Source organism: Hippopotamus amphibius, chromosome 11 (genome assembly GCF_030028045.1).
Source record: "Hippopotamus amphibius kiboko isolate mHipAmp2 chromosome 11, mHipAmp2.hap2, whole genome shotgun sequence".
Taxonomy (NCBI): Eukaryota; Metazoa; Chordata; class Mammalia; order Artiodactyla; family Hippopotamidae; genus Hippopotamus; species Hippopotamus amphibius.
The window spans coordinates 45,771,212-46,831,208 of record NC_080196.1 but is presented as its reverse complement, the minus strand read 5'-3'; the positions used below and the strand labels follow the sequence as shown (position 1 = coordinate 46,831,208).

At 40.5% G+C, this 1,059,997-nt stretch overlaps 6 protein-coding genes and 2 non-coding genes across 30 annotated transcripts; 3 read left to right on the top strand and 5 right to left on the bottom strand.

The window, feature by feature from the left end:
- The first annotated feature begins 95,440 nt into the window (after positions 1-95,440).
- RAB23 (RAB23, member RAS oncogene family) lies at positions 95,441-120,487 on the top strand. 4 transcript variants are annotated; one of them, XM_057699316.1, is made up of 7 exons: positions 95,441-95,685; positions 102,917-103,142; positions 105,089-105,174; positions 112,481-112,637; positions 114,036-114,118; positions 114,955-115,047; positions 117,007-120,487. In XM_057699316.1, exons 2-7 carry the CDS (start codon positions 102,988-102,990, stop codon positions 117,144-117,146), a joined length of 714 nt encoding a protein of 237 aa, XP_057555299.1. In that variant the 5' UTR covers positions 95,441-95,685; positions 102,917-102,987; the 3' UTR covers positions 117,147-120,487. The 4 variants fall into 4 exon arrangements, 3 of the variants coding, with proteins under 3 accessions (XP_057555299.1, XP_057555300.1, XP_057555298.1); XM_057699317.1 differs by lacking the exon at positions 95,441-95,685 and adding an exon at positions 100,975-101,794; XR_009048031.1 differs by lacking the exon at positions 95,441-95,685 and having other exon boundaries at positions 102,077-103,142; positions 117,007-117,207; positions 119,911-120,487.
- A 121-nt stretch (positions 120,488-120,608) lies between these two features.
- Positions 120,609-132,320, bottom strand: BAG2 (BAG cochaperone 2). Its single transcript, XM_057699319.1, has 3 exons — positions 132,041-132,320; positions 123,712-123,821; positions 120,609-122,061 (listed from the first exon to the last, which is right to left on the bottom strand). The coding sequence occupies exons 1-3, from the start codon at positions 132,151-132,153 to the stop codon at positions 121,649-121,651; spliced, it is 636 nt and encodes a 211-aa protein (XP_057555302.1). The 5' UTR covers positions 132,154-132,320; the 3' UTR covers positions 120,609-121,648.
- A 3,233-nt stretch (positions 132,321-135,553) lies between these two features.
- Positions 135,554-218,443, bottom strand: ZNF451 (zinc finger protein 451). Of its 3 annotated transcripts, XM_057699490.1 has the most exons (15): positions 218,234-218,443; positions 217,779-217,862; positions 211,253-211,333; positions 191,273-191,398; positions 186,486-186,597; positions 181,979-182,129; positions 180,683-180,809; positions 173,910-174,063; positions 173,271-173,418; positions 169,360-170,966; positions 167,292-167,435; positions 163,377-163,507; positions 162,086-162,272; positions 147,512-147,580; positions 135,554-137,633 (listed from the first exon to the last, which is right to left on the bottom strand). In XM_057699490.1, the coding sequence occupies exons 1-15, from the start codon at positions 218,252-218,254 to the stop codon at positions 137,587-137,589; spliced, it is 3,189 nt and encodes a 1,062-aa protein (XP_057555473.1). In that variant the 5' UTR covers positions 218,255-218,443; the 3' UTR covers positions 135,554-137,586. The 3 variants fall into 3 exon arrangements, with proteins under 3 accessions (XP_057555473.1, XP_057555474.1, XP_057555475.1); XM_057699491.1 differs by lacking the exon at positions 217,779-217,862; XM_057699492.1 differs by lacking the exons at positions 135,554-137,633; positions 147,512-147,580; positions 162,086-162,272; ... (7 more) ...; positions 186,486-186,597; positions 191,273-191,398 and adding an exon at positions 208,106-209,807.
- Positions 218,444-237,068: 18,625 nt separating this feature from the next.
- KIAA1586 (KIAA1586 ortholog) lies at positions 237,069-256,986 on the bottom strand. 5 transcript variants are annotated; one of them, XR_009048141.1, is made up of 8 exons: positions 256,875-256,954; positions 256,288-256,371; positions 252,131-252,211; positions 250,527-250,809; positions 247,541-247,679; positions 241,277-242,722; positions 237,852-238,130; positions 237,069-237,384 (listed from the first exon to the last, which is right to left on the bottom strand). XR_009048141.1 is itself a non-coding variant. In XM_057700379.1 (5 exons), exons 1-5 carry the CDS (start codon positions 256,893-256,895, stop codon positions 247,675-247,677), a joined length of 474 nt encoding a protein of 157 aa, XP_057556362.1. In that variant the 5' UTR covers positions 256,896-256,954; the 3' UTR covers positions 246,312-247,674. The 5 variants fall into 5 exon arrangements, 2 of the variants coding, with proteins under 2 accessions (XP_057556362.1, XP_057556360.1); XR_009048142.1 differs by lacking the exons at positions 237,852-238,130; positions 241,277-242,722 and having other exon boundaries at positions 237,081-237,384; XR_009048140.1 differs by lacking the exons at positions 237,069-237,384; positions 237,852-238,130 and having other exon boundaries at positions 240,574-245,598; positions 256,875-256,953.
- On the top strand, positions 240,574-240,646 carry TRNAR-UCU (transfer RNA arginine (anticodon UCU)). Its single transcript has one exon. It is a non-coding gene; the product is annotated as a tRNA-Arg (tRNA).
- Positions 256,987-264,470: 7,484 nt separating the features above from the next.
- On the bottom strand, positions 264,471-312,120 carry BEND6 (BEN domain containing 6). Of its 3 annotated transcripts, none has more exons than XM_057699626.1 (7): positions 311,776-312,120; positions 294,595-294,740; positions 289,012-289,189; positions 275,953-276,173; positions 274,214-274,406; positions 272,969-273,105; positions 264,471-265,228 (listed from the first exon to the last, which is right to left on the bottom strand). In XM_057699626.1, exons 2-6 carry the CDS (start codon positions 294,712-294,714, stop codon positions 272,978-272,980), a joined length of 840 nt encoding a protein of 279 aa, XP_057555609.1. In that variant the 5' UTR covers positions 294,715-294,740; positions 311,776-312,120; the 3' UTR covers positions 264,471-265,228; positions 272,969-272,977. The 3 variants fall into 3 exon arrangements, with proteins under 3 accessions (XP_057555609.1, XP_057555610.1, XP_057555611.1); XM_057699627.1 differs by lacking the exon at positions 311,776-312,120 and adding an exon at positions 307,870-307,971 and having other exon boundaries at positions 294,595-294,810; XM_057699628.1 differs by lacking the exons at positions 264,471-265,228; positions 272,969-273,105; positions 275,953-276,173 and having other exon boundaries at positions 274,319-274,406.
- LOC130832158 (small nucleolar RNA SNORA18) lies at positions 308,498-308,628 on the bottom strand. Its single transcript, XR_009048237.1, has one exon. It is a non-coding gene; the product is annotated as a small nucleolar RNA SNORA18 (small nucleolar RNA).
- Positions 312,121-312,613: 493 nt separating the features above from the next.
- On the top strand, positions 312,614-783,418 carry DST (dystonin). Of its 12 annotated transcripts, none has more exons than XM_057698598.1 (103): positions 312,614-312,811; positions 313,386-313,420; positions 361,234-361,434; positions 409,538-409,745; positions 514,594-514,655; positions 548,237-548,326; positions 550,563-550,640; positions 552,318-552,410; positions 575,875-576,041; positions 598,867-598,979; positions 599,075-599,181; positions 602,231-602,350; positions 605,072-605,167; positions 605,650-605,777; positions 608,820-608,913; positions 609,202-609,356; positions 610,397-610,859; positions 610,941-611,069; positions 611,223-611,300; positions 611,380-611,541; positions 611,631-611,735; positions 613,989-614,084; positions 614,907-615,032; positions 615,651-615,803; positions 615,992-616,146; positions 616,353-616,479; positions 616,949-617,132; positions 618,065-618,222; positions 619,122-619,300; positions 620,205-620,343; positions 621,165-621,358; positions 623,068-623,230; positions 624,070-624,153; positions 624,889-624,996; positions 625,514-625,612; positions 635,589-635,717; positions 637,928-638,016; positions 638,965-639,088; positions 640,178-645,661; positions 645,789-645,938; positions 646,034-646,249; positions 646,436-646,585; positions 647,397-647,630; positions 648,846-648,998; positions 650,975-651,208; positions 651,884-652,150; positions 655,193-655,741; positions 657,803-657,979; positions 662,479-662,602; positions 669,915-670,123; positions 671,337-671,654; positions 672,584-672,750; positions 674,370-674,526; positions 675,473-675,599; positions 677,668-677,730; positions 678,331-678,572; positions 679,452-679,581; positions 682,232-682,431; positions 683,857-684,352; positions 686,155-687,626; positions 702,924-703,085; positions 704,582-704,752; positions 707,487-707,653; positions 710,238-710,397; positions 710,597-710,923; positions 711,653-711,737; positions 712,914-713,155; positions 714,080-714,286; positions 725,596-725,715; positions 725,885-725,992; positions 727,663-727,881; positions 731,314-731,517; positions 732,799-733,030; positions 733,867-734,093; positions 735,497-735,619; positions 735,742-735,843; positions 737,893-737,994; positions 740,168-740,341; positions 740,659-740,814; positions 744,639-744,836; positions 745,184-745,312; positions 748,122-748,292; positions 749,101-749,256; positions 749,458-749,664; positions 752,713-752,832; positions 755,531-755,700; positions 756,984-757,143; positions 759,452-759,646; positions 760,153-760,281; positions 764,356-764,499; positions 765,178-765,366; positions 766,811-766,937; positions 768,580-768,743; positions 769,631-769,793; positions 771,948-772,102; positions 772,273-772,347; positions 773,230-773,247; positions 775,976-776,093; positions 777,043-777,114; positions 778,040-778,239; positions 778,666-778,776; positions 782,088-782,211; positions 783,009-783,418. In XM_057698598.1, exons 1-103 carry the CDS (start codon positions 312,631-312,633, stop codon positions 783,293-783,295), a joined length of 23,361 nt encoding a protein of 7,786 aa, XP_057554581.1. In that variant the 5' UTR covers positions 312,614-312,630; the 3' UTR covers positions 783,296-783,418. The 12 variants fall into 12 exon arrangements, with proteins under 12 accessions (XP_057554581.1, XP_057554582.1, XP_057554580.1 ...); XM_057698599.1 differs by having other exon boundaries at positions 638,965-639,100; positions 647,397-647,576; XM_057698597.1 differs by having other exon boundaries at positions 638,965-639,100.
- Positions 783,419-1,059,997: the final 276,579 nt, after the last annotated feature.

The window sequence follows — 1,059,997 nt, the reverse complement described above, 5'->3', positions numbered from 1 at the left end:
TACCCAGAGGGGCGCGGCGGCGCGCAGGTGCAGGGCGCTGGGGAGAAGGTGACCTAGGGCTGCGAACCCTTAGCCACACCAGCTCCCGACTGTGGACCGCAGGGTTTTCAGAGCTGGGAATAAACTTCGCTCGTGGCCTCCAGGAGGCGTGCCTCGCCTACAAAAGGGGCCGCGGGAGGCTCTAGTAAAGATGGGAGGTGAAGAGCGCTTTGAAATGCTTAAGGTTTTAGAGATGCAAACTGCACTGAAATAATGGCAAGCTGAAGAGCAATTACCCAGCACGGACCAAACTGTGGCTGGCACTGACCTTGTACCCGGACGTGTGCTAAGTGACTTACACATCAGTTCATTTTATTCCCATAACTATTTAAGGTAGGTTCTATTATTAACCCTCTTTACAGGTAAGGAAACCGTAGAACAGAGATGTTAAGTGACTTCAATGATTGCATAATAAATGGCAGAACCAGGTTCAAAGTCTGGGAGACACGGCAAGCATCACAGCGCTAACCACCACACTGTACCGATTCCATTAATGTATCAGCGCCTCCCCTTAATTCCTTCCTTGACGTGAAACTAACATCACCTGGTCTGAAAAAGACACCTGGAACATAACTGCCTGAAAAAAACCTGGAGCACAGACCATAAGAACATTTATGTGAATGTTTATCTGATCTCTGGATAGGGAAGGAATTTAAATATAACAACTCAAAGAAAAATATCTAAAGATTTGACTATGAAAAGATTAAATCGTGCATCTGAAAAAAATTTTTTGCAGTCATCAAAATGGGGGAAAAGTCCACTATAAAAGTAATACCAAAAAGGATAATACCATCAAGATTTATTTTGTAAATTATGTAATTGGGGAAAAAAAATCCTAAGACACAAATGGAAAAAGAATAGCAATAGATAACTCATAGACAACTGATAAAGTGTGAAAAAAAATATTTATCATTGGCAGCAAAGAAAATTTCCCCTACAAAATTGGCAAAGATTTTATAATGTAAATAATCAGTGTTGGGCAAAGCACAATAGGATGGGCTCACTTAGGAACTGACTGCAGTGCTGCAATCGTGGAGCGCACTGCAGTTACATGTAGTATGAGCCCTGAAAGAATTTATTGAGTTTGACCAAATTATTTCACTTATACGAATCTGTCCAGAAATAGGCACAAAAAGTTGTGTCCAGGGAACATCATTGCACCATCAGAAGAGTGAAAACCCAGGAAAAAATTAGTGATGGTGTGTTCATATCATGAGACATTACACAGGCTTTCAAAATATATATGTTTTTGAAGACTGTTGACCTGGGAAAATGTTCAGGATGCTAGGAAATTAACAGCAGAAAACTACATACGCCCTATGATCCCAATTTTATAAGAACATAGCATTACAATTTTCTGTAGTGCTTCTGACTACTACGAATAGGCTGCCCTCTGCAATTCCTATCCTCATCTTACAATCCAGGCATGTGTAATCCGTTGCAATCAGAATTTTGAGTGCAAGACCATCTGTCTGTGCTGTTTTTGTTTTTATTTCACTTCTCTTAGCTTTGTCTTCATCATGGCCTTAAACTGGCCCTCTTTTAACTTAAATGTCAATGCCCCTTTTTCTACGATACCCGATATTAAATACTTCTTTGGACAATTTAAAAAATGAGTCTATTGCAAACAGAAAAATGCTTACCTTAGTGGAAACTAAGACAGTGGCAATGGAACATTTGTTGGTATTTTTGAAGTTCTATTTTAATTTTATATAAAGTTCTATATTAATTTTAATTCAAGAAACATTTGAAAGTTTTCCACAGCATGGCCCCAAGATTCGATGACTTTCTTGCCTGTGGCTTCCCCCAGCTTATGAGCTGAACTACCAACTCTTCCCCAAAGAAGGCCTTGCACTGCCTACCCGTGTCTCTTTGTGGTGATCTCCCCAACCCTCCCTCCTGTTGGAATCCTGTCTGTCCTTCAGCACTTCGATTGTCAAATGCTACCTTCCTCCATCCTACTGAGCCTTTGCTTATGCTGCAAGATTTAAACCCCTAGTACTTCCGTGTTGTATAATTCCTTCTCTAGGTCTGTCCCTCTACTACAGGAGGTCTTCATCTTTGGGGAACAGGAGCTGCTGGATGATTTGAGGAATGCACTCCTCAGAAAAATGCACCTACACACCAACTTTGTTCACTCTTTCGAAAGGTTTGTGAACACGTGTGTGGCTGGCTGTGTAGCACTACAGATTTTCAGCTCTTTTTGAACAGGTCCCTTTTTTTTGTCTTTGTGATCCCTAACATGCCTACCAGAGTACCTTCCAAATTAAAAGATGAGGTAATTAATGGCATTTTATGACCGTTTCAGAGAGAACTGGAAAAACACGCTCACGTTTCACATTACCAACGGCTTACTAAACGTGTCATGTAAGAGCTGGCTTTTCATCATATTAAAGACCTACTTTAAGCTTCAGAGTACAAAATAGCCTGTGTCTGTGCCAACTATTTTAGCATCTTTATTGTTTTTCCATGCCACAGTTTGGGTCACTACCTCACCGTGGACAGTGTTTTTGGCAATTGAAATATGAATCTACGTATCAGATACATTTCAATTAGCTGTACTTGGTAAATCACTGTGAGCTCGTCCCATGTTTATTTCACCAACAAAATGGTTTCACCCAATGCTCAGCTCTGGCAACCGTGGTACATATAAATTACAGACCCCCACCTCACAATCAGGGAGAGGAAAACATACATAAACATACAACTTTTACTTCCCCTAGACCATAACCACCTTAAACACAGGGACCACTGTGTCATTCATTTTATAACCCTGGTGTCTGACACTCCGTGGGCCCCCAACAATATTTATTATCCTGAGCTGATGTAGAAATGAGGGATGTATGAAAAAAGTGATGAGTTCAGCTGGATATTCAACAGATGGTTTGAATCAAGTGGGATTCCAACCTATAAAACTTCAAGTCCTCATCTGAAAATGTTGTACACATTCCTTCCAGAATGACTTGGCTCCCCAGTCTAGCCTGCAATAAAGCACAGAGTACCTTCTCTGACAGAATTTCCATGAATCATCACTGCTTAATTCAGTGCCTGCCCTAGGCATTACCCAGCTGCCAACAGGCTGTCCCACAGAGCTTTCCCCCTTATGACTACAACTCCAGGAGTTCTGTCCTGTCGCGTGTCACATTTACAGCTGAGATTTTAGATGCCATGCTTGGTAAATCAAAGCAAATGTTCATTCTTTCCCTATGCAGGGTATGTCACCCTAAAAATCGAAGGCCTGGTGAGTTTCTTTACCCAGTGAGGACGCTATAAACTCTGGGTCCTTTCAGCTCCACTTGCCATGGAAAGCAGAGGAACAGCAGGACAGCTGACCCATAAAAGCTAATGCAGGCTTAGCCAGACACAGGGTGTGAGGTTGGGGTCTATAATTTATATGCATCTTGGTTGCCAGGACTAAGCATTGTGTCAATCCAACCCTTTCAATTCTAATCCCACCCTTTTCACTTCACTTGCCCAGCTCTTGGAAGAAACCTAAAACCTTGTTCTTTCTCTCTTTGTTTCAGATTGCTTTTATTAGTCTAGCATCAAGAAGCAAGAGAACTAGAGAAAAAGCGTATCTTAAAAGAAAGTACAGAGAGGGAGGGTTACCCTTCCATATATCAACATTGCATGATTTATTTCAGAAATACTAACAGAGCAGCTGCTCAGTGCCAGGCAATGTTTTCTCTGCTGGGGATACAAGAGTGATGAGACAGTCAAAATCCCTGCCCTCATAAACCTTATGTTCTAGTGGGAAAGAGAGACAATAAACAAGAGAATTGTACACAATACTATGTTAAATAAGAACTTCTGAGCTGGAAAATAAAGCAGAGGAAGAGTATTTTAAGTTTTTGGAGGAGGCAATGAAATTTTAGAAAGGGTAGCCAGGAAATGCTAGCTAAGAATGTAACCAGGAAGGACAGACCAGAGGAAAATTAGGGATTTAGTCATGTGTATCTTCAGCAGAATAGCATTTCAGGCAGACAGAAGGCTTGTCATAACTCCATAGTATTTAAGACAATGTGATATTGGTATAGGGATAAACAAATCAACCACTGGATCAGAACAGAGAACCCAGAAATGGACCCACACCTATGAAGAAACCTGGCATCTGACAGGTCCAGTGTACAAATCAATGGAGAAAAGATGGACAGTTCTAAATGGTGCTGGAATAATTGGCTATGGGGAGAAATTATACTTCCTACCTCCCCCTGTACACAAAAATCATTTCCAGAAGATTTAATGACAACTCTGAATGGCAAAACTAAGAACTTAGAACAAGTATATAGATGGTCTTGATGTAGCAAAGAATTTTTTTTTCTTTGGCCGAGAAGCCCAGCTTTCGGGATCTTAGTCCCCCGACCAAGGATTGAACCCTGCCCCTCGGCAGTGAAAGCACTGAATCCTAACGACCAGATGGCCAGGGAATTGCCAGTAAAGAATTTCTTGAACAAGTCATTAAGAAAAAGCACAAGCAGTTAGGGAGATGGATGGTGGTGATGGCTGCACAACAATGTGAAGATGCTTAATGCCACTGAATTGTACACTTTAAAATGGTAAATTTTGTGTTATGTATATTTTAACATAATTTCTTTTTAAAAAGCACAAGCACAAAAGAAAGATTGATAATATTAACTACACTAAAATTAAGAACTTAACTTTAAAAATACATAAACATACATTTTTTAAAGCATCTGCAAGTTGGGAAAAGAAAGTTGTAAGAAATGATTAACATAGAGTTAGTATCCAAATATAACCGATAAGAGAAAGGTAAAAACACAGTAGAAAAGAGGTAAGAAAAAAAAACCTAAACAGATGTTTCACAACAGAGGAAACATAAATGATCAATAAAAGTAAGAAAATATATTCAATCACATTAGTAACTGGGGAAATGCAAAGTAAAACCACAAATGAGATAAATATTGTACACCCACCAGATGAACAAAAGTTAAGTCTGAAAATACTGTGTTAACGAGGAACTCATATATTGCCAGTAGAAATGTTAATTGATGAAACTACTTTGAAAACAATTTGACATCATCTGGCAGATTTGATCCTTTTTCCCAGTATTATAATTCTGTAAGTATATTCTCTGGGGAGATTTTTGTACGTAAACATCAAAAAGCATTGACAAGAATGTTCATGGCAACATCAAGATGGTAGGACTTTGCAGGTGGCTCAGCGCTTAAGAATCCCTGTCAATGCAGGGGAAGCAGGTTTGATCCCTGGTCTGGGAAGATTCCACGTGCCACGGAGCAACTAAGCCCGTGTGCCACAACTACTGAAGCCTGCACACCCAGAGCCCCTGCTTCGCAACAAGAGAAACCACTGCACTGAGAAGCCCATGCACCACAACGAAGCCCATGCAACTAGAAAATGCCCGAGTGCAGCAATGAAGATCCAACGCGCCCAAAAATAAAAATAAATTTATTTTTAAAAAAATCAAGATCATAAAACACTGGAAAGTACCCATCATCAGAAAAATGGCAAATACATTGTTGTCAATTTACACAGTGGAATATAAAAAACAACAGCACAACTGAATGAACTATGATTAAATCAACACGGATGAATCTCAAAAAGATAATGTTAACTGAAAAAGGATGCCACAGGAGAATCCACACGTGCTGGTATCTTCCATGCCACCCCTCACCCTCTCTGCTCCTGGCTCCTGTGAATTGTCGTCCTGTGCCTTCTGCTTCCAGACCTTCTAGAGGCAATTAAGAGCCCCAACAGGATGTGGGAAGGAGAGAAGAAAGTGAGACAACATGTCTGTTCCCCTAGCTGCCTCCCCAAAAGGCTGCCTGTGTCCCTCTGCCTGTCACTGAGCCCCTCAAGGTGACCGCCTCAAAAGGACTCCCTTCCTCCACCTTTCAGCTCTCCGCCTTGTAACACGCTGACTTCTGTGAAGCCCTACCTGATTGCACTATCAACCCTCATGTTTTCCTACCTCCACACCTTCACAAATAGTCTCTGCGAAAAACTGTCTTTGAGTCAGCCTGTTTTGAATGTGCCATCTGTCTCTTCTTGGACCCTGAAGGACAAAAATCAGCATTCATATGAAAGCTTAAAAAAAGTGAAATAATTTTTGGTTCAGGGATCCATACTGCAGGTGCAAATTGTCAAAAACTAGCAGGAGAGAAATTGACACCAGATTGAAGATAGTGGTTGACTCTGGGGGGAGGGAGAGGATGCACCGTTGGGGGCACGTGGGGCTTCGAGGGTTCTGGTATGGTTCTGGGGCTTATGTTCAATAGCGGGCACAGAAACATTCCTTTTAATATTCTTCTTCAAGCAGTACGTACATGTAGAGTGGGCATCTAAAAAGGAAAAGGGACAGCCCAAGAAACAGGAGAGCACAGTCATCCTCCTCTTGGGATCCCGTTGGGAGACAGTTTTGACTCCTATTTCCTGCTCCCTCCACCCCACACCTCATCCCCACTTCCTATCCCTCCAAAACCCATAAGCTCTCTCCCTTCTCTCCTATTAGACCCAAGACAGGGCTGACATGGCAGGAGGGACTGAGGTTTCAGAGCAGGGACCACTGAAGGCTTGGTGTGGGGGTTTCCTGCAGACAACCATTCACACCTGAGGTCCCCTGTCTTCTGTTCAGGGACCTGACACCAGGTGCTCACCCTGGCAACACAGGTCCTCCTCCTGCCTTCCCGTCTCCCTGTCTCTGAACCACTCAGGTGCCCACATCCAGAGTCCTTTTCACTGAGAGTCAGTCACCAGCCTTGCCTAAATTCTCACCCCCGCTTGCCAGTGTAATTCACCCCTTTCTGTAATGACCTGAGAGGGGGATCGCCTGAACCTCCCCCCAAGCAGCTCATCCTGCTGGGAGCTTTGCAGCACCTGGACACATCTGCAGGGACAGGGGAGGTAGATTACTAGGCTGACCCACTCGCTTGGGATAGCATCATGTAGACCAGAGCACAGAATCCTGAATCTGGGCCCAGGATGGAAGGATGAGACATGGGATGGAAACTATGTGAGGTCTAAGCCAACACCTCTGCTTCAAGTTTATCTGTGTCGTAATTGGGGGTGGGGGTGGGGGGTGGGGAGGGACATGGGGGTGAAATGAACATACAGTGAACATAGTATCCAGTAAAGCTCTTCACTCCTGGTGCTATTTATACAACCAGGGGACTGAGAAAGAGCACAGGAAAAGATCTGACCTCAGTGCAGCCACATGGAAGTATTTTCAATACTGATGTTTATGAGCTCCACTTACCACTTATGGATAATTACTTATGGACCATAACTTTATGCATTTGATTACTCTGTGTCAGATTAATTTTGGGCAGAATTTATTTTATCACAGTACTAATTATTCACGCCAGCTCAGAGCATCCAAAGATTATCAGAAATACCTATTTTAGGTCAGCACACACCCCAGTTTGGAGCCTAACAATTTAGTATTATTTTTCTTCCCCTATTTAAATTGAAGCTTATTATAATCACTATGCTAGACCCGTCTACTTAGAATCATCTTTTGGTATTAAAAGGAATGTAGTTGGTACCCCCCAAAAAATAATAAATAAATAAATAAATAAAATAAAATAAAATAAAAAAGGAATGTAGTTGAAGGAAGGGAGGATAAGAAAAGAATCTAAATAATCAAGGAACTCATCTCCAACACAATTTTGTCTTATGCTCTATAATTAATGTCATTTTCAAGGTACCGTCCATGCAAACTGCTAAATGTGAACTTCTAAAGTGAATTAGTTATTTTACATGAATTCAACCAGATCTTGGCAATGTCCATTGTTCTCTGGGCCCAAACTCCTCTGAATATGTGAATTTTTAATATGAGACTGATGATTAGACCATGAGCTCCTCAAGGCCAAGCCAACCAGCTCCCGGCACACAGCAGAGATTCCAGAGTGTCTGCTGAACTGAATTGAACTCTTCTGTATTTATTCCTGATTCCGGATGGGCTCTCATATGTTTTATGATGTAATCCTTCATAGGAGATGTGTTTTCACGCTGGACTTTGGCTTTTCCATTGAAATTCCTGATCAAAATATTTTCTCTCCGTTGGCTGGTTTCTGGAAACTGAAGTAGGTGTAAATATGATCCTGCTGTGATGCCAAGATTTAATTCCAACTTGACAGGCGGACGGATAATCACATCCAAAAGTAGCATCCTTGGCTAGAAAATGATTTTAACATTTCAGAAAATGGAAATGTAAAAATAAAAATAAATCTGCCTTTACTCTGACTAATCGACACTTTGGAAGAACTGCTCAGGGTTATCCTCCGTGTGGACAGGAAAGGAGCCTGCGATCACCTCGTCTGCATTTTCCTCTCTTTGAACAAGAAAACGGAATCTGCCAGCCAAGGGCCTGTGGGGTAAAAACTTCATCCACCTACAGGGAACATGGTTTTTTCTTATGAGGTTAATATTTCAGGGTCGGTGTCCCAGAAGCAGTGTGGTGTGTACTTGGGACCCAGAATGGGCTTCTCACCTATTGCTCTCTTTCTAGCCTCTCTACCCCAGGAAGTGCCAGACAACCAGCCCCAAATCAAAGGCCCCAGCCTCTTCCCCAGGGACTCCCTACCACCTTCTCCTCACCCGACCCCCACACATGCTCAGGCCACACAGGGGACGCTCAGAACCAAGGTCAGTGTTTCCCAGAGTACATTATGAAGGAATTAGGTTATTTTGCCCTTTTTCCAGGGGAATGATAGGAGCAGCTGTATTCCTGGAAACTCAGTTTAACAACCTTCACCATGGGTGTGGGAAAACATTCAGAAGTCTTTCTGAAACCTTGAAAATGTTACAATAAATATGGCTAAAAGTGATTAAAGTATGTGGGCCGAGCAACTGGATGCAGGATGTCCTGCTTGAGCAGCGGAGGAACTGAGGGTGCTGGGCATGGAGGCCATGGGGGGCATAGGCTACCATGGAAACAATATTGACCCTCTCTGGGGGCGCAGCCCCTTCCTCACTTGCACACCTCATTTCACCCTGTTTGACCCTGGAGGATGGCTGGTTAGCCAGAGACGGGTAAGAGTCCTCAGGGGAGGAACAACCTAAGACAGGCACAGTCGCAGAGGGGCCAACAGGGGTGGGGCACAGACCCTTACTCCTTCTGAGAGAGGTCTCCTGCCCCCATGGCTGCGTTGCTTCCCACACCCAGCTCAGATGGGGGCCCAGGAGGCAAACAGAGACCTGGCTAATAGCAGCTGCCCTCCTTCTGCTGTTCTTGCAAAAGACTACCGCCCCCAATCATATGAGGCCTTTGTTTGGTTATTTCAAAGTAAAACCTTGACTGTGGGACGAAACTGGGAGTGTGAGAACCTTATGCTATCTTGCTTCTGGAATGCCGAGAGCTCAATAAAAACAACGTGGGATGAAGCAGCGGGGTTTTGATTCTAGAGGTCTTGAGTCCCCCAGCCCCATCTTTCTCTTAAATCTGTGTCTGTGTTTCTTTAAGCTTGCATCATCAGTCACTCACCTCGAGTTGCCGAGCTGGTCTTGGCAAGTGGCGCCCAACGTGGGGCTCGAGGGGCTTGAGTGACGAAGGTTCACGAAAAGTGAAATTAATAAAAATAAAGAATTGGGAAGTGCCGTGAAGCCCCAAGAGGAGAGTAAGAGGCCTCTGAAAAACCCTGCCGGTAAGTAAATCTCTCAGGTATTTTGTTTTCGGGGTAAAATATGGAAAATAAGGAAAGTTCAGATCAATATCGACCATGTATATGCCTGTTACTGCAGCTCCTAAGGGCAGGTGGAGCAAAAATAAGTGCAGGTAGATTATTAGAACTTCTGCAAATAATTGAGAAACGTACGTGGTTTCCTTCTTCAGGAACACTGGATTTACGTACTTGGGTTAAGGTTGGGAGCGAACTTAAAAAACTGCGTTCTGAAGGGACTCCCATACCTGCTTCCATTTGGTCAACATGGTCTCTAATTAAATCAGTACTGGAGCCTCTACAAACTCCCAAAGGCTCAGATGATAGCCTTGATGGAGAAGCCGGTCCATCAGAGGACCGACAGGCATATGCGGGGTGCCGGAGGGAACTGGAAAACAAAAGGGAATGCAAACGACTGAGGAATCAAGACCCTCGGTTCCCTCACTTGTGGAGGAGGGCAAACTTCCTATACGGCCCCCTCCTCCACCCTCTTTAACACCCCCTGGGGGAGCTCATGCCTTTCCTGTGTCCAAAGGACACTCCGTTTTATCACCCTTACAGAAGGGCATTTTGCAGGCTAGGCAAGAGGGAGATCTGGAAGCTATGCAAATGGCATTTCCAGTAACTATTCGTGAAAGGGTGGCACCTGGAGTGGATCCTGATAATCCCAATGGAATTTGTGAGGCAGTACATGAGCCGATACCTTTCAAATTATTGAAAGAATTAAAGCAAGCAGTACAAAATTATGGAGTAAATTCCCCATTCACCATAGGTATCATACAGGGAGTAGCCGAAGGCTCTCATTTGATTCCAGCTGATTGGGCAACGCTGGCTCGTGCAGTGTTAGCCCCAGGAGAATTTTTACAATTCAAAACCTGGTGGTGTGATCATGCTGAAACTATGGCAAACCAGAACCAAGCAAGGCAGATTCCTATCTTCTTGGATCAATTGATAGGTAGTGGGAATTGGGGCAGAGTTCAAGATCAGATTCTGATGGACGATCAGGCCATAGAACAGGTGAGACGTTGTTGCCTAAGAGCCTGAGAGAAAATAGAAGCTAAAGGGCAAGCTCCTGTCTCTTTTCAAAAGATCATGCAGGGGGCGAGAGAGCCCTATACTGAATTTATTGCCAGATTACAGGAGGCTATCAAGCGGCAGATCACTAATGCTGAGGCTGCTGATACTATTTTGCAATTAATGGCTTTTGAAAATGCAAATACAGATTGTAAGAAGGCCATTGGACCTATGAAAGGAAAGGGAACATTAAATGATTATATTAGAGTGTGTCAGGGAGTGGGAACTGAGAGCTTTAAAGCAACAATGGTGGCACAAGCTATGGCTGGACCGAAAATAAGTAACAAATTTCCAGGGAAATGCTTAACTGCGGTAAACAAGGACATACAAAGAAACCGTAGAAAGGGAGCAGATAGAAGGGCTGTTAATTTTCAAGATAATGTAACTAAAGGACAAAAACAGCCTGGACTTTGTCCAAGATGTGGAAAAGGATTTCACTGGTCAAGCCAGTGTAAATCTAACTTCCATAAGGATGGAACCCCCTTGTCGGGAAACTATCAACGGGGCTCGCTCCTAGCCCCACAACAAAAGGGAGCCTATCAAATCCAGAAACAGGCAGAAGTGGCCCAATACTCCACAGTGCCACGGAATTATCACCAGCCACAGCAGGCAGCGGAGCCTTAGACCTTCCTTGTGCAGAATCTATTATTTTACTGCCTGGAGAAATTCCAGCATTGGTCAGAACAGGAATTACTGGACCTTTGCCAAAAGAAACCATTTGCCTAATATTAGGAAGGTCTGGTTTAATATCGAAAGGAATTAGAATTCATACTGGAGTGATTGATAATGATTATACTGGAGAAATTAAAGTGATGATATCAACTTTGGTTCCATGGAAAGCCCATGCAGGTGATAGAATAGCACAGCTGCTTATTCTGCCATGTTATAAGACCGGCAATAGTACAAAAATAAGGGGAATGAAAGGCTTTGGAAGCACAGGAGAGGCCGGAGTTTTCCTCTCTGAAAAAATTTTAGAAACACGCCTGACGTGCTCAGTAACTCTAAATGGATAAGCTTTTAGAGGATTAATAGATACAGGTGCTGATGCTTCAGTTATAAGCAGTAATCATTGGCCTTCTCTCTGGCCTACTTGTCCTGCAGACATTACAGTAGTAGGTTTAGGTGGAGCTCATGGCTTGCAGCAAAGTGCTAAAAATATTGCCTTGTTTTGGCCCAGATGGGCAGCCAGCCCATTTACAACCCTATATAGCAGATCTTCCAATTAATTTATGGGGAAGGGATTTATTGCAACAATGGAAGGCTGAAATCCACATTCCAACGTTAGATACTTATAGCATGCAAAGTCAAGAAATGCTAGTAAATCAAGGATATCAGCCAAGGTTAGGTCTTGGTAAATATCATCAAGGGAAACTATTTCCCATTCCAGCTGAAGGTAATGTAAATAGAGAAGGTCTTGGATATCAGTCTTTTCACTAGTGGCCACTGTTCGTAAAAGCTTACTGCTTCCCCCAGCACCAATCCCATTGACCTGGAAAACTGATACACCTGTATGGGTTGAGCAGTGGCCTTTAACCATAGAAAAGTTAGAAGCTCTAACAGAATTAGTGACTGAACAGTTAGAAAAGGGACATATTGAAGAATCTTTTAGCCCATGGAACTCTCCAGTATTTCCAATAAAGAAAAAAACTGGTAAATGGCGTTTATTAACAGATCTCAGGGCAGTCAATGCAGTTATACAACCAATGGGGGCCTTACAACCAGGCCTCCCATCACCTAATATGATCCCCACTAATTGGCCTTTAATAGCTATTGATCTGAAAGACTGCTTTTTCACCATTCCATTACATCCCAATGATAAAGAAAAATTTGCTTTTTCTGTGCCTACATTAAATAATAAAGAACCTAGAAAAAGGTTTCAATGGAAGGTGTTACCTCAAGGCATGTTGAATAGCCCTACCATTTGTCAGAATTTTGTGGCTAAAGCCCTTGAACCAGTACGACTAGAATTTCCTAGTTATCTTATTCATTACATGGGTGATATCTTATGTGCTGCTCCTAATCAAGATTTACTTACTTCTGCATACACTAACATGCAGCTTTGCCTTGATAAAGCAGGACTTAAAATAGCTCCAGAAAAAGTACAGATGCATAGCCCATATTACTATTTGGGCACAATAGTTGATAGAACGACTATTAGACCACAAAAGGTAGAACTGAGGACAGATCAAATCCAAACTCTTAATGATTTACAAAAACTCCTAGGAGATATTAATTGGCTTCGCCCATGCATAGGGATCCCCACCTATGCATTGTCTAACCTATTTGCATTGTTGAAAGGGGATTCAAAATTAAATAGTCCAAGAACTTTGTCAGCTGCTTTAAAGGAACTAAAACTTGTAGAAAATAAAATTCGTTCTTCTCAATTACAGAGAGTAACTGTTAATCAGCCCATTGTAATTAATTATATTACTTTCTCCTCATTCACCTACAGGGATATTAATGCAAAATGAAGGAATTGTGGAATGGTTGTTTTTAGCAAATACTATGGTAAAATCCTTGTCACCTTATTTAGAATTATTAACTCAGTTGGTTCTGAAGGGAAGAACTCGAAGTAAGCATTTAATTGGAACTGACCCTTCACATATAATTATTAATTTAACTACTAAAGAAATTCAGGCTTGTTTCCAAAATTGTGTAAGTTGGCAAATTGCCTTTGCTGATTATATTGGGAAAATTGATAATCACTATCTGAAAAATCCCATTTTGCAGTTTCTTAAAAGAACTCAGTGGATTCTACCTCGAATAACAAAATCTGATCCTATACCAGATGCTCCTATAATTTTTACTGATGGCTCTAGTAAGGGCCGAATGGGATATACGGGATTTAAAAAACAACGAATCCCTGTCCCTCACTTTTCAGCTCAGCAAGCAGAATTATATGCAGTTATCTGTGCTTTGCAAAACATATCTCAGGCCATTAATATTTTATCTGATTCTGCCTATGTGGTTCAAGCCACTAACATGATAGAAACTGTTACTATCAAGCAGTCTATTCCACAGCCTCTTTATGATCTTTTTCTATTACTTCAACGAGTTGTTCATTCTAGAAATGCTCCTTTTTATATTACCCATATTCGGGCCCATACTACTTTGCCTGGGCCTCTGGCAACAGGTAACAGAGCTACTGATAGACTTGTTGCACCTGTATTGGATGAAGCTAAACATTTCCACCAATTAACTCATGTAAATGCTAAAGGCTTAAAAATGAAGTTTGATATTACCTGGAATCAAGCCAAAGATATACATGTCCATCATGCCAAATTATTAATAATCCTCAGCAATCTGAACCTGGTGTAAACCCACGGGGCTTGCACCCTAATTCTTCATGGCAAATGGATGTTACTCACATCTCATCCTTTGGTAAGCTCTCCTATGTGCATGTAACCATTGATACATTTTCTCAAATTATATGGGCTACTGCCCAGTCTGGTGAAACTGCAAAGCATGTGCAAAAGCATTTATATGCATGCTTGGCAATCATGGGGTTGCCACAAGCCATTAAAACAGATAATGGCCCTGCTTATATTAGTAAAGCATTTCAACAATTTCTTGCTATGTGGTCCATATCACATTCTACAGGACTTCCTTACAACCCCCAGGGACAAGCAATACTTGAAAGAGCAAACCAACTACTTAAAAACATGCTCCAAAAACAAAGAGGGGGAATCACCCAAGGGCAACAAACAACTTTAAATAAAGCCTTATTCACTATTAATTTTTTGAATGTGTCTGCAACGGCTACAGATACAGCAGCTGAGAGGCATTTTCGAGCCTCGTCTGGGAATGTGACTCATCTTGATGCACAGCCGCTGATATGGTGGCAGGACCCATGGACTAATATCTGGTCATCAGGAAGGTTAATCACATGGGGAAGAGGGTTTGCTTGTGTGTCACCAGGACCAGGCCTGGAACCTGTGTGGATTCCATCTCGGAGAGTCAAGCCATATCATGAGCGCCCCAAAGAGACGCCGGTTTGAATGGGACGTGGAACCTCCGGTGATAAACTTTGAAGGTTTGACTTTAAAGACAACTAAAATCCCAGGCCCTTTGCCACAAACACGGATGATGTTTGCTCTGATTACTATCGCAGTGAGTATGCCCCTTGTCACAGCAAACGAGAAAGATTATACCTACTGGGCTTATGTGCTGAATCCCCCATTATGAAGACCTGTTATCAAGAAACTAAGCTTACTAATTATGCCATCCCTGATAGACCTTTGTGTGAAATAAAACGGATATGGGCTGACAGACAAGATCGGATTCTTTGGGATGTTTGCCGTGGGACGGAGGGTGTGATACTACTTAATGGTTCCTATGGAATAATATGGGACCGGTCCCCTAAGGGGTATGCAGTCTCTAATTGTTCAAACCAAAACTCCTCCTGCAATCCCTGTAAAAGGTTGCGATGGCATATATCTAAACATAATTATACCAACATTGCCACTCACTCCCCCTATCCCATCTTATGGCTTAGGACCGGATAGGTACCTCCTTGGCCGCAATTAGAGAATGGCAGAGCTCAAACAGAAATATGGAAACTTCCCTTAAGTTTAAAAACATTACAAATCTGGGATGGCCATAATGCCAGTGACACATCTACTGGGATATAAAGCAGATAACTTCACACTGGACATACAACAAATACAAGCTAAAATAACTGGCATGCAATATGCATCTTTGCAATCTCTACACCAAACTGCTACTTTGCAAAGTATAGCCGATGGATTAAAAGCGTTGTATCCATTGGACTGGATAAAAAGCATGAGTAGCAGTCTCCTAGACATTTTGATATTCTTTTGTTGCTTTTAATTATCTTATGTTTAGTTCTCAGATGCGCAAGAAAAACGCTCCAAGGATTGATGAAAAAAGAAGTAGCTCCACGGCTTATCTTCTCTTATAAAAACAAAAAGGAGGAAATGTGGGAAAACATTCAGAAGTCTTTCTGAAACCTTGAAAATGTTACAATAAATATGGCTAAAAGTAATTAAAGTATGTGGGCGGAGCAACTGGATGCAGGATGTCCTGCTTGAGCAGCAGAGGAACTGAGGGTGCTGGGCGTGGAGGCCATGGGGGCATAGGCTACCGTGGAAACAATATTGACCCTCTCTGGGGGCACAGCCCCTTCCTCACTTGCACACCTCATATCACCCTGTTTGGCCCCAGAGGGTGGCTGGTTAGTCAGGGACGGGTAAGATTCCTCAGGGGAGGAACAACCTAAGACAGGCACAGTCGCAGAGGGGCCAACGGGGTGGGGCACAGACCCTTACTCCTTCTGAGAGAGGTCTCCTGCCCCCATGGCTGCGTTGCTTCCCACACCCAGCTCAGATGGGGGCCCAGGAGGCAAACAGAGACCTGGCTAATAGCAGCTGCCCTCCTTCTGCTGTTCTTGCAAAAGACTACCGCCCCCAATCATATGAGGCCTTTGTTTGGTTATTTCAAAGTAAAACCTTGACTGTGGGACGAAACTGGGAGTGTGAGAACCTTATGCTATCTTGCTTCTGGAATGCCGAGAGCTCAATAAAAACAACGTGGGATGAAGCAGCGGGGTTTTGATCCTAGAGGTCTTGAGTCCCCCAGCCCCATCTTTCTCTTAAATCTGTGTCTGTGTTTCTTTAAGCTTGCGGCACCGGTCACTCACCTCGAGTCGCCGAGCTGGTCTTGGCACTTGGGAATTTTCTGTCTGCTATATAGAGTTAATCCAATCTTTTTATGTTACTTTAACTCCAGACTTTTCCAATATATTTGTTTCCTAATAATCATGGTATAGGCATTTGTGGAGCACATCATCATTTTCAGAGCAATTTCATTTACATGATCTAACCCAGGGTTTCTCAAACCAATTGAATTTCTGGGGTCCTTTCATTCAAACAATTTCTATTTTTTCTTTCCATTTTTTCCTTCCATTTTCCTATAATGAGCTTTAAAGGATCTTTTTTTAAAGCATATCCTGCATCATCTGGAAGCCTATGTTGTTTCCAAATGTGCCCTCAGTCCAGCCATTGCATGTGACACCAATCCCACTGGTGTCATGTAATCATCTGAAATGACACGGTTTGGCTTGCCATGTACAGTCAGCCTTCCATATCCATGGTTCTGCATCCTTAGATTCAACCAACTGAGGATGGAAAATATTTGGGGGAAAAAATTTCCAGAAAGCTCCAAAATACAAAACTTGAATTTGTCACATGCTGGCAATTATTTACATAGAATTTACATTGTATTAGGTATTATAAGTAATATAGAGATGATTCAAAGTATATGGGAGGATGTGCACAGGCTATATGCAAATATCACACCATTTTACACAAGGAACTTGAGCATGCTGGGACTTTGGTATCCACTGGGGATCCTGGAACCAGCTCTCCACAGATACGATGACCGTATTGGTAAAGCGTGTCCAGCTGCTCTTGGATTATTAGCAGGTTCTAAGGTCAAAATGCCAGTCATCACCCTACATCATCATTGTTCTTAATTTGGATTTTTTTCAACAGTTGTACAGAAAAACTAGCTTCTGTCTTGCAGTCATAATTTGCAATTACAAGACATTCTCATGAAAAAAACCTCTAGTTTCTTAAGATATTCAATAAGTCGAGGTTTAGTTTGATACTGTGAAAACAAACCAGTGTAGAAGAGCCAAGTACTACTGAAAGCATAATAGAGGTGAACTTAAACATGAAGAAAGGGAGATTTCACACTGGAATAGAGGGCTTCATGGTGAGACACTTGGGTTTTCACAGGGTTTATAACTCAAAAGACACTTAGTGAATCCAAAGAACTCACCCTGCCTCTCCAGCCAGTGTTCCACGAGTATTGCAAGTAGAAGTATTGCTCTGATTTGGCCTTTGTATGGATCAACTTGAAGTATATACATGCAGCATGTAGAACAGTCAATCTACAGTGACATAGCAAATTTATGCTTTCCAAAGGGGAAAGTGGGGAGGGATAAATTAGGAGTTTGGGATTAACACAGTTATAAAATAGATAACCAACTAGGACCTACCGTATAGCACAGGGAACTCTACTTAATATTTTGTAATAACCTATAAGGGAAAAGAATCTGAAAATATATATATACACATATATGTGTAACTGAATCACTTTGCTGTACACCTGAAACTAACACAACATTGTAAATCAACTATACTTCAATAAAAAGAAACAAAAAGAAAAAAGAAAAAAATCTACAATGAAGGATGATCAGTTGGTGGTACTTCTCAATTTTTCTCTCCTGCATTTTACAGTGAACAATTAACTTGATTGGTCTTCAAATCAATTATAGTGACTAAAAACAAATTCATTAAAAAAAATAAATAAATAACCAACTATGGTAATGACAGTGATTCAGATGATGATCCACTGTGCTCAAAAAAAAAAAAAATCAAGTAAAAAAGTGACTAAATCTTTCTATCATTAACCTCAACACATGCCCTTTAATTTTAGCAAAACATCATCTTGCAAATTAAGTTAATATTGCTCATTGGGAGTAGCACAGACATATATATACTACCAACTGTAAAATAGATAGTCAGTGGGAAGTTGTTGTATAACAAAGGGAGTCCAACTCGAGGATGGAAGATGCCTTAGAGGACTGGGGCGGGGAGGGTGGGGGGGACTCGTGGCGGGGGGAGTCAAGGAAGGGAGGGAATACGGGGATATGTGTATAAAAACAGATGATTGAACTTGGTGTACCCCCCCAAAAAAAAAAAAATATTGCTCATTGGAATTCTACCAGCTTTACAATTCTGTTTGTGTTTAACATGTAAACGTATTTAGATTTTTCAGGGTTATCTTAGCTATACACATACAAAAACTATCATAACAAGAACAATGACATCAGAATGGTATACATCAACTCTGGGTTTCCTCGAAAATTTTCTTCCACTTAAGGGCTTCTTTACATTACTCAAGTGTGAGAAATCTAGTCTAATCATAAATTAGATGAACAGTAGACCTTTAGATTTATGCTACTCAGGATAACTGTTTTCCACAGTGATTTAAAACAGTTTCAACAAATTTTGAAATGTAAAATTGATTTAAATTTAAATTTTTTTTTAAATTTTAAAAGTCAGTTATTACTTTCTGCTCCAGAAATTATGTTATTTGAATTAGGGATAATGGACTTTTATGACTGAGTTACTTCCAGAATGTATTGGCTTAGGGATAGAAGTGCTAGGCCTTAGGAGTATTTATTTTGTGGGAGATAAACAACTTTGTTTAAAAACACTCTTCCAAATGGCTCAAGGTTGTTTAGAACATCCATTAACCCTAGTGGACTTACAAAATATTAAGGAATAAAATTGCATTTTAGTGTTCTGTCTTTTAGAGATAAAGATTATACCTTCATTGCTAAGACATTTTATATATATATTTTTTAATAGTTGTGGCTCACAGGCTTAGTTGCTCCGTGGCATGTGGGATTCTCCTAGAGCAGGGATTGAACCCATGTCCCCTGTATTGACAGGCAGACTCCCAAGCACTGCACCACCTAGGAAGTCCAACATTTTGTATCTTTATATCTTAGCCATATATGGATAACCAAGCAACAATTTTCATATCTCTTATGGACACATAATTTTTAGCCTACTACTTAAAATTCAACAGCTACCTTGAAATCAATGAAATTCTGGGAAAACATTGAAAAACCAAAAATGTTTGCTAATGATTCAAGGATGTACTTAAATGGAATCCTTAAAAATTCAAGAGTTAAATAACTTCAAATGAAAATATATATATATACATATATTCTACTTTTATATATATAAAAACATAATCTGCTAAAAAAACTGAACTAAATACTAACTAAATTATTTAACAGATATTTGTATTTAAAGGGTTTTTTTCCTAAAAAAAAAAATTTTATATTGTCATCATAAAAGGCCCAGGTGAGGCAATGTGTCATATTTGGTGTCTCAAATTTGGAAGTGAAATCAGTTGTTCAAATTTGGAAGCCAGACTCTTGTGATCCCCTAAGGGTAGAGGTTGAAGGTTCTATCTTAGTGCTAGAAGGTTCTATCCCAGCCAGTATCTGGGATTGTCTTCTGAAGTGTCTGTCTTGAGTGGTTGCCACGGAGAAGGCAAAGGAAAATAGAACCAGAATTGCATCAGGATGCAGTCTTAACTCAGCCTTGACTTCAACACTCGTGTAACTAATAATCCACAAGAGTCTTTTTAGATAAACACCTCCCTGATAGCGCCCACCTGCAGGAAATCAGACTCTGGATGGCAGGCTTTCTCTACTTCATTCTTGATACTGATCTTTTCAAATTATCAGGTATGATGCTTCCAGGGCTGTTTTTCCCATTCCAGAGGAGGATTTGAGCTCTGAACCAACATGAGTTTCAGCACCGGCAGCAGTCTTTAAAAGGAGAGGGTAATGAAACCCAGAAGAAAAGGGATCTTACCCAGACCAGGTACCAAGACAATGGCTATCTTGTGCTTGGGGTAGACAGACATCACTTCTGTCTCTTGCAGCAAAGACCTTTACACACAAAACAAACAAACAAAAAATCACCTAAATCATCACATGTTTGAAACCAGCTACCTATTTCTCCAATATCAGCTACTCTCACCAACATTAATAGTAGGATAGCAAAGTTAACGGGCAGCACTCCCTATCCCCTTTGGATAAGAAGGAAATCCCTTTAATTAAGGCACTTTAATATAGCTAAGTACCTTGTACGAGTTGAGGCGGAGAGTGGCCGTTAAAAGTCCCTGCATCTGCTGCTGCCTCTCCTGAGGTGATGTTGGAAGATGTCCAACTTCACATCTCAGCATGAAGGTGAGGACTACTGTTTCTAAAGGTAGGACCAGAACTGTGCTAGGAGGGAAAATAGTAAGACAAGTTTAAACCAAGATTTATCCAGAAAAACTAAATTCTGTTTGAGAAATGTGCTCACTTATTGTCAACTCATCAAAAAACCAACAGCCTCCTTACTCTTACTAGAAAGAAGGTTGAACTCAAACAAGTAGATACACATTACCCCACACACAAGGGACTGGAGCCGATCTACTGCCCAGTCCCCAAACCCAGCACACAGGGATACTCAGGCACAGAGAACTGTCAGGATGAGAACCCAGGCCTTCTGATTGCAATCCCAGTGCAAGAAATTGTGTGAAGGCAGAGCTGGCAGTGCCTAGTGGCAGATGGGATGAGGGAGAACAGGACAGGGAGACAGAGTCCAGATGATTCAGATTTGTTTGTTTGGTGGTGTTTTTCACTATTGCTTGGCTTTATGATAAAATGCACTTTCTGAACATCATTTTCACATTTTCTGTATGTTATCTTTAACTTCCATAGCAATGTATGAGTTTGGGCTTGACAGTCATCTTACACAAATGAAAATAACTTAATAAAATGACAGTTTTTACTGTTTAAAAGAAGAAAATGCTTCTCATGATTTGGAGGGAGAGGAGAATAAAGAGAAACCTACTGCTGTGCAGAAAGGCCCAGTTTTGTTGCTGTTAAAACTCTGCTCCCTAGTGTGACACTTCACCCCCTCGTGCCTGGTCCAGCCCTGCTTCCAGGGCCACCTCCTGCAGGCGCCCGGCATTCCGCTCCACACTTCCACTCAGCTCTTTGGTCTTGTCATTCTGTCATCACTGAGTGCCAGTCCGCAGACTGATATATATTTTAACTGATATTTACATTTTAAACTTTTCACTTTGAAATAATTCAGGGTTATTAAAAAGGACAAAACAGCACCAAACATTAGCTGACCCCAAAAATGTTGTCCCATTGCTGTCTGCCTTTCCCATTCAGGATCCCACATTCCATTCAGTGGTCCTGCTTCCTCAGTCTCCTTTACATGGGACACTTCCTGAGCCATTCTTTGTCCTCCATGTCCTTGGTACTTCTGAAGAGGACTAGGCAGTGATTCTGTTCCTCGCCCGTGTTTCCTCATGATTGAATTCAAGTTGTACACATTGGGCAGGATTATGTCCTTCCACAAAAGATGTTATGCCCACTCCTCTATTCTTTCCATCCAAATTTAGAGGTTACTTAATCTGGCTGTTGGAGAGAATGGTTTTGTTCCTAGGTATGTCGAGGAATCAAGTAATAGGTGGGAGATTTGCAGGAAGGTGATTCAGTTTTCAAATGAGGAGTCAAAGTGCCTGTAGACCTGTTCATGCGAGGATGAGCACCAGGATTTTGGCAAATAAGAGCTGCCAACCAAATGTAAAGCCAAGGGAGAAACAGTCCTTCTGTTAGTGTCTGGAAATTTTGTATTTTCTTTTATCCCCTCCATGCACTTTCTTTTTATTTCCCTAAAATTAGTCAGTTCATTAAAAACAAAGCTAAAGGGCTTCCCTGGTGGTGAAGTGGTTAAGAATCCTCCTGCCAGTGCAGGGGACACGGGTTCGATCCCTGTTCCAGGAAGATCCCACATGCCTCCGAGCAACTAAGCACGTGCACTGCAACTACTGAGCCTGCGTGCCTACAGCCTGTGCTCCACAAGAGAAGCCACTGCAACAAGAAGCCCGCGCACCACAACAAAGAGTAGCCCCCACTCACCACAACTAGAGAAAGCCCACATGCAGCAATAAAGACCCAATGCAGCCAAAAATTTAAAAAAATAAATTTATTTAAATAAAAACCTAAAGGTTGTAATTCTAACCACAATATGCCATCAATCAAATATACAACTGGCCTTTTCTCATGCCAATTATTTCCTTTGGCACAAGAGAGATTTAGGGCTCACACTACGAAGTTGAATAAAGGTGACAAGAGTGGGCATCCTTGTCTTGTTTTTGATCTTAGATGAAGTGCTTTCAGCTTTTCACCACTGAGTGTAATACTGGCTGTGGGTTTGTCATATATGGCCTTTATTATGTTGAGGTATGTTCCCTCTATACCCTCTTTTTTGAGAGTTTTTATCATGAGTGGATGTTGAATTTTGTAAAAAGCTTTTATTGAATCAATGAGATGATCATATGATTTTTATTATTCAATGTGGTGTATCATGTTGACCAAATTGCACATGTTGAACCATCCTTGCATCCCAAGACTAAATCTCATTTGATCATGGTGTATGATCCTTTTAATGTATTGTTGAATTCATTTGTTAATGTTTTGTTGAGGATTTTTGCATCTATGTTCATCAGTGATATTGGCCTATAATTTTCTTTTTCTGTGGTATCTTCATCCAGTTGGGTTCAGGGTAACATCCTCCTAGAATGAGTTTGAAAGCATTCCCTCCTCTTCACTTTTTGGAATAGTCTGAGAAGTATATGTGTTAACTCTTCAAATGTTTCTAGAATTCGCTCATGAAGCCATCTAGTCCTGGACTCTTGTTTGCTGGGGATTTTTTGATTACTGATTCAATTTCATTACTGTAATCAGCCTGTCATATTTTCTATTTCTTCCTGATTCAGTCTTAGGAGATGGTACTCTTCTAGGAATTTATCCATTTCTTCTAGGTTGTCCATTTTATTGGCATATTATTGTTTGTAGTAGTCTCCTATGATCCTTTGTGTTTCTATGGTGTCAGTTGTATCTTCTCTCTCATTTCTGATTTTATTGGGGCCCTCTTTCTTTTTTTCTTGTTAAGTCTGGTTGTAGGTTCTTCAATTTTGTTTATCTTTTCAAAGAACCAGTTCATAGTTCATTGATCTATTCTGCTATTTTTTGTCTCTATTTTATTTATTTCTACTCTGATCTTTATTATTTCTTTCCTTCTACTAGCCTTGGGTTTTGTTTGTTCTTTTTCTAGTTCCTTAAGCTGTAAAGGTATTTTTAATTTTAAAATTTTCTTATTTCCAGAAGTAGACTTGTATCACTATAAACTTTGCTCTTAGAACTGCTTTTGCTGTGTGCCATAATTTTTGGATTGTTGTTTCCATTTTCATTTTCATTTATTTTTTGATTTCCACTTAGAATTTTTCAGTGACCCATTGGTTGTTTAGTAGCATGTTTTTGCCAAATTGTCTTCTTGAAGTTGTACTATTTTAAATTACTAATTTGTTATATTTATAGAATATTTAATATTTCTAATTTACTTGTACCTCAATCTTTATTTTGTGTTGTTTATGGTTAAAATTGGCTTACATGTGGAAAAGTGAGATTGGTTGGGTGAGAGGTAATGTAGGGGAGACTTGTTTTTTGACTCTATGTTTTGACAATCATTTTAACTAATAACAAAAATGTATACATGTATTACTTGGTTAATTAAAAACGAACAAAAACTATTAAAATCAGAATATATACATCTCTAACTTTTAACAACACACATTTTAGTAGTTTGATTAATAGCTTTTGAGCTGTACAGACTCCAAGTGTAACTGCCAAGAGTTAACTCAAAGACAAAACTTAGCAATATCGCAGTGAAGTGCAGCTAGTTTATTTTATCTGACATTCAAACATTTGAGGAAAATCCATTTACCCACAGGATTTATAATGTCTGTTAGCTGAAATTTTCTCCCAAGTAGAACTTTTAATTTTGGCTTCAATCTTCAGGCTTTTCTCCTTTTCGGAAGTTTGCCCTGTGCCCCTCTTATCTTTGTGAAATAAACTACCACAATTCTGTCTTAATAGAATCATTCATGGAGAGGGTGACCATATAATTTATTGCCCAAATAAGCACACTTTTGAGAGCAGGGGGAGGGGGTTGGCTGTAATCATCATTCTGGGGAAACAAGAACCTTCTCATGCAAAGTAGATTGAATAGTCACCCTACTTATAAGGCTTTTCAACTTTTGTGATTTTAGGAGTTACTTTTTAAATTTTTTTCAATGTGTATTAAGAAACAACTAGATGCTTGAAAAAGCAGAACCAGTGGCAATAAAAGGCAATACGGGAAATTTCAAGAAGGCCAACTACAACAAATAACACCAAATATTGCTTTTCTTAGTGTCTTACAAATCTTTAATATATTTAAACTATTTTTCTTCATAATGCTCAAGTGAAATTAAATATTATTATCTTTGCTTTAGAGTTGAGATTGAAAATAAAAGTTATAGGATTCTCCCAAAGACTGAAAGCTAATAAAAGACTTAGGCTGAACCAAAACCTCTAACATGACCCTACGTACATTGTTAGCGTCCATCTCCTGTATATGTGATAGACTCTAAGGAGAAGCACGTCATCAGTTACAGGGGGTATTCAACATTAATTTAGTATTTTAAACTATAGCTGGTGTAGAAAAAGAGCAGGAAGACAGATTAGGATGCTGAGACTAGGGATGTTAACGACATACACCAAAGTCAGAAGTAGAGGTCAGATGAAAGGTGAGCAAGAAGGCGTGGACTTACAAATCCAGAGCCACAGATGACCAGGCCCTGGAGGAGAGAAGAAAGGGCATCCCCAGCAGAGGCAACGACGTGGGCAAAGATGTGGTCTGATGTTGATCATTCAGTGTGAGCTGCACCCAGAGTACATTTGGGTACATATCATAAAAGATAAATCAGAGACCAAGATCTGTGTATGAAGAGAGATGTATAAAGGCTATTAAGTAAGGGTCGACACTGAGCTGGGCTAGAACAACAGCAATGCCAGTGAAGGGGTGAAAGAATGAACATCACACAGTTTGTGATGATCAAACGAGCTGCGAGCTGGAAAAGAGACCTCAAATACACATGCCTGAGAGAAGGTTGGCAGGTGGCAGAAATATGGAGGGTCCCCGGGAAAGCCAGTTCAGAGTTCAGGTGAAGGAAGTGTACTCATTTGCTTGGGTTACCGTACCGTAGACTGAGTGGCTTAAATAAGAAAGGTATTCCCTCACAGGTCTGCAGACAAGAAGTCCAAAATCAAGGTATCGCCTGCATTGGTTTTTCCGAGGCCTCTCTCCTTGGTTTGTAGATAGCTGTCTTCCCTCTGTGCTTGTCTGTGTTCTAATCTCCTCTTCTTACAGGGACACTCAGTCATAGTAGATTAGGGCCCACCCAGGTGACCTCAGTTTACCTCATTCACCTCTTCAAGGACCCCCATCTCCAATATAGTCACATTCTAAGGTACTAGGGGTTAGGACTTCAACATTTGAACTGGGGGGGGGGGAGGGGGGGCGGGGGAACACACAATTCAACCCATCACAGGAAGAGACTGAAAGAAGAGATTATTCCAATATTAGTCTTTTATAATTTGCAATTAAATTAGATTATTAAAGTAGAACCAGTTGGGAAGCAGTTGGAGATCCCAGAATTTATGTACTAAAATGTACATACCGAAATGTATTTGTTGAAGCTGTGAGACTCCATCACTTCCCCAAAGAAAAGGTACAGAGATTATACATTTAAATGAAAAAAATTTTTATTTAGCATGTAATAGCAAGGTACTGTTCTGAACACTGTGCTATATGTAAAAATGAAGAAGATAAGAAATACACACACACACACATACACACACGTGCATGGCATAACATGAAAATGGTCCTAAAAGAGAACAAATAAGTGCTAAGAGTGTTTTTAAAAGGAAGAGCTCACACTGGATGGTGAAAGGTACAGAGTCCAGGACTGGGGCTTGGGGATGGTTTATTTCCATCATGAATGATGACTTTTTGCTGGCACTTGATGTTTTCCTTGGATGATCTGTGAGGATGGAGTGATTTACCCCAGGACTTTAGAACAGATCATAAATCATTTCATGTTGGCCTTGAGCAATGCCGGTAAATGCTGGATCAGACTTGGCATCCAAGCTGGTCAAGATCACCCAGAAACTCTGTTTTATTACTTTTCCATAATAAAATATCAAGAGGAGCATGAGCAGATCTCTTATCAATATCTTAGCGAGTGAGGATTCATCTGGAAGTCGTACTGGCAGCTGCTCCTGCCAGGCCAAACTGAGGGTCCTGGAGTGTCATCTGCTCAGCAGCACCTCCCCGCCCAGCACTGCTTCTCCCCAGAATCCCCTCTTCCAGCCAATGCCCAGTGACTCCAGCAGAGCCCTGTTCAGATGCATCTGTGCTTCAGGCCGGGAGTGTCCGTTGACTCACAGGACTATGGGTCAGTGTTCCGGGTTAGTTATCACTTTAGAAATCTCAGGGGAAATATAACAGAGGTAAGTATATTTTGACAGAGATGAGAGTTAGAAAGTAAAAAGCTCACATTAGGGATAGCTGGTGAAGGACATACAGGAATTCTTGCGTGGCCTTTGGAATGCTTCTGTAAACCTAAAATAATTTAATATTTTATTTATTTATTTATTTATTTATTTATTTATTTATTTATTTAGGCTACACCCCACAGCTTGAGGGATGTCATTTCCCCCACCAGGGATTGGTCCCAGGCCCTCAGCAGTGAGATCACAGAGTCTTAACCACTGGACCACCAGGAAATTTCCATTTCACATTTTAAATTTTATTAATAAAAAGAACAGAAGGTAAGAAAATGTCCAAGAATTAGTATTAATGAAAAAAGAAAAATATAGTTTTATATATAAAATTATCACAAACATGTAAAAACTTCTATACCAAATATACCAAAATAGTGGCAATAGTTATCTCCATGTGGTGGGATTAGAGTTGGCTTTACCTTTTCTCCTGACACCTTTCTAACCTCCACGTTTTCTCCAATGAGAATTTTTTTTTTAATTAATTAATTTATTTATTTATTTTATTGGCTGTGTTGGGTCTTTTTTGCTGTGCACGGGCTTTCTTTTTAGTTGCAGTGAGTGGGGGCCACTCTTCGCTGTGGTGCACGGGCCCCTCATTGCCGTGGCCTCTCCCATTGCAGAGCGCAGGCTCCAGGTGCATGGGCCTCAGTAGCTGCAGCACACGGGCTCAATAGTTGTGACTCACGGGCTCCAAAGCTCAGGCTCAATAGTTGTGGGGCACAGGCCCAGCTGCTCTGAGGCATGTTGGATCCTCCTGGAGCAGGGATCGAACCCGTGTCCCCTGCATTGGCAGGCGGATTCTCAAGCACTGTACCACCTAGGAAGCCTGAGAATTTTTAAATTTTGTAAGAGAAAATACAAAGACTAAATAAATAAGCCCCTTTTGAAAGCTCGTCACCTCACTCAGGGTCCCTTCGTCTCTGTGGAATACAGAGGAGGCCGTCAGATTTCTCAGCACAGCAGAGATGGTACCAGGGCTCCACCTCCCTCTTCAGCCTCCTCCTCTTCCTCTTCCCTCTGGTTGCTCATAGGCCCCAGTCTCCCTTGTGTATATAGAGTGTCCACAAGATGGAAAGCCCTTTCCCCATACCTCCCCCTGGTCAAAGATGCCTCCCTTAGGATTCCGCTCAGAACTTCCCTGAACACACTCAACCCAAGCTTCACATGAAATGTCCCACTTGCCTGTGAGCTCCCTGAGGGCAAGACTCTGTGTTGCGATCTAGTCATATAGTTCTCCAAAAAGGGGATGACTGCATCTTGCCTGGGGTAGATAAGTCCAACAGTCATGAATTCCTGGAAATTCTCCCAAGGGTACCACAGTTACTCATCCACAAAATGTTTCTGTGTTCAAAGTGCTGAGAGAAACTGCTCCAATAGTTCTCTAAGCTATTTCCCTGCAGCTTAAAAGCAAACTATCCCATCTGGGAATTGCAAAGGAGTGAAGCAGAGATTAACTTTTCCTCCCAGACCTACAAAATGCAGTTTCCAGAAGTTTAAAGAGAGAGAGAGAGAGAATGAAACCAATAAAGGAAGCAGTAAGATTTTCCAGCTCTAATGGGTGGTTTCCCCCATACAAAAACCTTTATGAACTCAGTGCTTCTTAAGACGGGACGTGGAAACAAAATTTTTAAACCATTTTGAAAACGAAATGTCTAGGACTGTGGCTTTGATGAGTTGAGCTTAGGTTTTTGCAGACCACAACTCACCCCTTTGGGCAGCAGAACAAACACTATAGGAGGTCACAACCTATTGTCTCTAATGTGTGCTTTGGGCCCTGCCTCTGGGGCCTATTATGGGGCCCTGAACATACCTGGCAAGTAGTAAGCACACAAAATCATCACTGAATACCTACACAGAGGGTTTTTTCTTATTGACTTCATGTATCGATACAATTGTCACTCAGGGAGGGAAAAATACCCTACAGAGCTCCAGAGCAGTGTTGATGGAAAGAGTCTCCTTGTCGTATCATGGTTCATGACAAGGTCTCTTTTCCTTCCCCAGCTGCTGATACCCTTCCCCACCTCCTTCATGGATCCTTTCCTCATCCACAGCTCCTAAGAAAACAAGAGCAAAGACACACAATGTCCATATTTTATATTATATTGTTTTTCTCAGAATGTCACAGATATTTATGTGATTTTGTTAATGAGAAATTTCAGGACATAGCTCTTTTCAAAACAAAGTTACAAGCTAGAATATAAAGAATTTATTTTATAAAATATCTTTCAATACAATAGCTTGCATTCAAAATAATAAAAATGTATTGAAAAACTGTCATTGTTTGAGATGCCACATAAGAACTACTAGAGCTCATCAATGAATTCAGTAAAGTTGCAGGATATAAAATTAATATACAGATATCTGTTGCAATTTGATGCACTAACAATGAACTGTCAGAAAGATAAATCAAGGAAACAATCCCATTTACAATTCCATCCATAAGAATAAAATACCTGGGAATAAATCTAATTAAGGAGGTAGAAGGCCTGTACTCAGAAAACTATAAGGCACTGATAAAAGACATTGAAAATGACATAAACAAATGGAAAGATATACCATGCTCATGGATTGGGAGAATTAATATAGTTAAAATGACCATACAAGCCAAGGCAATCTATAGATTCAATGCAATCCCTATCAAAATACCAAGGGCATTTTTCACAGAATTAGAACAAATAATTCTAAAATTTGTATGGAAACATAGAAGAACCCAAATAGCCAAAACAATCTTAAGATAGAAGAACAAAACTGGAGGTATCATTCTCCCTGATTTCCAGCTTTACTACAAATCAAAACAGTATGGTACTTGCACAAAAACAGACACATAGATCAGTAGAACAGAACAGAGAGCCCAGAAATGAACCCACACTTACATGGTCAATTAATCTAAAATAAAGGAGGCAAGAATATTACAATGGGTGGAAGACAGCCTCTTCAATAAGTGGTGTTGGGAAAACTAGACAGCTACATGCAAAAGAATCAAATTGCACTACTTTCTCACACCATGTACCAAAAAACCCAAAAATAAACAAATGGGAAACATTTGCAAAACAAAAGCATTTTTTCATTTGTTTATTTTTGCTGTTGTGTAACAGGAACTAACATAGTGTAATAAGTCAATTATACTTCAAAAACAAACAAATAAATACACTCAAAGACGTCAGGTTTGTAGTTATCAGAGGTGGTGGGTGGGAGGGGGGGAACTGGATGAAGGCAGTCAAAAGGTACAAACATCCAGTTATAAGATAGAGAAATACTAGGGATGTAATGTACAACATGATAAATATAATTAACACTGCTGTATGTTTTGTTTTGTTTTGTTTGTTTAGTTTAGTTTAGTTTTGTTTTGTTTTTGCCTGTGTTGGGTTTTCGTTGCTGTGCACGGGCTTTCTCTAGTTGTGGCGAGGGGGGCTACTCTTCATTTTGGTTCATGGACTTCTCAGTGCAATGGCTTCTCTTGCTGCTCTAGGCACACGGGCTTCAGTAGTTTTGGCTCACAATACCACTGTATGTTATACATGAAAGTTGTCAAGAGAGTAAATCCTGAGTTCTCATTATAAGGAAAAAATATTTTTTTTCTATTTCTTTAATATTATATCTATAGAAGATGGTGGATGTTCACTAAACCTACTGTAATCATTTCATGATGTAATGTAGTCAAATCATTATGTTGTATACCTTAAACTGATACAGTCCTGTATGTCAGTTATATCTCAATAAAAGTGGAAGAGAGAGAGAGAAAGAGAAATATCTTGAGACAATGCAGTGAAGTTCTGGCATTAGGAGGGCAGACATGAGGGTAAGGGGACAGGTTTTGGGTAACAGACTCTCCCAGTGCCTTGGTACATACAGCTAACCTTACCTATATGTTCCACAGGCAGAATCTTTAATCCACGCTAATGAACTGACTCAATTCCCATCATGATTCTGCAAGATCATCAACTCTATTTTGAAGCAGACGCTGACTCCCAACACCCACCCCCCCACCTTTGAGTTCCTGGGTATCTCATGCATTACTCCAGCACCCTGAACATCAATGTGTAAGTGCACACCTGGCTCTCCCCAGTGGACCGTGAGCTCCTTGAAGGCAAGGACTCATCCCATCTCCCCAGCACCCAGCAATGTTTCCCTTCTCTGAAGTGTTCAGTACATATTTGTAGAATGAATAAATCTCCCTCCTTTCCTGGGTGCCTAGCTGGTAAGTTCACAACAGGTTGGACGCAGAACAAATTCATCTGCAACACATCTCAGCCCCGTCAGGGTACATTCTTGGCTGTTTTGTCCACTGCTGTGTCCTGAAATAGGGCAGACCACATACAGATAATACATGTTCAATGAGTTAATCTGCTCCATTTGAAAGAGTGCCTTCTTACCCTTTCTATTTCATCTAGCAGTCACACACTCTGACTGTAGACTCATCCTCTCAGTGGTCCCTCTTTCTGTGCTGGGAGTCTCTGTGATGGTGACTTCTTGCTTAAACCATAAACTTCCTGGAACTCAGTGGCCTGTTGTTCCTATTGCTGGTCCTTCCGAGTTGGTCTTCTTTCTCTTCCTTCCCTCTCCTCTTCTCCCCTCTAAATGTCCTTCTCATCGTCCCTCATCCTCCTCTCCTCTTTCTTCTTCTCCCCGTTCTCCTTTTAATTATTTGAGACATGCAAAAAAGCATAAATTATATCTTAATTATCATGTATCCACCCACCACTGAGCTCACAAATCAAGGTTTACAGTTATAATTAAAGCCCCTGTATGTATCTCCTCCAAATGCTTTTCCCATCCTAAAAGTAGTTGCTATCCTTTATTTTTTGCTACATATATATGTATCTGTGTATAGTATTATTTCACAGTCATTAACTTATTATATAAATAATACTTGCTCATTTTCATGGGAAACATGGTGGTCTAGTTCCTTCTTTGTCACTGGTATAGTATAACGTTCCTTTGTACAAACATAACACAGCTGACCAATTCACTAATTGATGTGTGGATGGCTTTCAATTTTGCTATCAGGAACGCCATTGCCATGAACATTTTTGTTATCCTTAGATGGGAGCAAAGAGGGGTTCCAGTTGGCCCCTGGGGAGAAAATCCAGTTGGCTTTTTCATGAGGACTCAGAAAGAGCCAGCACCCTCCAGCCACCTCAGATCCAGGAACTAGGTGACTCAGAGGGAGCTGTGCTGGGGTGGCAGTGACAGCAAGAAGGAATGTATTCAAGTTGCCATGTTTCCAACCATCTGTACAAAACTTTGACTTTGTCATGGCACCAAGGGGCCCTGCTATGAGATGCTTCTCTAGCAGCCGGGCAGTTCAAGTGTAGGAACAGAGAAAACAAATATTTGGATTGATCCAGGACTAGGTTTTGGAGGGAAAAAAATTATTTTACGATTGTGCTTCAAGTCGTTTGAAGCCATTCAGTAGTAGTATAACAGAGAAGAACAGACCTGACTCCACATTGGGTCTATTCCTTTTCCTCTAACCCTTGTGCTCTGTTGCCTGTGCTTAGTCATGCTGACTCTTCATATTTTGTAAAAGAATGTTGCCCATAGCCTGAAATATACAGGATACCCTATTCTTTTTTTTATGAGTAAATGTATTTTTATTCAAAATTTTATGCAAACACATTTTTTCATTTTACATACACGTAACTCTAACACAGGTCCACAGCATTGCTACTCAATGAGTGGTCCACAGCATCAACGACCTTGTTAGAAACAGAGTCTCTGACTCCACGAGGACATGCTAAATCAGAAACAGGATAGCCTATTCTTAAGGCTCTGACCTTTAAAGGTCTAATACTTTTCATTCATACAGAGATAAAAAGTTGCAGAACAGAGAATAGCATTTGTCTTGTTGGAGGTTTATAGGAACATCTTGACCAGACCAACATGGATAGCTGCAGGAACAAGGAATTATCACATAGCGTCTGGGGTCTGGCCAGCACCATGAAGTTTGCAACAACCAGACACACTTTGTCCCCTTTTCGTATAAAAGAAGCCTGAATTCTAACTCAGGTAAGATGCTTCTTTGGGGCACTAGTCCACCATCTTGGTCTGCAGGCTGTCCAAATAAAGTCACTATTCCTTGCCCCAACACCTAATCTCTCAATTTATTGGCTTGTCAAGCAGCAAGCAGTATGAACTTGGACTTGGTAAGAGTGACACAGTCTACTTTTAACTCTAGGCTTGTCTTCTTAGTTCTACAGTTGGAATTTCATTTTGCTTGCCTTTTTCTTTTTTTCCTCCAAATCATTGCATTTGACAGAATTACTGATCCATGACTTATCCACTTTGGAGATGACACTGAAAGACTATGTATAAACATGAGAAAACAACTCTTAACAGTATTGGTTGCCAAAAGACATACTAACGTAAGTTAAAATTTTCATAAATTCCTCAGAACTTGGTGTATTAGAATTCTTCTTAAAGCTCAATAGAAAAAAATATTGAATGAAATCCACTTTCCTACCAACAATGTTAACCTTGAATCTGAGGTAGCATTTTTTTCACCTTTTGTGCATAGACATTGTAATGTCGCATGATATTTTAAAAGCCTTGATAGTCCTCTCAATATATGAAATCTTCACATGAGCTCAAAAGAAGACGTCCTGCCTTTGGTTCTAACATGTAACATCCTTAGACCCCGCTAGATGGCATAGAATTCTCTGCAGTAATTGGAGCACCACCCAGCGGGCATGGAGGGAAACAGTCATAAAGTAGTTTCTTTGGACCAAGGAGGAAGATCGCCCCCTCCCAACCTCTGAAGACAGAGTGACAGCTTACTTGATTCACAGAAGTTTCCACCCACCCTAACACTTTAATAACCTTCAATGGACTCTTCTAAACCCACCTCACTTAAACTGCAAAGCCAGAAACAAGAGCCGTCATTCTTTTCAAGCCCAAACAACTCTGAGTACACAAACAGGATGGTGTTTCTGCCCCCACACACCCAACTACAGCTCATCTGTCTTTCTTCACATGAGGCTCATTTTGTGTGTCTCTCACACCTTTCCTGAATCACAGTTCAATGTAATCTGTCCTTCTGCATTTTCTGTCTGGACTTCTGTTGTGTTTCCATTTCTAGCCTTTATTCATTTACAACCGTTTCTTGCTTGATTATTTGTAATCACCTCTGGTTCCCTAAACTGATTCAAACAGCATATTTCAGTCTAATTAAAAAGAGATGCTAATAATGAATGCCATAAACAATTAAAACGTGTCATTAGTATCAAACCAAAGATAATTAAAAAACACTTAATATCTACTAAAATAAATAAGAACTTAAATTCTTAACTTAAATAAATAATTCTTTAATTAAAGGCAGGAGTATTGAGGGCTTAACATATGACAAATATTTCACCAATTTATGGGACCGTTAATGGCAGAAAGCTTGGAAGTCCTCTGGTTCTGTACCACGGTATGGGAACCCCTCCTAATTTTCAGGTAGTCAACCAGTCTCTGCCGGAACACTTCCTGGGAGAGAGAATGAGCTTAATCTGAAATGAAGAAAAGGGAATGGGCTCCAACACAAACTCAGGTCCTAATCTGTACACTTGCTGTTACTAGCTTTGTGACCTTGGGTAAACAACAAAACCTCTGAAACGTCCTTTTTCTCATCTATAATATAGTTTGATTGGGGGTTGAGGGAAAAATAAAGACCCCAATTGCCACGATTGTTATAGAATCAAATGAGCTAACGCACTGCCCTTCACAAGCAATCTGTTTCACTTTGAGATGGCTCTGATAGGAACTTGGATTTTCCTCACTGTGTTTTCTACCTGCTGACACTGTTTTTACCCTAATTCCTCTTTTCCAGACAGTTTTCCAAGTAGATAAAGACCTTAAGCCTCCATCTTCTGACCTCACACCTTCTGATCCCTCAGTTAACTCAGATTTTCCCCTCTCCTGTTGAGGACACTACATCTCTCTCTGCCATTCTTTATAGCAACGTTTCCCAAACTTCTCCATATGGTACCACTCATGGGAAGGGAAGAGATTTGCAAAGTGCTGGGCTAGATGGATGAAACTGCTTAAAGCCCACAGGTTCATGTATTGCACTCTCTCAGAGGGACCCCAGTGGGGTTGGACCCACCTGCCCACTGCAGTGACTGGTCACCAAGGTGCACTTGGTGGCATTCCTCTCCTGCTAGTCTCACTTCCCACTCCCTGATCATGTTAGCTGTGATCACCTCCCAAATAAGCTATTTGCACCCAAATTCTTATCTTATTCTAGTAAATAATAAATACCAAAAAAACTAGTAAAATGGTAATAAAAATAATATCCAAGCAAAGTAAACCTTTGTGCATTAAGCTCTTCTCCAAAGCATGTATCAACCACTAAGGTAAACAGTGTCTTGATTAATTAATGAAGGTAATTGCTTAAATTCTACACTTTACTTTGCATGTGGAGGTACTATATTCATTTTAAGAGCATTTCCTGACTTATATTGCGACATTATCTTTGATAGCTAAACAACAAGGCTGCAAAAGATTTAATGACTTCCGAGGTCCCGTCTTTAACACTTAAGGTACAAATAGTTAAGATTTATTGAGCATTTACTATATGCCAGGCCCTGTGTTAAGTGCTTTGCATCATCCCACTAACTACTGCAATAACCTCATATTATTTTAGAGGTGTTATTATACCCATTTCAAAGTTTTGAACTGGCAAATGGAGAGAAGCTTTGGCAGGATAAACTATTTTTACCCTAAAAAATATTGTTCTAATAAAGGCTACATACACACCTGAAGTGAAGAGGGGGCAGGTAACCTGATCATTCAACAGCGACAAATTATCCCTTTCCTTGGCAACCTAAGAAAAACATTTTGGGGGTGAGTTATCCACATGGTTGAATCAAATCTTCACTAAATATTGTATATTTAGCTAACTTTGGACTTCATCTTAAACAAATGGTTTCATTGCAATCAGTCCCATAGGCAACTGTGTCTGCAAAAACTGTCAGGTATTTTTAGAGCTGACAGTATTGGAATTTTAATGAGTTGTTTATTCTTGTCTTTGCAAGACTTCTGGGTTTGTTTTCTACATACAGAGATGAAATTTGCACCAAAATCCTAAATATAGAGAAAAAGTCCTGAGCATATGGCCAAGTTTTCATATCAAGATGCTTAAACACTTGGCTGTCCACATGAAACTGCTGTTGTCTCCCATGAAGTCTTGGCTCCTTGGTTTATTTACATTGACTCACATTACAGCTACTTGATATTTAAAGTAAAATGGAAAATTTGCTGCATTCTACTCAAAACCATGCAAATTGCAGATTTTCCTTTCACGTCTGGGTGTCTCACTTGTTCAAGCTTCTTAGAATAGTAGTCCCAAGCCTGGAAATTACTTGGGTTTCTGGCTGTTCTTTTTTTTTTTTTTTTTCATTTTCTTATAATTTAAAAATTAAATTACCTGACTTCATTCTACTTTTGTAAAATTGGGCAAAAAGCCTGTTGCCTGTTAACGATGAGTTGATCGTATTCTGACAGTACTTTAAAAAGAGTTGGATGACACACTGACAGCAGAAAGTCAATTGGAAAAAAAAAAAGTGTACTCATATTTAGAAAATGAGTCAGTGCCTAGGAATCAACTGCATTCAACACACAAGATTTGCTCCCAAGGAGCAAAATGAAAAAGCAACAAGAGAAACTGTATAGTAAATATATCTAGAGTTGTCAGGCAGGAAATTCTTTATAAAGAATTCTGTCAAATTATAATGACATCAATTTCTGGAGCATCTCTACACTAAATTAATAAATTTTTAAAAACTAAAATGTATCACTAAATGCATTCAGAACTTTTCCCTAGAATTGTCAAGTCTGCAGGCCTAAATATGTTCTCGTAAGTAGCTGAGTGTCTATCCTAAAACAAAGTACATGAAAAAAAAGTACCTTTTTAGAGGAGCAAAATTATAATGACACATGCCAACATGCCAGACAAGTAACAGATGCATCACAGAGACTGTACATTAAACAAACAACTTGAAAAAAGATATCCAAAATATCACTTCTCCTCCTTTTCCACCTAATAATTACAGTCACATTATCCTTTCCCTCCCCAAAATAAAAAATGCGGAAAGAATCGATAAGGTTAACACACAAAATGACCTTGAAATGCTGCAAAATGCCATTTGCCCAGATGGTTTAGGAGAGAGGCCAACTCAGGTCTTCACAGGGGATTAAGTCACTTCCCATGGTCACCAAGGTAAAAGGCAGAGCCAAGACTGTTGAGATTCTACTTGCTATGACTCAACAATGACATTTGTGAGCACTTAGAGCACTGTATAGCTTACACATTGCTTTCACAGACATTAATCATGTGACCCTTATAACAATCCTATCAAGTAGGTGGGACATGTATCACTATTACTGTTCCCATTTTACAGAAGAGACCAGAGTCCAAGTCTCCAGATAGATCAGTTTTCTCTCCTCAAACCATTCCTCAAGCTCAACTCAAACTGTATGTCCCTAAAACACTTCAAGTGCTTTCATAAGCTTAGACTGCCCCTCACCACATCAGAGGGACTGCATCTGTTTACCACTTTATTCAATATCAAGAACATGAGGCTTATTCTGCCATTACATTCTGTGAAATAATGGGTTGATTATTCAAGAAGATGATGAGAATTCCAGCACCAATGAAGGAGAAAAAAATCAGTGTGATAAGTCAGGGGACCAAAATAAACACGCATCACTTCCCTGATGACAACCAGTTACTAGGCCAGAAAACTAGCAAATGAAGCCCTGGCTTGGGCGTCGTCAGGAAACCAAACAAAAGAGGCGTTAGGCACCACCCCACCCAGCACTGCAGGAAACACCAAAATACTTCCATAGCAACTGTAACTAAGGACATCATAAGGACATCGAAAATGTAAAAGAAGAAAAAAAGAGTCATAAACCGGGACAAACAAGATTGTTTCCTGGTAGCGTGAAGCCCCCTATTCACTCCCAGAAAACAGAAATATTTAACCACCTGAGGCAGGTGGTTAAATATTTCATCTGGCCAAAGCCATCCTCCTGATCTATATTCTTTTTTTGTTTGTTTTTCTTTTTTTTTTTTTTGGCTGCACCATGTGCCCTGTGTGATCTTGGTTCCCTGACCAGGGATTGAACCTGGGCCACAGCAGTGAAAGTGCCAAATCCTAACCACTAGGTGACTAGGGAACTCCCTGATCTATGTTCTTTTTTTTTTTTTTAAGAACTTTTATTGAGATACAGTTAACATACAGTAAACTGCACATATTTAGAGTGTACAATTTGGTATCCCAATCTCCCAATTCACTCCCCCCCAACCCTCCCCACTTTCCCCACTTGGTGTCCATGTGTTTGTTCTCTACATCTGTGTCTCTACTTCTGCCTTGCAAACTGGTTAATCTGTACCATTTTTCTATAGTCCACATATATGTGTTAATATACAATATTTGTTTTTCTCTTTCTGACTCACTTCACTCTGTATGACAGTCTCTAGGTCCATCCATGTCTCTACAAATGTCCCAGTTTCATTGCTTTTTACAACTGAGTAATATTCCATTGTATGTATGTACCACATCTTCTTTATCCATTCATCTGTTGATGGACATTTAGGTTGCTTCCATGTCCTCGCTATTGTAAATAGTGCTGCAATGAACATTGGAGTGCATGTGTCTTTTGGAATTATGGTGTTCTCTGGGTACATGCCCAGCAGTGGGATTGTTGGGTGATATGGTAGTTCTATTTTTAGTTTTGCAAGGAACCTCCATACTGTTCTCCACAGTGGCTGTATCCATTTACATTCCCACCAGCAGTGCAAGAGCGTTCTCTTTTCTCCACACCCTCTCCAGCATTTACTGTTTGTCAATTTTCTGATGATGTGCTTTCTAACTGGTGTGAGGTGATACCTCATTGTAGTTTTGATTTGCATTTCTCTAATAATTAGTGATGTTGAGCAGCTTTTCATGTGCCTCTTGGCCATCCATATGTCTTCTTTGGAGAAATGCCTATTTAGGTCTTCTGCCCATTTTTTGATTGGGCTGTTTGTTTTTTTGATATTGAGCTGGATGAACTGTTTATATATTTTGGAGATTAATCCTTTGTCTGTTGATTCATTTGCAAATATTTTCTCCCATTCTGAGGGCTGTCTTTTCATCTTGCTTCTAGTTTCCTTTGCTGTGCAGAAGCTTTGAAGTTTCATTAGGTCCCACTTATTTATTTTTGTTTTTATTTCCATTACTCTAGGGGGTGGATCAAAAAAGATCTTGCTGTGATTTACGTCGAAGAGTGTTCTTCCTATGTTTTCCTCTAGGAGTTTTATAGTGTCTGGCCTCACATTTAGGTCTTTAACCCATTTTGAGTTTATTTTTGTGTATGGTGTTAAAGGGTGTTCTAATTTTATTCTTTTACATATAGCTGACCAATTTCCCCAACACCACTTATTGAAGAGGCTGCCTTTTCTCCATTGTATATCCTTGCCTCCTTTGTCATAGATTAGTTGACCATAGTTTATCTCTGGGCTTTCTATCCTGTGCCATTGATCTATATTTCTGTTTTTGTGCCAGTACTATACTGTCGTGATCACTGTAGCCTTATAGTATAGCCTGAAGTCAGGAAGCCTGATTCCCCCAACTCCGTCTTTGCTTCTCAAGATTGCTTTGGCTCTATGTTCTTTTAAGAAAAGAAATTAACCAAAGAGTTGAAAAAACAAGGAACTCAGAGATACATGTCCCAATCATGTGGTAGCATGCTCTAATCTGATGGATTGGTCATGAGTCAGGAGAGCAGCCCAGTCAATTATTAACTATCAGACCCATTATGGCCAGGTGGGTATTGTCAGGGACACAGAAGTGAATCAGAAATAGATTCTGTCTTTGGAACGTTCAGTGTTATAAGGAGAAATAAAAGATAAATACTATAAAATAAGCTAGAATGTGATAGATGTCAAAAGAGAAATAAGATTATTGCTATTAGATTTTAGATGATTGAAGGGTCTTACTGGCTGAATTGTGTCCCCCCCCCCCCCAAATATGTTAAAATCCTAACCCCTAGTACCTCAGAATGTGACCTTACTTACAAATAGGGTCTTTGCAAATACAAAGAAGTTAAAACAAGGTCATCAGTGTGGCCCTAATCTGCTATGACTGGCATCCTTATGGGAAGGATAACGCCCTGGGAGACGGAGACACAGGGAGAGGATGGCCGTGAGGCAGCAGAGGCAGAGGCCGGAGGGAGGTGGCTACAAGCCAAGGAGCACCGAGGGTTGCAGAGAAGCAGCAGAAGCCACGCGGAGGCAAGGATGCCTCTGCCCCAGAGCAGACAGGGAGACGACACATTGATTTCAGGCTTCCAGATTCCAGAACTGTGAGAATCAATTTCTGGGTTTTTTTAAGCCCCTCGGTTACTGGTACTTTGTAACTGCAGCCCTAGGAAACTAATACAAGAGGGAGAAAACAATTCCTACTAAACAGATTCTTGTAAGAAGTATATCTAAATTGAGCCTTGAAGAACTTGTAGCATCTGGATGGTAGCAAATGAGATTTCCTATTTATAGGACCATAGCATCTACCATTTCTTGAGGACCCACCATGTGCTGAGTATTGTACCAGGCATCACTCGTGTGTAACTGGCGTGGACTCTGGCTGGCACGTGGAGGGCAGGTAGACCTCACCTCCCTAACTGACCCTCCCACTCCACCCCACGATGCAACCATCAGAGCTTCGGTTTGGTAAACGGAGAGGAAGGAGTGGTTGGGCTGGGGGAGGGCTGTGGAGGGAAGGGGGCGGAAATAGACCAGACGGCAAAGAATCTCTTCCCATCCTGGCCCTGGCCATCATCCCCCTATAGAAGATGGGGTGGAAGCAAGTTCCAGAACCTCTGTGAGCTGTTTTGTTTTGATGTGACACCAGATGAGGAGCCAGTCAGAGACTCGGGAGGCTCTGCATTTGGGGCTGAGATGGCTTCGAGCCCGGGAAGCCACTGTCCCCTCCTCCCACGGCACCGGGCCACGAGGAAGCATCCAAGGACCAGGCTCACTGGGAGCAGCAGGAGTCAGCACCCTTCATGTGGGCTGTGTTCTCACAATGACAGTGACCCGGGAGACACGCCAGCTTTGGCAAAGCCGCAGCCAGGGGCCTTGCGAGCAGATGGTGGATGTGTGGGAGCCGGGACAGGAAGACAGAGCAGGACAGAGGCCCATGGCAACTGAAAAGAGGCAGGTTGGCAAGGGAGCGTCTTTGGGAACTTCTGGAACTAGCTGGAAATACTTTGAAGGGAGCCTGCAGCCAAGTCTGATGGGGATCCTCGCCATGGAAATGAGAATATGGAAAGAATGGGAGATCTTGTTTGATGATAGCAGGCTTACGAGGCCTGGAATACCCTGGTTAGGACAGATTTCCCCACTTAATTCAACCGAAACCCTTTATTATCCCCACTTTACAGGTTGGAAAACTGAGGCTCAGGAGGTTAAATAAACTTCTGCCCTGTTACCCAGTCACTAAGTGACTGAATCAGAAATAAAACCACGTCTGTCTGCCTCTAAGCTCTGTGTTCTTTCTGCTATTCCACAGTTGCTGATCTAGGTAGGGGGAACGCACAACACTTGCAAGGAGTTTGGCAAAGCCTGCAGTAGGTCAGGACACCAGCCAGGGTCCTGGCAAGAAACAGAATGCAACCCAAGTTGTTCGAATGAAGAGACGAACAAAGATACTACTGACACAGCTGCAGGCAAGATGAAGAGAATCAACGGGAAATAGTCAGTCAGCCAGAGGCCTGCAGTAGACAGAAGCCATTAGCGCCCCTGGAGCCATGGAGGAGAGGCCACCAACCGCAACCCTAATCCTGGAGGGACATGGCCCCTCTAGGGATGCCGCAGGGAGAGTGGGGAAGGATAATCTGATCTCTCCTCTCACTCCCCATCTGCCCCGGCCACCTCCCAGCTGTGCCGGCTGGAAACCCGCTGTCGGGGAGCTTGGTAGAGGCGGGCGGTGGCGGGGTAGAGGGGGGCGGTGGCGGCTCACAGGCACCGAGCAGAAGGAAGATATTTCCATGGAGAGAAGGGACGTTGAGGCCACGTGCTGGGCTGGGCTGTTCCTTGCCCTACTCTGCCTTGTCCTATGTCACGGATCACTGCCCCCAGCCTCCTTCGCCCTCTGTTTTCTGCATCAGTTTAGCTGCAGGGAGGCCCTGATGGAGACTCTGGGGCAGGAGAGGAGAAGTCAGGGCATTTTCCCCTCTCTTGGTGCCTCGGGTGGCGTCTGCAGCAGCAGCTGTCTCTCACGTGGACCCAGCTCTTGCTGTAAGACCTGCTGTGGTTCTAGCTTCTTTTTGGCCACCCCAAGTCCTTTTGTCCTTTAAGCTCTAGGCAGTGGCAGCAGCACTTTGCTCTGAATGACTTCAAGGATGCCTCTGTCCCACTTCAGGCCTCTCTGCTCTGCCATCTCCTGTGTAATGAATCCTTTATACTAAATTCTCTGTTTAAAATATCAAGAATATTTGCTGGACCCTGACTGATGTAGGAAACTCACATCAGAAACTTCAATCTTTCCAGAAAAGTGGGAGGAAAATGAATGTAAGCACGACTCGCGTGTCATGACAGCACTGAGTAAATCCTCTCCCTGGAGCCTCCACGTCCCCGAGCACCAGGATTCTCATCTGCTTTCCAGCCCAGCTCGCTCTTCTCATCCCAGGGGTCGCAAACAGCTGTGTAAGAACTACCCTATCAGAATTCTTGGTTTTCTTGCTGACTTGTCTTCCTGCTGCAGCTGTCTTAATACCATCCCTGAATAGAGCAAATTATCTACTTTCTCTGTTCCTGCTTGTTTAGCAGAGAAATACTAGTTGGCCAAAAATCTCTTCCCCTGCTCTGTTCACTACATCCACAGCCCCCATTTTCAACAACCCTGCACCCATATCTTTCCCCAGAGTCCCTTGAATCCACTAAGGTTCCTATCAGTTGATGCAAAGGAAATCTGCTAAGATCAAAGCCCCCAAATTTATGACAACATGCTATAATTTCACACATGGAATTACAAAACCTGGAATGGATTTCTAAAAATGAAATAAATGCTGATCTAGAAAACCTGACATAGAAAAATCGATAAGCTATTAAAGTGATAATCCTCAAAGCAGCTCAGTGCATTTTTCACTTTGGGATACCAAACACCCATCACCCACTTGGAATGTAATTCCATTTACAAAGTTTCCATTTGCCCACAACTCTTCAGGACCACAAGCCTTTGCAGACTGAGTTCCAGCTCCAATCAAGGGTCAAGACGTATATTAGGACATTTCTGACAGAGGTTCAGTGTTTCTCTAACACATACTTTTTGTTCTAAGCTGGAATGCAGTTTCGTTGCTGAATGCTGAGGTGTGATTTGCAGGAAACAACTTTCTTGGTGTGATTTTTTCCTACTGCTCCATCCATGCCCTCTGCCACTGTCTCTGGAATTCCTCCCATGCCAAAGGCTAGATGTGCATGTGGTCATTATTGAGGAGTGCTCTTAGGAACAGCACTTTTACAGAGTGAGGAAGCAGGATTGGGCAGAGGGAAAAATGGAGCTAACTTAGATGCAACTGAGGCTTTGGCCAATCCCATGGGAAGCTCTGGAGTCCAGGTGGCCCTTCAAAGATGTTCTGAATTGAGGCAAGGGGTCAGGTCTTCGTCTTCTCACATCTGGCCCGTCAGTGAGCGTGGGCTGCCGTGAGGGGCACCCTTGGGCAAGGCTGTGTGCTTCAGCCTAGGGCCGTGCCTGGTAGGCCATGGGGATGGGGGACCAGGGGCGAGGATGGAAGTAAGAGGGTGGGAGTCAGGGTGGGGCTGTCCGGGACCCTCATCAGCAAGCACTATTCCCAGCTGCCAAGGGAATCAGCGCCTTGGTGCTGACCAGGGGTCAGGAGGGGCAGCACAGTACCCACGCCACCCCAGAGAGGCAGAGGATGTGTCTTCGCTTCCTGACATCGGGTTCTGCCTGGTGACTTGCCTTGCCCAGTGGAATGAGACAGAAGTGAGTGTGCAGTTCCAAGAGTAGGCCTTAAAAGACCTCTCATATTTCCAGTCTCCTTCTGATACACATCCAGGCCAACCTGCTGGACGCAGGCAGAAGGTGAGAGGCACTAAGGGCACAGCTACCAGACCAGACCAGCCACCCGGTCAAGCCCAGCATAGACCCGCCAACCCCCAGGACTGGCCCATAGTCACCAGAGAAATGTCTGCTTTACGATGTGGTTTCATATGCGTTGATAGCAAGTCCCTAGGACGGGCTCTGGCTCAGCAGATCTGGCCCAGCATCCAGTACTTGCGACAGGTAAATCTATGCGTCAGTGTGCCCAGGTTCAACATGATTCCCGGGTGTGTCTGGGAGGGTGTTTCCAGGTGAGATTTGCATTGGAATCAGTAGGCTAACTCGTTCGCCTCAGTGTGAGTCGACAGCATCTACTTTCGAGGCCCTTGAATAGAACAGGAGGCAGAGGGAGGAGGAATTCGTTTTCTCCCCCTGCCTCGCTGCTTGAGCTGGGACACATCAGCTTATCTCCTCCTGCCCTTGGACTGGGATTTACACCATCAGCTCCCCTGGCTCGCAGGCCTTTGGACTTGGACAGAATCACACCGCTGGCTTTCCTGGGCTCCAGCGTGCAGACAAGAAGATACCACCTTCTTAGGGGACGTCTCAGCCTCCACAATTCCTCATGATAAATCTCCACAGGGCAACTCAGAAGCACTTGATCACTATGAGTTCTGGTCCACATGCACGTGCTTTTATTTCTAGGTGCACAAATCATGTCCCTGGAAGAGACCGTGGGTGACGGGCGGGCAGCAGAGGATGGGCTGGTTCGCCCTGCCCTCCAGCCCCCGAGGCTGCCCCTATCCTGCCCTCAGCCCTCCGCGTGTGTAGGTTCTGGCCGTGGAGGAGGAGCTGGAGTTGGGTGCAGCAGAGCCAATGGTAAACGGCTTTGTCTGCCTGTGGGTTCCTGGACCCTGGAGCCACAGACAACATCAGATGCAAGAGGCAAGAAAATAGAGGGGCAGGTGCCTCTGGTCCTATGCTGGTCTTCCCTGTAGCTTCCAGGCTCTGGGGCTTTCTTCACTTCGCATCACGTCCTGTTCTGAGGCATCAAGAATGGCCCGTGGGGCCCTCCCTGTGCAGCCACTTCAAACGCTGCTGTAACCAGAGAGATTTTGCTCCCTGAAATTCTACTGCCAGGTTTTGGCAGCGTGTTTTGCTTTTTTTTTTTTTCTCTTCCTTTTAAAGCTGACAAGGAGAAACAAAGTGCAGAAATAACGTTGACCAAATAAAGAGACACTATGCTTTTTTTTCAAAACCTCTTTTGCGTCAGAAAATCCATTCCCAAATGAGCCATGACCAGATGAGACTATACACACCGCAAGTCTTACCAGAGAACGTTCGAACTGCAGACTGCACATTTCATGAGCAGGGTATCCAAAGGGAGTTGAGACTTTGAAATTGTTCACATGTGTAGCTCTGACATCTTCACTGTGGCACACTATCCCTAATTATTAGGTTATTTCACTTTAAACATGAGAGAAACTGAGAGCCATCCCCCTTCAACTCCCAAATTCCTAAAACAGCTACTGGTTGTTTTTAATCATGCTGCAAAAAAAAGAGAGAGAGAGAGAGAGAGAGAAAAGAAAACAGTGCATTCCTGAAACATTACAAAAGACCAAGCAAGGGCAGCACCCTGAAGAGAATCCTGGGGAAGGGCATCTGAGACGTTTTTTCCAACACCTTAGCAAAAGAGGAGAAGAGAACAGCCCCTGGGACATGTAGAGTATAAATAAAAATGAAAATTCCTCACATCAGTGAGAGCTCACGACGTGCCAGCCACTCTCCTCAGCTCTAACCTGTGCTTGTCCTTTATTCTCATGATAACCCTATGAGGCAGGTGACATTATTACTCCCATTTTATGGATGAGAAGATCGAGAAACTGAGACACAAGGAGGTTAAGCAAGTTCCCAAGGCCCATAGCTAGAACAGGGTGGAGCTGGGATTCAAAGTCTTGTTCCAAAGCCTGTGGTTCAACCACGAGTTGCCGTGAGCGATCTGTCACCGGCTTAAAAGCACACGTGGAGGATAGAGGACGAGATGCAGAGTAGAAGGACTAGAGCTCGCCTCCTCTCATGAGCACACCCAAAGCACAACCAATGGCTGAACAACCACCAGTAAAGAGGACTGGCACCTACCTTAAAAGGTATTCTACACCCAAAGAAACCACAACGAGACAGTAGGAGGGTGCACTTACAGCATAATTGAAAGTGCATATGGACATTTCATTCTAGTCCATGATATTTACACATTTGCTTTAAGCTAAAAATACTTCTTTCAAAGATTTTTAATCTGTATTTTCCAGTGTCCTACTTGCCTTCTAAGTAAAACATGCTCCAAGAAGATACACCAAGCATTTGAGGTGGTGTCCTCAGTTTGAGAAGCACTGGCCCAGGGTAGCTAATTTGCCCCCCCAAAATAAAAATATGTTTATTGTATCAGTCATAATTAATGTGTCCAATTACCCAAATACATAAGAAAGATTAGTCTCTTGCCCAAAGTCAAAGTAAGTAATTTTAAAGGGTTGTGGGTAAAATGGAATTGAACAAAAGAGATTAACAGCAATTCAGCAGGAGAAAAGAGGCTAACACGTGAGTTAGATGAGGCTCACCGTAGCTAAACTCAAAATAAACATAAGACTTGACATAAGGCAGAGCATCTTACGAGCGGGATATTTTTAGTTTGGACTGAGATATAAGGACATGTGGGAGGTGGGGAGAAAGAGCGTGTGTGTGCGTGTGTGTGTGTGTGTCTGTGTGTGCGTGTGTAAGAGGGAGAGGGAAAATTTGGAGAAGGAGCACAAAGTCTGCTTCTGTTATCAAAGACATTGCAATTTAATGGGGGAAAAAGTACAAGATTTAGAGCAAACTCAACCATGAATGAGAACATTGTATGTAATACTTAATATGAGTGCAACTTATCAAATCTAAAACATCATCAATTACAAGATTCATTCAAATTTCAAAGATTAAAAAAGTTTTTTAAAATTTCATCTTGGAACTGATGAAATACAATCATATACTGAATCCCATTTGTAAAATGAAGATAATATATAACACAGCCTTGCAGAGTGATGGTGGAGGATAAAGGGGGTAACATATGCCTAACACATAGTAGGTCCTCAGGAAACATAAGAAGTATTATTATATCTACCCCTTCCACCAAAAGCAAGTTAATTTCCTTCTTCTTCAAAATAATTATTTTAATTTTTACTACAAAAGCTTAAGTTGCAAAAGGGAGCATTCACCTTGTCGCAATTGAAAACAATATGCTGATGGATAAAGCAAGACAGTGTTTATCTTCTCCCCAGATTTTTCAATGCTTATAAAACAAATATATGTGTGTGAGTAGCTACACACACACAAAGAATGATAAATCGCTTTTTAAAATTTATTCATTTGAGCACCCTGTGGACATTTCACACTGCACTGCATAACAGATAAAGAATCATATTAGAGGAGACACAATCCATTAATTCTCTTTTTAAAAGTATTAGGTACTATTGGTGAAATGAATATAAGTTACACCATTTTTATACTTAAAGCGTTTTAGAGACTAATAGTGCAGTTTGTGTCTTGAAGCTTTTTCTGATCATCCTAATTAGATATAGTCTTGCCCATCTTTACAAGTTTGTGGATTTCTGTATTTTTTTAATTTACTTATTTTATTTTATTTTTATTTCTTTATGGCTGCATTGCATCTTCATTGCTGCACACAGGCTTTCTCTAGTTTCAGCGAGCAGGGGCTACTTTTCATTGCTGTGCAGGGACTTCTTTGTACGATGGGTTCTCTTGTTGCGCAGCACAGGCTCTAGGCACTCGGGCTTCAGGAGCTGTGGCATGCAGCCTCAGTAGTTGTGGCTCTCGGGCTCTAGAGCGCAGGCTCAGTAGTTGTGGCACATGGACTTAGTTGCTCTGCGGTATGTGGGATCTTCTTGGCCCAGGGATTGAACTCGTGTCCCCTGCATTGACAGGCAGATTCTTAACCACTGTGCCACCAGGGAAGGCCCAGATTTCTGTATCATGCTTATCATTTTTATGGGACACTACATACTGTGGTTATTTATGTTTATACCTTATCACCTCTCCCAACACATTGGAAAAATAGACATGACAGGCTGTGGCCATGACCCAGCACTGGTCACTGGACAGAGCCATGGAAAGATAAGATTGCAAATAAGGGAAGAGTAATTCTAACGAAGAGCCATGGGTTCCAGATCATATAGAGAAGGACTAGAAGCCAAGGCATTGAAAGATGAATTAAATAAAGGGAGTGAGGTGATCAAGCTTTCCTTGTGCTCAAGAGTAGGTGCAGCTGCAGAGAGAGGTGAGAATTGGAAGGAATGGGGTTGAAAATTACAGACAAGAAAAGGGACATTTATATTGTCACCTGGGAGAGAAGTTCAGAGTGAGGATAATGTTCCTTTATGACTCTCCAAGTGGGTAATGGAAATGAAATTCAAGAGTTAAGGTGAAAGTCTATTGATCTGAGGCCGTAAATACATTTCAAAAGCTAGGATGCAAGGTCCATGGATGTCGAAACAGCCAGGACAAATTCAGGAGTTAACGTAGCAGGGACAACAGTGAGCTTGATTCCATTCGATCTTCTGAGAGCATGTGCATGGGTGACTGGGAAGGTCGTGGACTACAGCCACAGGTTGGAATGCATGGCATAGCTCAGGGTAGCAACGGAAGAGGAGCATTTTCACCAGGGTAAAAGCGTGATGGTTTCTTGCAGTGGTTCTCAAGCATGGTTCTAGAACTGCAGTATCTGCATCACCTAGAAACTTGTTAAAACCGCACATTCTAGGCTCCACTCCAGGCTGACGGAATCAGAAACTGAGGGCAGGGCTCAGAACTTGGTGTTTGGACAAGCCTCGGGATGATGCTGAGGTTTACCAAAGTGTGACGGCCGTTTGTCTTGAAGTGGCTGCGGGACGACTGAAGGACGAGTCAGCACCACCCACCGGCCATCGCAGCCACCTCTCAAGTCACCTGTGAAGTTTAGATTCTGATGAAAGCCAAGAACTGGAGGAGGAAGAAAGTCTGGGGGGAGAGAAGAGATGGTTACAGTGGAACAAGTGTTCCAGAGACAGCCTGAATGTGGACCCTCCTTCTTCCTATCCTCAGCCTGCGTGAGCTCAGCCATCCACAATGGAAACTAGGGACAAGCTGGATGAAAACTATAGTGTCAATGCTTTATAGTGACCGTAGTTATACTACTAATAACTGTATATAGTTAGTAACTATTAACCCTGGTGCAATCACAAAACTAGCAGGAGGACAGGCTCCTGGTCCCCCAGTGCTGATGGGTGGGGCATTGGTTTGTCAGATGGAACAGATACAGACACACGGACTAATGATTTTTCAGCTTAGCCTCAGTCTGGTAGCCTGCGGTACCTAAGAAGCACTCAAGGTCATAGTGTGATTTATATGCCAAGGCTTGTACTCACGGCCTCCTCCTTTGCTGTGATACAAACCGCTCCTGAACCACCACCAGGATCATTCCCCAAAAGGAACTAAATACACCTTGGATTGCTTCGGCCCTTATTACACAGGTTCCTTCACTGCTGTTTATGTCATTTGCATGTTGTTTTCTTAGGCAATTGAGGAGGGGTCCTAAAACCCAGACCATGGAGTGCACCTGCAGAGTTCATTATACTTGGACCCTCCCTGCCTCCTGGTGCACTGCAGCTTTGCTCTTGGCTCTCTGCACTTCTGAGTCCCAGGAGTGTAAACACTGGGGAACCTCAGCCTCTTTATCTTGTCTGAAACGTCCCATGTCTCCCTGAATTTGCTGATCTATTTCAAAAACTATTAACCAAACACATTTCTTTCCTTCAGCAAAACAGATCTCCTTTCTAATCAATACAACCCCCAGTGGACAAGGCAGGAAGGCAGGATGAGGCATCCACAGTGAGGAGTGTGGGGTCGGAGAGAGTACAGAGCCGCAGCGGGAATGCGCTTAAGGCGAAAGCTTGGAAACTTAGACTCTGGTTCCAGAGTGAGATAAGCCCCTTGTTAGCTGTGTAATTCTGGAAATAATGATAGTGTTAAAGGTTAGGCAATAATACATATAAAAGTGCAGAATTCCCAGTAGATGGGGAACCTCAGTAAATGGTAACTTGAGTTTGCATTTCTTCTGAATAAATGAAAACATCCTGCAGGCCAATTAAGAGACAATGCACAATACAGAATCAAGTGATAACTGAGTATTTACTATTTTCTATAAACATAAAAATATTCCTGAGGAGGGAGATGCTATTGTCTTTGAATAAGATTCAGAAAGAAATATAGTCAGCACTATGTTGTGATGAATCCAAGGGGAGAACAAAACATGTCTTCATCCTCAGTGGGGAAGACATGGAAATTTTTTAAATTTAACTTTTTTAGAGGAGTTTTGGGTTTACAACAAAATTGAGAGGTATAGAAATTTCCCTTATACTCTCTGCCCCCACACATGCATAGCCTCCCCCATTTTCAACAAAACTCACCAGAAGGATACGTTTTTTTACCAAGAATGAACCTACATTGATACATCATAATTACCCAAAGTTCACAGCTTATGGTTAACTCTTGGTGTTATACATTCTACAAATTTGGACAAAAGTATAATGGCATTTATGCATCATTAAAATATCATACAGAGTATTTTCATTGTTCTAAAAACTCTCTATTACTCTCCCCACTTCCACCTGGCAACCACTGATCTTTTTATCATCTTCATAGTTTTACCTTTTCCAGAATTCCTTGTAGTTGGAATCATACAACATACTATATTTTCTAATTGGCTTCTTTCACTTAGTAATGTGCATTTAGGGTTCCTCCATGTTTTTTCATGGCTTGATAGCTCATTTCTCTTTAGTGCCAAATAATACTTCCCCTGTTTGGATGTATCACAGTTCATCCATTCACCTACTGAAGGATGTCTGGGTTTCTTCCAAGTTTGCCAATTATGGATAAAGTTTCTATAAACAACTATGCTCAGGTTTTTGTGTGGACATAAATTTTCAATTCCTTTGGGTAAATATCAAGGGTAAATACCAAGCAATTGCTGGATCATATGGTAAGAGTAAGTTTAGTTTTGTAAGAAACTGCCAAATTGTCTTCCAAAGTGGCTGGACCAATTTGCATTCCCATCACCAATATATGAGCATTCTTAATGCTTTGCATCCTCACCAGCATTTGGTGTTGTCGTGTTCCCCATTTTGGCCCTTCTAATATGTGTGTAGTGGTATCTCGCTGTTTTAATTTGCATTTCAGTGATGACATACGATGTGGGGCTTTTCATATGCTTATTTGCCATCTGTATATCTTCTTTGGTGAGGTATCTGTTAAGGTCACTCACCTATTTTTTTTTTTTTTTTTTTTTTACTCATCTATATTTTAATTGGGTGGTTTGTTTTCTTATTGTTGAGTTTGAGTCCTTTTATATTTTGGATAAAAATTGCTTATCAGATGTGCCTTTTGCAAATATTTTCTCCCAGTCTGTGGCTTACATTCTAACTGTCTTGACATTCTCTTTCACAGAGCAGGCATTTTTTATTTTAATGAAGTCCAATTTCTCAATTTTTTCTTTCATGGATTGTGCCTTTCTTTGAATTTGATTGTTTTGCATTTTACATTTATTTCTATGATCCATTTTGAGCTAATTTTTGTGAAGTTTGTAAGGCAAGATATGGAATTTTAAAAGCTAAAGATTAATGCTAAGCAACTGTACAAGCAAGGTTAAGCATTGCTTGGATTGAGCCACGTAGGAATTGAGAACCGTGGAATAATTAGTAAGGAAAGGAGTTAATTAAGGACCTCTTCTTAGAGGAGGTGAAGTTTGAAGGAAATTCTTAAGTGGAATTTTGGAAAGGATGCTGATGAGCTGGTGTAAATGACCTAGACTGCGCAGGCTTTAGAAACCAGACAATGTTTCCTCTCATAAGAAAAGAATGAAGCTGGTGGGAAAGCAGAGGACTAGATGATTTTCTTCAACTATATGAAGATCTATTACATGAAGTAAAAGTGGCTGCCCGAGGAATGCCTAGTTTGATGGTATCTGCCCAGCTCCTTCCCCCTTCTGTGTAAATAGTCCCAATCCATGAAATGACCACTACACCCATGTTTAAAGGACTTGACCACCCCCTCCACAGCCTCAGTTGATTGGACCAAAGAAAGCCTCTAATCCAAGCAAGGCATTCTGACTGTCTCTTTTGGAAATTTGCGATTGATCCAGCAGAGGAGTTGAAAACCTAGGGGTGACTGACCCACTAAGAGGAAATGACCTGAGCCACCAAATGACTGCCTGGAGCAGAGCAGCCCCTGCTAACCTGCATTGGACATGACCCAGCAGAAAGTAACCTGTATTGTCTTAGGCCACCAAGACTTGGGGGCTGTTATTAGCAGTGGTTCCTTTATCTTGAATAATACTGTAAGTTAGGCTATCTCACCATTCCTTGGAACGCTTGGACTTGTTAATGAAAGTAAGATTTTTTAAAAATCTAATCTATAGCTGACCTGAAAGATGAATCAAAGGGAAAGAGAAATTGGAGGCAGAGAGATCAGTTACAAACCCAATACAGAAATTTAGAATCCACACAATAGGGTCTGAATTTGGGAATAAGGAAGAAAATAAGATGTGGTTGAGAAAAAAATAGAATAGAATAAAATAAAATAAAAAATATGCTTAAAAAAAAGGTTGTGGCTGAGAGGAAGATTACAAGAGATAAATCAAAATAACTAATCATATTAATCATGCCTGTTTATAGCCTGTATTTCTGATGCCTTAGTATCTAGGGTCATTGTGACCCTGGGGAGACTGGCCCTCCCAGTGCTAACCACTCCCTAGAGATGGTGAAGGCTGGCCTGTCAGCACACCTTTCCTGTGCAAACCAAGTCACCTAGACCCCACACTCTAACTACCCACTTCCATCCACCTAATCACCCAAGGGCCAGGTACAGACAACTAGAGATGACCCTGACACCCCAGAGCCCACTGCAACCACCCGAATGAGCTAGCCCTAAGCCTGCTCCCTCTGCTTCACTCCTTCCTCCCCTTAAGCCACAACAAAGGCTCCTGCCCAGCCCTTCCCTCACTCCTGCTGCCTCCAACCACCCTGGTGCTTCCCCAGGAGGCCCTGCGTGGCCTCCTTTGCCCCTCCTCTTGTAACTGAGAATAACAACCTATCTTCAATAGCAGTGGTGTCCCAAGCTGTTGGCCTCATCATGCCTAAATAATAATAAAATTTACATCCCCAAATACTAATTGGGTATGGTGGGTGAGAAAGAAAGTAAAGCACTACCTGATTTTGTAGCCCTCTCCACCTGCCTACTGTCCTTAGTGGTTTTTCAGCATCTTGATTACACTGAGCTGTTTCCTGCCTCAGCTCTTCCTTGTTGGAATTTTCTCTTCTTTTCTTTTTCTTTTCTTTTCTTTTCTTTTCTTTTCTTTTCTTTTCTTTTCTGGGAGGAACACTGCATTAGGTCTTTGTTGTTGCTCACAGGCTTCTTTCTCTAGTTGCTGTGAGTGGGGGGCTACTCTGCATTGTGGTGCAGTGGCTTCTCTTGAGGAACACAGGCTCTAGGCACACAGGCTTCCATAGTTGCAGCACCCAGGCTCAGTAGTTGTGACGCACCAACTTAGTTGCTCTGCGGCATGTGGGATCTTCCTGGCCCAGGGATCAAAGCCATGTCCCTGCATTGGCAGGCAGATTCTTAACCACTGTGCCACCAGGGAAGTTCCAGAATTTTCTTTTATTTAATTTTTATTTTATATTGGAGCATAGTTGATTGACAATGTTATGTTAGTTTCAGGTGTACAGCAAAGTGATTCAGTTATACATGTATCTATTCTTTTTCAAACTCTTTTCCCATATAGGATATTACAGAATATCAAGCAGAGTTCCCTGTGCTATACAGTAGGTCCTTGTTGATTATCTGCTTGGAATTTTCTTCTCCTCTCTCTTCATGTGTCTAACTCTCTCCTGGCTGTCCTCAGGTCTCTGTTCAAATGTCACTTTCATGTGAGGCTTTCCTTGACTCCTCAGTCCTCTTTATCATCTTTCATAGTTCCCTGAACGTTTTCTTTCACAGTATTTACCACAAATCGCTATTTGATTTGTGATTACAAATATCTGTAGGTGTTTATGTACAGTCAGTCTGTCCTCCTGGTGGTCAGTGTCATGAAGACAGAGGCCATGTCTCTTTCATTTCACTCCTGTATACCCAACGCCCAACATCATACCTGATGCTAGTAAACACCCAATAAATATTTGCTGAGTGAATGAACAGATTCCCAGATTTCTAATCTGAAACACTAGAGAAGTGATACATACCGTCTGAGTCAGCATTCACATATTGAAGAAATAGCAATATTTATAGAATCAAATAATTAAAGACTTAGGGAATAGGGAATAAAAATGAGTGAGTCTAGAAGGGTCAACGGTCTGGCACAGTGTCCAGTACACCAGAGTGGTCAGTCAGCAAATATCAGTCCCTTCCTTCATCTCTCAGGGCTCGTGCCCCAAACCACCAGATGAACCGCCTGCCTCAGTGGGACTTGCACTGGAACAAGAAAGATGGGTTTTTGGATACTGGTTTTCCTGAATCCAGGAAGGCCGAAAACTATTCCAGGTGAATGTAGTACCTTTAGGAGCTTCAGGCCCATAACAGAACAACCCTCCACTTTGGCCATGACCAAGACTCCATTTAAACCCTTCCCAGGTCCAGGCTCTCAAGGTCAATGTGCCAGCTCGTGTGTCTGCACAACCTTTTGGCCCCGAGGCTTCGGCCAGCACTTTAACCTGGGTATCCCTTATCTCTCATTAGAGAATCTATGTCCCATCTAAGGAAGGCTTTCCTCACTCTGACCAGGCAGACTGATGCTAGTGTTACTCCCAATATCCAATTAGAAAAAGACTTCTTTCTTCCACAGCTGGCGTATTTTTCATAATAGAGAAAAATTGCTCAGCAAATTTATGGCGAAAATACGCTCCTTGCAGAAGCAAAGGAGGGGAAAAAAAAGCTAGTTTAGATTTTCATAGAATATTTCTCTCCTTATGAAATATTCACTAAAACAGGCATGTCACATCCAAGAAGCAAATGTTTTTGGAGGGCAATTTTTTAAAATTTGTGGCATCATAGTCTAGCCTTTCAGATTCACATGTTTCATAATTGTCCTCTGACCATTGTTCAAAGGCATCTGGGTCTATTTCCCCAGTGTATTAAGGCAGCTTCAAAAAGTGAGGGAGGGGAGGGGCAGCCATCAGTTCCACAGAAATAACATGCTGAGAAAATGGACACAATGCCAGCCAATGAATATTGGTGTTTTGAGGTAACAACTTAAGGATATTAAAGAGTGCCTCCCACCATAAGGCACCTGTTGAAATATGGTATTCCCTCTCAAATGGCTGTTAAATGAAAGTTAAAGGGTTACAAGACTGAACCTAATATTGCTAGCTAAGGACAATTAGGTAAGTGAATAGATGTGATTTATCTCTCTCCATGGATAGCAACATGAATTTGAAAATCACTTTATAACCCAAAGCGCTTGGCTCAAGTTTAAACTGCTCCCACCATCTGTTCCTAGTGTTAATTTGCCAAGCGCCTGGGTGCTGTGCTTTCCTGACCAGCTCTGCAGTCACTTCAAAGCCATGTGCAGATACTGGTTATGCCCTGTGACGTGCATGGCACAGGATTTGGATATGTCACTTGGTGTGATCTGTATAATCCAAGATTTTACGTACATTCCTTAATTCCCCACTTGGTCTCATTCTAAGCACTGGCACATGTAATAGATCCAATTCTCATTTGGTTAAATTCAAAATTCCCAAGCACAGACTGAATGACATGCTATGTTGACTAGTGTTATTGCACCCAGTGTCTTGCTTTTTCCTTAATCTCACTATTCTCTAAGGATTTGAGAAATAATTTCATGCTCACTCACTAGCTAGGGCTACAAATACATCCAGAGTGAGAGTTTATTTTTTAAAAGCTCAAATAGTGGCTTCCCCTGCTAGGGGAAATCCTTTGAGTCATACAGAAATTAGTCGCCAGAGGTTCCTAGGCCATGTCAACAGAAAACCCCAGGATTCTTCAAATCACTACTTGAAAATTTTAGGATCCCAAACTATATGTATGTTTTAATTGAAGTATCGTTGATTTACTATGTTATGTTAACTTCTGCTGTACAGCAAAATGATTCAGTTATACATTTATAGACATTCTTTCTCATATTCTTTTCCATTATGGTTTATCGCAGGATTCTGAATATAGTTCCCTGTGCTATACAGTAGGACCTTGTTGTTTATCTGTTCTATATATAATAACATCTGCTAACCCCAATCTCCCACTCCATCCCTCCCCCTTGGCAACCACAAGTCTGTTCCCTATGTCTGTGAGTCTGTTTTCTGTCTGGTAGATAAGTTCATTTGTGTCATATTTTAGATTCCATATCTAAACTACATTTTAAGACATAAATTTGATAGCCTGGTGAAACACTTTCTCACACAGACCACGTAGAGAGCATTTCTGTTTCATCTGCAGCAGCTACAAATGTGAATTTATGCTATTTCAGCAGTTTTTCCTATTTCTCATTGGTTTCCTTGACATTTATCTGGTACTCAAAATATACCAGAAGTAATTTTGCCTTGAATAAGCCTCAATTATAACTTTGTCATTTATTTCAAAACACTTTTTATCTTCCTTCAAAGCTTACTCATTGATGGGTAATTATTAAATACTTTTCAAATTCCTAACACTATATGTGGTATGAAACAGAGCTTTGAAATATTACAAGTCATGAAACTCATTACAATGTATTGAGGCCAGAGAAGTGATGAATAACCTTCCACCCTCAATCAGTGTCACCCCTGGACGTGATGGCAATGAAGGAGGCTGGCCTGAAAGGCTAAGGCTACTTTTCTAGCAAAGTGGGAGAGACAGTGGATCCTCAGCTCTAGGCTATCAAGAAATCGTGTCCAGAGATGTCAGCTAGACAGGAAAGAGCACATGAAGACGATAAGGGCAGAAGCAGAAGCTAGCAGGTGAGGGAATCTGCAGGAATGATACAGTAGAATGTGTCTGCCTAGTGTCCCTGAGCAGGACCCTGTGGGGCCTTCCCAGAACAAACTCCCCCTTGCCACCATGTCCTCCACCTGCCTCTTGTTGGCAGAAAAATGTTAGCCTCCTAGCCCTTCCCTGAATTCCAAAGAGTAAATTTAATCAGAGAAGTGAGAAAATGCAGAAAGAAAGGAAAACAAACAAGACAAAATAATAATAGCTGAGCCATTAAACAAAGCCAAGGACCTTTTGTACCTCTTCAAGGGCTATAGAGAATATTCGGAGGCATGCCCTTTCAGCTGTTTTGCAGATACTAAAACCCTCACCAGGTGGGAGAAATTAACTGCATGCTGCCCACAGCACATAGATCCCAGACCAGCTGGAACCAGAAGGTTGATGATGCTGACTCCTGATTACCTCACCACCAACTAATCAGAAGAATGTCCTAGAGCTGATCACAGCCCCCACAACCCCCCTCCTCATCCCATCTTTTAAAACCTTTCCCCGAAAGCCTTCGGGGAGTTTAGATGTTTGAGCACTAGCTGCCTGGACTCCTTGTTCGGCACCTGCAATAAACACTGCACTTTCCTTCACCACAACCTGGCGTCAGTGGATTGGCTTTACTGTGTGTGAGCAAGCAGACCTGAGTTTGCTTCGGTGATGCTAGCACTCCTTGCAGTGGTGAGCAGCCCCTCCCTGCTCCAGTCTGGTGGGTGGGCAGGGCCTGCCTCTCCCCCTCTCCACTTCCCATCCTCCTGGGCACAGGCTTCATTGATGGAACAGGCTAAGTGAGCACCACTGCATTAGTGTTCATGGCATTCCTGGTTTCTGGATTGGTATAACACTGCCCTGCCTTCAGCTCTTGCTCCTGCCCTTTTGCCAAAACAATATCACATAGGTGGGCAGAGACTGGAGAGGACAAGTTGTTGGTGGCAGTTCGGTCAGAAGAGGAATGAGCGGTTGCTTTATCTTCATGGGTGAAGCATCTCCAGCTGTATTTCATGAACATCCTAGGCCACTCAGGCACAAACGAAGGTAGAATGACATTATCTCTACTTTCACAGCCACTTTCTATCGGCCTCTGGGAGAAAGAAAACCATATGATTTCCTACTGTTTGTCACTTGAAGAGGGAAGAAGTTATACAGGAATAAAAAGGATTGGTGCCTGTGAAATACAGACCAAGAAAGCTTGGGTTGAAATACATTTCTAGGCCCAAGACAGCACTGCTTCTGCTGAAGGCCAAGTCAGCATATCGAAACTTCAGTAAATTTCCTGCATCCCTGCAAATGTACCTCGTGCCCAGAAACACAGTGCATCTGGTCAGCTAATCCCCAAAGACAAAGCCAACCTGGGCCTTCCCACCCCAGACAAGGGTGATTGTGTAACCCCAGACAACCCGATGTTTTCTAGTCATCTCTTCCTTGTTCTCTATTCTTTATCCTGTAAAAGCTTCCAGCCTTCACCCCCACCCACCCATTCTGCAGTTCGTTGAATGGAGACTGTCCTCTTCATGAAGTATTAAAGTTTGTATCACCTAAGTGGTCTGCTTTGATCATTTTTTAACACGTGTCATACCTGTTCGCACATAAATGGCCTATCGAACAAACAACACAGATTTCTGCAACACAATTTAACATTTAAATAAATTATTGGAAAAAAATCTTAGAATAAAAGAAAAGGAGAAAAATTAAAATTTATGAGAAATTTTAAAATTTTAGAGTTCAGTTATATAATATAAGGATAAATAGATATAGATGTAAGTGAGCAACCACTAACGTAATATGACTCTTGACACAAAACCAGATTTGCATGTTTTCTGTGACTACCTTGATACTCTAATCACCTAGTCTTTCTTAATAATTTGAAAACCGTAATTATGGATTAAAAATTCAGTTCTGTGTTCCATCGCATTCTGTAAAACAGGAATATTCATGTCCTGTTTATCATCAAGCACTGCAGGTGCCCCCTCTTCCCCCCACTCCCAGCCCCACCCCCTCCGCACACCTTCAGGGACTCAGGAGTTGAACTTTATGTTCTCACTTAGTAATTGTTTGATCCCTCGGAGCTCTGAGATTCCAGCAGTTGTGCTAAACAAGGAACCTAGACCAGCCAGTCTCTCAGAGATAGAGAAGGAGAATCTAGGTAAAAACCTGTAAAACGGAAACCAGGGAGAGTGGGACTGAGGGTGGAAATGGAGCTTTATTGCGGTTTCTTGAGATTACTTTGCTAATTGGTCACCAGGCCCCAGGCAAAGTCAGCGCCTGAGTTTACAGGCACACTTCCAGAGAGGACAGATAGAATAATCTATAGAGCATAACAGGAGGTCAGCACGCTGAGCTTCATGGCTGTGGGACTAGGGCTATGCTCTCAGAAGGACTTACACTGTCTTGAAATATTAATAATTTTATCTTTGAACTCGAGGTGTGAGGGCACAGAAGCCAAGCCAGCTGACACCTGATGACCTGGTGTGTGCCTGCGTGCCTTGAAGCAGGCAGTTCAGGGTGCGTGGGGTCCCACGGTGATTGGAGATTGGCCTGGCAAAGGCAGGAACAAGAGCCCCATGAGGCCTGGGGACAGTGCTTGCGGGGGGGCTCTCTGCCAGTCCATCCCCAGAGTGGGTCCCTGGAGCATCTGAACAAAAATATCAACTCTCCAAGACAGGAAATGCCAGAGCTTAGGCAGCAAACTTTAGTAAACTTTGTCTAGGTAAACTTTTATTTTGTAACACATTACAAAATAAAAGAAATTATTACACAATAAAAATATAGACATGGACAATGCATTAAGCATTTTTAAGAGTTATTTCAATTCTTCAAGGAGTTTAGAATCTTTGGTTTTGAAAACTGCTGCAGGCTTACAAATACATATTAAGTGCAAAGATTGTTGAATTCAGTGACAAAGAATGCTATTTTCATATGAAGCTTTGGGTTAATGAATTATTAAGAAGGAAGATAATTTTAAAATTAGTTTTTCCTTGTAATTGAAGATACAAAAATACAGTGCATAAATGGGTCTACTGAATTATATGCAAGTCATGAAGCCACTTTCAGGTTCTTATAAGACCTCCACAAGTTAAAGGAAATGTCAGAAGAAACATTTTAAAAAGCCACTATATGAAATATTATGTAGCCATAAAAAAGAATGAAATAATGCCATTTGTAGCAACATGGACTTAGAGATTATCATACTAAGTGAAGTAAGTCAGAAAAAGAAACACAGATACCATATGATATCACTTATATGTGGAATCTAAAATATGACACGAATGAACTTATCTACAAAACAGAAATAGACTCACAGACATAGAGAACAGACTGGTGGTTGCCAAGGGGGAGGGGTGTGGGGAAGGGAAGGATTGGGAGTTTGGGGTTAGTAAATGCAAACTATTATATATAGAATGAATAAACAACAGGTCCTACTGTATAGCACAGGGAACCGTATTCAATATACTGTGATAAACCATAATAGAAGAGAATGTGAAAAAGAATATATATATGTATAACTGAATCACTTTGCTGTACAGCAGAAACTAACACATTTTAAATCAATTATACTTCAATTAAAAAAATTTTTTTAAATGCCATTGTATAAATTCTCATTGAAAATTAAATTCCCACTCAGGCTTACACAAATGTATTTGTATGAAGAATTAAATCTTTCTAGAAAAATTGTTCTATGAGAAGCATGAGATCTACATGTCTTAAAATTTATATTTCAAAATAATGCACCAGAAATGTATCTCAACATTGTCACAGCTTATAAAATACTCTTAAGAGCTTCAGTAACAGTTGCATCAGCAGGTCTCAAAATTTTTAATTATAAAAAAATCATGGGACTTCCCTGGTGGCACAGTTGTGAAAAATCCACCTGCCAATGCAGGGGACACATGTTCGATCCCTGGTCCAGGAAGATCCCACATGCCTCGGAACAACAAAGCCTGTGCGCCGCAGCTACTGAGCCCATTAGCCTAGAGTTTACACTCCTCAACAAGAGAAGCCACTGCAATGAGAAGCCCGCACACCACAAAAAAGAGTAGCCCCCGCTCACCACAACTAGATGAAGCCCTCGCATAGCAACGAAGACCCAACTCAGCCAAAAGATAAATAAATAAGTACAATTACGCTTTAAAAAATTTAAAATAAATAAAATTTTAAAAATTAAAAAATCATGTGTGATTTTGCATTTGCCAAGTGTGACTGATATTACTTTCAGTTACATCACTTGAAAATGAAGTTGCTAAAAGTGTAAATTTTGATGACCTAATAAATTAATTTGCATAAATCCAAGCCAAAAGTCTTATGATCATTCAAGATATTATATTATCATGTTATCATTTATTGTATTAAAAAATTATGACATCAAAAACATTATTTTCCAGTTTGTAAGGTATGTTGTCACTCAGGTATCACTATTTCCCTACTCATCTTTAGTAATAAAAGCGTTTTTAAAGGAAAAAGCATTATATTTTAGTTCCTTTAGTGTCAATTTTCCCCTGCTTTTTGAACAAGGGGCTCCACAGTCTTATTTTGCACTGGGCCCTGCTGATTATGTAGCCAGCCTGGAAATCCATTCTGAAGAAATGGATGTCTAAAGATTTGATTTTCTACATCGTCCCAGAACTATGGGAGTACTTTTTTATTCGTTTGAAAAGAGGTGGAACAGCAATGCTTTCACAGCGTCTGTAAAGTTACATCATAAAGTAACTAAACACCCACTCTGCTTATTCCTGATTTGTTCCTGGTGACCTTTTTCACATGTGTGGCTAAAAAGAGAACACAAATTAATATTCAAACTATGGAAGAATAATTCATCAAGACAGTTCTGCTTCGGTTTTAGCAGCTATTGTCACATTAATTAATTCAACAAAATATTTACTCAATGTTACCATGTCAGAGGTGTGTAGAATGTAAAGTAAGTTTAAAAACACTTAAAAGGATATAGAGGTCAGGCTTTAGGATGTGGCTTGAGGTGGATATGAGGACCCACAGGAGCTTCCGCTTAAGCTTTCCTCACTCTCAGGTACCAGGAAGAAGCCCAGCTGATAGGATGCCCTGAGGGACAATTATTCAGTGTCAATTCTTTCCTTGCTACTACAGAGTTGAAGCTAATTATCTACTATACATCCTTTCTTACGTGGAATCCTAGAAATCTCAGTGCTTAACTTAAAGCTCCTTCACAGTAACCATATTAGTTTCTTACATTTAGTGCTCTTTTTGTGTTTTCAGTATTTCCATTTTCATTTTCATGATATTAATCTGCATGTGACGTGAAACTTTGATGTATGTAGAGGAACTAACTTCTTCCTCATCTCCTGATCACAGTGACGGGACAAGGGGAGCCAAACTAGGTCCATCAAACGCTCTCTACTATGAATATGAGTCTTGAGAGATCTTTAAGACAAAATCAGAACCTAGGAAAAGGTATTAATCCATGCGGTTGTTCACGAAAACGAAGGAGATGCCATGTTAAACAAGGATCGATTTTCTTTGCGAGGAATCTTTTTTTTTTTTTTTTGTCACGAAAAGCTAGCAATAAGACACAATAATCTACGATATTATCTGTCTTTCCCTTTAGGGAAGATCGTTGTGATGTCTCATCCTCGGATGGGTGGCTATAACCTGGTCAGATTTGGCAGTCTCAACAATGAACTGCGAGTAATATCCTGAAAATATTCAATAACAGAATCAATAACTTGTTAACAGTAGACAACCAGCCCCCAAATTCTGTTATTACAGCCAAAACAATGTGGGAGTCTCAGGGGAGGTCTCTTTCAGAAACCGGAGCACACTTCCACTTGGAAAAGGACAGTTTATTGCTTGTGGCTTACATTTTCTTCCTAAAATCAAAAGGAGATTCACAGCACTAAGAGATACTGTATTTACCCAAATGAAACACAAAAGAGGATCAATTTCCTGAAAAATTCCTTGCATTGACTGTGTCTTTTTATTTTCTGTATTTTAATGCTTTGAATTCTGGGGCCATGCCGACACCGGAGGGGCTGCCCCCCAGGGCGGGCCTGTTCCTAGAGATGGTAATCAACTTGCCGCTCCACACTCAGGGCCACCGTCCACCTGCCCCAATCACCCCAGAGCCAGCTACCCCTGGTCTCCCCCCATGTGGCCCCTGTGGTGGGGTGTGCCCCTTCCTCTCGGGATCTGCGAGTTTAACAAACTTTCTCTTCGCTGGCAGTCACCTCCTGATCTAGTGGCCTTGCCATACCTGAGTAATAATAAACCTATATTTTAAAACATTCCTGGAAATGTCCACTGTGATTTTTCTTTACCTAATAAGACATTAGAGTTGAAAGATGCAATGTAAACAATCTCATTCATCCCGTTCATTATACTCTGAGGTAAATGAGGCCACTGATAAGCTTAATGACATGCTCCTGGGTGGCGCTGGCAGACCTCATGGTCTCAGAACTGAGATCACGTTCTCAGTCATGGCCTGGACTCCTCCTGAATCCACACGGGGCCCAGGACCTCTGACCAGGGCTCCCAAACATGAAGGCCGCCAGCGTCTGTGGCCCCAGGCAAGCGGCAGCTGCCTCCTACCTCTCGGGAGGCTCTCCCAGATCAGCAGGTGGGTCTGATGCAGGCTCCTTTCAGACTACTGCTCCTGCCCCTGTTCCTGGAGCGTGTGAGATTCTGCATGCACAGCCCTCTGGCTCTCCGTTGTGCATGCCCCACTGACCTTCAAAGTCAGACGTTCTCTGGGATGGTCTTCCCAGTGCCGGACCCCAGGCTGCGGAACTCTGTGTGGAGCTGGGACCCCTCACTCCTGGAGGAGAACCTCTGCAACTGTGGTTATCCCGGGGGCGTGGGTCTTAACTATACTGTGTTTCTGTCTTTCCTACCCATCTTATCCTGTTCCTTCTTTATGTCTTTAGTTATAGATCTTTTCTGCTAGTCTTCAGGTCTTTCTCATCAATAGTTGCTATTCTTTTTTTTGTAAATAGTTGTGATTTGGGTGTGCCCATGAGAGGTGGTGAGCTCAAGGTCTTCCTGCTCTGATGTCTTGGCTGCTCTCTTGATATGTATAATTTTGTAAGTATTAACCAACACCAAGACTTTGAGAAACCCTCCCGATCAGCTAAATGTTTACCCAGTTAGAGGCATCTTGTTAGTGACAAGAAAACTAAAAATACAGATTTTGATGGTTTATTAATTACATTAATTATTAATTATTAATATTAATTTGGTGAGTTATTTCTATCTTCACTTATTCTCTTCTTATTATAATTGTGTCCTCCCCACCTTAGACAAATATATCAGTGGTTGTTGTGTATAAAATAAAACAAGACAAAAATCTTCATTATCTTTTCTTACTAAACAAGAAAAAAAAATCCATTTAAATAGTGTCATGTTTCCTTAGACTCCTGCCATGCTGTTCAAAGATCATCCCTCAATACCACCCTCCTGGCTAGAAAAGCACACTCTTAATTGAATGTTTTGTGTCATTGGCGAGTAGAATTGGACTTTGTCTTGCAAGATAAAGGGGAAAATGTTGCACAAAGCAGCATCATTCCCCAGGTTACTGAAAACTGCTCCAATTGATCGGAATGTTTCCCAGACACCCTGCAGATGTTGGCCGTGTGGGCTGTCCGCGTCTGCAGGAGTAGAGACAAGGCAGGACACTAAGGCACTAGCTTCTGCTGCTCGCTGAGCGGCTCTGTTCTTCCCAAACCCTCGTCTAGAGAGTAACCCGGGGGTCAGTTCTCTTTTCACCAACGTTTGATAGTCGATCATTTCCTCCTCACGAAACCTTCTGAAGTGGCTTCCAGGGCTCTTGAGATGTGAGTCCAGGATGGTAGGCTCCTTTGCAGGTTCTTTCTCTCGTCCCCAAGAACTGAACCCCATTCTCCACCGTATTCTCTATCCAGACATGCTCCTTAGGTCATCTTGCCCCATCCCATGACTTTTTCTTTTTTTTTTTTTTTAAGATTGCCTTGGCTTTTTTTTTTTTTCAAGAACTTTTACTCAGATACAGTTAACAGACAATAAACTGCATATATTTAGAGTGTACAATTTGGTATTTTTTCTCTTATTAGTAATGTATATATGGCAACCCCAATCTCCCAATTCATTCCCCGCCAACCCTCCCCACTTTCCCCACTTGGTGTCCATATGTTTGTTCTCTGCATCTGTGTCTCTATTTCTGCCTTGCAAACTGGTTGATTTGTACCCGTCCCATGACTTGCAATAGCATCTGCACTATGATGACTCTCATATTTCTCACCCCCATCTCTTCCATGAACTCCATACACAACTGCCTATTCAATAACTCCACTTGAATTTCCAATACACATTTCAAGCCCAACACGTGCACCGTACATATTCTGCCGGTTCTCCTTCTGCGGGTTGGGAGTCCCCATCTCTTACAGGGGAGAGCCACCCCCACTATAGAAGCTAAAAGTGCTGGGTTCCACTTTCCCAGCCTCTCTGGCTGCTGGAACACAAGCACGTGAGCTAGGCTCTGCAAATCAGATCTACTTCCCCCAGACTGAATCTGCAGCTACCAACATCTAGAGGCAGTGTCTACATGGGGTCCATTCCAGTGACAGATGTGGCGACAGCAGTGGCCACAGCTGGTCAAGACTCTAACATGAGCAACGGCAGCACTGCTGAAGCTGCGTCCAGTTCTGGGTCCTGATAAGATCAGCAGTGGAAGTTGCAATGTTTGCCCAAAAGGGAGAGTATATTTTCATGATGCCCATTTCTTAGCATGATTTAGGGTTTCTTTTCTGGCTTTGTAGACTCCAAACCTGCCTTCCACAACCTCTCAGAGATTCTAAGAACTACTTAAGGTTTGCTTAATGAATTATTTTTCTTTTTTTTAATTAATTAATTAATTTATTTATTTATTGGCTGCATTGGGTCTTCGTTGCTGCTCGTGGGCTTTCTCTAGTTGTGGCGAGCGAGGGCTACTCTTCATTGTGGTGCACGGGCTCCTCATTGCAGTGGCTTCTCTTCTCTTGTTGTGGAGCACGGGCTCTAGGCACATGGGCTTCAGTAGCTGTGGCACACGGGCTCAATCGTTGTGGCTCACGGGCTCTAGAGCGCAGGCTTCATAGTTGTGACACACAGGCTTAGTTGCTCTGCGGCACGTGGGATCTTCCTGGAGCAGGGATCGAACTCATGTCCCCTGCATTGGCAGGTGGATTCTTAACCTCTGCACCACCTAGGAAGTCCCTGAATTATCTTTCTTCGATCTTAAAGTATCTGTTGCTTGCAGCTAAGAATGCTGACTTGTAAAATATCTAAATTCAAGGCAATTTATCCTCAAGTTAAAAACCTCTTTTCCACTAATATTGCTAAGAAATTTAAAACAGTTGCAAGAAACAAGTCCAGTGATCAGTTGTAAAGTAATGCAGCAGGCACTTCATGCTGGTTATCATACTAACCCTAAAATATAAGGAAATTCAGGCTCCGGTTATACATTAGTGTGATTCTGATAAACTTAAAACAATTCATTGCAAGTTTCTATTACAAAAAAAAACTCCTTTGTTATACTGAAATTATGATATGATTTAATAACCTTTTATTTACCAGCATTTATTCATGAGTACTACTACAGCCAAGAGCAAGGCACACCTGTCCAGCTGCTGCACCTGAATGGGTGAGGATGGAATTGTGGTTGGTCACTGTGGTGACTTCAGTTTGCCTTCCAGTAAATTCCTCAACAGAGACGCGAAGGAGTAGGTCTCAGGCAGGGTGTATTTGCAGGAAGCTTATTCCACAATTGCTTTTCTGTTTGCACAAGCTGACTTCTCAGGATTTACAAGATCTGAACTGAATATGATATTGGGAGCCTGGATTTTTACTAACTTGTTTCTCAAACTAGCACTGACTCATTGTGTCCTCAGTGTGAATTCTTAGTAGGGCTCCAGAAGACCTCTGGCTACAGGATTCCCAGAAGATGTGTGAGGTGTGAGGTCTGGATCTGGTTTATCATCCCTGCCCGCACACCTGCACCCCTCTCCTGAAATTAACTGGCTGCTACAGCCCCTTTACCAACCAGCTGGCCTCTGGTGGTGGGGTGGGGATGGGGCAGGAGGCAGGGTACCAGCTAGGCGGCTCCAGCCCAGCCCCCTTCGGCACTTTGACTTCACCTGCTATAAACCCACGAATCCTTACAACACCAGATGATAGGCGCGCAGGCTCATCTCTGCCCTTCCCTCTCTCTTCCCGCAAACACACCCCTACTTCCCGTTGCTCATTCAGCTGGCACAGAGCACATCAACAGTCCCCCACCCCCCGTTCCTTGCAGGCACCCTCGATCTTTCTGAACCATTTTGTTAGCACTCCCACTGCCTAGTTTGGGAGGGAGGGTGAGCAGCATCTCCCCTGTCCCGGAAGGGGTGCCCTCCCACCGTGAACCTCCCTCTCAACAGAGTGCCACCCCGACCCCATGGGCCCTCTCCCTCCTCCGCAGCCTACGGCTCAGATGGGCTGGAGGGAAATGGAGTCATGTTGTCTTTGAGCCAGTGCCTAGTAAGTCCTGGGGGTGCATATATCACAATCCAGTTGTGGAAGCTCTCTTCAGGGTGTGGGGTCCTTGGCAATGGTCCTGGAGCAACTTTCTCAGTCCTATTCATCAACCCCTATGCAATTCTTCCACCGAAGTGCATCAGCCACAAGTTGACCCCACTATGCTCGGGGGCAAACATGCTTCTTGGCAACAAAATCCAAAGTCATCATGGAAGAATTTTAGTGGTAGAATCTGTTTGTTTGTTTGTTTGTTCCCATGACAGTGACTTCTGTTGGGGTGAAGTGACTTTTCCAATTAGAATGTATTCTTATCAATTCATTCAGTAACCATTTGTGGAAAATCTACCATGAGCCAGGCACATTGACAAATACTGGGTTACAATTCTGAGCCAAAAAAAAGATGAGGTGCTTCTCTTTAGGGAATTTATAGTCTAGTGGGTGAGAATAATGAAATAAAAGAATCACATAAATATGTGTAACATTCAACCTCAATAAACACTTGGAAGAAAAGAATATAACTGGGAGGATTGGGGAGTCTGGGAAAGCTTTCTTAGGCAATCGAGGTATCTGTGTTTCCACATTATATTAGCTAGATTCACATGATATAGAAAGAAAGAGATTGTAAGGTTAAAAACTGAGTCAAGGCCTCATTCTGCCATCACCATTTGTATTTTTCACTATCTGCATTTTAAGAGGCTGTGTAATATTGACATTTGGAAAGTGCGAAAATGTGAAATGATGGATTGTAGATTGCAGATGAGAGTGGGCTGACATTAGGAACCTTCTAAGACTCTTTCATGTATATTTTATAGGTGCATGGCCTTGATAAGTGGTATTGATAGTTGATACCAAATTGGGGTACAAGTAATACCATATTGTTTGAGGATGTCTATGAAATTGCCCAAAGCCATTTAAAACAGAATTTCTAGAAAGTTTCTCTTTTCCGTAAGAATTCATTCCTAAAACATAAAATTCTAACTATGATTACTTCATATACAAATCCAGGTCAGATCACATCACCACTTAATTATAATGTAAGGAGCCTGGACTTTTCAGTGTTCTAAACAAAGTCTGGGTAGCAACTTGGCTTGGCTGAAATAAAAAAAAAACCCAGGCACATGATATGTTACTAATCTTCCTCTGAGAGTTAAGAAAATACACACCCTAAGATGTCATACAGTAAGAACTTTAAAATTTTTTATACCATATTAGGAAAAAAGCTTATGCTATGATTAACTGGCATGTTTTTCCTTTTGATTTGGTAACCATCATATTCATTTGGGAAAACAGGAAAAAATTTAAGTCAGTTGTAAGTTATTTGATTCCCATTTTGTATCTACAGAACTATAATTTTTCAGTATTAAATTATTGCTTCTAAAAATAACCTAATTTATATTACGATATTCTCTCAAGGAATATTTGTTGGTAGATCAAAAAATCAAAACATCTCATTTTCTTTTTAAAGTTTTGTATTTGTTAACACAATTATATTTTATTGGCAGGAAATTACTAATGCTTTAATAGAAGCTTTTAACATACTTTGATATGAGGAAAGTTTGTAGGTACTTTGATTTAGAGCTATAGAAGAAAGAAATCTTTATTTACTGATCTTGTATTATGTGCAAGGCAGATAATGTGTTCTAGATATTAATGTATATGATCTCATTTAATTAGCATGATTATTGTATCAAACCAAATGAAGAAACAGCTTATTGTTAATACTATGATTAATAATGATAGCCTTTATCTGTTGCTTGCCAATTCACAAAGAAATTTTAATGTAATTTTACCTTTATGAGTTTACCTAGTCATAGTTTTAAAGATTAAACAGTTTTAAAAAGCTTACTGTGAAAAATAGTACAGCAAAAGCTTCATGTGCTTCCTTCCCAATTTTTCTTCCCAAAGGACTAATTTTCAATCCTTTTCTCTGTTTCTTTTAGTATTTATAGCTATATTTCTATACTTGGTCACTTTTTAAAACATTTTTCAGTTTTACATATCTATCAACTTCCTCTTGTGGAAGGTGAGAACATGGTTCTCTTACACATTTACTGCCCCCTACACCTACACATATTCATTTATATCTCTTCCTTCCTCATAATATAATGTGTTATTGTCTCATGTTTGATTAGATCAGTAGTCAGTATTTACATTGCTATGACCACGAAATGTTCATTGCTGAGCCATGTAGTATGATTGCATGTCCTTTCTTGTACAACTTTTTGTTTTTCTGGTATTTGTTTCATCATTTGCTTAGTTTTCTATGTATCTAATATTAATTTACCCTGAACTCTATTCTAGAAATATGTCTTCCCTCCACATGCATTACAAACACGTTTTGGACTTCATCAGTTTTATTTCCTAGGAGTCAGCCCTTCTTGCTTCTCCCCCTTCTACCAGTTAGGCTGCTCTCTCTGCCCCATGGCTGCTGGCTGGTCTCTCCCTACCTCTCACCTGTGCTGGATCCCCATTTCCTGGATCCTGCATGTTCCCCTTTCTTTGCTTACTCTTTCCTTTTAATAGCATATCTTCTCCATTAGTTTCCTGAGCAAATGTGTATGGAAGATAATTTTTTGAGAACTTGTATGTCTAAAAATGTTTTGATTTAAAAATAAGTGGGACCTAATCAAACTTGCAAGCTTTTGTGGAGCAAAGGAAACCATAAACAAAACAAAAAGATAACCTACGGACTGAGAGAAGATATTTGCAAATGATGCTACTGACAAGAGCTTAATTTCCAAAATATACACAGCTCATACAACTCAATAATAAAAAACAAACAACCCAATAGAAAAATGGGAAGAAGACCTAAATAGACATTTCTCCAAAAAAGACATACAGATGGCCAACAAACACATGAAAAGATGCTCAACATCACTAATCATTAGAGAAATGCAAGTCAAAGCCACAATGAGGTATCACTTCACACTGGCCAGCATGGCCATCATCAAAAAATCTGGAAACAATAAATGCTGGAGAGAGTGCAGAGAAAAGGGAATCCTCCTGCGCTGTTGGTGGGAATGTAAGTTGGTACAGCCACTATGGAAAACAGTTTGGAGGTTCCTTAAAAAACTAAAAATAGAACTACCATACAATCCAGCAATCCCACTACTGGGCATATACCCTGAGAAAAACCATAATCCAAAAAGAAACATGTACCGTAATGTTCATTGCAGCACTATTTACAACAACCAGGACATGGAAGCAACCTAAATGCCCATCAACAGATGAGTGGATAAAGAAGATGTGGCACATATACACAATGGAATAGTACTTAGCCATAAAAAGGAATGAAATGGAGCTATATGTAATGAGGTGGATAGACCTAGAGTCTGTCATACAGAGTGAAGTAAGCCAGAAAGAGAAAAACAAATACCATATGCTAACGCATATATATGGAATCTTAAAAAAATGGTACTGATGACCCCAGTGGCAGGGTAAGAATAAAGATGCAGATGTAGAGAACAGACTTCAGGACACAGCGGGGGATGAGGGGGAGTGAAGGGGAAGCTGGGACATAGTGATAGAGTAGCACTGACATATATACACTACTAAATGTAAACTAGATAGCTAGCAGGAAGCTGCTGCATAACACAGGGAGATCAACTCAATGATGGGTGATGACTTAGAGGGCTGGGATAGGGAAGGTGGGATGGAGTCATGGGAGGGAGGGGATATATGTATAAATACAGCTGATTCACTTTGCTGTACAGCAAAAACTGGCACAAGAGGGTAAAGCAATTATATTCCAATAAAGAGCTTAAAAAATGGGATCTAATCAAACTAACAAGCTTTTGTGGAGCAAAGGAAACCATAAACAAAACAAAAAGATAACTTACGGATTGAGAGAAAATATTTGCAAGTGATGCTACCGACAAGAGCTTAATTTCCAAAATATACACAGCTCATACAACTCAATAATAAAAAAACAACCCAATAGAAAAATGGGAAGAAGACCTAAATAGACATTTCTCCAAAGAAGACATACAGATGGCCAGTAAGCACAAGAGAAGATGCTCAACATCACTAATTATTAGAGAAATGCAAATCAAAACTACAATAAGGTACTACCTCACACTGGTCAGAATGGTCATCATTAAAAAGTCTACAAATAACAAGTGCTGGAGAGGGTGTGGAGAAAAGGGAATCCTCCTACATTGTTGGTGGGAATGTAAATTGGTGCAGCCACTATGGAAATCAGTATGGAGGATCATCAAAAAACCTAAAAATAGAGTTGCCCTATCAATTCAAAAAGATACATGCACCCCTATGTTCACAGCAGCACTACTTACAATTGCCAAGACATGGAAACCAGGTAAATGTCCATCAATAGATGAATGGATAAAGAAGATGTGGTACATATATACAATAGAATATTACTTAGTCATAAAGAAGAATGAAATAATGCCATTTGCAGCAACATGGATGGACCTAGAGATGACCTTACTAAGTGAAGTAAGTTAGAAAGAGAAAGACAAATACCATATGATATCACTTACGTGTGGAATCTAAAATATGACACAGATGAACTTATGTACAAAACAGACTCATAGGCATAGAGAACAGACTTGTGGTTGCCAAGGGGGAGAGGGGGTAGGGGAGGGATGGATTTGGAGTTTGGGATTAGCAGATGCAAATGATTATATATAGGATGGATAAACAAGGTCCTACTGTATAGCACACAAAACTATATTCAACATCCTGTGATAAACCATAATCAAAAAGAATATTAAAAAAGAATGTATATATATATATTTGTATAACTGAATCACTTTGCTGTACAGCAGAAATTAACACAACATTGTAAATCAACTATTTTTCAATAAAATACATATTTCAGAATAAATAAATAAAAATGTTTTGGTTTTACCTTCATGTTTATTAGATGGTTCGGCTTGGTGAAAAATCCTGGGTCAGGAATCATTTATCTTCAGAAGTTTAAAGATCCTTCTTCATTGTTGTCTGGTTCCCTGTGTTTCTGCTGAGAAGCCTGAGGCCATTCTCATCCCTGATCCTTTGTAAGTGATGGTTTTTCTTTCTGAAAGCCTTTAAGGTCTCTTCATCCCAAATGTTCTGAAATCTCATGATGATGGGCTTTTCTTATCAGTTGTGCTGGGAACATGGCATAACTGATGAGAAATCTGTAATGTCAGGTCTTTCCATTATGGAAACTTTTCTTGGGTTATTCCTTTGATAATTTCTTCACCTCTAGTGTCTTTCTCCAGTCTTTCTGGAACTCTTGTTTTACGGATGTTGGATTGAACCTAAATTGATCCTCTAATTTCCTTATCTGTTCTCTCCCATTTTATATCTCTTTCCATTTTTATTCTACTTTCTGGGAGGTTTCCTCAACTTTATCTTTCAATCTTTTTATTGGGATTTTTATTTTCCATTATCATATTTTAAGTTTCCAAAATTCTGTTTTGTTCTCATAATTTTCCTTTTCTCACTCATCTAGTCTTATTTCATGGATGTATTATTTTGTCCTTATATCTCTGTAGATTTTAATGAGTTGGGTTTTTTTAGCTTTTCCTCTCTCAGTTTCTATTTTCTCTAAATTCTAGCTTAAACTTAGATTCTGTCTCTGTCTTTGATGTTGGAGACTTGACTCAAATGTTTGGAATCCTTTGTGTATTCACGCCATCTAACAGTGAAGCAGTCAAGCCCAAATTGAAGCTCTGCCTGCATGGGCAGGACTTGTCAAGGGGTGGGCTTCACTATAGAGTTATCCAGCTGAGAGGACTTGGGAGAGACCCCCAATTATTAGTATATTTAGGACTTTCTTTTGGGCTTCTTAGAGTTCTAGAGAAAATGCATCCAGTGTTCTACTTGGGGGCTCTAATCCTGTTTGCTACTAATCTTGGAGCTTGAGTGGGTCTAGGATTTCTCTCTTCAATACTTAGACTTGCACTTGCTAATCTTGTTTTTGGTATGGTATCCTCACTTCTGGTGCTCACTTTGGTTCCCTTTTGTTCAGAAAGTAAACAAAGCTCCTGATGTCATGCGGGTGGGGCAGTTGACCAGCCATACATGGTGGCAGGCAAGGGGGTGGAGGGACAGCAAAGGAGAACTGGAGTATCTAACTGCTTCTCATACAAACAAAAAATCCTCCTGTTTTTTACTATTATTCATATATGGTGAGGCCAATAGATCAGGAGGCAACTGCCATAGCAAAGACAGTTTGTTACTCACAGTTCCTGAGAGGAGGAACAGGCCACACCCCACAGAGCCTCACAGGGAAGCACCAGGTTGGTCAGAAGGCAGAGGGAGTGATGGGGAAATGTGGGCAGAGCCTTTATTGTGGTTTTTATAGGAGGAATGGGAGAGGCAGGGTGAGCAGGCTAAGGACTGGGTAGTTTGAGTAATTTCATCAGGCTTTGCAGCATAGAGGCTGTCCCTAGTTGCTTGGTACCTGGCCCTGGGATAACAGAAGAGGTGGGGGTGGTGTGGGCTCTGGATTGGTTGGTTTGCACATGAAAGGCCCACCAAAAGGGGGTCTTTATTATCCCGAGGAATTGGCTGGTTCTGGGAGGTGCAGCCTCCCCATGATCAGTAAGGCCCCAGATGTCAAAACATCAGAATAAAAAGGTATCCTTGGGGCTTCCCTAGTGGCACAGTGGTTGGGAATCCACCTGCCAATGCAGGGGACATGGGTTCAATCCTTGGGCAGGGAAGATCCCACATGCCACGGAGCAACTAAGCCTGGGCACCGCAACTACTGAGCCTGTGCTCTAGAGCCCGCAAGCTACAACTACTGAGCCCATGTGCCACAACTACTGAAGCCCGCATGCCTAGAGCCTGTGCTCTGCAGCAAAAGAAGCCACCGCAACGAGAAGCCCATGCAACACAATGAAGAGTAGCACCCCCGCTCACCGCACCTAGAGAAAGCCTGCATGCAGCAACAAAGACCCAACGCAGCCAATAAACAAATAAATATATTCTTTAAAAAAGTATGCTTAATATACTTGGTACTGCCAATTCCTGAGCCTTTGAGAGGGAGGTCTGTGTGCAAGATGGCTCACTTCTAGGCCTCCTCCACTTCCTGTTCGTGGTTCTGCTTTCATGGATATAATCTGATTATGACATGTGAGGGCTAATCATCCATCCATCTACTCTCCAGCTTTTGAAATCCTTTGTTGTTGTCTTCTCCCTGATCTGTTTGAATATGAGATATTTATGCCTTTTTAAAAATGCTTTATGGTCATTTGAGTGGGGTTTGGAGAGGTAGCAAAGGTAAGTGCTTATGTTCAATCCACCACCTTTAACTGGTAGTCAAATACTACCTCTCATACAAATGGTTTTTCTTCTTACTTTGAAGGAATGGGAATATTTAACCACCCTGCTCTACCCCATCCACTCCTGCCCCAAACAGGATACACAGAGGGCCATATAACTTATCTTAAAATATTTGAAGGACTCCTGTATAGAAGAAAGAGTGAGCTTACCCTGAGCCCCTCCAGAGCATATTTAGGAATAATGAGTAAAAATTTTCAAGAGAGATTTCCCATATAAATAAAAGAAAAAATATAATGGTCTAAAAATTTAATCTGCTATCTCATGAAATAAAGAGCTTTCCATCATGAAACTCATGGAAATGGAGTAGACAGAAATGTCTGAGCCTAAAGATTCCTGATCCCCTAGGTCTTCCTGTTACTTCTCTTTTGGAGCACTTACAGTTACTGCATGTCTGTCTTCTCCTTAGTCTATGAGGTCCTTATGGGCAAGAACTGTCTTTATTAATCACCACTTTACCAGTTAGATTTATCATGGTGCCTGAGACATACATAAGAAGTAGTATGATATAAAATGTAATCATGGCACTAGAAAGGAATTCTAGAAGAAATAGAACTGAGTGAAGATACCTAATTCAGCGTGGGATGATAAGGGAGGACTTCCTGAGGGTGGTGGCATTTAAATGAATTCTTAAAGAACATTAAAGAGTTAGTAAGGCAAGGAAGAAGGGGAAGAGAATTCTAGGAGAGCAAACAGCATGATCAAAGTTGCAGAGGCTTTAGATAACATGACGCGTTCTGAAAACTTATTCAAAATAGCAGGATAACAGGGAAGACATTGAGGGATATGGAGAGAGAGGAGGCTACAGCGCAAGACCAGGGCAAAGTCATACGAAGGTTTTGACAATAATGGCAGTGAAGAGTTGCTCAAGGCTCTGAAACAGTAAGTCTTACAATTCAGTTTGGAAAGGTCATCCTGGAAGCAATGTGTAGGAAGGATGAGAGGTGGAGGCTAGAGGCACAGGACCAGTTGGGAATGTGGAAACTAGAACAAAACACTAGAATGTGAGCAATTCAGCCAAGTTCTTTGCCACTTGATAACAAGAATAGGCCTTCCTCCAGTTTCCAAGAAATATCCTTATTTCTGTCTGAGATCTTCCCATAATGGCCTTCACTGTCATATTTCCACCAACATTCTCAAGTAACCTCTAAGAAGATTGCAGCTTTCTCAACAGCCCTCTGACTTTCTTTCTGAGCTCTCCCAGAATCACCCTTCACCATCTGTTCATGCCAATGTATACTTTTCTCATCAGGCACCTCAAAACTCTTCAGCCTCTACCTATCACCCAGTTCCAAAGCCACTTCCACATGTTTAGGTGTTTGTTACAGCAGCACCCCATTTCCCAGTACCAATTTTCTGTCATAGTCTGTTCAGGCTGCTATAACAAAACACCATAGAATGGATGGCTTATAAACCACAGAAATTTATTTCCCACAGCTCTGGAGGCTGGAAGTCCAAGATCAAGGCACTGGAATATTTGGTGTCTGGTGAAGCCCCCTTCCTGGTTCATCAGAAGTCATCTTCTCACAGTCCTCACATGGCAGAAAGGGCAAGAGAGCTCTCTGGGGGTCTTGTCTATAATGGTACCAATCTCATTAATGAGGGTCCTGCTCTCATGGCCCAGTCACCCACCAAAGGCCCCACCTCCTAATGCTATCACATTGGAGGTTAGGATTTCAACAGATGAATTTGGGGATGAGTGAGGGGACACAAACTTTCAGTTTATAGCACCTGGCATCTATAATTGTTCAAAGATAGAACCCACCACCCCTCTTGCCATGCTGTTTTCAGTTGGCAATGATTCTTCATTACAAACCTACAGACTCCTTTGGTGTTATTGCCCTGACTTCACTTACCATTAGCTGACACTACTTATGCCTTCAGCTCCCAGTACAACATGACCTGGTTCAGGAGGACAGACAGTTTAGCTTCCTTCCGTGTGAACCAATGGCACCAATTCAGCTTGTGTGTCAATAGACAGACTCTACATATTACTTTGTCACAGTTTAAAATTGGATACTTTTAAACATCTGGACAAATAAGATATAGTTTTGATCCAAGAAAATATTTTCCTCCAAGGTTTTAAGCATGACTGATTAAAAAGAATGTTACCATTTACAGTGTTTGGTATATGGAAGGCACTCAATAACTATATGATAAATGAATAGACTCTTCAGTTCAAGAAATCAAAATCTCAGATACAGGAGAGCACATAGGTGGGCTCTGGGGAGCTCTGAATGCTAGGCTGCGATATTTGGATGTTAAAGAGAGCCTTTAAGATTTATTTGTAATCAGATATCTGCTTTAAGAAAAATAATTCTGAAACTTCCCATTTCAGAGCAGTGATTTTCACCCTTTCAAATGCCATTGAAATGACCAGCGTAACATAAAAATAGAAACAATTCTCTTTCAGGGATGGAAAAAGAGAGGTATAGGACAGAGCAAGTTCTAAAAGACAAAGTGCAAACAGGACCAGATTTGGGGGTGGGGGTGGGGGAGGGGCGGGATTGAGCAGTCTGTAATTTAATAAATGGAAAAGAAGAAACCTGCTTGGGAAATGAGTAAATGGTGTCCATTACTGAACCCAAATCCCCATGCGATGAGTGGAAGCAGCAGAGCTCAGGGCTGGAAGAGGAGGCCCACCAGGAGAACAGTGCTCCTCACGCCTGCCCTAGTGAAGTGAGCGGGAAGGGCATTGATGCTGTGGACTCCGCAAGGGGCACTGGCGCCTGTTGCCAGGGTGGGTGCGGGAAGGTGGGGTGGGGCCAGTGCCAAGGAACAAGACTTGAGAAGCAACCAATCAGCACATCAGTGAGTTTCTCTGACACAGCTTTCTCAATACCTCTAACAGGTTATTTATACTCGAAATCTTGCCAAATCACCACAGAAAATACAAAATTTTATGCCTTCTTTTTGGGGGACCAAAAGATTTGCCCAAGGACTCAGATAATCTACAACACCATCTCAAATCCCAATACTAGATCAATATAGATACTCTTTGTTTGGGTGAAGAAACAGAGAAGTTAACAAATTTCAAAAAGTTTACTGACAAACACACACACGTACAAAGACTTGAACATATGAAGTGTTGCTGTGATAGGAATATGAATAGGAAGACCTAGTATGACAAAGATGACAGTTTGCCCCAAATTCATCTTTAGTGTTTGCTTATACAATCCCAATTAAAAACTGAAAGGGACTTATGGAGCATTTCACCAGAATTTCCGAGGAATTCATTCCTCAGGAAAGGAATTACAAGCAAGCGCTATACATCTTCCTTTGATCTGATTCCACATATACCGAGAGAAATTCCTCAACATTTGTGGCATGTAGATGGTATTTTTCTTCATATTCCAGTACTAATGCAAGTTGGTTTAATTGTCAATTGCTATGTAACACACAACCCCCAAATTTGGTAACTTAAAACAATAATCATTTACTTGCCTGTGATTTTGCAATCTGGGCCAGCTCCATGAGCAGCCCCTCTCTATTCCACATGGCACTGGCGAGGCTGGCGGGACTGAGGCTGGTGGTTCATTTCTAAGGTGGCTCCAGGCTGTCACATGGGAGCTCAGCAGGGCCTACGGAAGCCTTGATTCTTGGCCACGTGGCCTTCCCACTTGACTGCTGACGTTTCTCACAGCATGGCTACTGGGTTTCAGAGAAAAGAAGCAGAGGCTCACTATTGCCTGGGCTCAGAGATCCCAGAAAGTTGCTTCTCTGCATTCACCTGACAAAGCATCTCCAGGCCCAGGTCAAACTCAAGAGGAGGAAACATAAGATCTCCTGCCTGATGGAAAGACCTGCATACATGGTCAGGGATGGCCAGAATCACTTGACGGCCATCTTCAGGGAGTATTTACTACTCAGGTTGCTCCTCAATTTTATATTTCATTGGCCATTTTGGTCAGTTTCCATAAAAGATATCCAAATGTCAGCACTTAAGCCATCTCCCTTCTTAGAAGTAGTCTCAAAGAATTATTAATGAAATTATAACTCATATTAACTAAAGTGGTGTCTCCCAGAAAAGAGGCACAACATTGCTTTTCTAATTTTTTATTGAGGTATAACTTACATTCAATGCAATAAACAGCCTTAAGTGTATAATTCGGTGAGTTTTGGTGCATACACTTAGCTGTGTAACACATACTTGTATCAAGGTGTAGAATATGTGCCTCACCTTAGAACATTCCCTTGTGCCTTTTCTTTGTCAAATGTTCCCAGAGGAAACCAATGTTTTGATTTTTTTCATCTTAGATTAGATTTGCCTACTCTCAGAACTTCATATAAATGAAATTATAAACAACTACTCTTGGGCTTCCGAGGTAGCGCAGTGGTTGAGAATCCTCCTGCCAATGCAGGGGACATGGGTTCAAGCCCTGCACCAGGAAGATCCCACATGCCATGGAGCAATTAAGCCCGTGCACCACAACTATTGAGTCTGCGCTTTAGAGCCTGTGAGCCACAACTATTGAGCCCATGTGCTGCAACTACTGAAGCCCACGCGCCTAGAGCCCGTGCTGCGCAACAAGAGAAGCCACGGCAATGAGGAACCCACGCACCGCAACGAAGAGTAGCCCCCACTCACCGCAACTAGGAAGAAAGCCCATGCACAGCAAAAAAAGACCCAACACAGCCAATAAAATAATAAATTAATTAATTAATTAAAAAAAAAAAACTACTCTTGTGTGCTAGACTTCTTTTGTTCAGCATAAAGTTTTTGAGATTCATTCATGTTGTTTTTTATATTAATAATTTGTCCCTTTAATTATGAGTAATATTTCATTTTATGAATATACTATAGTTTAATAACTATTCATCTATTAGTGGATATTTGGATTTTTTTCCAGCTTTGGATTAGTACAAATAAAGCTTCTTTGAACATTCTTGTACAACTCACACACATAAGATTTTATTTCTCTTAGGTTAGGGTTAGGAGTTCACCTGGAAGTGAATTGCTGAGTCATAGAGAGGACATCTCTTTAACTGTACAAGAAATTGTCAAACACTTTTCCAAAGTGGTTGAACTAGGTTTCCAGTTGCTCAGCATCTATGCAAATATTTGGTGTTGTCAGTCACTAACTGTAGCCATTCTAGACGTGTGATGGTATCTCATTGTTTTGTTAATTTGCATTTCCCTGATGACTAATGATGTTTAGCACATTTTCATGCACTTATTGTCCATTCATATACCTTTCCTTGTGAAGTGTCTGTAAAAGTATTTTGCCCATTTCTACTGTGTTGTTTGCCTTTCTATAAACAAGTTTTACATGTTTTTAAAACAAGTTCTTTTTCTGATATGTCCTTCATCAGATGTAATTATTACAAAACATCTGTGACTTGTCTATTCATTTTCTTAACCATGTCTTTTGATGAGTAGAAGTTTTAAATTTTTACTATGTCCAACTTAGTAATTTCTTTACAGTCAGTTCTTTCTGGGTTCTAAGAAATATTTGCTTACCCTAAGGTCATGAAGATATTCTCCTTTGTTTTCTCCTACAAGCCTTAGAGTTTTAGCTTTACACTTGAGTTAATAATCCATCACAGATGACTTTTTAGGTACAGTGTGAGGTAAGGCCTGAAATTCTTTTTTTAAATATAGATGTCCAGTTATTCCATCATCATTTTCTCTTTCTCCAGTGAATTGTTTTGGAGTTTTTGTTAAAAATAAATTGACCATATTAGTGTGGGTCTATTTTTGAATTCTATTCTGTTTCAATGGTCTGTGTATCTTGTTCATTGTACTTTTATTGAAAGTCTTAAAATCAGAGAGTCTCAGTTCTTAAACTTGGTGTTTCTTCAAAATTGTTTTGGCTATCTTAGTTTCTTTGCATAACTTTTAGATCAGCTTGAAATTTTCAGCCCAAAAGTCTGCCGGATTTTGCTTGGAATGGCATTGAATCTATAGACCAATTGGAGAGAACTGACAACAAAATAATATTGAGTTCCAATCATGTATATAATATATCTCTCCAGTTATTTAAGGCTTCTTTAGTTTATCTCAGCAATAAGTATGACATATTTTAATTTAAAATGTTTGTTTATAATCTGCTCTAATTACTGTAATTTGTAATCTGTGTAAAAGCTGTAATAGAAAACTTCAACATAGTATAACATATTTTTGCCCACAATCTAATAGAGGAGCAGAGTAGCCTCATTACTGTTTTAGAAGTAGAAAAATTTGAATAAAATATTTGACTAGAAGAGATGAAATATACACACATTTAATAATAACACAAAGATAGAATTTGATAAGAGTTATAAAAGAGTTACACACAGCACAATAAAAAAGCCGAGCAGGCTTTCCTAGGTGGCGCAGTGGTTAAGAATCTGCTTGCCAATGCAGGGAACACAGGTTCGATCCCTGCTCCAGGAAGATCCCACATGCTGTGGAGCAACTAAGCCCGTGTGCCACAACTACTGAGCCCGTGTGCTGCAACTACTGAAGCCCACCCACCTAGAGCCCATGCTCCGCAACAAGAGAAGCCACGGCAATGAGGAGCCTGCGCACCACAACAAAGAGTAGCCCCCTCTCGCCGCAACTAGAGAAAGCCCATGTGCAGCAATGAAGACCCAACACAGTCAATAAATAAATAAATACATTAAAAAAAAAAAAAAAAGCCGAGCAGAAAGCAAATTCCGGCTTTGATTTCTCTTAATCAATTAAAAATAATAAAAACATAAAGTGATACTGTCACTTAAATATATGAAAAATTGAATTCTAAAAGACCTAAGAAATTGAGAAAATTAAAAAAAGCTTTTTATGACAACTTCTACATTCAAGTTGGCATTCAGCATGGAGAGCAATCTATTTTTTTAATTTAATGTTTTCATTTATAGAGACTGCTCATCTTACTTCATTAGATAATTTCAGCATTTAATAATCAACATAACCAAGCTAAGTCCTTCAAATTTGATCTTTTACTTTAATTAGAAGTAGCTGGTCAGTAAGTAGACATTTCTTCAAAGAAGACATAGAGAGGCCAACAGGCACATGAAAAGATGCTCATCATCACTAATTATTAGAGATATGAAAATCAAAACTATGATGCGGTACCACCTCACACCAGTCAGAATGGCCATCACTAAAAAGCCTACAAATAACAAATGTTGGAGAGGGTGTGGAGAAAAAGCAACCCTCTGTTGGTGGGAATGTAAATTGGTGCGCCCATTATGGAAAACAGTATGGAGGTTTCTCAAAAAACTAAAAATAGAGTTGCCATATGATCCAGCAATCCTACTCCTGGCCATATACCCAGACAAAACTATAATTCAAAAAGATATATGGGGGCTTCCCTGGTGGCGCAGTGGTTAAGAATCTTCCTGCCAATTCAGGGGACACAGTTTCGAGCCCTAGACCGGGCAGATCCCACATGCCGCGGAGCAACTAAGCTCATGCACCACAACTACTGAGCCTTCGCTCTAGAGCCCACAAGCCACAACTACTGAGCCCATGAGCTGCAACTACTGAAGCCTGCATGCTTAGAGCCCATGCTCCACAACAAGAGAAGCCACCACAATGGGAAGCCTGTGCACCACAATGAAGAGTAACCCCCTCTTGCCACAACTAGAGAAAGCCCATGCACAGCAACAAAGACCAACGCAGCCAAAAGTAAATAAATAAATAATAATATAAATCTTAAAGAAAAATGATATATGGACCTCTATGTTCATAGCAGCACTACTTACAATAGCCTAGACATAGAAACAGCCTAAATGTCCACCAACAGAGGAATGGATAAAGATGTGGTATATATACACAATGGAATATTACTTAGCCATAAAAAAATGAAATAATGCCATTTACAGCAACATGGATGGACCTAGAGATTATCATGCTAAGCAAAGTAAGTCAGAAAGAGAAATACAAATACCATACGATACTATCTATATATGGAATCTAAAATATGACACAAATGAATTTATCTATGGAATAAAAACAGATTCACAGACATAGAGAACAGACTTGTGGTTGCCAAGGAGTTGGGGGGGAGGAGGTGAGGGAGGGAAGGATTGGGAGTTTGGGATTAGCAGAAGCAAGCTATTATATACAGGATGGATAAATATCAAGGTCCTACTATATAGCACAGAGAACTATATTCAATATCCTGTGCTAAACCATAATGGAAATGAATATGAAAAAGAATACATATGTCACTTTGCTGTACAGAACAAATTAACACAATGTTGTAAATCAACTATATTTCAATAGATTTTTTTTAAAAAGTAGCTGGTCAGAATTCCTTTTATATAAGCCTTTTATAATGTACTTGCAAGTGGGTTTTTCCTACTAAGTACATAATCCCAATTTAAAAGTTTTTCTTCATATTTTTAAATTTCTTAATTTTTTTAAATTAACCACAAAACAAGAATACACTAAAGGGACTTCTCTGGTGGCACAGTGGTTAAGAATCCACCTGCCACAAAAACAGAAATATAGATCAATGGTGCAGGATAGAAAGCCCAGGGATAAACCCACACACATATGGTCACCTAATTTATGACAAAGGAGGCAAGAACATACAATGGAGAAAAGGCAGCCTCTTCAATAAGTGGTGCTGGGAAAATTTGACAACTACATGTAAAAGAATGAAATCAGAACACTCCCTAACACCATACACAGAAATAAACTCAAAATGGATTAAAGACCTAAATGTAAGACTGGACACTATAAAACTCTTAGAGGAAAACATAGGCAGAACACTCTATGACATAAACCACAGCAAGATCCTTTTTGACCCACCTCCCAGAATAATGGAAATAAAAACAAAAATAAACAAATGGGACCTAATGAAACTTAAAAGTTATTGCACAGCAAAGGAAACCATAAACAAGACAAAAAGACAACACTCAGAATGGGAGAAAATATTTGTAAATGAAGCAACTGACAAAGGATTAATCTCCAAAATACACAAGCAGCTCAAGCAGCTCAATATCAAAAAACAAACAACCCAGTCCAAAAATGGGCGGAAGACCTAAATAAATATTTCTCCAAGGAAGACATACAGATGGCCAACAAACACATGAAAAGATGCTCAACATCACTAATCATTAGAGAACTGCAAATCAAAACCACAATAAGGTATTACCTCACACCAGTCAGAATGGCCATCATCAAAAAATCTAGAAACAATAAATGCTGGAGAGGGTGTGGAGAAAAGGGAACCCTCCTACACTGTTGGTGGAAATGTAAATTGATACAGCCACTATGGAAAACAGTATGGAGGTTCCTTAAAAAACTACAAATAGAACTACCATATGACCCAGCAATCCCATTACTGGGCATATACCCAGAGAACACCATAATTCAAAAAGATACATGTACCACAATGTTCATTGCAGCATTATTTACAATAGCTAGGACATGGAAGCAACCTAAATGTCCATCAACAGCCGAATGGATAAAGAAGATGTGGCACGTATATACAATGGAATATTACTCAGACATAAAAAGGAATGAAACTGAGCTATTTGTAGGGAGGTAGATGGACCTAGAGTCTGTCATACAGAGTGAAATAAATCAGAAAGAGAAAAACAAATACCATATGTTAATGCATATATATGGAATCTAGAAAAATGGTATTGATGAACCTAGGGGAAGGGCAGAAATAGAGATGCAGATGTAGAGAATGGACTTGAGGACACCGTTGGGGGGGGGAGCTGGGACGTAGTGAGAGAGTAGCATTGACATATACCAAATCGTATAGCATTGACACTACCAAATGTAAAATAGATAGCTAGTGGGAAGCTACTACAGAGCACAGGGAGATCAGCTTGATGTTTTGGGGTGGGATAGGGAGGTTGGGAGGGAGGCTCAAGAGGGAGAGGATATGGGGATATATGTATACATTTAGCTAATCCCCTTTGCTGTACAGCAGAAACTAACACAATACTGTAAAGCAATTATACTCCAATAAAGATTAAAAAAAAAAAGAATCCTCCTGCCACAACTACTGAAGCCTGAGTGCCCTACAGCCTGTGCTCTGCAACAAGAGAAGCCACTGCAACGAGAAGCCCACGCACCGCAACAAAGACCCAATGCAGCCAAAAAATAAATTAATTAAATAAAATAAAAAAGAATACACTAGGGACTTCCTAGGGGGCGCAGTGGTTGAGAATCCGCCTGCCAGTGCAGGGGACATGGGTTCGAGCCCTGCTCTGGGAAGATTCCACATGCCGCGGAGCAACTAAGCCCATGCGCCACAACTATTAAAAAAAAAAAAAAAAAGAATACACTAAAAACATGATTGACCAGTCTATTAGGATACTTCCCTTCTAATAATTTCAGATGAGTTATTAGACTTTTGATTGAAAACAATAAATAACTATTCTTTATTATCTTAATTTCCTTTTCAAAGCAAATGCATCAAATCAGTAGGAAATTAATAATAATATTATATTAGAGCATTTCTATGCTGAAAATGTTCATGGCAGTAGTAATTCCTCCATGAAATATAACTGCATATATAAAAGAGATCAAATCCACTTATAATGTGTAATGGAAGATTGTAACATGTAACGGAAGATAGCAGATATTCTTATGTCTAGGCTATATGAACATATTAGTTCTAAAATGGGATAGAAAATGGCTTTGCTGGACTTCCCTGGTGGTGCAGTGATTAAGAATCTGCCTGCCAATGCAGGGGACACAGGTCTGATCCCTGGTCTGGGAAGATCCCACATGCCATGGAGCAACTAAGCCTATGTACTACTGAGTCTGCACTCTAGAGCCCGATAGCCACAGCTACTGAAACCTGCGTGCCTAGAGCCTGTGCTCCGTAACAAGAGAAGCCACTGCCATGAGAAGCACATGCACCGCAACAAAGAGTAGCCCCCACTTGCCACAACTAGAGAAAACCCACATGCAGCAACAGACCCAATACAGCCAATAAATTAATTAATTAATTAACTTCAAAAAAAAAGAAAATGGCTTTGCTACTACTAAGTGACTTTGACAAATTTACCTCTAATCTTCATTTTCCTCCTCTATTAAGAAAAAAGGTAGGGAATAATAACACTTACCTTTGTAGAGTCATTGTAAAGATTAAATTATTGTTTCCAAGATACTTGGTGTAGTTACTACCAAGGTACATGGTATAGTTACTACCATACTGTAAGTGTTAAATTAATGGCAACTGATTTTATTCTTACAGCAGCAATAATAATAATAGAAACAGTCATTGTCCTAGGAAACTCTTCATTTCCTATTGTTGCTGTAACAATTACCGCAAACAGTGTTTTAAAACAATACAAATTTATTATCTTACCATTTCAGAAGTCAGAAGTCCAAAATTAGTCTCACTGGGCTAAAATGATTTCAGCAGGGTTGGTTCTTTCCAGAGGTCTATACAAGAACGAAATTATAACTTTATATTCTTTTTACCCTTTTACAAATCTTCAACATGTATCATCATTGCCTATGAGTCCAGATACATTACAGAGATCCTAGACAAGCCTGGCCTAATCAATCATTCATCTGTGTTTGAACAAAGTTTAGGTTAAGCTTCAAATTGAGGAGACTTATTTACCATTACATGGATGTGTACAGCATTTGGTAGAAAATCATATATATGTGTATATACCAGAAGAATATATAAGACATTGTTAACGTGTCACCCCTGGGAGTGGGACAGCAATCAGGTATGGAGAGAACAGACATTTACTGTTTGTTTAGGTGCATGTACTTTTACAATTATAAAAACTAGTTTAATTTTTAATATACTATATAGTCTACATAAAACCACCAAATTAAATGTATTTGGCAACAATGTTTCATGTGTCTTTATACCCCTCGTAATACTTTACACATTATGGCATACATAATATTGAATGAATAAATAAATATATCATTCTTACTCTCAGAAATGAGAAAAAAAGGAACATAAAAGGCATGAAATAAGCCATCCCAGAAAATTTCCCTGAGACAAAACTGCAGTAGGACTAGAATATATCTGAAATTCCTGTCAAAGATATTAATTCAAAACATCCTGGACTTCCCAACCTCCAGAACTATGGGAAATAAATTCCTGCTGTTTAAGCTATCCAGTCTACAGTAGTTTGTTATGGTAGGCTGAGCTCACTAAGACACATACAAAAGAAGTGAAAAAATTTTTAAGTCCTTCAAAGGGGGTTAAATTGGACCATCCCAGAGGTCAATGGAATAGAAGATCATGTGGCTGGACCAAGCTGACTCCATTTTGTCAGCTCCATCTTAGGCCCGAAGTCCTACCCCCTCCCCTTTCTGTGTGACTGAGCTACTCACAAGGGATGCACCCAAGCCAGGTAAGTTCCCTATCAACATTTACCCTTGCCTCCATCTGATATGAAAACTCGAAGAGTGCCTTTTGCTGATGCAGATGGATAATGTTGGGTCATGAGACCCCCGGGGGAGGAGAAAACCCCGCCTGGTTCCCATAGGTACGGATGCACTTCTCCCTAGTAGTTAGATTCTATTTTTAGCTTTGGCCCCTTTAAATCCTCCATAACCCCTTTCAGTGATGTGCAGTGCAGCTGCGAATGCCTCTAGATGATTGTCTACCCAATCCTGCCTGCATGTAAGTTACCCACAATAAACCTCATAATTGCACTTTGTGGAGTTGCCTGTTTTCTGGTGTCAAAGTTCCTTCTCAGTTCAGAGAATATCTGAATATCAATATCTCTGCCTCCCAACAACGATTCTTCTCAAAGAGAAGTCTGATGGCCTTTCTGTGCAAGCTTCACTGAGTATCCATGACACTAAATAACAATAGCATATCCTAGACATTAAGAACCCCCCCAAAAAAAGTACCTACATATTTTACAATATCCCTCCCATTCTCACCAAGAGCTGGGTTGTTAGAGTTGAAAAGATTGAATTAGCTTCCTAGAAATTGATGGAAGTTGAGGTAAAAGACACTTTTGACCAAACCTGTCGTAAAGAATGTGGATTTATTTGAATAGACTGAATGAACTTAGGCAATGCACATCTCAGTGATGATTACAACTGAGGTCTTCCCCCAAGTTTTGCAAACTGTGAAAGCTTCTGACAACTCTTGTGGAACTGTGAAAAGGGGAAGGGAACTCCTAAGTTAAAGACTTATATTGGTATTCTTACAGTCTGAGCTAGTGAGGGTTCAGTTCAGAATTAATTTGATTTGGAAAACAGAGCAATACTTCCTGTTCCTGTAACAAAGCTGACTGAGCTGATCTCAGCCCTCCCACTGGATATACATAGACTTGACAAGCTTAGATAAATAGACACAGTTGGATAAACTACACACACAGACACACAGACACACAGACACACACACACAGAAGAATACATAGCCTAACTCAAGAGAAAGAAAGGGAACCCCTAAGGGCCTTGGCAGTCCAGGACAGTGCCATACCTGAGGCTCAAAACCGAGGTTTTAACATCCCCAAGGGACTGAAGATATGTCCTGGTTTTGATGAAAGACAGAGTTGGAAATGAGACACTGACATAAAGACAAGACACTAGAAGGGCCACCACGTGTGAAAAGGGAGCTAGAAAAATTCTGTCAAGTGGAACAGAGAAGCAGCAAGGAAGCTTGCCATCCTCTAGGGTTCTGAATGGGCAAAACGTCTCTGGGAAGAATCAAACCCCAAAACTATACCATGGGTGGGTATGTTTCTGAATTTATATCATGGGTGGGTATGTTTCTGAATTTATACTAGCCATGTAATGTGAGAATTACAGCTGTGAATTTAACATAAATGCTGGTCCCAGAACCATGAATTTTCTGAAGCTCTGGCTTTGGAAAAAGCAAACATCAAAAGCAGATATCAAACCACTGTGTAGGGGCTGAGCGCAAGTCCCATAGAAAACACAGCTCCAGTGAGGTTGAGTTCACATTCCTAAATTGCAAACCACACAAAGACATATGATAGGGAGAGTCATCAAAGTCAACAAAGAAAGAGAATTAGAAATAATGGATCAATCTGAAAGGGACTAAAATAATTATGTTCAAAATAATTACAGCAATCCAAGAGAGATTTAAAAGCATAATGAATAAAATAATTTGACTACAGGAAAAAAAATAGAGATTTTAACAAAGCAGTGGACATCTAGAGATTTAAAAAAAAAGTCACCATAATTACAAACTCAATGAACACGTTTAAACTGTAGAACAAAAATAGTTGGAGAGAAGATTAGTAAACTGCAAGATCAGTCATCACACATAACGAAGCCAAAAGACAAATGATATGAAAAATATAAGAGAGGGTCAGCTTCACCTAATAGGAGTTCCAGGTGAAGAGAACAGAATGGGTTAGAGGCAATATTTGAAGAGAAAATGGCTGAGAATTTCCTAGAATTGAAGAAAGACATGATTGCAGTAGCTCCTCAGATATTGTGGGTAAGATAAAAACAACTCATACTCAGATACTACAGAACAGTAAAAATGAAGAAAATCTCTTAAACACAACTAGAGGGGAAAAAAAGAATATCACTGGCAATGCCATTGGCATTTCTGGAGATGTGTCCATTCAGGGATATTTCTGCACATTCCACTGCCATGGTGGCTTTCAAATATGAGTACTACTATCTGGGACCCTCCCACACCAGACAAAGTATCAGCGTAACACTGTCATGTGTATTGCATCTTAGAATCAATTCTCTGTTCATTCCTAAACACCTGCCTTCACCCACCCACTCCATTTCTTTGTCTCTCTGGTTGATAGCAACTCAATTTTTAAAATAGCTTCAGTCATGAAACCCCAATCTCTGATTAATATGGAACATTTCTCCACCATTGCATGTGACTTAATAATTGTAAATCCAGGGAATGGACAACTGGATGAGTTTGAATTCATAGCGGGCCATCAAGACAAATGGATTCTTGTACTTAATCTACCTCCATCACCTTCATTTACTTATTTGCATCTAAAAATAGGGTTAATTGTGTATTCCCCTACTTATTTTGTGAGAGCATTGAGAAGAACTTAAATGAAGGAGTGTATGACAAAATGCTGATTATGAATAAGCTCTTCAATATGCATTAACTGCCAGATTAAAGTGATGCCTAAACAAATGTTCCAATAGACATACGTGGAAGACCATCACACAGATGCACACACGTACAATCAGGGAAAATCTCAAAAATCAGAGTTGTCCAAACAAGCCAGCCATTTCAGAGAGGAGATCTCTCAGTACATCAAGACCATTTCAACCAAAAAAAAATGTATATATGAGAAAGACTTGGACAGAGAAGGAAAATAAAGATTTTTATGTCCTAACAATTTCTTTATTGATAAGACCCTAAATCCAGAAGTCTATAGACGGTATAGACTAGCTCATATGAAACAAGAACAATCTGTGAAAAACCAAAAAGGAATCTAGAATGAACTGACTATTCCCTGACTCACACTGGTTTGGGGTTGTAACTAGTGTCTGTAGTGCCTACTCTCAGCAAGGTGGTGTGATATTGCGACTTATAATAGGAAAAAAATGTTTGGTCTTTGTCCCCATTAGCTCCTGGAATAGAGCTCCTGAAACCCTTGGAGTTTCCTATGCAATGAGAGCCTTAAAGATGCTTTTTGTTACGTCCATGAGGTGACTTTTAGAAAATCCGTCACTTAAGGATGGGGACTGGTTGCCAGGGAAACCAACCCAGTGGTTAGAGGGTTGGAACTTTCAGTTCCACCCCCTGACCCCCCAGTAGGGGAGAGGGGCTGAAGATTGAGTTCAGTCATCAATGGCCAATGATTTAGTCAATTATGCCTATGTAATGCAGCCTCCATAAAATCCAGAAGGACCAGCCTGGAGAGCTTCTGGTTGGTGAACGCGTGGAGGTGCTAGGAGAGCGGTGGGCCCAGAGAGGGCGTGAAAGCTCCACACCCTTTACCCATAGCTTAACCTATGGATTCCTTCTATCTGGCTGTTCTGAGTTATATTCTTTTATAATAAACCAGTATCTGGTAAATAAAATGTTTCTCTGAGTTCTGTGAGCTGCTTTAGCAAATTAATTGCCCCCAAGGAGAAGGTGACAGGAACCTCCCATCTACAGCCAGTTGGTTAGAAGCATAGGTGATAACCTGGCCTTGTGGATGGCCTCTGAAGTGGGGGGGGGGCGGGAGGCGGAGGGCAGTCCTCTGGGACTGCACCCCTAACCTGCAGAATCTGATGCCACCTCCAAGTAGATAGTGTCAGAATTGAATTGAATTGAATTGAATTGTAGGATGACCCAGCTGGTGTCTGAGAATTGCTTAGTGTTATGGGGAAAAAACACAGAATTTTAGGGGCTCATTCAAAAAACCCATGAGTCACTATTTACATTCCCTCTGTTCCTGCTCCATAGCCAAGTCCAAGAGATTCTACCTCCAAAGTTAAAAACAAATAGATTCACTTTTCTGTATCACCCCTGTTACCAATTCAATGAAGCCTCCATCAACTCTCCCCAGGACCAGCCTTCCACTGGTCCATTTTTCTCTACTCTATCCTTTCTTTAGCAGCCAAAGCATCTTCCAAGAGGCTCTCCTTATCCTCACAGTAAAAATCCTTCAAAGGCTTCCCAATATACTTGAGATACAATCCAAATTGGGTATGTGACCCCCCCATGTCTGCATGATCTGGCCCCTGTCTCCCTCATGTCTTCATTTTACACCACTTTGCACCTCACTCCTGCACGCTGGCTCCCTTTCAATTCCTCAAACTCACCAAGTTATTTTCTGCCTCAGGCCATCGTGCTTGGTGATCCCTCTTCTTAAAATCTTTTTCTGCCTATATGTTACCAAGTTGACTCATTTATCCTTCAGATAACAGATTAAATGCCACTTTGCCAGAAAGGCCTCTCTGGCTCCAATTTAAATTTTTATATATACTTCCATTACATTGGTTATTTTCATTCATATAATTACGAGTATATATACATGTTGGTCTCCCTTACCAGACTATAAGCTCCAAGAGGGTACAAATCTTGTCCCTTTTGTCCATCACTGAATACCCAATGCCCGGCACAGAACTTGGCACAATAAATTTTTTTTGAATGAATGACCCTGTAAGGTAGATATTTCATATTATAGGTGAGGATACTAAGATCCAGAGTGAAACAACTTTCAAGACCTGGAACAGCACTCTGATGTCTGACTAGAAAGTATTAACAGTTTACATTTTCCAGCATCGTATATTTGATTTTGTAGACTATTAGATTATCCCTGTTTAGACCAATATTGTGGTTTCTACTAGGCTTCTCATGAGGCCCATAAAAGCATTCACACGTGTTTGCACACTTGTGGTCTAAGTGGTAAAATTGTCAAGGATTTCTTCCTAAAGAATATGTTCCAATGTTTCTTTAATGTTTTTCATTTCACTCATCCACAATTTGTGATCCCTGAAAAGTATTTAACTCATTAGAGTCAGACACAGTGAAACAACTAGCAAAGGACAATGGATATTTTCTGCTGGGTCTGGGAAGGAACTAGATTCCAACAATCATTCAATGACTTAAAAATACAACTTTTCAGAATGTTTTCCCTAAAATAATTCTGTGCCCCTCATTTTTAGTCAGAGTAGGTAAAATTTCCTTCAGAGCCCTTCAGATGAATGCTACTGCCATTTTTGCTAGAGCACAACTGCAGGATTTGAAAGGCCAGTTTTTTACATAGGCTTTCATTATCTCACTGACAGGAACACAAAAATCTCTGCTCTTTCCTTGGGTACAGCCTTGAGTCAAATTAAAGGTGGACTTAATTGCACTGAAAGTGTCCAACAATCCCATGGAAGTGAAAAGTGGGGTGGGGAGGAGGTGAAAAAGAATGATTTGGGGAGGATCCCCTTCAAGAAGTTTTTCTCAGTAGAAGTTTCTCTCAAATTTGAATCCTCAGATATGTTCTCTGAGACCCACTAGGATTTTTTCTTTTCCCCTTTAATAAAAATTGTGATAAAATATACTTAACATAAAATTTACCATTTTGGTCATTTTTAAGTGTACAGTTCAGGGGCATTAAGTACATTCACACTGTGGCACAACCACCATCATTATCCATCCCCAGAACTTTTTTCATCTTGCAAAACTGAAACTGTACTCATTGAACACTAACTCTCCATTCTCACCTCCCCTCTGCCTCTGGCAACCACCATTCTACTTTGTGTCTCTATCAATTTGACTACTTTAGGTACCTTATACAAGTGGAATCATACATTATTTGTCCTATTATGACTCAACATAATGTCTTCAAGGTTCATCTGTGGTGCAGCATATGTAAGAACTTCCTTCCTTTTTAAGACTGAATAATAGTCCATTGTATGTCTATACCACATTTTGTTCATCAACTCATCTATAGGTGGACACTTGGGTCACTCCTACTTTTTGGCTATTGTGAATAATGTAGCTATGGACACGGTTGTGCAAATATCTGTTTGAGTCCTTGGTTTCAATTCTTTTTTTTTTTAATAAATTTATTTATTTATTTATTGGCTGTGTTGGGTCTTTGTTATTGCACATGGGCTCTCTCTAGCTGCTGCGAGCGGGGGGTACTTTTCATTGTGGTGCACGGGCTCTTCATTGTAGTGGCTTCTCTTGTTGTGGAGCACAGGCTCTAGGCACATGGGCTTCAATAGTTGTGGCACATGGGCTCAATAATTGTGGCTCACGGGCTCTAGAGCACAGGCTCAATAGTTGTGGCACACAGGCTTAGTTGCTCCACGGCATGTGGAATCTTCCCAGAGCAGGACTCAAACCCATATCCCCTGCATTGGCAGGCAGATTCTTCACCACTGCACCACCTAGGAAGTCCTCAATTCCTTTGACTACATACCTAGAGGCAGAATTTCTTGATCATATGGTAAATTCTATTTTTAACTTTTTTACAAACTGCCATACTGTTTTCCATAGTGGTTGCCCCATTTTACTTTCCTACCATCAAGCATTGTATAAGGGTTATAATTTTTTCAACATCCTTGCCAACACTTGTTATTTTCTGGTTTTTGTTTGTTTTATAACAGCCATCCTAATGGGTGTGAAGTGGTACCTCACTGTAGTTTTGATTTGCATTTCCCTAATGATTAGTGATATTGAGCCACTTTTCATGTAATTATTAGCCATTTGTGTACCTTCTTTAGAGAAATATCTATTCAAGTCATTTGTCCATTTCTTAATCGGGGTTTTTTTTTTTTTTTCTTTTCTTTTAAAGGGGGCCATTACATTACTCAAGTTTAAAGGACAATACTAACAAGACTTCCCTGGTGGTGCAGTGGTTAAGAATACATCTGCCAATGTAGGGGACACGGGTTCGATCCCTGCTCCAGGAAAACTGAGCCTGAGTTCTGCAGCCTGTGAGCCATAACTACAGAAGCCCACATGCCTAGAGCCCGTGCTCCACAACAAGAGAAGCCACTGCAGTGAGAAGCCTGTGCACCACAACGAAGGGTAGCCCCACTCTTGGAAGACCCAATGCAGCCAATTGAAAAAAAAAGAGAGAGAATACTAACCAAATCCTAGAGATGAGGTGGCTATCTGACACTAAATTTCTAGCAAATAATAACTTTGTTTACATTTACAAGACTATATCCAAATTATAGGTAAAACAATTTCTAAATTTTTAAATTTAATTAATTTAAAAAATACTTCATGTGAAGCATAATTCACATACACAGAAGTGTCCATAAAGGTGCAGTTTGGTGGATTGTCAACGAATGGGACACACGTGTAACTTAGCACCAAGATCAACAGAGTCCACTGGAACTGCGCCTTCCCTCCACTATCCCCTCCACAAAAGCAACCATTACCCTAACGTTTACCAGGTCATTTCTCCTGGTTTTTTGCTTTACAAGAACAGACGTACTCATATGTCCTTTCGTGTCTGACATTTTATGCTCAACTTTATGTTTCTGCAGTTTGTCCATGTTGTCGCCTGTAGTTGCAGGTCACTCTTCTCATTGCTGTGTAGTATTCCATGATATGAACGCTGTGAAGATATTTATTCTATCATTGATGGTCTTTGGGGTTATTTCCATTTGGGATTAGCAAAACAAATGCATCTGTGAACCTTCTGATAACTGTCTGTTGGTACCCCGGAGGAACACACTTCTTTCGGCTGTGCACAAAGACGTGGAACTACTAGGTCATAAGGCACGCTTCTTTAGTAGCGCGCCAAATTGTTTTTTAAAGTTATTCTAGTTTACATTCCAGCAGCAGGACTGAAGAATTCAGCTACTCCACATCCTCATCAACACTTGGTATTTTCCTTTTCTTTCCCCCCATTCTAGTCTACAATATTAAAATAACTGAAGCAAAGTTTAGGTTGCTTTGGGGGCGAACGTTTGGTGCACCGAATTATTAACCATCGCAGACTTGCCCTCGGTCGAGCCACAGAGTGCGGGCCGACTGCGTTTTCGACTTTGCTCCACAGGTTGGCTCACTTCGCTACTTTGATGTTCTCCGGCCAAGAGAGTAAGGTATGTGTCCAGCGTGGGCACGTCCCGTGAGGACTCTGAAGTCTGACCACGGTGTATGGGGAGCGTGTGCGGCCCCTCCCCGGCGGCGTTCCCGCCCGCTGCCTCCCGCCGCCACGCCGGCCCCAGGCGCCCCACCGGGAACGCGGCGCCCCTCAGCCGCGGCGAGCACCGAGGCGGGGCGGCGGGAGGCGGCGGGAGGCGGCGGGAGGCGGCGGGAGGCGGCGGGAGGCGGCGGGAGGCGGCGGGAGGCGGCGGGAGGCGGCGGGAGGCGGCGGGAGGCGGCGGGAGGCGGCGGGAGGCGGCGGGGCGGCACCGGCGGCACGCGCGTGCGCACTGCAAGCCCGGCGCATGCTCCGAGCGCGGCGCACCAGCGGCTGAGGAGAGGCGAGACTCCCGCGTCCGACCCTCTCCGGCGGGGCCACCCCGAGCCGCTCGTTTGGAGCCCTGTTGCCAATATAAAGTTCCTGAAAAAAAATCAGTCATTCTGAAAAGAGCCAAAGAGCGCGCGAGCCGGCGGGAGGCCCCGCCGTGGGGCTGGCGCGCCAGGAGGCGGCGGCGGCGGCAGCGGTCGCGCCGCGGAGCCCTCGCGCCGGGCGGCGGGCGGCGCGCGGCGCGGGGACGGTGAGTAGCGGCTCGCGCCCGGGGCGGCGGGCCGCACTCATCGCCCTCGCTCGGGGCTCGCTGCGGAGGACCCGCCCGTCGCTGCGCCCACCTGGGGCCGGGCCGGGGCTCGGCGGCGTCCTCCAGGCCGGGCGCCCATCCCCGGCCCGGCCGCCGCGCTCCCGCCTCGAGCGCGGGGCCCGGGTCCCAGCGGCGGCGTTGGGCGCAGCCTCGCCTCCCCGCGCCCCCGTCTCCCTGGGGTGGGCCCCGGGGTGGCCCTGGGGCGGGAAGGTGCAGCGGGGTGGTCGGGACGGGGCGTTCGGTGCGGGTTGGGGCTGGCGGGCTGAGGGCCCGGGCCCCACCCTGGCTTCCAGACCTCGTCCGGGCGGCGGGCCCCCTCCCTGCCCGGGGCGTTGCTCGGGTTCGGCTGGAATGTGAATGAGCCCGACTGCGCGGTCTCCTTGACCCTGGCTGCCGCAGAGTCCCTTCTCTTGGGGACCCCAGAAACGGGACCCTGAGGGTGTGACGGTGATAACTTCACTGTCACGGTCTAGGCAAGTGGCAGTACAATCGGGAAAGGGCTGTTGCTTCTCTAGGTTTTATGCAACTCCCGACATCTTCTAGGGAACTTCATTCAACCTGAGTAGTTTTTCAGTGTTCTTATGTGATGGAAAAAACCACCCTTTTGATCAGTGAGTTCACTCATCCTTTCCTTTCCTAATGTATTGGACGGCTCTTGGTTGGCAAAATCTCTAAACTTGGGAAAAGAACACATGTAAAGTGTTACTGTCAAACTTCTAAAGTCTTCTACTCAGAATTATGCTTGTTTTCTAAGAACCTAATTGTCTTGGTATAGTTCTTTAGGTTTGTAGAGTAGTGGCTGATACAAGGGTCAGGCTGCCTGTGTTAAAATCTGATTCCACGTACTTTACATTTTATTATCTTAAAAATTATCATGTGGTAAAATTGACTTTGACTTTGTTGGGGGCGGTGCAGTTCTGTGAATTTTGGATTCATGTAACCATCATAACAGAATATAGAACAGTTCTATCACCTCCAAAACACTCATGCTATCCTTTTATATCCTCCCCATTACCCCAATCCCTGGCAATTACTGATCTTTTCCAGAATTGCATATAAATGGAATCATGCAACATGTAACCTTCTTTCATTCAGCATAATGCCTTTGAGATTCCTTCAAGTTCTTGAATGCATCAGCAATTTATTCTTTTTTATTGCTGAGTAGTATTCTGTTAGATGGATGTGCACCCACTAAAGGATACTGGATTGTTTCCAGGTTTTGGTGATTATGACTACAGCTACCATAAACATTCCTATACAGGTTTTTGTGTGAACATAAGTTTTTATTTCTCTAGGGTACTGCTAAGATTGGGATTGCATGATTATATAAAGTATGTTTAACTTTGTAAGAAACTGTCACACTGATTTCCAGAGTGCCTCTATCATTTTGCATTCTCATCAGCAACATGTGAGAGTTCCAGTTGCTCCACATCCTCTGTAGCACTTTGTATTGTAGGATTTTTTTTTTTTGATTTAGCCATTCTAATAGGCATGTAGTGGTATCTTGTGTTCTTAATGTGTCTTTAACTAGTGGCTAAAGATGTTGAATATCTTTTCATGTGCTTACTTGGCATATATAATCTTGGGTGAGTATCTGGCCAAGACTTTTGCCTATTTTTAAATTTCGGTAGTTTCTTTTTCTTTTTTTTTTTTCTTTCTTGGCAGCATTGGGTCTTCTTTACTGTGCTCGGGCTTTCTCTAGTTGCAGCAAGTAGGGGCTACTCTTTGCTGTGGCTTGCAGACTTCTCATTGCGGTGGCTTCTCTTTTTACAGAGCACAATGTGTAGGCACGCAGGCTTCGGTAGTTTTAGCATGCGGGCTCAATAGTTGTAGCACGTGGGCTCTAGGGCTTGTGGGCTTCAGTGGTTGTGGCAGGCAGGCTCAAGAGCGCAGGCTCAGTGGTTGTGGTGCACGGGCTTAGCTGCTTCACAGCATGTGGAATCTTCCCAGAACAGGGGTCAAACCCGTGTCCCCTGAATTGGCAGCCAGATTCTTAACCACTGGGCTTACCAGGGAAGTCCAAATTCAGTAGATTCTTATGTTGGGTTTCAAGGGTTCTTTATATGTTCTGGATACAAGTTGTTAGATATGTTTTGCAAATGTTTCTTGCAGTCTATAGCTTGTCTTTTCATTGCTTTAACAGTGTCTTTCACAGAGCTAATGTTTTTAATTTTGATGAAATCTAATGTATCCATATTTCTTTTTGGTAACATGTCTAAGAACTTTGCCCAATCCCAGGTCAAGAATATTTTCACCTTCTAGATATTATAGTTTTACATTTAGATCTATAATCTATTTTAAATTATTTGTATAAGATGTGAGACTTGGGGGAAGGTTTACTTTTTTGCCTATGAATATCCAGTTGTTCCATCACCATGTGTTGAAAAGACTGTCTTTTCTCCATTTATTAGTTTTGCACCTTTGTCAAAAATCAGTTGGCCGTATTTGTGTGGGTCTATTTTGGGGACCTCTGTTGTGTTCCATTGATTTCCTTATCTTTGCCAGTATCAGACTTTCTTGATTAATGTAGCTTTATAGTGCCTTAAAATTGGGTAGCATGATTTTCTCCAGCTTTATTCTTTTTCAGAATTGTTTTAGCTATGCTAGTTCATTTGCCTTTCTGTATAAAGTTTAGAATCAGCTTGTCTCTAACTACAAAATATCCCGCTGGTACTTTGGAATTTTATTAAACCGTAGATCAATTTGGGGAGAATTGCTATTTTTAGTTTGTTGCATCTTTCAATCTATGAACATGATATATCTCTCCATTTATTTAAGTCTTTGTTTCATTAATGTTTTTCAGTTCTTAGTATACAGATCCTGTACATGTTTTGTTAGATTTATACCAAAGTATTCATTTTTGGAGGAAACTATTGTAAATATCATTTAAAATTTTTTTGGCTTCATGTTGTTAGGATGTTAGAAGCACAGTTGAGTGTTGTGTGTTGCTCTTGTATCCTGTGTCCTTGCTAAATTCACTTATTAGTTCCATGATTATTTGTTTGATTCCTTGGAGTTTTCTACATAGACAATCATGTCATCTGTGAATAGAGGCAGTTTTTTCCCTAATCTGTAAGCGTTTTATGTATTTTTGTTAGGCCTAATGATAAACAGGAGTGGTGAGAGTAGATATCTTTACCTTGTCCTCAGTCTAAGGGGGAATGCAATCTTTCTTTCAGAAAAGTATGATGTTAGCTATAGCTTTTTTTGGTTTGTTTGTTTTGGATTTTTTAATAGATGCCCTTTAACAGGTTGAAGAAGTCCTCTTCTGTTTCTAGTTTGCTGAGGATTTTTCTTACAAATGGCTGTTGAATTTCATTGAATATTCCCTCTGCATCAATGGTGATGTGGTTTTTCTTTACTCCGTTAATATGGTGGATTACATTGATTGATTTTTGAGTATTGAACCAGCCTTGCATTCCCAAATAAAGCCCATTTGGTCCTGGTTATTTTATATATATATTGCTGGATGTGATTTACTAATGTTTTGTTGAGGATTTTTGCATTTATGTTCATGAGGGGATATTTGTCTTGTTTTCTTTTTTGTATTGTCTTTGTGTGGTGCTGGTATCAAGATAATGCTGGCTTTATAAAATAAGTTAGGGAGTGTTTCCTCCTCTTCTGTGTTCTGGGGGAGATTGTGTATCATTCTTGAAAAGTTTGGTACAATTCTCCAGTGAAATCACCTGAACCTGGAGATTTCCTTTTGCATTTTTAAAATTACAAATTCAGTTTTCCTGATGGTTATGTCAGTTTCATTGATTTCTGCTCTGTTATTTCCATCCTTTTTCTTGCTTTGGTTTTATTTTGCATTTCTTTTTCTAGTTTTTTGAGGTGGGGGCTTAGATTATTGATTTCAGACTTTTCTTCTTTTCTAAGGTAAGCATTTAGTGCTGTAAATTTTCCCTCTCAGCAGTACATTAGCTGTGTCCCAGAAATTTTGACATATTTTCATTTTAATTTTATTCAGTTATTGTTAAAATTTCTCTTGAGCTTCTTCTTTGGCCCATGGGTTGTTGAGAAATCTGTTTGTTTGTTTGTTTGTTTGTTGGCTGCACTGGGTCTTCATTGCTGCTCATGGGCTTTCTCTAGTTGCGGCGACTGCGGGCTACTCTTTATTGTGGTGCTCAGACTCCTTATTGTGGTGGCTTCACTTGCAGAGCACAGGCGCTAGGCGCATGGGCTTCAGTAGTTGCAGCACATGGGCTCAGTAGTTGTGGTGTAAGGGCTCTAAAGCACAGACTCAATAGTTGTGGTGCACGGGCTTAGTTGCTCCGTGGTGTGTGGGATCTTCTTGGAGATCAAACCCTTGTCCCCTGCATTGGCAGGCGGATTCTTATCCCCTGCGCCACCTAGGAAGTCCCAGCTGCATGGGTAATTTATCACAATCTATTGGTGTCAACATTTTACCCATTCAAGTGAAGTATAGAAACCTTCCTTCCCTTTCCATCCTTTTGTTCTTTTCTATGTTTTTTGTTTTTTGTTTTTGTTTTTTTTAATTTGGCTGTGCCGGGTCTTAGTTGCGGCACACAAGATCTAGTTCCCTGACCAAGGATTGAACCCAGGCCCCCTGCATCGGGAACATGAAGTCCTAACCACTGAACCACCAGGAAAGTTCTCTTTTCCATGTATAATGACTTGTCTTAAATGTTTTCTCTACATACATTGAAAACCACATCAAACAGTATTATAATTTTTCTTTCAACTGTCTAATGTAACGTAGAACATTTAAGAGAAGTCTGCTGTATTTACCCATATATTTGCTTCTGTCATCTCCTTTCTTTTGTTCTGATATTTTAAGTTGTTTTGTTGTTGTTTTAATCATTTAATTATGTCTGAAGTGGAGGCCTACAACCTGTACTTTAACAGGTAAGTGCTCCGAGATGCTTCTTACAATCGTGCAAGTTTGCTAAGCATTAGGGACAATTACTGAGACTCCATTAGAGGCAAAAAAGGAATGTTCTTCACATTTCAGATGTGTTTTGTGTAGTGGTTGTATAATGGATTTTTGGTTAAGGTAGCCAGAATATAATAGCTAAGTAGGCAGGAATTTAACTAGTAATTTTTAAGAATATAAAGAAATGGGCTTTTTGTTCTTTTCAGTCTAAAATGCAAACAGTACACATTCTATTACTTTCATTATATGAGTAACTATAACTAATCTGAAACTAATGAAGAAAATGTGCGGTATAAAGATTATGTGTAGAGGATTCATTGTAATCTAAATACTGAAGCACTGTAACTAAGAGCCCAATGCTATATCACGTGGTTGCATAGTATTGGGTTGGCCAAAAGGTTCATTCAGTTTTTTCCGAAAGATGGCTCTAGCAGCACTTAGTTTTCTTTAACTTCATTTGAAACAGTTTTGTTAGATTATATGTGACAGTTGTCATATCAGTGTGCATTAAAAAAAGACATCAAAATTGATGAATTTTTGTGTAGCCATTTTAATATTGAAGATAGAAGAAAAAAGCAACATTTTTGGCATACTATGCTTTATTATTTCAAGAAAGGTAAAAATGCAACTGAAACACAAAAACAGATTTGTACAGCGTGTGGAGAAGGTGCTGTGACTGATCGAACATGTCAGAAGTGGTTTGCGAAGTTTCGTGCTAGAGATTTCTCACTGGATGCTGATCCATGGTCAGGTAGACCGGTTGAAGTTGATAGTGATCAGATAGAGACATTAATTGAGAACAGTTAATGTTATATACCATGCAGGAGATAGCCGACATACTCAAAATATCCAAACCAAGCACTGAAAATCATTTGTACCAGTTTGGTTATGTGAATTGCTTTGATGTTTGAGTTCCACATAAGTTAAGCGAAAAAAACCTTCTTGACCATAATTTCTCTACTTAAACGTAAGGAAAACATTCCATTTTTAAAACAAATTGTGATGGGCGATGAAAAGTAGATACCGTACAATAATGTGGAATGGAAGAGATTGTGGGGCAAGTGAAATGAACCAGCACTAACCACACCAAGGTCTGTCTTCATTCAAAGAAGATGATGTGTATACAGTGGGATTGGAAGAGAATCCTCTATGGTGAGCTCCTTCCAGAAAACCAAACAATTAATTCCAACGAGTACTGCTCTCAATTAGACCAAGTGAAAGCAGCACTCGACGAAAAGCGTCCAGAATTAGTCAAGAGAAAACACATAGTCTTCCATCAGGATAACCTAATACCACATGTTTCTTTGATGACCAGGCAAAAACTGTTACGGCTTGGCTGGGAAGTTCAGATTCATCCATCGTATTCACTAGACATTGCACCTTAGGATTTCCTTTTTTTTTTGGTCTTTACAAAATTCTCTTAATGGAAAAAATTTCCATTCCCTGGAAGACTGTAAAGGGTACCTGGAACAGTTCTTTGCTCAAAAAGATAAAAAGTTTTGGGAAGTTGGAGTTATGAAGTTGCCTGAAAAATGGCAGAAGGCAGTGGAACAAAAGGGTGAATACGTTCAACAAAGTTCTTGGTGAAAATGAAAAATGTGTCTTATTTTTACTTAAAAACCAAAGGCAGTTTTTGGCCCACCCGATATACAAATCCTTTCTTTAGGGTGCTGTTCTAGGGACATTAGTTACTCTCTGTGCGGATGAAAAGCAGTTTCCTTAGGTTTTGTATTTGTTGCCCATTTGGTGGTAACTATCTATGGAGGACTTATCAAGTATGATTTATCAAGTATGAAAATTAACTATGATTCAGTATATGAAACTACCTTTTTTTTTTTTCATGCTTAACTTTCACTGTGCTTTCTGTGTATCATTGATCAACAATCCTGTGAGGTAAACATCCTCAGGAAACTGAAGCTTCAAGAAGTTAAGCAGTAACTTCACTGAGAGCACAGAACCAGTGAACAGCAACTTTAAATCAGGCCTCAACTCTTAACACCTATAGTCTAGTCTCTACGAAAGGCAGAAGTATGTAACCTAGGCATTTATTGATACCCAGAAGTCATACATTGTGCTGTCGATAAGGATTCAAAAGAGAATGGTGTTATTGTCTCTCTTTTCAAAGAATTTACATTATCTCAACAGGGTGGGGAGAGGGTCTTCATCAGGGAAACAAATTCTTGCAATTCAATATGATTATTTCTTGATAAAACAATTACAGCTTATTTTGTTTTATATAATTTTTATGTCTTGAAAAAATAATTTCATTTTCAGCCACAGATTTGGGAGAGAAGATCTGATCACCTGGAATTAAAGTTGGCACAGAAACCTTTTCAACTCCAAAAATGTTGGAGGAAGATATGGAAGTGGCCATTAAGATGGTGGTTGTAGGGAATGGCGCAGTTGGAAAATCAAGTATGATTCAGCGGTATTGCAAAGGCATTTTTACAAAAGACTACAAGAAAACCATCGGAGTTGATTTTTTGGAGCGACAAATCCAGTATGTACTTCGCCATTTTTTTCCTCTCGGTTTTGATTTGTGAGCTCTAAGAGTTTCCGTAGAATAATAGTAACTGATTACAGTACAGTCTGAGGCTAGGTGTCTAATGCAGCAGGTTTTCAGTTACTCACTCCTTTCTTCCCCCTCCCCCATCTCTTCCCTTCCTCTCTTATTTTTTTTTTCTTTTTTTCCTACTCTTTTCCTATCTTATATCTGTTTTATATTTATTGTTGGCACCTTGGGCATTTCTTAAACACAAACTGATGCTTGATTCTACTGAGATTTTTTTAAATTATCTATTTTATTACTATTTTGGGGGGGTATGTAGGGTCTTTGTTACTGTGCACAGGCTTTCTCTAGTTGTGGCAGGCGGGGGCTACTCTTTGTTGCAGTGCATGGGCTTCTCAGTGTGGTGGCTTCTCTTGTGGCAGAGCATGGGCTCTAGTTGCACAGGTTTCAGTAGTTGTGGCATGTGGACTCAGTAGTTGTGGCCCGTGGCTCAGTAATTGTGGCTCACAGGCTCAGTAGTTGTGGTACATAGGCTTTGTGGTTCTGCGGCATGTGGGATCTTCCCAGACCAGGGCTCAAAGCCATGTGCCCTGCATTGGCAGGCAGATTCTTAACCACTGTGCCACCAGGGAAGTTCCCCTATTTAAAGTATGCAGTTACTTCTCGTTATTTGTGGATTTCATATTTGCAGAGTCACTACTTGCAAAAATTCATTCGTAACCCCAGACTCAGTACTCCCAGTGCTTTGGTGGTCATTCATGGACATGGCACAGAGCAGCAAAAAATTTGAGTCACTTAAACACACGTCTGGCTGAGGTTGAACAAGGTGATCTTCTGCCTTTCTGTTTCATCTCTCATATGGTACATGAGTGGCCTTTTCATGTTCTGTTTTTGTGCCACATTTCTGTGCTTTTTGTTGGTGGTTTCGCTGTTTAAAATGGCCCCAAGCCTAGAGTTGAATTGCCGTCTAGTGAGCTGTGATGTGCCTTATGGAGAAAACACATGTATTAGATAAGCTTCATTCAGGCACCATTTATAGTACTGTTGGCCATGAGTTCACTGTTAATGAATCAACAATGTATATTAAATAGGGTGTCTTTAAAAGAGAGCAATGCAAAAAACAAGGTTATATATTGATCAGGTGATGAAATTGTAACCAGGGCTCACAGGCACCTCACCTGGTATCTTCCCTCAGAGGAGTGGTTCAGGATTTGCTCATTCAGTGTTGGCAGTGACTATAGAACAGAACTGCTGCCTGTGAATGACAACAGGTATGACAGAACAGAGTAAATTTTTGAGTTAAAGCGCAACCAAGCAGTAAGCTGCTTCTTTCCTCTCCCCATTAGAATGGGGTAGCAGGAGGAGGGCAAGCACTGCCCTAAGGGAACCCTTTCCTAGGACAGCAGACCCTGAGTGTCCAGCATCCCATGGACACCAACACCCACGGATGCTCAGTGCCTTGTATAACATGGTGTAGTATTTGCGTTTAACCTATGTGCGTGCTCCCATAGACTTTCAGTCACCTCCAGATTACTTATAATATCTAATACAGTGTAAATGCTGTGTAAATGGTTACTGAGCACACAGCAAACTCACGTTTTGCTTTTTGGAACTTTCTAGAGTTTTTTTTCCAGATATTTTCTACCTGCGGTTGGTTGAATCTGCAGGTGCGGACACCTTGGGTGCTTGTCTTAGAGCCACACTATCTGTGTTTGTTGTCAAAGGGAAAAACATGACAGGTAAATCCAAATCATGTAAAATTACAGCTTCAGGGGAGTGTCTTTCACCCTTTACTCCTGCTGTTGGTAATGGTATCAGCATTTAAAAGCACTCAGACTTTTTCAGAGTGAAACCAACAATGTAGTTATTAATACCTCTAGATTTGAAAAATAAAGACATTTCCTTTGCACATGAAATAAATTCATCTCTTGTTTCAGAGTTAAGGATGAAGACGTCAGGCTCATGTTATGGGATACGGCAGGTCAAGAGGAGTTTGATGCAATAACGAAGGCCTACTACAGAGGTAAGTCGCGGGTGCCTTTAGTTTGTTTTGACATGTTCTTTTAGCTGAATGTAGAACCTTGCTTTTCTTGTTTCCCAGAGAAAGATTTCTCTTTAAGAATATTTAAATTAATTCCAAAGTATTTTTTACAACCCCAGGCTATTATTCTTCTAAAGATCTTATTAGGTGGTAAATAATATTTTGTACTATAGATCGTTTGTCTCTGCCTTAGAATTACATGACTCATATAGGCATTCCCAGACTAATAAGTCAGAAATTGTGAAATGTCTTCTCTGACTCCAGCGAAATGACTGTATAGTCAGAGTGGAAACTAACATAAGAAAAAGTTAAGCCCTGGCAAACAAGATGGCATTTTGTTATGACATTAACGTGTATGGGTAAAACCTTTTCTGGGGGAGTTCAGGGAAGTATGAGATACATGTGAAAGGGAAGAGCTACAAGGATAAGCTCGAAGGGTAACCTGTGAGGGAAATTCCTCTTTTTACCTACCTACCTTTTTGCTCTAAATTCTTAGCATAAAATATATGTTCTTTTTGTGAGGAAGAAAATAGGTTGGGTTATTTTTTTCAAGCTTTTGACAATGTGATGTGGCAGTATTACTTTTTAACTAGTATGGTTATTTTTTGAGAAAGTGTGTGATCTACAATTATCTCAAAATAAAGTTTAACTGAAAAAAACATAAAACTGGTCACCTGTTAAAAATGATTTGATTTGTATATGAATAGAAAGGAGAAAATATTGGAAGTAGATCATTTGGGTCCTTAATTTAAAGAAAAAGACCAATTAGCTAAACATATTTTAATTTCCACTGTAGTTGAGATATTAATGCTTTCTCCAATTTTTGCCATAAGACTGTATTCAACATTATTATCTTTTAATTTTTTTAACTTGGCTTATCCAGTTTGTTGCACACTTCATGTTTAACTTGTTAGATGTCCACGAATCATACCGTTTCTCTTTCATATGTTTACGAAAACCATTCTTTGCCAGAAACTAAAAAGAGAGCCCGTAATTATTAGTATTTACATCTTAATTTACTGTGGGTGATGTTCAGATTTCTTTTCACTTTCATTTGGACTAAAATGCTTTACGCAGCATTGATTTCCTTGTATTTAACATTTTAACGTAAAGCAATCTTACCTGTATAAATAGATCTGTTAAAAATTTTTCTTAAAATGTAACTTTTTTTAGCCAACTATGTTAAAATGGCAAAGGGGGTAGATACTGAGACAGGTCTTAAGCTTCAGCTTCTCCCCTCACATCCCTATTTGAATTAAGGAACAAGCAGTGGCAGTGTTACGTGAATTTGAGAAATGGCATATTAGACATTCTTTTATGCTTTTTTTTTTTTTTTTTTTGAGGTTCCATCAGCATGCTTTTGGTTACTGACAGCAGAAAAGCGATTTCAAACCAATTTATTTAGTGTCTGTTGACTTGTTAGTGGGAGTAGCTTTCAGTCACGGTTTGTTGGGACTGTAACCTTACTGATTCTTCTAGCTGGCTGCCCCTCTCCTCTTAAATCCTTCTCACGCAGATTTTCCTCTTGGCTGCAGGGTTTCTACCATCAGCAGTGCTTTTTGGTCATATCTTTGGGGACCCAGGGTTACTTTCTACAGCAATGGATCAAAAGTCCTAGCTTTTATCTGATTAGACTACCTTTGACAAGCTTACAGTGAGTAGTCAGAGGAAGGTGATTGCCCTAATCGGCTTGGCGTGGCTCCGGGCTCCCTCCAGGCAGAGGGAGGTTTAGCTGCCTAAACCATAGGCTGCTGTACGGAGCGGGAGAGGTGTTCTCAGGGACAGGCACTGGTTGGCGCCTAGGCATCAGGTAATATCTGCTGCTAGTGTACATTCAGATGATGATGTAATTAAATAAAAAATAGAAAAGGTAAGGTGGGCAGAATGAGTTAAGATAGAGATTTAGTGATAGAAACACTATGCCTTATAAAATTATGACATACTGATTTATGTCCTAACAGTGTGTTACTCAAGATGCATAAAAATTATATTTAAAAAAGAAAAAATTTATTATAATTCATTTAAGAGACCTATTATAGCAAGACCATTGCTCCAAGGCATCATTATGTTCTTAGAATGCTGGCTTAATTATACAGTGAGACATGTGGAAACATGACCTCCTTGTCAATAGGTTACAGCAGAGCACAGATCATATCATATTAGGAAGCCTTTCTGATCCCAGATGACTCCTCTTAAACCCTTAGAAAGTCCACCCTCCGCAATAGAAACCATACTTATACAGAAAGTTACATGCAACATAGATTTTTATTACAGTTTTTTACTGTGACTTGGTTCTCAAAAAAAATGCTTCTGACTAAATATACGTAAATGAGGTTATAGACTTAAGACCTATTATGTGAGATTATGCACATAAGTAGAAGGAAACTCTTATTTTCTTAAGAAAGAATTTTCTTTCACAAATATAAATGAATATAAATTGTTGAAAATGAAATAGCTCTGGACAAGGAGCTAGTTATAAGTTATAATTATAAATGCAAGAATTAAGGAACAACAGGATTAGACTATGCAAGTCTTTGGTTTGTTTTGAAATTATGTGAGCATGGAATCTGTGACAGATTGGTTCATTGAATAATTTGTGTGCTTTAGATTGTATAGAATGTCAAAAAGAAAAAGGGACAGCATTTTAAATCCTGAGTAGTATCTGTAATAGTATATTTAAAGCCTTGTGATTCTGACTGGTTTTTCTTTGCCGTTGTTCGCTAGAGCAGTGTTTCTTAAACTTGCTGTGCACAGGAATCCCCTGGGGAGCTCATTAACATGCAAACCGAATTCCTTAGATCTGTGGGTGGCTCTGAGAGTCTGCATTTCTACAACCTCCCAGGTGACACTGATGCTACAGCCTCCAGCCATACGCGGGACCAGCCTACAGACCATCTTGTAGGGTCTGTCAGTGATTTGAAAACAGAATCACTCTCTGCACATTATGTGTCTTGGAGAGTATTTTCTGAATTGCATTAAAATATAGTGACTTTTTGGAATGATCATTAATGAGGAATAAGTACTTGCTATTGGTGATCTTTGTCTTTGTAAAATATATGGATAGAAAACACTAGCTGCCTTTAAATATCAACAACAGAGAAATTAAAACACTACCTTTCCCAAAGATGACTGGTACTAACACAGAGCTGGAGGTCCAAGGAAGAAAAAGAAAGGAGAGTGGTGTAGGGTCATTTTTATATTAAGAATAGTTATAATCAGTATGCTGAACATGCACAGCTCATGAAGTTACCAAAATGCAGGTTCTGTGTGTGGGTCTCACGATCCTTTGTGGTTTATTAGGTGGTAGGAGGAGGGGAAGGCCTTTCTTTAACAATACCCTCAGCTCATGTCTCTTCTGGTCACTCTTAAGTAATTTTTCTTAACTGCCTCAGTGATTTCTAGTCGTAAACATAATCTCAGTTTGGTAGTTAGAATAGCCGGTCCTGGGATATTAATCAAAACTCCAAATGTAGTTTAGGTTAAATCGCGTACCCTCTGGGGCCAGGCCTTGTGGTCTGGACGGGGAATGCTGGTGGCTCCCACCCCCACCCCCCCTTCCCAAGTGGGCCAGGCCCCGAGGCAGCGGGACGTGGGGGACCAGAGCACTGAGAGGGCCAGTGTCTGGTGCTGGGGCCCTCTGCATGGCAGACGGTGGGAGGTGACTCTTTCGCTAGGAGATCGTCCTGGGTTCCTCCACGCTTCCCAGTCTTGGGGGTATCTCTTCTGGGCAAGTGTATACTTGATTCTGTCAGTTGCCTTGCCTGTCTGTGGGAGTGCGCACTCCACTTCCATCTTCCTTGAGTGCTCAGCTCCCGGCACCTACTAAGTGGCCCTGTGGAACGTGGTTTACAGTGACCCCGTGCTGGCTCATGTCCTGGACGAGACTCACCTCTGCCCATTTGAGATCCTTGTGCACTCGTCTTGCCATCAGTGGAAGTAGAGTTGTGTCCCAGATGCAGCTCTTCTTTTTGTCTATGGGTCCTACCTTTTCATGCTCACTCCCAGCACTGCATCTTTCTTGGCTTGGATGGAGGGAGGCAGGGCGAGTCCAGAGTGTCCCCCAGGTACTGGGAACACACATCAAGCTCCTAAGTGGCCTTGCTGAGTCCATTCCTTCTGCCTTGAGATGCAGGAGGTGATGACGGTGCTCTGTCCGGTCCCACCCCCACCACCTTGGGATAGGCAGTACTTTCTGTAAAGAAATCCTTCACAAATTTCCTGCCTTTCCCATTCTTCTCAGTTCTCAAAAAAATCCTTGAAGAGCTTGAGGGAGTTCCAGACTTGTGTAATAGATTTATAGCCATTTTCTTTGTAAATTATGCAAATAATGATCTTTTCACACGCAGTTTGGAATCTGGTATTTGTCATCTGTTTTATTGGTACCTCAGTCAAAATTTTGTAAAAAGAGTCTGTATTTTTGTTTTTTTGTTTTTTTAGTGTCTATTAGAAAGGGCTTTTTTTTGTTTTTTTTGTTTGACTTTTTAGGGTTTTCCTGAACTTAAATATCCATAATGCATCACAATTTTATCTGTACGGATGGATAATAATATTCAGTTAGCGGGAGTTAAGACAAGTAGTTTTCCGACATTTGTCAGAAGTATCATAACTGCGGAAGTAATCCAGGTTGTCTTTTTTGCTTCTTGTTTTCCGTTTTGGCAGTATATTTAGGTTAAATAAGATGAGGTGGTTGCAGTATCTAGTCTGAAGGCTTGGTATAAGGTGAGCCTCCCTGCTTCAGGAAAAATGTACCATTTTTTCTGGAGATTGTAATTATTCTTGCTCTGACTTATTTCTGTCATTTTAGTTCAGGTTTTGTATTTTCTGTGGGGTTGTTTGGTATTTTCTCCTTTAAATTGGATAAATCTACTTTTCTGCTGTGGTTTGATAGTCATGCATTCTTTTTATTCTTAGGGTGATTGCCTTTAAGACTCTGTTTTGGTTTACACCAGACCCCCTCCCCCGAACACACTCAGGGTGGGCGTGGGATGTAGAAGTGAGAGGCCAGGGAAAGAAGGGGAGAACCACACATAAGGTGCAGGAATGAGTCAGTACTGCCGTGGGCGGCCAGGGGTCCATCCCAGTGAGGACCCGCAGAGATACCCCTCGGGGTGACCCCACCCCGGGGAAGCTGAGGCTTTTATCCACCCCACCCCCCCACACCCCTCCCCAGGCATCCAGTCCCCTTAGGGGATGTGCTAAACCAGGGGTCCTTCTGAAGCCCCAGGCAGAAGAGCAGAGTGCCCCCTGCAGCCCATGCTGGAGGATGGGGGTAGGGCCCCCCAGGGCACCTGCTGGGACACCGTGCTCACCTCCCTTGTGGCTTAACTGAATCCAGGTCCTCTTCTCCTCCTCAGAGGGGCTGCAGCCCGTTCCACTGAATGTGGTCTCTCTCCACCCTATCCCCCACTAAATAATTTTGGGTTTTATGGACAGGCTTTTTTTCATTTATCCTTTGGTACTTGATTTTTTAAACAAAATTGTATTTTTCTTAGTTCATCATTCTTATTGCCCAGATCTCTGGCACCATCTGCTTAGTTTTTTGTTGTTGTTTGTTAGTTGGTTGGCTTTTGTTGTTTGTTTTTTTACACATACTTCCTCTCTAAGTGTTTTTTGTTTTTGTTTTTTTGTGTCTGAGACCTTGTATACTTGGAAATACCCTATTGGACCCTCAAATTTAAATGACACTTGACTGGATATAAAATTCTAGGTTTAAAGCTAACAGTTTTATAACAAAGAACAGTTTCTTAAAGTATGATTAATGTTTTATTTGTAGTTTAAGTAAATATTAGAATTGAAGTAAATATAACTTAATTGTCCAATATGCTAGTGTGATCTCTTCAGTTTTCTTTCTCCTTCAATTCTGAGAAAGTCTCAGGGTGTGTCTGTCAGTCGGCCTGTCCCCCACCACTGAGTCTTGCATAATTAATTTATTCTTTGGTCCAAAGCCTCTGTTCTAGAGGAGGGAAGCCTTTGCTTTTACAGTCATAGTGAACTGCTGGTGTTTTTCCTTCATTAATTGTTCTTTGGCTTTCTACCATATTCCCTCAGGTGATAAACAAACCTTTTTTGGCCTCAGAGTGTCTTAGGTAGCCCAGGTACCTGTGTCTTGAGTCTTAGTAGGAAACTCTTACACCTGAGGGATCTGGAAGGAAGGAGTAGCAGTGACGAATCCTCTTGACTCCAGGATGATTTTCTCTTCTTACCCGCTTTTGTCACCATGCTGCCTGATTCAGCAGCTAATCATTTGTAAAAATCCTCTTCCACAAGGTTGCTGCTTATTTTTAAAATTAGATATTATCAACCTAACATGATAGCTGATAGTTAAAATGTTGTCAGTGAGTATGGTATGGGAATTATTCAGTTAAACAGGATAAAAAAACTAAACTTTTTTTTTCTATTATATATAAATATTTTACTCTTGGCACTGGTTCCTAAATTATGTTCTTTAGCGTTGATGATATTCTGCTACTGAAATAAAATAAGGACTTCCTAGGTGGCGCAGTGGTTAAGAATCCATCTGCCAATGCAGGGGACACAGGTTGGATCCCTGCCCCAGGATGATACCACATGCCTCCAAGCAACTAAGCCCATGCATCACAACTATGGAGCCTGCGCTCTAGAGCCTATGAGCCACAGCTGTTGAGTCCATGTGCCTCAGCTACTGAAGCCCTTGCACCTAGAGCCTGTGCTGCACAGCAAGAGAAGCAACCACAATGAGGAGCCCACACACTACAATGAAGAGTAGTGCTCTTCCGCTCACCGCAGCTAGAGAAGGCCCGAGTGCAGCAACAAAGACCCAACACAGCCAATAAATAAATAAATAAATTTATTAAAAAAATAATACAGATTTTTTTTAAAAAGTAGAGTGAGAAAATTATGATTTTTTTCTCATAGATTTTTCTTAAATCTGTGCCGAAAGAAATTAAGAAACAAATGACAGATATTAACAGGAGGAACTCGGCAACTCTATCATTCATGCCTAGTTTGCTATTCTCTCTGGCTCTTCTAGTGCTATTAAATATATCCATATTTTGTGGTGTTCCACAGGAATGTGTATAATTTTGAGGGTACTTTGACACTTGCACAAATTTGAGAACCACTGTTCTTGGTAAAAATTGGTTCTTTGAATTAGAAATTAGAGTTTATATGTTAAAAAATAAGCAGTGCTACAAAGATGAGTTCAGCATTTATTTATATAAAAATGCTTTTGAATACGTAAAAATTTCCCTCACCCTGCATAGAATTATTTCATTCATGTAAATAACATTTTTATTTTGTGAACTTACAGGAGCCCAGGCCTGTGTGCTTGTATTTTCCACCACAGACAGGGAATCTTTTGAAGCGATTTCCAGTTGGAGAGAGAAGGTGGTGGCTGAAGTTGGAGATGTACCAACTGTGCTTGTCCAGAACAAGATCGATCTTCTGGACGACTCCTGTATAAAGAAGTAAGGTGGCTACAGATGATGGGTGCTGGGCAAGTCTGTGAAGCTAAAACCTATTTTAGTTTTTGCATAGACTTAACAAAACTTAGGAAAGTTTTTAAAAACAATGCCTTATATTTTAAAATTTCTGTGAGCTATTGTGTGATTGGTTCGGGTTTAAAAAAATTTAAAAAAAAGTTCACACTGAATCAGAAGTAAAGAAAAATAAAGGAATACATTGTGAAGGCCCTTCTAGAATTCCAGGTCTTTGCAGCTCAAATCCAGCTCTTTGTGTGAAGTCAGATCAAGACAGAGTAAGAATGTTAAGAAAAACATCCCTAGATGTTTTAACATCTGGCATAAGCGTGTTGATGAGTTTAAGTAGGTAAGCAGTGCAGATTCATGTTGTCTTGTGTACTCAGAACCATATGCTCACATCTGTGAACAGAGTTTGGCATCCAGATAATGTCTTTTTAAGTATTTGTTTATTGCATTATTAACGTTTTGCTGGCTTTGAAAATACTTGCTTGGTTTTCACCTTATTTTTTTATATGTTCTTGTATTAGTTGTCTGGTGCTGTATAACAAATTAGTAGGGGCTTAAAACAACAAGCACTCATTATTTCACAGGTTTTGTGGGTCAGGAATTTGGGAGTGGCTTAGCTGGGTGGCTTGCTTCTGGATTTTTCATGAGGTTTCTGTCAAGATGTTGCTGGGGCCTGTAGTCTCAGGAAGGCTTTCTATGGGGCTGGGGAGTCTGCTTCCGGGATGCTACCCTCGCTTGGCCGAGGGCAGGAGGCCTCTCCCTCAGGCTGCAAGTGTCCTCAGGGCATGGCTGCTGCTTCCCCAGGCATAGGATCCCAGGGGGACAAGGCGGAAACCACAGTGCCTCTTATGACGGAGTCTCAAAGTCACACACCATCACTTACATATGTTATTGATGACCCAGACCAACTTGATTATGGTGTGTGTGTGTAGGGGTGCGTGCGGTGGAATCATTGGGAACCATTTTAGAGAATCAGGAATCATAATGAAACTAAAATTAGGAGTCCACTCTTGTAGACACATCAATATGTTGACTTTGGCTTTGTTAGCAAAGTAGTTTTGTAGCCAGTAAGAGTAAAATAGGTACTGCAGTGTAAGACTTTCAGAGTGTAATTAAAGTGTTTTTAAAAACACAAGAGAGGAAAATTAAAGTATTATATAAAGAAAAGTGATATTTCTCCATTTTAAGGCTAGAGTCCGTGACTTTATAGAAAAGTGTCTTTTACAGTTACAGTGAGATGGCTGGTGTTTATCCCCCAAGAGCAGTGACAACTGTTCTAGAAGGGCTGACCCCTGCCCTCAGACTGTATGCAGCAAATGTCATAAAACAAGCTCTCAGAAAGTACCTTTACATGCATTTTTTTTAATTTATGTGTAGTGAGGAAGCTGAGGCACTGGCAAAAAAGTTGAAGCTGAGATTCTACAGAACGTCAGTGAAAGAGGATCTGAACGTGAGTGAAGGTAAAGTGCCTTCTTGACAGTTAACAGCGGGAAGTTTGTTTATTCTTCTTATGCCTTTGTTGTTTAGAAATCATATTTGTAATGAGAATAGAATTTTCTCTGTGTCATGAATCATCAAGTAAAGGTTACAGGCTTGATGCTGCTCTGACTTTGAGTCCTTCATTATTTACTAATGTCTTTGAATAGTTGTTACTCTACAGCAAAAACTCCGGTGGGCTTTTGTTTTGTTTTTTATCTTTAAAAATACAACTGCCTGTGCGTGTGTGTGTGCATGTGTGTGTGTGTTTCAAGCACACCTTCTACACCTGCTGCGTTGTCCTAGAACCCCACAGCAGTGGACACCTCGCTTGGTAGTTACAGTGACCTTAACTTGTTTAATAGTATTTCCTAGTTTAAGAAAGTAAGATTAGAAAAAGATGATGGTTATTTTTTTCATTCTGGAACTGCTACTTATTAGATTGCAGCTCGACTGTTATTTCAGTGTCCTCTGAGTAGTACTTTTCAGCTAAAGAAAGAGGCATCTTTTTAAGACTGAATCAGTTTAGTGTTGCTGAATATTAATCACTATTCAGGTACGTAAACTGAAGAGCCGATGACTACAAATTATTTCTTTAATAAAATGCTACTGTATATTTATTAGTATTACCACTGTAATTAGGTATTACTCAGATAATTTTTAGAAGTTGAATTTTTTTCAACTAGATTGTACATTTCTAATTCTAATTTTAAATTTGTTTTGTAAGTATAAATATTATAGTAAGTGATGTGAAATAACAAGTTTTATGTGCATAAATTATACTGACCTGGCAAGGTTTTTGGCTTTGTTTTCATTCCAGTTTTTAAATATTTGGCTGAAAAATATCTTCAAAAGCTTAAACAACAAATAGCTGAGGATCCGGAGTCAATGCATTCAAGTAGTAACAAAATTGGTAAGTACTCAGGAAGTTTTAGCCCCAAGTTTACGTGGTAAATTTATTTTCCATTCATTAAAAAAGTGAGAGATGAGTGATTGTTAAACTTAGGAGTATCAGGTCTCTTATTAAAAGGCATATTGAGTTAAAAGATTTTTTAACTGATGACTTTTCTAAAGGTCTGTCCTTTTTCAACAGTTTCTCTGACTTGACACTTGCACTGTCTCCACACCTTTTCCTTTTCCTGCCACCTTGCTGAGCCCCATTCTGACCTTTAATGTGAGTTGCCAGCAGTTTAGCATTCCCCAGAGAACTGCAAGTGCCTGTCCGCGCCTCACTTTGGGCTGTGGCTTCTGGGAGGACAGGTGCCAGTCCTGCCTGCACCCCACCCCTCACTACACACACACACACACACACACACACACACACACACACACACACACACACACACACACACACACACACACACACACACACACACACACACACACACACACACACACACACAGCAGTTTCCTGACTGTGTTAACTTTTCTTGCTTTGCCCTTTATATTGCATATGTCCCTACTGTCAGACACCTCATGTGCTCTGAGAAACAACAAGGCAGTTGTGATAAGCTGCTGTCTGATCTGGTCTCCTGGGCCCACCCTGTCTCCTTCCAGTCTGCTGATTCAAGCCGTTTGATAGATTCTGGTTGTGGAACACATTCAATGCAGGCTCTCTTCATTCCAGCATTTAAGACAGTTTGGTCCATCCTTCCTCTGCGGCCTCATGGCCCACTTGTATGACGTACCCTGTCTACGGTTCCACTGCAGGGCCTGCTGTTTCTTGGGCCTGCCCAGGGCTGTCTTACTTCTTCCCTTTGCTCATTTTGGCTCTTCTATCAAGAATGGCCTCCCCTTCCCATCTTCTGTCGAGAATTGTACGTCCCTCGAGGTCTATGGAGAAAGCTCTTGGCTATCTATCTGCCTGTCATGGCCTTCGCTTTTCTTAAATGAACAGAGACCTGAGTGCAGGGCATTGCCAGGGGTCCAGTCCCTCCATGTAGTTTGTCCTTTCTTATAAATTAGACATGGTTGACCCTTCCTTTGAACCATCAGTGGGATCTTGTGTCTCTTTTATGACACCTAACATAGAGTGTCCTATAGCATCACTGCCTGTTTGTACTGCCTCACCTCACTTAATCAGATTGTAAGCTTCTCAGGGGCAGGAATCAGTCTTAGTCATCTTTGTATCGCTCATAGTGTCTCTGGCCCAGAGTCTTGTGTATCATGGATGATAAATAGCTCATAAATTAGAGATTAAATTTTAGGACCAGCATAGTTCAAAATGAAAACTAGAACAGTTGAAAGTTTTTCTGTTAGTTCATCCCTTTTGTCTGCTCATCACTTTGAGTATCTGCAGACCAAATTTTGCCGTGTTGTTTTAGCCTGGATAGGAACACCTGACATCACTACTGGCTCTTACATATGTTTATTAACAGGACATATCACAAATGCTATTGTTAACTACAAGGCAGGTACTGTTGAGAAAGTTCTGTGATGTAACATTAGTAAGTGAAATTATTAAAATTATCATATTTACAGGTTCTAGATTTCAAAAATAGATTGTTAGTGAAAAGAGTGTGTAGAGAACGTCCCCTTTGGGCAGCAGAGGGAGGAAAGAAGACCATACGTGCACTTCGGCCTACACGTGCATACAGTATCACTGCAGGGGTGCGTGGGAACTCTATAAACATGAGTGCCTTAGGGGAGGGGTTGGGGTGGGTGAGAGACTTCACTGTGACCCTTTTGGTTCCCTTTGAACTTTGAACTCTGTATATTTGCTATTAAAAATAAATGAAATGAAAACAAAAGCTTAAAATTGTAAATTCTTGCAAACGTTGCTGATTTACTAAGAAGCTGGGTGCACAGTCTGCAGTAGGGGACCCTGAGGTGCATCAGTGTTAACCTCTGTGTTTTTCCTCAATTTATCCAGGTGTCTTTAGCACGTCTGCTGGGAGTCACTTGGGTCAGAATTCAAGTACCCTTAATGGTGGAGATGTCATCAACCTCAGGCCCAACAGACAGAGGACCAAGAAAAACCGAAATCCTTTTAGCAGCTGTAGCATACCCTAAAACGCTTCAGCAAGGAAGAAATGGAATTATATTGTGCAGTAAGATACATCCAGCTGTCACGGTATGTTACACGATTTTTTCGCAGACTGCACCTAATGGCTCTCCGAAAGTTGACAGACTTAAACGTTGTTCTGCAGTGCTTTTCAGAATGGAGCAAGATCTCTGGTGGAAAAATTATTGCCCTGTGGACTCATTTTAATTTTTTTTACATTAGACGAAGCTTCTCCCGTTTTTGAAGGAATGCTATAAGAAATATCAAAAACAGGTTTTGCTGAATTTGAAATGCTGGAAAATGTAAATGAAATGCCTAAATATATTGGTACAGATTTTAATATTATGGGTCAAGGAAAGATAGCAAGCGTTCTTTCTCTGAAATTGGTCATCTAGCTTTTCTGGGAAGTAGTAGTGAATGTGAATACTTACAAGAATAGTATTGAAAGGTGAAGCCTGATCTTGCCAGAATGCATTAGTGTGTACTCTGGCAGTGTTACTTGTGCAATATCTGTAGAAGTGGAACATGGAGTTATGTGCTCCCACAGATCCCTGGTTCTAGAGTAAGCAGGTGTGTGCAGTGTTTAAGGAAACATAGAATCTAACTCATTCATTCATGAAACCATTTACACATTTATGTGTATGTTCTAACTTTTTATTTTCAAATGAGAAATTCTAGACAGATATTTTGCAAAATGAGCTCCGATTTAAAAAGTGCTTTGTGCCAAAAATACCATACCTAATTTTCAGTGCTTTATCAGAATTTATATTGTTGATAATCTCTTTTAAAAGCAGTTTTCCTCTCTGACAGGGCAGATGAAAGCGGAGTGTCTTTTAAGTGCTAGAGCCCCTCCCAGGTGGCGCTGGTTGCAGAATCTTTTTGTGTCCCTGCATACGTGTGGCAGGCTTGAGCTGGCAGCCACAGGACCCCTGCCCTGTGCAGCATGGCCGCCTCGTACGCAGCACCTTTTGCTGTTGACAATGTAATTCTGAACTAGGATTATGCTAAAATTTTTTTAAATACACAAGAGGCGATCTTTTGTCTTTAAACCGCAGCACAGATTTTATAACGCCCTGCAACTCTAAAGCATCTTTTTGTTTACATTTTTTGTATGATATTTTGAGATTATCATTTAAAAATTTCTATAACCTTCAGTTTGTATAGCACTTTCTCAAGAGCTCTGTCAGCACCAAATACAAAATAATTTCTTGTAATAAGAGATTTTAATGTGTAATCATGGGGCAGAGCATACATTTTGTGACTTGGGGCAGCAGCTCTCCAACTCAGTTAATTGCATGAACTCTGGTAACTGATTATCATTCATCAATGACTTGTTTTTAACCCCTTGCAATATACTGGTTTTTATAGGATTTAAAAATCTGTAAAAATAACTTTTCTTGGAAAATGTGTCACAAAGTCATTTTTCATTATTTGTACTAAATGCATAATTTTTATATATTCCTTTTGTATGTTTTCTCTCTGTTTTTAAGTCTTCCATCTGTGTCACTCTCATCCCCGTCCAGGTTAATATTGAGAACATGATAGACTTTTCTAGGGCATGTCTTTAAGTGGTCAGGAGTGAAGGTTTGCCTTTCATAATACTGAAATAATCTGGCATTATCTATTTCAAAGTAATATAAAATGTTTATTTTTATGTCACCAGTTGTCACCACTCCCATTGCTGGCAGTGGGATAGGTACTGGGGAAAAACTCTGTCCCTAACAATGGGTACCCGCTAGTGATTCGTGTTCCCTTTTCTACTCGCTGGAAATACAGTCCCTTTAATTTTTGCACAAAATATATTTTGCAGCAAATAGTCTTTAGTAGCAGAAAAATCACATTATATAAAATATTGTAGTTCTCTTTCACATTAATTAAGTGTATGTGGGTAAAAGTTTTTTTCTGTATAAAAAAGTCTGATGATGGTTGCAGTTCCCTTGATACTTGTAATCTAATTTTATGTACTTAGTTTTGTCCTTTTTTTTAAACAAGAACTGAAGAGAGATCTTTGTTACACATTTGAATTTTTAATTTGCAATTCTGTATTTTACCTAACTGTAATTAGTCATTTTAAATAATTAAGCAGGCCTGAAAATCTGCCACAAGTGGTATGTTAAATACTTTCTCAGTTCTAAAAACATTCAAAATTGACCTTAAGTTCTTTCACCCTGAGGCCTTGAATTCTTTTAAATACCTTAACTACTAATTTCTAATGAACCATGGATGCTGAAGAAATACTGAGACCCCAGGACGTTGTGCATTTGCGCAGTAATGTGCTTTTCTCTGTCGTGGCTCATTTTGGCTGTGGCGTGGCTGCCATGTCTGAGTCCTCAAGATTCCTTTTCCTCTTTCAGTCTGCCTGTCAAATTAACACCCTACAGCATAGGCCACATAAGGCGATGCAGTGAAATAAAACCAGGCTAAATGGTTTCCTTCTTATCTGCCCAAAGCTGACAGCACTCATGTACGTCTTCAAAATAAAGTAAAACTAACACTCCCAGAAGAGCCCCTCCGCTTGCTCTCCGGGTGCCTCAGATGCTGGCAGCACAGTGCTTGGGAAGCATTCACTGATGATCTCTTCTGTGCCACAGGGCTCCAGGGCTGGGGTCTCCTCTGGAGATCCTGGGATGGGGAAGTGGCCTCAGGACCTGACATCCCAACTTAAAGGGAACTACTTTACTGTCAAATATTGTTACTTTTTTGTCTCCTTTTTAAAACCTTTGAAATAGTTACTAGCAACTTGCTGAAGTGCTCCCGTTACTCTATCACTAGGGTAGCTGTTTCTCTGAAAACAAAATGAACTGAGAGGTGAAAATCTGTCCCACACTGCAGTCATCTAATGAACAGAGAGAGTCTGGGGTGACGTGGCGTGAATGGGAAGGGGATTTCCAGATGCTGACAGTCTTTGGGAACTTGAGAAAAGCCTGGTTGTCTGCTGAATTTTCAAAACGCTGATAAAGAAAAAGATGGCGCAAAAAGAAAATCTTCCATCTCACAGTGAACCTGATGATAACACATTCGTCTGACAAATCCAGAGGCTTTTGCCAGAGTTATCAGTGAGAATTAATGTTTCCCGTGAAAGAAGAGATTTAAATAAGGTGGACTTGGGCTGGCATCAAAACTATCATGAATGTCCTCAGACTGTAACTGCTTTTTATGAGGAGACATGTAAATATATAAAACCAGTCTGCAGCTTGACTGTTTTTTTTTTCCCGTGTGAAAGAATATCTCTCTTTTATTGAAAACTGATGTACTCATTTTGAAGTAGTATTTGGGGAAGTTGAAGCTTTTGTGTATCAATAGCACTAATTATTTTGAACAAATAAAAGTGTTCTATAGTTGCTCCATTTACCGCAGAGAAAAGAATAATCAATACACTGGTCAACCTTGTTGGTGAAAAAATGCAGTCTGAATTACGGTATTTCATATCTAATATTAGAAAAAAATGCTCAGTGCTGAAAAGCTTTCAGTGAAACAGCTGCTTTTTAATTACTGAAGACAGTATAAATTGATATAACTCATACAAAAAAACTTTGGAAACATATCAGGCCGTGAAAATGTATATACCCTTTGACCCAGTAAAACCCATTGCTGGGAATTTATACAAAGAAATCAAAATCAAAAGAAAGCAGGAAAAAGCCCTATGTATACAACTATGTTGCAGTAATAAGCAGCAAACTGGAAGTAACCTAAGTGTCCAGTAAGGGGAATGGGCAAGTAAAGTGTACAACTACACGGAATAGAGGTTTTTAAGTTGAGAATTAAAAGCAGACTTTAAAACAGCATTTAATTTTTCTTTTTAAAGGCAAGTTACAACATTGTATTTCTGTAATGATTAAAGAAATGATGCATTTGGAAAAAGATGAAGTGGATATATCGTTCAGAATGGTAAAATTAGAGGCGAAGTCTCCCACATTTTATGTCATATTCTCACGTATTGTCAAGAAATACATTCATATTATGAGATGCATAAATCTTTAAGTTTAAAATAATCTGATATAGATGTCTAAAAAATCTGCTGAATGAAATAGAAGACTTGGGGAAGGTTCCCTTCCATACTTCCAAGTTCACTGCTTGGCTCACAGCAGGTGCGTGGTCAAGTGTGTGGCTGCTCTAGGTACAGGATGTGTGGTCAACCAAACACCCTACGTGCCCGTGTGTCTTTGCAGACAAAGCCCAGAGAGAACTGTGATGCTCTTGCCCCTAGCTGAGCACTCATTTCCTCCACATACTAAGTGTTCATCCACAGAATAGTAAAATATAGATATATATATGAGGTGCTAGATCCTAGTACAAGACAAAAATTCAATCTAAAAACTTCCAGAAAGGTAATCAAAATATTTCTAGTTTCGTTGTTCACAAAACTAACAACACTGAGATATTTTCCTCATTGGAAACAACTATCAGTATCAAATGAGTTGTTATGTCTAACAAACAGAACTAGTTATCACTTAAGATAGTACTTTAGCACTTTCACATGATTATTTTTAAGGGCTCTTAGGTTTGAACACTAGTTGAATCTGCTTTCAGCGTTCTGTTGCAGTGTTTTAGAAGCAGCCCCTTTAGAATGCTCCAGCAGCTTGATGGCCTTGTCAGAGTTTTCAATGTTCCTTAGCAGGGTCTCTAGCCTTCTCTTAATTTTCTTCTGATCCTCGAGAGCACAGCCAATCACGATGGACTGGAACTTCTGATCCACCGGCCCTGCAGGCACCTCAGAGGAACAAGCGCTATACAGTGACATCAGGTGACTCTTGGCGTTTCCCAGATCGTCCAGAAACTTGCCGACCACCTCGTCAATGATCCTGGTGGCGTGCTTGAGGGACTCCTGCTGCTGGGGGTTCCTAATTGTTTCTACTGATACTTCCACGGTCAGGGTTCGTCCCATCAGACGGTTTGCAGTCAGATTTAATTCTTCTCTTTCTCCTAATCATGAAAAGTTTGAAATATCAATCAGTATGACATACACACATCTATGTCAAGAACACCAAGGCATTTGTGTGTGGCTAAATCTATCCTGTGAGCAGCTACAAGTTTTTTCAAGGTAGAAGTTAAAACTACAGCAATAAGATTAATTTATGAAGAGAATCAGATTGGACGCCAGATGACTTTGTGCGGTTGTCGTGTCTGCAGAAGCGTGGGCAGGTGTGCGTAACTGGGGCTTTGTGCTGTTAGAGCAGGAGGTGGGATGCCCTGGATCTGCATGAGGATGTGCGCTAGAGGAGGAAAACAGTTTTCCTTCTACCTTTCTGAGCTTCTGGCTGAGACCCCCTTGTAATAAGACAGATTAAAAAGAAAAAAATCAGAAGTTTATTGACATGTATACCTCATGTATACATGGGAGAACCCCAGGGAAACTGAGTAACTCCTCAAGATGGCCCAGGCCTCCACCCAAAATACAGTTCTATCCTCAGCTAGAGATGGTGGGAGGAAGGGAGGCAGGTTCTGGAGGTTCCCAGAAAAAAGCACAATAAAGGTAAGGTTCTTATGTAGATTCAGGAGGTGCCAGTCTCCACTAGGGAGAGTTTCCTGTAATTTAGTCATCCTCCTCTCCCTGGTACAGAGAGGGAGACACCTTTACAAATGGGAATTTCCTCTACAAAATGTAAATTTCCCTTACAAAACGTGACTGCTCTGTTTTCAGAGCTTTTCCTGTGTTTGCAGTTTGTCAGGCCAGAGGCGTATTTTGAGGCTTCACGTTCTGCGCGTGTATCAGAACACGATGCCCGATTCTGGCTGAGGAAACAGAGCCGTGATGCTGGAGGGAAAGCTGGCCTCGAGATGAGGCACTGAATTCATCCCCTGCAGACTAATTCAGGCCAGTGGTCTGAGTCCTGGTCAGCATAAAAAGGGGGACTGGGTCATCGTTTCACCATTTATGTGGAAATCAGCAAACTGTCCTTGCTCTATAACCTCCTTCCCAACTCCCTGCTTTATGGCCAGGACGATGAGGAGACAGGCGAGACCTCGACCCTGCTGAGGATGTGACAGTTTGGGCCTGGGCCTGGATGCTCACTTAGCGGCACCAGCTGCCTGGCCCGCAGGCCAGTCCTCCTGCGGCCCCAGGGGAGTCTGGTTGGGAGGGGCACCTCCCACTGGTGCAGAGCGTCACAGGCCGGAGGTTCCGTGTTGATAACCCACACACAGAATGGGTATCAAAATACACCTCTCTGGCATGAGAAACTGCAAACACAGGAAAAGCTCTGAAAACAGAGCCGTCATGTTTTGTAAGGGAAATTTACATTTACATTTTGTAGAGGAAATCCCCATTTGTAAGGGTGTCTCCCTCTATGTACCAGGAAGAGAAGGATGACTAAATTACAGGAAACTCTCCCCAGTGGAGACTGGCACCTCCTGAATCTACATAAGAACCTTAACCTTTGTCTCTTGTGCTTTTTCTGGGAACCTCCTATGGAAAGGGCTTTAGTGGGTCCATAATCTTGTCTCCTCCGCCCTTCCCCTCTTCACGTGACACCTTGGTGGGTCTGCTCCTGTCTTCTCTGTTGCTGGCCTGTCCCCGCTGGGCTGGAGGAGGGCTCTGCGTCCCGCCCGCCCCGCCCGGATGTGGGGGCTCACCGTCGCTGATCTGCCGCATGTCCTGGCTGTTCTGGATGCTGTGGATCATCTCCAGGAGCACCTCCTTCTCCTGCTCCACAGCCGTGGCCGCTTCCCGCAGAGCTTCCACCCTGTGGAGCGCGGGCACAGGAACGTTAGCGCACGGAAGCTGCGTCTTCCTCGTCTCTCCACTGCTCAGTCTGGCTCAAGTGTAAAGGTGATCAGGAACACTTTCCAAAAAGTCTATTCCTTTTTATTCTTTATTCTGTAATTTTTTTTCTTTTTAATCCACTTGCTGGGGCTTCCCTGGTGGCACAGTGGTTAAGAATCCGCCTGCCAACGCAGGGTACACGGGTTCAAGCCCTGGTCCGGGAAGATCCCACATGCTGCGGAGCAACTAAGCTCATGCGCCACAACTACTGAGCCTGTGCTCTAGAGCCCACAACAACAGAAGCCACCGCAATGAAAAGCCCGCGCACCGCAACAAAGAGTAGCGCCCACTCGCCACTAGACAAACCCCTCGCACAGCAATGAAGACCCAACACAGCCAAAAATTAAAAAATAACTAAAAAATAAATCTTAAAAAAAAAAAAAATCCACTTGCCTTGTGGCTCCCAGTTTCCTCCCCGCTCACAGAGCAATCAATTCTATTTAGTGTTTATCTGTGTTTGTTTTTACAAGAAATCTGTACTCGGGTACTTGTCTATTTTCAATTTATTTATATCTCACTGTTTTTTTCTTCACTCACCAGCATACTTTATTAAGAACCACCAGGTTCCCAAGTCCCCCACCTGATCTGACCTCCCTGGCCCAGTGGAGCCACATGCCCTGTCCCCCAGCTTCCCCTCACCACCCGTCCACAGTACCTGTCCCCTAATGGCCCTGATAAGAGGCTCCATCCCACGGCGAAACTGCGGAGACCCAGGGTGTGTGGACCCTCAATCTGACTCCACCTGGATTCTCCAGAACAGCTGGACCAGGAGTCCCTGTGTCCCCACAGCCCTACCAACACTCAACATCTCCCAACTTTCTGACCATCTGTTGCCAGACTAACAAGTGATGTGTCAGTACTTAACCTGCATTTCTTTCATTGCTAATAATTTTGAACATTTCTTTGTATCCTTGTGAGCTTGTTCACAACCTTTGTCTATTTTGTTTTTTTCTTTTTTAAACTGGGGTTACTGTCCTCTTGGTGATTTGGTGAGAGACGCTGCAACCATCCCAATCTACCCTGTATTATCTGTGTCTGGGATGCCCTTCACTGAACAGAGCCTTATTTTGAAGTGATCAGATCCATCTTTTCTTGCCCTGCACTATGGCTCATGCCATGAAGTTTTGTTTCGGGGTCCTCTCATTCCTAGGTCAGGACATACTTTCCTACATCTCCTTCTATTAACTTGATTGTTTCACTTTTTCTCATACTTATGTCTTAATCCATCTAGAATCCACCTCTGTATGTGGTTAGGTAAGAATTTTGTTTTCTTTTTCAAATAGTGAGCCATTTTCCCCAACATTATTCACCCCAAACCCATCTTTCCCTTAATGATTTGTTGACTGTCTGCCTCTGAAATCTTTATTCCATCCAGTTGTATTCTGACTATTCTTACACCAACACTATTTTCTTAAAAATAGCACCAGCTTTGTGATATGCCTTAGTGTTTGGTTGACCAGTCCTCTAATCTTTAAAGATAACATAGCTATTTAGACTCTTATTCTTCCATATACTCTAGAGTAAGTTTACTGGGTTTCTCAAAAAACGAGTAAATCTGACATCTTTAGAACATTGTCAGTCCATCAAAGGGCCTGATGTGTCTCCTTTATCCAGACCCTCCTGTACATTCTTTATTAGAGTTTTGAAGTATTCTTATGTTAGTCTTACAGACTCTGTTAAAAAAGTGTTTTGATATTTTGGATATTGTTGCTATTGTGAATAATGTATTCACATACACACTACATTGTATAGAAATGCTGTTTTTGTAGGTTCGTGTTGTACATGGTTCTTCTAGATTGATGATCATGTCATCTGCAAAAAAAGAGAATTCTCATCTCTTCCTTTTCAATCCAATTAACTCCTATTTCTTTCTTTACAGCACTGACTAAAGTCCTCCTATACAATATTAAACAACGGCCCTGAGAGAGGGCATCTTTGTCTTCTCTCGAATTTAAAGGGAACATCTCTGTAGGCTTTTGGTATAAAGCCTGATAACCCCACAACTATGCACACATACATTTACTACACAGACACACAGACACAACCAGTGACTAAAGAACGAGGCTGTGAAATCATGAGAGCGAAAGAAAACATCCTGTGTGTTTAAACTGCTGTTTCCAGAGCACTTCCTTGTTTTTTATTACACCGCAACTAAATAAGTTGCCAACTTTTGCACAATAGTGACAGACCTATCTCCAGTACTCAGATGGTCTTAGAAACACAGATCACAGAAGATCTAATCCCTTCTGCTGCCTTCCTGGGCACGGCCGTATCCTAGCACGTGTTTCTGCCATATAAGGAGGCCCCTCCCCACCCCAACCACAGACGCCTTTTCCCTACAGGCACCCACCTGTTATCCCCCAAAATAGCACCAACAGACTGTAAAGTCACAGGGTCTGGATTCTCAAGATACTAAATATATGTTGGACTCTGTGTGTGTAAGAGCCAGTAGAAGCAAAGAGCTCGTAAGAATCTTATGTGACAAATTTGGCCGGAAAACACAATCAAAACCAATATTCTATAAAATAGTAACCACACAGCATCAGGCTGCCTTCCAGCCCCATTCGTTATGTGCTTACACATTTCATACAAGCAGACTCTCAGGGCCTGGGACACATGAAAGGGGTCAGGCTGGCACTAACGTGAAATATTTGTGCAAAAACAAAAACATGAGTCTAGTATTTAAATGGCACAGAATGAGTCATTTGTGTGAAATCAAATCATCAAATGAGATGATGGTGAAAGAAGAGATTAATTTTCCAGCACTCCTGAGTTTGTATTCAAATATAAGATGATACAGAATTGATACTCTAAGAAGAAAGCTCCATTTATGATAGTAAGTTATAACAGTAAGTTCGTGGAGTTGTTAAGAAAATGGTTTGAAAGGAAACACTCTAGAAAAAATATAATAAATCTCTTATATAAAGAAGATGATTTGTCATTCATTGAATGAGACCAAATATAGAGGAAATTAGATGGAACTTTTTTCCCCCCGCAAGGCTAGAAATTGCCAGGGCATTTTCCCTGTGAAAAACAGATTTCATCTTTTATAGAACTTCTTATATATGATTTTATGTAAACCTTTTTCATTTCATAGCAAAGGTAAAATTTCATTCTTCAGGACATAAAGATTCCCAGGGGTTTTTTGGCATCATGGCCCTTTCATCTTCTGTCCCCCGCTTTCTGAACATTCTTTATCCCTGGTGCATATCTGCTGGGTGATCCTTTCTCAAAACCCGATCCTTTCTCAAAACCCTATCCTTTCTCAAAACCCTGTCCTTTTGGCAGGAACCGTTTCCTTAGCAACCTCCTCCTTCCTCTCCCTTGAGGTTTTCAATACTACATCTGTCTAGTGTATGGACTACATCACATGCTTAGTTTTTTCTTTTAAAAAGCTGAACCTACATCTCTGCTTACTTTGAGTCATCTTTGTACTATTTATCAGCTATTGGTCTCCTTAAACTCAATTCATATACACATCTTTTTGTCTACATCCTTTGCATTAGTTCTAGAAAACTGTTAGCCACTTCCCACCTGCCCTTCTACGATTTCTCCTGGAACTCTGCTCAGAGGCACGTTGAATCATCTCACTGTCCTTCACATTCTTAACACATCACTTGACAACAGTCCTTGGCGTAGGGGGGCGGCTCTGTGTTTACCAGCAGATCCTGCAAAAGCTATGTGTCCAAATTGGGAAAGAACTCACCCTTGTGGCAAGGCTGGCCCAGGCTGTGCTCCTGGAGAACTCCCTGCATGAAATCACAACTAAGCTTTTACTGAGAAACTGTGCTCAGAATGTTCCCATGAGGACAAACGCGGAGTGCATGCGTCCTCGGCTGGTCCCCTGTGCCCAGAGGTGTCTGCAGCCTGGGGACCACGGGACGAGGCGCTGGGCGGCGGTCTCCCAGGCCGGCCACTCTGGCAGGTGCTCCGTGCCTCAGTCCTGCCGCTCAAGCCAGTGCCGCCGCTGCTGACTAGCTGCGTGACCTCGAGCAGTCACTCACAGTCTCCCTGCCTCAATTTCCTCATTTCCTCATTTATGAAATGGGGATCATGAGATGGTGGGTGTGACTGAATTAAGTGAAGCGGGCAGAGTTTAACACAGTGACTGACAGCATCGACGAAAAACATCATGAGTTAACAGAGATGCAGAACCTGTGGATATGGAGGGGCCGCCTCCTACACCATTTTCTAGAAAAGGTTTGAGCATCCGTGGCTTCTGGTACCCGATCCCCACCGACACTGAGGGATCACTGCGTGCAGCCCGTGCCCAGAACTGGTGCCTCGAACACTAGCTTCCTGGTCGTTATTACACGAACAGGAAATGTAAAATGTCATAATACATTATGAACTCAGGCTTGTAAAAAACAGGAATTTGTGCTTTCATCAAAAGGAGGAGAAATGGCAAATAGACTTATTTCAAAGAAATAATTTCTACGACAGGTTCTTAAAATCATAGGCCTATCTCTTATTCAACATTCTTGTATCAAAAGAATACTACAGTGATAACATATTGTAGGCAAGGTTAAGATTTTGAAGGGCTCCCTAATCATCACCAAAATAATAAATTACATTCACTACTGAGTCACTTTGGTGGAAAAGTGGGACTAGGCGTTAGTATCAGGAGCTACTCATGAGCAGGATGTCCTCTGGCTGGCCACTCAGTCCCTCTGGACCAGCTTCCCTCACTTCTAAAGGAGATAACATCATCCCAAACAAAGAAAAGCACTTAAAACCATTAAGGGAGAAACATGCTTTTCCTGACCGGCAGTAACCTGCCTCAGGGGGTTTTGGAAGGTTCGCATGACAATGTCTACCGAGAAGTGATCTTTTAAATTACAGGCTCTTATAAGATATTAACTATGGTGCTGTCTTGTCTTGTGGCTCCTGGGACGCTGGCGCAGCAAAACTGTCAGCTAAATGACCACATCCACCCTTGCCCCATCCTTCATTCCCTGGCTGCCACAGAAGCCACGGCGACTGGCTGATGACAGGGGAGGGAGCCACAACAGGACCAGTTTGGGGACATTTGTGAACAGCTAGTCTCCCAGTCCCGTCATCCCCCTCAGCTCTTCTCCACACCCTACATCCCAAGCATCTTCACCACCATCCAGAACCTTCAGGGGCCACTCAACACCATGTACAGAATGGGTGTTCAATAATCCCTGATCTAAACACCGATCTAAGTGGAATTTTCACCTCTTTCAGTAAAATCATATACTACTCCTATGTTTTGAAATATGACATACTTAACTCTAAGAAAATGCAGGCATGAAGTATTAAGCTCTACAGCCAGTCTTCCTGGGTTCCAGCTGTGTGACCTTGGACGGGTCATTTAACTTCTCAAGCCTCAATCTCCCACTTGGAGGACAGAGGTGACAGTAATTTTCACAAAGGCACGGGGCCTGCAAAGTCAGCGCTCATTAACTAAATAACTGTTAGTGGGTATCATTTATGAATTACGATCACTGCTAAAATAGTAACAACCATAAGCAAAGTGTTCAGAGCCACTGACGAATGGAAAAACCAGACACCATCTGAATTGGTCATGAAAACCGGGAGAGAAAGCATCACCTTTTTAGGAGGAAGCAAAAAAGGAGGTGAGCCGGCATCAAAAAAGAAAGACTAGTATCATGCTAACATATTAGAAACAAATCGAGTTTCTTTAATGATTTGTCGGATGCTGCCAAACACCTGAAAGTACTTTAAACAACACGGGTACCAGCTCACGTGGCAGGTCATAAAGCATCGAGCATAATTCTATTTTCAGTTTCACATGGAAAAAGTTCTGCCACAACTGACAAAACTGGTACAGTGGGGGGACAGTAAATGCAGGCTGCCAGGTACAGCCTGTAATTTGCACCCTACCTACTACCCTGCTTTATTAGCCATCCTTAATATGAAATTAAACTATTAGATAAGATGACACATGAATGTCACGTTTTCTTTTTAAACTTGAACTTCCAGGCATAATTTATCAATAGTTTCTGACAACGCAGTGCTCTCTCCCACGACACATGTGCTTTCATAAACTTCTCTATTTTTACTTACTTTCCCAAACACTTCCTAAGTTTTCAGTCGGCATCGCTTTTTTTAAAAGAAAAAAAGCTCACAAAAGTCTAAAATTACTAGAAAAGGCTCTAAAATGAACAATTAGACACATACTAATCTTTCTTAGCTCAATGGTTAATTCAGCAAGTTATTATTTAATCACTTGTACATGGTAATCAGAATTCACTTTACATTAATGAAGCATTAGAACTTATAATCAAAACCAGAGGCTTCCTTTTAAAGATGAGTGCTTGACTGCTTCTGTACCTACCCTATATGAGGCATCAATTCAAGTTTGAGGACAATGACTCAGCTTGAAGAAAGCAGGGGCAGCATCCCGCTCATTCCTTTAAGAAAACGCTCTTCCTTCCTAACTAGGGGAGAAAGACCTCTGTAGATGGTTGAGAACATGCCCTCAAAGTTCTAAAGACCAGGGGAGACGCTGAGGCATTTGTTATGCTGCTACATAGAAAGAAATAACAATCTTCCCAGGGACACTCAGGAGCTCTCGTTTTGCTCTGTCTGGTCCAGCTTGTTCCATCTGCCTCATTCTGGGCAGGACCCCTGTTTACTCTCCATGAAATCATGGTGGTGGAGAACCTCTCATTTTCTGAGAAGACATCGTTTCTTCCCATAATAATAATACATATATAATTTAAAAATGACAATTTAAACATAAATATTAATAAATGCTAATAAATGCTTCATTTGGTTATTAATGTACTTTATTGGCAAGCAGACCCCTCGTCTTGTTTTGGTGTATTAATTCAGGGAGATAAAGACACACATGCAGCTTTTTTTTTTTTTTTTGCAGCTCCTCTTAAAATTTTTGTCTGACATATTCCTTTGCTCACCCAGAACCTGGTGAAAACTATGCGAGAAATTGTGTGGTTTCAGGGAGTTATGGGCGCCTCAATAAGATTTTCCTGTAACTACACCTGCATACAATTTACACAGTAACTTTAGTGACATAAATGGTTATAGAAAGTACATACAAGTTTTCATTCACTGTTAAAGGAAAAAGTATTTCCCAAACGTCTTTGAAATTATTTAGGAATTCCATACAAGCCAGCCACTAAGGAGTGTCCCTGGCGCCCGGTTCTACAGGAATTGACAGCACAGCCTGGAAAGAATTCAGAAGAGCAGGAATGAGGCACTCAGAGCTCTGGGAAAACTGGCAGAACAGGCCCTCAGAGAGATTTTCAGGAAAATCTTAGGAACCCAGATGCCTGCATCATCCCAAAGAAAAGCACTAAAACCATTAAGGGAGATACATGCTTCTGACCGGCAGTAACCTTCGACCCAAACGCCCAGGTGAGTGCGCGGCCCCTTCGCCAAAGTCACATCCCGGGGACCTCAGCCCCGGGACACAGCCCCCCGCCCCCCCGCCCCCCCGCCCAGTACCTCCCCAACAGAACTCAGACTCTCACCTTGGCGCCTATTTATCGCAATGGACACACTGATTACTTACTAATACCGGAATCAGTTAAGAAGGGAAAACTGTGACCCGCGTTGTCGGGCCAGTGACCAGCACTTGGAAGGTGTGAGCGGCGTCCTGGAGAAGGACCCCCCACCTCCCCCGCCCCAGCTGAACGCAGCAGGGGGGAGGGGGACACCTATCCTGCTCCTCTCCGGTCCTGGGATCAGATGGATTTTTATATTTTGCAAAGAAATCGATCATTCACAACGGGGACCACTAAACTGCCGCCCGTCCTAAAAATACACGACGGGAAAACAATGGGCCAGAAACACCTGGCCCCCCGCACGGAAGGTTCCAGAAGCTTCGCGGACCTGCAGTGTCACAGCCCTCATGCCGAGTAACGTCCCCGTAACTTTCCCTTCTCGATTCTCACGCTCCGGGCGCCCGGGTGCGGAGCCGGGAAGGCGCGGAGCCGCCGCTCCCGAACCCTGCCGCTCCAGCCAGCGGACCCGCAGAGCCGGCGCCGCCCTCCGCGGCCCCGGCGGCTCCGCTCCCGCGCCCCGCTCCCCACACGCTGCGTCCCCGCGCGCCCCCCGCCCGCGCGCGCCCCGCTCTCCGCCCCCGGCCGCCGCGCGCCCCCCGCAGGCTCCGCAGTGCCGCCCGCGCACCTGAGCTCCAGCTGGTCCAGGCTCTCCAGCAGGCGGCTGGAGCGGTCAGCCATGGACGAGGAGCGGCAGAAGCGGCCCTCGTTGGCCTTGGCGCTGATCCTCGCCTGAGCCATCTGCGTCCGGCGGGCGGCCCGAGGTCACCGCCGTCACCGCGCGCCACCCGCCTCCTCTGACGCACCGCCCACGAACTGGGGAACCGGGACCTGGGCGCGGCCGCACGACGGCTCGCCGGCCGCAGCTAGGACGCCGGCAGGCGGCTTCGGGGGTGGCCCGGCAGGGAGGCCTCGCGTGGCGCCGGGCCCCGCCCCCGAGGCGGAGCCTGCGGCCCCGGCCCCGCCCCTCCTCGCCCCGAGGCGGAGCCTGCGGCCCCGGCCCCACCCGCCCTACAGGGGCTCGGAGGGGAGCGGGGCTTGGGCCGCGCTGCGGCGGGCGGCGGCAGCGAAAAGGCCTCTCATGCAGCCGCGGCTTCCGGGCACTTTTCCAAGATGAGAGCAGGAAGCCTGGACGCTGCAACTGAAGCTGATAGAGTCGAAAACAAAAAGCTGCCCCTCTCTGTCCAGCTGGATGTAGGCAGTAAGGTGAACCTTTTTTTTTTTTTTTTTTTTTTTTTTTAACACCCGCTCTCATGAAGGCATTTGTAATGACTTTTTCTGTTAAAAAGGTATTGATGGGGACTTACCTGGTGATCCAGTGGGTAAGACTCCAGTTCCCAATGCCCGGGGCCTGGGATGACCCCTGTTCCAGGGACTAGATCCCCTGCGCTGCGACTAAGAGCCGCATGAGGAAGATCTCCTTGCCACAACTAAGACCTGGCACAGCCAAAATAAAATAAAATAAATAAAATAAATAACAAAAAGAAGATGATTAAGAAGGGAATTTTGGTAAAGCACCCACTTATTTTTTTAAGTTATTGGTTGGAATTTGAGTGAAATCATTATTTGAGGCCGTTTCACACCCCATTTATTTAAATCTCCTGTTATGAAAAGACGCAGTATACCACTAGGTTAGACACTGTAAAGGTGGAATGGGGCCAGGAGTACGTATCTACTTAAATATTTGAGCTTTGCCCACATCTCATTATAGCTCTCTAACCTGTATTACAAGGATGGGAATATACAGGGCGCCTGAAATGGAGATAATAACAGTTTAAAGTTGGATCACAACCTTTAATCTGAGACCAAAGCCACTGAATTACTTGAACAGAGATGAGGTCCTTAAGGCTGGATCCCAACTCCTCTGAACTCTGAATACTAAACTACTGCTGTAAGGGACTATCTGACCTCATTAAACGTTTTGTCCTAGCATGAGACAAGCCTGGAATCTTTAGACATTTTGTGAATGGTCTGAAAGTCTATCAGATAGGTTTAGAATCGTGCTGGACTCTCTCTCTCACACCCTAGACCCAGTGGGCTCCACCTTCAGAGAACACCCAGTCCTGCTCTCACTTGCCTGTCCCCACTCCCCGACTCGGTCTCGGCCAGCATCAATTCTCTCCTGCAATACTCTCCCACCCTGTCTTCCTGCTTCTGCTCTCACCGCTCATGTCTGCGCTCAACAGCAGCTAGGATGCTTCTTCTAAATAAGGCCTATCACAGCAGTAAGCTGTGGTTTTGGACGCTAGCAGCAGTTAAGCGGCAGCTTGCTGCGAGCCATGGCTGGAGGTAAGATCTTAGCTCCCAGACCTGGAGTCCTAACGGCCAGACCACAGAGGCCAGCAGCTAGGGCCTAAACCCCCAGTTCTTGCCTGCTTTGTCAGGAAAGAATTCAGGCAAGAAGGCAGAACGTAAAGAGGAAAGTAAAAACTTTATTGGAAAAGCAGACTACACAGGGAAAGACGCACAGGTGAATTCAGAGTCACGCCTTTGGGAAGTTTAAATCCTTCATAAGGGGGCAGTTTTCCAGGTCTTCTTCTTCCTTCTGGCCAACCATCTTGTTTTGTCCCCCTGCCTCATTTGTCTCAGGACCCTCCTAGGTGCGCACGCACCTCTCAGCCAAGTTGGATCTCCAAGCAAAGTAGTCTGGGGAAGCAAGACTCATCATGGCCTGGTGTTGTCTCCTGCTTTTGACCCCCAAGGAGCCTTTCTGCGTATGTGCAGTGTCTCCCTTGCCTCAGGGATGGGCAATATATGACCTCTTGATCTTTACTCAAACAGGGTTTAGCCCCTCTCTGTCCCTGCCACGACTATTTCTTAAAGTGTCCACAGGAGACAAAGCCCGGCTACTTACCCTGTTTCTGTTGTTATTTCCATCTCAGAGGGCAAACAGGAGGCTATTATAAATACCTAACCTGGAGCCCACCTATCTCCTGTTTCAGGAAATGCAAAGAGGAGGCTACTTGTAAGTGCCAGGCCCGAAGCCCATCTTTTTCTCACCCCAAGACATGTAAATAGGAGGCCAGTTGTAAATGCCAAGCCTGGAGCCCACCTATCTCCTGCCGCAACACCACTTCTCAGAAACCTCCAGCGGCTCTCATTTGTGAAATGCGTAAAAGCCAAGGTCTTCGGAAGCGACCTCAAAGCACTCCATCTCCTATCGCTCTGAACTCGTCCTGCTTGCTCACCTGGACTAGCCTTCTTGCTTTTCCACAGATGTATCAAGCTCACTTCCAGACCTTTCACCTCCACTTACAGCTCCTCCCCATACACATTTGCATGGCTCACTCCCTCACCTTCGGGTCTTTGCTCAAGTTCACCGGAAGGACCCTGACCTCCCTATTACAAATAGCAAGCACCCGCCCCCCACCCCCACACTATCTCCCCTTCCCTTCCCCATCTTGTCACCTCTCCCCCAGCTGTGCTCCACAGAGGAGTGTGGGTCTCGTTTTGCTCACTCGTGTATCTCAAGTGCTTAGAATGGTTGCCGACACATGGTAAGTACTCAAGAAATACGTTGTGAGTGAATGAATGAATGGTTTCAAAGAAATTTAGAAGAAAACAATGATGGGAAAAAAAAGCTCTTTAAGTTGAGGCCCAGGGCTTCCCTGGTGTCGCAGTGGTTAAGAATCCACCTGCCAATGCAGGGACACGATTCGATCCCTGCTCTGGGAAGATCCCACATGCCACAGAGCAACTAAGCCCCGTGCGCCACAACTACTGAGCCTGCGCTCTAGAGCCCGCGAGGCACAACTATTGAGCCCGCGTGCCACAATTACTGAAGCCTGCATGCCTAAAGCCCGTGCTCCGCCACAAGAGAAGCCACAGCAATGAGAAGCCTGCGCACCACAAAGAAGAGTAGCCCCCGCTCTCTGCAACTAGACAAAGCCTGCATGCGGCAGTGAAGACCCAACACAGCCAATAAATAAATAAATAAATTTATAAAAAAAAAATTGACGCCCAGCCAACTGAGTCTCCTAGATGCACTAGCCCAAGAGTGTCTAGAATAGTCCCTGTACCTTGTTCTTGGGAAAGGCCAGAGTGGAGGGCCAGGTTGTCAGGGGGACAAGGAGTAGGAAAAAAGGCTGGGCTGGTAGGATACCAAGCATCCAAAAAAATTAAATTTAAAAAAGGCTTCTTAACCAAGGAATTTTTATTTATGACAATCAGTGATACCGCCAACCAGATGCTATCAGTACATTATCCACATATCCTTTTTAAAATAAACATTATGTTATCCATCATTGCTTCAACAAAAGTTGTTATTCAGATATAAAAATAAGGAATCACAATAAAAACTTTTTAAAAGAAAAAATAACATCACAATAAAATGAAAAACGAATAAAAACAAACAGGTAAGCATCACTGTCAATGTTAGAAACATTTATTCTTGATAATACTCCCCATAACCTTCTGTAACATCTAGACTACCTCTCCTCCTTGTGTCTAAATTAAGTTTAAATTATGAAGTAATTTAAAAATGATTTTTAATTGCTTAAGAAGTAGAAATAGAATCAGTGACAATTATTAAAACATTAAACAACCCGGTTACCTTATTTTAAGGATCATCCTTTTCCTGTCACATGAAAAGCCTCAGTTTCTCTTGACCATACATAATACACAAGCGTCCTGAGAGAACACTGGCTGCATCCACCTGGGTGTGGCACCTCTCTCACATCTGCTGGACCACTCTTCTTTAGGCAACACCCTTCCAGCTCCTCACTACTGAGCAAGCTCCTGAAGATGTCTTTAACGTCTGGCTCCATGACTATCTCCCAAAGCCTTAACTACTCTAACAAAGAAATTGAAAGTACAAATGTGGTCACTTTGGAAAAATGACTAGTACATTATTCTCAAGCTATTATGTGTACTTAAAAAAAAATGCAAGCAGGTAGGACAGAACTGACAGCTTAAGAAATAAAAACACAAATTGGCTTCCAATGTGGATCGAAAAGACTATTAAAAAAGCAAAACAAAACCCAGTAATACTACTTCACACTAAACTATCTAGTTGCAGAGAAAGACCAAAGTTCTAGCCTTTTTTTTTTTTTTTGTCTTAAAGAAAAATGTATATTTACAGAAAATTTTAAGTTTGGTAAGTAATTACCACTCAAAATTTTTAGGGATGACATTTCTGGTCAAATAACATGAAGCATATACACAAAAACTGTATGATAAGCCCCTTCTTAGTCTCCTAATTAGGTAACAGTTTTTATTATTCACAATGAGGCCTCAACATTTAAAAATTAAATAATACCAACTGTAGGAAATTGACATTTTAATGAATAACTAAAATGAAGGTACTTGCATATGAAATAAAAATTTTAAAGGGTTAAGGAAGATTACTCCTGAGTAGACTTTCAACATTATTTTCTGAAGAATACTATGTTTACACAAATATACATATATAAAAGGACTAATATTATTAAAAATATGCCTAATTCTATGCAAATATTTTTTACATAATTCCCTTTAAACAGTACATAATACAAGTGACATAAAAGTCTTAGCAGAGAAAAGGAATGGGAAAAGTTTCTTTTTACTACGTGCAGAGAAATTTTTTTTATTCCAGCAATATGCAGCTCTAACTAAAGCAGGAATATACATCTGAGTGAAACCCACAAAGAACACTGCTGTTTTTCATCTCTTTCAATGATCAGTTTCCTTTACTCTTCCGTAACCATAAGCAAAGATCTTAAAAGAGTTACATGCTAGTGCCGCAGGAGAAGCAGGACTGACAGCTTCACTCATATTCACCTTCACTCCTAAAGAAATAAACTAGGACCATCTGTCCAGCACAAACAAAATTAAAGAACCAATTCTATCTGGGAAACATATAAACAATGGTCAAGGGCTTTTTTTTTTCTTTCTTTTTTTTTTAATGCTTGTAACCTAAATATACAAATTCAGAGTTTACTGGAAAACATGATACCTGTATTAGAATACACAATTTGTATTTGCATCAACATGTATTGTATTCCTCTATACATTTCTGCAAAATAGCACAAAAATACAAAGCAAATATCAGATTTTGAACATATGAAAGCAAAAATAAGCGTGTTTTCAAATACATTTGTACTAGTAGATTTCTGGTCTCCTTTAGAAAACAAACTCAAGAATTCATTATCCTGAGTCTCTTCAAGGCCACTTGATGTTTTGTGGTAATATCTTTAATTACATTTCCTCAAGACTTCTTCTAATTGCTTCTTCTAATTCCACATCTGCATTAAAAAATAAAGAACTTTAATATTTAGGGCAGAAAACTAATAAAGATGTGCTTTAGGTAAATCTCATCAACTACATCTGTATTTTCAGGAAGGAAAGGAAATACAAATTGGAGAAACAGGATAACTTGGCAGTTTCTTCATCATAAAATATGACTATTTGGAAATATGAGAATCTGGATATAATCCCAAACTGAATTATAACATATCTGAGCTTAATTATGCTAAGAAACTTGTAATTTCCATTTAGGGACATAGAAAGTCAATAAACTTCTAGAATCACTAACAGGTAATCACCAGACTCAACATGGAAAAAGAGTAAGTATTTCCAAAAAAATTTGTGGTAATGCACATAAGACTCAAGCAGAAATAGAAAAGGCAAAATCATGAAGTGGCAAAATCTCAAAGGCTATTAAAATTTTCAGTTTAAGCTTTCTAGTATCTAAGGCAAAGAGTCAAACTCATGGTTATATAAATGTCCTCTGAGAAGCATTTATTAAATACACATATGTACTCACTGAACAAATATTTACTGAATGCCCACTGTATACCAGGCACAGAATACAACAGTGAACAAGACAGACATTCCTGGGTTCATTGGTCTTTTTCTCCATTTCCTGAGAATGATGCTGAAGTCCAAGAGGATGGAACTAGGTGTCAGTTTCTTGGCCTTCACTAGTTTCTCACACCAGATTTATCTCATCCCACCCAGTCCATGGTCTCCCAGAGCCTTCTTGGTTCACAGGCACCAATAATTCCTCTAATATGTAGCCGCATCTTCCCCTGATCTAGGGCACTAGTGTAGTTGGCAATTTAAAACACTGCAAGCTACTCTACACTGTGTTAACAAAGCTAGATTCTAGCTCAGTGAGTAGCCATAAATGAATTCAGAGGGATGAAGAAATGCACACACAGAAAAGCCAACATGCTCTTAGCAAAGAAGAAAAAGGTGACAAGATTTCTTTTTATGAAAACTTATTACAAAGTTACAGTAATTAAGAGTGTGGTACTAGTGCAAGAACAGATGAACAGACCAAAAGAACAGCACAGACAGCTCAAAATCATACTCCTGCATATGTGGAAACTTGACTGATGACAAAGGTGGTGAAAGACGGTATTTTTAACAAATGGTCAATCAGTAGGCCATATGGAAAAAAATTTTTAATTTATCCCTACCTTATGGAATATACAAAAATACATTTCAGATTTACTGTACATTTACCATATAATTGAGAGAGGCAAAACAAACAAAGCTTCTAGAAGATAATACACGGGAATATCTTCATGACCTTAGTGTAGGCAAAGATTTATTCAACAGGATTCAAAAAAATGTTATGAAAAAGAATGGTACTTTGGAATGTATTAAGATTACTTTTATCCATCAAAAGCACCATTAAGTGAGTAAAAAGACAAGACATAGAGTGAGAGAAAATATTTGCAATACATGGATCTTGCTTATACCCAGAAAGAACTGAAAGATTGTCAACCCAGAAAAATGAATAAAAATATCATCCAAAAGAAAACTGTCAAGATATCTGGAAAGGCACTGGCAAAAGATGTCAAAATGGTCAATAAACATTACTCGTCAGAAAAATGTAAATTCAAACCACAAAGAAATGTCCATCACTAGCTAAAATTAAAAAGATCAATAATTCAATGATTAGTGAAGATGTATCAACAGATTATTAATGGGAACCCACATTCACTACTGGGATGGAAGAAACTGGAACAACCACTTTGGAAAAAAGCTTGGCATAACTTACTAAAGCTGAATGTCAGCAAGTCCCCAATTCAGTATGTATTCCCAGAAGTATGGGAATTACTTCTAACAGTGAACCAAATGTCTGTAAGTAAGATATGAGTTGTGATATATGTGTAAAATTATTATACAGGTATTGGAAATGAACAAACCAAAGCTACATGCTAACAATCAGATGAATCTGTAAAACAATGCTGACTGAAGGCATCAGACCCAAAAGAATATAGACCACGCCTGTGCTGTCTGATATGACAGACACTGACTATATGTGGCTATTTGTAATTTAATTAATTAAAATTAAATGAGGGGGATGCTTCTAGCGTACTGGTTGTTATGGGTTGAACTGTGCTCCCCCCCAAAAGGTATGTCCTTACCCTGGTACCTACGAATGTGACCTAACTTGGAAATAGCGTCTTTGTGGGTGTAAACAAGTTAAGATGAGGTTGCTAGGGTGAGCCCTAATTCAATATGACTGGTGTCCTTATTGGAAGAAAATGCCATGTGAAGACAGACACACAGGTAGAGATGGCCCATGATGATGGAGGCAGAGATTAGAGGGATGCATCTAGAAACCAAGAAACGCCTACAATCACCAGTGACAACCAGAAGCTGGGTGCAGGACCATGGCCCTACCAACAGCTTGACCTTAAGATGTCTAAACTCCAGAACTGTGAGGCAATTTCTGTTGTTTTAAGCCACCTAATTTGTAGTACTTAGTTGAGCAACCCTAGGAAATCAACACACTGGCAATATTCTACATTTTTTAACCGAAGAATGGTCACCTGCTTTGTGAGATGTTTTGTACAATTTTTGTGTGCATTACATACATATATATACACACACATAGAGAACCAAAATTCTGGAGAATACTAGCATGTAAGTCAGGGGAAATGATCAGAGTTGCAGTGTTCTAGAGTCCTTTTATTGTCGCATAGAGGCAGACAACATATACATATACTTTAGTCTTTATGTTACATATAAAAAATGTGGTAAAATGCCACAGTAACCACAAAAAGAATAGAAACAAATATTTGGTTGTAAATCAAAAAGTAAGACTGAACTTTATGGTGTCTATAAGAGATGTAGTTTTAAAATAAAGACACAAATAGATTGAAACTAAAAGGATGGAAAAACATATACTATGTAAACATTAAGCGTAAGGAAGCTTGAGTAGCTATGTTAACATGAGACAAAAAAGATTTCATGATAAAAGGTATTAACAGAGATAAACATTAGTTCATAATATCATAAGCAGATCAGTTCATTAGGAAGACATCAGATGTGTATATGCAACTAAAAACAGAACTCCAAAATACAAAAATATAAAATGGCAGAACTAAGAGAAAAAATAAATCTATAATCATTGATGAAGAAGTTCACTGCTCCTACTGTAGTAATTGATAGATCAACTAGATAAAAAAATCAGTAAGGATAAAGAAGAGCTGATAATACCAACCACCTTGACCTAATGGACACGTATAAAGTGCTGTACTCAATATACACAGAAAATACATTCTTTTCAAGTACGTATGGAATGTTCATCACAACAGCCCACGTGTTGGGCCATTAGTCTCAATAAATTTTGAAAGATTTACATTTTACAGAGTATATTCTCTACCACAACAAAATTAAATTAGGAGTGAATAATAATACATTCAAATATTTGGAAATTAAACTATATATTTCTAAAGAGCCAATACATCAAAGGAGAAAATATACGGAAAATTAGAAAATATTTCAAACTGATAGCAAAAATACAATATGAAAATCTGTGGAACACAGCAAAAAGTAGAGAGATGACAAACTACAGTCTGTGGGCCAAATACAGTCCACCAGCAATTTTTGTAAATAAAGTTTTACTGGACACATCCACACTCATTTGTTTATGGCTGCTTTCATGCTATGATAGAGGAGTTGAGTAATTGTAACAGAGACCATAGGACACACAAAGCCTAAAATATTTACTACCTGGTATTTTTCAGAAAAAGCTTGCTCACCTTGGCTTAGAGGGAAATAAACACCTTTAAATGTTTACATTAAAACAGAAGAAAAAATTTAGGTCAACAATCTGTCACATTAAGAAGCTATAAAAGATGAGAAAATTAGACCCAAAGTAGAAGAAAGGAAACAATAAAGAGAAGAAATCAATTAAATGGATAGCAGACCAAAAAGAAAGAAATTATCCACTAAAAAAAGTTCATTCCTTGAAAAGACCAAATAAACTAATAAACTTCTAGTTAGTGATCAAGAAAGAAAACAAAAATTACCAGTATCAGGAAAAAATGAGAAAATATCACCAGAGATCCTACAGAAATAAAAAAACATATGTAATAAAGGAATATTATTATGAAAAACTTTACACTGGTACATTTGCCAATCTAGGTAAAACGGACAAATTTCTTGAAAAACACCATTCTCCAAAACTGACACAAAATGAAATAAAATCTAAATACCTATGTATAGTAAAGAAAATAAATTTATTATTAAAAGACTCCCCAGAAAGAAAACTCCAGGTCCAGACAGTTTTACTAGTGAATTCTCTGAAGTATTTAAAGAAGAAATAAAATTGGTCTTAGAGTGAATATACAACAAAATGACAGAGTAGGCAGCCCCAGACACCCGTCCTTCCACAGAAACACTGAAACATAAGCAGAAACTGTCAGAAACAACTTTGTCAAAAGCCTGGAAAATACTCAAAGGTTCACAGTAACAAAGCAAAAATTGAATCAAGAAAAAGACAACATAAAAACAGTAGGAAAGGACTCCCTAGGTGGCGCAGTGGTAAAGAATCTGCCTGCTAATGCAGGGGACACAGGTTCGAGCCCTGCCCTGGGAAGATTCCACAAGCCACGGAGCAACTAAGCCTGAGCACCACAACTATTGAGCCTGTGCTCTAGAGCCCGTGAGCCACAACTATTGAGCCCACGTGCCGCAACTATTGAAGCCCATGCGCCTAGAGCCCGTGCTCCAAAAAACAAGAGAAGCCACTACAATGAGGAGCCTGCTCACCACAACGAAGAGTAGCCCCCACTTGCAGCAACTAGAGAAAGCCCGTGTGCAGCAACGAAGACCCAATGCAGCCCATAAATAAATAAAATAAATAAATGAATTTAAAAAAAAAAAAAAAAAACAGTAGGAAAGCCTCATGGTATTTTCACTTGCCCTTTCCTCACCACCTCCCTGTGCCTCCGCAGCAGTCTTGAAGATGGCAGCCCATACTCCTAGCGTGAGACCCTGGTCCCAAGAGCAGAGCAGAACTCACAAATCACTGTGTTTGTTCTAATCTGTCTGGGGGCTATCTGAAGGACTGAAACAAGGCAATCACCTCTATTCTACCAAGCTCAGAACCCACTCAGGGCAGAAAAGCAGCCTGCATTGCTCAGAAACATTGTAAGGCAAACAAAAAGCCCACAGCCTGGGGTAAAAGATTATGGTTGAGACATACAACAGGACACCTAATATCTGGGAGGAAAACCCATGAAGAGAAGTTCCTTGGGAAATTACGGCATTCAAAAGCACCTATGTGCACTGGGGAATTTAGAAACCAGGCACATACCCAGGCAGGATGCATGCTCAGAAAGTACCTGAGAAGACACCAAGGCCTCACCACTGGCTGATCTGCAGGCTCACTGTAAGCCTAGCTAAATGTTGAAGGGCCTCAGCACAGAGCCAATCTGCAAAGCCTGGGTGAGGTTGTGTTGTGCTGTGTTGTGTTGTGTTGTGTTTTTTAGCTCCTGGTATTCAAGGAAATCTCTGTTAAAACACTAGTTGAACACAAGCTAAAGGAACAGAGACTTCAATGACCAGATGTGACAAGGAATACAGTTATGCCAAAAACAGTTTGGAAAAGTAACTAAACAAATGGACAGCTGCAGCGCGACAGTCACAAACAGCAAACTTTGGGAGATAGAATCTGATTTCCAGAGGTACTATGTTATAATATTGCACACCCAATTTTCAACAACAGTAAAAACACAAATAATACAAAGAAACAGGAAAGTATGGCCTGTTCAAAGTGAAAAGAAATTTGAGTTAAATTGTCCCTGAGGACACCTAGACATGGAATTTACTAAACAAAGACTTTAAACCAACTGTCTTACGTATGTTCTAGGAGCTAGAGTAACCCATGGACAAGGAAGTAAAGGAATCCAGGAAAACAATGTATGAACAAAATGAGAATATCATAAAGAAATTGAAATTATGAAAGGCCACCAAATAGAAATTCTGGAGCTGAAAATTACAATTAAAATGAAAAATTCATTACACGAGTTTAACAAAATTAGGCAGACAGAAAAAAGAATCAGCAAATTTTAAATGTCCCAATTTTGATGAAAGACATAAATCTACACATCCAAGAAGGCCAACAAACTCCAAACAGGAGAAACTCAAAGGGATCCACACTGAGACACATTATAGCCAAACTGTCAAAAGCCAAAATCAATAGAAGCAGCAAGAGAGAAGCAACTCCTCACATGTAAGATTTTTAATAACACTAATAGCTTATTTCTCATCAAAAATCATGGTGACCAGAGAAAAGTGAGATTTTAAAGTGCCAAAAGGAAAAAACCAAAAAACAAAAAATCTGTCAAACAAGAATTCTATATCTAGAAAGAATGGAGAAGTCAAGACATTCCCACATAAACAAAAGCTAAAGGATTTTGTTACCAGCAGATCCGCCCTACAAGAAATGCTAAGGGAATCTTTCAGGTTGAAATGAAAAGACATTAGACAGTGACTCAAAGCTATATGAAGAAATAAACAACATTTATGGCAAACATGTCCTTGTTTTTCTTTTATATGGCTAAGTCTATGTTTCTCTTATTCTCTTATCTCTCTGCCTTAATTTCATTCTCTTTGAAAGAGAGGTAATATGACAAAATAAGAAAGAACACAGTAATAGGAGTCAGAAGATCTATATTGAACCATGCTCCTATCATTTTCAAGGCTGTGAATCTGAAGGCAAAGTACTTAATTTTTGGAAGACTAAGTTTTTATGTAAAGTAAGGAGAATATTCTGACTCTCATAAATTGTTAAGATTAAGAGCAGTTTTGAAAGTATTAGATTTTTCATAAACATTAACTGAAGTAAAAACTGAACACACCAAGTCTCTTATCCTTTCTTTGTTCTTTAAACTGGTCACAGTATAGCTTTATTATTTATGTTATGTTATAATATTAATTACATTGATGACTGCTATTAATTGAAGGAACTCTAAGGCAAATTGCTGACATTTATGGAAAGATGGTTTTGCATTGGCAACCACCCACATGATGTCTTCTCTCTCTTCCAGGGATTTGAGTCAGAATGCCTCTGTTCAGTGTGTATACTTTCAGAGCGCACCTTAGGTGCAGGTAACGGTGAATAATGGTAATGATGAAAATCTTGGGGAGTTCCTCCTCAGTGGTCAGGCCTCTGAACTTTCACTGCCGAAGGCACAGGCTCGATCCCTGGTCAGGGAACTAAGATCCTGCAAGCCGTGCTATGCAGCCAAAAATTAATCAATTAACAGCAGCAGCAAGCAATACATACCCTGCTTACCATGTGCCAGGCTACTCTAGTGAGACAGGTATGCTAGATTTTAAAGTTGAGGAAACTGACACACAGTGAAGTTAAGGGACTTGCACAACATTATATAACTTGTAAACAGCAGAGCTGAGATTAAATAGGATCTTTATGTCTGGCTTGGGTAATTAGAATCTGATACTGGTCTATAGAGAACAACAAAGAATGAGACAGAAGACAGAAGATAAATCATGGTGGGGGAAGAAGAGGTGACAAGAGAAACTGCCTTTCCCCAAGGCAAAAAGTCACAAGCAAATTGATCCTGCTTTTTGCTGCCAATATGTCAGGCTTTTAAAGTGTTATGTTGGGAAGGGAAGGGATGAGAAGAGATTTGAGAAGTTATTTATATCTTTTTGAGTTTTGCTATCAGGTCTAGACTAGAAAATCACTTCGCTTCCATGGTGCAGGGTCAACAAAATCATCAAATATTCTCCCAGCCAAATGGCCTCTTGTCTTAATTTCCTTTACCCAGTTATAGGGAGATGGGTCCTGGTAGCTCTAACATGTTATAAGTTTATTCATTCAACAATCATTTAGTGCTAAACATGTGCCAGGTGTTGTTGAAATAAAGATAAATAAAACATGATCCTACTCCCTGAGGAGCTCACAGTTTGGTGGGGATGAGAGATGCAAACAAACAAACAAAAAAATGTTTAAATTGGAGGGAGTCTAGAGGTGGTAGTAGTTAGCTCCCTCTAAAAATGGAAGATCCAAGCAACACTGATCAAACAAAATTGTCTACAAGGTGGTAATTCTATATGGTTCAACCTAAGAGATGATATCTGAATTAGTTCTTATTTGGGGTGGGGAGGGGGGAGGTATTAGAGGCAACTACAGAGGAGGCCACACTCCCTATCTTACAGGTAGAACACTACATGCTTCTCAAACTCATTTTACATAAAGGAAACGAAAGAAAACACACATGTAACACCACTTTGATTCTTCTTGAAATTAGAGCATTATATCCCTGCTTCATAGGACAACTGGTTAAAAGTTTGAAGTATCTTTTAACTTGAATTCATTAATGGTAATCCTTTTTCAAACTAAGACATGATAAAGATGTAAAAATTCTCAAACTCTCCCAACCATGAAATGTATTACATAAATAACAAAATGCTAGAAATTCTGGTACGTATTCAGGCACACACATCTCAGATTTCCTGGGTTGGCCAGGAGCCCATAGAACTGTGGAGGTTTCCCAAGTGTAGTTATTTAAAAGTTATAATTTTGGTTGGCATTCCATGGGATTAGTCATGGGTAGTAAATGAAGGTTGCAAAGTCTGAACTACTTAGATGCCCAATGGTGTTTATCTTTTCATGGCCTTGATAAACAACTTAGCTGGCAGTTATTGTTTAAAACTCAAGGATGTTCTTTCATCTGTTTAACTCATCATTATGTGACTTTTAAGCACTGAGCCAGACCTTGTTGGGAAAACAAGTTGGTCAGAAAACTTGCTTCCAATTAGGCTGTAGATTTACTGCCAATTTTGTTTAACCAGTGAATTTTGACTATAAGAGAGAAAGATTAGAGTCTTGAACTTCACTGAGTGGATGAATCAGTCCCACTGCCACACGCAGACTCCCAAGCCCGGACAGCACGAAGCTCTAGCGTGCTCCTAGTGAAACTAACTGCATTCTAGGAGAGTACAAGCAGACGTGCGGAAACAAACCAGTTGGGCATTCTGTGTGTGCTTGTTTTGCCGTGTTCCCCTCCCTAATTACACATTTCCACTCTCAAATCTCCACCAACAAATACCACACTGGAACATATATTAAGACTCCTACGGTTGTCCTTGAATGTCAAAGATGCCAACGTAAGAGTTTCAACTTCTTCAGTGAAGCTCCAAATATTTTCCAGAATCTGTTGTTTCATCCCCCCCCAAGGTTATTAAAAAGCACAGTCTGTTATGCAAAAACCACAGTAAAAACTGGACTTATGTCACAACCAAATAGTGGTAAAGCCAATAAATGATTTGATGTGAAGTAATATAAATAGTTCTCTTTAACCTATGGAAGGCAATAGCTTTTCCTTTAAGAGAAGGGAAACATAATTTATAGAAAAGGCGATTAACATTCAGATGTAAGTGCTCGCTTTCATAGTTCCACTGCATAATTTTAATATTCTTAATACTACTTCAACTAAATAAAAACTTAGAAACCAACATCTTCTCCTAGCTCTGGGACAGCAACCATTTTCTGCAATGGGTCAGAAAATAATTATTTTAGGCTTGATTGCGGGATGGGGGAGGATCTATACTGTTTGTGTCACAACTACTCGCTCTTGCGGCATGAAAGCAACATCACAGACAATACTCACACAACAGAGTGTGGCTGAGCGCCAATAAAACCTTATTTACAAAACCAGGTGGTGGACTGGCTGGTTCCCGTTCTAGCCCCTAAATCATCTTACATGAGGAAACGCAAACTTTAAATCCTTTAAATGAGACAACAATTTTTTTTTTAACTCAGTGGTAGGAGGGAGTAGGAGAGATGAAGTGAGAGAGGGAGAAATTAAAAAAACATATAGATACAGTCAAGTAGAAATTAGGTTACCTTCTGAGGATCTTAATTGTTCTCCCATCGAAGTACTTTTTATACTCAGGTTATCATCACTGTCACATTCTGTAAGGAAGAATTAATAAATGCAAATGTACTTCTGAAAAAGTTACTGTGTCATAATTTATGTATTCTAAAACAATATGACTTTCAATGACTTCTCCTATACCCAAGCTTACTAATTACAATCCATTAGTATTATACAACTTTCCCTAGAGGTTTGTGGGTTTTTTTTTTTAAATGCTTACCAAATAATATTACTGAAATCAAGAAAAAAATAAAAATGAATGAAAACAGGCAATTCAATTTTAGCTCTATATTCAAAAGATTATTTGAAAAAGTTTTTTAGCATGTTGAGGAAATATAAAATTCTAATATTTTTTAAAAACTGTAAATTTTAAAAAGCTAGTATGTTTATTTGGATCTAGCAAATAAACTCCAAAGTTTCATTTGCATGAAATCATCTTTAAAAGATTTCTAATGGTGACAGATAAAATTCCCCTGTATTTTGAAAATCATATGCATTCACCTTTATAGAGGTCACATTCATTTAAAATATGAACATGGTACCATTAGCGATCCAGTATTTGCCTTTTCACCTTAACTACATTTAAATCAATTTCTATCAGAGTGACAGAATCAGGGTTTAAATAACTGAATACAAATCACATGGACAGAGGAGGAATCAAGATGGCAGAGTAGGAGGACGTGCGCTCACTCCCTCTTGCAAGAGCACTGGAATTACAACTAACTGCTGAACAATCATTGACAGAAAGACACTGGAACTCACCAAAAAAAAAACACCCCACATCCACAGACAAAGGAGAAGCCACAGTGGGACAGTAGGAGGGGCGCAATCACGTTAAAATCAAATCCCATAAATGCTGGGTGGGTGACTCACAAGCTGGAGAACAGTTATACTGCAGAAGTCCTGAGGGTTCTGAACCCAACCTCAGGCTTACTAACCTGGGGGTCCAGCAACAGGAGGAGGAATTCCCAGAGAATCAGACTTTGAAAGCCAGCGGGATTTGACTGCAGGACCTCCACAGGACTGGGGGAAACGGAGACTCCACTCTTGGAGGGCACACAAAAAAGTGTGCTCAGCAGGACCCAGGGGGTAGGAGCAGTGACCCCATAGGAGACTGAACCAGACCTACCTGCTGGTGTTGGAGGGTTGCCTGCAGAGGTGGGGGGCAGCTGTGGCTCACCGAGGAGACAGGGGCACTAGCAGCAGGGGTTTTGAGAAGTGCTCACTGGCATGAGCCCTCCCAGAGTCCAACATTAGCCCCACCAAAGAGCCTGTAAGCTCCAGTGCTGGGTTGCCTCAGGCCAAACGACCACCAGGGTGGGAACACAGCCCCACCCATTGGCAGACAAGCAGATTAAAGTGTCACTGAGCTCCACCCACCAAATCAGATTAAAGTTTTACTGAGCTCCGCCCACCCAGCCCAACCCACCATCAGTCCCTCCCATCAGGAAGCACCCACCAGCCTCCTACACAGTTTCCTCCACAAGAGGGCAGACAGCAGAATCAAGCAGTATCAGCACTATTTCATCTTGTGGAACTGAAAATCACAGCCACAGAAAGACAGAGAAAATGAAAAGGCAAAATACTTTGTACCAGATGAAGGAACAAGATAAAATACCAGAAAAACAACTAAATGAAAAGGAGATAGGCACTCTTCCAGAAAAAGAATTCAGAATAACGATGGTGAAGATGATCCAGGACTTTGAAAAAAGACTGGATGCAAAGATCAAAATGTTGCAAGAAAAGTTTACCAAAGACCTAGAAGAATTAAAGAACAAACAAACACAGATATGCAACACAATAACTGAAATGAAAAATACACTAGAAGGAACCAATAGCAGATTAACTGAGGCAGAAGGACGAATAAGTGACCCAGAAGACAGAATGGTGATAATCACTGATGTGGAAAAGAATAAAGAATGAAAAGAACTGAAGACAGCCTAAGAGACCTCTGGGACAACGTTAAACGTACCAACATTCGCATTACAGGGGTCCCAGAAGGAGAAGAGAGAGAGAAAGGACCCGAGAAAATAGTGGAAGAGATTATAGTTGAAAACTTCCCTAACATGGGAAAGGAAATAGCTACCCAAGTCCAGGAAGCGCAGAGAGTCCTAGGCAGGATAAATCTAAGGAGAAACACGCCAACACATACAGTAGTCAAACTGACAAAAATTAAAGACAGAGAAATATTATTAAAAGCAACAAGGGAAAAACGACAAATAACATACAAGGGAACTCCCATCAGGTTAACAGCTAATTTCTCAGCAGAAACTCTGCAAGCCAGAAGGGAGTGGCATGATATATTTAAAGTGACAAAAGGGAAGAACCTACAACCAAGAATACTCTACCCAGCAAGGATCTCATTCAGATTCAAGGGAGAAATCAAAAGCTTTACAGACAAGCAACAGCTAGGAGAATTCAGCACCACCAAACCAGCCCTACAACAAATGCTAAAGGAACTTCTCTAAGCAGGAAACATAAGAGAAGAAAAGGACCTACAGAAACAAAAACAAAACAATTAAGAAAATGGTAATAGGAACATACATATCGATAATCACCTTTAATGTAAATGGACTAAATGCACCAACCAAAAGACACAGACTGGATGAATGGATACAAAAACAAGACCCATATATACGCTGTCTACAAGAGACCCACGTCAGACCTAGGGACACATACAAACTGAAAGTGAGGGGATGGAAAAAGATATTCCATGCAAATGGAAATCAAAAGAAAGCTGGAGTAGCGATACTCATATCAGATAAAATAGACTTTAAAATAAAAAATATTACAAGAGACAAGAAAGGACACTACATAAAGATCAAGGGAATCCAAGAAGAAGAGATAACAATTATAAATATATATGCACCCAATATAGGAGCACCTCCATACATAAGGCAAATGCTAACAACTATGAAAGAGGAAATCGACAGTAACCCAATCATAGTGGGGGACTTTAACACCCCACTTACACCAATGGACAGATTATCCACACAGAAAATTAATTAGGAAACACAAGCTTTAAAGGACACAATAAATCAGCTTGATTTAATAGATATCTATAGGACATTCCATCCAAAAACAGCAGATTACACATTCTTCTCAAGTGCACATAGAACATTCTCCAGGATAGATCACATCTTGGGTCATAAATTAAGCCTTGGTAAATTCAAGAAAATTAAAATCATATCAAGCATCTTTTCTGACTACAACACTATGAGATTAGAAATCAATTACAGGAAAACAACTGTAAAAAACACAAACACATGGAGGCTAAACAATACGCTACTAAATAACCAACAGATCCCTGAAGAAATCAAAGAGGAAATCAAAAAATACCTAGAGACAAATGACAATGAAAACACAATGATCCAAAACCTATGGGATGCAGCAAAGGCAGTTCTAAGAGGGAAGTTTATAGCGATACAATCCTACCTCAAGAAACAAGAAAAATCCCAAATAAACAATCTCACCTTACACCTAAAGAAACTAGAGAAAGAAGAGCAAACAAAACCCAAAGTTAGTAGACAGTTAGAAATCATAAAGATCAGAGCAGAAATAAATGAAATAGAAACAAAGAAAACAATAGCAAAAATCAATCAAACTAAAAGCTGGTTCTTTGAGAAGATAAATAAAATTGATAAACCTCTAGCAAGACTCATCAAGAAAAAGAGGGAGAGGACTCAAATCAAGAAAATTAGAAACAAAATAGGAGAAGTTACAACAGACACTGCAGAAATAAAAAGCATCATAAGAGATTACTACAAGCAACTATGTGCCAATAAAATGGACAACCTGGATGAAATGGACAGATTCTTAGAAAGGGATAACCTTCCAAGACTGAATCAGGAAGACATAGAAAATATGAACAGACCAATCACAAGTAATGAAATTGAAACTGTGATTAAAAATCTTCCAACAAACAAAAGTCCAGGACCACATGGATTCACAGGTGAATTTTATCAAACATTTAGAGAAGAGCTAACATCCATCCTTCTCAAACTCTTCCAAAAAACTGCAGAGGAAGGAACACTCCCAAACTCATTCTATGAAGCCACCATCACCCTGATATCAAAAACAGACAAAGATACTACAAAAAAAGAAAACTACACACCAATATCACGGATGAATTTAGATGCAAAAATCCTCAACAAAATACTAGCAAACAGAATCCAACAACACATTAAAAGGATCATACACGGGGCTTCCTAGGTGGCGCAGTGGTTAAGAATCCGCCTGCCAATGCAGAGAACATGGGTTCAATCCCTGCTCTAGGAAGATCCCACATGCCATGGAGCAACTAAGCCCGTGTGCCAAAAAAAAAGGATCATACACCATGATCAAGTGGGGTTTATCCCTGGAATGCAAGGATTCTTCAATATATGCAAATCAATCAATGTGATACACCATATTAACAAAGTGAAGGATAAAAACTACATGGTCATCTCAATAGATGCTGAAAAAGCTTTTGACAAAATTTAACACCTATTTATGATAGAAACTCTCCAGAAGGTGGGCACAGAGGGAACCTACCTCAATATAATAAAGGCCATATATGACAAACCCACAGCAAATATCATTCTCAGTGGTGAAAAACTGCAAACATTCCCTCTAAGATCAGGAACAAGACAAGGATGTCCACTCTCACCACTACTATTCAACATAGTTTTGGAAGTCCTTGCCACAGCAATCAGAGAAGAAAAAGAAATCAAAGGAATCCAAATTGGAAAAGAAGAAGTAAAACTGTCACTGTTCACAGATGACATGATACTATACTCAGAAAATCCTAAAGATGCCACCAGAAAACTACTTCAGCTAATCAATGAATTTGGTAAACATGCAGGATACAAAATTAACACACAGAAATCTCTTGCAGTTCTATACACTAACAATGAAAGATCAGAAAGAGAAATTAAGGAAACAATCCCATTCACCACTGCAACAAAAAGAATAAAATACCTAGGAATAAACCTAACCAAGGAGGTAAAAGACCTGTACTCAGAAAACTATAAGACACTCATGAAAGAAATCAAAGACGACACAAACAGATGGAGGGACATACCATGTTCTTGGAATGGAAGAATCAACATTGTGAAAATGACTATATCACCGAAAGCAATTTACAGATTCAATGCAATCCCGATCAAATTACCAATGGCATTTTTCACAGAACTAGAACAAGATATTTTGCAATTTGTATGGAAACGCAAAAGACCCCGAATAGCCAAAGCAATCTTGAGAAGAAAAGATGGAGTTGGTGGAATCAGGCTTCCTGACTTCAGGCTATACTACAAGGGTACAGTGATCAAGACAGTATGGTACTGGCACAAAAACAGAAATTTAGATCAATGGAACAGGATAGAAAGCCCAGACTATGGTCAACTAATCTATGACAAAGGAGGCAAGGATATACAATAGAGAAAAAGCAGCCTCCTCAATAAATGGTGCTGGGAAAACTGGACAGCTACATGTAAAAGAATGAGATTAGAACACTCTTTAACACCATACACAAAAATAAACTCAAAATGGATTAAAGACTTAAATGTAAGGCCAGACACTATAAAACTCCTGGAGGAAAACACAGGAAGAACACTCTTCGACATAAATCACAGCAAGATCTTTTTTGATCCACCCCCTAGAGTAATGGAAATAAAAACAAAAATAAAGAAGTGGGACCTAATGAAACTTCAAAGCTTCTGCACAGCAAAGGAAACTAGAAGCAAGATGAAAAGACAACCCTCAGAATGGGAGAAAGTATTTGCAAACGAATCAACAGACAAAGGATTAATCTCCAAAATATATAAACATTTATCCAGCTCAATATCAAAAAAACAAACAGCCCAATCAAAAAATGGGCAGAAGACCTAAATAGGCATTTCTCCAAAGAAGATATATGGATGGCCAAGAGGCACATGAAAAGCTGCTCAACATCACTAATTATTAGAGAAATGTAAATCAAAACTACAATGAGGTATCACCTCACACTGGTTAGAATGGGCATCATCATAAAATCCACAAACAGTGAATGCTGGAGAGGGTGTGGAGAAAAGGGAATGCTCTTACACTGCTGGTGGGAATGTAAAGTGATACAGCCACTATGGAGAACAGTATGGAGGTTTCTTGCAAAACTAACAATAGAACTACCATACAATCCAGCAATCCCACTACTGGGCATATAGCCAGAGAAAACCGTAATTCAAAAAGCACTCCAATGTTCATTGCAGCACTATTTACAATAGCCAGGACATGGAAGCAACCTAAATGTCCATCAACAGATGAATGGATAAAGAAGATGTGGTACATATATACAATGGAATATTACTCAGCTGTAAAAAGCAATGAAACTGGGACATTTGTAGAGACATGGATGGACCTAGAGACTGTCATACAGAGTGAAATGAGTCAGAAAGAGAAAAACAAATATCGTATACTAACACATATGTGTGGACTATAGAAAACTGGTACAAATCAACTGGTCTGCAAGGCAGAAATAGAGACACAGATGTAGAGAACAAACATATGGACACCAAGTGGGGAAAGCAGGGAGGGTTGGGAGGGAATGAACTGGGAGATTGGGATACCAAATTGCACACTCTAAATATATGCAGTTTATTGTAAAAAATTAAAAATTTAAAAAAAAAAGAATTAGATAAAGAAAGAAAAGAAATTAATTAATTAGCTAGCTAGAGGATATCTCCTTGGAAAGTACAGTTCTCATAGATTAATCAACTGGCATTCTGCTTTATATATCAGCTTTAGGAGTTTGGTCATTGTAATTCTACCTCCTGAGAACTTAATCTATCTAACCTGAGTGTGCTAATCAATAAAAAATTTGAGCCTGCGCAAAAAAAAAAAACAAAAAAAAAACCAAAAAAAAACAAATCACATGGACATATTTGTTTCTGTGAAAATACGTAAAAACTTAAAATACATGTTTAAAAGTTTCTCAATTTATCATTGTTTATAAATAAAAACTATATTTCTCTTACATTCCTTTGCTGCAAAAATTTATTACAAGTCACCTTTTGCTATTCCAGCAAAAAAACTATTGCTTTTTCTACAATGTTATATACACCTAGTACTTCAAATGTTTCAAGCTGTGTTTTAGTGAAATAAAACATTACATTTACAATTTGAAGAACAAAAAATAGTCTTAAAACATTAGGAACAAAGAGAAAATACACAAGGTTTCTGTTATTACAATTCAAAGCCAAGGCCAGTCAAAAGCAGCATGTTGTAACTGGCCTGAAGAATTCATCATGGCAACCAAGGCCTCAGGCAAAACGGCAGGTTTGAATCAAAAGGATTAGCTTGACACTAGGTTGTATACTTTTAAAGGTTTCCTTTGCCTCAATGAGCCCCATTTGTAGAACAGAGAAAATCATAAATATTTTTTCCTACATTCAGTTCCTTGCACAGAATTAATTGTATCATATAGATTTTTAGGATGGTGCCCAAAGCAACAACCTATATAGTCTCATCAATAGGCTGAGCAAACGGGCAGACAGGTGCTTAGAATTAGGTTCAACAACTATTTCATGTAGTGCCTACTTTCATAGCATGGGTGAACTTGTATGTTCAGTTTTTAAGATGGCTTTAAAAACCTGTGTAATTGGTACCAATCATACTTAATGCTTCCATCCCATTCTTCCAAAATGAAGACACAAACTGAACAGATAAAACAAAGTCCCAGGGCCATAAACCAGATAGCCCAAAGACAGTGTTCAGATTCAACAAAAATCATCTTGAAGCACAGTAAAGTCTGTTTTCAATTTAAATTCACTAATTCATAACAACTTATGCTCAAGTTCATCCTTGTATTACCTAAGAAAAAATATTCTAGGAAAGTTCAAACTTTACATAAAACTGAAAGGAAGATGTTTAATCACTGAAGACCTATAAACAAATGAATACACAAAAATATGTTTTTAAAAAGAAAATCTTACATAAAGCAAATCAATGTTCTTGAACTAACCTACAAGACATAGTCAAGTTCTACCACATAAACAGATCTTTAAGAGCACAGAGAATTTTTTTTTTAATATAAGCAATGGCAGTGACTAATGAAATAGTGGAAAATGGCAACTCAGAAATTCAGTCATCAAGAATGTGGTTGAAGTGGGTACAATAATCCAACACTCTGGGAAGTAAAACCAAACAAATAAACAAAACCTTAAAATGTATGGTCAAGATAGTAAAAATGGGATTTTCTGGTGGTCCTGTGGTTAAGAATCCACCTTCCAATGCAGGGGACACGGGTTCAATCCCTAGTCTGGGAACTAAGATCCCATATGCCCCAGGGCAACTAAGCCCACGCGCCACAGTGAGGAGCCCTCGAACCGCAACTATTGAGGCTACAAGCTCTAGAGCCTGCAGGCCACAACTAGAGAGAAGCCCACGTGCCACAACAAAAAGATCCCGTGTGCCACAACTAAGAATAAATGAATAAATAAATAAGCCAAATGAATGAATAAATAAATATTTTTTTAAAAAGATAGTAAAAACAAGTAGCATAGTTATTTTATCTTGCAAAGAGCATTCTACAAGCCAGAAGCAATGTTACACGGGGTAAATAAAAATGGTGCTGGGGTGCTCCCTTTAACTTAGCCTGCCCTCACACACTCAGACTACATTTCTACAGTCTGAAAAAAAGGAAAACGGGGCTTCTTGGTTTACTTACAAGACAAAAGATCCTAGAGAACTTACAATGATTAAGTTGGCCATGTTTGACACACAATCAGCTTACTTTCTTAAGTACCAGAACCCACAGTCAAATCCTTTTATCTTCTACAAAAAAAAAAAAAAATCTTCCTAAATGTTATTTTTTTTAAGCCCTCATACTTGGTATCTGCACACACTCTGCAATGTCGTTAGAGTGCAACAGGGCATTTCCCATCTTCATTCCTCAAGGAAATGGTTAAGAGCCAACAATGCACAACGGATTTTCTACATCATAAAATCGGGGCTTTTTATCAGTGAAAGCCTCAGCCCTCGCACGCAGGTGATGGCTGTGTGGCCCCAGGTAGCTTTTTAACCTTCCTGGGCCTCTGCTCCCTCATCTATTAAAGGAGATGATCTAACATATCCTACCTCATAGTCTTGCAAAGAGGATTAAACAACACACGGAAGAAGTTCTTTGAACACGTTTAAACATCTTCAAAACTACAAATACAAAAAGCAGCTAGCATGGTGGCTGACACACAGTAGGTCCTCAATAAAGTTCCTTTTCGTCTTTAAAACAACACTGAAGTAACAAGTGATAGCTACATCTTTGAAACAAGAGGCTTGAGTTAGAATGAACACATATTTGTGAATAAAATGTGAAAGATTTAAAAGAAGTAAAAGTCTACCTGGCTCCTCTGACTAGGAAGGATCATTAGAAAGGATCCGTGTATCTTGGCAAATTTTTAAAAAGTGAAAATGAATACAATATAAAATAGATGAAGGATAATGGGGCCAAAGGTGTCAATTCAGGACAGATTAATATTTCTACACATCTCTACAGGGATTAAACATATATCACAGCTGTAATCAAAACACTGGTGCTGGAACCCTGATGCACAGAAGCAAGGGCAAAAACCACGACACACTCAAATCTCAAACTTGGCCTAAAGGATCACCTTGCTACAGAGGGTAACTGATGAACCCCAACCAAGTCAGAGATCTAAACAAGTACTGGCAGTAACACCACTTACCTGTCCTCCCCCTACCAGGCAAAGATATAAGACCTTATGACCAAATGACTGACATTCACACATGCAGCCAGCAACTTCCAAACACCTCTATTTCTACTGAGGTAAGCAACTCCTGAAAAAACTTTCAATTAAGTGAAAAACTGGCAAAAAAAAAAAAAAAGTATAAGATACCACATGATCATTGATTCTCACACTATTCAACACTCTTCCTGTTTACATAGGAGAAATAAAACCACTTTATGTTCCTAAAAATGAAAAATTTCTGAAAAGTAGAAAGAAAGAAAGAGAGAGAAAGAGAGAGAGAAAGAAAGAAAGAAAGAAAGAAAGAAAGAAAGAAAGAAAGAAAGAAAGAAAGAAAGAAAGAAAGAAGAGAAAGAAAGAAAAAGCAAGAAAGAAAGAAAGGGAGAAAGAAAGAAGAGGTTCAAACTTCTATCATTTGTCTATGCTTTGGCAGAGATTTTAAAAACCTGAAAAATCATCACGCTGTTTATAAAATAATGATAAATATGAGAGAACTTCTCACTATGTTACCTGTAAGAGAGTTTGTGAGGTGGCTGGTTGGTAACTAGGAGCCTTGAAATGACAGATCCTCGAAGCTGTACGTGATGTTGTATGTACAGTAAGTCCCCTACATATGAACGAGTTTTGTTCCGAGAGTGCATTCATAAGTCCAACTTGTTCGTAAGTCCAACAAAGTTAGCCTAGGTACCCAACAAACACAATCGGCTACATAGTCCTGTACTGCAATAGGTTTATAATACTTTTCACACAAATAATGCATTAAAAAAGCCACAAAAAATAAAGAAAACATTTTTAATCTTACAATACAGTACCTTGAAAAGTACAGTAGCACTGGCTACATCACCGCTGCTTTTATGCTTGCTTCCGGACATCCTGGGCTTGAAATAAAGATACTGTATTCCTGCACTCTATACAGTACTGTACACAAAATCACATCCACTTGTAGAGGATGCACATATGTGACAACGTACACCAGACATGTGAACTAACTTACACGATTGGACGTGCCATGCAAACGCACGTTTGCATCTTTGCAAGTTTGCAACTTGAAGGTTCGTGTGTAGGGGACTTACTGTACATGTCCATTTTGGGGAAAGAAGTATAGAAAGCTTTTGTCAGATTCCCAAAAAGGTCCACCGACTCCTACCCCCAAAAATAACTGGTTGTCAAATCTGATGATAGGACACTAGGTTAAGTTAGATGAAAGGAGTTACCCTGGCATTCTCGTGGTAACCAGAACTACCCTACAAGCCAAACAAGAATTACAGTGTTTGTGGACACTGAGAGATGTTTCTCAGTCCCAATACACATGAAATATCATTTCTTAACAAAAACTCTTACTCTACTATTCACAAAGCCATTTATTAGGAAAGGTGAAGGAACAAAGCTACCCAAGAAAGTCACTGTCCTTTGATCTTCTTATTATAAAGTTTCTTAGCAGGCAATTTGAGGCCCTTCTGTCTTCCATGAAGAAAAAAAATTTGTCTTAAACTGAATCTGAACATACGATTCAGCATAACACTTTTCTAAATTTTAGAGTTATAAAAGCATCTTTAAATCCAGACCTAAATAAAATATGTGACTTAAAGACTACACTTCTTTGGCCACTTAATTTTAATTAGCTTTATTACTTTTAAAATGCAGTGGCTAGAGCACATGAAAAGATGCTCAACATCACTAACCATTAGGGAAACAGAAAGCAAAACCAAAATGAGATACCACTTCACACCCATTAGGATGGCTACTATCAAAAATAAACAAAAATAAGAAAATAACAATTGTTGGCAAGGATGTAGAGAAACTGGAACCCTTATGCACTATTGGTGGGAATGTAAAATGGTACAGTCCACGTGGAAAACCAGTACGGAGGTTTCTCAAAAAATTAGAAATTAGACCATTACCATACGATCCAGAAATTCCACTTCTGGGTATATATTCATAAGAACTGAAAGGAGGGTCTCTAACAGATGTCTGCACCTCCATGTCCACAGCAGCATGATTCACAATAGCTAAAGCATGGACGCAACCCAAATGTCCATCAACAGATAAATGGATAAGCAAAAGGGGGTAAATATATACAATGGAATATTATTCGGCCTTAAAAAGGAAGGACATTTTGATAATATAGGCTACAACATGGGTGAAACCTGAGGACAATTTTGCTCAGTGAATAAGCCAGTCACAAAAATACAAAGGCTGGGACTTCCCTGGTGGCGCAGTAGTTAAGAATCCGCCTGCCAATGCAGAGGACACGGGTTCGAGCCCTGGTCCAGGAAGATCCCACATACCTCGGAGCAACTAAGCCCGTACGCCACAACTACTGAGCTCGCACTCTAGAGCCCATGACCCACAACTATTGAGCCTGCATGCCACAACTACTGAAGCCCACGTGCCTAGAGCCTATGCTCTGCAACAAGAGAAGCCACCGCAATGAGAAGTACATGCACTGCAATGAAGAGTAGCCCCTGCTCAATGCAACTAAAGAAAGCCCGCACGCAGCAATGAAGACCCAACCCAGCCAATAAATAAATAAATAAATAAAAATACAAAGGCTGCATGATTTCATTGACACAACATACAGAGTAGTCAAATTCAGAGATAGGAAATAGCATGGTGGCTGCCAGGGGATGGGGGAAGGGGACTGGGGAATTGTTTAATGGAGTTTCAGTTTTGCAAGATGAAAAGAGTTCTGGGGATGGACGGTGGTGATGGCTGCACAACAATGTAAGTGTAGTTAATACCGCTCAACTGGAGACTTCAGAATGGTTAATAGGGTAAATCTTATGTATATTTTACCACAATAAAAAAAATTGGAAAGAAAAACTAAAAAAAATATATATAGTGGTTAGGAATCATATTTCCTTTTTACAGTAGTAATAATTAACAGTAGCTATTTATTGAGTACCTATGCGCTTTCCTATGCTATGCTAGACACTATACATATCACTAATTCTTACAACCTTATAGATATGAAAAGTGAGACTCAGAAAAAGGTAACTTGCCTGAAATCGCATAGCCCGGAAGCAGCAACGTTAGCAATCGAACCAAAGACCATGACCTTCTTATGCACTACATGGTCTCTACATTGCACAAAAAAGTACACATGTGCCCCAAAAGAGCAGTAAATTCAAATGAGCACTGGTTACAAACAAATGATTAAAAAATAATACCTAGAGAATTTTATATACTGACATAGAAAGAGGTCTGTGACACTGATGAGTGAAAACAGAAATTAAAGTATACATCAAAAATCAAACAAAAAAAAAAACCTAGAGCGTAAGAGACATTCAGAAAAGAACATCAGAATATAACAATAACCTATACCTTCTTACCTCCAGCCCTAATATACCCATGCAGGCCTACTCATCTGCAGCTCTCATTCCAAATAAAGTTGAAAGAAAGGCAAATCCATCACAGGTCTCATGTTCTAAATTACAAAAGAAATGCTTCCCAGAGCAGCAGCATAGGAGGAAGAAAAGGGGGTTGGCCTAGGTGGCAGAGGCAAAAATTTAAATATTTTACAAGATGTTAAATAGATGTTGTCAAGGATTGGGGAAAGGGTGGTAAAAGAATGGAAGAAAAAGAGGTTAAAAAAAAGCCACAGACACACAGGAAACTCTATTCAATACTCTGTAATGACCTATATGGGAACAGAATTTTAAAAAAGTGGATATATGTATATGTGTAACTGACTCACTTTGCTGTACAGCAGAAACGAATACAAAAGTGTAAATCAACTCTACTCTAATTAAAAAAGATTAAAATTTTTTCAAAACGCCACAAACAGAAAAAGCAAGGGAATGAAAACAGAAACTACCGAATAGGAAGATAAAATTCAGTACTAAAGCATGACATAAATATGCAAAACAGAGTTGATTTTCCTTTAAAGAGCACAATTGTGCCAGTGGCTTAATGGTTCCTAGCTTTGCAGAAGTGAACTGATCCACCACAATGAGTGATCAGAGCAAAGTTCTTCAGAATAGATCTTTAATCAGCATGTGGCTCTACATATGTTGAAAGAAGAAAATAGCTAGGAGGAGAGCACACCTGGAAAATTTAAAGGCATATAATAAAAATTCCAAAAAGTAGTCAGTTTTTCATTGAAGTCATTCATCAGTACCCTCACACCCTACTCATGGCTGCAAATTATTAGGATATTTAAAATTATTCTTTTATTCTCTCCTACCCACATTTATTTCAGAAATTAAAAACAAAAAACAAAAAAACAACCCAACCATCTAGATCCCTAGAATTACATCCTTTCTTAAATACTGGTTAGTGAAATTGGACATCAGTGTGCCCTTTCATTGAACAATCTCAGAAAAGCAGAGAGGAGTGTAGGACAGGGAGTGCCTAGCTCTTCAAGGCAATAGAGATCTTTCAGGGCTTCATTCTGTCACTTAAATTTTTTTTTTTTTTTGGGGGGGGGTTGTGTGTGTTGCCATATTATCATTTATTGCTTTCTGGTTTCTCCTAAAAGCACTTTGCTTTCGGAAAAACTGAAGATAAATTTAGAATTTTAGAAAGGAAATGAAGATCTAGTTTCTGGGCTTTGCAAATCTGTATCAGCATATTTCAAGCCATATGGTTTAAATATAAGAATATAAATTAGATCCATTAGATTAAAAAGGGGCTCCAAAAAATTATGAATTCCTTCTCCTTCTAATACACTCAAAATGAAGCTAAGAAAAAAACACAATAGAATCATGAGCGTGTGGCAGTTAGTGAGCAGGCAGCAGGGCACTAGTGGACAGCAGTTTATTGGTTTCTCTTAGCAGTGACGTCTCCTCCTCTTGGGTGGTTTGCACTGTGGCTGCAGCTGCGTACCTTTGGTGGTATCAGATATGCTATTTAACAAGGCACACATCATATCTCCCTCTAAGTGGTGAGGGTTGAGTATATGTGCTGGCCTCTGAGTCTTCTTAAATTGATTCTCTAGCTCCAGAAAACCTTGATCTCCTGAGAGGATGGTGAAAGGAATCTGTTTGGGAAGCTGTTCATCCAGACGGCCAGCCTAAGTTGGAACAAATGGCACATGTTGATAAAAATCAGCATTTGAGCTTCCAATCAAGTTATACCTATTTCAGAACGAACACATACCAAGAAATGTGTATTTAGCTTGTTCCCTCGCTCCCACCAAAGAATGATATAAAGGTCTCATTCATAAATGAAATATACCATATTTAATCAAATATAAACTGCTGTCAGTTATAAGATAAGCTCTTTTATATGCCACTAAGAAAGGAAGAAAAAAAAAGCCAAAAAGAGTAAAATAAGAAGCCCCCACATAAAGGTGGAACAGGGCTACCCACTCAACCTGAGGGTAAATAAAAAGTGAATCTGCCATAGGAAAAAGGTAAGCAAAGTGATTTGCACGACTCAATCTTAACACTGGCTGGATGGAAAAAGAAATTATCTTGTGGTTTAAAACAGCGGTCCCCAATCTTTTTGGCACCAGGCACCAGTTTTGTGGAAGACAATTTTTCCACAGATGGGGGGGGGGGGGGAATGGTTCAGACGGAAATGGGAGCGCTGGGGAGCGATGGGGAGATGGGGAGTGGCAGATGAAGCTTTGCTCGCTAGCCTGCCTGCCACTCACCTCCTGCTGGTGGGGACCCCTAGTTTAAAACATAAGCAGCAGTCAACAATTTTGCAGAGTAAATTCATGTTAACAGTGTGACACAGAAACCCTTAAGCAGAGAATTTAATTTAAACTGGGTCTCAGGTGGGTTGTTTCTCCAGGTGATTGGCAGAGACAAATGCAAATGCAAATTCCATCTGGGCCAACGATGACTATTACGGTGCCTCCCCACTTCAGAGATGTTAAAACGTGAAGGTGCCTCATGTGTCAAGGAGTGTCATCTCCTGATAATTTACTCTAGCAATAGCTGAGGGTCTACTATGAGTGGTTGAGAGTCTGCTAGAACTGGGGATGAAGCAGTAAACACATGCTATGGGTTCCTGCCCTCAATAGTCATAAGTAGAACATGATGCAAAAGGTTTTATACAAAAAACACAGTGCTGAAAAGGGATCTACAGTGTCATTATGACTCAAGAGGGATAAAAATCCAAATGGGTCCTAGATTCACATTCAATTTTGAATAAAACAATGACTCACATGCATACATATGGCAAAATCAGCAGCATCTTTTCTTTTACTACAGCGAGGATGAAGGAAGAAGCATCCAATCCTGTTCAGGTAATTATAGATCTTACAGTTGACGGGAGGCTTCCAGTTGGTGTTTCCTCCTGTTATGTTCAGAAAAGGCATAAATGATGAGTCAAACAAGCGAAAAAGAACAGCATACTAGATACAACTGAAAACTCTATAAGGAAAAACAAATACTAGAAAAAAAATGTTTCTAGGGGAAAAGCACCAGATTAGAAGGCAGAAGAAGCCAGTGCAAGTATCACCAGCTTGTTGCTTAAATCTCAGGAAAGTAAATCTGCCTACTAATCTGAAAACTCAGAGGGATGTTAAGCAGAATCAAAAGTAATGTGCGTGAAAATTCTTTGACTCATGCTGTTCTATATGAATGTACGCATCAGTGGTTTTTTACAAATATGCCACGGCTGCTCAGTAAATAAAAATGACGGGCAATGAGGAAAGCTGGACTTACTAAGAGGTTGTGCTGGCTACCTCATCCAGGTCAGCCTGTTTCTACCTTAAATCCTAATCCTCTTCTTTATATGCTGCTTCCTATCAAACATGGCAGGCATGCCTTGTTTCATTGCTTCATTGTGCTTTGCAGATACTGTGTTTTCTACTAACTGAAGGTTTGTGGCAAATTTGCATTGAGCAAGGTTACTGACATCATTTTCCAACAGCATTTGTTACCTTTATGTCACATTTTAGTAATATTCACAATATTTAAAATTTTTCCATGATTACTGCATTAGCTGTGGTGCTCTTTGATGTTACTACTGTAACTATTTGGGGGCACCATCAACTATGCCCATGCAAGATGGCAAACTTAACTGACAAATGTTGCGGTGTGCTGACTGCTCCAACAACTGGCCCATCCCCCCTCTCTCTCCCTTCCCTTCTGGCCTCCCTTTTCCCTGAGAACACAATATTGAAATTAGGCAATTAATAACCCTACAATGGCCTCTACATGTGCAAGTGAAAGGAAGAATCTCATGTTTCTCACTTTCAATCAAAAGCTAGCAATGAGTAAGCTTAGTGAGGAAGGCATGTCAAAGACCGAGCCAGACTGAGAGCGAGGCCTCTCGCACCCAACAATTAGCCATGCTATGAATGGAAAGGAAAATTTCTTGAAGGAAATGAAGTGCTACTGCAGTGAACACATGAATGATAAGAAAGTGAAACAACATTATTGCTGATATGGAGAAGGTCTGAGTCTCTGGATAGAAAATCAAATGACCACAACATTCCCTTAAGCCAAAGCCCAATCCAGAGCCAGGCCCTAACTGCCTTCAACTCTATGAAGACTGAGAGAGGTACGGAAGCTGCAGAAGAAAAGTCTGAAGTGAGCAGACCTTGGTTCATGAGGTTTAAGGAAAGCAGCTGTCTCCATAACATAAAAGTGTAAGGTGAAGCAGCGAGTGCTGATGTAGAAGCTGCAGCAAGCTCTCCAGAAGATAATTCCTAAGATAATTCATAAAGGTGGCTGCAGACCTGAACAACAGATTTTCAGTGCAGACAAAACAGCCTTCTATCGGAAGAAGATGCCATCTAGCACTTTCATAGCTGGAGAGGAGAAGTCAATGACTGCCTTCAATGCTGACTTTCTTGTTAGGGGCTAATGCAGCTGGTGACTTTAACTTGAAGCCGATGCTCATTTACCATTCTGAAAACCCTAGGGCCCTTCTGAATTAAGCTAAATCGACCCTGCTTATGCTCTATAAATGGAACAACAAAGCCTAGATGACAGCACACCTGTTTATAACATGGTTTCCTGAATATTTTGAGCCCACTTTTGAGACCTACTGTTCAGAATAAAAGAATCTTTAAATTATGACTGCTCATTGACAATGCACCTGGTCACCCAAGAGCTCTAAGGCAGATGTACAATGAGATTCATGTTGTTTGCATGTCTCCTAATGCAATATTCATTCTGTAGCACGGATCAAGAAGCAATTTTGACTTTCAAGTCTTATTTAAGAAATAAATTTCATAAGGTTACAGCTGCCATACATAGTGATCCCTCTGATGGATCTGGATAAAGTAAGTTGAAAACCTGGAAAGGATTCACCATTCTAGATGCCATGAAGGACATGTGTGATTGGGAAGATGGGAAGAGGTCAAAGTATCAACATCAACAGGAGTCTGGAAGAAGTTGATTCCAACCCTTATGGATGACTCTGGGGGTTCAAGAATTCAGTAGACAAAGGAATTGCAGATGTGCTAGAAACAGCAAGAGAACTAAAATTAGAAGTGGAGCCTGAAGATGTGACTGAACTGCTGTCATCTCAGGATAAAGCTTTACTGTATGAGGAGTCGCTTCCTATGGATGAGCAAAAGAAAGTGATTTCCGGAGCAATCTATTCCTGGTGAATGTGCTGTGAAGACTGTTGAAATGACAACAAAGGATTTAGAATATTAGATAAACTTAACTGATAAAGCAGCAGCAGGGTTTAAGAAGAGTGACTCCAATTTTGAAAGAAGTGCCACTTAAAATGCTATCATACGGCACTGCATGCAACAGACAAATTGTTTATGAAAGCAAATTGTTCATGAAAGGAAGAGTCGATGCTGCAAACTTCATTACCATCTTATTTTAAGAAACTGCTGCTGCCACCCCAGCCTCCAGCTACCACCAGTCTCATCAGTCAGCAGCCATCAGCATGGAGGCCAGATCTTCCTCAGCAGAAAGATTAGGACTCACTGAAGGCTCAGGTGATGGTTAGCATTTTTTAGCAATAGGTATGTTTTATTTATTTTTATTTAAATACACAAATATTTATGTATTTATTTATCTTTGGCTGCACTGGATCTTTGTTGCTGCGCTCGGGCTTTCTCTAGTTGAGGCGAGCAGGGGCTACTCTTCTCACTGCATTGGCTTCTCATTGTGGTGGCTTCTCTTGTTGCAGAGCACGGGCTCTAGGTGCATGGGCTTCAGTAGCTGTGGCACACAAGCTTAGTTGCTCCGAGGCACGTGGGAGCTTCTTGGACCAGAGATCAAACCCATGTCCCCTGCACTGGCAGGCAGATTCTTAACCACTGCGTCACCAGGGAAGTCCCATAAGGTATATTTTAATTAAGACTTTTTTTAGACATAATGTTGTTGCTCACTTAATAGACTATGGGGTAGTGTAAACATAACTTTTATATGCACTGGGAAACCAAAAAATTCATGTGACTTGCAGTGGTCTGGAACTGAATCCAAAGTATCTTCTAGGTATGCCTGTACATCAGAGGTTCATTATACTAAACCTCAGTTAATCAAAGAGGAGTCTCTCTCCCAGGTTTGGTCAATGGTTTGTAAAGAGATTTAGTCTACAGCCATACCACCCTGAAGGCACCCGATCTCATCTGATCTTGGAAGCTAAGCAGGGTTGGGCCTGGTTAGTACTTGGAAGGGAAATTTATAAGAAGATGAACATTTATGAACAGTAAGGATGGACTGAAGAGGCACTTATGTTGAAAACACACTACTCCTGTAGCCATGAGGCCCAAGTTCAAAAGCTAACTCTACTATTATTTTTGTACTTTGTAAAAAATAAAATTCTCAGCCTACTTCCTTATATTTTAAAGGGAGAAAACTATCATAATCAGTAAGCATGCATTAATATCAAGTACAGTACCTGGCACATTGTAGGTACTGAATAAAGGCTCTTTCAATCTGTATTTAAAGATCCACAAACTATGGGTCACCAAACAGCGCTAATATTTACCGCAGAGAAATGTAAAGAGAAAAATATTCTAGCAGAGTAATGCAAAGTGACAAAATTCCAATTATGTTCCTATCTTCTATTCAGGAAGGTTCAAGAGGAGTCCTTTTAAAGCAAATCGTATTCTAAGCGGGGGAAAAAGGAAGGTCGTCTCAAATGTTTTCCTTGTTAACTATACCTTGAAAGCCCCAAATAAATGTTCCTTGGTTAAGATTCCCTGGTAGGTGACCAAAAAAGTTGGACCAGTTATCGAAGTCTACAAAGACTATGTGAGTCATGGTTCGCAGGTAATCCAAGTCTGGAAGCTCAACAACTTCTTCATCTGAGAAGAGAGAAACATTGAACATGAATTTGATAAGAATTAACTAAAAACTTCTTAATTTGTCAACTTAATATTAATTTTGAATGTTATTTACTTCTATCTAAATCATGTCGTGAAATCCAAACCTGTACATGACACAATATATTTATATCAGGTAAGAAATATTTTGAATATTTCAGAAATGATTATCCTTTCCACAAATACGTATCATAGATCCTGGCTTTCTTTAAAAGTCATTTATAAAAAGAATTTTTTTAAAAATTGGTGTACTGGAAGATACCGAAGACCAAGTTTTTAAGGCCAAATAATTAATAACTTGCACCATCCATCAAAAACTTTCAAGTTTACTTGCTAAGAACTTCCTCACCACCAGGAGTTTGTTCTTCTCTTAATGTAGCCTGATTCATCGGCAGCCCTCTGGCTCTGTGTTCACACACCTGAGAGCAGACACGAGACAGCCCTTAAGCTGCTCCTGTGACTCGTGCAGAACAGGGCCTGGCGGTGCTGGAACTCCTCCCACCAAGGACACTCTTCCTCAGTTCCCTCAGGGCCTCTCACCTCCCACCATCTCCAACTCTTGTTCTCCCTCCTCTTCCTCTCTTTCATACCTCTCCATCTTGACAGGGCCTACAGTTTCAAGTGTTAGCAATGCAAATCTTAAATGTTTACACTATTTTTAAAACGGATAGCTTCTACTCCACCTAACAGAGATTCCCTCAGAAAGAGACTGCCATCTTCCCATTTCCAAACCACCCATCTTCTTATCTCTCCTTAAAATACTGAGTAATTAAAGATTTAGACACTTGACTGTGACCTCCTATCAAACACAGACCAACACAAATTCCCCAAAAGCAATCACAAGAGCAAAAGGAAAACAACAGAACATAAAACAGTGTGACCACAGTTTCACTGTCTGAAGTTGAGTTGAATGGGTCTGTAGTACATCATTTAATCATTTCTCACATAAAACATGCTGTGATTAAAGGTGATGCTGAGATCTACAAGTATTACAGAGCAAACCTATAAAAACTGAGTGGTTCATAAAAATATTTTATTAGCCAAAATTTTCACCTATCCTCATTTTTTCCACTCGACACTGTATAACTTACGAAGAGCTAATCTTTATTTAAAAGAATATGTACTTAAAATTATACTCTAAAGAAAACAATTATACTTCTAAACAAAATAAAAGCATTGCACTCTTCTAGACTTTCTTAATCTTATCACAGAAGAGGGAAAGTCTAGAGTGAGCACAGACGAGGGGATCCATACTTCTGTCTTCTGCCTGGCTTCCGGCCACCACTTAACAACCGGACTTCTAATTGCTATTTTAACTCTAAGTAAAAGCTTTGCTTCCAAAATGCGGTAACAAAAATATACAAATTCTCAAGTGACCTTTAAGACTTCTCATACTTATAGAATAAGGCCAAAACAGAAACAAAGAGAATTCACCTGATTTCTCTTTTTATTGAACTTAAATCTAAATGACAGTAATGTGCAGTATAACTTTGAAATCTGACTTTCAGAAAGATCATGTTTCCCTCATCTTTCAAAATTCCCATGTCTTTTGGAAAAGAAAATGTTAGCTAAAACAGGGGTCCCCCCAACCCAAAGTATGGAAAAGCTGTCTTCCATGAAATTGGTCCCTGGTGCCAAAAAGGTTGGGAACCGCTGATCTAAAGTACCTATCATTTAGAGTAACACACTCTTTGTGCCCTTAGGTTGTGAGAGCGGCTGCATGAAGCAGCGGGAATGCAGATCCCTGGAAAGCACAGACTGCGGTAACTAACTAGCTAACGTATCAGCCCATCACATCTCGGCTTCAACACTGACGCTCCTAGGAGCAAAGACGATGGCTACCCATGCGCGTGTTTCTACATGGACACGTGAAATGTGCATGGACGGCGGAGCTGGAGAGCCGTACCTGCGCTCTGACAGCTTGGGTCAGTCTCGGCTCCTCTCTCCGGGTCTGATGTTTGTGGGCAGCTTGCTGCCTGTCTCAGCTTTCTCTCTGCACGGGAGGAACTGGCAGCAAACGTGTAAGGGCTCGTCTGCTCAGCCCCGAAGTGGGCCACGCTGGGCTCCCGCAGGAAGCAGTGTTTCCTATGGAAGTGCTGCTGCGCGCTGTCGGGGTCCTGGAAGGCTTTGGTGCAGGTGCCGCACTTGATGAGAAACGGCGGCGCGGCCTCTGCGCCCTCCTGCTCCGCGTGCGCCTGGCGCACGTGCGCCCGCATGTCGCCCGCAGCCTGTGTGGTGGCCGAGCACGCGCCGCAGCGGAACCACAGGCGGCCCTGGCCCAGCAGGGTCTGCAGACAGCGACCGTGGTCCTCCTTTCTGTTGACTTTGCAGAGGTAGCTCTCCCGGCAGCCGCACGTCAGCAGCTTACCGGTCTCTATTACTGGAAAATCGCTCTCAGTTTTAATGGAAGGTTCCGGTTTTTCCGACACAAATACATAGTCTGTGCTGTGGTGCTCCTCATAGTGACTCAAAAACGCTTCTTCCACATTAAAGATCAGATCGCAAAGCCCACAGAAATACTTCATCTTTATCTCATTGTCATGCTGGTCTTGGCAATGTCGGTACAGTGTTTCCATTTTGTGAAAAGTCTTTTTGCAATGGGCACAGCTATACCTATGAAACTGGTGACTTGCTAAAGACAAGCAGTGTTGTTTTACACATTCTTGGGAGTCAAACATATCTTCACAAATTCGGCATTGCCATTTACCCCTTGGAGGGCTGTGTGCTGGGGAGGGATCCAGAACAGTAACAGCTGAAGAAGGGTTATCAGCAGACGGCTCACTCACCGAGGTTGTGGAGGATGATGGCAAAGGGTCACCTTCCACCTCATCCGTCTCATAAAAATACCTGTGTCCACTGTGAAACTCAGTCACATGGGCCATAATAGCCTCTTTCCTCGCCAACTCCTTTTTGCATGTCCGACACCAGAAAAGAAAGTTATTTAAGTGTGCCCCTCCGTGAATGCGGCTCATATGTAAACGGATGACTCCTGAATCTTCACACACCTTCCCACAGACCACACACTTATAACACATCGTGTTTGCTGAGAAAACGTGCTTTTCCACTGCATCTTCACTTGAGAAGCGTTGCTGGCATTCACAAAACCAGGTTTTAACAAGTGACTTTTCCTTCTGAACACAAACCGTACCCCCATGGCTTTTATCACCTAAGTTCATCTTCTTTTTTGGAACAGTGCTACAATCTTGTGAGCTAGATTCTCGAACAGACATATTTCTTTTAAGTGATGAAAATTTTGATTGATCTTGCAAAAGGTGCAAGTCAGAAGGAGGTGTGTTCCCTTCACTGCTGTGGCAATAAAGTAAGACTGATTCTTCCATTGACTTAATGACTCGGATTTTGTGTCCTGAATTCTGCTTGTGATTCCAGGTACTGGTTTCATCCACAAAGACATGGTTGCAACGTGGACAATAACCTCTTCGTAGGAATTTCTCTGCCACCTGAGCAATGCTCTTCTCAGCTAGAGCTACAGGACCAGCGTTTCGACAACGAACTCTAAATTGGACAAAAAAATAAACTCATAAGTATTTTCTAAATATAGTATCTCTGCTTTTCATTTTAGGAATTATAAAGTAAGCAACATATATATAAGCATTAAAAATTGATTTTCAATAAAGATGCAGATGATATAATATTCTATCTACCTGAACATTACCTCCATTTTATCTGTTTCTAATCCGTATACCAAAGGATAAAAATAGAATCAAAAAATTTTTTAAAAATTCAGACAAATTTTAGAAAAGTAAAAACAACAGCAAATGCACTGACAGGAATGTTATGAGACAAGCAAGTAATTAACCTCTCTACAGTAATTAAACAGCACAGAGGAGCACTACCGTGAGACTCCCAACAACCTGGTACCTATTCTTTAAGAACAGACTGATTTTATGTCAGGAATATGCCATGCCCATGGTTGCTTTTATACTGAAGAAAGTGTCCAACATCATTGTTCATCAGGGAAATCCAGATTAAAACCACAATGAGACTCTCAAAAGAACAACTGAAATGAAACAGACTGGCAATGGCAAACCTTGGCAAGGATGCAGAGGAACTGGAACTCTCACACCTGGCTGACAGGAACATGCACCAGTGCAAACACTTTGAGAAAATGTCTAGCAGTGTCTTTTAAAATTAAATATATACCTACTCTTTGATCCCTCAATTCCACTCCTAGACATTCATCCAAGAGAAATGAAAACATATGTCTACTAAAAGACTTGTATAAAAAGTACAAAGCACCTTTATCCACAATAGCTAAAAACTGTCCATCAACATAAGAATGAATAAACAAACTGTGCTATGTTCATACAATAGAATACTACTCACAAATAAAAAGTAATAATGTACTAAACAATGTGGATAAATCTTACGATATTATGACAAACACAAGAGTGCATACTATATTTGATTCCATTTACATAAAGTTCTAGAGGAGATAAAATCAACGTAAGGTGCAAAAAATGTCAGAATAGACTGCCTGGGCGGTGAGAAGGTGGGAAGTGACCAGGAAGGGAACAATGGAACTTTCCATGGAGAGGAAACATAGTACAATAAAAGTGTGGGTTAACAGATATATCCAGTAGTCAAAATCATAAAGGTGAAGATTTGTATACTTCAATAAATTGAAATTATATCCCAGAAACAAAGAACTGTAAAAAATAATTAAGGGTGGTAAGGAGCATACAGATGTATAAATAAAACAAGAATGGCAACGCTGATTATTTAATTAAAGCTGGATGATGGGTACATGGAGGTTCATTATACTATTCTGTTGACTTTCACACAGTTGAAACTTTTCATAAAAAAAAAATTAATAAAAATAAAAGGCAGAACCAGGATTTGGACTCATGAAATATAAGTCAGAACCAGGACTGTGAACATCAATAATTAATACTGAGTATATACAGAGTAATTATATTCTACTGCCTTGAAGGTTTGTGAAAACAATTGTTCTATTTAAACAAATGTATCACTTAGATACAAACTTTTAACACATTTTAAAGAAAGAACAGGGGGGAAAAAAGACCTAAGAGACACAGCATCTAAATGCGAAGTACAGACTTTGAATTATGATTCCAACAAACCAATTGTAAAAAATGTCATGAAGTAATCAGGTGAAATTTGATGACTGATTAGGTGTTTGATGATAGTAAAACTAGTTTTTTAAAGTATGATAAAGGTATTAGTTATTTCTCTTTAAAAAAAAAAGAGTGCTTATCATTCACAGATATGTATTGAAGTATTTACAGATAAAATTACCAGATTTGCTTCAAAATAAGAATCTGCAGGGGTGAGAGTATAAATGAAACACAACTGTCATGTGTTGATAACTACTGAAGCCTGGTGAAAGGTACATAGGAGTTCATTATACCACTCTCCTTACTTTTGTATAGTGCTTGATAACTTCCATTGTAAAAACAAAAAAAACCATACTTGATTATTTGATAAATTTGGCCTTTCACTGACACGTAATTTTTCACTTGTTTGTGATACTTTCCATGCTGGCTGACTCAAAGCCAAGGTTCTATCTTAACCCTCTCCTCCCCCAGGCACAACCCTCACCAGCACATGCAGAACTTAAAACTGTTGGCTTGTTTTATGTTCACAGCAACACCAATATATCCACTTTTCTTACACCTCTCACTCCTCTCATTATGCTAACTTTGGGTAATGTCCAGGCAAATATACGGTTTCATTTTAGAAGGAGAGAAACATGGAAAAGAAAAGTATTTGTTGAGTCCCCTGGTGAGGAGCTTATTGGGCGGGACTCTTACAGTCCAAGACTAGCCCCATACAAACCTGAAATGGGCAGTGAGCTCCATGTGGGAACGCAGTGTCTGGTGGCAGGCCACACATTTAACTTGAAATGGAACATCTTTGCACAGAGAGATCAAAAGTTTCTTTGCAAAAGACGGAAATGATATTGGCTGTGCCATTCCCTTGTGATCTGAAAGACAAAATGAACTATAACTTGCAAAGATTTGAGTATAGGTACCCCACCGTCCTCCCCTTTGCCTTTCTCAACATCGGGTGTAGTAAGTAAAAGAAGATAGTTATTTATGTGATAAAAATCTAAGAGAAGTCGTTTTCTAGACTCAATTAAGTGCAATGGATGCTGAACTTGTGCTCAAATTAAGATTTGAGTCTTAAATGCAGAGAAACACCCAACTTTCCAATGGATATACCAAAACATTATCCTGCATAAATGTTTTCTTCCCAAGTTTCTCTTCATTCCTCAAAGTAAACCTTACTCTTAGGTACAGAAAAATATTAAGAATCTTTTTTGAAAAATAAAAAATGAGATAAAAATCTTTCACTTTCATAGTTCTCAAAATTAACGTGAAGATAAGTTACCTCAAGAATTATCTGAGAAGTATGGTAAATCAGCAAAGGTTAAAGTAGTTTAATAATTTTCAGCAGAAGAGAGTATTAACATACCACCCAGTTTAAAACTCTGATGGAAATGATTCTTCCCAGACATATGCTTCAAACACTCATCCTTGCTGCTAAAAAGAAGGAAGCAATTTGGACACGCAAAACACTGAATAATCTGAGGAAGAAGGTTGTTTTTATGTCCATCATCTGCAGCTTCCTAAAATATAAGGCAAAGCTGTATTATAGACAACTAAAATCAATATTCAGTTTCTTAAATCAACTTTCAAAATGTCCTATTTATTATTTATTTGGAATATTTTGTATCAGTTTTTAACAAGAAAACTTTTCTTCCCTGAGTGTGAAAACTGGAATTTTTGTCATAAATGAGGTCCCATATATGAAATTTTTAATTTTTCCTTAAAAACAAATTATTACCATCTTTCTGTGACAATAAACATACAAGTACATTTGCTTTCTATACATTCTTCTTTTTACATATACATCCATATGCAATATTATATAAATGCATAAATGTTTTCACATCACATATACTTTTTCTCATGTTTTGCTTTGTTCATTCTACTCTGCAATATAACCTATGTTTACAAATATGTACTCTTCCATACATTTCTCCATGCTTATCACTTATAAAAATATACAAAAATAAATATACAAGGGGAATTGCCATTGTTTTAACAAATACTATCATCTTACAGGTTCTTCTGCCTCTTAGTTTTCTTATTCCACAATAACTAATGAAAATCCCTAAAAATAAACTCGTGTTGCTCGAATTTATTCCTCTTAATGGTTATAAACTACTCCATGGTGTGGACCTACTGAGATTTAGTCAACTATTCATTTCCAGGTGTTTTTTGTTTGTTTGGTTGGTTGGTTTTGCCACTATAAACAATGGTTTTGTAAATATTGTTAACTATATATCCTCATTAAATAGTGCTTTTCTCTCATTATCAGGATTGGCCCTATTGGGTTAAAAGGTTTATTATTTGACTATTAAAAGATATTGCATGATTGCTTCTCAAAAAGGCTCTACCAATTCCAATACCCTAGCACTAAATGAACCTGGCACAATAGCTATTACAGATCTTATTTTCACGTTTGCAGTCTTACAGATGTGTGTTATGTTAGTTTACTTTTCCCGTCTACTAGTGAGTGTGAGCATTTATTCATACAATTCCATTTCAGCCTCATGTTTCAATTGTTTTTGTCCCCCCCGCCCCGTCAACTTGTATCCATCCTTTGTTATCAAAACTAACTCTGTCTCATCCTCCATTTTTCAAATATTTTTCATCAAACATCTACCTATTAATTTTGCGTATGGTCACCTTAAAATTTTGATAGTCAAACAGGTATGTCTTTTCTAGAGTCCAGGTTTCCAAACTTGGTTAAAAGCCTCCTCTATCTGAAAATTGGAAATATTTTTAAGTGTATATTTATATGTGCATGTATATGTATGTGTGCTTGTGTATAAATATAATTTAACCTCTTGTTAATGGTCTTTAGAGTAATAGCCTTAAAAGCTGTATTGTGTCTTCTTAAATTTACCATCATTAACATTAGGGATATTAAAATAGTTTGTGTAGTTGCTTATGAAATGCAACAGGAGGAGTGGCAGGAAATTTACATTTATATTGAACACATATCAAGCACCACATTATGGTTCAAATGTGCTTTTCCACTTAATCCTTTCAACAACCCCATGAAATACTTTTTTCATTATTTACAAATGAGAAAACTGAAGTTTACATAAGTCAACAAAATTACCACTCCCCTCCAAGTTGTACCCTCAAAAGAGAAAAAGCTACCATTCACACCCAGCTTTATAATTTTGGTGGTAAACCCTGTGCTCTTTCCACTGCTCCTCACCCTATTTTATTTTGGTGAGAGCCATGCAGAAGATAACACCCTGTACAACATTCTGCATTCCAATTAGAAGGTCCCAAATAAGAGCACTAAAAGCATTTACTAACAACCAGTTTATACAAATGACCCCTACCTGAAGAATTCTAAGAAAGTAAGCTTTAGTTCAATCGTGAGTTATAAGTGGATTCAAAATAAGCTTGTTTAAATTGTTTGTTCAATAGAATGAACACTGTGATTCTACATAAAATTTTATTGGAATAGACCTATTGCAAAAGTATAGCATATCTGCAACTACCTTCTACAAACTGGGGGAAGGAATGGGAAGTTAAAGTACTCAATTCCTTTTTACCATTATATTTCTACTTACATTAAATCAAAACACATCAAACAAATGTGTATATATAAAAAAAGTAGGACCACAATAAGATACCACTTCACAGATACCCACTAAGATGGCTATTTTAAAAGATAGATAATAAGTGCTGGAAACTATGTGAAGAAGCTGGAACGTTGCGGGTGGGAAAGTAAACTGGTACACTGTGCTGGAAAACAATTTGGCAGTTCTTCAAAACCTTAAATATAATAACCACATGGCCCAACAATTAACTCATTAGAGAAGTGAAAACATGGCCACAACAAAGACGTGTACCTTTGTTTATAACAGCATTATTCACAACAACCAAAAAGCGAAAACCACCCAAGTGTCCACAACTTAACTGATAAACAAATAGCAGCATATGTCCAGACAGAGGCATATGACTTGGCAATAAAAACGATGATGTACTGACATATGCTACAACATGGATAAGCCTAGAAAACACTATGGTAAGTGAAAGAATCTTGTCATGGAGGGCCACATACTGTAGGATTCCGTTTAATGAAATGTCTGGAAAAGGCAAACCCCCAGAGACAGAAAGTAGTGTTGTACTGGTTGCCTCAGGCTGTGGAGGGTGGGCTGAGAAGGGGGAAGAGTCACCTTTGATGACAGAACGGCCCTAGGAACAGAATGAGAGAGTCATAATGCCCACTGACCCACAAGTGACGCTGTGGCACCCTGAGGCTTACAATACAGCCTCCACCATCCCCACCAGCACCAAAAGGGAAAAAAGCAGGAAGCTACCCAGTGACAGACCCGCTGGACAGCTTTTTTTTTCCTGCCATCCTGCGCAGCATGCAGGTTCTTAGTTCCTCAACCAGGGATCAAACCTGTGCCTCCTTCCGAGGAAGTGTGGAGTCTTCACCACTGGACTGCCAGGGAAGTCCCTGGATAGCCTGAATGTCAAAAAACACTAGACACTTGCTACTCAGAGTATGACCCAAAGCCCAGCAGCACTGCCATCACCTAGAAGCTTGTTAGAAATCTTGAATCTAAGACCCCACATCAGATCTACTGAGTCAGAAGCTGCATTTTAACAAGATTCCCAAGTGATTTGTATGCACTTTAAAGTTTGAGAGGCACAAGTCTAGACAGAAGAGACTGGAGATAAAAAGAAAAGGAAAGGGTAGCAAGGCAAACAATGCAAATTGTGGATAGTTTCACACTTTCACTGGAGAACATCATCTTTATGAAACAGAATTCACAGGTATACAATCTTCTAGCGACCTCTTCTGGTTCATTTAAGATACGTAATAACAACCAGTGTACCAGTTCCTTCTGAATCCTTGTGACAGACACTCCAAAGAATAAGAAATAAACAGCTTTTACTAAAATCTATAAGTCAGGCCCTAAGTACTTTATATCATATTATGTTTTCTCTCAACAATCTTGTACGTGAGTATAACAATTCCACTTTAGAGATGAAGAACTAAGCTCACAGATGTGCTATAACTTGGTGAGAACACACAGCTAATAAAAGTGACAGTGGAATCCAGGTATGTGTGACACCAAAGCCTCTGCTCAGTTTTACCATATTGCTTCCCAGAAAGCAATATCATAAATTTACTTCCCGGAGACACAGCAAAAAGGAGGACAAAACAGCACAGAATGAGTGATTCCCAGGAAAAAAGGAAACACATTAATGAAATTTGGGAAAACACAAATGAGAGCATTAATTTTAAGGTTAAAATATTTACTCAGATTTACTGAAGAAAAAAGAAAAATATGCTTACAGCGTGGAATAGAAAAACATGCCCTGAAAGAACTCTAGTTCTGAAAACGGTAGAATACTAATGACCCGCTGAAAACACTAAAAAACTATGGAATGTAGTTGTACCCTTTTCCCTTCTCTCCCCAGACCTGTGTCAGGGCACTAGACAGCCCTATCATTTCTTTCTTCAATGTGTCTTTTGAGTCCACTTTAAGGTCTTTATTCTAAATGTGATTACCTAAGTAAACCCTTTTCTCAACTCAAAGCTAAATTTCTGCCAAAGTCACCTAAATTGGTCTCCTTGTCCACATCTTTGACTCCACCCTGAACAATGGTGCCACTGTAATACCACTGAATCTCTTCGGTGTCCCTAAAAAAGGAGAAGGAATTTGGTTCTAGAATTTAAAGTCCCCCTAGCTCTGAAGATATAAGCATCATTTTCATCATGTCACATCCTGTGATAGTGCCAGTATCTTGCCAATACCAAGTTTAAATTTTGTGCCTTTAGAGTCAAGTTACTACTTGTGTTGGGAGTCCCCAGGACAATCCCCAGGCTTGGTGGCTGGTTGGGACTCACAGTTGTACTCATGGCTATGATTTATTACAGCAAAAGAACACAAAGGGGAAAAAGCACACTGGGCAAAGTCCAGAGGAAACCCGGTATGAGATTCCAAGGGCCCTTTCCCAGCGGAGACACACAGAACATACTTAACAATGAGTTGGGACAATGCACGTAAACAACACCTTAGAGACTCAGTGCCCAGGGGGCCAGGTCACACTTTCCTAGCACAGACCAAAATTCCAGACCTCCACACGGAAAGCAGGTGCTCAACATAAACCCCACTGTATGCACCAACAGTTCAGGCACAAAAAGCCGCTCATAAGAGATTCACAGGGACCTGCCAAATCCAAGTTCCCAGACAGCAGCCCAGTGTCAACCTTGCAAGCAAGTCTGTCCAAGGAAAGACGTCTCAGGCCTGCTATGTTACCTGTACTCTGCATACTAACTATTCCCATATTTGCTATTCTCTGTAGGTTCTTGTTCAAACCTTCCTGGGATGACAGCACTTGTCCTTTCCATCTACTCAAATCCAAGCCTGGAGGACCACTTCTCCTCTGCAGTGCTCTGTCACCTTGTCCCGCTACTCCTCTCCCCTTCTTCTGAACTCCTATTTCACCTGATGATGTACCATTACAGCTTATTCATTCTAGAGCACATGGATTCCTCTCATACTACGGTGACTCATCAGGGCTGAACAAGACACAGGCTCCCCAAAACTAATGACTGAGTATATAACAAACTTGGCGTCAAGAGGTGTGTCCATCCTGGGAACACTCTCCAGCACCAGAACAGGGGTAAGTCAACCTCAGAATTCAACCAGAGACACCTGAGAGCACCAAGTCTTCATTTTCTTTGTGAACCTATACAAAATCCAAGTTATTACCCACATGACTTTTCAAGTATAGGTCTAGAGATAGCCAAATTCTGAAAACATCGTTTAAAGAAAAACCCGCTACTCTCTGGACAGCAGCATTTTACTATTTCAAAACCTAATATTTACTCAGCAAATACATAGGATCTTCTCATAGGTTTTTAGGTACAAGGATATTTAATGTGTTATTGTTCTTAATAATAGAAAAATGTAAACAATTAATACATCTAATAGGAAATTAAATTAACTATAACATAGTCATACAGAATACCATTCATTGACTTTAAATGTACATACTGACTCAACAAACATTTAAACATTTATGTTTACAACACACTGCTTTTCTTAATTATGAAACAAATTTAGATACTTTATCCTATGTAAAAATATTTATATATGGAGAAAAGCAGAAATATACACATAAAAATGTTAATTCTTATCTCTATAAGTGAGATTAAGAGCGATTTCTTAAGAGAAAGAAAAATACCATATGGTGTCACTTATATATGGAATCTAACATACTACACAAATGAACCTATCTACAGAACAGAAAGAGAATCACAAACATAGAAAGCAGACTTGTGGTTGCCAAGGGGGAGGGGAGATGGAGGAGGGAAGGTCTGGGAGTTTGGGGTTAGCGCAGGCAAACTATCATACACAGGGTGGATAAACAACAAGGTCCTATTGCATAGCACAGGGAACTCTATTCAATATCCTGGGATAAACCATAATGGAAAAGAATATGAAAATAAATGTTCATATAACTAAATCACTGTGCTGTACAGCAGAAATCAACACATTGTAAACCAACTATACGTCAATAAATTGCTTGTTTAGTATTTTAAAATTTTTCCACAATGAGCATATTGCACAGTTAACATTTTGTAATGTTAATCTGTGAGACATCTAATATCAAGTGTGGTAAATACTTGTTACAGAGTTCTTTATTACACTGAATTTGCTAATATCATGAATCAATCTCTTGTCCCTTGAGATTTAACACTTAATGCGAGTCACATAACACAGCCTTTTAAATAACAGATCTATTTCTTAATACCAGCATTAACAAACAAATCATCATTAACTGCATGGCTCCAACAATTCAACCAGTAGTGAACGGCAGTGCACCTGAGAATAATGTTCTGGCTATCATGTGACTAACTCACAGAACATCTTGAACAAAGTAAGTTAATTTCACAGAGCAACTCAATAAAAATGATAACCTTTAAGCCTCCTGGCTTTCAGCTACCAGGGTTACGTGTCCACAATAATTTAATGTTCCAAGTCATTTTACTCTCCATAGAGAGTCACAATTTTGAACCTTACGTGCATCACTGTTGACTGCAAGCCTAAGAGCAGCAAGAAAACACCTATATTCCATTCCACAGTTTTCTAGGAAAAAAACACCCACTCTCAGCTTGGGACATGCTCTTACCTTAGCAGAAAGGTGATCCCTGTACTGCTGCTGAGTAACAAACTCTTTACAACACACTACACACGCAAAGGAGCTGACGGAAGGTCCGTGAAGTGTAATTGTTGGATCACATGGAGAGTGATCAAACCTACTTGGCAAAAGAGAGGTAACATGAGAAAATCTGACATTCTAGGGGCAGAACTATGTTGCTTCATTTGTTAAGCTAGACACACACACACACACACACATATTCAGGACTTTACACTTTGTCTACTTAAATATTAAATAACATTCTTTATATTCAAGAAATATCAGTGGCTCCCATATGCCATGCAATCTCTTCAAACAGTGACCAACAGCTTAAGATTTCATAAAAGTACTCAAGATCCAAAAACATGGATTTAAGCATGTCTTGCCAAACTAGTAAACTTCCAGTATGAAAACTGTACAGCCATCATCTGTTCCCTCTCGCCTTATACCATAAAACTCACAAATAATTGTAAATGAACCATTGGAATAATAATTTCATGTCAAGATTTCTGGTACACACCTATTTCCTAAAAATGGCTTTTAAGATTACTTTTAATGTCATTTTAACCATTTAACAAATTTGTGTCATTTTAAACTGTCTCAAAGACTTTTAAAAAGTACTTAAAATACAGTTATCTGTAGAATGCTGAAGCCCCTCCAGAAGGCTCTACTAGTTAGGTAAGGTGTAAGTAGGACGAGACATCTGGAGAAGAGAAGGCTTAGAGCCCCCAGCTCTCAATTCTCATCTTTTAACTGTGAAAAAGGGAGATGGTGAAGATAATACTTAACGCCTTTAATATTGCCTTCCCTTGATATTTACTTTCTCAAAGCTCTACTATTCAAAAATTCAGTAAATTAATAAGATGGATTTCATAAATAGAACATTTATTGTTAACTTTAGTACATTTGGTTTGCCTTTAGCATTTATTTTGTAATGCCATATTAGCTTTCTATAGGCTAGCCCAAATATCTGTAAGTGCTTTTTGTCTCTTGAAATTTGCTAAATGCTGGATTTGCTAACAGACTGGATTTCTCGAAAACTGATCCAAATGCACATCAGTGCAAAAAGTCTGGTCAGAATTTTATGAGACATATTAGGACTGAATATCACTAAAATAACCTGATTTCAAGCCTTTGAGGAAGCCTAAGAAATGTAAATTGGAAAAAAATTATATCATAATAGCACAGAACAATGAGTTTGGAATATAAAGCTATAACCACAACGGCAGAAGTGCATCATGCTTTCACTTCACCTTCAGCATCCACTATTCTGAATATCACACTTACCTTTTCAAATGTCCTAAGAGAAGGTGCCCATTATCGAACTGCTTGTTACAATGCATTATGGGACATGAAATTGGTTTCCCAGACACTCGTATTTGGCCTCCTCTTCGGAATGAACTTTTTCTTCCAGAATTAATCGTGCCTGTTTTGAGTCCTGCATCATTGGAATATAAATTCTTAAGTTTCTATTTCAGATACTTGTCCTTTGGACTGGTAATCAAAATTATGAAAAAACAATGAAAAACGTGCAGCATCAACGGAGTGATCCTACTTGTAATTAAGTGTTTACAAACTTTCTTATAAAAGATATAACAACCAAAAAGTAAATAGCTATTTGGGACAAGGAAAGCTGTTAACATCTCCAAGTTACACTATCTTGAGGAAAAAAACTATTCCCTGAAGTTCAATAGCCAAGAAATGTCAAAGATGAAATATATTTGAAAACCAGTTGCTCTACAGAACCCCTATACCTGCCTCCCTTCTTTTCGTTTACATAAGTTGGCAAACATTTTTTCTTCCAATTCTCACTTTCTCTTTTAACTATCTTAAACACATTATAAGGTTTAGTTATATTATAGAGGACCTGGGTTCTAAGAATATATGTCAAACAATGTAACCGGGAGGGTGGGAAGGAGTGGAAAGGACAGACAGACAAGCAGAATGCTTTAATTATTCCCTATATCCTGGTCCATTCTTCATCCCTTTTCTTTCTTTATGATCTTGGTCTTACAGTCACACGCTTTCTAGACTTAGCCAAATTGTCTTCCTAGGCAAACTCCCAATACATGTTACACAATGAAAAATTTAGAGTTATGCTGTATAAACAAAGAATTGTAAAAACTGCCAGGAGGACTCTGATATATACTGTAGATAGTCTGATTTATTATCTTTTATTATTATTTCTTGTAAACTGTTTCACTCAAATACCATGAATATTTCATACAACAAAAAACTGTGTATTTATCTTTATGGCAGTTTCTACAAAGCCCCTAAGCATTTAACTAGAATAAACGTTATTCCTTTAACATCATCTATGTAAGATCCCCAAATGGTTATATGTTGAAGGTTTCCATGCTCTTCTGCTGTTTTGGGGGGAAATGCCTCTATTAAACACTGCCAAAATGCTTATAAATGTGTTCTACCAGCAAACAATGACTAACGTAGCATTAATCACATTAAAAGAAGCATTAACAATACATCTTTTTATCTTTAATTTTTTTAATGCAGTCATAATTATAATAATTTTTATTTACTGTCCATCCACATTCCAGGTGTTGCCTATTTAGCCAAACAGAGGTTCTCGATAAAAATAAAAGTGCAGAAAACAATCAACTGAAAGAAAATAAGCTTTATCCATGGAAAGGCAAAATACAGAGAGATTTAAACAGCTCTTATCCTTAAATAGTATAGAGTATTTTTTGTTTTTTTTTTAAGCTCTTTATTGGAATATAATTGCTTTACACTCTTGTACCAGCTTATGAGGTACACCAAAGTCAATCAGCTTTATTTATACACATATCCCCATATACCCTCCCTCCCACGACTCCCCCCCACCCTCCCCTTCCCAGCCCTCTAAGGCATCACCCATCGAGTTGATCTCCCTTTGTTATATAGCAACTTCCCACTGGCTATCTATTTTACAGTTGGTTAGAGTATTGTTTTTAAATTACTAAGTATTCAAATGTGTGGAAACTGGCCTAACTATAAAATTCTATAAAAAATAAAAGATGGATTTCCAGTTGAGTAATTATAAATACAGTACTTAAACTACTTCCAATCAAAGAACTGAATTATAATTGTTGGATACTTTGGAATAGATTGAACAAGTCCCTCAATGCTACTGAGAAACAGACTCTCACTTTTTATGACTGATGAGAACAATGCCATCTCTGTTTTCCCCAGCTCTCCTCTCCGCAAAGATTTCAGCACTCTCTGAAGCCCATGTGTGCAACGGCACCGCACCAAATATAGCTCAATGCTAAAGCAGCTGTGCTAGCAAGAGACCCCAGACTTCAGTGTTACAGAGTGGGAGGGATCAAGCAAAAAGACTAAAACAATCACATAAAGAGAGCATTAATTAAAGATCTTAACTCAAGGCACAAGCTTATCTGCCTCCAATGAACCAGGTGTGACCTGAAGTGATATATCGATACAATACCGTATCTTGCTAAGAATCTTAAAGACACAGCTAAGTGACTCATCTGTTCCCACCTGGCCCACTCAGAGAAATATATTAACAGATGCTCACAAATTCAATTCACCATGAGTTAAAATATTCTGACAATCACGGAGGCCAGAGATTAGGCCTAAAGAGACATATTACTGGCCCAACAATCATTCTAGACACGTTAGAGTCATAGGAGATGAATGGTTTTTTCACAAGAGATCTTGTAAGATTAAGCCTTGTAGTTCTAGCCCATTTTCCTATCAAAATCACATACGAATCTCCTCAAATCTACAGTTCCCCTAGAATTGTCTCTAGAGGTAAGGCCCAGACATGTATTTAAGACTCCCAGGTGATTCTGATGCAGCTAAGGACCATAATTTCTAAGTATTTTTTCTAAAATAGGTCTGGAATGCCAAACAATTCTTTTGTTTAGTTGAATGACAGTCATATTTGGAACCCAAGTTCTAGGCTTCTTTTCTGTATTCATATGCAAATACTTACAGCCCACTCTGTATAATATTCACCCAACACTTATTGGACATCTCTATGCTGAGCCTTCTTTTTAGGCACTGACAATAAAAAGGATTAATAAGCCTTAGACTCTGTCTGCATGGAGCATATGTATCTAGTAAAAGACACAGACATGTAAATATATCAATGCAACATACCCGGGTAAAAACCCATATGAGAGTACTTCCATTTTGTTTTGTAACATTTTTTTTATAATATGCAAAAAACCACAAAAATGAATTGGACAGAAGTATACTAAAATGTTAATAGGCTGTTTTTATTTTTTAACGAAAACTATAAGATCTCTGTTTTTCTGTCTGTATGTTTAATGTATGTTTATGTATATACATTAAAGATATGCTATTTTTCTACCTCCACGAAAAAAAAAAATGTTAATAGACTGTGACTGTGGAAGGTAACATTTTGGGCAATATTTTTCCTACGCTTCATATTTTTCTCCACTTTTCAAATTTTCTAAAATGACCAAGTATTACTTTTGTAGTTATCTCCCCATTTTTCAAAAGCATCCATGTTATAGGCACAATCATAACAGCTTCCATTTTAGAAGAAAACCTGGGTAGCAGTCAGCATGGGACATGAGGAAAGCATTGTCACCTATGCCTGATGTTCTTTCCTAGTCAGGTGAAAGCCAGGGGGCTTGAGGAGAGATGATAATTTAAGATGTTCTGACTTCAGCAATGCTTATGATTCTCTCCTTGTTTTGTACTCAGTGCGTTAAGAAAAGAGCATCTGGAGTCACAATTTTCATTAGAGTAAAAACCCATATGAGAGAAATGAATAAAGCACTAAGGGATCAAAGACAGCTGAGCAACCAAACTTAAGCAGACTAAATAAACCTAGCAACCTGTAGTACTGAATGTTATATGTGGGGCTAACCCCACAGACAAGTAAGAAAAAAAGAGGAAAAGGTATTTAAAAAGGTGGATGGGGCAAGGTGGGAGTTTGCCAGGCACAAGCACATTGGGAGATAAGAACAAAATACAGTTTCAGGGAGTGGTCAAGTGTCAAAATATCTACAAATTATTGGAATTATTTTAAAAGTGGCAATTTGATTCTATTCAAAGAAAAGCCCACTGAAAACTATAGAACAAGATATCTAGGTTCAAAGTTAAGCACTGCATACACAGATATTTCTAAGACTTTTTGCAATTAAACTTTCTGCTGGATTAAATCCACAGCTAAGGTTTCTGAGGATACCCCAAGCCTTTAAGGGCTCAGTGGGTCTTCTACAAGACAGGCTAGAAAAGTTGCCATGATGGGACTGTCCTACTGGCTCTTAAAAATTCTATCAAATTATCTGGTGGGAGGAAAATGCTCCACAGTGACTCTTCCAGGACTCTGAGGCCTCCAAAGAGTTAGTAATGAAGAAGCTGCCCAATTTAGACAAGCCTCCCACATGGCCACTTCCTTAACAAAATAACTACATAGGCTGCACTGACAAATGCATAAGTAAATGCTAATCCTTTCCAACTCAGCTTAAATTCCATTTCCATAGAGAAGCCTGACCTCAAATAACCTGTTACACAGGTTTATTTACCTGTTTATTAACCTCCCATAGAGGGTAATAACTAGGAGACATACGAATGAATAAATGAGCAATATCTGATCAGTTCAAGGATTACTTACACTCAAAATACACTTTTGCCAAAGTAGGAAGACAATTGGCAAAGCAGGCCTCCTGCTGTTAAGTATCACTGAACTAAATTTCAATACTTTATATACTTATTAGCAACTGAATAAAACAGACACAACGCTTTAAGGCTTTAGGGAAGCTTGGTAACCTTATGTTCCACTCTGATCTCTAAAGAATACCTGGCATTTTTAACCACTGGTCCACACACAGTCTCGCTGCTTCTGTATCAGAATGTCCTCGAATAAATTCCAATTCTTGTAACCCATGAGCATGCTGAAAATCAATTTTTTCCTAAAGATATTAAGAAAAAAAATCAATTAACCAAGGTTACTAATCTGGTTTCCTTAAGAAAATGATTTTGTCACAACAGTGATCAAAAAATACTGATTACCCTTTATCCCTGTAACTGCTCACCTAGAACTATATTTTAAAGAGATAAGTCAAACCTAACATTCATGCTCTTAAGATTTTGATCCCAATGTCATCTACATTTGCACAAAGTTTGCAACAAGTTAATCTCCAACAATAGGGTACTGTTTAAGTAAATTATGGCGTGTACATTTCATGAAAGTTATTAGAAACACTAACCAAACTTTCTCATTAAAGTAGGAATATATTTTTGATATCAAGTGGGTCACCAAGTAGTAACAAACAAAGCCAAATATAAACAAAGATTACGTCAAGCTATATGTAACTCTATATCCAGAGAGGGAAAAAAGGCAGAAAATAAATATGATAAATGTCAGTGACTATCTCTGGAATGGCAATATGAATGATTATTTTTGTCTTTAAACTTTTATACATTTTTTCAAATTTTCCATATATAGTCTGAAGTATACAGACACCTATTAAATATCTGTTCAATGAATAGCATAAGAGCAGACACTCATTAGTACTTGATATGTTCCAGTATAAATCACCTATTGCATCTAGATCAAAGGTTGGCAAACTTCTTCCATAAAGGGCCACAGGGTAAATATTTTAGGCTTTGCAGCCCATAGTCTCTTTTGCAACTATTCAACTCTGCTGCTGCAGCAAGAAAGCAGCCATAGATAATATGTAAACAAACAGGTATGGCTATGTTCCAATAAAGCTTTATTTACAAAAACAGGCAGTGGGCCAGTGCCAACCACTAAACTACTCGTAGATGCTTTAGATCAGGGGTCCCAAACCCCCAAGTTGCAGACCAGTACCAGTCCGTGGCCTGTTAGGAACTGGGCTGCACAGCAGGAGGTGAGCGGTGGGCAGGTGAGCGAAGCTTCATCTGCGACTTCCCATCGCTCGCATTACACTACCATCCCCATCCGCCCCCCATCCCGTCTGTGTAAAAATTGTCTCCACAAAACCAGTCCCTGGTGCCAAAAAGGTTGGGGACTAGACTGCTACAGTCTCTAAATCTTTCTAGTTATGTTATTGATAAATCTATTTGCATACTCTAATCATGCTGTATCTCACAAGTAACACTTATTAACCACCTAGCATGTGCCAGGCACTATTCAAAAGCATCTTAGATCTAATTCTCACAAAAACTCTATGAGATAGGTACTATTATTGTTCCCATTTTATGATGGGAAAACTGAGGCACCGGAAGGTCAAATTGCACAAGGATAAACAATAACAGGATTTAAACTCTCATTCTCCAATCTGATTCTAGAATCCATGCACTTAACCAGTACAGTAAGTCCCCTATATGCGAACCTTCAAGTTGCAAGCTTTCAAAGATGCGAACGTGCATTCACATGTCCAATTACATAAGTTAGTTCACGTCTGGTGTACACTGTCACATGTGTGCATCCTCTACAAGTAGTTGTGCTATTGTGTACTTTACTTTGCAGTACTGTATAGAGTACAGGAGTACAGTATCTTTATTTCAAGCCCAGGATCTCCACTAGTCAGAAATTCTTGCCTGTTCACTGGATGCCAGCCCCTGTATGCCAGCTGCTGTACTGTATTACCACACTTTTCAAGCTGTACTGTAAGATTAAAATTTTTTTTATTTTTTGTGTTTGTTTTTTATGTATTATTTATGTGAAAAGTATTATAACAGTACTATATAGCCAATTATGTTAGCTGGGAACCGAGGCTAACTTTGTTGGACTTACAAACTGGACTTATATGAACACGCTCTCGGAACAGAACTCGTTCATATGTAGGGGACTTACTGTACACTGTGCTGTGTCTCAAAAAGGTTGTTATATCCTTAAAAAGAAATCACAAAGCCACAAACGCTGGATTTGCAAGAAATAGACTAGAATATTGAATGACCTAGTTAGCAATATAAATAGATCTTCTACCAGCAAGGGTAAGTAGGGGGACAGGGGGGTCAAGATTTTAATCTGAAAAAAATCTTCTGTACAACTTTGTTCTAAGTATGGCCATAGAATACCAATTCTCCAAAGATGTTAAAAATTCTCTGTAATCAAATTAAGTAAGCACAGAACCACTGGTTTCAATAAAGAGTTCAAAAGGTGCCTTCAGTGCAGGACTTCCAAAACCTTAAGTGCTCATGCACGTGTGATTTTCCATACAGTGAACAGACAGTATCCCAACTTGATAAGTCACCAAATTACTCTTTTTTTTTCTTTTCTCAAAGTGTATCCTATAGCAGTGGTCCCCAACCTTTTTGGCACCAGGGACTGGTTTTGTGGAAGACAATTTTTCCACAGACAGGGAGGGGGCGGGGGGAGGAATGGTTCAGGCGGTAAGATGAGCGATGCAGAGCTGCAGATGATGCTTCAGTCGCTTGCCGCTGCTCACCTCCTGCTGTGCGTCCTGGCTCCTAACAGGCCGTAGACTGGTACCAACCCATGGCCCAGGGTTTGGGGACCCCTGTCCCACAGGATCAGGGTTCTTAATAATATGCTGTGGGAAACAAAATTTGTTTATCCAAAGAAAGTAATATAGCAAAACTCTGGTAGACTATAAAGACATTTTCTTATGTACAAAATTAAACCATCTATCAGAGTTCCTTACAAAAATCTTAAAAATCAAACGAAAAAAAAACCCTTCAATTAAATAAATATAATTGAGGTTAAATATTACTGCATGCCGGCCAATAGCCTACTCATTTTAAACTACTGCCAATAATTAAAAATAAGCAGGTTTTTTTTTTTTTTAAAGAAAGTTCTCTGGCATTTCTCACAATACATTTGAACTCTGCGGCCATACATAGTTAATGCCCAAAAAACATTTGCTGGCTGAAATCAGCCCCCAATTAGCCACCCTTTTCCTGTCACCCAGCTATTTCCACACACATTAGGGGTACATCCCTTCATGAAAGGCATCTTAACTCCTGGAGTATTAACAAGCAAAGATGGTAACTGGTCAACTAGTCAAGCACAACACATTATCTCTAAGTGACTTATCCAGTGAAGATTTTAACAAATTTTCTTTAAAACCTTTCCATCACAAAAGATGGACAATCCACTTTACAGTCAGACGCCAACAATTCACAAAGGCCTAGAAGAGCAGGAAGACATTTTCTACTGTATTTTTAGTCACAGTTAATACTTACTAAAATTCTTCAAGAATTAGTTTTATTTTAATTTCATTATCTTCCTTTCTGGGTAGTTTGTTTTGTTTTTGTTTTCTGTCATCTGGTTTTAAAAAACAAGTTATATATAAGGAGAACCAAATAAGAAAAAAAAAAAATCATGAATGGACAGCACGCAATGAGCTAAAGTATCTGTATGAGTCAGTTTCTCTCTTAGAAAAAAATGAAATCTAGATAACTTTATTCTTTACAATTGGATAAACAAAAATTTCAAAGTTTCAAAATATTTTCTCCAACGCTAAGGTAAAGTCTTTAATACAATGAATGAACATTTACACCAGTAAAACTGAAACTACCCTTGAGAAAAATTCTAGTTTTCATAGTGACTGTAAGATTCTGAAGTTATCACAGAAGCTTTATTACCTATGTGGTGTTAACATGATCTGGGAAAAGAAGTGAGCATTATTGAGGAAATGGGCAGAAAAGGAGGACAGCTTGCAAACCACTCCTCTCTCAAAGAGACTTTCCCCATGACCCATAAACAACACACATAAAACAGTCTGGGGAAAGAATCTTCCTTAAAATTGAATAGTGTCGCTGCTAGAAAAGTAATAATTCTTTTTTGAAAAAAATATCACTAATGTATTAAGTATTTTAAACATACAGTTAGAATACTATACGCTAACTTAATTGGTATTACATTATAAAGTTCCCAAACAAAGCGACTTCTAAATTTAAAGAAGACTGATTAGGAGATACTAAAACAGAGGCAACAGAAATATATAAATTTCTTTATAATAACCAATGGAACACGGAATCAAAAACAACATGGTAAAATTATGCCATGATTTCTATTTCCATTTTTAAACTCCCGGTAGGAAGCCATTTTTACCCAACTTGCCAACATTCTACTCCTAATAGACATTTGGCAATACTAGGGTAGTTATTTAAGGTTGATTTCATTTGGTGCCTTCTAAAGGCACCAAAGTCAAGGTTTTAAAAGGTTTATATCATGCAAGCATCTAAATTAGGCTTCATTTTCCACAAAGCAGCTCTTCTACCACTCTAATGCAATAACCTGAAGGGAGAGGCTGAAGTGGAAGTGGTCTGGCTCTTCTTAGTAGAAAATAACCTTTCAACAGCTTATATCTACAGAAGCCCTGATAAACTGTGATGAAGTAACTAGAAACCCTTAACTGCTCACCAGCTTAAGGAACCCCATGATTTTTAATTTCCAAAAATACAGTCCACTCAATTCTATTTTTTCTTCTGTTTGTGCACATATGTGATCAGAATCCAACAAATGAAAACATGTAAAAAGCCACCATGAATTACTACCAAATCATTGAGTTATGTAGGCTTCATGCTACACTTGGATCCAATTATACATTTTTTGATTATACAAGTGTCTCTTTAACTTTCTTATAAACAATTCTATAATCTGGTAAAACATCAATTAAAACAGCCACATACCCTGAATGCTCTATTCTTCTCTTCTTTCTGCTGTTTCTCCACTTCAACATGGCGGGCTAGACGAGCCAGAGTCAAGGCGACTTTATCCTTCTGATGGTCAATATGGTCTTTACGCTTAACATTATCCTATAATTGAAAAAACAAGTTTAATTCCTTTTAGCTAACAAAATTAGCATTGGGATAACATATATCCATTTACCAAAGAGTTATTGTACTAAAGAACCATTTACCTTTTTTTAAATTTAATTTTTATTTTATATTGGGATATACTTGATTTACAATGTTGTGTTAGTTTCAGCTGTACAACAAAGTGGTTAATTTATATTGACCCATACATCCATTCTTTTTCAGATTATTTTCCCATATAGGTTATTACATAATATTGGGTATGGTTCCCAGTGCTATACAGTAGGTCCTTGTTGCTTAAGGAACTATTCACTTTTATCATCATCAAATTTCTAAGAACCGACACTTTAAAAATATTTTTATTTTATTTTATTTTTTGCTGTGTCGGGTCTTTGTTGCGGCATGCAGGATATTCCTTGCAGCATGTGGGATCTTTCATTGCGGCGAGTGCACTCAGTAGTTGCGGTGCGAGGGCTTCTCTCTAGTTGTGGCACGTAGGCTCAAGCACGTAGGCTCTCTAGCTGTGGCTTGAGTGCTCAGTAGTTGCAGTGCATGAGCTTAGTTGCCCCACACCATGTGGGATCTTAGTTTCCCGACCAGGAATCAATTCCACATCCTCTGCATTAGAAGGAGGATTTCCTGGACCACCAGGGAAGTCCCTGCTTTATATTTTTAAGTTGTAGTATTTCATAGGACAGCCAGTCACCCACGAGTATCTTTGGTTTTCAAAAAGCTACATAACCTATTAATTATCCTTATTTACCTTATAATCATCTGGATATTGAAAAGTCTGGCACTGCTTTGCTCTGAGCCTGTAAGGTAATGCCAAGCCATTAGTCTACCTCCCAAAAGGTCTAATAGCACCAATGTCCTTGGTTCTGGCTTTTTGGCAATTCCTAGACAGTATTTACGTAAGAAAAATTATTGATAAAAAAGCATAGATCTAACTTCTGTTTTCTGACCCAATATGTAAGGAAGGAGCTTAGAAGTCGCCACTCCATCCTAACAAGTAAAAAGCTAGAACAAACTGTAAAGTCAACAACCTCTCTTAGATCCACCAGAGAAGTAAAATCACCGTGAAAGTAACTGATTGATGTAACAATAGGAGAGACAGAGGGGTAGATACAGAGAATCACAACTGAGTGGAGCAGAAACCCATGACTGGAAACCTCGGGACCAGTGCTGGGGAGGAAAACCTGAACTGTAACTGACCAAGTTACAGTTGGTCAGTTTGGACAAATTTTAACAAGACTTAAACTCCAGGAGGACCCAGTGAAGAGGGGGGACCTTACTCTTTTGTGAGTTTACCTCCAGAAGCTCTACCAGGTTCTCACAGTGACTAGAGAAAAATCCCACTGTGTTTCCAGCAGTGGGGAGAAGAAAAGCAAGCATTCTGAAATACGTCAGAGCATTCTGTCCTTAACGATGCCTGCCCTCAAGAGAAACTAGAGCCTTGCCAACCTGGGAGATGGGAAATAGGTTATTTCAGGCTGCTGCAGCCACCCTCCAGGAGAGGCGAAGGCCTGAGAAACACCAACGGGTTCCCAGTCCTGGGGCACGGGCTCTCTGACGCTGAGGCCCGTCACACCCAGCACCACCACTCCCCCAGCCTCACCACTCATCACTAAAGGCCTGTTTACCGCGGTTCCCTTGACCCAGGACAGTACGGCCACCTTTCAATGAGAAAGTTACCATACCAAAGGGCAAAAAACAACAGTTTGAAGAGTCTGAGCAAGCAAAGAATGGCGGACCTGGCAAGGATATTGGAATTACCAGATCAAGAATTTAAAACCACCATGATTACTATGCTCTGATGAAAAAAGGAGACAACATGCAAGACAGATGTGTAATGTACGAGAGATGGAAATCCTAAGAGAGAACCAGAAAGGAATCACAAATCAAAAATACCACAACAGACAGGAACAGTGCCTTTGATGGCTCCCAGCAGACTGCACACCACAAAGGAAAGAATCTCCGTGCCTGAGAACATGTCAACAGAAACTTCCAAAACTGGACCCAAAGAGAAAAAAGACTGAAAACAAAAACGAACGAGAATATCCAAGAACTGTTACAAAAGATGCTGCATATGCATAATGAGAATACCAGGGGAAGAAAGAGAGAAAGGAACAGAGGAAATGTTTAAGACAATAACGACCGATAATTCCCCCAAATTAATGTCAGACACCAAACCACAAATCAAGGAAGAAATAAAACCCTCTTTCTTTGCAGGTGACACGCTCTTCCTAAGAAAAAAGACATGCAGATAAACCAAACAGTAGTTAGGGGTGACATAACCTGTGTAATGAGATATTTGTAACAACTTTATTCATAAACTTGGAAGCAATCAAGCAGCTTTAGTAGGTAACTTGATAAACTGTATACATCCAGATGATGGAATACTATTCAGTGCTAAAAAGAAATGAGCTACCAAGCCATGAAAAGACATGGAGGAATACCTAAATACATAGTACTGAATGAAAGTAGCCAATCTGAAAAGGCTACATACTGTATGGTTCCAACTATATGGCATCCTGGAAAAGGCAAAACTATGGTGACAGTGAAAAAAGATCAGTGGCTGCCAGGGGTGAGGAGAGAGGGAAGGATGAATTGGGAGGCACAGAGGAAATCTAATCTATCGGAGGATTTTTAGGGTAGGAAATCTATTCTATATGACACTGTAAAGGTAGATACCTTATTACATTTATCCAAACCCACAGAATGCACAACACCAAGAGTGAAGCCTAATGTAAACTATGGACTCTGGGTGATAATGTATCAACACAGGCTCACAGATTACTCCAAATGTACCCCTACGCTGTGGGAAACTGATAATGGGGGAAGCTATACTGAGGGGTAGCAAGGTATATGGGAAATCTCGTCCTCTTTTTTTTTTTTTGCTGTGAACCTAAAACTTTTCTAAAACATAAACTCTATTAAAACTATTTTTCTAGGGACTTCCCTGGTCGTCCAGTGGGTAAGACTCTGCACTCCCAACACAGGTGGCCTGGGTTCAATCTCTGGTTGGGGAACTAGATCCTGCATGTACTGCAACTAAAGTCTGCATGCCACAACTAAGACCCGGTGCAGCCTGCATAAATAAACAAACAAATAAATTAAAAATTTTAATGTTTTTCTACCAGAAAGATTGGGTAGAATCTACTAACTAAAATATCCCTTTTTAGGCAAATCAATCATATATGCACAACCCAAATTTTATCTAAATTGGGACAGAGTTACATCAACCACCAAACAGCAGATGTGATTTTCCAAGTACACGGAAGTTCCACTGAAGTGAGCGTATATAACAAGGCCGAGGTGGTATTTTTAGTACAAGGCTACAGCGTTGCAGTAAAGAATGTTCACGGGATCACTATATGTGGCAGTAGTCCCAAACTAACATTCTGACCCCTTGGCCAGCCTATACCACTGCACCAGATAGTAGGTGGCATCTTACCGACTACAAAATGTCCTTTCACAAGTCATAGGACAATGCCGCTTATTAAAAATGAGTTATAAAAAGTTATTTATCTGAGCTCTGATCCTTTAGAAGAGACAAGTTTTATCTCTGTGTCTTAAAAGCAAGTTAAATTTACTCTTTGGGAAGATAAAAAATTAATCTCCTTAAAATGTAGGTACCACCTTGAGAAGGAAATGTAGAGTAGATTCTAAAAGAAGTTTTAATTTAAGGAAGTTAACAATGTTTAAGCATGGACCTAGAGTGTGTTTGTTTTCCTGACAGAGATAACATTTTTTAAAGTTTTAAATGCTACCAAAAGTCATGCTTGGTAGGCCCAGTAAACCAAGGTCACGTTAAGAGTTGAGACAGACAAGGCGCAAACTAGGATTTACCTACACAATATGTTGTTGTGTCACAACAGTGGGAATATTCTGGAGACAGGAAGAAAGCCATGTTTTGGATTAAAGTAATAAATCCTAATCCAGGAAGAATTACCTTGAAATGATGGTTCCACTATCATTTTACTTTTTCCTAAACCATGACAAAATAACCATTCTGAATTACTTCCCAAGTTATACTCATTTAGGAAGGCTTTACATAATATTCATTCTTCTTAAAGTTTACCTTAAAGCACAAGTAACGATCCCCTGATTTACAACATAAATTATAAACTCTGGATGCAAAGCTAAATGAAAACTAATGTCAGAAATACAGTAATTACATATCCAAAAGGAAAATATTTTAGTAACCTACTAGTCACAAAATATAAGTATGTTCCTAAAACTTTACTCCCTTCAAGCTATACACATATGCAAGGAAGATAATTTACCCTTTAATCAACATTTAAACTTTTGTTTGGATCTTATCAACTTCATTCTAAAATTAATCTCTAGCCCAAGAACTTTACCTTTTAAAGGTCAAGTAAGTATAACTTGTTGGTATTAAGTTGTTAAAATTATTTTTCTTATATTTAGCTATCAGTGGCCTGCTGTTTTATTTAACTATATGGTTATGTCAATAACAGGATGACATGTTATTTCCAATTAACTCTGATCTGTTTATTAACTTTCATAACTTCGAAGGGCTCAAAAGACCTAACAGCCCTGATGCTGAAAACAAAAGGCATTTAGAATTATGTTTGGTCTCCTTCTCCTTCCCCTCCAGGGGTGTGGGGGGGTAGTAGTAGTTTCCAGGAAAAAAAAAAAAGAACTCCGGCTACCTATATTGAAAGCAGAAAAGCGATGTGGGAGACAATCTGTTGGGAGTAGATGAAAAGAAATGGTAGCTAGAGAAAGGAAGAACTTCAACTTTGAAACTGCAGCCATTTAAAAATGACAAAATGGAAGTACTTTACGCTCTCTTAAAGGGGAAAGAAATTAACCACGTGCAGCAGGGTGAATAGGGTGCTATTCATTTGATATTTTTCCATCACAAACTAGGGTTTGGGGATCAAGGTTGCTGGCTAAAGCCAGGCATGAGTAATACGTTATCTATGAACATTCACTCTCTCCAGAAAGCCAAGTCCCTGGGATTTCCACTGTTAGTGATCCAAAATGAGGGCTGGCCCCAGACCTCACTGAATTACATTCTTCTGTGGTTCTGGGAGAACATATTGGCATTGGAAAAAGAGGTATCATTCATATTAAAATGCATAAAATGGCACAGTGGTTAAGAATCCGCCTGCCAACGCAGGGGAAACGGGTCCGATCGCTGGTCCAGGAAGATCCCACATGCCACAGAGCAACTAAGCCTGTGTGCCACAACTACTGAGTCTGTGTGCTGCAACTACTGAAGCCCACGTACCTAGAGCCCGTGCTCTGCAACAAGAGAAGCCACTGCAATGAGAATCCTGCACACCACAAAGAAGAGTAGCCCCTGCTGACTGCAACTAGAGAAAGCCCAGGTACAGCAACAAAGACCCAACACAGCCACACACACGCACACACACACGCACAAAACGTGTGTTTGGGATTTCACCCATTAGGTCACAGAAGGCCTTATTTTGCACCGAAGTTTAGTGGGTAATTCAAAGAATCAGTATGTTCAGAAATAAATTTTAACTGATCAGAACGCAGTGGGGAAAAACTTACTTCAGGCCAGCTTGTTACTGACCCCAACTGCAGAACCAAAGCTATAGTACTGTCAGAACAGGGGCTAAGATGAAAAGGGCCAATACAGCCTTCGGTTTGGGAATTCCCACCATCCCATTAGTGCCACAATGCTGAACTGTAATTTAATGTGAAATCACAAAATTCCAGGACTCTTCTTAGGCTCGATTTGTCAATCTCCCCCAAAGCCTAGAGTCTAAAGAAGCATTTAGGCCCTCAGAGTTTCTCTAAGAAAGGCCAGGCTTTCAGATATGTGTAACTTCTCAAACTAGAAATGGAACTGGCTCTCAATGGTAAGGATAATGGGCTTTCAGTTTCATTTAGAATGTTAGCAGCTACAGATCTTCAGTCATCCTTCTTTAAGTACTTGCTGTGATTACCCTGGATTAACTTCTAAATCAAATACTACTAACAAGTAATATTAAAGAGTCCACAATGATAGCAAATGACCAGCAAGAAAGTGTATCCTCTTGGTTATTTGCAGGGAGAAGCACAGGAAAGTCAAGTCCTAAGAAATATACTGGGGAGGGCAGAGTCTCTATTTTACATATATATACACATTACACACACATATATATGTTTGTTTTGTTTTTGGCCATGCCACATAGCACGTGGGATCTTAGCTCCCTGACCAGGGATCAAACCCAGGCCCCCTGCAGTGGTAGCATGGAGTCTTAACCACTGGACCAGCAGTAAATTCCCTATTTGTCAATATTTTAGATCACTTCTCAGAGTTAGTTTTTCTCCCATACCCACTCCCTCCCACTGGGGAAGTTATGTGGGGTCCTAACAGAATTAAGGAGAAAGCTGTAAAGCCAGAAAAGGTTAAAAAGCAGATTCTAGTTCAGTCCCTATGAAATTTTTTTTTAACTAAAATGACAGTTTTAATAAATGGGAACCAGAGGTATGATTCCAATGACATGGTCCAACATACAAAATCCATGGGTGATCAGGAGTTGGAAGGTTACAAAATGAGGGTCACATTGGGTACAGGAAGGAAAGCTGTTCCAGAACCTCAGAAGCCAGGTTAATATGGCCTCTCCCTGCAACCCTACGCTCACCCCTGGACACTATGAAATTCTTACAAAGCAAGTTTGGGTTGTGTCCTAGAAATGGCAGCAGATTAAGGATACTGGTTAAATCTCAGTGCACATATCCATGAAAGCTAAGCATATACAGGAGAAAGTAAGCAAGAATCCTTCTGCTCCAGAGGACAGTTTCTTTTAATGGAGCTTGGTAGTTACAGCAAAAATTCCAAGTCTAGAAGTATATAACTTGGGCAGGCAAGGAAGAGGGCTTTCTTATGATATTTAATCTGTAATAGCGGCATTCCATGGGTCTCCATGATTGGGGAGGGGGCAGGGGAGGAAGGAAAGCCTGATACAGGATTCCCTTATTTGGTCAAGTAAGGGCATTTTAAAAAAGGAACTAATATCAATGGTCAGCATTGTGTCTTTTCATTTCATAAGAATGAAGACAGAAACTCAAGCTAATACTTCAAATTTTCCCTCAGTAGTCTCATTGAGTAAATCTAACTTTGTGAGAAACTAGTCACACTCCTGATTTTTCTCTTTTTGCTGCAAATGAATAACCACTTCAAAGCTGAAATCAGTTCAAATGAACTTGAGACCAGTTCTGACCATGAACTCACAAACTTGCTCGTAAAAGATCATCAGGAATAACATCCAATGAGAATTCCACTATTTAGGCAAAACTTTTACCAAAGCAATTAATACTTTATATACTAATCAAGTTTAATGAGCTACAAAGATTTCCTAGAAACTATTAAAATTTCTAACATTGCTATTAATCTGTGACCTGCTATGTGAACCATAAAATAAATGCAATTAAAAATCTTTAAATAGGCAAATTAATGACATGGCACAAATTTCCACTTGTCAATGAAACTATAATGTCTATAGTTCAGACTTTTTTTTCTCTATCACTTGTATTTGTTTTTAAGTGAAAATGATCTCATTTTTTGTAAAAACACTTAGAAGAAACCAAATCTAGAAGGCTATAAATCAAAACTGTTAACAGTAGTTATTTCTGTCTAGAGGAGTGTTTTTCCTTTTTTAATCTCTATTTTCTAATATTACTATACCAGAATACAAAATAACATTGTTAATGAAATTTTAATTACTAATGAACAAGACTGTGTAAAGACTAAATGTCTGGAGGTTCTCAATCTTTTGTTTGCAAATGTAATGGATTCGCTTTAAATTACTGCTTTTTTGCCTTTTAGAAATATAAGTAAATTGTATTTAACTTTTTTCCTCCAGGTTTCTTTCTGTATCTAGAAGTGCAATGACTGGATTACATTACTGCCCAAGCATAACAGAAACAGACATTAATCAAGAATTAGGGCAAGCCATTTTCAGTTCATAGGCTGAAAAGAGAACAGAATTCCTGAAACAACTGCTTTACTTCGTAGAAACTCCAATTTCAAAGCCTGCTTCTCATTGCCTATCCCTTCAGAGTTTGAGTCCGTAGTCTGGTCTTACAAGGTTTACACTCCCAGAATAAGTTCTTGTTTACCAGAATGCCCCTGTACCCAATTTATAACTGAAACCACACCCCAAATAACATTTTGAAATGCAACAATTTTTCTCAAGGATTTTATATTCAAATACAGACAGAGCAGAAGAGAGAAACACAGCAAAGCAGTACAATATTTATTTACCATCTCCAGCAGCAAAGCTTTAAAACCAGGAAACAACCCTTTTGTACAAAGCAATCTCCTTCCCACCCCCAAACTGGTTACTGTTTACAAATACAGAGTACATGGAACATACACCTTATATGAACAAATTTTAAAACATACATATAGATATACCCCATTCTGTAAAGTACTACTCAGTGAAAAAGGCTAGTACCACCAAACCTGTTCAATAAGATTCTTCCTACCTTGTCTTTTGAGTTAATTACCAATACTTATATTTGTAAAACTCCCCTCCTAGGGAGAATGAGTTTGATTCTCCTTTGATATAGGACCCACCCCCCAAACCCTCCAAAAAACAACCTTGGAACTTAGAAGAATTTTTTAGTATCTCCTACTATGGAGCTGTGACCAAACAAAAGGGAGTTACAATGTCTCAACCCTGAGTGCCACTGCTCTACCTCTGGCACAGTTAGAAAAAGGAAGAATTGTGGAGAGAGAAGAGAAAAGGTGAAAGTGGCAACCACAGCAAGGAAAGAAACTCAAAGGAGAAAAAAAACAAAAAGGAACCTGACAAAATGTGCTATAGGTGCTGCTGGAGATGCCACTGGCACAAGGTTCACAGGCCCTGCTTCAACACAACTTCTCCAACGTCTAATGAAGCAACATTTTAAAGAAATACCTTTATTTTCCCCAAGTCCATGCTCAAACTATCTGTAAGCCACTGCACAGGGAAACAAGCCACACTGGGCTACAGTGAAGACACATGGCCCACAGGTGGTCCTGCAGTGTGCACCTGCCCACCAGGATGGGATGCCCCTCCCTCTTCCGGAGCAGCACCCTGTTCATCACCAAAGCTGCTCTCCCTCAGGGCCCCAGTCTGTGGTCCCCAGACTGCTGGAGCCGCCCCCGGGGCTAGAGGTACACTGATGGAGAGCCTTCCTTTGGCTCAGTCCAAGGAAGAAAAGGAATTGCCTAAATGTCCACAGTGACTACTTTTACCATCTCACAAGTAATGGCCTACACATCTTAGTATGCTTTGAATAGGCAGCAACCAATACATTCTCATGGGTAATTTATCCTTTCTTCAATGTGATCTCCTCCAGCTGTGCCCATAAAGGCTGTTCCTTACAATTCTGAAACAAGAGACACGATGTTCCCCACACCTGTGCGCACATTGATGCCTTCACCTGAATGCCTGGTCCCTGTTTCTCCACTAGCCTAACCAACTCTTCTCTAATCACATTCCAAACCACAGCTCAAGCATCTGGTAAGAAAAGCTTCCTTGACCCCTCTAGATGGCCCTCTCTTTTGTTCCAACTTCATCACAGACATTCCTCTAAACAGGACAATTACACTCTTGTTGGTCTTTCTCTTAAGAGACTATACTATCTCTTATTAACTCCCAGTATCCACAGACCTTCCTCAGGGCCTGCCTGCACACAGCAGGTATGCAAGAGGGTTCACAAATAAAAATACTTTCCATCAGAGACACAAAATGACAAAATACCATCCATTAAAAATTGTATACACATAACTACACATTCTAGCTCTTCATTCTACATTCTTTTTAATTTTTTTCTTATTGTTTATTATGAGCATTTCTTAGCTTGCTCTTAAGAGACTATTTTACTTTAAATACATCTTTCAATAACTTAATCCACTGTTGGGCTTGTATTATATGTAGCTTAATGGTTCAGCCTTAAAAAAAACTGTAAACAAGGTTGTGATGACATGAAATGAACTATTACATACCATTAAATACATCTTAAAGTGTATCTGAATTCATATCCAATACCATCCCACAGTTATGAGAAATCTACATATGTGGGTAGAAAGAGCATAACCACTAAAGGAAGGAAATCTGTATCAGGCATTGAAGTTTTCAGAGTACTTCCAGGCATTATTACCTCATTTGAGAGTAGGAAAACTGAGTCTCAGAGAATAAGTGACTTGCTAATACTCAGATCAAGGCCTCTGGAATTCAGATACCATGTGCTTAGCATTTCACCTTCCTTTCATTGAGCCAATATCTTCAAGACATCAGTTAAAAAAAAATTTTTAAGTGTATATCTGAAACAAAATGTGTATAGCAAAAAAGGTACAACAAAGAAAAAGACAAGATCAAGAACCATGACTGAAATAATCAGTGCTGAAAATGAATGGGATAAAAAGAAGGAATCCATGAAACAGAAGCCAACGACGACACATCCAGAATCATCTCAGTCCAGCAATTAAGAATGTGAGAATGCAGGTCAGGGTTTCTGATTTGACAAGTGAACTAACCCAGAATTAGTTAATAAAGACATCAAGTAATAGGGATGAGAGTACAGCCATAAACACAAAATCCAGGGAAGAAGGGTAGTTATTTGACAAATTAGCTTCTCAGAGAGGTTAAGATTTGAGTGGGACCTTGAAAAACAAATGAAGGCCACTGAGTGCAATGCTGAATTGAGACGTGGAGGAACAGAGTGGATATTCAAAGCTCGGTTCCACCACTTGAGATTGTTTAATATAAGTTTCATTTCTTCATCTGCAAAATAAGGGTGCATTTCTGCCTCGAGTCTCTTGCAACCAGCACAAAGCCTGGTACATACAAGCTCTATCAATGGAGGTTCTCTCCTCTACTCCTTCCCAGGGAAGAGGATGACAATCAACCCCAACACTATCGAGGAGCTTCCAACATCTGTCAAAATATATTTTTGTCAAAAGTAAAAGAAAACAGGAGCTGTTATAAGCCATTAGACAAAGACCAACATGCATTCAACTCTGTGCTAAGAATCTAAATGAGACTAATTACAAATTCACTATATTCTACCTAAGGCAGAAAGCAGTGAGCTGCACACCTAAAAGCAGACAGCTTAATGTAATTAAATGTTTTTTTTTAATGGAAGTGAAAATTTAAAACTGTGTTCAGTGACTTGGAAAATGTCTTTTCCCCCCATCACCCACATCAACTGTTGCCTCACTAAATAAAAGCAGTATAGATTAAGGGACCACAAACATAATTATTTTAGCACATGACTACACTGTAAGTCAAGGCAGTGTGAAACACAGTCATCACAGATAAAAGCGGGAGTTAACAAGAGGTCTAACTGTAGCCCTTAAAACTGAATGCTGTGATAGAGCCACCTATATGGGTAATGAAGGAAAAGAGAAAGCACAGGATAGCTCATGGGAAAAAAACAGTGTACGAAAGTTGGTCTTACAAAGGGACTACTAACAGAACCCACAAGATAACACTTGAAGCATTCATTTAAGGTCAAAGAATTTTTTTTAGTATTACCATATATAAAAGATTTACTTTCACATCTACCAAGGAATATACTACTCAGGAATATCAGAAAACTGAATACAACTTGCGAGATCTCCAAAGTCCTAAAAGAAACTACAGACAACCTGAGAACTCTTGTTGAATTGACAAGGCATCAGAAAATCCAACAGACCATCTGAAATAGACAGTTACCTCGACAAAACCAGTAAAGCCTTTACGACCTAGAGAAAACTGATTAACGTTAAGATACAGTGTATGTCAGAGCTTTACTATAAATTCAAGGTGATGAACTTAAAATTTTTATAAGAGAAAAAAGGCAATTGACCACAAACTACATGTAACAATACATTTGTGTAAAGACTATACAGAAATGAGAAAATAACACTACCAGTAAACAAGAAGGCATTAAAAACTGATGAAAGTTCAACAGCCAAAGAGAAGTGTGAGATTGGACCGGCTTTTTTTAAAAAAGGATATTTTTAAGAGAGAACTAGAAGATCTCTTACAATAATGCTGAAGGCATTGTATTTAAACATAAAAAGCAACATCAAAATCCTGACTAGTACAGATTGGTAGAATAAAAAATATAACCTACATCAAAGAGATTAAGGAAGATCACACATCCTTTTAGAAAGAGGTGCTACATAAAGGGGAAAGAAAGGTCAACACAAAGAATGAAATAACTGAGATGCTAACATCAAAAGGACATGGTTGGTCTGTGATCACTTCCAGATATATCCCACCAGAAGCAAACATAATTTCCAGTAATAAGATATCTCAATGGTACCAAACACTACTATAAAAAAGGTTTTCATTTCTATAAAGTCAAGCAGATGAAAAGACAAAGTAGTACAAAGATATCCCACTAATCAATACAAGAAAAAAAGATTTAACAAAACAATATTCTCATCATTCATCCAGGAAGAAAAATCCCATAACGTATTTTAATGGCTTTCAAAACTTGTTATATCTGGAAAAATAACTAAAAGATCTGCATTCAATATAGTGATCCCCATCAGCTTACTGACGACTTACACGTGTATTAAATGAAAAATGAAGACCTGACTGCTGTAAACACTAATGAAAAACTATACAGAATGGGTTCAGCCAACTGAATGACAGGCAGGAGATGCATACAGATCTGACAGTCAATTACTGGACTAGCCACTAACACTGAGGAAGAATGGTAAATTTCAAAAGACAAGTGCAAGTCTGGGCAAAACATGCCTCACATTTAAAAAAAAAAAAAAGCTTGCAGTTATTGAAGTCTTTAAACTATTTCTGCAAAGATCTAATCCATAATTTCTAAGCTTTACCAGAATCCCAGTCAATTAAGTATGTCCTCAAGAATAATGAATGTGTCATTTCAGTCTGTGCATCTATGTCATTTAATAACTCTGCTATATCCAAGTTTGTAGCTAGAAGGGATTCTGGACTGTGTCGATTCCAACCTCCTTGTTTACAGTGCCTGAGAGGTTATCCTGGTTGGAGCAGGCCCTTAAGGACATTATCAATCAGGTCACTCAGATATCATCCAGTAAATTATTAGTATAATAGTAATGTAATATACTAAATTGTACCCAAGTTGCCCGAGTTTATGCTCCCCTCAAAATGTCATTTTGAGGGCTAGGTACATAAATGGAATTATACTGATAAAGAAGCTGCCACACAGTAAATAATAATAATATTTAAATGCAATTACACTGACAAGCTGTCACACAGTCTTAAAAAAAAAAGATAAAGTGTCAACAAATGTACTGCATTTTCCTAATGTCCTTGTTTCTTATTACCAAGTAGACACACCCACTTATCAAAGTTAAGTTGGGTTACCATGGCTAAGAACAAGGTTAGACATGAGACAAATAATTCAATCAGAAACCTAGAACCTAGAGATGGAAAACAAAGCTGCCTCAATGCCCAGAAAACTGAGCCAATCACTAACTAAAATAACTACTTGAAGTTATTTAAATAAAGGGGAAAGGACACACTCTACAACCTTCTGAAATGGATCAAAGGTGCTGTAATGAAAACCAAGGAACATTCAGAAGGAGAGTACATTTAGATAGTGCAATCGTACAGAGGACAAATAAACTACAAGATAAAAAAAATCACTGTACAGAATTCACATAAATATCACAACATATGCAAAACATTAAAATGTTTAGTTTTAAACAATAGTGTGAAATTTAAAAAGGCACTTCATATTAACGAACGGAAACAGCATTTCTGTGTACACACAGTAACCATGAGAAAGCATACCATTTCCACATACATTTTATGTCTAGTCAAACAAACAATAACATTTTAAAGAAAAAGGATCATTAGACGCATCGCTTTCGAGAACACCTAATCACTCAACTTGCGATGACTGTAAGGCCTCCTAGAAAACCTAGCGGTGTTCAAACATCAGAGGCTGGCCTGATGGAGAATCTTGTCAAAGGCTCTGCACATGGCAGACATGATGTGAAAACTTGTTATCTGACTAATTACGAGCTCCACACACTACTCTGGTTGTCTACTGGGGCTGCTTCCTGAGACCAAGTCCCTTTTTTAGTTTTATAACACCATCATCACTCAGGTATGCCAGAGAAAGACTTTAATTTAAAAAAAACGGTTAAGGATATTGTTTCTTCTGCAGTCAAACGCCCAACCTACAGCTAAACCTGCTCCTACTCTACTGCATCCTGCCCCATCCCCACACAACTGCCAAACCCCTTCAGAAGCTAGCCACCTGACCACCAATTCCAAGATTTCTCAATACCTTTTTATTTTTAGGAAAGATCTCTGGAGATGCTTGGGCATATCAATCAGAGTGGCAAAGGAATGCTACTTATCTTGTTGCTACAGAGCAACATAATGCAAAAAGAGGACAAGAGTAATGCTGCTCTATGAGCAGTAAGGAAAGGAGGAGGTATACAGCGTGAGTACAGTTAACATGGCTCCACTACACACTCAAAAATGGTTACCGTGGCAAATTTTACGTTATGTCTTTTTTTAAGCACAATTAAAAATAAAAAAGTTAAAAAGGAAGAGCAGGTTAGGTGGAAATGCCAGAGCAGTTTCAAAGAATCTCATCTTCAAGCATCATTAATTTTGGTTTGAATTTTGGAAAATAAGAGTATCTCAAAAATCATCAAGTTCGTGACCCAGTATCTAATTCAGGGAAGGGACAGGGAGAAATGGAAAAGTGGGAGCGGTGTGAAGTAGCCTCGGCTAACTGGGAACACTTATGTGCAGCCACACAGAAAAGCGTCAAGGTCTCTCTCTCCAGCAAGTTCCCCATGGCTAGTTCTTGCACAGAAGAAACTACAGTGCCACAGCAAGGGCACATGAGACTGATGAACTAGTGGAGTACACATCGTGAGCTATAAAAACCTTCGTATGATGTTTTAGGCCCTTGTTTCTTTTCAGATAGTTATTGGTGCTCTTCTAGGGTTCAATTTGAGATAGTTTTTAGAGCACTGGCATGGACCGAAACCAGCAGAAGTAAAACTCTGTGAAAAGTATAGAAAAATTAAAGGTAAATATTAACTCTAGATATGACTTGACCAAATTTGCCAAGAGGAGACTCTATCAAGACTGCAGCTTAAGCTTAATCTACAAATAGGACAAACAGAATCAACTACGTGACAAAATAATTTCCTCCAAGTAGGGATATTTGCATCTTCAACCTCTACAGCACAAACAGGGAGAGGAAACAAAAAGCGTGCTGAGTATGGTTATGATGAGGAAGGGTAATGGGCTTCCAATAAACTATTAAGAAGTTGGGCGCCAGGGAAAGTATCAGTCATCACTATGCAGGAACCATGGCAAGAAACAGAAAACACATAAACCCGAAAACAGTGTCATAGTCCACTAACAGTAGACCCAAAGTACAACAGTCAAGCAGATGAAAAAGAAAAAAATAATGCAGATGTCTGACAAACCAAGAAATTACAAAATTATGAGTCTGTTGATAAAATTTTTTTCTATTTGGCCAAGCAAATAATACTAGATGATGTATTCAGACCCCTCCAATTTGGCATTTTCTCCAACACTGAAGTCATGCTGTGAAGACAAGGGTCTAAGGGCTGGGACACTGCACAGCCACTGCCTCAAGATAAAGATACTGCAGGACATGTAACTGAGGTATCTGCTGCCAATTCCAGTTTGATGGAGAAATTATAATGAGAACTGCGAAGAAAAAGATAAGTCATCTCTCACGGTAAGAGTCTGACTAGATTAAGGAAACAATACACCAAGGACATGTCACTGAAGTCTTGAGAAATTGTTAATGGAAATCCAGAAAGAGAAGTGTGTGAGATGTTCTCTCTACTACATCCACAGTTAACGCTCTGAATCTGAAGGATTTCTCAGAAAAATCCAGTCTGACTGCATCCCTCTTTATTACAATCAGAGGACCAGATTGTCAGACATTTTGGAATTCCTGCTCTTTCAAGAGTTCAGATTTACATGCCTGGATGATGTAACATCCTTGATTTCCAGGGCACTAATGTGCATTATCTTTTTTGTATTTAGAGTACCATGAATTATCAAGCTCAAAAAGTTTAGAAGGCAGTCAAGATCATCTTGGTGAAAGGCCCAGATTATCCTGTGAGAATACCACGAGCGGGTCGCACAGCTTGTTGATATATTAGAGTCTGACAGACTTAGGAGTGACAACTGCAGAGAATTCTCTCTGTGTAGCTTTGGATGGTGACGACAGTTACTGTGAAAGTTTCTAGAGAGATGTCACAGGTGGGAAAGTCTTCTTCCAGCTGGCATCCACAGTAGACCTGGGACATCTAGCCACCCCACTGGAAACGAACTAGATTTGGCAAATTGTGATCTGAATTCCAGTTCTTGACATACAGCTTCAAGGCTGATTCTGAAGTCTCACAGAGCTTGAGAGTAGTATGGACACTTGATGAATTGATCACCCTGACATAGAGATTGTAACAGATTTGTCGTTTTGTGAGGATCTGACAGACGGAAGCCTAAAAAAGGAAGCACTGATGACCTAAAAATGAAGGCTCTGCCTCTGGTATTAGAGATCTAGTAGTAGGTTATCTCCTGCTAGTCCTCAATTTACCAGTGAGATTTTTCCTGAGGGGGAAGAAATCTTTATATTTTTCCTTAACCACAAGAGGATTCAGATTCCTGAGTACCCTCCTCTAGGCATATTTTTGACTAGAAATAACAGGTAAACCTTCGTCCAACCCTACTGAAAGTCTACTGCTCACCTGGCCAAGAAAGCCTGAGTCTCTTTATTATTTTTTTCATTCCCAAAGTCTAGAATTCAAATGTCAGTTGTGATCATTCCAGATATGCGTTCAGTTTATGAGGTGCCCTCCTACCCGTATATCCAGTGTGGGTGGGAGGAGCAAGCAGTACAGTTAGCATCTTGGACAGCTGCGCTGCTTAAGGGGAACAGGTTACTAATTCTTGTACCCATGGTGTTCTGGAGATTCTCCCTTTTTCCTGTATCTATAGGGGTGGTTTCGGGGTTTGTACCAATCCCCTCTGGAGTATCCTCTACTGTGATAATGTGCTTTCTGGTCATGACTATAGAAGCATCGATGTTGGTTATAGTATTTGTTGTGGTCTCTACAGTCATTCTCTTTTACACTGTTTTCTTCTGCAACTACAGCATTCACATCTTGTCCAAAGAGAGAAGTGCCGTCAAAGGGCAAGTGTGAGATCTTCTCCTGGGTTTTCTTAGTGAGAGATGTGAGTCGAAGCCAAGCCTGCCTTCTGTAGTCTATTGCCATTGCCATAACTCTGACCACAGAGTCCATTATGTCCCTAGTAGTACAAAGCTGCCAAAGGCCTGCATCCATACCATCAGATATTATACATCTTGCTTTTCCACGATCAAACTCTGGGTCATGAACCAGATCCTCCATGTCTTCCCAGAGTTTACGCTGATACTGAGTCATATAGGCCATGTAGCTAGCAGCTCGGGCTGCAATGGAAGCAGCGTGGTAGAATCTACAGCCCATGACCTCCATCTCTTTCGAGGTAGAATCCAGAGGTGATGTCGTACTTCCCCTCTTGCTGTGCTCTAACGCTTCTACGATGGGGCCCCCAGCCGGGGGATTTGGTTGGAAAGGAGAGGTATCCTTGGCCACAGGGTATACCCTGTGGCCCATGAAGGAGGAAGGATGGCAATCAGCAGGGTCTTTAAAAACCTCACTGGTGGCGATTCTCAGAAGAGGATGCAGTGGAGGGACCAAACGTTTCTTGGAGGTCACGCAATCAGGTTTCCCTTCACACGGTTCTGCTTCGGACTGTAACGTGACTCTCTTGATAACACCTCTTTGTTCCATCCTCTTCAAAAGCCCTGTGAAACTAGACTGACTAGGGTCAGCTGGCTGCCCTTTGTCATCGGCTGAGGGGGATTTGCAGTCAGCTTCTTCTTCAACTGTGGATAAATGTTCTTCCTTGGAGGCAGAAATGTCCCAAGGAACCGAGGCGTTCTCACTTGGCCTAGAATGATGAAATCGAAAACAGCTCCTGGACTGCAGATCACGTATCACTCGGGACATCTCAGCCACCTGTGTCTGGAGATAGAGGATGGCATCCTGTCCATGCTGTGAAGCAGAAGACTCTACAGGTAAATCCTCCTTGACCTCTGAAGAGGCCAAAGATTCTTGGGGGACCAGAAGTGGAGATGAAGGCAAAATGTGGTAATTTTGTGATGGCTTAAGTGTCTCTGTCTCAGAGATCTTAATATCTGAATTACTCTGATCATTTTTCTGATTCTCCAATGGGTTCTCAACAGAAGAAGGTTTAGAGACTATCCTTTGCGGACTGCTGGTACAACTCCCAGAGGAGGAGCTGTTGTCTCCACTGGGAAGAGGAACACTGCAGCTAGAGCACATTTCTGGGCGATGACTCTCAGAGGATGGCACCTTAGACTCAGGCATTCTCTGGGTTATCCACATGAACAAGAAAACCAAGGAAGAAAAAAAATATGCTTTTAATATGTTAACTTTCAAGTGCAGAGATGCATGTCCAGTAAGTAGAACTCAATTTTTTAATTATTATAATTAACAATGAATGATACAATCCACTTCAGGTCAGCAAGGGGATCACAGAAGTCAAATCCACAAGTTTCACTACCCCAAGGCCCTATACCAACTACTGGCATTAACCTGGCACTGTGTCTATGAAAAAGAGTAAAAACAAGCCCAGTTCAAGGGGTGCCATCCTAGCCTGCTGCTTGTTCCCATGCTAGAATAAGAGGAAACAATGAGACTATGGGTGAAAACAATTAAAAAAGATATCCCACTCAACATATGTAAGGCAACAAGCATAAGTTAATAATGGCAAAGAGAACTTGGAAAAAGTTCCACTAAGAAGAAAAAACATTTCTAAAAGTCCTGCATTACAGAGTCACTTTTAAGTCTCTTTAAAAATTCTCTCTCATTCACTATCCATGCACGACAATATTTTCCAGTTGCACAGTTCTACTCTATAGTTTGTAGTTTTCAAGCTTTGTTACCTCATTTCATCCTTACAACAACCCTGTGAGCTAGGCATTAATCTTAAAAAACTAAGGTTAAAAGGCTACTTATCCAAATTCGCAGAATTAATAAGGAGTAAAGCTGAGACTAAAACCTAGATATTTTGATAGCAAGTCCAAGTCCCAATCCCTTATATCATAGAGCACGTAGCTTTCTGGCCACCTTGAACACACAGCCAGTTTCCTAATCCATCAAGAAAACAGCCCATTAACAGAAATTTGGGCTAAGACAAATGAAAGACAAGATTGCTACAAAGGACTCAGCTACTTTGGTTCTCAGAATAAGGGAAGCATTAGTTTAAGGGTCAAATCCACAACCAATAAATCACACGTCAGAGGGAAAACCCCAAATACAAGGGCAGAGAGGAGGTTAAAAGGATGACACCCGAATAACCCATAACCCTTCCCCATACTCCATTTCTAAAGGATCTTAGCATATCCCTTCTTCCAAGACACAACAAGTTTTCTGTGACCACATGGTTCTGGAAGAAAAAGATCCAGTTCTACAGGGCACCTGAGGAGAGACAGGAAAGGAGAAGGGAGCCAAAAAGCTTGCAGTTTTATTCCATTTCCCTTTTATCAGATACGACCTCTTAAGGCTTAGAACTTTCCTGTGTCACATAATCCTTTCATGTCCTCGCTGAAAGTAAAGGAGCAAAGCTGGAAGCAGGAGATGTTCCCAGCAGAGGACTTCCTGGACTACCTCTCAGGGCCATTCTAACAGAAACGGGCCATTCTCCAAAGCACAATAGCGCCTAAACACAGCCATCATGATTTGATGACTCTCTGTAGAGAATGCCTCTTAAATGCCAGAAGTGAAGAAACGCAAGTCAAATGTCATACGCTTACCTCTCTCTGCGAGGTGCTAGGCTCTTCGTCATCACTGCTGACCAGGTCAATGTATTCCAGCACAGGTCTTAACGGTCCTTCCTAGGAAAGAATGAACAAATTAACCTGTCATGGAGAGTTATTCAAACTAAACTGGCATTTAAAACAATCCTTTTTGTTGATGTTGGGATTGACTGGCAAGAACTCTTCTGAAGAGGAAGCCTTATGGGTGGTAGAAAATAATCAGAACAAATGCAAGTACTCAGACTAAGTATCTGACTAAGAAATGATGACAAACCTAAAAGAGCCTAAGCCCGGGTAGGGTATTAGGACTGTGTTGATTTCTTGGGGAGAGGATTATTAACACAGGAATAGTGCTACAAGGACACTGATACTATAAGGCAATGCTTTTCAAATGGGATGGGTATCTTTGACTAGGAGCTCAGCTGTATCTTCGATTCCTACAGAGTCACACATCAAACCTGGGTTCTCCATCTTTTCTTTCCACCCATACTGACTCCACTGTAGACCATGCCTTGAATGCTAAGCTTAAAAGCCTATATTTTATTCTATAGGCAAAAGGGAGTCAATAAATACTAAGATGGGAATAGTATCATGAGCGCTTATCTTAAGAAGGTTAATCACATAGAGAAGTATGGAGAGCAGGGAAAGCAGGATAATTAATCAGTCCATGCACATAATAATGCAAAACTAAAATAGTGGTGATGCTAAAAATAACAGCAACGTCATGGTACATATAGAAAAGAATACACAGGTAAGATGAAAACAAAAAGCAAAAAATGACTGACTATAAAAAACAAAACCCCAACAATAGCAAGGAGTCAAAGAGGTCCCTAAGGTTTCAAGCCTGGGAGACTAAAAGACAGTCATAAATCTGGAATACAAAGACAGAAAGCTGGCATTCTTTTGACCATAGCGGGATGATGTACGAGGGCTACCCAGAGGCGCCTGGCAGACAGCTGGAAGTGCAAGCCAGTAATCTGGGTATAGGAACGTTAACTGGAAAGGGACACAGGAAAGCTGCTCCCCTACAAGACTATTAACTCTAGAACTATACTGAAACTATGAAATTACCAAGGAAGAAAGCAAAGAGGAGAAAGAAGGGATTCAAGGAGGCTCTTGAGGAAATGATGGAATTTTAGGATTTAGGAAGAAGAGCTAAGTAGGTAATCAGAGATCTGAGAAGAATCAGGAATGCATAAATTCAAAGAATCGAAAGACAGAGAAAACCTCGATGCTAACATGGCCAAAAACACTGAGCACCACAAAAAAAAAGCCACTGAATTTAGCCAAAAGGAGATTTTAAAATGTCTTTGAAAGAGCAATTCTCAAGAAAGTAGTAGTTAGGCTCTAAAAAATTAAGCAGAAAATAAGTCAATAAAGGCCAAGAGTAAAGATTATTCTTCAAAAAATTCTACCATGTTGAGAACAAGAGAAAGGAACAAAGGGGGAGAATATGGCTGAGGGAAAGATTTTTCAGGATGGGGAAAGACGGCTGTTGGGAAGCCAAAATATGTTCAGCAGAAAAATTAAGAGAAAAAGATCCCAGGTCAAGAGACAGAAGCTAAGATCTAGTTAAAGATCCTCTTCATGAGACAAGGCATTCAGTCTCAAAGAAAATGTGCTTCTCCCCTAGGATGCAACTTCTCTCCAAGCAGGAAACTGCTTTCCCTGCAGGTGGTGATTTAGCCACTAAGATAAGACCAGAGAGCAAAACTTCTGGACAGGGATCATGTAATAAAGTAATAAGCATTTCTCCCTGAGCTGTAAAAATGGACATTTAAAAAAAAGGATAAGAGGTACAGATATTCTCCAACGTGTGGTCAACAGAGATGAATCACCTACTTTAAGACTCAAACCTACCACATGTAATAAGATTGTCAAAATCATACATTCAATCTAAGAAGGTAGTAGAGGAGATAAAAATATAATAGCTTACTCTCTTCAAGAAATGTACATTAGGAACTTTTATTACACGCCCAATGAAGCAGCACACCAAGAAAGTCCCCAAGTTACCAGAAACACACAGAGGCTGGGACAGAGTTTCCATGAAGGGCTGGCAGGTAGAGAAAAAGGGAGATGAAAGGATAACAGGGCACAAAGCACAAAGTAGAATGGGCAGGAAAATGGTCACAAACAGGATGAAAAAGTAGCTGCAGAAAAAGGAGAAAGGGCAGGAATAAGAATAGATCAGAGAAGAGTAGCAGAAATGTCCTGCTGGGGTCCACCACTACACTGACATGCAGCCACTTCTGAACTACTGAACAATGACAACTTATGATTCACACTAATTAAGAGATCAGAATAAAAAGAATCAGGATGGGAAACCTATACATGAGAAAAAGCAGGGGTCATTTGGAGTATTCATTGACTCAACAAATATTATGGAATTACAAGTGACAGAATGGTAGGAGAATAGCATGTGTTTGAGACCCAAAAAGGCAAAGAGGCTGAGTATAAAAACAAAAGAATATAAATATCCCAAAAGAAAAGATTACTTATAAACAAACGCTCTACATTTTAGCTAATTTTCACAGTGGATATGGACAAACTTGACCATAATGAACCTAAGGAATCAAAACCCTCCAGTCTCCACTGATTTCACTCTAGTGAGGAACATGCATCCCTGAGCTCTGTACAGGCAATGGTGCTGAACTTTTCATGTGTTATCTCATTCAGTCCCCACATTACTTCACCACTGCGCCATTTAACAAAGGGGGAAACTAAATGGGGCCCACCTGGTTCTCTAATCACATAATTCTAAGGCAGTTCAATATACACACTATGTTTAAATTAATGCTTATTTCCTAAGTTTTGGAGACAAGATAGTTTCTCTTCCTTCCATATGAGGAAAAAGACTACCTGCTATTGTCCCCAACTCTGAATAACTCATAACACTGGCCCAAAAATAAGTTATTAATTCTCCCTGAACAGTAATAATACAAGTATCAAGAAAAGGTAATTTCTTATTATGTTTATAATGGCTGCTTACATCTTTAAAAAGTATAAATGCATGTGGTCCTCCAATTACAAGCTATTTTATTTAAACTTGCTCTACCCATCAACTAGTGAACCATCATTCTCATCCTCTCTGTACAAGTAACAAAATCAAAGGATTCTACTCCAAGGCCACACAATTTAGGGGCAGAAGCACAGGCAGAAGCAACAGTTTAGAAACACAGTTTAATTAACATTCTAAGTTTAAAAAAATACTTTAAATGAAATAAAAAGCTTTCATTCTTGTTACTAGAAAGCTGATTCTCATACAAAGTCAAAACACCAATTACCCACTAATTGGAAAGCGAAGTCAATACACTAAAATACAGTCTACAGAAAAGGTAGTTTACCCCAGTCTAAAACAAAGAACATGGATTTGAGCACTGATACAAAAATCTAACCTAAAACCCTAAATAATTCATGTTTTTTCTTCCCACATAGAGAAGTTAGGGACATAGTTTACTTCTGCAGTCCTGCCCGATTCAAATATTTCAGATGATTTCCAAATGCCTGCTTTAAGTTCAAATTTAGTCCACAATTCAAAATCTATACTATCAGGCCCATACTTCCCTCTCCCACTTAAAAAAAAACTTGCCCTCCAGAACTAAGCATAATCCTCTCTGCCCTCCCATTTTGATGACTTTCCTTATTTCTTCTCAAAATACTCTTTCAAACACATACAAACACTAAATGCTACCTATGCAAAAGTAATAAACTGAAAATCATGTCTTTTTTTTTATATAGCACCATGTACTTTTTTTATAAAAGAACTTCCTACTTTCCATTAGATTTATAAAGTCCTCATTCCTATCTCATCGCTCACATTGAAATACTGACACTTATGGGTAGGATGTATTTCCAACTAATCTCTGTAGCTCTAGGGTACTTAATTCAGGACTTTACATATTTTGAGCTCCAACATTATTTTTATTTATTGAGCTAATACAACCCCAGACCAGGCAAACGACACCCTCATTTTTTGTCCATGACCCCCTGAAGTAATTTATGAAAATATAACTTGATTTCCTTCACTATTTCCACATGTTCATTGATTTCACATTATACCAATCATCTTGGCTGAAGCCTAAATCTCATGCGCTGTTATCAAGATTATGACAGGCTGTCTCAGCAGTTTTTATATCATTATATCTAGAGTAGCACTATGACAGATCATGTCATTAGCCCTGAGTTAAAACAGTTTTCTAAGAGTAAATTAACTAACATATCTGCAGTTTCAAAGAATGCAGAGAATAAAGATGGTGGATGCATAAGGGATCATATTACTAAATTAAACAGAAAATTAGAGCAAAAGACCTAAATGAAAAGTTTGTATGATAACATTGTCTCTTGAGTTAAGCGCTGTTTACACAGGTGTACTGGCTCTGCAAAACTCAGGGGGTACACTTATGAACTGTGCAATTCTCTGTATGTGTATTTCAATAAAACTGAAAGGAAAGGGCTCATTTTTGTACCCCCATATCTACAGCCTTCCTTTCCTTCAGCATGCTTTGTTTCAAACTCTGTATTTTCCAAACCACACCAAAACTACTGTGCCACCAAACTACTGTGTGGATTAAAGATGGGAAAGTTAGAAGAAGAACGAACTAAGAAATCGAAACCAGAGTAAATCAAGAAGCAACATCACAATGTTCTTTTTGTATCTGAAGAAATCTTAAGCACAAAACTTTATTATCTTTATTGAACAAGTATTACCTGGAGGAGTCAAGTATAAGATTGGGTTAGAGAGAGAAGCAGATGATTCTGTCTCTATTGTATTTTAAAATAGAATTAAGGTATCATTAACTGTCACTGAAATGTTATCACCAAAAAGGCAGAAGGAATGTTTTTAATAGATTTCTTCTAGTACTGTAATTGCATTTAATACATATAACTTACTTCTCCATTTGGAACTATCAAACCTTTGAACTTATATTCAGAAACAGAGATAAATATAAGATGCATCAAGATGGACACAAATACACTGTATATTTTTTATTCTGGATAGAAATAACAGATTTTCCACATTTAAAATACTATTTAAATTAAAAAAATATTTTTAAACTTCAGTCTAATATAAGTTTATATTAAATACTGAGAAGCTACACTACAATTCTTCATTCCACAGAGTACTATATATATATTTTTTTAATCTTATTTTTGTAGATTCCATCTGTGATTCTCAAAGTAAGCCTCACAGTTCATAAGGAAGTGTGTCCCTCTTACTTTAATTTCCACAAGATACCAAGGTAAATACTCTCCATTCACAAATATACCCATATTCAGGGAGAACCTGAAACATCTGTCCTGAAGAGCCAAACATACTTCAGTTCACAGTAAACGAAGGGGCAGGAAAAAATTTCTTCCACCACCACCCTCAAAACCTCAAAAGTTTAAAATGAAAAGGACAGAGCAGAGCACCATATGCATGGACAACGGCAAAAAAAGCCAAGAAATGGTCTTGTGAAAGACACCTAAATTAACCCACTGAAACACAACAATGGATCACCACAATGGCCTAATGTTGGGGTACATAGAGGACACTGTTTAATAACCAGTTTTTCAAAACTGTCCAATAAGCAACAAACACAAATACACAACAGACAAGGAATAAAAGAAAGATTACACACCTGTAATAGCAAACCTCAACTACCTATGATACTCAAAAAGAGTACTTCACAGTAGAAATAGCCTCTAGCTAACTAAGATACTAAGATACTACTTTCAGCAGAGCCTTTGTAAAACTTTAACAGTTCGGGGTGGAAATTATCCCAAAACATGTCATAGCACCCCTTTCCGTTTTTGCAACCAATGTTTTACAAAATGTGTTCAGAGCTTCATACACCCCTGCATTCGCACCTACATGAAGATTTCCGGGCCCCACCTCCAAGTTCTGATTCCACACGTCGGAGGGGAGTCCACGAACCCACACACTTGCACTCACTAATGCTTCAAACTACTCTCCGAAGGGAAGAAACACACAAAGACACACGATGCTCCTGGTGATGTCGGCCCTTCACTGTGAACCTCACCTGCTGCACTGTGCTGTAACAGGATGACCTCAGAGCTTAGTGAAGTCTTCAAGCCACCTGCCTTCACCTTACCGAGACACACAGCCTCAGATGTTGAGTTCCTGCAGCTTTCTGGTTTTCTGCCTCCTTCCTCACCACGAGCCGCCCCTTCTCCCGAACCTGTGGGCCATCTTTTACAAGTTACTCTTGGCTCCTTTCCAAACAGTCTTAGGAGACACCAGAACCCTGCCTACGTTAACGGTTCTAAGTGCAGGGGGAGAGGCGTGATGCAGGCTACAACACGCACCGCAGGCCACAGGCTTTGTGATGGCTACTGGGGCTGCGCAGACACCTCCCTGGGCAAATTCCCTACCCCTATGCCCTGCTCCACCATGTCCAGTCCCTATCAGGCATTCACACACGTTTGCTGGACGATGAACGACCAGCCGAGGGGTAATCCCATCAAGGCGGGTCACGCACAGTCTCTGCCTCCGAAAAACCCCAATCCCGTTGCTACTTACACTAACAAACTGAATGTCATCTTCAGTTTCCTCCGGTGTTGACGCGGACGCCTCAGGCCCAGCTGGAGGGACACATTCTATTATCTATAAAAACAAGCCCAACCACGGTTATCTACACAGCCACGCACTCGTAGAAGGAGACTGTGCCAAGAGAAAGGAAGAAGGAAAGCTCTCGAGGAGACCTAGCGGAGCCCCAGCCCCCGCGAGCCCTGCAGAGAACAGAGCTCGCCTCCGTGGACGCCAGGGGCTCCTCCGCATCCCGAGGAGCAGTCGGCCTCGGAACCCACGCCGCGCCCGCGCCCAACAGCGGTCCCCGAGCCGGGCCGGGCGGCCATTGTTGCTGCAGGCCCCCAGCCCCCAGACTCCAGGCCCCCAGCCCCCAGCCCCGGCCCAGCACCCTCCGGGCCCCGCACCCTCGGGGCCCCGCACCACACCGTGCCCAGCTCGCTGCTCACCTCCGACCCTGGGTCTCCCATCTCCCCAAAGGCCCGCCTGCCGGCACCCGCGCTGCCGCCGCCACCGCCTCCGCCTGCCCGCCAGCCCGCTCGTCCGGCCAGCCGCGCGCCGCCGTGACCCGCCCCCGCGCGCGCGCCGAGGCGCCGACGCCGCTGAGCCGCCGACGCCGCGGGCGGGAAGGACTGCAAACCGCTTCCCCGGGAAGACCGGCCCGCTAGGCCCGCGATGCCCTGCCTCCCTCGTGCAGTCCCGGGCTCCCTCCTCCGCCGCTCGGGCCGCCGGGAACTGTAGTTCGGCCTCCCTCCCCTGCCGCGAGGACCACTGGGAACTGCAGTTCCGACCGCACCGAGGTCACCCCAAGAGTCCGTGGAAAAGAGCGGAAAAGGCCCCCAAGGCGTGGCGCCTGCGCCCCTCGAGGCTGACGTCACAGCCGCTCGCCAGGCAGTGGGCGGCCTGGGTCCAGTTTTACAGTGAAGGGCGGGGATGAGGATGGGGAGGAGGGCGTAGGGGGATGGGCTTCGTGTGGTTGTGGAAGTGAAGCTCACAGATTTGTCTTAGCCCAAAAGGAGGGTGATGGAGACTAATTTATCGGTTCTACTTTTTCCCCCAAAGGGTCGAAAATGTGGATGTTTAGCTGAATTCTAAGATCAGGGCAGAAATCTGAGGCGGCCTTAAGCACTGCTCGTATTCTCCAACCTCAGTCTCCACTCAGACTGAGGCCCTAAGCTGCGTTCTCCGGGATGACCTGAAGAAAGCTGGCAAGGCCTGAGCGTCCTGGGCCCAGTAGGACAAGGAGTCGAGGCCCAGCAAACTGTATTACTGGGCCCTAGACCATGATGTTACAACGTACTTTTTAAAGTACGTTAGTAAAATAGAATAGCTGACTGTTTATCAGTGTTCACACTCAAAAAGACTGTAAAATAGTTCACTCATGTTCAAGTATGTGATCTCATTTTTTTCACTTACTGCCTTACCAAAAAGCCGCCATTTTTTTTTTACACACCAACAATTGTCAATAAAGGTTTCGAAGACAATTTAAGTCGGAAAATTCTTTTAAATCTTAGATGCCCTTTTTCCCTGTCTGCATCCATGCCCAACGTCTGATTACCTATACTATATTCCTGCTTAATATTCAATACTTCCTGCATATCCACCAGGGCTTTGTGACTTCCGTTGCTTTTCTACTCCTAAATTTGAGCATTGTAGAGGCAAATTGAGAGTGAGAGACCTGCCTGCTGTGTTCCTCAAAAGCTGTATGTAAAGTAAATATTTCGAAAACTTTTAAATGTCTAGGCAAAACTTGCATTAGGATTCTCCTAGTGTGCTGGTGAGAGTTCAGTGCAACGTTTGCTGGTAGGAGTTAATGGGTAAAACCTGGAAAACGAGAGCCCAAATATGCTCGTAATTCTTCAGTCCTTGTCGTTGCAAGGGTTTATCCTGAGGACATCATTTAATCTGTCGGAAAATCTTTATGCAAAATGTTATCACAGATTTGTTTGTAATAGCAGAAATTGGAAAACATCTAAATGTCTAATGATTGGGAACGGAATGGTTAAACTTTGGCATATGCTCTATCAACATAAGACTATAGAGTGTTTGTGCCTCCATTGAAGTGTTTAGCTAAAATTTCTCAAAGTTGGACTTACCTGTTGGTCCAGTGGGTAGGACTCCCAGCTCCCAATGCATGAGGCCTGGGTTCTATCCCTGGTTGGGGAACTAGATCTTGCATGTTATAGCTAAAAAAATATCCCACTTGCTGCAACTAAGAGTCTCCATGCTGCAACTAAGAAGACTACATGCCGCAACTAAAGATCCCATGTGCCACAATGAAGACCCAGCGCAGCCAAGATAGATAGATAGGTAGATAGATAGATACTGGTGTTAAGACTGAACCCTTATCATGATTCTCTGAGGAAGGTATAAAAAAGTTTCTAAAAGCATATTTTTTAAAAATGCAAGGTATATATAATATGATCAGAACCACATCAAACCATGAAGCAAACCATGCCTGAAATAGGAAACCTATTTAAGTACTAATAGTAATTTTCTCTGGGGAGCTGGACTATGTGCTATAAGAACCTTTTGAAACCCATTATGCCTGTAGTTCCCATAAGACCAGGTTTATTTAGCTTGGTGTAGCAAAGGAGAACAAACTATATGCAAAGCTTGGGAGTACCTTAATCTTAGGAAATTAAGAAGAGATTGTGTTGGGTGATTTTTAAGGCCAGTCTGTGTGGTAGGGAACTAGTTAGAATTAGAAAAAGCAGAGTTATTTGCTGATTGGTTCAGGGTTCAAAATGCAGACTTTTAACCATGGGAAAATGCTTTTTATGTTTCACTGTGGACCCATTATTTTGCTTTATGAGTTAAGATCTTGAAGGGAACCCACCATAAGTTTTGATAACCCCTCAAATTCAGTTCTCTTAGACTTTGTTGGCTGCAGCATTATAATAGATTTCCAAATCTACATCAATGACATGTTGATATTCTTCCTTCAACTCATTGTAACAAATAAGTACAGGCTTCAACTTTAGTTTTGTTTTCATCAGTTTTCTACTGATTTTCTAGCTGGTTTTGTTGACTGATTATTTATAGAACCATCTGTTTGACCACCAGCTACATCTAGGATTTAGGATTCCAGGGCCTGGTTCTTGACTAAAGGAATGACACCAAGAGGCAAATTAAATGCAGCAATAAGTCTCAAACTCTCTTTAAAAATCACTGTCCAGGGAATTCCCTGGCAGTCTGGTGGTTAGGACTCTGTGGTTCCGATGCCAGGCCTGGGGGCTCAATCCCTGGTTGGGGAACTAAGATCCAACAAGCCGCCCGGCCAAATCAAAGAATCATTGTCCAATATTCATAAATCTCAAAAAAGAGGAAGTATGGCTACCATGAGCCTGTCATTTATTTAAGGAACATTCAACTTGGGGGAAAGAGTTAATGTATACACAGCACCAAATATGATGCTTTAGAAAAAAACAAATACTTCCAATGCATTTCTGTTATTAAAAACCATATTTGGTTTTGATTAAATGCTCTGATTTTAAGACCTGGCAACTGGAGTGGTCTCTTTAATAAGTTCTGATAAAGTAAGAAATAGATTTCTAGGCATTTATTCCAGGGAAGAAAAATGGCTCCTAAGATACTTTGGAATCAGTTGTCGTAGTCATTTCCTGGGGGTTATGAGAGCAGAGCAAAGAGCAGTTAGTTCTGAAAGGGTACAAAAGACTATCCACTAGGTCTGTAGTGCAAATTCTTTGTTCCTCTGAGGTCGGGAATTCTGTACAAGTGTTGCACACAAGGAAAAGAAGCACAGGAAAAAAGGGGGTGGCTCATTTCTATGGTTGGGTCATATGTACAAGCCACTTTTCTCATCAGAGGAAGCTGTGATAATTACTTCTTTTGAATAAGGAATTCTCCCTTTAGGCAATAATGTATTTGCCCTTGTGAGTAAACTGGGGACAGTAGTTTGGGGTAATATTACTGCATATTGTGAGTAGTATTTGCAAAACTTCCCACCCTCTTTCTAGAAATATTTGGAGGATCGTCTTTCACTGTATTTGCTTCATAGTAACACTGTTCCTGCATATAAGGTCACCGAACAAAACTTCTGATGGTTCAACTTGTAGTGGGTCACAAGGGTTTTTGAAAACACCATGGACAACCAAAATATTAGAACTGGTTTGTATCTGTTAAAGGAATTGGTCTGCAGCACAGTTTAATTGTAGGTATATTTGTGACAATCTTGCTGGCTGGTATTAAGTATTAAGTATTAAGATCTCATAAGTATTAAGATCTATTTAACCTCGTTTATGATAATCTACATGTTACAATAGTTGTTAAAATCTATTTACCAGAGAGTGACTATAGGGGAATGTAAGGCAAGTATAACTAATATTGTTTCTTCCTGCAAGCTGAAGAAGGGTGAAAAATCCTAAGCACAAGCAAGATTTGTCTCTATGATTTCACACTTACAGAAAAATTGCAAGAATAATATCTGTTTTATCATATTCTGTTATCTCTATACACGTAGAGATATACACATCTCCTTTCTTTGAATCATTGGCGAGTAGGTTGCATAAATCGTGCCTCCTTATCCCTTAATAGTTCAGTGTGTATTTCCTAAGCATCAGCATTTTCTTTGACGTGTACTTGTTTTACTCTGCTTGGGCTGCTTTACTACTTTAGCATAGAGTGGGTGGCTTAAACAACAATTTATTTCTCACAGAAGTCCAAGATCAAGGTGTCAGCAGTCAGTTCTTGGTTAGGGCCCTCTTCCTGGTTTGCAGACAGTCTTTTTTTACCTTCACAGGGTGGAAAGCAGAGAGAGAAACAAGCTCTCTTGTGTCTTTCTTATAAGGACACTAATCCCATCATGAGGGCTCCACCCTCATGACCTCAGTACCTGCCCCAAACTCCGCCTCCAAAACCATCCTAATGGGGAAAAAAAATTTTTTTTTAACCATTCACTTTTTTTTTCTTTAAGAACTTTTATTGAGATACAGTTGACATACAATAAACTGCATATATTTAAAGCATATAATTTGATATTTTTTTCCTCACTAGTAATGTAGGTATGTCAATCCCAATCTCCCAATTTATCCCACCCCAACCCCGCCCCACCCCAGCCCTCCCTACTTGGTGTCCATATGTTTGTTCTCTACATCCGTGTCTGTATTTCTGCTTTACAGACTCATTGATTTGTACCATTTTTCTATATTCCACATATATGTGTTGATATACAATATTTGTTTTTCTCTTTCTGACTCAATTCACTCTGTATGACAGTCTCTAGGTCCATCCATGACTCTACAAATGTCCCAATTTCGTTCCTTTTTATAGCTGAGAAGTATTCCATTGTATATACGTACCACATCTTCTTTATCCATTCATAATGGGGAAGAATTTTGAAGGGACACAAACATGTGGGCCATGACAGCATTATTATCAAAATTTGGAAATTTAACATTGATGTGATTCTTTTTTTTTTCTAATCTGCAGTCCTTTATCCCATTTATCAATTGTCCACTCCAGGATCACATAATGCATTGAGTTGTTAGGTGTCTTTATTCTTCTTTACTTTGGAGCAGTTTTTCAATGTTTGTCTTTCATGATATTGATGTTTTTGAATTCTCAAAGCCAATTATTTTATACCATGTTCCTCAATTTTGGTTTGTCAGATGTTTCCTTATGATTTGATTCATGTTATACATTACGAGACAAAATATTCCAAGGGATGTTGAAGTGTTTTAGATGATCACATCCAGAGGCCTATGATGGCTATTTGACCCTCATTGAGGATATTAATTTTAATCACCTGGTCAAGGTATCATCCCATATCACCAATATGTAATTTTCCCCATTATAACTAATAGGCAACCTGACAGGATATACTTGTAGACCATTCAAACACTATGCCTCATGAAATGTATTGCCTATATACAGAATATTCTGATGATTTTTGCCTTTCCCAAGCTTTACTGTGATGGCTACAAAATGATAATATTCCAACTCTACTGTTCTCTCAACTTGTTTCTTTTCTTTTTTTTTATTAAGAAAAAGATTTTTATTTTTTTTAATTTTTATTGGAATATAGTTGATTTGCAGTGTTGTGTTCATGCTGTACAGCTAAGTGAACTAGTTATACACATACATATATCCACTCTTCTTTAGATTCTTTTCTCACGTAGGTCATTAGAGAGTGCTGAGAAGAGTTCCCTGTGCTATACAGTAGGTTCTTATTATCTATTTTATACATAGGAGTGTGTATATTTTTATCCCGAACTCCTAATTTATCCCCCACCCCTTTCCTCCCGGTAACCATTAGTTTGTTTTCTACATCTGTGACTCTATTTCCGTTTTGTAAATAAGTTCATTTGTACCACTTTTTTAGATTCCACATATAAATGATATCATATGATATTTGTCCTTATCTTTTTTTAATTTTTTTAATCTTTATTGGAGTAAAATTGCTTTACAGTATTGTGTCAGTTTCTGCTATACTACAGAGTGAAAGAGCCACATGTATACATATATCTTCATATCCCCTCCCTCTTGAGCCTCCCTCCCAACCTCCCTATCCCACCCCTTTAAGTCTTCACAAAGCATCAAGCTGGTCTCCCTGTGCTCTGCAGTAGCTTCCCACTAGCCACCTATTTTACATTTGGTAGTGTGTATGTCGATGTTACTCTCTCACTACGTCCCAGCTTCCCCTCCCCCCGGTGTCCTCAAGTCTGTTCTCTATGTGTGCATCTCTATTCCTACCGTGCCACTGGGTTCATCAGTACCATTTTTCTAGATTCTGTAAATATGTGTTAGCATATGGTATTTATTTTTCTCTTTCTGGCTTATTTCACTCTGTATGACAGACTCTAGGTCCATCCACCTCACTATGAATAGGTCAATTTCATCCCCTTTTATTGTCCTTCTCTTTTTGACTTCTGTCTTTCCCTTACTTCACTTAGTATGATAATCTCTAGGTCCATCCATGCTGCTGCAAATGGCATAATTTCATTCTTTTTTATGGAATATCACACAGTTAAAAAAAGAACACAATAATTCCATCTTTCAACTTTTTTCAATTGGCATTTTTCTGTAAGAAAGAGTCTTGCCTTCTCTTTTAAAAAATTTTTTTAATGTATGAACTCTTTTTTTTAACCTTTCATTGCATGAATTTTTGACGTTTGTACAGAGTGCAGAAACAATCACATCAAGAGCCTTTCTTGACTGTTACCTAGTAATCGCTATGGATATTAGGGGTTCAAAATATCAGAGATCATTGATTCACAACTTCCTGTGAATCTGCTTTTTCTACCATGTGACCTATAACACTTGTTTTAGATGTAGCTTGGCCATGCTATATATTTATGTTCTGATTGGTATTTTTTTCTTTTGAGACAACTTTACATTCGCATGTAATTGTAAGAAGTAATACAGCATACTTGTGACGTGACAGTATATGGAGCTATGCTGATGTGGACAAATAATGCCACCTGCCATTCCAGTAAACAACACATATTGCTGGATTCAAGCCCTCCACCACTGTAGTGCATCCTGAGGGGGATTCAGGGTGTGAAAAAAAAGGCTACTGGCCCTAGATAGTCAAGATGTATATCAAAGGAATAATTTCAATGAGTCAAGATTTTTGCATCTTCCCATACATAAAAAAGCACTAATGTCATTAACTTGAGATGTCTTTTTGTGTGTGTGATTAGCAGTTATCTTTTTTTTTTTTAATTTACTTTTGGCCGCATTGAGTTTTCGTTGCTCTGCGTGGGCTTTCTCTAGTTGCAGCAAGCGGGAGCTACTCTTCCTTGCAGAGCATGGGCTTCTCAGTGCAGTGGCTTCTCTTGTTGCACAGCACAGGCTCTAGGCAAGCAGGCTTCCATAGTTGCAGCGCACAGGCTCAGTAGTTGTGGCATGCAGGCTCTAGAGTGCAGGATCAGTAGTTGGGGCGCACATGCTTGGTTACTCTGCAGCATGTAGGATCTTCCTGGCCCAGGGATGGAACCTGTGTCCCCTGCATTGGCAGGTAAATTCTTAACCACTGCACCACCAGGGAAGTCCTAGCAATTATCTTTTGATGCTTGACTACATTTTTTTTTTCCAGCAAAAACTCCTACATATCCTGGCTCCCCTCTTGCCCCTATAAAACAGTTCCTCAGAGCTATCTGAGCAGCTGTTTCCCCAGGCTATAGTCCTTAGTAAGGTTCCCAAATAAAACATAACTCAAAACTTTTAGGTTGTGTGTTTAGTGTTTTTTCTCGGGCAGTAGTTTTGGCGACGAATGAAGAGACCCAGAGCAGACTTCTCTGTTTTGACTAAACTCTATGAGGATCCAGAGCCTTGGTACCAGCAGAGGCGTCTTGTGTCCATCCACCTCATCTCAGAGTCCAGACAAATTTGAATGAGTCTGTCCTGAGTCTCTGACCTCCCATTATTGACTGATGATCCTAAGTTTTGTTTGGTGGTGTTAAACTCCTCACTGGAGGAGTAAGTTTCCTTGAACTTAGGTTCAAGAAGTGGTACCTGGGTTATCCTCAACTGAAAGACACTGGGAAGATTTTATTACATGCGTATAGAATTTATACTTAAAAGTACTTGCTTAATTGAAAATTAAATGAAATCTTGCCCTAATAATGGCCAAATCGGGGTTTTTTGACATTCCAAAATTATTTTTTTATGTGTGTATGTGCACCACTAGAAAAAACCTGCTTGATAAAACATCTCTTCAGAATTCTGACCTTAAAGGAACAAAAGCCCTTCTAGAGCTTGAATTTCTGTGTCTTCGAGGTGTAAATGTTCTACCTGATCTTCTTAGGATTTTTTTCTGTGTTTTGAGAGCTTGGTCTCTGCCATCTGGAAGGTACACATATGGTGTACATTTGGCAGCCAGTCAAATAGACTGGGATTCTGAGCAGTTTTTCTGTCTGGCTGTGCCAACTCTCAGGGGCCTCTGTCATCTTAACCTTTGTTGCATCTGCTTGTACAATTAAGGCCTTTACTTTCTTAGACTATTTTGGGGAGTAAACATTCTAGATCTTGTGAAGGCTACATCCTTTGCACTCTCTTGTGGGGATGCTGTCTTATTGGTTTGAGTCACTATTAAAATTCTACTCATCAGTCGCCCTCCAAAATGAATGTCATCCCTTGGTGAAAGTATAACCCATACACCAGAAACAAAACAAAACAAAACAAGTCAACAGAAACTGCCTGTGAGAACAGATTTGTAAGAAAGACTCCAAATCAGCCCTTATACACACAATCACAGAACTACAGGAAACATGATTAAGAAGTAAATAAAGGTAGGATGAAAATGTTACATCAAATAGAAAACATCAATAAAAGATAAAAATTATACAAAAAGAGGGAACTTGTAAAGTACAACAAATGACAGTTTTAAAAGCTCACTACATAAATTGGACTGCACCAAAATTAAACACTTTTGTGCTTCAAAGGACACCATCAAGAAAGCGACAAGACAATCCAAGAAATGGGAGAAAATATTTGCAAATCATATAGATGATAAGAGACTTGTATCCAGAATGTAAAGCTGTACAAAGATATATAAAGATGTACAGTGACCAGTAAGCACATGAAAATATGCTCGACATCATTAGTCATTAGGTAAGTGCAAATCAAAACCAGAATTAGATACTACTTCACACCCATAGGATAACTAAGATAAAAGTCAGATAACAAGAGTTGACAAGGATGTGGAGAAACAGTGAACCTCATGGTACTACTAGGGGAATGTAAAATTTTATAGCCACTTTGGAAAGTAGTGTAGCAACTCCTCAAATGATTAAACTGAAGAGTTAACATATGACCCAGCAATTCCCCTCCTAGATATATACCCAGGAGAACAGAAAACAAATGTTCATATAAAAATGTTTCCAAAAATGTTTATAGCAGCATTATGTATAATAACCAATAGGTGAAAGCAACCTGAACGTTCATCATTTGATGGATAAAACGTAGTATATACACATGCAATGGAATATTATCCACCCACAAAAAGAAGGAAGTGCTGATACATACTACAAGACGGATGAACCTTCAAAATATTATGGTCAGTGAAACAAGGCAGTCGCAAAATATCACCTCACTGCACATTCCAGCCCAAGATGCACACCTGCTGGTGTGCGAGGAAGCTGAGGGCTGACACTTGGGCTTCAGCGGACAGACCCAGGGAGAGGACTCAGTTTGGCTGTTCAGAGACAACCCAAAGGGCCTAGAGTGTGGTCTGGGCTGCAACTGGGGGTGTGTGCGGGACAGAGCCTGAGTCCACCATAGAAACCCTATTGTTAACACATGTGAAGGGAGGGGAAGGCCCCACCATAGCAGCATGCTCACAGGGGAATGCAGGCAATCGGCTCAGATTTCAGCCCTGTCTCCACATGTGGGCAAACTTCCAGGGCTTGCACATTCCCAGAGCTTGGAGGGGTGGAGCTTGGGAAGAGAAGGGAACAATCCCAAAGTCATCCTATGAAGCCACCATCACTTTGGTACCCAAACCACACAAAGACACTACCAAAAACTAAAATTACAGGCCAATATCTTTGATGAATTTAGGTAGGAAAATCCTCAAAAAATATTAGCAAACTGAATCCAACAGCACATAAAAAGAATCATACACCATGAACAGGTTGGATTAATTCCAGAGTCACAAAGATCATTCAACATTATGCATATCAATCAATGTGATACAAGACACCAACAACAAAAAAAGACAAAAATCACATGATCATCTCAATAGATGCAGAAAGAGTATTTGATAAAATTCAATTTCTTTTTTTTTTAAATAATTTATTTATTTTATTGGCTGTGTTGGGTCTTTTTTGCGGTGCACAGGCTTTATTTTTTTAGTTGCGGTGAGTGGGGGCTACTCTTCATTGTGGTGTGCAGGCTGCTCATTGCCGTGGCTTCTCTTGTTGCAGAGCATGGGCTCTAGGCATGTGGGCTTCAGTAGTTGCAGCACATGGGCTCAACAGTTGCAGCTTACAGGCTCTAAAGCACAGGCTCAATAGTTGTGGTGCACGGGCTTAGCTGCTCCTTGGCATGTGGGATCTTCCTGAAGCAGGGATCGAACCCATGTCCCCTGCATTGGCAGGTGGATTCTCAACCACTGCACCACCTAGGAAGCCCCCAAATTCAACTTCTATTCATGATAAAAACTCTCACCAAAGTGGCTATAGAGGGAACATATTTAACATAATAAAAGCTATTTATGACAAATCAACAGCCAACATAATACTCAACAGCAAAAAGCTGAAAATCTTTCCGCTAATATCTGGAACAAGACAAGGATGCCCACTTTCACCACTTTTATTCAACATAGCATTGGAAGTTGTAGCTACAGCAATCAGCCAAGAAAAAGCAATAAAAGGTAACCAAGATGGAAGGAAAGAGGTAAAACTGTCAAAATATGCAGATGACATGATACTCTCTATAAAAAACTCTGAAGACTCCACACAAAACCTTTTAGAACTGATAAAAGATTTCAGCAAGGTAGCAGGATATAAGATTAACATACAAAAAGCTGTTGCATTTCTTTACACTAACAATGAAACATCAGAAAGTTAAAAAAATCCTTTTAAAAATCACATCAAAAAGAAATAAAATACCTAGGAATAAAACTGATCAAAGAGGTGAAAGACAGATGCTGAGAACGATTAAACACTGATAAAGGAAACTGAAGATGATTAAAAGAAATGGAAAAATAACCATGAGCTTGGACTGGAAGAATTAACATTGTTAAAACAGCTATACTACCTAAAGCAATCCACAGATTTAATGCAATCCCCATCAAATTACCAAGACATTTTTCACAGAACTAGCAGAAGTAATCTGAAAATTGATATGGAACCACAAAAGACCCAGAATTGCCAAAGCAATCCTGAGGGAAAAGAACAAAGCTGGAGGCATAACCTTCTAGAATTTAGACAATAATACAAAGCTATAGCAATCAAGACAGCATGGTACCAGCACAAAAACAGACATATGGATCAATGGAACAGAACAGAGAGCCCAGAAATAAACCCACACACCTATGGTCAATTAATCTTAGATAAAGGAGGCACGAATATACAGTGGAGAAGGAGGAACACTCCCAAACTCATTCTATGAGGCCACCATCAACCTGATACCAAAATCAGGCAAAGATGTCACAAAAAAAGAAAATTACAGGCCAATATCACTGATGAATACGGATGCAAAAATCCTCAACAAAATACTAGCTAACAGAATCCAACAGCACATTAAAAAGATCATACACCATGATCAAATGGGGTTTATCCCTGGAATGCAAGGATTCTTCAATATATGCAAGTCAATCAATTTGATACATCATATCAACAAATTGAAGGATAAAAACCATATGATCATCTCAATAGACGCAGAAAAAGCTTTTGACAAAATTCACCATCCATTTATGATAAAAAAAACTCTCCAGAAAATGGGCATAGAAGGAAATTACCTCAACAAAATAAAAGCCATGTATGAGAAACCAAAAGCCAACATCGTTCTAAATGGTGAAAAACTGAAAGCATTCCCTTTAAGAACAGGAACAAGACAAGGGTGTCCACTCTCACCATTATTATTCAACATAGTTTTGGAAGTTCTAGCCACAGCAATCAGAGAAGAAAAAGAAATAAAAGGCATCCAAATTGGAAAAGAAGAAGTAAAACTGTCACTCTTTGCAGATGACATGATATTATACATAGAAAACCCTAAAGATTCTACCAGAAAACTGCTAGCACTAATCGATGAATTTAGTAAAGTAGCAGGATACAAAATTAATGCACAGAAATCTCTTGCATTCCTATACACTAACAACAAAAAAGCAGAAAGAGAAGTTAAGGAAACTCTCCCATTTACCATTACAACAAAAAGAATAAAATACCTAGGAATAAACCTGCTTAAGGAGGCAAAAGACCTGTATGCAGAAAACCATAAGACGCTCATGAAAGAAATCAAAGACGATACAAACAGATGGAGGGACATACCATGTTCTTGGATCGGAAGAATTAACATTCTGAAAATGACTGTACTACCCAAAGCAATTTACAGATTCAATGCATTCCCTATCAAATTACCAATGGCATTTTTCACAGAACTAGAGCAAGAAATCTTATGATTTGTATGGAAACGCAAAAGACCCCGAACAGCCAAAGCAATCTTGAGAAGCAAAGACAGAGTTGGTGGAATTAGCCTTCCTGACTTCAAACTATACTACAAGGCCACAGTGATCAAGACAGTACGGTACTGGCACAAAAATAGAAAGGAAGATCAATGGAACAGAATAGAGAACTCAGAGGTAAACCCAAGCACATAAGGGCACCTTATCTTTGGCAAAGGAGGCAAGAATATACAGTGGAAAAAAAGACAGCCTCTTCAATAAGTGGTGCTGGGAAAACTGGACAGCAACACGTAAAAGAATGAAATTAGAACACTTCCTAACACCATACACAAAAATAAACTCCAAATGGATTAAAGACCTAAATGGAAGGCCAGACACTATAAAACTCCTAGAGGAAAACATCGGCAGAACACTCTATGACATCCATCAAAGCAAGAACCTTTTGGACCTATCTCCTAGAATCATGGGAATAAAATCAAGAATAAATAAATGGGACCTAATGAAACTTAAAAGCTTTTGCACAGCGAAAGAAACCATAAACAAGACTAGAAGGCAACCCTCAGAATGGGAGAAAATACTTGCCAATGAAGCAACGGACAAAGGATTAATCTCCAAAATATACAAGCAGCTCATGCAGCCTAATACCAAAAAGCAAATAACCCAATCCACAAATGGGCGGAAGACCTAAATAGACATTTCTCCAAAGAAGACATACAGATGGCCAACAAACACATGAAAAGATGCTCAACATCACTAATCATTAGAGAAATGCAAGTCAAAGCCACAATGAGTTATCACCGCACACCGGTCAGAATGGCCATCATCAAAAAATCTAGAAACAATAAATGTTGGAGAGGGTGTGGAAAAAAGGGAACTCTCCTGCACTGTTGGTGGGAATGTAAGTTGGTACAGCTACTATGGAAAACAGTTTGCAGGTTCCTTAAAAAACTAAAAATAGAACTACCATATGATCCAGTAATCCTACTACTGGGCATATACCCAGAGAAAACCATAATCCAAAAAGAAACATGTACCATAATGTTCATTACAGCACTATTTACAACAACCAGGACATGGAAGCAACCTAAATCCCCATCAACAGATGAATGGATAAAGAAGATGTGGCACATATATACAATGGAATATTACTCAGCCATAAAAAGGAATGAAACTGAAGTATATGTAATGAGGTGGATAGACCTAGAGTCTGTCACACAGAGTGAAGTAAGCCAAAGAGAGAAAAACAAATACTGTATGCTAACTCATATATAAGGAATCTAAAAAAAAAAAAAATGGTACTGATGGACCCAGTGACAGGGCAAGAATAAGGATGCAGATGCAGAGAATGGACAGGAGGATATGGGATTGGGGGCGGCGGGTAGCAAAGGGGAAGCTGGGACGAAGTGAGAGAGTAGCATAGATGTATATACACTACCAACTGTAAAATAGATAGCTAGTGGGAAGTTGCTGTATAACAAAGGGAGATCAACTCGATGATGGGTGATGCCTTAGAGGGCCAGGACAGGGAGGGTGGGAGGAAGTCACGGGAGGGAGGGGATATGGAGATATATGTGTAAATACAGCTGATTCACTTTGGTGTACCTCAAAAGCTGGTGCAAAAGTGTAAAGTAATTATATTCCAATACAGAGCTAAAAAAAAAAAAAAAGAATATGCAATGGAGAAAAGACAATCTCTTCAGCGATCGGTGTTGAGGAAAGCTGAACAGCTGCATGTAAATCAATTAAGTTAGAACACTCCTTCACACCATACACAAAACTAAGCTCAAAATAGTTTACAGACCTGGGACTTCCCTGGTGGTCCAGTGGCTAAGACTCCATGCTCCCAAGGCAAGGGGCCTGGGTTCAATCCCTGCTCAGGGAACTGATCCCACATGCCACAACTAAGAGTTCTCATGCCGCAACTAAAGATCCCGCATACCACAACAAAGATCCCGCACCCGACAACAAAATCCTGTGTAACGCAACTAAGACCTGATGCAGCCAAATAAGTAAATGAATAAATAAATAAATATTTTCAAAAAATAGTTTGAAGACTTAAATATAAGATGTGATACCATAAGACTCCTAGATGAGAATGTAGACAAAACACTGTCTGATATAAATTGTAGCAATGTTTTCTTAGGTCAATCTTCCAAGGCAAAAGAAATAAAAGCAAAAATATACAAATGGCACCTAATCAAACTTGTAAGCTTTTGCATAGCAAAGGAAACCATAAGCAAAATGAAAAGACAACCTACGGACTGGGAGAAAATATTCACAAACGATGCAACAGACAAGGGCTTAATTCCCAAAATACACCAATAACTCATACAACTCAATATCAAAAAACCAAACAACCCAATCAAAAACTGAGAAGACCTAAATAGACATATCTCCAAAGAAGACATACAGGTGGCAAACAGGCACGTGAAAAGAAGCTCAACATCACTAATTGTTACAGAAATGCAAATCAAAACTATAATGAGATACCATCTCACACCAGTCAGAATGGCCATCATCAAAAAGTCTACAAATAATAAATGCATAAATGCTGAAGACTTCAAAAAAAATTGAAAGAAAAAAAAAAGAACTCCAATAAATGCTGGAGAGGGTGTGGAAAAAAGGGAACTCTCCTACTTTTTTGGTGGGAATATAAATTGGTGCAGCCATTATGGAAAACAGCAAGGAAGTTCCTTAAAAAACTAGAGTCACCATATGAATCAGCATCCTACTCCTGGGCATATATCCAAAGAAAATTCTAATTTGAAAAGATACAAGCACCCCTAAGTTCATTGCAGCACTACTCACGACAGCCAAGACATGGAAGCAACCTAAACGTCCATCAACAGAGAAATGGCTAAAGAAGATGTACATATATACAATGGAACATTGCTGAGTCATAAAAAAGAATGAGATAATGCCATCTGCAGAAACATGATGGACCTAGAGATTATCATACTAAGTGAAGTAAGTCAGAGAAAAAAAAAATATCATATGATATCACTCATTTGTGGAATTAAAAAAAAAGATACAAATGAACTTATTTACAAATAGAAACAGACTCACAGACATAGAAAACAAACTTAGGTTGCCAAAGGGGAAGGGGGGGCAGGGATAAATTGGGAGTTTGTCATTAACAGATACATACTGCTATATATAAAATAAACAACAAGGTCCAAATGTATAGCACAGGGAGCTATATTCAATATCTTGTAATAACCTATAATGGGAAAAAACTAAGACATCTGAATCACTTTGCTGTACACCTGAAAATAATATGACATTATAAATCAAGTATATTTCAATAAAACAAAGTAACAAAAAATGTTTAGAGCAGCAATACACAAAATACAAAATTATAAAAGCACAGGAGTTAAGTTTGTGTGTAGCACCTATATGAAAAAAATTGCAAGTATTTACTGAAGAAAAGAAAAGCTATAATTTAAGCTGACCTTGTTCCTGAATTGGAAGAATCAGTTTTGTAGAGATATAACTTCTTTCCCAATTTGAACACTGCTTAACTCTAATTCCAATCAAAACTTCAAGGGTATTTAAGGGAAAAAAGGGATTGGGCAAGGCCAATCAAAATGATCATAAAACTCATCTGGATTAAAAAATTTATGAAAACAGTCAAAATATTCTCAGAAAACAAAGAATTTTGAGTTATTAACTATCAGGTGTTATAATCTATAGTAATTAAGGCATTAAAGTGGCAGAATTAAAGTATGGATTTATTTCATTTCTCTCCCAATTTTCTTTTCAAAATGAACATAAAAAAATGAATAAATCCACAAGACAGCAACAGAGGAGATTATTTCTGTCATCATCGTCTAAGGAATTAATCTGGGATTTCAAGAGGTCATATGACATGTGTAACTATCATTTATAGAATGATTACTCCATGCCAGGTGCTGTGTTATGCATCTTACACACATAACTTCATTTGATCCACACAACCTTACGGTGTCATATCTGCGTCAGCCACTTGAAAAAACTCTGAGAAGTTATATAGAGTGGTAACTGATTTCACAGGGTAGAGGAAGCAAGCCAGTTTGCCCCAGAAAACCAAGGAGGGGCTGAGAATTGACACCTGGTATAATGGATGATGGTTCCATATAACAAAGCCAGGTTGAAAGACTGCATACAGGAGTCATAAGTCCCTCCTCCTGCCTACCTCCACATCTCCACATCGCCACATCTCCACATCTCTACTCACAAGACATTCTCTGCGTTAAGTTAAAAGGAGACATCCAGGGCCCAGGACACCAGTGGGCATGAGTGAGGGCTGAAAAGAGAATTCACTAAAAGTCTGTTTTGGGAACACTGTCACTTTCAGCCCCTTTTTGCTGTCCTTGTGTGCACAGTATTACCAGCTGGAAGAACCACAGGCTCTTCTGGAGAGCAATGCAGCACCAACCAAAGGACTCAGTCTCAGACTGGTGTGTAGGATAATCCCCCAAATAGATGGCTTTCTACCAAGTGACTCAAGAGTGAGGTTTCCCAGAGCATTTAAATATGAAAGAACATCCAAGGATCAAATAGAAAGGCCCTGGAGATGAAAAGGAAATCTAAGATAACAAGAAAAAGGGATCTTGGGTGAAACAGATACTGCCCAGAAAATAGTATTAATTTTTTTTCTAGAGGGATAAAGGGCATCCAGAAATAAACATAGTATTTTAATGAGAAAGAAATAATAAGAGAACAAGAAACAGGTCTTGGAAATTAGAATTTTGACAGTTGAAATTAAAAATTCAATAGATGGCTGGAAGTTATATAGGCAAGGAAAAGTCTCAGAAACAGAAAAAAGGAAAGAAGCTTGGGAGACTCACAAAAAATTGCAGAGAAAAGATATAAGACAAAGAGATTCAGTCCATGGTAACTGGTTTTCCAGCATAACTGGGATTTCAGAAGGAGATAAAATGGAGGGTGGGAGAACATTATGACTTGTATGAAAAGTAATAAAAAAAATTTTCCCAGAATTGAGGGATGCAAGTATCCAGATTCAAAGGGTACATCATATACCCAGTACAATAAATTTAAAAAGATAAACCACAGGCACATTTTCTTCTAATTCTAGTACATCAGAGACAAGGAAGATTATAAGAGCCTCAAGGAGTACGAGGAGATAGGTTTTGAGTAAAAGGAGAATCAGAGTTGCACTGGGCATCCAAATAGCAACAGTAGATGTAACTCTGGTATAAACACTGTAAACTTGCTACCTTTCTCCTCCTCCTCTGAGAAAGCAAACAAAACAACAGGGAAAAATTACAACTAACCAAATAAAGACTTTTTTTTTAATGTTCTACTTTCACAGCAAATAGGTGACAGAAAAAATCTGCAAAACTCTAAAGAAATGCAAAGGGAATGTCAAGGGGCCTCACACGTGGCAGATCTGAGAAAGTACCAGCCAAGTATAATTCCTGAAAGGCAGAAACTCCTCCAGAAATGCAAAATCTAGACCCTGTAAATCTAACAACTGAGGGGAGAGGTGAGCTGAGCTTTAGCAGAAGTCAGATGCAGAGAGAAAAGCCACAGAGTATCTGGAGGGCTCCCAGCAGCAGATCTCAGAAAGGTCCAGCAAAAACATACCCCTGAGGTGCAGTGCTCATCTGCAAGAGCAAGGGGCTCTGTCCTCTGTCTGCTGTGCTGGGGATGCAGGGCCAGTGATGCTACACAGGAGGACTCTTCCTCAGAAGAGCCACAGCAGCTACTCAGTGGTCTCTGTGCAGCAAACAGAGGGCCCCTCCCACCATCCACGAACCCAGCTGCAAACAGCTGGGCCAGGAAAAACAAAGTCATTAAGAAACAAGTGTTCATGAAAGGCTACGGCACAGCATCAGTAAGTGATTTTATAAGAAAGAATGTGGGAAAAATTGCAAAATGACAAATGCGTGAAAGACATTCACAGAAAAACATTGTCATAGAACGGATGAAAACACTGAGCACATATTCCAGCACAAGGTACAACCCTCTGTGAGACTGTCCTCTCCATGGAGGACACAGATCACAGGGCAGGAACTCAGATGTTAATAAATTTTTCTTTGGCACTTTTATTGCACTAATTGTAGACTTAGAAAGTCTTTTTCCTTTAGAGAACATAAAAGCATTCACCACTGTTTTTCTGTTATGGCTTCACTTTTAGCTTTTTACTCCATCTTTAATTTTTTTCTGGAATTTGGTTTGAGGCAGGAATATGCTTAAATTTTTTCAATATACCTATTTTATTTGGGGATGGGGAAAGTGCATATTTCCAAGAAACCATACAGCATGCTCATGGAGCTGCTAGAAATTCTCTGGTTTGATGCTTCTCTGGTACTGAGGGTGAAATCTACATGCAGCTTCTTCACAAGCTTATGTTCCATCAGGACAGCCCAGCAATGTCACAGGTGTCTCTCAGCCTGTCACTGCACCTGTCCCAGTGCTCACTGCCAGGGAGGCTGCAGAATCTCCAGCAAGATCCAACGTTAGACTTACAACTGAAGGTGCTTTTGTTTCAGGTACCTCTAACACCTATAAAAAGCAAATTTTTAAAAATAGGGCAAAAAAAAAGAAAATTAAAAATTAAAAAACAAATAAAAAACCAAAAAACGGGGGAAAAATAGGGCAAATTTATGGCAGTTTTATAATACTTTTAATAGTTACATGTTATTTTTATATATACCACTTTTTTTGCTCAAAAATACAAGTTAATAACCATTATTCATAATTGGGAACTGAATTCAGAGGAAAATAAAATATTTTAGATATTTTGTGTGTGCGTGTGTGTGTTTGCACCTGAAATTTGTCTGGCATAAAATTCTGGGTTCAACTGTTAATTTTTCTTAGAGTTTTGAATATAGTACTCCAGCATCTTCTCACACCCAGTGTTGCTGTTGAAATGACAGAACGTATCTAATTCTCTCTCTTTTTTTTAAGGTAATCAATATCACTACCTTATCTTTTCTTTTTTTAAAAAATAAATTTATTTATTTATTTACTTATTGGCTCTGTTGGGTCTTCATTGCTGCACATGGGCTTTCTCTAGTTGCAGCTAGCAGGGGCTACTCTTCATTGTGGTGTGCAGGCTCCTCAATGCCGTGGCTTCTCTTGTTGTGGAGCATGGGCTCTAGGTGCATGGGCTTCAGTAGTTGCAGCATATGGGCTCAATAGCTGTGGCTCACAGGCTTAGTTGCTCTGCGGTACGTGGGATCTTCCTGGAGCAGGGATCGAACCCGTGTGCCCTGCATTAGCAGGCAGATTCTTAACCACTGCACCACCTAGGAAGCCAGATTTTAGATATATTTTTATCTCAAGTGACTTAAAAATATTTTATTACAGAAGTTTTAAAACACAAAGTAAAATGAACTCCCAGTACACCCATACATAACCATCATTTAAAAAAATTATCAACAATCTTGTCATTCTTCAAGTCACATTTACTGATTGCTTGTTAAGTTTCTGGAAAACTTCCAAGCCTCCCTTACCTCATTTAACACTAGCAGTCCCAGCGAACTAGGTTGTGGAAAGATTAGTGTGAAGCTAGTAGTTTACTTACATTGGATGCCTTCCAAAAAGGGGGACCTAGAAATATCTTCACATGGTTATGTTTTTGTAAAATTTGCAAAAAGAACACATCTCAGCCATAATCCGTTAAGAGCACTGTCTCTTTCCACTTCAACTGCTCCTCCTTTGTGCCGTCTCCTCCTGCTCCTCCACAAAGTGGCAGTGAGCATTTCTAAGATTTTATTAAGGGTTCACTGGGATATATTTTTGTGCTTTGCAATATCTTCCATGTATAATTAATTACATTATTGTTGGCCATCTCAGTTTGGGATGTCTTCTAGAAATATTCTGAATGCAGTCAATCTAAAGAATATTTAAGAGCACTCACTCCATAGAAAATTTAAAATGCACTGAAGTCTTATAGCTCAGATTTCAAAGAAACTCAGAAGTTTCCTCTAATTTGACAACAATAAAAAAAAATTGCATTGTTACTAACAAATGCCTGAGAATTTGAAAGAAACCTCTGTAAACTGTCAAAAATAAAAAAGCAAATTTCCATCCACTATGTTAAAAAATACTCAAAATGAGCTTCCTATTACTCCTATTATTATATAAAAGTATATTACAAAGTTGTCTAATGAAAAGACAACATGTATGCTTTCCTGGGTCTAAATATTTCAAATTGTATCTAACACTGTATGCATAGTTTTATGGGGTTTTTTTTTCCTTTTTTTTTTTAGAACTTTTATTGAGGTACAGTTAACATAGAATAAACTGCATATATTTAGAGTGTACTATTTGGTATCCCTGTCTCCCAATTCATCCCCCCACCAACCCTCCCCGCTTTCCCCACTTGGTGTCCATATGTTTGTTCTCTACATCTGTGTCTATTTCTGCCTTGCAAACCAGTTGATTTGTATCATTTTTCTATATTCCACATATATGTGTTAATAAACATTTGTTTTTGTCTTTCTGACTCACTTCACTCTGTATGACAGTCTCTAGGTCCATTCATGTCTCTACAAACGTCCCAGTTTCATTGCTTTTTACAGCTGAGTAATATTCCATTGTATATACGTACCACATCTTTTTAATCCATTTATCTGTTGATGGACATCTAGGTTGCTTCCATGTCCTGGCTATTGTAAATAGTGCTGCAATGAACATTGGAGTGCATGTGCCTTTTGGAATTACAGTGTTCTTTGGGTATATGCCCAGCAGTGGGATTGCTGGGTCATGGTAGTTCTATTTTTAGTTTTGCAAGGAACCTCCATACTGTTCTCCATAGTGGCTGTATCAATTTACATTCTATGGGTTTTTTCTTAAATGGAGCTTGCCAAATTCAATAAGCAATAAGCCCCACAAAACCTGGAACCACCTATGAGGTTATTATACTACCCTCGTTGAACGATCAGTTCTTCATGTGACCATGAAGTACCACAGCACTTTTGTGCACGTGGATGTTTGGTGGTTTCAGCACCACTTGTTGAAAAGACTACCCTTTCTCCATTGAATTGCTTTTGCTCCTGTCAAAAATCAGTTGACATGGGCTTCCTAGGTGGCGCAGTGGTTAAGAATCCGCCTGCCAATGCAGGGGACACAGGTTTGATCCCTGCTCCAGGAAGATCCCACATGCCACGGAGCAACTAAGCCCGTGTGCCCAAAAAAAAAAAAAAAAAAAAAAAAATCAGTTGACAGTGTCTGTGGGTCCATTTCTGGGCCCTGTGTTCTGTTCCATTATCTATTTGTCCACTCTCCCATCAATACCAAAGCTGTCACTTTGTGGTGAGTCATGAAGCTGGGTAGTCACTCCTCCAACTTTGTTCTTTTTCTTCAATACAGTGTTGGCTATTCTGGGTCTTTGCTTTGCCATATAAACTTTAGAATCAGTTTGTTGATATCCACAAAGTAACCTGATGGAATTCTTATCAGGATTACACTGAAATTACAAATCAAATTGGAAGAACTAATATCTTAATAATACGGGAGTCTTGCTATCCATGAACCCAGAATACCTCTTTATTTACTTAGTTATTCCTGGATTTCTTTCTTCAGAATCTTAGTTTTCCACGTATAGACCTTACACATATTAGATTTATGCCTAAATACTTCTTATAGACAACATATAGTTGGATTTTACTTTTTTAAAGGTACTCGACAATCTCTTTTAATTAGTATATTTTGAACATTCACATTTAAAGTGACTATTGGGGGAATTCCCTGGTGGTCCAGTGGTTAGGACTCTGCACTTCTACTGCAGGGGGCCCAGGTTCAATCCCTGGTTGGGGAACTAGGATCCCACAAGCCATGCGGTACAGCTAAAAAATAAAAATCAAAAAATGAGGTGACTTTTGGTATAGATGGATTAACATATACTACATTTGTAACTTTTCTATGTGTTACCTTGTTCTTTTCTCCTCTTTTTTTTAATTTATTTTTTGGCTGCATTGGGTCTTCATCGCTACACGCATGCTTTCTTTAGTTGTGGTGAGCTGGGTTACTCTTTGTTGCAGTGCGAGGGCTTCTCAGTGCAGTGGCTTCTTTTGTTGAGGAGCACCAGCTTTAGGCTCAGTAGTTGTGGCACTCGGGCTTAGTTGCTCCGAGGCATGTGGGATCTTCTGGGACCAGGGATTGAACCCATGTCCCCTGCATTGGCAGGCAGATTCTTAACCACTGCGCCACCAGGGAAGCCCCTTTCTTTTTTTTTAATTTTTGCTTTTTTTTCCCCACTCTTTTCCTGCCTTCTCCGATTTTAATTGAGCATTTTACATGATCCTATTTTATCTTCTTACTGTATCAATTATACTTTTTAAAAATTTCAGTGGTTTCTCTAGTGTTTGCAACATATATTTACAACAAAGCTAAGTTCAATTTCAAATAACACAATACTGCTTCACGCTTACCCTGATTTTATACTTACTATATTTTCTTCCTTTCTGATGTTCCAAGATTCCTCCTTTAATGGTTTCTTTACAGAACTTCCTTTAAACATTCATTTCAGCTTTGGTCTGTTGATGACAAATTTCCTTAGTTTTCTTTCATCTGAGAATGTTTTGATTTCCCCTTCATTTTTGAAGGATATTTTCACCAGATATTCTATGTTGACAGTTCTGTATTTGAAAAATGACACAATGCTGCGTCATCCAAATTATTTTTCTCTATACATAAGGTGCCTTTAGTCCTCAATGCTGTCAAGATTTTTGTCTTTAGTTTTCCAGAGTTTGACTCTGATATATGTTGGTGTGAATTTCTTTGGATTTATCCTGTTTAAATTCACTCAGCCTCTTGAATTGAGAGTTGTCTTTGCTCAGAGGGGGCCATTTTCAGATAATTTATCTTCAAATACTTTTTCCAGCCCTGCCCTCCTCCTTTCCTTCTGGTTCTCTGATGACCTGAATATTAGATTCTTTGTTATAGTCCCACAGGTCCCTGTGGTTGGATTCTTTTCTTTCCCAGTCTATTTCCTCTCTGTTGTTCAGACTGTGCAATCTGTATTGTTTTACATTCAAGTTCACTGATTCCTTCCTCTGTCCCATCCATTCTTGAGTCAATTCATTGAGTTTTTTGTTATTGTATTTTTCATTACTAAAATTTCTATTTGGTTCTTCTTTATGTCTTCTATTTCTTTGTTGAGACTTCCTAGTTTTTGTATGGAGACATTCTACATTTTCATTTGTTTCAAAAACATGTTCTTAATTACTTATTGAAGCATTTAATGACAACTGCTTTAAAATCTGTGTCAGATAATTCTAGCATCTATGGCAAGTCAGTGTTGGTATCTATTGTCTTTTTTCAATAAAAAGTTCCTGGTTCTAGGAATGACATGACTTTTTATTGAAACAGATATAGACATATTGGTTATTATATTATGAGACTCTAGAGCTTAAACCTACTGCTTCAGTTGGTTTCTGCAGACACTATTTTAGGAGCAAAAAGGGGATGTTGTATGTTGCCTGGTTACTCCCAGGTGGTAAGGAAGTCCAGACTCCCTAGTTAGTTTCTATCAACATCTGAAGTTGGGAGAAAGGGTTCCTTAACGTGGAGCAAAAGTAAAAGTCATGATTCTCCATTAGGCCTCCTGTGACATCAACCTAGTGGGGCAGGATTCAGGTCAGCAGTACTTCATTATAAGCTGGCAAAGATGGCAGTTCAGGCTCCCCACTTAGCCTTTGGTGGTCTGGATGAAGCTACAGTGTTCTCTGTGGTGTTTGGCGGAAGCAGAGAGGTTATTGTGTATAATAACATTTCTTCTGTCTTGCTAGCCTGCCCTTCCCTGACCCTGTGAATAGAGAGGGAAGGCTTTTGCAGGGTTTTTCTGTCTGCATCCATTGGCATTTTCGGGTTGCTACCTTCTTTACCTCCAAGCCTGGGGATATATGAGGCAAACAGAAAAGTCAAGGAACTCACCATTCTATCATTCTGTGAGTTCTATCGTCTATAGCTGGTCTGCCTTCTCTCCATCTTTCAGTCTTCCTATGTTTACAGATAATGTTCAAGCAGGAGGAATCCCAAAGTACATTTCCCCATCCAATTACTCTCAACTTCTGATTTTTATATCTATCTCCTCTAGACAGACATTACTGGGTCTTGCTATTTATTCATTTTGGTAATCTCTACCTTATTAATTGGTGTTAATGTAGACCATTATTATTTAATGTAATTACTGTTATGGCTATTTTTAAACCTATAATTATAATAGTTTTGTTTGTATTCACTGTTTTTCTTCCTCTGTACCTTTTCCTACCTTTAAAAAATATTTAAACATTTTTAAAACTTCCATTTTATTTACATTTTTTAGTTATACAACCTTTTCTTTCTATGTAGTTAATATTTTACCACTTCATGTAATGCATAGAAATTTTTCAACCATATACTTCACTATACCAACCCCCCACTATTTTATGCTCTAGTTGTCATGTGTCTAGTACAAATGACAAAATAATGCTACAACTTTTGCTTTCTTTTAAAGAAACTAACAAGAAAAAAAAGGTCTTTTGTATTTGCCTATTTAACCATTTTTCATGCTTTTTGGTCAAATCTGCACCACTTCTCAAAACTTGAAGATTACCAAAGTGCACTATTTTCCCCTAATGTGGATGAATATAAATTACATATTAAGACTGTTCCTCACCTTCCTCATTAATTCATGACAAGTAAAGAAATATCACTTGGTACCAATGTGCTTGTAAATTAAAACACAAATTTAAGCAATGAAAGCAGGTAGCAGTACTGATTATAATAATGTAAGTTGGTTACGTTTTTGTTTTCCACATTATCAATTGCAATTATAAAAAAAACACTAAATACAAAAATCTTGTTCAAAATTTTCTGTCCAAACCATGAACATCTCTACAATATTAAACAAACGGAAAATATTTCCAACTCATTTTTTTAAAATATATGTATTTATTTATTTAGGCTGTGTTGGGTCTCCGTTGCTGCGCACGGGCTTTCTCTACTTGCAGCAAGCGGGGGCTACGCTTTGTTGTGGCATGCAGGCTCCTCATTGCCATGGCTCCTCTTGTTGTGGAGCACAGGCTCTAAGGTGCGCGGGCTTTAGCAGCTGTGGCACATGGGCTCAATAGTTGTGGTGCACGGGCTTAGTTGCTCCGCAGCATGTGGGATCTTCCTGGAGTAGGGATTGAACCGTGTCTCCTGAATTGGCAGGCAGATTCTTAACCACTGCGCCACCTAGAAAGTCCCCCAACTCACTTTTAAGAGTACGTTATGGGATGTCCCTGGTGGTGCAGTGGCTAAGACTCTGCGGTCCCAATGCAGGGGACCTGGGTTTGATCCCTGGTCAGAGAACTAGATCCCACATGCATGCCACAACTAAGGAGCCTGCCTGCTGCTGCTGCCTGCAAACTAAGACCCGGCGCAACCAAATAAATAAAGTAAAATAAATATTAAAAAAAGTAACGTATCTTTAATAACAAAAAGAGTACCTCAATTTCTCTTCAAAGTAAACATGAAAGGTTAATTAAAGCGTAACTATATACCTGAAATTTAAAACTGAAGAGTATCTTATTTCCCTTAGAAGGTCACTGGGAAATAGTACTATTTGGAGATGTAAACAATTCATAAAAATGAATGGACATGGGGACTTCCCTGGTGGCCCACCTAAGAATTTGCATGCCACAACTGAGGAGCTCACAAGCTGTAACTAAGGAGCCTGCCAGCTGCAACTAAGCAGTCCACCTGCCGCAACTAAGACCCGGTGCAACCAAATAAATAAACAATGAACTGACATGTAGGAAATATCCCATACTAAGCAAGCATTAACTGAGCTTCTACTGTGTGCTAGACATTGTTAATAATCATGGTTATAGACTCTTTTCAAGAAAGTCACTAGCTAGTAGGGGAGAAAGACAAAAAATTGAGCTCTTATTATAAGGGAACCAGAAAGGTTGAACTTTATTCTCTTGAAGAAAGTGGGGAACTAACGAAGGATTTTGAGTAGGGGAGAAAAAAGGTTAACCTCATAGCTAGACTGGCTAAGCTACCATCCATTCCCCTTCCCCCTTGCCTACCTTTATTACAGAAGCTAGGAAAGGTAAAAGTTCACATTCCAAGCCTCTACTGCAATGAGGGATGGTTATGTTGACACAGTTCTGGCCAGTGAAATGCAAATCTACTTGAAAAGGCTTCTGGTAAAGCTTTTGATTTTCTGATATCCAGAGCTTGTTCTACCCCTTGCCTTCTTGCCCTAAATCCAGCATGTGTAAAACTGTGCCAGCTATCCTGTAACCCTAAGGGAAAGGCCAAAAGCATCCCAGATAACGCAGCAATGACACCATTGAGCTACTCAAGCAAAGCCTGCAGCCATCTCCAGATTTCTTGTTATTCAAAATGATAAGCTCATTCAAGTGATTTAAGTTGGGTTTTCTGTATCTGAGTCTGAATTTCTTCTTGACCAGTACAAGTTTTAAGAATACATGTGTATTTCAGAATGGCCATTCCTGAGTTATTGTGGAGGATGGATTAGAAAAGGGCAAGAATGAAGGTAGGGAGGCTTGTTAGCAAGTTATTATTGTACTCTAAGCAAGAGAAACAAAGGCAGTGATGATAGCAAGGAAAATATAGATTCAGAGATATTTAAAAGGTGGGAGAGAAAAGGCAAGAAGAAAAAAGATTTGAAATATCTTCTTTCGAGTTTGAAAAACAAGGTGGATAATGGTGCCATTCTCCAAAACAGATATGGTGAGACGTAAGTTCAGCTTTGGACTTATTCAGCTTGGATACCTGTGGGACAACATATGAAAATAATAAGGCAGTTGATTATGGATCTTAAAGTCAAGAGTAAGGTCTGGATTAGGGAAACCCAGATTTGAGAGTAACCGTCATATAGAGTACTGTCCGATAGAACTATAATGTAAGCCCCATATGTAATTCTAAAATTAAAATAAATAGATGGATTTAACTTTAATATTTTATTTAACTCAATCTATCCAAAATATTATTTCAACATGTTATCAATATAAAGTTATTAATGGGGATGATTTACATGCTAAGTCTTTAAAATCTTATGTGTATTTTATACCTAAAGCTCATCTCAATTCATCTGAATATCTTTCATCAGAAATACTTGATTTGCATATAAATTTCATAAAATTTACAGTTGAAAAAATAGACTCACATACCCATATCGTTCTAAACACACTTACGTCTGCCAATAACTGAAAGAAAATTTTTCCTTTACTTTTTAAATCCACAATGAAAAAACCCTGTTCATCTTTTTTAAAAGAACTGATTTGCCTTCAGAGCAAAAGCACAACAGTTTGAAAACTACATTTGTCCCAGTTAAGTAAATTCAATAAATCTTGTGTCAGCTCCATATTGTTAACATTGCTTTCAGAGTTACTGTATAAATTGAAACGCAACTCTAAATTTATCAATAAATATTTTTTCAAATTTTTCTTGTAGTTTTTGTAGTAAATTTACATAACTGTCAAAAAGTTAAAATCTTATGCACACCAATTCATACTACAAAAATGTGTAAAGTTATCTGATTTTTATTTTTAAAAGTTTTAATTTCAAAATAAATTCTAGTACTTGTCTAGGTAGCACAAGAAGGCTTTTTCCCTTACTTGGAGCTTCAAATTTAGATCATTCATATGCCATGTGAATTTCAATGGACAGAAAACAAACCACCATTTTCTCTTTGATTATTAATTAAACATTTGGCTAGCATTTCTGTTGTTGCAAGAAAATTCGGAAGTGGTGTTAACAGTACATTAAGTTTTGCAGAACTCTTCCATAATCCAATCAACTGGCAGAGTACACAAGATCACTAACTGTCCAGCAATCCTGTAAGCTGATGTTGATTCATAGCACCTAACACCTAACAACTGTACCCATGACACTGTCATATAGAGACCACTGGAAAACTGAGTACAAGTACTTTCAAACTGTATCACATAGTGGAACAAAGAAAGAAGGGAAACACCAGGCTCATTTAAAAATTCCAATGAAATCTGACTTTTGACCTAACCTCGCTGGAACACTATTTATTGTGACAAAAAGTAATTTTTTCTCATCTAGGTGAAAGTCTTGATAATTTAGAGATTAAAACACAGCTATACAAGTTTGATTTCTCAGGCCACGAACTGAAATTATTTCTTCATAAATTTTTAAGTCCTATGAGACAAAATGAACACTAAGCATTACCTGGACAGTACATCTTCTACTACGTAACTCATCGAAGGCTAAGGAAGAGTGCTTGTAATTTTTCAGATTTTGAATCAATTAATCTTTAATATTGTTAGGAATTCCTGTATTCTACAAGCAATATTTGGTGACAACTAAAGACTTTGTACTATTTTTATGACATTTTTAGGCTTTAACTCATAAATTTCTAACAATTTCTTTAACTGAACTAATTAATTTTACTATCTATCCATCTAAAACTAGTTCTTTCTCATGCAAGAATCCAAGCTGTTTTATATCTGGCCAAACTTAAGCTCAATCCTTTTTAAAACTGTCTAAAAAAATTTTGTTGGTACATTTCATTGTGATTTCAGGCGACTGAATTTCAATACTTTTTTGACCTTTGAAAGGCAACTTCATTAACTCATTCAATATACATTTGCTGGAACTGTCTCAATATTGTCCACTTTACTGCCTTATTCTTTGTTAAATCATAGCATGTTTTTCTCTGCCACAACAAACTGCAATCGTCACTTACTGTGAAATCTGCAACACACCTTCTTCCAGTCTTTTTGTTTACTATCCCAGTTGTAGGACTAGCTTCTGCAGTTCTATATGATTCTTTTTCAGTATGCTTTCATTTTAAATTTTAAAATTCGTTCATGTTCATGTTTAAGCTAAAAAATAATTAAAACAAGTATTTCGATTTAATTACCAATTACGATTTACAGAAGCAATCACTGTAATTCCTGTTGCCAGTGTAAAATACTCAGATAAACACACTACGTTACATTGATTCATAGGAAAAAATAATTTACACTGAATCCATCTATCGACACTAACTCAATCAGTGATATTTATATGTAATACCAGACATGGCACACGGAGTCTGACAGGCACATTCCAACAATCACACCTTAAGCAAGATAACAAAGTTAAATGTATTTTTAAAAAAACAAGTTGAGTTCAACAAAAATACTTCACACTGCTTTAGTTTTTATGTTTAATTAAAATTGATTAAACACAAAATTTACTTTCTTAGTCCTACTGAACTCATTTCGAATGCTTAATAGCCTCATGTTGCTAGTGGTTACCATATTAGACAGCACAGATGTGGAAATGAGAAAGACAAAAGCCACAAGGCTTGCAGTTTTTATTCCATTTCTCTTTTATTTGTTGTAACTTCCAGGGATTAGAAGTTATCTGGGTTATATTACTCTTTTGTATCCTTACTAAAAGTAAAACAAAGCAAAATGAAATCGTTGTATGCTCTGTATAGGATTCCCTGAAATATGTATTTGGCCCACTCTAGCAGACATGGGCCAACCTCTAAAGACCCACTGCTCCTAAAATCAATCAACTTTATCTTTTTTGGAGAATGCCTTTTAAACAGCAACGTGTTGATAAAAGTTTAACTGGCTTTCAAAATAAAAATTTATGTATATAAAAGATGTGTAGCATACAATTTACAAATGATAAAATCATACACCACACCCTTTTCCCTTAGGCCACACTGCGCGCGCTTACAGGATCTTAGTTCCCTGACCAAGGATGGAACCCAGGCCACAGGCAGAGAAAGTGCTGAGTCCTAACCACTGGACCACCAGGGAATTCCCACACAATACTCTTTTATTGTAAGTTCCATATAGCCAACTGATTCTCATATGCTTTTGTTGACCTTTGCCGAACTCTTGTATCTGTAGCTAACCTGTGGTTGCAATTTGACCAGGATTTTACAAAGGGAGTTGCATCCCAATCAGCTAACTCTTTTCCCAACAAATTTATTGTCATTAAATCTGATATATGATCTATTGTTAAACTATTTCTCACCCTTGTACAAATTATGTTCATTAAATTGAAACCTCTTTCAGCTTCAGCACTATTGATAGCAATGGTGCTAACTATCTTTTTAGCTTTTTGTATGGTTGCAGGAATTGAAACTTTGTTTGACTTCATATTATTACTCACAAATTCCCGAAAATCATTCAAATCAATTTCAAATTTTAAAATTTCACACAAATGAAGTAATTTTTTTTCACCAGTTATCCATGGTGACGTTATTTCTTCATAAGGCCATGTAGAAGGTTCTAGCAAATCAAAATAATTAAAAACACTTTCATCATGGTTTCTGTCAGATAAAAGACGTAAGTTCATGTGTTGAATTATATTTTCTAGTAACATGTTCCTAGGAAGGGCATTAAATTTATTATTTTTATTAAATGGAATATCTTTAAACTTATCTGACTTAATCAAACCTTCAATTTGAGATTCATGCTTTCCAGTACCAATTTTTAAATTTTCCAAGGCTTTTATGGTACGTTTGATAAATTTTTGTGCTTTCTGAATGTTAGTTGAGCTTGACTGTAACGCAGATGAAAGTAGTGAAAATTCTTCAAGAATGTCAATCATCAAAGCAAGGTCTTGCAAGAAATTAATGTTAGCTAATCTCTTTGCCAAACCAGAATGAGAATGAGAAAAATGCATGTATAATACAGGATATGCATACCATACAGCAGTAGCAGCTTGTAAACTACATGCTGCCCATCTTGGTCCCATTACCCGCCCAATTTTAACAATTTCAATTTCAAGATCTTTAGCTACATTTTCTAATAGCCTGTTTTGATTTTTATTAGATTGATGATAATTGGAATAAATTTTATTGAGAAATACTTTAAAATGATTCACTTGTTTTATTTCAGATATTGAATCATCAAGTGACAAGTGCAATCGATGGTTTAAACAGTTCCAAATAATGATTTCAGGAAAATTTTCTAACAACTTTGTAGCTACTCCAGACTTTCTTCCCAGCATTGTATTAGCACCATCAGAACAAAATGCAATTAAATTTGCTTTCAAATATTCATTAGTGAAGCCACAGTCATTCAAAGTACTCAATAACGTATTGAAAATACACTCTGCTGTGGTTGACACCAGTTCTTTTAAAGCAACAAATAACATAACTGGTGCAGAAGCTGACTGAACTGTGCACTGGAGATAAATCACAAGGGTCCTGTTCTTAGAAACTGTGGATGCCTCATCAATTATAATACAGATTTTGGCATTTTCTTCTATAATGTTCTTAAATATCATCACCTTCATTTCTTTTGCAATATGCTCTGCTATTCTTGTTGCACTGTATCGTGTATTTAAACAACTGACCTCTCCATTTTTCTCTTGTAATTCTATTGCACCCTCAATATCAGATAAAGGTCTATTATGTTTTACTAAACTATAAACAGTATTGAAAACTTTTACAGCAGCATCAATATTTTTATTACTTTGTTTATGCACTAAATTAGAAACTGAGTCATTAATTGATTCCTTTAACAAATCCTGTATTTTACCATGGGCTTTAGAAACATCATGTTCCCTAATTTTTTTTCGCAGAGATGCTTGTCTAGTAGTTTTATTACTGCCATTAGGGGTTACTAAATATGCAATCCACTCCTTGGACACATGGACATGCTTTTCTGCTTTCGATCCCAAATGCCGAACTGCTGAGCAATCCTTACATCCTAATTTACCTTCTTTGATTTCAAGCCATTTGTACTGTTCTGTAAACATAAATGCTTGTTTTTCATTCCAACAATCTGGAAGCACAAGATTATCCATTTCTTCCTTTGATAAACATGATGGTTTTTCTTCAATGACAGGTTGTTTGACGTATCTGAAATTTGATTCCTTAGACTTAGACAATCCACAATGGTTTTTGTTCCTATTGTTATTTTCTGTGTCTGTTTTCACCTTCTTTGCATTTAAAAAATGCACAAAATCACCCTGTCGTTTTGGCATTTTAGGGAACAAAATCTGAAAAATAATTTTACATATGTAAGTAAAATTCATGGTAACACTTTTAGTGTAAATGTAAAAAGTTCTATTAACTTCTTTACATAATTTTGGAAATAAATTTTAAACTAGAATCTTACCTTAATTTTCAGTTTACACCTATTACTTCAATACGACTTGCTATTTCTTGAAAAATGCACCATTATTTTTTAAAATTCTATAGCCAATAATAATGTCACAAAATCTGACTGAATTTTTGATTATCACCCAATTCAACAAAGAAGTTGCTCATATGATTTACAAGCAAGTATAGTTCTAGTGTGAAGAGTGGTTGATATTTTCATGTACATTAAGAAGAAAGTAAAAAAACTGTGTATCAGAACTCCACTCATACTTCAATGACAACATCAACATCTTTGTTGAATCAATTAAGAGTTTTCAAATATTGCAAGATTTCCTCAATTTTTTGTACAGCACAGTGTCTAGTGATTTGAGACACATCACATTTTTAGGCTTAATCCGCATTAACATTTCATTCATCACTTTCTTCAGTTTAGAGAATCAACAAATAATAAATCAAGCCCTGCTTTGTACAATAGTTTGCCAATTACCTCGCTGTAAACACTTCCATCTTCCTTCAGGGGCACACTGTCATTACTGTATTTCTACCACACAGTACAACAAATGTAAATAACCTCAAGTGTATAATTACTAGGAGTTTTGAGCATCTCTTACATTAAAAGTAATAATAATTTAATTTTAAATTTTTACATACTTGAATTTTTTAATTGAAGTTTAGTTGATTTACAATGTTGTGTTAGTTTCTGGCATACAGCAAAGTGATTCAGTCATATATATTCTTTCTCATATTCTTTTCCATTATAGGTTATCACAAAATACAGTAGGACCTTGTTGTTTATCTACTTTACATATAGTAGTTTCTATTTGCAAATTCCAAACTCCTAATTCATCCCTCCCCCTATCTATTCCCTTTGGTAACCATAAATTTGTTTTCTATGTCTGTGAGTCTATTTCTGTTTTGTAAATAAGTTCATTTGTATCATATTTTAGAAACCACAAGTAAGTGACATCATATGGTGTTTGTCTTTCTCTTTCTGACTTACTTCATTCAGTATGATAATCTCTAGGTCTATCCATATTGCTGCAAAAGGCATTATTTCATTCTTTTTTATGGCTGAGCTATTCTTGAATTTTTAATAATGGCTATGTTTAACAATCAGTTCAAATTTAACAATCAATTCTTGCAAGCCAGTTCAAGCCACCTCCAGTACATACTGCACTTAATGACAGAAATGAAAAAACACAAATATAATATACTTACATCACTATGATAGGTGCTAGGCTCTTTATCATCACCACAGACCAAATCAATGTATTCAAGAACAGGTCTTGATGGTCCCTCCTAAAAAGGAAGTCAGCAAATTTACAAGTCATGAACAATCACTGAAACCAAATGTGTCTTTACAATCATTATGGTTTTTTTGGTTGGAATTAGCAAGAATTCCTATGAAGAGGAGGCCCTACAGGTGGCACAAAAAAAAACCATCAGAAACAGAAGCAGCAGAGGTAAAGATTCAGAGGAGACCAATATACAATGATGACAAAGCCCCAAAAGAGCCTAAATCTACATAGAGGAAAAAAGGCACGTACTCCTTTCGAAATGGTCCAGGGATAATGTTAAAAAGACACAGATATCATGGTATGGTATTTTTTAACTGGGATGGTTATCAATAATCTTTTAGATATATAAGCTCAAAAGCATGGAGTTCCTTGATAGCTCTGCTTCATCCTCCATGTCCTTATGCGATCAGATATCAAATCTCCTCAATCCTTTCTTTACACACATACTACCTTCAACAAAGACCAGGCTTTAAATACCCCAGTTGAAAACCTAGATTAGATTTTATTCTACACGCAAAGGAATCAACTAGTAGTGCTGAGACAGGGAACCACAGCAGCACTGTGTTTCAAGATTAGGAGAGGGGACTTCTCTGGTGGTCCAGTGGCTAAGACTTCATGCTCCCAACGCAGGCGGCCCAGGTTCGATCCCTGGTCAAGGAACTAGATCCCACATGCCACAACTAAGAGTTTGCATGCTGTAACTAAGAGTTCACACGTGGCAACTAAAAAAAGATCCCGCAGGCCACAACGAAGTTCCTACATGCCACACAAGGACCTGGTGCAGCCAAATAAATATTTAAAAAATAAAATAATAAACCTGAACTGCCAATTATTAAAAAAAAAATTAGGAGAGTATGAAGTTTGGGATGATTAGTTAACAAGGAAACCAACCCAGACAAATAGTAATTGAATACTGAAGTAGAGTGAGGGCAAGGAGAACAGTGAGCAAGCGCCTTCTGTATGTACACTGCACTTCCACAAAATTTATACCAAAGATAAGGGCTCTTTCTGTATTCCCCAGTTTTCATCATCCCTTTTTTCAGCATATTGTGTTTAGTTTGAGGCTCGTGTACATGGCAGCGTACAAAGAAGATGCTGTGCCAGAATGCAGACTCAAGGCTGGAAGAGAAGCTTTATACAAAAAAACTAAGACATGCAAACCAGAATGCACCAAGTAGTAACACACTTCTTTTTTTTTTTTTTTTTTTTTTGGGGGGGGTACACCAGGTTCAATCATCTGTTTTTATACACATATCCCTGTATTCCTTCCCTCCCTTGACTCCCCCACCCTCCCTGCCCCAGTCCTCTAAGGCATCTTCCATCCTCGAGTTGGACTCCCTTTGTTATACAACAACTTCCCACTGACTATTTTACAGTTGGTAGTATATATATATGTCTGTGCTACTCTCTCGCTTCGTCTCAGTTTCCCCTTCACCCCCCGCCCCTTCCCATACCTCGAGTTCTCCAGTCCATTCTCTGTATCTGCATCCTTATTCTTGTCACTGAGTTCATCAGTACCATTTTTAGATTCTGTATATGTGAGTTAGCATACAATATTTGTCCTTCTCTTTCTGACTTACTTCACTATGTATGACAGATTGTAGTTCTATCCACCTCATTACATATAGCTCCATCTCATCCCTTTTTATAGCTGAGTAATATTCCATTGTATATATATGCCACAGCTTCTGTATCCATTCATTTGTTGATGGGCATTTAGGTTGTTTCCATGTCCTGGCTATTGTAAATAGTGCTGCAATAAACATTATGGTACAAGTTTCTTTTGGGATTATGGTTTTCTTTGGGTATATGCCCAGGAGTGGGATTACTGGATCATATGGTAGTTCTATTTGTAGTTTTTTAAAGAACCTCCAAATTGTTTTCCATAGTGGCTGTACCAACTTACAGTCCCACCAACAGTGCAAGAGAGTTCCCTTTTCTCCACACCCTCTCCAACATTTGTGGTTTCCAGACTTTGTGATGATGGCCATTCTGATTGGGTAACACACTTCTTGATAAAAGACATAAAAAGAACACAATTTTTTTTTTTTGTATCTGGGAACCCTGAGGCAGAGAATTGTACCCAGCAGCATTTCATCTTCTCTGGATGGTACTATAAAAAACATAGTAATAAACATATCCTGATGGAACCCAGCACAGGATGGGGTGAGAGGAAAGTAAATTCTTATCTGAATGTAGTTTACAGCAGAATTAAATGATCATTTTTATGTGTCACCATTTAAATACAACAGGAATATTTTTACTAGATTCTTCTCATACTGCAATTCCACTTGGAGCATATAATTCATTTCTTATGGAGCTGTCAAATCTTCAATCCTCTATTTGTACACAAGGCTATTTCTATTGGTAAGAGGTTCTATCAAGCTGGATGTACACTACCCTGGATGCAAAGATACAAAAAAATTCTCTATATTTAAAATAAAATTTAAATTAAGATTTCTAAACCTCAGCTGAACACAAGCTGATATGTTAACTCAATTAGAATTTACAATATAATTATTCATTTAACCCTCAGAGTATGACACAAAACTATACCTACTTATTTTTCCAACCTTAATTTTGTAGAATCCTACTGTGTTTCTCATAGTAAGGCACACAAGTCTTAAACACTTCTGTCACGCCTAGCTAGAGCTGCACAAAACACCACAAAGTTCATTAAACACGTCTGTCACGCCTAGCTAGAGCTGCACAAAACACCATAAAGTTCATAGTGTCCTATTCATTGTCTGTATACCACGGTCAGGAAGAACCTAAATTATTTTTTCTAATGACCCCTGCAATCCTCTTTCCAAATGTTTTCCAGCACAAAAACAGACATCATGGCTCTTTAATATCCACAGCTACATCACTCACTCCTCACCACATGCGGAGGTAAAGTCAGCATATAATCCTTCTTGGTATCCCCAAATTTATAAAATTTCCAAGTGTCAAGAGAAGAGTACCATATGCACTATTAATGAGGAAGAATGTCAAGGAAATGATATTGTAAAGAATTTCTATATAACCCTACTAGAACAAGAAAAACAACGTTACCACAATCTTTACAGAGGGAATTTTGTTTGATTTAAAAACAAGTCATTTACATGGTTGCCCTAAACCTACAGCAACTAAGAAACACACAAATACTAAACGGGCAACACTTTAAAGAAAAATTAAACACCTTTAATAGCAAACCTCAACTATGATACTCAAAAAGTAGTTCACAGTAGAAATAGCCTCTAGCTAACTAAGATACTAAGATACTACTTTCAGCAGAGCCTTTGTAAAACTTTAACAGTTCGGGGTGGAAATTATCCCAAAACATGTCATAGCACCCCTTTCCGTTTTTGCAACCAATGTTTTACAAAATGTGTTCAGAGCTTCATACACCCCTGCATTCGCACCTACATGAAGATTTCCGGGCCCCACCTCCAAGTTCTGATTCCACACGTCGGAGGGGAGTCCACGAACCCACACACTTGCACTCACTAATGCTTCAAACTACTCTCCGAAGGGAAGAAACACACAAAGACACACGATGCTCCTGGTGATGTCGGCCCTTCACTGTGAACCTCACCTGCTGCACTGTGCTGTAACAGGATGACCTCAGAGCTTAGTGAAGTCTTCAAGCCACCTGCCTTCACCTTACCGAGACACACAGCCTCAGATGTTGAGTTCCTGCAGCTTTCTGGTTTTCTGCCTCCTTCCTCACCACGAGCCGCCCCTTCTCCCGAACCTGTGGGCCATCTTTTACAAGTTACTCTTGGCTCCTTTCCAAACAGTCTTAGGAGACACCAGAACCCTGCCTACGTTAACGGTTCTAAGTGCAGGGGGAGAGGCGTGATGCAGGCTACAACACGCACCGCAGGCCACAGGCTTTGTGATGGCTACTGGGGCTGCGCAGACACCTCCCTGGGCAAATTCCCTACCCCTATGCCCTGCTCCACCATGTCCAGTCCCTATCAGGCATTCACACACGTTTGCTGGACGATGAACGACCAGCCGAGGGGTAATCCCATCAAGGCGGGTCACGCACAGTCTCTGCCTCCGAAAAACCCCAATCCCGTTGCTACTTACACTAACAAACTGAATGTCATCTTCAGTTTCCTCCGGTGTTGACGCGGACGCCTCAGGCCCAGCTGGAGGGACACATTCTATTATCTATAAAAACAAGCCCAACCACGGTTATCTACACAGCCACGCACTCGTAGAAGGAGACTGTGCCAAGAGAAAGGAAGAAGGAAAGCTCTCGAGGAGACCTAGCGGAGCCCCAGCCCCCGCGAGCCCTGCAGAGAACAGAGCTCGCCTCCGTGGACGCCAGGGGCTCCTCCGCATCCCGAGGAGCAGTCGGCCTCGGAACCCACGCCGCGCCCGCGCCCAACAGCGGTCCCCGAGCCGGGCCGGGCGGCCATTGTTGCTGCAGGCCCCCAGCCCCCAGACTCCAGGCCCCCAGCCCCTCAGGCCCCTCACGCTCCTAGCCCCCTAGGCCTCCTAGTACCCAGACACCAGGCCTCCTAGGCCCCCAGACCTCCTAGGCCCCCCAGACCTCCAGTACCCCTAGGCCCCAGACCCCCCAGTTCCCCAGGCCCCCAGGCCCCAAGCCCCAGGTCCAGTCCAGCACCCCCCGGACCCCTGCACAAGGCCGGGTCCAGGCCGCTACTCACCTCCGACCCTGGGTCTCCCATCTCCCAGCCGCCGCCGGCGGAAAAGGTTGCAAACCGCTTCCCGTAGCTGCCCCCTTGGCCCGCGGCGCCCGGCCTCCCTCACAGATAATCGGACTCCCTCCCCCGCCGTGGGGGCCGCTGGGAACTGTAGTTCGACCTCCCTCTCCCTCCGCGAGGGCCGCTGGGAAAGGTAGTTCCGGTCGCGCCGAGACCGCCCGGCGAGCTGAGGGGCTCGGGAGGAGTGAGCTCCTTGAGCAGCTTCTGCTACCCAAGTGGAATCTTAGGTGACCTCTTTTCTGTTTTAGACCAAAATTGTAGTCTAGATAATAGATCAATGGTGTTAAAATGGTTTCTAGTGAAATAGTGGCTAACCGTCTTCTTTACAATATTTACACAGAAACGATTGTGAATAGATAAGATGTGTGAAAACAGGTATTAACTGAGAAGACGCAAAGCTTTTCCTCTTTTGCCGTCAGCCTAAGATCACCTGTAGACTGACGAACCTGTGTTCCCACGGAATCACCTTTATGATTCCGACCCGGGCCTGCAGTGAGCGAGGAGGTGCGTGGGAGGAACCATGGGGCATCTCAGGAGACGAAGGAATGGAGTTATCATGAGATTTTTAAGGAAGGGTGGGGGCAGCTGAAATGTAAGTGAACTAATGTTCTGATAGGGTTAAAGGCAATTTTAGGGCCGTGTGTAAAGAGTTCAGCATTAGGTCTGGACTGCAAAGGTCTTGGGAACTGCAGGTTAAGATAGAAGCTAAATGATGTGCCCAGAAACCCCTGCGCCAGGTGTGAGATATGAAGCTTGTTCTCTATGTCAGAGACCCCAGCCAAGAGCATTTCATTCTTAACAATATATTTTCAAAGAACAAAGTGTCTCATACTCTGATTTTAGAGAACAAAGTTTCTCATTGAGCAAGTAAGAGAACAGTAGTTATCAAAGTCACTTTGTACCATATTTCTTTGGGAGAAACCTTGTCCCTTGTTAATGTTTCAGCTGACTTTATGTATGCGTGTTATTTTAGCGCAGCAGACATTTAATATCTCCTAGGAGGCCTGTTTTTGTGGGTCCGAATGAGAACATGATGTTATGTTTATAGGAGGTATTGGATACAAACTTATATTTTTTGCATTTTCACAAAGCGCACTAAAACTACAGGTGCATTTGTTCCAACTAAATTTAGGGCTTATAAAGTTGAGAACAGGAGGGACCTACTATTGTAACAGAAAAGAGCCAAATCTGACTACATGTTGGATCTGTTTCTTTCACTTTAACTTTTGCTTCCCAATGTTTTTGTTCACTAAAAGGATACTGTCTATACATAATGTCCTGCCTGGGGGATCCCTGCCCCTCTGCCTGAATGTTAAACCAGAGTGCCTTTGTTCAGGGAAATATCTGGACCCTGTCCATCTGTGGATAGCTGCAAGAAAGAAGAAATTAACACATTCCCTCCCTGAGGCTGGCCATTCCAGGGAATATTTGCAAAACTTAGGATCCTTTTACTTTACTTCCTCATTTCCTCCCTGTCTCTGTGCTATAAAAGAAACTGGCATCCAAACACCGGTAAGATGGTTCTTTTGAGACACTAGCCTGTCATCTTCTCTGTCTGCCAGCGTTCCGAATAAAGTCATATTCCTTGCCTCAACACCTTGTCTCTGATTTATCGGCCTGTCGTGCGGCGAGCAGAGCGAGCTTGGACTAGGTAACACCATGATGATCTCCCCAAAAGCCACAGGTAAATTAACCAGTTCTAAATCCCTTAAATGGCTAGGAGAGATTTGCATTAAAAAAGATTTTCCTAATGTGCTGGTGAGAGTTCAGGACAAATGTACTGTGATAGATTGCTAGTGGGAGTTGTTCAGTTAAGCTCTTGGAAAACAGCAGCAAGCATGTGCCTAGAGCCCAAATGTGCTCATGCACTTCACTTTGGAAATTGTTGAGGGGATGGTCTTTTCCATTTAAGATATTCTAATAGATGTGTAGTGATATTGTATTGTAGTGATCTTAATTTGCATTAACAGAATGACTAATAATATTGAGCATCTTTTTAAGTGTTCCTTTGCCATCAGTATATTTTCATTGGTAGTGTCTGCTAAGACCGTCTGTCCATTATTTAAATGTTTTATTTATTTTCTTATCTAATTTTGAGAATTATTTGTTCTGGGTGCAAGTCCTTAACAGATATGTGATTTGCAAATATTTTCTCCCAGTCTGTGGCTTTTCTTTCCATTTTCTTTCTTTTTAAAAAAAAAATCTTTATTTATTTATTTATTTATTTATTTTGGCTGCCCTGGATCTTCATTGCAGCATGTGGGCTCAGTTGTGGCATGCATGCGGGATCTAGTTCCCTGACCAGGGATCGAACCACCCCCCACCCCCCTCATTGGAAGTGTGGGTTCTTACCCACTGGACCACCAGGGAAGTCTCTTCTTTCCATTTTCTTAAAATTGTCTTTCAAAGAGAAGTTCTTACATTTGATGAAGTCTAATTTATCCTTTTTTTTTTTTTTTTTGGTGGTGTAGCTAAGAAATCTTTGCCTAAGCAAGGTTACAAATATTCTCCTTTGTTTTCTTCTGGAAATTTTAGAATTAGGTTTTAATTTTAGGTCTGTGATGCATTTAGAATTCATTTTTGTATATGGTGTGAGGTATGCATATGGATATACCACTGTTCCAGGACCAGTTGTTGAAAAGAACAGTTTTCATTTGAATGGCCTTTGCACCTTTGTCAAATACCAGTTGTCCATGTGCATGTGGGTCTATTTATGAAATTTCAGTTATATTCTGTTGATAAATTTATCTATCTCGACACCAGTACCACACCATCTTGATTACTGTAGTTTTGCAACGTCTTGAAAGCAAATAGTGTTAGTTTTTCAGCTTTATCTTCTTTTTCTAATTGTTGTAGGTGTTTAACTTATCCCAGAAACATTTTGTAGTTTTCACTGTCAGATGTTTCGCATATCTTGTCAGGTTAATTGCTAAATATTTCATATTTTTTGATGCTATTGTAATTGGTATGATTTTTCAAATTTCAATTTCTGATTGTTCATTGTTATTATAGAAGTAAAACTGATTTTTCCCTAGCTTTATTGAGATATAACTAATAAATAAAAATTGTGTACATTTAGGTGTGCAACATGGTGTTTTGATATTATTATACATTGTGAAAAGATTACCACAATCAGACTAATTAAGATATCCATCACCTCACGTAATTATCATTGTGTGTATGTGGTGAGAACACTTAAGATCTACTCTCTTAGCAAATTGCAAGTGTATAATACATTATTATTAACTATAGTCACCATGCTATCTGTAGCTTAAATCTCCAGAACTTATTCATCTTATAACTGGAAGTTTGTACCCTTGGGCCAACATCCCCTCATTTCCCCCACCCACACAGCCCATAGTAACCACCTTTCTGCTCTCTATTTCAATGAATTCTTCTTTTTTAGATTCCACATATGAGAGCATGCAGTATTTATCCTTCTGTGTTTGGATTTTTTCACTTAGCGTGATGTCCTCCAGGTTCATCCACATTGCTGCAAAAGGCAGAATTTCCTTCTTTTCTAAGGCAGAATAGTGTTCCACTGTGTACATGTACCATATTGTCTTTATCCAGTCATCTGTCAACAGACACTTAGGTTGTTTCCATGTCTTGGTTATAGTAATAATGATGCAGTGAACACTGGAGTGCATATATCTCTTTGAGACACAGATTTTATTTCCTTTACATATATACCCAGCAGATATATGCTAGATCATATGGTAGTTCTACTTTTAATTTTTTGAGGAAACTTCATACTGTTTTCCACTGCGACTGTACCAGTTTACATTCCCACCAACAGTGCAAGAGTTCCCTTTTCTCCGCATACTTGCCATCACTTATTATCTCATCTTTTTAATTTTTTTAATTTTTAATTTTTTAATAAACAATTTTATTTATTTTTGGCTGCATTGGGTCTTTGTTGCTGTGAGTGAGCTTTCTCTAGTTGCAGCGAGTGGGGGCTGCTCTTCTTTGCAGTGTGTGGGCTTCTCATTGCAGTGACTTATTTGTTGCAGAGCACAGGCTCTAGGTGTGTGGGCTTCAGTAGTTGTGGCTCATGGGCTCTAGAGTACAGGCTCAGTAGTTGTGGTGCATGGGCTTAGTTGCTCCACAGCATGTGGGATCTTCCTGGCCCAGGGATTGAACACATGTCCCCTGCATTGGGAGGTGGATTCTTAACCACTGCACCACCAGGGAAGTCCCTCTTGTCTTTTTTATAATAGCCATCTTAACAGGGGTGAGGTGATATCTCATTGTGGATTTGCTTTGTATTTCCCCGATGATTAAATGATGTTAAGCACCTTTTCATATAACTGTTGGCCATTTGTATGTCTTCTTTGGAAAAATATCTATTCAGGTCCTTTGCTCATTTTTAAATTATTTTTTTGTTGTTGTTGAGTTGTACAATTTCCTTATATATTTAGATATTAATCTCTCTTTAAAGAGATTTGGCTTTTGGTTTGCAAATATTTTCTTCCATTTTGTAGGTTGCCTTTTCACTTTGTTGATAATTTCCTTTGCTATGGCAGAAACTTTTTAGTTTGATGCAGTCCACTTCTTTATTTTTGCTTTTGTTGTCTGTGCTTTTAGTGTCATATCCAAAAAAATTATTGCCAAGACCAATGTCAATGAGCTTTTCTCCTACATTTTCTATTAGTTTTGCTGTTTCAGGATTTACATTTAAGTCTTTAATTTAGTTTGAATTAACTTTCATGTATGGAGTAAGGTAAGTGTCCAATTTTATTTTTTTGCATGTGAATATCCAGTTTTCCCAACAGCATATATTAAAGAGACTATTCTTTCCCCATTGTGTGTTCTTGGTGCCCATGTCAAAGATTAGTTGTCCATATATTGGTGGTTTTATTTCTAGGCTTTCTATAGTGTTCTGTTGGTCTGTGTGTCTGTTTTTGTTTGTTTGTTTGTTTTGGTTTTGGTTTTCCTCAGATCTTTATTGGAGTATAATTGTTTTGCAATGTTGTGCAGTTTATGCTGTACAACAAAGTGAATTGGCTGTATTTACACATATATCCCCATATCCCCTCCCTCTGGAGCCTCCCTCCCCTCCTCCTTATCCCACCCCTCTAGGTCATCACCAAGCATCAAGTTGATCTCCCTGTGTTATGCAGCTGCTTCCCACTAGCTATCTATTTTACATTTGGTAGTGTATATATATCTATGCTACCCTCTCACTTCTTCCCAGCTTCCTCTTTCCCCCTCCTTGTCCTCAAGACCATTCTCCACATCTGCATCTTAATTCTTGTTATGTGTTTTTATGCCAGTACTATACTGTTTTGATTACTATAGCTTTGTAATATAACTTTAAATCAGAAATTGTGATGTCTTGAGCTTTTGTTCTTCTTTCTAAGGATTTCTTTAGCTATTCAGAGGCTTTTGTGGTTCCATAAGATTTTAGGATTGTTTGTTCTATTTTATGAAAATGCCATTGGGACTATGATAGAGATTACAATTGAATCTGTAGATCATTTAAGGTAGTATAGACATTTTAACAATATTCTTACAGTCTATGAACAGACCAGTGGAGGTGTCCCATTTGTGGGGTCTACATGTGAGGTGTCCCAAGGAGCTGGTGGGCAGGCCTCCTGATGGAATCTGTCAGTCAGTAGGATCTTCAGCCCTTTGTTGAGTCTGATCCCTGGTTGCTCTAATTCCCATCTCTCTTCCCTGCACCCAGCCTCTCCCCCATTCAGCCATGCCGAATACCTCAGTATTCTGGGTGGGCAAGAAAGAAGTGGGCCTCTTAGACAGCACTCAGCATGGCTTGGGTAGGGGCAGCTCATTCACTACCTCTAACTTACCCCCATGGGAGAAATCATGGGCCAAGGGGGTTTCTCTTGGCACTAAGCTGTGCACCTTGGGGGAGTGGTGATGTGGGTAAAGTGAAACTGTTCTTACCATCTTCAATCTATCTATTCCTAGATTTTTTGTTCAGTGGTGTGCTGGAACTTCTTTGCTAGACCCCTAGGCTTTTACAAAGATACTGTCATCCATGGATGAAGATGATGGAAGAAAACTCCTATTCTGCCAGCTTGCTGACCTGACAGCTGAAATACAATTGATTTATATAAATTGATCTTGTGTCTTGCAACTTTGCTGAACTCATTTTTTAGTTTAGTTTTTTTTTTTTTTTGTACTTTTTAAACTTTTTAGTTCTAATACCTTTTTGGAGATTCTATTAGGTCATCTGCATAGATAAACCTGTTGTCTGTGAATAAAGACAGTTTTTCTACTTTCTTTCCAATCTGAATGCCTTTTATTTCTTTCCTTGGCTTCTTGCACTAGTTGGAAACGCCAAAATAATCTTGACTCTATGTGGTGAGAATGAACATTCCTGACTTGTATCTGACTTTAGAGGGAAAGCATTCAGTCTTCCGTCATGAAGTATAATGTTAGCTGTAGATTTTAACTGCTTTGTTAATTTTCAGATTTGGAACTTCCTGGGACACGTTGACTTTTTGACCCTATATTTGACTATGACAGGGGAATAGGAGTACTGGTATTTGTTATTGACCGCCAGGACGATTAGCCCTGGCCAGGCTCCACCTCACAGTGACCAGAGCCCACCAGAATGAACATGGACATACACTTCCAGTGGATGGTCTATCAGGTGACCACAAAATTGAAACCCAGAGAGCAAACAATGTTGCAAATACTGAATTAGAAAAAAATTCACCCTGGCTGTTATTTGACAAGCATATATTATCATTCAATATATGAAGCTTTTTAGCTTTTTTTTTTAATCTTTTTAAAAACTCTACAAATAAATGCTGGAGAGGGTGTGGAGAAAAGGGAACCCTCCTACACCGTTGGTGGGAATGTAAATTAGTGCAGTCACTGTGGAGAACTGTATGGAGGTTCCTCAAAAAACTAAAAATACAGTTGCTATAGGATCCAGCAATTCCACTCCTAGGCATATGTCCAGACAAAACTCTAATTTGAAAAGATACAGGCACCCCTATATCATGTAAAGAAGCCATCAGCCTAGAAAATGATTTTCTCCTTGGATTTTATACATTAATAAGAGACAAGCAAAGGCTTTTTATGTTTTCAATGGGATTTATTTATATTTAAGTAAAAGTAGCAAATGTTAACATAAGTTATTTCCTTAAGAATATTTATTTTGTACAACCACACTGTAATCAAGCAACATTTATGGAATGTTCCTGGGTCCACAATACTGGACTTTGTATCATATGCATCCTCCTCTCCAAGTTTGAACATGGCCTTGTGCGCTGAAGAAGCATGGCTTGACATTGCACAGTTCTCACATGTGACATCCTGATATCAAATGAGAAAGAATGTTTTATCTTTCATTCATTTACAAAATAGTATTTGTGTATGATTACTAAACCCATATGATTTTGTTTTCAATTATTTTCTCTTCCGATACTATGAAAACAAATCAGTTAAAAGTAAGCAATGTAGCAGTATAACCAACAAAAAATAGGATTTTATCTTATATATGATGTTTTAGATGATATTGATGTTTTATATTACAAATGTGTATTTAATACACTTTGGGCAATAAAAAGTTAGAAGCATGTAAACAAACATAAAAAAAGATTTTTAAAAAGTCAATGCATTGTTTTAACAATCACAAAAACTTGGGTTTATTTCTTTTTCAGGAGCACAGTGGAATAGTTTCATATTAAAATAAAAAGGTCTGGCTGTTCTCATTTTTTCAGATTCCTATTTTATACAATTTTATGTAACAGAATAATCCTGTAATCTTATTGCTAAAACACCATTACTTCATTAGATATTATCAGATTTTAGGCTGATTTTGCTGCTCTCATGTTTGTGAACACTGATTATTTCACTGTTTACTTTTCCAAACATGTGCTTATACTAAAGACCAAAAAGCTAAAATGGAGAGTCACTGGTAGTACTAAATGTACAGGGGTTGATTAGGACAGTGACGAATCTTAGGATTTAAAGTTTTTGTTGCTACAATAAGAGCTCTGATTATCCTGTTAGGTTAGCTGTACGGGGAAGCACTTTGGGGCAGGAAAGTTCATATTTCCAAGAAACTATATGGCATGCTCATGGGGCTGCTAGAAATTCTCTGGTTTGATGCATCTCTGGTACTGAGGGTGAAATCTACATGCAGCTTCTTCACAAGCTTGTGCTCCATCAGGACAGCCCAGCAATGTCACAGGTGTCTCTCAGCCTGTCACTGCACCTGTCCCAGTGCTCACTGCCAGGGAGGCTGCAGAGTCTCCAGCAAGATCCAACATTAGACTTACAACTGAAGGTGCTGTTGTTTCAGGTACCTATAACACCTATAAAAAGTAAGTTAAAAAAAACACAGCAAATTTATGTTAGAGTTCTTATAGTATTTTAACAGTTTTTAGCTTATAATAATGTTTATAATAACAGTATGAGTTATTTATCTTTGTGTCAACTACAAATTTTTGCCTAAAAATGCAAATTGTTAATAAGAACAATCACTGTTGAGGTGACTTAGGAATTATTTTATGATCTATTCAGGGGAATTCCAGCATAGATAACAACTAAAATATTTAATGTATATTTTTATTACACAAGACTTTTTAAAAACTCAAACAGGGCTTCCCTGGTGGCACAGTGGTTAAGAATCTGCCTGCCAATGCAGGAGACACGGGTTCGAGCCCTGGTCTGGGAAGACCCCACATGCCGCGGAGCTACTAAGCCCATGCGCCACAACTACTGAGCCTGCACTCTAGAGCCTGCGAGCCACGGCTGATGAGCCCATGCACTACAACTACTGAAGCCTGTGCACCACAACTACTGAGCCTGCACTCTAGAGCCCACGAGCCACAGCTGATGAGCCCATGCACTACAACTACTGAAGCCTGCGTGCCTAGAGCCCGTGCTCCACAACAAGGGAAGCCACCGCAATGAGAAGCCCGCGCACTGCAATGAAAAGTAGCCCCCGCTCTCTGCAACTAGAGAAAGACTGTGTGCAGCAACAAAGACCCAACACAGCCAATAAATAAATAAAAATTAATTAATTAATTAAAAAAAAACCCTCAAACATGCAAAGGAAAATTAATGATCCCCACATACCCATCTTAAAAAAGTATCAATGGTTCTGTTTGTCACTCTTTGGTTATACTTATTGATTGCTAAGTATCAGGAAATTTCCCAAATCTGCCTTACCTCTTTCATATATGTATCTTCTTTATCCATTCATCTATCAATGGACACTTAGGTTGCTTCCATATATTAGCTATTGTGAATAATGCCACAGTTAACATAAGGGGTGCATGTATCCTTTCAAATTAGTGATTTTGTTTTCTTTGGAAAAATATCTAAAAGTTGAATTGCTGAATTGTATGGTAGTTATATTTTTTAATTATTTGAGGACCCTCCATACTGTTCTGCATAGTGGTTTGCACCAATTTACATTCCTATTGACAGTGTACAAGGGTTCCCTTTTCTCCACAATTTGTTATTTGTTGTCTTTTTGATAATAGCTATTCTGGCAAGTGTGAGGGGATCTCTCATTGTGGGTCTGATTTGCATTTCCCTGGTGATTGTGATGTTGAGCATCTTTCCTTGTGCCTGTTGGCCATCTGTGTGTCTTCTTTGGAAATATGTGTATTCAGGTTCTTTACCCATTTTATAATTGGGTATTTGGGGGATTTTTTTGCTGTTTGTATGAGTGTCTGTATATTTTGGATATTAATGCCTTACTGAGTATATTATTTGCAAATATCTTCTTCCATTCAGTAGGCTGCCTTTTCTTTTTGTTGATAGTTTCCTTCATTATTCTTTTTTCTTTTTCTGTTCTTTTCTTTGCTCTTCTTTTGGTCTCTTCCCTTGTGATTTGCTGACTATCTTTAGAGTTACATTTGGATTCCTTTCTCTTTTTTTGTGTGTATCTATTGTAGATTTTTGCTTTTATTTACCATGAGGTTTATATATGGCAACCTATATATACATGTGATTATTTTAAGTTGATAGTGTTGTAAATTCAAACACATTCTAACGACCCTGAATTTTTACTTCCTCCCTAGCATGTCTCATGTTTTTTTTTTTTTTTTTTTGATTCTTATTTTTTTTAATATAATTTATCTTGCTGAGACAGCAAGTCAAGTTTATAAAGAAGATGCATTTAGGAATAATCCTAAAAGATAAAGCAGGTTTACAACCCTGCACCGCGCAGAAACCCTATTTAGAGGCTTTTTTTTTTTTAATACACATTTGTATCTTGACCTTTTCACTTGTTTTTTTCCGATATTTCATTGTGTCATGTTTTTTGACGTCACCTTTACATCTTTTTGTTTTGTGTACCCGTTAACTACTTATTGCAGATATAGATGATTTTGTCTTTTAACTTTCCTACTAGCTTTATAAGTGGTGGATATACTACCTTTACTGTATGTTTGCCCTTACCAAGGAGATTTTTTCCTTTTGTAATTTTATATTTCTAGTTGTGGTCTTTCTTTTCCACTTAGAGAAGTCCCTTTAACATTTCTTGTAAATGTGCAGTTTAGTGGCACTAAACCCTTTGATTTAATTAACTAATTTATTGGCTGAGTTGGGTCTTCGTTGCTGCACACAGGCTTTCTCTAGTTGCAGCGAGTGGGGTACGTGGGCTTCTCGTTGTGGTGGCTTCTCTTGTTGCGGAGCATGGGCTCTAGGCACACAAGCTTCAGTCGTTGTGGCGCACAGGCTCAGCAGCTGTGGCTTGAGGTCTCTAGAGCACAGGCTCAGTAATTGTGGCGCATGGATTTAGTTGCTCCTCAGCATGTGGGATCTTCCCAGACCAGTGATCGAACCCGTGTCCCCTGCATTGGCAGGCAGATTTTTAACTACTGCGTCAGCAGGGAAGCCTGGCACTAAACTCTTTTAGACTTTGCTGGTCTGGGAAACTCTTTATCTCTTCTTCAAATTTCAATGAGAGGGACTTCCTTGGTAGCACAGTGGATAAGACTCCGTGCTCCCAATGCAGGGGGCCCAGGTTCGATCCCTGGTCAGGGAACTAGATCCCACATGCATGCCACAACTATGGGTTCATATGCCACAACTAAGGAGCCAGCAAGCCCCAACTAAGGAGCCTACCTGCTGCAACTAAGACCTGGTACAACCAAATAAATAAATAAATATTTAAAAAGAAATCTCAATGAGAGCTTTGCTGGGTGGAGTATTCTTGATTTAGGTTTCTCTTTTCATCACTTTGACTATATCATGCCATTCCCTTCTGGCCTGCAAAGTTTCTGCTGAAAAGTTGCTGACAGTGTTATGGAAGTTCCCTTGTATACAACTAGTTGCTTTTCCCTAGCTGCTTTTAAGATTCTCTCCTTATCTTTAATTTTTGTCATTTCAATTATAACGTGTCCTGGTGTGAACCTGTTTGAGGTCATCTTGTTTGGGACTCTCTATGCTATCTGGACATGGAAGTCTGTTTCCTTTCCTAGGTTAGGGAAGTTTTCAGTTATTATCACTTCAGAAAACTTCTCTCCCCCTTTCTCTCTCTCTTATCCTTCTAGGACCCCAACAGTGTGAACGTTAGTCTATTAAATGTTGTCTCCGAAGTCTTTTACACTGTCTTCATTTTTTTAATTCTTTTTTTTTCTCTTGGGTGTTTCCACCCCTCTGCCTTCCAGTTTACTGATCTGTTCCCTATATCATCTAATCTACTGTTGATTCCTTCTAGTGTATTTTTCATGTAAGTTATTTTATCTTCAGCTCTGTTTGGTTCTTCTTTATATTGTCCAAGTCTTCTTTAAACTTCTCACTGTGTTCATTCATTCTTCTCCCAAGTTTGTTGAGCATCTTTATGATGATTACCTTGAACTCTTTATCGGGTAGATTACTCATCTGCACTTCACTTAGTTCTTCTGTTGGGGTTTTATCTTGTTCCTTCCTTTGCCACCTCATTTTGCCTAATTCTCTTTGTTATTCATATGTATTAGGTAGGATGGTGACATTTCCAGATCTTGGAGAAGTGGCCCTTGTAGGAGTGATCCTATGGGGCCTGGCAGTGCGCTCCCCTCTGGCCACCAGAAGTGTATGCTATAGGGATGCCCCCATGTGGGCTGAGTGGGCCCTTCTGTTGTGGTGGGGTTGACAGCTATGGGTTCCAGGACACAGGACCGGCCTCTGTCTAGTTGTCCAGTTGGCTGCCAGGCTCTATCTCCTGCAGAAGCTGCCACCTGCTGATGGGTGGGGCCACATCCTGGCACAGCTGGCTACACGGCCTGGGGAGTCCTGGGGCTGGCGCTGGCCCAGTGGTGGGTGAGGCAGTGTGCTGGCATTGCCGGCTGCAGGCCCAGGGTGTCCCAGGGAAGCTGGCTGCAGGGCCCAGTGGGTCCTGGGGCGGTGCCAGCCCACTGGTGTGCGGTGCTAGGACCTGGCATGCTGGCTGTGGAGCCTGGGGCTCCCAGTGCTGGTTGTGGCCTGCTAATGGGTGGGGTCAGGTCCCTGTTCAGCCTGAGGAGGTCCCAGGACTGGGAGTGACCAGCAGGTGGGCAGGAAGGCCCCAGCGCTAGAGGAGAACTCCAGAATAGTGCTTCCCAGCACCAGTGTCCTCGTGGTAGAATGAGCTCCCAAAAGTGGCTGCTGCCAGTGTCTATGTCTCCAGGGGAGTCCCGGTTGCCTCCTGCCTCTCCAGGAGGCTGTCCAAGGTCAGCAAGTGAGTCTGACCCAGGCTTCTTTCAGATTGTTGTCTCTGAGCTGGGACTTGGAACGTCTGAGATTCTCTATGCACCCTTTAAGAGCGGAAACTCTATTTCCTCCAGCCCTCTGGCTCTCCCGAATGCAAGCCCTGCTTTCAAAGCCAGATATTCTTCCTGGTGCAGGACCCTAGGGCTGGGAAGCTTGAAATAGGTCTTGGACCCCTTGCCCCTTGGGGAGAAGTTCTGCAATTGTGATTATCCTCCTCTTTGTGGGTCACCTACTCAGGGATTTGGGTCTTGATGGTACCGCAACTCCACCACTCCTACGCTTCTTGTTCTGGTTCCTTCTTTATATCTTTAGTTGTAGAAGATCTTTTCTGCTAGTGTTCAGATTGTTCTCATAGACAGTTGCTGTGTAAACAGTTGTAGTTTGGGTGTGCCCTGTGGGAGGAGGTGAGCTGAGGGTTTTCCTACCCTACCACCTTGGCGACCAGGAAATCATTTAGATCAGGATTTCTCAATTTTGGCAGAACTGACACTGGAACTAGGTAATTCTTTGTTGTGGGTGCTCTCTTATATGTTGTAGGATGTATAGCAGCATTCCTGGCTCTTGTTCACTAGATGCCAGTAGTATTGCCCAGTTGTGACAACCCAAAGTATCTCCACATGTTTTCAAATATCCCCTCTTTCAGGGGCAGGGGGCAGAATCCCTCCCACCTTGTTTGTGCACTGCTGTATCAGATCACCTTTAAGCTATATGCATATGTAATACTATGGTAGAGATTATGTAAACTGGAGCAGCTTTGCACATTTCAGGAGAAGGATGTTTGACCACTTAGTGGGATGTTATAGAGGTGATCTTCTAACAGTATGTAATTCTTGCAAATAAAATTTTCTTTAACTCTTGTAAGAAAAAAAGCAAAAAATGGAGAAAGGCCAGAAAGATTGGCAACAACAAGCTCTAGGCAGACTGTGAGCTATAGGCAAGTTGAGGGCAGTCACAGGAGTGAGTAAACAGATGAAAAAGGGGGCAGGAGAGGATTTAGCTCTTATTTTCATACAAATGAGTCTTAGCTGGGAAATGGTTGCCAGTGGCAACTTTGAGCTTGGTCATACGTGGAGGGCACAATCTACCAGGGCCCTTGGTGGGGTTGCTGGGCTTCCTGGATGTATTGGAATTCGTAGAAATCGACACGGTTTTGCAATACTTATTGCCTTGCTTATAGTAATGGGAGGACAATTATTTTTCTAAAGAATATTTTTGAGGGCAGGGTGAGGAGGGGTTTGGTTTGCCTGAATAACTGCATTCACTTTAGGCTCTTATTAGTTAAATGAGCAAGAAGAGAAAAGTATAGCAGCATTCCACCAGGTGGTGCTATATCTGAGTCATTCACCAAGCATGGTTGAATTAGGTTTTCTGTGACCCTGTCTTTCCCAGTGTATTTTCTCAGTCCTTTTGAAATAATTTGGATTGAGCTATACTTCAAATGAAAGATATCTGCCAATTAAAAAAAAATTCCATTCTAGTGTTAATCTCTACTTCTGACTCAAAATATATGCATTTCTATTCCAAGCATCTTGGCAACCAAGCTCAGGCGCAGAAGGAGCTAGAACATATTGTGTTCATGACAAAAGATTTCTCCCGTTTTTCAATTTTAATTAATGCTATCGCCCGGTGATTTAATAATACTATGACTGGCAAGTACAAGCAAAACTGATATAAAAACCTTTTAACTTTAATTTCTTCAACACTCTGCTGACTATTATCAGAGATGAATTTCATGCTTACCCTCAACAGCCTGGGATATAAAAAAAGGCAGAACTTAGGATATTTAACTGCTTTGCAGAGCTCTGAAATGCAATAACGTGCTCCAAAAGACAGCCCTATGACCTGGAGGTCTTGTTACATGGCATTTAGATGGGGAACTTGGCTGTAACACACCAGGGCAACTGGGTAGCCTTACATCAAAATGAGAAGTTCCATATATTCAATATCCTGTGGTAAATCATATGAAAAATAATTTTTATATATGTATAACTGAATCACTCTGCTGTATAGTAGAAATTACCACAACATTGAAAATCAGCCATACTTCAATTAAGAAAACAAAGCAAAGCAAAACAAGAAGTTCTAAGGGCTCATTTAAGGAATTATTTCTTAACTGGGAAGTTGTAAGGTTCACCATCTACTGAAATTTTTAATCCCTTGGGGAGAAAAAAGATACAAATATCTTTATCTTTTATTAATCTTCAGGTCAGCAGGAGCCAAGGGAAAAAATTCCCCTGCAGCTGTTATAAGTAGGTTTTTTTATTTTTGTTATTGTGTTTTGTTCTTTTAAGGAAGAGAGACTATTGTTGACCCTCAGCAGAGTAGCATTAATTGTATCACAACATACTAAGGGACACTTCAGGAGATGCGGCAGCAGTCAAAGTAGTGGGTGAGGGGTGGGTCCACACCCTATTTAAAACACAGACAGAAGAAAAAGACAAGTGACATGGTCTCAAGATGATAGAGTCAGGCAAAGAGCAGACAAAATGAAAATCAAAGATAGAAGCAAAGAAAATGGAAGGAAAACCTGGCCCTCATATGTTTACCTCTGTTTAGCAATTAAAATATTAATAGCACAGCAATGCACGTTTCTCATATACTTTCCATCAAAATAATGGAAAGGAAGGGTGAAAGGTGAAAGGCTAAAGCAAACACAAAGTTCCACATCACAGGCTTGCCTAGGGCAGGGCCTGACCATAAAGTATATTTCCTTTAGAACTCACTAAGAATAGTTCTTCCTTTTAGTATTTTAATACAAACATATTGGTAAAAATCCTTATCAAATGAGTACAAACTATAACAATTGACTTAAAGATTTAAAGACACTGAGAAGCAGGATGGGGATGGTAGAGGAAGGCCTTCAATACTTGAGCTGGTAGTTTGTTCACTGTTCAGTGTTGTAAGTGCCCTAATGAACCTCAGAGATCCCCCAAAGGTGTGTATCTCCCTTGTTCTAGAGAAGCACTCCCTAAATTGCCATGCGTCCCCCCTTTGGCTCCTTTCTACCCCCACCCACAAGTTAACATGTGTTGTGTGGAGAAGAACAAAATTTCCTCAGTGAGACACATTTCGAAAACAGTACATTACCTATACACCCTTCTTAGAGATTTCTGGTGCACCTGGGCACATATAAAGGGCATCAAAATATTTGAGAGGCTCCGGTAAAGGAGAATCCATGTGACTGACTCAGCATTTTCCAAGTTTAAATCCCCTTCCCCGTCCCTAACTTCACCCCCCAGGAATACTCATTAGCATCTCACAGGCCACTAGTCTCCTCTAGTAGAATGTTTGGGAAATGCTATTCCAAGGACACAAGTACTGTGTCTTCTTGCCACACTGAAAAGATTGTGAAGGTTTACAAGACTTACCGAAAGGATCTACTTAATATCCTGAGAGTTCAGATTTTTGCTTAAATTTGGCTTCTTGGTACAGTTGTTTAACTTTTGCCCTATCATTCTCCTAATTGAAACATCATCTGTGTTGGGAAATAATTGTTTTGTGATGCCTGTAAAAAATAACAACAAAACGAAGAAAAGCACTGTATCAGAAGGAAGTAGCCTCACAGATAGAGAGAACAAACCAGTGGCTACCAGTGGGGAGAGGGATGGGGGAGGGGCAATACTGGGATGAGGGGATGAGAAGTACAAACTACTATGTATAAAATAAGTTATAAGGATATATTGTACAACCTGGGGAACATAGCCAATATTGTATAATAAGTATAAATGGAGTATAAACATTAAAATTTGTGAAACACTATATCCTACACCTGTAATTCATATAATACTATACATCAACTATACTTGAATAAAAATAATTAATTTAAAAAACCACTTTATAAGGCATTTGCATCTTAAGGTATGAACTGAAATAAAACACTGAGCAATTCACATTATAATTTTGTCTCTGTCTTGAAAAAAGCGGTGCAAACACCCATTAGGTATTTAAATAGATGAATCTGTAGGCAGATTTTTCAAAGCAAAGCAAGAGATGACAAAGGTGTATATCATAAACCGAGAGCACACTTATATGTCTTCCTATGGTACCACTCAGCTTTAACCTTGCTGCTTGTTCTGAACACGAAGTGCCTTTGATCCATAATGCCGGGAATTTATTTTTACCTATTTCCAACATCAGCTGAAACAAGCAGATTCTGACTGACTCTTTTCCAACTAAGAAATGATGCACTATTAAAATATAGAGACCTGGGATTCACTGAGTCCTTAAATTTGTTGGATATTTGCAAAAAACAAATTACTTGATAACCTAGATTATTATACTTTAATAACCACTTTTAAGATATAGTATGTTCATAGATATTAAGGTTCAATATCATTAAAATGTCAGTTATTCTCAAATTTATAAATTCAATGTCATTCTAACAGAAATTCTATAAATATTTTCATGAAACAAACAAAAACAAAATAACCACTTTTAATGTAAAGTGTTTCTACAAAATTCCCCATATATCATAGGAGGTTTAGGCTCTCCTGCGATTTTTCTCTCATAGGAAAATAAACTTGAAGAAAGAAAGATAATGAAAGAACAACTTAACGCTGAGTGGTAAAATAATTTCAGATTCATGTGACAATATAATACAATCACATTATCACCTATGATTTCTTGAACTTCATTCTGGTTCATAGCTGGTTTCACAGCCTTGTCCCTTGAAGTAGAGGATTTTGCCCCCGTCAGACTGTGTGTGGCCATGTATTCGCTTGTGTAAAGCACTTGCATTAAATCATTAATGAACTTCTGAGGCTTGCTCTTGTTGCAACGGGCAATCTGCCATTTTTCAATCTTGAACTAAAAAATTAAAAATAATAATTGAAATAACTGGAAAAGGAAAGGAGTATCTGAAGAAATGTATTACTTATTGAATTCATATAGACCAGAAAACAAAATCAACATTCTTTAAGGTGATGTATGATACTTTTAATATATATTGTACATTTCAGGGGTTAGAGTTAGATGTTATCTTTGAGATAATTCCCAATATTTATGAGGTATTTGTTTCAGAGTGTATACAAATTCTTGCCACGTAATCTGGGTTTGGTGCTTTAAGGATTAGTCCATCCTTAACATTTCCTACCAAGTGTGGTAGCAGAATAATGGCCCTGACAGCATCCACACTGTTATCCCTGTAAGCTTTGAATATGTTACCTTATATGGGAAAATCAACTTTGTACATGTCATTAAAGTACCTTGCGATGGGGAGAGTATGTTGAGTTATTCAGGTGGGCCCAATCCAATTACATGAGCCTTTTATTTTATTTTATTTTATTTTTTAAAATTTGTGCACTTTATTGCAGATATGAATATGAATATTTAAGACACATATAACCTTACGTGTATAAATATATACACACACTTAGTGTCTGGTACATAGTAGGCACACAATAAATGTTGATAATAATAATAATGAAAATGGCTAACATTTACTGAGTAATCTTAAATGAGAGTGGGTCATGAGCCCTAAAATGCAGAAGAGTGGGTCAGAAAGAAGACACAGGCAGGAGCAGAGAGTTGAAGAGTGAGAGGGCTTTGCCTGCCCTGTCTGGCTTTGAAGATGGTGGAAGTGGAACACAAACCAGGGAATGGGGCTGCCGCTAGAAGCAGGGATCGGCCTTTGGTTTATAGCCGACAAGAAAACAGAAAACAGAGAACTCGGCTATAGAACCATCAGAAACTGAGTTCTACAACAGCCTCTGTGGGCAGGAAACAGATTCTTCTCCAGAGCCTCCAAAAAGGAGAGTACCTGCCAACACCTTGATTTTACCGCACTTCTGACCCACAGAACTCTGAGGGGGTAAGTCTATATTATTATAAATCACTAAGTTTGTAGGAATCTGCTCTACAGCAGAAGGAAACTGGTACACTAAGATTCAAATATTCTGAATGTTAGATTGCGAGCATTTAACTATCGCTCTTGAAGGCATACTTTCCCAGGCTGATTCTAACAAAACTTACATTTTTAGCTTCTGTTCCTTGATTAAGAGAAGTCAGGAAAATAGAAGAATTGTGTTCAGCCAACAGGTACAGCCTAAAATTCACTTTGTCTCAGTGATACAGTTTTATAACCTATAATGCAAAGTTGTCCTTCTGTCACTGGTTTAAGAATTTCCTAGTTTAATAACTCCATCATTGTCCACCACTTGACTTTAATTTTCTAAACTGAATATTGGTTTCACAAATATTAGGTTTATTGGAAGAAACTGTTTTATATAGTCAGAATATTATGATTGACCCAAAGTTACATAAAGTGATCTAAGACAATGAGTATGTTGTAGAGTGATTTTGATTTTGTATGTAACTGTATCTCAGAGAAAGATGGGGCAGTCTTCCAGCTGACCTGTTTCTCATCTGTGTGATGCTCTTCCTCAGCTTTCAAGGAAATTGGTGAACTGGAATTAGAATTAGAATTACTGCACGTGGAGGCAAATGAATCTGGTGAGGAGTTATTTGTTGCTCTCCAGAGGGTAGACGCAGATGCAGACAGGGTTCCTCCACCCTTGAGCAGGGCCTCCGCCATGCCAACCAATTCTTCAAACTGGGTGACGGCCTGTGGTAACACTAAAGTGGCAGGAAAAAGTAGCACTTTACAAATACTTCTCATAGCATCATAGACACATATTTTCTATGATGTGTATAGGCATGGTATATAGAACATAGTAGTAGTAGAACAAACTGTTAACACTTGCTACCTTTGGAAAATAAACACGGTAGGAAGAGTGGCTGGAACATATTTACTTTTTATTCTTAAATAATTGCTTCATAATCATCAATTTAAAAACATTTGGTTATTGTAGTCAAATGTATATGCATTACTTTGTAACTAAAATAATGTTTTTCAGACTTGATTCTTTTTCTAATTGCTAATGATATTATTTGAAGGTGTTTAATCTCTTGTTTGGAGACATTACTGATTCTGTCACCTTCCATCAGGCCAGTTTAAGTGACAAGATAAAATAAACTGTTTCTCACAGATTAAAATAAATTTTCTATGGCCTTAGTGTGTGATTTGCCAGGGAGCCAAAGGCCATTAAATTAGTAAAAATTCATGGCCACACTTCAAATCTATGTATTCACATATTAAAGATGGATTTTGGTAATCAACTGAATGTTCTCTTTGTTCCTCTTTTTAAATGGAAACTTACACATTCAAAGGTTTCATGCCTCCATGTTAAATGGTCTTCTCTGTTGTTATATCTAGTTTGTTTCCTAAGGACAAATAACATTTTGTTGGAGTTGGAAGACACCTTGAACCCTATCTAATTCAACTCCTCAATTTATGGTTGGGGGGTAATGACTGCTGGAGAGGTGAAAAGACTCTGAAACTTTTTTGTACTTTTCTAAGCACATTATTGAGCTATATAATCTTTAGAATAATAGTTGATTGGAGACCTGAAAATCAGACATATTGATGACTTGTCCAAATCAATACATTTAGTACTATGTTAATAGAAAAATTAAAAAATCTGCTAAAGAAGAAAATCTTACTTTATATTTTTTCAATTACTATTTGCTAAGCACCTCTCATGTGCCAGACAGTTGTTCAATCAGCAATTATTTATTGAGCACTTAATAATATTAGACATTTATCTGGCTTTTGCTCTGTGGCAGGCACTATTCTGGGAGCTTTACTAATGCTCATTTGTTTACTCCTCATTGCAACTCTGAGATAGGTATTATCATTACCCGCAACTTGCAATCGAGGACAATTAGGCAACGAGAGGTTAAATAACCCATCAGTGTCAGCTCAGTGAAAAGAAGAGCCAACATTCAGCTTCCGACGCTGCCAATTTCCTGCTATACGCTTCTATGTCATGCCAACTCTCAACATTTGCCCACCACTCTGTTAGGTGCCAGGGATGAGAGAGGGAGAAAAACCAGATGTGATCCTAGCCTTTTGGAACTGGGAGGGGGTAGGGACATTATTTACCTAACCATGTTGTGTGTAAGAATTTGGCCTGCTCAAAGAAGGTCTGGCCACCTATGCTAACCGCCACCCAGCACCCCCCAGTTCCTGGGAAGTAACCTCTAAACACTTAAGTTTCCCCAGTGATAGCAGGAGTGTCTTTGTTATTCATGGTGAGCCCCTTAGAACACTCCTGATTTATGTTTATGCTAAGGCGTTTCTCAGGATGGGGACTATCACACCCAATAGTCTTAGGGCAGAAGCTGGCCATAGCCAGAAAGCCAGAGAGACCATGTGGGCAATCAGTCAATCAATCACGCTCACGTAATGAACCCTCTGTAAAAACTTTGGACACCCAAGCTCAGGGAGCTTCCTGGGTGGACAATCCTCGGTGCATATTGTTATAACACGTAAAGACTAGGAGGTAATATATCCTGAGGATAGAAGTTCCTCACTTGGAAACTAACCGGACTCTTCCCTATGTATCTCTTCCAACTTTGGCTGGTTCTAATTTGTATTCTTTCCTGTAATAAACGTAACCATGAGTATAATAGGTTTCCGTGAATTGAATTTCTCTAGCAAATTATTGAACCTGAGGGTGATTCTGGAAAACCCCTAAACTTGCAGCCAGTATCAGAAGTCTTAAAAGACTTGGCAGTCTAGAGGACAGTGTCCTTAACAGTTTGGTTAACTCAAGGTGCATGCAAAGAAATGAAAAATTACAGTTGCTAAGACCACAAAGGAGAGGCAAACAACCTAGAGAGGGAAGGGGCACAGAGGGCGCCTCTGGGGAGGTCAAGGTTGATCTGAGACCTGAAGGCTGAGCAGGAATTAAATAGCCAGAGGGAATAAGGAGGTCATCAGAAGCATAGGAAACACAAGTTCTGTATTTGAGGAACTAAAAGAAGGCCAAAGCTGGAAAGCAAAGAGAGAAAGGAATTCTTCATAAAGTGCGGTTTAGAGAATATTTGCTGTTTTTTCTAATAGTGAAAGTTGTACATGTTCATTGGAATACATCCTTCTTGCCATTTCTATCTTTGTAATCTATCTTTGTATATCTCTATGTATATTCATGTATTTTCTTTTACATAATAAGGACCATGCTATATGCATAGCATTGTATCATGGTTGTTTTTTCCAAATAAGACCATAAATTGACTATTTCACCTATTTTATTAAATCTTGGAAAATATGATCCTCTAAGGTCTAATTTGCTTAGAATCAAAGGCAAAATCTTACATGAAACCTGAGCAGAATTTAAGTAGCTAAAGGGGGGAGGAATTTGACAAAAGGATATATCGAATTAGCGCCCACAAACATGTTCAAGATATGGAACATTTCCGTCCACCCAGAAAGTTGCCTCATGTTTCTTCCAAATCAATCGCTGGACTCACCACAGGGGCAACCATCAAAGTGACTTCTTTAGTCAGAGATGTGTTTTACCTGTTCTAGAACTCCATAAAAGTGAATACAAACAATATATTCTCCTTTTTAAGGTCTGACTTTTCTTGTTGTTCTGCATAATGTTTTGAGATTCATTCATGTTATTGTGTCGGTTATTTGTTCTTTTTTCAGGAGGGCGAATATTATTTATTTATTTATTTTTATTTTTTATTGAAGTACAGTTGATTTACAATGCTTCAGGTGTATAGTAAAGTGATTCAGATATATACATGTAATCATTCTTTTTTGTTGCTGAGTGATATTCCATCACACAAGTAAAGCATCCATTCACCTGCTGATCGGTGATTTTCCACTTGAGCACATGACTTTAAGGATTCCCTAATATTTCAAGTATTGATGTCCTATAATTTATTTAAAGTCTCCTTTTTTCTTTTTGGAATTTAGGTTGCTTCCAATTTTTCTTGATTACAGACAAAACTCTTATGAACCACCTACCATGCACATCTTTATCTGCATCTCTGATCATGTCAATGCTATAAATTCGTGAAAGCATAACAATAGGCTCCGAGGTATAAATTTTCCAAGACTCAGTTAATATCACCGAATGGCTCTCCAGAAAGAGTATTTGAGGAACTAAAAGAAGGCCAAAGCTGGAATGTAAAGAGAGAAAGGAATTCTTCCAACTTACATGCCCACTAGCAAGGTAAGAAGTCAGCCCCGTCACTGCACCATCAGCAAGAGGTGTTCCTTATTAACGACCTTCACTAATTTCATAGATTAATATTTGCGTACAATTATCTAAATTGTAATTATTGCAATTATTTGATTATTGTGAAGTTGAATATATATTTATTTGTTTATTGATTATTTGAACATTCCATGAGATGCCTATTAGACCAAGGAATGTTAGTACATTTTCTATTTTATAATAGCTTAGATGGTTTTTGTAAAGTGCTTGTAGGAGTGCCTAGTACATTATAAGCACAATGTATTAGCTATTATTATTGATTCCCTTATATCTTAAGCACTTTAACCTTTGTCATAAGCTGCAATTATTTTTCTCGGCGTGTTTATTTTAATTTTAGTATGTTTTAAAGCACGCACATGTTTTTAGTTTTTATTTTAGTTAAAAGTAGCAGTCTTTTCCTTCGTATATTATTCATTTACTTTATGCTTAGAAAGTCATCCAGATCAGTTAAATATCCACTAATATATTTCATAGAGCGTACACATTTTTTTCACAACTACACTTTTTTTCTCCCTGGATATATATATATTTTAAACTTTTAATGGAAAAATTTGAACACACGCAAAATAGTAAATTCCCACATACCCCAGGCCCCAGTTTCAACTCATGGCCAGTCTTGTTCCACCCGTATCCGCATCCACTTTCTCCCCACCTCCAAAATTACTTCAAGCAAATCACAGGTATCATTTCACTTTATCTGTAAATATTTCCATGTATATCTCCAAAAGTAAGAAATTTAAAATATATGTATATATTTGACCATAATACCATTGTCACAGCCAGAAATACTTGGCAGTAGTTCTTGAATATCATTAAAATAAACAAACTAGCAAATGTTCAAGTTTCTCTGATTGTCTCGTTGTTTTTGTTGTTTTTCTTAGTTTGTTTGAAGCAGACTCCAAATAAAGTCCATACATTACTATTAGTTGCTGTCTCTTTTACAAACTGTAGGTTTCCTTTTCATCTCCCAGTTTTTCCCTTGCAGTTTATTAGTTGAAGAAACTGATCCTCTGTCCTGCAGGATTTCCCACAGTCTGGATTTTGCAGATTGCACCCCTAACGGGGTGTTTAACATATTCTTCTGTTCCCTGTACTTGCTGTAAAGTGGTAGTTAGATCTAAAGGCTTGATCAATGTTTTAGCTTCCTGTAGGTGGCACTGAACACATGGTTACCTTTTGTTGTGATGTTAGCGGTCACTGATGATCACTGGCTAGATTTATTATGTCATAAGGGGTTGCAAAATATCCTAATTCTTTTCTTCTTCATTTATCTAGAATTATTCTACCAAGGGAAACTTAGTCTCATCGACTATTTGGTTGCCCTGAGGTTCATTTCATATAGTAATGGCAGGATAAATGCTTGATTTTTCAATCTGTATTTGCCAGTCTTCACAATAATGAGTTGGTTCTTTCAGATGACCATTAAGTTTTTTCTCTTTTGAATGAACTCATGCATGTAAATATACATGATAACCGATTGCCATGATCGTTATTAGTGACGCTCCAATAATAATGATCTTTAGCCAGTGGGAATCTCTTCTAGTTGGCACATCCAAATGGTCTTTGCTGACCTCCTTGCTTTCTGGCAGGACAAGATTTTCATCTGTATTTCCTGTTTTAGGCTCCTGACAAGGCTCATCTTGTCCATTTCCTGTGCAAGTTCTGGAATCAGCTGTTTCTTCTGGGAACCCCATCTCCCCTTAGTGGGAAACAGTATTTCAAGACCACACCCAGGTGCTGGGAGTGATCTTTGCTATCGGATTCTTGTTTGTAGGCCTCTTCAGTGAACAGTATTAGAAAATACATATTATTAATTTTTAAATATAAAATTCATCCTGTGTCAAAACTAGTACTCATTCAAATTCAGAACATGGAGTTTTAATTTAAACTGTACAGTTTTGTTTTTAGTACGCCACATGGTGTGAAATGAGAACCTAACTTAAACCTGCCCTCCCCCACCACAGTGGAATATCAGCTTTCCCAGCACCATTTGTTGAATAATTCATCCTTGTCCTAAATGGTTTGCAGGACTCCCTAGGTAAATTGCCAGGTCGATTGCAAATGGAAAATGCAGGGCTCCTTATTCAAAGCTTCTTCAGAATTTTATATGGTGACAGCAGAGCCTTTGACCAGTATGTGGGGCATTCCTAGGAGCAGGGCCCTGTGTGACTGTGGTGGTCACTCTATAGCAATAAGCAAACACTGCACGGCACTTGCCTTACCAGGCTCTGCTCTGAATACTTTACATGTCACCCAGGGAAGTACTGTTATCATTTCCATTCATCTCACACTCAGTTACACAGCAAGTAGGTGGCAGAGCCAGGATTTGAACCCAAGTGGTTTGGCCCCTCTTAACCCATGCTCTTGACCTCTGTGCCACAGTGGCTCTGGAACATTTCTTCCCTCTACGGGAGGTATTATCCAGGGATGTATGTTCTGTTCCATCGACCTGCTGGCTCTTATCGTAGCAAGTTGCTTTTATTCTTTGTTTTATTTTTTAAAACATTTATTTATTTATTTATTCATTTATGGCTGTGTTGGGTCTTGGTTGCTGCACGTGGGCTTTCTCTAGTTGTGGTGAGTGGGGGTTATTCTTTGTTGTCGTGTGTGGGCTTCTCAATGTGGTGCCTTCTCTTGTTGTGGAGCACGGGCTCTAGGTGTTTGGGCTTCAGTAGTTGTGGCTTGTGGGCTCAGTAGTTGTGGCTTGCGGGCTCTAGAGCACAGGCTCAATAGTTGTGGCACACGGGCTTAGTTGCTCCACGGCATGTGGGATCTTCCCCGACCAGAGATTGAACCCGTGTCCCCTGCACTGGCCGGCAGATTCTTAACCACTGTGCCACCAGGGAAGTCCTCACAAGTTGCTTTTAATTATCAGAACTTTGTAAGATTTCATGTTGGCAGTTATGCCCTCAGATTCTTTTCCAGAATTTTCTTAATTGATTTTGCCTATTTATTCTTTCAGGTTAACTTTAATATAATTATTGTCAAGTTACCACAAAAATAAAAACCAAAACAAAACAATTATTGGCATTTTGATTGGGATTCCAGTCAAACTTTGAGTTATTTTGAGATGAACTGGCACCTTCTCTTCTATGAATTCAACGTCTCTCTATTTAGATTTGTGTATTTCTCCAAGTTTTTCATTTTTCATCATAGATACTACACATTTCTTGTTAGGGTAACTAGTAGATATTTTTATAGTTATTTGTAATTGTTATGTGTAGATTCTTTTTTTTTTAAAGGAATAAAACTAGCAATTTCTGATCTATAAGGAAATTACTGATTTTTAAAAAAAATGGTAGCTATTAGATTTGGGGCACCTATTATGTACCAGGCATTTATTATCTTTTAAAAACAATAAGGCTTATAATGAAAAATAGCAGTCCTCTGCCCTACCGCTTACCACCATGGACTACCCACTACTCCTAGAGGGAGAACTTCTACCCATTTACCTGTTTCTCTGATAGTTACCTTCATAGTCTTAAATAATAATAAGCATATACAACCATCCTTTTATTTTTTTCAGATTCATATAATTATTTACTGGTTTTCAACTATGTAACATGACAAGGCAGCCCTCTTTCAACTCCTCCCCGAGCCACACAAACACACACACGTGGTACTCACATGTGCAAACACATACACACTCTTCTCCTCTCCATCATCCGAGGAGAGTGGTAACACAACTGCTAGTTCAATAAATACTATGCTTACATTATTATAGTTATGTAATTCCCAGTTCCTTTCCTTTAAAATATGACTTTTTCCCTAAAGTTAAAGGGATCTCATTTTTAAAAGCTTGCTTATTGTTATTATTTAACTGTTTCTCTCACTTAAGCATCTCTACACTTCCTACCAGAAGTGTAAAATCTCCTTGCAATATGTTTGGTAGGTGACATCATGTCATCTATCAATTTCATATTTTTCTCAGTGATCTCTCTCCTGGAAGCCCCCTACCTGGTCACCTCTGGACCAGCTGCTTCTGGGCCACTGTAGACCTGTCATCTTGGAGTGTCCCCTCATTACTATTCTGTGGCTACTCCCTGTCCCTCTCCTGAACTGGACCACCTGTTTTCTGATTGACTTTCTAGATTCACTCTCTCATTTTGGAGGAGCACACCCTCCCTTAGCTTTTGAAAAAGAAAGCACAGGAAGTACATTGAGCCTTTGTAAGTGTGAAAACATTATTCTGCCCTCACACTTGGTTGATCATTTCACTGGGTATAGAAGTCTAGGTTTAAATCATTTCCCTTTGAAATTTTAAAGGCATTGCACAATTATCTTGGAGCTTCCAGTGTTGCTGGTAAAAAGTCAATGTCATCTGACTCCCACTGCTTAGCAGGTAACATGCTTGTTCTCCCTGAAAGCTTTTCTGGATTTTCCCTTCCTGGTGTTCTGAAATTTCACACGTTATGCCTTAGATAAGCCTTTTTGCTTTCGGTGGTATCTTTTTGATGTGTGCCCAGTAAACTTTTACTAATTACTACTTCAGTGATTCATTGGTTTTACTTTGGCTATTTCTGAAACTTTGACAGCTTTCTACTATATTTAAATGAACTTGGACAAAACTTAATTGATTTTTCCTGCTTTACCGAAGTCTCATTAGTTAATAGAATTGAGTTTTCAGCTGAGGAATTGTTTTCCCTGGGTATATATTCATTCTTTACAAATAGTGACAATTTAATACCCTTTTGTACAATAGATATACCACTTTTTTTTCCTTTTATATTGTGCTGATCAGTTGTGGGCCACAAGATATGTTTCAAATGTTTAACACATGCAGGTAGAGCACACACCCATCTGCCATTCTGAATGTCTAGAATGGCATATATATTCTGCAATTTTTCTTAGCATGCTTTCTAGGCAGATAAACAGCCCTGATTCTTAGTTCAAAGAGGGATATTGCTGAACAAAAGATAACTAACCATTCTGCACTCTTTTCTCAGACCCCCTTCTTATTTGGATTATTCATGAAATTTCAACTTTCTGATATCTTCCTAGTTCCCAACCGCAGCTTCACAAGGAGCCTGCTATGACCATGTTATTAAAACACTCCCTCTCCCTCAAATCTCCATCCTCCTTTACCTGTCCTATTTCTTTCATAGCATTTATCACTAGCTAACGTATTATATAATTTATTTAATTGTTATTTTTCATGATTTTGACCGTGAGAACGGGGATCTTTGTCTGTTTTGGTCACTGGGTTTTCCTAGGTACTTTAGAGCCTGATATAGAGAGGAGTTTATAAATATCGACTGAATGAAGAAATACATGTTGGCAGTTTCTGACTCTTACTGTTGCTTGAAGTCTAGCCAATAGCCAATTTTACTTTGGTTTCTAAGGGTACATTCTAGTGTGTGTGCGTGCAGGGGCAGACAATATTAAATACACAATAGAGTATACAGAGTTGTAGTGCCAAAGCGGAAACGAAGCAGGGGAGGGGATAAAAACATTGCGGGGGCGGGGGGCGGGAAGAGGTTGAAAGTTTAGATGGAGGGAGGAGGTCAAGGCAAAGATGAATTTAGAGTGAAGACTTGAAGTATGTAGGGTGCAAACTACGTGGGTACCTGAGGAAAGAACATCCCAGGCCGAGGGAATAGCCAGTACAGAGACACTGACGTCAGATCACGTCTGATGTTTTCGGAGGGTGGAGCATCGGGGCAAGTGGTCCAGTGTGGCTGGATCACAGAGGAGGATGGGGAGAGAGTAGAAAACAAGGCCAGAAAGGTATATGGAGGGGAGGCAGCCGGATCATGTAAGGACTCAAAGATCATAAAACTGACAGTTTTATCCCATGTGAGGTGGACGTTCACTGGAAGAGTCTGAACAGAAGAGTGACCTGAGCTGGCCTACATTTAGCAGGATGTTCTTCCTGCTGTGTTGAGAGTGGACTGCACAAGAGCACGAGCAGAAGTGGCGACACCAGTGAGGAAGCCACCATGATAACCTGGGTGAGAGATACTGGTGGTTTGGACCAGGGTAACTGTAGTGAGGGTGGTACAAAGGACTGTATTCCAGAGATATTTTGAAAGTGAAGCCAATGGACTGAGTGTAGGGTGTAAAGAAATACAGAAATACAATAGCATCATGGTTTTTGGCTTGAGAAACTGGAACAATGCAGTTAGCATTCACCAAGATGAGGAAGAAAGAGAGGAGCAGGTGGTGGGGGAAGGTCGGGAACGTGGGGCGGGGTGGGGGGCTCATGTTCATCTGAGATGTTTGCCAGTCTTGTCAATATGCAGTTAGACAATGAGTCTAGAGCTAACGGGAGAAGTCCAGGCCAGAGATAAACCATAGTTATTGATGGATTTAACACCATAGAATTGGATATAATCCCCTATGAAATGAATGCAGATAGAGAAGAAAGAAGTCCAAGGACTGAGCCTTGGGCATCACCAAATATTTAGAGGGTATAAAAACAGATGATTGAACTTGGTGTACCCCCAAAAAAATAATAAAAAAAAATATTTAGAGGGTAAGATGATGAAATTAGGCAGCCACATAGACTGAGATGGAAAGCTCAGCAGTGGAGGAGGAAATGGGTGAATGCGGTGTCCTAGAAACCAAGGAAGGAGAGGGAGTCGAGGTGTCAGATGTAACAGGGCACATAACATGACCCTTGAGAAATGACCTTCAGAGTTAGCAATATGGAATGTTATGGGCTGAACTGTGTCCTCCCAAAAAAGAGATGTTGAAGTCTAATCCCCAGGACCTCAGAATGTGACCTTATTTGGAAATAGGGTCTTTACAGATGTAATCAAGTGAAAATGAAGTCATTAGAGTGGGCCTTAATCCAAAATGACTGACGTCCTTATAAAAAGGGAGACGTTTGGACACAGAGAGAGACAAGCATACAGGAAGAAGTCTTCACATCACGTGAAGATTGGTCTTAATGCTGCCTCAAGCCAAGATCAATCAGAAGTTTGGAGAGAGGCCTTCCCCAACACCATCATTGGAAGCACAGCCCTGCTGACACCCTTATTTTGGAATTCTGCTGTTTAAGCCACCAGTTTGTGGTACTTTATCACTGCAGCCCTAGCAAACTAATACATGGAGGTCATTGACAATCATGAGAAGAGATGTTACAATGGAATGACAAGGACCTAACTGAAATAGGATCCAAAGGGAACAAAAGGGGGAAAATTGAAGACAGTGTGTAGAATCAACATGTAAGGAGTTTTCCTATTAAGGGAAGGAGAGAAACAGGGTGGAAGGCAGAGAAGCAAATGGCCTGAAGAGGGGTTTGTTTGTTTGTTTGTTTTTAATGGGAGAAGGAATAGTATGTCTGATGCTAATGGGATGATTAGAGAGAGTGGGGCAGATCTCTGGAGCTCTGTCCTTGATGAGGCGAAAGAGGATGGGCTCTAATGCACAGATGGACATATTGCCTTTCGCTGGACAAGAGGACAGGTCACTCGTGGGTGACAGGAGAGGAACTGGAGGTTAATACAAGCACAGGTGCAGAGAGCTGACAGTCTCTTCACATTGTCCAAGTTCTCTGTGAAGCAAAGGCATCAGCTGAAAGTGAGGATATGGGATAAGATGTGGGTAGCTGGCAGAGAAAGGAGAAAATGAAATGGCAATTCCAGGGTGAGGGACAGGAAGAAACTGTTCATAGTAATGATTCTTTTCATGTACTATTTATTTTATTTTTTGGCTGTGCCATGCGGCATGTGGGATCTTAGCTCCCTGACCAGGGATTGAACCTGCACCCCTTGAACTGGAAGCACAGAGTCTTAACCACTGGACTACCAGGTAAGTCCCCTTCATATACCATTGAAACTGATTTGCTCCTCTTTCATTTCAGAATTTTCTCATCTAAATTTATGGGAAAAAAAATGGTCTAATTTTCTTTTTGGGGGTCCATGCGTCAAGCTCTAGTATTAATAAAAATGGAGACAAAAACTATAGCAATGATTACTGATTACCTATCATGTATCAGGCCCTGGTAAAGCATTTCTTCCAATTATCTAATTTAATCATCTTGGCAAGAAGGACACAAGAGATTGGCTCCATTGTGTAGATGAGGAAAGTGAAGCTGGGGCTGAGGGGAGGACAATGACAAGGCCAAGGCTGTACAGCTAGCAAGCAGGGTTGGGATTCAAACCAAGGTCAGTGACTCTGAGATCAATACTTGAAACAGCAATGTATGTTAACTTTATCAACTAGCTTTTCATCTTACTCTACGTTCTGGAACAGATGATATAAAAATAAGAACGAGCTGTTCTTTAAAAATTGCAAAAACCTCACCGGGAAAAACCATCAGTTATGAAAATGCAATCTTTAAAGTGTAAAATATAAAGAGAGAGTGGCTTGTTGATGGAATAAACATCTTATTTCCATTCACGTGTGCCTGTTTCTACTTAAAACTAGGAAGCCTTCAATTTAATCAATATTTGCAGGAACACATCTGAGCCATTACTCTGCCAATCTAACTCACCACAGTGTTCTGTCTCCTACCATTTCTGCCTCGCAAAATACTGTGGAATTGTCGTCTTTACTTCCAGAGCCATCCCCCTAGGCAAGGCTGCCATCCTGTTAGTCGGATAACTCTAATGCCTTTCAAAACTGGTTCTTCCCCACTTTCCTTTCTGTGCCCCTTGTACTCATTCTGTACACAGTAGCCAGAGGAATTTATTTTCAAACTACTCTTTGTATTTACTGTTTTATAACAGAATGCTGCCCCACATAGGATATAACTGCCAAATATTCAGCTGTACAAAATAGTGCATGATGCTTAACTGCAAATGGAAAACATAATTAAAAAAAAAATAAACACAGACACAATATAGGATTCTGCACAAAGGCGTTATTCCAGGTGGTTTCTAATTTTCTTGGGCCTATCTTCCCCCTTTATGTCTTCAGTGGAATGTGATTATTTTCCAAAGCACTCCTCCCAACCCCAAACCTGAAATTTAATATATGCAACCTTTAATTTCAGTGATTCTATTAGAGATCACAACAGGCCCCATTTTCTAGTGCTTTCCTTAGCAGAGGAGAATAAGATAAGAACATCGTGAACAGCTTGACATATCTGTTGTCTTACTGATGCTCTCTCTAGGCCTATATTAAATGCTCAATAAATATTTGTTGGACATTATTAAATGAATATGACATTTGGTATTTTGTAGGAATAATCTAAAATTTTCTAAGCAATAAACTAGAGGCTTCGATAGAGTACGTCCATATTAAATTATGTAATCATAGATTTTCTTAAAATGTGGGTTTTGATTTTTTCTCTAAGGTCCTGATTTTTTCATTCTTGACAGCTGATTTCAACACTTTTCACTCATCAAGTATTTTTCCTTTCATCTAAAAATGTCAGTTTTCTGTAAGTTTACCTTGAAGCATGACCAAAGACTGGCGAAGGCGGCTATTTTCTTTCCGGATGTTCGTTAGCTTTTGTTTCAGGCTTCTTACTTTCGTGCACAATTCCTCCTTCGACAATTCTGCTAGAGGCTCTTCATCCTCACTGGAGCTCTCACCAGGCAGAAAGGCATTTCCCGAATATGGGTCTCTCTAAAATACAAGGCAGGCACAGCAGAAGCATCAAGGCAGCTCTTGCGGTTTATCCTGTGTTCTGGATGCTACTGGGACTCAATCAGACCTACAGGCTCCTGCTTTCCCAGGAGGGGAGCTGGGCCCTCGTGAGTAATCTAGCCTCAGCCTGGTCTTCCACTATCCAGGGGAACTCAGAATAAAAGAGGGCATCAAAGTTTCACGCACATGTCTCTTTCAAAACAGTAATCAGGATTCTGAATTTCCGCCTAACTTCAGTGAAAAATACAAAGCGGAAAAATAGTATAACAGAGGAGAATCAACCAGACTGCCATTCAGATCTTTGTGACTCATCCACATCCCCCATTTCTCTCCCAACGCCTCATCCACCACCTCTCTGTTGAGACTCTGCCATGAGGCCAATTTGGGGGTTATTCCATCAGAGAATGGAGAGCAATTCACCCAGAACAAAGCACTGATGTCTACCTTTTAGTTTAAAAAATATTTTTTAAGGACAGCAGGACAATAGTCCAAAAACATGTGCATTTTAGTTGTAAAACCTAGGCTGTGTTGAGGCAGGAAAGAATTTTCTCAAATTACAAAGCTGGCCTTTATATTTATATAAATCCAAATCTGGAAAATTGGAGCACAGAATGGAATTTATAAAGATCCAAATCTAGAAGCCTGGAGTATGACATTTATAAAAATAAACTTTAGAGTAGAAGAGATAAAGGCACATGTACACTTAAAACAAACACAGCATTGTGAATCAACTATACTCCCATAAAATTTTTTTTAAAAAGAGAGAGAGATAAAGGCATGGCATCAAGAAAGTTCCTGCTGAACAGGAAGGGAAGAGACCTCCCGGGGCCAGGCTGAGGAGCAGGAGGAATTTGGAACAGGAAGGAGAGAAAGTCAGATTACAGTGTCTGCTCCTCCTGCCTCGACCTTTGTAGGGAAGAGAGGTGGATCACAGGGGTTGGGGTAGATGATAGAAACATCCAGATGAATGAGGGGCAGTCCCAGGGCGGCAAGGCTGGCTCTGTGCTTCTCAGCGTATCATAAATGCCCTAGAGGGGCCCCATGTCCAGCAACATCAGGGCAACACGGTGCCTAATGGGCCACAGATCAGAAATGGCCAACATTGGTGTCTGCACAAATGGACCAGAGACAGTGTCCAGACTCCCCAGAGCTCATGCAAAGCAGCTGGAGAATCTGGAGGATCCCTCTGTCCCCGTCAGGAACTGGGTAAGTGCTGGGGGAACTGGTGAACAGAGAGAGGCTACAGGGTGACCGAACCTTACAGAAGATGGCAGTGGGTCCCAGCACGGTAAACCTCAGCAGCCGGTGCCAACAGGACCCCCAGGGAACTGAAGGGACTGCTGTGCCTCAGCAGTGACAGTACTGGACACCCAGGAACCAGGCAGAAGATGTAGAGCTTGGGCAGAAGACCAGCCGTCCCTCCCCAGATGCTAGATGATATGTAAGACTCCTCAAAACTTGAACTGCTTCCCAGGAAAAAAACGGGAAGTGGAGGAGGGTGAGAATTCAGTCTCCACTGAGACTTAAACCCTGAAGTGACTGAAATTATACCAGTACTTCAAAGGGACTTTTAAACACCAGAAGTCTCTAACTGTAATTCACTGTCAATGGACAAATTCAAGCTTTTAAAATTTTTTTCCCCTTTCTTATCAATCAGGAATGGAGAATTGAAAGCCAGATGAGATCATTATAGAAAATACAAGTAGATTTTGGTATGATTGGTAACGTATACATTCAATCTCACTCATTATTTTACAAATATACAAATCTATATATGTATATAGATTTCATTATTTCATGTATTACTCACACTAGATATATAAATCTTAAATAAGAAAACAACGGATTTGGTTAAATAGAAATGAAATTTTAAAAAACTGAAGGATGCCTATTGAGATCATAGTTCTATACAGAGTAATTGGAAAAAATAGAATATATAGTCTAGTTCTTGTAGCAAATTCCTAAAAGAGAGAAATGAAATCAAGCAAAAGCAAATCCATTTATAAGCATCATTGGAAGAGAAAGTTAATAGACAGTAGGTCGGGAGAAGATATTTGCAAAATCTAAAACCTCATGAAACTAATTTCTATGATAGGTAAGGTATATGTGCCAATCAATAAGAATAGAACAGGAAGCCCACCAGAATAGGCCAAGAAACCCAACAGCAACTATAAAAACTCAATAGAGAAATGGACAGTGGAGGAGACTGCTGGCTATCTCCAGGTATTTGTTCTCCCATTCTTCTACAGTAATAGGTTTTTAGCTCAGCAGGTAGGTGTCAGCTAGATTACATTTCCCAGACTCCCAAGCATCTCATTTGGCTATGTGACTAAGCTTCCACCAATCAAATAGGAGTAGAAAAAAATGTGTACCGCTAGTGGGTCAGGACCTTAGGAGGAATGGGCTTGCCTTCTCCTACCTGAATTCTCCTATTTTTGTTGGCGGGGAGGAAGGCTTGAGGGTGGGAGCTAGAGCAGTCACCTTGAGCCAAACACAGAGGCTGTGTGTTCAGGAAGATAGATGAACAAGGTAAGAGGGATCCTCAACATTGTGGTGCTGCCATAGCAACCAGGACTGCTCTTGCTGTTCTGTGAAGGGAAATAACCTTCCATCTTTATATGCCACTGTGATGTCTGGGTCCTCGTTACAGCCTTTGCAACATGCATCTTAGCTAATGCACATTTTGGTACCTAGAAGCTGGATATCCAAAATCTGACATATGTCTGAATTACTTAGAGGTCAGGTTATGGGCAAAAAGAGCACAGGTATAACATGCTGGAAGGTCATTGACTCTTGTTAAGACCTTGCTGATGACACACTTGGTAAAACCATCACTTGCGATGCCTTGGAAGACAGACCATGTGTTTATTGAGCCTGGAAAAAGAATGTCTGTGTGTAGCAGCGACTTCTTGTCAGTGCTAGCGAGTTTGCAGAAATGGAAGGCTTTCTCCTTCTGTCTACATTTAGAATGCAGCATCCAATCTAAACTGAGTCCAGTAATGTTAGATCCTCAAGGTTTGAAAAAATGAATGATGTCTGCATCTAAATTGCAGGAGATTATACTGTGACCTTAAGATTTTCTCAAGAGCTTCTCTTTAAGTGTTCTCTGCCAGACACTGAAATCCATCCCAATGGTAAGCCTCAGCTTCAGTGTGTTATCGTCAAGCTTTTTGTTTCATATGGCAATTAAATCACTGCCAAAAGTTAGAGAGAAGAGGCTGAGCAGCCGTAATAAAAGAGGAGAGTTTTCAGGCTTATTTATGACCATATAAGATCTCTGGCTGCAGTTACTTGCAATGAAACCAAACAGAAAGAAATAGTTTGGAAAGCTATTAAGTTTTTGAGAAACACAAATTGCAAAAGATACCGTATTACTGGCCTGCTAGAGCAAGTGACTATTTTACCCACAAGGAACCACTGGACCACCCCCCCTGAAACCTGCACTAGCACATTGAAACAAGATATCATTTTTCCCCATCAATTGCCAAATATATGAAGTAAGGACATAAATGGTTAAGTGTTGATAGAGAAGCACAAACATGGAACCATTTATGCACTGTGGCTGGGCATGTGGACTGATGTGGACATTCTGGAAAGCAATTTCATTGTCATATGAAAGCCATTACTCACCCTCCTAAGTGTTTATTCCAGGGACATTCTCACACTTTCTTAAAAGGACATATATGCGGACATTTATTTTGTCATTGTTTGTAGTACCAAGATGCTGGAGGAAATCTAGGTTTTCATCATTGGAGGAAAAGATAAAATGATGCTATGCTTTGTTAGACACAACAGATCATGTATAATAGCAATAAAGATAGATGTTAAAAACAGCACTGATTGAAAAATCAGAAACAGATTGAGGTGTATATTCTGAAACCAATTACTACTAAATGATGTGTGAAATGATGGAGCCATAAGATTGTACATTGCAGCGTGATTTGTAAAAAGAAAAAGACTGGAAACAAGCCATGTCCGTGCTAGGGGACTGGTTACATAGAGAACGGAACATACACCCAGTGGAATTACATGGAGCTGTACAAAAGAGAAAGTTCTTTGTATACAATGGAAAGACCGTCAAAATATATTAAGTAAAAAAGCAAAATACAAAGCAGCCCATCTAGTAAGTTACTTTTTGTGCAAAAGAGGGGATAAGAATATCTATATCCATATTTGCTTTATTTGAACAAAGAAACACTGGGAGGATAAACAAGAAAGCGATAAATGTGGTTACCTGCGGTAGGGGGCCAGGAGGAAGGAACAGGGTAAGTGGGGAGAGGTGTGCAGGGTAGACTTTTCACACACACACTATATAGATATACAATTTTTAGCCTTTTGATTTTTTTTATTTTTATTACTCAAGAAAGCTTCATTTTAAATTTAGCTTTCTGACTCTGTGCTTGTGCCTTCAACACTTTCACAAGGATTTTCTGCCTCTAGGTAGGAAAGCATATGTGACCGGGTCATGGACAGGCTTAGCAGACATGGACCCGCTATAGGCCTGACTGACACATTGTTTCATTTCATGAAACCTCATAAGAACTTTAGGTCTCACAGCACCAACTTCTCAAAGTCAGCCTGGGCACATTTCACTCGTGGCTTTTAATGCTTTCCCAACCTTCTGGGTTTAAAGGTAACCTTTCTATTACCAGGGGTTTGGGACAGCCTAGTTTTGTTCGAGGCAGTGTTGTGGGGCAGCCTAGGATGGACGCTGTCAGATGCTGGATCATTCTGAATGCCTCCAGACACCACTCCTGGAGGCTAAATATTTTAAACCACGAGAATGCACCAGTGTGTATTTTAAAAATTAAACAAAAACACATGCACATAAGCACTCCGGTGTATTACAAAGACACACAAATGAGAAGGTACAAGATGAGCACATGGATAGTTTGTTCGACGTGCAGGAGGAGAACGGGAGGGGAATTCAGATCAAAAAGGAATAAATGAATAAATACAAATAAGAAAGGGGCCCTGACCAAACCTGTGACGAGGATGGGCTGCAAACTGGAGTCAAAAAAGAAAAGCAGACAGTAAATTTTAGAAAAGGTATTCCAATTTCTCCAGTGGTTTGGGGAGGAAAAGAATTTTTTTTCTGACAGTTTCCTGATCTTTAATTTCCCAGGATATCAAGGAAAGTTTGAACAATGCATATTGGCCACACTTCAATAGAAGCAAGTAAAATGTCTTTTGAGTATGTTTCTAATTCAACTTGTTCAACATTAAAAAGAGGACATGAAATGTTATTCCTTCAGTTGAATAAAGAATTAAGGGAAGAATCAATTAACATAAGATGGGGAAACACACTAATAAATTGTGAAAGGAATTATGGAATTATGGCAGAACGAGGGAAGAAAGTACCACCATGGCAGCGCAACACCAACCTGCCCTTTATCCAGGTCACTGTTCACATTCTCTGAGTCCATAGTCTCTGTCCTTTTCCTCTTTCCTTTTCTAAGAGCTTGGCTATTGGTGATTTCCTCTGTTTGCAAGATCTTCTGCATTTTCTCAGTTAGTTACCGAAGGTTTTCTGAAATTGTAGGAGGGAATGCCCATGAGATGGTGCTACTCTGGACGTAGTCCAAAAGGTAATGTTTTTCCTTCAAATGAAAAACAAATAAGAGGATACATAATATGTTTACAACTGTACATTTCATAAAGGCACTAGCCACTCAAGTAAACTTTTTTACTCGTACTTCCTGTCATTCTTTCTCCCACTGGCCAATTTAGGACACACTTTCACTTGATTCAGAATCGTGAGGATGTCATATTTCCAGGATGTGGGATGCAGGAAGTTGTCATTTATAAAATTAAATGGTATAAAATTTTTTCATCTTTACAAGTTTTTTCTTGTCAATCCGTTATGAGGCGTCTAAAAAGTAGAAACCTTACAAAATTTTGCAAATGATTTGAAGGCTGAAGTTATATACCTTTAGGAAAAAGACATTAATAGCAGATCGCATCTGGACCAAAATCTTCCAAAGGAAATCAGTAAGAGTGGCCTACAATTTTGTCCTGTTTTTTCCTGAAACCTCTAAAGTTTTGAGATGGAAGGTTTTCTTTGGTGAATCTTAAGAACAGAATCATAAAGAATGGAGGGGGAGGGAATCTCAAAGGCAACAATACATTTCATAAAAGTTTTAAGGAAGAATCATTTTTTCCAAATGTGGTAAAGCAGATGACAGTTTTTAGGTTTAATGGGGTTGAAATGATCTAATCTAGCCTTTGCTGTGTAGGGATGATTCAGCACATTTGGTTGTAGCATCCTTATTACTTGCATGTGTTGATTTGTTTTCATGAAAAGAGATTTAATTATAAATAATAAAACTTTAATTACAGAGGAGACTAGCTTAGAGGGACTTCAACAAATATGTGGATTGTTGAATAGAAGGTTAACTATACTCCTTACCAAATTATACCAAGTAATCCTTTTAGAAAATAAGGTTCTTTTACTTATTTTAAGAGAAATTCATTATTCTTTACTCCAAGTGTAAAATTATATTTGGTCTTCCCAAGATTGCTTGTTGCAACTCTCTGAAAACTTAGTTTAGATTTTCAAATACACGAATAGTGCTTCAGCTAACACATGGGACTGGACTATCATATGTAACTCACAAATATCAGAGATCTTACCTAGTATCAAGCTTTATTAATATTTTAAAAGATATAAGCAATCAAAAGGCACAGGCAGGACGGGGAGCTCTAGGACGTTGTGTTGGCTTTGTAGGTTCTTCCTTCTAGAATAAAAGGTAAGGCCTCTAACTGAGGTTTGGGGGTCACCTCACACATAGGTTGTGTTTAAGTTGTGACACATCTCCATTTTATACCTCAGTGTTGTAAGGCTTGCATGACCTTCTCTAGGGAGTTTTAAATCCATAGATCTTAGGTATGTTTGCCATAAGCAATCTTAAATCAAGGATACTCAATTAAGAGCATTCCATAAACAGAAACTCTACTTGTAGCAAATATTATTCGTCTGTTTACTCAGAGCAAGGTCAACACACATTTTCTGTGAAGGGTCTTATAGTAAATATTTTAGGCTTTGCCAGCCAAGAGGCAAAATCAAGGATATTATGTAGGTACTTATAAGAAGAGAGAAAATAAATCTTCATAAAACTTTTATTCATAAAACTGAAACTATACTAATAATAATTGAGTACAGCTTTTTGTAAGACAGGACTACAAATGAGAATGCAGCTAAAAAAAAAATCTTGTTTAATTAGGGTTCAAAGTGTTCCCTACCATGAAAATTAATGGCAAATGCTCACTTGCTAATGCTGATCTGCTATAAGATTTTATGTAAATTTTGTGATTTGGGGTTAGGCAATGATTTCATAGATATGACAACAAAAACGTTATTTTCACAAATGATCCCATCAAATAAAGACAACTTACAAATCTGAAAATATTTGAACTAAATATTTGAAAATAGATCTCACAAGGGACTTGAATATAGGATAAATAAACTCTTACAATACAATAATAAAAAGACAAATGATCCAGTTTTTTAAATGGACAAAAGAGATATTCAAATAGCAAATAAGCACGTGTAAAGAGGCTTGGTATAATTAATCACTACATAAATGCTCATAAAAACTATGAGATGCCTCCTCATATCCACTAAGATGACTATAATCAAAAAAGACAGAAAACAAAAAGTGTTGGTAAAGATGTGGAGAAGTTGAAAGCCTTGCTGGTGAGATTGTATATATACACACATACACCCAAGAGAACTGAAAGCATACATCCATGCAAAAACTTGTACACAAATGTTCATAGCAGTGTTAGCAATAATATCTAAAAAGTGGAAAAACTCAAATGTCTATCAACTCATGAATAGATAAATAAAATGTAGTACATCTCTACAGTGAAATATGATTCAGCAATAAGAAGAAATGAAGTTCTGATATATGCTACAACATAAATGAGCCTTGGAAACTTTATGCTAAGTGGAAGACATCAGTCCCCAAAGATCTCACATTGTATGATTACATGTATATGAAATGTCAAGAATCATCAAATTTATAGAGACAGAAAATAGATGACTGGTTTCTTAGGGGTGAGAGATCGGGGGATGGGGGAGGAATGCCTGCTAATGGGCTTCTTTTAATGGGGACAAAAATATTTTTAAAAAATTGGATTGTGGTGTTTGTTGCACAAACCCTGTGATGGGGGGGAACACGTTGAACTGTATACTTCAAATGAGTGAATTGCATGTGAATAATATTTCAATACAGCTATTTAAAAAATACATAACAGGTTCAAATATTTTCTGCAAAGTACCTTCTGATGAATGATAAAATGAATAATTGTAGGCTTTAAAGACCTTACAATTTCAAAAGTTTTGTAAATTTTTCCAACAAACCTTTTCTCTCCTCCACACATTTTTGACCACCATCAATTATATGACATCTTAGTAGATTCCACCTCAGGTTGTACTGAATTACTGTTTTCTCAACTTCTTTGGAAATATTCTCTCCCACAGTTGTTTCACAAATGCTACTTATAATGGCTAATTTGTCAGTCACTCTAAACTCAGCAATTACTTGCCAAGTAAATAGAACAACTGAGCAATATAAGTAACATCTGTTGATTCATCAAGAGCCAAGAAAAACTCAGAGTCATTTGCCGTGTGTTTTAATTATGTTGTTCCTGATGTCCTCATTCCTTTGAGTAACTATTTTTGCTGAAAGGCTAATAGTCTTAAGTAAGTTTATTTTTTTTTCTGGGCACATGCCTTAAGCTACTGCAATAAAGCACGATTTAATTAACTATCAGTAAATGGCTTTCCTTGCTTGGCTAACAAACAAACCACCCAGAAAGTTATTTTGGTTATAGACTTATTTTCGTTTCTCATTTTTGTGAAGAGATTCTGCTGTGATATTTCATTTTAAATTTTCTAATTGTTCTGACTTGCTGTCTTGTGAGTTGGCTGAGTGCTGAGATTGGTAATGTGACATATATCAAATTCTTTTAGCACAGCTATTGTGTCAGTGTATAATATACACAGTGCTTCGCCATCTAGCTTGGTAACAAAATAATCCACACTCCACTCTGCTTCAAAAGCACTGAGTTCAGTTTTCTCTTGCTTGCTTGCTTGCTTTGCCATGATTGGCATGCACTCTTAGTAAAAAATAAAATGTGGGACTTCCCGGGTGGTCCAGTATTTAAGAATCTGCCTTCCAATGCAGGGGACACGGGTTAGATCCCTGCTTGGTGAGCTAAGATCCTGCAAGCCACGGGACAACTAAGCCCACGCACTGCAACTACTGAGCCTGCAAGCTCTAGAACTGGGGTGCCACAACTAGAGAGAAGCCTACGCACTGCAATGAAAGATCCCACGTGCTGCAACTAATACCCGACGCAGCCAAATAAATATTAAAAAAATAAAATGCAATGTCATACAATGGTAGTGTCATACATGCATGACACTAAAACACTGTCAAGGTATTACAACGGCATCACCGTGATTTGTGCTGCACTGGGCAGGCTGGCCCGTGTGGTCTCTGTCACAACTACTTAGCTCTGCCCTTGTAGTATGAAAGCACACAGACAATCTGTGCTCCAATAAAACTTTACCTGTGGACACCGAAACTTGAATTTTATACAATTTTCACATATCATGATATGCTATTCTTAGATTGATTTCTTTCAACTAAAAACTGTAAAAAAATCTTAAGCTTATAGGCTGTATAGAAACAGGAGGCAGTAGTTTGCTGAACCCTGAACTAGGGGCTCAGTTGTCATATTTAAAAGGAGTTAAGCTGTTTCATACGCTTCCTTATCTGTCATCTTCGTTTCTTTTCCTGGTGAGCAGAACAACTGCTTTAACTTCTTTCTCCCCAGTGCCTTACTTCACTGCATATTATTACTAAAACATTTAGAACAGTACTTGAGAGACACAATATATAGCCTGTTAGATCCTACAGCAAATTGTTATTATTTGATAAAACTGGATTTTGCCGGATTTAACCAGTCGGGACCTGTTAAGTATTATTTAGTGATGGTAACAGATGCCAGAGTCCTGGTTCACAGGGGTTGCTAAGTCCAGGGTGGGGGAGAGGGGAGTGGGAAGTTATTGATTAATGGGTATAGAATTTCAATTTCGCAAGATGAAAAGCATTCTGGAGACAGATGGTGGTGATGATGTGAATGCACAACAATGTGAATGTACTTTATGCCCTTGAACTATACACTTAAAAATGGTTAAGATGTAAATTTGATGTTATGTGTTTTTACCACAATTAAAAAATTGGAAAAAATTAATTTGCAAAAATATCGATTTTGTAATATCCTAACTGTACTAAAATTTTCTCCTGCTGACATGATTTCATTAAAGAGCAAACCCTCAAGTTTCTTCACAAACACACAATTCATTCAAGACAAACCAGAATGGACATATCAGACCTCTTTTAGAAGCTCTACTTTTCAGTAGATTTCAGGGCACTGTTCTAACATCCACAGACAGGTGAGTCAATGTTTATATTACCTGCCAATTAGCAAATTCAGAAGGGATATAATGAATATGGCTATATATTAAACATCACTAGCTCCTGGAGTTAGTAAAAAAATTTATCATGGAGTTATCTGCCCCTCTTTATTTATTATTTTTATTTTTGCTAACAGAAACCATTTCATTAATTCCCCAGGTAGTTGTAGGGGGCGAGATTAAATATAACTACAGGGACTTCCCTGGTGGTCCAGTGGGTAACACTCCATGCTCCCAATGCAGAAGGCCCAGGTTCGATCCCTGGTCAGGGACCTAGATCCTGCATGCCGCAACTAAGAGCCCATTGTCACAACTAAGACCCAGAGCAGACAAATAAATAAATAAATATTTAAAAGAAAAACAGATATGACTACAGCAGTGAGACTCTCCTAGATATGTGGTTGGATGAATAACATATCAATGGCTTTCAACCTTTTTTTCAATCTTTTGTAGCTCATAGCAAAATATATATTCTACATTTTGATCCAGAAAACACACATACATACAATACACACTCAACAAAAACTAAAAAAAAATTTCAGAAAACATATTCACTTTTACTACATGTGATGCATTCTCTCAGTTTCTATTCTATCTATTCTATCTACTGTATTTTATTTCATTTTCATAAGTGCTGATCACGGCATGTTAAATTGATTTCACAACTTACTAATGTGTTATAATCCATAGTTTGAAAAACATTCTAAGCAACCTCCCAATGATGAAAAACATATCTGAGAAATAAGACATCGAGAATGGAGAACCTTGAAACTAATGAAAACAAATTTAATAAAATATAAATTATTACTACATTTAGGTTTATTTTTAATATGTCAATAATACAATTAATGCATGAATTCAAAAATACAAAAGCTGCCTCTAAAATTCTAAGAAACAAAAGGCACCACACTTAAGGAAACTAAATGAACATCAAAATATAATTTGGGTATCTCAGCTCTTTTCGTATTTAAATAAAAATTCTCTATTACGAATTAAATAAAAATCATGAAAGGCAGGTACAGCACTACAATAAAACTTAAGTACCCTTTCAAATTGCCAGAAGTTTTGGATTGTTTGCTATACATATCAGTTCTGGAATGTATAGACATAGACGGTCCTTTGCAGTACTCAAGTCAGAGTATGAACTGAAGACTCCCCTCTAAATGAGTTCCAAAGCGCCAGGAAAATAGTGCCAACATATTTCTAAATATCCAATAGCTGGCTTAATGTTCTCTGTGAAATGGGCTGCCAGTCTCAGTTCAGCCTCTGGCAAGGTGGGACATGGAGGAGGGAGATGTCCATATTATTTTTTTTTAATTATATACACACTAGAGGAAGGAAGGCAAATCAGGATTGGAATGGCTCTGAATCAACTATACTTCAATTCTGAAAAAAAATTGAAAATCTCCAAAACAGAAAAAACAAAAAGCTCAGAATGACTCTGAAGGATTGGGTGCCCTCTCCTGCAGCATGCCACAGTGCTCTACTGAGCAAATCACGTGCTTTCTCATCCAAGTGTTCTTGACTTCTGGATAGAAATTACGGGGTTATACTAATATCTGTGAGGGAGCATTTCAACTCACCCTTTTTCCTCTCTCTATTTCCAAATGACATCTAAGGTGTTTTCAATTTCCAAGTTGTTCCAGAAATAGCCCAACTAAAAAGATGATCAATATACTTGAGGATGATTCAGCAATGCTGCCAAACTGTGACTGCATGACTTTGATTGGAGACTGTGCGTGAACCTCAAAAACACTAAGTATGTTGAGGGACTCTAGACCGGAATCATTTTCAACTTCCCGCAATGAGAAAGGAAAGAAAAACATTCTCATCAGGCCAGGGTTTGTGGATCTACTTTTACTAAAGCTAACTTAACCAATGAGCTGTGATGTCATGCATTGTCATGCATGTAACCATTATCTAGGAAAGGAATTCACTTAGCTCCCATCCTGCCCTACCTGACATCCTTAGACCTTTCTAATCCTGTCTCCTTCACTTAATAACAATAAAATTATAGTTAATATTTACTGAGTACTTAATATATATAAGGTACCATTCAAAGCATTGAACCTGTACTGCCTCATTTAATTCTCAACTTTGCTCTCCAAGGTAGGTCTAAGGATTCTTCACACAAAACAGATGAGGAACTGGGACCCCAGTGGACCCTGGCAACCACTCCCAGTTGCTAATCCATAAGCAGGCTATGAAGAAGGACTTGAGCCAGAAGTTAGAAACTAATCATCAAGTCAGCTTTTCAGCAAATTCTATCATCTCCAGTAACTAGCTTTTGCTTTCTTCACTTGATGAAGCCCTTACAGGGCCCTCCTTGCCAGGTTCTGCCTCGTAGTCTCATTTCCCCAGAGACTGTAGTCCTGACTTGCTCATCGGAGGTTCTCAGGACTGTCGTCCAAATTGGCCATGAGGGCTGGACACCCTTTCTTTGCCCCCCTGATCCCTTCTCCCCACCATCTTTAAGCTGCTCCCTAAGCCTGGAGGTTGACACGCTTGGGCTCCCTTGCCCTTGTCCCAGTTGGACTCAGCTAATGGGGGTGTCCAAGCAGGAGATCAGAGGGAAGGAGGACAGGGAGTTAGGAGGATGTATTCTCCTGCTTCCCTTCCTGTGGGGTTGCCTTGCCTATGTGACCCTCTCCTTTCAAGTTGCAGTAACCATTTCCTTCCCTCTCCCTGTGCATTTCCATTATGATGAGCCCTGTGGCACAGCACTGTCCCTCCCGGTTTGCCTGCATCCAGCTATTTGCCTACATCCAGCTAATATGGTTAGAATGGGTCCCTCCAAAAATCCATATGTTGAAATCCTAACCTTCATAGGTGATGGTAGCAGGTGGTGGGGCCTTTGGGAGGTGATTAGGTCATGATGGGGGGAGCCTTCATGAATGGAATTAGTGCCCTTATTAAAGAGTTTCCAGGGAGACCCTTAGCCCCTTCTGGCAGATGAGGACAGAGTGAGAAGTTGGCAGTCTGCAGCCTGGAAGAGGGGCTTCGACAGAACCTGACCATGCTGGCACCTGATCTAGGACTGCCAGCCTCCAGAATTGTGAGAAATACATTTCTGTTGTTTGTAAGCTACCCAGTCTCTGGTATTTTGTTATAGCAGTTTGAACAGAGAAAGACACCAGCTTCATCATCTGTACCAGAGTGTCTCTGCTGCTTATGATCTGGCATGAGAGCCAGGTCCCAAATGGCACATCTGTAATGAGACAGTGAGACCAGCTTGTTTTCATCTTGATGTGTTCAGGAAGAAGATACCTGCAGCAGAGAGGTAATAGCGTAGAAATCAGAGGCTGGGAGCAGTGGAAAAAATCTTCACCTGCTCCACAACATCACCTGTCCCCTCAAATGTCTACGAAAAGCCTGTAGCCACATAGATAAAAGACTTGTGGTTGCCAAGGAGGAAGGGAGTTGGGGTAGGGAGGAATTGGGAGATTGGGGTTAGCAGATGCAAACTATCGATACTATATAAAGGATGGATAAACAACAAGGTCCTACTGTAGAGCACAGGGAACTATATTCAATATCCTGTGATAAACCATAATGGAAAAGAATATGAAAAAGAATATATAGATGTATAACTGAGTCACTTTGCTGTACAGCAGAAATTAACACATTGTAGATCAACTACACTTCAATTAAAAAAAAAAAGCCTGTAGCTGTGTGTGGGGGGAACATCTGCACAAGAAAGTATATACAAAACTCAGAGGGACTCTGGATAAGTTTTCCTATGGTTCTAGGGCCTCCAAAATCTTTTCTAAGGAATACCAATTTTTGTGAGTATTTTTCTCCTTGGCTATTCTTCTGTTATTACCTGTCCCCACCCTTTGATATTTATGTGACTTTTCCCCATTTATCAGAAACACAAGTGCAGAGTTACCCCTAAAGAGTAAGAATCAACGAAAAGTTCTATTTTAGGATAACTGTTAAGTTATGTAAACCATCTTCCACTTCACATTTTTTTTTTGGATTAATGTAGAATATTCTATCCATCTTGAAAGTTGAGTGCAAGATGAGCTCATTAAGCTTTTTGCTTTAAGGAACCATATTCTAGAACATTAATAAGTTTTAGACCAATTTTTAAAATTCACAAAATGGTCATTCTGATTGAGCAATCATTGCCTATGCATAAAAATCAGGAGTGATGCAACTTTCAAATATTAATTTATGTTATCAATTATAACATGAAAGGACAAGCTACTTTCTCTGAAATATCTGCCCCATTATACCCTATATTAATATCATATACTAATGAAATTAAGTGTATACCATTTAGCAATGTGTCTATTAATTTTGTACTTTAATAGTCTTAAAAGTTGAGGTCTAAACATAATTAATCTGCCAAGTCACAAGTTTCAGATAATTTACTTAATCATCTTAACTGCTTTGCCCCCTCACCTATTACCAATAGCTTTCTTGCCCTAATATTCTTTCATACCCTGTTTAAACAACATTGCATGCCCTGATGAGGAAGCCCAGGATGTGGTCCTGTGCCCTGTGAGTGAGGAGAGGTGAACAGGGATCATACCAGCTGACCCCCGGGGTGCTGGTGCCCCTTAATCCAGGCACCAAGACCCGGGCTCCATCAGCTTACCCGGGGAAGACTGCCAGGAGGTGGGGGTCACTAACTGTGACCCTGCAGTGTCTTCTCAGGGTGGGTTCCTGCTTCACTGCAGATGGCCCCAAAATGAAATTGTGCAAAAAATAGTGCCTGCTAGACCCAGAGGGATCTGAGACACTCAGGCAATGGCATTGGTTCAAAGTCTGTCTCTGTGTGAAATGCGTGAATATTGTACGAAACCCTTCACAGCCTACGGGGTCAGCAGGGAACTTGCAGGAGATAAGAACTACCAGACTGAGAGAGCAGGACACCCTGGAACCTGGACTTGCCCACTGGAGTAAGGAAGTCCCATGATGAAATAACCAGCCTTGTGATGTGATGGAATGTGATCACAGTGGCGGGATGTTGGGACCTAGTGTCCTGGGAAAAGTGGGGGTGGGGGGGGTGGCTTCATAGGTGTAGGAAGCCAGAGATAGTGGGTGGGTGGAGCTCAGCCCCTGGGATGGGTGGGCGGTCTTCCACACCACAGGCAGGTTTATCCTGGCAGGATCCAGGGCCCCGGTCCCCAGGTCTCTGGGGAAGGCTGGATGTTGAAAAGCCTCCCAGCTTCTGCTTAGGCAGGATTGCAGGAGTGGCTGCTGCATTTACCAGGATGTCCATGGATAGTTTCTGGGATCATGATACTAAGTCCTTGCCTTTCTTTTAAGTCTTGAGACTACGGAGAGCCTTGCAGACTCTGAGCTGAAGACTAAATTCTAGCACCAGTGTTTTTGGCTCAGAATGGGCTTATGCATTCAAACATCTAGATGTCTGTGCAGTGGCCCTAGTTAATACAGGCTTCCTTTCTCAGGGCTGAAACTGACATCCCAATGAACGTTACTGGGGGAACCCTCTTGTCCTCTCCCAATCTGTTTAAAGTTGCGGAAAGACACAGAAACTCAGAGCACACTGTCTCCCCTTAGCCATAGAGTGGGAGGTGTTTGCTTGTATTGGGGAAATGACCCTGAACTTACGTAGGATAGATCTGAGGGCTTCCTCGGCTCACCCTAGGCTAATGGTGCTCCAGACCCTTCTCGCAGTCTCCGGGCAGGGACGTAGGTGATGCGATGCTGATGGATGAGAGAATGATTTGATGCTACAGAAGCCTTGGTATCTGTGTGGATTTGTATGGTTTTGAGGATTCTCTTTTTCTTTTTTGTTAATAACTCCTTAAGAACCTGGTGAAAACTATGGATCTTGTCCCTCTAAAGAGACTCACAGTTTTACATATAATTTCAGGTCCCTAGAATCCTGTTCATGAATTCCAGGTTAAAAACTCCTACAGCAGAGAAAAGACCAGCAAGAACAGGCTTTAGGTTTTTGGCTTTCTTCTTTGAAATGTAAACTTTACTATATTCTAATTCACTGAGTTTGCTATTTGTTTCCCTGTCTGACCCCAAAAAGTATTCTGGAACTACAAAGATATTTTGAGACATATTTTTCTTTTTGTTTCTAGATCCATGAGATGTCATTACACGGGGATAATTTCAATACCCTCTGGAACTGTGTGTTATTGAAACATCTTTTACTAATTATCAGTTACTCATCCCATTTTCCTTAATACACCTGCTACCTCTATTCTCTTAGTGCCATTCTTTCAGGCTATCAGCACACTGATGCATGAACATACAAATCTACTACCACAAAATATTTAATGCAAAAGTCCTACAAAAAAGTATTGCAAGAAATGGAGATAATTAAGCTATTAAGTATTGCTGTTGCCTTATTAAGACAACCTGGAATTTAATTCATAAGTATTAATTAATCAAGAATTTATTCATCTCATAACATATTTACTATGCAACTATAAACCTCTTACCTTACTTTCCACCCTCCTTTCACTTAACAATGTTGAAATGGTAATGAATATAGCAACTCTTATCTTGGATCTAGAAGGCAATGACTTCTGCTTTCAAACTTGCTTTGTAAGTTGCCCATTCTTAGAAATGGTGGAAATATTTCACACTATCTGAATAATAATGAAGAAGGCTGCACAGTGATTTATAACTCTGAGAATTTTATAATTTGATTTATGAACAGCTTTCAAATTTTCCACTGGCAGTTCGTACAACTATGAGTAAATTTTCCGGCCAAATGACTCAGTGTTTTACTGCATGATTAATCCCACACTCAATGTGGAAACTATAGAAATGAATTCTATTTGCTTATGGGTAATAAATGATTACTTTCCCCAAACTGTCTGCAAAGCATTATAGAGTAGATGAATTCAATCACATTGATGTTTCTAAACTCTCAAACTCAGCAGACTTTTTTGAAAGTCTGTAAAGTTCACACACAAAAAAACCCAATTCCCCACTCCCAAGCATTATCATGGATTTTGCTACCCAAATGACAAGAAATCCTAATCAGGCTCTAAAATTTCTAAAACGTTAAAAGAACAATTTGGGATGATGTTATTTGAAATATTTTCTCTTACAACGATACCCTTAAGTTATTTTTCAAGTTTTAATTATGGTAAAATAAAGTCCTTTCCTGGGATATATTTGCTACAAATAATATTTGATATTATTGAAAAGAACAATGGCTTTTCTCTCAAAAATGCAAAATTTAAAAAGACAATAGTGATCCATCCATATGATGGCTCCCCTGATTCTTGTGGCTGGAAATTGCCTCCAAAATTACATTAGATGCTGTAGGTGCTCCCAAATGATGTAGCTCCTTGAACTTTCAATACAAGAACATGTATATGGTTGCCACAGGCCCTGGTCCCAGACTGTCATGAAAACTATTGGGGAATAAACAGGTATACAACATGTTTCCTCAGATTCCTCCCAATTCCTTTCATGCCCTTGATTTCTGAGAGTAAAAAATTTCACTTAGGATCAAGAAGGTTGCCAGTCGAAAATCGGTATGATTTATTTTGAATAATTTATTGCTAGAGCCTTTATTACCTAAACTTTTTGTTTTCCAAGGGGTAACACTCCAATGGAATGTCTCTGTGTGATTACCAGTCAGGTCATCTACTCACTTCCATCGAGGTTTGTAATAAACATTTACAGACGACCTGGGCTACGTTCCAAGCTATTCCTTCTCTTTGCCTAAAAATCCTTCTTCTAGTCTGAGCATTAGTAGCCAGGGTTGGTGGGGAGGGGCCCAGGGGCAGGGAGCCTCACAGCCAGTCAGGGTCAGTTTGAATTCTGCAGAGTCAAAGGCAGCCTGAGAGCAGAAAGAACTGGTCTGGGGGACCCAGGGGGCGTGAGAACAAGTAGCTAAACCACAAACGTACAGGAGAGGCCATCTTCTCCCCTCCCTTGACTCAGTTTCTCTCCCACTGCTGGCTCCATCTCCCAAGTTGTACCCCTATCCTGACAAAAGCCCGTGTGTTGGCCTTTACTCAGGCTTTACTTGCATTTCTACCCACGCATTTTAGAGTGAAATTTCTCCAAAGATTGTAGACAGTGCCTTGTTTCTTTTCCATGTCCTCGTCCCTCTCCAACCCACTCCCATCTGAGTTCAGCCTCTCCCACTGCCATGAGCCAGTTCCCCGGAAGGTGTGCAGAGGGCTCCTCATCACTGGTCCTCAGTCCTTGGGCTCCTCACCCCGGATGTGCATCTGTCCCGGGAACCCCTGGACTGGAAGAACATCCCACGTGCCACTGCTCTCCTTCTTCAGTCCACAAGGGGAAGACGTCTCCAAAGCTGATTCCAGTTCTTTTTTTGACTTTCTGCACAAAGTATAAAGGTTTTTTTTAAAATTATGTGTAACATAGGCAAAATTATTTCAGTTAATAAATTTTTAAGGAATTTCACATGTTCTGATTCTTTCCGCTGCCAATCACCTTAGTTCCTCCAAAGTCAGAATCTTCAAGATGAGCTAGCCCTTCCAAAAAGAAGTTTTGCTCAGTCCACAGTTGTTATGTCAGTCCGTCCACAATCTTTTTAGTTGGGCTTCTTTGATCTCCAATGGAATATGGACACACTTCAAAATTCCCCACTTACGATCTTTAGGATCTAATTTCCTCAAGCAGTTTTCTTTAGGACCATGTTTAGGGTCAGGAGATGGATCTGCCTAGTTCTGAACTTTAGACACCCTTTAAAAATGCATTAAGTTCAAATCATATTCACTCCTAAGCTGTCACACCCTAGAACAGTACAGATCGTTAGGATATGCCAATACCTAAGATAAAAAAAAGTCTGACCGTTTGGTTTTTCACAGTTTACTTGGCAGCTCTGTCCTGTAGCTCTTCCCCACAGATCTAACACGTAGTTCTATGAGTAAAGGAAACCACATAGTTACTCTATGAGGCGTTTCCAATGATGTAAGTTTACAGACAAAGCCCCACTGGGATAGACCTCAACCAGTTCTAGTTCTTTCTACACTTTCTCTTCCTTAGTCATTTCATCCACGTCTGTGGCTTCAACTATAATTGGTGCGGGCGATTCCCATCCACCTCTGGTTCTGAATCTTCAGCCATGTTTCCATGGGTAATTTCACACGGATGACCTTCTGACACCTCTGCCCCTCAATGGGTCTGAAAATCAGTTTGTCGTCTCTGCCTTCACAACGGCTCCTTCCACCGAGCCCACAACTTGAGTCCTCTGCAATCCCTGCCTTTCCCTCAACTGGTCGCCTCATAGCCTAGGTAGATCCTTCTCTTCTTCTCCATGTTTCCTCCTGACACAACATCAGGAATTCGTGCCACAACTTCCTACCTCTAGGGAGGTACTGCAGGAGATGTTTCTGTCATGTTATTAAAGCCCCTTGCTCCCTCTTATCTTTGGAAGCAGGATGACTCAATGATGAGGGGCCTTGGGGAGGGCCTGCGGCCACCAACGGACAGATCTGGTGTATGAAAGGTCCTTTCTGACACACGGTCCTGCCTCTTGCTCACTTGTGCTGCAGGCTTTGTGGACTGGAGAATGTCAGGCTCTTTTCAGCCTCTGGTCTTCGGGTGAGAAGTAGTACAGGTAGGGTTCTTTCCTGCTTTACTATTGGGAAGGACTATAATTCTTTAGCTGTGGCTGGGCATGTGTGCAGAGTTAGGGGAAAAGGAATAAGATGCCCCATTTTGGCTCTTCAATCTGATTTCGCCCTGAATAAGGTTAACATTTTAATTTCCTTTTGGTTCCTCATGTGTGTTCTCAGTTTGGTTGAGCATCTAAAGGGAGAAAGGGCTGCAGGGTGGACCATCTACATACCTGATACCAAACTCTCTTCACTAATTTCCCCAACTCATTTGTCTTCTCTTGGGTGACGGGTCTAGCACACTATCATAAGAAGTCAAAAAATTTATTTTTTGACTTTATTTTCCATCTTTATTTTTCATTCCTTGGTATGAAAGATTGGGCCACGGACTTTCCTCCTCCACCCCTACCTCCAAACTTTAAATTTGTGACTTTGATATAATGTCAATTCTTTTTTTAATGAAAATCTATCAGAAAGAAAAGGTATGAATTCTACTAAATTAACTTCCAAAAAGGATTGATTGGCTGCTTTAATATTTATTGAATTCCACAATGCATTAGCATCACACAAACACACAGAAAGAAGCAATTAATAACATGCCATTATTTGGAGAAGGGAATGATAAATTAGCAACAAACAAAGCAGAAAATAACAATGAAACCTAAATACTAAATTCTTTCAACGATTTGGTTTGCTTATTATTAGTAGTAGTAATATCCTTGAGATAACTGATGCAAAGAACAGAAATAAACACATTTATAAAGAAATATCTATAATCCTATTGCAGGTCAGTTAAGTATTTGCCTGCCAAAAGAGATAAATGATGTTCTTGTGTGCACTTGAAACTTATAAATAGCTGCAGCAAGACTCAGAATGATAACAATTGTGCTAAAGCCATCGCTCAGAAAAATCATAACTGCTATTTAGTTGCTTTTTGTTGTTATAAATGCACAGTTTGGGGCAAATTGGTTACTATGCTGTGTTTGTGGTCTTAAGCATGTTTCAAGGATATTTAGGTCATTTCAGCTAACACAAATTTTCCTCAATGAGGAGCACAGAGGAAAGGTGACCTTCCACTATTCTATTAGTTATTTCTCCCAATGTTTGCAAAAGGTTAATTCAGTTTTGTTGTTGTTTTAAGTTACCCCACCAGGCCACTGTGAGGCAATGCCGTATAGAATTCTTCCCTTCCTGTTGTGCCCTGTAGGGCAGGCTCCCAGGCCTCTCCTCAATTACGCCTGCACAGTGGATGGGAATGCAGTCTCTCACTGCAGTGGCTGTGGTATCAGGAAACCTTTGAGCTACCTGCACAGATGCAGTGCTACCTGTCTGCTGGAGAGCCAGGGACCTTGTAAGCCCATCCTGCAGGCACTCTGATTCACCATTCTCATTTTATACACCATCTGCAAGCAAGGTCCACCTTCAAACCAGAACAACTGAATAAAATAATGCTTATTTTGTCTCAGGAAACAAGATGTACATAAGAAAACTCAATCCATTGTTTCCCGTGGTGATGAATCTGGCATTTAAGACATGCATTAGTCAATGCCTCTTTGAGTGTCCTTTAAAGCTTACACGTGGTAATACGTTAAAGGCCTTAAGAACATCAATGGTTAAGCCTTTACGCAGAGCTGAACAGCGGATTTTGTAAAGTTGGAAAACCACACTGATTTTGAGATCCTACAAGCAAATAAAAAAATTAAGTATTGTCATCGATTCTTTAACTGCTTCCCGGAATTTTACAAAATTACTTTTTTAGGACGCAATTTCTTCCGTCTCCGAAATATTCCAGAGTCCACCCTAGCAGTTAGCAGCTCCACAAATGCAGTAATGGGTTACCTTGTCACTATAATTGCAGTTTCCTTACGCGAGTAAACAAAACAGCAAAACCCAGCCGCGCACGGGAAAAGCCAGCACTGGCTCGGGAGCGGCAGAAGACGGCACAGCACCTGCCGGCCGAGGTCGCTGTCGCAACTGGTCCCGGCCAGGTGGCCCGGCGGCCGCAGGCACAGAGGCCACTGCAGCGCCCCCGCCGCGCCTCCCGCGTCCGCACTGCGCCAGCGGCCCCGGGAAAATCTCCAACTGCAGGAGCCCTTTTGCTGATGATGAAGAAAGGGGAGGGGGCAAGAGGGAGAAAGGGAGTGTGTGCGTTTTGAGTGTGATAGATCACTATCTCCTCACTCTACCTACAACATCTCTCCTCAAAATATGTACAAGCCAATTTCCAACTTCCTCCATCTTCTGGATCCGTAAATCTGATATTGCCTCTCCCTCCAAGTGCACTAAAGGAGGCAAGGTTTTAGGGTCAACACATGGATACAAGGGACGCAAAGTGCCCACTTCTCCGCTGCGAAAGATCGCCAAGTTAGGGGTGGCAGAATTCACGTCTGCAGACCCGAGCGCTCCACGGGGGAGCACGCCCAGTTCAGGGAGGCCGGAGGGGGCGGGGCCCCCGTTCCGGGGGACCCCGATGCCCAGGGAAGGCCCTGCCCGGGGCTCACGCTTCGGCGTGCAGGAACCCCCCGCAAGCAATAGCTCACCCGGTTGCATCCTCCGAAGCCTCAGCCTCGGGGCGGGGCGCGGGGAGGTGGGAGGCGGGGGCAGCACCGCCTGCAGGCTCCCGCCGGCGCCTCGCGGTCTCCCCCTGGCTCCGGGGCGCCCCCTGTCGCCGGGCTCCCCAGCGATCTGGCCGCGGGAGGCTGGAGAGGTGGCAGCCCGGGCGTCCGGCAGCGGAGGGGCACCCGGCCCGTGCCCCCCCAGACGGCGCGGACGCGCGGTTGGCCCAGCGGGAGGGCGCTGGGCACTCAGGCCCGGGCGCAGCCCGCGGCCGCCGCTGGAGCCGCCGCAGCCATGTCCGCGCGCCCGCGCTGCCGCAGCCCGGCCGTGATGTCATCCGCTGAGCCCCCGCCGCGGCGCCCCACGCCCGCCCCCCGCGGGCCGCCGCGTCCCCGCCCCGCCCCACGTGCTCCCGGCTTCTGGGATGCCGAGGCTGGCGGTGGCCGCGGGACGATGCGCGGAGCCCGGGTGGCCGCGGCGGCGGCGGCGGCGGCGTTGCCCCTCCCCGCCCGCCGCATCTCCAGCGGGGCTGCGCCCACGGGCTGCGCACGAGTGGGGGCGGGGGCGCCGGGGGAGGGCGGGGAGGACTCCCCGCCGCCAAGTGCCTGCCGGGTCGCCGTGTGCTGAGTCATGGCCAGCGCTGCCCGCAGTCGGGGCTCACTCGCGTAGCGCGACGGGCGCGGGTGCGCAGCCACTGGGCCGAGCGCGGGGCCGCGAGCGCCGGGCATGACGCGCTGAGCCGCGCTCGCCCGTGCCCGCCGCTCCGCGTGCGCCCGGCGCGGGTGCCTGTGCCGCCGCCCTCCAGCCCCGCCGCCAGCCGCCCCCGCCTCGCCCGCACCATGATCGCCGCCGCTTTCCTCGTTTTGCTGAGACCCTACAGTATCCAATGTGCCCTCTTCCTCTTGTTGCTTCTGCTGGGCACCATCGCCACCATCATCTTCTTCTGCTGCTGGCACCGCAGGCTCCAGAAGGGGAGGCATCCGATGAAATCGGTCTTTTCGCGTCGGTCAAGGAGCCGAGGTAAGACACGCCGCGACGGGCTTCCTCGGGCCGGGAGGAACCTTTAAGCCGATTTGGAGAGGGAAGCGCGTCTCGCGGTCTTCCGCGCTGCCGCCCCTACCCCATCCTCGCCCGCTCCCCCAGCCCTGTGTGTTTCCGTGTTTAGCGTCCCTGTCCCCCTCCTCGGGTCTGCCGGGTTGGGGTGACCGCGGCGAGGCAGAGCGCCGGCGGGGGTTGGGGGGGAACGCACCAGATGCTTGGTGTCAGTGTGCTTAAGCCCTGGGGGTGTCTGGAGCGGAGTCCGGGCTGCGGCAGCCTCGTCCACCCCCGCCCCCCCCCCGCCGCAGCGCTGGAGCGGGGCATGGAGAGTTCGGGGCTCCCCAACTCCCCCAGAACTTTCCCTGAAACTTCTTGCGGAGAAATCACCTAGAGACCGATGGCCTAGTAACCAACCCGCCCCGCAGGCTGTCCCCACTGCGTTCGAGGCGTGCGCAACGCGCCTCCCCAACCCTCCTCCCCCAGGTAAGTCGTCGATGACTCGGCAGGTGAAGAACAAGGAGTTAATTGAAGTCTCGTTTTTCTTTTTTCTCCCCAGATGCCGTTTTGAGATCTCACCACTTTCGTTCCGAGGTAATTTATTTAGCGCGCACGCTCAAGGTCAGAAGTTGTTCTCTTTGCTGGGTACCAGTGTTAATCACATGCGTGTTCAGAAGCCAGTAGGGCGTTGAATGGCGAGCATGCTGCCCCCAAGCCGAAAGGGACGCGTTTCCTTTTAAGCGACTCCCCAGCGTGAGTGCCCAGTGAACGGTTTTGGCAGATTTCTTGTGTCGTGGAGCCGCTGTGTTGGAAGGGGCGAGACAGCCCCTAAAATGGCCAGACCTTAGGAACTGAGCCTCGCGGTGGGTCTCCGCTTCCTTGACAATCTGTAAGTCGCCGGAAGCTTTCTGGGCGCAGTCAGTTGGCCACGGCTGTTCACTTAGGTATCCAACCTCACTGGGAGCTTTTAGGGAGTTGGTGCAGAGTAATTTGATCTATGTGCATTTCCCTTTAGACTTTCAAGTTTATATTCCTATTCACCCAGAAAGCGCTCCGTGTTTTACTAGGGATGTCTGATGATTTTTGCAAAGTGATGGTGGTAATGACCTGGCTTTACTCTCAGAACGCGGACCATCCCTCCATGAACAGGTCACCTGGCAGCGGCGATTCAGTGAAACTGTTGCAGGACTAGTTCCACTTGGAGGCAGAACAAAACCAGAAACACAAGCTCTCCCTGACCCAGCGTTTCTTGATGAGTTTCCAGGCCAGCCCCCACTTAGTGCGAGATGGTATTCCCTCTTTTTGGGCGAGTTTCACACAGCCAGGAGGTTGCTGGTAGCAGTGTTTCATGCAGTTTAGCAGACTTCATAGCTAGAAACCCTCCATTGACTTGCCATTTACCTGAGAAGTTATTTCACATTTCATTTCGCTAGCTAATGCAATGTTTTATTGCACCCTAGATATTTGATGGGACTCTGGTTGCTTGAAAGCTTTCACTGCATTACTGTAACATCGTTATAATGCTGCACAATGAATAATTCCCGGTGCATGAGAACTCTGTGCTCATTTTAGGGCTGTAAAGAGGGTAAATAACCAGTCAGATAATCAGAGGTTCCGTTGCTGCCTTTCCACTAACTAGCTGTGTGGTGCTGGGGAACTCTCTCAAGTTCTCAGCCCCTCAGTTCCCCAGCTGTAAAATGGGGCCAGTAGTACCTTAAAGGGCTATATGGGGAGGGCAGGGTTTACCAGTAATCATGTTAAAAAAGACCCCACGTAGTTCGTAGTAGCTATTCAGTACTTGATAGGTATCATTACATTTTGTAAAGTTGAATTGAGTGTGTAAAAATAAAAGATCTGCCTGCAAATCTTAAAGTCTTTATTAGATTAATTAATTCAGTTATGTGAAACAATATAAACCATGTCTATTATGAATCAACACTTTTTGAGTATCTGATTAATTTAATATAATAACCCATTTAGAGGTGACAAAAAATAAATCACGGTCAAGGCGCAAACACCAAAATTTAGGATTTTGATTTTAAAGAGCGATCACCAGTGCAGGTAAATGATAGAACCAGAATAAGAATCCTGTTATGGGTTGTTAGATTAACCATCAAGTGTTCCAGCTAAAGTGCAGGCAGAAAAAATGAGATAGGACTACGTTTTGTTTAGTTATCTGTTAGTTTAAGCATTTGTCCTGAGCTTGCATTTGGTTAGGAAAGCTGGGAGTGATTGTTTAATGCCGTAGCTCATTTCACAAGACTCCTGGTACAGGTTGACATCCTGTGTGTGCTTTGTATTTGCCTCATCTGCTGGGCTGTGAGCATCTTGACGGCATGGACCAAGTCTCTCTTGTTTAGGGCTACGTCCTTACTGCCTGGTGTATAATGGGACTCTTAATAAATACTTATCGAATGAGTGGAAAATTCCTGTGAGTGCCAGTTCTCGTAACTGGGCAAATACAACTCACATTCTCAGGACATTGCTCAGAATTCAACATTTGCTGAATCCTAACTCTTATTTTATCTTTTTAGACTTTAAAACATTGCCCTGAAGTTTGTATTAAAAATGTAAATCATTAATTATAACAAAATAGATTTGGTTAGAAATTTTTTTCTCAGAAAGTTCAATGCAGTATTAGCTTCATTTGTTGATAGGTCACCTGTGTTCCTCTTCATACCAAGTTCCTGTGTTAAACTACTCAAAGAATGTCATTTTATAAATGAAAATCCTGAGACTATTCCTTGAGAATGTCACATTTCATCATTGTTTCATGTTCACCGCAAATAAAACATTTTCCCCTACGGAAAACAGGGGATTTTTTTCCTTCTCCCTTTCTACCAAAATGCCATTTCCAGCAGGATTTTCTCCTTGAGAAATACCTATGAAGTTTTTTAATTCTAGCATGTTAGAAAATTAGAACTCGTGTCACGTAATGGGTATTCTTCTTGTTGCTTTTTAGCAGTAGCTGCTGCAAAATACGTATCAAAGAAAACGTTTTGATTTTCCTACAATTTGTAGTTCTATTGAGAACTATTCCTCATCCCAATCTCAGTCAGTAGATAATTCACTCTCAGCATTTCCGTAGTGGTCAAATGAGGAAAATGGATTTAAGATCTGCAGACTTATTTTGAAATGTGAAAGAGCTTTGGGAAAGCTCTCGAACACATGAGGAAGTTCAGTTAGCAGTTGGCTGCTTTACTTGGCGGAGGATAGTGCTTCTGTTTTCCATATGTCCAGGAAGGAGTCCAGTTGGACAGGAAATTTCAGGATGTTTCTTCCCAGGTAGGGAGAGAAATATTTCTCCAGTGCGGAAACCGTGGCATCAGGACTCAGTGTGCTTTGGGGAAGTTCTGCAGCAGGAAAAAAAAAAGCCACGTATCTCATCTGAGGGGCTGCAGCTTTTTACCTCTCACTAAGTGGATAATAAACACCTTTCTTTGACTCAGTTTCTTCCTCAGGAAGCTAGAAATAAATGATATAGGTATTTATGAGATGTTTGGGAACCACACCCACCAACAGCCCCTTTTTATTTTCACATATTTGCAAACATCTCTACTGGCTGAAGAGTTCTCTAAATTTTAATAATAGTTTATGAGAATGCGAAATTATTAATCCAGTCAGCAAGGAATCAGCCCCAATTCTCTGACAGATAAAAGGCTCAGTTAGATAGCTAGAAATATATGCTTTGTATATGAAAATAAAGAACTTGTGCCATATATGTATAGTAATAAATAACATATATAGTGATGAGACGTAATTTCGCGTTTATGTGGGACACAGTCTGGAAACCACGTGTTCATTCTGGGCCTCTAAGAAGGGTACTTTTCCTGGGGACGTACACTGTTTGATGCTGTGACTTTACACAATGCTTCACTGTTACCGTGGATGCCTGTGGTGAAGATCAGACGGTGACAGTCCTGATTTTAAGGAAACTCAGAAAGTGATATGGGTAATTGAGGTACCATTAGATTACAAGAAAGAGCCTTGGGAGCCCTTCAGTAGAGTGAAGACAATTACATGTGATGCCCTTGGAGAATACCCAGTGCGAGCAGTGGTACATGATCCCTATTCATCAGCTCGCTGGGATAAGGGCAGCCTTGTTTCATAGCAGGAGAGGCAAGAGTGTGTTTTGTGTCCATCAGGACTGAGTAAATATCTTCACTTCCCGTTTCAGTGAAAGGAACCAAAAGAGTTAACTCAAGCAAGATAAGGACCCAGTAAGACAAGAACCCCCGGCTATATTTTGTCCTCTGTGTAGTGTTTATCTGTGTCACTCACGGCCCAGATAATCATATGCCCCAAATTCTCAATGAAGGAAGTTAAGGGACTTGGCTGGTGGTGTGGTGGTGAAGAATCTGCCTGCCAATGCAGGAGACATGGACTAGATCCCTGGTCCGGGAAGATCCCACATGTCACGGAGCAGCTAAGCCCGTTCACCACAACTACTGAGCCTGCGTGCTGCAACTGCGGAAGCCTGTGTGCCTAGAGCCTGTGCTCCACAACAAGAGAAGCGGTGGCAATGAGAAACCCACGTGCTGCAACTAGAGAAAGCCCGCATGCAGCAACGAAGACCCAGTGCAGCCAAAAACTAATAAAATAAATAAAATTAAATAAAAGAAGAAAGAAGCTAAGTGGAGTGAATTTTTAGTGGCCATTTCTTATAAAGCTGAATAGGCAAGTCCTTTAGGTTTTTCCACTGATTTTCTACATTATCCTGTCTGGTCCACACAGACCCTCTTGGCCTCATCATGTTCCCAGAGAATCCCTGTACCAAATCACGGAAGAATGGTCAGCAGAATAACCATCGTTCACAGCTTCTTGTGGAATATGCCTCTTTCATTAAGAATTACCCAGTTTAGTGGATTAGAGAAAATGATAGTTTATTATTTAGTGCTCTTTTACAGTTAGGTTATCTATATAAATAAATTCTTTGCCTAGAATTAAATTCTAGGTCTAAGTCAGTTTACATGAACTAAATCACTCAAGTTGAATTCAACACATGATGCAGTGTTCATTTTGCTTCACTCAGTCATTCTTAAATGAACATGTTTTCACCCTTCATGAGGTATGGTATTAGACAGTCGGAATAAAGGGCTGCAGTGTAGCCCCTGCCCCTGATGATAACGTCCAGGCCACTCCCAATATCAGTGCTGAAATTTTATAGTCACTGATTTCTTCTGTTCCAGTAACTGAAGTGCTGTGCAGTTTCCAGCGATGAATCACAAATGTGATGGGAGCATCAGAGGCCAAGCTGTGCAAGTACAGCCAGTACATTTGTGAAAAAGACAGATTCACCCCATTCACCAGAGTCACCACTACTATATGATTTACCCTTACTTCAGCTACATGGTGACAAAGCAGAATGCTGAAAGCAAAAGAAGAAGAGAGGAAAAAAAAAACAACAACACTTTTTTTTTTTGTTAATGCATCAAAGCCTTTTAAATCCAATCTAGATGAAAGTGGAAACAGAAGCTTTTTTGGAGAAGTCTGAAATCTCTGTCTAACCTTAAGGCTTAAGAATGACCCTTTCTGAGACCGTGATTACAAAATAGAGCCAGGCTAATAACAAGTGTTGGTTTAATGAAAGAAATACAGGAATAAGACTTCAAAGACCTGGCTTTGGGATCCAGCTTTGCCACTAACTGTGCCATCTTGGTGTGGTCTCTTAGGGTCTTTGAGACTTAGATTTGCTGTTCTCATGAAGATGCTCTCTGAATCTCCTTCAGAGTAACAGGCCCTGTTTCAGCTACATGCAAAGCATTCTGCTAAAAAAGGCATCCTGTAAAACATGATTCCTTCTAGGATCTTAAGGCAGGTAAAGATAAAGATATAAGTAGCATAAACACAAAGTAACAAATTATGTATAGAAAAGAAATGGTTGGAATAATTCTGATGATGTGATTGCTTGTGGCTGGGGTGATCAGAGGAGCCTCCCAGGAGGAGGTGATGTTTCTGCTGCAGCATTCAAGCTAAGTAGTACCTGGTTAGAAGGGACTTAGAGCAAAGCCCAGGCCAGCAGAACTGCTTAAGAATAGGCAGCAATTTAGGAAACATGCCTGTTTTCAGAGCTCAGAACATGCCAGTATGATTAGAAGAAAGGGATCTTGAGATCACATCAAGAAATATAGAGCTGGAAATATTAGTAGGTGTCAGCTATAATAAAAAATAATTTTTGTGTCACTTGACAGCTGACAAAGGCTTTGACAGAACATTATTTTATTTGAACACCTTGGGAGGGCACCTGCTGTGAGCCCTCTCCAGAGAAGCAGAGACTTTTTATTTCTTTTCTAGTAACTACGGCCAAACAGTCCGATCACTCTTTTTTCTCTGTCACGGAGCGTGGAGAGTTGTGGCCTCTGCGGCAGAGGCCTGGGACCATGACTGGCTGGGGGCCTTTTTGGTCGCCCCGAAGCTGCACTCTTGCAGGGCGTTGCGTGTTTCATGTCTAGCGCTCAAGCATCACGGGGTTATAGTTCACCATGGACACCATATGTCCAGGGATTTATGAAAACCTGCTCGTGTGGTCATTACAAACCCTAATGCAAAACATAATAAATTTGCAGGCAATTTATTATGTACAAGGTGATATAATATATTACAGTTTTTAAAAGTATTTGAAATGTGTCTCTGCTTTTAAACTTCTTCCTTGAAGAACATCCCTCTCCCATAATAATCTGCATGTCTGTTTCCTCCTCAAATCCTCAAGCCTAACCCATTGCCCTCAGCCGGTGACTTCTGTCTCCTAACTCACAGAGAGCATCAATGCCATCAAGTAACAGCACCTTAAACTTCTTGCCCCTACAAATTAAGTGGCATCTTAATCTTCCCTCCCAGCCCAAGGAAAACTTCATCTGTCCTCCCTACGGATATTTTATGCTTATGTGGTGAATTCCTTGTCTTCGTGTCTCTTGGAGGCTGTTGTTCAGTGAGTTGTCCCCTCCTTTCTCTCCTGTGGCTCCCTCTCTTCTGGCCCCTGTTCCTGATACACAGACATCACAGGCGCATTCTTCTGAAAACAACGTAAACCTCCACATACCACCAGCTCTTTCTTTTGGCAACGAAAGTTCTCTGAAAAAGGTTCTTTATCTGCTGCCTCCACTTCCTCACCTCTCATTTATTCTTCAACTTAGTAAAATCTGGCTTCTGCTGCTATGACTTGAAACCACTCACCCTTAGCTCGGCAATGAGTTCCAAATCGTTACATCACATATTTCTGTCTTAGGTTTAATAGACCTGTCTTGCGTTGGACTTTGTTGGCCACTGATCCCTTCTTGAAACTCTCCCTCCCCACTCCTTTTTTTTTGGTCATGGCTCCCTCTGTTCCTGCACTGGACCCTCTTCCTACTTGGATGTTGACATTCCCAATGTATTCCCTTACTCCTGATTTTTTAAGCAGCTTTATTGAGATGTAATTCATATACTATACAGTTCACCCATTTAAAATGTACCATTCAGTGATTTTTAGTGTGTTTACGAGGTTGTGCAACCACCACACATTTTAATTGAAAATATTTTCGTTACCCCCCCAAAGAAACCCCACACCCGTTAGCAGTCACTCCCCATTCACCTCCCACCTCCACACCCCAACCCTAGGCAACCGCTGATCTAATTTTGTCTTAATAGATTTGCTGGGCCTTGTCTTTGCTCTCCCTATTCAAACTTTACCTGTAGGATCTCACCATATTTCCTGTTGTAGTTCGTCCTCACAGAACGGTTACTCTGAAATTTCTGTGTCAGATTCAGGCTGCATTCTTGACCTGCAGATACGGAAAGTCAGCACATCACTCATTCTCATGTGGATGCACCACAGGGTTCTCAAACCGAACATCTGCCCCTGTTGTGGAGAGTGGTACAATCCTCTACCTCTGCAGTTGCCCAAACTAGAAATCTAGAAGCTATGACAGACCCCTCCTTATCCATCCTGTCCTCTTTTACATATTTCTGAAGTCTGCCTTCCTTACCATCCGCCTGATGGTTACTTTGCTTCAGGCCCTGTAACAAGCCTCCAGGCAAGCCTCCCTGAGTCCCCACCCCCAATCCATACACACTAATTTGATAAGGATCATTCTAAAATACAGATTAAGTCTTAAAACTTTTATTAGTCAGGGAGACATTCACATTTAAGTGATCCCAACATAAGATGGGTTATTAATAACCAGGGATTTCTGTTGTCTCATGGCAAGAAGTATAGACATGCTGTAGGCTTTGCTGCAGCAGCCCCACTGTGTCAGTGCTGGGGTGCTTGGGATAATCCTGGCCTTTCCCTCATGGTTGCAGGATGGCTGCACTGTTCCAGACATCACACCCAAATTCAAGGAAGGAAGCGGGGTGGGGGGTGGGGGGGGAAGGCAGAGCCTGTCAAAGAAGGATATTCAAAGGAGATCAAAATTTTTGCTGGATGGAGGCCTTTCCAGTTAGATTTCCTCTTACACTTCACTGGTCAGAACTGTGTCACAAGGCTGTCTCTCACTGCAAGGAAAGCTTGGGATATGAGCTTTCACTTTTCCTGTCTTTTGTGGTAGGGGTAGGCAGAGAGAAAGGGTTGGAGAAGCCATATTCCTCCCCTACTTAAAATCCTTCAGTGGCTTTCCACTTTCTTCCAGGTGATAAAATTCAACCTTCTTAATGTGACATCAGAGGGATCCCTATGCTGATGTCCAGGTGATGGTTCTAGTCTAACCATTTATAATGGTTAGTTCTCCAAACAGACCATGACTTTTTGGATTATTATTTTTGACCATGTTATTTCCAGCTAAGAAAGCCCTTCTTTGTCTTCCTTTTCTCTCTCTTTGCCCCTCCACCCCTAACCAGAGCAGAAATACTCAGGCACGAAAGGCTGACTCTTGCTCTTCCTTCAAAACCCAGTTCATAAGTCATCTCCAGGAAACTTAGCTCCCTCCTCCTCCTCATAATAATAATGATCATAATAATAATGATAGCTTTAAAAATTTGTCTCTTCTGTAAGATTGTATCTTAAAGATAGTCTAAATCTCTGGTGCTTAGCTCAGTGTCTGGTACAGAATAAAGCTCAGTAAATGTTTGCTGAAGGAATGAATATATTTGATGTTTTCTGAAGTCAATTTAATTCTCAATTCTCATGGATTCTAACTTTCCAAATATTCCTGTATCCTTTTTTTACTTAAAGGGAAAGAGACAAATGCTTTTCATTTTCTATTTCAGACATACAGTTGCATCTTAGTTAATGTCCTGTGTTTACCTTGAAAATACGCAGATTGAGGCACTTTTTTAAATGAGTTGAAAATATTTCCTGACGTTTATTTATTATTGAAGAGATTTTTATACCTTGATGTGAGAATTTTGAACAAAAGTTTTAATATTTAATGTTATTTTAATTTATAATCTGAAGCATCAACATAAATATATTCTGAATTATCTTGTAAAAATTTACCTTATCACCCAGTTCCAGTGCCTGATTTTATGGTTTGTTTATATCAAATTCATGATCTTAAGAGGAAAGACCGGGGCAATTTTAATGTATATGCGAGGTGGAGGTCAAGTAGTGTGCTTTTGTTATCTCTGTTCAACTAGTTTTAAGAAATGTAGTGGTAAGTTTGAATAAAGAGCATCAGAAATGCCAAATATCAAAGTAAATGGAAAATAAAATTTTATTCTTCTTATTTCTTTAAAACACGTGTAATTGTTTAAAGCACAAATTATAACATCGTCTTGTGGGGTCTGTAATGAATTATAAAGATTCGACAGCTATAGTGTAGAGAAGTACAGGGGAGTAAATGGACTCCCCGTATGATTGCAGGGTTTCTGCGTTTTATATGAAGTGGTATATTAATTCTAAATAGAATGAAAAGTTAAGGATGCATACTGTAATGCTCAGAAAAACCAGTAAAAAATAATGGAAAGCCAATAGATAAACCCAAATTTAATTCCCCCAAATATCCAAATGATTCAAAGAAGGAAGGGGCAAAGGAACAAAAAACAGAGGAGACAGAATGAAAATAAATAAGATGGTAGACCTCAATCCTGTCATATCAATAATTATATTAGGTTGAAGGAGAACAGATGGAAAGACATAAATGATGTAAACAATAATCAGAAGAAGATTGGAGTGGCTGTATTAATCTCAGATAAAGTAGATATGAGGGCAAATAGTATTAGCAGAGATAAAGAGGGATGTTCTGTAATGATAAAAAGACTGACTGTTCAGGAAAACATAATCATAAATGTATATGGCCCTAATACAGAACCTTGAAATGCGTGGAGTAAACATTATCAAAATTAAAGGGAGAAATAGACAATTTTGGAATCATAGTTGATGATTTTAATATCCTTTGCTCAGCAGTTGGTAGAATACCCATATAGAAAATCAGTAAAAATATAAGTGATCTTAATAACCCTATCAACTATCTTGACCTAATTGATATTTATAGAACACCATACCCACTTGACTCATTCCCAAAGACAGACCATATTCTAGGCCATAAATCAATTCACAATAAAATTAATTTAAATTTAAAAGGATTGAAATCATAAAGAGTATATTCTTTGATCATAACAGTCAAACTAGGAATTGATAACAATAATATCTCTAGGAAAACCTCACATATTTGGAAGTTAAATAACATGCTTCAGAAAATTTATGCATCAAAAAAGAAGCCATAGGGAAAATTAGAAAATATTTTGAACTGAACAATAATGAAAACACAGTATCTCAAAATTGTGGGTTGCAGCCAAAGCAGTGCTCAGAGGAAAACATATAGCTTTAACTGCTTATATTAAAAAGAAAGTTCTAAAATCTAACAAATTTTCAACTTTAAGAAGCTAGGGGATAAAAAAAGGAAAAGTAAATGCAAAATAAATAGAAGGAAGGAAATAATAAAAAATAAAAGTAGACATTGATGAAATAGAGAAAAGACATACAATACAGAAAATTAACAAAGCCATGGTTGGTTTTTCAAAATTATTTTTTAGAAGTATAGTTAATCTACAATGTTCTGTTAGTTTCAGATGTACCCCAAAGTGATTCAGTTGTGTATACATGTATATTCTTTTACAGATTCTTTCCCACTATAAATTACTATAAGATATTGAATATAGTTCCCTGTGCTATACAGTAGGTTCTTATTTCATATATAGTAGTGTATATATATTAAAGTTGGTTTTTTTAAAAGGTCGACAAAGTTTACAAATATCAGGCTAGAATGACTGAGCCAAAAAACCCCAAATCACTGGTATGACATTTGGAAGAGAGGTTATACTATAGAACCCACAGACATTAAAAGGAAAAGGGAATATTCTGTACAACTTTATGCCAAGAAATATGACAACTTAGATGAAATGGACAAATATCTACCTATAGCTCTCTAATTACCCGCTCGTCTGACCTGTGCATATTTCATCATATCTTAGAATTGCTCTAACTCCCAGATCTTTAGTTCCAAAATCTCTCTCTTTGACCACATACCTGCCTATCTCTGCATCTCATCATGAGCTCTTAATGAGTTTCTTGCCTCCCTAGGTTTCAGCCAGTCAGCACTTTCTGATTTAACTTCACTTGCCTTTCTGCTCAGTAGAGACCCTTAATCAACTCTATAGAGAAGCTCTCACTGTTATTCTCACTTTGCTCATGCAGTTAGTTCCTGTGCCACAATGACTTTGACAATTAGCAGATCTGAGTCAATCTTTTTGACTGCCTTTCTTTTCTCATGCCTAGGAGGCCTGTCCTTACTGGACAACTTCACAAAACCCAGCCATTTGGTTCATTGCGTTATCCAACAGTCACGTCTCCTCCTTGAGCAGCTACCTTCTGCTTTGTAACAGTGAACAACAGCAGTTCAAATGTGAACAGTTCTGGGGATTGGCGATTTGGGCTATGCCCAGCTGGGCAGTGGTTCTGGTCTGAGTCAGGCTTGGCTCGTCACAGCTGGCCCTCAGTTATGTGTTGCTGGTCAGCTTCTGGCTGACTCACAGTTTGCCTCTACATGGTCTGTCTCCTTGCATTAAGACAACTCAGGTTGGTTTACATGCAGTTAGATATGGGTTCCAAAAGCAGCAAGAGTGGAAGTGCGCTAGCCCTCTTGAGGTCTAGACTCTCAGCTCGTAGATGGCCTCTGCTCACACACTGTTTTGACCAAAGCAAGTTACAGGGAGTGGGGAAAATAGAGCCCTGATGTGGGAAGTTACGTAGCATTGTGGCCACTTTTGCAATCTCGTAGCTAATCTTTTGATTTATGTCAGTTTGCTGCTATCTACTATTCCTAAAGCACTGATTTTAAGCTTTTTCTACTGTTTTCCCTGGGCAGTCTTTTCGAATACCTTCACTTACATCTGTATAAAAATTACTTCTACCTAACATTTAAAAAAAATATTTGTTTTATTTATTTATTTGATTGCACTAGGTCTTAGTTGCGACAGGCGGGCTCCTTAGTTGTGGCACATGTGCTCCTTAGTTGCAGCATGTGAACTCTTAGTTGTGGCATGCACATGGGAGCCAGGGATTGAACCCAGCCTCCCTGCATTTGGAGCGTAGAGTCTTAACCCCTGCATCACCAGGGAAGTCCCCCACCTGAAATTTTTAAGCCTAACCATTTAAAAAAGTTGGGGGGCTACACTTTCCAGTTTTAGGATATTTTCCATTACCCCAGAAAGATTTCTCATGCTGTTTGCCATTGATCCCTGTTCCCACCCCTAATCTGCAAAACCATGAATCTGCTTTTAGTATCTATTGGCCTTTTCTGGACATTGTATATAAGTGGAGTCATATAATATGTAGTCTTTTGCATCTGGTTTCTTTCATACATGTTAATGTTTTCTAGGTTCATCCATGTTGTAGCATGTATCAGTAGTTTGTTCATTTTTATTGCTAAATAGCACTTTATTCTATGACTATTCCACACTTCATTTATCCATTCACCAGTTGATGGACACTGGATTTCCCCCCAATTTTTAGCTATTATAAATAATGCTGCTGTGCCGGTTTGCTTGAAATCTTTGTGTGGACATGTTTCCATTTATCTTGGACAAATACCTAGGAATAGAATTCCTAGCTCGTATGGTTAAGTGTATGTTTAATCTTTTGAGGAAATTGTCAAACTGTTTTCCAAAGTGGCAGTCCAATTTAACATTCTCAACAGCACTGTATGAGGCTTCCAGTTTCTCCACATCCTTAACAGTGCTTGTCATTGTCTTTTTGATCATAGCTCTTCTAGTGGGTCTGAAGTGGTATCGCTGTAGTTTTCATTTGCGTTTCCCTAATGACTAATGATTTTGAGCATTTGTTTGGTGTGCTTGTTAGCAGTTCAGAGATCTTCTCTGGTGAAATGTTCAAATCTTTGCCCATTTTTATTTTGTTTTGTTTTTTACTTCATTGAAATACTGAATTTATTTCCCATGTGTGTTTTCGTCTCCTCGTCATTTTAAACTTATCTGATGACCATTACTGCTGTGTCCTGTCACAGCGTTCCATACATTCTTATTAAAACTGAGCAAATGGTAGAGTTCCATCTTTAAAAATGCAATGGGCATCTTGAACAGTGCCTTCTTAGCAATGGAACCTGGATAGTGTTTATCAGACACAGTAGGGAAAGTTTTCACTCTGCATTATAAAAAGTACAGCCAGATATCAACTGTTAGAGAAGCGAAATAAGATGGAAAGTTCTAACAAAGTGTTTAAATGATTTTCTTAAAGAGGTTTCCTCCACTGCAGGAAATCTTGAATAGTCTCCTGGCCAGTCATCTGGAGCAATTCTTTACATAATTGATGATTTTAATTTAAAATTTAAGTATTCAAATTCTTTATATATACCTATGAAGCTTTTCTATTTTTTCTTAAGTCAGTTTCATAATTTGTCTTTCTAGAAGTTTGTTCATTTTATCTAAATTGTCTGATTTGTTGGCCTAGCAGTATTCTCTTTTATTCCTGGTTGATAAGTACTTTTGGGTTCCTTTGGTGTTCATCCAGCCAGAAAGTTGGGGTTTGTTCTCCTGTGCTGTTGTATACTTCTGTGACTATGCTTGTGTCCAGGGCCAAGTGCCAGGAAGAGAGAGAAGGAATAAAATGGGAGTTTGTCCCAGTTTCTTGGGATCAGAGAGGAAGGTTTCCTTCCTAAGAGTTTTAGTTCCTATTCCTTTGGGATTTCTAATGTCACTGCTTGTGGGATTGCTTGAAAGCTGAGGCCTAAGAGAACTCCGAGAAGAAAAAGTTGGGGGTTTTCTGCACTCTGTCTGAGTCTTAAGAATTCCCTTCCCCACTCCTCAAGCCAGAAGGAGGGGGCTTTTCCTGGAGCTATCTCTGGCTAGGCCTCAGGACCCAGCTCTGGGTTTCAGGCTGCGCTGCTGGGTTGCATTCGGTCTGGGGCATATTGGAAGGCAAACGTGGCAAAGTCATCACTGGTTTGGTGGTACTTCGAACTCTGGCCTTCTTCCTTCAAGCCCCTTGCTGCTCTTTAACTTTTCAGAATCCTCCAAAGCTGCTCAGTGCATTCTGTCCAGGTGTATAGCCGTGCTCAGTGGGAGGCATGTGCTTGTCCTAATTTATTATAACCAGAACCAGTCTGGTTTTAATTAGTCTATCTCCCCTCCTCCCCAACTTCAGCCCATTGCTTTCCTTTTTTAATTTATTTCCATTTTGAAAAATCTCATAGCATTTTGCCGTCTAGTAAGGTGATTCTGGCAGAGATGTGTATTGCCACATATAACTCATGCAGTACTGAAGAGTCCACCTGTTTCATCATTATGCAGAATTTGTAGGAATCTAACTTCAATAATTGTCGTTTGAAAAAAAATTCATTTTGTTCAGTTTCCTCATTCTCCAGATTTTCTGGATTTCCCTCAATTCTTGAAAACCAAATAGGTTAAGATTGAAGAACTACCTGCAGATTCTATTTACAAGAGAACAGAACTCTCACATTAAGAAGTAATTTAGCAGTAGGCTGTTACATTTGAATAACTAACTGACCAGCTCTGTGCAATCATTAGCAAATATCTGATAGGTAAATTCCTGACCTGACCCACTCTGCAGTGGCTGCAGGGAGCAGGTGGCAGGTCTCTCTGAGCATTTGCAGCTGATCTAGATTGTAACTCTCTTGTTTTGAAAGCTGCTTTAGGGTGTCCCCAAGGAATTACAGATATATTTGGGAAGATTTGGTGAAATTGTCTGACTTTTTTTTTAAGTGAGTAGTCACATAGAAACTTAAATTCTTTTAAAATAAAATAATAATAATGAGGTCTGACTAATTTCTACTGTTCTGAAGTCCTTCTACAGGATCTTAACTCTTGTGGGCATTCTGAGAATCTGATGAAAGCTGTGGTCCACATCTCTAGAAAAATTAGAGATACGTGGACGTATACTTTCACACATGCTTTCAAGTGCCTTCAGGAGTCCTCCTCATGCTCATCTGTGAATTCCTAGGGCAGAGGTAGACCCCAGTTAAGAACTCCTGCGGTGAGCTGACCAGATATCCTTGCCTAGTTAGGGTCGTCCTGGGCAAAGCCTCGGCAGGGTAGGGGTTGAGCTCAGGTGCGATATGTGGTAGAAAACCTCCAGTAAATTACCTGTGATACTTGGAGAAATTGTAATTAACAAAGTCATCCCGCGTCTCCAGTCTACAGTTTGAAATGCCAGCTCAGGTCCTTTTCGGCAGCCAGGAGATAGGAGGTAGGTACTGTTCAGGCCAACGCGCTTGCTCCAAATTTGTTTGAGCTGAAGAATTGCGTGTTCAGGAGTATATGGGGCTACAGAAGCTCCCTGGGGAGATCTTTCTCAGCCCCCCTTCACCATGCTGCAGTGATAGGGCCACATGAGAGGTGCAGTGGGGAGGGTCCTGACCAAGTAGAGTGGTGGTGGCGAGGGTCCTGACTTAGGCATTGAAGACCTGCGGTCAAGCCTCTGCCTTAGCTCACCTTGGATAAGTCACTTACTATTGCTGAGATTCCCTTTCTCTTTTGGTACACTAGAAATGGCAATGCCTCTTCTTCTTCTTCTTTTTTTTTTTTTTTTACAAATTTATTTACTTATTTATTTTTGGCTGCGCCACGCAGCATGTGGGATCTTAGTTCCCTCACCAGGGATTGAACCCGTAACCCCTGCATTGGAGGTGCAGAGTCTTAACTGCTGGACTACCAGGGAAGTCCCTCCATCTTTTTACAGTATCTTGTGAGAATCAGTGACAATAATATATGTGATTTTTAAAATAAGTAAGCCTCTCAAATGGAAAGATAAAGGGATGGGTAGCGTAATAGCCATGACAGAATGGCACCTTCCTTCACCACGCGTTTATTCACCACGTTAGATGCTAGTAAATACCTATCATCTAATATTCACAGGGCATATTTAATTTCCCTGTGCTCCTGTTTGGGAAGATGGCCCTTCTATCTCTCAAATACTTCTTAGGATCTTTTCATTGTATATAGAAGAGAGAATAAAAGGAAGTTTGGTGATACAGAATGAGGAAGTCAGATGATTTGTGTAACATTTAGGTGGGAAAGATCAGTAATTGAGTAGTTTATATTAGCTCTTTAGATGATAATCAAAGGAAGCAGGATGATTTTAGGCTCTTCTGAAAATAGTGAGATCTCATCCTGCCCCACATCCTTGTCCTGGAGGTGACCTAGTTATGGGGACATGATAATAGCTGCCGTGTTCTGAGAGGGCTTCTGTCTTTGCAATGTCCTATCTCATGTAATCAGCACTTGCCTGAGGTCCCATGGCGCCCAGAGCTGAAATGCCAGCCCTGGCTCTTTTACCTGCAGAGTCTGTGCTCATAGCTACCGAGAAGCTGGAAAGTGGGGCTGAATTACAACGAGCAGAACTGGCATTTGCCCTTCCTAAGGTTCATAGGGGTCGGTGTTAATTCACAGACTTTAACCTTGAAAGCTCTTTAACCTTGAATAACCTTTGAGCTTGCTCTTCAGGACTTAGAGACAATGCTGATTGCCATCTGAAAGCAGGGTGGGGACTCCGATGGAAGCAAGTTTTAACTTACAGAAGTAAGGTTCTCTGAGCTCCACTTTTTAATTTTTGAAGTCCTTAAAGAAATGAATTTCCATTATTTAATCTATTTTCTGAGCACTTTTTTCCCCAACATATTTGAAGTTACACTTCTGAATTATAAGATATGGAGCCATAAGATTGTAACAGCATGCAAGTCTGGTGCATTTTCTCCATTATGCTGGTGTTTCCACAGATGCAGTCAGTGTATTTGTTACGCCAAATTTCCCCTCAGTCTGGGTCTGCTGGTTACATTACGGATGTGGCAGAACAGAAGAAACCAAAAGCTGAATTTTAAGTAACATTCCTAGTTGTTTAGGCTGTCTTAAAAATATTCAGAATACCTAGCTGTATGTCTGAGTCATCTGCTGTACTAGGTGGGAGGTAAAATTGGGAAATTTTGGCTGGCTACTGCCATGTTACAATTTCTCTAGAAACCTCAAGAAAATAATGGACTCAAGCATGCCTCAAGCTTTTCTTGGAGAAACTATGGCAACGGGTCTTTCAATTAAAGCTGAAGTAGTGTGTGTGGCTTAGGAAAACAGAGAGATGCTGCCAACTGATAGGGAGAGTGTACGGAAATAATCCAGAGAACTAAGACAACGTTCATCTTAGATATATTTGGTAATTCTTTGTTCTCTATGTTGTTCAAAGAAACGGTAGGAAACTTTTTTTAGTGGATATCAACATTTGACTTTGGACATGTTATATATATGTGTGTGTATATATATATATTTTAAGAGAATATAGTTTTCTGATTATGTTTTTTAAGATTAATGTTGAAATTAATGTATATTTCCTGAGTACACATTAACTGACAGTTGGAAGGCCAGCCCGGAGGGCAGCCAACCTAGGGTGTCACAGAAGGGATGCTATTTCCATTTTGATAATGGAGAGTGTGTACGTGCCCCAGTGGAATGCACCGGTGGGTTGAATATCGGCGTTAGTAAACTGTTCCCCTCTTGAGCTGAACTGTTCACAGCCCATAGGCTAGAATTTATAAACTCAGAGCATACCAAAAAGTAATTTAAAAAACAGAAACTAAACGGAAAAGCAAGAGTGGCTGTTTTTCTCAGATCAAAATATGTGTGGTGCTAACCGCTGCCCCCCCCACCTCCCCGCCATGGTGGAGAGATTGGATCACCCTCTTTGCTAGCAAGAATCTGAGTTTATGTCTTTTGTTCTGGTGCGTCCATTTCACTCTTAAGAATGTACCTGTTTAGAGGATGAATTGTGTAGTCACCTGATAAGGGCAGCAGGTGGAGAGGTGAGGAGCATCTGATGAAATACAGTGTCATGGTGAGAAATGTAAAGCGGGAACAGGGAAGGAACGGGCTCTTACAGTCGTCTGGTATCTGGTCTCCTTGCCTCTGCTTGCAGTCTGCCTCTTGCTATACTGCTGGCAGAGTTAGTTACCTCTAGTCAGATCTGACCTCCCACTCCGTCTGCCTGTGCAATTAGTAACCTTTCACAGCCTCAGCTGTAACCACCTCCAGTGGGTACATACCCTGAACTCAGACAAGGCCTAGCTGCCCCACGCTCACCATCCTCCTGTGTTTTCATCTGTTGCTAGCGCTGGAATTCTGCTACTCTTTTGTGTGTGTGTGCGTAGTAATTCCTACTGCTACTTCAAAAGGAGGACTAAACATCACCTCTTTCCTCTATGTATCCCACGATTCCCCCTTAATCCTCCTGAACATTTCCCCCCGGGACTGGATGAGGACACCAGGTGTGGGGACTGGCACATCTATCTTCCCAGGGCAGGTACTGTGTACCTTTCATCTTGTTTCTCCATAGCCTCGTGTGGCATCTGGATTGGGATGGGTCCTTACTCACTGTGTGTTGAACATTTGATGTTTGGTAAATATTTGATGACGCAATGAATGGGATTAAGTGGGTAAAATAATTGGAGTCACTAGGGCATATGTGAGAAAACACAAAGTAATTGAAGTTTGGTTCTGCTGTTTTCCCTCTTCTTCCTCATCCTCCTGCTCCTCTGGGTACCACTGCTCTCAGGCTGGGTTTTTTTTGTTTGTTTGTTTTTGCTTTCCTAGAGCACTTTCCTCTGGGTCTTATAGGCTTGCCCTACCCCTGAGTTCCTACAATACCCTTTCCTGCCCAGACTTCTACCCTCAACTCCAGTCAGAGTGCCATTTCCATCCTCAAGAATGCAGCCAGATGTAATTAGAGGATAATCACGTCAACCTGACTCATGTCAGGTTATAAAAGACTGACAGGGAGGCCCCAGGAAGTGTCTGAAATTTGGATTCCACAATACACCGGATTGTCTGTCTGTTCAGATTTCTGACTGAGTGTATTACCTTCCCTTTCATACAGTGTATTAATGCCCTCTCTACACAGGTTTTTGTGCCAGGATTTTGGATTATGTCATTCCGTTATGACAAAGGGCTGTTTTGAAAGCTGCCTTGCCTGTAACCCATCTCAGCAAAATTACTGTCTTGGTTCAGCAGCATTTGTGCAATTATTTGAATACTTTTTTGCTTTTTTGTATCTTTTTTTTTTTTTTCCATAAATGACTGAACATTGGAAAAATGACTACTGATGCTGGTGATGGGAGATTAAATCTCATATGGCTAATGCGCTTCGGACAAAAATATACAAAATCATCAGGTGAGGCAAAAGAGTCCATTCTTAGCCTCAGACGGATGCTCATGGAATTGAAGGCCATCCATAGTCTTTTATTACGTAGGAAAAAAAGCCAAAGCAAGGGATGTGTTGGGAATTCTGGAACTCTGTCCTTGAAGGTTGTGTGCAAAGGGGGAGCTATTGCTAAGGATTTTTTATCTTATATTTTAGTTTCTGGGCCTCCAACCTACATCTCTTATGTGACTTCTACGCATTTCATTTCTTCTGTGCTTTCACAAACACATTTTGTACAGAGGAGGGGCTGCCTGTAAAAGGTAAGGAAGATGTGCCGGTTTCCTTTAAGCTGCGCCCTCTTTGATGTTATTAACTCTTGCTTTAAACCCTTCTAGCAGCTGGAATCTTGCCAATACCATTGCTGCAACTACTTTAGTAGATCCCAAGGTCAGGGCCCTGTAAGGCAGGATGTGGCGTATGCCCTGGGTTGGGTGCTGGGACCCACAAGATGAGGCCAGAGGCTCAGCAAAACATCACCACTTTCCTTACCCGTCTGGGAACCACCAGAGCCTGGAGGGCAGCTTACCCTGGGCCGTTGGCTCTGAAGGGCTCAGTCTAACCAGAAGAGTGAACCCAGCTGACTGAGAGAGACCTTCCATCAGAAGCTTTGGAATAACCCTACCTTTGAGGAACTGTCTTTTTCTTTTTTTTTTTAACCTCACATTGAGCCGATGAGAAATTTGTCTTGCGTTGAAGTTAGTGTGAATGCTTCCTTTCTTCTCTTCTTTGGCTGTACCTGCATTTTCCCAATTTTCTGTGTCTTGGGTGTAGAGTCAAAGGGTAAACTGGGATTATTGTGTGTTTATTTATTTTTTCTGGCCCTGCATGTAAGATTTAAGTAATGGGATTGGGGGAGTGGAGAAAGTAATAGGGAAAACTTTCTGTGTGCTGATGTCTCTTCCCGGTGGGATTAAAGATTTAGTTTGGTAGCATTTACTGTTATTGCTTATTTATTTTAATCTTATTTTAATTTTTGCATAGGTAAAATATTCACGTGATTCAAGAATTAGAACATATAAAAATATATCAGTGAGAATTCTTTATCCCATTCTTGTTCCTCACTTTTTAGGAAATCTCCTAGATAACCACTCTTGTTAGTTTCTTGCAAATCTTTTCATTATTTTCTATATATGAGGAAATAAACATTCGTTTTATTTTTCTCTTTTCTTATATGAGTAATAATTGTGTATGCATCTTGTTTTACTCACTTGATGTGCTTTGCAGAGCTTTCCACAGGGAATACTCCTTTTCATGGCTGCGTAGTATTCTATTAGATACGTGCATATAATGCAGTTAATCATCGTCCTGTTGCTGACACTTGGGAATTTTCTAATCTTTTGTTATTATAAATAATGCTTAAATGTAAAACCTTAGTCATTTTACTTGTGCAAATATTATCTGTAGGATAAAGTCTCAGAAGGAGAATTATGGGGTCAAACGTTTATATATTTCCATTTTGATAAATATTATATGGCTGTCCATAGTGCTTTTGTTTTTTTTTCTGTAAATTTATTTATACATACATTTATTTATTTATTTATTTATTTATTTAATTGGCTGTGTTGGGTCTTCGTTGCTGCACACAGGCTTTCTCTAGTTGCGGTGAGTGGGGACTACTCTTCATTGAAGTGCACGGGCTTCTCATTGTGGTGGCTTCTCGTATTGCAGAGCACGGGCTCTGGGCATGCTTCTAGCACAGACTTCAGTATTTGCAGCACGTGGGCTCAATAGTTGTGGCACATGGGCTCAATAGTTGTGGCTCACGGGCTCTAGAGTGCAGGCTCAATAATTGTGGTGCATGGGCTTAGTTGCTCTGTGGTGTGTGGTATCTCCCTGGGGCAGGGATCAAACCCGTGTCGTCTGCATTGGCTGGCGGATTCTTACTCACTGCGCCACCTAGGAAGTCCAGTGCTCTTGTTTTTATTTTTATTTTTGTTTTTATTTTTTATTTTTTTCTTTTGCTGAGTCTTTTTTTTTGGGGGGGGGTACACCAAGTTCAATCATCTGTTTTTATACACATATCCCTGTATTCCCTCCCTTCCTTGACTCCCCCCCCTCAAGTCCCCCCCACCCTCCCCGCCCCAGTCCTCTGAGGCATCTTCCATCCTCGAGTTGGACTCCCTTTGTTATACAACAACTTCCCACTGACTATCTATTTTACAGTTGGTAGTATATATATGTCTGTGCTACTCTCTCGCTTCGTCTCTTGTTTTTAATTAATGAGGCTTCATAACATGTTGTAGTCTTCTCATATTGAAATACACTTTTGCCTTGCTATTCTTTTGAATGATTTCTTTCTTTCAGTTTGTCTAATTCTAAGAAAAAAATTAGTATTTTTACTTGAGACCATGTTAAATGTGAATTTTGCTAAGGAAAATGGTAAGGAATGGAATCTTTATCATTTGGAGTTTTTCTGTCTGAAAACTGGTCTCCTTTTCTACTACTTCAGTTTTTCTTTTGTGGAGGAGTGTTTTTCATGCAGTTCTGTCACATTTTTGGCTAAGATGACTTCTAGTATTTTATCTTTTTTGGTTATGGTTAAAAGTGGGTCTTTCGTTTCCATTATACCTTCTGCCTGCAGTTCTGTATAAACTATTGGTTTCATTATCTTAATCTTGTAATCTTCTAACCTATTTAATCACTTCATGGTTTGTAGTACTTCTCCGTGGAGTGCCTTCGGATTTTCCAGGTACACAGACATATCATCTGAGAGTAGAGATTATTGTATATCCTCCTTTCCAGCTTTTACATTTCTTACTCACTTCACTTGTGTGTTTGCATTGGCTAGGGCGTCCCACAAAATGTTAAGTAACAGTAAAGAGTATGTTTCTGTTTCTGACTTTATGAGACTATTCCTGAAGTTTCCCTCTGAGGCTTTTGGGTTGAGATAAATGCATTTGATCATGCTTCAGAGGTGTCCCTGTGTGCTGGTTTACCCTTCCTTCTGGCTTCATGTCGCCCTCTATACTGTACTCCAGTGTGGAGCTGGGGCTCTGCACACAGTTCCCAGATGCCTGTGACAGCTGCTACCTGATGGGATCTGTCAGTGGGAGGGAAGAGCACTTCCTGTCTCTTCTGCTACTGGCAGAGGTGCCTAGTAGAGGCTCTCAGCACAGCCTCCAGCTTTTTCTCTAGACTTTGAGAACCAGCCTCCCCTCCCCTCATGGGGGAGCTGCCAGGCTGTATCCACCCCCAGAGGTGTGAGCCCTCCTCTGAGCCCCTGAGGGGCTGACAGCACCTGAGCAGTGCTTCTCACAGGTCTGAGCTCCAGCTTTGTGGGGCCTCTTCTCTGAGCACCCACATTCTTGTAACCTGATCTCTTCTCCCATCCCAGCTCTATGGGTGGTAGCAGCTTCCTGCATTTGTTATCGCTAGGCTGCCTCTTTCTACCCTTCCAGTCCTCCAATAACTGTTTCATCAATTCCCTTTATTAATCCCCTCTGTTGAAACACTTTCTGCATTCCTACTTTATGGAATGTTTTTATCAAGATGGTTTCCTGAAGTTTTTTCCCCAATGTGTTTTCTGTGCCAATGGAGGTGATTGTGTGTGTTTTTTTTTCTTTAGACCCATGAAAGATAATAATGAATTTTCTAATTCTGGACTCTTCTTGAATTACTGTAATAAATCTCCCTTCATCATGTTGTATTCTTCTAATGGGCTGCTGATTCTACTTGCTGATATTTTCATTAGCATTTTTGCATTAATGTTTATATATGAGACTGGTCTGAAGTTTTCTCTTTTGGGGTGATCTGTGTCAGGTTTTTATTTCAGTGCTGTTATTTGCTTTGTAAACATTTGGGGTTTGCCATGTTTTTTTCCAAGCTCTGGAACCATTCAAATAGCAGTTAACATTAACTGTTCCTGGTTTCTGTTATTTTATCTTATTTTGTTTCTTAAAGTTTGGTGGCATTCCTTTTTAAGATTCTCTGTAATTGGTGCTTGTTTGGTATCATATAATGGGAGGTCTATGATGTCTGATGCTGCATTAGCTGAGCTAGGTGAGAAGAGGTTTTATGGGTGCCAGAGCTGGTCCAAACCAGGCTGTGAAATCTGCAGTATGTCTCTGGTGCCCTTTTAATCCCATAATCATTGTACTCATGTCTCTAAGGAATTCTCCCTCTTGCCTGCTTCTCTTTTCTGTCCTATTCTGATGCCAGTCCCTGCTGAGATTTCCTACTACTAACTGGTACAGTTTTGGGGATATGACCCAAATGCTTACATTTAAAAAATTTTTTAATTTATTTTATTTAAATATAGTTGATTTGCAACGTGTTAGTTTTTGGTGTAGAGCAAAGTGACATACATATATATTCTTTTCCATATTCTTTTCCATTATGGTTTATCATAGGATGTTGAATACAGTTCCCTGTGCTATACAGTAAGACCTGTTGTTTATCCATCCTATATGTAATAGTTTGCATCTGCTAATCCCAAACTACCAATCTTTCCCTCTCTGCCCTCTGCCCTGCTCCTCCCCACTCCATCCCCCCTCCTGGCCCTTGGCAACCACAAGTCTGTTCTCTATGTTTGTGAGTCTGTTTCTGTTTCGTAGGTAAGGTCATTTGTGTCATATTTTAGATTCCACATATAAGTGATATCATATGATATTTGCCTTTCTTTTTCTGACTTCACTTTGTATGATAATCTCTAGGTCTATCCATGTTGCTGTAAATGACATTATTTCATTTTTTTTTATGGCTGAGTAATGTTCCATGGTATATGTATATATATATGACATCTTCTTTACCCATTCATCTGTTGATGGACATTTAGATTGTATCCATGTCTTGGCTATTGTAAATAGTGCTGCTGTGAACGTAGGGGTGCATGTATCCTTTTGAATTGTAGTTTTGTTCAGATATATGCCCAGGAATGGGATTTCTGGATCACATGGTAGCTCTATTTTTAGTTTTTTAAGGAAACTCTGTACTGTTCTCCGTTGTGGCTGCACCAATTTACATTCCCACCGACAGTGTGGGGGGGTCCCTTTTCTCCACTCCCTCCTCAGCATTTCTTATTTGTAGACTTTTGTTTTTTGACTGTGTTGGTGTTCATTGCTGCACACAGACTTTTTCTCTAGTTGCAGCGAGCAGGGGCTACTCTTTGCTTAGGTGTTGCAGTGCATGGGTTTCTCATTGCGGTGGCTTCTCTTGTTGTGGAGCATGGGCTCTAGGCACGCGGACTTCAGTAGTTATAGCTCACGGGCTCCAGAGCGCAGGCTCAGTAGTTGTGGCACATGGGCTTAGTTGCTCGACGGCATGTGGTATCTTCCCGGCCCAGGGATCAAACCCGTGTTCCCTGCATTGGCAGATAGATTCTTAACCCCTGCGCCATCAGGGAAGTCCTATTTGTAGACTTTTTGATGTTGGCCATTCTGGCTGGAGCGAGGTGGTACCTCATTGTAGTTTGGATTTGCATTTCTCTAATAATTAATGATGTTGAGCATCTTTTCATGTGCCTGCTGGCCATCCGTATGTCTTATTTGGAGAAATGTCGCCTTAGATCATCTGCTCAGTTTTTGATTAAGTTGTTTGTTTTTTTGTTACTAAGTTGTATAAGCTTTTTGTATATTTTGGTAAAGTCCTTGTTGGTCGAGAAAGGCTTGCAGTTTAATAGCAGAATCAGGAATGTGATCACGACAGAATCTTGGGTCCTAGTACTTCATGTTCTGTGTCCCCTCTGTCTTCTCTTTTAGGTTCTCCAGGCACACTTTGTATGAGGTGAGGCATAAATGTACCATGTTGGGGAGAGTGCATCTTCCCATGGACTCAGTTAATAAGCTTTCCCCTCAGGAACCTTAGGGGGTCCCCAACCTTCTTAAAAAAAACCCATCAAGGTCACCACATCGCTACCTTGGGATAAGTAAAGGAAAAAATGGAAAAACACCTTGTCTAGTTTCTGATCTCAACTCTAGCCTCTTAGTACATCAGATAGTTTCATCCTCTCTCTGGACAGCAGGCCTTTCCTTGCCTTTGACTCATTTTTGAAGCTGTGACCCTGGCTTCTCACCCAGTGCTTCCCCGCCCCCATGAACTGAGCATCTCCTCAGTTGCCCTGCAGTGTCTCCTGAGCACGGGTCATGTTACCTTCACTGCATCCCTTGCTTCCCGTTTGCATTCCCCTCTGGACTGGGCGCCCCTGGGCTGTGTTCTCTGTCTCTTCACTTTTGTTTCCAGGGCTCACAGTGCTGCACTTAGGGGGCCTCAAAAATCTTAGTTGAATTATTGAATAAATGAAACCCAAGTAAAAGTGGACACAAAGAAAGATAGATGGCAGATGAATAAATGGACCCTGAAGGGGCTTCAGTACCATGTGCCAGATGCTAAAAGGGGTTTTAAAAATAACTCACTCGCAACTGTGTGAAAGCAATCATGGTGTTTTCATTCAGAGGGAATTTAATTTATATTTGACATGTTTATATTGCAGGTGCTTTCCTGGCAACACACGTTTTAAATGTGGTTACTCAGAAGATGTACATCGGAATAAGTCAGGTTGACAGTTTTCAAAATCTGAACGCCTCTGGCGGCTTTATAATAATTCACCTTTTGTATCAGGAAATTATGTTTTTGCTTCTTGCTTCAGGAAATGATGGTAGGAGAGGTAAAGGAACGCAAAGGGAGTAATACGAGGGCTAAGAATAGATCTTTGGGGACATGCGCTGACCTGAGAGTGGAGGATTAAATTGAGGGGTTTTCAGGAAATCAAAGCTCTTTGCATGATGCCTCCACCTGCAAAGTGTAAATATAAATAGAACATAGGATTAGGTTTTGCCTGAATGTGTTCCCGTCTTGAGCAGCTGGAAAATTTTTAATTGGCAAGTGGTATTTGGAGGACAAAGGGAGGATTTTTGAATTCTTTGGACCCACTTAGCCACAGAAATTATTCCGGACTATCAAAACATTGTTATCCTTATCTTACCACTCCACTGATGCTACCAGCCCAGAGGACATCTCAGTGTATCCGTGTGTTCTTTATGCTTACTCTCTAGGTAGATACTTTACGTGCCGGTTTTTCTTATCGATGTACTAAATCCTGTTTAGTCTTGCTGAATTGCGTAGGGATGATTTTGGAGATTTGTACACGTGTCTATGCTTATAAATGAATTATATTAATAGTCAAAATTAATTTCTATAAAGAGTTTAATGTCAGTCCAAAATGAAGGAAAATTGTTTGACGGTGACAGTATAAGTTTGCTGATTTTATAACCTGACTTCAGAAGTGTTTTTCTTTTTCACTTTATCAACTACGATAGAAGGTTAATTCTTACCTGTAAATCAGTATGAGTACTTCATTCTACCCCCCCACAGCTTGTCTCTGGCTTCTCCGGGGGGTGGGTGGGGCCTGTGGGTGCAGGATGGAGCCCGAAGGGGGTTGATCTTGTGGTTTCTTCAGAGGAAGTGTCCTCCCCTCAGGGAGACGCTCCTTCTCTCCGAGGGGGCACAGTGTGGACACCCCTGAGGCCTCCTGTCTTTGACATCCCTGCGCACTGGGCTTTAGCTGCATGCTCCACAACGCGGCGGGGGCGGGGCGGGGTGGGGGTGGGGGTGGAGGCAGGGCCGAGGCTCTGTCAAGGGCCAGCCCAGGCCCTGCTGCCGGACCTTTGGGTCTCTTTTCCCTTTAACTCCTTCTGCTTTCCGGTCTCTCTACATCCTAAGCACGGGTATCTTCTCTCCTTGTCTTTGTCCTAGACTTTGCACCCCCTACCTCCTTCACCCCTAGCATCAGGCATCCGTGAAGGTCTGTGCTTTCTCCTTTCCTCATTCTCTGGGAAGGGCAGGGTGAGCTCTGACTCATGACTGCTGCCTTTGCCAGTCTCTGCAGGGTCTAGATGAGAAAGTCACACTCTTCCTGCTTAATGCTGCTTTGACTGTATGTTTTTGTGACCTGTCGGCCCCCCATGACTATGCTAAGAAAGCTTTGGTGCCCGAATGAGTTGTCCTTAATCCCTATGAAAAAAAAGCACATACAGATATAACGTCAGCCAATTCCAAGTTTGGCATGTGATGAAATGTCGTGGTCCCCCTTCTCTTTCCTCATGGGGTTAAGGAAATCTTTTTTTTTTTTAAAGCAAGCGTTTGAATTTTGGGTTTTTCTTTAAACTCAAATGGCCGTGTGTAGAACCTGGTAGCCGCCACGACGCTCACGGAAGTGTGATGCTCACGCCTCTGTCGGAGGTGTTCTAACCACACAGGGTGAGAGAATCAGACCATTCCTGTGGGGAAAGAGCGGAGCCTCTCATGTTAGCCTGCCTTGGTTTGATGTGTTTTCACTGTGATAGGGAGTTATTTAGGAACATTTTAGGGCACAGGAGGCATGGTGAAGTGAGAGATGGTTTCCTGACTGCGGAGACAGCCCATGCTTCTGATGATTACGTTAAAACAAGTGAGGTAGGGCTTCCTAGGTGGCGCAGTGGTTAAGAATCTGCCTGCCAATGCAGAGGTCACGGGTTCGATCCCAGCTCCAGGAAGATCCCACAAGCCGCAGAGCAACTAAGCCCGTGTGCCAAAAAAAAAAAAAAAAAAAAAAAACAAGTGAGATATGTGTTCAAAAACTAGAAAAGATGACCTTCTTAGTTGGGACATTTTCAGTGCTAAAAAAAAAAGTCTGGCTTTCTAGATATGTTTAATTTATTGCCTTTGTCAAATTTCCTCCACCATAAAAGATTATTAGTATACACCTAAGATGACCAAAGCTGAGAAGAAACAATATAAATTGTGTCAGCAAGACACTGTCCTCTCAGATTTTCTCGTTTAAGTATATTAAGAAAGTTCTCAGGCTGTCCTTGGACAGAGGAAAACTGGAACCGTGTGTGTGTGTGCATACATACATATATCTCCATATCAGTATTAAAAAAGGTAAAATTAGCCTCCACCCAGTGGTGGTCTGCAGCTGACTTCTATCAGAGGGGGAGCCACTTGTACGCATCTCTTTCCCCTTGTGCATTCAGCGCTCAGTGACATCACGGCGGTGATGGGAATATTTACATCATGGAAACTGGTAAACAGTCCATCATAGACTACCCGCCCCCCCCCCCCCCCCCCCCGCCCCAGGTTACAGTGAGTTTCCAATCTCTGTTCTCTGCTTCTTCAGTCATTTCTTTCCAGTTGTCTTGAGTCTTTGTGAAACTTCTGTTTTGTTACTCACTGTATCCTACTTTGTTTCTCTTGGCACACTGGTCTAGAACTTTCACTGGCACACTTTTTGGTCAGTAATTGTAGGTCAGAACTTTTAGCCAGAACACAAAATACAGACCAGAGTAAGGTAATCGTTACATGGTGTAGCATATGCCCAATATGCAACAAAACCCTCTGTGACTGGGGGAGCTTGTGGCAAAAAGCAGTGGTGCTTATTAGCTCGGCATATATGTACTGCCTGGGAGCTATGCCGGCGTATAGCATACGGGAAACGCAGAAATTTTAATTGTTGATGGCAGTAGGAACTTAGAGTATATTTTAAAAGGGATATATGTGTATATATATAATCTATTATTTTAATATTATAATTAATAATAATTTCCTTAAATCCTCATACATTTATATCTCTATATATCCCTTTACATAAAGGAAATTATTTCATAAACTATAGTATAATAATTCAGTGCTGTGTGGGTGGCATTAAATGGGGGCCATGTGAATAAAAGTCTTTGTGCCTAGAACTGTTTTCATGTTATATCCTCTCTCCTCTTTTTAGTATGGTTATTGGTCCATTTAGATTTTCCTTCCTCTTTTATATGTTAAAGATAAATATACAAGATAATGAAAGTGTCCTTTTCTACCAGTAGTCTTCACAAATTTGACTGTAAACCCCCCCAGTAAAATATAAGTAGGTACCCTCTCTCTCTATATATATATTCTTTTATAAATTATATACACATACCCTGTGTTGGTGTATTATGTATATTATAACAAGTTTCATTTGGAGAAAAATGTAAACATTATTAATTAAAAAAAATATTTGCTTAGCAGTGTGTAATTCTGTAATTTAAATGTCAGTTATTTTAAGCTCAGTTTATTTTGATATTTGGTTTTAGCCATTATTATAGTTGGAAAAGATAACCAGAAAAATAGATTCAAATGGAAAATGGGCACTGGTAACTGCTCTTACTAAAGAGGACGTTCATGTTTCGGTCTCATTTATTGATTATGCAAAATTATTTAAAATAAAATTTACTAGTAAATTTTCATTTTTCCGGATGTCAGCTGGTTTTCTTATAAACCAATCTGATGTAATTGATTTTTTTGTGTTTTTAACAAATGATGCCAAAACTGAAACTGAAAATCTTAATTTGGGTGGTTTTAAGCAGATTGAAGAACTCTTTTGAAAAATTTAAAAATCTGTAAAATTAGAGCTTTTCTAGGTAATAAACTTACAATTTTTTAGGGGAACAGTGTCCTGTGTTAAGTAGAAGTGTGTCCCAATATCCATTTTCAAAACGCTCATTCTATTCCACAAACTTAAACCAGCAGTTACGTTCTCATTTATTATTCAAACATCACCTCTATTTGTCTGATTTGTTTGAAAATATCTGCTACTCATGCCTTTCTGTCATCACTAGAGTTACCAGTTTTGGAATTCTTGTCTTTCTATACTATGAAACAGCATAAAGTGCTTTTAAATTTGATGACTCTTTTAAGTGCCTTTAAAGATAATTAATAAAAGTCTGTGGTACACAACTTTTACACATTTTTTATGCTCTTTATTGGAATATAATTGCTTTATACTCTCGTGCCAGTTTTTGAGGTACACCAAAGTGAATCAGCTGTATTTATACATATATCCCCATATCCCCTCCCTCTCGCGACTCCCTCCCACCCTCCCTGTGCTGGCCCTCTAAGGCATCACCCATCATCAAGTTTATCTCCCTATGTTATGCGGCAGCTTCCTACTAACACTCATTTGGACTATCATTTTTCCTCCAAGTTCATCCTTCCCTTGTTTTTGTGATATAAATGTAGTAGTTATAACTGGGCACATGGTGAATTAGTGAGAGCCTCCATGTCTCGGCCTCTCCTGCAGTTTTGTTTAAATTCTGGCCAGTTGGGTGTAAGCAGAAGAGATGCACGCACGTTCTGGGTCAAGTCCTTGAGAGAGAGCTGCTTGTCTCCCTTGGTATCTTCCTTTTCTCTGTTTGAGAAGGAGTTGTGGTGGTGGTTGGCCAGGTTCAACCATGTGGACAAGGCATGCCTGCGGGGAAGGCCGAGCAGCGATGGAGTAGGGTCCCGGTCCTTGGCGGACCTCAGGAGTCAGAGCCACCTGGCAGCCACAAGAACTAGCCACGAGGAAGATGAATTTCTGTCTTGCGTATATCACTGTATTTTTGGTTTTATTTGTTACAATAATGGGCTTGTATTTTACTATACTTTTTAGCTCATTATAATGTAGTATAAAAAGTATATTTCCTATTGTTTTTGCAAAAATTTTTGCTTATTTTTATAAGAATAACCACATTGATTAAAGTAGAATAGAGCAGATTGTTCAGATGTATATCCAAGTCTATGTAGAGGTTTAGTCAATGATAAGAATGACATTTTGAATCAAAAGGGATGGATTGATAGTTGTTGAGGCTGAGTGATGGGAACTCATAATTTGCCTCAACTGGGCATATGTGCAGTTATTTTTAGTCTCTTATAGTTTCTTTGTATCTGTTGCCTGAGGAGATGTTTGTCCAGGTGCACGTGCAAGCATTCAGGTAGAGGATCCCAGGTCCCAAACTATCTTACTTCTACTTTTTTTTATATATTTTGAAATTTTCTATAATAAAAAGTAAACATTAAAAAAATTTAAAATAAATAAAATAAACTCTTTGGAGAAAGAATAGATAGTTCAATGGGTGATATTACCCACTTAGGAGGAAGTAAAATTAGTGTATACTTCAGACTATAGTGAAAAATTAATTTGATGGATTAAAAATATGCATGTAATTAATTCCAGATGGATTGTAAACGTGCACTTCAAGGAGTTAAGGACTAGAAGAAGACATAGGAGAACCTTTTGTAATCTTGCAAGTTGGGAGAAATGTTCTAGTAGAAAACAAAATTTAGAGGTCATAACGGTGGGGGGAGGGATAAATTAGGAGTTTGGGATTAAAATATACACACTACTATATATAAAATAGATAACCAACAAGGACCGACTGTATAGCACAGGGAGCTATACTCAATGTCTTGTAATGACCTATAATGGAAGAGAATGTAAAAAAAGGTTATACATTTATATGTATATGTATAACTGAATCCCTTTGCTGTTAGTTCCTGAAAGTAACACAACATTGTAGATCAACTGTATTTCAATAAAAATTTAAAAAAAAAGAAATCATAAAGGAAAAGAATCGTAGACTTCTGTAAAGTAAGATTAAAAGCCAGGTTGCAACCTACGCAAACATACTTGCAGCACATCTAGCAAATAATTATATTCACATTATATAAAAAGCTTCCACAGTGGGAAGTTGTTGTATAACAAAGGGAGTCCAACTCGAGGATGGAAGATGCCTTTGAGGACTGGGGCGGGGAGGGTGGGGGGGGCTTGGGGGGGGTAGTCAAGGAAGGGAGGGAAGATGGGGATATGTGTATAAAAACGGATGATTGAACCTGGTGTACCCCCCCAAAAAATAAATAAATAAATAAATAAATAAATAAATAAATTAAAAAAAAAAAAAAAAAAAAAAAAAAGCTTCCACAGGAGTGATATGGTACATACCTACAATGTATGGAAAAATGAGTACAGGATGTGCGTGGACAATCCAAAGAAGAAACCAAAAACTGGCTGATAAAAATATGAAAAGATTTCCAACATTGCTAATAAAACTCGTCCAAATCAGGACTAGTGTTTTACACGTCAGAGTGGCAACAAATATAGAGATTGCTACTCTCCAGTATTGATGGGGTTAGGAGGAAACACGGTTTTCAGAGTGTTGCTAGAAATGTGGTCCATTCAACATTTTTAGAGACACATTAGATAGTATCTTTACAATGTGATTTTTCTGTGGCCTGGTAACTCCACTTCAAAGTAAAGATTTAGTTAGAGATACACATACATTTTGTTTATCGCACTGTTTATTAAAGAAAAAACCCAAATATCCCAAATTTTAAGCAGTAGGAGAATAAACTATGGCGTACTGATATGCTGGAAAATGATTCAGTTGTTAAGGAGAATGTACATCTGAAATGCTATCTCTGTTGTTGTTAGATAGACAGAGCAAAGTGCAACCCAATATGTATAACAAGATCCTGTTTTTGTTAAAAATTATTGTTTATTTACCTATAAATATCTGTGTAAGCATAGGGAAAAAATCAGGATGCTTTTTACTAACTTCCTAGGCATTACTCTGGAGAGATGTGTTTCGAGGTACAAAACAGGGACATTCATTGATTTATACACTTTGAAAAGAATGTGGTATACTCTTTTGGGATGGTTAAGTTTCTAATTTGTTCTTTTTTGCCATTTTTAGACAACTAGATCTTTAAAAAAGAAAATCAAACCCCAAACTTGATGAGAATTGACTTTGTGTCATGTACAGGTAGGAACAATGAAAGATACAAAGGAAAAAGAAGCCTGTTTCTGACTTCATATCCATGAATCCATTTTATTTTAAATGAGTCAAACTGTGATAAATGCTGTTAAAAAAATAAAAGCCACATTGAAATAAACAGACTTTAATCAGTCTACTGGGAAAGCCAACAGGATCATATGATCTAGGTTAAAACGTTCCTAGCTGTTGCCCAAATAACTGAGAGAGTAACAAAATCTCTTTAAAGCTTTTAGCTCCTGTTCAATAACATCATCACAGGAAAAACTGTCAGTGCAAGGTGACTTCTAATGCAGAGATTTTGCTGATGTCCATGTGATACAGGTCAAAGACAGCACCGTAAGTGATGCGGCAGCTATGTGTGGACTGGATGAGCTCACATTTCTCAGTGTCTGATTAGCTGTTTTTGTTTGGCCCTTGGTCCTGTTAGCTCTCTGCTCCTTCTCTCTCTCTCTCTCTTTACTTCGTGTCCATTATCAGAAGGTATTAGGTTGTGAGAACAATTTTTTTTCTTCTTGCTGCTAAGTATGTCTTCCGGGGAAGCAGACTTTGAGGGTAAATATGCTGCCAGAAAAGCATTAAAGACTTGAACACAGACCAAGTACACATTCAGTTAGTTTCTTTGGGGCCAAGGTTCAGCATTCAGCCTGTGAGCAGGAGTGCCCTGCGTGTCCCCTGGGGGGGCTGGGGATACTTCTGAGACAGTTCTGATCCTGACTTTCTGTGCTGGAAGCTCCTGCCCGTCGAGTCTCAGGGTTGCTTCCCAGGCATGTGCCTGGGGCTTGGTGCTGAGCTTGGCAAGCATCCATCCCCCGCTCCTGGCCCGGGGCTCAGTAAATGCCTCCCCACCTTGCCTGTGCTGGTGCAGTAGCTCACATCTGGGACTTGAAATCCTGCCCTGAGACCCAACCCAAAAGCCTGAATAGCTTTTGTTAGCTTTGTAAGTTGGCAGGGGTGATGTTTGAAATCTTTAGCAACCAGGAGAAAGTGGGCACTGATCAGTCAGAACAGGTACTGACAGAGGGCTGATGCCTTTTAGTTGCTAGATGCTAGGGGAGGTTCAGGGGTTCAGAGTGGGAAGGAGGTGGGCAATGGAGAGGACCCCCAGGGGTCTTGGGGCTTCTACCTCTTATGGCCTTGCAGGTCCTGCTCTGCCAGAGCTTCCACCTGGTGTCCTAATACTCCTGTATGCCTGGTTGGAGCCTCCCACAGCTGTGCCCACCCACAGGGTCTTACCTGTTCAGACTCACCACCCTTGGCAGGCCTGGCTTGCTACTCCCCATTACCTGTTGGCCTCCCTGAGCTAGTGAGGCCGCATCTGTCTCCTGCCGGAGTTGTCCTGAGTCATGATAGCATTGGCCTCCATTTAGGAATTTCTCATAGAAGCAGAATCATATTGGGATTATGTGCGACCATGAGACTGAGCCATGACTTGAGAAGAGCTTGTTAGGGATGCTGTTGATATAACTGTACTTATGAGGTTAATCACCATTCTTTTTTTTAAATTAATTAATTAATTAATTAATTAATTAAATTTATTGGCTGCGTTGGGTCTTCATTGCTGCACATACCTTTCTCTAGTTTCTGTGAGTGGGGGCTACTCTTCATTGTGGTGCACAGGCTCCTCATTGTAGTGGCTTCTCTTGTTGCGGAGCACAGGCTCTAGGTGTGTGGGCTTCAGTAGTTGTGGCACATGGGCTCTAGAGCACAGGCTCAATAGTTGTGGCGCACGGGCTTAGTTGCTCCGCGGCATGTGGAATCTTCCCAGAGCAGGGCTTGAACCCGTGTCCCCTGCATTGGCAGGCGGATTCTTAACCACTGCACCACCTAGGAAGTCCCCACCATTCTCTCTTTGTGTAGAGTGTTAGCTGTTCAATTTGCATACACATGTAGGTCTTTTATTTTGTCCTCTTGGTTGTAGTCTACTGCCCTCTCCCGTGTCTTGTGTTGTTTGTGCTGCACTGTCTGATAAGTGGACTTTACTCTCTTAAAGAGTCTGATTTTGTAACGGGTATTGAAGGTGCTTAAAGATGTCCTTGAAAAGACTTAGTGACCAGTTGTGAGGACTTTGCTGTGACTGTTGCAAATGAGCACAAGTTGGATCCTCCCTCCCCGCCCTTTCCTATTTTCCTCTTGTTTTCTTTCTTCCCTTCCCCATCTTCATTTTCTCCTGTACACTCAGCGGGTGCACGGCCTCACCTGTCTCCTCTGCCTTTCCTGCCTGTGTCCTTTTTGTTGCCCCTTTGGGCTGCCTCTGGGCTGCCTTCTTTCTTAGCTCTGATGTTTGTGACCTCTGCTTCGTGTGACTATTTACCACTTCAGTCATCTTGCTGTTTGGGTGCTATTTGGCATCTTAGCAACTGGGTAGTTGTAAACACGCCACAAAACACGCTTCCTTGTTTTATATTATCTAGCTTTTTTTCTTGAAAAGGACGGTCTCTCTCATGTTCCTCTTTTAAACTGTGACTCTTTATTTAGTAGATACAGTGTCTAGTTACTCTCATAAGTGGGTAGCTCAGGAAATGCTGTCTGCAAGCCGATCACGCTCATATTTAAAGAATCATCTGTGAGACCCCCTTGGTCTGTAATTACGGAGGCTGGGTTATGATTTGCTGGTTGCTTTGCTATTTATAGAGCCTGTCACTGCGCATGACTGTCTGTGCCTGGAGCTGTGGCTGTGGGAGAGCAGATGGCACTGACTCTCCTGTTTCACCCTCACCACCCTCCTTAGTCTCGCTCTAGACCTCCGTCTACCCCCACCCCCGCCACCACTTCCCCGACGCCTGCTCCTTCTCCGTCCTGACGCTGCCCGTGTTTGATGTATACACCGCCTGATGTTTTGCTCTTGCTGTCTTTTTTTGTCCTGATGGATTTGCTGTCCCCAGAAGCTCTGTATTGCTGATTCTTTACTGTCATTGGATGTTAAATATGGCACGTCAGTTATTGATGGCACTGCTTAGGAAATCAGACTTCACGTTTGTTGCAGGTCAGTTTCCCAGGGAAATAGACTTTGAGATGGAAATTATGTGCAGAAGATTGACACGGAGGAAGGTGCCCTGGGGAAGAACACTTAAAGGGAACAGGGAAGCAGGATGTGCAGAGGAGGAAGTTGAATTGTGATGCATATGCAACAGAGGCCTCAGCTGATCCCACAGACTGCTCTGGAGCTGAGGGGCCCTTCAGAGTTGTTTCTAATTGAGGCCAGCACTTGCCCTTTTCCCTGACCAGCGCTGGCCTTGGGGGAGGGGGTGTGATGCTGGGCCAGGCAGCTAGCACTCAGGCTGAGGGTAATTCCCACCTAGGGGTTCAGCTGAAAGCCGCTGACTGTCAGCAGTCCTAGCAGCTGGCTCTTGAAGGTGGGGTTTGAGGGTGCCCCACAGCATCCACTAAAGTGTCCTTGTTCTAGTTTTGTGTAAGTGGATGCAATTTCTATCCTACTTTGAACTTGATTTTAATGTGAACAGAATGTGGATTCCGTACTCTGAGTCTCTTAAAAGCCAGGCATACTTAGATTCTTTTTATGGTTCATTTTGGTAAAAAAACAAAACAAAACATGATGTTGATGAATTCTGTTGAAGAAAAAATAGAGTATAGGCTAGTTTCAACAGAAGAACCCTTGCCTTGCTGGACAGCCACTGCCCATAAGATTCACTGTCGCTCTATGCTGATGGCTTTATGTCGAAAAACCAAAGCAAGAGGTGGGAAGGGCGAAGGGATGAAACCTGTTGTATCAAAAGCTGTAGGGTGGATAAATTTGTGAACCTTTCGCTTGGTAGCTACGGTCCAAATAGAAAAAGTCGGCAAGGAATAGACATAATGATTATTAGAAAATAATGCAACTGCATCCTTTGATAGTATCATCTGTGTGTTTGATGAAACAGTATAACAGATGTTGTTTAATGCCTGTGAAACCACAAACAGATGGAGTAGAGGAGGCTGCCAGAGGGATATTAGACTGACCTGTGTATTTCACAGACCAGGTTGTTGGTGCAGAGCAGGGATTAGCTGACCAGAACACCAAGTCAAAATTACTTTTCAGTCTTTGATAGAAGCAGAGCGCTTGAGGCCCTATCTGTTACTGTAGAGCAGGGGTTGGCAAAGATTTTCTGTAATGGGCCACCTGTGAGGGATTTTTGGCTTCACAGGGCAGTTGAACTCTGTTGCAACTACTCAGCTGTGCTCCTTTGTAGCTCAGAAGTAGCCATTGGCAATGAATGGGAATGGGCACGGCTGTATTCCAGTAAAACTTTGCAAAAATAGGTAGTGGGTCAGACCTGGCCTGAGGGCTATAGTTTGCTGACGCCTAATGGAGAGGGCAGGTCTGGTTGCCTGAGTCTCAATCGTAGAGCAGATACTCGCTAAGTCTTAGGCAAACTTCTAAGTGTCTATTTTCTTTAATCTGTAAAGTGGCATTAAAATATTTACCTCCTAGGAATACTACAGGAGATAATGAAATAATGCATGTACAATATTTGGCACATTGGAAGTGCTGGATGACTGGAAATTATTATTATTTATGCAACTCTAAAGAGTTAGAATTGGGTATATAATTAACCAGCTGAACAATGTTGGGAAAGTGTTTGATAAATGGGGCTCAAATTATGTTTGGCTGTGTAATAAGACGTGTGTAGGGGACGCTTTGTCTTTGTTTGTCTGAGGCCCCAGGAATTGTAATTGGCGAGGCTCACACTGCCAGAGAGAAGAGGACTCGCAAAGGAGATGGGGGTGCTGGGGAACAGGTTTTGTGACCAGCTCTGTGGCAGAGTCTGCTGTGCTCACCAATATCTGTGTTCTCTTCATCTGGGCACGTGGCCTAACCATGTTTTTCAGCCAACCTTGTGGTTCAGTATTGGCCACGGAAGTGGGTTCTAGTTAATGAACTGTGAGAAATCACAGGTGCTGTTTGCAGGCCTGGTGCATGGGCACCGTCCACACACAGTCCTGGCAGCGTGGAGAGGATGTTGGGTGCCTCTGGAGCCACAAGGTGGAAGGTGCCTGGTACCCTGAGTGACTGTGTGGAGCAGAGCAGCTGTCCTATTGGCTAATCGTGTGTGACGGTGCCCCAAGCGGGATGTAAACTTTTACTGTGCTATGATGTGAGATTGTGGTGTCGCCTGCTGCAGCGGTGGGCCTCTGCTGACATTCAGAGTTGCCTGTTACCAATTCTAGGCTGTATGGATAAAGGCTGAGTATCCAGGTTTGAGAGGTTAGAGAGATGCTGTCCAGGAGAACTTTCTGTGATAACGGAAATGTTTTACCTGCATCATCCAATGCAGCAGCCACTGACCACACGTGGCCCTGGGCATTGGAATGTGGCTAGCATGTCTGAGGAACTGCATTTTTAGTTTAACTTAATTTGTTTTTTAAAAAAGTATTTATTTATTTATTCATTTGGCTGCCCTGGGTCTTAGTTTTGACATGCGGGATCTTTTTTAGTTGCGGCAGGTGGGCTCTTAGTTGCAGCATGCAGGATCTAGTTCCCTGACCAGGGGTTGAACCTGTGCCCCCTGCATTGGGAGCATGGAGTCTTAACCGCTGGACTGCCAGGGAAGTCCCTTTAGTTTAATTTTAATTCATTAAAATCTAAATGCATGTATATATTCTTTTTTGAATTATTTTCCCTTGTAGATTATTACAAGATATTGAGTATAGTTCCCTGTGCTATACAGTAGGTCCTTGTTGGTTCTCTATTTTATATATAGTAGTGTGTATCTGTTAACTCCAAATTCCTAGTTTATCCCTCCCTTCCACCTTTCCCTTTGGTGACCATAAGTTTGTTTTCTATGTCTGTGGGCCTATTTATGTTTTGTAAAGAAGTTCGTTTTTATCTTTTTTATCTCTGAAAAAGAATATATATGTAGGTATGTATAACTGAGTCGCTTTGTGGTACACCTGAAACTAACATAACATTGTAAATCAATTATACTTCAATTAAAAAATATATGTATATATCTAAAGCGTAATATTTAAAGTAAATTGAATACTCTTTCCTTTATTATTTTTAGTATCCTTTTTTTTTTTTTTTTTTTTTTTTGCTGCACTGCACAGCATGTGGGATCTTAGTTCCCTGACCAGGAATCGAACCAGTGCCCCCTGCATTGGGAGTCTTAACCAGTGGACCACCAGGGAAGTCCCTAAAGCCTAAAAGTTAAATGCAGTTAGTCACATGTGGCTAGTGGCTCCCCATCAGATAGCTCAGGGTTAGAGACGGAAGGTTCCTTAGCAGTATACTGGATCTCACCCCAAGCCCTCTGAAGCTTAGTGAACAATTTCAAGGAAATGACTAGGACGTGAGTCCTCCGAGTCTGTGTGCCAAGGTTGGTGCCAGACCACATGTGACTGTGGCTGGCTGGCTGCTCTGATGATGGAGCGAGCAGAAGAGGCTGCATGGGAAACAGAATGCATTGGGGGCAAAGCACACACATGTATTTCCTGTGGATTTCTTGAGAGAAAGAGCCTGCAGTCACTTTAAACCTTGTCTAAGAGGAAGCCAGAAGAATGACCTCACCGGAATGGCAGTGTTTTGTCAGTGAGCTTGAGGACTTTTTAATTATCTGAGAACGACCAGAAAAATTATAGAAGCTATCCCAAATTTTATGTAGAGTTGGGAGAAAACTAACTCCTTATGGTGGGTTTGAAGGACAGCCAGGAGAGAAAATATGGTTGGTTTTCTGAGTGGACCCTGTGATCCTTGCTTAGGTTAATCTAACAGTTATAATTAAAAAGCACTTTAAGCTCCTTATGGGAGATCTTAAGTAGTTTCAACCTCAAAATCTCCTTTTACTCTTTTCCTCACCCCCACCCCCACTGTGGAGGACATGTTTTCTGTCTGAGGCTCATTTGGGTGCAAAATCAGAGACCCCACTGTATTTTAGGGCATGTTGTAAGGATATATGTGTAATTAAATGGAATTTAAGAAAAAGACCCATCCGTAGGGTCTGGCTTCACAGATATGAGAGCTGTGGTTGGTTGGGGATTTATGGCCTCCTTCTTGTACAGAAATAGCAGAGGTGTGACTCAGATTTACTCTACCAGCTGCTGCCTTTCTTTTGGCTGTCAGCTGGTTTTCTCTTCTCACCACCATTTCTGTACTCTTTTGCCCTCAGCCTATATGAGGGCCACAGAGCTTGCATGAAGCCTTCTGCATCCTTATTACTCAGTGTTTGGTTTGCAGACCAGCAGCATTGGATTCCCTGGGAGCTTGTTAGAAATTCAGAATCTCAGGCCCTACAATCTGCAATTTATTAAGAATCCTAGGTTATGCATATACATAGTAAAGTTTGAGAAGCACTGTTCCATGCTTGATTTTTTTTTTTTCAGTTTCAAATTCTGTACTAAGTCGTCCAGGCTCTTGATATTTCTCTGTCAAACTTTGGGACTTTGCCCAGGTATCAAGACCCTCACCAGGAGGTGAGATGAGGGGTGCCGTGGTACAAAGCACACTCCCCTAGGCAGCAGGGGCCATGAGTGGGGCACGTGTCCAAAAGGGAATGACTGACATCAGGAAGAAATTTTTAAAGGATTTCTATTGAAATCTGCATTTAAGTTATAATTCGTTTGCAATTTGAAAAAGCATCAAGGGTCTCTGCTCGTCAGAGCTTCTAACGAGCAGGAACTAATACCCAGTTGATACGATATCACTAAATATAAAAGAAACACAGTTATATTACTAACCTGTGAAGCCTTGTCTAAAATAACGTAAAATTCCTTAGACTTTGCAAAAATTAAAAATAGACTTTTTGCTGTCATCATACCTCCAGGACCAGTGATCTATACCAGTGAACGATTAATTATTAGAGAATGACTTTAAAAAAAGTAGCACGTTGCCCCGTTACTCCTTATTTGTCAAGGAATACATTGGCTCTGAAAACAGAAAGGTACATTATTTTCCTGTTCAGCTGACAGAGCTTTCGTGACCATTCTTTTAATGTGGGATGATTAAGACCACAAAGGGCAAACCTGCTTTGATCTGGAGGGTCCTGCTGCGCCCAGCACAAGGGGGAAGAGTGTTATTCTGACCCGAATGACTCACTGCCTGCTCAGCAAGGGGCAGGAGCTGGCATGGGTTAGAGCAGGGCCTGTTGGACTGCAGTCACAGAAGGGCAGCGTCAGCATCGCCCGGGGAGGCGTGAGAAGTGCCAGCTCTCGGCCCCCACCCCAGATCTCCTCAGCTGGCAGCTCCAGGGTGGGCCTAGGAATCTGTGTTTTCATTAGCTTTCCTGGGGGCTCTGACGCTTGATGAAGTTTGAGAACTGCTGATTAGGCCATGCAAACTCCTATGGCAAATGCACACGTCAGTGTACAGCGGTTCAACGGGTCAAACAAAATAGAAGCATATTTGTTGCTCATTTAAAGGTGCAGGTGGGTGAACAGGTTGGCAGAGTGGCCTCTTCCATGCAGTTGATCAAGGCCTCACAGTGATGAAGGTACTGCCGTCTTTAACATGTGACTTTCAAGGCTGCTCTGAAGGTCATCCCAGCCCAAAGAGAAGATCATGGAGAAATGGCTATAGGATGTGTTTATGGACTGGGTCCAGAAGTGGCGTACATGTCTGTATTCCATTGGCTAGAACTCAGTCCCATGGCCCTGCCTACCTGCAAGGAAGGCTGGGAAATGTAGTCTTGCTTGTGCTCAAGGGAAAGAGGCAAACATGGATTTTGGTGAATATCTAGCAGTCTCTTTATGGACATTTCTGAAGTTCTCTGTATTCTGGTCCTATTTTATGCCGCAAACCCCTTTGACAATCTGGTGGAGCTCATGGACTCATTCTCAGAATGTTTTAAAATGCATAAAATAATAAACAGAATTACAAAGGAAACCGATTGTATTAAAATATAATTATAAATTATTAAAGATGCATGCACCCCAGTGTTCATTGCAGCAGTATTTACTGTAGCCAAGATAAGACATGGAAACAATCTAAATGTCCATCAGCAGATGAATGGATAAAGAGTAGGCAATGGAATATTACTAAGCCATAAAAAAGAGTGAAATAATGTCATTTGCAGCAACAGTGGATGGACTTAGAGATATCATACTAAGTGAAGTAAGTCAGACAAAGGCAAATATTATATGATATCACTTATATGTGGAATCTAAAAAATAGTACAAATGAACTTATTTATGAAACAGAAACAGACTTACAGACATAGAAAACAAATGTATGGTTACCAAAGGGGAAGGGAGGGAGGGATAAACTGGGAGCATGGGATTAACAAATATAAACTATTATGTACAAAACAGATAACCAACAAGGACTGACTGTATGGCACAGGGAACTATGTTCAGTATCTTGTAATAACCTGTAATGGAAAAGAATCTGAAAAAGAATATATATTTTTTATATATATATATAATTGAATAACTTTGATGTACACCTAAAACTAACACAACATTGTAAATCAACTATACTTCAATTAAAATTACAATTTCAATTAAAAATTTTTTTGACAGAGCAATATATGTATTTATTAATGCACTCAGTAACAAGATCTAGTGACATTTAATAACTACTTAAAAAAATTTTTTAATAACTACTTTGAAGTCACAATGAATATAAATGGTATTTCAAGATATCTGCAGCCACTATAATTTAATATTTAAATATCCGTGGTTTCTTTTAGTGGCAGAAGTCATATATATTGCTAATGATACCAGGTTTAGGGCCTACATTTGAGGGATATGCTAAGTTTTAATTAGAGTTTAGTGAAAATAAAGACAGATAATTTTTCCCCATCCAAGTTCATTGGATGCCCACTCCACATCCCTTGAGTTTTATCCATGGATCCAAGAACTTCTGCTCTATACTTTACTTCTAGGCTTTGATGAGGAGAATCATAGGGTTTTTACGGGGCATTATATACTTTATAAACATTGGCTTATTGAACTTCATAATATTTGAATATGGTAAATCTATATCTTGTCTACTTGTAAACCTTAGCTTTTTGGGTACAGCAATAACACAGAAACAATTCTATATAAATGCTCATTGCGTTAAGTTCCCATTTGTTCAGCTGCTTCATCAGTAAACTGGATGGTGCTTTGTTCTTACATAACAATAATTCTTTCTTGAAAATGTTAACTTTTTCAGTTTCTGCCTGACTTATCCAACGTGTTTGGAGACATTTCTTGTTTTAGTCAGTCAACATACATTCTTGAGTACATCCATGGTGCCCAGGCCTGTGAGTACACATAGAAGATTAGCTCTGAAAGCATTACTGCCTTATAATCTCCCTACTACCTAAGAGCAAAGTGGTAAGGGCCCAGGTTTGGAGTTAGATAGATCTGAGCTTTCCTTTCCTTTTCTTTAATGCTATTTATTTTTATTTATTTATTTATTTGGCTGTGTTGGGCGTTTGTTGCTGCGCACGGTCTTTCTCTAGTTGCAGCCAGCGGAGGCTACTCTTCGTTGTGGTGTGTGGGTTTCTTATAGCGATGGCTTCTCTTGTTGCGGAGTGCGGGCTCTAGGTGCGCAGCCTTCAGTAGTTGCAGCACAGGCTTAGGGCTTTGTGGCATGTGGGATCTTCCTGGACCAGGAATCGAACCTGTGTGCCCTGCATTGGCAGCTGGATTCCCAACCACTGCGCTACCAGGAAAGTCCCGACCTGACATTTTCTAGTTGTGAGTTTTGGCCTTAAGTAGATTACTTAATCCTGATAAGGCTCAATTTGCTTGTCTATGAAGTGGGTATAATAGGCTTAGCACCTAAATGGTGCTTGGTAAATTATTGCTATTAATATCTTCTCCCTTTGTTGATGGTCTGCACAGACAGCATGGTTCTCTGAATATTCGATGTGGGAGGAAAATCGCTAGCCACGTGAAAGCTAACAGAAAGAGTATGAACCAGCAGTTTTGTTTGCAGGCATCAGAATCTGACTCTGACTTAAACCAAAAGAGAATTATTACAAATATATGGTAGGACTTACAATCAGGACTGAATGGTTAGAACGAGAGAAGTAGGCAGCTTCAGAAGGTCTTTGGTGCAGCCACTAGACTAATGAATTCCTTCTGCTATTTTCCGTCTTTACATCCCTCTGCTTAATATTCAGTATCCAAGCAGAGAGACTGCAATGGGTTGATCCTTGGCTGTGAGCCTCCCCGGGAACTGTACCAGGGTATTAAGAGAGAAGATGTAGAGTAGGCTGTGGAGCACCCGGACTTAGGACTGTGTATCAGGACTGTGCATCCGAGAAGTTACTGCCCAAAGGGTGCTGATAAAACGAGGTGGCCTAAAGACATGGAAGCAACCTAAGTGTCCATCAACAGATGAATGGATGAAGATGTGGTCCATATATACAATGCAATATTACTCAGCCATGAAAAAGAATGAAGTGATGCCATTTGCAGCTACATGGATGGACCCAGAGATTATCATATGAAGTGAAGTAAATCAGACAGAAAGACAAATACCTTATGATATCACTTATTTATGGAATCTAAAAAAAATGACACAAATGAACTTGTTTACAAAACACATTCATAGACATCTTAGAGAACAAACTTATGATTACCAAAGGGGAAAAGTGGCAGGGGTGGGGTGTGGATAAATTAGGAGTTTGTGATTAACAGAGACACTACTATATATAAGATAGGTAATCAACAAGGACCTACTGTATAGCACAGGGAACTCTACTCAACATTCTGTAATAACTCATATGAGAAAAGAATCTGAGAAAGAATACGTATATATGTATAACTGAGTCACTTTGCTAACAGGACATTGTAAATCAACTATATTTCAATTAAAAAAATTTTAAAAAAATTTAAAATGCAGTGGCCTAAAAATGGCAGAAGTCCACTACCAAGAGACTACCAAGTGCCCATCACCTACTGGTTGAAGGGCATCCGGGAAAGATCGGATTGATAGAGTGAGAAATGGACTTTATACTGATGCCATCGAATCCCTGTGAGAGCTTATAGCACCACCTATTGTTTTAAAAGAAAATTTTCTTCTGTTAAAAATCATGGCTTATTTTCTGTGATCTTTAGGACAAGCAAGTGTAATAAACCCCTAACCTATAATTCCCTGCAGTGGTTTAGGGAGATAAAAAAGATGCCTGCTCAGCGATGAGTCCCTGCTGTTTGCAGCGTTTGTGATCATCGTTCTGAACTGCCGGCAGGTGAATTGCTGCCGTAGCATCCAGGAAGTGGAACCGTAATGATAATGGGGGTAATGCATTGACTACGTACTCTAATCTGTGTACTATTCTAAGAGGCTGATGTGGACTCTCTCATCTAAACACCGTGTAACTCTGTGAGAGGGGGAGTGCTGTATCCATTTGGCAGAGGAAGAATCTGAGGCTCAGAGAAGAACCTTGGCCAAGATCTTATAGCTAGTAAGTGGGAGAACTGGGCTTCCAGCCCAGATAGTTTGACACTTAGGACAGCAAGTGCCTGGGACTCCCTGGGGCAAAGAACTCTCTCCTGATGACTGTGGAGGTTGCTACCTCATGTGTCTGTCAGCAGTGTGATTCATTTTCCTTTTTACATCGGATTAATAACACCCTCTTTTTTTTGGCTGCACTGTGTGGCTTCTGGGATGTTAGCTCCCCGACCAGGGATTGAACCTGGGCCCTTGGCAGTGAGTGCACGGAGTCCCTAATAACATACTTCTGTCTTTAAGAATATCTTTTATTCACACAAGCAATATACATGATCATCATAGCCAACCCTTATATACTGCTGTGTGCCTGGCACTCTTCTCAGTACTTTACATTTATTAATTCACTTATTCTTCTCGACATCCCTATGAATTAAATACTATTTTTAATCTCCGTTTTACAGATGAGGACATGGCTAAGTAACTCTTCAAGGTCACCCAGCTAGGAAGGGACTGAGGCCGTGTGTGAACCCAGATAGTCTGGCTGCTGTCTGTGTACTGCCCTGTAGTGCTTGTAAGAAGTTATTTTAAAATAGGACAAGTGTATTTGGATATAAGATAAATCACAGAGGCCTGTATGATGGTGCTCAGATCTTAGAAAAATGTGAAGGTTGAATGAAAATGATAGAAGTTTAGGAAAGTGATTTAAACAGTTTCTAGTTTTATCGTAAGCAGTGCTTGCGTATCTTCTTGGTCCTACTTGGCAGAGTTTCTCTAGAGTAGATACAGGGCGTGGATTTACTGGGTTATTGTTTCCAGAACGACTGTACTGACATGTTTTATTTTTTGGAGAGGGGGTCACTTTAAGTGAGTTTTATGTAGTTATTCTTAAGAGTTTCTAGAATTTGTAGGCCATGGAGGACTATTGGTAATAATAGAAGTTAAGTAAAATTTGATTGTTTATTACTCCTAAGAGCATAAGAGAAGGAGAATCTGTATTCTAACCGAAGAAATATGCTTAACTCACCCCACTGGGACAGAAGCTAGTATATTATCAAATAGTTCATTCCATCAGCACACACGTTTCTGGAAATCAGTGCCACCTAGTGGTGACTAAACCCCTCAATAGTCCTCAGAGAGCAGAGTACAGGGTGGGGGGGGGGGTGTCGGGGGTGTCCAGGAATCTGCATATTTAAAAGGCAGCTCAGCTTAACCATTGGCCTGGCTCCCCCTTCTCCATCCTCTTCACGGCACCTGCAGTGCAGCCCTGGGATTACGTAGGAGCCAGGAGACCTCCTGGGACTGTTTGGGGTTGAGCAACACCTTCCCCACCAGGCCTGCACACAGAGGAGGCATGGAAACAGGCTCATGTGTTTGGGGTGAGAAGACAGTGCCCAAACTGTAAATCCATTTGCATTTCCTCCTTGTTGATTTCTGTTGACCTTTGTGTTCCTTTGACTCTGTGGGTCACCTAGAACTTCTGTCTTTTTCTGCTTGTTCATCTTCAGCCCGGTGTGTAGGGCCCCATCGTCAGACTACAGGCCCTCCCCACGACCCTCCGGGAGCGCCTTTGCACGTGGGTCTGCACATTGTTAATGCTTCTTAGTGCTACATGAACATTCCATCCATGCATCCATCCATCCATCCATCCATGCACCCATCCATCCATCCATCCATCCATCTATCCATCCATCCATCCATCCATCCTTCCATCACTTCTTCATTCTTTTCTTATGTTGTTCCCTTGCCTGGAACATAAATTCTATCCGTTCTCCACATGCCACCCGTTCTACTAAGCTCAGCTTCATTGATCAATTCCTCCTGTGGGGTCTGCCTGCATCCTGCGCCCTCTGCTGCCCCTCACCCCTCATCACCCATCCCAGTCTGCTCGTGAACTCTGCAGTAGACTTCTGCTCTGCAGCAAATCGTCAGCCACACCAAGCAGATGCTATTTTATGTCCTTCTTCTTTGGTATCTTCCAAAACTGTGTGCATGTTCCCAAATGCACAGCTGAACTTGTTTCCTTGCCCAGCGAGTTGTCCTTGTACTCACCATACTGTAAAAGAGAAGGAAGATTAACCTTTTATTGAGCACCTGGCATTTGCCAGATACTATGCTTAGAATTTTAACACTTATTTAAAACCTAAAAACCCTGTGAGTAGGATGTTAGCCATTTCGTAGGCTAGAAAAGTTAGATCACTAATGTTTAATAAATGTGTAGCTATAATGAACAGGCCAGGAGTGGACCCAGGCTCATCTGACCCCAAAACTCATACTCTTCACTCCATTGTCCTGCCTCCATCCAGTTTTAGATCTTTACTTGAAGATGTTTCGTGATAATGCCTTGCATTCCTGCCTTCCTTCCTGTGGAGTCCGCTCCCAGAAGTGCAGAAGGGCCCTTTCCCTGGGGTAACACTGGGTCATGTCCCCATAGCATCCTCACGCCCACCTGGAGCCCTGCTTCTCCACACTTGATCCGAGTTATATACAGATAAGTAAAGCAACGTGCCCACCTACTTTTTTTTAAAAAACTGGCATTCTGGATTAAAAACATTCCTTTTTTAAAAAAATTTTATTGATGTATAGTTGATTTACAGTGTTGTGTTAGTCTCAGGTGTACAGCAAAGTGACTCAGTTATACGTATATATATTCTTTCATGTTCTTTATGGTTCATTACAGGATGGTGAATATAGTTCCCTGTGTTCTGCAGTAGGACCTTATTAAAAACATCTCTAAATGTAGGATAACTCTGGGCCCTGGAACACGAGATGCTTTACAGGACACACGAGCCTTGCTACACGTTGAGCTCACTTTGGGTCATGGACGAGCTCTCAGAGCTGGTGTCCTTGGAGCTCTCTGTACAACTAGCCCCAGAGAACTGCCCAACTGACTCAAGTCCAATCTGCATCTCTTTGCTTGTGTTTCCTGCCCCAGGGATTCCGAGCCAGCCCTCGGCACCTTAGGAGACGGGCTGCCGTGGCTGCAGCGGCCCGGCTGGAAGAAGCCAAGCCTGCCGTGGAGGTTCACCACCACAGCGAGCAGGAGATCTCAGCGAGGAAACGAAGAATCAAGAAAAGCAGCCGCGTCCAGCCCGAATTCTACCACTCCGTCCAAGGCGCTTCCACCAGAAGGCCTGTAAGTAGAGAACTGTCTTTTCGAAGATTATGTACATTGTCACATGGGGTGGTCCTTCTCGTTGTCTTCAAAAATGATCAGATTGACTAAGTAATTCGGTTATTCTCTCATTGTCCCAGCAAGAGGTTGGGAACTCATTTGAGTGCCAGCGAGGAATGTGGTTTCCCAAGACGTGCTGGTCACGGGCGGGCAGGGCGTTGGAAACTGGTGAATCCTGACCCAGGAGAGCGGGGTCTAGAGCCCGGATGGGGCCACAGAGGTACCCAGCTGAGGCCTGGCAGTGCTGACAGCTGAGCTGGTGGAGAGGGGTGACAGCAAAGCAGCTTCAGGATGGGGAGGCGGGGAGGGGAGGGCTGACGCCTCCTCTGCAGCTGTCGGTGGGGTGATGCTGAGGGAGCTGGCCCCTCCAGGTGGCCTTTCTGTTGCTCCCAGGCATCAGTGCTGTCCTTTTCTAGCAAATGCCCTGGGTCTCTGATGGCCACACTCCCTTACCTGGACATTTACCTGGGAAGATACTTGGACACTTACCTGGGAAGTTACCTGGACAGTTACCTGGGAAGCTGGGCGCCCAGCTGGTCTCCATCCCTGCTCACCTCCTGAGCAGGCTGGTCCATGTGCTCTGATCTTCTGTCTTGGTTGGGGCTGTTACACAGGGACTTGTGGCTGTGACAGTTAAGGATTTGGGGCTTAGAAACTGACATTTAAAAACTTGTAAAAAGTATGCTAACTCACATATACGGAATCTAAAAATGGTACTGATGAACTCAGTGACAAGAACAAGGACGCAGATACAGAGAATGGACTGGAGAACTCAAGGTTTGGGAGGGGGTGAAGGGGAAGCTGAGACGAAGCGAGAGAGTAGCACAGATGTATATATACTACCAACTGTAAAATAGATAGTCAGTGGGAAGTTGTTGTATAACAAAGGGAGTCCAACTCGAGGATGGAAGATGCCTTAGCGGACTGGGGCGGGGAGGGTGGGGGGGACTCGACGGGTGGGGAGTCAAGGAAGGGAGGGAATACGGGGATATGTGTATAAAAACAGATGATTGAACCTGGTGTACCCCCCCCCCCCAAAAAAAAAAAAAAAAGAGTGTTTCATGACTGCAGTAATCTTGCATTGCTTCAGCATTAAAAAAATGTTTCCCTGCGAGTCGCTTCTGTGCTGGGGGAGCCTGTGATTGTCGTGACTCCTGCCAGCCGAGGGGAGCTAGTGGGATTTGATGTGATAATACGTCTCTATAAATTATTAAAACACACCTGCCCTTCTGTGGGTTAACTGTGTAGCAGAGGCATGTGGAGTTTGCTACCAGGTCAGTGACAGTGGCACAAAGCTGAATTGCTTTACGGAAGAGGTCTTGTTTAACTAATTGTAAAATAAGCATGTTTTTAGAGATGAGAGTCTTCCTTTCACTGTTGAATAAAACAAAGGCTAAGTAGAATTTAGTATCTATGTGGAGCAACATGATATAGTAGGAAAATTTATTCATTCAACAAACGTAAGCTTTTTTATACAGGAAATAAGACATGCATGGATATATATTAAAAGCTAACGGTTACTGAGGGCCTACTTATGTAATAGGAATCATTCTATGTAACCCACTTAACAACACTGTGAGGTAGACGCTGTTATTATTCCCATGTTCTGGGTGATGAAACTGAGGCCCAGAGATGGTAAATAACTTGCCTAAGTTTACCCAGTTGTTTGGGGCAGAGTCTAGGGTTTGGGTCTAGGCAGCAGCCTCCAGAGCCCTAGCACTTACTCTGCAACCTGCTGCCTTCCAGCTCCCAGGCACCTCACAGCTCCGTGGATGGACAGACACGCACAGAGTAAACCACAGTGTAGGTCTGTGTTAGGGAAGTGCTGTCGTGGGGCCGTGCACCTGGTGCTAGGGAACGTTGTGCAGGGCCAGAAATACTTGCAGAGAAGCAGACACCTGAGATGAGTCCTGGAAGGGGAGGAGCCGATCCGGTGGAAAGTGGAGGGAGGCGTCTCTGGCGAGGGGAGTGTGTGCAGGAGCACGGGGGCATGGCGGTGTGGCAGGCTCGGGGGACAGCTCGAGGGGGTGCTGGTAGATGAGACCCCAGGGTCAGGCCTAGCATGACGGGGTATAGTCTGCTAAATTGTTGGGTTCATCCTCTGTGGTGGGGCTGTGTTGAAGGTAGGGGATAGGCACATTGGTTCTTCTGCTCAGAATCTAGCTAATTCTTTCCCCTAATCTCCCCGTGTGGATGGAGAAGTAAGTAATCCTCATCAAAGTTTAGAAACCCTCCACCCCCTCATTCCATCCCGGGCACCGTACCTAACTGCCTCGGTAATAAGACATGGTCCCCACGCCTGGTGACTTTCTCTGGAGCCCCTCTGCTCGCTCTGTTTGCCTGGAGAATTCCAGGTCACCTCTGAAGACTGACTTGTCATCAGGTGACCTGTTCAGGACGGTCTTTTCTGATCCTTCCCGTCAGAGTGAGGTGCGTCTGTTTTGGTCCTCGGCCCTGCGTACACATCTCCGGCAGTGCAGTTCCTCAAGTGAAAAAGACGGACATGGGTTTGACTCCCGCTCTGTGTATCTGGCAGGAAACAGCTGGCACCTTAAGAGTTTAGTGGAAGGACTGTTTCCAACAGCGTGGTCAGGGCTGAGACGCTCCAGCAGCCTTTAGGTGGAGCCTACCTACCTACCTGCCTACCTACCACTCCTCGCCTGCAGGGGTGGCAGGAGGCAGGGGTCCTGCTGGGTCCTGGTCAGAGGGCTGGAGCTTTGGGAGCTGCCTTCCTCCAGGAGCTGTGGCCAAGGTGTGTGGCCCGGCCAGAACCCAGTGAGTGAGGAAGGGGGCAGGGGGAGCAGATGTGCTGCCTTCTCAGCTCCTGCTTCTCCATTGACCCGACCCAACAGGACGCCAGAGGGCCAGGGAGCATGCTTGACGCAGGTTACAGAGATCAGCACGCTGAGGACAGGGTGGGACAGGGATGGGCAGAGTCCGAGGGCACAGACAGGGACCGTGGAGAGTGGAAAACGTACACGGTTATCTTTGCCGAGCTGTTCAGCTCCTCGAGACCCGAGCTTTCTTACTGTGAAGTGGTAATAACAACGGCGACCTCACTGAGGGGTGAGGATAAACTGACACATGGAGATAGGTGGCCTGCTTGGCACAGACACTCAGTACATGATATTTCTGTCCTTTCCTTTCCTCCCCTAGACCTTGCCTTCTTTGGGGGCCATATCGTCTGGCCTAGAACATCGCCTGGCATGTGGCATGTGACGCATTTTATTGAATGAATGAATGAATGATATTTATACATGGCATAGCTTATGCCCTATAGGAATTCAGAGAACGGAGAGGTTTTTTCTTTTGCGTCCCCAAATAGGGTGGTCAGGAGCTAACTACTTCATGGAAGAGATGGGATTGAGTTGGGCTTAAATATGTGTAGGAACTGGACAGGCAGCAGATGTCAGGTCTGGGACGCAGAGTAAGAAGTGCTGAGAACTGTTTGGCTGGATGTGGGGGTTTATGAGAAAGGTACAAGATAAAGCCAGAAAAAGAGATGGGGCCAGAATACCACTGCCTTTAAACTTTACTTTCTGTGCTTCGTGGAGACACCAGTTAGAGGTGAGCAGCTGCATCAAGGAAGGGTTTTAGGGATTAAACCTGAGCAGAGCGGGGTCAGAGGGGAGCAGAGCAGGGTCAGGTAAGTAGCTACTGCAGAGGTCCGGGTGTGCGGTGGTTAGGACCTGAACTTCGGCCTTGTCCGTCCCTCTTTGCCAGCATCTGGTGGTCACTGCTGGTTGGGGAGCTGAGAATGGCCTTTGCCCTCTCTTCTTTGGAAGGATCAACTGGAAGGGAGAGAGAGATAAGAGGGCAGGAAATAGCGGTGGAGAATGCCCTGTTACTCGGGGCACTAAAAACATTCCAGGAGCATTCTTTGGGGCCAGTGAAGCTCACTTCCTCCATCTATATGTACCTGCTAGGGATCATTTGGTGGACTAGAAATTGTCAGAGTGGGTAGCGGGAGGCCATTGGCTCCTTATCTCCTGTGATTCCTGCTCAGCCTCTGCTGACATGTCCCTGTTTTCATGCCACATGTGGACTTGAGCTCTGGCCTTGGGTCCTCTGCTGGGTTTGGTTAGGTGTCGCCAGTAGGGCTGGCGGTGAGAGCCACCTCTTGAACACGAGCCCAGAGCCTGTGCCTTTTCCAGCTTACACGGGTGGGGAGTCAGTGTTACTGCAGGTTGCAACTCTGACGGTGGCCTGGAGATGGAATAAAAATAAATCAGCTGTGGTGACTCAGGATTACTTGAATGACTATGTGAAGCACTCCAGGCGTTTCTAGCGGCAATCTGAGTGAGAAACAGGCCCACGAGTGGAAAAGACTGACACAGGATGTAGCTGTGAAGGAGGTGACTCAGAAACCGTGACGGTGCAGTTTCAGCCAGGAAGCAGGCCCCAGCCACGTGGAATGCGTTATACTTTAGCATCTCCGGCTGCTCCAACCTGTTTACTTGTTTTGAATTCATCATTTATAGGCTGTAAGAATTTGTAATGGAGATCGTGAATATAAATATAATTAATAATATATGTGGGTTTTTTTTTTTTTCTCTTTTGGAAAATGAGATGTTTCTAAGAGTGAGTAAGCCAAACATTTGTTACCCTGATTTTCTTTCTTAGGTCTTGGGACTTATCCTATATCATGAGACATGTCACTGGAACATTTAGGAATTTTTACCACCGTGGAGCAGAAAAGATAATTAGATCCAGATCTCCTTTGGTTCTTTAGTATTTTGACATTGCCACGCAGTTTGGGGTCTGAATCCTAGAGCCTGAAACATCACCACCATCACCACGTCATCACCAGAGTACTCACGTCACTGCGCGCTCGCTACGTTGGCAGCCCTCGGGCTGCAGGTGTCTCTGTGCTTCCCCGTTTTCTTCCCTTTCATCTTCCCAGCGGTCCTCTGGGGCAGGCGCTCAGTTTCTGGAGGAGGAAACCTGTCAAGGTCACACAGCTGGTGGATGATGGAACTAAGATGTAAACCCAAGTGTTCCGACTGGAGCCGTTGGAATAGAGAGGTTCAAATGATCACATTTCTAGAGCTAGAGGTTTATCCTAATGAACCCACCTAAAGAATTTTCGTCACTAAGAGTCTTAGTTTTCCCACCTGCATAGGTGTTTTTTAACTTTTATATCAATCAAAATCTATTTTTAAATGGTGCTGGAAAGCATAGATAACCCCCAAACCTCACTCTTGCTATACTTTTCGTTGAGCCTCTCCTCCTAGGGTGAGGACCTGGGAGGCAGCAATATTGTGTCTACCTAGTCCCCTCACGTAAGCCTGTTAATGTAGAATAAGATAGGGGGAAATCAAAACTTCAGAGCACCCGAAAATAACCAGGCATCCTGACTCTGTCCCTGTTACATTTCAGTGATTCCAGTTTTGATCACATTTCAACTCCCTCGCCTGCATTTCCTGCACTTAGAGCCTCTGACACTTGCTCATGGAGGTGAAGGACTATCTGATTAAAAACCACCAGCGCCTCCAGGTACCTGCCAAGCAGCAGCTCACTTCCCCTGCTGGCAAAACCCAGGCCTGCAAACTTCTATCCTTCACTCTGGGGCTCCTGCCCCAAGTAACTGGATTATCAAGCTTGATGCTTTCTTTTTTTTTTAATTGAAGTATAGTTGAAGTTATGTTAATTTATGCTGTACAGCAAAGTGACTCAGTTACACACACACACACACACACACACACACACACACTCTTTTTCATATTCTTTTCCATTATGGTTTATCACGGGATATTGAATAGAGTTCCCTGTGCTCTACAGTAGGACCTTGCTGTTTAGCCATTCTTATATAATAGTTTGCATCTGCTAATCCCAAACTCCCAATTTTTCTCCCCTCCCTATCCCACACCCTGCAACCACAAGTCTGTTCTCTTTGTCTGTGAGTCTGTTTTTGTTTCGTAGATAAATTCATTTGTGTTGTATTTTAGATGCTACATGTAAGTGATATCATATGGCATTTGTCTTTCTTTGTCTGACTTACTTCACTTAGTATGATAATCTCCAGGTCCATCCATGTTGCTGCAGATGGCAATATTTCATTCTTTTTGATGGCTGAGTAATACTCCATTGTATATATGTACCACATCTTCTTTATCCATTCATCTGTCAATGGACACTTAGGTTGTTTCCATGTCTTGAGCCTGGTACTTTTGACTCGGGTTGGAGGACAGGCAGGCTTAGCACAGACGACTGGTGGTCTTGCTTTCTGAAAGGCGAACACTGGGAAGAATCTGGTTTGGGTTGAGGGGTGGAAATCGAGTTTCCAGTTTGGATATGTTAAACTGGACGGGAGGACCCAGGAAGTGAATACTGGTGGAAAGGAGAGTTGAGGGTTGAGTTGGGGTCTTCCAGAGCCCAGAGGTCAGGAAGAGGACTGAGGTTCCCTTTAACTTCCTATGCCTCCATTGGAAATACGGATGCAGAGAGCAGATTGGTGGTCACCAGAGGTAGGGGGTGGGGATAGGTGAAAGTACAATTTAAAAAAGTATACACATCTGAACATATCTGTCATTTTCTGTGACACGGAAAAACAAACCCTTGAATGCACACACACACACACACACACACACACACACACAAAAGGAAGGAAAGGAAAAAAAGAAAGAAAGAAAAAAAACCAACAGATGCCTTAGGCAGAGGTGGGTCCAGGGCTCTTAACTTTCACTGAAGGATGTTTGTCCAAGAAAAGGCATCTCAGGTAGAAACCAGAAAGAGCAGCAGGAAAGGATTTCCCAAACAGATTACTCCTTCCCAGCCTTGCTGTTTCTCCTACTAGACCATTTCCTTGACCTCACCCTCCTTTTCCTTCTGTTGTTGGATTTTGTTTTCAAGTCTTGGGGAAAATTTCTGCTTTTCTCTTTGCAGCTTAGGTCACTGTAAGGCTGTAAGATATTTTGGAACATTGCATAGTTTTTATTTTTTTTAATTAATATTAACAGGATTTGGGGTCATCTCTGTAGTCAAGAGCTTGCTGCAGTGTAGAAGAGACTTGCCAGACATCCTTGATCTCGTTGAGAATATAGAATGTTTCTCTGTTCCTTCCCTGCTTAGGTTGTTAAGTGGTCTTCCCTTTCCCTTTCCTCTTCCAGTCTCTTGCAGCTTTATTTGCATAACCTCAGGACACTTCCCTTTCTGGAGAAGGCTTACTTACAGCTCACACCTTCCTTTGGGTTAATTAATTGGCAAATACAAAGCTCCTAAAGGAAATGTTTGTTTCCTTTTCTCTTTGGAGTTCTAGAGAATGAATTGAACGAATAAAGTCAAATCTCCTTCATTAACTACTGCAGTAGGATTTTGTGGAATAATATCCATTCATCTTACTGAGTCTTTGCTCATTGCTCTGTCTCCCTTACAGGATCTTACCAAAGATTTCATTTATTATAACTTTGCTGTCAGTAGGTACAAGGATAATTGGTGCACAGGAACATGCAGGGTAGGTGGTCTATATTAAATACATGGTGCTAAGGTAGATAGAGTCTAGTTTCTCAAACAACTCATGAAACCCAGGGAAACTTGGTGAAGGGATTCATGTACTCTGCTTGAAGAAAAATAAGCACTTCTTCTAACCCAGGGGTCCCCAACCCCTGGGGCGTGAACCGGTACCGGTCGGAGGCCTGTTAAGAACTGAGCTGCACAGTAGGAGGTGAGTGGCAGGCCAGCGAGCAAAGCTTCCTCTGCCTCTTCCCACCGCTCCTCAGCACCGCATTACCGCCGGGGATTACCGCTGGGACCATCGCTTGCATTACGGCCTGAACCCCCCGCCCTGCCACTGTCTGAGGAAAAATTGTCTTCCACAAAACAAGTCCCTGGTGCCAGAAAGTTTGGGGACCACTGTTCTAACTGACGATTCTTTTCGAAGTCAGCATTTGACTGCAGCAAGGCCATTCTTTTTGTCTTTCTTGTACTCAGCATCACCTGTTGTCTTAAAAACCTTAAATTCTTTAAGCTCCAAGCAAAGAAAACTTAGAGAATTTTTATTTTTTAAATTTAAAAATTTTTAATTTTCAAAATTATTTTCTTTAGTTTTTTTTTCCCCCAGAAATTTTTTATATAGCCACTACCGTCGAAATTTCCATGGACAGCAGTAGATCAAAGAGCTGAAAAGATATCCCCTTCAGAAATGGTCTAGTTTATTATTTTACCTCTGATTAGAACAGTCTTTACTTTACCTCTAACCAGAATGATTGTTAAATTGTTCCAGGAAGATGGGTATAAATTTTTCTATTTTAAAGGACACACTTAGAGCTTCCCTTGGAATTCTGTTTGGAGTTTAATAGCCATCTTTGCCTGGAATGACTCCTTGATCTTTGCCTAAATCCCAGGGGTTACAATTTAAGACCATTTCCTGTTGTACCATCTGTGAAGAGGCTGAAGCACCTGTGTTCCCCTCAGTCCTTGAGAAATCAGCCTGTGAAAGATCTGGAGCTCTTCTCACTCCCCTTCATCCAGTGCTTTCAGTGATGAGGTCGCCCCTTGTCTGATGGCTTGAATTTGTAGCCAGTTAATTGTACTTGAGAATCAAAGAGCTGTTTCTTTTCTGGGCTCACGATTCCATCTCTCTGGACCTTTTTTCCTAGACCTAATTCTCAGTTTTCCCAAATGTCACTGTTGTGTTCATCTCAGCCCTCTCCTGGTGAGTGGCAGGAATCCATCTCGTTTCTCTGAACATTGCCTCTTTTTTTTTCATTTTCCTCTTTTCTCGTCTCGTCTCGTCTCGTCTCGTCTCGTCTCGTCTCGTCTCTCCTCTCCTCTCCCCTCCCCTCCTTTCTTTTTCTTTTTCTTTTTCTTTTTTTTTTCCAGTTGTGAGGTGGTGAGTGTGGTTCAAAAACATCAAACCATGGAAACTGAACAGTTGAACATATCCAAACAGAATTTAGTTTGTGCCTTGGGAAAAAAGTGGTCGGTTCTGGAAATGACAGTGATGTTTCAGGAAGACTACTGCTTCGCAGTAAGACTTGTGGAAGAAAAATGCCAGCTGCCATATTAGTAAGCAAAGGGTGCCGCAGCCATCATGCCATCACATTGCAGCAGCCCTGACAGTGAGCCCTGGGGGAGCTCAGGATGGAAACAGGATGCCTAGCATCAAACCATCAGCCGCTGCAGCTGTCCCCAGTGGTACACCCTGAGGAGGCTCAGGATGAGAAAGCACAGGGTACTGGCGCCAGACAGCTGAGGTGCCTATCAAAAGAAAGATTTCAATGAGCCCAGACTCTTGCATCTTCCCGTACATAGAAAAGCACTATATTTCTTTAATTATCAGTAACCATTTGATGTTCTGACTACCTGTTCTTTGTTGCAAAAACTCCTATGTATCCTGACTCCCCTCCTTGACTCTTCAGAGCAGTGCCTTACAGCTGTCTGAGATGCTGTGTCCTGGGCTTAAGTCCTCAGTTTTGTTCGCTGAATATAACATAACTCAACTTTTAGGTTGTGCATTTTTTCCACACTCCATGTTTTAAAAAGTGTGTTCATATCCATTATCTCATTTAATCTGTATAAGCGATTTGCACCTTGGGTAGGGCATATATTGTTAACCCAGTCTCACAGAACTGAGCCTCAGAGAGTAAGGACTGACCCAGGTCATCAGTTTGGATGGAAGCAGACACCCCTCGTCCCTGCTGTCTGTTAGGGAGAGCTTCAGCTCCGAGCGCACTTGGGGAGTCGGGTGAGAAATTTCAGGAACAAGATATAGATTCCAGAAGTAGACTGGAAGAATTATGTGTTTTTCCATCCTGACTCATTCCCAGGGAGTAGCTATATACCCTTGAAAGCGTGCTTAGAGCTGGCATTATCTGTATGGCCACCCCAGGGTACCAATGTATTGGCAAGTCTGCTTTTGTCTAGTGTCACCAAGCCCATGCTGCAGCCTCTGCGTATCCTGCTCAGTCATCACGTGGTCAAGTAGCTAATTAGCTCTGATGCTGGGAAATATCCTTGACCTGTCAGCACGGACCTTCACTTTGTGCAGCTCAGCATCACTATGGTGGATGAAGATCAGATACCTAAGTTAATCAGGTGTTAAAATGAGGTTTAAATACTCTTGTGCACTGTTCCTGGGAATGTAAAATGGTGCCACTGCTGGAAAACAGTATGACAGTTCCTCAAAAAATTAAAAACAGACATTGTAAGGTCCAGTAATCCCATGTCTGGATATATACCCCAAAGAAGTGAAAACAGGGTCTCAAAGAGATGTTTGTACACCCATGTTCATGGTAGCGTTATTTGTACTCACCGAAAGGTAGAAACACCCCAAGTGTACATTAATGGATTAATGTATAAACTAGATGTGATGTATCCATACAATGGAATATTATTTAGCCTTAATAAGGAGGGAAATTCTGACACAGGCTGCAACATGGATGGACCTTGAGGACATTATGCTACGTGAAATAAGACAGTCACCAAAGGACAAATACTCTATGAGGCACCTAGAGTAGCAAAATCATAGAGACAGAAAGTAGAATGGGTGGTTGACAGGGGCAGGGGGAGGAGGGAATGGAAAGTTGTCTGATGAATATGGCATTTCAGTTTTGCAAGATTAAAAGAGTTTGGAGGGAATTCCCTGGCTGTCCAGTGGTTAGGACTTGGTGCTTTCACTGCTGTGGCCCAGGGTTCAGTCCCTGGTCAGGGAACTAAGATCCCTCAAGCTGTGTGGTATGGCCAATAAGTAAAAAATAAATAAATAAAGGGGTTTTGAAGATTGGGTGCTCAACAAGGTGAATTGCTTAATAGTACCAAACTGTATGCTTTTAAAAGGTTAAGATGGTAGATTTTATGTTTTGTGTATTTTACTGCAATTAAAAAGAAATTGAGTTTAAGCAGCAATTGCAAGCAAGGAGGCAGAAGAATCACAGTAAAGGTTCACAGAATAAGGGCCCAAATGACAAAAACATCAGAGAAGATACATTTAGCTTATTTTAAGTAAAACCATCATGGACTATGAGAGGCACAAGATGAATAAGAGGTAATTACAAGTAGCAAATCCTAAGAAAAGGACTGACTTACTAATTGGAGGATGCATTCTTATACATCCGGTGTGGCCATGACTGTGGATTGAATGTCACATGGCAAGACATGCTGTTTCATAGGCATGAAATGACAACTGGTATCATTATTCTTTTTTTTAAGAACTTTTATTGAGATATTAACATACAGTAAACTGCATATATTTAAAGTGTACAATTTGATATTTTTTTCTTATTAGTAATGTATATATGGCAATCCTAATCTCCCAATCCATACCCCCCACCCCCGCATTCCCTCCTTGGCATCCATATGTTTGTTCTCTACATCTCTGTCCCTATTTCTGCCTTGCAAACTGGTTGCTCTATACCATTTTTCTAGATTTCGCATATATGCATTAATATACGATATTTGTTTTTCTCTTTCTTACTCCACTCTGTATGACAGTCTCTGGGTCCATCCATGTCTCTACAAATGTCCCCATTTCATTCCTTTTTAAGACTGAATAATATTCCATTGTATATATGTACCACATATTTTTTAAAAAATTAATTAATTAATTAATTTATTGGCTGTGTTGGGTCTTCATTGCTGTGTGGGGGCTTTCTCTAGTTATGGAGAGCGGGGGCTACTCTTCATTGTGGTGCATAGGCTCCTCATTGCGGTGGCTTCTCTTGTTGCGGAGCATGGGCTCTAGGCATGTGGACTTCAGTTGCTGCAGCACACAGGCTCAATAGTTGTGGCTCATTGGCTCTAGAGCACAGGCTCAATAGTTGTGGCACATAGGCTTAGTTGCCCTGTGGCAGGTGGGATCTTCCTGGGGCAGGGATTGAACCCATGTCCCCTGCATTGGAAGGTGGATTCTTAACCACTGTGCCACCTAGGAAGTCCTGTACCACTTCTTCTTTATCCATTCATCTGTTGATGGACATTTAGGTTGCTTTCATGATCTGGCTATTGTAAATAGTACTGCAGAGAACATTGGGGTGCATGTGTCTTTTTGAATTATGGTTTTCTCTGGGTATATGCCCAGTAGTGAAATTGCTGGGTCATGTGGTAAATCTATTTTTAGTTTCTCAAGGAACCTCCATACTGTTCTCCATAGTGGCTGTATCAATTTACATTTCCACCAACAGTGCAAGAAAGTTCCCTTTTCTCCACACCCTCTCCAGCATTTACTGTTTGTAGAGTTTCTGATGATGCCCATTCTGACCAGTGTGAGGTGATACCTCATTATAGTTTTGATTTGCGTTTCTCTAATGATTAGTGATGTTGAGCAGCTTTTCATATGCCTCTTGGCTATCTGTATGTCTTCTTTGGAGAAATGCCTATTTAGGTCTTCTGCCCATTTTTTGATTGGGTTGTTTGTTTTTTTTGATATTGAGCTGCACAAAATGTTTATATATTTTGGAGATTAATCCTTTTTCTGTTGATTTGTTTGCAAATATTTTCTCCCATTCTGAGGATTGTCTTTTCATCTTGTTTAGTTTCCTTTGCTGTGCAAAAGCTTTGAAGTTTCATTAGGTCCCACTTATTTATTTTTGTTTTTCTTTCCATTACTCTAGGAGATGGGTCAGAAAAGATCTTGCTGTGATTTATGTCCAAGAGTGTTCTTCCTATGTTTTCCTCTAGGAGTTTTATAGTGTCTGGCCTTACATTTAGATCTTTAATCCATTTTGAGTTTATTTTTGTGTATGGTGTTAGGGAGTGTTCTAATTTCATTCTTTTCCATGGAGCTGTCCAGTTTTCCCAGCACTACTTATTGAAGTGGCTGTCTTTTCTCCCTTGGATATCCCTGACTCCTTTGTCATAGATTTTTTGACCATAGTTTATCTCTGGGCTTTCTAGCCTGTTGCATTGATCTATATTTCTGTTTTTGTGGCAGTACCATATTGTCTTGATTACTGTAGCTTTGTAGTATAGTCAGAAGTCAGGGAGTCTGACTCCTCCAGCTCCATTTTTTTCCCTCAAGATTGCTTTTGCTATTCGGGGTCTTTTGTGTCTCCATACAAATTTTAGGATTTTTTGTTCTAGTTCTGAAAAATGCCACTGGTGATTTGATAGGGATTGCATTGAATCTGTAGACTGCTTTGGGTAGTATAGTCATTTTCACAATGTTGATTCTTCCAATCCAAGAACGTGGTATATCTCTCCATCTGTTTGTGTCGTCTTTGATTTCTTTCACTAGTGTCTTATAGTTTTCTGAGTACAGGTCTTTTACCTCCTTAGGTTTATTCCTGGGTATTTTATTCTTTTTGTTGCAAAGGTGAATGGGATTGTTTCCTTAATTTCTCTTTCTGATCTTTGATTGTTAGTGTATAGGAATGCAAGGGATTTCTGTGTGTTAATTTTGTATCCTGCAACTTTACGAAATTCATTGATTAGCTCAAGTAGTTTTCTGCGGTATCATCATTCTTAAAAAAGAGAAACTCCTTAGAATATAAAGTCTTAGTTGAGATTTTAAGTGCTATTGTATAATACATTTCCATGAGTTAAAATATTATACTGTGGAATAAGCAAGATTGATCTAAAACATTGTAAACTTGCATTTCATTTCAAGAGATTTTATTATTTTATGATTGATTTGTGTTGTGTAAAAAAAACCTCAGAAACTTTATTTAGCAAATAGATATGTTGATGTTGTTTGGAGCTAAGATTTTCAGTTGGCAGAGAGAGAGAAGAGATGTAGGTATGAAAGCAGAGAATTGGAATTGAATTGGAAATATGTTTGAACTCATAGTGAGTTTTTCATTTCAAAAAGGTATTTCCTGGCTCTGCCCACTGAACAGGACTAGAAACAGTGACCAATCCAGTAGAAATGCCCATATTATGGTATCCTAATGTCATTTCTTTTAAAAAATTAATTCATTTTTAAAATTGAAGTATAGTTGATTTATAATACTATGTTAGTTTTAGGTATAGAGCATAGCGATTCAGTATTTTTGCAGATTATACTCCATTGTAGGTTATTACAAGATGATGGCTATAATTCCCTGTGTCATGTCTTATGGAAACAAACTCAGGCTGTGTCCTGGGTCAGGTTCCTTAGTCAGAGCCTGAGAGGGGTGCCGCTGTGAAAGTGATGTATTAAGGGGGAGTGGCAGGAGGGGAACAGGGAAGCAGGGTGGGTGGGGGCAAAGCCAGTAAGCAAGGGTGTGGGCTTGGTGGGGGCTGGCTCTGCCTGGTCCTGCATTGACTCCAGGGAACAAATTGCAGCACAGAGTTCATCTCAGCTGGAAGCCAGCCTTGTGTCCCGACCTGAGTTAGTCACAGGCCCTGGGCCCCTGAGGTGGGGATGTGAGGAAGCTCGGGTAGCCCAGGGGAGTGCTGTGAAGAGTGGGCAACTCTGAGCCATTAGGGTCAACAGCTGGACAGAGAGATGGGTGGCCGGCACTCAGCAGCCGTCACCGGCTCCTTGGAGACACGACTGATTCCAGGTCTGGAACGAGAAAGGGAGGATGAACCTGACACGTCTTTCTTTTTTTTCCTTTTATCTTCAACTCTTTATTTTTTGAAATTTCAAACTTACAAGTTCAAGAATGATTGTGCACACTATAATCTTTATCTAGATCATCAGTTAGCATTTTGCCGTTTGATATCTCTGTACACACGTACACATACGCATTTTTGGGAACAGTTTGAGAAAGTTGCACATATCATAACTCTTCATTCCTAAACACTTAAAATATGTATCACCTAAGAGCAAGGACTTTTTCTTACATTTTACATTACAGTTGTCAAATTCAGGAAATTCACCATTGATTCACCTTGACTGTCTAATATGTATCCATTTTCAAGTTTGCCAGTTGCTCCAATATTGGCCTTTGCTTTTTCCATCCAGGATCTCATTCTGCATTTAGTTGTCACTAAATTGACCTCTTTACTTAGTCTCCTTTAATGTACACACTGGCTACCAAGTTTGGAACCATAGGAGAACATATAATATATGGTTTGTTAATATTACATTAAGATACATGTAAAGCAATAGTACCTGTTTCCAGACTTCATAAAGCCAGGCACCTCTCGTCAGACCAGAAGACAGGGACTTCATAGGTGGCGCAGTGGTTAAGAATCCACCTGCAGGGGACCCGGGTTCAAGCCCTGGTCTGGGAAGATCCTACATGCCGTGGAACAGCTAAGCCTGTGAGCCCGTGTGCCGCAGCTACTGAAGCTCGCGTGCCTAGAGCCCATGCTCCACAAGAGAAGCCACGGCAATGAGGAGCCCGCACATCACAATGAAGAGTAGCCCCCACTCACCGCAACTAGAGAAAGCCCATGTGCAGCAACAAAGATCTAACGCAGCCAATAAGTACATGAAAGAAAGAAAGAAAGAAAGAAAGAAAGAAGGAAGGAAGGAAGGAAGGAAGGAAGGAAGGAAGGAAGGAAGGAAGGAAGGAAGAAAGAAAGAAAGAAAGAAAGAAAGAAAGAAAGAAAGAAAGAAAGAAAGAAAGAAAGAAAGAAAGAAAGAAAGAAAAAAAAAAAAACCCCAAACCTCCAGAAGACAAGGAAGCATCAAAGATCACTGTGGTCTTGTCAGAAGAACCAGGAGTAAACTTGGAAAGGCTCCTACTGCTTAGTCGATAAGAATGACCATCACAGTTCAATCACATATTTAAAACCCATGATTTAGGATATTTAAAAAAAAAACAAACACGAAACTCTCATTGTTGACCTTTGGAGAATGCTAAATGAACTTAACTCAATTTTCTGGAAAATGGTAAAGAAGCATTATTGTGTCTTTGCTCTAAGCGTTATTCTACACGATTGTGGAGGGAGAGAATGATGGAATTCGATGTCACCACTTTGCAAACCCTAATGAATAATGACCTAGATGGTGATCAGGTGATTCTGACACCGAAGGAGAGACATCAGGTGCCTGCTGATGAAGGGACTGGGTAACACTTAGGATCAAACGGCTAGTGCTAATTACAGACTTACACAGAACATGGGGCAAAGCTGTGTTTTAGGTGATATACTGAAGACAGAATTAGCAAAATCCAGACTCTGGGGAGCTTCCAGGCAAACACTTCAATTTCTTTAATGAATAAAGTGTGAGAAATAAAAAGCAGGAGGGGCAATCTATAGATTAAAAGAGATTTAAGAGACCTACCAACCACATGTAATGCGTAGGCCTTGTTTGAATGAACAAGCCAAATGAAAAGAGGATTCTTGAGAAAATGGAGGACTGATTGGATATTTGATGGTATTTGGTAATTTATCTTAATGTTTATATCGGTAATGGTGTTGTGATTTTGCTAAAAATCGTCATCATCTTTTAGAGATATGTACCATAATATCTAGTAATGAAATAATAAGACAGCTGGGTTTTGCTTCAAAATAACCCACTGGGGGGAAGGGGGGAGGAAATGTGGGTGGGTGTCTCATCAAACAACACCGACCAGGAGATGGTGATTGTTGGGAAGCTGGGTGTGTATAAATGGTAGCTCTTTTTTATTTTTCTGTTGTTGTATAAGCTTGAAATTTTTCATAATGAAAGGTTTAAGACCTTTAAAAAATGAAACACATCTTTATTTAAAATTTACCTCATCAACACTTTGCTTCATCAAATCCATCTTCTGGCTTTTGTTTTCCATAGAGTGAGCCTAAATTTTTATTAATATCATTTCCAGATTTCAGATATTTACTTAAAAAATTTTAATTAAAGTACAGTTGATTTACAGTGTTGTGTTAGTTTCTGGCATACAGCAAAGTGATTCAATTATACATATATGTACATACCCTTTTTTCATGTTCGGTTATTTACTAATAGAAGATTTTTAGAAAGACAGAAGGGGGCAATATTCCCATGGCTATCTTTTGATTTCTTTTTTCTCTTAACAAAGGACTATTTGCTTACTTGTTGGCTTTTTACTTAGAACATTTTATAAAACCATGTTGGTGAATGGTGGGAAAATGTGCTCATTATTTAAAATTTAAACAAATACTGTAAAACAGGCAAGGCAATTATATAGGCATATGCTCCCATTTTAATAGTGAAAGCTGATTTTTCCCTGAGATTGCTGTTTTGGTTCTTTGTGGATTTATTGATATGAAAATAGAACCATTATTGAAACAAAACTGACCTGAAGGCAGCAGGCCATCCTGTGGCGTGACTTTGGCTGGCTGAAACTCTAACGATACCTAGTCTTACAGTCTTTTCATAGTAAGTGGAATTCTTCCATTCCAGTATTACTTTACTCCAGCAGATTGCACTTCTGTCTTCTCACAGAGCTCATGAAATCTTGATGAGGGCTGAAATGTGAGCTATTGAGTGGCCTAATCGATTTGAGTTAATCTTTAGTATTGACATCACATTCCATTATGTGACTCTGCTCAGGAGATGGTTCTCCAGAGGTAGATTATTGCTTTCCTTTTGCTGCTCATGCTTGTACTTCTCTGTTGCTAAATAGGGCCATGAGCTGACATATTTCCAGTTCTGTTTAAAGCTTACTTAAGACAGCTTGAAACTCTCATTATCGCACAGATAATTAGAACTATCTGTGAGTTTTATTTAGCCTTGTTAGAGATGGGCATGGATAATTGAGAATGGACTATAATTTTTAGCTGCTTTGTCAAATGCCCCCCCCCCAATAAACCAAAAAACCCCTCCATTTATCTTTGCTAAACTGGACAGCTAAGTGTGGATCTTTAAGAAGCAGTGGAGTCCTTATAGGACGTGTGCTTTCATGCTATTAATTTTTACAACTTGCAGCTGCAGAAAAATGATTCTTTTTAAATGGGCAGCCTACGTGTTGAGGATGAATTCCTTTTTTCAGTTGTCAGAGTAACCATTTCCCTTGAACTGTAACTATAATCAGTTGTGACAATTCACTCTCAGCCTTTCTTCCTCCTTTGTTCCAAGAAGGTTAAACATTTTTGAGCATCAACCTTTGTCCCAAGAGTTCAGAAGGACAAAAATTATCCATTCAACCTGAACATATACTTTCCAGTGGAGTTCCATGTGCTCATTGAACTCTTGGGAGTTTTAAAGAGGAGATGTCAGAAAAGTCATTCATTGCTGGCACCTTTTCCATCCTTTTGTTTGATGTTTTTTTTTTGGTCTCTGTGAAACAGAAGATTAGCCTCTCATTTATTTAATAAAGTGTGAGTTGGACTTGATTTCTTCCACTGATGACAAATTACAGAAATTTGTGAATTTCACCAATAAAAAAATATCACATGGATTAGATATCTGATTGTTGATCTGCTTTTGAGTTGTGTTATTGTCTGTTCTCAGGAGTAAAAGGTTGAGTATGGTTGGAGAGTTTTAGAATTCTGTGGTCCATGGCCTGTTCCTAAACCCTGGGTGCTTCTTTTTTTAATATAGAAATAAACTGTTGGATCTGATGGTGGAGGCAGAGTGGGAAGATGAGTCAGTTGGATGTCAGGCATTGTCTGATTCTTCTGGGAGTTACTTAGTGTTTGCTTTATGTTCTTAGTTATTTCCACTGATTCTTTTTGTTTCCCTAGGTGCATATAACTTTGAGTAAGAGAGTATTTTATATTGCTAGGCATTGTATAAATATTTTATTAGTTGATATCTTAAAAATCTCTCTTTCACTAATTGTGGAGCCAGGTAAGTTGAAAAACAGAACAGTACTGCTTTCTGAGAAGCATGTGAAAATTGTCTTTACAAAGCCATTTTTTCACTGTAGGTTTGTCTCTACTCTGACTTTAATAATGAGAGAATGGGAAGTATATTCAATATCTTGTGATAAACCAGAATGGAAAAGAATATGAAAAACGAATGCATATGTATAACTGAGTCACTTTGCTATACAGCAGAAATGAATACAACATTGTAAATCAACTATACTTCAATAAAATTTTTAAAAAACTAATAAGAGGAATGATATCCCCTTAGAAGAAAGAGACTGGACTTTGTGTTCTAAGCCTCAGCCCTGGGGAATTGTGGGGTTTCAGTAAATTTTTAATAATGAACCTCTGATCTCCTTCTCTTCTGAATAGTTATTGCTTAGTCATCATGGAGTGAGAGAAAGTTGTAAGGTGAGAAATCAAGATGGGAAGGTGTGGAGAAAAGGAAAATCATAGGCTCAGTTATCATGGCACATAGCCAAGTTAGATTGTAGTTTATGTATCCAGAGGTACCTTTCTTGATACTCTTTTGAAAGTCATCTATTCATCCTGGGAACAGAAGTTTGAACATTTGTGTATTATATGCTACAATAGCACCTGGTTTATCAGCGGGCTGGGCCCAGTTTAATTTTGCTTGATCTAAGACAAGCTTTTCAGGAGTATAAGCAGTCTGATGGAGAGGCTGAGCGTGTATGCGTTCCAGAGCCACGTGACCTGTGTGAGTTTCAATTCTAGCTTCAGCACTTCCTAGCTCAGGGCCGTGGGCACTGTGACTTTATCTACCTCCACTGGGCCTCGATTCCTTAACTGTAGAAGGGCGGCCATAACTTCATCATGTTACTGTCAGCATCTTCTTTTCACTGTGCTCAAAACAGTACTTGGCACATAGCAAGGCTGTGTCTTTTTACTGCTTTTCCTCATTGACATTTTGGGTGTGGGGTAGGGTTCCAGATCCTGGAGCCGTGGAGGTGGGTGACATAGAGCTCCGACCTCCAGGACCTTTGAATCTGGTGGATGTGGACAAACAGCTGTTACAACCTAGTAGGGAAGTGGTGTTCCAAGATAGTATTAGATGCTTACTTCTCAATAGGAAGGTCAGCAAAGGTCTGTTGGGAGAAAGGGCTGCTGAGCTGAGTAGTGAGGGCCTCATCAAAGAAACAGGGACGAGCCTTCCAAGCAGAAGGAGCAGGAGGAGGAGCGAGCTCTGCCCCTTCAGGGAGCTGGGAGCAGTTCCTAGTGAGGCTGCGGTGGAGGGGGAGGCTGGGGTGCGTCAGGTCATGGAGGGCCCTGCTTGTCCTGCCAAAGAGTTTGGACCTTTATCTTTTGGCTTTGGGGTCCCTGAAGGGCAGTGAGGAAGGTGGGGTTGTGATGGGAACTCCGGTTTAGAAAGATTGGTGCCAGTGTGGCGACTGCATTGGAAGGGACAGGGTTAGAGTCTGGGAGACAGGTGCTTTGGTCCTAGTAAGAAATGATTAGGGCCTGAATTGAGATAATAATAGTGTAAGTGAAAAGAGAGGAATGAATTTGAGAGCTATAAAGGCTTAGAGTAAATAAAACTTGGTGAATAATATGAGCGGTGAGGAAAAAGGAGAAATTCTATGTCTGTGATATATATGATTATCATATATATATGATTCATATATACATATTTTCCTTTTTCCCATCTATTTCTGTATCTATATCTATCTATCTATATATATATATCTATTTCTGTATCTACACCTGTATCTATATCCATTTCTGTATCTGTATCTATATTTCTGTATCTGTATCTATATCTATATGTCTATGTATTTGGTTTCTAGCTTCAGCAGATGGGTAGATTCTAGAATCTCTCTCTAAAACAGGATTAAAGGAAGACGAGAGGCATAGGGTGTGGTTTGTATGGGAGGAGCTCTGTTGGATTTTGTGTGTGGCCACGGGAGACCTGAGGAGTGGTGTCTAGGAAGCAGCTGGGTATTAGAATACGGAAGTCCTGGGAAAAGAGAAAGTTGGCAAGAGAGATTAGGTAGTCACTTGTTGTTAAAGCTGAGAGTGAATAAGACTAGTTGGGGCTGTAGAGTGAGAAAAAGAGATGAGATCCCAGCTACTATGCTGAGATTCCGGGTAGTAGCATAGAGGGTATACACGAGGGTTCGTCAGTGGAAGAGAGTCATCAGGATGAAACGAACAGAGGAAGCAAGTGGAGAAGAAAACCAGGGAGAATGGTGTCACGGGAGCCAAGAGAGGAGTGAATTCCAGGAAAGGAGTGGTAATGATGGAAAACCATTAAAATATTAAAATTTAACTTGTATTTTTAATGAACAATAACGGTATTGTTAAGAAGGGTGAGGAATGAATTTGTGCTCTGGATTTAAGCCATAGAGAGGACTTGAGTGTTTTGGGAGGAGGAAATTTTAGTTGTGTTTCAGCGGGTTAAAGAGTACATGGGACTTTTGATTTCAAAACGGCAAGTTAAAAAAAAACCTCTTCCTTGCAAAATCACTCCAGACAACAAGGACAGCAAGAAACTGAGATGAAGCCAGTGTTTGATGAACCTGAGAGACACTTGTAACCTTGAACCACAATAGGTGAAGATAAAAGAGAATGGAGAAGGTGAATGACTTTGCTAAGAAGAGGACTTGGTAACAGGGAATCCAGCCGTTGCCCTTGCAGCACCCTGGACCCTCGGGAGCAGGAATCACCAGGCATTGTTGCAGGAGGAAGCGAGGTGGGGCCTGCAGATAGGAATTGTCCAAAAGTCTCCACAAGGAACACTGTCACCAGGCAGCTTCATGACTCAGTCTGACACCTTCTTCCTCACTCCCGCAGGGGACGGGAAGTGTCCTTTCTGAATAAATTGAATCAGAGAGGCTGTGGACTTGGGAACAGGCCCTGAGGAGGGCAGGAGGGAATTGGGATGAGTGAACCTGGTAGGGCTTCTGCCCCTTTGCCCCCGTCCCACTCTCACACCCCAGATGCCAGCCTCCAGGCTTATCCTCCCCAGGAGGGGACAGGAGGACACAGAGATGGGTGGGTCTCCTATGAAAAGGCCAACTGCCACCTAGTCACTCGGTTGTGAATCCCCTGGTTGACAGAAACTTCAGTCCTGAGGGTGAACGGGCAGCTAAGCATCACCAGAAATTGGAGAAAGCCTCCAACATAAAGGAGAGAGAAGAACAACAAAAATCCCAGACTTTGTTAAAAGAGGAAAAAAAGAGGAACTCAGAGGAAAGGGTGACCGTACGGGGAGCTGAAGGAAATTCTTAACCATTCTTAATGTCCTGAAAAGGGTAAGAGACGATATTGCATCTGTTAAAATATAGTTTTCAAAAAATTAAAACATGACCTTTATGCAAATAAAAAATGAGCATGTATTAAAGATTTTATTCAACTCATTAACTGATGGGGGAGCCAGTCAGATAGTAAGATCAATTCAAAGGAGAATCTGAGGGACATATATTACCAGTCAAGAATGCAGAAATGAATTTGCTAATAGATGCAAAACAGGTTGATATCCTATAGGGGAATAACGTGTAATATTGAGGTTATCATTTATACAAGGTAGAGAGTAAGTCCATTGGATAGATACTGGACAAAACTCATTTGCATTGCTTTGGACAAGAATCCTTTGCTTTACTTCAGTCCTTTACTTTACCCTTATAGGGATATAAAATAAAATAGCCTAGTCTAGTGCTTCTCAAATGTGATTCCTAGTCCAGCAGCCTCAGAATCACTTGAGAGCTTGTTCTTTGTTCTTATCTACTCATTCAGAAATTCTGGGAGTGGAGTCCAGCAGTCTGTGTTTTTTGGCAAGCCCTCCAGGTATTACTGATGCATGATGAAGTGGGACAACCACTGGCTTAGTCAGCAGAAAGTCAGTCAAAGATTCCCATCCCAGAAAAAGAAACCGTCCTACACTGTTGGTGGGAATGTAAATGGTGCAGCCACTATGGAGAACAGTATGGAGGTTCCTCAAAAAACTAAAAATAGAGCTGCCATATGATCCAGCAATCCCACTCCTGGGCATATATCCAGACAAACCTCTAATTCAAAAAGATACATGCACCCCAATGTTCATAGCAGCACTATTTACAATAGCCAAGACATGCATACAACCTAAATATCCATCAACAGATGAATGGATAAAGAAGATGAGGTACATATATACAATGGAATACTACTCAGCCCTAAAAAAAGAATGAAATAACGCCATTTGCAGCAACATGGATGGCCATAGAGATAATCATACTAAGTGAAGTAAGTCGGAAAGAGAAAGACAAATACCACATGATATCACTTATATGTGGAATCTAAAATATGACATGGGGACTTCCCTGGTGGTCCAGTGGTTGAGACTCACGCTCCCCATGCAGAGGGCCTGGGTTCAATCCCTGGTTGGGGAACTAAGATTCCACATACAGCAGCTAAGCCCACATGCCACAACTGCTGAGTCTGCCCACTCTAGAGCCCGTGCTGCAGTGAGATAAAGTAATTAATTAAGAAATAAAATAAATTAAAAATAACACAAATGAACCTAACTACGAAACAGAAACAGACTCACAGACATAGAGAACAGACTTGTGGTTGCCAAGGGAGAGAGGGGTGGTGGAAGGGATAGATTGGGAGTCTGGGATTAGCAGATGCAAACTATTATATGTAGGGTGGATAAACAACAAGGTCCTACTGTAGAGCACAGGGAACTCTCTTCAATATCCTGTGATAAACCATAATGGAAGAGAATATGAAAAGAATGTATATGTATAACTGAATCACTTTGCTGTACAGCAGAAATTAACACATTGTAAATCAACTATATGCCAAAAAAACCAAACCAAAACCAAAAGAAATCATTAAAACAGGTGCCCCTCCCTACAGACTTAGATAATCCCCAGAGCGTTCACTGGACAGTGATCCACACTCCATGGAAAGAACAGCTAATAGACTTTTTTGTTTATTTCCAAGTCTTGGGCACGTTTTCCTGACACATTCATGAAAGAAAAACAATATGGATTGAAAAAATAATAAGGAGCCATCAAAAAAGAAAAAAAAGAGCCCTTGGAAGTTAAAATGATAGCACCCCCTTCCCAGGAGACAGTTGAGGAAATCTTCCACAAAGTAGAAAACCAGACAATTGGAGAGAAGAGATAAGAACATTATAGAATGCACCCAGGAGAGCCCACATCTGCAAAAGAGGAAGGGAGAAGAGAAAAATAGTGAGGAGAAAATTATCAAAGAAAGAAAACCACAGCAAAAGTTCCCAGAACTGCAGGATGTGCATCTTTAGATTAAATAGATTTACTGACTGAGGGGTGGGGGAACAGCTGGGGGTATGGGATTGACAGATACCAACTACTATACATAAACAGATAAGCAGCAGAGATTCACTGTACAGCACAGGGAATTATAGCCAACGTCGTGTAATGACCTATAATGGAATATAATCTGCAGGAAAAACTGGATCCCTATGCTGTAAACCTGAAACTAACACAGTATTGTAAATCAACTCCACTAAAAAACAAACAAACAAAAAACCAAAAAGACTTCCTGAGTGCCTAAAACAATGAATGAAAGACCTATGCCAAAGCACGTTAACATAATTAAAGGACGCTACGGGTTATTAAAAGATCCTAGAAACGTAAAGAAAAAGTAAGAGAGGGCGAGGGAGGATGGAGAAAGGAGGACACGGTGAGGGAGGAAGGAAGAGGGAGGAGGACATCAGATGCAAAGAGTGACTTGAAATCGGTGCACTTACTGTGTATAAACTATTCCTCAGCAGAATTGATTTAGAAAAGGACATGAATGATGAAAGAATAGTGTAGTTGGACTTAAAAATAATACTGTAGGCTTTAGGTAATGGAGCATTGCCCTTGAAATTCTGAGGGAAGATTACTTCCCGTCCCAGAATGTTATACCCAAGTTGTCAATAAAGTGTGAGAATAAAAACATCTTCATTCCAGCTTGCAGGGATTCACAAAATTCATATCAAGCGAACCCTTTCTCACAAGATGAATAGAAGATGTGTCCTGTGAAATGTTAAAATAACACAAGAAAAAGACACGGGATCCAAAGAACTGGAGATCTAGCTCAGGAAGGAGATGAGGAGATGCAGTGGGATGATGACAGGGGGTGGCCCAGCATCTGTGCAGCAGACCTAGCGGGTAGCCCCTGAGATGGGAGTAGGAGGATGGACAGCTCCAGAAGAGACTTCTCCAGGAACAAAAATGGAGCAAATTTGACCGCATGGAAAATGTATGTTGAGAGGGGTTTTACAGAGCTTTTGGTAGGTTAATCAGAGATTAAAATAAAGAAAATAGAAAGAAATGAGGCAGTTATTGACTCTAAGAAAAATGAAACTTTGACTATGCAAGAAAATCTAGTCATGACATGCTGCCTGGTTCAGCAGTTAATAATATCAACATGAAATTAACTGAAATCACTGGATATGGCTTTAAGCAAAAATTATTTAAGGACAATATAATCTTTATTTACCATAATAGGAATTCAGTAGATAATATCTGAAATCAATGAATATAGAGATACCACAATGTGCATATTATTTATTTATATTAATTTTATTTATTTATTGGCTGGATTGGGTCTTCATTGCTACACGTGGGCTTTCTCTAGTTGTGGTGAGCGGGGGCTACTTTTTGTTGCAGTTCGTGGGCTTCTCATTGCCGTGGCTTCTCTTGTTGCAGAGCACAGGCTCTAGGCACGCAGGCTTCAGTAGTTGTGGCTCCCAGGCTCAATAGTTGTGCCTTGCAGGCTTAGTTGCTCCATGGCATGTGGGATCTTCCCAGACCAGGGATCATACCCGTGTCCCCTGCATTGGCAGGCGGATTCTTAACCACTGCACCACCAGGGAAGTCCCCATATTATTTAGAACTGTAGAGACAAACACTGTAAGAACCAAAGAGTTGAACCTGGGTGCATATGGGAAGAGGGGAGGGAAAGCCAGAGACCACTATTTTTATGTGTAGTCTATTTATTGATTAGGGTGGAAAGAGAAATCAAATTTATTCTTTCTCAACAATCTCCATTTCTGGTCCCAAGGGAAAACTCAAGACAGGTTGCACAACTTTTTTGGTCATGCTTAGTTAATAGAAGGTGTTACTGAGTCCAAGCTCATACTGCTTGCAGCAAGACCGTCCAGTAAATTGAGAGACGAGTTGTTGGAACAAGGAACAGTGACTTTCTGTGGAAAGCCTGCAGAGCAAGAAGATGATGGGCTCCTGTCCCAAGGAACCATCCTGCCTGAGGTAGAATTCAGGCTTCTTTTATTCTAAAAGGGGAGGGAGTAAAGTCAGACATTTCCTGGTTCCAGCCAGTTTCTGGAGGGGACAAGCTAATTTCTCCCTCCCTGCAGTCAGTCATTCACAGCTGGCCCTGGTCAGGATGTTTCCTGTGAGCTAAACAAGAATGTTTTAGCTTCATGTTCGTTACTTGGGAGGCAGGGTTCCCAGAGATGGGCTGTTATGTGTAATTTAAGCTTATAGGTAACATCTCTTCAGTGATGAACTAATAGAATACGAAGGTAATAGAATACAAAGGTTCTTTCCTATTGTGGAAGTCCTCGGATCACTTTCAAGCAGTGGAAGATTTTAGCCCAGTCTTACAACAGTATAATCCAGTGTGGTCTTGTGTGTTATGAAAACTTCATGTTCAGAGGTAGTATTCCTCTCTTCGCTCAGCGTGAGCCAGATGCAGGCTGAAGTGGTAAAGGACACGACTGACTTCCTGTCTCTTCCCTCCCCGTCCTCTCCTTTACCCTCCAGCTGTTGCTTCCCAGTGCTCTCCTGTCAGCCCAGGGAGAGAGGGGTGGGGACGAGGGCTTCGCACAGCCCGTAGCTGGTCCAGCGTTGGCACCCTCTGCATGGGCGACAGTTCCCGTCATGACGGACGAGCCTGTCCTCGCTGTGTATTCCTGCTTTGACCCCAAACTTCTGACGGTTCACCCCCTCCAGCTGGTCCTTTCCTCCACCCACAAAATCCCCTTGGAGAGGATTCCTTCGAATAGAATTCTAAGCTCCCCTCTCTTGGGGCCCAGTTCAGACCCCCCCAAAAGCCTGTGCCTTTGCCGCCATGGAGGGGGCGGTGCAGTGCCAGCAGCCCTTTTACTCCAGCTGCAGTCTTCACCTTCAGATTCTCTTAGTAAGAGCTGTTCCCCAGTCACATGTACGTATCTCTGACTCACTTTGCTGTGCAGCAGAGATGAACACAGCGTTGTAAATCAATGAAAAAATTTACATTGATGCTATCCACCCATACTGTGGTGTGTCACTACAGTGTCTTCATTTCTGCTTTTGTGTGTGCGTCCCACAGTTTGCTCACATTGTCTTGTGAGGGGGTGTTGGTTCCCAGGCCTTGGCCCGTCTGAGCGCTACTTCAGGTTTTCTTGTACGAGCCTCTTAACTGACATGCGCAGGAGTTTTTCTTGGGTTTGTGCTTAAGGGAATTGCTAGACCCTAGAGGAAACGTGGAAATAATGCCAAGGTGTTTCTTAGAGCACTTGCTCCACTTAGTACTTCATCAGCCACATATGGCAAAGCACAGGAAGCCACGTTCTTTTCAGCACATCGTTCTGTTAGGCTTTAAAAGTTTTTGCCAGTCGGATACAGGTACTATGTTATCTCATTGCGGGTTTGATTTGCTTTATTCTGGTTGCTAATGAAGCCAGACATTTTTTCATATGCTCATCAGCCATGTTTCCTCTCCTGCAAAACGTCTGTCCATTTCATGTGTCCTTTTCCTCCTTTGGTGTTTGTGCTTCTCTTATTGATGGGTAGGAGTTCTTTATTTCTGTTCACTGAGTTTGAATTTCAATTATAGGTTTCATTGCTTGGTTATTGTTGATAATCTCTTTTTCTTAACTCCTACTTTTGATATGCTTTTCTCTCTTTAAACGCATAAAATATATTTATTTTGTATTTAATATCTGGCAATCTACAGAAGTTTTTGTGTCTGGGTTTGTGTCTGTCTGTTGTTTCTGTAGTCCCACCCGTTGTGTCCTTATTTGTTATGCAACTTTGTAAAAAATTGAGGTGTAATTGATAGCCAACCTTATCTTAGTTTCAGGTGTATGGCATAATGATTCATATTTGCATATATTGCAGAATGGTCACCGCATTAATCTAGTTGACATCCGTCACCATACAGAGTTAAAGAATTTTTTCTCCTTGAAGATGTACTCTTAGCAGCTTGCAAATCTGCACGCCCAGGTCATTTACTGTAGTCGCCATACTGTGTGTGACACCCCCTGGTTATTTTATTTGTAACTGGAAGTTTGTACCTGTGAATGCCCTCACTCACTCTGTCCACCCTGACCCTTGTTTTGCAACTTTTTATCATGAGCTTTCCTTGGCTGCTAGTTTGTGGCCATTGTTTTGCTTTGGTTTTGTTTTTTTTCTTTTTTTTACTTTTTAAAATTTTTTGTGGCCATTTTTGAGGCTTGGATTGAAGGTACATTTTTTCCAGAGAGGCTCTTATTCAATTTCTGCCAAGCTTTATTAACCCCAAGAAATCTAAAAATAAATCCCCAGGGTCAAAGCCCTTCATCCTGCAGAGGTGTGTAATTGGCCGCAAAACACACCTGAGAACCAGCCTGTGCTTTCCTACTCTGTCCAGTCTCAGGCTTGAGACAGGCCACTGTCTGGCTATCTCAGGGTGCTTTGTTTTGTTTTCCTAATCCATGCTTTTCCTGGCTTTATTTGCAGACGTTCCCACCAGACTTCCTTGCCTTTGTCTCCGGCCACTGCCCAGGGGCTTGGCCATCAAAGGGAGGCTTCGGGTCACAGGGATTAAAGAGTCATCTCTTTGAATGTGCTTTTGCTTCATCTCTCTGGCTTCTGAGGATTGACCTTACTTCCCTGCCACCTCACTGATGCGTTAGAAAAATAACCATAATACTATGGTTATTTTATCCATAATTTTTAGGTATTGTGTAGTGGGAAGGCTTGTTAGGATGTCATATCTGCAATAAATCTGAGAAACCCTTGTCTTGTTTTTGTGTGACTAAAAGAGTTTCTCCCACAGGGGTCCTCTCAGATCAGAGCTACACGTCCCCAAAGTTCTACCCTCCGTCCCTACAGCTGGGTTGTGCCATCCTTATATGTCCACGTATAAACTCCACCCTCCCCCCAAGCCCCAGCCAGGACATGACTTTTAATTCTCGTTTCTGGTATGACTTCACTTCCCTTCTGGCTGGGCAATACATTGAGACAGTTGCTTCTTCTCGCTTCATTTTAAAGCAGATGACACAGTACCTTCATTTCCCACAGCTGAATTCATGCTTGCAGAGGGTACTGAGAAAGACTTCAGTGACTCAGTTATTTTCAAGCCTCAAATCTCAGTGCAGATCTGTCATTTCACTTGGGCCACATCCACTTCCTAGTGGCACAGGGTTTGTTATACTTTGGAGTTGAACTTAAAAACCTCAAGTGGAGAAAATGTTGATGTAATATTTCTATGGCCAAAAAAAATGTGGATAAATTATGAAATAGCAGTTGTGGTTGTCAAGCTCTTTTATGTATTAATTTATATTTATTGTTTTTGGTAATAAACAACTTTCTGAAAAAAATGTTGTAGTCCAAAAGGCACTTGTTTTCAGAGGGGAGGATGAGTTATGGGATTAGGAAAGGATATTTTTCATTTTCTTTCTTACGTGTGATACTCAGCACCTGATAGCTCTAATTCATTAGTTTTTAAACTTGGTTCAGGGTAAATATATAATTAGGCTCTGCTTGAGGACAAAACATTAAAAATATTGGAATTTGGGCATCAAACAAACTTTAGAGATGATGGACTTGTGGACAATTTAGGGACCTCAGAAATCATCCTGTCTGGGTTGCCCCTTTGAGGAAATGAGGCCCAGAAAAGTGACCTGAAATGCCAGACATCATATATCCTGTGACTTTTGGAATCACAACTGGAAACAGGACCTCCTCTTTGAGCTCATTCTCTTCAGTGCTGGATTGTTTCTCGGTTTTTATGCCCAGTTTAGCTAAATACTTCAAATTCTTTATATCTATAAATTTAAAAAAATGTATATTTATGTTTTGTAAAAGAAACTGACCCCCCTCCCATGTTTGAAATTAATTTAGAAAACCCAGACATCTTACATTCAAAAAACTCTATATTAATCTTTGGAATTTATGGTAGTTTTAAGCAGACAACACGGATGTCTTAAGTTTATTTCTAGAATGCGTGTAATCACCATGACTCCAGGCAAGTTCATCTTGTCATTAGAGCCAACGAATCAGGAAGTCTGAGAGGTAGATGTTTTAGGATCCTAGGGAAGTGAAAAGTTGCTTCTGAAATGAGACTGCTGCTTTCTATAAGCAAAGCACTATCATGATTTCTTGTTTTTAGATCCACTTAAAAACTGTTCTGGGACATCATTAGCTCCAGAGATAACGATAAATACATGAAATTGTCAGAGAAAAGAGGCTGTAAAGACATGCAAACCTTTCACGGTGTTTTTATTGGTGCTAATTAATGACAGTAACAGTAGCTGGTATTTCTCAGGCACTTCCTGGGAGCCAGGTGCTGGGCTCACTTAATCCCAACAGCACCCCTATGAAGTCCATTCTCTTTGTAGATTAGGAAACCAGAGCTCAGAGCGGGTCAGTGGCCAGTCCACAGTCACATGGCAGGCGAGTGGTGAGCCAAGCTGGTCCCAGTGCCCTGCAGCCCCCAGGACTGTGTCTGACCTTGGCTCTCTGATCTTCCCCTGTGAGCTTGATGAGAGCTGTTTCACTTCTGCTATGTGATTAGAAAGTTTACTGTGGGTTGTGAGACTACGTGATGCTTTGAATCTCTTTTTCTAAGACAAGCTTCAGGGCAAGTCTAACAGGCAATGATTGTGGGGAGTGGGAAGAAGGAACTGATATTTAGTGAAAGAGATCAGTATTTACTGAGCACTTACTGTGTGCTGGGCAGGACAGATGCTTTTGCAAATTCCACTCACTATTTATATTTCCATTCCACAAATATTGACTGAGAGGCTGCTGTGGGTTTGTCACTGGGCTAAGAACTGGTGACCAAACCAGGAAGAAAACAAAGTCCTTGTGCTCCCGGAGCTCATTTTCCAGCAGGGGAGACAGAGAACACACAGATCACCATGGACGTGTACAGCGTATTGAGGTGTTGTGGGGAAATCAAAGCAGGTTGAGGGGTGTGGAGTGATGGGGAGAGGGGGGTTAATGATATCGTATCAGGTTGTCCAGGAAGAATTTTCTTTAAAAAGATGACATTTGAGCAGAAAGCTAAAGACAGACCATGAGGCCTTGTGGGCCAGGGCACAGGCTTTGGGGTTCGCCCTGAGCGCAGCGGGACATCACTGGAGGGTTTGAGGTCAGGTCTGTCGTACTCTGACTGGTGCTTTTATAAAGACTCAGTCTAGCTTCTGTGTGGGGAATGATAGACTGTTGAGGGACTTAGGGTAAGAACAGCACGGCTCTCATTTTTTCAGTGCCTACTATGCACTTTATGTCTATTCTGATCCTTTCAGTAATCCTGTTGAATTAAGTTATTAAGATAGGACTAAAAGCTCCCAGTGGCTTAGAAGTTTGCCTAAGGCTGCACAGCTGTGACTGTAGGACTCTCTGTCCAATGGACAGTTTTGGTGCAGCTCTTTAAAATGACAGCGGTCATTTGGAGTGTCCTCCTGTGCGCTGGATTTGGTCCTCAGTGTCTTGGGTGTATTCCTCTTTTGTAACAACTCTGAGAGGCGCATGTTATTCCTAATCGTAGATGTGGAATCCAGCGTTCACAGAAGCTGGCTCAAGACTTGCTACAAGGCCAGGAGCTAGGAAGTGGCTGCACTGGGAGTCGAAGCCCTGATCTGTGGGCCTCCTACTTCATGATGATGAGGCAGAGAATTTACACAGTTGTGAACAGCTTTGCCCTTCACCCTTCTGTCTTGTCCCTGTGGTTTTGATTGCTCAGGTGATCCACGCCATTCTTTTTTTCTGGGAGAAATTGCCCACGTTACTGACAGCTTAGGGAGCCTTTATGTGTTTTATCAACCCTCCGGTAAGTATGTGCCGTTTACAAGCCTTTCACAAGGAGAGGAGCACCGAAGGGTGATCCCTAACAGTAGACATTGTGGTACCAGGTTTGGTAGCAGATCTTTTGACTCCATCAGATTGTATGAGAGATCGTGTTCTCCCTGCAGAGTCAGGAAGGCAGGAGAGAAGACAAGGCCATCTGTCTCTGGCTCCACAGAGTGGGAGCGAGAGCCTGAGCTCTGAGCCAGGGAAGCAGAGGAGAGGACTGTCACAGCTCAGTTAAAAGCAGTATTTCTCTTAAGCTGTGATCTGAAGGGACCAGGCTGCGGTTCTGTTAGGACAGAGACTCTTTTGGCTCCTTGAATGTCTCTGTGAGTCAGCACTGGCTCTAGGGGAAATGGGGAGACAGACAGAGTTTATCTTGCTTTCCATCTAGGAGCCTCCGTATTCCCTCTTTGTTTTATCAGAGTATCCTTCAGGATGTACTCTGGTGACCTTATCACACTAAAGGGTAAGTGACTGATATCACTTACTGTTTCCTGTCTACGAGAAGCTGGAGTAGAAATAAAAAGCTTTAAACCTAAAGAATGAATCTTTATTTTAACAGTCTTTAGAGTTACCATATGACCATAGAAACCCACTCCTGGGCATATATATTTGGAGAAAACGATAATTCGAAAAGATACATGCAACCCAGTGTTCATTGCAGCACTATTTAGGATAGCCAGGATGTGGAAGTAACCTAAATGTTCATTGATAGGTGAATGGGCAAAGGAGATATGGTACATACACACAATGGAATATTACCCAGCCATAAAAAAGAATGAAATAACGCCATTTGCAGCAACATGGATGGACCTAGAGATTATCATACTAAGTGAAGTAAGCCAGACAGAGAAAGACAAATATCATGTGATATCACTTATTAATGGAATCTAAAAATAATAATATAAATGAATTTATTTACAAAACAGAAATAGAATTACAGACATAGAAAATAAATTTCTGGTTATCAAAGGGGAAGAGGGGAGGAGTAAATTAGAAGTTTGGGATGAGCAGATACACACTACTGTATGTAAAATAGATAACCAACAAGGACCTACTTGTAGCACGGGAAACTGTACTCAATATCTTTTAATAATCTATAAGGGAAAAGAGTCTGAAAAAGATTATGTACGTACGATGAAATCACTATGCTGTATATCTGAACCTAGCACAACATTGTAAATCAACTACACTTCAACTTAAAAAAAAAAGAATGAATCTTTATTGTTGGAATTTTAGATATCGGTGTGCAGGTGATGTGAAGACAGGCGAAAAATTTTTTTCAAGTCCTCAAAATGATGTTTTGTAATATACCTATCTATAATCATGGCTATTTAAGTACTTTTTACCTGGTTTTCATTTTATTGTATCTTTTCATCGTAGGATGAAATGCTATGAAAATGTATTGAGTAACATTTGGTAGGCAGGCATCACATTAATAAGGCACTTTACATACATTGTCTCATTTTAGTCTTATCTAACATGCAAGGAAGTGGGTGTGATTCCCCACGTTTAGGATGCGGGCAAGTCAGAGGGGCTAAATGACTTTCTTATGGTCGTTTGGGTGGTGAACATGAGGCTGGAGGCAGCACCTGCTACGTCAGCCTGGCGTGGATCCTGCCTGGTCTTCCTTCCCAGGAAATTGTGAGATGGGAATGATGTGAGCTGTTTCTGCTTCCCTGAAATGTAGTAAATGTGAGTCAAGTTAGGGTTCTCCAGAGAAACAGAACCCATGGGACACACAGTTATTTTGAAGAACTGTCTCACGTGATCGTGAGGCTGGCAAATCCAACACGTGTAGGACAGGTTGGCAGCCTAGAAATTCAGAGAAGAGTTTATCTGCAGCCTTGAGTCCGAATTCTGTAGGACATCAGGCTGGAAACCCAGGTAGGGTTTCTGTGTTGCATCCTTGAGGAAAATTCCTTCTTTTTCAAGAAACCTTAGTCTTTGCTCTTAAGGCCGTCAACTGCTTGGATAAGGCCCACCCACACTGTGGAGGGGCTTTGCTTGAAATCACATCTAAAAAATACCTTCACAGTAACATCTAGAATGGTGGTTTGCCAAAAACTGTGTGCCATGGCCTAGTCAAGTTGACATAAAATTAACCATCACATTAGTAAACAGTGGTTTTCATTGAGTAGATTTTTTTTTTTTAAGGTACCTGCTAACTTTCCAGCTGGTTCTTTTGCTGATAAAGACACTGGACCAGTTCAGGAGGAAATGCAGTGGGGCCACCAGGGAACAGCTCTTCATTTATTCCTTGGCATGTGTGTGTTTCTGATAGGAGTCATCGTATTGTTTTCTGGACACGGATATCCATTTAAAAAACTTCTTGGTCTTATGTTATTGTTGGAGGAAGTTCTCAGACTGGCTGGGAAAGCACCAGTTGAGAAGGAGAGGAGAAAAAACCCTCAAGCAGTGTTTCAGAGTCAGGAGTGCAGCTGGGAAGGGGAGGAGGGTGTGGTTGGAATTAAAATCCCAAGTGCACAGGGTGCGGAGGACACAGGATTTGATAGGAGAGCTGTGCAGGTCACGTCGGTGAAAGAGGGAATGAATTTGCTTTATGAGAGCAGGGGAAAGAGTTTGCCTGTTTTCTTGTTATAGACAATAGAAGTCAAAAAAATATGGGTATTGTTATTATTTTTAAAATGTTATTGGAGTCTAGTTGATTTACAATGTTGTGTTAATTTCTGCTGTACAGCAAAGTGTGATTTAGTTATACACACACACACACACACACACACACACACACACGTTCTTTTTCGTATTCTTTTCGTTATGGTTTATCACAAGATATTGAATAGAGTTCCCTGTGCTCTACAGTAGGATCTTGTTGTGTATCCATCCTATATATAATAGTTTGCATTTACCAACCCCAAACTCCTACTCCATCCTTCCCCCACTGCTCCTCCAATATTGTTATTTCTGTGTTTTTGTCTTGTAATATCATGACTCATAAAATGTTACAAGAAATATGTGTGAACGGTGTGTCTGTTAGCTTCTCCAGTACCAGCATGGTGTGGAAGGGCACAGTGAGCCTGAGGGCAGCACACACCCGCCCTCTGTGTGTGCGGGAGGAGGGGACAGATGCAGGATGCTTTGGTGCGCGCAATGCTACCTCAGCAAAGCCGTGCAGCCTCCCTAAGGTCCAGGGGCCAAGGCCCGAGTGGGAGTGAAATGCAGGTCTCCTGGAGGATGGTGACCAGCCAGCCTTCTGCTCAAGCCACTCTGGGTCACCATGCAGTCGGTGGCTCATCGGAGGGCTGGCCCTCTCGCCCCTCCTTGTATGATGGGCCTGGGACCCTCTGATTTCTCTGCGGCCCGTCTCTGGCTCCCCAGTGGTGACACTGAGGCCTGACTTCTGACATTCTTGCTCCTTCCAGGTGACTGCCTTAACCTCTTCCCCATCCGCCACAGCCCAGCCTGCTCTCTCCTTCCCTTTTTCTCATCTCTAAATACTTTTCAAACCATCCTCTCCTCTCCATCCCCGAGAGCAGTGGTTTAGCTCAGGTGTCATCTTTTGCCTGCCGTCTGCCACCTGCTTCCCCAGCCTCACCTGCAGCTGCCTCTGCTGGATCTTTCTAAGCACCCCATTTGCCCCACATCTGGTTCTGGGGGGCTGGCTGGAGAACTCATGGGTCTCAACAGCCTTCTTCCCTCTGCCCACTGTCTCCTTATTAGTTACCTTAATACCGTTTTGGAATAAGGTGGCGACAGCAGGTTGCCTTCTTCTTCAACAATAAGTTCCCTTCTTCTCTGGTTCTGGAGTCATTCAGAACAGCCTTAAAATGAAAACTGGTGCTGGGGGACTTCCCTGGTGGTGCAGTGGTTAAGAATCCTCCTGCCAACGCAGGGGACACGGGTTCGAGCTGCTCCGCGGCATCTGGGAAGATCCCACATGCCGTGGAGCAGCTAAGCCGGTGCGCCACCAACTACTGAGCCTGAGCTCTAGAGCGCACGAGCCACATCTACTGAGCCCGTGTGCTGCAGCTATTGGAGCCTGCACGTCTAGAGCCCGTGCTCCGCAACAAGAGAAGCCACCGCAATGAGAAGCGTGCGCACCGCAACAAAGAGTAGCCCCTGCTTGCCACAACTAGAGAAAGGCCGTGCCCAGCAACTAAGACCCAACACAACCAAAACAAACAAACAACTGGTGCTGGGAAAGGAGGATGGAGCAGGAGGTGATCTTGTTGGTGGGCTCTGTGTGTGAGAGACAGACAGATGGATGGACCCTCAGGGCATTTCTAACCCTCCTTGGCAGGGCTTCCTCTCTGGGTCTCTCCTCCCCAGGACCCGCTGCCGAGGCCAGGCTGCTGAGCCAGTGGGTCCACTTGGCAGACAGTCGTGGGGTCCACTCCTGAGACTGGGGTTCTGAAGTCAGGAAACAGGTAGTACCCACACGGTGAGTTTGAAGCTTAGTCTACAAGATAGACCACTTTCTTTTTTTTCATCTCAGCTTAGTTTCTGACTCTCAGTCTCCCATCTTGCCGCACCTGGTGGCCCTTACTTCCTCCACCTGGGAGTTGGTTTAAGGTTCTAGGGTCTTAGAAGATGCCAGAGTGGCAGCGGATAGGAGGGAACATGTGTATCGTTAGGTTAGGCTGACCCCCCGCCCATAACTGCTCCCGGGTCCAGGAGGCTGCTCTGGGTCACTCTCAGGACAGCAGTCTTTTGAAAGGTTGACCAGTAGTCTGTCCCCTGGACACACCAGGCCCTGCCTATCCCTGGGGTGTCTCCTGGGATTCAGGAAGCTCCCATCTCCAGGATCCACAGATGCTCTCTCTAGCCCAAGGGGGCAGTTTTTAGGCTGGGGAAGTCTTCTTCTCCAGAGCCCTCTGCCTTTTCCTTTTTTGGAAGTAAGAACTTTATTACTAAGGAGAACTTTCTTTTTTTTGCCTTAGGCATTATTTTTTTAAATTGAAGTATAGTTGATTTACAATGTTGGGTTAATTTCTGCTGCACAGCAAAGTGATTCAGTTATACATGTATCTACATTCTTTTTCATATTCTTTTCCATTATGGTTTATCCCAGGATACTGAATATCGTTCCCTGCGCTATACGTTAGGACCTTGTTGTTTATCTATTCTGTATGTAATAGTTTGCATCCATAACCCCAAACTCCCAGTCCATTCCTCCCCCACCCCGCTCCCCTTGGCAGCCACAAGTCTGTTCTCTGTGTCTGTGAGTCTGTTTCTGTTTCGTAGGTAGGTTCATTTGTGTCATATTTTAGGTTCCACATGTAAGTGATGTCATGGGGTATTTGTCTTTCTCTTTCTGACTTACTTTACTCAGTATGATAAGCTCTAGGTCCATGTTACTGCCAATGGCATTATTTCATTCTTTTTATGGCTGAGTAATATTCCATTGTGTGTGTGTGTGTGTGTGTGTGTGTGTGTGTGTATGTGTGTCTGTGTGTGTGTGCATGAAACATCTTCTTTATCCATTCATCTGTCGACGGATATTTAGGTCGTTTCCATGTCTTGGCTATCGTGAATAGTGCTGCTATCTGCCTTTTTCTATAACCTTAGCCTCAACAGATTTAGGTTTGTGGAAAATAAAAGCCAGATATGCGTGCAGGCTGTTTCTGCTTCCTACCTGGACACCCAGCGATCCCTAGGAATAGTGAGGAAGGTGTTCAGATTACCTTCTGATAGAGAGATCTGTTACAAAGACCAGAGGGCACCTTGGGGGCCCTTAGTGTAGATGTAGGGTCTTTGGACCACATGGTTGTTCTACATGGATCTCAAGTGTTCTGAGGCTGGGATGGACAGCAGATCTTTGGGAAAACTCAAATATCAGTGAAGGGCATTTGAAATACACATAGTACCGTGATTGGACTGGGCTGCTACCCTCCAGGGTGAAGCATCCCGGTTGGGCAGAGTTTCCCATCCCCAGCTTTGTGGCAGTGGCTCTCCTTGTGTCCAGCCCTCCTCTCTCGCCCTACTCGGGTGTGGCTCACGATGACACAGGGTTATTTTCACTGAAGGCACTGGAGCCACGGAGCCAGCCCTGCCTCCCTCAGGAGGTGGAAGCCAGGCACTTAAAGCTTCATGGACTTGGCTTTGGTTCAGTAATAAAAACTTTTTTTTAAATGAAAAAGTAATTCTTCCACTTCATTGCAGTAGTAACTGAAGTGAGAGAGTGGCTGTGTGCCAGCTGTTATCCAGAGTGACATTAATGAAGACAGATAATGAACATGAAGGTGTGGAGACATAGCCTTGCTAATGTTTCAGCAGGGAAGAATTGAATAAAATTGCTTTTTTTTAATAGAACGTGTTTGTCTAAGTTTTTGTTGTTGTCTCCAACAATGGAGACAATGAATTTAAAAGGAAAAAAAAGCAAATTCCCTGGCAGTCCAGAGGTTAGCACTCCACGCTTTCACTGCCAAGGGCCCAGGTTCAATCCCTGGTTGGGGAACTAAGATCTTGCAAGCTGTGTGGAGTGGCCTTATAAAAAAAAAAAAAAAAGGAGAAAAAAGAAGAATACATCCCAAAGGTACAAGGGCATCCTAAAGAACTGAAGACTCAGTAACCAAGGTTGGGAAGGACAGATGGGGGGATGCATGGATCTGCCTTCTGAGAGCACCTGTGAATGTGACCTAGTTCCAGTCACTTCCAATCTCTGTGTCTCTGTTTGTTGTTTCCAGTTTCCTGGAGTGACAGTCGTATAGGCTCAGCTGGACTTAATGCTCTGTCCTTGGATCACACAGCCTTCTCCCCTCTCCCCACCAGCTTCTTATTAGTTACCTTAATACTACCCATTTTGGAATAAGGTATGATAGGGTAAGGATGTGAATAGGTGACATCACGTGATGCTCAGGTTTGCTGAATGGTCTCTACGTGTTGGGCGCTGTGCTTAGTGCTTTTCAAGTATTGCTTTTTCTGCTACCCCCTAGCCCTGTGTGTTGTGTACTATTGTGTCTCCCATTTCTCAGATGAGCAAACCAAAGCCCAGAGAGGCCCAGCAGGTTTCCAAGGTGGTACAGCTTTTCCCTGACATCCAGTCTTTGGCAGGTCGTGCACATATCTTTAACTTTATGACTAACAGCGTGGATGGTAGTTGGGGTTTGGTCTCTACAAACATCCTGTGCTAATACCTTAGGGTTCTAAGGGTGTGATCATAGCCCTTGTCCTCTTTCCAGCGGAACTCAGAGCCGTGTCCTGGCTGTCTAAAGAGCTTGGCATCCAAGCCTCCCCCTGACCTAGATCAGGGTGGGAGGAACATGTGGGGAGCAGGCTTGAGCATAGTGGGGGGGCAGGACAAAACCAGCAGGCTCAGCAGTAGTGGGGGGGGGCGTGGCCCAGCTAGATGCACAGAGATCCTGGGCCAGCACTTCCTGAGTCACACAGTGGGTCCCGTTTCCAGGGTTCTTGGGAATGGAGCAGAATGAGACCAGCACGGGGGTGTCGGTAGGAACATGGCATCACCTGTTTTTGTTCGACAGTAATTTAACCAAGATCTATGGTAGCCCTCTTCTTTTTGTTCTCCTTTTCAGTTCTCCTTTATTTTTAAACTGCCACCCCCTTCTTATTGATCACCATTCTCTCTCCATTCCCCTACCCCTGGCATTTTGTAATCTCTGAATGCAACAGTGTCACCCCTGCTTTAATTGATGGCAGGGGCCCAAAGTCAGATGCGTGCAGGGGCAGGTGTCATAAATGGATAAAGAGGCTGGTAAGCTGTGTGTCAGCCTGGGAAGCGTGGATTCTTTCTAAAAAGGGGAAACTACCCCTAGGACCAATGGTCCACATCTGCATTTTCAGGCAAAATTCCCAGCTTTTAAATGTTTGCCAATAGTTAGTTTTTAAAAGTGGGCAGGCCAAAGACATGGAAACAACCTAAATGTCCATTGACAGAGGAATGGATAAAGAAGATGTGGTACATATATACAATGGAATATTACTCAGTCATAAAAAGGAATGAGATAATGCCATTTGCAGCAACACAGATGCAACTAGAGATGATCATACTAAGTGAAGTAAGTCAGAAAGAGAAAGACAAATACTGTATGATATCGCTTATATGTGGAATCTAAAATAAAACACAAATGAACTTATTTACAAAAGAGACTCACAGACATAGAGAACAGACTTATGGTTGCCAAGGATTGGGAGTTTGGGATTAGCAGATTCAGACTATTATATATGGAATGGATAAACAACAAGGTCCTACTATATAGCATAAGGAACTATATTCGATATCCTATGATAAACCAAAATGGAAAAGAATATGAGAAAGAATTCACATATATGTATAGCTGTCAGTGTGCTGTACAGCAGAAATTAACACAACATTGTAAATCAACTATACTTCAATCAAATAAATAAAAAAAAAATAAAATAAGGGACTTCCCTGACAGTCCAGTGCTTAAGACTCTGCACTTCCAGGGCAGGGGGCGCAGGTTCGATCCCTGGTCAGATCCCACGTGCCACGCTGCGCAGCAAATGAAATGAAATAAAATAGTAAAATAAAAGTGGACAGGCCAATACAACGCATCTACAGGATGGCTGTATCAGCATTGCCAGTTTTGAATGATACTGTTGGAGGAAGGCAGGTGGCAAGGAACACCTGCATCTCCATCCTGGCTTCCAAAGGGACCACAGATGCTCCAGTCTGTTCCTGAGTCAGCCCCTCTCTCCTAATTGACTTTATACTATAAACCATATTCTTACGTATGTATTTATATTATTCCACTGGGAGACTTATTTTTCAGCCTAATACATGAAGATAAGATGATAATATTTAATTATAAGTTGGTTCTCTTATCACCTTACTCTCCCAGTTGGTTGTTAAACTCCCTCAAGGCAGAAGCTTATGGGTGCTTAAGATATATTTTTAATCGATTGATATAAATAACATCCATTTAAAATGTAAGATTAAGTATTCTCTAGGTAAAGAGATGTTTTCAGTATTTGTTGTTCTTAATTGTATTTCTGTGTTGTAGGACTATTTTCAGAGCTATGTTTTGCTTTTCTTTTAGGCAAATTATTTAACATGTCCTTTCTCAGTTGGAAAGACTGTTTGCAGATGCTCAAATGTAAACTATTATTTTCTTTATCATACTCTTTCCCATTATGATTTATCACAGGATATTGAATATATAATAGTTCTCTGTGCTATACAATAGGACCTTGTTGTTTATCCATTCTATACATAATGGTTTGCATCTACTGATCCCAAACTCCCACTCCATCCTTCCCCTTGGCAACCACAAGTCTGTTCTCTCTGTTTGTGAGTCTGGTTCTACTTCGTAGATAAGTTCATCTGTGTCATGTTTTAGATTCTGCAAACTAGTTCTCGATGTCTCTGTTTCTGTAATTTTAACATGATTTCATTAAGGTAGACTTGCAAAAAAATGTGTAGTATTTTTAAAGTATTTTTGCAATTTTCAAACAATTTTGTGTTTTGATATTTAACATGGTCTTTCTTTTATTTGTCATCTGTTTGGGGAGAGGATTTGTGAGAGCACCCAGGACCAGAGAATCTTGGGGTTGGAAGAACAAGGAGTCCGTGTGATGTTCTCCTCAGTGAAAGGCTTGGTCCCTGGGGTAGGAGGGCACACCCTGCCCCCCAAAGCTGTCCTTTCCTCTTCTGAGAAGTTGTATCTTTTTGGATGTTTTTTTCCTCATCGTAAACTAACACTGATCTCCTGGTCATTACCATGCTTTGAACTGAACTGCACACAGGGTGAGTCTAATCCTTTTGGGCTCTCCACATCCATGGTAAGATCGTTGAGGACTGGGAATGTGTTCTGTGTTCCTTTGAGGGCCTGGGACCACGTTCTAGGGCACTTTGGGGTCGAAAGGACCCAGGTGGAAATCCATGCTCCACCTTGGACTGACAGAATGGCTGTGGACAGGTGACTTGACCTCCCTTTATGGGAAGCTTCTTCATTGGGTTACAGTGAGTATTAAAGAAGACAGTGAGTGAAAATACCCAGGACAGCCCCTGACTGCAGTCACTCAGTAAGTGATGCAGAGAGTTAGAACTTGCTGTTTAAATTGAAAGGAAGAAGGTCTTGCAGAATGCCTTTGAGCTTAGCCAAGACAAGCTCTTAGCTAGAATCCGAGCCCAGGCTCCTCGGGAAACGAGTCTTTGGTACTTACCTTGTAGGGTGTCCCACACAGCTATGGAAGAGTGATGGGGAGCACTTTCTCCTGCCTGTATCCCATCAGTGAGCCCAGTTGCCCTGGAAACCTAACACCAAGGAACACTGTAACCAGTGCACAGTCTTACACCCTAGAGAGTGTAAGAGAGAGAGTTTGCGTCCTGAATCCCAGCGCTCTTCTTTCAGAGGCTGATGAACTGGGCTTCTCCACCTAGAAGGAAACCTTGGTCTTCCTTTACTCTCTGCCCACCAAACTCCTCCCTGATTCAGATCCAAGAACCTTCCAGCTTCCACTCCCGATGACCGCCCCCCACCCTGTCTTCTCTAGCTTCACCAGGCTCCCCTTCCTCTTTGGGGTACGGCTCCTGCAAATCTCCCCTAAAAGGAGAGAGTGAAAGCCAGCCTAGGCACCACCAAACCAGAGTCCCCTCTTCACTATTTAAAGGTGGCTTCCAGTTAAGAGGCTGATTAGGGGTTATTTATTTGACGAGGGAGGACCTAAATTGTTCAAGTAGTTTTGAAAAGATTTTAAACTAAAACAAGCACACAGTCCCAAGTTTTCCATAGGTCATTTTGTCTTCAAGGGGTTAAACACATTTTCTTACATCTTCCTTAATTGTTTTTTTCTACACCTATTTCTTTGTGGTAGAGGTAGTTTTCCTTGGGATTTCTAAAATGAGAAAAAAGCCCTTGGTTTGGACTTATTTCCAAATAAAAAACTAGTATAGAAGAATAGTCTTCGGCCAGATTGTGTGTTTTTGTACAACATGTAAGAAGTTAATACTTGTACTTACCCAATTTTAAATGGAATTTTAAACAAAATTGGGTCTTACTTTACTCTAAATATTGATTTTTTTGTTAATGTAAAATATAAAAAATTACATAATATTATACCAACTTTGTGTTCACTGGATTATGTATTAAGTGGATAACACAGAGGCCCCTTTTTAATACCCTTCCGTCTAAAACTGTGATCGTGGTCCCCTTGAAGTCGGCCCCTGCTTCCGTCCTTCTCCAAGTGTCCATGAGGAGATGCTATGAGAAATTACTTAGCTGGGTGCATCGCCGTAGAAGTAGATCCCGGGGGATCGATCTTGTGAGAACAGGGCAAGACTAAGCAACACTTAAAAAAACAAACAAACCCAAAAAAGACCTTACTCTGTGTTTCCCCAACCCTTCATTTTGAAAATATTCAAATTTACAGAAGAGTTGGGAGAGTAGTACAGTGAAGACTTATTGTTAACCTATTGCCACATTTACTGATTCTCTGTTTTTACTGAAACAACTGAGAACAAGTGCAGACAGCATCAGTTTAGATAGAGACGCTTTCCTACGTAACCGAAATACCGTTACCGCACCTTAGAAAATTAACAGAAATTTCTCAGTATCAGCTGAAAAACAGTCCACAATCAAGGTACACATTCTCCCTGTTATCCCTAACGTGTTTTTAGCTTAAAAAGAAATACAGGCTTCCCTCAAGGTTTATAAATTTGTTGTTATGCTTCTGTTGTCTTTTTATATTTAGAGGAGTCCCTGTTTGGGGGGTGGGTGTGTTTCATGACATTGACCTTTTTCCTTTTTGGAAGAGTCCAGGATAATTATCTTGTAGAATGCCCCCCAGTCTGGATTTGTCTAATTGATTCCTCATAGGCTTCTAATTAATTAATTAATTTATTGTTAAATTTTTGGAACTATGCTTACAGAAATGTGCATAGTCTCAGGTACGCGGGTTTGTGAAAGGCCACGTTCCAGCCTCTGGGATCCTGGAAGCCTGGCTACCTCCCAGGGCCTTATCTCTGCACTTGTTTCTCACTGGCTTTAGAGAAGGCCTGGCGCAGAGGCAACTTCCTGGCACTTTCCTCCGGATCAGGGTGCTGAGGCTGGCCGGCTTCCAGGGTAGGCAGCTCCATTGTACTAGTCTCAGATCCCCCACCGGGGTTTCAGCTAGAGGAGTTATTGTTTAGTTCCCCTTCTAAAAATGTCACATTATGTAATTACCCTGGCTTTAGGAGATCTGGGTGGTTTTTATACGGTGTGAATGAATTGGCGATTAGAAACGTCATTTTAAAGCTTTCGGTGATCTAATGCAATTGTTCAAACTGCCTTAATAAGTAGGTTGTGATAAGACACAATGCATGGTTTTTTAGTTTCTCACAACCTAGTGCTTTGTTGTTGTTGCAGAGATCCAATATCAGGCCAGAGGTATTTCACAGTCCTTTATTTAAAAAAAAAAAGAAGGCCAAATGTTAAAAACATGATGCCCTGGGCCAACTATGTCTTTGCTATCCTAATTACCTTTCTCCTCTTCTGAATATTCCGCATTCTTTCCCATTTTTTTTTGGTTCTCAACACGCAGACTAAAACTAAACGGGGTTGACAATTGATGCTTGTAAGTTGGGGACTTAACCCGGCGTCAGTGAATCCCATAAAATCACATGCAAAATTTGTGTGTATTTGCTGATGGGCTTTGATCTGAAGAGAGGTTTCCCTAGATTTCATCAACTTTCAGAGATGTCTGTGAACCCCCCAAAATTAAAAACACTGGCTTAAATAGTTATTTCCTCCTATGACCTGTGATATTTTCTCTGACCCTTGATGTAGTATCTTTTTTTTTTTTAGTAATCTTTTTGTGTACTGTTTGTTTTGGAGTAAAAAATTATAAGGAATAAAATTAAATTCATTCATAGTATTAGTCATCACCCAGAGATAACTGCTGCTTGCACACTGGTAGGTAGCTATCTATCTACCTATCATGTACCTACTTATTTATCTGTAAATCATCTATCTGTCTGCCCATCTGCACACACACACACACACACCCCCACACACCACATACACACAGATTTTTTTTTTTAAAGGAATCATTCTATATGAACCCTTCCCACTTTGCTAAATGTGGATCAATAACTTTTTTGTTTAATTGATGCAGGGTAGTCCATTGTATGGATATACTGTCATTTAATCAATCCCCTATTGATGGACGTGGATATTTATATTTCAACAGGAATCGAACCTTAGGCAACAGGAGTAGAGCAGGAGATGAGAGGAACTCAAGGTTTTGCTGGTCCCGAGAGCCCTCTTCCTTGGTCTTACCTTCCAAGCCTCACATCAAAGGTTAGGTTCTGGACTTTGGGTCAGAGAACATGTTTGCTTTTTCCATAAGAAGGGAGAACTGTACTCTCAGACTCATTCCTCTAACCCCCAAGGTAGAGACGTGAATTGGCAAGTCATTTCAAATCAATAAAGAATAGTTTTAGAGGGTTGATGGACTTCAAAGCAGCTTCATTTTAATCCATTCTCAGGGAAAAGAATCTGAAAAAGAATGTGCATATATCTATATCTATATATATCTCTATATATCTGAATCACTTTGCTGTATACCTCAAACTAACACAACATTGTAAATCAATTTTACCTCAATAAAAAATGAAAAAAATTAACAACAAAAAAAAGAAACAGAAAAAATATCGCCTGTCATGTCAGCCAGTTTGCCTGATATTAGGTAAGGACACATTAGTGACAGAATTTTCAGCATCCCACCCGGAACGCTTGTTTTGGAAAGTCTACTTTATCCATTGGTATGGATGCTGCTGACATAACAGGGAATGAAAATTTACTAAGATTCCAAATATAAGTTCCCCAAATTTGAAGACAGAAACCACAGACAGCCCTTCATTCATTAAAGTAAAAGCATTTACTAAAGCACGCACTTGTAGCCTAAAAGAGTATAAATTCAGTACTCCTTAAAAGGTGGCCAGTTTAGTCTCTATCTCTTTGGTAGCTAAAGAGCCAACATCAAACAAATACTACCAATAAAAAAAGAAAATTCAAATTAAATAAAGCAACCAATGAAGGATAAAGAAAAAGAAAAATTTTTATACTGCAGAGTGCATGCCCCTCGTGTCTCTGCAGCGTGCAATGCCCCTCACAAGTCTCCGTCTAAAAATTCAAAAGTGAATTAAAAGGTAATTCTCAGGCTATGAAACATATAAATGATAAAAAAACTTTTCTCCATTTCCAAGGTTCAAATGGGCCCAATGTTGTAGAGTTTACCTTTTATTTAAAAAGTCTTCATGAAAATTATTGTGGGGAGAAACAATATTGGTTAAAACGCTGGAGTCACATAGCCAGGGGAAAGACTTTGCCTTGTATAAGTCAGCGTGCTTTTTCCTCTGTCTGCGTGTGTCTGTAATTTCCCTGTGCCGTGTTGTTGAAAGAGGTGTTGCCGATTGTCTGGTCTTCCTTTTTCTCTTATCTGTTTACCAAGGACATGTCCAGATTAGAGGCTGCACCAGTCAACACCCTTGGGTCCAGGGTAGTAACTGTTCCCATCTGGCTGTGTGCGATGATTGGTGTTTATGTCATGGCATAAATCACATTTTGCTGTTGCATCAGCTGAGACTCTAACCATTAAAAAAAATTACTCCATCTACAAAAATCAATAACCAGGGGTTTTTGGATGGGGGCAGTCCTTTAACAATTATTCCCCAAGTCTGTCTGTAAAGATAAACAAATTACTATCCTCACTGAAAGAGTATAGGAAAAAACAAGAAATATATAAAAGATGACCTTTCATAAGGACAGGTAGGAAGCCATTTTAAGGAAGACAGAAAGCAACAAGGAAACCCAATATCCTTTAAGAATGTTACCCTTTTTCACGGATCCAGCCAGCAGCACAGACTCAGAGAGCTCAAGATGAATTTTCAGGAAAGCGTGGAAAATAGAGTAGGTTGATAGTAGAATCCTGTGACTGACTTAATGCCCCTCACAAGTCTCCGTGGACTCCAGGGAATGCAGAAAATCCATGTTATTTATTTATTTGCCTAGTACATGATTGCCACTAGGAAAACACACAAAATCTAAATAAATTAATAATTGGCCAAGGTGATGACATTTCATGTAAAATAAAATGGAGGACTGCCTTCGGGGGGAAAGAATACAGCTAAAGATAAATCTTAGTTTACGGGAAATATTATGTGTACTTTTAACATGATGGTGCTGGCCACTAGAAGTGAATCAGGACTGTCATGCCTGGCTAGATGGAGGCGAGGTCCTGATTCACTTCTGGTTTATTCCACACGTCTTGGGATGTTGTCACACAGCCTGTTTTTGCTGTGTCGCCACTGCTTTTGTGAGCAGCCCAGGGTTTTTGCCTGGATGGGAGCACGCCTCACTGCTCCCTGCCTGCACTGGCTTCTTAGGAACCTGCCGCTGCAAGTTCCACTTCAGGAATTCGAGTTACCCCAGTTTTGCATCTTGAACCTCAGCAAAGTTCTAAGGGGGAAGTGAAGCTTTCCCTTGGATGCTCTATCTTGTTTAGAACCCTGTTCACAGCACAGATAGTCAGTATCCTTGTTTCCATGGTAAGCTGGTGGCTCCCTCGATCATCACAAACTTAACCCAACCAGGGAGGAAGGGATAACGTCTGGTGCCTTTTCCCTGTGGGGAAGACAGAACCCTTTCATGTGAGATACGCCCTGCAGACCAGCTCTTGCTCCTGGAAGGAGGACTGAGGTCAGGCCAAGCACATGGGTCAAAGCATCACGTTTCTCATTTCACTGTGTAATGACCAGGGGCGGAGGGGAGCTGGTTTCCGTCACCATGCTGCATCATTCTTATTTCCATCACTGGCAGCTGTTACTTTGCTAGAAGTTTAAAAGATCTCAAGAACTCTAAACTGAGTTCAGATATTTGTTTATTGGCGCTGCCTTCAGCTTCTGAAAACAGTCTTTTGTGTCCTCCTGGTCTTCAGAAAAAGCTCTTCTCAGAATCGGCCCTTCCTCCCTCCTTGCTCTGGGAACCAGCTTCAAGCGCAGGAAGAAAATTAGCTAAAGAGGACGAGGGGCTAAACCCTGGTCGGAGGGGAGACTCCGACTGGAAACGGAAAGGAATCGGGACTCAGCATCCTGCATTTGTGCTTTGTTTTTGCAACTTGGAGTGAGTTGCTATAATGAATTAAGCAGCAGGCTAGTAATGGAAAATGTCGGTCCTGGCCTGGTGGGGGAGCCAGATACTATAGGTTTGTAACAGGAAGGCTGTGGATTCCGGCTTCATTGTTGGGCCAGTCATTTGTGAGCTGGTGGCCGGACCGCAGGCCACACACTTGGGTGCAAATCTTCCACGAACCCGGAGCTGCCCGGGTCTTGTTGCTGGTGTCAGAGCCGTGGACCAGGGAAGATGGTGAGCCCTCGGAGTCGGTGCCAGTGCCGGTTTGGGTCCCCTGTCTGCCCTGATGGTGCAGGACGCCAGACTCCGTTCGGGCGCAGGGAGGGGGCTGCTGAAATAGACAAGCCGACGTGAGTGCCTCGCTGTTGATGCTTTTTTCTGTGTCATCCCCTGTAGAGTTCCGGGAACGTGTCCTACCGCTGCTCTATGTCTTCCTCTGCGGATTTTTCTGACGAAGATGATTTCAGCCAGAAATCTGGCTCTGCATCTCCAGCCCCTGGAGACACCTTACCCTGGAATTTGCCTAAACATGAGAGATCGAAAAGGAAGATCCACGGGGGCTCGGTGTTGGACCCTGCGGAGAGGGCAGTGCTTAGGATAGCAGGTAAGAGCCAGTGGGAAGCGGGGAGGCAGGGGATGGAGAAGGGGGCAAGGAGAGTTGCAGAAATTCACCCGTTGGCTCCCAGGGGGCCCTGTCTGGCTGGGAGCTGATGCTCTGGGCAGAGGTCTGTGCTCAAGGGCGGGGGGATGACCATGTTTACTTTCTGTCCCCATTTATCGAAAGGGCGATTGGCCCTGCCTGCTGGTGACTAAGCTGTTTGGCCCTGTCTTCTGGTTGGAGTAATCGATACCTTTGAAACCAAGGGGATATTTACAGGCATCTGCATTGAAGTTTCCTATTTATGTGCAGTCGCCACTGTGACAGTCTGAAAGTATTAACTCAGTGATTCTTGATGTGTTTGCTGGAAGCTTCGTTTCCATGTTTGCCCAGGAGCTCGGAGAGACCAGATTTAACAGGGCGGGGTGGGGGGGGTGGTGGTTAGATTCTTGGGTTCTGGTACCCAGAATTGCGGAGGGTGTTCTAGCGACCTGAATACTGTTTCTGTTTGTTTGTTTGTTTAATTAATTTATTTTTAAAGAGTAGCATGCCTGTCAGCATCCTGTCTTCCTAGCAGCTTTTGCCCCTGGTGCTTTTGAGGGTTTAGCCATCGTGCATCCCTAATTAATACATGGGAGGGGCCCGTATTTTTGTTCTGTTACCCGGTGTTCCCTTGCACTGCCTGTAAGTCCCAGAAGTGATGGCTTGTTTTACTCTGCTGAAAGCTGAGCCTACTGTGGAAATCTATCCCCCAACCTGCAGTGTCTGTGTGGTTTGTGTGTATGTGAGCTGTGCTTTCTGGGGTGGTTGTTCTCAATTTCTTTTTCTCAGACATGGTAGTGGGGTAGGTAGGGGTGTGTCTTTGGGGGCTCTCTCGCAAAGGCCAAAGGCCAGGTGTTTATCAGAGTTGGTTTCTGCAGCGGACTGGGCCTCTTCCCACCACCCCCGCACTCTCTCCCGCAGGCCCCTTCCCACTCGGTTTCTTTTGCCTCCCACCATCACGCAAAATAGGTACTGGTCCTCCTTCTAGGGAGCTGGCGCGCACTAGCTCAGATCCCAGCCGCCATGGCGGCTGAGCGTCCCCCAGTGCCCCCCCAGTGGGATGTTCTGATTACGGGAAAAACAAACAGTGTCCAGCCAGCCATTCTCTAGTCTGGGTTTCTGAGGCAACAGCCTTGAGCGTCTTCTGGCTTCTGTTGTGAGATGCTGGCTGGTCTCACCCAGGCCTTTGAAGAGGAGGGTGGAGGGGGAGAGGGGTGGTGGTGGGGGGGAGGATGGAGACAGTTTGGGAGCCAAGTTACAGTGGGCATGGGCAGCCTGGGGGAGGGGGCAGAGCTGCGAGAGCACCAAAAAGTGTTTAGTCACTGAGGCCTGAGTCCTTGCCTTGTCAGGATACCCCCAAGGGAGCAGACAGTGCTGGAACCAGGGTACCAGATATTTGGCTCAGGGGAAGGGGAAGATGGGTGAAAGGCAGGGGCGTGAGAAGTTGTTGGGGCTTTGTGGGAAGCCTGGGATGCCTGTCCTTTGCTTTTTTATGGAAGGTAGAAGGTGCCCCTGGCCTGAGAGTTTTGATAGAGTTGGCAGAGGATGGGTATTTTGCTTTTGGTAGTGAAGGAAGGGTTATGGGAGAAGGAAGGGCCCATGTTTGTCAGGGGGAGTGAGATTATATAAACTACGAGACAAGAAGTCAGGAGAGGCTGGCTGTAGTATCCGTCCTTTGGTGTACACTGCCGGTGAGGAAGGAATGGAGGACCTGGCGGTTCTTCTGGCTGCAGTGGACATGGGTGCTGGGCTCAGCGGACTGTAGGCTCTGGGAGGGCAGCAGCCTTGTCTTACTAGTTGTAAAAGGTTTGCCAGGAAGTTAGCGATACTTGGTGCACTGGAGGCCTCCGAGTTACATACTTTTAAGATTATATTAATTCTTCAAAAACTGAACAAAACAAAACAACAGAGTAAGCAGCTCTCTTATGGACGTGTACTAAGTACCGTGTTTAAAATAAATATTGGTAAATTGGCTATTGCCACACAAATCCCATCAGTCATCATACATGAAACATAGGCTCAGGGGTCAGTCTACAAATATCTGTTTAATTGTCGTGTGGATAACCTGTGAAATTCAGATACATTATATGTTAAATTTGCCACAGATCATCCAGTGTGAGGATAAGGGAACCGGGCATCCGAGGGGACTTGGTGCAGTGGATAGTTGGAAAAACATGCCATTCAGATTTCTACTTCTCATTTTCTTAGACATTTTCACACTTGGCCTGAAACTCAGAGAAACTTAGTAGGAGATGGGGCAAGGGTCAGAAATGGTGTGAGGATGTCCATCGTGTTCATTACTTAGTAATAAAGGAATTGAAGTTTGATATTTTTATTTGATTTTAAGGCCGTAAAATAGAATGGAATGTGAAAATGTCGCGTCAAAAAGACCATATGGTCTGGGGGGATCCCAAGGGTCATCAACATTTAATACATATTGATTAAGCTTCTGGACTAGAATGAATATAAGCACACAGTTCTGCCTTGAAAGAAGTTCTAGTCTAACATGACCAGGGATGTGCTGTGAGACACTTACAGCCTGGTGAGAGATTAGCTGTAAAGGCTGTGAGGACCTGTGTTAAAAGAACCCAGAGGGGAGTCTAATGACCTTGGATGGAGAGGGAGGCATGGGAGGTTCCTGAGAGGTTCTTGAAGGGATCACCACTTGAGGGGAGATTTAAGGAGCTTGACAGAATAGCGTGAAAGGGAACGCGACTTCCAATGGATGGAGCTACAGGAACACATCAGGGAGATGGGTTCAAATGGAAACTGCAAGTCATCTGTGTAGCTAAAGCCTGGGATATGTAGGGAAGAGCAGAAACTGTAAGGGTGCTTTCGGGCAATTCCGAGGAGATTGGACTATTTATGCTGTAAGTGGTGAGGAGTCACCTGAAGATCTTTAAGCAGTGCCGTGACATAATCAGATGCACATTTCCGAAAGTCTTTTTGGTGATGGTATCATATGTCTGAAACTTTATATTTTTAAAAGTGCTTTTGTATTTATTGTAGTGTCTTCATTTTAACATCTGAGACTGTATGCCCTTCTGATCTCTCAGGGTCAAGGTGAGAATGACATGGTAACATGGAAGGAAAGGGGCTTCATACCCACTGTATAAATGCCCTTAACATCAGCACAAGACAGGTATGCTGTTTTTACCTGCGGGATGTTGTGAGTTGGGGTTTTCAGTCTTGAAGTGCCTGTAAAGGTACATGGTTTGTTAGTGACAGTGTTATTTTAAAGTACGGATATTTGTCCCATGTGAATTCTTTGAAGTTAGAATGGAAGGATCTTGGCAGAATCAGACTTTGAACTTTAATTCCTCCTCTGTCATGAACCAGTTGTGTTTTCTTGGACAACTTACTGAACATTTCTCAGCTTCATTTTCTCTATCAAAGGATCATGGCTGTGGTGATTAAAGCAGTATATGCAGAACATTTTACATATTCCCTGGCACATGGAAAATGCTCTATAAATGATAGCTGACTGATGCCCAGATGCTCTCATAAGCACCTAGGATGTTATCTCATTTAGGCTTCCCAACAATTTTATGAAGTAGGTACTATTATTTTCAACATTTTGCAGTCTAGAAATCTGCTGAGAGAGGAGAGACTTTTCCCAAGGTTACAGGAAGTGGTTAAGCTAGGATCTGAATTCAGGCCGTCTTGACTCCAGAGGCCAAGCTCTTAACTGCTGTGCTTTTGCTGCTTCCCTGTGGAACACACTTAAAAAAAAAAATTATCCATTTATTTATTATCCATTTATTTGGTTGCACTGGGTCCCATTTGCGGCACTTGGGATCTTAGTTGCAGCATGCAGGATCCTTAGTTGTGGCATGCGAGACCCAGTTCCCTGACCAGGGATGGAACCCAGGTGCCCCCCCCCCCCATATCGGGAGCAGGGAGCCTCAACTACTGGACTACCAGGGAAGTCCCTGGAACACACTATTATTAGAAGATTGATCTTTTATTATCATTCCAAGATGCGTGCGTTAAGGGCTGTTTTTACCAACAACCCCAAATGCTGCATGTTCATTTTGACTGGTTCCTTAAACGGACAGTTAAAATCACTTCAGCGTGTGGTGATTATATTCACAAAACTGGATGCTACTGGCTGTCAATTTCTGATGAAGGCTGACTGTGCTCTCAATGACCTTACTCACTGTGAGGGAGACAAGACAGTTTTGAGAGCTCTCCGTTTGTATATGTGGTCTGTATATGGAATGACTCTTAGGGATCAGATTGTTAACCCTTTCGTTTCAAGGTGTCCCATGATCTGTGTTTGTTACTTCATGAACTAATGTGTACATAAATGCATGCCAAGTTCCAAGAAAACTAGTGATCCTAAAGGCTTAGTAGATCAAACTCAGATCACTGGTCAGGATAGAAAAGAGAAGTGTGGTCTTGCTCTGTTTGAAGTGACAAAAATAGGCCAATTACTGATGAGAAGTAAAGCTTTCCAATTCTAAGTTTTATCAAGTATACAGTTTTTTCAAGAGTACTCATTCCCATCTAACAATTCATGGAAAATGGTCCAGGTTCACATCATTGAAAAAGAAAAAAGAATCATCAAGGACAAAAGGTCAATACTTATGAAAGAAGAAATAGGGAGGGGAGATGTGGGCAGAGGTGAAGGTGTCATAAATCAGAGGGTCAACAATGAGCTGGTTCATCTAATAAAAATAATAATAACAGCAGCTAACACTTATAAAGCGTATCATACAGTTGAGATATCACAACTGTATGATATGATAATATCTGATGAACTTTATATTTATCCTGAGGAAGACAGGGTAAGTAACTTGGCCACATCACACAGTTAGGAGCCGAGATTCCATCAAAGGCCGGCTGACTTTGGTCAGTCCTCTTAAAAACACCCACTTACATGTCTGGGTACCAACCAACCGGTTCCGCCAGGGGACCCTTGAAGTCACCACTTTAGTATGTGATACGCCAAAGCTAAGGAAATTGTACTGATTTTACTCACACTGAGTGGAGACCAGAGCTGTGTGGGGTGAATGACGGTGAGGAGAAGGAGGGAGGGGGCAGAGTGAGCCGGGGGCTGTGTGAAGCGGCTCGGGCTGCTGCCGTGGCAGATACGCGGGCCGGCTCTGGGGGGCGGAAGGGAGGGACCGCCGGCTGGTCCCCGGGCCGCGGGGCGTGGGGGCGCGCAGGCGCAGGCGTCCCCGGGCTGCAGGACCCCCGCCCGTCCCCAGATGCGCCTGCCCCCCGCGCCGCCGCAGCGACCCGGTCCTTCTGTGCCACCGGCCGGGTCGAGGAGTATTTCCCACTCTCTTTCCGGGAGCCCCGCGGGGGCCGCGCGCGCCGGCGGCGCGATCTGCCGCTTTGTTTCCCAGGCACCTGTTGTGGGTCCCAAATAGCAATCTCGCCCCTGGGATCCCGGCGGGCCGGCCGGCCGGCCAGCGTCCGGGGTGGGCGGGCTTGGCCGCGCGCTGGACCCGGTGGGCGGGCCGGGGAGGGGGCCGGGCGCCGCGGCGCTGCCCGCGGGAGGGGCCGGGCGGCGCGGGCCGGAGCCGAGCCAGCCGGGGCGCTGACCGCCGCCTCGCCCCCTCCCTTCCGCCCGCCCGCCTCCCTCCCTCCCTCCCGGCGCCCTCCCTCCCTCCCTCTCCCCCGGGCGCGGGCGAGTGTCTGCGGCGCGGCGGCCAGGAAATGCCGCAGATGCGCCGCGCAGCATCCCGGGCGGAGGCAGCGCGCGCGTCCTCCCGGCCCCGAGCAGGCGCCCAGCGCAGGGCCAGGGTGGCGGCCGCCTCACCCTCCGAGGGTCCCGGCGCCCGCAGCCCCGCGCCCGCCCCCGCCGGGCTCCGGGCTCCTCTGCGCGGCTTGGCGCTGCAGGTCGCCGTCCCCGGGCTCGCCGAGATTGGCCGCTGCTGAAACCCGAGAGGGACGGTGGCTCCCGGGGGCCGGGCGGCCCGGCACCCGCGGCCCGCCAGGGGGCCTGGGCGTCTCCCCGGCCGGCTCCGGCTCTGCACCCCCGGCTTTGCGCCCCCGGCTCTGCGTCTCCGGCTCTGCGCCCGGCGCTCTCCCCTAGCTTGCCCTCCTTCCACCTTCCGATTCCCAAAGCTGCATCTTGCTGACTGCGATCCTGTCCGGGGTTCAAGCGGGAGAGGGGAATCGGCCAGTCATCGTTTAGATGAACTTGGGCATGGCGGGGTACCTCTCCCCAGCCGCTTACATGTACGTGGAGGAGCAGGAGTATCTCCAGGCCTACGAGGATGTGCTGGAGAGGTACAAAGGTATGTGGTCGCCTTTGCTTAACCCGAGCCACCACTGCTTGGGCACAAGTAAACAGGTGTCTGGACCAGTCTTGGGAATGGACCAGGTTTTTTGGGGATGGGATTCCGTATCCCAGCGCAGGGAGGGTGGTGGGGTGGGCGAAGGCCCGGAGACGCCCTAGGATGGGCAGTACAGTGCGGGGGAGGGGTTTGGTTTCCAAGAAGCACGTTGCGTTTCCTCTCCTTTGCAAAAGCTCTTAAGCACTACGCATAATCATAATTCTTCCTGGGAGGGTGGATACCGATTAATTCTCCATGGGATTACTAAGGCATTGCTGCTCTTGCTTGGTATGGGGTATTGGTTAACCCTATAAAAAAAGACTCTTGGCTTCATAAATAAATGTACTGTTTCACCACTGTGAGCATCACCAAATCATTTTTCTTAAAATGATCTTATTTGAAAAAAGTTTATGGTTTGTGAGTATATATCTATTCTTACATATCATAAAGGTTACTTGATAGTGTGATGGATGCAAGACTTTCGTCACTGTCTGTTGTAAATTTAAACGTAAAGGAGTATATTTTGAGATATTATTCTGCCTGTCCTTTATGTTGGGGAAATTCTATGATAAATAGTATTGATATTTTAGTATTATGTTTATTTTGACTTTATAGTTAAGTGTGACATTAGATAAAGAACACCTTCTCATCTTAAAGGGTCTTTTTGTCCCTGGCAATTATTTTTCAGTGTGTCCAGAAGGTCTTCTAACTGTGGCGTCTAAGCGCTCCACACCCAGAGGTAGCTCACAGAGCCTTAATGTATTAATGGTGAATAGTGGCCTATTTCATCGGTTGCATTCAAGTGGTTTTGCATCTTTTGAGTATTTGCTGTGGTCTTAAGAAACTCAATTTCTGTAAATTGAATGTGGATTATATGGTTAAAAATGCACATATCACTAGTTTTCTATTCTAGAAAGTAGAAATATAGAATCCTGAACTGAATAACTAAATTCCAAATCCCCCCAAAGCTCAAAATCTACCCACGAATATGTTTCACCTCCTTCTAGAACATGTTTTATTATTGACATTCGTTTAATCCATGTAGAATTCTGTAAACAGCACAATCAGAATTCCTTTGTGCCAAGACTCTATTGTGTATAGTACCAATGAGTAAGTGGAATGATATTTTAGGCTAAAGCACATTTGTAGCATCTGTGTGTGTGCATTCACATGCAATACACTCATGTTTACATCTGCCCTTACATTTAAAAATACAGTTCTTAATCAGTTTCAGAACCTTAAAAATGAGAAATATTGCACTATACTAATAAACCTTATGGAAGATGTACACCTGTGCTCTTTAAGGTCAGAAAGAAAAAAGTCTGAAAGTTCAAAAGTATGTGTCTTTTACTTTTGGGGAAAAAAAAGATAGCTGTATGAATTTTTGTCCCATCAGGTTTTACCTCTGTGACACGTGGGTGATTGCAGGTGACTTGGAAAACAGAAATAAGTGAGGTGCTGATTTGACTTGCCTTGAGGAAGCAGATGTTATTTAAAAGGTGATTTTTATTTGCCTTTCGAACTAAAAGGAAATTGAAGATCTGGAGGCCATTGTAGTCTTCACTACACTTCATTTTAATTATAACCTAATAATCAGTATTGCACTTACACATACACTTTTTCAAACATACAGTCCTGAATTTTACCGAAAAAGTGAAGGTTGTTAATTTTTTTTGTGGTTTTAGAATGCTTAGGTCATCCGTTTGTCCTCGGCTTTATAGATGTGTTGTGTTTCATCTGGTCTTGGAAAGGAGAGTAAGAGTATTGGCCAGTGTTTTACGTGGAAAACTAGAGACCTGGAAAACTCGTTGTTTCCCAATGTGTTTTGAAGCCGGTTATGATTTCCCATCAGTATCCAATTCGATGACTTCATTACAGAGCTTATTATCCCGATGACTTGCTGTGGGGGCTGATCTAATCAGAAAAGAATTGTAGGCTTTGAATAGGGAGTGTCAGCTCACTCAACTTTCAAAGTACAGTTGTTCCATTTTCTGAAATCATGCATTGTTCAGAACAGTTTCCATTCGCATTTGAACTTAAGAGAACTTACTTTGATTTTCATTTCTGACCGAGTTCCTTGGTTCCAGGATGACTTTGCGTTTGGCTGGCTTGTTATCAGGTTGCCAAGTGATCATATGCCCCAGCTGTTGCATGTGTAAGTGGTGGGGTCAGCTGCAGCAAATTCAGAATCTGTCGACAGATACGTAAAATTACAATAATCTATAATGTTAGCGATTATGACTGTTAGGTTTAGAAGCTGAGAGTTTAGTCCTCAGATGGCTTTGGAAGGACTTCAAACCTAGCCTTCTGGAGCAAAACAAGAATAGCCGCAAGGGAGTGAGCCCTAATTATTTATGGTGCGGTCTATTCTTGGGTCTTGCTTCGGTCCTTTACTTCTGAGTGAAAATGGGCAACTGTTTGCTGAATTAGAATAACACAGAAAGAGATATTCGCTGCAGAGAAGGGTGCAGTGTCTTGATTCATATTCCAGTCCCCTTACTTATAAAATATACTCATCGCCAAGATATTCAGGGCATCTGATTAAAAAAAAAAAATCTCATTACTTAAGATTACCACAGTCAGGGTGAATAAAGGCATTTATCTTTGAATAAAACATATTTCTTTATTATTGTTTATGCTAGAAATTGCCCATGTCAGTGGCTTTCTTTAATATCTGTAGTGAATTATCCAGTGTATTTACCATGTAATACAAACCATTTTAGTAGGTTAGCACAAAAGATACAGAATATCTCGTCTGTTTTGTCAGTATAGGGAAACTAACATAGATACTATTATATTATATATTATTAATATATATAAGCTATATATATTAATAATATATAATACATAGTATATAATACATAGTATATATTAAATTATTACATATATGTTATTAATATATGTTATATATTATATTATTAATATTAACTAGCTGTCACTCTAATCTATGAAATTGTGTTGTTTGAGTCTATCATTGGAAGATTTTCTTTTCTCAACACATTGTTACTTTTAAAAATTGATGTTAAGTGTGAAAATGAGATCACTATTATGAACCTAATAAATTGTATTCTATACGTTTTAGACCTAATGTACAAGGAAGGTAAATTATTTTGGTCCAAGAAAATGGATATTTTTTCCATTGACCTGGAAATCAGTCATTTATTCCTAGACAACTATACAAAGGGTTTCATTATTGTTCTCTATGAAAGCTGAGTAGCAGATTTCTTGCTTATCTAAAACTGTATATGATATATCACTAAAAAACCCTCTGTGATAAGAAAAAGGCATAATTTTCTGTTTCTCATGAAAATGTTGAGGAATTGCTTTAGTCCCTTCTCTCATTAGGGCTTTGTAATTCTGCTTATGTGCATGGTGACAAAAGGAACTGAGAATTACCACAGCCAGTAATTTTCGTTTTCAGTTCAGTTTTACAGCCTACATAGATATGTGAATGGTCAAAATCCTGTCTTTTCCTGTGTAAATTAACTCTGGTGCCTGTTGAATGGAAGCTGGGGTGCAAAGGGAACTTGGCCTCCTTCATACAGTGTGGCCTCAGTGGCTTTCAGCTGGCTTCAGGATTCTGCAAAATCTTGATTTCAGATTTCATCTCCTCCTGGGGCTTCTGAGTCAGTTGTGTCGTAAGTCAGCAGTCCCCAACCTTTTTGGCACCAGGGACAGGTTTTGTGGAGGACAGTTTTCCCGTGGACCGGAGAGGGAGGATGGATGGTTCATGGGGTAATGTGAGCAGTGGGGAGCCATGGCGGACCGCAGAGGAAGCTTCGTTTGCCCGCTGCTCACCTCCTGCTGTGCAGCCTTGCTCTTAAGGTACCTGTCAGTGGCCTGGTGGTTGGAGCTCCCTGTAGTAAGTGACCTTTAATGGGGCCACATAGTGTTACATTGTAGCTAGTTATGACAGTATTAGCCTGGGCTTTTTCTTTTCTTTTAAAAAATGAAGTAGGCATAACCCGTAGTGAGTGTTAGTTAACACTGTGTTTGGCTGTTTGTAGCAGAAACAGATGATGGGGTTTTCTTTTTCTCAGGGACTGAGAGGCCTCAGGTAGGACTGGGAGAATTGTAGGTCACCTCTATTTGCCAGGAGGACTCAGACTCCTGTTTCTTCTCAGCCACTTGTAGTACATCATATTGTTGTTCTCTCATTACAAGATGGCTGCTGCTCTTCCAGCCTTTGCCTCTCAATTCCAGATGGGAAGAAGGGGAAGTGCAAGAACAAAGGGCAAAAGATGCAGACAAGTTGATTCAGCCTCCTTTTAAAGAGCGTTTTTTAGAAGCCCACTTAGCACTTTTCACTTGTATTTCACTGGCCAGAAATGTTTTAGGGGCCACTGCTGTCTCCAAGGCAGATTAGGAAAATACAGACATTTTAGCTGGCCCCACTTAGTGCCCTGAACAAAAGTGAAGTTCTGGTGGTAAAGTGTAAGGAAAGAATGGGTATTGTGTTTGCATCCAGCAATGTCTGTCCTGAAATTGGAAACCTTTAAGTCTGGACACATTAATAGCCATAACACAATGTATGCGATTTCGCTCTAGTTGGAAAGAATATGAGAGCTGCCTTGACATCTGTGAGCATTTTCCAGATGACACAGTGAGTGTTTTATAATGTTGTAACGTGGATTTGAGAAGTAATTTCTACCAAATAATTAGGATTTAAATTGGCCAAAGAACTTGTTCATTTCCTTACACCACAGGAATGTAACTAGTTATTAGATACTGTTAGATACTGAATTTAACTTTGAACCCCAAACATCACACTCACGCTTCTTTAGGTTTTTTGTTGTTGTTGTTGTTGTTGTTGTTCTGATTTAGCCTTATACAGTTATCTCAACATTTATTTAGTCAGGGGCTTTTAAGAAAGCTTTATGCTTTTAAAAACTTTTTATTTGAGCGGTTTGGAGATACTTCTTTTTCTGGTGTAATGACAGTTTCAGGTAATAAACATGTAAGGAAAGGTGATGAGAACAAGTTATTGTCTTAATGTTAATCTGCAGCCTGGCAGAGAAGTGTTTCTGTTTCTGCCTCTGGGTCCCAGTGTTCCCAGAGCCTGGCTCTGTGGGGAGCTGGGGAGTTTGACCAAAGCATCCTGATGAGACTGAGATCGTAAGAACATCAGAAGCTACAGAGGGACAAAGATGGAATTTCTAGGCTGTCATGTGCTCTTTTCCATTTTAACTCCACAGCTCAGTATAAAAATGGATAAAATGGACTGAGGTTGTTTGCCTCTATAAGCCTGATGAATTGAGTGAGAAGATTTGTAGTTTGCAATGTTTAGTATTTCATATTAATTTAAAAGAAACTCAGGTGCTTCTGTTACACGGGGCCCTTCTCTTTACAATGGCTTTCTTTCTTTTTTTTTTTAATATTTATTTTATTTTTGGCTGAATGAGGTCTTAGTTGAGGCTCGTGGGATCTTTGTTGTGGCATGCGGGGTCTTTCCTTGTAGTGTGTGGCCTTGTCTCTAGTTGTGGCTCGGGCTCAGTACTTGTGCTGTGTGGGCTTACTTGCCCCGTGGCATGTGGGATCTTACTTCACCGATGAGGGATCGAACCCGAGTCCCCGGCACTAGAAGGTGAAGGGAAGTCCCTACAATGGCTTTTGAAGAAAATCTTCTGTGTTCATTTCTCAGCTCTTATTAATTTAGGGCACACATTCTGCCTTCTCCTAAAGAGGAATTTCAGGCAGCTATCGCTGAAGTTTATCATTATTTCTGTAATCGATCAAATAGGGCTTTTATGTATATATTTATTTTTGGTCTATCTTTTTTTTCATTGGAATATGGTTGATTTACAATATTGTGTTTCAGGTATACACCAGAGTGATTCAGTTTTATATATATATGTATATATATTTACATTCTTTTTCAGATTCTTTTGCCTTATAGGTTATTACAAACGATTGAGTGTAGTTCCCTGTGCTGTACAGTAGGTCCTTATTGCTTGTCTGTTTTATATATAGTAGTGGGCATATGTTAATCCCAAACTCCTTGTTTATCCCTCCCTACCCCCGCCTTTCCCCTTTGCCAACCATAAGTCTGTTTCCTATGCCTGTGAATGTTTCTGTTTTGTAAATAAGTTCATTTGCATCATTTTTTTTTTTTTTAGATTCCGCCTGTAAGTGATAGCATATGATATTTGTCTTCCTCTGACTTCACTCAGTGTGATAATCTCCAGGTCCATCCATGTTGCTGCAAAGGGCACTAGTTCATTCTTTTTGATGGCTGAGTGATATTCCATTGTACTGTCTATCCCTTTCATGCAATTTTATTTGCTGTAGTTTTCCACCCTACTTCCTCCTCCTCAGAAGAGGGGACAAACAGGTCTGCTGGGGTTGGGTGTTGGGGAAAGCATTGTCCTTTGAGTCGAATGGGATTTTACCCCAAGAGAGGCCGAAGGCAGCAGGGTGGGAGCTCTCAGGAGAAGAGGCTGGCAGGGCTGTTCCGTTTCATTAGCAGAACCACAGAACCCATTTGGAAAGTTTGGCTAAAGTGCACAGGAAGCTTTAGTAGCTTCCTAAAGGGATGGGATTGGATGGAGGTTGTTGGAAGATGGATGTGGGTGAACATGGAGGGTTATGTTGGACTAGATTGAGAAGAGCCTGGGACACCACAAGCCAGCACCGAGTTTGGGGTTTCTTCTCTAGGCAGGGAGGGGAACTCAGATGATCTTTGGCAGGATGTTGCCAATGAGATCAGTTTTAGGAAGACGGCTCTGGAAACGGTGTGGAGGATTGGGTGGGAAGGGAGACTCAGGAAGCAGGGAGACAGGGCAGGAGACTACCGTAACATTGGGGTGGTTGGAATGGAAGACTGGTTCGAGAGAAACTTACTGCAGAACCTGATAGCATGGCCGATGGTTGCCTCTGTGTGTGGGGACAGGATGGGGTACATTGACTTTGTTGTTGAAGTTGTAGTCGAAGATACTTGGGGTGTGTTCTTTTTAATTTGTAAAAAATCATTTGTAGTATGTGTTCATTAGAAAATATGGTTTTGAGTTTTAAAAATTCGTTTAAAGCTGCTATTAAATAGACATTTAGCTTAAGCTACAGATAGATGTAATCCAGTAAATTCAGTAAATGCATAAATATTTCTCAAAAAAAAAAGAAAATATGGATTTGAAACAGCAGTTTCTTCTCTTTTTTAAAATTAAGGTGTAGGGACTTCCTAGGTGGCTCAGTGGGTAAGAATCCGCCTGCCAATGCAGGGGAACATGGGTTTGATCCCTGCCCCAGGAAGATACCACATGCCACGGAGCAACTAAGCCCGTGTGCCACAACTATTGAGGCTGTGCTCTAGAGCCTGTGAGCCACAACTATTGAGCCCATGTGCCGCAACTACTGAAGCCCACGCTCCTAGAGCCCGTGCTCTGCAATGAGAGGCCATCGCAATGAGAAGCCCACGCACCACAATGAAGAGTAGCCCCCGCTCGACGCAACTAGAGAAAGCCCGTGTGCAGCAACGAAGACCCAACACAGCCAATGAAATAAGTAAATAAATAAAATAAATTTATTAAAAATAAATAAATTAAGGTGTAGTTGACATAATGTTAGAAACAAATTCTTAATATTAATCATTGGTAGACCTTCCTTGTTAGAGAAATGGAGTCAGTGCTGTTTTGCTTAACCTCGGAAATACAGCCATAGAGTGACGTAGGAAACTGAAATGTTCTATTTAATGTAGGTTCATGAAGGACTACCTTACCAGTCTTGTTGTTGGGAGTCCTCTCAGCATGATTTGTAGTATCTTCGAGCAGTGAATCTGTTTTCTAAAACCAAATAAAATGATTGGTTTCAGATCCTTTTTAAAAGTATTGATTAAAAATCAATCTCTTAATATATTTAACAACCTTTTTTTGTTTGGTTTTATTTCAGAACAGCCTCTTAGTTTATTTGTTGTTTTTCTTCTACATAAACCAGCAAATTTATAGAGTCAGTTTTGTTTGGTCTGTAAGAAGGTCAGTGGTTACACGATCATTTAAGTTCTAAGCCATTCCTGAATTTGTGTTGTGTTTAATTTTTAACTTAAAAAAGTCAGAATAATAGCTGCCATTTATATGCCTACGTACTTGACAGGCACAGTGTGGAGTATTGCAAAGTAGTTATCTGTTATTTCTAAATCTTGTAACCCTTTATCTTGACTACAGCTACTGCTGTTTTGCCAGTATGGACATTGAGGCTTAAAGAAGTTAATTTTCCTGAAATCATATAGTTAAAAGTGGTAGCAATGACATTTGAACATCAAGTGTATGTTTGATATAAACTGTGTATTTTGAGTTTTGTTACATTGACCGGGAAATGTTGCAGAAATCGTGTTTATAAGCATATTTTTATTAGGATTATGATTTTGATTAGTACTAGAACTTTCTGAGGTGTGTTAAATGGATACAAGAAATAAAAATTAATAGTTTTAAAATTCATAGAGATTTAGCTCAACTCAAATATTAAATAGGTTTTGGAGCTTGAACTGTGGTATCGTAGCTGGATTATAAATTCTAATGAGTACATATCCTTGAAAAGAAAAGAAAATTTTAATATGAGCATTTCCGGTGTGTATCTCAGTTGAGATTTTTGAAAAGAATTAAGTTTTGTAAATGTCACCAATAATTGTGGCTGCTTTGATACATGCCTGAGATGTTTCCAGAAAGAATCGTGAAAGGGAGTTGACAAAGTCCTGATTTTTCTCTAGTGGGTGAAAATATTTCTCTGTGATTCCTGGTATTAAAGACATTGTACAAAGATACCATTGTCCCAGTGAATTAAAAGCATGCCCCTATCTTCAGTGTTACAGTTCTACGTGCTGGCCGTGCCAGTGTGACAGTTTGTATTCTTGATGCTGGGCATGAAATAATACTACTTGGTGGCTTATTTTATCCTTCCTCAGTGAGAGATGCAAGCCTCCCTCACTCTCTACCTCACTGGGTTAATAAAGATGGGATACAATAGGGCATATGAAGTATTCTGAGCAGTAGAGATTACATAGTCAGTCAGTGAATGAGGTAGACCTAGGAGTACAAGTCCTCTGACTCCTCCTAAGGCAGTAGCCTTAAAAAAATAGGCTATTTTTTAGAGCAGTTTTAGTTTTACGGAAAAATTGAGCAGAACGTACAGAGTTCTTATGTACTCCCTTCCCTCCCCACAATTTCCCCTTTTGATATTTTGCATGTGTGATACGTTTATTTTAATTGATGAACCAATATTAATACATTGTTATTAACTAAGATCCAGTTTGCATTAATAACATTGTACAGTTCTTTCTGGGCTCTCTATCCTATTCCATTGATCTGTGTGTCTGGTTTTGTGCCTATATCATACTGTTTTGATTGCTGCAGCTTTGTATATAGTATGAAGTCAGGCAGCATGGTTTTTCTAGCTCTGTTCTTCTTTCTTAAGAGTGTTTTGGCTATTTGGGGTCTTTGTGTTTCTGTACAGATTTTAAAATTATTATTTGTTCTAGTTCTGTGAAAAATGCCATCAATATTTTGGTAGGGATTGCATTGAATATGTAGGTTGCCTTGGGTAGTATGGCCATTTCAACAGTATTAATTCTTCTAATCCGAAAACGTGGTGTATCTTTCCATCTGTTTGTGTCATCTCCAATTTTTTTCACTAATCTCTTATAGTTTTCTGAGTATAGGTCTTTTACCTCCTTAGGTAGGTTTATTCCTAGGTATTTTATTCTTTTTGATGCAGAGGTAAATGGGATTGTTTTCTTAATTTCTTGCTGGTAGTTCATTGTTACTGTATAGAAATGCAAGAGATTTCTGTATATCAATTTTGTATCCTGCAACTTTACTAAATTCATTGATGAGCTCTAGTAGTTTTCTGGTGGTGTCTTCAGGATTTTCTAAGTATGGTATCATGTCATCTGCAGACAGTGGCACATTATTTGTGAGTACTGTGGTGTTTTGGATACATATGCCATGTGGACCTCCTACGTGAACTTGCATGGGGTGGCTCAGAGTTCAGCAATCTGACAGTTTGCTTTGGTGTATCTACATATGCTGCTGCTACAGTTCAGGTATCTGGCTCGCTGGCAGCTATGATGCTTTATAACACGAGTCTAAAATTAGTTGAACTGTTCTATTTTAAGAACAGGCTGACATTAGTAGTCCATGTCCTGCAAAATATGTGAAAGTTAAACTGTCAGGATATTGAATTACTTCTTTTAAAATGTAATCAGAAGTAGGGCTGCATAGATAGTAGTTTGTATAATTTTTTAGAAAACTTTTGTGGTGGTGATTTGATTATAGCCTGGGTGTCATGCTGTCTATATATTTAAAATGTCTAAGAACACAGAGTTTTACCGTTACTACTTAGGGTTAAGCAGCAGGTAAATGATTGTGTTTGAGTTTTAAAACCATGAGTTATGAGGTAGAGCAGGATTACCTGATTTTTCTTTCAGTGTATTTTGGAAGAGCCACGGTCCGTAAATATTTATGAATGCTGGAAACCACTGGCTGCCTTTGCTAGGAAAAGAGTATTTGGTGGTTTGTTTCGTGATCTTCGTGATAACTTTACGTAACAGAAACTAGAGGATGTTGAAAGTATTTGATAGATAAAAAACCAAGTGGTTGAAAATAGAGTTTGATTTTATATATAGTGTGAATTCTTTAATCTTTTGACGGGAGGGCTTATGGTTATGAATGCATTTGTAGTATTAATTGAATGTGTCTTTCAAGCAATCTCAGGATTGAAGAATTCTAAATTACAGAAAGCAAAATGCAAGGGTGCTTTACGTTTCTTATGGAAAAACAGATGTATTTAATCTCTGTGCTTTGCTATTTAGAAAACTATATAGAAATTTAAATTTGTGCTTTAGTAGAGTTAAAATAATAAAATAAACAGGATAAAATATTTTTGTAACTAGCATTTCATTGAAAACATTCAAGCAACATTGTTCCCAACCTCATCTTTCCCATGTTTCTCATCAGAAAGTAATTGATTATATGCTCAGGTGCACAAATTACTGTCGCCCCCTTCCCGAGCCTCCATCACGTGTTCTAATCAGGATCCTTAGGAAAGCTGGGGAGAGAGGAAGCACTGGGGTCAGGAAAAATTGATCTTCACCAAATCAGAATATTTGGTTTAGTTCTAAATGCTTATTGATCATATACTTTGAAAATGTGCAGAGGAAGTAGGGCCTGCAGAAGGAAGACAGACACAGGCTATGGGGCTCCGGAAGAGCAGAGATGGGTGAGGATGCAGGGCCAGCTCCACACAGTGTAAGGGAAAGCCTCAAAGAGGACCCATCCGAGCATCCAAGGGGGGGTGGCATCTGAAGGAAGGCAGATATAAGTGGGGAGGAGGCTCTGTGTTGTGGGTGAGGGTGGGCGGTGTCAATGGAGGGTTTTCTGCACCTTTTCATTTGCACAGTGTGACCTTGCACTTCATGCTTTGCATTGCGGAAAGAGTATTACCATAATGATTTAATCAATACTTTAAACCAGACAGATTTTGTTTGTAAGTAATCAGTGTTAAGTTGTAAATTTTATCCTGTGTATTTAAGAACTCTGCTAATACCATGAATATATTATCAAATCTGAGGCTTCAATCTTGAGAAATAACTTTTAGGCATGGCTCAACAGATGTAAAGATTGAGACAGTCTTGTTTTTGAGGAAGACCTTTATTGCTATGAACTTCCCTCTAAGAACTGCTTTTGCTGCACCCCATAACTTTTGTGTGGTTATGTTTTTGTTGTTGATTGAGACAGTCTTAACATGATGTAGGAAATTCTGAGTTAGATTGATGATCATAATTATAACACTTTACGTATTGATCGTATTTTTACACACATGATACAATTTCATTCTTACTCATCCTCTCTGAGACAAGTAACATAAGAGTCAGTTCCCTTATTTTATAGCCAAGGAAACCAGGTTCCCATGATTGCATTGACAGGTAGTTGATTGGAGTCCTGACAGCCAGTCCAAAGAGCCCTACTCTTGGTAGTTGTGGCCCATCTTTATACGCATTCACAGTTATTATTAACAGTATAGATAACAAGTAATGTATGTGATGAGAGGTGAATAGTCTCAGTTTAAGTAAACAGCTATTTAATATGTCTTGGAATTGTTGCTAGAGGTCTATATTTAGGAAGGCGATAAATACAGTCTCCTTTTTGTGTAATGTTGTTTTGGGCTATCCTTAGTCTATAAGCTTCCTTGAAAAATTCTGTTGCTGGCTATTGGGAATTTAGGTACTTGAGGGAAAAACTCCATTATCTTTTATTTCCATTGTTAATTGAAGCAGCTCTTAAAATTATAGGGTTTTATGCTTAGACAGAAAAACTGTCCCATTCACTAAAGGTATAATTTCTGTATTACTCAGTGGAAAAGGAGGAACTGTGTAAGTTTTGGGGGAAATGTGAGAAGAAAAATCTATGACACAAAGTAGCTAGCATTTTTGGAAAAGAAAGAAATGTACAAAATAGTAATAAAAATAATCTGTAGTTCCATTATTCAGTATACTAGTCAATGTTCTGACATATTTCCTCTCCTTTTCCACTCCTCTTTTCTCCTTAATATATAACATTTAAAAATTTGGACTGTGTGTGTGTAAAACTCTATATCCTGCTTATCCACTTAATATATCACGGTATTTTCTAATATCATTAAGTATTATTTCAAAATATTTTTAATGACAGATATATATATTCTGTTATGTATAGTGATAAACAATGTCATGACACCATTTAAGTGATTTTATATTCTGATGGATTTGGTTAATATTATTACATTGGTATCTTTTGATCTAATTACAAGCTTCAGAAATATAAGTTTTCAAGACAAGGAAGAAATCGTATGGATTATATAAGCCACTTAATAATGAACTGTTTCTACAGTAAGCCTGATTCATGATTGAGTAGATTCTTGAGTTATAGATTCAATCACAAAATTCTAATCATTCTGAATTCTGGAAATTCCACAATAAAGGAAGCAATGACTAATAATCTAGAGATCTGGTTTCCGTTCCTGAATCTTGATATTAACTAGTTAGTCTTGGGTGAGCTCATAAGTTAAAAGAATGATTGCCTCCTCATCTTAAAGTACTTGCCTTAATGAATGAGTTAATCGATTATTCATTTAGAAAACATTTATTGAGTGTTTCTTATGTGCCCGTGCCAGCAAGTACGTTAGATCCTTAGGGTGATTGACCTAAGAAAGTCAGTGGTCTTTTATTTTTCTTGTTGAGTTGTGGACGTATCACTTTATTCTGATATGATGATCTGTCTGGTTATCCTTGACAACACTCTGACATACATACCATTTATTGTTTTTGGAATCCACTTTATTTTTTATTTGAGATGATCACCATATTCAGTTTTAATTTATATATGAAACTATTATTGATTCTTTTTGAAAACATTTTGAAAATGCCTTCAGAACGTTTGATATAGGCTGTAATTGTTGATTGCATTTGCCTTTCGTTACTTGTGCTGGCCTTCAAGATTCTACCCTTTGTTAATGGTACTGAATTAAGCAGTATTTGGGGGGACTAGGTTTACCTGTATCATTAATTGAAGGAGAACTGTGGAAGAAACTCGTAATTTAAAACCTTTTTCCACTTTCTTCACATGCATTAATGATACGTAAACTTGGTGCCTTGAAGTGTGTGCATACGACCTTTTTGGGGAGGTTTTAAAATTGTTCTCTGTCTTAATTGTTGTGTGTTGTTCTTGTTTGTCTAGCTGTGCGTTTCTTTAGTGTTTAGTTAAGTGATGACTTTATATAACTTGAGAAAAGGCCTAAGTGTCGTCCCCTCCGAGCCGCCTCCTCACATCTCTAGTTAAATGGAAGATTTCTCTTGTACTTTTAATTCCTCACTGTAGGGATGGATGTGAACAGCAAATTCCCGGTTGTCTGTTCTTTGAGTCTGAGGTGAAGCCCACCCCCTCTCTGGACTGGGGACTGTGGCCTTCAATTTTGAATGGCTTCAATCTGGGGGGTTGCTTAAGCTGTTTTGATTTCTTTTTTTCTGCCTGTATTAACCTCTCCCCCCACAATGAACAGAACTGTAGTTCTGCATCTAACCCTGATTCTGCTCTCCTGCTAGCGCATCTTTGAGAATTACCATTGCTTATGGTTGATACAGGGAAAAGAGAGAAACAGTGAGCGTGCTGATATTCTGTCCTTTCACTTTAAACTTGAGAAAACTGAAGTCCAGGGAAGGGGTTTCAGCAGAGGGAAAAGCAAGATTTCTGCATCTCCACACTGCTTTGTCTCCTTTTCTGCTCTCTGGTAGATAGAAGAGGAGCTTTCATTGGCTACGTCTGAGCCACTTAATGAAAAAGCCATGGCTTAGAGAGAATTAGGAAGGAAATTAATATAGAAGAAATGAATGGAAAAAGTGAAGCGACAGGGAGCCGGAAGTAGTGTGGCAGTCATGCTATGAGAAGGATGCTGAGTTTTCACCGTTTGCCTTTGATGTTTATGGGACCAGCGGGATGTCAGTGAAGGTGAATTGCATGCAGCAGGCTCATCACTGTTCTGAGGATTTAAGAAATAGATTAGGCTTAATATAGATTGGATTCATAACATGCAATTAGAATATTCCTCCGTTTTAAAAGGTTCAGTGACAGTTTGGCTGCAGCTTTGGTCAGTGTGTGGATAACTGGCTGTATCCTAGTTAACTACAAGATTCAGGCTCCAGGCAGCTGGATCTGGGCCACTGACCACTCCCATTCTTGCCCCTTCCCCATGGCCTGCCTTCTGAGGATGTGTGGGCATCTGGGGCCATCCCTTCTGCTGTGGATCGGGACTGAGAAAGGAGGAGATGATGCTTTATGACCTCAATTCTAGTCCACGTCCTGAGTGGGGCGGCAGTGGAAGGGATGGGAAGTTTGGGTTTGCTCGCACCCTAGAGGGGCATGCTGTGGGGATGTGTGCAGAACGAAAAGGAATGGAAAGAGGAGAGGGAGCTTATCTCTTGGTGTTTCTGGGAAGTTGCAGGTGGAGGTTTTACGTGGACGGTGGCCTGACTCCATTGCCCATCTTTGGTTCTCTGTACTTACACTTACCTCCCCCCGCACCCTCTGTGCTCAGGTGTGCTTCTCCTGGCTGGTCCAGGCTTCTCAGTCCCCCCAGTGACAGCAGCAGGTAAGTATGTGGTTGGAAGGATGTGATTTGGAAAGTATGTTTCCAATAGGAACATGCCTGTTGTATGTATTTATTAAACTTTATTTTTTATAGATCCAGTGTTACATATTTTAATTATTCTAGATTTTTATTATTCTAGATTGACCCCAAAATGTCAATGTATGTTGTACGGCAATAGTGTTGTTGTTTTACCATTTTTCAAATTAAAAAATAGAGCTTTGCACTACCAGGATTATCTAATCTTTATTTAAACAGCATTTCTAATAGAAAATGTGTTTTCAGTTGGTTGTTTGGAATTTACAAGTAAATTTCTATGGTAAAATTTTCACTGGCAAATTTTTGACTAGGGGCAGGTCTAGGGAGAAATTTAAAAGATTTTAGAAAAAAGTTAGAAATAGTATTTTTTAAAGCTGGTAACCGCTTTTATTCTTATTATCATCTTCCAGAGGCATTTAGTATAACATCCAGGACTGGCAAGGAGGTGGGGAACAGTACTGCATGCCTTGCTTCTGACATGAGGTTTGTTACCATCTCTGGGGAAAGGAGGTTGCTGCTGAAGGCGCACCTGCTCTGACCCCAAATGTCAGCATCTTCCCTACAGGTAGATTTCAAGATATTTATTGTGGCGTTGCTTATAATAATAAAATTGAAGAAACAACCTGAGTGACTAGGGGATAGTTGAATAAATTTAGATACTTCTCTACCTTGATGTGTTAAGGAACTAGTTAAAAAATAAGAGTTAGATGTCTAATTATTGACCCATAACACTTTACCAATGTCTTATTATTATTATTTAAATATTTATTTATTTATTTATTTATTTGGCTGTGCCAGGTCTTAGTTGCAGCATGCAGGATCTTTGCTGTGCCCTGCAGGCTCTTTAGTTGCAGCATGCAGGCTCTTTAGTTGCGGCATGTGGGCTCTTAGTTGAGGCATGCAGGATCTAGTTCCCTGGCCAGGGATTGAACTCGGGCCTCCTGCATTGGGAGCATGGAGTCTTAACCACTGGACCAGCAGGCAAGTCCCCTGATGTGTTATTAAGAAAAATTAAAAGGCAGAGGACTAACATGTATGGCATTTTTATAAAAAAAAAAAAAGAGGAAAAGAAAAAATTCTTTTTTTAGAGGGAGAGAGATGAAGGTTAAAAACCAAACTGTCGCAGGAGGGAGGGGATATGTGGATATATGTGTAAGTACAGCTGATTCACTCTGTTGTACAGCAGAAACTGGTACAACAGTGTAAAGCAATTATACTCCAATAAAGAGCTTAAAAAACAACCCCAGACTGTTAATAGTGGTTAACTCTAGGGGGTAAGATTTTTGTTTTTTCAGTCCCGGTATTTGACATTTAAAAAAAGTATCTGTTACTTCTGTGACAAATATAAATACCACCACAAATAAAGTAGAATGATTAAAAGAAGAAAGTTATTATATTTGCGTGTATGTGACAAAACAGTGCTGTGTTTTGAGAATAGTTTCCTCCATGTGACTCTGACAAGTATAATTTATAAGCAACCTTGTGGGTATTAAGTGACATTGGCTTAATAGACCATCTGGCACTTTCATGAACAATTTACAAACTTACGGTTTGGTGCTTACGGCTGAACTGGGTCATTTATGACCTCAGCATTCTTAGCTTCTGATTTGATCAGACACTTGCAGGCAAGGTCCAGTGGGGCGAGAAGGCGTTGACTTGAATAGTCAGGCGGATGAAACCATGGTCTCTAAGGAGTGCTGTCCTTAGCCACAGTTCTGTTTGTTTTCTTATGTGGCTTCATTTTTTACCATTTATTTAACAAATTATCTGAAAATGTATTGAGTGCCCATGATATACACAAAGATAAAAAAATGGTATTCCTTTTTGTTTTACGAGATACCAGTCTGTTGGGGAAACCAGCAAGATGATTTATGGAACAGTTAAGGCTGTACATTCAGTATGAATATAGTATTCTATGAGTGACTTCCTTACATCCTTTACCTGGTGAGGCCAGCATGTCCTGTATCTCTTAGCTTCTTTCATAAGGTTCTATTTCTCTGACAAGTAGGGTTAAAGAAATTATAGGAGAGCCCTGTTATAGTACAACTTTTTCTTTTTCTGTAGATTGGAGTATAACCTAACCCCAGGGTTAGAAGGTGATACTAAAACTAATAGGTGATATGGAAATGCAGCAGGGAGATTGAGGAAAATGAATTGCATATTTGATTATAGGACCATCAAATAAGGGAATATTGAATAGTTTTGACAAGTTGGTAAACTATAGAAAATATTTTTGTGTAAGTCTTTTAAATATTTCCAGTGCTTACCGTGGTACTTGGTAAATTGTAAATGTTTAATAATAATTTTATTTTTTGAATGATTGAATGAATGAATTTTTGTTGAGGCTTTTGGGCTTTAAGATTTTCTGAATTCAGTTTCTTAATTAAGCTAAGTAGAGTTACTCTGTCTTAAGGTTCACTGATGCCTTCTTTTTAGTGTCTCATCTGTTGTTAATGTGCTACAGTATATTTTCCATGTCTAGAAGGTCAGTTTAAATCTTTTTTCACTTCTTTTGTTTCTTCTGTGTCTCTCCTTAATATGCTCAAGCTTTTCTCTGTCTTTTTGAGCGCGTAGAGTATGTTAATAACTGTTTTAATATCCTGGTCTACTACTTCTACTTTTTGTGTATTTTCTGGGTCTGTTCCTTTGATTACTGTTTTTCCGCACTATGGTCACATTTTCCAGCTTTGTTTTATGCCTAGTAACTTTTTATATAGATGCCAGACATTGTTAATTTTACTTAGTTGGGTGCTAGATTTTTTTTAACGTTAAGTGTTTTTGAGTTTTGTTTGTGATAATGTTAAGTCCTTAGAATAGACAGACCCTTTTAAGGTTTGCTTTTTAAGCTTGGTTAGGCAGGACCAGATGAGCTTTAGCCTAGGGCTCGTTTCCCCTTGACTGAGGCAACACCCTTTTGCATTCTGCCTGCTCCTTTCTGGTGGTCCTTTTCCTGGCTCTGGTAGTTTCCTTACACATATGTACACATCTCCGGTAAATGCAATCCTTTGTGTATCTCCAGGCTTGACCTTTGTGCAGCTCTTTCCTGTTCTCTGCACTGAAATTTCTGATGGTCTTGACCTCCTCAGGTGAACTGTCTCCTCCTCTGAGGGAGACTGCCCTCTCCTTCCCTGACCCCAGTCCCCCCCACCCCCCACGCCTGCACTGTAGCCTGGAAACTCACCCCAGGCAGTCAGCTGGGGGTGATGGGGCTCACCTTGTTTCCCATTTTTCAGAAGTCACTGTTGTCATTCTGTTGTCTAATATGCAAAAACTGTGGTTCTGTAAATTTTGTCTCTCTTTTCAGAGACAAATGTAGTTCTGTCAAGTGGGAGAGTAGGTCCAGTTCCTGTCCCTCCATAATGCCCAGAGGTGGAGGGTCCTCCTTTTCTCTTTAAGGAAGGCTCATGTGCATATAAATTGTGCATAAAGTTTCTTTCATTACAACTAGATGCACTATAGAAATATAGACTTAAACCCCTCAGAGTCCTTCATATACAGTTCATCTGCTTGTTTATTATGTTCTTTCTGTTTGGTGGGTGCTCTGGACTCGGCTGGGTGAAAGTTTGGGAAGGAAAAAGCATGGTCCCAGTTCATGCGTTGCCTTCATGTTAGCATAACCCTGAGATGTGAGTGTCATTGTACAGCAGGAGAATGAAGACATGACACATGGATTTCTGTATTTTCACATTAACGTAAATGTTTCTGTTTGTGACATTTAAACTTGAGTCCGTTTAATGAAACTATGTTATCATAGTTGGGCGGGGAGAGGGAAAGGATTTTTTTTTGTAGTGATGGCACATTTATTCTGAAAAATAGAGCAGAATCATAGAGCTGAGATTGCATAATTTAGCACTAGCATTTTCTACCTGAGAAGAATTGGGCTCAGAGATAGTAAGCTCATTGAACTAGTTAGAACCAGAGCTAGAATTGGAGCCCAGGAATCCTAATTTCTAGTTTAATGCATTTCCCACTTACTCATGTTGTCTTTGTACTTTGAAGCACCAGGATGCATGTGCTGTACTTCCTCTTCCTCCTGGGCCCGACCGTGTAGTGTGAGTCTTAGGGCCCAGCAGCCTGTTTTCTTTTCTTTTTTTTTTTCTTTAAGAACTTTTATTGAGATACAATTGACATAATAAACTGCATATATTTAAAGTGTCCAATGTGATTGTTTTTTCTTATTAGTAATGTATATATGGCAATCCTAATCTCCCAATTCATCCACCCCCCCCCCCCACCCCGCTTTCCCCACTTGGTGTCCATATGTTTTTGTTCTCTACATCTGTGTTTCTGTTTCTGCCTTGCAAACTGGTTGATTTGTACCATTTTTCTATATTCTGAGTATATGTGTTAATATACGATATTTGTTTTTCTCTTTCTGATTCACTTCACTCTGTATGACAGTCTCTAGGTCCATCCATGTCTCTACACGTGTCCCAGTTTCGTTCCTTTTTCAGCTGAGTACTATTCCATTGTATATATGTACCACATCTTCTTTATCCATTCATCTGTTGATGGACATTTAGGTTGCTTCCATGTCCTGGCTATTGTAAATAGTGCTGCAGTGAACATTGGAGTGCATGTGTCTTTTTGAATTATGGTGTTCTCTGGGTATATGCCCTGTAGCAGCCTGTTTTCTTGCAGGCTGTGTTCTGTGCTATATGAACTGTGCCTCAGTTTTGGCCTGAATCAGAACACTTAGTTGGCCCCTCTGAATACATTATTCTATATTGCATTAGGTCCTAACGCCGACATGCCCTGAGCAGTTGGGAGGTGGTTGAGTGCTTGACCGTTATTTTGAAAGTCAGTGTTTGTGTCTCAGCTCGAGTGACTGTGGGTCCATTTGCTGTTGACTTGAGTTGCTAAATAATATCAGAAGGTCAAAACAATTTTAAGAGATCTGTGGACGGTATCTGATGACAGTTTGGCACCTGGTTTTTACCTCCTTTAGATGGCCTTCATGTTGAACCGTGGCAAATTAGCCGTTATTTTTAAAGAATACTGACTCCATCTGGCTTTGGCAGCGCAGAAAAGACAGGGTTGGTGCAGTTATACACAAGGGTATGTGGTTCTTTGGGGACACAGTTTTGAAAGGGAATCTTAACTTGGCAGTCAGGTTTATATATGCACTACCATATAGGGACAAGGAGACTAGAGATAAGTACCATTTTGATTTGTCACAGTTTCTTTTTTTCCTGTGAAAAATAAATTAAAGATTATTTATTATAATAAATCTGTGATAACAGGCAGTAGTGTGTTGGTAAATTTTTGACAACCGGTTCTTCCGGGATAAAAGTCTTGATTTATAGCATTTGTGTAAGTAGTTTCACCATGATCAATTTCAGGGTGCCAGCTTGACAGCTGTGAAAGCAGAGTTGGAAAGAGAGGTGCAGTATCTCACCATGACCTGGTGCTTCCACCATGCAGGTGCCATGGGTATAAATAATAATATGTAGCGACGTGATTAGTAGGTGAGAAGTTGTGAATATTTATTATCTTTGTTTTTAATGTAGTTCATTTGATTGTAGCTTTAGGTAATTTGATTTTTAATGATGGCTGTAGTTAACAAGTGGCTAACAAAATTCTGGAAATTCAGCAGTTCACTCAAGCTAGCCTATCACTGAAAATAAGTGATACTGAGGAGGTACTATCTGCCAGGTGTAGTCTAAGTGTTTTGTGTGAACTATGTCATCTTCAGATTATCCCTATGAAGTAGGTGCTTAGATAATCTCCATTGTGCGGTTGGTAAAGTTGAGGCACAAAGAGGTCTATGACTTGCCAGGTCACGGTTTGGGGGTGGCTGAGTTGAGGTTCAGAACCAGGCTGCCTGTTCCCAGAGCCTGTGCTCTTAACCCCCTAGCAATACTGCCTCTTGAGGTTAAAGGTATTCTTGAACATGAGGCAGTCATAGCTATAAGTAAAACTACTCATGCTTCAGAATTATTTTATGACTTGTTTCAGTAATTGTTTAGATTTGTTTTGAAGTTTCATTTATGATAAAGTGTTACTATCCTTAATATATGAAGTGTTTATATAAATCAGCAAGAAAAGCAGTACTCTCTCCAGTAAAAAAAACAGCCCAGAGACTTCAATAGGCCATTCATGAAAACTGGCCGTGGCCTGTGGACAGTGAAGGCGGGGACAGTGTCCATTCTCCTCATTGTGGTGTCAGCCCCAGCCTTGCAGAGTCCCTCCTCAGAACAGGGCTCCATAAGGACCATTTTATTCCTGTTAATTTTTTACATGTCTTTATATAGGCATATATAGAGATTTCTTGACCTTTTCCTTATATATTTTCTAATGTTGCCTTAATTAAAGAGTGGAAATTTTTCAAGAAAGTGTTTCTGATTTTGTTGTTAGAGACATTTTATTATTAAGATGCTCTTAAGTTCAAACAAGGATGAAGAGGCCTAATCAATTTTTTTCTTAATTATAATTAAGAATCAAGGGACTTCCCTGGTCATCCAGTGGTTTAGACTTTGCCTTCCAATGCAGGGGGTGTGGGTTCTATCCCTGGCTGGGGAGCTAAGATCCCACATGCCTCCTGGCCAGAAAACATAAAACAGAAGCAATATTGTAACAAATTCAATGAAGACTTTAAAAATGGTCCACATAGAAAAAAATCTTAAAAAAAAAAAAGAATCAATATATGCTGTTTTATGTAATTTCAGTATGTAAAATTGATATTTCTAAATTTGAGACCTGATGGAATTATGAGAAATTGCTATGTAATTTCTAGAGCCTTTAGGTTACAAGTAGTGATGTTTTAATCCGTTGAGCTGCTTATCTGCAAACCTTTTTGAGGGCTGCACATTGCACCCTGGACCTTTCAGAGACTGGTATTTCACTGTGTGTCTTTCCCAACTTTCCATCTCTTCCTTCTCTCTGGAAGATGTAATTTGGGCCATCTCAGTGCTCACAGGGACTTGTGAAGGATGTTGTGAATTACCTCGAGATCTGATGAAACATATCAGAGTGATGTTTTTGGTGCTGACAGCTGAATTTTGGAGATGAGGCATTCGAGCTTTTTGAGTTGGTATGAAGGAAGTGTTTTGGTGATGTTAATAGACTTGTTATCTCTAGGTGTGGGCAGTCAGGGCCTTCCTGTAGTATTTCCTTCTGAAGATGGAAAAGGCAGTAAGGGGAGGAAGAAGGAAAAGGGACCGATGTTGATTGAATGATGATGTTGCAGGATCAGATCCAGCCTAAGTGTGTACATGCATTACGATTAAAGTGAAAACTATCTTTCTCAGCACCTGGGGAGGTGGCAGGGAGCGGGTTCCTTTAGAAAATACACAATTTTCTGAAAGGTAATCATATTCTCTCTGTCGGGGCTTACATGTCAGAGCACTTGAAACTTTTGGGGTCTGGACCCTTCTCTGTATTCCAGAAACCTCCCAAATAAGGTTGTCCAGTTTATCTAGTTCTTTTGTTTTTAGCCGAAGTTACATTAATTTATTCTGAGTTTTATATTGATCAACATATCTGATTGACAGTGCAGTATGTCTAACTGAAAATGAACATTATTGTTTATTAAATGTTATTCATTTGGGGAGGTGGTGAAGGGTGAGGCACAGATGAGTAAAAGGGCTGTTAAATCCTGCAGAGGTTAGTAATGGCTGGTCTGCTTTGGTCTGTTGTACTCCCTCCTCACAGTGACTAGGGAAACACTGTGCGTTACTCGGGTACCTGTTTCCTTTGCTGAGCCCCCAGGAGGCAGGAACCTTTCCTTCCTACCCTTACTTTTCCTTCCTCGTGCCCGCCCTTTCACGATAGCACTGGTTCTTGTTAAAAAACATAAACGGGCAATTTGCTGCAGAAGGAAAAATGGTGTTAGTTTCCTACTGCTACTCTCACAAATGAGCAGCAACTTAGTGGCTTACATAACACACATTTATTATCATGCAGCTTTGGTGGTCAGAAGTCCAGGGTGGGTCTCATGGGTTAAAACCCAGGTGTCAGCAGAACTGTCCCTTCTGGGTGTTGGAGGGGAGAATCCGCTTCCTTGCCTTTTGTGGCTTCCAGAAGCCACCCTCATTCTTTGGCTTGTGGTCGAACCACTCCCACCTCTGCACCTTTGTCACATTTTCCCTCCCTCTGTAAGGACCCCCGGGATGATGCTGGGTCCTCCCGGGTACTTGGAGGCTGGTCTCCCCATCTCATGACCTTTAACTTAATGATATTTGCAAAGTCTCTTTTCTATGGATGGTAATGTATTTACAGGTTCTTCAGATTAGGGTGTGGATATTTTTGGGGAACTAGTTTTCTGCCTGCCACGGAAGTTTTTAGAACTTTCTGGTAAAATACCAGATAGCACAATTTTTCCTATGTTAGTTGATCGTAATGGAGACCAGAGATGCGTCCACTAACCTTTAGAAAAATTATCATGATTTCCTTTAACACATAAATATGATTTATTTAAAAAGGTACGACAAATTTGGCTAATTTGTATTGTGCTATTTTGAGTTAAAATGGGGGAAAATATTCAAAGGAAATATGTCTTTATATTTGGAGTTCAGTGATAAAATACTAAGGCTGTTGAAGAAAACAAAATATCTATCCCACTAGAAGTCTTCTTTTCACAGATTGCTTTTCAAATATCGAATGTGTTTATATAAAGAACATCTTTCATCTTCATCTGAAAAGGAAAATAAAATCAAATGGTCCTTAGATGTGCTTGGAAGGGCCATGCTGTTTTCTCAGTTGGCACAAGTTGCCTTTAGAACTATTTAAATTCTTACTCATCCAAAAGATAATTAGATCCATCAGGTTACCTGAGGAGAAGCTATCTTTAGAAGGGGAAATACAGGAATAAAAAGTGATCATCTTCATTGAAGATTTGTTATAAGCATTTTTAAGTTGAATTATAGTTGATTTAAAATGTTTACAGCAAAGTTATTCAGTTAAACATATAATATATCCATTGTTTTTCAGATTTTTTTCCTATATAGGTTGTTACAGAATATTGAGTATAGTTTGTGAGCATTTTTTTAGGCCTCTCTTTTTTCCCTCATTGTCCCCAGTATCCACTTACTTCCTAGTACTTTTTTCAAAAAGGGGCCTAAAACAGCACGTTTCTTATCTCACAATTCCCATGGGTCAGGTGCCTGGCCGTTGCTTGGCAGATGAGTTCTCTGGCCAGGATCTCACAGGCTGCACTTGTGCTTGGTTTTTAGAGCAGCATGAAATCAGAATTAAGCAGAGACTACAAAGATCTCTGGTGGAGAGAATTTGAAGACTAAGTGTGAACATTTTTGCTAACAAGCTACACTTTATATATGGTGGGAAGACCCTGGAAAGTAGATAAAAGGCAGAAAAATGGTCTATTTAAAACCGTTTCTTCAGGTGCCTCGTTAGTGCAGTAGGTAGCGCGTCAGTCTCGTAAAACCATTTCTTCTTCTAAAGGATATATTCCTGAAACTATGACATTTGAAATTAAGGGAGACATAGACTAACAGACGGGGAACTTTGAGACTTGTTGAGTGTTTCCTGCTCACAGGGCCCTCACACGGATGGGAGCTGCCTTTGGTCCTTTGTTTCATAGGTGAGGCTCGTTGATAAACTGCCAGGAGGCTACTCAGTGAGCAGCCAGAGCCATCGTTAGTAGAGGCTGTTGCCACGCGTTGACCTGCAGGCCTGTAATGATGCTTGAGGGACACAGATAAGGGTTCTCACACGTGCCCCAGCTCTTGGGAGCTCTGCCAGCCTGCTCTGCTGGCCCAAGTCTGTACTGTGGAGGCAGTCTTCTCTCCATGGAAAGGGGGATATGTCTAAGGGGCTGTAGAGACATAGGTCTTCACTGTCCTCCTGGAGGAGTAATGAGCTACTTTTCGCATTTCTTTGGTTTTATGGGATGCTAAAAAATAGCTGGTGAGCAGTTTCCCCACAAGGCTCGTAAATTTTCATCCATTCATTAGCACCTCATTCCCTGTGACTTTGTTAGGGAACTGAATTTATTAAATGGAGGTAAAAAACAGGAGCTAAGTCAGCAGGCAGTCTTATGGAGAAAGGAGTGGGCCTGTGGCATTGATGAGCTTTTAGAGTGTTAATTTCTCTCCCCTAAAGTTACCCCTGAGATTAAAACTCAGGGATGCCCTGTGCAGGCATTTTAGTATTGGAGCCATAGTTTCTCACAGAAAGCAGAGGAAGAAAGAAACATGAAATAAACTACTCAATCCTCATTTTGTTCAGAGTTGGGGCAGGAGGCCTTAACGTTCAGTCATTGTATTACCCAGCACCTGTATCAGATGGAGTAATCATCGTGTTCTAAATGTCTATATCTGTTTAGATGCTAGCAAATATTTATTTAATAGGTTAAAATACATTTTATATAATGACTGCGGTACTTTTCATTTTAATGTAATTGATACTATGATATGAGTCATCATTGACTGAAAGTTTTTTAAAATTTATTTTTTATTTTTTTGATTTAATTTTTATTTTATATTGGGGTAGAGTTGGTTTACAATGTGGTACTAGTTTCAGGCATACAGCAAAGTGGTTCAGTTATACGTATACATACATCCATTCTTTTTCAGATTCTTTTCCCGTATAGGTTATTACAGAATATTGAGTAGAGTTCCCTAAAGAACGAGAAATCGGATGTTCACAATATTTTGTAATTTACTTTCAGGGTTCACTGTTCCAATTTAACCTCGTTTGCACTTCCTTTGTCCTTAGCCTCAAGCCCTCAAGTTAGAAGAGGCGGGGGTGCCTGGATTTGGGCTTCAAGGAAGCTTCTATTCCCTGTTGTGGGCTTTGTCTTTAAAGGGCATGTGCCTTTCACCCATTTCTAAAAGTGGAGCACTTCCACTGTGCTGTCAGAATTGCATGAGTTGGTCATACTCCTTTTTGGAAGGATGTGGTGAACTCATGTCAGCTAGAGACAGTGCTTAATTAATTATTTGGCGGTCAAGACATCCTATACTAAAGCTCTCTTGTCCTGTAACAATAGGATTGGTACAGATGCCCACGGTTTTAAATTTGAATTTTTATACCTTGCTGTGATGGGTAAGTATGGATGAAGTCAAAACAAGACATGTAATACACAGCACATTGTGTGTGTTGGCCCTACTTATGGATCATTTTCTGTCCCTAGTCTCGTCCCCTCTCCACCTTTCCTCCCTTTAAATTTGAATTTTTATACCTTGCTGTGATGGGTAAGTATGGATGAAGTCAAAACAAGACATGTAATACACAGCACATTGTGTGTGTTGGCCCTACTTATGGATCATTTTCTGTCCCTAGTCTCGTCCCCTCTCCACCTTTTCCTCCCTTTCCTCCCCTCTCCACCTCCCCCCTAGGCGGACGTTTCTGTAAAATTTACGACTTGCCAGGTACTATTCTAGATGCCTTATGTATGTTATTTTGTACAACAGCCCCACCAGGTAAGTTTCATCTTCCCATTTTACAGATGAGGAAATGGGCACATGGACTGGCCCAGCATCCCCTGAGGTCACACAGAGATGTAGCTAGTGGCAGAGGGCTGATTCCTGCCCCCGTATCTCCCGCCTACATTGCTGTCTCTACCCCAGTTCCGCTTCTGTTTTATAATCTCTTGCTATAATTTTGTAAGTAACTTCAAATCATTTTTGGAACATGGTGGGAGTACCTGTAAACAAATAGATGAAGTCCTGCAGTGTATATTTTGCCTCTATTTTTGTTCAGTAATATTTTGATTGAGCAGTTCAACTTCTTAAGGCAGTATGAGACACCTTGACCAAAACATACCTCTAGAATCAGCCTTGGAGTCCTCTGAGATTCTGGCTGATGTCAGATTGGTTTCCCTGTTGTTCAGGGTTTGCGTTTGGGTAGTTGTGTTGTGTGATCAGCTAGGGTTTCTTGCTCGCAGAGCACAGCTGTGAGTGTTGTTGACAAGTGCTGTTGAGAGCGGGGCTGAAGGGGAGGCGGCAGTGAAGTGTTTTCCCCGGTCCGTCATGGACTGAATAGGTCAGATCCTGCTTGGGAGGACTGTCAGTGGCAGGTGCCACTTCTGTCACCAGGGTGGTCTCTACTCATTTTTAATGCAGTGACAGCCCCAAATAGAAGCATTCTGTCATTCTCTCAATCTGTCCATTTGTGGAAGGATTTTGATCAAAGAGTGCTTTTTGCTTCTTGTTTATTTAGGAGAAAAACCCTGTGTGACGGTAAAAAGAAAATTTAAAGTAAAATAGCTCATTGTCTTTGCTTTTCTTTCACAGGCGTGAATTTCGTACTTTGAAAACAAAGTCACATAGACGCACACTTTCCCCATGCCCACTTCTATTTGCATAATGTAATAATAAATCATAATGAGTAATTGCATTTGTATGTTGATACCATCACAAGTATATTCATGTTCTTAATTGTTTTCTCTTTCGGAATCAGCTTGAGTTAGGGATACAAAAAGCATGTTCAGGCTCAATAATTTAAAAAAATGAGTAATGAAAGATAGTGATTTTGTTTTTATTATTTGAGAAGATTGGGTGTTGGGATAAAAGATCTGGAATATTTTTAGTGTTTGTAGTTTCATAGGCAAATACATATTTAAGTAGCGTAAGAATTAAATATATTCAAATAGGATTTAAAAAATATTTGCTTCGTAAGTGAACAGCTCAAATGAAACCAGTATAGTTGCATCAAGGGTTGCTTACATATATGTTATTCTGAGGTCTGAAGATACTCAAACATGTAACTGTTTCAAAACAGTTCATGTTTCACAGAAGAATTTGAGGTCTTTGATGATGTCCCACATTTAAAACATCGGTCGACTTTATTTAGCATAAGTGTTTTAGAAGATTAAAAGTTATTTTTTGGCAAATAGATTTTGGTTTAGATTTGCCCTTTGAAAAATTTTGCCCCTTGTCAGCCTTACATCAGGATATTTTCTCCTTTTGTGGAATATAGTTTGTGTTTTTGGGTTATGTTGTCTTCTATTTTTAGACTTTCTTTCTGAAAACAATTTTAGACTTATTAGTAAATTTTCATCTTCATTAGAGTTAGTTGCAATTGTCTACTTTTTTAAAGCAGTTAAAAACATTTGTTTCTTTTTTTAAAAATTATTTTATATTTAATGGAAGTATAGTTGATGTACAGTAATTTATGAGTTTATAAAAGTATAATTTTACTTTCAAGTAAGCAATTAAAAGGAAAAGCTTAATTTAAAATTAAGTCACTGAGTCACAGACACAGAGAACAGATTTGTGGTTGCCAAGGGGAAGGGGGGGTTGGGAAGGAAGGACTGAGAGTTTGGGATTAGTGGATGCAAACTATTATATAAAGTATGGCACAGGGAACTAGATTCAATATCCTGTGACAAACCATAATGGAAAATAATATAAAAAAGAATATATATATATATATGTATGTCTGAGTCACTTTGCTGTATAGCAGAGATTAACACAATATTATAAATCAACTATACTTCAATTAAAAAATAAATAAAATTAAGTAACAGTTTAGAAGACATGCCTCTCACATCATATATCTGCTGAGGACTTTTGTTAGACTTGTATTCATTACCATAATCATTAAGAAGTGCCATATTTGTTGTTTTCTTACCAAGGAGTTCATCTTCCTAATCACATTATCTATTAGTAGAGAAGTAAGTGCTTTGTCCTGTTTGCAACACAACCTTGAACTTGATGTATCAGATTCTGAAAGTGAGGGCCCCCTCTGACAGGTCACTGAGTTACCTGGCAAATGGGAGAATGAAGTTGACAGTTTCGTTAGCAGCTTGTAGACCACTCCCCCAACCCCCCCACCCCCTTTTTTTTTTTAAAGAACATTCAGTATCTAATTAACAGATGGGTTTGTTTCCAAGTTTCTTGTTAAATTCACTTTCTGGACCTCTGCACAGTTCCTTATTGCTATTTAGGAAGCCAAGGCAGCCTGTTGATGGCACTATGGCTTCCTTTGTTTCTATGGGAAAAGCAGACCCTTGGCTCCATTCATAGTCAGACACCTGGACCTGTGGCACTGCCCTGCAGCCCAGCCATCCCGGGTCCTTCTGGAGCAGGTGGAGAAGGGCCGGCTGACTGCTCTCCATGTCTACCACCTGAGACACCCCCTGGGGCCCAGTGCTTCCTGCCTCATTGGGGCTGGGAATGTGTCTCCCACCCCACCTTCCCCCACAGTGGCAGCCCTGCCCTGTTGCCCTGGCAACTGCAGGAGAGGCAGGGCTTCCTGCTGGGGAGAGTCTCTTGTAAACCAGAGGCTGTCCAACCTGAGGAGGGCTGCCTCTTATCCTACTTAATGAAGACACACCATGTAGCAGGAGGAATAAAACATGTGGAGTCAGCCCTTGTCAGTTGCTGTTTGTATATTTTGCAAAATATACAAACAGTTCATACAGCTCAACAACAACAAAACAAAAAACCCAATCGAAAAATGGGCAGAAGACCTAAATAGACATTTCTCCAAAGAAGAAACACAATGGCCAATAGACACATGAAAAGATGCTCAACATCTCTAATTATTAGAGAAATGCAAATCAAAACTACAATGAGGTATCAGCTCACACCAGTCAGAATGGCCGTCATTAAAAAGTCTGCAAACAGCAAATGCTGGAGAGGGTGTGGAGGAAAGGGAACCCTCTTATACTGTTGGTGGGAATGTAAATTGGTGCACCCTCTATGGAAAACAGTATGGAGGTTCCTCAACAAACTAAAAATAGAACTACCATATGATCCAGCAATCCCACTCCTGTGCATATATCCAGACTAAACTATAATTCAAAAAGATACATGCACCCCTGTGTTCATAGCAGCACTATTCACAATAGTCAAAACATGGAAACAACCTAAATGTCCATTGACCGAGGAATAGATAAAGAAGATGTGATGCATATATAATGGAATATTACTCAACCATAAAAAAGAATGAAATTTGAAGAAGGAGAACCATAAGGGGGTCTTCTCTGGTGGTCCAGTGGTTAAGACTCTGTGCTTCCACTGCAGGGGGCACAGGTTCAATCCCTGGTTGGGGAACTAAGATTCTACATACCTTGTGGTGCAGCCAAAAAAAAAAAAGAAAAAGGAGGAAAATAATGCTATTTGCAGCATCATTGATGCAACTAGAGATAATCATACTAAGTGAAGTCAACCAGAAAGAGAAAGACAAATACCATATGATATTACTTATTCATGGAATCTAAAATAGGACAAAAATGAACTTATCTACGAAACCGAAACAAACTCAGGGACGTAGAGAACAGACTTGTGCTTGCCAAGGGGGAGGGGTTGGGGGAGAGAGAGAGTGGGAGTTTGGGATTAGTAGATGCAAACTATTATGTATAGAATGGATAAGCAACAAGGTCCTGCTGTATAGCACAGGGAACAATATTCAGTGTCCTATGATAAACTAATGGAAAAGAATATAAAAAAAGAATGTATATGTATATTTATAACTGAATCACTTTGCTGTACAGCAGAAAGTAACAACATTGTAAATCAACTATACTTCAATTAAAAACAAAACAAAACAAAAACCCACTTGGAGTCAGGATACCTGGAATTACCCGGATGCTGCTGTTTCCTTGCTGTGAGACCTTGGACACATCACTTAACCTTTTGTTGTTGTTGTGGTGGTAATTAGTGTGTCCAGTGAGTGGACTGTATTAGGTTACCTCTAATGTTCCCTCCTGCTTTAACACGGCAGTGATCACCTAATTCAGGGGGGGTTACAAGTGATTAGTTTCTTAAAAGATAGAAAAACAGGTTTTTTTTGTTTGTTTGTTTGTTTTTAACATAGAATACACAAACTTTTACCCATGGTTGAACAAGAAACTCCCTAGAATTAGGATGTTTAGAATAGAGTATATAGTGAATAACCGACATTATAATCTCAGTGTATTACTAAGGAAATGCCACGATGTCTCGTGAGGTTGATCTCATATTTTACAGAAATATTGATATTAATATATCAGTACTACCTAAAATGTGCTCTTTTTAGCTGTTTACTGAAAGTACAGGTTGTCATTCATTTATTTTCTGTAATCTAACGTATTAAGTGCTCCTGGGAGGCAAACATATAAGAAAATGAAGTAATATTTATCTATAAATATGTGATATTTAAAAATTCCTAAAAGTTTACAAAATTTAAGTGGTTTATGGAATTTCTTATGTGAAAGGGAAGCAGAGAAAAGATTTTTAAAAGTTACACTCTTGTGATTGAAAAACTATTTAAAATATGATCTGTTTTCTGGTGTTCCTTAGTTCAAGGTGGTGAACATCACTGAAGCTCTGTGTTGTAGAGTGTGAGTCATCCGTGGAACATTCACTGCGATTTTACCAGCTGTCCGTGTGGAAGGTGGCAGGTTAAACTCGATGTTTGCTGACACCCACCAACAATCAATTTGTATTTAAATCATTTGCATTTTTTCCTTTTGAGTGGAGCTGTGAGGGATGGTATACTGGAGGCTGTAGTTTGTTGGGTTTCTAATGTTTTGCTACATAATACATTATTGATAAGGTGGCAGTATTTAACAATTTAATTTATGCTACCGCTACGTTAAACAGAGTTGTTTAATGTAGTCCTGAAAGGTTTGTATACCCCTTTTCAGACAGCACCCTGAGTCTGGAGAAGATGCTAGAACCGTCTAGAAGTTAGCCTCGCTCAGGGAGAGACAGTACAGGGCCCTGCCCTGGGGCCGCCCCATTCCTTGAATGCTTGTGACTGGGGAGGCTGACTTGGAGGGGAGAGATGGAAGGAATTCGGGGTGGGGTGGTGTCCTGGAGCCTGGAGGGAGGGCAGAAAGAAGCAAGTGATGGAGGCATAAGAGGGATTAGTGTCTCCCAAGAGAGGGATTTGGGAGGAGTGACCAATAGTGGATGGAGGTGGTCCTCACACCATTCCGTGCCCCAGCTGTTGCCTTGGCCCCCAGATGCTGAGTGACTGATGGCCTCAGAGGACGGTGGGTGATGGAGAGGGCTGTGCAGCACCAAGGGACCCACATCACACAGTCCAGCACCTGCCATCGTGTTGGGCCTCATGTGACACACTGGCCAACAAACCTTTATTCAGAAATTATTGAGAGCCTCATCACTGGCTAATAACCACAGACTTCTAGCAGATGGTAGAAAATGTTGTCCAGTGTCTATTATTAGATTCTGTTTCGTCTGCTAATTATAAAAATATCAGTGGTTCATTGTTTTTAACCTCTCAATTAAAGCTGACTAAAGGAAAACATGGTAGACTGTTTCTTACTGGTTATGGGAAATCCTTTTAATATATAATTTGAATAGCAATTAGTAAATAGAATGCTATTTCAGGCTGATTCTCGGTAGCCACATCTGTAGTTTTCTTTATTGAAAAATGCTGGTTAGACTCACTTGTGTATAATTTCATTATTTTAATTTAGGAAATTATCACAAAATATTATCCTTTGTTTCTTTATAATTATGGAAAACATATTTTAAGGGTTATTTCCTCCACTGTCTCAGATTTTGCTAATTCACGATTATGGTTTTCTTTGTTTTTATCTCAAACCATTCATTTCTCTTTGCCCTTTGGGTTCCCAGGCTTGCTGGAGCATTTAGCAGAGAGTGTTAATTCTTCCAACAGACCTAAGCAAACTTTTTGTATCTTTTAAAAAAAAAATCAGTGTGGGGAAGTTCAATTGATTTCTTATGCAAAGTACAGGTTTTCAAAAGTACTGTTTCTTATAGTTAAAAAACAGAGGGAGAGAGACTTTACTAGTGTTTGGTCGGGTGGCCTAGGAGTCATGGGGCTGTTACTGGGATGAAGTCATTATAGCCCAGGATTTAGGTTTAGTTTTGTAGGTGTAGAACCTGAGTCTCGTTAATGCTCCTGGCCCAGAGAGACTGACGCGTTCTGGGTAAATGAACTCTCAGGACGCTGACGTGTAAACCAAAATGCCAGTTTATTAATATACATTGAAAATAATGCAGCTGTCAGGTGGATCGGACTTTCGTGCGGATTCTCCCCATGAGAAAAGCTATAGGAAAGCCGTGCGTGGAAGTGGGAATTAGATCATTTTGAAGAGCAGAATTTGTTTTGATGAAGTACAGTTATCAGCGTTTTCTTCTGTGGTTCATCTTTTGATGTCATATTTAAGAAGTCTTTGCCTAACCTAAGATCATAAAAGATTCTCACCCATATTTTCTTCTAAAAGTTTTATAAGTTTGTCTCTTAAATTTAGGACGATGGTCTATTTTGAATTATTTTTTTAAAAATTTATTTTATTGAAGTAGAGTTGATTTAGTCTTGTGTTAATTTCTGCTGTACCGCAGAATGATTCAGTTATACATACATATGTACATTCTTTTTACTTTGAATTAATTTTTGTGTGTGGTGCTGAGTGCATATGCTGGTTGTTCCAGCACCATTTGTTGCAACGACTATCTTTCCCCCACTGAGTGACCTTGGCACCTTTGTTGAGGATGCATTGACCACGGATGGTTGGGTCTTTCTGGTCTCTTCTTTTTCAGTGATCCATGTGCCTAATTTTATGCCCCCCCACACCGTTTTGATGATTCCAGGTTTAAGTGTTGAAATTAGGTAGCGCAAGCCGTTCAATTTTGTTCTTTTACAAAATTGTTTTGGCTTTTCTATAGCTTTCTATTTCCATAAACATTTTTTGATCAGCTTGTTCATTTCTATAGAAAAGTTTGCTGTGCTTTTGATTGTATTGAGTATTTGGGTCACTTGGGGAAAATCGATTGTTACCAGTGTGAGCTTCCTGATCCACGAACGCAGTATTTATTTAGATCTCTAACGTCTCTCAGCAGTCTTTACAGGTATAGTATGTTAGTGGGTAGCAGAGCATAGACTGTGAAGTCTGTCTGGGTTCATATCATGGCTCTGCAGTGACCTTGTGATGACCTTGGGTGAGTGACTGAGCTCCTGTGAGCCTCGGTGTCCTCATCTGTAAAATAGGGATAATGCCTCGTGGTTTCGTGGAAGCGTTAGATGAAGTAATGTACGTGAAGGGCAGAGTTCAGTGCACAGTGGAAGCTTCTTGTCACCGTTGCAGTCCCTGTTGCCCTTACTGCCCAGCGGTGACAGCCTGGTACGGCCGGCTCTGCCTGGGCTGTCCTCGCTCAGCCCCCAGTCAGTTCGGGGCAGCTGCTCAGGCCCCCTTCGTGGCCACATGCCTGATGACTACTGCATCTGCCTGCTCTTGGGGGTCTCTGTGCCTCCCTGACCCTCTCTGGCGGGTCCTGTGACGTCGTCTTTCTTTGGACTGTGTTCATCCCTTCGAATTCAGTCCAGTCTTTTCCCGATTTTCCAGTCTTGCTCTCTGCTTTTGCCTGGAAGATTTTGTCCTGAGTATTCTTCTGTTCCGATGTGTGTGTGCGATGAACCCTCCTATCATGTGTTTGTGAATGAGTTTCGCTTGTGGAGTCTGGGGGCTGCCTCACTTCTTGTCACTTGAGTCTCCATTTGAATGTTTTGTGGATTGCGTAATAATTTACGTTGATTGGGATAGCATATTTTAAAAGTTTATACAGGGTATGTATTTGTAAATTTTGCCTCATTTATAGGAAAGTGGGGAAAAATAGGATGAGATCTTTCTGTATTTTTCTTCTAAAATGTTTTAAAGATGTGAGTGCCATCGTGGAAAATAATTTGACGTTGTCTCAGTCAGCTTGTAGTTTTCATGTTGCTTCCAGTGATCGGCATCCAGGAAGCCCGCTGTTTGGGTTAGACCCTGCCCCCTTACCCTGTTCCTGGGGGGTTTGCTGTCCCTCCCAGGGATGAGCCCAGGGCAAGGGGAAGATGTGGGACTCCTATTCCATGTCTGCCTGTGTGCACATACTCAGGAAGAGTGTTCTCTATTCAGCACTAGATGTTCTACTCTTTTCTGAATTGCCAAATATTATGTTTTATTCAGTATTTTATTTATTTATTTATTTATTTGAACTACAGTTGATTAACAGTGTTGTGTTAGTTTCAGGTGTACAGCAAAGTGATTCCGTTATACACACACATATATTGTGTGTGTGTGTATATATATATTCCTTTTCAGATTCTTTTTCATTGCAGGTTACTATAAGATAATGAATGTAGTTCCCTGTGTTATACAGTAGGTCCTTGTTGTTTATCTGTTTTATATGTATCTGTTAATCCCAAACTCCTAATTTATCCCTCCTGCCTTCCTCTTTGGTAACCATAAGTCTGTTCTCTATGTCTCTGAGTCTGTTTCTGTTTTGTAAATAAGTTCATTTGTATCATATTTTCCCATTCCACATGTAAGTGATATCATATACTTGTCTTTTTCTGTCGGACTTTTCAGTATTGATTTTAGAACAAAATATGCCGCTCCCTAACCATGTAATTCTGGGTGAGGCATGTATCCCATCTGTGCTCGCTTCCTTATCTCTAAATCGGGGATAGATGGGAACTTGTACCCATCTGTTTTGAGGATTACATTGAGTGAAACTCTCAGAACAGCACTGGAACATGGCGGGTTCTCAGTAAATGTTGGCAGCCTACTTTATTCCAGTTCTTTGAGGAGGGACATCCTATATTTACTTTGTTCAGTAAAAATCATTTAGCCAAATTGATGATTTAACTAGTTGTTTCATTCTTTAATCATCCTGCTTACATAGGAAGTACTGAGGGTTTTTTTCCTTTTAAAATGTGCATGTCCTTGTTTTTACTTATGAGCTGGTGTCATTCCTATAGTAGCTCAAAGATAGTCTTTTGACTCCATGGTGATATTATTTTCAAATACTAGGTCACATCAAGTTCAGTTTTACTTTTTAAAATAGCATGGAAATTTTGTATTCAAATATTGAATCTTTTTTTCCAAAGATCCTGTGTTCCACCTTGTTTCTACATAAACTCACTGAGTCATGAGGAAGGGATTTGATTTGCTCACAGCCACAAAGGAAATCACAACTCTTGGCACCTTGTTTGTGTCTCCTGTCTCAGATGATTCAGTTTCCTTAGAAACTGCATGATACACGTGATTTATTAATTGTGGATCGAGTTAGCTTAAGAACTCTCTCAATTATTTGGAACTTGTTTTAAAGACTTCAAAAATCATGAGTGATTTTAATGAATAAGTGCTCACTTATGAGTAAGTATACATTTATGTAAAGAATTAAAATTAAAATATAAAGTGATAAAATATGGAAATGATCTTTATTCGTCGAAACCCTCCACATTTTGTACTCCAGAAGGAAATTTGATGAATAGTTCAGAATTGAAAGGGGTCAATATTTCTACATTTTTGCACAGTGAATTCAAAATCAGGTAAGCAGTTTCAGCTTGAAATGATAGACATGGCTTACTTAGTCTTGCGACCACCCAGACATGACAAAAGGTTCATTCAGGACCATGATGCTTGAAGGAAAGTTAACAACATAAAATACTGCTGGGAAAAATATTCCACAAAGAAAAAGTAAAAAGGGGAATATAGAGCATTAAGGTAGAAACCAAAATCCAATTTTTACATGCAGAAATACGGTAGCAAAAGCTGCTGATTCTGCTTTTATGAATCAGTCGTGGGGAAAAAGTGTTCTTACTCATAAGGTGTTACTGATTATTATTACCACCAGATTAAAAGACTTGCTCTAAGAAGGTCTGTGGAGGATTAGAGTTTGGTTTAATACAGGTATGACCATCTCCCCTGTGAACATGTGTGTGATGGACCTGCTTCCGTGTGGTCATTAGGGCCCTGCCTCTTCTGTGATATGGTCCTGGAGAAATGAACTATTGCAGATAAATCTGTGTCTTACCTTTGCAAACTTTAATTGTAGAAAGAGACTGAGATATATTTAAAAGCCCCAGGAAATTGAGAGGTTTTTGGAGTAAGCAGTATGATATTTCATGTTTCTCCCTTCTCTGTAAATTTTATATCAGCGAAACTTCAGTAGTGCCAAAAGATTGGTCTCTGTGTAACTAGGGTTGTAACTACCTTAAAGCTATCTTAATTTTTCTTTTTTTTTTTTACATTTTAAAAATCTTCTTTAATGACACTTTTTCCCAGAACAGGATTTCAAAGTCATTGCCATAATTTGTTCAAGATAAGAAATTGTCTAAATCCTGCAGATTTCCGAATTATAGATGATCTGTCCAATAACCATCCATTCAATCCTTAAGATCAAAACTAATTGTAGTTAGAGCCCTTGGTCTGTTTTGCTACTTAATTATTCAGTGTATACACGAGTGTAGCCTGTTTCGTGATAGCTGGTTTCACAAATGAAACCTGTACTTTAAATGATACTTTGAAATTTATGCAGTAAAGAAAATGACTAAATTGTAATAATTTGTTGGAAGACTGACTTTGGTCACGTGTTTGGAGAGTCAGTGAGATGGGGTCTTGGCCTTTGACCTCTGTTCTTTGCATTATGTGATGGGAAAACCGCCTCCCTTTCCAGCGCCCTGATTCCCCCTTTAGGAAAGTGGGCTACAGAGAAATTGTACCTGTGCTGCCAGGTGCCCCACGAACCACACAGATCCCTGCGTCTTACATCATGAGGAATTGTCTTAAATCTTTAGCAGAGGAGGGTGACGTCTCGGAATATTCTAAGGTCTGGGTCTCCACGCTGTCAGTGCTTGAGCTCTTGCTCTGTTAGGATGGGGGTCAGCTTGCTGGCCAGTTTGGTCTGCTTGTAAGATTCATATCGGGATGGAATGGCATTTCCTCTTTGCTTTCTCATTGCAAGGAAGTTCTGCCTCCGGCAGTCAGGGAGACATTTGGTAGGTGTTCGATAATTTTATCAAAAGAAAATAGCATTGGTGAACTTCCCTAGAAGATGCTTATACTCATATTATTTAATTCAAGACGATCCTATAAATTCTTTCCTATTATATTTTGCAGTCTCCTGAACACTTAAGAGACTGAAGGTGTATTTAAGCAATAGTGTCACTATTATAGAGGTTAAGGAAGGGAAAGTAAAAAACACTTCCCCTGGAAAATAAAGGAAGGTATCAACTAAAATTGCAGCATACATTTTAGAAGTATTTTTAAAGGAATAGGCTGTTTTCAAACAGTTAATGTCCTTGCCCATGTTCTAGAATTAATGGTAAATAGGCCATAGTATTTGAAGAGTTTTATAATCTTAGCTCTGTCAGTTTACTGCTCTGAATTGACTTTACTCACCTACAAAATTTGGTTCATATCCACTTACAGGAATTTTGTGAGAAGGAAGTGGGTTGATATAATACATAGCAAACACTCCCAAATGGCCACTGTCATTGCATAGATTTTCACATCTGCTACAGTGGAGTAATTTGGATCATTTATCAGTATTGTACTATATTATACTGTGTGATATTTCTATGTTCTGGGCCTTCTTAAATATAATTATTTTCTTCTTTTCAAATTGAATTTTGACCTTTTCAAAAGTCTGGAATTCACTGAAGACAAGGACTTTTCCAGCACTTTGTGAATGGTGATGTTTATATTGGATGGGCTTGGAGCCAGGAGGCAAACACGATTGAAAAGGAGACATAAATTTTTCCCTTTACAAGAGGCTGCATGGTGCCCTTGCCTGCCCTTGCCCTTGGATATCAATGGGTGTTATGTGTGTAGAGCAAGGGAAAGTTCTTGCTGCTAAACGTAGGGCCATGTGCTCTATGAGATAAATTAGTATGTTCCCATGAGCTCATGTTTGTCCTAAAAGATGTCTTTGTCTTGAGGTCCTTAGAGTCTAGCTAGTAGTAAAGAATCAATATTTGATACGATTCTCAGTGGTTAAATGTTACTAGGATGTACCGGGTTCGTAAAAAAAATTAGTGGTATTAAAGCCCAAACAAAAATATTTATTAAAATCTTACATGTTACACTTTGTTAAAGTGATCTTTGCTGAAGAGTTGATTCTTGTTACCAAATTTAAAAGATTGATTTAATTAACACAACCTTGCAAATCAACTATACTTCAGTAACATTAAAAAAAATAAATAAAAGATTGAATTAAATCTTTTCCCCAAGAGTTTTTTTTTCCCTCCAGCTCTTTATTGCAGTATAATTGCTTTACACTGTTGTGCCAGTTTCTGCTGTACAACAAAGTGAATCAACTGTATTTATACTATCCTCATATTCCCCAAGAGTTTTAAGATAAGTGTAATTGAACCCATAAAGTTAAGAAATTTTTTTCTCATTGTCCATGGAATCAGAAAATGTAATTCTAATTATTTATAGAATTCTAAAATTTAAATATATTTCTCATGTTATTCAATTCATAATTCATTCTACTTATGCTCAGTTTTCACATCCATTTTCTGACTTTCTTAGATGTAAAAGATAAGTAGATGAAAAAACAAGTAGTAGAAATGGGAATGGATATTAAGAAATTAGAAATCAGCTTTAGTTTCTCCCTTAAGATTTATTATGTGACATGTGTTAGCAAGATTAGAACATTTGGTAAGTTTTACATTATCATTTCTCCAGACTTTTTATAATCTTTTCCCCTAAAGTTCCACAGAAATTTCATTATCTGTAAGTCCTTTATGAACATGTCAAGAGTCTTTGATTTCTCCATGTTGTTATAAAGATGAGTTGCATGATCTAGGGAAAAAGGAGGGTTTTAATTCTTTTCTGGACATTATATAAGAGAAGATACTTCTGATCCTTGTCTAGCTTATGAATAATATATGTTAAGCAAATACACACTCCCGGTAGGGAACACAGTTTATAGGGCCCTTTCCTATCATTATCTTATTAGGTATTCTCAAGTAATGGTGTTTGCTCAATTTATAGCAAAGGGCTTAGAGAAGTTAAAATGATTTGTTTTGGTTTAACAGTTGGCATTGCTTGAACAAGTTTCTCCTGAGTGTAAGTGAAAATCAGCCCTTGAGACTGGGAAGATGTGTATAGTTGTACTCTAGATGGGATCCTGGAACAAAAAGAGGGCATTAATGGGGAAACTAGTGAACTCCAAATAAAGTCTGGAGTTTTGTTTTTTAAAAAAAGTGTAAGGAGTTAAAAAATTTGGGGGTGGGGAAACACAAGTCAAAAAGTGTGAAGGTAACCAAGCAGATGAAAATATCACGTGTGCAAGTAGATATAAGACTTTTATTGTACTGTTGCTTTATTTATTTATTTATTTATTTATTTATTTATTTATTTATTTATTTATTGGCTGCATTGGGTCTTTGTTGCTGCATACAGGCTTTCTCTAGTTGCGGTGAGTGGAGGCTCTTCTTCGTTGTGGTGTGTGGGCTTCTCAGTGTGGTGGCTTCTCTTGCTGCGGAGCACAAGCTCTAGGTGCACAGGCTTCAGTACTCGTGGCACGTGAGCTCAATAGTTGTGGCTTGCAGGCTCTAGAGCACAGGCTCAGTAATTGTGGCACATGGGCTTAATTGCTCCATGGCATGTGGGGTCTTCCCAGCCCAGGGCTCGAACCCATGTCCCCTGAATTGGCAGGTGAATTCTTAACCACTGTGCCACCAGGGAAGCCCTGTACTGTTGCTTTTAATAGGGAAACTTTGGAAATAACCTAGGTGCCTGTCCACATTATAATGAATAAATGGAGGGTCATGTAGTTGGGCAGTGAATACCACATATCAGTTAGGAAAATGTGCTAGAATTGTGTCAGTGGAGTTAACTCTAAACTTAATGTCAGTAAATAAAGCAAGTTACCAAAAAAAGCCTTCTTTTTGAATATTTTTAAAACACTTTCTTTATGCTATATGTACATTGTTACAAAATCCAACAGTACAGTGGATTTATAATGAAAATGAATAGTTTCAGCTCCACTTCTTCTCTTTTCCTGTCCCTAAAAGCCATTTGGAATCATGTCTTGGTTTTTCTGGTGGTTTCTTCCAGGTCTCTAAATAAGATGTTTATATTGCTGTTTTTTTCAACTATACTAACTGTAGACATTTTCTTTTAATTCCTGTTATGATAGACGAAGAATTACCCTGCTTATAGAATGCTTTTTTGCAATTTAGTTTTAATTTTTATCAAAATCGTTCATGTGCATAGTTTAAAAGTCTACACAGCTTATTATAGAAATCAGTTCCTTCTTTAACTGCTCACCCCACTACCCCAACCATTTTTACTACTTAAATCATGTCATTACATAATGTGTTGGTGGATGGACCTGCTGAGTTTCTGTTTCATTTCTTTGTTGTCTGTTGGACTCTTTCTGTGGAAGGTGAGTGTCTGTCCACTCCCACCCCACACCCCTTGCCATCAGACACGTTCCACCCCATCCTCTGTCCTCCTGGTGTGGTCACATCATTCATTTGTCCAGATCAGTATTCTGTGTTCACAGTGTTGTGAAGTAGTAAATGCTGTTCACAGCTGAGGCATGGAATAAATGTGATGACTTTCCCATCCTTGGACAACTTTTTGTGTTCCCTGGAGTTAATAAGTGCCTTGCTTTTTGCTTAGTTTTCTATGTACTTATCACACATCCATCCCCAGATTGTCCCACAGTTGTTAGAATTTTCTCCCAGCATATTCAGATACATAATTTTATCTGTTTGGATACTGTTCCCTGTTCTGGATCAGTTGCTCTCTATCCCAGGGGGCTTGGCCATCATTCGGGGACCATTAGCCTGTCTCCTGGGTTCGATCCCTGTTTGCAGGGTCCCATGCGTTCCTCTTTCTTGTTTTGCAGCCAGGCTTTGGTGAACTCCTTTCTCAAGTAGCACCTTGAGGAAAGGGGTGGGAGGATAAATTTTGTGAGACCTCAGTGGTCTGGAAACTTTTATTATGTGCTTGCACTTAATTGCTAATCTCTAGGTTGAAAATAACTTTTCCTTCATAATTTTGAAAGACTGATCTGTCCTCTTTGGGCTTTCACTGTTGCTGTTAAGAAATCTCAAAATTTTCCTTCCTTCTTGTCTCTCTCTTTTTTTTTTCTGGGTTATTTTAGGACAATGATTCTCAACCCTGGCTCCACTTTAAAATTGTCTTGGAGTTTCAACCAAATCCTAGTATGAGAGATTTTCAGATAACTGGTGGAGCCCAAATGTAGGTATTTCTGGAAAGCTTCCTGGTAGTTCTGATATGTGGCCAGGGTTGAGAACCCCTGTTTCAGGGTCTTTGTCTTGAATATGCTAACTTTTCTCAATACACTGTGATGGGGGTTTCGTCATTCATTGTGCTAGGTGCTTGGTTGTCCCATTAATCTGGAAATTTATGTCATTTAAATTTGGGAAGGTTTTTTATTTTCTTCCTTCAAGTTCTCCTGTTCTTTTCCTCTGCTTCTATCTTCTTATTTCTGTAACTTTTTCCTTTTTGTTTTGATTTCTAAATTATTTCCTCAGTTTGACCTTACAACCCTTCTTTTGAGTTTTTCTTTATTATATTTTTATTTTCCAGAATTCATTTTTTATGCTCTGAATATTCTATTTTTATGGACTCCTATTCTTACCACCCCCCGCCCCTGTCTTTATTGAGATGTATGGTAATTGACATATACCACTGTGTAAGTTTAAGGTGTACAAGGTGTTGATTTGATACATGTATATATTGTGAAAAGATTACCACAATAAGATTAGTTAACACAACTATCACCTCACATAGGTACCTTTTTGTGTGTGTGGTGACAACATTTAAGATTTACTGTCTTAGTGGGAGGGATGGATTAGGAGTTTGGGATTAGCTGATGCAAACTATTTTATATAGAATGGATAGACAGCAGGGTCCTAATATATAGCACAGGAAACTATATTCAGTGTCTTAGGATAAACCATAATGGAAAAGAATATGAAAAAGAATGTATATATATGTAAAACTGAACCCCTTTGCTGAACGGCAGAAATTAATACAACAGTGTAAATCAAGCATACTTCAATAAAGTAAACTTGAAAAAAAAGATTTACTCTCTTACCACCTTTCAGCTGTATTATGCAGTATTGTTAACTGTAGCCACTGTGCTGTACATTAGCTGCCCAGAACTTATTCATCTCATAACTGAAAGTTTGTACCTTTTGACCAATACCTCCCCATTTTCCCTGCCCCTGGCAACCATCAGTCTACTGTCTGCTTCTGTGAATTTGGTTTTTTCTCGATTCCATATAGAAGTAAGATCATGTAATACTTTTTCTCTGTCTGACTTATTTTGCTTTGCATAATGCCCTCAAGGTTCATCCATGTTGTGGCAAACGGCAGGATTCCCTTCTTTTTTATGGCTGAATAATATTTCATTGTGTACATCAAATTTTCTTTATTTAATCATGGACACTTAGGTTGTTTCCATATCTTGGCTGTTGTGAATAATGCTGTAGTGAACATGGGGGTGCAGATAGCTCTTCAAAATAGTGACTTCATTTTCTTCACATATATACCCAGAAGTGGGATTGGTGGTTAAATTTTATTTTTTTTAAGGAATCTCCATGCTGTTTTCCATAGTGGCTGCACCAATCTGTATTCCCACCAACTGTGCACAAGGGTTCCCTTTTCTCCACATCTGTACCAGCACTTGTTGTCTTTTGTTTTTTTTTGGTAACAGCCATTCTGACAGGTGTGGTGATACCTCACTGTGGTTTGATTGGCGTTTCCCTGAGGGTTAGTGATATTGAGCATCTTTTTCATGTGCCTGTTAGTGTAGATGGCCTCCTAGTCTTATTTTGTGGGTGCAATGCCTTCCCTCCTCTCTAAGGATGTTAATAACTTTATGTTAAATTTTCACCTCCCTTTCCAGCTAAGTCCACTTTTAAACATCCGTCATTTGTTTCAGTGCCCTCCTTTCCTATAAGAGGCTTACCTCAGTGCTCTTCCTTGGCTGCCCGCTTGTTCATGTTTGAAAGCTGATTGTGAAGCTCTGTCTGTGTGATGCACATGTCAGCTCTAGCTTTTCCTCTGGGTTGATGCGGCTGGGCAATTGCATTAGGGTGGGGGTCAGGGAGTCCCTACTGGCCTGTCTCAGGGCCTTTTCTCTTGGGCTGCTCAGATTTGTCAGAGCGTACGGTTTTGAGCTCCAGCTGAGGGAGCCCAGTGGGTGGAAGGTGGTGGGAGGATGTCCAGGTTCTTTTTAAATTTAATTTTTATTTTATATTGGAGTATGGTTGATTTACAATGTTGTGTTAGTTTCAGGTGTAGAGCAAAGTGATTCAGTTATACATATACGTAGATCTATTCTTTTTCAGATTCTTTTCCCATTTAGGTGGCTACAGAGTATTAAGTTGAGTTCCCTGTGCTGTACAGTCGGTCCTTGTTGATGATCTATTTTATATATAGTAGTGTGTATGTGTTAATCCCAAACTCCTCATTTATCCCTCCCCCAACCTTTCCCCTTTAGTAACCATACGTTTGTTTTCTAAGCCTGTGAGTCTGTTTCTGTTTTTATAGGTAAGTTCATTAGTATCATTTTTTTTAGATTCCACGTGTAAGTGATATCATAGGATGTTTGTCTTGCTCTGTCTGACTTGCTTCATTTAGTATGATCATCTCTAGATCCAAGAGGATGTCCAGTTTTCGTGTGACCTCACACGTCACCTCCTTTGTCATCTTTTGCATGCAGATGTCTCTCATGCAGGTGAGACCCTGTCTCTCCAATCCTCTCTCCAGGGAATGAGCCTGCAGCCTTTTTGTCGGTTGGGCCATCATGGAGGGAGGGGTATCTGCTTCTGAGGCTGTCCCTTCTGTTTCAAGGCCTGTCCCCCTCTCTTCCAAAGCTGCCTGGTCCATTGATTTCTGGGGGGGACCCAGCGGGGTTTCAGGTGTGAGTCAGGCTGCTCTTTGTCGGGTCAGACATCACTAATTCTTTTGCTTTCTGCCTCCCAAATCTCATTCTTTTTTTTTTTTTTAAATTTTATTGAAGTATAGTTGATTTACAATGTTTTGTTAATTTCTTCTGTACAACACAGTGACTCAAATATACATGTAGATATTCTTTTTCATATTCTTTTCCATTCTTTGTCACAGGATATTGAATATAATTCCTAAATCTTGTTTTTAACAATGCCTTTCCTTTCTCCTTGTTTGTAGGGGGATACCCTGAAAATAAATCCCCTTACTGTCAATGTAGTGGCTTTCAGGAGAGGGGGGGTGAACTGAGCTAGGAGTTCAGCCTGCCCTGTTTAATCAGAACCGAATAATGTGATTATGACAAGTGAAAGATATGGAGATGGTGAAAGGCCTCAGAATGTCGTAACGATTCCACTGTGCACATCAGCTCTCCCTTCTGGTCGGGTTACTTGGTGTTTAAGTGTCTGCAGAGCCCTGGCAGGAGCTTCTGTTCCGTGTTCTTTCGTGGTGGATCTCGCTGCTGTTGGTTGGACTCAAGAGTTAAATTTGGAAAAGTTATTTAAACTCTTCTGCTGCACTGCAGGTTGACAGCCGGTGTTAAAATAAGATGTTTAGCTTAGAAACCCTAAAAATGCTGTGTCAGTTTCCACCAAAAGAGCTTACATTTTCTCCTTAAATCACTCATTGATTATATTAGCATTTTAAACATTCTTCTTTTCTCAGTACCAGGTCTGCCTCACCCAGATGTCACAAAGGAAATTTAGAAATTAGAAGTCATATTGATTCTTTTATTGTACATTTAAAATAGAAACTGTGTAATGTAATGTTTCATTTTAAGGTCTTTTTCTTCCTATAGGGAATTGATAACAGCATCTTAAGGAACTTTAGTAAGAATATGTTTGGGGGGTAAGCTTTTGTCATTACTCACTTATCAGAGGCAGTGTGTACATTCTTCACTGCATATTCATTTAAATTGAGAAAACCAGCCTGAAATGAGGCTGTATTTGCTGAACTAAGAAAAAGCCAGATTTTAAATATTTGAAGTTTATGCTAACCAGGAACTTCCTTTTTTTGGTAAATGTTTTTCTCTTCTTCGGTGTTCTTGCCTATCTCAGAGCCTCTTTTGATTGTTAGAATTCTCTGTGGGTAGTTTGCTCTGTTTTATTTGGCAAAACTTAAAATCTGTAGAAAAGTTGCAAGAAGGGTTCAGTGAGCACTGTGTTTACCCTTCACCGAGGTTCACTGATTATTAACATTTTGGTGCCTTTGTGCTCTCTCTGTTTTTAATTTTTACTGAACCATTGAACATCGTTTGCACATCATGACACTTTGTCCCTAAATAATTATGTCCTCAGAATGTGGGCTTTCTCTTACATAATGAGCATACCATCTTCATCCCTAAGAAGATATCTATAATAGCGTCTAATATATAACATTTTTTCCCTCATTTTACTCAACCTTACGCTTCCCCCCTCCACTGGCCTCCAGGACCCCAAGATGCAGACGAGGATTGCATATTGCATTTGGTTGGTATGTATCTTTAGTCTGTCTTATTCTAGAAAAGACCCCCTCCTCGCCAGCTGTCTAATGGGATGTTCCTCTGGATTTTTATTATGATCCTTGCTTGATTCAGTTATTGTAACAATGGTGAACATTTCTTTCTGGTTGATTAGCTGAAGAGCGTTCTTCTCCCCACCCTGTCTTTTCTTTTTTAAACATCCCTGTTGACTCATGCATTCTTTTCTCACTCGGTGCATTAGAATCCGTTACCATTGCTATTCTTTTTGATGCTTAATCGTCCCGGGTTTGGCTAGTGGGAGCCCCTTGCAGCCGGCTTCTGTGTCTTTTTACCACATTCTTGTTAATCTTGAAGCATCCCTTTGCTTTCTGGCACAAGGTGTTTCCAGCTCACCTTGTGCTTTCCCTGCTCCAAATCTGCAATCAGTTATCTCTCTAAGGAGTCCTGGTTTCTTTCAGTGGGGATTTGGTTTTAGAAGTTGAGATCTGGGTGCTAGATGTGTTTATTGTTACCTGGTTACCACTGCTTCTAGGTCCTTTCACTGGAAATAGCTGGGAAATAGATACCTGTTTTCAAATTGTAAGCTTATTAGTGATGCTCACTCTTTGAATTTGGTACTGTGGGGTTCTTCTTTGGTTCCTAACAGCGTTTATATATTTACCTAATTGCTCTCTCACGGAATAGTGCATCTTTACTACATCTTATCCTTACCAGTCTTATTTGGTGTCAAGGTACAGAGACTCGCCCAGGCTACCTCCTGGAGAAGGAAGAAAGGATAAAGAGTGTAGGGGTACATGGTGACCCAGATCTAAGGCAGCTTTTGGCATCAGCTGCTTCTGTCCACCTGCTCTCTTGGCCTTGGTTGGTTATTTCTTTTTCGTTCCAGGTATCTCTGCTTCTCGTCTCCCACCTTCAGCCTTCCCAAGCGTGGAGGAATTTATCGGGTTGATTATTTGCCCTCTCATCAGTAGCGTCTGTTGGGCAATACCTTTGGTATTGTTGGCCAAGGGCAGGGTGGTGGGATTTCTTTTGTTGAAAGCCTCTGTCTGCTTCCTTCTGTTCGGGCAGTGTAATCACTGGACACTTTCAGGTTTTATGAACTAGTACAAACTGGCTTTTATTTTTCTTAGAATGGCTGTATATTCCTTCACCCAGAAATGTGGTTAATGGTGTATTTTAAGCTCGTAAGTAATTTAAAAAATAAGGTAGTAAAATGTGTGTCGTTTCCATCTTACCAACTAGCAAACTGTAGTCTCTTTCTGAACAAATGAAAGTCAATACACAGGGCAGATATATTTAGCTACTGATGACATCTTCTTAGATGTCAAAAGGAGAAAAAGGATGCCAAAAGGAGGAAAAGGATGTGTTTTCTCCCCAAATTTCTGACTGAAAAGAGAAGGTAAGTGCCCAAAGTATGTGAGCTTGATATTCTAAGAAGAATAATTTTTAAAAAGCTATCATGGGTGTTAGTGGCTAAGAATTAACTGGACAACTTGTAAAATGTAGCATAGAACAGTGAAGAGAATGTAAGCTTTCAATTTAACAGACTTCAGTTCCAGATTTGGCTTGGCTTATTTAAACTTTGTGACGTTTGGTAGTTGACTGATGCAGTCTGAGCCTCAATTTTCCCTTTTGTAAAATAGGCATCCTAATGCCTACTCTCTACCATAGTAGATAGTAACTGTAAGTGAGAAATCATAGAGGATTAGACAAAAATAAATTTTTTTAACCTTACTTTCTTATAAGTCAGAAATCCAAGCTCTGGAGAAGTAATGGGTCCCCAGAGAAAGCAAGTGAAAGCATGGCCGGGAAGGGTAGCAGAAGGACCATCTCTAAGATGTGTAATCTGGACACCCAGGGAGTAGCAGTGAGAGAGGTGGGGGTACCCCTGGCTAGAGGTGGACTGCTAGGCTGCATGGTAGAGGCTGGAGCCTGACACCTTGTCGGGGCAGGTGAGGTGACTTCCTGTTCCCACCAGTGACTCTGAGTGACTCCACGCTCAGTATGGGAGCTCCAGGGGCTGAGAGGTGGGAGGGGTGGACTGTCTTATCGCCCCTCCCCCCACCCACGGAAATAATGTTTGTTATTTTTTTCTTGCCTAGTGTGTGATTTCTTTCTAAAAAAAGAGTCTAATGCTCACAGGTGGCATGTTCTGGTCTCGTCAGTAAGTGGAAGTTGTAGGCCATGTCAAGTGGAATTATTCTCTGTCATTCATGGGTAATTGTTCTTTGTGCCAGGGACTTCTCCCGCAGAGTTTCGGTGTGCTGATGAATATTTGTAAATAAACACAGTATTTTATATGGCAGTACCATTCACGATAGCCAAGAGGTGGAAGCAACCCAAGTGTCCATCGACAGCTGTATAAACAAAATGTGGTCTCTACAGGCAATGGGATATTATTCAGCCTTAAGAAGGAAGGAAATTCGGACACCTGTGACAACATGGATGGACCTTGAGGACGTTGTGCTGGGTGAAATAAGCCAGACAGAAAAAGACAAATACTGTATGAGTCCACTTATACGTGGTACCTAGAGTGGTCAAATTCATAGAAACAGAATTACCAGGGATGGTGGACAGAGTGGGGGCAGGAGCGGAGGAGTTGTTTAATGAGTACAGAGTTTCAGTTTTATGAGATGAAATGTTCTGGTGATTGGCTGCACAGCAATGTGAATATATTTAACACAAACGAACCATACCCTTAAAAATGGTTAAGATGGTAGATTTTATGTTATACATTTTTTACTGCAATAAAAATGCACAGTACTTTGAAAGATACTGTTTGTATTGATATATAATAGAGATATGTGTATATGTAAACATACACTAGCATATGTATCTATATATGGTTTTAATACACAAATACTTAAAAATTAGTGCAGATATAAGTGTTTCATATTGTGCTATTTCAAACAGTATTTCTAAAAGATAAAAGGCTTAAAGATACACAGGCTAAAAAGGATACAGTCTTCCTGCAGGACAATATACATATTTATGTTGACTGAAATTTTACTTTTAAGAATTTATTATAAGGGAAAAATCTGTATGCATAAAGGTTTAATAAAGATATTGGTTACAGCACTAATTATAATAATAATGAAAAGTTGGAAGCAATTCTGATCGCTCAGTATTGGAGAATTGGTTAGGTTATGGTGTATCCATCATTTCATTGGAATAGCCGGTTGTGGAGATGTATCCTCACATTGAAGAATACCTTGATTCTGTTAATACTTGAAAAAAATGTAGGTTTCATGTATAAATGACAGCACTCAAGATTCTTAACTCTACATATTGTGCCACAGCCACTGTAACAGGGATTCTCTCAATTATGCAAATTATTCTAGCTCTTTTTTCAAAAGTTGGACACCAACTAATAGTAGTATATCATATACAATTCAGTATTTCATAAGCTTTTGCTCTTCAGAATATTTGAGGAGGAAGACGTTAATAGCATCTTGCTTTATGACTATCATAAATTGTCGTTCAGAGTCTGATTTTTAAGAGACTGTGTATTTCATGAACATTGCCTTTCTTTCCTAGTATTCATTTTATCAAGTTAACATTACTCACTTGTACAGAGAAAGTTATTAAATAATTCCATGTTAGAATCTCTTCATAGCCATGCTTCTTTGTCATGTTCTTTTTTTTTTCTTCTTCTTTTTAAACAGTATCTGGCATCTATTTGGTCATTAATAATCTCCAAATAAGATGATCAAGAAATACCCATGAGTAATTAGTATACTTCTCTGTAAGTTTTGAGTTTCATTCTGAAGAGATGGAAGTCTAATTTTATCTTTTTTGGTGTTTGTTATAGTGTTTCATATTTTTCCATGCTAACTCTGGTGAGAATTGCAGCCTGTCTTAAGTAATGAAATACTTAAGCCCATAAAATACCTAAGCTATTTTGTATCATTTTGTGCAGTGTCTAGGAATGCAAAGCATTTAGTCCAGTTTGTTTTAGAGAAGCCTGACCTTCCAAGTCTTGATTTAAGTGACCTTGGTTAAATTACTGTATCTCACTGAGCATCAGTTTACTCATCTGAAATTTAGCTTTTGTGAATAGAGTATTATTTATCCAAGGTGCATTTTTTTCTTAGGCAGGTTCACTATACAAGCCTGGATGCTGGGTCCACTGTGCCATCTCACGCTCTGAGAGTTTGAACATCCTCTTGCCTCACTTATAAAATGGGAGGAGTCATTGTATGCACTTCATAGAGTTGTTGTGAGGTGCCTGTGAGTTACTGCATGTAGATGTCTTGGAAGAGTGCCTGGCACTTGGTAACTCCATCATGCAGTGAATATTACTGTTATTATCTTAGTTCAGAGTCTGTGATGGTACTTTATAATTTAAAACTTTTAATGTTTCAGTAAATAAGAACTTACAGATCAGTAGATTTTTTTTTTTCCCTACGCAACAAATCATGGTTTCAGGGAAATTGTACTCAGCCTAGTGATCAATTTAGATCCTGCTTTTCCAGGGAGCTGATGTCCTATTACAATAGACTAAGACCAGAAGCAGCAGAAGATGCCTAACAATCAGGAATCTTTTCTGACTGTGGAGTTGAGAACTTAGGCTGTTTTCTCCTAAATGATCTGATGGCCATCAAGACCTCCCGAACCCACTTTCTCAGCCCTTGCTGTCTGATCCTCTAGTGTGGGAATTTTAAGAAGGCAGCATGTGGCCCACATTCAAGTGATGGGGGGATGTTCTGCCCCGTCACTGATGGACCTTTGGTTTCTGTGCTTAGGATAGTAGGACACTTTGCTATTCTTAGGTACATCTTGGGTTAAAAATGTACTAGGACTGGGATGCTAGGAGCATGATATCAAGGGAAGGAATAATCCACAACGTCAGGGCTTGGTGATAAACACAAAAGTCAGCAAGTAGGTCTTCGGCTCTTGTTGTGGACTGATCGGGAACTCCAGCACGGGAACAGGCAAGGGTAGCGTCGCATGCTGAAGACTTCAGGCTTATAATCTGCTAGTGGAGCCCACAGAAATGCGAGGGATCCCTAAGAAAGGGGGTGAACCTGAAAGTTGGAAGGATTGCCTCTTATCATAATCCACATCTTGGAGAGGGGATGGATCACGTCCTGGAAGCAGCTCTTGTTGCCTTGTTTTGTTTTTACAAGATTTGAGATCCACAGGCACTGACTTTAACTCGTGTGTGGCAGGCACTGAGGTGAGTGGTGAGGATGAGCAGATGACTCCCCAGAGACTGAAGGATAACGGCACAGAATGAGAGTGTATCGAATAGTTAGACCAGGAGGCCTGTAGCTGCTGGGCGTCCTTCGGGTGTAAGGAAACCAGATTAAGAGCAAAATAACAAATAAGGAAGACTCCAGATCTATAATCCTTTTGTTGTATTCCTGCCTCAGCCGGTACAACGAGACCCTGAACAATTTGGTTTCCTTTTTGTTCGAATTCATGGTATTGCTTAGAGGAGGCAGAGATGAAGGAAAGACTCCCAATTCCTTGGAATCCAAGGACTTCTTAGATTGACTCAGTCTTTGTGTTTTTACATCCACGTTGGCCACCATGAAATAGGCACAAGGAATGTGCATATTTAAATTGTTAGACTTTCGTTTGCATTTTTATTTTTTATTTTAAAATTTTTCTTTTGTATTGAAGTATAGTTGACTTACATTGCTGTGTTAGTTTCAGGTGTATGGCAGAGTGATTCAGTTAGATACATATATCGATTCTTTTTCAAGTTGTTTTTCCCATTTAGGTTATTACAGAATATTGAGTCGCGTTCCCTCTGCTATACAGTGGGTCCTTGTTTGCATTTGAAAGTGTTCTTTATAATACCTAACACGATGCAGCAAAATAAATGGTGATTATTTCCCTGTTCCCTGGTGGGGAAGATGCTTCTTCCCCGTTCCAGATGTTTGCTTCATGTGGTGGAGATGCCATCCTATATCCCCAGTGCCTCCCTGTCCTTCAGGGGAGTAGAGGTGGCCCAGCCTGTGTGGTGAGTTTGGGATGAAAAGGCAAGCATGTGCCGCCACCCCTCACTTTCCCCGCTGTCTGTCCCCCCTGCTGCAAGTGCTACAGGGACACGCAGTCCCACCACCGGGAACGCTACTGCCTGCGATCAGGAGGTAAGTCTGTTGCAGGGGGTTCAGTGTTTGGAAACCACCTTCTTGTCTGCAGTAAGCAATGTTCTCCAGTTTAGGTTTTATGGGGAGTAAAGGAAACATTTTGGTCTTCCTTTTGCCTTCTCATTTCTTTCCTCTTATCCCTTTAGCTACATTATTTCTCTTAGTGCTCATCTGTTATATTTCTTTTCTGGATTGGTTCAGAGTTTGGACAGGAAACAGGGTTTCTGTTTTGCTGGCTCTCCTGGAGACAGAGATCCTTGCTTTCCTTATGCCTTGCATTTCTGAGTTGAATTCCATGCCATTTGTGATTTGTGTAGAGAAACCACGGTTCATTCAAGTAAAGTATTAGGAGCCATTGCCAAGGAAAGAGCATTAAGCGGTGAAGGTGCATGTTCATCTCTGCATGAAGATGAGCAAGATTCATTCTTAATTTCCAGCTCATTAATCTGTAGAGCGTAAAGGGCCCTGTGAGTGCCCGTTAGTATTTGCCTAAATGTTCTGCTACCGTAATTATTAACATTTCAAATGAAGTGGTCCCAGTGTCTGTATCCTCGAAACTTACTTCCCTCCAGCTCTTGATTTGACTGTGATCTTTGAAGAGACAATTTGTGTGTGTAATGCTATTCAGAATAAAATCTCTGGATGTGATAAAGGGAAATGGTTTAGTGAGCAAGAAAAGTTTTTTAAAGATTTTAAAAATAAAAGTGAATAATTTAGGTTAGTTTAGTATAAAGATTTAGTATAAAGCTTAAGTTCAGAGTCTTCTTTTTCACTCAGAAAATAAAAAAAGTGAATCAGTAGGAGCTCCTTCAGGGTGGTTCCTGTGTGCCTTTGACATGTCCCCTATGCTTTGTTTTTTGAGCACATCCTTCCTTTTCTGACATTACCAAACGTTCCAGGCTCATTTTATATCTTCCCTGTCCCAGCCTTGGAATCAACCATTTCTTCCAGGAGCCTTTGTTCCTTTTTTTAGAGACGGTTTGAGAAACCAATATCTCAGCACTGGGCCTTTGAAATGTTTTGTCATCTGATTAAAAATCAGAGTATTGCTGGTATTTCGGAATCATCTTATAAAACGTTAGACTGGTTTTCAGTTAATAGGTGACAGAGTTACTGGTGGGACTTCCCTGGTGGTTCAGTGGCTAAGACTCTGAGCTCCCAATGCCAGGGGCCCAGGTTCAATCCCTGGTCAGGGAACTATATCCCGCCTGCCACGACTAAGAGTTTGCATTGCTGCAACTAAGACCCAGAACAGCCAAGTAAATAAATATTAAAAAAAAAAAAAAAAAAAAAAGAAGATGAAATAGTTACTGGTTCCCGTTACATGCATAATTATGATGGTTATAGTTTCATTTAGAGGTAAGAAGGAGACATTTAAGGTTAAGTAACAAAGCAGCTTCAAATTATGTGAGCAGTGGGATGCTGGCTGTACCTGAGGCCCCCTCCTGGCTGAGCACGGCTGGGCGAAGAAGCTTCTTTATTTTGGTGAACTGTTGACTGGTCCTAGCCCCTGCTCAGCTATAACCTTTTTTTTTTTTTTTAATTGAAGTATAGTTGATTTACAGTGCTGTGTTACTTTCTGCTGTATAGCAAAGTGATTCAGTTAATATATGTATATATTTTATATTCTTTTCTGTTATGGTTTATCATAGGATAATTGAATATAGTTTCCTGTGCTATACAGTGAGACCTTGTTTATCCATCCTATATGTAATAGCTTACATCTGCTAATCCTAAAACTCCCAAATCATCCCTCCACCAACCCACTCCCCCTTGGCAACCACACGTCTGTTCTCTATATCTGTGATTCTGTTTCTGTTTTATAGATAGGTTCATTTGTGTCATATTTTAGATTCCACACATAAGTGATATCATATGGTGTTTGTCTTTCTCTTTCTGACTGACTTCACTTAGTATGACACTCTCTCGTTGCATCCATGTTGCTGCAGATGGCATTATTTTGTTCATTTTTATGTCTGAGTAGTATTCCATTGTGTATATATATACCGCATCTTCTTTATCCGTTCCTTTGTTGATGGACTTTTAGGTTGTTTCCATGTCTTGGCTATTGTAAATATCGCTGCTATGAACATGGGGGTGGGTGTATCTTTTTGAATTAGTTTTGCCTGGAAACGTGCCCAGGAGTGGGATTGCTGTATCATATGGTAGTTCCATTTTTAGTTTTTTGAGGAAACTCCATACTGTTCTCCATAGTGGCTGTACCAATTTACTTTCCCACCAACAGTGTAGGAGGGTTCCTTTTTCTCCACACCCTCTCCAGCATTTGTTATTTGTAGAGTTTTTAATGATGGCCATTCTGACTGGTGTGAGGTGCTACCTCCTTGTAGTTTTGATTCAGCTGTAACCTCTTCTTTCTCTCCTTCTTGAAAGAGCTCCATTGTTGGTGCATCTGTTACCCTCAGCACCGATCACACTGTTTGCATCTCGCTTTCCCAAGGATCTGTGAGCTCCTCAGGGTCAGGGATTGCGTCTCATCTTTGTATGGTCTTTAGCACACCAGAGTGCAGTAAATGAGCACTTCTGGGTGTTATGGTTTGTGAATGAACTGAATTCAGAGTATCATATTTATAGTATTACAGAATCGTTCCTGAACAATGTATAGGTTTGAAAAGCTGAGTGAATATACCAGCTTCACATGAAAGTTCAAGATGGTAGTGAGTCATTGACCTGATCCAGGGTTAATGATTACGTGAATGTCCTCACAGTTCTCTGCTGCAGGTCTTCAGAAGGGGGCTGGGAGTCAGGAAGCTTTGCCGGAGGAAGTGACGTTGGTTTGGTTTTCTTTTTTTTCTCATTAATGATTTTAATATGATAATATTTAGATAAATTATTTCACTTGTTTCTTTTTTAAGGTTTATTTTTGTTTTTTATAATTAATTTTTATTGGAGTATAGTTGATTTACCGTGTTGTGTTAGTTTCTGCTGTATGACCAAGTGAATCAGTTATACATATAGCCACCCTTTTCTAGATTCTGTTCCCATATAGGTCATTACAGAGTATTGAGTAGAGTTCCCTGTGCTGTACAGTAGGTCCTTAGTAGTTATCTATTTTATATATAGTAGTGTGTATATGTCAGTCCCAATCTCCAAATGTTGTGTTAGTTTCAGGTGTACAGCAAAGTGATTCAGTTATACATATGTATATATGCATTCTGTTTTAGATTCTTTTCTCTTATAGGTTATTACAGAATATTGAGTAGAGACCTGTGCTGTGCACGAGGTTGGTTATCTATGGATAATGTATAGTATGTGTACGTTCATTCCCAAGCTCCTGATTTATCTCTCCCTCTGATGTTTCTCCTTTGATAACCATAGGTTTGCTTTCTGTCTGTAAGTCTGTTTCTGTTTCTAATTTATTTTATTTTCACTTTTCATTTTTATTGGCATATAGTTGCTTTACAGTATTGTTAGTTTATACTGTACAGCAAAGTGAAGCAGCTATATGTATACATATATCCCCTGTTTTCTTAAATTTCTTTCTCATTTAGGTCACCACAGAGCGCTGAGTAGAGTTCCCTGTGCTTACAGTAGGTTCTCATTAGTTATCTATTTTATACATAGTATCAATAGTGTATATATGTCAATCCCAATCTCCCAATTCATTTCACCACTCCCCTTCCCCCTTGGTATCCATACATTTGTTCTCTACATCTCTGTCTCTATTTCTTCTTTGTAAATAAGATTATCTATACCAATTTTTTCAGATTCCACATGTATGCATTAATGTATGATATTTGTTTTTCTCTTTCTGACTTCACTCTGTATGACAGTCTCTAGGTCCATCCATGTCTCTACAAATGACCTCAGTTTTGTAAATAAGTTTCTTGGTATCATCTTTAAAAATTAGATTCCACATATGAGTGATATCATATGGTATTTGTCTTCCTGTGTCTGACTTACTTCACTTGGTATGATAATCTGGTTGATTTTACACATGGATGGGGTGTGGATTGGACAGTGGTCGGGAGTGGCGTGAGTGGGAAACGAGGCTGTTTCAGAGGGAGTTGGACAGGCCAGTCTGCTGTAATAGAGCAGTCCACAGGAGGCTAGAAGGCTGGAGGGTAAGTTGGGGTCATGGGGAAGAGAGGTGTCAAAGCCGGGTGGAGAGGCTTATTCTCAATTAAGTAGCTTGTAGGTAACCATTGAAGATTTTGAGCAGGGGAATATGGATCAGAGAGAAATTCTAGAAAGATTCATCTGGAGTAGAGGTTGTTGGAAATTGGTAGCTCACAGGCGGAATCCAGACAGTACTTATGTTTTGCCCCATGTACTGTTGTAAGATTTTAAACCAATATTTAAAAATTGGGAAATTTTATTTAACAATTCAGAGTCTAGGCTCCTCTTGAAAAAACAGGCCATCTGGTAACACTGGGCCCACATGCTCCAAGGCGACAATTGGCAGAAGCTGAGCAGAAGATAGCCCTTAAGAAAGTCAAACATCCTATCACCCTGGTTCCCCGCATCCCTGTTACCTTGGACTTAGCCCACATCACCTAGGTCATCAATACTGCCTGTGTGTCTCTTGTAATTGAATATGGGGCCCTTGGTTCAGAGGTGTGTAGACGGCAGCCTTTTGTGTGTAGAGTGTAGGCTTTTGAGGTGTTTGTAATGGTGAGATTACACCACCTAGGTCTGGGTGGTGGGAGAGGAAGCAAAAAAAGTGTGTGTATGGTGGGTGGTTATACAGGACACACAGTGAAAGAAAAGTTAACTGGTGACCAATTACTTATAAGGGCCGGGAGGCTGAGAAAAGAATACAAAGATAACTGTATCAGTTATCTGTTTTGTATAACAATTTTTTTTTATTGAGATATAGTTAATTTATAATGTTGTATTCCTTTCAAGTGTACAACAAAGTGATTCAGTTATGCATATATACGCATTCTTTTTCATGTTCTTTTCCATAGTTATTACAAGATGTTGAATGTAGTTTCCTGTGCTATATAGTAGGACCTTGTTGTTTATCTATTTTATATATAGTATTGTGTATATGTTCATCGTGAACTCCTAATTTATCCCTCCCCCCCACCTTCTGCTTTGGTAACCATAAGTTTGTTTTCTACGTCTGTGGCTGTTTCTCTTTTGTAAATAAGTTCATTTGTATCATTTTTTTTAGATTCCACAAGCAGTATCATATGGTATTTGTTTGTCTGACTTACTTCACTTACTTTGATCATTTCTAGATCCATCCATGTAGCTGCAATGTTCTGTATAACAAATCACTCAACAACCGGGAAGCTTTAAACAATCAATGTTTACCATCTCACAAGGAATCTAGGGGTGACTCAGCTGGGGGCCTGTGGCCCTGGGTCCCCAGCTCAGTGGGGGCCCCAGGGACTCCACCTCCAGGCTCCCGTGTGCTTGTCCAGGCCTCAGTCCTCCCTTGCTGTCCCCAGAAGCCACACGTGCTCACAGCAGGGCAGCTGGCTTTCCTGGGAGCCGGAGACCTAAGAGGTGGGGTGAGAGTGGGTCCCCTGGGCAGGACGGCCCTGTCGTTTGTAACCTAACCTTGGAGTGACGTGTCATTTCTGCCACGTGTAGGTGGTCACACGTGGGAAGAGACTGCAGGCGGTGTGAACCCCGGAAGGTGGGGAGTACCGGGGTGACCTTGGGGGGATTATCAGGGGGTGCTGTCCATCGCAGTGACCCTGACGGACCTTGTACCCTTGGCTGCCGCCTTCTGAGGGCTCTGTCCTCTGTATGTGATGCCACTTTAGTCACCCTGGAACAAAGTTACTTGTGATTCTAGTTGTTCTGTTCTGCTAACTGACCCCGACTCTCATTGTATGCTTTTGATATACCCAGCAATCTAAAATGGAAATAATGAGGCGTTTTAAAGATCATGTTGTGTTCATTCCCATAATTTTATAGTTTTTTAGAATTGAGAGGCTGCAAGGTGATGAGTTGATCAGAGTCACATGGCTGCAGACCTAGTAACAGACAGAAGACCCTTGACTTACAGGCGAATGTGATACGGCCACAGCCTCATACCCTCCAGTACAGGGAGCATCATTGGGTAAAAATGTCATCTTAAGAAACTTCTCATGATTCAGCTAATAGATAACTTACATCTTTTGTAAATCTTATTTTCCCTTCAGTAAGAGAAGTCAGATGTAATATTGAAAATTTACTGTGAATTGGGGGATTGGGATTGTCGTATATATATTAATATGTATAAAATAGATGACTAATAAGAAAAAGATATCAAATTGTACACTTTAAATATATGCAGTTGATTGTATGTCAATTATATCTCAGTAAAATTCCCTTTAAGAGGAAAAAAAATTTTACCCTGTGTCTCTTAACGTATAATTTGACATTTGATTTTACCAAGTGATAAAATGCTTATAGAGCAGAAGTTGGCTAAATGTCGAAAATTATACCTACTTTAAAATTTGAGATTTGGATGGGTCAGCTTTCTTCGCCTCGCCTAATACTAGTGTTTAAAATAGTCCAACCCCACGGGATAAGGTGCAACTTTTCCCTGCTTCCATTGCGATTTCTCTTGCAGGGTGCATGTTTTTCGTCATGCCTGGTGTTCTTTTATTTTCTCACTGGAATATTAGCGCTTTATGTGTAAGTCACTGTGCTGTGATCTTACAGGCACTAGCCTGGTGACTCTGATGTCAGCTTGCAGTGGGGGTTTTCTCCAGGTTTACAGTTTTTAAGCTGAGGTTAAAAAGTCATGCCCTCCCTAAACTTGCAGGTAAAATTTCATGTTCATTTCCACGTACTGTGTGCATTTGGAAGAAAGCCCACGGGTTTCATCAGATTCTTGAAGGGACCTGCAATCCCCAGACTATTCATGACTCTCAGTTTCAGTGCAGTTTTGTCCCCTAGGTGTGATTCATTTTGCTCTCGTGTAGTGTGTGTACAGGTATTTCTAATTTTCCGATCGAAAAATGGAGTCTCAGCGTTTTGCCTGTAAATACCCAACACCAAAACATGTACTTCAATATTTTGACCCAGAATTTTTGTACTTCTTTGATGATTATTTATATATTTAGAATGGTTAGAAATAATAATGTTTACAATATAATGTTTTATATATGTTTTTATACTCTACATTTGGTTCAGGAGATTCTGGTGTCTCCTTAAATGACACCGCATTCTTTAACTATTACATCACAGGCACAGCCAGAGTGTCAGTTGAACAACTGCTCTTTGCAGACAATTTTAGTCACATAACCAGTGTGAGGATTAGTGGTAGTCTAAATTGGGGTCTCCGTGGAAAAGAATTTCTGAACTTCTAAAGTAATACCCAGTTTTCTTAGGCAATGTTTATCATTCTCTTCCCTTTTGAAGAGACTTTATTATCTAACAGCAGTGCTGTTAAGATGCCTCCTGGTAATTGTATGGTCAGAGTCATTTCAGAAGACAAGTTATTCTGGGATGTGGTAGCTCTATGGCTGTGTGTATATTGTCCAGAAGAGCTACTTTTATAAATAGAGCTCTCCTTTCTCCAGCTCCTACCTTACTCCTCAATAATTTAGTTTACTGGCTGGTTATTTCTTTGTTTCCATGTTTAAAGGCAGCAGGTTTTACCCAGAGTCCCATTTTATTTTAAGACTGCAGCCAAAACTAGTCTGTGGGTCATTTTAGTTCATCTTTTCAAACGTTTCTTTCTTTGCAGGAATGAGTACATTGAGCATGGCCTATCAGTAGGGACCCAGGTCTGGGTAGATGTAGGGAATAACATAGGGCATCTCACACTCCGAGTTTTAATAATTATTAACAGCCTTTGAAGTTAGGAGCATTTATGATCTTTTTGATTAAATTAGGCTGGTTTCCAGCTTAACCACTAAGTTATGTTTATTTTATTAAAAAAAATTTATTGGAGTGTAGTTGATTTACAATGTTGTTAGTTTCAGGTGTACAGCAAAGTGTTTCAGTTATACATATATCAATATATACATCCATTCTTTTCCAGATTCTTTTCCCGTGTAGGTTATTACAGAGTGTTGAGTAGAGTTCCCTATGCTATAGAGTAGGTCTTTGTTGGTTATCTATTTTATATATAGTAGTTATGTTTATTGTATCACTACCTCTGAGAGCTTGAAGGTTAAATACAGTACAAAAATTGTCATACTTTACGGTGTAACACCAAGACTAGGAGGCCTTGGAGTCTTTAACAGTCCAGATGTGGAAATCCTGGGGGTGCTGCCACTTTTAAGCTGGGACTTTTTGTTATTTATTTAACTTTTCTGTACTTCGATTTGTTTACCAAATTTATGGCCTCCTGGTTACTATGGTGTCATTAAACTGCTTTATCTGCTCTTAAGGAGTCTAGTATGGGGCAGACATTGTTGAAATCATCACATACCTGTGAAATTATCACTGGAGTAGGTGCTGTGAAGGGCAGATTTGTACAGCAATGAGAGAATTTGGTGGAGTTTGATGGAGGGAAGTCATTGAAGGAATATTGAAAAGCAACTCTTTACCCTGAATTTTTGCAATAATTGTATCGCTTTCCTTACTCATGGTTTTTGGTATTGTATTTCTGCTTTTAGTATCCTTTTTCTGTTTGTCATCTGAGCTCCATTTTGGAAGTGGGCAGGATATGGATAATAAAGTAATGTGAGAATAAACATTTTGAGGGCAGGAATAATTTTTTAAATTGATCGCCTTTTAGAGGAGTTTTAAGTTTACAGAAGAGTTGGGCATAAGGTACAGAGGGTTCCCATACATCCCATCCTCCCCCACAGTTTCCCTTGTTAAATTTTTAACATTTTGTATTAGTGTGGTACATTGATAATAATTGATGAACAAATATGGATATATTATTATTAACCAAAATCCACAGTTTACATTAGGGTGTTGTAAAGCTCTATGAGTTCTGCCAAATGTGTCTTAATCCTACCGTTACAGTATCATAGAGGTGCATTTCACTGCCCTAAAAATCTTCTGTCCTCCATCTGTTTATCCCTCTCTTCCTCCCTGCCTGCACTGATCTTTTTTGTCTCTATAGGTTTGCCTTTTCCGGAATGTTCTATAGTTGGAATCGTGTAGCCTTTTCACATTGGCTTTGTTCACTTAGCAAAATACTATTAAGGTTACTCCGTATCTTCTTATGGCTTGATAGCTCATTTTTTTCTTTTTCTTTTTTTAGCATTTAAAAGAAAAAAGAATAAATTTATACCCTGTTCACTCATTTTTTCTTATTGGAGAATAATATTCCATTAGATGGATGTGTATTCATTCACCTATTCAAGGACATCTTGGTTGCTTTCAGTTTTTGTCAATTATGAATAAAGCTGCTGTAAGCATTCATGTGCACGTTGTGTGTGGACGTGAGTTTTCAGTTCATTTGAGTAAACACCTGTGCGCGTGATTAATGGTTTGTATGATAAGACTGTGTCTAGCTTGGTGGGGAACTGCTAACCTGTCTTCCAGAGCGGCTGCACTATTTGCATGTCTGTAAACAGTGAACGAGAGTTTCTGATGCTGCACATTCTTGTCAGCATTTGGTGTTGTCTAGTGTTTTAGATTTTGGCCGTCCTAGGAGGTGTGTAGTGATACTTCATCGTTGTTTTAATTTGCAGTTGCCGAATGACATGCAATGTGGAGCATCTTTTCATGTGCTTATTTGCCATCTGTGTGTCTCCTCTGGTGAGGTGTCTGTTCAGATCTTTTGCTGCTCTTCAGTTGGGTTGTTTGTTTTCTTATTGTTGAGTTTTAAGAGTTCTTTGTTTTGTATAATAGGCCTTTTTCAGATCTGCATTTTGTAAATACTTTCTCTCCGTCTGTGGCTAGTCGTTTTGCTCTCTTAACACTGTCTTCTGCTGAGTTTTAAATTTTGTTGAAGTCCAGCTTATGGCTTTTCTCTCTCGTGGATTGTGATATTGTATTTATAAAGCCATCACCCAATCCAAGATTTTCTTCTGTGTCATCATCTAGAAGTTTTATAGTTTTACATTAGGTCTGTGATCCATTTCAAGTTAATTTTTGTGCCTAGATTCACTTCTTTTGCATGTGGATGTCCAGTTGTTCCAGCACCATTTGTTGAAAAGATTATCCTTTCTCTGCTGAATTGCCTTTGCTTCTTTGTCAAAGAGCAGTTGACTGTGTTTGTGTCATTCTATTTCTGGGCTCCCCGTTCTGTTATATTGACCTGTTTGCTCTCTCGCCAGCACCACACTGTCCTGATGACTGTAGCTTTGCAGAAAGTCTCAAAGTTGGGGGGTGTCACTCCTCCAACTTTGTTCGCCTTCAGTGTTGTGTTGGCTGTTCCTGGTTGGAATAGTATTTTTATATCTCAAGAATAAGCACTTGGTAAATATTCTTTGTTGAGAACCTTTTTTCTAATATAGCAGCTATAGTGATCTTTTAAAGCCAAAGTCTGATCTGTTATTCTGCCAAAATTCCTCTGGTGGTTTCTCATTTCAGTAAGGGTCAGATTGAAGGTGCTTGAAGTGACTTGCCCGGTCCTCCAGTTCCCGGCTCTCCTGTCCCCTCTCTGACCTCATCTCTTCATGCTCTCCCTCAGTCCCTTCCTTCTGGACACTGTGGCCTCCTTGGTGTCTCTTGAGCACACCAGGCACGCCCTGTCGTAGGGCTTCTGCAGGGCTGTTACCTCTGCCTGGAGTGTCTTTCCCCCAGAAGTCTGCCTGGCTAAGTCCTTCATCTCTTTCAAGTCTTATTCATATGCAGCCTTCCCAACAATGATCTTTCTGACCATTTTATTTGAAATTCCAGCTTGCCTCTTTCCTCCCCTTCAACCGCTACATCTCAGCCAGTCTTAACCTGCTCGTTTCTTCAGTGCCAACGTCACTTAAAAAACCCTACGTGCTTATTTATTTATGTTTGTGTTATTGTTTATCGTCTCTCTCTTTCTGCTAGAGTTCAATTCCAAAAGGCAGGGCTCTATGATTTGTTGGCTAATGTGTCTTCAGCAGATAAAACCTAGTAGGTTTTCCGTAAATATTAGTTTTCAGAAATGAATGAACGAGTGAATGGTTTGGTGGCTGATAGGCGTTAGTTGTTCGAGCGGATGCGGGGTGCCAATTCGTTTGATCTTACCTGATCCTTAAACCCAGGACCTTATAAGATGAAGTCAAAAGCTAAACCAAACTAAGGTAATGTTTGAGAAAATTTATTGATTTCCAACAAGGTGCAGCTGCTTGTGGTGGTGATAATAGGTTTTCCTGACTGTGTAATTTATGAGTAGCTTAAGAGCACCAGCCAAGTCAAAATAGAAGAAAAACCACCAACTCTTTAGATTTTTAAAACACAAGTCGTCCACTTGTGTTTCTCAGCTAGGAGACTTGGGATTTCCCTGAATGAGCAGGACCGTGAAAGGTACTGCAACAATGGCAGAGAAAGGCCTGTGTGTCTGAAATGAGGGACTTCAGGCTTTAGGAGGCCTGCGAGGCTGTCTTCCTGAACAACATGAGAGCCAGGATTTCAGAGCCAGATCTGTTTACCCACCTGTGTATCCCATTATCTGGACTGATTGGTACTTGGCAGGCAATAGGCGCTCAATAAGTGTTGAAGGAATGAGTATTGTAAGAGGCCATGCCTTGTCAGTGCATCCCAGTGACCCTGAGCATCTGGGCATGGCATGAAACATGACAGCAGTTTTTCTCGTGTTCTTTTTGTTTTATAAGAAAATGCTTTTCATACTTTATCATAGAAATTGCTTTAAGTAATTTGCCTTTGCTTTTCTAAGCAACTAATAATTAAAAATATTCTCAAGGAATTCGAACTATTCTAACTATTCTCTAACTATTCCCTTTCTGTAGAAAATACCCTCTCCATAGAAAATAATACAAAATTATTGTCAGATGAAGATTTATAACACTATGAAGCCAAAATGTGTAGGAAAAAAGTATTATAGAGCTGTTTCTGGCAGTGAACTAATTTAAAATGTTATTTTTTTTCTGGATTTGTGGTATTTGCCTTTGTTGTGATTTATTTCCCTATTAAAGAGATATCATTTTTCTACCTTAAAGAAAAAAGTTGACTTTGACTTAAAGTCTCAGGCAAGTACGTATTCACAAAATGTGCAGTGGTGCTTCAGTTAGTGACTCTTTGAAAACAAGGTTCAACTTCTGCAATCAGCGTGAACAGTGGGTTTTTGGTGCCATGAAGTTTTAGTGTGTGTGGTGTGTGTGCCCAGCCGAGCAGGTCAAATAGCTGGGCTCAGATTTTCTCTGCCCACATGCAGTTCATGAAAAAACAGCAAATCCCGAACCACATTTGCTAAGTCAGTTCTGAAAGGAAATGTTATTCAGGTGTTTAAAATTTTTTTTTATTGAAGTATAATCAATTTACAATGTGTTAATTTCTGCTGTACAGCAGAGTGATTCAGTTATATATATATATATTCTATTTCCTATTCATTTCCTTTATGGTTTATCATAGAATCTTGAATATAGTTCCATGTGCTCTACAGTGGGACCTTGTTGTTTATCCATCCTGTATCTAATAGTTTGCATCTGCGAACCGCAAACTCCCAGTCCTTCCCTCTGCCACCCACTCCCTTGTCTGTTCTCTATGTCTGTTCAGGTGTTTTTTGAATGTCCAGTTTAGACATTTTTTTGAGGGAAGAGATGCCTTTTTTTTTCATACTGAAGAAGGTCAACGCGGAGGCTGTTGTAGCTTCACTTCTGGAAAGTTTCCTCCTGCTGGTTGTCAGGGACCAAGAACTCAAGTCTCACTCAGACCCTCGGAGTCTTCTTCCAGACACTGGTAGTTTCTTTAACTTGGGTCTGTCTAGTGGCGCCTCTAAACCCCTGTCAGGTCTCAGAATTCATCCTCAGGATCCATCGCTGCACTTCCACGCTGGAAGCTGGTCAGTTTCTTCTGTGTCTCATCACCTTTGCCTCTAGACTCGGCCCTCAGGTTTGCGTGTCTGACTTCTGCGTGCCCCTTTATTCCATGGTCTTCCTCTTTGTGGGGGCCCGGCATGCATCTGTTTCCTGTATTGTTTCTACCAGGCAGCTGTTTGGGATTCATTCCCTTTGTTGAAAGTTCCAGCTCTTGCGTGACTTCTTCCAGCAGTGACTTCTCACCGTAGTTCTAGGATGGTAATTTGAAGATAACACTCACAAGTACTAAGTGATGGCATTTTGGTGTCCATACCTGTGGTGAAACGAAAACTATTTTTGAAACACAGAGTTCAGGGGGAAATGGCATATGCAGAAATGTGAAGTGGTAAAGGCGTCAGAGGCTTGACTGTGGAAAACCTCACTGACAGGGGGTGTTTCCTGCCTGACCTTTACAAGCACGGGCAGCATTTGTGTAAAGCAGTAAGATGCTGGAATGTACAGGTTGGGGGTCTGCAGGGTCGTAGACCACAGCCCAGTCATTCCACAGGTGATGAACCCAGGCCCAGTGACTGGCTGTCCCTGCCCATCCAGCGAGCCAGTGGCTGGCCGTCACACACACACGTGCTGAGTCTGAACTTGGTGTCTTTTGCTTCTTCCCTTGCCCACCTCTTACCTAGCTAACATTCTTCCTTCCTTCCCCCTCTCTGTCCTAATTTTCTTCCTTTTTTTTGAAAAAAAAAAAAAAAAAAAAAGAACACCAAATATTTGAATATCTTCTCTCTGCGGGGAAGTGTGCTTGCTGGCAATACAAAGACGAATGAAACAAGTTCCTTGCTCTCAAGTTGTGTCGTGAGCAGTGAGGCGGCTTGGCTTGTATGTGGAAATCTGAGCCTGAAGCGGGGGATCCCAGGCCGCTGGTGCTGAGGGAGCGAGGGAGGCCAAGAATGTGATGGCACCGAAGTTAGAGAAGAGTGACAGTGACCAAAGGAGGTGGCCGAGCAGAAGAGCAAATGTTACATGCTGTTAAAGTGGTTTGACCAAAAAAAAAAAAAAGAGAGAGAGACAAAGAAATGTCTTGGAAGATGCGCTTGCTGCTTTGTTTGTTGGTAACTTGCATTTTTCAGTGTAGCCACTGGGAGGCGCAGAACAATTGGGCCGTGAATTTCAGAGAGGCTCCTGTCCAGGTAGGAGGGGTCAGACCGGGACCGTGTGCCTGGTGTCTCTTCGCAGGGTGTCTGGGACTGCGTGCATGCGTGTGAGTGTGTGTATGTGTGTGGGCGTGCTGGGAAAGGCTTTGCCTTTAAGGAACAGGTGGTTAGATTGGCAGAGGACTTCTTATTGAACTGTAACTACTGTTAGGTTGGATTATTATTAATCTGTGTATTTATAGTGCTCAATTACAGTAGAGGGGAATGTCCCTAATAACAACAAAAGCATTCCCAAATCTTAGGTAATTGTGTACTTAACTGCACATACATTCTAGATGGTGAACAATGTAGGTGATACAGCACTAAAGTTCCTTGCGCGATCAGACCAGTATTTCTTGAAGTAAATGGTAGTGTACAAGGTGAATCGTTTAGCCTTCCCTCATTCTCTCTTTTTCCCTCTCAATTAAATTGATCTTAGAGAAAATCTAGGACATGTTGACTTGATCCAGGCAGAGAGAGGAGGCACTCTGACATTAATTAGGTAGATGATCAGAGATGAGGCCTGAATTAATGCTTATGTGAATATGCCTGGAATATGTAAGGAGAAAATTAGAACATGTGGCCACAGGTGCCAAATTCCTAAGGATAAACAAGGAGGAATTACTTTCTGTGAAGGTATTATTTTCTCATCAATTTGTTTTACCCACGGTACTACAGACATAGTAGGTGTTAAAGTACGTGCTTGCTGAATGAATACAATAATTGAGAAAAAAATCACTTTGTTTTGTTTTTACTGTGTCTTGTTAAGCAAACATTTATTCAGTGAGTGACGTTGCAAGGAGTACAAAGGAGGTAAGGCAGGATTCCTGTCTCCCAAGAGGTATGATCAAGAGAGGCAGATGTGCACAGATAGTATTAAGGGATGCAGTACGAGCTGTGAGCAGAGGCAGTCGTGTTTAAGGTTTGCAGACGGCAGCACTGGGTCTAGAGCCTCGAGGAGCTGTGTCTTTGCTGGGGGAGGGGGAGGCAAGCAGACCACACAAGATGGTTTATAAAGCCACCTCTCACCTTCAAGTAATGTGAGTCTGTTTTAAAATTCCCACACCATTGCCTAAGGTTGACATCTGTGCCCTGAGTAGGCAGAAGACTGGGGTAACTAATAGCAATTGCTTTTGGAGTTTCAGATGCTCGTCTGTAAGGTGCCTTCAGTAATCGTCAGTGAGTACTGAAAGCAAAAGCTGTATTCCGTTCATAAGTCAAGTTTCTGTATACAATTACTTGGTAAAAAGTGATCGTGATAGAAGAGCTTATTTCTTGATAATATTTTTCTCGTAAGTGTCAGTGAGTGAAAGCCTGATGAATCATTTTTCCAAGTTGTCAGAAGGAATTTAAGTTCTGCTGTGAGAGTTTAAGCTTGTTTTTTTTTTCACGTTTTAGCTGGGAGTGAAGATGCCAGGACCCTAGCCCAGGGCTGTATGGATCTTTGCAGGAGAAGTCTAGGCATCTGTATTTATAAGAAGTTGCACAAATGACTTTTCCAGCCTTATTGAGATATAATTGACATACCATCATGCGAACTGAAGGTGTGCTACGTGCTGGTTTGATACACTTGTATATTGCATGGTTAAAGGCATTTGGTACGAGGGTGGTTATGACTATAAGCAAGTATTATATTTGCTTCCGGCTCTTGCCTGTAGGGCAGCCGTGAGATTTAATTCCTGAGACCGCAGTGTACACTTCCAAGGCATCTTGTGAGCAAGTGTCTGACAGTTACTTTTGATCTACGGATACAGCTGGAATTCCCATCTAGTAATTCGCCAGAGAGGGGCCATTAAAAGAGTATGTTGTTATAAAAACAGATGATTGAACTTGGTGTACCCCCCCCAAAAAAAAAAAAAGAGTATGTTGTTATTAAAGCCCACGTCGACTTCTGATCTCCCCCGTCTCCAAGAAAAGCTTGCGATTTATGGAACTGGAGTATTTTTCTCTAATAGTTTTTTGCTTCTTCTGTTATATCATTTTAGGTATTTTATGTCATTTTAGTGGGTTGCTAATGTTATGATGCAGAAAGATCTTAACATTTGGAGCATGCAGATGAAGGGGTATATGGGAATTTTTTTATGATTTTTGTGACATTTTTGCAAGTCTGAAATTATTTCAGAATTGAAAGTTAAAAAGTAAAAATTGCAATTGTAGTCTCTGTAAGTAGATTTGTAATACACAGTTATTGTACATCTTCATGGATTATGATGGGTTTTACTTGAATTTAGGGAATGAGAGTCTGTCACTTTTCCTATATAAGAAATTAAGACAGAGCTGACTTTTCTCTAAGTACTAAAGTCATCAGTTAAGTCCTTTTTCTGCACTCTTGTTTGGAAGTGTCATCTTTCTGTAGTCAAAATCTCACTTTAAGCGCGAATTAGTCTACATCTTTGTTTCTGTAAGGAGCATGTTTATAGAGAACTAACTACTCCCTACTTTATTTTGGTAGTAGATTTACTGAGATATAATTCACATACCATACAGTTCACCCACTTAAAGTATATAATTCAGTGGTTTTTAGGATATTCACATAATTGTGCGTCCATCACTATAATCAAATTTAAAATATTTTTATCATCCCCAAAAGAAACCCTGCCCCCAGAAGAGTTGATCCTTCAATGAAAGACTGTTGCTATGATGGGAAGATCAGGGCTGCAGGAAGGGCGTGATTGACAGATGACATCTGAATGATGCTCCCTGTATGTAGGAGAACCATCCTTTGATGTCATTAGTCATATTGGAATCATTACGGTTCTTTGATTCTTTTTTCCTTAAAAAGGATGGTTATAGTTTGTGCTGTATTAGTGTTTATTTAGCTGGTAGATATATTTCGGATTAATCTGTATCTGAATTCTATTTCTGCAGGATATGTTTACATTTTTATTTAAAGGTTCTGAATTGATATTCCTTTGATTTTTTCCTGTTAGAGTCAGGCTCCTTTTGAATCCATTCTATCACAGGCGAGAGGATTGTCTTGAGACGGTGGTCTTTAGTGATATCCCACCTTCATCTGGACTCGGCACCCACAGAGTGGCGGGGGCCAGTGTGACCTGTCCGTCAGCACAGGTTCTGGCTTCCTTCTTGTCTTTTCCTCCTCTGACTCCTTCAGTGACTCAAAGCCAGAGGTGGTAGCTTTCTGGTTGAGCCATTGGGATACAGAGCCATAAATTGCTTTATTTCTTAATAAAGTTTTTTTTTTAATCCTTATTTAATTACCAAACAGTTTTGGAATATAAGTCATTGAAATACCATTTAAGAAAGCAAACGGAAATATTTCAAAGCTATGGTGCATACCTTTTTGATATATAGGACCTGTTGTCTTCCTAAAAGGAGGGTCGCTTCTTCCTTTGAAGATCTCCTGCTGTGCAGAATAAAAGGTGTTAGCTTATCCCTATGCCGTCCTGTCCTGCGCTGGCTGATGAAGTGGTGTAGTAGACTTTTGTCACTTTTCAGCCATCAGCACATCAGCAGTGCCCACGGAGGCCCTGGAAATTCTCTGTCTTGTCACTGCTGGCTGATGGCAGAGATGGTCTTTCAGCCTCTGGAAGTAAAGGAATCTCCCATCATTCCTGGCCTCTGAAAATTGTATAGATTGTAGATTGTTGCTCTCAGTCATCAACTTTCAATTTGGAAAGCAACACAAACTTGTTGTAACAAGCAGTCTGAGACAGAGTTGTTTGCCTCTCTCCCCATCCTGCTTTCCCCATGATAACTAGTATAGATGTTTCATTTACATTCTCCCTTTAGTTTCTCATAAAATGTATGAAACCACGCATTCACACTTTTTTATTACACACACACACAGAGTGAGTTTCTTTTGAGCAACAGGATCATACTCTTTTTTGCAGAGTATTTTTTTTTTAACTTACCACTTAAAGGGGGAAGGAAAAGCCAACACACAATTTTCTAAAAGGCAAAAAATCTTTTAGCTTCTTTCAAGTTTCTTCAAATTTTCCCTTAGCAATTAGCATCTGGTTTACCAGAAAGATTTACTAACTATAAACTGAAGAATATATACCAGAACCAAAAAGCTAAAGTATAGGAGAGATTTAGACCAGTGTATCCACCTGCTTAACTCACTGGTCAGAACGGAGCATTTTCTTCCCTGTTACACTTTTCTTGTGTTTTCTCTAACTCAAAACATGACTCATCAAAACCTAGAATTTTGGGAATATGACGCTCTCCCTCTTATTTCCTCCTTCTATTTGTCTATCAGCTACCTAGTCCTAGAAGAGCCTGGGGAACCAACTTATTATTTTGAAAACCTGAAATAAAGGGAAAGAATCAAGCATTTACTTGTATGAACTTACCTATACCTCAGGGCAAACATATTTAATGAAAGTAAGATATTTATATAGAGGTAATTTACCTTTCAAGTAAAAAAATGAGTACAACATCTAATGTTGTCTAGGCTGCTAACTTACGAAGAAGAGAGAACCAGGTCTTATGTGCTTGAATCTCACCAGTGGTCTCCATGCAACTTCTAATTTACAGGAAACATTAGCAGTATTATAGATGACATCATGGGGATGCAGTCACCAAAAGTCAAATTGGGAAACCATGGGTCAAGTGCTCCTGTTACTTCAGCAAATAAACTGCAAGGAAATAAAGATGGAGAGAGAGAAGGGGGCCCCATATATTGAAAGAGACCGAGGAGATGTATCTGGCAGCTGCAGTGTATTGACTCACCAAGACCCTGAGTCAAATGAAGAAGCTGAAAGGAAACTTACAGATGGTTGGGGAAATTTGAACACTTTATTTCATGCTATTAATGAAGTCTTTACTGTAAGAGACATGCTGAACTATTGCTGGATGAAATAACATGTTGTCTGAGATTTACTCACACAGTTTCTGGTGTGAAAGACTGGGTGGGATATTGATGGACCAGGGTGGTCTGCGCGTTGGTAGTTGTTGAAGCTGGTGATGGAGATCTGTGCATCCACGCGTGGCAGCTCATTGTACTCTTCTCAGTATTTTTCTTCACTTTTTTCTGTAATTAAAAAGTTCTTTTGTTGCAGAAATCGATCCGTCGAGAAACCAAGCACCACATGCGGAGGGTTGGAGAACTCAGGTTTATTAAGCAGGCGGCCCCAGACGAGCTAACGCTCCAAAGTTCTGGGCCCCCAACTCAGGGTGAGCTTTACTTTTATAGTGCACATGTTTACAGAGCACGGAAGTTTCCAAACAGAAACTTACAAGAGCAGGTGCAGAACATTCCATCTTTAGCAAAACATCTTAAAGTTACATTGGATTGCTGGTTTTTTGTTTTTCTCAATGCAGCAAGCATATTTCACAAAAGCAGAAGAAGCATGGAGTTATTTTTAGCTGAGTGCAAGTTTCTAATTTTCCTCTTCACTTTAAAAAAGGTCTTTCCTGCCTGAGTAGAGGCAGAACATCCTGGCAAAAAATTACACTCAAAGCAAAGGGGAGACCATTTACAGTCACACAGGCTGTGCACTGCACAACACAAAGGGGTGCTATTTACATAGACTATAATATATCTGGAGTCTCCTGGAGTTCTACACTGTGTCACCTGCCCAGCTCTACTCCTTGGTTAGGGAGTACAGTATATACTTTTTTTCCTCCAAGCCACAAAGATCCCCTTGAGACAAATTAGAGATAAAATAGAAATGTATGTATTCTTTTATGGTACCAATTCTTAAGAACATGCATTGCCTGCTTCATAGCTTCCATTGTGTAAATAATTCCAGTTTCATAAATTAAACGTGAAATATGTTCTTTGCCTTAAAATATTCTTAAATTAAAAAAATATAAGCTAATCATATGAAAATTCAGCCTATCTTTCATTAAAATATATGAATATTAAAAAAAAAAAAAAAAAGATCTTTCCTGGGCAGCTAAATGCAATCTTGTGGAGAAGTTGGAAGGTGTGCCCGGTCACTTAGTGAGTCAGTGGTCCGTGAATTGAAGAGGGTCTAGTGTACACTGTGCTGGGCGTGGTATTTCCTGGTGTCTTTCCGGTTGGTTCCATCTTACAGACCTGTGTGAACCGGGGCTCAGGGAGGGTTCAGTCACTTCCCTCAGGTTGTACAGCTGGGAAGTTGTGGAACTTGATTTTAACTCTGCTTCCCTATCTGAAGCCCTTATTTTTCTGAATTCTACGTTCATAGATTTGATATTAAAGTATTCTCCTCTAGGGACATATTTCAGAGTCGTATGTGGTTTCGAATGTATTTTGAGATGATCAGACTTTCACGATTGTCTATGAAAATAGTATGCGCTCAGAGTTTGCTTTCTTTTTGGTTTTGTGGAGACATAAAGAAACCAGCGTTCCTTTTACACACTTTGATTTGTGTGGGTTTGGGGAGGCAGAAATCCTATTGTCTGTTGATTTTTAAAAAAAAAGACTAATGATATATGTAGTGTGTACTAAATGATTGGGATGTGACGTGATTCTGTGAAGCTATTAGATTTGTAAGGATTTGCTTTGCTTCGTTGTCTGTAGATGACAAGAGAGGCAGGGGAGTGGGTGCTCTGCTTGGCCCAGGTTGGGGTCTTCGGTGAGGGATAGCTGTGATATGAGGGGCTTTAGAGCCGTTCAGTCCGTTTGCATCTGGAACTCTCTGTTTTCAGGCTGCAGTTTCTCAGCTACGTCGGCATCCTTATTGTCTGGGCTCAGAAACCCCTCAGTGCACCAACCAGGAAGGGAAATTGGCAGCGTGCAAGTGACAGAAGAATCATACTGTGTTGGAGGTTTTTGATATTCATGAACATTTTTGGTTGAAGAAAGTATGCCAGCCACTGATAGTATAAAATAAATTCTAAGCACAAAGTCATTCTAGTTGTTATAAAATCAGTTTCTTGAGATAGATGTTGTTGCTACTTGTGTTTATGACTTATATTTAAATGTTGGGATGCATCAGTATTTCTTAACAATTGGCTACAGAGACCCACAATAACAGTGGTTTAAAAATGATCCCCTTTGTTTCTACTCAGGTAGCCGTGCAGAGGTGGGGCATCCAGGTTGGTGTGCTGCCCAGAGACACGGACTGTGGTGGTTTTAAAACATGTGTGCAGTCTCTTTGCTGCTTTTCCCATTTAAGGGTTGGTCCTTGTCTCCTCCCCTTCAGTCTGTGAGTCACCCGGCTCGCTGGTAACCAGTAGACCATGGGGTCAGGGATGTTACATGACTTGTGAAGTGAGGTAGGAAAGATGATGCAGCTTCTGCCTTGTTCCCTGGAACCCTGAGGCCACCATTCCGTCAGGCCACGTATAGAGGCCACCTGTCTGCCTGGCTGCCCCCCGTTGAGGTCCCAGCTAATAGTGAGCACCCGCCACTAGACATATGAGTGAAGATGCATCTGTGTGATTCCAGCCTCCAGCCATCACGCCATTCTAACTGTTGGATTTGACCAGCTGAGTCCCAGACAGCCCAGAGCAGAAGCAAGATGTCCCCTTGTGCCTGATGTGAATTTCTGACCCACGGAGTTTGTGACCGTAATAAAATGGTTGTTGTACAGAGTTCACTGTTGGAGTGGTTTGCTACCAGCTCCAGAGACTGGGACAGGGACCCAGGTGCCTTCTCTCACCTTGCTTTGCCTTCCTAGTGTGTTACCCTCACATGATTCATAGACGTTTGGCCACCACAGCTGCTTCCCAGTCATCTGGACCAAGGATGTACAGAAAAGGCACTGCCTTTCTCCTGAAGGACATGCCCCAGAAGTAGCACAATCACTTCTGCTCACATCTCGTGGGCCAGAACTTAGCCAGAACATCTAACTTTGGGAAGTCTAGGAAGGGTGTATTTATTCTTGGTGATCATGCACCTAGCTAAAAATTAGGGAAGCTCTTTCTTTGAGAAAGAGGGTATATGTAGAGTTGTGTTAGCTTAATTATACTAAATTCTTTTTTTAAGAATTGAGGTATAATTGATTTACAGTGTTGTGTTAATTTCTGCTGTACAACAGAGTGATTCAGTTATACATATATACACATTTAAAAAATATTTTTTCCATTATGGTTTATCACAAGATATTAAATACAGTTCCCTGTGATCTACAGTAGGACCTCGTTGTTTATCCATCCTGTATATTACAATAGTTTGCATCTGCTAACCCCAAACTCTGATTCCATACACTCCTTCCCTCCTCCTGGCAACCACAAGTCTGTTCTCTTTGTCTGTGAGTCTGTTTCTGTTTCATAGATAAGTTCATTTGTGTCATATTTAGATTCCACATATAAGTGATACCATATGGTATTTGTCTTTCTCTTTCTCACTTACTTTACTTATGTACTAAATTCTTTACTTTGTATTTTGTAAGTGATGTCTATTTCTCTCGCAGGAGATTTTCCATTTTAAAGAGCTCTCAGTAGCAGATTTCTTGGAAAGCTCTGAATTTGTTTAGGATTAGAATCAGCTAATAATAATGCTATTTTGCAGATGAAAACAAAATAACAGCGACTTAAAGGGGAAGAAGTTTACTTCTCTTTTCTGTAGAATCCAAGGCTGGCTCAGCACAAATACTGAAAACGCCACCACCGTTAGTAGCCCAGGCTCCTTGAACCTTGCTCATGCAGGAGCCTTAGGGAGCTGCCTTGTGGTCCAGGATGGCTGCTAGAACTTCATCCGTCAGGTCAGCTTCCCAGCCAGTAGAAAGGAAGAAAGAGGGAAGAAGGGATAAAGGGGAACCAGGGGTCTTTCATAGAAAATTTCTAGAAATTGCCATATGATGCTACTGCTTTCATTTTATTGACCAGAACTTCATCATTTGGCCATGCCTGCCGAAGGAAGGCTGCGAAGTGTGGTTTCTGTTTCAGGTAACAGTGTGACCCATCCAAATCAGAGTTTCTGTTACTAAGGACTCTGGTGAGAGTCACCAGCTGGCTCTGCTGTACTTTTTCAACATGGGAAGTACTGTCATCCACATGATGTGCTGCAACATGGATTAGAAAATGCGGAGCAAGTGTTTGTTTAAAATAAATTTTATTTATTTATTTATTTATTTATTGACTGTGTTCGGTCTTCGTTGTTGCACACGGGCTTTCTGTGGTTGTGGCGAGCAGGGGCTGCTCTTCATTGTGGTTCGCAGGCTTCCCATGGCGGTGGCTTCTCTTGTTATGGAGCACGGGCTCTAGGCGCGTGGCCTTCAGTAGTTGCAGCACACAGGCTCAATAGTTTTGGCTCACGGGCTCTAGAGCGCCGGCTCAATAGTTGTGGCACATGGGCTTGCTCCGTGGCATGTTCAGTCTTCCTGGACCAGGGCTCGAACCCATGTCCCCTGCATTGGCAGGTGGATTCTTAACCACAGCACCACCTAGGAAGTCCCCAGAGTAAGATTTTGTTGATTTACATTTGTGTTCACATGAGGCTCTCAGCCGTTCCTCCCCCATCCTTATGAATACTTGGGTTTGATCTTTACTGGCCGACTACACACGGCCATGTACAGACTGTCACTATTTTAGCTTCAACTGTCAAAGCCTTTCCTGAGAAAGAGCAATGCCGTTTCTACTATGTACGTAATAGGGCTGTCTGTCACTATCTTGCAGTGGTCTAAAGTTGCATTGTTTGAGGTTCTGCTTTTCGAAAGGTGTAGTCTTTTTTTTTTCTTTTTTCTTTTTTTGCTCCCTGGAAGGATTTTCCCCCTTTGTTTTAGAAATGAAATAGTCTGAATGAATATTTTAGCCATTTCTGGCTCAAGACTGAACTAGTTGTGAGACACTGATTCTTCCCCAGACCATATACAGTGGCTACAGAACTTTTAGTCTTGAGACAATAGCATGACTTTATGTTGTTCTCAGTAAAAAGCAGCTTTTCTGCCTGTGTAGCAGGGTAGAAAGATTTGATTCACAATTAAGCTTGGAAATGCAAAAAAAATATTTTCTTTCAAAAGGGAACCCTCCTACACTGCTGGTGGGAATGTAATTTGGTGCAGCCACTGCGGAAAACAGTATGGAGGTTCCTCAGAAAACTAAAAATAGAATTACCGTGTGATCCAGCAGTCCCACTCCTGGGCATATAACCAGACAAAACTCTAATTCAGAAAGATACATGCACCACTATGTTTGTAGCAGCACTGTTCACAGTAGTCAAGACATGGAAACAACCTAAATGTCCATTGACAGAAGAATGGGTAAAGATGTGGTGTATATATACAATGGAATATTACTCTTCCATAAAAAAAGAACCAAATTATGCCATTTGCAGCAACATGGATGGACCTAGAGATTATAACAGACTCACAGACATAGAGAACAGACTTGTGGTTGCCGGGGAGGGGGGGGTGGGGGGTGGAGGGACGGATTGGGAGTTTGGGATTAGCGGGTGCAAATTCTATTGTATATAGAATGGATAAACAACAAGGTCCTACTGTAGAGCATAGGCAACTATATTCAATATCCTGTGATAAACCATAATGGAAAAGAATATGAAAAAATATATATATTTTATTTCATTTCCTAGCTGCTCTGGTTGTGTTCAGTGAGTCTCACCCTGTGACTAGTAGAGAAAATGTGCAAGCTTAGTCTGGTGTGGTCACGTGGACAGCCCTGCCGTCCTGTGTCTCCTGGTTAAGAACACTTGGTCCCGCGGGCAGCCCCCTTCCCTCCTTTCCTCTGGGCGCCTGTGGGGCGGGCGGTGTCTTCTGGGACCTTGCCTTCCTGGAGAAGCAGAGTGCGCACACCACCAGTCTTCATCCAGCCCTTTGAGTGCTTCTGCCTCCCGGTGATGCTTCTGCCTCCTGCTGATGCTTCTTCCTCCCAGTGATGCTTCTTCCTCCCGGTGATGCTTCTGCCTCCCGGTGATGCTTCTTCCCTGTCGGATGCTTGGCGCTCTGTTGGCCACTGATTCCAAGTCTGTAACCATGAACTTGGGGCCCATTCTTGTGACTGAGGCCACGTCCTTCATTTACTTGACTTTACCTGGGATCCCTCGGGAGCAGCAACCCTTGGGAGGTCTTGGCTGGGATGCTCCCTGGCTCTCTCCCACATGACCTGCTCTGCAGCCCTTGTGACAGAGCGCCTTCTCCCTGCCAGGTGACCTCTGGCCAGTGCCCCAGCCAGGCTCCTGGTGTGTTCAGTCTGTACCAAGTAGAACCAAGGGTGGCCTTCTTCTCAGGGTCCCAAATAGAGAGGAAGAGCAGGAGCTGCCTTCTGCTTCCACATTATTCCTTGGCTCCTGCTCCCATGGTCTGGCCCCCGACTTCCCTGCCTGCCTCGCACACCCTGCCTGTTTCATAGCCCTCACTGTGCTCCTTTTAGCTGGCCCTGTGGCTTTGCTGTCAGACTGGAAGGATGTCTTTTCTACCCTGGAGGAGAATTCTATGAACTCCTGATGCAAAGGAGGCAGGGAGGGGAAAGGAATAAAGCAATTAGTAACACTCTCTAAAGCAGAGTTATATAGTTCTGAATAATCCCAGTTTGTAAGTTGGAAGTGATTATCCATCTTTTGATAGCATATAATTTCTTTATTTTTTTATAGTGATGAACACTTTATGTCTAGAGGCAAAGGAGAACATATGAATATTTTTCAAAGTATTATGTTACGACATTTGATTTTAAGGTGTGAGAAAATTTGTTTTTTTAAAAAAATTTTATTGAAGTATGGTTGATTTACAATGCTGTGTTAATTTCTGCTGTAGAGCAAAGTAACTCAGTTATACACACGTATCTTCTTTTTCACATTTTTTCCCATTGTGGTATATCACAGGATGTTGAATATAGTTCCCTGTTCTCTACAGTAGGAACTTGTTGTTTATCCATCCTATATATAATAATTTGCATTTGCTAATATCATACGTCCAACTTCCCTGGTTATCCAGTGGTTAGGACTTGGCGCTTTCACTGCTGTGGCCCAAGTTCAGTCTCTGGTCGGGGAACTAAGATTCCGCAAGTCGCATGGCACGGCCAAAAAAAAAAAGTCCAAATCAAACTCCCAATCCTTCCTTCTCCCACCTACCCTCCCCCTTGGCAACCACAAGTCTGTTCTCTATGTCTGTGAGTCTGTTTCTGTCTTACAGATATGTCCATTTGTGTCTTATTTTAGATTCCACATGTAAGTGATATCACATGGTATTTGTCTTTCTGTTTCTGACTGACTTTGCTTGGTATGATAATCTCTAGGTCTATCCATGTTGCTGCAAATGGGATTATTTTATTCTTTTTTATGGTTGCATAGCATTCTGTTGTATATATGGACCACATCTTTCTCCATTCATCTGTCAATGGACATTTAAGTTGCTTCCATGTCTTGGCTGTTGTAAATAGTGCTGCTGCACAGGGGCTGAATTAGAGTTTTGTCTGGTTATATGCCCAGGAGTGGGATTGCTGGATCATATGGCAGCTCTACTTTTAGTTTTCTGAGGAACCTCCATACTGTTCTCCATAGTGACTGCACCAGTTTACACTGCCACCAACAGTGTAGGAGGGTTCCATTTTCTCCACAGCCTCTCCAGCATTTGTTAAAATTTCAGTGTTCTTAAACTTGGCATCCTCTAAGTCAGGCTCTTTGCTGGTAGTTTTAGCAAGAATATGGGATTTGGTGACCCAAAGATGGGCTTCAAGATCTGGTGACTAGCTGAGTGGAGTTGGATAAATCGCTCTCATCTATTAGGGCCTCCTTTTGTTTTGCCAGGAAGTGTGGGCTGCAGTGTGGCCTCACTAATGCTCATTCCTAGCTCACGTCTGCTTGTCCTGGGGCAACTTCTGCTGGTGGCCCTTCTACCCAGAGGGTTGTCTGCTCGGGTGCCCACGGGCCTTCACAAGTGTCCAGGATGATGCTGGGCACCCTGCCCTGATTCCGCTCCTACCGTGGTCAGTAGGCTTTTCATTCTGTGTCAAGTATCTTGTTTTTTGTTTTTATTTCCTCTGTAGACGTGAACTGCCTTGATGGCAGGAGCTGTATTTTACATACTTCTGTCATACCCCACAATATCCCTATATCATATGCTCCTTTAAGCCAGTCCTTTCCGATTTGTATATATTTCATGCTTTTGGGGATATTTTCTGTAGTTCTGGGGCACACTTTGCAGACGAAAAAAATAGGCATTGGTTAGTATTACCAGAAATTAGTGAACTAGAAAGGATAATCCGATCACATTTACTTTATAATCCTGTTTTTTATCTGAAACCTTTAGGATTCTGAAAAGTACCCAACCTCTGAATAAGTTGTAACTAGCTGAAATTATTCCAGACTTATAAAATAAAATAAAGAACATATGTCTCAATTTAAATACTTTTTCCATATGCAGTTTTGACTGAGAAGTATTTTTAGGTTTAAGAAATTTATCTTAGGACTATGAAGTCATTTCTTTTATCACACTAAAATATTTATGGCTCAACGGTATTTTTTGACAGTTGGTTTGTGTGACTCTAGATGTAATATATGTGAGGTTTTAATTTTGGTGGCTGTGTTTACATAGCTCTTGGAACTTCTTAAGGACTATATCCTCAGTTACTATAGTCAAGCCGTCTCAGACTTCACATATATTTAGCTAATAAATATTCATGAGGCTCAGGAGAGGATAAAGGAGATGGTCTGTGTTCAGAGTCAGGTGAGCACATTACTCCTAAGGCGCTGTGGTGGATGACATGCTAAAGTAAATTAAATCTGGATCTCTCAGCAAAGAGCACGGACTTCAGAAAGAATGAGTTATGTAGACCCCATCTGCAGAAATAGAATTTAAAAATTGTATGGATGTAGAGAACGGATTAGTGGTGGAAGAAGGAAGGAGGGGAGGGGCAAGAGAGGGGTAGGGGATGAAGAGGTACAAACTGGTATGTATAAATAAATAAGCTACAGGGGTGTACTGTACAGCACAGGGAGTATTGCCAATATGTTACAATAACTGTAACTGCAGTATAACTTTTAAAAATTGTGAATCACTATTTTGTACACCTGCAACTTGTATAATACTGTATATCAATTATACCTCAAAAAAAAACCTATCAATAAAAAGAAAGGAAAAAGTTGTACGAAGTCAGACATAAATCTGCCTTTACTGTGAACGTCAGGGTATTTTGTTTATACTTTTTAAAAGGTCGGCATCTACAAATAAGCTTTGTATTTCTCCTGTTGAGTTAATTTCCTTGAAAAAGTTTCACTTTATAAAAGTTACAGTATTTCCAGCGGAGGTCACTTGGAGGGCATATATCACAATCTAATGCTTTCATTTATTTTCTATTCCTATTGCTAAAAGGTGCAGAAAGTTTTGTTTTGTAATTGAAAATTTCATAATCAGGAGAAGTGGATTTCTGAAATGGTTCTTTTAAACAAAAAGTTCTGTTTTAAGAAGCATTACTATGTTCTGTGCTGCACTTTGGAGCTGTGGGCCTTTACGTGGCTTTGCTGTTGCACTGTTCCTGGATAATCAGACTTGTTTTTCATGGCAGCAGTAACCTGTGACCAGGGTCAAGTTGAGTGTGTAGCCCTGATTCATGTCCTGTTGCTGCTGCAAACCTCATTCTGTTCACTTGCACTCACTCTTTCTGTGTCTCCCTAAAAATCTTCTCCAGAGAAAATTGATTAACTTAATTCAAAAATAGTCCAGAAATTGGTTACCGGAGGTAAATCTGCAGTTTCTGAGGCAGTGTGAGAGTAGCAGAGGCTGTCCAGGTGCTTCTGATGGTGCTCTTGGATTCCAGGCCCGGTTTGGGGTGAGTGCATTTAAATCCATCCCACAGCACTAGGAGGGGCTCCCATTTTATGCCAAGTGTTCTCTTAGCTGTGTGGTTTTCATAATTTCTTTTCAGCCTCTTTACTGGTCTTTGAAATGGGTGGCATTTTCTCCATTTTACAGATGAAGAAAATACATCTTAGGGAGTTTTACTGACTTACTCCAGCGTATAGGGTTAGTAGCAAGAGAGGAGATTTGAGGCCAGGTCTTCCTGCCTTCAAAGTAGGTGTGCTTTGAAACCACCTTGCTGAGGTTGTACGGAAAATTGAACTTCTATTCACTGTTGTTGATGCCTTTCTCATAGAGTTCCAGCTCCTTAGCGTGGCATGTCTTTATAGGCCTTCTGTCCGGCCCAATCGTCCAGGACTCTTTTACACGCATCCCGTACTTTATCCCTGCCTGACACCACATTTTTAGCTCTCTCGGGATTTTGCCTTCTCCCTGATCTATTTTCTTTGTGAATCTTATTGGTCCCAACCTTACATACTCTGCCTCCTTGCCCCCTACATTAAAAACACGTACAAATATAAATCAAAGAGATGAAGCCACACAGGTGCACCTCAGCCTTATTTGTAGGCATGCAGATCGCTACAGTGCTGTTGGAAAGTGCCCAGCATTCCTCAGCAGGTGAATGAAGAACCCAGCTGGTAGGTCCATGCAGTGAAATACCTGTCCGCCACCACAGGGAACAACACGAATACACGCAGCAACACGAGTGACTCTTAAAAATGTTAGGCTGAGTGAAAGAGGCTAGAATCAGATAGGTTCTATTTATGTGAAATTTTAGAGCATGAGAAACTATAGTGATAAAATCATGTTGCCTGTGGGAGGGGGTGTGGGGATGGACTGCAGAGGGGCGGGGCACAAGGGGGTGGAAGTGTTTTCTGTCTTGTTTTGAGTGCCAGGCATAGGATGCAAACAACTGTCCAGACTCTCTGAACTGAACACTTGGCATTTCCTTGTTTTATTTTGTTAGTTACACCTCAGTTTAAAAAATAAAATAAAATCAGGCTAAGGTCCTTTTGCATAATTCTGTCGTAGCACTCGTCAGGCAGTTTTGCGAATTCTTGGTTCCAGGTCTCTTTCTGCTGGGCCCAGGCAGGTGTGGAACTCAGGCCATTTTGTGCACCAGTACCTGGCACTTGCCTGAACACCTTGTGGTATTGGGGAGGGAGAAATATTCCTCTGCCCTTCTAGGTTCTGGCAGGTCTAAGAATTAAATTGATGGGAAACAGATTAACAGGAGAAAATCCAGCACAAGTTTAATAACATGTGTACGTGGGAGAGACCCAGGAGAAAACTTGCCGGCATGGCTGAAGTCCTCTCCTTAAATACCATCTTTGGCTGAAGACAAAAGAGGTTGTTGGGGGTGGTGGTTTGGGACTTCAGAGTGGAGGGAGGTAGTTCACAGGAAGATGGCAGAGCAAAGGTTTGGTAAATGTTTGCTGGCCCAGGCAGAGGCAACGGGACACAGAGTGGACTCTGACCTCTAGGTCCTGTTCCCCTGACCACACGTAGCCCATATTCTTTGCAGATAACTCTTGAGATAGCTCTGTTCTGGGAACAGGCTGTCTGTCTGAACTTTTCAGACAGTTAGGGGGAAGGTCAAAGTTTCTTTCTGAGTCTTTTGGGCCTTGATTGTTTTCAGCTGGAAAGAATCCACAGGCCAAAGAGACATTTTGAGTTGGCAAATTTTGTTCCTCTACACTGGGTTCTCAAGAGATGCTTGCTGAATGCATGGAATGCTACCTTCTGAAAAAGCCTAGCTCATTTAAAAAAGAAAAAAGAAAAAGAGTAGGTTTGGAAACAGTGGAGACCCCAGGAAGAGGTTAAATATGATCTTTACGTGCCTGGAAATCTAAGGTTCATGGGAGATGTAGTTCAAACCATTACGAATTTAGGTAGTTACAGAGATTTGCATACAAAAAATGGAGACTGAGTTTATATATTTTTAATGGCTTGCTTTGAGGGTTTTAGTCTCTAGATGTCAGGTGATGCCTCAAGTTTAAACTAACATCGTTTCTCGAGCCATCTCTCCATATTTTTAAGGAATAGGTTTGGGCTGGAGCAGATCACTGCGTCACACCTCTGGCCTTAGGAGCCTTGAAAGTACTTCATCATTGAAATAAATTTGAGCCAGACAGAGGTGCTCAGTGCTCAGTTAATTTCTGGCTAATGAGCCCACGTGGTGGTGCGCTGCTCTCTGGGGGAACCCCGTAGCTTTAAATGGAAAAATTCCCCAGCACTTTCAGTGTCTGCCTGAGTCTGTTTCAGTGTCAGCACACGTGTTTGAGGTGATACCAGGAACAGCCAGAAAGGGAAAGAATAAGACTTTTTAAGGAAGTAGTTGTACAAATTGAGGGGTTCTCAAAGCAAAACTCTCACAAGAATGCCTGCTATACAACCCTTCCTTCCAGCTGTAAAAAATCACGGGTATTCCTTGAAGAAAAACGGGAAGAAAATACTGATGTTGTAATCGGTGTTTTCCATGTCATGGAAACTGTGCAGTGTTTATTTAATGAAAGCACAATCATTTTGTGGTCATGCTGTAACTGAGTTGCTCACTTTTCTGTCCTTGGATGTTGAGATTACTTCACATTTTTCTGTTAATAGGTAATAATTAATAATAGCTTTACAGGTTTTGAGTATCTATCAGGCAAGAATTAGACTTAATGTTGTTTTTTTCTTTTTGTCATTAACAATCTTTTATTGTTATCCTCAATTTACAAAAGAGGCAAAGAAGTTGTAAGTATCTAAAAATTACACCGCTAGAAATTTATAGAGCCACACGTAATAAACGAGGGAAGGAGCATGGCATAGAAGAAAGAATGTATTCTTTTTTTTAAATTTAATTTGTATTGAAGTGTAGTTGTTTTGCAACGTTGTGTTGGTTTCAGGTATGTTTAGTGTTGAGAGGAACATTTCCTTATGTAAAATGTAGTTTGAATTTTGGGTTTTCTGTAGACTGTCTTCCAGAAGCAGGGTGGCATCAGGGGTCAAGAGTACGGATTGGGGGCCGACTGCTGCCGTTTGATCCCAGATTCTCTACTAATCCAGTTAGTAGGAAATATAAGTATATGAATTTTAGATTAAAAATCTTATATATTATAAAGAAATATTTCTTCTGTATTGGTTTTCTTATATTCTTCACTTGAAATATTGAACATATTCAGGGAGAAACAGGGACGGGGAGAAGTAGGCCCCATACCTTTCTTGCCTTACCGTAGTCCTTTTGGACCTTGAAAAAAGAACGTCCCAGTGCTTCAGTTTCCTCCACTGTGAAGGTGGAGGAGTCATAACAGACCTCCACGGTGAAGATCTCAAATGCCGAAGGCAGGGCCTGGCACAGGAAGTGATGTGTAAATGTCCAGCATTGTACTTACCGTGTCAGAATACATGAATATTAGGAACATTTTAAAGGCTCGTTTATCACTGTTGCCAAAGTCCCAAAGATACTACCGGTGGGGTCTCCCATCAGCATCACCTCAGGGTGCCTGTTTTCCCACACAGTATCAGCTGTGAGCAGAACGTCCTCCTGAGCGGCTGCTGTCTGGCACGTGATCATTCAGTTTCTCCTCTTTGCTCTTGGAGCCCTGACTTTTATTCTGTAATGTATCATTAATGAAAGTGTGTATTGACGACCTTCTTAAATACATTTTCTTCTTTTTAGGGGCTAGGACAGACACGTTGCTTTCTCATAAAGACGGGTGGGAGGGCTTATGGAATTGGAAAGTTTGGGACCACTATTCTAATAGTAGATAATAAAGATGCGTAGAGTATTTAGAGACACTGGAAACTCTCTCTGAAGATCCATTTCTTTTGGTTTATTTTAATTTATTTATTTTAATATTTATTTATTTGTATTTATTGGCTGCATTGGGTCTTCATTGCGGTGCACGGGCTTCTTATTGCGGTGGCTTCTCTCGTTGCAGAGCACGGACCCTAGGTGCGCGGGCTTCAGTAGTTGCAGTGCGTGGGCTCAGTAGTTGTGGCTCGCAGGCTTGGTTGCTCCGCAGCATGTTGGATCCTCCTGGACCAGGACTCGAACCTGTGTCTCCTGCATTGGCAGGCAGATTCTTAACCACTGCGCCACCAGGAAAGTCTCAGGATCCGTTTCTTTTGAAAACCAAAATTTGCCTTTGGTTTTGCAAGGGAAAAAAGCCAGTGGACAAGGCAAGACTTCTGTAGAATGTAGAAGTGTGGAAATGGTCCATGCAAGGTGATACTCTAGTGAGTAACTTGGGGAGAAGCTCTTTGCTCTTCTGACTTTCGTCAGCTGTTTTATGTCCGTCTGTGTCACCTGTGATGTTCTGGGTGAGCTCTGGCTGGGAGAACACAGCCCTGGCTAACTCAGGCTTGAAGCTCTTCCCTGCACAAGAGGAAGAAGGGCCCCAGGGAGAACTCTCCTGGCATCCCAGACACTTAGTCATCTGCCTGCCTCTCCTTTTGCTCACCAGTGCTCCTGGGAGCACCTGTGGGAGGGGTGCGGTATTGGGGGTGGGGGCGGTGATCGGGTTGGTGATGGTGGGGGTGGGGTGGGGTGGTAGGGGTGATGGTGGGGGCTGTGGCAGTGATGGTGGGGATGGGGGTGATGGTGGGGGTGGAGGTGGGGTGGAGTTGGGTGTGGGGCTGGTGGCAGAGCCCTTCTGGGATGGGTTGGGTCACCTGGCGTGTGGCTTCTGAAGCCCACCGCGGCATGCTTGGTGATCCTGTAACTAGGGCAGGTGCCCCCAGAAGCTGTAAACTACACTTAAATAAAAACCCTGGGCAGGAGGCAGTCTCAGTGTGAACCAGGCCTGGGTGGACGTTTTCCCCGGGGCATCGGGGTCTTGTCTTGGGTGCTCTCCACCGTCTTATCCCTGCTGCTGACTCACTCTGGGTCTGGCCCGGTTGTTACAGGAGGGAAAGTGCTGTGCGTGTGAGTCACCCAGTATTTCCCATGGGCTTGGGACGTTCGTGTAACACAGACAGAGAACTGAAGAGACTTTCTGTCCTGCGTGGTGACTCAGAACGGCGGCAGTCAGCTTCAAGACAGCACTTACCTTCCAACAGCGTAGCTGTAACTGGAAGGTTCTTTATGTTCCTATGTGCCGGTGTTTTTAGGATGCTCAGGTGGGAGAAAGTAGATTGAAAGCAGATACTAGGAGTTTTGTTTTCAATTCTTGGCCAGTTGTGAGAACAGATACCAGTAAGGTCTTCTTCAGAGCAGAACCCATTAGCAGAACCCGGTACTGTTGATCCGCTCCTGTTGGTCCGCAGCTGCTGCCCTGACAGTGCAGCACGTGATCTGATCATGGATGGGGGCCGTGCAGCGGATACACAAAAGGGTGTTTGTGGGAAGGATTTATGGGGTCTATTGTTCTACATCATCTGTGCCTCAGCTTACTTAACACATCCTACCCCTGTGCTATTTCTGGATTCCTGACAATCAGGACAGAACCAGACTGCGTGTTGTTCCATGGCAGTTAAACTTCAACCCAGGATACCCTCCAAGCAGGGTGATTTCTGAGTGTTTTCTCAGTTACTGATTCTCCTTTCAGAGACTCTCTTAAAGACAAAGACTCATCGTTTCGTATCCTGGCCTGGGCAGCCATCCTCTGAAGAGGTGTCACCAGCTGCCCCGCCCCTTCTTCTCCCGGCCTCTGGGTCCTCCCATTTTTCCCGCCCTCCCCTCCCACTTCTCCCTTTCTCGTCTCTCCCTCTCCCCTTCCCTCCCCTCTCTTCTCCCTGCCCCCTCCCCTCCTCCCTCTCCTCCCTCCTCCCCTCTCTCCTCCCTCCTCCTGCCTCCCTCCCCACTTCTCCATCCCCTCTCCCTCCCCTGTCTTCTCCCTGTCCCCTCTCCCCTTCCCTCCCCTCTCTTCTCCCTCCCCCCTCCCCTCCCCCTCTCCTCCCTCCTCCCCCCTCTCCTCCCTCCTCCCCCCTCCTCCCACCTCCCTCCCCTCTTCTCTATCCCCCTCTCCCTCCCCTGTCTTCTCCCTGTCCCCTCTCCCCTTCCCTCCCCTCTCTTCTCCCTCCCCCCTCCCCTCCCCCTCTCCTCCCTCCTCCCCCCTCTCCTCCCCCCTCCCCCCTCTCCTCCCTCCTCCCCCTCTCCTCCCTCCTCCCCCCTCCTCCCTCCTCCCACCTCCCTCCCCCCTTCTCCATCCCCCTCTCCCTCCCCTGTCTTCTCCCTGCCCCCTCTCCCCTCCCTCCCTTCTGCCCCCAGCAGCCTAAGAACAAGCCTACCCATAGCTGAGGTGTTTCTCTTCATCTTCGGATCGGAATGGGGATGCTCCGGCCCGGGTCTGTCTTTTCTCTGTATCTTCTCTAGACTCTACCAGAGTGTTGAATACATAAGTGAATAAAACAACTTTAATCACTTTTTTCCTCACAGTTATCGTTAATAGTAATCCACAAATACATCTTCCTTGTAAAAGATTGAAACACTCCATCTAGACATACGCAGAGTGAAATGTGAAATTTATTGCGCCAAGCCCCTGCTCTTTTAGCTCCCACTCTTATGGTGAAACGGTTTTCTCAACTTGATGTGCATCTTTTATGTGTATTCATTATTTTGTATTTTTCCACTTAACCGTACATCCTGAAATCATTTTATGTCACTGTACAAGTTTTCCCTTAATAGTTTAGAAGGTGGGCAAAATATATAATTCATTTATCTAACCGCCTATTGACTGACATTTACGTGGTATCATATGTTTTGCTACAGTAAACGTCCTTGTGTGCTGATCATATATATACACAAGTAATTCTTTAGATTTACTACACGTAGAATTGTTCATACAGAAAGTTGTATGCATTTTAATTTGTAGTGGATCCTGACAAATTGCCCTGAGTTTTTTTTTTTTTGCTGTTGTACACATGGGGCTGCCTGTCTCTGCATTAGTTATTGCCATTCTTATAAAATTTCTGCCGTGTGAAATCATTTGCTTCACGTGCATTCCCTGGTTGGAAGGCTGGGGGAGCCTTTCCCCGTATCTTTGTCATTCCTTTTTCTTTGAATTGTGCGCTGACATCCTCTGTAGTTGGGGAGGGACTGCCATTTTTTCTTACTGATTATTAATAGGACTTAGTCTTCTATTTTGGATATTCTTGGTGTGTATTATATATATAGCATATAGTTTCTTTGGTCATTTTTTCAAAACTTCAGTTACAGCATCTGCTATGATAGCAGTGCTTTCTCAAACTTGTCAGTCATTCTGTGTTTCGTTTCTTTTGGGTTTTGTAACTTGTTTTGAAACACTCTTCCTACCCAACTATTTTTAAAACAATTTTCTATACTTTTTTCTAAATGGTTTATTTAGAATTTAAAATTTTTTATTTAAAAGTTTTTCTCATTCCCATTCTAATACTGTATAATTTCCTCATGTCCTGCCAGGGAGCCTAAATCTGAAGATTTTATTATGCTGTGTGTCTGAGATGCACTGTCAGTTCCATCTCCTTTGTAAGCGGCCTTCATTTCCTTGGCAGAAGGTTTAAGGATTTCTGAAAATGTAAAGAGCATTTCTATGAAGATTATCATTTACACATGCCATTAACTCCTTTTTAACTGTGGTTTTTAACCATACTTGGATCTAGCGCAGAAGCAGTGGATCGATGGTGCTCTGATCAAGGAGGGACTATGATAGAAAGTAATGTCAATTTCATTTAGATTCAGATCTTAGCAAATAATAGTTATAAAAAATAAATGCTAAGAAAATCATCAGCATTGGGAATTTAAACTGATAAAACCAGTAATGAGAAAAGGACAGCCTTAGAGTTTTTGATGCTGTCATTTCTTGTAGAAGAGAAAGAAAGAAGAATTGAATCTTGAGAATGAAAGTAGAGAACCTCTCTCCACCAAACTGTTGAAGTGTGTCTTTGCATAATGCAAAAGCATGAGGTCTGCTGCGGCCAGAAGTAACGACAGCAGAGCCAGAACAGGACTCCTTATTGGGAGACCAGCTATAGGCATGAAGTATTTATATGGGGCTTTGAAGTCGTGACTAAACTAAAGAAATACTGGGAATAACATTGGTATACTTTCATTTCTGGAGTCCTAGATGTTTTGCAAACTTTTTTTTTTAAATGATGACTAGATCAATGGCACAATTTTGGTGGAATTGTCCTGAGAAGAATCTTGGTTTTAACAAAATGGGATGGGGGTGGGAGTGGCTATGGCTCAGAGATGTTCACTTTCTTCCTCTACGTCTGTGGTCCTACAGAGAGGCAGGGCACACAGACTGGTGGGTGAACCGGAAATGGACACCAGCTGTACCTCTGTGCTCATGGGAACATCATGATGCTTCTGTGAGAGTATTTGGGAAGAGTTTTCAACCAAAACGGGAGCAGGGACTCCCATCTCTTACTCATTGCACCTCCAACCTCTTGTCCCAGTGACGTTGGCTGAAACCACTGGGGGTGAAGGTCCTGTTAAGTGGGCAGGGCTGTTGTTACTGGAATGAGGCCCAGGGCACCTGGGGGATGAGGGGTGAGGCTCATGGGGGTCCTGAGGAGTGGTGATGGCAACAGGTCTGACCCTCTCTCACCCAGCTCCCTGGTCACAGCTGGACATTGTCTGTCCTTTCAGGAGCTGGTCTTCTCACTGATCCCAACTATTTCTTCCAGCCAGTTTTCCTTCTTCTGTAATGGAAGAAATCTTACAGCTTTTCCCGTTGTATTGTATTACAGAGCTATTTCCTGGCTGTAGGAGGGAAATTACCTAGATCCCCTTTTTCCTTTTCCTCCCATCTTCCCCCCCCCCCCCCACGCAACTCCACCACTTCATCTTTTCTTTTCCCTCCCTCCCTCCCTCTTCCCCCCTTCCTCTCTCCCTCCCTCTCTTCTTCCCTTCCTTCCTTCCTTTTTCTCTCTCTCTTTCTTTTTTTTAGACAGAAACTTTTGCCAAGGGTTTCACAGTCTTCTAAAATTCACACCTGACCTTTATTAATAAATGCAGAAATCTCATCCTTGTCCTGAATTCTGATGTGACCTACTAGGAAACCATCCTGAGTCCCCTTCCTCCACTTTCTAGAATCCCTATTGTGCAGAAGGTGGATTACATCTTTTGTGTATCCCCACTACTGAAGATTTGACCAAGCCTCAGGTTTTCCTTTTTATTAGCTTATTTTTTAAAAGTTAGCATTTTGTGTTCTGAGTACGAAATGATAACATTGAATATGCTTTTGCACCTCCGTCTTCTCCCCACCCCCTGCCCTTAATAGCTGTGTGATCCTGGGCAAACGTTTAAGCGCTAAGTGCCTAGGGTCCTTCTGTGAGTGGCATGACCCTATTATGGGTTGTGTGAGGATGCCATGCAGTCTGTGTTACATGCGTGTAGGTGAAAACAGTACCTAGCACATAGCAAGTGCTCACGGAGCGTTTGCTATTATTTTCACCCTCTTTCAGGGAAATAGGTGGGCCTAGGCTTTTCGGTAGTTGGTAGTTGAGGCTCTGAAACAGACAATTGGAAAGGGAAAGAAAGTGAAAGATACTTGAAACTTTTGCAGAAGTTGATATATTTTTGTTGTTTACAGTCTATTTAGAGTAGAGTTAGAAACCATACTTGGATATTTCAAAGCACATTTAAAGTCACTGTTAACCTGGCATTGTCTCTTTCCCTTGGTGTGATCAAATTGGGCTGGTTTCCTGTTGCCAAAAATAAGTAGTGATCATTTTCTGTTTGTTGTTTGTGGAGTTACTGTTTGTACAGTTTCTGTTCGGGCAAGTCTGTTTGTCTAATGCCTCAGACAATCAGAGTTGTGCTGAGGACACTTGGTCTGGTGCTTTAGAACAGATCCTTTAGAACAAGGATTCTCATTTCTTGATGTTTTTCTTCATGCCCGAAAATGTAAGTCCTTATAAGTTGGAGACTCCTTGTTTTTCCTGCATTATTAGATTGGGGTTTCTGTTATTTGATGACATAGAAAAGAAGTGGGTTTTAGAATCAGATTTCAGATCCCACTTAGGCTGTGAAATCTGAGGCTAGTTTCTTAATTAATCTCCCCAAACCTTGTTTGTTATATCTTTAAAATGAAGATGTACCATCCAGCTCAAAGAATCGTGGTGAGATTCACATAGAAATGTGTGAAGGTGCAGAAAGAAATACCTGATAGTGATATTTCCCCTGAAGGAGGTATGTCTAGACCTATAAAGCCAGGCTTTCTAAATCACCTTCACAGCGCACATATCAAGGATGAGTTAAACTAGTTGAGCTGGTTGTTGTTTTTTTATCCTAGGGGAATCCTGCCTGGGGTGTTAGAGGAGGGAATGTGATGAGCTGGTGCAGCAGTGAAATCTAACATCCAATTGGTTTGCCTCGTTGCAAAAAAAAAGTTAGGCAATCAAAGCTCTCTTTTTAAGGGACTTCACATGAACAGCTTTAAGCCTCAAAGGAGAAAGAGATGATTTAGTTTCTTTTTAGGAAGTGTTGTCTGCGTCCCCTACAAAATAGTGGAGGAGGCTGGCTTTGCTCATGTTTGTTTAAAAGGGGGTGTTGACCAAGTTGTCAGCTTGTGAGTGGGAGTGTCTAGTCAGTGTTTTCCTTTCTACCCAGAATCTTACCAGGACTCTGACACATGAACTTTGGTTGGGAGAGTTTAGGGAGCTGCTGGACTGACTGATTTCCCGTGGAAGGATGGGGCAGGTCCTGAGAGATGATGGAGATTGGAACTCGAGGCTGGTGGGCCTGATGTGCTGCATGGGTCAGTAGCCTACCTGTCATCTCACTTTCGTGCTGCAGGATGGGGAGAGGGAAGTTATAGGAGCTGAATGGGTTCGCACAGTGGGGCTTTAGCAGACTGTGGGGCACCTTTCAGAGATCTGGACAGACTCCTGGGACAACCCCTGAGGCTCCCTGGACAGAACTTCCCCCTGTAGTTGGGTATAGGATATGTGTTGAAATAATTTTAATAGTTATTTTGTGTGTGATACAAAGTGGGTTTAGCTTTGATTGGATTTTACTGAAGACCAGTCAGGGTAGGTTGTAATAATCAGTGCTCTTTTTATACTTTTTTGTTTTTTTCAAATTCTGTTATTGTTTGCATTCTGCGTCCTTACAGAATGTTCAGCCATGTTGTACTTTGCGAGTTGATTGTAAATGTGTGTTTTCATTTAAAATGTACTCTTTAAATGAAATAGTTTTCTAATAGAAGGATGTTACAGAACTTCATTCAGAAAAATGGGTAGTCTGTAAAACCAGTAGGATCAGTTAAAAACTCAGGAGTGATTTTTCCTTTTTGTTGTCTTAGTACCGTTGCCCTAAATATAAATCTCAGCGTTAGACATCCCTCACTGAAGTGAAATAAAGAACCATTATGAGACTTGTAATTGGAAAATTAGATGGTGTCATCAGGAATGCTCCTTTTTGAAATAATGTGTATGGAAAGTGGTAAGTCACAGCCTCCCCAGACATAAACTACTGCAGGATTTTAAGTTGCTTTCCTGAAGAAAGTTGAGCCCCTAATGTCCACATTAACTCCTTCCTCATTATTGCAGCATTGTGGGAGCCCTTGTGTGTTAAGGAACCTCACTTGGTGTACTTGAAGAGGACTCATCTAGGTTTATCGTGGTTTAAAAGAAAAGATTAGGTTGTTACTGTTAGCAGACAGGATCCGAATCTATGAATCATGTGTTATGTAGTTCACTTCCGTCTTTGTACCTTAGCCAGTGCTTTAGCTGTGGACCGTACTCCCCAGATACCACCTCAGTACTAACCTGCTGAAATTTAGCCCCACCTTACCTTTCCAGCAGTGCCTTTGAGCTGCAGGCAACAACCACAGCAGAGCCGCAGGGATCAAAAAAGCCGTTTTATGGTTGTATTATTTGTGAGTCTCTCATTATTTGATCATTTGATTGAGTCAGCTTTCTTGATCTACCACGTGGCTAAGAAATTAAGCAATAAGTGATTAGTTTTTAAGAATGTGTGTTCTTCATATTCCTTCAAAGATAGGACCAGTTTTTATTAATTTAGAAAGTAAATATATATATGTATATTTTAAAAGGACAGATCAGAATTTAATCATCATCAAATAGTAGATAATTAGATTGCTTCTAATTTTCTGTCATAAATTATGCAATTGACATATCAATGCGTGTGGCTTTTCACAACCTAAAGAGAGATATTTTATTTTTATAAATTTATTTTTAATTGAAGTATAGTTGATTTACAGTGTGTTAATTTCTGCTGTACAGCAGAGTGATTCAGTTATGCATACATATATTCTTTTTTAAAAATAAATATATTTCATTAACCATCATGTACCAAGAGGAGTTTGTATAATACACATCATATGTTGAATTTAGTGGACAGAGTAAATTTATTAGAGTTCATATTATTACATGATGATTTAATACATTAAAAAAATTTGGTAGATGGTTACAGGAATGCTTTCATCTCATGTTTTGTAACTTGATATGGAAACTATTCTTTTTTTATTTTTTTAATTTTTATTTATTTATTTATTTTATTTATGTATTGGCTGCATAGCATCTTCGTTGCTGCACATGGGCTTTCTCTAGTTGCAGCGAGAGGAGGCTACTCTTAGTTGTGTTGTGCAGTCTTCTCATTGCAGTGGCTTCTCTTGTTGTGGAGCACAGGCTCTAGGCATGTGGGCTTTGGTAGCTGTGGCTCATGGGCTCTAGAGCGCAGGCTCAGTAGCTGTGGTGCACAGGCCTAGTTGGTCCGTGGCCTGTGGGATCTTCCTGAACCAGGGCTCGAACCCGTGTCCCCTGCATTGGCAGGTGGATTCTTAACCCCTGCACCACCAGGGAAGTCCCAAGGGAAGCTGTGTATTCTTGAACTGTAAGATTTTTGATTAATAATACACTTTATGTTTTTTTCTTGGCGATTTAACATTAGGGTCCTAGGTTATCAGTTGGATGGTATTAATATGGATATCACCTAGGAAGTACTCTTTTTTTCCTCACTCTGTTTTCTTTGCTGGAGGTTAGAAAAGCACTGCTGAAATGTGATAGGAGCACTGACTTGGTGAGGAGTTCCCTCGTTTGCAGCCGCTTGTCCGAAGTCCACAGCTGGCAGCAGGGCCGGGCGCCCAGCACCGTCTGTGATGGGGGTGTGCTCAGCACTTCCTTTTGAAAGGAAAGGCGGCAGGATTTGGGGGTAGTGGAAGCAGTTCTGGGGGGAATCACAGCACTTGGGCTCCAACTAGGCTTCTTTCAATCTGAAATTATGAGATCAGGGTTTCTTTTTTTAATTCATTTTTGTCGAAGTATCGTTGATTTACAGTGTTGTGTTAGTTTTCAGGTGTGCAGCGCAGTGAGCTGCACACCTGAAACCAACACAACGCTGTGAATGTGTTACACTTGTTCTTTTTCAGATTCTTTTCACGTATAGGTTATTACAGAATATTGAGTAGAGTTCCCTGTGCTGTTCAATAGGTCCTTGTTGTTTGTCTGTTTTCTGTATAGTAGTGTGTATCTGTTACTCCCAAATTCCTAATTTATCTCGACCTCCCCCGGCCCCACCTTTCCTTTTGGTAACTGTAAGTTTGTTTTCTATGTCTATTTGTAAATAAAGTTCATTTGTATCATTGTTTTTAGATTCCACATGTAAGTGATCTATGATATTTGTCTTTCTCTGTCTGATTTACTTCACTTAGTATGATAATCTCTAGGTCCAGTCATGTGGCTGCAATTGGCATTATTTCCTTCTTTTTTATGGCTGAGTAATACTCCATTGTATATATGTACCACATCTTCTTTATCCATTCATCTGTCAGTAGACATTTAGGTTGCTTCCATGTCTTGTCTACTGTAAACAGTGCTGCTGTGAACATAGGAGTGCATGTATCTTTTTAACTTACAGTATTCTCTGGAGCTACACCCAGGAGTGGGATTGCTGGATCATATGGTAGCTCTATTTTTAGTTTTTGAAGGAACCTCCAAATTGTTAAGTTCCCTAATTATTAGAGAAATGCAAATCAAAACTACAATAAGGTGTCACCTCACACCAGTCAGAATGGCCATCATCAGAAAGTCTACAAATACTAAATGCTGGAGAGCATGTGGAGGGTTTCTTTTCGATGGAGAAGCCTGCACTGGGCTGGCTTCTGTCTTGCTAATCTGCTTGCCCTCCTTCCAGCCCCACCTGCCTGCCCCAACAGGGGTGGCCTTTCTCTTCTTTGTGCTGCTTGTGTGGTGCGTGCCACGTCCTCTGCTCAGCTGGCGTGCTTGTCACACTGCCTTCCTGTCAGGTGCCCTCTCCAGGTGACAGCTCCAGAGAGCAAGGGCAGGCGCTCTCGCCGTCCAGCCTGGGAGGCCCGGTACCATGTAGCGCTGGGCTCATCCAAGGGTCTCATGGGTGCTGGGATGAGTGAGGGAGGGAAGCTGGGACTAGTAGGTTGCTTCTCTTTCTTTCTTATTGCCTTAGTTACTAATTATTTAGGTTCATTCGGACCTCTTTAGGAATAGCAAAGCTGAAAGACATTTACAACATCATTATTCCTTTAAGAGATACAGTAACATATACCACTGTATCTAAGTATATAAGGGATTGTACCTTGTTATCCTGAGTAGGACTGTCCTTTGGGAAGCATAATTAATTCACATCATGGGCATTTGTTTTTTGAGTGCATAGAAGCATCGTGGCATCTACTGTGCGGTATTCAGAGGTGACTGCGGTCTAGATCATGCCTCAAAGCGGCCAACAGGGGAATTCATAAATATTTTGTGGATGGTAATGTTGGTTAACAATTATTGATAAAATTGGTCTTGGCAGAGTAGTTATATGCAAAGTACCTGGGGATTTTACATTGGGGATCAGGCAAGTTTAATAATTTTAGCATAAATTCTGAGTATTTATATTCAGATTTAGCAAACCTCTATCTTCTTGGTCAGCTTCTACAATTTTTAATACCCAATGTGAAGTCAAGAATGAGACTAGAAGTTTGGGCACTGAAAGGGAATGCGTTATTGGTGGTACCAAATGCTAGGCTCTGTTCAGGTGCCTTTTGGGTTCTCCCTGATGGTGATGGGAAGTGGGAAGGGTTTCAAGGGGATCTTCTGGAGAAGAAATGCTTACAAATACGAGGGAAGTTACATGGTCCCTTCCCTGCCCTTTCATGTTGGCATTAAAGGGTAGGAGAGCTGTAAGTAATATGCCATCGCTGGGTAGCTTTGCAAAGAATCGAATCTGAACAAACCTTTGGATTACTTTACTAAAAGTTATCCACAAAGTGAATCAGCCATATGTATACATATCTCCCCATATCCCCTTCCCCAAAGGTATATATATTTTTAAGGCTTTTGATGTTTATTGACAAATTGTCGAGCAGCGCTGTCAGTAGAAATTTTTGTGATGGCGGGAACGTTCTGTATTGTGACTGGTGTAATCAAGCAACTGAGTTGCTAATTTTATTTTGTTTTGATTAATTTTGGCTTGAAGTTAAATAGCCACATATGTGACTAAGGGCTGCAGGATTGACAGTGCAGGTCTATGAGATTTAAAACAAATTACATTTCCACTAGCAATATATACATACACACACACACACACACATATACACACGTACACACACATATATATATATGTTCCTTGTGCCCTCGTCAATGTGAATTTTTTTTTCCGTAAAATCTTGGCAACTTGATAGGTGAAAAAGCTTATTTTTATTCTATGTTATTTTTTGCTAGTGAGATCGAGTATCTGTGGGCATTTAATTTTTTCTTTTTTAAAATTAATTTCATTTGATAAATTTTTAATCATTTTCATTGTCTGCTTTTGCCCTGTTTTACATTAATGTTCATCTTATTCTTTTTTATGTTTTTTTGTTAATATTAGTAACCTTTGTCTTGTTTTACAGATATTTTCCCAGTTGACATATTTATTTTTGTTTATGTTTAGTGTGAAGCACATAAATACTGTTCATGAATTTTCTTTTTTCTTTTTTTAAAAGCATTTTCTTTTTTTCTTTTTTTAAAATTTATTAGACTATAGTTGATATACAATATTGTGTTAGTTTCAGGTGTACAGCAAAGTGATTCAGTTATACATATACATATATTCATTTTTTTCTCTGATTCTTTTCCTACATAGGTTATCACAGAATGTTGAGTAGAGTTCCCTGTGCTGTACAGTAGTCCTTGTTGGTTATCTATCTTACATATAGTAGTGTGTGTGTGTTAATCCCAAGTTCCTGATTCCGCCCCCCGCCCACCCCATGTTTCCCCTTTGGTAACCGTAAGTTTGTTTTCGAGATCTGTAAGTCTGTTTCTGTTTTGTAAATAAGTTCATTTGTATCGTTTTTAAAATTAGATTCCACATATGAGTGATTCATATGGTATTTGCCTTTCTGACTGATTTCACTTAGTATGATAATGCATCACATTGCTACAAATGGCATTATTTCGTCTTTTTTTATGGCTTATATTCCACTGTATATATGTACCACATCTTCTTTATCTAGTCCTTTGTTGATGGACATTTAGGTTGTTTCCATGTTTTGGCTATTGTAAATAGTGCTGCAGTGAACATTGGGGTGCATGTATCTTTTCAAATTATGGTTTTCTCCAGACATATGCCCACGAATGGGATTGCTGGATCATACTGTAGCTCTGTTTTTAGGCAAGCATTTTCAAAGAAGTTTTTGTTCCACTTGAAGTAGTGTATGGGGGCTCAGGGATGAAGACTGTGGAGGGAAAGAGATAAAGAGATTAAGGCCTGTTTGCCCCCAGGGAGAGGATGGAGACTTGGACTAATGGTGGGAAAGGACGGAGGACCACCGGTGAGAAAGGAAGAGCCGGCCCCAGATGTAGAGAGGAGGGAGGAAGAGACAGGAGAGCGGGGATTGCTGCCTGGGAGCAGGAGGGGGAGAGAGTGTGGCTTCCAGCATCCTCTCTAGATGTTGAAGATTAGGAATCTCTTTGAAATAGTAACTTGATGAACCGGAACGTTCCAGTGCTCTTCCTTCCTAAATCATCAGACCTCCCCTCACCCTTCTCTGCACGGTGTCTAGTAACTAGGACAGTATCACCATGGCAAGGATCTAGTGGGGTGTTTTGTTGTTACCAGATAGTTCAACACAGGAAATCTAGGAGAGAAGCAGCATGGCTCATAATAAAACCAACGTCCACTTCAAGCCAGAGGACCTGAATTCAGTCCTGCCTTTTATCACAGCTTTAAGCCTTTTGTTGAATAATCGTCAAGTCTTTTAATCTCTTGAAGTCCTAATTTCCTCTTCTGTGGGATGGGAATGACACTGCCTCCCTTCCCTCTTGTGGTCGTGAAGGCCAGCTGGGAGGTAATCTGTGGTCCAGTGTTTTGGGAAGTTCATGCAAGGGCTCATCTGAAGCTGGGTAGTGGTGGGGATGAGAGGACTTCCTGGTGGTGGTGGCGGTGGGAGTGATGCCGTAGAGCACGTGGAGAGCAGTGCTGGCAAATGCCATACTGGAAAGAGGCCAGTCTTTCTCACAGACAGTCTCAAGGTGCCAAAACTTACCAAGAAAATTCAAGTGCACCAAACAGTATTTTTTGAACACCTTAATTTTCTTTATTTGCATAGTGATAATGAAAGTCTCTTATTCATAGTGTTTTACCAACCTTCTTTTATCTCTTTTATCCACCTTGCAGATGAACGGGACAAAGTTCAAAAGAAAACATTTACGAAATGGATAAATCAGCATCTCATGAAGGTCAGTGTATATTTCTTTTGCATCTTGGAATTGTTTTGCAGGTTTTAATTTATTGTGCAGTACTTGATTGTATGCCTGTGAAGCACAGCTTTTCAGTATCAGCTGGCAAGTTTCAGTTCTAGAGCATTTCACATGCATTTCAGGCATCTGTTCTTATTTGGTGTGTGGCCTGTGGGTCATGATGGGGGAGGGAGATGAGTGGCCAGTGATTGCAGTGTCTTCTGTGACATGAGTAAAACCTCTTATTATTGGCCTCTAAAAAATCTCAGCAAGTTGAGTAATATGTAAATATTTACATGTTACAGCATCAAAAAACTGCAATTTTCAGTAATGTTTTGTCCTTTCAAGATTCCAAGCAAGTTCTGGCATCAAATTTATGTGGATGGCAGAGAGCTAGGTGGGAATACGGATGGATTACTTAAAAAAAAAGGGGGGGGGATTTCCCTGGTGGTCCAGTGGTTAAAACTTCGCCTTCCAGCGCAGGGGGTGCATGTTCAATCCCTGGTCGGTCAGCTAAGATCCCACATGCCTCACGGCCAAAACACCAAAATATAAAACAGAAGCAATATTGTAACAAATTCAATAAAGACTTTAAAAATGGTCTGCATGAAAAAAAATCTTAAAAAAAAAAGATGGATTGTAGACAGAAGTCTCGACTCAGTTTATCTCCCATACTTAGTATGACCCAGAGGTTGGTACTTATGTCTGCGTTTCTCTGTGAAGCAGTTAATAGTTGTGGTACTTAAATGAATATTTATTTGTGTGCCATGGGTCACTTTGAGAATCTGATGTAAGCTCTCCCCAAAAATACACTTGTGCACAACATTTGCATACAATTTCATGGACTTATTGGGTCCCACTGATCCAACAGTTCTATAAATCTCAGCAAAGGAGCCCGTGGGATTTCACAATTAACTTAGTCACTTTTTCCCCCTTTTGTGGACAGTGCTAAAGTCGGAAAGAAGGTAGTATTTTAAATATGTTGTTTGGGACTTGGAAAGAGTTTTCTCCCATCGAAACATTCTGTTAAATGTGGGTATATTCCTAAACTATCCTTCAGATCCTATTTAAACCATCATGTAGCCTAGCGGGGTGGTGCCAATACTGTAATAGCATCTAATAACCTTCTCTAAAAGCGATGCTTATTTCAGGGGGCATATCAGATGACCTGAGAGAAGTTTTAGTCCCTTCTCTCTCGTCATCCATGGACAGAATCCTTTTCCCAAATATGATATATGTCCTTCAGCGGGGCCATGCCATCCACCCCCCAACTGAGAGTCTCTTCTGTAAGGATTTCTGTTACTACGGGGGTTTCTGTTACTAATCCTCTGATGTGTTGGCCAGAGATAAAAGGTGGAGGCCCTCTGCTTTATGATGCTCTTGGGGTGAATTCTGAGGAAGGCATCACACCAGCAGTTAGCTGCCCTCCCCAGGCTTTAGTGTCATCCTGTGTCCCATGCACACAGGGTGAGCTGAGCTCTGCTGCAGGTTAGGGCAGAGGCGGGCTGAGGTGAGGGCTGGGGTGTGGAAGGTTGGAGCTGAAGGCTCTGGCAGGACTTTCCCGTCTCTGAGGTGAGTCCAGGGTAAGCGAGGTTTTGGATGAAGAGGTGCCCTTTTGTGGCTCCTGGCCTGGCAGTGTTTGTGGCTGTGGCCATCCGGGGATGGCATGTAGGAGCCACAGAGGGTTCCCCCGAGTCCTCTGGCGTGCAGGTCACAATGCTGGCAGTGGAGGGGAGAGCGCGTGAGGATGTCGTTGGTGGGAATGCAGCAGGGGCACGAGACGGATGTTCCTTGGGGACCCACCGTGTACCTGGCGTGTTGGGCTGGGCCCCTCACCTTGTGAGCAGCTTGTAAATTGGATGAATGAGTTTAAGGAAACTTCCTTTGCTCAAAATTCAAAATACTAATTGAGCTGTTTGAGGACAAGGCTGCATTATCCACTCCCAGGGCGCATCATGGTGCCTGGCAAGAGTGTTCGCACCATGTGTAACACACGTGGCATGTTTTCAATCTCTTAATCCTCCAACAGCCCTCCAAGGTGGTTATGCGCACAAAGCCTGCAGAGTCAGACAGCAAGGGTTCAAATCCTGATTCACCTGGAGTATGTGACCTCTTTTTTTTGGTAAAATGACATGGCTAGAAGATTTAAGGCTTACTTCTGCTGCAACCCAGTAAGAATTAGGAAAATAAGTATTTGATGCACAACAGCCGTTAGATGCCAGTCCAGCCAATTAGGGTTATAATCAAATTAGCTTGTTTGTTTTTTGAAGAAGGGCAGAATTTACTCTTATTAAAAAATTGTGCACTGAAAACTCAGATATGTGAGAATATAGGGTTTGTTTTTTTCTTTAACATTTTATTCTTTTATGTCTGAAAGTTAGAGTATAACCTTCAAGTGAAGAAAAATCATTAAATACCCCCAAACATTTTGGGGTGCCAGGCTGTTCTGGTCTGTGTTGTGAGTTGACCAGAGAAAGGCCAGCCTTCGTGTCATCTTTTCCGTGTTTCACCCAAGTGATGATAAAAGGGATGTTGGATACTTTTGCTGTCGGGGCCATTTGGTCATAACCCAATTAGTAGAAAATAAGTATATGGATTTTAGATTAAAAATCTCAATATTGGAAAGACGTATTTCTTCTGTATTGATCTTCTTATGTTCTTCCCCTGATTGAACATATTCAGGGAGAAACAGGGACAGGAGAGAAGCAGCCCCCTTACCTTCCTTGCCTTACTGTAGTCCTTTGCAATAAATGAGAAATATGTTACTTGAAGAGTTTTACATAAAAGTAGGTTATGTTATATAAATGTTAAGGGAAAGGGTGACCATGAGGAACGAGTCAACAAAATGAAGGAATAATTGATGGGTAAGGAGAGAAAAAAAGTGGGAATAAAGTCATTTAGATAATACTCGAGTAATTCTGTGTGTGTATTTGCTCTGTTTTATCGTTTTGACTATAGACTTTCCCCTTAAACAGTAGAGGAGGGAGGGGGAAAAGGGGTTAGAAAAGAGAGAAGGAGTGGAGGAGGAGGTTAAGGGGGAGAAGAGGGGTGGGATGGCTGCCCTGTGCCCTGGGCCACCCCCCAGAGCCCAGGAGTTGTCTGCTGGGACCAAGTTCTGGGGACCCTGCCCTGGGCTGAGCTGCCTGGGAGGCTGACTCAGGCCAGGGTGTGCTCCCTATGTTCTGAAATAATTCTTAAACATTTTGCCCTAAGTTGTTATTTTATGTGTTTATTGTAGTTTAATATTATGTAATGATTTTACCCCAGTTGTGGCTCCAAGGAGATCTGTTCCTGGTAGTTCTGCTCCTTCAGGCAGTGAGGTGATTGAGAGCTTGGTTCCAGGACAGACCTTCACTGGAGTTTCCTTTTCGTTTGATAAATATTATATTTTGTCTTTGAAAGAAGCCTGTCTCTTACAAGGTTGTCAGTCTGTGACGCGTAAGCCAACGATGGGAAGCAGACAGCTCTGCACTGTATCATTTGTGTGACCGCAACCTTCTTTGCCCTCATCTGTAAATAGGGGCAGTGGTGGTTAGTGTGAGCATCTGATGAGATGTCCATCTAAGCGTAAAACGTGGTACTTGGCAGGTCGTCAGCCTCGGGCAGTGAGGAGGAGTGGGCCGAGGGGATGCTGCAGACCAAATAGTGAAGCGAGGTTGGTTGCCTTTCGTGCCCTGCTCCCTGCCTTACCCAGGTCTGGCCTCTACCTCAAGCACGTTCCCTGTTAGTACATCTGTTGTAGAAAAAGCTGGGGTTTGGGGGGTCAGAATCTATGGAGCAGGTAGATCGGCCGTCTTGCTTTGGAGTCCTGCTGGGTCCCTTGAGCCGCACGGTCTCTACACACCCTCCTTGTGGTCTGTGGGTTGATCTTGGGCTGGGAAGGTGGGGACATGGGGACAGCAGCCCCTGGGCGAGGACCCCGCTTCCTCATAGACCTTTTGTTGCTTTTGGACGAAAAGAAGGAAATCGTGATGAAAGCCCACCAGCTGTGTGGGAGCCCCTGAAGTCCTGCACCCTCTGGCCTGGTCAGGTCAGCCCACAGCAGCCCTGGCCAGAGAGCAGGGGACAGGCGGAGTGAGTGAGGGCCCAGGGTTGGCTGCGTTACTGATGAAGCCCGTGGTCCCACCAGCCGGCCCCTCCAGCGCGCTCAGCTTCTGGGTTCCGGAGACCGAGCCTTTGACCATGAAGGTGTTGCTGTCATGGGGCCGTCCTACGCCCTGCAATTCCCTCACCTGCAACTCCTCCTCGAGTTACATGCATGTGAAGGTGCTGGGCTGACCCCTGACCAGTACGTGGTCCCTGAGGGCTCAGGCCAGATCAGTTTCCATCACAGGCAGGCACCCAGCCCGAGGCCACAGGCTAGAGCCGCCTCTGCTGCAGAACCTGGGCAGTTGGGGCCATTAAGTAACACTCTGTCTCCCTGTTTCAAGACCTCCTTGGCCAAACCCTGACTCATCTGGAGCTGGCTACCTGGGGCCCAGCGGGGGCATTTGAAGAAGTGTCAGCTGGAAACACTGGGCAGGGCAGCCAGGGAGCAGGGCACCCATGTTGGTGGTGGCAGGGGAGGTGAAGGAAACTGTCCCCACAAGAAGGCAAAAGATGTTTCCGTAGGGGACCTTGGTCCAGACAGTGTGCCTCTTAGGTCCTGGGTCATATGTGGTTTTGGGACCAGATGAATGTGTGACTCCAATGGAATCACAGCAGCGAGCTCACTGAAGTCTGACTTTCAGACCCCTGGGCCCAGCTGCGGGAGCTCCATTCCCACCTGTGCAAGAACAAAGGTGGACAAACTGTACATGAACAACCTCTCAAGCCCACCAGGGAACCTGGAATCTGGGCGGACTCAGGCTCCCACAGGCGGGACCAGAGCATCTGCCCCTCTGAGCAGGTGCTGTGGATGCCACATAAGGTGGTCAGAAGCGCCAGCCCGAGGTCGTTAACCCACCGCCCAGGCCAGGGTGGGTGGGGGAGGTCTGCACATCCGGGGAGGAGATGGAAGAACCCTAGAGAGCTTTCCCAGTGTGCAGCGGGGAGGGGTGACCTCGCCCACCTCCCCAGGGCCCCCTCGGAGCCCACGGGGGCAGGGGAGGGATGTGGGGGGCAAGGACACCTGGAGGGGGTGAGAGCTGCCAGCAAGACCACACCTGGGACCAGGTTCCCCAGGCCCAGGTCTCTTTTCCTCTTCTCCCACACATTCCCCTCGCAGAAAGGGTGCCTGTGAAGACTCAGCACGTTCCTGGTCCTTCCCTTGGATTCACACTTGGAGGGTATCTTCCAAACTGTCAGGCTCACTTCCCTGATGTAGCAGAAGGGGAAGCCACAGCCCCTCCTGGTCCAGCTGCATCAGAAACCACATAGCGAGAGCAGGACTTGGCTGGGGGCCCAGGTCAGCCTTGGGCGCCTTGGTACACTGGGACGTGTTGCAGAGCCAGCGGGCTCCCTTTGGCTGTTAGACTGTTTGCTTTTCTCCACCTTATACTTTCAGCTATTTGCTAATTAATTCCCGTGATTTAGGAAGCTAGGGTTTATGCAGCTGTAAACTAGCATATACCCAATGCCCAGGAGATGCTTCTGGCAAAGTCAATTTTTAAAAGTTTATGTGACTGAGAAAAGTAAACATTGTGGGGCTTTTAGATGATTGTTTAAGTTACAGTTATAGCCATATGTGCAAACATTGTTCCCTTAAGATACTTGGTTAGGATTTTTTAACGCAGCTTTTTCTCCAGAAAAACATTAATATAGACTTATTTTATATTTATCGGAGCTAAAGTTACATTTGTTTAAACAGTTTGCTTAATTAAAATTTATGTTTGTTGGTGAGCAGACGTCTCTGGCTTTTTTCCAGATGTATTTAAGTTTTAGTGCTCTGGTATTTCAGTTGTGTGACTAAGCCTGTCCTTAAACTGATTGTTCTGGCGAGAATGTTTTCCTTTTGATTCATCATTCTTCAGAATGTATTTAAGATTAAAGCCCAGTTAACACAATCACATCTCCTGCCTCTACAAGCTTCTTCACATACTGAATATATTGGGTTCTTTACCTTGCACATTATGATGTCTAGGTAAACTATTGTTGTCAGTAACAATTATGTGTTATTCTTTAGCGTAACTTATAGTACTAAAACATGAGCTGGTTGTTATTGAAAATACCTGTCACTTCATTAGCTAAATTTCTCCCAGAGAGTTGTCCTAAAATATAAAATTAATGGCCGCCTTCTGTTATTTACAGTATTTATTTATGCCCATTCTACCCATGGCACTTCATCAACTAGAGGGTCTTAGGTCACTATTTAATTTTTGTTATTCCTGATCACGTGCAGTTCTGTTTTGCTGTCTAGAAATTTTTGAGTATATATATATGTAACAGGTGGCGCCCAGATCTAAGTACTGATGATGTAGCTTTTACCTTACTCTGAGGAACCAAGAAGAAAGGAAGCCCTTTATTTTCCAAAGCACTTTAAAGATTAGAAGATTCCTTTTTCATTCATTGTTTGCCTGGACCCAGAACTAGAACTTGAGCCGTGACTCAGAGGCTGCATTGAAGAGGAATACTTTAAGGGGGTGAACAATTTTTGCAAGATTGGAGTCTGGAGAATTCATATAATGTGCTTTTCTTGTGTTGGATCTATCAGCTCACTGTTTATGGTGAAAATATATTCTTCGGCACTGGTTAGCTGTACTGTAAATTTATTTCTTAACATTGTATAATCGGGTGTTTGTTCTGAGTTTTACTTTACTGATACATAAATGCATTTGGAGAGGAAAAGGCCCTGGATTCTATGTTGAACCACACCCTCTTAGCAACCTGCTTGGTTACCACCTGGGAGACCCCCAGCTGAGGATCACACTTTTATCTCTTTCCATCTTGTCTTTGGAAGGCTTGGTTTACTCACGGCATAGATATCCTTTGCACACATTGTAAAGGCAACGACTTCATGGCTCCACTGAATCAATTGCACTATTCTTTATTTTGTAATTTGGTGGCTGGAAGGAAATGTAAATCCCTAAGCTGAGAACACAGTGATAACTTTTAGGGAATAGAAAAAAAGCCCTATTTGCTCTATGTTCTCAACCATTGCATACTTCTTGAGTAACTTTACCATCTGTGGGTGCAGATGAGAGAGGAAATTTTTTGAAGCATCAACTTTTTAAAGGGCTCATGAAAAATACCTTTTCTGAAAGTATAATGCAGGTTTTGGTTCTTAAAATCTGCAAATAAGGTATTTTTTTCAAGACCTTAGACTAATACGAGTGGTTCTTAAATTTTAGCTGCATCGGAATCACTTGGAGGACTTGTTAGAATAGATAGTTGGGCCCTAGCCCAAGAGTTCCTAGTCACTCGATCTGGGGTGGGGCCTGAAATTTCCCATTCTAGTAAGTTCCAGGAAACTGGGTTTCTAACAAAAAGTTGCTGCTGCTGCGCTGGGGCCACACGATGAGAGTACCTGTCATAGATAAAATGATAAATATTGTAATGAACCATCAGTTTCATTTGATATAACCGACAAATATTCTAATAAGTTTCAGAAAATAATAGTAACTATTGTGCCTCTGCTGTATGCTATATTTATTAATCAATAATTAACATTTATTAATTTGTTAATTGAGATTTATAATATCAATACTATTACAACTGCTAATAATAGTAGCTGCTAATATTATTTGAGAGCAAACCACGTGCCAGGATCTGTCACTTTTATGTCTTAACATATTTCTCACAACAGTTCTTACGGACAGGACCTATTTTTTTTTAATTCATTTTATTGAAGTATTGTTGATTTATAACATTATGCTAATTTTTGCTGTACAGTGAAGTGATTCAGTTTTACATATATATGTATATACATATATACACACACACACATTCTTTTCATATTCTTTTCCATTATGGTTTATCACAGGATATTGAATAGAGTTCCCTGTGCTGTACAGAAGGACCTTGTTGTTTATCCATTCTATGAGTACTAATTTGCATCTGCTAATCCCAAACTCCCAGTCCATCCATCCCCTACTCCCCTGCCTTGGCAACGATAAATCTGTTTTCTGTGTCTGTGAGTCTGTTTCTGTTTCGTAGATAAATTCATTTGTGTCATATTTTAGATTCTGCATATAAGTGATATCATGTGATATTTGTCTTCCTTTGACTTTACTTAGTGTGATAATCTCTAGGTCCATCCATGTACCTACAAATGGCATTATTTCATTATTTTTTATAGCTGAGTAGTATTCCCTTGTGTATATGTACCGCATCTTCTTTATCTGTTCATCTGAATCCTGACTATTCTTTTTTTTATATAAATTTATTTATTTATTTAATTTATTTATTGGCTGTGTTGGGTCTTCGTTGCTGCACCCAGGCTTTCTCTAGTTGCTGTGAGCGGGGGCTACTCTTCATTGTGGTGCACAGGCTCCTCATTGTAGTGGCTTCTGTTGTTGTGGAGCACAGGCCCTAGGTGCGTGGGCTTCAGTAGTTGTAGCATATGGGCTCAGTAGTTGTGGCTCACGGGCTCTAGAGCACAGGCTCAACAGTTGTGGTGCACGGGCTTAGTTGCTCTGCAGCATGTGGAATCTTCCCAGGGCAGGGCTCGAACCCGTGTCCCCTGCATTGGCAGGTGGATTCTTTACCACTGCGTCACCTAAGAAGTCCTGGATCCTGACTATTCTTAATCCCCACGTTACAGATGATGAAACTGATGCCCAGAGAGGTTCCATAATTTCCCCAGGCCATACAGCTAATGATTCTCAGGATGTGTATGGAAAAAAAGGCTGAGAGAGATTACACCTGTCTGAGGAGGAAGTGAGGATTACACCCCAGTCTGGCTGACTCCAGATCTTGTATTCTCTTTATTGAGCTAAATTTTTAAGGATAAATTTAGTGATCAAAGCTAAAGGGGGAAGCCTGAGCTTACGATGTGATATATAAGTTATTTCTGTTGTGGTGTAAGAGATAGTGTATGTAGTAGAGGAAGGGTTGAAATCTTTTGGGGGAACTGTCTGGCTAAAGTTTCAAAGTGTAGAATTTAGAAGCAAATCAGGTTTTTCTATATGTGAAAAAGTAGTTGACTTTGTCATCTTGACAACTTCAAGATAGTAAGAGGTAACAGAGGAGTGTGAAGTCACTTGGGACTGAGAAATTCTGCATATCTTCTTATCATGAATAATAATGATTTCTTTGTGATAAATTCTTCATCAATAAAGAAAGGTCTAGAATAACACTCCGTTCACTTTCAACAGGGCTGTATTGAACTTTGGTATAATTAGGGCTGTATCTGAAATACAGTTTAGAAAGTACTGTTTTCATGCAGCTTCCTGTTTTGCTGGAGACATTTAATACATTTGTATAAAACCAGTAACCAGTTATGCTGGGCAGCATGGGATGACGTGCCAGAATGAGGAGCAAACAGTAAGGGTTTTGCGCGATCAGAGCCAGGAGACTTGGGTGGCCCTGGGTAGTCAGGGACTGTACCAGGGCAGGGACATTGACTTAAGCTGGGTGCAGAGGAGGGCGTGGGCTGGGGCTGTGTGCTGTGTGCCTGATGTGCTGGACCACTGGGGTTTGCTGGAAGGAGACCAGGTTGGACAGAATGGTGAAGCCACACCTAAAATTAACACAGTATTGTCGATCAACTGTATTTCAGTGAAAAAAAAAAGAAAGAAAAAAGAAATGGTGAAGCCAGGTAAGAAGCAGATGTGATGGGTTAGCCAAAGTGTTGGAAGTTTTTAAGGACGAGAGCAACGTAATGTAACTGGCACTTAAGGAAGAACCTTGAATTTCACACATAGGCATTAAGGAACTAGATGTAACTATATTGTGAATTCTCTGATGGGACTGACTCTATGTTTCCTGAATGAGGGGACCTACAGAGAGGGGACTACAGGGCCCTCTCTCTCAGTTCTTCCCCTTGTTTTGTAGCAGGTACTCAGATGGAGTTGGAGAAGGCCTGCTGATCAGATTATAGGTTGGAGGAATACTTGGTGTAACAAATAGATCAAGAAAGCGGGACTGCTAGTCTCATCAGAAAGACAGAACTGAACAGTGAAGAATGTAAACTTCTGCTCAAAGATTGAAAAATTTCCCTGTATGACACAGAAGGTCTGGTGGGGCAGCAATTCATGTGGTCAGAGCTGGGGGGTCTGCTGACCTCAGATTGACAACAGTGATGCACCTGCATGCAGTCTCAGCCCATCTTAGCAGAGCTGAGAGTGCTGTGGTCAGGCCACATCCCGGGTGTTCTGTTCAGGTCATGACAGTGCATTTTAAGGGACGGTCAAAAGGAAAGTGACCACGGGAGGCAATCCTGATGGTGAGCGTCTGGAAACCATCTCTGGGATGAGGGATGACAGAGACACGTGGGGGAAGGTGGCTTTGAGGAGAGAGGATTATGGAGAAATGTGTTTCCGGATACTGGCTCTTGGTAACATAGTCATATAAGAAAGTGCAGTTTGGGGTTTATTTGATCCAGAGATTGATGGATACTTTCAAGTTTGAAGATTTAAGTTCAGTATAAAACCTCTCTCTAAATGTCCGCAGTGCCTAGTAATAGATATTCAGTTAAGTGTTTTTTGATCTAAGGGTGTATTACTAGTTTCCAATGGCTGCTGTAACAAATTACACACACTCGGGACTTAGAGCAGTGAAATTTGTGCTCTCACAGTTCTGAACTTCTGTTCTAACTTCTAGATTAGAAGTTCTCACTTCTGGTTAGACGTCTGAAATCATTCTTTCTGGCCTGAAATCAAGGTGTTAGCAAAGCCGTACTCCCCCCAGAGGCTCTCAGGGAGAATTCCGTCCTTGTTTATTTTAGGGTCTGGTGGCACCAGCATTCCCTGACTCGTGGCCACACCATTCTAGTCTGCCTCTGTGGTCACAGTGCCTCCTCCTGGTCTATGTGTGTCAGGTTCCCAGTGCCACAAGGACACTTGTGATGGATTTAGGGCCCACTGGGATAATCCAGGATAATCTTCCCATCACAGAATTCTTAACACATCTGCAAAGACTCTTTTCCAAATAAGGCAGCATTCAGTTTCCAGGGATTAGGACCTGATATCTTTGGGGCCAGCATCATCCTGTTATACAGGAACTATTGAAACTGCCTGATGTGAAACCAACTGTGGCTTCATGGGACAGGCACTCACCAGCCGTTACCAAATTTCTACCAAACTTCTGTGGAGATGTAGTTAGAGTCTATCAGAGATGGAACAGAAATGATTGTCTTTGGTTGGAGGGTGAACTAGGTGGGGTCTAGGAGACTTTTCAAGACCGAGATTATATAACCATACCATTCGTTTAGATGACGAAATGTGTGAAATACTAATTAATAGGGTTAGACCAGAGATTTATTTTTATATTTTTAAACTGTTGGAAATAACTGTATGCTTTAACAAGTTGCAAAAATAAAAATAGTACAGGGAACCCTGGTATGTATGCTCTTTACCCAGATTGACTCTTGGTAACACCCTGTTTGCTGTATCATGACCCTGACACGGGTGTGTGTGTGTGTGTGTGTACTTTTTTATCTGAACCATGCAGTGGTAAGTTTTATACACCATGGCCCTTTCCCTCTCAATACTTGAGTATTTCCCGAGAGTGGGGATGTTCTCTTTTATAACCACACATTTACCGACTTCACAGAGTTACGCTGGTTCACAATCTGCTGTCTATGCTCCAGTTTTGTGGTTGGTCCTTTACAGCATTTCCTCAGGACAGCATCCAGGTCACGGTCAACCGTTGCATTTAGTTGTCATGTCTCTCTATTCCACTTTAACTGGTTTCACAGCCCTTTTTGCAGACTTTTATGACATGAGCATTTTTGAAGACTGCAGAGCCGGGGTTTTTTCCTGGGGAGAGTCTTTTAAGCAGTTACAAGTGATTTCAGTATTGGTTAATACAATAGTGAACTACCTTTTCAAATTAAGAACACCAAAATTTGACTCAGTAATTTCTTTAAATAACTTTAGTTCCATCTCGTGGTCAATTATAATTTTTCTTCTTCTTGATTTCCGTATTGTTATCGTTACTTCTGCTCCCAGCACTGCCATTTTGAGTGTTTAGGCTGTGCCACATCCCGGACGGGATGTAAAACGTGGGTTGTGTGGTTGAGCCTGTGTTTAAGCAGTGACATTCACGAGCTCAGGGAACACAGCTCCCTGCCAAGCGTGAAGGGGCTGGAATGTGGCAGAGCTGAGGGTCAGTCCTCCGTCCTTCTGGGGCTGCAGAAAAACTGTGGCACCCTGCCCGGTCTTGCCTCAGTAGGGTCACAGGGCTAAAGAGTGATGAAGAAATGAAGATGCAGAAGTAGGAGGAAAGCATCGTGCTGAGCTACACTGCTGCTCTCCTCAGCTCTCACCTCTCCCAGTATTACTCCACGTCTTTGCTACCATGGTTCAGCCATAAATCTTTATTTGCATTCTTCTCTAATCAGTATACTTTGCAAGCAGTTAGAGATGTAGATAAAAGTATATGGAAAAGCCCAGCAGCATTCCAGAAGGTCACGGTTGTAGCCGGAGAAGGGCACAAAGGCATTTTCAAAGAAGAAAAAATTTCACTTCCATCAGCGGTGCTGACGTCTCCCACATCACGTGAGACAGGGCTTCGCATCAGTGCACGCGGCGGTGGTGGGGGGGGGCGGTGGAGATAGGGCTTCTCATCAGCGCGCGCGTTCCTTAGTGGGTATATTCAAGCAGAAGACTTGGCTTGTTGTCATACTGGGCTCTAAGCCCCATGAGGACGGGGCTGTGTTTGTCTCACTAAACAGGGCTTCTCAGCCCCAGCGCAGCGCCTCATAGATACACTGTTTCCCCTGGATCACTGAGGAATTTGTTGCTTCATGAGTGAATCTGAAACCAGGTGAAAACGTTCCCCCCAGTTTATAATACAGAGCTATGACTACTGTGATGGGAAAGTGAAAAGCGGTGCTTTGTTAGGAGTGAGATGAAAGTTAGTCTGGAAGAAAAATAAATCTGTGATGACTTCTTTAAAACCTGAAGAGACCTATTGCATTATGGGTACAGAAACTGAGGCCCCACATCAAACAGGAGGGTCCTTAGGACCACGTTCCCACATCCTGACTCCTCTGGATGTCCTTTCTACGGCCCAGTTCAGTTTCTCCATTTGTGTCCGTAGTAGGAAGTTTACTCATATTAATAGATGAGGTTATAATGTATTTATCTAAGGTTAAATACAGATAAATAAATAAATACATATAATAAAATATAAGAAAAAATAAATTCATTAAATACATATAAATTACATGTAGTAAAATAATAAAAATAAATTGATTAAATACGTACAAATAAATATAAATATATATAATAAAGTATAATAAAAATTAATTAAATGCATATAAACAAACAAATAAATAAAGTAGCTTTGCCATACTTATCCACCGTTATTTTCCTCAGTTCAGAATTTAGAAGAACATCGGCTAGAGCGAGATTTTCCATACTTGGGAATTCTCTAACAATAGGTTGATAAAATTAGTAGATTCTCTGCAGCCTGTTGCATATAAGGAAGGAAGAAAAAATCTTTTTCTTCTACCTTTCTAGGTTCTCGGCTGGGCTCTAGAACAAAAGACAGATTAATAAGGGAAAAGCTTACAAGATGTATTTAATAAGAGTTTCATGTGATCCAGGAGCCTTCATAAGGAAGTGAAGACCAGAAGAAATGGTTAAACCTGAGTGTTTTTAACGCTAAGATTTGATGCAAAGTAGAGCGTCATGGGAAAATGTGACAGAACAAAAGGTTGCGAGCTGAGGGTAGTAAACTGCGGAGCCTAGGAAAGGCCTGTCTGTTCAGATTCCTCTCACCTGCGGAGATAAGGATACTCCTTTCTTCAGGGAGGGCGCCTCTCGCAGGAGGGGCTCATGACCTGCTGGGGGCGGGAGGGGGCGAAGAGGAGATGGGAGTGGCAGAGCCCTGCCAGCACCTGCTGTTTCCCTGCTCTCAGCTTGAAAGTTCAGTCTGCCCAGGTGCCGTGTTTGGGGTTGTGTGTCCTGAGCCCCGTGGTGCAGGTGTGGTTAGATTCTTTGAAGGTGACCTAAGATATTCCTTTTCATAGAATTTAACAGAGAACCCTGTTTCCAGGTCCTGGTCAGTGTTTGCTGTGCTGCAAACCTGAGGGAAAATTCAGAAACTGGTTTAAAAGGGGTTGATAAGGAACACAGGTAGCAAAGGAGGCAGAAGCCAGTGATGGGGGCGGGGAGGGGGCTGTGCTCTGCGCACGAGGTAGGGGGAGAATTTGACACTGAAAGTGGTCAAGGTAGCTGGGGCCAGGACAGGTCATGTTGGACTTGCCTAGGAGTTTGGAAACAGTTGCCTACAAAATACAGTCCTTTGATTATTTTTTTTTTATCATTTAAAGTTTTTTGGGTTTTTTTTATGTGGACCATTTTTTAAGACGTCTTTATTGAATTTGTTACAGTATTGCTTCTGCTCTATGGTTTGGTTTATTGGCTGCCAGGCATGTGGGATCTTAGCTCCCCAGCCAGGGATCGAACCCACACACCCTGCATTGGAAGGCAAAGTCCTAACCACTGGACCACCAGGGAAGTCCCCGGTCGTTTGATCTTAACGTGATGTAGAAGAGATGTCTGTGTGTGAAAAAGGGAGAGGGGGATGGCCTCGGAGGGAAGCCGTTGAAGCCAGGAAGACTGTTGTGTAGGTCTAAAACGCCAAATCAATACCAGCGGCCTGCTGTGGATTCACAGTGCTGACATATTCTGACACGGTTGTTGGCTTAAAGAATTTCTTTTTTTCCCTTCTTCCAGTTTTATTGAGATATAATTGACGCATAGCCCTGTGTAAGTTTAAGGTGTGCAGCATAATGATTTGATTTACATACATCATGAAATGATCACAGTAAATTTAGTGAACTTCCGTTATCTCCTATAGATATAAAAGAAAAGAAAAAGGAATACAATTTTTCTTATGATGAACAGTCTTAGGATTTACTCTTAATTTTCATATATAGCAGAGCAGTGTACATTAGGGTAATCATGTTGTAGGTTACATGCTTAGTACTTGTTTGAGAATTTTATTTAATTGAGATGATTGACGTGATTATAGGCTCAATTCAGTGCAGGTTATTAACTGTTCTTTCATCTGTAGGGATCCACATGTGTATTAAAGCTATACTACCCTTAAGTGATCACGAAGGGCGTAAAATTGGTAACAACCGTGAAATCGAACAAACCTAAGTTTAAAGATGTGCAAATTTGGTCAATATGACATTTTTAAGGCTCTGTTATAAATTAGTTATTTATGTTTACCTGAAAGGTCAGCTCAATTACTTTATCATCTTGAAGGTACAAATATACAAACAAATATCTTATTGATGAGTTCCCTGAGTCTTCACATGCTCTTGTCACTTCACTTGAATAGTTGCTCTCAGACATGTTCTAAGGAGTTTTCGTATCATTGGTTCAATTTATATCACACAAGTCTAGGTTAATGTTTAATCTTTTCACTTATGATGTATTCATCTAAGGATTCACTTCTGGGGATCAGTAGTTGTGCGCATGGGCTTTGTTGCTCTGCGGCGTGTGGAATCTTCCCGGACCAGGGCTCAAACCCGTGTCCCCTGTACAGGCAGGCGGATTCTTAACCACTGCACCACCAGGGAAGCCCTAGATCGTTTTTTGATACTACCTGTGTACACAGTCCTTCACATGTCTGTCCTTTTTAGAAAAGTGCATTTCCCCATGTGGTTGAACTAGGGTGCAGAGCTGCGCTTGTTCTCAGGCTGCTCCCTGAGATGCTCTCTAGTGAGTGTCCTGGTTTATGGATGTTAAGAGCGTAAGACCTGAGATCAAGGAGCCGTAACACACTAGAGTGACCCCTCCCTACCCCCACAGAGGTGTAGGTTTCAAACCACTCTCCGTTTCTCTGTGCATTTCTTAGACTACCCCCTTCCCCAGGGGCCCAGTGCGTGAGTGTGTCCTCCTGACTCTCCACGTTCCATCCTGGACGCCCAGGGCTCTCAGCCAGGGTCGGGGAATCCCCGATGGGAAAAACCATTGGGCATGGATTCACCGCTGTCCATAAGTAATAGAGCACTCTGCCATCCTGCTGGAGAATGCATCTCTGGTGCAGCCTCAGACAGGCTCAAAAACATCTGGGGGTCAGGGCAGGTAGGAAGGCGACGTGGAAATAAGCTAGTCATGCCTGGAGTCTGTCCTGGCGGGTAGTTTTTCTAAGCTGGTCCTACTTTTTGTAGCATCTTCCCTTGCTCTGCTGTGGAGCCCAGGGGAGGTGGTGCAGTGCGGTGGTTGAAAGCATGGGCCCTGGATTGAGCTGCTTGGGCTCACATATTAGAGATGTGACCTTGAACCTTTCTTTTTTTTTTTTTTTTTTGATTTATAAAAGTCTCTTCCTCTTTTTGTTTTTATTTTAAAAATTTAAATTGAAGTATAGTTGATTTACAATATTGTATACGTTTCAGGTATACAGCACAGTGATTCAGTCATGCATGTGTGTGTGTGTATACACACACATATATATTAACCTTGAACCTTTCTAAGTCTTTGTTTTCTCATCACAGAGAATATGTGCCCTCTTTAGAGACAGTTACCATCATCAAAAACTTCAGGTTTGTCCTTCTCTCTTCCATAACAGTGGCAGTGGTGGTCCTGATGTTTGTGTTTTTATGGGTTTCAGTCATAGTATATGTTGACAAGAGGAGACGGCCCGTATGTATAGGGGCAGTGGTTTTCTGTTACAGTGTTGGTTCTCAGTTAGACGGTGAACTCTGAATAAAGGCGCCTGTTTTTCATGGTCTGGCCAAGGCCCATGCCAGCACCCTTTCCCTCCTGTGGGTATGGCAGTTTGAAGTGAAGACGCTGTGAGTGTTGGCAGCCCACTGAATTATTTGTATGCCATCACATCTCTGCTTGTTTAACCTAGGTAAAATAATCCGCAGAGCAATGCTTTAAAATCTCCAAAAAACCAGTACTACTTCCTAAATTTTTGAAGAATAGTATAAAAAATTCCATTTCTTAAATTAAGTACAGTAATACCAGAAAGATATAATACAGGTGCCCTGACAAGTTCTAAAAGTAGGAATGTCTCCTATAGATCTGTTGTGCAAGTTAATGAGTTTCAGGGTTATCCTTTTTTTTAATCTCACAATTTGATACTGTTCCCAAATGTTTTAAATATCTAACTCTTATTATACATAAGCTTAAAAAACTTAAGAAACCATATTTGCAGACACTGATGTTACAGAGCGTTGTATATAACAGAGCAGTTTTTAGAAGTTGAGGTATAGTTGATGTACAGTGTCATGTAAGCTATAGGTCTACAACATAGTCACAGTTTTTAAAGGTTATGCTCCATTTGTAGTAACTATAAAATATGGGCTGTATTCCCTGTGTTGTACAATATATTCTTGTAGCTTATTTATTTTCTGCAGAATAGTTTGTATGTCTTAATCCCCTACCCTTATCTTGCCTTCTCCCCTTCCCTCTTCCCACTGGCAGCCACTTATTTGGTCTCTACATCTGTGAGTCTATAATAGAGCAATTGTAGTGTTTTTTCTCAGTTGTTAAATTCCAAACTTTTGTCTTGTAAATTTAATTTCTGATGAAGACTTTTCTTGCCAGATTTAAAAATTAATTTTCCAGTTGACAAAATCAAATAAAAACTTTTTTTTTTTTTTTGCAAAGAGCAGCATTTTCAAATCAGCTTCCCAGGGACACCAGTATTGTGAGATGCCTTGGGGGAAAAAAGATTTCCTTTGCCAAAAGAGTTTGGAAAGCAGCCTTCCCAAGTTGAAGAAATTTATGGTACGCATTAGCATATTAAAGACTGAACTGTTTTGGTAAAGAACCCTGTTTAATCCAGTGTTTCACAAATTCACTTGGTCATGGTTTCTTTTTATCAAAGAATATCTGTTAACATCCTTTTGAGAAATCTTGCAGGAGAGTTTTAGAAATGACTGCTTTTAAGCAAGTTTAATTAATTTTGTGTTAATTTGAATCCCAGATTTGGACAGGATCTAGTTAATTTGGTTGTCATTGCAGGAATGTTTTCTCACAGCCTTTCCTATGGGTCATTGATTTTCTAATTTATGGATAACTTACACTTTCGGTCTACTTGAGTTGTAACTGAGATAGTTCTTTCATTGCCCAGAATTTGCCTGTTATATAATAATTCCCACCCTCTTATCTTGGCACAGCCCCCCAGAATGGTATAAAACACGTCAGCTCTTTAATATGTGAAGAAATTATTTTTTCCCTTTCCTAAAACTTTTGTGTTGGTCAGATACTTCCATCTCTTTTATTTCATTTTTATATGATATGATTTTATGTCATACCTTTCTTTTTCTAGCATGTTCTATTTCAGTTTTTAATTTTGAAATTGTTAAGACTCTTGAGTTGAAGGCAGAAAATGAGTTAAAGTCTACCCGGTAATCACAGTTGTACAACAAGAGCATGGGCCAAAGTTATGTACTCCGTGGCTCAAGTCCCTTTAAATTATCTCCGACCTTCTACCTCCCTGCCTTAGTACACGGTGACCTGTTTACCTATTTACTTACCTTTACAAGTTTTTTTTCCTTTGTTGTAGGATAACTCTTTTAGTCTTAACCATTTTCCAGTTTTTCTACAAAGAACAAGTATCGCTTTTATTTTCAGAAAAGAACAAGGTAATATCATTTTGTAAAATCTTAGACTTTTCCAGTCTGAATTTGCTGTGGGCAGGGAAGGCAGTTGGATAACCCATCTCCTTTGCAGGAGTAGCCTGATAATGACTAATGTGTTGCTATTCCTAAGGGTATCTGTGTTTCAAATATCTTGGTGGTGGTGCTAGTGCCAGAGGTCTGCAAATATGGCCTGGCCTGAGGGCCACGTGTGGCCAAACCTGTGCTTTGGTACAGCCCAGGAGCTAAGAATTATTTTATATTTTTAACGAATTGAAAACAAATCAAAAGAGGAACATTACTTGGGGACACATGAAAATTATATGACATTCAAAATTCAGTGTCCATAAATAATTATATTGAACCCAGGCATGCCCATTTGCTTATGTATTATTGTACCACGTGACCCTGAAAGCCAAAAATATTTACCATCTGGTTCTTCACAGAAAATGTTTGTGGAGCTCTAAATCCGGGTGAGGTTTTGCATATATTTAGGGTAGGGTTTTGTGTGTATTCACTTTCCCCTGAATCCATTTGTGAGGATGGCTTTCTTTTCCAGCTATAGTAGTTGCGTACAGTATGAATGTATATATGTATATATGTATACATATGAATGTATATAGTATGAATGCAGTCTTATACCATAGCTGCACTGACCTGAAACAAATAGATGGCCAGATATTTCTCCAGCAAAGATGGTTTATTCAAGATGAGCAGAGAATTGCAGTTCGGGGTCTGCAGCTGTGAGGAACTACATGCAAGTCCCCAAGTGGCAAGAGAGGGAGCCGCTTTTAGAGGAGACATGAGGGTGGGAGGGCTGTAATTAACAAAGATTCCATGGCTTTTCATTGGCTGAGCCCTGGCCAGCAAGGAACACAAGTCTTCCTTCTTCCTGTTGGGCTTTGCTGTCATCACAGAGCGTGAGAGTGCTCCCTGCTGGTCTCCTGACTATTTGATTGAGGTTCCCGTGTGTTAATTTTTTGCAGCTGCTTTTCTGAATGTGCTTCTCTCTTTGATTTACTTAACAAAATGGCATTTGAAAAGGCCAGCTCAGTACACTGCTTTATTTCTTAGGCAAAATTTTCTTTCTGTGATCATCCTCTTTGAGTCAAGATGTCGTCATGAAAGATACACCCACTTCAAGTGGGTGTATCTTCACGTTCAGTCAGTAAGCTGTGGATAGCTGAGGAAATCGTCCCCTGTCCCTCAAATTACATCTGTTTCCCAGCTAGATCACTGGGTAGCCCTTTAAATTTGACTATTCTGTTTGCTTCTTGCTCTGTTAATATAGATCTCCTTTTTGGTTTCGATGAAAGGTTTCATAGTGGTTGGCATTTCCAGCTTTTCCAGCTTTATTAGGATTAGTCCTGTTATTTAATTAAATATTAATTGATTATTTTTGGAACTTTTTTCAATAAATACAAATTATGCATGTTTTTAAATGTATTTCCGTTGTGTGTACCTTCAGATTAGAACAGTTTGAGATCCTGTCCTGTATTCTGGGCACTGGTATTCCTGTTGAATCGTGCCGAATGTAAACATGTGCCACGTGCAAACATTTCAGCCGCTTGATAACTCAAAGGGAGTGTGAGTTCCATTTTTGTTGTTGTTGTTGTTGTTGTTAAGTATTTTTTAAGGGCAGCTTTTTGGAGATGTATTTTACATACCATAAAAATCACTTTTTTTTAAATGTAGAAAATGGAATGATTTTTAGTAAATTTATAGAATTGTGGCTTTATCACCAGTCTAATTTTAAAGCACTTGCATCACACTAAAAAGAAACGTTGTGCCCATTTGCTCTGTTCTTCCCACTCCCCTCAGCCCTAGAAAACCACTGATGTATTTTCTATCTCAATAGATTTGCCTTTTCTGGATATTTCACATAAATAGGATCATATGATATGTGCTTTTTTTTTTTGGTACTTGCTTCTCCCACTTAGCATTGTTTTTTATGTTGTTGTTGTTGTTTTTGATGTTTATCCGTGTGGTAGCAGGTATTCATTCCTTTTTGTTGTCAAGCAGTATTCCATTCTATGCATATATCACATTTTGTTCTTCCATTTAACAGCTGATTGGCATTTGAGTTGTTTCTACTTTTTGGGTATTATGAACAATGCTGCTATAGACATAAACATACAAGTCTTTGTATGAACGCATGTTTTCATTTACCTTCGATATTCTTCTAGGAGTGGAATTGTTAGGTCATTTGGTAAATCTAGTTAATAGTTTAACAAACTTGCCAAACTATTTTCCAAAGTGGTTGCACCATTTTGTATTTCCACCAGCAATGTGTGAGGGTTCCGGTTTCTCTAAATCCTTGCTTTAGGAGGATTTGGAAGTATTAACTTGTTCTTGTCTGTTTTTTGATTTTAGCTATCCTAGTGGGTGTGAAATGCTGTCTCGTGGTTTTGATTTCTGTTTCTCCAACAGCTAATGACATTGAGCCTCTTTTCATGTGCTTATTGGCCATTTGTGTATCTTCTTCGGTGAAGTATCTGTTTAGATCTTGCCTATTTTTCAGTTGGGTTATATGCCCTCATATTATTGAGTTTTATCACTATGCTTCTGGTGTCATATATAACATATCTTTGCCTAAGCCAAGGTCACAAAGATACACTTGTATGTTTTCATCTAACAGTTTATAGTTTTAGCTCTTATATCTAGGTCTGTGATCCATTTTGAGGAAAAGGGTCAAATGAATCCTTTTGCACATGGATTAGTTTCCCAGCTTCTTGTTGAAAAGATTTAACACTGAATTGATTTTGTTCTTTTGTCAAAAACCAATTGTCCATAAATGTGTGAGTCATTTCTGAACTCTCCATTGGGTTCCATTTATGTATATGTCTGTTTTTACCAAAAACATTTTTTAAAAGATCCTTTATTGTCTTGAAATTTGATTGATCTGAACACCATTCTGTCATTGGTCATGTATCAGACCAGTTTGGATGGGTCAGGGGGAACAGTTAGAAGATTTGGTGCACAGGAATGGAGGTTTCCCTCTGTGTGTTAGTCCTTCAGCAGTATTTATTTAGCTCCAACTGTGTGATAGGACACCATGCCAGGTGGTGGGCCTTGCAGGCAAAAACAAATCCCCTGCTGGGAAGTAGGTGATCTAATTCATAATTCTGTTTCCTGAGTTTCTCTTTTTTCCCCATCACTGGGCAGGCACCCAAGAACCCACGGTTGAGGGCATAGCTAAGGTCACAGGCAGTATGGTTGACTAATCTTTTATTTATTGAACAAAACTTCTTTGACTGTCTACTGTATGAAAGGTACTGTGCGAAGCATGAGGCATTTATAATGAGGACCTAAGACACAGCTCTGTCCTTTAAAAGGGGCTTGTGCGTATCATATACATAAAACAGTTCTTTAAGGAAAATGATGACCATTGTCCTGGTATAAACCAAGGAATGTGGAAGGGCAGAAGAGGAAGGCCTTCATGGTTTGGGTGACTTTAGAGCTTGACCTTGCAGGAAGAGTAAGGTTCAGTAGCTAGAGGAGGAGTGGGGACGGAGCAGCATTTGGGATAGAAGAACTACCACGAGTGCAGGCAGAAACATATGACAGTGGGGGCTTTGAGAATGTGACCTCAACTATTCAGCCGACATTCCTTTCAGATTGTCTTAGCCTTTGGGATTGGACATGCAGCTGTGCAGTGAGGGCACTGGGACCTACACGTCCTGCAGTGTACCCACAGCTGTGTCCTGGGTTCACCTTTGGAAACGTGGCCCCTGACTTGTTAGGTGGTACCTGGCTCCAGCCTGCTCTTGGTGAAATGTGTCTGTTTAAAAGAGAGGATGCTCAGATCAGGGGCTGGAGGGAAAATAACATCCACGTAGATTTGAGGCTTTATTGTGAGACATACATGGGCATCGCCTCTGATTCTGGTCATGAACACCTGCGAGGACTGGCTGTTGAGCATTTGTGGTCCACGGGTCTCTGCTGAGCAGATAGGCATCTGGAAGTTTGGCAGAAAAGCTTAATATCGTTTAGGAGGTGATCACTTTTTTAAGAATTGAAGTATAGCTGATTTTCAGTGTTTTGTTAATTTCTGTGATTCAGCAAAGTGATTCAGTTATACATATATACATTCTTTTTCTTATATTGTTTTCCAATATGGTTTCTCACAAGATATGGAATAAGATCCCTGTGCTATACAGTAAGACCTTGTTGTTTATCCATTCTCTATATAATAATTTCCATCTGCTCACCCCAACCTCTCACTCCATCCCTAGGAGGTGATCCCTTTGAAGAAATTGATGACATCTTTGAAAGCTTGAATCTTCCCACAGAAGGTATAATTCTGTGGCAGAGATTCATTTTAACAACAGCATATATAACATTTGTCAAAATTATTTTTCATGAAGTAATGAATGGAATAAACCAGTATTTATGATTCCATCCAAACGTATCTGTTTCCTAGATATGTTTAGCAGTGGTTTTATTTTGGAAAATGTAAATCATGGTCCTGGGGACCTCGGAGTTTCATCTGGATTTAAGGAAACATTTTAACAGGGAGGAGATTTTAGGCATTAGCGTGGTTGGGAGCAGAGGCAGCGGAATTGCATCGTCTGGGGGTGTCTTTTAAAAATAGTTTCTATGTCCATCTCTCTGTGGCAGTTGTCTTGGTCATAATCCTGGGTTATTTCAAAGGTTTAATGAAGGGGACGTTACCAGTTGTTCTCAGTTGTTTACTTGTAAGGACTTGAGGACATGGGCTTATGTTTAAAGAAGGGTGAATTAGTTGCATGTAAAGTATCAGAGAGTATCATGGTATTGTCAGGGCCTCAGAACTATAAAATATGCTCCTGAGAGACCCCTTAGATTTTCTGATCCTTGAGACCTGAAAAGACATGAAGCAACCACTTGTGTATTCCCCTCTTGGAAGTCTTTCACCCAGTGTTCTGAAAGGGACACGGACATGCCTGTGTTGGTGTGGCCAGAAGGCAGCTCTGCTGGCCGGCAGTTCCCCACGGCACCTGCCCCACTCCCTCCATGAGGGCCTTGCCTCCTCCCCAGCCTGGAGCCTGACTCACGTTCTAACCATCCCAGCAAGTGGCACAGCCATGCCAGTCAGCCTCCGTGAAGGAGGTAAAGTTACTCCTCGAGGGCTCAGTTGGTGCTTTGCTTTTTTGAATCTCACAAACCTGAGATTGTGGTTCTCTTTGCTATAGACAGCTATGTTGTAAAAGGTATTTTATTTTATTTATTAAATTTTTTTATTAAAGTATAATGGATTTACAATATGATGTTAGTTTCAGGTGTACAGCACAGTGATCAGTTATGTGTGTGTGTGTGTATATATACCTTTTCAGATTCTTTTCTCTTATTATAAAATATTGAGCAGAGTTCCCTGTGCTGTACATTAGGGCCTTGCTGGTTATCTGTCTTATATATAGTAGTGTGTAGATGTTAATCCCAAGCTCGTGATTTATCCCCCCTGCCTCAGTTTCCCCTTTGGTAACCACAAATTTGTTTTCAATATCTGTAAGTCTGTTTCTGCTTTGTAAATAAGTTCATTTGCATCATTTTTTAAAATCAGATTCCATATACGAGTGATATCATATGATATTTGTCTTTCTCTGACTTACTTCACTTAGTGTGATAATCTCTAGGTCCAGCCATGTTGCTGCAAATGGCATTATTTCATTCTTTTTATGGCTAATATTCCATTATATATGTACCACATCTTCTTTATCCATTCCTCTGTCAATGGACATTTAAGTTGCTTCCATGTCCTGGCTGTCGTAAAGATAGTGCTGCAGTGAACATTGGGGTGCGTGTATCTTTTCGAATTATGGTTTTCTCCAGATATACACCCAGGAGTGGGATTGCTGGATCATATGGTAGCTCTGGTCTTACTTTTTAAGAAACCTCCATGGTGTTCTCCACTACCTCCATGGTGTTCTCCATAGTGGCTGTATCAGTTTACGTTCCCACCAGCAGTGCAGGAGGGCTCCTGCAGAAGGTATTTTAAATGGTGCCCAAAGGAAAGGGGACAGTTCCTGTTTGGAGCAAGTGGCCACTTCATAGTTGAGTTACTGCGGAGCCGGTCGGCATTGACAGCCTGTAGGGCATTTGACACAAGCCCCGAAGGAGATGAGTCAGCTCAGAAGTATTCAGTGAGCAGGTGCCATAACCAGCCTTCTCACTGGAATTGCCAGGTGGTTGGAGTTTTTGTCGCTCCCCGTGGCCTTTCTCGAGGACTCGTCTGCCCCCACTCAGCAGCTGCCTGGGCTCCTGCTGCCCCTCCGCAGTGTTCAGACCTCTTCCCCTGGACTCCTGGGTGCCTCTTAGCACCGTGCCCTCCCCCTTCCCCCAGCCCTCAGAGTTATTCCATCTTACCGCCAGCCATGATCAAGGCTTCTTTGAAACTGATAATAGGTGTGAGGAGGAAAATCAGTCTGATAAAGTGACTTGGCATTAAGGGGCAATGACTGATAGGTTTCTCTATCCCAGGAGCTATCTTTACTTTCATCTGAGAACTGGATGTATTTACCCGAAAGCATCTCCAGTTTCTAATAATTAATCTGAACCTAACATGTTATTGGGATGATCTTACCAGAGCGTCATTAAGTGGGGGTTTATGGAGGAAATACACATTTTTTTGAACTAGTTGTAAATTTTGGGCATGTCTGTAAAATGAAACTCAAAATTAAATAATTTTACATGGTTTTTATTGAAAAATACGCACAATTCTGTTTCAAAACTTTCCCAGTAAAAGCTAGAATTTGCAAACACAGTGGAATCTGTTTAAAATGGTGGTGGTAAAGGAATAGGACTTTGATACTGTAGCTATAGGCTACCTATGTCAAATTTTATGTGTTTACGACTTGACGACTTGGCACGTATCAACTCATGTACTGTGTGGCTATTGTAATAGTATTCAGCAGAGCTGTCATTATTTGTCTTGTTACATCACTCTAAGTCGCGTATTTACATGTACATCAAAATTTGGTTTCATTGACTAGCTTATTAGCTGTTCATTCGAAGTATTGAGTGATAACAGCCCCCACTTTCCCCAGCTTTTTCTTCCTTTTGCCCAAATTGTGAGAAGGTGAAAGGGAAAGAGGTGAGTGTAAAAACGCCTGTGATTGGCTCCTTCCCTTTCTGCATGTTATTACTGAAAACTGCTCTTGATAGAGTAGGACGTACTGTGATTTCTTGAAGTGATAAATGGTTTGAAGAAAGGTTTATGTAAGTAATGAGCTAGGAGGATATTTGATAAAATTTTAAAAGGAGAGATCCACATCCTCCTGCCAAACATCACTGCGTCTGACCCTCAGAGACAGTCCCTGGGCAGAAACATCCTTTAGTTTCATCTAAACAAGCCCCCTCCTATCTTTTAAAGCCTGCATGGCGTGGATGACGCTGATGTCTTTGTGAACCCGTGCTCCTTTGTTTGACATTGTAGTGTGGAGGTTGTTTAGACCACATCTTGAATGAAAACCTACCCCCAAAACAATGAGAAGATATAAAGTAATTAATATGTAGAGTAATTGATTTATGAGTTCATTCTTCTCTTTCAATTACATTATAGTTGCTCAGTACCAAGACTCATTAGGTGATAAAAGATCTGCAGGCCAAGGGGAAGACATGCAAAAACAGATTTTTGTCTGTCTTTCTGTTGCAAAAGGGAAGAACTGGAAGGAATGGTAGACCCGAATCAGACCAACCTAAACCAGAACCAGCCACGCAAGCCCCAAACAAATTGTGACAGAAAAGAGCTTCATGCTTTAAAATTTCTAAAAATTGAAGTCACTTTTTATAAAGGTTCCTACGATAATGGTGAAACTGTACAGAAGAGAGTATAAGAAGTATCTGGGTGAAACTGTAAAATGCCCCCACATATTAAAGTGTTTATCAGTAATATAGATGCTTTTATTTTATTTAACAGCCTATAGTTCTACCTTGTAGTGAAAGACTAGAGAAGACCTTTTTGTTTTTGTTTTTTTAATTGGTTGTAAATTGTCAACCTGCAAGCTTAAAAGAGAAATCTTTGTCTGAGAACTAATCAGGTCCAATATGGAGTAGACAGATTATTTGTACTACTTAGGGCCAACACTGAGTTGTTCAAAACTCTTCATTATTTTTTTCATTAATACCCTAGGATGTATAATGAATATCTTTATTTTATGGTTGAAAAACAGTGAAGGAGATAAATTATGTATGGTGTTAACGCTGAGCTAACATACTGCCTTGGAAAAAGCATGACCACCTTTTTATTACATCACGTAAGGATATTTGCCCATTATATTGGTTTGGCCAAAAAAGTTCGTTTGGGTTTTTCTGTAAGATGTTCTGGAAAAACTCTAATAAACTTTTTGGCCAACCCAGTATTTCCCTGCACCAATGAATTTATGGTAATTTAGGAAGCGTCTGAGCTGTGGTTTTATTTTTTCACAATTCTTGAAGCCACAGTACTGAAATAAATGTGTAATAAACAGTGGTTCAGATAAGCCACCTACCTAGGCGAATACATTGTTTTGAAGCCTTTCTGTGTATTTTTTTTTCCTGTGTGTATTTTTAAAGCATCAGTTTACTTACCAATAATTGATATGGGAACATACTGATAGATTATTTTTATTTATTATTTTGAAGTAGGCCTTGTAAGGAGCTCGCCCAGGAGAATGTGGTTGCTTTTTTTTCCTGAGTGTATTTGTTTGAAGTCAAAAAATTGCATTGAAAAACATTTTCACTTACAGTTCTCCCTGAAGCTGACTGTCTCCTTTCTCTCCACCCAAGGCAGCGAGATGCTCTCGATTGGGACAAGCCTGCTTTTATTATTTATGTGCCTTTCTAAAGATAGGGGTTGTTTTCTAGAATGCTGTGTCCTTCAGGTGGAGGGCTGCCGTGAGAGAGGCCCTGGGGGTCGTTACTGGCATTTTGCTCCTTGCTGCTGGGTTGGGAGGCGTGCATTTCACCAAGGGTCACTGATGGAGTGGCCTCTGTTTGCTTTTCCCCCAGGGACCTTTCCTTCCTCCTTGCCTACAGATGGGACCTTTGACGGCTTTATCTGTGTTTCAGGTTTGTTCAAGATAGTATAGAAGCTTTTATATTGGTCAGAGATACGGTGTCCTCATTCTGCGTGGAAGCCTTCCGTGGCTGTCTTTGCTTTGCTCAGGGAAGGTCTGTCCTTGTTCAAGTGACAGGTCGAGCCCCTGTCTGCCCTCATCCCCCAGCTGACGTTTCCTTGGTTTCCCGGGTGCTCTCCCTCCCTGGACCTCACCCTACAGCTGCATGCACCCTCACCTGGCTCTTGGTTCTGGTTCTTTCTTCCACCTGGAACACTCCCATCTTTGTGGGAGGACTTCTCAAACTCCAGACCTCTCTGTAAATTCTGTCCTCCTAGCCTGTGGGCCTCAAGAGGTGACATGCTCTTATTATTCCCTTTGCGCCCTTAGAAGTCAGTTGATACCTGGGCATGTGACGGGTGGCTTAATAAGTATTTGGTGACTTGAACTGAACTGCAGCTCACGGTAGCAGTAAGGTTAAATACAGGAAATGAAATTTTTGTGGAATTTGTCTAGATTGACATCAACCACTACAAAGTCAGGCTTTTGAAAAAGGCATCCTTGAACATTAAATAAGCATGTATATGATGATCTGGTTTTCATAGTTGAATTTGATTTAGCCCAGGTAAAATCAAACAATTACAAGTTAACAAAATAAAAATTTTAGAGTAGTGTTTTGAACAGTTAAGCCATTTAGATGAGACAGACCTGGCATAATCTACTCTATTTTCTATCAAAAATAAAACAGAAATATTTAGTATGTCATCACCAGGACCTTGTTTGAAATCTCAGCCCACCCCGCTTCTACTTTCCGTTCCCACCTTAGGAAACTCTTCTTAAGCAAAAGATGAGCGCCCTCTAGGGGCAGATTGTAGGTGCAATGCAGTACACACGTTTTGAAAAAACACTGCAAAATTCTGGGAGAATTGTGTGAAATACAGAAAAGGATGCTTCATCCCTGTTACATAATTCAAGTTATATAACTTAACCTCAGAGTGTCTCAAAGTGCTTTCACGTTGCTCATCACTTCCTCGAGCACTGTTTATTCAGACAGTTTTTTGTCCCACAGGGAGAGAATATCCAAAATGAGAAGAAAGAATGTTTTATTAAAAACTGAAAGTGGAAGGTTCAGACTGTTGGCAGCTCACAGCCCTCTGTGAAGGAAAGTTTCCAGGCCAAATGTCTATGACTCAGACTTTGGACAAAATAAAAGGCTTTTCTGTGTCAGCTTAACTATTTAATTCCTTCCTTTTTTCACCGCCTATTGGTTACATGATCAGATATTTCTCTTGGACTCTAGTTGTTTCCACTCAGTTCCTCCACTACCACTCCTTCCCCATAATGTTAATTTTTTTCTTTTTTTCCATAATATTATATTTAATTTTTGATTAACATTCTCTTATATCCTATTCTTTTGTGGTGAGAAAAATGAACCGTTACATACAAAGCACTTAAACAGGGTCAGGTACTGAGTAATAACTCATTGTTTATATTTTTTTATTATTGTTAATAATGGTGGCATTTGTTTTATATAGAATGTAAAGATGAGAATAGTGGTATCTTACATTTATGTAGTGTTTTGCACATACAGACCCTCTGGACTCTCAGAATGATCCCGAGACAGGAAAAACAAGCAATATTCCATGATTATAGAGGCTAAATTAGTCTGTTTCTGTATTTTTTTCTAAAATGCTTTGGAAATTAAGCCACAAGGCTTAGGAGCAGCTTTCCATTTTATGTATTTTCTCTTTTAAGTTGACACATTGATTTTTTAAAACGATGACAGTTTTGTTTTCAGATCACAGAATTTTTGTTCACTGGTTTGAACGCGAGGCCTTTTGTTTTCAAACAGAGTTTGGGCAGCTGTACTAGGTCATGAGACCTATGGCTAAAATCCTAATTCTTTTCCCCTTTGTAATATGTTTTCACTTTTCCTAACTTGGTTTTGCTTGGCATAATCTTCTTCTTCTTCTCTAAACATGCCTAATTTGATTTTTCTTTATTGTTGCATAAATATGATGGTAGAAAAGAACACTTTGTTGTGGAATGTTTCCCTGATGTAGGTGGTTTGGTTCAATCTGGCAAGTTGTGAAATTGGTTCAATCTGGCAAGTTGTGAAATTGCTTTCCTGTGAATACGTGTTCGGAATCACACCCATCTTTTTTTTTTTTTTTTAATTTACGTATAGTTGATTTACAATGTTGTGTTAATTACTGCTGTATATCAAAGTGATTCAATTATACATATAAATGATTTTTTGGTATTCTTTTCCATTATGATTTATCATAGGATATTGAATACAGTTCTCTGTGCTATACAGTAGGACCTTGTTGTTTATCCATTCTATATATAAAAGCTTACATCTGCTAATCCCAAACTCCCAGTCCATCTTCCACCAGCCCCCTCCCCTTTGGCAACCACAAGTCTTTTCTCTGTTTCTGTTTCACAGATCATAGATAGGTTCATTTGTATCATATGTAGCTTCCATATAGAAGTTATATCATATGATGTTTGTCGTTGTCTGTCTGACTTACTTCACTCAGTATGACAATCTCTAGCTGCACCCATGTTGCTGCAAATGGCGTTATTTCATTCTTTTTTATGTCTGAATAATATTCCCTTTATATATGTACCGCATCTTCTGTATCCATTCATCTATCGATGGACATGTAGCTTGTTTCCATGTCTTAGCTATTAATTACACCCCATCTTTAACTGTCCTGGAGTGAGAAAGACAGAGGAAGTAGATCTGGGTTGAAATGTCTCTCCAGTAGGCTGGGTGGGTAAAGGGGACCAGAGCGCACAGCATCCTCATCTCTGTGTGTTGCTTACTGCCCTGGGGGGCCCCATCCTGATCATATACTTGTTTCCCACTTTCCCTTCTGAAGATGTCAGAGCTGCACGATGGAGCCATCTATTTTGAGAGATTTAGCAGCTGGCCAAGGGTCAGGAGCTGCTTAATATTGTTTATATAAATGTGATCTCTCTTGTTCCTGTTTAGGCTCTTAGAGAGTCTGCTTTCTGGTTACACTGGAGATACATAGAAGAGTCCATGGATTTAGATGCGCTGATGTGCATGAAATTCACACGCTTAGCGCCTCTGCCTTGTTTTTTTCAGTTGAGGTATATTTGACGGATAACATTATATTGGCTTCAGGTGAACAACATCATGATTTGGTATTTGTGTATCACTGCAAGATGATCACCACAGTCTAGTTAGCATTCATCACCAGACAGAGTTAGCTTTCAGGATTTATTCTCTTGGCAGCTTTCAAGTCTGTGCTGCAATATGATTGACTGTAGTCACCACGCTGTACATTACATCCCCATGACTTACTTATTCTGTAACTGCATCCCCGTCACCTGTTTCACCCACTCCCCATCCTCTCCCCCCCCCCCCCCCCCACCGCGGCAACCACCATTCTGTTCTCTGTATCTATGATTTTTGCTTTCTTTTGTTTGCTGATTTGTTGTTTTTCAGATTCCACTTATGAGTGAAATCATATGGTATTTGTTCTTCTCTGTCTGACTTATTTTACTTAGTCTAATTCCCTCAAGGTGCATGTTGCAAAGGGCAAGATTTCATTTTTACTGGCTGCGTAATATTCATACCACATCTTCTTTATCCATTCATCCATCCATGGACATCCTCTGGCTTGTTTTTAAGTAGGCCCTTAGGCTTATAATTTCAAGCTCATGGCTTGGAATGAAACCAAGTGATTTCTTACAGTGCTCTAGTATGTGAGTAGAAAATTAAGTATTAGTACTCATTTCATAAAGTTGCTTTTCTGCACGCGTGTGTGTCATTTATGTCATAGATTTGTTCCTGAAAAGATCTGTGGAAATTGGTTCATCTCTGAAATGTAATTGAGCACTTAGGGGGATTGTCATTTAATGGTATTTACTTAATGGAAGGTAAATATTTAATGGAAGGAATGATCTCTTTGTAACTCATCTGGATATTTACAGATTTTCTAAGTAAGGATTGAAATGTGTTGATATGCTTTTTTTTTTTTTTAGAAAAATGAAGTATTTTAAGCTTTATTTTACTATTGTATAATTATCTTATGATACCAAAGAGTCAGCTGTATTTGTTGGGAATTAGGAAATCAAAATAAAAATGTCAACTGGTGAAAACGGGGACACTTGGTTAAAAGTAATTTGTTTCAGTTTTGCTGACTGTTTTATAGGTACTGTTGGCATTAGCAGTTACTGAGAGCTGTTGGGCCCGAGTTTAATGCCTATATTATTTGTAGTAATGATGCACAGATGGGTAATTGAATATTAAATTAATGGAATATTAAAAGGTTCTGTGATGTAGGCATAAACTCCCAAAATACAGGTTATAGGAGCTGATAAATTTGATATAAAACTCTCAAGGAAATATTTTTCTTCACTAATTGAAAATATTTTCTGACAATAAAACAATAGTGTAGATAGTGAATTAAAATAATAAAATTTAGCTGCTGTTTTAGACCCGGAAGATGTACCCATCAAAGGCTTGCTTCTAGTTTACATTAGGCTCTCTCTTGCTCGTTGCTTTGTAGTCAGAGAGTTTTGACCATGCTTTGGATCTCTGTATTACTTTGTGCTGTATATTCACCTGACATTTTGCAAGTACACAGGAGTCTGACTCACGCATATAAACCTCCAGAGTGTACTCCACAGATGGGGAGCACGTAGGGCTGTGCCCGAGTGATGCAGGGAACTGCTGCTCTCTGCCTCTCTCTGGAACACTTCCTTGGCTCCTTTCCTGAGAGCAGCACAAAGTAACACAGCCCAGAATCACCAAAAGGGGAGGGTGTGGAGATGGGCCAGCCCTCCATGGGAGAGCCCGCTTCACAGCCTGCTCTGTCCTTGCCTGTCTGGCAGAAACCTTACAGTGGGCCAGGCGTTCACAGGAGGTGTCCCTGTGGGGCTGACTAGCAGAGCTTTGGGGAAACGTTTGGTGGTTTGAGCTCTAAAATCAGAAAACTTAAACCAGGCCTGGTAACTTTCAGCTAGTGTGAATGTGGTTATGAAAACTCTTCACAGGGAGGGATGGATTAGGAGGTTGGAATTAACATACACACACTACTATGTATAAAATAGATAATCAGTAAGGACCTATGGTATAGCACAGGGAACTCTACTCAATATTCTGTAATAATCCACGTGGGAAAAGAATCTGCAAGAGAATTGATGTATGTATATGCATAACTGAATCACCTTTCTGTACCCCTGAAACTAACACAACATTGTAAATCAAATATACTCCAATATAAAGTAAAATTTAAAAAAAGAAGCTATCCAAAAAACAAACAAACACAAACACAGAAAAGGAAAGAAAAAAAACACCCTCCACTGTAGGAAGATTTATGCTATGCAGAGGAATTTTGGTCTTATGACCTCACATTTATGAATTTCTAAACACTTTATTTTGAACTTATCATAGACTCACAGGAATTTTCAAAAATGGTACACAGAGTCTCACGTACCCTTTCCCCAGCCTACACCTGTGGATTTTTAAAGTGTGGAGTGTGTGCCTCTGGCATCCTGGATTTTGTGGCCCAGAGGTGAGGAAGACCAGTTGGGGCTAAAAACTCACCCCTCTTGCCAAGGTGGCTCTGGTGCTGTATCAGGAATCATGATTCAGGTCAAGGCGTTGCCTGCATTTTAGAAACCGCAACTCCATGTAGTTGTCCAGGCTTTTATTTATTCTGTTGTGTTAAAAATTTAACAATTTTACTTGTATGGATTGTTAATCTGAAATTTACTTTTGTTAATTTTTAAATTTTATTTTTAAGCAGTGAGAGAATCATAATGTTTTTTTTTCAAACATTGCATAAATGAACACACAAGGAAAATCTTCTCCTTGTCCCCTTTCTTGCTTGATTCTTAAGGATGACTTGGGTTCTAGGACCAAAATATTTAAATTGCTTTCTTCTGTGTAGGTTCGAAAACACGTGAATGACCTCTATGAAGACCTGAGGGATGGACACAATTTGATCTCTCTTTTAGAAGTTCTTTCAGGAGACACCTTGGTAAGTTTTAAATTTCCTAATTTATTTCGAAGACCATGTAATCCTTTTGCATCTGACTAGTATGTTTTCAGCACAGACTGTTCAGATTTTTACAGCATCCGTCTTTTGAGCTGCTGTGAATTCTGCCTGAAAAAAGACTTCTGGTTAGAGTACAGAGCATTTTCAGACTTCAAATGGTGTGCATCTGGGAGATGGAAGCCCTTTGATGACCTTGCTTATATAATCAGTCCTGTAATTAAAATACTACTTCTATTCTTCTTTTTTACCTTCGGGCTTTTTTTCCCCCCCTGCTTAGCACACGTTGGATGCATAATATAACCCCCTATTAAAAGACTCACAAATAGCAAGGAAATAAGGATTGCTTTCTGTCAGATGGGCTAACCACCTCCACAGGTGTCATCTCCTTTTTTGTGAACATTCCTCCCCCTTCTTGGTTACCTGGTCTCCTTCATTAAGTTCTGTTCATGCTCTTCTTTTCATTTCTGGTCTGTCTTGTGTCTTTGCTGTCCTATCTTCTGTCTGTTATATTCATTAGCCAAGGGAGCGAGATTTTTTGAAGACCTTACGATTGGTGAGTGCCACAGAAGCATGCGAATATGAACAGCATGAGGATGTGGAGGATGAGGATAAGGGGGTAGGTGTCGGCCCCCGTAACTCGACTAACTTAGCCGTTACATGCGGTGAGCGCTAACGGGATAGAGTAACCCACGGGTTCGGGCTCCTTTTTAGAAAACGATGGAAAGGACCAAAACCCACAGGGAGGTGGATGTGTGTGTACCAGCAAATTGGACAAAGGACATATTTTCTCTTTAAATTTATTTCTGTATTACTGTGCACTGCATGGTATTTGAACATATGTGCTTAAATTATAGGATGGCATTTGAGCTAAAGAAGTTTATGTACCTTTTGCATCAGTATGGAAATCTTACAACCAGCTCGCTAATTTTAACGCAAATCTATTCCACTTCTGAAATTGATATTCCCAACATTAAGTATCTTTTGCTTTTCGAAGGAACATACAGACATTGATTTAATGTTTAAGATTATGCTTTAAATCTTGCCTATTGGCAGTGGGTATTTGATGGACATTCTTTACCTGTCTTATATGTCTCTTTTTATTTAAGGGGGGAGTATTTTAAACAATAGAGTCCTGACAGAGCTCACAAAGGTGTTTAATCCCTGTGACACCCAGTTGACTCAGCCTACCTTTGCAAGACAGATGTGCTTCTTTTGTCACCACATCCCTAGAGCCCCCTGATTTTGTTGAAATTTCTGCTTTTGTGGATCCAGTGGGGAATTCATCACCATCATCTCTCCAGTTATATGGAACTTGTTTTCCCATTCTGTGGTCTGCCGTCTGGTTTATTCTGCTGCCTTTGGCTTCACCAACTATTCATGTTTGAGCAGCTCAGCTGTCAGTTTTCTTTTTTTCCCATTGAAAGATTCTATGTGGTAAATTTCAGCTCCATTCTTTGTATTTTTGTTGAACATTTTCTCAGCTCTGTTTCCTTAATGTTTTCCTTCTGCTAACTTGTAAGGTTTCTTAAGGGAAACGGCATCAAGGAAAAGAGTTACGGTTTGTCAGTTTTCCTGACACAGCAGATCATCACGTCCATCCCCAAGCAGTGTAAAATTAGAGTCTAACCAATTTTGTGCAAAACGAAAATAAAATAAAGAGGAAATATATACATGGCTTTAATTGCTTTTCTCTCTTCCTCTATCATGGCTAAGTAAACCTCCACTGTCTTTCTCCTTTTTGGTGATTTTTATACTAACTGCATGCTAATTTACCTCATTTTCATTAACATGCTATATATATATAATTATAAAAACCCTCTTGATTTAGATTTTAAGAAGGCAAAATGGGGAATAGTATTTAAATCTTTTTGTGCATCTGTAGCTAAATAACTGTAGACTAGAACTGTAGGACAGAGAATATAAGAAGTCTACATGTTCTGTGGTATTTTCTCTTTTCCTTTTGCTTAAATAACACATTTGGAATAGAGGATCTGTTTAAAATAAAAAATATTCAGAAAAATCCCACGTTAAATTCAATCTCAGATAATGCAAAAAATTAAAAATATCATTAAAAAATGTAATGGATTGACATAAGCAGTAAATACTGTTTTGACATATTAAGATGAGCACACAGTATATTCAGCATGAGTTTATTTAGCATGATCAGTGGTATCAGAAAATACAGTGTTTTTTATACCCTGCATTTTTCTATTCTTAGCCCAGAGAGAAAGGTCGGATGCGTTTTCACAGACTACAGAACGTACAAATTGCACTTGACTATTTGAAAAGACGGCAGGTATGATGTTTTTCGAAGACTGTAATGATATAAACATATGTGACTGAATAAATCTGCATAGGACCATGTCTGGGAATGAAAAGGTTAAATTTGTGAATTATAATCATTAAACTTGTGCTTTCATGAGACAGATATTTTAAATTGTTTTTAAACATTTGTTCCAAAGGAAAAGGAAGTTAATAGTAGGTATAAGCCCAGAGGAATTATAAGTGGCTATATTTCCACCTGAATAGGAGCTACTGATTTTCCTCCTGTTGGAACTGGAATGCTTTTGCCTAGGAATTTAATGACATTTTAGTAGCAACAGAATGTTAAGAATGTCTATGAACAGTTCTTAGTAAGTGGGGAGACAGTAGTTTATTTTTTATACTCACTTTATAAAATTACCTTATTTTTATAAAAGATGGTTTATATTATACTTTAGAGAATTTGCATATGTATTTTTAATACCTAGTAGTGAGGAAGCAATAGGTTATTTTTTAAAAGTAGATATAACTGGATGGTTTAGAAGTGGTTAAAAATAAAACCGTTCTGACAACAGTCCCCAACTGGCTCGAGGTTTCAGGAGAAATCATGGAGAAGAATGAAGAATGTGTTGGATTTGATCTTGATTTGGTAGCACTGTGTATTATAGTGATATAAGCCAAATAATTGGTAATTTCAAATAGAAAAAAGGAGGAGACTAGGAAACTCAGGAGAGTTGAAAGTTACTGAAAACAGTGAGAAATCAGAGGTGGCAACAATTTTGCTTTTTAATGGAGTAGGAAAAAGAGAAGAGAGGGCAGGGAGGAGAAGGAAACACTATCTGTTATTACTCCTTCATTTAGTTTATTACGAGCATCAAAGTGCTTTTCGTTATGAAATTCTAGCAAATACTCAGTGCTTATATTTTAAATGTTATTGGTATTTGCCTTACTAGTCTTAATCCTAATGGAAGTTTCCAGAAGGATTAATGGTTCATTATGTCTCCTTGTCGAACTGTTCTTGGCAGTGATTTGTCCAGGAAGTAAGATGTTAGGTGTCATTATCTTTAATTCATGATATTTAATTCTTTTTCCAGGAAGTAGATGTTAAATATCATCATGACATGTATTTACCTGAATGCATACAGTTGTCAGTTGATAAGCTTTGTCTGATTATTATATTATTTTTAAAGTTTTGAACAGTCTTCCAAATGTCCAGAAAGTTATATAGGTACTTATCTGGGTAGCAATCTGTGGTAGACACATAGAATGATAATGCTAGGTGTTTTTTTTTACACTCTTTGTGACAGAAGTGAAAGTTGTTAAAACTGTTTGATGGTTCAGAATAGTTTTGTACTTAATTGTAAAATAACGCTTATTTTCAAAGGACAAAATTATTTCTAATTTAAAAACCTTAAGTATTTAGGGCTTATTTTAATTCTGTTTCTGTCTTGACACGTATACTTTTAATACTTGCTGTAGAAGACAAAACCAAAATAATATTGATTTTTCTCCTTTGTAGTTCCTCTACAAAGTTGCAATCTAAAATGAGTGGGGATGGGGGTAAAACAGTAATTTAAGGATTAGTGGTATTTAAATTATCCAGGCTTTTTTTGTATCTGTAATTTAGAATCACTTTTATGTAGGTAAAAATAACTCATGGGCTGGTTTGAAAAACATTTTGTCTTTTCTCTCTTCTTCACTTGTAAAACAGGTGAAATTAGTGAACATTAGAAATGATGACATAACAGATGGAAATCCCAAATTGACTTTGGGGTTAATATGGACAATAATTTTACACTTTCAGGTAAGCCTGATTTTCTTAATTGTCATTTCTTTTAGCCTCATTGCTGCTTGTCAAGTCGTTCATATGAAGGGTGACTTATGCATTCACAGCCAATGGAGGAAAATAAATTTCAGGCTTTCTTTTTTTTTTAAATTTGTTTTGTATTTTGTATTGGAGTATGGTTGATTTACAGTCTTGTGTTTGTTTCAGGTGTCCAGCAAAGTGATTCAGTTATACATATACATATATCCATTCTTTTTCAGATTTCTTTCCCATATAGATTATTATAGAATGTTGAGTAGAGTTCTCTGTGCTATGCAGTAGGTCCTTGTTGTTTATCTGTTTTCTATGTAGTAGTGTGTATGTGTTAATCCCAGCCTCCTAATTTATCCCTCCCCCCACCTTCCCCTTTGGTAACCCTGAGTTGGTTTTTGAAGTCTTTGAGCCCGTTGCTGTTTTTAAGTAAATTGGGTTGTATCATTTTTGTGGATGCCACACGTAAGTGACATGGGATATTTAGGCTTTGTTTCTTAAACAGCGTATTTGTGGTGTTCCTCTTGGCACCCTGTTTCCTGTTGTTGAAAAGCTTGAAATGCTTGTAACCTCAGAGTTGAAAGACAGAGATTCCCTTCTATTGAATGTGGACACATTTCTTTTGTTTATTGGCCAGCATCACCTGATTTAGCTACATAAATGTTTCATGACTCAATCCTTATTTAGAATGGGTTACATTGACATTATATGCCAGCTGTTGTCTCCTTGTTTTACAGACACTAGGTGGCAGTGTCGCTCTCGTAAAGAGATCTGCTGAACTGGAACCATCCATGTTTCCTGTAGAGCTGCTCTTGCTCACACTAGATTTCAGGAGAGTAAAGGCAAATGTATTAACTATGAATTATCATCTGATTCCTGGTGCCAGTTAAAGGCTGGTCTTGATCTTTGGTTTTGATAAAATGATGCATTAAAAAAAATCATCTTCATTTGATTTAAGGCGAATCCTAATTTTGGAACTTTTCTTTGGTTTATAAATGCCTTGTGTGACTATGTAGCCTTGTATGTGTAGTGGGCACACAGCCTGGCCTGCAGGGGGCACACAGCACGTCTTACTGATTGATGGCTGTGTGGGTGGGCCTTGGAGGAGGAAGAGAGAACTTGCCAACTTCAGAAAGGAGCTGGGGTTTTGAACCAGATCTTGGGAGGAAGAAGATTTATTTTTAATCTTTAAAAAAATTGGGATACAGGGTTTATAGGAGAATGGTGGAGAATAATGTACCCAGGGCTCGTTTGGGAACAGGATAAATCTGACAGGTATGGACAGGTACAGGAAGTAGAGTCTTGTAGTTTCCAGGACCTGGACAGGCAGCAAAGTTGCAGCAGTAGGAATTCAAAGGAGGAGACCCAGGTCTGAGGAGACCGGGTAACCAGGTGTCAGCCTGCCAGATGATAGGGAAGCTAACAGAGGTGAATGTCTACTCAGCTTGGCTATTGATGGCTGGGAGATCCAGTATCAGGAACGGGAGGCAGGACCCTCATTACTAGAAGACCCCATCCTTAGGGCACCTGGGGTACCGAGCATTAACCCAAGGCAGGGATTTGGGCATGGAGCCAGACCCCAGACCTTATTACCGAAACAGGTGAGTCTGACTAGAACTGGCCAAAAAGCAGATTTCCTGTGGTGTTCCTCAGCAGTTTTCTCAGGGATCCGGAACTTTTAGGGTTGAAAATGCAAGAGCCCCACATGGGTAGGTTAGAGGCCTGTTGGATGGAACCAATCCCGTTGTTACTGATAGCTGGTGATATAGGCTGAGTCTGGATTTTGCAGGTCAGAGTGGGAACCCCTGTGGGGCAGTGGGGTACACCCAGGCTCTGGAGGGAGGCAGAGCTGAGTGTCATCATTGGCTCTTCTGTCTGTGGCTGTGAAGGCATCGGGCAAGTCTCCTAACCACTCTGCACAGGAAAAATGATGTTTTAGGAACCTCAGTGTATGGGCTCCAGTAAAATAAATAGAAATGAATACAGGCCATAGTCAGGGAGATAAACTGAGAGGCTGAGTGGTACCCTCAGAGTAGAGTGATACAGGCCAGGCAGGACTCAGATGGGGAAGAAACGTTGAATCCAGGGGGTGGCGTTTTGAAGGAAGAAAGGAAGGGACTTGGTGGCAGGGCGTAGAGGATGAAGGAGAGGGGTGGAGATTAAAGATGGCTCTGAACGGTGAAGCCTGGGAGATAAGAACCCATTATGGAGGTGAAGGGAAAGGGAAAGGTAATGACCTTGTGCGTGGGTTTGATGTTCTGGTGGGAGACCCCGGGCTTCTGTCTGCTGAGCAGCTGGAAATGGGAGAGAAGAGCACAGCTGGGGAGTCAGAGGTACTGGTAATAAACCTGGGAGTTTCCAGAATACGAGTGGTCCTTGAATCTGTCAGAGAGAAGGGATCTTCAGAGGGTCCAAAGGAAGAGCATGTGTGGAGAGGAGCAGAGGGCAAAGGACAGAAACTGGGGAAGGCCCATGATTAGGGTGCAGGAGGAAGAGGATCCATCTGGGGAGACAGAAGAGGAACAGTTGGAGACCTGGCTGGCAGCTGCTATCCATCTGGCAAAGCCCATGTCTAGTATCAGCGAGCATCTCCCTTTTTCTCTAACCCCTTCCTGATCCTACAGCACTCCTCTACATCCCTCTTTTTACTTGTATTGAGATAGATTCATCACCCTAGATGATAGTCAGTTTTACCAACATTCTCCCAATAGATAGAAGAGCATACTTCATTTCTTGTTGTAGCAACAAGAAAATGTAGTATTGACGAAACCAAGGGAAGATAATTTCAAGTAGAAACGAACAGTGAGCAGTGTGAGATGCCACCAAAGAAGGTGAAAAAGTTAAGATTCTTGAGTACAGGTTAGTAGTTTTGTCTAGAAAAAAGACATTGGGGACGATAGAGAAGGTCCCCTCAAGTTCCTGGGAGAAAGTAACAGACCAAAATGTGAGTAAATGGTTGGAAATTAAAGACATTATGTTTATTTTAGACCCTAAGATGGAGGAAATGTAAAATAAAAGGCCATCCATTCAAAAAGGAATTATATATGAAGAAAGCTCTTTGGGGTTCAGGTGTCTTTGGAGGACAGAAGAGGACCATCCATAGAAGTACCAAAAAAGTTTTGTTTCTTTTTTTAAAATTTATTTTATTGAATTATAGTTGATTTATAATGTTGTGTTAATTTCTGCTATACAGCAAAGTGATTCAGTTATATATATATGTATCCTTTTTCATATTCTTTTCCATTATGGTTTATCACAGAGTATTGAATATAGTTCCCTGTGCTATACAGTAGGACCTTATTGTTTATCCATTCTCTGTATAATATTTTGCATCTGCTAATCCCAGACTCCCAAGAGTTTTGCTTCTGATATAATCCTGCAGCATGTATTATGAAATCCAGTGTATTTTAGGACCTGAATTACAAGATATGACTATTAAATTATCACCTGTATTTAAAAATTACACCAAGATTTTTAAAAAATGAAACATTTCAATTTTTTGGTAAAATAAAAATGTTCTTTTTAATTTAAAGAAATACCTTTTCTTAGTCCTATGATAATTTAAGATGAGAACAATTTTACTGGTTATGCCAAGATGGAAGGCTATTTATAGCTGTTTATAATCTTCCTCATTCAAAGTGACTGGGCCTTTTTTTTTTCCCCCCTCTATGCATAAGTAAGGGAAGTAATTTCAGAAGACCTATTTATTTATTGATTTAAAAATATTTGAGCATTGCAAATTGAATATCCGTTATAGTCGGGCTGTCTAAAGGTAAGCATTAGTAATACAGTAATCCTGTATTAGCTATCATATGCTAGATCCAGAAACACTAATGTTACTAACCAGCGTTCTTGGCTTCCTTAATCAATAGAAATTGACTAGAGGCCTGATAAGAAATTCAGGCCAGGCTTTACTGGGGTCCCTGCTGCAGCAGGCGGGGAGCGAGAACACACAGCAGGTTCCCTTGCTTGGGGGTGGGGGTGAGTTTGTTTCTTATGTGGGGTGAGGGTAGGGGTGTGTCTAGGGGGTCAGGCTGGAGGGGTGGCTTGGGTGGTTTGCCCACCCCTTCGGTGGTGTTTTGTGGTGGTGGTGTGTGCAGGGGCCGTACACTGTACACCGCTTTCGTTTCGCTCTTCGCTCCGGAGCCCCTGCTTTTGCTCTGGGCTCTTCAAAAGTGGCAGTTGGGTTTTTTGGTCTTTGTATCTTTCCTCCAGAATTTTCCCCAGCTTTGCATGCAGGCAGTTATTTTTAGTCCCATAGAGTTTCTTTGTTGCTCCAGGAGAGGTGTGTCCAGGTGCGAGAGCTGCAGCACAGGGTCTCAGGTCCCAGTGTCTCCCTAGGATGATGAAGTTTATTGTTCTATTGGCAGAATGTTTGTAAAACTGACTACAATCTGGGGTGATGAGTTTATCACGATATAAATAAAAATAAGGATGTAGAGGAGGGTGTGTTGTGGTAAGATTAGGAAGGTCTTAGAGAATAAAGGAAATCATCACTGATAGGCTTTGTAAGGTGAATGCCAGCTACCAGGCAGAGACTGAAGGGGGGCCGTTTCTGGGGGAGACAGCGGTATGCAGTGGCCTGAAAATGGTCACTTGCTCGGTTTGGCAAGGCTGGAAGCAAGTGCAAATCACTGGTCTTGGCTATACTGTGTTAGTGCAGATACCAGCCATACTTTGAAATTCTCTTGAATAATGTTTCATTGTCAGTGAAGACATTGAAAATCAAATTAAAAAGAAAGGAACAAACCAACAACCCTGAAGCTTTATTTTTGCCGGCTTATCTTCTAGGATATTCAGTTTTTTTTCTGTTGGGGGTTAATTTCCTTGAAATGATTAAGGAAAACCTCACCATTCAGGTCTGTTATTGACAAATATCAGCCACATTGCTAACTTGACTGTTTAATTGAATCGTTTTATTTAGAAAAATATGAGTTCCATCTTTTAAAATTTTTTTTAAATTTATTTATTTAATTTGTTTATTGGGTGTGTTGGGTCTTCATTGCTGCACACAGGCTTTTCTCTAGTTGCGGTGAGCAGGGGCTACTCTTTGTTGTGGTGTGCGGGCTTCTCATTGGGGTGGCTTCTCTTGTTGCGGAGCACGGGCTCTAGGCACGTCGGCTTCTTTAGTTGTGGCACACAGGGCTCAGTAGTTGTGGCTCACGGGCTCTGGAGTGCAGGCTCAGTAGTTGTGGAGCACGGGCTTAGTTGCTCTGTGGCATGTGGGAGTCTTCCTAGAGCAGGGCTCAAACCTGTGTCCCTGCATTTGCAGGCAGATTCTTAACCACTGTGCCACCTAGGAAGTCCCCGAGTTCCATCTTTTGATCAGTCTAAAGACAATTTTGAGAAAAGCAATTATCGATTTTCTTTATTAGTCAGATGATTTCAGCTTACGCATTAGACTAGTCTTGCAATAATTTACCTTTTACCATATCGATGACTCAGTGCTGGAAATATGCACACCTTAGGTCATCCAGTTCCATACTGATTTATTACTTATACACCATGGGCCTGGTAAAACTGCATAATATTTAACTAAGGTACAATTATACAAGTTACCTGTAAAAGTTCAACTGCCTTTTAATTCATGTTAAGAACACACAGGTGTTTTTTTTGACTGTGTTCCATGCTTTAAATCATAAAATTTATCATTTTACTCGTATGAAAATCCTGATGATCATAAAAAGAGAAATGGCTTGGAAATTTGTCACATGAAAAATCTGACAAACTGTTTGAAGAGATTGATTTTTAGAAACAATTTGAAGAGAGTGTTTTAGGCATTTGGCATGTATTCTCTTCAGCTATTGAATCACCCTGTTCTTTTTTTATGGCCCCGGTTTTTGAATAGGAGTCTTAATACAGTTTATAGAGGTTTTTGAGCCCTTTTTTGGGGGCAAGTGCCAACATTAGTTTGTGTCTCTTAAGAAAAAAAATTGTATGGTGGAGACTCTCTGAAACTAAGTTTGAAAGGCACTTTGCTAAACGTCTCCTGACTGGAGTTAGGCTTCTGTTTGCACTCAGATTTGTTGAATCACCAGTCATTCCAAAGGTTAACGCAAACTTTGGTAGTGTAACTGCATTTCAGAAAACCGAAAGTAAAGCAAGGGTCAGAACTTTTTCGTGCAGTAAAGCTAAGGGTTTGCCTTGAAAACTCATCAGCGTGTCATTTGACAGTAAACAGTGATGTTTGCCTAAGAGGATTGGTGGCAGGAATAAGCCACAGGGTGTCTAATGAGACCCAGGGACCGGCCGGGCAGGATGCCATGGCATTTCTTGCGGGTGCCTTTCTCACAAGCAAAATGGCCTCATGCTGAAAAGGATGGTCGTGAGGTCTGAGGAATTAGACTGCATGGAGATCTGAGTAAGCCCCAGCTTTTGCAATGACTGACACTGCGCAACTGTGATTTCCTGCAAATCAAATGGGGAATGTCTGTGGATGTGTCCGAGCGGAGAAAGAAGAACAATATTTAGATCCTGCCAAGACTCCTCTGAGCCCTGAAAAATATTCTGCTGGAAGAAGAAAATACTTTAGAAGAGAACCGACCAAGAAAACTGTATGTGACACAGAGTCAGGAGAGCCAAAGCATGAAAATGAAGGGAAGAGGAGCAGCGCCCTGCTCTCCAGGGGGCTGTTGCAGGAGGGATGTGCCAGCCCCAGCCTCGCTCTGGAAGCGGGTGTCCAGCACGACTCGGTGAGCAGCTGGTGTCACCCTGGGAGCCCTTCTCCTCCTCGACACCAGGAAACAGAAGTCCAAGTCAGTGAACTAGAAGAAAGGATTTCAGAAAAAGACAGCACTCCTTGCCGTGCGAAGAGGAAGGACCATTTTGATGATGTCAACCCAAGAGAAATAACATTCCAGAGAAAAACAGATGGTTTTTCTTTCCAAGAGGCAGCCAGCTTAAGTTCCATTCACTATGGTACAGAGAGAGCGCTTGAACAAAGTGGGTTTTCCGAAGACCCATCAAAAAATGACAGTGGTGTTCAGGAAAAGCAGAACACGGAGAGATCTTGCCCTCATGCAACACACCACTTCCAGTTTGAAAAAAAGAGATGTCATTCCCTCTGTGATAACGTGTCCTTTCCTTCCAGGGACACAAGTGGGACGGAGGTAAGTGCAGCGCAGAGCCTGCGATAAACGTGTAAATAAGGACTCCAGGTGCTCACACCTGACTGAGGTTCTGTAACTTGTCCTTTGTAAGCATTCTTTTTATATTCGTTTACGTGAAAGCTGTAGAGTTCTTGGTGCACTTCATTTGTAGCCTTAGGTTTGATTATTATGATTTTATTTTTTGTGATACATTCTTTAATCCTGCCTTTATTTCAGACCCTGTCCATTTTTGTTATTGTTGGAAGACTTAGTGAACCACTGCTCTAAGATAATGCACATCTTTTGAATTTGTGTAGTTCACGTGTCTTTACTTTTCCCATGGAATAGCCTTTGGAAACAAAAGTTAAATCAAAAAGCAGTTATGACAAGACAGATGTAGGGAGGAGACACTGCAGTGATCAGTCAGTACTGACTTGCTGATCCAGAAGCCACATTCTAGTTCTTTATTTGTTCCCATACACAGGGACACTCACATCATTGCCTTCAGTTCCGTGTGTGTGTGTCAGTGTGTGTGGGGGGGTGGCAGGCACAGAGGAAACTGCCCAAATCTGTTCTGTCTCTTTGTCACGTGAGGTACGCCCTGGCCAAGTCTAAAATCAGAACTCACTTGGGCAGCGGGTCACAGGAATCTGCCTATGACTCAGACTGCCGGGAAGTTGCCATCCTTATTCCTAACAGGGACATTTAGCTTTAGACAAGTTGCTTCTCTGGGATTTTTACTTGCCCTTAAAATGTAAGGGAATATCGATTTACTTGCCTGAGACGTGTATCAGCCATGCAGTGTCCTGTATGTACATGGTGCCCCTTGGCAATTGAGGCCTTTTTCTTTAAGCTGTTCCTAAATTTGCCGTTTAAGAAAAAATCTGGATGTAAGTGGTATATGTGATGTGAGACATTCGTGGCAAGGTCATTGTATTGCTGGGCAGAGATCCTCGGCCCGGTGATCCGATGAGGTTTTATTAGGGTCAGTGTGTGTGATCGTTATTGGCCTTGGCTGATGGTCTCCCTGAAGCTGGTTCCCCTGTTTGTACCCACCGCCATGCCCTGCCAATGTTATGTGATGCATTCTATTTACATTTTACAGTGGTGACATTTAAAAAGAAAGAGTCCAGTCTAGGCCAGTATCTGTGTAGGTCTGGCATGGAGGTCAGTGCAAAAGAAAGCTGCTTGACTGATGTGTGTTTGTGAGTGTAGCCACTTGCTTTGCTCACATATGTTTTCCATCTGCTTTTTGCATAATTTGGCTTCAAGTAAGCCTTACGTGTTTCCATTAGTGGAAACTCTTAAAAATCTGTTTCCTAAGTGGTGCAATAAGCCTTTTTCCCCACTTGCATTATCCTCATGCCAAGGATTTTTTTACCCCTTCTTTCTACTTTGTGTAGCTGATGGTTTTTGAAACCTGTGTGGAAAATACATGTGAAAATAAGTCATAAACCTGTCAATCAGATTTGTTAAATAATTGTGATATGGAGGTACTTAAAGCCTCATATCTTCTAGGGAAATGCTGAGTGGGATAGTCCTTTTATTTTTCACTTTAAAAAATTTTTTTATTTTATATTGGAATATAGTTGATTTACAGTGTGTTAGTTTCAGGTGTACAGCAGAGTGATTCAGTTATACATACACATATATCCATTCTTTTGCAGATTCTTTTCCCATTTAGGTTATTATAGAATATTGACTGGAGTTCCCTGTGCTATACTATAGGTCCTTGTTGATTATCTATTTTATATATAGTAGCGTGTATATGTTAATCCCCAATTCCTAATTTACTCCCCCTCCCCCAACCATAAATTTGTGTTCTGTGTCTGTGAGTCTGTTTCTGTTATGTAAATAAGTTCATTTGTATCCTTTTTTAGATTCTACATGTAAGTGATATCATATGATATTTGTCTTTCTCTCTCTGTCTTACTTCACTTAGTATGATAATCTCTGGGTCCATCCATGTTACTGCAAATGGCATTATTTCATTCTTTTTAATAGCTGGGTAATATTCCATTGCATGTATGTACCACATCTTCTTTATTCATTCATCTGTCAATGGACATTTAGGTTGTTTCCGTATCTTGGCTATTGTGAATAGTGCTGCTGTGAACATTGGGCTGCATGTATCCTTTCAAATTATGATTTTCTCTGGATATATGCCCAGAAGTGGGATTGCTAGATCATATGGCAGCTCTGTTTTTAGTTTTTTGAGGAACCTCCATTCTGTTCTCCATAGTGTCTGCACCAACTTACGTCCCCACCAACAGTGTAGGAGGGTTCCCTTTTCTCCCTATCCTCTCCAGCATTTATTGTTTGTAGACGTTTTGGTGAGGGACAGTCCGTATTTTATCTGAGGAGTTTGACATCTTACTTCTCTGTGATCCAGATAAAGACTGTTATGCGCCAAACTGAGTCAGACCAACAGCTCGGCTGCTCCTTATAGGTGCATTCTTCCCAGTACCTTGGAGGTGGACTCTGCTTAATTATCTTTGGCTAGAACTGTGCACAGCCCTCTTTATCTTGCATTGGATTCTCCATTTTTTTATTGCAGAATTGGATGCAAATGAGAGCTGTCAGCCCCTTCACTAGTATTCCATCCCAGAAATGGCCTGTTAGCCAGCATTCCTTTGCAAGACATTGTCCCTTCAAAATCGTTTCCATATCTTCTCTTTGTGAGCCATTTTTACTCATTCGTTTGTGTGCAGGGTTGGACTCAATGGCGTTTGGGTTAATCTCCATAGTAGAATAGTGTACAATTCTTTGAACTATCTTAAGCTTAGGCTTAGTTTAAGCCTCTGACTTGAACTTCCCAGGTCCTGTGACATTTGTCATTCTTAGTCTAGGTGACCAGTCCACCTTCTCTTTAATCCTTGCCATCGTAAGCTGACCTCGGGTGGCCCTCCAGGCTCTGGGGTTCTGCGAAGCGGGCTCAGCGGCCCCTTCTTGGGTGCCTACTGCGTGTAAATCTCATAGCATGTGATAACTTCACCAGGGTAAGGAGGTGTAAGTAAACAAAGGAAGTATCTCAGATTTGCTGCTGCTTTGGAAGTAGAAAAACACTTTCAGGCACATTGTGTCTTTTGATCATTCTTAGCAGCTATATTAAATAGGTGAAATAGACAGTTCCTCTTTAATGGCAGGAAGAAATGGAAGCTCGGGTTAAATAAGGTCCTTAAGGGAGGGCAGCAGATGGCAGTAGCTGAGCTAACTCATGGCACAGCCTCCCACGTTGATGAACTGTCAGAGTCCTGAAGCAGATGCTGTGAGCCTGGAGCAGGGGGTGATGTGTATAAAAGCTGGTGTTCATCTGGAGAGGATGAGTGTTACCAGCAGAGGTGGCAGAGGCAGAGCACGTTTGGGGACAGTCTGCACCTTCTGCAGAGACCCCTTCTTTGTCTGACTCATGTGCTCCCTGGACTTGTGACAGGGAATCCTGCCTTCCCCCTCGAGCTGTCCCCATAAAGCATTCTTCTTTCTTGAGTTTCACAAATCCCACCTTTTCGCAGTCTTCTGATGTTGCTCTCAGTGAAGATGGTGGTTTTCTGTTTCTAGCTCAGTGGTTCTCTCACTAACCGCATGTAAGTGTCACCTAAGAAGCTTTTACAGAATATAGGTGCCTGGATGTCAACTCCAGTGATTCTAATATAATGGATCACTGTGGGCCAGTGATTCTGATGGTCAAGTGGTCTTATGGTCAAGACTAGGGTGCTTATTACGCTTCATATTCTCAAGTGGACCCCAGGGAATCATCTCAGTAGAATCATCTCAGATGAAGCCTTATCCTGGATTTAATTGAATCGAAATATCTCTGATGGAAAGTGAGAACACTGCGTGTGTTTCAGGCACCCTCTCACATGTTTCTTGAAAACATGCTGAATTCTGAGAATCAGCTTCACCCTTGTTTTCTCCTCATTGTGGGTTTCTGACAAGCAGTTTCTGCCAAGCTTCGCTTCCAGAGAGCTGTGTGCCTTGGATGCCTTCTTCATTTCTCCAGGTCTTGGCTTCATTTTCCAAAAAAGGGGGGATGTGGGACTGGTTGATGGCATGACTGTTATTAGGATTGGTACTTGTGGAGTCCTGCTACGTGCCAGACACCCCCCACGGTGAGGCTTAACCACCACGAAATGGTTCTATTCTTCGCTCCATTTACAGAGGAGGACAGGGAGCCTCAGGAGATGTAGTGACTTGCTCAAGTCACTCCGCCAGGACGTGGAAGGGCTTGGATCTCACCCAGAATGATCGCTGAGCTGAACTCTGAACTGATGTCATTTCCCTACCTTCCCCACATACAGCTCTTTCCCTTTTAAATTCCTACAAATCCATATATTTCACTGCATCCCTTTTTGTGGAGTGTTTTCACCCCTTCCTATATCCGTCTCTTCTTTGCTTCCTCTACCAGACATTTATTATGTGCCTGTTATACATTGAACTCACACGAGGCACTTATATCCCCTTGTTTGCTCATCACAAGTGACGGGGATGGTGGCTATAAACTTAGTCACCTGAAAGGCTGTGGGGTGAGGATGCTGAGTATAGTTGTCCCCCTCTGTGTGTGGGGGATTTACTCCAAGGCTCCCAGTGGAGGCCTGACCCTGGATAGTGCTGAACCCTCTGTGTGTATGCTGTGCTGTTTCCTGTACTTACGTACATGATGACGTTTAATTTATACGTTAGGCACGTGAGGGGAATGTGCCAGCATCACTGCTTTTGCACTTTGTTATTAAGTAAAATAAGGGTTCCTTGAACACAAGTACTGGGATACCCCCAATAGACAGTCTGATAACCAGGACATTTACGAAGTGACTAGCGGGATGATTCCCGATGGGGGTGGGATGGACCTGGACGGTGTAAGATCTTATCCTGCTCCTCAGAGCATCGTGCCATTTAAAACTTAAGAATTGTTTATTCCTGGAATTTTCCATTGAATATTTTCACACAGTGGTTGACTGCGGTCATTGAAACCACAGAAAGCAAAACTGTGGATAAAGGGGGACCCTGGTCATTTTAATGTCCCGCCCTGTCTGAACTCTTTTCATCCTTCGGTGAATTGCAGTAACGGGGCAGTGACGTAAAGGAAAGAAGCCAAGAAGAGAAAGGTGGGGAGGGGTGTGGTTAGGGTACAAATTACATTATCTGCATCTGAGTAATGATGAGTTGGATATTTTTATTAGTTGACTTTCCATATTGTAAAAACTTACAGTAATTGAGAACCATCTCAAAATATTAGAATAATACATAATTTCAGCCTCACTGAAATGTAATATTTATTCAGTATTTTTTTCTTTAACCAAGTCTTCTGTGAATCTTAGGCTATAGAATCATACTTAGGATTCAAGGACTAGAATAAAATCTAATTGTTTCTCCTTTTCTGTGGTAGCGTTGCTCTATAGATCTTGAAAGCAAAGGTTATTTGGTTTATAGTTGACTAATTAATATTTCTTTCTGAACCATTTCATCCTTTTTAATAAAAATGAGTTTACAGATTTTTAAATTTCTAGTCTTCACTTGGATTTCATAACCCAGTTTATGAAAATTTAGTTATAAAACCATTGCACATAATTGGGGTATGTATCAGCAATAGAGTGTCTCTGTCTTTTCAGTTAAATGAAGGACACGCCAAAGTTTAAAATGCTTTGCTATACAAGAAAAATAGTTATATCTGTGTTAATTTTCCCCCATGATTTGAATAAGAAGTAGATGAGCATTTGCTAAAGAAGCCATCAGTGTAGAGCATCAGCGCTTGAACTTTATCAACTTTTTGCGTTTATCCTCAATTTAACTTTTCCTTTTAGGGAGGCAGTTTTTTAACCAGATAGAATTTTCAAAATATGTGTGCTGTCTTTGCAGTTAAGAATATTTTGTGGAACCTCTTCACACATTTTTGAAACTTGGCAGCAGACACTAAAAATGTGTTGATTGCATTGGTTTCTGCCAAAATAGTTGAAACATCATTGAAGAGATTGCCTTTAGAAGCAAACATCTTGGCTTGGAAATATTTGCGTGTTTTGACACATTCAATATGGAATTTGCTTTTTCCTGACTACAGTGTCAAGCAGTGTGAGCAAAAAAATTTTAAGGAATAATCCTCAGTCTGGTGCAGTCACTTCCGCTCCTGTGGGCAGGCACTGTTCTGAACCATGTGTGCGTGTTGGCATCTTGGTGGGAGGAAACCAAGGCCCAGGAAGCAGTGGAGTCCGGGATGAAACCCAGGTCACCACGCTCCATGGCTCTGCAGCGATTTTCCTCCCAGTGATAAACTTTTACTCTTGAAATGATGATGTTAAAAGAGATGGAAGCATCTTGAGATCACCTTTCCAAACTGCTGCTTTCATCCTTGTTAATACCCGAACTCTCTCAATTAGAGCATAAGCTCTCGTTTATTTTAACAAAAATATATGAAGGAAGTGAAATTCCTTGGGTGATACTCATATCTTGCCAGTAGGGATTTGGATTTTGCAGGGAAGAGCATTTGACAACTACCATTCTCGTACCCACTGTGTATCCCTTAAATCATTTTTTGCTTTTGTAAAATGAGCTGGTTCCTTGACGGATAAAACTCTTCCTGAAACGCTGTAGGGTGTTGCTATAGATTTGGTGAGGCAGAGGAAAGGGGACTCAGGAACTCTTGAATCAGAAGAGTTAAATTTTTTTTTCAGTTTTAATTTTTTTATTGAGATGTAGTTGATTTATAATGTGTTAATTTCTGCTGTACAGCAAAGTGATTCAGTTATACATACATTCTTTTTCATATTCTTTTCCATTATGGTTTATCACAGGATATTGAATAGAGTTCCCTGTGCTCTACAGTAGGACCTTGTTGTTTATCCATCCTATATATAAAAACTTACATCTGCGAACCCCAAACTCCCACTCCATCCCTCCCCCAACCCCATCCCCCTTGGTAACCACCAGTCTGTTCTCCATGTCTGTGAGTCTGTTTCTGTTTCATAGATAAGTTCATTTGTGTCCTATTTTAGATTCCACATATAAGTGATATCATATGGTATTTGTCTTTCTTTTTCTGACTGACTTCACTTAGTATGATAATATCTAGTTGCATCCATATTGCTGCAAATGGCATTATTTTGTTCTTTTTCATGGCCGAGTAGTATTCCATTGTATATGTGTACCACATCTTCTTCATCCATTCATCTGTGGATGGACGTTTAGGTTATTCCCATGTCTTGGCTATTGTAAATAGTGCTACTGTGAACATAGGGGTGCATGTATCTTTTTGAATTATAGTTTTATCTGGGTATATGCCCAAGAGTGGGATTGCTGAATCATATGGTAATTCTATTTTAGTTTTCTGAGGAACCTCCATACTTTTCCACAGTGGCTGCAGCAACTTACATTCCTACCAACAGTGTAGAAGGGTTCCCTTTTTTCCACACCCTCTCCAGAATGTGTTATTTGTAGACTGGTAATTCTGACCGGTGTGAGGTGATACCTCACTGTAGTTTTGATTTGCATTTCTCTAATAATTAGTGATGTTGAGCAGCTTTTCACGTTCCTCTTGGCCATGTGTGTGTCTTCTTTGGAGAAATCAGAAGACTTAGGTTTAACGCAGGTCATACTTTCCACGTCTGTAAACTAAGGTGGTTTCTTGTTCCGAGGATTCAACGAAGTAGTTATGTGGGAGAAAGACTTCAGAGGCTGTAGGTGTTTTATAAATTCTGTCTCACCACTGTCTTCTGCTTCTGTAGAAAAGAGGACACATCTGCTGTGAAGAACACTTCTTTCTTTCCTTGGACAAAAGGCATCCTTCTGCACCAGCAGAGCTGCCTCCCATCCCCCAAGGCCATTCTTTTGACCATTTCTTCAGCAGATGTTTAGTGAATACCTATAATGTGTCCGACAGTATGTTTCTCTAATTCTACCTTTCGCTTAAAATTCTGTCAACCTGTTGGAACAGAAATAACCCCTGGGAGGGACCAAGTCTTGAAACTAGTATGTTTATTTGCGGCTCATCCAGATGCATCCTATTGCAGCAGCTCTGGAAGACGAGGAAGGACGTGAGTCTAGGGGCAGCCCTGCTGCTCTGAGGTGAGGTTGGCAGTCAAGGGCGTGTGTTTGGTCTAGTGAGGGAACCTCTGTGAACCCTGACGCTTGGTTCCTGTGAGAGGTCCAGGGGTGGGCCCTCCTCTGAAAACGAAAAGTGTTCTCTGTAGCTGCTGCTTTGCCAGCGTAGAGGCTGGGAGGCTCCAGGAGGAAGGTTCTTGACCTCAGGGTTGAGGGAAGCTGGGGGCTGCCCGTCCGTCACCCCTGACCCTAACCCAGCCTGGGTGCAGCCATCTCCCCAGCATTGAGAGCGAACACCCCCCTGGGGCTCCTCAGGAAAGATCGGTCTGAGTTGTAAGGATAGATTTCTTTTCTAAATGTGAAGGAGGGATTTCATCTTCCTCTTGCAAATTCGGAGCTGTAGGTCCATCGCCTCGGCCCCTGCCAGCTTGCATGCCGAGACCCTGGGCAAGTCCCATCACCTCCTTTGACCTCAGTTTGTTCACCAGTGAAACCAGGGAGTCGCCAGAGGGCTCTGTGACCTTCCAGTTTGAGTTCCCCAGATTCCTTAAGCCTTTACTGTATTTATAGCTTCTCTAAGCTCAATTTCTTGGTTCTCTTCACCTCAGAGATGTTGCCTTTCTGGTGTTATACGTCGGTTATTTAAATAGTAAATTTGATTAAACTCAACCGTTTCAATAAATTATACTTATTTTAAAAATTTTTAAAAAATTTATGTTATTTGCTTTGTATAGAATAAAACACAGTAAAAATGTGAATAATCTCCTAGGAAGTATGTGAGTCAGCTTTGAAAGTTGGCTGTTGGTTTGTCCTCTCCTCCCTGCATGCCAGAACCATGACAACATCCGTAAAAATCGGGTGTGGCTGTCGCCTAGGCATCTGGCGGCATTGACTTTGCTCAGAGGACTTTCAGGCTCACAGCCTCAGCTGACCAGCACGGGGAGGCTGTGGCAATTCCCGCAGCAGGTAGTGGGCCAGCCTGCTGTCAGCTGGGAGTGAAATCAGAGCGAGCTCTCAGATGGCTGGTTTTCTTTCATTGAAAAGACGTTTCAAGTCTGTGTCCTGGGTCAGGTTTGTGAAGTGGTTTTACAGAAATGATTTCGATGACACTTAGGTAACGTTGGCCTCTCACTGAGTCATTTCCAGGCCTGCACTCACTGCCGGGTACTCCTTGGATGGTGGGCCGGGTGTTTGGTGATTATTGGAAAATGAGGTTAATTGGAAACCATTTACTTTGTAAGATGACAGGGTTTACGCGAGAGGCTAAAACCCATTCGTACCAAAAGAAGGCATGACACGTGTTTCTGATCCTCCCTTCCCCCTCCACCCTCCTCCCTCTTTTCCTTCCTCCTTTCCTCCTCCTCCCCCTACTTCCTTCCTCCTTCCCTCCCTCCCCCCTTCCCCCTCAGTCCTCCCCTCCCCGCCCCCATCTCCTGCCTCTTACTCAGCAGATGGTAACTGAGCAGCTAGTCTGACCACATTGGGCAGGGTGTGGGGAGGATGTTCCAAGGGGAGAAGTAGCCTCAACAGAGGCCCTGAGGAGAGAGGGAGTGTGTGGTGCACATGGCCTGACGTGCGTCTGGTTTGATCGTGGAACAGAGGAGAGTGGCTTGTGTCTGGGCAGACCAGCCGGGACTGACCTGAGTTAATGTGTCTGCAGAAAGAGGGGGGGCAGATGTGGGGCATTGCGGCTGGTCAGGAGACTGCTACTAGTCCCGACACTGAGGCTTAGTTCCAGAGGGAGGGGAAGCTCTCCTGAGCCCGTATTGTTGTAGGTCTATCACGACTACGTCTTAAAAGGTGTCGGTATTGACACTGGAAACGAGAGGTGATGGTCCTGGCTAGTTACTTCAGCTCATCGTTGGCCATCGGAAAGGGAGGAAATGGGACTGTGAGACCCTCCTCTTCCTTGAAGATAGTCTGAGGCGGCTCATGCACTCCTGGAAGCAGGTGCTTCTGTCTCCCCAGGTTCGTGGGAAATTTGCAGATGAGCAAGTTTGGCAGGACTGATGCCTTAGCGAGGTCAGGATGGGGAACTGGAGGGCAGACCGATGACCCCCGTGCATCTCTCAGTGCCTGACCCCCTCCCACGCCCACCACTTCCTCCGTTAATATTCCACAAACCATCTAATTTCCTTCTTCCCTGCCAAAACAGAGTCATGAGAAAGAACGCCCTCCCTTTTTGTCTGGTCACCTCTCCTTACTTTTGTGGAGTGATTGGGGTGGAAGCCAGGTCTCAGTGGGTTGAGGAGTAAAGATAATAAAGATGATAAAACACAGTGTTTTTTTCCAGTTGCTTCACTGAGAAGAGAGAGAGATGGTGCTTAAGTACAGAGGAAACTGGGTTTATGAAGGTTATTTGTTTTTATTTATTTTAGGGTGGAAGAGACTTGGGTACCCTACATGCTCCGAGCAAAGACCAAATGAAGGGAGGGCCACTGACAGTGAGACCCCTGCCCCCGCCCCGGGAGGTGGAGGATTCACAGGAGGGAAGCAGGTCAGGAGGAGGCAAAGGTCAAGGTGACAGAGCAGGGCAGCAAGGGGCTCTTATGTGTGTTGCTGCTTTCTCTCTAAAGAAGATGAAAAAGTGAAGCCAGGCATGGAAAGAAGAGGGGGTGGGGTACGAGTTTGGGGCACATGGTGAGGAATTGACCGAGATGCTGTGAGGGAGAGAAAAAACGGCCATTTAGGACACGGAGACGAAAAGGCAGGTTTCCTGGAGCCCTGGGCGGAGATCGGAGCTGGGATTCATGGAGGAAACGGTCCTCTGCGTGGTGGTGCGGTTTCCGTTTGTTCAGGTGTATACTTGGGGCAAGCGTGGAGAAGACATACCGCTGCCTGGATCAGGGTTGAGGTTCGGCTGGGCCGTTGCAGGGCGAGGACAGGGTGAGGGAGTTGGGGATGGTGGTTGAAGTGATGGATCACGTGGTGCAGACCAGAAGGGGAAGGAGGTAAGGAGAGCGGAGGGCTCAGAGACGGGGCAGAATCGGGCCAGTGGAGGAATGAGAGACTTGCTGAGCCTGGTGGTTGGTCCAGCTGGAGTTAGGGAATGAAAGTGCTGAAAGAATGGGTGTTGCTCTCAGAAGGTACAGACCTGAAGTAGACTAGATCGGGTTCACGGTGACAAGATCCAGGCTGTGGCCGCAGGTGCGTGACCGGCTGATGTGGAGGGAAGACAGAGGCCTGTGAGGGTGGGGCGCTGGGTGCAGATGGGGACACCCAGCCAGGTGTCAGACCACTGGGGAGTGCGGGTCATTGGAGGATAGGAAGAAGGTGGTGGCACGAGGGTGACCTGTCAAGTGAAGGCGAGGTTTTGTGGCCGCGGATAATGGTTTGAAAACTACTGGTTTTCTTCATGGGGGGAGTTAGAAATACGTGCCCTGTCCGTGGGCCTGGGGATGTCCAGGACTTGAGTTAATGCAGTGCAGTGGCGGTGGGGGGGCTGGGGTTCTTTAAAAAGGAAGAAGCTGTGTAGGGTAATGAAGCTGTAGGGGACTTTATCTCCCATGGAATAGATACTTCTGGAAATTTGGGAGTGGAGGCAGTCTTGGTCGGGGAGATGAAGCAGAGATGAAACGCTGCCGGAGAGGCTCAGTGGGAGGAAGAACTTGCACTTGGGTGGCAGCCAGCAGTGACCCAGATGAGAGGCATGAGAGCTTCCAGTTTCTGAAGGGAACTTGGGTCTGAAGTATTTTGTTTGTGTTGGATGCTGCTGACAGATTGCTGGTGAGAGGCTTGAAGCAGCAAATGCTGCTCATGAACTTCTGGTGGGAGAAGCTGACATTTGTAGAGTTTTCTACCTGCCCAGGCCCTGTGCTAAGCACAGACAAGATAATGTGGATTATCTTGTCTAAACTTTAGAACTACTCTAGGAGGTAGATATTATTATGTCAGCATTTCAGTTTTAAAAATGAGGAAAATGGATTTTAGAGAGATGTGAGTAGCTCTAGGTCTTTTTTTTTTTTAATTGAAGTATAGTTAATTTACAATGTGGTGTTGGTTGTAAGTGTACAGCAAAGTGTTTCAGTTATACATATATTTAACTTTTTTAGATTCTTTTCCATTATAGGTTATTACAAGATACTGAATATAGTTCCCTGTGCTATACAGTAGGTCCTTGTTGTTTATCTCTTTTATATATAATAGTGTGTATATATTAATCCCAAACTCCTAATTTATCTCTCCCCACTTTCCCCTTTGGTAACCTTAAGTTTCTGTTCTATGTCTGTGAGTCTCTTTCTGTTTTATAAATAAGTTCATTTGTATTACTTTTTTTAGATGCCACATATAAGCGATATCATATATTTGTCTTTCTCTGTCTGACTTACTTCACTTAGTATGATAATCTCTAGTCCATCCATGTTGAGTAGCTCTGGATCTTAATCCCATTAGCTGTTGCAGTTGGGATTTGAACCCAGGCAGCAGGAGCTGAGCTCTTCTCCGATCTCTGTGTGCCTCCAGGATTCAAAGGGAGGAGCCTTGGTTCCTTCCTGGAATCTCACCTGGCCTGCCCTTGATGGAGGAGTCAGGCTGTTTTGCTGAGTGCACAGGTGGTACATTAGGAGTCATGAGTGGCAACTGCAGACTTAACTTTTAACATTTGGTTTATTTTTCTTTTTAATTTTGTTTGCTATATGATCAAAGATGTATCATGAAAAGTTTGATACATTCATTTAGGTAGTGGCTAGTGGTAACAGTATATCTAAAATGCCTTGATTTCCCTGTGGGGTTAATACTCAGTTAAGTAGAAATCCCAGGAGAAGCTGAAAGACTTAACATGATAGTGGTTTTTGATATGTTAAAGTTTAGTTCATAACATATTTGAATATACCCATTAAAACTATAGTGTTTAAAACAGTATATGCATGTGTGATGGTCTGATACAGCGTGTGTGTGAGTAACATGCTGAAATATGACTTGGGAACCTTTGGGAACTTACTTAATAACATAGATTATTTTCTCCTGGTTGATGTTTAGCCATTTTCAGACTTCTAAACTCTTCTTCCTTAATATCTTCCCTTGGGTGTGCTGGACAGTGCTGCAACTATTAAACCTACCCTGTGGTTGAAATGTGTTGGCAGCCCTTATTAATAGGCAGTTACCTTTGTGACTGCACTGGCGTGGAACATTCTTGACCTGGCAGAACCCAGTCCCTGCCTCTGCCCTGCTATGGCCCTTTTCTTTATATAGCTGTAAATACCACCCATGTAGCTCCTGTGTCCTCAGCGTTCCCAGAAGCTGCTGATTATATATATGTATATATTTAAATTTTATTGAAGTATAGTTGTTTTACAGTGTTGTGTTCATTTCTGCTGTACGGCAGTGACTCAGTTATACATCTCTCTATATATACGTTTTCATATTCTTTTCCATCCTGGTTTATCACAGGCTATTGAATATAGTTCCCTGTACTGTACGGTAGAACCTTGTTTATCCATCCTAGGTATACTAATTTGCATCTGCTAACCCCAAATTGCCGGTCCATCCTTCCCCCACACTCTTCCCCCTTGGCAGCCACAAGTCCAGAAGCAGCTGATTTTATAATCTGTAAAGCCTCTTGTGAAATTTTACCTAGAGGTTCAGCTTTTCATTTACAGTTTGCTAGGTTCGTTTTCCTGAACTTTGTTTTCAGAGATTTCATTTAGTTTGAGACAACAAACTTGGAAACTTTATTTTTTACCCCTTTTCCAAAGAGAATTGGGAGAATAATAAAGCCAAGTATTTGCTTCTCCCTTTGTCCAAAAAAGAAGTAAAATAAAAAGTAACAACCACAGCAATAAAATAGCCAACAAACTGAGAGTGTACTTACTGTGTGCCAAGCATCACTCTGTGTCCACGTGGTTGAATTCTCACCACACAGTATAACGACTGTTATCATCGCTGTGTTACAAGTGAGACAGCTCTCTTAGAGCAGGTAAATGTGTTAAATGTGCAGGTGGTAGAGGTGGGATTTGAACTCCTGGTTTGTGCCGGGAAGGCTCGGCAGCATGAGTTTAGGGCAAAATATCAGTTGGAAGTTGGGCAGTTTTTCTGCTCTTTTTTCCCCACGTTTAAAAAAAAAATTACCACAGGGGAAACGCATGGGGAGGTATAAATTAGGAATTTGGGATTAACAGGTACACACAACTATATATAAAAGAGGTAACCAATAAGGACCTGCTTTATAGCACAGGGAACTATACTCACTATCGTATAATAATCTATAAGGGAAAGGAATTTGGAAAAGAATGTATAGGTATGTACCTGAATCACTTTGCTGTACACCTGGTACTAATACAGCATTGTACAGCAACTATACTTCAATAAAATGAAAACAAAAACAAAAAAATCCTTCCTGTGTGTTCTGTATAACATGCTCACACACACAGTTCTTTGCCATGCGTGGAGATGAGCACAGATTCCTAGGAAAGATGACTAGATTGAGACACCCGTTCACTTTCAGATCCAGCTGTGGCTGGGAGTAAGCTCCCTGGCACTGCTGCCTCACCCGGTACGGGATGGAAAGAGGCCTCTGGGCCTGCCTCCCCTCCACAAGGTGCTGGCAGGGCTGGTAGGCTTGGGGTGGGCTTAATTGTCACGCGTTCCTGACCCAGGTCCCTGGGTTGGCTCCTAGTCCTCTGGCTCCTGGGGCAGCGGTAGGAATAGAGCTTTCTGTTTGCACCCAGCATTGCCCAGTGTAAAAGGCTTTCTTTGTTTTATTTTACTTTTTAAAATTTTAGTTGATTGACAATATCATGTTAATTTCTGCTGTAGAGCAAAGCTACTCAGTTATTATATTATACATATATTATATAGATGTTCTTTTTCATATTCTTTTCCATTATGATTTATCACAGGTTATTGAATACAGTTCCCTGTGCTCTACAGTAGGGCCTTGTTTATCCATCCTGTATATAATGGCTTACATCTGCTAACCCCAAACTCCCACTCCATCCCTCTCCCACCCCCTTCCCTTGGCAACCACAAGCCCGTTCTCTATGTCTGTGAGTCTGTTTGTGTTTTGTAGGTAAGTTCATTTGTGTCCTATTTTAGATTCCACATATAAGTGATATCATGTGGTGTTTTTCTTTGTCTGACTTCACTTAGTATGATAATCTCTAGGTCCATCCATGTAGCTACAAATGGCATTATTTCATTATTTTTTATAGCTGAGTGATATTCCTGTGTGTGTGTGTGTGTGTGTGTGTGTGTGTGTGTACCACATCTTCTTTATCCATTCATCTTTCTAGGCTAAGGGCTTTCTTTACTCTGTGTTTTTATTTTAAGTTTTCTGCTTTTTGTTGTGTGACTACCTGTTTGGACCTCTGCCTTCTGTGTTGTTTTTACAGTCTCTTAGCCTCTCCGAGTTTAGACTGAAAAGAGTCCTAAACATTTTCTGCTTCTGCCTCCTCTCTCCTCGTTTTATAAATGAGAATGTTGACTCACAGACGTGAAATGATGTGTTCAAAGCTGTGGGACTAGCGGCCAGGACTAGCGGCCAGGACTAGCGGCCAGTGTCGTGACTTAAGGGGTTTTCTTCCTGGTGCAGGATGACTTGCCCCTGCTCCGTCTTGCTTCCCATCTGACCCTGGCTGGCCGCCTGTCCTCTTAGTCCCTTAGCTTTGCTCCTGCACTGACTGAGGGAATGGTTGTTTGCTGGTGTTCATCCCAGATTGGGAATCACCGTGTGACCCCTGCCAAAGTCACTTGGTACTGTAATGTCATCATCAGCAGGTTAAGTAAGACCCTTATCAAAGGATGACTTGCAAATGTAATTTGTGTGAACTGGTGACCTGTTTTATTATCGTTTAATGGAAGAGACTTTAAAAAATTAATGAAAACAAAGTATAGATACACATTTCCCACTGAGTAAGCTGAATAAGGATTCATGAGAAAATTAGAGAGACTTCAAGTCAAATTATTATGTAATGGGGTTAATTGGAGAGGGTGCTGTTTTCCTTCTCTGTTCTTTACGCAGAATACCTGTTAGATCAAATTCTGCTCTGCAGGTGGTAACATAGATTAAGAGATTCTACTTTGATCCATTTGAACTTGGAAAAATATGTGCTTAAGTTATTCTAACAGATCTGATTAGTAAAGAGGGAGAATTTTCAACACTGGGATGTTTTGGAATGGAAAAAAAATGAGATGCTTGGGTTAAAGCTGACTTTTCCATCCGTTAACCTCTTTGAAACTCAGTTTCCCTCTGTGTCAAATGGGGATATATACTCATCTTACAAGTGCGAGTGGGAGGATTAAGTAAAACAGCACTTGTAAAGTGCTTGGCACATAGTAGGCTCTTAATCTGCATTAGCTTCCTTCCTTGCTAATGGGTTAACATTTTCTGTTCTGTTTAGATATCTGATATCCATGTTACTGGTGAGTCAGAAGATATGTCTGCGAAGGAGAGGTTGTTACTGTGGACACAGCAGGCCACCGAGGGTTATGCAGGGATACAGTGTGAAAATTTCACCACCTGCTGGAGAGATGGAAAACTATTTAATGCCATCATTCATAAATACAGGTATGGAATTTGTTGGTTTTTTTCCCTCTGACAAATCAGAGAAGTGTTTCTTTCATCTCCAAATTTTACAATAACCTTTTATTATCAGAGAAGCAATACATATGCATGGCAGAACATTAGAAAATACAGGTGAAAAAAATCACATTTCCACTACCCGGCTATCATCACTCAGACACACAGAGCTGTGGTACGTCTTTGGATTTTATCAGTGACTAGCGGACAGTAAGCTCTGATATGTAGAATCTGTAGGTAGAGGACCAAGATTGTATATATAGAGAACTGATGGTTAGTGCGATCAGGGTTCAGACTAAGCCTCACAGGTTTCCATATCATACTCTCCTCATTTAGTTCCTCTAGTGAGTAGCTGGGTTTAGTGATGGCCAACTTTGGGGTGGTAAACAGTTTCCTGGTGAGAACTGTTAACGACAAGATCTGAGTTAGCACTGACACAGCACCTGCTCAGTGCCAGGTGCTCTCCTAAGCAGTTGCCATGTATTCATTTACTCATTCCTCACAACATCCCTAAGGGAATCTTGTCTTCCCCGGGTTACAGATAGAAACTGAGACCAGTGTAAACTTCAGGTCGCAAAACCAGCAAGTGTCGGGCTTGGGATTCCAACCCAGGTGCTTGTTTGTTGAGTCCATGCTCCTATTGCCTTATAAGAAGCGAAATCCCCGGAAATTCTTTACTGAAAATGACATACTGATCTCAGTTATTTTTCTAAGTTTTGTAAGAATTATGTCATCATTGAAGAACTGAATATCTTCCTAGAGTAAGCTCAAGCTCTCACTCACTAAACTGACAAACTTATTTGATTGTAATAAAAAAATAATTAGGTGGAATAGTTAATATTTTGATAACTGTCTGCATGTGAGGCCTTCTGTTAAATGCTTTCCTTATGTTATCTCACACACATCTCCCAGAGTCCCATAAAGCAGGAGCTGCTGTCGCCCACTTGTACAGATGGGGAACCTCAGGTTTGCCAAGGTCACAGTGCTGCCAAGTTGCAGAGCTAGGTTCTCTCCCAGTCTGTTTGCCTGGAACCCCATTCCTCCCCCCCTTCCCCTTTCTTCCTTTCCTTTCTCTCCCCTTTCTCCCCCCTCTTTTTTATTTTGTTGGAGACTTTGACATCTATAGAACTGTACTGAGTCTCCCATGGGGCCACACCCAAGAGCCCCCTTTAGATGCTCTCATAGTCTGCTTCCTTTATGGGACATTTCAGTAGAGGTAGGTGTAGGTTGCTGAGTTAAAAAGAAAAACCTGGATTGACTTGCCTGCACTTGCCCGGAAAAAAGTGCCAGCTCTCCTTGAGGGGCGCAGTACCACGAGGGTTTAGTGGTCACAGACTGTGTGATGATCACACTGTGTGTCCCATGTGAATTAGAACACAGGCCGTGGGAAGGCTCACTTGTTCTGTACCTGGGATGGAAAGGGCTTTGAATGACATTATTTGGGTTGTTACAGCAGAGGATGGGTGTCACAGTGCATTATGAGGGTGTGCTCTGCTCTCTGAAGCTTTTTATGTAGAAGCAAAGCATTTAGAAGCCAACTATTCTTCTAAAATAATTGACTTTTTTTTTCCTGTGTTTTTTTAAGCTCTTTACTGGAATATAATTGCTTTACACTCTTTTACCAGCTTTTGAAGTACACAAAGTGAATCAGCTGTATTTATACATATATCCCCATATCCCCTCCCTCCAGTGACTCCCTCCCACCCTCCCTGTCCCCGCCCTCTAAGGCATCACCCATCATCCAGTTGATCTCCCTTTGTTATACAGCAACTTCCCACTAGCTATGCAGATGCAGAGAATGGACTGGAGGACGTGGGGTTGGAGGGGCATGGGGGGTGGGTAGGGGGAGCTGGGATGAAGTGAGAGAGTAGCATAGATGTATTTACACTACCAGCTGTAAAATAATTGACTTTTAAAAACAATTAATCTCCAGGCACTGTCTCTTCAATACTTATGAGGGATTATGAGTACCTATTGATATATACCTGCTGTGCATTTTTATACTTAAGTAAGTCACTGTTGTCTCAAAGATCCTAAAATTTCCTGTTTAATGTTACAGAGCTCACGATGCTTTAGGAGAGAATTTGGATCTGGTGAATGTGATTTGTTTTGAACTCTTATTTTGGCAGAGTGATCATTTTAGAACATTGTTTAGCTTTAACTTTTTTTAAACTTTTTTTTTAATTGAAGTATAGTTGATTAACAATGTTGTGTTAGTTTCAGGTGTACAGAAAAGTGATTCCGTTACATGTGTATCTACTCATTTTCAGATTCTTTTCCCTTATGGACTATTATGAAATATTATGTGGAGTTCTGTGTGCTATACAGTAGATCCTTGTTGGTTATCTATTTTGTATATAGTAGTATGTTTAGCTTTAACTTTGAACTTGGATTTCCTAGAAGTGTGCTTTGTTTTCCCTTGTTAGAATTCATGGGGAAAATGCTGCATGTCAGTTTTAAATGCTTACAAGATTTCTTTGTTGCTAAGTTTTGTTAAGTTATCCCATGCCTAGAATATTACTGTGGTTTCTTTTACTAGAAGAAATCTTTTATCTGTAGAAACGTATTTTGTTTTTAGGTCCTTGGTCCTTTCTTTTTACTCAAAAAACAATTGAGTACTTTTTTTTCTAGTATGTGTAAGAATTAGACAGGTGGTGTTGAGCTCCACGGTTTTGTTTGTTGAATGCCTTGATTTACTCAAAGACGAAAGAGACAAAGTTATGAACAATTAAGAAATCAGTGTTAGCGGATTTTTGGCTATTGGGCAGCAGTAATCACATTTGGAGAGTAGTGTTTTATTTGAGTTGTCTTCACTTGACAATTATTCTCAAATTTTGTAATGTATTTATTTGGATCCTCTGTGGAAACATATCCACTTAATTGGGCTTTTTGGACTTTTTTATTTATTTATTTATTTTATTTTTATTTATTTATTTATTTTTTTGGGGGCGGTACACCAAGTTCAATCATCTGTTTTTATACACATATTCCCTCCCTTCCTTGACTCCCCCCCCTCGAGTCCCCCCCACCCTCCCCGCCCCAGTCCTCTAAGGCATCTTCCATCCTCAAGTTGTATAACAAAGGGAGTCCAACTCGAGGATGGACTTTTTTAGATAAAAAGTTTTATTATTTATATGAATTTTATTTGACTTCTGTAATAAAAGTTATCTGAGGTGGCACATGGGTTTGGTTTCTCCTCAGATGTCAAGTCTAACCATATAGGATACTTTGTTGAGAAAACCCTTAAGAAGGAGGGAAGGCTTTACCGGAAACAACCTGTGATCGGGGCAGTGGATGGAGAGAGGGGTGTGGTTCCCGATGTGACAAGGTCACCTGCCCTAGAGAGAATGTGAGAGATTTCTCTAGAGATGAGAAGGAAAGCAGTGTTTGTTGTTTAAGAGTAAACCAGTTTTGTTTGTAATAACTGATTTAGTAAGGCTTTTTGTGTACAATTGTCCCCTGGTATCTGCCAGGGGGCTGGCTCTAGGACCCCCACAGATGACAACATCTGTGGATGCTCTAGTCCCCTGTGTAGCACGGTGAAGTGTTTGCATATAACCTCACTCAGCCTCTGTATACTTTAAATAACCTCTAGGTTATTCTAATACGTAATACAATGGAAGTGCTATGTACATGGTTGCCAGCACACACAGCAAATTCAAGTTTTGCTTTTTGGGAGCTTTCTGGAATTTTTTTTCAAATGTTTTTGATCCATGGTTAGTTGAATTTGAGGATGTGGAAACCGTAGATACACAGTGCCACCTGTACGTAATATCTTCTAAGATTTAGAATCAGGATCTGAAATGGGAAGAGTAAGAGCATCCTTCAGATTCCGTATTAATGTGAACACTGTCAGCAGCTGTGGGTGAAGCACGTTAGTTTGGATTGTCTAGCCTGTTTCTGTTCGTGTCCCACATAGATTATGACTTTTGAAAGTGTAGAGCATGTTTGTTAACCCCAGTAAGCAGCATTTTACGAACAGTTTACTAACTTTTATTCTAAAAGTGCCGTGGAGACTTAGCTTTCTAAAATTCTGTTTTTTGAAAGAGCTATTATAAGAAATAAAAATGAAGAGAAGTTTGTGTAAGACTGATTTATAGATGGTAGGCACTAAAAATGCTCCATGGAGGTGAAAAGAAAGTAACTGTCACATAGAAGTACCCAAGAAGTAGATGCAGGATGTTGATCAGGTATCAGTTTCTGTCCTGCCTGTTTTTAATATATGATAGCTTTTAAAATTATCACAGCCCTGTGAAATAGATGGCACTATTTCCATTGTTACCAGTTTATTATCAGATTGTTAAATTATTAAACTGAGGCCCCGAAGGTAACTCATATGCTCCACCTCACATACCCTTTTAAATAATTGCTCTGGATTCTCAAGTCCTCGTAAACTTCCCTGTAAATACTTAGGTGACTTCCTGTAGGCAGACTACATATCAAGAAATGGAACTGTTGACCAGAGAAGCTGTGGTAGTGCATCCTTAAAGACTAATGATATTCAGCAAAGGCAGGTGAAAATTCTTGGTGGATTTAAGAAGTTGTTGCCCTAAAACTGGGTTCGCCTTTTGGTGGGTGACCAGCCAAAAGACACAACCAAACTAAAGATCGGGAAGGATTTATTATTACTTGCAGCAAGTAAGGTGAACACCGGGAATCTTTCCGAGAAACAGTGTCTCCCCAAACAGCAAAACTGGGGAAGTTTTTTTTTTTTTTTTTTTAAGAACTTTTATTGAGATACAGTTAACAGACAATAAACAGCATATATTTAGAGTGTACAATTTGGTATCCCAATCTCCCAATTCATTCCCCCTCAACCATTCCCGCTTTCCCCACATGGTGTCCATATGTTTGTTCTCTACATCTGTGTCTCTATTTCTGCCTTGCATTTCCTCTTTCATAGTTGTTAGCATTTGCCTTATGTTTTCAGGTGCTCCTGTATTGGGTGCATATATATTTATAATTGTTATCTCCTCTTCTTGGATGTATCCCTTGATCTTTATGTGATGTCCTTTCTTGTCTCTTGTAACATTTTTTTATTTTAAAGTCTATTTTATCTGATATGAGTATTGCTACTCCAGCTTTCTTTTGATTTCCATTTGCATGGAAGATCTTTTTCCATCCCCTCACTTTCCGTCTGTATGTGTCCCTAGGTCTGAAGTGGGTCTCTTGTAGACAGCGTATATATGGGTCTTGTTTTTGTATGCATTCAGCCAGTCTGTGTCTTTTGGTTGGTGCATTTAGTCCATTTACATTCAAGGTAATTATTGATATGTATGTTCCTGTAACCATTTTCTTAATTGTTTTGTTTTTGTTTTTTTAGGTCCTTTTCTTCTCTTATGTTTCCTGCTTAGAGAAGTTCCTTTAGCATTTGTTGTAGGGCTGGTTTGGTGGTGCTGAATTCTCTTAGCTGTTGCTTGTCTGTAAACCTTTTGATTTCTCCATCGAATCTGAATGAGATCCTTGCTGGGTAGAGTATTCTTGGTTGTAGGTTCTTCCCTTTTATCACTTGAAATATATTGTGCCACTCCCTTCTGGCTTGCAGAGTTTCTGCTGAGAAATCAGCTGTTAACCTTATGGGAGTTCCCTTGTATGCTATTTGTCGTTTTTCTCTTGTTGCTTTTAATAACTTTTCTCTGTCTTTAATTTTTGTCAATTTGACTACTATATGTCTTGGTATGTTTCTCCTAGGGTTTATCCTGCCTAGGACTCTCTGTGCTTCCTGCACTTGGATAGCTGTTTCCTTTCCCATGTTAGGGAAGTTTTCAACTATAATCTCTTCCAATATTTTCTCGGGTCCTTTCTCTCTCTCTTCTCCTTCTGGGACCCCTATAATGCAAGTGTTGGCGCGTTTAACATTGTCCCAGAGGTCTCTTAGGCTGTCTTCAGTTCTTTTCATTCTTTTTTCCTTATTCTTTTCCGCATCAGTGATTTTCACCATTCTGTCTTCCAGCTCACTTATTTGCCCTTCTGCCTCAGTTAATCTGCTATTGGTTCCTTCTAATGTATTGTTCATTTCAGTTATTGTGTTGCATATCTCTGTTTGTTTGCTGTTTAATTCTTCTAGGTCTTTGGTAAACTTTTTGATCTTGGCATCCAGTCTTTTTTCAAAGTCCAGGATCATCTTCACCATCATTATTCTGAATTCTTTTTCTGGAAGGGTGCCTATCTCCTCTTCATTTAGTTGTTTTCCAGGATTTTTATCCTGTCCCTTCACCTGGTACAAAGTCCTCTGCTTTTGCATTTTCTCTATGTTTCTGTGGCTGTGGTTTTCAATTCTACAAGATGAAATGCTGCTGATACTGCTTGATACTGCTGTCTGCCCTCTTGTGGAGGAAGCTATCTAGGAGGCTGGTGTGTACTTCCTGACGGGAGGGACTCTGGGGAAGTTTTAAGCTGAGGGTACATGCACATTCATGAAGGTGCTTGGGTGATCGACAGAGCCCAAGCTTTAGCTGATTGAAGTCAGGAGGATCAGAATAGGTCAAGATCATCCTCCCTTAGGTTCTAGTTGATGTGGTTGTTGAGTATTTCAGGCTAATCTTCACCATTGAAACAGAACTGAGGGGTCTTTACAACTGATGTATTATCTTTGCTGTTGTTACTTCTCTTGCCTGATAACGGGAAATGTTTCTGCCTTCTTTTGTTCCCTTAATATCATTATTTACTGAGACCTGTTCAAGGGCAAGTGCTGTGGCCGGGCTTAGGTCACAAAGTGGCTTAGACCAAAAATGGCTTCTTTTAAGCCAAGAAGGCCATGCTTGGTTTTCTTTCTCCGGGGACCCCCTACCCTATCTGCTTACAAAATGACCAAGTGGTTAGAACCATATATAACTGCCAGCTAAGATCTTGGTCCCTTGTAAGAAATTAATCTTAGGAAAGCATTAATTGTTTAACTTGGAATCAGCCATCTCTGAATATAGCATCACCAACAACTATAATGTACTGAGGAAAACGGTAGATAATAAAAGGATATTAAAACACTTAGGACCAGTAAGAGCAAAATCACAAGTGAACTGTTCTGTAGTTTTAGTGTGTCATGATATCCTGCAGAGGGTGCGTAGCCTGGGTTGTACAACGGATAGTGATGCTGAAAACTCAGCCTCTGTGCACTGGCGCTGTTGCCGTAATAGTGGCTACTCTGTGCACCGAGGCCAAATAGAAACACAGAGACAGAGATTTTGGAGGAAGAGAGAGATGGCTTTATTTTTCTGCCAAGTAGAAGGGAAGACACAGCAGGCTAGCTCCTCAAGAACTGTGGGTCCCCTCCCCCCTCGGGAGTCGGGGAAGATTTTATATGTGGGGCTCACAGTCTGGGTAAATGATAAGAGTTCAGGTGGTGAGGATCTTGCATTCTTTTCTTCTGCAAATTCACGGCCAAAGCTGACATCAGGCAGCGCAGCATCCTGGTCTGGTGTCCCTGCAGTTATCGGCCCATGACCTTCTTTCTGAAATGAAGAGTGCTACAAAGGAGTGTAGGGGTGGGGAAGAAATGCCAGGTGCAAGGTGTAATTCGTATGGAGTCAGAGAGTAATCAGCTTTCTGAAAAAGATGTCTAACTACAAGTGTTTGTTAGTAGTAACAGCTAAAGAATAACCAGGATCGATTAACCCTTTCAGGCCAGGTTCTCTTTCTCCTCTAGCCTGTTCGACGTTCTTTTTGTTTTCCTTGCTCTCAAGAGGAAAAGGAACAATCACTGCTATTTGCCTTATAACAATTTCCCTCACTGCTAGTTCATTCCCTCTATATCAGTGGAGAAACTCACTTCTATTTGTATTGCAACAGCGCCAAACTGAATCTCGGAGACAAGAGTTTTGGGTGAAGTAGAAAAGAGTAGCTTTATTGCTTTGCCAGACAGAGGGGGCCACAGTGGGCTAATGCCCTCAAGACTGTGTATCCCAACCCAGGAGGATTTGGGGAGGAGTTTTATACAAGTGGTTCAAGAGTGGGGTTGCTGAAAAGATTAGGGTGTGTGCAGGGCCTGCATGCCTTTAATCTGGTCTCAGGTGATCTCCTAATCTTGATGAGCTTCTCTGGTTCCTTTTGTCTAGCCTCAGGTGGTTTTCTCTGGGAATGAAGAATGCTGACATCTTCCATTTTGGGGGGTTTAGTTCTGCAAAGAGCTCAAAGATACTGTTCTGTGTATCCCTTGAGGGGGAACCAGGACCGCAGGACCCAGGGCTGCACTGTTGTTTCTTGGCGGCTCCTCCCTTGTCTCTGCATCCCCTCCCTTCCCTGACAGCAACTGTTCGAATCTGCCCTTTGGGGCTCAGGGAGGTCATGGGGGCTGGAGTCTGTTCCCTACAAACAGAAATGCTTCCGTGCCCAGGAGCCCCACAGTGTCCTGCTTGGTTTCAGTAGTAAGGAGGATAAAGTAATATGATTTAGTAGAAGAGATTACAAGGGATGGTTCTGTGGGTTCTATTTAAATAGATCGCTGATAAGTACATTGTTTTTATATTACTTCTGTCTTAGGAAATTCTGTTCCTAATTCCTTCTAGGAACGTTCATTTGTTATATTCAGTTTTCAATGCAAAGGGTTCAAATAATAAAAATACCACATATCTATAGTAGTTTCTGCTTGTTTTGTTTATATAGTGTAAATTTTCTTTAAAGCGTATTAAAATCTTTTCACCAAAAACCACAACTGGTAAGAAATCTTAGGTAAATAAGCCTCACGGTTGCTCCTCACCTTACTTTTCATTTGAAAGAATAACAAAGCAGCCTTGGATTTGATGGACTTAGCTGAAAAGGATGTCACAAGAGCATTTGATGAGAAAGGAGCTTAAAAGCGAGAGAGGACGAAGCGGAATTAACTGAGAACCAACAGCCAGGGGATTCTAGGAGTGTCCTCTAGACACAGGGCCGATTGTTAAGTCACCAAGAGTTAAGACAGACACAGGAGAGTGAAATTCCTGACAGGAGCGCTTGTTCTTTAGAGGCAGGTACTACAGCAGAGCGTTCAGCTGAGACTTCTGTGCTCTCAGGTATGCTCAGACACACAGGAAAATGGACGTTTTTCTTTCCGAGAAATAAAGCTCTGATTTCCAAATTGAATTCAGCTCCCAACTTGTCTGACTTTTTCAGTCTCTGCCCTGGAACACCAGTGAAAGCCAGGTTCCAGCTCAGCAGCATCGCTCAGTGTGAAAACATTTCTGCCTGACAGGCAGAGACACGAATGGGTGCCCACGGGCCAGAGCAAACAGCACAGGCTGTGCAGCGGGCCCGGCGAGCCTCAGGTGGCCACACGTCAAGATGCTAATGAGTATGTCAGGACTGAAATGCTGGCGGTGTTTTGCAGAGAAATTATTTCAGCTCACTAGTTGCTGCTTGTCCTCTTCTTGTTCTTCATTTATCCCATTCATTTCTTTAACTCTCCTTTTCAAGCCCCCAGCATTCTTTTCACAAGCATGTTTGAAATCTCTTACCCAAGTGAGACTCAACATTTTTGGAACAGGTTGTGTTTTAGAAGCATGCCATTTAAATATTTTCTAATTAGGCAGCCAGGAATTTTGCACTTTTCTGAGTGTGTAGTCGGGTAGCAGTGATTTTGTTCACTGTTTGCATTTGGAATTAGAATGTAATGGGACCGTGCTGTTGCATTCTATTACATGTTTAAAGGTGCTGTAATTGGGAAGGTGAGGCTGTGAGGCTGTGGTCAGAGTCATCGCCTTCCATAGGACCTGGAGGCTGTGATTCAGCCTCATACCTGGATTCAGTCACACCTTACAAACTAAACTGGATTGGACTGGTTTAACAAGGGGAGGAGGCACTTTAGGGTTTGAAATGTTCCCATAGGAAGTTGGATTAGTGTTGACTAGGGATTTCTTTTCTCTCAGAACCTGGTCTGCCCTCAGGCCCCAGAACCCAGAGGTACAAGGGTGTGTGTGTGTGTGCACACACAGGTAGGATTTGTGTGGCCACGGGCTAGGCACAGACTCACAAACATTTCAGTCTGTGAGGCAAAATCAAATTGCTCGTTTACCTTACCAAATAAACTTAAAGCACTCAGACTCTGAGGGCATACGTGGGTGGCTTCTAAACACTGTCACATTCTAAGATCTGTAGGGAGCTCTCATGCATAGCTAGTAATGCATCTGTAGCCACGAGAGGCGTGTGAATTAGTGTCCATATCCTGTGACCACTTTTAGTATTTTTCTGTGTATTTTTACATGCAGTTTGGGGACTATAGTTTAGCATGTAAGTATTTAGAAGAAATATCTGCTTATATTACTTTCTTTTTGTGTTCCTGGCCCTCTTGCCCAGGTTAATTTACAGAAATTCTCTACCATACTAATCCTTTCATTATTCTATGACATAGATCCTTGTAGATAGAAAGTAAGGCATAGCCTCAGTTCTCCTAGTTGCATTTTTGAGTCAGAAACTTAAAAAGTGACACAGCCGTAATAGGAAGGTGGCTCACCTGGCGGGCCTCACCATGAAAGTTTGGTAAATTTTATAGCAGTTTCTACACCAGGCCACAGTCCTACTTTTTCTTATATCTGTGATCAAAAACAAAAGCAACCGATAACAACAACAAAAAAGCAGAGATTAACATAAGAAAACATTTCAACAGAATAAGAGGGTATGTATTGAAATGTGTTTCTTTTTCCAGATTCCCAGACCCTTACTGCAGAGGCAGCTGTTAAGTTTCTTTCCTATTCTTCCAGAAATTTTCTATGCATATCCAAGCGCCTATTTTCCTTTTTGGCAGGGAGGATCAGTTTTGCTGAGGTATAATTTACGTTACCACCTAATCTTTAATGTTTATAATCTTTTCCAAAACGCAAATGAAAGAATAGCATATGCTATTTCACATTTTTCCCCTCGGTTTATTTTTGCACATCTTTTTATATCAGCACAAATAGCTTTACCTTATTTATTTATTTATAAATAAAGATTTATTTATTTATTTATTTTTGGCTGTGTTGGGTCTTCATTCTGCACGGGCTTTCTCTAGTTGTGGCGAGCGGGGACTTCTCTTTGTTGGAGTGCATAGGCTTCTCTTGTTGCAGAGCATGGGCAGGCTTCAGTAGTTGCAGCATGTGGGCTCAGTAGTTGTGGTGCATGGGTTTAGTTGCTCCAAGGCATGTGGGATCTTTCTGGATCAGGAATCAAACCTGTGTCCCCCGCATTGGCAGGTGGATTCTTAACCACTGCACCACCAGGGAAGTTCTACCTTATTCTTTTAGGTGCTGCATAGTATTCTGTTGTATGGATATAACAGAATTTATGTAATAGTGCTTATTCATGGACATTATATTTTTTGCTATTAAAAGATATTGTACTAAACTTTGTGCATGTCCCTCTGCAGATGTACGACTGTGTCTGTAGGATAAGGTCCTGGAAGTAGGATTTGTGGGTCATTTAAAGTTTTAAGACTTAGGTCTGAAATGCCTACCAAGAGAGTTGCATTGATCTGTAGCCGTCTGTACTGTACTGTAGCATCCCCTCCACGCTGCCTTTGAGAAAGACATGTTTCCTTACTTTTTCATTGCGTTCTAGCAGATCTAAACCCCTTTCATTTTTAATTCTTCTTTTTAAATTTACCCCTTTATTCATAAATTAATTTTCTTCAGCTTTTAAACTTCATGCCAGAGCTAAAAGGGCAGGCCTGCCTGTCCCTCTGTTTGGTGTACCAGGTCTTCGTCTAAATATGTATGTGTTAAGAGTTGAGGGCGAAAATGACCAAATAAGTGGGCACTTGTCTGAGTGATGTGATCATTTAAGAAGTTAGGATACCAGCGGGAAGGGAGGGGGGCTCTTGAGATAGGAACCTGCCTGTCACCCGAGACTTAGGAAACAGGTAGTAAGTGTCAGTTTCCTTCCCTCCCTCCGGGGTGCTGCCCACCCACTAGTAACAGGGCTGTAACTGGGAGGCTCCGGAGAAGATGGGTTTTGATTAAAGACTCCCCTTGCTGAGAACCTGAGGCATTCTTCCTTCACCAGTTTCCCCTCAACATTCTCACACCTTTTCCTACCCTGAGATTTCTCCTGCATAATAGGACCGGCACCATCCCTTCTTCGCTGAGAGGTCCCTCTGTTTTGTTGCAACACCTCTTTTATTTCGGCTCACGGATGGATTTATATTCCCCTGTTATTCTCTGGTAGAAATAGTTTAGTATTTTCTCCCAGAGTAAATAAGTTAATTCATCCCACCCCCACCCCCGAGACCTACTTACAGTTTACTCTCGTAAGCTCACTTACATATAGGAACTGAAGGAGTTACTCTATCAAAATCAATACTAGTCTCTGCATTTAGTGACGTCTGTGAGGCTGTTACGGGGTTAATCGTTCTTTGTGAAGTGAGAGTCATAATTCATGAGGTATCTTCTAATGTCTTGCCTTAGATTCTAATCTTGAAGTCCTAACAAAGCTTGCTGTGAATTATAGTGTTTCTTTTTTTTACGTTTCTATTTTATACTGGAGCATAGTTGATTAACAGTGTTGTGTTAGTGTCAGGTGTACAGCAAAGTGATTCAGTTATACATATACGTGTATCAGTTCTTTATGGTGTTTCTCATTCTTTGTTTTCTTCCTTGCTGGTAGGAGAGGGTCACTTTGTAGGAAAAAATAAGAAGAATATTGGAAGTAACTTTGGGCATCTTTTGAGAAAAGGGAAAATTATAGCGTGTTGCTATCTTAGAGCTCTTGGCCTTGTTTCTTCAACAATATAAACCCACATATGAGCATAAAGGACTGTCTACACCCAGTTACACAACTGTGGGTGGGTCTCCTTCGTGTTCATAGTTGTTTGCTGGGGGAGGGGAAGGACTGTATTACAGGTCTTTTTTTTCCCTCTTGAGGGGGAGGGGGCCGAGGTGAGATGCTTTTTCCCACCAGTAAGAACAATGAGAATACGCTAAGTGTGAACGCGATTTTAGCCCAAACAGTCATCTTCAGCAGTTTGTTATGGTGACTGTCCTGCTGTCATAGGCTAAGCGAGGCATCGTTAATGCACGTTCCTGTCGTGTGATGCATCTGAGCGTGGATGTGAAGTGACACGGGTGGCGTCGTGCACCTGTGTGTGAGTTGGTGTGCTGCACGCGGGAGCACAGAGGTTGGGCTGAGGCTGATGCCTAGGTGAATGAGGTGGGTTCCTCCCTCCCTCCCCCTCCCCCGCCTCCCCCTCTCTCCCCTTCCTTCCCCCCATCCCCTCCCTCCCCTGTAAGAAGAGATCCAGGATGGTTAGATCAATGTCAATTCCTCCCTCGCTCCCTCCCCGTTCCTCCCATGCTGCTGAGTACACACCAGTTTCCCAGCTCTCTGCTTGCTCAGTGTGTGTGCCCAGCACGTGAAGCGCAGCGGAGGAACTCTGACTTCGGGGTGGATTCCCAGCCTCATGGTTCTGCCCGGCAGTCTCTTCTATACGTGTTAATTCATCCCTTCTCTCCCTCACACCACCTGTCCTTTCTCACTCCTGCTCTCAGAGGATTTTGAAGACAGCAAGTGGAAGGTCTTTCTTTTGGCTCCCAAAGATACAGACCTACCTTCCTCTACATCCATCTCACCATCTTTGCTCCTGTTTGATGGTCATCCGCCCTCAGCCTGTCCAGGGCTGTCCCCTCCTCCCCTGCTCTGGACACCATCCCAGCTGTTCCCTCAGAAACCTTATTTCTCATTCTAGTAAACTTTTCTCTTTCAGCATATCTTTCTCACTGGATTTTAAGCGCGCTGAAGCCTCTTCATTAATAAAACAATAAAAAAACCTCTCCCAGCCCCAGGCTTTTTCCATCTACTGCCTTAGACCATTTCTTTCCTTAAAGGGAAAGCATCTCAAAAGAGTTGTCCACACCATCTGTTTTCATTTCTTCACCCTGTACTTATTCCTCATCCCACTGGAATCTGGCTTCTGGCCCCCGAATCCACCAAAACCACTTCTTGCTGGGGTGGTGAGTGATTTCAGGATAAATGTGGATACATGCAGTACACGTTTTCCTGGTCTCATCTTACTTGTCAGTATTTGACCCTCCTGACTACAGGTATCTTTTCTCCATGAAAGGCTCTTTTTCTTTTCTGGCCCCACCCTGCCCTGGTGTTCCTCCCGTTTCCTGGGCTGTTCCTTCTAGGTGCCCTTTGCTCACGTGGCCTCCCGCCCAGGCCGGTGCACGTGGGCGCTCCTCAAGGTGGCCTGTCTGCCTTTCTCTCTGTGTTGACTCTCGTCCGTGCCTACAGCCCTGGTTCTGTGCGTTTGACCTTCTGATGATCTCCTGGCCTGTCCACTTCTGCTCACTGCTGCCACGTTCTTTTGCTGGTCACCCTGGCCTTTCCCGGGATTCTCTGGGAGTATTTTCACCATTTTACATTTCTTCTCTGTCTGACCTCAGAGCTGAAAGCTTAATCACTTAATCCTCCTTGATGCATTGTAATGATTTTCCATAGTTCTTGGGAAAACGTTCAGAATCCCTTAAGAAGTTAATGAGATTCTGCATCATCTTGGCTCCTGCCGTTCACCCAGCTTCATCTCTCCCCGTGTCCCCTGCTGCTGGCTCCTGGCCCGAGCGCGGGTCCCCTTGTACGCACGCTCCCTCTAACACAGCGCACATGTGTGCTTTTGCCCCCTGCCTGGTGCTCTTCCACCAGGTTTGCTCCTGGTTTCCCTGCAGCTCCCTTCAGAGCTCTGAGCTCCCCATACACAGAGTCCTATATTCTTTAAATTTTTTAAAAAAATTTTATTTAAGTATAGTTGATTTATAATGTTGTGTTAATTTCTGCTGAACAGCAAAGTGATTTCCTTATACATATATATATTCTTTTTCATATTCTTTTCCATTATGGTTTATCACAGGATTCTGAATATAGTTCCCTGTGCTCTACAGTAGGACCTTGTTGTTTATCCATCCTGTATATATTAGGTTGCATCGAAAAATGTGCAAAAGACCTAAATAGACATTTCTCCAAAGAAGACATACAGATGGCCACTAGGCACATGAAGACATGTTCAACATTGCTAATTATTAGAGATATGCAGATCAGAAGCCTGTATTCTTAATGCCTCACTGCCGGGTGCATAGTAGATGCTTATTAAATATTGAGTGAATGGGTGAACTCCTAGTGTGTTGCCTGGGGAGGATTGTTTATAATTAGCATCCCAAAGCACCACGTTATGCCGTCTCTGATTACATTGTATTGCATTGTTATATGCTCATAGGTACTTCTTAATAACTTGTGTACATTGCTCTGTATATATAGTTCCCCAAGTACCTTCACGTGGATCTTCTCTTGGGACTTTAGGCAAATCAGTGGGTTTTCCAAACTTTGTGGCGGCAGCAGCCTCCAATGCCCTCCCTCCACCCCATACACATTTTTTTGTAGACCGGAAGTGTGACACAGGTGTCTGGATGTGTGTTCAAAGTCAGAGCAAGTTAGGACTCAATCACAGGATACTTGAGTCCTCTGACTTTTTTCCACCTCAGTGTAGCCTTTTTCTCTCAAATATGTAAAAATGTGTCTTTAATAGTTTTTGGAAACTTTAAAAAACTGTGGTAAAATATACAGTCAGTCCTCAGTACCATAGGTAATGGGATCTGCGGAATCAACCAACCAGGGATCAGAAATACTACACCATCTGAGGTTGGTTGAATCCACTGATGCAGAACTGCCTGTACGAGGGGGCTTGTAAGGGACTTGAGCATCCGTGGACTTGGGTGTCCTTGTGGGTCCTGGAACTCATCCACCGCAGATACTGAGGGACCATGGCATGTAACATAAAATTGACCATCTTAACCATTTTTAAGTGTACAGTTCACTGGTATTAAATACATTCACAATATTGTACAACCATCACCACCATCCGTCTCCAGAACTGCTTTCACCTTGCAAAACTGAAACTCTGTGCTCGTTAAATAGTAATTCCCCACCCCTCTCCCCCCAGACCCCGGCAACCACCATTCTACTTTTAATTTCTTTTCCAACTGAGAAATAAAATTGTTGCTCAGTGTCCTTTCAGATGATCAGATATCTCAAACCGCGAGGTTTATTTCAGTGGTCTTGATTTTATTATTTTAAAAATCTGTTATGAATCATGGACATAGAGAACAGACTGGTGGTTGCCAAGGGGGAGGGAGTTGGGGGAAAGATGGAGTGGGAGGTCAGAGTTAGCAGATGTAAGCTTTTGTATATAGAATGGATAAACAACAAGGTCCTACTGTATAGCGCAGGGAACTATATTCAATATCCTGTGATAAACCAAAATGGAAAAGAATGTATAACTGAATCACTTTGCTGTGCAGCAGAAATGAACACCACATTGTAAATCAACTATACTTCAATAAAAAAACAAAAATTAAAAATTAAAAAATCTGTTACCAAATGGTATCTTTTCCCGATGTCGTCATTTTATGGTATTTTCCAGAGTTAGACCAGCAGGAAACGCCCCCCTCCACCACCCCAGTCCTGAGTGTATTCTTTGCTTCTAGATTTAAACAATAAAAATCAACACTGGAAATGCACGAAAAGGTTCGCTGTCTCCTGGTTGAGGGCATAAGGCAGATTTGTAATTGTCCTCTGTTCCTCTTGTAATATTTGATAGTATTGAGGATTTTTTTTCCGTTACAAAATGTTAATAATTTTGAAAGGAAGTGAAAGATTCGTTAGAGACAAGGAATTCTAAGATGGTTTAGTTCCCAACTTGCTTGATAAGAGTCACCTCGGGGAGGGGGAGAACCTTGTTAAAATAGAGATGACCAGGCCTTCTGCAGTTTGGATCAAACCATTCCAGGTGTGGGGAGCGTTTGTAGAGTCTATACCGACGAATACTGTTCTGTTAACAAGCTGGAACCACGTCTTATTTGTTACAGTTTATTTTTCTGAGTATGCCAGCGCACACACATACACTTCCAGGTGTTTCTTTCTGGGAATCACCATCATCATCATTTTCCCCAGAAGTAGAAGCACGGATCATCTGTATTTTCTTTACCCTGATTCTTCAGCTTCATGTTGGGTATGACTGTTTGATGAGTTCTCAGTGGATGATGCCAGCAGAGTGCAACATTTTGGCTCAGCCTTTGCACGGAGACAGACCTGAGTTCAAATACTGCCGTCTCTTGTCAAATTCTGCCCTTGTCCAAATTCTATAACCACCTTAAGCTTCAGTTTTTCCATCTGTAAATTCAGGACGATAACACACCCTGCTGCTCAGGGTCGTTGAGGAGATTCAGTGAAACAGTGCCCTTAAAGCCTGGAGTGCACTGCTTGCCACGTAGTAGGTATCATTACATATGAATCCCTGTTGCTGTTTTGTGACTGTTACTATTTTATAAGCCATCCCAACTGACAACTTGGCCAGAAGCTGAAGCTGAGTGCACATGAGAACAGGAGATGGGAGGATGCAGAACTCAGGAGCAGTAATTGATGCTTTTGAAAATGTTACAATTGATCCCTTGCATGTTGTTTTCACCCCATGCCTATTTTCCAGATTGTTTTCAGTAGAGAAAAGCCCTCCGGAAACCCCAAAACCATGTGTTTGGGTGATGGAGGAGATGTGACATGGGATCCTGTTCCCTATGGATTTTGATGAGGATTTCGAATCCTGATTGGAAGCCTTAGATGGTGGCTTTGTCTGTAGAAATTAGTGAAAAGGGTCAAACCTAGAATGGTGACTGTCTCCAGAAATTTGAATCAGTGGTACCTTCCAGTCCCTAAAGCTCATCCATTCCTTTATTATCCATTCATCCCTCAAGCGTTCATGTCCTCGCATTAGGCTGGATACTGAGGATAGAAACATGGATAAAACATAGGCTCTGCCTTCAGGAAGCTTGCAGTCCACTGTGAGAGATGGACAAATGCATAGTTGAAACAAACTGTGGTAAATATAGAAATAAAAGTAGCAGAGAATACTGGGAACAGAGAAGAGCATTTCCTGGAGGAGATGATGGTGGAACCAAGTCTTACAGAAGAATTTGAGTTGACCAGGTTGTGTCATCTCCTCGGGATGAAGTGTGCAGTAGACATTTCCTGAGCAAAGGAGAGACAAGAAAAACTTGATGTTTTTGTTTTGTATTAATGGACTGTGCTTCTCTCCCTCATGACTTGAAAAAGGGAAATTGCTCAAACATAGGTTGAGGGTTCAGATCCTGGGTACCCAAGACTTGTCTGTACTCACGCCATAAATGACTGTTGAGAGCCATGCAACCCAACAAACTCTGTAAAATTTTTTTCTTTATATGTACCACATCTTCTTTATCCATTCATCTGCGATGGACATGTAGGTTGTTTCCATATCTTGGCTATTGTAAATAGTGCTCCTGTGAACACAGGGGTGCACGTATCTTTTCCCTTTTTTTTTAATTGAAGTGTAGTTGATTTACAATGTTGCGTTAATTTCTTCTCTACAACAGAGTGACTCAGTTATACATGTATATGTATTCTTTTTTTATATTCTTTTCCATTATGGTTTATCATAGGATATTGAATATAGTTCCCTGTGCTATACAGTAGGACCTTAGTATTTATCCATCCTGTGTATAAGAGTTTGCATCTGCTAATGGCAAGCTCCTACCCTCTCCCACCCCCCACCCTCTTGGCAACCACCAGTCTGTTCTTTATGTCTGTGAGTCTGTTTTTGTTTAGTAGATAGGTACATTTGTGTCACATTTTGGATTCCACGTATAAGTGACATCACATGGTATTTGTCTTTCTCTTTCTGGCTTACTTGATTTAGTATGATAATCTCTAGGTCCATCCTTGTTGCTGCAAGTGGCATTATTTCATTCTTTTTTATGGCGGAGTGATATTCCATTGTATTTATGTACTGCATCTTCTTTATCCATTCCTTTGTCAGTGGATATTTAGGTTGTGACAAACTCTATGAATTTAAATCATTTTTTTCATACTTTGAAAACAAATCCTGATTTTGACTTTGATATTGCTTATATCTGTCCTTTCAGCAGTTATCATATTTTTTGGTTCAGGCTTTTGTAATCTTATGTCTGCACTATTGTATTCTTTCCTTAGCTAACTTTTATCAGTGCCCTCTCTGGTATGTTCTGATGGCAATTTCTAAGGACTTTCCAGGTATTTTGACTTTGCTTTGTGCTTCTTGTAGTTGGACTCACTGGTGCTTGGCATGATAAAATAATGGAAGCCCAATCTTCGGCCATTTATGACACTAAGTCACATTTTCTCTCAGAATCATATCTCATTCTTATGTGATCCAATATGTTAATAAAGTGTTTGAGGACTACAAAGTTAATTTGGGGTGCCTATACCAGAAAATCTCTTACAGAATTTTTATGTTCCACTAGTTTGTCTATCAATGTGGGTGGTGATATTCTTATATTTTGTATATACATATATATATACACATATATATATCTCCAAATGCCTCTGTATACATAAATGCCATACATATATATGTATATATGCTTGTGGGTGTATATATATCTGTTTTGTCCAGGGAGAGTGCATTTGTAAGATGGGTGTCATATGCAAGATAAGCATTACTTTTATCCAAACTTATTTTGCATCATGACAGTAGCCGTTTTGTTTGATACCTTTTTGTCCTGCATTTTGGGGAGTAAATCAAAGGCACTAAGAATGCATAGAAGTGGTTTACACTTTTTTGGCCTTAAACTTTCAGCTTCATCTTACGGCCTTATCTTGGTTGTATATTTTTCATTTAAAATGTATCTGACCACTTCCTATTTTTATTTCCTCTGTAAGCTGTTTTTACTCGTTTAATGGGAAAAAGGTGGGATATAAATGTTTTAAAAATTGCTATCCATGATGATCGAGCCATTCAGAAAATATTACATTATCATAGAATAATAACACAAGTAAGAATCAGAGCGACTTTTTCCCCAAAAAAGACTAGTATGTATTATTTCAGTGGCAGAGGATTACATTACATGGTTTTCAGTGGTTTTCAGTGCACAGGGGAATGAGGCTAGTTAATGTTCGACTACCTACTACAGGAACGTCATTGCTCACAGTATAGTATAATCTTTGGTGAGTCAAACCTCAGATGGGAATAAGATTTCCTGTAAAAGTTCCACAAAAGGGAGATGTTACAGTGACATGGAACCTTTAGAATGGAAAAAAAAAATCTTCTCTAGGTGGAAAATAGTTGAAGCTTTTAAGGGTTATATGATCCCAGTGAGGTGATGAAGGAAAAAGGAAGGTGGGTCACAGCACATGTGACTTCTGAAAGGGGGACTGAGAAGGGGCACCAGGGGAGGGTAGAATTCTGACAGCTTGCAGGCTGCTGCATTTTCATAGTGGTTTAAAAAAACATTTTGCTTCGTTAAGGTTTGTCCACTGCAGTCTTTTAATGGAGGGAAATCATTGCAGCTTTTGTGCCATTAAAGGGTTAAATATCATGAAAAAAGAGGTGACTTACCCCAGATTGATGTATTACACAGCCGCTTTTGTGCTGAAACAACTGTGTCATTCTGAAGGAGGTTTTATGTTTTGTTCTGTCAGTGGAGAGCTGGGTTCTTCAATGGCTGTATTCATTCTCGGGGATTACTCAGTGTTTACTTTCTTTGCTAATGGCAGGCTTTGCATGATAACATGCCCTTTCTTGTTGGCAGATTTGGCAAACTCAGAAATGCTGGGTTTTTATTTCTTTAAAATGTCAGAACTTTGTGGACTCAAAACAGTTTTTTGAACTTAAGGTTTGTTTTTATCTAGACTGTTATCCACACCTGTTTAGTAATCTTGAAGTTGGCAGATTCTTCAAAATACTTCTGTGTGAATGAAAAGTGTTATTTTTAGAGGTTTGTCATTTACCTCTATTGTTGTCAGTAGATTCATAGTTCGTATAATCAGTGTGGAATCCCTTTTCAGTAGTCATAGTGGTGGCAGTGTGAAAAGCATGAAAGAATTTCCAAATAATTCCTGGTAGGTAGGTTTCAAGGTTATGAACACTTCACAGTGCTGTACAACGGTGAGTAGATTTCTTTGGAGGTCTACTTTCTCATCAGATAAAAATGAGATGAGTTATGTTTAGATTAAGTTAATAATTACCTTAATAAGTTAAGATTAAGAATATATTTCCCTTATGTAAACAGGCTTCTCATAGTGTTCAGGATAATTGTATTTCAACCTCCCATCTGAGCCCTCCCACTCTTTCTGCAGACCCCCAAAGGGTTATTTTGAGAAAAGCAGAATGCCCTTAGAGTTGGAAAGAGTGCCTTTCCTTAGAGGTTAAGAAACAGGTTCTTACTCAGAGATTTTTGAGGTGGGTGACTCTTTCTGAAGTCTTTACTGTTTCCACATTTGTTTCTGCATTCTTTTAATGCTTTGATTTTGAGAGGAATGTTTCTTGACTGGCTTTTGGCCTTAAGTTTCCAGCTATGGTGTTTTGTCACTTTGTATTCGAGGAGTATTTGGGAAGTCTTTTCTTGTCTTATATGTAGATAGAGCCAGCTTCAACTTATCCCTGTGGTTTAGAGCATCATGGAAGTCTCACAAAATGAGAAAGAGGTGAAATCTGGGGTGGGGGTGGGGGTTGTGATGTGTGCTTGTGAAGATATAAGCTAATGCTTATTTTGATCTTTCATTTATGATTCAATTTACTAACCACCTACTTACCAATTTATCAGTAGATATTTATTGAGTGTCTACAATGTATATGCCACTGTTTATCTCAGGTGAGGGATTAAATACAAAGGTTTATTAAAACCACGTGGTTCTTGCCGTCTTGGAGTTGACCAGTTGGGAGAAATAAGATGTGCCTGCACATTAAATAGTGAATGTAGAGGACAAAGAAGTATGTGATTATTCCTGGTGCCAAATCAACTGGCCCAGGCCCAGGACTGTGAGGAGTGCAGGGAACAGAGGGGAAAGAAACGAGGGTTGGGAAGATGAGTAAGGGCTCCACAGAGGAGGTGGGGCTTGATCTCTGCTCCCAGCAGGAGAAGGATTGTGGAATCCAGCAGTGACAGGAAAGGGCATCCTGCATGGGGGGTGCGCTGAGAGTGACAGTGCACTGGGCGTAAGCGCTTTGTGTTTGGGGAGAAATGCTGAGAAGTTGCTAGTTGGGTTTGTTGGATGCTGTTGAGGTAGTACGGCTTAAATAGATCTAATGCAACAGATATTTATATACAATATATCCTCATTGTGAGAAATTTGTAGACTTTGCTGAACCTTCATACATTAAAATCGTTATGTTTTCCTACATTTGCTTTTGGCACACACAAGTTTCTGAGAGAAGTTGAGTGTCGACTGAAAAATGTACAACCTGAAAGTTGAGAGTTATGTTTTATTTGGTGGACAAAACTGAGGACTTAGTCCTGAGACGCAGCATCTCAGATAGCTCCGAGAGACTGCTCTGAAGAGACAAGTGGGGAGTTTTGCAACAAAGACCGGGTAGTTGGAATATCGAATGAATCCTGTAAGTTACAGAAAATCAGACATCTCAGGTTAAGGAGTTTAGCGCTTTTCTATGTATGGGAAGATGCCAGAGTCTGGGTTCACTGAAATCATTCCTTTGATAGGCACCTCAGCTCTCTGTGGCCAGTATCCTGTGCTTTCTCATCCTGAGTGTCCTCAGGGTGCACCACTGGGGGTGACTGCAGTGGCTGATGGTTTGATGGCGGGCATCCTGTTTCCATCCTGAGTTCCCTTAGGGCTCAAGGTCAGGGTGACTGTACTGTGATGGCTTGCTAGCTATAACATCCTTTGTTTACTGATATGGCAGGGGGCATTTTTAGTTCACATGAGCAATGTTAAAGATTGGATGAAAAACTCTGTATTTCAACATAGGCTTAGTATTAATATTTGCAGCAATTATGTAAGTAAGTACACATGTAAATTTCATATTGAATTAGCAAGTGAGAAACATCATTAATACGGTGCATTTTTTTCCTAGGCCGGACCTGATAGACATGAATACTGTTGCTGTTCAAAGCAACCTTGCAAATTTAGAGCACGCTTTCTATGTAGCAGAAAAAATCGGTGTTATAAGACTTCTGGATCCTGAAGGTGAGTGATTGTCTTGACCAGTTGTCCACAGGCTGGAAAGTCTGATGCAAAGTAATTGATCAGCATTTTGAAATAATTCATGTCGCTGCTTTTAGATGTTGATGTCTCCTCACCTGATGAAAAGTCAGTAATAACTTATGTATCATCTCTCTATGACGCATTTCCCAAAGTCCCTGAAGGTGGTGAAGGCATCGGTGCAAACGTAAGTATTGATTTTTCCATTCTGAAGCTGCTGACTCAGGATTAACTGAAATCTCTGATAGTGCTTTTTAGTTTTTTTATATGACTTTTTTTGAAATTGATGTATAGTCGATTTACAGTGTTGTGTTAATTTCTGTTTTACAGCAGAGTGATTCAGTTATACACATATACACATTCTTTTCTTTAATATTATTTTCCATTATGGTTTATCATAGGATATTGAATATAGTTCTGCTAACTCCAACCTACCACTCCACCCCTTCCCCAGCCCCCTCTCCCTTGGCAACCGCAAGTCTGTTCTCTATGTCTGTGATTCTGTTTCTGTTTCATAGATAGGTTCATTTGTGTCATATATTAGGTTCCACATGGAAGTGATATCATACGGTATTTGTATTTCTCTTTCTGACTGACTTCACCTGGTATGATAATCTCCAGTTGCATCCATATTGCTGCAAAAGGCATTATTTCATTCTTTCTTTTTATGATTGAGTAGTATTCCATTGATATATGTATATTCATCTGTTGATGGACATGTAGGTTGTTTCCATGTCTTGGCTATGGTAAATAGTGCCGCAGTGAACATTGGGGTGCATGTATCTTTTTGAATTAGAGTTTTGTCTGGATATATGCCCAGGAGTAGGATTGTTGGATCTTATGGTAATTCTGTTTTTAGTTTTCTGAGGAAACTCCATACTGTTCTCCACAGTGGCTGCACCAATTTACATTCCCAGCAGCAGTGCAGGAGGGTTCCCTTTTCTCCACACCCTCTCCAGCATTTGTTATTTGTAGACTTTTTAATGATGGCCATTCTGACCAGTGTGAGGTGGTACCTCATTGTGATTTTGATTTGCATTTCTCTAATAATTAGTGATGTTGAGCATATGTTCCTGTGCCTATTGGCCATTTGCATGTCTCCTCTGGAGAAATGCCTATTTAGGTCTTCTGCCCATGTTTTGATTGGATTGTTTGGGTTTTTTTGCTGTCAAGTTGTATGAGTTTACAGTTTTTAAATAGCAAATATTTTTTAAAGGATTTGAGTTAATTTGGTATTTAATAAATTGATACTATTTAATAAATTGGCACCATTCCAGCACTACAATTCAAGTATAACTCAAAAACATTTTTTTGTGTCATAAATAGTCTCTTCAGAGTTGCATGTCATTTTCTATATAAAAGCTAGAACCACTTAATTTAGAGATTTTCTTTTTAAACTTACTGCTGTTTTACAGCCGCCCTACTTGGTATCTTTCTCTGTGCAGAGAGCATCTCACTTTTGAAATCGCTTTCAAGTTTATTAACTTATATGATCCCAGGAGATAAGGTAGCTCTGCGTTGTTTTAAAGGTGATTTAAAGGTGAGGCCCAGAGGAGGGTGATTTGATTTTGCCAGATTAACAGAGCTTCTTTGTAGCAGGGCAGGGTCTCTGACAAGTAGCTTTGGGTTCTTTATTTAGTCCACTGCTTCCCAAAATCTGTGCACTTCATTTTAGTAGGGCGTTTTGTGCTGGTCCTGCTGACAAGCGCTATGCATTTCTGGAAGACAAGACACCCTGGATGTGCTGTGCGTTTGGGGGGACCCCCACCTCCGACTTTTCCACTCCTCCTGTGGATGCCTCCTTTATTCTATTTCACTTTGGAAACTTGAGACCTCTCCTTTCTGGTCTCTTATTCCACCTCTGTGTGCTGTTGCTGTAGCCATGTCTCCCTCGTCTCCTCGTGTTCTTGCTCACAAAGGCTGGTCCCGAGTGACTTGGTCCCATGCTCCCCCTCTGCTCCAGTGTCCGCCAGTGACTCAGGGTTGCGTGTTGCTCCAGAATGTTCATGTGGCCATTCCTTGCTCGCTCTTCTCACTGCCTGTACCCAGTTCCTCACTCTCATCACTTCACTAGAATGAGGATGAGAGCTTTCTTGGGGCTTTCCCGTCTCCATTGTTTTTCTCTTCCCATCAGCTCTGCACACTGTTGCCAAATTAGCTTGAAAACCTTCCAGGGCTCCATGTGGCTTGCAAGGTTCAACCCAGTTTAGATGTTCTGACATCCACAATTCTGCCTTATGTGAGTTCTGCTTCCCCGTATCAGTCCCCACACGAGCTGTTTGTGGTGTCCAGGGCATTTCTGTTTCAGAGTCCTGACTCCCTTGACCCCTAACCCCCATCTCTTTTCCGCTTCTCCTGTCAGCCACCAGTAATTAACCGTCATTGCACAACTGCTCAGGGATCCCCTCTCCCAGGAAGCCTTCAGTGATCATTTTGAGGCACATTTATCCTCATCTGATTCTTATCTCAGTGCTTCACATATACTATCCATTTCCATTATTTCAGCACTTCTTAAACACTGCTTTTCATTTTGTGTTGCTCTTTATGTTATGACTATCTCTTGCCTCCTCATCTAGACAGAAACTCTTTGATGAAAGAGATCATGTCTTTTAAGGTATTGCATTTTTATTACAGTGCTTAGCACAATGCTTTGAACATCATAAGAGTCATCAAATACTTAATTGAATGTAGCAGTTGACAATCTTCCAGTCTCCTCCATTTTAAAAAAAGTTTGTTTAACAGTAGTTGAATCATCCCACCATGTACATTTCCTGTGGTTTTCACTCCTGTCTAGTTTCTGTGTATTGCACATCAGATATAAAGTGGACTTAGAAAGGTTGGCAGAGAGGACAACTAACCCGGCTTACACAGGCTGTTACTCCCTTTCTTGAGTGCCTGGAAAACGCCCCAAATTGATCACGGTGTTTTTTTTTCAGCTACATTTCAGTGCAGCCTCAGAAGTCTATTTAACACAGTGCTTCAGGCAACCTGGCTCGCCGGGTCAGAGTTGGCACTTCTTAGGCTAGTCTTAGTGGTCAGCTGTTGATAGTGTATTTTTAAGGCTGTTTAAGTGGAAAGGATGGAGACTGGGTGGAAAGGAAGAAAACATGGAGCTGGTCTTCTCTGTGAGGCTTAAAGCCCTGCAAATCCACAGAGTGACCTCTGGCCAGATTGTGTTAGACGTGAATGTTACGATCTACAGATAACAGACCGTCTCTGCCATCTTCTCGTTGTAGGATGTTGAAGTCAAGTGGATCGAATACCAGAATATGGTCAACTACCTCGTTCAGTGGATCAGACACCATGTGACCACTATGTCCGAGAGAACATTTCCTAATAATCCTGTAGAACTCAAGGTCTGTGTCCCCATAGAAGTTAAGTAGGACTGAGTTTATTATTCAACTTTTAAATAATGCTGAAATGGTCCTGTCATTTAAAAAATTGAAGAAAAATTGCCCTTGGCAAGGTACTAGTCAGCAGGCAAATTATTTATTTATCCATCTCCTATTGTGCAGAGAAAATGGAAGTCAACTTTAATAATTAAAAGATAATAGTGACAACATCTTAAAGAAATGTATAGTCCCTTTGGTTTGAATTGTTGAGAGGTTTTCTTTTTAATATTTATTTATTTATTTGGCTGAGCAGGGTCTTAGCTGCTGCACGTGGGATCTTTGTTACCACGTATGGGATCTTAGTTGTGGCATGCAGGCTCTTAGTTGTGGCATTCGGGATCTAGTTCCCTGAACAGGGATCGAACTCAGGCCCCCTGCATTGGGAGCACGGATTCTTAACCTCTGGACCAGGGAAGTCCCTGTTGAGAGTCTTAAGGTTTAATGTGGGAGGGTCTCTGGTAGTGATGTTGCCAGATTGTTTTTGGTGCCTGGGAGATGCCTGGAGCCAGCAGATGGCTGGGGCATGAGGGGGTTGGGAAGCTTGTGCAATATGACAGTGTCCAGGCCTGTGCCTGTGGTCACATCCTGTTATAAAACGGCCTCAGAGGCTTTTGTGGTATGGCAAGAGGGACATACAATTTCACCATGAATTTGAAACTGTGTACCTGCCTGCCAGAGTGAGTGAGTTCCTGGTTTAGTTTACATTTACTACTACCTAAGAACCTGGGTGTATTTCTTTGAGCAGAGGCAGCATAGAAATATTAAAAGATAGTACAGATATAGAAATGTTTTGAAAATAAGTTGTCTCATTTTGTACGCTGGGATTTGTCATAGCAAAGTAGTGTCCTTTACGTCAAGAAACAAGCACTGCGAGTATGAACAACAAAGTCTAATCCCTTGAACCGTAGACTTTGTTTTCTTGATCAGACTAGCGTTACGAAAAACGGTCCTTAACCCAGGGTGGGCCCTGTTCGTGTTCGTAATTGTTGTCCATGCGTCTATACAGAACATCTGTGAAACAGCTTTTATTCACGTTGCCACAGGGAGTTTGTCCTTGGCACCAAGTTGCTTGGCGTGTGTCAGTGTGATGCTCTTAAAGTTCTCTCTGAAGCTGTTTGTGTGATGTCTCCCTGTGTGGATGGAACCTCTCCCGGCAGGAAAGTTTTGCTCTCCCTTCCATCAGCACATCTACTGTGAACAGTGTTTAGCCCAAGATGGCATTCTGTGCTATTCACCTGTGGACATCCTGAAACATTGCATTTTGAATTTAAACCAATTTTCAGATTTCAAGTTCCACTTATTTCCAAGTGGATTCCTTTTGTCCAGACATTTGAGTAAATTCGTACTGGCTTCTAATGAATGCACATTCTTAAATTATTAAAAAAGTTTGAGTGACTACACAGATTACTGACTGGTGCCTGGGATAGGACATAATACAGGAAAAAAAATATTATGGGGAAATACCAAATAATTTGATTAGCCAGCAAAACGTTAAATGAAATCCTTCAAAGAAATGTGTCTGCCTAAATATTTGCAGGGACTTGTTTTAAAGCAGCGTGTATTAGGATGAAATAATTAGTATACAGTTATTAAATGTGGAGATGCTTTATCCACATAATTTTTATAAGGTCCTTGTTAATAAATATAATAAACATATTTAAAAGATTTCCAAGTTAATATCTATAAATTAGATAGTAATTTAATTATACAGTTCAAACTTTTATAATAATAGCAGCAACCTGGACTTCCTAGGTAGCGCAGTGGTAAAGAATCCGCCTGCCAATGCAGGGGACATGGATTCGAGCCCTGCCCTGGAAAGATTCCACATGCCACGGAGCAACTAAGCCTGTGCGCCGCAACTGTTGAGCCTGTGCTCTAGAGCCCGTGAGCCACCACTACTGAGCCCGTGTGCTGCAACTATTGAAGCTCATACACCTAGGGCCCATGCTCCACCACAAGAGAAGCCACTACAATGAGGAGCCTGCGCACCACAATGAAGAGTAGCCCCCGCTCTCAGCAACTAGAGAAAGCCCGTGTGCAGCAACGAAGACCCAACACAGCCAATAAATAAATTAAATAAATAAATAAATTTATATAAAAAAAATAATAGCAGCAACCAATAGCATCTGTCTTCGTTTACTGTATAAGATCTGCTTAATTTGGCCATTGAGACACTGAAACCAAGTTTTAGTCCAATCTATCTGATGATAGGACTGAAATTTCATGGTCTATCCTTGAATTCTGTTTTCAAGGATAGAGCATGAAATAGAGGAGAATGCTCCTTACCCCTTTTTGTGGGAATTGCGTCAGGTGATTTTTCCAAAAACTAAAAGCTAAAGTACAGCATTTGGAAAGTGCATCTTTTAAAGGATGTGTCTTTTTGTTTGGATGACGAGAGATCGTTCGTAGAGCCATAGTAGATACTGCCGTGGTTTTCATTATCCAGATGCCTGGGTGGCATATGTTGAATCAGGGCTCACAGCCATAATCACACCCTCCTCAGATCCCCTACAGCCTGGTTCCCAGCTGGCTGGGGGTTGGCAGCGTCCTTGAGTATCCATTTTATAAAGGAATGCCACCGAGGGCACACGACAGAGTAAATAGCATTTGAAGTGGTGACATTATGTGATAGTGAAAACAGGTCTTTGAAGTTTGGCCCTTCATTTATTTTCCCTTTCATTTTAGGCACTTTATAATCAGTATTTACAGTTTAAAGAAACAGAAATTCCACCAAAGGAGACAGAAAAATCAAAAATTAAACGCCTGTATAAATTATTAGAGGTAAGCAGAGATTTCCTTTGTATTGTCAAATGTAATCTTTTTAAAAAATTTTATCAAAGTATAGTTGATTTACAATGTGTTCATTTCTGCTGTACAGCAAAGTGATTCAGTTATACACATATATATATCGTGTTCTTTTCCATTTTGGTTTATCACTGGATACTGAATAGAGTTCCCTGTGCTCTACAGTAGGACCTTATTGTTTATCCATTCTGTATATTATAATAGTTTGCATCTGCTAACCCCAAACTCCAAATCCATCAACCCCTCCACTCCCCTGGCAACCACAAGTCTGTTCCCTATGTCTGTGAGTCTGTTTCTGTTCCGTAGTTAAGTTCATTTGTGTCATATTTTACATTCCACATATAAGTGATATCATGTGGTCTCCAATGTAATGTTTATTAATAATCTATCTCGATTTAAGAAACAATTTTTTACATTTTTGCTTCACATTAGCTTTTTGTTGTTGTTGTTGTCTCTAGATTTGGATAGAATTTGGACGCATCAAACTCCTTCAAGGTTATCATCCCAATGACATAGAAAAGGAGTGGGGAAAGCTCATCATTGCCATGCTTGAGAGGGAGAAGGCTCTTCGTCCAGAAGTGGAAAGGTGAGCGGGGCTGTCCTCCGCCGTGGGTGTCCAGTGGGAAGGGTCAGCCTGTGTCGTGGAAAGAACTTAAGCTTTGGAGACCAACATTTACCTTTTCCATCCGCTTGGCTGTGTGACCTTGAGTAAGTCACTTAGTCTTTCTGATTCTCCGTTTTCTTATCTAGAAACTCTTCCAGGAGGTGTGAGGAGGGATCAGTGAAGGAATGTTTGAAGAGGACCTAGGTTGGTGTGTGAAGTCGCATCTCATATGATGGTTATAGTTTTTAAAGCCAATCAGGATGGCCCGTGAGAATTTCTCCAACTGACTTCTGAGTCACTAGGGCCTGCATCCTGAAGCTTATCCATACATAACATAGGTTAACCATGAACTTACTTGTTTCTTGTTGTATTTTTGGCTACGGCCCTCTTTCCATGGGGCTGTGAACCCTCTATTTGAAGGGCAGTGAGGCTGTTTCTAGGGAACACTTAGTAAATGCTGGCTTAACCTCCCTCTCTGCCTTTTTGCCTTGAAAGCATCACTGATCTTCACCCTTTCTCTCCTGCTACACCCAGCTGGTGGGGAAGGTACTGCTTGGCCTTCAGGACACATTTGCTGGATGGATGTGTCTCTGTGATAGTCCTTGCATCCCAGTCTGACTTGTGGTGTGTGGGGCTTTCAGTCTGAATCCATGGGGCTGGCCTTAGAGCCTGGGGCCCGACGGCCAGGCCAGGCCCACCTGGCCTCCCCTCCCTGGGCCTCTGCAGTGCAGCCACACTGTCTGCCTCTCAGGAACTCTGACTCCCAAGGTCCCACCCTTCCCCATTTACGAGATCATGGCACTGTCTATTCCTTTGGCTGGGAAGCCTGTTTCATCCCCTCTTTACTCCTAACCTTTGTCAGATCTCGGCGTCAATGTTATTTCCTCCAGAAATTTCCTGTGGTCTCCCAGGCTGGTTCTGGTGTCTTGGTGATAACTCCTGTTTACACATGTTGCTTCTTCATAGCCCTCACCTCAGTTGTAATTTTGTATTTGTGTCTGTGATCGATTAAGGGCTGACTGTTCCGCAGTAGCGAGCTCTACTAACGTGGAGGCAGACTCCTGTTTTTGTTGTTCCTTGTGTTGCCAACGCATAACACCCTGCCTGCTGCAAGGAGACCCTCGATGCCCTGAAGCTCTCTGCACCCCCCTCCCTTGTAACTTTCACGTGGAAGAAATATGAACTAATGAGTTGAATATGCAGGGGCAGGTCTAACTTGTCAGGCCTTTATTAAATCACTGATGACACTCTTGTTAAAGCAGCATATTCTGTCTACATAACTGGATCATTGGAACCAGAACAAGCTCGAAATACCCAGGATGGGCCTTTTATGGAGGAGATAATTCTGGGTGGTTCAAATGAGATGCTCAGCTTCTCATCGGAAAGAATGGAAAAGGATGCCAGAGAAAGAGTACTCAGTAGATTTCAGTCGACAGAATAGCAGCTGGATTTTAAAATATGTTAACAAAAGAATGCTGTGGTTAAGAATTCAAGGTCTAGGGGCCAGTCAAGCCTGGATGAATTATTAGCTCAGTGTACAAGCCATGTAATCTTAGATTCGGCAACCTCTCTAAGCTTCAATTTCCTTGTTTATAAACAGGATATAATAGTACCTACTGCACTTGGTGGTTCTGAGTATGTCTGAAATGATGAGTTAATTTCCTGGCCCATAACAGTTGCTTCAGAAACGTTAGGTGCCGGCTGCTATTATTATTTGTGCTTTTCTGTTTACTAACTATATCTGACATGGCACTCTCAAATTTCCTTTCCTTTCCTTCTGAAAAGAACAGTATCTGCCTCTAGGTAGAGAAGCAACAGTTTGGCTTTGCATTGTTGGGGCTAGGAAAATATTTAGGCACTTGGCTGATTTAATGCCTTCATTTTTCTTGATGTAACAAGTTTTTTTGGCATTAACTCTGTATTGTAAAATAATAGATGTGCAGCATGGGAGTGTGTATAAGAGGGATGAGAAAGAGGCAATCATCTGAGGCCAGGTAATAACCTATAGAAAGGGAAAACAAGCACAGACAACTTAAATTTGCAAGCATCGCACTGATATTTTTCTTAGCACTTTGGCTCTTAAAAATATAAAGTAACTCCAGTACGATTAGACCTAACATTCCTGGGAGCATGTCCTATAAAGAAAGGTAAATGGACGATTTTCCAGTTAATGTAACCTATTCAACAAATGCCACGGTGGTTAAAAAAGAAAGGTACTTTGTCAGACTCATTTGTTTGTAGGTGCTTGTGGTGTTCAGTACAGACCTGGCCTTTTCCAGAAGACTCTGCTCAGGCTCTGATTGACCGTGTGTGTTCTTTTAGCTGATTGGTATTGCCAGAATAACCTTTAACTAATTGTACCTGGGCTCCGGGGAGGCATCAGAGTTGTTTTTGAGGCAGTTGCAAGTGGATGACTCTTGGTGAAAATATTTGGCAAGTCTATTCCAGTGACACCCTGATCAGCCTGCCTTGTCCATACATGTAGGGCTTTAGTGCAGGCTACAAAAGGCAGACCTCAGCTAGCAAACCCATGGCTCTAGGCGAGATTCTTTGGAATAGTTATCAGCGTATTATTTGCTGCGTGTTGAATATGCATGTTGGAGCGTATTTAAGGAGCCATTAAAAGCTGTAACATTCAGCTGCCACTCTTCACTGTTAGAAGTAGCGCTTTTTGCAGACCTTCTACTTTTGAGTCTACTTTTAATGGTGGAAGAAAGAACATCATTGCAAGAATAAAAATGCACAGCAGTAGTTATAGTTACCGTAGCAGTGATTCTGTGTTTAGTAACACGACGAGCACACGAACCAGTCTTGATTCAAATGAAAATTTGCTCTCGGTTCATTGTGGTCCAACGCTGATCAACTCCTGCATTAGCTTTGGCAATGAATCCTTTGATGGGCACAGGTATGGAGTCATTGGTGTGGGATTGTGTTTTTTTCTTTTGAGGGGCTGCATTTTTCAGGGATGGCCAACTCTCTGACTTCAGGGGGAGAGGCTTTATGTTATTTCGTTCCTTCTTTTAGGTTGGAAATGTTGCAGCAGATTGCGAGCCGAGTTCAGAGGGGCAGCGTCGTCTGTGAAGACAAACTGATGCTTGCTCGAAATGCTCTCCAGTCTGTAAGTTCATTTCGGGAGCTGTTGGAATTGCAGTAGAGGGGTCAGTGCATTTGGGTGAACTAAAACTTCGCATCACATTGGGTCGAGTTGTCTGCTGAAACTTAAAGTTTCTTAAAGATTATGCTTTGCTTTCTTGAAGGAAAACATGTTTTGAAGCAAAAGGGAAAACAGAGAGTATCCAAGTAGCTTCTGTTCCAATATTTTGAGTTTTATATTTGAGGCTAGTTTTGAAACTTGTTTAATTAATTAATTAATGTAGAATTAATATTAAGTTCTTTTAAAACACAGGATTCTAAAAGATTAGAATCCGGGGTGCAGTTTCAGAATGAAGCAGAAATTGCCGGGTATGTCCTTGAATGTGAGAACCTTTTACGCCAGCATGTAATTGATGTACAAATTCTTATTGATGGAAAATACTACCAGGCAGACCAGCTGGTGCAGAGGTAAGAGTGCTTGTTAGTCAGCCCTGTCCTTCTGTGTGACTGTTTCATGGCACCTGCATTAAGAATGTAGTGTGGCAATTTTATGAAATATTTCTTAAGCTCTTTTGTGTTGAAAATGTGTGTCATGTTAATTCTGTCATGTTTGGGTGTGTTTAGTAGGTTTTGTTCTTCAAAGATAGGTAATAGAAAAAAATTTTATGATACATATAGAATTTAACACTATAGTAACTAACTTACAGTTGAAATATTCATGTGTGATATTTGAAAAGGGGACAGTATGAGAAAATTATCTTTTAAGTCAGCTTTTCAGTTTTCTATCTTATGAAAATGTTCATAACATTATTGAAAAAAATATATGTGTATAAAAATCTGTCTCTGAGAAGTAGGTTTGGGGGTAAGAATGGAAACTTTTAGGTTGTATAGTATATACATTATATATATAAATATCTAAACACATGAGATACATAAAGCAAAACCTATACATGATGCTTTGACCCAGTAATTCCACTTTTAGGAATCTACAGTAATTCTAAATATAGAAAATATCTAAATACATGTAGGAAAGAAGGTGTTTTATTCAGGTCAGAAATATAGTAACAAAAATTTGGAATCCTACATGTCAAATAATAGGAGAATGATCATATTATAGAGTAGTAATTGTGTTCATTATAATTTATAGTTATAAAAATCATGATAATATGGAGAGTACTTATAGTATAACATTCAGTGAAAAAAATTGATGCAAATTCTTATCAGTATGATTGCAGTGATATTTTATAGTAGACTTTATTTGAGCAGTTTAGGTTTATAGAAAAATTGGGTGGCAAGTCCAGAGTTCCCATATCCCCACTCAAAGCCCCTTCTTCCCCTGTTAGTAGCGTCTTGCACTAGTGTGATGCATTTGTTACAACCAATGAGCCAATGTTGATACATTATTGTTAATTAAAGTCCGGAAAAAAGTCCTCAGTTTACATTAGGGTTCACTCTTTGTGAAAAATGCCTCTTAGATTATAGCTTATCCCTTTTGATTTCCTTTTCAGGGTTGCAAAACTGCGTGATGACATCTTGGCCTTAAGGAATGAATGTTCCTCAGTGTACAGCAAAGGCCGCGTGCTGACGACTGAGCAGACAAAGCTCATGATATCAGGAATCACTCAGAGTTTAAACTCAGGATTTGCACAGACCTTAAACCCCAGTCTGAACTCAGGGCTGACCCAGGGTCTAACGCCTTCCCTGACCCCGTCCAGCGTGACCTCAGGCCTGTCGTCAGGGATGACTTCCCGCCTGACCCCATCTGTCACTCCTGCATATACACCTGGCTTCCCATCAGGATTAGTTCCAAATTTCAGCGCAGGAGTGGAGACAGATTCCCTGCAAACTCTGAAGTTGATGCAGATCCGAAAGCCCCTTCTCAAGTCGTCTCTGCTGGATCAGAACTTAACAGAAGAGGAAATCAACATGAAATTTGTTCAGGATCTTTTGAATTGGGTTGATGAGATGCAGGTAAAAATATTTACTTTACCTGAGTTTCAGGCTTTATTGCTACCCGTTTCTTTTTTAAACCTCATGTCTTTCTATTTAAAGGTGCAGCTGGACCGCACTGAATGGGGGTCTGATTTGCCGAGTGTTGAAAGCCATTTAGAAAATCATAAAAATGTTCAGCGAGCTATTGAAGAATTTGAATCTAGCCTCAAAGAAGCTAAGATCAGTGAGGTATGTGCATTTAAAATCTGTATATACTTCATCCCAGCTTCTGTTTTCCTCTTTCTATAAAGGCCCTGTTGTAATAGGATAAAAGATACATTGCCTGTGAAACGGAATACCTTCAGATTTCTAACCTTGCTGTCTTTTTATCCCATGTTATAGATCCAGATGACAGCACCTCTTAAACTAACTTATGCAGAAAAGTTGCACAGATTAGAGAATCAATATGCAAAACTCTTGGTAAGTATTTTTTAACTTTCTATTTCCCTTATCTCTGTGTGGCAAAGACACTATTCTTACAGTGATTCTCCTTATAAAGAATACATCCAGGAATCAGGAGCGGCACCTTGATACACTCCACAATTTTGTAACTCGTGCAACTAATGAACTTATTTGGTTAAATGAAAAAGAAGAGGAGGAAGTTGCTTATGACTGGAGTGAAAGAAATACCAGCATAGCCCGGAAAAAAGAATACCATGCTGTGAGTGCAGCTTCTGTAACTGAATGTTAAAAGTGCATTTCAGGTTTTATCATTTTCTAACACATTTCTTGCTTCTTTCTTTAAATTAGGAATTAATGAGAGAACTTGATCAAAAGGAAGAAAATATTAAATCAGTTCAGGAGATAGCAGAGCAGCTGCTTCTGGAAAATCACCCAGCCCGATTAACCATTGAGGTAAGTCAGAAAGTGTAATGGTCGTGGTGGAGTATGGACTTTTGATTATTACCCTTCAGATTCTTGTATTGTTGATAAATTGAAAAATGCAAAGTGTCAAACTTTTATTACAGTCTGGCTGAAAAAGCATGTTTCTGACACATCATACTGATTTAACTTCAGTTCTGCTAAAGTGTGTCACCCACTCATCACTTGCAGTAAAGGTGCTTTGTCAACCCCTGTGGCCACAAGAGGTGTAGTACAGTGACTGTGAAGGACCTTGACGTGATAGGCTTTGAGGCTGATTTTTCTTCCTGACCATGTGACACAGCACCAGGGACGTAACCTTGCTCAGTCCCATTCACTTACCTGAAATGGGGAAATTGCTTCTAACCCACAGTTCTTGGACCATAATAGGTTCTCAAGAAGTACTGGTTATTATTATTTAATTTACCAACTGTATTCATGATCTGGTCTTGTGAGGTGTGTCCTCAGGATGTAATACACATTTCAGACCCAGAAGGGGAGGGTTGACCTGGAGTTTATCAGGCTGCCTGTGGGGTGGTGGTAGGGTGGGGGGGTGTTTAATTTTTAGGCCTGGTATCTGCTGGTTAGAGTTAGTGACTTTCTGCACATTCAGGGGGTTGTGTAAGAGGCGAGAAGTATCCAACGTGGACAGATATGCATTTCCAGAGGAAGAAAAATGAAGCTATGCTTACAATGGGACACGCAGTTAAGGAAAGGAACCTGAGAGTCTTTGTTCACTGAAAGAAGTCGTTGTGACACAAAAGATTCGTAGAATTCTAGGCCTCACTTGGTGGTCTTGGGAATATTATAGCTGACCTTCTTTCGTATAAAAATATGCTTTTCATCCCCAGGAAATGCCACATAGGAATGTTAAAGACATAGAAGGTAGGGTGGCACTAGGGAAAGGAAATTAGAATCATGAAGGATCTGAATATACTTTTATATGATGATCAGCTAAAAGTGGGATGTTCTTTAGAGTAGAGAGATGAAAGCTGTTAGGAAATGTGTGTGATTGTAGGTTGAGAATTTTGATGGGAATGGAAAACATGGACGTGAACCTGATTACTTTCAGGCAGAGCTGTTAGTCTGATTAACTAAAGGTCTCTGGAAGAATAGAATTAAGCCATAGTCATCTTTATGATTCCAGGGACCCATCCAGTGTCTTGTGGGCAATGGATAGTAGTTAATTATCAACACTATTTTATATTTTATGTGAAAAAGAAACTAATAATCTGACAATGCACGATGTGTCTTTTATAGCCAATTTACTCAAAGTAGCTTAATTGGAGGGAGCAGGTAATGTGATCAGGATGTGATGCGGGATTTCCAGTGCTGCCTTGTACATTCCAACCAGAAAGCTGTCTGGACAGAGCTCAGCAGGACAGTTTTTCCAGGAGGGACAGGCTTACATAAGACATTTGTTAGAGCATCTAGGGCGCCCTCTTCTGGAAGCTAGTGAACTGCACCTTAAATATGAAAGAGTGTTTCATGTTTTCCTAGTAAGTAGGTGTCTTTCCTACAATATTTTTGCTCTTGGAAAAAGAGACAGCAACTACTAAATAAAAATTCAAGTAAAAAAATTTGAAATAAAAATTCCTGGTATTGTCATGAATATAATTCCAGAATTACACTGATAAGGGAATGCGTATGCCCTTTTCCACCCTCGCCAAACAATCCCCCCCAGCCCCACCAAGAGCTTCCAAACTACTTTTGGAAGCAAAGACAAAGGGAAAATTATGGAACATGTACTTTTGTGTCAGGAGAGATATTTTATGATGCAGTAATATAAAAATTCAGAAAAAAGAACGACGAAAATGTCATGAAAGAGGCATATCTGAAGATTCCATATAGGCGAGTGTTGGCAGGGAGTGGTGTGGGGAGAGGGAGTGGAGGCTTGGTTTTCTACGAAGCTGAGATAGCTTGCATCCATTTCCAGCGTTAAAGAGGTTTTCATGGAAAAACAGGTAGCTTTTTTCCAGATATTTTCAGAAAAAAAAATCAAGAAGCTAAAATTTTGAAAGAAAGTGACTGGACTGATTGAAAAATTTATGTTTGAACTTTTAGGACTGGCTTTGCGCAGCTGGGAACTCTTAGCTCAGAGGGACGTTTCGCTGCCCTGATTTTCAAGTCTTACTCTGTTAAGGAATTCTCATCATCTGTGTAGACAGTAGAGTCTTTTTATCCTTGAGAAGCCTGTTGTGTGTCTTAGTGTCCAGACGGCAATCGTGGCTGTGTTTTGTCCATCAGGCCTACCGAGCGGCGATGCAGACGCAGTGGAGCTGGATCCTGCAGCTCTGCCAGTGTGTGGAGCAGCACGTAAAGGAGAACAGCGCGTATTTCGAGGTATGGAAGCAGAATCACCGTGTAGTTCCATGGTATTGCAGTTCTGGCTGAGTTACAGAAAACATCTCCATAACGTACTGTTAAGATGCATGTGTGTAAGGTTCAGGGAAAGAAGCTACAAAGTTTTCTTTGTAGGATATAAGGGATATATGTTCTTTAGGATAAATGGAAGCATTCCAGTAAGGAAGAGATACTTTAAAAACCGCTTAAAATGTCAGAAAATCTTACTTTTGTCCATGCTTCTCTTATTAAGGAACTATTTCATTACAGAGAGCTTTTTTCTGTTCTTCAGGAGTTGTGAAATATTCTTGGAATTTCACCCCCGATTAACGACAGTTTGGACCCTAAAGTGAAGTAGAAGTTCAGTCAAAGTAATATAGGGTCAAAACCGTAATACAGACATAAACTTTGTTATATATATATATTCTTTTTCGTATTCATTTCCATTTTGATTTATCACAGGATATTGGATATAGTTCCCTGTGCTATACAGTAGGGCCTTGTTTATCCATCCTGTATATACTAGTTTGTATCTTTTAATCCCAAACTCCCGATCCATCCTTCCTGCTCTTCCCTCCCCCCTTGGCAACCACCAGTCTGATCTCTATAGACATAAACTTTGGATGGACAGTTAGCATTCATTCATCATCATCCAAGTTCAAGAGTTGGTGTTTGGTTAAAGGAATGATTTTGGCTAAGTTGTGATCTTATCGTGTTCCCATGTAGGAGGGGGACACACAGGGCTGTGGTACTGGAACCTGAAAACTCTGGGCTTTGCTGACATTTCATGCACTTTAACTGCCACTTTTCATCTTTCCGTAGTTTTTCAATGATGCCAAAGAAGCCTCAGATTACTTGAGGAATCTAAAAGATGCCATTCAGCGGAAGTACAGCTGTGACAGGTCCAGCAGCATTCACAAGCTGGAGGACCTCGTTCAGGAATCAATGGTACGAACAGGAAAACCTTCAGGTTTCATCAGTGATGTATAGTGGGGACTAGATTAGTGCTTTATTATATTTTCTATGTGCAGAACATCATGTTTTATTGGTACTCTTGATATTTCTGCCTCAATCAAACATTTAAACATTCAGTTTTTCCTTTTTTGGTAAAAATACAACAAAAGTGTTTCTTTATGTGATTGCCTCAATATCTTAAAATGCTTTTACTGTGGGGTGTGTGAGTGTGTGTGTGTGTGCGCGCGTGTTTAGTCATTCATTCCATAAATAGTTGTTAACATTTCTGTATCCCAGACACTATTTTAGGTGCTGGGGATAGAACATTGAACAAAACAAACAAGGATGCTGCTTACAGGCTGGGGGTGGGATGCAGTAAACACGACTGATGAGTAAAATATGTATCGTATGTTAGTGGTAAATGCGAAAGAGGAAAGAAGCAACCAAACAAAACAAGGGAAGAGAGGTGCCGGCAGGGACGGGGAGGGTTGGAAAGTTTAGACCAGGCAGTTAGGGAAGACTCTTCTGGTGAAGTTTCGTTTATGCAAAGCCCTAAAAGAACAGCGCGCACACGTTTTTCACTTTTAAAATCCATCTGATTTAATTCCTTAGGAAGAGAAAGAACAGCTTCTGCAGTATAAGAGCACGGTTGCAAGCCTGATGGGGAGAGCAAAAACAATCGTTCAGCTGAGGCCACGAAATCCTGACTGTCCACTCAAAACCTCTATTCCCATCAAAGCCATCTGTGACTACAGACAGATTGAGGTACTTTAACGCCCAGAAACAGACCATTTTCTGGCATTATTCACGTATTTGAAAGTTGAGATCCTATTTCTCATTAGTGGTCAAGTTTTCCACCTCAGAAATACAAAACAATTCCCAAGATTGGGTATGGAAAAAGATGCACCCCCCAGGGACCTCATCTGGTTATTCTGCTCTTCTTTTAAAACCAGATAACCATTTTCAAAGACGATGAATGTGTTTTGGCGAACAACTCTCATCGCGCTAAGTGGAAGGTCATCAGCCCCACTGGGAACGAAGCCATGGTCCCGTCTGTGTGCTTCACCGTCCCTCCTCCAAACAAAGAGGCAGTCGACTTTGCAAACAGGTTTGTGTGCACTAGCTCCAGACGCGGGGCTGGCTTTGGAGGTCTCTGAAGGTTAAAGAAACAATCAGTGCTTTGACGAGACTCCTAGAATCAGGAGGGCCTAGAACTAGGAAACCTAGGATATTTCACAAACACAAAGGAAAATTGTCCCATGGGTTCCGAGGGAGTGGAAAGACTGAATCTGAGTTTTCTTTCGTATGTTTCAGAATCGAGCAGCAGTATCAGAATGTCCTGACCCTTTGGCATGAGTCTCACATAAACATGAAGAGTGTAGTCTCCTGGCACTACCTCATCAATGAAATCGACAGAATCCGAGCTAGCAATGTGGCTTCAGTAAGTATAAATCTGCACATCCACCTAACCTGTCCAAAGATGTGGGGCCCCTTGTCACCAGGGGTGGGTTTTGTATTTTCTCTGGAGTAGGATGGAGTCCAGCAGATCTGTGATAGCATCATTCATTCAGTGAATATCTCTTCTGTGCCTGCTGTGTACGATGCACTTTCAAAGAACTGGGGTATCTGGAAATCCTATTCTTCATTCAGGGCTTACGTTTTCGTTGGGTGACAAGATACAGTGTTTGGGCATATAGAAATAGGTGCAGTTTGATTTCATTTATTAAATTTTATAGTCTTGTTTTTCTTTGTCTTTTAAAACCTAAGATTGTGACTGAAGAAAAAATTAATTTCCAGTGGTTTTCTATTTATGACTGTTAATATAAACTCATGTCCCACGACACCCCCTTGAGCTCTCTCCTATTGAAATTTCGTTCTTAGTACTATAATGGATCATTGGTCTTCTCTAGATAAAGACGATGTTACCTGGTGAACATCAGCAAGTTCTGAGTAATCTGCAGTCTCGTTTTGAAGATTTCCTGGAAGATAGCCAGGAATCCCAAGTATTTTCAGGCTCAGATATAACACAACTGGAAAAGGAAGTTAACGTGTGTAAACAGTATTATCAAGAACTTCTTAAATCTGCAGAAAGAGGTAAAGCATGGGAATCCTTTGCCTTTTTTCCCTACGGGTGTTTGGTCCAAGCTGTTTTCTACTATCAATGGGAATCTCAATCTTAGGTGTATTATCTCATTCAACCTGTAATAGGTAGAAGCAATTACTGGAACATTAAATGCATGTTTGAGGTGGGAATATTCAAGGAGGGATTTGTTCATTTCCAAATGATGAATTAATAAAAAGATGCCAACCAAGTCGTATGACAAACAATGAGTTCTTAATGCATCTACTTTTAAACGTCTGCACTATTTTGCAATGTGCTGTTCAGAGTGATGATCTTTTAGTTTCAGAAAAGTTTCAATTATTTTTCCATATGCCAGATTTGGATTTTTTAAAGACTTGTTTTTTTAGAGCAGTTTTAGATTCACAGCAAAATTGAGAGCAAAGGGGAGAGGTTTCCTATAACACAAAACAGAGCAATATATTATTTTCCTTAGACATCATAAACCAGATATTGGTACTTTAGGTAGCATTAGGGAATTTTTTTTAAGCTCTTTATTGGAATGTACTTGCTTTACACTGTTGTGCCAATTTTTGAAGTACACCAAAGTGAATCAGCTGTATTTATACATATATCCCCATATCCCCTCCCTCCCACGACTCCCTCCCACCCTCCCTATCCTGGCCCTCTAAGTCATCACCCATCATCGAGTTTATCTCCCTGTGTTATGCAGGAACTTCCCACTAGCTATTTTACATTTGGTAGGAAATTTTATTAAATCTTCATAAATCGTCATGTCCACAATTTCAAAGTGGATATCCTTGGGTGGGTTTGTGGTGATAACTGGTAACATTAGTTTGACTAGCTGTGTCCCAGGAGTAGTAAAACTGCCGTGCTGAATCCTGAACAAGAACATCTAAAAGATAGAAAATGAGGTATTTTCTGAACATTACGTTTCCTTTCACAGAGGAGCAAGAGGAATCAGCTTATAATCTCTACATCTCTGAAGTCCGAAACCTCAGGCTTCGGCTTGAGAGCTGTGAAGACCGTCTCATCAGACAGATCCGCACCCCCCTGGAGAGGGACGACCTGCGTGAAAGCGTGTTCAGAATCTCAGAGCAGGAGGTGAGGCTGAGACAGGATTAGCGCAGATTACTGTCTCAATGACCTTTACTGTCGACTCTGCGACATCTCACACGCTCCCTGTGCCGGGGGGTCACTTGGTGAGGTCTGACTGTTTGCGGCTGATGACAGACGAGGATTCTGTAATTCAGTTCCACCTCTCACTCGGGTAAACACAGGAACACGGACTTTCTTACCCATTTATGTGGAGGCCGCGAGGGCTTCTCCCAGTTTATCACCCGCGAGATGCACAAGCACTGAATTAGATGTTTGGGCCCGAGGAGATGGGCAGTGAGGGAGTGATGGATTGTACGATTTGATTGCTGTGGCTTCGTTTCTTTGATAAAGAAACAGTAAAGAATACATAAATGTTTTACAACTAGAGATGATCCTACTAAGTGAAGTAAGTCAGAAAAAGACAAATACCATATGATATCACTTATATGTGGAATCTGAAGTATGACACAGATGAACATATCTACAGAACAGAAACAGACTCACAGACATAGAGAACAGACCCATGGTTGCCAGTGGGGGGCGGTGGGGGGAGGAATGGCTTGGGAGTTTGGGGTTAGCAGATGCAAACTACTATATACAGGATGGATAAACAACAAGGTCCTACTGTATAGCACAGGGCCGTATATTCAATATCCTGAGATAAACCATATGGAAAAGAATGTGAAAAAAAGAATGGATGTATGTGTATAACTGAGTCAGTGTGCTGTACAGCAGAAATTAACGCAACATTGTAAATCACCTACACTTCAATTAAGAAAAAAGAGGATATGTGCATGTTTAAGTCAAGGGTCATAATGGGAAATGTGTATTTTTAAAGTGTTTGAAGAAAGAGGTCCCGTCTGGAGTGATAGCCTAATCCTTATGTTTTGTTCTCTATCGTGCAGAAACTAAAGAAAGAGCTGGAGCGACTTAAAGACGATTTGGCCACAATCACGAGTAAATGTGAAGACTTTTTCAGCCAAGCGGCTGCCTCTTCCTCAGCTCCCACCTTGCGATCCGAGCTCAGCGTGGTGGTCCAGAGCGTGAACCACGTCTATTCCATGTCCTCCACCTACATAGAGAAGTATGGAATCACTGCCTTAAATAAAAATCATCCAAACTGGCTTCATAAAGCTGCCATTTTGTATATAGGCTGTCTAGCTAAAAATGTTTGTTTTTAAGAATATAATTTTTTTTCTTAATAACAAATATATTAAATATTTCCATGGACTTATGATCCTTCTTCATGTTGAAAGGGGGTGAGCTTCAGAGACTAGAGCATTAATGATCTTCCCGCAAGTTGCCTGTAGTTTTGGTAGCTCAGCTGTTGTAGGACTTTCCTCCCAGGCCTGGTCGCAGCGGGGTTTGAAAGAAGCCCCTATTCTGTTGGAATCTCCTGCTGAGGACCACTTGTGGGGACAGGGTGTGGGTTCTGTTAAAAGACAGCCGGATGGTAATCATTCTTTAAAAACTTTATTGAAGTACAGTTGATTTACAGTGTTGTGTTATTTACTGCTATACAGCAAAGTGACTCAGCTATACGTATAAATACATTCTTTTTCATGTTCTCTTCCATTGTGGTTTATCTCAGGATGATGAGTAGCGTTCCCTGTGCTGTAGAGTAGGACCTTGTCATGTATCCATTCTACATGTGATAGTTTGCATCTCCTAACCCCAAACTCCCAGTCCATCCCTCCCCCAAATCCCTCCCCCCTGGCAGCCACCAGTCTGATCTCTGTGTGTGTGAGTCTGGTTCTCTTTCGTAGATAAGTTCATTTGTGTCCTATTTTAGATTCCACATATAGGTGATATCATTTGGCATTTGTCTTTGTCTGACTTACTTAGCGGGATGTTAATCTTGTAATAAAAGTGTCAGTGTCCCGGGATGAAAAACACGCTGCATCACCCACCCTCGTGGTGCTTTGGGACTGTATTGTGGGAAAATAAATGCTTACCAAAAGAGGGTATTGTTTAATTCTCTTTCTCAGGTTGAAAACTGTCAACTTGGTGTTAAAAAACACTCAAGCTGCAGAAGCCCTTGTAAAACTCTATGAAACTAAACTGTGTGAAGAGGAAGCAGTTATAGCTGACAAGAATAACATTGAGAACCTAATAAGTACTTTAAAGGTATGAGTCTCACTGCTGGCTATTTTTTAAGATTATCATCTAGAAGTATTTCTCTAGCACTTGGCCCACGTCTTCAGACATCAAGCGTTAAGTGTTTGAACTTGACTACGTTGCTATTCATTCCATGTCCAATCTCTGTCATGCCACGGCTTAACTGTAAATAAGTCTGTTCATTCATTTTTAGTTTGAGGTGAGGTCTCTTCATTTGAAGTTCGGATCTTTTTGATGGTGGGTCTTTATAGTCCCTTCATGCTGGCAGCAAGAGGAGTTGAAACGAAAAAGTGAATTGTTTGTGACAGATTTTCTTGCAAAGAGGCAGCTATTTTAAGAAGTCTGGGAGGAGAGGAGAGTAGTTAATTTAAGAAGGAAAAAGGCTGATAGCTGTACTCGTCTGTTTCTCTTCTTTCATTTATAAAACCCTAAGTAAAGATATTGTAAAACAGTTGTAAAAAGTTGTCTCAGTGATTTTTAATGCATATGTTTATTTTTAAACAATGAGATCAGTAGATATTTAAAAAATAAACAATGAAGAAAGACTTATTGAGGTAGCCGACTTGCTTGTGAAATATATTTTATTGGTATGCAATTTCTATTAGACTGAACTCTATGAAATTGTTTTTTTTTAGGTCAAAATACAGTCAAATATTGGCAGTTTTATAAGGTTCAACCTAATGTAATATTTTGTATATGAAAGATATTTTTTCTTTTGTTTGATTTTATAGCAGTCATTTGTAAATGAATTGTAAAATTAGGTGAATAATATGTTTATCCAGTGAGTGGTTGATACGTTTTTGTAACATTTATAAATTGATGTGTTTTAGCAATGGAGATCTGAAGTGGATGAAAAGAGAGAGGTCTTCCATGCGCTGGAGGATGAGCTGCAGAGAGCAAAGACCATCAGTGATGAGATGTTTAAAACCTACAAGGAACGTGACCTTGACTTTGACTGGCACAAAGAAAAAGCAGATCAGTTGGTTGAGAGGTGGCAGAATGTTCATGTTCAGGTTGACAACAGGTTAGTACCCTTTTCATTCAGTTTTAGCTCAGATTTAATCTCTATGTTCTGGGTAAAGTCTGACTGTGTTAGGCTTTTTATTTCCATATGTAATTCATTCCATAGAGTTAATTTCCATATATAGTTAATTGTGTTACTTGCAAGAGTTCTGTCCAATTACATTTCTTTCTTTTTTTTTTTTTAGTATAGCCACTTTTTTTTTCTTTTTTTAAGAACTTTTATTGAGATACAGTTAACATACAATAAATGCATATATTTAGAGTGTACAATTTGGTATTTTTTTCTTATTAATAACGTATATATGACAGTCCCAGTCTCCCAATTCATCCCCCCCACCCCAACCCTCCCTGCTTTCCCCATTTGATGTCCATATGTTTGTTCTCTACATCTGTGTCTCTATTTCTGCCTTGCAAACCAGTTGATTTGTACCATTTTTCTGTATTCCACATATATGTGTTAATATACGATATTTGTTTTTCTCTTTCTGACTCACTTCACTCTGTATGACAGTCTCTAGGTCCATCCATGTCTCTACAAATGTCCCAGTTTCATTCCTTTTACAGCTGAGTACTATTCCATTGTATATATGTACCACATCTTTTTTATCCATTCATCTGTTAATGGACATTTAGGTTGCTTCCATGTCCTGGCTATTGTAAATAGTGCTGCAGTGAACACTGGAGTGCATGTGTCTTTTTGAATTATGGTGTTCTCTGGGTTACATTTCTTTTTTATAGAATGGACTTTAGTAAGATATTTAACTTCCAAGTCAGTATTTTTCAGTTCTGGTTTATTACAGCTATTGATGTACTCTGGCATTTATCTAGTTAATCTACTTGCCTTTTCTGAAGGAAAAAAAATGTAGTTCCCTAATTCTTACCACTGATAGTATCCAAATAACCATGACTTAGAGGAGCATGGGTCATGCATTTCCTAGGGCCAAATGAATCATCTATACTAGGCAAGAAGCCTAAAGAGACTGAAATGACCTGATGCTCATTTTAATTGAAGACACAAGAAAGTCGAAATCATTTACCCACTGACTGAAATAAAGTGAAAAGAAATGGGGTGGTTTGGGGGACTCATGTTAAAAGAAATGGAACAGTGTTCTTTCTTATTCATTTTTTAATGTTTTTATTAATGCAACTAAAATGCTTTTATCATATAGTGCCATTTGTAGGAAATAAATTGTGTTTAAATAAATGGTATCTAATCTCTAAAATACGTGATCTGTGGGTTTAATGTAGTGGTTTTAAAATCATAGAAACTGGGGTGTTTAATCACAGCTCTTGGAAAGGACCCTCTGAGTCCATGTTGAACTATTCATTGCTATTGCATCATTATTTCAGAAGTGAACTACCATTGCTGCAAACTTTGGGTTTTCAGAACTTGCTGATTGGTAATTATTGTGGTTAACTTTCCAGGTTTCCTGCTTTTGTAGCTTGAGTCTCTTGGGCTTGTCCCTAGAATAGTCAGTACCAATAAATTGCACAAGTCATGGAGAAAAAGAATTTCTATTCAACCCAAGGCAGTGCAGCTGCCCTTGGAGATGGGCCTGGGATGTTGTGGCCTTGAATTCTTGACACACCCCTGTTGTGCTTAGTGCATCTTAGGACAGTAATCCTTTGTCCCTCCCTTTTTTTCTACACCTTCCACCTTCCTGTTGGTTCCTTTTGGAAACCGTGACTATTCTGTTGTTATCCTCTTAGGTTACGGGACTTGGAAGGCATTGGGAAGTCACTGAAGTGCTACAGAGATACCTACCACCCTTTAGATGACTGGATCCACCAAGTTGAAACTACGCAGAGGAAGATTCAGGAAAATCAGCCTGAAAACAGTAAAACCCTAGCCACACAATTGAATCAGCAGAAGGTGTGTAAACACAATTCCTTGTGCAAAGGTTGTGTCTGCATTTGCTCACTCATGACCCTGACCTTCCTTTCTCTTGTTAAAACAAAAGGTCAGCAACTATTTCAAGGAAGGCAGGGAATACATTGTAAATGTTAAAAATCTGCACTCAAATCTACATACATCACTCACTTTGATTTACGAAGGTTGCATATTGGGGCAGTTGAAGATTCTAATGATCATTTAATTGCAGGTATGGACGTCTCTTTGGTACTTTGCTGACCACGATAGTTTCTTGGGATCCTAAATTTAAAAAAATGGCTAGTCGTAGAAAATGAAACCACCACATGTGACCACGAGTTAAACGCCTTGGGATTTTTGTTCATCCTTGAGGAGCCTAGTAATTCCTAGCTCTCTTTAGATCAGGATTAGTCTGGGGCTAAGGGTTTCAAATCTACCTGTGAATAATTCCCATGGAGTTTAGTAATTTCTGCTTTGGAAGCCCCATGAGGGGGTGTCACTTAGTGGCTTAATCTTGAAGGTTTGGACCTTACCCATAAGGCAGATGACATTAAGTACAGCAGGGTAGAGGGAATTCCCTGGTGATGCAGTTGTTAGGACTTGGTACTTACACTGCTGGGGGCATAGGTTCAATCCCTGGTTGGGGAACTAAGATCCTACAAGCCATGCAGTGTGTCCAGATCAATCAGTCAATCAATCAATCAAGGCTACAATTTAAAAAAAGTGCAGTGGGGTAGAGAGCTGTAGTCCTAAATGATGTACATATTTCTTAGTGCCTGAGATCTCAAGTTGTTGGACAGTATAGAATGCCTTGTCCCTTTTCTCCTAACCTGTGTTTATAGATGCTGGTGTCTGAAATAGAAATGAAACAGAGCAAAATGGATGAGTGTCAGAAATACGCAGAACAGTACTCCACTGCGGTGAAGGTGAGAAGAGCAGTTCCTTCTATCAGATTTCATGTTCATATATTCGAGGGGGTGCTTCTACGGTGTACTTTTAAAGCCTTTGCAAGTCATTCAGTCTGTGTTAAAAAGTGAAACAGAGAATCTTCACTCTTTGTCACTTACCTCTCAATGCTTTATGAAAATGTGAGTCACGTGATGACCCGACCCCTGGTTCTTTCATTCTCTCTCTGTGTCACACACGTGTGCAGCCTGCCACCCCCCCCCCCCCCCCCCACACACACACACACACACAGGCCAGAGTAAAACATGGCTCTGTGATCTGCCTCTTACCACTTTGTTTACCCCCTTGCCTCCTTGCTGGAGTAGCCACGGAAGTGTTGCTAGAATGTGTTGTGGTAGAACGTCTACCTTGTTTGTGCTCTGAGCCGCCCACCACACCTCAGCTCCACCCATCCGGACCTGCAGTCCCATTTCCTAACAAGAGGAGAGGGAGGTGAAAATAACTGGCACACTGTCCCTGACTGTCTCCACGAGCTCCTAAAGAGACCTAGGGACTTTCCTGACCACCCTCACCGTTTCTGGTTTTTATTGCCACCTTGGAAACATCTCAGGATTGGATTGATTGCTGCAAATGTAGTTTTGCAATATTTTCGTGACTTATTCAGTGAAACTAGATTCCCTTTCTCTGCATCAGATCTCTGTAGAATGAAGGGTTAGTGCTTTGCTTTAATCCATCTTACCATTTCCTTTATACAGGACTACGAATTACAAACGATGACCTACCGGGCCATGGTGGATTCACAACAAAAGTCTCCAGTGAAACGCCGGAGAATACAGAGCTCAGCAGACCTCGTCATTCAAGAGGTGATACCCGTCCAGAGACGGGGAGGGTGTAAAAGAGAGGAGCGACACTTCAGCAATTTTACATTTACACATTTGTATTGTGGTAAAGTGTCCATGATAGAAAATTCACCATTTTACCCATTTTTAAGCATACGATTCAGTGGCATTCAGTATATTCATAGTGTTGTACCTTGACCACGATCCACTTCCAGAACATTCCGTCATCCCCAGTAGACGCGCTCGACCTGTAAAAATGCCTCTTACTAAGCGTTTTAAAAAACCCTTTGAAAATCTTCATTCACGATGAGTGACTGGCAGAGAATAATAAATGTGCGTCATGATTAAATTCAGAAGAGGGTTGCCATTACTGTATTTTGCACAGCAGTACTCTCGTCCCTACACGGTTCTGATTGCTGGGGAGTCATGTACTTCCCTGTCCCAAAGCCTAGTTAATATTTTATTACTACTCAGTGTTCATTCAGCTCATTTAGGGCAACTGGAGATTATGTTCTTATTATTATTTTTTCCTTTCTTGCAGTTCATGGACTTGAGGACCCGGTACACGGCTCTGGTCACCCTCATGACACAATATATTAAATTTGCTGGGGACTCATTGAAGCGGCTGGAGGAGGAGGAGGTAACCATTAACCATGGGCAGGTTACTGAAAAGGAGTCACAAGATGGTTTCATGATAAACTTATGTGGTTGAGAGCCGGCTTATAAATGATTAATTATAAAATTATAGTGAAAACGGTAGAGGCCTAGGTTTTTCTTTTGTTTGTTATTAAGATTCTCTCGAATTGAAAAACATTGAAAAAAAAAAAAAAAAGAACAACCACTTTGGAAAAAAAACATTTTTATTTTCACTCTAGGACGCTAGTATGAGAGGGTTAATGTCCTAAGTAGTTCTATTTAAATTACGGAGTGTTGGCAGTTTAGCAGAATCTCTTTCAGTTTTCTCACAGTTGAGAAGTATTCTTCTTTCAAGTATAGTTACTACTGTTATGATGTCAGCAGAAATACTACATAAATATATTTGTTTTATGCATTTTTCGATTAATTTACATCTTCAAGGATTTAAAATGCAAAAGCCATTAAGTTAAAAGAAGCAGGTGTTTATATAAAACGGTAGTATTTTTTTTAAGAATTGTGGGGGGTTTTGTTTTGTTTTTGTTTTTAGTTTTGCCAAAAAGATATGGTGTATGTTAAAAAGACTAAGTACCATTCTGATTTGGAGAACTTCAGTGTCTTTGATTATGCATTTAAAATGTATTCAGAAACAGAAAGAATAAGAGTTATTTATGAAAATATATTTTCATAAAAGGCTATTGTATCTAATTTTGAAGGTATGCTCTGCTCTATTGTCTTGGTATGCTTTCTGTTCCTAACCTCAGAACAGACAAAAATAGTAAACTGAATGCTGTAGTAAGTAAATTGTGGGGCATTAGCTGTTTAAATTAGACGGTTGTTGAAATCCTGAAGGTGACTGTACTTAGTATAACGCCATTCATCTAATGAGAGAACCAAAACAGTAGTAAATGTCTAATAGATGGTTTAGTTTCTAAAAGTGTGACCGCTTTTGTAAACTATTTTTGTCTGTTCAGAGTAAATAATTTTTGGCAACTAGGTCACTAACACGGCTACTTGCAAGTCTTTATATACAACTAACTTCCTTTGGGTTTAGAAACGAGAACCAGAATATTTTCGCATCCAAATAATTGGCATACCCTTCTCATCTATGAAAGAAAGTTCATAATTTGTTTACACTCTTAGTTTTTAAGAGGTATGATTCCGTTTCAAGTGGTATACAGATCTTTTAAATTGTGTATTTAGTAGTTAAATATAAATAATTAAGCCCTTCTCTTTCTTGTAGTGTATGTCTGATTACACATATATGAGCCAATTTGCTCAATTTATCTGAAGTAGAATACTAGAAGTTGAGAGAACCAAAAGATTTCAGAAAGCCTGAAATAGATCCAAAATTATGCTTGTCACCCTTTGAAATATAAAAGATGGTATTGAATTTAAAGTCAAAACAATATAGCTTATGGAGGACCACGCAAAGACTATAATAACTTAAAATGGATTTTAAAATTCCTTATTAAAAATTCACCACTTAAGGATCTTAATAATGGCATATCTTAGAAAAGAGACGTAGCTCAGTTTTCTGATTTCAAAGAGTAGTGTTTCTGACACTGGGTCTGGAAGGACCCACATGAGAAATCTTGGTCAGAGAGCAGAATTTTTCATGATAAACATGAAATCAAGGAGGGATTCACGTTAAATTTCAAAGATAATACCGAATTTGTTACAGAAACATCAGTAGAGTATCTGTAATAGATGGATGGATAAAAGTATTTCTCTAGTCTTTGTTGACAGCAAAATATATTAAATGTTAATTGCTGAGATTAAAGGATAGCATGTCTCCTTGGGAAACATGTAGATAAAACTTGAAGCTATTTTTATGTGAATATGTTTGAGACATACAAGAAAGCAAATCAGCAGTAGGACGAAATTATTTCAAGTAATTTTTCTAATATTTGCTGAAAAAATTCAGTCAGCTAGACAACATGAGATTATTATCAGTCACCAAAATGACTCCAAAACACTGAGAGTTTAACAAGACATGTATTTCTGAGAGAATTTTCATTTTTTTAAACCTCAGAAGGTGACCAAGAAAAAAAGGGAGCGACTCAGAACTTCTTAGCAACAGCTAAGTTTTAAAGGAAGTTTCATGAGGAATTGAGAAAGACCCTTTTAGAAACTGTCTACGCAAAACATATTGAACACCTAATGTCTAAGCAGTTAAAATGCTTCAGTATCACTGAGTTGACCCTGAGAAGAAAATAAAGAAAATAGAGCACTAAATATTGCAGCCTGTGATAAGATTCATTTCCATATGAATTCTTATTAAAAATCATATTTAGATTAGCAAAGGAAACAGCTAAAATGTTCATCAAAGTTATTGGGAATCAAGAAATGAGAGGAAGCAAAATAAGATGCAGTGGTCTGTAATACAGACTCAATTCTCGAGGCTTACCAAGGCTTTTCAATGAAAATAAAATCTGCTATTTAGAATAATTTCCCTCCTTCGGTTTAAATTATTTCTAACTATGATTTTGAGCCCATGATGTGACACTAAATGGCCTTATGGTATTAATAACAAGAAATTAAATTCAGCCCTGATCATGTTGTTCTGTAGGTCAAGTGTATTCCTCCCAGCTGAGATTGATTTTGTAATCAGTAGAATGAACAAATTTTCTTAATTGGAGCTGAATCCCTAAGTATACTTTTACAAGCATTTATATTTAACACATATCTTTATGTTTGTGGAGTATCTGAAGGTACTTGTCAAAGTGGATTCACATGAGGGCATGTCCTTAATAACAGCAGCAGAACCTGTGAGTATGTGAAGCACACCTTTTCTAAAGCCACCAGGGACTGTAGCTGCCTTTGCGTTAGCAATTCTGAGTATTCTAAGTATCATGGTAAGGCAGATATAAAGTAGTGAGGCATTTGATTGTAGAAATTACAAACTTTTGTATAATATTCCTCCTTCCTCGAGTTAAGTATTATTTCCTCAGTTGGCTGGCTCTCTGTTCCAAAGTTCTATATCTTGTTTCTTTACCTGTAAGACAGGAGGATGTAAATATCATTTTAAATTTCCATTGGGCTAGAAACTTAAACTAAATTCTCTAATGTCATTCAGTTCCTATACATTGTACGTTCTTCTTAGCCCGTAGGACTGAGTTGTATGTGAGAGCAGAAAGAGGACTGTTGTGAGAATTTTGGTTCCTACTTTGTGACTCGACTACTGTGTGAGTTTTCAAAATTACTTAACCTCCCTAGACCTCAGTGTCCTCATCTGGGATGAGGGTCGTTCTGTAAGGTTTCTCCTTGCTGTAAAATTCTGAGCTAGCAAATTTTAAAAGCAAATTTGTTCCTAAGAGACCAAAAAAAAAAAAACAAAAAAGATTCCTTGATTTAGAACACCTCATATGCAGGGTTTTTCATCTTCTCCCACTACTGACTTTGGGAAGCTTCTTCTCTGAAGATGGTGGTGGTGGTGGTGGTGGGCTTGTTCTGCCTTTGGTTTCGCTTGTCTGTATAAGTCCTTTCATGAGCATGGCTTCAGATTCTTGAAGATAGATTGGAGCTGAATGGGTCTGACCCTTCTGAACGTCTCTCATAGATGAAAAGGTGTCAGGAGGCCTCTGAACACGGGGCGTATTCAGATCTGCTCCAGCGGCAGGAGGCCACTATGCTGGAGAATCACAAACTCACAGGGAAGATAACGGAGCTGGAGAGGATGCTGGCTGAGCTCGAGAAGCAGAAGTCCCGGGTCGAGGAGGAGCTTCCAAAGGTCAGGGAAGCAGCGGAGAACGAGCTGAGGAAGCAGCAGAGAGATGCAGTGGACATCGCTCTGCAGAAGATGCGGGCGGAGAGTGAGGCCCAGCGGTACCGCCGGGAGCTGGAGGCCGTCGAGGGGGAGAAGGAGGTGGCGCAGCGCGAGCTGGAGCGCGTGCGGAGGCTCACGGCCGAGGCTGAGGCCCAGAGGGAGGCTGTGGAAAGGAACCTGCGTGGCTTCCGGAAACAGCTGGAGGAGCACACTGCCACCAGGACAGCCCTGGAGGACCACCTGAAGAGGAAAGACTGCAGCCTCCATGAGCTGGAGCAACAGAAAGATAAGCTGATGGAGGAACTAAGGAGAAAGAAGGAGCACGAAGAGGAGCTCCTGAAGCTGATCGAGCAGATGGAGAAAGACCTCACGTTCCAGAAACAGGTGGCAGAGAAACAGCTGAAGGAAAAGCAGAAAATTGAATCAGAAGCCAGAAGAAAAATAACCGAGATGCAGTATTCGTGCAGAGAAAACAGGCTGCCGGCTTGTACGAGCAGCCAGGCTGAGGAGCTGAAGCAGCAGGTGGATGAGCTGACAGTGGCCAACAGAAAGGCTGAGAAGGACATGAGGGAGCTGAAATATGAACTCAGTGCCCTGCAGCTCGAGAAGACTTCATCAGAGGAAAAGGCTCGCTTGCTCAAAGAAAAGCTGGATGAAACCAACAATGCACTGAGATGCCTCAAGCTGGAGCTGGAAAGGAAGGACCAGGCGGAGGAGGGGTTCTCTCGCCAGCTGCAGGAGCTGGGCAGGCAGCTGAGCCAGACCACGGGGAAGGCGGAAGAGGTCAGGCAGGAGGCTGATGACCTTAAGAGGATAAAGCACAACTATGAGCAAGAACTGGAGTCTCTGCAGCAGGAGAGAGGGAAGCTGCAGAGGGAGGTGAACCGGATCACCAGGACACAGGTTGTCACTGAGAGGAGCATCCAGCATTTAAATTCACAAGTGACTTCTATGAGGGATGACAAGGACTTCTCTAGCGAAAGAGCACGGTCCTGCCAGAGAAAGTCAGATCATCTGAAAGAACAGTTTGAGAAAAGCCACGCGCAGTTGCTTCAAAATATTCAAGCCGAAAAGGAAAACAACGAGAAAATCCAAAAGCTTAAAGAGGAATTGGAGAGAAGTAATGAGTGTGCGGACAGGCTAAAGCACAAAGTGGATGAGCTCACCAGGCAGAATAACGAAACCAAGTTAATGATGCAGAGGATTGAGACAGAATCGGCAAACGTGGTCTTAGAGAAACAAGCCATCCAGCAAAGATGCGAAGCCCTGAAAAACCAGGCGGATGGTTTTAAAGACCAGCTCCGTGCCACAAACGAACACTTGCACAAACAGACGAAAACGGAACAGGATTTCCAGAGGAGAATCAAATGCCTGGAAGAAGACCTGGCCCAAAGTCAACATTTGGTAAGTGAATTTAAGCAGAAGTGTGACCAGCAGGACCTCATCATCCAGAACACGGAGAAGGAGGTGCGAAGTCTGAGCGCAGAGCTGAGCGCATCCAAAGAGGAGAAACGCCTTGGGGAGCAGACGGTGCAGATGCAGCGGGCACAGGTGCAGGACCTGAACGACAGGTTGAAAAAGGTGCAGGACGAACTGCGCTTAAAGACCCTAGAGGAGCAGGTGACCCACAGGAAGATGGTTCTGTTTCAGGAGGAATCTGAGAAATTCAAACGCTCCGCAGAAGAGTTTCGGAAAAAGATGGAAAAATTGATGGACTCCAAAGTCATCACAGAATGTGACATTTCGGGCATCCAGCTCGACTTTGTGTCTCTCCAGCGGGAAAACTGCAGGGCTCAAGAGAACGCGAGGCTCTGTGAAACAAATATCCGAGACCTTGAGAGGCAGCTCCAGCAGTGTCGCGAGCAGATGCACCAAGGGCAAGGTGGGGAGGTACATCACCACCAGAAATGTCGGAAGCTCGAAGATGAGCTGGTCGCCCAGAAACGGCAGGTGGAAAACCTGAAGCAAAAGATGGATCAGCAGATAAAAGAACAGGAGCATCAGTTAGTGGTCCTCCAGTGTGAAATCCAGAAAAAGAACCCCGCCTTCAAGCCGGGTCTTGAGATGGCAGTGAAGGAGTGTCAGTGCCCAGGGGACCTCTCTTCCTCTCTGCCCAGGGCCGGATCCCCTCTGCAAAGGTGGACTCAGGAGCCACAGCCTTCGGAGGAAGGATGGCAACGTCCGGGTGCTGAACAGATGCAGAAGGAAGGCCAGGGCAGGCCATCAGGGGCTCCGGTTGAGAAAGAGAAAAGCCAGCAGTGTTACTCTGAATACTTTTCTCAGACAAGCACCGAATTACAGATAACTTTTGATGAGATGAACCCTATTGCAAGACTGTCAGAAATCGAGAGGCTAAGAGATCAAGCTCTGTACAGTTCCAGACCCGCTGTCAGATGTCAAGATGAAAAGTGTGAAATAGACCTCGTGACACTTCTGGCGCCCTTAGAGGTATACCCTGGATTCTGGGACCTTGTCAGCTATCCTCTGTCAAGTTTCTGCTCTTGTTTCCTTTCTCTGCAAGGCAACATTTTTTAACCGTCTTGGATGTGATTGGCTTTTTGTAGTTCCAACAGAAAATCATGCTGTCATTTTCTAGTGATATCCTTGAATCTTTACTACAAACTGTAGTCTTTAATTTTTAAATGTTTCAGATGAAAAACACAGATGTCATGGCTATCCTGTTATATCTATGGGATTCTGCTCTGAGAAATTTAACCCTAAAAAATGCTTGGAAAAACCAAGCAGTTAACTCTAATTTCTAACACGTTCTGTGGACAGATTTCATCTCCTGTCTTTTTTAGACATAACATTTTAATAGCTTAATTGTCATCTAAAGTTTAAAACTTCAGACTTCCAAATAATATTTCTTATTCCTGAACCCTCTTGGGCTTGAAAGTTTTCTTCTCTTATCTCATCTTTGTTATTCTAGGAATTATATTTAGATTAAGAATGGGTAACGTGACAGCGTTCTTTAGGTGACTTTTAATGTCTTATAAATTCCCGTTACAGATAGCTAAGAGCAAGCAGTATGCTGTGCACACGGAAGTCACAGCATTAAAGCAAGAAAAGAGCCCAGTCCCGGGTACTGATGAATGGATGCTTGAAGGGTGCACGGCGGCAGGTGGACTCAAGAGAGATTTCCTTAAGAAGGGCTCAGAACCAGAGACCTTTCAGAACTTTGATGGTGATCACGCATGCTTGGTCAGGGACGATGAGTTTCAATTCCAAGGGCTCCGGCGCACTGTCACAGCCAGACAGTTGGTCGAAGCTAAGCTTCTGGACATGAAAACAATTGAGCAGCTGCGACTTGACCTTAAGACTGTTGAAGAGGTTCAGAAAACTCTGAGCAAGTTTTTGACAAAAGCCACCTCCGTTGCAGGGCTTTACCTAGAATCCACAAAAGAAAAGATTTCGTTTTCCTCAGCTGCCAAGAAAATCATCATTGACAAGATGATGGCTTTAGCGTTTTTAGAAGCTCAGGCGGCCACAGGTTTCATAATTGACCCCCTTTCAGGGCAGACCTATTCTGTGGAGGATGCAGTCCTTAAAGGTGTGGTTGACCCCGAATTCAAAATCAGGCTCCTTGAGGCAGAGAAGGCAGCCCTGGGGTATCCGTGTGCTTCCAAGACACTGTCGGTGTTTCAAGCCATGGAAAATAGAATGCTTGACAGGCAGAGGGGCAAACACATGTTGGAGGTGCAGATCGCCAGTGGGGGTGTCATCGACCCCGTGAGGGGCATTCGGGTTCCTCCAGAGGTGGCGCTGCAGCAGGGGCTGCTGAATAACGCCATCCTGCAGTTTTTGCACGAGCCATCCAGCAACACCAGAGCCTTTCCCAATCCCAATAACAAGCAAGCCCTGTACTACTCGGAGCTGCTGCGCATGTGTGTCTTCGATGTAGACGGGCAGTGCTTACTCTTCCCATTTGGGGAGAGGAACATTTCCAATCTCAACGTAGCGAAAACTCACAGGGTTGCTGTTGTGGACACTAAGACGGGAGCAGAAGTGACTGCCTACGAGGCTTTCCAGAGAAACCTGATCGAGAAAAGCACGTACCTTGAGCTGTCGGCGCAGCAGTATCAGTGGAAGGAAGCCACGTTTTTTGAGTCCTATGGGCATCCCTGTCGGATGCTGACCGATACTAAGACAGGATTACAGCTCAATCTCGGCGAGGCCATAGAGCAGGGCACCATCGACAAAGCCTCCGTCAGAAAGTATCAGGAAGGCCTCCTCACGCTCACAGAGCTCGCCGACTCCTTGCTGAGCCGGTTGGTCCCCAAGAAGGACTTGCACAGTCCCGTGGCAGGGTACTGGCTGACTTCCAGCGGGGAGAGGATCTCTGTGCTGAAGGGCTCCCGTCGGAATCTGGTAGATCGGATCACGGCCCTCCGATGCCTTGAGGCCCAAGTCAGTACCGGGGGCATCATCGACCCTCTGACCGGCAAGAGGCACCGGGTGGCCGAGGCCTTGCGCAGAGGCCTGGTGGACGAGGGGTTTGCCCAGCAGCTGCGGCAGTGCGAGGTAGTGGTCACGGGGATCGGTCACCCTGTCACTAGCAAAGTGATGTCAGTGGTGGAAGCGGTGAGGGCAAATATCATAAGTGAGGACATGGGGATCCGATGTCTGGAATTTCAGTACTTGACAGGGGGGCTGATCGAGCCCCAGGCTCAGTCCCGCTTGTCGATCGAAGAAGCCCTCCAAGTAGGGATTATAGATGTCTTCGTCGCTACGAAGCTCAAAGATCAAAAGTCCTATGTCAGAAACATTCTCTGTCCCCAAACGAAAAGAAAGTTGACCTATAAAGAAGCCTTAGAAAAAGCCGATTTTGATTTCCACACAGGACTTAAACTCCTAGAAGTATCTGAACCCTTGATGACAGGCATTTCCAGCCTCTACTATTCTTCCTAATAGGACGTGTTTATATAACCGGGCACAGGGTGATGTGCGGGGTCCACAGCTTAGTAATTGTGTCACACGCTGGAAGCACCATGAATTTCTTGAGGGCTGGAAACACCTGACTGCTCAAAATAGAGAATACTTTTACATTTTTATTTTTTTAAATAAAGTTTTATTGGAACGCAGACACACTCGTGTTTACATGTCGTCTGTGGCCACTTTCGCGTACAAGGACAGAGCTGATTAGCTCTGACAGTAACCATATAGCTCCCAAAGCCTAAAATATTTGCTGTCTGGTCCTTTCGGGAACAAAGTTTGCTGTCCCTTGATCTGGAGGAATTTGCATCACTCCTTTAGACTAGATAAAAGTCAGGATACCTGGATTTTAGATTCCCTTCTGCCCGAGAGAGAATACTTTTAAAATCAAAAATAGCAAAAGATTTACTGCACTTCATAACGGTTCCATTTAGCTTTGAGGTTCGCTTTTTGACTGCTACCCACACTAAAATAAAAGTATTTTACCTGGAAGACGGGATAAGCTTCAGGAACTCCAGCGAGTTTACCCCATTCTTTCTTCAGGACTCTATATCCCTGACTCGGTCCAGCCTGGTGTCAGGGTTCCCATTTATGAAACAGCTCATTACACTCGCAGAAAGAGCACTTCAGAAAGTACCCTGGAGTCAAAGGGGAAAATGTAAATTCGTTTCCACATCCATGAGGCTGTAATATTTCAGGTCGCCCTGAAAAATGGACATTTTTAGCTTTCCTGTATGTCGTAATCTTCTTTACATATTACATGTTTGCCACCATCTCCCATTTCTAGTTACGACTCTGTAATTAAAAGCAGCATTATGACTGGGTTGCGTGTTGCGGGGGCGGGGGGGGGGGTTCTTCATTCTGTGTACTTTTTGTTTTGTTTAGGCTTTATTCTTTCAGCTGTCCATTGTCTGATACTTTTCTGTCAAGACAATTGTGATTGTAATGCTAATGCAAAGGCAGCAACGCAGAGATTTCTTCTAGTGCTTCATGAATAAAGTTGAGTTTTTAAATGTGTCATCTTAATAGACCAGCTGGGAGGTTAGGCTGATCACTCAAGGCTGCGTGTGACAGCTTGCTTTGCTACCATAAACATTTTGGGAGTACATCTGCTACGTGATGTGTTGAATATGGTTAAACGAGTGAATAAAATATCTTGGTAACCTGTGTGTGATGAAAAAATACATTTACATCCTTGTTTTCTGTGGAGAGATCACTTTAATAGCTCGGTCATTTACTGGAACATATGTTTTTCTTTTTTTTAACCACTCACACCGGTCAGAAGTCACTGGAAGAAGAAAAGAAAGAGCATGTTGAAAAAGCCAAAGAATTACAGAAATGGGTATCAAATATCAGCAAGACATTGAGAGAAGGAGAGAAGGCTGGAAAGTCTTCCTTCTCTAAGCAAAAGGTATTCACCGAAGTCCTGGTTTAAAAATAATGATAGTGGGGAGAATTTACCGCGTCGATACAGTCCACCTAGAAAAACTTCTTTAGTTTCCCCCATTTCTATAGGCAATTATAATGAAGATCAGAGAGGTTAAGTAACTTGCCCAAAGAATCACACTATGTGGCAGAAGAAGCTGTCTCTGCTTCCAGAGCCTGAACTTTAGGAATATTAGTCTCACTGTAAGTCAACCAGTGTGAGGGGCTGCTTTTCCTCCCCGTGAGCTCTGCTTCCGTTTGTTTTGATGAGCGTGGCAGGAGGGCACAGTCACCCTGTTTTGTGCCCTGAGTACATCCACGCACCCTGTGTCATAAAGAGATGCAGGCTTGTTCTTACCATATAAACAAGTTTCAAGAAGAACAAAATACAAAACAAGATGTTAACCTTTGAGAGTCGAATGTAGTTGTGCTTTTCTAGGTCTTGTCTGTTTCCTAAAGAGTGTTCCCCCGTCAGCCACTGGACATCCTCGATCCTTTCCCTTCCCTAAAGGAAGCCTCTAGTTCTGTGGGCTGCATGCTGAGCCTGAGCCCCGCGGCGTGGCATTGGCTGGGCGGCAGCACCTCGTGCGACGTTACTGCTCTGAGGTGTCCTTTGGGCTGCCCCCCTGAAGCTGTTAGGGCGCTGGGTGAAGTGAAGCAGTTTGGCTGCTGCTCATGATAACACTGGAATTGCTGCTACATTTTAAAAAATAAATTCCCATGAAGTTGCGCAGCATTTTCCTGGAGTACGTTTCCTGCAGCGCCCTCTTGCTCCTGCCTGAGCTGTGGAAACTGCAGAGGCGGTCGTTAGCTTTGCCTTCCAGCTCTGCATCCGTGCACACTTGTCATCACTTGAAACAGACGTCCTCGACATTATCCAATAGCGGAAGACCTCAGTGCCTTGTCTCATTTCACCTGTGGTTATGAGGCAGGGCAACCTTAAGTGAGGTTCCCCCTGGGAGAGGGTTATAGACCAGAGTATTTACTTGAATTCTTATTCATTTGAATGAAAGCCAGCTTAGCTCATAGCCTCGCAAACTTCATTTTATAGAGTGTGAAAGAAAGAAGTTGGAAAGCAAAATTACATTTAGTGTTTTAAACCCAAAACCTTCAAAGTAATTTTATGCAAATAGTTAGTTTAAAACATCTTCTTTTTCCCCGTCAAATAGGAAGAGAGTTAAAATAGGGATACAAACCTTAGCAAGGCTTTCTTGGGAGCACAGCTTCCTTTTGAGGAACGTGGTTTATAAACCCTCTGTATTTCCTCATTCTCTAATTTTAAACTGTCCAAAATTTTATGGACCAGTTTTAGTTTTAGACCTAGCAGATGTAAAAATAGACTTTTCCAATGCAGATCATGACCTCAGTTATAAACCTTGAATAACACTCAGGCTCTCTGTTAAAGGAAATTTCAGGTAATTTAATGTCAATAATAAATGTCTTTTAGAACATCAGTGTGGGTTCATGATTACCTATAACCATGAAAAATACTTTAAATTGACTCTCAATAGAATACATCTGGGGAAAATATGCCTTTTCATTGTCCCATCATTTCATTTTTGCTCACTTAAAAGAATGGCAATTACTTTCTGACATTAGGTCTTCAGAAGTGATATATAGAGAGGAATTAGGAGAAAGTAATACAAGAGCTTGCTTTTCCTCAAACAGGTCAATTTTATTTCTTTATCACAGGCGACTTTTGCAAGTGAAAGTCTTAGTAATAGAAATTAATCTGGATCTGCAGATCTAGAGAGAATATGTCACCATATTTTTTTTTCCAAAGGAGCATTGAAATCAGGAGCTTACGGGAAGGAAGGGAAAGTTTGTTCCACGTTCATGTATTTTTTTGAGGACTGTGACATTCCAGTGCTGAAGTCTGGCCACCAGAGGTGTCATTAAGGCGTCCTTTATTTATGGTTGGGCTGGGACAAATGCAAGAAGCATTTTATGTGTTTTTTTTATTTCCTTGTGGAAATTATAGCCTTATAGTTAGAGGGGAGGGGCTTTCCTTCATTGTGCGTTCTCAGTAAAGCCCTCTTATCCAGGCCTGGTAATGACTGATGGGTGATTGACTCAGGTCACCCGAAAATAGACCCATCACGTGGGTCTTGATGAAAACCTGGATTAGTTTTTAAAAATGACTGTTGTCTAGTCTTTGTGAAGGAAGAGCTTGAGTGTGTTTTCTTTACCTTACAGATTTCCAGTGAGGAAATATCAATCAAGAAGGAACAATTATCCGAAACACTGCAAACCATGCAGCTCTTTCTGGCTAAACACGGAGACAAGTATGTTGGTTTTCATTAGGTCTTATTTGAAGTAGGGAAGTGGTCTTCAAACCGCTCAGCAAAGTAGAAGGTGGTAAATTTCAATGGCGAGTTTAAAAAATGGGACTCAATCACAAACTTACTTAGTAATATAATAACCTAGGACTAAAACTTAGTGACTTTTCATCACTCTTGGTCTTTACCAAAACCCTGAAATGTACTTATCATTTCCATATATTGCAGATGAGAAAACAGGCTCAGAGAGTTAAGGATCAGTAGTTAGTTAGCCGTAAAGATGCCAAGTCCTGATTCTGTGTAGTACTTACTCTCTAAGACCTACCTTTTGGAAAATGTGTGTAAATAGGTGTTTCCTTTTCTTAGCTGAGACCTTTGACAGCTTAATTTCTCATGGTTTGGTCCTACTTTTTGCAACAGGGCACTTCATATCTACCCTTTTCTTAAATCGTGCTTTGTCTGTCATCTTTAGAATTGCTCTAGAATGGTTTTGTATTGTACCTTAGTGAATCGGGTTAGTTTCCTTATAAATGACTTCTTTATTCATCCTTTTGCTTGAACCAGTTTCATCTGGAGTCATGGTACCTTACTTGTCCCTTTTCCTTGTTGGGACTAATGATGGGATCTTTCCCTCTGTCAGATAACAATTGCTATTTCAGAAATTTGTATTTGCTAGAGAGGTGCTGTTATATTAGCTTACTCTTTCCTTTAGTCCTTTTTCAGGCAAGAGAGGGATTCCTCGATGATTTTAGGGTCATAAGGGCCATCCTCAATTTTCATATATAATCATTCTAAGACCTGAGCAATCTTTATATGAGATTGTATGATGTTATATTTTATGACCGTATGCTAATTTAGAAGAGTATTCTTTTTTACAAAATCGTTGAGCCTAATCTGTCATCTTTATCACTTGAAAACTTACGTTTCTTTTTTCATACTTTCTGGTTATTTTAGAATGACAGAGGAAGAAAGAAATGAATTGGAAAAACAAGTGAAAACCCTTCAAGAAAGTTACAGTTTATTCTTTAGTGAATCTCTGAAACAACTACAGCAGTCACAAACCTTAGGAGACATAAAGGTAGAGGAGAAGGTAATGTTATTCATTTAGAACATGAGGCTGTCTCAAGACTCTTACTCTAACTGCATGAGATTGTAGAAATATATGTCAGTGACAAAGAAATGACCTTGAGTTGTGTACATGGAAGAAATGCGCGTGGGGTTGATTTAAGTACTTCGAGATTTCAGTGTTGTTTATAAAATGCAATCTTACATTTGCTGTCATCAGTTTCTGTGACATCTTAATCTCTGCCTTGCATGGTAAAAGGAAAGAATCATTCATTTTTCTAACTCTTCTCTTTCAAAGCCATTCTTCTACTGCTATAGTAGGTATTTTACTATATAAATATGATGGTTTAAATGAGTCTGTGAGTCATCTCTAAAGGTGACACATTGGAGTATTAGGGGACTTGTCTGATTTTCAGAGATATCCAGGAGATTTATTTGAGAAATACGGGGCCATGTGTCTTAGCGAGGATGCTCTAGCGTCTTCTTAAAATATAACAGAAATCACTTAAAATTTGGCCTACCCTTGAACTTGTAAAACTTGATGATACTCAATAGTCAACACAATATCCGGTATTCAAAATTTACCTTTATATTCAATTCCCTTACTCACTGGAGTAGTTTACACACTGTTTCATTTTGAGGGTCTGAAACGATTTTTCTGGCCCGTGGGTTTCGGCTATCCGTGAGGACGTCTGTATGCTGTAAACATCAGTAGCATGGGGTTTGAAACTCTCTCTCGTGTCAGGAGACTAATCTCACCCGACTGCAGAGAGCATGGTTTGTCTTCTAGGTGTGTGTCCTGTCTCCTCACCCTCATCATTTCCTGTGCCCTCACTAACCTGTTAATGTACACGATATGAAGTTTTCAATTCACAGATGCATGTCGTTTTCAAAGCTTTATCACATCCTGTGCTCTCGAATAGATCACTGACATAGATCACTTGTGCGTTTGAGCTGCTTAACACTCACAGCCTTGCCGCGCCTTGGTAAGTAGAGGACTTTTATGTCGAAGTGTCTTTTTTATAAAAGACTGCAAACTAAGTTTCATGACGCTCTCTCCACCCTCGTGTCACCGACCGAGACTTTCGTGCTTTCCTTTCAGCTGGATAAAGTCATCGCAGGCACCGTTGATCAGAGCACGGGAGAAGTCCTTTCCGTCTTTCAGGCTGTGTTAAGAGGCCTCATGGATTATGACACGGGGATCCGGTTGCTTGAGACCCAGCTCGTGATCTCTGGGCTCGTTTCACCAGAATCAAGAACATGCTTTGACCTCAGAGATGCCCAACGTCACGGCCTTATTGACGAGCAAGTTCTGAGCCAACTCCAAGAACTCAGTGAAACGAAGGAGATTATTTCTGCTGTGTCGTCCGCCACGGTTCCCGTGCTGGACGCCCTGGCGGAAGGCATGATCTCAGAACCCATGGCCGTCAGGGTTCTCGAGATCCTGCTTTCCACGGGCTCTCTGGTTATTCAGGCCACGGGAGAACAGCTGACGCTGCAGAAGGCTTTCCAGCAGCACCTGGTCCCCTCTGCCTTGTTTTCTAAAATCCTGGAAAGGCAGAATCTGTGCAAAGATCTTATCGACCCCTCCACCTCTGAGAAAGTGTCTTTAATAGATATCATGCAAAGAAGTATTTTACAGGAAAACACGGGGGTGCGGCTTCTGCCCGTGAGGCCCCAGGAAGGAGGCAGGATAACATTAAAATGTGGGAGAAATGTAAGCATTTTAAGGGCAGCTCATGAAGGCCTCATAGACCGTGAGACCATGTTCAGGTTATTGGGCGCCCAGCTGCTTTCGGGAGGTCTGATCAATTCCACGTCTGGTCGGAGACTGACTGTAGAAGAAGCTGTGGCAGAGGGGGTGATGGACAGAGACACGGCCAACAGTATCCTCACCTACCAGGTGGAGACAGGTGGAATCATCCACTCCAGTCCTGCCAAGCGTTTAACTGTCGATGAGGCTGTCCAGTGTGATCTGATAACGTCCAGCAGTGCCCTTTTGGTCCTCGAGGCTCAGCGAGGCTACATGGGCCTCATCTGGCCTCACTCTGGGGAGATATTCCCCACATCCTCTTGGCTGCAGCAGGAGTTGATTACCAATGAATTGGCATCCAAGATCCTGAACGGCAGGCAGAAAATCGCTGCTCTTTACATTCCAGAAACATCTCAAGTCATTGGTTTAGATGTTGCTACGCAACTCGGAATCATAGATAATCACACGGCATCACTTTTAAAAAGTATAACACTGCCCGATAAAATGCCAGATTTGGGAGATTCCGAAGATTGTAAAAATGCCAGAAGATGGCTCTCTTTTTGTAAATTCCAGCCATCTGTGGTCCGTGATTATAGGCAAGAAGAGGATGTTTTTGATGGAGAAGAGCCAGTGGTGACTCAGAGCTCAGAACAAACTAAAAAATTATTCCTGTCTTATTTGATGATAAATAGCTATATAGATGCAAACACAGGGCAGAGGCTTTTGCTGTACGATGGAGATTTGAATGAGGCTGTGGGGATGTTCCTGGAAGGCTGTGGTGCAGAGATGGATGAGGACACGCCCGGAAAAGAATGTCTTGACGTCTTAAGACTCCCTGGTGTATCTCTGAATAATGCTGCAAGTAAAGAAACGAGTGCAGGTACAACTACACCAAGTAGTTTTGATACATGTCATCGCAGAGAACCTAAACACATAGAAACCTCTGAAAATGCCATAGATGAAGAATTTCAAGAACTGGGAACTCATGTTATCAGGAGTGAATTTTGCCAGTCAGAAAATCTGGTAGGTACGCTAGCAACTGATCATAATGTGAAGGGTTCGTCCACGGTGTGTGTTCCCAATTTGATGTCACATGTAACACAGCCTGCACTCGCTGAAGTTAGCCTGCTCAGACGAGACTCTGAAGACAGTCTTGAAAAGAGTGAAAATCGAAGTCAGATAGAAACAAAGGAACGTGCAGATAAATGTAGTCATTCTAAAAACCTTCCAGACTTTGCAAGTGATTTGATAACAGATCCTGTAGTAAAATCAGAAACTAGTAGAATCTGTGATTTGAATGAAACGGAGAATGAAGATGATATTCGCAGGGGTTCAACACTCTTTGACTATTCCCCCAGGCTGAGTGCCTTGTTAAGTCACGATCTACTGAGGACCAGTCAGGGAAGGTTTCATGATGTACACACTGCAGAAAACAAAGGAAACAAAGGTGAAGCCTCTGCATTGCCATTCAATGAACAAACCATGTTATCGGGTCAAAGAAGAATGGAAAAATTTAAAGACCAGTTTCTGGGAATTGCAGCTATTAACATCAGTTTACAGGGAGAACATGCTGTACAGAAATCTTTCAGTACTGGGTATGGTAATCCTCGGGTACAGGGTCCGAAGGATGAATACAGTTCAGATGCTTACGGCGAAGATGAGAAAGTGCTTGCTGTGTCTCAGCAGGAGCCCAAAGATGAGCAAAGTGAGTCCCCTGTGGAAGGGTCCCCCTGTGCCCCGACCCCGAGGGGCGGTAGTCATCGCAGCAACACGGCTCACGTTCATACCCCATCATTTGAAGAAACCGTCAGTGCCACTGCTGGTGACTACGAGACGTCCCCGCTGGACGATCAGCAGAGCGACACGGACACGGACACGGACAGTGATGCTGACTTCTATGACATGCCCGTGTTTGAAGATGGTGACCACGATTCCCTGCTTCTGGAAGATGACGACTGTGACTGTCTGCAGCCCGAGGACTACGACTCGCTGCCCGAGGACGATGACTGGGCTGCTCCTTCTGGAGATGCTTTTTACGATGCTTCTAAAGAGGATGAACATTCTCTGGGGACCCAAGGAGACCTGGTTGATAGCTTAGGTGTGAGCGGAGAAGCACAGTCCCTGCAGGATTTTCTCATAGGTGCTGAGAGAGCAGAATTCGATTCTGGTGAAAGAATACATTTCAATTCACTTGCCTCCTGCGGGGTGAAGGACCTGTTGATGGAAACTGTATCAGAAAGGGACAGCACAGATGACCTTGAAAGTGATGAGTCTGACGCACTGACTGACTGTGAAACTGTAGGAAGGAAAGAGAGCCTCAGGACTGCGTTAGAATCTGAGGATGCTGGCTATTGGGGAGGGAGAGGAGAAGAGTTTAAATCTGATGCTGATCATTTAGATTCTGTACAAAACGAAGAAAGTTGTGGGGACTCTGAGCGTGACAGTAACGGTCGGAATAACGACGACGACGACGACGATGGTGGTGGTGGTGCCGAAGGAGAAGGAGCGGGAGAAGAGGATGGAGAAGAGGATGGAAAGCCCGGGTGCCAGGCCGAGGCTGAGGAAGTGGATGTCCCCGGGTGGGTCACTGCTGCACCGGAAACGGGAAACAGCCGTGCAAGTCAAAGAACCAATACAATGATTCTCCCGGATCTAAAGCACCAGCAGAATTCTTTAGGAAAACAGCAGAGCGTAAATGTTCTACAGCCAGAGTCAAGTAGCAAAGGTAGCTTGGTTCCTGAAAGAAGCAACCTTCCAGAATATACCACTGCAGTTGCCCGAAAAAGCAAAGAAGATCCGTTGGACCATGAGATGGCCCTTAAGGATATGCCTGTCATGAAAGACACTGACGCAGAAAACACCTTTAGCCCTGTTGGTGTCTTACATACTACTAGTGTCAGTTCAGCTTCTGAACTAGAGGATGATCTAAAGAACGCAGGGGTTAAGTTGACTCAAGGGCCAGAATCTGCTGTGAAAGGTGGAAATCCATATTGTGAGAGTGTGACACTTCAGGGTGGCTCATCTTCTGATAAAGTCATTTGTTCTGAGCCCAGTTTCATAGGAAAACCTGCAGAGGAAAACCTTGTGTCATCCAGAGTCTCTGTAACTGACAGAGATCCTCAAGGCAGTGGAAGAGATCTAATGAAAAGGAGAGCTGACAAGAACAGTATACTAAGAGAAGGGGAAACATCAGTTCATAAAGTGCGCACAGGTGAAGGAGAAGTGCTTATAGAAGATCCTGTAGAAGATGATAAATATCTCAAACTTTTGCCCAGTAAACGTACAGGGGAGAGTCTTGATTTAGTTCATAGTCCATGTCCATTCCCACAAGTCACACACAGTGAAGAACATAATCAGGAAGGAAGCCTTAAAACAGCAGCAGTAGCTCCTAAAGAGGAACCGAAGAACCTACCAGCAGTCGTTAGTAAAAGTCCCGCTCAGTTTGAGAATCTTGAAGAAATATTCGATTCCTCAGTTTCCCAAGTGATAAGTGATGACGTGACTTCAGACGTGACCCTGTCTGAAGGGAGTACAAGGATTGAGCAAGATTCATTCACCGATGGACCTGAAAAAGAGCTTGATCTGTTTACTTATTTAAAACATTGTGCTAAAAATGTAAAAGCAAAAGATGTACTGAAACCACATGAAGATACCCCAAACTGTATTGTCATAGCTTCCCCTCCCAGGAAAGAGCACTTGCAATTAGGAGTTACTAATGCAAAAGAGAAGGCAGCTCTTGCCCATGAAGGCTCACCTCCAGAGGAGATGGTCCAACAGCAGGATCTTCCTACTGAAGAAAGTGTCTCAGAAGGAAGATCAGACATTCCTGAGTTCACCCCAGAAAGAGATGAAAGCACACTTTCAGTCTTTCCTCTTAGAGATGTGGAAGGCCTTGGGAAACATGTGGATTTTGCACAGTCAGAATTCTGTGCAGATGGAATAAGAAATAACTCCAGTAACGCTTTCAGCACTGACTACTCATCCTTAGAAATTAACAGTGAGAAAGAAGTAATTGAGCAACAGGCACGAAAGGAACCAGCCTCATCTCCAGGGGTCCAGGAAAACGAGGTTCAGATTCCCGAATTATCTCAGGTCTTGGTTGAGGATGTCAAGGACATCTTAAAAGGTAGATTGAGAGAAGGTCATATGAATCCTCAGGAGCTTGGAGAACCTTCAGCCTGTGCAGACACTAACGTTTTAATTCAAAACTTAAGTAAAAGAGTTAGCACATCACAGTTGGTAAATGAAGCATCTGGTGTGCCCGGTGACTCTAAAACCAGTGACTCTGGCATTTCCCCCGCGAGTAGCTCGCCAGAACTAAAAGCAGAGCACAGAGGGGATCCGCTCTGTACTGCAAAGCTCAAGTCTGAGCGGCTCCTCGATATACTTAAGCAAAATCAGTATCGCCAGAAAATTACAGGAGCATTTGAATTGATGAAAGAATTAACTCAGGTGGAGTGTGATCTAGAGAAAAGAGGTAGGACATCTGAAGTTCTTCCTCTGCCACTTGAAAATATTTTCTGCACGCTGCTTGCTGATGGATACTCAGAGGAAGGAGGACAGGGTGGAGACTTGAATCAGAAGTCATCTACAGCTTCTGAGATGATGGCTGAAAAGCCACACATTCTTGATGCTCTTAACAGCAAGGGAGAAAACCCCTGTTCCCTTAATTTACAAACTGTGAAAGAAAATGGACCAGAACACTCTGCTCTCTGTGCGTCAGCATTGCCAAGAGACGGGAGGCTGGAGGAGCTAAGCACTGAATCCCCAAAACGTGTGGAATGTATTTCAGGGTCAAAAGACACGGTTTCTGGAGACAGCTCGATGGAACAAGTGAGTAGACTTTACATTTTATAAGGAAGTAGCTGCATGGAACATTTGGGAATAATCCCGTACATTTTATTTACTTGAAAAATCTGCATAAAGTCTGTTGAGTTAACATGTCCACATTTGTGTTTAGTTTTCCAGTGAGCTACAGCAGTGTTTACAGCACAGATCAAAGATGTGTGAGTATTTGGCTTTGCTTCAAGATATGAAGCCTCCCTTAGGTAACCAGGAGTCTCTGGATAACAATCTAGAAGCTCTGAAGAACCAACTTAAACAGTTAGAGGTAAGAACTGTGTGCCGCTGGTTATAGAGGGCAGGCAGCTGATGTTGTATTTGTGTTTCTCACTAAGGATACCTGAGATGTGTGTTTTTTTGCAGATGTTTGAGTTGGGATTGGCTCCAATTGGTGTGATTTTAAGAAAAGACGTGATGCTGGCAGAGGAGTTTTTAAAGTCTCTGCCAGGTGACTTCCCCAGGGGTCATCTCGAGGACCTGAGTGTGAGCCTTCAGAGTCTGCAGACGGCCTTCTCTTCCCTCCACACCCTGTCTTCAGAAAGAATGAACCACATCACGCTGGCAATAGACTCTGAGATGGTAGGTACCAGACTCTTTGGCGCTGAGCCAGAACTGGTGTTTGGGAGAAAATTAAGGGTTTGAAAATTTAGTCGTAAGGTGAAGTATTTTATTCTTAAACTGTGAAGCTCTTAACACAGAATCATTATTTGTAGGAATTTGAAATTTGGGGACAGACAGAAATGAACACACAATTTTATTTTCTAGTCTAAACTAGCAGTTTCCCATGAAGAGTTTCTGCACAAACTTCAGTCGTTCTCACGTTGGGTATCAGAGACAAGCACATCTGTGAAGGATGTGGAGGTCGTGATGCTTCCAGATACTGAACATAGAAAGCAAAGCTTGGAGTCTCTCAAGGCAAGTGTCAACGTCAATAAGACAGAGTACATCAGAAAACCTGTGGATTTAATGTTACAGAGGTTTAGAAAAAAATGTGACTTTGCTAAAGCTACAAAGGATTATTTCCTTTTCTCTCTAAGAGATGTTTGTTCACAGCCTTACAGATGTCATTCTGATAAGGTCCCCGCTGCCTTTATGGAACTCTTACTACCGCTGCATGTTGACATTGGTATTTATGTATTTATGTATGTATCAGTCCCATAAAGAGACAGTCATTTAGATCAGTCCTGTAGCTGCATCACAGTGTTGGTTGCTTTTGTCATGCCTTTTCCCCTCCAAGTTCTTCACGTGACCAGCATCCCTCATGAGTGGCGGGCCGGGACACTCCTGGCCTGTGAGTCAGAAAAGAAATTCTGGCCCGTTGGATTTACGTTTTAAAATCCCCATGGTCTCGTGTATGTGCTGCCACAATTACATAGATATTATAAATATTAGCCAGTAATATTTTAATGTTTCCCTTCGCTGTGCCACACATACACAAGTTAGATCTTTACCTTTTGCCAGAGTTACATGTTAAGTAACTCTGTCAGACAAGGTTAAAATATTCTGAGGGATTATTTTTTAATATAATATTAACGAGCATAGTATTGAAATAATTTCATCACTACCATTCATTACAAATGAATGGTTTGACTCAATGAATAGTGAAAAAATGTTGGTAAAAGCTTGAGTCTCTGATAGAAGAAGCGTATTTTATAACACATGTTGTTAATAGAAACTTTCTATTGTGGTTGACTCGCAGTTGGTAACTCATACTCTTGGTTCACAGACTGTGTTAAAAGACCTCGGACACACCAAGACGCAGCTGGAGACCACTGCCTTTGACGTGCAGTTCTTCATCTCTGAACACGCACAAGATCTGTCTCCCACCCAAAGCAGACAACTGCTAAGACTCTTAAATACAACGCAGAAGGGTTTTCTTGACGTGCAGGACTCAGTAACTACCCAGGTGGAACATTTAGAGGCTCAGTTACAGCTAGAGCAAGATCTCAATCGTCAGAAGGTCTGCCTCTCTTTGTGGAGTTGGAATTCTTGGTGTTTAGGTCTTCAGTGTGAAACCTGTAGTGTAGACCCCAGGGGTTGTGGATAGGAAAAGACAGAAAAGATTTTCTGGAACGGCAGTGAGTGAGCAGGGTATGATGTAGGGATCCGACAGTATAGAAAAGCATTGCTTGCCATTAGAAGGCTGTAATTAGTTGATTTTAATTTTCATCACTCCCTCAAACCACTGTTTTCAGAGGAGAGTTTTGATTTTTTTTCCCTAGGAGGAGGAAGTATGGATGCATTGAGAAATTTCCAGGGATAAATTGATGAACACGTGGATAGAAAAGGTGAAGGGTATCTTTTTCCTCTGGGAGGTTGGCTGGCACGGCCGGGTAGAGCCAGGCTCTGGAGCCAGGCTGCCTGAGTTTATACCCTGTTTATACCACTCACTTGCTGTGGGACCCAGAACAAGTCACTGAACCATTTTCTCATTGGGAAATTGGAAATTGTAGCAGTTCTTACCCGGTAGTACTGTGGACATTGATGAAAGGAAGAATTTAAAACCCTCAGGACCTTGCCCGGCGTGTGTCACATTCCTAGTCAACATGATCTATGGCTGTAGGATGAATAGTATGTACATATAATAGGAAAATGAAAGATGCAAGTAATGGCCAAATTCTTCTCTTAGGATGGTTTAGCGAATTATATTGAGGTGGTCCATCCAATAGCAGTAATGAGCAGAGGTGGGGATGGAAATAGCCACAGTGATCACGGAGAGATACTGCATGCAAGGCCCCTTTGGTCACTTCTGGAAGCACAAGCGTGGTCTCCAGCACGGTAACCTGTCTACACGTATCAAATATTTTAATAGACAAATCACGACTAACTTCTGTTTTGATATCCCTTTTGCAGAATTAATTGTGTGTCGCAGGTTTCAAGAGCTTCAGAAAATGGGACGTTTCTTCCTTGTCGGTCAGAAGCTCCATCTGTTACGCATACGTGTGGCCCGTGTTCTGTTGAGCCGTGTCATGCAAACAGAACCTCCTTCCTTGTACATGAGACATGCTCTCACTTTCTGTGTCACTTGCTCAGCGTGTACCCCACTGCTATCATGTTTACAGCATACTTAGGAGAGCTTGTGTAGAGGAAACTTGCAAAATATGTTCTAGTAAAGAGCTGTGACAGTAGTGAGTTGGCAACCACATTCACGAGGCTTTGCTTTTGCTCCCTTCAGGTGGTGGCAGAGCGCCAGCAGGAGTACAGAGAGAAACTCCAGGGCATCTGTGACCTCCTCACCCAAACCGAAAACCGCCTCATTGGTCACCAGGAAGCCTTCGTGATCGGAGACGGCACAACTGAGTTAAAGAAGTACCAGTCCGAGCAAGAGGTAGCATCTAGCTTTGCTTTAGTGGGTTGAGTCGATGTTAAGACTGATTACTAGTATTTGGAAGGCGGTTCGAGTTAGTGGAAAGTAGACATCATTTTAGCTTTTTGGAGGCAAGTGCACCCAAGATGTTCCCAGACCTGAGCTTGAAACTAAGACTCGACGTGTCCAGCTCCACCAAGCGTTTTTTGGTGAGACAATAAGTGGAGGCCATGCATGTAAAGGAGGTTTGATAGTGCAGATACCTTGTGTGATGAGTTAGACTCTGGATCCACTGAAGCCCAGCTCACTTGCCCCCATCCTGTTCCTTTCGTTGTTCTCTGGAATTTGTTTCTTTTCATTGAAGGAACAAACAATAATACAATTTATTTTGGTGTTGGGAGAAAGAATATTCTCATTGTAACAAGATTGTTCGCGGTTGCAGTCCCAGACTCTACACATTGTTAGCTTTGTAACTTAGTCTCTCTGAGCCTCAGTGCCTTTGCTCATACTTCCATTGCCATGTTGTCCGAGTTAAATAAATATTGTATGTGAAGTGACCAGCACAGTTAATGTCATGTAATAGTGCCTCAGTAAAGAGTATCTCTTTCTTTTTAAAAAAATATTTATCTTAAAGTATAGTTGATTTACAATATTATAATAGTTTCAGATGTATAACACAGTGATTCAGCATTTAATATTGGGTTGGCCAAAAAGTTCGTTTGGGTTTTTCTGTAACAGCTTATGAAATACCCAAACAAACTTTTTTTGGCCAGCCTGATAGATGATACACCATTTAAAGTTATTCTAACATATTGGCTGTACTTCCTGTGCTGTACGATATATCCTTATATTTTATATATTCTATACATAGCGTTCATGGATTGGAAAAATTAATATTGTTAATCTGTCCATCTACAGATTCAGTGTGATCCCTCTCAAAATATGCATGACATTTTTCACAGAACTCGAGCAAATCATCCTAAAATTGATGTGGAATCACAAAAGACCCCGAATAGCCAAAGCAAGCTTGAGAAAGAACAAAGCAAGAGTTATCATACTCCTGGATTTCAAACTATCCTACAATGCTGTAGTAATAAAACAGTATAGTACTGGCACAAAAACAGACAGAGAGATCCAGGGAACAGGATAGATAGCCCAGAAATAAATTTCACACAGCTTTGGTCACTTAATCCATGACAAAGGAAGCAAAAATACACAATGGGGAAAAAGTCTCTTCACTAAGTGGTGCTGGAAAATTGGACAGTATCTCTTGCAATTCAAATACTTCCCAGAAAAATTTGGGGAGGCTTAAAATAAAACTATGGAGAAAAGTAATATGAAAACTCAAACATAGTACTATATAGAGAATGAAATTGTAAAGGAGGAAAAGAAGAGGAAAAATTACATAGAGAAATCTAGACAGAGGAAAGCGGTGGCTGTTGAGGAGAGATCTTACTCTGAGCTTCCTAGCAGCTAGGGCAAAGAAGCAAACATAGCATTTTACAGAGCCCTGGCATTTAGAAGAAGTCATCATCTTAGTATAGAAGTTATATTAGGAATAACTTCGCTCATAACTTCAAGAACTAGTTGTTTTTATCCTGAGCACTAGATATATATTAAAAATTAATGATTAGAAACAGAATAGATGTTACCATGTATTTAAAAGCTTTTATGAATGTACTCACATAATATAAAAAAACCTGGTGTGTGCAAATTTGTATAGGTTATATTTGTAAATGCTTAATTGTTTTTAATGTTTTACAAACCACATCCATTCATCAAACACCTTTCTTTAATGTTCTTTGAGGTTTCCAATTATATTAAATATTATGATTTAAATAAACCAACTCAGATTAACAGAGTATTTAATATGCTTTTTCAACCTGTATGTGCTGGATTCTACTCTGCTCACGCCTCCCCCGCCTTTGTAGAATTACAATTCTGAAAGAATTAAGCAGGTAGTAATTTACTAAGATTTTTTTCTTTTGTATTATAAGGAATTACAAAAAGATATGCAAGGAAGTGCACAAGCATTGGCAGAAATAGTGAAAAACACAGAGAACTTCTTAAAAGAAAGTGGTGAAAAGCTGTCGCAAGAAGATAAGGCTCTGATTGAACAGAAGCTGAATGAAGCTAAGATGAAGTATGAGCAGCTTAATTTAAAGGCAGAACAGTCGAAAAAGGAGCTGGATAAAGTTGTGACGACAGCAATCAAGGAAGAAACGGAAAAGGTCCGTATTCAAATACGTGGTACCCTGTTCTGTGGCTTTGCTGAGAATGATGGGTATAGCAGTGCCTTGATGTATTTACACTGGAGCAGGTGGTCATAAGTGATGATTAGCATCAGGGACTAGAATTCTGGGTTTTCATGTGTATGATTGACCAAATACTACAAAGTTTGAAGAGCTGGCTTTGTTGAACTTTGAAAAAAAAATTTTTTATCGAGGTATAGTTGATGTGCGATATTGTATAAGTTTTAAGTGTACAGCATAGTGATTCACAATTTTTAAAGGTTATACTCCATTTAGAGTTATTATAAAATATTGGCGCTCTTCCCTGGGCTGTACAATATATCTTTGTGGCTTATTTCTTTTATACGTAACAGTTTGTAGGCTTTGTCGAACTTTAAAAAATTTAAGTGGGATTGTCAGACTTTCTACTTGTGAAATGTGTGAGGGGCTCATCAATTATAGTTAAAATTTTGGAATGTGTTTTTACGAACAATGGAAACTTCAGAGTAGCTGCCTGCTGCTGTAAGGCTTAATTTCAATGAGTTCAGTTTTCAGTGTGGGTCTGGTTTTAGTTGCCCTGCTCTGATTTTCAAGGATCTAAATATTTGTTTTTAGAATGTCTTAACACTCATGCCTCGGCCAATGTTCAAGGTTACCTACTGTGTTCCTGCCCAGGTTGCAGCTGTAAAGCAGTTGGAAGAGAGCAAAACCAAAATCGAGAACCTTTTGGACTGGTTGGCTAATGTTGACAGAGACTCGGGAAGGGCAGGGCTGGAACAGAAACAGGTCATTGAACAGAACGGGACTCACTTTCAAGAGGGTGATGACAAGTCGGTGATGGGAGAAGAGGATGAAGTTAACGGTAACCTGTTGGATACGGATGTTGACGGACACGCCAGGACCACCGAGGAGAACCTGAACCAGCAGTACCAGAAGATGAAGGTGTGTGGTTTTAAACAGATGATCTTGTTAAAGGCTGTTTTGGGGCCTGTAAAGAGGAAGCACTTCGCACGTGAGTATCTTTTCAAACCTCAGGGACCCTTGAGAGGAAAGTCCTTTGTTCTAGGCTTATCATTATGTCCATGTAAGTTATGGTGAGAATTCGAAGCAAGTCAAAAATAATGGGAAATTTATCGTGAGATGTGGAATTCTTCTCCATGAAGCAGAGTTGTAAGGAATTAATAGAAATAACAACAACAAAAAAGAAATAACAATAATAGCTAATGTTCTTAGAGCAGTGACAGTGGGCCAGGCACTCTTCAAGCTCATTTAGTCCTCCCCAGTACTCTGTAAAATGAGAGTATCATCATTACAGCGATGAGATTATTACTATTAATGTTATTTTTTTTCTCATTCTGCAGATGGGGAAACTGTAGCTTAGAGAATGAGGTGTCTTGCCCTAGGTTACACACCTAGTAAGGGTTGGAGTTTGGATTTAAAACTAGGCTGTGTGCTCAGTCCCTCTGCTCAATTCCAGTCCAGGCTTGCTGTGCCCTCCTGAGTTTACTCAAGTTTTCTCCAGACCTCAGCTCATCTTTTTAGAGAAGCCTGTTGCTGAGAAGAGGAGTGAAAATCCACTGTGTGAAGGAAATCAGAGCTTATGTTAATGCTGCTACAGGAGCCAAGGGAACTTTGGGAAAGCCATTTTTAAAGAGTCACAAAGTTAATCGTTTTATTTCAGTGTTTGGCTTTTGGTGGGCGGATGCCTGAGCTTCGGTCATGTTTGCAGTTCTGTTGTTTGCCTCCGAGGCTTTGTCTTTGGAGTCTTGAGAACAGGATGCTCTCTGTGAAGCTCTTATATTATAGGAAGTAGAAAGTAAACCATAAGAAGAGCTGGGATATTCATTACATCATAGTTTTAAGGGGCTATTCCAGAACCTGACTGTAATTGCATCTTAGGGTGAAAAATCTAATGAATTCCTAAAGGAACCTATGTGTCAGGTATAAAGGAGTCAGGAAATGTTAGTAACGTGACCAAAGGAGTGAAAAATACCAGGGTGGACCCAGACACACGGGTGCCTTACAGGAAACCCTTGTTTTTAGCCACAGCGTGAAGTTTGCCTTCTGAACTTCACTGCTAAGAGTATGGGAATCTGAATGTGCTTCAAAAATTCCTGCTCTCCTGGAAGAGTGGAGAGATGGCCCAGAGGCTCGGGAGACACCAGGGTTCTCGTGCTTCCTCCCTGTTTGTGCCACGTGTCCTGGGCCCAGTGCTTCTCCTCCTGCAGCCTGTCTCCCCTCATCTGTAAAAGGAAGGATGGATTGGGTGATGCATAGGTATTATATACCTGTGTCAAGCCTACTGGATGGAGGTCGCATATGAATATAATTCAAATACCGAAGACAGCCTGCGGGAGAAAAGTTATTTAGACAGAAGTGTTTGTCACGTGCCCACCGTGTGGCAGGTGCTGCTACAGACAAGGGGACAAGGATTGATGAGTCTGTTCTTAGCTGGCAGTTGGGATCAGACCTCGCAGGAACAGCTGCCCCACAGCGGTGTGTCTTGGTCTTTTTCACTTGATGGCATAGAGCGATATTTCCTTAGCCCCTGGGTGCCAGCTCTGTTCTAGGTGGTGAGAAAATAAATTCCCCTCTTGTGCTTGCCTGCTGGGGGGGTGAGGATGATAGGGCAGGCAGTAAACATTCAAATTCTGTGGGATGCTGGAAGGTGGTAACTTTTTGCCGAGTTGGGTACCAGTGGGTGGATGGGGTTGGAACCACCTTTCAGGGTTAATTGGATCATCCGAGTAGGCCCACATGGCGGGGGATGAGATTTGTGCAAAGACTTCGAGGAGGTTGGGGGTTGCAGGCAGGTATCTGAGGAGAGAGCTGGAACCAGACAAGAGAACAGCTGGAGAAAGAGGTCCCGACACGCCTGCAGATGGGGGTGGGATAGAGGTGGGAGGCCGAGTGTGTGGTGGGGGGAGGGGAGGGCCAGGTCACAGAAGGGGCTCAGAGGTGATGGGATGGGGCTGTATGGCTCCACATAGGCCATTACAAGAAATGTGGACAATGGCCCAAAAGGATTACTGTGCCTTTTTTTTTTTTTTTGAAGTAGAGCTGATTTACAGTGTTGTGTTAGTTTCTGTTGTACAGCAAAGTGATTCAGGTAAACACACATATAATTCTTTTCTATGTTCTTCTCCATTATGCTATTTACCACATTTTAATGGCATGTTCGGGTGGCTGGAAGAAGCTGGTTATGGCTGGAGAGGAAGGGACTCCAGCCGCCGAGGCCCTCGTGGCTGCCCACAGGTCATACCTGTGACCTGTGTGCCCCACACCTGTGACCTGCCGGATGCTCTGCTCTTGCCTCCAGGGTGGACTTTGATCCCTGGCACGTGCCAGGCTCCACGGGTGGTGTTCTCCGCGTGCAGATTCCTGTGCTCTTTTGAGCAAACCTGGGAGGTGTAGGGTTATTGTCCCCTTTCCCACACACAGGAAACTGAGGCCCAGCTAGTTGAGTAGCTGCAAGATGCTCTTTTATTATACGTGTTCCTCTAACTTCCTTTGGGCTTCTCTGAATGTATGTTGTTCCTGCTTACTGCGTAGCATAGTGTTTTTACAGCTTTCAAAGTAAATGGATTCTTTTTTTCCCATTAAATATCTTTTAAGGATCACTTCCTAAGAAAAAATATTGTACTTCCTTGATCAGTAATTAGGTAAGGATTTTGCAGTCCCTTTAGGGAGCTTGTAAGGAAGGAATGAGTAAAATGAGCACAGGTTGTAGATGTCTGTTTTAAAGTTGAAAGGGAAATTTGTTCCATTTTTTCCAAACTTCTCAAAAATAATACTTGTCCTGTGCGATTATCTAAGTACTTTCCAGAGAAGACTGGAAGTCTTAAAGTTAGATGAGCGTGCTCACCATGCAGCTTTTGCTTTTGGGGAAGAGTGAGCGCCCCGGGCAGGTTGATGAGAAGTAGCCTATGGGCCCTGAGCCTGCAGACCCTGCATCCGTGTGATGCATGATGTGCTTTCCCGCAGGCCCAGCACGCGGAGCTTGCGGCCCAGCACCAGGCTGTCCTCGTGGCCACCCAGGCAGCCCAGGCCTTGCTGGAGAAGCAGGGCCACCACCTCTGCCCGGAGGAAAAGGAGAAGCTGCAGAGAAACGTGAAGGAGCTGAAGACTCATTACGAAAGCGCGCTGGCCGTGTCGGAGAAGAGGATGCGGCTGACGCACTCCCTGCAGGAAGAGCTGGAGAAGTTCGACGCCGATTACGGCGAATTTGAGCAGTGGCTGCAGCAGTCAGAACAAGAGCTGGAGAACCTGGAGGCGGGTGCCGACGACCTTGGTGGTCTGATGGCCAAACTGAAGAGGCAGAAGAGCTTCTCGGAAGATGTCATTTCACACAAAGGGGACTTGAGGTACATCACAATCTCTGGGAACAGAGTGTTGGAAGCAGCAAAGTCTTGCAGCAGGAGAGAGGCAGGCGGCCGGGCTGAACGGGACCACGTGGACACCTCTGCCACCCACAGGGACGTCCAGGGCAGGCTAGACCTTGCCACTGACCGCTTCAGGTCCCTCTACACGAAGGTAATTTCATCTTTTAAAACACTGAAGTACAGTCAGTTTACAATGTTGTGTTCATTTCTGCTGTACAGCAAAGTGATTCAGTTATACACATATATATATATTCTTTTTCACATTCTTTTAGTTCTGGTTTATCACAGGATATTGAATATAGTTCCCTGTTGTATACAGTAGGACTTTGTTGTTTATCCATCCTTATATGATAGTTTGCATCTGCTCATCCCAAACTCTGAATCCTTCTCTCTCCTCCCCACTCCACCTTGGCAACCGCAAGTCTGCTCTCTATGTCTGTGAGTCTGTTTTTACTTCCTCGATAACTTCATTTGTGTCATATTTTAGATTATGAAGTGATATATGATATTTGTCCTTCTCTGTCTGACTTACCTCACTCAGTGTGATAATCTCTAGGTCCATCCATGTTGCTGCAAATGGCATTATTTCATTCTTTATTTACAGCTGAATAATATTCCATTGTATATAAGTACCACATCTTCTTTATCCATTCATCCGTCAGTGGACATTTAGGTTGCTTCCACGTCCTGACTGTTGTAAATAGTTCTACTATGAATATAGGGGTGTGTGTATCTTTTTGAATTACAGTTTTGTCTGGATATAGGATCAGGAGTGGGATTGCAGCATCATATGGTAGCTCTATTTTTAGTTTCCTAAGGAACCTCCACACTGTTCTCTGTAGTGGGTGCACCAACTTACATTCCCACCAACAGTGCAAGAGGGTTCCCCTTTTTCCATATCCTCTCCAGCATTTATTGTTCATAGACTTTTTGATGATGGCCATTCTGTCTGGTGTGGGGTGATACCTCATTGTAGTTTTTATTTGCATTTCTCTCATAATTAGTGATGTTGAGCAGCTTTCATGTGCCTCTTGGGCATCTGTATGTCTTCTTTAGAGACATGTCTATCGTTCTTCTGCCCATTTTTTTGATTGGGTTGTTTGTGTTTTTGTTGTTGAGTTGTATGAGCTGTTTGTATATTTTGAAAATGAAGCCCTTGTCAGTTGCATCATTTTCAAATTCCATAGGCTGTCTTTTCATTTTATTTATGGTTTCCTTTTCTGTGCAATAAGGTAGTTTCATTTTTAACTTTTTAAGGGATGATGAATCTGTGTGTGTAGTTTTCATTCTGTCCTCTTAAATTTCGGAATTAGAAGCAAGAAATCTGAAAAGCTGAAGCAGGAAAAATATTTTCACCCTACTTCCCCCAGTCTTTTTCATCTGCTTTACTTCTGGAAAAGGTGTTTAAAGACTAGAAACGTAAGATTATTTATTAAGTTCATTTGGAGTGATTTCCAGGCAGCCCTAACTGTAAAACTCTGTAACACCAGTTTTGACCAGCAGGTGGCGGGCATATTTTGACTCTAACCAGAGTGGTTTGCTGTTTGCAGCCTCTGAAGCTTGAGAACGGAAGCCTCCTCTCAGATGAGAATTCCCTTCACAAGTGTTTGTTTTACACATATATGTGGTCACTGTATTATTTTAATGCTTAACGGCTAACAGACTGTTTCAGCTTCTGTTAGTCTTGTGGACCAGTAAGAGAGTTTTGTTTTAAAAAACCAAAACTGAGAAAACATGTCCCTGTGTAGAACATAAGCTGAACGGACTGACCAGGCTGCACAAATGGCTTGAAAAGCATCGTTGGCTGTTGGCCTTGGCTTCCTTCTGGTCCAGATTACGTGCCTTTCTTTGTGTTAATCAGTCTTGTGCGGCATATAGAAGTGATCTATGCAGCCCCTGACAACCCTTCGATCTGATGCCTGCTGTACATCTGGTGTGTAAGCTCCGTGGAGATGAGCCCCCTCTGATGGTCGACACCTACACCCTTCATTCTGGGTTAAGAGTCAGCCCTTGTGCGTTTATTTTTGAATTGGTTAGTTTTTGACTTCTTAGAGGCAGCGTCTTCCTATAAAGGAGAACATCTTTGCTCTATAGGTTTCGCTCACTTTGGTCGAAGCCTGATGTTTTACCGGTGGCATAACACGTAGGTCTTGAGGATTATGTATATAAGCACTGGATTTTAATTCCCATCCTTCTGACTTCCGATTTTCAGTGCACCGTCCTTGGGAATAACCTCAAAGACCTGGTGGATAAATACCAACACTATGAAGATGCTTCGTGTGGGCTTCTCTCTGGGCTCCAGGCTTGCGAGGCCACGGCGAGCAGACACTTATCTGAGCCCATTGCTGTGGACCCTAAAAATCTGCAGAGGCAACTAGAAGAGATGAAGGTAAGAAAGCGAAGAGGGAAAAGAGAGATCCAGCCCCGAGGTAGTCCCACGGAAAGCCTTCCGCTCTCCCCCACTTTGGTGATCGGTCCCCCAAGGTCAGGGGAGGAAGGCCCGGGAAGGTGTGTGTCTCCCTCTGCCGGGAGTTACGACTTGGTTCTCCGATGTCTGTTCCTTTCTCGTCCTTCTGCTGTGGTTCAGCTGGTCTGACGTTGCTGTCATGGTTCGTGTGCCCACCTCCTCCTCCCCAGACAAAGACCAGTCCTGCCTGGGCCACTTGTGATCTTTACACTTTTTTTTTTAAGCCTTTTATTTCATATTGGAGTATAGCCGATTAACAACGTTGTGATAGGTTCAGGTGCCCAGCAAAGCGACTCAGCCATACACACACGTACCTGTATCCATTCCCTCCAGACCTCCCTCCCATCCCTGTTCATTGTCTTCTCCTGCATTAGCACTAAACGCCAAACGGCAGATGCTTGGTCTGTTTTGTTCACTGCTGTAGCCCTGGGCCCTCCTAGGTCCTCGATGAACATTTGTTCACGAATGGACAGGGGGATGGAGGGCGTGTCACTGTCACATTCCGTGTGGGTTGCTGTTGGGTTACCCCCAATTCACAGGGGTACACACTTCAGTCCTCACCTTACCTACTTCTCAGAGAGGCTGCCTGCCCTTTTGAACATTCAGACTTGATGGGGGAACTGTGTAAATGTCTCAGCCCCACCCACAGTGGCAGAGAGAGTCGAGCCCATTTCTCACATTTCAAGTGTATTTTAAAATCCTCATGTGAAGGGAGAGAATTTTTGAAAAATTTCATTCGTCTTCCACATGACCAGTAATTTTGAGCTTGAAAGTTTCATTTCTTAAATCTGCTCTGTGCTTCCTTTTAGCAGGTGGGTAGTAATAGCTTGTTTCTGCCTAGATAGAGGGTAACCACTGTCATGCCAGTGCAACTACTGTCATTCAGAATTTGGTTGCATCTGTTAGTTATAGAGTCAGAATTCATTATTGTGCTGTTAACAAGGTCCTGAGATGTTTGGGGTTTTTTTTTTTTTTTTTTGGCTTGCTTTTTTTCTTTTTTTCCCACAAGCCCGAGATCAGTCTTAATGAAGCTTTCATTCCCACGGGATGATGGATCCGAGGATGGTATATGTCGGCAGAGGAGATGTGATGTAAAGGCCATTAGTTTAATAGGAGATGCCAGGACCTGAAAATAATTATTAAGATTGCTTGTATTACATTTAATTAGGAAGTAACATGTTTTTAGCATCAGAAACTATGTGAAATAGAAACAACACATTTTAAGTTAGGTCTATGTTAGCAAACTGATTACATCCTGTTTAAAAGTAGTTTTAGTGTAACTAAAGCAAAAACAAACAAACAAACAAAAACCCAAAATGAATGCGATGGTTTTTTAATGAAATGGAAACATGGATTAATTCTAGAACCGGAACACTTCCCTGTTATGTGCTGAGGAAGAAGACTCCTCTGGTCCTAAGGCAGCCGAAGAAACAGAAAAAAGAGCGCAACGTCTCAAAGGAGAATGAATTCCAATTAAGCCACAGCCTAATTTTAGAAATTAAACATGTGATTAAAGCTGTTCCTGGTACAAGGAGGTGTTTTCCTCACAGATGATCTCAGCAGGTAGCGAGGAGACATTTTTATGAGGATTAAGGAGTCTCCCTTTCTTCCCTTTTATTAACCTCTTGCAACCATTTTTCTTTCAACAACACAAACACATAAGACTACTGCAAAACAATCGGCCTTTTCTACATTTACACTACGAACTTGTATTCTGCTGTGTGATAAATGTCATTTGGGGGACCCAATGGATTAATTTCAAGCATTTTTGGCCAGTAACACATTGCTACTAGTGTTATTTTTAAAACAGCTATTGGCTGATACAGTCTGATACCCTTGTATCAGATAGTCTGTTCCCCTGGGCTAGAATGACGCTTTTCGTAATCAGTGGATAAAACGAGATGTTAGCTTCATACGAGGCACAGAAAGGTAGGATCCTGGGACCCGTCTAGAGGCGTGGGTTTGGAGCCAGCCTGGGGCCAGGTCACCTTGACAACATTGACCTTCCAGGCTTGCTCTGATCATCTGGGAGGGTGAAGAGTGTCAGGAAACTTTTATGAGCTGGACGAGTGCCCACGGCTTTATAAACTTCACTTTTCTGGTCCAGGCTGGAGACTGAGGTCACATCTTGCAGTGTTCCCTGTCACAGATGTGTCTTTCATGTTTTAATTTCGTTGAAATCCATTGAAAACAATATATGGCGCCCATTCGAATACTTTAGTTTGCAGTTTTGTCCCAACGTAGTGTTATAAACCGCTACCATAGCTAAATTAAAACCTGATAACATTATGGACTGAAAACTAAAAACTACTGACTCTCTTGAACATAAAAATGAAGAGAAAAGTCATGGGATGTTTTGAAGAGAAGAGATGAAGAAGAGATGCTTTTTTGTAATCCATTTCTAAGTTTTAGGATAGTAGGTAGGGCCATCTTTGGTACTGGATGTTTTTGTAAAACCGCGATCACTATTACATAAATGTATTCATTCAGAGACATTTCTATTCTAGGTCCACTGTTAGGTTTTTTGAAGACACAAAGATGTTAAAACCCTGTCTCTGTCCTTGGGGAACTCACATTCTAAAAAGTAATTTTCTGGAGGTGCCTTTACATTTATTTCGTTGCCTATATAACCGTGTGATGCGAGTAAGCTGTCCGTGTGGCTTAGACTTTAGTCCATTATAGGTAAAGTTCCTATTTTGAGGAATTTCTCTACACTTAACTGCAACTAAGCCGGTGGGAGAGTTTCCCAAACTGATCACTCTGATGCAGATTCTTTGGCCTCTCAGAACAACTGGAGGATCTGGTATACAGATCACAGATCCTGTGCTGGTCATAGTTCGTTGGGCCTTGGACATATGCACAGCTGCCTGTGTATTATCACAGTTTCTTAGGTGTGAGAATTGATTGAGGAAATTTTTGCCATTGGCTTTAGGCATTTGCTTTTTGTTGTTGTTGAAGGCTGAAATAGAGGGGAATCTTACGCCTGATATCTTCATTTATTTACTTATTCATTCAGTTGTTTATTCCAGAAACTTTCATCGATGCCATGTGCCCAGCACTGGGCTAGGCAGAGATAATAGAAACCTGAATAGTATCAATTCCTAGTTCTCAAGGAAGTTCTAGTTTGATAGAAGAGACAGATCAGTGCAGTGATATTCACAGGGCATTTGTGGGAGCCTCTGGGGACAGGGCTCCAACTAGGGGTGAGGAGAGATAGGGAGGGCCTCCCAGGTGAAAGTTACAGGTAAGAGCCAAACTCAGGGTTGCCTGCCAAGGTCTGTGTAGGGATGCTAGGGCCTTGGGTCCAGCAAGAGCCAATCACTGAGGGATAGCTGTGTCATGGGATGCTTCTGAAACAGGAGGGGGAGAAAGATGAGACTGAAGATAGAATTAAGGACTAGATTCCCTTGGACCATTGATGGCAGGCTCCAGTATCCCCTGTATTCTGAAGCAAGAGGAAGCTATGAAAGATTTTAAGAGGGGAGTGATGCAGTCAGGTACGTGTCTTCCATAAAACACATCAGGGGCTGTATCAGGGGAGAGACTGGAGGTAGGTGCATGGTTAGGGGACTTTTTCCCATTAAGTGAGAGATTGTCCTGTGGTGATTCGGAAATGCAGAGCCAGAGCCTGACTGGAAAAAAAATAGTAAGCAGGTGAAACTGTCAGGGCTTGCTGGTTGCTAGTGAGAAGGAGGGAAGAGGCTCAGGTACCACCTGGGTGATGATGCAGCCCCAGGAGGATGCTCAAATCCACACCTTCACCAAAACCTGCCCCAGGGCCATCTCATGGAGGACACCCTTCCTCCCTCCCCAGGTCCTCCTCCCCCAACCTTTTTCTTACTCACCTGTGGCATTTACCACTTCCTGCCTTAGACTAGAAGACCCCCGCGGGTAAGCTTTGTGTCTGTCTGATTTTTGTATTTTCACAAAATGTAGCAGCTTTTTTGGAATTTGTTAGATATTAAGTAACTTTTGTTGCATTAACAGAAATAAATATGACTCAGCCTTGGGTCAGGATGTGCTGAAATGAAAGTCTTTAATTACCTCCTTATCTGAAGTCAGAAATGGTCCCAAAGGGTTTTTGGTGCCTGTTTGTCTTTCATTTGTCTTCTCATTTGTCAGCCTGGTTGTGGGGAACTCAGGCTGAGGGTGGAGGGTTTCAGGATCAGGAATCAGGGCACTTATGAGCATATGCTGAGGGTTTATTCCAGGACTGAATATGAGTGATCTCTACTGGCTGATGGTTTTGCTAATGCCACTTTATAACTGACCTTATTCTAAGAATTCTGGACTAAGCTTCTACTGATGACAAGTCTACTCCGTCCAATTTAACTTTCTCTTACTGTAAATCTTTTTTTTTTCCCGTATTGGAAATCTGTTATTTAGTCCTATGAGTGTAATTGAGGCCTTCGCTTTTCCAGTCTCTGCAAGGACAGATATCAACTCAGCAGGTGGCTGTAGAGAAACTGAAAAAAACAGCTGAAGTGTTGTTAGACACCAGGGGATCTTTACTTCCCGCCAAGAACGACATCCAGAAAACACTGGGTGAGTGTGCATTTCCTTGTGTCTGGTCTCACAGGTACGTTCTAAATGAAGGTCTCTTAATAGATATGGAGATATTGCTTACCAGCATGTGTTCCTCTGTCCTTTCACTGTGAAGTGGCGCTTCTCAATCTGGGCAAAGCCACGCCCTCCTTGACAGGTGTGTTAGGATCTTGGGAATGGGGGGCTGGGCTGTGTGGTTTGCATACCTAAATTTTAATTTTTTATTTAGAAAATGTAGCAAAAACCCTTTTTAAAAATTTTCAATTTAATATGAGTGTGGTTGATTTATAGTGTTGTGTTAGTTTCAGGTGTGCAGCAAAGTGATAGTTGCACATATGCACATGTCCATTCTTTTTCAGATTCTGTTCCCATATAGGTTATTACAGAATATTAAGTAGAGTTCCCTGTGCTGTGCAGTAGGTCCTTGTTGATTTTATCTAATTTATATATAGTAGTGTGTATTTGTGAATCCAAAACTCCCAATTTATCCCTCTCCCCTGTGTTTCCCCTTTGGTAACTGTAAGTTTGTTTTCAAAGTCTGTGAGTCTGTTTCTGTTTTATAAATAAGTTCATTTGTATCATTTTTTTTAGATTCCACATGTAAGTGATATCATATGATATTTGTCCTTCTCTGTCTGACTTACTTCATGCAGTGTGATAATCTCTAGGTCCATCCATGTTGCTGCAAATGGCATTATTTCATTCTTTTTTATGGCTGAGTAGTATTCCATTGTACATATATACCATATCTTCTTTATCCATTACTCTGTTGGTGGACATTTAGGTTGCTTCCATGTCCTGGCTGTTGTAAATAGTGCTGCAGTGAACATTGGGGTGCAAGCATCTTTTTGAATTATGGTTTTCTCCAGGTATATGCCCAGGAGTCAGATTGCTGGATCCTATGGCAACTGTAGTTTTAGTTTTTTGAGGAACCTCCATACTGTTCTCCATAGTGGCTGCACCAATTTACATTCCCACCAGCAGTGTAGGAGGGTTCCCTTTTCCCCACATCCTCTCCAGCATTTATTGTTTGTAGACTTTTTGATGATGGCCATTCTGACTGGTGTGAGGTGATACCTCGTAATTTTGATTTGCATTTTTCTAGTAATTAGTGATATTGAGCATCTTTTCAGGTGCTTTTTGGCCATCTGTATGTCTTCTTTGGAGAAATGTCTATTTAGATCTTCTGCCCATTTTTTGATTGGGTTTTTGTTTTTTTGATATTGAGCTGCCTAAGCTGTTTGTGTATTTTGGAGATTAATCCCGCATCAGTTGCTTCATTTGCAAATGTGTTCTCCCATTCTGTGGGTTGTCTTTTCGTTTCATTTATGGTTTCCTTTGCTGTGCAAAAACATTAAGTTTAATTAGGTCTCATTTGTTTATTTTTGTTTTTATTTTTATTACTCTAGGAGGTGGATCCAAACAGATATTGCTGCGATTTATGTCAAAGACATAATCATTTGTTCTTACATTCAGAAGAATATGTTTTCTTCTAAGAGTTTTGTAGTACCCAGCCTTACATTTAGAGTATTTTTAAAAAATTTTTATTTTATGTTAGAGTATAGTTGCTTTACAAAAAACTCTTTATTTATGCGGTAGTCACAGAAAGTAGAACCTAACAAGATTCTTTTGATTGATGGGATTGGGCCAAGCTAGACTCTCAACCTAAGGCCAGAACAGACTCTTAGGGGGATCTTCTTGTCAAAAGTAGCAGTATGAAGTTAAGAGTTTGAGATGTTCCCACTTCTCCTTTTCTGGGATCTTTGAGTGACTTCACAAGGTTCTTCCGTGATCCTAGAAACCCTGTCCAGTTACAGTGATGCTTTTGTGTCCTCTCACGTTAGATGCTGCCTTTCTTTAGAAAAGAGCTATTGTATATTACCTTTATATCTACTCACAGTGTTTAGTTTAAACTAGATGCACAGAGAATTATCAATTAACGTTGTTTATTATCTTACATTTGTGTTTTGATTTTGCTACTTTTCCTATATTTAATGTGTTGTTTCCAGGTATTAAATATTTCTCAATGTGAAATAAAAACTTTAACACAGCAAATGATTAACATACCTTTCACCCCAAGAGAGCTGACGTTAAAAGCTGAGTTGAAATTTTAGGTGAAGAGAAGGATGAAGCTTTGCTCTTCTGAAAGCATGCTGTAGAAGTGAAACCTTTTTCATTCTTATAGACATTCAGAATGTTTTCTTTTAATTTATCCTCAGATGTTTTATTTCCAGCAGTGTACAATATGCTCCTTCTATTAAGTACAGGAAAAATATTTCATCTTATTTTGCCCAACATGATTTTGTATTCAAAGAGGCAAAAACTCCAGAGGCAAAATATCAGTAATAATGACATAAAGTCCTGCATTGTTTCAAGAAAATGTAAAAAAATTATATAAAATTTTATGCTTTTTCTGTTATAATATTTCTTCATGGATTTAAACAATGATATAGTGCAATTTCTTTTTTTTTTTTTTTTATTTTTTAATTCGGATCTTTATTGGAGTATAATTGCTTTACATTGTGCCAGTTTCCACTGTACAATAGTGAATCAGCTGTATTTATACATATATCTTCATATCCCCGCCTCTTGAGCCTCCCTCCCATCTTCCCTATCCCACCCCTCTAGGTCATCACCAAGCATCAAGTTGATCTCCTTTTGCTATGCAGCAGCTTCCCAATAGCCTTCTATTTTACATTTGGTAGTGTGTATATATATATATATGTCGATGCTACTCTCTCACTTCATCCCAGTTTCCCCTTCCCCCTCTGTGTCCTCAAGTCCATTCATTACGTCTGCATCTTTATTCTTGCCTTGCCACTAGGTTCATCAGTACCGTTTTTTAAGATTCCATATACCTGCATTAGCATATGGTATTTGTTTTTTTTTTTTTTTTTAATTTTTTTGGGGGTACACCAGGTTCAATCAACTGTTTTTATACACATATCCCCGTATTCCCTCCCTTCCTTGACACCCCCCCCTTGAGTCCCCCCCACCCTCCCTGCCCCAGTCCTCTAAGGCATCTTCCATCCTCGAGTTGGACTCCCTTTGTTATACAACAACTTCCCACTGACTCTTTTACAGTTGGTAGTATATATATGTCTGTGCTACTCTCTCGCTTCTTCTCAGTTTCCCCTTCACCCCCCGCCCCCTCCCATACCTCGAGTTCTCCAGTCCATTCTCTGTATCTGCTTCCTTGTTCTTGTCACTGAGTTCATCAGTACCATTTTTAGATTCTGTATATGTGAGTTAGCATACAATATTTGTCCTTCTGTTTCTGACTTACTTCACTATGTATGACAGATTGTAGTTCTATCCACCTGATTACATATAGCTCCATCTCATCCCTTTTTATAGCTGAGTAATATTCCATTGTATATATATGCCACATCTTCTGTATCCATTCATTTGTTGATGGGCATTTAGGTTGCTTCCATGTCCTGGCTATTGTAAAGAGTGCTGCAATAAACATTATGGTACAAGTTTCTTTTGGGATTATGGTTTTCTTTGGGTATATGCCCAGGAGTGGGATTACTGGATCATATGGTAGTTCTATTTGTAGTTTTTTAAGGAACCTCCAAATTGTTTTCCATAGTGGCTGTACCAACTTACATTCCCACCAACAGTGCAGGAGAGTTCCCTTTTCTCCACACCCTCTCCAACATTTGTTGTTTCCAGACTTTGTGATGATGGCCATTCTGATTGGTGTGAGGTGATACCTCATTGTGGCTTTGACTTGCATTTCTCTGATGATGAGTGCTGTTGAGCATCTTTTCATGTGTTTGTTGGCCATCTGTATGTCTTCTTTGGAGAAATGTCTATTTAGGTCTTCTGCCCATTTGTGGATTGGGTTATTTGCTTTTTTGGTATGAAGCTGCATGAGCTGCTTGTATATTTTGGAGGTTAATCCTTTGTCCGTTGTTTCATAGGCAATTATTTTTTCCCATTCTGAGGGTTGCCTTTTAGTCTTGTTTATGGTTTCTTTTGCTGTGCAAAAGCTTTTAAGTTTCATGAGGTCCCATTCGTTTATTCTTGATTTTATTTGAAACAATCCCATTCACCATTGCAACAAAAAGAATAAAATACCTAGGAATAAACCTGCCTAAGGAGGCAAAAGATCTGTATGCAGAAAACTTTAAGACATTGATGAAAGAAATCAAAGACGACACAAACAGATGGAGGGACATACCATGTTCCTGGATTGGAAGAATCAACATCGTGAAAATGACTGTACTACCCAAAGCAATTTACAGATTCAATGCAATCCCGATCAAATTACCAATGGCATTCTTCACAGAACTAGAGCAAGAAATCTTACGATTTGTATGGAAACGCAAAAGACCCCGAATAGCCAAAGCAATCTTGAGAAGGAAACATGGAGTTGGTGGAATCAGGCTTCCTGACTTCAAACTATACTACAAGGCCATAGTGATCAAGACAGTATGGTACTGGCACAAAAATAGAAAGGATGATCAATGGAATAGAATAGAGAACTCCGAAGTAAGCCCAAACACATATGGGCACCTTATCTTTGACAAAGGAGGCACGAGTATACAATGGAAAAAAGACAGCCTCTTCAATAAGTGGTGCTGGGAAAATTGGACAGCAACATGTAAAAGAATGAAATTAGAACACTTCCTAACACCATACACAAAAATAAACTCCAAATGGATTAAAGACCTACATGTAAGGCCAGACACTATAAAACTCCTAGAGGAAAACATAGGCAGAACACTCTATGACATACATCAAAGCAACATCCTTTTTGACCCACCTCCTAGAATCATGGAAATATAGTGCAATTTCTTTATCAACATTTTTAATTGAAGTATAGTTGATTTACAGTGTTGTGTTAATTACTGCTGTGAGCAGTGATTCAGTTGTACATATATATGCATTCTTTTTTAAAAATATTCTTTCCATTATGGTGTATCATTGGATATCGAATAGAGTTCCTTGTGCTATATAGTTGGACCTTGTTGTTTATCCATTCTATATATAAAAGGTTACAACTGCTAACCCCAACCTCCCACACCATCCCTCCCCCAACCCCTGCCTCTTGGCAGCTACCTGTCTGTTCTCTAGAGACATTCAGAATCTTTTGATCACACACCCCATCATGTGATTTTCAGCATGTGTATATAGATGCTTAGAGATGCAAGTGTCTTTATAAATTACATACACATATTACTATCTTAGCATATTATGTGCATTATAATTATAAGACACAAAAATATAAAATGTTAAAGTATCAGATAAGAATATGAATGGAAATTGTAACATTTTGTTCCACTGCCCACATTGGCAACCATTGTTATAGGGACTTGAGTACAGGGACTTAGGAGAGAAAAAAGACTGTATTATATGTAACTCTGTCATTTGAAGAGGCATTTTGACATCTTCCCATTGTTAATTGTACCCAATTTCACTTCTATTTGTTTAAAATCCACATTATATTATTTTAAGACTAAAACTTCTCTCTGGCATAGTTTTCTAGGAATATGTGAAAGTATATTTAAGATATAGAGGAGCTTCTCTAGGATCTATTTGACTTCTAAGAAAACCAACCACTTAAAAAAGTAACATTCTTAAAGTAAATTTTCTTTGTACCTTTTTCTAAAATATTTTTTAATTACTAAAATCAAGAATTTACTTCAGTGACAGTATTTTATTACTAAGAAAATAAAACTAACACAATATGTTAATTTAAAAATATTTTTTCTTGAAGTATAGTTGATTTACAATGCTGTGTGTGTTAATTTTACTAAAATAGTTGACTTTGCTTAGGAAGTCACTTACCACGGCTAAACAGGTATGACGGTGCCCTGTTGAAGCACAGAGCTGCCCGTTTGAGAAACAGCTCCCCTCCCAGTCACAGCCCGCAGTTCAAATGATCTGCTCTGTGACTTTCAAATCAGGGCTGTACTTGAATCTGCTGTTTGTCTGCCCTGAGCATCTTGGTGCATGTGAAATGCTGCCCCCTCCCTGCTGGCCTTCTCAGGGGCTTCATTGTGTTTTCATGAAAGGGGCATGATTGTCTCTTTAAATCATCCAAACTTAACCTCTCATCTCAATTCAGTGAGAATTTGTCAGATTGTGTTCTCACGATATGATGTTAGAACAAGTGGAAAGAGGTGTTGTTTGTTCAGATGGATTCTGTACCGTGAGCCAAATATAAGCATGTAAGAGATTTCATGTTTACAGAGATGTTTCAGGTCAGTATTTTCTTCCATTGAAACATTTTACAGTGTATCAGAAATAATCAAAATTATTTTCAGATTCTTGCACAGTAAGTGATAAATTGATGATTAAAAACATTGTTTTCCAGAGAGCTGGGGGGGTGGGGGGAGGGAGAGGTGAATACATTAAGAACCATTGTTCTTTGAACTTCTTGTTGGTCTGCAGTATAGAATGTAGGATGTTAAAATATGGAGTTTTATATATAAATGCAAACTAGCTAGAAAGGGTTTTCTTTACGCATCTTAAATCTTTAGAATTGAAAGTAAAGTTAATCTCATCTGAGATAGGTCAGCCTGTTCACTTTGTTTATTTTTCCCTTTTGTCTGCTGTTAGTATATTCTATCTGTGTAATTTTAGAAGAATCATCCCAACCTTCTTTATTTTATGTGAATTTTCATTGTGCGTTGCCTATTTACTCATTATGTTTGCATCTGCTAACTTCTGTGCATTTGAGTACTTTCCTTAGGATGTGAGGGAAGACAAAAATTTAAATCTGTGTGTTTGTGTGTGTGTGTGTGAGAGAGAGAGGGTGAGAGCAAGAGAGATTGAAATAATTTTTATGTGTAAAGGTTAATTCTTAATAAATCTTTATAAATGTGTGTTGTTTCTTGAGATTAGCTCTGTAAGACTGTTACCTTTTTTTTTTTCAATATAGTTATCAAGTGTGGCTAATTTGAAAAGTCAGATTGAGAACCAGTATGTACTCCAGAGGTTGGCTCTTTGGATCGCTTTCATTGCTCTGGGACAATTCAAATGTTTATGAATCCAAAACATTTTTTTTTCAAATGCAGATCATATGTACATACACACAGACACACACATACTATTATATATACACACATATGTATAAACTATTTAAAAATTTTTAGCTTTTTATTTTCCACTGGGATCTTTTCTTTCTTTTTTCAGGTTTTGTTGGTGCTTCTGATGATTTGTTATGAATTTATCATTTCAACCTTTTTTCCTCTTTCAATTCTCGTGTGGGAACTTTATGGCTCTCCTTAGTGTATTTTGCAAAGGAATGGGGCAAAGAGAACTTTCGTGGTTAACGTTTCCCTGTCCTCTTGACTAGATGACATTGTGGGGAGATACGATGGCCTGTCCAAGTCCGTCAGCGAACGAAACGAGAAGCTGCAGGTGACACTGACCCGCTCCCTGAGCGTGCAGGACGGCCTGGACGAGATGCTGGACTGGATGGCAGGTGTGGAGCGCTCGCTGGAAGAGCAGCGCCCCGTGCCCTTGAGCTCCACCGCTCTGCAGGACGTCATCAGTAAAAACATCGTAAGTGACTTCCAACCAACAGACAGACCACTTTCAGAAGGAAAAAAACCCCAGTATCTCAGGTTATTCCAAAAGTGTGGATATTTTCATGCTCTGCCCATATCAGAGCCTTTCACTGACACTCACGACACGTTTTCATCCCTAAAATTCATATCCTGGCTTTTTCCACGTGCAGACATCAACCTATACATGGAGAACTTGGAAGTGTTAGTGTAACATTGTTTGCTCTCTCGTATGTGTATCCTCCTTGGAGTATGGATCTTGGGTTATAAACATCACTCGAGGTGGCAGGGACCAGAACCCTATAATTCTTTTAGGAAAAAACACAGGCTTATTCATCCCGAGAACTTGTGCTATTGGGTTCTCTTGCTAAAACAGCACTGGATATTGGATAAATTAAAAATAATGATATGACAGTTACTGAGATAGTAGATCTTAAAAGTTTTCATCACAAGAAAAAAAAATTGTAACTGTGCGGTGATGGATGTTACCTTGACTTATCGTGGTGATCATTTGGCAGTATTTACAACTATGGCGTCATTATGTGAATCACCTGAAACTAATATACTGTTATAACATTATTTTAACAGATAATGTTATACATATGTCAGTTATAGCTCAATTAAAAATTTGTAATATATTGAAGAAAAAAAACAGTATAGTAAGCTCCAAGGATGGGTAGATTTAAGAGAAATTTAAGGTTTAAAGAGATGTCTCCTGAATATAACAGTGTGGAAAGTAGTTCTTGTACGGAGACAAGTGTGTGAAGCGATTTTCCGTGAAGGAGCACAGAGGGGCTGCATGTACTTTTGATGAACATCACTCAAAGCACAGGGCATCCTCGCACACCAGGTCCTGTTTGTTCATCACGGCTTCAGCCAGCTGCCCAGGAGGTTAATCAGATCAGTCTTGTTGTTGTCTAGCCTTTGAAAAATCAGGACCGTGGATAATCCCTGGCCTGCAGGAGATCCTGGGGTTGCTGAGTAGCGGGCGCCTCCTGCGTCGTCAGGGCAGCCAGCCAGCTGTTCTGTAGTCTCCTTGCGGGGATTGGGGATGGAATTCCTCCAGGGACAGGGCTTGTCTGTCACTCCCATTAGCTTCTTTAGTCTCGGGTGGCTCAAGCTTCTATTGTTATGAATAGTAATTTTTATAAGTCTATGATGTTATTTGTAAATATCATTATATTACGTATGCGGTACTTGGTTCATTTCAGATATTGGACCAGGACATTGCGGGGCGCCAGAGCAGCATAAATGCCATCAACGAAAAAGTGAAGAGATTCACAGAGACCACGGACCCATCCACCGCATCCTCGCTGCAGGCCAGGATGAAGGACTTAGCCCTTCGCTTTTCAGAAGCAAGTCGCAAACACAAAGAAAAACTTGCCCAAATGGAGGAACTCAAAACCAAAGTGGAGCGGTTTGAGACCCTCTCAGAAAAGCTCCAGACGTTCTTAGAAACCAAAACCCAGGCTCTCACTGAGGCAGACGTGCCCGGAAAGGATGTTACTGAGTTGTCTCAGTTTATGCAGGTATGTTTCCTGTGGACTTCACAAGGCTGATCAAGTATATCAGCAGCTAAGACAAGCACATACATTTATTGGCAGAGTTATGATTAACAAGCATCATTTTAATTGCTGATGATTTGGTTAAGATCTATGCTTTCCTCCTTTAAAAACTTCAGAGCCCATCTTCTCCTTGAAGGCTTTGCTCATTAATCAGAAGTGAACACCATCTCTCATTTTCTGTATATCATAGGTGATATGCATATCTTATTCCAGAGCCCACAGAGGCAGAAGGTAAAGAGTGCATTTTTAAATTAAAGTGTTCTCTTTCAAGCAGCCTGCCTGCATGTTGGTTTATACTTAGACTGTAGGCAGGATCATTCTGTGAAATGCTGAGTAGAGCCACTCTGGTCCCATACCTACATCTGGATGGGATGCCCTTTGAAGATCTATCAACACCTTATGTTTTTTGTTTTTATTTATTTATTTATTTTTTCTATGGAACATGGACTTAGCTGCTCCGCAGCATGTGGGATCTTCCTGGACCAGGGCTCGAACCCGTGTCCCCTGCATTGGCAGGCAGATTCTTAACCACTGTGCCACCTAGGAAGCCCAACACCTTATGTTTTTTAAGATTTTTTTATTGAGGTGTAGTTGATTTACAATGTTGTGTTAATTACTGCTGTCCAGCAAAGTGACTCAGTCATACATATATATACATTCTTTTTTTTAATATTCTTTTCCATTATGGTTTTTCCTAGGATGTTGAATATAGTTCTCTGTGCTATAGAGTAGGACCTAGTTGTTTATCCATTCCATATATAAAAGCTTACATCTGCTAACCCCAACCTCCCACTCCATCCCTCCCCCAATTCCCTCCCCCTTAGCAGCCACCAATCTGTTCTTTATGTCCATAGCAACATCTCATATTGATGAAATATCTAAATGCTTTGTAGGAATCAACTTCTGAATTGCTAGAACGCAGGAAAGATCTCGAAGTTTTGCAGAATCTCTTGAAGGAGATCTCTAGCTATGGCTTGCCAGGGGATAAGGCTCTGGTTTTTGAAAAAACAAATAATTTGTCAAAGAAATTCAAGGAAATGGAGGATACCGTCAAAGAAAAGTAAGCACTGCTTAAGAAATTGGATTTTATTCTTCTTGATACTAATTGGAATGTATGATTTCTGTTTAGTTACGTAGCTACCTGGAACAGTTTTTGGAAACTTGAGAATAAGCATAGGACCACTTTATAAGTATTTTAATACTGATAAATTTTTTGCTGTTAAAATTAAGTATTTTTGTTAATGTATTTAGGAGGGAAATTCACTACCTCTTACATGAAAGCATTTATAGAAAGCACTGTGTAAGAAGAATGGTGGTGGTAGTGTTTTACTGAAAATAGTCTAAACTCACTGTAACCTGAAGCCTTTGGCAATTACATTTATATTTGCAGAGGCAGAAATAATCTTGAAAGATAGCTCATGGTTCATTGCTTTCTGGGCTCAATTCAGAAAATGATGCATCTTTCCAGTACAGTTCTGGATGGCCTTTTTTTTTTTTTTGTAAAATAGTTTCCTTTTAAAGAGTTGTAGATCAGACATGATTCCATGAATAACAAGATAAGAAACAAGAGAATGAGCCTAAATTAAGGTAAAAAGCTGTACAAGGGGTGTGAGTCTTGTGATTGAACTTTTGTATTTCTGATCTCGTGCTAGTTTAGAATATACATCTGGTTTTGCCAGAGTTCATACAGAAGCCCCCTAGAAGATAGAAAGTAGTCATTTCTCTTTCAGCTATTCTTTATTTCTTCGCAATTCTCTGCCCGAGACTTTTGAGTGCTGGCTGGACTACTCACAATGCTATCATTTCCGTCCTATTTCGTTCACATTGCACAGGAGAAATATTTTTGGTTTCCCTGGGTAAACTCTAGGTTGTTTCTTCTGTCAAATGGGTCCAACTGTAAAACCATATGGTCATTTGTGATTAGTTTACCATCCATACACTCTCTGCTAATCCTCCACACACCTGCACACATGCACACACCATCTACCTGATATCCAGGTACCAAATCTAACTGCCCTCACAGCTGTACGTGTGCCAGGCGTGTGCCCTTCCTCTGTGGTGCTGAGTGTACAGAGAAAGCCGTATAGTTCATTATGGAGCTTTCTGAGTATCCGGGGAGGGGGGCGTACCCATTAAAATTCTGCATCACTAGGTCTTACCTTAGTTTTGGAGACAAACCTGTCCTCTCTCTCTCTAAAGACCCAGTTTACCCATCCACTGAAGTGACTGTAGTGCAGCAGAGGTACCCCTAGATGGTGCTGTGTTTCCCTCATGTCAGTGACTTGTTTTGCCTCTGGTTCTCAGCCTGCTGGTGTTTAGCACCATATAAAGCGGACAAATCAAAGCTCACTGACTCTAAATCATGTTAAAGCTGTTTATATGGCTTTAGAGTCTATGTAGCATTATAGAGAGCTGTTACACATAGGTTACAGATATCTTAACTGTTCCTGTTCTGATCTGCTGACTTTACTGAGGAAATAGACAAGGAGTTATGTAGCTGATTTCACTTGCCACCTCTGAAACCTTTCCTCCTGTATCTGAGGGTTGGAGTGTGCCTGGGGGAAGATTTTTTTCTTACTGTTAAGCTTGATCTGGGAATAATAATTTATTTATTAGTAATTAGTGCTTTGGAGGATCTCCCTTTGTGGCTTAAATTTGTCAATGATGTTTGTGATCTAGAAAAGAAGCTGTATCTTCCTGTCAAGAACAGATGGATGCCTTTCAAGTCCTGGTTAAATCATTAAAGTCATGGATAAAAGAAACCACAGAAGGAGTTCCTGTTGTGCAGCCTTCTTTTGGTGCAGAGGATTTAGGCAAATCTTTGGAAGAAACTAAGGTGATTCACTGTCCATATCTGATACGAATTTCTCATTTGCTTGTGTTAAGAATGAGAGGTTTCCTTTTATCTAATAACACATAAGTTAGATCCTCATGTATGTACAGTGTGTTTTGGTGATATTTGGAAATCATGATGTGGGTTTAACTGATCTTTTGAACAAGGACACAGACTTTCAGTTAATTCACCTTTTTGAAGAGACATATTTGTGAGTTGCTGACTGGTCCAAGTTTCTTTCACCACCACATCTCTATTTAGTTGTAGTTATTTTTTATACCATTTTTCATAATGTTCTTAAAAGACCCTTCTTTTCAACTCAGCATTTTGCTCTAGTTTGGATATATCACTCTAACCAGTATTTGAAGATAAAAGTTATTTGAATCTTTAGTGTGTGAGTCTTCTGTCATCTGACTCAGGTCATAAAACTTACGACCAATTACGGCAAGTTTTCCACTCCAAATTTGTGGAGTTGTGTGTTCTTTAAAATTCATTGAAGTTTTGATGATTAAAATTCACTATTAAATGGAATTGTGAATTTCCACTTTTTAAAATTGTTTTTATTGCGTTTTTTTGTTGTTGGTTTTTTTTGGTTTTTTTGTTTGTTTTTTGGGGGTTTTTTTGTAGCTTGGCTGTTACCTAGTACAGTTGTGTAGACTTACAGTTGACAGTTACTTTGGAACCCATGGCAGCTGGGACTGGCCTGGCTTCCACTGTGGCTGGGAGCAGAATTCAGGATGGACCCCACCCCACTCCTCACTGCCAACAGTGTTAACAGTCACCTGGGCTGTTGGAACAGATAGGGATGCTGTCCTTTTCTTCCATCCACTCCCATAAGTCAGAACCCACAATCATCACTGTCTCAAGATATGTTTAAGACATTCAATTGTAGTGTGTAACTTGGAAATGATTACAAAGACTGAAAAATAATGTGTTTTTATATCTCAAGAAATTACAAGAGAAGTGGAGCTTAAAAACACCAGAGATTCAGAAAGTCAACAACAGTGGGATCTCACTATGTAACCTAATAAGTGCTGTAACGACCCCTGCAAAGGCCATAGCAGCAGTTAAGTCAGGTAAGTGCTTATTTACATTTGTGGCAAAACCCATAAGAATTGGGTCGACCCATGTTGATTTTATTTGTGTGCGTTATTTTTAAAAATTAATGTTTAAAATAACCTCAGAAATACGAAGGGAAAGTGACAAGAAAGATGGCATCTCTAAACACCCTAAATGCTGCCTCAGAAAAGTGTCCTGGTCAAATTTCAGATCTCTTAGGTTTCATCTTATTAAATACTACAATTTAAAATGTAGCCAGATTCATCTGTAAGAATAAGGAACATTTTACTGGGGAAGGGGAAAGATCAGATTCCAGTTTGTTTGTTTTTACCTTAATTGATGGAGACGCAGAAATTCTATTTGAAATCTTTGATAAAGAAATGTGTCTGGTCTCCTGGGAAAGAAGGAGGTGAGGGAAGGAGATGGGTTCTCTTCTGTCGAGTGGACCTCTCTTAATTTATTCCCATCTGCTTTATTCCTTACACTCTTCCCAAGGAAAACAATTCTGTAGGGGGTTAGCCAGCATGTCTAAATCACAATCTTATCATGCTTCTCAACAGAAGGGGGAATCATGTATAAATGGTGGTTCTAAAATTAAGTTGTAGATAGAGTTTTAAGTGTAAAACGTATTTATATTGTTGTCACTATCAGGTTTAAAATAATCCCAGAGTAGACCGAAGGCAGATCTCATATCTTTATTCTGAGGGTTTCCTATGATCCTCTGTTGGTTTATCGGCTCTGCTCAGCCCCCAGCTGTTCCATTGTGAGGCTGATGTTCAGCTGGGCCCCTCTCCACCCACCATTTATTCCGCTCTATTAATCCCATTTCAGGCAATCCTCACAGTATACGTGTGTGATGCTTCCTCCTTTCTCTCCTAATCAGATTTCCTGAAATGTCAAGGTTTTTTTGTTTGTTGGTTTGTTTTTTGTTTTTTTAAGGAAAGGGATTCCGTGGTGTTTTATATTAGTTCTTCAGATCCACTTTATATTAGTAATAAGTAAAAAGTTTTTTTTCCTTATTCTTGACAACTCCCAAGCATGGTAGGAGTTAATCTTGAGCATCTACAGGGTATTTTCACTTCCATCTGGAATGCTATGGGGCATAGTGTGTGATTTTTTTTTTTTTAAAGGAACAAATTTAGATTAAGATTCAGATATTTAAATGTTTTTGTTTAGGCTTGTTCTCATGTGGTTAGTTTGCAGAAATGTCTTCGTATTTTGGATAGAGAGCCAGGGTGTACTAACATGAGAAAGTCTGATTTTTTAATATTCTGATTATGAAAATGGTACTGGTGCTAGATGTTTATAGAATTAAAGAGAAATAATTACTGCTGTTCACCAAGTTGTTCCTTCTTGCTTGGCAGTAGGGTAACTGTCTTTTAATTCCCACAGTGATCTCGCGAGATGGGCATTATTCTCTCCAGCAGTTTGGTGGGGTGGATACACCTGTGCAGTCAGTAATTAGTAGGGCTGGGGTTTAAGTTCAGGTGACACATACGCCAGGGCCCAGGTGCCCCAACCCCTGTACCTCCTTCCTCTTTGCTGACACAACATGGTTTCTTTTACTTTTAACTTTTCTTTCATGTATTTTTACATCATTCCGCCTCCACAAAACCCATGAAAACACTGTAACTACAGCAGACAATTTTCAGTTCCTTCACTTGAGACGCACATTCTTTTGTCCGTCAGGCATTTATGCTTCAAGCAACACTCATAGTAACCAACATCTGTGCTTCCGGGACTGTATCACTAAAATAACTTCAGCATTAAAGCAACCTTATCCCAAAATTGCCTTTTAAATTAATAGTTAATGATTTATGTATACAGTCTAAAATTACTGAAACTCTAGTGTTTAAGTTGATCATGTTAGGACTTTAAGGATAAGTTTTATACAGAAGAGAAGATATAGCTTGAACTTTTAGACCTTTATTTGATTTTCAGATTGAATCATTATTTTACATTTTCAAATAGTAATAACATTTTAAAATAATTACTGTTTGTGAGGTTGGCTGTAATGCCACTACTATTAATATATATAAAATACAACAGAAATCTGTAATGACTTCAGTTTTAATATTTTTGCAGGTGGAGTAATATTAAATGGTGAAGGAACAGCCACAGATACTCAGGAAATTTTGGCAAATAAAGGTAAGTAGTAACTTTAAGTGCTTATTGATTACATAACTTGCTGTGTTTTTTTGGGGGGGGTGGGTTGTGTTTTTTTTTTTCTTTTTTGAGAGAGAGAGGGAAAAATCTTTTTAGGGATGACAAGTAGTTATATAAATTTCAAACTTGAAATGGTCATGTTCTCCATAAATAACATATAACATTCCATGCAGTTCTGTTCATCTGAATTTAATGAAATCTGGTAATTCAGTTTGGCTTTTGGTGTATGTTTCCTTCTTTTGGGTTAATTTGAGATATTTTCTCACTTGGAAGAACATGTTTGAGCTACTTTTTTAATTTGATGCCTGAGGAATTAAGAAGTATCATTTCGTGGTTTGGGTTTTTTATTCCATTTAAAATACCTATGTCATTTCACTTGTATTATTCAGTGTCCCTGTAGTATTTGTCATTAAGTAGCATTGTAAGATGATGTAACATTTTAGTTCTGAAAACTCTATGACTTTATCATAGTAGACTTAATATTGACAAAATAGAGGGAAATAGCACGTAAAACAAATGTTTATTTCTGGAGCTCTAAACACCCTGAAAATGTGTCAGTGTAATTTTTTTTCTCACGTGTAGGATTAACATCCATTAAAAAGGATATGACTGACATAAGCCACGACTATGAAGACCTTGGCCTCTTACTTAAGGACAAAATGGCTGAACTGAGTACCAAACTCTCCAGATTGCAGAAGGCTCAGGAAGAGTCAGGTGCCATGATGCAGTGGTTACAGGCCATGAGCAACACCGCCACGAAATGGCATCAGGCGCCTACGCCTACGGACACCGAGGCTGTGAAGAGTCAGGTTGAGCAGAACAAGGTATCTTCTGTGGGTCCATTTACCAGAGACGTGAGGGGACAGATCAGCACTCGGAACCGAGCCCTGCGGGGCAGGAGCCCCATTCTGGTGTCTCGCTCTATACCTGTCAACAGAGTTCGCCAGCTTTGTTGAACATAAATTTCCGTAGAGATGGATGCTAATAGTCACTTAGTGTCGCACACAGATATCCCAAGATGAGTGAGCTGTTGGGCGCAAGCAACTTTGCCACCTGTAAATCAGTTTAAGTCTGGGACTTTAGCCAGTACGTATTGGAAAAGATGTATTTCAGGGCTACGTGCATTAGGAATCTGTTCTGTCCAGTGTAAAATAGGGGAGCTCACGCTTTCCCTTTCTTTAATAGACAGTATTTCTTTCTACAACTGTCAGGGTTGGGAAAGTGGTTTTTTGCCCTGTGGCAATGCTGGCAAGACTGTCTCCGATGACTAACTTATCTGTGAACTCTGTAATGTGTTGTCCAGAAAAGTGCTTATTCACTAGTAGAGTCTCAAATCTTGCAGCCTTTATCAAGTCTGATTTTCTGATTAATTACAGTCTTACTGATGTCACCTTTATTTTTTCCAAAGGGATTTGAGAATACTCTGAAATTCTTCCTAGGTGATGGGATGAGGGTCATTACCTTTGTAGCTCTAGCATTCCTCTTTGGGATTCTTTTATCAGCTAGTTGAAGAATAATTACAAAGAGAAAAAGAAAATATAATTCACTGCTGAATCCCTTCCTCACTCACATTGGCCTTCAACAGTGAATTTTTTTCCCCTCTTTTGGTCATGTTAGAGAAAAAAATACTCTATTGAAATTGTGTTTTTGTCTTTTGATGTTGACATACTTTAATGCAGTGACTTTTTTTATTTCCTCGTTAGTCATTTGAGGCAGAACTGAAGCAAAATGTAAACAAGGTGCAGGAGTTGAAAGACAAGCTGACAGAGCTGCTGGAGGAGAACCCAGACACTCCAGAGGCCCCCAAGTGGAAGCAGATGTTGACAGAAATAGGTACGTTACCACTTACTCCAGAGGCTGCGAACAGAAGCACCGTCATTTTTAAAAAATCATAATCTTTATCAGAAAACATCTATCCAGCAGTCTCACTGACGTTGGGATTTGCTTTCATGTTTCAGAATCGATCTTTGCATATTCAGAAGTGTCATTTCATACTACATGGTGCTGGGCCTTGGCGTATCTTGTGTTTTTCTCAATAAACACAGTCACAAAATTTATGTTTATGAAGAAGGTAGATCCTAGTTAATACAGTGCTGTGTATTGAGTCACATGTTTTCACTGTGGTTTATTTTTTTACTAAGTTTTGCATGCTTCTCATTTTTTATGCTCTGTTATATTTTAGTGTAGAGAGTCCTTTTCGTTTACGTGTCTGGAAAAGGTGGGCACCCTTCTCTGCTATGGAGTTCCTGGTGGGACCCGCCAGCCCCTGCTTCATGCTGCTGGTCCCTTTCCCGACCAGCCTGAGAAGGCTGCTCCCCACTGGAGTCTAGGGGTTTGCTCTTTACCCAGAGCCCTCCTCCCATCTCCATCCTGTCCCTATGCAGACTGTTCCTCGGAGATGCAAGCCCTGTTATCTTATCACCCCTTTTCCTTATTGGGATGATATAGAAGTGAGCGTAACACAGCGATACTCATTCTCCCTACTTCATAGTAGTGTTTGGAGAATTCAGTGAGTCAGTGTGTGTGCAGTTCAGACAAACAGTATCTGGCACATATAAGTATATTTACTGTGACTGTCACAAGAATCATTTTACTTTCAATGGTTCCATTATATTTAACTAAATCTTATCCTTCCTTTAGAGTCAGATATGCTGTGATAAATTTAGAAGTTTCAAAGTATGTTTTAGTTTAATAAGAGTCATGCTTGTACGTATAACTGCTTCACTTTGCTGTACACCTGAAACTGACATAACGTTGTAAGTCAACTATACTCCAATAAAAAAAGCCATCCTGAGAGATCTTAATGTTGAACGGTGAATTTAATCCAACAGTAGAGACTCCTGTTGCATTATAATTAATTGGGCTCTAATTCAGTGGCTCTCACCTAGAGTAACAGAATTACTTTGAGGAGCTTTTTCAAGGCATCTTAGAATAGGGGAGGGAGTGAGGAATGCATATTTCAGAAAAGCTTCCTGATAAGATTTTGATATTTCTCCTTCTCCATTTATGGCTTGAGTTGCATTGTTTCGTTGTCAAGTTGCGATTGACTGGAACATGCCACATAGAATGGTGTCGTTAGGTAAGCTTTCAGGGTTGGGCTCTATGAAAAGCAGCTCTTCAGTGCATTACGCTGGGTGGAAAAAATCTGTCAGATCAGCTCGTTACACCATCAATGACTGTTTGTTGAGTGACTCATGTGTTGAGGGATGGTCTGTAATTCTGGGCTTCAGGGACCGTGCCATCCTTAGGGCAGGGGGAGCAGGCAGGGTCCTAGCAGAGGACTAGGATCATGAAGGCAGGATGGAGCGGGGACAGAGAGGGGGAGGAATGGAATGTGTGGGCTGTGGGGCCCGTGTGCACCCAGCCTGTTAGGATGAGGATGTGCAATCAGCAGGCAGATGAGGGCTTCCTCTTGGAGCACAAACCCTCTCGGTTGAGCAGACAAGGGCCAGTTTGTGGGAGACTCTGGAGGTCAAAATGAGGTCATCAGATCTTGCCATCTAGGTGGTGACGACTGAATTATTGAGGGGTTTGAGCCCAGAAGTGACATATTCAGTGATATTTAAGGGAAATTATTTTACAACCAAATTCATTGCAGCTGAGGATCAGGAATTGTAGAGAAGCCAGTTAGGAGGCTTATGGTCTAGATGTGCAGTTCTGCAAAGTGTGCTCCTGGCAGCAAGAGTGGAGCATCCCCTGGGGACGTGTTAGAAATGCACATTCAGGCCTCACTTCAGACCCGCTGGGATGGGCCCAGCACCTCTGTGAGCAGACCCTCTAGGGGTCCCTGATGCAGCTCCAGTTTGAGAACCCCTGGTCCTGGCAAAACACAATGAGGACCACCTTGGAGTTAGGGTATTGGGGATGGAAGGACTGGGTTTAAGGTTTTGTGATGGAGGATATAGGATAGGAGAGTCATGAAAGAACATCCTGAACTGTGGTATCTCATGACATACATGGGAATAACCTTCAAAGAAAACCTAAAAGTCAGAAAAACCTACCCATTTTGATAGGAACAGCATGAATTTTTTTTCCCAGTGTTAAGTTTAAAGGGTTGGTGAGGTTTCCTAGTGTAAATTCCAAGCAGCTGGCTACTAATGTGTGATTTGCATAGAAGAGCGTGGTTGGGTGTAGATACACACTTTTGGGAGTCACTTACTTTGATCTGTTCGTTGAAGGTTTGCTGTTAACGAAAAGGATACATATTCATTGTTCTAGTGGGTCAGTTCTAGTTGGATAAACAGACTCTGTAGGACTGCAGGAAGGAATGAGGTTTCTCAGGAATATTCCATAATCTACAGCATCTTCCAAAATCAGATTCAAATCTATTTTTCTTACACTTCTCATAGGTTAGGCTTTAATTGACTATGTGAAGAGAGTTGTGGGTCATTTTGAGTCCTATTCTACAGTCTTCATAGATACAGTTGTATTATATGTGTAAAAACCAAACATCTGTGTCATCCTTTATCTTTTTTCCTTTTAGATTCTAAGTGGCAAGAGCTCAATCAGTTAACAGTTGATAGACAACAAAAACTGGAAGAATCCTCAAATTATCTAACCCAGTTCCAGACTGTGGAGGCTCAGTTGAAACAGTGGCTTGCAGAAAAAGAACTGATGGTCAGTGTCCTTGGGCCCTTGTCGATTGACCCAAATATGCTGAACACACAAAGGCAGCAGGTGCAGGTGAGTCTTACCTGACTGAACAAGATAGATGTTTTCATTAGAAATACATTACCTTGGACAATATGTGCTCTGCCTGCCTTGGAGGATGTTTGTGCTGTGTCAGGTGTCCACGAGCTACTGTCCTGAGGCTGGCAGGAAATCCCCAGAGAAGCAAAGCTCTGGAGCCTCCCCAGGGCATCCCTGAGGGGTCCACCAAGCCCATGACTTTGGTTGGGTCCCTTGATCATTTCAGTCATATTGTGGTTTGTACAGACCCTGTTAAAGAGGACTTTCTTTGAAGTATTAATGTGATTGCATAAGTAATAACGTTTTTATGAGAAGCTAGTGTATTGTTTAGAAATGACTCCTTTGAGGTTTTATTCATTTTGATTGTGGTACTAGATAATGAAACTTATAAAGCTCATGCAAAACATCCCTGAGTGGGGGAGACAAAATAAGAGAAGAAAGAAGAAGGGAAGCAGAGGAGGAACCTTGAAACCCACGGGATTAGTTAGACTTGTCTAATTATGAGCAGATAAATCCACAAGGGGAAAAAATCCGGAAAATGTAAATCAGACGTAATCACAGGAGCTCCGCTGTGGTCTCAGTGAGCTTTCTTTCTGTGTGGGTGGTGGTTTTAGAGCAGGGAAGCTGATCTGTACTCTGAAAATACAGATCAGTCTCTGGGTAGTTAGGTCATATGCTGTCCTAGGCGTGTATGTTCCTCATCTGAATAGAATGGAAACAAAAGATACAAAGAATCATTTGAGGAGAAGTAATTATCCATGGTCTCCCAGAGATAGATAAAATATTTTACTAAAAGAGGGACATTCAGGGATCATTCGTTTTATAATGAAAGCCATTGTGAGTCCACTCACTCTAAGCCACGTGATTATTGGCTAAATCTTTACAAAAAAAGACTGTAAATGTTGATCTCACATTTAAAAAGAACCTTTGTGAATCAATGCATCATGAGTTCATCTATCCTAACAGTTATCACTGTGCATTTCCTTCAATGTAAAATGGTTTAGAGCATTTTAAAAATCCTATAAAAAGAAAAATACAAGTAGGAAAAAAAATCAAATTTGGTATTAGTGTGATATAAACTTGTCTAAAAGCAGTGTTTCCCTGTGTGTGTGAAGATTTGTACATGAATTTTTGTCCTTTTCCCCAGACTAGCAGAAATATTTATTCTCTTTTTTCTCCCTTTGGGGGATATTATTTTAGACAAAATGTTGTCTCTGTGAAGCACCATTGCTCTTTGAATGAGTTTACAATAACTGCACTGCCTTTGAAATAAAAACTAGGAAAGCAGTAACAAAAAACCAAAATAAAAGCTAGATAATTTAACTATGATTTCTGTTTAGAAACTTAAAGCTCTGTTTTCTGTAATTAATTCTCCAATCATTTGTGTGTCTATTTACCCTCGTCACCTCTTTCTCTTAGATTCTCCTGCAAGAATTTGATACCCGGAAACCTCAGTCTGAACAGCTGACAGTGGCTGCTCAGAGCATCCTGCACAGACCTGGGGAGCACCCGTCCTTCCATGGGATTGTGAAGGAGCAGCTGGCAGCTGTGACCCAAAAATGGGACAGCCTCACGGGACAATTGAGGGACAGATGTGACCGGATCGACCAGGCCATTGTTAAAAGCACCCAGTATCAAAGCCTGCTGAGAAGCCTTTCCGATAAGCTGGCCGACTTGGATGATAAACTCAGCAGCAGTGTGGCCGGGAGCACACACCCCGACGCGATGAACCAGCAGCTGGAAACAGCCCAGAAAATGAAGCAGGAAATAGAGCAGGAAATGAAGCAGGTCAAAGTGGCCCAGGCTCTGGGTGAGGACCTGGCGGCCCTGGTTAAAGAAGAGTACTTGAAAGCCGAGCTTAGTCGGCAGCTGGAAGGCATCTTAAAATCATTTAAGGATCTTGAACAAAAAGCAGGTTTGTGTGTCTTCTTTGAATACATGTATTTCCTAGAAATAGGGATCAGTGAACTCCCTATTTCTAAGCTGTTGGGTAAACCAGGCCCCTAAAGAGACCCTGCCCACAGTGAGAGGGGCATGCAAGGAGGGTGATCTGGGCTCACGCGCACACACAGCGTTGGGGGGGAGGTCTGCACAGATGATGGGAGACCACCTCATACAGGCCCATGGAAATTTCAGGTCCTCCAGATTGGTTTTTACAGATTCTTAAACATAGAGAACAGACGTGGTTGCCGGGGTGGGGGGGTGTGGAAGAGAGATGGAGGGGGAGTTTGGGATTCGCAGATGCAAGCTATTTAAAAATTTTTTTATTGAAGTATAGTTGATTTACAGCCTTGCGTTAATTTCTTCTGTACGGCAGAGTGACTCAGTTATACATATGTATACGTTCTTTTCTTGATATTCTTTTTCATGATGGTTTACCATACGATATTATATGGAATGGATAACCAACAAGGACCTACCGTATAGCACAGGGAACTCTATTCAGTCTGCCGTGATAAACCAAAATGGAAAAGAATATGAAAAAGAATGTGTATATAAGTATAACTGAATCACTTTGCTGTGCAGCAGAAATTAACACAACATTGTAAATCAAGTATACTTCAATTTAAAAAAATTGTAAAAAAAAATTGGTTTTTAAAGGTGTAAATGATTATGCTATGTGACAGTCTTGTTTCACCAGAAAGGGAGACGGATACAGTTGTTAAAAAGGCTCGGCCTCATTTTCTTGACAGCAGTTAGTTTGCCTGGCTGCATCACCGAAGCGTTTCCAGAGAACCACGTGAGAGAGAAGCAATATGCATGGTTTCCTCTCTCACCTGTGGTGGCCGTTGCTCCGTGGCCGATGGGCCCGGGATGGTCCGAGGCAGCAGGTCCTCTGCCCGAGAAGGGCTGGCCAGGGGAGAGTGCATTGGCTGCTGTGTTTGTCTTTTGCAGAGTCACACTAGGCACTCAGTTTGTATTTTTTAATAATTGATCGGATTTGTTTACTGATCATAGCAACCGTTTCAGACTTACTCCTTGATTTTGACGTGACGTGGAGAGCAAACATTAGCAATGATGCCTATTGTTAGGGACCCTTTTCCGTGACAGGCATTCAGCTCAGAGCTTTACTTGCACGCACTGTCACCTCATTCTCGTGACAGCTTTTGTCAGTGTTGCCAGCTCACACTTGGGGAAATGAGGCCTAGAGGTTTAATCATTCATTCACCCCAGACCTTCCAGCTCTTGAGAGGCTGAGTTGGGATCCAGACCTGTGTCGTCCTCATGGGCTGTTTTATATTGCCTCTGTGATGGGTAAAAATGACACAGGCTGAGACTTCCCTGGCAGTCCAGTCATTAAGATTCCACACTTCCATTGCAGGGGGCGTGGGTTCAGTCCCTGGTCGGGGAACTAAGATTGTGCATGCCACACAGCCAAAGGAAAAAAACATCACACAGGTGGAAAAGTCACGTTTGATAAGAGATGGATTGTGCATCAGCATCACCTAGAGCTTTGAACATCCCCCACCCTGGGATGAAGGTGGCTCTGGCATCCAGCTGCCGTTGTCTCTTTTCTTGCCGTAGTCCCTACCTCTTGCCACCTCCCCCCCCCAACTTAGTCCATAACATAAGCTCTCTTGTCGTTCTCATAGTCAGTGCAGGTGACTCTTGCATTTAGATTATTTGGTGTATTTATTTGGTGGTTTTTCTCTAGGCTTTTCGCAGATTCATTCAACATTTTGATGTAAAATAAACATCTGTGATTTCATTTTTTAGAGAACCATGTCCAACATCTTCAATCAGCCTGTGCCAGCTCTCAGCAGTTTCAGCAAATGTGTAGAGATTTCCAGGCTTGGCTGGATGCCAAGAAGGAAGAGCAAAACAAGTCTCCCCTGATATCAGCCAAAGTCGAGGTCTTGGAGTCATTAATGAAAGATCAGAAAGACTTCAGGAAAACTTTGACCGGCCAATCTCACATTTATGAGAAAACCATGGAGGAAGGTGAAAACCTATTACTAAAAACACAAGGGTCTGAAAAAGTAGCCTTACAGCTACAACTGAATACGATTAAAACCAACTGGGATGGATTTCAGAAGCAGGTGAAAGAAAGAGAAGACAGGGTGAAAGATTCACTGGAAAAAGCCCTCAAGTATAAAGACCACGTGGAGATGCTCCGGCCATGGATAGACAGGTGTCAAAACAGCCTCGAGGAAATAAAGTGTAGCTTGGATCCTGCAGAGACAGAGAAGTCTCTTGCCCAGTTAAAGTCTCTGCAGAAGGAGATGGACCAGCACTTCGGAATGGTGGAACAGCTAAACAGTGCAGCTGGCAGCCTGCTCAGTGTCTGTGAAATGGACAAAGAGGTGGTGGCAGAGGAGAAGGAATCCCTGCTCCAGAAGGTGGATGTGGTCACCGAGCAAGTGCACAGGAAGAAGTTCTCTCTGGAGAACATGGCCCAGAAGTTTAAAGAATTTCAAGAAGTTTCCAAAGAAGCTCAGAGGCAGCTTCAGTGTGCAAAGGAACAGCTAGATGTGCACGACTCCCTGGGGCCCCAGGCTCACAGCAACAAGTCCCTGACTGTGTTGCAGACTCAGCAGAAAGCCCTTCAGACCTTGAAGCCTCAGGTCGATCTGGCCCAGGGGCTCGCCCGGGACCTCGTGGCGGGGGCCTCCGACTCCAAGGGCACCTCCGAGGTGTTACTCCAAGCGGAAGCCTTAGCCCAGGAGCACAGCGCCCTCAGCCAGCAGGTGGATGAAAAGTGCTCCTTCTTAGAAACCAAGCTTCAGGGCATCGGCCATTTCCAGAACACCATCCGAGAGATGTTTTCTCAGTTTGCGGAGTTCGATGATGAGCTGGACAGCATGGCCCCGGTGGGGAGAGATATGGAAACACTGCAGAAGCAAAGGGAGGCTATTAAAGCCTTCTTAGAGAAACTGGAAGCACTCATCGCAAGCAACACCAATGCCAATAAGACCTGCACGATGATGCTGGCCACGGAGGAAGCCTCTCCTGACCTGGTCGGCATCAAACGGGACCTGGAGGCTTTAAGCAAACAGTGCAGCAAGCTCCGGGACCGCGCACGAGCCAGAGAAGAGCAGGTGGAAGGGACCATCGCGCGCCTCGAAGAATTCTGCAGCAAACTCGAGGAATTTTCTACTCTGCTCCAGAAGGCTGAAGAGCACGAGGAGTCCCAAGGCCCTGTGGGCATGGAAACAGAGATGATTAACCAACAGCTTGAGGTGTTCAAGGTAGGGAGAGCTTCCTTTTTACCCTGCGTTTGGCTTATTCAGAGACACACGGGTCGGCATAGAAGGAGATGGCCTGTTTTGTAGAATCTTCACGTGGGACCATCATGCAGTGTTGGAGCGTAAAGGAGCGTTGTGGGGGGGAGGGGGTATCCGGGCCCGTGGGGTGGGTCCAGGCTTCCTGGGGCTTTGGGCCCCTGTGGGATAAAGCCTGAGATGAACTAGGAGGTCAAAGGGTGCTTGGGAGGCTGGTGTCTGTCTCTGATGTCGCCCACTGTTGCCCTCTGGAGTGACCACGTCCGTGTTTTAGACTTGACCACAGAAGCCCGTCCATTGCATCAAGAGTGTGTTCTCTTCATGTTTGCATCCCAGCATTTTCTTTCACGTGAATTATAGTCTTTTCCTGCTCTTTCCCTTTTTTTAGTCTTCTTCTCCTTCTTAACTGAATTTCTTTCCCAGGTTCCTATTTTAAAAGGCAGAGTAGAGGTCCCTGTTGTAATACTGGTCCTATAACACTAAGATCTTGGGCTCATGCCCCAGACAGTTGGTAGTAAATTATTTCTGATGGGACTCTGAGCGCCTTGGGGCTGAGAAATGTGTACTACCCGGCAGCACCCAGTGATGCTTGATGATGGAGCAGGAGGAGAGGGCGGACCAGGTCCAGCGTCAGCCATGTGGACCCGCTTAGGGTAGAGGGTGCAGAACTTGAACCTCGATGGGGACAGAGGGAGGGTCACCTGCACAGGGAAGGTCCTAGCTGTCCAGCCTGTGCTACACGGGGCTGACAGGAACGTGTGGTGTTGCTGGGGGTCCTGTTCTATTCACGAGGTACATTTTACTTTCCAGTAAAGGCTGGTGTGATGCTGAGTCCACCACCAGCCCGTGAAGCATCCAGTAGGATCACATAGAAACAGAATTTGCAAAACGACAAATTGTTTCCCAGGAGAAATGAATATAAACCAAATAGACTTCCAAATTCTGTGCTGTTGTACTTGACAAAGCCTTGCCTTTGTTTCTCCTTCGTGACATTATTTTTAGGTGACTGAATTTTGAAAAGTAACTTCAAAGTAGCTTCTTTTTCATCTTTGTTACTATTATGGTTATTTGCTGTTTATAAAGTGCCTTTGAAGCCTGGTTCCTTCAGGGCTTAAAAACCTGTGGTCCTGTATTTGAGTCTGGATTCTGGAAGGTGAGGGAAGCTGCCTCACTACTGACTGAAGTTCATTACTCTGTCACACTTTCACACTTGTGGTTTGCAAAATAAAGATTTCATATAAGAGAATTGTCTGTTAGAAAAACAAAGTTCTGTGGCAATGGCTGCTTGGAAGACGTGGGGGGCGGGGACAGCTCAGTGCTTGGGAGTGAGTCTCTGGAATTTTCTGCGGGACCTAACAGAGCTTGACGGCCTACATAGCAGTGATCAGGTGGTCTTCGTACTGATGAAGGTTGAGCGTGCTTTTGTGAAACATTATCATTTCTCTGGGTTTTCTGTGACTTTGTTTAGAAACAAGAGAGCAGGCTTTCATCTCTGCTTCAACTATTGATAGGAAAATGAACAGAAGTAATAATATCAGTGCTGCTGCTTTGTCCTTGGCCCCTCTCTGGGTCCCCAGGCACGAGGACAGTGAAAGATGTCACTGTGCTTGTAGAGACGTCTTTGGAAAGGAAGCAAAAGCAAGAGAGAGGAGGGGCTCGCTCACCCGTTGCTTTGAAAGTATTTTGCAAACCAAGAAGCACTAAATAAGCATCGTGACCGTTCGTGGTTACAGAGATTGTTTTATTTGTGAAGAAAAACAAAGTGATCACGTCTTCTAAAATCAGCCACTTGGCGTGCTGTGTCTGTCTGTTTTCTGATTACTGTGGAAGGCGTTGACTGATTTTAATGAAACTCAATAACATCATGACATACCTGCAGGGTCTTGAGACCCAGTGACGAAAATAAAAGTGCCAAGCAGACAGTCATCTGCATTGGGTATATGCCAGAGCCACAGGTAAAAAAGAACAGGAATATTATGGGAAATAAAGATGCTGACACAATCACTGATTCTGTTTGCTGTGTGTCTCTGTGTATGTCCTAAAAAATAAGTTACAGCAGTTAACATTTATTGTGGGCTGTGTCAAGCATGACTCGAGACTGCCTTCAGTCCTATTGACAGTCATGAGAGCTGGGTGCTATTATTATCCCCATGTTATTGTAAGGAAGCCCAGACCTAGGGAGGGGACACAGGTAGTAAGTGTCAGAGCCTGGACATTTTGGTGCGTATAACGCAATGTTTTGGTCAGCTTCATTCATCACGTTGCGCATCTTATATATCCTCTGGGAAATTTTCAAATCATCTTTGCTGTAGACTGATTTGGGTGGCCTGAGTAACCAGCCATTGCTGTTTGTTTTTCTGACTTTTTAAGATTGAAGTATAGTTGATTTACAGTATTGTGTTCGTTTCAGGCGTACAGCACAGTGATTCAGTTGTGTGTGTGTGTGTGTATTTTTTTTCAGATTCTTTTCCCTTATAGGTTATTACATAATACTGAGTACAGTTCTCTGTGCTATACAGTAGGTCCTTATTGTTTATCTGTTTTATGTATAGTATTGTGTAGCTGTTAATCCCAACTTCCTAATTTATCCCTCCCCCCCACCTTTCCGCTTTGATAACCATAAATTTGTTTCCCATGTCTGTGCGTCTCTTTCTGTTTTGTAAATAAGTTCCTTTGTATTTTTGTTAGATTCCACACGTAAGCACTGTCATATGATATTTGTCTTTCTCTGTCTGACTTACTTCACTCAGCACGACAGTCTCTAGGTCCATCCATGTTGCTGCAAATGGCATTATTTCCTTCTCTTTTGTGGCTGAGTAATATTCCTCTGTATACATATACCACATCTTGTGGATCCATTCGTGTGTGGATCAGCCATTGTTTATTTTACTCCAGAACACCAGGAACACTCCCCTAAGGACTGTTCTGTAAAGCCGGCCGCTGTGATGACAGGAGGAGAGTGTGTGTGATGTCGCCTTGGAAGTGGATCTGTAGGTGGTGGGATGAGGGCATTTAGCACCAGCACCGCTGCCTCCGAATGGGAACCAGACATTTCCTTGTCTTAGCGATTCTGTCTTTCTTGATTGACGTTGTAAATGATCTCACTTCACATCTTCACTTAGTTTTTGTTGGTCAGGAAGCTTTGGTTGAACATTAGTTTTCACATAATATCTTAAAAAGATTTAAGAAAATTGTTTTAAGTGGAATAATTTGTATTGAGCAGAAAACTGGTATTTTGCTCTTTTATAATTTCTAAAAATGAAACAGAAAAGCACCGAAGTCCTGGGTCTATTTTCATGATAGACTTTGAAATATAATGCAGTTTGACATGACTCTACCTTGTAGCTTTTGTTTAACCTAATGTCATGGGTAAAATCTTATAACAGTTTTTCTTACTATAGAATAAGCTGCCTTCAGAGTCGTTCTGAAGCTTCATAGCTGTTACCCAGTTACTCAGTAGGGGTGCCTTATATTCCCTGGGAGCATAATGGATTATTTAAACTAGGTAAGATGGACTTCCTGGGTTCCATTCTTTTTTTTTTTTTTTTCCCTAAAACTTAACCTAAGAAATAGCAGTTAATATCCTTAACAGGATAAAATTAATTCATGTATAATACCAACCCAACCATGATTGAAAACAAATGCTGTTCTGAACCAAAGGCCTAATTCACTGTCAGTGAAAGCTGTTCCAAGTTTCTGAAAAGAGATTGGTACTAACCTTTTTGCTACCTTAGTTAAGTTTTTAAACAACTGGGATTGTTTTCCTACTTTTAAATATTAGTTATTGGATTAAAATTTCTAAAGACTGAGGTATTTTCTATTACTGTTGATAACCCAAAGTGCCATTTTTCTACTTATACTTCTACTAATACTCTGTATTATTGCATTAAATTCTGTGTACACTGTCATAAATTCCTAGGCAGAAAGGAAAAAGTCCCTCCATCCCTACCTCCTGTTAAAGATTCCTAGCTCAAGATTATCTTGAAATCTAAACTATATTATCAGGTAATATTAATGTTTCCACATTTTTATTTTGTTTTTCAAAGACATACCAACTCTATACAAGGCATACGTGCCAGCCTTCCTATGATGTCATCGACAGCCAGTCAGATCTTCTGATCCTCATGAAACAAACATCATCACCACACTGAACTGATTTCATTTCAGTGGAGAGCAAAGAAACTTGATGTTTTAGTTAGTGAACATATACAGTCACATCCCAGCTAAATACATGACCCTCCCCAGCTCCATCTAGGCATTGGTCTAAGAATTCTCACCCACAAGCTGCTTACTGATTTTTCTGGCCACTCTGTCATGGCCGCAGTTGTCATTCAGTTTGTTCCCACAGATGAACTCATCACTGGTGCAGATCTCTCTGCACCAAAGATTGCTTAAAGCAGAGAATTTTTAAGCCGAGTTGAAACCAGAGACAAAGACCAGAGCACATGTAATTATTCTGTGATAAATGTTCTCTGGTCCAGGGGAAGGCAGTGTGGAACCCAGGCATCCTCCTGGGAGTGTTGGGTGAACTAAAATGCCAGGTGCCCTGAAGCTGGGGAAGGTGGGTGGTTCGAGTCCTATTTTTAAATAGTGTGGCTGAAAAAAAAATCACTTTCCAAGTATCCTGTTAAGATATTTATTAAATGATCCTAAAACAACCTCTGTAACGTCACCATATTTTTAGAGATAAAATTAAACTGTCTAAAGAATACTTTAATAATGATTTCTAAGTGGCCCGTATTGTTACATAGAGGTCAATGACAAATTGCTGTCTGTTTGTGTTGAGAACAGGAGGAAATTCAATAAAGCTGTCTCAGAGGAGGTTTTTCTTGGGGAAATATTCTTACTTGACTGGATTTTTGTTAATGAGCCTATATTATCAGGGAGGTTTCATAATACCTTCCTTTGGTATTTTTAATTAATTAATTTGTTCAGATCTTTATTGGAGTATAATTGCTTTACAATGTTGTGTCAGTTTCCACTGTACAACAAAGTGAATCAGCTGTATTTATACATATATCTGCATGTCCCCTCCCTCTTGACCTCCTTCCCACCCTCCCCATCCCACCCTTCTAGGTCATCACCCATCATCGAGTAGATCTCCCTGTGTTATGCAGCAGTTTCCCACTAGCTATCTATTTTACATTTGGTAGTGTACATATGTCAATGCTACTCTCTCACTTCATCCCAGCTTTCCCTTCCCCCTGCTGTGTCCACAAGTCCTTTCTCTACATCTGTGTCTGTATTCTTGCCCTGCCACTGGGTTCATCAGTACCGTTTTTTTAGATTCCATATATATTCGTTAGCATGTGGTATTTGTTTTTCTCTTTCTGACTTACTTTGCTCTGTATGACAGACTCTAGGTCCATCCACCTCACTACAAATAACTCAATTTCATTCCTTTTTATGGCTGAGTAATATTTTTAAAAGTGACAATGCTTTCACTATAGAAACCGATGTGGTAGTGGGGTTAGTAAGACTCCGTGGTCCCACCACACACACCAGCAGAGGGGGTGGCACCTCCTTTGGGCTCTGAAAGGCTGTCCTCGTGAGGAACATGGCACGTGGGTTCTTTCCATGTCTGCTTGTATCTATTGCTGTGCTCTTGGTGTTGTGTGGCCTAACTCCTATGGCTTCATTTTAGATCCAGGAGTCAGACGTAGGAAACACACTTATGGTTACCAAAGGGGAAAGTGGGGAGGGAAGGATAAATTAGGAGTTTGGGATTAGGAGATACATGCTACTATTATATAAAATGGATAAACAACAAGGACTTACTATAGCACTGGGAACTATATTCAGTATCGTGTAATAAACTGTATATATATACACATATATATACATACTATATATATTCAGTTATATGTATATAACTGAATCACTTTGCTGCGCACTGAAACTAACACAACACTGTAAGTCAACTATACTCCAATTAAAAAAAAAAAAAAAAGATCAAGGGGTTAAAGTAGGTTGTGAACGCAGTTCCAGCCAGAGATTTTATACCAGGGGATTTTTTGGTGGCTTTGTTGTTAACTGGATAAATTTGTATATCCATTTTAAAGTGGTCCCCCGCCCCCACCCTGCCCCTGACAAACAAAGCGCCAGGCTGTAGCATCTCCTGTCATTATCATGAGTCTTCCTTAGATAAAAGGAGACCTACATAATTTATTTTACTGATGTGGAAAGTTGCTTAAAGGTGTGGGTGTCCCTGTGTGTGAGAAACAGGAGCAGAGAGGGAGGAATTTGCTTTGTTGTTGTGAAATGATGCATTGGTTTTCTTGATAGGAAAATTGGATGGGTTAATGTTTTTTAAATGTTTATCTAGGTCTGTAATCATTCATTAAATAAGAGCCTCGGGCAGGTAAATGCTGTTATGGTAACTTCCAGGAAGAAGAGTGCATATTGAAGACCCTATCTAACATTCGATATGAATTCCCATTAAGATCAATCAACTCTGTTAAGTGTTTCTGAATTTGTTTGCTTTTGTCTTGGGATCTGAATATTCTGTTTTCCTTCAAATATAAATTATTTTCCACTGAAATAAATAGCTATTGCATATTCATCCGATGACTGTCCTTGAAAACCCCTGACCCATTTATGTGAAGAAGTTTATCAGTTTGAAAACTAAGGACACAGGATGCTTTCAATTTTCCTGAGCTAATGGCATATCTATTTTAGAAAGAATAATTGAAATTGTCATTTCTAAGGCATAGTTTTGTACTCACAGCAAAAAACTCACATCTCTTGTTTGGCTTCTAATCCATATTTTAGGAGCAACTGGTCCAGGAAGATACTTTGGTCAATTTTTATGGATAATAGTGTATTTACTCACAAACATTGTCCACTTAACTGAACTTGAATTTCCTAGTATCTCTAGCCTTTCATCTTTAAAAACTCCATGTTTCAGTTGGTAAAATTAGTCTTTTACCTTTTCTATGATGTGGCTTATTGTACTTTGTGGCAAGCTTTTTCAGGAACTTTCTTTTTAAAAGATTTAATTTAACTTGAGAAATATAAAATGAGAAAACGGTACTATTTTGCTTATAATTCAGTAGTATTTGTGTACTTTTCTAAAATCAACTGCCTTTAGAAGATATTTTACCTGGATCACATCTAGTAGGCTGCGTTACATTTTAAGACCAGTTTAACATTGTGATTTCCGTAGGTATGGAATAATACTGTTGACTACTTTTCAGAAAAACCTTGCTCATTTTATTCATTGTGTATTTCTCTCTTATGAAAATGTGAGGGATCTAGGTATCATGATTAGTATTTGCTTTGTTGATTTTATTAATCTTGATTTTATTAACTTTAGAGACCATAGCATTGAAAGTAGCTATGGTCTTTCAATGATCATAAATCGAACTTAGGAAGAAAAGATCAACCAGTTCTGCTCTAAATATGAGTTCTTTTATGTTACCCAGATAGATCTTTGGAATCTGATTCCAAGTAACAGATAAATATACAAGTTGTTGTCATCAATACCAATATACTATTGATGCAAATTTCAGTTTGAATCAGAATCTATTAGGATCGTCCTTTGTTGAGTTAGTTGAAATCAGCTTAATAAAATAGGAACTCAGTTATTAAATAAGTGGCACATCCTTAAACATAATAAACTAGAGGAGTTTTTCCTGTAGCACTTCCTGCTTCCCAGCTGTGCTCTGCTTGCTTTCTCATCCACATTCTCCACTTTAAGTCAGGCAGGGGCGGGGGTGCTGCATCTCTCGGCACTGGCGCTTTGCCAGGGCACCCCCGTGTTTGGCAATAGTGGGCACTGTCTGATGAATGGTTGAATTTATGAATGAATTGTCTGTGTAGCTTTAAAAGTGTACTATCCTCCTCAAATGCGAGGTTGCTGTTCTTGGCTTTAGCAAGGCTAGGAGATTAGACTAGAGCTGTGCTAATGACCCAGAGTTAGAGCCTAAGGTGGGTGGAACTGGGGCCATTCTTTCTTAAGAGAAATTCTGTGAGGATCTCTGTTTAGAGAAAGGCCCTGGTCCACATTCCGTGGAAACTTTATTATTCACATAGCCACGAATAAGTAGCTTTCCAGGCTCACGTGGAAAGGTAGTGGCAGTTGGCAGTCAAACCCTTAGTTTCTGCTGATTCTGGCCTAGTGCACGACCCCACTGTTCAAACGTGGTAACTGGGGGCACGTTTTTCTTTGTCTTATTATCCACAGGTCAGAACAGTCTGTGTGCTTAGGATCAAGTGCTTGTTGAAATATTTCACTTCTTGACTCTGAAGAGTGGGCATTGATGTTATCATGTTGATGGGTTGTTTATTATGTATATATTCCCTTACAATTGGCTATAGATTTTTTTTTTCCAATTTCATGATGGCCACATACTGAGTTGCATCTAATAATTGTTGAATGAGTGTGTAACCTGTAGAGTTCTGCCTATGGATAGATTTTTTTTTTAAAGATCCAGTTCTTAGGTTTATAAAAATCATTTTGGGATCATATTTTCTTATGAAAGGTGCAAAAGGTCCATCCCACATCTTTTCTGTAAAAGTATCAGAGAAAGTAAGTATAGGGTTGTTTTTACTAGAACTGTCTTCACTTGGGGCCAGCAGTTTCACTTATGTTCAAATGATTATTTTGTGAGACTGGGGAAAGAAAATCTGCCCTCTGACTGCTACTCTTGACGTGTTTGCTTATTTCAAAAAAATAAAGAAAAGATAGATTTTACTTTATTTAAATGAGACTATGAAATTTTCTCCCTTCAAAGGCTGAGGTTTGGCTTGCTGAGTTAATTTTCAAACTATTTTTAAAGAGTGTTTGTTAAGTAGATAAAAATCTGTGGATGTGATTTTGTTAATGAAATATCCAGTCACTTAATCGCCCTTGATCTTTGCCCGAGACTTGCAAGAGGAATGCGTGGTTATTAGTAACGACTAATATTCATGTCCGCGGTGCCCAGGGCTCCGGGCCCTTAGGAATAATGGACCCTGGGGAACCGTCCGACTTGAACTTGAGCTTTAAAAAGAATGACACAAGATTCGACTTGAAAGTGATGCGCGCTCTGCATCGCAGGCACTAAACGCCTGAGAGTCCGCTGCGGCTGCGCACGGCAGTGTGTTTTCAGCTTATGGGGACCTGTTAGCCCCCTCCCCGTTTCCTATTCCCAGGGGCGCAGAGCCGGTGGGGCTCCTGGTATCGGTTCCGCCTCTGCTCGCCCCCTCCCCCACCTCCCCGGTTAGCAGATCCGCGAACCCTCGCCGCCCTCCCCGCGCCTCCAGGACCGGGTCTGGTTCGCGCTGATGTCACCACCAGGCGGTTGCCTCGCAGCCGCCCGCCTCTGGGCACCTCCCCCTGAAAGGCTCGCGGGCTCCCGGCCGGACGGGGCCGGAGTCCGGGGGAGATGCCCGCGGAGTCCGGTCTCGGTAGCGCGTAGCGGCGGAGCGGGAGCCCCGGCCCCGCGGCGGCGAGGGGCGCGCGGCAGATGCGCCCCCGGGAGCGCCCGGGCTCGGGACGCCCGCCCGCCGCCTCCAGCTGCGCCTTCAAGGCCAGCGGGGTCCCGGCTGCCAGAGCCTTAGAGGAAGCCCGGAGCTCTTCTCTGCTGCAGTTGCCTCAGGTGGAATCAGTCGTCTTAAGGAGGATCAGATAAGACTCTTTGAAAATGGCTTTTTTTTTCTTTAATGGGGAATTTATAGTACACCATGCTTTCTGTTTACTTTAAACGGTTGCTGGATTGTACTGGCCTCGCCGTCCGAAAGCCTGTTTTTTCCTCTTTGGATAATTCTGAATAGTCTCGAAGAAGCTTAATATGGGTAGAAAGACTGCCTTTCGAATCAAGATTATTTATAGCTACTCCCAAAAAGAGTAAAAGAAAATTTGAACTTTCTTACCGCATTAGACTTAACTTATTTTTCTCGGAAGACTCGTTCTGTGCCTTCATCGGAACAGTCCATGGTCCCTGCGTTTGTCTTTTAAGTGTCTGAACCTTGGTTTATTTATAAAAGAGATGGAGTTTTGCAAGCTGTCTCTAAGTGGATTACAGTTAACCAGAGTACTGCTGAAACTCAGCCGGTTAAGATGCTCGCTCCTTTGGAAATTTTAATCTGTAAATATCAGATGCAAAGTTAGAATAAAAAGGGAAATGGACCGACAATGGAATGTTCTGAGTGTTTGAGCCACTGTTAAGTGTATTATTTGTTTTCTTTTTTCAATGTTTTGGAGTATGTGAAAGGGACCTCTGGAGGGGGTGGGGAGGAGGAAGGAGACTTCTGTTCTCTGTTCTTGATGCACTTTATTTTTGAGAATCATTCTCAAACAACCAGGTAAAGGGAGGGTTGCATGTAGACCGGTGCCCTGCTGCTGGCCTTAAACACCTCATCTATGACGACGTGTGTTATATGAGACGCATCTTTGGGCTGGAGACACTTTATAGTTCTGTTCAGAAGTGTGCTTTGCTGAAAGATGTGTTGCCTTACTTCCCACTTTCTGTGTCAAGAGCTGCAATATTTGTTTTAACTGTCTCCGAAATGGGGAAGCCGCTGAGCAGACCGGACTGTTTACGTCAGAATCCCCCCTGTGTAGGGAAGGGTGAGGAAGAGGAGGACCTCAACATCGAGGACTGCTACGTCCCGCAGCGCTCCATCTATGACACGGTTAGGCTGAATGAACAGATCGACTCTGGTTCCAAGGGGAGCTTGTCTTCCAGGCACTTCACAGATCGGACTTTACCCTACAGTCACAGAACACTGGATGTCAGTTCTTTATGCTCCAATGGTGCCCTTGCTTCTTCCAGTGCGTTTGAGCTGAGAGGCCGTGAAACTCACAAACTCGATGAAAAGATGATCTTTGATGCCCTTAAACTAAATAGCGATATCATCCGAAGCACAGGATTACCCAAAGCCAAATCTCACGCAGAAAAGAAAGAGCATAGACGGTCATGGCGAATGTTCGTCCCAGCCAGTTTTATGGACTATGCAAACAAAAGTGAAAGCTCTTTTGTTGAGCCTCCTGATCTGTCAGATGCTGTTACCAAGGCTGGCAAGTGCAGAGGGGGTAGTAATTCTCTCACGTCAGAGGAGGACGACTCTGGCTTATGCAGCCCTCCAGCCGAGAGGGAAGAAAAACAGGGCATTTTACCCAGAGACCCGTCCAGAATTAGAAGCTTGTCTTCTGCTGAAGATATTCATATAGCAGAGCAATACCGACCCTTTTTTTCTGTTAATTCCGTCAGCGAACAGAAAATCCCCTTGCTTTCATGCAGAAGCACCCACCTTGGTGACGACTTCAAAATGAGTTTACATGATGTTCCTCCACCAGAGAAAACAAAATGTGTCAACCGTCAAAGGGAAATCCATGGTGAAAATCGCTGCCTGCAGAATGATGTCAAAGAGAACCCTCTTAAGGGGGACCCATTCGTTTTGCCAAGAGAGGGAGAAAGCAAGTGTATTTCTAACCCCAGAGAAGAAGGAAAAACATATGGACCAGGAGAATTCCAAAGGACAGCACAAAGTAGGGAAGTTATGGGAGGTTCCCCTGAGGATTTGGCTCTCCCTCATGCAGATCGGGGGGGAAGTGATGTAGATTGGGGTAGCACAAGTTTACTAGAAAACCTGACATTACTGACACCGTACAATTCCGAAGAATCCAACATAGCATCTCAAGAGGACGTGGAGGCTCGCCTTTCTGCCCAGGAGATGGAGGCGACCCCTGCGCAGTGCTCCCCGAAATTCAGAGCAGTAAGAAAGAAAGCCACTTCCCGAAAAACAAGGGCCCAGGCAGGAACCTTGGACCCGGTCTGTAATGGCTTTCACCCTATTCAGGTAATTAACTGAGATGGGAAACTCGGTGATGCCCAAGGTCCGTGGTTCTGTTGTCACGTGGCCACTGGTGTTTCCAGTGATGGTCAGTCCAGTCTTGCCTTTGGGGAGGGGTTGACGAGTACCCGAGCAGATGGCAGATGTTGGTAAGTTGATCATAACAGCAGATGAGTTAGGGGCCGTTTTTAAGGAGCACGATTATTCGCAGCTGTTTGGAGTCCTGCTCCTGGGTTGTGGTGATGGTGGCTGTTCCCCTTCATTTGAATGCCTCCACTGTGAATTTATGGTAGGCTTAGGCTTTTCCACAAATTGTGGTTTAAGACCCTGCCATTTAAGGGCAGTTATATTGGATTTATTAAGCTTGAACGGGCTTCGTCAGGAAGGTACACACACAGTATTGTATTGTTGTGGTCTGAGAGGCGCTCTCCTCAAATCAAGGGCTTTCTACACGTGCTGAAAATGTCCTCTCATTAGTCCTGCGTGGGGAGAGAAGTAATTGTGCTGTGTTTTGCAGGCGCTATAGCTCCGCACTTTTGGTAAGTGGTGAGTGAGGTAAGCGAGTAAAGGGTGCAGCCTTGTAATAGGGAGAGGTTGGTTGTCAAGGCTGTAATTTTTTTCTTCCCGCTCAGATTGAAGTTCAGCTATTTTGGTCCTTTTCCTAAGCTCTTCTGGTAAACTTTGCCTCAGAGGTAATTTTATTTTATTTTAAGCTTCTCGTGTGTTTGTGTGCTTGTGGGTTCGTTTCGGGGGAGAGTCTCTCTTCCTAGGTATTTTGTTACTGAGAGATAAGGAATTTGGATGCTATCAGTCTATGAAATAATTGCTCTAATCAGCAGTGCCCTTTCCGTGAGGTTGTTTTAAATGGCAGGCTAGTTTGAAAGCTTAGCAGAGTACTTTTTTTTTTTTCCACTATGAAGTATTTTGCAGTTTATTTGTAGAAAATAATTAAACTCTTAGGATTATATACATTCTTTGGTAGTTATCTTTATTTAACCCTTAGTGTATTTGGGGAGCACTTTAGAAAGCTAGCACAGACTCACCCAAAACTGTGCTGATAGGCAACCCTGAAATTCATTTCTTTGAAACCAAGACCAGAGGTTAAGGCAATTTATTGGAACGTTTTTATTAGTTATTTTGTTTTCTTTTTTGGGTTTCTTTTTTTCCCCTGAAAATTAGCTGTAAGGGAGAATAAAACTTTTCCCCGAATCCTTATGTACCAGACAAGTTCCTGGAATTAAAAATGGAGCAGTTTTCCTCCCCCCTCTGTTTTTGGTAAGTAGTAAAACATCTACAGCTATTAGTTCCTAGAAATAGTAACTTGGAAAGTGGTATAGAGAAGAAGCAGGATCACAGCACCAAATTCTGTTTTTACTACCATGCTATAAAGTTTCTATTGACTTATTAGGTAAATTCATGCCTTTTTAAGAAATTGTGAAAAATGTATGTTTTTTTTCCCAATGATTTGGGGAATTCTTATAATTCTTTGTTTATATGTAATTGACTTTTTATACTGAGTATTGTTATATAAAAACACTTAGCCAGTGTGGAAACCGTCTGGATTTTCTGTGGAAGAAGTTTGGGCTTTTTGCAAAGAGAGGACTTTTAGAAGAGCTGATCATTTATTTGTCTGCTGTTCTTTGCTCAATTCATGCTATAACACAGAGGTATCCCGTGTGCTGGGCTTTGTCCAGAGTCTGGGGGGTTTGTCTCTGGCAGCCTCTGCACCTTTCAAAATTATTTTCCATACTGTGCCTGTAATTTTTTCCTAAGTCCTGTTTGATATTTGCTTTTATTTTGCTTTTATTGTTTTCGTATATTCTATTTAACTCTTCATTCACTTGGACTGTTGTATATAGTGGCCTACAGCATAATGACTCAGTGCCCCAAACCTTGTCTTAGCTGAATCTCTAGCTGAAGCTTTCCTTCCTTAGTTAAATTATTGGCCTTCCTAGCATCCTTCAAGCCCTATATTAAAAACATTTGTATTATCTATGAAAGAGTTGATGTACCTCTCCTCCCCCCCCCCCCCCCCCCCCCAGTATTCTCATCATTTACCCCAAGGTGTAAGTACAATTTTCTGTACTGATACTTAATTGGCAAATCATTATCTGGTCCATATTACAAGCTGGGTACTGTGGTAGGTCCAGGGTATAGAATGACTATAAAGAAAAGAGAAATCGGTGCTTTCGTGGAACTTGCATTTTACTCTCACACATTTTACTCTAACGCGTTATTTAGATCTTTTGCCAGTTACAGGCAACAGGGCTTGTAAGGTGGGTGGGTTGGAGAGTCGGTAGAGAGAGTGCTGGGAAACTGCTGGCAGTGCAGGCAGTGACCCAGGGGTGCCCAGAGTTGCTGGGTCCACCACGTGTGACCAGATCTGTGGGGTGAGGCCTCCGTGCCTCCTGCAAGCCTGCCGGCCTCTTGCAGACCTTGAGGGGCTAGACATGTAGGGATCCACACTGTTGCAGTGCCCACCTACCTCTCTTTTCTGCTCCTGTCCCTGTATTTGGCCCCTCTGGCTCACCTCATCTTCTCATCAGTGACCCCTATTTCCAATTTGAGTCTCAAATGTCATTTGTCAGCTAGCAGCAGGCATCCTTGTAAGGGCCTGTAAGGATTCTTGCCCAGGAAGGCTCATCTTGGGCCCATCTTATCATTTTGCTCCTTAACATTTTCTATGCCTTTTTTTTAAATTGAAGTATAGTCGACGTACAATGTTATGTTAATTTCTGCTGTACAGCAGAGTGACTCAGTTATACATAGATGTACATTCTTTTTTCTGTTCTTTTCCATTATGATTTATCACAGGATATTGAGTATAGTTCCCTGTGCTGTACAGTAGGACCTTGTTTATCCATTCTATATGTAATAGTTTGCATCCGCTAATCCCAAACTCCCAATCCTGCCCTCCCCCATCGCTCTCCCCCTTGGCAACCACAAGTCTGTTCTCTATGCTTGTGAGTCTGTTTCTAGTTCGTAGATAAGTTCATTTGTGTCATATTTTAGATTCCACATGTAAGTGATATACGGTATTTATCGTTCTCTTTCTGAGTTCCTTCGCTTAGTATGATCATCTCTGGCTGCATTCATGTTGCTGCAAATGGCATTTTAAAAAAAAGAATGAAATAATGCTATTCTAAACCTTTTATTTTACTAAATTGGAATGATAGGAAATGCCTCGTGCTATGATAATGAAGCGATAAAGAGAAGACATATATACTCTCTTTCTGGTTTTATACGTAATTTGATTAAATGCACTTAGAACATCATCCTTTAATATTCCTGAGTGGTTTTGATAATATTATGAATTTACATTTAGTTTACTTTCTTACTGTTATTCATAAAGCAGCTGTAACACATGATTAGGCAACAAAAATGACCTTTATCTGTTATAATCCACACCTGATGATCAGACAGATGTTTGTATTTGGTGGCTCTTAGGTACTATAATTCATATACTTATTGTTCTCTCCAATGCAGGTGTTCCAAAAAGAAGAGATTGAGCCCTTGCAGGTTAAACAGCAGGATGTGAACTGGCTGGGTCAGGGCCTCATTCAGAGTGCCGCCAAGGGCACCAGCACCCAGGCCTTGGAGCGTGACCTGGACGATGCCAGTGCGCGATGGAAGACCCTCAACAAGAAGGTGACGTTGGCACCCCCTCCATTGTCATTTCTGTGGATTGTTCTTCTCCAGCGTTTGCTGTGACCACCAGTCGTATTTCTAGTACCCAAGCTTCCCTAAACCTGCCTGCTCCTTGACATCCGTGTGAACTGATGGCCCACCATAGATGCCCCCAGGGCTTGGTGGGCAGCACAGATGCAGGAAGCGAGCTGGGTGACACAGCCCCCCAATCCCCCATCAGGCTAGGGACCCGGCCACATGGCTGTGACGGCAGGCAGCCAGATCCACAGGGCTGGGCTGGCAGAGCTCACACACCTCTAAGGGCACACGGGCTGCTTGGCTCCATAATCAGTGTCCCACAGAGATCTGGGCTCCCTGTTGCAGAATCTTCTACTTATTTTCCAAAGAACTTGGAAATATCACTTTTTACGTGAAACGTAGTTTTCAGATGTCAGCAGCTCACTCCACACTGTGTAGTAGGTCACATGGTGCAGCTGTGTGTCCGTCTGCCCTGGACGAAGGGTTTGCACCTCGCTGTAGATCATTAAGTCCAAATATTACTTTCCTAGTAAAATGTAGATCCCACCTGTTTCTAAATGCCCATGACGGAAAACCCTACTCTTGTATGGTAAGGAGATGATGCTGACACACAATGGCAGATTTTTATGTGACATAGACGATCAGAAAAGGGTGTGGGGGTGGCAGTGCTCACCTAGGGTTCTTGGGGTTTTCCTTGCGTTGACATCTTAAGCAGTGGCCAGATCTCAGAATGACATTTATCCTTCTTTATAGAGTCTGATTCATACCACAGCGCTCCTCAGATACAACTGGGATGCAGTATCAGGTGTAAATATATTCCGTGGTGCTTAAAGTATCTTGCCAACTGCTTTTTCAGCCCCAAAAGAAAAGACCTTTGAGGGGGCAATAGGATATCTCTGTGCGGGACACAGAGACTCCATTTACTGGAGGACAAAGGCCCTGGCTTGTCAGGAAAGGACTCTCTAGAGCTTGGAGCCAGCAGAATTTAACTGGAGACTTCATAGTTACTTTGCCTAGCAGAACCTAATTCTGATTGTCTCCACAATAGTAGTGTTTTTTAAATCTGAGTCTTAAAACCAATATTATCCATGATACTCAACAGTAGGAAATGAAGAATGAATCCGGGGGATAATGGTAAAAATGAGTAAGGCACTGTTTCTTGCAGTAACCTTAAAATATTTGAACCAGTCATTGCTAATCATAAATGTATTAGATATTTCCAGAATCTCAGAGGCCTCCCCTTTTGCATTGACTGGTTGAGATGGTAACCTTATCTCCTTGACTGACTTACCGAGTTTGAGTTTGTCTCCTTTCCATCTGTGTCCTGCCCATTAGCAGTGCTTTGGGTAAATTTTAAGTGAACAGGAAAAGAAAATTTGTGACCAAATGGGAAGATGAGCCTGGAAAGTGTTGGCTGGTGGGCAGATTTGATTTTTCATGAACGAAATAGATAACTGGGGATCCCTGGTGCTGTGCAGGTGGCCCAGCGAGCAGCCCAGCTGCAGGAGGCCCTGCTGCACTGCGGGAGGTTCCAGGACGCCCTGGAGTCCCTGCTCAGCTGGATGGTGGACACCGAGGAGCTTGTGGCCAATCAGAAGCCCCCGTCGGCTGAGTTCAAGGTGGTGAAGGCCCAGATACAAGAACAGAAGGTAAGTTTGTGGTGCTTTCATACTGTTTCATGTTAAATCTTAATAATGAGAGTAAAAGTGTACCTTGTAACTCTATTTGTATTACTAGGATATGCTCGTTAAGTGGTGATTGATGCTCTAGACATTGTTTTGTTAGTCATTCAGCAAATATTTTTTGACCATCTGCCACAGGTCAGCCATCATTCCAGGTGCTGGGGCTATGTCATCGAATAAAAACCATAAAAGTTCCTCATCGAGTTTAAGGTTTAGTGGGAAGGGGAGGAATAGGGAGAGAGAGACAATAAACAAAGTAAACAAGTAAATGGTGATACATTAGCCATTGATAAATAAAGCCAGGATGGGATATGAGAGTTAGGAAGAGACAGAGCAAGGGTAGGGGACAAGCAGTGCTGAGTGGAGGGGGTGGTGTGCAGTTTTAAAAAGTAGTGTGGGGCTTCCCTGGTGCCACAGTGGTTAAGAACCCGCCTGCCAATGCAGGGGACACGGGTTTGTTCCCTGCTCCAAGAAGATCCCACATGCTGCGGGGCAACTAAGCCCGTGCGCCACAACTACTGAGCCTGTGCTCTAGAGCCTGTGGGCCACAACTGTTGAGCCCATGTGCCACGACTACTGAAGCCCGCGTGCCTAGAGCCTGTGCTCTGCAGCAAGAGAAGCTACCACAATGAGGAGCCTGCGCACCACAATGAGGAGCCTGCGCACCACAATGAGGAGTAGGCCCCGCTCGCCACAACTAGAGAAAGCCTGTGCGCAGCAACGAAGACCCAATGCAGCCAGTAAATAAATTAAAAAAAAAAATAGTGTAGTCAAGGAAGACCTCACTCACCGGAAAGGTGACTTGGGACAGAAACATCGCTGTTCTCCTATGTATCCTAGGTTGGTGCACATGCAGTTGCCTGTTTTATAGTCAGTATGGGCAGTTTGTTACGGTTCAGCTGGTACTGACGTGGCAGAGAGTTGATTCACCTGTGCTGAGAACCATGCTGCTGTGTCGTTTTGATGCTACAAATACAGGACCCAGTTGGAAAGACACTCCTGGGAGGGATGGTGACTACTTGGGGCCACATGTACAACTTTCGTGGTCATTAGGAAGCATTTAGTGACCTGTCCAGTATTGATTTGTCAGCCATGACTTGAAATGACACATGGTGAAGGAGGGGATACCTGGCACACAGCACGTTGATAAGGCTTCTCTTTAAAAAGATGGGACCTTTAAAAAGAAGAGGATGAATTAAGAGGCTTAATTGGGTTTTGACATCCAGTACTTCTCTTTCTAAAAATTCTTCAAAGACTTTAGTATCTTGGGAAATTAACTTATTAGAAATAGATTTAGAGGTAAGGGTTAAAGAAGCATAACAGGAAACATACTGCATTTGTTTGATTTTTAAAAAATATAGTATGTAATGTGTAATAAAATAATATATACGTATAATTTATATAATGTAATAAATATATAATAGTATAATGTATTAAATATAATAATATTACTGCTGCCATTCACAATTTAAACCTTTATTATTCACCCAGAGTTAATGAACTATTCTTAGCCAGCAAAACCTGTCTGTTGATTTTGCTTTTCTTAATTGCTAGAAGCTGTTCGTTAAAGTTTACCAAAAGCAATCCACTTAATTTGTTGTCTTTACTGCCTGAACCACCTGTTGTACTTTGATTTTATGGTTTCTCTGACCTGTGTCAAGAGAGAGGGGGGATCTCTTGCCCTTCTCTTTGACCCTGTTCCTCTCCCCTCCTGCTGTGGTGGCCTTGATCACAAAGTGACAGTGAGAAAATATCCTTCCAGCTTGTTACTTGTGGGCGACTGTCCTTGCCTTTGGTCCTTAGGCATCCGTCATGGTCAGGTTAAGGAAGCAGTGTAGTACTCAGCGTTCTGTACACCTGTGCCTTCCTCACTGCTCTTCACGCGGGCCCTGGGAATAGCACTTATTCCTGAAATACTTGTGTTGATTCATTGTAGGAAGGGAATCCTGATTTCTGGCTACCAATGTCAAACACCCCCAGCCTTCTCAAAATGAAGAATTAAATTGAATTTGTTTCTGCTGCTCAGTGAAATACTAGTCTTCTGTGGCCAGCTTTGGGGATTTCTGACATGTTTCACCCTCTATTCATTGTGGAAATGATATTCGAAGGCTCTTTTTTGTTTTCATCTTCACAAAGAATTTTGGGAGCTAACCTACCTCCTAAAAGTAGCGAAGGGCCTCTGGATTTAGCCTCACTAGCTTGTGAACTTGGTCTGAGTCCCAGCTTCCCTTCTGTGGTGGATTGTTTAACATGGGAAAAGGCTTTGAAAACAGTAATGATTTATAATGGTTTCTATCTCAGTGGGACAGATCATTGTTGAGTGTTTAGGACATTCCCATTTCATTATAATAATGGGGATTTTGTGCTTTCAGTGCAGCGGAGTTATCCTAAGCAGCACATTCTACCGCATTATTTTATATTAGCAGGTTAATAATGAATGGTTGAGTGACCTTATCAGTATTCTTCTTATTTAGTATGAAAAGCCTCCACCACAGTGTCTGACACAGCAGTAATGAATCATTAAGCAAAATGAGTTGTTTTGAAAAAAATCCTACTTCTCAGGTCCTTTTGTATATGAATCCACACAAAATTATTTTTGTCCCATATCAGAAGTACTTAGTGTATGTTTTCAATGTGTTGATACAATTATCACTGTTTCCTTTTTATGTATTTATTTTAAAATTTACTATTGTGTCTTAAGCTTCTCCAAAGATTGTTGGATGACCGCAGATCTACTGTGGAGGTGATCAAACGGGAAGGAGAAAAAATTGCCGCCACAGCAGAACCTGCAGATAAAGTGAAGATTTTGAAACAACTGAGTCTCTTGGATAGCAGATGGGAGGCATTGCTTAATAAGGCTGAAACAAGGTAACGTAAATGCTTCCAGTCTTTGGAAAGAGCAGCAATGGCTTTCACACTGATTTCTTGTATTTAGATAATACTTTTCTTCCAGTTGTTATTTTCCTGTGTTTATCATGTATGTGAACGTAGAGGGCACGGGCTGTGGTGCCTCTCTCCTCATTCCCCCGATGAGGGTGTCTTGTAGTCCCAACTTTTTTTTTTTTGTGGCTCGCGGGCTCTAGAGCACAGGCTCAGTGGTTGTGGTGCACAGGCTTAGTTGCTCCACGGCATGTGGGATCTTCCCGGACCAGGGATCGTACCTGTGTCCCCTGTATTGGCAGGTGGATTCTTAACCACTGTGCCATCAGGGAAGCCCTATCCCAACTTCTTAAGAAAAGTCTTTCCCTCGGGGAGTCATTCATTCATTCGTTCATAACGTAGTTATTGCCTGCCTACTGTGCATCTGGAGAGCTGGGCCTTCCAGGGGTGTGCTGGTCAGATCATCTCTGCCCTCAGACAGGGGATAGGCTAGTAGGGTTTTATAGCCATTGAAGAGTAATGACAGATGTGATGGTTCAGAGTGAAACCTGGGCACAGGGTGCTGTGGAAGCAGAGAACAGGAAGAACCTGGCCTGGGGCGGGAAGGTGACAGCTAAGCTCTGTTTTAGAGGAGGAGTGGGAGTTATCTGGGAAGCGAGGCAGGTGGAGGGCACTGTGATAATTACCAAGGCAGGGAGCTGGAGCGTGGCTCCACCGGGCTTCACTGTAGTTTGGTTTTGTTTTTAATTTTTAAATTGACATATACTTGATTTACAATGTTGTGTTAATTTCTGCTGTACAGGAAAGTGACTCAGTTATACATATATACATTCTTTTTTAAAATACTCTTTTGCATTACAGTTTATCATAGGATACAGAATATAGTTCTTTCTTCATTTTCTTTGTTGGCACCCAGTGACTGATGTCGGGTGTAGCTACACTGAAGTGTACCCTGGTTGGTTGAAAATAGGTGACCCACTGAAGAGAATGAGCATCTCCATACATTCCTACCTTCTTTGAAACTAAGATGGTGCAGAGCAGGGTTTGTCCAATCTTGAATTACGGAGTAGGAGGAGTTGTCATTCTGGGGCCATTGAATAAGGGGCTCTGAAGGAGGCTGGAAGTTTCATGTTATTCTTTAATGTGTGTCAGTAGATTATTCCTTCTGTGGAATGCCCCAGAATTACTGCCGTGGAAGTGACTCTCAGTACTTTTATAAAATAAATGAAAGTCTAGATCTCTGCTTTACTCCCACGACTGTCCTTCCTTTCCTAAACCTTCCTCACAGCGGTACTAAGTGGAGGGATGGTGGTCATACTAGGATTCACACTCAGATGAATAGATTCCCTCACAATTTAAATCATAGTTAATTAAACCTAGCTGCAGAATAGTTATTTCCAGTGATTCTAGGTGATTGGATATTAGAATTTAGAAAAAAGAGTCATAGTAATAATCCAGAGGTCACAAGTAATATACTAATTTTATTCATTTTTTAAAGATCAAATGTATTTTAACTGAAAGTTTTAAAAAATATATGCATATGTAATTTGTGATAGAAAGGTATAGAAATTACATTCAGTAGCATGTGCAAGTTTTCCACAATTCCCTTTGTCCCCATAGAAAGCTCCTTTCTCAAATCATGTAATTCTCTAAGAATTAAACATGGTAACAGGTTAAGACAGCAGCTCTTGGTCCCAGCAGAAATAATTCACAAGATTGGATACTGAATCAGGCCCTCTGTATACAGACCAGCACAATCACTTGCCGTAGATAGAACCTGAGGACAGCACGAGCAGGTTTTAACGTACGTGGTACCTTTTTAAATGTAGGAAACAATGGGATTTCTAAAAGCATTCAAACTCTGTTACAAGTAAAAGCCTGAGGAACATTTCTCCTCTTTCATGGTATTTTAGACCATAAAATATTAACTGTTGCCTTGGGGAAATGTACCTGACAGTGTGCTTTTTAAAGGAGGACTCACTGGTACTTCCCGTACAGGGGATGCTATCGTTATTCTTCAAAATTTGAATCTAATTTGACCATTTGAGTAATGCAATCTTAGGAACTGGTGCTCCGGCTGAAGTGAACTGTTATATAAAGCACAGAATACATGTTCAGTAAATATTACCTATTATCATTATTATTGCCACTACTGTTATTATAACATTACTACTATTATAACTATTATTATTGTAAGTATTATAACCAGGTTACTTAAGACTTTCACAAGATGCAGGCACTTGAGGTTGATCTGTTGTTCAGATTTAATTTTATTTAATAGAACTATATTTAAGAGTTTTTTATAGATTTTTTTTTTTCCTGCCGCCTCGGGTGTCACTTGGGATCTTAGTTCCCCAACCGGGGATTGAACCCCGGCCCCCGGCAATGGACGCGCAGAGAATAAGAGAACTATTTTAAAGTGTCCTCTCAGTGTGAGAGATTTTAATTTTAACGTTAGATGTTTTCTACAAAAACCGTTTGGAGTGAAACGCAGGCGCATGAGTGAGGATTTCTGTTGACGGTTTCCCATGTTTCTCATCCCTGAATGACCCTCCTCTTGGCACGTTTTCAGGAACCGTCAGTTGGAAGGTATCTCAGTGGTAGCACAGCAGTTTCACGAAACCTTAGAACCGCTGAACGAGTGGCTGACAACCACAGAGAAGAGGCTGGCGAATTGCGAACCCATCGGGACCCAAGCCTCCAAGCTGGAGGAGCAGATTGCCCAGCACAGAGTAAGGTTCCCGTGACACGTTAGTGAGGTCCAGTTTTCCATTTCCTTTGTGGTTTTATGACGTGCATTTGAGTTTTGTACTGTTGTGGGATGCCTCAGTGCCGCCTTAGACCCATTTCATGTGTCATCTTTTTGTTCAATTTATGTTGCCATTTTTATTTGTCCATTCTTTTTGTTTCCCTTCTTTAAACTTTATTTAGGCCTTAGAAGATGACATCAACCATCATAACAAACATTTACACCAGGCCGTTAGCATTGGCCAGTCCTTAAAGGTTTTGAGCTCCAGGGAGGATAAAGATATGGTGCAGAGTAAATTAGACTCCTCTCAAGTGTGGTACATTGAGATTCAAGAGAAAAGCCACAGCAGGTCAGAGCTCCTCCAGCAGGCTCTGTGTAACGCTAAGATTTTTGGGGAAGATGAAGTGGAGCTGATGAACTGGCTGAGTGAAGTGCATGACAAGCTGAGGAGGCTCTCGGTCCAGGATTCCAGCCCCGAGGGGCTCTGGACACAGCAGGCTGAGCTGCGGGTATTTTGATTTATTTTATTTTATTTTTTTCATTTCAGTTGTCCTTATTTTCTCAGTCCTCCTTATTTCTGTATTATTTTATGTTTGTTATGATTTAGGTAAATTGCTGTACTCAAAAAAAGACATTGCCTGTATATACAATGACTTTTTTTAAATAGAAGTATAGTTGATTTACAATGTTGTGTTAGTTTCAGGTGTATACCAAAGTGATTCAGTCATATATATATATATATATGTGTGTGTGTATGTATTTATTTATTTGCTTTTTCAGATTCTTTTCCCATATAGGTTATTGGGAAATATTGAGTAGAATTCCCTGTGCTATATAGTAGGTCCTTGTTGTTTACCCATTTTATATATAGTAGTGTTATATTCAGTTACTTTTAATGAAGTCACATGTAAGAAGAGATTGAATTTATCCAGTAGCTGGATTGTTCACTTTTCATTTTGTTATTTCATCGTTGTATACAAAGGCCCATGGTTAACCAGTACTCCAGTGTATCCGCATAGCCCGTTTTCTGAAGAGGGAAGTGAATTATGACAGATGAACTGAGACGTGGGCACAGTGGTGAAGAAAGGAGGGGTAAACATGAGAACAGTGAGGAATATTTGAAAATGTGAGGTGTTTCCTCAAATAAATGAAACCTAGTTAAAATTCTCTTAAGATTAACTGATAATGCTAATGCTTATTTTCTTTTTCCCCACATAAAAATGGTACCTGTATTTTAGGTTCTGCAAGAAGACATCCTACTCAGAAAACAAAATGTAGATCAGGCCTTACTAAATGGTTTAGAACTACTTAAACGAACAACAGGTGAGATACCTTTCAAATCAAATCATCATGGCGTGAGCATTTTGTCTTGCTTTCAAAATATTCTAGAGATGGGGGAAAACACAAAGCACGCTCGAATTTTGGGGCCACTCCAAGACTTCATCCTGGAGGATGCTTTGAAGGCCGACCAAGGGGGTCTTGGACTGTGCTTTCATTTTTTTTTCTCATGATCTCACTGAGTTTCTAAGGGAAGTTTTGTGTATTACTCATAACACCAAGCACTGGTCAGAGAATCCCTGGCAGAGTAATACTAGTTTTTCACTTGAGGGAGGCAGTTGTTCTAGATGAGCACATAGGTTGTAGACAGTGTTTTAAAATTTTAAGATAGACAGCATTCTGTGACACATAGTGTGACTATACCCAGGCTTCATTTCTCTCTACTTAAACTCACCAAGATAACAGTACCTTGTTTTAGTAATTCCTTTGGCCATAGAAATGTCTCACTGTATTTATGTCCAGTTCAACACGTGTGTGGTGTGGGACAGGTACCATTCATTGTAAGGGAGGAATTTGTATAGTATCTAGAGCCTTGCACTTGGAGTCTGAAGCCCAGGACGCAGTTTCTGTGTGTGTCTGAAAATTAAATAGAGACAGGTGACGATCTATTGAAATAGTGCAGGGGAGTTTATTATTTTTAACACATGCACGTGCATAGATTATACATATACACATGTATGCATGTGGCAGGCACTATTCTAAACACTTCGCAAATGTAAACTCATTGAATTTTTATCACAACCTTATGAAGTAGGTTCTATTTGTAATGATAAGTAACCGGGGACACAGAAAAGTGAGGAATCTTTGAATCTTGTGCAAGGTAATAAGCCACAAACTCAGTATGCGAACCCAGGCAGTTTTTAACTCTGAAGCTTGAACATGGAAAGACCATACAAATAGATGCAAAGGTGATGCTTCCCACATAACAGAAGGCACTGTTAACCCTTTACAATTTTTTTATATTTGCATTTTCAGAGCTGTATACATTTGCCAGAAATCCTCAGAAAGATTCAAACCTAGGAAGGGGCTTTTCTTGGGTCAGAACTTCTTTAGAAAAATGTCTCCTCGCCCCTACCCCTGAAAATCTTATCAGTGTACCATCATAGCTAAAGAACTCTTCTTCCCCTTTTGTGAGATATGAACATGTTTTTGAAATTCTAGGTGATGAAGTTTTAATAATTCAAGATAAATTGGAAGCCATTAAAGCGAGGTACCAGGACATCACTAAACTGAGCACCGATGTCGCCAAGACCCTGGAGCAGGCGCTGCAGCTCGCGCAGCGGCTGCACTCCACGCACGAGGGGCTGTGCACCTGGCTGGACAAGGTGGAGGTTGAGTTGCTTTCTTACGAAACACAGGTTCTGAAGGGAGACGCCGCCAGCCAAGCACACGCGAGGCAAAAAGTACGCTCTGATTTATACACTCTTTGGATCCGCTTGTTATCTGTCAGGGAGCCTTATTCACGCAGGGGCGAAGTGATATTTATCATGTGTCATTACTAGTACGCTCAAGGATGCCTTGGTGGGCGTGGACCCGACAGAAATTGGCAGCAGATCAGCTGTTTAAACTTTTAGGAGCCCAGATATGAAAACAGCATATTGTCATTTGTTGCTCGAATCTTATGGTGAGATATAGTTTTTATTACACAAGAAACAGAATGATGCAACAGAAAAAAGAGGAAAATGATCGCTGTTTCAGAGGTACACATAATTTGGGTAGAATAATGATACCTTTATAAGATTGATGCAAAGCATGAGGTGGCTTTTCTAATTATATTGCAAGAGTGGTATTCTCTCATGCGATCATCCTTCTTCTCAGAGTTGTCAGCCTCTGTTTTTGTCATCCCTGAAGTACGATCACACGTAGGTGAAGGCAGTCGGGGAGGTCAGGTCCACTGAACCTATGATGATTCGCCTGGGATGCTTTAAAGCCAGTGTGTCCTCGTTTTGAGGGTCACTGGACTCTGGTTTGGACTGTCCTCTTTACTTTTCTGGTACCTGCTTACTCTGAGGTTACCAGCAAGCAAAGAATAATACATGTTAACTTGCTAGGTTTGGGCTCTCAATTTTTAAGCATTGATATTACATTTCAAAGCTAAAGTCTTGCCATGTTGACAAAGGAAGTGTTCTTTGGAACTTCTCAGGGAACAGTTTCCTTTACCCCGAATAGCTTTCAATAACCAAGGTGTATAGAACGTAACTGAAACTAAGGGGACCTGTGCATTGTGTTGGCCTATGAAGGGCTCTAGCCCCAAGGACAGTTAGAGGAAAAGCCCGTTCAAACTTGGCATTTCCCACAGGTTTGTGTTTTCTTCCTTCTGTTTTCAGGAGCTGAAGAAGGAAGCTAAGAGTAGCAAAGCCCTGCTGGACTCCCTGAATGAAGTGAGCTCTGCTCTCCTGGAGCTGGTGCCCTGGAGGGCGAGGGAAGGGCTGGAAAAAATGGTGGCCGAGGACAATGACCGCTACCGCTTGGTGAGCGACACCATCACGCAGAAGGTGGAGGAGATCGACGCGGCCATCCTGAGGTCCCAGCAGGTAGGTGAACGCTCTGGCGTCTGGGCAGGCCATTTCCTCCACTTGCTCCCAGAACCTCCACCTGTCCAGAGATGTCTGCGAATGGTGTTCCCATTTACTGGTTACGCTTCCAAAATAGAAGGGATTTGAAAAGAATTTAGCTAGGGTCCTTGGACATCCGAGTGCTGGGCAAGGCACATCTCTACATTGTCAGCTGCCATCTGCCTCCTGTCCTCCTGCCTCGTCCTCAGCAAGTCAGCCACCGGCAGGACTGGCCCTGTTCTCCTGCTATCAGGACAGAAAGCCTTTTGTGTATACATGTGCGTGCTGCTGATGTTAATTTTAGGCCCTGGCTAGATCTAATCTGTGTGTGAGTAAATATTTTGAGTTATCATGTAAGTTACTATTAACTGTCGTTGACATACATGGCAAAGAAAGGCTGAATTCTTTCTAAAAAGGAAACAGTTGTGTTGGTGAGGTAGCTTTTTTTCTGAAGATGACTGAAAGGGGAAAAAATGATCGTTTCTGACCTGTCTGCAACTCGTACAGAGTTTCTGGTTCCAGAGACTTTTATAGGCCCTGCCCTTTAGCCGCAGTTCTCTCAGGAGACCGTGGACAACGAGGGGGTCCAGGAGGTAGAGGCTTGTCATACGTGTTTTGATTAACTGTTATTGAAATCTCTGAGTATTTACATGAAGTCATCAGCCTCTAGTTGCAGGCTTTCTCTGACGGGGTTAGTGTGGTTTTGCTGTGTACTGTAGGGAAGGTGGGTGACTCAGCCTTTGCACAGCCAAGCCAAAAGCCAGAAACACAAATCAGGCATCCAAAATTCATTCCCTAAGGTTGCCATAAAACTGAAATTTATCTAGTTCTAAAACATGGCGCCTCACTCCTCATTTCGTTGCCATGCTCTGGAGTCACAAAAGCCAATGGGAATACAATGATAGCAAAAGGCCTGCGTAAGACATTTTTGCAAGGGAGGCCTTCGTACCCAAGGAATGCATTTGCATGGCTCTGTTTTCAAAGTTTGGAGGCGTTTGTGTGCCTCATCATAGGAAAATAAGTGTGTTTATTTGTGAAGTTAATTCAACTATTTGAAAAGAATTGGATTCTTTTTCACCAGAATTTCTTTTAACCTTTCAGAGTTGGCACTGAAGACTAAATAGCAAGACAAATATTCTGTCCTCTTGGGAGTAGAATTTTCTTGTGAAGCTGACTGTGGTTGGCTAGTTCAGTGAAGGAAGGTGGCAGTAAGGGTGTAACCAAACTGAAGTTTGGCTATTTGCTGCTCATAAGTCAGTAACTCGAGAGGCAAGTGCCAGTGGGAAGGAAAGGTGCTTAAATCAGAACAGCTGGATGATCTGGGGAGAAGCTGCACTCGTGTCCAAAGACCAATTCCGAAGAGTCTGCTCAGCCTTGACAGTTTTTAAGGGGAAAAAAGGTGGAAAGAATCTCAGTGAATCATCAAGGCAGGAGGTTAGGTTCTGCATCCTTCTCCATTGAGTGCAGACAGGCTGACTCTCTCTTCAGGTGTTTTCTTGCCCACGTGATCTCCTGCAAGATAGCCAAGGGGGCTGCTGGGGGTAGAGAACTAGTCGTTTTTTAACTGCTTAATTCTTCATTCTTACTTCTTTTAATCTAGGAAAAGAACCAGCAGGTTAGACAAGGCAGAGTGTGCATTCAGGAGAGAATAAGTCAGGAGTTAGTTTCAGTTGCTTAGTGATCTCATTCCTACACCTAGGTTCTTTTAAGGTTAGCGGGAAACAGAAATGGGCAAATAGAAAAGGGGAAAAAGAGCTGCTTTCAAGGGCAGGTGACAGGCTGAGCGCCTGTTGGTTTGTAAGCTCTGCTAGGTGCCAGGGTCATTAACTGTAGCCCAGTTCTGTTCAGAGTTTTGCAAATGTTTTTCACAGGTTGGTCTGTATGTTCTAGAATCCAAAACATATATCCTGTAGGAAAATAACAATTTGGGTTTTTTTTTTCCCAGATAAAATCATTCCTTATTGAAAGTTTCAGGACTTTGTGAAAGAATACAGAAAAACTCACGGAAGCAAGAACGTGCAAACGCTGTGGTTTGCATCTTTCAAGCCTTCCTTGGGAGAGAGAGGGAGATTGTTTAGTAATAATACCTCCCTACCAGTAGGTCATAGCTAATATTAGTGCCATTGATATATCAATCTCTTCTGATTGTTTAAATGTATTTATTCTGTACTTACATGTGCATTCCTTTGAAATGCCTGCAAGTCTGCCCAGTGGAATACCTCCAGTAAAAAGAAAACCAATAAAATGCACTTAAGCCAATTTTTAAAAAAAGGAAATAAGAAGAGAATACCTTTCCAGTAAGGCTGAGATGCACCATTTAGAGCTGGGAGGAGCATGTACAGTGTGGCGGGGAGGTGACCGGCCTGGGGTCCCGCAGCTAGTAGGTGGCAGAGTTGTTACCAGGACTTCATCCAGATCTCGTTATACCTCACTAAAGGGCCTCTTTATAAATCAGGTAGAGAGGAAAAATCCTATGCGGGGCAGGGTGGGGGTGGGGGGGCGGAATCCATTTTTTTCTATCCTCCTTCAGTAATCTGAAAGAAGGCACCATTATTGCAGCAAAATAGAAGTATCAGGATATTTCCAGTTGTAAGGCCTGTGAGACCTGGGCATGTAAACTGAAAGGATCAGGAAATTTGTCTCTCTAGGCAAGTTTAAGAACACATTGCTACTTGTCTTTCTGATTTGGCAGATTTAGTTTTGCACTCAAAAGAATAGATTCTAAACTCGTAATTTCCAAGTTTAGAAAAGACCTAATATATCTCTGAAACTGTTTTATAACCTTGCCTACTTATAAATGTTTGGAATTAAGACCAGAGTATAGTTTGATACTAAAATTCTTGTTTTCTGTGTACTCAGTGGTAATACATCCATGAAATACAAAAGGAATGGTGCAAAAATATCTTTAGACTGGGATGTGAGCAGCGTATTTTCTATGATTTGTTTTCTGTTGTATAAACAAATCATCTACCATTCTGTTTCTTCTCCATCTGAACCATGGACATGAGCTGACAGCATTCCATCTTTTTTACATACCTTAGGCACATACAACTTGTTTTATTAATGGCTACTCCTTCCCAGACCCCTCCCTGCCGACATACCCCACCCACGAGTGATGGGGTGAGGAGGTGGGCCTTGAAAATGACTTGGCAACTTCTTAAAATTTATTTATTTTTTGGTTGTTGTGGGTCTTCGTTGCTGCACGTGGGCTTTCTCTAGTTGCGGTGCACAGGGGCTACTCTTCGTTGCAGTGCGCAGGCTTCTCTTGCGGTGGCTTCTCTTGCGGTGGAGCACGGGCTTCTAGGCACACGGGCTTCAGTAGTTGTGGCGCACGGGCTCAGTAGTGGTGGTTTGCAGGCTTAGTTGTTCCATGGCATGTGGGATCTTTCCGGACCAGGGATCGAAACCTGTGTCCCCTGAATTGGCAGGTAGATTCTTAACCACTGGACCACCAGGGAAGTCCCAGACATGGTAATTTTTAAATTTATGGATTTGATGCTTTGTCCCCGAACAACCTGACTGAATTCAACTAGATTGAAAATAACTGAATGCGCTGTTTTCCAAGCAGATTTCTCTTAAGATGTTTCAATCTCTTGACATGAAGATTGTTTATGTACAGACCTGCCTCTTTTACACTGGTATAACCCACATTTTGGAATTCAGCAGCCATGTAGGGAGGTTGTGAACGGTCAGGCCACCATCACAGAGGGTATTGATTGACACAGAAGATGTCAGGCAAAGGGGAAAAGGGCTGAGGTCTGAAGAGAAGAGGGAAGGGAGTGTCCAGATACCTTCTCATAAGCATGTGCTTTGTGTCCGCCTGGTATACGTTTAGCTTTCAAAAAACTTCTGATGTGACGTGGTTAGATTTTTCATGTTAATTCTGTATCACATAGCAGTTTTGAAAAGATGTGTCACTGAATTTTGAGATCATAGGGCCAAGAGCCTTATGAAAATTTGGCATGACGTTTCTTATTATTTTGGAAATAATGGAACAGCCTCACCTATCATCACATGCCTGAGGACGGTGTACATTCATTGTGACCAGTTAATAAACTCCCGAGTTTGACTCTGCAGATTTGCAGTCATCAGTATTCTGAAGGGGACTTTTTTTTTAAATTGGGCCCATTCATAAGTTTTAGGAAAAACCTGACTGGAATAAGGCAGCTTAGTAAATAACGATTGTGAGCTTTAGAAAAAAGCAAAACAGCTGCCTCCTTCTCACAATGCCTGTCATTATCTGAATTAGAAACTAGAGGTATTTTTGCATGTTAAACCTACACAAAGTAACCTGTCTTTGCTGCTTTCTTTCTCTAATTGCACACTGAACCAGATGACCCAGGTGGAAATGGGGAAAGGTACCTTTGCGTGAAAGACGTACAGACTAACAGCCTGAATCCAGATCACTGTGACTGTTTAAACCTCAGAGCATTTTGTTGTCCTTTGCCTCTTATAAATGTACAGTTATCAGAAGTGTATTTCACTGGATCTGGGCATCCCAGGCACACTCTGGCAGTCCTCATTGCCTGGCGTATTTTATTGGGCCGTCATAACCCCCCAATATAAAGGCATATGGGTGCAATTAAAATAAACAGCTCATTTGGTCTTTAGGGATCAGCCTGGGAGAAAAATAGCACCTGTTAATTTCTTTTAAAGAGCTAGGAGGAAACCTCCCCCACGGAAGTGAGGTTTGTTTAGACCCTCCAGGTGTTAGGGTGGGAAAATGTGGGCTGGGTTATGAATACTGTGAAGACAAATGGAAGGAAATGCTGATCAAAAGAAAATGGTAAGACCCTCGCCAGGGGAAGGGAGTAAGAGGATGTCCTGGAGGTTAGGGTTTGCTCATTACTCTTTCCTAAACCCCTGCTTCCAAGCAAGAGAAACGTTGTCCATAAGTACAAAAGCAATTTGTCAGAGATGGGAGAGACGTTTCAATAGTAAACCACTTATTGACTGTTGTGGTATTTGAGCCGATTTTGGTGAAATCCCACGAATATTTTGAGTTCTTGAGCCCAAACTGTATACAAGCATGAGGGATGTAACAGGGCAACCACAAGTGTAGGTTCTGGGGTCAGACCACCGGGGTTTGAATCTCAGCCCCGGCATTTACGAGCTGGGTAACCTCTGGTGAGTCAACCTCTCTCTGCCTTGGCTTCCTCAGCTGTAAGTGGGATTAGTGGTAATACCCACATCTTCTCCTTTTATCCTGACAGCAACTGTGTATTCTTACACGTTCAAGCACTTAGAACAGTGTGTTCAGTAGAATGTTGGCTGTTACTGTTTTACAGTGTGTTTTTCAGGACTGTTTAGAGATTAGCCAACTAAAATGTTTGTCACCAACTTGTAGGACGTTTCTGAAATACTAGTTCAACTATACAAGGAATTACGGTAGCTGGGGTTGATGGTTGGACTCCACGGATGATGCCTATTAGAATATTTCCCAGAATGCAGTTAAGGATGCTGACATTCTCTACAATTCATTTGAAGTCATTTTTTTTGCTGCTTGTATGAGCAGTAAGCAAACTTATTAAAATTTGGTATAGGGAGCTTGCTGTACATATTATACATGAAATAAGCCGTTTTATGGTCTGTTAGAAATACTCATGTTAAGTAGTCGTTTGAAAAGTCACAGACCTAAATAAAATGCCTTGCTTGACTGTAAATTACTTCATGGAGACCCTGGGACTATTCCTTTCGTTGTTGGACAGTAAATATTTTCTAACTTAATAAAAAAATTTCAAAGGACAGTAGGGAAATTTCTGCTTGAAGGCTTGTTTTCTATTAGCAGAGCAAATATTTGCCTTGGTTCAAGAAACTGTTTGAGTTTCAGCTTTCCATTTTGGCAACTTGGATGGTATCATCATACTGTTTTTCACTGGATGCTTTTTTTTTCCCCAGAAAGGGAGACTTCGTATTAAACTAATATTAACACTAACAGCCTGCCTTTCTTTATTAGGACTGCCATATAAATCCTAAAAATAGCCTGAACACAAACAAGAGGGATGGGGGCATCACTTTATTTTTTCAGGGACCAGTAGAAGAAAAAAAAATCATTCCTGTTAAATTTTATTCTTGATACCTTGCAGCATTTGCACTGAGATAGGAAAGCCTGAGCTATGTTTTTCTCAGTGTTGTCCTGAGTGCAGCACACAGTAGATCTTTATCCCAGAGTTTCACCATGTGCGGCTTGAAAGCAAATGATCAGATTCTTCCACTTGTCTGTCGTAACAATTTCTTCTTCCACGTCTGAAGCTGCTGAATTAGTTGATTAAATTTTTTTCCTTTTTCACATTGATCAACAATTGCTAATGAGTAGTTCCATTTGAAACTAAGTCATGTTACAATGATTGAACCAGATGAAGATAGAATTTTTCAGATGGCTTATCAAGATTGCTTCTGGAGTCCACATTGTTCTGACTTGTCCCCGTAACAGCAAAGGTAATGAATTAGCGGGCAGACCGTGTATTAACGCTGCTACCTGCAAATCGTGAGGAGGCTTCAAAAAACAATGTGTGATGTTAGGGGAAGCATAGGAAAGAGAAGCACTTCTGCTTGAGTATGTAAGTGTGCAGTCATTTTAGAGGGGAACCTCCCTTATGGGGGAGCTTGCCCACTCTGACGACTAAAGCTCTGCATTTCTGTCTGGGACAACTTTGCTGTCAGTAATCCTCCCAGACATGTGACCCTTGGAGGAGGACCCATGGGACAGCTGACAGTGTGACTGCTGCCTGGACACCAGAGGAGTCTCAGGACAGCCTGACTTTGCATCGTTTTTGGTTCGATTCTGGTTTATATTCAGCTTTTGTTTGGGTAGCACGTCTAGAGATTAAGTAAAGGTCTGTTAAACCGTATCTTCCGTTTCATATCCTTTTGCCATGGTTGTTTTTTAAGTTTATTTATTTTTATTTATTGACTGCGTTGAGTCTTCGTTGCTTCACGCAGGCTTTCTGTAGTTGTGGAGAGTGGGGGCTACTCTTCGTTGCAGTGTGCAGGCTTCTCAGTGCAGTTATAGGGGGAACTCTAGGAACTTTAACACCCAGAGGCCATAATTCAACCAGAGAGAGACAAAGCTGGGTCCAGTTGTTACCTGTATGTGCCTGCTTATTCCACAACTCCTCTTGCATGTTTTCTGCATCTATCTGTTGCTATGTAGCCCTTGTAACTCTGAAGCTGCCCCAGAGGCCATGAGAGCAGAGTATCCAATCAAGTCACATGCTACCTTCCGTGTTACCTTATTTGAGGGACAAAGAACGCCTAATGCGTAGAAAGTTAACAAAAAAGTATAAAAGAGATTGCCCTGCTTTGTTCAGGGCTCAGCCTCTGGATACGAATCCGCTGGGCCTATTCAGGCATAAATAAATGCTGCTTCCTGCATATAGCCTCGGTGTCTTGCTTCACTCTGTAAAATCCTACAACATGGTGGCTTCTATTATTGCAGAGCATGGGCTCTACGTGCGTGGGCTTCAGTAGTTGTGGCACGTGGGCTCAGTAGTTGTGGCTCGTGGGCTCTAGAGCACAGGCTCAGTAGTTGTGGTGCACGGGCTTAGTTGCTTCGCAGCATGTGGGATCTTCCCGGCCCAGGGATCATGCCCGTGTCCCCTGCATTGGCAGGCGGATTCTTAGCCACTGTACCACCAGGGAAGTCCTATGCCATTGTTTTTTAAAGGTAAATGTGAAAGTATTATTCAAACCTCTGTTATACTTCTCCTTTGGGCCCATATTTAGATGATTATCTAAATGTTTTTTTAATTTAAATTTGTTGAGTGAAAGAAATTGACCTGCAAATAGCTTCAGTATTTATTTACTCATTTATTATTTAGTAAAGGTGAAAGCAAGTGGATTCACGATAGGTAGAAAAAAATCTAAACAAATAATAATTCAGTAATATTAAGAATTTTTCACTTATATAATTGGAAATTTTTTACCTGTGAGATCAGAACCATCACAGTGACTTAATCGGTGTCATCGTTGTGCCAGGCTGTGCTGGCAGGTTGTGCCCTTATAATTAAGAAAAGTGCACTGATAAGCTGGACAGATTATTAAGAAATAAATTATATACCCTGTGTTGACGAGGGGACAGCCAGCTCTGCTTGTGGGACTATGAATCAGTACCTCCAGGGCAACTTGGCAGCATAGGTCTAAAAGAGAAAATGCAAACAGGACTTACAGATGAGAGGTTACCTACAGAGTTGGGTTGTTTTTTTTTTTTCAATTAACTTGTTTTAAGATAATTACAGATTCACACACAGTTGTAAAACATAATACAGAGGTTCTGTTGTACCATTTACGCAGTTTCCGCAATGGTAGCATCTCGCAAAATTATGGTACAATGTCATGAGCAGGAAATTCACACTGCTGCCGTCAAGACAGGGAGTGTTTCCATCACAAGGACCCCTCATGCGGCCCTTTTATAGCCACATCCATCCCCCTTCACCTCTGCCCCCTTGTCAACTCCTGGCCACGAATCTGGCCTCCATTTCTGTAATTTTATTATTTTAGAAATGAGTACTTTTCAGCCACTTTCTCTTCTCCTTCTGGGACTCAGTGACTTAATTTTTCTTTTATTATAGGTCCTCAGGTCCTGGGCTCTGTTAATTTTTTTCAGTCTATTTTCTGTTTTTCAGGTTGGGTGATTTCTGTCATTCTGTTTTCTGCTTCACTCATTTTTTCCTCTGTCCTCTCCCTGGGTCTCATCCACTGAGCTTTGATTTCAGTTGTTACATTTGTAAGTCCTGAAATTTCCACTTGGTTCTTCTAGGTATGTTCTGTGTCTTTGCTGAGACTTGATATTTTGTTGCCGAGGCCTTCTGGTTTTTCCCTTGTTTCCCCTGTGTTTAAAATTGCTCATGGAACATTTTTATCATGGCTGCTTTAAAACTTCGAGATGATTCTAACATCATCTAGGTATTAGCCTCTGCTGATAATCCAATTTAATTCTGAGTTCTTCTGGGTTCTCGGTGTTGTGGGTCCTGGGTCTTCATTAAGCCTTGTGTTGTAGTCGGCTTTCCTGATGCCACCAGGGGGAGGGACATCCCAGGCCCCCCAGGCAGCCTGGCGGGACACCTAAGGGGTTGTCCCTCACTGCTGGGCGGGAACAGGAGTTCCAGCTCCCTGACACCTGGTGAAAATCCTGACAGTCCACAGGTCTTCCCTGACACCACCCCGAGGAGAGGGGGAGGGCCACCCCGTTGCTGCTTTGGGGGTGGAGGCCCAGGCTCCCCACGTGGTCTCCACTGACCCGGGAGCAAGGGTCCGTGGTCGCCCGTGGGAGTGAAAGTTCCAGCTCCCTGCTTTGCTGACATCACCCCAGCAGGGGTGTTGGGCCCAGGCTCAGGAGGGTGGAAATCTGGGCTCCCCATTCAGCCTTTCTTGGCAGCAGTGTGGGGAGCCCAAGACTTTTTCCTGTGGTGTTTGGTTGGAGAGGAATGGTTAGTGTCTATAAGTTTTCTGTCTTGTAGGGCTGCCCCTTTCCTGCTCCTTTGACTGGAGACGGGTTTTCCTGGGGCTTGGTCTGTGCCTCTGGGTGCTCCTGGGTGGCAGTTTCTCCAGCACCCAGCCCAGGATATGGAAGGCAGAAGAAAACCCAGGAAACTCGCCCCTGTGCTTGGGTCCAAGACTCATAGCAAGTTCTGCTTTCTTTTCTCTCCTCCCAGAGGAGAGAAAGGTGCAGGGCTCTGATATGTACTCGTGAGATCAGGAAAAAGTATGTCTACCCCATCCTCCTGTGAGTCTGTGGAGTGTTGCCTAGTATCTTAAAAAGTACGAACTATTTTCCAGTTTAGTTTCTTACCTCTACCCTCGTCTCCCTTCCCTTAGTTAGCCCCTGACCCCAATCTGGATTTCCAGGTGCTCTTGAGAAATTAGAGGTTCTGGCAGTACTGGACTTGAAAATCTCAACATCCATCCCCCTTGACTCTTCCCACTGAGGCTTTGTTAGTTACCATTTATGGTTGGTGCTGTGCTCTCACTTGCCCTCTGTACTCATTTATGGTAACTGGAAGGCATGGGGTTTATCTGATGCAAGGTATTGAAAATGTTCATGCTCTTTGACTTGGAAGTCAGCTTCTAGGAATCTCCCCTAAGGAACTAATTAGAGATGCCAACGGAGATTTATATACAAGGATATTCATTACAGAGTTGTTTATATAATAGTGAAAAAATGCAGAGAGCCTAAATGAAAATATCCAGGTATGCGAGAATACAATGATGGTATTTTAAAAATCACATTTATATGACATGGGAAATGTTCATGATAAATGAAAAAGCAGGATATGAAACTGTTTATACAGTGTTATCCCAGACCTTTCTAAGTTTCAACTTCTGGAAGAAAATTCCCTAAAATACCAGCAGTATTAACTCCAGCTTTTAATTTTCTTCTGTATATTTTTCCGTGCTTTACAAATTTCTACCACGAATTATTGTTACGCTCAAGAGAAGAAAATCTCTTAAAATATTTAAGAATGCTCTTGAAAGTGTTTTCTGCTGTTATTAAATGAGATGTAAGAGAATGATACATGAGACACTTGATACACTCCACACACGTAGAAACATGTTTTCCATCTACACACAGAGTAGATAAATGGGAATATGTCATTCTTTTTGTTGGGAATTGTGTACTTTGAATGCTACCTGCATACCACATTAACATGACAAAGTGAAGGATGAAGTGATTTAAAGATGGTGTCCAGCTACTGACTTTTGTAGCTGTTCAATTGGTATAGTACTTTTTTTCCCCAGATCTCTTTCCATGTCAGAAGATGCAGAGTTCCTCATTTTTTTCAGCTATTGCAATACAGGGTCATGAGTGCATTATGATTTTTTTGTTCGTTTTTATTGGAGTATAGTTACCCTACAATGTTATGTTAGCTTCTCCTGCACAGCAAAATGAATCAGTCATACATATACATATATCCCCTCCCTTTTGGATTTCCCGCCCATTTAGGACCCCACAGTGCATTGAGTAGGGTTCCCTGTGCTATACAATTTGTATAGTATTGCTAAAGAGAAAATCCTTACCACCCCCAGAGGAAAGGCGGCAGTGTCCTCAAACCATTAACGCTGTGTTACGGATTCAGCACGTTTTAAGAGGCTGTGTTTAATTTCTCTGCGGAAAGTTCCCCCTTCTTTATAACATCAGTCACTGTCATAGATTATTTCAGGTTGCTATGAAGACACAAGCTCAGATTTTCCATTTGTGCGATAAGGATATTTGAAAGAAATGTAAGATAGGTGTTTCTCTGGCACCAGTTACAGGAACTTGCTGACCTGATTATTTATCTTTTGTGTAGTTTGACCAAGCAGCTGATGCCGAGTTAGCCTGGATTAGTGAAACAGACAAGAAATTGACATCTCTGGGTGACATCAGGCTTGAGCAAGAGCAGACCTCCGCTCAGCTGCAGGTTCAAAAGGTGAAGACACACATTTCCAGTTGTATCCACATGGTTTGTCAGGGTGCTCTAAGGAAATGCGCTTGCATGATTGAGTGTAACATGATCATCGTAACTGCTTTGCCTAATTGTTTTTGTTATAGTCATACACTCTCTTTAAAAAAAAAAATCTTTATTTTGGTAAATACAGACATTCACCATGGAGATTTTGCGACACAAGGATATTATTGATGAGCTTGTTAAATCTGGACATAAAATCATGAGCACATGCAGTGAAGAGGAAAAGCAGCCGATGAAGGTATGATCTTGTCCATGTGACTGATGTGAGGCTCGTGAACAAACAGCATGTGTGGGGTTTTCACTCCGAGAAAAGCGCTTTTCCTCTGTCCATAGCTGCTGTTTAAACAGCTAAATCGTTATAGTTTTAAATAAGGCATTTTTCAAGCTTATAGAATAACAGTGAAAGGAATACTCCTTAAGGGAATCACCCAGGGGGTAATCTTTTTTTAGTAGACAGAAAAGCTGTTAAGGTCTGAGTCCTTGAGGAACTGGGACACATTAAGCATCCAATTAATGTTCTCTGTATTATCACTTATTATCAGTGTAAATTGTTATTCTATATGTCAGCTGCTGTTTATAGGCTCCAGGAACACTGGGGCCTCTGGAGCTGAAACAAAACCCAAAATATGTGGTCCCCTCTAACTGAAATCCATTCTGTATAAAGTTACAGTCATCTGTATAGGAAAAAAAAAAGGAGTGGAATCATTAAGGAAACATTCAGTTTATGTAGTTTTAACGATCCTTTGCATTGATGGAAAACCAGCCAACAAATAAAAATGTTTAGTTCAACTCATGTTCAGACATCTGAGCAGCCTGAAGAAATCATATTAATGCTTCTGGCAGGAAAATATCCTGTGGCAAAAATTTATACAAATGCCTATGCCTAAGATCCCATTTAAAAGGGAGTGCATTGCTTTCAAGGTATACCATAGGCAGATAATAGAATGCACACTATATATTGATATTTTCTCTTTTATTTAAATACAGTGGCACTTTACTTGTTTATGATTTAATCGTTCCTTTATTATTTTTGCAGATTCTGACGTGAAAAATACAGATGATTGTGAAAGAATTTCTCTGTTATTCTGTTTTATTAGATTACCATTGTGCCTTATCTGTTGCTATTGGATTACGAAGTGAATTTGTACCATAATCGAGATGACTGTGACCACCCCATAAAATCAGTGGATAGCATAATGTTCTACTTTGCTTCTCATCTGTGTAATTAATTTTGCTGACTAGCAGTTCCGCTTAGAATTTGATTTGTGAAAGAGAGTCCTTCTGTTTTAATAGAAAGTAATGTCAGTGTTGCCAGACTCATGCCAGACCTTTCTCTCACCGAGAAGTGGTGGCTGGAGGATTTTGTTTATTATATTTAGAGAGCTCAGTGTCTTAGTCCTAAAAACTTGAGGCTTTTTATTTATTTATATTTTGGGGTCTTGTCACCTAATATTTTTTTTGAGACGCTCTGCATGTCATCCAATCCCCCGACTTTTGATAACTCTGTGGAAATCCATTGCAGGAATATATCATCATTTATTAACCTGATCTCCAGTTGTAGTCGTAAGACGTTTTGTACATGTTTGCTATTTTCTACACGTACATATGAAATTTTTTATTGCAGTAAGAACACACCATTAGCATACAGTGGAATATTATTCAGCCTTGAAAAGAGGGACTCGCTGCCATATGCAACAACATGGGAGGGCCTTTCTTTAATTCAAAATGAACTTCTATACATAGCAGCAGTTAAAATCTAACTAGCCTCTGTTGATTTATTCCTTTACCGTGCGTTGTTGAGTGCTTACTCTGCACCAGATATATAGCGCCGGACAAGCATTCTGGAGTATATTTATGTGTTCCTTGGCCTGCCTGCCCAGTTAAACATTTTATCATCTGATTTTCTAGAAAAAACTGGACAAGGTATTGAAGAACTATGATGCCATCTGCCAGATAAACTCAGAGCGGTATCTACAGTTAGAACGGGCACAGTCCCTAGTTAACCAGTTCTGGGAAACATATGAAGAACTTTGGCCGTGGCTGACAGACATACAGACGATCATCGCCCAGCTTCCTGCCCCCGCCCTGGAGTACGAAACCCTCCGGCAGCAGCAGGAAGAGCATCGGGTAAGCGCAATGCCAGAGAGAGTGCTGTAGACCCCGTGGAAAGAGAATCATGACTCCTGGGGTGTTTCTAATGCAGACACCTTCTGTGATGAGGACGTTTTAGTAGTCCTGCGTTCTGGTGTGCACAGTTTACTTACCTCCGAGTTGCTGTCCTGTTGTCCAGGTTTACAGTGGGAAGACTCATGTGGGCAGACGCACTGTGTATGTCATCATGATATCACAGCTTTTACACAGTGCTCTGCAGTGTAAGCTGAATACAGAACCAAAATCCTCCTTTTAAAATGTTAGAGAAATAAGCTTTTGAAGTACTTTCAGCTAAACGTGTTGAATTGCTTTCAGTGTACACGATTGGACTTAAGTTTTATACTTTATGTATATAGTGGTTAGAGCCATCTAGAATGTAAGAAAAAGGTAGAAATACATGGACGCAGCATCACACAGACAAGACCATTGAACCTGGAGAAAATGTACGCTATAACAAATATGTCAAAATCACATTGTCATGAAATAGAATTCTGTGAAAAGGAAAAAGTGCTGAAGTTTAAAGACAAATTGTCCCCCTCCCCCCACCGACTTTTTTTTTTTTTAACCTTTTGTACATGGAAATCTTTCGAACTTCTGCTCCTGTAAGTTTATATGAGTAAACGAGAGAGTATATTTCCACCTACAAACATATCATGTTTTAAACATAAAAAGTGGCATTATGAAGCCCTCATTTCAACAGTCTCCAAAATGTTAATGTGGCTTAAAATCTTGCAAGGGTTTGAGTGAGAGGATTCAAGACTATCGGAAGGAAGTCTGGAATTCTTATTTATGATCTTGTGAACCTAGTTGCTCTCCCAGATCTGTACAAGATGTACTCTGAGAATAATCATTGTGTGTGTGCATGTGTGTGTGAAATTTAACTCAGGATATATTACGTCATTGTTTGAAGTATGTAACATACTTATTAATCTTATTTGTTTACTTTTTTAATGTGTTGGCATTGAAGAATAGCTCTAAGTATTTGTTTAGAAGAGCTTTAGGGAACACTTGAATGCAAAATGGACATTTTATGGTGTTCTATCTAAATAATTCAGCAGGAGAAAGACTTATAAACTATGTATAATTAAATTTAATTTTAGTGGAAAGGTTATTTTTGGCAGAAATCCTGATGCCTGCCCACTGAATGAGCTTTAATATAAAATGTTTCATGGATTTCTTCCACTCTGAGGTGAGATGTGAATAGCCATTTTCTAGCATAACATCAAATAGGACAAAAAGGATCATTATTGAATGGAAAATTTCAAAATTGAGTTCATTTTCCTTTTTGACATAATCTTTCAGTGCTCAAAACAAATGTATGCTTTTTATGTGGAAAGGGAACTTCAAAACTGTATAGCGAAGTTCAAACTAAATTGTTCAGAGTATTGGTAGCATTTCTTCTGCAACTTTACAGCATCCTCTTCACTGTTTTGGGAACATCTTCCAGTTCCTTCTAGCCAGGAATTAAAAATGGCCCCGGGAGCCGTGTTATAAATAAGTGGTAGATGTCTTGAAGCCACATTAAATATCTCCAGCATGGGTGGACTCTTAGGATGGTTGCCAGGAATCATTTTGTTACATATGAGGCAAAAAACATCTCTTGTAGGCCCTTTCTCCATGAACACACATACCCAAGCAGGTATCCCGTGTCTGTTTGCTTATCTGTCATGGAATGGTCTTAAGAAGGCTCATCTGTCTGCTTCCCAGCAAAGGTGTCGCATGGTGATGCTACACAGGCGAGATCCCTTTAGACTCCAGGCCACTCAAGAACTCTGAGCAGAGATTCTTCGCTTTACTGGGAATCTCTTGCTAATCAAAGTGTGAGTTTGTTTCTCAAACACACTTTCTAGAATATTGAAGCCAGAAGTTGTGTGACACGTTTCTTCTCCATGAGGTTATGTGGTAGCTGGTCCTACCGTCACCACCTGCATTCTGTAAAACCGCGTGAAGATAACAAGTGTAACAAGTGATGTGAAACCCAGGTAGGAAATCGCAGCCTGCAGCACCCAGGGGCTACGAGTAGCGCGTTAGGTTGATTTCGACCTTCCTCCTTTTTTTAAAAAGTTGGATTTGTGGGTTTTTAGCTCTTTTCCAAAAGAGTTTTCAGACCACCTTCAGAAAAACTTCAAAACTAGAGGTACTACATTGGGGATTGCTCGTGATGTAATGAACCCGTTTTCTCAAACACTTTGGAAATCATGTATGACTGCTTTTAGGGGCACTTTTCGTAAAAATCCAGGTTTGTGGCCATCCTGGTGATTCTGCTTGATGAATGATGGAAGTTAAAAACATTTACAGGGAAAGATTGCTTTCCTCTAGACGTTCTTTCCTGAATATGATTTCTTTCGGGGAAGCTTTTCTTAGGGGCTGGATGGCAAACAGTTTGGAGACATACCTTCTGGTGAGGACAAGAGACTGCTGATTAGGGAAGCTCACGCATAATGGGGTGAAATAGAGGGCACCTCAGTGCTGCATGGAGGTCGGCCTCAGAGACACCTTCAGGCGATCACGGGAGGCCCAATTCCAGGTTGACCCATCTCTCTAGAAGGAATGGGACTCCGCCTGGACTCCTCACCCCTCATTAGCATCAGTTTCATTGTATCTCTTGATGAGAGGATACTGTATTGTGCAGAATATTCACAGCTCAGGTAGTTTTCCTTAAATACACTTTATAGGTAATGCTCAGTATACAGCTGTGTATTTGATAGATAGATGACCCTTGCAGCCATTAACGTTTAAAAATAAGCGCAGATGGATTTGTTTATATGTATATGTCATACATACCATATATGTACATAGAATAGACTCACAGATATATAGTGCAATATATGTGGGCACATTTTATATTCGTTTACATGTAATGTAATGACAGTGCCTTGTGGGCTTACATCTCCCTAACTTAGCTTTATCTGTCGTCGTTTTCTGTCAGCATGGTGAGTACCTTCTCAGCTTTTTTCCTCTTCTTTTCCCTCCCTCTCCCTTCCTTCCTTTTAAATCATTTTTATATGTATCATAAATGTGCAGAAAGGAATACAGAGAGTTATGACTTGGTCTCTGTAGGTTGGGATATATAGTGAGTTCATAATTCTTTTATGTAATATGACCCTTGGCTAATACTCTTGTCAGATGTTCTGCTCTTGGTAGAAAGGGTGTAATGAGAAGGGATTCATTATTTCCTTCACCCAGCATTTTTGCATGTGCCCTGAAAGGGACTTTGACATGACCAGACTGTTGTTTAATCCTTGTGTCAGGGGCATCTCTTCCTGGTGGAGGGTTGTACGTTCGGGGCCTTGTGATGGGAAGGTGTTTGTTTGGAGTTTCTTGCCAGCTGGATGTGCTGGGGACGTTGACAGCTGTACTGTGGCGCTGTGCCTCTGAGATACTGAGATGCTGTTTGCTTTGTTATAGCAACTGCGAGAGTTGATAGCCGAACACAAGCCTCATATAGATAAGATGAACAAAACCGGGCCACAGTTACTGGAACTGAGCCCACGGGAGGGCTTCTCTATCCAAGAGAAGTACATGGCCGCTGACACTCTCTACAGTCAAATTAAGGAAGATGTCAAAAAGCGTGCTGTGGCCCTGGACGAAGCCATCTCTCAGTCTACTCAGGTAATGCTTTGCACCAGAAGTGCAACAGTCTCCCCACAGCAGAGCGTGGAAAGAATCAGGATCTCCGGATTCGATTGCAGCTAGAGTTGTTTCACTGCAGTAACTCTCAGTATTGATGTTTTGGTCTCAGAGGTGGCATTTGCCAGCATCCAGTCCTTGTATTTCTCTGCCTGCTTATATATAAATAAAACATCATGTCCAATGACTTAAGAAACATACAATTGTCATTGTTTTCCAGATATCTAAATAAGTGTCCATCCAGAGTAGGATGCAGTGTTTGCCATTGGAAGAGATAAAAGAAAGTGTTCTTATCATCGTTAATAAAACACTCCCAATACAGCAGTAAGAAAGACTGTGAATGCTAGGCTGAATAAGAAGGAAAAAATATACAGTTGGAAATTGACTTTTTTTATCTTTTTGAAAATATCTTTTTCAAGAAGTTGATTTGTAGTTACGTAGTTATGTACAGATTTTCCATTTTGAATGTTTTGGTTTTTATCATTAGATACACTGTCATGAGAGTGGTCCATATTCTGTAATCCTCACCGACGATTCCTTTAATGTTGAGGATAGTGTGGAATCTATAAATGAACAACTATTCATAACTTTGCTTCATTGTTGATGGTACCGTTGCAAGTGGAAATTTAAAATTCTTTCATGGATCTGATTATGTGTTTGGCCATGAATTAATACAAACTTCCATTACAGTATCAGGAAGATTTTTGTTTTAATTTTTTTTGTTTTTTTAACATTTTTTAGTTCAGGAAACTCATAACTTAAGAAATCCCTTTCGTCTCACCAGAACTGCCCAAGAATTTCACTTTTTTTTTTTAAGAATTTCACATTTAATAATGTAACTTTTTGAGGATGCCAAAATAATCAGTAGACGTGACTAAAACCATCAGGGTTAATAGACGAACACCCAGATTATGGAACCTAATTTTGAAAATTAATTTGAATTATGATAAGATGAAGCAGTAGTAAAATGCTGCTGTCAGGTGGTCCAGTTATATATTAACATAAACAGTTCCTTAATGAATTTACTCAGTCACTTTGCAAGAAGCAGTCCTGTCCCCATAAGCAGTGTGACACAGAGAGGTGCGTACGAGTAGTGGTTTTAGGAATGTCTTCACACTCCACCTGGATATAACTCTTTGGATGGCAGAAGGGTCGAGGTTTAGTTCTTGACTGTGCCGTTAGATAGCTGTTTTATCATTTAAACCCCACCCTTGGCCTCACAGGTCTTTCCCCCCATGAACGGCCCCTCTCTTTCACTCCCAGTTCCACGACAAGATCGACCAGATCCTGGAGAGCTTGGAGCGCGTGGTGGAGCGTCTGCGGCAGCCTCCTTCCATCTCAGCGGAGGTGGAGAAGATTAAGGAGCAGATCAGTGAGAACAAGAACGTGGCGGTGGACATGGAGAAGCTGCAGCCTCTGTACGAGACACTCAGGCAGCGGGGAGAGGAAATGATCGCCCGGTCCCAGGGCACTGACAAAGACGTATCTGCCAAAGGTAATCCTTTCAGGACCAGGGAACCCCTGAACTCTACTCAAAACAGCTGTGAATGTTCCCTGACAGTCCAGTGGCATATCAACATGCCAGATTTTAGGAAAGGTATTGCAGATGTGACATGTTTGGGGGTGCAAGGGCTGTGCACACCTGTCCCTTGTTAATGTCTTCCTGTGTTTGTGAAATCAATTGAGTAAACACAACGTGTGCTGTGATACAAAAAACATGTGTTCTCCGGGCCCTTTAAATCAGTTGGTTAAAGCATAATGCTAATAAGACCAAACCTAGGGGTGTTTTTTCCTCTGACTACACTACCTTATGTAATGGGTACTGTATCCCATAGCCACTGAAATGGCAACCAGGACCCTAGCCAGGCACCTTAAAGGTCGAGCTGGGGTTGAAAGAAAGAGCCTGTGCAGAGGTCAGTGGAAATTCGTGGTGAGGAGATACTAGAAGTAAGCCCCAAATACATATCCTACTTTGTTGTGTTCCTGAGACTGGGAAGACATCTCTATTCTTGATTTGGAGAGGGTAGAGAATATACTTCATTTTCTTTGGAAGTAAGGCCAGCCTTGTGAACTCAGGTCTCCTCTGAGCTCACGTGCCTCTGAGCATTGTCTTTTGTCAGGAAACCTGGGTTCAGAAGGAGCAGGAGGCCCTTAGGTCGTGCATTTGCCTGGAAAGGCCATTGAGCCCAGCGATACCCACTAGACTGGGTTCCACCCAAGTTTGTTCCCGGTTTAGGTCCTTGGCAAATTGAATCATTGTTCCTGTGTGAACTAGAATGTTGAGCTTTATTGCTAAAAGGCTGTGTCTTTTGGTATCATTCTGCTCCGTAGCTGTTCAGGATAAGCTCGACCAAATGGTTTTCATTTGGGAGAACATACACACACTGGTGGAAGAAAGGGAAGCCAAGCTACTAGATGTGATGGAACTAGCAGAGAAGTTCTGGTGTGATCACATGTCCCTGGTGGTTACCACTAAAGATACTCAGGATTTCATCCGGGATCTGGAGGATCCTGGGATCGATCCCTCAGTAGTGAAACAACAGCAAGAAGCAGCAGAGGTAAGCAGAGAGTCTCGTTTAAAGTTTAAAAAATAAGTTATGGTAGCATGAATGTTGGATTCCTTTGGTATAAATATTTGGAATTGTGCTATTAAAATCTGTATTTGGTTCTGAAAGTGGAATGCACAGGGATGTGGTAGGGGACAGAGTCCACCCACAGGTTTCCCTTGGAGAATATGTTTATAAAGTTTCTCTCCACCCCCATTGTTTCTGCCTTACCTCAGGGTCTCGTCATCTCTTTTTTGTCAAAGAAAGTAATCCGAGTGGTACCCCTGCCTGTGGAGTCCCTCCCCCCACCAGCCTCTAACCTTGCTGCCGGTCGTCCCTCTAGATCTGCTCTTGCCGTCCTGCTGGTTAAAAGCCCCCAGGGCGTCCACGGCCAATTGCCTAAAGTTCAAACTACTTGGAACAGAGTATCAGCCTTTTCCATCCCAGCCTAGCCCAGGCCTGTGTTTCCAAAGCCATTTTTTTTTTCCTAGTGCTCCTTTACCAAGCTCCTTCTCTTCTGGCTTTCTCCAAAGCTGCTATGCTCTTTCTAGCATCTGAATCTTTGCACACTTTATTTCCTTACCCTAGAATGTCTCTCCTGCCACTCTTGTGGCAAATCCCACTCAAGCCTCAAGGTTCAGTTGAGTTGTCACCCTCCACCCTCTTGAATACTCAGCTGAGTTAGTCCATCCCCATGATGCTCTCAGCACGCAGAGGAGTCTACACAGAGCGTGACTTCTCCTTGACTGTACCTCTGTCTCCCCCAATGGGCTCAGAGCCCCTTGAGTGGAATAGTCATATCTGATTTTCTCTGTATCTCCAATGCTTGGTTTAGGGCTTGGTTCATCCTTGGTAAATAAACGCATCTTGAATGAATAAGTATATTTAACCAAGAAAATGGAAGCAAAGGTAGAATACTGCATTTCTTTCATAGTTCTGTTTTTTGTACTTCACATGTCCTAGGATAAAAATGAACCTCTAGTGTTAGATTATCCTAAATCTACTAAGCAAATACATTAATTTGTGTGACGTCTCTGAACTCATGTGATACTGGTCTGTTTTAAATGTGTATTGCAAAACTTTAGTTGGTTTAAAAAATAAAAACAAAATGGCTTTCCATGCTTTTCAGTATTGTTTTTTTTTTAAACTTACTCTGGTATATGTTACATGGAAATAATAGTCTTTATAATAAGCATTTGACATTTGTTCTTCAAAGGAAGCTGTTTTTTCTTTAAAATGGCTCTTCTGTTCTCTTGTCGAGAAAACTTAGTGCAGAAACTTAGAAAAAAGAACAAAGAAAATAAAAATTGATTATAATCCTGCCTCCTAGAAATAACTACCATCAGTGTCTGTGTGTATCTTTCCGGTTTCATTGTGGTTCGGCTTAAAAGTAAGGCTGCCATTTCTTATTCTAGGTCATAAGGGAGGAGATAGATGGATTGCAGGAAGAGCTGGATATGGTTATTAACCTGGGTTCTGAACTCATTGCTGCTTGTGGGGAACCTGACAAGCCCATTGTCAAGAAGAGTATAGATGAGGTACAACCCCCATATTTTCTACTCTTATCAGAATGGTTTTTTAAAAGGATTTTGCTGACTAAAGCATATTTGATAGAAGCTTAGCATATGACACTGAAAGAGTTCTAATATTTACATTGTAGTTAAATTCAGCTTGGGATTCACTAAATAAAGCTTGGAAAGACCGGGTGGACAGACTTGAGGAGGCAATGCAGGCCGCTGTTCAGTACCAGGATGGACTGCAGGTAAGGCTTGCAGTGTCTGCTGCAGGGAGGGATCAGATGATAAGTGGTGTACACAGATTCACAGGTGGGTATTGCCCCGGAGCTGCAAGTGTGCTGCAGTTAACTCACCTGCTTCAATTCATGCTTTGCCTTTTTGAAGAGATTTCTGACACTGGAGATACATACAGATGTATATACACCCCTAAACACATTCTTATACACACATCCAGTGAAATTTACTTTGAAAAGAAGTATTTTAACTTTTTAAAGTGAAAGTCACAGTATTTTTTGTAAATAGCTCAACACCAGACAGTGAAATGGAGCTGAGTCTGAGTTCTGCTCTGGAGCTGAGTGGAATAAGATGAAAGGGGTAAATACTATCTAAAAATATCACCAAGTGTAGCTCAAGTCAGACATAAAGAAATTTGATTTGAAGGCAGTGTTCCCAGTAAACTAAAATAGATGTCTATTTTATTAGGTCATAATCTGTCATGTAAAAAAGTGTTTTCTTCTTTCCCATGTATATAATTCCTTTCAATGGTTGTTTTTCACATCCCTCAACAGTTCTTATTCAGTTCATTAACTAGTTTTTAAGTTTACTTTTTTAATATTAAAGATTCTCCTGTCAAGTTGAGGCCAACTCAGGGATATTTCTCTCCCCACCTTCCTTAACTTTATTCCATTTCCTAACAGACTGGCAGGAGTTGAATCCTTCATCCCACCATATGGAAAAGGCCTCTCTAAGTATTTCCATAACACCGAGAGAATATTATTTTTAAAGCTCAGATGAGAACATCTTTTCCCTTTTACTAGGCCACTTCATTTCTATATTTATAAAAATAAATATCACAAGCCCAGCTTTATGCCAGCAGAGAAGTGTTTTGAACTTTGAAGTATATAAAAAATTCCCTACAAGTGGCATTATTATAACCCTCCCTCCCCCTGCTTTTTTTAACCAAAGTGATAATTTATTGGTTGGGTATCAGTGGCCAGTAACCAGTCAGGCTCCTCTTCCATCCATGAGGCCAGATTGTGGTTTTCACATTCGTTTTGTGGGTCACAGAAGTCATGTCCTCTTCTGGGGCTGGAGATGGCTCTACCACCACTGCAGCCGTTTGCCCCAGGAGGTCAGGGTCACAGCTGACACTAAGGCTTGTCTCACCACTGCTGCTCGAAAAACAAGGCCCATCACAGGTCCTGCTGGTCCTAGGTCAGTAGCATCACCTGTGGGGGTGAAGGGCAGTGATGGATTAAAGAGCTGTGTAGCTGAATGTCCAAAGCTGCAGACACTCCAGAGGTTTCAAGGTTTGATTGTAAAGCAAAATGCATTTTATTTCCCAAGTTGCTGCTTAAGTTCTCAGGGTTTATTCACGATCCCTTTAAACTACCAGGTATTTTCCAAGGTGTTTTTTTCCCTACTGTATGGCCTGGAAACTTCATTAAATGGCCAAATAATTTTGTGTATTCAGTACCTGAAAAAAAAATGTGGGTGGAACCTTTTTAGAATGTTTATGTTGCCTAAAACGAACAAGAAAAATAGGAGTTTTTGAAGTTTTGCTGAAGTTCAGAATAATGGTCTTAATCATTAACATGCAGGATTTTAATGCTAATCTAAATCATACATAAGAGATTACTTGAGACAAATTGTTTCAAGTGCCAAACAGTAAACTTCTTGATTATTTGAATAAACAGATGGGTTTGAATCTTTTCCTTTCAGTATATTTATACAGCCTGCCTTTTAAGCAGACATAAGAGAGTACAAAGAATTTTATTCCATGTGGTGAATTTATAAAACATTTTTTCAAATAGACTTTTCTTGAGAGTTCTCAATATTCTAAGATTCTATTCAGGATAGCATGTCTTCTGCAAATTTGGATGCAAAATTGGAGGTTTCATCTATTTCATGTTTGGGATAACTGTTCCAGTATACTGCCACTTTTACCTTATTTGTAAACAGGCTCATTGCTTAATATCTTTATAGATTTATGATTATGCTTTTCTATCACACTTGAGGTGATATAGTAATTTTAAATATACTGTTATGATAACATGATCTACTGTGTTTTTCAGGCAGTATTCGACTGGGTAGATATTGCAGGTGGCAAATTGGCTTCAATGTCTCCAATTGGAACAGACCTTGAAACTGTCAAGCAGCAGATTGAAGAGCTAAAGGTATGGGTAAGGGCTGAGAAATTCATGAAACACATTGCATTTTTAAGTTCTTGACTCATGGGCTGCTTTATGCAGATTTATTTTATATAATTGAAATATTGCATTTTGATTATGAAACTGGTTTAATATAGTACCTGCACATAATAGGCCATGTATAAGTGCTCATTGAGTAAAGGATACAAAATTCTAGTAGTTTTTCTTACTAAATCAATACCTGTTCATTATAGAAAAATCAGGAAATGCAAATAAGCAAAACAATGTTATATACGGAGAGGCAAGCACTCTTAAGATTTGATTTACAGCCTTTCAGATATCCTCATATTGGGAGGTAGGATGAGATATTGGGGGAGGGGGTGTTACGTATTACCTATGTGTACTGTACTGTAAGTATTTTTAGAATTTCATTATTCCATAGTGTGTTATTGTCACTGATACATACACAGCAATGTTTCTATTTTCTTCCTAGTATCCAGAGTAATTCATTTAGTGTAACAGGCTAAAGAAGGATCCCATGGGTGGATGGGATTGGATGGGAGCATAGTGTTTCCCCCAAATGTTTGTTTTGTAAATGTTTGTTGTTTCCCATCTGCTTTCCTCTGTAATTTTTTTCCTTTGTGGTTCTTGATCTCCAGCTGTGAAAAAGGCTGGACCGTTTCCTCTGAATTCCTCTGTGCTGATGCTCATTTATCAAAGTGGGAGCAGCTATTTCCTCCCCAATTTACGGCTCCATCTACAGCACCATCACACCCCTTTCAATGAACTCTACTAGATTTTTACATAAAATTATTATCTGGCTTTAAAAGTATAGCATTTTTATCTCTAAGTGTGATATAGCATATTTTGTTTAGGAAAAAAGTGTTTCTCCTTGAGAACTTTACTGTTAGCATCATTAGATGGTGATTTTTTTTTTTTTTTACTCTGCTTATATAGTAAACACATGATATCCTTCATGTACAATGAGAGGTGTGGAGGAGGGTTTATTTTGGGTTTTCCATATATCTCTGTGGTTTGCATGTAGCAGACTGGGTGAAGTGCTTGCCCTGAAATCAGGTATCTGAAATTGCATCTCCCTTCATCCACTTACTAACCAAACGGCCTCGGAAAAGTTACCTAACTGCTCTCACTTCAGTGTCCTTAGCTTAATTGGGGATAAAATGATTTTCTTTATAAGCTTATTGAGAACATTTGACTATAGCAAGTGTTCACTGTGCTTTTATTATTTTTAATTATTATTTTAATTTGCTTGAAAAAATTGACTGCTTAGCCATTAATTGTTTACTATTTAATTATTTACTGTTAGAGATTAAAATCAATACTTCATGAAAGGACAGTTTCCTATTACAAGTAACCACTGGCTAACCTGTATTGGTTGGCAAAGCCAGGATTATAATATACATGTCATAAAGCACCAAGAGGGAGTAATATTATTCTGAGTCAGCAGTGGGTAAGGCATAAGATAAATAAATATTAATAAACACAGCATAGCAGGGAAATTCCCTGAAAGTCCTTTGGTTAGGACGTGCTTTCCCTGCCGGGCCTGGGTTCAATCTCTGGTCAGGGAACTAAGATCCCGCAAGCCACGTGGCACGGCCAAAAAGAAAAATAATAAAAATAAATAAATAAATACAGCATAGTGACAGAAAACATATGATGTTCAGCGGATGCAAGATGTGGGTATGTTTTGAGCAGGAAATATTAATTTGAGTTTCTTAGAGATTTTTTTTATGGGTTTCATGTATGTCAATATATATTTTGTTTTTTTCTTTTCTCAAATTTCAAAACTCATTTATTGAATATATATAATTAGACACTGGAAGAAGTTCATCCTTGAAATTTGTTAGTCCTTTTTGTAGAGAAATAGCAAAAGTATAAATAAGAAATTATTCCATCAGAAAATGTTGAATAAAGAGAAAAGATTTTTTTAATTTAATTTTTATTTTATATTGGAATATAGTTGATTTACAACATTGTGTTAGTTTCAGGTGTGAGAAAAGATTTAATCATTTTTTACCTACAGTTTTTTCATCAGTAAACCTGTGTTAGATTTTGATTCCTCTTCACCCCACCACAATAAGAAGCATGAATTAGAATAAAGATCTAACCTGTAGAATTTTTGGTTAAAGTTACTGGCATATAACAAAGTTGTGTTGTGTGCCTTTTTTTTTAAAAATAGCAATTTAAGGCAGAGGCGTATCAACAACAGATAGAAATGGAGAGACTGAACCACCAGGCAGAGCTCCTGCTGAAGAAAGTGACGGAGGACAGTGACAGGCACAGTGTGCAGGACCCACTGATGGAGCTGAAGCTGATATGGGACAGTCTGGACGAGAGGATCATCAACAGACAAGTGAGTATCCATTTCAGAGGCTCGTATAAAAATGTAAAGTAACTACCGAATGCAGTTAGGGGATCCTGGACATAAACTTTGGAAGCCCCTAAATACTCTGTTTCCTTAGAACTTTTCCTGCTTCTCACATGCCATTTTTTAATCACAAAGTTTCAGACTTAAAATGTAGGAGGATATGATGATTGGGCTTCATTGGATTTGCTTACAGACTTAACGCAGCATGAAGCAGTTGACCATTCACTCTTGTTTTATAAATGTGGGTCACCCATCCTGTCGGACGCATGGATCAGTGGTCTTCCTCTCCTCTCTGTCTGCAGCACAAGCTGGAGGGCGCTCTGTTAGCGCTGGGGCAGTTCCAGCACGCACTGGACGAGCTGCTGGCGTGGCTCACGCACACCGAGGGCTTGCTTAACGAACAGAAGCCTGTCGGAGGAGACCCCAAGGCCATTGAGATTGAACTCGCCAAGCATCATGTATGTAGCCGTTACTGCATCCTCTTCTTTCTTCTCTCTGCATTTCTAGTGTCACCGATGTTTCTGGTCTGTTTCTTTTTTATGGTTTTAACCCAAGTTCCTGTTTGACATTTGCAACGTAAAGTTGAACTCCTTAAAAATGCACTTCTTTCTTTATTTCTTTCTTTCTTTACTTTTTATTTTTTGCTTTTATTTTATTTAATATATTCTTTTAAGCTCTTTATTGGAGTATAATTGCTTTACACTGTTGTGCCAGTTTCTGCTGAACGACAAAGTAAATCAGCTGTATTTACACATATATCCCCATATCCCCTCCCTCCCGAGACTACCCCAGACCTCTAAGTCATCACCCATCATCGAGTTGGTCTCCCTTTGTTATGCAGCAGCTTCCCACTAGCTATCTGTTTTACATTTGGTAGTGTATATATGTCAGTGCTACTTTCTTACTTCGTCCCAGCTTCCCCTTCGCCCACCGGCCGTGTCCTCAAGTCTGTTCTCTACATCTGCATCTTTATTCTTGCCCTGTCACTGGGTTCATCAGTACCATTTTTTTAGATTCCATGTATATGAGTTAGTGTACGGTATTTGTTTTTGTCTTTCTGGCTTACTTCACTCTGTATGACAGACTCTAGGTCCATCCACCTCACTACAAATAACTCAATTTCATTCCTTTTATGGCTGAGTAATATTCTTAAGAAACTAAAATTAGAACTACCATATGACCCAGCAAATCCCACTACTAGGCATATACCCTGAGAAAATCATAATCCAAAAAAGAAACATGTACCACAATGTTCACTGCAGCACTGTTTACAATAGTCAGGTCATAGAAGCAACCTAAATGCCCATCGACAGATGAATGGATAAAGAAGATGTAGCACATATATACAATGGAATATTACTCAGCCATAAAAATGCACTTCTTAAAAGATATTTTCTGAAATATTTGAAAATGTTTTTCTCATCAGTCAAGGCAGTTATTGTCAAAAATAGCAAGAATGAGAAATTTCTGGCTAAATTTTCAGAGGGGTGCATGACCAACACTGGAGGTTTAAATTTCTGATTATACCTGTCCCTGGATTACGGTAACATAGTTTTAAAAGTTGCTGGAGGCAGCCTGACAAGTCAGTTTTCCTGCAGGCTCTGTGTGTGTTTCCTCTGGTCACCCTTCCCTCCACGCATCTCCCCCTTGCTGCTTTTTGGCTTATTTCTGTCTGTATGTATATCTCTCATCGTCTTGGGGTTTGTCCTTCTGTTTCTTTCTCTTACTTTTCACTGGCTTCTTGTGTCGTAGTCCTTTTCTTTCCGAGGTAGTTTTTAAAAAATATTTATTATGTTTAGAAGAGTTTTTACATGTCATGTACTTGATTGAAAGCTTATAAATGGAAAATCTTTATCTTAAGATATATGCAAAACAGTTTCATATTGCTGTCATCTTTGTGACACTTGGTTGATGATTCTTAATAGAAAATTTCCCATCTTAAGTCACAAGGCTTAATGAACAGAAGTTATGTCCAGTAGAGTTTATCCTGACATTCAGCAGGCATTCATAGAACTTCTAACATTCACATTATAGTGGTATCTTGCTTAAAGTTAGGTCCTTACTCCTAATCTTAAATAAGTTTCCCTTGATTATCATAGAAACATTTGATTATTTTACGTATTAACAGCATTTTTAAATAATAGGTTTCTAGCACATTAAGATCATGATACAGTTTTTGATTTTTCTTGCTTTAGTTCTTCTTCCTTCATGTGTTTCCCCACAGTAATCGTTCCCTGATTTAAATTTTTCTTCCTTTTTTACCTCATTCTGTCGACATTTATAATCATTGCCCAGCCATATCTGATTAAGCAATTAGGACTTACTTTGCACAATGAATATTTGTCCTCATTTAATATCTATGTTATACCTTTGCTAAGAGTGGTGATGACCAGTCAGACTGACTCTGCATGTAACCAAAATGTTTATTCTCATAGTGTGAGTTTATAGCATTTGCATTTTCATAAACTCAGCCATTGTCCTAAAAGTCACATACATCAGTGACAGGAACTTTGTAGAAGACGGTAGAGGTGAGAACATGAGGCACCCTGGTCCAGTTATTTTGGCGGGGATGTGAGTTAGGGACCTTTAGTTTCCTTTAGTCAGGGATCTTTGCTCCTTCCATTTCTTTCTTTTTAAAAAAATTTTATTGAAGTATTGTTGATTTATGATGTGTTCACTTCCACTGTACAGCAAAATGACTCAGTTATATTTATATATATATTCTTTTTCATATTCTTTTCCATTCTGTTTTATCACAGGATATTGAGTATAGTTCCCTGTGCTGTAGAGTAGGACCTTGTTGTTTATCCATCTTCCATATACTAGTTTGCATCTGCTAACCCCAAACTCCCAATCCTTCCCTCCCCCCTCTTTCCATTTCTAAAGGTCAGAGTTCAAGGACTCAGAATTGCCAGCACCATGGCTGGAGGAAGGGAGGGGATATTCCCATCCCTGTCCTGCCTTCTTCTCTGGCTCCTAGGCCGTGGCTTATGTAGCAGGGCTCTGACTGTTTATAAGAACGAATTTTATAGGATTATCTTTTATGTTTTGACTGTGAAGATACTTAACTCTTACCTTTCGAAAGTGGTTCCTACTGTTAACACGTCAAAGTACCTGCTTCCTATAAAGATCACTCCTTAACTCAGTTGACTTTATAGCTTTTGAAGAACCCTCCCTCACCATATACCCCAGGACACTAGTGAATGCCGTCAGAGGAACAGTGATGGGTGGTTCGTGCCCTTGGCGAAAATCCTTCTGGTCTGGGTTTCCCAGATGTGGGATGTCCCACCCAGGATGACAGATGATGCTCCTTTTCTTTCCTGTTGCCAGCCCGAATCTGAGTGTAGGGAAGGGTTATCACAGACTTTTACTAGCAGTAGAGGAAGGTTTCTTTTGGTTTCCAAAAACATCGCACAGTCTTCTTGAAAGGAAATCATCACTAAACTGTATTTGTTCTTTGAAGTGTAATTCTTTTCAGTATAAGAGATTGATTTTTTTAGCCTTGAGGTTGTTTTTTGCACTTACCACTCTTGCCTCATGTTACTGCACTTAAGTGTTATTAATCTATCCTTATATTCCCACCGGATAATAGACTGTGAAGGCATTATTTACTGGGATTTGTCATAGTCGTTTCGTATGCATATTTTCTAGTGAGAGAACAGCTGAATTGTGGAATGCTGGACTCACGTATCCCCAGTATATGGTGAAATCTCTTTCCCTTTAATGTTAGGGCCTCCTGGGGTTCCTGTCACCTTAGCAGTTAATTCTAGCACCCTTAAAACCAGAGACGATAAAAGAATATTCTGTGACCATTTGTTTCCTTTTTAACAGTGCTAATTGTAAAACATGGCATGGCAAGATATTAATTTTATATTTGAATATATAGCGATATATCTCTTTGAAATTGTTTACTCAAGACATGAAAATTAAGTTCAATTAAAATGAGCTTGGATCGAATGAACATTTTTAGAGCCTTTTAACTATAATCTCTAGATACTTAATGTCATCAATTGCAAAGCTATTCTAATGGGAAGAACTAGCAATGTTCTCAACGTACTCATTTCAGGGGATGTTGGTAGATTGAAGAGATACCCAGTAAAGCTGCAAAGTTAAGGGAAAAGAAGTCCACTGTTTAAAAAAAGTCATTAATATTAAAATTCTACTTATATGACGTTTTAGTTTCAGAAGGTTTCATAACCAGGAAATAAAACAATTGCATAAGAAGCAATGCTAGCAAGTTACAAGCTAGCAAACATATGAAGTGTTATCTGAATATTTTCAGGTGCTCCAAAATGATGTATTAGCCCATCAGTCCACTGTGGAAGCTGTGAAGAAAGCAGGAAATGATCTAATCGAGTCAAGTGCAGGAGAAGAAGCGAGCAGCCTTCAGAACAAGCTAGAGGCTTTGAATCAACGCTGGCAAAATGTTTTGGAAAAAACAGAACAAAGGAAGCAGCAGCTGGATGGTGCCTTGCGCCAGGTGAATGAGAGAATAAATCCTGAAACTTGCTGTAGCCTTGAAAACCAAGATGGCATGGCAATCTTTCACTGGTTTTCAGACCCCTGTTTAGTTTTCATACTTCAAGGAGAAGAGTAAAAACAAGTGGGATAAAGGACAGAGCTGGTAAGAACGCAGCTCTCCAGTTCTTAGCAAAATAGTCTTACTGCTGGCTCTCCTGCTGAAGAAGAATTAGTGGTCCAGAGGGTCCTGCCCTTGTTCAAAATGCATGGAGAGGTTTAGCAGGCTGGGATTGTTAAGCTTCATTTTTGGCTTCAAAGTGATCACTTTTGGGGCCCAAACTTGAACCCCTGTCTCTCTTATTCCAGGCCAAAGGGTTCCATGGCGAAATCGAGGATTTGCAGCAGTGGCTGACCGACACGGAGCGCCATCTGTTAGCATCCAAGCCTCTGGGAGGTTTACCGGAAACAGCCAGGGAGCAGCTCAATGCCCACTTGGTAACTATATTGTTTCCTAAAGCTCTAGCGTCGGATTAAGAAACTGACCATTTCGTGTAGGTCCTGGTGTTAAATAAACCGTGGGAGAAGGATATCCAGTTTTGCAGCAGAAATCTCTGTATGTAAGTGCTAGAAGCACTATTGATTAAGGTTTTAAAGTCGGAACCTCTTCTTTATTTTACAGCTTAGTGTGTCAGTGTATGAAAGGAAGTTTCAGCAGTCTAGGCATTTTTTAGAAGCAAACCTTCCGCCATAAAATGATAAACTTGTATGGATAATAGTATAACATTAGGTAGATTATAAAATGTGGCGCCTTGAGTGAAAAGAAAAATCCCTAAAGGAATCAGAATGGACTTAAAAATTATTGCTTTCGAGCATGAGATTCCCACCCAGTTTCATGGAAGGCTGGAAAATGTGTTCTTGTTCTGTGAAAACAGACTTACTTATTTGCTCCTTTTAATGGTGATGGGGCTGTGTCTTCAACCTCACACCCACCAGGTTTGGACAGAGGAGGTTTCTGTTTACTTGTCTGACCCAGAGCATCGCATCGTGACTGCAGGCTGTTCCCACCTAGAGTCTGTGGCTGTCAACTCTTGAGGATAAGCAGGAAAAATAATGAAACTTGAGACTCTGGCTTTCTTTCATAGCAATATGGGCTGAGGAATTAAATTTGGACTACATTTGATCTACTGACATTTCCTATTCATTTCCCATCATAATTTAGCTGTAAAAGTTCTAAGAGCAACCAGTCTTTTTCAAATGTTGAAAACTAATCCTCTGATTTTTATACTTGTGAATTTGCATCAGAAATCTTTTTTAATATTCAAGCTCTCAGGATGAGCATTCCTAGGAAATAAAAGTAGAAGTACTTTAGGGATTTGGCAAAAGAACCAGGCCATTGTACATGAACGTCTCTACTCTTTAGTGTTATTGTAAGATCTTACTAATAAAACTGCACTTATTGGGAATAATTTTGAATTTGACGATTTGTAGAGGAAGTGACCATCTTGTAGGTGGTGTGAAGAAATACAACAGAAGTAACACCTTATTCATTTCACAATTGCCGTGAGCAGTTAAGATAAGTCCTGTTAATCCAGTAGAGAATTTTCTAGACTCTCTATTCCTTGTTTTAGAAAATCATTGTGTATGTGGTTTTGTTGTTGTTAAGATGTTGTGTTTTTGGGTTTTTTTCGGTGCCACAAGGGACCCATTTGTTCACTGAGAAAGTAATTGACTGAATAACTTGGGAGCACTTGTTTTTTCTCTAAAATCTGGATATCTTCCAGATACCTCCTTACTTTCCTAGAAGTACCTGCAGAGCTATTACAGTCCCTTAAGTATAAGTTTAATGAATTCTTGAACAAACATGCTTGAGATGGTTCTCTAATAACAAATATTTTTAAAATGGTAATTTAGAAGACTATAAGTAAAAAGTTGGAAAGCAAAGAGCTTATCTTTAGAATATTTTATTTTAGAAAAGTATCACTTATCAGCATGTTTGGTTTGGGTAGGATGTTTAAAAGAATTTGCTGGTATCGTGTGCCAGATTATAGAATTCCATGATTGAAGGAATTCTAGAGAGTTACGGATATTTGTAATACTGTTTTAGTCATGTTCTTTTGATTTGATTCTGTTAGACATGAAGGAAACAAGAAAACTTGGAATATTTACTGTTTCCTGAGATTTAGCTATATTTAGAAGCTTTGCTTTGATTAAAAGCTTTCAGTAGGTGATATTGTAAATATGTTTAGAGAGGTTTTTTTTTAAGGTTTAAGGAATTACAGAGTTTTGAGGCAATAAAAATGTTCTAGAATTAGTAATGATGGTTACACATCCTTACGAACATACTAAAAACACTAAATTCTGACTTTAAAATGCTGATTTTTATGGATTGTATCTCATTTTTAAAAATTATAAAGTTGGAAATATTAGATAGTGTATAATTTTTCAGTGGGAGCTATGATTTGACTCATATTGTAATTGAATCAGTAAAATAGAACTGGCCTTATTTTTGACATGAGTGTAGCTTGTTTCATTGAACTTAAGTTCTGAATTTAAGCATTATTTTTAATATTCTTTATAGAGGATATACACTGCATTCTAGTTGAAAGCTTTAAAATGTTATAAGTGTGAATAATAGTCATAGGACCACAAGTTTGGCTTCTGTGATTCCAAAGTCTGAGTCATCAACTTAAATGTCTTACTATACTGGGTCTTGACCGTCTATCCACTGTATGTCGTCTTTTTTTTTTTTTTTTAGAACTTTTATTGAGGTATAATTGGCATACAATAAACTGCATGTATTTAAAGTGTACAATTTGATATTTTTTTCTTATTAATAACACAGTCACCAATTTACTGTATGTCTTCTGAGCATAGAATTAAATTATACCAAGAAAAATATTATAGTCATTGTATCATGTTCTGAGGAGAGACTTAGGGAACCCATTTTACAGAGAAGGAAACTGAGGCTCAGGGAAGTTACACTACTTGCTCAGGGTCACAGAGCTGATTGGTTACTGTACATTGAAACCTTTCTTGACAATAGTTAACATACTGCTTCGCTCACATGTGGGATGGATTGATAACAGTAGCACTATTTCTAAGATTTCTTGGTAGGCAGAAGAGTGCAGCTATAGGTTTAGGTGTTCTTTCAGTATAGTGGAAAGTTTGAATGTGTCAGGGTTATTCTGTGTGCTGGATGGAGATGAGTATATGATAAGGGGCTTAGGATTGATGACATCGAAAAAGACCTCTTACATTTTGTCCTCTTAAAAATGATATAACTTGGGGGGATATCTCCATTTAGGAAATCTGTGCTGCCTTTGATGTTAAAGAAGAAACATATAAGAGTCTGATGCAGAAAGGCCAGCAGATGCTTGCAAGATGCCCCAAATCTGCAGAGACAAATATTGACCAAGACATAAATAACTTGAAAGAAAAATGGGAATCGGTGGAAACCAAACTCAATGAAAGGAAAGTATGTGCCTTAATGAATATCATAGAATGAATGTTGTCGTCGTTTCATTTCATGGGTCTTACCTTATCTCCAGCTAGAACTGTCAGTGGACCATTTAATGATTCATGTTTAAATTCTTTGTATACGTTTGGACATTTCATGGGTTTTGCTGAAAACAGTATTGTCTTAACGCAGGAGAACGCAGTTGAAGGAATCTATTCAGACATAGATCGAGGTATATCATAAATCAAGTACTAGGTATGGTTTAAATCTGTGAACCGTTCGAATTCTGGGTGGTTGAGTCATTCTGATCACACTCAAAAGGCAGGCTGTATGTAGGGTAGGGGCAGAGGGGAGGGAGACCAAGAAAGTGAAATGATTGTATGTATAGTAAGGACTTAAATGACAAAAATCCATGAGAGGCAATTAAGGATAATACTGTTTAATGCTATAAAAAGTGATAGGCTAGGAATACTGATTATATGTCCTTGATGACAGAGCAAAATGTATATATATTTTGTAGTATTTTGACTCCCAAAATGAATTGTATGCATATCAAATTTTCTTTTTCTAGATTCTGTTTAGTAATTCTGTTCTGTGGTTAATTGTTCCCAAACCACAACTTTAGTGTATATTAAAAATTTTTTTAGCTGCAGTGAGATGCTTCTCACTATACTTGAAGGAGCTTGGTTAGCCATTATTCAAAAATTGTTTGAGGGATATAGACTAAGCATTAATAAAGTGTGGATGGGAAGGAAATCTGCCAGAGAGTGGTTAAACGGGCGGGGATCTTGAATACCATGAAATACTAAATAATCTGTCTTTGCAGGTTAAACTGGAAGAGGCCCTCACCTTGGCAATGGAATTCCACAATTCCCTCCAGGACTTCATCAACTGGCTCACCCAGGCGGAGCAGACCCTAAACGTGGCTTCCCGGCCAAGCCTTATCTTGGACACTGTCTTGTTTCAAATCGATGAACACAAGGTAAGCTGCATCCCCGACGGACAGTACCCCGCTCTCAGACTTTTCTAGACATCAGGGTGTTTTAATGGCAAAGCATAAATTGGGTAGTTTGAACACTTTCTTTTGTCCTTTGAAACCAGCTTATGATCCGAGAAGCACTTTCAAGATAGATCCATTTTCCCTTTGTTTCTGATTGTACCCACCCCGCTTTTTTTGGGAAAGGTCTTTGCCAATGAAGTAAATTCTCACCGGGAGCAGATCATAGAGCTGGACAAAACTGGAACGCACCTGAAGTATTTCAGCCAGAAACAAGATGTTGTTCTCATTAAGAATCTGCTCATCAGTGTACAGAGTCGCTGGGAGAAAGTGGTCCAGCGCTTAGTAGAAAGAGGAAGATCTTTGGACGATGCAAGGAAGAGGGCCAAGCAGGTACACCTTTATAAAGATCCTCTGAACTTGGCAATGAATCAGGTCTATGTTATATTATTAAATAGATGTTATGTTATTAAAGTGCTTTTATGGCAGGCTGGGCTTTATGTAACAGTCATGGCATGAAGCCAAGGTGTTTATTTCCTAAAAAGGCCGTGGCCTCAATTTGGACGATGACATCACTTTCTGACCTGGCAGCAACTCCAGGCCCTGGGGATCAGCCTTGGAAAGACTAATCATGGATCATGGCTTGATTTCACAGATGCACGATTATCATTAGGGCCCAAAAAGAGGCTCCACAATTTTGTTGTTGGGTTGGTTGGTTTGTGTACTTTGTCCTTTCAACCTCCACTCTCATACTCATAGTGAGGCATTCTACTTCATTATATTGCTACTTCTGTTTAGTTCCAAAACCATGCTTTCTCACGTGTATCCCCCAGACAGCTTTCTGAAGGCATATCCTGGGTCTGTGCTGGCTGTTTCTCTTCACCTCTCCGAATCTGTACACTTGTTGGCAAGCCTTCCTTTCTTCTCTAGTATTTGGATACGCCTGCATCGCACCTTTAAATTAACTGCTTGAATCTTGGGGGGCTGCTTTTTTTAATCTAGAGAATCTCACAAGGAACTTTCCTTCCTTCCTTCATCTGTTACTCATATTCTGTTCTAGACTAAACACAGAGAAGTACAAGTATGCATCTCTGTACTCCAGGGAAGAGGGAGATGCACCCACCTTGCTTGGCATATATCCTTGATTTTTACTAGGAACTTTGTGTAATAATGTTGAGGCTGAATTTTACGATGACTCTTTCTGCCCTGTTCAGTTGCATGTGTCTGGCATTGGTGTTGGACTCGGTCATCTGGGGAGCTAGGCTCGGTTGCGCGATGCAGAGGATGCCCGGGGAGGCGTGTTTCAGCGTTGAAAGCTGTCCAGCGTAAAACTTTTAAAGGCTTGAGAAATGACACATTGCGTTGTGATAGGATTACAGGCCACGTGTCCCGTTTTGCGTGGGAGGTATGGTATGTTCCACGTAATAAATGAGTCTCTGGAATAGAATCAGTCTCGGATGTTTTTTTAAGACCGTATTCATGCTGAGCCTGATGTTTCTCTCCCCCGTGTGTGCAGCCTTGTTGTCTGTAGTGCAGGCATTTTGAGTTACAAACATCTGATTTACACAAGTCTGGTGGATGCCAGTAGCCAGTTGGCCATCCTCTTCCTCCTTTCTCTATTGAGTCAGTTATTTTTTTTCTCAGTGTGTTGAACTCAGTTGATAAGGATTCTCCACTGTTCTCGGTGCAAAGGATGGCATTTCTTCTATTTGTATGGCTTCAAAATATTTTGAGAGCAGGACCAGCCTCAGAACCTGTGCCTTTGTATCATTGTACTTACCATCCAGTTGTTATAGGCTGTACTGTGTGTAGAAAGATAAGCTGACGGGGAGTCCCCTGGTGGTCCAGTGGTTAGAACTCTGTGCTCCCACTGCAGGCGAGCATGGGTTCCATCCCTAGTCAGGAAACTAAGATCCCGCATGCCAAAAAAAAAAGACACGCAGACATCACTAGCTGTTTATTTATTCTAATATCTCAGGTTTTGGCTCAGATCTTGGCTGTAGTTCTCTGACTTGGGCAATTTATGTGCCTGTTCTGGCTGCCCTGTTTTCATGTCTAGGTTGATTAGATTTGTGGGAGAGACGTGTGGGGAGAGAGGAGGTCTCTAACAAGATGGTCTCTAGCAGACCTTTGCAGCTTTGTGATTCTCTACTCTCACTGTGCTTATGTCAAATGTCTTTTTGTTATTTCACTCTTAGTCTTCTTTGATGTAAAACAGTTTTTGTTTTGATTACTCAAGTTTTTATGTATCTGTCCCCTTTAGTTCCTTAGAAGAAATAATTTATAACTAATTTCCCAATTTGGTATCCAAAAATATTACCTACTATTTCTTTATGATAAATAGAAAAGAGACTACAGCTGAAATCAAGTATATATAGCACCAGAGTAGTTCAAGGTTGTAGATGCAAAAGAGAATTCTATTTTGTTAGAACTCAAGTATTGTGGGTGCTCTTACACGTAAAACCAGTATATGAGGCTCAGGCATTGATGCGAGGATTTGGATAGCACCAGGAAAATCGCTGAACTGTCTTTGCATTAAATAGGAACTTAATGGCCTCTTTTTGTTAAAATGAATTTACAAACTTGATCCTTTCCCTTCTCCCTTTTGTACATCTTTCTTAGCATAGCAGTAAACACCTTAGGAGTAAATTCATATCTGTCAAGAGGCACCAGTGGAAGCTTACATTATCATTTTTATTTTACTGAAGTATAGTTTATTTACAATGTTGTGTTTGATTTATGCTGTACACCGAAATGACTGTTATACATATATATATTCTTTTTCATATTTTTTCCATTATGGTTTATCACAGGATGTTGAATATAGGTCGCTGTGCCATACAGGACCTTGTTGTTTATCCATTCTGTAGATAATAGTTTGCATCTGTTAATCCCAAACTCACAATCCTTGCCTCCCCCACACTCCCTCCCCCCTTGGCAACCACAAGTCTGTTCTCTATGTCTGTGAGTCTGTTTTTGTTTTGTAGATAAGTTCATTTGTGTTGTATTTTAGATTCCAATCAGAACAGCAGACAGAAAGCCAAATGAAAAAAAATGAAGCAATATAAGAGATCTATGGGATAATATAAAGCATGCCGATCTAGGCTTACATTATTTATTAAACAAAAGAAAGGGTGGGACATTCTGCCTGATGCTCCCTAACCACTTCTAGGCTCACTCCTGTTTCTGTTAAAGCTGATGTGTTTGAACAAGTTATAACAAAGTGACCACGGGGCGTGACCACAAAAGCCCAGTGTTAACAAGATATTTTGTAATCTGCTGATGAAAATATTCTTTCTTGTTCTTCTTCAGGGAAAACTTTGAACTAGTAATTGTTAACATGTCCATTAATATTAATTTCTGTTTAGAAATGTGCTAGATTTCAAACCTAGTGAGTATGCCCGAAACTTTTCTGGACAAAGCTGTGAATTTCTTTTGCAGTTCCATGAGGCTTGGAGTAAGCTTATGGAGTGGCTAGAGGAGTCAGAAAAGTCTTTGGATGCTGAACTGGAAATTGCCAACGACCCAGACAAGATCAAAACACAGCTGGCACAGCACAAGGTGGGTCTGCTGTTAAGAAAAGCACGTTGTGTCATTGTATATCTCAAGGTCACTTTTAAATTCTTACCCGATTGTGTATCTGTTCATCACTAGAGAAAAAGACTGTCCAACGTGGACCTATATTAAATTTAAAACCAGTTGCCCTCTACATTGGCCAAGGGGCAGTAGTATCTTCCCTCTGCAACGATCATTCCATTATGATTCCAGGATGAATTATTAAAAGAAAACACACAAAATTAAAACTGGAAGTCTTCTACGACCTAAAACACATAAAGGATTTCTAGAGGCCGAACGTTGGCATTTCAGTTTATCACAACTGCCTTGTCATTTCTTTCATAGACCAAATGCCATGTAGAACATCATTATGTATTCAAAGGAGTGTGGATTTCGGCATATAAAGTCCTGCATACAGTGCAGTGGGGAGAATTGGTTGCCAGCTCCTAAACTGGTATCACTGTGTGTGTGTGTGTGTGTGAAATTCCACCCCTCTCCTCAAAGACACATCGTCACTGGCTTCCTTGTGTATACAAGAAGATCTGGAAACACTGTGTTGTGTATTTGCTGCCTTTTATATTCCTACCACATGCCATTCGAAGAGCACACCCCCCTCCCATCCTCCACAACCTCTTGAATTTGGGTCTTTCTCTTATTCTGTTTGTAAAGTGATCCTCAGCCCTCAGGGTGAGGATGTGGGTGAAAGGAGAGTGTTCCTGCAAACCGTGTTACAGTTTTAGGCAGCTACATACACATCATTGCTTGAAACATGACAGCTTTTAAGATGCTGGAAAAGATTGGGTGACGTAAGTTTTATCATCATCAGAAAATTCTAGGCATCGTGTTCAGGCTGGCTGCTTCCACCCGTGGGCCTGACTGACTGCAGGGGTCAGGATCCTAGGATGATGGGGGGACCTGCTGAGGTCCTCTCTTTGGCCAGATGAGGGCTAAGGAGTGGCTTGTCCTGCTGGCCTCTCTGCCTGGGAGCTGCCCTGTCCAGCACTGGCAGCCCAGAGACAGTGATGGGCACCTTCTCCTCTCCCCTGCTTCTCAAAACAGAATGCCTTATTTGAACTTGAGCACAGATGTTGTGTTACATAGTCTGATAAAAGCATATTACATATTTAAGGTAGAGAATCCTGGAAATAAAAATGTGCAAAGATCTCTGTTAGATTCTTTTTCCTAATGAGACCTGTCACCAGTCACCGTTTCTCTAACAGGGTACGTTAAGCCAGTCTTAAAAGGAAGTTGTTTCTGTTCATCATTTGGGTGCTTTGCGTCTTTAAAAAGTTTGACTCTATCCTGTCTGTATTCAGCTATAACATTTGTTATGTATAAGAAAATCTGTGTCAATACCATGATTCTAGAGCTAGCGTTCTGTTTTGAATAACATAAAAAAATAATAATTACAGAAAACAAACTACAGAAATAGTGAGATACTGTACTGGGATTTATTGCCGAAAAATTCCCAGATGTAGTTGCCTTCTATTATGAAAAAATACAGATAGTGTGGTATTAGTGAGACACTTCAAATGTGTAGCTTTTTTAAGACAATACAATTTATTAGGTAATTGTAACCCCCAGGTTATTTGGGGAAATTACATTTGCGTGGCATTTTACTGCCTGGGGTGATTCTAATGTGCTACCAGGATTGAGAATCTCCGTGTTAGTGTTTCCTTGATATTTTATGAGCTTTTAAGATGCCCATGAAGTTGACCATTTTTATTCTCATCACTGAGATTATATATTCAATAGCAGTTGTCTTATTCTTTCTATTAAGTACTTACAAACACCCACAAAGTGCAAGATGATAATTAAGGGTCCTACCAAGATAATACCCCTGCTCTGAGAAAGCTGATAATTGAGTTACGTAGAAAGATTAGAATTCACTCCTCCCACACATGCACATATATACACACACAAAGATGAAAGGTTCACTAACACCGTAAAAGCTGCAAAATATAGGTATCATATTAGCCAGGTAGCTGCTTAGTAGGAGAAAGTCATCTGTAGATGGAGATTTGGATAGGGTGTTGTGGAGGTGGGAAGGAGGGGTGTGGCCTTCCCAGGTTGCATAGAATGAGTGGATCCAAACAGAACCCAGAGCTGTGGTTCCCTTCTTTTCCCCTTTTCCCGGCTCACAGATAAAACACGTGTAACATTCCAGCGAGAATCCAAAATGTGTGACAGAAAACCTGTTTGACAATAAAAAGAAACTGTAATAAATTTATACATTCTTGGGTCATTCTGTGTCCAGGCTGGACCCATAATGACTCATAGAGAATTAGTTAGATTTTCGTCTCCAGACTCTTGGGTCTCTCAATAGTTTATTAGCAATTCCACTTTATCATAACTATTTATACTGTTTGCAGTTTATCTCTACAAGAGATTCAGGATTTGTTTTGCTTTGAAATTGTCCATTGCTTTTTGGGGGTGGTTTTTTTGTTTTTGGCGGGGGGGTTTGATAATAGTAGGTGCTCTTAAAGACACTTGGCTTCTGCGAAAAGTTAATCCTTCCATTTGAAAGTTTAAAGGCTCCTCTCTACCGTGGTGTGTTCCCATGTCAAGTACACACTACACCACCTACCTTGATGATTGCTCATGTCCCCGTTTATTTATCAGGGATGCTTCTTTCAGTGTCTCTTACCTATTTGTGTATCAGACCCAAGTAGCACTACCCACTGTTCTCTTGTTGGATGTACAGGAGTTTCAGAAATCCCTCGGAGCCAAGCATTCTGTCTACGACACCACCAACCGGACTGGGCGTTCTTTGAAGGAGAAGACCTCCCTGGCGGACGACAACCTGAAGCTGGACGACATGCTGAGTGAGCTCAGAGACAAGTGGGACACGATCTGCGGGAAGTCGGTGGAGAGGTAAGATGCTCCTGACAGCGGCTTGCCCAGCTTGCTGGACCCCTGGCAGCGGTCACAGTCCTGGCACTCTGCAGGGAGGGTTAGGAACCCTGAATACACACCTCCTTTACCTGGAGGATGTCTGCTCATCCTCGATGCCCCATGCACACAGGGCCTCCCCTGAGAGGCTTTGCTGTTCATTGTTATCTGTTTTTAAGTGCTCGGCTCATTCAAAAATGACATCCTCCTCTGAGCCTCCCGCGTCCCACACCCAACTGCAGCGCCTGCCTTCGGACTGGTCCCCAGGTCCGCCGTGGTCCTCCTCAATCCCAATGCCACATCACCAGCAGGCCTGTCTTCTTAAAGTACAAGTGAGATCTTATCAACCCCCTCCCACCCCTGCTTCATACCCTTTAGGGACTAATTCTTGGGTGTGAACTAGGATACGGCCCCTCACTGTGGCGGGCAAGGTCTTACCAGCCTGACCCTACCCACGCCTTCCCAGTCTCCCTCCTCCTTGTTATACTTCAACCATGAAGACCCAAAACTTAAAAAAAAACAGTATCTAAGAAAGTAAAATAGTATTTGAAGAGTTCACATATCTTATAAACGTTTCCAAGTTTTTCATCAATCCTTAGTCTGATTACTTGTCAGTATCAAGATTGGATAGAATATTGTATTCCGTTGTAGGGAACTTTCTTAATAAGTTTTTTAGTGTTTTTCAGAATCTTTAAAATCCTCTCTCAAAAGGTTCCTTTTTACAGTGTCCTATAAATTACTGCATGACAATTCATACGGTACCCGTGAAAGGACAGAAAGCCACAGTGATGAACAGGTCCGTGGGTGGCAGATGTCAGCAGTGGGGGCAGACGGACCAGGAAAAGCCAGCCTGAGGGAAATTTGGGGTCGATAGACTGTTCTGGGCCTTGGCTGTGGTGATGTCACATGGATACATACATGTTTTAAAATCCATAGATCTGTACACCCCAGAAGTCAACCTTACTGCGTGATACTTTAAAACAGAATTTAATTAAAAAGGCATGTGTTTATGAAGACACTAAAGGGTCCACGAGGTGATGATGAGGGGATTTTCCTGGAACAGATTCCATGTATTTAAGGAACGAAAAGAAAATTGGAGTGAAGTTTGTTATTTTGTAAGGAAAGCAGAGAAACAGCAGTGAATCCTAATACACTGCTTTTTCCTCTTGAGGTTTGCTCAGCCTTCATGGATGAATTTTCGATGTTTGGATATAGAGGGTGGCTTTCTTGTTGCTCAGATTGATTTTTTCCATTTTGTCCCCTAGACAAAACAAATTGGAGGAAGCCCTCTTATTTTCTGGGCAATTCACAGACGCCCTGCAGGCCCTTATTGACTGGCTGTACAGGGTTGAGCCCCAGCTGGCTGAGGACCAGCCTGTCCACGGAGACATCGATCTAGTGATGAATCTGATCGATAATCACAAGGTATTGTTATCTGGGACACTTTATTCTATCTCGCTTGATTATTCCGAGTATAGAGGGAGCTGTAACCACTTAATTTAGCTTTATATAAATCTAGAGACTATCTATCATACTACATAATCGTCTTCAAAATTGAAATATGTGTACATTTGAGGAGAACCAGGAAGCCAACTTTAAAAGTGATGCAGGAAAATTGCTTTAGTATCAGTGAAATACTTTGGTTTTAAATTTCCGTATCCTAAACCTTGCTAGGACTTGGAAAGTGATTTCATTGTCTGGCACTTAAAAATGTGTTTCCAGAATGTTTTACTGTCTTTCGTTGTTCATTTAAGTAATTGTGATATTATTTAAAATCGTTCGTTCTGGGACCTGGAACTAGGTCATTGCTGAAGTGCTGGATTTGTGACATGATCTGTGGGGGTCATGATCAGCTGCTTCTCTTTTTTGTCACACACGGTTTTAACCTTGCCGCTTGACCCGTAACAGTTCCTGAGACAACAGTGTATGCCATTAGAGATTCGATTATTACTTCAAGAAGATTAGTTTCCTTGCCAGCTCCTGATACATATGTTAAACTGTTGCACAAATCGAAGGTGGTATTTGAGACATCCGGCAGATACTGAGTGTAAGGTCCTAAATTATGATCAAGTTAAAGAACCTTGAAAACAACATGAGGCCCAGTACTGATGCAGGGTGGTTGGCTTTATATACAGTTATCTTACAGCACTGCGCTTGAATTCATGTCATATTCCTCTCTGTAATTTTTCAGTTCAGAAAATTTATTTCATTTTAAAATGTTCTCTTTACATCTCCCTGGTTATGCTATTTTGATCTTACATGTTTTTTTTAAATAACTGGTCCTTTTGCATATTTATTTTCCCTTTTCTCATTCCATTATCTCATTATATCCATGGAAGAGAGTTTGTTACATTTGAACATTAACAGAAAATAAGAATAGATAAAGAACATAGATCAGGCCTACAAACATTTTAAACACTTTAAATTATGTTGCTTTGCCTATATTGAAACAAATGTTTTGTGCATGGTTAATACAAACTTTTCCCTCTTCTGGCACTCACTCAATGAGTGATGAATAATGTAATGTTACTTTGTACATAAATGCCATTTTTATAAGCTCACTGTCTAAATATTTACTCCCCTAGGCACTCGCCAGGTTTTCTACATACTAAAGGTCAACAAGAATGAATTAATCATTCAGCATTAGTAATACAATTGGAAGGCCCAATAAGAAGTTTAAGTATACAAAATACATTGGAAAGTCTACTCAGGACTGTGGGACTAGTCCTATCACAGATGGAAGAGTTAGGTGCTGTACCTTGTATCTGTGCGTTTGTGCACACGTGTTTATCTATCTGCGGGCACACCTCATTTAACACTATCAGAGTGAAATCAGCAAAGAACTCATCACACTGTTTTTGGATTATTTTCGACGGGCTCACTTTTATGAATGATCCAAGTATCAGAAAAGAAAACTCATGGATAGAGTCAAAAGGATAAAATGTGCTTTGTAATATTCATTTGAGACAATTTCTTAGAAAAACAAGTTGATTATAGTTATAGATGAAGTCGGTTATTTGAAAGATGTGATTGCAGACAGACTCTCGGGTCAGAAATGGGTTCAGTCTGTGGCCAAAGGAAGCTACTTCAACCCTTGGCACATCGGAATACATCAGATTGGGCAGGAGAGAAAAATAAAAAGCTTTTCCTCCAAGGTGACAGATAAGGAGTCAAGCCTCTAATATTTGACACTATGGGTTAGTGTCCAGGATGCTGTGAAAGCTACAGCAAAGGATTGTTAGAGAAAAAACAGAGGACGTGCCAGCTCTGACGTTGTCTCCAAGGGCAGCTTAGTTACTGGTCAGTCTCTTAGGTGTGTTTGCTGATGGAGAGCAGTGCGGGGGCCAGTGAGCCCTGGGCACACACAGTAATGATTCCAGAGGGACTGGGGGACCATCACAAAGAATCACAGAAAAGAATTTGATGCTTTTTCCCATGGGTCTGAAATAAAGGTGACCACCGTTATTTACATCCAGCATGGCATTTAAAAAATAACATTCACTCAGGAAAACATTACAAGATTGAGCAAATTGATACAAACCTGGACTTGATGGGACCCTCAGAGGAGTGGTGTGTCTTGTCTTATTTTCTGTAAATTCTGCAGAAGACGTGGGTCATTAAACTGTAGGTCTTGGAGCGCCATACATGTTACATGCACGTACATATTTCAAATAGTATGTCTTACTGTTTGGGCTTTGTAATTTAACATTCATTTTGTAAAATGTGGTCTTAGGTCTTCCAGAAGGAGCTGGGGAAGAGGACCAGCAGCGTGCAGGCCCTGAAGCGCTCGGCCCGGGAGCTCATAGAGGGCAGCCAGGACGACTCCTCCTGGGTCAGGGTCCAGATGCAGGAGCTGAGCACACGCTGGGAGACCGTGTGTGCTCTCTCCATATCCAAGCAGACCCGTCTAGAAGCCGCTCTGCGCCAGGTGAGCCCTGGGGTTACAGCCGCTGGCTGTGCTGACTGAGGTCCTGCACCCCCAGTAGGAACTGCTCTCCTGAAGGACCACGAGGCTCCCGTGTCTCAGCCAGGAGAGTCATGGGGAGGAAGTTCTTAGGGCATCGCTGCCCCGGTCCTTCCCTCCCGCCCAACTCCTCCCCAAAGAATTTAAATGACTCACAGAGGGAGGCTTTCTAATCTTCCCATAAAAGTGCTGCTTGAGTCTTTTTTTCAGCTAGAATGTATAATGGACTGCCATTCAAATCAAATCAGATTATTAAAATGGTGAATTATTCTTCATATAGGCCTTTTTGAGGGATTAGATGTTTTCTTACATTTGTAAAATGCAGCACCATGTATCTTTATCTTTTTGATGGGAATAGTGGATATAATGAATCAATTTAAATTTCGCTTTTTTTTTGCATTGAGAGGAAGACTCCACTCTACTAACAAGCATATTTGGGAATCTCTTTTGGGGCGCGTGTGAACCATTAGGCAGAGGAGTTTCACTCGGTGGTCCATGCCCTCCTGGAGTGGCTGGCGGAAGCAGAGCAGACCCTTCGTTTCCATGGCGTCCTCCCAGACGATGAGGATGCTCTTCGGACTCTGATTGATCAGCACAAAGTGAGTTACATAAATGCTCAGTAAAAATAAGTGAACAGCCAAACAAAGTAGAGAAAATGGACTCAGGATTCCAAATACCAACTGCACGAATATCTTCCTTCCTAAGAAGTAGTGAAAGGTCTGGTACATTTGAGAATGTACCTGTATCCTCCTTCCTTACATAGGAACTATGCAACCATGCAACTATGTACATGAATGTGTGGCTGTTTTTTTTTAATGTCTTCTGTATAGAAGTTGGGCACTTTATAACTGGTCTTCGAATTTTATTTTGAAAGCTCTGCCAATTCTGTTTTTAATCAAGAGCTGCTTTAAATCCTTTTGAGAAGTAACCCATTTATAAATTACAAATAAAAATGGATTATGTAAGTAGATATACTATTGAATAATTAACCAAGTAAAAATCTGGCCGTTGTATTTTCAGGTCAAGATTTTTCCATAGGACTAGCAAAACCCTTAAGAGAGTGGTCCAGAGAGCTCTTAACAGATAATTTTTTAACCTTTGACTTTAAAAGTCAGGAATCTGCAATGCTAATAGTCAAGCGTAGTATTTTTTTCCCCTGGGGTGTAGTGTCCACTTATTGTTCTGAAAATTAAGTATCTTGAGGGTTTTTTTTTCTATTCTTTTTTTTTAATTGAAGTACAGTTGATTTACAATGTGTTAATTTCTGCTGCACAGCAAAGTGATTCAGTTATACATGTATCTACATTCTTTTTCATATTCTTTTCCATTATAGTTTATCACAGGATATTGAATATAATTCCCTGTGCTACACAGTAAGACCTTGTTGTTTATCCACTCTGTATATAAAGGCTTACATCTGCTAACCCCAACCTCCCTCTCCATGCCTCACCCAAACCCCTCCCCCTTAGCAACCACAGGTCTGTTCTCTATGTCCGTGAGTCTGTTTCTGTTTCGTAGATAGGTTTGTGTCCTGCTTTAGATTCCACATGTAAGTGATAGCCTATGGTGTTTGTCTTTCTGTTTCGGACTTACTTCACTTAGTATGATAATCTCTGGGTCCATCCATGTTGCTGCAAATGGTATTATTTCATTCTTTATTATTGCTGAGTAATATTCCATTGTATGTATGTACCACATCTTCTTTATCCTTTCATCTATCGATGGACATTTAGGTTGTTTCCATGTCTTGGCTATGGGAACAGTGCTGCTATGAACATAGGGGTGCATGTATCTTTCTGAATTATAGTTTTGCCTGGATATGTGCCCAGGAGTAGGATTGCAGGGTCATGTGATAGGTCTGTTTTTAGTTTTCTGAGGAACCTCCACACTATTCTCCATAGTGGCTGCATCAATTTACATTCCCACCAACAGTGTAGGAGGGTTCCCTTTTCTCCACACCCTCTCTAGCATTTGTTATTTTTAGAATTTGTAATGATGGCCATTCTAATAGGTGTGAGGTGGTACCTCATTGTAGTTTTAATTTGCTTTTCTCTCATAATTAGTGATGTGGAACATCTTTTCAGGTGCCTGTTGACCTCAATGTATTTAGTATTGATGTCAGCATTTCCTGTAAACTGTAAAGGACCTTTTTAATACCACTGAATAACCTTGTGTTTCAAGGTCAAGTTGGAAATACATAATTCCAGTGTAGCATGGATGACATCATCTATGGTGACTTCTTATGTTAATTACTGTGCTCTTTCGATGATGGGCTGCCTACCCTACAGCAATGAAGTATTGCCTTGTTGTTAATAAAAGGGCTGTGAGCTTTATAACATTATCTGGGGGAATGAAATGCTGCATATGCTTTTTCAACTTGAAGCTGGACTGTAAGAGCAGGAAAATTACATCAGATTTACTGTACATTTTTGATTCAGTTCAATATTTTGAAAATCTAGTTTATGTTAGCATGCACTGACCATCAGCTGCTGTGGGTTCCCCTGGCACACTAGGGTTTGGGTGTGGGTTTGGGTGTCAGTGTCCCCTGAAGCTCAAGGTGCATATATGCCCTACAGAACCGAGGCCACCTGTAGTATCACCACCGTCACAGCAGGGCCAGGAAACCCCCAGAAACATCAGGAGGCAGGCATCCCTGGCAGGGGTATTGGTTTCAAAAACAGATTATCTTTAAATGTTTTTAATTAGCATACAGTGACATGCAATTTTATAAAGGGCTTCTCTGTAATAATACTTTGCAGTAATATTGTTCGTTCTTTTTCATTTCTTTTGCTTCCCTTCACATATTCACCAATAGAAGAAAAACAGGATAGTTAATTTCTTAGACTAGAGCCCTCTCAGTATAATCCAACTTCTAAAATTGGCAGATTTTCCCATGTGAGCACACACCACTGAGGCAGCACTCAGACAAGCCTGGAGGAGCTCGTGATGCCATTGGGAGTTGGTACCTAATCCACAGCGTTCCGGTGGGACCCAGGCTCCCAGTGTGGGAGTGATTGAAAGTATATGATTGAATCAGCTCTCCTCTGGAAAAGCACAGCTCTTCTTAACCTCTGGTTTTCTTTCTTCCTTGTGAAGTTTGTTTTCTTTCACTTAAAAGGGGTCTTTTTAAAATTAAATTATTTTCAAAGTAGGTCATGATATTTTAAAAGTAGGTCATCAAAGTCTGTGAGTCTGTTTCTGTTTTGTAAATAAGTTCATTTGCTTACGGTTACCAAAGGGGAAAGGTGCGGGGAGGGATAAGTTAGGGATTTGGGAGTAACATACACATATAGTACTAACCAACAAGGACCTACTGTATAGCACAGGGAACCCTACTCAGTGTTCTGTAATAACCTGTATGGGAAAAGAACCTAATGTGAAAAAGAATGGATACGTGTATATGTATAACTGAATCACTTTGCTCTACACCTGAAACTAACACAACACTGTAAATCATCTATACTCCAATATAAAATAGAAATTAAAATAAATAAAAATAAGTAGGTCATGTTAGAGTAATTGAACCTGGACTCCTTAACAGTAAAAAATGTGGAAATAAAAGTTAAAAAGCATTCAACGCAAAGATACAAAATTGAATAAGACACAGTCTTTTGATCTTGTGGAGCTTAACAATCTCATAGCTGTTCATGTAAACAAATTATTTTATTAGAGCGAAATGCCGGGGGATGTATGACAGCTGCTTTAGAGGTTAGAAACTAAAGGTCACTGGATGTGAACACCTGTACTTTCAAATGACCCCCTGGAAACACAGCATGGGTAACACAAGTGCCATCCATCCCCTGGTACCCTTGTCAGGTGTGCAAGGAATCCCTCTTACTGTGGGTCCAGATAGATAAGAAGGGTCAATGGATGTGTGGAAATCAGTGCCGCGTTTGGGAAGCATGTCACATTGTTTGGGGCAAAAGTCCTCATTTTTTAGCCCCACTTTCAGAGTTCTGTGATCCATGAATCTATGGGTACAGTTCTGATGGTAGAAAGTAAAAGTGAGACACTTGTAAAAAGGTTAATGTCACAGCCTTCCAAAGCCTGTTGAGGTGTATTCACCCTTCCGGGGCTGAGAATGGCTCTTTTTACTGGCCTTTAAGGGACACTTCTCCCAGAGGCTGGCCGCGGCTGGGCTCACTTGCTCCAACCTCACCCAACTCCTTCCTGCCTGGATGCTGGGCCTTCTCTTCCACAGCCCGGCCTTTCTGGTTCCTTGCCAGCCTGCTGTCTTCCTTGGCACTTTTTGGGTACACATTCCTATTATCCCTGGCACAGTTAATGCAACTTTAAATACTAACCTCCTTGTCTTATTTACTGTAACGTTTTTTTTGCAGTCTGTATTGTTTCTATCTCTGGTTTAGTATCTGTCCCAGTTCTCGCCTCTGTGAATATAATTATAATATATTCAAATTTAGGAGAGTGTCTTTTTTTTTGTATAGTGTATTTCATAAAGCATGAGATGGTATCCCGTACTTGGATTTTGAGATAGTGTGGGAAGGTACTTTATCCAGTTTCTGTCCCTTCTCCTCCCTTAATTTTTCACTTGGGGGATGATTTCCAGCTGTGAATAAACCAATGTGAGTTCTTGTTTATTGGCTTAGCTCTGGCAGTCCAGTGGACACCGCCAGCATCATGGTTTCAGCCACGCATCTTTGTTTCTCCTGTAGGAATTCATGAAGAGACTGGAAGAAAAGCGCGCTGCCCTCAACAAAGCCACCAGTATGGGGGACACCATCCTGGCCATCTGCCACCCAGACTCCATCACCACCATCAAGCACTGGATAACCATCATCCGGGCCAGATTCGAGGAGGTCTGTGCGTCTCAGGCCATCTTCAGAAAGTAGCTGGAGCTTTGAGAGTCGGTGGAGGGGGAGTGGAAGCTCAGGCAATTAATGATGCATTTGTGGCTGTGAGAACATGAGGGCTTATGTTCTTCACGAGACCCTTCCTCTGTGTATTGCCTGTCTCTACCATCCACTTTTCTTGTTACAGGCATTTTGCAACCATGTCCTTGAAACGTGAAAAGGCAGATATTTGGTTCACTGTAGGACTTTCTGTCCACTTCCGTATCACGTCCGTTGAATAGGTTTTTCAGAGCCATCTATGCTTGTGGAATGAATTACACACACGAGTGAATTCATTCTGTATTTAAGATCTTAGCTGTTTTTATTTCCGCTCTGTGCTGTGTGGAGTGAGCGTACGTGATTCTTCAGGGAGTGCGTACCTGAACTTAAATTAGAAGGCAGAGAGAAGCCTGGGTGATTGACCTACACCTAAACTTCTGAGGGTGACAGCCATCACGGAGGGCTCCCAGATCCTCCACAAGCTGGGTCTTGGTACCACTGATGGGATCTAGAAAGACTGGACATCTAGCCTAGACTGTGGGTCTAGCCTAGGATGATCTAATTTACATGTAAATGTGGTGTATGTTACATCCGTTGAACGGTTCACTAAGGTGGAAGAAAGAGCACTGTTTGTTTCTCCACCAGGTGCTGGCCTGGGCGAAGCAGCACCAGCAGAGACTAGCCAGTGCCCTGGCGGGGATCATCGCCAAGCAGGAGCTGCTGGAAGCCCTGCTGGCCTGGCTGCAGTGGGCTGAAACCACGCTGAGCGACAGGGATAAGGAGGTCATCCCACAGGAGATCGAGGAGGTGAAAGCCCTCATTGCGGAACACCAGGTAAGTGGACGTCATCCTAACCCGCCTTCTCAGGCGCTGTCTTCGCGTCAGGCCGTACTTCTCAGAAGAGTGCTCTGTGCTTCTTACCTTCTTCACTTGCTAAGACACACTCCTCAGCTCCTCCACTGTGTTTCTGACTCCACTGCTGTCCTGGAGCTTCTCTCATGACAGTCACTTCGTTTTGATGGTGTCTCTTGCCCTGTGTGACCTTCCCACGCTCCTCCCTTTTGGCCCCATCCGTGATGCTGTGCTCACATCTCAGATGCCCCTCCCCACCCCACCCCTGCCCCCCCTCCTTCTCCACGGGGGGCAGCCCTCCCTGCGTTTTGTCCTCAGCTCCACTCCTCCCATCCCACACACTCTCGTCAACCCCAGCTTCCCTGTTCACTGGTCCACGTTTGCATCTTCTACTGTCCGCTGCTCACTGTCTCCCAAGAAGCCCGTCAGTCCTTCAGATGTGCCATATCTCAATGGGAACACATTGTCGCACTCAAAAAATCACTTCTGTACATCCCACCTGTTTCAAATTCTGAAGCGATGGACATTACACTGATTTATTTGTTTCCTTGTTCATTTCCTTAATATGTATTTGTGAAGATGATTAAGTGTCAGCTTACTTGGCTAAGCAATTAACATTGCTGTAGTATTTAAATAAAAGTATAAGATATCAATTCCCCTGATGGCCCTGCAGTATCTCTGTCATTGGAGGTATTAAAATGATCAGTGTTCTCTGGTATGACAGACGTTACAGAAATGTGTTTCTTCACTTCTCACTTTTTTCTGCCTCCTCCTTTCCCCATCACTTATCACCAGTCTCTGGCTTTGCTACAGATTGCAGATACAGGGACACCTGGTCCAGCAGGATAAAAAGGCCAAGGAGATGAGATAAATGGCAACATAGTCAAACCTTTTAAATATAAACTTGAACCTGAATGACTTTGACACTCCTTGGTAGAGCATGTTTATTGACAGGGATATTTTGAATGTATCCACATTTATGTGGATGCTTTATGTGACTGTACATCAGAGCCATCTTAAATATTTCAGGTATGTAGGTGAATGTGTCACAGGAAAGCCCTAGGGACACCCCAGGTAACTCATTCCTTTTTAGACAAATGCTCACTTTGAGATTCTTCAAGGAGAGCTTGGAAGCTTGGTCCTGGCTGGTGCACAGACAGGTTGTGTTGCTCATACAGCTGCTCCCCAGGGTGGTCTTCAAATTAAAGCAAATTGCTTTTGTAACACTGTAGTTACTTACCACCTATAGCATTTCGTAGTCTGTAAATGCTAAATTACGATGGTTATTTTAGATTTTTTTCCCCTAGATAAAACACGTTTTATTCTTTTTTCAGAAATCGTAGTATGGTCCTTTCATCCTTTCATTTTTAGTTCATTTCTAAAGATGGTTTTCTCTGATGTACTTAGTTGACGTCATTTATTTCAGACCTTCATGGAGGAAATGACCAGAAAACAACCTGACGTGGACAAAGTCACCAAGACCTACAAGAGGAGAGCGGTGGACCCCTCCTTACAGTCCCACATTCCGGTCTTGGATAAGGGGCGAGCAGGAAGTAAGCAGTGGCTAATTTCTTTAAAATGAGGATGGCTAAGCAAGGAAGTTAGTTTCCTTTTATTTTGAGTTATGGTTTGACATTTTGGAGCTGTAGGTGATTCTACACAAACTCTCAATAATAAAAGATTTTCTTGAAAGAATATATGGGCCACGTATTATACAGCAACTTATTTAAAAATAAAAAGATAAATCAGGGTCTCCATATGTAACTTTATTTGCTCGAAGCGTATCTTTCAGATTAGCCAGAAGAAATTAGAAAAATTTGCAGCAAGAACAGAAGTCAGCACCTCCTTGGAACTGACTCATTCTGCTTCTGTTATATAAATAACCTTCAAGTGGAATGGATCAGGAATGACCATGACCTGGATAAAGTTCATGACCTAACTGTGCACTACTGACCGGCACTCTGATAGATTTTGCCCATGTTCGTATGACTTGAGGCTCCATTTACTGATTTCGCAGCCTGTCTTGACCCACTGAAATGACATTAAATACAATAATAGCTAGCTTGGATAAGATTTAGAAGAAGCAGAATTTATACCAGGCAGTTTGTGTATTTCTAAATGATGCCTTCGTAAAGACAAATGGTTTTGGATCTGACATAGTCATGTGTTGTACAGGGAACTCTGGACACAGACTGCCTGGCTGTCCCCACCCCTCACCAGCTGGCAAACGCAACCTTGGGCACGTTACTTAAACCCTCTCTGAGCCTCAATTTCTTCATCTGTGTAAGGGGAGAATTATAACCTCATTAGGCTGCGGTGAGGATTTAATGAGCTCGTGTGTGTGAAGTTAGCATACTTCCTGGAGTATTGTCAGATGCTCAATAAATAGTAGCTATTGATATTTTTATGTAGCTCCATGGGAGTTAGGAATTCTGGGCAAATCTCAGCTTGGACACTAACTTTTTATGTAAGCTTAGGCCAGTGAGTTATTTTTCTAGGTCACATTGAACCATTTAGTGAAATGAAACTGCAGTGAGATAATTGCTCTGTGAAGTTATAGAAACTGGTGAACAATAGAGGGAGGAAACTTTAGGAAGGCAATAAATTAGGATGCAAGACGATGCACAGGAAACACACAATCTCAGCGGAAAACGGAACTGGAAGAAGGCTGGGACCCTAATCACACACTTGGGTACTTGACTGGAAATTTGTCAGAAATTTGTCAGACTGGAAATGTGTCTGACTCGGGCAAGCGCCCTGTGCCTCCTGCCCACTGGTACCCTCCTCTTAGCCTTATTCTCGAAGAATCACAGCCCGTTTTGCCCAAGTTGATTCACGTACACTGCAGTGCCCTGGCAGTGGCAAAGAGGAGGGTCGCAGGGTGCTTCTTTGTCATGGAAGTGGCACAGATTAGGCTGCAAAATGTTTGAAGCATAAATGTATTGGGAGAACTTTCCAGTATTTCAGGGCTCCTGTCGAGATAGATTTCCTTGCTGTCTCTGAACGGTGTGCGCGCCTCGTTAAGTAAACCACATTTGGACCCTGATATTGTGCATCACCTAAATTAGGGTGTTTCTGCACATCACAGCCAATAACGAAGTTGATTCGGTCTGAACGAGGAATAATCAAGGTCAAGCCTTACGGTATTTCAAAACCCCAGAGGCTCTGCCATCCTAACTCGTTATATTTTAACAGGAAAACGCTTCCCAGCATCAAGCTTCTATCCCTCTGGATCACAGACACAGATCGAAACCAAGAATCCCAGGGTCAACTTACTGGTGAGCAAGTGGCAGCAAGTCTGGCTGCTCGCCTTGGAGAGAAGGCGGAAGCTCAATGATGCCCTGGACAGACTGGAGGAGGTGAGAGAGCTCATAGGTCCAGCACCACATTGTCATCTGCCCTCTTTCACCGGATCACATCAGCAAGAGCGTGATTTTTTCAACATTTCTGATAATAGATAAGCAAGGTCTTGATGTCTGAGTGCATAGTTTACTTCTAAAATTACAGCTACAAGTATGAATGTTTGTATGGGGTAAAAACCCTGATGTGTGGGCCTTGGATTTAGGGCCTCAAAGTCAAAAACAGGTATGTAGTAACATAATCAGAAGCTGACTCCTGAGGAAAAGATCTGGCTTGTCATCGGTTTCCTGGAAGCATCACCTGGCCACCATCATCATTTATAATGCAGATCTTTTAATTATATATACTCTGTGACCTGAGGTGTAGAGTGTCAGATTCTGAAAATGGTAAATTTTTAGAAGGTGAGGAGTTATGAGCAGATGGTGTCAGAGACGTGAGGGGTAAAACGGGTCCTGTTGCGCTGGGCCTGCCCCCTGGGACACAGAGCTCCTGTACCTTGGGCCACACCACCTTTGTGACTTTGGCATTATCAGAAATCCTCAGTTTGACTTTTTGAGGAGTTCTATTTCCTCTGTATGTAAAGAAAAAGCAGTGACAGTAAGGAAATAAACTTTATAGAAAAAATGTTTGAGTCCCCTTTGTAAGCTGATACCTTTCTTGGAAGGAACAATGTGTGTGTTATCTAGAGGATCATTAAAAATAACATTATTCATATTGCATAAGATGTAATTTTGGTTATCTAGAGGATCATTTAAAATAACATTTTTCATATTGTATAAGAATTTTTGTTATGTAGAAGATCACTAAAAATAACATTATTCATATTGTGTAAGATATAATTTGAGCACAGCAGTAAATCTTACAAAATGCCTTTTGCCCTCTGCAGCTAAGGGAATTTGCCAACTTTGATTTTGATATTTGGCGCAAAAAGTACATGCGATGGATGAATCACAAGAAATCTCGAGTGATGGACTTTTTCAGGAGGATCGATAAAGATCAGGATGGGAAAATAACCCGACAAGAATTTATTGACGGGATCCTTTCCTCAAGTAAGTCCCAAGAGAGGTGGCTGTAACAGATGTAATTTTTACAGAAAATAAGCACATTTAAAATTGTAGAGCCAGTAAACCTGTGTTACTAATAAAGCATCACCTTTACACTTGGTTGTGAGGTCATTGCCCTCAAAAAGAAAACCCAAAAACTGTCCTTGGTTAAACTGTATGGCTTTGGAGTCAGGCACACTTACTCTGTCACCACAGATAAACTCCTCTTTCCACTGGAGCTGTGTCCCTGTTTAGTGTAATCAAGTTAATAATGCTTAATTCTTAGATTGTGTGGCCTGGCATAACATCGGAAATCAGTAAACGCAACTCAATCTCTCTCTTTTTGGTTGTTGTTCACATTCTGATCTAATATTGCCATTAGTAGGAAATTAGAAGGCTATAAAAATTTTTAAGGTATGCACCCCCGTCTTGTTTGATAGGTTATTTTAATCACATGTATGTGATTTCTTCTGGCAGATGTTACTACAAACACTTTAAAAGTGAATTTCATATAAATTATTCCATAAGTAAAGGGGTACTTGAACCATATGAAATTTGCTAATAGTAAATAGTTTTTAGCCTAGAAAAACAGCCATTTTGTAAGATTCATCCTAATAGCAGTTAAAGATAAATTTAGGCTGCATATATAGTGGTTGTGGTTGTGTGGTGTAAATCAGGTTTTTTGTTTTTCAGGATTTTAATATATTTTATCATACATTATATATATATACATATTTGATCATATATTTGATCATATAATATATTTAATATATTTGATCAATTAACTGGCCATCCTACAATTAAAATGTGCAATCAAGAATGCCTTCCTATAAAATTTTATTGTAAGTAGCAGCTATCACCAACTTTCATTGTGACTAGAGTATGACATATACTGAGAATATCTTATCACTTGTATGTGGAGTCTAAACAAAAAGTCAAACTGGCCATCATCAAAAAATCTAGTTTCTACAATAAATGCTGGCAAGGGTGCAGAGAAAAGGGAACCCTCCTGCACTGTTGGTGGGGTAAATGGGTACAGCCCCTATGGAAAACAGTATGGAGGTGCCTTTAAAAACTAAAAATAGAGCTACCGTATGACCCAGCAATCCCACTCCTGGGGATATACCCTGAGAAAACCATAATCCAAAAAGATACATGTACCCCAGTGTTCACTGTAGCACTGTTTACAGTAGCCAGGACATGGAAGCAACCTAAGTGTCCATTGACAAATGAGTGGATAAAGAAGATGTGGCACATCTATACAGTGGAATATTACTCAGCCATAAAAAGGAATGAAATTGAGTTATTTATAGTGAGGTGGATGGACCTAGAGCCTGTCATACAGAGTGAAGGAAGCCAGAAAGAGAAAAACAAATACCATATGCTAACGCATATATATGGAATCTAAAAAAAATGGCACTGATGAACCCAGTGACAGGGCAAGAGTAAAGATGCAGATGCAGAGAATGGACTTCAGGACATGGTGTGGGGGTGGGGTAGGAGGTGTGAAAGGGAAGCTGGGACGAAGTGAGAGAGTAGCATTGACAGACATACACTACCAAATAAAATAGGTAGCTTGTGGGAAGGTGCTGCACAACATAGGGAGATCAACTCGATAATGGGTGATGGCTTAGAGGGCTGGGATAGGGAGGGTGGGAGGGAGTCGCAGGAGGGAGGGGATATGGGGATGTATGTATAAATACAGTTGATTCACTTTGTTGTACAGCAGAAACTGGCACAACAGCGTAAAACAATTATACTCCAATAAAGAGCTTAAAAAAAAAAAAGTCAAACTCACGGGAACAGTAGAAAAGTAGTTGCCGGGGGCGGGGAGGTAGAGGAAATAGGGAGAGGCTGGTACAAGGGTACAGATTTTCAGCTATAAAACAAATAAGGTCTGAGTATCTCATGTGTAACATGGTGACTGGTTGCTAACACCGTATTGTATGATTGGAATTTGCTGAGAGGGTAAAACTTAATCTCACCAAAGAAAGAAGAAAAAAGAGTAAAAGATAAACATGCGAGGTGACGGATGTGTTAATTAACGAGATGCAGGGAATCCCTCCACAATATGTACGTATACGATTACACTTGACACGGCTTACCGTTTTATTTGTCAGTTACTCCTCAATAACACTACTTACTGTTGTTTGGAAATAGAGTTCCCTACCAGTCGTCTGGAGATGAGCGCAGTCGCAGACATCTTCGACAGAGACGGCGATGGATACATCGACTACTATGAATTTGTAGCCGCCCTTCACCCAAATAAGGATGCGTACAAACCTATCACTGATGCTGACAAAATCGAAGATGAGGTACTCGTTACCTTTCCACCACGTAGATCAGTCATCGTGGCGCTGCCCAGATACTGTGCACAATTCATACAGCTGTTTTATTTCCATGTCTAGTTGTTGCATAAAGATTTTAAGGATGCCACGGTGTAATATTAATGTGAAAGTGACTATTTTATCATTGCTTTTGGCAGGTGACAAGGCAGGTAGCCAAGTGCAAATGTGCGAAACGATTCCAAGTTGAACAGATTGGAGATAACAAATACAGGGTAAGTTTTCAAAATAGCTGTGTAGTTCTTTTAAAGGATAAAAATCGAAAACTTGATCTGTATTGCTTGCCAAGAATGCCAATTATTTATTTTTACCTTCTATCAAATGTAATTGTGTATGAAATACCAACTTTTGTCATTTGTAATGATGTAAAGATAGCTTGCATTTTGTATATTAGAACATATCTTTGACATGTATGATAGATCCATTCAAGGAGAAAAATATTCACAGAAAAACACATCTCATATATTTAGCTTGCTTCATATTACTTTATATTTTATTGTGATTAGAGGTAAGTTGTCATATTTTCAGTAACAAAGCTTTTCCAAGCCAGGAAATGAAGTTAAAATGTTTACTCAATTTATAAATGTGAAAAAGAAGCAATGTTTTCCACTGATGCAGAAATTCAAAGAAAATTTAAATCTCAATAACTCAGTTCACCTTCTTTCAAGACAATTACTTGAAGACCCTGTGACTTTGTCACTCTCTGTTTTCTCTTTTTTGGAACTTCTGTTTTTTGTAGTAGCTAGGTAGGAAATGTGCTGAGTTTCCCTCCTACACTATATTACTTACAAATGAAACATTATTCATTTTGCTTTTATATTTCCACATTCAAAAATATTCATCTACATATTTGAATTTTTTACTTAAATTTGAAACCCAAAGACTTTCACAAAAATTTGCATAGAAAAATTTCTGATTATTTGGTTTTAAGTCGGGGGAAAATGGGTACCTGCATATCTCTAAACTAGATACTATATCCAGGAGCCCGAAGTGTGAGCATGTGTGTGTGTAAGTGTGTGTGTGTGTGTTCTAGAGTCATGTAGAAAGTTTCCTGTTGAACTAATTATGTCTTTCTTCCATTTTTCATTTTTTATCAGTTCTTCCTGGGAAATCAGGTATAAACCAGTGGAATGTATTCTCAAGTTCCCAATAATTTTTTTTTCACTTTAATTCATAGTCATTAAAGCTTGCCCTGGCCAGTCTTTCCCATGCTGTTGCCCTAGCTACTACATTGTTGGTTGGCGTGGTGTTTCTGTAAACGCTATCAGGGTCCTTGATCCAGGACTCCTTTTTGCCTTGTGTCTCAAATGAGGAGGTTACCTTTAAGCAAACCAGATAATCAATTGTAGCTAGTCTGGGTACAGTGTTACAAATGAAATGTTCAGTTCCCATCTTTAATAATACTATTCACATCTGTCGTATACAATTCCTCATCCCAACACAAAGTTGATTGTCACACATGTCTCTGTGTGGCCTCGCTGGTGTTTGGCCATTGAAGATGTATGCTCTGGTATAGGGTAGCTAGGGACAGGCCAGCATCCGGCAGTGACCTGGGAAGACAGCTCGGGGAGAGGTCACCATGGCACTGGGCCACAGTGATGTGATCTCTCCAAAGCAGCTGTTGTCCATGTGCCCTAATTCATTATTTAGGGCTTTGCATCCTGAGTAGAAATTTTAACTCAGGAGGTTTTAAGTGATGTCATTCCTTTTGAGGAAATGTTTCTCTTGTAACTTATACAAAATCTTAGTCATACTTTATGCCATTTTGACCTCACGTTTAAGTCAAGATAAACTGCCCAGGGCACTGCGTCATGATAGAATTTTAGAACTGAAGACAAGGGAGATCATATTTTGATTTAAACAAGGAGGGTTTTTTACGCTATGCTTTTGGAAAGAACCATGCTGTTTATAGTACCTGACCATATCCTATTAGCTATTACTCTGCCCCTCAGTTACTAAGCCGTATTACATCTTAAGTTTTGTTACCTATTCTCCCCATTTATTGCAAGCAAATAATTTTTTCAAATAAAAGTTTTCAGTTATTTTCAGTAGATGTTTTGAAAACTCCCCTTAGTTTCCATGAAAAGTTACTTTTCTGTTCTTGTTATTTTCTGAGTTAATAACTGGGATAGAATCTTTTATTTATGGAAAGGATAAAAGGTTTAATTCACAGAAAGCACAAAGAACAACATTAGGGTTTTTTTCTCTTTTTTTTTGGTCTCACAATTTAGCTGTTAAGAAACTTAGGGAAATTCTAAACACAATGGTAGTTGTCAGAGAATGCCTTCTCAAAATAAAATTTAAAATCATTCATATTTATTATAATTGAAATATCTCTATAAAATATTGTTATTTATATAATGATATAAATAAATGTTTATTTATATCCTTAAAACTTGTTTTGAACGTAATCTTGGAACAGAATTGTATGGTCTAATTATCTGGTTTCTTAAGGGTAATTTTCTTTAAATCCCCTCCTCTCCCTTTGCTTATTATTAGCAGCACCAAATTTTTTCTAACAAAATATGTATTTTGATTTTTAAATTTTAATTTACATTGCAAGAGCAGATTCAATTACAGGGAAGTCAAAGTCTCAAAGCTTAAAAACCATTTTAGAAAAAAGTGATGTGAAAAGGCTTGATGTAAATGCTTGCGTCCCACTGCTGCATTTTACATGCTTTCCAGATCCTTCTGAGTTTCAGGGTCTGGAATGGTTGGATTTGTTGTAGTGTTCTCTTCCTGAAACTCAGTGTTAAAATTTATGAAAAACAGCAAAAAGTTTTCTGTTCATCCATCGTGAGCCCAGACAAATAGTCACAATTGTATGTGACCTGCCTTAAAAAGAAGCTGTTTATGTCTGCTTGACTGTGCATTTTGCTATGGTATCCACCGGGTTGGCAACCATGAAGTTCAGTCTGGTGGTTTTTATAAGTTGGACACAAGCTTATTAGAAATGATTTAAAAGTATAAAATCATTCCTCATGGGCTTTCATAATAAATAAACTTTATGATCAGAAACTACCTGTAGTCTAGACATGTATTTGAGCCCCGCAGAATTTGTAGCGTACATGACTGGAGATCCCCCGAAAGGGCAAGGAACAGACAAGTGCCTCTCAGTGTCAGCAGTTCTAGTATACACAGCTTTAAAGAAAACCTTTTAGATTTGAAAGCTGTATCATTCCTAGTGTGTCAGTAACTGTTCTAATATTATGGTAATCTAAGAATGCCACATGAATCCAGCCTTTAACAAATTAGCCTACCAGATCATGAGTGAGGCAGAAAGTTCATTTAACTGTGAGATCTGTATTAGCCATGATCATTTCCCACTTTCTCTAAGTCAGAACTGTTTAGAGAAAACAGGATGAGTTTATGAAGATTTCTCCCACAGATTTCAGTGGAAAGCAGTTTTAGGTGTAGGAGGAAGTTTTCACGAAGGAGAATCAGAGTTTATTAAATTTTCTTTAGCATCATCTTACTTCCCGGAAGCCCTGGGCAAGTGGGCCAGTGCTTATTTTCATGGCTCTGTTTAATCTCTAGAAGCATTTTTCCGTTACTTCCTTACTAATGTTGTTTCCATCATAAGAGAGAAAAATCGTTTTTAGAAGAAAGCTTCAAAATTACGTGTGATAACCTTTGTTACCTTTTTCCACACTATTTCCTTTGGGCTAAATCAGCATGCAGCCGTCTAACGCAGATCATGACAAACCCCTGCCTCTGAGATTTTACTAATCGCTGCGAACTAAGCAAGAAGTTAGAGTGGGTGGCTTACGCAGATCGCTCCTCCTCCTTTGGTTGAGACTTACTCTCGACAATTAGAGGGTCTTCTTTTCTTCCTCTTCCCAGTTTGGAGACTCCCAGCAGCTCCGGCTCGTCCGCATCCTGCGAAGTACCGTGATGGTTCGTGTTGGAGGTGGATGGATGGCCCTGGACGAGTTCTTAGTGAAAAATGACCCTTGCAGGGGTAAGGAGACACTTATGTCGAGATAATAGCGCCACGGAAGTGTATCGATCTTGCATTATTCTGCAGCATCAAAAACAGACCGGGGCTAATGCTGGTCATTTATGACAGTCATGACCATCTCACATGGGTCTAGCAGCCTGAAGTTCCCCAAGAACTTGTGGCAGTTGTGTAAACCATGTTCCTCTCATGGTTTTTTTTTTTAACTTCTGGAAAACTAGGAGACTGGGAGGCAGGAAACACCAGATTTTTCTTTATGAGACACGCCCATTTGCAGTTTTCATAATGAGCAATTCTGCCAACCAGGGAAAGGATTTCCTCTGTCATTAAGTAGCAAAGTAACAGGAAAGAAAATTGAGCAATGAAGATTGAAGGTACTGTATAGGAAAAGTGTAAAGGCGGGAAGTTTTTATTCAGGGGAGGTGAGGAGAGCAGTATTGAAAAATTAAAAAAAATAATAAACTGTTAATTTGATGCTGAATTTTGAAGTTACAGATGAGAGCCTTAAAATATGCACATGTAATATATCATAGCTCTCAGGTATATGGGAGTGAGTTCCGGGCAGCCAGTCAGCAGGCCTCCCTGCTAGGCCACCATGGGTAGTTACACCTAAGGAGTAAAATAAAAACAAAGGCTCCCTTTTGTTTTACGTCTTGGAAATAATATAGCCTAAGGTAATGCAGCTCCCTTTATGAAACAAAGAACTGAGAACACACAGTGTTCTGTGGGGTTGCCTAGGAAAGTTAGCTCCACGGGGCAAAGTCTTCCAAGTACATTTCTCTTTCTGAGTCAGACCTTTGAGTGCTTCTCTTCCCGGTGCCACTTTTCTTCTAGAATTGTGTGCTAAAGGCCCGATCTGAGCAACCTTTGCATATTCAGCTACTGTACTTTGTTTCTTCTCCTGCTAACCGTTTTCTTGAATGTGACTGGTATCCTGTGTCATTTCTTCTAGTTCATCATCACGGGAGTAAAATGTTACGTTCGGAATCAAACTCTTCAATTACTACTACTCAGCCTACTATAGGTTGGCGACCCCTCTCTTTGCCTCTTCCCTCTGGCCTCTCCTCTTTCCTTCTTTGACATTCTTGCTTTAATCGTTTGTTTTAAAATAACACGCTTCTTCATCCATCGCGTATGGCTTAACTCGCATCCAACTGAGCTGGTGCTTCCAAATTGAAATTCCGGACACTCGAAACCGTTGCGCTGTTGCACACGTAGGGGTTGTGTAAGAGATGAAACACGGCCTGACAGCCTGCACACGGGGTTCTGGCAGTGCCTTCGCCGCGTGCACGTGTGTTGGTCTGAGTGTTGCATCACGGATGACCTCACAGATCCTGGGGTCTGGTGTTTGTTATTTTGCATGTTGTAAAACCCAGTTTTTAAGGCATAAAATAAAAATACCAGCCGCCTCATTGGAAGTGAAAAACCTGAAAGTTTACGTGTTGTCATGATTAACAGCCCATCTCTCATTCTGTGTAATTGTCCAGTTAATCCCGATGGCGAAATACTGGCAATCTCCTGACCTCAGTAGTACGTGCAAAAGACACGGTCCCCGCCTCCCTGATGGTCCCCTCAGGGTGGGGACGGCGTGTGAAACCTGCAGGCATCAGTAGCGGGTGGATTAACAATATTTGAGCATGAGCTTGTCATTTTCATGCTGACTCTCTCTTTAATAGTGGTGACTCTTGCTGGTGTCTAGTGTTAGAATAAACACACTTTTATTTTTTTCTTTCGCCAACTTATCTGTATCTGAAAGGAATGCATTGTAAAGGAATGCATTTGACTTTTTGTGATGCTGAGTTGGAGCTGGCATGGCAAAAAGGTGTTCTTGCAATCCTCCACGTGGTCTGTGGCGCCAGGTGGCGGTTTTCCTCGTACACGACTGAGCCCCTCTTTTTTTTTTTTCCCCCCTCCTCTCTGCGTGCCTCATCATGTGTTCCGTCATCCAGCTAAAGGAAGGACGAACGTGGAGCTAAGGGAGAAGTTCATCTTGGCAGATGGAGCCAGTCAGGGCATGGCGGCTTTCCGACCACGGGGGCGGAGATCGAGGCCCTCGTCCCGGGGAGCCTCGCCCAACAGGTCCACATCTGTGTCCAGCCAGGCCGGCCAGGCGGCCTCCCCGCAGGTCCCTGCCGCCAGCACACCCAAGGTAGGACTCGTTTCCTCCTCCTCTGCGTTCACTGTCTAGAGTATGCTTTTGAATGTTTATGGGTCCCTAGAATTTGTAGGACCAGCTTTCTCCAGATGTGTCCCTTCTCACAATACGGAAGGTGAAGAATTTTTTTTTAAATGTGTATGTGCGTGATTATGTATACACACATACACATATATGTGCTTTTGCCTTGTGGCGCACGTAAAGACCCTCTGTTTAGGGACTTCAGTTACCTTTCAGATTGGTTTTTCTTTTTAAAGCTTCATTCATGTTTTTGGTGTGTATGATCTGCCATCAGACCTTTCCATTTGTTTTTAATGATGATCATTCTTAATGCAAAATGAATGGCTGTGACTCTCTCTTTCCGTGGCTTCGTTTTTTATCTGCCGTCCTTTACGTTTGATTTGCCATTGTTCCATACAGATTCTCCACCCTTTAACACGCAATTACGGTAAACCCTGGTTGACAAACAGCAAAGTGTCAACTCCTTGTAAACCAGCTGAGTGCTCAGCCTGCCCCGTGTCATCTCCAGAGGTATCGTAAGGCCCCCAACTCCAGCCTAACAGCTGCCTTTAACTGAAACTATCACCTACTAACACTGCTTCAACTCGCCCTTAATAAATGTACTTTTGATAATACTATGTCTTTTTACAGACTTTATAATAAGTCTCAACCCAGCATTTCTAGGAAGACGTGAGAGTAAGGGGTGAACAGAAGAGACAGTTTATAGCTCCTTGAAGGGCGTCAACCTAACCTAGTCACCCCTGCAGGCTCTGAACCTCTTTTGTTTTTTTTTCTTTTGCTCATACTTAATTTTGATTTTCTCCTCTGGGAGAGTGAATTACAGGAGATTATACCCAGACCCAAGTCAAGTTTCTTTTCAGGCAGATGGTATTCTTCTGCTTCTAGACAGAATTTGGGCAAGAAATGCGGTAACCCTTTTTAGTTGAGAATGAGAGGCAGTATCATTTGCTAGAGAATCACTTAAATTAATGTGGATTGAGTGTTCTCTCTGGGCAGGGTCCTTCTGACTGTCTGGTACATTTTTTTCTGCCCAAGAACACTGGGTGGGTGAGACATAAGCCTTTTACGAGGGTGAGTCAAAAATTATCCGCACTCTGGCTGTAGAATTTATAGAAGTTTTAGTATAACCGGAGTGCAGATAGTTTCTGACTCCCCCTCACAGTTATCAGGGCAGGGGGCTCAAGTGGGCAAAAAGTTACCTGTCATTCTCAAAGGTATGTGTCTTCATTAGACGTAATGATTTTTATTCAGTATGCTCTCACTTTTTGTAAATGACATGCTATACGGGATAAGATATTTAGGTGATATAAAACTTGCCAAGATTAACTCGTATATCAGATCATTTATATTCAATTGGAAGTCAACGTAAGTCTTTTAAAGAAACCTCCCTGTAAAATGATAAACATAGGCACCAAATAATCACATCTTTGATTAGAATCACACTAATGAGGGAAAAAAGATCTCTAAAGAACCGTTACTGAAAGCAAGGAGGTATTCCATATTAAAGGCAAGGACTCTTGGATAAATGTCGTTTAGTACCTCTCAAAAGCCTTTTATGCTTTTCAGAACTCTTTCTCGTCTGTTATGTAATCCTCACACCCATAATGAGAGGTAGAAAGAGAAAATGTCATTGCCCTCCTGATTCAGATTAAAATGACGGAGATGGAAATTGATGATTGGTGGTATAGAACTGGGACGGAAATCCATTCCTCAGCTCTTCCTCATCCCCCAGCCCCTCGTTTCTCTCCCTTCCCTCAGTGAGCGATGTTATGTCTGAGGCGTCTGTCACTTCTGATGGCTCTGTTGTAGCCAACACTGAGAGCAGTTGAAGGAACCTTAAGTGACATGTTTGCTTTAAATATTTAGGGCTATGCCACTCTGTTCAAATTTTAAAGAAGTGGAAACTCCCCTAAATTAAAGTCTAAGTCTTCTTTTGGCTTATACAAAATTGGGTTTCATTTCAGATAGCCTCATGAGACAAAACAACAGTATCCTTCGATGGAAGGGTCTTTAAGAGCATAGGGTAGGTTTGTGACCATAAAATCAGGACCATCAAAGTGTCTGAAAAGAATGCTTTTGGTCCTTCATGGTAATGAACTGTCACCTCACATGGTTTAAGTTCATCACCTGTGAGTCTTCACTCTTTCCTGGGTTGTTGAGATTCTGAGTTAGGAATTTAACTGGAGCAGAGCTGTCAGAGTTCGGGCAAATTACTGGCCTCTTGAGGCCTTCCTCTTTCACATTTGTAAAAAGGTGATTAGGTAAGTGTAAGGATTAATTGTGGTTAGACCTGTGAAAGTATTTTGAACACTCAAGCTTTTTTTCATTTTTGACCATGCTGAGTGGCATGCAGGATCTCAGTTCCCTGACCAGGGATTGAACCCCTGCTCCCTGGAGTGGGAGCTCGGACTCTCAACCACTGGACCGCCAGGGAAGTCTCAAGTATTATATGTATACAAATTCTATAGAAATTCTGTACTTAAATGTATGTAGAGAATACATATATAAATGAATTATGAATATCATTAATATTAATAAATTGCAACTCTGATGTATCCAAAGGTCCTACACATGCTTTATTATTAAACATTTAAAACTACTTAATAAAGGAAAATTAGTTTTTTTAAAAATCATGTATTGGGACTTCCCTGGGGACGCAGTGGTTAAGAATACGCCTGCCAATGCAGAGGACACAGGTTCGATCCCTGCTCCAGGAAGATCCCACATGCCGCAGAGCAAGTAAGCCCATGCGCCACAACAAACTGAGCCTGCGCTCTAGAGTGCGCAAGCCACAACAATTGAGCCTGCATGCCACAACTGCTGAAGCCTGCACACCTAGAGCCCGTGCTCCACAAGAGAAGCCCCCTCAATGAGAAGCCCCCACACACCACAACTAGAGAAGGCCTGCGTGCAGCAATGAAGACCCAATGTAGCCAATAAATTAATTTAAAAAAATAATAAAAAGCATATATAGTTATATAGATTTATTTCCTCGAAACAGCTCCCTGACTGTGAGTGCGCTGAGGAATATAACATCTTTACACTTCTCAGGAGATTTGTTGCTTTTTTTTTTTTTAACTTTGGGAGGATTTTCAAAATGTAGTGATCGAGAAAAGGTGCAGTGATTTAGACTTAGAATAAAATGTCGTCGTTGTGATTGCTTTAGACATTCTGTACGCACTCCTATAAGAATTTTAAGAGAATCATCCCCAAACGTTGCATAGGTATCCTGTGAGTAAGGACCATAGACAGTGACGGAGCCAAGAGAAGTGACATCTTACCAAGTTATAAAATGTTGTGGGTTTTTTTTTTTTTTTTGGCAGTTATGTTTATTTAAATGGTGGTGGTCTAGAAATTCCTTATTTTCTTCCTGTTCTATCTCTGTTTATTTCTGTCTAGTTCCCTAAAAGCCTTGAAAGGCAGCAGAGAATCCAAGCATGATTTTGTAGAGTCTTCTCTTGGTACCATGTCACCATCATCCTTTCGGCTGTACTCTCTCAACTCTGTGTTACTCACTGACAATCTGAAAGATACTAAACGTACTCACAGTTTGTTTACTTGGGGAATCTCTATTTCTGTGTTTTCTTTACAGTATGGGTTCATTTTCTTTAGAGGGGTCCCTCTGAATTCAGGAAGAGAATAAGAAATTAGTGGCGAAAACCATGCCAAGTGAGAACCCCATGCCTCATTTAACCGAAGGGTTCCTGCCTCCACCTCCTGAGTGTCTAATGGAGGGTTCCCACCTGTCTGTAGACTGGTGTTGGTGGATAATCATGGGACAGGAGTAACACCTTAAGTGTCTTTTCCCACATTCAATACAGGGAACGCCAATACAAGGAAGCAAGCTTCGGCTTCCGGGATATTTATCAGGGAAAGGCTTCCACTCCGGGGAGGACAGCGGCTTGATCACAACCGCAGCTGCCCGAGTGCGGACACAGTTTGCTGGTGAGTCTGGTGCATTTCTTCTCTAACGGCTTTGCGGTGTGATCTGAAGATGAAAGTCATGTTTCTTCCTAATTGGGGAAGACAAATTGACACTGCTGTATTCTCCTGAAATGACAAGTGGCCCCAGTTCTCCATCAAAGGTAGGGGATCAGTGAATCATGGGAATAAGGGGCTCAAAAATGCCTTTTGGAAAGTACCAGAGAAAGATGAGAGCGTGACTATGGAATTGCAGAAAAATTGGCAGGATCTGCCCCTTCAGGCCAAAGGTCTGGCCTCCTCTGCTGCTTGGAAATTGCACTGGGCTCTGTTTTGGGTGGTTGGAAAAACCCATCCTCCCTGGACCTGACCCTGGGGTCCTGAGCACAGCAAGCCTGAAGCTTCTTTAAACTTTCAAGTCCTTTGTCTTCGATTCCTTTGTGCTTTGAATTACTTATCCTCAGGCAAAACTTGCACTAAATATGTGTCGTGCATTTGCACTGCACACGTCCCTGGGTTCCACCTGCTAAACTTTGGAAAACACAGTCTCAAGTGATGCATCTATTCCTTATGTCTGTGTCGTAAATGGAATTCCATTTTAAGTGGGGTAGCCCCCAACCTACTTTTTGTTTGTAAATCAAGCTTTTTGTATGCTTCGTCTACTCAGAGTGGGAGCAAGGCCATGAAATCGGCATGTATTTCCTGCGTGCCTACTGGGTGTCCAGCAGACTGGCTGAGATTAAACGTGGCAGTGAGTGTCAAGAATCAGTGGCAGTTGGATGTGGTAGGAAGGGTGACCCCTCTCTGCCTTCTCCCCTCAGATCCCAAGAAGACCCCCAGCCGACCAGGAAGCCGGGCGGGCAGCAAGGCGGGCAGCCGGGCGGGCAGCCGGGCCGGCAGCCGGGCCAGCAGCCGCCGAGGCAGCGATGCGTCAGACTTTGACATCTCGGAAATCCAGTCCGTGTGCTCGGACGTGGAGACTGCCCCCCAGACACACAGGCCTACGCCCCGAGCAGGTTCTCGGCCGTCCGCATCCAAGCCTTCCAAAATCCCCACGCCCCAGAGGAAATCACCTGCCAGCAAATTGGACAAGTCCTCCAAGAGATAGTGCAGTTGGTTCTACCATGGCCCTTCCTAAAGCCTTTACTATTTAAGTCTGAAAGATGTAACATATGATGTAGAGATTATTGTGAAATAATGCAAGAGGTGAGTTTAAAATTCTGCAGATGGCCTTATTTGTGTATTTGTCTTTTTCTGTTATCTGTATAATTTGGGGCAGATAGTCTGGGGTTTGAGTCACATCCTCTGTGAGAGGGGAGAGCGTTTGACAGGCACTAACATTTCTGCACTGAGCGTGTGGAGCACACCTGAGATCACTATACCTGCAGGTAAGTCCACGACCTTGCGACAGCCAGCCCTCCACTGGGAACTAACGTGAAGGATACCTCATGACCCTTTCTTGCTTCTCTGGAAACTCTGAAAAGCCAAAAGACACCCACAGGGATCTGTTCTGAGATGATTTAAGTGTAAACTGCAAGATGAGGGGCAAAAAGACAAACACACCCACCACACTTCTTAACCTCGTACCCGACGGAGAACTCACAGAAAGTTCCTTTCTGCACCTGCCCGTGCTCTGAGATTCCCGGACTGTTACAACATTTCTGTGCCATGGCTTTACCTGAGGCCGTAGGCGTCCTGGACGTGAGCCCTCTTATCCTGTAAGAATATCATCATAAAGTGCATTCGTGTAAATGTGAGGTTTTCTTTTGCTTGAGTGGACAGTAGCACCTGTACCATTGAACTCATTTTGTATCAAAGCAAGTATGCTTGCAGAAAAGCTATGAAATAAAACATGTCCCTTAACTACATTGCTATGGAATTAATTTTTTTCCCCCAGGGAAAAAAAAATCAGTGTATTTTTTTATGAGCAAATATCCATTTGGAGTGACCAAAAGAGACTTAAAATGGGTTTATTTTGATTTTCTCATCTGAAATAATCATGTTCTGGTATTATATCTATATTTAATAAATATATACCTTTTAATTTATTATGTATACTCACATACTATAGAAAGATATTAGTATGCATTTAATAAAACATATTCACTTGAGCATATGGCATACCTGATTATTTAAAGTGAACTTTTTCTGTTTGTTTTAAATAAAGCTTACATGGATGATATCTCTTTACTAACAGTGTGACGGGCTAAGTCTGGGGGACAGAAAACACAGGGCTATAATACATAATAAACAAATAATAAAATAACAGTAACCAGTTATTCTACAAAGATTTTTAATAAGTACCAACCATATGCCAGCCTCTGTTGGTGACACTGAAACTGCGGGGTCCTGGCTCTCTTATATTCAAGGGGAAAAAGTTAATAAATCACTAAAAAACATGAACTGAGACCAGGAGATGTATGACGGGGTAATGTAATTATATTACAATATTCTGTTGTCCTGTGTACATTTAAAAATCAAATCATAGAATTTTCTTAAATATAAAAATGGCATCAAATATAATTCGAAGGGTGGCAGATGATTCCTTTGGGCACGACTGGTCACAACTTTCCCTGTGACTTTGTAAGTTTATTTCAGCAAATGGCATTGGTGGTGTTTGAGTTCAGGGGATAGTTGTGTGTTCTCCCTGCATGGTCTTTTTCATGGAGGCCAGCTCTGAAGGGCCTGGAGTCTCCGCAGACAGAAATGAGGCATTTTAAGTGACTCCTTTCTCAAAGCGTGGGTCTCAAGTGCGCGCCATTGATGGGAAGGGCAGTTCTAACCTAAGGGATCACTTGTTATAATTCATGCATTTGACTATAAACACGTCATCTGAGAAGGCAGTTAAAATTGTTATTACTCCTTTGGTGCTTTGCATAGGCTCACATTTCCACTTCAAAGACAAATTTAAGGGAATAATTTTCTCTCAGCTCATTTGAACCCTGCCCCTGTTAAAAAGCTAGGGATTTTGTTTTTTGTAGCAGGAAGATAAGCTTGCAAAGAGATAAGTAGTTAAAGACATTTCTGAGGGTCTTAGGGAACTGTTCCCAGCTACCAGCAATTGCCCTCCTGGGGAGCTGTTCACCCTCTGATGCCTGATACTTGTTTCTCCTTGAAGGTTTGTTTCCCAGAGCCTCAGGCTGACTCCTGAAGTCCTCCAGTAAGTTTCCCTCCTCTTCCCTACACACATTCCTTCTCTTTTCTTTTTGTATTTCTCTTTTTTTTGTTTTCTTTCCTACTCTTTATTTTAAAAACATGACATTGGAATGAATCACAATGCTAAAAATCTTAATGTAAAGATTGGTTCTGTTAGAAGATAAACTGAGGCATATTAAGAATTTAAGAGATCTACAAAACAGACTCACATAGAGAACAGACTTGTGGTTGCCAAGGGGGAGGGGAGGGTGGAGGAGGGATGGATTGGGAGCTTGGGGTTAACAGATGCAACCTATTATATAGGATGAATAAACAAGGTCCTACTCTATACCACAGGGAACTATATTCAATATCCTGTGATAAACCATAACAGAAAGAATATGAAAGAGAGTATGTGTATATAGACATATAATGGAATCACTTTGCTGTACAGCAGAAATTAACACAACATTGTAAATCAGCTATACTTCAATAAACTTTTTTTTTTTTAAGGATTTTAAAGGACTTCCCTGGTGGCTCAGTGGTTGAGAATCCACCTGCCAGAGCAGGAGACAGGTTCGATCCCTGGTCCAGGAAGATCCCACATTGCTGTAAAACAGCTAAGCCTGTGCGCCAGAACTACTGAGCCCCTGCTCAACGCAACTAGAGAAAGCCCATGTGTAGCAATGAAGACCCAACACAACACAGCCAAAAAAATATTTTTTGAAGAGTTTATATGAGCAAAACCCAGTTCCAATCAGGCATTGCCAAACCAGAAGTGGTTAGGAGTGTTCCACCAACAGGAGGAAAAGCAGAGGCAGAGCCAGGAAATTATTGAATGGCTGTCACTTAGAGCGCAGTTGACTGTGATTGGGTGTCCTTAGGCTTTGATTTCATAACCTTGAGGCATGTACAGAACTAGAGTTTGGTTTGTTTTCCCAGGCCCCTGAGACATTAGAGCCACTTGGATCTAAAGGCCTCCTTATTTAATTAGTTGAATGGTTCTTCAAGATTCTTAAGCATTACGGAAGCCGAATCATGGAGTAGACTTTTTTTGTCTTAAAAATAAAAACTACTAATTACCATGAAAAAATGGAGTGCAGAAGTGGACGGGCCTGGCAGATCTCAGATCTGGTTCCTTTTATGGCAGAGAAGGGTGGAGGGGCTTGGAAGTGCACTGTTGGCTGCTGAGGATTGACCTGGAAAAAATGAAAAGGAAGAGAGGCCAGGAAAGGATCATGTTTCCTTTTTGATCATTTTTAAACTTGTTTCACATATTTGCAACAAGGGAAATTGGGATGAGGTACAGTTATCTGGTCAGGCTTTGAAATGCTTGTGCTTTTTCATCAAACAAGTGATCTGATACCACCAACCATACATTTGCAAGTGCCCAAGCTACTGTGTGTACCTGATGAGGCAGTCACTTGGCGGGGAACTTACCTCTAGGGGTCCACAAAGAAGGCAAGGACACTAAACTTGTCCCTTAGTACTTTAGTAACTAAGTTCCCATGAATCTTGTTAGGGGTTAACTTGATGGTAACCAAAATCTACTTGGATGTGAATAAAGTCATAGGTGAGTCATAGGACTTTTTAAAATATCTGACCTACCCTGCCAAGTTGTACAACTCGGTTCACTTTATATAATTCTGGTGCAATGGAGATGTTGAATATCTAGTCAGGATAAAGGACAACAAACATGGAGTCTTTCTTGCTTCTGCTTCCAGTGTGCTAAATTAAGAGCACATGCAAAGCAAAATGTGTTCAAAGGAATTTCATATTCATTTACCCACACTTTTATTGTACTCCATTATCTGAAATTAAAGACTGCATAGGATTGAGAATAAAAAGAGATTAAAAGTTTTCAAAAGTTATCCTCAGATAAAAAAAATAGTCTTTTAGAATGTTCCTCACCCTAAAAAGCTGCTTTTGCCCCAGGGCAAAGACCAGGAATTTCAGTTCCCACAGCCTAAGACTCCAACTTCTCTGCCAGTGGGTTCCATACTTTTTTGATAGCATATTTCCAGCAATAAGAATTTTCTGAGCAAACACTTCCAATGTGTTTGCTGCATATTTTTTTCATGTATTATCATTAGCTAATTTCTCAAGGTTCAGTATAATCTTAGAGTGAGATTTACCTTTAGCAACATTGGTGTAGAAGTATATACTTACTTCAAATAGTCTTGACAAGTTTTTGGCCCAAATCTCTTCAAATCCGATGAGACCCTCCCTGGTTTAACTCATTATATGGCCAAGGAGGGGCTTGTTCTAGGAGCGCCACCTCTGCTTTTTTCTTATTTTTTACATTGTAAGTGTCTTAAATCCATAGTTTATTTGCAGGGATCTGTTTAAGCCACATTTTGTAAAGATTCTTTTGTTAAAAAGAGATAAAATCTATACATTTTCCCAGCTTGACACAGATAAAATGCAGTCTATTGCATGTGCTGCGAGCACCACTGGGTCCTCCTGTCACCTGGGACACAGACACAGAGGATGCTGTGGGTGCCACTATAGGGCACTGCTTCTGTTGGTCTGTAGTATGTCCACAGAAGTTGATTTCCTCCGCCTTCTCTTAGATGAAGTGTAAATATAAACAGACATTTTGTTTTCTTCCCACATCCTACCTTAGAGATCACTATTCTACACTATTTCCTTCTTTCTCCTCTGCCCCCATTTATGCAAGAACACACAAACCTGTGCCAGTGGTTATATGTGATTATCTCCCTGCTTAGAAGTTCTCTGAAAATTTGAATTTAGTTCTGGCCCTTGTTACCTCTCATTTGTTCTACTACAGGACCACCTGTTTATCGCCTCACTTTCAATGTCTTCTCCAGATGTCAGGCTGGAGGAATTGGTCCCATGGGGAGGGACATGTCTTTTGATAATGAAGGACCAAAAGAAAGGGTGGTTAAGATGAGAAAAGAGATATGCCTTAAACTTACATAGTTCTGTACATCAGTTATATTGCAACAAAACTGGAAGGGTAAAAAAAAAAAAAAAAAAAAGGTGGGAAAAGAGAAGTTAAGGGAGTCACATTACCTAACTGTACTGGCTAGTTTCTCTCAGCAAATTAGGCAGGGTGTCCTGCCTGGAGTTAAGGAAAAGGTCATAGGTTATAGTGTTTGAGTTGAGCTGAAAAGGTTTGAAATAGCTGAGACCAGGGGTCTATAGTTACCCTAACCTACAGAGTGCAGCCTGGTGTAGGAACAGAGAGGACAGAAGGTTAATTGAAAGTTAAAAGCTGAAATCAAAAGGTTTCCAGACAACCAAAAGCTAAAAGAATTCAGCACCACCAAAACAGCTTTACAAGAAATGCTAAAGGAACTTCTCTAGGCAGAAAAGAAAAGGCCACAACTAGAAACAAGAAAATTACAAAATGGGAAAGCTCACTAGTAAAGGCAAACGTACAATAAAGGTAGGAAAACATCCACACATAAATATAATATCAAAACCAGTATTCATAAGAGAGTATGAATGCAGGATATTTGAAATGTATTTGAAGTTAAGAGATCAACAACTTAAAACAGTCATATATATAGACTGCTATACCAAAACTTCATGGTAACCGCAAACCAAAAATCTATAATAGATATACACAGAAAAAAAAAGAAAAAGAAAAAGGAATCCAAACACAACACTAAAGATAATCATCAAAACACAAGAAAACAAAAGTGGAAAGAAGAAAAAGACCTAAAAAACATCCAAAACAATTAATATGGCAATAAGAACATACATATCAATAATTACCTTAAATGGAAATGGATTAAATGCTGCAAACAAACGACATAGACTGGCTAAACTGATACAAAAAAAGAACCGTATATTTTCTATCAAACATTTAGAGAAGTGTTAACACCTATCCTTCTGATGCTATTCCAAAAAATTGCAGAAGGAACAATTCCACACTCATTCTAAAAGGCCACCATCAACCTGATAGCAAAACCAGACAAAGATACCACACACACACAAAAGAAAATTACAGGTGAATATTCACTGGTGAACGTAAATGCAAAAATCCTCAATAAAACACTGGCAAACTGAATCCAATTATACATTAAAAGGATCATACACCATGATCAAGTGGGATTTATCCCAGGGATGCAAAGATTTTTTCAATATCTGCAAATCAATGTGATACACCACAATAACAAATTGAAGTATACAAACCATATGATCATCTCAATAGATGCAGAGAAGGTTTTTGATAAAATTTAACATAAATTTATGATAAAAACTCTCCAGAAAGTGGGCATAGGGGGAACATACCTCAACATTATAAAGGCCATATATTACAAACCCACAGTTTACATCATACTCAATGGTGAAAAGCTGAAAGCATTTCCTCTAAGATCAGGAACAAGACAAGACTGTCCACTCTCACCACTTTTATTCAACATAGCTTTGGAAATCCTAGCCACAGCAATCAGTGAAGAAAAAGGAATAAAAGGGACCCAAATTGGAAAAGAAGTAAAACTCACTATTTGCAGATGACAAGATACTATGCATAGGAAATCCTAAAGACACTGCCAGAAAACTACTAGAACTCATCAATGAATTTGGTAAAGTTGCAGGATACAAAATTAATACACAAATCTCTTGCAATTCTATACACTAAAAACAAAAGATCAGAAAGAAATTCAGGAAACAATCACATTTACCATTTCATCAAAAAGAATAAAATACATAGGAATAAACCTACCTAATGAGGCAAAAGATCTGTACTCCAAAAACTACAAAATACTAATGAAAGAAACTGAAAATGACACAAACAGAAAGATATACTGTGTTCTTGGATTGGAAGATGATATTGTCAAAATGACTGTACTATCCAAGGCAGTCTATAGATTCAATGCAATTTCTATCAAATTACCAATGGCATTTTCACAGAACTAGAAAAAAAAGTTTTAAATTTATATGGAAACCCAAAGACCTAGTATAGCCAAAAAAGTCTTGAGAAAGGGAAACCAGAGCTGGAGGGATCAGGCTCCCTGACCAGACTATACTAGAAAGCTACAGTAATCAAAACAGTTTGGTACTGGCACAAAAACAGAAATATAGATTAATGGAAGAGGATAGGAAGCCCAGAAATGAACCAACACACCTATGGTCAATCTACAAAAATGGAGGCAAGAATATAAGATGGAGAAAAGACAGTGTCTTCAGTAAGTGGTGCTGGGAACAGTGGACAGCTACATGTAAAAGAATGAAATTAGAATATTCTCTAACATCATACACAAAAAATAAACTCAAATTGGAGTAAAGATTTAAATGTAAACTGGATACTATAAAACTCCCAGAGGAAAACATAGGTAAACACTCTTTGACATAAATCACAGCAATATCTTTTTGTATCCATCTCCTAGAGTAATGGAAACAAAAACAAAGATAAACAAATGAGACCTAATTAAACTTAAAAGCTTTTGCACAGCAAAGGAAACCATAAAATGAAAAGAAAACCTACAGAATGGGAGAAAATATTTACAAACAATGCAACCAACAAGGGATTAATTTCCAAAGTACACAAACAGCTCATAGAGCTAAACAAACAAACAAAACAAAAACCAAAACACAAAAAACAAACCAACCCAATCAAAAAATGGGCAGAAGGTCTAAACAGACATTTCTCCAAAGAAGACATAAAGATGATTGTCAACAGGCACATGAAAAAATGCTCAACATCACTAATTATTAGAGAAATGCAAATTAAAACTACAATGAGGTATCACCTCACACCAGTCAGAATGGCCATCATCAAAATGGCTGCAAATAATTAAGGATGGAGAGGATGTGGAGAAAAAGGAATCCTCCTACACTGTTGGTGGGAATGTAAATTGGTATAGCTACTATGGATAACAGTATGGAGAATCCTTTAAAAACAAAATAGAGCTACCATGTGATCCTGCAATCCCATCCTGGGCATGTATCTAGAGAAAACCATAATTTGAAAAGATATATGTACCTCATTGTTCATTGCAGCACTATTTACAAAAGCCAAGACATGGAAGCAACCTAATTGTCCATCAACAGATGAAGAAGATGTGGTACATATATACAATGGAATACTACTCAGCCATGAAAAGACTGAAATAATGCCACTTGCAGCAACATGGGTGGACCTAGAGATTATCCCACTAAGTGAAGTAAGCCATACAGAGTAAGACAAATCTCATATGATATCGCTTATATGTGGAATCTAAAAAACAAAAACAAAAAAATACAAATTATTTCCAAAACAGAAAGAGACTCACAGAATAGAAAACAAAATTATGGTTACCAAAGGGGAAAAGGAATGGAGAGGGATAAAATAGGAGGTTGGGATTAACATATGCAGACTACTATATATAAAATAGATAACCAACTAGGACCTACTATATAGCACAGGGAACTATACTCAACCTTTTATAATAACCTATAGGGGAAAAAAATCTTAAAAAGTAAATATAGATCTGTATAGATATAAAACTGAATCCCTGTACTGTACACATGAAACATGATAGTGTAGATTAATTATACTTCAATTAAAAAAACATTACCTAAAATAAAACTCCAGTACCAGATGTATTCTGTGGTGAATTATAGCATTTAAGGAAAAAAAACCAATACCAAATTTACAAAAATTCTTCTAGAAAAGGAAGAAACACTTCACAATCCATTCTATGAGGCATCACCTTGATACCAACATCAAAGGCATTATGAGAAAATTATCAATATTGCTCATGAATGTAGATGCAACAATCCTTTAAAAATTAGCAAATTAAATATGCAATGTAGGATAATACATCATGACAATTATGGACTGAATTTTGCCCTCCCCTCTCCCCCAAATTCATAGGTTGAAGCCCTAACCCCCAATGCAACTGTAGTTGAAGATAAGGCCTTTAAAGAGATAACTAAGGTCAAATAATGTCATAAAGATGGGGCCCTAATCCTACAGGACTGGTGTCCTTATAAGGAGAGGGAGAGACACCAAAGATCTCTCTCTGCACATGCACAGAGGAGAGGCCATGTGAGGACTCAACAAGAAGGACCATCTGCAAGCCAGGAAGAGAAGTCTCACCAGAAACCAAGCCCACTAGCATTCCGATCTTGGATTATAGCCTCCAAAATGTGAGAAAATAAGTTTCTGTTCTTTAAACCATCCAGTCTGTAGTATTCTGTTATGGCAGCCCTAGAAAATTAACACATTGACCAAATAGAATTTATCCCAGGAGAGTAAGGTTGGATTAACATTAGAAAACTAATCACTTTTTTCCACTATATTAACAAATTTTAAAAAAGAAAAATCATATGATAACTTCAACAGATGCAGAAAAACCATTTGACAATCTTTAAAAATCACTCATGAGAAAAAATGTTTTGGCAAACTAGGAGTGGGAAAGAAGTTTCTCAACTTGATAAAGAACAGCTAACATTATACTTAATGGTGAAAGATTGATTTCTTTCCCTCTAAGGTCATAAATGAGCCAAAGATGTTCTCTCTTACCACTCCCATTCAACAACTTACTGGAAGCTAAGTCTAGTACAAAAGTGCAGTAAAAGAAAAAAAGGTATATAGATGGTCAAAGAGGAATGAAATTATTTTAATTCTCAGGTGACAAGATTGTCCACATAGAATATCCTATGGAAATTACAAAAAAAGCTACAGGTGACTTTAGCAAGGTCCCTGTATATGAAGTCAATAAAGAAAAATGAGTTGTATTTCTACATGCAAATAGTAGCTACTGGAAGCTGAAAAACAATACAAATTATAATAGCAAAAAAAAGTAGTTAGGGATACATTTTACAAAACGTGCAAAAATTGTACACAAACTACAAAATGTTGAGAAAAATGTAAAAGAACTTAAGAAGTGGAGAGATGCTTTACTTATGAATCAAAAGAGTTAATATTAAGATGTCAATTATCCTCCAATTAATCTACAAATCTAATGTAATCTCAAGCCAAATTTCAGCAGATTTTTTTTTTTTTTTGAGAAAATTGACAAGACTTTCTTAAAAAAAAAAAACAAAAGTTAGGAGCTGGAGTTTTTTCAGTCAGGCTCAATGGGAAGAGCAAGGAATAGAAGCAGCAGGAAGAAGCAGAGGGGGAATGATAGAATCAGGTTTTAGGGTACCCACAGGAAAGGGTCTGGGAGGAAGGCACGTTGTGGATGGGAGTTTGGATCAAGTTGGTGGAAGGCATTAGGACTGAGAGCACAGGAAAAGATGTATGGCCAAGAGGGATTTATATTGGGGGCATTGTCTAAGAGTTGCAAGAATGTGAATTTTGGTGGTGCCTCAGCATTTCATTAAAAATTAGTCTCCACACTTCCAAGTCTATATTGATTTTTATTGTGCTTATAGTAGAATCTCCATGAAGAAAGCAATAATAGTCACCTCCTAGGGTGGGGGAATGTGGAAGGACCTACATTTCACCTGGGGTTGGTTGTGCTTCAAAGCCCCAGTGAGGTTGACACGTGTGTGTGTGTGTGTGTGTGTGTGTGTGTGTGTGTGTGTGTGTGTTGCTCTGGCTTTTCAAGAAGACAGAAGTTTCGGGAAAATGGTATGTTGATATATACCTATTAGATCTGACTGTGGGCATGACTTAAAAATGGATTACCATAAAGACTACATTTCTGAAAGAAGGGCCAAGTAGGTAGAAAAATGTACATGATTATGTTTTTAATTCATACTATAGAAAAGTTTGTTTCAAAAATAACCAGTCAGTGGACATATGATCTAGTCACCGTGTCACAAAATACCTGCTTGAGAACTGACCAGTGAATTCAGGGGGAAAGAATCAGTTTGAAGCAATATTTTGAGATACAAAGCATAAGCATTACAATGCTGTATCTGACCATGGGTTAATTTAGAATTCTTTCTCCTGGCTAACCTTTTGCTTTTTTAAGTACTTGATTATGCCCAGATTGATTTTTTAAAGTCAGTTTTGGTTTATAAAGCTCTTCACACAAATGTATATCTTATATGAGGTTCCCAACCAGGCATTAAAATAGTAGACAAGTATTATTTGAATTTTATGAATAATTTAAACAAAGCTAGAGAGGCTGTTATTTGTCCAGGCTCACACAGCTAAAAATGACCCAGTAGATAAATATTTTCCTGCTGAGACCAGTAATCATCCCACTATACCTCACCATTATACCAGGGCCTCTGTGCTCTTGTCTAAGGGGGTGACTTCATAAGGAAGGCATGTTCATGAACTCTTGAGAACCACACCACATCTGTATTTTCCAGAGCCACAAGCTTCATCTTGAGACAGTCTTAGACTCTTTGGAGTGTTGGAAATGTCTTGGGTTCCATACGTAGATTAATTTTCCATTGTTTCATGTCTCATCAAATTATCCTGTTCCAAAAAAGTAGTGACCTTTTAAAATTGGTTCACTGACTAAGAGAGTTTGCTTCTGAGGCAACTAATATTTAACACAATTTTCTCTCTGACCATCAGTAGATGTGTCATGAGTTCCACTCTGAAGTAGCTTTATCACTTATGTACCAAAGAGTCCTGATTCCTCCTGCTGCCAGATAGGTATCCTGAATGACTTGCTTGAATTAGACTTTTGAATATTGTACATTTTTCTAAAGTTCACTGGTAACATACGTGGATAAATGTTGGAACTCTTCACTGACTACGTCATGGTGTAGTGTTTTCAAACATTTATTTTAGGTGTGGAGACATATAACTTGACCTAACCAAAAAAGTTTAATAAAGATATATAAGGAAGGATGCGCTTTTTCCAAGGCATTTATCTTGATTTTATCACTCATATTTCAAATCATGTTAGTACTTTCATATGTATGTTCTTTTGTTTACTTCTACTGTCACACACCTCTGAAAATGTATCTTTTAAGTATCAGTGTCAGAATCATTTGGTTTTTGTCAAACCATGTTTGAAAGGTAGTTAATTCAGTGAAGAACTTTTAGGACATTCCTTTCATTTATATTGACTGCATTCGGGGAGTGAGATATTTTATAATTCAATGATACATTTTATTATCAACTTCTGATTATAATTCTACACTTGTTAGTTGTAGAAAATGTAGTAAATATACAAAAGTACAAAGAAGAAATAAAATCACTTATCACCCCACCACTCAGAATAAATCACTGATAAACTTGGGTGGTGATTGTTATTTTGAATTTCTGATGCCATACTGTACTTCCATTTTGGTATCTCCAATTACATATTTAAAATTAAAAAGGCCAAAGACATTGTAAATTATCCAGTTATTTTAGTCTTTAAAATTGGAAATAGGGTGATACTTGTATTGCTTTTTATTGCTGGACAAGAGTTGCCCAAGAACTCAGTGATTTCAAACAATTTATCTCACAGTTTGTGTGAACCAGAATTCAAGCAAAGCTTGTCTGGGTCCTCTGCTTCAAGATCTCTTACAAAGCAGCAAAGTTCCAGCTGGGGCCATGGTCATCTGTCTCAGTTCATTTGAGGCAGGATCTACCTTCCAGGTCACTCCTTGGTTGGTTGGTTATCAAGATTCCCTTCCTCATGGGTTGTTGGACTAAGGGCCTCAGTTCCTTCCTACCTGTTAGCTGGAGGCCACACTCATTTGCTTGCCACATGGCAGCTTGCATCATCAAACTGGGCAAACCAAGGAGGCAACAGAGTCCAAAGTCAGTCTTCCATAACCTAAGCACAGAAATGATGTCCTATCACATTAGCCATATTCTCTTAGGAACAAATCACAAGGTCCAGCCTACATTCAAGGGCAGGGGGTTACATATGCCTGAACCAGGAAGAAACAAACAAACAAAAAAACAGACCAATCACAAGTACTGAAATTGAAACTGTGATTAAAAATCTTCCAACAAACAAAAGTCCAGGACCAGATGGCTTCACAGGTGAAATATCAAACATTTAGAGAAGAGCTAACACCTATCTTTCTCAAATTTTTGAAAAAATTGCAGAGGAAGGAACACTCCCAAGTTCACCCTGTGAGGCCACCATCACCGTGTTACCAAAATCAGACAAAGATATAACAAAAAAAGAAAATGACAAGCCAATATCAGTGATGAACATAGACGCAAAAGTCCTCAACAAAATACTAGCAAACCGAATCCAACAACACATTAAAAGGATCGTACATCATGATCAAGTGGGATTTTTCCCAGGGACGCAAGCATTCTTCAATATATGCAAATCAATCAATATGATACACCACATTAACAAACCGAAGAATATAAATCATATGATCATATTAATAGATGCAGAAAAAGCTTTTGACAAAATTCACTATGCATTTATGATTAAAAAAACTCTCTAGAGAGAGAGTTTGGTAAAGTTGCAGGATACAAAATGACACAGAAATCTCTTGCATCCTATACACTAACAATGAAAGATCAGAAAGAGAAATTAAGGAAACAATCCCATTTACCATCACAACAAACAGAATAAAATACTTAGGTATAAAACTACTTAAGGTAAATGACGATATTGTTGAAAGAAATCAAAGATGAAATAAACATATAGAGAGATATACCACATTCTTGGATTGAAAGAATCAATATTGTGAAAATGACTATACTACCCAAAGCAATCTACAGATTTAATGCAGTCCCTATCAAATTACCAATGACGTTTTCACACAATTAGAAAAAAATTTACCATTTGTATGGAAACACAAAAAACCCTGACTAGACAAAGCATTCTCAAGAAAGAAAACTGGAACTGGAGAAATCAGGCTCCCTGACTTCAGACTATAATACAAAGCTACAGTGATCAAGACAGTGTGGTACTGGCACAAAAACAGAAATATTGATCAATGGAACAGGACAGAAAGTCCAGAGATAAATCCACACATCTAAGGTCACCTAACCTCTGACAAAGGAGGCAAGAATATACAATGGAGAAAAGATAGCCTCTTCAAAAAGTGGTGCTGGGAAAACTGGACAGCTACATGTAAAAGTATGAAATTAGAACACTACCTAACATGATACACAAAAATAAACTCAAAATGGATTAAAAACCTAAGTGTGAGGCTGAATACTATAAAACTCTCAGAGGAAAACATAGGCAGAACACTCCCTGAAATAAATTGCAAGATCTTTTTTGATCCACCTCCTAGAGCAATGAAAATAAAAACAAAAGTAAACAAATGGGACCTAATTAAACTTAAAAGCTTTTGCATAGCAAAGGAAACCATAGGCAAAACAAAAAGACAAGCCTCAGAATGGGAGAAAATATTTGCAAACAAAGCCACCAATAAAGGATTAATCTCCAAAACATACAAACAGCTCATACAGCTCAATATCAAAACAAACAAACAAACAAACAAACCCCAAAACCTAATCACAAGATGGGCAGAGGACCTAAACAGACATTTCTCCATAGAAAGCATACAGATGGCCAAAAAGCACATAAAAAGATGTTCAACATTACTAACTATTAGAGAAATGCAAATAAAAACTACAATGCAGTATCACCTCACACTGGTCAGAATGGCCATCATCAAAAAATCTATAAACAATAAATGCTGGAGAGGGTGTGGAGAAAAGGAAACCCTCCTATACTGTTGGTGGGAATGCAAATTGGTATACCCACTATGGAGAACAGTATGGAGGTTCCTTAAAAAATGGAAAATAGAGCTACCATATAATCCAGCAATACCTTTCCTAGACATATACCCTGAGAAAACCATAATTCAAAAAGCTACATGCACCCCAATGTTCACTGTAGCACTATTCACAATAGCCAGGACATGGAAGCAATATGAATGTCCATCAACAGATGAATGGATAAAGAAGAGGTGGTACACATCTACAGTGGAATATTAGCCATAAAAATGAATGAAATAATGCCATTTGCAGCAAAATGGATGGACCTAGATATTGTCACACTGAGTGAAGTCAGACACAGAAAGACAAATAGCATATGATATCATTTATATGTGGAATCTAAAAAAATGGTACAAATGAACTTATTTACAAAACAGAAATAGACTCACAGATGTGGAAAATATAGTTACCAATGGGGAACAGGGAAAGGGACAAACTTGGAGATTGGGATTGACATATATACACCACTATATATAAAATAATCAACATCAACCTACTGTACAGCACAGGGAACTCTACTCAATACTCTGTAATGACCTATATGGCAAAAGAATCTTAAAAAGAGTGGATATTTGCATATGTATAACTGATTCACTTTGCTATACTCCTGAAACTATCACAACATTGTAAATCAACTATATTCCAGTAAAACTTTTAAAAAATAAAAATGAAAAAAAATTATGGCTTTCCTACGGAAAAAAGTATGACACATCAGAAGTCAATAACTAGTTCAATATAATCTAGATTGGAAGAGGAATGTTTCTTCAAAACCCTACTAAAGAGTTACTCTTAACAACACTGGGAAATGAACGACACAAACATGCAAAACAGGTCAGAGTAGAAAAGGGCATCGGTGACTCCCTAAAAGGACAACAGAGAGTACAGGGCAGTTAATGAACAGCATTCTCCAAATGAGAGCGAGAGGATGGATGGGGGAGATTAGTGAGAACCGCCTCACCCCGTCTTGGTTAAATGCAGCCTTGCCTCATTCTTCCTCTCTGACTCCCCTCCCCTTGTAATGCAGGACCCTCCAAGTTGCTGTTACGTGGACACATCTGATTCCCTCCACTGGGAACACCCAATACTTCTGGCTGGGGTACACGTGCTTATGGTCACTGGCACCCAAGTGCCTCTGCTGACCTAGGAACTTGCAGGAATTAACTAGCTGGTCAGGGTTAATCTCATTCACATTTTCTTCCAAGGGATCCCACATATGCAGCACACACATTTTAGAGGCCCGTACTCTTGTGAAGCAGGGGAAAAAAGCTTGGCAGCAGATAAAACGTGCCTCTAGGGCCTTCTTCCTTGTACCATGTCCCTGTGTAAGCTGACATTTGATTTGTGCCGGTGAGATTCCATTCATATTCAGAGGAACTGCTTCATAGGGTTTCCTAGAAAACACCTCGTGAACAGGCACTGTTTTGTGGACCCCAAACCAAAGTTCATCCAAGAAATTTTATGTATGGTGAAGCAACACTGGCTGGAGATTCTGCAGCAGCCATGAGCCAGCTGGCCTATGAATTATTATTTAACAGCCCATAAACAATTGAGATAGCTCTTTTCATACCATATACATACATTGGCTTTCAGGGGCCAGAGTGGTTTTTCCAGTTTTCATTGCTTCTAGAGAAAAGCCAAAAGATACCGATGCCACTTTGGAGAGCTTGACTCCCCCGCAGCACTCCACACACTGTTGACCGTCTGGAAAGGACAGCAGGAGCCAGATATTCTTGCAGGCTCTCTCTGTGCCAAAAACCATGTTTTCTCAATTCTCATCCAAACCTTTGAGGATGAAGTTATCCCAAACTGCTGGTTAGGAATAACCAGCAAGGTCACTAGCTAATAAGTAGAGGAATACATGTTTACCAGTCCAATTCTGGCTGAACCAAAGCCTATGCGGTCTTTCCACGGCAGGTACTATGTTGTGTGAGCCATTATTTTTCAGATTTCTTTTATGTCCTGGCCCACATCTCATTCATCGGTTTCTTGTCTTATTTGTTCCTAATTTGAGTGCTTTAGCAACTTAAAAAACCTGAAATACACTCTTCCCCATCCTGCTTCTCCCACCACCAACAAAAAAAAGTGAAAAAAAAAAAACCCACATATTTTAAAAAATAGAATTTACCTAGTTTATATGAACATTCCTTCTCTGAGAGTGACATATAGGGAGAGATCATAAAAATGAAGGCAGAAGGATTTAAGATGCCAACTGGAAAGCAACAAGAAATGTGGGTCCTTAACATTGTGGAGTCAAGTCAAACTGCGCAGCTGATTTGTGCTCAGCTTTGCAGGAAAATCCGTGGCTTTACAGGCTAATATGTAAACACTGTTTAGGATTAGGCTGAATTATGGTTCCAAGTGGGTGAAGGAGTCCATCTTCTGTGCCAAGAATCAGTGATCTTGGCTTAGAGTTTCCTCCTATCTCTTTGACATGTGGTGCTTGGGTGTCTTAAGATAGAGGATGGCTTTTGGACTGAAGTGTCTTTTTCTTGCCCACTGCCAGACAGAGAGCTGCTTTCAACCTGGGTATAGGGCTATAAATGTGAGAATTACAATATGACAACATGATATCATGTGCACCTAACCAACAGTTTTGTGGGAAAATACTAAGGAAGAACAACCACCTGATTCTAGTACACATTCTAGAACACGTTTGAAAATGCAAAATAAATCGTATCTATTTTTCTACAGAGCTCAGAATACTGCAAAGATCTTGATCTTTGTCAGTTACCTCCCGGTCATGATGTCCCTGTGAGGTAGATGCAGTAGAGTCATTACTCATCTGGTCACCCATGTTGTCTGGTAATGATCTGAGTGATGGTGACCAAACAAATGCTGGTAAGAACCACTCTCCACACACTCCAATATAACTCTACATAGTGGGGAATCTCTTTTAGTTTTTAAACCTAAGAGTCCTTAGTCATTCTTGGTTTCTATATCACGGAGTATTTGAAAAACAAATAGAAGGTAGATGAAGCACCAGAGTAGTGCAAAACAATCTGGACATGCAAGATTGATGACCTACATGTAAAAGCAAAAATTTAATGTTTTATAAACGGGAATGAGAAAACCAAGTGTAGGATATAAGATAGTTTTTTTTTTCCTCTTATATATGCTATGGATAAATTTGAGTTGATAGCTCAATGGTAGTCAGTTGATGATGTATAAATGACCTTGAGCTACATAAATAGATATGCAGTGCCCAGCACAGAGGAGTTGGAGGAAGTCCTGCTCCACTGTGGTACCTCATTATAAGATGTAGGCACTTTGCCGCTTCTGCAGGTGAGGAGCCAACATGCAGCTCAGAGCCATATCAGAAATGGACATCATAATGTGGAAGAATGAGATTTTATGCTGTGTTTTAATAGAAATACGTGCAAGTTAATTATTCCAAAGAAATCTGTTTTTGCAAGAGAAACTACAGAGCTTGTATACTGCTTATAACACGTTAGTAAAATCACAGGTAACATGTAACTTATCACAAGTTTGATGAAAAAATTCTCATAAACTTTTAAGTGGAATAACAAATCATTTTCTGACAACTAACATTTATTCTCTATAACAAACAAACATACTCTCAAGGATACAGTTACTGTGGTTGGGAAATAACTATTAAAACCTCTGAATATTACAGGGATGCTCTTTATACTTTAAGACAACAGATGTAGAGACCCGACTTCATGAAACAGAATATATGTAGAGTGATCAGGAGGTAAACATCCTCTAATCATTTCTCTGATATTCCTCCCCATCCCTTAAGAAAGAGGTAAACGCAATTTTAGTATTTTACCCTTGTGAAAACAGTAGTTTCTAGATTTCCATTATTATTCAGAATTGTGCGATTCTGGCCCCTTTAACAGGGCTGAATAACATTGTGAAGGATCACCAGTGGGTAGAAAACAGATCTTTATTTCATCACGAGAAACAAGTCTTTATCCATTTCAGCTGTCCAAATGGCTGCCTTGGGAGTAAAACTGCCAGATAAAATACAGGACACCAGCTAAATTTGAATAATGATGAAAAATTTTAGTATAAATAAGTCCCAAACATTGCATTAGACACTTACATGACATATCATTCATTGTTTATCTCAAATTCAAATTTAATCCTGTATTCTTTTTTGCTATACCTGGCTACCTATTTGGAAACGGTTGTGTTTTCAGGTGCTGTGATTAAAAACACTAATGAGCACATGGAGATGTGGTATGGAGTGTGCAAGAGTCAGAGAGGACAGCTGGGATTGTATGGAGAGTGGGGTCCAGATTTCATCTTCACGGGTGTCTCCTTTGAGTTCAGAGCTGGGCTAGGTGTGGCAGGCGGCGGGGGCAGGGAGGGGGACCAAATGACTCTACAGTTCATGACTTTGAGGGAACAGTGGGTTCTTATGATCTTTCCATTTTCTTTGTTTCTTGTTCCTTTGGCAGGATCAACTCACTGCTCTCCAGCCCTAGTAGGTACAGGGGACAGTGGGGAGTGCAAAAGAGAATGACATTTTGGTTCTAATTTTTCTTGAACTGTGTTGGTGGTAGAGATCCTTGGAAACACATCTACATGGAGGATTGTGTTCCTACCAGGAACTCTGGTATTTTCACCACCAAGATGCAGCATGTCCAATAGATTTTTCTGTTTTGTTCCCAAAAGAAAATGGTATAAGAAGAATTCTTCCTAGAGAAGGGGATTAGGATAAATAACTTCTGGCAGACGCTCCAAATCACATAAGAAGATAAGTTAAAAGTTGGCCCTATTTTGAGGTTGATGAATCCATTGCTTTGGAAACATTTCTTAATGTTTCTGAAGAAAACACTTTAGGAGGATTCTTGCTTAATGGATGCCTTACAAGATATAGTATTAACGATCTGGCACATGAAATCCTGAAGTCGCTCCATGCTGATAATTGACAAACAATGAATAGTTCAATTGAGGCCCTTTTCAAATTTGGTTCTCCCACGCAGGATGATCTGTTTACTGGAGACTGTTGTTAAGACTATAAAAACAATTGGTCTGGGTGCTGGGACAGAGTGCAGCCTGCCCAAGGCATGAAGATCCAGTCTGCATATGCTGGCTGGTAGCGACATTGCTGCAGATGTATTTTTAGGTTACAATGATGAAGAAAATGACAATGTCCCCAGAAAGCCAGGGACACAGCCACGATGTCTTCAGGGAACCAATATACAAGAAAAATACCCAATTTTATTAAATGTTTTTATTATTTTAACTGGTAGAAACCTGTTTTCCCTTAAAATAAGACTCTATTAATGTTCCCTGAAAACTGAAAAATCTGAATGAAACTAAAAATCTGACAATACAAGAGAGAATTTAAAGTATATATACTTTTAGTAGTTTAGCCAAAGATGGCAGAGTAGGAACTTGAGCTCACCTCCTCTCACGAGCACACCAAAATCACAATTAACTGCTGAATAACCAGCAATAAAAAAGACTGGAACCTACCAAAAAAGATATCCTACGTCCAAAGACATAAAGAAGAAATCACAATAAGACAGTAGGAGGGGCACACTCACAATATAATCAAATCTCATACCATCCAGGTGGGTGACCCACAAACTGGAGAATAATATTTTGCAGAAGTTCTCCCACAGGAGTGAGAGTTCTGAGCCCACATCAGGCTCCCCATCCTGGTGGTCTGGCATTGGGAGGAGGAGCCCCCAGAGCATTCAGCTTTGAAGGCCAAAAGGGCTTGACTGCAGGAACTCCACAGGACTGGGGGAAACAGAGACTCCAGTCTTGGAGGACACAAACACAGTCTCATGCACACTGGGAGCCAGGGCAAAAGCACAGACTTCAAAGAAGCCTGGGCCAGACCTACCTGCTGGTCTTGGAGGGTCACCTGGGGAGGCAGGAGGCAGCTGTGGCTCCCTGTTGGGGCAAGAACACTGGTGGCAGTGGTATTGGGGAGTATTTATTGTCATGAGCTATCCTGGAGACCAACATTTTGGCATCAAGACCTGGACTCACCAAACAGCCTGTAGGTTCTAATGCTGGGATGTCTCAGGCCAAACAACCAACAAGGCAAGAACATAGCCCCACCAACCAGCAGAGAGGCTGCCTAAACACTTCCTGAACCCACAGCTGCTTCTAACCATACCCCTTGACATGGCCCTTCCCACCAGAGGGACAAGACCCAGCTCCACCCACCAGTGGGTAGGCACCAGCCCTTCCCACCAGGTAGCCTGCACAAGCCTCTAGACCAGCCTCACCCACCAGGGAGTAGACACCAGAAGCAAGAAAGCTATGATCTAGTAGCATGCAGAACTGAGTCCACAAACACAGGCCAGAAACTACCCTGGGACCAGCTGGTCCCTGGGTGATGAGCGAGGAGTGTAGAGCTGGGACACATAAGACATCCCCTACAGAGGGCCACTTCTCCAAGGCCAAGAAATACAACTAAATTTCACATACATAAAAATACAAATAGAAAGTTAGATAAACTGAGATGGCAGAATATGTTCCAGATGAAGGAATGAGATATAACCCCAGAAGATCTTAAGTGAAGGAGTGATTGGTAATCTACCCAAGAAAGAGTTCAAAATAATGATCATAAAGCTGATCCAAGAACTTGGGAAAAGAATAGATGCACAGAACAAGAAGTTACAAGAAGTTTTAAACGAAGAGTTAGAAAATATAAAGAACCACCAAACAGAGTTGAAGAATACAATAACTGAAATGCAAAATACACTAGGAGGAATTAACAGCAGAATAAGTGAGGCATAAAAATGGATAAGTGAACTGAAAGAGTGATGGAAATCACTGCTGTGGAGCAGAACAAAGAAAAAAGAAAGAAAAAAAATGAAGATCGTTTAGTAAGAGATTGCTGGAAAAACATCAAATGCACCAACATTCACATTATAGGGGTCCCAGAAAGAGAAGTGAGACAAAAGGCCTGAGAAAATATTGGAAGAGATAATAGCTGAAAAATTCCCTAACATGAGAAAGGAAACAGTCACCCAAGTGCAGGGAGTGCAGAGAGTCCCAATACAGCATTAACCCAAGGAAGAACATGCCAAAAACACATAGTAATCAAATTGACAAAAATTAAAGAGAAAGGAGAAAATAGTAAAAGCAATGAGGGAAAAGCAACAAATAACATACAAGGGAATCCTCGTAAGTTTATCCATTGATTTCTCACCAGAAACACTACAGGCCAGAAGGGAGTGGCATGATGTATTTAAAGTGATGAAAGGGAAAAACCTACAACCAAGAATACTCTACTCAGCAAGGCTCTCATTCACATTTGACAGAGAAATCAAAAGCTTTGACAGACAAACAAAAGCTAAAACCATTCAGCACCACCAAATCAGTTTTATAACAAATGTAAGGGAACTTCTCTAGGCAGAAAATAAAAGGCCACAACTAGAAACAACAAGATTACAAAATGGAAAAGTTCACTGGTGCCAGTGTGTTGCCCACATGTAGAGGCAGGGCTGAAATCATAGCTGAGCCCGAGGGGCTGTGCAACTGCAGGGCTGAAGTCTCTCCCTGCAGCTGTGTGAGCTGCAAATTTACACCTTTGCTGCCAGCTTTCCACCAGGTTTGTAAACTCAGCAACTGTGGGACCTCTGAAGGGACAATGGGTGCTCCTCTGGCTGGGATGGGTCTGGCCTTAACAGGTGTGGGCTTTGTAGGTGCCTGCACATGGGCCAGGCCAGGGTCTGGGCTGCCTTCACAGCTCCCATGGTGGGTCCAGGTACATGAATACTGCATACCTGGGACCTGACTTCAGTGCATCTGTGCTACTGGCCTTGTGAAAACAATGCCTGAGGGACATCAGGGCCAACTGCCAGCATTCCCACAGTTGAAGCAGGGCTGAGGGCAGTGCTGTCAATGGTGTACTTTGTGAGCCTGTGCAATGGGTGACAGGTGACACAACAGAGCACAGTCCCCAGTGTGCAGCTCTGGCAGAGGAATACTCAGTGGCTCCTCTCCCAGCAGGAGAGCTCCAATCCTGCCTACCTTGCACTGTAGCTCAGAAAAGTAGCTCAGAAACAGATTTGGGAGCTTCTACTCCAAACTAGTCCTCAACAGGGCTGTGACAATGACAGAGCAAAGAGGAGGCAATGCTTAACATCCAGTGCAGGCTCTGGTCACCACAACACCAGGCACACCCCCTATCAAGGGGATATTGGCCAGCACACACTGAGGAAAGATGTGGCAGGCATCCACATGAAAAGCAGCCCTCACACCAAAAGCATTAAACCCACACAAGCCAAACATGGACACTTACACATAAAAGTAACTCTCCAAGGCCACAGTAGATAATTGTTTCTCCCAAACTCACAGAGTAAGAGAAATATGAGTAAGATGAAGAAGCAGAGGAACCACTCCCAGTTAAAAGATCAAGAGAATTCCCCTGAAAGAACAAAAAATGATACAGACCTCTTCAGTCTAACAGACAGTGAGTTCAGAAAGGAGATAATGAAAATACTGAAGGAATTAAAGAAGGCTATCAACAGAAAAAAGGAAATAGAAACTATGAAGAGGATCCAAGAAAAATTAGAAAACATTTGCTGAGACAAAAGTTGAGCTAAAGGCAATAAACAGCAGAATGAATAATGCAGAAGAATTTATAAGTGATCTGGAAGATAGAATAATGGAAATCAACCAATCAGAACAGCAGACAGAAAGCCAAATTGAAAAAAAAAATGAAAGCAATATAAGAGATCTATGGGATAATATAAAGTGAGCCATGCTATGCATAATAGAATTCCAACAGAAAAAGGGTATTGAAAATTAAAGAAATTATGGCTGAAAAATTCCCAAAGCTAAGGAAGGAAACAGATATCCAGGTATAGGAAGCATAGAGGGTCCCAGACAAGACAAACCCAAATAGACCTACACCAAGACATATTATAGTTAAAATGGCAAAAGTTAAAGAGAGGATTCTAAAGGCAGCAAGAGAAAAATAGTTAGTTACAAGGGAACCCCCATGAGGCTATCAGCTGACTTCTATACAGAAATGTTGCAGGCCAGAAGGGAGTGGCAAGATATAATCAAAGTCCTGAAAGCGAAAAACTTGCAATTTAGGATATTCTACCCAGCAAGATAACCACTTAGAATAGAAGGAGAAATAAAGAATATCTCAGATAAGCAAAAAACTAAAAGAATACAGCAATACTAAACTTATCCTCAGAGAAAGGTCTTCTCTAAATATAAAAGAAGCAAGAAGCACTAGGAAAGAGAAAATCACAAATGGAAAGTAAATCACTTAGATAAGCCAGTATACAAATTAAAAAAACAATAAAAATTAAATTTTTGTGAAAGCAATGATAAGTACAAATAACAGCAAAAGGAAAAATATGAAGATATAAAAGAAGACATCAAAATCACAAAATATGGAGGAGGAGAAAAAGAAAATGTAGATTTTTTTTAGAATGTGTTTGAGCCTATATGAATATCAGTCTAAATCAAGTAGATACAGTAATGGGTTAACATATTTGAAAAACAGGATAATCACAAATCAAAAACATACAAAAATGTCATAAAACCCAAAAAGAAGAAAACACAAGCATAATACAAAAGAAAACCAAGCCACAAAAGAAAGAAACAAAAAGAAAAAGGAACAAAGCAGAAATACAGCATCAATTGAAGACAAGGTTTATAATGGCAATAAATACATATCCATCAATAATTACCTTACATGTTAATGGACTAAATGCTCTAATCCAAAGACATTAGAGTGGCAGATTGGATAAAAATATGCTGCCTACAAGAGACCCACTTCAGTGCAAAAGACACACATAGATTGAAAGTGAGAGGATGGAAAAAGACATTTCATGCAAATAGAAATGACAAGAAAGCAGGGGTTGCAATACTCATCTCTGACAAAATAGACTTTGAAACAAAGGCCATAAAGAAAGATAAAGAAGGACATTATATAATGATAAAAGGATGACTATAAGAAGAGGATATTAAACTCATCAACATATATGAACCCAATATAGGAACACCCAAATGCATAAAACAAATACTAACAGACATAAAGGGAGAAATTGGTGGGAATACAATAATAGCAGGAGACTTTAACACCCCACTCACATCAGTGGACAAGTCTTCTGGACAGAAAACCAATAAGGCAACATAGATCCTAAATGATACAATAGGACAGTTAGACTTAGTTGATATTTTCAGGATATTACACCCCCCAAAACCAGAATACACATTCTTTTCAAGTGCACATAGACCATTCTCTAGGACTGACCACATACTAGGGCACAAAACAAACTTCAACACATTTAAGAGTATAGAAATTATTTCAACTGTCTTTTCTGACCACAAGAGCATGAGACCAGAAATCAATCACAGAAAAAGAAATGAGAAAAAAACCATTACATGGAGACTACACAACATACCACTAAAAACCAATGGGTCAATAATGAACTCAAAGAGGAAAATAAAAAATCCCTTGAGATGTGTGAAAATGAAAATATAATCATACAAAATCTATGGGATGCAGCAAAAGCAGTTCTTAGAAGGTAGTTCATAGCCATCAGGCCTTCCTCAAAAAATAAGAAAAATCTCAAATAAACAACCTAACCTACTACATAAAAGAATTTTTAAAAACAAGAACAAATTCTAAAATCAGCAGAAATAATAAAGATCAAAGAGGAAATAAAATAGATATTAAAAAGACAACAGAAAAGATCAATAAAACCACAAGCTGGTTCTTTGAAAGTGTAGGAAAAAATTGACAAACCTTTCCCCAGGCTCACCAAGAAGAAAAGAGAGGGGACCCAAATAAAATAAGAAATGAAAAAGGAGGAAAAAAATCCTATACAGCATAAATACAAAATACCATAAAAGAACACTATGAAGAATTATACGTCAACAAATTTGACAACCTTAGAGAAGTGGACAAGCTTCTAGAAAGTTTACAGTCCACCAAAATTGGATCAAGATGAAATAATTTGTACAGTTTGATCATTAGAAGTAAAAAAAGAATCTGTAATTTTTTTAAAGCCCTACAAACAAAACTCCAGGATCAGAGGTGAATTCTACCAATCAAAGAAAAACTTATATACCAATCCTTCTCAAACTCATCCAAAAGACTGAAGAGGAAGGAACGATCCCAAAGAAATTCTATGAAGTCACTATTGCCATGATATTAAAACCAAAAACATTACCAAAAAAGAAAATTACAGGCAATACCTTTGATGAATATAGGTGCAAAAATTCTCAGCAAAACTTTAGCAAACCAAATCCAACAACATATGAAAAAGATCATACACCATGACTGAGTTGGATTCCTCCCAGGATCACAAGAATGGTTCAACGTACACAAATCAAACAATGTGATACACCACATCGAAACAAGAAAAGACAAAAACCACATGATCATCTCAATAGATGCAGAAAAAGCATTTGACAAAATTCAACATCAATTCATAATTTTAAAAACTCTTACCAAAGTGGGTAGAGCGGGAACACATCTCAAAATAATAAAAGCTATTCATGGCAAACCCACAGCCAATATAATACTCAGTAGTGAAAAGTGTAACCATCACTCTAAAAATATGCAACAGAACAAGAATGACCACTCTCACCACTTCTATTTAACATAGTATTGGAAGTCCTAGCCACAGGAATCAGATAAGAAAAAGAAATAAATGATATCCAAACTGGAAGGGAAGAGGCAAAATTATCATATGCAGATGACATGGTGCTATATGTAGAAAGCCATAAAGACTCCACACAAAAACTACGAGAACTGATAAAGGAATTCAGCAATGTAACAGGATACAAGATTGACATACAGAAATTGGTTGCATTTCTTTACACTAAGAATGAACTACCAGAAAGGGAATATAAAAAACACCTTTAAAAATCGCATCCAAAAAAATAAAGTACTAAGGAGTAAACCTGACCATGGAAGTGAAAGATTTATATGCTGAGAACAATAAAAACTGATAAAGGAAATTGAAGTTGACTTAAAGAAATGGAAAGATATCCCATGCTCTTGGATTGGAAGAATATTGTTAAAATGGTCACACTACCCACAGTAGTCTGCATATTTAATGTGGTCCCTATCAAATTACCCATGACAATATCCACAGAACTGGGACAAATAATCCTAAAATTGATATGGAGCCACAAAAGACACAGAATTGTCAAGTCAATCCTGAGGGAAAAGAACAAAGCTGGAGGCATAACCCTCTCAGACTTCAGACAATACCACAAAGCTACAGTAATCAAAACAGCATGGTATCAGCACAAAAAATGACTTGTGGATCAATGGAACAGAATAGAGGGTCCAGAAATAAGCCCACACATCTACAATCAGTCTTTGACAAAACAGACAAGAATACCAATGGAGAAAAGACAACCTTCTTGGCAAGTGGTGTTTGGAAACCCAACCTGGACAGCTGCATGTAAATAAAGGAAGTTATAACACTTCTTCACAGCAAAGACAAAAATAAACTCAAAATGGTTTAAAGACTTAAATATAAGATAGGACACCATACAACTCCTAGAAGAGAACATAGGCAAAACATTCTCCAACAGAATTCATAGCAACAAGTGACACCAATCAAACTTATAAGCTTTTGTACAGCAAAAGAAACCATAAACAAAAGACAACCAACAGATCGGGAGAAAACATTTGCAAATGATGCAACCAACAAGGGCTTGATTTCCAAAATATAACAACAGCTCATACAACTCAACAACAAAAAAGCAAGCAACCCAATCAAAAAATGGTCAGGAGACCTAAATAGACATTTCTCCAAAGACAACATATACATGGCCAACAAACACATGAGAAGATGCTCAACACTGCTAATTATTAGAGAAATGCAAGTCAAAACTACAATGAGGTGCCACATCACACTGCTCATAATGGACATCATTAAATTATTACAAATAACAAATGCTGGAGAGGGTGTGGAGAAAAGGGAAACCTCCTATACTGTTGGTGGGAATGTACATTAGTGCAGCCACCATGGAAAACAGTATGGAGGTTCCTCAACAAACTAAAAACATAGTTGCCATTTGATCTGGCAATCCCGCTCTTGGGCATATATCTGGACAAAACTAATTAAAATATATACATACACCCCTAAGTTCATAGCAACACTGTTCCTAATAGCCAAGACATGGAAACAATCTAAATGTCCATCGACAGATGAATGGATAAAGAAGAGGTGGTACACATATGCAATGAAATGTTACTCAGCCATAAAAGGGAATGGGAAAATGCCATTTGCAGCAACATGGATTTACCTAGAGATTTTCAAAGTAAGTGAAGTAAATCAGAAAGGGAATGACAAAACACCACATGATATCACTTATCAGGTGGAATCTAAAATATGACTTGAATGAAATTATCTATGGAACAGAAATGGACTCGCAAGCATATTGGACAGACTTGTGGATGTTAAGGTTGGGGGGTGGAGGAGGGATGGATTGGGAGTTTGGGAATAGTAGATGTAAACTATTATATATAGAATGGATACACAACAAGGTCCTACTGTATAGCACAGGGAACTATATACATTATCCTGTGATAAACCAAAATGGAAAAGAATATTAATAAGAATGTGTATATATGCATAACTGTATCACTTTGCTGTACAGCAGAAATGAACACAACATTGTGAATACATCAAGAAAATAAATTTTAAAAAAGTTTACAATATTAGCAAACTGAATCCCACAATACATAAAAAGGATTATACACCATGATCAAGTTGGATCCCTCCCAGGGTCCCAAAGCTGATTCAACATATGCAAAATCAATGTGATACACCACCTCAACTGAAGAGACAAAAAACCACATGATCATCTCAACAGAGGCAGAAAAAGCAAGTGATAACATTCAACATCCATTCATGAGAAAAACTCTTACAAAGTAAGTATAGAGGGAGCATATTTGAACATAATCAAAGCTCTTTATGACAAGCCCACAGCCAACATAATATTCAGCAGTGAAAAGCTGAAAGCCTTCCCACTAAAATCTGGAACAAGACGAGGATGCCCACTCTCACACTTCTATTCAATATAGTATTGGAAGTCCTTGACACAGCAATCCAACAAGGAAAAGGAATAAAAGGCACCCAAATTGGAAAAGAAGTGGTAAAACTGTCATTATATGCAAATGGAATAATACTGTATAGAGAAAATCCCAAAAACTCCACACAAAAAACTGTTAGAACTAACAAACAAATTCAGCATAGTATCAGGATACAGGATTAACATACAGAAATCTGCCGCATTTCTTTACACTAACAATAAAACATCAGAAAGGGAAAGTAAAAAAAAAAAATCCCTTTTAAAATCACATCAAACAAAAATAAAATATTTAGGAAGAAACCTGACCAAAGAGGTGAAAGACATATGCTGAGACCTATAAAAACAATTTCCTTGATAAAGAAAATTGAAGATAATTTAAAGAAATGTAAAGATATCCATGCTCTTGGATTGGAAGAATTATCTATAATATTTTAAAAAATGGCCATACTACCCAAAGCAGCCTAGAGATTTAATGTGATTCCTATCAAATTACCTGTGACATTTTCCACAGAACTAGAACAAATCATCCTAAGATCAATATGGAACCACAAAAAGACCCAGAATTGCCAAGGCAATCCTGAGGAAAACAAATAAAGCTGTAAGTGTAACCCTCTAAGACTTATACCACAAAGCTACAGCAATCAAAACAGCATGGTATTGGCACAAAAACAGACATGTGGATCAATGGAACAGAATAGAGGGTCCAGAAATAAGCCCACATACCTACAATTAATTAATCTTTGAAAAAGAAGGCAAAAGTATCAATGGAGAAAAGACATTCTCTTCAGCAAGTGGTGTGGGAAAACCCAAACAGGTGCATGTAAATCAAGGAATTATAACACTCCTTCACAGCATAAATGAAAATAAACTCAAAATGGCTTAAAGACTTAAATATAAGATATGACACCATGCAACTTCTAGAAGAGAACATACATGAAACATTCTCTGACAGAATTCGTAGCAATATTTTCTTAGGTCAGTCTCTCAAAGCAATAGAAATAAAAGCAAAAATAAACAAGTGGATCTAATCAAACTTATAAGCTTTTGTAAGGCAAAGATAACCATAAACAAAATGAAAAGACAACCTACGCCCTGGGAGAAAATATTCCAAATGATGTGACTGCCAAGGACTTGATTTCCAAAATATACAAACAACTCATACAACTCAACAACAACGACAACAACAACAAAACCCCAGACAACCCAATTGAAAAATGAGCAAGAGGTGTAAGTAGATATTTCTCCAAAGAAGACATACAGATGTCCAGTAGGCACATGAAAAGATGCTCAATATCACAAATTATTAGAGAAATGCACATCAAAACTGCAATGAGGTACCACCTCACACCAGTCTGAATGGCTATCATTAAAAACATACAAATAACAAATGCTGGAGAAAGTGTGGTGAAAAGGGGACCCTCCTACACTGTTGGTGGGAATAGATGCAGCCACTGTGGAGAACAGTATGGAGTTTCCTCAGAAAACCAAAAACAGAATTACTATATGATCCAGCAGTTCCACTCCTGGGCATATACCCAGACAAAACTAATTCAAAAAATACATGCACTCCTATGTTCATGGCACAGCCAAGACATGGAAACAACCTAAATGTCCATTGACAGATGAGTGGATAAAGAAGATGTGGTACATACATACAGTGGAATATTACTCAGCCATAAAAAGAATGAAATAATTCCATTTGCAGCAACATGGATGGACCTAGAGATTATCATATTAAGTCAAGTATATTAAAACAGAAAGAGAAATATCATATGGTATCACTTATATGTGGAACCTAAAATGTGATACAAATGAACTTTTTTACCAAACAGAAACAGACTGACAGACATAGAAATCAAAACATATGGTTACCAAAGGGAAAGTGGGGGAGGGACAATTTAGTTTTGAATTAGCAGATACAAGCTACTATATATAAAATAGACTACAAGTTCCTACTGTTTAGCACAGGGAACTATATTCAATATCTTGTAAAAGACTCCAATGGAAAAGGAAGTAAGATAAATAATATATACATTTATACATAACCAAATCAGTTTTTTGTTCATCAGAAACACAGCATTGTAAATCAACTACACTTCAATTTAAAAAGCGCACTGCTGGGCTTCCCTGATGGTGCAGTGGTTAAGAATCTGCCTGCCAATGCAGGGTACACAGTTCAAGCCCTGGTCTGAGAGGATTCCATATGCCTCAGAGCAACTAAGCCCATGCGCCACAACTACTGAGCCTATGCACTGCAACTACTGACGCCCATGCACCTAGAGCCTGTGCTCTGCAATGAGAAGCCACTGCAATAAGAAGCCCACTCACCACAATGAAGAGTAGCCCCCGCTCTCTGCAACTAGAGAAAACCTACATGCAACAACGTAGACCCAATGCAGCCAATAAAATAAATAAATTTAATTAATTAATTAAAAAAATAAAAATAAAAAAGAAAAAGAAAAGAAAAAGCACGCTGCTGAATCATGGTGTCTTCATCACTTTAACTGTTCACAGTATGTGTGCGAGCCTCCTCCAGTTTCTGCATTGCATGGCACAACGGTGAGGGGCAGATGAAGTTAATAAATCTGAGGTCTGCTGAAAACCTCCATTATTTAAACGCCCCTGAGCACTGAGAGATTGCTGCTCCTAGGGCTGGATATTTTGTACCTGCTCTTCCCAGGAGTGCCTGGTCTCACCTGAACCTGGGTAGGTTCCCTTTTAAATGAACAACACTTCCAGTCACTTGCAGTCTGAAACTCACCTAATAATGCTTTGGATAACATGTCACGTTGTTTTCAATCTTTCTCCAACTTGCCTGCATCAGTGGTTTTCAATTTTGGCTGTGCTTTGGAATCAGCTGGAGAGATTTTTAAAGACTGACGCCTGGGTTCCACCCCCAAAGGCTTTTACTCAATTGGTCCATGTGTAGCCTGGACACTGGGATTCTACTGGGGGCGTCAGGGCTGAGAACTACTCACCTAAATTTTTGGAACAATTAATTAATCTTACTAATGAATGGTATTATTAAATCTTCTTAACCCCTCCTCTCTCAATAGTACCCTAGTGTGGACACTCCAAGTGTTACCACAGTTGTTTCTTGGATCTGATCCTCTGCTAATTATTTTTTGCATCCCAGGCTTCTTCTATGATTTACTTACAAGTTCCTTTCTTAATTCCAGCTGTAAAAGGAGTGTGCCTCTTTTGATCTTTCATATTTCTCTAGCCTGTCAGGAACACAGTAGAAGAAAATATCTTTCCTACCCCACCTAGAACCCTTTTTACAGGCAGGAATACACGTTGGCAATTATTAGGTTCAAGCTTGTTGGAAAACCTCTGGACCCTGATTTCTAAGATTCTAAAATTCTACTGAAAGTTACCTATTTCTAAACATATCCAGCTGGCATCTGCTACCTTAAAGACACACGTGCAGCTGGAAAGGCAAGAAATTTTGAGTGTAGCAGAAAAAATTGGGAGAATGTTGGGCTGCACGCCACAGGCCTACAAGCCTTGTGGTTGCCCAGCCTTGAGACTGAAGAAAGACCCAGGAGACAACGCCAGAGACATCGCTGGTTAACCCATGCAGGTGTCTTACCTGTCTGAAGTAAGGTCCTGCAGCGACACTCCACTGAATGCGGCAGCGAGGGCAGGCCATGGCAGCCATCTTCCTTTCTCCGGAGAGAAGGAGGCTTCCACGTATTGGGGGAATTGACGTCAGGTGGTCTCATCAGTTACCATAGGAACCAGTGGCTGGGGCAGGGGGCAAGCACGTAGGCAGTTTCTAACTAAGCCCTATAATTAAGAGGATTGGGTAATCATGTGAGGGAAGCAGGGGCTGGCTGAGTACAGGATGTACAGAGAGCAAGAGAACAGCCATCTTGAATGGCCTGACTGCACAGAGGAGACTGGGAAACTGAACGCTTTGAAACTAAGTCAATTTCCCTCTCTTTGGAGACTTCAGAATTCTTTGATCTTATGTCAATACCCATGATTGGTTTCAGGTGTGCCACCTCTAGAATCTGTGATTCAGTGCATTAAACATTTTTCTTGATGTTAATTAGGGTGTGTGTGGACTGCTTACTGACAGGAGTAGGAAGAAGGCCTTTTCTCCAATGTCATCCCCTCTGCACTCATAGGTGCTGATTTGTGGAAGTCGTCTTTGCTTTAAGTTCCAGTAGCATCCCCAATTCATGCTGTTTGGGCCATACAAGGACAGAAGGTGCCATGAGAGAAACGCCTCTGGGCAACAAGCCATCGGCCAGAGCACTCCCAGGAGTCAGAGGTTAACATGGTTCAGCCAAAAATTGCAGTCAAGATGCAATTAACCTGTTAACTGGAATCCTTCAATCCCCTTTCCTTGGAAGGAGTAAAGGTTGTGTAGTTTCTGCCATGTCTTTGAGGCCCTTGTCTTAGTCTGCTCAGGCTGCTATAACAAACTACCAGAGACTCAGGGGGTTAAACAACAGACTCTTTCATCTCTCAGTTCTGAAGACTGGGAAGTCCAAGATCAAGGTGCTGGCAGGTTTAGTTCTTGGTGAGGGCTTACCTCCTGGTCTATAGATGATTGTCTTCTCCTTGTATCCTCACCTGGAGGAGGGCAGAGAAGCAAGCCTTCTCATGTCTCTTCTTCTAAGGACACTAATCCCATTGTGAGAGCTCCACCCTCATGACCTAATCACCTCCCCAAAGGCCCCCCACCCACCCAATACCATCACACAGGGATTAGGGTTTCAACGTGTAAATTTGGGAAGGACACAACATGGTCTATAACAGTGCTTCTCTGTGCTCTGACCTCATCAGTGTCCAGGAACCCTACTGATGTTATTCACTGCTGTCCACCTGCCAGCCTTCCAGCCTACTCTGGAATCCACCATCACTACACCTGATGGACAATCAACAACTTGGGTTAGATCTACCCAACTTCTTACCTCTGTGCTCCATGCAATGAGTTCCTGCTTCTAGCTGAGCTTCTTCCTGGGTCACATTGCTGGGAACAGTGCTGTAGAACCTGCCCCATTTTAGTGACTCATCCCAGTCCACAGCTTCGCCCTGGCCTCATCCTGCTGTAGGTGCACATGCCCATGCCTGGACTGGTGGTGATGAAGAGCATTACTGTGGAACAAGGCTTTAGGGATCAAGTTCAAATTATGCTCTGCCACCTGCTATCTATGAGAACTTCCCAAGCCTCCTTTTCCTCAGGTGCAAAAATCGAGAAACAACAGAAATTACCTCATAGGGCTGCTATGAGGTTTCAATGAGGAAGTCCATATAAAGCCATTGGCACAATGCCTGGCACATCATGAGTGCTCAGTAAATGCAATAAATATTATCTGCATTAGTTCAGTTGCAAGAAACATAAACTGACTCAATCTAGCTGTAGAAACATGGGGGCTCGTTGAAAGGCTACAGAAGAACTTCATAGAACCTAGTTTCTATCACAGTAAGGACAGACAGATGTCCAGGAACTGGAAAGTCACAGACACCCACTCTCTGGTTCTCTGATTCCATCAATCTCTCTGTCTGTGTGCCATTTCTGCTTCTTGCTGTATGTGGATTCCTGGCTGCTGATTCTCTCTGAGTACCTCCTTTCTCATCTTCCTCCCAGCCTGAGACAGAGATCACTAGTTGCTCTGCAATATTGATACTTCCTTTTCGCTTTTAATGACATGTGGCCTCCCAGCAAGATTGTACTCTCTGGACTCTGTTGCAGCCAGGTGTGGCCACATGACCAAGTTCTGGTTTGGTGTGGAAGCATCATATGCAACTTTGTGATTAAAGAAAGGGGCATGCTCCTTTCTCCATCCTCTTGTCTGGAACAAGGATATGGTAGTGATGCAAATCTAAGGATGGATAGGCTGGGTGAAAGAGAAAGTTTCTATTACATGGAGGTAAAAACCAAGGTCTCCTATCTCATTTAAGCCATTTTATTTTTGTCTTTATTACAGTGACTGAATCTGTGTCCTAATAGATGAATCGTTTGTTCTGATTGGTTTCTGACTTTGGCATCCCTTGACCCAAAAGTAATATTACTTTTAAGTGCAGCTGGTCATCATTGTCCAAATGACTCAAAGTTTTAGTTTCCATTTCCACATCCTGATGACAAGGTATCTGATTGCCCAAGCTCATGTGAGCTGTCTACCCTGGTCTGGTCATGTGTGGCTGGGGGTTTGGGATGGGGTAGGAGAGGATAAGGGCTGTGTGGCACAGAGAGTTCCTCTATCCAAAGACTATCAATGCTGCAAGTTCACTAACAATGAACTGAATACTGCTATTCAGGTAATTATTGGCATGCCTGAAATGCTGAGATGCAACACAAATGTCCAGAAAACAAGCTTTTTTTTGATTTAAAACAAAAGCTTCTAGGATAGATTAGGGATCAGGAAAGAGTCAAGCCAAACCCCCAGAACCCTCCATTTTTGTAGGACTATATAACTATCGCTGAATAAAATAAACATCCTACATAAATAAAGAACTCCAATCATCAAAACATGCTCAATTATGTTTATTTATTGAATTGACAAAGCCTAAAAACTATACTTATAGCTTTTAATATATTATAAAATAGTTTTATGCCTAAATTAACCTGAATTAACAAGAAAACTCAACATAGTCAGGTACTTCACACCCTGGGAACTTTAGATTATTCAGATTTTGCTGTCTATGAAGTTGTTTAGCTGTGATATTGTCAAAATGTTTTGATGATAATGTAATTAATTACCTGGGTACAGTAGGCACATTTAGCTCCTAGAATTTCATATTCAGGTTTAAGTGTCACATCATACTTAAACTCCAGATCAATATCAAAGGGCAATATGAGATTATTAGGAATACAGTCCCTGAGATGCTCCTTCTCTAGCAGTGAAGCCATTTCATTTCCACCAAGCCTACTCAGTAGCATTTCCAATGTGTGTTCTGCAGAACATCGGGACCCATAGATACACCAGGAAAAGAGGAGTTCCATTGTAAAATATACTTGGAAAATACACTGCAAGTTAGAGTTCCCTCTTGGAGACTCTCAGTGTTATGCACAACTAAGCGTCTGAGGTATCCTGCTGAAGTGAAACATCTCACATTTGTTGAACATTGCTTAATCCTGTGTTTCCCCCAAAGTTCACATTTTGGAAAATACTGTGTATGTGTACTTGTACATAATTAGCATCAGGAGGGACAGATGCACTGATGAAGCTGTGGATAGAATTGTAAGAAACAGAGATCTGAGTAGCGTAATCAGAGCTGAGATTATTCAAGAAAGACAACATTTTCATGCTTTTAAGCTGTGAAGGGGTGTGGACAGGTCTAAATAGAGCAAAAGATGTGAAGAGACGTATATTAATCTTTACCACCAGAGTTATGTCCATGGCTAACACAGCCATTTGTATTATACTTGATCATTTATAAGGCAATTATGCAGGTATATAAATTTTACTTTGTCCTCATATTAACCCCACGATATAAAGTGTTACTCCATTTTGAAAATGAGAAAGATGAATGTCTGAGTGCTTAATGACTGGACCTAAAACACGAGGACACACAGCAAGGAAAAGAGGAGGGTGAAATACCCTGCAAAAGAGAAAAAAGGCAATCTTCAAATAAGTTTGGAGAGGCACAATACACAGTAGACCCTTGAACATTCTAAAATAGCATCAGTAGAAAAACTCACCTACCTTTGATTTCACCTGGCATTTGCCAAACCTCTTTTCCTGCAAAACCCTTTTTTAAAGTCATTTTTTCCCCTTATTAATTTCCTATCAACTTTCGGTGGAATGCACTTTGAGAATGGCTGTTCATTCTCAAGAATATTGCTTTCTTACTGGCCAAAGACAAAAATCATTGAGGCCACAGCCCTCACATAAATCTTGGCTTGTTAGACCACATTACCTGAAAATCTACGAGAATTCCTTGAACTGGATTAAAGTTTACCTTTGTGGTTTATGTAAAGCATGTCCTTGCTAAGTAACTAGCATCAACCCGATCTCCCTCCCAATTGCAGTTTGCCCAAATTATTCGGTGTGACTTAGCTCATAGAGGTTTCTGTTGTAAGCCCTTTCCAAGAACTGAGCCAGGTTGGTGCCTACCATCGGTTGCTTCAAGTGTTTGGAATCTTATATACATTCTGAAAAATAAATGGGAAGCATGGGCCAAACTTTAAAAAATGAATATTCCAGATGAAAACAAATTGGTAACCATACCCAGATATTAATTCAGTGAATGCATCTCATGTGATGCCATTGTAATAGCAAATTCCAAGTTTTTGGTGGGCTTCAAGTCTTCCTGACTCCAGTTAAAAGCCATGTGCCATTTGTTGGGGAAGTGCTGCTTCTTTCAGGTGCCATGTTTAATTAGATCAGTCTCCAAGAAGACTGTGAGAAGGATAATTTCACAGTGACAAATAATTCCAGGAAAGGCACCTAACAGCATACTGTGCAAATGCAAATACAACAAGGCATACAAGCCTCAAACTAAACCCTGAAAGCATTGTTTGAGGGGAGAAAAAGTTAATGCTACTTAACTTTTTCTTGATTCAAATTTTCCTTTAATTCGTATTCATTCTAAATCATGAACTGAACAGAATAGTGATAACTTGGAAGGAGTGTTCACACGGATCTTTTAAGTACTTTTTTTGAAATTTATTGAGATATAATTGACATATAACATTGTGAAATTTTAAGGTGTACAACATGCTGATCTGACACACATACATTATGAAATGATGACTACAGTAGGTTTAGTTAACACCTCTATCACCTCACATAATCACCTTTTCTATTTCTGTAGTGAGAACATTTAAGATTTACTCTCTTAGCAACTTTCAACTACAGAATACAGTATTGTTAACTATAATCACCATGTTGTACATGAGGTCCCCAGAACTTATTCACTGAAAAAAAAATTGTGTACGTTCAAGGCATACGGGGTGATGATTTGATACACACACATATATATATTGCAAAATTTTTTCCATGACAAGGTTGGTTAACACATCCATCAACTCACATAATTACCATTTTGTTGTTGTTACTATGGTGATAAGATGAAAGCTCTACCATCATAGCAACTTTCAAGTGGGTGATCTGGTATTATTAACTATAGTGACCATGAATTACCCTGAGATCCCTGGAACTTATTCATTTTATAACAAAGAGTAGAAGTTTATACTCTTCACCAACATCTCTACATTTCCGCTGATCTTTCAGCCCCTGGCAACCACCATTCTGCTCTTTGTGTCTATGAGTTCAGTGATTTTAAATTCCACATATAATAGATCATACAATATTCGTCTTTCTGTGTATGACTTATTTCACTTAGCATAATACCGTCTATGTACATACATATTGCCACAAATGGAAAAATTTCCTTCTTTCTCATGGCTGCGCATCTGCTTTATCCACTCATCCTTTGACAGATACTTACATTGTTTCCACATCTTGGCTATTGTAAATAATGCTGCAGTGAACATGGGAGTGAGGATATCTCCTCGAGAGAGAGATTTCATTTCCTTTCTATATATACCTAAAAGTGGGATTGATGGATCATATGGCAGTACTACTTTTAAGTTTTTTTTAACTGCCATACTGATTTTCATAGTGGTTGTACCAATTTACATTCCCACAAACAGCACACAAGGGTTCTCTTTTCTCCACATCACCACCAGCATTTGTTTTCTCTTGTTTTTTGGATAGCAGACATTCTAACAGGTGTGAGGTGATATCTCAGTGTGGTTTTGCTCTGCTTTTCCCTGATGATTCATGATGTTCAGCACCTTTTCAAGTGTCTATTGGCCATTTGTATGTCTTCTTTGGAGATATGTCTACTCAAGTTGTCTGCCCATTTTTTAATCAGATTGTTTGATTTTTTTCCTATAGAGTTGAGTTTATTGTGTATTTTGGATATTAACCCCTTATTGGAGACATGATTTGCAAATATTTTCTCTCATTCCGTAGGTTGCCTTTTATTGTTTCTTTTGCTATACACAAGTTTTCTAGGTTGACGTAGCCTCACTTGATAATTTTTGTTTTTGTTGCTTGTACTTATGCTGTCATATCTAAAAAGTCATTGCCAAGATAAATGTCAAGGAGCTCTTTTCCCATTTTTTCCTAGGAGTTTTATAGTTTGAGGTCTTACATTTGAGTCCTTAATCCATTTTGAGATACTTTTTGTGAGTGGTGCAAGAGAGAGGTCCACTTTCATTCTTTTGCATGTAGCTGTCTAGTTTTCCCAACATCATCTATTGAAGAGATTGTTCTTTCCCCCATTGTATATTCTTAGCTCCCTTGTCAATTACTAGTTGTGTATATGCAAGGGGACTGTGTATGCCAGGGTTTACTTCTAGGCTCTCTATTCTGTTCTGTTGGTCTATGTGTCAGTTTTTATGCCAGTGCCATACTGTTTTGATTACCATAGCTTTGTAGTATCATTTGAAATCAGCAAGTGTGATGCCTCAGCTTTCTTATTCCTCAGGATTGCTTTGGCTTTCAGGGTCTTTTGTAGTTCCATATGAATTTTAGAATTTTTTTTCTATTTATGTGAAAACTACCACTGGGATTTTAATAGGGATTGCATTGAATTTGTAGACCACTTTTTAGTAGTGTGGATAGTTTAACAATATTAATTCTTCCAATTCATGAACATGGATATCTTTCTATTTATTTGTGTCTTCTTCAACTTCTTTCATTAATGTCTTATACTTTAGTTCTTTGGTTATGTTTATTCCTAAATATTTTATTGTTTAGGTGCTAATGTGAATGGAATTGTTTTCTTTCTTTTTCAGAAAGTTCAGTGTTAGTGTATAAAAATGCGACTGATTTTCATATGTTGATGTTATACCCTGAAGCTTTACTCAATGTGTTTACTGGTTTTAACAGTTTTTTGGTGGAGTTGTTAGGATTTTGTATATACAAGATCATGTCATCAGCACAGACAGTTTTACTTCTTTCTTTCTGATTCTGATTTGGATGCCCCAGAAGCTTCAGGGGTCCTGGCCGTCAGAATGCACTCCTTTGACTGCAGGATCTCCCCAAGGGCATGGACACAGCAGCGGAGGCTGGTGCCAGGAGTCAGGCGAGGGGTGCACAGCTAGAGAGGCTAACTTCAAGCTCATGCATGGTGGTAGAGCCGACCACAGGGGCTCTAAGCTTGCATTTTGCACTTCTGAGGCTGCAGAGGCCTAGGCACGCTGGCTGCTGGGGGGATCCCAGGCTCTGGTAGGGGTAGGAGCAGTGGAGGGAATGGGGAGAAATTCATTGGCTGGCATCTGCTAAGGTGCGTACTTGGGGTTGGGAACCCACTGAAATCTGCAGGAGGGGCTGCAGCAACTGTGCTGGCCATTGCTTTCTTCAGTGGTGAAAGTGGTTGGACTCCTCTGCAGAGCAGGTCACTGGGGACCACTGTTGCTCCTGCTGTGTGGCTGATAACGGTAGCCCTGCTCTCTCCCTCATTCCTATCGTTCTATCCATGTCAGCTTTGCTTGTTCAGGGTGGGGTAAAACCCAAGATAGTTCCTTGAGTGGTTGGAGAAGCTCCTTGATCTCCTTGCTTGCCCTGTCCCCACAAGGGGAACTCTTTGTAGCTGGGGAGTCCCCTCTGGACTGAGCAGTGCTGGCCTGGGGGATAGGGTGATGCAGCCAAAATGATACTGTTCTTCCTTACTCTTCCTTCCCTTTATGTGTGGTTATTTTCTGGTGTTTTGTTCCTCTGTGGTGCTGAGGTCCCTTAAGTGGACCCTGAGCTCTCCCAGAGCTGCTGTTGCTTGTGGATAGCTGTCTCATTGTTGATCTTTGTGGGGGGGCTGGAGGCTGAGGTTTGCCATCTTGGTGATGTCATGACCTAAAAATTTTAAACTAAAAATCCATAGACCTATAATTTCTTCTGTTTTCTTAGCTTTGTCTCCCCTTCATAGATGACAAAGATAGGATGGCACTTTATTATAAAATGCCTCTATTTCGGCGAGCCTCAGTTTTTGCAAACCTAAAATGAGAGGATTGGACCAGAAGAGTTTAAGGCCCCGTCAGCTTATAATTTTAGTGTAGTTCCTGGCCATGGCAGGTACTGCATAAAAATTTGTTGAATAACTCCGGATAGTCAGTCACATATTCTGACCTCTACCAAGCACAATAGTTCTGCCATCTAGCAGAACCAAGTTAATGCCATGGCTCCACAACTCATCAGTTCTGTGAACTTGAGCAAATTATCCTCTCCAAGTCTTTGTGGCGATATGTATTATACATTAACAAAGGCCCACACCATGAGGTTAGTAGACGATGAGGTGAGGCAGCCTCCACAGCCCTCAGCACAATGCTCCATCCAGAGCAAAGCATGCAGCAAATAGTCACAGCTATTATCATGTTAATAGGCACTTATGAGAAATAATTATCCCTAACAGCTCTATGGGAATTCTCTGAAAGTTTTGCAAGAGCAATTTCTCTTTGTGGGTGCTTGTCTGCCTCATATGGCATCCATTACCCTGGGGAATATGTTCGTAGTAAGAAACTTCTGACACTGCCATGTCCGTGGTACCTAGAAAATCACTTGCCTCATTACGAATGCTCCCAAGTTCCTCATCTCCACCTCACATTCTCCATCTCCAAGCACTGTCTCTGCCCCACTGTCACCTGATCAACTCCTATGCATCCCATTCTTGACATTTTTGCAGCCTGCCCTTTCCTGATCACGGCACTTTCACTCTCCTGGCTCTGTCTCTGAATGTGAGCTACTTGACCATTATGATTTTGACTATATTATTTACTACTGTATCCCAAGCACCTAAGCACATAACAGGTGTACAACAAATATTTGTTAAACAGATAAATAGTGTATGCACTGCTATTCTTTATTTTAGGATAGTTTGATCCTAGATGTTTTAAAATACAAAGATAGGTCTCAGCTCTTAGAGAAGCTCATGAATGTGCATTATCCAAAGATTACATAGTTGACTCAGAGATTATTTTTTTTAATTTATTTTTTCCATTTCTCCACTCTTTTCTCCAGCCTCTATTGGATATGGCACAGTGATAGTTCTGTCTGATTAATGCACAGCGTATCTGTTGTATCCTTCCATTAAGTAAGGAACCTGATGTTGGATAAGCATCTGAGCTCCAAAGTCTGTTGTAAAGTGATACGGAAGAAATCTAGAAGTCATTAAGTAATCACTTAGGTGAAACTTATGTTGATTTTGTACCATTTGTACAATTTGTTAGCAGTCAAGAAGACTGAATGTGTTTGTCTGCAGAAAGTAGCTGAAGTAAACTGCAAAACCAATTTGTTTAAAACACAGAGCCTTCCTTTACTTTAAGAAGAAGAGATTTCACTTATCTTTAGGTCTGGCTTTATTGGTTGTTAAGAAGGATGATTTCTGAGAATGAGAACATCTCTTTTAATATCTGTATCTAATAAATCTCCATTCTTTGGAAATTACATTATGAAGTCAATTTATCTGAAAGCTAATTCCAAAAGAACATGCTTTGGCTTGGTTCATCTTTAATATAATAAATAACCTAAAAACAATCTTACCTCTATTAATGTCTTATTTTCAGATATTATTATCTGTGTATATTATATGCAAGTAGAGTTTATCAAAACCACTAACATGGTTAAGATAATGTTTATGCAGGAGTGAAATTTAATTTAAGCTAGAGGTCCCTGCAGCAGTCTGAATGGCATTGTGAACTTAGAAATAATAGGAGGGGTCTTGTCAAGGAACGAGATCATTCATTCACTCTTTATTAAGAGCTACTTTGTGTTAGATATGGCACTATACTAATGTTATACAATTCATTCATCCACCTGTAAAATCCTTCAAAAGTTATGCATTGAATGTAGAGCTACCAGGCACAATTCTAGGTGCTGGGAATAAACAAGTCACATGTGGTCCCTGCCATCAAGAAACTTATGTGATGGAGGGAGATGGAAAATATAGATGCATAAGAAATATATGTGCTTTAGAGTAGATCTTCAAAGAGCAACATGAAGATAAGAGCTAGCCTTTCAACAAAAATCTTGTAAGTAGAAGTCACTTAAAGCAAAAACAATAGTAATGTCTTATGGGGGGTTTATAACATTTGTAAAAGTAAAATATTAGAAGACAATAGCACAAAGGAAGGGGGAAGGTAAGTGGGATTAAACTGTTTTGCATTATTCATGAAGCAGTGAAAATATTAATGTAAGGTAGATTGTACTTAGTCAAGAATGAGATGCATATTATAATCTCAAATTTAATACAAAATGCTTAACTAAAAGCTAACAGAAGAGTTAAAAATGGAATACTGAAAAATACTTGATTAGGCTCAGGTTACTTATGCCATCACTGACTTTCCTTTAAAGTAGATAATGCAGGGACTTCCCTGGTGGTGCAGTGGTTAAAATTCCGAGCTCCCAATGCAGGGTGCCTGGGTTCAATCCCTGATCAGGAAACTAGATCCCACGTCCGTGACACAACTAAGAGTTCACATGCTACAAATGAGGAGACCACCTGCCACAACTAAGGAGGAACAAAGGAACAACAACAAAAAAAGATGGTTAATTGAAACAAAAGCAATATAGCAGACAAACTCAAATATGTTAGTAATTACATTAAACATTAGTGGACTAAATACTGTGATTGAGACACCAAGATTGCCAGACTAGATTTTAAAAATTATCCCAAATATTTCCTGTTTGTAATTTACACATTAAATATAAAGACATAGGGTGAAAGTAAAAGGATGGTAAAGATGTACTATGCTGACACTGACTGAGAAAGCTGGTAGGGCTATGCCCAGCAGAGAAAGTACACTTTAAGACAAGACATATTACTAAAGATATAAAGAAGAGCATTTCATAATGGTACAAGGGCCAATTCAACAAGAAAACAATTCAAAAAGTGTATGTATCTAATATTATATACTTAAAATATATAAACAAAATAAAAGAACTATACAAATCCACAATTGTAGATTTTAAAATACTTCTCTTGGTAACTGATAAAATAAGCATTCCAAAACTGTAGGAAACATATTCTTTTAAAATGCCTATGGTGGAACAGTTACCAAAGTAGACCATATGCTGGAACAAAAAGCAAATTTAAACCAATTACGAAGGAACAGGGGGAAGTAGGGGAGAGTGAGTGCAGGGGAGGAGGAAGAGGAAGAAAGGAAAAGAAAAAAGAAAGAAAACACAATTTACCAAAACAACCTCATTAGAAATAGCCGGTCTAAATAATTCTGTGTATATTAAAGTAGTTGAATCTGTAGTTAAAAATATTCTGACAAACACCAGGCCAAGACAGCTTTGCTGATGAATTCTTCAAAATATTTTAGGAAGAAATAGTATGAATCTTAAGTATAATCTTTTAGAAAACAGGGGAAGAGGGAACACTTCCTAACTTACTTTATGAGGATAGTGTAACAATGAGACCACAAGCTGACAAATGAGATAAAAGAAAGGAAAACTATAGGTCAACATAACTCATAAACATAGAGAAAAAATCCTAAACATAATATGTATTTACCATGCTCATACATCAAAGGCTAAATATTAGGCCAATTCCCCCAACTGATATATAGGGTCAATGCAATCCTAATCAAAATCCCAATAGAGTTTATTTTGTTTTTGTTTTGGTAGAAATGTACAAGTTGAATTTAAAATTTATATGGAAATGCAAAAGACTTAGAATCCCAAGGCACTTTGAAGAACAGAATTGGAAGACTTGTACACTACTGAATTTTAAAACTTATAAAGCTATAAAACTACCATACTGAATTCAGTAAGGTATTGATAGAAGATCATCAAAGATACCAAAGGAACAGAATAGAGAGCCCAGAAACAGACTCTCATGTAGAAGGTCAACTGACGTTTAGCAAAGGTAGCTCTGCAACCAATGGGGAAATGACAGTCTTTTCAATAAAGAGTAATGAAGCAATTCAATTTATACAGAAAAAAATAACTTTGCTGGTTCACTCTATACACAAAAATGGATTTGAAATGGATCACAGACAAGCATGAACACTAGAACAAGAAATCTCCCAGAAAAAAACATAGAAAAATAGCTTATGAAGTTCAAAAATTCACAAAGTTAATTGATAGAGATAGAAGTTGGGAAGCAGTTTCCTTTAGGGGGACTGTGGATTGGGAAGGGGCAGGGGACCCCCTGGGGTGCGAGTGTGTTTGTTCCAGATCGTGATCTCGCAGTCGTAAGCATCTATGCGAATGCACGACTCATCATGCTGTACACTTAGAGTAGGGAACTTTACTCAGTAAACAAGTAGAAATAAAAATTAGCAAATGCAACAAAAAATAGATCTCCATGGAAATGAGAAAATATTTTGATATGTGTTTTCCTCTTCCCACCGCCCACTCCCACACCCCCACCCAAGGAGGACTCTTATCAGTTCCTTTTCTCCAGACTGACCAAAACACTTTTAAAAAGCATTTAAGGTACTAACTTTCTGTGAGATTTCCCCTTGGTTCTAACTCTAAATAAACTCAAAAAATGTTCTCAGATGATCTAGTGACTTGGGAAAAACCCAAAATTATATCAACATCGATGAGAGAGCTCCTTGAGTAAAATATTGACATCAAACCGTGGCAAAATCTCTTGGGAGTTTAGTCACTGAGTTGTATTCTGGAAGTCATGCAAGCGCTAGGCTAAGCCCAGGGAAGGCCGTAAAAATGATCTGTGGCCTCCTCCTTCAAGGGGCTCACATTCTAAGAACAAAAACCAACATTTATATAGCACTTCTTGTGTGCAAGGGATTATTCTAAGTTCTTTACCCGTACTGATGTGCTTCATTTCCCCAAGAACCCAACATGGTGGGTCATCACCCCCCCATTCGACAGATGACAGTACTGAAGTACTGATGGGTGGAGTAGTTGATCTAAGATCCCATAGCTCATAAAGGGTGGGGCTGGAGTTTGAAGCAGGCAGGCTGCTGCTGGGCCACGTTTGCTATCCCTTTCGTCCTGTATCTGGTGAGTGCTTCCTCTCCCTGAGGGTTAGGTAGGAGTATCTGGGGGGAAAGGACCCCTCCTTGAGCTCCTTCAAAGCCCAAGAGCAGCCCGTGCTGGGGGCCCTGTGCAGGCAGGAAAGGGTCACCATCTGTCCCCTCTCTGGAGGCCTGGTCTGCAGGCTTGAGCTCTGGTCCATATTTAGCCTCTAAAACGGCGGCTGTTCCTGAGCCACGTGTCCTGTCCACCTCAGGTTTAGACGTCATGTGTTACCTCAGACGAAGCAGTTTCTCATTCTAGAACCTCAGCCCCGTGGCACACAGGATGCAGGATCGCTGACTCACATTTTCCTCAGCGTATTTCTGGGGGAGGTTGGAAATTGAATCTCCCTGCTGACGGTATTGGCCAAATTCCCGGTGATTAGATTAATTTGCCAATACTACAGATTCAAGGCGTATTTTAACCTTGATTTTATTTTGCTGTATATGCTTTGCTTATTTCCTGACCAGTGCTGCAGTTTTTTTTTCTCAACGTTACACAGGCCTTTTCCCTAAGGGGTCTGAGAGGCACCCCCTAAATGCAAGCTTTTTTATTCACTTTTGATTTTTAAAAATTGAGTTATATTTGAGCTACAACATTCTGTAAATGTGAAGTGTACAACATACTGATTTGATACATTTATATTGTACTTGTAGCATCATCTAACACCCCTATCATGTCATATAGTTCTCATTTCTTCTAGCGTTGGGGACAATTAAGTCTAGTCTCTTAGCATGTTTAATGTTTATAATGCAATTTTGTTGTCTGTAATCACTGTACTGTGTATTAGGTTTCCAGGACTTATTTATATACTAGATGCCTGTCTGATTTTTGGTATAGGGTTTTTTTCCTTTACATTTTTGGTACAAGGTTTCTCAACTAATGACATTTGGGGCAGTGTAACTCTTTCTCATAGGGCCTGTCCTGTCCTGTGCATCATGGGATTCTTGGCAGCATCCCTGGACTCTACACACCTGATGTAGTATCACCCCACCCTTAGTTATGACACTAAAAGTGCCAACTGGGGAGGGAAGAATCACCCTGGATTGAACCACTGCTTCAGTCATGGTTCATGGCAGGAAGAAAGCCATGTATAAAGGGGAGACATTCAACTTGGGCCTTTGGGGATGGGTGGGTAAGACGGGGAGCTAGGCCAGGGGGGTTCTCAGGAGGAAGCACAGCAGAGCCAAGTCATGGGCACATGTGGATGGAATCCTAGTGGTCCTGTTGAGTCAGCTCTGGGGAGGTGATGGGAGATAAGTCTGATAACACAGAGTAGGCCTGATGGAGAGATTTGTGTGAGGTTCAGTTTGTTCTTCATGACACAACAGTAAAAAGCCTGAAACTCAGGCCACACTTTTGTTACTTACAGTTTGGACTCAGGCACATTATGAAACCTCTTCAAAACTCAGATTTCTAACCTTAAAATGGAAAATTAATGCCTACCTCCCAGAACTGTTGTGAGAATTAGTATAAATAAAGAATATAGGGGGAGCTATCAAGATGGTGGAGTAGTAGGACGTGGAGCTCACCTCCTCCCACAAATACATCAAAAATACACCTACAGGGCTTCCTAGGTGGTGCAGTGGTTGAGAACCCACCTGCCAATGCATGGGTTCAATCCCTGCTCCAGGAAGATCCCACATGCCGCGGAGCAACTAAGCCTGTGTACCACAACTATTGAGCCCATGTGCTGCAACTACTGAAGCCCAGGTGCCTAGAGCCCGTGCTCCACAACAAAAGAAACCACTGCAATGAGGAGCCCGCGCACCACAACAAAGAATAGCCCCCAATCACCACAACTAAAAGAAAGCCCGTGCACAGCAAAAAAGACCCAACACAGCCAATAAAATAATAAATAAATAAATAAATAAATAATTAAAAAAAATACACCTACATGTGGGAACGATTGTCAGAAAACATCTAGTAGATGCTGGCAGAAGACCTCAGACCTCTGAAAGGGCAAGAAAACCTACATGAAACTGGGTAGGACAAAAGAAAAACGAAAAAAGAGAGAGAAAGGAATCAGGATGGGAACTACATCCCTGGGAGGGAGCTGTGAAAAAGAAAAGGTTCCTGCATGCTGGGGAGCCCCCTCACTGGTGGGGAGGTCACCTGGGATGGAGGGGTAGCTTCAGAGCCTCAGAGTGGAGCACAGCAATTGGTTTGTGGCAGCCAGAGCAGAGGGAGAACTGCACAGATGGTCAGTGCTGCCCAGTCCTTCCCAGCCTAAGACATGCATCTGCCTGTGCCCGGCGAGGTGGGGGTAGGGAGAGGGGTTGGGGGGGGGGGTGTGGAGAGGGGAGCTGGGTGCTGAAGCTCGGGCTTTGGAGTTCAGACCCAAGGAGTGGACTGGTGTTGGCTGCATGGAGACACCCTGAAGGGGTTGGAGTGTGGGTGTTGCCACAACCGAGGGTGTATCTGGAGGAAGCCCAGGCTTGCCACAGAGGCGAGGCACCATTGTTGAGGGGTGCACAGGGGAGGGGTGGGACCCAACGTTGAAGCCTCTTTCCCTGCATGTGTGCACTCTCAGGGGACAGGGTACTGCCTACATGAACTCCGCAGAGGTGGGCTCCAGTGGTGTGAACCAGGCACCGTCACCATTGAGGGCTCTGAGGGCACATGTGAGCCACTGCCATCACAGGCTTGGGCAAGGGCACTAGCTGCCACATCTGCACACCCCCATCAAGGGGATAAGGGCCAGCACACACTGAGGAAAGAGGCGGCAGGTATCCATACTAAAAACAGCCCTCACACCAAAAATATTAAACCCACACAAGCTACACAGGGATGATCCCACATATAAATAGCCCTCCAAGACCACAGTAGATAATTATTTCTCCTAAACTCGCAGAGTAAGAGAAATGTAAGCAAGATGAAGAAGCAGAGGAACTACTTCCAGTTAAAAGACCAAGAGAATTCCTCTGAAAGAACAAACAACAAAACAGACTTCTTTAGTTTAATAGACTGATTTTAAAAAAGGAGATAATGAAAATACTGAAAGAATTAAGAAAGGCTATCAACAGAAATGCAGAGTACTGTGAAAAGGAACTAGAAACTATAAAGAGGGGCCAAGAATAATTAGAAAACTCATTTGCCAAGATGAAAGCAGAGCTAAAGGCAATGAATAGCAGAATAAATAATGCAGAACGACTAAGTGACCTAGAAGATAGAATAACGAAAGTCACCCAATCAGAATAGCAGACAGAAAGCCAAATGAAAAAAAAAAATGAAAGCAATAGGAAGCCTATGAAGATGCCTTAGAGGACTGGGGTGGGAAGGGTGGGGGGGACTCGAGGTGGGGGGAGTCAAGGAAGGGAGGGAATACGGGGATATGTGTATAAAAACAGATGATTGAACCTGGTGTACCCCCCCCCCAAAAAAAAAAAAAAAAGAAGCCTATGGGATAATATAAAGAGTGCCAATCTACGCATAATAGGGATTTCAGAAGAAGAAGAAAGAGAAAAGGAGATTGAAAATGTATTTAAAGAAATTCTGGCTGAAAAATTACCAACTCTAAAGAAGGAAACAGATATCCAGGTGCAGGAAACAGAGGGTGCCAAGCAAGATGGACCCAAATAGACCTACACCAAGACGTAGTATTATTAAAATGGCAAAAGTTAAAGATAAAGAGAGGATTTTCAAGGCAATAAGAGAAAAACATTGCAGCAAGGTAACAGGATAAAAGATTACCATACAGAAATTGGTTGCATTTCTTTATGTTCACAATGAACTATCAGAAAGGGAACATAAGAAAACAATACCTTTTAAAATCACACACATATGTACACAAAAACAAAAAACAAAAAAACCCCCAAAACCAACCAAATAAACCTCAGGAATAAACCTGACCAAGGAGGTGGAAGACATGTGCTGAGAACTATAAAACATTAATAAAGGAAACTGAAGATGATTCAAAGAAATGGAAAGCTATCCCATGCTCTTGGATAGGAAGAATGAACATTGTTGAAATGGCCATACTACCCAAAGCATTCTACAGATTCAATGTGATCCCTATCAAATTACCCATGACATTTTTCACAGAACAAGAACAAATCATCCTAAAATTGATATGGAACCATAAAAGACCCAGAATTGCCAAAGCAATCCTGAGGAAAAATAAGAAAGCAGGAGGCATAACCCTCCCAAACTTCAGACAATACCACAAAGCTGCAGTAATCAAAACAGCATTATATTAGCATAAAAACAGACATATGGATCAATGGAGCAGAATAGAGAGTCCAGAAATAAACCCATATACCTAGTCAATTAATCTTTGACAAATGAGTAAAGAATATACAATGGAAAAAAGATAATCTCTTCAGCAAGTGGTGCTGGGAAAGTTGGACAGCCGCAAGTAAATCAATGAAGTTAGAACACACCTTCTCACAATGCACAAATATAAACTCAAAATGGCTTAAAGACTTAAACACAAGACATGACACTGTAAAACTCGTAGAAGAGGTCATAGTTAAAACATAAACAAAATGAAAACACAGTCTATGGAATAGGAGAAAATATTTGCAAACAATGCAACTGAGAAGGGCTTAATTTCCAAAATATACAAACAGCTCATACAACTCAACAACAAAAAACCAAACAACCCCATTAAAAAATAGGCATAAGACCTAAATAGACATTTCTCCAAAGAAGACACACAGATGGCCAATAGGCACATGAGAAGATGCTTAACATGGCTAATTATTAGAGAAATGCAAATCAAACTACAGTGAGGTACCACCTTGCACCAGTTAGAATGGCCATCATTAAAATGTCTACAAATAACAAATGCTGGAGATGGTGTGGAGAAAATGACAATGGGGAGACCCATCAAGATCATTAATAATCTGATAGTGATAGAAATTCTGAGTGACCTATGCTATAATAACCTTAATTGATCGATAACCTCATCACTGAGGTCATTAAATTTTCACTATAAAAAGTTATACTGTAAACAGATGGCATATCCTAAGGATGGTAAGGGACAGAAATAATACATTTTTGTAGTAAAATTTAAACTACTTTCTCTAAGTGCAAAAATAAATCAAAACCGATCTGTTTAATTTTTTTCTGGAAAATACCATGTAAAGCTTAAAAAAATCCAATCAGCTGTTTTCTGGCTCTGGTTATATAATTTCAAGTTGAAGGTAATAGTAGATTATTATATATGTTACCAGTAACACCCAGTCTCCTATATTCCTACCCTTTATGTGCCTCCACATTGTTACTCAGCCAGAGTAATGTCAATATCTGTGTCAAATCTTCATTTTATTAAGTAAACAACGATCATGTTCACTTTTTTCCAGTGCATACCCTGGAGATATACTCAATAGCAAACCAGTTACATTAATGTTATTGCCACCAGTGAACTAATTTGGAATAAATTCATCTCTACGGCAAGAAAAGTACCATGGTTACGCATCTTGTCCATTTCATTTCCTATAAACCACAAAGCAAAAATGTGGCCTAATTTTATATTCCACAACCTGATACACATAAATCTTTAAACTAGGATCCAACTCACCTTACAATCTCAATCTAACCCTGGTTCCAAGCTCTCAATCCTCCAGTAAAACGGAACTCACTAATCTCATTGTCTACATAATAGCCTCTCTAGTCCCTATGCTCATGTTACTTCTTCTACCTAAAATATTCTTCCTCTTTTCTCTGTCAAGCTCCTCCCCAAACTTTATGGTCTAGCTCAGGTTTCCTACTCAGTTTTTCCTAACTCACTTTGCAAATTTAGTCACTCCCTCCCTTCTACTCCTACAACATTCCCTTCAGGACTTATATTGTTTTTGTTTGCTTAATGGTCTGATTATCCAGTTGTTAGGGACTGAATTGTGTCCCCTTAAAATGCATGTTTGAAACCCTAACCCCCAATGTAATGGTATTTAGAGATAAGACCTTTGGGAGATAATTAGGTTTAGATAAAGTCATGTGGGTGGGGGCCTCATGATGGGATTAGTCCCTTATAAGATGTGGAAGAGACACAAGAATTCTCTCTGCCATGTGAGGACTGGGTGAGAAGGTGGCCATCTGCGAGCCAGGAAAAGAGATGTCACCAGAACCTGACCATGCTGGCGCCTCAAACTTCAGCCTTCAGAACTTTGAGAAAATAAATTTCTGTTGTTTAAGCCACCCAGTCTATGGTATTTTGTTATGGCAGCCTAAGAGACTGATGTACTAGTAAACTGAGCTTGCTGAGAACACGAGCTTTTTCATGTTCATCTCGTTGCATTTATTGTATAGTATAGTTGGTGTTCAATGAATCCAAGTTTATTCTAAGGGGCAAATATTTTCTATAGCTCATGGATGGGCTTTGAGATGGATATTATAATATAGAGTTTTTCAAAAAAGATTGTTCACACTTAATTTTGTGGAAAGAGACCATAATTTTATTATAATCTCTACTGCGACCCATAACCAACAAGCCTGTGACAATGACTCTAAAGGGTGAAGGAAAAAAAGCTAAAGAATTATAAAGAGAATCAACCTCCTTTCTATCAAGATTTTTCATTACTCTTTAAGGATTCTATTATATAGCATGTACCCTCAATTTACACTATACTATAAAACTACTTTCGATTTGACTGAGAAAATTAATAGCCAAGTTATATAATTATTGGTCCCAGATATGACTTTCATACATTTTGGCATGACTAAGCAGTGATAACTCCTTAGAATCAAAGTCTAATTGGTTTTCTTTTAGTTTTTTTCTTTTTCTCTTTATTCTCCTCTCCTCCTCCTCATTCTTGTCTTCCTCCTCTCCATTATTATTATTATTATTATTATTATTATTATTATTATTATATTTTGGAGGCTTTTCTAAGGTAACTATAAAATTATTGAAAACAAAATAAGAAATTAGTCTAAAATCTAGATTTTTTACTTGACTATAAAACCTTCATAATTTCATCAAAACATTTGTTGTAATTTAATAACAAACTTGGGTATTTTAAAATAAAAGTAAACATAAATACCATTATGTTCCATGTCGAAAGTCTCCATTTCTGAATTGCTGAGTATTTAGAAAGAAATTCAAGGGGATGTTAGCATGTAATATGCTTGTTTGCTTCCAATTAAACCAGGAATACTTTTCTTTTTCTGACAAAAACTAAAAACAGCTAAAAAATTAGGAATTTTTCCTACAAATTCTGTTTTGTTTATAAATCAGGAGACATAACACAGTATGTGCCCCCCCATTGTATTCCTTCATAGTTTAACCTGTGATTTTGTACCGTGAACATTTGATTATCTAATTAAAACTTTTTTGCTTTTTTAAAATTGACTATCACCTTGCTCTCCTGCTAGACTGTAAATGATATATCTATTTTATTCACTAATACACAGCTGGCATTTAGCACAGAGCAAGGCACCTTAATAGGCACAATAATTGTTTGTTAAATCAGCAATTGTTTATATATATGAATGAATAAATTACTCCTTTCCTCTCTTTATTCCACTCATATCTTTTTTCTTCCTATATGTCTTTCTCTTTTACAATTTTCGTATTCAATGTGTCTTGAACAATATTCTGCTCTCCATCCTCTTTTCTTGTCACCAACGTGTCTTGTTATTTTTAAAGAATCTTTCCCTCTCCATCTATGTGTATCTTTCTCAAACTCACATTTCTCCTACTAATTCCCATCCTCTTTTAAAAACACGATATGAAATAAAAAGTTTCTATTGGTTGTTTTATTAACTGGCAGTTTTCCCTCTTACTAATTATTTAGAGACTGACAATTGCAATATATTTATACATATTTCATTCTCTTTAAAAGGTAAGAAATACATTTCTTTCTTACTGGAATGTGGTCTCAATTTAATTGTATGTGTTTCCAGAAGCCTAGATTAAAAAACAAACTGATCTATAAAAATGTAGAATAAGAAATACATTTCAAAGAGAGATAAATATTACTCAAGTAACCATAAACAAAATGTTTTAACTCTTTCAATTACAGTTGTTTTCCAATTGTCAGTGCTCTAAAGATCAAAATTTATTCTGTATTATTTCTATTATTGGTTGTTAGAAAAGTGTTATTTTGTCTAACTTAAACTTGGAAACTGTTGAATGAGAATATTTTTAGCACAATATTATTTGAATATGTACAAATGTAAATTAAGGGAAAAATAAAATCCTTAATCTTATGTTCCTTATTCATTAATAAAACAAAAATAAGCACATTATTTAATAAATAAAAGTCAATACAATTTAAATTAAAAGCATCAATGTAATGTCTGTGATGATTTTAATGAAACTATGTTGCTGGTGATTTTTGAAGTGCTGTGCATATATTTCATATTCAGTTTTGTCATTTATTCTTTCCATTCGAAGTACTATCACATACATACATGTGTATATATGTGATCATAGTGTTAAAAGATAAACTGAGGCATATTAAATTTTACAAGAGTGTTTGAGCTAACATTGATTGGAATCATTCAGAGCCAAACCAAGTGTAGCTGGGAGTGAGGACTCCATGACAGGAGGTAGGAGAAAGTTTTTTATACCGAAGATGCTGAAGCAAAGCAAGAAAATTGTTCATTTGGCTACAACTTAAGCAGTTGCCTTATCTGGGAAAGATTAATGAGAAATTCCAAAATAAATACTTTAAGTAATTTGGATAATTTAATATAATCTTATAAAATCTGCAATTATTGTATTCATTTTACAGCTAAAGAAATCAAAGCATAAAGAAATAAAGTAAATTAACAATATCACATATATACAATCAGCAAGGCAGGTTTCAAATTCAATTCTGACTCAAAATATATGTCATCTTAATATGGTTCAGTTTCTCCTGTTATCTGTTATATGTCCAATATTTTTTTGTTTCACAACACTTTAATAATTGTACCTGATTATTTTAAAGAATCCACTCTATATTTTGAAAGATTACCTTGTATGGAAAAAATATAGAGCATGGGAATGGACTCACCCAAATGTAGTCAACTGATTTTAAAAAAGGCACGAAAACAATTTATGCAAAGATGATGGTCTTTTCAACAAATAGTGCTAGAATAACTGGACATTCTTATGCAAAACAGTGAACCTAGACTTGGAACTTACAACTAACATAAAAATTAGTTCAACATTATCTCTTAAGATTGTTCTCCCCGCCCCCCCTCTTTTTCCTAGGAATATGACCAAAGACAAAATGAAGAAAAGACCTTAGAAAATGAGAATAGGTCCATGAAAATTGTGCTACTTTACAGAAATGCAAATAGTAAATCAGAGAAGGATCAGAAGAGAAGGAAATCAGCAAGACTGGAATTGGGAAGAAAATGATTGCTTATCAAGAACCTGTGATACTTAATCTCTTCAAATTGACTTTCGTGAGTTAATCACTACACACTGGCCTTTCAATTTCCAAGGAATGTAATGATGCTTTTTTGTATTATCCTGTTTTAATTAATCTCTAACAAAATATTCCTTCAACCTATTTCTTACAGCTGAATTAACAGTGCTGTAATGTGAGCCAATACAGTAATTGAGTAGGATATTGTAAAGATGGAAAAAAAAGAATGTCTAGATAGAAAATAATTGTAATGCATAGTTCTTCACTGAGTTTTGTTTTCAATATAATCAATTTGTCATCTTGTTTTACAATGAATAATAAATATCTCAATCTCCTACTTTTTACATTTAAATTGTCATCACATTTTTTTTTCTGAGTTCTTTGGCTTCTCATCCATTTTATCTGAAAAAAGTAATAAGTTAAATAAAATATCATATTTTATGTCATTGCATAACTGCATATTTTGTCACACAATATAGAGGGTTTTCCCCCCAAATCTCCTCTTTTCTAGATCCATCTGTTTTTCTATCCTAGTGTTTTTAAATAGACTTTGGGTAAATGTTATGATTGCAAAGGTTTGAGTTTAGTTTTATTCTTATTTCACCCTCATCCTACTATTTGACATTTTTATATAGTTAAAAAATCCATTCATTTTGAGTTAATTGACATTGATTCATATTAAAATTAATCCTTACCTTTGCTAGTAGGTTTTATTTGAAATTTAGCCTAAATATTAAGATAATTCAAAGCTGTAAATAAGTTCACAGGGACATGATTAATATGTTTTACTGGGTGTTTGAGGATAAATTAAGATTCAGATAAAAATAGAAAGGATTTGCAAAATGTCTAACTTAATAAAAAGGAATCATATTCTGGCAAAAGATAGCTGTTGCATTTTTTGGAGTATGAAACTGGTATACAAAAAGCTATTTTTGTCTTCCTTCATAGGGTTGACCAGGAAACATGTCCTGTGTAGTAAGAACAAAAGTAGGGTTCAATGGCCATTTAAAACACATTCCTTTTTTCTTCCTTTCTATTTTCACTGATATATGTTGAGAGCAGATTCTTGGGTCTTCATAAGAGTTAATGAATGGATAGTCTGAGAAAAACAAAAATGGAACTTTGTGAAGATTAATTACAAGGACTTTCATAAAGTGTTAAAAGCATATTCCAGGATGTATTACTAAGGGAAATGGAAAGTTGTTTTAAAGCATAAGTTGAATCTCTGTTGCAATACTTTCAGGGTGAAGAAATGTTATATCTCTATTTTACTCAGTCCCGGTTTTATTTTAGCACATGGCAGGTACTCTTTCTCCAGAAATAGTAACATTTGGAGTCTTTCCTCTAATTAAACAGCTATTTCAGAAAAATCTTTTATAATAAATTCCAATAGATAGAGCAGTGGAGTGTGTGCATCTGCCTGTGTGTACATGTGTAGACACGTGTTCATACACATCCATGAACTAAGGAAGGAGAACAAATTCCAAGTTTTACTACTTGAAAATCTGTCTAAATCATACTTTTCACACAGGGATATTCAAAATGTTAATGAACACAAATTTCCACAAAAGCAAAACAAACCATTAAAGAGAAAACCTATGACCCTGCTTTTCCGATACATATTTCTAAACATTTAAAAAAATTTAAAGAATGCATTATTTTCTTCACACAGGCCTTTAAGACTCAAAAAGTCTTCAGAAACTGAGACAGGCTGGGACCTGGGACCTGGGACCTGGAATCCTTTGCTGCAGTGCTTGCACCTGGACAAACCTCTCCTGGAGCAACAGTGTACAGAGAAACAATAAGGAACTAAAAATAACTGCATTCATGAGCAGTTGGGAAAAATTATAAACAATAACATACAAAAAGACCAAAAAATCCCAACTGCCACTTCTGAAGAGCAAAAACAGTATGGGGAACAAAAGTAGGATACAGTGCATGCCCCCTGCACTCAACACCACCAAAAGGTTGGGCAAAGTACCTAAACCGCCCCTCTGGCCTGACCACTAGACCTGCCCCTATCCTCACTCCGTATGAGAAACATGCTTGGCTCCCACTGCGGAGCAAGCAAGGAAACCTGTTACTTGTTTTCACTCCCTCCTCCTGCAGCAGGGATCCCAATAAAGCCTCGTCTGGCTTCTTATCCATTTCTATTTATTGGGGAAAGCCAAGAACCCTGGGTGGTATCAAAGTCATCTTATTCAATGTCCAATTAATACTAGTTTTTATGCTAACATGTCTAAAGCAGAATGAAAAATCAACCCTACTTAAAATAACTCGTTCTACCTGGTGTTCATTTGAAACATATTTGCGTCCATTGTTATTCGTATAAAACAAGAAATTGTTCTCCTGTTTTTCTTCATTTTACATATTATTCAGGGTAGCATAGGCTACTACAGTTACAAAAATACCTTGAAATCTAACCCAACAAAGGCTAATTCTCACTCATACAAAGTCCAAAGCTAGTTGGCAGATTTCCAGGGCAGTGTTATACTTGTCCTGACTCTGGAATCTAAGCTATCTCTATTTTACAGTAACTTCATCTCAACTTGAGGCTGCCATGACTGCAGTGATAATGAAAAACGGTGTGAATTTCCACCTTCACTGGCCAATATGTCAAGGTTAACACAGGACTTTTTGGTGCAGAATCAAATTTGAGGTCACTAATCTTCTACTTCTATCTATCTATCTATCTATCTATCTATCTATCTATCTATCTATCTATCATCTATCTATCATCTATCATCATCATCTATCATCATCTATCTATCTATCTATCTATCTATCTATCTATCATCTATCTATCTCTCTATATCTATCATCTACATATCTATTATCTCTATCCATCATTATCTATATCTCCTCCAAAATAGAAAAAGCAAGAGCAGAGAGAAGATATGACATTGGATTCCTCAGATTTTCCTTTTCCAACTTCCCCATTCTTATCTCAACCATTCCCCTCTACATATGCTACATACTAGCTTTCTTCTATAATTATCTTCTTTCTGTTCCCCTTTCACTGTAAAATTTCCATGCTTTATTTATAGTACTTGGACAGAATAGAGGTGGTTGCAGTCCTGCTTTGGACATATGTGTTGCAAATTCCAAGATGGTCTATCTTTATTGTTAAATAATTTCAACCACTTTCTTGCACTAACACATTGAGCTGAGGCAGGATAAAAAATAAGCAAATTCTAAGGCAGAAAGATTACCTTTAAACTGTTTCATTCCATCTTTAGGGATCCAAGTTTCTCATAAGCACTGTGTATGTCCAACAGTTAGAAATCTTTGATCACTGTAAATGTCTCCAGATCTCTAACAGATTTCAAAATGTTTGTGCGTAAAATAAAGTTTGGGTACATTTTAAAAAGGAATGTTCTTTACTGAAGCAATACAGTCCCCAAACTAGAACTGGATATCTGAGTTTCATAAAGCCTAGTAAATATAATTTTAATATGACAGACTTTTCTTTTTTAAAACTAAAAGTCTATTCTCCTCTTTTGAGTTAAGCATACAATTAGCTAAATTTTTGTCAGTACGTGTGTATGTTTTATTAACACTTTCAAGTCACTTTAACCCCTAATAATACCATTTTTTTCTCCTGACTCACTGAGTGTAAGAAATAAATTTTAACATGTTTCACTGCCATTCCATGTTCTTTGAAAAACCTGTTATTATTTTTATCATTTTCATGCTACTCCTAAGGAAGGTTAGGAAACATTTTAAACTCACAATTAAAATTAAATGTGAAGTAATGTGCAATTTGAAGAAGTCATATATATATATATATTTACATATATATATATTTGTTGAGGTGTGTAAGATTTTAAGATTTGAATTAGCTTCTTGAAACCTGTATTTATTGATGACAAAGCAAGAAAGAAATCAACAATTTCATAAGGGAGTGAACATTCCTTTCTTTAAAATAGATGTTGGTAATGTTCAGTGAAAGCTTTTAGCTCAATATTATGTTTCAAATCTGTGTGTTCTAAGTTTCCAGAAAATTATATATATATATACACACACATATATGTATATTTACATGTATATATTCATCAGCATTTAATCGAGTGTCCTAGGCTTTCTCTATACCTCCAGAAACTGTCAAGGTACTTAAGTTAAGCAATGAATAAGATTGTAAAAGAAAGCCACAGCCTCTTCATTGTTAGATAATGTCAACTTTAAAAGAGAGCATTAACCTGTATGGCCAATCTATGTGAAAAGGAACATAACCCTGTCAAATTTTAGTACATTGTAACACTCATTTCAAAGTGAAAAATACGGGTAACACAGTTAAGAAAGAAAGAAACATTTAAGTCAAGTGATGCACGAAATGCATAGAAATAAGGCATGTGGGTCAATTTACGGTGCCTATTCTTTAACCACATGGAATTTTTCATTGTTAAATAGAAACACAAAAGCTCATAGTTTGCGTGTCAGGCTGAGCCCACTGTCCACCTCCCCTCATTCCCAAAGTCTCATTAAAGAGCAGAACTCCTAATTCTATAGAAATTACATATAGTCTATATTAAGATGTATGTTGCCTACAGCCTTCGTTTCTTTGCTTTCTGCTGGGTTTTCATCACTTCTTGCTTAGTCCACTAGAGAAGTCTCCAAATGCTTCTTGGCCTCAAATCCATTTGTGTCATGGCCCCCAGAGTCACTGATCATATTGAAACATACACTTAAAATCATATAGAACTATGCATTTTCTCTGCTTTAAATCTTTCTCTAGTTTTCCACCTCTAGAATATATAGTCTAAGTAGCGGGATATAAAGAGCCACACTACTGAACTCTTCATTTTATCCATATCATAGGGTTCCGTCCTTTTTGGCCACTTGCTCCCTTGTATTTCATATTTCAAAAATTTCAAATGACTGGCTATTTTCTGACTATATCCAGACAACATATTGTTCCCTTCCCTATACCTTTGTTAAAGCTGCCTCCCACTTCCACTCTGCTGTCCCATTCTCACCCTCTTCCCTTGACTCTCTATATTCGGTTCAAGTGTTACTACTTAACGTAGCTCTTCATGATGTGTATTTCCCCAACGAGGGTAACCTACCCCTTCTGACTATTTCCATAATGTCCTGTACACTTATAGTTGCTTACTCCAATGGAACTTGCCTTAGAATTATCTTTTTTGTGTTTTGCTTTACAACTATGTTGACAACTCCTTGAGGCCAGCAACTATGCCTTAATTATTCTAATCTTTTTTTTAGTGTCGCTAAATATTATTTATTTTTTATTTTTATTGAAGTATCGTTGATTTAGAATGTTGTGATAGTTTATGGTGTACAGCAAAGTGTTTCAGTTATATGTATATTTTTCATATTCTTTTCCAGTATGGTTAATTGCATGATATTGAATATAGTTCCCTGTGCTATACAGTAGGACCTTTTTCTTTACTTACTTTATATACTGTAGTTTTTATCTACTAATGCCAAACTCTTAATTTATCCCCTCCCCCCCATCTCCTTTCTGCTTTGGTAGCCATTAGTTTGTTTTCCATGCCTGTGAGTCTGTTTCTGTTTTGTAAATAAGTTCATTTGTGTCATATTTTAGATTCCACATATAAGTGATATCATATGGTATTTGTCTTTCTCTGTCTGACTTCTAATTATCCTATTCTTAATGACCACATTCTGGTACCAAAGGATATCACTACAACAAGCATCCATAATTATAATAACCTAACCTCTGACATATGAAAAGAGATGTTCTTAAACATTCAGCATCACTGTTCATTTAAATGGACACGTTTTTGTCACAGTTAAGTGTATTCTCAAAATGTAGTTTCCTAAATATTGGAAATATTAACTGGCATATTTAATGCAGAGGAAGTTAAATATGAAAGCCTTTTCTCCTCTCAGCGTGGGGCTTCATTGCGAAGAAAGCTGTTTCTTTGAGCAGGTGCCTCTAAGTGTCAGCCTGCAGAAAATCATTTAAAACCAACACAGACCAGGGTAGTCTCCATGGGAGTAGAAATTAACCCCTAGTAACCTCATATCCGGTTCACATCTGGTGCAAATTCCATCAGCGATAACAATTGAGGCAAACTATTCTAAAAGACAAGTGGAAGTAAGAGCAGTTATCTTAATAGTCATTTCCAATATTAGTATAAACATTCTTTTGTGACATGTATTTTATATTGATATTTAAAGTAAATGGCCACATTAAGTAACTTTTAATTACTTTTTCAAACTATATTTCTTTCAAGTGACTATACATAATAAGCTTTGTTATTTTATTTATTTTTATTTTTTAAATTTTATTTATTTATTTATTTATTATTTTTTTGGGGGTACACCAAGCTAGCTTTGTTATTTTAGATTGATACTTTCTTAAAAACTTCATTCCTCCCACTTACCTTTCCCTCTCCCCAGTTTTTTGTTTATTTGTTTGTTTTGCTTTTTCATACTTTTATTTGTTCATAGTCTTAGATTTCAATGACTTGGCAAAAGAATGTTCACTTGGACTGGTGAAAAATACTTCATTGTTTCTGGTAGAGCCAGAGAGGTTGAAGTCTTGAGAGGCAAAGGATTTGAGAATGTTTCCACTGGCATCATTTTATTTAAATGTTTTCAGCTTGGAAATAGTGAAGGCAATCACATGTTTTGCCACCTGAATTTTTTCCCCCTTCCTTGGAGTTTTACAGTGATCCAGAATTTTTGGAACTCTATCAGGTAAAGAATTAAACTTTTGTAAAACATCAGCCAGAACTTGCTTCCTCACATATTTTTTAGAATGACTCTGTGAAGGAGTACAATTGAAGAATCAAGAACTTAAAAAGAAGTATTGCCCTATTACATCTGGATTGTCTTTGAGAGAATATAAGATAAACTCAAAATGAAGAACATGTCATTAAAATAAAAATGAGAATACATTCTTCAAAAAAAAAGTTAATATTGTAAATTACGAAGAAAAGAGTGAGAATTGTTCCAGATTAAAGGAAACTTAAAAAACATGACCACTACATGTATCATGTTATTAGAGACTGAATACTGTATAAAGAAATAAAAGCAAAACTCTAAGTGCTTTTATGAGATCAATTGAAAATATTTGAATACAAATAGTAAATTATATAAAAGCACGATATAAAGATTAAAGTTATTTAGGGTGTTCACACTTCTGTCAGTATTTACAATATTACTCTAATTCTTTTTTTTATGCATTGGAATATTGTTCTTTTTTTAAAAAAATTTTATTTATTTTTTTTGGGGGGGTACACCAAGTTCAATCATCTGTTTTTATACACATATCCCCGTATTCCCTCCCTTCCTTGACTCCCCCCCCACCCTCCCTCGAGTGCCCCCCACCCTCCCCGACCCAGTCCTCTAAGGCATCTTCCATCCTCGAATTGGACTCCCTTTGTTATACAACAACTTCCCACTGGCTATCTATTTTACAGTTGGTAGTATATATATGTCTGTGCTACTCTCTCGCTTCGTCTCAGCTTCCCCTTCACCCCGCGCCCCCTCCCAAACCTCGAGTTCTCCAGTCCATTCTCTGCATCTGCGTCCTTGTTCTTGTCACTGAGTTCATCAGTACCATTTTTAGATTCCGTATATGTGAGTTAGCATACAATATTTGTCTTTCTCTTTCTGACTTACATCACTCTGTATGACAGACTCTAGTTCTATCCATCTCATTACATATAGCTCCATGTCATCCCTTTTTATAGCTGAGTAATATTCCATTGTATATATATGCCACAGCTTCTTTATCCATTCATTTGTTGATGGGCATTTAGGTTGCTTCCATGTCCTGGCTATTGTAAATAGTGCTGCAATAAACATGGTACATGTTTCTTTTGAGATTATGGTTTTCTTTGGGTATATGCCCAGTAGTGGGATGACTGGATCATATGGTAGTTCTATTTGTAGTTTTTTAAGGAACCTCCAAACTGTTTTCCATAGTGGATGTACCAACTTACATTCCCACCAACAGTGCAAGAGAGTTGCCTTTTCTCCACACCCTCTCCAGCATTTGTTATTTCCAGATAGTGTGATGATGGCCATTCTGATTGGTGTGAGGTGATACCTCATTGTGGCTTTGACTTGCATTTCTCTAATGATGAGTGATGTTGAGCATCTTTTCATGTGTTTGTTGGCCATCTGTATGTCTTCTTTGGAGAAATGTCTATTTAGGTCTTCCACCCATTTGTGGATTGGGTTATTTGCTTTTTTGGTATTAAGCTTCATGAGCTGCTTGTATATTTTGGAGGTTAATCCTTTGTCCATTGTTTCATAGGCAACTATTTTTTCCCATTCAGAGGGTTACCTTCTTGTCTTGTTTATGGTTTCTTTCGCTGTGCAAAAGCTTTTAAGTTTCATGAGGTCCCATTTGTTTATTCTTGATTTTATTTCCCTGATTCTAGGAGGTGGGTCAAAAAGGATCTTGCTTTGATGGATGTCATAGAGTGTTCTACCTATGTTTTCCTCTAGGAGTTTTATAGTGTCTGGCCTTACATGTAGGTCTTTAATCCATTTGGAGTTTATTTTTGTGTATGGTGTTAGGAAGTGTTCTAATTTCATTCTTTTACATGTTGCTGTCCAATTTTCCCAGCACCACTTACTGAACAGGCTGCCTTTTTTCCATTGTATATTCGTGCCTCCTTTGTCAAAGATAAGGTGCCCTTATGTGTTTGGGCTTACTTCGGAGTTCTCTATTCTATTCCATTGATCTTCCTTTCTATTTTTGTGCCAGTACCATACTGCCTTGATCACTATGGGCTTGTAGTATAGTTTGAAGACAGGAAACCTGATTCCACCAACTCCATTTTTCCTTCTCAAGATTGCTTTGGCTATTCGGGGTCTTTTGCGTTTCCATACAAATCGTAAGATTTCTTGCTCTAGTTCTGTGAAAAATGCCACTGGTAATTTGATCAGGATTGCATTGAATCTGTAAATTGCTTTGGGTAGTACAGTCATTTTCACAATGTTGATTCTTCCAATCCAGGAACATGCTATATTGGTCCATCTGTTTGTATCATCTTTGATTTCTTTCATCAGTGTCTTAAAGTTTTCTGCATACAGATCTTTTGCCTCCTTAGGCAGGTTTATTCCTAGGTATTTTATTCTTTTTGTTGCAATGGTGAATGGGAGAGTTTCCTTAATTTCTCTTTCTGCTCTTCCGTTGTTAGTGTATAGGAATGCAAGAGATTTCTGTGCATTAATTTTGTATCCTGCTACTTTACTAAACTCATCAATTAGTGCTAGCAGTTTTCGGGTAGAGTCTTTAGGGTTTTCTATATATAATATCATGTCATCTGCAAAGAGTGACAATTTTACTTCTTCTTTTCCAATTTGGATTCTTTTTATTTCACTTTCTTCTCTGATTGCTGTGGCTAAAACTTCCAAAATTATGTTGAATAATACTGGTGAGAGTGGACACCCTTGTCTTGTTCCTGTTCTTAGAGGGAATTCTTTCAGTTTTTCCCCATTTAGAATGATGTTGGCTTTTGGTTTCTCATATATGACTTTTATGATGTTGAGGTAATTTCCTTCTATGCCCATTTTCTGAAGAGGTTTTATCATAAATGGATGTTGAACTTTGTCAAAAGCTTTTTCTGCATCTATTGAGATTATCATATGGTTTTTATCCTTCAATTTGTTGATATGATGTATCACGTTGATTGATTTGCGTATATTGAAGAATCCTTGCATTCCAGGGATAAACCCAACTTGATCATGGGTGTATGATAGTTTTAATGTGCTGTTGGAGTCTGTTAGCTAGTATTTTGTTGAGGATTTTTGCATCTATATTCATCAGTGATCTTAGTCTGTAATTTTCTTTTTTTGTGACATCTTTGCCTGGTTTTGGTATCAGGGTGACGGTAGCCTCGTAGAATGAGTTTGGGAGCATTTCGCCTTCTGCAATATTTTCGAAGAGTTTGAGAAGGATAGATGTTAGCTCTTCTCTAAATGTTTGATAGAATTCACCTGTGAATCCCTCTGGTCCTGGGCTTTTGTGTGTTGGGAGATTTTTAATCACAGTCTCAATTTCCATACTTGTGATTGGTCTGGTCATATTTTCTATTTCTTCCTGGTTCAGTCTTGGAAGATTGTATTTTTCTAAGAATGTATCCATTTCTTCAAGGTTATCCACTTTATTGGCAAATAGATGCTTGTAGTAGTCTCTCATGATCTTTTGTATTTCTGCAGTGTCTGTTGTTACTTCTCCTTTTTCATTTCTAATTCTGTTGATTTGCATCTTCTCCCTTTTTTTCTTGATGAGTCTGGCTAATGGTTTATCAATTTTGTGTATCTTCTCAAAGAACCAGCTTTTAGTTTCATTAATTTTTGGTATTACTTCCTTCCTTTCTTTTTCATTTATTTCTGCTCTGATCTTTATGATTTCTTTCCTTCTGCTCACTTTGGGGTTTCTTTGTTCTTCTTTTTCTAATTGTTTTAGGTGTAAGGTTAGATTGTTTATTCGATAATTCTTGTTTCTTAAGATAGGACTGTATTGCTATAAACCTCCCTCTTAGAACTGCTTTTGCTGTGTCCCATAGGTTTTGGGTTGTTGTGTTTTCTTTGTCATTTGTTTCTAGATATTTTTTGATTTCCTCTTTGATTTCTTTAGTGATTTCTTGGTTGTTTAAGAGTGAACTGTTTAGCCTCCATGTGTTTGTATTTTTTGCAGTTTTTTTCCTGTAATTGATATCTAGTCTCATGGCATTATGGACTGAGAAGATGCTTGATATGATTTCAATTTTCTTGAATTTGCTGAGGTTTGATTTGTGACCCAAGATGTGATCTATCCTGGAAAATGTTCCGTGTGCACTTGAGAATAAAGTGTATTGTGTCATTTTTGGATGGAATGTCCTATAAATATCAATTAAGTTGAGATGGTCTAATGTGTCATTTAAAGCTTGTGTGTCTTTTAATTTTCTGTTTGGATGATCTGTCCATTGATGTAAGTGGGGTGTTCAAATCTCCCACTATTATTGTGTTACTGTCGATGTCCCCTTTTATAGCTGTTAGCATTTGCCTTATGTATTGAGGTGCTCCTGTGTTGGGGGCATAGATATTTACCATTGTGATATGTTCTTCTTGGATGGATCCCTTGATCATTATGTCGTGTCCTTCCTTGTCTCTTGTAATAGTCTTTACTTTCAAGTCTAATTTGTCTGATATGAGTATTGCTACTCCAGCTTTCTTTGGACTTCCATTTGCATGGAATATCTTTTTCCATCCCTTTACTTTCAGTCTATATGTATCCCTTGGTCTGAAATAGGTTTCTTGTAGGTAGCATATAGAAGGGTCTTGTTTTTGTATCCATTCAACCAGTCTGTGTCTTTTGGTTGGAGCATTTAATCCATTTACATTTAAAGTGATTATTGACATGTGTGTTCCAATTACCATTTTCTTAATTGTTTTGTATTTGTATTTGTAGGTGTTTTCCTTTTCTTGTGTTTCCTACTTAGAGAAGTTCCTTTAGCACTTGTTGTAAGGCTGGTTTGGTGGTGCTGAATTCTCTTCACTTTTGCTTGTCTGGAAAGCTTTTGATTTCTCCCTCAAATCTGAATGAGATTCTTGCTGGGTAGAGTATTCTTGGCTGTAGGTTTCTCTCTTTCAGGACTTTCAGTATATCCTGCCATTCCCTTCTGGCCTGCAGAGTTTCTGTAGAAAGGTCAGCTGTTATCCTTATGGGTTTTCCCTTATATGTTATTTGTTGCTTTTCTCTTGCTGCTTTTAATATTTTTTCTTTGTGTTTAATTGTCATTAGTTTGATTAATATGTGCCTTGGTGTATTTCTCCTTGGGTTTATTCTGTATAGGACTCTCTGTGCTTCTTGGACTTGGTTAATAATTTCCTTTCCCATGTTGGGGAAGTTTTCCACTAGAACCTCTTCAAATATTTTCTCAGACCCTTTCTTGTTTTCTTCTTCTTCTGGGATGCTTATAATTTGAATGTTGGTATGCTTAATGTTATCACTGAGGTCTCTGAGACTGTCTTCTATTCTTTTTCTTCTTTTTTCCTGCTCTGTGGCAGTTACTTCCCCCATTCGATCTTCCAACTCATTCATTCTGCTGGTTATAGCATCTAGAGTATTTTTAATTTCAGTTATTTTGTTATCTATTGCTGTTTGTTTTTCTGAGTTCTTATGAACTGTTTCTTGTACTTTCTCTATTTTGTTATCAAGATTTTGTATCATTTTTACTATTATTACTCTGAATTCTTTTCCAGGCATTTTTCCTATTTCCTCCTCATTTATTTGGTCTTGTGGGTTTTTTTCCTGCTCCGTTGCCTGCATGGTGTTTCTTTGTTTCCTCATGGTTGTCCAAACTTTTGGGGTTGCTTTTCCTGGCAATAGAGGTGTTTATAGAAGATTGTCCAAGCCTCAGACTAATGTCCAAGTGTTGGGTTAAACAGATACCAAGTCTAGGAAACACATACATGTATAAGACACACAATTACTGAATCCATTAGGACATAAGGCTCTAGAAAGACCTGACAGAACCCCAGTATGCTATCAGATATTCAAAGAGAAACCCAGCAGAAATTGACAACTGAAACAGAACAAATCGGAGATAAAAGCAAAAGCAAACAAACAAATAACACCTTACACATACAAGCACTAATTCAGGGAGATTTTGTAAGCTAGAATCAAATATAGAAAAGAGCTAGAGTACCACCAGACAGAATGGAGATTCTCAGAATGAAATTAGACAATTGTACTAAGAACTAAAATAAAGAACAAACCTAATATTAAATACCAAGGCGGTGAGTCATCTGGAGAATAGAGCAAGGAGTCTGAGCAGATTGATAGTGTTGCTTATAAGTATGTTAAGATAAAATAAACTAAAAATGGATGGAAGACAGGGGAACAGAAGAGCGTAATGTGATTGGAAATATGCAAATAAAAAGAAAGGAATAGAAATGTATAAAAGATAGGGATGAAAGGAAAGTATGAGAGATATATTGTCTGTACTACCAAAAACTTAGCTAGAAATAGAAGTATATAAAAAGGCAAAAAAATAAAAATAGAATAAAAAATATCATTAAAAAATTATGTTATAAAACTTGTAGATCCCTTAGGACTAAGACCGTAATTAATAAAGGAAAAAAAAAAAATCCAGAACTGATCCCAGAATGGACCAGTTCAATAGGATTGATACTAATATTTCTGTTTCCTTAGAGTCTCAGCTGTAAGTGTCCTTCTACTCACCTTGTGTTTTTTCGCATTATTCTGTGGCCAGCAGAGCTTCGTTTATTGTTCGTCTGTAAGCTTCGGTGTGTGTGGAGGGAGAGGGTACAATAGTGGCTCCTTCCCCTGGGAGTGAGTGAGCAGTGGCGCACTGTTGTTTCAGTCGGGCTTGGAGGTGCCTGTTGCAGAGGGATGCCAGTGGCTCAGGCATAAACAGAAAGTCTCAGAGTTGGGCCTCTCTCGGGTTTTTTTTTTCTTTCTCGGCAGCCTCCCTGCTGCCAGTGTTCCAAGGGGTTTTAATCCAGCTCCGCCCGAGTGCCTGAGGGTCCTTTTTATCCTTGAGTGCCTTAGGTGGCCCACAGGGCGTCTCTCCACTGCCTGTTGCAGAGGCGCGAAAGAGAGAGAGAGGCTATGCGTGCAGCTCCTCCCCCGCCCCACCCGTGAGCCTGTAGCCTCCAGCCTCCATCATGGCCGGGCAGCTCTCAGGGGCGGGCACTCCTCGCCGCGGACCTCTTCCCTCCTGTCCTCTCGGTCCGTCACCTTACTGGCAACAATATTTCTCACCCTGAACCAGCTCTCCGGTTCCCACGCTCCCGCTCCCGGACCCTCTGTTCAGCTGTGAATCACCGTCTCGGTCCGGGAACACTGAGCTGCGGGGCGGACCCTCCATGTGTTTCTCACTCCCTCCCGTCTGCCACAGCTCTGACGCTTCACCGTCTTTGACCCGTCGTAGATGCCTCCCCACTGGTTATGTCGGGCTCCCTGCAGTCCTTTCTGGCGTCCGAGGTCATCTGCTGGTGTTCAGCTGGTTCTCTGTGGGAATTATTGCGTCCTTCAGTGCATTCCCAATGCATCTGTGGAGAGGGATGCATTCCACGTCCCTCTACTTCGCCGCCATCTTTTTTTCTTTACTCTAATTCTTAAAAGTATATGTAACCCTGATATATTTAACCCTAAAAGATCATTATGTAAGTGAACAATTCTTAAGTGGTTCAGGAAAAAATAAATAAATTATATATGGATGTGTGTGTGTATATCAATAATATACATACATATACTCACAGAGATGTATATGCACTATATATTAATCTATATATGCATATTATATATACATATAAAAAATACAATAATTTTCTTAACCAGTTGAGGATATGTGTGTTTACACTCACAAAGAAAGAGCACAAATGTTAACAAGAGTTGAATCCAGGTGAAAAGAATATGTGTGATTTGGGATTATTTTTCCAATAAGTCCATAATTTTGAAGTCTTTCCAAATGAAATTTGAAAAGAAAATGAGTTGGGTAAATATTAATTTCTTGATTTTGTCAATTGAACTATGGTTATGTAAGATGTTAACTCTGAGAACAGAACCCAATCTTTTTATTTCAGAATGAGTCTTTTTTTTATTACAGTATACAATATGTTTCAGCAGAAACACATTTGTTTGCTCTTAGATTTTTGCATGTATTTTTACCTTGTACCATTCTCTCTCATTTTTTCTTCTTTCCAGTATTGAGCATTTACTTGGACTTATGACTACAAATAACATCCAGGCAAGAATACTGAACAGCATATACATCCAAGTTTCTCATGAGGGTGAAATGAAGAAGTCTGATAAATGCATTGACTACAGATTTCTAAGTATTTAATTTATTCATTTACTGTTACCCACAAGTGTTATAACATAATTGCTCATAAACTTTTTAATATAACATTCTTCTCTCTTTTTTTTTTTTTTTGGCTGTACCCTGCAGCATATAGGATCTTAGTTCCCTGACTGGCGATCAAACCCATGTCCCCTACATTGGGAGCACGGAGCCTTAACCACGGGACTGCCAGGAGAGTCCCAATTTAACATTATTCTTTCATTCATTTGTTTAATTGATTATTTCTGGGCACCTGCTATTTGCTAGGTATTGTGCTATACATTGGCTAGAGCGGTAAATAAAATATAGTCTATACAGCCTCTAATCTTGTGGAGTTTACAGTTGAATTGGAGAGACAGTGAACAAATAAACATATAAACATAAAATTAGAAATGATGATAAATACTAGGCTGGAAAGTAACAGACTGTGAGAGAAAACAAAGTGGGGAGGACTATTAATTTAGCTGTGAGGAAGTATGAATGCTTTTCTAAGGAATAAGATGTGGAGTCAAAAATTTCACACTGAACTGCACAGGCAAAGGCTGTACCCTGGGAAAGGATTTCAGGCTTCTGAGGAACTGAATAAATGTCAGTGTGGTGGAAGGGGACTGAGTGAAGCAGATGTGCCAATGATGAAGGTAGCAGGCTAGGAGCCCTGTAGGCCCTGGTAAAAGGTTCAGTTGTTTCTCACTGAAATATCTAGAGCTATTTAAGCAGAGGACATATAATTTCATAATGTCCTACTTGTAGACAGAGGTTACACTTAGGAGAATGGGAATGGGGAAAAGACATTATTTTAAAAGAATGACTTTGCCAATGAAGATGAGTAGAAATAGATTATTTAAAATATTTTGAAGATAGAGTGAATGTGCCAAGCTGATGAATTAATGCAGAAGTTCAGAAAGAAGTAAATGTCAAGAATAAATCCCAATAATCTGTCTTGATAACAAAGTGTGTACTTTAATATAGATATTTTCTTGACACTAGAAAAAGGTGAGCAGATATCACAGGAAAAAATATTTGACTCGTCAACATTCTATGAAAGTTCTTACCTAAGTGAATCTGTGAAAACTGGCAACGATTCTTAAGTATACATTCTATATAAATGTATGCATAATGTATTTACGCATATGAACTGAAAATAGAATACAAATAATTGTCCATTGTCGCTGAAGTTTCATTTTGAGTTATATTCAGAAAGGTTCTGTGAATATTTTGGATGACCTGTTTGTGGAATTGCTAGGCATTTTCTTGTCCTTATTAAGATTTGGAATTATACTTTCATTCATTTTAAGTAACTTTCATCTGACTTTCATTTTCACACCAGTAACTTCATTCTAGCAATAAAATTTTACTGCCAATCCATCTTAGTTTTAGTTTCACCTTTGAAAAATACTATCATGTGATAAGAAAGAGCTTTATCTATGTAGGTCAGTATCGGCCTCAATTTATCTCCTAAAGTTCAGCTAAATTTTAAGGAATTTATTTTTCTTGTGATTATCCAAACCTGTCAATTCCATATCATATATTCGAATACAAAAATAAAGTATCCAAAAACTTTAGCAGCATTCTGACAGCATTAAAAATTTTTGTGACCATTGAATTGAATGGAACTTAAGCTTTTTGGGTGTAGAGAATATCTCCTTCTCCAGGGAAGGCACAATGTCCTGCATGTAATGGGGGTAGAAAATGGCTTTACTGATAGAGTCGGCATGGTCAGTTTTGCCCTCTTATTTGAAAGAACTCAAATTTTTAGGCTTTCTGGAAGCTAGGATTCAGGCATGTGACCTATGTCTGAGTGAGACTTTTAAAAATAGCCAGGACATGGAAGCCACCTAAATGCCCATCAGCAGATGAAGGGATAAAGAAGATGTGGCACATATATACAATGGAATATTACTCAGATATAAAAAGGAATGAAATGGAGCTATATGTAATGAGGTGGATAGACCTAGAGTCTGTCATACAGAGTGAAATAAGCCAGAAAGAGATAAACAAATATTGTATGCTAACTCATATATACGGAATCTAAAAAAAAAAAAAGGTATCGATGAATCCAGTGACAGGGCAAGAATAAGGATGCAGATGCAGAGAATGGACTGGAGGACACAGGGTTGGGGAGGGCAGGGGGCAAAGGGGAAGCTGGGACAAAGTGAGAGAGTAGCATAGACATATTTATACTACCAACTGTAAAATAGATAGCTAGAGGGAAGTTGCTGTATAACTTGATGATGGGTGATGCCTTAGAGAGCCAGGACAGGGAGGGTGAGAGGGAGTCGTGGGAGGGAGGGGATATGGGGATATATGTATAAATACAGCTGATTCACTTTGGTGTACCTCAAAAGCTGGTACAAGTGTGTAAAGCAATTATATTCCAATAAAGAGCTTAAAAAAAAAGTTTATGACATGAGGAAACAAGTTCTACAGAGACAGGTTTTACTAGAGGAGATGATGGCAAAGGTGTCTGGCAGTTGTTAAGAGGCTAATGTGACAGAAGAAAATGGCAGTTATAAAGTGTATTCGTGGTGATCTCGGTTTCAGTACAAGGAGTTCATCCCATAACTGTTACAGAAAAATGGCATCATTCACATCAGGTTATTCTTTTGGCATTGTTTTGACTTTTCTTTTTTTCTGGAATCTGAGCCTCAATCTATCTACATCTCTGGTTTTTCCAATGATTGGGTATGTTATCAAACATTCTGTTAATAAATTCCAATTCTGTATTAACTAGAGAGAACTGTCTGTTGCTTGTAGCTAAACCTTAATTGTTAAAATTGAAAAACTCATTCATTCATTCATTTATTCATTCAGTTATCAAATATCTACTAAGGACCTACCATGTGACAAATGAATTGGGAGCAGGGTAAGTAAAAACTTGCAATATACATTTTTTTTTTACTTAAGGATCTTAATCACTAGTGAAAGAGATCTCCAGCAACAGAAATTTATAATTTTCATGTGATAAATACTTCAAAGAGATCCTGATAAATAGTTGTTCAAAAATGGAAAAGGACATGTAATCGAGGCTTGTGAGATCAAAGTAGGCATCCTCAAAAGGCAACACCTGAGTTAATTCTAAAGCGGTGTTCATCTAAGTGTGGTTCATAGGCCATGTGCATCAGAAACATCTGCTGATATTTAAACATATAGAATGACTGACTCCTTTCTAGATCCACTGACTCAAAATTTCTGAGATTTTACACAAGAATCTGTATTTTTATTAAAGGCCACACACACAAACACACATACACACACAACTGACTTACCAAATAAAAATGAGTTGTTTGAGGGAAGAGAATGTATCTGGCAATTTAAGTATCAGTTTGAAGAGTCTTCAAATGACTGATTTCTAGTAATCAAAGCACTTAAGGAAATAAATAGTATTGTGTCTACACAGTAACATATTTTTAATATTGAGGGGAAAAACATTTGTGTCAAAGAGATGTTGATTGTATCCTAGCCTCTCCATTTATTCCATTGGCTAAGTTGTAAAGCTTTGTCTCCATTCTAACATAAAAGAGAAAGTGATTACAAACCCATGAGAAGATGATGAATGTATAGAAATACATTAACTCTCAAAGAATGTTAGTTTCCTTCTCTTTAAGCATGCATCATTTTATCTAGAGGAGTTGTCAATGTATTTTGTATGTTTAGCAGTTATCGGTACTGAGTTATTAATTATCAAAAGACAAAGGGGTACCAAGGGAAACAGCTGTTAAGTTACTAAATGGCTTCTAGTGATGGATAAAGTTTCCATGGCATGTTTAAATATTTCTAAGTTCACATTGCATTCTACAATAAAAATATATCCTACTTTGTTATATTAATACATTGTGAGCGGAGCGCTGGGGCTTAGCTGTTGGAGAAAGGTGGATGCAGTTATCAAGAGAGCAGAGTGAAGACACCTGGAAAGAAGTTATCATCACTAAGAATGTCTTTTGGAAGGCTGCTGTTTTGTGCATCAAGAATAGTATCTGGCCAGTGCCGCTGCCTCCTTGTGAGCCACAGCTGCCTCCCCCCACCTCTGCAGGCAACCCTCCAACACCAGCAGACTGAATATTCGTCTAATCCAATACTTGGACATTAGTCTGAGGCTTGGACAGTCTTCTATAAACACCTCTATCACCAGGACAAGCAACCCCAAAAGCTTGGACAACCATGAGGAAACAAAGAAACACCATGCAGGCAAAGGAGCAGGAAAAAAACCCACAAGACCAAATAAATGAGGAGGAAATAGGAAAAATGCCTGAAAAAGAATTTAGAGTAATGATAGTAAAAATGATACAAAATCTCGATAACAAAATCGAGAAAGTACAAGAAACAGTTCATAAGAACTCAGAAAAACAAACAGCAATGGATAACAAAATAACTGAAATTAAAAATACTCTAGATGCTCTAACCAGCAGAATGACTGAGGCAGAAGAACGAATAAGTGAGTTGGAAGATAGAATGGAAGAAATAAACGCCACAGAGCAGGAAAAAGATAAAAAAATAAAAAGACTAGAAGACAGCCTCAGAGACCTCAGTGATAACCTTAAACGTACCAACATTCGAATTATAGGCATCCCAGAAGAAGAAGAAAACAAGAAAGGGTCTGAGAAAATATTTGAAGAGGTTCTAGTGGAAAACTTCCCCAACATGGGAAAGGAAATAATGAACCAAGTCCAAGAAGCACAGAGAGTCCCATACAGAATAAACCCAAGGAGAAATACACCAAGACACATATTAATCAAACTAACGACAATTCGACACAAAGAAAAAATATTAAAAGCAGCAAGAGAAAAGCAACAAACAACATATAAGGGAAAACCCATAAGGATAACAGCTGACCTTTCTACAGAAACTCTGCAGGCCAGAAGGGAATGGCAGGATATACTGAAAGTCCTGAAAGAGAGAAACCTACAGCCAAGAATACTTTACCCAGCAAGAATCTCATTCAGATTTGAGGGAGAAATCAAAAGCTTTCCAGACAAGCAAAAGTGAAGAGAATTCAGCACCACCAAACCAGCCTTACAACAAGTGCTAAAGGAACTTCTCTAAGTAGGAAACACAAGAAAAGGAAAACACCTACAAATACAAACCCAAAACAATTAAGAAAATGGTAACTGGAACACACATGTCAATAATCACTTTAAATGTAAATGGACTAAATGCTCCAACCAAAAGACACAGACTGGCTGAATGGATACAAAAACAAGACCCTTCTATATGCTGCCTACAAGAAACCCACTTCAGACCAAGGGATACATATAGACTGAAAGTGAAGGGATGGAAAAAGATATTCCATGCAAATGGAAGTCAAAAGAAAGCTGGAGTAGCAATACTCATATCAGACAAATTAGACTTGAAAGTAAAGACTATTAAAAGAGACAAGGAAGGGCACTACATAATGATCAAGGGATCCATCCAAGAAGAACATATCACAATGGTAAATATCTATGCCCCCAATATAGGAGCACCTCAATACATAAGGCAAATGCTAACAGCTATAAAAGGGGACATCGACAGTTACACAATTATAGTGGGAGACTTGAACACCCCACTTACATCAATGGACAGATCATCCAAACAGAAAATAAATAAAGACACACAAGCTTTAAATGACACATTAGACCATCTCGACTTAATTGATATTTATAGGACATTCCATCCAAAAACGACAGACTACACTTTCTTCTCAAGTGCACACGGAACATTTTCCAGGATAGATCACATCTTGGGTCACAAATCAAACCTCAGCAACTTCAAGAAAATTGAAATCATATCAAGCATCTTCTCAGACCACAACGCCATGAGACTAGATATCAATTACAGGAAAAAAACTGCAAAAAATACAAACACATGGAGGCTAAACAATTCACTATTAAACAACCAAGGAATCACTACAGAAATCAAAGAGGAAATCAAAAAGTATCTAGAAACAAATGACAACGAAAACACAACAACCCAAAACCTATGGGACGCAGCAAAAGCAGTTCTAAGAGGGAAGTTTATAGCAATACAGTCCTACCTTAAGAAACAAGAAAATGATCGAATAAACAACCTAACCTTACACCTCAAACAACTAGAGAAAGAAGAACAAAGAAACCCCAAAGTGAGCAGAAGGAAAGAAATCGTAAAGATCAGAGCAGAAATAAATGAAAAAGAAAGGAAAGAAACCATAAGAAAAATAAATAAAACTAAAAGCTGGTTCTTTGAGAAGATTAACAAAATTGATAAACCATTAGCCAGACTCATCAAGAAAAAAAGGGAGAAGATGCAAATCAACAGAATTAGAAATGAAAAAGGAGAAGTCACAACGGACACCTCAGAAATACAAAACATCATGAGAGACTACTACAAGCAACTATATGCCAATCAATTGGATAACCTGGAAGAAATGGATACATTCTTAGAAAAATACAATCTTCCAAGACTGAACCAGGAAGAAATAGAAACCATGAACAGACCAATCACAAGTACAGAAATTGAGGCAGTGATTAAAAATCTCCCAACACACAAAAGCCCAGGACCAGAGGGATTCACAGGCGAATTCTATCAAACATTTCGAGAAGAGTTAACACCTATCCTTCTCAAACTCTTCCAAAATATTGCAGAAGGCGGAGCACTCCCAAACTCATTCTATGAGGCTACCATCACCCTGATACCAAAACCAGGCAAAGATGTCACAAAAAAAGAAAACTACAGACCAATATCACTGATGAATATAGATGCAAATCCTCAACAAAATACTAGCTAACAGACTGCAACAGCACATTAAAAAGATCATACACCATGATCAAGTGGGGTTTATCCCTGGGATGCAAGGATTCTTCAATATACGCAAATCAATCAACGTGATACATCATATCAACAAATTGAAGGATAAAAACCATATGATCATTTCAATAGATGCAGAAAAAGCTTTAGACAAAGTTCAACATCCATTTATGATAAAAGCTCTCCAGAAAATGGGCATAGAAGGAAATTACCTCAACATCATAAAAGCCATATATGACAAACCAAAAGCCAACATTGTTCTCAATGGAGAAAAACTGGAAGAATTCCCTCTAAGAACAGGAACAAGACAAGGGTGTCCACTCTCACCACTGTTATTCAACATAGTTTTGGAAGTGTTAGCCACAGCAATCAGAGAAGAAAAAGAAATTAAAGGAATCCAAATTGGAAAAGAAGAAGTAAAATTATCACTCTTTGCAGATGACATGATACTATATATAGAAAACCCTAAAGACTCTACCAGAAAACTGCTAGCACTCATTGATGAGTTTAGTAAAGTAGCAGGATACAAAATTAATGCACAGAAATCTCTTGCATTCCTATACACTAACAACGGAAGAGCAGAAAGAGAAATTAAGGAAACTCTCCCATTCACCATTGCAACCAAAAGAATAAAATACCTAGGAATAAACCTGCCTAAGGAGGCAAAAGATCTGTATGCAGAAAACTTTAAGACATTGATGAAAGAAATCAAAGATGACACAAACAGATGGAGGGATATACCATGTTCCTGGATTGGAAGAATCAACATCGTGAAAATGACTGTACTACCCAAAGCAATTTACAGATTTAATGCAATCCCGATCAGATTGCCAATGGCATTTTTCACAGAACTAGAGCAAGAAATCTTACGATTTGTATGGAAATGCAAAAGACCCCGAATAGCCAAAGCAATCTTGAGAAGGAAAAATGGAGTTGGTGGAATCAGGCTTCCTGACTTCAAACTATACTACAAGGCCATAGTGATCAAGACAGTATGGTACTGGCACAAAAATAGAAAGGAAGATCAATGGAACAGAATAGAGAACTCCGAAGTAAGCCCAAACACATATGGGCACCTTATCTTTGACAAAGGAGGCACGAGTATACAATGGAAAAAAGACAGCCTCTTCAATAAGTGGTGCTGGGAAAATTGGACAGCAACATGTAAAAGAATGAAATTAGAACACTTCCTAACACCATACACAAAAATAAACTCCAAATGGATTAAAGACCTACATATAAGGCCAGACACTATCAAACTCCTAGAGGAAAACATAGGCAGAACACTCTTTGACATACATCAAAGCAACATCCTTTTTGACCCACCTCCTAGAATCATGGAAATAAAATCAAGAATAAACGAATGGGACCTCATGAAACTTAAAAGCTTTTGCACAGCAAAGGAAACCATAAACAAGACTAAAAGGCAATCTTCAGAATGGGAAAAAATAATTGCCTATGAAACAACGGACAAAGGATTAACCTCCAAAATATACAAGCAGCTCATGCAGCTTCATACCAAAAAAGCAAATAACCCAATCCACAAATGGGCAGAAGACCTAAATAGACATTTCTCCAAAGAAGACCTACAGATGGCCAACAAACACATGAAAAGATGCTCAACATCACTCATCATCAGAGAAATGCAAGTCAAAGCCACAATGAGGTATCACCTCACACCAATCAGAATGGCCATCATCACAAAGTCTGGAAACAACAAATGTTGGAGAGGGTGTGGAGAAAAGGGAACTCTCCTGCACTGTTGGTGGGACTGTAAGTTGGTCCAGCCACTATGGAAAACAATTTGGAGGTTCCTTAAAAAACTACAAATAGAACTACCATATGATCCAGTAATCCCACTCCTGGGCATATACCCAAAGAAAACCATAATCCCAAAAGAAACTTGTACCATAATGTTTATTGCAGCACTCTTTACAATAGCCAGGACATGGAAGCAACCTAAATGCCCATCAACAAATGAATGGATACAGAAGATGTGGCATATATATACAATGGAATATTACTCAGCTATAAAAAGGGATGAGATGGAGCTATATGTAATGAGGTGGATAGAACTACAATCTGTCATACAGAGTGAAGTAAGTCAGAAAGAGAAAGACAAATATTGCATGCTAACTCACATATACGGAATCTAAAAATGGTACTGATGAACTCAGTGACAAGAACAGGGAAGCAGATACAGGGAATGGACTGGAGAACTCAAGGTATGGGAGGGGGCGGGGGGTGAAGGGGAAACTGAGAAGAAGCGGGAGAGTAGTACAGACATATATATACTACCAACTGTAAAATAGTCAGTGGGAAGTTGTTGTATAACAAAGGGAGTCCAACTCGAGGATGGAAGATGCCTTAGAGGACTGGGGCAGGGAGGGTGGGGGGGAATCGAGGTGGGGGTGTCAAGGAAGGGAGGGAATATGGGGATATGTGTATAAAAACAGTTGATTGAACCTGGTGTACCCCCCAAAAAAATAAAATAAAATAATAAAAAAGAAAAAAAAAAAATACATTGTGAGTGTACACATGGATGTATATTCACCTACTATGAGAATGTTGTCTGATCTGGCTTGCTAAAGATTGCAAAAAAGGGAAATATCTGGCTAAAACTCAAAGAAAAAAATTTTTTTAATTCATTAGAGATATTGTATGTAAAGTGTTTAATACTTGATATCATTTATGGTGAATTATAATGTTATCCATTATTGTCATTCAGATCTTAACTAAGAATTTAAAACAGTATTTTCCCCTTTGATTACTAGCATTTGTTCCTGATTTGAATTACGAAGGATGGACCAAACAAACTATACTTGAAATCACTCCTTTGTGCTATTTTTTTTTATATTTCATGATGCTCTTGATATTTTTTTGTCACTTTGTTCTGCTTTTTCATGAAATCAAATATTATTTTCTAATTATGACAGTACAAAAACAGTTGAGCTACAGCTGGATTTCTCTGTTACTGGATTTGCTAAACAAGATTTTCATGATTGTAGCAGATGTCTCTGATCCTTACTTCCTTCTAAGTCGCTTTGACCAAGCCAGTCACATGACCATGCTACTTTAAAGACTCAATTAGCAGCCCCAGGATATAAACATCACTCCCAGCACTCTCATTTTCCCATCAAACATGATGATTATATCCTCTTTTATGCTGGAATAGTGTTCCCTTTCTTCTCCATTATATATCTTTGCATATTAATTAATCTGCAATTCAGTTGTGTTGTAATACTTATATCTTGACATGCTCCATGGCATCTATTATTTTCAATGCAGTTCAGTTTTATATATGCACTTATTCACTGGTATGTGTGAGGATCTTCCTTTAAGCTAAGATATGTAAATTGATACAAAGATGATGATAGATAGATACATACATACACACATACATATGTAAGGATGTGTGTGTGTGAGAGAGAGAGAGACAGAGACAGAGAGAGGAGAAAGAGAGAGGGAAAGAGAGAGAGAGATTGATTTTGGATCACGGTTAGTTGTTTTTTTGTTTGTTTGTTTGTTTTGTTCTTAACTCATGCTTCCCTGAATAAAGTCACCATTTATTTCTGTGTTAGGCAAAGTGTTTCAGGATTTGATTTCAACTTAACCTTTTAAATATATATTTTTTACATCTATTGGAAACACCATACTATAAAGTAAAATGATCACTAAGACTTTCTTCTGTTAATGCTTTTATTATTCCTTTTTTTTCCCTTCCTGTTGTATTCTTCTTTTATATTTCTATAAGCCCAGCCTTAAAGGACATTGTAAATGCTGTTTCCTTTTTATGGATATTTAGGTAAGTATTATTTTGTTTTTGCCTTTTACACAGATGCTACCTTGGACATTTTTCTTAGTTTTCTGATGATGCTGTAACAATTTGCCATGACCTTAGCGGTTTAAACAACATAAATTTATTATTTTACAGATCTGTAGGTTAGAAGTTTAACATGATCTGTAGGTTAGAAGCTTAACATGCTAAGCTAAAATGCATATGTACATGGGACTGTGTTCCTATCTGGAAGTACTAGAGTGGAATGATTTTCCCGGCCTTTTCAGGCTCTAGAGGCTGCCCACATTCCTTGGTTTCTAGCCCATTTCCTCCATCTTCAAAGCTAGAAAAGTACAGCCCAGATCTCACATCCCATCACTTTGACTTTGCTGCCATCATCATATCTTTCTCTGACTCTACTCTTCAGCCTCCCTCTTCCACACTAAAGACCCCTGTGGTTACATCAAGCCCACCTATATAATTGAGGATACTCCCTCTATTTTAAGGTCAGCTAAATAACCATCCAGATTCCTCCATTGCTGTGTAGTTTAACACATTCACAAGAGTGGTAATTAGGGAATGGATTATCTTTGGGACGTGTTTATTAGTCTATCTACTACAACATTCTTGCATACATCTGTAAAAAGTTAATAAACAGAAACTTCTATTAAATGGAATTGGAAGACAAGAGGGGGGAGCTCTCACACCCTGTGACAACAGCAAAGACCAACAGGAAAATGAGAGGCTCCTCTTCTTTGCTGACAGGGACTCAGCCAATGAAAAGCCATGGACTTTTCACTAATACTAAGCATTTAACAAACACGTTTCCAAGGAAGTGAATAGATTACTGCAGTTTACTGACAAGGCAGATTTGTTTTGCGGAAATGGCAAAAGTACAAACGGGCATTTGGTGAACTGAAGATTTCTGACAGGACAATAAAATGAGGACAATATCTACGTCAAGTTTACTTACTTTTGGATGACTCTGTCAAGAATTTGACATAATGCTGTCTTCATTATTGTGAGAGTGAATCAGCTGTCATTTTATTCAAGAACAATATTCCAGTAAACAGAGAATCGCCCAGGGTGCAGGAGTGTGTGCTTGGCTATGAAACCAACCTGCGTTGTTCCTAATTTAGTACAAATGCGTGTGGGAGGTAGAAGGGTTATCTCTACCACCCCCCCCTCCCCAAAAGGTTATGCCTTAATCCCTGGAACCTGTGAATTTGTTGGTGTTACATGGCAAAAGATGCTTTGCAGGTTTACTTCAGATTATAGATTTTCAGATTAGGGAGATTATCCTGGATTATCTGGATGGATCCCCTCTAGTCACGGGAGCCCTTAAAAGCAGAAAGCTTTCTTCAGGTGGAAGCAAAGGTGACACGCAGCCGAAGGTGGAGAGTCAGAGAGATTCAAGAGTGAGAACGGTTTGTCTTGGCTTTCTCGTCTCTGAGATAGAGCAACTGTGCCCAAGGACCAGAGAGAGAAATCTAGGGTCTCAAGGTGGCGTTCAGCTGATACACAAGCAAAAAAGACTTCAGCTCTACAACCACAGGGGACTGGGTTTTGCTATGGACCTGGATGACATTGGGATTAGATTTTCCCCTGAGCCTCCCAATGAGAGCTCAGCTGATCAACACCTTGCTTCCAGCCTTGTGAACCCAAAGCAGGGAAACCAGATGAGCAGACAGACCTGTGAGAGGTTAAATGAGTATTGGTTTAAACCCCTAACTTTGTGACAATTTGTTATGACAGCGATAGAAAACTAAAGCAATGCAACTTAAGTAAGAGCAAGATATATGCTGTAAAATAGTACTTTTTTAAAAAGAAACATTGTTGGTTTCTAATTAGAAAATTATGCATGTTCAATCCCTGAATAGAATAACATAGAAAAGTGTAAAGAAGAAAATTAAAATTACTTACAATCCCACTGACCAGAGTTATGTTCCTGTGTTTCTTTCCATTATTTATGCTCACAAACTTTTTTCTCAGTAAAAGTGTGATCTTGTCACATATACTTCCATATAACCTTTAAATAACTTGCATTCTATCATAAACCTTCCTCTATGTAAATAAAAATATTTCAAAAAGCTGTGGGTTTTTTTTTTTTTGGCTGCATCACATTTTTCCATATTCTAAAATGGTAAGACCTTTATTTTGTCTCAGTTTTTAAAATGTGAAGTTTCATGTACACATGGTGAAATGTACAGATCTTAAGTAATTACCTTGATGCCATTTGAAAAATGCGTATAGCTATGTAATTCACGCATCATTACTGTATAGATTCTGTCCTTAATTTAGGAAGTTCCTTCTGTGTCTCTTCCTGATCAATTCCCACAATCTCAGAAATAACCTGTTCTCATATCTATCACCACATATTTGTTTTCCTAATCTACAATTTCATACATTTATGCATACACAATGCTTTGTGTTTGTGTGTGTGTGTGTGTGTCTGCTCCTTTCACTCAAATTGATACTTTTCAGATTCATCCATCATTATTCTGTGTTCAGTAATTTGGTCCAATTTGTTGTTGAACACTGTTCCATTATATGGATATATGACAAATTGGTTATTCATTCACAAGTTCAAGGGCATTTGGATTGTTACTACTTTGGTCTTAGTATGGATAAAGCTGCTGTCAACATCATCTGTGCAAGAGTGTTTGTAGATGTGTTTCCATTTTTCTAGTTATTGACTTCTATGTCATGTGGTTGATGTACAATTACATTTTCAAGAAACTTCCAATCCTTTTTTCAAAGTGGTTGTGTCATTTTACACTCCCACCACAAATGTATGAAATTTCTAGGGGCTCCACAGTCTCTGAAAGACTTGATTGGCCAATTTTTTTTCAAATTAGCCATTCAAGGAGGTATGTAGAAGTATATCGGAGTAGTTTTAATTGACATTTCCCGACAAATAATGATGCTGAACATCTTTTCATGACTTTATTGGCTATTTATGTTAACTGGCAATGGGTCTGTTCAAGTATTTTGCCCATTTTCACTTGTTTAATTTTGTTTAATTTGAAGTATAGTTAAGCCATATTTTGTTATTTTAGGTGTACCACAAAATGATTTGACATTTAAATACATTATAAAATGACAACCATAATAAATTCAGTAACCATCTGTCACCATACAAATTATTACAGTAAGATTCACTGTGTTCCTTATGCTGTGTGTCATATGCCTGTGACTTACTCATTTTATAACTGGAAGTTTGTACCTCTTAATCCCTTTCACCTATTTTACCCAAATCCCCACACTGGTTCCTCTCTGGCAACCACCCATCATATATATAGTAATAAGCACCCTTTAATCCAACTCCCAAAACAAAAGTTTCACTGACAATAAGCTACATCAAATCATATACCCCTTCCCCAAATCCTCTTGTTAGTTCCCCATACCCAGGTAGCATCACCATGAATTGATCTCTGAGTTTAATTAATCTTTTCTTTGTATTTAAACTTTGAGTGATGTTTCCAGGTTTCTGCTATTACAAGTTATTCTGTAATAAATACTTGAAGCAAATAAGCAGCATATCTGGTTCAGATACTGATTATACACTTGGTATGTAATCTTATAACTGAAATTCCTATGTTCATGTATGTCAAAGGCAAGACCTTTGAAGATACTTAATATGTTTTAGCAGAAGCATTCCAGCAGAACTCTCCCACCAGCAGAATTAGCATACTCAATTTAGAATACCATGGTCAAAAATTAGTAAAACTATTTTTTAAATTATTTGTAGTTTTATAATTAAAAATTTTTGTTTTTGCTTAATTTTATTTTTCTATATAGTGATATTTCTGATTATTTGCACTTTTTAATTTTGAGCTTAAATACATTGTTCATTTTATTCTACATATATTATATGGTAACTAGCTATGCAATATATACATATTATGTAAAGTATTTTCCTGTTTAACTTTGTATATCATTTTTTAATACGCCTATATATTTTGAATTTTTATGTGGTCAAAATCTGATCATTTTTCTATGTTTTTGTTGATTACTTTTATTCCTTTCAATGTCATGTTCAGATAGATACTAATTTTAAATTTCTTCTAGTTTTTTATAGTTTTGTTTTATTACTTTAAATTAGCTGTCATTTATGAAGCACACTCTTTGTGCCAGGCACCACCCTGTACTATTTTAGGTGTTGAACATCTTAAACTTCACCCTGGACCTTTGCCTGCCCATAGTGACCCAACTCAAGGAGGGAAGGAACCTCAGAGAAGTCAGAAGTTGCACACCAAGCATCCCTACAGCAAAAAGAAACTTTAAATTAGAAGAATGGGCCACATCACAGAAACAGAGCCCCACCACTCTGCCCTGACTTGCTCTTGCACACAGAAAGGAATTTGACCTACTCCTGCCTTGCACCCCTAGGTTTGTTGTAGGGCCAGGCATGGACTACAGTAGCCAAGCTCCAGGCTGGAACAAGCCCTTTCCATTTGCCCTACCACTTATATAAGTGAGAGCTCTTTTTATTTTAGGAGCAAATTTAGTGAAAAATGTTCTCTAGAACCTGGCTGGCCTCCCCTCCCCCATCCTAACTGATCATTCCAGGTTGTCAAGCACCTGTTTACCTTGGATACAGAACACTCTGCAGGGTGCTGAGTGGTCAGTTGAGGCTCACAGGGCTCTGGCCCTCAGATGCAGAGCAGCAGAGCGCCACACCAGCCATGGAGCACCTGCTGTCTGCCATCGAATCCTCTTTTCAACTGATTCTGGAGCACCTGAGGGGTGCTCTGCTGGTGATTGCTGGAAGATTGAGACATCCCAGGTCTCCCTGCAATTCCCTGGGAGATCCTGGTATGTACCATGATGCTAGTTTTGACAGTAAAGGGACTTCACTTTTTAAGAAGTGTGAAGTTGCTAAGCAAAAGGTGTTTTGCTCACAATGAGGTCTGTGGAGAATGTATTGAGATTATCAGACCAATGACACAAGCTGAAGAAGCCCTCAGGCCACCAATGACACAAGCTGAAGAAGCCCACAGGCCACTTCCCATGTTACAGACCTTGTGCTTGTCGGCAATAAATACAAACCTGAACAGGTCATCACTTCTGGGCACTGTGGATTCTCTGGAAAAGGCACGGAAGAGCCAGCATCCTCCACTTTCCCAAGTAACTGATGGAAAACCCATCTTAAATGCGTCACAGAAAAATGGAGGGCAACTTCAGAAGAAAATAACGAATGATGTGAATAAAAACACTCATTTTCCGGAAAGTCTAGATATGCTCAACCAAGAAATTGCAAGATGGCAGCAGAGAGTCCAGGAAAAGGAGGAGGAGAAAGAAAGGCTGGAGCAGTCAAACACACGTATGGTGCAAATCCTGAATGATAAAGTCAACCAACTAACATCAATGGCTGAACAGCTGAGGAGGACCATCGTCTTATTTGATCTCTTTGGCGATCATGTGGATGACAGGAACTCAAAAGTCCAGCAATAGAAGGAAGCAGGAAATGGCCATCTGTCCATCCATAGCCAGAACCTGATAAGAAGGTGTCACTGATGACAATGACTTCAATGTGTCCCTTCAGAGTCCTGAAGAGAAACATCAAGAAATAGACCAACAATTGTGGGAAGAAAAGCAAATGAATGAAGAGCTTGCAGGACAAATATCAAGTCTCCAAATGGAAGAAGCATCTCTGCAGTACAAGAATTCACAGCTGGAAAGAGAGATTCAGCAATTGAAGCTGAAGCCTCAAATTCTGCCTAAAGTACAGGAAGATCACCTAACACATCTTCGGGAAAAATTGTTTGAAGAGGAAATGCACTGCTTAGAAAACGGAGAAGAAACTTCCCAGCATGTGTAGGAACACTGAAATCTACATATCAGAATCGCAAGCTCTATAAGAAGATGGCTAAAGACATGGGCAAAGAATTGAAGAGAACCAATTCCCACCATTAAATGGAAATCCGTGACCATGGGGAAAGAGCTCAAGACTGCTGGATGGCAGCTGTGTCAACTGAGAGAAAGCTCAAGAAGCTAAGGAAAGAAAACGAGCACAACGGGCACATGCTGGCCAAGGTCAAATCCAAGTTCCAGTCTTTCCCAAGGGGCCGTTTTGCTCCTTCTGCTCCACCTACAGCCCATGGAGGCCCCATAGTGTCAGGGGATTCCCTGTGTCATCAGGCCCATGGGAGCAGAAGGGTCACACCTTGAGGGATCAGAGAGCTGGGGTCACCTGAAGGGTTTACTCAGCTGCCACAGAAGCCGGGTCCTGAACACCCAGAAACATAGCACAACAATTGCCTGAGTTTTCTCTTTAACATAATTTCAATTTTTCTGTTTGTAGTTTGGCTGCTTTTGCTTAATTGATTTTTATTGAATTAGATAAAGCATGATAATTTCTAAAACTTTTTTTCAAGTAAAATTTTATTTAATACAATTGCTTTGAAAATGTTTTCACTAAGTTCATGGACCATCCAGAATAAGATACTGTAAGTTGTGTTTTGATTAAATCAAATGAAGTATGACATAGAGATGCTTAAAATAATACATCCATTTCTATATGCTATGAGCTAATTTTAGTAATCTATACAAGTAAACTAGTATTTGCCTGAAATTAGATTGGTTTTAAGAACCAATGTAAAATGGAAACAAAGAAAGTTTAAAACTCAGACCTCAGAAATTATATTAATTTAGTTCTAAAACCATTGATTCATTTAGAGGAGTTTATGTTTTATACTCATTAGTTTTCCTGTTTTTCATATTTTTAACTTTTGATATTTGGTTAAGATAGAATTTATTGTTTAAACATTTCTAAATTTTATGCAGTCAAAATAAATGTTTACCCTTGGTGGCAATTATACACACACACACACACAAACACACCCCACAACACAGTTCAGACATAGGAAACTTTATTATTTTGGTATCTAAGGAAAATATCAATATAAGAGATTCAAATTTGAAAATAATTTTAAAATAAATAATGGAAATTTAAAAAAATCATGTACATACTTCTTGTATGTACCCAAAATAATCTTAAATCATGTACACAGAAGAGATGAGTTGCCTGGTATATCCAACAAGATTCCAAGTAGAAACATTTCACCTAAATGATGCAGATAAAGAGACTGAGATGAAGGCAGTTTCTGAGCAGTGGTATGGCGGAAAGAAGGATCAATGAGGGGGGAGGGGGGGTCTCAAGTGCTACCAACAGAGAAGCTGTTCCCACTCCTGGTCTTGGAGGAGGAGGGAGAAGAGGTGTCATCTGAGCTCTGTGAGGAGCTGTCAAGGGATCAGGGAAAACTGATCCCCCATGTCCTCTTGTCCTTCCATTAGTGCTGGAACAATGGTAAGCACCTACAAAGAATAGGTGGTGCAGGCAGGGGAGGTGGCCTTGGGCACAGAGCAGGTGTCAGAAAAGGGCTTGAAATTGGAGAATGACCAGCACACTTGAATCTATTTGTACCAGTGTGTGTGTGTGTGTGTGTGTGTGTGTGTGCGCGCGCGTGTGTGTGCGTGAGGGCTATTGACTTCATTCATGTCCATTTATTTAGTAAACAACTTTCTTTAGGAGGATTAGGAGAGTGAAGTCTTAGGCACTTTGTATCTAAGTCCACATGTTTTCCAGATCATAGACACTGACAATCATCTGAAGCATTATGCCCTCATTAAAATTTTGGCAGAATCCTTCAAACAGGTCTGGTTCAGCTATCTTGGGAAAGGTGGTTCATTAAATATTTCCTGCCTCAATTCTGAAAAATCTTTACTTTCAGGTCAAGTCATGGTTTGGTGCTTTCTTTAAGCTTATCACATGAATCCAGGACTCTATTCCTTCATGTTTGGTGGCACAAGGGTTGGTTAGCAGTACCTGATAGGAGACTTTTCAGTGTGGTTAAGAGGGTTCTTCTGGAGGTGTTTTATTTCCAGTAGACAAAATATGCAGGTTGCAGGTATGATGTTTAAGGTCTTCATCTCCCAAAGGCACACTATGAAAAGATTGCTTTATCAAAACATTTTTTTTAGTAGAAGGCATTAGGCCTTTGCAATAGTGGAGAGTTTCTCCTTTTATCAGGTGTGGGTCAAAAGAAGCAGGAAATAAGTGCATTGGGTGACCTCTCTCAAAGGCTGAGAGTTTATGAGTACTGAAAGGGGGTGGTTATGTGATTTAGAAGGACCAATGGTAATACTTTTGTCCAAGGAATTTGGAGGTTTTTACAAATTTTGCCAATTTAGTCTTAGTAATGCCTTTAATGCTTTCCACTAAATCAGAGGATTTAAGGGTGGTAAATCACAGTGAAAATATTATAAAACCCACCAACAACATAAAGTTATCTAAGCACCTGGTCAAAAAGTGGGTTCCTCAATCACTATAAAGTTCAAGAGGAATTCCCCAGGTAGGAATAAACTTTCCAAAGGACTTTAGCCAAATGAGAGGCAGTAGCTTGTCTGCAATGGGTGGCTTCAATTTAGTGTGAAAACACATGGACCATAACTAAAACATATCTATTGGAAGGAGGAAGTTGTATGAAATCCATTTGCCAGAATTTGAATGGTCTATTAGGCAGTTTAAAATGCCTGGAAGCAGTGTGAACAGGCTCCCCTGCTTGAACTTTGGACAATGGAACAAGTGAGGTAGGCACTTTGTGTGCCCATGTTAACGTTTTCCCACCAACACTGATTCATGATGACTATCATTTTGTCAGTAGATCTATGGTTTAATGCCTACAGAGTGATAAGGACTGGGAATTTAGGAGTCTCCAGTAAGACTGGGTTGTTATGTGGTCCAAACCAGCATTGTCTCTTTTTATCAAACGAACAGTTTTTGAATTTCCATTCTTGTTTTTCCTTTTCTGAGGCTAATCATTGGGATTCTCTAGCCAGTTTTTTTAGATTATCATTTGGGGAAATATCCCCTTTGACAGAGTTGGTCAAATGCTGCTGTTGGTCCCTTTAAAGTTGGTCAAAGTCTGCTGTTGGTCCCTTAAAGGCAGCATTTCTTGCAGAAATATCAGCAAAGTGATTTCCCTGAGCTCCCAGAGATTCAAGTTCAGAATGCTCCAGACTGTTAACAACAGCTAAAGCAGAAGGTAAAAGTATTTCATCCAATAATTTATAAACATGGGGCCATTTAAATTTCATTTCCCCTGGAAGTAAGGAAGCCATGTTACTTTCACAGAATTCTAAAATAATGAGCTAGCATGAAAGCATACTAACTATCAGTACAAATATTGGCACTTTTTCCCTTGGCTATAGTACAACCCCATGTAAGAACATGCAATTCAGTGTGTTGGGCTAAAGTAGCTCTAGGAAAACATCCTGCCTCAGCAACATCAAAAGGAGTTGCAATTGCATTCCCTGCATGATGCTTGCTATTGTCACCTTTTAAATAACAACCATCAGGGGAGATGGTTCAAGATGGCAGAGTAGGAGGATGTGCACTCACTCCCTCTTGCAAGAGTACTGGAATCACAACTAACTGCTGAGCAATCATCGACAGAAAGACACTGGAACTCACCAGAAAAGACACCCTACATCCAGAGACAAAGAAGAAGCCACAATGAGATGGTAGGAGAGGTGCAATCGCGTTAAAATCAGATCCCATAAATGCTGGGTGTGTGACTCACAAACTGGAGAAGAGTTATACCACAGAAGTCCACCCACTAAAGTGAGGGTTCTGAGCCCCATGCCAGGCTTCCCAACCTGGGGGTCTGGCAATGGAAGGATGAATCCCCAGAGAATCAGACTTTGAAAGCCAGCAGGATTTGATTGCAGGACCTCCACAGGATGGGGGGAAACAGAGACTCCACTGTTGGAGGGCACACAGAAAATAGTGTGCTCACCAGGACCCAGGGGGAAGGAGCAGTGACCCCATAGGAGACTGAACCAGACCTACCTGCTGGTGTTGGAGGGTTGCCTGCAGAGGTGGGGGCCAGCTGTGGCTCACTGAGGGAACAGGGACACTGGTGGCAGGGGTTCTGGGAAGTGCTCATTGGTGTGAGCCCTCCCAGAGTCCACCATTAGCCCCACAAAAGAGCCTGTATGCTCCAGTGCCAGGTTGCCTCAGGCCAAACAACCAACAAGGTGGGAACACAACCCCAGCCATTGGCAGACAAGCAGATTAAAGTTTTACTGAGCTCCACCCACCAAATCAGATTAAAGTTTTACTGGGCTCCACCAACCAGCCCAACCCACCATTGGTCCCTCCCATCAGGAAGCATACACGAGCCTCTTAGATAGTTTCCTCCACAAGAGGGCAGAAAGCAGTATCAAGCAGTATCACCAGTATTTTGTTCTGTGGAACTGAAAACCACAGCCACAGAAAGATACAGAAAATGAAAAGGCAGAGGACTTTGTATCAGATGAAGGGACAAGATAAACCCCAGAAAAACAATTAAATGAAGAGGAGATAGGCACCCTTCCAGAAAAAGAATTCAGAATAATGATGGTGAAGATGATCCAGGACTTTGAAAAAAGACTGGATACAAACATAAAAAAAAGATGCAAAGAAAGTTTACCGAAGACCTAGAAGAATTATGTAACAAACAGAGATAAGCAACACAATAACTGAAATGAAAAATATACTAGAAGGACCCAAAAGCAGATTAACTGAGGCAGAAGGGCAAATAAGTGATGTGGAAGACAGAATGGTGAAAATCACTGATGTGGAAAAAAAAAAGAGAAAAGAATGAAAAGAAACGAAGACAGCCTAAGAGACCTCTGGGGCAACATTAAACGCACCGACATTCGCATTATAGGAGTCCCAAAAGGTGAAGAGAGAGAGAAAGGACCTGAGAAAATACTGGAAGAGATTATAGTAAAAAACTTCCCTAACATGGGAAAGGAAATAGCTACCCAAGTCCAGGGAGCACAGAGATTCCCACACAGGATAAACGCAAGGAGAAACACGCCAAGACACATAGTAGTCAAACTGACAAAAATGAAAGACAAAGAAAAATTATTAAAAGCAACAAGGGAAAAATGGCAAATAATATACAAGGGAACTCCCATAAGGGTAAGAGCTGATTTCTCAGCAGAAACTCTGCAAGCCAGAAGGTAGTGGCATGATATATCTAAAGTGATGAAAGGGAAGAACCTACAACCAAGAATACTCTACCCAGCAAAGATTTCATTCAGATTTGACAGAGAAATCAAAAGTTTTACAGACCAGCAACAGCTAAGAGAATTCAGCACCACCAAACCAGCCTTACAATAAATGCTAAAGGAAATTCTCAAAGTGGGAAACATAAGAGAAGAAAAGGACCTACAAAAACGGAAACAAAACAATTAAGAAAATGGTAATAGGAACATACATATTGATGATTACCTTGAATGTAAATGGACTAAATGCACCAACCAAAAGACACAGACTGGCTGAATGGATACAAAAACAAGACCCATTATATATGCTGTCTACAAGAGACCCACTTCAGACCTAGGGACACATACAGACTGAAAGTGAGGGGATGGAAAAAGATATTCCATGCAAATGGAAATCAAAAGAAAGCTGGAGTAATGATACTTATATCAGATAAAATAGACTTTAAAATAAAAAATGTTACAAGAGACAAGAAAGGTCACTACATAATGATCAAGGGATCAATCCAAGAAGAAGAGATAACAATTATAAATATATATGCACCCAATATAGGATCACCTCAATACATAAGGCAAATGCTAACAACTATAAAAGAGAAAATTGACAGTAACACAATAATGGTGGAGGACTCACCCAACTTACTCCAAAGGACAGATCATCCACACAGAAAACTAATAAAGACTCACAAACTTTAAATGACACAATAAACCAGCTAGATTTAATAGATATCTATAGGACATTCCATCCAAAAACAGCAGATTACACTTTCTTCTTAAGTGCACATGGAACATTCTCCAGGAAAGGTCACATTTTGGGTCACAAATCAAGCCTTGGTAAATTTAAGAAAATTGAAATCATGTCAAGCATCTTTTCCGACCACAACACTATGAGATTAGAAGTCAATTACAGGAAAAAAAAAACCTGTAAAAACACAAACACATGGAGGCTAAACGGTATGCTACTAAATAACCAACAGATCACTGAAGAAATCAAAGAGGAAATCAAAAAACACCTAGAGACAAATGACAATGAAAACACAACAATTCAAAACCTATGGGATGCAGCAAAGGCAGTTCTAGGAGGGAAGTTTATAGCAATACGATCCTACCTCAGGAAACAAGAAAAATCCAAAATAAACAATCTTACCTTGCATCTAAAGAAACTAGAGAAAGAAGAGCAAACAAAACCCAAAGTTAGTAGAAGGAGAGAAATCATAAAGATCAGAGCATAAATAAATGAAATAGAAACAAAGGAAACAATAGCAAAAATCCATAAAACTAAAAGCTGGTTCTTTGAGAAGATAAATAAAATTGATAAATCTCTAGCAAGACTCAAGAAAAAGAGGGAGAGGACGCAATTCAATAAAATTAGAAATGAAACAGGAGAAGTTACAATGGACACCACAGAAATAAAAACCACTATAAGAGACTACTACAAGCAAGTATATGCCAATAAAATGGACAAGCTGGAGGAAATGGACAGATTCTTAGAAAGGGATAACCTTCCAAGACTGAATCAGGAAGCAATAGAGAATATGGACAGACCAATTACAAGTAATGAAACTGAAACTGTGATTAAAAATCTTCCAACAAACAAACATCCAGGACCAGATGGATTCACAGATGAATTTTATCAAACATTTAGGGAAGAGCTAACATCCATCCTTCTCAAACTCTTCCAAAAAATTGCAGAGGAAGGAACACTCCCAAACTCATTCTATGAGGCTACCATCACCCTGATATCAAAACCAGAAAAAGATACTACAAAAAAAAGAAAACCGAGACCAATATCATGGGTGAATTTACATGCAAAAATCCTCAACAAAATACTAGCAAACAGAATCCAACAACACATTAAAAGGATCATACACCATGATCAAGTGGGGTTAACCCTGGAATGCAAGGATTCTTCAATATATGCAAATCAATCAATGTGATACATCATATTAACAAATTGGAGGATAAAAACCACATGATCATCTCAATAGATGCAGAAAAAGTTTTGACAAAGTTGAACACCCATTTACGATAAAAACTCTCCAGAAGGTGGGCCATATATGACATAATAAAGGCCATATACGACAAACCCACAGCAAATGTCATTCTCAATGGTGGAAAACAAAAGCATTCCCTCTAAGATCAGGAACAAGACAAGGATGTCCACTCTCTGCACTACTATTCAACATAGCTTTGGAAGTCCTTGCCGCAGCAATCAGAGAATAAAAACAAATAGAAGGAATCCAAATTGGAAAAGAAGTAAAACTTTCACTGTTCACAGATGACATGATACTATACATAGAAAATCCTAAAGATGCCACCAGAAAACTACTTGAGCTAATCAATGAATTTAGTAAAGTTGCAGGATACAAAATTAACACACAGAAATCTCTTGCATTTCTATACACTAATAATGAAAGATCAGAAAGAGAAATTAAGGAAACTATCCCATTCACAATTGCAACAAAAAGAATAAAATACTTAGGAATAAACCTAACTAAGGAGGAAAAAGACCTTAAAACAGACAACACAAACAGGTAGAGAGATATACCATGTTCTTGGATTGGAAGAATCGACATTGTGAAAATGACTATACTACCCAAAGCAATCTACAGATTCAATGCAATCCCGATCAAATTACCAATGGCATTTTTTACAGAAAAAGAACAGAAAATCCTAAAATTTGTATGGAGACACAAAAGACCCCAAATAGCCAAAGCAATCTTGAGGGAAAAAATGGAGCTGGAGGAATGAGACTCCCTGACTTCAGACTATGCTACAAAGCTACAGTAATCAAGACAACATGGTCCTGGCACAAAAACAGAAATATAGATCAATGGAACAGGATAGAAAGCCCAGAGATAAACTATGGTCAACTAATATATGACAAAGGGGGCAAGGATATACAATGGAGGAAAGGCAGCATCTTCAATAAGCGGTGCTGGGAAAACTGGATAGCTACACGTAAAAGAATGAAATTAGAACACTCCCTAACACCATGTACAAAAAGAAAGTCAAAATAGATTAAAGACCTAAATGTAAGGCCAGACACTATGAAACTCCTAGAGGAAAATATAGGAAGAACACTCTTTGACATAAATCACAGCACGATCTTTTTTGACCCACCTCCTATAGTAATGGAAATAAAAACAAAAATAAATAAGTGGGACCTACTGAAACTTAAAAGCTTCTGCACAGCAAAGGAAACTATAAGCAAGATGAAAAGACAAACATCAGAATGGGAGTAAATATTTGCAAATGAATCAACAGACAAAGGATTAATCTCCAAAATACACAAACAGTTCATGCAGCTCAATATTAAAAAAAAAAAACAAAGAACCCAATCAAAAAATGGGCAGAAGACCTAAACAAGCATTTCTCCAAAGAATACATATGGATGGCCAAGAGGCACATGAAAAGCTGCTCAACGTCACTAATCATTAGAGAAATGCAAATCAAAACCTCACACTGGTTAGAATGGGCATCATAAGAAAATCTACAAACAGTAAATTCTGGAGAGGGTGTGGAGAAAAGGGAACACTCTTGCACTGTTGGTGGGAATGTACATTGATACAGCCACTATGAAGTACAGTATGGAGGTTCCTTGAAAAACTAGAAATAGCATTACCATATGACCCAGCAATCCCACTCCTGGGCATATACCCAGAGAACACCATAATTCAAAAAGAGACATGCACTCCTGTGTTCATTGCAGCACTATTTGCAATAGCCATGACATGGAAGCAACCTAAATGTCCATCAAAGATGAATGGATAAAGATGTGGTACATATATGCAATGGAATATTACTCAGCTGTAAAAAGGAATGACATTGGGACATTTGTAGAGACATGGATGGACCTAGAGACTGTCATACAGAGTGAAATGAGTCAGAAAGAGAAAAACAAATACTGTATATTAAAACATATGTGCGGAATGTAGAAAAATGGTACAAATCAACTGGTTTGCAAGGCAGAAGTAGAGACACAGATGTAAAGAACAAACATATGGACACCCAGTGGGGAAAGCAGTGGGGGGGTGGGTGGTTGGGGTGGGATGAATTGGGAGATTGGGATTGCCATACATACATTATTAATAAGAAAAATATATCAAATTGTAGGCTTTGAGCATATGAAGTTTATTGTATGTCAATTGTATCTCAATAAAAGTTCTTAGAGAAAATAACCAAAAAAACAAAAAACCCCCACATATATGCAGAATATAAGACAATGGTACAAATCAACTGGTTTGCACGGCAGAAATAGAGATACAGATGTAGAGAACAAACATATGGACACCAACTGGGGAAAGCAGGCCAGGGCGGGCGGCGGGGGGGCTGTGGTGGGATGAACTGGGAGATTGGGATTGCCATATATACATTACTAATAAGAAAAAAGTATCAAATTGTGTACTTTAAGAAAAAAAGAAATAAGTGGGGACCTACTGTATAGCACAGGGAACTCTAGCAATGCTCTGTAATGGCCTGTATTGGAAAAGAATCTTAAAAAGAGTGAATATATGTATATATATATAACAGATTCACTTTGCTGTACACCTGAAACTAACACAACATTGTAACTCAAATACACCCCAATAAAAGTTAAATAAAGAAAACAAACAAACAAAAATGATGATGCTGTAGGCCATAGGCCATTCTGCCTCTCTCTCTGAGTGCCATGTGGATATAAACAGGAAGATGGGGTGGGCTTAGGAGAGGGTTTGGATGTGGGCAAAATCTAGGCACCCTTGAGCTGACTTTTAAATATAATTTGCATGAGACTCGGCTCAGTCACTGGGGGAGAGTGAACATTAAAAAAAAGACCACCTACAAGAGATAATGAAAAGAAATTGAAATCTTTCCCACTGTCTGTCCCCAAAGACCAAGGTGAACAGTGGAGAGAAGGTGGAGGCGTGTGTGGTACTTTTATAAAGCACAGGAATTTTTTTGTTTTTTCTTTGTTTTTATTGGAGTCTAGTTGATTTACAATGTCGTGCTACTTTTTGCTGGAAACCACAGTGAATCAGCTATACATATAATATATATCCACTCTTTTTTAGACTCTTTTCCCACATAGGTCATTACATAGTATTGAGTAGAGTTTCCTGTGTTATATAGTAGGTCCGTATTAGTTATCTGTTTTATATATAGTAGTGAGGAATGTTTCTTTAAACTTCTTTTCCCCCCTCGTATCCACATCCAAGTTCTCTACTACTTCTCTTTCCTGACTGCGAACTCATCTCCAAATTTGGCCCCTCTAGACCAGCTGATGCAGACTTTCTTCCCTCCTCTACTTCCCCAGCTCAGCCCTTGTCACATGGGCTGGTTTCACCTCCCATGAGTCTTTCACGTGCTTTGGTTCTCACCACTGCCCAGATGTGGTACCATCAATGGCCCAGAGCTGATCGAGCCGGTCAGTATCTTTCCTAGTCTGGAAAGTGGGCAGGGAGAGTGGAAGGATGACCTAGAATTCTCCTTAGAATCCTAGTGATTTTTGATACTGTTTTAAAGAATAATTGAGTGACTCTAAAAAGAGAGAAATTTGAATTTTCTATATTAGCTACCTTTTTTTGACGATGTTTACTGACACAGCATAAGGGAGCTGCCTGCCTCTGTTTGAACTGTAAGATGGTACCAGCACTTTGGTCTCTTATTACATTCATAATGACCTCTGGTCAGAGATGGCCAGGAATCCACCTGCAGTGGAAGAAAGTTTGGGTTTATTAATGTGTTCAGTGAAGGCAAACTTCACTCCCTGGGGAATTGTGGGGCATCTCAGTAAGCGGGGATTAGAAAGGATTTATTACAAGGTTTGGGCTGGTGGTAGGTGATTTTCATGAGGGTTCAAGGAAGCAGGGTTTTATTTTGGATCGGATGCTGTCAGGAAGCACAGGTAACCATGATTGGGTGGAGTTCTCTCTAGAAGGCACAGAAACATACCTCTCAGGGCTTCAGTCACTTCCCTTGGGGCACAAAGCCAGGGTCTGAAAACAGCAGAGGAAAGAATCTCTTAATTCACTTACTTTTGGAGGTCCTTTAGATAATCCTAATTTCATCTCTCATTCGGTAACTAGAAAGTTGAATGGAGTTATCTTCTTAGTCCCAATGAGACTTGTCCCACAATGAAAGCTTTCCTATTTTTAATTTTTATGGAGTCTTTCCTATTTTTAATTTTTAAAAGCCACCCCAGAAAGTGATAGATGGTCTTCCTGAGCTTGGCCACAGTTTGCCTCCAGATGCAATTTCATGGTTTACTGGGTAGGTTTGTGGTCGGCGGGACAGTAAATGAACCGTTGTAGCAGGCTGTGACTGTTCTGTCACCTTGGGCACAGTGACCCAACTTAATGTTTCATGGAAATCATTTCCTCTGTCATCTCATCACATCTCCCTTTGAGTTAAATATTTATTTGTGAAATTCTCCTTTTGCACTTACTCTATTTGTTTTTGATACAGATTCTTTAAACACCAGACTGCCAGCTTCATCTCCTTAACATACAGTCGTCCTTTAAGGAAAATACACATTAGGCTTTCCACAAATAGCCTGTAATGGGTGGTGTGCACTGTGCAATTCTTGACCTCCTCTTGAACTCGGCAGCCAGCGTGACTGCGTGCCTTTGCCAAGGTTGCTGCGCACAGCTCTGTTATTCTGTGACTTGGGGCTGCTGGGGGACAGTGATTCTTAAGGAGGGTTCAGTGTATCCGTCACCTCATGTCCCCAGAGGATCATCAGGTCAGACACTCTTCTCTCAAGGATTCAGAGCCTTCCCTGGGCTCATAGGTGGACTTACAGACAGAGGGCAACAGAGTCTCTTACACTTATGTCTATGCTTTTATCATTTGAAGGATGCTAAATGCTTTTGCATCTTTTAAATAACGGACTAAGAAGATTTCCCAATCCTCTTATCATTAGGCTTTTGACCAAAAAATCTATCCATGTGATACCAGATGATTCCTTCTGGCCTTGGAGTGAGATTCCTTTCTAAAACCATAGGGATTGCAGTTGCAACCAGGTCCTTGATGAAGGCTGTGGGTCCACCCCGTGCTTGGCTTTGTAGCATCCTTTGAGTTTTGTGATTAAAGCCATAGCTTATCTAGCATCCAGATTTGAGGGAAATAGAAACAGCCTCCAAGCAGCTGCAGGCAGAGAGGGGTGAGGCTTTAGTGCTCTGAGGGCTCTGACGGTCCCTGCAGAGTGAAGGCAAGAGACCGAACGGACCATGGTCAGATCACTTACACAGATGGAACTTTGCTCCTCAATCTGCCATTGAGGACTGGACCACTGAGGACAATTCCAGAAGGCCAGCTGATGCTCTAATGGCCCCTCCAAGGTGAAGGGATCCTGTCAGCCCCAAGGAAGCAGTAGGACTACTCAGTTTAGTCATTTCCATCAGCAACCCCCCCAAGAATCTTGCGGAAAAGGAAGATATTTTCCCAATAGGCCTTTTGGGGGGTGGTTGTCGGTGCAGAGGACGCTGGCAAATGTGAGCATGCTCTGTCCTTGGAGCATCCCGTGAATACCTTAGTGGTGAGCCTCGAAAAGGATGCTTTACATGAAAATACATACCCCCAAAAGTTTCCTTGTGTGATGTGTTAGGGTCAGTCTAAAGAAGTCATCATGCTAACTAACCGTGCCTCTCACACTGGGTAAATGCTTTAGTAATTAAAGTGAAACTGGGAGAATGGAACTTGTACAGAATCGACAATTTTGACAAACGTTTTAGAGCGTGGAGGCATCCGAGGGGTAAGAGGAGTCTTAAAGCAGATTAATTCTTTTAGATTACTAATTTGAACTGACCCAGAGAAGGGCAGATTTTCCCCTGAAGAGAGGATGCTTATTCTCTCTCCCTTGCCCGCTATGCCCATCCCCATAGATCTTCCGCAGACAGTACCTGTGGAGGAAGAGTTGCAGAATGGTCAGGAGTTCCATAGCTGCGAGGTTTCCTCCTCGTCTCCTCGGTCTTGTCTCCTTCCCAGGACACGTGTCTAGTGAGTTAAAGAAAAGTGAAAACCCCAGATAAGTCACAAAGCTGCCATGGTTGTCACTGGCATTTTCTTTAGCCTGGTCTTGGCTTCCCAGGGGACAATTTCACCCTCCCCAGGACTGTGTGTCACCGTGAACTTGCCCTTCCCCCATAAAAGGAGCATCCTATGTCCAGTATTTCCAGAGCCTATTGTCCCATTTCTAAAGAAGCAAGCGGTTGGGCTTATGACTAGCAGATGCTGGGTTCCCTGCTCATTCTTGTTACTCAAGTGTGATATGGAGACAGCACTGGTGTTGGCTGGCTAATTCCAGAAAAGGCTGGACAGGACGAGCCCCTAGAGGGGCCAGGTCCCTCTTCAATCACCAACCAGCTGTTTCCCTTGGGCAAGTTGTCTCTCTGAGCCTGGGTTTTCTTAACTTGAAATTTGGTGAAATAATAGTAATAGGTAACATTTATCGAATGCTTACTCTTTGCTAGGCACTGTTTTAAGCATATCATATCTATTAACTTACAAGAACCTGACAGCAAACTTAATTTCACTTTGCTTCTCTGAAATGTGTGTGTATGTGTTTAATCTTGAATTTAAGTAATTTTACTAACACCAAGAGGTTGATGTTCATATTCAAGGGAAAACAAGTGTACTATACCCTACACATAATGAATCTGTGTGTGATAAATGGGCATAAGAAGTACTGTGACATTCCTTGTTCTTCACTGGATTTTTGGTGAATGGAAATCATACCTGAGAAATACTTCAGAGGAGCCTGATTTTTTTCCTTCATTAATTAATAAACTTCCCCCACACTGTTAAGTAGTAACCTATCTCAATGTATTATTTTTTGGGTCTTGCTCCTTCGAAGAATTATTTAAACCTCTTTGCATACTTAATACAGCACAGAGAAAAACGAAGCTGTTTGCTGTTGATGGGCTCAAAACCAGTTGGAAATATTTAAAATGGTCATATTGTGTTTATGAGGATGTAAGTGACAGGAGGACAGGGATTTTGTCCATTTCTTTTCCCATTGCTGTGCTCCCAGAGTTTAGAACAGCATCTGGCACATTGTAGGCAATGAATGTTCGTTGAATGAATGAGTGAATGGAACAGCAGACAGGAATGCACACTCTGTCTTTGTAGAACTGCTTTAAGCAGAGCTGCAAGAAGCTTAAGTTTGTAGTTTTTTATCAAATGAATTAACGCAAATGGGTGAACAAATGTTCTTTATCAAATGAATGCCTGTTAAAGATTTTTGAAAACTGTAAAGCACTGTAGAAATAGAGGGTGTCACTTTTATTTCCTGCTGGATAAGTCGTTGGAAAAAAAGGTTCTATAGGGAACAATATCAGGCTTTCTGAGTTTGTTCTGAGTTTATTTAAGGAAAATGTATGTAAGCAATAATCAGAGCACTGTCTTCTATCTGAAAGTTGAAAAGCGTCCAGGAAGTAAAATGTGAGGAAAATCTGGCTACTCTGATCATTTGCTGAGTGTGTGGCAGATGTCTTTGTAATTCAGCATAATTGTTTTTCCACTCAAAGCCAATGCTAATCTTTTAACAGCTTCTTACCATATTAGACTCCGTCTTTCACTCTATCAATTCCATCTGAAGAGTCAAGTTTGTCTGTTTGAAAGAAAGCAAAATGACACTCACCCAGATGCTACAGGAAGTGCAGGGAAGCTAGTTAGGTCACAGTCCTCTGTTCCTAACTTGATGCATTGAATGTTATCCCAGCAACTAGCTGAAACCCACGACACCCTGACACCACCTCTGACTGTTGGGCCCCTACTCCATGGTTTTTAAAAAAATTTATTTTACTGAAGTATAGTTGATTCGCAATGTTGTGTTAATTTCTGCTGTACAGCAAAGTGATTCAGAAAAAGAATATATATATATATTTTTATCATATTCTTTCCATTATGGTTTATCATAGGAAATTGAATATATTTCCCTGTGCTCTATAGTAGGAACTTATTGTTTATGCATTCTACACATAATAGATTATGAACCTTGTTGCCATTGTAAGTTGGTCCAGCTCTCTGTAGAACCCCCACCATGTTTATTAGTCTGCTTAAAGAAGCATAAATTACAGATTTCAATGCTGATAATATACAACTGATGATTAAGTTGTTTATTACCCTTTTCCATGGGTGATTGTAAAATATGATTTAGTTGGAAACGAAATCTCTGAAGCAAACTCTGAACTTCTCTTTGTAGGGGAGAACTCTATCCTTTTGTTATATTTGCTTTTTTTCTTTTAAAATTTATACCTCCCTACTTCTGATAGTTCTTTTTAAAAAAGAATTGTCACTTTTTTTCTCTAAAACCTCAACATGAATGGAAGTAATTGATCAGTTGGTTATTGGAGATGACAGCAAAGCAGAAGGACGTGGAATGCATCCCTCTCCACAGATGCATCAGGAATACATCAAAAGATGCAATAATTCCCACAGAGAACCAGCTGAACACCAGCAAATGACCTCGGACACCAGAAAGGACTGCAAAGATCCCGACATAACTGGGTAGGACAGAGGGAAGAAAAAAAAAAACGAGCAAGAGGAGGAGAAGAAAGGAAAGGGACTGGTCACACACCCTATGGTGGGGAAATCTGAAACAGAGGGGAGATTGCCAAATTTGGGGAAACACCCCTTATGTGAAGGGGGAACCCCTTTTCCAATGGGGAATTTCCCTGGGTCAGAAGGGAGGCATTTGGGACTGTTCAAAGAGGGTGAAGCAGCTGAGCTGTGGCAGATGGGAAAGAGTGAGAAACACATGGAGGGTCTGCACCATAGCTCAGCATGTCCGGACTTAGACATCGGTTCACAGCTGAACAGGGGGTCTGGGAGCTGGAATGTGGGAACCGGAGAACTGGTTAAGGGTGAGAAACATTGTTGGCAGTGAGGAGAAGGACTGAGAGGACAGGAGGGAAGAAATCCACAGTGGAGAAAGCCTACTGCGGAAAGCTGGGCAGCCATGGCGGTGGCTCGATACAGCTGACTCACAAGCAGTGGGGAGGAGTTGTGGGTGTAGCCTCTCTCTCGGTGCCTGCAATGAACAAAGGAAGGACCCCTCTGGGCCTGGCTAATGCAGTCAGGGACAACAAAGGCCCCCCAGCAGGGCTGGCCTAGAGTGCCTGCAGCTGAGAGCCAAAAGTCTGCAGAATGGCACAGCTCTGGAGACATTCTGCTTACACCTGAGCCACCGGCATCCCTCTGCAACAGGCACCACCCAAGCCGCCCGAGCCACTGTGACCCAGGCAGGGCACCACTGCTCACTCACTCCCAGGGGAAGGAGACGCTACTGTACCCTTTCTCTCCCCACACACCGGTGCTTGCAGATGAACAATAAAGGAAGTTCTGCTGGTCACAGAGTAATACAAAAAGACCAAGGCAGGTAGAAGGACACTTACAACTGAGACCCCAAGGAAACAGAAATATTATTATTAATTCAACTAATCTGGTCCATTCTGGGGTCAGTTCTAGTTTATTATTATTATTAATTAATTACAATCTTAGTCCTAAGGTATCTACACGTTTTATAACATTTTTTTATTCTTTTGTTATTCTGTTTTTATTTTTAGGCTTTTTTATATATTTCTATTTCTAGCTAAGTTTTTTTGTAGTGCTGACTATATCTCTCCTACCTTCTTTTCATCTCTATCTTTTATACATTTCTTTCTTTTTCTGTTCATATTTCCAGTTACACTATGCTCTTCAATTGCCCGTCTTCTATCCTTTTTTAGTTTACTTTATCTTAATATGCTTATAAGCAATATTATTGGTCTGCTCTGCTTCCTTGCTTTATTCTCCAGATGACACAATGCTTTGGTTTTTTTTTTTTTTTTTCTTTTTTTTCTTTTTTTGGGGGTACACCAGGTTCAATCATCTGTTTCCATACACACATCCCCGTACTCCCTCCCTTCCCTGACTCCCCCCCTTGAGTCCCCCCCACCCTCCCTGCCCCAGTCCTCCAAGGCATCTTCCATCCTCGAGCTGGACTCCCTTTGTTATACAACAAATTCCCACTGATTATTTTACAGATGGTAGTATATATATGTCTGTGCTACTCTCTCGCTTCATCTCAGTTTCCCCTTCACCCCCTGCCCCCTCCCATACCTCGAGTTCTCGAGTCCATTCTCTGTATCTGCATCCTTATTCTTGTCACTGAGTTCATCAGTACCATTTTTAGATTCCGTATATGTGAGTTAGCATACAATATTTGTCCTTCTCTTTCTGACTTACTTCACTATGTATGACAGATTGTAGTTCTATCCACCTCATTACATATAGCTCCATGTCATCCCTTTTTATAGCTGAGTAATATTCCATTGTATATATATGCCACAGCTTCTGTATCCATTCATTTGTTGATGGGCATTTAGGTTGCTTCCATGTCCTGGCTATTGTAAAGAGTGCTGCAATAAACATTATGGTACATGTTTCTTTTGAGATTATGGTTTTCTTTGGGTATATGCCCAGGAGTGGGATTACTGGATCATATGGTAGTTCTATTTTTAGTTTTTGAAGGAACCTCCAAATTGTTTTCCATAGTGGCTGTACCAACTTACAGTCCCACCAACAGTGCAGGAGAGTTCCCTTTTCTCCACACCCTCTCCAACATTTGTTGTTTCCAGACTTTGTGATGATGGCCATTCTGATTGGTGTGAGGTGATACCTCATTGTGGCTTTGACTTGCATTTCTCTAATGATTAGTGATGTTGAGCATCTTTTCATGTGTTTGTTGGCCATCTGTATGTCTTCTTTGGAGAAATGTCTATTTAGGTCTTCTGCCCATTTGTGGATTGGGTTATTTGCTTTTTTGGTATTAAGCTGCATGACATGCTTGTATATTTTGGAGGTTAATCCTTTGTCCATTGTTTCATAGGCAATTATTTTTTCCCATTCTGAGGGTTGCCTTTTAGTCTTGTTTATGGTTTCTTTTGCTGTGCAAAAGCTTTTAAGTTTCATGAGGTCCCATTCATTTATTCTTGATTTTATTTCCATGATTCTAGGAGGTGGGTCAAAAAGGATCTTGCTTTGATGTATGTCATAGAGTGTTCTGCCTATGTTTTCCTCTAGGAGTTTTATAGTGTCTGGCCTTACATGTAGGTCTTTAATCCATTTGGAGTGTATTTTTGTGTATGGTGTTAGGAAGTGTTCTAATTTCATTCTTTGACATGTTGCTGTCCAATGTTCCCAGCACCACTTATTGAAGAGGCTGCCTTTTTTCCATTGTATACTCGTGCCTCCTTTGTCAAAGATAAGGTGCCCATATGTGTTTGGGCTTACTTCGGAGTTCTCTATTCTATTCCATTGATCTTCATTTCTATTTTTGTGCCAGTACCATCCTGTCTTGATCACTATGGCCTTGTAGTAGAGTTTGAAGTCAGGAAGCCTGATTCCACCAACTCCATCTTTCCTTCTCAAGATTGCTTTGGCTATTCGGGGTCTTTTGTGTTTCCATACAAATCGTAAGATTTCTTGTTCTAGTTCTGTGAAAAATGCCATTGGTAATTTGATCGGGATTGCATTGAATCTGTAAATTGCTTTGGGTAGTACAGACATTTTCACTATGTTGATTCTTCCAATCCAGGAACATGGTATGTCCCTCCATCTGTTTGTGTCATTTTTGATTTCTTTCATCAATGTCTTAAAGTTTTCTGCATACAGATTTTTGCCTCCTTAGGCAGGTTTATTCCTAGGTATTTTATTCTTTTTGTTGCAATGGTGAATGGGAGAGTTTCCTTAATTTCTCTTTCTGCTCTTCTGTTGTTAGTGTATAGGAATGCAAGAGATTTCTGTGCATTAATTTTGTATCCTGCTACTTTACTAAACTCATCAATTAGTGCTAGCAGTTTTCTGGTAGAGTCTTTAGGGTTTTCTATATATAATATCATGTCATCTGCAAAGAGTGACAATTTTACTTCTTCTTTTCCAATTTGGATTCCTTTGATTTCTTTTTCTTCTCTGATTGCTGTGGCTAAAACTTCCAAAACTATGTTGAATAATAGTGGTGAGAGTGGACACCCTTGTCTTGTTCCTGTTCTTAGAGGGAATTCTTCCTGTTTTTCCCCATTTAGAATGATGTTGGCTTTTGGTTTTTCATATATGGCTTTTATTATGTTGAGGTAATTTCCTTCTATGCCCATTTTCTGGAGAGCTTTTATCATAAATGGATGTTGAACTTTGTCAAAAGCTTTTTCTGCATCTATTGAAATGATCATATGGTTTTTATCCTTCAATTTGTTGATATGATGTATCACATTGATTGATTTGCGTATATTGAAGAATCCTTGCATCTCAGGGATAAACCCCACTTGATCATGGTGTATGATTTTTTTAATGTGCTGTTGGATTCTGTTAGCTAGTATTTTGTGGAGGATTTTTGCATCTATATTCATCAGTGATATTGGTCTGTAGTTTTCTTTTTTTGTGACATCTTTGCCTGGTTTTGGTATCAGGGTGATGGTGGCCTCGTAGAATGAGTTTGGGAGTGCTCTACCTTCTGCAATATTTTGGAAGAGTTTGAGAAGGATAGGTGTTAACTCTTCTCGAAATGTTTGATAGAATTCGCCCGTGAATCCATCTGGTCCTGGGCTTTTGTGTGTTGGGAGATTTTTAATCACTGCCTCAATTTCCGTACTTGTGATTGGTCTGTTCATGGTTTCTATTTCTTCCTGGTTCCGTCTTGGAAGATTGTATTTTTCTAAGAATGTATCCATTTCTTCCAGGTTATCCAATTGATTGGCATATAGTTGCTCGTAGTAGTCTCTCATGATGTTTTGTATTTCTGAGGTGTCCGTTGTTACTTCTCCTTTTTCATTTCTAATTCTGTTGATTTGCATCTCCTCCCTTTTTTTCTTGATGAGTCTGGCTAATGGTTTATCAATTTTGTTAATCTTCTCAAAGAACCAGCTTTTAGTTTTATTTATTTTTCTTATGGTTTCTTTCCTTTCTTTTTCATTTATTTCTGCTCTGATCTTTATGATTTCTTTCCTTCTGCTCACTTTGGAGTTTCTTTGTTCTTCTCTCTCTAGTTGTTTTAGGTGTAAGGTTAGGTTGTTTATTCGATCATTTTCTTGTTTCTTAAGGTAGGACTGTATTGCTATAAACTTCCCTCTTAGAACTGCTTTTGCTGCATCCCATAGGTTTTGGGTTGTTGTGTTTTCGTTGTCATTTGTTTCTAGATATTTTTTGATTTCCTTTTTGATTTCTTTAGTGATTCCTTGGTTGTTTAAGAGTGAATTGTTTAGCCTCCATGTGTTTGTATTTTTTGCAGTTTTTTTCCTGTAATTGATATCTAGTCTCATGGCATTGTGGTCTGAGAAGATGCTTGATATGATTTCAATTTTCTTGAATTTTCTGAGGTTTGATTTGTGACCCAAGATGTGATCTGTCCTGGAAAATGTTCCCTGTGTACTTGAGAAGAAAGTGTAGTCTGTCGTTTCTGGATGGAATGTCTTATAAATATCAATGAAGTCGAGATGGTCTAATGTGTCATTTAAAGCTTGTGTGTCTTTATTTATTTTCTGTTTGGATGATCTGTCCATTGATGTAAGTGGGCTGTTCAAGTCTCCCACTATTATTGTGTTCCTGTCAATGTCCCCTTTTATCGCTGTTAGCATTTTCCTTATGTATTGAGGTGCTCCTGTGTTGGGGACATAGATATTTCCCATTGTGATATGTTCTTCTTGAATGGATCCCTTGATCATTATGTCGTGTCCTTCCTTGTCTCTTGTAATAGTCTTTACTTTAAAGTCTAATTTGTCTCATATGAGGATTGCTACTCCAGCTTTCTTTTGACTTCCATTTGCATGGAATATCTTTTTCCATCCCTTTACTTTCAGTCTATATGTATCCCTTGGTCTGAAGTGGGTTTCTTGTAGGCAGCATATAGAAGGGTCTTGTTTTTGTATCCATTCAACCAGTCTGTGTCTTTTGGTTGGAGCATTTAATCCATTTACATTTAAGGTGAGTATTGACATGTGTGTTCCAATTACCATTTTCTTAATTGTTTTGGGTTTGTATTTGTAGGTGTTTTCCTTTTCTTGTGTTTCCTACTTAGAGAAGTTCCTTTAGCACTTGTTGTAAGGCTGGTTTGGTGGTGCTGAATTCTCTTAACTTTTGCTTGTCTGGAAAGCTTTTGATTTCTCCCTCAAATCTGAATGAGATTCTTGCTGGGTAGAGTATTCTTGGCTGTAGGTTTCTCTCTTTCAGGACTTTCAGTATATCCTGCCATTCCCTTCTGGCCTGCAGAGTTTCTGTAGAAAGATCAGCTGTTATCCTTATGGGTTTTCCCTTATATGTTATTTGTGGCTTTTCTCTTGCTGCTTTTAATATTTTTTCTTTGTGTTTAATTGTCATTAGTTTGATTAATATGTGTCTTGGTGTATTTCTCCTTGGGTTTATTCTGTATGGGACTCTCTGTGCTTCTTGGACTTGGTTCATTATTTCCTTTCCCATGTTGGGGAAGTTTTCCACTATAACCTCTTCAAATATTTTCTCAGACCCTTTCTTGTTTTCTTCTTCTTCTGGGATGCCTATGATTCAAATGTTGGTATGCTTAATGTTATCACTGAGGTCTCTGAGGCTGTCTTCTATTCTTTTAATTATTTTTTCTTTTTCCTGCTCTGTGGCAGTTATTTCCCCCATTTGATCTTCCAACTCACTTATTCGTTCTTCTGCCTCAGTCATTCTGCTGGTTATAGCATCTAGACTAGTTTTAATTTCAGTTATTTTGTTATCCATTGTTGTTTGTTTTGCTGAGTTCTTATGAACTGTTTCTTGTACTTTCTCTATTTTGTTATCGAGATTTTGTATCATTTTTACTATCATGACTCTAAATTCTTTTCCAGGCATTTTTCCTATTTCCTCCTCATTTATTTGGTCTTGTGGGTTTTTTTCCTGCTCCTTTGCCTTCATGGTGTTTCTTTGTTTCCTCATGGTTGTCCAAACTTTTGGGGTTGCTTGTCCTGGCAATAGAGGTGTTTATAGAAGACTGTCCAAGCCTCAGACTAATGTCCAAGTATTGGATTAAACGAATATTAAGTCTAGGAAACACATACATGTATAAGACACACAATTACTGAATCCGTTAGGACATAAGGCTCTAGAAAGACCTGACAGAACCCCAGTGTGCTATCAGATATTCAAAGAGAACCCCAGCAGAAATTGACAACTGAAACAGAACAAATCAGAGACAAAAGCAAAAGCAAACAAACAACAAATAACACCCTACACATACAAACATCAATCCAGGGAGATTTTGTAAGCTAGGATCAAATATAGAAAAGAGCTGGAGTACCACCAGAGAGAATGGAGATTCTCAGAATGTAATTAGACAACTGTACTAAGAACTAAGATAAAGACAAAAGCCTAATATTAAATACCAAGGCAGTGCGTCATCTGGAGAATAGAGCAAGGAGTCTGAGCAGACCGATAGTGTTGCTTATAAGTATGTTAAGATAAAATAAACTTAAAAAGGCTGGAAGAAAGGGGAACAGAAGAGCGTAACGTGGTTGGAAATATGCAAATAAAAAGAAAGGAATAGAAATGTATAAAAGATAGGGATGAAAGGAAAGTATGAGAGATATTTTGTCCGTACTACCAAAAACTTAGCTAGATATAGAAGTATATAAAAAGGCAAAAAAAAAAAAAAAAAAAAAAGAATAAAAAATATCATTAAAAAATTATGTAATAAAACTTGTAGATCCCTTAGGGCTAAGATCGTATTTAATAAATCAAAAAAAAAAAAAAAAAAGAGAGAGAGAGAGAAAGAAAAAAAAGAAAAAATCCAGAACTGATCCCAGAATGGACCAGTTCAATAGGTATTGATACTATTATTTCTGTTTCCTTAGCGTCTCAGCTGTAAGTGTCCTTCTCCTTGCCTTGGGTTTTTTTGCGTTATTCTGTGACCAGCAGAGGTTCCTTTATTGTTCGTCTGTAAGCATCAGTGTGTGGGGATGGAGAGGGTACAATAGTGGCTCCTTCTCCTGGGAGTGAGTGAGCAGTGGTGCACTGTTGTTTCAGTCAGGCTTGGAGGTACCTGTTGCAGAGGGCGCTGGTGGCTCAGGCATAAACAGAAAGTCTTAGAGTTGGGCCTCTCTCAGGGTTTTTTTCTTTTTGATGCTTTTTTTTTTTTTTCCCTCTCAGCAGCCTCCCTGCTGCTGGCGTTGCAAGGGGTTTTAATCTAGCCCCGCCCGAGTGCCTGAGGGTGCTTGTTATCCTTGAGTGCCTTAGGTGGCCCACAGGGCGTCTCTCCACTGCCTGTTGCAGAGGCCCCGAAAGAGAGGGAGAGGCTACTCATGCGGCTCCTCCCCCCTGCCTGTGAGCCTGCAGCCTCCAGCCGCCATCATGGCCGGGCAGCTCTCAGGGACGGGCACTCCTCTCCGCGGACCTCCTCCCTCCTGTCCTCTCGGTCCATCACCCTACCGGCAACAATGTTTCTCACCCTGAACCAGCTCTCCGGTTCCCACGCTCCCGCTCCTGGACCCTCCTTTCAGCCGCGGATCGATGTCTCGGTCCGGGAACGCTGAGCTGCGCTGCGGACCCTCCGTATGTTTCTCACTCCCTCCCGTCTGCCACAGCTCCGCCGCTTCACCCTCTCTGAGCCCTCGTATATGCCTCCCTACCGGCTATGTCGGGCTCCCCGCAGCCCTCTCTGGTGTCCGAGGCCATCTGCTGGTGTTCAGCTGGTTCTCTGTGGGAATCACTGCGTCCTTCCGTGCATTCCCAATGCATCTGTGGAGAGGGATGCACTCCACGTCTCTCTACTTCGCCGCCATCTTTTTTCCCAATGCTTTGGTTTTTATTATTAGGTTTTCTCTTTATCTTAGTTTTAAGTATAATTGTCTGATTTCATTCTGAGAATCTTCAATCTGTTTGGTGGTACTCTTGCTCTTTATTATATTTGATCCTAGCTTTCAAAATCTCCCTGGATTTGTGTTTGTGTGTGTGTGTGGTGTTTTTTGTTTCTTTGTTTGTTTTTGGTTTTTTTGGGGGGTTTTGAATTTCTGTTGGTTTTCTCTTTGATTATCTGATAGCATACTGGGGTTCTTCTGTCAGGTCTTTCTAGGGCCTTATGTTCTATTGGATTCAGTATTTGCATGTCTTACACATGTATGTCTTTCCTTGATTTAGTATTTGTTTGACTCAACACTCTGCCATTATTCTGAGGCTTGGACAGTCTTCTTTAGACCCGTTTTTTGCCAGGATAAGCAACCTCTGAAGTCTGGACTACTCCATCAGAAGTCAAGTAGGAAGCTCTGGGGAGGGAGCACTGAATCCAGGATGCTAGACTACCAGGGAATCCTCAGACACAGGGAAGATTAACTTCAGAGAACTCTCACAGAGCCCTGTATAAGAGTCTAAGACTTGGCTTCATCTGACTGTCTGCAACTGCCAGTGGTGGACACCTCACACCAAACTACAAACAAGACAGGAACACAAACCCACCCATCAGCACACAGGCTACCTAAAGCCACATTAACCTCACAGATACCCTAAAACACACCACCTGACACAGCCCTGCTCATCAGAGAGAAAAGACACAAAGCCACACACTGGAAAGCAGGCACCAGACCCCCCCACCAGGAAGACTACTCAAGATACTGGACAAACCCCACTACAGAGTGCAGAGGGCAGAAACAAGAGGAATTATTACTAGGCAGCATAGGGAAAGGAGACAGAAAATCTTATGAATTAGACAAAATAAGAAAACAAAGAAACACCATGCAGGCAAAGGAGCAGGAAAAAACCCACAAGACCAAAAAAATGAAGAGGAAATAGGAAAATAGCCTGAAAAACAATTCAGAGTAATGACAATAAAGATGATCCAAAATCTCAACAATAAAATAGAGAAAATACAAGAAACAGTTAATAAGGACTCAGAAGAACTAAAAAGCAAACAAGCAGTAATGGACAACAAAATAACTGAAATTAAAAATACTCTAGGTGGTATAAACAGCAGAATAACTGAGGCAGAAGAACAAATAAGTGAGTTGGAAGATCAAATGGGGGAAATAACTGCCACAGAGCAGGAAAAAGAAAAAAGAATAAAAAGAATGGAAGACAGTCTCAGAGACCCTGGTGACAACATTAAGCACACCAACATTAGAATCATAGGCATCCAAGAAGAAGAAGAAAACAAGAAAGGGTCTGAGAAAATATTTGAAGAGGTTATAGTGGAAAACTGCCCCAATGTGGAAAAGGAAAAAATTAATCAAGTCCAAGAAGCACAAAGAATCCTATACAGAATAAACCCAAGGAGAAATACACCAAAGCACATATTAATCAAACTAATGAAAATTAACACAAAGAAAAAATATTAAAAGCAGCAAGAGAAAAGCAACAAATAACATATAAGGGAAAACCCATAAGGATAACAGCTGATCTTTCTACAGAAACTCTGCAGACCAGAAGGGAGGGGCAGGGTATACTGAAAGTCCTGAAAGAGAGAAACCTACAGCCAAGAATACTCTACCCAGCAAGAATCTCATTCAGATTTGAGGGAGAAATCAAAAGCTTTCCAGACAAGCAAAAGTTAAGAGAATTCAGCACCACCAAACCAGCCTTACAACAAGTGCTAAAGGAACTTTTCTAAGCAGGAAACACAAGAGAAGGAAAACACCTACAAAAACAAACCCAAAACAATTAAGAAAATGGTAATTGGAACACACATGTCAATAATCACCTTAAATGTAAATGGATTAAATGCTCCAACCAAAAGACACAGACTGGCTGAATGGATACAAAAACAAGACCCTCTATATGCTGCCTACAAGAAACCTACTTCAGACCAAGGGACACATATAGATGGAAAATAAGGGGATGGAAAAAGATATTCCATGCAAATGGAAGTCAAAAGAAAGCTGGAGTAGCAATCCTCATATGAGACAAATTAGACTTTAAAGTAAAGACTATTACAAGAGACAAGGAAGGACACTACACAATGATCAAGGGATCCATCCAAGAAAACATATAACAATTGCAACTATCTAGGCCCCCAACATAGGAGCACCTCAATACATAAGGCAAATGCTAACAGCGATAAAAGGGGAAATTGACAGTAACACAATAATAGTAGGAAACATTAACACCCCACTTACATCAATGGACAGATCATCCAAACAGAAAATAAATAAAGACACAACCTTTAAATGACACATTAGACCATCTCGACTTAATTGATATTTATAGGACCTTCCATCCAAAAACTACACAATACACTTTCTTCTCAAGTGCACATGGAACATTTTCCAGAATAGATCACATCTTGGGTCACAAATCAAGCCTTGGTAAATTCAAGAAAATTGAAATCATATCAAGCATGTTCTCTGACCACAATGCCATGAGACTAGATATCAATTACAGGAAAAAAGTGTAAAAAATACAAACACATGGAGGATAAACAATATGCTATTAAACAACCAAGAAATCACTGAAGAAATCAAAGAGGAAATCAAAAAATATCTAGAAACAAATGACAATGAAAACACAACAATCCAAAACCTATGCAGCGAAAGCAGTTCTAAGAGGGAAATTTATAGCAATAGAGTCCTACCTAAAGAAACAAGAAAAATATCGAATAAACAACCTAACTTTACACCTCAAACAATTAGAGAAAGAAGAACAGAAAACCCCAAAGTGAGCAGAAGGAAAGAAATCATAAAGATCAGATCAGAAATAAATGAAAAAGAAAGGAAGGAAACAATAGCAAAGATCAATGAAACTAAAAGCTGGTTCTTTGAGAAGATAAACAAAATTGATAAACCATCAGCCAGACTCAACAGGAAAAAAAGGGAGACGATGCAAATCAACAGAATTAGAAATGAAAAAGGAGAAGTAACAACTGACACTGCAGAAATACAAAACATCATGAGAGACTACTACAAGCAACTACATGCCAATAAATTGGATAACCTGGAAGAAATGGATAAATTCTTAGAAAAGTACAATCCTCCAAGACTGAACCAGGAAGAAATAGAAAGTATGAACAGACCAATCACAAGTATGGAAATTGAGACTGTGATTAAAAATCTCCCAGCAGACGAAAGCCCAGGGCCAGATGGATTCACAGACGAATTCTATCAAACATTTAGGGAAGAGCTAACACCTATCCTTCTCAAACTCTTCCAAACTATAGCAGAAGGAGGAACACTCCCAAACTCATTCTACGAGGCCACCGTCATCCTAATACCAAAACCAGGCAAAGATGTCACACAAAAAGAAAATTACAAGCCAATATCACTGATGAATATAGATGCAAAAATCCTCCACAAAATACTAGCAAACAGAATCCAACAGCACATTAAAAAAATCATACACCATGATCAAGTGGGGTTTATCCCTGGAATGCAAAGACTCTTCAATATACGCAAATCAGTCAACGTGATACATCATATCAACAAATTGAAGGATAAAAACCATATGATCATCTCAACAGACACAGAAAAAGCTTTTGACAAAGTTCAACATCCATTTATGATAAAACCTCTTCAGAAAATGGGCATAGAAGGAAATTACCGCAACATAATAAAAGCTATATATGAGAAACCAAAAGCCAACATTGTTCTAAATGGTGAAAAACTGAAAGCTTTCCCTCTAAGAACAGGAACAAGACAAGGGTGCCCACTCTCACCATTATTATTCAGCATAGTTTTGAAGGTTTTAGCCAGAGCAGTCAGAGAAGAAAAAGAAATCAAAGGAATCCAAATTGGAAAAGAAGAAGTAAAATTGTCACTCTTTGCAGATGACATGATATTATACATAGAAAACCCTAAAGATGCTACCAGAAAACTGCTAGCACTAATCGATTAATTTAATAAAGTAGCAGGATACAAAATTAATGCCAGAAATCTCTTGCATTCCTATATACTAACAATGAAAAAGCAGAAAGAGAAATTATGGAAACTCCCATTTACCATTGCAACAGAAAGAATAAAATACCTAGGAATAAACCTGCCTGAGGAGGCAAAAGACCTGTATGCAGAAAACTATAAGACACTGATGAAAGAAATCAAAGATGATACAAACAGATGGAGAGACATACCATGTTCCTGGATTGGAAGAATTAACATTGTGAAAATGACTATACTGCCCCAAGCAATTTACAGATTCAACACAATCCTTATCAAATTACCAGTAGCATTTTTCACAGAACTAGAGCAAGAAATCTTACGATTTGTATGGAAATGCAAAAGACGCCAAATAGCCAAAGCAATCTTGAAAGGAAAGATGGAGTTGATGGAATCAGGCTTCCTGACTTCAAACGATACTACAAGGCCACAGTGATCAAGACAGTATGGTACTGGCACAAAAATAGAAAGGAAGATCAATGGACTAGAACAGAGAACCCAGAGGTAAACTGAAGAACATATGGGCCGCTTATCTTTGACAAAGGAGGCACGAATATACAATGGAGAAAAGACAGCCTCTTCAAAAAGTGGTGCTGGGAAAATTGGACAGCAACATGTAAAAGAGTGAAATTAGAACACTTCCTAACACCATACACAAAAGTAAACTCCAAATGGGTTAAAGACCTAAATGTAAGGCCAGACACTATAAAACTCCTAGAGGAAAACATAGGCAGAACACTCTATAACATACATCAAAGCAAGATCCTTTTTGACCCACCTCCTAGAATCATGGAAATAAAATCAAGAATTTACAAATGGGACCTAATGAAACTTAAAAGCTTTTGCCCAGCAAAAGAAACCATAAAGAAGACAAGAAGACAACCCTCAGAATGAGAGAAAATACTTGCCAACAAAGCAACGGACAAAGGATTACTCTCCAAAATATACAAGCCACTCATTTAGCTTAATACCAAAAAAGCAAATAACCCAATCCACAAATGGGTGGAAGACCTAAATAGACATTTCTCCAAAGAAGACATACAGATGGCCAACAAACACATGAAAAGATGCTCAACATCACTAATCATTAGAGAAGTGCAAATCAAAGCCACAATGAGGTATCACCTCACACCAGTCAGAATGGCCATCATCAAAAAATCTAGAAATAATAAATGTTGGAGAGGGTGTGGAGAAAAGGGAACTCTCCTGCACTGTTGGTGAGAACATAAGTTGGTACATCCACTATGGAAAACAGTTTGGAGGTTCCTTAAAAAACTAAAAATAGAACTACCATATGATCCAGTAACCCCACTACTGGGCATGTACCTGGAGAAAACCATAATCCTAAAAGAAACATGTACTGTAATGTTCATTGCAGCACTATTTGCAATAGCCAGGATATGGAAGCAACCTAAATGCCCATCAACAAATGAATGGATAAAGAAGATGTGACACATATATACAATGGAATATTACTCAGCCATAAAAAGGAATGAAATAGAGCCATATATAATGAGGTGGATAGACCTAGAATCTGTTATACAGAGTGAAGTAAGCCAGAAAGAGAAAAACAAATACCGTATGCTAACCCGTATATATGGAATCTAAAAAAGAAAAAAAAATGGTACTGATGAACCCAGTGAGAGGACAAGAATAAGGATGCAAGATGCGGAGAATGGACTGGAGGACATGGGGTTGGGCCGACGGGTAGTGAAGGGGAAGCTGGGACGAAGTGAGAAAGTAGCATAGGCATGTATACACTACCAACTGTAAAACAGATAGCTAGAGGGAAGTTGCTATATAACAAAGGGAGATCAACTCAATGATGGGTGATGCCTTAGAGGGTCAGGACAAGGAGTGTGGGAGGGAGTTGCAGGAGGGAGGGGATATGGGGATATATGTATAAATACAGCTGATTCACTGTGATGTACCTCAAAAGCTGGTACAAGTGTGTAAAGCAATTATATTCCAATAAAGAGCTTAAAAAAAGCAATGGTTATTGGCCACAAGCTCACTCTGTAGGAGTGCTACTTGCCATCATTAGTGATTATTATAACTTAGTTTCCCAGATTTCCCCAAAGATATATCTTGAGATTTTTTTCAGGAAATCTGACCGTATTTCAGATGATGTTCAGAGAAATTTTATGAGTGTTCTGGCCTAGGGATGTTTTCCCCTTTGGTTTAACTACTTATTTTACCCTGGTGGTGGGAATTGTGAAAATCCTAGCAAAAACAAAGACCAAAGAGTAATATCCCCTGGGTAAAAGTCCTGTGGATTCGCCCTCTGAATATGTCAGGCTGCTGTCTGCTGAAAGTACCAGAAAACCCCAACCCAACTGGCTTGAACAACAAGGGGATTCCTTAATTCACATCATAAGATGTCCTGAGGGAGGGCGGCTTTCAGGCACTATTTGTTAGGTTCTGACTTTGCTTCTGTCAAAATTGCACAACATGAGAGTTGCGAGTTAAGTGTTATTTGAGGCAAAATGGGAGACAGCATTTTAGATAGCTCTGAGAAACTGCTCTAAAGAAATAGGAGGTAGTCAGTATGGATGTGACTTTGGTGAAGGGGGAGTACATGCAGTCAAGCACATATTTTTTGCAGAAGGTTTCTGCTAGTCTAGTGAAGTTTACCGCTATTCACAAGGAGCAGACGTCACCGTGAAGGATTTTAGTGTTTTTCTAGATATGAGCAGATAGAAGAACTGGGCTCATAAAATTGGCTCCTGAAAATATCAAACTATCTGATGATCTCTTCTAGCAGTTTTTCCCAGAGCACAGGGTGCTTCATTTCAGCTCTCCACCTGAACTTCTTTCAGGGGGGTGTTGAAAATCAACAGCTGCAGCAGCACATGATTTAATCCTTATAGAGGTAGATGGCAAGTACCCATGGCGAGTGCCAATTGTAGTTGACACTTCTCTGTGACCCTCTTGACCCCACCATCCACTGAGGGTAATGACAGGCTACAGCAATGCTAGGCCTCACCTCCAGACATGGCCCAGAGAAGATGTGGGTCTTTTTTTCTGTATGTTTTTTGAAGAGCATGTCTTTCCCATGCAAACTCCTGTAGACATCTCTTGGTGAGTGAGTGGCCAAAAGTGCATGATAGGACTACGCCTAAACTAATCAATAGTAAGGGGACAGGATTGCCATGGAAGGTTGGTGAAGCCTTTGGCTTTTTGGTGGAAGCAGGTTATTCTGACAAAATTGGGGTTTAGTGTAGGCAACCAAGAGCTTCAGCTGTGCTCTTGGAGGACCATCAAGGGAAGAGAAGAAACCTAGAGTTCTTGACTCTTTCCAGGTGTATGCGTGTGGGTGCAAAAGACACAAAGCAGTCTCTTAAACATTTGAAGTCGAGGAGCATCAGGCAAGACACTAAAACACTGGGATTACAGAGCTGAAGTAAATGTATATCTTGGTCCTGCCATCCAGGAAAGAGTTCTAGCTCTAAAAAGTTCATTTCAGGTAGCAAACCAATAAGTAAGACAAATATAGAAGGAGCCTGGGGGGTAAGAGGGTGCTAATGATATCAGTGCACACAGAGCTTCTGAGTGAGTGGAAGATTTCATTTATTTTTCCAATCACCCTTCCCCACTATTTAAAAAGTATTGTTAAATACCCTCTTGCAAATTATCCTGTTCTGGGTACTGAGATAGATCAGTTAAAAGATGACCGATGGAATTAAAAATGCGCTTCTACTTTGCCTCTGATTAAGGGCAGGTGGCTGTGAGGTGGGTTGGCTGGGTTCTGACCCATAATTCTGAAGATCATAGTGATTATAGTATGGGATGGCTTATAGTTCTCTCCTCTAAATGGCTGTAACAGAAGTACCTCTTAAAGTGCTAAGCCATTTGACATGTCTTTTATCATATCATTATGACTCATTGCATGTGACTAATACATGATTTTTCTGATTTTATTCTTCCTTATTTTTTAATTCCTTCAGGAGTCTTTGTTTTTTTTTAATGTGGAAAAACATGTAAGGGAAGCCTCTTAACTAATAGTGAAAAATAATTTCACAGAATATTTCTCTTACAAGGGCTTTTATTGGAAACAACAAAGTAACTGAGAGGGCTTTGGTGAATTTCAATTGAATACAGGCCCAAATATGAAAAATTAGTACTTTCTGAGGTAGCTTTATACCTTTTTCAAAATATAATTAGGGAGGAGAAGGTAGCTTTGACATTGACCAGTTCTTGAAAGGCTGAAAAATGAAAGAAATTTCTTCTCTGCTGTGTGGGTGTCTGGCAAAATTTTACTTAATTTCTGTCTTTTGGGTAGGGATACCTGCCAACGTGCAAAGAAGAGCGCCTTAAATATTCTTCTGCATTTTGTAACTAATGTGATTTGGCATCCCTTGAATTTGGCAGCAAGCTGTATGTGAATTATAGATCGCCAAAGAGAGTGATTGGTGTAAAGTCTTACTCAACAGCCAGTTAATGTGCAACTGTGAGCACTCACTGGTTCAAAGCCACTCTGGACTAGAACTTCACCTAATGCTTCTTAATTTAGTGGGTTTTTTGTCTGTGTGTGTCTTCTTTAATATGTCTCACAACCCTAATGTGGACCCCTGCAAATGACTCAAAATCTGGGAAAAATGCTTTCCTGGCCAATTCTGGTTTGCCTCTGTAATGTTTGAAGACATTTTAATGCTAAGTGCAAACATTCATGTACCAGATTCCATGGAGCCTTCATCATTTTTAATGTGAAAAGAATCTGGTTTTGGTTTCTTTCATCTTTTATGGCCAAATTGGGTCAGGATGATGAAACCATGGACCGACACTTTCTGACACAACAGCGTCGCTGACGGAGAGGAAATGTGTAGAGATCAGATCTGTGCCATCAGATGTCCAAGGTAGAGGTGAATTGTTTTCCTTCACTTTTGAAACAGAGAGAGGAACACTGCCCTCAGGTCTCAAAACTGCTGAGGTCAGGAAATAACTTCAGAAGGCTCAGAGTCTGGCTCTCGGTGAGGTCTGCCTGGAAGGGTGACTTGCATGAGAAGGTGCAATGGTGCCCCTGAGCCCACGGCCCCGCCCAGGAAGCCCCCTTTCAGGTGTCTGCATATTTATTACATTTCCTTCACAGGAAAGGTTCTTAAATTGTGATATGTAGATGTCCAGAGGATCCATAAATGGGCTTCAGGACGTCTGTGGAACTCTCTGGAATTTTGAGTTCATTTTTCTTGGTAGAGAGATCTTCATTTGCATCAGATTCTGAAAGGAGTCCCTGCTTAAACTCAAAATAAAGACTTGTATTCAAGACATTTTGAGCTCGTTTTAAGGTTTCTCACTTCTTGTGTAGAATTGGATATTGAATAGTGGCTAGAATTAAGTGAATTCTGAATATATATGTGTGTGTGTGTGCACAAATGTATATATACACACATACATGTGTGTATATATTTATGTTTATTTAAAAAAATTTATATTTTCATCAAAGTTGTACATATTTTCATAGTCAAACAGCTCCACAATGTTCATTATAAAAATAGAGCACTGCCCCTCCCCTCATTTCTGCATCACAGAGGAAACCACTTTCAACTTTTTTAGCTATTTCTTTTGTAGTTTACCTCCATATTTCTAAATAAAATGATTATACCATGAGTCTTGTTTTTTGCATTGTTACCCATTGATGATCCACTTACAGAAGAAGATGTAGGTCTCATAGCTTCCCCTACCCCCACCCAGATAGGCTGGGGTACTGCAGGTATTTGCACATACAAATATACACACACTTGCACAACTTCCCATCCCCATTCCTTCAATATACTTATATAACAGTATTTGGTTGGTGTAATATTCTTTGCTTCCATTATTATTCCCATGTAAATTTTATTCATACCTGGGTCACATGGTGTACTATAATCACATTTCTTATTTTGTACAAATTTTGTTTCTCTTGAAGCTAATGATTTTTTTAGTGTTCTAGAAAAACATCCTCAAAATCATTTTTTAGGGTGTCTTTTTCTAATTTATCCCCCAAATTCTCCTCCAGACACATGGATCTTCTCTTAAAATGTCCTCACCTATCAGGTTGTCCATCACAATTATCATTTCTTGGAGAAAAGCTCCTAGAGCCTCTGTCCATGGCTGATCTCTGGGCCCATTGCCCTTGGATCTGTTTTCATCATCACCTTGGACTTCTCTCATCTCTCTTCTGATTGGTTCACCTACCTGATGGGGTTAGGCTTTCCATTATCTTGGTTTGCTCCCTCATTGTTGATAATGTTTTGAGAAAGTTTGCATGCATAAAAAATGTTTTGAGAGTCTGCATGTTCCAAAATGTCATAATGCTGTCCTCACAACTGATTGTTTGGTTTATTATAGAATTCCAGGTTTAAAATGGTTTTCCCTCAGAACTTTTGAAAATATCTAAACAATAGTACTTTATTGATAAAAAGTTAGATTAGGTAGATATAAATTTATTGTGTAAAATAAGTAGTTTCCAAAGTATATTTTATAGGTAGATGTTAGTAATAGCTTGGTAAAATAATGTAATATATTGAACAAAAGCATTTTTCTAAATCTAGGCAGCAAAACAATGACATAAGAACTATAGGTTCCTTTACCCTCATAAAAATGATTAAATGTTAACTTCTGCTGAGTAGCAATTTTACTCTTGTCACAAGACTTAGTTTATAGTGGTCATTTACAAATAGGTGTTTTAAAACAGTTTTCTCTAGTATAATTAACAAATGTCAAAATAATTTTATAAACTGACCTTCTCTGTAGTGTACTAAAGTCACAGAATATTCCTCTTGGTAAGAACATGCATAATAACTCAAATATAACATATTGATAGAGTTCCTAAAGGTAAATGCTAAAAAATTCCTTAAAAAGAAACCATATCACACTTGACCATCCATAGTTACTCAAGGATAAAGGTGCAGTATTAATGAGAAACTCGATTATTTTTGAAGTAGTAGACCTTCAAAACTAATTTTTAGTTTTGGCTTGACCAAATATAAAACAAAACTTCCACCCCCTCCTTAAATTGAACTTTTCAATCTCTATACCTCCCATTGATGAAAATGAGAATACAAATAAACCAACACTCCCTTGCTGTATTTACTCCCATTAGTTCCCTTATTGTATCAGTCTTTGGGTACTAACTTAAAAATATCAGTAGAAATGTTGAAAGAAAGCAAACACTTTGAATTTCAACTCCCATATTAAGGTACTACAGTAAGATACACTAAAAAGGAAAAAGGCCATTTTGCACACAGTAGTGACCTTTGGCATCTGAAATCTACTGGCATTGATTTCAAATACGTCTTATTCTTGGACAACGTATGGAGAAATTTGTATTTCTCAGAATGAAGGAAAATACAGCAGATGACAATGGTTGAGACCATCTAAACATGACACAGTGATCACTAATCACATTCCATCAGAAGGGAACAAAATCAGAAAGGCCTGGTCAGTACCAGGGCTCCATTTGGCCAAAGCCACAAGAGCATCCTGAGTCTGGGATCTTGAAGACTCCATCCCCAAATGAATCTAATGAATAATGCTGAGACTGATCTTTAAAATGGTTTTTCAAAGGCCTATTCAGGCTTTTAAAATTGTCTTTAAAAAGAGAGGACATTCTGTTCAGATTTAGTTAATGAAAACATAGTTTACTGACTCTCTCATTGTGTGGGTAAGAATCTTAACTTAAAATTCGATAATTGAAGTTTTGAGTTTTGGCTATTTTGACTTGTCTGTGTAACACAGTGTAACCAACATTAACTTTTGATGAATAAATATTTTAGGAACAGATTATAAACTAAAAATTGCTTAGGATGAGTTTACTATAGTTGCTTTAACTTTTAAAGGTATTTGGCATCAGAATGCAGAGGACCTTTAAAATTTCCCCCTGGAAGCCTCTTTTTCTCCCCCCAGAGCTATTTAAGTATGATTTTTCTCATTACATTATTTTCCACTGTTCTACTTGGTAAACAGATAAATGTATCAGTAATGTATCTGTGTTGAATGGTAGCTACAAGCTGGCTTTAAGTGTAGTGGTCAAACATACATGGTAAAAACCAAGAAGGAGACTTAAAATGGGACCTCATGCTCAATGATGGCCTCATCCCAGGCCCCATCGGCTAGTCTTTCTGTAGTAGGTAGACATCCTGCCACTCAAAAACAACTTAAGTAAAAATGAACTTTTTTCTTTATTTTTAAATTTAAAAAAATTTTTAAAAATCTTTTAATTGAAGTTGATTTATAATGTGTTAGTTTCAGGTGTATAGCAAAGTGATTCAGTTTTATATATCTATAAATAAAATAAATATATTTTTTCAGATGTCTTTCCATTATAGATTATTACAAAATAGTGAATATAGAGCAAGACAAAGAAATTGAAGAACTAAAGACGTAGCTAAGCCTCTTCTCTCAGGACAAAGGGGTTAAGGATGACATGAAAGACATAACATGGGGATGTGCCCCTCTAGCCTTAATAGGCTCTATAGATATGGAAGTGGACTTCAACTCTTTAAGCTAAATAGTCAACTGGAATGAAATTTTCAATCTTTATTAAGGTATAGATGGTATAACTCAATTGTATTTAGTAAGCCTGTGCAAGTCTTACTAAAGTGAGGTTGTGAAAGTAAAAAAAAAAAGTCCTTGTTTATCTATTTTATATACAGTAGTGTATATAAATTAATCCCAAATTCCTAATTTATCCCTCCCCCATCTCCTTTCTCCCTTGGTAACCATAAGTTTGTTTTCTAAGTCTATGAATCTATTTCTGTTTTGTAAATAAGTTCATTTGTATCTTTTTTTTTAAGATTCCGCATATAAACAATATCATATGATATTTGTATTTCGCTGTCTGACAATGAATTTTTTTCTTGATATAAATCAATAGTTCTAATCAACAATTAGCTAATTAGGTCTGTTGACCTCAAAGAAATTCATTATTAATGATACTGTCTGAGCATTTATTGAAAACCAATTCCAGCTTTCATAGTTAAGAAGAAAAGTGAAAAGAAGAAATTTACAGCACAATTAAAAAACATAACAATGATGAATAATGCTCAAGTACTTTTCTAGAAAAAAAAATGCTTTTATCTTTCATCTAAAGATGAAAGCAAACTTAAAATTCCACAGGAACTGTTAAAACGATGGGCATTCTTCCAACAACCACATGAACAGCATTATTCCTGCTCTGGTGGTTCCCTTACACAGGTGTTCAGGAGCATGGCTGTCTCTGTGTCCACCCTGCATTTGCTTTTCCATCTGTGTCTGCATTCATGGAATTCACGTGCATTCATCTCTTGCACGCAACAAGCATTTCCAGAGAGGTGTGGTCTTTATTTCAGGTCCTCACTTTTTTGTTGCTTCCCTTAAGCCTTTCAGAATTAGAGCTTTCATAGTGAAAGTCCTGGGTTAGCCCCTTGAGGTCTGCAGGTGGGTGATGAGTGCTGTGCTCAGCCTCTGTCATGTTGTCCTGGGGTCTTCATGCCCGCAAAGCCCCACGGAGAGCGATGACTTTTAACCCTTTGCCATTCATGTCCATCCACAGAAATTGAAATCCGAGACTTGAGAGCGCAGTCTAATCTTTAAACTCCTCATCTTTAGGTGATTCTTCTTTTAGGAAGGGATAAACTTTGATGTTACGTTTTTCAATTTTATCAAGAATCTATTTCTTCAAGGGCTGTCATTTTATCAGTGAGATTGTCAACTTTTGCAATTACAGGTACATGTGTATTATCTTCATAACTTTAGCTTCAAAGAATTAAAAGTTCATGCTCAAAAGATGAAATAGTGTAAAAACAGCAATGCATCCTGTTCTTTGTGATAAGACCGTCTGTTCAAAACATGTTCATCACGCAGATAACATTTGAGCTGCTCCTCAATGTAAGAGATAATATTCAATCCTGCAGTATCACCATATCTTGGTGTAACCAATGCTGTAAATCACAGTTTGACCCTCTATCTCTCTTTGACCTTAAGCTTGTTAAGCCTTGATTTGGAAAGTTTTTTCAGTGGTCTCTGTTCTATGTAAAATTATCTTGAGTTAGAAATCAGTCAAGAGTAGTCTATGAGCATAGATTTTTAATCATTAGTGTGAACTAAAAAAGCATTTTCACTGGACTTATTTGGGAAGATTAACAAATGCAAAACAGCCAAGAATTTCTGGATTAGTAAGTTAACTGAGCAGCCAGCTCAAACATCTTTAAAAATGTTTGGTCAGTCGGCAGAGAAGTCAAAGAGTAGAGGCAACTGACTGGGCCACAGACTCCACTGGCATCCGTGGTCGTGCCTTCAAAAATATTAAAGAGATACAACTCACACATCCATTTAAAGTACATAATCAACTGGTTTTTAGTGTATTCTCAGGATTGTTTAGTCATGACCAGTAACTAATTCCTGAATATTTTCATTACCCTCAAAAGAAACCTTGAATCATTCACAGTCATTTGCCGCTTTCCTCAGCCCCTAGCAAACACAAGTCATCCTTACATTTGTATGAATTTGCCTGTTCTGGACATTTCATGTAAATGGAATCATAAAACATGTGCTTTTTTGTGACTGGCTTCTTTCACGTTTCACATTTCACATCATGTTTTCAAGGTTCACTCATGTTGTAGCATCAATAATTCTTTCCTTTTTATGGCTAAATAATATTCCATTGTAACGACAGAGCAATTTTGTTTACTCATTTATCAATTAATAAATATTTGAATTGTTTCCACTTTGGAGCTCTTACAAATAATGCTGCTGTGAACATTCAAGTACATGTTTTAATGTGGATATGTGTTTTCAGCTCTCTTGGTTCTGTACCTAGGAGTGAAATTGGAAACTCCAATGTTGAACGGTTTGAGGAACTGCCAAACTGTTTTCCAAAGGGGTTGTACCATGTTACAATCCTGCCAATAATGTATGCGGGTTCCATTTTCTCCACAGCCTTGCTAACACTTGTTATGGTCTGTCTTTTGTATTATAGATGTCCTAGTGGATGTAAAGTGGTGTCTCAACGTGGTTTTGATTTGCCTCCCCTAATGACTAATGGTGTTGGGTGTCTTTTCGTGTGCTTATTTCCAAATTGGTACATCCTCTTTGGAGAAATGCCTATTTAAATTCTTTGCTGGTATTTTAATTGGGTTATTTGTCTTTATATTGTTGAATTGTAAAAATTCTTTTTATATTTTGAGTACAAGTCTTTTATGAGTTATATGATTTGCAAATATTTTCTCCATCCTGTGAGTTGTTTCCTCAGAATTTTGAAGGCACTTTTTCATTGTCTTCTGGGGTCAAGTTTGCTATTGAGGTGCCCAGTACCATTGTAATTCTTTTTTTTTTTTTTAATGGATTGAATTTTTGTAATTCTTGATCCTTTTTATGTGACCTGTTCTGTCCTTCTCTCTCTCTCTTTCTCTCAGCTTTTAGGACCTTCATTTTGTCTGTAGTATATACTATCTTTTGGATAATGTACACTAATGATGGTAATAAAAAATCCATTGCATTTGGAGATAAATATTTTTATTACAGTAATTTCCAAATATGTGCAAAAGTAAAGAGAATAGTATAATGAATGCCTACATACAATCATGTTTAATCATCAGATTAAACAATTACAACATTTTGCCTGTAATGTTTTATCCATCCCCTTCTTTTTAATTTTTTTCTGGAATATTTTAAGGGTAATACAAGACATCTATTATTTCACCCATAAATTCTTCAGTATGCATCTCTAAGAGATGAGTTTTCTTTTAACATATTTATGATATCATTGTTACCCCTATAAAAATGAATAATAATTCCTTAATATTATCCAATTTTCCATTCACATTCAAATTTCTTCTAATAATCAAAAATGTTACTTACAACCACATAACTTAGTTTATTCCATCATTCTCCTATTGATAAATATCTGGATTGTCATCAGTCTTTTATTACTACAAATAACTCTATAATAAATATTCTTGTGAATATGTCACTTGGCATATTTACAAATATCTATCTTTTGAATAGACCCCTAGCATGGGATTGCTTGGTCTAATGGTAAATGTATATATATTTTGTTGGATATAACCCAATATCTTTACATGAGTGTTGTGTAATTTTGTATTCCCTTGGTGCAAAAATTATTCTGGAAACACATGCCCCTCAGTTCTGGGAAATTTATTGAATTCTTTCTTTGATCATCTTCTCTTTCTCTTCTCTTATCTCATTTTCTGGAGTTTCCAGTATTGGGTATTTTCCTTCGTATCTTGATCATTTTATTTTGTTATCTTTTCTCTCCTATTTCCTGTCTTTTTTTTTCTGAGAAAATTTTCTCCACTTGATCTTCAAATTTATCTACTAGATTTTAATTCCAGCAGTCATATTTTAATTTTCAAGAGCATTTTGTTTCCATTTTCTAGATGTTCTCTCTTTTTCTTATTTTGAGTATTTGACTTAATTTCAATCAATGATTTTCATTCAACAAATATTAATTGAGCATCAATTATTATGTCTGAGGTATTACTCTTGGCACTACAGAGTTGGCAGTGAATAAACAAACAAAATCTCTGTCTTGAGCTCACAATCAAAAACATACTCAATGTGTCAATTAAGTAGTGATAAGTTTCTGAAGAAAAAAGCAGAGTCAAGGAAGGCTGAGAGTGACTGCAAGAGGGGGAGTCAGGACAGGCTTCAAAGGCAAGGTGAGATTTGTGAACAGACTAGAAAGAAGTGAGGGAGTAAGATGTGATATCACGGAAGAATTTTACAGGCAGAGGAAACTGAAAGTACAAAGGTCTTGAGGTGGGGATATGGGAAATTTAAGGAAAATCAAGGAGACCAGTGTGGCTGGATCGAGATGAGTTGGGGGTAAGTGATCAGAGGTGAAGTTAGAGAAGGATCACAGGTGTGAAATCATGGAGGATTTTGAGTACAGGGAAGGTGTGGTCTGACTTACACTTTGAAAATATCGCTCTGAACAGACTTGTGGTTGCCAAGGGGGAAGGGAGGTAGAAGAGGTAAGGTGAGGGAAGGAAGGATTGGGAGTTTGGGATTAGTGGATGCAAACTATTATATATAGGATGGACAAACAACAAGGTCCTACTGTATAGCACAGGGAACTATATTCAGTATCCTGTGATAAACCATAATGGAAAAGAATATGAAAAAGAATGTATGTATATGTCTAACTGAATCACTGTGCTGTACACCTGAAACTAACACAATATTGTAAATCAACTATCCTTCAATAAAAAATCAACTAAAAAACAATCAAACAAACAAACAAATGAAAAACCCCCAAAACTATGGCTCTGGCTGCCTGGTGGAGAATGGACAACAGGGCAATGGTGAAATAGAAGGAATACTTGGCAGGCTGTTGTAATACTGCAGGTAAGAGGTGATGGTAACTTGGACCCAACTAATACAGCAAGAAGTGACCAGATTCTGAATATATTTCACAAGAAGAACTGACAAGAGTTGCTGAGGAAATTGAGGGCTCAAGAATGAATCCAAGGTTTTAGGACCAAGCACAGGAAGGGAATGTTTGCCATTTACCATGACGAGGACAATGTAGGAAGAGCCAGGTTGGGAGATAAATAAAAAATTCGCTTTCAATCATGTTAAGTTTGAAATATATATTAGAGATCCAACTTCATTTACCAAGAAGACAATTGGATAGATGAGTCTGGATTTCAAAGAAAGGTCTGGACTAGAGATATAAATTAGGAGTGATCAACAGCCCATGCCATTTAGAGAGAAGGAAAGAAAAGAGCTCCAAGGACTGCGTCCTGGACACTCCAACATTCAGAGATTGGAAGGTGAGGAGCAACCAGCAAAGGAGGCTGGTGAGGAGTGGTTGACAAGGTAGGAAAACTAAGAGCGAGTCCTAGAAACCAAGAGAAGAGAGTGTTCCTGGAGAGAAGGAGGGATTAACTGTGTCAGTGCTGCAATTAGAGGGAGTAAAATGAGGACTGAGAACTATTTCACAGACAACAGAAAAAAGCTGTTCTAATTGAGTGACAAAGGCCAAAGTCTGATTGTAGTGGATCCAAGGTGGAATGAAGAAAAGGAATTGGACACAACTAGTATAGATGCTCTTTTGTGATTTTGCTGAAAGGGAGGCAGAACAAGGCGGTGATGGCTAGGGACAGATATGAGTCTAAGCGTGTTAGTGGCTCCTCTTCCTCTCCCCCACACCTGCCCTTCTTCTTAATTTGGGGGAAAACTGATGATGCAGAATAGAGAGATGGCAGTTGTAGCACATCTGTTCTTGAGTAGGTGGAGGTGTGGAATTCATAAATACTGATGGAGTTGACCTTGGAGTGGAGCTAGGACCACTCATCCATTTTACATGAGAGTAAAGGCAGAGTGGATGCGCACAGAAGCAGATAGACCAGGAGATTTGGTGGGAGTAGCATGTGAACACCTTCTTCCAACTTCATCTCTTTATTTGATGAAATAAGAGGCAAGGACAGCAATTGAGGTTAAGGATGGGGATGGAGATGCTGAAGGTTTGAGGAGAAAGGAAAATATGTGAGTTTATTTATTTACTTACGTATTTATTTATTGGGGCATCATCTAGTTGCAATATGGTGTTAGTTTCTGGTGTGCAGCAAAGTGATTCAGTTATATATATATATATATATATATATATATATATATATATATATATTCTTTTCCATATTCTTTCCCGTTATGGTTTATCAGAGGATATTGAATATATTTCCCTGTGCTATACAGTAGGATCTTGTTGTTTATCCATTCTATACATACTAGTTTGCATCTGCTAATCCCAAACTCCCAATCCATTCCTGCCAGACCCGCCTTGGCAGCCACAAGTCTGTTCTCTATGTCTGTGAGTCTGTTTCTGTTTCATAGTTAAGTTCATTTGTGTCATCTTTTAGATTCCACATATAGGTGATAATATATGGTATTTGTCTTTCTCTATCTGACTGACTTCACTTAGTATGATAATCTGTTGTTGCAAATGGCATTTTTCATACTATTTTATGGTTGAGCAATATTCCACTGTATATATGTGTCACGTTTTCTTTACTCATTCATCTATCGATGGACATTTAAGTTGTATCTAGTTCTTGGCTATTGTAAATAGTGCTGCTGTGAACATAGGGATGCATGTATCTTTTTGAATTAGAGTTTTGTCTCGGTATATGCCCAGGAGTAGGATTGCTGGATCATATGTTAACTCTATTTTTTGTTTTTTGAGGAACCTCTATACTGTTTTCCATAGTAGCTGCACCGATGTACATTTCCACCAACAGTGTACGAGGGTTTGAAAGGTGTGAAATATTAACCTAGGAAAGTAGGAGTGGAAAAGGAAGAAGGAAGGGTGTTGGTTCTGCAAATCAGCACTAAAGGCCCAAGTCGTGTTACTGATCACAGGTTTAAATAATGCCAGTCAGCCTGGCTGCCTGATTCTCTTCCAGCCTCACTGAACCGCGTAGGTGCACACGTGGAATGAGTGGAACTGGGATTTGGTTGAGAGAGTTGGCAAAGTGGGAGAGCAGAGCATGGATGCAGAGTAGTGATGAAGGGTTCTGGGGGTGGGCGAACTGAGGAAAGGGTTGCTGGAAGAGGGAAACTTAAGGAATCGAGCAGCTTTAGGGTGTTGGGTAGAACATCTCCATATTGACAGGCCAAATGTTACAGCTGGTTTAGTGTTGGAGAAAGGGACCAAAGCCAGGTGCTAAGATCTTCATGGAATGAGGGGAAGCGACCTTGAGATAGTCTGATAAAGGTGGTGGCTGATGGAGTGTGCACACTTGAGCTTCAGAGGAACTTCAGAGCTGCATGAGACGGGGAGCAGACAGAAAAGGAAATGGCGAGGAGGCCTGTGGTGTGTGGGATGTGGAAGGGAAAATTCATACCACCTGCATCAGGCACGTGGAAAGCTGTAGCTTTAGGAGAAGCCAGGTCTCTTTGAGGATCAGAAAGTGAAGGGAATTTTCAGGAAAGAAATTGAAGATGTAGGGTTTTTTCTGGCGATGGAGTTTGTATCTGATCCCATATTCCAGATATCAGAGCGGAGGTTCAGGGCTAGGAAGCAAAGGGTGGGAGGGGCAGTTTGAGGGAATTCAGCACCATTGGGCTGAGGTTATGGTCCTGTTCTTCTCAGTGACCAAGGGACACTGGCTTAGACCTAACAGTAGTGGAATGTCGATGGTAGGGGGATGGTTTCTGTCATGAGCACGCGAGTTCCCTCGGACCCCCTATGGTGCCTGGGCGGTGGTGCCAGTGGTGTGTGTGGGATCTCTCCAGAAGGGGATGTTCTTACAGGGAACACAGGACACTCTGAGGAACCTGTGTTCACTCAAGCCAGTGTCTCTGCCCAGGCCAGGGAGAGGCAGTCACTGGGAGGGGCTCTAGCTCCTTCCACCTCTTGGGCAGCATCTCTTCCTATCTCTACGAGCATGTCACTTACAGTGTGGCTTGTTGTTTGTTTCTGTTCTGTACACTGTCTGTGCTCCTCAACTTTCTTTTATCCGGTTTGTTTTGAACTCTGTTTGTAGGACCTGAGGCAAGAGTACCCGTGGAGGCCCACATGCTACATCCCTGTCAACGTAAAAAGTATAAATAGAGCTAACAAATTGTTAATAAAATATGTTCTAGACTTGTGGTTGCCAAGAGGGAGGGGTAGGGGAGGGAAGGACTGGGAGTTTGAGGTTAGCAGATGCAAACTATTATATACAGAATGGATAAACAACAAGGTCCTACTGTAGAGCACAGGCAACTATATTCAATATCCTATGATAAACCATAATGGGAAAAGAATATGAAAAAAGATATATATATATATATATAACAAAATCATTTTGCTGTACAGCAGAAATGAACACAACATTGTAAATCAACTATATTTCAATAAAATAAATTAAGAAAAATTTTCTATTCTTTTACCTGACAACTATACCTTCATAATATCTTTGGAAATCCAGGCTCAAATTTAGGGTGGTAGTCATATTGTAATATATAACCATTTTCAGTCAACACATCACATATACTTTAAACACACACAATGTCAAGTCTACCTCATTAAAAAAACCAAGTTTAGAATTCTTGAGGAAGGATGCATCTCTCAGTACACATCTCTCCTAAGGCCCACATGTTTTCAGTGTCTCTCCTTCAACTCCTCCAGAGACGACACCTCCTGTCTTCTGCCCAAGACCTGTAAGGCCAGCCCCCAGGCTACTCTGGATAGGAAGGCAGGTCTGGAGGTCTATCTATTTCTCTGCCTAACTTTTGTCAGATTCTTCTGCTTTGATTCCCCACCTAAACTCCACCTGAAGCCCTTAACTTTCATCCATCTGCCTTGATTTGACTTGCTTCTGGATCCTAGACCCGCTGCTGGCCTGGTTTTCACCTTTCACAAGCCTTATCCATCTGCTTTCCAGCTTCCAAGATCTTTTTGCTGTCATCTCTTCTATGATTCTCTTTGTACTACCATGTTTATGCTTAAAAACTTTTTTCTTACTGTCATTTTACTGGGCTTTTGGAAGATAGATGAGATAAATATGGTGCCTTAACTGTAACTGGAATTATTAACCCTTCTTTTTCATTGGTGCTGACCCTCTTGCTGGCATGATGACTACGGTGAGCTACTGCATTGGTATGTGTGATGACAGCATACCATTTGAAAAGAGAAATACTTGGAGGCTCCATATTTCAACACAGTGCAAGTTTTCAAATGCTTTTTACTGACCTAATTTCTTGACTGAATTATTTGGTTTATTTAAGCACAGTAGTTGAGTAAGACGGTTGAAAGTCAGATGTGGTTTGGAGGGATGCTTGATTCTCCAAACTGTCTAGGGAGTTTAGTGGATATTTATTTTGTGTATCTCCCACAATATACCACCATTTTCTGGCAATTGGTTTGACCTCTCCATGAGAAATACCCCTCCGCACTCTCTGTCCAAGTGTTTGGATGGGCTTGAATCCAGGAGATATACATGACACAACTTGTTCAATGGACAGATTTCATCTTGTGGCCAAAGGGGTTCAGGGATGAGCACCTGATCCAAACCAGTCCAATGCAGTGAGAGACTGAGACTTGAGGCCTGAAGAAGCCGCTTGTCGCTAGAGCACTTAGGTCATCAGTGCCTGAAAATCTGCACTTGGACTTTCTGGTTATTTGAACCAATGAATTTTTACTTGGTTAAATTAGTTTGTGTTGGGTTTCTACCCTGTGCAACCACAGGGGTTATAACCAAAGTAGAATATATATACAAGGTCGTGTGTTTGTGTGTGTGTGTGTGTGAGAGAGAGAGAGAGAATTCTGAGAAATCATTGCTCCTTCTCACTTTCTTTAGTATAAATATAATGATATTGCACTTGTAGAAATAAGTAAAGCTAAATTGTTCATGTGAATATTGACTTTTTATGTGTGAATAAAATAAGAAAGCATGATGCTGGAGGTATGACCCTTTGATAAAGTTCTTTTCAGAGTCTTTGAGGATGATTTCATCTAACACTAATGGCTCACAGCGGGATTTCAGAGGATAAGCAAAAATGAACCTTACATGATTCCACCAGATGTGGGATAAGGGAACAATTTTGGAATTTAAATAATAAGAAGTGCCTCTGGTGTGCTTCTAATGTTTCAGTATATGCAAATTAGATTTTATATAAAGCATCTCATAATATGGCCAACAATGGAGTGAAATTGAACTTTAATTGAAAGCAGAGCTAGAGGAAAGCTGGACTGGAAAGCACAATCTCCAGTTCCAACAAAAGCCATTTACACTGCCTATCAAAACTAGGCCATACTTTCAAACAAAATTAGAAATAGATCAACGGAAAGGAGTTCATTCCAAAGAATGGAAGCAGATTGAGAGGCACAGGGTAAAATCTTATGTATTTGGTGATCATACATAAGTAAGAGAAATTGTTATGCACAATTTTAAAAATTGTCCACAGCAAAGCAGTTAATAGGCAAAGGAATAAAATAATGCTAGATTGAGAAGCACAACTGATATGAAATACTATCAGAACATATATCACTTTGACATGGATCCTGTTATTTTTTTAATTACATTTTCTGCAGTTTTTGCATTAGATATCAGCTAGAATCATAATCCAAAGAAACATAACACTGAAACCTAATTATAGGATTATAGAATGCTTCCCCTGCCCCCACACCTCACTACTGCATTGCTAAAGGTCTATTTACACCAGTTGCTTTTACCCAGTACATCATTCTAGGCTATCAACGAAAAATTATGAGACATACCAAAAGCAAGAAACATAGTTTAAAGAGACAGAACAAGCATCAGAACCAGACTCACATAAAAGAGAGATGGTCACACTGAGGATTTTTTTATGATTAATATACTATATACTAATATACTATGATTAATATACTAAGAGCTCTAATGGATAAAGCAGACAGCATAAAAGAACAAAAGGGCAATGTAAGAAGAAATATGGGAATCCTAAGACAAAAACCAAAAAGAAATGACAGAGATAAAAAACATTGTGACAGGAATGAAGAACGCCTTTAATGGGCTTTTAGTAGACTGGGCATAGCTGAGGGAAGAAACTCTGAGCTTGAGGATGTCTCTGCTTTTTAAAACCAAAAAGCAAAGAAGAACAAAGACTAGGGGAGGAAAAAACAGACCAGGATATCCAAGAACCATGGAACAACAACAAAAGTTTTAATATAAGTAAATGGGAGTACTAGCAGAAGAGAAAGGAACAGAAGAAATATTTGAAACAATAATGACTGAGAATTTCCCCAATTTAATGTCAGACACCAAACCACAAATCTAGGAAGCTTAGAGAACACCAAGCAGGGTAAATGCTGAAACTAACAGAGAAACCCCCAAACTCTCTAAATCTAGAACTAGGCATATTTTTTCAAACTACAGAAAATTGAAGATTAAGCAAAACTCTGGAAAGAAGCCAGAGAGGAAAAACACTTTATCTACAGAGCAGCAAAGATAATAATTACATCTGACGTCTCCTTAGAAACCATGCAAGCAAGAAGAGACTGAAATGAAATATTTAAATTGTTGAGAGAAACGCCTCACCAACCAACCTAAAATTCAGTGCCCTTTGAAGTCATCCTTCAAAAGTGTAGGAGAAATAAAGACTTTCTCAGAGAAACAAAAATTGAGGGAATTTATTGTCAGTAGACTTATCTTGCAAGAAATGTTAAAAGTTCTTTTAGAGAGAAGGAAAATGTTATAGGTCAGAAACTTAGATCTATACAAAATAAGAAAGAACATCAAAGAAGGAATAAGTGAAAGTAAACTATAAAATTTATTTTTCTTATTCTTAAATGAGCTAAAAGTTAACAGTTTTTTTTCCCCCAAATAATAGCAATGAAACCAAAAGTTGGTGCTCTGAAAAGATCAATAAGGTTGATAAGCCTCTAGCTTGGCTAACTAAGAAAATAAAGTGAAAACCCATTTTTGCCAATATCAAAAATGAAAGATGGCACATCACTACAGATCCTGTGGACACTGAAAGGATAATAAAGAAACAGTATGAACAATTCTATGCCCACAACTTTGATAACCTAAATAAATCAATTCCTTGAACAACACAGTCTGCTAGAACTCACAGAAGAAGAAATAGACAATTTGAGTAGACTTATATGTATTAACAAAATTGACTCAATAATTAATAATCTTCCAAAACAGAAAGCACCAGTCTCAATTGGATTAACTGGTAAATTCTGCCAAACATTTAAAGAAGAAATTATACCAATTCTCTACAATTTTTTTTCAGTAGAAGTAGGGAGCATACTTCTCAATGCATCCTATGAGGGCACATTACTCTACTAGCAAAACCACACAAAAACATTACAAGAAAAGAAAACTATAGACTAATATCTCTCATGAACATAGATACAAATATCCTCAATAAAATATTAACAAATCAAATCCAAGAGTGTATACAAAGAATTATATACCAAAACCAAGTGGGATTTATCCCAGGTATGCAAGGCTAGCTCAACACTGAAAATTAATTTATTTACTCTGTCACAGCAACAGACCAAAGGAGAAAAATCATATGATCATATCATTAGAATTAGAAAGAGCATGTGACAAAATCCAACACATATTCATGATAAAAACTCTCAGTAAACTAGGAACTTTAACTTCTTCAACTTGACAAAAAAAGTCTACGAAATGTCTACTGCTAATGTTATAATTAAAGGAGAGAAACTCAAAGCTTTCAACATTACACTGGAAGTGCTAGCTAATGCAATAAGAAAAGAAAAGGAAATGAAAGGAAGATTAGAAAGGAAGAAATGAAACTGTTTGTTTGCAGATGACATGATTGACTGTGGAGAAAATCTGAAAGAACTCAAAAAACTCCTGGAACTAATAAGTTACTATCACAACTTTGTGGGATACAAGGTTAATATACAAATTTCAATTGCTTTCCTATATACAAGCAATGAACAAATCACAATAATGTTAAAAACACAATACCATTTACATTAGCACTCCAAAATGTAAAATACTTAAGTGCAAATCTAACAAGATCTATATGAGTAAAACCACAAAACTCTATGAAATAAATCAGAATAATTAAATAAATGGATATATATTCCATGTTTATGGATAGGAAAACTCAATACTGTCAAAGTGTAAGTTCCTTCCAACTTAACCTATACATTCAATGCTTTCCCAATCAAAATCTGAGCAAGTTATAATGTAGAGATTAATAAACTGATTCTAAAGTTTATACGGACAGACAAAAGATTCAGAATAGCCAATGCAATATTGATGGACAAGAACAAAGTTAGAGGACGGACCTTATCTTTATAGTAACTTCAAAAGTTACTGTAAAGCTAAAATAATCAAGACAGTGTAGTACTGACAAAAGAGTAGACAGATTAATGGAACAGAATAGAAAGTGCAGAAGTAAACCCACATGAATACAGTCAACTTATTTTTGGCAAAGAAATGAAGGCAATACACTGGAGAAAAAGTAGTCTTTTCAGCAAATGGAGCAGAAACAACTGAACATCACATGAGTGTAGATACAGATGATACACCCTCCACAAAAGCTACCTCAAAATGGATCGCAGACCTAAATGTATGGTACAAAACTATAAAACTTTTAGAAGATAACAGAAAATTTGGATGACCTTGGATTTGGCACAGACTTTTAGATACAATACCAAAGGTATGGTCCATGAAAGAAATAATCAATAAGCTGAATTTCACTAAAAGTAAAAATTTCTGTTTTGTAAAAGCTGCTGTCAAGAGAATGAAAACACAAGCCACAGACTGGGAAAAAATGTTTTCAAAAGACACATCTGATGAAGGACTGTTATCCAAAAGAATTCTTAAAAGTCAACAATTAAAAAAATAAACTACCTGATTAAAAAAATGGGCCAAAGACCTCCCCAAAGAAGATATACAAATGGCAAATAAGCATATCAAAAGATGTACCATATCCTGTATCATTAGGGAAATGCAAATTAAAAGAAAAGGCAGCAACAACAACACATTTATAAGAATGGTTGAAATCTAGAACACTGACAACACCAAATGCTGGTGAGGATGTGGAGCAACAGGAACTCTTACTCATTATTGGTGGAATTGCAAAGTGATACAGTCACTTTGGAAGACAGTTTCTCAAAAAACTAAATATTGACTTATCATATGATCCAGCAATCATGTTCCTTGGTATACAACCAAAGCAGGTGAGAATTTATATTCACACAGAAACCTGCACACAGATGTTAAAACATCTTTATTCATAAATGCCCAAACTTGGAAGCAACCAAAATGATCCTCAGTTAGGTAAATGGATAAATAAACTCTGGTATATTCAGATAATGGAATATTAATTAGTGCTAAAAAGAAATGAGCTATTGGGCCATGAAAAAACACAGAGGAAAGTTTAATAAATATTACTAAGTGAAAGAAGCCATTCCAAAAAGGCTACATACTGTTTGGTTTAACTTATATGATAGTCTGGAAAACACAAACCCATGGAGACAGCAGAAGGATCAATGGTTGCCAGAGGTTGGTGGGAGGGATGGAGAAAAAGTAAAGCACAGAGGAATTTTCAGGCAATGAAACTATTCTGTCCGATACTATAATGCTGCATACATGTCATTATACTCTGAAAATACTCTGTACGATATTATAATAACAGATATATATTATTATACATTTGTGCAAACACATAGAAGGTACAACACCAAGGGTGAACTGTAGCGTAAACTATAGACTGTGAGTGATTATGATGTGTCAATGTAGGTACATCAATTGCAACAAATGTACCAAGTGTTGATTATGGGGGAGGCTATGCTTGTGGGAGCATATGGGAAATCTCTGTATCTTCTGCTTAATTTTGTAAAAACTAAAGTTTCTTTTGAAATATTTAGGGCACTTTTGCAGTAGCTGTTCAAAACCTTAAAAATACATATCCCTTTCACCCAGAAATTCTATGTTCCTAAAATTATCAAAAGAAAACAGAAAATTCTATAATCATAGAGTTATCTATATAACAAAGTAAATGGTTTAAATATCTGACATTGAGTGACTGGAAATTGGTTAAATAAATTATGATAAATCCACAATGCGACTCTTAAAATTATGCTGTTAAATTATTCACTGATATAGGAAAATACTCATAGCTTGCTAACTCCATTCCAACAAATGTTTACTGCAACAGAAGGTATGCATTTTCTTGAATAGGTATATTTCAAGAATGAGATGGGATATACTGTCACACAATAGAAATAGATGATTAAGGCTTCCCTGGTGGCGCAATGGTTAAGAATCTGCCTGCCAATGCAGTGGACACAGGTTCGAGTCCTGGTCTGGGAAGATCCCACATGCCATGGAGAAGCCATGCCCGTACGCCACAACTACTGAGCCTGTACTCTAGAGCCCGAGAGCCACAACTATTGAGCCAGTGTGCCACAACTACTGAAGCCCATGTGCACCTAGAGCCTGTGATCTGCAACAAGAGAAGCCACTGCAATGAGAGGCCCAAGCACTGCAATGAAGAGGAGCCCCTGCTCACTGCAACTAGAAAAAGCCCATGTGCAGCAATGAAGACCCAACACAGCCAATAAAATAAATAATATAAATAAATAAATAAATTTATTTTAAAAATCCAGATGATTAGTGTTAAAAGATTTTCACAACCTTTCTCAGAAGTGATTCAGCCTTCCCTATTTATTTATTCAACTATTCATTTAGTTGCTAAGTTCCCTGTGGTTTTAAAACATGCTCAGAAACTCCTTGATGCTCCTCTGAGAATGTTGATTCCAGTTCGTCCTCCCCATGTATATGGGCTGATTCTAGTGACTCAGTTCTAATGAGTGGAATGTGGTGGAAGTGATGCTATGTGCTTTCAAGGCTAAGTCATAGAAGGTGACAAAGTGTCCCCCCCAACTCCAGACAGTACACAAAACTTGGGAATTCTAAGTTGACATGTAAGAAGTCCAGCCCACCTGAAGCTACCATGCCAGAGACACCATGAGGGCAGAGCATATAGAAAACAAGAGGTGCCTGGGGACACCCAATTGTTCAGTCTCAGGTCTTAGTCTTCCAGCCCAGGCACCAGGCGTGCAGCCCAGGTGGCCTTCAGATAATGCCACCCCAGCCTTTGAGCCACCCCAGCTGGTGCTAAGTGGAGCACAGACAAGCTATCTCCATCAAGCCCTGCCCAAACGGCAGATTTGTGAGTAAAATAAATATTGATGTTTTTAAAGCTACTAAGTTTGGAGGTGGTTTGTTACGTAGACTAAGATAACTGGAAAAACTCTTGCCTGCCAGGCAGGTTACAAATGAATGAACAAATGTACAAAGGTATGATCTGTCTCATTCTCTCACATAAGACTCTAGAAGTACACAAAACAAAAACCTGATGCCAGGATTATATTTGGGATGTGGAATTATGCAGAATTTTTGGCTATTCCCTTTTGCTTTTCTGTGATATACAGATTATCTGAAACTGGTAACATACTTAGTACTTCTATCATTAGAGACAGTGAACAAATGAATAGCTGAATAAATAAACAGAGAAGGATGAATCACTTCTGAAAAGGCCATGATAACTTTTCAACACTAATCACCTGTTTACAGGCTGACACAATATACCCCATCTTATCCTTGAAATGGGCTTATTAAAATGCGCATATTCTGTGCATTCACAGTCTGTGCTCTCTGGCTTCATAGAGCTGAATCTCAACTTAGGAATCAAGACCTAGGAGGAAAGAGACACAACTCCAGGTGACCTCCTAGTAACTTGTATCCACTGGAACTGCCCTTAAACCTATTTTCATCAATATTTGTGCACAGACTTCCCTGGTGGTGCAGTGGTTAAGAACCCACCTGCCAACGCAGGGGGCATGGGTTTGAGTCCTGGTCTGGGAAGATCCCACTTGTTGCAGAGCAACTAAGCCTGTGCACCACAAGTACTGAAGCCCGTGTGCCGTAGAGCCAGCGTGCTACAACTACTGAGCCCGCAGGCTGCCACTACGGAAGCCCTCATGCGTAGAGCCCAGGCTCAGCAACAAGAAAAGCCACTGCACTGAGAAGCCCACACACTGCAATGAAGAGTAGCCCCCACTCACCACAGCTAGAGAGAAAGCCCGCACACAGCAATGAAGACCCAATGCACCCCCCGCCCCCCAAAATTGTGTGCATTGAAATAAAAATAGCTGGGCTGACTCTGGGTTCTGGGTGTTTGTAATCATGTTATTTATCCTACATATAATGACTCATGGAAGAGAGAAGTCCGCAGTGCTCAGATGGGTGTCTTATTTACACCAGCATAAGCTGATCATTGGTCTAAAGTGCATTCCCCAATGTACCAATGCCAGGAGAATATTGATGGGAAGAGAATAGTCTTCTCTACACACACTTCAGATGCTCCTCCACACAGAGCAGAAAATATGAAAATAGTGTAGCTTCTTGGCTATTTGGGCTGTGATTGTGTAGAGCTTCTGGTTAGTGATGACATTTGCTTTCTATTTCCACATCAAATAAGGCTGTCAAACGTGTTTTTAGTAAAAAGTAATTAACATTTTCATCCCCAAGGAGAGATGTCATGGTCACAAGAGGTCTAGAAGTATTAGGCAGTGCTTGTAGTAACCTGTGAAAGTGTGTTGTATATTATTACTATGTGAGGATGAGGACAAAAAGTAGACAAACAAGAGTTTGAAATTTATCTTTGCTTTCGGAGCCCTGGAACAGGTCTATTTTAATAATGTTTGAGGCAGGGGTGAGCTGTTTTCCCAGTACAGCTATAAATAGTGTGTTCTTTAGTCGAAGTTCAAGCTGCAAAGGTCTTTGGGCATCCTCTGACCAGCTGTGCCCATCCTCTCAACATTACAGCAATTTCCTCCCCTTTCATTTCCTTATATTGTGAAAATATTGGCTGTAGTGTGACACCAAGTCCTCTGGAGAATGACAGCATTCACTTTCACTTATTTAGTGATTACTATGTGCCAGATACTAAGTGTGTTGTGGGTATTAAATCCTTACTTAATCCTTCCGATAGCCTTGTGAGGTATAAAACACCATTATCCCCATTTTATAGATGAAAAAAACTAAAGCAAAGAGAGAACACTGCCTAAGACCACTCAGCTAGTGTGCAGAAGAGTTAGGATTATAAAGATAGAAATGATAAACATGCGATCATATTTTCAGCACTGTGCTATTATGTAGCAAGCTCTGTGGTAAACACTTAAGGTGTATTAAGAAAAATTACTCCAAACTTGGAAATAAGGCAAAATGAGGACAGCATGTCTTTCCATGCTGGAATATCATCTAACAGGACTACTCAAGGATTACCTAATTCTTTCGGCATACGTCTTTGTTTGACTTCCCATTTACTGCTGATTCAGGCCCAGGTGAATTTAGATGTCAACCTGCAGCAGATTGATACATTTCAAATAACTTTTAGGTGGCAGAAATATAAATAATTTCCATAGAAAAGACAATCCAAAATATTGTTTTATTACTCTATAGGATGTACCAGTTTAAAACTGTGGGGGTGAGTCAAAAATTATCCACACTCTGGCTGTTTATAGAAGTTTCAATATAACTTTAATATAACTGGAGTGAAGATAATTTTTGACTCACCCTCCTAATTTAGCAACCTTATTCTAGCACTATTTTTCACTTATTATGTGTACCAGTGTTTCCCATATGCCTTTCACTCAGCTCTGTGATCCTGCTGGTTTCCTCATTAGTGCATTAAATACCTTTGTCTCATATTCAGTATAGGTTTGAAAGAGTCATGTCTTCAATATTTGGAGAATTAAACAATGTAACTGCCACAAAATCCAGTGAAGTAGATGATGTGGTTTCCCTGTTTTACAAAGAACATGAGGATTGAAGAGGTCAAATAGCAAGTCCAAGGTTTTACCTTAATAAGGAAAGGAGCTGGGGCACAGATCTAGGACTGCCTGATTCCACAAACCAGGTTTGAATCTGTGTATTCAATTCCCTGTTTATGAGTCATTGGTGGCAGGGCCATCACAGACAGTTGGTAAGTGTTTGCATGAAAATAAATTCTGGAAATAATCTTAAGTCTTGTTGGAATAAAATAGGTACAAATTTTTTTTTTTAAAATAGGGAAATCATGTAACTCCAGATGCGATCTAAAGCTATTGTTTTGAAACTCTCATTTCTGCTAATGGCTTAAAACGTTCTAATTGTCAGACTTTTCTTTAAAGTTATTTGGAGTTGGGAAAGTTAGTCATACCTGGGATAATGTTCTTACTTAAATAATGTTCTTACTGAATTCTTATTAAGGGTAAGAACGATCTGGTCACTAAGTCCCAGCTTGCAGTCCTTTCTCTTGACTCCAGTGTAGTAACAGCCTTTCTGTTGGAAAATGAAGTGTTTCCTCTTCTTTTCATTTTCCATGTTTGGACTTGCCTGGCTAGACTATTGTTCTCTCCTAAGTGCTTTTTAACCTGTAACTAGTTGCCTATTGTATTACTGTTCTCAGATTTTAAACAAATCCCTAGGTGATTTTTATACACACTCAATAACTGGCTTGGTTCAAACTCTGAAGACCTGGGCTCCAGTCCTTTGTTTTCTGGACAAATTACTGCTCAGTTCTGTGTTTTAATTTTCTCATTTATTTAAAACAGAAATAATGGCATTTTCCTTACAGACAGTGGATGGTTGTAGCTTGAATCCAATGATGCTGACCAAATTTCCATGAAAGTTGGCAAGACAAGGTCCTGAAATCTCTCAGGAGGAATGTGCCTAGGGGTCAGGCTTAGGTCACCTCTGGAAGGCAGAATTGAATTGATGGAATTAACAACAAAAAGAATTAACAGGAAGTGATGAACTATTTTTATAAGAATCCAATAGAGGGATACAAAACTGTATTTGGTTGGTAGAAGAAAAAAATCAGCAGACTTGAATCTAGATCAATAGAGATTATGCAACCTGAAAAATGGGGGAAGATATGAATAATGAACAGATTCTCAGAGAAATGTGGGGCAGCATTAATTGTATCAGAATATATGTAATGGGAATACCAAAAGGAAAGGACAGAGAAGAGGGAGAAAAAATAGTTGAAGAAATAATGACTGAAAATTTCCCATTTGATAAAAACAACTTACTCTTCAAAAAGTTAATTAACCTCAAGAAGTTTAAACACAAAGATATCCACACTCAGACACATCATAGTCAAACAAAGAGAGAGAAAAGCTTGAAAGCAGCAAGCAAAATGACTCTACACAGAGAAATAAATCCCATAAAGTTAACAGCTGACTTTTTGTCAGAAACAGTGGAGTCTGAAAGAAAGTGGGATAATATATTCAATGTGCTGGAAAAAAAATTGTCAAGCAAGAACCCTATACCCAGCAAAATATCTTTCAAAAATGAAGGCAAAATAAAGATTTCCAGATCAGCAAAAACTGAGATAATTCACTGCTAGCATACTTGGCTTACAAGAAATATTAAAGGAAGTTCTTGATGCTGAAAAGAAAGTAAGCCAGAAAGTAATTTGATTTCACATAGAAAAACAAGGTATATGGTAAAGATAATTATGTGGAGAGCTATAAAAGAAAGCTCAATTATGTATTTCTTTTTTAAACTGATTTAAAAATTACATAGAACAATATCTATGAAATTATATTGTTGGACCTATAACATATATTTATTTGGTAATAATAGCACAGAGGAGTGGGGAAAGAGTAAACGATACTAAATTGGAGTAAGAAAATGAAATCAGATGGTAATTCAAATTCACAGAAAGAAATAAGGAGAACCAGAACTGATAAATAGGTCAGTTAACATAAACATGCTATGAATATATTTTTCCCTTTTATCTTTAGACATAAGTTTACATAAAATAATAACTATAGCACTGTATTCTTTGGGTTTGTAACACACATAGGTTTAATATATCTGACAATAATAACACCAAAAATTAAAGAATGGGAATGGAGCTGTATTGGAACAAAGTTTCTGCATATTATAGTAATTAAGTTAATATAAATCTGAAGTAGATTCTAACAACTTAAAATATTACTGATCCTAGAACAAGCACTAATAAATAACTCCAAAATAAACCTTAAAAATCATTAAAGGAATTTAAATCACATGCCAGAAAATGTCCACTTAATGCAAAATGAACAGAGTGAAGGAAAAATGGAGGCACAAAAATGACATGAGATATAGAAACTATAAAGCAAAATGAGACATAAATCCAACTATAGGCAGACTTTGTTTTATTGTGCTTTGCTTTATTGCAATTCACAGATGTTGCATTTTTTTTTACAAATTGAAGGTTTGTGGCAACCCTGTATTGAGCAAGCCTTTTGGTGCCACTTTTCCAACAGCACATGCTTATTTTGTGTCTTTGTGTCACATTTTGGTAATTCTCACAATATTTCAAGCTTTTAAATTATTTTTTATGATAATCTGTGATCAGTGATTTTTGATGTTACTATTGTAATTGTTTTGGGGTACCATAACCACACTCTTGTAAGACCATGAAGTTAATCAATAATGTTGTATGTGTTCTAACTGCTCCACTGACAGGCCATTTTCCTGTATCTCTCCCTCTCCTTGGGCATCCCTATTCCCTGAGACACAAAAATATTGAAATCAGGCCAATTAATAGCCCTACAATGGCTTCTATGGGTTCAAGTGGAAGGAAGAGTTGCATGTCTCTCACTTGAAATCAAATGCTCGGTGAGGAAGGCATGTCAAAAGCCGAGATAGGCAGAAAGCTAGGCCTCTTGTATCAATGAGTTAGCTAAGCTGTGAATGTAAGGGAAAAGTTCTTGAAAGAAATTCAAGGTGCTACTCCAGTGAACACATGATTAATAAGAAAGTAAAGCAGCCTTATTGCTTTTATGAAGAAAGTTTTAGTGTCTGGATAGGATATCAAACCAGCTACAACATTCCCTTAAGCCAAATCTTAATCCAGGGCAAGGCCCTTACACTCTTTAGCTCTAAAAAGGTTGACAGAGGTGAGGAATCTGCAGAGGAAAAGTCTGAAACTAGCAGAGGTTGGTTCATGAGGTTTAAGGGAAAAAAAAAATACCCATAACATAAAAGTGCAGGGTGAAGCAGCAAATCCTGATGTAGAAGCTGCAGCAAGTTATCCAGAAGATCTAGCCAAGATAAAGAATGAAAGTGGCTACACTAAACAACAGATTTTCAATGTAGATGAAATAGCCTTCCATTGGAAGAAGATGCCATCCAGCACTTTCATAGCTGGAGAGAAGTCAACGCCGGCCTTCAGAGCTTCAAAGGACAGGCTGACTCTCTTGTTAGGAGCTAATGCGAGTGGTGACTTTCAGTTGAAGCCAATGCTCATTTACCATTCTGAAAATCCTAGAGCCCTTAAGAATTATGTTAAATCTACTCTGCCTGTGCTCTATAAATGGAACTACAAAGCCTAGATGACAGCACATCTGTTTGCAACATGGTTTACTGAATATTTTAAACCCACTGTTGAGACCTACTGCTTTGAAAAATATTCCTTTCAAAATATTACTGTTTATTGACAAATATACCTTGTTACCTAAGAGCTCTTTTGGAGCTGTACAATGAGATTCACGTTGTTTTCATGTCTGCGAATGCAACATTCATTCTGCAGCCCATGAATCAACAGGTAACTTCGACTTTCAAAGCCTTATTGTTTAAGAAATACATTGTGTAAGGCTATAGCTCTCATAGATAGTGATTCCTCTGTTGGATCTGAACAAGTAAATTGAAAACCTTCTGGAAAGGATTCACCATTCTAGATGCCATTAAGAACATTTTTGATTTATGGGAAGCGGACAAAATATCAAAAAATATTAACAGGAGTTTAAAAGAAGCTGATTCCAATCTTCATGGATGACTTTGAGGGGTTCAAGACTTCAGTGGAGGAAGTAACTGCAGATGTGGTAGAAACAGCAAGAGAATTAGAATTAGAAGTGGAGCCTGAAGATGTGACTGAATCGCTGCCATCTCAGGATAGAACTTGAACAGATGGGGAGTTGCTTCTTAAGGATGAGCAAAGAAAGGTTTTTGTTTGTTTGTTTTTTAAAATGGACCTACTTCTAGTGAAGATGCTGTGAGAAGTGTTGGAATGAAAACAAAGGATTTAGAATATTATATAAACTTAATCGATAAAGCAGCATCAGGTTTTGAGAGGACTGACTCCAATATTGAAAGAAGTTCTATTGTGGGTAAAATGCTATCAACAGCTTGCAGGCTACAGAGCAATCACTCATGAAAGGAAGTCAATTGATGTGGCAAACTTCAATATTATCTTATTTTAAGAAATTGCCATGCCAGCCTTCAGCAACTGCCAGCCTTCAGCAACCACCACCCTGATCAGTCAGCAGCCACCAACTTCCAGGCAAGACCCTCTACCAGCAAAAGATTATGACTTGCTGAAGTCTCAGGTGATGGTTAGCAATTTTTAGCAATAAGTTATTTTTAAATTAAAGTATGTATGTTGTTTTAGGCACAATGCATTGCACACTTAATAGACTACAGCATGGTGTAAACACACCTTTTATATGCACTGGGAAACTAAAACATTCCTGTGACTCTCTTTATTGTGATATTCACTTTCTTGTGGTGGTCTGGAACAGAATCTGTGATATCTTTGTATGTCAATAATAAAGTTAAATATGAAGGAATAAAACAATCCAATAAAAGGGTAGTAATTATCAGACTGGTTTAAAAAAACAAGATCCAACTATCTGCTGTGTAAAAGAGATATGGTTTGGAGTCAAAGAAACAATTAGGTTGAAATAAAAGGATGGTGCATGTTTTTTGGACACCAAATACGTATTATTTTTCATACCAATTCTCCAATTCTCTCATACCAACTGGATGTTCAACAGTTCAATCCCATTCTGGCACTACCTACCTGAACTTAGCATCTTTTCCCACAAGTTAAAGGGTTCAGTCCCCAAAGCTGTCCCCACTTCAAACACCAGCCAGAAGTGGGGTTCCCAGGCAACTCACCCATCTGCCCAGTTGACAACAAATCTGAAGTTTCCACTGATCAGCACCCTGCACCACCTCAGTTTCAATGATTTGCTAGAATGACTCATAAAACTCAAGAAAGTGCCCTACTTACTGTTATAGTTTATTATAAAGGACATCAATGAACTGCCAGATGAAGAGGTAGATAGAGTAGGGTCTGGACATGTCCCAAGCACAAGAGCCTCTGTCCCCCTGGAGACAGGGTATACTACCCTCCTGGCATGTGGACGTATACACCAACTCAGAGCTTCTCCCAACCCCATCATTTAGGGATTTTATGGACATTTGCTTATGTGTGCATGATTGATTAAATCATGGGCATACGTGACTCAACCTCCAGCTCCACTCCTCTCCCCAGGGGATGGGGGTTGGGGCTGAAATTCCCAACCCACTAATGATATGGTTGGTTTTCTGGCAACCAGCTGCCATCCTGAAGCTATTTAGGGACCACTCCCCCCTCCCCCCACCAACCTGAATCATTCCATTAGCATACAAATGATGGTTAAGTTCCAGGGATTTTAGGAGCTCTGTGCCAGGAACCAGGAACAAAGATCAAATATTCGTTTTTTTTTAGATGGAAAAAGATATTTCATGCAAGCAGCAACCATAGGAGAGCTGCTGTATCTATACTAAAATGAGACAAAATAGACTTTAAGACAAAATGTGGCTAGAGATGAAGGATGTTTTATCCTGCAAAGAGGAGTTGGGGGATGGGAAGAAAGGGAGGGTCAAAGTTAGGATGCCTGCTTCCCCTATAGGATGGTTTAGGAATTTGGCTGGCCTCAGTATAAGCAGTGCCCATTAGGGTAAAAATGTTCCAGGTATATGAGCTGGGGAAGGCACGATCAGGAAGAAGACATTGGCTCTACTTCCTTTCCTCACAAACCTCACCGTTCAACCTTTATCTTTCATCCTGGCCTCCCTGTGAACCCTCAGTGGAGATGATTTCCTGATCATGCTGAGTCCTAGAAAAATGCACATTTTATATCTTATTAGAAATAAGATTGAGAGAATATAAACTCCTTGGTCGGATGGTAATTCAATTTAATGGTTGAATGGAATTGTGTGCCTTGAAGATGACTAAGCTGAGAAAAAGAAATAAACACTTGTGAATGAATGGGAGAAAAGCACTTGAGAAAATGAAAGATATTTTAATATAGCTTATGGAGGGCAAAATCCTTTCATTCTTTTGCTATCTTAATGACACAGTGATGATAAAACCAAAGGATACATATCAATCTTTCAAAAAAGATATTTTAGAGTAACTGGGTGGGTTTCAGCACATGATGTTATAGCATGTGTTCACCATAGTACTACCAAATGGTATTTGTTTAGCATTAACACAGATGATAAATGTATCACTTCTGTTTTTTTAAAGTAGGTGAAGATCTTGCTTGCTGAGATTACACAACAAAAATTTATTTTATGAATTAGATTCATTCCTAAATTGCGAAGAAAAGATTGTATCATGAACAATTTCCTGGTGATTCATGCACAGCTTTTTTTTTTTTTTAAATATTTCTTCCTATTTATTTATTTATTTATTGGCTGCATTGGGTCTTCATCGCTGCACACGGCTTTCTCTAGTCTCAGTGAGTGGGGGCTACTCTTCATTGTGGTGTGCGGGCTTCTCATTGAGGTGGCTTCTCTTGTTGTGGAGAACGGGCACTAGGCCCATGGGCTTCAGTAGTTGTGGCACACTGGCTTAATAGTTGTGGCTCATGGGCTCTAGAGCACAGGCTCAGTAGTTGTGGTGCACAGGCTTAGTCACTCTGCGGCATGTGGGACCTTCCTGGAGCAGGGACACAATGTACCCTGCATTGGCAAGTGGACTCCCAACCTCTGCGCCACCTAGGAAGTCCCTCATACACAGCTTTGAAGTATTTGTACTGAAACCGTTTTGGCTCCAATCAAGTCAGGTCTAAGGTAAGTTTGGGAAAGTGACAGCTCTGGCATTTTTCTGTAAGAATGGACTAAACCAGAACAGAAATCAAAGAAATGACACATTATAAAACCTATGACTCCTAATGTAACCTTGGCCTTTCTTATTAGGGAATTATGCTACTTTAAAATAAAACTTTTGTGTCTTTAATTGGGAACTGGAGCATTGGCTCTTTTCCACTGTACAAACTTTAAAAAATAATTCCCATTAGAATCCTTATTCCCATTTTGATAGAGCAGTAGGCTTAATCAGGGTGACAAATCTTTGGCACTTGACTCCTGGAATGTTATGTAGAACATGACAACTGATATTTAGAGGTTTAAATTAATTACTTCAATTAATTAGCAATTAATTTTTAAAAAATTGAATTTTTTCCATCTAAATCGTGTCCTGTCTCAGCTGTCCCAGCACTGAGAAAGCCTTATTCTCAGAAGCAGTTACTATGTGAATGAGTGCAACATCAATTTTATGGAGCCCTGAGTAAATTTCACCTCATAAGCCTCCTTGATATTTGCAAGGCAGAGTCCCTCTGAGAAAGAACTTCAGTGCTGGGCACATCCCAGCACCACCCTCTCCTTTTACATATGAGATGGTGGGGCCTTGAGTCTCCTTTTCCTTTAACTCCTATATTAACTGGTCCCTAACTGCTAACAACTTTACCTCCTGAATTTTTCTCCAGTCTGTTTGTCTTCTCTTTCCCCACTCCCATGGTTTATTTGTGGCTTCATCAGATTTAATCTGTAAATCTGGTTTTCCTATTTTCTTTTCACTTCCTTTAAAATCTCTTTCACAACCTTCAAATTCCGTTATTTAAAAAACAAATCTTGAAAAGAGACTCAGCATTATTTGTCATTACAGAAATGCAAATCAAAACCACAATAAAACACCACCTGACACCCACCACATAATACACACACACCAACCAAAACAGAAAAGAACAAGTGCTGATGAGGATGTGATGAGATTGCTACGCTTATACATTGTCGTTAGGAATGTCAAACGGTGAAGCTGCTGTGGAAAACAGCTTGGTGAATTCTTCAAAAGTTAAACACACCCACACACCTAGAGCCCTTGCTCCACAAGAGAAGCCACCAGAATAAGAAGACTGCACACTGAAATGAAGAGTAGCTCCGGCTCAACACAACTACAGAAAGCCTGCGCGTCGCAAAAGAAGACCGAACTCAGCCAATAAATTAAAAAAAGAAAAGAAAGTTAAACACAGAATTACAATATGTATGACCCAGCAATTCTGGTCCTGAGAATATACTCAAAAGAACTAAAAACAGGCACTCAAACAAACACAAATATTCATAGCACTGAGGTAGGAGATAGATGGGCTCCAGGCTAGGTATTTACAACTGGCCTGTTCACACCTCTGGGATGAGAAGAAGATGAGCTCCAGGCCAGACATCCATTACCAGCTCCCTGTTTACATTTCCTAAAGCAAGAGACAACTGGGTTCCAGAGTACATATTTATGACCAGAATCCTGTCTATCTTTTGAGATTTGCACCTTGATATAAGAAACAGAAACAGAAATAGGGTAAATAACTGGACATTTGAACACTTTTATCGTAGGGACAGAGAGGGGCTAACCCTGTTAAGAGATCAAGAGGTCATACACTCCCCATCTTTGGGACAAGGGAGATAACTACGCCTGAGTAAGAGCCTTCATGGGGTCAAAAAGGCAGGGGATGCCAGGCCATAATAAGTCTTGCTATCTGTCTCCCAGAGGCCTTTGTGATAGGATCCATCTTAATGGAGGAGTGCGTGCACACCCAGGGGAGGGCCCAGAGGCAAATGAACCCTGGGATCAAAACAATATGATTGGCCAAGAAGAAGACAAAGACCTGGAAGACCACCCCTTTATACAAAACTTAAACTCCCCCAAAGGCGTGACTCTGGGGACTCTCTCCGTGAACTTGCCCGTGCGTCTTTCCACATGTACTTTGCTTTTCCAATAAGCTTTTTTACTTTTCTCTTTACCTTCTGCCTCCTTGCCTGAATTCATTCTTGACAAGGCGGGCAAGAACTAGGGACCCAGGCCCTAACCACTGACCCCTGTGGTCCTGTAGTTAGGACTCCTGGTCTGAGAACTAAGAATCAAGATCTTGTTTCCAGCTACTGCTCGCTGCTGCTTGCTGCTGCCTGCGTCCGAAATCAGCGCCACTGTTTACAGTAGCTAAAAGTGGAAACAACCCAAATGCTCATCAGAGGATGAACAGATAGACAAAATGTGGCAGATCCATACAATGGGATGTTTATCGCTCAACCGTGAAAACAAGCGAAGCAGTGATACAGGCTACAACATGCATGAACCTCAAAAACATGCTAAATGAAAGAAGCCAGACACAAAAGGTCACCTATTGTATGATTCCATTTATATGCAATATTCAGAATAGGTAAATCTATAGACCCAGAAATAAGATCAGTGGTTGCCGGAAGCTGGGGCCACGGGGAGTGACTGCTTCTTGGGTACAGAAGTTTTTTTTTTTGTTTTTTGTTTTTTGTTTTTTTTAGGTAATTCAAATGTTTTGGAACTTGATATACATGGTGGTTGAACAACACTGTGAATGTAATAAATGCCAGTGAAGTGTGCACTTTGAAATGGTAATTTTATGTTACGGGAATTTCACCTCAGTAAAAAAAAATTTTTAAGTGGATAAGGGAGGCAGAAAAGGTCAGAGTGATGCCAGTGTGAGAAGGGCTTGACTTGCCTCTGCTGGCTTTGAAGATGGAGGAAGGGGTCATGTGGTAAAGAAGCTGGAAAAGGCAAAGAAATGGATTCTCCTCCAGAAATTCCAGAAGGAACTCAGCCCTGCCACACATTGACTTCAGCCCAGTGAGACCTGTGTCAGACTTGTGACCTGCAGATAACACATTTTTTGTTGTTTAAGCTGCTGAAAAAGTGCAAATCTTAGCATATAACTTCTTTCCCCAAAGCGATTCCAGGTTCCTTTATTGTCCTTAGGAGACTTCACCGTGAAGGTGAGCAGCACGGGGATTAATTCCCCGCTGACCTCTCCAGGAGCTTCAGACATCCCTTCTCTTGCTAGTTCTGCTCCCTCAGAGCTGCACTTCAGCATCCTGGCTTGGGTACCATCTACTGTGCAGACTCAGCACAGACTACTGCCCCCAGGCCATGTTAAATTCCCTTCCTTGGCATCCTCATAGCATCCTGGACATGTGGCTTTCCTTGCAGTTGGCTCTGGGCTGATTATGTGTAGCTTGAGGTCAAGGCATATCTTTAAACCCCAAGACCTATACCACACTCTTCCCAAATTCCTGCAGAAGTAGTGCTTATATAAGTTTGTTGAATGTATCAATGGACAAAATTTAGTCCAGAGAGGTGAAATGGCTCATAGAGAATTATTAAGAGCTGGGAGTGAGTCTTCTTTCCAGGCTGGTGCCCAATGAGCTGCCTAATGCAATTCAGCAAGAAGAACTTGCCTGCACTTGTATCAGATATTTCTATTCATGATGTGTCTTTTACAGACCAGGATACTGTAGGAAAGTATTACTTTTTCTCTCTGTATTTTTCCTTTCCCCTTTGTTCCACATGTATAACCAAGCCCTTGGATATTCTTTTGGCTTAGAGAAAGTTTTCATAATTGGGCCGGAAGCAGAAGTTGTCAGTGAGATATCTCTCTTCCTGGCTTTTGTTTTTCTAAAGCCACAGATTTGACAGGTTTATGCTGAACTCTTTTAAGGACAATCTGAGGAAGAGAGAATTTTCCCCTTTAGATCAAAAGAGAGAAGTGGGGTGCATGTGGTGGTTGCACCTTAGGCCCTGTATCTACTTCTGGTGCAGAAGCAAAGAGCAAAGAGGGCAGTTTAAGGAAGCAGTGGCCTTGCCAATGAGGACATCAGGGCACCACGAGAAACTGACCACCATGATGTCCTGAACTTTTGGATCCTGGTGTGACTGCGTGCTAGAGGGGGTTTGAAGGATGGGTGCCACACAGATTGGCAGAAAGGGGGCTAGGAATTGTATTTCATTTAATCTTAGAAAAAACATTTTAAAATAGGTATTTCTTGCATCTTTGAATTTGTGAACTAAGATCCATACTCCTAGATGGATAAATGAAATAAAAGTATCAAGCTATGGGGAGGTGGTCTAAAAGATCCCCTTACTCTCTAATAAGAAGACCTGCTTGGGGACTTCCCTGGTGGTCCAGTGGTTAAGACTAGGTGCTTCCACTGCAGGGGGCATGGGTTCGATCCCTGGTGGGGGAACTAAGATCCTCGCATGCTGAGCTGCCAAAAAGAAAAAGATCCCGTTTTAGCTTTGTAAAAATTATGATGATCCTCAAGTTACTGAAGGAGGCAATAGTGCAACTGGAAGGATGGTTAAATAGGAAATCAAACACTTGGGCTGTTCCCAGGATCAGGGACCAGATGATGAAGGCAGTAGGTGGCCCTCGATGGTGACCCTTTGGGTGGTGCTTCTTCAGCCCCTTTCCTCTGCTAGGCTCTGAAGTAAGCTTAGGGTTGTTAGGCTTGTTGGGCCCTTGTCAAAATCTGTGCTAGAATCTTGGACAAGTATCAGGAGACCTGCTCTGCCTCTGGGTACCTGGGTTAGGAGGGTGGGGAGTGAATGTGATAGTATAGCATGGAGTAGTTGATCAAACCATCCATCACCTGCAAGAACAGAGCTCCAAAGAACGGTAATGGGAGGAAGAGGAACAGGAAGTTGCTGGAAAGGTTAGGACTGTGGGTGCTATTTGAGGTGGGGCTGGGGGCCACGTGGGGAAATGTGTGGCCACACACAGGCTGTTCAAAACCAACATGGGAGCACGAGCAGGGGCTGTGCCCTAGTCAGCTTGGGTTGCCACAGCAAAACACTACAGACTAGGGGCTTCACCAATAGAAATTTCTGTCCTTACAGTTCTGGAGGCCTGAAGTCAAGGTCAAGGTACCAGCTTGCCAGGTTCTGGTGAGAGCTTTCCTCCCAGGTGCAGATGGCCCAACTCAGACGTGGAACCACATGGCCTTTTCTGCCTGCAGAAGTGGAGAGAGCCAGAGTGTGAGAGCAAGTCAGCTTTTCCTCTTCTTATAAAGCCACCAATCCTGTTGGATTAGGACCCCACCCATACGACCTTATTTAACCTTAATTACCTCCTAAAAGCCCTGTCTCCAAATACAGGTACATTGGGGGTTAGGGCTTCAATATATGAATTTTGGAAGGACAGAATTCAGTCTATAGCAGGCAGAAAGAGAAGGAGGATGAAGGAGGGGGAGCAGAGAATCTGTTCTCCCACCTTTCCTCCAGTGACACCTGCTTCTTCAGAAGACTGTCTTTCTTTTAGAATAAGGACAAATCAACTTGGTTTGTCTATAGAATTATGGGAACATGGAAATAACAGTGCTTTTGTTTCATATGAAAGACAAATATTTTGGAATAATCAATGGTGAATTAGAAGGGAGGACTTGAACATTCCAAATGCAGTTCCAGGGCACTGAAGTTCACAGATGTGGGATTAACCACCAGCATACCAAGAATCCAGTGGTACTAAATCATACATGATAAAGCTCACCAGCTCTGAAGTGTGGCCTGCTCATTGCCCTGCTGGTGGTCAAATCGATTGCTGGTCAAACCAGATGCTTTTGTTAGTCTCCTTTTTACAGTTCCGTATCCAGGTCATCAGGAAAAATTCGCATGTAGGTCACAGATTTATATGTGTTGCTGAAGTCACATTACTGGCCAAGAGGACTGTGGGCCAGGGGAAGTTTTGCCTAGTCCATTGTGTAAGGGTGTTGCTCTCAGAGTCTGAAAATCAAATTGGCCACCAGCTGAGATTTGACAAGCTGAGGGTGCTGGAACTGTGGCTTCTAATTTGGAGTAATTTGTCACTTGCAACTTCATTAAAATACAACTTGTGGACTCTCTTAGCTGAAAATTGACAAAATACTCCTCACTTTGCCGGAAGGTAGGTCTTCATTCTTTTGGGGGATGATGATTACCCAAAGCAACATTTGTAACTTAGGTTCGGTGAAGGTAAATGTGATGCCACAAATAATAATATTCCTACTGCAAATTATGTAGAAATGGAATTGAAACCTTTTATTCATTTTGTGCATGTAACTGAGGCCATAGACTCATGCCGTCCCCAAATAAATATTTCAAGGGCAAAAGTGAAATAGTACCCTGGGAATCTAATTGCTCCTCTTTTGAAGAACTGTCATGTAATCTCTCTTTACCTCTCTATCAGGTGAACTTTATTTGAGTCGATGTAGAGATGGCTTGTTTCTGTTTGGGCAGAGGTCCGCAGCTTATAGGTAATGCCTGAACTCAGGTGTTTATTCCACTCATTCATTTTCCCCCTTTTAACTAAATCACAATAGCCAGGGGCCTATAGTAGCTATAACTTCATAATTCACCACATAAAAATAAAAACTTCCTTGCCAAAAAAGTAAGCAAAATGAAAAGACAAATGACAAGTTAGACACAATTATTGCAACTTGTGTCACAAAGAAATAATTTCTCGAATGGTTGCATTATTCAAGGTAGTTATGTTCTAAAAAGTCACTTTGAACACCAGCTTAGCAAATCCTGAGCCATTGCTCCTGGGGAAACACAGGGGTCATTTCCTGAGAGCTTTTGGTCACAATAGTCCTGTCAACCAATCAATATATAAGCTAACCTTTCTTTATGTGTATTTCTGTTTAAAGACACCTTATTTTATATATTCACAGCCAACAGCACTATAACTCATGCCTGAATGAAGCTTATCAAACACACATATTTTATCCATAGGGCACTTCACAGCCATCTTGCTCTTAGGAACACTAGACAGACTTCAGCACTACACTTGGAGGGCCATTTTAAATAGCCAAATCCCCAACTAGAAAACACAAAAATGTAAAAGTGGGGCATTAAGTAGACCATTAAAGGACATTTTTCATAATATGGGAGCTGAAACAAGAAGGCAGGGCCCAGCCTTGCTTGACTTCAGCTGTGCCCATTGGGTGCCTCAGGTTTCTCCCCTCTCTGTGTGTATCTGTGAATGACCACAAAAGCTCCTCGAGTATTGATTTGGGGATTACAAAAAACTTTTAACAAGGGGGTGAATTCACCAATCTGGAATTCATGAATAGTGAGATCTATTGTGTATATAAAGAGTTTATAAAAATCAATAAGAAAAAGACCAACTGCCCAATAGAAAATAGACAAAGGCAATGAAGAGATGGATCTCAGAGTAGGAAACACAAATGACTCCTAAATACAGTAAAGCCTTGGTTTGCGAGCATAATTTGTTCCGGAAACATGCTTGTAATCCAAAGCACTTGTATATCAAAGTGAATTTCCCCATAAGAAATAATGGAAACTCAGATGATTTGTTCCACAACCCAAAAATATGCATATAAAAATGATTACAACACTGTAATATAATACAAAATAATAAAGAAAATACAAAATATAAAAAAAATAAACAAACTAACCTGCACTTACCTTTTAAAACCTTCGTGGCTGGTGTGAGGGAGACAAGAGAGAGAGGAGGGTTATTGTACAGGGTGAATTTCACTATCACTAACGGAATCACTGCTATCTATTGGCTCAATGGAATCTTTTTCTTTTCGTGCACCTTTAACAAGGAACCTATCCAATGACACTTGCTTTTGCCTCCTTTTGAGGATTTCGTGGAAATGTGACATTGCATTGTCGTTAAACAGATTCATTACTCGCACTGTCACAGCCTTATTCGGGTGGTGTTTTCTACAAAATTTTGCGCTGTTTCCCACATTTTACACATCTCCCTAACCTCATTTGAAGTGAAGGATTCCTTTGCCTTTTTCTCCTCCTCCACTGCAGACGAGATCTCCTCCATAATCTCTTGCTGTTGCTCGTGATGCAGATCCATCAGTTTGTCGGTGGGCAGCTCCATTGGCTCAGCTGTAATCATGTGACATTCGGCATCATGTACTACTCATATTGCAAGACATTGCTCGTTTATCAAGTTTAAATTTATTAGAAATGTTTGCTCGTCTTGCAGAGCACTTGCAGAACAAGTTACTTGCAATCTAAGGTTCCACTGTTTATGGAAAGATGCTCAATATCCCTTATATTAAGAGAAATACAAATGAAATTAAAATTACATCGAGATGCTATTTTTAAGCTTATCAGGTTTGTAGAGATGGAAAATTTTGTTAAAATACCATGTTAGAGAGGTTGTGAGGGCATACGTTCTCTCAAATTTTGCCTGTGGGGATGTAAAATGATACGATACTAAACATGAGATCTCTTGCTCCTTCACCTACCAATTCCATTTCCAGGAATTCATTCCATAGATACATTTGTATCCGTGCAGAATGACAGACATACAACTCTATCCACTTAGTATTGTTTATAAAGGGAAAAGCCTTGATAACAATCTAAATGTCCATCAGTAACTCTCTGGTTAAAGGAATGATGATATATCAAGAGGGTGAGATATTATTCAGCTTTATAAAATAATGAGAATGCTCACTGAGATATAGTGAATTAAAAAGGTATGCAGTATGTCATCACTGTGTGTGCATGTGTGTGTGTGCATCTTGACAGTCTCAATGGCATATAAAGTTTAGCATTCTTCTAACTTCCAGTTTATTGTATTTTAGTTAAGATCATCTACAACATTATATGATCACAGGTGGGTACCTGAGGAGATGGGGGCACTCTTATCCCCATCCCCTGCTCCTCTAAACGTAAAGATTTAACTATTATGAATACGAATTTCTGGGCAGGAGAGTAGGGTGGGGAGAAGGTAGGAGACTGATGAGTATGTATTATCTTGACTTAGCCTACTTATCTATTTATTATCTATATTCATCCATATCTTATCTATATTTAATTCTCTCTTCCTGAAGTGGACACCACACACTCTTCCCCCTGGGTCTTCAATTATAAAAAATCTAGCTCATGCATCATTCCCTTTTAGACTCACCCCAAGGTATTTCCAGCTACCTCTACTTTTTTTTTTCTTCTGTAACTATTCAAATCTCCCAAGACCCCTATCCTATTTCAACGGCTTACATCAAATTTCCTTGCCTCTTAATTTATTGATAAAACTGAGACCACAAGGTACACAATGTCTGTACTTGCTCTTGCTTTCCAAAAGATCTGTCTACACACCCATTCATCCTTCCTGGAGCTTGCCCCTCCTTGGCCTGGAAGGTTGAAACATTCCCTCTCTGTTGATTTGTTCCCTTCTGTATATAAAGATTCCCATGTGACTCTTATAAAGAAAAATTCTCTCCCCTTCCCCTTCTTCCCTTCTGGTTACTGTCATATCTTATTACTCCATCTTCTTTTCTCACCCACGATGCTTGAACCCAGGTCTGTATCCTGCCTCCGTCCTCCTTTCCCTCCTCCCTGGGGAATTCCCGGGTGCCTGGGGTCCACAGTCCTGCTCTTTGGAAACTGCTGTGACAGAAATAATCAGTGTCTCCTCAGATGCTGCAGTCAATTGATAAGTCTCAACCATTATCTTAAAAGATTTCTTCTTAGTGTCACACTATTAACCAGTCCATTCTTTTCTCTTTAAATCCCCACTTCCTCCATGTGGGCGGCATCACTCCGTTGTCTCAGTTCTACTCCCTGGCTGTCCCTTGTGGACCACCATTTTTCCTTTTATCCATCAAACAGTTGTGTTCTGGGGAACACACCAGCTCCCCACAGCTCTTCCCATCCTGGTTTTTTCTTTTGGAAATCATCTTTGTACAGGTATAAGTTTTATATAATAAGTAGTATCCTCTTAAAGTCTACAATTCAAAGAATTTTGACAAATGTCTACACTCTCGAATCCACCACTGCAGACCAGATGCAGAACCATCACAACCAGTGTTTCCATGGCTGTGTGTTCTTCCATCTGATCCATGACTCCAGCAACCAGTGAAATTCATGTTTGGTCACTACTGATGTTTACAATTTTTAGAATTTTATATCAATAGAATCATGTACTATGCACTCTTGTGTTTCTGGCTACTTTCATCCAGTATAGTGTTTTCATTTATAATGTTTTTAAGTATCAGTACTTGCTTTCTTTTTATTGCAGAGAACCTCTTCATTGTATGGACCTGTTACATTTTGCTTCTCCATTCATCTCTTGATGGACATTTATGTTTTCTAAACCCCGTTATGATTTTCTTTTTCAAATCTTGTTCTTAGTGCCATCTGCTAATTATTTCATTCATCTTTTGTCATTTACTGTACTACTTGGATATGTAGTTACTTTATGTGCTAGAAGAAAACAAAAATACGATTAAAAGTATGTAAAGGATGTGTATAATTACTTAGGATTAAAATTTTTTTAGTTTTTAATGATTTCAAGAATACTTCATTTTATTGTACTTTGCTTTACTGCACTTTGCAGATAATTGTGTTTTTTATAAATTGAAGGTTTATAGCAACCCTGTGTTAGGCAAGTCAACCAGTGCCATATTTCCAAAAGCATTTGCTTAGTTTTTGTCTCTGTGCCACATTTTGGTAATCTCACAATATTTCAAAGTTTTTAATTATTCTTGTATTTGCTATGGTGATCTGTGATCAGTGATCTTTATTGTTACTACTTCAGCTCACTGAAGGCTTAAATGATGGTTAGCACTTCTTAGCAATAAAGTGTTTTTAAATAAGCCTTGTTATTGCTTTTTAGACATAATGCTATCGCACACTTAATAGACTGCAGTGTAGTGTAAACAGCTTTCATACGCACTGGGAAACCTAAAAATTCTTGTAACACGCTAAATTGTGATTTTTGCTTCATTCAAGTAGTCTGGAATCTAAACCAGATGATATCTCCAAGGTATGCCTCTATTTCCCCAAGGAAATTGCTTCTAATTAAGAATGTGTAATCTTTTCCTCCAGAAGTCACTTTTATCTGTGGGTCATTTTGTCACTTTGATGGCAGCAGCCATGAAGATTTCTGTAGAAATACATGCTGACATATATAAGTAGACCAGAAGCCTCCGACAAAGCACTTCCTTGATTTGAAGAAATGGTACATAACATTTACAGGAATTTCAGTTTTAAAAGTTGATAGATGAAGTGTAGGGTTTTCTATGTTACCCAATTGAAATATAAGCTGTTTGAGACTTTCATTAGTCTTTTTTTTAAGTGACAATCACCACTTCTCACCCTGTTCTTGTTTCCTAAACAACCTTGTCTACTTTCCTAGCTTTATTAACTACTGACATGTGAGCAGTTCCTAAACCTCATCTCCAATGGTGAATCCGCTACCCCATGCATGTGTTAATATTTGACGTCTCTACTTGGGTGCAATATAGGAACATGTCTGAACTGAAGACAACACATCTAACATGGTCAGTCCCATTCTTGTTCTCTTCCTGTGTTTGACTTTATCCATTTGCACCTTCCCCTCACCCTAAGCCACATATGGTCAATCATGAAGTCTTTTCAAGAATGTTCTGACTTTGCATCAGTCATGGTCCCAGAAGGAAACTGATGACTTGCTCACATGGTGTAATTAAGGGGTGTAAAAACTACTGTGTAAAGGAGCTGTTTACAAAGTGTGGCCATGGTTTGGGGAAACCAACAGGCATGGAGCTGGGCACAGCAGAGAATGCCTTCCACCCTGGTCCTGAAGGGTACGGGAAGGGGACAGTGAGCAGGACCCCTGGAGAGTGGGGCACAGAGGAGACTGATGGGGGCTGTGACCTTGTGGGGAGGGAAGCAGGGAAGCAAATTCTCAGACCTCACTTTACTCTTATCTCTTCCCCTGGTTCCTCCTACAGGCAGAACCCACTGGAAGCAAGCAAACAGGGGATGTGGTCAAATAGCTCAGGCTTCTAGGTCAGCGAGCAAAGTGGGGCAGCTCAGGGAGCAGATCTGGAGAGCCAAACGGAAAACATCCAGCACAGACTCCTTCTGCAGGGACACATCAGACAGCTGTTACTATTTATATAAAGGTTTTGCTGACCTTGATGCAATTAGCGCATGTTGCCTTTCTCATTCTTTCACATTCTTTCTATCCTATTCCCTCTGGCTCTGGTTTTCTCCTACTTTTCTTCTAAACTGGCTTTCTGCCTCCGGCTGGCCTGTACTTCCCAAGAGTTTTAGCATCCTGTAAAACTCTACCTGGCATGTGGCAGGGGTCCTTCTCTCTGGGGCACAGTGGCACTATATGTTGGTTGAAGCTGTATACTTCCCTCAGCAAAGGTGGGTTTCCTGGCAAACTTTTACCAGGGGAGTCATCTTCCCATAAGACTCTTGAGAATCTCCCTACATTCTAAGTGGACTGAAATGGGTAGATAGTCAGAAAAGAGGGAGATGGGGATTTTGTTTAGAAGCTGTGATTCCCTAATAATGTCTCCGTGTGACTGAACATCTTTTCTACAAACTTTCACAGATTTGGAGACAAGGAAACATAATACATCTTATTTTGAGAAATTCCACACACAAGAGCCCTTCTGCTTATCATATTTCTTGGTTTCTTCACTTCAAGGTGTCCTATTTTGTTCTTCTGAGGAGGTGGGACTAGCAAACAAGGCCCCTTCTTTCAATCCTTTGCAGTCTGGTATTTAAGAGTTTTAAAAGACTGGTGAATAGTTGGGGAAAATTCTATAGAAAAGGAGAGCATTTATCACGCACGGCTACTTCCTTGGGGGAATGTCACCTCCTCCACCCACAAGGTCCTTGTCAGGCCGTCCTTCATGAACTCCATGGTCCTCTCCCCCAGGCTGGGACAACTGAAAAGTCTCATTCCTATAGTGACATGATTGGGGGAGGGGTGGCATATGACCCCCTGAAGATCAATAGGATCCTTGCCTGGATGGATAGACACTCTTAGAAGAGAGAAGTTCCTTTTCATCTGGGGTTGTTCACCTGGGTTTGTGTGGCTCTGGAGCAGCTGTTTGCAATCAGGTTCTTATCTGCAAGCAATAGAAAGCACTCTGCACATTTAAGCAGAAAAGACATTTAGGAAAAGGTCACTGGGTATCAGAAGGCATCCCTGGGACAGCTGGAGCATCAGGTGCTATTGTCAACAGCTGGGAATATGGCGCCCAATTGTGCCCCAGGATGGGTCTGGTGAGGATACCTTTGCCACAGCAGCTGAGCACCAAGGCCTCCAGACTGCAGAACTGACGCTGAGCACAGGACCCCAGAGACCACCAGGAATGTGAGCTCCTTGGGGAGAAGCCCCCCCCACACCCACCCTGCCACATTCCTGCTCCTCTTTCTTCTCTCTGTCTTTGCTTTTTCTGTGTCCAGTTCCAAGTGTAGCACGGCTGTGTTTGGTCGGTGTCACCTGGGTTACATGCCTGAGTCCCAGCTGCAAAGGTGTTTGGGAAATGAAGCATCTGACAGTGTCAGTTTCTGCAAAGGGAGGGCACATACCCCACCGAAATTCAGGACGTGGGAAGGTCCCTAAAGCAATAGGCGTTCCAGATGCTATGGAACAAAAGTCACGGGACAAGCGGCCTGCAGAACTCAGCCTAGGTAGAGAGGGAAGAAGAGCCAAGAAATGGAGAGACAGACAAAACCCAGATGATATGATTGAAGCCTCTGAATCTAGACGTGCCTCAGTCTTCAAAAAAAAAGAAACCAAAACAAACTCACAAAAAAATGCTGGCCTATTTATGTTAGCTGTTGAATTCTTCTTTTGGCCTATGTTACAAACTCCCTTTTGAGTTGAGCATCTGTCGCTCGTCAACAAGAGCCTCCTGCCTTATATGGTTCTGCTTTCATATTAGTGTCAAAATCATATTCCTGCTTCTTTATTGGGGCATTTTTCCTGAGTTTCCTCTGCCAGCGCCTTCTGAATACACTTGACTTCTTGGCCCCTGGACAGGCCTGAGGGGAGGAGGGAAATCCCCCTGCCCACTAGCCAGCCTCCTTGGCGGGGGAGGGGGATGTCCTGCCTCATCTGGGGACATGCTCCCTTCTATACAATCCACCAGCTTTTCTGTCACTTTTCTCCCATCTCCTGGAGCTGCTGCTGGAGGCTGTCAGCTAACTGCACTGATGGGAGACTGATTCCCCCTTGAAGAGAGACCCAGTAGCACCCATCCCAGTGGGGGCACGAAGAACTGTGAGTGTCCTTCTTGCTGCCTCATGAGGACACCTGGACTAACAGTGACTCCAACACAGAGGACAGCAGACCCTTGGTGAGATGGAAGAAGAGCATTAAGGACATTGTTTGAGGTGCTGGATCCAGCCATGTTTGAAATCCATTCTTGTGTTCTGTTGCATCAACAAATAAAGTCTTTCCATTTCCTTCAAAAAAAAAAAGGATATTTTTCTCAGCTGGTGAGCCTGTAAGAGCCAAGCTGTATCCAGTTGCAGGATTAAGATGTCCAGTTCCTCTCTAAAAGGTGTGGGTTTGTTCAGGGGTCTGTATGTAAGCACAGGACCAGGAATCAGATCCCTCCCCTCCAGAAACTGGTATATCTGGGCCCCTTGGAAGTAGTTTTCGGGTGTAGGATGTACCCCAAAGATTTATCCTCTGGAAGACTGTGTGTCTTGGAGGTCCTTCTTCATCCTCTGGCCCCCCTACTTCATGGGCTCACCCTAGTCACAAGGGGCCTCAGCCCAGGTTCACAGAGTAGGGATGGGGGTGAGGTCTGGACACCCCTTCCTGTCTGTCTGATGTCTTCCCTTCTCTGATGGCCTTGGGGTTAAGGCCTTGGGGGCTTTGGTCCAGGAGAAGTGCGTGAGAGGTAAAGGAATTTAGGGAACAAAAGAGGGGAAGTCTAATATCTCCTTGGCCTTCCAGAAGGTACACCTTCCTCTTGGATACCTGAGACACTCTGTGGAGAGCCTGGCTCCTCATCCCATTTCCCTGGGAGGCTGGAGAGCAGATCCTGCACGTCTCCAGCACGTCTGGGGTTTCTGAGAGCTGGCCCTTCAACTGTCCCTTCCTAGGGAACGGTGATAAATTTCAAGCTGTCAAGAGCTGGTGAATGGGCAGAAGAGGAAAGGATGGGATATACCTAAGCTGGGCTGGCCTCCCCTCACCTGCTGGAGCCCAAGGCACCTGAGCCCTGGCACACCTGTGATCTGATGAAGTCTTTGTCATCAGGAAGCAGCAGGTGGGCTGTGATGCTCTGTGATGCAGCTGAACCAAAGCCAAATGACTCTTAAGACATCCCTTAGCACAGGGAACTCTGCTCAATACTCTGCAATAACCTAAATGGGAAAAGAATTTGAAAAAGAATAGATCTATGTATATGTATAACTGAATCACTTTGCTGTACACCTGAAACTAACACATTTTAGTCAACTATACTCCAATATAAAATAAAAATTAAAAAACGATAAAAAGAAAAGACATCCCTTATCTCACCCTACCTCGGTGCCCACATTTAGACTCTAAATCCTCTCTCTGCTTTTGAATTTGCAGTGAATCTACTGAGTAAATAGCAGATGCTAAGAACTGAGCGATGATATGTTTTTAACTTTGCAAACATGGGGATGGCATTTAACTTCTCTCGAAGCCTCCAGACTCTGGGCTATCACACACTTGTTGGCCTCATTTCCCTTTGAACCTGGAGATTTTTCAACAGAGGTTGTGGTCAGCAGACAGTGTGGATCCCAGAGGAAGTGAAAGCAGGTTTTGAAAATGACCTTTCCATTCTTTAATGCTTTTCCTTTTCCCATGAAAAACTGTAGATTAACCTGATTAGGAATATGTAAATCAGCTTCCTCCTTCCTCTCATTTCATCCGTTGCTCTGCAAAACCCGTCCTTCCTCTGGAAATGGAAGGAACTGAGGTAATTGTTCTCTGCCGAGGACAATGTAAGGATTCCGGCTCCTTGCCAAGTACGTTTCCTGCCAGGCCCGCTCCTTCACTTGGTTTAATTATGAGTGATTGTTTGGGCTGCGATGTGAAGAAATATTAGAGAATGGAAAAAAAGAAGAGCAGAGTTCAGAATATCCTTCTGTAACTGATTCACGGTTTGGCAAGAACCCTTCACTAGATGTTATGCTTTAGCCTCGTGATGGGATCCCAGGGAGCAACCTTGCCATATAAGCACATAAAGCCCAATTCTCCGGTTTATTTTGAAAAGCGCCAAGGAGAAGCATTTGAGAAATGCAGGAATAACATCAGCCAACCACGGGGTGAAGTTCTGTGTTAGTCACGGGCAGTGCCCTCCTCTGAGGGACCGAGGCTATTTTAAACTGGACGTTCGCACCACCTATATTTAGCGGGTGCGTCACATTTTACTGCTTAGTTATCATATATTTGACAAATCTCCCATTTTGCAGGAAGGCTCTGATCAGTTCTCACGGTGTGTGCTCAGGGAGGGACATGGAGCCGAGCCCTGGGAGGAAGGTGGGGACAGAGGCTTTTATTCCAGATCTGGGTCTGAATCTGGCAGCCCCGTAGCAGAAGCATCAAGTGACCACTGATGGGATAGGGGATGCAGATGAGATAGTCTGAAGTCAGACCACAGGGGCGTTTATTGTTTCTGTTTTTTGATTAATAAAGTAAAAGACTGAATGATAAATGCCACCTGCTATATCAGCAAACAAAGGATGTTGCAGCCATTAAGCCATCACATTACAGCCACCCCCATGGTGAGCCCTGAGGGAACTCAGGATGGAAACAGGATGCTAGCATCAAACCATCATACACTGCAGCCACCCCACCACCAACGGTGCACCTGAGGGGACTCAGGATGAGAAAGCACAGGATACTGGCCCCAGATAGTTGAGGTACATATCAAAGGAATGATTTCAGTGAGCCCAGACTCTTGCATCTTTCCATACATAGAAAAGCACTAAATTCCTTAACTTGAAATGTCTGGTTTTCTTTATTTTATTTTATTTTTAAATTTTTATTTATTTATTTATTTATTTATTTATTTATTTATTTATTTGGCTGCGTTGGGTCTTCGTTGCTGTGCACAGGCTTTCTCTAGTTGCGGAGAGCAGGGGCTACTCTTCATTGCAGTGCATGGGCTTCTCATTGCAGTGGCTTCTCGTGTTGCGGAGCATGGGCTCTAGGCATGCTTCTAGCACGGACTTCAGTATTTGCAGCACGCGGGCTCAGTAGTTGTGGCACACGGGCTTAGTTGCTCCTCAGCATGTGGGATCTTCCTGGACCAGGGATCGAACCCGTGTCCCCTGCATTGGCAGGTGGATTCTTAACCACTGTGCCACCAGGGAAGTCCCTAGTTTTCTTAAATTAGCAGTAATCTTTTGATGTTTCAACTACCTAGCTTTTGTAAAAATCTCCTGTATATCCTGGCCCCTGCTACCTCTTCAGAGCAGTCCCTCAGAGCTATTGGAGAGGCTGTCTCCTGGGCTTGAGGTCCTCAGAAAGTCTGCTGAATAAAATGCAACTCAACTTCTAGGTTGCGCCTTTTTTTATTAACAAGACAAATACAGAAAAGCATAAAAAGAAATTTAAAATTGTCTTTTTCCCTTACCTCCTAGAGATAACACTTGTGAAACTTCAAGGCTTTTTCTGTGCATATATTTGTGAATAAGTACAAACATTCAAATAAACTGTTTTGTAATATACCTTTTCAATTAAAATATATCATGAGCATCTCCTTTGCTATTAATTCAAAGGAAACAAGCTTTAGTGACTGGATATGATTGCATTTAACAGCTGTACAAACACTCTGAGAGTTGGGTTCTGTGTAAATATATATTGTGGCAGTTTTTATTTATGTATTTTTCACTTTTTATTTATATTGGAGTATAGTTGATTAACAATGTTGTGATAGTTTCAGGTTGTGGTTGTTTTAATTGTGTTTTTTTGAAGATCTTTGAGCTTGAGCAAATTTTTTTTATATTTATGGCCATTTATGTAATTCTTCTTTGGTGAACTATCTATTCATGTCTTTGTCCATATTTCTTTTGGGGGAGCTTGGGTTCATCTTAATTAATTGGAAAGATCTCTCTCTGTTAAACGTATTAACACATATTTTGCAGTTGTTTGCCTTCTTATTTTATTCAGCGTTTTTATTTTTAATGTTGGAAGATTTACAACTGTATGTGGTCACATACATCAGTGTTTTTTCTTTACCTTTTCTTCTGCTTTTATGCCCCAAAAAGCTCTGGACCCCAAGAGCATGTACTTTTCACCCACTTTCTTCCAGTTTTTCCACAGACACAATTTTACGTTCAACTCCCTCTTACATCTGGAATTCCTTTTGTTGTGTGATGTCAGGATGGCTTTGAATTGTCCTTGCACTTGTGGAATATTCTTTTCTGTCTTGAATTGATTTACATCTGTTCTCATACCATGACTGCAGTGATTGAATTCTTACAACTTTATAATGTGCCTTCGTATCTGAGGGGAAGTAGTCCCTCTGTTTTACTATTGTTTGGGAATTTGCTTGGCTGTTTATGCCAGTTGAGTTTCTTTTGATAAATTTTGCCAAATTTCCTTTGGAAAATTTTCCTCTTCAGGAACATAACGTTTCTCTCCATTCATTACACTCTTCCTTGACATTTTTTATAGTTTTTTTCACCCACGTCTTAACACAGGTAGTCTGTAGGCGGGGGGGGGGGGGGGGGGGAACCTAAAAAGCAAACAAAAAATTTAGTGTTAAAAAAGAAAACCAGTTTTGGGGACAGTAGAATACAATAGCTGATAGTTTCTTATTCTACAGGCCACTTAGGCACTGCTGAGGTATTCTGAGCCCTTGTAGAGAAGAATGATTTCTAATATCTGAATATAGCAAAGCGGGAGTTTTAGAAGATTTTTCTTTTTACCAAATGTGTCAAACAAGATCAGAGATTTAAATCTCTCTGTACTTCAGTGTGCTTACTGGAAAATTTTAATAAGCTTTCACCTTACGATCTTACAGAAAATGAAGGTCAGGAAATGCAGATAGTCACCCTATTAACAGATTCTCCCATCTTTACAAAGCCATCAATGATTAAAATAATTTTTAACTTAAATGAATGTTTTCAATTGAACGAAAGGGTCTAGTTAATAAAAATGACTGAAGCGATTGTTTCTTGATGTTCAGCTCAGTAGATAGTCTGGATTGATAACTCACGCTTGGTTGCATTGACTTCTAAGCAATGTGAACTCAACCTGGTTTGTTTCCAAAGAGGGAAGAAAATACTGTGTTGCCCATTCTACAGCAAGGAATGTACGAGATTTATACTAGAGGCATCATGTTGACATGCTTCTACCCAAATAGTTACAGGTAAGTGAAATGAATGGTAAACCAGCGCATATTTGAAGACTGTTGTGGAGGATGAGAATTCGGCAACATTGAGAATTTGTCTTCCTCAGCACGGTTCAGAAGAGGAACAGGAAGTGCCCCAGGTGACACTTGCTGACAAGGAATTAATGGTAGGAAGTGACCTTGAAGCTTTGTTTCCAAGAAATATAAACAAACTTTCCCTGGCAGCTGAAGGCAGAGCCTTCTGAAACAAAGGGAGGTGTGAATGAATTTTGATGGGAGTGAGAAGAGAGTGTGGAGTGAGAACCTGGTTCCAAGTGTGACCACCTGGAAGCTTAATCAGATGACAAAGTGGTTGCTGCCCTGCACGTCCACGTCTGCATCTTAACCGAGAGTCCTTTCAGCCACAGAAAAATCAAACCATTTAGTCTTTAGCTTTTTCCACTGCCATGCGTAAAGTTGTATCAATGTGCATTTCATCATCCATCTAATATCAGTATAAAAATGACGTTTTATCTCTTTGTGATGAATCTACATACCAACAGGAGATCCCTTGAAGGTCTATAGATGCCGAGATTTTAAATTTGAGTTTTATCTGGTCCGTGAATCACAAGTTATAGAAAAACAAATGAGGGAATAATTGTAAAGGGTGAGGTTTTTCTAGAATAATTTATCTTAATGTGTAGAGTCATTTATAAAAAATGAAAATACAAATACTCTGCACATACCACCCCCACCCTTACCTTGTTGAGTCATAGGAGAGATTGTTGAGCTATTCCTAATTAGAGTGTTGAGATTAGTACAAATTCGAAATGCTTGATTTCGTTGAACAGTGTTTTAGCTAAAGCAATTGTAGTCAAATGCTCATGGGTATATATGATGCACAGTTAAGAATTATTTCACTCCCAAGTAGTAGAGAACTGGATGAATGGGCTTACGTGGATTATCTCATATAACAAGAGGTCCAGAGGCAGATGCTCCAGAGCAGGCTGGATCCCTGGTTCCATCCCCTGGAGTCTCTGCTGTGGCCTCAGTGTGTTGGGAGGGGTTGACCATCTCCCCTCACTGTCTCAAAGGATCATTTCCAGACACGAAATTACCCTGTGGAAGAATGTGACTGTTTCCTCTTATTTCTGTTTTTCGAGAGGGTGGAAAATTTTTCCAGAAGTCATCAGAAGACTTGCCCTCACATCTCATTGGCCAGATCTGGGCCACATGCCCACTCCCAAATTAATCCCTGACCAGGGAAGTAGTATGACCATTGTGGGTTTAGACTAATCAGGGTTTATACTCTGAATTGCATGAGGGGTGAATGAGCAGATGAAACTGGGGTTATCCCAGCAAGAAGGAAGGAAGAGGCTGTTGACTGGACCACCAGCATTAGAGAGTGATTTCCCATATACCATACATGCAGGATAATCAAGGAATAATGGCATTTTTAATCAGTTCTAAATATTTTAATATTGATTGAAATAAAAAGGGAAAGCTACTAAAGTTACATGTTTCTGAAGTGCCATTAAAATTTGTATTTATTTGGAAAATCACAGAGACCTTACATCTTGAAACTTTAAGCTCCTAATGTGGGTGTATCTTTGAGAAATTATATTTTCTGCTAAGTAAATTAAGGTAGAGTGTATACGAGTGTATTTTTAACAGGTTTAAAGAACACTCCCAGACCTTAGAAGTGCAATTAGTCTGTCGTGGTTGACCAGTACTCCCTCTAAACACAAATTGGCCCACTGGGAATGAAACCTCTTACAAAACGATTGCTTCCTCAGTTGCTAAACACTCTGTGCTCTTTTTCTTGCCATGAAACAATTTTCCACTCGTGGTACTGTGGAAACCCTCATCTGGAAGAAACCTGCCTTTGTCCCTTTGAGAGGTGCTGGCCTCTAGTTCAAACCAAATCTCATCAACCTAATTGCTCCTGCCACATGGCCTCAGGAGTGAAGAATTCTCCCTTTGTTTGCAACCTGACAGAGGGGCAGGGCTCCTAAGATGTATTGCTTGCAAGAGAAGAGAGAAATATGACTATACATGACATCCTACTCCTGGGTTAGTTGCTTTTCTGGCACTGCATGGTTCTACATTTGGATGTTGCTGCATTTTACAAAGCATATTTCTTTTCAAATGGGAGCAGCCCATTCTCACTCCCCATCCTCAGCTTTTGAGCATTGACATGATCTCAGCCAGACACTCGTCAGATTTTCCTGTTGTAAGACTTGGCCTTCAAAGCTAAAAGCCTGCCCCTGCACAGGCCCAGAGGTCTCCCTGATTTGCAGGGGGCAGTGTCATGGGAGGAATGAGCCTGCACAGGCTCAGCTGTGGAAGACTGGGCTGTAGTCAAGGTTTCATCTGTGAGTCAGGCTCTCACCTTTTAGCCCTTTTGCATTTCCACATTCCCTCGCATTGCAGTTTTCCTATCTCTCATCCTTTTCAAAAAATCCCTTTTGTTCCATCCAAATGTAATCTCTGGAAAGGAATCCAATAAATTCAAAAGCAAAGCAAAGGTAAATGCTATCATGTTAGAGACGCATTTGCATTCAACCTTCCCTTGAACTTTCAAGTGAGGCACGTCTTTAAGTCAAAGGATACATTTCCAATTGTGTCATTTTTATCTTCCATAAAAGCCAGTAAGAAAGGTTTTCTTTCTTTCCTGTTTTCTTTTTTGAGGGGGTTGAATTTTTCCTGGGGACCTTGAAACCCTCGCATGTATTGAGGTGTCTTCCAAATATGAGAGAGGGGACTGTGAGGAAGTGAAAACAGACGGGGAAAGACGTAATTGCTACAGATGATGTAAAGATTTAGAGTTCAACCCTCATGATTGATGAAACTGCTCTATGGCAACCCAGCTCCCCACCCTCCCCACTCGTGGGACTTTGACAAATGAGGACCGTGAGAGCATTTTGCTGCCATGTTGGGACTCATGGGCTTATATAGCCTTGGGTGGTCCTCTGACTTTATTAGCAAACTAGACTGTTAGGGATAAATTTTAGATTAGGAATATCTTAGAAAATCCTAAACACTGTATTTATGTTCTACCTACAGCCAAAGCAGAGGGGAGGAACCTTACATTGAAGAAGATGTGGTACGTATAAACGGAATATTACTCAGCCATGAAAAAGTATGAAATAATGCCATTTGCAGCAACATGGATGAACTAGAGGTTATCATACTAAGGGAAGTAAGTCAGACAGAGAAAGACAAATACCATATGATATCACTTATATGTGGAATCTAAAATATGACACAATGAATTTATTTACAAAACAGAAATAAACTCACAGACATAGAAGACAAACTTATGGTTACCAAAGGGAAAGGAGAGAGGAGTGATAAATTGGGAGTTTGGGGTTAAAATACACACACTACTGTATATAAAATAGATAACCAACAAGGAGCTACTGTATAGCACAGGGAACTATACTCAATATCTTATAATAACCTAAATGGAAGAGAATGTAAAAAACGAATATGTATATTTGTATATATGTGTATAACTGAGTCATTTTGCTGTACACCTGAAACTAACACAATATTGTAAGTCAACTATATTTCAACAAAACAATAATAAAAAAAAAAACCACCTCAAGCAATAAAATAGCAAAACCATTAAAACAAGAGGAAAAAAAGATTCAAGAACCAAGAAGTTAAAGGGTAGGCGTAGTTTTATACCAGGAAATTATTTATATTAAACTATTCTCTGAAGCATAAAACTTAGTGCTGACCTTAGAATCACAAAGCAGGTGAGGGGTACACAGTTCTCATGATCTTCCTTGGTAATCCATGAAGGGAAAAAAAAAAAAACCCTTGCTCTCAACTCAGGAAGAAATCTATCATGTAGAATTTTATTTGGGGAACATAGAGTGAACATACAGAAGAAAAGATGATTTATTCCTGGAGAGTCATTTTGGTCAACTGTGGATAGCTATTTAAAATTATTAAGAGATTTGAGAAGTTTAGGGACAGAGTTTTGTGGTGAGCTGTAATTGGTTATTCCTGATAAATTTGACTCCTGATTGTTTAGGATTCCTGAGATTAAAGGAGGTAACTGAATCTATTTTAAGAACCTCAAAAAATGTTTTCTGGAATGTTACCCAGGAGCAAGGTTCTGGATCGATGCCCCAAGCACCCTGGCATCCTCTCTTGGGGAAAGGATTTTACACAACCCCATGGGGCTGTTCAAGTATTCAATTTGCCAGTGACTCCGAGACAAAAATGGAATCAAATACTTTCTTGAAACCTGTATAGTCCCTCTTGTATAAGCCTGAAAAGGTGCCCAGTAATAGCTATGGTGAATGATCGTGCCCTGGGCATGAGAGAGCAGACTGCTTGAATTTCTGAATCTTTTTTTTCCTGCCTCTTTAAAGAGAGAGATAACATCTAGCAAATTGGATAGAATAAGTTCAGAGCTGCTTTTGCTGTATAATCTTTACTCAAGGAAAAGCAAACTGTAGCCCCAAAGCCATCCAAGAGAAGCTAAGAGGCACCCAGCTCAGCTGTCTGAGAACCAGGCAAGGCCTGCCACGGGAAGGCAGTGCAGCACGAAGCCCTTTCACCTGCTGCCCTGGGATGCAGATGGTCTGCTATGGGTGGAGGTAAGCTGGATTGATGGGAGAGGCCTCCACAAAGGGTCTAGCACACAGTTCCCTCTCCTGGTCAAACAGGAAAGTCATTCATCTGTTAACAACATCCAGGGGAAAATGGCCCTTGAAGATGGTATCTGGGCAAAAGCATTGTGTGCTGGTGAAAGAAACTCCTTGTTTCCACGTAGGTGGAGGAATCACTGAGGCTTCTAATTCTCGTCTGCCTGTTTTCTGAAAGGTCGCTGCCTAGATTTTCTCATTTACACCGCGTGACACGGCTCCTCTGCCAGGATCCATTAGGACCGTCTCGATGGTTCCCTTTGCCTATTAAAAAGAATTTCACCTTAATGAGGGTCCAGGAAACTAAAGGACTCATCATCGCAAACTCAAGGGACGACCGGGAGAGACATGCACTTCGTCAAAGACGTAGATGTTTGTTTTTTCCAACCTAATGAAATCATACAGTCTCATTACGCTTATAATGCATTTACCTTGGCAGCCAACCGAGGGAACGCTTGCTGATTACATCAACCATCGCCTCGGATGTTCAGTACAAGCTCAGAGTTAGGCCAGGTCAGTCCAGTTCAAATGATCTGCCCTGGCCAGTAATGATCTTCCTTTTGATCTAATTATGGTTGTGACTTGTCAGCTACTAGGATATGGGTGTTGCTTTTAAATCAGAGGTTCTCAGATTCCTGCTATCGTTCTCATCCTGGGCGGGGCATAGCCACCGCCCCCCCACCCAGGGTGTCTGGAAATGTGTTGGGGGGGTGCATTTTGGATTGTTCCAATCAGATTTTAGTAGACAGGGATCAAGGATGCTAACCACCCTGAAACATGTAGGACAGACCCATCCAAGGAAGGACTGCATCCCCCAAAATGTCCCAGGTGAGAAATACTACCTGACATCTACCTTTCAGACCTGGGTTTGTCCTCCTAGGGTCCACTTACGTCCATGTGCAGCAAATCTCCTGAAATACACAACCAACTGGTAATGGCACAGGTGACCAACCCCAAAACAGCTCTCACAGTGAACTGTGATACAACGGAGGCCACCTCGTATTAAGCCAAAAAGACATATATTTAAGTCTCTAATATTTGCCAGTGGTGTGTCTGTATGTCTGTAAGCCTCGGTTTCTAGGTTGGTAAAATGAAGGTATAAAAAGCTGCCTCACACAGATGTGAGCATTAAAGTAGATGATGAGTGTGTGATCACATGATAACCTATTATGTCCATGAGGCTTCTGCTGTCTGGGACACTGCCTTAGAAAAAAGAGGCCTCAGCCTGGTCCCGAGAAGGTCAAGGGTCTCACAAAACACACATTCATTTTTTAGTTTGGGAAGCCAATCTGTCTCTCCACTCGGGGCTGCACTTAACAGGGGTCACCATTCATATCTCATGAAAGAATTCCCCAAGAAGTTATTGCCGCGGCTAGTCTCCTCTGGCCTTTGGTCATGCCTGGCCTTGGTAGAGATTCAGGGCAGAGAAGTTTCAAAGGAAATAGGGAGAGAGGCAGGGCTGTAACAAGCCCTAAGGACTCAAGGCAATGCCGGACAGGGTGAGTTTCAAGGCTGCTCTGCCCAGTGGAAGCACCGCCTTCTGAGGCACTGATCTGGCATCTTTGTCCAAACATACAGACACCCAGGATCTTGCACGGCCACAAGGGAAGGGCCGGGACTGAGGGGTGGATCCAGGCAGATCAGGGCCAACGGAGGGCCGGCCGGCCCCCGACGGAAAGGAGAGAAAAGTGTCTCGTTGGGGGTGAAGAGGAGGAGAAACAGTTCCTTCAAGGAAAGGCCCCCCGTGGGCTGCAGTAGAGTGGACCCCCAAACCTGGCCACCGTTAAACACAGGGCTGCGGCTACTTCGAATAGATTCAGTAACAGTCCCAATGTTTTACAGCATTCATTTATAGTGTTACTTGTATTGGTCTATTTACACCAAAGGCGAAAGCTGGGAGGAGGGATGAAGTAGGCATTTGGGGGTAACAGATACACACTACTCTAAAATAATCAGCAAGGACCTATTGCAGGGCACAGGAAATTGTACTTACAAAATTGTATTTTGTAATAACCTATAATGGGAGAGAACATAAAAAAGAATATGTATGTCTCTGTATACACAGACGTGAATATGTATAACTGAATCACTGTGCTCTACACCTGAAACTAACACAGCATTGCACATCAACTATACGTCAATGAAAATTAAATGAATAAAAATTGAATTCTAAATGACGCTTTAGAATAACAAAATAACGCATTCATTTTATTTAAAATCACAAAATACCTATTTATTGGAGAAAATTTAGGAAACAGAGAAGCAAAAATAAGGACATTTAAAGCATTTAAAGTCTCACTGAGAGAGAACCGTGAGGAACATTTCGGTGAATTTCCTTCATGTGTTATTACTGACATAGATGTTAAAAAGAAAAAAAAGAATAACATCACACTTTAGATGCTTTCTTCTTTTTTCACTTGCAAGACTGTATCGTTTTAGTTGGGCTGGTCATCTGGTGAGTTCAGAGGGGGCCTCTGCCTCTGTGTGGTGTGAGGTGGTGGACGGGTCAGGGGGCGGGGCGGCGAGGGTTTCCAGGGGAAAGTGCTCATTGTGTGCTGTTGACCTGCAGACCTGATTCACGTCCGCCGGTGACCGGGAGGCGGCTGTTCTTGATGGGAGGCCAAATAGCCGGTGAGCCAAAGGAAGAGCTTATGTCTGCTTGATAACGACGCCCAGGGCCCTCCTGGATGAACCCTGGGCACCAGCTTTGCTTCCCGGCTCCAGCTTCAGTAGAGCTGGCCCTTTCGGAGGCTTCAAAAAGATATAAAGGGAGTCCAACTCAAGGATGGAAGATGCCTTAGAGGACTGGGGCGGGGAGGGTGGGGGGGACTCGAGGGAGGGGAGTTAAGGAAGGGAGGGAATACGGGGATATGTGTATAAAAACAGATGATTGAACCTGGTGTACCCCCCAAAAAAAATTAAATTAAAAAAAAAAAAGATATCAGTGGTCTTTGTATTGTTTACGTTGGGGCAAAGCACGCCCCCACCCCAAAGACATGAAAATCACTCCCCCTCCCACAAATCAGAAAGTGCTATTGAAGTTTTGATTTTTATGCCTTAGTCTTTGTTCTTAACTTGAAATAACCCTACCAACCAGAGATGAACATTGTCAACATCGAGGTGTCATTATTTATTTGAAACAAAACTGTGATTATTCTGTTTGGCAGCTTCTTTTTCTCCCTGTAACAACCTTGTATGAATATTTTCCCCAAGCACTGGGTTATCTACATCATTTCAAATGGATGCCTGGTCGTCCACTGAATGTTTTAGAATAATGGAAAAGAATTTCCTATTGTTGAGCATTTAGCTTGTTTCCAACTTTCAACTTACTTTCAGATGGTGTTTTTTGTGTTAAAAATAAAGTTAAGCAAGTAATTGTGTAACCTGAAAACAAAATCATGATTAATAAACACGCTGGTTATTCATGTATGAGACAGAGCACAAACTAGGAGAAACTCCAGAGATGGACAAGCCCCTGGCTCTGCTTCTGGAGGATGTAGTTTAATCTAACCCTTTACCGCTGCCCCCCCCCTCTTTTTTTTACACTGTAGGAAAATGAGAGTTAGCAAAACTAAACTACTTGTTCCAATCACATGGCAAGCAAATAAAAACTACAGGTTTTCGACTTCCTGTCTTGTATACTTTATCTGGTTAAATTTTAAACTTAATAGTCTTAGATATAAAAATTAAATAAGAAAAGAAGAAGGTGGGAGTTGCTGCTAATAATTCCAGCATTCTACCTGAGGCCTATAGAAATATGTTTTTGTTATTCAAATATACTTCCATTTGTTTCTGAGGAATGGTGCCCTGAAGAGGTACCACGGGTATTTGTTCTCTTCAACCCACACCATTTTAATTTTAAACTTTTTCAGTGCCTTTTATATTCATGCAGCCAACTTTTTGCCAAGACACCTTCATCTGTCCCATTGCCTGGTCCTGTCTCCTGTTATTCATTTTGTTTCTGTGAACTCTGGCTGCCATGTCACCTAAGTTAGTGTTCAGGTTCAGAGTACTTACTGTGTCAGGGGTTTCTTTTTTAATTTAATAAAAGGGCCTTTTCTATGTCTTTCATCAGATTCGCAATAACCTCAGGCACATCCCTAAATCTATAGACTCTGTTGTCCCTGACATTGCGGTTTGAATCCTGCTGTTGTGACACCAAAGTGGTCCAGGCACCTCCCATGTGACCTGGAAGGATGCTGGGCCCAAGGCAGGAGGCACCCTCCCCTCCCTGCCCTCTGCGTCCATCACTGGTGTCTGTGAGGACCTACAATTCCAGGAGGATCATCTAGAATCCTATGAAAAAAATCAGTGCTGCACCCCTTTCTGTCATTCTTTTTATGATAATTGATACACATTCTTTTATTTGTGATGATTATTTGCAGTAAAAATAAAATTAGTATTCAGTGGTGTTCCGGGCACATCACATCTCACTAGTTTTTTGTTGGTCAGTTTGCAGTGACTTTATACTCAGCAAGGACCATGGATTGGATAGATTAAGGAAGAGTTCCATTTCCCTTGATGTGGGACTTGATGGGACTTCAGAGGTGCTGGCAATTCTTTGTCTTGCTTCTCAGACTCACATAATGAAATGGCAATCTTGCAAAGGATCCCTCTCCCCAAATAACTGGTTTAATTTAATAGGCTGCTTGATTAGGACTGGGAGACTATCTTCCATCCTACGTTAATATGTCAATTCCAAGCAGTATGGAAAAATTGGACATGACTCAGTAAGAAAAATTTAAGGATGTGCTTAGCCATAGCTTTTAGAAAAATCAATGACAAATGCTCTAACACCTCATATTTTCAGGGTTTAAAAATATAACTTTATTAACTAATATAATAAAAGATTTACAAGACATAAACACAAAAACAAACACATCCAGATTCCGTGAGCTCAGTTGGTGAACCAAGAGCAGAAGAAAAGAATTATGAGGTGCTTTGCTGCCCCCTGGTGGTTGATTGTCTCCATAACGCAGACCTGGCTCAGCGGCTATTTGAACTAGTTTTCAGAAAATATTATCAGGGAAATTCTTCTACAGAGTAATTTTGGCTGGCAATGAGGTGATACATTCTATGATAACTTTCAGCAGAAAATTATACTTTGGGATTTGTAATCAATTAAACTTCTTGTTAAATTCTATGAAAGTTTTAATAAAATTATTCAGTATGTTATAGGTAGAAACTTAATATTGAAAAAATATAAAATATGCTTTGCTTTAGGTAAACATCTGTTAAATAGAGTTCTTCTGCCATTCAGAAGGGAAAATACTCCATATTTCACTTTTTGTATCAGTTTCCACACATATTTCCATTTGGCCGTAGCAGGTATTTTCATGCAATTTAAAATACTATTAAATAAATGTCACTTCCTTTCCCAGAATATTTGGAGATTTTAGATATTTTCTTTTCTTCTTTAATTTATATTCTTTGAGTATCTTTCCTGACATGGGGCCACGTTTGGAGGAATTTCATACTCAGATGGTGTTCCTTTCTTCTGAATTCCTTTAAATTCCAGTGAGATGACATCAAAAGTGCTAGAATCTTAAAAGACATGTGGGCTGAGTTATGGGCATGTAAGCCAGTGGGTTAGAGCTGTGTTGCTTTCCAGTTCTCTTGCTCTGCCTTCTAATGCTGTTGGGCTCTCTCTCCCACGTAGATCAGATAACCAGGGAGAGAGGGTAAGGGAGGATGTGGTTCAAATCACACTATGGGGTCATCATTATTCGAGGGTTCAAATTCACAAATGAAATCAATACCTTTGAAAAGATGTTCACGTGTAAGTTATAATATAGCATCATCTGTCCCATACTTGATTTGGGGGATTTTTTACATAATAAATTTACAGGTGATCTTCAGATGTTGTGTCTTGATTCAACCAGATTTGACAATCATAAAGTCCTTACAACAACTTCTACGGTTTGCTGAGAACCAACTAGGTTCTGAGGCACTGTTGTGGCCTCCTCTGTACTGTAATCCCTCAAATCAGAAACAAAGATGAGCTACACCATCATTTTATGCGTCACCAAGGAAGTAAAAATATGTGCAATTGAAGTATTACTAAATGCATTATTATCACATAGAGTTTTTGTTGTGTAAATGTTGAAAGAGTTGTTTTGGACTTAGCTAAATGTTGGTTTACTTTGTCATATATCGCTCTTGTGCTTATCTAAGAAGGAAAATACAAGCAAATTCAATGGGTTAAGGAATCCTAAAAGTTTTGTTTTCTTTGTTTGTTTTTTGCATTCAGAGTTTATCTTTATTGAATCACTTTTCACTCCGAGTTGTTGAGGTTCTTGCTTTTCCAACCAATATAGTCTTCGGTACCTTTGAGAATGTAGATGACACAGCATTTCTTCAAAGTTGCTTCCTTATGACCCCTGGGATCTCCCTCCGTGATGCTGACACCTCTTCTGCTAGGTTTGGTCGGGTGCTTTCTTAAGTGTCAGCAGAAGATTTTCAGACAACAACCAGACCCACACTCCTTCCTTAAACGGTTCTGAAATGGTCTTTTGACTGGAAGTTGAGTGGCCAGTCATGCCACGAGGGTTAACAGCAAGTCTGTGCGTGGACAGACCTTGACATCTGGATTGTGACTGCTCCCTCCCTGATGGAGACCTAAGATGCTGTAGATTGTGAGATGCAGTCCCATTCTGGAGATGCTCAGATGTGGGGGAAACATGCCTTTCCAAATCAGTGAAATGTGGCATGGTACTCTTCAATCCTGATTATAACCCTGTGAGGTAGGGATTGTTTTCTCTGATTTACAGATCATTCTGTGAAGCTATAGCCCTGAAGGAAGATTCCAGAATACAGAAAACAGATTTTATAAGAGGGATGGTTGCCTTGAAGTAACTAGAAGAAACAAAAAGTGGTTGGACCAGTTCATACCACCTAATATCATGTACCCTATTTTCAAAGAAACATGTTTACTATGAATGACATGTTCAGAGGGCCCAGAAAAAAATTTCACATGATACTGCAGAATTTGCAAAAGCTCTGATAAAATGTAAGCAGCCTTTGTGATTTCTGAAAAGCAAATAGTGAGATGTTCCATAACATTTTTGCATCATATCCTGAAACAAAATTATTGAAGCTGCCGTGACTGCTTCAGGATCATGACACTGGGCTGTCGATGTCATATTTGTAAACGGGCAGCAAGGCCCCTCCCTGGAGAAATTTTAATCATCTACAGCAAAGATACAAAAGCCTCTTCAGAAGTGTATAATAAATGCTGGAGACGGTGTGGAGAAAAGGGAACCCTCCTACACTGTTAGTGGGAATGTAAATCGGGGCAGCACTATGGAAAACTAAAAATAGAGTTGCCATATGATCTAGCAACCCCACTCCTGGGCATATAACCAGACAATAATTTGAAAAGATACATGCACCCTTATGTTTACAGCAGCACTATTCACAATAGCTAAGACATGGAAACAACCTAAATGTCCATGGACAGATGAATGGATAAAGAAGATGTGGTATGTATATACAATGGAATATTACTCAGCCATAAAAAAGAATGAAATAATGCCATTTGTAGCAACATGGATGAACCTAAAGATTATCATACTAAGTGAAGTAAGATGAAAAGAGAAAGACAAATATCATATGATATAAATTTATATGTGGAATCTAAAATACGGCACAAATGAACATATCTACCAAACAGAAACAGACTCACAGACATAGAGAACAGACTTGTGGTTGCCAAGGTGGAAGGGGTAGGGGAGGGATGGAGTGGGAGTTTGGGATTAGCAGATGCAAATTATTACATATGGAATAGATAAACAAGGTCCTACTGTATAGCACAGGGAGCTATATTCAATATCCTGTGATAAATCATGATGAAAAAGAATATATATACACACATACACATATAAATGAATCACTTTGCTGTATAGCAGAAACGAACACAACATTAAAAATCAACTATATTTCAATAAAATGTTTAAAAAAGGAAAAAAAAAGTGGTTCAGAGCAGGACTGGTGGCTAAGGAAACCACCCTACTGAAACAAGAATGTGTCAACATATTTCCGGAGGCAGCTCCAAGGCACTGCTTGAGGAATGTAAGCTGCTAGCAGGCTGTCCACATCTGGCCTCAAGGGGTACCTTTTATGAAGAAATCACGTCGTTACTCCACAAGACTGTCGTTGTTTTAAGTGGGCCACATTCCATGTAGCTCTGCCCTTTCTTGTTATTGCAAAGACATTGTGCAGAAGTGGTATCTTTTTATCTCCTGGGGGACATTTGGCAGTGTCCATGGACAATTTTGACTTTCATAGCTGGTGGTGGTGCTGGTGGTGCTATTGGCATCTAGTGGGTAGAGAACAGGGATGCTGCTGAATATCCTACTGTGACGGAGCAGGACCCTACGGGGCCTTCCTGGGACAGACCCCTCTGCACAATGTCCTATGACTGCCTCTGGTTTGTTAAAAAGCTGTGGTCTCCCAAGCCTCCTCTGAGTCACAAACGTGGCTCAAGAATTAGTAATTGAAAGGATGTGAACATGAATTAGTAATTGAAAGGATTTGAACATGTAGTGACAAAAATAGCAGTTGCACCAGAAGAACTGGTGAGAATTTAAACAGTAAGTCAGTCATGGCAGTCACAGAATCTACAGTTCCTCCCTGAAGTATCTACTATTGGCTGCACATTTCCTGAGTTGTTCTACAGATGCTAAAACCATGAGATGGAGGTTCACTACTTGATCATCATGAGCGTGTAGCCCCCAGACCTACTGTAGTCTGAGGATTGATGATGTTAACCCCTGATGTGACCTCACCATCAACCGATCATAGAATTGTACACAAACTGATCACACACCCTGCGACTTCCCTCCCTCACCTGGCCTTTGTAAGTGCTTCCCTGAAACCCATCGGGGAGCTCGGGTCCTCAGAGCATGAGCTGCCGTTTTCCTTGATGGGCCCTGAGACAAACCTTTCTCTGCTCACTGTGCGTTCAGCACATGAACTTGGGTTGGGCAACACTGCAAATCACAAGACAGCCTCACAACACAGAATTATCAGGCCCCAAATGTCAATGGTGCCAAGGCTGAGATTCTCTGGTCTGGCCCCTAATTGTCCATCAGCTCCCACAATTAGCATCCCTTCTGGAAAGCCCATCTGGGCGCCTCTCCCATGGGCCATTAGCACCCTGTGCTTACTATCCTCACAGAGCTAACACGTTTCTAAAATCCACTACATTTCCTTGCCTCTTTTCACCTTATTCTTTAAGCTCCTTGAGGACAGGACTGTGGTTTGGTCCTGATAGTGTCCTTAGACACTGCTACTGTGCCTGAGTGTATTAAATTGTTACTAATCCACGACAAAAATCCGATTAGAGCTCTCTTAGGCAAAATAAAGAATCCCAGGAAATGAAAAACCCATCTTCAGCCAGGTCAGGGATATAGCTGGAGTTCAGGAAGTCTGCTGAAAAAAATACACAGCCTCAAAGTTGAGAGTTATATTTTATTTGGGGCCTTTACTGAGGACTATAGCCCTGGATACAGCCTCTTGGATAGCTCTGAGGGGTTGGTCCAAAGAGGTAAGGAGAAGCCAAGGTATACAGGGCTTTTTGGTGGGAAAAAAAAAAGAAAACCCACATAGTCAAACATCAAAGATTACTGCTAATCTCACACACACACACACACATACACACACACAACAAGATATCTCAAGTTAAAGATTTTAGTGCCTGTCTAGGTATGGGAAGATGCAAGAGTCTGGACACACTGAAATTATTCCTCAGAAATGCATCTTAACTATCCAGGGTCAGTATCCTGTTTTTCTCTATCCTGAATCGAAGGACTTATGTACAGAATGAGAAGGTCCCTCCTTCAGATTTTAGCCACACCCTCCAGTTCTCAGCTCCCCCATTGACTGGTTCTTCTGTCCAAAAAAGATGAGATTTTCTCAGAGTTTTATCTTCCTGTGAGTTATGCAGTTACAAGCAACCGGGCCCACCCTCAGGAGAGGCTGCAAGAGATGAGAGAGGAAAAAAATAACGTGAATTTCTCCCATCCTCTTTTTACAATATTTTTTCCTGTATCTCTCTTAGCATCAGTCACTCTGCTAAGACATATTGTGAATATTGTGAACGTGAATATATTTACTTTCTTTTGCAGTGGCCTCTGGGTAGTACAATAAAAGCCCCAGGGGAATTTAGTAGAGCTGCCAAAGTCATATAGCGCATCAGCTCTTTACATTGAATTGGTCAGCTGGTTATTTGTGCAGACTCTATGGTCCCTGCTAGGATGTCAGCTTCACACCAGTGCAGCCATGGCTGTGTGTCTAACAGATGGCACATGGCTGGGTGCAGGGTGGGTATTAGATAAATATTTGTTGACTGTTCCACTGACATACTTCAGCATTGTAAACATTTAAAGTTTGACTACAGAAAATTATCATTTTTTTTATGTACTCTGCTTTGATGCCGTCTATTTGTTATCAAAGACTGTGTAGCATATATTTCATGGCCAATCTCAGACTGTGTCATTCTTTAAAAAAAGTTTTTTTTATATTGGAATATGGTTAATTTACAATGTTGCATTAGTTTCAGGTGTACAGCACAGTGATTCAGCGACATACATACTCTTTTCCGGAATTTTTTCCCACATAGGTTATTACAGAGTATTGGGTAGAGTTCCCTGTGCTATACAGCAGGTCCTTATTAGTTATCTATTTTATATAGAGTAGTGTGTATATGCTAATCCCAATCTCCTAATTTATCCCTCCCCCCCACCTTTCCCCCTTGGTAACCAAAAGCTTATTTTCTGTATCTGTGAGTCTGTTTGTGACTACAGAAAACTATATTTCCAAAGTTTTAAAATTTATTAATGAGCAAATATGACACTAGACAAGTGGCTCTGTTGTCCAGGACAGAAAGTGGGACCTGGGCTGGCTGCCTGGGCATCCCAGGTGTGAGGAGTCTGCAGGAACACGCCCCCCCGCACCCAACCTGGCCTCATGCTGGTCTTTCCGGTTCGAAGCCCCAGGTTACTAACTTGTAGAACGTGAACCCAACTGGCGGGGACTCTTGGAATACAGTTCTGGTCCGTACACAGCCATGTTTACAGCCTCGTCTTCTGGACTGCTCACTGAGTCCTCTGGAGCAGAGCAGCAAGAACTTAAAGCCCCTTGAGGAAGGTCCAGAAAACAAACTAAAGTGGAAGGTCAGCAGTGTGCTTGCTGGGTAATAGTTCCCCCTGAAATGTATTGAGCTTGCCTCCTGTTTACTCATTCTGAACACACTGCTCAGTGCCTATTTTGTGAGAAGCGACATGTAGCACATTGTCAGGGACAAAAACAGGCACTTACTCAAAAAGCTATGGCCACTGCTCTATGGCCAGCTAGTGTTCTGCCAGCTAAGTGCTCTGAGAGGCTGACAGCCCTTCCTCCATCACCGTTGCCGCCCCTTCCCAGGGCCCTTCCACCCGCCCACGTCTCCATCTCAGGCAGTCTTAGCCCTGCCAAGTGGGTGGTGCGCCACGGGACCCTGGGCACACCATCCCTTGCCTCCCCCAGGTTGGAGTGGATCAGAAGTGCATCCTAGACCTAGCTGGCCAGTTTGATTCCTTCTGCTGATGGTTTTGAATTGGGACCAATTTCTGGATTGGCAAGGCTTATATACTGATATACACTCAGATGGGAAACTGACATTTTGAGCAGACTTTTGGGGCCAGCGGCTAATTGGTAAAGAGAGTGTATTATCTATATAGTAGAAAAAAAGGGGAGAAGAGAAGGGAGAGAGGATCTGAGGAAAGAGTCCAAGTCGGCCTCTGAGAGATGGAGAGAGAATCCTGCCTGGTTCCTAGAGGCCCCCACAGGCCAGCTATGCCTCTGTCCCTGGATTCCAGAAGATGTCTGATTCCTTATGATTAAACCTCCTGTTAGTGACAACTTGAGTGGTTTTCTGGTTTGTTTGTTTTCTTTTAACAATGAAATGCTTCTTGATTAAAATGAAGGAAAGAAAAAACCCAAAATGAAATACAAGCTAAATAGAAGTATAAACAATAACGTAAGAGAAGAACCAGCAAATCATTGTGACTGGTTAATGCAGAAGATGGGCATATTAATTTTACATCTTCTGCAAATTATTGCTATGCTCTCCCTCCCCATATTTCTAAGAATGAAAGTTAAAAAGTAGTGTCCTGAAATGTTTGATTATTTTATTTCTGATTGATGATTTTAAAAAAATTTTAGCATATAGGAATATCTTTCGTCACTTTGGTGATAGCCTTTAGCAGCTCCAATTTCTTTGGTCAAAAACCACTTGCTGGTAAGACTGCAACTTGAGATAATTATGGCTTTGTGCTGAGTTTCTTTTCTGAAGGCTATTTTGATTTATGATGACTCAACTCAGTCTACGTGGTTAACTTTTTGTGGGGGAGGTGGGGGTTTGGTCTTCATAGATTACCAAGCTCTGTTTTCAAAAAGCATGAAATGAAAGAAACTATAGTTCCATTTCTTTCCTCTTTCCTCAATTTAACTCTCTCTGGGTGTTTAATATCAGGTTCTCAACAAGAAAGCGCCTGTCTTACTAAACTGATAATTGTCAGGGTAGTGGATTATTGTCTGGGCTCATTTTTTTAGTGCCTTAGCCAAGGATTGGAAATAATCTTTTTAATTTCTCTTCTCCAGAATCTATTCTTTTATCTTTTCTCTGCTTTAGGGTATTTTTTCTCCTGAAGGAATGCTGTAAATGCGAAGCCTCTGTGCCCTTCCTCTCTTAGCGATAGAGGCACGTATAGCACTTTTATCTTCTGACCTAGCCAGTCTCAACTTTGCTGTTGAGTTTTTCTCATCTCCTGCCTTGCTCCATTTTCTGCAAATTCAATGAAAACACCGGTTCCTTTTGCCTTTCTGAAGCTGTAGATACTACAAGTCATAATACTTGTAGTAAATTCTGGCTCAAACAAGAAAAGTCCCCAAAAGGATAAATGACAGGGTTGTAAAAGACCACCCCCTGTCATCCCAAAGCGGGGAAATTTTCCTGTTATCCAATCCCAGAGTGTTCAGAGCGTGGCTGGTCCGGCCCGTGTAGTCAGGGAGCCCACACTTGTTTCCTCTGCCTTCCTCACCTTCCTTCCTTCCTTCTTTCCTTTTCTTCTTTAAAAAAATCTTTATTTTCTATTGGAGTAGAGTTGATTTACAATCTCGTATTAGTTTCACGTGTACAGCAAAGTGAATCAGTTATACATACACATGTATCTATTCTTTTCCAGATTCCTTTCCCACGTAGGTTATTACAGAGTATTGAGTAGAGTTCCCTGTGCTATACAGTAGGTCCTTGTTGATGGCCTATTTTATATATAGTACAGTATATATGTTAATCCCAACCTTCCTCACCTTTCTGACTGCCCTTCTTGGCCCTCTCAATAATCAACCCTTTCTGTCTCCCAGTGAGATGTTCTTTCTCACTGACCTCTCTCACTGCCCTGGAATTCCACCCAGCTCAACTTCCCATGCTACGAAACGATCTCTTCATCCTCATTTTACCAGAAATCTTACATTGGCTGGAAAAATTTCAGATAACTGCAGTGTTTCCCGGATGATTCTGATACCAACCAGGGTTCTCGGCCTCCTTAAGTAATAGAAACTGATTGGAGGCCAGACAAGAAATTCAGGCAAGGCTCTACTAGGGCGCCCGCTGCAGCAGAGGGGGATGAAAACAAGTAACGGAGTCCCTTGCTCGCTCCCTAGGAGGAGGTGAGCTGGTTCCTCACATGGTGTGAGGGTAAGGGGTGTGTTCAGCAGCTGGGCCGGAGGGTGGCTTGGGTGGTGTTTGGTGCAGGGGGCATTCACAGTACCCTACTTTTGCTTTTCAGAAGTGGCAGTTGGGATTTTTCGGTCTTTCTGTGTCTTGTTCATAATTTGCCCTAACTGCGCATGCAGTCATTTTTAGTCACTTGTACTTCCTTTGTATTTTGTTGCTTGAGGAGGCTTTGTCCAGGTTCAAGCCCTGCAACAAAGGGTCCCAGGTCCCAGCCTGTCTCAATTTCATGAGCAGCCCAAGTTAGGAGCACTTCCGTAAACTGTAGTGTTTGAAGGCCAGACAGTAGGACTTCTTAGGGAGAGACCCTATCACACAGGAAAGGGAGACGTGGGGTGCAGGGCACAGAGGTCAGACGGGAGAGATTTGACTCCCTGCTGAGGGGAGAGCCCTGGCACAGGGGTGGGCAGGGGGCAGTGGGAACACCCAGAAAGGTTGGAGGATGCCTGATGTGGGACTTAGTCGTAGCTTCTCAGGTGGTTCACGGGAGAATCCTGAGACCCATAGGAGAGACTTGTACTCAAGGTGATACTGAGTCTGCTATTTTAGGAATGTCCAGGAATGGGACTAAGTGGGTGGGCCAGAAGGAAACCCCACAGAGCCCATCACCCTTCAGTTTAGGGCTGCAAAGGCAGCTGAGAGTTCCAGGGACACGGGGGTTACAGAGGGAGCAGTAGAACAAATTGAGTGGAGATGTCTGAAGTTGAGATGGATAAGGACTCCCTTAACTGAGGCTGAGTGCAGGGACCCTCCTGCTGGGAGCTCTGCAGGACCATTGAGCAGGACAGTGGGTGGTATCGTGGTTCCCAAGAGACCAAGAGGGACAGCGTTCTCTCTGGGCACCAGACCAGCAAAACCTGGAAGGTGAATATTGTCTGAAACCTCCTGCTACCCTGAGGATAGGGACATCTCCCACCCCCCACTCCCTGTCCAGCCATGACTGTGAGAAGCCCTCTCTGGGAGTTGGAATTAGAGTTGAATTAATATTCCCTCCAAATACATTTAGACCAACACACCCTATTTTAACCCAGAAGATACTGAATTATTTTTCATCGTCATATCTATGTCTTTCTTCTGCTATCAGTGCGAGCAGGAACAAGAGGGCCAGATGAGAACGGTTATAGGCATAGATAATAAAGAAAGTTATATTTCTTATATGTCTGGGCTAGGGTATGTAAATTTGTAAGATGATATTGGGTTGGCCAAAAAATTCATTTGGGTTTTTCCATAAGATCTTACAGAAAAACCCAAATGAATTTTTTGGTCAACCCAATACATATAATATAGTGAACTCAGATATTGACACAGTTGAGCTATATCATTTCCCAGTACTATTTCACATAAAGTAGCTTTTAGCACAATGGACTAGTACTCAGTCATAAAAAAAGAAACTGCTGGAATTCAAAAACGAGGAACAGAAGAGTACATGACCCCGAAGAGTACCTGCTGTATCAATCCGTGAATACGAATTTGAGCCACAGACAAAAGAGTAAGTGAGGGCAGAATCAGTACAGTGGCAACCACTGGCGTGGGGGTGGTGATATTGACTGGAACGGCACGAAGGGGCTCTCTGCAGTGGGTGGGCATGTTCTTGGTCATGGTGGTGGACGTGTAGATGGATCATATGTAAATGCCGCTGAGCTGTCCACAGAAGAGTTGTGTATTTTATTGTACATTAGCTGTAATTCAAATAGTACTAAATGAAGTAGGGGGTAGATAAAGAAAACAGATCTACTTATTTTTCACCCAAAGACTTGGGCAAAATCGTTGAAATCTAAAGCCAAATGCTAAAAAGTAAATGGTGCCCGATAAAAATATACGTAATGCTGAATCTACCCAGGGTTAACTCAGTCAGCCAGAGAGAAGATGGGGGTTACACGTGAGCCGTCAGGAAAATGTGTTTTCACCAAAAGCCCCTGTGCCTCCTCTGACAGCTTCTCTCTCCCTTGGAAATTTTTAGATGCCGTTATGTTACCGCAGCATTTTTCCAAAACTCCCCTCCTGGAATTGATTTGTCTAAAGGCATACTGGCTCCTTTAAAATCAAAACCAAGCTGTCAACACATCCTAATGGCATTTTTTGGAGGGAAGATTGGTGACATAAGTGGTCCTGGAAGATGCAGGGATCATGCCTGTGTATGTTCTGAGTCCTTGGGAAATTTGCTCTTTTTCATTGTGGGGCTGTGGGGAGAGTATTGGATTCAACATCACAGAGAGGTTGAGTTCAGAACCCGACTCTGCTATTTCCTTTCAGGGTGATCTTGGAAAACTTGCTTGGTCTTTCAGAACCTTTGTTTCTTCATCCGTCAAAAGGATGACAGATTGTGCTATGAAGATTAAATTGGGTCATATGTAAGTGTCTGGCATATGACAGACTGTCCACAAATGAGCACTTACTATTATTGTTATTATAGGATTGCAAAAGACCACCTACCCAGTAGCACCATCAGTCATGGACCTTGGTTTGCACATTTGTGTTCTTTTGTAATTTTCTTCCATTTTCTACTCCCAACTGAAATGCTATCTGCCTAATGTGAGGCCTGTATATAGCATTTTATCTCCCTTGTTACTTTATAAAGTGCTTAAAGGAAGAGTCCCTTTTCTGTTCACCTGTGTACCCCACAGAAGGTCCAGCCCAGTGATTCATACAGGTAAACAACTAATGTTTGTTCACTTGAAATATTCTTTAAAAAGACTCATGTTTTAGCAGAAAAATATATACTATTACTATATTTGCAAAGTTTTACACAGTAACATTTATTAGTTTATCATATCAACTTCTTGTTAACACAAGAGAGCATCTCCTGAGTTTAGGAAGAAGATACTCCAACAGAGACTTCATGGGAGGGCATGGTAGTGTCTGGGACTGATACTTACCCTGTGTCTTAGTCACCTATTGCTCTGTGAAAACCTCTCCCGAACACAGTGGCTTAACACAGTAATAAATTATTTATTATCCCTCACAGACAGTGAGAGTCGAGAATTTGGGAGCAGCCTGGCTGCATGGTTCGGACTTGGGTTCCTCATGAAATTATAGTTAGGTGTCACAGGTGGGCTGCAGTCATCTGAAGGCTGGACCAGGGCTGAGGTTCCACTTTCAAAGTGCTCATGGCCATCAAGTTGGTCCTGGCTGTCTGTGGGAGGCCTCAGTTCCTCTCCACAGGGCTGCTTGGGTGTCCTCACATCATGGCCACTGGCTTCCCAGAGGGAGCATCTCAAGAAACCAGGCAGAAGCTGCAGTGCTTTTATGATCTGGCCTTGGGAGCCAAGCAGCGTCACTTCTGCCATAGTCTATGGGTCATGGTGTGAAAGCCAGCTACCCAAGGGCGTGGGTACCAGGAGGTGAGGATCACTGGAGCCAGCTTGGCAGTAGGTGCCGGATTCTGGCACAGGAATTAGGTAGATCCTCTTCCATACACTTCCTGCAGGATGATGGGACCTTCTACATTCCACTCTACTTGCAGGGTTGCTGAGTTGTGCAACTACAGGGCTTTGCTTGGCATCTGAGAATGTGTGCCCTCTTGAGTTGTGTCACAAAGCAGCCCACTGGAGAGCTTTGAAAGGCCAGCTTTGGAGGGGCCTCTGGACAAGAGTAAAGGGGCTAGAAATTAAAAAAGGAAAGGTAAATATTAGAAATACCCTCCAATGGAGTAAGCTTCCTGAGGGAGGATTCTTTTTTCAGTTCTCAGCTGTATCCCCAGAGTCAGAACCAGTACCTGGCATATGGTGGATGTTCAAAACATATAGGTGGGATAAGTGAATGAATGAGTTTGGAATTTGCTTAATAATTGATCACTAGTACAATTTACTATAAACAAACTATAGGAGAATATTAGTCTGTTACACATGTTCTTAATCATTTATGTTCAAAAAAGCTTGTTTTGTAGTTAGATGAAAATTACTTCATTTTTTTACATGTATTACTTCATTTTTTACTTAAGTATCTAAAGAATTTAGTTTTATGAATTTTTTACTTAACATTTTCTTGTGAAACATTTCTTTTCTCTTCCTTATTTGTATAGTACCATCATGAAAGAAAACAGAAAAAATGTAATTCTGTAGGAAACATTAATTCTGGAAACAGAATTTTATATTTTCATTATAATAGTATGTTTTAAGAAATTATTACTATTATGTGATGGCAAGCACACTGTGGGAAAATGTCCTTGGTGAAATACACAAGAAAGATGATGAACTTGGTTGTTCCATGCCAATGATTATAGGAAAAATAATCTTTTTATCTCTATAATATTGAGGAATGTATTTTATTTGAATAATTTGAGCCACAAAATTAAAACGCAGGAGAACTTTGAAGGCAAATTTGAACTCTGAAAGTGGAGTTACTCTTCACGATGAAAACTGACTGGAATCAGCAGTCCAATGTGATTGTGTCTCAACTTCTCATTGGTTTACAGGCCGTTATTACTGTGAAGGGGACTTTGCTCCTGAAGTGGACAGAGGCATCTGAGATGCGCCAAAGCGATCCCCACCTCCATCCCAGCAAAGATGTAAAGAGCTGCGGACAAAAGCAGGTACACAACACTCCCCCAACGAGACAGAACAGAATCTGGTCAAAGGTAGAGCTAAGTTTCAGCATTTAAATTGTGAAGGAAGTTGACAGTTATTGCTTCCATATACAAGAAAAATGCAATTTTTAAAAAGCTGGGTATTAATTGTTATCAGAGGGAGGCCTTCTGGAGGTTATTACAACAGAATAGGAAGGCAGGGATGAGTCTCAGGTCTTCCCTGGCACTGGTGACCTAACACTCCTTGAGGCAGAAGGCACAATAGGACTTCCAGAACTGTGGGTTTTCTCAAAAACCAGATACAGACATTTAGTGACATTAAAGTACCTGGCTTGTCTGTCCGGGTGGCCCGGAAGGTGATTACTTTCAAAGGAAATCCTTCCTCTCAGCCTTGGGGATGCTTTACAGGTGGGTCCACAGGAGTGCAAATGTCACTTTCCTTGGGGTGTCTTGAGAAGCTGTCCCAGGTTCTGTCCCTTGACAGGCAAGGGAGTCCCTTTCTTGGCAATTTCCACCTTAAAACTTCATTTGAATTGCCAGCTCTGAGTTCATTAGTGGGTGCCACCGTCCCGAGCTTCAGGGGAACCTCTTTCCTGCTGAGGAACTGACTAGGGTCCCGGGAAGGTTCTAACTGGAAATGTTCTCCAGGATTCCTGTCCACATGTGCTGAGAGCTAAGAACAGTAACCCCATGGGTGCAGACCTCTCAGTGTGGTGTGTAGCTAAAACTATGCCCGTGGAAGAAAGGAGATTCAGATCATGGGGCCACTGGACTCATTAAATTGCAGGAGACTTGGCTTTACAAAATTTCTTTTTAAAAATTTTAATTTTTATTTATTTACTTATTTATTACTATTCTTTAAATAAAAAAATTTTTTTATTTTATATTGAAGTATAGTTGATTTCCAATGTTGTCTTAGTTTCAGGTATACAGCAAAGCAATACAATTATACATTGATATACATAAATCTATTTTTTTCAAATTCTTTTCCAATTTAGGTTATCACATAATATTGAGTATAATCCCCAATGCTATACAGTAGGTCCTTGTTGATTATCTATTTTATATATAGTAGTGTGTAAAATTCTAAAATGTGTGAACTGTTTTATAGAGGGTAATGCAAGGTGCATGCACTGATTTTGTCTCCTCAGTGTAGCGTCCAGGCTGTCAGCACATGGACAAGTCAGCTTAACCCTCTTTCCCCAGGATTTCTCTGCTCGCTCGCATAGAGCAGTTGACTGCAGGGTGCATGGCTGAGTTTCCTCCTCAGGTCAATGGAATTAATAATACAGTTGTTAGGATGAGTTGAAGTAAAACAACGAACACTGAGTTCTTCTAGATGGAGCTCAATTCTGTAGTAAAAATAATCCAGGATGTTTAAAGCAGTTTTTCTAACACAAACCATGAACATACATGTTTGGAATTAAACTTTTATTTTTCCTGAAGTTTGTCTGCTCCTGACTTACCCTCTCCTTTCCCAAGGTAAGGCAGAAACCAAGTTATTCTTTTTTTTTTTTTAAGTTTTTATTTGCAAAAACTAGAACCTCAAATTAGAATATGTGCAGAAATTCCAAACCAGAGTCCAACATAACTTTGTTTAGTACTAAAAACAAACAGTGGAACTCAGTCATATGCTATTTGGAACAGGGAAGAAGAATGACCATCTTAAAAGTCAGGGACTGTTACTGACATTTCAGGGGAAGAAATTAGCATTAGAGTTAATGTGAGACTGTGATTGTAAATTGGTGAGGAGTAGATGGGACTTCTTAATTTTAGTACCTACAAATGGTCCCAAACCAATGGGGTCTTTCCAAAATAAAGTTAGACGTTGATAAAAGCAGCACATGGAGAAAAAGAAAATCATTTTATGCTTGAATTTCACTGAGTTTAGACACATCAATAAGCGGGTTACACGTGCATTATCTCATTTTATCCTCAAAGACATCATCCTCATGTCCATTTCACAGACATTAAATCTGAGGCACGGAGAGAGGCATGAGAGGGACTGGGATGGTGGTTGAGAACAGGAATTAGGAGTCACAAAGGTAAAGCATTTTGATCCTCGTAATTCTCAGTGTTGTGTAACTTTCACAGAAGCCTAAGCAATGTTTATGGGTGGGGCTCTTGAAGAAACCATTTATTGTCAGAGGACTACATCGTGAAAATTCAAATTCAACTGAGTCCATTTTAAAGATCTTATTGGCTTTGTTCAAAGATTCATGAATCTGTGAGCCTCCAGTCCAATGGATGGGAAAGAGCTCTGAGGAGCTCTGTACGAAATGAAAGACCTTATAGGCAGAAGGGAGGGGGAACGAGAAAGTTACACTGGACGAAAGAGCAGAGAGGTTATGGCAAAGTTACTTCCCTTTAGGGGATGGCAGGGTCTGACAAGAAGATTACGTCAGTGGAGCTGATTAGGTGATGTCTGATTGGCTGGTTTAAGACTCCATTTCCGGGAGAGTCAAAACTGTAATGAAGTCTCAGTTTGTTAGCAAGAGGCTTAGCATAAGCGACTCCATTTTCGGTCTGTTGTTTTATTTTTAGCAATATCGTTCCATCCTCCAGCCTTGCAGGGTAGAAATGAGGGCTGGAAGATCTTGGAGCATCTCAGAGCTTCAATCAGTGGTCACAGTTGTAATTGCAATTGTTATTATTAATTTTTTAATTTCAATAAAATTGTGTGAACTGTAACATATTAACTATTATATTATATGTACCCATTTGGGATAGACTCAAACAAAATACATGCTTAAAGTACATGAAATGTGAGATGTGTGCTATCAAATTTTCACGTAAACATTAATGTTGTGTTATTTCTATTATTAATGTAGTAGAGCCCTCGAGAAACTCATTCTAAATAACAAAGAGGTTCACTGCCCAGGACATTTTGGAAACTGTGGACATCCAGTATTGCCATGGTTGTTATCTTGGTGGATCAAAAAACACATGCAGGAAAAGTGAGTTTGTCGAGCACGTTTGAAAGAGAGGATGACATGAGACAAATCTCTTGGAAAAGCTAAGATCGCGCTCAGAACAGTTTTGCCAGACAATTAAGCAGAGGGGGACACATGGAAATTTAAATGTGGAAAAAGGCATAGAAAGTATTGATATTTACTTGGTCCAAACAAAGCAACCGAGGCCATCTTAGTTTTGCCAAAATAACTGGATGAAAAATGATCCATCCATTGTTTTGGACTAGAAAGAACCAAATAACTGGGTTGACAGACCTCTTTCTCCCATGTTGATCAAAATGCTGGCAGTGGGCAGACACACCCTCAATCACAGGGTGGGCTACCAAGGAAGATCACTTTACAGACACTCTTATTGGTTCTAGCTAACAGTGATGGCAGTGACTTGACTCTGTAGAACGCCTTACAAACAGTCTTCACATGAGTGATCTCATTTGGTTGAGACTGATCTCAGTTTGAGTTTCTCAGTAATTCACTGTTACGTAGCCTTGAGGGAAAAATGGTCACTGGGAGAGGTCCTTAACCTTAGAAATGTAAACAATCCCTGAGGCTTCTTCAGGGCTCTGGGAAAGAAAAAAACTTTAATAGAATATTTTCCTCTCGTGTTTATCCTCTTGCCACTTTAATTTCTTTTTTTTTAATTTTTTTATGACTTTTGCGTATTATTTATTTATGTTTTGGCTATGTGGCATTTGGGATCTTAGTTCCCAGACCAGAGATGGAACCCATGCCCCCTGCAGTGGAAGCTCCGAGTCTTCACTGCTGGACCACCAGGGAATTCCCTGCCATTTTAACTTCTTAAAATCTCACAAAGTGAATAGAATTCACACAGATTAATTCAAGAAAACTGGAAACTTTTTGTATCTTTCTGCATAACTAGAGAATTTAACTGCCTAGGTTGGAACCCAGTTTTTATCCCTTTGTAGATATGGGAGTTTGGGCAAGTTACTTAGCTGCCCTGAGCCTGAGTATTCTTATCTTAAAATGATATGAATTGAAATGAATTCATGGTGGGGAATTCCCTGGCGGTCCAGTGGTCAGGACACGATATTTTCACTGCCGAGGGCCCAGGGTTCAATCTCTGGTTGGGGAAATAAGATCCTGCAAGCCGCATGGCACAGCCAAAAAAAAAAAAAAAAAAAAAAAGAATTCATGGTGTATCCCAGTGGTTCTCGAACTTTAGCAGCATCAGAATCACCTGGAGGGTGAGTCAGCCAGTAGAGGGGGAACAGAGAACTTGCATTTCTAACACATCCTCAGGTGAGACGGATGCGCTTTGAGAACTAATTATGTAACTAAAGTGCCTATCAGAGGAGCTGGCGCACTGCAAGCATCTGATAGATGTTAGCTGTCATTCCTGCTGTCCTCCTCCTCCTTCCCATCATCATTGTCCTCACTGTCCTCATCGTCAAGTGGATAATGAAAGGAGTCAATAGCAAGGCTGTCCCCAAACTCTCATGGTTAAGATAATAAAATTATTATTTTATTATTATGCCTCCAGAATGGAGACATCTTCCAGAGTTCCTGAGCGCTTTCCATGGAACAGACTAGACCAGGTATCCTGGCAGGCCTCCCTGCGGGCAGCTCGCCTGGCTTATCTGTACAGCCACAGAAATAAAGCAAGACCAACCAAACGAGAAAAGCAAAGGCTATTTATTCTGATCCCGTGAAAGTAAAGGAGTCAGCCACCGTCACCTGCGTTTTGGCAGAGACTCAAAGGCAGAAAGAGGAGTGGGCAAGCTTCAGGGTGGATAAAAAAGAAAGGTTTCAGGTGTGCCCTGATTGGAGGTTGGGGCGTGGATAAGCTGTAGGGAGGCTTGCTAGAAGCAAGGCATCCTGTGTGATTGTTTAGGGTGCGTATTTGTCTTTCTGTTGTTGGTCCAAGGTTGGAAGCTGTCAGTTCTTAAACAAGTCCTGGCCATTTAGGGCTGATTGTTCCAGAAGTTATTGTTTAGCTTCCTGCATTTACCCTAGCGATAGCAGCCTGGCTTTTCCTGCAGGTCTGACTTAGAGCAGCCTGGCTTCCTGGGCTGTTGATTGTAGATAAGGGCTTGGCTTCCTGGGCAGGCTGCTGCAAGTTGTGGGTCAACATTCAAGTTCAGTTTTATCTATGGACTGGTTATTATCCCTTTTATCTTCAGTAAAAGATACAGAGACTATAGGGAGAGGAAGTCCTGACTGCACTGACTGGTGATCCAACCCATGCGAGGTTTGTAATCTTTATCACAACTCACAGAATAGCTTACTTCTGAATCAGTTACTGGCTAGCCTAACTAGCATTACTCTATCCAAGGAAATGACCCACTCCTGGCACACTAGGCTGAGCCTACCCAAACCAGCGAACAGATTCTATCATTTACTAAATGATAAGTTGATGCTACATGACAAGCTTCTCATTGGTCATGCAGCCATTCTTTCATGGGCAACAAGCCAAGTCCATTGCAATTTACACTTAATGATTATCTTCCTCTGTACAGCTCCTTGAAGCCGCCACACCAGGGTCTAGAAGTAATCATGCCATTGTAACTCAAAATTAGTGTGTTTTCCTGTGTGCCCAACTAATGGGTACAAAAGTGCTTTACATACAGCATTTCACTTTATCTCCACAGCAATGCCGTAAGGTGGTCAATGGTCCTATCACTCATTTCCAATGAGTGTGAGGGTGGGTTTCTCCACGCTAACAAACAATTCTAGGAATGACAGCTGGGTGTCCTACAATTTAACTCAATTCTGACACGATCTGCCTGGAGATGGCCTCATATCCACAGGTTAAGGGCTCAGTCCTGCAGGACTGCTTCCCCATGCCCACTTCTAGTGACAGTTGAAAAGTCCAGGGTTGTTACCCGTGCTTCTGGCCTACCAGCTACAGATTGGAGGTTCTCATCCCCTTCTTGGACTTCAGAAGCCTGTTCAAAGCCCAGGTTGTTACTTGTACTTCTGACTGACTGGCTATAAACCAGAGGTTCCTACAACCCCCTCTCTTGGGGCCGATTATTTTGCTAGAGCAATTCCCAAAACTCAGAGAAACTTACTAGATTACTGGTTTACTGTAAAGGGTTATAACTCAAGAGCAGCCAGATGGAAGAGATGCAGAGCGCAATGTGTAGGGAAAGGGAGCAGACATTCCATGCCCTCTCCAGGCATCACCCTCTTCCCCAATCTCCATGTGTCCACCAACCAGAAGCTCTCTGTACCCTGTCCTTTTGGGTTTTTATGGATGCTTCATTGCATAGGCATGATTGATTAAATCATTGGCCATTAGTGATTGACTCAACCTCCTGCTCTTCGCTCCACTCTAGAGGTCAGGGGATGGGCTGAAAGTTCCAGCCCTCTAATCACATCGTTGGTTCTTCTGGCAACCAGCCCCCATCCTTAGGTGCCTCCCCAAAGTCACCTCATTCACCTAACAAAAGACATTTATATCACAAGGATTTAGGAGCTCTGTGCAAGAAACAGGATGAAGACCAAGGATGTATTTCTTATTAATCACAATGTCATGATGGGTAGTACCTTTATCATGCTAATGAGTTTCTGATTTAGCCAGGCTCAGATTAAATTCTTACAGTTCACAGGTGATGGCAATGAGCTGGGGGTGGTGGGTAGGGATGGGGGAATGACTTTGAGACCCAAAGCAAACGGAAAAGTATGTACATAATCAGAAATTGTGATTAATACTGCAATCAACAGAGAAGATCCAAATTTGACTGGGCAGTAAGAGAAAGGCCTCTCTGAATAAACGACTTTCTGTCTATTCACTCTTTCTGCAGCCCTTTGAGATCTGATGACTCTTTGCTGAAACTGGGTTCTCAGAATATAGTGATGATTCTCTGGCATTTTTTAAAAAACATTTCCGAAAGGCTAACTCACAGCAGGGAATCGTAACACTGAGGAATTTAAAACTGGAAGCTACATCTGAATGTTCTCAGGACTCATAGACCCAAGTAGTTTCACTTCTCCAGAGTCATCTTCACGTCCATCATTCTAAATCTCTCTGTAGTGTTCGGCCCCGGGCACCAACCAGCCTTCTGAAAGCTCTCCAGGAGTTCATGGATTTTGCGCACTTGGCTGGTTGTCTTTCATCTCTTTTACTTTTTTCTCTGTCTTCTTTTTGCCCTATTCCCTAACAGTGGGCACCCACTAGGATCTGCTCTAAGTTCTTGGTTCCAGGTTACATGAACTAAACTCCTTTTCCATTTGCATGATTTCAAATACAGTCTTTCAGATCTCCATTCCCAAATCTACATTTTGCATCCCATCAGCCCTACACTCCAAGCACAGGGTGTCTTCATTACCTATACCTGCCACGTGGAACCTGGAAGAGGACAAGAAGCTGGAGACCCAGGAAGCAAATCACATGTTTGCTAGAGGAAGATCCCTGATGAAATGGGAAGAGTTGGGATTTAAAACGTGAGTGGAAAGATCATCATTGGACAAAAGGAAGTTCAACTTTTTACCTAGATGAGGATGGGAGAAGGCCAGGGAGAGTTGAGGATATGTTTGTAAGTGTGGATAGGTGGTTGAAGCTATGAGATCTTGAACCTGAAAGTCTCCTTTTTCAGTGAATTATGACTCAAAGTCTTCTGGTACTGAGGATGAAGATGGCAGGGAATAAAGCTTGAAATGAGAGGAAAAATTAGATCTTAACTGGCAAAGTCTGTAAGAATTTCTGAGCACAAATAGTTATCTAGTAAATACCTATTGATTTATTCATACCATTCAGACTATATTTTTATGATGACCTTTTGAGTTAGAATTAACGTTTAGCTTTTCACCTAAAGTTGCTCTGGGGAATAGTATTTGATTTAATGTCAGTAAATTTTTTTTTTTAAAGATTCCCCTTTGATTATAGGATACCATTCAAGGGTCTTTATATTTTTTGTTCCAATATATCTTTATAACATTATTATTTTTTTTCCTGTCATCCTTAATATAACATTATTTTTGACTATGCCTCAACTTGAGTCTTTTCTTTCCCATAGGGTTTACTCTTTTTTCTCCCAAGTGCTTTTCTGTCTACACAATTTATTTACATATTTTCCTGGGTGGAATTCATTAATTTATAAGTTAATTGATACAAATTTCACTCATTCAAAGATGGCAATTTAGTAACTGTGATGTGCCAAACATTTGATAGGTAGGAAGGCTAGAAATAATAAGGGATGGTTCCTGACCCTAGGGAGTTCACGTTATATTAGGGAGATAGAAGTAAAACAAATAAATAGCATACAATAAATACCCTTAAGCACAGTGGTTGAGAGAGTGAGATTTTATCTGTGCCTTAAAGAATGAGCAGGAAACTTCCTACTAGAGAGACAAGGTGGTTGGGGAGGGTTGTTGAGGAAAAGGCATGTTGGTCAAAGGTCGGTAATAGGAAAACAGATGTGTGGAGAGCACTGTGGGGGTGTGGACAGTGCAGAGTGAGGAGCAAAAGAGGAGTCACCTGATACTGGGCTGGAGTGAGAGGAAGAGGCCCTGTTGTGGAGGCTTTCATGGGAAAAGGAGCCAATTAGACACTTTAAAGAAGAGGATGGCATGAAGTTCGGGCTATGTAAGTCTGGCAGGAGTGTATGGGGTAATTTAGAACAGAAGAGCCTGAAGGCCTGGCAGTTGAGTGACTATTGTAATAGTTTATGTTGGGTGTTGGCGAAGCTACTCTGTGAAGGGCCAGGCAGTAAATGTTCTTGACCCTTTGGGCCCCATGTGGGTTCCTGTTACTACTCCATTCTGTTGTTGTGGGGTCAAGGCAGCTGTAGACAGTTCATAACTGAATGGGCAGGGTTGTGTTCAATTACACATGGCGGGGGAGAAGAGGTGTAGGATAGAGTGTCTTAAGTTAATTCTATGAGTTCTAACTTAAGAGACTAACTGATTAGGACACCATTTACTGAAATAGAAGATACCAAAATGCAAACTAGTTTATATAGGATGGATAAACAACAAGGTCCTACTGTAGAGCACAGGGAACCATATTCAATATCCTGTGATAAACCATAATGGAAAAGAATATGAATAAGTATATATACATGTATAACTGAGTCACTTTGCTGTACAGCAGAAATTAACAAAACATTGTAAATCAACTATACTTCAATTAAAAAAAAAAAAAGAAAACTGAGGAGAAGGAACAGGTTTTTGTGGGAAAGCCATCACTTATTTTTACCAAGGGGGAAAGGGGTAGGGTGGGAGGAATTGGAAGATTGAGATTGACACATATACACTATTGATACTATGTATAAAATAGACAACTGAGGGGAACATACTGTATAGTACAGGGAACTCTACTTAATGCTCTATGGTGTCCTAAATGGGAGGGGAATCCAAAAGGGAGGGAATTTGTGTATATGTATGGCTGATTCATTTTGCTGTGCAGTAGAAGCTAAGATAACATTCTAAAGCAACTATACTCCAATAAAAATTAATTAAAAAAATTCCTGTGAATATGTAAGCTGATTTGAACTTATTTAGCTCTTAATGGCTAACTATTTTTTTTGTATTTACGGAATATCTTTAAGAAATAATTGATTAAACAACAATAAAATAATGTATAATGAGGCTTAACATATGTAAAGTTATGTTATATATTAGAAAGTAAAATATGTTAATTTATTTAATTAAAACATATAAAATAATGAAAAATATATATAAAGGTGAGAAGGTTGAAATAGGAGTATCCTATTTTAAGTTTCTTATATGATTTAAGTGGTATATCATTTGAAAGTAGATGGTAATAAGTGAAAGAGGTATACTACAAACACTAGAGCACTGACTAAAATAATTTTAGAAGCATTTAGCTAATAAACAACAAAAAGGAAAATGGAACCATGAGAAAATATTCAATGGTTTTTTTAAAAGGCAGAATAGTAAGACAGAAACAAAGAATAGATGGGACAAAGAGGACATAGTAATTCTAGAAGTTTATGTACCTAATTGTAGCAGGAATCGGCAGTGGTAGACAGGACACCGAGGCTATAGGCAGGAAGCAATGTTTATTGTACTGGCATAGGCTCAGCAGATTCATATCCAAAGGCTGAGCTCCAAACACAGTGGGGCACCCCCTTATAAACTTTCATTAAACTCCTATACATTGGAATTTTTTGTCTCCCGAATAAGGTAACAAGCAAAGGAGCGTATAACCTGATTGGGTACCCTTCTATGGCCTCTGGGCTGTTGCTAAGTTACAGAGTTAGGCAGGAGTTATATAGCAACAGATTTATGCAGGAACCATGTGAGAGGGGCTTCAGAGTTAATGAGCAGATAAAGATAATGGCAGGATCCAACTGCATTCCTTTCTAGTTGAGTTATGGTCTCCAGGCCCTAGTGTTACTTTGTTCTGGGGGAGCTCCCACCACATTCCCCCTCTTGATGCTCAGACCCTCCCTTCTAGGGTCCAAGAGCATCACTTTGGCTCAGGGGTTTATATTTCCATAGCATCATTGCATGTGTGGCCGTTTTTCTTTCAACCATGGCTTCAATGAAACTTGAGACAAGTCGTATAACCAGGGGAGCCAGGCAGGGCAAGATCAGGCAAGCTCCCAAGATTAAGAGCATACTAATTATGAGGGTCTTGAAGCCCCTGAAGGTTGAAAACCATCCTCCAAATAAGTCTCCCGGGTCCCAGGCTTTCTTTTTTAAGTGGCCTGTAAAACACAGCTCCAATAAGGACAATAGAAATAGTCCTTGGCAGCACATGACAAAAAGCCTATGGACCCTTTACATATATATTTATCAGTAGGTCCATACTTTTGTTCTCAATGTAGACCCCCACATGGTTCACTATAGGTCAACCAAGTACCACCAATGGCCTCACATACATCAAAAATACTGACACTGGCAGGTGGGGATTAGTAATCTGGGTCCGATTAATTAAACACCCCCTTTCCTGATGTGCCAAACTTCTAGCCATTTCTCATAAAGGGAAAGACTGTTAGTCAAAACATGTATATTGGTCTCCATTCTGGCAGATGGAGTAAGTGTTCTTATTGTGGGTGCAAGTCCCATGTACTTGTCTCTGGCATGAGAAGTGGGTGTGGTAAAGCAAGGTCCAAGTAACTCCCTGACCTGACAGATGCATGGGTCGCAAGATAGGGAGTCTAAGTCTACTAGAGGGGTCCAGATTAGAAACATCCAACAGTAATAAAACACCCTGCCCATAGGAAAAGAGGAGTGTTAGTAAAATCCTTTGGCTCCATTTCCAGTCAACTGGAGCAGTCACTGTCAGCCCTAAAGCGAAAACCAAGGTAAGAATTACAGCAACAGCTAGGGATAAAGGGTGACAATTTTATAGGAAACAAGAACAGTTTGTTTGTTTTGCCCAACAGTTGATTCCTCAAGCTTCCTCCGTGCACAGATCAGTCAGCTTCTGGAGTGACTGGAGCAGGGCTGTTGTCCTCCGGGTCCCCAGGTGCCACGACTTGCTTCTTCCAGATGGTCAGTTTACACTGTGTCAATGGATCAAGGATGCACTCCTAGTCTTGAGAGACCCACTTCACTCTGCTGTGGTGAATCCAAGGAGTCACCTCAGCCACCTTTACCGCAGTAGGAGTGGACAGAATGACAGTGAATGGTCCCCTCCAGAAGGGCTTTAGGGGTTGGACATTCCATTCTATTACTCATAAAGCATCTCTGGGTTTAAAGGAATGGATTTTGGTGGTTAGGCTTATGGGTAGTCATTCCCTAACCTAATGATGTATATCGGCTAGAGTCGAGCTGAGAGCCTGCATTTGCTGCCTTAGGGTTATACTGCCCAATTCTTTTAAGTCTCCCCATATACCCCTAATAATAGGAGGTGGATGTCCATAAAGAATTTCATAAGGGGGGGGCAGAGTCAAGATGGTGGCATGGGAAGATGCGGAGATGGCGTCTCCCCACAACTAGATCAGTGCCAGAGGCTGGAGGGGGACCTGAGGCCCAAGGAGACCTGAGGCACCCTGGAACAACCGGGTAGGACCAGAGGGAAGTCAGGGGGGAAGGAAAGGGGAAGCCAGATGGGAGTGGAGCCCCAGGGAGAGTGGCTGGGTGAGGGGGGAGGTTCCTGCCTGGAGGGACCATTGGGGGCTGAGGAGATGGAAACCACAACTGGGTTTCTCCCACCTAGGAGGCCAGGAGGCCTGCTGAGCTCCCGCACCTGGGAGACTGCTGGGATCCCCAGCAGGGTCCACCACCCTCCAAGGCCCCCTCTGGGCTGCCTGGGTCCTGGGGGTGTGGGAGGGAAGGAGGAGGGGTGAGGAGGTGGAGAGGTGGACTGGTGGGGGTGGGGGCTTTGAGATCAGGGCACGGGGAGGCAAGAGGGCATTTTGCCTGCCCTCTTGGCCAGGGAGGCCGATTGGACTCCCAGGCCTAGTCCTTCACTCTCTGGGCCCCCCTCCAGCACGTGGGTCCTGGGGTTATGGGGGAAGGGGGACGGGGGAGGGAGAGAGGCAGACAGTGGGAGTGGGAAGGGATTTCTCCAGGTCAGAAGAATAGGAGAGGCACCACCGGGTATTTCTTCTGGGCAGGTCCTCCACCCTCCAAGGCCCCTAAAGGCTGTTGGTCCTAGGGGTACGGGAGGGAAGTGGCGGGGGGAGAAGGAGAGAGGTGGAAGGGGGGAGGGACCCTCTGAGATCAGAAGATTGGGGGAGGAGCGGGAGGTATTTCCACTGCCCACTGGCCCAGGAAGCCTGCTGGTCTCCTGGGCCTGGTCTCCAAATCTCCAGGGTCCCCTCCCAGACACATTGGTCCCAGGGGCACAGGAGCGTGGCAGGGGAAGAGGAAGAGAGGCAGACCGGTGGTGGGATGTTCCAGGATCAGTGGGTCAGGGGAGGTGTGGAGGACCTTTCCCCTACCCAACTGGGCCTGGTGGGCCTTCTGGGCTCCCAAGTCCCTCAGTCTCTGGGGCCCTCTCTGGCTGAGTGGGTCATACAGGCTTGGGAGGGAGAGAGGAGAGGGGAAGACGAAGAAAGGCAGACAGTGGGGGGGGGGAACCTTGCAGGACTGGAGGATCAGGGGAGATGCTGCGGGAAATCTCCCTACCCACTTGGCATGGGGAGGCCTGTTGTGCCCCCAGACCTGGTCTTTGGTCCTCCAGGGGCCCCTCTAGGTCTCACTGGTCCTAGGGGTGTAGAAGGAAAGCAGGGGAGAAGAGGAGAGGCAGGCAGGGGAGGGGGCCTTCTGGGATTGGAGGATCAAGGGAGGCAGGGAAGTTATTTGCCCTGCCCACTAACCCTGGGAAGCCGGCTAGGCCCACAGACCTGGTCTTTCACACTCCAGGGCCCCCTCCAGCTGCTTGGGTCCTAGGAGAGTGGGGGCCGGGGGAGAGGAAGAGAGGCAGACAGGGACCCTATGAGACTGGGAGATCTGGGGAAGTGCCTCAGGTGTTACCCTAGCCCATTTGGCCCTAGGAAGACTGTAGGGTGTCAGAGTCTGGTCTCCTGCCTTCCAGTGCCCCCTCCAGCTGTAAGGGTCCTAGGGGAATAGGAGGGAGGGGGTGAGGAAGAAGAGAACCCAAGGGGAGGGACCCTCTGAGATTGGAGGACAAGGGGAGGTGCCTAGCATTTCTTTCACCAACTTGGGCCCAGGGAGCCAGCTGGGTACCTAGACCTGGTCTTTTGTCCCCAGGACAAGAGGCATTCCTGAGCCCCCTCTGCCTCATTGGGCCTAAGCCCCATTCCCCACCACCCCCAGGGACTTTTTTAAACGTAGGCCCTGCTCATTGACCCCCCCCCACCCCCTCACCCCATCTAAGCCCTGCCACCAAAGCCAAGGCCTTTTCTGGCTTTCTTTTTTCTTTTTCTTTTTTTTTCCTTCCTACCTCCTCACTTCGGCTATTGCAGTTGTTTTACCTTCCAGTTGTTCCTCCATCTATTTTTTTTTAAATTTTTTTCTAACACATCTGTTAGGTTCCTATTTTGTTGTATTTTTTATCTTGCTATTGTCCTGCTGTTCTCCTACTTTCTTTAAAAATTTTTTTGTTTTCCCTACTCCACACACCTTGTGGGATTTTGATTCACAAACCCAGGGTCAGGCCTGACCTCCTGAGGTGGGAGCTCTGAGTCCAAAACATCGGACTAATGGAAACCCAGTTCCCAGGGAACATTCTTCAGGGTGAGGTCTCCCAGAGGTTCTCACCTCAACACCAAGACCCAGCTATACTCAACAGCCTACAAACTCTAGTGCATGAAAGCTCAGGCCAAACACCCAGTGGGACAGGAACACAATTCTGCCCATCCAAAGTGGGGGAAATGAGATGACAAAAAATTATGTCACAGATGAAGGAACAAGGTAAAAATACACAAGACCAAATAAATGAAAAGGAAATAGGAAAATTGCCTGAAAAAGAATTCAGAGTAATGATAGTAAAGATGACCCAAAATCTCAATAACAAAATATAGAAAATACAAGAAACAGTTAATAAGGACTCAGAAGAACTAAAGAGCAAACAAACAGTTATGGAAAACAAAATGATCGAAATTAAAAATACTCTAGGTGGTATAAACAGCAGAATAACTGAGGCAGAAGAACGAATAAGTGAGTTGGAAGACAGAATGGGGAAAATAACTGCCATAGATCAGGAAAGAGAAAAAAACAATAAAAAGAATGGAAGACAGTCTCAGAGACTTTGGTGACAACATTATGCACACCAACATTCGAATCACAGGCATCCCAGAAGAAGAAGAAAAAAAGAAAGGGCATGAGAAAATATTTGAAGAGGTTATAGTGGAAAACTACCCCAACTTGGAAAAGGAAATAATTAATCAAGTCCAAGAAGAACAAGAGTCCCATACAGAATAAACCCAAGGAGAAATACATCAAGGCACATATTACTCAAACTAATGAAAATTAAACACAAAGAAAAAATATTAAAAGCAGCAAGAGGAAAGCAACAAATAATATATAAGGGAAAGCCCATAAGGATAATAGTGGATCTTTCTGCAGAAACTCTGCAGGCCAGAAAGGCATGGCAAGATATACTGAAAGTCCTGAAAGAGAAAAACCTACAGCCAAGAATACTCTTCCCACCAAGAATCTCATTCAGATTTGATGGAGAAATCAAAAGCTTTCCAGACAAGCAAAAGTTAAGAGAATTCAGCACCACCAAACCAGCCTTACAACAAGTGCTAAAAGAACTTTTCTAAGCAGGAAACACAAGAGAAGGAAAAGACCTACAAAAACAAACCCAAAACAATTAAGAAAATGGTAATAGGAACATACATGTCAATAATCACCTTAAATGTAAATGGATTAAATGCTCCAACAAAAGACATAGACTGGTTGAATGGATACAAAAACAAGACCCTTCTATATGCTGCCTACAAGAAACCCACTTCAGACCAAGGGATACATATAGACTGAAAGTAAAGGGATGGAAAAAGATGCTCCATGCGAATGGAAGTCAGAAGAAAGCTGGAGTAGCAATACTCATCTCAGACAAATTAGACTTAAAAGTAAAGACTATTACAAGAGACAAGGAAGGACACGACATAATGATCAAGGGATCCATCCAAGAAGAACATATAACAATTGTAAATATCTATGGCCCCAACATAGGAGCACCTCAATACATAAGGCAAATGCTAACAGCCATAAAAAGGGACATCTACAGTAACACAATAATAGTGGGAGACTTGAACACCCCACTTACATCAATGGACAGATCATCCAAACAGAAAATAAAGACATACAAGCTTTAAATGACACATTAGACCATCTCAACTTAATTGATATTTATAGGACATTCCATCCAAAAACGACAGACTACACTTTCTTCTCAAGTGCACAAGGAACATTCTCCAGGATAGGTCACATCTTGGGTCACAAATCAAGACTTGGTAAATTCAAGAAAATTGAAATCATATGAAGCATCTTCTCTGACCACAACGCCATGAGACTAGGTATCAATTACCCAAAAAAACTGTAAAAAATATAAACACGTGGAAAATAAACACTACGCTATTAAATAACCAAGAAATCACTGAAGAAATCAAAGAGAAAATCAAAAAATACCTAGAAACAAATGACAATTAAAACACAACAACCCAAAACCTATGGGTCACAGCAAAAGCAGTTCTAAGAGGGAAGTTTATAGCAATACAGTCCTACCTCAAGAAACAAGAAAAATCTTGAATAAACAACCTAACCTTACACATAAAACAATTAGGGAAAGAAGAACAAAGAAACCCCAAACTGAGCAGAAGGAAAGAAATCATAAAGGTCAGATCAGAAATAAATGAAAAAGAAATGAAAGAAACAATAGCAAAGATCAATAAAACTAAAAACTGGTTCTTTGAGAAGATAAACAAAATTGATAAACCATTAGCCAGACTCATCAGGAAAAAAAGGGAGAAGATGCAAATCAACAGAATTAGAAATGAAAAAGGAGAAGTAACAACTGACACTGCAGAAACACAAAAGACCATGAGAGACTACTACAAGCAACTATATGCCAACAAATTGGATAACCTGGAAGAAATGGATACATTCTTAGAAAAGTACAGTCTTCCAAAACTGAACCAGGAAGAAATAGAAAATATGACCAGACCAATCACAAGTATGGAAATTGAGACTGTGATTAAAAATCTCCCAACAAACAAAAGCCCAGGGCCAGATGGCTTCACAGGTCAATTCTACCAAACATTTAGAGAAGAGATAACATCTATCCTTCTCAAACTCTTCCAAAATATAGCAGGAGGTGGAGCACTCCCAAACTCATGCTATGAGGCCACCATCACCCTGATACCAAAACCAGGCAAAGATGTCACACAAAAAGAAAATTACAGGCTGATACCACTGATGAATATAGATGCAAAATTCCTCCACAAAATACTAGCTAACAGAACCCAATAGCACATTAAAAACATCATGCATCATGCTCAAGTGGGGTTTATCCCTGGAATGCAAAGATTCTTCAGTATATGCAAATCAATCAATGTGAAACATCATATCAACAAATTGAAGGATAAAAACCATATGATCATCTCAACAGATGCAGAAAAAGCTTTTGACAAAATTCATCATCCATTTATGTTCAAAACTCTCCAAAAATGGGCATAGAAGGAAATTACCACAACATAATAAAAGCTATATATGAGAAACCAAAAGCCAACATCGTTCTAAGTTGTGAAAATCTGAAAGCTTTCCTTCTAAGGACAGGAACAAGACAAGGGTGCCCACTCTCACCAATATTATTCAGCATAGTTTTGGAGGTTTTAGCCAGAGCAGTCAGAGAAGAAAATGAAATAAAAGGAATCCAAATTGGAAAAGAAGTAAAATTGTCACTCTTTGCAGATGACATGATATTATACATAGAAAACCCTAAAGATGCTACCAGAAAACTGCTAACACTAATCGATGAATTTAGTAAAGTAGCAGGATACAAAAGTAATGCACAGACATCTCTTGCATTCCTATACACTAACAATGAAAAAGCAGAAGGAGAAATTATGGAAACTCTCCCATTTACCATTGCAACAGAAAGAATAAAATACCTTGGAATAAGCCTGCCTAAGGAGGAAAAAGACCTGTATGCAGAAAACTATAAGACACTGATGAAAGAAATCAAAGACGATACAAATAGATGGAGAGACATACCATGTTCCTGGATTGGAATAATCAAATTGTGAAAATGAGTATACTACCCAAAGGAATTTACAGATTCAACACAATTCTTATCAAATTACCAATGGCATTTTCCACAGAACTAGAACAAGAAATCTTACGATATGTATGGAAACACAAAGGACCCTGAATAGCCAAAGCAATCTTGAGAGGGAAAGACGGAGTTGTTGGAATTAGGCTTCCTGACTTCAAATGATACTACAAAGCCACAGTGATCAAGACAGTATGGTACTGGCACAAAACAGAAAGGAAGATCAATGGAATAGAATAGAGAACTCAGAGGTAAACCCAAGCACATATAGGCACCTTATCTCTGACAAAGGAGGCACGAATATACAGTGCAGAAAAGACAGCCTCTTCAATAAGTGGTGCTGGGAACATTGGACAGCAACATGTAAAAGAATGAAATTAGAACACTTCCTAACAGCATACAGAAGAATAAACTCCAAATGGATTAAAGACCTACATGTAAGTCCAGACACTATAAAACTCGTAGAGGAAAACATAGGCAGAATCCTCTATGACATACATCAAAGCAAGTTCCTTTTTCACCCACCTCCTAAAATCATGGAAATAAAATCAAGAATAAACAAATGGGACCTAATGAAACTTAAAGGCTTTTGCACAGTGAAAGAAACCATAAACAAGACAAGAAGATAACCCTCAGAATGGGAGAAAATACTTGCCAATGAAGAAACGGACAAAGGATTACTCTCCAAAATATACAAGCCGCTCATGCAGCTTAATACCAAGAAAGTAAATAACCTAATCCACAAATGGGCTGAAGACCTAAACAGACATTTCTCCACGGAAGACATACAGATGGCTAACAAACACATGAAAAGATGCTCAACATCACTAATCCTTAGAGAAATGCAAGTCAAAGCCACAATGAGGTATCACCTCACACTGTTCAGAATGGCCATCATTAAAAAATCTAGAAACAATAAATGTTGGAGAGGGTGTGGAGAAAAGGGAACTCTCCTGCACTGTGGTGGGAATGTAAATTGGTACAGCCACTATGGAAAACAGTTTGGGGCTTCCTTAAAAAACTACAAATAGAACTACCATATGATCCAGTAATCCCACTACTGGGCATGTACCTAGAGAAAACCATAATCCAAAACGAAACATATACCATAATGTTCATTGCAGCACTATTTACAATAGCCAGGACATGGAAACAACCTAAATGTCTGTTGACATATGAATGGATAAAGAAGCTGTGGTACATATATACAATGGAATATTACTCAGCCATAAAAAGGAATGAAATGGAGCTATATGTAATGAGGTGGATAGACCTAGCTTCTGTCATACAGAGTGAAGTAAGCCAGAGAGAGAAAAACAAATACTGTATGCTAACTCATATATATGGAATCTAAGAAAAATGGTACTGATGGGCCCAGTGACAGGGCAAGAATAAGGATGCAGATGCAGAGAATGGACTGGAAGACACAGGGTTGGGCAACAGGGGACAAAGGGGAAGCTGGGATGAAGTGAGAGAGTAGCATAGACATATATACACTACCAACTGTAAAATAGATAGCTAATGGGAAGTTGCTGTATAACAAAGGGAGATCATCTCGATGGTTGATGCCTTAGAGGGCCAGGACAGGGAGGGTGCGAGGGAGTCACAGGAGGGAGGGGATATGGGGATATATATATAAATACAGCTGATTCACTTTGGTGTACCTCAAAAGCTAGTACAAGAGTGTAAAGCAATCATATTCCAATAAAGAGCTTAAAAAAAAAAAAGAATTTCATAAAGGGAAAATCCCATCTGTCTAGTGGGGTTAGATATAATTCTCAACAAAGCAATCGGCAGCAGCTGTTGCCTGTGTAGTTTGGTCTCTTGGCAAAGTTTACTCAGTTGTAACTTTAAAATTCTGTTCATTCGCTCTACCTTCCCCGATCTCTGGGGATGTTATGCTGTGTCCATCTTACAGGTGATCCGTCACCCCTTTGCCACCAATTGCACCACCTCAGCTACAAACACCAGCCCATTTTCTGATCCTGTGGTGATTGGAATTCAGAATTGGGGAATGATTTCTTTCAAAAGAAATCAGGCCACTTCATGTGCCTTCTCTGAGTGGGTGGGAAAAGCTACCACCCATCCTGAGAATGTGCACACAAAAACTGGTAGATACCTATAGCCCCGGACTAGGGGAAGTTCAGTGAAGCCCACCACCACATTTTCAAATGGGGCTCCCCCTACACTTTGCACCCCAGGGGTGGATTTGGGTCCCTGGCATGGATTATTTTGGGCACATGTCTGACGCTGTTCGCATACCACTCAGGCTATGCTAGAAAGTCAGGGAACCTAGAAGTGCTGGCTCAATGTGGCTTCCAAGGCCGTTCAGCCACTGTGGATTCCCTGGTGGAATGTTTAACAAAAGTTGGGGCTAGGGCCTCAGGAACTGCTATTTGACTGTCTTCAAATTTCCCCCATCCACCTGGGAGATGGCTCCCCTTTTCAGTCTTAAACCAAGTATTTTCATGCTGTGAGTAATTGGGGTCCCATCTTGTCAGGGGATCAGGAAATAGCACAGCAGTCAGGGCCGCTGTTTCCAGTGTTCCCTTGGAAGCCACAAGCTTTGCCTCTTGGTCTGCTTTATGCTTTCCCTGGGCGACCATAGTATCTCTCTTTTGATGTCCCTGACAATGTATAACTGCCACCCTTTTAGGGGCCCATACAGTGTCTAAGAGTTCAAGGATTTCTTTGCCATATTTTGTGTCCTTTCCCCCTGAGTTAATTGGCCCCTTTTCTTTGTATAGAAAGAGCACATGGACATGGCGGGTGGTGAAGGCATATTTAGAATCAGTGTATATATTGACCCACACGCCAGCTGCCAACTGGAGTGCCTGAATCAGCGCGATGAGCTCTGCCTTTTGTGCAGAGGTTCCTTTTGGCAGAGGTTTTGCCTCGATGGTGGAATTTAGTGTCACTACTGAGTATCCAGCAAGGCGTTCTCCTTCTCTCACGAAACTGCTGCCATCAGTGAAATATTCAACATCAGGGTCCTTGAGTGGCTGGTCTGTTAGGTCTGATTGGCTGGAGAACAACTCATCCATGACTTCGATGCAGTCATGGTCTGGCTGACTTGGCCGACCAGTAATAAGGTTACAGGGTTTAGAGTCCCTACTACTTCCAGGTGAAGGCGTGTGTTTTCACATAGCATTCCTTGGTATTTAACCATTTGGGAGTTAGTCAGCCAATATTGTCCCTTATACTCCATCAAGGTTAACATTGGGTGGGGCACTCGAATGGTTAGATCTTGTCCCATTGTAAGTTTGTCAGCCTCAGACACCAGTAGTGCTGTGGCTGTGAGTGCCTTCAGGCAAGGTGGCCATCCTTGGGCAACAGAACCCAGTTGTTCGAGGATGTATGCTATTGGGTGCTGCCATGACCCCAACATTTGTGTCAGGACCCCTACCGCAATGCCAGTACACTCATGCACGTACAAGAAGAAGGGTTTGGAAGTGTCCGGGAGTTCTAAGCCAGGCGCGTTGGTGAGGGCCCACTTGATCTCATCAAATGTCTTTTGTTGTGCTCATTCCCACAACAGTGGTTCCTGTTCTCCCCCCTTTATAGCCTCATATAGCGGTTTTGCTAGAATAGAGAAGTTGGGTACCCAGATTATACAGAAGCTGGCAGCTCCAAGGAACTCCTGAACTTGGTGCTGGGTCGATGGAAACAGGATTGAGTAGACAGTCTGCTTCCTTTCTGGACCATGTTGCCGTTGCCCTTAGGAGAGGTGAAAGCCAAGGTATTTGACTTTTTCTTGACAGATCTGGGCCTTTTTCCTTGAAACCTTGTAGCCAGCCTCCCGTAGGAGAGTGAGGAGCTGTTGTGTCCCTTCCATACGGTCCTACCGAGTCTGTCCTAATCTTCCTCATAGCCTCCCATGGCAGCTAGACCCACAAAATCATTTGTAGGGGTCTCATTCATCCACCACGTGGGTTGGTACTATCCTTGAACCACTCAGCCTTTTTCTCTCTTTTCAGGGCTGGAATAAGCGTTCTCCAATCAGTAGGGGCACTCATTCTTCCAGTGACCTTCTTGGAGGCAATGGGTGCACTGGTTTTGTCCTAATCGCCACTTTGGGCAAGGTGGTCCTCCCGGCCGATTTCCCTGACCTTGGCTTTGGCCCCTACCTAACGTGCCACCTTCCCGGGAGTGTCCTAATCGCTCCATTGGGGCAGCTGCGAGCAGATCCACTGTGTTATTCAATTTTCAATCTGCCTCTCATTCAGCCTCCTGGTCCCAGTTGACAAATACCTTGGTGGCCTCCAGCAACTGGCTAGCATTCATTCTGGCAAAGCCCTCTAGCTTTTGTAATTTGCACTGAATGTCTCCCTGAGCCTGGCTGACAAAGGCTGCCTTGATCATCCACTGATTCTCAGCTGCTTCTGGGTCAAAGGGGGTGTAGAGGCAGAATGCTTTACATAGTCTCTCATAGAACTGGCTTGGGCTCTCTCCAGGTTCCTGGAGCACCTCTGTGGTTTTGCTCACATTCATAGCCTTCTTCCCTCCCTCCTTTATACCATGTAAAAGAGTCTCTTGATAGCGTTTGAGCGTTTGGAGTTCCCGGGCCTCATTAGGGTCCCATTGGGGGTCTTCCTTAGGGAAGTGATTTTGGGCATGGGCCTACGTATTGTGTCCCTTCCGGGGCATGCTCTTCCAACCATTTTATTTTATTTTATTTTATTTTATTTTATTTTATTTTATTTTATTTTATTTTATTTTATTTTTTGAGATTTCTTCCTTGTTTTTTCTTCCAACCATTTTAAAGCGAGCTGAGTAACTCGGCAGCACTCTTCAGTATTAAACAGTATCAGGAGAAGCTGGCAGCAGTCCACCCAAGTGGGCCTGTAGGTCTGGACAATGGACTGCATTACATCAATCATAGCTTGAGGTTTCTCAGTGAATGAGGGGGTGTGATGTTTCCAGTTTAGGAGCTCAGTAGTGGTGAAAGGCTGATATATAAAAGTATGTTGCTCCCCTTTGTATTTGTCCATCTTGGTCATAATAGAGAGGTCCTTGGGTTTTCCTCAGTGACATCCATAAGGCAACTTGGATTGGGAGGAGGGCTGCCAGCAGGATCCCCCTGGCACATTTGGGCCAGGGTGTGAGGGGTTACGATTGGTGGCTGCGGAGTAGCCTTGGGCAGCAGCATCACAGGTCGCTTGGGGGGAAGGGAGGCCTCTGGAGTGCAAATGGCCACTGGTGGGGTTTTGGCTGTGGTAGGTACAGAATGTGCTGGTGGTGGGGGGGGGGGGGCGGATACAGTGGGGCATAAGGTGGGGGAATCTCTTCTGGCTCCCCAGGCAAAACAGGCTTTTCTGGTTCCAGTCAGCATTTTGAGGAAGCCGTGGTCCAAGCCAACGTGATTTTATGGTTTTCTTCTAGACAGGCTTTTAGCCAAAGTGGCCAAGAAAGGACTGTATCTTGCCATGAGTCAACGTATGGGAATTGGTCAGGGTGGCCTGGGTCCCCCATGACAACCCTGAATACCTTGCTGACTAGTTCTTTCTCTAGTGACCCCTCAGGGGGTCATCCCACCCCAAATGAAGGCCAATCCACCTCACAAAATGTACGGAGCTTTTTTGGGGTCAATTTAACACCATAATCATTAGAATATCCCTTCTTGAAATTCTTTACCATACACTCTAAAGGGGTAGGTTTACTCTGTTTGCCACCCACTTCCTCCCATCCTAACAGACAACAGACACACACACGAGGTAGGTTGCGGGGGGTGGGGGGAATACGAGGTTTAGCAATTTCACTTCATCCTCCTCTGCCCATCCTCCTCTTGGAGATATTTCAGGAACCTCTTAGCATCAGTGGGAGGGTATAAACCCCCTTCAGGACTTCTCCAGAGAGAACCACCCTAAGCCATATGAGGATTGCCATGGAATCATGGGTCAGGACTCCACACTCACTCCGGTCCTTGGTTGAGTTGGAACTTTCCTGTTGTCTGTTTCATTCACTCACACTCATACAACAAACTCCAACCCTCCACCCAAACCTTAACCTTAGAGTCATGGTTTTGCCTCCTCCTCTCCCCTCGGGATTGCCTTAGAGGCTACGAGGGTGACTCTTGGGAGGTGATCAGGCTCCCCTTCTGTCACTTAGGGATGGGCCTGTTAACCAAAACGAACCTGGGTTCTTACCAGTCTGTTGGGTGTTGCTCCCTGCACTGGTTCCTGCACCTCTCTGAGTTCTGTTGTGCTTATGGAAGTCTCACTCAGACATGCCAGGAGGGATAGTCCCCTATGGATCAACTGGTCGGCTGGCACCAGGCGATATCACCACTCCCGGTGTCCTGGTGGTTGTATCCCAGAGACAAGGGAAGTGAAAACACCATCTCTGTGTACCTTCTCCCAATCCCGGATGACCCCCCAAGAAATGTAGCAGGAATAGGCAGCAGCAGACAGGACACTGAGACTATAAGCAGGAAGCAATGTTTATCATACTGGCACAGGCTCAGCAAATTCATATCCAAAGGCTGAGCCCCAAACACAGCGGGGCACCCCCTTATATACTTTCATTAAACTCTTGTACTTTGGAATTTTTTGTCCCCCAGATAAGGTAACAAGCAAAGGAGCATATAACCTGATTGGGTACTTCCCCTTCTATGGCCTCTGGGCCATTGGTAAGTTACAGAGTTAGGCAGGAGTTATATAGCAACAGATTTATGCAGGAACCATGTGAGAGGGGCTTCAGAGTTAATGGGCAGATAAAGATAATGGCAGGATCCAACTGCATTCCTTTCTAGTTGAGTTATGACCTCTGGGCCTTAGTGTTACTTTGTTCTGGGGGAGCTCCCACCACATGATAACGGAGCTTCAGAATACAACTAATAGAACTGCAAGGAGAAGCAGATGAATACACAATTATAATTGGAGAATTTAATACCTATCTCTTAATAATTGATAGTACAAATAGACAGAAAGGGTAGAAAATATTTGAATAAGATGATCAACTAACTTGACCAAAATGACATGTAAAGAAAGTTCTATCCAACAATAGCAGGATACACATTATTTTCAAGTGCATACAGAACATCTGCCAATGTAGATTGTATTCAGGGCCATAAAAGAAGTCTCAATAATTTTAAACTCATTCAAGTCTTTCAAAGTATGTTATCTAACCACAGTGGAATTAAATTATAAATCAATAACACAATATCTCCCAAAAATCCCTAAATATTTAGAAATAAAACAACACACTTTTAAATAACCCATGGGTCAAAATAAAAAGAAAAACTATAATTAAATAGCATTTTGAACTAAATGAAAATAAAAACATAGGACAGCAAAATTCATGGGACGCTGCCAAAGCTGTACTTAATGGTGAAATTCACAGCACTAAATGCTTATACTAGGAAATAAGGAAAGTTTGAAATCTGTGACCTCAGCTTCTACCTTAAGAAACTAAAAAAGAAGAGCAAGGCAAACCCACATTAAGTAAAAATAGGGAAATAATAAATGTCAGAGCAGATATCAATGAAATAGAAAAGTATAAAACAATAAAGAAAAATGAATGAAAACCAAAACTGGTTCTTTGAGAAGTTTAATAAAATTGATAAAATTTTAGCTAGGCTGATCAAGAAAAAAAGAAAGGAGACACATATGGCCAATGTTAAGAATAAGACAAGTGACATCACTATAGATGCTACAGACTACATATATCACAAGGATAATGAAGAGATATTATGACCAATTTTATGCCAATAATTTCAAGACCTTGGATGAAATGAACAGGTTCTCTGAAATGTACTACTAAAGGTCACTCAAGAAGAAATGGATACCCTGAATAGCCTTATATCTTCTAAAGTATTGAATTTACAGTTAAAACCTACTTACATTGAAAACTTCAGGTCTAGGTGGTTTCACAAATAAATTATAGAAAACTTTTAAGGAAGAAATAATACCTAATTTTACCCAAATTTTTTGAGAATGCAGAAGAGGGTTAATACATCCCAATTCATCCATTTATCCAACTTATCCAGAATCACCCTGATACCAAAATCAGATGAAGATATTACAAGAAAAGAAAACTACAAACTAGTATTTCTTATAGACATGGAAGTAAAACTTATGTACAAAATTTTAGCAAATTAAATGCAATAACTTATAAAAAGGATAATGTGTCAAGACTATGTGGTTCAACATTAGAAAACCTATCAATGTAATTCACCAAACTGATAAACTAAAAAAGGAAAACCATATTATCATCTCAGATGCAGAAAAAAGTTTTTGAAAACATACAGCATCCATTCCTGATAAAATATTTTGAAAAATAGGAATAGAATGAATTCTTTTGAATCTGATAAGGTGCATCTATAAAAGCAGTTAACATACTATTAAGTAGAGAAAGGTTGAATAATTTACCCCTAGATCAGTCATAACCAAGCGTGTTCACTTTCACTACCTTATTCAAAATTGGACTGTTCTTGCATTGTAAGTCGTCTAGATTGGAACCACAAGTCTGTTCTCTATGTCTGTGAGTCTGTTTTTCTTTTGTGGATAATTCACTTGGCACACATAAAAAATTCTTTAAATATTTTATTAAATATTTTTAAGGTAGTCCTTAAAATTAAAGAAACTTGTAATGGCAGCAGATACACATTCTTTAGTCATGGTAGTGATGGATAACAGCTCTCATTGTTGAGCCTGTACTATGTGCCTGATGCTGTTATGAGCAATTTGTAGATAGATGTTGCTTTTCTCATTTTAAAGATGAGAAAGCTGAGATTAGAGGAGGTCCATCACTTGCTCTAGGTCACACGTCTGGGATCTGAACCTCTGGCCCTAAACCTAGGCTCTGAACTATATGGCCCTTCTTTTGAAGAATTGTCTTCATGAAGCTGGAGTCTTGCTGCTGCTGGGGATTTGGACTCAGGCAGCGCAGTAATCAAGGTGGAGCAGCTGTCCCCCCACAAATACATGCTGTGGGCTCAGTGAACAGAGTTTGCTGGTTAGTATTTTTCTCCCTACTTACCATTTGATAGCATGCTTTTCAGTTGTATATTTGAAAATAGTAGGTGGGAAAACGTTTGAACAGTAGAGAGAGAGAAATATTTACAAAGTAACTCCTTTCTCTGAAGAATTTGAAACTTTTTAAGGAAATAATTCTAAGCTTTTTCTTGTTATAAATTTTATTTATTTATTTATTTATTTATTTACTTATTTATTGGCTGCTTTTGGGTTTTGTTGCTGCCCGTGGGCTTTCTCTAGTTGCGGCCAGCGGGGGCTATTCTTCATTGTGGTGCTTGAGCTTCTCATTGCAGTGGCTTCTCTTATTGTGGAGCATGGAGTTCAGTAGTTGTGGCACATGGGCTCAATAGTTGTGGCTCATGAGCGCAAGCTCAGTAGTTGTGGCACATGGGCTTAGTTGCTCCACAGCATGTGGGATCTTCCCGGACCAGGGATCAAACCCATGTCCCCTGCATTGGCAGGCGGATTCTTAACCACTGCACCGCCAGGGAAAGCCTCTAAGCTTTTTAGAGTTGTCATCAATTCTGCAAGATAATTTTGTTAGATAGGATCGAAAGTGTTTCTGCCTTTGATATGTTTGCAAACATACAGCTTTCAACACATTGAAGGAAATTTGGTTGTTCTGTGACTCATATTAATGCTTCAGTATGATTGTCATTCATTCAACAATATTTCCTGGGTTGAAATTTTTTAAAACATGACAAGCACATGTCTCTATGTGATTTTTTTCTGTGCAAAAGACAGATCTATGATCAGCAAATGATTGATGAATTGTGGCACCTGTTAGTTGTCTAGAGTAGGTGAAGTACTTTATTATGCTGTACCACTCTTGTGACTGGGAATGTCTTGAAACTAGTGGCAAATGAAAAAACAATTACACACTGGTTTTGGTCACACAAAAATCTATTCTGTGTTGTACCTAGTGCTCAGCATGCATATTGTCATATCAAATTTGAATTGGGATAAAGAAAAAAATACTTGAGTTTTTCATTGAAAAGAATTCATATTTTAAAATATAGTTGACCTTAAACATATTTGCAACTAAAAACAAAAAGTATCTGCAACTGTTACTATGAATTCAAGTTTATAATTTGGTTTCTATAACTATCAATTTATTTTGACTCATTTAATAAAATATCTATAAATAATTCAAGAATTTTGGGGGGGAGTAAATAGTGAACCCCTTAAAATACAAACATTAATATATTTGTTCCTAATGGCAGAACGTGAGCTACACTTTGAATCAGAATGCCAAGTGTCTGCTGCTATTCAATTAATTATTATGCATATTTGATGCTGAAATTGAGGGGTAGGAGAGAAAAAAGAGTTTTCACAAGTAGAAGATAAAGAGGAGCATTTTGCAAAGTTTGATCCCCAGTGGAGCCTAGTCTGTGCTGAGAAAGGCATGAGGCTGTCTTTCTAGATGAGAAGTCATTAAAGCTCATGGCTTAGGCTGAGCAGTTTGCAGAGGGTAGAGGATCTAATGAGAAAATGTTCCAGACTTTGGTGGAGGAAGGGGTTCTGACGTATGGAAAGCAATGAGTCTGCTTAATGTAGACAAAGCAAGACTTAAAGACATTATATGAAGTTAGGGCTGCCAGCAAAGATGAATCATATTACTTCTTCAGTCATTTTCTAGAAACCATGTGATTATGAGTCATAGAAAACAAATTATTAGTGTAGTGATGTGACTAGAGCCAGAAAGTAGGTTGGACAAATTTCTATATTGTTAACAACCACTGGGCTGAGTTTCCAGGTGCCTAGTGGAAATAAGTTTGGGGATAGATTTAGGTGTGCTTGTGTGGTCTCTATTAGCATTAAAACAGACCTCTGTTGCATACCATCGCTCCAGATCTGGTCAAGATGTGCTTTTAGCTGAACAGATGAGTTGAATCAATAGTTATTTTACTAAGGATTTTTCAGAATTCTTCTCTAATTTAATCAAAGTAGTTACTTTGCTGTTAACAAATGTTTTAAAGGATTCTAAGAATTGTTTCAACTGATCATCATGTAAGATTATCAACCAGGAAGAAAAACAGGGCTGTCATTTTGATTTGTGATGCTACATTGCGATGCAGTATCACTAAATTACAATTAGATTAGCTTTTAGAATCTTTCCTCTGTCAAGATTTGAGAGCCTAATGAAATTAGGAAGAAGGTGATTTTATGCAAGGGAGAAACAATGGGTGTGCTGGAAACGTTGTTACATGACAGCTGTTGCTGCTATGTTCTGACTTAGAGAATTGAGTTTATTCCATTGCTTCTAACTCAATGCATTTTTATAATTTCCCATGTTGTGTGAATTAATATATGTGATTTACAAGTTATATTTTTAGTATAGTAAATGTAAGCTAACTGAAGAATCCACATATTCAAAGTTACCGCCATTGGTTACTTTCATAAAGATCAAAAGGGTTTCAAGATTTATTATCTTTTCATACCTGATATATGCACTTAATTAAAATGTATGAAGAACTTTGATCATGAAAGACAACATATCTAATCAAATATGGTGTTAAAATAGAACGATGCGTTTCCCCAGATTGCTCTTGCTTTGTGTTACAGTTTTTCATCAGTTATCACAACTAATGTTCATTCGATGTCTTTTGGGAGAATGACACAGTCGCAGGGGGTCTAAGTTATTGTAGCAATGTGCTAGAGATGGGTGGGGCACAGCTCCATGGCTGTCCGGATGTGGTGGGACGTCGGTTCTGTCTTGTTTTCCCTTTCCAGGTGTGGGGGTGGCCCCTGTTGCATGCCATGTTCCTGGCCAGGTGTCTTAGGACACTTTTGCCCCTCCACTTCAGGGCCAGTGTATGGAGAGATTGCCCTCTTAGATGGTTGCTAAATGATGTGTTGTCCTAACTCTGCACCAATCTATGGACCAGATGCTGACTGTTTGGGTTAAAGGAGAAAAACCTCAGTTCATGATCATTTAATCTCTGAGGGTTTCTTCCTTTAACCCAAATAGTCAGTGTTCAGTCCCTGCTGCTTTGAGGAAAGTACCAGGCAGAAAACAAAGGTGGCAGTTTCTTGAGTTCTTAGCATCATGTGACAGAGGGACTCAGAGGTGATCCTGCACAGCAAGCTTTCCTGCCCCTGGACCAGGCAAAAGGGATCAGAGGCTGAGAGAGGAGATGGAGAGCAGGATGAGGACAGGAGGTCTTCAGCCACCATGTCACAAGCTGAATCAGTGCCCAGTCGCCCTTCTCCTGTAGTCCAGTGAGCAGTCTGAGGGTCACCTTGGATTGTCCATCAGGAATGATACTCACCTGTGCCTCAACACGTTCCTGAGGGTTCACCTGGCACCTTGGCTTAAATACACACAAAGGGTCAAACCTTTCATCTATAGCTGACTACATGATTGTACAGAGACTCCAATAAGGGGAAACTAAATGGAACAGCTGGTAAATTTCAGGTTTCTAAGAATCAGGGATAGAAACTGCTAGGATGCACTTGGAGCACTTGGGACCAGCAGGGGGCTGCTTGTCAAGAACTTTGCTGGGGCTGAGATCTACTTGCAAGCTCACGAGTTAGCCTGCCACAGTTTAGGTGATGGTGGCAGACGTGACATCCGAGTCAGAGACAAAGGACTTTATTACCCACAGCACAGCAAGCAGCAAGTCCAAGTTAGATCCCATTGCCCAAAGTTCCATGGGACCAATGTGTTGGGTCCAGATTGTGCCTATGTACGTGGTAGGTTTCATTACAGGAGAGAAACCCTGAACTTAGGGAATCCAAACTGTTTATAATACATAGCAAGCAGGCCTGCCCTTTGTTCTGGAGGCAGACACCATCTCTAACTTCTAGGACTGATCAGTATACAACTATCCTTGAAAAGTGTCTGGAACAAGGGGCAGTCAGTGCCTCTGCTCATAACACATGCAGGAACATGAGAGACACAAAAAGAACTGAGTCCTAACTATGTTGTGATGACAATCTGTGTTTAACTAGATGTTTTGCAGTTTCTATCAGCTCTGTTCTAGAGAATGAGCCATTTAATGTGGAGTCTATGAAATCTGCTTTACTCATCTGTAAAATTTAATCTTCTTTCAGCTAACATTTATTGAACGCTCCCTGTGTCCAGGCACTGTTCTAGCACTTGGAATAAAGCAATAAATGAAGCAGACAAACATCCCTTCTCTTATGGAGTTTACATTTCACTGGGTGTATACTGACAATTAAAAAAATTCAAAAGCATAGAGTGAGTCACAGATGTTCATGTGCTGGGAAAAAATAAAACAAAGCAGAGCTGATGGAGAGTCCTGGGTGGAGTGTTGGGGGAGAGTGCATTGCTTTTCAGAAAAGTTAACAAACTTTTAAGGTGACAATTGAGCAGAAATCTGACAGAAATGAAGGTACAAGCCATGTGGGTATTAAAGGCAAGAGATTTCCAGGTAAAGGAAACAGAAGATGTGAAACCCAGAGACAGGTCCTGATTGGTGAGTTGTAGAAATTGTAAGGTAGTAGGGAGGCCATTTGGCTGGAGTGGATGAAGTGAGGGGAAGAGAAGTACAATATAATTTTAGAGAGAGAGAAAGAGAGAAAGAGCACAAGAGAGAGAGGATGAATGGATTGTACAGCTGTTGTCACTGAAGTATTTTGGGGGCAGAAGAACTAGGGGGATTGAGGTGGAGAGATAAGAGGGGCTGGTTAGAAAATGCAATGTTTGGAATTGAGATTATGGAAAGATTCATATTTGCAATGGCAAACCTGCCATTGGTGTAGCTTTGGGAGTAGTGGGCTAGAGAGGAGGAAGGACGTGGTTCACTGAGGGGAGGTGGGAGGTCAAGGAATGAAGAGTCCAAAGTATTGGAAGAGTCATCCACATGGATTTTGAAATTAACCCAGGTTATGACAGGAGTAACTTGTGTGTAAGGAACTAAAATCTTTTCACAATGAAGAGGAATGGCCAAGGGGTCTGTTGCTGATTGGAAGGAGAAGGCATTGCCATGGGACAGGGGGTTACAATAGGGAGCCAGTGTGTTTGGGGAGAATTAAAGATATGGAAACTTAGGAAACATTTTGCCAGGCACATAGTAAGTGCTCAATAAATCATTTTTGAACTTCCAGTTCTTAGATGTAAAGAGCTTGGAACTCATCACTCCATCCTTGCAACAAAAGAAAGCTGAACAATTGAAAATCAATGGCTTTTCTTGATCCATCAGAGAATGGAGGTTGCAGGATGAACTGCCACCTGAGATATGGAGAGAGATGAATCCAGACAGTCATGGCTGGGATCTGCTTATCTGGAGCAGAAACCACTAGAACCATGAGGGTAGGAACACTTAAAGGATCAGTATGATGAGTTCCTGGAGGTGCAGTGTGGACTAGCATAAAAGTGAGAAACATCTGGGGGCTGCAGTCTTTATCTCCTAGATGACATTTCTGGAAAAGTAAAGGGCCTCTGTGAATAGACTGGGCTTGAAATTTGGACAGTTGATAATCCAGTCTGCTGCTCAGAACTCTTCATGTAAAATCTCTCAGTAATTTTATAAAACTATAATTCAGAAAAAGAATAACCTGCTTGAAAACACAAGCGTGTAATAAAGTTATCACTTGACTTCATTGCAGTTCAAGGACACACTCATGCAGCGGCAATAGGGGAACATGTTAGGGACCACGTGCAAAACAACAGTTGGTTCTAGCGACATGGTGGTTCCCATGGGTGCACTTTTAAGCTCTCTTTTTAGAGGGAAGGGAAAATGACTTAACTGACCTAACTCAGATCTTAGACAAGATCCCCGTGCAAGAACAGTGGTGAGGAGGATGGAGGTTGGGGAGGAAGAAGAGGGAGGAGGAAGGAGAAAGGGATAGAGGGAGGGAGAAAGAAATCTTGCACAAAGGCAGGCACAGCTCTAGAGAGGACTAGGAAATGTAATTTGGAAGTGGGAAAGATTCAGGACTCAGTCTAGATCTAAGATGGGCCTTTTTAACAGCTCCCCAGGAGAAGGAACCAGAGGTTATTACTCTGTATTTTCTTCTCATATCTATTCCTCCCATCAACTGGATGATTCTCTCCATAATTCTAAATTAAAATTTCAGAATGAGAGCATCTCATTGGTACAACAATTCACCCTTGGCCACGTTTGTGTAGAGCTTTTGTATCAAGTTACCTCCATGCTGATTGGACCCTCTGTGGGTTATCTGCTCTTCTGGAATCCAGTCAAGAAGGGGGGGGTGGCTGAGGTAGGGGGGGCTGTCACAGGTGGAGGACATAGGCTCCCTGCACAGGGAATAGCTCAGGGCCCTTTGTGACACAATAGCCCTTAAAAAGGAACAGAATGGAATTGTTCTGTATTGTATAATCAGACATAAGGAGGAAAAGAAAAGCAGTCCATTTTCGGAATTTACAATTCAGGCACTTGCCTTATTTATAGGCAGTCAAAATGTCTACAACATTTATCATGCTGGCATTAAATAATTCCCATCTGCATTGATTTTTTTTAAGTTATATAGTCTATGTTTGCAGTGAAACCCCATAATATAGCTAGTGCTCAGATATTCTGGTGATTACATCATATGTACAGGTGAGATGCCAAGTACCAAAGAATCTCTATCACTGTGCTGCCCTCTAGTGGTTTACTCTTGGGTTTACAGTTACTGCCCTGTCATGTGTAGAATGCAACCTTCTGCCCTAATTCCAAGAAATAAAGGAAAATCTGCTTTTGTCCCATTTAAAGATTGGACTGAGTGGTAATATCACAATATCTATCTAGTTCTTATCTAGGGAAAATCACAAACTAGGCCCATCAAACTCTAATAGAAGATCTTGCATTGGAGACCTTGGAAGCTGTGTGTTTTGAACTTTAAATGCTTGTTGGTATTGTTAGAATTAAGTAACATAGGAATGGAACAAAGTTTAAGACCATTGAATCCAACCCAGTCATTTTACAATTAGAAAACAAATTTCAAGATTTAAATATCTTGGTCTACTGCAGATAATTTACAATAGAACTTAGCTTAGAATCCTGGTTCCCTAAGTTGCAGGATACAAAATTAATGCACAGAAATCTCTTGCATTCCTATACATTAACAATGAAAAATTAGGAAGAGAAATTAAAGAAACAATCCCATTTACCATTACAACAAAAAGAATAAAATATCTAGGCATAAACCTACCTAAGGAGACAAAAGACTTATACTTAGAAAACTATAAAACACTGATGAAAGAAATCAAAGATGACATGAACAGATTGAGAAATATATCATGTTCTTGGACTGGAAAAATCTACATTGTGAAAATGACTATACTACCCAAAGTAATCTACAGATTCAATGCAATCCCTATCAAATTACCAATGACATTCTTCACAGAATTAGAGCAAAACATTTTAAAATTTGTATGGAAGCACAAAAGACCCCAAATAGCAAAGCAATCTTGAGAAAGAAAAACAGTTAGAGAAATCAGACTCCCTGACTTCAGTCTATACTACAAAGCTACAGTAATCAAGACAGTATGGTACTGGCACAAAAACAGACATATAGATCAATGGTACAGGATAGAAAGCCTAGAGTTATATCCACACATATATGGTCACCTAATTTATGACAAAGGAGGTAAGAACATATAATGGAGAAAAGACAGCTTCTTCAATAAATGGTGCTGAGAAAACTGGACAGCTACATGTAAAAGAATGAAATTAGAACACTCCCTGACACCATACACAAAAATAAACTCAAAATGGATTAAAGACCTAAATGTAAGGCCAGACACTATAAAACCCCTAGAGGAAAACATAGGAAGAACACTCTATGACATAAACCATAGCAAGATCCTTTTTGACCCATCTCCCAGAATAATGGAAATAAAAACAAAAATAAACAAGTGGTATCTAAGGAAACTTAAAAGCTTTTGCACAGCAAAGGAAACCATAAAAAAGACAAAAAGACAACCCTCACAATGGAAGAAAATATTTGTAAATGAAGGAACTGACAAAGGATAAATCTCCAAAATACACAAGCAGCTCATGCAGCTCAATATCAAAAAAAACAAACAAAACAATCCAAAAATGGGTGGGAGACCTAAATAGACATTTCTCCAAGGAAGACATACAGATTGCCAAAAAACACATGAAAAGATGTTCAACATCACTAGTCATTAGAGAAATGCAAGTCAAAACCACAATGAGGTATCATCTCACACTGGTCAGAATGGCCGTCATCAAAAAATCTAGAAACAATAAATGCTGGAGAGGGTGTGGAGAAAAGAGAACTCTCCTGCACTGTTGGTGGAAATGTAAATTCATACAGCCACTATAGAGAACAGTATGGAGATTCCTTAAAAAACTAAAAGTAGAACTACCATATAACCCAGCAATTCCACTACTGGGCATGTACCCAGAGAAAACCATAATTCATAAAGACATATGTACCACAATGTTCATTGCAGCATTATTTACAATATCCAAGAGATGGAAGCAACTTAAATGTCCTTTGAGAAATGAATGGTTAAAGAAGATGTGGCACATATATACAATAGAATATTACTCAGCCTTAAAAAGGAATGAAATTGAGTTATTTGTAGTGAGGTGGATGGACCTAGAGTCTGTCATACAGAGTGAAGTAAATCAGAATGAGAAAAACAAACACCGTATGCTAGCGCATATATATGGAATTTAGAAAAATGGTGCTGATGAACCTAGTGGCAGGGAAGCAATAGAGTCACAGATGTAGAGAACGGACTTGAGAACACAGTTGGGGAAGGGGAAGCTGAGATGTAGTAAGAGAGTAGCCTTGACATATATACACTACCAACTGTAAAATAGATAGCTAGTGGGAAGCTGCTGTAGAACACAGGGAGATCAGCTCGATGCTTTGTGAAGACTTAAAGGGGTGGGATAGGAAGGGTGGGAGGGAGGCTCAAGAGGGAGGCTATATGGGGATATATTTATATATATATGTAGCTGATTTACTTTGCTGTACAGCAGTAACTAACACAATACTGTAAAGAAATTATATTCCAATAAAGATGAAAAAATTAAAAAAAAAAAAAAGAATCCAAGTTTTCTGCCTCTCAGGCAGGGAATCTTTTACAGAACCCACATCATACCATCACAGTTTTCAATGAGAAGAGAGCCCAAGATGCAGGCTCAAGATGTTATCAAGAGAAAAGGTGTAGTATATTAAAAAAGAAAATTAATCCATCCGTTGTTTTAAGGGAGGAGAAGATATATGCTCTTTCTCTTTAAGGAAAATAATATAGTTTAAAAACATTACCTTCTTTATTGATTCCAGAGCATTTTCTGGGCAAAGCAGGAGAGGAGGAGAAAATAGACTGAGTAGGGTAGAGGCAAGTGGGGGAGGGTCTACAAGAATTTCTCTCTCCATATTTCTGACCTCAGGTGTTCTTTCTTAATCAATGAATAGATTACTAAGGTGATTTGGCTGGTGCAACCATTCCCTTCTATCAGGGATCTGATATTTGTATCAAGTATATGCTGGATATTTCTATCTGAATCACTAACAGATAGTTCAATACTAATTATACATCTGAACTCAGATGTTTTCATGCATTGTGTTCTTACTCAAACTCATCCTTCCCTAACCCAGAAATATCAACAACTTACCAGTCACTCCAGCAAGAAAGCTGGGAACAAGTCCCAATTCTTTTCTTCTACCACTCTTCTTTATCCAATCAATCATCAATTCTATTTATCACCTAAATAACCACAAACTCCATCCATTCTCCCCTTCCCTACTGCCATTACACTAGTTCACAATCTCTTCATTGCTGGCTTGCATTAACCTTCTAACTCATCTCTCTGTTTCCATTACTGATCCACTTAAATCTTTCCTACCACATATAGACTAAATAACCTAAAATGCAAATATGACCAGTTGGAAAGGAGAATATTCAGTCTCTAAAACAAAGTGCATAGGGTCCTTATAATCTAGTGGCTGCCTTTCTTTCCAGCCTCATTTCCAGTCACCTTTATAGCATACACCATATTTCAGGTTTGCTAAATTTTTATAGTTCTTTGCTTACATACATTCTGTTAGTTCTTTATGCTCTTTTCTCTGCCCATAACTCGCTACCCCTCCAAACCCTCAGCTCTAACTCTCACTCAGCAAGAATGATGCCTATAATTGCTCACTTTTTCAACACTTGGTTGAGATGTCACCCCCTCCAAGAGGCCTTCCTGATCTCAGATTATACTGGGTGGGCTTTCTTTGTGCTAACAGAATCCTGAACAGTCCTCCGCCCTTGGATCTACCACTTGGTCTGTCTTATCTATTCGCTCCTCAAATGGAGTGGAGTCAGCATTCAGCCCAATGCTTAATGGGTCCTAGTAAGTGTTTGTTAAACTGAAGTCTTTTAAGAGCAAGGTTTTTTATGTCAAATTCTTCAGTTTCAATATCTTCTGGGCTGCTATTTATTTTTACAGAGATATACAAGTATCCCCACTTTTTAAAAGTCCTTTTTACACCACTTCATTTTTATGAAACCCTATAGTAGTATCTGTGCTTGCGCTCACCAGTCAGAGAAATCTAAAGAGGATTTTTGCTTTAGGAAAAAATGTGAAAATTGAAAATAGCGTTCAGTACTTGTTTTGCAGCTGCTGTTATAGAGGCAGTGTGCACCCTGAGCAAAGTGGCATCACAAAGCTCGTTACTGGGGAACCACATTCAGCATCTCAGCATCAAGCCGCCAGAACTTTGAACTGTCTGTGAGCATTTGTGCTTGATCTCGATTTATTTTGTGCATTTTTAGCAAGATATGTCTTAAGGTATTAAAAGCATCCAAGAAAGCCACTTAGTGTAAAACTGGACATAATTGAGAGTTTGGATAGTGGTAAACAAAATAAAGACCTTGTACATGCGTGAAATCGCCTGTATTCAACATTCATACTATTTACACAAGAGAAGAATCTTGAAAGCTGCCATATTTCCTGTAGGTTTGCTAGTATCAAAGTGGCCTCTTTTTAAAAAATTGTTTTATTTGTTTATTTATTTGTTTATTTGTTTATTTATTTATTTATAATTTATTGGCTGCATTGGGTCTTTGTTGCTGTGCATGGGCTTTCTCTAGTTGTGGTGAGCGGAGGCAACTCTTCATTGCCATGGGCAGGCTTATTATTGCAGTGGTTTCTCTTGTTTTGGAGCGTGGGCTCTAGGCACATGGGCTTCAGTAGTTGTGGCACATGGGCTCAATAGTTGTAACTCATGGGCTTAGCTGCTCCATGGCATGTGGGATCTTCCTGGACCAGGGCTCAAACCCATGTCACCTGCATTGGCAGGTGGATTCTTAACCACTGTGCCACCAGGGAAGCCCCAAAGTGGCATCTTTTAATCAGTGTCCAGTAATGGAGAAAATGGAAAGTAATGGAGAAAATGGAAAGCTTTAATGGGTTGATGGGTACCCAAAGTATGGTGTCCTGTTATCTTATACTTAAAAAGAAATCAGTCAGTCTTTTAATAAGCTAAAACAGAAAGCCCTGGATGATGGTGGGGAAAGTGTTGTGAGTGGAAAAGGTAGTTATGGTGGTTTGATTGGTTTTTGAGGAGAGAGAAGCTTTATGGCTTAAAGCTTCCTGGAGAGAGTGTTTCAGCTGATACTGAAGCTGCCAGAAAGTTTCCAGAAGAACCAAAGAAAATAATTACAGAAAATAGTTACTCATATAAGCAAGTTTTAAACAGTGATGGAAGTGCAATTTATTGGAAAAAGTTGCCAGACAAGACATTTATTTTGATATAAGAAAAGCAGGCTCTGGGCACAGGCATCCAAGGACAGGGTTTGAAGCTGAATTTGGCCTCTGTACCCTGACACCGAATTAAATCTCAGAGCCAGAGTTTGGGGTGAAGCAAGAAAGAATAGCTTTATTGCTTTGCCAGCTGAAGGGGGCCACAGTGGGCTAATGCCCTCCAAACTGCGTGGAGGGGGTAGTGAGGGGTTTTATAGTAGTGGTTCAAAGAGGGCGAGGACAGCTCGTGGACACTCTTCTGCTTGGTTGGTGGTGAGGTAAGTGCGAGTCAGCATCATCAACCTTCTGATTCCAAATGGTCTGGGGTCTACGTGCTTGTGGGCAACATGCAGTTAACTTCTCCCACCTGGTGGGGGTTTCAGTATCTGCAAAACAGCTCAAAGATATTGTTATGTGTATCCCTTGAGGGGGATCCAGGACCCCGCCCCAAGGCTGCACTGGTGTTTCTTGACTTCTCTTCCCTTGTCTCTGCATCCCCTCCCTTCCCAGATTAGCAACTGTTTGAACCTGCTGCTTGGAAGTCAGGGAAGGTTATGGAGACTGAATGAAGCCTCTTTCTGGTAATCAAGAAAATGGGGGACACAGAAAGGCTTTTGTGTCCAGGAGCCCCGCAGGGTCCTGCTCAGTTTCAGGTTTACCCTGGTGTCTATTATCCATGCCACTTGTGATGCCGCCCTTAGGCATTTAGCAAGTGTGCCATTCAGAAAAGCTGAGGGCACTTAAAGACATTGATAAGAATACACTTTCTGTTGTGTTTCATTCACATCCAAGCAATCGGAATATCCAAGTGCTTGTTTCTGAGTACAGGTGACCCTTGAACAACATGAGATTGAACTGTGGGGGTCCACTTTTAGGCAGATATTTTTCAGTAAATACTACTACAGTACTACACAGTCCAGGGTTGAATCCATGCACGCAGAATCATAGATATGAAGGGTGTACTGTAAAGTTATATTTAGATTTTGACTGCACAGGGTGGGTGCCCCCACCCCATGGTCATTCAGGAGTCCACTGTACACGAGTGGATACACTAGCCCTTTTGTTGAAAAATACCATAGAGAAAATGACCTCGATAGTAGATGTCTTCTGATTGTCAAAATTGTGCTGTTCCTGTACTTGGCATGACCAAGGATGGCGATAATACTTGTGTTGTGTTCTTACTGTAGAATATGAGGTTGTTGCTGCAGCCAACACCTAACAGTCATGATTAAGGCTCACTGTTTGCAAACCAAAATGAGTTTTATTGTAAGTGCCCTTGAGAGAGAGGGCAATGCTGAAGCATCTTTTTGAGAGATCTGAAAAGATGATTATATAAAATTGGCAATCACCAGCCTTGGAGATGCTCTTGGTAGGCTGAGTCTTCATGAGACATGACTTTTGGAGGAAACTATCCCAAGCAGTGAATGATTTTAAATGCTTCAAACCAATATTAAATAGGAAAATAGTGACTTTGTCTTGCGAGGCTGGGTTTGTAGACATCGATAAAGATGATGTTGAAGAAGTTTTGGCATCCCATGACCAAGAACTGACAGAGGAAGAGCAGATGAAGTTGCAAGAGGAAAGGATACAAACTGAAACCCAGAAGCAAGAGCAAACAGCCCAAAAGTGAAATCTTCAGGGGCAGAATGAGAAGCAACGCACGCGATTTTGCCGGGATCAACAGTGATGCAAGGATTGCAGGAAACTGACTTTAATTTTGAAAGGGCATGCATGTTCAGGGAGGTTTGCAGGATGTTTTTAGTATATGCAAAGAATTGTGTGCTAGAAAAATGCGTGGGACTAAGCAGGGAAGCATCCTGTCCCATGTCAAGTCTTCCACACCAGCCAAACCAACCACGGCAGACAACGAACCTCGACCTTTGACATCAAGAAAGAATGTGTAGATGTTAGTGACCTGCCTACCCTGATGGATTCAGAAGACGAAATGTTAATAGATGACCCCCTTCCTGTCTTTCCTACACCCCCGTCTCCTATACCTCCCACCACCCCATCTTCCAATGAGTAAGCCTCACATACCACCATCAGCACGACTCAGCCTCCCAGCCTGCTCGCTGTCTTCTGGATGCTGGTGAGTGAAACCACATTGCACGTACATTATTTCTGCTTTGTACAGGCTGTGTTTTTGTCATATCATTCCTACTTTTACAATATGGTAGTGTTATTTTACATTTTATGTGCTATTTGGTATGATCTGGTAGGTTATTTTGGGGGTCTGGGAATGCTCAAACATTTTTCCTATTAATTAATAGTAGTTGCTTCTTCATTTTATAACATTTCTGCTTGCAAAAGGTTTTTAGGAACACTCTACTTTTGGGAAACATATATATATATATATATACACACACAGATATATACATATCTGTATAGACATATACAGATATGTATGTATATATTAATTATAATTACTAATAATATAAGGCAATTATATTAATTATAATACAATTATATTGTTATTATAATATAATTTTAATACAATATATTAATATTTATGTAATTACAATATTATTATTAATTATATATGCACATATATGTGTAGATATGCATAATATATGTTTATATATGTATAATGTATGTATTTCTACAGCTTTAACCACATTAAGTAACTGCTGTCTTCAAAAGCACAATAAAACTCATAAATATCCAGAGCTAAACTACAGATCCGGTTGAAGGAAAATTACTTTGTCAAGGTCCAATATGCTCATGAAAACATAGGTTGTGATTTTTCTTTATTCCCATTATAAGGAGTCCCCTCAGCGTTCTTCTCAGTGTTCTTTATCCTTTTCATTGTTTATCTGATGAGGAACTAGAGAAGGCATTGAAATAAAGAGGGTGGCACTGTAGGGGCCCAAGTGACTCCCTGCCAAGGGGCTCTGATCTGGACCACTCTTATCATTATATCAGGAACACATGTTTCAAACAAATGTTCTAATGTAACAACTCATATCCTGGAACGAATTTCTACTCACTAATCCAAGAATTGTGTTCTCTGTTTTATTCTTTTTCCTTGCGATCTTTGTGCTTTTATCTTGGCCAGGAAAAGAGTCACTGTATTCTGTACAACTGATGCCTAATGGGTTAGTGTTAGAAGTTTTGGAAGTTTTCTTTTTATGGAAATGGTATTTTAAAATACATTGGCATTTCATTGCTAAACCCATGTCATATCTTTTAAAAACTGATAGCTGTTTATTATTCCTGGCTTTTATGAGTTAAGTCTCTATTAATTTGCTACGTCTGTGCCAAGGTTCAAAACCCATGTTTTCAACGTCTGCTCCTAAAGTGTGCGTGTGGGCTAAGCAAACAGCTCTCTAGTGAAAGGAAAGAAAATTAGTGTATATACTAATATAAATAGATGTTTATTGGTGCATGGTGTATTTTAAGTGTTCCAAAACAATATTATAAATGTTAGTAATAGTCAATCCACAAATATAATAACGAATACATATTTCTTCATTTGTTCTGGAGGTATCCCTTGGCGATGAACGGTAAGGTTTATGCCATAAGACTTACTTAACTAGTCAGACATGTTTTTCTGGCTGCAATTACGTATTTGCAAATGGCCTCTCAGTAACTTTTATAAGAATAAAAAGAAAGACCACTCCAATACCAAAATACACACATTTAAATCAAATTACTGGTCAGTAATAGTTCTATTAAATAATTATGGGGCACAGTTTGCACTGTGGCGAATTTATTTCTACCCTGTGAGCCTCCCTGCTTGTCAAAACTTCATATGCCTTTCAGACACCTTTGGTCTTGGATGGATATTGGCATTATCTGGGGAGCATTAAAGATACTGATACTCAAACTCTTCTTCTAGAGAGTTTAACTCCGCTGATTTGGATGGGTATTAGTATTTTAAAAAAACTCCCCAATGCATTTTGATGTGCAGATAGGATTGATAATGAAAGGTGGACTGTGATTAACATTAACAAGTAATTGAAGGTCAAATGGAAGCTTCTGCATCTGCCCCACCCCCCTGCCCTACACCCTGGCTGAGATGGTAAATCAAAAGCATGTCACATCCCAGGAGAATGGCAGAAATGAGCGCCACTCTGAGGGATCTAAAGCCAGGTGGCCCAAGAGAGTTTTCTGTAGTGATGAGAATGTTCTATACCTACTATGAACTAAGAATGCCACCTGCCTTATTGGGAAACAAAGGATGTTGCAGCCATCAAGCCGTCACATTACAGCCGTCCCCCTCTCCCGCTCCCTCCGCTCCCCCCAGGAAACTCAGGATGGAAGCAAAAGAATACCTGCCATCTGGCAGTCAACTGCTGCACCAGACGGTGCACGCTGAGGAAGCCTCAGGATGAGAAAACACAGGATGCTGGCCTCAGATCGTGGAGGTGCATATTGAAGGAATGATTTCAGTGAGCCCAGACTCTTGCATCTTCCCATATGAAGAAACATGCTGAATTCCTTAACTGAAATGTCTGGTTTCTTTAATTAACAGTAATTTTTGGTCCTCCAGCTAACTGGTCTTTGTTGCAAAAACTCCTATATATACTGGCACCTCCCTTGCCTCTTTGGAGCAGTCTCTCAGAGTTACCTGAAACGCTGTGTCCCTGACTTAAATTCTCAGATTTGTTCACTGAATAAAAAAAAACTCAACTTTTAGGTTGTGCTTTTCTTTTTTTCAGTTGACACTATTCTATTCAATAGAGCAGCCATTAGCCACTTGTAGCTGCTGAGCCCTTGACCTGTGGCTAGTGCAACTGAGAAAGTGAATTTAAAATTTTATTTTTAAAGTTTAAATTTAAATCGCCACTTGTGGTTAGCAGCTGCTATACTGGACAGTACGGTATCTAATGGATGCAGAAGTGGTAAACTCTGTCATATTTCCATTTAATCTCCAAAAGATGGTGCCTAATGTCTCTGGTTAGAAGTAATCTTGTTTCTATCTGTACATTTCCTATTGCTGCTGTAACAGATTACCACCAACATAGTGGCTTAAAAGAATGTGAATTTAGGATCCTAAGTTCTTAGGTCTGGAGTTTTTGGAGGTCAGAAGTCCAAAATGGGTCTTACTAGGCTACAAGCAAAGTGTTGGCAGGGCCATGTGCCTTCTGGAGGCCCTGGGGGTGAATCTGCTTCCTTGCCTTTTCCATCTCCTTGAGGTTATCCACATTCCTTCGCTTGTGGCCCCTTCATGCATCTTTGGAGGCAGCAGTGTAGGGTCTTCAGATCTTTCCGACTCTGACATTCCCACCTGCCTCTTTCACTTAGAATGATACTTCTGATTACACTGGACCCGCTTGGGCAATCCAGATAATCTCATCTCAAAATCCTTCATTTAATCACACCTCCACAGTGCCTTTTGCCATGTAAGATAGCATATTTGCAGGTTCCAGGGATTAGGCTGTGGACATCTTTGGGGAGCCATTATTCAGCCTGCCCCACCAGTGCACTTATCCCACCCTGCCTGGTAGATAGTTTCCCATGTGTTTTCTGTCCACTTCCTTGAAGGCAACAGGTGAATCTCAATGATTTTTTTTAATAAAGCAGATTGTGTGGGGTTTTTTAATTAATTAATTAATTTATTGGCTGTGTTAGGTCTTTGTTGCTGCACACGGGCTTTCTCTAGTTGCAGCAAGCAGGGGCTACTCTTCTTTGTGGTGTGCGGGCTCCTCATTGCTGTGGCTTCTCTTGTTGCAGAGCACAGGCTTTAGGCATGTGGGCTTCAGTAGTTGCTGCGCGTGGGCTCAGTAGTTGTGGCTCATGTGCTCTTAAGCACAGGCTCAATAGTTGTGGCTCATGGGCTTACTTGCTCCGCAGCATATGAGATCTTCCTAAAGCAGGGATTGAACCCATATTGCCTGCATTGGCAGGTGGACTTTTAACCACTGCGCCACCAGGGAAGCTCAATCTCAATTATTTTAATCACTGGGTTAAAGCTGTGATTTAACCATACCATAGGTGCTCAAAACATGTTTTTTGGAATGGGTTGATTAAAGAAATTGACATATACACACTACTATATATAAAATAGATAACTAATAAGGACCTGCTGTATAGCACAGGGAACTCTTCTCAATATTCTGTGATGACCTGTATGGGAAAAGAATCTAAAAAAGAGTGGATATATATATAGGTATAACTGATACACTTTGCTGTACAGCAGAAACTAATACAACATCATAAATCAACTCTAATGAAAATTTTTTTAAAAAGAGGATGGAATAGACAAATAAAAAATAAAGACAATAAAAGAACAGAATATTTGATAGGTACTGAGTGAATGAAGCAGCAAAGTGGGTCTAATGCAGCAAATTAATTTTGAGAATTTCATGCATTGAAATATTTGCCAATCAATCAATCAATCAATAGACCCACAGAACAGATTTTGGAGCAGTATTCATCAATTGCCAGTCAAATACAGACTTAAGAATTCTGCCCTGGTTTGTTCATTTTGGCTAAATAAGTGTCTTAGGCTAACACTTATTTAAAGCCACAGCCTGTTTGCCTGATTCTCTAGGAATTAAGCCAAGAACAAAGAGGGTGGAGGCATGTCTCCTGATGCATTCCACAATATCACCAGAACATTTAAAAATGAATACCTTATTTGATGAAGGAAATTAGTATATGAAAATGTATATGATTACTTTATTAAGACTTTATGTCTGAGGGAACAACTTAGGTTTTTTAAAAAGGCAATCTAGGATAGAAAATGTACAGTTTGATTATTATATCCACAAAATTTAAACATATACAAAAGTAGAAGGATCATATAACAGACCCCCTGTACCCATCACCCAGCTTAGACAACTGCCTCCCCATGGCCCATGTCGCTTTCATCTGTGCTCGTGTTCCCTCCTTCACCCCAACCCTGGCTATTTGCAAGCAAATCCCAGAATCATATCATTTTATCCACAACTTCAATCATGTATAAACACATTTGGGCAGACTTGTTAATGAATTTCCTCTTATTCATGCTGGCTTCCTGCACATTTTGGCTATTCAATTATCTTGCTGACATTTACTGTCTTTTCTTTACCTTATGTGGAATTTTGTACCAAGAGACAAAGCATAGCAACTAAAAATAGAAAAGGCTAAGTTGGCCAGCCTTGTTTAATTTTCTTATTATTTTAATCCATATTTTAGAAAGTAGCTTACAAAGTGGAACTACATGAGATTTCATATGAGTTAAAACAATATTTGCATTTTTATTTAGGGGGAGAAAGGAGAGGTCTTAATCACAGGGGACATATGAGTGAAAAACCAAGCTCTGCTCATTTTCATTTCAGGAACATATTAAATGCTGAGACAAGACATGTATAATGCAGTCTGAGAAGACACAGAGAGAGCTCCCAGAATTAAGGGATATTCTGAGGGAAAATTTCTCATAGGAAGAATTAAGAAGCCAAAACTAGAAGTGAGAAATAAGATATTGTTGAAGATGAAAGTTTGGTCAGAAAATATAAAGCTATATAGAATGCAGTTTCATAAAATATTAAATGTTTCTTTTGGGTACTATAATATTCTCTTTTCATATATATCTGTATACAGTGATTATAAATGGCCTTCCTTAATATATTAAATGTATCAGTAAAAGTGCACATCATCAGGGTTGGCTGGATTGGAGGAGATGATGATAATACCATAGACAGTCGCCTCTGTCTTTCTGCCATTTCTTTCTGTCTTATTATCTTTAACTATCAACCAGAGGGAATTTATCCACTAAATGTTTGTGAGTCACAGTACTTTATTCATAAGGATACCAATTAAATACTTGGAGGAACAAGTAAAATCAATTTCTGATTTTTCAAATCCAAATCTGGCATTCTAAAATTTATCAAGCTGAAATTCCCTGTTATGCCACTGTTCCAAAGCAGAAAGCATCTATGCACCTATTCCACTCATAGATTAATAATGATTTTTAGCGGAATAGAATATATGAGGTGATCTGTTTAAGCTCCATGTTTGGACCTGGAGGTCTCTGGATTTAATGAGCTGCTAAAGGTCACACAGTTAAAAAGTGTCAGTTTGGACATAAGAAACCAACTTGCTTGCCTTCCAAGCTGGTGTGCCCAACCCAAATATTACAAAAGATGAAGTGACAAATGAAGAAAATTACTTGATTCTGTTAACTATAATGGTATATGAATCTGTTCTTTAATAAAATGACTTTGAATACAAGTTGTTCCAAGAAATTCTGTGAGTTTTAAGGTTCCCTTCAAACTCCAACATGAAGAATTTATAAGAAGAGGTCATAGTTTGCCTTTTTTTTCAAAACAAACAATTTTTATTGAAATGTAGTTGATTTACAATGTGTTAGTTTCTGGTGCACAGCAAAGTGATTCAGTTATGTAATGTATATATATAAAACATACAATATACATTATATATCATATGTTATATATTATACATTATGTATTATATATTATAATAATATGATATACAATAAATTATACAATAATATATTAAATACTATACAATAATATATTATATACTATACAATAATATATTATATAATATATAATAATATATTATACAATATAATATACAATATATTATATAACAATATATAAAATATATAAGGTATAATATGTAATGTTTTATATTATATAGAATATATAAAAATCATACATATAATCATATATAATATTTTATATATAAAATATATATGTATAATATATACAATTTATATATTTATATATAATCATATATAATATATATAATTTATATATGTAATATATAATATATAAATATATAATATATTAATATATAAATATATAATATTATAATATATTTATATACTAATGTATGGATTTATTAATTAATATGTATAATTATATAGTGTATTGTAATGTAATATTAATATGTATTAATACTATATTATTATAATTATTATATATGATAAAATATTATTAATATATATTACATATATTATATATAATATATTATATAATATAATAATATAATATGTAGTATAAAATATACTATATAATACATTATATAGTATATAATATAATTATCATAATATTTATAATATTTTATATATAAATATATAAAATATATAAATATGTATATTTATATATTTATATATTTATAGTATTTATATAATATATATTATAAATATATAAATATATAATAATTTATAAAAATTTTATAATTAATATAATTTATTATGTATTATATACTTTGTCATAATATACATTATATTATATAATTATTATGATTACATATAATATATATTATATAATTATATTATATCTAATATATTATACATATATATTATGTTATTATATTAATATATATTATTATATAATATATATTATTATATATAATATATTATGTATAATAAGTTCATTTGTAATATTTTTAGATTCCACACGTAAGTGATATCGTGGTATTTGTCTTTCTCTGACTTACTTCACTTAGTATTATAATCTCTAGGTCTACCCATGTTGCTGCAAATGGCATCATTTCATTCTTTTTTTATGGCAGAGTAATGTTTCATTATATATATCACATCTTCTTTATCCATTCATGTCCTAGTTTGCATTTAAAAAGTATTGAACACCATATTTTTGCATAAAAATAATAAATATTTCTGCATAGTATTGTAAAACTTTGCCAAATATTTCCAAAAGATCAAATACAAATATAGGAAAGAAGAGGGGGTCAGGAGTCTGCTCTGGTCCCTATTTTTGATACTAATGAAGGTGATGATACATTCATAGATGTGCTGAGCTAAGAACAGCAATGTTCCCACATCCTCAGCTTTTGCTCTGAAGACTTCTTCACCTCCTGGCCTTAATTATAACTTGGTTCTACCTTGACTCTACCACCTGCCCATCCACCCCCTAGACTTGGGGCTGAAGGTGGGGGGATCCCCCTCACCCCCCATGACTATGTTTAGATCATTTCTCCTCCATCCTCAGATCATACATCCAGCTTCCAATCACACGTGTCGGTTTTTTACAGGCACAACAAAATCAACTGCTCCCAATGCCCGTCTCTCACATCCCAGTGTGGAATCTACCTGTGTCCTATGTTCACTGTCTCAGAGGATGATGCCCCAAGTTTGCAATTGCCCAAGAGAAAACCTGGGAACCATACTTGGCCCCTCCCAACCTCACTGCATTCAGGCAAATTCAAATTCTGCTCATTCTACCAGATAAATATACCTCCAGTCTGTTTGCTGCTCTCCAAACCAATGATTCACATTGTGTCTAGTCACTGTCGTCTCTTTCATGATGTGGGGCCAAGGCCTCCCTCACCTTTAGACTTGGACTCTTCCAGTCTATGCATCTGCTCAGTGACTATCACATGCAAGGTATTTTTTTTTTTCTTTTAGCATCCATACTGCTTTCATAATAGAAACTGAACATCAGGACAACCAAAAGATTTGCTCACAGTAACACAACTCTTGGGTGTTAGAGCTAGAGATTCTGGCTCCTTACTAGGGTTCCACTAACTTACAGGTGGCCCTTCCGGAGGTCTCAAGATGTGTGCATCCCCTAAGGATAAACAGTGCAGAACTGAGGCCTCACCACAGGATAAAATGATAGGAGGCTCTCAACTTTTAAACCCTAATGTTCAGCTGCTCAAAGGACAAATTCTGAGTCATAATAATGACATTTAGATGCCATCAGTCTACAGTGTTGTGACCTTTTGAGAACCATAACTTCATTGTGTATAGCTTATTTCTACTTTCCAATATGTCATTTTATTATCATTACAATTCATGCTTGTTTTCTAAAGACTTTAATTTTTAAATTGCCACCCATGAAGAACTGAGTTATTCTTTGGTCAGTTATAACAATCAGTTGCCCATGAAGTCAAATAAGGAGGAATTACAATCAATGAAAGACCATAGTAAATATCTTCATTATTCTTGGCTACATCTTTCCCAGGTCAGAATTATCTCACAATATGAGAAAACATTAAACAAAGTAAAAATATGTATGTTGGCCCACATACAGGGATCTGCCCATTTTTGCAAGGTCAGTTGGCTACTGCTTACATTTTAATGTCAGTGAAAAGTAATCTCATATTTCACCTTATTTAAGCTGGAGAGAGTAGAGAAAACAATGGAATGAGTAAAGGGGGATTTTGAGATATGCAGGTTTTGGTGGGGACTTACTGAGCCAAATCTGAAGGACAGAGAATGACAGAAACTAGTTTTTACTTATCCAGGGTTTTATTCATTCTGTATAACTCAAGTTCATTGTAACTTGATCTATATTCAGTATGTTTTAAAATCAAAGTATGTTTGTCATTTTGGCCTATTTTTAATGCCCCCCTCCCTTTAAAATTTAGGAAATATCTGGGGTCCATATTGGATCTCTATGAGAGGTTAGAAAATTAATATAGCAGTGAGAAATTGGGCTTCATTAAAATAAAAACTTCTGCTTTGTAAAGGACACTTTTAAAAGAATGGAAAGGTAAGTCACTGGGAGAAAATCTTTGCAAAGCACATATCTGATAAAGAGCTGGTATTCGAAATTTAGACATCTCTAAAATCACAACAGTAAGAAAAACAATTTGATTTAAAAAAAAATGAGCAGAAGATCTGAACAGACACTTCACCAAAGAAGATAACATATGAGGAGATGATCAACACCTTATGTCATTTAGGGAACTGTAAATTAAAACAACGAGATGCCACTACATAACTACTAGAAATGGCCGAGACCCAAAAAACTGACAACACCAAATGCTGGTGAGGATGTGGAGCAACAGGAACTCTAATTCGTTGATGGCGGTAATGCAAAATGGTGCAGCCTCTTTGGAAGACAATTTGGCAGTTTCTAACAAAACTAAACACACTCTTACTATATGATTCAGAAATCATCTTCCTTGGTATTTACCCAAAGGAGCTGAAAATGTATGTCCACACAAAAACCTGCATGTGGATCTTTATAGCAGCTTTATTCATAATTGCCAAAATTTGGAAGCACCCAAGATGTTCTTCAGCAGGTAATTGTATAAATAAACTGTGGTACATCTAGACAATAGGATATTATTCAGTGATAAAATGAACTATCAAGCCACAAAGACATAGAGAGGCCTTAAATGCATATTGCTATGCAAAAGAAGCCAATCTAAAAACACTACATGATTACTACTATATCACATTCTGGAAAATGACAAACTATGGAAACAGAAGAAGGATCGGTGGTTGCTAAGGACTTAAGGGGAGGGAGGGAGGGATAAAGAGGCAGAGTACAGAGGATTTTAGGGCAGTGAAACTTATCTGTGTGATGCTGTAATGATAGACACATGTTATTCATTATACATTATCAAACCCATAGACTATACAACACAAACAGTGAACCCTAATGTAAACTCTGGACTTAAGTTAGTAATGATGTGTCAATAACGCATCAATTATAAGAAATGTATCACATTAATGCAACATGTTAATAATAGGGGAAACTGTGTGAATGTGTGAGTGTGCAATGTGTAGGAGGAGGAGGAGGAGGAGGGGGTAGATGGAAACTCTCTGTAATTTCTACTCAATTTTTTGTAAACCTAAAAAGAAAGCGTGCAAAAATACTTTTCTTCTGAAGATGCATTATGAATTTTTGAATATTATGTATTGTTTCCCTTGTAAAACAACTTTACTGGGGTATAATTGATATATAAAGAACTGCACATACTTAGTGTAAACAATTTTGTGAGTTTGGACTCATGCAAATATCTGCAATACCATCACCACGGTCAAGATAATAGACATCTAACACTTCCCAGTTTCCTTGTGTCCCATTTTTTTCCCTTTGTTGTTAGAACACTTAATATGAGATCTGTCTACTGCCTTCATAAATATTGAAATGCACAGTACTGTAGAATTAATTATAGGCACACTGTTGTACAGCAGGTCTCTAGAACTAATTCATCTAGCACAACTGAAATTTTATATCCATTGAACAAGTCCTTGTTTAATATCCAAAATATATAAGATGTTTAATAGCTTCCTATGAAAAGGGAGAAAATATTTCCAAACTGTATATCTGATATGCATTTTTCCTAGACCCTTTAAAAATTCTTGTTCTGTAGAATTGATTGATTGAGTAAAAAATTTGTCTGAAAGGGCAAAAACATTAAGCTCTCACACATTGTTATAAACTCACAAAGATAGTAGAGACTTGCTGCTTACTTCAACCCTGCCTTCTTGTATGAATCAATATCAAACTATAAATTGAACTCATAGCTTTATTTAGCTTAAGAGAGTGAAGATAGGAGTTTGGAATGATTATGATTGGTAGAGTGACAAAATAATTTGGGGTCCAGTTTTGGTTCAACTAAATTGCCATTGCAAATCAATTTCCTGGTTTCATTTTAACTGAGTTTGATGAACCACATGCAGTTTTCACCATATGCACTTTGAGATGAACCGGGTAAGTTCCAAAAGGAGCCAGTGCATTTCAGCTGTTACAGTTCAAGTTCAGTTGAAATTTAACACAGTAGAAACCTTTTCCCTTTTCATCAAAGTTTTTCTTGCTTGAATCCACTTTGCGTAATTAGCCAACTGTTTGGAAATTGTCCTCTAACTTTCACTTATTTTAATGAAATTTAAAAACCCAAATAATCTGCTTTCATGTGTCTTCTCAATCTTCTTAAATTTTTCTTAACGATTCTTGGGTTTCTCAGATAATTTTCCTTTTTAAACCAAGAGCAGGATATGTATGGTTGTTAGAAACTGAGTTGGAGCTGCCTACGGAAATGAGAATATCAGAATAGTTTTTATCTACAATCTCGTGTTTTATTTCATTAATTATCAAAAATTAATAATACATTTATAAGATGGTATAACACTGGGATTTTTTCCCTTTTAATAGAGGACACCTGATTTCTTCATAATGAATGTAGGGTTATTGTGAGTTACACTTTTTTGCTGTTGTTCTCTGAAGAATGTCATATAATCTTTTTATCAGCATATTTACCCATCAATTTACTCAAACAAAAGAATTCCAAAATGTCATGTATATGCCATGTAATTTAAAGAACTTGAAAATCTCAGGATCTATGCCCGATAAAACTTGTGTGGAAAAATCACCTATACAGACAGAAACAATCTGATAAAATCAAGTCGTTTTTGCAAGCCTTTAGCATGAATGTGAACCTTTGAATCAAAATCATTGACTCTTTTTATGTTACTCGATTTTTTTACTTCAAGTGGAAAGAGAATTTTTAACGTTTGGAATTAAAAACTGGACATGTACACATATATGAAACTGTTAGTGTATCTTTAAGCTATGAAGAATCTCCTCACATTTGAAAAAGGTCATTTTGTTTTCATTCACACTTTCATGAGTTGTGTTCTCATTATAAAAGCATCCTATACATTTCCATTCATACAAAATTAAATATGAATGCATATACAGTTATACTAACCCAGATGTGGGTAAATATTCCATTTTAAAGGAAGTTTTAATACACTTACCAGAATGATTGGCAGTTTTCAGGAACAGTTACAACATACGCAAATCAATCAATTACGTATCAAATGCACCACATCAACAAAAGAAAAGACAAAACCACACCATCATCTCAATACATGCAGAGAAAACATTTGATAAAATTCAACATCCATTCATGATAAAAAGTCTTACTAAAGTTGGTACAGAGGGAACATATCTCAACATGATAAAAGCAATTTGTGACAAACCCACAGCCAATATAATACTCAACAGTGAAAAGCTGAAATGCTTAAGCGTTGAATGAATTCGAAATGCTAGAGTTCACAATTCATGTGTAAGCCTAGGAGTCAGCACATCCACTGGGGGGCAGACGTGCACCAGGAATGCTCAAAAGCAGCCCCAGCCCTGGAACACAGGGTGATGCTGCCTGAGAGAAGATGCAGACTCCCCCAGGGAGGACATTGCTGGCCGGTGACTGTCTCCAGCTGTGCCCTGTGTGGGCGCTGAACCCTAGCTCACCCACCTGCTCTGCCGTGTGACAACAGGGTGCATTTGCCAGGTGCCTTGGGAGAGGGAGGCCCTCAGCATCCGGCCAACAGGGCTTTCTCAGAGGGAAGCTGAGATGCCTCAGTATTTGAGTTCCTATATCACTAGTCTCCTGCAGAGTTAAAGGACCCTGAGTCTCCCTGAGGTTCCCTGTTTTGTTGATATTAACTGCACAACTGAAGTTTTTGAATTTTACTGTCATTTAAAGAAGGATGAAGAAACAAAGGGATGACCAGTTGCTTTTGTTTGTAATACTTTGAAATAGATGGGAGAGACCAGACAAGGACATATGTAGCTTTTAAGAGAACACAGAGACTGCATTCATCTCTTTCTCCCATTGAAAATACTCTTTACGTGTAGGACGAAAAACCACAGTGAAGTATTGATTTCCTTGGCATGAGGGAGCGAATGGTGATTAGTTTAAAGTTGGGATTGCTGCCAAGCTATAATTTGGGGGAACTTGTCTAGAAGTCAGGATAGATAAAAAAGAAGTGACCGTCTCTAAAACAGGACCCCCACTATGATGTGCATAGGGATCCCCTGGAGATCTTGCTGAAATGCAGATTCTAAATCAGTAGATGTGCCTGTGATTAAGCTATGGTCTCTCAACTCCAAACCTGACCTAGCAAGCTTGGCTTTGGCAGGCTGGGCTGGATTCTGCAAACCACCTCTGGTGCTTTGCTAGTTGGGTCTCTGCTAGGCTTTTTCAGTAGGGGGTGCTAGAGGGAGACTGAGGGCTGGAGTGGGGAGCAGAGGCCAGTCTGCTTCTGCTCCTGTGGGCATCACCCAGCAATGCTTCCTCCATCTGGCCGCAGCAGCTCTTTCCTACTGCACCTACTTCTGGTTTACAGTTTTGCCAACACTCTCACTATGAACTTCATTACGCTCTTCAGGGACCCCAGCACTGGCCAAGCAGCGCCCCTGTCAGAGTCCAATCGCTTTCTTTTATTCCTATCTTTCTGCAGTTGCTGTCATCTTAATCTACTGGCGATTCATTTTCACTCTTTCAATTACCTAGTTAATAACTTTATACCTGGTTAACAATGCTTCATATGAAATGCTCACTGTTCGAATAATTGGTGTGGTTTCTGGCTCCTGCTTGAACTCTGACCGATGCAGTGGGTCTGGGGCGTGGCCTGAGAGTCCACATTTCTCACAAGCTTCAAGGTGATGCTCAGCAGCTGGCCCGTGGACCACAGTTTTAGTAGCAAGTAGCTACTGATCAAAAGTGGTTCTCAACCTTTGGCCACATGTTCGAATCACTGGGAGCTTTAGGAAATGGCCAGTGACTGGATGCCACCCCAGTGAGTCGGATTTAGTTTGTTTGAGTTGTAGCCTAAGCATTGGGTTTTCAGAAGTCTTCTTAAGTGATTTTAACATGCAGCCAGAGTTGAGGACCTCTGCTTTAGAGCAGTGGTTCTTATCTTACAGTTGGTGTTGGGGGTGCATCTACTGGGGGGAGGCTGGGATGCTCTGAGCATCCTCTAATGCACACTCTCCCCCAACAAAAGATTATTTCACCTTATATATCAGTAGCATCAAGGTTGAGAAACGCTGATCTAGAAGATGTGACTAGGTCAACCCATTTCAGCTCTTTATCTGTTTGCTTATTCATTTATTCATTCAAATATACTGACAGAGCTTCTACTGTGGGCTTTTCTAGATATTGGAGGCTACAAAAAGATTTGAGAGCTAGATATTCTCAGACAACCTCAGGAGAGAAAAAACAGTCCCATCGTGTCCTTGTTGGGTGAAGAAGCAGGCTTCGTTTTCTTTTTAGATCCTGGAAGTTAACTGCAGGGTGAGGCTTGCTAGTGTATGTACAACCTGCAAGGATTCTTCCAGAATCCTACTTTGTCCCATTGTGTATTGTTGGCAAGCACTCTGGTGTCGCTATCAAGAATGATAGTTCAAAAAAAAGAAGCAGACTCACAGATCTAGAGAACAAACTAGTGGTTACCTGTGGGGAGAGGGAAGAGGGGAGGGGAATATAGGGGTAGAGGATGAAGAGGTACAAACTATTAGGGATAAAACAAGCTACAAGGATAATATATTATACAACATGGGGAAATACAGCCAATATTTTATGGTAACTATAAATGGAGTATAATCTTCAAAAATTGAATCAATATATTGTACACTAGTGGCATACAATATGGTACATCATAAGCCAGGCTGTTCTATGGAAAATGAATTAATGGTAATAGTGGAGTTGGAAATACGTAGATGGATTAGTTATCTATTTTAGAGACAGAGATGACAGAGCTTGTTGATAAGACCAGATATGAGTTGTGAGGGAAAAGAAGAGTCAAGGATGACTTTCAGGAGGTGGAGGGATATATTAGGAGTTTGGGATTAACAGATACATACTACTATATACAAAATAGACAACCAACAAGGACCTAGCATATAGCTCAGAGAACTATACTCAATATTTTGCAATAACCTATAAGGGAAACGAATCTGAAAAAGAATATATATATAACTGAACCACTTTGCCATACGCCTGAAAATAACACAACATTGTAAATCAACTACACTTCAATTTAAAAAATAAAATAAAATTTTCTTAAAAGGAAAAAAATATTGTACATCAACTATACTTCAATTTAAAAAAATAAAAAAGAATGACAGTTTAAAGTGGAGAGAAAGCTGATCTGTTTCTCTGAGCCTCCTTTTAGCTGCTAGTGTGGTACTCAATGCATGTCTTTAAGAATTGAGGAGTCGGTTAACTTCAGGCAGAAGGCCTGAAGGCATGCTACTGAAGAACAATTTCCGTTGGCTGGGCTCCTACTATGAGCTGGGTGCTTTGTCAGGCACTCTACACATATCATTTCCACTCCTTTGAGGGAAAATTTGTTAACTCTTTTGTAAAGTTAGTGGGACCAAGACATGGAGACCATAAATAACATGCCAACGTTCCATAGCTTATAAGAGTCAGAGTTTATGTCACTTCAGAAAACCATATCCCTGGATATCATTAAGAATATTAAGGATTTCCATCCCAGCAATGATGCTGTGTCCGTTGCAGTGGCACAGGCGCTGCGATGTCAACATCAGAGCTGTAACTCATGGGCACCCGTAATGCCCTGCATCCCTGTACTGTATCATCGCCCGCAGCGTTGTGAGCACAGGGTTCTGTTTCCCCCAGGCTCCCTCCGCTCTTGGCTTGCATGGTGCACTGAACCCCCACGCAGAGGTGGAGTGGCTGTGGCGAGCATCTGCTTCCTCAGCTGTTCTCTTGGCTCTTCCACTGACTCTTGTCCTCTGCCGGCCCCTGGCAACTGAGTGTGGTGGGCAAACAGGCAGTATGTCTTCAAAGGCAGCAAACACCAAGTCGTTTGAAAGTTCATCCATCTCTAGAGCATGCTTGCAGCAACCATTTTGATGATTCCACCAAAATCGTAACAGATCTTCTCCTTTCCTGTTATTTAAACTCTACCAGATCTGCCCTTATTTATCCCCCCTTGAGCAGTGTTTTCCATACCAGAGGCGCCGTGAAAACCCTAGTGGGCCGTTAAGTCAATGCGCAGCATCTCCTTTTTTGTAAAAAAATGAAATACACTGGAATAGAATTTGAGAATATCAGAGAGCATTCCATGCAGTGTGATTTCATGGAACTTTTGCTCTGTGAATATGTTTCTATGTGGGGCCTGCGTTCATTTCCTGTCGCTCCTGGAAAAAAGTCGCCAAACTGTTCAAGGTTGAAAATGACACAGATTTATTACCTTTTAGTTCTGTAGGTTAGAACTCTCACTGGGCTAAAAGCAAGGTGTCTGCTGGCTTGTTCCTATTGGAGGCCCCAGGGAGAGTCCAGATCCTGGCCTTTTCCAGCTCAGGAGGACACCCGCTTTCCTTGGCTAACCCCCGCACTGCACCCTGCCCCCTGCCTCCCGCCCCATTCAAAACAGCAAAGGTGGATCGAGTCCCTTTCATAGAACATCACTCTGACCTTCTTGTCTGGTCTGTCTCCTTCTCCTACTTTTAGGGCCCCTGTGATCACATACCACAGGGATAACCCAGGGTGGGCTCCTTGTCTCAAACTCCATTGATTAGAGCCTTATTTGACCTTTAACTAACATACTCAAGGTCCTGAATATTAAGATGTAGACATTTCAGGAGGGACATTATTCGACCTTCCTCAGGGCTACAATGTAAAAGAGTTTGAAAAATACAGCCTGATGATAAGGTATTCTGCTTCAAACACAGCAGGTGGCCTTGCAGGTCTTACCTGTAGTGGTAGATCAGGTTCAAGTTCACGTCTCCCATGTCTTTGAGCCTCAATATGAGGATAATTTTTGGTTTCTACTAACCTGGTCGTGGCCAATCCACTCAGAGGCCTGCCTGTCAGCAGTAACTCTCCACTTTCTATCTATTCTTTTCCTAAGGACAATTAGGATGATAATGTCACATGGAACCCTGAGGTCAAATCAGCATTGCCTTTAAACAAAAAGTCAAGAAGGAAATGAAACAAGGCAACTCTTTTCAGAATAGCAAATCCAAACTCTGGCTCCTGAGATCCTTCCATCTATCTGTGAATGTTCTTTTCATCTCCAACCTTGTTTTACATAAAACATTCTTAGGTTATGGACTCTTCTCACACTTGCACACCCCTTTGCACTGATGCACTCAAGGGTCATCAACTTTGATCATCCCTGTAGCTCTATGAGATAAGCAGGGGTTATCTGCCATGGATTTCAGTTGGGAAAAAACAAGATATCAAGTTATTTGAATAAGGTAGACATACCATTGTAGAAAGTGTGTAAACATTTTGAGTTAACTTGTATTTGTTAAGTACTTATTGTGGACTCAGCCGGGTGCTGAGCGCTATAGGAATATGCAAGTAGATGCCATGGTACCAGCCTCATGGAACTTATAATCTTGTTTGGCAGGTAAGATGTGAGTGTGCGTACTTGTGCTTGTGTGCACGTGTGTGTGCGTGGGTACATGGGAATGTGAAGGTGTGTGTGAGTGTGGATGTGTGTGGATGAGTGTGTGCATGTGTGCCTTTGCAAGTAAGTGTAAGCACACGTGTACATGACTGTGCATGTGGACGTGTTAATGTGTGTCCATGTCAGTGTGCGTGCATGTGTGTAACTGAATGTCAGTGGTAGAAGGGTACTCAGGCATGGACACGCAGCTTTGAATCAAACTGACTTCTCCTCAATTTCTCTTTCATGGATGTCCTCTTCTCTAACTTGCTTTGAGCATGCCCTGTTTAAACTTTGCAGAAAATCACACCACGGCCTAGTTAGAAGCTAAAACACTAGCAGGATTTCTGATTGGCCAGTTAATTAAGACCTACTAAGGGAGACTTTATTTTTATTTATTTATTTTTGAGGTACACCAAAGTGAATCAGCTATATTTATACAAAAATCCCCATATCCCCTCCCTCCCGAAACTCCCTCCCACCCTCCCTGTCCTGGCCTTCTAAGGCATCAACCATCATTGAATTGATCTCCCTTTGTTATATAGCAACTTCTCACTAGCTATCTATTTTACAGTTGGTAGTTTATATATGTCTATGCTACTCTCTCACTTGGTCCCAGCTTCCCCTTCGCTGTCCGCTCCCCCAACCCCATGTCCTCCAGTCCATTCTCTGCATCTGCATCTTTATTCTTGCCCTGTCACTGGGCCCATCAGTACCATTTTTTTAGATTCCATATATATGAGTTAGCATACAGTATTTGTTTTTCTCTTTCTGGCTTACTTTGCTCTGTATGACAGTCTCTAGGTCTATCCACCTCACTACAAATAACCCAATTTCATTCCCTTTTATGGCTGAGTAATATTCCATTGTATATATGTGCCACATCTTCTTTATCCATTCATCTGTTGATGGGCATTTAGGTTGCTTCCATGTCCTGGCTATTATAAATAGTGCTGCAATGAACATTATGGTACATGTTTCTTTTTGGATTATGGTTTTCTCTGGGTATATGCCCAGGAATGGGATTACTGGATCATATGGTAGTTCTATTTCTAGTTTTTTAAGGAAGCCCCAAACTGTTTTCCATAGTGGCTATACCAACTTACATTCCCACCAACAGTGCAGGAGAGTTCCCTTTTCTCCACATCCTCTCCAACATTTATTGTTTCTAGATATTTTGATGATGGCTATTCTGACCAGTGTGAGGTGGTACATCATTTTGGCTTTGACTTGCATTTCTCTAATGATTAGTGATGTTGAGCATCTTTTCATGTGTTTGTTAGCCATCTGCATGTCTTCTTTGGAGAAATGTCTATGTAGGTCTTCCACCCATTTGTGGATTGGGTTATTTGCTTTTTTGGTATTAAGCTGCATGAGCGGCTTGTATATTTTGGAGAGTAATCCTTTGTCCGTTTCTTTGTTGGCAAGTATTTTCTCCCATTCTGAGGGCTGTCTTCTTGTCTTGTTTATGGTTTCTTTCACTGTGCAAAAGCTTTTAAGTTTCATTAGGTTCCATTTGTTTATTCTTGATTTTATTTCCATTCTTCTAGGAGGTGGGTCAAAAAGGATCTTGCTTTGAAATATGTCATAGAGTGTTCTGCCTATGTTTTCCTCTACGAGTTTTATAGTGTCTGGCCTTACATTTAGGTCTTTAACCCATTTGGAGTTTATTTTTGTGTATGCTGTTAGGAAGTGTTCTAATATCACTCTTTTACATGTTGCTGTCCAACTTTCCCAGCACCACTTATTGAAGAAGCTGTCTTTTCTCCATTGTGTGTTCTTGCCTCTTTGTCAAAGATAAGGTGACCGTATGTGCTTGGGTTTACCTCTGGGTTCTTTATTCTGTTCCATTGATCTTCCTTTCTATTTTCATGCCAGTACCATACAGTCTTGATCACTGTGGCCTTGTAGTATCATTTGAAGTCAGGAAGGCTAATTCCACCAACTCCATCTTTCTTTGTCAAGATTGCTTTGGCTATTCAGGGTCTTTTACGTTTCCATACAAATCGTAAGATTTCTTGTTCTAGTTATGTGAAAAATGCCATTGGTAATTTGATAAGGATTGCGTTGAATCTATAAATTCCTTTGGGTAGTATAGTCATTTTCACGATGCTGATTCTTCCAATCCAAGAACATAGTATGTGTCTCCATCTGTCTGTATCGTCTTTGATTTCTTTCATCAGTGTCTTAAAGTTTTCTGCATACAGGTCTGTTGCCTCCTTAGGCAGGTTTATTCCTAGGTATTTTATTCTTTTTGTTGCAATGGTAAATGGTACAGTTTCCTTAATTTCTCTTTCTGCTTTTTCATGTTAGTGTATAGGAATGCAAGAGATTTCTGCGCATTAATTTTGTATCCAACTACTTTGCTAAATTCATTGATTAGTGCTCACAGTTTTCTGGTAGAGTCTTTGAATTTTTCTATGTATAGTATCATGTCATCTGCAAAGAGTGACAATTTTACTTCTGCTTTTCCAGTTTGGATTCCTTTTATTTCTTTTTCTTCTCTGATTGCTGTGGCTAAAACTTCCAAAACTATGTTGAATAATAATGGTGAGAGTGGGCACCCTTGTCTTATTCCTGTTCTTAGAGGGAATGCTTTCAGTTTTTCCCCATTTAGAACAATGTTGGCTTTTGGTTTCTCATATATGCCTTTTATAATGTTGAGGTAATTTCCTTCTATGCCCATTTTCTGGAGAGTTTTGATCATAAATGGACGTTGAATTTTGTTAAAAGCTTTTTCTGCATCTATTGAGATGATCATATGGTTTTTATCCTTCAATTTGTTGATAAGATGTATCACATTGATTGATTTGCATATATTGAAGAATCCTTGCATTCCAGGGATAAACCCCACTTGAGCATGGTGTATGATGTTTTTAATGTGCTGTTGGATTCTATTAGCTAGTATTTTGTTGAGGATTTTTGCATCTATATTCATCAGTGGTATTGGCCTGTAATTTTCTTTTTGTGTGACATCTTTGCCTGGTTTTGGTATTAGGGTGATGGTGGCCTCGTAGGATGAGTTTGGGAGTGTTCCTCCTTCTGCTATATTTTGGAAGAGTTTGAGAAGGATAGGTGTTAGCTCTTCTCTAAATGTTTGATGGAATTCACCTGTGAATCCATCTGGCCCTGGGCTTTTGTTTGCTGGGAGATTTTTAATCACAGTCTCAATTTCTGTACTTGTGATTGGTCTGTTCATATGTTCTATTTCTTCCTGGTTCAGTCTTGGAGGATTGTACTTTTCTAAGAATGTATCCATTTCTTCCAGGTTATCCAATTTGTTGGCATATAGTTGCTTGTAGTAGTCTCTCATGGTCTTTTGTGTTCCTGCGGTGTCAGTTGTTATTTCTCCTTTTTTCATTTCTAATTCTGTTAATTTGTGTCTTCTCCCTTTTTTTTTCCTGAGGAGTCTGGCTAATGGCTTATCAATTTTGTTGATCTTCTTAAAGAACCAGCTTTTAGTTTCATCGATCTTTGCTATTGCTCCCTTCATTTCTTTTTCATTTATTTCTGATCTGATCTTTATGATTTCTTTCCTTCTGCTCAGTTTGGGGTTTCTTTGTTCTTCTTTCTCTAATTGTTTTAGGTATAAGGTTAGGTTGTTTATTTGATATTTTTCTGGTTTCTTGGGTTTAGCCTCCATGTGTTTGTATTTTTTACAGCTTTTTTCCTGTAGTTGATATCTAGTCTCGTGGCACTGTGGTCAGAGAGGATGCTTGATATGATTTCAATTTTCTTGAATTTACCAAGGCTTGATTTGTGACCCAAGATGTGATCTATCCTGGAAAATGTTCCATGTGCACTTGAGAAGAAAGTGTATTCTGTAGTTTTTGGATGGAATGTCCTATAAATTTCGATTAAGTCGAGATGGTCTAATGTGTCATTTAAAGGTTGTGTCCTTATTTATTTTCTGTTTGGATGATCTGCCCATTGGTGTAAGTGGGGTGTTAAAGTCTCCCACTATTATTGTGTTACTGTCAATGTCCTCTTTCATGGCTGTTAGCATTTGCCTTATGTATTGAGGTGTTCCTATGCTGGGTGCATAGATATTTACAATTGTTATATGTTCTTCTTGGATGGATCCCTTGATCATTATGTAGTGTCCTTCCTTGTCTCTTGTAATAGTCTTTACTTTAAAGCCTAATTTGTCTGATATGAGTATTGCTACTCCAGCTTTCTTCTGACTGCCATTTGCATGGAATATCTTTTTCCATGCCCTTACTTTCAGACTATATGTGTCCCTTGGGCTGAAGTGGGTTTCTTGTAGGGAGCATATAGAAGAGTTTTGTTTTTGTATCCATACAGCCAGTCTGCGTCTTTTGGTTGAAGCATTTAATCCATTTACATGTAAGGTGATTATTGACATGTATGTTCCAATTACCATTTTCTTAATTGTTTTGGGTTTGTTTTTGTAGGTCTTTTCCTTCTCTTGTGTTTCCTGCTTAGAAAAGTTCCTTTAGCAATTGTTGCAAGGCTGGTTTGGTGGTGCTGAATTCTCTTAACTTTTGCTTGTCTGGAAAGCTTTTGATTTCTCCATTGAATCTGAATGAAATTCTTGCTGGGTAGAGTTTTCTTGGCTGTAGGTTTTTCTCTTTCAGCACTTTCAGTATATCCTGCCACTCCCTTCTGGCCTGCAGAGTTTCTACAGAAAGATCAGCTGTTTTCCTTATGGGTTTTCCCTTATATGTTATTTGTTGCTCTTCTCTTGTTGCTTTTTTTTTTCTTTTTTTTTTCTCTTGTTGCTTTTAATATTTTTTCTTTGCGTTTAATTTTCATTAGTTTAGTTAATAGCTGCCCTGGTGTATTTCTCTCTGGGTTTATTCTGTATGGACTCTCTGTGCTTCTTGAACTGGATTAATTATTTCTTTTTCCATGTTGGGGCAGTTTTCCACTATAACCTCTTGAAATATATTCTCAGAGCCTTGCTTTTTTTCTTCTTCTTCTGGGATGCCTGTGATTCGAATGTTGGTGTGCTTAATGTTGTCACCAAGGTCTCTGAGACTGTCTTCCATTCTTTTTATTGCTTTTTCTCTTTCCTGCTCTGTAGCAGTTATTTCCCCCTTTCTATCATCCAACTCACTTATTCGTTCTTCTGCCTCAGTTATTCTGCTGTTTATACCATCTGGAGTGTTTTTAATTTCTGTTGTTCTGTTGTCCATTACTGTTTGTTTGTTCTTTAGTTCTTCTAAGTCTTTATTAACTGTTTTTTTTTTTTTTTTTGTATTTTCTCTATTTTGTTGTTGAGATTTCAGATCATCTTTACTATCATTACTCTGAATTCTTTTTCCAGCATTTTTCCTATTTCCTCTTCATTTATTTGGTCTTGTGGGTTTTGGTCTTGTGCTCCTTTGCCTGCAAGGTGTTTCTTTGTTTTCTCGTTTTGTCTAATTTATAGGATTTGCTGTCTCCTTTCCCTATGTGGCCTAGTAGTAGTTCCTCTTGTTTCTGCTCTCTGCCCCCTGTGGTGAGGTTTGTCCAGTGTCTTGAGTAGGTTTCCTGGTCAGTGCTTCTGGTGCCTGCTTTCCAGTGTGTGGCTCTGTGTCTTTTCTCTCTGATGAGCCAGGCCATGTCAGGTGGTGTGTTTTAGGGTATCTGTGGGGTTAATATGGCTTTAGTTAGTCTGTATGCTGATGGGTGGGTTTGTGTTCTTGTCTTGTTTGTAGTTTGGTGTGAGGTGTCCAGCACTGGCAGTTGCAGACAGTTGGATGAAGCCGGGTCTTTGACTCTGATACAGGGCTCTGTGAGAGTACTCTGCAGTTGAAAAGGGAGACTTTAAGTCCTTTGCTCTTTTTTACTTTCTGTTTCCTGAAACAGATTGAGCTAGTGAAATCCACAGTTAATGAACTGGCGATGTAAAAGCCTTAGGAATAGGCAAAAAAAAAAAAAAAAAACAACCAAAAAACCACATCAGCATTTCTGTTCCCTTTTCTTGGGAGAGTCAAAAAGGGAATGTGAACTGCAGGGAGAAAAAAGTAAGCAAATTGTGCTTGGGCGATTTGCAAACTTTATTGCAAAGAATGCCTGCAGGATGGTGAAAAGGTGGGATGCTAGGGAGTAGCATAGAGGGCACAGTGGCCTCATTGGAGAGGGTGAAGGGCTGGGAACAGCACTTGGATTTGCAGGATAGAGAATGAGGAGTCACAGGAGGCTACTGGATGAGAGCATTTTCATCTAAATGTTACATCATTTGAGCTCTTTCTCCTCTATCTTCGCTGGAGATGGTTGGTTGCCTGAATCAAGGCTCAGGTAGCCTGCCTGGAGGGCATCACTCCAGAAGATCAAGTCATGCTTGTGGCAGACAGGTCCCTAGAAGATGAGGCTGCCCTGAGCTGAGGTGGGGTGGAGGTTCTGACACCCTGGAAGTAGCTGACTGCATGCTTGGAGGTCAGGTCCATGGTTCCCTGGCCTGGGCTGAAAAAGGAAGAGGTCAGACTCCCAAGGTGGCCAAATAGGAAAAAAGAAAAAATAGAAGCGCTTCCAGGCCAAGAGGAGAATGCAGCACAGCCAGCACTTTGTCAATGTGGTGACCAACTTTGGCAAGAAGAAGGTCCCCAGTGCCAACTTCTAAGTCCTTTGTAATCTCAGCTTTCTCTAATACAGCCACTTAGGCCTGTCAAAAAAATAAAATAAATATTACTTCATATGGGTACTAGAGAAGACTTTTCACTAATTTAATAGAGTCACTTTTTTTGGCATATGTTTTCTTCTTGGTGTCTCAACCAAAAAGGAATGAGAAGATTGTACTTCCTGTTTAATATATATATATATAAGTACAATTCCTTCCCAAAAGAATACATGTATATATACTCACTCATTTGTGAAGGAACTGTTGTATTTACCAAGAATAAAACCATTTGGAAACTAAAGTTTTTAAAACTGTGAATTCCTTGTGTTGCCTTCAGAACAAACTCAGAGTTCTATTCTGAGGACATGAGATTTTAAGATCCTTTCCAGATCTAAAATATACAAAGTTAGGATAATGTTAAAAAGAGGCAAGAGCCTGACATCTTTACTAAGTGATGCTCTTTAAGAAGAGGCTATTTAAGATCATGCCTAAAACCTGGAGGAAAATCTTCCTGGTGATTTCAACAAATTAGAACACATTTAAAAAATATTTTATTAAAATATAGTTGATTTACAATGCTGTGTTAATTTATGCTGGAGAGCAAAGTGACTCAGTTATACATATATATATATATTCTTTTTCATATTCTTTTACATTATGGTTTATCACGGGATATTGAATAGAGTTCGCTGTACTATACAGTAGAACCTTGTTGTTTATCTATCCTACATGATAGTTTACATCTCCTAACCCCAAACTCCCACGCCATCCCTCCTTCACCACCTTCCCCTTGGCAAGCACAAGTCTGTTCTCTATGTCTGTGAGTCTGTTTCTGTTTCCTAGATAAGTAGAACACATTTTAAATTGAGTTCTTATTCTGTGCCAGGCTTTATGTTGAGTGTTGGGTGGGCAGGAAGGAGGAAGAGGAAGAGATTAGACATAAAGATGCAAATGCTTGGCACATAAAAGGCACGTAATATATATCCACTGGACAAGACCCTGAGTGGATTGACTCAGTTTGTGGGGGAGAGAGAGGGGAGGCGCTAGGGAGACAGACACAGAAATAAAGGGAGATGGATAGAGACTAGATGAATCATTCTCAACATTGGCCTGCACATTGAAATTACCTGGGAACTTAAAAAAAAATACTAATGATCAGATGCCACCCTGAGTGAGTCTGATTTAGTTGGTTTGAAGGCAAAAAAAAAAAAGGAGGAGGGAAAACCATGCCCTAGGTCCCAGGAACCTGGAAGAGCAAGGCATAATTGGAGAAGGATGAGTGATTTGGAGTAGGTAGAGTGCAGGGTGAGCTGATCTTAGTCAGAAGATGGAACTTCCGGACAGAAGATGGACAGGTAGGTGGAGTTCAGCTCCTGAACAGCCTGCGTTGCCATTGTAATGAGATGGATTTTCTTCTGCAGTTGTCGGAGAGCCAAGGAAGAATTGTAAGGAAGGGCCATGAGGAGATCTGATTTGGAATGGTAGTGCTGGAATGGGTGGGGCTCCTGGTTGGGGAGGGACAGACACTATTTCCAGGAGGCTACTGCCCTGATCCAGGTGAATAAGAGCTTTGGCACTGGGGATGGAGACAGAAAGCCACACTCTGTAAACACTTCAGGGATAGACTCACACTGTCCTGCTAACCAACTGGCTGTGGTTGATGAGGAAAGAAAAGGGCATCCCAAGATAACACTAAATTTTCCAGACTATGCTTTCAAGTATACAGATTCCTTTTTACCATCAACTAAGAACTTCAGGCATCTACAACCTAGTAATCACAGTTTTAGTATCTGTTGATTGAGAAAAATCAAAATAATTGGCAAGCTTGCTCCAGCTGGGGAGGAGTGTGTGTGTGTGTGTGTGTGTGTGTGTGTGTCTTTGTGCGCACACGCGCGCACGTATCCTGCCTTGCCTTCCTGAGACTGGATCTTTTTTATTGGCATTTCTGAACTATGGCACTCTCTTCAGCAAGGTTTCTTGAAAATATGGTTCCTCCTACAGATGGCTACTCACATTTGTGTGCGCGGTTTTGTCTCTTGGAGGGCACTCATTCCTTACGTGTGGTCCGCTCACCCAGTGCCAATAAGTATTCCTATTTTTCTGTCATTGGGCATCAACTGACAGGAAGAATTTGCTTTTGGTCTATGTCTTTCTTTAAAAAAATTGTACATGTTCATTGTAAATACTTATAAAATGTAGAAGAGTTGAAGAAGAATTATGTGTAACAGACCTCTCTTATATTGTTAGCATCTTGGTTTCAAGTATACCTCTGGTCCATGCCTATACTTATTAGTAAAGTTTAGAGATGGCTTCCACACGGATTTTTATGCTCTCTCTCTATTTTATTCTCTTAACCTTGGATTATGAGAATTTCTCCACGTGATTAAATATTTTGTCAAAAAAATTAAATATTTGTTAATGACATATTATTCCAATAAATGGATTAATAATTTTTTGACGCACATTTGTTGGACTTTATTTTTTCACTTTTATAGATAATGGTACACTGAGAACCTTGCACATAAATGTTGCAAATTCTAATTGCCTTAAGACAGCCGCTTAAAAGGGGGAACACTGGGTTAAAGTCTATTTCTCTTTGAAGATCTTTTATGTGGATTGCTGAATTCCTTTTTCAAAGATTTTGAGCACATTTACTGAGTGTTAGAATATATTTTTCTTATCTCCATAACATTTCATGATGGTAATAAAAAAATTGAGAGAGTAGCATAGACCTATGTACACTAACAACTGTAAAATAGATAGCTAGTGGGAAGTTGCTGTATAACAAAGGGAGATCAACTTGATGATGAGTGATGTCTTAGAGGGCCAGGACAAGAAGTGTGGGAGGGAGTTGCGGGAGGGAGGGTATATGGGGATATATGTATAAATACAGCTGATTCACTTTGGTGTACCTCAAAAACTGGTACAAGTGTGTAAAGCAACTATATTCTAATAAAGAGCTTAAAAAAAAAAGAATGATTTAAGAATCATACACACACACACAAAAGTTTCTTCTGACCTAAATTGAAAATGTTTTAAATGAGAAGGATTAATCCAAAAAAGTACATCTATGCTAAGAAAGCCATGGGAAAAAAAGGCCTTGGGGAAAAAAAAAAAAAAAAAAACATGAATAGGCTATTATGTAGCCTGGTAAGTGGACACAGCATATTCTTATTTTTTATGGTAATGAAGGGAATCATTGACAAATATTTTATAAGAACTGGAGTTCATTAACTCAGTGGCCCTTCAGTAGGTTTGCAACATGGTTTTGGGTGGCAGGGAATCTTACTTACTGAGTAAGGAGGGATCATTTTTGTTGGGGGGACATCATCGATCATCCGGATAACTTGGGTCCAGGTGATATCCTTCTCTGAAAGATAATTCAAATCAACCTATACATTTCTTGGGAAGTCTTAAAAACTGTGTGAAGCTAACAAGTGTCTGGATCTGGTTTATTTAATCCAACACACAAACAATGCATCTGGCAGATATCTTCATGCTGTGCTTGCTGCTCTGACCACAGAGGAGCTTTCCCATCGTGAGCTTGTGCTGGACACACTTTGAACCTTTATATCATGTGTCTGGCATCCAGAATTCTTCTCTCCAGCCACACATGTTTTGTAATAATAGAACAATAGAAATATGGCTCTAGTCTTTGTACCTTTGTTTGCAATCTTCTCTTTTTCCCCTGGGGATATTTGCTTTAAAGTGATTTTCTCTTATTATGGAAAAACCATGCATATAGGAGAAAATGAAATCTTATTTTAAAATAAAATTTACCACTATTCCCCAACAGGAACTAATATCTTGTTCACGCTTTCCAGCTTAAAATTTCCCAATTTTTTTCTTCTTTCTTTCAGGGTTCCAACAAAATCCTCATTGATACCTATAATACCAAAATTTTGATGGTAAGCATCAAATTCTCTAATCTGGGAACACAGAGTTTTGTGTATGACCTCAATCAGTAGTTCCTTATTTGACATGCCCGGAACTATAATTTGAAGGCACCAGAGCTTTTAGAATTCCTCCAAAATATTTAGAATGGAAACTTACCACTTAGAAAATAGCAATCCTAAAAACCCACTCTGGACACGTCATCTTCCAAAACAGCAGCAGCATTATTCAATATATTGAAGAAGATTTTTCTAAGAGTTTCTAGGATTCAATATTTCTCCTTTTTGAATCCTCAGATTATTTTATCACATTTTTTTGACCCTTAACCTTTTCTTGGGGTGTGGGAATTATTTCACTAAAGGCTTTATCTCCCAAGACCAGGCATCATCTGATTCACACCTCTGCTTAGCCTCCTGTAACTGAATGCAAGTTCCCGTGTCCAAGGCACAGTGAGGCCAAACAAACTGAAACGTCAGAGTTTGGATCAAAGAAAGCTTATTTCAGGGCCATGCAAGGAGATGGGTGGCTTGTGCCCCCCAAACCCCAAACTCCCTGAAGGGTTTCAGCAAAGCACTTTTAAAGGTAAGGTGAGGGAAGAGTGGGGTTAGTTGTTGCAAAGTTCTTGTTGCAGGAATCCTTTGTTCTCTCAGCTGTCCACCTAGGTCAGGTCACGCTGTTCCTGTAAACCTCCAACAAGAGCAACGTCATTCTCTGTTCTGCACTTTTTATCTCTATATGAATGGAAAAGTGTTAAACCTTTAAAGGTCAGAGTCTTGAGAATGGGCTATCCTGTATATTTCAGGCTATAGGCAGCACTCTTTTACAAAAGGTACAGAGCCAGCATGACTAAGCACAGGCAACAGAGCACAAGGCTTAAAGCAAAAGGAAGAGATCTAACAGGAAGTCAGATTTGTTTTTCCCTATTACATTTCCAGTAGTCTGTGCTCAATCAGTGCAAGGACTGGGGACTTCCTTAATAATACAGATCTATCATTTCTTACTTTTTCAACCCGAAACCAGGAGGCAGCCAATCAACTCACAGGTCTTGGAGGTGCTGCCCCAGGTTAGCAGCAGGAAGTTACCTGGGATAAAGGAAGACACAGATAACTTAGTACAGCAATGGCAAAACATTCACTGTCTGTGATGCGGAAGAAATCAGCAGGATTGGGCATTTTGTTTTTATGAAACTCTGAAAGTACGCTTGAAGTCTGGATCTCACATAGCACGAGTGCTTGTTTGGGTTGACAAGCCCATCGGTGATGGTTGGGGATGAAGTTTCTTCCTTGCTTTTTCTCATTACCACACTATTTAAAAGAACCTTTCTTAATACCCTCCCATAGTTTTTATCACATGTGCGTTAAATGTGATATGACTTTGTAAAGTATAACTTTATAACTGTTATTTGATATTGTTGTTATCCTTGAAAAGGTAACTATCTTCAAAGACATATACAGGCTCCCATTTTCTTTCTTTCTGTCCCACCCACCATGCCAGGCTGTGGTCCTGCATCTGAAGTTTTCCCAGCTGCGGACACCTGGGCTATGAAAGCTGCAGAGCACATAGAGGGCAGAGATGCTAAGCTATGAACATCATAGGAGAGAGTATGGTGTGGTGGAAATTTGCCTTGTAGTCAGAGACCGGGGTAAGTTATTTCACCCCTCTGAGCCTCAGTTTTCTCACCTGTAGAATGGTGATAAAATCTCTCTCATATGCAAGATCATGGGTATTAAGTCCTGGCCTGGTCCTGCAATGTGCAAGACACAAGGTTTTCCATCCTCCTTTCTTAGATACCCACGGCCTTTGACTGGACTTCATTCAGCATATTACAGTCACCTCCTAAAATGCTGAGTCCTTTAAGGTCAGGGATTGTCTCTGATCTGCTTTCTGTCTCCAGTGACCACTTTAGATGCTGGCAAAAACTTGGAGGTTCTGTAAGAGGCAGTTACACTAAGATGCATTCAATTGTGCAAAAGAATCCACAATAATATCAGGCATTTGGAGAAGCTTTGGGAAACTTGGAAAGAAGAACAGGGCAATAAAAGCCTGGTCCCGTGTCACCAATTCAAACTTATCTGGATAGTTTGGGGCTTAGTCAACACCTGTTGAATGAGTGATATTAAAAAGAACATTTGTAAATGAACCCCACGGGAAAGGTAAGTGGAATGGAGATTCGGGGATGAAACTGAGTGCTCAGCGTGTGTTGGACACTGAATAAACAGTCACTGAATTCATGAAAAAGTGATTAAGGAAATAGAAGACATACAACTAACTCATGGATGGTAGTTAAATAAAACAGATTATTTGGAAGGTAACATGCGTAGGGCAAGGTAGTAACCATTTGTATGTTACCTGCATTGTGTGTGTGCGTGTGCGTGTGTGTGTGTGTGTATAACAGGGAGAGAGAGGCTGGGGGTGGGGAAGGAAGGGAAGAGGAGGGAAGGGTGTCCAAATGAAACAGTGAGGGGACTGAGTGATTCATCAGGCTGAGTTTCCTTTCATTGCTGTTAAACATGAATTCCGGTTACTGAAAGAGGTTGGTGGTCTCAGAGACAAAGGGAGAATTCTCATCTGACTCAGACAGCGAGATACAAAGCTATCTTGGTGGACAGAGGAAGAGCTGGCCCCCTGTTGCTGCTGGCATCTCCTGTGAACCCATCTGCTTGCAGACAGTGTTGTTCACCAGCATACACTAAGAGATAGGAGAAAGAACCTTATTTGATTTTTAAAGCAATTAAATGAGCGCAGCTTTTATTTTGCACCTGAGGTTTGTGAGTCATCCATAAGTATTTCCAGTGTTTTTCCTGCACAAGCCTGCAGTTATCAAATCTGGCAACAGGCTCCGAATGGTTCTTTTGAGGGCTTCAGCAGAGAGGAGTGGCTGCTGCCTCCTGGCCAAGAGAAAGACACTCCCGGCTCTGCTGCTGCTCTGGGCGATTCCAACTGCTGGAGCCCAGGCAGAGGTGCCAGCAGCCAACAGTGCTGCCAACAAGCCCCGGAATTCCCTTCACCCTTCTTCTACTGCCACGAGTCCCTGGCTCAGAGCTAAGAACTTCATTCTCCTGTCTATCTAAGGACTGGGAGATCAGAGGGTTTTATTACTATCTTTGGGAAGAGGTGGTTAGAGAATTGGAGGTATTCAGGTGTTTAGGGGGGGCTGTGGAGGTGTCGTTGGTCCCCAGGCATTGGCATGATGTGGGGAGTCCCTGCCTTTCCCCAGCCTCAATTTCTTCATCTGGATTCTTGTAAAATGTACAGCGCTTTTCATTGTGTTTGTGAAATACACAAAGCAGTGTGCATGCTCAGTGTGTATATTTCACACTGTGCAGATCTGCAGGGAGGGGGCAAGAGGAAGGGAGAGGGGAGCTTCCCGGCCGTGATCGGGAATTTGGCCCATTGTGGGGACAGCGGGGTGCAGAGTTTATAGGTTCCTCTGCAGGCAGCACATCCTGAAAGGAAGGGACAAGGAGGGATGAACCTACAAGAATGGGCTTCTTTCTCTCCCTCTCCAATCCCCCTCCGGTCACACCTCCTGCTCCCTTTTGGCTTCTACACAGGCTCGTGTCAGCCCCGATGCTCTTTGAGATTGTGAAGTGTAACCCCCAGGCCGTTACTTCAGGGTTTTTCTAACATCACTCCATTGATTCTAGCCTATTCACGTCCATGGAGAGGTGGACTTAATGCCCGGGGAGGCGGGGAGGATGCTGGGATCAGAACGCTAATGGAGAAGGAAGATGAAAGCTGATGGGGCTTGTTTAATTTTGTGTTTGCCAAATGGAAAACGTACAAAAGAAAACTGCAATCTAAGCCATGCCAAATATCCAAAATTGTTATGAAATAAAGTCCAGATTCAGGACAGAATTTGCCACTTTGAACAATATTATTCTTTCATGCTCCAACACATAAAAGATGCTCCAGAGGTCTTTTCATTTCGACCAGAATTATTTAAAAACATGAGAATTCACTTAAAATTATTTAAGTAGGATCCCCGTTGCCTTTGTGAAATTAGTACAAATATCATCCCCTTGTAAGGTGTATAAATATAAGCCCGTGCCTTGTTCATCACCTTCACATCTTATCTGAATTCACAAACCATTATTGGCATTGCTATAATTCATGTACTTATCTGGAACTAATTTAGTATTCTCTAGTTTTAACAAGGATAGTTAATGTCTGAAATGACTTACCCAAAATGTGATCAAAAGTAGTAGCCAGATTTCTACGATCTGTTCAGGACAGTTGTAAAGTATCTACATAAGTTGGCATATTTTTATTAATTATTGCGCTGATACACATGACACATGGGGATAATAAAAATCCTCTTGACTAAACAAAATACCTGTTAAAGTTATGCCAGTTGTGGTAACAAAGGAGTCTCCAGATATACAATGGGCCAGGGATCACAGAGGTTAATTTCTTACTCATGCACAGTCTTAAACAGGGAATCTTGATTGGCAGGGGGCTCTCTTCCAAACTGTGGTTGGGGATCCAGGTTTTTTCCATTTGGGGGTTCTCTCCTCTTCAGCAGTTGTTTCCCAGGTTGCTGGGCTCATCTCCATCACATCAGTGCAAAGGGAAGGAGGAAGGATCATGCACAAGAGGTTTTTCTGGACCAGGAGCAATCCATCAGCTAGAACTCAGGTGTGTCCTTAGGACAGGGAGGAAGCAGGTTTGTTGAAGAGCTAGACAGTTTTTGCCACATTAGCCCATTGTTGGCGTTCAACAGTGTTGGCTATTATTATTACTATTATTATTATTTTGAAGGTCAATGTACAGCTTTCATAACACCTTTATATTTTATGAGATGTGAAGGATAAAGCATTCTGTGTGTGTGAATGGGTGCCAAATTGAGAACCAAAATTGGTAATCTAGCTCCCTAGTTGTAGGAGAAGTTGAAGAGGACACTCATAGTTTGTTCCTTAGACTAAAGTCAAGCTTAAGTTCACTGGATTTTTAAAGTAACTATGTACATTCAGGCTTGGCTGTATCTTATGGAAAATATATAGACATGACTGCATTGATAAGAGCTATTAAAGTCTTCACAAAGGAAAAGAATGGTAAAGTTGTTTCCTTTTCTTGGACATAGTTTGATGGAGAGAATCTTCATCAAATACATTCTTTAAGGGATAAAAATGATTCTCAAAATGAGTTGATTAAAGCATTGTCCTTTAGTATTCATTTCCTTTAGATACTATAAATGAAAATGTTACATGTGGGCAGAAGTTCGTCGTAGCTATCATCTATCTATTTATCTATCTATCATCTATCTATCTATCATCTATCTATCTATCTATCTATCTATCTATCTATCTATCTATCTATCATCTATCTATCCGTCATCTATGTATGCATGTAACTAAGTATGATCTATGTATGTATGTACTGTATATCTATCTTCTAGGTAGGTATGTATGTATGTGTGTATTTATGTATTTATCTGTCTAAATGAATCTTACCCAAAAAGGCTCAGGTACTCAGGTACTTTTTCTTTCAAGGAGGAGTAGCCATTCTGGCATAACTGGAGATTTCGCACTGCAGCTGGAGCGGGAGTCAGCAATCACTTTCTATAAAATGCCAGGTCGTAACTATTTTTAGGCATAGAAGCTCATACAGTCTCTGTCAGCGATAACTACGCAACTGTGCTATTTTAGTGTGAAAGCATCTGTAGATAATATGTAAATAAATCCTTGGGACTATGTTCAATACAGCTTTATTTACAAACACAGGCAGTAGCCCAGATTTGGTCCGTGGGCTAGAGTTTAGTGCTTTCCTGCTCCAGAAGGTTCAGTACTCTCTAAAAAGGTTACATTTTCTAATTATATGTTAGACGTTTATGACATTTGTGAAGTGGATTTCTCTCTACAGAGTTTGGAATTTAACTTTCACTTTGATTTTTGGTGGGAAGCATAACCATGACCTAAGATAACATTGACTAATTCACTGTCTTTTGTCACCAGCATTAATGAAGCTATAAATCATCATTGTGTTGGATGCTTTGTTAAACCACAGGCTTGGAAAGGCTATAGGTCACCCTGAGTCAAAATGCCCCATTAAAAGCACTGGAAGAAAGTCCTCAGTGACTGCTAGAGAAGACTCCTTTAAGCCTTTCTTATTAAATTTAGTCTTTAATGAAACTTTAGTTGTGTGTATTTGCTTAAATTTTCCTCTCACTGGTAGATGGAATTTAATTTTCTTACTTCCAAAGCTTCTAAAATTCCAGGTAGCATCAGTCATTTTATTTCATGTTTTCAAACTATCTAGGAGGGGGTTGTTTCTTAAAATGTTGTCAGTAGCAAGTTGAGAGAAAGATACAAAACAACCCTATGCGCCTGGCAGTAGCCCAGAAAGAGACCTAATGAAATGATACAGGTGGGAGTAGGCCTACTGCCCACTGAATTAACATAGTGTTATCTGTCACATATGGGAACAATCAGATATAGATCTTCTTTAAGTAAAAGGATTTGAAGTTATGATACCTCTAGCATTCATGTATGTAACACATGTTTTTGAACTAGACCTTAGACTCACCTTGCAGTGGTGTGAGGAGCTGCCTTGTCTGTCCTTGGATCAGGGTGTAGGTGGAGGTGGGGAGAAAGGAAGGGAATGGACAGTGTCTTTGTTGTAGCCCTTGAGATGCTGGTTCCTGCTTTTTCTTGGACTAACAGTGAGCAGCCTCTGGTGACTTGTGTGAAAGGCAAGCACACTCTGGCTCCTCATGAAGAACTTGCATGATTCTATGACCTTCCCAACTCCTCACTTAGCATCTGCCCTGGGGAAGGCCACCCCAGAGCCTCTGGTACCTGGGGTCTCCATCAAGAGTTGTGGGATGTCCGTCCGCTTGACTCATGGTAAATTACTCATTCCTTATTTTTCCAAGCAGCCTGAAGACTGTTTCATTGCCAGCCCTGTCTTAGCCCCATCTTACTCCGGCTGTCTTCTCTTGCTCAAATAAGTGTAGTGGGGAAATCGACGAGACCTCTATGGAAGCAGAGGTCCACCTACTGTGGAATGAGATGCCAGCCTCCTCTTCATGTGGCATCTCCAAACTCTTTCATAGTCTCTCCCTCCCTGGTTGGTGAGATGTACCTTCCCTGCCCCGTGTGTAGATAAAGGAAAAGATTCATCAGGAACCACTGATGACTCCTGGGCAGCAAGAAAGTCTTACTCAGCATCCTGTTTTAGTGTCTTGGATGAGGTTCCTAGTGGTGAGGAAGGACAGAAGTGGATAGATTAGAAATATTTGGGACGTGATCTTGGTATGTAGATTATTAGAGTAGATTAGGTGCGAGGAGTAAAGGAGACAGGGGTGAGAGAAGGAGAATCCCAGAGCAGGGGCAGGTTGGGGGTTCATTATCACAAATTCACGTTTTGGTATGTTGAGTTCTAGGTGCTACCGCAGGCATTGAGATGGAAATGTTACACTAGCAACTAGTTACCTGTGCTTCCGAGGCCAGGTCTTGAAGCATATATATGTTTATGAGTCTTGTGACTAAAAGCTTCTAGGGAGACAGTCTAGGGTGAAAAGAGATAGTCTAAAATTGACCTTGGAGGAGCTCTGACAATGAATAGCTGGTGGAAAGGGATAGCATTCCAAGGAGATGGAGGAGAAGCAGTCAGAGGGATAGAAGGAAAACCAGGAGATGGTTTCCAATGTGGTCAAGGTGCTTAAGTCTGAAGGAAGTGGGGGGATGGGGGGTGAGTGGTGGACGGGCAACTTATGTTTATCTTTTTATGTCACTTCTACAGGTGCAGGAGGACATTAACTAAGTGGAAGCAGTATGGAACTTGTGGATTTTTCTGGAATGTTCCTGCTTCTAAATAAAAATTTATTTCAGCAGTTTGCTTCCCATGTGTGTTATAATGAGTTCCAGAGAGACTTCATTTATCATAAAGACAATGCTTTATGTATCACAAGGAAAACATCATAAACCGTGGGATAGTCCTATTAAGGAATATAACTGTATCTTTTACAGATTTTTAAAAATCTTTGAGGATGTATGTGTGTGTGTGTGATTCTCTTTATAATGCCAATGTTATCATTTGATTTCTTGTAGTGTCTCTTATGCTGTGTGCTGGGTTAATGATCAAATATCAGGAAAATGTTTAAATAACTGCTTGAATTGTATAAAGCTTATTATAAAGAGAATGGTAAGCAGCTGTTTTCCATTTCTTCTGATAGAAAACAAGACCACAGCTTCATCTCAAGCCATAGAAATGTGGGTAACAAAAAAATGGACTTTTGCCTAGAATAGCACGAGCAATGGCAGGTTCCTGGAGTACAGAATAACACATGGCTTCATTGGACTGTGATTCGGGGACTTTCTGGGGCATGTTCCTGATTTCCATGGCTGTGGACATTGCTACAAGTGGGACTTTCTTTCGAAATACACACACTTCTTAACTTCTCTCTGCCTTAAGCATCCATCCATCCTGAAGATGGCAAAGCTTCTATAGTTTGATACCAATGTACTTTTTAAGCCTTATTTCCCATTTCTCCCCTCAGTTCTCTATTTCAGGAAACCTGCATTCTCCAAATATGGCCTTTGCGACAATTTGAGACTTTTCTCTAAATCTTTGGGATATCTGGCTCAGGTGTCGCTTCTCCTATGGAATCTTCCAAAATACCCCAATATAATGTGATTGCTCCTTCTTATTGATTTCTTTAGGCTTTCTTGAAATATCATTTATTTAAAGCTCTTTCATTCTTTCAATAAATGTTTATTGTCGATGGTGTCAGGCTCTATATTTGTGATGGGTGGTGGGGATACAGCAGTCCTTGCTTTTCTGGAGCTTGCATTCCTGTGGCAGGCCAGTGGTTGAAGACTCCATGCTTGGAGACCAGTTTTCCTGATTCACATCCTTTACACTCGAGCTGTGTTATTTTGTTCAAAGTTTTATATTTATGAGCATCAGTGTCTTCATCTAAAAACTGGAAATAAATCACAACTCCCTGAATCAACCGAATGCATGTCTTTGCCTTGCTTTCTAGCTGGAGCTGTCTTGTGACATCTTGTCTTCTTCCCTTGGGCGTGGAGCCAGGCTGTGGCCAAGACGTTAGACCTGGGTCCTGTGGAGTGGCTGCTTCTGGTATAATTGGAGTTTCTAGAGACATAGCAATTAGTACTCTTCTGTCTCTCTTGAGTATCTCTTGATTGCCTGAGAGCACCCAGCTTGTCACAAAGACATGGCCAGCTCTCTATCATGTCCCTCTTATGTGTCTCCCTTCTTCCCTGCCCCCTTGCCTTCTTCTTGCCCACCTGCTTCCCTGGCATTGCCCACCTAATATAGGGCTAGTGTATATACTTTGGGTGTAGACTGTTTTCGAGGGAAGCTTGGATGAGAATACCACTTCAATGGCTTATTGTGAGGATTTAAAGGGAAGGGCCCATAACAGTACATGGCATAGAGTAGATGATAAATGCCAGCTGGTATTTTTGTGGGAAAAGTAAATGAGAGAGGAAGGTCTAAGTTTAGGGAAGGAGGGTTCTTTGAGGATCTTCAGGAGAAACGCTGTCTAAGCCAAGACCTAAAGTTTGAGTGGATGGGACGCATATACCAGGCAGACAAGAGCATTGTATGGAGATTGGGATTGACATATACACACTACTATATATAAAATAGGTAACTAATAAGGACCTACTGTATAGCACAGGGGACTCTTCTCAATACTTTGTAATGACCCATATGGGGAAAGAATCTAAAAAGGAGTGAATATATGTATATGTATAACTGATTCACTTTGCTGTACAGCAGAAAGTAACACATTTTAAATCAACTATACTCCAATAAAATTTTAAAGAAAAGAAAGCCTGAGGATAAGAAAGAGCCTAGGTTTGAGAAACTGGATACATTAATAATTAAAATTCATGTCTGTTGTATTCAGTTGTGGTTCCTTGTATATTTGCATTTCATAGGACAATAAAGTTGGTCTTTCCCATCCTCTTGCAGTTCTGGATAATGACATATGAGGGTTGACCTGTGTCACTTCTAGCTGAGGCAGGGTCAAGTCCACACTTCCTCTGCTGAAGGGATCAGAAATCATGTGCTCCAGAGGGATGGCATATGAGCAAGAAAGAATTCCTTGTTGAGTTAAGCCCTCCAGAATTTGGGGACTGGTTTGTTATTGCAGCACCACTCAGCTTATCCTGACTAATACAGCGGTGAATCTTTCTGGTTACAACGTTAGCTTGTAGATTGGGGCTGTGCCTGTGGTGAGATAAAAGAAATGTCCATGGTGCAAGATGAGAGGGGGCACTTACTCTCAGGTTTGTGCAAGTGAGTGATATCATGACCCAGGCTGAGTGTGCGGGTGGGAGGTGAGATCTGAGAGGTGTGGTTTTGAAGACCATTGGATGATCTTTGGATTTGTGGTGGAGTTATAATTTACTCATTTTCTATAAAGTAAGGAAAGGAAATTTGAAAAGCCAGAAGACCTCATATAGGCACTGAAAACTTGCTTTCATTATTTACAGGAAGTTTGTACTCCCAAAAGGGGCTTCTTTGAGAGGAAAACTATCTTCTGCTTCCACTTTCTAAAAAATCCTCACTGGAGATTCCACGTTGTCTGTGGTAATAGAATAGCACCTCAAACTTCTATTGAGTTATTTTCACCTAAGACTTTCTTATAAGTTAAGTCCATGGTTACAGAAGAACCACTCTATGAGATGTAGAGTCATTTTTTGAGGGAGGATGAAAAATAATTTAGCCTAAGCCTAGGTTCCTGAATAATATGCTCCCGTTAAACCCTCTCATTATTGGTCCCAACTCTCTTTTTCACTGTTGTTGAATTTGAAACAACAAATTTCAGTGTGTGTGTGGTGGGGTGGTAGTGGGTCACGCCTACACTCTAGGTTAGAATCCAAATGTTCATGTGAGAAAGTATGTCATGCTTTTTCTCCTTGACAAAGAGACTTATCTGAAAATGCCCAGAACAAATCAAGGATATCATATTGTGGCTTGGAAACCAACAAATGCCAAACTGGCCATACATTTCTTTAAAATCTAGTTATTACAGGCACATATTTGCCATCTGAAATAATTGGTTTTGTGAAAACTGTCCTCAGCAGCAGAAATATTCTCTTCTGTGTCTTTTGCAGAAACTTGCTTTTGGGGAAAGTACATGTTTTTCTAACAAGTTATTAATTGACTTAAGGGTACAAGTGTAATTGTCCCTGGTGATTGGGTAGTTGAAAGATACTGCCAAAAAAGAAACAATGAGATGCATTCAGAGAAGACTGTATATTGGATGTGCTCAATTCTTAGAAAAATAAATGCAGGAACATCTAATCTCACCACAGTTGAATACATATGTTTTTGCAGATGGAATGCAATTTTCTAAAAATGTCAGCTGTGTGTGTCTCATAAATACTGAAAACATATGCTAATTTTTGGCAGCAGCCAAGGGAAGCCATGGGGCCTTAAATTTAAATTTAAATACGCAATTGGTGAGTGAGCCCTCAGCGATGAGGGGAATGTACAAAAGAGGTGGCGCATGTGGTGTGGAGTGGGAGATTGTGGAAGGAAAGGTAGCAGGTGGAGAAGGAAGGAGCTAAAGGCACTCAGGGGCCTGGCAGAAATGCAAATGGCAGCAGTGCTTAGGCAGCTGGGGGGATGCAGTTGACCCCAGGCCAGATTGGGTCTGATTCAGAGTCTGAGACCATCACAGTCCAATGCAGAATAACTTGAGGGATGCTAGAGTGTATTATCCCATCCCTCCTTTCTAAATCAGCTCTTCTATTGGCCAGGGCAGAGTATCCCCAAGAGTGTTCCTTGGGAGCGCAACTTCTGCTGGATGTATTGGATGTTTATGCATTCCCATCAAAACAAAGGGCAAGGGGTGGAATGGGGGGAAGGGAGGCAGATAATAAGATTGGGATACAATGAATTGAGCAAAATTATATGAGGATCTTTAATTTTGAACTTTACAACACCATATATATATAAATTGTGAGCCTCTAAAATGGAATATTGTATGCAGCATCTCTCAAAATGATCTAAACACAGATTATTTTTTTCCCTTGCACTATCTCATAGGACAAGTGTTTGTGAAATATGCTTGGGGAATGCTGGCTTGGATGCCTGAAATTTTCCTGTCAGCTAATTACTCAATTGAGTTAAAATATTAAGATTCCAAACCTCCTTTTAAAATAAATATAAAGCTATTTCCAGAGGTCCTGCAGAGTGAGCTGTTATCTATCTAGTATACACACCACAGTACTGACAGCGAGCGAGGGGTTGCTTGTTAACTGAGTCAGTAACAGGTGAGCTTGAGGTGAGGGAATGGGGCATGCATGAGGGCTTTGAATGGCAAGTCTTTGAGGTTGGAGGGGTGCATCTAAGATGCTGGGCTGGATGCAGGCGAGGTGAAGGAGTTGGAGGTGTTACCGTGCCAGGCTGGGGAGTGAGGTCTGCATGCACTTGCTAAAGTAGTTGGGGAGAGGCAGAAGAGTGCCCATGGCTGGGAGGGAAATGAAAAAGTGAGGGAGACAGACTCTGACTTTGGGGCTACAATCTAAGTATTTAAAAGGTATACATCCCTCAAAATAAATGAATTGGCAGCTTCTGTTGAAAAATATGGTGTTGTTTAAAAGTTATGCCTGAAAAACGGTGTGAGCTTTGTCAAGAATTTCAGCATGTCCAGAGTTTCTGAGTAATGTCTAAAGAATGAGGAAAACAATGAATCTTCTTAGCCCAAAACTTTCTCCTCAAAATTTAATTTTAAATCATAAAATAACATGTATTTATTGTAGGAAAATCCAAAAATATAAAAAAAAGAAAAATCATCCTTATCCCTGATCTCTTCTTCTAGAAAAATCTACCGTCAATCTTTTAGCACATCATCTTCCAGTCTCCCCTGCCCTCCCATCTCTTTACCTCTTTACTCTCCCCCTTTCTGAAATTGTGTAGTTTTAACTGATATTGAATACTGAACATAACATTTTCATAACTTAATTGAGGGGTTAGCAAATCTAGCCCGCCACCTGTTTTGTAAAAGCCCTGAGCTGAGAATGGGTTTTACATTTTTAAATTGTTGAAAAGAATCAAAGAGTAATATTTCCTGATATTTGAAAATTCTACGAATTTACATTTCAGTGTCCATTACTAAGTTTTATGGGGACCCAGCCATGCCACTTCTTTGCTGTTTCTGTGGTGCTTTCCTGCCACAAGGACACAGAAGTAGCTGGGACAGAGACAGCAGGGTCTGCAAAGCTGAAAATATTTACTCTTTGGGCCTTTCCAGGAAAATCTTTGCTGACCTCTGGTTTAACCAATCCACAGTTTGGGGGCTTCTGTTTGTTTCTTTGTTATTCTTTTGCCCATTATAAGTCATATTTTAGCTGATATCTTTGCACATAAGTTTTTACCTACTTTTCTGATTATTCTGTTAAGTATTTTCCTAAAAACTTAATTACTGTGCAAAAGATATGGCTATTTTATGGCTCCTGATGTATGCATATGAAATTTCTTTCCAGAAAGCTCAAACTAAGTTTTACTCCCACCAGAAGCATATAAGAGCTGCATAGATTTTCCTTTTGGCAATATAATCTCTGTACTACCCTGCCTTAAACTATTTTCAGCTTAATAATGAAACAGTATTAGTCAAGTCCAGCCTTGCTAGTCATGGATTTGATGGGGAGTAAGTTTCACATGCTTTATAATTTTTCTGTCCCCTTCAATGCAGCCCTGACTGCTCTTAACACTTCTTGTCCTGAGACCTCATACCACCTGCCTGCTCCTCAGTCATGGTGAACAGGAGTATTTAGTGAAGAGAGGGAAATAGAAGACTCATCAGAATTCACATCTGATTCTGTGTAAATCCAGGTTAGGGCTCCTTCACCTGTCTACATGAATGCACTTGTATTTTGTGCGATTGATTTTTAGACTCAGCCTTACAAATGCCACCTGCATCTGCCCACACCCATTTCTCCTTCAACTCACAAATGTTCTTGCCTCTTAAACAGGGAAGCATTGTTAGTTTCACTCCCATGGAGGAGCTAAAAAGGGTATAGCTGAGCCCATGCCAAGAGCCTAGTGACCCTCATTTTAATGTTATTTGGTGGGAGAATGGATCTTTAGGCTTCAAAATCTTAGGTCTAGATTTTACCCATCCTTAATGTGAAACCAATTTATGTTCTAGAGAGTACAGCTTTTTAAAATTTATTTTTTATTGAAGTGTAGTTGATTTACAATGTTTCAGGAGCACAGCAAAGTGATTCAGATATCTATATATATATGTGTATATATATATATATATATATATATGATAGTTACATTACATATGTATGTTAGGTAAATAAAAGAATATATATATTCTTTTTCAGATTCTTTTCCATTATATGTTATTACAAGATACTGAATATAGTTCCCTGTGCTATACAGTAGGACCTTGTTGTTTATCTATTTTGTATATATTAGTGTATATCTGTTAATTCCAAATTCCTAATTTATTCCTCTCCCCTTTCCCTTTTGGTAACCGTAAGTTTAGGTCCCAGGTCCCAGCCTGTCTTAGAGTGACTGGGGCTGAAAAGTGTTATGAGACCACTGAATTAATTGCCTTTAATCATTTTCTTTTATTATTATTTTTTACAGCACACCATAGTATATCACATTATATCATACATAATATATACAACATAATATAATACATAGAGTATATATTGTTTTTTTAATTTTTAATTTTATATTGTGGTATAGATGATTTAAAATGTTGCATTAGTTTCAGGTGTACTGCAAAGTGATTCAGTTATACATACATATATACACATATATACCCTATATATATGTATATGCATATGTATACATATGTATACTCTTTTTCAGATTCTTTTCCCATGCAGGTTATTACAGAATATTGAGCAGAGTTCCCTGTGCTATACATTAGGTCCTCGCTGATTATTCATTTTATATATAGTAGTGTGTACATGTCAGTCCAAACTCCTAATTTATTTCTCCCACGACTTTTACCCTTTGGTAACCACGAATTTCTTTTCTAAGTCTGTGAGTTCGTTTCCGTTTTGTAAATAACTTCATTTGTGTCTTTTTTTTTTTTTTTTAGATTCTGCATATAAGCCATATCAGTATCATTTTAGCCTGGCCTTAAGCTAGTTGTCATCTAGAGAACCTCATTCATTTATTCAGCAACTATTTAATGGGTTAGTCTCTCCTGAAAATATTCTTGAGCCCCTTAAGTTTTCCTTTTCAAAAAAATCAGAAAAAAATCTGAGGGAGACTAGAAGTATTGCCTTCCATCCATCCTTACACAGACTCCATCAATGATTAGATGGGGGCCTTGGGCAAGGATCTTTCCCTCAGCTGAGCCAAGCAGATCTCCCAGGATCTGCACAGTTCAGGTTTGCAGGGAGCCTGTAGAGATGGTGCTGTGCCGGCCTCCCCTCTCAGGGAACAGCTGGGGTGAGGGAGGGGCTGGACCTTTGGGAAACCTAGTTTTTAGCAGGTGCGCTGTGGCTTTCTCCAATTCAGGCTCTAAGGCATTCTCAAATTTGAGCTTTCAGAAGGGCTGAGGGGGAAGCCACATCTCTCCTGTACACAGATTCTAGCAGACAACTGACTCTGACCCAGGAGAGTAATGCTGAGTAACTTGGCATCTCTGAAGCCGCATGCAGCCAGCCAAGTCTTCACCCCCCGCCTCTGTTGCCCCAAGAGGCTTCCCAAGTATGCTTTTAGCCAAAGAGAAACCTTGGCAGAGCTTGAGGGAGAGATTTCTATCCCTGTTCCTTACAAGAGGACTTCATGCAGGCAGGTGGCCTAATTTATGAGGGAAACTTCTAGAGAGAGCATCTAATAAAGCAGGCACACACATCCTCAAGAAAAGATTAGCTTCCCAGGGCTCTGGGGCAAAATCTGCACAAACACTAAGTACACACACACTCTCCCTTCGAAGGACAGTGATGAATCTTGAATGTCAGGAAAGAAAGATTTTATACTGAGCACTGAAAAAGAATGTGAGACAGTCTATTAAATCAGCTATGATTTACAGAACATAGGAATTAGGAAAAATTGCAGGTTATAATGCATGATTGTAACTATGATGTGACTGTCCCTACAGAGGACACAGAGGTGCAGGCTCTTTAGATCTGGAAAGAGAGACATCATTTCATTCATCATCTGTATTTCTCATATGACATATGATTAAATATCTCTTAAATATGGTCAAAGTGACCTTTATAAAAAGCATTTGGAATTAAACAGAATTAAAATTTAAGAGACTGAGTGCTGAGTCATTTTCCTAAGAAAAAAATGCAAGTTGGATAATAAATGACTGATGATGACAGAGAAAACACTTTAGGGATTATTAGCATGAATTGTGAAGGTGAACGGTATAGGCTTGTTTTTCTTTTTGAAGCAAGCAGCATACTGTGGGATGTCTTCTCCAAATCATCACTGATAATTTCCTGTGTGAATTATTACTTGGGGACTTATGCAGCACTTGAAGAAATCTCAGAGGGATGCTAAAAAAATGACTGGAGGAATAAAAATAGGACCCTTAAGAAAAGTTAAGGAGCTGGGATTGTTGGAGTTTTTAGTAAAATATATTAAATAACTCAGAGGGATGCTAAGAAAATGACTGGAGGAATAAAAATAGGGCCCTTAAGAAAAGTTAAGGAACTGGGATTGTTAGAGTTTTTAGTAAAATATATTAAACAACTTCCACATTTTCAAATATTTCCCATTCTTTCTGTTTCTCTGTCTTTCTCCCCCCCCCCCATACACACACAGACACACACACATACAGGGGCACGCACAGAGGCACACACACATATACAGATACACACACAGACACACACACAGACACACACACCCTTGTTGGAACCTGAAACAATTATTTTGTTATATATTGATATATTAACGTCAAAGTTAATGGAAATCGAACTCTTCATTACCTCTCCCAGCCTGTTACTAACAATTTCTATTAAGAATTCAGGGACTTGTAGAATCCTCATTGATCAAACACTATTTCCAATTTTCAACTGTAACTCAAGGGAAAACCAGTCCTGAATATGTGCTTTTACTTCACATACATTTTGATTTATTCAACCAACAAAGCATTTATCTTCCTTCTACTTTTGAAGATGCCCATGTATAAATGAGCCCAACACAGAGGCCAATTGCATCTCCACTTCTCTCTTCATTGGGAAAACCAGAATGAAGCATCTTTTGAAGAGTTTCTGTGGGAAGAGGCCTCACAGGGAATCACTGGTTAGAAATACTCTAGTTTCTCATTTCTTTGTTATGGTTTAAATCTGAGGAAAGTTGAGTTTGCCTTTTAGCCCTAAGAGAAAAATATAAGAAATGTGACCCAAACCCTGGGGAACATGAATTTGTTCAGTGTTTTCTTGGCCAGGAAAACTTGGGACTATGCAAATGAGGAAGAAAGAAGCTATAAAACAGAAGGATTGTCTCCAAACTTTCCCAGACTGCACTTTTTTATGTGCTTGTAATGTTTGTTCTTGCATCTTTACCTGCCAACGTGGGGGTCTTATAGCTGGATTTAAGAACATGCCCTCAGAAATAAAACATGCACATAATCCAACCAAATTAGAGTGCAAGTCAAATTTCCTTGGCCTTTTGGACCTTTAAGGGGACTTGTAAAAATATCCATTATTGGTGCTAAGCTGTGATATTAAGCTTTGATGGTTAGCATTTAGAGTT

What these genes read in the sequence shown, in the direction of transcription:
- KIAA1586 (XM_057700377.1), bottom strand. Translation starts at nt 256,895, where the DNA reads ATGGGAGACCCAGGGTCGGAG. An exon ending in TGGGAGACCCAGGGTCGGAG is followed by an intron (nt 256,372 to 256,874) that starts GTGAGTAGCGGC and finishes TTGTTTTTATAG; the next exon opens with ATAATAGAATGTGTCCCTCC. An exon ending in CTAGCACCTATCATAGTGAT is followed by an intron (nt 250,810 to 252,130) that starts GTAAGTATATTA and finishes ATTATTTTTCAG; the next exon opens with ATTTTGTTCCCTAAAATGCC.
- ZNF451 (XM_057699490.1), bottom strand. Translation starts at nt 218,254, where the DNA reads ATGGGAGACCCAGGGTCGGAG. An exon ending in CTCTTAGGACATTTGAAAAG is followed by an intron (nt 180,810 to 181,978) that starts GTAAGTGTGATA and finishes TTTGCCAAGTAG; the next exon opens with GTTTGATCACTCTCCATGTG. An exon ending in ATTTATTTGGGGCTTTCAAG is followed by an intron (nt 163,508 to 167,291) that starts GTATAGTTAACA and finishes TGAACATAACAG; the next exon opens with GAGGAAACACCAACTGGAAG.
- DST (XM_057698597.1), top strand. Translation starts at nt 312,631, where the DNA reads ATGATCGCCGCCGCTTTCCTCGTTTTGCTGAGACCCTACAGTATCCAA. An exon ending in AGTTGTCTCAGTTTATGCAG is followed by an intron (nt 671,655 to 672,583) that starts GTATGTTTCCTG and finishes AATGCTTTGTAG; the next exon opens with GAATCAACTTCTGAATTGCT. An exon ending in CTGACAAAATCGAAGATGAG is followed by an intron (nt 772,103 to 772,272) that starts GTACTCGTTACC and finishes TGCTTTTGGCAG; the next exon opens with GTGACAAGGCAGGTAGCCAA.
- BEND6 (XM_057699626.1), bottom strand. Translation starts at nt 294,714, where the DNA reads ATGCAGAAGATCTTGCAAACAGAGGAAATCACCAATAGCCAAGCTCTT. An exon ending in GTCTTTGGTCATGCTTCAAG is followed by an intron (nt 276,174 to 289,011) that starts GTAAACTTACAG and finishes CTGCCACTTTAG; the next exon opens with TGTTACCACAGGCCGTCACC. An exon ending in ATCACACAGATGAGAAACAG is followed by an intron (nt 274,407 to 275,952) that starts GTCAGCTGGAAG and finishes TTAATTTTTTAG; the next exon opens with TTCAAGATTGAAAAATGGCA.
- RAB23 (XM_057699316.1), top strand. Translation starts at nt 102,988, where the DNA reads ATGTTGGAGGAAGATATGGAAGTGGCCATTAAGATGGTGGTTGTAGGG. An exon ending in TTTTTGGAGCGACAAATCCA is followed by an intron (nt 103,143 to 105,088) that starts GTATGTACTTCG and finishes CTCTTGTTTCAG; the next exon opens with AGTTAAGGATGAAGACGTCA. An exon ending in GGATCTGAACGTGAGTGAAG is followed by an intron (nt 114,119 to 114,954) that starts GTAAAGTGCCTT and finishes TTTTCATTCCAG; the next exon opens with TTTTTAAATATTTGGCTGAA.
- BAG2 (XM_057699319.1), bottom strand. Translation starts at nt 132,153, where the DNA reads ATGGCTCAGGCGAGGATCAGCGCCAAGGCCAACGAGGGCCGCTTCTGC. An exon ending in CTGGACCAGCTGGAGCTCAG is followed by an intron (nt 123,822 to 132,040) that starts GTGCGCGGGCGG and finishes CGCGCTCCACAG; the next exon opens with GGTGGAAGCTCTGCGGGAAG. An exon ending in CATGCGGCAGATCAGCGACG is followed by an intron (nt 122,062 to 123,711) that starts GTGAGCCCCCAC and finishes TTTCATGATTAG; the next exon opens with GAGAAAGAGAAGAATTAAAT.